The sequence below is a fragment of the Bacillus rossius genome, chromosome 3 (genome assembly GCF_032445375.1).
Source record: "Bacillus rossius redtenbacheri isolate Brsri chromosome 3, Brsri_v3, whole genome shotgun sequence".
NCBI classification, from domain to species: Eukaryota; Metazoa; Arthropoda; class Insecta; order Phasmatodea; family Bacillidae; genus Bacillus; species Bacillus rossius.
Genome location: NC_086332.1, coordinates 2,657,501 through 3,697,500, shown reverse-complemented (window position 1 = coordinate 3,697,500; position 1,040,000 = coordinate 2,657,501). Strand labels below are relative to the sequence as shown.

At 42.6% G+C, this 1,040,000-nt stretch overlaps 26 protein-coding genes and 1 long non-coding RNA gene across 47 annotated transcripts in view; 11 read left to right on the top strand and 16 right to left on the bottom strand.

The window, feature by feature from the left end:
- Positions 1-45,470, bottom strand: part of LOC134530113 (proton-coupled amino acid transporter-like protein CG1139) — an 85,491-nt gene extending 40,021 nt beyond the window's left edge. Inside the window, exons 1-7 of the mRNA XM_063364718.1 lie at positions 45,399-45,470; positions 39,215-39,281; positions 27,585-27,689; positions 14,401-14,551; positions 12,593-12,714; positions 5,418-5,502; positions 3,548-3,820 (exon numbers count right to left, since the gene is read on the bottom strand). Coding sequence (XP_063220788.1) covers positions 3,548-3,820; positions 5,418-5,502; positions 12,593-12,714; positions 14,401-14,551; positions 27,585-27,689; positions 39,215-39,270 — 792 coding nt within the window. The 5' untranslated portion in view covers positions 39,271-39,281; positions 45,399-45,470. The remainder of the gene's footprint in view (positions 1-3,547; positions 3,821-5,417; positions 5,503-12,592; positions 12,715-14,400; positions 14,552-27,584; positions 27,690-39,214; positions 39,282-45,398) is intronic.
- On the top strand, positions 44,185-48,425 carry LOC134530116 (uncharacterized). The gene is made up of 2 exons (XM_063364721.1): positions 44,185-44,768; positions 47,917-48,425. Exons 1-2 carry the CDS (start codon positions 44,215-44,217, stop codon positions 47,966-47,968), a joined length of 606 nt encoding a protein of 201 aa, XP_063220791.1. The 5' UTR covers positions 44,185-44,214; the 3' UTR covers positions 47,969-48,425.
- Positions 48,426-136,318: 87,893 nt separating this feature from the next.
- LOC134531384 (neurofilament medium polypeptide-like) lies at positions 136,319-139,843 on the bottom strand. Its single transcript, XM_063367087.1, has 2 exons — positions 138,405-139,843; positions 136,319-136,945 (listed from the first exon to the last, which is right to left on the bottom strand). Exons 1-2 carry the CDS (start codon positions 139,835-139,837, stop codon positions 136,699-136,701), a joined length of 1,680 nt encoding a protein of 559 aa, XP_063223157.1. The 5' UTR covers positions 139,838-139,843; the 3' UTR covers positions 136,319-136,698.
- Positions 139,844-164,105: 24,262 nt separating this feature from the next.
- LOC134530111 (A-kinase anchor protein 10, mitochondrial) lies at positions 164,106-187,551 on the top strand. The gene is made up of 12 exons (XM_063364714.1): positions 164,106-164,373; positions 164,984-165,148; positions 165,253-166,048; positions 167,372-167,495; positions 168,188-168,324; positions 169,184-169,328; positions 170,970-171,078; positions 172,031-172,199; positions 175,854-175,930; positions 178,004-178,056; positions 180,213-180,316; positions 181,119-187,551. Exons 1-11 carry the CDS (start codon positions 164,349-164,351, stop codon positions 180,303-180,305), a joined length of 1,893 nt encoding a protein of 630 aa, XP_063220784.1. The 5' UTR covers positions 164,106-164,348; the 3' UTR covers positions 180,306-180,316; positions 181,119-187,551.
- Positions 187,552-199,925: 12,374 nt separating this feature from the next.
- On the bottom strand, positions 199,926-210,739 carry LOC134530003 (G-protein coupled receptor 143-like). The gene is made up of 7 exons (XM_063364528.1): positions 210,731-210,739; positions 210,589-210,624; positions 209,561-209,672; positions 206,770-206,864; positions 204,600-204,778; positions 203,329-203,656; positions 199,926-200,302 (listed from the first exon to the last, which is right to left on the bottom strand). Exons 1-7 carry the CDS (start codon positions 210,737-210,739, stop codon positions 200,072-200,074), a joined length of 990 nt encoding a protein of 329 aa, XP_063220598.1. The 3' UTR covers positions 199,926-200,071.
- Positions 210,740-214,159: 3,420 nt separating this feature from the next.
- Positions 214,160-238,356, top strand: LOC134530107 (protein phosphatase PTC7 homolog). Of its 2 annotated transcripts, none has more exons than XM_063364711.1 (5): positions 214,160-214,704; positions 231,262-231,441; positions 233,868-234,066; positions 235,860-236,116; positions 237,716-238,356. In XM_063364711.1, the coding sequence occupies exons 1-5, from the start codon at positions 214,476-214,478 to the stop codon at positions 237,763-237,765; spliced, it is 915 nt and encodes a 304-aa protein (XP_063220781.1). In that variant the 5' UTR covers positions 214,160-214,475; the 3' UTR covers positions 237,766-238,356. The 2 variants fall into 2 exon arrangements, with proteins under 2 accessions (XP_063220781.1, XP_063220780.1); XM_063364710.1 differs by having other exon boundaries at positions 214,279-214,704; positions 235,860-236,181.
- A 2,221-nt stretch (positions 238,357-240,577) lies between these two features.
- LOC134530108 (derlin-2) lies at positions 240,578-254,111 on the bottom strand. The gene is made up of 7 exons (XM_063364712.1): positions 253,636-254,111; positions 253,317-253,458; positions 253,116-253,181; positions 247,096-247,263; positions 243,483-243,605; positions 241,975-242,138; positions 240,578-241,100 (listed from the first exon to the last, which is right to left on the bottom strand). Exons 2-7 carry the CDS (start codon positions 253,407-253,409, stop codon positions 240,989-240,991), a joined length of 726 nt encoding a protein of 241 aa, XP_063220782.1. The 5' UTR covers positions 253,410-253,458; positions 253,636-254,111; the 3' UTR covers positions 240,578-240,988.
- LOC134530105 (alpha-N-acetylglucosaminidase) lies at positions 253,997-299,435 on the top strand. 2 transcript variants are annotated; one of them, XM_063364702.1, is made up of 18 exons: positions 253,997-254,207; positions 255,997-256,157; positions 259,482-259,663; positions 264,897-265,115; positions 269,334-269,495; positions 271,549-271,614; positions 271,731-271,794; positions 275,094-275,239; positions 275,913-275,997; positions 277,394-277,543; positions 281,668-281,813; positions 283,922-283,994; positions 286,589-286,675; positions 289,255-289,445; positions 291,510-291,630; positions 292,029-292,122; positions 296,137-296,307; positions 299,124-299,435. In XM_063364702.1, the coding sequence occupies exons 1-18, from the start codon at positions 254,147-254,149 to the stop codon at positions 299,270-299,272; spliced, it is 2,328 nt and encodes a 775-aa protein (XP_063220772.1). In that variant the 5' UTR covers positions 253,997-254,146; the 3' UTR covers positions 299,273-299,435. The 2 variants fall into 2 exon arrangements, with proteins under 2 accessions (XP_063220772.1, XP_063220773.1); XM_063364703.1 differs by lacking the exon at positions 269,334-269,495 and having other exon boundaries at positions 254,007-254,207.
- Positions 299,436-301,004: 1,569 nt separating this feature from the next.
- Positions 301,005-380,617, bottom strand: LOC134530109 (telomerase-binding protein EST1A). The gene is made up of 25 exons (XM_063364713.1): positions 380,533-380,617; positions 370,409-371,810; positions 368,097-368,280; positions 367,223-367,368; positions 359,743-359,775; positions 355,946-356,470; positions 355,342-355,476; positions 349,759-349,878; positions 347,665-347,860; positions 343,060-343,280; positions 342,250-342,328; positions 341,977-342,087; positions 335,585-335,797; positions 334,890-334,951; positions 334,656-334,801; positions 333,555-333,739; positions 332,402-332,475; positions 331,306-331,400; positions 325,564-325,667; positions 322,895-323,071; positions 322,233-322,415; positions 316,440-316,605; positions 303,808-304,098; positions 303,508-303,727; positions 301,005-302,207 (listed from the first exon to the last, which is right to left on the bottom strand). Exons 1-24 carry the CDS (start codon positions 380,579-380,581, stop codon positions 303,597-303,599), a joined length of 5,028 nt encoding a protein of 1,675 aa, XP_063220783.1. The 5' UTR covers positions 380,582-380,617; the 3' UTR covers positions 301,005-302,207; positions 303,508-303,596.
- Positions 380,568-405,486, top strand: LOC134530106 (POC1 centriolar protein homolog A-like). Of its 5 annotated transcripts, none has more exons than XM_063364705.1 (8): positions 380,568-380,760; positions 386,177-386,389; positions 388,480-388,697; positions 390,903-391,092; positions 397,645-397,846; positions 398,332-398,433; positions 401,387-401,479; positions 403,953-405,486. In XM_063364705.1, exons 2-8 carry the CDS (start codon positions 386,265-386,267, stop codon positions 404,094-404,096), a joined length of 1,074 nt encoding a protein of 357 aa, XP_063220775.1. In that variant the 5' UTR covers positions 380,568-380,760; positions 386,177-386,264; the 3' UTR covers positions 404,097-405,486. The 5 variants fall into 5 exon arrangements, with proteins under 5 accessions (XP_063220775.1, XP_063220779.1, XP_063220777.1 ...); XM_063364709.1 differs by having other exon boundaries at positions 380,704-380,728; positions 403,953-404,559; XM_063364707.1 differs by lacking the exon at positions 380,568-380,760 and adding an exon at positions 380,853-380,922 and having other exon boundaries at positions 403,953-404,947.
- A 3,296-nt stretch (positions 405,487-408,782) lies between these two features.
- LOC134530101 (protein phosphatase Slingshot) lies at positions 408,783-628,398 on the bottom strand. 3 transcript variants are annotated; one of them, XM_063364697.1, is made up of 10 exons: positions 628,187-628,398; positions 539,739-539,785; positions 459,371-459,536; positions 448,683-448,861; positions 448,063-448,128; positions 418,888-419,082; positions 416,069-416,338; positions 414,806-414,952; positions 412,997-413,424; positions 408,783-412,722 (listed from the first exon to the last, which is right to left on the bottom strand). In XM_063364697.1, exons 1-10 carry the CDS (start codon positions 628,247-628,249, stop codon positions 410,882-410,884), a joined length of 3,402 nt encoding a protein of 1,133 aa, XP_063220767.1. In that variant the 5' UTR covers positions 628,250-628,398; the 3' UTR covers positions 408,783-410,881. The 3 variants fall into 3 exon arrangements, with proteins under 3 accessions (XP_063220767.1, XP_063220766.1, XP_063220768.1); XM_063364696.1 differs by lacking the exon at positions 628,187-628,398 and adding an exon at positions 619,340-619,632; XM_063364698.1 differs by lacking the exons at positions 448,063-448,128; positions 448,683-448,861; positions 459,371-459,536; positions 539,739-539,785; positions 628,187-628,398 and adding an exon at positions 430,948-431,225.
- Positions 553,900-566,947, top strand: LOC134531381 (uncharacterized). Its single transcript, XM_063367084.1, has 3 exons — positions 553,900-554,079; positions 556,793-556,932; positions 564,242-566,947. The coding sequence occupies exons 2-3, from the start codon at positions 556,798-556,800 to the stop codon at positions 566,945-566,947; spliced, it is 2,841 nt and encodes a 946-aa protein (XP_063223154.1). The 5' UTR covers positions 553,900-554,079; positions 556,793-556,797.
- A 24-nt stretch (positions 628,399-628,422) lies between the features above and the next one.
- On the top strand, positions 628,423-636,136 carry LOC134530104 (ribosome maturation protein SBDS). Its single transcript, XM_063364701.1, has 5 exons — positions 628,423-628,823; positions 631,276-631,496; positions 632,083-632,192; positions 634,701-634,868; positions 635,350-636,136. Exons 1-5 carry the CDS (start codon positions 628,693-628,695, stop codon positions 635,476-635,478), a joined length of 759 nt encoding a protein of 252 aa, XP_063220771.1. The 5' UTR covers positions 628,423-628,692; the 3' UTR covers positions 635,479-636,136.
- Positions 636,137-642,229: 6,093 nt separating this feature from the next.
- Positions 642,230-665,362, bottom strand: LOC134530102 (NIF3-like protein 1). Its single transcript, XM_063364699.1, has 7 exons — positions 665,300-665,362; positions 654,068-654,457; positions 650,156-650,264; positions 648,398-648,560; positions 646,207-646,345; positions 645,435-645,573; positions 642,230-643,506 (listed from the first exon to the last, which is right to left on the bottom strand). Exons 2-7 carry the CDS (start codon positions 654,416-654,418, stop codon positions 643,238-643,240), a joined length of 1,170 nt encoding a protein of 389 aa, XP_063220769.1. The 5' UTR covers positions 654,419-654,457; positions 665,300-665,362; the 3' UTR covers positions 642,230-643,237.
- LOC134530103 (probable cytosolic iron-sulfur protein assembly protein Ciao1) lies at positions 659,104-665,352 on the bottom strand. The gene is made up of 2 exons (XM_063364700.1): positions 665,182-665,352; positions 659,104-660,731 (listed from the first exon to the last, which is right to left on the bottom strand). Exon 2 carries the CDS (start codon positions 660,715-660,717, stop codon positions 659,713-659,715), a length of 1,005 nt encoding a protein of 334 aa, XP_063220770.1. The 5' UTR covers positions 660,718-660,731; positions 665,182-665,352; the 3' UTR covers positions 659,104-659,712.
- Positions 665,363-676,931: 11,569 nt separating the features above from the next.
- On the top strand, positions 676,932-723,901 carry LOC134530097 (peroxisomal acyl-coenzyme A oxidase 3). Of its 4 annotated transcripts, XM_063364685.1 has the most exons (16): positions 676,932-677,079; positions 681,994-682,155; positions 697,421-697,579; positions 698,802-698,963; positions 699,341-699,496; positions 700,136-700,283; positions 700,652-700,823; positions 704,552-704,667; positions 705,649-705,815; positions 707,700-707,822; positions 707,960-708,080; positions 708,775-709,008; positions 710,362-710,516; positions 712,880-713,015; positions 713,103-713,257; positions 714,517-723,901. In XM_063364685.1, the coding sequence occupies exons 3-16, from the start codon at positions 697,445-697,447 to the stop codon at positions 714,619-714,621; spliced, it is 2,085 nt and encodes a 694-aa protein (XP_063220755.1). In that variant the 5' UTR covers positions 676,932-677,079; positions 681,994-682,155; positions 697,421-697,444; the 3' UTR covers positions 714,622-723,901. The 4 variants fall into 4 exon arrangements, with proteins under 4 accessions (XP_063220755.1, XP_063220754.1, XP_063220756.1 ...); XM_063364684.1 differs by lacking the exon at positions 681,994-682,155; XM_063364686.1 differs by lacking the exon at positions 681,994-682,155 and having other exon boundaries at positions 676,941-677,043.
- Positions 723,902-725,396: 1,495 nt separating this feature from the next.
- Positions 725,397-749,650, bottom strand: LOC134530098 (FGGY carbohydrate kinase domain-containing protein). Of its 7 annotated transcripts, none has more exons than XM_063364691.1 (9): positions 749,217-749,650; positions 743,076-743,187; positions 741,956-742,196; positions 737,270-737,586; positions 734,571-734,775; positions 732,112-732,262; positions 730,498-730,572; positions 729,876-730,153; positions 725,397-729,145 (listed from the first exon to the last, which is right to left on the bottom strand). In XM_063364691.1, exons 3-9 carry the CDS (start codon positions 742,174-742,176, stop codon positions 729,052-729,054), a joined length of 1,341 nt encoding a protein of 446 aa, XP_063220761.1. In that variant the 5' UTR covers positions 742,177-742,196; positions 743,076-743,187; positions 749,217-749,650; the 3' UTR covers positions 725,397-729,051. The 7 variants fall into 7 exon arrangements, with proteins under 7 accessions (XP_063220761.1, XP_063220760.1, XP_063220757.1 ...); XM_063364690.1 differs by lacking the exon at positions 749,217-749,650 and adding an exon at positions 744,790-744,979; XM_063364687.1 differs by lacking the exon at positions 749,217-749,650 and adding an exon at positions 744,496-744,781.
- LOC134530100 (proteasome assembly chaperone 2) lies at positions 749,634-750,589 on the top strand. Its single transcript, XM_063364694.1, has one exon. The coding sequence runs from the start codon at positions 749,726-749,728 to the stop codon at positions 750,527-750,529; it is 804 nt and encodes a 267-aa protein (XP_063220764.1). The 5' UTR covers positions 749,634-749,725; the 3' UTR covers positions 750,530-750,589.
- A 3,255-nt stretch (positions 750,590-753,844) lies between these two features.
- Positions 753,845-770,383, bottom strand: LOC134530096 (uncharacterized). Of its 2 annotated transcripts, none has more exons than XM_063364682.1 (5): positions 769,868-770,383; positions 762,344-763,164; positions 759,366-759,675; positions 756,482-756,722; positions 753,845-754,991 (listed from the first exon to the last, which is right to left on the bottom strand). In XM_063364682.1, the coding sequence occupies exons 2-5, from the start codon at positions 762,402-762,404 to the stop codon at positions 754,956-754,958; spliced, it is 648 nt and encodes a 215-aa protein (XP_063220752.1). In that variant the 5' UTR covers positions 762,405-763,164; positions 769,868-770,383; the 3' UTR covers positions 753,845-754,955. The 2 variants fall into 2 exon arrangements, with proteins under 2 accessions (XP_063220752.1, XP_063220751.1); XM_063364681.1 differs by lacking the exon at positions 769,868-770,383 and adding an exon at positions 764,987-765,800.
- Positions 770,384-800,231: 29,848 nt separating this feature from the next.
- LOC134530095 (uncharacterized) lies at positions 800,232-800,591 on the bottom strand. Its single transcript, XM_063364680.1, has one exon. The coding sequence runs from the start codon at positions 800,574-800,576 to the stop codon at positions 800,247-800,249; it is 330 nt and encodes a 109-aa protein (XP_063220750.1). The 5' UTR covers positions 800,577-800,591; the 3' UTR covers positions 800,232-800,246.
- A 7,231-nt stretch (positions 800,592-807,822) lies between these two features.
- On the bottom strand, positions 807,823-819,561 carry LOC134530002 (uncharacterized). Its single transcript, XM_063364527.1, has 4 exons — positions 819,482-819,561; positions 814,739-814,871; positions 811,173-811,256; positions 807,823-808,563 (listed from the first exon to the last, which is right to left on the bottom strand). Exons 1-4 carry the CDS (start codon positions 819,559-819,561, stop codon positions 808,303-808,305), a joined length of 558 nt encoding a protein of 185 aa, XP_063220597.1. The 3' UTR covers positions 807,823-808,302.
- A 2,048-nt stretch (positions 819,562-821,609) lies between these two features.
- LOC134530094 (uncharacterized) lies at positions 821,610-829,286 on the bottom strand. The gene is made up of 3 exons (XM_063364679.1): positions 829,200-829,286; positions 824,159-824,251; positions 821,610-822,049 (listed from the first exon to the last, which is right to left on the bottom strand). The coding sequence occupies exons 1-3, from the start codon at positions 829,254-829,256 to the stop codon at positions 821,861-821,863; spliced, it is 339 nt and encodes a 112-aa protein (XP_063220749.1). The 5' UTR covers positions 829,257-829,286; the 3' UTR covers positions 821,610-821,860.
- Positions 829,287-902,159: 72,873 nt separating this feature from the next.
- LOC134530092 (zinc finger protein 37-like) lies at positions 902,160-925,791 on the top strand. Its single transcript, XM_063364675.1, has 7 exons — positions 902,160-902,191; positions 909,251-909,340; positions 910,353-910,472; positions 912,048-912,177; positions 914,429-914,533; positions 915,931-916,077; positions 918,623-925,791. Exons 2-7 carry the CDS (start codon positions 909,270-909,272, stop codon positions 920,270-920,272), a joined length of 2,223 nt encoding a protein of 740 aa, XP_063220745.1. The 5' UTR covers positions 902,160-902,191; positions 909,251-909,269; the 3' UTR covers positions 920,273-925,791.
- Positions 925,792-927,095: 1,304 nt separating this feature from the next.
- Positions 927,096-946,547, bottom strand: LOC134530093 (zinc finger protein 358-like). Of its 3 annotated transcripts, none has more exons than XM_063364678.1 (7): positions 946,417-946,547; positions 946,049-946,230; positions 944,101-944,286; positions 941,389-941,448; positions 936,757-937,122; positions 934,203-934,289; positions 927,096-933,457 (listed from the first exon to the last, which is right to left on the bottom strand). In XM_063364678.1, the coding sequence occupies exons 2-7, from the start codon at positions 946,052-946,054 to the stop codon at positions 932,669-932,671; spliced, it is 1,494 nt and encodes a 497-aa protein (XP_063220748.1). In that variant the 5' UTR covers positions 946,055-946,230; positions 946,417-946,547; the 3' UTR covers positions 927,096-932,668. The 3 variants fall into 3 exon arrangements, with proteins under 3 accessions (XP_063220748.1, XP_063220746.1, XP_063220747.1); XM_063364676.1 differs by having other exon boundaries at positions 946,032-946,230; positions 946,417-946,526; XM_063364677.1 differs by having other exon boundaries at positions 946,032-946,230; positions 946,341-946,421.
- A 6,364-nt stretch (positions 946,548-952,911) lies between these two features.
- Positions 952,912-990,040, bottom strand: LOC134531383 (uncharacterized). Its single transcript, XM_063367086.1, has 3 exons — positions 989,814-990,040; positions 954,560-954,692; positions 952,912-953,078 (listed from the first exon to the last, which is right to left on the bottom strand). Exons 1-3 carry the CDS (start codon positions 990,035-990,037, stop codon positions 953,037-953,039), a joined length of 399 nt encoding a protein of 132 aa, XP_063223156.1. The 5' UTR covers positions 990,038-990,040; the 3' UTR covers positions 952,912-953,036.
- An 8,293-nt stretch (positions 990,041-998,333) lies between these two features.
- Positions 998,334-1,002,181, bottom strand: LOC134531382 (uncharacterized). The gene is made up of 2 exons (XR_010074980.1): positions 1,002,131-1,002,181; positions 998,334-1,000,418 (listed from the first exon to the last, which is right to left on the bottom strand). It is a non-coding gene; the product is annotated as an uncharacterized LOC134531382 (long non-coding RNA).
- A 23,808-nt stretch (positions 1,002,182-1,025,989) lies between these two features.
- Positions 1,025,990-1,027,147, top strand: LOC134530001 (uncharacterized). Its single transcript, XM_063364526.1, has one exon. It carries the CDS (start codon positions 1,025,990-1,025,992, stop codon positions 1,027,145-1,027,147), a length of 1,158 nt encoding a protein of 385 aa, XP_063220596.1.
- The last annotated feature ends 12,853 nt before the right edge of the window (positions 1,027,148-1,040,000 follow it).

The following is a 1,040,000-nucleotide window of genomic DNA, read 5'->3' as shown; positions in this document are numbered from 1 at the left end:
TGCCCACGCAGGGCGGCACTGCGCCGAACGCGACCAGAACTTTCGGACGAGTATTCACCTGGGACGTGCCACGGCCACGTGTGTGATATCGCTCCAGATTCCACCGTGTCCGTGCCCAGCTTAACGTGGCCCAGCCACCCCGCGGACTATCCGCGCATGCATATCCTCCTGTGCGGACTAACCACAGTAATCTAGTGTCATGTGTTTCCTTAATTAATTTGCGGGACCGATCGTCCACACACGTCACGCCACGTCCGTGTACTCTCGCAGAGACCCTAGCAGGTTCAGGTGCGCGGAGCTTAGGTCGACGGTGAAGCGGCCAGTCACGTGAACGTGTGACCTGTAGAGTGTGCTACGTAATAAATCACCAAAAGAACTCGTGTGTTTCATTAATAAGGCGTCCTGGGAGGCCATAACAGCCCGGGGAGTCCTTTGTCGCCGCATCCCTGCCTACCGCCACGAGGCCAGGAACCCCCCCCCTTGAGATTAAAAATTAACCTACCAGCTTAAATTTACGTAAATTCAGATTAGGCAACGGGGACGGCGTCAAATATTACACACATCTAGGTAATTGGAAGCCGGCCTAATTTCAAATAAGATCTAGAAATGTATCTCTAGCTACAAATAAAATTTTGTTTATTTGAGGTGAAAATACCGTAAATTTATCGTTATTTTCTACCACGCACAATAGGTAATATATTGTCCCGCCTCGTCACTTGACCTGATGACTGAAGGGAACGAGTGGATCTTTTAAGTTCCAGAAGGTACAACAATGATATGTCTAGGTGTTAGTTTCTTTGATTTTAATTTAATTTTGGGTAGTTGTCATAATGTTTTTGTTACATCATCTGAGTTAATTAACAGAAAGCATATACAACATGGAATTGAGATTACATTAATAAAATAATGGGCCGGTACTTATACGAGAGTTAATATAAGTAACTTCAACAATTTTTAATTAAATTTCACAATAAATAAACACATTAAATTATTAAAGTAAGGTTCTTGATTTCAGGTCGAAGAGACGTCGTGGCTGGATGCTAGTCCGAAAAAAAAGTTATAAAAAATTGCAAGGCTGGCGTTCCGGAGATTGTTGAATGAAGTGGGACAGGTGATGAGACGTCAGAGGCCCTGGGCGATCCGCCCCGTGTAGACAGGTTTGGTCCTTGGCAAGGTACCCGGGTCCGGTGTTCGGAGCCTGATACGAGTACTATGGAACTTGATCCCTGTCTGTGAACGGAGCCAAACACACATGTTTAGGACTGAATCACAGACAGTAGGAGGAACAGGCAGAAAATGCCTTCTAGTTACGATGACAAGTGGGGGAGGGGTGGTGTTAAAAACTCACCAAACAGGGTTATGTCTTCCAGGGTCTGCCCGATGATTGATCAGGCGAGAACGACGCGGATGATTCATGATTCTCAAAAAAAATCTACGATGACTACTTTAGCTAGATTTACGTGGACTGACTAACTAAACACTACTATGTTAGGAAACATCCCTTGTCTAAACTGTTCACATCTTAAGAGAAATGGCGAGGCATTCCAATGACGATCGGTTCTATGCAGTCAGTCCTGAATCGCGGCAAACTTTACCGAGGTGCTTGTCGAAGAAAGGTAGACTTCGATACCTCGAAGTTGTTGATACTGCCCGATGTCAGCGTGACCTTCTGAGGTGTGGCTGTACTAAGTAGAGATCGACTTGCGCGGGTCGCTGGTAGCAACATTGAGGGTTATGGAGAGGACTGAGCCAGTGATCTGGTGAGCTGTGAAGTAACTAAAGTACTGGTTACTGTGGGAGATGCCAGAGGGCAGGCGCTCCACGGGCGTTCAAACTCCCAGGGGAAGTGATTCGCAAAACTACCGCTAGGTGGCATGAGTATGTACTTTATGTGCTACAGTCATGGCCTTGAGGAGATGCCGAGGTTAGTGGCTGGTCAAAGACCCGGGGCAACGTTTCCAGAAAAACCTCAAAAGGGGGGAGGGGTTAAAACTGCGGTGCCAGTGGGAAAGTCGGTCTACAAGACCCGGAGACGTGACTATACTTAAGCGAAGATGATTCGCGATCATGCCAAGGAGTGCCAGCATCAGGCGAGGTCTAGGAACTGGTCGGTGTTGAGAGTTTGCAATTCACAGCAGTTCTCGTCACGAATCGGGGACGAATTACAGGAGACGTCCGTGGGCCAAGGCGGGAATAATGGGATCGCCCTGCTGGGTCATTGAAATGGTAAAGCTGGTAAAATTCGGGGAGACGATTCTGAAAAAGTTTGGATGGGAGTGTACAGGAGGAGGAACAAGTTTAAGTTCTTTTTCAGCAGAGGACTGATTGAAGACATTATTTAAGTTAAAAAATTTCAAAATTTACTTGTGCCAAAACTACTAGTTGGTGGCACAATATGAATACACCTACTGAAAAACAAAACCCCTGCTATGAGATATTATTAATTGGCACATATATAAATATAAATAATGAATAAGAAAGAGTAACTTCGCTTACATACAAATGTATATGCTATATTAAGATGTATGTATAAATTAAAAAAGTTCCACTCCCCCTGAAACTCCATGCCACTGTAACCATGTGATGTTATAAATGGTAATGTAATCTCGGGATACATGTACAGCCACATGTTCAGTGACTTCCACTGGTCCAAAAGGCTCGCTCTATTCAGTGGCCTGCCAGACTAATTGTGAGCTCGTCCACGCAAGCAAGCTGCATGCCTAACATTGTCATTGTTGTTATAAAAAGTAATGCATATGTTTATTCACTAATCGCGAAATACACACACTACTACAGTGTGACCTAGAATGGGGGAAACCGGTCCAGAGGTAGGTAAGAAAGGGTAGGTGGGCAATGAGGTTGCTTGGGAGAAGTTTCAAGGGAATAGAAAGAATGATTAAGGAGAACGCGTACTCCATGTTGGTGAAACCGATGACTATGTATGCAGAAGCGATTTGGGACCTGCATCTGTTGAAGGAGATAGGGGAGTTGGAGAGGGTACAGTGCAGTGCAGGGCAGCATGATGGGTAATCAGCATGTGGAGGAAAGGTAAAGGAAGAAAGGAACGACACAGAAATCATCAGTGTTGATAAATGAATTGGGTTGGGAAACACTACGGGTGAGGAGGCAGGTGGAAAGGCTGTGAGATTATTCAAGGTGATCAAGGAAGAGGGGTTTGGGACAGCTGGGAACTAGGGGGCACAGAGGTGGGTAAAGAGGTCATAGAGTTATATGTGGTAACTACAGAAGGAGTGGAGGCTAACAAAAAGATGCAAGCACACAACATGTGGTGACAGGGTATGAGTGGAAAGGGCCTGAGGGGAAGGTATTGGAAATGATGAGTGCAAAGACTTACTTAGAAATCTAAAGGGATGGGACTGTAATTAGGGGGAGGACTCCTTGCCACAGGGCTGAATCCCAATAGCAGATAAATAGTTAAATTCAATAAATTCAAAAAAAATTGTTTTTTAAAGTAATATATACCTCAACTAGTGGTAGCTGCGCCCGACATGACTGTCTGAAAGTTCCACGGAATGAGGCAACTCACGTAGGAGGCGCACTCGACGGCGAACATGGCGGTGCCGAGGAAGAGTGGGATGTTGGCGAGCTGGCCCACCGGCTCGATGTCTCCCGGCTGCCACAGCTGGCAGCCCACGTAGTACAGCACTATGCCGATGCTGAGGAAGGCTAGAAGGTTGGCGGCTACCGAGAAGGGCGCCAGGAACTTGAGGTCCCGCACCAGGTTAATGGCCACGAACAGCGGCAGCGAGAACAGCATGTATAGCCGCACGTCGAGCGACACTGCGTACTGGTCCACGACCTGTGTGCAACCCATGCCACAGTGTGGAGAGACTCACGCTGGTGCTTGGTGTACAGCCATGTCGCAGATATCCAGTCGGGTAAACTTTACAGTTGCCAACCATGTTTTGTTATTATGTAGAGACAGACAAAAAAAAAGGGTGTTTTACAAGGTTATTTAAATTATATCTTGAACTACCTCAAATGTTTTACATAATAATAAACTAACTGTTTGTAGTATTCACATAACATCTGCTTAATTAATTTTCTATTTATGTTCCACCAATTAAAAATATAACTGAATTAAAGGATTAAATTAGTAATTTTTTTTATGTTCCCTGTAGCCCCAAAAATCTGCCTACATTGTTTAATTTTAAGTGAGGATGACATCTACGGGTAAAGAACATCACCAATTCTCTATAGGCTGAACATATGTGTCGAATGTGCTTCGCACTGTCCCTCTGCTCTGTGGGTTGAGTACGACCGTTGCTGCTGCCAAGTGAAGGATTTTGTTCTTCCAAAAGTTGAGGTATCCAACCCAAACTCAAGCAATTCTGGTGAAGGTGCGGCACTGTCTCCGAACTCGCAACATTATCTCAAAGTTATTTCCTCGCTAACTTGATTCCAGCCATCCTTAAGTACCACAGTTATCTCGAGGCGAGGGTCCTCCAGCTAACCTTCATGCTCCGCACGCAGCCGGCAGGTGACTGGAGAGCCAGAGTCAGCACTTCTGCCGGTGGAGCGCCCCCTACACAACTGTAGGGTAGGTTCGCCGAGGACATGAGGGCAGAACTGGCACCTGATACTCCTTACAGGGTTATATGTGTACGTGATTTGCGATATTAAATAACATTTAATTACATTTTTATTTGGCTTATTGTGTGACACGGGCTTATAGCTACAGCAGTTCGCATGTGGCTCGCAAGATATCTACAGCACATCAGCCAGGTATAGTCTCGTCAAACGAGGTGTCATCGTAGACCTGAACATACGAACTCCTGAAGATGGAACTCGATGGAAATACCAGTCACGGAACAAGTAATTTATATAACTAACCAAACGATTCCATGAAAATCTGCAGAACTGAAATTAGTGTGGCCAGGCGAGTTTCAAGGAATCGGAATGCTAGTAGCCTACAGCATCTTACCTCTGCTCTATCTAGCCTCATACATCAGCAATTACTTTCTGCAGAGTATCGCAGAATGTGTGCTCAGCTTAACCACACTACTAAACACACATGATATTGGCAGAACAACATTTACATAAACTGCAGAATTTAATTTATTGGTCTCCAAATTGAAAGTGTGCTTTTCTTTTGACATGGTTTGTGACCACTTACATAATCTCATACCTCATCTTGAGCGATTTATTAATAAATTAATAATTAATAAATGTAAACATTATTTCTAAGTAAAAGTTATTGAATGCAATAATCTCAAAAATAGAATTTAATAGTCAAAAGTTACAAAGTCAAAAGTTGTATGTTGTTACATTCCAAAGCCAACTTGCACTGCTGTTGCTTTACCCCATCCCAAATCACTTTACCCCCTCTCAACTGCTCTCTGATGTGCCAACTTACTACCGCAGATTCGCAACACCGCGCGTGGGCACGTGCTTACTGCTTTCAGGTTGTCTCCGACGAACACGGTGTACACGACCAGTACTCCCGACATGTAGGCGAAGACGAACCACTCGGTGATGCCCCTGCGACCAGAACACACATCACCCTCACATGATGACGTAGTCGAGAGCTCTGCATGGACTAAGAATGCGCAGCACACTATAGCAGTGCTGCTGACAATACCAACCAAGGAGTTGCATTTTGCTACATGAAGAATATGCTGATTCACTCCAGTCTTGTCGAAAGAAAACTAGGATATGTTTTATTAAGGCAACATTCCTTTACCCGTGTCAAGGCAAAGTAAAAGCAGTAATTCACTGTAACGATCTTTGGGAGTTAATAACGATTGCTGAAGTTAAATTTAGTTTTGAGTCAAAGTACAACACGATAATAAAACATTTTTAAACACAGTGTCTTAAAAATATTTCTAAAGGATTGCAGATGCCACTACTATCCTCATGACTTCACTTCTATCATTGACTGTGTTCCTCACTAGTTTGCTACTACTGATCAGAAATCTCAGCGGCGAAAAGATATTAGCATTTTCTTCACAGGTTGTCTTCCTTTTTATACTGACAGTCAGGGCCGTCGAGACAAATTAAGGGCCCGGGGACGAATAATTTTGTCGGACCCCCTACCTATTAATACACAACTATCCAAACCCCCTTAAAATTAAAAAAAAAATAACCAAAAGACTGCAAACTTTTAAGATATTATAATGCTGTACAAATAGAACAAAGTACTAAGTGATTTTAAACATAATTACAAGAAAAGTTTTTAAATGTTTACCTTAATAAAACATAACTTTCTACAGTTAATGACCTTTTAAAAAATATGTCAAAATTTTTATTTTTAAAACTAATAAAATACATAATACTGCACTACTTAAAACTTAACATTCTTAATATAGAACAATTTTAAAATCAATATTAATCAATAAAATTCAAAAAATTGTTTTTCGCACTTTTCTATCAGCGAACATTCCAATAATATAATCAAAATTCAACGTCCACACAAATCTTTTGTAATTCTCCTTGTCCTTCCAGAGCAAGAACAGTGACATACCCAACACTATCTACTGTGTTAAACTGGCAAAAATTAGAAAAATATTTGCTTATTTTATTTCGCACAAACACAAATGCCGACCCAAACACCGCCCACGATCCAAGAGCCGGGCCAATTAAAAATATTAGCAGAGAATCCAAAAGTGGAGGAAAAAGTGAACAGAGAAGGCTAAAAATTAAAATAAATTACAAATTAATGCAAACATATTTCATATGTCTTTAAACATCTTGCACACATTTACAAATGACCTGGTTATTGTTCCCTGGATATTGTGTTGCCGCGTGGTATCACGTGCGGGCAATAGGTGATGGCCGGTAAGGTCGTGTGTCAGTCCGGCCCTCAGGTTAAGAAGGAAGGGAGGGCAAGGGCGTGTGCGATAAGACACGTCCGCGCGGTGGTTGTGAGTGGCTGGCCTATGCTGAGGTCACGGGACGACCAGGAGGCAGCGAAAGGCTGAACTAAATAATGGTACATATTCTGATCTTAAAATATCAACATCCCATGGGCCAGAAGTTGATTGTGTGAACATTTATAATGTCTACTGGATGGAGAAGTATCCGCTAAATTGAAGGACAATGCTGTCGATTTTTGACGTGACAACGTCTAATAAATCGATAAACGCCTGCTGCACGAGCTAAAAAGTGTCCCGTAACACACATTGTCCGTTACGCTGTGTCCCGTTACGCTCATTGTACGCTTGCGCCGCATCTATCTCTCTTCCACTCGATTGGAACAACCATCGATTTGACTTTTTCGAGGCACATTAAACTTGAAACACTCCCATTCGTTTCCTACTTTTCCTATCATCGTCCTATCCTTAAAACAATAACACAGATTGGAAGAAGTTAAATAGCAAACATGTATAAAAGTTATAGTTAAAAAAATCTCTTCGTTAAGGCTAAAGTAATAAACATATTTGAATTAATGAGTGCAAATAAAAGTAAATTATCAATTAAATTGTAGATTTCATTTCACTCCTTCTTTGTATCCATACAAAATAGTGATAATTCAATAAAAATTATTACATTTTAATCATAAAAGTATGCAATCATTTCATCCATGGTTTGTTATGACGTCACGTTAAACCATCGTCCGTAAAACGACTTTACATACAACCAAATATTTTATTTATTAATTTTTTTTGGTCATTTTTCCATTTTCCAGTTTTCCATTTTTCCAAATTAAAGAGCAATAAACAAAAAGAAACATAAAAGAGAATTTTAATAATATTTAGAAATTTTAATATAAAGTTGAAACGCCTAACCGACGTGCAAGGGAATATACTATTTTATGGAGCCAATTGAACATTCCAATTTCACAATCACTTTCATTCAAAATGTTATAGTTAAAATATCTGTTCGTTGAAGTAATAAACATATTTAAATTAATGAGTGCAAATAAAAGTAAATTTATCAATTAAATTTTAGATTTCATTTCACTCCTTCTTTGTATCCATACAAAATAGTGATAATTCAATAAAAATGATTCAATTTTATTCATAAGAGTATGCAATCCTTTCATCAATGTTTTGTTATGACGTTGTCACGTTAAACTATCGTCCGTAAACCAACTTTACAGACAACAATTTTTTTTTATAAGTTGATAACTTTTAAGGAGTAAAATATAGTATCATGAAGTGAAAATACTATCCGCCAGTTTACAGTATACATAATTTTTACTTTATAGAGATTAAATAATATAAATTTCTTGTTTTAAAGTTTGAATATATTTTTTTGGTAGTACTTTAACACCAGGGTATGCTTGAAAGCAAACCATGCTCTGCTACCATCTGTTACTGCCATTGTGTAGTTAAATATAGCTTTATTTTAATTTGGTTATAAAAACCCTGGAAGCTGCTTTGAATGGGCCAATGGCACCACCGTTTACGCAGAGGTACACAAGGGAGAAACATTAAAAAAAAAAGGAAACTTACTTCTCACAAGAGGAAGTAGAAAATGAATCACATTTGAAGAAATTAAAAAAAAAAAAAAAGTAGAGGTTTGCTTAAAACTTACCCTTTTTATTGTTGATTACAGATTTCATTATTTTTGTTTGATGATTTAAATAACTTCAACATTACACAGAACAAAGTCTTTGTTAACCCACTGTTGATCTCAGGCAATTCTTTATACTGCCTAGCACACAGAGATTTTTCTGTTTGAGCAACAGAAACAGAAGTATTTATTTTATTTTGTTTTTATTTGTTTGTTTCATATCATTTGACCCCATTTCTGGGGTATGATACATGTCAAGTACATATAGAATATATAAATATATTAATTTTCACAAAAACAAACACAAAATATACAATTAAAAAAAATACAATTACATTTTACTAATAAGTTATTAATTATAGCATATGAAACTACTGAAAGTATAATTAAAAGTGAAAAAGAACACATAACACATAATTAGTATGCAATAAAGATAGTAATAGCATAAATTACAGGTGGGTTTGAAAAAACCCTATAAAATCTTTACTATTATTTTTAATTTTTATAGTCTTCAACATCTTTGAAAGAATAGAAAAACAGTTTTTCTGCTATTTTCTTTAACTTTATTGCAATTTTTTTATTATTGATATTTTTAACATGCTGAGGTAGACTATTATACAAGCAGATGCCCACATAATTGCAGTTATTGGCATATTGGCTGGTGGAGTGAGCTGGTATTCTGAGGTAGAGTGTAGTTCTGGTTTTATATGGGTGTATGTCACTATTTGTTTTGTGTAGATGTATGTTATTTTTCATTAAAATCATTAGCTGGATAAAATATTGACAGTAAAAAGGTAAAATATTGACAGTAAAAAGGTAAAATTTTGAGATCTTGAAATAGGTCTCTACAGGATGATGATGGTTTCGAAAATGAATTTTGTCGAATTGCTTTTTTCTGGAGTACTCAGAATGTACTCTCGTATTTCTAGCCCCGAACAAAATTAGACTAGATGTTTATTTAATATGTCACGTGAAAATATTTTTTAAGCTACCCTATTTATTATCTGCATGTTCAACGATACACAACACTGTTGCTTGCGTGGCATTTCGGGTCTTTGTACTTTCGGGCCATTTAATTAATAATCCAAGCAAACGGGAGGTAACTGGACCGAAAAAAAAAGATTATGCTTCGCGAACTGTATGAGTGCATTGTGTCAACCGTAACACATTTAAAACTGAATGAACACTGTAGCCAAATTAAGGAGCGTCAATAAATTTGAGTTACTGGCTGCATCAGAAGCTGTCTCGCCCACTATCCCGAAATAACATCTTTAAAAAAAAATCCGCATGTCACAGCCGGCAGATTTTTCATTGCCTTTTCAGGTTTTAAACATTCTGCCGATAACCAAGCATCCTCCTCATCTAAGATGAAACAAATTATTTTAAAGATATAAATATATATTTTTTTGTATCTCCTTGTAGTCTGTTATCTTAACTTTCTTCGAGGCAGATTTGCTTGTACAGAATTAATGTGGCCCCAACTGTAAAGGGGGATATGAGAATATCGCATAACTTAAAGTTTGCAGACTTGTAATTTCCTCCCTGCTATCAGAGTGGATCCACACATTGAGAAGTCTTGATATATTATCTTTGAAAGATTTGTGCAATGAGAGTGCATGACTTGATGTAAGCTTTTGGACATACGCCATTGCTATGCACATGTATGTCTGTAGAAGAAAACTACAAAAAACACAAATGACAAAAACACAAATTAAGGAAAAAATTTCTGTTGTCAGGATATAAATACCACACAATACTCCACACCAGGAATATGGTCAACAAACAAAGAAAAACAAAGAAAAAAGTGGACTAACAAAACGAAAAAAACCCCACAAGTGATGACAGCATAAAAATACCGAACCCAAAAAATTCAGCACAACAGTTGAAAAGAGACAAAAACACAGCAAAACAAAAAGACGAAACAAAAACAATAGTTTTCCAAAAAAACAGAAGAGGACGAAAAAAACCCCACAAATGATGACAGAACAAAAATATTGAACCCAAAAAAATTCAGCACAACAGTCAAAACGAGACAAAAACACAACAGTTTTCCAAAACAGAAACAAGCGACGTTTCGGGAACTGCTATATGCTCCCGTCCTCAGGCAGAGACGCACATGGTACGAAAACACAGGTGCGACATACATGTGCATAGCAATGGCGTATGTCCAAAAGCTTACATCAAGTCAAGTCTTGATATGTAACCAGGACCCCTAGTGCCGGGGCTCCGGGGATATTGCCCGCCCCCCCCCCCCCTTCCCCGTCGTGGCCACCCACCGACCCGACGGCCCTGTTGACAGAACTAAGGCTACTGGTGACAGACAGTCAGCTCTCAGCAGTGTCAGCGGTGTCGGCACTGAGTGAAGTGCTTTACTTCGTTTGGCATTCAAATCATATTTCAATTTAATTTTTTTCCATTGCACTGCCCAAATTTAACTCCAATAGCAGTTTATAAACCTCTATTTTCCGTTGAAACCATTGCCGTCAAATTCAAGTAACACTTTTGGAAAACACAGTAAACTAAAAGAAAAAAATATATAAAAATCGTTTTTTGAAAACTTTTTAGTGGGAACCTTATCCTCAAATCTAACTGGGAATTATGCCCCTACAATTGTATAAAAAGCATTTCCTAGTGAAACAGTAGGTCCGATCTCAATCATCCACTAGAATAGTGAACAACTCGAAAAATTAACATTAGATGCTTCGGATACAATTTCTTGTTACACTCAACAAATAAATCCAAACAGGTGATTACACAGGTATATATTCCGATATGACATTATGTATAACCTACACCCTGTAAAAATTATCGGTGATAAAGATCCACTACCTTATTGTATTATCCAAGAGTTATTATATACTTTCTCATTTTCTGGCATTCACTAAAATATACACAGAGACCTCTAAAAAAAATGTGCGTTGGCGCTGCTTTTTATGAGAATACAAATACAATATCAGGATTATACTGTTTGTGTGATATATCTACTGTTTTATATGCTACAGCTTTCGCGGCTGTAAGGCATTCCAGTACATCAAAACAAAAGGTATAAACCAGCCCATCATTAAAACAGATTCCCTAAGTTTAATCACTGCTTTTAATTCTTATAAACTCTCTGTTGTGCCAGTTGTCTTGGCTTATAGAACTAACATTCCTAGAATTTAAAAATGTCAATATACCTACATACTTCACTTGAATACCAGGCCATGTTGGTACTCTGGGTAATATAACAATGGCTACACCGGGCTACAATAGTTAAACTTGCCATGCATACTGGAGAAACAACTACTGCTATGTCATACAATTTTCTTTTATTCCTGGGCTAAACGTTTTATGATGAATGAATGTGACCGTACATGCAGAAATATATTTTAAAAAAAACGCCACAACTTGTATGCTAACTTATACTCGAATCTCTCTGCAATCTATAATATCTCATTTGATAATCAACCTATAAATATAATCTATGCTTTCATTTGCGAACGAATCATAATACACACCCAACAAGTAATTACCTGACAATCTACATAAAATATGCATAACAGGGAATTTGAACTGTACTTGCTGTTATAAAAGAACCGAAATTAATCACATTATGATAAAATTCCTTTTGGAACACCATCCTCTTATTTGACAACCCATTCATGGCCTTCTTTATCCTGAGGGTTGCCAGAACTCAACCCGAGAAGATAACTTACAGTTTTAAAACCTATAGGACTTCTTTGTCTTTGTTTTGTTTTCCTCGCATGGGGTTGTAACACATATTTGGTCTGGGTAACCTATATATGGTCGTTTACATTGTAAATAAACATCCAAGTAGAGCTGGGAAGCCTTCTTTTCACAGACGAGAGATCCAAACGCCCGATCGTGGCGGTGTTGATAAAAGGATACTAATGGTCAATTAGGTTAGGTTAGCTACATTATAAATACTTTAAAACATTGTAGGCGGTTGATTTGGTTAGGATAGCTACATTAAAGATACGGATAATAACATGAACTTCGGGGAACTTCGGGGAACTTCGGATTTTGGCTCTCTCGTCTGTGAAAAGAAGGCTTCCCTAGAGAGTTCTGGTTGCGGGCACCAGTACACAAGAGAAAGAGCGGGTGTGCAGCTCACCTGGCGACCGCAGCGCTCCTGCGCAGCAGCGGCGGGCCGGAGCAACACGCAGCCAGCACGGTGTCTGGCAGGTTCAGGCTGGGCACCTTCTTCCTCTGGCACTGCTCGTAGGACGCCCACAGCTGCGAGAGCAGTCCCAACCTCTCTGTGCACAGCCGCTACTCTATGGCATTACTCAGTGTGGCGCGCGACGGGGCTTTTGGGTTGACTTCGCCTCCGGAAATGCACGAAGCGAGCTCCACTGTGGATTTATTTGCTATATAACGGGGTGAATAGGATCAGAGGTGTGAATAGAATCAAAAGTTTGTAACATTATGTTTTGAAGCATAATACAGCAGAAAAGAATTGTACACAGAACTACGTATTAGAACTACCATTATAACTATTTGAACAATGTATAATATTTTCCTCTGTATTATGTTCCAAAATATAATAATACAAACTTTTGATCCTATTCGCCCCTCTGATCATATTCACCCCGTTTTACTATATATAACTTGTGAAATATAACTTCATACTCAGTAATTTTGAATACCAAACCCAAGCAAATGCATCCGTCACTATTTTTGACAGTTATGTTTACACATGGTTACCCTTGAAGCCATTCGCATGAGGCGAGTATCCGTTGGTATTTAATTAATTCTATATATTTAAAATATACTAAAATTAATTTTACACAGAGTATTCTAAGTTCTTACAACGATTTATCACATAATTTTCACAGCATCAATTTTCACAGCATCATAGATTTCGAAAAAAAGTATTTATTACTAACTGGTGCACGAATGACTACTTGAAACGCAGCCGATATCTAGTTGCAACGACATGTTACACAGATAGTTTTAACACAAATAAATGGAATGAAATAAAATTTTAAGAATTTGTTTGTTTTGTAACAATTATGGATATAATCGGTTTTGACTAGCATGATGCTTGACACACAGATATCCAGAGGTTATAATAGCGATACCAGAAATCAATGCTAATCGTTGAAGCAACTGAACCCCGTACACCCATTGGCTATGCACTGCGGTCATGAGATGCTGCAATGCAATAAAAAAAAGTGTGTTAAAATGCACTATAGCAAAATTGACTATTAAACTGAAAATTTTATATTTAAAAATAATTACTTATTGTTCACTATATTTGATTCAAAGTAACATTTAATAATATTTTTATTTGATAAAGGTCTATGTAAAATTTTTGTTAACTACTTGTAAAAATGCTAAAAATTTCGTTCTGAAAAATGCCAATTATAAATAGCCTAACTCAAAATTCAAGGAATAACAAATCCTGAAGTTAAAAATTAAAAAAAATATAATTATTATAAAACCAACAAGAGAGAAACCATACATCAGTGGGTTTCTGAATGCATAACAAATTCACAATATCTTCAGAGAAATAGAGGTATTATATTAATAGCAGTGTTAGATTAATAACAGTATTTGTATTACAAGCTCTTAGAATGCGAATAAGGTTGTAAAATAGCTCAGCTTGTAAAATAGCTCACATTCGCCTACAGATTCACAAAAAGGTTGGTATCATATTTCTTCATTATTTAACAATGTTGTTTTCTAATAAAATTTATTTTTAATGTTAAACTAACTTCAACAAAAAAACAATATAGTTAAGCATTAAGAAAGTAGTTTTTGAAAATGTCAGCCAGCTAGGTAGCATGAGGATGTTATTGCGAGAGAGATACCTCGTACTGACCAGCATGTGCTTGCAGTAGATGACGAAGGCTACGAAGGACGTGTGGTAACCTCGCCTGTTATAACCGGAGCGGTACCTGGTACTGAGCTACTGACCAGCATGTGTTTGCAGTAGATGACGACGGAGGCTATGACGAGCATGCCGACGCCGCCCAACACGTAGCCGGAGTTGTAGAAGGCATTGGGCATGGCGAGGATCCCCGTGCCCATGCAGCACTTGATGAAGTTGAACAGCGTCTCGGCGTTCCTGCGCACACGCGGCCTTGCACTTGTTACACTCCCCCAGTACATTTGTGGAGACTGTGGGTCATTAAGTTTCAAATGCATAAGTAACAACAAGTGCAATTTCATCTATATCTGTGCTTCTATTTATTTTTATCTTATAGATGAGGGGAGATGAGTACACAAAACATTACCTTAATAACAATACATGGGTTTGGTAAAGAAGTTGATTACTTAAAAATACCCGATTACTAATACACGGATACTATAAAACTTGCTATATGGGCCGGCCCTAATCAAAATATTATTAAGATGTTTTCTGCACTGTAGTAAAACAGTAAAATAAACATAAAAAATAAACAATCCCAGAATTTAAATTCTTAGAACATAACTTAATTAAAGTCCTGTAGTTATATAATATTTCAGGATCTCTCAGGATCGTCAAGGTAGTAGCCTAACTGGCCGAGGAAGATGTATTATATTACAGATGGGCTACCAGGGCGTCGTAGCAGTCCTTGGTCACCGAGGACGAGGAAGAGATTGTGGTCGCCATGTCGGCTCCAGGCTCTTGGGCCCTGTCTGTGAACAAGTCAAATTCAAAAGAATTAGACCTGCTTCACAGACAGACATTAAACGAGCAAAAATTCCCACAAAAACGGTGATGGTCGGGGAAGAGGAAGCTAGTCCAAAAACTCACCAAAACAGAATGTTGCTTCTAGCGCTCAGGAAGTGGGTCCACCCAGGAGGTGAGCGAAGACAGTACCGAACAAGCGCGGTTGACACGGAAGCACTCATAATTTAAAATTATTAAAATTTAGCCAAAATATAAACATCACTCCATTGAAAACACAGACCAACTAACTACTATCTAACTTAGGGAAACATCCCTTGACGAGACGACTACATTCTCGTACGACGAAAGAAGTGGAATCTTGTTGAGGGCTGGGCGAGAAGCGAAGTAGTCAGTCTGACGTCGCGCCTAGATGTACTGCGTAGAGCGAGGTGACACTTAATTAAAAACAGGTGCTTAATTTAGAAAGAAAAGGGGGGAGGGACTTCGGCTTCAGGTTCGAAAGGTTCCGAAGACTTCCGAGGGGTTGGTCGAGAAATACTGACTTCGATATCTCGACATTGGTGTTAGTGGCCGACAGGGGCGGATCTAGAAGCTAGGATTGGGGGGGGGCTTGATCAGAATTTTCTTCTCACCCATTCCGAAAATTAAGGGGGGGGGGGGTCCGGGGGTCCTCCCCAGGGAAAATTAGGATTCCAAAGTGCAAAATGGTGCTATTTGGGCATTTTTCATGCTCCAATGTAGAATATATCACTGGTAGAAAAAGTAATAATTTTTCTGGGAAAATGGGTATCAAATAATTATGATTAAAATAGTTTTAAAATTTTTTAATTATGTTACCATTATTCTGCTTGTTTCTTAAAGATTTTTCACATCATGACACGGAAAATCAGCGTAACTAAAGATTTACTTGATATGCATATATGTCAGTGGCATATACAAACAGGTAAATAATAATAATAAAACATTTTTTAAAAACATTGTTAGACAGAATTTAGAAAAGTTCACTTGTGTACAATACTTCACATAAAAAAATTATTCATCACAGTACAAAAATTGCAGCCTCCTTGGTTGCAATCGGGCAAACATATCGATTACAGCTGAAACTTCGAGCTTAATGTTATGTTTATGAATGTTCATAAGAGCGAGGCCATTCAGTCGGTCTTTGCGCATTGTCGTTCTAAGGTATGACTTAGTAAGTTTCATAGTAGAGAAACTCCTTTCTCCACTGCAAGATGTCACTGGCAAAACACAAAGCAGGTGAAGAAGTTGTTTTATGCTTGGGTAAAATCTTGTAGATGGATCGCAATATGCATCAATAGCACTGAAAGCTTATCCCTTTTTTGCTTTCCAATGCTCACGCCACATAGCCACCTCATTCTTGAGCTTGATTTCACTTGGGTCCTCACAGTATTTTAGAGCAATGCTGATCAATTCGTCTTCCTCAGTTTGTGCTGAAAATTTTGGAACAAGGCTAAACAACTTAAGCAAGTCTGCATGTGTTGGGGAAAATCTTGTTGATAATTCACTAATCAGGTTGTCAAGAAATGGAATGAAGACATTTTTCCTGTAGTATTCTTCTGGGTTAGATTCCTGTAAGTTATATTGGATCTGTGAACTTGCCTCTTCACAATACGGGGTAATCTCGCTTGAACTTCGTGTTGCGTTGCTACATTTACTGCCTTTTTGTAAATGCAACTGTAGAATGAACTCTCTGTACGATATCGCTGTAGTATTATAATGGTTGTGTTTGCCATGGCATAGCACAACTGAAGATCAACATCTGGGCTCTGAAGGTCACGAGACAAAGTTGCTGTTATATCAAGAACTGTTCCTAGGATGTGTAATGTTAAAATAAAATCAAATCGGAGAATAGCAAATAAGAGTCCTGCTGATTTGGTTGAAGGTTTTTCTTCTTCTGTCAAAGTAAAAAAGGCTACAATTGAATGAAACATCTCAAGAAAGCGTGTCACTGCATCATGTCGCTCGATAAATCGTGTTTCACACAAAGATAGTGATTTGTGCTTTTTCTCGTTTGGATATTGTTCAATGTAGATTTTCCCAATGTTTTGCACTCTTTGGGGCGAATCCTTAACAAAATTAATTACATCTGCTATTATACCAGTAGCATTCTTATACTTGGTTCGGAACAAGAATGCGACAATGCCAAATTTAACTGGTGTGACGCACAGTGTACATATAAAGCCAAAGGATTCAATTCTTTGATACGAGCCTGAACCCCTTTGAATCTACCTGACATTTTGGACCCTCCATCATACGCCTGTCCTCTCAACCAACTGAGATCCAGGCCTAGCGTCTGCAGTTTTTCTACTATGAGTTTTGTTAACTCTTACCTGTCGTGTCATGGGCTTCAACAAATCCAACAAACATCTCCTTAATCGTACATGACTCAGTATCAAGATACCGTATGCATATAGTAAGCTGTTCTACCGAGCTACTGTCTCGTGTTTCATCAGCAATCAAAGAAAAGTATTTGGACTTCTTTATTTCGTCAACAATACTCTCAACAATTACCTGACCACAACAATTGATTAAGTCATTTTGGATGGTTTTACTAATGAATGTTGCATTCTTTGGGGCTGTTTTTAAGTGAGATTCCAAGTTTTCGTCTCCTGCATCCACACGGAATCGTAACAATGCTCTGAATTTACCTTCTCTCTTTTTTCCTTCTTCCAAGTCCATGTCTCCATCATCACGATGTCCACGAAGCGCAATATTTTCTCTGCCACATATAATTATTGTTTTTACAATCGGAATAAGCCATCGTCTGTTTTCTGCCACTCTCTTCTTGGCCTCAGAGTCTAACAACACATCAAATTTTTGGGCAGGGTTTTCATGTTTTTTTTTAAAAAATTCAGTACCTTTGAAGAGAGCTGTTCTGTGGTATTCATTATTACTGTGCTCCTTAAAACTCTCAAGTTCATGTTTGTATTTGCAAAGAGGTTTCTTCACCAGCTTCCCTAAAGGTGATTTTCTTTTTACCCCTGCTTCTTGCGGGCCAAAAAGAACACACGCTCGGCAGTATACACCTTCATCTTTTTTACTATAGGACAACCAAGGATAATCATGCAACCATTTCAAATTGAATTTCCTATTTTGGCCTGACTCAACACTTAGTGGGAAAACATATGATTCAGCTGGGGTCCAAGGTTTTGTAAACACAGTGTATAGTTCTTCAAAGGAAATGGTTTGACTTTGGCACACATAGTTGGCAATATCATGTGAATCTGTATAGAAAATGTGTGTACCTGAATTTGATGCAAACTCGTTGGACGTGCTAGGTTTAGGACTTGCAGGTCTTCGATCCACCGATGTTGATACGGCTGTAGAAGGTTCTTGTTCTTGTCCGACTTCGTTAACTGCTGCAGCTACACCATTACTTTTATTAAAACCTACTGTTTCAAGAGAAGCATTAGTACTTTTCTTTTTGACAAAAGATAATAAATCTGTCTGTTTTCGTTTGGACATCGTTAAACACAAAACACGAATACAGTTGTATTTATAAATAATACTACGTTTGTTTTGCAAACCTCGTCGTAAACTATTACTCAATACCGTATGGTTTACACAGGTAGGATGAGTCAAAATACCCTCGTCATTGATCCAGGGTTGCAGCTGAACTTGACAACATAAATTGTCACTAGAAAGATGCTGGGCAATTAGAAGTGCGCGAGCAATGCCAGGGTTGCCCTGCAGGGTTGCAGCTGAACTTGACAACGTAATATGTCACTAGACTCTGGGTAATTGAGCGAGCACACTCCCCTGGCAAATATCGCGAGGATTGCCCTGCAGGGTTGCAGCCCAACTTGACAATGGTAAAAGTTACTGGATGCTAGGAAATAATAAGTGCGCGGACATAATCATTGCTGCACTCTGCTGCTGTGTTGATAAACTGCTAAACCACAGCGGGAGTGTGACTAGAGAAAGGAAAAGCGTAAAACTTAGCATTTTTAATATAGCTCTTACTAATAAGCCACAGATAAGGCATCCTTGGCTCGGTGTCGATGTTGGTAATAATAACCGAGTCGAGCATTGTTATTTACATAAAGGAAGAACTGCGCACAGTTCGCCAGTTATGAATAAAAACAGTAACTCATCAAAAACCGGAAATTGAAACTCTTCTGCTTCTGATTTTTTTTTTGGGGGGGGGGGGGGGCCCTTCAGCCCAGAAGCCCTCCCCCCCCCCCTTAAACCCGCCTCTGGTGGCCGATCGCAGCGCGATCTACTGAGGAGTGGCCGAACCGAGAAGAAGTCGATTCGTGCATCTCTCGCAGGAAGCTACTTCGAAAGCATGGGGCTTATGGAGGAGACTTGTGCAGTACTCTGGTGGCTTGGAAAAGAATTACAGGACACTGCTTGTGGCGTGAGTCGCCAGGAGCAGGCATTTAGTGGGCGTTCAAACACCCAGGGGAAATAACTCAAGAAACCACCACTAGAGGTCAGAGGCGGTACATTCGAACGCTCTTGTCCAGACCTTGAGACCGGTCGTCGCTGGCCGGGGTTAAGGCCCGGTCAAAGCCCTGGGCTGTGTTCCCAGGAAAGGTTGGAGAGGGGGGGGGGGGAGGTGGAAATGTGCAGGTGCAGTTGGAGACTAGCTCTACAGAGCCTGGGGACGTGCCGGGGTGTCGGGAAACTGAGTCCAGGACATGGCTGAAATTGCTTGCGTGAGGCGGGCTCTCAGAAACGGGCTGCTCTGATAGCTTGCAGGCCATAGCAGTTCTTGTCACGGCCGCAGGGAGGATTTCAGGCGTCGGGCGTGCGCCAAAGACGGGATAAGATGAGCCTGCACGTTGGCTCATGAGATCATTGGCAAATATCAGATACGTCGCTAGAAAAGAATTGGGGAACTAGCGTGACAAAGATTAAGTGGGATAGTGCAGTGAGTGGAAAAAGTTTAAGTTTTAGCTACAAAATTACTGCTAAAATAATAATTTAATAATTCCAATTTGCAATTGTGCCAAAAAATTGATAATTTGAGGCACACACTCTAGCCCTTATTGACACTGGCCTCGTCACAGGAACAAGCCTGGCAAGTTGTTCTTCGCGAGCAAATATGTTAGCTACATAAAATAGTTTTCCTCAAGGGAGTTTTATCCCAAATCATATTACTTCTACTATATTTTTACTTATTATTTAAAAAATAAAATGTTATCATAAAATAATTGCTTATATATTTTATAAGTATTAAATTAATGCTTTTGAGAAACTTAAAGGTCAGTTTTAATTCTAGCATGAATATAGAGCATGTAGTCATGTGGTACAGAGTTCTGTTTATGTAGCCTTTGTCGTGAAATTTTTATTTTAAATATATAATTCCTAAATCAATAAGAATTATGTTATTCGAATTTCCAGAGGTTCGGTTATCCAAAAATTTGTGTTTATTTATGTTTTATATCTAAAAAAAAAAAAAATACGCCAGGCTACATACAAACGATTAATTATAATTGCTTAACACCTGATACATGCAAAGATTAAATTATAAACTGCTTGAAAAATTCTTAATAGAATTAAAAGTTAAATCATTGAAATGATCTAACCAATTATAAAATTACTGATATATACCGGCAAATAGGTATATCAGTTTTATAAATCATATTTCGGAAAATAACCCCTTAAAAGGGGGAGTTATACGCACCTAAAATATTTCTTAGTTTCTAATATTTTTGTTATTTAAATTTTTTTAAATATAATTTTTGAGGGCGCATGTGTTGCGGAAAAAAAATATCCAAAAATAATTCAAAGGTTATTTTCTGGAAAGGAACCACACGCGGGTAGATGGCCCGAGGCCTTCCCTTGAAGCCCACACGAGCCCTCATCAGCCATCACGGGCCATCACGAGCCATCACGAGCCCTCATCAGCCATCACGGGCCATCACGAGCCATCACGGAATTTTTTTCCTAACCTAACTAAAATTAAGTGTATTTTGGAGCGGTCCGGGTTAGGGAGGGACCTAGGTGCGTCTCAGGCCGAAGCCTATACGCCTAGTCATGCTGGGGTTAGCCATGCAGGGAGAGGGTCGCATGCATCATGTGCTAGGAGGGGATTGGCCAGCCATGGCCCTCAAGAGCCATCACGAGCCATCTAGCCATCTGTAGGCAGATCAATGTCGAGTGTATAACTGACAAGTGGGCCACAGATTAGCCTAGCGTATAACTGACAGATCTCACACAGCATCCTTGGCAATTTCAAAAACCGCTCTTACATTAAGGAAGTCGGAAAAGCAAATACCGTGGGTTTATGTTTTCAAATATTAAACCCGGCTCTAGACATTTTATTGGCAAACATTAAAGTCAGCGTCACAACAAATCTGCCTTGTTTATAATGTAATGTGCTGGATTCCAGTTCTCGTGGTAACTGAAGGGTGTGTCCGAGGGCCTCAAGAGGCACAATGTGAGGTTGATGCAGGACTCTTGCATATTTCTGACCCCCTCAATCAAGACTAAGGTCATCTCCTCCGAACTACTATGTATTTGCGACTCCCTACTTCACTGGCCCATGTGCTGTACTTATGGTTTCTGGAATCTGCAACTCGTGAGCCAGCTGAACAGATAGTTAGCCTTTATTTTTCAATAAAACAATTTAATCCCAGGATAAAATAGTACTCTTTTTACACTCAAATACAAACATATGAATTGGTGGCAATCTATTTGTTCCATAATTGCATCGGTATGATTGATAAAACTGTTATAAAACTTTAAAAAAAATTAATGTTCGTTATTACTGGTAAAATACAAAGTGAAAATTTTTCCACGAAGTCTTAATTACTAGGTGTTCAATCAAATATATCCCACAAAACGTTTCTCAAAATGGCGACGTTTCTTTACATTTCAGTACGCGAGAGTAGAGTGCGGATTCGTTGACTTGCATCCTACATGCATTCCCCGTGACGTCACATCCGGGAAAAGTACGTACAAGTGTGTACTTCAGGCATTGAATATATATAACTTATAGAAGTCGCGAGGGGATAGGATTTATTATTCCAATTTTTGGATCCAAAACTGAGGTAGTTGTTAGCTCCGCCGCTAGACAGCTCTTCTTTCCAAAAGAGGGTACTCGTAGTTACCAGCTTCCACGCCAGAGCGCTGTAGCGTCGCTTTTTTCAAGGTCGTGCGCGTAATTCTCTGTTTCACTCTATCGAGAAATCCGAGCGCTTAGATACCGGCGGGCGCAACTGAATTGGAGGAATACGGCCACCGAAAAAAGAAAAAGAAAAAAAGTGCGGTTAAAAGATGCCAACATCAAAAATTAAGTTTTAATAATAAGAAAACTACAGAAATTTCTTAAAGCGTATCAGATGGGAATGTACAGTATAGTGTACATTCCCACTGACATTCGTAGTTCAGAATGTATAAAATGTTGTGTTAACGGAGTGGCGCATTGAGTAAAATGGCAAAACACAATTTGGAATAATTCTTGACAACGTTGAATGATTTTGGTAGCTATGAAACAACTATGGCTGCGATGACTGTTCAAACGCGTGCACGTGTTGTTATTAGTAACTGAAACTAATGGTATGATGTCATACTTTGTGGCTATGCAGTTTATAATTTTTTTAACATAAGATGAAGCATTTTTACATAATGTATTGGTTGTTTCGTAATTCAAAATAAATAATCTTAAACGTTATATGGTGAATATTCCCAGTAGCGAATGACCACAAAAAAAAATCAATTTTGCCAACATAGATCTGAAAAGTTAACGATTAACTATGTTAAGTTGCTTATAAATAACGCACATTTCCCGGATCTCCAAAGAAAATAAGAGTGTTTGTTATAGCATTGAGTTCCCACTCTTTATATTCCTTGCTTTGAGGTTAGATACACAAGTGCTCGTAAAAATGATGCGCAAGTATTTTGAATACAAATATATTTTCTTTTAATAACCGAAAGGTAAATATTATTTCCATGAAATATAATACAATTCTTTAAACACAGACAACATATAAGAGCTATTTTTTGTTTATTATTCCATCTGGCGTGATAAATATTATATTTTAAAAACTGTTTGTGGATTTTTAATATAAAATAAATATTTATTTATGACATCAATTTAAGTTGTTCAAAAAATTCACTTTGGTATGAATTAAACCAAATTCATGTTATCCAGGGCACAAAATTAGAAACTACCAAAAAAGATTATTTACATTGCTGTTTTGTGTAAATCTGTGCACGGACTTAGTAAGTGACATATTTATAATTCCTCATTTTAGCAACCCATTTTAACACAAGAGAAAAATGATTTTATACTAAAAAATTATTATTTTAAACCATTAATTAGCAGGAAACATGTATGAATAATCTATTTAAATTTGCATTTGAACAGTGAATATTATTTTGCAATAATAAATATTTTTATCATCGTATATTACTGATGAAAAGTTTGTATTTCCATCTAATCAGAAGTATTATGACACAGTTAATTAAATTGCTTTACAAGTTTTTATTCACATGAAAATCATTAAAAATTGGTTGGGAAGTTATATAAATATACAAAAACAAATCATTATACATACAATTTTATTATCTTAGTGGATTTAAATTAATGGTGTCCCAGTGACTACTGCGAAGAAAAAAGTCTTGCGAAAGGTTTCCTCGTAATTGAAATTCGTCAAAAAAAACTATCTCTCATTTTTGGTGACATTTCTGACAAGTGGTACGATGAAATTTGAGACTGGCAAATGAATGTTGTGAAGCAATTGTAACCCTTCTTCCTCCTTAATTGGAAGAGGGGTTGCGTCCCCGACTCACTCTGGGCGCGAAGGGAAAAAATAAATATTAAAACCAGGCATAAAAAGCTAAACAATATAAAATTCCCCACACCACTGCCCAGGGGTCAGGCCAAAAAATTGAAAGGATATATTAGCAGAGTAACCATTAAACAAACAAGAGGCAAGACTTTGGACGTATGTTATTAAAAAATAGAAATTTGCAAAAATAATTTTTACTATACATAACCATACAAGCTTAGTTACAAAAGCTGACGTTAATAATGGCAGCATCTTATCCCCATTTGCGATACTAACAATAACCTTTAAAAAATCGTAAAAATATAAATACTGATAACAACAAGTATAAAAATATATAAGGGCGTGAGGCGTGGCCACTATAAAATATCAAAATATACTGACTGCCCTAATACCAAAAATCAAACAAGACAATCAATATAATATATAAATATATAAAAAAATATTACAATAATAAAACTGAAGTACAAAAAATTTATTTAAATAAAGTTCTTAAACTCTCAATCAACGGTTTAGTCTTTCTTCAGATGTTCGTTGCTAAAGACTTGCCAAAAAAACAAAGTTAATATCCTAGGCGTGCGCTGGCTTCCTGACCTTCCTCACCAACTCCAGAGTCTAATGCCACGCCGGGCCATAGGTACGAATTCACAAAGGCGTGAACGATGATCAAAAAAAAATATCTTATTTTTAAGGGAAATGTAGCAAAAACTCTTCACGTAACATAACCATGTTACCACAGAAGTATTTATCATCAGCTTCAAACAAAGTCTTACTTCTTTATTAACTTGCCAATGATTTTATAAAAACGTAGAATGGCCGCACCAACCCACATCAGGCTGCGCATGTAGTCCAATACCGATCGCATACTTTTAATAATACTGCACAAGCTGATATATTAGCTAAATGCCAACTTTACGTATGCAAATTCCGATGACAAAGTCTCAAAAACAAATTGCAAAATGTTCGTTTCTTCCAAACTTATACTTTTATTGCAACTACAGGCAAACGGGCGACCTTTTTTAAGAAAATCCCACACTGGAACAACGTGTGAAAACAAATGGGCCTCTTCGCCAAACTGGCTAATAAAAGTTCCGTCCAAATAAAATTTAGTATGGGAAAATACACAGTTCACTAGGTTTGCCAAAAACCACTGCAGTACCACGAGGGTAAAAATCAAAATTGCGGCCTCTCTTTACCTTGATAAGTTCAGTATCACAGGGCAATCCATTGCCCTGTCACCCAGCGTGGAGCCTCCAGCCCAATACTCTTCGTGGCCCGTTGCCGTCCGGCACACCAGTCCGCGCCGTCACATGGCTCTGTCCTCGACGGTCGCTCGGCACACTCTCGCCGGCCCAGCTGATTTTTTCTTCCCGGCAAGCCGAATGTCTGACGTCATCAGCCAACCGCCGGGCGCTCGCCAAGTGGTAATTACGTGAAACACAATCGATGTTCCTTAAACTCATAATCGATAGCTACCAAAAGGCGTATAACTAATTAACAGAAACAAATATAATTAAAAAAATTTACAGATAAATTAACATTAATTAAAAAAGGCGTAAAAATACGTGAAATAAAAACCATATAAAACTAGAGACCAGCAACAAAAATAAATTACAAGTAAAAATGTGGCCCTGCCGGCCACACAATAAACAAAATATCACATTCGTGAACTACAAATGCATAATTGTTTTTATTTTATAATAAAAGTGTATCTAATAACCCGTGGCTTTGCTCACGTAATTTCCGGGTATTGCTGATATTCTACCATTTTAAGAAAAATAATATGTATTAAATTTCAAAGATTTTTGAAGAATTATACACAAAGAACTGTCAAGTATAGAACATATTTAATAAATAAAAATATTTTTACGACTTATTTTTAATTGGTTTAGCGTAAGTCTATTTTAACTTTTATTTAAAATTAAGTACCTACCTTATTTTCTATCTCCCGGTTTAGTGACTTTGAGAATATATTTTTCCTTGATGAAATCTTAACTCTTTTCCATCTGACGAAGAAGCCAATTAAAAAATAAACTAAGACTCGCGCACTTATTGTATGTTAAGACTGCCATCGTTTTAAATTACTGTAATTTTTTTAGTTATAGTCATGCTTAGTATAATAACATAATATGCCTTATTACGCATACATTTCAGTATTCATGAAACCAATGCATTTTTATTTGAAATGTACAGCAGTTACCAAATTTCTTATCTCGCATATTGATCTTTTGGTATGGCTATTATTACTTAAACTAAATTTTTTTGAATTTTCACTGATGCGCTGTTTTCCCTTTTCTATGTGATTTAGAAAATATAGCAATATACGTAAGCCAATTAAACCAAAATCATCCTGAATTTTTATTACCGAAAAAAGTTAATTACAAAAAATTTTAATGTGCGTATTTTAATATTGAATTCATATATATCTTGCCAATACTGATTTAGTGGGTTACATTTTTTTTATTTTTAAAAATAATATCTACCCCTTTAACTACTTAATAGATGACGTTGAATAAGAGAAGGTTGTTTAAGGTATGTTGATTTTCCTTGCCAATATCTAAAAGTAAATTTGTACAAACGCGAAATATAGTTTAAATAAGTATTTTACTTTTAAAATAAAACCATATTTTGAACGTAACACTGACTATTGGCCCAATACAAAGTTTTAATAGCTAATTTTCACTTCACTCGGGTACAGAATCCCATCATTCAGTGATTTCCGTGGCTAGCTTCTTTTGGGATTTCATCATTCTCAAACGACGGTAAGGGAAGCTCCTCTTCAAGGTCGCCTAACGATGCTGATAAGACCTGCCGGGTAATTTGAATCGTTGGTCTGGGATTTTCCTTGGGGGGGGGGGGGGGGGGGATGAAGGATGATGTCACGACTGGGCTGGTTAACCTAGTTCTGCCAAATACCGCCAGGGGCGTACACGGCCGATACCCATCGATGAAAGCGATCGCAGCGGCGGAGCTTGGAACTACAACAATTCTTCTAAGAAACCGGACAGAAAATTTAACCTGGGCTCGCGACTTCTATACATTATATATATTCAATGCTTCAGGCATATTCGGTTACAGGCCCAAGTTTCACGACACTTGAAAAAGTTTATACACCAATTTTTATCACTAATATTCACAATAATTAAGGTTTTTTTTAATGATGTGGACCAGTATTCAACATCAATAACTAAAGTATATGATTCAAAAGCACATGTATTATTTTATATGTATGTAGAATTTTTGTAATCATGTGAAAAATGGGAAGCCTTCTTTTCACAGACGAAAGAGCCAAACGCCCGATCGTGCATCTTCGGTTTTTTTTTTTTTTGGTTCATTGTAAATAAATAAGGCGGTGTTGATAAAAGGATACTTATGGTGAATTAGGTTAGGTTAGCTACATTATTAATACTTTAAAACATTGTGGACGGTTGATTTGGTTAGGATAGCTACATTAAAGATACGGAAAAAAAAAGGCATGAACTTCGGGGAACTTCGGGTTTTGGCTCTCTCGTCTGTGAAAAGAAGGCTTCCCGTGAAAAATCCGTTGCGTTCGTGCGCGCGCATCGTAGAAATTCACTCTCATCATTATTTTTCACAACGCGCCTAAAGAAGCGTAACATAAAACCAGATTCTTATAATTATTTTCAGTATGAAAAGTTTGTGTTTCGAAAAGGAGATAGCCAGTCCAGTGAAGTCCTCCCATGTCTCCATGCTGCACTCACGTGGTGGGGTTGTCCACACGTCTCTCCTCGAAGGGCTGGTACTCCTTGTATTCGCTCTGCTTCCCCACCACATCTCCTTGTGTAGCGGCCACGGACTTCCTGGCACTGCAACACGTGCAAGCAACATTTCCTGCTATAGACACCAAACCAGATTTAAAAAGAAACAAAGATATCCATCATCATAATACTCGAGGCTGCAATAAATTGAGACCCATACAACACACCACTGCTCAATTTGAAATAGGAATAGAGCACATTGGCAGAATACTATTTAATAGCTTACCTTACAAAATAATGGAATTCAGCAACATAGACAAATATAAAGCTTCCATAAAAAATACACTTGTAAGCAATCCATTTTACAATTTAAAAGAATTTATGGAGTATACTGCTGAAAGAGGGGAAGCATTCTGGTTACAGCCAGGCTCTCTTGTATAGCTACAATGCCTAACAACAATATCCTAATACCCTAAATCCTGCTTAATTTTTTTTCCTTTTTTAATAAATATAAGAAATTGCTTGACATATCATGTCTATGGTATGTATAAAAGAAATAGTGTTATATTTTTAATTCAGATTATCTGGAAAATTTTTATCACTATTTGTTTTACTTCAAAGTTATATGCATGTAAAACTAAATATGTATGTGTATTTAAAACTTTGTACATGTAAAACTGTATGTATATGTAGCTATAACTGTAAATATGTAAATGACATGTTCCATAGCCTTATGGTTTCTACCAAAAGAAGGCTCAATGGAATTCAAATAAATAAATAAATAAACATCGCTTCTTCAATCCTGTAACAACTTATTCACAACGTCGCATTGGTTACCATCGATGTTTATCGTAATTACTGCAAATATACCTATACTTAGTTCACAAAATTATTCAAAATTCACATTAACAGATCACACATATTGAACATTAAAATGTGGACTTATTCTATCAAATATGAATTAGTAAATGTTAGCATCCTTGATTTTTTTTGTGGTCATTTGTTGCTGGGAATATTCACCATGAATGTTTAAGATTAAATATTTTGCATTACGGAACAACCAAAACCTTATGTTAAAATGCTTATTCTTTTGTTTCTATATTTAAAAAAAAACTGATTAGCCGCAAAGTATGACTGTTGAAAATCATAACCTGAGTTTCAATTGCCAAAAACACACGCGTGCACACGGCAGCCATGCTTATTTCATTGCTACCAAGAAAAATTTTACATTGTCAAAAATTTCTCCAAAGTACAATTAGATAGAGTATTTTGCAAATATACTCCGTTAATACAGCATTCCATAAATTCTGATCCAAGAATGATTGAAAAATACTTAATTTTTTTATTAAAGTTATTACAAACATGTATGTTTTCTTTATATTTAAAATTTAATTTTTTATGTTGGCATTTCTCAACTGCGCATCTTTTATAGTGCCCATATTCCTTCTGTTGAGTCTTGCCTCCTGGACGAGACACTTTGTTGTCGAGTGTGTGTCTTTTATTTTTATTAGTATTGTTAATTTGTGATGGCCCACAGCTGTGCGCCAACGGCCATAGGGTCATTTTCTTTTTTTATTCGAAGCCTTTTAGTATCATATCATCGATCAAATTGCCGCACGTAGATAAACACCCGTGTCTTAACCGGGACTCGAACCCAGAACCCCTCGCACCGTAAGCGGGTGTGCAACCATGGGTGAGAAACTCTAATTACCGAGACTGAGACCTAGTTTTTTGAAGTAGTTATGGCTATTATCAGGCAAACAAACCAGTGAGAATTCACTTATTTAGGTAGCCACTAATTTTGTGAAGAGTAATACAATGAGTTTTCGCACCTCCTACTCCTTTATTTATTACATGACGGTTTATTACAAAACAGCATTAGGTATTTTCGCATCGATTAAATTAGTTTTGCGCCGCCAAGGAGATAACTTAATATAACAAAAAAAAAAAGTATGGTTTCAGTTTCCACTGTAAGAGTCGCACTTCTTTATTTCCCTCCTTGTTCTGTGTGTGCATCCGACTGCGCTACGGAGGTCGGCAGTGTGTCCCTGCATTGGCGCGTGGACAGGGGTTTTCTCGCGGTGCTCCCTCCCTCTCCCCGGCTTCATTCCGCCCCTCCCCCTTCATCAGCCGGCCTCGTCTCATGTGCTGACGGCCTGCGGCGAAGGCGTCAAGATGTGCTTGTTTCTGAAACAACCACAATCCAAAAAAGCCAAACTTCGCAACGATTTTTTGATTTCTGGTGCGACGAAGAAGCCATTCCTCAATTCCTGTACACCGGGACGATACTGTGTTGACAGTTAAAACTCCTGGGCAGACATCGGGAGACCTAAGATGCACATATAAAGTTCTGCCATTCCCGATCACACCCGAACAATTCCCCTTCGGCCAACTTCGGGATTTGTTTTATTTTTGAGCAGGAAAAATGAATTCAAATATTAAAAGTGGTCGGTTAGGTTAGCTAGGTACCTACATTAAAACACTATGGACGGTTAGTTAGGTTAGTATAGATACATTAAAATAAACAGAGAAATATAAATATATATAAATAAAGCCGAGGTTGGCCGAAGGTGAATTGTTCGGGTGTAATCGGGAACGGCAGAACTTTATGTGCATCTTTGGCTTCCCGCAGACCATCGGTTCCATCGCAGACAAGGTTTGTGTCGTGGGGTTGGCAGTTGTCACGCGATAACGGCTGCTGCCCAAACAACTGCACGCGCGTGTTCTCGTGACAAGCAGCCCTTCGACCGCTCGTCTCTGCAGCTGCGGCAAGCTTGTTCTCACTGTGACGCACATGGTCCGAGCTCCGACCTTTCGGAAGTTCTTTGTTTGTTTCCAACATTTCCACAATCGAAACGATTTTGTTTGGTTGTTCAATTACACAAGTGTTTAGTATGTCTGTGAATAAATCGAGATTCCTCAGCATATTTTTTATATATTTCCAGTTTACGCAGTTTTCAGACAACGAGAAAATAAAATAAGCTACCCACGTTGCCCCCTCGAACATTAAATAATTTTTAAATTTTCTCATAATTCCTTATCATAGTCTATCAAACTTACTTTAATTATTATTTTACTGCAGTACTATCAATAACATAAGGTTATCGAAACACAAATGAAATGTACTAAATATCTCAATAGTAAATGTGCTAAAACTGTATTAGAAAATGTAGTTTGGCCCTCCACTGCCCATCGCTGCGAACCCGCCTTAGCGACCGAAGCTGTTTTCAACAGCCAAGTCACATTAGTGGGAGGAACGCCACGCTATAAACGCGCCGCGAATAAAATTATTTCCAAACCAAATTGTGGCGTGACAGACTTTCGGACCAGAATGAATTTTTGTCAATTTTGTTTTCGGACGATGGTTATACTTATTAATTGGTGGTATTATTATTATTATTATTATTATTATTATTATTATTATTATTATTATTATTATTATTATTATTAGTATATTTTAGAGGTCTTGTTTTAAATTTTTTTTTCTGAAATCTTAAAATTGTTTTTACACAAGTGTTAAAATTGTTCTCTCAAACATATCGATTAAAATTCTTGTAAACATTGATGGCTGTCGTATGCGTGAATAAATGTAATGGCCAGGAAAATTTTATATAATGGTTACATAACGGTAATAACAATCATTTATTTACTTGTCATCATGTAGATAGGAACTGATTTTCACAATTAAACAATATTTTGAGTCCGTCGCGCTGCTGAGATTCCAGGATAATGGACAAAATGATACGAGTAATGGAGCAGTCGTGGAGTCGAGGCCGTGAACTTGAAGCACAGTACATCGAACAAATATGGCAAGGTTACGATAATTTTGAGATACGAGAACATAACAAGGTCGAATAAAAATAAAACCAAAGTAATGATAGAAAACTAGATATTCTTGTACTTGAAATTATTATTAAAAAAAAATTATTTAAAACTTAAACAAACCACCACGGCTAAATACTTGGCTGCTATTGGTCGCACGGAGTAACGTAAACGGAAGAGCTGGGCATTGACGAGCTAATACGCACAAGTACATGCCCGCATGAATATCATTGTAGAAACTTCATTGCGTGAGATCTCTACGTTTACGTGAACAGCATCCACATACATGTCATCGTATACCGGACCATAGACATTCCTCCTGGAACAGGAAATTGAAGTGTACAGAAACTTAAACGTGCAATAAACACACGCGCGATTGCAAGCGAATGGCGAGAGGATTAGATTTGATTGGTCTTCAAATTTACTCACAGGAACACAGCAAGCGATACATTGAATTTGGTCCGGACGATCGCATTCGCAGCTAGTGAAATAAGGTCAAAATTACAGTGCCCCATTTTACTAGATACTCGCCTGCGATTTCACGTTGCGAAAAAAATACGCGCAATGTAATAATGCTTGATATTGAAGTGTTTTGAATGGTCGTCTCGATAACCATTTTAGATATTAATTTTTTTTCAAAATCGGCTATATTGTGTATGCCTAAATAAAAAAATCGGTTGTCTGTAAAGTCGGTTTACGGACGATAGTTTAACGTGACGTCATAACAAAACATTGATGAAATGACTGCATACTTTATGAATAAAATTGAATAATTTTTATTTTAATAATAAAAGAATAAATACTTGAAATTATACTAGTAATCAGATTTTTAAAATGCAAGAATAATGAACCTTTATTGTCAAAATTGTTGTAATAAGCAATGAAAACAACATTAACCTTTCGTTTAAATATAATTATGAACAAGTTTTCATATAAATAAACTGTAATCAAATATCTAACATAACCTTTTATTACTGCACTCGCAGACAAATGCTTCTTTTTTTTTAATAATAAAAGAATAAATACTTGAAACTATACTAGTAATCAGATTCATTTTCTTACGTACATTTGACGTAGAAATTATTTCATATTACACATTATAAACAAAGTTTTAAGTGTTCACTTCTGTCGGTGCAGCACAAGCGTACAATGAGCGTAACGGGTCACAGCGTAACGGAAGAATGTGCGTAACGGGACACTTTTTCGTGCGTGCAGCCGGCGTTCATTGATTTATTAGACGTTGTCACGTCAAAAAAACATCATAGCCCTCATTAACAACACACGTAGAGTACGATTCGGAAAACAGAACTGTTGCAACACTGTGATGCTTGCGACTCACCCGGCTGGAAGTGCCCGTGGCTCTACCTTGCGACAGGCTGCGGCCTGTCGGTCCGCCCCCAGCAGCGGCGAGGTCTCCATGGGGCACCGAGCACCGAGCACCGAGCACCGAGCACCGAGCACCGAACACCGAGCCGGGCGACCAACTGACCAGCCACGCACCCACACGTGTGGCACTCCCGCGCAACTTCAGCGTGGCCCGCGTCGCACGAGGAGGCACTCACTTCACTTCACTACTGGGATTGTGGCCTCGGGGGTCACCCGTTTAGCCAGAAATTAGACGAATTCGAGTTTGTCCCAAGTATTATAGAAATTAACATATTTGGTTGCCCGATTATCACGTTACCTTGCGTCCTCCGTACCAGCATTTGACTATCTCACCGGAGCGGCGTTGTGGTGACAAGGAGAGAGTGCACACGTCCACTTCTGTCGGTTGCCTGTAGTTAACTGTCGGAAGTTGCGACTTAACATGTTTCACCACAACGTTGGTCGTTTGATCACGAATTCCGGACTGCGTGATGATATTGAGCACTTGCGACAAAGCGACGCCACGTTGAGTAAACAAAATCATCCCCAGTATGTGTGGAATACTGTTAAGATATTTTAATACTTGCCCAATATCAGTGATGACACATTTTCATGAAATTTGGAGAGTTTCCGTCGGGGATAAAATTAAATTTCCTCCACGATTTTGAATAGGTAGGCTCGGGTTTGAAACGCTTCCCGACATTGTTGACAGGGACTGACTGCGCTGTTGCCAAGTTTCCTCCCAGCGGGAACATAGTAAATCAGAGTGGGTTCCAGTTGGAACGAGGATATATTTTTTTTAACCTTTAGAAAAAAATTGTTTTCGTCCAAACCAATAAAATAAAAGCAGCAAACTACCGTATTTAAGGAAATTCTGACCATCTGTCTGCAGAGGGGTGTTACAGACAGAGAAACAATGAGCAAATGCATTTAGACTAAAAGTTTCTAATCACTATGTAACTCGTACTGTTACGTACTGCACGTCACAGCGAAGATATCCGAAAAATGAAATACGGTTTGATCTTTAATACAATTATTTTTTTATTTCGATGATCGTATTTATAATTTTTTTTAAATACTACAACCATTATATATGATTTACTAAATAGCTATAATAGTAAAAAAATCGATTTGGATGATAATAATAAAATAGCGCAACTGCAAGCCCACCTGTCCCAATACGTTGTGTTTATCTGTCAAAATATACAATTAATAGTGATTTTAGGTTGTCGATAAGCTAGTCACACGATGCTTTTAAAATGGTTTTAAAAAATGAGTTAACCGTTTTACTGTCGATTAGTTACGTAAATCGTAATCTGATGGATCGAAACATCAGAAGAGACGTTGCCACCAACGTTATTTTTAATTATGTATATTGTTTGCGTTGGCATTATTGCAATTCAAAATAATTTTTTGAATCAGGTAACGCAATTACTGTCTATTGCGATAAGTGAATATTTATGCTGCATACAATGTATATTTAATAGATACATGTTCCAGTACTTACGCTTATATTGATTAAATCGCTGCTTGGCCTTCTACAATAAGTGTTATCGCTTCCCGAGATAGAGCTCACTAGCGCACTCCTGCGGGTGAAGAAGACACTAACTGGATGTACTCACTCGGATTGTACCGTCTCTGGAGCCATCGCGATGTCTTCACTTGCCGGGGGCGGCATCAGACGGGCGCCTGCAGAAAAGACCAAGTACTTGAACTCCAGCCCACGCCGAATGTTTGACGTATCTGTACAATCACTTCGTTATCAGCTGGTTATCTCGGGAATACATCTCCAGAAATCTTGGGCAGCATTAAGGAGATAAAAGTGTGATATACGCTCGCAGCTTGTCGTGAGTGACAGCTTATTGGAACTGGTTTAGATAAGTCCGCGTGATGTGTGAACTAACTCAAATCTAAATAAACGTAAGAATTTGTCTCAATATTCCGGATGCAGACTAACCATGTTTATAACTTCAGAGGTGCATGGTTACTACACTCTCGAATAAATAATTAAAGCATACCTATAGTGCGACAACAAGGAAAAGAACCTGCGCAGATCTCACTGCCAGCAGAAGGTCACGTGATGAGCGCGCCAGGAAGTGGAGGGGTTAGTAATGGAGCCGCTGTCAGGCTGATTACACCTTCGCGCTCGGTTCTCGCAGTCCGTGTTACACGAACCGATCTACGTAATGGCTTCCACGCCGGGATTTAAATCACGTATTAAATCTGGCACGCCAGTGCGGGGACAAGCTCGTGAGATTGTTAAACAATGTTGCAACTCATCTCAGTAAACAAAAACAGTTGTATAAATTGACGTACAATGAGGTGTCTCAGTATCAGCAGTTAGACGAATTCTAGCAGAAGGTGCTAGCCACAGCTGAAGCGGCGATCTCGAAGCTCTGGAAGAGCAGCTGTGGCACACGTCCTTCCTCGACCCAAGCGCAGCTGTAACTCCCTTTCTTTTCCTCCTTGCAAGGCGAAATTAAAGAGCAAAACCAGTTTAGCTTTTTAGACACCGACGGGTAAGAAAACAAAGCATAGGAAAATAATAGAAGGAGACGATTTTACATGTGGTGCCGTGCGGAGAAAAATTCACGAGTTTTTATACAGTAAGGAAATCGGTTCCGACATTAAATAAGTTGACTAAGGCTTTGCAAGAAGACAACATATTGAACTGTAGCAGGGAATAATTGCTAAAGTTGTTGAATAGGTTAGGGTTTCGCTGGAAAAAATGTCAATCGAAGAGAAAGATTTCGATTGAAAAGCCAGAAAGAGCTGCTTGGAGAGGGCGCTATCTTGAACTAATGCGTGAGTTACGTGAGGCTGGCAGAACCGTAGTTTATGTTGTAATTTTATGCATTTATTCGGATATTATTCCCCATAGTGAATTAATTAAAAATTATTTTTACAAGTACCTAGTGGATATTTAATGTAATCTTTAACAAAATCAACTGAGTTGAATCTATTAATTGCGTCTTGTGTTTTCGTTTCATATCTTGATCACTTTAATACCCGCTGTTATCTTCACTTGGCTTCACGCTATTAGTGCCTTTAAATATTGTTCAAGCAGAAATTGATTTATTTTACAGCTCAAGTGGGATTGATGCACTCAATCCTCTCGTGTTTATATTTGTCTGTCACATGAATGTATCGCATGTATGTGAAGATGTTTAGACCGGCCAGTCCACGTGGATCAGCCACGCAGTGGTAACACGCTGCACCCCCCTCCCCGCGGCTCAAGGTGCTGTCCTGGCCTCGCGACTACTCAGGCCGCCGCCGGTAGCCTCTGGTTCACTTCCAAGTGCACCTGAGTAGTGCCAGCTCACCCGTGTTGTGGTAGTGTTGCAAGTGTGAGACTAATCCTTCACCTGACTATGGTCTGATCGTGTTTAGGCGGCGTAAAATGACTTGTCACCAGCACGCGTCATGGCGGATGCAATCTGATTTCCCAATCAGCAGCGGGCGAACCTGTAAAGATTATTTGGCAACAGGATGGAACCCCTCCCTATTGGAAGCTCTTTGTACGATGGTGGTTGAAAGTCGAAGTCCTTGTCTGATCGTTGGATTTATCTTACAGCACACCGTCAAGCCTCTAATGCACACCAACACGACTCTACATCACGCCAGTCAGCCGATCTAACTGGTGGGGAGCTTCTCTCCCCCGCCGAATTAGGTACACGTAACTTCTATAGCATTACACAACCTACCAGCGCACACACAGGCCCGTGTGCCAAACCTATCCCACAAGACACCCACCCCCGCCCGTCGATTCAAATGATTCTTCACCAGTGTGGGGTGCACCTGAATTACTATGTACTTAGTGAGATGTAGAAACTACTGCCCCGGCTGGCAGTATGATGAATCGGCGGTTGGATTTATCGTAATGGTCGAGGCGAAAGAGCTCATTTCCGCCGGCCTCCACATTCGCCTGACGCCATGCGATTTTTTTTCTTTTGGTGGTTTATAAAAGACAGTGTCTACGTTCCACTGCTACCTTATGATTTTCCAGAGCTGGGGCGCAGAATTGAAGAGAAAATTGCTTCCATTTCTACGGACCAAAGTGTGGGAAGAATTGAACTTTAAGTTGGACGTGTGTCGTATAACTAAAAGTGAACATATTAAACTATGTAGATTTGTTTACCTTCAATTTTATGTATGATTAGTTGTACATAGTCTAAATTAAACTAAATTAAATAGTATAAATTAAACTAAATTTGTTTGGTGTAATATACCATTGAAACTGGGATATTCCTTTGTGAACACTCTGTATATCTCGGCAGTCATCAATCTATGGTTGCCTTCCACATCATTTTCTTACGTCTGTGTGAGTTTCTGGTGAGTTTAGGTCATTATAAGTAGTACTATTTTCATCAACTAACACTTGTTTTAAACGTTTTTTTTGTTGCAAAAATAATGGTTTTTGGAAGTACAGATAATTTATATTAAACTAGAAATGATAAAGAAGTTCTGTTTAATTTTTTTGCATAAATAGAGGTTTTTTAAAGCAAAAATAATTAAAATATAATATAAAATTAATCACTGAAATACGACGTCTCAATAATTCCTTTGTAATGTTTCTAGCAAAACTCAACTGGTATAAGTGCCAATACAGGTATTTGTCCATCACCTGCCCCCTCCTACCTTGCCAATGCACCGCAGCAGGCAGTGCTTGTGCAGTGTTACCACAGCTCTGCAAGGGTAACTGCGATGGCCTCGCTACTCCGCGCTCTGCTGGCGAGAGGACCGATATGACGCCCTGACCGCGGTGTCCCGAGATGACGACATTCTTAGCTTTATTTCAGTTTTATGACTAAAATTTAGTATCACACTAAAAAAAATTGGTTGTCTGTAAAATCGGTTTACGGACGATAGTTTAACGTGACAACGTCATAACAAAACATTGATTAAATGATTGCATATATTTATGAATAAAATTGAATCATTTTTATTGATTTATCACTATTTTGTAAGGATATAAAGAATGAGTGAAATGAAATCTACAATTTAATTGATAAATTTACTTTTATTTGCACTCATTAATTCAAATATGTTTATTACTTTAACGAAGAGATTACATATTTTAACTATAACTTTTATACATGTTAGCTATTTAACTTCTTCCAATCTGTGTTATTCTGTTAAGGATAGGACGATGATAGGAAAAGTAGGAAACGAATGGGAGTGTTTCAAGTTTAATGCGCCTCGAAAAAGTCAAATCGATGGTTGTTCCAATCAGTGGAAGAGAGATAGATGCGGCGCAAGCGTACAATGAGCGTAACGGGACACAGCGCAACGGGACAATGTGCGTTACGGGACACTTTTTCGTGCGTGCAGCCGGCGTTCATTGATTAATTAGACGTTGTCACGTCAAAACAAGTCCGAATGAGTGTTATTTTTATATATACCTCATTTAATTCAAAGTCTGGTAAATGGCTCGATGGCCAAGTGGTCAAAGGGGTATGTTTTCCAATCCAGAGGTTGTCATGGTTCAAATCACCTCGCTTCCAATGTATTTTGTATTAAAAAATAATTATTTTAATATGTCGATAAGGGTAATTAAAATGCTATAAGGTAATGGAACATATACCTTACATGCATGAGACAAAGCGACGCAGGCGCACTCTAGGAAAAAAAAAGGCAGAAACAAAGATGGCGGATATTACATCATTCATAATGGCAACCTCCGGCAGAACAAAAAATACATTATGGTGGCAGTGACATCTCTAAGATGAAAACCTCCAGCAGACGAAACCAAGATGGTAGCTGGGATGTCATAATCCAAAATGGTGGAAAGTTCTACCATACCGAAAAGTGCATTTGAGAGTAGGGCACTCGATTTAAAGATGACAGAATACAATATGGTGGAAAAAACCAAATGGAGGATGGGATGTTATTCAAAAATGGCCGCAGTGACATCACAATTAAAGATAGCCGCCAAAATCTATCCCTGACTCCTACTCCAGGCTCAGGAGGAACCAATATAGTATTTAAGTAAGTTTTATATATTGTTATAACTTTGTACCTGTACTTTACTTAAATACTAATTTTTATTTAATTATATTTTCATTTATTCATGTAACAATGTTATAATTTATAAGTTTTTTGTTTATACGTTAAAATGAATTTTAATATATTGCTCTTTTTAACTTTCATCTTTATATAACTAATGTAAAGTTTCTTAGGTTATATTTTATATATTTATTTCTATATTTATATATTTATTTCTCAGTTATTAAACATTTACAAATGTTTACAATCGTCAAAATACCGCATGTAATTTGAAGTGAATTTGCACTCACATACAAGCTTGCTTTCGTGAGTGCTAAATTTCCAGGTTAATTAAATGAATTAATAGCTGCTTGGCCGTCTACAATAAGTTACAGCTTCCCGAGATATAGCTCACTGGCGCACTCGTGTGGGTGAAGAAGTCATTGTCTGGGTGTACTCACTTGGTTTGTACCGTCACTGGAGCCATCGCCATATCTTCACTTGCCGGGGGCGGCATTTGACGGGTACCTGCAGAAAATACAAAGTACTTGACTTCCAGTCCACGCCGATTGTTATAATATAAGAATGTGTACACTCACTTCGTATCCGCTGATAATTTCGGGAATACATCTCCCGAAATACTGTGCGGTATAAAAGGGATATAAAAGTATGATTTACGGTCGTAATATGTCCGAATGACAGATTATTAGAACCTGCTTAGATAAGCCCGCATGATGTGTTTCAGGTGGAAATAACTAGCAGCCTTTATTCACTTCCGTAATTAAATTGGACAACTTATTTCAAAATATCTTACAAAAGTTTGATCATTCGAACAAATAATATTAAAATATTCTAAAATATTTTTAACATTAATTTAAATTAACCATAAATAAATCAATTTAAATATTGACTTAAGATTACGGAACAAAATAATCATGTTTATACAATATCGAGAAGAAAAAAAAATGAAAACACACCTAGTACGCAACGATCAAACAGTATTGTAATAGCCTCTTTTTTTTTTTTGCGTGACAACGTCTAATAAATCGATGAACGCCGGCTGCACGCACGAAAAAGTGTCCCGTTACGCACATTGTTCGTTACGCTGTGTCCCGTTACACTCATTGTACGCTTGCGCCGCATCTATCTCTCTTCCACTCGACTGTTTATAAAGTGAAGTGAAAAGTTAATGTGCTTTTCATTGCTTATTACAACAAAAATTTCGGCAATAAAGGTTAATTATTCATGAATTTTAAAAATCTGATTACTAGTATAATTTCAAGTATTTATTATTTTATTATTAAAATAAAAATGATTTAATTTTATTCATAAATTATGCAATCATTTCATCAATGTTTTGTTATGACGTTGTCACGTTAAACTATCGTCCGTAAACCGACTTTACAGACAACCAACTTTTTTTTTACCGGTAGGGTATGCTGAGGTGACGACTCTCAAGGACATAACACTCTCACTCTAGGCCGGGGGAGGGAGGGGAGGGGGAATATCGATTGGTCCACTTCTCACTCTCGGGCAAGCACTACCTACAGGGCTGCATGGAAACGACAAATGGTTTTCTCATTAGATGTTCAGTTAAATCCAGTTATACTTGTGAACGTCTGTATGGACAGTCCAGGAGTACTGGCGTGTTTCCTCACACACCGCCCCTACTCGAGGACACAGCCACTGGAAACACAAAACACACTCAGGCGGGAACACGTGATGGCCCAGACGTGCCGCCTAAGTCACAACATTGGGGTGAAGAACCAGTTCAAATGAGAGGTTTCGTCAACTCAGAAGCAAAACCACTGGTTGGCTTCTTAGATGGCAAGATATAACTGATAATGAAAAATGGTAGGACAATATCGGCTTTTAGATTGGAACAAGCTATCCATCACTAATTCATGTATCGTATTATAGATGTAACAACCCCATTATTTCATTCATAGATTCCATCGAAGACAAGTACACTTGCATAATTACATGGGTTTCAAATATTTGTGTGCCCTACAGAATTCATATCCGTTTAGTTTCACCCCTAACGTGCATGGTGTTCATGTACCCTGTCTTTATAATACAGGTCTTCCAGATAGCAATCGCAATAAAAATCACAATACGTAAAAAATTTATGGTTGAATTAAAACCAATATTAATTATTTCTTAACATTATTATAAAGTAATTTTATACATTTCATTAGATATTATTCCCCATAGTAAATTAATTAAAAAATATTTTTACAAGTACCTAGTGGATATTTAATGTTACAAAATCAACTGAGTTGTATCTATTAATTGCGTCTTGTGTTTTCTTTACATAACTTGATCACTTTAATACCCGCTGTTATCTTCATTTGGCTTCACGCTATGGTGTCTTTAAATATTGTTCAAGCAGAAATTTATTTATTTTACAGCTCAAGTGGGATTGATGCACTCAATCCTCTCGTGTTTATATTTGTCTGTCACATGAATGTATTGTATGTATGTGAAGATGTTTAGACCGGCCAGTGCACGTGGATCAGCGACGCAGTGGTAACACGCTGCACCCCCCTCCCCGCGGCTCAAGGTGCTGTCCTGGCCTCGCGACTACTCAGGCCGCCGCCGGTAGCCTCTGGTTCACTTCCAAGTGCACCTGAGTAGTGCCAGCTCACCCGTGCTGTGGTAGTGTTGTAAGTGTGAGGCTAATCCTTCACCTGTCTGGCCAAAGGACGAGGTAGCCCCTGTAGCCTTGCCCTCGTGTCTACTAACTGAGCAATTCGGCTAATATTGACAGATTAGAAAACCAAGATTGGAATTTAAAAAAAAAAAATATTAAGTGCTTCCAGTAGGTTAAGACTGTTGACTGGTAGGTTAAATGTGCTGTTTGAAATTCTGGCTTGAGTTGTTGGAATTGTTTGGATATAACTTTTTTCTTTCTTTGACTGATTGAGAAACCGTTAGGGTAAATCTTCAAATTTCTGGGATATGCACAGATGCTTGAGGTTTTTAAACACGTTGCTAGGCTCCATTTTATTTTGGTAGTGAATTGTGAACAATTTTTAAGTATACTTAAGTAATGTTTAAGTCCGAGGAACATTGAAATCGCTGTTACAATTTTTTTGGGCACTTACGTAACAGTGATTTTTTTTTCCCTTCTGTTTTTGTGGCTGAAAAATCTGACGAGGCCTGCTTCCACTGATACATTCCCGTCACCAGCGTTTCTGTGCTATTTTTTCTGTCGCGGAGGGGGGAGGGGGGGTAAATAAGAGGGGGGGGGGAGTTATTTGGGGGTATGGTGTGTTTTTAAAATTTTGAAAGATGAATGGCAACTTGTAAGCGTATATGAAAAACGCTTTATAAAAATATAGGTATTAGTATTGAACCACTACGTAATACCGGCATTTAAATCATTTTATTGAACGAAAATCACATGACTACACTAATTTTTTCCTTTCCCTGAGAGCTAGTGTGTGTGTGTGTGTGTGTGTGGAAATGGAGGGGGGGGGGGCAGCCACCCCTCACCCTAAGGCATGGGCGCCCATGGACCACCTTATTCTACATCTGAAGGAAATCACTCGTGACTGTAATATCCGTTAGTTATGAAGTTGTGTTCTGCGGGAACTGACAGAGGTCGCACTGCACACTAGCAGTGAATCTGCAAACTTCTTACACTACGTAATCGATAAAGCATGAAAGCTATATCTATTCCCCAAATTTAAAATTCCAATACAGACACAATGCATACAGTAACACGCTTACTTTTTTTTTTTTTTTGCCTCTGTAACGAAAAATGCCAAATTTCATCTATTGAGATGCGCTGGACTAAACGAATTACGTAGAATGTGAAACGTGAATGTAACGGCTTGGTTTCAATGTTTTCATAAATGCACAGGGAACTCAATGGATTCCTAATAAGGGGGAGGTATGCACATATTCACGTCACGCAGATACGCCCAAGCGAGGCGCTAGATGGCGGACCCTACACTAGAAGACTCCGAATCTCTAGGTAGCGAATCGGAGTTCACATTACATATTTAAACTGGAACCAAACCAGTGACTTTATGCTACAAAAAAAATCACAGTAATAACTACTCATTCACATAACATAAGTGCAACATATAACTATATTTTTAAGGGTAGTATTGAAACGTTTGGTTTTTTAATAAACATTATTTGAGGGGAACATAAATGAAAATTTTCTTGCTAAATATAAAGCTCCATTTGAACGTTTAACCTAGTACAAAAATTATATTTTGCGTTTAATGTTATCGTGCATTGCAAATGTATACCTATGTATGTAGATACATACATCGAGCAATGTTTTATATGACGTACTATAATTTTCATATAAAGTATAAATTATACTTTTGTGTAATGTCTAGGAAGCATAGAATATAACCTGAAAGACATACCTTTATTTTAAAAATCCAAAAAAGTTAAAATTATTTTAATTTGGCTAACAGATCACGCTATAAATTATCCACAGATATTTGTAAATTTACAGGCATTTTATAAATGTTACTGGTACTGGGTCTCCTTTCTTTGAAAGTGAACTCACAAGTACCAATTTATACTTGGAAACCATCCAAACAGGTTGTTTTCGCCGCCTTCCGGCGCCTGACAGCAGATCACAGATCTCCGAGTCGTAGTCTAATTCTAGGAATATCCGATCATCTGGAGCTACGAATAAACCATTCTTTATTTGGACTACAATATTCTTTGAAAATTCGGTACATTTAATGTAATTTAAAAACATTATAATTTTAAAATGTCTGCAAAAATAATTATATAAAAAATCTTCTGACGTTAGCAAGTCAATATTAATTTTTTTGAATGATTTTATAAGGTTTGGTTTTTTTTTTTTTTTGTTAATTTTGTGCTCGCTTGCAAAAATTTTAATACGGAAAATATGCACTTTTTAAAACCAAAATGGGTCCAGAAGTTTAGTATTAATGCTTGATTCGACGTTCCCAGGACTAGTAGAGACACTTTTTGCAGATTTAGTTGGTCTAGCCGTTTCCGTCTTGCAGCGGAGGTCTTAGAGGACTTAGAGGACTTAGAGTAGGACTTAGAGGAGGTCTTAGAGTAGGACTTAGAGGAGGACGTGGCGGAGCACAGGTCATCAATAATAAACACATCCTTGACTGAATGCACGATCCCAAAGATGGAAGGAAGGTAGGTAGGTTGACCACCAAACCGTAGAGGAAACGAGGAGCAAAAGAAAAAAAAGAGAACCAGGCAAAAACCTGAAAATTTAAAAAAACCAATTTGCGGCGGATGACTGGACGATGGTGACCCCGAGCCGAGGGACCCAGCGTCCGCATTCCCCTGGCCGGCGGGCCGCGGGGCCGGGGTAACGGTCACCTCCGCGGTTCATCGGCCCCGCGCGTCCTCGCGACCCGTCGGGCGAGTCCCTCGGCCAGGGGGGGGGGGAGGTGTGCCGCCCTAGAGGCTGCGGGCCCGGGAGACCAGAGCCCACTCCACCATGACGCCGCTGCTCGCGACGAGCCTCGCGCTGCTGCTGGTCTCCCCGGGCCTCGCCCGGCCGCCGCACCACCGAGGCCACCGCCACCGCGACTCCGGGGACGGCGTGCTGTACGACCAGCGCCAGAACGGCACCGACAACCTGCGCCTGCACGTGGACGGCGTGGTCATCATCCACGCGCCCGTCGAGTCGCTGACGGCTCTCGCGGCCGCCGCCGACACGGGGGACCTGGAGCAGCAGCTGGCGGAGCTGCTGGGGTCCCTGGGCGAGGAGTCGTCGACGACCACGGAGGCCGCCGTCCAGGGGCCGGCGGAGGCCTCCGAGGACCCCGCCGACAAGCCCATGAAGGACACGGAGGTCGCCGCCAGCAAACCGCACAAGGACAAAGACGACGCCGCTGGCAAGCCCATGAAGGACACGGAGGTTCCCGTCAGCAAGCCCAAGAAGGACAAAGACGATCCCGCTGAGAACCCCAAGAAGGACACGGAGGTCGCCGCCAGCAAACCGCAGAAGGACAAGGCAGACGCCAATGAGAAGCCCTCCAAGAAGGACAGGTGAGCGAGCTGTCACTCTGTCGAGGAGTCCTCCCAGCACAGCCTCGCGGGCTGGTCGGTTCCCCGCGTGACCCCCTCCCCTTACCACCGGGGCGTGGCGTTCCACGTCTGGCCTATGAGCGATGGTCCCTTGCTGGTGTAAACAAACCTGTCCCTCCTCTCACACACCTTTGAATATATATACTGTATAGAAGTCGCCAGCCCAGGTTAAAATTTCTAATACGGTTTTGAGGTAGTTGGTTAATTCACGGCCGCAATCGCCACCATCTCTAGGGCATCGACTCATGGTGGTCCCTAGCGGACAAGTGTCGAACTCTTCAAACACCCCTTCCCCCTCCCGTTTAACGACCGTGAGCTGCAGTGAATGATGGGTGGGGGGTGCGGGGAATGACAGCGGGCGACAGTGTTGCGCCCTAACGGGTAAATAACAACTAAGACGATACAGGGCGTTACGGCAGCGCCTGCAGCGGTGAAGTTCCCAAGCTGCTCATTTTACGCTTCTGAAAAACGTAGAGTAAATCCTATCCACTCGCGACTTCTATACAGTATATATATTGAAAGCACACACGCAGACCTGGGGGGGAGAATACTTCCTCGCAGGACCTGAGCGAGACTCGAGATGACGGCTACCTGGTGCCGAGGTCGCTGGATCCTCGACCACCTGCCGACACGGTATGAGGCTCGCCCAAAGCTCGCGGCAGTCCGCTGTTTGCCGTCGGCAATAACCAACAAGCTTTAAACTATTTATGACTCTCTTAAAGCCTTCCGGAAACTTTGAAGGAGGCACGTTTTCCTCTCCCCGATAACACTTCTTCTTTTATGTTTTCTGTTGTTATTTTTAGAGTAAGATCTTAAGCAATACCCACTGCAAAAAATTGGTTGTCTGTAAAGTCGGTTTACGGACGATAGTTTAATGTGACGTAATAACAAAACATTGATGACATGATTGCAGACTTTTATGAAAAAATTAAATTATTTTTATTGAATTATCACTATTTTGTATCGATACAAAGAAGGAGTGAAATGAAATCTACAATTTAATTGATAAATTTACTTTTATTTGCACTCATTAATTAAAATATGTTTATTACTTTAACGAACAGATTATTTTAACTATAACTTTTATACATGTTTGATATTTAACTTCTTCCAATCTGTGTTATTCTGTTAAGGATAGGACGATGAAAGGAAAAGTAGGAAACGAATGGGAGTGTTTCAAGTTGAATGTGCCTCGAAAAAGTCAAATCGATGGTTGTTCCAATCGAGTGGAAGAGAGACAGATGCGGCGCAAGCGTACAATGAGCGTAACGGGACACAGCGTAACGGGACAATGTGCGTAACGGGACACTTTTTCGTGCGTACAGTCGGCGTTCAACGATTTATTAGACGTCACGTAAAAAAAAAACATTTCCACTTGTCGACGACATGAACAGCCCAGTTGCTCACTGTTTTGTCGTAGGATGCCTGCAGTGTTCGTCCTCACTGTCTTCGTTCTATTGTCCAGAAATTATGTTTAGCTCCGTCATCGCCGGGTTCCTTCGTCTGTGCTCGCGGCACTCCCGACTCACAATTTTATTTGATTTTTTTATTTTATTTTTTGGATTGCTTATATTTGTTTGCTTGAGTACTTGGATTTGTAAAAAAAAAATTTCCTTCATCTAAAATGGTACGAAAGTTTTCGAGATCATACGATTTGTAAACAGTTTAAGGACAAGCTCCCTGACTTGTTTAATGCCATGTTTTGCAACGGGAAGCCATCATTTAACAGACGAGAGAGCCACACCCGAAGTTCCCCGAAGGTTGCTTCGCAAATAACTTTTTAATATGTAGCTATCCAGGGCTAGGAAACTGTTTACATGATTTCACAGTATCTTTAATGTAGCTATCCTAACCAAATCAACCGTCCACAATGTTTTAAAGTATTTATAATGTAGCTAACCTAAGCTAATTGACCATTAGTTATCATGTGTTGTCCAAAATAAAAATAAAAAACCGAAGATGCACGATCGGGCGTTTGGCTCTCTCGTCTGTGAAAAGAATGCTTTCCTTTTGCAACTGCGTCCTGGATTGTAAGACAGATCCTCCCGGGTGGTTCCTGAACCGCCCCTGTGTCCATGCGCTGTTGTGCTGTCTAAGGCTGTTTGTCTGGTTTGCTGTTGCTGTTGAAACTCCGCGTGTTTATGTACTCGTCTCTTTGTCAATCTTGGGGTTTGTCTGCGACGACCAGTGTGGACTAGCAGTGTTGTCCGTGCATGACATTACTTTACATCAATATTCTCCTTGCAAGAATCATTCAAAGAAAAAAAATTAAAACGTAATTGCTAAATTAACCAGCTCGTGCATATAAAAATTGAACTTTATAGTCACAAATAATTGTTTTACATAGGTGAAAATAAATTAATCTAGCCAAAATTAACTAGACAAACATTTTATTTGAAAATGTATAACTTATCAACAAATTGACAGGTTTTATTTATTTGTTAAATTCTTATGTGAAATTATTATTATTTTTGGTTTGTCAAACATCCACTCTTGCCCTTCATGTGTATTGTCCTGTTTTAACATTCACCCACTATATTACATCTTTCGCAGTTACAAACGTCACATTTCGAAAGAATCAATTTGTTAAATTTCTAAATTCCTGTTGCCAAAGTACAATAAGTTACAAAGCACTACAATCAACACAATTTAAAAACCTATTTTCTAAATACCAACTTTATGTTACAAGCAAACAATATTTTTTTTATTTAGAAAATAGTTTTTATTAGCCTTGAGCGTCTTATTATTGACACCTGCTTGCTTCTGCAATAAATTAATTTCAGCTTCCCTCCTGACTCTACGAAAATCATGACGTGGTCGACAAATATCAGTTATGCCTTATTCCAAATCACTTGCATCGTTACACACGTTTCAAACGTTTATTTGAACCACTATAATCCTCTTCGTATTCTCACAGAGTATCACGTTGAATTCCTTGGTGCAGCCCATTTCTCGTCACAATACATTTGTACGTGAAGAATTATAGTTACTTTTCATGCCTAAGTCATATCTCGTTTGTAGAGCACCTTACATTGTTATTTTGTGTAATAACTAAATTAAATTAAAAACAATATATAGTCTACAGTGATGTGTGTTTTGTTTGTTCCAGGCCACGGATTCGTTTGTCCAGCTTGCTGATTCCACTTTTGAGAAGACTGTAGTGAAGATAGCTGTCCTTTTGCTAGGTGCTTGCCTTTCACTTTCAAGCAGGAAACTACCTTTTCTCAAACTTTCATTTTTTTTGCAAGAAAAGACAAAGGTATTTTAATTTGTCAGCTAGCTTAAAACGCTTCATTAAAGCGCATATGTAATTTGGATATCGTACCATGAACACAATAAAATTTAAATTTCCAAGCATTAGCTTAGTAATCACTTAAACTCAAAAAAAAATCACTTAAAATTTTTTTGTCATTTATTTTACAGGATTTTGTATTCAATGACTTTGTGACAATTTATTTTTCACATCGATTTCCTGAGACTTTGTCTTAAAATGGTAGAGAATTTCATAAATATATTTATTTAAAGATACTTAAATTAATTTGTTTTTATCATAAAACAAGAGCTTTGTGGAAGCGTGCATATATAGTGATTTATTAAATAAACTTATTTATTTTTATATGTCTCATTGTAGTTATTTCACACCTTGTAAAATGAGTATGTGACTATGTAACAGCGTGGGAGTTTATTGCAAACCATCGTCTTTTAAAAATGTAACTGCGAACAAGTAACAACTATTTCCATATAATGAGACAAAAACAGCGTTCGTACGTGAAGAGCTAGATAAGGTTCAAGAATTGTTACAATAAAGTTGTAAGCTATCTGACACCCAATTAGCTTTAGAATGGAATTGCAGTATTTGTCCATCTCTTGTGCGCACCGGACATTGCTCTAATGGTGGCAATCACGGCATTGCCTGTCGGAGCGGAGCCCAGCCTTCGCCCTGTTGGTCGACGTTCGCAAACAAGTCCTTCTTACTACTGCTGCACGCTCCAAGAAGACAGGCACCAGGCCCTATCCCACACTCGGTAGTCCATCAAATAATGTCCCAGTTATAAAATGTAATAGTATAAACTGTAAGCGTTGTAGTGTGTTGGTTCAAGGTCACAATTAAAGGGTAACTTACACAGTTTCAGACACGCGCATGCGTGAGTGCTGTTATGTTGTTTTCTCGCTTGCTCTGTTTGGCAACAGGATCGAGCCCCTCCCGACTGGAATTATCTTTGCACGAGGGTGTTTCGACGCCGAAGTACCTGGCGCTTGATTGGTTGTGAAGGTCTCTGGCCTCTACGTTCACCTGACATAACGCAGTGCATTTATTTCTTTTAGGGCTTTATAAAGATACGCCGCTATCTAACGATTCGTTTGATTTGATTGTTGAAACACGGAACTGATGCTTCCATTACTCCGGACATTTAAACCAAAGTGTGGTGAAGAATTTGACTTTAGGTTGGATATGTACCATGTAGTTAAAGTTGAACACATTAATCTTTTGTAAAAAAAAAAAAAAAAAAAAAAAAAAAAGTTGTCTGTAAAGTCGGTTTACGGACGATAGTTTAACGTGACGACGTCATAACAAAACGTTGATGAAATTATTGCATACTTTTATGAATAAAATTGAATCATTTTTATTTTAATAATAAAATAATAAATACTTGAAATTATACTAGTAATCAGATTTTTAAAATGCAAGGATAATAAACCTTTAGTGCCGAAATTGTTGTTGTAATAAGCAATGAAAACCACATTAACTTTTCACTTCACTTTATAAACAGTCGACAAAACAGTTCAGTAGATGTAAGTTGTGTGCTGCCGCTGTCTTTCTTCTCCTCGGACGCATAGGCCAATCGAGTGGAAGAGAGATAGATGCGGCGCAAGCGTACAATGTGCGTAACGGGACACTTTTTCGTGCGTGCAGCCGGCGTTCATCGATTTATTAGACGTTGTCACGTCAAATAAATTACCAGGTTAGTTTACCTTCAATATTATGTATGATTTGTGGTAAATAGTCTAAATTAAACTGTTTGTTATAAAATACCATTGAAACCGGTACATTCTTTTATGGACATCCTGTACTACAAGTTTTTTTTTTCTTTTTGGAACCTGTTTAACGATTTGCGATGTGCATTTTTTGTAAGCTTCTAATAACTATGTTTACGAATGAACATCCGTCGAGCAAGTACAGCATGACTTCAAAATTGTTTTCAAACGTGGAAAATAAATCAGAAAACAACAGCACACTTGTTTGAAACAGTTCTGTGATAGTTTGAGGGACATTTTTTTAAAGAAGCACAGGCGATTCCACGGGCTGTGGCCGGCTCTGGGGCTGTGGGGTTCGTGAACGAGTCAAGGTCAAGGGGGTCTGGGGGGGGGGGCTCGGAGAACCAAGGAGGCGGGGACTAGAACAACCACACGACCCCTCCCCCCTTCCCCATCGTCATGACCAACACCCTCCCGCGATCCCGCCAAAGAAACAAAAATTTTAACATCACCTCAGAGGTAACCCAGCTATCATCCTTTCCACAGACAGCCACACATAACCTCTACTCCACAACAAGAGGCAGTGGCCTGTGATGACAACTGACAATACAGTGTCGCAGTGTTGTCTGACCAAGCAAGCAGTCTGCGGGAAGCCTTCTTTTCACAGACGAGAGAGCCAAACGCCGGATCGTGCATCTTCGGTTTTTTTTGTTCATTGTAAAAGGTTAGGTTAGCCACATTATAAATACTTTAAAACATTGTGGACGGTTGATTTGGTTAGTATAGCTACATTAAAGATACTGTGAAATCATGTAAACGGTTTCCTATCCCTGGATAGCTACATATTAAAAAGTTATTTGTTAAGCAACCATAAAATGAATTTACAGTATTTTTAATGTAGCTATACTTACCTAATATAACCAACCATCCACAATGTTTTAAAGTATTTATAATGTAGCTAACCTATTCCAATCGACTGCAAAATTTAATGCCACACCGGTTTATACAATGAGATAGAACGGAAAAAAAAAAAAGCGAGCATGAACTTCGGGGAACTTCGGGTGTGGCTCTCTCGCCTGTGAAATGAAGGCTCCCCGCAGTCAGAGCGCCGAGCTGTACTCACGTGGTCTCTCCTGAGCAGGAAGAACAGCCTCTTCAGGACTCGCCGACTACTGGCCGTGTACGAGCCACCGCGGCGCCAGGGGAGATCTCAAGGAAAAACCCCGCGCCGCAATCATCGTGCAAATATAATTGCGTGTCGTTGCGAACGTGTATCCATCTCTGTCGAACAAGCGTCTACGTCATAATCAGGCGGCTTAAGAAGGCGCCAAACCTCTGTAATCGCATTTAAGTGTTTGCCCGTGCTTGTCACACCGGTTGCCTACATTCGTACGCTCGACGAGAGAATTTTTTTTTTTTTTGGAAACCAGTTGCCAATTTTTTTTTTTTTTTTGTGGGTGCTGCAAGAATAATATTGAACATTTTCTAATGCACTGCTAAGTTACTACATGTTTATCATTAAATGGGCGACTACACATTTTGCTTGTTCACAGATACATTACACCGAGATATAGCCTACAATTTTTCACTGTTTTATTTGCAAGAAAATATTTTGGCAACTAAGATTGTATGTTTAAGAAGCTTTTCCTTGACTCCTCCCTATTATACGACATTTATTGCTTATCCGACGTTGTGCTGGCCCCTTTGTGTCGGATAAGCGAGACTCTACTGTACGGTGAAACCGACATTATTTCGAACTCATCAAGGTTTAAATCCAGACAATAATTTGGAAGTGGCGAGCCGAAATGATAATTTTGCAAATTTAAACTTGAAGGCTAGAAGTTGAAGGTACGGCCACACGCATCTGCACAAGGCTTGTACCTCACATACGTCATGTCAGACTTGTGCGCCACGGAACTACCTAACTAAGGATTCGCAAGCAACTACATGCGGATATCAACCCCCCTGGCGAAGTGACCGGTAATTACTGTAAAGAAAAAAAAATCGCAAAAAGTTTTAGTTCTCCATGCCTACCAGCTTCTAATATAACTTATTAGGCATTGTTTCCACATGCATTGCTTAGGGTTAAATATATGTTTGCCATAAGCATAGTGTTTCAAATGTGAGTAGTAGTACTCCAAAAATACATGGTAAAATTTGATATAACAAGGAAAACTACTATTTTCCACACTGTATGTCGCGATGTTAGTTGGTTTGTATATAAATATAATTGTATTAAGGATGAAAACTAAGGCTCAAACGGTGTTTTCGTGATCTTATTCATACCACTAAAATTTCGCTACAAAAGATAACAAGAAGCTTAGTAAATGCATCACTCAAATGAACATCTATAATCTAATTTATATGATTTTTCCCCCTTTCAGTTATTGTCGGTTACTTCGAACAACTGAAACAATGCAGCCATTAAAAATTTATTTTAATTTTTTTAAAGATGATGAAGATTTTCTAAGTAAAAGTAACAATATCGTCCGCAAAAGCTACTGATTGATTTGTTTGGTTGTTCATGATGGGCGATTCTGTGGTGGTTATTATATTATAAAACTTGTGATTACTCCTTATTATGACTATTTTAGTTTACCAACACGCTTGGTACGTCCCCCGATGATCAGAATAGTGACTAGGCATGGGTCCGCCATAGGGACGAAATCAACGAAAAAGTGAGCTCTGCGGGTAGTAGTCACAAGGCCGAAAGTCATTTGGCCGAAATTTGGGCCTAGTGATTTTCGGCCTACTGCCGCGGCCCCAGCTCTGCGCATGCGCGGAATTTGGGCAACAGTTCGGCACCAAAATCCGTTGCCTAAAAATAAGGCACTGGTCGTGTCCTATCGTGCACTGGGAATACGGTTAGGTTAAGGTGCAGCATATTCAACACTTAAAGCCTTGGAATACTGGGCTGAATGCTTGTGTTTAGGCCCCAGCAGTCCGCCACTCGGGCCAGCGGTCACGCGAATGTTGAAGCTAACGACCGCAGATTGCGCGCTTTTCAGTTACGATGTTTTTATTGCTGCGCCATAAACCTTGGATTGTGACATGTTGGCCTTCGCCTGAAAGCACGAGAGCTTTTCCTGATGGATTGCAGTGTTAATAAACCCGTCAATCAGCAGCCATAAATAGAGGAGAATGCTGCGAGTGCCGATCGTATTCGAACCAATAAGGTCGGCATCCTCGCTTGTCCTGCCTAATAAGCGCTCTTTAAGTGTAGATTAGGAGTCACCTTACAGATCGATTTTTAAGAATTCCAGAGCAAGTAAACTGAGACAGAACTGCCAAGGGATTACTCCGTCCCTTTCGATCGGGAAGGTGTTAGAGCTTCAGCTATGACCAGAGTCTAGGGCCACCCATCCCAGCATAGTCACCACATCGGCCCCTTGCCTCACTCAGCTAACCAGGCAGTTGGCTGTGTCCTTAGCCCTTAGACCTTGTCAGCACTGCTGGCGCCTACATCACACTGGGACCTCTCAAAACACCCAGTGAACCCGTGGTCCGGTGGAGGGATGGCTCACAGCAGCGCGATACGTATGAAGATGCTCAACTGAGTAGAGTTTGCAACAACATTGGCATGCTTTTATAAAATGTGCCCTTAACTTATCTCAAAAAAACATATTTAATATGTGTAAAAATAACCATAGCCATGTTTTGTACAATATTACAATATCTTTCTTGTTGGTTTACAAATTATTTTATGGCAACTGGTTTGCAAAGGAATAATTTGTATAAGTACAGAAAATTATTTTCTATGTACACTTCCGAATTATCCCGGCCGCGCCGAGATGGTACTTTTTTTTGGTACTGTACATTTTACTGCTGAACAGGAGCATATGTCTGGTTGAGACAGCGCTGGAAAATTGACACAACAGTGGTCGGCAGATACATATTTGTAAGTGGAGGTCAAAATACTTGGATTACATTAAACATATAGGTAAACGTGGCCACGGATCGCTACTTTGTCACTGAACAATGCTGAAACTATCGGCCTCGTTAAAACATGACGCTATGCCGCCATGCGTCACGGACTCTGCAGCAATGCTAGGAGGAAAAGGTTAGCAAAGAGCAATGAAAATGTTACACTGCAAGCGCACGAAAACAGAATTCACAAGGCGTTACAGAGTCAGTCAGTGATGAGTGTATTTATACATTATTTTGTTCTCTTGAAACGCGTGGTTTTCCATAGTACATCGTTCCTTTGTACATCTTACACTGATGGAACAGATGGTGGAACTGTGTGTATTAGCAGTTTCGTCCTTAACCACTGTAACACCAACGAGCAGTGCGCAAGCATCAGCGATGTCGCAGATCCGGGGGTGAAGGGGCCAGAGGAACGCCAGTTCTTGAGCTTCACTTGCTGGAGAGAAGCTAGCGGCGAGTGAAGTCTCAAGCCTGTAATCTCACCCGTTTGTGATGGTTCCAGGCGGGGTCTCACACACCTAGTTGATTTTTCAAATTATCGTCGTTTCTATTAGTTGGGTACTTTTTTTTTTTTTTTTTGTAAAATTAATACAATACCTCTCTGGCAATTGTTGTTCTGTCGGAAATATTTTCAACGGATATTTACTACGAAGTAGTTGTGGTACTACGATTTTTAAGTTCGTGCAAGTGATAACAATTACACACACTTGCCCGCGACTTTTATGCACTGATTATATATATTTTTGAAAATATACAAAAATTGCACGTCCAAAAATTGACCTTAACGAACAATCTAATTAGTAATGTGGAGAGAAAAAAAAAATCAAAATGGCGTCTGAGACCCCGCCTTAAGAGATGGAGGATTAAAAGAGAAAGTACTTGAAATAAAACAAACATGTATATAAAAAAATTTTTATTGAGAAGATGAACGGAAGCAAATGTTGTGAGTGCCTCCCAGCGCAGAGCAGCTCGTGAGTGAGTGGCTGTCAGCGCGCATGACCCCCGGGACTGCTGGTCAGCCTGCAGAGAGACAGCAGAGTGCTACACTCACACACCACACCACTCGAGCCATCTGAGTGGCTGTCAGCGCGCATGACCCCCGGGACTGCTGGTCAGCCTGCAGAGAGACAGCAGAGTGCTACACTCACACACCACACCACTCGAGCCATCTGAGTGGCTGTCAGCGCGCATGACTCCCGGGACTGCTGGTCAGCTTGCAGAGAGACAGCAGAGTGCTACACTCACACACCACACCACTCGAGCCATCTGAGTGGCTGTCAGCGCGCATGACCCCCGGGACTGCTGGTCAGCCTGCAGAGAGACAGCAGAGTGCTACACTCACACACCACACCACTCGAGCCATCTGAGTGGCTGTCAGCGCGCATGACTCCCGGGACTGCTGGTCAGCTTGCAGAGAGACAGCAGAGTGCTACACTCACACACCACACCACTCGAGCCATCTGAGTGGCTGTCAGCGCGCATGACTCCCGGGACTGCTGGTCAGCTTGCAGAGAGACAGCAGAGTGCTACACTCACACACCACACCACTCGAGCCATCTGAGTGGCTGTCAGCGCGCATGACTCCCGGGACTGCTGGTCAGCCTGCAGAGAGACAGCAGAGTGCTACACTCACACACCACACCACTCGAGCCATCTGAGTGGCTGTCAGCGCGCATGACTCCCGGGACTGCTGGTCAGCTTGCAGAGAGACAGCAGAGTGCTACACTCACACACCACACCACTCGAGCCATCTGAGTGGCTGTCAGCGCGCATGACTCCCGGGACTGCTGGTCAGCTTGCAGAGAGACAGCAGAGTGCTACACTCACACACCACACCACTCGAGCCATCTGAGTGGCTGTCAGCGCGCATGACTCCCGGGACTGCTGGTCAGCTTGCAGAGAGACAGCAGAGTGCTACACTCACACACCACACCACTCGAGCCATCTGAGTGGCTGTCAGCGCGCATGGTCCCCGGGACTGCTGGTCAGCTTGCAGAGAGACAGCAGAGTGCTACACTCACACACCACACCACTCGAGCCATCTGAGTGGCTGTCAGCGCGCATGACTCCCGGGACTGCTGGTCAGCTTGCAGAGAGACAGCAGAGTGCTACACTCACACACCACACCACTCGAGCCATCTGAGTGGCTGTCAGCGCGCATGACTCCCGGGACTGCTGGTCAGCTTGCAGAGAGACAGCAGAGTGCTACACTCACACACCACACCACTCGAGCCATCTGAGTGGCTGTCAGCGCGCATGACCCCCGGGACTGCTGGTCAGCTTGCAGAGAGACAGCAGAGTGCTACACTCACACACCACACCACTCGAGCCATCTGAGTGGCTGTCAGCGCGCATGACTCCCGGAACTGCTGGTCAGCTTGCAGAGAGACAGCAGAGTGCTACACTCACACACCACACCACTCGAGCCATCTGAGTGGCTGTCAGCGCGCATGACTCCCGGGACTGCTGGTCAGCTTGCAGAGAGACAGCAGAGTGCTACACTCACACACCACACCACTCGAGCCATCTGAGTGGCTGTCAGCGCGCATGACCCCCGGGACTGCTGGTCAGCTTGCAGAGAGACAGCAGAGTGCTACACTCACACACCACACCACTCGAGCCATCTGAGTGGCTGTCAGCGCGCATGACTCCCGGGACTGCTGGTCAGCTTGCAGAGAGACAGCAGAGTGCTACACTCACACACCACACCACTCGAGCCATCTGAGTGGCTGTCAGCGCGCATGACTCCCGGAACTGCTGGTCAGCCTGCAGAGAGACAGCAGAGTGCTACACTCACACACCACACCACTCGAGCCATCTGAGTGGCTGTCAGCGCGCATGACTCCCGGGACTGCTGGTCAGCTTGCAGAGAGACAGCAGAGTGCTACACTCACACACCACACCACTCGAGCCATCTGAGTGGCTGTCAGCGCGCATGACTCCCGGGACTGCTGGTCAGCTTGCAGAGAGACAGCAGAGTGCTACACTCACACACCACACCACTCGAGCCATCTGAGTGGCTGTCAGCGCGCATGACCCCCGGGACTGCTGGTCAGCTTGCAGAGAGACAGCAGAGTGCTACACTCACACACCACACCACTCGAGCCATCTGAGTGGCTGTCAGCGCGCATGACTCCCGGGACTGCTGGTCAGCTTGCAGAGAGACAGCAGAGTGCTACACTCACACACCACACCACTCGAGCCATCTGAGTGGCTGTCAGCGCGCATGACTCCCGGGACTGCTGGTCAGCTTGCAGAGAGACAGCAGAGTGCTACACTCACACACCACACCACTCGAGCCATCTGAGTGGCTGTCAGCGCGCATGACTCCCGGGACTGCTGGTCAGCCTGCAGAGAGACAGCAGAGTGCTACACTCACACACCACACCACTCGAGCCATCTGAGTGGCTGTCAGCGCGCATGACTCCCGGGACTGCTGGTCAGCTTGCAGAGAGACAGCAGAGTGCTACACTCACACACCACACCACTCGAGCCATCTGAGTGGCTGTCAGCGCGCATGACTCCCGGGACTGCTGGTCAGCTTGCAGAGAGACAGCAGAGTGCTACACTCACACACCACACCACTCGAGCCATCTGAGTGGCTGTCAGCGCGCATGACTCCCGGGACTGCTGGTCAGCTTGCAGAGAGACAGCAGAGTGCTACACTCACACACCACACCACTCGAGCCATCTGAGTGGCTGTCAGCGCGCATGGTCCCCGGGACTGCTGGTCAGCTTGCAGAGAGACAGCAGAGTGCTACACTCACACACCACACCACTCGAGCCATCTGAGTGGCTGTCAGCGCGCATGACTCCCGGGACTGCTGGTCAGCTTGCAGAGAGACAGCAGAGTGCTACACTCACACACCACACCACTCGAGCCATCTGAGTGGCTGTCAGCGCGCATGACTCCCGGGACTGCTGGTCAGCTTGCAGAGAGACAGCAGAGTGCTACACTCACACACCACACCACTCGAGCCATCTGAGTGGCTGTCAGCGCGCATGACCCCCGGGACTGCTGGTCAGCTTGCAGAGAGACAGCAGAGTGCTACACTCACACACCACACCACTCGAGCCATCTGAGTGGCTGTCAGCGCGCATGACTCCCGGAACTGCTGGTCAGCTTGCAGAGAGACAGCAGAGTGCTACACTCACACACCACACCACTCGAGCCATCTGAGTGGCTGTCAGCGCGCATGACTCCCGGGACTGCTGGTCAGCTTGCAGAGAGACAGCAGAGTGCTACACTCACACACCACACCACTCGAGCCATCTGAGTGGCTGTCAGCGCGCATGACCCCCGGGACTGCTGGTCAGCTTGCAGAGAGACAGCAGAGTGCTACACTCACACACCACACCACTCGAGCCATCTGAGTGGCTGTCAGCGCGCATGACTCCCGGGACTGCTGGTCAGCTTGCAGAGAGACAGCAGAGTGCTACACTCACACACCACACCACTCGAGCCATCTGAGTGGCTGTCAGCGCGCATGACTCCCGGAACTGCTGGTCAGCCTGCAGAGAGACAGCAGAGTGCTACACTCACACACCACACCACTCGAGCCATCTGAGTGGCTGTCAGCGCGCATGACTCCCGGGACTGCTGGTCAGCTTGCAGAGAGACAGCAGAGTGCTACACTCACACACCACACCACTCGAGCCATCTGAGTGGCTGTCAGCGCGCATGACTCCCGGGACTGCTGGTCAGCCTGCAGAGAGACAGCAGAGTGCTACACTCACACACCACACCACTCAAGCCATCTGAGTGGCTGTCAGCGCGCATGACCCCCGGGACTGCTGGTCAGCCTGCAGAGAGACAGCAGAGTGCTACACTCACACACCACACCACTCGAGCCATCTGAGTGGCTGTCAGCGCGCATGACTCCCGCGACTGCTGGTCAGCTTGCAGAGAGACAGCAGAGTGCTACACTCACACACCACACCACTCGAGCCATCTGAGTGGCTGTCAGCGCGCATGGTCCCCGGGACTGCTGGTAGGCTTGCAGAGAGACAGCAGAGTGCTACACTCACACACCACACCACTCGAGCCATCTGAGTGGCTGTCAGCGCGCATGACTCCCGGGACTGCTGGTCAGCTTGCAGAGAGACAGCAGAGTGCTACACTCACACACCACACCACTCGAGCCATCTGAGTGGCTGTCAGCGCGCATGACCCCCGGGACTGCTGGTCAGCTTGCAGAGAGACAGCAGAGTGCTACACTCACACACCACACCACTCGAGCCATCTGAGTGGCTGTCAGCGCGCATGACCCCCGGGACTGCTGGTCAGCCTGCAGAGAGACATCAGAGTGCTACACTCACACACCACACCACTCGAGCCATCTGAGTGGCTGTCAGCGCGCATGACCCCCGGGACTGCTGGTCAGCCTGCAGAGAGACAGCAGAGTGCTACCCTCACACACCACACCACTCGAGCCATCTGAGTGGCTGTCAGCGCGCATGACTCCCGGGACTGCTGGTCAGCTTGCAGAGAGACAGCAGAGTGCTACACTCACACACCACACCACTCGAGCCATCTGAGTGGCTGTCAGCGCGCATGACCCCCGGGACTGCTGGTCAGCCTGCAGAGAGACAGCAGAGTGCTACACTCACACACCACACCACTCGAGCCATCTGAGTGGCTGTCAGCGCGCATGACTCCCGGGACTGCTGGTCAGCTTGCAGAGAGACAGCAGAGTGCTACACTCACACACCACACCACTCGAGCCATCTGAGTGGCTGTCAGCGCGCATGGTCCCCGGGACAGCTGGTCAGCTTGCAGAGAGACAGCAGAGTGCTACACTCACACACCACACCACTCGAGCCATCTGAGTGGCTGTCAGCGCGCATGGTACCCGGGACTGCTGGTCAGCTTGCAGAGAGACAGCAGAGTGCTACACTCACACACCACACCACTCGAGCCATCTGAGTGGCTGTCAGCGCGCATGACTCCCGGGACTGCTGGTCAGCTTGCAGAGAGACAGCAGAGTGCTACACTCACACACCACACCACTCGAGCCATCTGAGTGGCTGTCAGCGCGCATGGTACCCGGGACTGCTGGTCAGCTTGCAGAGAGACAGCAGAGTGCTACACTCACACACCACACCACTCGAGCCATCTGAGTGGCTGTCAGCGCGCATGACCCCCGGGACTGCTGGTCAGCCTGCAGAGAGACAGCAGAGTGCTACACTCACACACCACACCACTCGAGCCATCTGAGTGGCTGTCAGCGCGCATGACTCCCGGGACTGCTGGTCAGCCTGCAGAGAGACAGCAGAGTGCTACACTCACACACCACACCACTCGAGCCATCTGAGTGGCTGTCAGCGCGCATGACTCCCGGGACTGCTGGTCAGCCTGCAGAGAGACAGCAGAGTGCTACACTCACACACCACACCACTCGAGCCATCTGAGTGGCTGTCAGCGCGCATGACTCCCGGGACTGCTGGTCAGCCTGCAGAGAGACAGCAGAGTGCTACACTCACACACCACACCACTCGAGCCATCTGAGTGGCTGTCAGCGCGCATGACTCCCGGGACTGCTGGTCAGCCTGCAGAGAGACAGCAGAGTGCTACACTCACACACCACACCACTCGAGCCATCTGAGTGGCTGTCAGCGCGCATGACTCCCGGGACTGCTGGTCAGCCTGCAGAGAGACAGCAGAGTGCTACACTCACACACCACACCACTCGAGCCATCTGAGTGGCTGTCAGCGCGCATGACTCCCGGGACTGCTGGTCAGCTTGCAGAGAGACAGCAGAGTGCTACACTCACACACCACACCACTCGAGCCATCTGAGTGGCTGTCAGCGCGCATGACCCCCGGGACTGCTGGTCAGCCTGCAGAGAGACAGCAGAGTGCTACACTCACACACCACACCACTCGAGCCATCTGAGTGGCTGTCAGCGCGCATGACTCCCGGGACTGCTGGTCAGCCTGCAGAGAGACAGCAGAGTGCTACACTCACACACCACACCACTCGAGCCATCTGAGTGGCTGTCAGCGCGCATGACTCCCGGGACTGCTGGTCAGCTTGCAGAGAGACAGCAGAGTGCTACACTCACACACCACACCACTCGAGCCATCTGAGTGGCTGTCAGCGCGCATGACTCCCGGGACTGCTGGTCAGCCTGCAGAGAGACAGCAGAGTGCTACACTCACACACCACACCACTCGAGCCATCTGAGTGGCTGTCAGCGCGCATGACTCCCGGGACTGCTGGTCAGCCTGCAGAGAGACAGCAGAGTGCTACACTCACACACCACACCACTCGAGCCATCTGAGTGGCTGTCAGCGCGCATGACTCCCGGGACTGCTGGTCAGCTTGCAGAGAGACAGCAGAGTGCTACACTCACACACCACACCACTCGAGCCATCTGAGTGGCTGTCAGCGCGCATGACCCCCGGGACTGCTGGTCAGCTTGCAGAGAGACAGCAGAGTGCTACACTCACACACCACACCACTCGAGCCATCTGAGTGGCTGTCAGCGCGCATGACTCCCGGGACTGCTGGTCAGCTTGCAGAGAGACAGCAGAGTGCTACACTCACACACCACACCACTCGAGCCATCTGAGTGGCTGTCAGCGCGCATGACCCCCGGGACTGCTGGTCAGCTTGCAGAGAGACAGCAGAGTGCTACACTCACACACCACACCACTCGAGCCATCTGAGTGGCTGTCAGCGCGCATGACTCCCGGGACTGCTGGTCAGCCTGCAGAGAGACAGCAGAGTGCTACACTCACACACCACACCACTCGAGCCATCTGAGTGGCTGTCAGCGCGCATGACTCCCGGGACTGCTGGTCAGCTTGCAGAGAGACAGCAGAGTGCTACACTCACACACCACACCACTCGAGCCATCTGAGTGGCTGTCAGCGCGCATGACTCCCGGGACTGCTGGTCAGCTTGCAGAGAGACAGCAGAGTGCTACACTCACACACCACACCACTCGAGCCATCTGAGTGGCTGTCAGCGCGCATGGTCCCCGGGACTGCTGGTAGGCTTGCAGAGAGACAGCAGAGTGCTACACTCACACACCACACCACTCGAGCCATCTGAGTGGCTGTCAGCGCGCATGACTCCCGGGACTGCTGGTCAGCTTGCAGAGAGACAGCAGAGTGCTACACTCACACACCACACCACTCGAGCCATCTGAGTGGCTGTCAGCGCGCATGACTCCCGGGACTGCTGGTCAGCTTGCAGAGAGACAGCAGAGTGCTACACTCACACACCACACCACTCGAGCCATCTGAGTGGCTGTCAGCGCGCATGACTCCCGGGACTGCTGGTCAGCTTGCAGAGAGACAGCAGAGTGCTACACTCACACACCACACCACTCGAGCCATCTGAGTGGCTGTCAGCGCGCATGACTCCCGGGACTGCTGGTCAGCTTGCAGAGAGACAGCAGAGTGCTACACTCACACACCACACCACTCGAGCCATCTGAGTGGCTGTCAGCGCGCATGGTCCCCGGGACTGCTGGTCAGCTTGCAGAGAGACAGCAGAGTGCTACACTCACACACCACACCACTCGAGCCATCTGAGTGGCTGTCAGCGCGCATGACCCCCGGGACTGCTGGTCAGCCTGCAGAGAGACAGCAGAGTGCTACACTCACACACCACACCACTCGAGCCATCTGAGTGGCTGTCAGCGCGCATGACCCCCGGGACTGCTGGTCAGCTTGCAGAGAGACAGCAGAGTGCTACACTCACACACCACACCACTCGAGCCATCTGAGTGGCTGTCAGCGCGCATGGTCCCCGGGACAGCTGGTCAGCTTGCAGAGAGACAGCAGAGTGCTACACTCACACACCACACCACTCGAGCCATCTGAGTGGCTGTCAGCGCGCATGGTACCCGGGACTGCTGGTCAGCTTGCAGAGAGACAGCAGAGTGCTACACTCACACACCACACCACTCGAGCCATCTGAGTGGCTGTCAGCGCGCATGACTCCCGGGACTGCTGGTCAGCTTGCAGAGAGACAGCAGAGTGCTACACTCACACACCACACCACTCGAGCCATCTGAGTGGCTGTCAGCGCGCATGGTACCCGGGACTGCTGGTCAGCTTGCAGAGAGACAGCAGAGTGCTACACTCACACACCACACCACTCGAGCCATCTGAGTGGCTGTCAGCGCGCATGGTACCCGGGACTGCTGGTCAGCTTGCAGAGAGACAGCAGAGTGCTACACTCACACACCACACCACTCGAGCCATCTGAGTGGCTGTCAGCGCGCATGACTCCCGGGACTGCTGGTCAGCTTGCAGAGAGACAGCAGAGTGCTACACTCACACACCACACCACTCGAGCCATCTGAGTGGCTGTCAGCGCGCATGGTACCCGGGACTGCTGGTCAGCTTGCAGAGAGACAGCAGAGTGCTACACTCACACACCACACCACTCGAGCCATCTGAGTGGCTGTCAGCGCGCATGACCCCCGGGACTGCTGGTCAGCCTGCAGAGAGACAGCAGAGTGCTACACTCACACACCACACCACTCGAGCCATCTGAGTGGCTGTCAGCGCGAATGACTCCCGGGACTGCTGGTCAGCTTGCAGAGAGACAGCAGAGTGCTACACTCACACACCACACCACTCGAGCCATCTGAGTGTCTGTCAGCGCGCATGGTACCCGGGACTGCTGGTCAGCTTGCAGAGAGACAGCAGAGTGCTACACTCACACACCACACCACTCGAGCCATCTGAGTGGCTGTCAGCGCGCATGACCCCCGGGACTGCTGGTCAGCCTGCAGAGAGACAGCAGAGTGCTACACTCACACACCACACCACTCGAGCCATCTGAGTGGCTGTCAGCGCGCATGACTCCCGGGACTGCTGGTCAGCCTGCAGAGAGACAGCAGAGTGCTACACTCACACACCACACCACTCGAGCCATCTGAGTGGCTGTCAGCGCGCATGACTCCCGGGACTGCTGGTCAGCTTGCAGAGAGACAGCAGAGTGCTACACTCACACACCACACCACTCGAGCCATCTGAGTGGCTGTCAGCGCGCATGACTCCCGGGACTGCTGGTCAGCTTGCAGAGAGACAGCAGAGTGCTACACTCACAAACCACACCACTCGAGCCATCTGAGTGGCTGTCAGCGCGCATGACTCCCGGGACTGCTGGTCAGCTTGCAGAGAGACAGCAGAGTGCTACACTCACACACCACACCACTCGAGCCATCTGAGTGGCTGTCAGCGCGCATGACTCCCGGGACTGCTGGTCAGCCTGCAGAGAGACAGCAGAGTGCTACACTCACACACCACACCACTCGAGCCATCTGAGTGGCTGTCAGCGCGCATGACTCCCGGGACTGCTGGTCAGCTTGCAGAGAGACAGCAGAGTGCTACACTCACACACCACACCACTCGAGCCATCTGAGTGGCTGTCAGCGCGCATGACTCCCGGGACTGCTGGTCAGCTTGCAGAGAGACAGCAGAGTGCTACACTCACACACCACACCACTCGAGCCATCTGAGTGGCTGTCAGCGCGCATGACTCCCGGGACTGCTGGTCAGCCTGCAGAGAGACAGCAGAGTGCTACACTCACACACCACACCACTCGAGCCATCTGAGTGGCTGTCAGCGCGCATGACTCCCGGGACTGCTGGTCAGCCTGCAGAGAGACAGCAGAGTGCTACACTCACACACCACACCACTCGAGCCATCTGAGTGGCTGTCAGCGCGCATGACTCCCGGGACTGCTGGTCAGCCTGCAGAGAGACAGCAGAGTGCTACACTCACACACCACACCACTCGAGCCATCTGAGTGGCTGTCAGCGCGCATGACTCCCGGGACTGCTGGTCAGCCTGCAGAGAGACAGCAGAGTGCTACACTCACACACCACACCACTCGAGCCATCTGAGTGGCTGTCAGCGCGCATGACTCCCGGGACTGCTGGTCAGCTTGCAGAGAGACAGCAGAGTGCTACACTCACACACCACACCACTCGAGCCATCTGAGTGGCTGTCAGCGCGCATGACTCCCGGGACTGCTGGTCAGCCTGCAGAGAGACAGCAGAGTGCTACACTCACACACCACACCACTCGAGCCATCTGAGTGGCTGTCAGCGCGCATGACTCCCGGGACTGCTGGTCAGCCTGCAGAGAGACAGCAGAGTGCTACACTCACACACCACACCACTCGAGCCATCTGAGTGGCTGTCAGCGCGCATGACTCCCGGGACTGCTGGTCAGCCTGCAGAGAGACAGCAGAGTGCTACACTCACACACCACACCACTCGAGCCATCTGAGTGGCTGTCAGCGCGCATGACTCCCGGGACTGCTGGTCAGCTTGCAGAGAGACAGCAGAGTGCTACACTCACACACCACACCACTCGAGCCATCTGAGTGGCTGTCAGCGCGCATGACTCCCGGGACTGCTGGTCAGCCTGCAGAGAGACAGCAGAGTGCTACACTCACACACCACACCACTCGAGCCATCTGAGTGGCTGTCAGCGCGCATGACTCCCGGGACTGCTGGTCAGCCTGCAGAGAGACAGCAGAGTGCTACACTCACACACCACACCACTCGAGCCATCTGAGTGGCTGTCAGCGCGCATGGTCCCCGGGACTGCTGGTCAGCTTGCAGAGAGACAGCAGAGTGCTACACTCACACACCACACCACTCGAGCCATCTGAGTGGCTGTCAGCGCGCATGACTCCCGGGACTGCTGGTCAGCCTGCAGAGAGACAGCAGAGTGCTACACTCACACACCACACCACTCGAGCCATCTGAGTGGCTGTCAGCGCGCATGACCCCCGGGACTGCTGGTCAGCTTGCAGAGAGACAGCAGAGTGCTACACTCACACACCACACCACTCGAGCCATCTGAGTGGCTGTCAGCGCGCATGACCCCCGGGACTGCTGGTCAGCTTGCAGAGAGACAGCAGAGTGCTACACTCACACACCACACCACTCGAGCCATCTGAGTGGCTGTCAGCGCGCATGACTCCCGGGACTGCTGGTCAGCCTGCAGAGAGACAGCAGAGTGCTACACTCACACACCACACCACTCGAGCCATCTGAGTGGCTGTCAGCGCGCATGACTCCCGGGACTGCTGGTCAGCTTGCAGAGAGACAGCAGAGTGCTACACTCACACACCACACCACTCGAGCCATCTGAGTGGCTGTCAGCGCGCATGACTCCCGGGACTGCTGGTCAGCTTGCAGAGAGACAGCAGAGTGCTACACTCACACACCACACCACTCGAGCCATCTGAGTGGCTGTCAGCGCGCATGACTCCCGGGACTGCTGGTCAGCCTGCAGAGAGACAGCAGAGTGCTACACTCACACACCACACCACTCGAGCCATCTGAGTGGCTGTCAGCGCGCATGACCCCCGGGACTGCTGGTCAGCCTGCAGAGAGACAGCAGAGTGCTACACTCACACACCACACCACTCGAGCCATCTGAGTGGCTGTCAGCGCGCATGACTCCCGGGACTGCTGGTCAGCCTGCAGAGAGACAGCAGAGTGCTACACTCACACACCACACCACTCGAGCCATCTGAGTGGCGGTCAGCGCGCATGACCCCCGGGACTGCTGGTCAGCTTGCAGAGAGACAGCAGAGTGCTACACTCACACACCACACCACTCGAGCCATCTGAGTGGCTGTCAGCGCGCATGACTCCCGGGACTGCTGGTCAGCCTGCAGAGAGACAGCAGAGTGCTACACTCACACACCACACCACTCGAGCCATCTGAGTGGCTGTCAGCGCGCATGACTCCCGGGACTGCTGGTCAGCTTGCAGAGAGACAGCAGAGTGCTACACTCACACACCACACCACTCGAGCCATCTGAGTGGCTGTCAGCGCGCATGACTCCCGGGACTGCTGGTCAGCTTGCAGAGAGACAGCAGAGTGCTACACTCACACACCACACCACTCGAGCCATCTGAGTGGCTGTCAGCGCGCATGACTCCCGGGACTGCTGGTCAGCCTGCAGAGAGACAGCAGAGTGCTACACTCACACACCACACCACTCTAGCCATCTGAGTGGCTGTCAGCGCGCACGACCCCCGGGACTGCTGGTCAGCTTGCAGAGAGACAGCAAAGTGCTACACTCACACACCACACCACTCGAGCCATCTGAGTGGCTGTCAGCGCGCATGACCCCCGGGACTGCTGGTCAGCCTGCAGAGAGACAGCAGAGTGCTACACTCACACACCACACCACTCGAGCCATCTGAGTGGCTGTCAGCGCGCATGACCCCCGGGACTGCTGGTCAGCCTGCAGAGAGACAGCAGAGTGCTACACTCACACACCACACCACTCGAGCCATCTGAGTGGCTGTCAGCGCGCATGACTCCCGGGACTGCTGGTCAGCCTGCAGAGAGACAGCAGAGTGCTACACTCACACACCACACCACTCGAGCCATCTGAGTGGCTGTCAGCGCGCATGACCCCCGGGACTGCTGGTCAGCCTGCAGAGAGACAGCAGAGTGCTACACTCACACACCACACCACTCGAGCCATCTGAGTGGCTGTCAGCGCGCATGACCCCCGGGACTGCTGGTCAGCCTGCAGAGAGACAGCAGAGTGCTACACTCACACACCACACCACTCGAGCCATCTGAGTGGCTGTCAGCGCGCATGACCCCCGGGACTGCTGGTCAGCCTGCAGAGAGACAGCAGAGTGCTACACTCACACACCACACCACTCGAGCCATCTGAGTGGCTGTCAGCGCGCATGACCCCCGGGACTGCTGGTCAGCTTGCAGAGAGACAGCAGAGTGCTACACTCACACACCACACCACTCGAGCCATCTGAGTGGCTGTCAGCGCGCATGACTCCCGGGACTGCTGGTCAGCCTGCAGAGAGACAGCAGAGTGCTACACTCACACACCACACCACTCGAGCCATCTGAGTGGCTGTCAGCGCGCATGACTCCCGGGACTGCTGGTCAGCTTGCAGAGAGACAGCAGAGTGCTACACTCACACACCACACCACTCGAGCCATCTGAGTGGCTGTCAGCGCGCATGACTCCCGGGACTGCTGGTCAGCCTGCAGAGAGACAGCAGAGTGCTACACTCACACACCACACCACTCGAGCCATCTGAGTGGCTGTCAGCGCGCATGACCCCCGGGACTGCTGGTCAGCCTGCAGAGAGACAGCAGAGTGCTACACTCACACACCACACCACTCGAGCCATCTGAGTGGCTGTCAGCGCGCATGACTCCCGGGACTGCTGGTCAGCCTGCAGAGAGACAGCAGAGTGCTACACTCACACACCACACCACTCGAGCCATCTGAGTGGCTGTCAGCGCGCATGACTCCCGGGACTGCTGGTCAGCTTGCAGAGAAACAGCAGAGTGCTACACTCACACACCACACCACTCGAGCCATCTGAGTGGCTGTCAGTGCGCATGACTCCCGGGACTGCTGGTCAGCCTGCAGAGAGACAGCAGAGTGCTACACTCACACACCACACCACTCGAGCCATCTGAGTGGCTGTCAGCGCGCATGACTCCCGGGACTGCTGGTCAGCTTGCAGAGAGACAGCAGAGTGCTACACTCACACACCACACCACTCGAGCCATCTGAGTGGCTGTCAGCGCGCATGACTCCCGGGACTGCTGGTCAGCCTGCAGAGAGACAGCAGAGTGCTACACTCACACACCACACCACTCGAGCCATCTGAGTGGCTGTCAGCGCGCATGACCCCCGGGACTGCTGGTCAGCTTGCAGAGAGACAGCAGAGTGCTACACTCACACACCACACCACTCGAGCCATCTGAGTGGCTGTCAGCGCGCATGACCCCCGGGACTGCTGGTCAGCCTGCAGAGAGACAGCAGAGTGCTACACTCACACACCACACCACTCGAGCCATCTGAGTGGCTGTCAGCGCGCATGACTCCCGGGACTGCTGGTCAGCCTGCAGAGAGACAGCAGAGTGCTACACTCACACACCACACCACTCGAGCCATCTGAGTGGCTGTCAGCGCGCATGACCCCCGGGACTGCTGGTCAGCCTGCAGAGAGACAGCAGAGTGCTACACTCACACACCACACCACTCGAGCCATCTGAGTGGCTGTCAGCGCGCATGACCCCCGGGACTGCTGGTCAGCCTGCAGAGAGACAGCAGAGTGCTACACTCACACACCACACCACTCGAGCCATCTGAGTGGCTGTCAGCGCGCATGACCCCCGGGACTGCTGGTCAGCCTGCAGAGAGACAGCAGAGTGCTACACTCACACACCACACCACTCGAGCCATCTGAGTGGCTGTCAGCGCGCATGACTCCCGGGACAGCTGGTCAGCCTGCAGAGAGACAGCAGAGTGCTACACTCACACACCACACCACTCGAGCCATCTGAGTGGCTGTCAGCGCGCATGACCCCCGGGACTGCTGGTCAGCCTGCAGAGAGACAGCAGAGTGCTACACTCACACACCACACCACTCGAGCCATCTGAGTGGCTGTCAGCGCGCATGGTCCCCGGGACTGCTGGTCAGCTTGCAGAGAGACAGCAGAGTGCTACACTCACACACCACACCACTCGAGCCATCTGAGTGGCTGTCAGCGCGCATGGTCCCCGGGACTGCTGGTCAGCTTGCAGAGAGACAGCAGAGTGCTACACTCACACACCACACCACTCGAGCCATCTGAGTGGCTGTCAGCGCGCATGGTCCCCGGGACTGCTGGTCAGCTTGCAGAGAGACAGCAGAGTGCTACACTCACACACCACACCACTCGAGCCATCTGAGTGGCTGTCAGCGCGCATGACTCCCGGGACTGCTGGTCAGCCTGCAGAGAGACAGCAGAGTGCTACACTCACACACCACACCACTCGAGCCATCTGAGTGGCTGTCAGCGCGCATGACTCCCGGGACTGCTGGTCAGCCTGCAGAGAGACAGCAGAGTGCTACACTCACACACCACACCACTCGAGCCATCTGAGTGGCTGTCAGCGCGCATGACTCCCGGGACTGCTGGTCAGCTTGCAGAGAGACAGCAGAGTGCTACACTCACACACCACACCACTCGAGCCATCTGAGTGGCTGTCAGCGCGCATGACCCCCGGGACTGCTGGTCAGCTTGCAGAGAGACAGCAGAGTGCTACACTCACACACCACACCACTCGAGCCATCTGAGTGGCTGTCAGCGCGCATGACTCCCGGGACTGCTGGTCAGCCTGCAGAGAGACAGCAGAGTGCTACACTCACACACCACACCACTCGAGCCATCTGAGTGGCTGTCAGCGCGCATGACTCCCGGGACTGCTGGTCAGCCTGCAGAGAGACAGCAGAGTGCTACACTCACACACCACACCACTCGAGCCATCTGAGTGGCTGTCAGCGCGCATGACTCCCGGGACTGCTGGTCAGCCTGCAGAGAGACAGCAGAGTGCTACACTCACACACCACACCACTCGAGCCATCTGAGTGGCTGTCAGCTCGCATGACTCCCGGGACTGCTGGTCAGCTTGCAGAGAGACAGCAGAGTGCTACACTCACACACCACACCACTCGAGCCATCTGAGTGGCTGTCAGCGCGCATGACTCCCGGGACTGCTGGTCAGCTTGCAGAGAGACAGCAGAGTGCTACACTCACACACCACACCACTCGAGCCATCTGAGTGGCTGTCAGCGCGCATGACTCCCGGGACTGCTGGTCAGCTTGCAGAGAGACAGCAGAGTGCTACACTCACACACCACACCACTCGAGCCATCTGAGTGGCTGTCAGCGCGCATGGTCCCCGGGACTGCTGGTCAGCTTGCAGAGAGACAGCAGAGTGCTACACTCACACACCACACCACTCGAGCCATCTGAGTGGCTGTCAGCGCGCATGACTCCCGGGACTGCTGGTCAGCTTGCAGAGAGACAGCAGAGTGCTACACTCACACACCACACCACTCGAGCCATCTGAGTGGCTGTCAGCGCGCATGACTCCCGGGACTGCTGGTCAGCTTGCAGAGAGACAGCAGAGTGCTACACTCACACACCACACCACTCGAGCCATCTGAGTGGCTGTCAGCGCGCATGACCCCCGGGACTGCTGGTCAGCTTGCAGAGAGACAGCAGAGTGCTACACTCACACACCACACCACTCGAGCCATCTGAGTGGCTGTCAGCGCGCATGACTCCCGGGACTGCTGGTCAGCTTGCAGAGAGACAGCAGAGTGCTACACTCACACACCACACCACTCGAGCCATCTGAGTGGCTGTCAGCGCGCATGACTCCCGGGACTGCTGGTCAGCTTGCAGAGAGACAGCAGAGTGCTACACTCACACACCACACCACTCGAGCCATCTGAGTGGCTGTCAGCGCGCATGACCCCCGGGACTGCTGGTCAGCTTGCAGAGAGACAGCAGAGTGCTACACTCACACACCACACCACTCGAGCCATCTGAGTGGCTGTCAGCGCGCATGACTCCCGGGACTGCTGGTCAGCTTGCAGAGAGACAGCAGAGTGCTACACTCACACACCACACCACTCGAGCCATCTGAGTGGCTGTCAGCGCGCATGACTCCCGGAACTGCTGGTCAGCCTGCAGAGAGACAGCAGAGTGCTACACTCACACACCACACCACTCGAGCCATCTGAGTGGCTGTCAGCGCGCATGACTCCCGGGACTGCTGGTCAGCTTGCAGAGAGACAGCAGAGTGCTACACTCACACACCACACCACTCGAGCCATCTGAGTGGCTGTCAGCGCGCATGACTCCCGGGACTGCTGGTCAGCTTGCAGAGAGACAGCAGAGTGCTACACTCACACACCACACCACTCGAGCCATCTGAGTGGCTGTCAGCGCGCATGACCCCCGGGACTGCTGGTCAGCTTGCAGAGAGACAGCAGAGTGCTACACTCACACACCACACCACTCGAGCCATCTGAGTGGCTGTCAGCGCGCATGACTCCCGGGACTGCTGGTCAGCCTGCAGAGAGACAGCAGAGTGCTACACTCACACACCACACCACTCGAGCCATCTGAGTGGCTGTCAGCGCGCATGACTCCCGGGACTGCTGGTCAGCTTGCAGAGAGACAGCAGAGTGCTACACTCACACACCACACCACTCGAGCCATCTGAGTGGCTGTCAGCGCGCATGACCCCCGGGACTGCTGGTCAGCCTGCAGAGAGACAGCAGAGTGCTACACTCACACACCACACCACTCGAGCCATCTGAGTGTCTGTCAGCGCGCATGACTCCCGGGACTGCTGGTCAGCTTGCAGAGAGACAGCAGAGTGCTACACTCACACACCACACCACTCGAGCCATCTGAGTGGCTGTCAGCGCGCATGACTCCCGGGACTGCTGGTCAGCTTGCAGAGAGACAGCAGAGTGCTACACTCACACACCACACCACTCGAGCCATCTGAGTGGCTGTCAGCGCGCATGACTCCCGGGACTGCTGGTCAGCTTGCAGAGAGACAGCAGAGTGCTACACTCACACACCACACCACTCGAGCCATCTGAGTGGCTGTCAGCGCGCATGGTCCCCGGGACTGCTGGTCAGCTTGCAGAGAGACAGCAGAGTGCTACACTCACACACCACACCACTCGAGCCATCTGAGTGGCTGTCAGCGCGCATGACCCCCGGGACTGCTGGTCAGCCTGCAGAGAGACAGCAGAGTGCTACACTCACACACCACACCACTCGAGCCATCTGAGTGGCTGTCAGCGCGCATGACCCCCGGGACTGCTGGTCAGCCTGCAGAGAGACAGCAGAGTGCTACACTCACACACCACACCACTCGAGCCATCTGAGTGGCTGTCAGCGCGCATGACTCCCGCGACTGCTGGTCAGCTTGCAGAGAGACAGCAGAGTGCTACACTCACACACCACACCACTCGAGCCATCTGAGTGGCTGTCAGCGCGCATGGTCCCCGGGACTGCTGGTAGGCTTGCAGAGAGACAGCAGAGTGCTACACTCACACACCACACCACTCGAGCCATCTGAGTGGCTGTCAGCGCGCATGACTCCCGGGACTGCTGGTCAGCTTGCAGAGAGACAGCAGAGTGCTACACTCACACACCACACCACTCGAGCCATCTGAGTGGCTGTCAGCGCGCATGACCCCCGGGACTGCTGGTCAGCTTGCAGAGAGACAGCAGAGTGCTACACTCACACACCACACCACTCGAGCCATCTGAGTGGCTGTCAGCGCGCATGACCCCCGGGACTGCTGGTCAGCCTGCAGAGAGACATCAGAGTGCTACACTCACACACCACACCACTCGAGCCATCTGAGTGGCTGTCAGCGCGCATGACCCCCGGGACTGCTGGTCAGCCTGCAGAGAGACAGCAGAGTGCTACCCTCACACACCACACCACTCGAGCCATCTGAGTGGCTGTCAGCGCGCATGACTCCCGGGACTGCTGGTCAGCTTGCAGAGAGACAGCAGAGTGCTACACTCACACACCACACCACTCGAGCCATCTGAGTGGCTGTCAGCGCGCATGACCCCCGGGACTGCTGGTCAGCCTGCAGAGAGACAGCAGAGTGCTACACTCACACACCACACCACTCGAGCCATCTGAGTGGCTGTCAGCGCGCATGACTCCCGGGACTGCTGGTCAGCTTGCAGAGAGACAGCAGAGTGCTACACTCACACACCACACCACTCGAGCCATCTGAGTGGCTGTCAGCGCGCATGGTCCCCGGGACAGCTGGTCAGCTTGCAGAGAGACAGCAGAGTGCTACACTCACACACCACACCACTCGAGCCATCTGAGTGGCTGTCAGCGCGCATGGTACCCGGGACTGCTGGTCAGCTTGCAGAGAGACAGCAGAGTGCTACACTCACACACCACACCACTCGAGCCATCTGAGTGGCTGTCAGCGCGCATGACTCCCGGGACTGCTGGTCAGCTTGCAGAGAGACAGCAGAGTGCTACACTCACACACCACACCACTCGAGCCATCTGAGTGGCTGTCAGCGCGCATGGTACCCGGGACTGCTGGTCAGCTTGCAGAGAGACAGCAGAGTGCTACACTCACACACCACACCACTCGAGCCATCTGAGTGGCTGTCAGCGCGCATGACCCCCGGGACTGCTGGTCAGCCTGCAGAGAGACAGCAGAGTGCTACACTCACACACCACACCACTCGAGCCATCTGAGTGGCTGTCAGCGCGCATGACTCCCGGGACTGCTGGTCAGCCTGCAGAGAGACAGCAGAGTGCTACACTCACACACCACACCACTCGAGCCATCTGAGTGGCTGTCAGCGCGCATGACTCCCGGGACTGCTGGTCAGCCTGCAGAGAGACAGCAGAGTGCTACACTCACACACCACACCACTCGAGCCATCTGAGTGGCTGTCAGCGCGCATGACTCCCGGGACTGCTGGTCAGCCTGCAGAGAGACAGCAGAGTGCTACACTCACACACCACACCACTCGAGCCATCTGAGTGGCTGTCAGCGCGCATGACTCCCGGGACTGCTGGTCAGCCTGCAGAGAGACAGCAGAGTGCTACACTCACACACCACACCACTCGAGCCATCTGAGTGGCTGTCAGCGCGCATGACTCCCGGGACTGCTGGTCAGCCTGCAGAGAGACAGCAGAGTGCTACACTCACACACCACACCACTCGAGCCATCTGAGTGGCTGTCAGCGCGCATGACTCCCGGGACTGCTGGTCAGCTTGCAGAGAGACAGCAGAGTGCTACACTCACACACCACACCACTCGAGCCATCTGAGTGGCTGTCAGCGCGCATGACCCCCGGGACTGCTGGTCAGCCTGCAGAGAGACAGCAGAGTGCTACACTCACACACCACACCACTCGAGCCATCTGAGTGGCTGTCAGCGCGCATGACTCCCGGGACTGCTGGTCAGCCTGCAGAGAGACAGCAGAGTGCTACACTCACACACCACACCACTCGAGCCATCTGAGTGGCTGTCAGCGCGCATGACTCCCGGGACTGCTGGTCAGCCTGCAGAGAGACAGCAGAGTGCTACACTCACACACCACACCACTCGAGCCATCTGAGTGGCTGTCAGCGCGCATGACTCCCGGGACTGCTGGTCAGCCTGCAGAGAGACAGCAGAGTGCTACACTCACACACCACACCACTCGAGCCATCTGAGTGGCTGTCAGCGCGCATGACTCCCGGGACTGCTGGTCAGCTTGCAGAGAGACAGCAGAGTGCTACACTCACACACCACACCACTCGAGCCATCTGAGTGGCTGTCAGCGCGCATGACTCCCGGGACTGCTGGTCAGCCTGCAGAGAGACAGCAGAGTGCTACACTCACACACCACACCACTCGAGCCATCTGAGTGGCTGTCAGCGCGCATGACTCCCGGGACTGCTGGTCAGCCTGCAGAGAGACAGCAGAGTGCTACACTCACACACCACACCACTCGAGCCATCTGAGTGGCTGTCAGCGCGCATGACTCCCGGGACTGCTGGTCAGCTTGCAGAGAGACAGCAGAGTGCTACACTCACACACCACACCACTCGAGCCATCTGAGTGGCTGTCAGCGCGCATGACCCCCGGGACTGCTGGTCAGCTTGCAGAGAGACAGCAGAGTGCTACACTCACACACCACACCACTCGAGCCATCTGAGTGGCTGTCAGCGCGCATGACTCCCGGGACTGCTGGTCAGCCTGCAGAGAGACAGCAGAGTGCTACACTCACACACCACACCACTCGAGCCATCTGAGTGGCTGTCAGCGCGCATGACCCCCGGGACTGCTGGTCAGCCTGCAGAGAGACAGCAGAGTGCTACACTCACACACCACACCACTCGAGCCATCTGAGTGGCTGTCAGCGCGCATGACCCCCGGGACTGCTGGTCAGCCTGCAGAGAGACAGCAGAGTGCTACACTCACACACCACACCACTCGAGCCATCTGAGTGGCTGTCAGCGCGCATGACTCCCGGGACTGCTGGTCAGCTTGCAGAGAGACAGCAGAGTGCTACACTCACACACCACACCACTCGAGCCATCTGAGTGGCTGTCAGCGCGCATGACTCCCGGAACTGCTGGTCAGCCTGCAGAGAGACAGCAGAGTGCTACACTCACACACCACACCACTCGAGCCATCTGAGTGGCTGTCAGCGCGCATGACTCCCGGGACTGCTGGTCAGCTTGCAGAGAGACAGCAGAGTGCTACACTCACACACCACACCACTCGAGCCATCTGAGTGGCTGTCAGCGCGCATGACTCCCGGGACTGCTGGTCAGCTTGCAGAGAGACAGCAGAGTGCTACACTCACACACCACACCACTCGAGCCATCTGAGTGGCTGTCAGCGCGCATGACCCCCGGGACTGCTGGTCAGCTTGCAGAGAGACAGCAGAGTGCTACACTCACACACCACACCACTCGAGCCATCTGAGTGGCTGTCAGCGCGCATGACTCCCGGGACTGCTGGTCAGCTTGCAGAGAGACAGCAGAGTGCTACACTCACACACCACACCACTCGAGCCATCTGAGTGGCTGTCAGCGCGCATGACTCCCGGGACTGCTGGTCAGCTTGCAGAGAGACAGCAGAGTGCTACACTCACACACCACACCACTCGAGCCATCTGAGTGGCTGTCAGCGCGCATGACCCCCGGGACTGCTGGTCAGCCTGCAGAGAGACAGCAGAGTGCTACACTCACACACCACACCACTCGAGCCATCTGAGTGTCTGTCAGCGCGCATGACTCCCGGGACTGCTGGTCAGCTTGCAGAGAGACAGCAGAGTGCTACACTCACACACCACACCACTCGAGCCATCTGAGTGGCTGTCAGCGCGCATGACTCCCGGGACTGCTGGTCAGCTTGCAGAGAGACAGCAGAGTGCTACACTCACACACCACACCACTCGAGCCATCTGAGTGGCTGTCAGCGCGCATGACTCTCGGGACTGCTGGTCAGCTTGCAGAGAGACAGCAGAGTGCTACACTCACACACCACACCACTCGAGCCATCTGAGTGGCTGTCAGCGCGCATGGTCCCCGGGACTGCTGGTCAGCTTGCAGAGAGACAGCAGAGTGCTACACTCACACACCACACCACTCGAGCCATCTGAGTGGCTGTCAGCGCGCATGACCCCCGGGACTGCTGGTCAGCCTGCAGAGAGACAGCAGAGTGCTACACTCACACACCACACCACTCAAGCCATCTGAGTGGCTGTCAGCGCGCATGACCCACGGGACTGCTGGTCAGCCTGCAGAGAGACAGCAGAGTGCTACACTCACACACCACACCACTCGAGCCATCTGAGTGGCTGTCAGCGCGCATGACTCCCGCGACTGCTGGTCAGCTTGCAGAGAGACAGCAGAGTGCTACACTCACACACCACACCACTCGAGCCATCTGAGTGGCTGTCAGCGCGCATGGTCCCCGGGACTGCTGGTAGGCTTGCAGAGAGACAGCAGAGTGCTACACTCACACACCACACCACTCGAGCCATCTGAGTGGCTGTCAGCGCGCATGACTCCCGGGACTGCTGGTCAGCTTGCAGAGAGACAGCAGAGTGCTACACTCACACACCACACCACTCGAGCCATCTGAGTGGCTGTCAGCGCGCATGACCCCCGGGACTGCTGGTCAGCTTGCAGAGAGACAGCAGAGTGCTACACTCACACACCACACCACTCGAGCCATCTGAGTGGCTGTCAGCGCGCATGACCCCCGGGACTGCTGGTCAGCCTGCAGAGAGACATCAGAGTGCTACACTCACACACCACACCACTCGAGCCATCTGAGTGGCTGTCAGCGCGCATGACCCCCGGGACTGCTGGTCAGCCTGCAGAGAGACAGCAGAGTGCTACCCTCACACACCACACCACTCGAGCCATCTGAGTGGCTGTCAGCGCGCATGACTCCCGGGACTGCTGGTCAGCTTGCAGAGAGACAGCAGAGTGCTACACTCACACACCACACCACTCGAGCCATCTGAGTGGCTGTCAGCGCGCATGACCCCCGGGACTGCTGGTCAGCCTGCAGAGAGACAGCAGAGTGCTACACTCACACACCACACCACTCGAGCCATCTGAGTGGCTGTCAGCGCGCATGACTCCCGGGACTGCTGGTCAGCTTGCAGAGAGACAGCAGAGTGCTACACTCACACACCACACCACTCGAGCCATCTGAGTGGCTGTCAGCGCGCATGGTCCCCGGGACAGCTGGTCAGCTTGCAGAGAGACAGCAGAGTGCTACACTCACACACCACACCACTCGAGCCATCTGAGTGGCTGTCAGCGCGCATGGTACCCGGGACTGCTGGTCAGCTTGCAGAGAGACAGCAGAGTGCTACACTCACACACCACACCACTCGAGCCATCTGAGTGGCTGTCAGCGCGCATGACTCCCGGGACTGCTGGTCAGCTTGCAGAGAGACAGCAGAGTGCTACACTCACACACCACACCACTCGAGCCATCTGAGTGGCTGTCAGCGCGCATGGTACCCGGGACTGCTGGTCAGCTTGCAGAGAGACAGCAGAGTGCTACACTCACACACCACACCACTCGAGCCATCTGAGTGGCTGTCAGCGCGCATGACCCCCGGGACTGCTGGTCAGCCTGCAGAGAGACAGCAGAGTGCTACACTCACACACCACACCACTCGAGCCATCTGAGTGGCTGTCAGCGCGCATGACTCCCGGGACTGCTGGTCAGCCTGCAGAGAGACAGCAGAGTGCTACACTCACACACCACACCACTCGAGCCATCTGAGTGGCTGTCAGCGCGCATGACTCCCGGGACTGCTGGTCAGCCTGCAGAGAGACAGCAGAGTGCTACACTCACACACCACACCACTCGAGCCATCTGAGTGGCTGTCAGCGCGCATGACTCCCGGGACTGCTGGTCAGCCTGCAGAGAGACAGCAGAGTGCTACACTCACACACCACACCACTCGAGCCATCTGAGTGGCTGTCAGCGCGCATGACTCCCGGGACTGCTGGTCAGCCTGCAGAGAGACAGCAGAGTGCTACACTCACACACCACACCACTCGAGCCATCTGAGTGGCTGTCAGCGCGCATGACTCCCGGGACTGCTGGTCAGCCTGCAGAGAGACAGCAGAGTGCTACACTCACACACCACACCACTCGAGCCATCTGAGTGGCTGTCAGCGCGCATGACTCCCGGGACTGCTGGTCAGCTTGCAGAGAGACAGCAGAGTGCTACACTCACACACCACACCACTCGAGCCATCTGAGTGGCTGTCAGCGCGCATGACCCCCGGGACTGCTGGTCAGCCTGCAGAGAGACAGCAGAGTGCTACACTCACACACCACACCACTCGAGCCATCTGAGTGGCTGTCAGCGCGCATGACTCCCGGGACTGCTGGTCAGCCTGCAGAGAGACAGCAGAGTGCTACACTCACACACCACACCACTCGAGCCATCTGAGTGGCTGTCAGCGCGCATGACTCCCGGGACTGCTGGTCAGCCTGCAGAGAGACAGCAGAGTGCTACACTCACACACCACACCACTCGAGCCATCTGAGTGGCTGTCAGCGCGCATGACTCCCGGGACTGCTGGTCAGCCTGCAGAGAGACAGCAGAGTGCTACACTCACACACCACACCACTCGAGCCATCTGAGTGGCTGTCAGCGCGCATGACTCCCGGGACTGCTGGTCAGCTTGCAGAGAGACAGCAGAGTGCTACACTCACACACCACACCACTCGAGCCATCTGAGTGGCTGTCAGCGCGCATGACTCCCGGGACTGCTGGTCAGCCTGCAGAGAGACAGCAGAGTGCTACACTCACACACCACACCACTCGAGCCATCTGAGTGGCTGTCAGCGCGCATGACTCCCGGGACTGCTGGTCAGCCTGCAGAGAGACAGCAGAGTGCTACACTCACACACCACACCACTCGAGCCATCTGAGTGGCTGTCAGCGCGCATGACTCCCGGGACTGCTGGTCAGCTTGCAGAGAGACAGCAGAGTGCTACACTCACACACCACACCACTCGAGCCATCTGAGTGGCTGTCAGCGCGCATGACCCCCGGGACTGCTGGTCAGCTTGCAGAGAGACAGCAGAGTGCTACACTCACACACCACACCACTCGAGCCATCTGAGTGGCTGTCAGCGCGCATGACTCCCGGGACTGCTGGTCAGCTTGCAGAGAGACAGCAGAGTGCTACACTCACACACCACACCACTCGAGCCATCTGAGTGGCTGTCAGCGCGCATGACCCCCGGGACTGCTGGTCAGCTTGCAGAGAGACAGCAGAGTGCTACACTCACACACCACACCACTCGAGCCATCTGAGTGGCTGTCAGCGCGCATGACTCCCGGGACTGCTGGTCAGCCTGCAGAGAGACAGCAGAGTGCTACACTCACACACCACACCACTCGAGCCATCTGAGTGGCTGTCAGCGCGCATGACTCCCGGGACTGCTGGTCAGCTTGCAGAGAGACAGCAGAGTGCTACACTCACACACCACACCACTCGAGCCATCTGAGTGGCTGTCAGCGCGCATGACTCCCGGGACTGCTGGTCAGCTTGCAGAGAGACAGCAGAGTGCTACACTCACACACCACACCACTCGAGCCATCTGAGTGGCTGTCAGCGCGCATGGTCCCCGGGACTGCTGGTAGGCTTGCAGAGAGACAGCAGAGTGCTACACTCACACACCACACCACTCGAGCCATCTGAGTGGCTGTCAGCGCGCATGACTCCCGGGACTGCTGGTCAGCTTGCAGAGAGACAGCAGAGTGCTACACTCACACACCACACCACTCGAGCCATCTGAGTGGCTGTCAGCGCGCATGACTCCCGGGACTGCTGGTCAGCTTGCAGAGAGACAGCAGAGTGCTACACTCACACACCACACCACTCGAGCCATCTGAGTGGCTGTCAGCGCGCATGACTCCCGGGACTGCTGGTCAGCTTGCAGAGAGACAGCAGAGTGCTACACTCACACACCACACCACTCGAGCCATCTGAGTGGCTGTCAGCGCGCATGACTCCCGGGACTGCTAATCAGCTTGCAGAGAGACAGCAGAGTGCTACACTCACACACCACACCACTCGAGCCATCTGAGTGGCTGTCAGCGCGCATGGTCCCCGGGACTGCTGGTCAGCTTGCAGAGAGACAGCAGAGTGCTACACTCACACACCACACCACTCGAGCCATCTGAGTGGCTGTCAGCGCGCATGACCCCCGGGACTGCTGGTCAGCCTGCAGAGAGACAGCAGAGTGCTACACTCACACACCACACCACTCGAGCCATCTGAGTGGCTGTCAGCGCGCATGACCCCCGGGACTGCTGGTCAGCTTGCAGAGAGACAGCAGAGTGCTACACTCACACACCACACCACTCGAGCCATCTGAGTGGCTGTCAGCGCGCATGGTCCCCGGGACAGCTGGTCAGCTTGCAGAGAGACAGCAGAGTGCTACACTCACACACCACACCACTCGAGCCATCTGAGTGGCTGTCAGCGCGCATGGTACCCGGGACTGCTGGTCAGCTTGCAGAGAGACAGCAGAGTGCTACACTCACACACCACACCACTCGAGCCATCTGAGTGGCTGTCAGCGCGCATGACTCCCGGGACTGCTGGTCAGCTTGCAGAGAGACAGCAGAGTGCTACACTCACACACCACACCACTCGAGCCATCTGAGTGGCTGTCAGCGCGCATGACCCCCGGGACTGCTGGTCAGCTTGCAGAGAGACAGCAGAGTGCTACACTCACACACCACACCACTCGAGCCATCTGAGTGGCTGTCAGCGCGCATGGTACCCGGGACTGCTGGTCAGCTTGCAGAGAGACAGCAGAGTGCTACACTCACACACCACACCACTCGAGCCATCTGAGTGGCTGTCAGCGCGCATGACCCCCGGGACTGCTGGTCAGCCTGCAGAGAGACAGCAGAGTGCTACACTCACACACCACACCACTCGAGCCATCTGAGTGGCTGTCAGCGCGAATGACTCCCGGGACTGCTGGTCAGCTTGCAGAGAGACAGCAGAGTGCTACACTCACACACCACACCACTCGAGCCATCTGAGTGTCTGTCAGCGCGCATGGTACCCGGGACTGCTGGTCAGCTTGCAGAGAGACAGCAGAGTGCTACACTCACACACCACACCACTCGAGCCATCTGAGTGGCTGTCAGCGCGCATGACCCCCGGGACTGCTGGTCAGCCTGCAGAGAGACAGCAGAGTGCTACACTCACACACCACACCACTCGAGCCATCTGAGTGGCTGTCAGCGCGCATGACTCCCGGGACTGCTGGTCAGCCTGCAGAGAGACAGCAGAGTGCTACACTCACACACCACACCACTCGAGCCATCTGAGTGGCTGTCAGCGCGCATGACTCCCGGGACTGCTGGTCAGCTTGCAGAGAGACAGCAGAGTGCTACACTCACACACCACACCACTCGAGCCATCTGAGTGGCTGTCAGCGCGCATGACTCCCGGGACTGCTGGTCAGCTTGCAGAGAGACAGCAGAGTGCTACACTCACAAACCACACCACTCGAGCCATCTGAGTGGCTGTCAGCGCGCATGACTCCCGGGACTGCTGGTCAGCTTGCAGAGAGACAGCAGAGTGCTACACTCACACACCACACCACTCGAGCCATCTGAGTGGCTGTCAGCGCGCATGACTCCCGGGACTGCTGGTCAGCCTGCAGAGAGACAGCAGAGTGCTACACTCACACACCACACCACTCGAGCCATCTGAGTGGCTGTCAGCGCGCATGACTCCCGGGACTGCTGGTCAGCTTGCAGAGAGACAGCAGAGTGCTACACTCACACACCACACCACTCGAGCCATCTGAGTGGCTGTCAGCGCGCATGACTCCCGGGACTGCTGGTCAGCTTGCAGAGAGACAGCAGAGTGCTACACTCACACACCACACCACTCGAGCCATCTGAGTGGCTGTCAGCGCGCATGACTCCCGGGACTGCTGGTCAGCCTGCAGAGAGACAGCAGAGTGCTACACTCACACACCACACCACTCGAGCCATCTGAGTGGCTGTCAGCGCGCATGACTCCCGGGACTGCTGGTCAGCCTGCAGAGAGACAGCAGAGTGCTACACTCACACACCACACCACTCGAGCCATCTGAGTGGCTGTCAGCGCGCATGACTCCCGGGACTGCTGGTCAGCCTGCAGAGAGACAGCAGAGTGCTACACTCACACACCACACCACTCGAGCCATCTGAGTGGCTGTCAGCGCGCATGACTCCCGGGACTGCTGGTCAGCCTGCAGAGAGACAGCAGAGTGCTACACTCACACACCACACCACTCGAGCCATCTGAGTGGCTGTCAGCGCGCATGACTCCCGGGACTGCTGGTCAGCTTGCAGAGAGACAGCAGAGTGCTACACTCACACACCACACCACTCGAGCCATCTGAGTGGCTGTCAGCGCGCATGACTCCCGGGACTGCTGGTCAGCCTGCAGAGAGACAGCAGAGTGCTACACTCACACACCACACCACTCGAGCCATCTGAGTGGCTGTCAGCGCGCATGACTCCCGGGACTGCTGGTCAGCCTGCAGAGAGACAGCAGAGTGCTACACTCACACACCACACCACTCGAGCCATCTGAGTGGCTGTCAGCGCGCATGACTCCCGGGACTGCTGGTCAGCCTGCAGAGAGACAGCAGAGTGCTACACTCACACACCACACCACTCGAGCCATCTGAGTGGCTGTCAGCGCGCATGACTCCCGGGACTGCTGGTCAGCTTGCAGAGAGACAGCAGAGTGCTACACTCACACACCACACCACTCGAGCCATCTGAGTGGCTGTCAGCGCGCATGACTCCCGGGACTGCTGGTCAGCCTGCAGAGAGACAGCAGAGTGCTACACTCACACACCACACCACTCGAGCCATCTGAGTGGCTGTCAGCGCGCATGACTCCCGGGACTGCTGGTCAGCCTGCAGAGAGACAGCAGAGTGCTACACTCACACACCACACCACTCGAGCCATCTGAGTGGCTGTCAGCGCGCATGGTCCCCGGGACTGCTGGTCAGCTTGCAGAGAGACAGCAGAGTGCTACACTCACACACCACACCACTCGAGCCATCTGAGTGGCTGTCAGCGCGCATGACTCCCGGGACTGCTGGTCAGCCTGCAGAGAGACAGCAGAGTGCTACACTCACACACCACACCACTCGAGCCATCTGAGTGGCTGTCAGCGCGCATGACCCCCGGGACTGCTGGTCAGCTTGCAGAGAGACAGCAGAGTGCTACACTCACACACCACACCACTCGAGCCATCTGAGTGGCTGTCAGCGCGCATGACCCCCGGGACTGCTGGTCAGCTTGCAGAGAGACAGCAGAGTGCTACACTCACACACCACACCACTCGAGCCATCTGAGTGGCTGTCAGCGCGCATGACTCCCGGGACTGCTGGTCAGCCTGCAGAGAGACAGCAGAGTGCTACACTCACACACCACACCACTCGAGCCATCTGAGTGGCTGTCAGCGCGCATGACTCCCGGGACTGCTGGTCAGCTTGCAGAGAGACAGCAGAGTGCTACACTCACACACCACACCACTCGAGCCATCTGAGTGGCTGTCAGCGCGCATGACTCCCGGGACTGCTGGTCAGCTTGCAGAGAGACAGCAGAGTGCTACACTCACACACCACACCACTCGAGCCATCTGAGTGGCTGTCAGCGCGCATGACTCCCGGGACTGCTGGTCAGCCTGCAGAGAGACAGCAGAGTGCTACACTCACACACCACACCACTCGAGCCATCTGAGTGGCTGTCAGCGCGCATGACCCCCGGGACTGCTGGTCAGCCTGCAGAGAGACAGCAGAGTGCTACACTCACACACCACACCACTCGAGCCATCTGAGTGGCTGTCAGCGCGCATGACTCCCGGGACTGCTGGTCAGCCTGCAGAGAGACAGCAGAGTGCTACACTCACACACCACACCACTCGAGCCATCTGAGTGGCGGTCAGCGCGCATGACCCCCGGGACTGCTGGTCAGCTTGCAGAGAGACAGCAGAGTGCTACACTCACACACCACACCACTCGAGCCATCTGAGTGGCTGTCAGCGCGCATGACTCCCGGGACTGCTGGTCAGCCTGCAGAGAGACAGCAGAGTGCTACACTCACACACCACACCACTCGAGCCATCTGAGTGGCTGTCAGCGCGCATGACTCCCGGGACTGCTGGTCAGCTTGCAGAGAGACAGCAGAGTGCTACACTCACACACCACACCACTCGAGCCATCTGAGTGGCTGTCAGCGCGCATGACTCCCGGGACTGCTGGTCAGCTTGCAGAGAGACAGCAGAGTGCTACACTCACACACCACACCACTCGAGCCATCTGAGTGGCTGTCAGCGCGCATGACTCCCGGGACTGCTGGTCAGCCTGCAGAGAGACAGCAGAGTGCTACACTCACACACCACACCACTCTAGCCATCTGAGTGGCTGTCAGCGCGCACGACCCCCGGGACTGCTGGTCAGCTTGCAGAGAGACAGCAAAGTGCTACACTCACACACCACACCACTCGAGCCATCTGAGTGGCTGTCAGCGCGCATGACCCCCGGGACTGCTGGTCAGCCTGCAGAGAGACAGCAGAGTGCTACACTCACACACCACACCACTCGAGCCATCTGAGTGGCTGTCAGCGCGCATGACCCCCGGGACTGCTGGTCAGCCTGCAGAGAGACAGCAGAGTGCTACACTCACACACCACACCACTCGAGCCATCTGAGTGGCTGTCAGCGCGCATGACCCCCGGGACTGCTGGTCAGCTTGCAGAGAGACAGCAGAGTGCTACACTCACACACCACACCACTCGAGCCATCTGAGTGGCTGTCAGCGCGCATGACCCCCGGGACTGCTGGTCAGCCTGCAGAGAGACAGCAGAGTGCTACACTCACACACCACACCACTCGAGCCATCTGAGTGGCTGTCAGCGCGCATGACTCCCGGGACTGCTGGTCAGCCTGCAGAGAGACAGCAGAGTGCTACACTCACACACCACACCACTCGAGCCATCTGAGTGGCTGTCAGCGCGCATGACCCCCGGGACTGCTGGTCAGCCTGCAGAGAGACAGCAGAGTGCTACACTCACACACCACACCACTCGAGCCATCTGAGTGGCTGTCAGCGCGCATGACCCCCGGGACTGCTGGTCAGCCTGCAGAGAGACAGCAGAGTGCTACACTCACACACCACACCACTCGAGCCATCTGAGTGGCTGTCAGCGCGCATGACCCCCGGGACTGCTGGTCAGCCTGCAGAGAGACAGCAGAGTGCTACACTCACACACCACACCACTCGAGCCATCTGAGTGGCTGTCAGCGCGCATGACTCCCGGGACAGCTGGTCAGCCTGCAGAGAGACAGCAGAGTGCTACACTCACACACCACACCACTCGAGCCATCTGAGTGGCTGTCAGCGCGCATGACCCCCGGGACTGCTGGTCAGCCTGCAGAGAGACAGCAGAGTGCTACACTCACACACCACACCACTCGAGCCATCTGAGTGGCTGTCAGCGCGCATGGTCCCCGGGACTGCTGGTCAGCTTGCAGAGAGACAGCAGAGTGCTACACTCACACACCACACCACTCGAGCCATCTGAGTGGCTGTCAGCGCGCATGGTCCCCGGGACTGCTGGTCAGCTTGCAGAGAGACAGCAGAGTGCTACACTCACACACCACACCACTCGAGCCATCTGAGTGGCTGTCAGCGCGCATGGTCCCCGGGACTGCTGGTCAGCTTGCAGAGAGACAGCAGAGTGCTACACTCACACACCACACCACTCGAGCCATCTGAGTGGCTGTCAGCGCGCATGACTCCCGGGACTGCTGGTCAGCCTGCAGAGAGACAGCAGAGTGCTACACTCACACACCACACCACTCGAGCCATCTGAGTGGCTGTCAGCGCGCATGACTCCCGGGACTGCTGGTCAGCCTGCAGAGAGACAGCAGAGTGCTACACTCACACACCACACCACTCGAGCCATCTGAGTGGCTGTCAGCGCGCATGACTCCCGGGACTGCTGGTCAGCTTGCAGAGAGACAGCAGAGTGCTACACTCACACACCACACCACTCGAGCCATCTGAGTGGCTGTCAGCGCGCATGACCCCCGGGACTGCTGGTCAGCTTGCAGAGAGACAGCAGAGTGCTACACTCACACACCACACCACTCGAGCCATCTGAGTGGCTGTCAGCGCGCATGACTCCCGGGACTGCTGGTCAGCCTGCAGAGAGACAGCAGAGTGCTACACTCACACACCACACCACTCGAGCCATCTGAGTGGCTGTCAGCGCGCATGACTCCCGGGACTGCTGGTCAGCCTGCAGAGAGACAGCAGAGTGCTACACTCACACACCACACCACTCGAGCCATCTGAGTGGCTGTCAGCGCGCATGACTCCCGGGACTGCTGGTCAGCCTGCAGAGAGACAGCAGAGTGCTACACTCACACACCACACCACTCGAGCCATCTGAGTGGCTGTCAGCGCGCATGACTCCCGGGACTGCTGGTCAGCTTGCAGAGAGACAGCAGAGTGCTACACTCACACACCACACCACTCGAGCCATCTGAGTGGCTGTCAGCGCGCATGACTCCCGGGACTGCTGGTCAGCTTGCAGAGAGACAGCAGAGTGCTACACTCACACACCACACCACTCGAGCCATCTGAGTGGCTGTCAGCGCGCATGACTCCCGGGACTGCTGGTCAGCTTGCAGAGAGACAGCAGAGTGCTACACTCACACACCACACCACTCGAGCCATCTGAGTGGCTGTCAGCGCGCATGGTCCCCGGGACTGCTGGTCAGCTTGCAGAGAGACAGCAGAGTGCTACACTCACACACCACACCACTCGAGCCATCTGAGTGGCTGTCAGCGCGCATGACTCCCGGGACTGCTGGTCAGCTTGCAGAGAGACAGCAGAGTGCTACACTCACACACCACACCACTCGAGCCATCTGAGTGGCTGTCAGCGCGCATGACTCCCGGGACTGCTGGTCAGCTTGCAGAGAGACAGCAGAGTGCTACACTCACACACCACACCACTCGAGCCATCTGAGTGGCTGTCAGCGCGCATGACCCCCGGGACTGCTGGTCAGCTTGCAGAGAGACAGCAGAGTGCTACACTCACACACCACACCACTCGAGCCATCTGAGTGGCTGTCAGCGCGCATGACTCCCGGGACTGCTGGTCAGCTTGCAGAGAGACAGCAGAGTGCTACACTCACACACCACACCACTCGAGCCATCTGAGTGGCTGTCAGCGCGCATGACTCCCGGGACTGCTGGTCAGCTTGCAGAGAGACAGCAGAGTGCTACACTCACACACCACACCACTCGAGCCATCTGAGTGGCTGTCAGCGCGCATGACCCCCGGGACTGCTGGTCAGCTTGCAGAGAGACAGCAGAGTGCTACACTCACACACCACACCACTCGAGCCATCTGAGTGGCTGTCAGCGCGCATGACTCCCGGGACTGCTGGTCAGCTTGCAGAGAGACAGCAGAGTGCTACACTCACACACCACACCACTCGAGCCATCTGAGTGGCTGTCAGCGCGCATGACTCCCGGAACTGCTGGTCAGCCTGCAGAGAGACAGCAGAGTGCTACACTCACACACCACACCACTCGAGCCATCTGAGTGGCTGTCAGCGCGCATGACTCCCGGGACTGCTGGTCAGCTTGCAGAGAGACAGCAGAGTGCTACACTCACACACCACACCACTCGAGCCATCTGAGTGGCTGTCAGCGCGCATGACTCCCGGGACTGCTGGTCAGCTTGCAGAGAGACAGCAGAGTGCTACACTCACACACCACACCACTCGAGCCATCTGAGTGGCTGTCAGCGCGCATGACCCCCGGGACTGCTGGTCAGCTTGCAGAGAGACAGCAGAGTGCTACACTCACACACCACACCACTCGAGCCATCTGAGTGGCTGTCAGCGCGCATGACTCCCGGGACTGCTGGTCAGCTTGCAGAGAGACAGCAGAGTGCTACACTCACACACCACACCACTCGAGCCATCTGAGTGGCTGTCAGCGCGCATGACTCCCGGGACTGCTGGTCAGCTTGCAGAGAGACAGCAGAGTGCTACACTCACACACCACACCACTCGAGCCATCTGAGTGGCTGTCAGCGCGCATGACCCCCGGGACTGCTGGTCAGCCTGCAGAGAGACAGCAGAGTGCTACACTCACACACCACACCACTCGAGCCATCTGAGTGTCTGTCAGCGCGCATGACTCCCGGGACTGCTGGTCAGCTTGCAGAGAGACAGCAGAGTGCTACACTCACACACCACACCACTCGAGCCATCTGAGTGGCTGTCAGCGCGCATGACTCCCGGGACTGCTGGTCAGCTTGCAGAGAGACAGCAGAGTGCTACACTCACACACCACACCACTCGAGCCATCTGAGTGGCTGTCAGCGCGCATGACTCCCGGGACTGCTGGTCAGCTTGCAGAGAGACAGCAGAGTGCTACACTCACACACCACACCACTCGAGCCATCTGAGTGGCTGTCAGCGCGCATGGTCCCCGGGACTGCTGGTCAGCTTGCAGAGAGACAGCAGAGTGCTACACTCACACACCACACCACTCGAGCCATCTGAGTGGCTGTCAGCGCGCATGACCCCCGGGACTGCTGGTCAGCCTGCAGAGAGACAGCAGAGTGCTACACTCACACACCACACCACTCGAGCCATCTGAGTGGCTGTCAGCGCGCATGACCCCCGGGACTGCTGGTCAGCCTGCAGAGAGACAGCAGAGTGCTACACTCACACACCACACCACTCGAGCCATCTGAGTGGCTGTCAGCGCGCATGACTCCCGCGACTGCTGGTCAGCTTGCAGAGAGACAGCAGAGTGCTACACTCACACACCACACCACTCGAGCCATCTGAGTGGCTGTCAGCGCGCATGGTCCCCGGGACTGCTGGTAGGCTTGCAGAGAGACAGCAGAGTGCTACACTCACACACCACACCACTCGAGCCATCTGAGTGGCTGTCAGCGCGCATGACTCCCGGGACTGCTGGTCAGCTTGCAGAGAGACAGCAGAGTGCTACACTCACACACCACACCACTCGAGCCATCTGAGTGGCTGTCAGCGCGCATGACCCCCGGGACTGCTGGTCAGCTTGCAGAGAGACAGCAGAGTGCTACACTCACACACCACACCACTCGAGCCATCTGAGTGGCTGTCAGCGCGCATGACCCCCGGGACTGCTGGTCAGCCTGCAGAGAGACATCAGAGTGCTACACTCACACACCACACCACTCGAGCCATCTGAGTGGCTGTCAGCGCGCATGACCCCCGGGACTGCTGGTCAGCCTGCAGAGAGACAGCAGAGTGCTACCCTCACACACCACACCACTCGAGCCATCTGAGTGGCTGTCAGCGCGCATGACTCCCGGGACTGCTGGTCAGCTTGCAGAGAGACAGCAGAGTGCTACACTCACACACCACACCACTCGAGCCATCTGAGTGGCTGTCAGCGCGCATGACCCCCGGGACTGCTGGTCAGCCTGCAGAGAGACAGCAGAGTGCTACACTCACACACCACACCACTCGAGCCATCTGAGTGGCTGTCAGCGCGCATGACTCCCGGGACTGCTGGTCAGCTTGCAGAGAGACAGCAGAGTGCTACACTCACACACCACACCACTCGAGCCATCTGAGTGGCTGTCAGCGCGCATGGTCCCCGGGACAGCTGGTCAGCTTGCAGAGAGACAGCAGAGTGCTACACTCACACACCACACCACTCGAGCCATCTGAGTGGCTGTCAGCGCGCATGGTACCCGGGACTGCTGGTCAGCTTGCAGAGAGACAGCAGAGTGCTACACTCACACACCACACCACTCGAGCCATCTGAGTGGCTGTCAGCGCGCATGACTCCCGGGACTGCTGGTCAGCTTGCAGAGAGACAGCAGAGTGCTACACTCACACACCACACCACTCGAGCCATCTGAGTGGCTGTCAGCGCGCATGGTACCCGGGACTGCTGGTCAGCTTGCAGAGAGACAGCAGAGTGCTACACTCACACACCACACCACTCGAGCCATCTGAGTGGCTGTCAGCGCGCATGACCCCCGGGACTGCTGGTCAGCCTGCAGAGAGACAGCAGAGTGCTACACTCACACACCACACCACTCGAGCCATCTGAGTGGCTGTCAGCGCGCATGACTCCCGGGACTGCTGGTCAGCCTGCAGAGAGACAGCAGAGTGCTACACTCACACACCACACCACTCGAGCCATCTGAGTGGCTGTCAGCGCGCATGACTCCCGGGACTGCTGGTCAGCCTGCAGAGAGACAGCAGAGTGCTACACTCACACACCACACCACTCGAGCCATCTGAGTGGCTGTCAGCGCGCATGACTCCCGGGACTGCTGGTCAGCCTGCAGAGAGACAGCAGAGTGCTACACTCACACACCACACCACTCGAGCCATCTGAGTGGCTGTCAGCGCGCATGACTCCCGGGACTGCTGGTCAGCCTGCAGAGAGACAGCAGAGTGCTACACTCACACACCACACCACTCGAGCCATCTGAGTGGCTGTCAGCGCGCATGACTCCCGGGACTGCTGGTCAGCCTGCAGAGAGACAGCAGAGTGCTACACTCACACACCACACCACTCGAGCCATCTGAGTGGCTGTCAGCGCGCATGACTCCCGGGACTGCTGGTCAGCTTGCAGAGAGACAGCAGAGTGCTACACTCACACACCACACCACTCGAGCCATCTGAGTGGCTGTCAGCGCGCATGACCCCCGGGACTGCTGGTCAGCCTGCAGAGAGACAGCAGAGTGCTACACTCACACACCACACCACTCGAGCCATCTGAGTGGCTGTCAGCGCGCATGACTCCCGGGACTGCTGGTCAGCCTGCAGAGAGACAGCAGAGTGCTACACTCACACACCACACCACTCGAGCCATCTGAGTGGCTGTCAGCGCGCATGACTCCCGGGACTGCTGGTCAGCCTGCAGAGAGACAGCAGAGTGCTACACTCACACACCACACCACTCGAGCCATCTGAGTGGCTGTCAGCGCGCATGACTCCCGGGACTGCTGGTCAGCCTGCAGAGAGACAGCAGAGTGCTACACTCACACACCACACCACTCGAGCCATCTGAGTGGCTGTCAGCGCGCATGACTCCCGGGACTGCTGGTCAGCTTGCAGAGAGACAGCAGAGTGCTACACTCACACACCACACCACTCGAGCCATCTGAGTGGCTGTCAGCGCGCATGACTCCCGGGACTGCTGGTCAGCCTGCAGAGAGACAGCAGAGTGCTACACTCACACACCACACCACTCGAGCCATCTGAGTGGCTGTCAGCGCGCATGACTCCCGGGACTGCTGGTCAGCCTGCAGAGAGACAGCAGAGTGCTACACTCACACACCACACCACTCGAGCCATCTGAGTGGCTGTCAGCGCGCATGACTCCCGGGACTGCTGGTCAGCTTGCAGAGAGACAGCAGAGTGCTACACTCACACACCACACCACTCGAGCCATCTGAGTGGCTGTCAGCGCGCATGACCCCCGGGACTGCTGGTCAGCTTGCAGAGAGACAGCAGAGTGCTACACTCACACACCACACCACTCGAGCCATCTGAGTGGCTGTCAGCGCGCATGACTCCCGGGACTGCTGGTCAGCTTGCAGAGAGACAGCAGAGTGCTACACTCACACACCACACCACTCGAGCCATCTGAGTGGCTGTCAGCGCGCATGACCCCCGGGACTGCTGGTCAGCTTGCAGAGAGACAGCAGAGTGCTACACTCACACACCACACCACTTGAGCCATCTGAGTGGCTGTCAGCGCGCATGACTCCCGGGACTGCTGGTCAGCCTGCAGAGAGACAGCAGAGTGCTACACTCACACACCACACCACTCGAGCCATCTGAGTGGCTGTCAGCGCGCATGACTCCCGGGACTGCTGGTCAGCTTGCAGAGAGACAGCAGAGTGCTACACTCACACACCACACCACTCGAGCCATCTGAGTGGCTGTCAGCGCGCATGACTCCCGGGACTGCTGGTCAGCTTGCAGAGAGACAGCAGAGTGCTACACTCACACACCACACCACTCGAGCCATCTGAGTGGCTGTCAGCGCGCATGGTCCCCGGGACTGCTGGTAGGCTTGCAGAGAGACAGCAGAGTGCTACACTCACACACCACACCACTCGAGCCATCTGAGTGGCTGTCAGCGCGCATGACTCCCGGGACTGCTGGTCAGCTTGCAGAGAGACAGCAGAGTGCTACACTCACACACCACACCACTCGAGCCATCTGAGTGGCTGTCAGCGCGCATGACTCCCGGGACTGCTGGTCAGCTTGCAGAGAGACAGCAGAGTGCTACACTCACACACCACACCACTCGAGCCATCTGAGTGGCTGTCAGCGCGCATGACTCCCGGGACTGCTGGTCAGCTTGCAGAGAGACAGCAGAGTGCTACACTCACACACCACACCACTCGAGCCATCTGAGTGGCTGTCAGCGCGCATGACTCCCGGGACTGCTGGTCAGCTTGCAGAGAGACAGCAGAGTGCTACACTCACACACCACACCACTCGAGCCATCTGAGTGGCTGTCAGCGCGCATGGTCCCCGGGACTGCTGGTCAGCTTGCAGAGAGACAGCAGAGTGCTACACTCACACACCACACCACTCGAGCCATCTGAGTGGCTGTCAGCGCGCATGACCCCCGGGACTGCTGGTCAGCCTGCAGAGAGACAGCAGAGTGCTACACTCACACACCACACCACTCGAGCCATCTGAGTGGCTGTCAGCGCGCATGACCCCCGGGACTGCTGGTCAGCTTGCAGAGAGACAGCAGAGTGCTACACTCACACACCACACCACTCGAGCCATCTGAGTGGCTGTCAGCGCGCATGGTCCCCGGGACAGCTGGTCAGCTTGCAGAGAGACAGCAGAGTGCTACACTCACACACCACACCACTCGAGCCATCTGAGTGGCTGTCAGCGCGCATGGTACCCGGGACTGCTGGTCAGCTTGCAGAGAGACAGCAGAGTGCTACACTCACACACCACACCACTCGAGCCATCTGAGTGGCTGTCAGCGCGCATGACTCCCGGGACTGCTGGTCAGCTTGCAGAGAGACAGCAGAGTGCTACACTCACACACCACACCACTCGAGCCATCTGAGTGGCTGTCAGCGCGCATGACCCCCGGGACTGCTGGTCAGCTTGCAGAGAGACAGCAGAGTGCTACACTCACACACCACACCACTCGAGCCATCTGAGTGGCTGTCAGCGCGCATGGTACCCGGGACTGCTGGTCAGCTTGCAGAGAGACAGCAGAGTGCTACACTCACACACCACACCACTCGAGCCATCTGAGTGGCTGTCAGCGCGCATGACCCCCGGGACTGCTGGTCAGCCTGCAGAGAGACAGCAGAGTGCTACACTCACACACCACACCACTCGAGCCATCTGAGTGGCTGTCAGCGCGAATGACTCCCGGGACTGCTGGTCAGCTTGCAGAGAGACAGCAGAGTGCTACACTCACACACCACACCACTCGAGCCATCTGAGTGTCTGTCAGCGCGCATGGTACCCGGGACTGCTGGTCAGCTTGCAGAGAGACAGCAGAGTGCTACACTCACACACCACACCACTCGAGCCATCTGAGTGGCTGTCAGCGCGCATGACCCCCGGGACTGCTGGTCAGCCTGCAGAGAGACAGCAGAGTGCTACACTCACACACCACACCACTCGAGCCATCTGAGTGGCTGTCAGCGCGCATGACTCCCGGGACTGCTGGTCAGCCTGCAGAGAGACAGCAGAGTGCTACACTCACACACCACACCACTCGAGCCATCTGAGTGGCTGTCAGCGCGCATGACTCCCGGGACTGCTGGTCAGCTTGCAGAGAGACAGCAGAGTGCTACACTCACACACCACACCACTCGAGCCATCTGAGTGGCTGTCAGCGCGCATGACTCCCGGGACTGCTGGTCAGCTTGCAGAGAGACAGCAGAGTGCTACACTCACAAACCACACCACTCGAGCCATCTGAGTGGCTGTCAGCGCGCATGACTCCCGGGACTGCTGGTCAGCTTGCAGAGAGACAGCAGAGTGCTACACTCACACACCACACCACTCGAGCCATCTGAGTGGCTGTCAGCGCGCATGACTCCCGGGACTGCTGGTCAGCCTGCAGAGAGACAGCAGAGTGCTACACTCACACACCACACCACTCGAGCCATCTGAGTGGCTGTCAGCGCGCATGACTCCCGGGACTGCTGGTCAGCTTGCAGAGAGACAGCAGAGTGCTACACTCACACACCACACCACTCGAGCCATCTGAGTGGCTGTCAGCGCGCATGACTCCCGGGACTGCTGGTCAGCTTGCAGAGAGACAGCAGAGTGCTACACTCACACACCACACCACTCGAGCCATCTGAGTGGCTGTCAGCGCGCATGACTCCCGGGACTGCTGGTCAGCCTGCAGAGAGACAGCAGAGTGCTACACTCACACACCACACCACTCGAGCCATCTGAGTGGCTGTCAGCGCGCATGACTCCCGGGACTGCTGGTCAGCCTGCAGAGAGACAGCAGAGTGCTACACTCACACACCACACCACTCGAGCCATCTGAGTGGCTGTCAGCGCGCATGACTCCCGGGACTGCTGGTCAGCCTGCAGAGAGACAGCAGAGTGCTACACTCACACACCACACCACTCGAGCCATCTGAGTGGCTGTCAGCGCGCATGACTCCCGGGACTGCTGGTCAGCTTGCAGAGAGACAGCAGAGTGCTACACTCACACACCACACCACTCGAGCCATCTGAGTGGCTGTCAGCGCGCATGACTCCCGGGACTGCTGGTCAGCCTGCAGAGAGACAGCAGAGTGCTACACTCACACACCACACCACTCGAGCCATCTGAGTGGCTGTCAGCGCGCATGACTCCCGGGACTGCTGGTCAGCCTGCAGAGAGACAGCAGAGTGCTACACTCACACACCACACCACTCGAGCCATCTGAGTGGCTGTCAGCGCGCATGACTCCCGGGACTGCTGGTCAGCCTGCAGAGAGACAGCAGAGTGCTACACTCACACACCACACCACTCGAGCCATCTGAGTGGCTGTCAGCGCGCATGACTCCCGGGACTGCTGGTCAGCTTGCAGAGAGACAGCAGAGTGCTACACTCACACACCACACCACTCGAGCCATCTGAGTGGCTGTCAGCGCGCATGACTCCCGGGACTGCTGGTCAGCCTGCAGAGAGACAGCAGAGTGCTACACTCACACACCACACCACTCGAGCCATCTGAGTGGCTGTCAGCGCGCATGACTCCCGGGACTGCTGGTCAGCCTGCAGAGAGACAGCAGAGTGCTACACTCACACACCACACCACTCGAGCCATCTGAGTGGCTGTCAGCGCGCATGGTCCCCGGGACTGCTGGTCAGCTTGCAGAGAGACAGCAGAGTGCTACACTCACACACCACACCACTCGAGCCATCTGAGTGGCTGTCAGCGCGCATGACTCCCGGGACTGCTGGTCAGCCTGCAGAGAGACAGCAGAGTGCTACACTCACACACCACACCACTCGAGCCATCTGAGTGGCTGTCAGCGCGCATGACCCCCGGGACTGCTGGTCAGCTTGCAGAGAGACAGCAGAGTGCTACACTCACACACCACACCACTCGAGCCATCTGAGTGGCTGTCAGCGCGCATGACCCCCGGGACTGCTGGTCAGCTTGCAGAGAGACAGCAGAGTGCTACACTCACACACCACACCACTCGAGCCATCTGAGTGGCTGTCAGCGCGCATGACTCCCGGGACTGCTGGTCAGCCTGCAGAGAGACAGCAGAGTGCTACACTCACACACCACACCACTCGAGCCATCTGAGTGGCTGTCAGCGCGCATGACTCCCGGGACTGCTGGTCAGCTTGCAGAGAGACAGCAGAGTGCTACACTCACACACCACACCACTCGAGCCATCTGAGTGGCTGTCAGCGCGCATGACTCCCGGGACTGCTGGTCAGCTTGCAGAGAGACAGCAGAGTGCTACACTCACACACCACACCACTCGAGCCATCTGAGTGGCTGTCAGCGCGCATGACTCCCGGGACTGCTGGTCAGCCTGCAGAGAGACAGCAGAGTGCTACACTCACACACCACACCACTCGAGCCATCTGAGTGGCTGTCAGCGCGCATGACCCCCGGGACTGCTGGTCAGCCTGCAGAGAGACAGCAGAGTGCTACACTCACACACCACACCACTCGAGCCATCTGAGTGGCTGTCAGCGCGCATGACTCCCGGGACTGCTGGTCAGCCTGCAGAGAGACAGCAGAGTGCTACACTCACACACCACACCACTCGAGCCATCTGAGTGGCTGTCAGCGCGCATGACCCCCGGGACTGCTGGTCAGCTTGCAGAGAGACAGCAGAGTGCTACACTCACACACCACACCACTCGAGCCATCTGAGTGGCTGTCAGCGCGCATGACTCCCGGGACTGCTGGTCAGCCTGCAGAGAGACAGCAGAGTGCTACACTCACACACCACACCACTCGAGCCATCTGAGTGGCTGTCAGCGCGCATGACTCCCGGGACTGCTGGTCAGCTTGCAGAGAGACAGCAGAGTGCTACACTCACACACCACACCACTCGAGCCATCTGAGTGGCTGTCAGCGCGCATGACTCCCGGGACTGCTGGTCAGCTTGCAGAGAGACAGCAGAGTGCTACACTCACACACCACACCACTCGAGCCATCTGAGTGGCTGTCAGCGCGCATGACTCCCGGGACTGCTGGTCAGCCTGCAGAGAGACAGCAGAGTGCTACACTCACACACCACACCACTCGAGCCATCTGAGTGGCTGTCAGCGCGCACGACCCCCGGGACTGCTGGTCAGCTTGCAGAGAGACAGCAAAGTGCTACACTCACACACCACACCACTCGAGCCATCTGAGTGGCTGTCAGCGCGCATGACCCCCGGGACTGCTGGTCAGCCTGCAGAGAGACAGCAGAGTGCTACACTCACACACCACACCACTCGAGCCATCTGAGTGGCTGTCAGCGCGCATGACCCCCGGGACTGCTGGTCAGCCTGCAGAGAGACAGCAGAGTGCTACACTCACACACCACACCACTCGAGCCATCTGAGTGGCTGTCAGCGCGCATGACTCCCGGGACTGCTGGTCAGCCTGCAGAGAGACAGCAGAGTGCTACACTCACACACCACACCACTCGAGCCATCTGAGTGGCTGTCAGCGCGCATGACCCCCGGGACTGCTGGTCAGCCTGCAGAGAGACAGCAGAGTGCTACACTCACACACCACACCACTCGAGCCATCTGAGTGGCTGTCAGCGCGCATGACCCCCGGGACTGCTGGTCAGCCTGCAGAGAGACAGCAGAGTGCTACACTCACACACGACACCACTCGAGCCATCTGAGTGGCTGTCAGCGCGCATGACCCCCGGGACTGCTGGTCAGCCTGCAGAGAGACAGCAGAGTGCTACACTCACACACCACACCACTCGAGCCATCTGAGTGGCTGTCAGCGCGCATGACCCCCGGGACTGCTGGTCAGCTTGCAGAGAGACAGCAGAGTGCTACACTCACACACCACACCACTCGAGCCATCTGAGTGGCTGTCAGCGCGCATGACTCCCGGGACTGCTGGTCAGCCTGCAGAGAGACAGCAGAGTGCTACACTCACACACCACACCACTCGAGCCATCTGAGTGGCTGTCAGCGCGCATGACTCCCGGGACTGCTGGTCAGCTTGCAGAGAGACAGCAGAGTGCTACACTCACACACCACACCACTCGAGCCATCTGAGTGGCTGTCAGCGCGCATGACTCCCGGGACTGCTGGTCAGCCTGCAGAGAGACAGCAGAGTGCTACACTCACACACCACACCACTCGAGCCATCTGAGTGGCTGTCAGCGCGCATGACCCCCGGGACTGCTGGTCAGCCTGCAGAGAGACAGCAGAGTGCTACACTCACACACCACACCACTCGAGCCATCTGAGTGGCTGTCAGCGCGCATGACTCCCGGGACTGCTGGTCAGCCTGCAGAGAGACAGCAGAGTGCTACACTCACACACCACACCACTCGAGCCATCTGAGTGGCTGTCAGCGCGCATGACTCCCGGGACTGCTGGTCAGCTTGCAGAGAGACAGCAGAGTGCTACACTCACACACCACACCACTCGAGCCATCTGAGTGGCTGTCAGCGCGCATGACTCCCGGGACTGCTGGTCAGCCTGCAGAGAGACAGCAGAGTGCTACACTCACACACCACACCACTCGAGCCATCTGAGTGGCTGTCAGCGCGCATGACTCCCGGGACTGCTGGTCAGCTTGCAGAGAGACAGCAGAGTGCTACACTCACACACCACACCACTCGAGCCATCTGAGTGGCTGTCAGCGCGCATGACTCCCGGGACTGCTGGTCAGCCTGCAGAGAGACAGCAGAGTGCTACACTCACACACCACACCACTCGAGCCATCTGAGTGGCTGTCAGCGCGCATGACCCCCGGGACTGCTGGTCAGCTTGCAGAGAGACAGCAGAGTGCTACACTCACACACCACACCACTCGAGCCATCTGAGTGGCTGTCAGCGCGCATGACCCCCGGGACTGCTGGTCAGCCTGCAGAGAGACAGCAGAGTGCTACACTCACACACCACACCACTCGAGCCATCTGAGTGGCTGTCAGCGCGCATGACTCCCGGGACTGCTGGTCAGCCTGCAGAGAGACAGCAGAGTGCTACACTCACACACCACACCACTCGAGCCATCTGAGTGGCTGTCAGCGCGCATGACCCCCGGGACTGCTGGTCAGCCTGCAGAGAGACAGCAGAGTGCTACACTCACACACCACACCACTCGAGCCATCTGAGTGGCTGTCAGCGCGCATGACCCCCGGGACTGCTGGTCAGCCTGCAGAGAGACAGCAGAGTGCTACACTCACACACCACACCACTCGAGCCATCTGAGTGGCTGTCAGCGCGCATGACCCCCGGGACTGCTGGTCAGCCTGCAGAGAGACAGCAGAGTGCTACACTCACACACCACACCACTCGAGCCATCTGAGTGGCTGTCAGCGCGCATGACTCCCGGGACAGCTGGTCAGCCTGCAGAGAGACAGCAGAGTGCTACACTCACACACCACACCACTCGAGCCATCTGAGTGGCTGTCAGCGCGCATGACCCCCGGGACTGCTGGTCAGCCTGCAGAGAGACAGCAGAGTGCTACACTCACACACCACACCACTCGAGCCATCTGAGTGGCTGTCAGCGCGCATGGTCCCCGGGACTGCTGGTCAGCTTGCAGAGAGACAGCAGAGTGCTACACTCACACACCACACCACTCGAGCCATCTGAGTGGCTGTCAGCGCGCATGGTCCCCGGGACTGCTGGTCAGCTTGCAGAGAGACAGCAGAGTGCTACACTCACACACCACACCACTCGAGCCATCTGAGTGGCTGTCAGCGCGCATGGTCCCCGGGACTGCTGGTCAGCTTGCAGAGAGACAGCAGAGTGCTACACTCACACACCACACCACTCGAGCCATCTGAGTGGCTGTCAGCGCGCATGACTCCCGGGACTGCTGGTCAGCCTGCAGAGAGACAGCAGAGTGCTACACTCACACACCACACCACTCGAGCCATCTGAGTGGCTGTCAGCGCGCATGACTCCCGGGACTGCTGGTCAGCCTGCAGAGAGACAGCAGAGTGCTACACTCACACACCACACCACTCGAGCCATCTGAGTGGCTGTCAGCGCGCATGACTCCCGGGACTGCTGGTCAGCTTGCAGAGAGACAGCAGAGTGCTACACTCACACACCACACCACTCGAGCCATCTGAGTGGCTGTCAGCGCGCATGACCCCCGGGACTGCTGGTCAGCTTGCAGAGAGACAGCAGAGTGCTACACTCACACACCACACCACTCGAGCCATCTGAGTGGCTGTCAGCGCGCATGACTCCCGGGACTGCTGGTCAGCCTGCAGAGAGACAGCAGAGTGCTACACTCACACACCACACCACTCGAGCCATCTGAGTGGCTGTCAGCGCGCATGACTCCCGGGACTGCTGGTCAGCCTGCAGAGAGACAGCAGAGTGCTACACTCACACACCACACCACTCGAGCCATCTGAGTGGCTGTCAGCGCGCATGACTCCCGGGACTGCTGGTCAGCCTGCAGAGAGACAGCAGAGTGCTACACTCACACACCACACCACTCGAGCCATCTGAGTGGCTGTCAGCGCGCATGACTCCCGGGACTGCTGGTCAGCCTGCAGAGAGACAGCAGAGTGCTACACTCACACACCACACCACTCGAGCCATCTGAGTGGCTGTCAGCGCGCATGACTCCCGGGACTGCTGGTCAGCTTGCAGAGAGACAGCAGAGTGCTACACTCACACACCACACCACTCGAGCCATCTGAGTGGCTGTCAGCGCGCATGACTCCCGGGACTGCTGGTCAGCCTGCAGAGAGACAGCAGAGTGCTACACTCACACACCACACCACTCGAGCCATCTGAGTGGCTGTCAGCGCGCATGACTCCCGGGACTGCTGGTCAGCCTGCAGAGAGACAGCAGAGTGCTACACTCACACACCACACCACTCGAGCCATCTGAGTGGCTGTCAGCGCGCATGACTCCCGGGACTGCTGGTCAGCCTGCAGAGAGACAGCAGAGTGCTACACTCACACACCACACCACTCGAGCCATCTGAGTGGCTGTCAGCGCGCATGACTCCCGGGACTGCTGGTCAGCTTGCAGAGAGACAGCAGAGTGCTACACTCACACACCACACCACTCGAGCCATCTGAGTGGCTGTCAGCGCGCATGACTCCCGGGACTGCTGGTCAGCTTGCAGAGAGACAGCAGAGTGCTACACTCACACACCACACCACTCGAGCCATCTGAGTGGCTGTCAGCGCGCATGACTCCCGGGACTGCTGGTCAGCCTGCAGAGAGACAGCAGAGTGCTACACTCACACATCACACCACTCGAGCCATCTGAGTGGCTGTCAGCGCGCATGACTCCCGGGACTGCTGGTCAGCCTGCAGAGAGACAGCAGAGTGCTACACTCACACACCACACCACTCGAGCCATCTGAGTGGCTGTCAGCGCGCATGACCCCCGGGACTGCTGGTCAGCCTGCAGAGAGACAGCAGAGTGCTACACTCACACACCACACCACTCGAGCCATCTGAGTGGCTGTCAGCGCGCATGACCCCCGGGACTGCTGGTCAGCCTGCAGAGAGACAGCAGAGTGCTACACTCACACACCACACCACTCGAGCCATCTGAGTGGCTGTCAGCGCGCATGACTCCCGGGACTGCTGGTCAGCTTGCAGAGAGACAGCAGAGTGCTACACTCACACACCACACCACTCGACCACTCGAGCCATCCGAGTGGCCGCATGCAACCACCACGCATCTGAAACACTCTTAAACTCAACCGTGGTTTTCCTGTGGGAAACCTTCATTTCACAGACGAGAGAGACACACCCGAGTTCCCCCAAGTTCATGCTCGCTTTATTTTTTTTTCCGTACCACAACAGGTGTATTTATTTGGGATGTAGCTTACTCATACGTCTCACGCCGTTCTATCTCATTGTATAAACCAGTGTGGCATTATATTTTGCGGTCGATTAGGATAGGTTAGCTACATTATAAATAATTTAAAACATTGTGGATGGTTGGTTATATTGGGTAAGTATAGCTACATTAAAAATACCGTAAAATCATTTTATGGTTGCTTAGCAAATAACTTTTTAATATGGAGCTATCGAGCGCTAGGAAACCGTTTACATGATTTCACAGTATCTTTAATGTAGCTATCCTAACCAAATCAACCGTCCACAATGTTTTAAAGTATTTATAATGTAGCTAACCAACCTAATTGACCATTAGTTATCATGAGTTGTCCAAAATAAACATTCACGGACACACGGCAAACGAAAAATATGGGTGCGTACAAATAAATACCTTTGCCTTGTTTATGGTCTTTCCTTTAATCAACACCGCCATATTTATTTACAATGAACAAAAAAACAACCGAAGATGCACGATCGGACGTTTGTCTCTCTCGTCTGTGAAAAGAAGGCTTCCCTTTTCCTGTACCCGCACACAGTCATCGACTACACTGCCATCTATGAATATTCAGATGAAATAACGTAATAGAAAGTGCTTGACGATATAATGTAGTGAAAAAATTTATTTTCAAAGGTTTTTTTTAAAGCTCGAACGGAGGCACTAGATTACCATCAGTCTCGCATAGTAGAGAATTAATATTATTAATAATAAATTACTCAAGACTTGTCAATTGCTAGGAGTCTCGATACAATTTCAGAACATTGTTGAAAGTTTTTTTTTAAATTTCATTTCAAAAAACAGTTATTTGATTATAGATTAAATATAGGTACTTGCTAGTTTCTATTTCTTCGGTTATTATATAAGCGACACCGTAAAAGACCGACACGAATTGTCTCGTACTGTGCTGAGTCTCTGCAGGAGGGTCTGGGTTCGAATCCCCAGTCAGCCAGCCTGGAGTCGGGACCACTCCAGCCCACAGCGACACGAGACAGGGTAAGCAAGGTCGTGAAAGGTGGAAGCTACGGGAAGAAGCTGCGTCATTACGAAAACAACATTTTTCCTTGTGTCGGTAGTACCGTAATCTTTGAGTACGGACTCACACTTCGGACGGTATTTATCGCACCGGTGCTACGTTAGCTATGTACACGTGTGTATCAGTTTGTGGTGTGAAACGAATAGGAGTTTGGCGATGTAATTTAACTATAAAAAGTATTAAATAATGTGAAATAATGAAAAATTGCATACTTTTCAATTTTCATATATTATTTACAGTTTTTGCAAATTTAATTTAAATAATTTGTTTAAATATAATCACGTAAAATTAGTTATAGAAATAAACTGAAATTAATCAATGTCAATAAATTGTTAATTTGAAATAATGAAATTGGACAAATAAATAAAAAATTTAAATTGCTACTCTTAAAAAGCCCGCCTTAACCTGTTTGAAATTAAAGAAGATTTTCTCGCACGGTGGTTGGCCGGTTCTTGCACGCTCGGCTCAGGCGGAACGCGACAATGAAACATGCTTTTTCGTGCTTGCAGCCGGCGTTCATCGATTTATAAGACGTTATCACGTCAAAAAAATTGTGCATGTACTTATTTACTCACGTTAGAAGTTATACTTGTAATAAAAAAACTAGCTTTAATTTTGCATGCAAATAACTAATAGAAATAAAATAATAAATGGACTGGAGCAATATTGTATATACGGTTTATAATTAACTTCAATCAAATTAAAAATAAAAAAAACTCAGTAGTTAATATTAATAAACACATGTATAAAATTAATTATTTAATTTAGTAACATTATTTGTGTACATTGTAATTAATAATGAAAATAATGTTTATTCTAATTAATTTTAAATATTTATTAAATAATAATATAATTTATAATACAACTAAATTATACATACGGGAACTTAAATACACTTAATATACAATTGAAATTTTATAAACCCAATTTATATCACTACAATTCTAAATAAATAAATGTTTTAATGATATGAACCAGTATTCAAAATCAATCATTAAATTTTTTTAAAAGCACATATTTGTATGTAGCCATTTTTTATTATCCTGTGAAAATTTCGTTACATGGTGCGCGCGCATGGTAAAAATTCACTATCATATTTTTTTCATAACGTGCCTAAAGAAGAAAAAAATTCAAAAAAATGCGCTGCAGTTGAATATGCTCCGTTAACAAACTATATTCATTGTAACAAACTAACAACAGGCCGTATCTCTAGAGGACTTGTCATGATAATCTGCAGGGAATGACTAACACCAAATATCGTAAGAGGACACTATGGGAAACTCTGGCCAATTAGCATTGGCGAAGCGCGAGGCAATTTACTGCATCGCTTTCAAACTATTTCCCACTCCACGCCGCTATATGCCACTACTGTAAACTAGTCTCGTTTTTGACGTGATAACGTCTTATAAAATCGATGAACGCCGGCTGCACGCACGAAAAAAAGCATGACTCATCGTAACGTTCCGCCAGAGCCGAGCGTGCATAAACCGGCCAACCCACCGTGCGAGAAAAATCTTATATAATATCAAACAGGTTAAGACGGGATTTTTTTTAAAACTAAATGTTCGTGATTATGTTTAAACAAATTATTTAAAATTAAATTTTGCAAAAAAACTGTAAATAATATTTGAAAATTAAAAAAAGTATGCAATTTTATCATTAGTGTTTTCTTATGACGTTATCACGTAAATTATCGTCCGTAAACCGACTTTACAGACAAATCCTCCCCCCCCCCCCCTCTTTTACGTGACAAAGTCTAATAAATCGATGAACGCCGGCTGCACGCACGAAAAAGTGTCCCGTTGCGCACATTCTCCCGTTACTCTGTGTCCCGTTACGCTCATTGTACGCTTGCGCCGCATCTATCTCTCTTCCACTCGATTGGAACAACAACCGATTTGACTTTTTCGAGGCACATTAAACTTGAAACACTCCCATTCGTTTCCTGTTTTTCCTATCATCGTCCTATCATTAACAGAATTACACAGATTGGAAGAAGTTAAATAGCAAACATGTATAAAAGTTATAGTTAAAATAATCTCTTGGTTAAAGCAATAAAAATATTTGAATTAATGAGTGCAAATAAAAGTAAATTTATCAATTAAATTGTAGATTTCATTTCACACCTTCTTTGTATCCATACGAAATAGCGATAATTCGATAAAAATGATTCAATTTTATTCATAAAAGTATGCAATCGTTTCATCAATGTTTTGTTATGACGTTGTCACGTTAAACTATCGTCCGTAAACCGACTTTACAGACAACCAATATTGTCGATGTTGCAATACTCGCTGACGCGCCGCCTGGACCAGCAGCTGACCTGGGGACTGCTGGAGGCCGCAGAGGGTCGCCGATCACGAACCTCAGGAACACAAACACGAGCACGGACAGCAGGACCACGACCACCAGGGGGTTGCCTTGGCGCGCCATCGCGTCTGGGGGCCGACTGCCCGCTGTCTGTCTCTCCGTGGCGGGGGCTCTCGACCCACTTTGGGGCCACGCGCGGCTCCTTCCGCTGTCCCCCGGAGTCTGCTCCACTCTCGAGGGTGCCCGCCCCCTCCACCTTCCACCTTCCTTAACACTGCTGACATGGTTTAGCACCGCGAACAACACCCGTGAAAAATTTCCAGATGTTTGAAGAGATGAGATTGCAAAACATCCCCGTAGACGATGGTTCAACGTCCATCAAGTTTGTCGTTAAGATGTCATCGAGTTCGCAAGAACAAGACATTACGCATACTTATGCACCAGATGAAACATAACTAGGTGATCCTTACACCGTCGACGTCAGTAGCAAACTGAGCGACCTGCTGCTGTCTAGGACTCGCTTATATTACATGACGAATAATAAATGTTATCTTACGATTTAAATTTCAAACTATAGTAAGTAAGAATTTAATAAATTTATGTTGAATATATATATATATACTAATTTGTTTTGCACAGCCATGAAACTTTTATTTCGTTGCACATACAGGAAAATGTTTTAAATGTACGCGATCGAGTTCTTGAGAATGGTTTTAAACATATCCGAAATCACCGTCTAGTCGTCATACAAACGTATGACTTTGCTTGTTAACACCGTAAAAAATATTAAATTTTTAAAAAATTTTACTGGTGTTTTTCAAACGTGAAAAATAAAATGTGAGCGAGTCTATGAGCAGGTACTCTACATACGTAGATGTGTAGCATCTAACCTCGGTAACGAGAAAATTCGTTTGTTTTTATGATGCAGATACACTTAGTACGAAACTAGAACACGAAATTTAACGTATCATTCGAGCCTGATATTTTTTGCGCAAATTGTGTTTTCAAATAGATTTCTGAACGCGAATCACACGTAGTTTCCGCACCCGCCGCTAGAATTCGCTGCCGAAATCAGCTACGCGGACTATCGAATCATTCGATTTGCAGAGCGAAATTTTATCTATTTAATGAAACTGCTCCGATAAAAGCGGAAAAATGCTGGAAATATTACTAATTGTTATTGTAGAGGCCAAAGCGAATCGACGCAGCAGTGTCGGAATGATGTGTGTTCAAACGTCTCTACAATATTGCCATTTAAAAATATTACAACAAGACTTCTAACAAAATTATTGATGTTTTATTTCATGTTTTCTCCTTGGTAGTACGTTCTTAGCTTAAAACCCTCTCTTAATAGGGCACTAAAACATAAGTCACTTGCCTTCTGTTTCGACGTCACTGTAGTGGAGCTACGCAGATAATTCCTTACTGCGTGGCTGCAACCTAAAATTCCACCATTTTAATTCAGGTTGTTATTTTTAGAAGGAAATATTCTCCTTACAATCTTCCGTCACGATTCAAAACGTAGTGGTAAATAGGAACGTGGTTCAAAACTCTGTAGTGGAATATTTTTTACTTTGCAGATTACTGGATCAAACTAATCATACAATCTCGTACCACTACATCATATAATATTATTAAATACTTAGCTCAGTCCACTACTTAAATTAATATATAATTTAAATTAATTACTTTTCGCATAGGTAAAAATAAAGTACTACTACTTCTTAATATACTTTCCAATTATAATAATCTATTTTTATCAAATAGCTAAATACAATGGAAAAGGTGAAAATTAAAACAAATTTATTCCAGGTCCAAGCCCAAGTTTAGTATTTTTATCTGAGACGTTAGAAATTTAGTGGCCAATATATTTGAAAACATATATTTATTTTGAATATTAGTTATATAAATATACAAGTTAATTATTTTATATAAGTGTCATGTGTAATGTTTGTGCAATTAATAATAATGCATTAGAATAAACATTAGCATTTTTACTGATTAAAATTAATCTAAATTATTTTACTAAATTTATTGAATACTGAATATTAATTAAATTAATTCCATTTCAGTATAACTTGTAAAAAACTAACAAATATTAAGCAAAACTCCGCGAATAGAATAGATCAAAACAATCACAAATGTGAATACGGAATAGTGAGAGTGATTCATGTTTGCTGTTTAAGTTTTATTGATTGTTGTGACAATAGGCCTATATTTTAACTGCGTCAATGACTGCGAAATCATGTCAGAATTTTAATTTATGAAAGCCTTGATATCATTTTTATATGTTTACCAGGAGAATAGCATATTTCCGATATTTTTCTTCTTATTCTTAAATGCTTCCTTGTTCGTAAACATATTAGTAGCGAGATCAATGCAGACGGCAAAACACAACGCCACAGTAGAGCGACAATGTGAAAGGAATTAGCCATGACCTACAGTAAGGAACCATCCTATCAATTCACGGCCGTTGGTTTCACGTGAAACTTCTATGTCAGCGAGTCGCTTTTAGTGTAATAGTTTAAAATAAAAATAATAAAAACGAGACATTGTCTACGTACTAAATATTTTAATACAAACCAGACATTAAATGGTATCTTACTATTCATTTCAATTAATATTCGACGAAAATTTTTAACATTGGCCTGTGATATGATAAATGAGATACCGAAGGCATAATATCAAAATTAATGTTTTTTGGTGAACGTAGAATCTGTATTGCCCAGTGTTGTCGGTTCTCTTTACACAAACACACGAATCACCGCGCTATCACGTCTGAGTCGTGAGCTACACTGAACAGAATTTTTTTCTTAACCTAAATTAAAACTAAGTGTACCTATTTGGGAGGTCTAGGTAGGGAAGACTCTTAAATGCGTCTCAGGCTGAAGCCTATATAGGGGAACCTGGGGCAAAATGGGGTATCTAATGGTTGGAAGGTAATAAAAGTAGTTAGAAATGTTACAAATTGATAAATTTTATGTAAAAATGATACTTTAGGCTATGAAGAATAACTAAATCATAAATTGAAAAATAAAAATTTCTATTGATTTTAATAATCATCATTTAAATAAGAAAGTGCATTTTGCCCCATTTTGCCCCTAGTATGGGGCAAAATGGGGTATAGTTATAATAAATTTGTAAACCAATAATTTGAATTTTCTAAATAAGTTTAATAAGTTTAATATATAGTTAACATTAAGCATTAAATAAGAACATACAATTATGTAGAATGAAAAAACATAAATTTATGGTAGTTAGTGTGCACAGGGTTCACAGATGTAAACCACTTCGTCATCATCACTGTCATTACCAGCACACGAATTGTGAGCCCACTTTAAACATCTTGAACAACTTATCCATCCTTCATTTGACTTAGAATAAAAGTCATTGCAGTACAGGCACTCCGCATCGTCATCTTGACTTTCTTCACGCTCACTTATTGAGCACTTGAGGAGAGGAGACTTTATGTTTTTCTTTCTTTTCTTTTTATCGCTCATCTAAATTGAGCTGTTTCTGTGCTGTTCGTGTCAATTTGTTGGTCTTTTTATTCTGGATGACTAGTAATTCTGCCATATAATAGGAGATGCAGTAAAAATTGATGTTGTTCCCCTTTTATGTGTTTTCCTCTTTTCGCCTTGTACTACTTTGGGGACAGGTAGAACATTTTCAGGAGAACAATTTGGGAAAGTGAAGAGAGTAGCTCTACTTTGAAAGGATGTTTCAGGCAAGGGCGTTGAAGTTGCTGTTTGCAGTTCTGAATCTGCCGAGTTAGAGCACCCTTCTTGAGGGTCATCTGTGAGAGGAATTTGCAGAGGTGGTACAGTGCTAGGACCATCAGCTAGTAAACTTATGGCAGTGGGATCTGCAGGAAGAAAATCTACTTCAGTGAACACATTCCAATCAAAAGGCCAGATCCCAGTCTTCCGAAAACCATTGATGGCAGTCAACATAGTTGCAGCCTGCAAGTAAGCTGATCCAAACAGAGATGCAAGCTGAAATAACGTCACTACGCGTCCAGGATGAGAACGCAACAATTTCCTCACTTCATCTTCGTAATACTTGCTGAGGGGCTTAATGAATGATACTTCTAGTGGTTGTAGACTATGGGAACAGTGAGGAGGAAAGCACAATAAAATGACACCATTTTCCCGGGCTGTATCAATTAGTTGAAGGTTTTTAGTATGAGATGCATGCCCATCAAGCAAGAGAAGCACTGGTGATTGTTTGGATGCTCTAGAAAAGATAACAAATTTATTAACCATGAAATAAATGATTCCTTTGTGATCCATCCTTTATCTTCAACCTCAACCCATGATCCAGGAGGTAGTCCTGTTCGAAACTCTTGTTGCATCATTTTCCTTGGAAAGATTAGCATAGGTGGTATATAAACACCAGCAGCCGAAAAAAATATTACTGCTGTTACAGTTTCCCCTCTTTCAGCTGAAGTCACAGTACAAACCTGTCGTCTACCCCTCTGAGAAATAATTCGGGAATGACCTTTGGGATTAACAGTGATTCCCGTCTCATCAACATTATAAATTTTATCTGCAGTGAGGCCATATTTGTCAAACAACCTCTGTTAAGAGATCAAAAAACTTCGATACTCTACTTTATTGAAGCCCATTGCACGTGCTGCCGAAGTAGCATCAGGTTTTCGAAGAGAAATTTCAGGATGCCTTAGAATTTCAGAGACATTGATTTGTACATTTTATATAAGTAGATTTTTTAGAATAAATAATCTATGCAGAATATCACAAATTGTCATTTCAGTATTTAGTTAAACAAACATGGGGCAAAATGGGGTAGTAGGTACCCCGTTTTGCCCCTTGAGAAACATTTTTGGTTACAACCTTCTAGCTAAAAATGTACTTATCTGAAACATTACATGGCATTCATAAATTGTCGCTAAAGACATGCACTTTTTAATTAGTATAAGTATAAATTTTAAATAAGTTAGTATATTTAGTTACCTCGCTGGAATATCACGTAAACATTGCAAAACACACAGTCTGAAACAGCATATTGCACTTCTAACGAACTGCAAACAACAAGATAGCTCCGGATACGCTGTGGCGCTGTGTTTCACTTTAGAGTTTAAGTTCCGTCTACACATAACAGGTGGCAGCACGTTATTGACGATAAAATCGTGGTACCCCGTTATGCCCCGCTTCCCCATTCTGCCACAGGTTCCCCTAGTTAGGAAAATGTTACAGAAATATGATACAGACCTTTTCGTATGTTTCGCTGTGAATTTTAAGACGCTTCACGTAAAACGATATGACAATGGCCAGCCGGGATTTAAACCAGTGTTCTCTGGGATACTAATCTAATGTCTTACGACTCGGTCCATAAACTTCGATAATGTATCTTCTATAATCTTCAGATTTCCTTGTAGTGATGCCTCATGCTACAGGCGTGAGTGTACGATCATTGCATAACATTACATATAGTCTATCATCACATGTCTTGAAATATTATTGACATCTAATTGTATAAGTACAACTATCAAAAATTACAGTCACGAACATTTTAATTCACGTCTTTTGAGTATATCGTGCAGTAGTGCGTGTAAATACATGTGATTTTGTTTACACATTTACCATGGGTGTAAAACGTATTTGTGGAAGGGGAGGACAGAAGCCAGTCACTCCTCCGGAAACTTTTTACAAAGATAATGCTTGAAAATACATTTTTAGGTTATTTGACGACCCCTTAAGTGCTTTTGAAACTCCTGCCATTGTAATATTTGTAAAATAATTTTTGACGTGAGAACGTCTAATAAATCAATGAACGCCGGCTGCACGCACGAAAAAGTGTCCCGTAACGCACATTGTCCCACTACGATGTGTCCCGTTACGCTCATTGTACGCTTGCGCCGCATCTATCTCTCTTCCTCTCGATTTGACTTTTAAATAATGTTTTCGTCGTTTGAATTATTAATATTATGTAATTTAAGGTTCGTTTTTCGATTTTCAGCACAATCGGTACGGCTATTTAAAAGTAATGTTGAATTTTCAAATACGTTTTTGTACGAACAATGGTATTTTACAGTTACACATAATAATTCAAATTACACCCGGGATCTTTTGCACAATGTTTTAAAAAATATTGTAACACAATATAAATAATTTTGGTGTATTTGTTATAAATAGTGCAAATAAAAGTAAATTTATCAATTAAATTGTAGATTTCATTTCACTCCTTCTTTGTATCCATACAAAATAGTGATAATTCAATAAAAATGATTCAATTTTATTCATAAAAGTATGCAATCATTTCATCAATGTTTTGTTATGACGTTGTCACGTTAAAATATCGTCCGTAAACCGACTTTACAGACAACCAATTTTTTTACCAATTCTGTCTACGTAATTAAATGTTTTGATGTTCCCTGAGTTTCGCTTGTTTTCTGTATGTTTGCACATTTATCTTTCTTGTCTGGTATTGAGGTATTTATGACATACATTATAATCAGCAATGTTGTACAAGGGCGCCCATATGATAATTTGTAGGGGGGGGGGGCCAGACTTAGGGGTATGAAGTATTTTTAATCTTTTGGAAGACTTAACTGCGGCTTGTTACTAGCCATAAAATAGTTCCAGTTCTGACCCTGTTAAAATTTTTTGTCCTGTTACTAAAATACTAGACCACAGTACTCATTCGCCATAAAAAAAAATCTTTATTGGCTACTTTATTAATTAAATATTAACTATTTTATTGAAACAAATGAATTTTTAGCATTAAAAATGCAGGAATACAGTCCTTAAACTTTTACAGCGTCTCGGGTACACGGATATCAAGAATACAGTCCTTCAACTAATTGCTCTCTTTACCCCTAAATAAATGTCGCGTACAAATTAAATTAAAATAATTATAAAGTTGAAAACGTGTTGGTCAAAAGATTCAACTTTGGGAGAGAAACGATTTAAATATGTTATCACAGTCAGAAAACAGTTGTTTTTAAATGTAACACCTGAAATACGCTTATAATTATAGTCAAAAATTGTTTCACAATTAAATGAATATTACTATGTTTCGATATGAATCATAATTGCTTATCATTTAGAATTAGCACAGATGGATTCAGTAGTCGAGGACTATAAGTTTATTAAGTGATAGTAAAGCGCAGAAAAAATTAGTTTATTATTAAACTAGACAATTTAACCAAACAGTATTTATTTAGAGGTTAAGGAATTAAGTGACACCAAAACCAATGAAAATAATCGAAAATTTCTAAATGCTGACATAACTCATAATCAGCTTTACACAGAAGAGTTTAGTTCAGCGCAATTAATCCACACAAAACAACTGGACAATATGTCGACGCGTATTTTAAGAATATAAGAAGATCCACATCGCAGTATAATTTTTTTTCGTGTCGTGTGGTGCGGGCCCATAGGCTACAGCCTAGATAGCCTGCGCGTAAATACGGCCCTGATAAACCCTTAAATAACATGTTCAGTACTTAACTTCAGAATTAAGAGTACATTAGAACCTCGATTTTACGGAGCCCGGACTCAACGAAGCCGGGTTTTTACGAATACATTTTTCAGGAACCAACTAAAATTCGGAAATTTTGACACCAAAATATATTTAATAAAAATTAAAAAAACACTATGAAAACATATAAAAATATTAATTTTTTATGCACAGCGTATTCATATTTTAAAGCTAATACAACAGCCATTTACCGTTAGTGAATATTGTATAAGTTATTGCGGCATCAAACTCAAAATCGAAAAGAAAAAATGGACTAGTTACACTTTATTTGTCGCAAAGTTTGAAATTTCTTCGATTGAAAAATTATGTCAAGGCCGTAAAAATATATATTTTACCGCAAATGAACTATACTCAACATTACTTACTCATTCCAACATTTCCAGCTCGTGAGCATAGCAACTGAGCTTGAAACCTTGTGAAGCGTGAGAGAAAGAAACGATATTGAGTAGCTACTTCCTCTCCTTTCCGCTAATATCCAACAACCCATGCCATTAGGCATTATCTTGACATGTGTCGCATTCATTACCTTCGCTGCATCGGTTTCCCAGTAAAAAACGCTCAAAAATGGTATAACTGACAGCAAGTAGACGTGACGAGCGAATTTTCAACTAAGTTTTTTTTAACTTACTATACAAACAAATAATTCCCTGTTGCTATCACAAATTCAAGGGCTTCTCGCACTAAAATGTACTGTGTTTTTAATGAATGTCTGTCGTTACAGAGCAGCGTTTTTCTTCACCAAATAAGCCTATGATTAGAGACAGTAAAAATTCGCGGATTCCTTTCAAGACAGGCTGGAATCCAAACTCATTTAGCTTAATGCTGCGTCAGTGATTGGACCGCAATTTACCTGAAGGACTCTAGGCCAATGGCAAAGACTCAACTAAAGAAGTATCGAATCATAAGAATCGCAATAAACAGGTGTCCCGAGTCGGTAGCCAATGACCAGGTGATAGTTGCCCGAGTACATAGAGAATCGTGGAGTCTATCCGAGTGGTCATTGAAACCGCGAATTTTTTCAGTCCCTACCTATGATCACTTTTATGAAACAGTACAGGTGTACACTGAACTGTGTGCTTGATCTCCTCGATTATGTTACTAAAAGTGCGTTCATTCATATTCTTCAAGCCTATCTGTTAAAGATTAACTGATAAATATGATAAGGTGAAGTCCATAAAAATGCAAGGCAGGGAATTCTTCCAGCTCATCAACCTAACCCTGGAAAGTCTCGTCTGTTTTCAGTTGTCTCTGGCAAGGAGTGAACAAGTTTGCAAACTCAAATATAAATTTATTTTAGTAGCACGCGTCTTACGAAAAGGAAAGATATCCAAGAAAGGCATGTCGGACAACCTACTGTCACCACACAAAAGTTAACATGATGCAATGCGTGGTGCAACTGTGTTTAGTCGCTGTGATGTCACTATGCAATGAGGCAAGTTGTGGAATGTTAAAAAAAAATAAGGGGAACGCAAGGGAGGGCAGAGGGCAGATGGCAGTCTTGTTTTTACTATTTAATATTATATATATTCCGTTCAATAAATTATAACATGTATCTTCACGGGGTGGGGTGTTTAAAATTTTATGAAGATAACGATTTTACGAATGCAATCCAAGCGACCGTGAGCGTACGTAAAATCGAGATTCTAGTGTAAATTGCTTACGAGTCTACTGAAGGTAGCGGAATCCTTATCCCTTTAAACACTTTTGAAGGGAAAAAGTGGTTTTCCTCAAATTCAAAATTCCAACATAAATTTTACGTTGTAGACTTTTCTGGACAATAATTCTTATTTGAGTAACTTTAAAGGTGTTAGCTTACCTTAAAAATTGTGAATAATCTGAACGGATGTGACGAATGAGGAAATCTAAGAAACACTACATAATAACACTTTCACTGATTTATTTACACTTAAGTTATTTATACTGACTGAATACACTAAACTAAATCTAGACCAGATGCATAAAACTGTAGACCTAAAGACTATTGAAAAATCTCTGTTTTGAGATGTTATTTGTGAACATACACATTATGACGAAAAAGTAGCAAAACATTTCGCCGTCTACAAGCACGTGTCAACTGTCGCGTCGTCTAAACTCTGACTGTTCTAAATCTGTTGTGTTGTGTTATCGCGTGAGCTTGGGTAGCATTACGAAGGGGAATGACTCGCCACGGGCGTTGCGCTTGAACAGCGTTTTCTCCCTGTACACAACACCTTATATCGCAGCGGCAGAAACTAATGCTTGAACTAACATAAAAAATGAAGCAGACATGTAAAAAACGATATACAATAATATCTTCGTGTTGAACCACTTCTACATAATACCGAATTTAAATAATTTTCTTTAAAGTAAAGCACCTGACTACACTATTTTTTTTCCTTCCCTGAAAGCTAGGGGGGGGGGCCACGGCCCCCCCCTGCCCCCGGGTATGGGCGCCCTTGAGTTGTATGTCCTGAATTATATATATAATCAATCTCCCCAAATGCAAGGACCATTAGAAAAAAGAAAAATTTAAGTATTTATTTGGTATTTGAAACCCATGCGTTTGAAAAAAATGTGTTTAAAATAAAATTATATATTATTTCGTTACAATCTCATAATATCAAGTTTAGCATGTATGGAGAATTTAATTTTATAACGAAATTATTATATCTACTTAAGTTTTTGAACTGAATGAAAGGTTCGAACATAATAATTTAAAACAAAAAATTATAAGAAATGTCAAATCTGTTGTAGGATATTTTTTTGGCGAAAATAAACATACGTAACCATTAAATGAACTTTTGATACTGTAATAGTTAAAACATAATACATGTTTTATACTATTACACGTAGAAATATTACATATCCAAAATAAAAAACACAGAATTCCCATTTTTGTTACAATTAAAAATACAGATAATTAAATAGCGATGTCACTGCGATGTGCACAAATATTAAATTAAAACTTTCTGTATTTGTGTACTCAAAGAAGTTCATGTTTAATACTCCCGATGATATAATGAAGTTTCTGAGGGTTTCATTGTATGAAATAAAACATTTATGCTCCAGCTTAACCCTGATGTAAGCTATTACCAAGAAATCTGTACTCAGGAGTACTGCAAGTTCCAATAAATTATAGTTGTATTAAAATAATGTGAATATTTCTAAATAAGTAAAAAAAATCTTACAAAACTAGTGGCATCTAAATTCTAATTTTCTTCAGAAACTGATCGATTTAAGGTCAGTAGGTACTATCATTACCTAAAATTCCGGTTATGTCAGTATGAAATGTATTTTTTAATTTGACATCTCCAACACTATCATTGATTTAGTACTTAATTTAAGATTTTGAAAATGCCTATTTGCAAACAGTTGTTTGAATAGCTTTCCAGTGTTAGCTGCGCATATTAAGCACGGTAAAATAAAAACAAAACAAAAAGAGCCAAAATTGATATAACAAGGTAAACTTTTCTGTAGCTTTAAAACAAAATAAATAAAATGTTAATACAATAACTTCATCTTGTAAACACATATATTAACAAAACGCACTCTTTTAATATCTAATATTTATTTCAAAATAACATTATCATCAACACAGCAAAGTCTTATATATATGTTTTACTAGTCTACAGTTCTATATAATTATTGTACAGCTGGACTGTAAGGTTGTTTGCAGAAAATCAACTAAAAAATTGCCAGACTAGTTATACAAATTATATTTCACTGTTATGAAATTACATAATTCATGCTGAACGATGAACATAAGAAGATATAAATTTGTTCGTTACCGAGGTTAGTTGTTACTGCACGTGTTAATGACACACGAAACTACAGTAAACAACATCATATCAATGTTAAGAAGACTGCAAGTATTCGCTCTACCACTCTGGTTCTGGGGTAGAGCGCCTGCCTTGTGACTTGTAGGACCCGGGTTCGCGCCCCGGCTCCTCCAAGGCGGATTGCCCAGAGAGAATGGTGGCATTTTCTCTGGTAGGAATACAATCCCTTGCAACAAGTCAGGCTACCAAAGAAACGGTGGGTGGAACAGAAAAAAACCTTCCAGGTGGCTTCCAAATGGGGAGCCCGTTTCTTTTCTTGGGCTCCCCATGCGGTGGCCATTCCGGGGGTTTCTCCGGGGGAACGGAGTTTTGCAAAAATATATATATTTTTTGTAGTTTTGTGGCGTTTTAGTTTTTAGTAACTGTAGCATTATCATTCCAACAAGTTGTAAATAAAGCTCAAACAAACATTTAAAACATTTTTAAAAAATTTTGCTTTTGTACATAAAATATTTAAATTAAGTGTGTATCAGTTAGTGAGTTGTATACCGATGTTGTGTGTTCATCCATTCATCGATATATATTTTCTTGAAGTATTATTGATAGTTGAATTTTAGTCACAAACTATTGACCAATACCTTTGTTATGTAGTATTTTAGACGTTTTTGAAGAAAAATATATTTATAGGCACATGAATTTTATTCCTAAAAATATTATTTATGAAAAACCACGTAGTATTCAATCAGGAAGATCGTCTTAAACACACACACTATTATGTATATATATGTGTGTGTGTGTGTGCGTGCCAGTATAACATCCAGATATAAATAAAATATTATATTTATTCAACATGAACAAAGCCTTTGATTCTTTCCAAACCAATCTTTAAATTAAAAAAAAATATATAATTTTTTAGGCATCGTCAAGCAATGCGTGAAATGTATTTGTTTTATTATCTTACAAATAGACGCTTTGCAATCAAATTTGCAAATGCAATTTCATGGTATTAGGTGTTCCGCAAAGTAGTAGTTTATCTCAACTACTCTTTAATATTTAATAAATGATATTACAACTGTAATCAGAATTGTTTGTGAAACTATTCAGCCAGTTATTTTAGCTGTCCAGATCAGGTTTTCAATTTAACAAACATCTCTGAATTACCATACCATTTATTGTATAACATTTAGTAAAAAAACTAATTCAATTATTTAGAGTTATCAGATAGTAAACAATGACATTAAACGTGGTGTCCACTTTTAATACCTTCGAGTTTAATTGGATGCCAAGTTTTTATTTTTAACCAACATGTAGATAATACTATTAGTTGCACTTGAAGATCTTTGGTCTTATTACATTTATAACTTTCTCTGCAATAATACCTGGTTGTATACTTTGTTCAAGTTGATTAGCTTTGAAGTAGAATATTGTGTCGTAATTTGGAATTAACTAATTTTGATTGTAATAGAATTGAAAGTATGCAAACAAATTCTTAAATTAATATTTTAGAATTTCAGGCTTTTAAATTCCTTTAAAATATGCTACATTCCTATATAAATTTAATTTGCATTTTCTATTTACCAGACGTTTAATCAATAATTGACATTTTATTATATACGTTTTAATACCTTTTTGATGCTTCAGACATATTATGTCGGTTTGGATTAAGAATTTCAACTTGCAATTTTAGAATTGCTGACTTTTAAAACCATTAGTAACTATATAATTTGTAAAAAATTATAACTGTTTGAATAATCTAGAACATTTCATTGGTAGAACACTTAAGTAAAAAGTTATTTAAAACTTTTATTATCTACATATTCATTTTGTAAACCATTTTAGTTTCTGTTTTCTTCCGGACAGCTTAACTACAGTCGTTAGTAAAAGCAGGCTAGAACAGCCGATAATAATATAGACGAAAGTCCGACATAATAGTATGCGAAAATCATACAAAAAAAATTTTTTTTTGGGGGGGGGGGGCGGCTTCACGTCTGACGACTAACACTCTATCTGTATTATTTCCTAGTCTCTGATCTCTATTGTGTTGGACACCTTACTAAGATGGCACTCGTTACTGTGAATCGGGGTTGATGAAAGTAATAATAACACCAGAACTAAGTAGGTAAATGTTTTAAAAATATTATTCAGGTAAATACCTATTGCATGCTGTAGGTCTAGACCGCTTAGTTAGATCACTTTCGTTGGTGTAACCCACGTGAAATTCCATGTGCCCATAGGCCTCCTCCCTCCAACTGTTTTTTTCATACTCCGTTTGTCCTTGGTGATTCTACACTTTTGGACCATCGATTTGTGAAAACCAAAGTAACCAATTAGTTACTATGAACTTTATCAATCTTTATCTATGTGTTGTGTTGTTTCGTGTTTTGTCGTAAAGTTATTGATATGTATCATTGTGTTTATGTGTTTTTGGTTGTTATTCTATGTGCTTATATAGTAACTATTTTTTAATGTATGTGTCATATTTCGTTTACAAGTTTCGTAAGGCACAAAACACAGCGACAGAGAGTGGGCGGTGACCCGCCACCAGTGGAGCAACACTAAGCGCACGCCTAAGTCGTTCACACAGAAACTTTGTCGATAACGTTTTCACACGTAATACATTTATTGATTATTAATAATGTTCGCAGGCTTCCACGGTCATTGTCTGAAGTAGCTCGGCTTCTGGGTTTTATGCCTTGTCCTTGGCAAATAATTCGCCCAACGTTTCGGTCGACATCGCAGTCGCCATCATCAGTAGGTAAAATGCTTCCTGATGATGGCGACTGCAATGTCGACCGAAACGTTGGTGAATTATTTGCCAAGGACACGGCTAAAACCCAGGAGCCAAGCTACTTCATTTATTAATATATTTTTTGACGTGACAACGTCTAATTAATCGATGAACGCCGGCTGCACGCACAAAAAGTGTCCCGTTACGCACATTGTTCCGTTACGCTTATTGTACGCTTGCGCCGCATATATCTCTCTTCCACTCGACTGTTTATAAAGTGAAGTGAAAAGTTAATGTGGTTTTCATTGCTTATTACAACAACAATTTCGGCAATAAAGGTTAATTATTCTTGCGTTTTAAAAATCTGAATACTAGTATAATTTCAAGTATTTATTCTTTTATTATTAAAATAAAAACGATTCAATTTTATTCATAAAAGAATGCAATAATTTCATCAATGTTTTGTTATGACGTTGTCACGTTAAACTATCGTCCGTAAACCGACTTCACAGACAACCAATTTTTTTTCACCCCACGACAAACAGTGCGAAACCGCAATGGCGGTCCCAGAAATTGTACTAGATGGAAGATTGGCCGTCGCGCGGATCGTTTAGAGAGAGAGTCGCCAGCTTCAGGGTCACCGCGTGCGTCACATCCTGGCGACCGGCTGGCGTCCGGGCCCTGGGGCGCGGTGGGACCACGGTGGGACCACCGGACCGCCTTCCTCCGGAGCTGCCCGCGGCTGTGCTGTGACCCCGAGGGTCCCCGTGGTCTCCCCTGGCTCCGGCCCGGAGCGCCTCGGTGCAGTGTGTAGCACGGAGCAAGGAGGGAGATGAACAAGTGCGACTCTTAGAGCCCGTCTACAATAGTCCGAACCTGCGCGTGGTCCATGTCCTTATCCGAATGTGAGTGACGTCACATTGTCTCAACGAAAACTGCCCTGTCCACAATTGCGATGTCCGATGTCCGAATGTACAGATTTCTAAAGTTGTCACCAGGGCGCAGTAAATGTGCCAAACCAAATGTTTTCGTTTATTGTTTTGATGCTTTTTAGATTGAGATTGAACTTTTGAAAGTTGTGGGAGTTCAATATTATATATTTATTCAGTAAGGCAAATGTAAATGCTAAAAAAAATGGACAAATATCACATTTCAAACGGGAACCGGAATTTCAAATATCGTGAGTGTTCTGTTCTTTTTCTGTGTCCGAAGTACACAGGTTGGGACAAAAAGTTACAATTGACGAATGTCTTCGGACCAGGTATAGGTTCGGACCTTCGCCCACTTGACGCATGACGTCAGAGGGTCACGTGGACCAATCAGCGACGAGTGTCCATCGGACACAGTTTAGGACATTGCTATTGTAGACGGGCCTTTACAGTGGAAACTGAAACCATGTTTCACGCGACATGTGTCGCTATCTGTTGGGCGGGCCCATAACTACCAGCAAATAAATCGGAATAGAGGTTCTCATACAAAGTGTTTTTAGTTGCTACGTTTTTTTTGTTATATTAAAGTAGTATGTAAATGGGGCTCCGAGATCTGGCTTCTGGCTGTGGCGCGTGGCGCCGGGTCAATGACCGACCGCTGTGACGTCACGGCGGCCATTTTTGACTCAAATATTCCTCAAAAAAGACTCAAAAAGTCCCGTTTGGAGGAAAAATTTCCCGTTTTCGAGGGAAAAATTCCCATTTCGAGGGAATATTTCCCATTTAAGTCCTTAAAAATCCCAGCAGCAAGAAATGTCCATATGTAGGCTTAAGCGTCCATGTCTACAGACTAAGATAAGCCTCTGACGTCATCATGGATAATGACATCACCGTTGCAATTTCTGTTACGCCCGCCATCTTTAACTGTTTATTTATTATCCGATTTGAATGATATTTTTTAATAATTATAAAAAATTCAATTAATAAAATAAAATAGTAAAAACCTTAAAAAAACACCGTTCCACTTTTCGTTACGGCCGCCATCTTGAAAATCCATAATTTTAATGCTAGAGATTCGAGAAAAATTCCAAAGTTCATCAAAAAATGTACTTATTAGAATACTTATTGAATAGTTCGATTCCTGTCCTCTGTTCGAACCCGGTGAGGGAAAAAACAGATCCTTCCTCCACAGAAGCCACCTACAGACTGATCTACCGCCACCAATACCAAGGTATATATCGTCAGCTGGTATGACGTCATGTCGACCATCTTGTCTTCGTACGCTGGAGACCATCATCTTGTTTTCGTCTGCTAGTGTGTGATGACGACATGTTAGTATAATTTACTGTTCACCATACCTTTAAACTTGTATGTTGGCATTGAACTTTGACCTTGAACTTGACCTTGAATTTTGACCTTGACCTTGAAATCTGACCTTGACCTCGAACTTAAACCTTGACCTTGAAATTTTACCTTGACCTCGAACTTTGATCTTGACCTTGAAATTTGACCTTGACCTTGAAATTTGACCTTGACCTTGAAATTTGATTTTGTCCTTGAAATTTGACTTTGTCCTTGTCGGCCATCACGGATCCGACATTTTATGTTCAGTACATGCTACCAGGAGCTACCACCTGCTGGAGTACACCATTTTGTGTGTGTACTCGTATTATAGAGTACATTTCCATCTGAATAATTTTATTCTAACCCGCTACAGTGCAGTAATCATTTATTACCGAGGTGCCCCGGCCATCTTGAAATTCGGCCACCATCTTGAAATCATGTAATAATGTAGCTAGAAAAGCGGGAAAAATTCCAAAATTCATCAAAAAAATCACTCATTAACTTACATATCGATTCGATCCGCTCCAGTCCTTCGTTCGATACTCGATCGATGCAATAATGTTTAATTTTATGAAAAAAATGAGACTTTAAATCCTCTACTACCATCATCCTATCAGACATCAAGACCACCATATTGGAAATTCGTAATTGTAATGCTATAGATTTGGGAAAAAGCTCAAAATTCATTAAATAAATTTGTAATCTATATACTGATTGACTAGATTGACTAAGGTCCTTGGTTCGATCCCTGGCCGATACAAAACAACTTTAATTTTAAAAAAGTACCAGAAAAGTGTAAGGTTCGAGAAATAAAACACCACAAAGTCTTTTACAAACATAATATTTATTACACAATTTCTATCCTACTACTACAGAATCACTTGGAAAGCCAGCAATCTTATAAACAATTAGCCCTGCATAGACGTGCAACGACTACTTCTTAGCTCCAACAGCTCCAAATGGCTCCAACAGCTCCAAATGGCTCGAAATGCTCCAAACGGCCTCCAAATGGCTCCAACAGCCTGCAAATGCTTAACACAGCTCCAAATGGCTCCAAATGCTCCAAATGGCTCCAACAGCTCCAAATGCTCCAAATGACTCCAAAAGGCTCCAAATGCTTCAAAAGGCTCCAAATGCTCCAACAGCTCCAAATGGCTCCAACAGCTCCAAAAAGGCTCCAAATGCTCCAACAGCCTCCAAATGCTTAACACAGCTCCAAATGCTTCAAAAGGCTCCAAATGCTCCAACAGCCTCCAAATGCTTAAGACAGCCTCCAAATGGCTTAAGACAGCTCCAAATGGCTCCAACAGCTCCATCTTCAATTGGTTCCAACTGATTACAATTACTTTTCTTATCGAACTTGGCATGATTACTAACATGTCTTTATTAGTATACATTTTGACTGGCAGTGGTAACGTATTTTGCACCTTTAAGTTATAAGTTTTTATTTAGTAATCAGATTTCGATAAATGGTAGATACCATTTGGAAAGAAAATATATTAATTTATCTTCAAGTTTATACACATACATTTAATTTAAGCCATTATTGTATGTAGCCAGCTTCCCTCAGTTCTTTGAGTATGAAGGATATTTCTTTAATGTTCAAATAGTTTCCTGCACAAAGCGATCCATGTAGTAGTCGTAGCCTGTCAACCAATATGTTAGGATCTTCCCATGAGGTATAATCAATCTCTTCTGCTGCGTTCATCATCATCCTTGCATGTTTATAATAAATATTATTATCTCTGGTGTCTATCGTTTTAACACCAACCACAAGGTCACTTTCGTCATCGTGCCAGTGATTATCACAAGCTTGATCAGGATAATTTATTTTATTACGACGTTTCCATCGTTTTGGTCTCAAGCCACCATCACAGTCTTCGCTCTTGCTTGCTTTTGGTGCTTCAGCACAGTACTCAATCATGTCAGCCTTAGATGTGTCAGCACAGTCTTCGTTCATGCCAGCTTCTGATGTGTCACCACAGTCTTCAATCATGTCAGCATCACAAACTTGATCAGGATAATATATTTTATTACGTCGTTTCCATCATTTTGGTCTCAGACCGCCATCACAGTCTTCGATCTTGCCTGCTTTAGGTGCTTCAGTACAGTACTCAATCATGTCAGCCTCAGATGTGTCACCACAATCTTCAATCATGCCAGCTTCAGATGATTCATCAAAGTCTTCGACCTTGTAAGCTTCAGGTGGTTCTCCATCTTTCTCATTTTCATGGAGACGACTAGATATTGGAGTAAATATATTTTCATTTCTAATGTGGTTACAACTTCCTTCGTTTGTTCTAATTTTAAATTATTATCTTGATCTAGATCAGTAATTTTAGCATTAGCTTTTTCGCCTTCGTTCCTCTTCTGCGATGTTGTAGCCCAGTCTTCGTTATCTTTATTCATCTTAATTGTACAGGTCTTGTAATGTCTATCCAAGTAATATCTTCTACCAAAGGATTTCTGACACTGACTGCAATGAAATGGTTTTTGACAAGGACCCAAATTACACTCGCTTCTCTCATGTCGTTTAGCATTCTTTCTCAAGGTAAACGCCTTACTACAGTATCTACAGTGATGACGTTTTGATACAGCAACTAATCCCGAATCAGGATTCATATTAGTTACTGAGAGTAATGCCAGACGCAAACGAAGAGTTTTAAATTAGATATATTACTTAAATAGAATTTTTTAATTATTTCATCAGCGAGAATTTATCTCATTCAAAGGTACTTGATGCAAGTAGTTCTGCTTTTCAACAACAGATGTCGCCACGTGTTACTTGCAGGTAAATGATATTTAGTTATTTTATGCGGGATGCGGGATGCTCACTAACGATCGCAAAAGAAGGATGGCTTCGCTAGACTCCAAGTAGAAGGAAGTTCGTCCTTCCTGTTAGTGCTTCTTAGATTTCTCAGAGATTATTATTTGACTGAGTAATGACATTTTTTTTTAATTTCCACCTGATAAAAATATTACAAGTGTTGATTAAGTAGCAGAAATTCACTAATTACATGTAACCTTGAAAAAAAATGACATGCCTCATTAAGTAAAAAAATCCTTCATGCAGAGATCAATTTCTCATCTGTAACCAGAAGCACTCGGAGAAAACCATCAGATGTCTATTCAGGAATAATCAGAAGCACCCAGAGAAAACCATCAAAATATTGTCAAGAATAATCAGGAGCACACGGAGAGAACCACCATAATATTGACAAGAATAATCGGAAGCACACGGAGAAAACTGCCACAAGTTTTCTTTGATATCATAAAATTACAAAAAAATTAATAAAAAAATTAAAAATAAAAACGAAAAAAATACAAACATTCTGCTAGCTTGTGAACTTCTCTTTGATGTGCAAAGTTAGAGTTCTAGTACAAGCCAGAATCAAAGTTCGAGGTCAAGGTAAAATTTCAAGGTCAAGGTCAAATTTCAAGGTCAATGTCAAAGTTCAAGGTCAAGGTCAAATTTCAAGGTTAAGGTCAAGGTCAAAGTTCAATGCCAACATACAAGGTTAAAGGTATGGTGAACAGTAAATTATACTAACATGTCGTCATCACACTCTAGCAGACGAAAACAAGATGATGGTCTCCAGCGGACGAAGACAAGATGGTCGACATGACGTCATACCAGCTGACGATATATACCTTGGTATTGGTGGCGGTAGATCAGTCTGTAGGTGGCTTCTGTGGAGGAAGGATCTGTTTTTTCCCTCACCGGGTTCGAACAGAGGACAGGAATCGAACTATTCAATCAGTATTCTAATAAGTACATTTTTTGATGAACTTTGGAATTTTTCTCGAATATCTAGCATTAAAATTATGGATTTTCAAGATGGCGGCCGTAACGAAAAGTGCAACGGTGTTTTTTTAAGGTTTTTACTATTTTATTTTATTAATTGAATTTTTTATAATTATTAAAAAAAATTCATTAAAATCGGATAATAAATAAACAGTTAAAGATGGCGGGCGTAACAGAAATTGCAACGGTGACGTCATTATCCATGATGACGTCAGAGGCTTATCTTAGTCTGTAGACATGGATGCTTAAGCCTTGTCAGTCACCGAGATGAACAGACAGATTTATGGATCTAGCCCCTTTGTTAGTCACCAGTTCAATAGGCGCAGACCTACAAAGTAACTACAATTATTACCTGCAGTTGATACACCGAATCTATGGAAACTAATATATAGAGATGAAGATATCCAAGTATACATGTACTTTAATTAATTTCACTCTTCTAAGGGCTGAATCCACGAATAAGATCTTTTTGCAAAAACAATATCTTATCTTTAACGTTATTCATTAATTAGTCCAGTATAGTAGTTCAAAACATCTGTAAGCTGTGAAGTGGTCATGAACATCAGTGTAACAGAGATGCTGAAAATGAAAGGTGTATTGAAATTTGAATTTTTACTACCAACGTAATTAATTGTGACGCTGGTGACAATACACATTTACACAGACATACCCATTTACACTGCGTACTAAAATAATGAAAACGTGACAAGTGATTATCATTTACAAATATTCCAGATCAATATAGCTCATCATCTTTTTATTGATGATATTCGTAGTATTTAAGTTTGGTAGTTTGTTTATGTTAGATTTCAAACCAAAGATGTTTATAATACTCAGTCGAAGAGCAAGAGTTATAGGAACCTTTGGACTTAGAACTAATAGTAGCATACAAACTCAGTTTACAATTATTGGAGAGTGGACATTTATATAATTACTTTTATGAATAGCATTATTGGATTGAACTTATGACATTTCAAATCTGTGAGATAACACTTAATTCACCATAGTTTCTTTTGAACAAATTTGACTAATTATTTGTGGGTCAAATAATAAAACAATTATAAATCTTGTGACTGTTCAGTATCAAAGGTTAACACGAACTTTATGCAGTTTGGGATACCTTTGGTTGGGGAAACAAACCTCGTCGAACTGCTACACGATTTGGAATGCTCTGGAAAACCTTTCAAACTCCGTGGCTTCCTTCCTGTGCTGCTGGCTCTGCAACTGCCGAAGTCGAATGTTAGGTTACTCCTCCGGTCCTCTCCCTCTGAACTTGACGTCGGTAAAATTGGAGTCGTCGTAGTGGATGCTGCCTCGGATCCCGTCGTCCGCGATGTCTCCTCTAGTAGATCGACATCCTTCCTTCGCGGCGTGGGTCGGCATCTCTTCTTTCTTGCTTCACGGACATATTTGATTCTCTGGTATCAAGCTAATTAACGAACGTTGCCTGTACCCATCGACGGTCTTGATGTCATGCTCCATAATTGGTCACTACCTCTTCTAATACTTAGTAGTACCGGGTTTCTTGAAATGTATCAATATTATTCCTGGTTTTAGTAGTTCATTAATTGCTACTAAAACTTTACACGTTGATTCTTTGATTCTATAATCTCAAATTACATGGAACTTATTAACGATGTATCTTAATCCCTTGGCCGTCGAAAAAACAATCCAAAACTAAGCTTCCAAAAATTTAAAAAAAATAAACATTTTAATTTTCCTTGTTCCGAGCTCATCGATATATCGCTTGAAATCGCAAATATAGTTTAAGCGGAATATTAATTGTGCCCTAGCCTCCAAGAATAATAATCTCTTAAGTGTTATCTCTCAGGAACAATACATAAATATAGTAACACCGAATTTAATGGGACAATATCAAACAAAGCATTAATAATTATTTTAATCAAGAAACATATTTATAGAAAGTAATAAAATTAACGTCTAAGCTAGAGTGAAATATTCATAGAGAACAAAATTTGGAAATAATTTTCAATATAAGGCAAAGATAAAATTACACAGAGACTAAAATAAAAACATTTAAAAACAAATGTTTTACTTCTATGAGTGCTTCAGTATGTACCTCTACAGAATTGCCCCTTCCAGAAATGTTCATAATGGACTATACATTGCTATAGGACTTTAAGGTTATTTCTCAAACTATATACTAATTACAAGCTTAGTCAATTTAAATGTTTTTATACATATCTTATGTCGACAATAGTCTCTTAGCTTACCGAACATTGACATCAACATGACACTAAATTCAAATGAATATTATTACAAACAAACATATAACAAACATTACGCTAATTCAATAAATATTTATCTACATGTGCAAGTGCATTGTCACCAGATATATGTTTTCAAGCGAAACATATGTAGCTATACCTGTCATTTAGGTGTCCACAGGAGTGTAATACTTCCTGAGCTGTGTGATGTTATAATTTCCCACTATTTGTTTAGTTTCTATATCTGTCAGTTCATAGCAATTATTACGTATTATATCAGTAATCATATATGGTCCGTCGAACAGTAGGAACAATTTTCTTGTGACGTATTTCCAAAATTGGCTCACAGGGTTGGTCCTCTTGAGTACCAATTCTCCGCAAACGAAATTCATTTTATATGCATCCTTCTGATATCTCTTGCGAAGTTCTGCAGTGGACCTCAATTTAGCTGCGACTAACTCTTCGGTTTCCTTCCTGATTTCTTCCAGTTCATTTTTCTCCTGTTCAGGAGCTTCGTCTTGAGGTTTAGGTATCATAGCTGGTGGAATGAGCAAAGACTGTTTTCCCGTGAGAGCTTCATACGGAGTGACACTGGTGGAACTGTGTACCGTGTTATTCAGAACACACTCTATAAAAGGTAACTTACACATCCAACTCTGTTGTGCGTCGTGGCAAAATGTTCGTAGCATGTTTCCCAACGTACGCATTTGCCTTTCAACCGGGTTACTTTGAGGGTGTCTCACTGAGGACATGGTGGGTATGATCCGCAATTTCTTTAACCCTTCTTGCCAAACTTGACTTATAAATTGTGTGGCATGATCAGAAATAATCACATCCGGGTGACCTACTTCTGCTACAAATTGCTTGACCTTTTGGAACACTATTTTGCTAGTGGCACAGACGATTGGGTACAACTTGGTGTATTTGGTAAACAGATCTACCATTACAAAAACATACTTTACACCTGCCGTCGATCTAGGCAAGGGTCCCAATACATCCACGGATACCAATTTCAGAGGTCTCTCAGGAACGATAGGCTGTAATTCTCCCTCAAGGTTCAGTTGTGCATGTTTCGCCTTTTGACATAAGTCGCACGATTTTGTGATTACTGCTACTGCCTTGTGCAGGTTCGGATAATACAACTGTCTACTTAAAGACTGAGTCAATTTCTTTGAACCAATATGACCACAGTTCAAATGAGTCTCCCATATAACAATATTAATGTTTCCTTTCGGAATCACGGGTTTCCACTGTTCTTCAAACCTGAATTTTAATTTAGTTTGACAGAATAATACTCCCTCTTTGGAAACACAGTATTTATCATGGAGTTTGTGTGTGATTTCTGAGTTCTCTAATTTAGCTATTACAGTTTTACAAAATTCATCTTCGTTTTGCAACTGAGCTAAATTTTCAAAAACATTTCTGATAGTTACATTTCTTTTAATCTGTTGGGTTACTAAATTTGCTACCAAAAACTCTTTGGAATTCTTCTTCGGCGAAACCTCATCGGATAAAACATCGGGTACTCGGCTAAGGAAATCAGCGACTATATTTTCTTTGCCTTTAATATGGCATATTTCAAGATCAAATTCTTGCATAAGCAAGCACCATCGAGTTAGTCTACTCCCAAAAATTTTACCTGTTTTCAAACACATCAGAGCTTGATGGTCGGTTAGTAGTCTGATGTGTTCTCCCAGAAGAAGGTCTCTAAACTTCTGTAATGCCCATATTATAGCTAGTGTCTCTTTCTCGGTGACTGTATAATTTCTCTCTGCTGTGTTTAACGTCCTGCTCGCCATCGCAACTGTACGCTCTACTCCGTCATCGTCTGTTTGAGCCAGTTTTGTGCCTAACGCATACTCGGAGGCATCTGTATACAATAAAAATCCTTTACCTAAGATGGGGTGATACAAAACTCGTTCTTCTAAAAATATCCTCTTGAGGCCTTCAAACGCTGCTTTCTCCTCTTCGTCCCATTTCCACATCTTGTCCTTTTTTAGCAAGTTGAACAATGGCACAGCAATTTTGGCTACCTGGTCGCTATAATTGCGATAGAAGCCTATGACCCCCAGAAATGTTCGCAATTGTTTTACGTTCTTCGGTGTAGGAAAGTTGGTGATACTATGTAGTTTTTCAGGTGCGGTGTGAATCCCTGTTGGAGTCAAAATATGACCTAGAAATGGAAGTTCTTGTCGGCAAAACACAGATTTTTTTAGCTTCACTGTCATGCCTGCGTCACGTAATTTAGTCAGCACAATACTGATGTGTTCGAGATGTTCTTTGTAAGTGGATGATGTAATTAAGATGTCGTCTACATATGCACGTGCGAATCCCTTGCACTCTGGTCCTAGTGTTTCATCTAGACAACGAGTAAATTCTGCCACGGCATTACACAAGCCGAAAGGCATGACCTGGAATACATATTGGTAGTTCTTAAATAGAAACGAAGTGTATTTCCTGGAGCTTTCTTCTAACGGTATTTGCCAGTAACCTGCTGACAAATCCAGGGTGGTTAAAAATTTAACACCATGGTACAAGCGTAGAATGTCATTCGTGGATCTAGGACTTTCCCTGTCTCGAACGGTGATTTTATTTATCTCTCTAGCATCCAGACATAAACGCACGGTTCCGTCCTTCTTCCTCACACAAAGAATGGCGTTAGTGAAAGGACTAGGTGCTCGTTTTACTACATTCCAGTCCAACATTAACTGCAAATATTCCTCTGCCTCGTTCAAAAATTTTGCCGGAATCGGATAAGACTTCTTATGGAAAGGTTCACCGGGTTTAACTTCAATGCTAGCCTGATATAGTTTGTTTAAACCAGGTTTTTCTGAGAACACATTCTGATAGTTTTTTAACACCTGAAGAAGCTTCTTCCTCCCTGAATCATCAACCATCGTAACACCATTCACAGCATTAATTAAATCCGATTCTGTCGCCACCAAATCTATTACATTATTCGTACATATTTTTAAGTAGGTTTTCTCCTTGTGAATTAAAGAAACACTTTTTTCGGAAACTTCCCAATGTTCCGCAGTCTTAGGATTTTCCGCATCATCCATGGCGGTTACCATCCATCCAGCGAAGTCTAAAACTACTTTATTGCTGCTTAGGAAATCAACACCTAAAATAACTGGTTTTGCTAATCCCTTTACAATCAAAACATTTGCGTACTTGTTTTTACCTAATCCTTCTACTTCTAACTAGGTCTGTCGGTTAATAATGGGGCTAGACCTTGACGTGACTCCCAGAATCTTCAAGCTTGGTACTGGCATTCGCGGTAATGTCACACCTGTGCTCTCTATCATTTCTACGCAATCTTCACTTATGCAGGATACTTCTGCTCCGCTATCCAACAAAACTGGAACTTTTACTCCGTTTAATGTTAATAGAATTTCCGGACATAGAGCTTGTTTAGACTGTATTTCATTTTCCTCTGGCTCGTTTAGTAAAAACTCGCGCTCATTCTCCTTGAACATTATCGTGTTTACATGTTTGGGTATTAATGCGTCTTGGCTGTAATTGTGTGCATAAGTGTTTTTAATTTTAGCCCCGGCAACATTATCGTTAGGGAGTGACGTGCGGAGCTGTGTTCCGCCATCCCCGATTAGTTTACCGTACTATTTCTAAATCCTTTAATTTGTTCAGGAACCCAATTTGCAACTCCATTACCTGTATTTTGCGGAATCACGAAAGTATTATTTCCTCCTTGGCTTTCCTCTGTTACTCCGTTTGCCTGCACGAGCGACCATTTTGTGTTGCCGTTTTCGTGGCTGGGTGCGATAAAATATGCATTGTTTACTCCTTGTCGTGCCTCGTGACTTGCAATAGTGAAACTGTTCCCTTTTCCTGATGGTATGAAAGTTCGTGCGTCGACACGATACTGACTTTCGGAACTGTTGGTGTTGGCTGTCGGCTGTTCTTTCGTGATTTGATTCTCGCGCGTATTCTCTCGAGCTACAGCTGCCCCTTCCTGACGTTTATCCCCAAATCGCGGTTCGTCTTCTCGGCGGTCCTGTCGTTTTTCATTTTTACGCCGGTAATTCTGGTAGTTTGTGTAATTACTATTATATCGGCGACCTCTGTAGCCGTGGCGATACCAGTTTTGTTCACGACTGTCTACATTTAACGTATGAACTTGTGTTGATTTTCGTACGTTACCATGTTCGTCGTTTCGGCTACGCCAGTTGTTGTACAGTGGCGCGGACGGGTTCGTGTTCTTACGTTCTTGACTTTCTTTGTGTGTGGCCGTTCTATCGAGTTTCACTAGTCGGTCGTAGGTCAAGAGTTGTTCCTTAAAATCCACTATGTTATTATAGTGTCGACCTGTGAGTTGAAGTTGATAATTAATAGGCAGTTGTGCTATAATCATCGCAATGAACTCCTCGTCCTCCATTCTGCAGTCTAAATAGCGAGTTCGCTCATACATCTCACTGATATGTGATTCTAGGTTCTGGAATTTGCGATTTTCAAATTTTTCGGAATGTAATTGTATTCTTAAATTACTCTGGATTCGGGTACTCCAAAATTGTTGTAAAAACGATTTTTGAAACGAATCATACTCGTGTACGGAGTCTTGCAATAATTCCCACCAAAAATAGGCAGTGTTCTTCAAACAGTGGCTAACGCATTTCAGTTTCTCCGCATCCGAAAGATTGAATGTTTTGCAATATTCTTCGAATTGTTTAAGAAAACGTTTTGGATTTTCTGTACTTTTTCCTGCGTAAGTCGGCACATCATCTAGCCATTTCCTAGCCGGGTGGTGTAATGTGAGTACCGGATCAGTAGACATAGGTATCGCATTATTACTTGTGTGGTTTTGTTCTCTATCGTTCATTAATGAATTGTTTATATGGGCATTTTCCCTATCTGGATGACCCACACTAGTTGAGTTGGTGGTTATGGTAGGAGGTAAATTTGTATTTGGTCTGGTTTCTTTTTCCATTTCTCCTACCCTAGATTCTACTATATCCAACCTTCCTGCTAAATTTTCATGCACTCTGCAAACCTTATCATTCGTTGTTTTACCGAATAATTCTAATGTTTCGATACGTGTTCGCATACTGGAAAATTTCCGTTCCATTTCCTGTTGAGTTTCCGTTAGATCGTTTCTAATTTCTGTCGTTTCTTCAGATATCTTGCCTAATGTGGTGTGAAGGAATTGAACTAGGCCATCTAATCTATTAGCATTTTCCCGTTCTATCCGTTCCCGTTCCAGTTTTTCCTCTCGTTCCTTCTGTTCCCGTTCTAGTTCTTTCTGTTCCCGTTCTAGTTTTTCCTCTCGTTCCTTCTGTTCCCGTTCTAGTTCTTTCTGTTCCCGTTCTAGTTTTTCCTCTCGTTCCTTTTGTTCCCGTTCTAGTTTTTCCTCTTGTATAAACCGGAAAAGTTTCTCTAGAGTAGCTGTTTGTGTTTGGGGCAGATCCCTCATTTCGGCTTCCTGTGGTGACGCCATGTTAATGACTTCAGCGTTATGTAATTCTACTATTTCCCTAGGTTCTCTTTCAGGACTTGAATCTGAGCTATCCTTTTCTCCTCTCAGAAAGTAGGGTTCTCGACCTGTGTCTGACATGCTAAATAAATATTAATTTCTGTTCTGTGACTTGGTTGAATATTAACAACAATCCTCTATGCAAAATGTATTTTTTTGTCTACGATGTCTGAGTGGCAACGAATTTGGCTACTATTGTTCCTATCTGGCCTACACGTTTAGGGCGCCAAAAATCTGTCAGTCACCGAGATGAACAGACAGATTTATGGATCTAGCCCCTTTGTTAGTCACCAGTTCAATAGGCGCAGACCTACAAAGTAACTACAATTATTACCTGCAGTTGATACACCGAATCTATGGAAACTAATATATAGAGATGAAGATATCCAAGTATACATGTACTTTAATTAATTTCACTCTTCTAAGGGCTGAATCCACGAATAAGATCTTTTTGCAAAAACAATATCTTATCTTTAACGTTATTCATTAATTAGTCCAGTATAGTAGTTCAAAACATCTGTAAGCTGTGAAGTGGTCATGAACATCAGTGTAACAGAGATGCTGAAAATGAAAGGTGTATTGAAATTTGAATTTTTACTACCAACGTAATTAATTGTGACGCTGGTGACAATACACATTTACACAGACATACCCATTTACACTGCGTACTAAAATAATGAAAACGTGACAAGTGATTATCATTTACAAATATTCCAGATCAATATAGCTCATCATCTTTTTATTGATGATATTCGTAGTATTTAAGTTTGGTAGTTTGTTTATGTTAGATTTCAAACCAAAGATGTTTATAATACTCAGTCGAAGAGCAAGAGTTATAGGAACCTTTGGACTTAGAACTAATAGTAGCATACAAACTCAGTTTACAATTATTGGAGAGTGGACATTTATATAATTACTTTTATGAATAGCATTATTGGATTGAACTTATGACATTTCAAATCTGTGAGATAACACTTAATTCACCATAGTTTCTTTTGAACAAATTTGACTAATTATTTGTGGGTCAAATAATAAAACAATTATAAATCTTGTGACTGTTCAGTATCAAAGGTTAACACGAACTTTATGCAGTTTGGGATACCTTTGGTTGGGGAAACAAACCTCGTCGAACTGCTACACGATTTGGAATGCTCTGGAAAACCTTTCAAACTCCGTGGCTTCCTTCCTGTGCTGCTGGCTCTGCAACTGCCGAAGTCGAATGTTAGGTTACTCCTCCGGTCCTCTCCCTCTGAACTTGACGTCGGTAAAATTGGAGTCGTCGTAGTGGATGCTGCCTCGGATCCCGTCGTCCGCGATGTCTCCTCTAGTAGATCGACATCCTTCCTTCGCGGCGTGGGTCGGCATCTCTTCTTTCTTGCTTCACGGACATATTTGATTCTCTGGTATCAAGCTAATTAACGAACGTTGCCTGTACCCATCGACGGTCTTGATGTCATGCTCCATAATTGGTCACTACCTCTTCTAATACTTAGTAGTACCGGGTTTCTTGAAATGTATCAATATTATTCCTGGTTTTAGTAGTTCATTAATTGCTACTAAAACTTTACACGTTGATTCTTTGATTCTATAATCTCAAATTACATGGAACTTATTAACGATGTATCTTAATCCCTTGGCCGTCGAAAAAACAATCCAAAACTAAGCTTCCAAAAATTTAAAAAAAATAAACATTTTAATTTTCCTTGTTCCGAGCTCATCGATATATCGCTTGAAATCGCAAATATAGTTTAAGCGGAATATTAATTGTGCCCTAGCCTCCAAGAATAATAATCTCTTAAGTGTTATCTCTCAGGAACAATACATAAATATAGTAACACCGAATTTAATGGGACAATATCAAACAAAGCATTAATAATTATTTTAATCAAGAAACATATTTATAGAAAGTAATAAAATTAACGTCTAAGCTAGAGTGAAATATTCATAGAGAACAAAATTTGGAAATAATTTTCAATATAAGGCAAAGATAAAATTACACAGAGACTAAAATAAAAACATTTAAAAACAAATGTTTTACTTCTATGAGTGCTTCACTATGTACCTCTACAGCCTACATATGGACATTTCTAGCTGCTGGGATTTTTAAGGACTTAAATGGGAAATATTCCCTCGAAATGGGAATTTTTCCCTCGAAAACGGGAAATTTTTCCTCCAAATGGGACTTTTTGAGTCATTTTGAGTCATTTTTGAGGAATTTTTGAGTCAAAAATGGCCGCCGTGACGTCACAGCGGTCGGTCATTGACCCGGCGCCACGCGCCACAGCCAGAAGCCAGATCTCGGAGCCCCATTTACATACTACTTATTAAGTTATCTTCTTTGGCGGCGCAAAACTAATGTAATTTTTTTTTTTTTTTCATTTTTTCCTAACCTAAATTAAAACTAAGTGTGTTGGGGAGGGGTCTGGGTTAGGGATAGACTCTAAGTGCGTCTCAGGCTGAAGCCTATACGCTCTAATCATGCAGGATTTAAGCCATGCGGGAGAGGAAACATGCATCGTGTGATAGGAAGGGGTTTGGCGCCATAACTAACTCCCCTCACTGACTATACTAGACTAAAAACTATATAAGTTGGGTCCAGGTAAAACCTGCATAGACACAGGGGAAACCCGCGAATGGCATTTACGATGCAAACATTCTAATCATGGGATTATTTGCCGACACAAAAACTTTTTTTTTTACTTGAATACATCTTTAAAATTGCTTCCATAGTTTAGAGGCAATTCATAAAAACGAATGATAACAAAATCAGGGGATACAGTTTGGTGCTGCAACTACATATCTATCATCTCCATCCAGAATTTAATTACACCACTGGATAGCTAAACGATCGAATAATTGTTTGTGATTGTTTTCCCATTTCACAACTGTAATACAGGATTGCAGGATAGTAACAGGGTAATAACAGTTACGAAAATCACTGCTGGTGAAGAAATCAAGAAAAAAAAAACAACTTAAACAATAAAAATTTATTTTATGTAACTTTAAGTTTATATACACACATATTTTAAATAAACGTTTTACTAAAAATAATGTGTATAAATCGTCATTGGACAAATTATACAAATTCGTATATTGATGTCATGCATAATTTATGTAGATTATTCATAAACTCACCGTGTTTTTTTTTGTTTTAATATTTCGATGAGAATATTTATTCGCGTTAATATAAATTTGCTCTAACATGAATAAAGTTGAATGTAAGCTTTTATTCTTAAACTTACGAACGAGTATATGTTTTTACTCAACTGTTTCAATCTAAAATCCGTCTTTCTCTAGAGTTCGAGTCGGTGAACTGAGGTGATGTTCAGGCCGGCCGAGCAACCAGCCAGCTTGGCTAATGCTTGTGGTGCACCAGCTCACGCGGTGCAGTCTGCTGGACAGATGCAGTCTGCCGGACAGATGCAGTCTGCTGGACAGGTGCAGTACGCTGGACAGATGCAGTCCGCCAGACAGGTGCAGTCTGCCGGACAGGTGCTGGCCGCTGGACAGATGCAGTCCGCCGACCAGGTTCCGGCGGCTGATAGGCCGGCGACATGCCCGCCGACAAGACGTCTATCATGCGCTGTCTCCGCCGCTCCATCCTGCAACAAGAACACAGTCGAGTTCAGTTCGGCGCGGCGACCCGAACACTCCCGCGCCCCGACACTGTCACAGGACAACTGTGAGATTTGAGCGGTGACCGTTACATTATATGGCCGAGAAATGACGATAAAGGTGTAATGCAAGTCCCTCAAGTGCTTTCAAGAATCTGTACCGGTTGTTTTACGCCTAAAAATTAGTATGAAATCGCAGGCGTTTTAGCCATTTTAACTCCTCTATAAATACAATTTAAAAAACTTCATCCGAAATCAAAAGTACTTTCCGGCCCTCAGCGAACTCTTAAATGCTTTTCGTAAACAGACCGCGCTCGGATATCTCGAGTAGTTTTGCAATCGCGTTGTTTTTCCTGAAGTTCTGCACACCGTGTGTGTGCCCGGGTAGGCGGGTGCCTCCCATTTCAGGTCATGATTTCATATTTATGTTAATCACTGATCAACTTTTAGACTTTTCCAATTGTTTGACTTTCACGAAATTAAATATATATATACAGTGCATAGTTTTTGCGTAATTAGCTGCCAAAGTTACGTTTTTAAAGTTTTTTTGGGTTGTACAGATACCTAAGGAGAATTTAATTTATTGCAGAACTGAAACTTTTTAGGTTTAACTGCAGTGCCACTGGCTACTTCATGATATGGTTTGCATTTCTATCACAAAAACTTATTTCATGTTTCTTGGCTGTCAAAATCGTAACAAATTTTGGGAATTTTGAAATGCCAAGTAAAATTAATTATTATTTTCTGAAATAAATTCAAACCATTTCAGCGTTTTTTTTTTCTTCATATAACACGTTTGTGTTAAGGTATTATGCGCTTAGAGTAAGTCGAACGCAAATTGTAGTACTTAAAAAATGATCAATCGTATTAGAGATAACAAAGTCCACAATTTACATGTTAAGAATGATACTTGAAGTAGCTTGGCTTCTGGGTTGTAGCCGTGTCCTTGGCGAATAATTCACCGACGTTTCGGTAGACATCGCAGTCGCCATCACCAGGGAGCAGTTAACCTACTGAGGACACGGCTACAACCCAGAAACCAAGCTACTTCAGATAATGGCCGTGAAAGCATGCGAACATTATTAACAATGATACTTCTTGTTGTTGTGTCGCTCAAACATTCGAAAGTAACAAAAATAAGTTTCATATATATTTCTTATTGAACGTAGGGTGTATATATTAGTTGAATATGAAATCATTTTTTATGTACAGTAGTAAAAAAAAAAGTCATAGTAGAATATTAATTTTTCTAGGAATTCCATATATTCGCGTGTTCAACACGTGAGCAATATTTATGATGGCATATGACAGAAGGATCCGTTAAATACAGAACAGGAAACTAATAATAATTTTTTATAAGTGCAAAATCAACTGGAACAACCTACACACGCTGTTGAGAATGATTGCAAAGACGTCATTGAGGGTATCACCAAGCTGGATGACCTACCTCTCTCGAGCTGCCATGTTCACAGGCCAGCACGGTCCATCGTCCGACTCCTGCACGCATGGTTCGATGTCGTCTGCGAAGATGTGCTTCTGCTTCCCAGCTGCCTTGTCGCCAGTCAGGGCGAGAACCCTCGCGCCTTTCTGCTTCTTCTCGGCGTCTTCTTCGGCCTCTGGGACTTCGCTGGGAGACTTCGCCTGAGGATCCTTCTCTTCGGGAGACTTGTTGCTGGGACTGTTCTCTTCTGGAGATTTGCCGCTAGGTGTCTTCTCTTCGGGAGACTTGTTGCTGGGACTGTTCTCTTCTGGAGATTTGCCGCTAGGTGTCTTCTCTTCGGGAGACTTGTTGCTGGGACTGTTCTCTTCTGGAGATTTGCCGCTAGGTGTCTTCTCTTCGGGAGACTTTTTGCTGGGATTGTTCTCGTCTGGAGATTTGCCGCTAGGTGTCTTCTCTTCGGGAGACTTTTTGCTGGGATTGTTCTCTTCTGGAGATTTGCCGCTAGGTGTCTTCTCTTCGGGAGACTTTTTGCTGGGACTGTTCTCTTCTGGAGAATTGCCGCTAGGTGTCTTCTCTTCGGGAGACTTTTTGCTGGGACTGTTCTCTTCTGGAGAATTGCCGCTAGGTGTCTTCTCTTCGGGAGACTTTTTGCTGGGATTGTTCTCGTCTGGAGATTTGCCGCTAGGTGTCTTCTCTTCGGGAGACTTTTTGCTGGGATTGTTCTCTTCTGGAGATTTGCCGCTAGGTGTCTTCTCTTCGGGAGACTTTTTGCTGGGACTGTTCTCTTCTGGAGATTTGCCGCTTGGCGTCTTCTCTTCGGGAGTTTTTCCACTGGAATTATTTTCAGTTGAAGATTTTTCTTTGGAGATCTCTTCTGAAGATTTTTCTTTTGAATTCTTCTCTTCAGAAGATTTAGCGATTGGCATATTCTCCGAAGATTTTTCGTTTGAATTCTTCATTTCAGAATATATTTTAATGATTGGATTACTCTCCGAAGATTTTTCATTCGAATTCTTCTCTTCAGAATATTTAATGATTGGCATATTCTCCGAAGATTTTTCATCTGAATTCTCCTCTTCGGAATATTTAATGATCGGCATATTCTCTTCCGAAGATTTTTCACTGGAATCTTTCTCTTCCGAGGACTTTTCCTCGAAGCTCTCTGGTTCGGACTGCTGCTCGGCGGACTTGAGCTCCACGAGGACTTGGCCGGGCTTGTCGGCGGCCTTGGCCTTGGCCTTGGCCGCCAGGTCCAGCAGGCTCGCGCCCAGACCCGAGCCCTTGCTGATGTACACGATGACGATGTTCTCGAGGTGCGCGTGCAGGTTCCAGTCGCCGTCCTGCCTCTGGTCGTACCTGGCGGGGCGCGCCACCGCCGCCCCCAGCGCCGCCGCCAGCACCGCCGCCGCCACCAGCACCGCCGCCGCAGTCCTCGCCATGGCTGCTCCGGGTGTCGACTAGCGCCGCGGCCAGGCCGGGCGGACCTCTCTCCTCCCCTGATTGCCCGGCTGCACCGGTCAGGCCGGCTCCCCCCCTGTGCCGGGATGAAGGTCACCTCGGCCTGGCCACTCCGCCCCTGCGCCGCGGATAACCGTACACCCGCGGGGTCGAGGACCCGCGCTGACTCCCAGCTGCCCCCAGGAGCCGTCGCCAGCGTCTTCCGCGTCCTCACCGCTCACTCGCAACATCGTAACTGTACAGTTGAAATAACGCGAGTTTTTTCAATTCCTTTCTCAACCGGCTTCTCAATTCGTCCGTATATATGTTTCTTTGACGTGACAAATTCAAATAAATCGATGAACGCCGGCTAAACACACGAAAAAGTGTCCCGTTACGCACATTGTTCCGTTACGCTGTGTCCCGTTACGCTCATTGTTCCGTTACGTTGTCGGCGAGTGCAGTAATAATAGGTTATGTTACAATTGACTAAAAAATTATGGTGATTCATATAATTGATGATAGATATTTGATTACAGTTTATTTATATGAAAACTTTTTCATAATTGTATTTAAACTTTATAGCTAAGCGCCAGTTTTTAAAATTAATTACAAGTCATCTACACGTGAACTGTTTCGTCGACTGTTTATAAAGTGAAGTGAAAAGTTAATGTGGTTTTCATTGCTTATTACAACAATGTGGGCAATAAAGGTTAATTATTATTCTGGCATTTAAAAAACCTGCTGATTACTAGTATAATTTCAAGTATTTATTCTTTTATTATTAAAATAAAAATGATTCAATTTTATTCATAAAAGTATGCAATCATTTTATCAATGTTTTGTTATGACGTTGTCACGTCAAATTAGAGTCCGTAAACCGACTATACAGACAACCCCCCTTTTTGATTTGTATGTCCAGTCATAACATCTTTGTTTATGAACTGATTTTAATGATTATTTTTGCGATGGGTTCAATATAGCCCCAAGGTCGTCCCATTTTTATTAATTTCATTGTTATTTGGCATTGTATTTTTCGAAGATGCAGTACACATTAATTTCTTGGCAATCCCTATTACTCAATTAGAAGCCGGACTGAGACCGATATATTTCGCCCTAGCATGACCCGAACCCGAAATACTTCAGGTACCTTATGATAATAAAGTTGATAACAAAGTTCCGCAGTTATTGACATGTTTGAAACTATAATGTTTGGTGGTGTCCTTCCACAAGTGGCTATTTAACGAGACTCATCTACAGCGTTTATGGTGTAAACTCTACGTTTTTTCGCATTTGCTGCTGTCGTGGTATCGTTGTAAGCATCCATCCACTTGTTTCACAGCGGGGTAGATTCGAACTTCAACTCCGCCAGAAAACTTTCCTGTTAAAAATATTCTGCGACGTTCACATAGCAATGGCGTCTGATAGATAGTTAATTCACCAACAAATCTATGAATTCACTATCGTTTCATTGGTGCATATTTATTGTCAGCTCGCAAAATGAAAACTGATGCCACAAATTAATTTATCTTTAAAAACAATAGGTTGGAAAAAATACCAGTGACTTTGACAGGAGGCAGTTTCATTACACCAAAGACTAATATGATAACTCCACCAAATTATTTCTCGTTGTTTTGAAATTCCTGTTGATGTAAATGGATAATTCTCAAATTCTCGTATTAAAATTTCAATGCTGATATTTAATGCACATTTTTTCGTAAAACGTATTTGTGAAACATTTCTAACGCGAACAGGGGAGAGAATAGGTATTTGGCCAAAGAGATATGAATACAGCACTAGTATACATAATTAGTTGAGTTTTTAAAAAAAAGTTATACGATCAACCATTATTGCAAGGGGTGGCCGATGAGAGAAGAGCATATAAATTGTCAACATTTTATAATGCCCAGGCAATACTTGCTTTAAAAATCAATTAGCTCAATTACTTATAAAATGTCACTAGCAATAAATGTAAATACAAAAATATAACGTGAGAGTACTAACCAGAGATCTAACCAACCGTACAGCAAACTACGTATTGACGCAACACGTATTTGACGTGACAACGTCTAATAAATCGATGAACGCCGGCTGCACGCACGAAAATGTGTCCCGTTACGCACATTGATCCGTTGCGCTGTGTCCCGTTACGCTCATTGTTCCGTTACGCTGTGTCCCGTTAAACTCATTGTTCCGTTACGCTGTCGGCGAGTGCAGTATAAATAGGTTATGTTACAATTGACTAAAAAATTATGGTAATTCATATAATTGATGATAGTTATTTGATTACAGTTTATTTATGTGAAAACTTGTTCATAATTATATTTAAACTTTATAGCTAAACGCCATTTTTTAAAATTAATTACAAGTCATCTACACGTGAACTGTTTCGTCGACTGTCTATAAAGTGAAGTGAAAAGTTAATGTGGTTTTCATTGCTTATTACAACAACAATTTCGGCAATAAAGGTTAATTATTCTTGAATTTTAAAAATCTGTTTAGTAGTATAATTTCAAGTATTTATTATTTTATTATTAAAATAAAAATGATTCAATTTTATTCATAAACGTATGCAATCATTTCATTAATTTTTTTGTTATGACGTCACTATAAACTATCGTCCGTAAACCGACTTTACAGACAACCAATTTTTTTCAATACAACACTTATAAAATTATCGAGTTGATATTATATAATATTATTTAACAACTTATTTATGACGTATTATAAAAGCCGCATGGAAATGCGTCAAGCTGTTCAAGACTACTGTTCGCGGAACGAACAGTGAACAGCTGTGAGTTGCCCTGTCTCTTCCCAAACACCGTGGAAGTGTCTGCGCTCTCCGACACGCCGCAGCACGAGCGCCACTGCTTCCTGTTACACACTTCCGTTCCTCGACCTCCGTCGCGTTCTCGAGATTACTCCCACCAAATGCCTGTCTACCGAGAGTTAAGATAAAATAGTGGTTGGAAATTGTTAGCGTGAGGGGCGGTGTGCAACTAAGATAATCGTCGAAGTTATTCTAAAATCAGTTGCAATGCCATTTGAATTCGAACTAATTACTGGTCGCACTTTCCACTGCTGCCATTTCGTTTCAATCGCATTCAAGTGCTATTTAATACGGTCTTATGTTGCGCCAAGTAGCTCCAGAATGGGATGATATTCACCCAGAATTTCAGATAACTTGTGGCATGTACACAGAACGTGACTGGCTTATTTCTTCGCGGATCTGCCAACACCAAAAACCTCTAAAATTGAAACTGCTACGGTAAGAGCCGTGTTAAACCTTGGGAGCCAGTCGGCGTGGCAGTCAGAACTGCTCTGCTGTTTGCTGGATAGTCTCCCATGTGGCAGGATCAGCCAAAAGGAGGAGATCCCAAATGATCAGGCAGCTTCCAACAGAGATGAAGCTGAGTTTATCAGGTTTTATCACTCATCACTTACCAATAGGGGCCCGTTTCAAAAAGTACAAGACTTATTAACTAAAAATTGTAAAAAAATAAATAAGCTCTTGTAATCAAAAGTTTTACCAACAATCGTTTTGTGTAGATAAGCTCAAATTGTCACTGACAGGTATCTACACTTTCCAGTTGTGTGTAACCAGTGCAGTAGTTGGTGCTCTTGTTACTAGCAAGTAGCCGACATCTAGGGGTGGTCGTCTTGTGGGTCGAGGATCTGGGTTCAAGTCCCGGGAAAGGCATGTCTGTAGATTAGAGAGAACACACTGTGATTTGTTAAGTCATGATACAACGTTTCGGATAAGGAGTAAAGCTGTTCCCATATAATTAATAAAAAAGTAACTATCATGTTTCGGCGGGGCGACGGAAGACTACCCTAATGACAGTATTCCGCCTGGCCTCTTCGGAAAAGGTGGAAAAGTACCATAACGGAAAAATGCCATAAGTCCAAAGGATGAAACGGAATTCTGCCATATTTTCTTACACCCTCCATGGAATGAGTACAGCAGCATTGTCCTCGAAGTAGTGTATAGAATACTCGGTAGGTAGTGCTGTCAACCCTCTAGCTGTTTCTCAGGTTAACATTAAAAAGTACAGATAGCGCTTCAGACGGTGATAGTTGCAATAAAAAATAATATCTAGATCGCGGACGAAAAGAAAGTAATGTTTCCAAAAATGTTATATATGTAGCACTGTATTCTTATTACGACGATTAAAAAATATACATCTGCCAAAATTTCTTATACATTCTACGGAATTCCTTACTCGTAAAATTGTAATGTAACTAGCTTCATAGAATGAGCACTTTTGCACACTGGAATAATTGAAGTAATTGTAGATCATTATTTAATGACTGCAAATCCAACGCAAATATTCAAGGATTTTTGTATGTAATGTTTTCTGTGACTGAACACAAAAAAATTCTATAACAAACTATTTAAAGTCTACAAAATGTGTTTTTAAGATGCTGAAATTCGAGGGAAATATTTTTGTGTAGTTTAGTTTGTTGGCACAGGGCAAGCAGCACAGGCGCTCTAGGGGAGACACAGGCTCGTACGTTTCGATTGTTGATGGGCTTTGCAGTCTTTCAAAAATAAACTCTGCTGAAATATAAGTATTTTTTATATTAGAAAATTAAAAAAAAATATTACTATGCGTAGCATATTATCCTGCTTCATTAAAATCAGTTTTTGTGCCTTACAAGCACCTATAATAACAACAAAAACACAAGATATACACCAATGCGACAGAACACGAAACTACACAACACACAGATAGATAAATATTGATAAAGTTCAGTTAACCAATTAGTTACTTTGGTTTTCACAAAAATCTTAAACCGAAACTAAAATGGTGTATACAAAATAAATATGGAGATTACAAAAGTTTCACCAATGAATATTTGTAGATTATTCAAAAGGAGTTATAAATGTTTACACATTTTATAGTTACTAATGGTTTTCAAAGTGTCACTAATTATGTAATTGCAAGTTGGAATTCTTAATCCAAACCGAGTCATTATGTCTGAAACAACAAAAATGGTAATAAAATGTTCATCACTTATCGAACGTCTAATAAATAGAAAATGCAGATAGGTTATATAGGAATGAAGCATATTCAAAATAATTTAAATGCCTGAAATTTTTAAATAATTTAAGAACTTTTTCTGCATACATCCCATTCTTTTCTAATTAAAATCTTTTGATGCAGAGGAAGTTTTAAATTTAATAAGACCGAAAGATCTTCATGTGTTGCTAATAGTATTATCTACATGTTGGTGGGGAAAAAAATAGGCGTCAAATATAACTCTAAGGTCTTAAAAGAGGACAACAAGTTTAATGTCATTACTTACTATGTGATATTTCTGATTAATTAAAATAGTTTTTTGACTAAAGGTTATACAATTAATTCTATCGTAATTCAGAGACGTTTGTTAACTTTAAAATCAGATCCGGACAGTTGAAATATCTTGCTGAATAGTTTCACAAATATATTTCCCAATTATACTTTTTTTCATCAGCATCTTTTCTTGATCAATTCTGATTACAGTTGGAATATCATTTATTAAATATTAAAGAGTAGTTGAGATAAACTACTACTTTGCGGAACACCTTATACCATGAAATTGCATTTGCAAATTTGAATGCAAAGCGTCTATTTGTAAAATAATTAAAACATATATACCACGCATTGCTTGACGAGGCCTAAAATTGAAATTTTTTTTAATCATAAGATTATGTTGGAAAGTATCAAAGACTTTGCTCATGTTGAAATAAATAGAATATTTTATTTACATCTGGATGGATTCTGGTACACACATATATTAAAAAAGCGTGTGTTAAAGAATATATATCCTGAATGGAAACTATGTGGTTTTATAGAAATGATATTTTTAGGAATAAAATTTATGTGCCTATAAATTTTTTTTTGTCAAAAACTGCTAAAATACTACAAACTAAGGTTTCTGACTAGAATTTAACCGTCAATAATACTTCAAGAAAATATATACCGATAAACTAAATTTTTTTTAAATGTTTGTTTGAGCTTTAGTTATAACATGTTGGAATGATAATGCTACAGTTACTAAAATCTAAAACGCTACAAAACGACAAAAAATATTTTTGCAAAACTCCGTTCCCCCGGAGAAACCCCCGGAATGGCCACCGCATGGGGAGCCCAAGAAAAGAAACGGGCTCCCCATTTGGAAGCCACCCGGAAGGTTTTTTTCTGTTCCACCCACCGTTTCTTTGGTAGCCTGACTTGTTGCAAGGGATTGTATTCCTACCAGAGAAAATGCCACCATTCTCTCTGGGCAATCCGCCTTGGAGGAGCCGGGGCGCGAACCCGGGTCCTACAAGTCACAAGGCAGGCGCTCTACCCCAGAACCAGAGTGGTAGAGCGAATACTTGCAGTCTTCTTAACACTGATATGATGTTGTTTACTGTAGTTTCGTGTGTCATTAACACGTGCAGTAACAACTAACCTCGGTAGCGAACATATTTATGTGTTCTTATGTTGTTCGTTCAGCATGAATTATGTAATTTCATAACAGTGAAATGTAATTTGTATAACTAGTCTGGAAATTTTTTAGTTACTTTCCTGCAAACAAACTTACAATCCCGCTGTACAATAATTATATAGAAATATAGACTAGTAAAAACATATGTAAGAGCTTGCACTGTCAATGGTAAAGTTATTTTGAAATAAATGTTAGATATTAAAAGAGTGTGTTTAGTTAGAATATGTGTGTGCTTATAACCTTGAAGTTATTGTATAAATTTTTATTTATTTGGTTTTAAAGCCACAGAATATTTATCCTTTTTATTTCACCTTTTTTTTATTTTGCTTAACATGCACAGCTAATCCCTGGAAAGCTATTCAAACAATTGTTTGCAAATAACTAAATATTGGAGATAGGTACTGGGGCAACACGAAGCATAAATAGTAACACTATTTTGTAGTGATACAGTTATTTTCATGTAAATGAACAAATAGTTAAGGATTACATGAATATTTCTGTTCCATTTACAAATAAAGTTTACGGTGCACAACGGCAAACAGAATAAATCAACGATGAAACTTAACAGATAAAAATTGAAAAAACAACGGCTATACAGTGATGCACAGGTGAACCCAGCGATGTGAAGAAACAGTGATGACAGCACAGACAAACACCGTAAGCAACAGTTGAGCGAAAAAAACAGATATTTTGACAACCACAACGATGATAGCGCAGACTAACACAGAATATGATTCTTAAGAGAAAAGTTGCGACATTTCGGGAAAGAGATCTTAAGGCACAAACAGACTGATGTTTGTCATGACATACAGTTTAATTAGTAATGGCGTTTGTCCGAAACTACATCTTGAATTAATTTACCTATTATTTAAAATGTTGTTTGTCAGTGAAAATTTTATTTAATGAACTATACTGAATTTGTTGAAATTTACATAGATACTGACTTTATTTAAACAGATTTGTGTTTTGTTTGTTTTATGTGTATATTTGTTTACACTTCTGTTAACAAGGCACAGGTATTAGTGCAGAGAAGCTTATTCAAAAGAGGAACTTGTTTCTGTAACAATAAGTGTCAAGAGCGTGGAAAAAAAAGGGCAAAGTTGGGTTGCCAGATTTATTTAGACAAATAATTTTATTTTACAAAAATTACAATGGCAGGAATTTCAAAAAGTACTTAAAGGATCGTCAACTAACCTAAAAATATATTTTCAAGCATTATCTTTGTAAAAGAGTTTCCGGAGGAGGGACTGGCTTCTGCCCTCCCCTTCCACAAATACTGTCTACACCCATGGTAAATGTGTACACAAAATCACATGTAGTTACACGCACAAGTACACGATATACTCAAAAGACGTGAATTAAAATTTAAGAGACTGTAATATTTGATAGTTGTACTTATAATATTAGATGCCAATAATTTTTCAAGACATGTGATGATAGCCTACATGGAGTACTATAGTCTGAAACAATGTATTTGTACTGTTATGCAATAATCGTACACTCACGCCTGTATCATAAGGAATCACTACAAGGCAATTTGATGATGAGAAAAGATACACTATCAAAGTTTATGGACCTAGTCGTAAACACTATATTCGTATTCCAGAGAACATAGGTTCAAATCCCGACTGGTAATTTTCATATCATTTTGACGTGAAACGTCTAAAAAATCACAGCGAAACATATGGGTACCAGAAAAAGTCTGACGAAAAGGTGTGTATCATCTTGCTTTAACATTTTTCTAACTATATAGGCTTCGGCCTGAGATGCACTTAAGTCTTCCTTACCTAGACCTCCCAAATACACTTAGTTTTAATTTAGGTTCGGAAAAAATTTATGTTCAGTGTAGCTCAAGATTTAGATGTGATAGCGCGGTGATTCGTGTGATTGTGTATAGAGAACTGACAACACTGGGCAATACAGATTCTACGTTCACCAAAAAAAAAAATTAATTTTGATATTATGCCTTCAGTATCTCATTTATCACATCACAATCATCACAGCCAATGTTAAACAGAATTTTCGTCGTAAGCCACCATTTAGTGTCTGTTTTGAATTAAAATATTTAGTACGTAGTCAATGTCTCGTTTTTATTGTTTTTATTTTAAACCATTACACTAAAAGTGACTCGCTAACATAGATGTTTCACCAGAAACCAACAGCCGTGAGTCTCGATACAGCCCCACCGATTTTTTCTAGAAAATTGGTAGGATGGTTCCTTACTGTAGGTCATGGCTAATTCATGTGACATTGTCGTTCTACTGTGGCGTTGTGTTTTGCCGTCTATTAATCTGTTTACGGACAGCCAATAATTTCAGAATAAGAAGAAAAATGATATTGGAAATAGACTATTCCCCTGGTAAACATTCATAAAAATGATTTAAAGGCTTTCATAAAATTATATTCTGAACTGTTTTCACTTAAGCAGCTCATTACAGTATTTCTAAATTATTAAAGTCATTTAGACAGTTATAATATAGGTCTAATTTCACAACTACTTAATCAGTAAAACTTTAACAGCAAACGTAAATCGTTCTCAAGTAACGTATAACAAATATTCCGTATTCGCAGTTCACAGGTTGGAAATGGTGTGATTGTTTTTATCTATTCTTAATTGCAATTTTTTTTCTGTACATCTATATGTTAAAATACATTTCTAATGGTTTTCACAGCACATGCTAAAAACATAATGCTGGAATCACAATACCCTGTAAGATCCCCAACATGACTAAAACAACACCACCGCCATGAAGAAGTAAGGTAGTAGCGATGTCAGCCCACATAAAGTGAACCCCAACAGCCCATCAGAAACATAATGTGGGTATTATTAATGATGTAGTAACATAACAAATATATTTTTTTTGAGAAATCATTAACGCTTAAGTTTATTTTATTGTTCTTCTGATATACATTACATTAAATAAACTTAATTGAATTACCACCTCAGTAGTATAGATGACTATACACCTGATGGTGATAGCTGTCGTGGCAATTTAAACATAATATATAAACTAGCTAAACCCGTCCACGCTTCGCTGTGGATCAGTATTAAATTAAATGGATAGGAAATTAAAGTGGGTAAATATTGTAATAACATTTAATTGAAAAAATAAATAGTTTAAAAAATTAAATTATCATTATAACCATAAATAAAATTTCATTAAATGAATGGATTAACAATAACTTAACAAATCAAATTTTAAAAAATTATGTTTAATAAATTGCTGTTCTGCCCAGCTGATAACGACTGTAGAACTTCCCTTGGCTGACCATTGGATTTCGGCTCAAGTATATGACTCCACATCGTCTCCAGGCGTAGGTATAGTTGTCTTCAGGACGAGAGCCGATTTTCACCTCGAATTGCCTTGAGGAATCCTAATACGTCTGCAATATTTAATGCAGGTTTTTTTTTTAGACTTTTTGCATTAAATCAAAATTCTCCATTGCATGAATCATTTAAAGAACGTAAGTCTGTAATAGGGATATCATTTGTTTGGGATTAACTAATCAATTGTGCGTAAACATTTTGACGTGACAACGTCTAATAAATCGATGAACGCCGGCTGCACGCACGAAAAAGTGTCCCGTACCGCACATAGTCCCGTTACGCTGTGTCCCATTACGCTCATTGTACGCTTGCGCCGCATCTATCTCTCTTCCACTCGATTGGAACAACCATCGATTTGACTTTTTCGAGGCACATCAAACTTGAAACACCCCCATTCGTTTCCTACTTTTACTTTTCCTATCATCGTCCTATCCTTAACAGAATAACACAGATTGGAAGAAGTTAAATAGCAAACATTTATAAAAGTTATAGTTAAAATAATAAACATATTTGAATTAATTAGTGCAAATAAAAGTAAATTTATCAATTAAATTGTAGATTTCATTTCACTCCTTCTTTGTATCCATACAAAATAGTGATAATTCAATAAAAATGATTCAATTTTATTCATAAAAGTATGCAATAATTTCATCAATGTTTTGTTATGACGTTGTCACGTTAAACTATCGTCCGTAAACCGACTTTACAGACAACCAATTTTTATGAATAAAATTGAATCATTTTTGTATCAATATCCTTACGTAAAATACATTAACTCTAACTGTTTATATTCAAATAATTATATTATTTAACAAAAATATTGGTTTAACCAAGAATATTATGATTCTTACCATTGCTATTGAAGTTATTCAATATTTTAACTTCATAACATTTTAGTTTTCACTAGTTAATGGAGTACTCACTCCATAGCATGATATTGTTACGATCGCGCTTGGCTGCAGTGCTTGGCATCGCCGCGCTCGTTCGGCCTGTCTGCGCCCCCCTTCCACCCGCATCCTCTCCCTGGTATCTCGTGTCATACTGTCTCGCAACATCCTGACCGTCGCAGCGCGCACCTGCCTCAGATCGAGTTACTTAAAAGAGGCCGCACTGCGGAATAAAAGGACTTAAACATGTTTATCGGCGCGTTTTGTGGGAACCCGATGCTTGTTGCGTTTATCGGCGTTCTTTGAGCAGCCGCCGCGTCCTTCGAGGACTCACGACGCGTTTCTGGGCATTTCGACGGCGAAGGTCGCGCGATATCTCGGAGACATGCCCGATTGTTCTGGACGGGAGCCCAAGGGCTATATAAGGAGGTTGGGCCGACCTTCGAGAGGAGTTCAGTAGGAGTTCAGTGGGGAGTTCTCCCGCGGCGGAGTTTCCGGGCGATAGTGCCGCGGGTGCGGCAGAGTGGCGAAGTCCTTGGACGAAGGTTCCAGGGCAGGGAGTGAGTGAGTTCAGTGGAGTCGGGAGTTTCCGGGCGATAGAGTCGCGGGCGCGGCGGAGTCACGAGTGAAGTGGCGAGCGAGTCGTCATGTGGGATCTCGGCGAAGGGTGTGGCGGCGGCGGAGTGCGGCGACGGAGTCCCGCGGCGGAGACCCACGAGGGGTGCTGCGACGAGAGTTGCGCCAGAGGTGCGGCCCGGCCCGGCGAGGTGTGTGGAACGAGTGACCGCGGAATAGACATTTCTTTAAGTGTAATTAATTATTTGTCATTTTAGAGGATTATTTGTAAGTGACAAGTAGTAGTAATAAATAAAACTGTGTGTGTGAATTAAAATCTTTAATTGGGCTATCCTTTACGAACCCCCGCGGTAAATCGTAACAATATAATAGCTAAACTTGAGTTATATTCCACTCAGAAGTCCTTTTCTTTTTAAGAATTGTGTTCTATATTCGAGCATACGTACTCATATAAGGTTCAACTTAGAGTTATATATTTTTTGAATATCTTGTTTTTTAACCTTATTTGATTAAACATTCCTTTGTAAGAGCTGATCACAAATGAGCAACGGTTAGAATCACCTTTACCTAGCTTTTTTATTATTTTAAATCTAACATTTTAACTTCTTGATTACTGTTTGTAATAATAAATCCGAATTCATGTTTAAGATTCGTTGATCACGAAATTTTTCAACGATATGATACAAATTAAGCTCTTTATTTATTTTAGATAATTTTCATTAGAGGTATACTGATGTTGCCCTTTTCGAGCTTACCTAACTCATGGCATTATAATCCAGATTTAAGTGATACATTTTGTTTTACTCACTATCTCTGGATAATACACTCGTGGTACACACACTACTTACAGTTATGAAACTGTTGCGTGGGACACATTAGATTGTGTCACTACGACAGTCGCCGACAAGTTGTCACCCTGTTGCCGGTTCCGGTAACTTTCTTCATTGTTTAGTTAGCTTGTTGCCTACGTGAGTTTATTTTCTTTGAAGAAGTATTTATTTTTGTGTTTAATTAGAAAATATTCATTTTTATTGGTTTTTGCCATTTTGTTAAAGTAATGTCGTTAGGATGCTAAAATTAAACTGAAATAGTTTGCTAAATGGACGCCAAGAACAACAACGCTTCGGGGTTCCAGTATCGTTGTTGGAATACAACCATCGAAAATGACCCCGGGGGTGGAAGGGGGAGGTCAAGGGCTGCTGATTTCCTGTGCCCACTGAAGTCCCAGCAGCTATCCCGCGCCCCCTATAGGCCCCCACACAATCAGTCCAGCTCCCGGCTCGGACTGCTCAGCTCGAACTGACAGTTTGGCCTCCACACACGATCAGTCTTGTAGTTGCTGTTCCTGTTGGAATGTATCGTTTAATCGTAGAATATGGAAGAAACTTTGGATGTAGCAATTGCAGCTGTACTTTTAGTTTGATAATAATAGTTTAAAAAAACTAAAAAAACACGCTTTATATAGAAAACCAAACTATAAAATAGAAAATAAATTTTAATAAATTTGAATTAATAATAGTGTAAAACTTTTTAATGAATATAAATTAATAATAGTGTATATAAGAAAAAAATGTATTTTATTTAAAGAGAAAGCGTGGGGTGCATGGTGTCAATAGTTATAAATATTTTATTGACATATATGAGTAGAAGGATTATCATTTCGATAATATCTTAAAATGGATTATATCTTATCAAATTAGTGTATTGTCATCGGTCCTCGATAAATCTACAAAGTTTGAAAGAAATCTGGCCGTTTAAAGTGGGTCAAAACCGCACTCAAAGAAGTCGGTTACAAACATACAAACAAACAAACAAACGTACAGGTGAAGCTAATATAAAACGTGTAAAAAAAAAGGAAAAGCAAAGCAACCAAAAAGTATAAACATAAGATGTCTGCCACGACACTCAGCTGGTGGACTGGGCAGTCTGGACTGGAGAGACACGCTGTTCCCACACGCGGCAGTTCGAACTGAGGTGCTCTCGAGCCGACAGTCCGGTCTGGTGGGAAGTCGCGTCAGTTCCGACTGATCGTGTGTGTGTGGGACCCTTCAGATGTCGCGAAGGGGGCAGGTATGGAAATGAGCTGAAGCATGTCGTGACATTGGATAATACACACTTTATTCAGGCACTGCTAGAGGAATGAAGACGCGATGGCCCGGTGCCGGACAGAGGCCGGGGCAGGCGTCACGGCCGCTCGTCGCGGTACAGCCTGCCGGCGCGCTGCAGCGAGGCGGCGGTCCTCTGCAGGTCTCGCTCCCGGCTGCTGAGCGCCTCGTCGGAGCCCGAGTCCGGCTGCAGCAGCCGCGGCAGGTCCAGCGAGCGCAGCAGCTGCAGGTACAGGCCCTGCGCCGCGCTGAGACCCGCGCCTCCGGGGGTCTGCGCCCCCGCGCCGGCCGCCGCCAGCCACGCCAGCAGCAGCACGCCCCTCATCATGTCGCCTGCGCGAGAGACCAGACCGCGATGCCAGGTTCGGAGACGTGCCGTACACCGACGTGAGGCATGCCACGTGTGCCTGGCCGGATTGCAAGGGTCCTCGCTACCCCCTTACTCTCCCCCCCCCCCCCCCCCGCCAACGCTCGCCGCGCATCTTCCTGCCTCGGCCGCCGTTATCTATCGCTGAGCGGCCTTGGGAATTCCGCGGGCCGCCGACCTTCTGGACTGTTCGGGATGACGCGACACGTCACAGCTGCTCTCGACGGTTCGAGAAGGGTGCCCTGCCGCTAGAGTTCCGAGCGAAGGGAAGTGCGACATCGGCGAAGAGGGTGAGAGACCCCCCATGAGAGTGGCGCGACGCAGAGTTCGACGGGACCGTGAGAGTGCGACCGAGTGGCGCGAGACTGTGTGTGTGAGGATAGGCGTGAGGCAAGGGGCGAACCATTGTTGAGCCTAACTCCAGTGAGGAGTGTGAACTGCGGAACTTGACAAGACATCGAGTGACTTGATAAACATTTTTAAGTGCCACTGATTTGTGGTCCGACATTTTTAAGTACAATTGTTTATTATGTATGTAAATTATTAGTAATCAATAAAACTGTAATAAAAGTTAAGTGTGCTATCCCTTACGATCCCTGTTCTCCCCACATTATAAATCGTAACAATACATTGGCAATAATGAATTCATTATTTTTATTACAAACTGTTACCAGCACGGGGAGGATCTCTAATTTACAAAACTGAGACCTATTTGTTTTTAAGTAGTTTCGGGTCCACCCGCAAGATACTATCTTTCATAATAAATTACTAATATAGCTACGTTGATTGCGAGAATTAATGCATAAGCTATCCAGTCAAACCAACCAGTGAAAACAAATTCACTTCATTTTGGTAGCCACATATGTTGTGGTGTCTGATACGAAAAGGGTTTGCTTCTCCTACTAATTTATATAGAACATGCTCTTTTGTTACAAAACATCATTAAGTGTTTTTCGCAGAGTTTAAATCCCTTTTAACTCTTTAGTATCTGCATTTCGTAAATTATAAAAATTGTTATTGGTAGGTTTCGTATATTTATTATTGGTACTAATACAATTTATTACATTTAATTAGCAGATAAAATTATTAATCTTAAAAGCAAACCTACCTCTCTTTCACCCCTTAGTGGGGAAATTTCGCCAAATATAAAAATTGTTATTGGTAGATTTCGTTTATTATTGGTACACAATTGTATTTATTACTTTCAATAAATTCGGAGAAATATGTTCATTATTCATAAAACCATACTTGCCCATTTCCCCCCTTAGGGTTAGCATTTTTGAAAATACAAAAATTGTGGTTGATATTTTTCTTATTTTTTTATTTTTGGTACCCAATATAATTTATTACGTTTAATTAATTTCGGAGATATTATTAATCTGAAAAACATACATATCCCTTTTTAACCCCTTATGGGATTAGTTTTCGCAATATATAAAATTTTTGGCTGATAGTTTTTTATGTTAAATATTGGTACCCAATATTATTTATGATTATTCGGACATATAAATATTATCCTTGAAACATACCTAAGGCTTTTTTTTAACGCTTAGGTGTTTAATTTCTTAAAATGGTAACATGTGGTTGGTTGTTTTTCTTTTGTTATTAACGGTACCCAAATTAATTTACCACCTTTAAATTTATTCGAAGTTATAATTATTAATCTTAAAAGCATACTCATACTTTTTTCACCTCTTAGTGTTTGATTTCGCAAAATATAAAAATCGTGTTTTGTAGTTTTGTATGTTTATTATTGGTACCCAATATAATTCATTACACTTAGTTCAATTTGGAGATATAATAATTAGGCTTAAAAATATACCTACAGCTTTTTTTACCCCGTTGGAGTTGAATTTCGCAAAATGTAAAATGTTTTATTGTTTTTATTTGTATGTCACAATTTTTTCAACATCATGTATTACGCTTAGTTAAATTTTGAGATATTATTCATATTCAAAATTTACATCCTCCTTGTTTACCCCTTAGGAGATGTTTTTCGCAAAATGTACAATTTTTGGTAAGGTATTTTTGTATGTTAATTATTGGTACCGAATATCTTTTATTTAGATTGGATGTTTTCAGAGAGATAATTCATCATCTTAAAACCATATTTACCCCTTTTCAATCCCCTTATGGGTGGAATTCTGTAATTCTATAAAGCCTATTTGTAAGTTAGACAAAGACATTTCTAATAAAAAAAAAGTTCATCAAAATCGGTCCAGCAGTTTGTACGTGATGCTCTAACAAACAAATAGACATACACATTCGAGTTACATTATTATAATAGCATAGATAGAAGATTTGATGTAAGCTTTTGGACATACGCCATTGCTAAAGCAGCTTTCATCGTCATGCACTCCCATTGCACAAATCTTTCAAAGATAATAGATAGAAGATACGTAATTACGACAAAAGAGGGTGGAACAGCGCAGTGACGTAGCTAAGGTGACTGGCGCCCCTGGCCAGACTTGAAAATGGCGCCCCCTCTGGGATTAAAAAAGAGGGGGGAGGGTTCAGTAACCGCTTTGAATATATATACTGTATAGAAGTCGCCAGCCCAGGTTAAAATTTCTAATACGGTTTTGAGGTAGTTGGTTAATTCACCGCCGCAATCGCCACCATCTCTAGGGCATCGACTTGTGGTGGTCCCTAGCGGACAAGTCTCGAACTCTTCAAACACCCCTTCCCCCTCCTGATGAACGACGTTGAGCTGCAGTGAATGATGGATGAGGGGAGCGGGGAATGACAGCGGGCGACAGCACTGCGCTCTAACGTGTAAATAACAACTAAGACGATACAGGGCGTTACGGCAGCGCACTGCAGCGGTGAAGTTCCCAAGCTGCTCATCATAAGCTTCTGAAAAACGTACAGTAAATCCTATCCACTCGCGACTTCTATACAGTATATATATTCAAAGGTAACCGCGAAACTGTCCTGGTGGCCCCCCCCCCCCCCTCCACCCACCCACCACAACCACGACGGCGCCCCAGGCGGTGGCTACCCCTGCCACCCGCTTGCTACGCCACTGGGAACAGGGGACGTATCTTACAAATTCATGGAGCTGACGGAAGCTAATAAAGCTAATAACTTCTGCAGGTAATTAATCTAGTTATTTATGTACATGAAGGCAAAGTCATTTCAAGTGTTCCACGTAAGACACCCGATACAATTTTTTTTTAATATCAAAATTTCAAGCGTTTACACGAAAATTACATAACAATTATATTATTTTCTAAAGCATTGATTTACATGTGTTATCAATCCCCTTATTTTGATAATTAGTTCCAACTTTCTGACATAATTAATGCACTTTACCTTGAAAATACTCTGATTCGCTCGGAGAACTATAATTGAACGTGAACACGTTTGAACTGCGTCGCTAACGTTTAATTTTTTTTTCTTTTGCCACGGGAATAACCAATGTTCTAACCGGTTCTGTAGCTCTCGGGCGTGGATAAGAACGCGCAGCCAAGAACTAACTTTATTTTAACTCAGAACGAGTCATACTTACTATTAGAAACATAAAATACTGTACTACCATAGTTATAATGTCATCCATTTCATATATTTTCTGTTTAAAATATATTATTGTACAGTTGCAAATTGCCTAAAATGTAACTTTTAAAAATATCTATAAATTACAAAGTTCGTAAAACATCCATCCGTATGATTACCTATACTATTTGCTCCAAATAATTTGTCTGTGTTCATAAACGTTAACCTCTTACTACCTTTCAGCAGTAGCTTTACTGTATTTATATAAAATCTAATTTTTTAATTATCATTATATTAAGTATATACCTAATAAAATATTAAATCCTACGATTTGGAGTCATCAGAATTACATTACAACAATATTAAAACTCTATGTAGTTATTAGAAAACTTAAATTAGTAAAATTATTTCAGAGTCACGTAATTCAGTTCAATGGTGGCCCTAGAGGCCCTCTCCTGGAAAGATTGAGAAATAAACTATAAAAAACAAAATTTATTTCATTTTAGAACTTCAAATTTCGAGGATGGTTTTGCTATTTAATGTTAAAAAATATTAATACCTATTCTTTCCTGATAAATTGTACTCGGGTCAGTTTAATAAATGCTTACGATTAAAATTCTGGTGTAACTGCAAAATTATATGAGACAATAATCCATATGAAAGTTTTTTTATAATATAAAGCCATGAATTAAAATTGGTATTGACCTGTACTTTAATTTACATGCTAATAAAATTTTAACTTTCATTTTCATGTTAATGTCAATATTGTTAACAGAACAATACACAAAAAAGTTAAAAAGGAAATGAAGATCAACCGTCGCTGGGGCTCCGGGTGATCGTCTGGCCTTGGAGCCGCCCTTGATCTGGATAGTCATTTCTTATACACACTCATGACATACTTCACTGTGTGAAAGCTACCTGGCGTCCTTCTTCAACTTCTGCCGCATCATCTATGTGTGACACATTGGCAAGCTTAATTCAAACATAAGACCAGATTGTGGATATGCAACTGGAAGTATCAACTAATAGGCCAGGATTGTGACCATTCCTTCGCTCCATGGTGCACACCAGCACCAAGGCTTTCCTGCAGCCAGTGGTGAGTCCGGACGCGCGAGAAGGCGAAGCCTGCTTTATGGATCCTAAAATGAACCATATATATCCATAAAGGACTACCTACAGCTATATAACCATCATATATGAGGCCATCTATAGTTGTAAATGCATACAAATTTGACCACCTAGAGATGGCCAAGGGTAGATATAAACGAATCATGTCTGAGTAATCCTCGCCCATTGAGAAAGAGCTGCTTCAGTAACTCTCTTAAATTGGTACCACTATAACCATAGGTGTCTTGAATGATATTAGAAAAATTTGAAATTAATCCATCACACCGACTGGTACAAAAGACAACCCACTGTACAACCCATCACTGACGATTTTCACCTGCATCAAAACCCAGCATATACCATGTGACTAAGGTAAAATTTATCCTATATAAACATCACTAAATGGCTTAAGGCAATCCTCGTCGATATGGTTACGAACTACCCTTCGTGGCTGATATTATCCTCTAGTGTAACTGGTACAGAAAGTAAGAAATTATTGTTTTTGTTGGTGTAACATGATCAGAAAACCAACAAGACTCATCAACTCTCTCAAGGCCAGCAACTAAATTTACACGATTACAGCTCTGTTTGTCGTAGATCTCCTGGGAAAATTCATTGTGATAATTGTGAAATAATGAAATGCTCTAACAAAAACAAAATCAGCACCATTACAACTACCTATCCTCCAGAGCGATTGCAGCAGATGCTACTGGTAAATCAACAATAATGTGCAAGTAAGTACCTAATGGAAGTACTACATATTTTTATTGTATTACCAGGCCAAATATTGACTTTAGATCTTTGACCACAGTCACAGAATAGAATTTCTTTATAATAGAACGGTAAATAGATAAATATGCATAAGGTATGTATAATAAACTAATCATTATCATCACCACCAGGTTTGGGAGGCAAATGCATATTATTGGATAATTAAGCTGACAGTGAATGATGTTTGCAGGTAGTAAACTTTCTTAACTGTCAAATTATGTAATCAATGCGGATTTACAATGACAGACAATTTGCTATCTTTCAATACATATTAGTCAAAACAAGACCTGTGAAATCTGTGGGTAATTATAGGTAGTTCTGATGACCTGGAAAATAAGTATTTCATTTAACTTTCAATGTGAATCAGCATTTTATGGTACCAACCCCTATGTGGATACCAAGTGTGTGTGTATTTCTTGTTGATGCCTATCTTGTTAAATTGAATTATTTCATTGCATTGAGGCATCAACCCAGTGACAATAAGGCTTCACCTAAAATGATTTTCAATATCCTCCAAAAATTTAAAATTTTGCAACCCTTTCACTTTTTACACCTTTCTCTCAAACACATTCCACCCCCACCCCCACCCCCACCCCTCATACTTCGCAAGTAGGAGTGCCTCCCATTTTCTGTCTTCTTCCCAAACCTCTAAAACTTCCACCGAGGCTTCTACTTCCCTTGTAAATCTTCTCCATCTGCAGCCAATTTTTACAGCTCACCCCAATTTCTATCTTCTCTGAACATTCATACTAGTTTTTCTATCTGTCCCTAACATGCAATGTGCCCCACCTAAGGTCCGTACGCATCACAGATGGTCTGTGCATCTTCTCCTTCACTCCTTCCTAGCATCACCACAAAATCATTAACCATCTTGATGACCTCTGCTGCAGTTTCTTTTCACACAACTTAGTAACAAGGTATGAGACCCATATTCCAACTACTTACTCCAGAATCGACTTGACTTATCTGTGTATGCTCTATCTTATACCCTCCTGCCTTTACTTTCAGGAAATTCCCAAGAACTACCAAATCTTACAACAAACCAAACATTCCTATAATAATGCTGCCATTCATCCAGCCATCACATCCAGTCGATAAACACCTATAATTTTTTAACTGGCCTGTAATTTGCATTGTTAAATTTATACACACACACTTGCACACACACACACACACTCATGTCCACTATCACCACCACCTCTGCCTCCTTCCACAGTAATACTCTAGAGCAGGGATTCCCAACATTTTAGCAACTTCATACCACTTGACATTTTTAGAAATGTTGGTGTCCCACTTGGTATTAGGCCTACTTAATCTTTTAGTTTTAGATATTAATATATATGCTATGGTTATTGTTCAAATTTAGGAAAAAATAAAATATATATTTCAAAATGGCGGAATTGTGTATTGCACATTACTCTGACGTCGTCCGACCGAAGGCCACCCTAAAGCCCGACCTGCAACCGCCAGTATCCTACCCCGCTAACGGAACGCACCCATAGCCATGGCCCACCCGAGTCAGGCGAACACCGGAACAAAAGGTAGCATTAAAGACCATGCCCTAATAAACCAGCCACCGCGGTCCCTGTGTATGATAAATTAAACATAATTTAATGGCAACATCACTTTTAATTTTAAAAAAACCGTGCAAGGGAAGTGCGACGTAGGAGTGCCCGGGTCACTCACATGTGAATTTTTATTAATACATTTGTGAGTGCTCCCCTTGCGGCCTTCAGCCTAAATTAAATAAAGTAGTGTGTGACGTAATTATAACCTCCCCAATTTTTGTATATCATTCGCCACTGGAGCAGTCAACAAGTGACGAACAGTCTTCAGTGTGACTCGCATTATTATAACTTAATTAATGTAAACTTGTTAAACCCAATTTCCAAAACATATCTGTGTATTAGGTTAATTTTTATTATTTAATGTGTGAATTTAGAGCCACTTTCAATCTCTTATTAATTTAATAATTTCCGAATAACAGAACTTTAGAAACTTTGGCGTGAGAGGATGCTGAGCCTTCCCCTCGAGCCAGGGCCAGATGCCAGTACCGAACGACTCGCGGACCGGGACGGACGTGCATCCCACGGGGAGCCTTTTACATTTGTCTTCACCGCATTCACTCCTAATAATTATAGTCACTCTACAAAACCTTTCCATAATTAACTCCCCGTGTGCACCCGGTCCTTTTACGGTGTAGGACCTATCCCAGCCGCTTAAACGTAAACTCCCCGCACAACGCATTATGCGGGGCAGTGCAGCATACAGCACGGGCCGACTCCCGCAACCACATACTTTCGGGTAATCGCTGTGTTCACAGGCACAGGTAACAACGGCTTAAAGACTTTTAACGAATTTCATAGCGAGCCGCGGTCCACACAGGTGGGCCCGGGCATCGCCATTCGCAATTTTCAAGATTGGCCGCCTCCAATCGAACTCCCTCCCTCAATATCGACTGGCGTGAGGACTTAATATTAGTGACGGCGCGTCAGAGCGCACAGTGTCAACCTAGTGTAACTTGTGTAGGGAAGATTAGTATGCATAGTGTAACTGTAAGTATAACTGCCGATTTCAATTAAATGTCCGCCCCGCACACTCCGTGTGCGACGTGGGTACGACAGTGTAGGCAGACTCGTGTAGGTTATTTTGTGACCTTCCCTAATCCAGTCAGGTATCAGCGTGCTATGCTGTGTAGGGCCAGTAGTGTATCAATAGCCAGGGATCCCTCCCACCACGACCACCGCCGCCGTTACTTGCGGGCCACGCAGGGGCATTCGCACCCAACGACCCAACTCGTGGTTGGCCACCGAGATAGCCTGGCGCCCTCCCGGACACATTGGGTAACAACCAGCCTTCCCGCTAGGAACTACACAGGACCTCGAACATGAGAACCCGGACGACGGCAACTCTGAAAACTAAAAATTACCTATATGCATTAATTAAAATTGAACAAAATTACAAAAAAAAAAAAACATTTTAGACAAGGCCATATTTCTCATTGAGTCCAAAACTAAAGATTCATAAAAAAAAACAGCTATATTTATTGGGTAACTTGTTGCTGTTTGTCCATTATCAAACTTTCAGTGGAATTTTCAATGACACTTAACTTGATAGTATTTGATTGTGTACTACCTGCAACGTTGCCACGAACCACGAGTGGTATGCGTAGCAGCACCAGTTGGGGAACACTGCTCTATAGAATGATCAAATAGCAGCTTCAGGCATCTGCATGACACCCTAACCCTATATTCAAGTGACGTCGTACCTACCAACCGGAGGCCATTAAGCGCGGCCTCGACCCGCCAGTACTGGCTCCCGCTGGTGGAAAGCACCCCTCGCAAACTCAACCCAGGTCAAATGCAGAGTAGATATGCAAGTACTCCCAGTGTATAAATTTTGTCACGGAACTGCACCTGATGCAAACAACCGATAATAATTAACGGAGTAAGCTCATCAAGCCATCCCCTTAAATTAACACGTGATAAGAAATGTGTGTCGTAGAACACGAGTATTAGCCCCCTCCGGGCACACTGTTTAATGAACACCCTTAATTCTCATCGTGGCCTAGAGCCTTAATTTAAGTAAGAAACAAGGTGCTGAAGCAAAATCCAGAACAAACCCACAAACATAAACATAACCAGTGGTTTTTACCAACTAGTCAGTAGTCTTTAAGTTGACTAATCTTTTAAAATAATATTTGAACAATTTCTTAAACTAAAGCTTTAATCAATATTTCATAATACATTTAATGTCAGCATTAATATTCAAACAAGGGTAATGTACAATTAACAAGTAAGTTTTCAATTAAAAACCAAATAACATTTTTTTTCTTCACTCGTGGTTTGGCGCGCGGCGGAACTGTCCCCCCCCCCCCCCCCTCCAGCGTGACAGCCCCCTCCGGCATTCCAGATCAGCTCGCGGCTCGGGGTGGATGCGTTCGTGTGTTCGTTCCGTGGGGAACGTTCAATTTAGTAACTCACCGATTCTTCACTCTGGTAAATATAGTCATTAACCAAACCCTTTGTAACGTTAATTCCTCACGCGACCCTGGGTTGGTTTTTACGGTGCAGGGTGAAACCCGGCCGTCGTAATTCCTGCCTTAAGGCCACGGGCCACAGGGCTGCCTTAAGGTCAGTCACTTTACGGACCTGGCCGACTCCAGGACAACCAACGAAATCCCCCCTCTAACGGAATGCCTTAGGGACAGACAATCATAATTAATAAAGAGTACTGTCGTGTAATATTGTGTATCAATTATGTCCAAATTATCAACCAAGAGTAGTGTCATGCAATATCGTGTACCCAAATACATCCGTTAATAAATACGTGTACTGCACGTTTTCAGTTCCAGTGCGTGTATTACATCTGTAGTTGGCACCAGCCACCTTATGTTGAACAGGGAGTGTCACCATTGTCTACTAGCAGTTAATACCACCCTTAAGATACAGCCACCGAGTCTGGTAAACACGCTGGGGTAGATCGACCCACCCCATTGGTTAGACGTACGAGCTAACCTGGCGCCCTCCCGGAAAAAACACACCATAAAACACCACCAGCCCCTTAGACTCGCCGCGGGACTCGAACCCGAGACCCCGGCCGATTGTATAAGATGCTGTTCGATTTTATCGGGTTATAGGACGGCAGCTGATGCCTTTCTCTTCTTGTCTTTTCATTTCTCGTGTCATCTCCTCAAACAGAACCCGGAACTTATCTGGTCCTCTTATAACCCATAACATTCCTTCATTTATCTAAGTACAGACAGTTCCTTAATGCCTTTAACCTGCCTTACGAATCTTTACAGATCAGGCATTTACCCTTCGTCCAATCCTGTTACTACATGAACATATGTTTCGCCTCCTTTTTTTTCTAACCAGTTCCTTCCTTAGCTACATTATTTCCCTTTGTCTTCAGAATTACCCCCAAGACATCTGAGGCTTACATGCTCCTTCTTTATTACCTGCTCAAGATTTTTACCTTCTTGCCTCAGTAAGTATAATTCCTAGCACTTAATCACTTTCAAACTTTCCTATATTGTCATTCTTATTTGAATATACGGTTTCAATTTTATTTTATCTGTTTATTTGTAGAAAACGAAACATTATCTACAGTACGTTTAGGCTTTGGATAATACTGTACATATCGATATACATCGATCAAGCTATTACTTTGAAGGAAGTTATGAAAGAAAACAACAAATCATTAAATAAATTAGATTTTCGCCGATGTAATAATTTATGTTTTTATGCGTGTATTGTTTTGACAGTAAAATAGATAATTATGTTATTTCGTGTTGCGTATTTTTAAAGTCAAGGATAGAATGTGGTACATGTGTATGGCTTCCTACTTCTGATATGAATGAGAACAGTTGCTGATAATTTCAAGCATAAAATATGAGAAATGTTGAATTTTTGGAAAAAATCTGGTTAGTGTTTCTGTAAATTTTGAAAATTATTTTCATTTTAACATTGTTGAAATGAATGTGTAAATGTGCCAAATAAGTACAAGTTATTTTCAGGTTAGGTGAAACGTTGATTCAGTTTGACATAATATATACAAAACTTATAAGAATAATAGTTAATTCTAGCAGAAATTTTTATTTTTTTCTGGGGGATAAATTAATTTAATGTAGGTTTTAGTGGAGTAATATAATATCACCTTTTATCATACACAATTATTTATCATGCAACACACAATTATTTAAAAGTTATTTGCATTTAGTTATATATCGCACAATATACTTTTCATTTGGAAAAAGATTGATTATGAAATGGAACATTATTTTAGTTAGGTCTGCTGTATTTTGTATTTATAGAACAGGAAAAAGAGTAACTATATAGCAAGTAAGTTAAGGGTTCTTAGGTGTTGTGATTGTTATGCTATTACACTTGTGCGACAAGCACGAGTTGGACCACTCAACATCAATTGTGTGACTCTTCACCTAAGAGATTCAGAGCCCACTATATCGCTTTGATGTCCTGTTGTGGCCAGCAGTGTAATGTAAGCGTATGATTGATTGCCTGTGTTGCTTTCAGGCCAGAAGGAAGGAAGAGACAAGCCGTCACCTCGCAGTTCGCCGGCCAAGTCCCCTAAACACAGCCCCAGCTCTGTGATATCAAATGGCGATGTGAACGTGACTGAAGAGGGGTTTGGCCTGTATATTTCCAGCCCTCTGGCAGGCATAAATGAGGACGAACTAGGTGAGGAATTTAAGTTTTCTATCATGATTAGGTTAATCTTTGTGTTTGTGTTCCCGTTCCCATCCCACCCACCTCTCAACTTGATGGTTTCACTGGCGTTGCAGATGGTGACGGGGAGTCTGTGAACCAGCGGAGACCCCGCACCAGGTCCCGCCTGTCCAAGACGCTGGGGGAGGTGCTGGCGGACAAGGGGGCCCTCGGCTACTTCATCCAGTTCCTGCAAGCCTGCGAGGTGCCCGGCCTGGTCAGATTCTGGCTGGACGCCGAGAGCTTCCGCCTGGCGGCCCGGTCGACGTCCGGCGGCCAGGCGGCGGCATGCCTCTCCAGGGTCGCCCGCGGGAGCTTGGACGAGCACTCCTGCGAGTGCGGACATTCCGTCGGTGCTGCCCCGCGGGGCTCGCCCGCGAGGCAGGGTGGAGACTGTGGCGAGGACCAGGGACCGTCTGTGCCAGGGTCCTCGCCCTGTAGCAGTGCTGTGATAAAGATAAGCGTTGAGAACTTTGTATCGTCGAAGTGTCCGCACGGTGCGTCCGGCGAAGCGAAGCTGGAGCGAGACGTTGCGGACGGCGCTGCACGCAGTCCAGGTCTTCCAGACGCAGGATGCTCACCTCCGGAGCCGGCGGTGTCGAGCGGGGACGACGGGGTGCCGAACGGGCGCCACGACGAGGGCGGGGGGCTGCCCGAGTTCAGGTGCGATCCCTGCGGTGGGGCGTGCTTCTCCGTGAACGACGCTGTGAGGATCTACAGGAAGTACGTCCGTGCGAGCGCAGCTCTGCGCGTGCCACTGTCAGACGAGGTGCGCGGCAGGCTGATCGCCAGCGTCTGCCGGGAGGACGCCCCGCTGGACCCCGAGTGCTTCACGGAGGCTCAGGAAGAGGTCTTCAGCCTCATGGAACGAGAGTAAGCTCTGCCCCCCTGTGTACGGTTCAAGCATGCAATATGCAGGGCTGTTTGAGTACGATTCTGGTAAACTTAGTGTTTCTGTAATGATTTCATAAAAGTACACTGTGTAAAACACTTCATCTTATTCAGGGTTTTAGCTGAATCTTTTAGTTCTTGTAGTACCTCATGTTTATTACACTAGAAGCATAAATATTTGTCCAGCATTTTAAATATTGTTTTTTAATTGATTATTCGGGCCTCAGCCTAACATGCTTCAAGAGCTTTACAGATTTTTCAGTTTGCTTTTGATGTTCACAGAACCTTAGTAATGTGATATAAGTCTCTTTTAATGTCCTGTTGATGGAATTAGGCCTACTCAATTTCTATTGTATTTATGTAAGAGGAAGAATGGGCAAATAGCTGCAAAAGCAGATATGTACACATTAAAAAAAAGAGTGTGTGTAACTCAGTACACATGATATAAATTAAAATTCTTTGCCAATTCAAACCTCGACTGGTAAGTGCTCTCTTTGTATCTCTTTGGCTTTAGAAATGTTTCAAAACTATGTTTGCGAAAACATTGCATTAAAATTTGGCCTTGAATTTGTAAAATAAATTTTATTCTCATCATGCCAAAAAACGTTTCACTTCAAAAATATTTAGTTACACAGCTAAAACAATACTCATAATGCTTTTTAACAGCACTTATTTACACAAGTAATTAAAATAATGTGGCCCGTGGCGCTGTGTCCAACAATAAGCTCAAACCCCGTTGTGTTGCCCTCTGCCCAAACACTCCCTAATGTCGGGGTGGCATCAGGGTAGCAGACGGGTCCCGCCTATCCCTGCAGCACGGCGGGGTTCAACCTGAGCCGCTCAAGGGAACCAGTTCTCTGTACCGTCCGCAACCTATTCTCCGTCCTTTTTGCGTCAGAAATGTTTCACAACAGTGTTTCATGAAAATGTTGCATTAAAAAATGGCCTTAAAATTTTACTCGCCCCTCTCGGCCAAAGAAGTTTCACTTTAATAAACTGAAATTTAATATTAGTTGTTGAGAATAAATATTTTCTAAACAAACTTCATTTAATAAATAAATCAATGACTTTTTAATGAACCGCATAGTTGTGGTGTAAGGTGATGTGACTTTTGTGTTAGTGATTATTTTAATCGTAACCTTTGAATGACGATATTTGGGGCTTTAATTCTGGGCAGGATTGGACAGCACGTTGTTCAGGATGTACCTGCAAGGGGTCCCCGAGGAGAGAGTTACCGCAGGCGGCTGCAAGAGCTCTCGTGAGGGCGTGCTGCAGGCGTGAGGGTGATGCTGCAGTGGCTTGCAGGTACTTCGACGACTTCCTGGGCAGCGAGTTCCACTGCAAGCACCAGCTGGACCTGCTGACGAGCGGCGAGGTCTCGCTGGCCGACGTGCTCTACAACGACACGGCCCTCTTCTACTTCATGGAGGTCCGTGCCACACTCGTCGAATACTCCACGTTCGTCGTGTTTCAACTTCTGTTCCCCCATTCTGATTGTTAGATTACCGGTGTGGTTTCCAGTTAACGTTCGAAACAAGCTGTTCGAAGCATCCGTTGTTAATGGGGTTGGATTTCAGTATTGTCTCAGTAATGTCTGCCATTAAGTATCTGTGTTGCTATGAAATAAATGAATATTTGACTTATCATCGTCATCATGCACGTACATTTTTGGCAACTCTCAAATGTTTTAATTTTCTTATGTTTATTACAGAAGCACATTTAAAAATTGAAAGAAATGAAAATGAAAATAAGATTGAAACTCCGTTACAGGTATTTTATTTTTCTTTCTCCTCCTAATTTTTATGGTAGGTACTAAATAATTGTGATAATTTTCTTTAATCTTACTGGTTCTTGAGTCACTGCCTGTCTTTGTTTTCAAAAGGCAGTAATAATAAACGGACTTTTGCAAAAATAATTTTTTTTTTTGTAGTTTTGTAGTGTTTTAGTTTTTAGTTACTTTCCAATTAATATTAATTGAAGCTACCATTTAGCATCTTGTTTTGAATTAAAAAAATTTTTAGTACGTAGTCAATTTCTGGTTGTTATTGCCACGGGCACAGTAGACGTGCTGTCGAGGACCGGACTGCGCAGCGCTGATGTCCGCGCGCCGTGCTGTTGCAGTTCGTGGAGCAGGAGGGGCAGCGAGGCCTGCTGGAGTTCTGGCTGGCGGCCGTCAACTTCCAGCAGCAGCTGCTGGAGAAGGGCAGCGCGTACGACCCGCTGGAGGCCCAGAGTGACGCCATGATCCTCTACGACAAGTGAGGCCCTTGCACCACTGTCATGTCGACTCGTAGTGAGAGGGGGCACACACGAGATGCCTCTCGAAGGGTTGGGTCCAGGTTCGTAGCACGAGAGTTCGAGCACGGAGCCTGGAGCCCCCTCCCCCCCCCCAACTCGGTCATTGCTGTCCGCGTGGAAGTCATGGTAGTTCTCCATTGTCTGGGCCATCGTCGCCAGCCCGCTCACCGCCCGCAAGTCGGCTGATGCGCGGGAACCTCGGCCGGCCCAATAAAATTTGTGTCAATTGTCCACTCAATGGTACATCCGATCACAGCTATTGTTTCTGGTGCACCAAAATAATTGCTAAAGTCCAGCTAGCAAAAATTATGTCCCAAACAGAAGTTAACTAGATACAAATTACCAGAAAATTAAACTAAGTAAAACAATAGTGGTAAGAACTAAAATGATTTGGCATAACTGTAAAGAACATTTAAAAAAATCGTAAATTGAATAAAATAAATATCATTTTAAAAAAACTAGTAATAAAGCAAAAATTATCAAAATTTTAATGTGTGATTTTATAAAGAGTACAAAAAATAGAGTTGAAAAGCAAATAGAAGCGGAACCAAATGCCTCACTAGGTTCTTTTCCAAGTGAGGCGATGTTATTTTGCTTCTATATCCAAGAACAAGTTGACTCGAGTCTGATGTGAAAGTGCCAATAAATTCATTTTCCGTTGCTGACAAGCTGACCTCGCCTTATATCCAGGGAACTACAGCAAGAGACCCTGGAATCATCAGATGGTTAGGGTATCGGTAGTTGACTATAACCGTGATGTGGTTAGTGTTGGTCGTTTGTCAGTGGCTGGGTAGTCACGGGGCCTCATTTCCCGGCCAGGTACTTCTCGCTGCAAGCGACGTGCCCCTTGGGGTTCAGCGCTGGGACACGGGTGGCCGTGGAGCACAGCATCTGCCGAGAGGGCGGGCCCCTCCCCGACTGCTTCCAGCGGCCCGTCTCCGTCGTCATGCACGTGCTGGACAAGGTGAGCATCCTCCGCCTCGTCTCTGTATCAGGAGGATCACAGCTCTCGTCTCTGTATCAGGAGGATCACAGCTCTTGTGTCTGTATCAGGAGGATCACAGCTCACGTCTCTGTATCAGGAGGATCACAGCTCTCGTCTCTGTATCAGGAGGATCACAGCTCTCGTCTCTGTATCAGGAGGATCACAGCTCTCGTCTCGGTATCAGGAGGATCACAGCTCTCGTCTCTGTATCAGGAGGATCACAGCTCTCGTCTCTGTATCAGGAGGATCACAGCTCTCGTCTCCGTATCAGGAGGATCACAGCTCTCGTCTCCGTATCAGGAGGATCATAGCTCTCGTCTCCGTATCAGGAGGATCACAGCTCTCGTCTCTGTATCAGGAGGATCACAGCTCTCGTCTCTGTATCAGGAGGATCACAGCTCTCGTCTCTGTATCAGGAGGATCACAGCTCTCGTCTCTGTATCAGGAGGATTACAGCTCTCGTCTCTGTATCAGGAGGATCACAGCTCTCGTCTCTGTATCAGGAGGATCACAGCTCTCGTCTCTGTATCAGGAGGATCACAGCTCTCGTCTCTGTATCAGGAGGATCACAGCTCTCGTCTCTTGCAATTTTAAATCTTGTAAGAGAGTATCTTCAGAGTTTCCACAAACAGGCAAAACCTGGAAAGCGCAGGGAAATTGTCAATATCGATTTTCAAGACAGTATAAGTATTGTTTAATACCTCACAGTATAATGTTATAAAACAGAATGCATTTTAATCATAAATTAATATGCTGTTAGTAGTCTGTATAAGATTTTCAATAACATTAATTTAGTGTAAGGAGCACAAACAACTTACTGTGTATTAATTTAAAGTTGAATCAAATATCTATTGACCCTGTTTTTAGTTTCATAACAGTTGATTTTGTACCATTTAAAAGAGTTTATCCAATAAATGTATTCATTATCTTCATGAGCCGGCAGTGTCGGTTACACAGTGTAGATTGAAACGATAACAGTGCAGACTGTATATTGTGCTGGAATACATTTTATAGTCATATTTTCATTATATGTTTGTCACATTATGTTTTGATAGTTATTTTTATTTGAGTAAATCTGTTAAATTGCCAGATACACCAATAAGAGGATTTTTTAAAATATATTTGACATGGAAAACTCGGGGAAATTAGATAAGATAAGTGTATGGGAACCCAGATATTGTTTGATATAAAATTTTAATGTATTTAACAGATAAGTAGTGACTTCCTGATACCACAGTGAGCCAGATTAATGTCCGTATAATAATAATAATTGTAGATATCCCATCAAACTGAAGGTTCGTTTGCACAACTATGTGATGTAAAACGTACCTTCACCTTTTAGCAGCAAGTGATAGCTGAGAGGATGGATGGGTGAATATTGTGTCAGCCCACGTATACATTTAGTGTATTTGTTGTATTATGTCATTACTGATCTTTCATTTCATTTCACAGTCTTGCACATGACTTGTTTTAATTATTTATAATCGTGGTTTGTTAAAAAAGACTTTTTTTTTCCAGTCTATTTTTGCTACTATTTGGTATTATTAACATGTTAGATTGTTTTTTTTTTGAAAAATCTCGGCACAACACACTGATGACGTGCGATTCATGTGGTTCCAGAGTTACTTGCAGCCCTTCCTGACATCACAGCTGTATTTCAGGTACCTGTCAGAGCTGATCAACACCATCCAGGCTAACCCTCCGCTCTTGTCCCACCGCAGGAAGACAGGCAAGTTGGTCTGCCAGTGCGTAGTTTGCTAAAAATAAAATCTTCACAATTAATATTGAAGGCTGAAGTAGCTTGACTTCTGGGTAGTAGCCGTGTCCTTGGCAAATAATTCACCAATGTTTCGGTCGACATTGCAGTCACCATCATCAGGGGGCAGTTACCTGCCTGATGATGGCGACTGCAATGTCGACCGAAACGTCGGCGAATTATTCGCCAAGGACACGGCTACTACCCAGAAGCCAAGCTGCTTCAGACAATGGCCTGCGAACATTATTGATATCGAGGCTCTCGGGGTCTTTCTTACTAGAATTCTTTACGTGTGAAGAACATAAAATTTACTGTATCGACGTTCTGTTAGTTTCGGCAGGTAAACAGCAGTGTTGTGTTGGTAAGAGCCCGTCTACAATAGTCCGAACCTGTGCGTGGTCCGTGTCCTTATCCGAATGTGAGTGACGTCACATTGTCTCACCGAAAACTGCCCTGTCCACAATTGCGATGTCCGATGTCCGAATGTATCGATTTCTAAAGTTTTCACCAGAGCGCAGTAAATGTGCCAAACCAAATGTTTTTGTTTATTGTTTTTATGCTTTGTAGTTTGAGATTGAACTTATGAAAGTTATGTACGTTATAAGTGACTTACAACACCTTCCATTTCCTTCAATAACAAAAACAAACACCACGTTTTCAAACGGGAACCGTAAATTCAAATATTGTGAGTGTTCTGTTCTTTTTCTGTGTCCGAAGTACACAGGTTGGGAAAAAAAGTTCAAATTAACGAATGTCTTCGGACCAGGTAGGTTCGGACCTCCGCCCACTTGACGCATGACGTCAGAGGGTCACGTGGACCAATCAGCGACGAGTATCCTTCGGACACAGTTTAGGACGTTGCTATTGTAGACGGGCCATGAGTGGGACGTGCTGAGCGAAGCCGGCGGTCGGCACGGGTGCGCAGGGTCGGAGTGCAGCAGCGAGCTGAGCATCTCCACCCAGAACACGCTGCTGGCGACGGAGGACACGGCGCCCGCTCGCAGGCACCTGCACAGCCTGCGCGGGGGCGACATGAGGATAGACGCCCGCCAGCTGTACGACCCCGACTCCCTCTGGCGGCGGCGGCAGCACAGGTCCGCCCCTCCCGTCCCTCCCGTCTGGTGCTCCCTCAGAGCAGCCCTCGGTCACGTGGACGGGTCTGGCGACTGCTTGTCCTTTCCCTCGGGGAGTCTCGCGCGCCGGCCTGCGAACTGACGGCACTAGTAGTGGTGGAACCCATCTTTAACATTGTGTTAAATGGGAGTTTCATATATGATATGATATGTCATTCCTAATTTTGTCTCAATTTATTAAATTTTTTTTTTTACACAACTATTTTTTTTTTTTTTTTTTTTTTTTTTTTGTTATTTAGTTTGGGTACTCGATAAATGCCTAATGTATACCAATGCCTTAAAAATTTTTACGCATTTGTCAGTTACACCGCTGGAGCGGTGAGAGAGAATGTCTCGCTCTTGTATTGCGCCTGAGTGTAATGAAGGTTACGGCTTAAAAACTATGAATTTTTTGTTTTGTTTTTTGTACCTACCTGACAACCCGGTTAAAAGAAAAAAAAATAGCAAGCTGCAGTACCAGGAAAATTAAGAGTTGAAATTTTCTTAGATTAAAAATAATTACCGGACTAAAAGTCACATTTGAAAGACTGACACAATGTTAATCTAATGTTTTTGATTTAAATACACAATTAACATTTCAAAAATGCCGCTTTTATGGGAGATCCCAGATTGTTTGGGATCAGCATTCTCAACACTCCAACTTTTAACTGACAACTGCGGCAGAGTTACAAGTTATTGCTATGCATGTAACCCCTTCAAAGCTCCCAAATTTAAAATCTTAAAACTGTAACTGAAGTTTAAAACCAAACAGCCTTTTAAAATATAAGACCACTTTTATACGAAACTCCCATTTAACTCAATGTCAATAATGTGCTGAACTACTACTAGCGCTGTATAGTTCGCAGGCCGCCACGAGCTTCACTAAGCGGCTAGAGAATGTAGGTAAGTTGCCAGACCTGTCTATATGACCGTGTTGTAGGCTATAGCCAATCCGTTCTCTGTTTTCTCTGAATTTAGCTGTGTGAGGCCATCTCCAGTAATCTTGTTTTCTAAAAGGTTTAAAACCATCATTAATAAGAGACAGGAAGACTCATAATCTCAAATACACCTGCCCCTCAATGTAACACTGTTCAAATTGTGCAGTTTTAAAGTTACTATGTTAATAAACTACAGCATTATTTGAAAGGGGCGACTGAATTGTTGCCCATTGGAAGGGCAGCCCTTCAGGATTTTTTCTGACAGTGGTTTATTTGTACAGAGACTGTAAGGGCAGCCCATCCAATTTCTGAAAACATGCTCCTTTAAGAGTTTAAATAATCCTGAAAACTTGCCCCTTGGATGGGCAGCCCATCAGGATTTTTCTGACAGTAGTGTTTTTGAAAGGTTGTCTGAATTGTTGCCCATTGGATGGGCAGCCCATCAGGATTTTTCTGACAGTAGTGTTTTTGATAGGCTGCCCATCCAATTGGCAACAATTCAGACAACCTTTCAAAAACACCACTGTCAGAAAAATCCTGATGGGCTGCCCATCCAAATGGCAACAATTCAGACAACCTTTCAAAAACACTACTGTTAGAAAAATCCTGATGGGCTGCCCTTCCAAGGGGCAAGTTTTCAGGATTATTTAAACACTTCAAGAAACATGTTTTCAGAAATTGGATGGGCTGCCCTTCCAGTCGCTGTACAAACAAACCATTGCCAGAAAAATCCTGAAGGGCTGCCCATCCAACGGGCAACAATTCAGCTCCCCCATTTGAAATAGCACTGTCATATATTTGAAGTAGGGATCTTTGTCATTGATGTGAATTTTTATTCTCTTGCGTTCGCAATGGTAATTGCACTTGGTGAAGGATTGAACATAATGCAACAAATTAATGATATGACAAATCGACAAACGTTGGTTTACTCTTTACTTAGGTAATAGCTATACAGTTCCTTTGTGTATTTACTTAAGCCGTATTAACAAGTTAAGTGGTTTGTATTACGCAGTAATAGCTCAGATGCCTGAGTGTTCAGCCAGTGTTTACATTGCACCATCCTGGAAGTTGGCAGCAGCTCCGGTGATGGGTCGTTAATTGATTTTAACGGGAGCAGTGTCTTGATGAAAATGGTGGTCAAAAAGCACAATTCCATGGCTGGAAAACAAATAATTTTGATTAAAATACACTATGGCAAAATGTGTTTTATAAGTGCTCCTTTTTTCCAAGAATGAATTAGGGTGTTGCTTCTAGGGACGGGTGTACATCTGAATGTGTACAGAAATACTTAAATGTCTACATTTGAGGTGAGAGTTGTGGATCATATCTGCAGAGAGGTCATTAGAGACGGTAAGGCATAATGACACAAAACTGGAACATTGAGGAAGACAAAAGCCATTGCCAGCAGTAAGGAATTATTCCAACATTTGCTAAGAATGATTTTGGATAGCTCTTGGAAAACTGAAATCAAAGTAGCCAGTCTAGGATTGTATCACAAATCTTCTAAATCCGCCAATTAATAGGTTTTACTCTAGTATACAATTGTAATAGTTAATGAGTTAATGTATTTTAATTTAATTTATAGTCAATTCATTAAAAATATGACAATGTTATTACATGTTGGAATCAGTTGAGTTTTGTAAAAGTACTAGCGACCCGCCCCGGCTTCGCACGGGTGCACTGCTGGTACTAAATATACTACAGAATGTCTTTATTTACGACATCACATTAGAAACCTCTAAAATTATCAGTGTTTCTCTACTATAGTATGCATGTATTATACATATAAACCTTCCTCTTGAATCACTCTATCTATTAAAAAAAACTGCATCAAAATTTGTTGCGTAGTTTTAAAGATGTAAGCATACATAGGGACAGACAGACAGCGGGAAGCGACTTTGTTTTATACTATGTAGTGAAGGAGCACTGTTTTCAGGACTGTTCTGTATTCCACATGCAGTTTTAAGGTGTGCGTTCCTCCAACAATACGACACATGGCCACGTGGTATTGGAAGTGCGAAGTTTCCCATTGGAATGTTCCCTGGTTGTTGGTTTGGGCGAGATGGACCTATTCCGTGTTCTGCTCGATCCCTTGACGTCATACCCAGTGTTCATTTTTAACACCTCAAATGTTTGAAGTGGTCTTAATATTCAAGGTGGGCCAAATATTTGAGTTATTTGAGGTTGAGCTTTATTCAAGTCCTGATTATTTTTAACACCTAAGTATATAGAACTTAACAGCTGTCATAAATAGAAGCCATCTGAATTCTAGTGTCTTGTATTCTGTTACATCTGGTACTTAACATAATAGAATTCAAATTTTATCTTAAATATTTATACTTTTTATTTAATTCCAAATGAAGAAGTGGTGGTGTCAGAGAATTGAAGAATTTTAATACATTTTGATGTCATAAATATCTTGTCAATTTGTGTACACGAATCAGTTTTTTCTGCTCACCTTGTTATTTTATCTATATAAAAAAAGTAGGCAGTTGTAACGTGTGTCATTTGTGTGTACATTAGGCTTTTAAGATGTTTTTGACTGTAATGTATCGTTATCAAATATAGCATTAAATTATAAAACATGGTTTAAAGTTTGAACTAGTAAATTAAATTTTAAGTCTGTCAAACTTGAAGTAGGATGTGTGCAGTTAATGTCGTGTGCAGTGAGTAAGTGTGTGGGTCGTGTGTGTTACAGCGGCCTGAGTTTTGGTCGCATCAATGAGATCGGGAGGTTCGAGACTGATTTTGAACCCGAGCCGGGCAAGAAAGGAGGTGTGTTGCACATAGTCCTAGTTTTTGAAGTGTAACACACTAAAGTAGGGCTGGGCCGATCACTAAATTTGCCGATCATTCCGATACCGATCATTTGCGCTGATCATTGCCGATCAGACAAATTAAGAATTATATAGCTTGTTTGATGTTAATAATAAAAATCTAAAAATCAGCACACAATATTCTATGGCTGTGGTTTCGTAAGTGCGATAGACGTAAGTTAAAATTAGTATTATTTCATAAAAATTGAAGTTTTTATTGTGAATGATTAAAAACTTCGTAAAATAATTGTTTGGCATGTTTTAAAAATACCCATATGCAAATTAATACTGTAAATTCGTGTTTTTGTTAATACGTGATTGTAGGCCTATCTTATTTAGTTATTTTGTAAGTAAATTTGAAATGTACAACTTTGCATTTTTAAGCTTAATTCAGTATTTATTATTATTTAGTATGTAATGATCGGCGTTTGGTGATCGGTAAATAATTTGCAGATCGGTACCGGTGCCGCTGTGTTAAAATCGGCCGATTATTGTGATCGGTGATCGTCATCGGCCCAGCTCTACACTAAAGCTTTTATACTGTAGATAAAAGGTGAAGTACCTTACAATTTACTGGCTATCTGCGCATTGCCCAGACTGAAGCAGAGGAACAAGATTATGTGGTGAATAACACTGAAAAGCAAGTTAATACCCCATAAATCACCGATATACAACAACAAAAAAATCTTTCATTTATTAAATTCAATAAATTTAAATTATTTGGCATAGGCCATAGAGTTAGTACCAAAATGTATATACTAAATGGAATAGAAAAAATCCTGCTTTTTTTGATATTGCAACTGTTATTAGTAACTAATGTTTTCAATATGCATTTTAAAATGCACGTATACATGCTGATTTATTTTTATTGTTTCCAGTAGTTAGATATGCTTATTACAATTTATGATATTGTAAAAGTGCATGGTGTATCAGTCAAAATGACACTGTTTTGGTGAAGTATGCATCTTTGAACAATCTAGTTTTGTATTTGTTGAAAACTGTTCTATCTTTTTGAATAAACAGAGTTCAGAAAATATAAAAATAATAACACTGAAATTTCTTGTTTTAAAAATGAAATTGGCCTATAAATAAAACCATAAAATCTTGTCTCTACTAATGCACAATCTAAGCATGAATAACTTTGTATACATATTCATATTCATATGTATGCATATTATTGTGTTGGTTTCACAAAGAATTTTCTTATTCAGAATAATTAAAAACTATCTATGTTTAGAAAAAAATTTATAGAATTCACTTTCATGTGTGTTTCATGCATCAAATTTATTTGTTCTGTTATATTTTCTGAGTATTGGTGTCAATACTTTCAGTGAACGGACACTTGAAACTAAATAGTGATTGAACCTAATGCTTTTGTAAGTATGTAAGCAGTAGGCACTTATGTTAACCTAACTATTCAACTTGGTCTACTTAATTTACCGTACAATCACTCTGAATCAAACCTGAGGTTATTGAGTAATTGTTTAGTTAATCTGATCCAGACTTCACTCACGTAAACTATTTGGAATTATTATGTTTCAGAATGATTAGAGCTAACTTTTACCACGGCAGAGTTAACCTGTGTAGGTTTTTAGTAGCACCGAATGTGTTAATATCACTGGCTTTTCCAATAACATAGAGATCCAGGTGCAAATGTGATGCTATGGCCGCTATGGGGTATGACTGTGCGTGTGTGCAATAATTATATTTTAAGTGAAATTATATATGTACTATGTATACCCAAAGAATGAATATATATTGAAAGACTTGTTTTCAAGTTCTCAGATATGTTTATTTATTTAAATGGAAACCAACGTAATTTTAAAAAAATATATTGTGTTGGTATGTAGTTTTGTTAGAGCACCATTAATATTTTAGTTTGGCTTGGAATCAATCGAAAACTTGGTTTAGGTTATAGAATAAAACTTGTTGCTACTACAAATGATACTGAGCTGTGAACATTTATGGCCATTACCCATGGCAATGTCAGTGATGATGAAATATTTATATAATTTTTTTTTTTCTCTGTTAGAGAATCGCATCACCAAAGTTATGAAGAAGCTGGTTCACATGGAAGAGGATAAGGTATGTTTGACGTAAGATAGCAGAACCCAGTTATAATGTGATCCAAGAGGATTATAAGCAGGAACTGGTAATGTGTTTTCTCGGTTCTTGGTTCAGTTAAACACTTGAGATTTGGACTGAATATTGAAAAAAAAAAGTTACTGTAGACAATTGATTATTGAAATAAAGTCTCTCAGACAACCTATACTGATTTTCGCTCCATTTTATTAATCCTTCATGAAAATTCACAAGTCACCATTGGCCGCCATCTTTGACCATTAAAACACGAACATGACAAAAAAACAAACAGGTTGCACAAAACATCTTTACTGGCTCTGAAACACATACCTACTGCTCATTATTATATCCTGTGGTTGCTTGCTACTGACGGTACTCAGTCCTTGGGACAATGAAGAAGTTACTCAATTATCTTGTGGGTTGTTACCCAAAATGGTGGCCAAAATTTCTAGTTAAAAGTTCTGAAACACAAAGGTTAAAAACAAACAGTAGAACCCTAACCACAGCAGCAAAATTCTCTGCCTCTACATCCTTTTGTTGAATTTGAGCCACTGCCCGATAGATGACCATTCTAACCATTAAAATCTATCAAGTAAGAATTTAAAATATTGTTAATACTGTTTTTTTTTTATCATGCAAGTTAAGTAACTACTAAATTTATGTATCTGCCTCTGTTGGAGCTTATTTACTTGGATATTTGTTTTAAATCAAAGTATGTTTTTTTTTGCAAATCTCTCCCTGAATTAACTGGCTTTTTTGATGAAAATCAGTAAGTGATAATTGAATTTGATGACAAATCAGTATGCAAAAATAATGAATAATTTCACAATTTAAAAACCATTTATGATGATATAAGCAGGAAAATTTAAAACACAAAATGTTGTATGTGCACAGGAGATATACGTATACCTTTTCCTTATGATGAATATACCGGGACTGTAACGTAATGGTTACAATCAGGAACCCCAATATAGGGTAGACACACATTAAAAGTTTGAATACAAGAATAGTTTCTTTTTATGATACATTGCAACGGGATATCTTAAATGGTTTTTTTTTTTCACCACTGCATGGAAGCCTGCTTGATCCGGACGCTGGTTCCTGATAGTTTGCACTGACTTCATTCTGGACTTGTGATTCATGAGCACCAACCAGTAACTTTGTCCTTCATATGCAGCCATGCAGCCATGCAGTTGTAACTTTAATTAAATGATTGGTTTGAGGCGCAAGTACACCTGCCCCTCGGAGTAACGCCCTAATTCGTTCCAGGAAAACAAGGAAAACAGCGCTAATTAAATACTTTTTTTTCTATAAAATTGTATATTAATCAAAATAATTTGTTTTCCAATCAGGTAAATGTGCTTGCTGATAAAAACTTTTTAATATATAGTTTAAATACATTTGAAGTACATTTAAATAAATGTTGAGTAAAATTTTGGGATTAAACAACTTAAGATGAAATTTAAAAAAAAATTCACGGTCCACGTTTTTTAAAATAATGGGGTTTGGGCATAACATTCCTAAGAATCTCTAGCAACATTTCAGAGTTACAAAATCATGTTATTAATATAGGAGATATAGTACTTAAATTCTAATAACATTAAAAGATCATAAAATAAATGTTTTATATAATTAGAAAGATTATTTAAACTGTTAATGTAATTCCAGACTCTTTTGTTTACTAAATATGTGTCTGGCATGATTTGCCACTAGTGCATCGTAGTAGGTGCAGGGTGAACTAGCCCAGAGATGCTGCTAACGTGCGGGATGGCCTAATATAAACGCTGGCTGAACACTCGGGCCATCGTTGGAGATAAATACGCAATGAAGGAGGGGAATAGCTATTAAGAAAAGAGCAAAATATTGAAAGTTAATTCGTCACATTTTAATTCGTTGTGTTGCATTTGATGCTACACAAGTGCTGTTACTACTGTGCGTGTGGAAATAAAATTTCACGTAAAAGAAAAAAAAGCGCTAGTTGAAATTGTGCTGTAATTTGCGGGAGACATTACTTGCGACTCGGTGAATGAAACAGCATAGCTCGGAGGGGCGGGTGTAGCGTTGGCCAGTCCCTTGCCAACTTGCGAGCACGCGGGGTGATAGCTGCCCCCTTCTCAGTCCGGAGCACTAACGGCGTGTGGGGGTTGAACTGTGCGCAGGCGAAGGAGGAACTGGCGTGGCAGATAGCGGAGAAGATCGTCAAGGACATCACGAGCCTGACGCTGGGTGCTCAGGATCCGTTCCACTCCTGATCCTTCGCTGCGTGAGTACACCTCGCACATTCCGTTTCCAGCGACACCCGTTCAAAGTATTCCACTAAATAATCGTTACTTTGCTAACTGGAAACAAAGAAATCTCAACTGAGTAATATTTCACAAATGAAATTTAAAATTGTGTGGGATATTTTTTTATATTTTATTTATTTGTCTGTGTATGTGTTAAACATGTGAGACTTAATATCTAAACAATTTTTTTACTATATCTGTGAGTCTGAATTTCATTATATTTTCAATAAAGTAATTCAACCTAAAAGTTTGCAGATAAATAATATTAATAAAGTTATGATTTACTTTATTTAGTTGTGATGTCTAGATAACTGTAAAAGCTTTGTGATTTCATGCATTTGAAGTAAGTAATGCTGAAATTGTTTAATTTCAAAATAGGCACAAATTTAATTATTCTAACTAATGTTCGAATTTACCAATACGTATCACGATACTTGGACTGAAAATACTATTGAAATTTACTCAATCTATTTATTTTATTCACACTATTTATTTATTTCTTTAAACAAGTTCTGGAGGTAAAAGTTTCCAGTACCAGTACTGTTTATGTTGGGACTTATTTATGACTTTCGTTACCAATCCTTCAGTTTCATTACTTCTTGTTTTTCCTGTAGACACCCTGAATTAAATTTTGTGCCACCAAGATGATGGGGTGGTCAAACCCAAATTTTTGCAAGTTACTACGTAATTACATAATCAGATTGTTCAAAGAAAATTCTTGAACCATTACATCAGCCTTGTAATGTGTTTGACATGTTGGCTGTTGTGTCTGTCTTGCAGTATGTGCGTGGTGGAACAAGTGTCTAGTCAAGCCTGAGGGTTGCATTTCAACGTTACGTCTACGTCTACGTCTACGTCTACGTCTGCGTCACATGCTCTCTGAACCAAGTTTTACACGGCGGTGCTGTAGCAACTCTGCAAGTTTTATATTGCAGAAACATTGTGTAAATCTAAGATTGTCATTGTACCTGCAAACACAATTGAATTCTTTGCAGGAATATCTGTTAGTGTTTGTTTTATTAAATCATTGGTAATGTTCAAAGTCTAGTTAGCTGTGGTTGCATGTAGTTCAAAGCGAGTCCGGAACACAGCGTTGTCTTTGTGGCCATGAAGTTGTACCTGTGCGGAGTGACACTTCCAAGTTCAAACCTTTTGCGTGCTGTGTCTTTAAACTATGTGAACAGGCCTAATATACTTACTGTATAATCTTGTTTGACCACAGTTGCAGGTTGTTGCTAATTTACTAGGCCAGTTCTAGTTATACACTTCTACTTAATATTTTTTTTGTATGAGGGACAAGTTGTTTGAATGTCAGGTTACGCTTGAATTACAAAATGTAAGGTTCTGGTAGTTTTTAATTTCTGGCTTATCATTATCATATATATTATATCAAGTATTGAGCTACGAAATAGCTAAATTTAATTTATTTTAAACTTGGTGGTACCTCAAATAACTCAGTTTGCAGTGACTATCGAGCCCATTTGAAGCAATGTCATACATAGCTTAGCTATCAAACAAACTGTCTTGTTTCTATAATGGTTGGGTGCTGTGTTACTCCGTTAGGAATAGGAATTTGATTGGTTTTATAAAGTACACACACACATAAAATGAAACTGAATTTCTTTGTGCACAGACACTTACTAATTTCCAGGTACATAATATTTTGCACTGATTAAGACTAGTTGTGTGACGATGAACATATTTAACTCTCTTACTTTTTTTAAGCAACATTGCCCTAGATTACAGATTTTGTGCATAGTATATTGCCTTTCAGTTTGGTTTAAATTGCCATCGACACGTTGCGTTACAAGCTACAAGGGATGTTCAGTCAAGACGACGGCTGATGTGTTGAAGGCCCAGGTATTGCAGGCAGCCTGCCGAGTGGATGAAGACTGAACTAGCAGGGGGCAGTGTCTTGGGAGGACGCACCACCGGGAAGCAAAGTACCGAGCGCTAGTTGGTGGTGCTGAAAGTTTAACAGTGAAGTTTGTAAAGGATGTTCACAGTTTAAGGGAAAGTTTGCTAACCGTACTGTAGTAACAAAGTTGAATCAATATAAACTCTTTGAAGGTGTAAGAATACAGCTTTTTAATATTTTGCTAATTAGTTAAAATAATTTCAATCCCGAGAACCCGAGCTGAAATCAAACAAGTGATGTTGCAAACTGGGACTGAATGAGAACAAGAGAAGAATTTTTCTTCTTCTGCCATTGTCTTTCAACTAATTTTGTTATTGCATGTTGTCGTAACTCCTGAGATGGAGTCTATGGTTTCCACACTCGTTTACATTCTCATCCTTGTCTTATTGTTTGCTTTTGTTCCTTTTTTATAGTTTTAATGTTTGAGGAGAGAAAATAACAATGTCTCATTGAGGTACAGAATATGTGTATGTATTGTAACACTAGTACGGACAATAAAAGAGGCAGGTCATGTAAGATTTAAAAAAAAAAACACAAAAACCAAACAAAGAAGTTTTCAAATGTCCCGCCACAATGAAGAAGTTGAAGGTACATACTTAATATTTTTATTTGTGTCTTATGGTCTGTGCTAGTGTTATTTTACATATTTTTGATTTGTACTTTATACAGTATATAGTTTTGTTATGTTTTAATTAGTATTTTACTGAGAATTTCAGATTTATTATGTTGCATTTACTATTACATACGTATGTATTGATTGGCAGATTTAGTTATTGTTGTACACAATACAAAATGCTTGTATAATATTATAAAATTTAATATCTATATTTATCTGCAATTTTATTATGTTTGTGGAGTCATTGTACTATATATTTAGAATAAATAAAAATAATTTACTTTTGTTAGATGACAAACTGTTTATTAATCATATTTTATGCTTAGAGGCAGTTTCAAGTTCTGTGTGCACTGTAATCCTTATTGAGACTTTTCAGAAAGGCATTTGTAAGTGAAGGTTCCATAATTATAAACTTATAATTGACTTTAAAAGCTATCAGGTTTTGGTTCTTATATGCATGTGTTGATCTGAACATCATGTAACAACACACTGTGTGGTGAGGTATTGAATCACATGCCAGTATATAATTATGCTGTTTAATTCCTTTGCAACGTATCAAAATAAAATAGTTTTAGATAAATTTGTGTTCAAAACAGAATAACATGTATCTAATAGCAACAAAGTACACCTATTCCTCACTTAGCACGATTAATTTGTTCCTAAAAATGCTCGTGTTATTCAAAATCGCGTATTCTGAAGCATTAGTTTCCATAAATAGCAAGGCTAATTCATTTAATGTGTTCCAAAATTATGTAGGAAAATACACTTTATGTAATATATTGCTTTGAATAACACTATGTATGTCACACCATTATGTGCCTCCCATCGCACTTTGTATGACAAATACTACACCGCGTAACGGGAGATACGTTTTTATGTACTTTATTGACAGTCGGCTGGCTGACTTGCACGCCCGGGCGTGACCTTCAACTCACATTGCGTACCTTTCCAAACCATCCTTTACTGACAGTGAAACCGATATTACTGTCCGGATAATTACATTTAAATTTTTAAAAATTAAAGTGCTTATTCGCGTATCACCACCTGGTTCACACCAATCCTGTCAGGCCAATGATTATTTTTTTTCATTGCAACATTCATTTAACAACCTTTTCCACGTGAATCATCTGTTCATTTCTGTTCCGGTATCTAATGTCTAGGGCCTGGAAAATTTCGGTGTTTTCAGTATGCAAAAAGCGGTACTTTCAAATTAGAAAAGCGGTGGTTTAAAGTCGGTATTTTCGTTATGCAATGAAAATTTTACCGGTATTTTAAATGTTGACTAAATTGTGCAGTTATTGAATATAATAGTTTACATATTTAATAAACAATCCATGTATACTAGGAATAGACTAATATGCATAATAACAGCCAATTAAATCCAAAACAGTTACACAAAACAGACACGTTGCTATAGATGTTTGCAACTACAATCATTTTTTTTCGGCTGCCGATGCCACATGCTTAGCCCAATTTAGATGTTTGTCAATGGAACTTTTTGGGTTAAATGATACTTTAACCATACGTGAGTATAAGTGATCTGCAAATACGTAGAATCCCGCTGATGCGACCCCTCACGGTTCCCGGAAAAACGGACTTATAAACAGAATGGTCGCAATAGAGAATTCGGGCCAATTCCCCCCCCCCCCCCCTCCCCCCCCAAATATATCCAAATACATTAAAAAATCGCCTTTGTTCGCATAGATTTCATATTCAAATAGTCTATGGAGTAAAAAAGACAACTTTTTAAAATTCATTTTACACCTCGGACTCGCATACCCTGAACAATGGGGTCCGATAAATACTCGCGCTAAGTGAATTCGCGTCACGCGAGTTAGGCTATGCTAGCCAGCTGGTGGTTATTTTCGTTCAAAACGTGACGAAGGAACTTGTGTGGATCAGGTAGAAAACATTCGGCTATAAACGAAAGATATAAGAACAATGCTATCCTGAAATGCTGTGACATGTTTTTGGAGTAGATAATCACAGCAACAGACCGACAGGATGCGCTCCCGCCCTTGTCGTCAGCGATGTTTATTTTGACAGCTCAAGCAATTATCTTGTCCACGTCCCTTCATAGCGTGAAAAAAAAAGATAAAAACACGTTGGAATGCAGATGGAAAAGTAACTATGCAGTAAAATAAATATATTTACGGCCCTGCTAAATTTTTCTATTCAATAAAATTCGAGGTAATAGTGATTTTTCAGCAGAAACTGCTGTGTGACTAATAAACAAATTGTTTCATAATAACTTAAACTTATAAAGTATTTATTAACGGCGAAGGACAGTCGTATAAGCCCATACAAATATTTATTTTACCGAGAATGGACTATACAACCTGGCTTTTGGCGCACGCAGTGTGGGAGGGGAGGAGGATGCTGACAGTTTCTCACGCAGAAGGTTGAAATTAGTGATGGGTCGTTCGTTAACGATTCGTTCAAAAAGAACGAATCTTTGAGAGAACGAAATCTTGCGATTCGTTCGCGATGTAAAGAACTGGCTCTTTGAGAGCCGGTACCTTGAAAGATTCGGAAGAACGAAAACGCGGAGAGAACGAGAGAACGAGAGAACGAGATGAGAGAACCAGCCACGCGCCCGGTCTGATTCGTTCGTAAAATGATTCATGACGTCAGGAGTCTGAAGAATTAGTAATCACAGCGTGCGCATGTTCACAAGAGCAAACGATAACTGATGAAATAAAATAGGGTAACATGAAAAGTATCTATACCTGAAAATGTCAACTGTTAAGTAGTGGTTTAAAATTGCTTTTTCACATTCACATACACAAATTTGGAAATAAAAAACTAAAAAAACAAAAAAAAAACGTATGAATTAAAAAATAACAGGGAAAGTAACTACAAATGTTCACACTTACCATTTTTGGGTTAATTAATGTACTTCATTTGTTTCTCTTCATACTGAATTGCAGTAGTATTAAATTTTTGTCTTTTTTCTCTAAATGTGTTGGTCTACATGTAAACACTTTACTGTCACTAGAGTGTAAATAGCATATATATTAATATTTGTAACTTAAAAAGTAATAAAATATAAATAATCTTGTTTCATATACGCAACTGTGATTCACTGGCTACGGAAAGCAATGTTCAAATTCAAATACAAAAACACGAACGTAATACTCTAAAGGATGAACGAGTTACGACACCTGATAAAAGAGCCAGATCCCATACACAGAAAATAACGAATTGACCGAGATGAACGAATCGTTCTGAACGAATCATCTCACGGTACTGATCCAAAAGAACCGATTCGGTCAAAAGATCCGTTCTGCCCATCACTAGTTGAAATAAGGAAGGGAATGTGTTGAAATGTTAGATGGAAAAGGGGGGGGGGGGGGGTGTTTTTACATGGTTTGTGACTCTGGGAGGGATGAGCCTTGAAGAATTAGCAGGGGATGGGAGAGGTAAGCGTCACGTCACGTCACGTATGACGTCAAACCGCCGCTACCGCCAGCCTGGCCCGACGAGTTTCTTACGCTCTCGCAGAAGCTACCTCAGCGGCTTTTCGTGCGGGCGGGTAAGATAACATGACCGCTGAGATGGCTTTTCGTGCGATAGTGGACGCGCCGAGCTCGGCTAGACACTGCCGCGTGGACAGTTGAACACAGTGCCCAACAAAGTGTAACAGACTTGTTTTTCAGCCGATTTTACTCAAATTTACGACTTTCTCTGCTCAAATTTTTCACGTTTTCTCAAAAAACGGTCGTATAAACGGAATGGACGCATCAGAGGGGGGTCGCATCGGCGGGATTCTACTGTAATGATACTTTTCGGGGATATATTCGCAGTGTAATATAGAAATGTTGTGGTTTTCGCAAATGTACTTACTTTTCGCGTTTTCATGCGAAATTCGCGCTAATTTTCGCAAAATTCGCGATCGCGAAAAATTCCAGGCCCTACTAATGTCAAATATATTCCCGCTAGTACAACCAACAGCATCAGACTTATATAAACCTTTGGTAAGAGTCCTTATTTCGTATGATTGTGCGCACAGTTGACTTGCTTAGAACTAATGTGCGTCATAACATAAGCGTGGCCTTCATGACAATCTGCACGCCGTAATACTTCTAGTTTTGTCTCAAATACTTGAACACGATGCATTATGACATTATGAGTGATCAAGCACGCACAGTTACCGGCAGCTGAATGGACCACTGGCTAAACTGAGTTCACTGCCCGGTTTGTGGCCAGGCGACAATGGTACGGCACGGCGGCATTCGGGTGGACGTAAAAACATTTGGTCCTTTACACTCCATGGCCACAATTTAACTTGCCAAACTGATATTTTTACAACAGCCGATAGCATAGACAGACCTGCGCCCGCATCTCTTCCCCCCTTTGTTTGGCTAACTGTATCCCACGACACTTGTGTTGTTTACGGAAGTTGAAACAGACTTCGTGGCGTCGTGCTCCATTTTTTTTTTTTTTTTTTTTTTGCCTGCCGAGATTTCGTGCTAACTGAAATTTACAGACTTGCTATTCAAGACTGGGGCAATAAAATTCACATTGCACTAAATGAATCAGCACAATCTGAAGACATGCTAAGTGAGGGATAGGTGTACCTCCAACTTTTTATTACCCACTTAAAGCTTAATTTTGGATTGTGTCATCTGAATAATGTTAGACTGGAAATGAAATAAAACTGAAGATTACTTCACACAGTTATTTTGTTATTTAGTATGTATTTCCAGCACAGTAAATTAAGGTCGTACTAACCAATGTATATCTTACTGTCACACATTTGATTTAGGTAGAACCCTAGTACGTATTCAGACATGGCTTTTGATTTGGATTGTCCTCTGACATCTTGGCTCTAGATCTGCAAAAGAACTTGTGCAGCTAGTATGTCATGTGGCTCTACAGTTGCTGAGTGGACCTTGAAAATTTTCCCTCCTGGTTATTTCAAGTTAAAAAAAAAAGTTATTGGCAGTCAACATTAACAAATAAGAACCCGGCAACTTTTTTTTTCTCTCTCCTGTATGATGCCATAAATTATAATTCAAAATTGTGCAGGAACATCACTATGGATGTTTTAACGTTTTTTTTTTACTTGTAAGGAGAAGAAATAAAAACAGGTTATATTTAACTATTATTTGCAAAGTTTTGAACTATTTTTTTTTTAAAGTAGACTTTGGTATTGTTTTTTTTTTCTTTCTTTCTTCCAGAGAAGGGGTTTGAACCTATAAAATAAACCTACACATTTCTTTGTGTGCATTTGAGACTAAAATCAAAATTACTATAGTACTCATAAAATCTCTTATGTTAAATATTTACAAGAGGCAACTTGGAAACCAATAATTTTAGTAGGATTGGTTTTTGTTGCTTTTGAACTTTAAAATACACTAAATACAATTGTAGTCCACTTACCAAATGAAACAGAAGTATTGCAATATGACAAACAAGTTTTTAAAAATTGGTAATTTTTTCTATGTATTAAATCAAGTTGCTCCTTTCCTCTGTATACTTGTGTGTTGTATGAATTCCTAACTCAAGGATTGTGGGTTAAAAGGGTTGAGCTGCTATTAAAATGACAAATAATTACCTACTATCAGTATTCGAAAAATAGATTGGTATAAACCCTCAATTTTAAACAGAATTCAAATTTTAAAAGTACTAACATGAGTTTAATATTGTAATTACAGTAGAACCCTGTTGCAATGTTTTAAAAGGGTGCATAAGGTGGAAAAAAAAAATAACAAGCAGGACAGTGTTATAGAAAGGAAATATCAATTTAGCACTTGTACGTGTTTGAACTTTGTACAAATGGACTCGTTAAGCTATGTAAATAAATATAATGTTAAAACCACCGATGGGTACTCTAGACACTCTAATTTGCTTAACCAAGCCAACAATTTTTTGCTAAAAATCCATCGTGCTTCTAGCTTTTATTTTATTGGTCTTTAAAGACACACTGCCACATTTCTGTAAAATTGTCTCATGATTCGTGACAATTAGGTTAGTGTGGAAATGTACGTCCAATTCCTTCTTCCTTCGCAGCTTTAACATTTTTTTTTTCTTTAATTCCTTGCTACGAATTAAATAAATTTATCTCAATCAGCAATAGAAAACCCTTTAATTTTCCATCATAGAATAGTTGACAAACTGAAAAAAAAAAACAGCAGAAAGGCAAGGAAAGGATTTTTTTTTATAAGAAAAGGTTGCCAACAGACACGTAACTGCCAATGTCATGTACCGTTAATATATATTGAATACACAGCGTTACCCAGGACTAACTCATAGCACTTGTGTTCTGGCACACTTACATTTTGGTTTTGCATGCAATCCTGTTTGAACAATCTAACATCTATGGTAAAACAGTGATTGTAAACCAAAATGTAAGTAAATTGTAAAGTAAATTGTTAACTTTTTAAACTTCACAGATGGGATGAATGTTGAAATAGTTAAGTTTTTAAAAACCTTTTTACATTTATTGAATTCAAGAAAGCAAACATTATAAGCAGGAAATGCACCACTCTGAAACATTATACACAATGATGTAAGCAGGGACATTAACATGGTTCTATTATAATAAGTATGTACACTCAAAATACATAACTTTAAAAGTCTGTTTTTTAAAGCGGTTGTAATAGGAGCAAGTGAAAGATCTGTGAAAATTTGTTCTAGCAGAAAACTGATGTTTTATTTAAAAATTATTTTTATTTAATGGATATGTTTACTCAAGTTTTTGTAGATCATTTAAAATATGTAATTAGTAAGTGTTTATTCACCAAAAATTAATTTTAGAACATATCAAAAACTAAATTTGCTTCCAATTAATCAAATAGGTACCTATGAAGAAGTGATGAAATAAAATTGGTTAAAAGTATAATTCCGTAGATTTTTAAGCAATCTTTATTAAAAATAAAAGAATGATATTTTTTTGTTATGTATTTAACTTTATTGCATATTATGTAGATTAGAATAGTCTATATGTACTCTATTATAACTAGAGATTTTTTTACTGTAAGTGCATGTAGTGTGTTCCTTACTGGCTGTAAACGTATGTCAGCTAAGTCGAGATGTGTGGGCGCCAGAAAACTTACTCTTTTTTCTAACTAAAATGGATCAACAAGCTAAAAACTTTCCACATTCACATAATTAACAAACTTTCATAAACATCATACTTCTATACACAATTTAAATGGTCATTTAGAAGCAAGGTTACTGGATAAGTACCTATCCAAAATTATATGCTGCGGATTCTAACTGTTGCATGTGTATGATCAGCTCTGAAAGTGTGTTGTTATTCGATAGAATTCAAAATGTAAGATTAAAAATGAACTGATGTACTGTTACACACTCAAACTTTATAATATTTATCCACAACTAAAACTCAGTATAGCTAGAGCTGGACTTCTGGATGTAAAATTCAAGTGTTATTAGCACTAAACCTTAGCAAGTGTGTATCTAATTTAACAGTGAATATTCATTTACCATAAAGCTCAAATATTAACTTCGGAACAACAATATGAATTAAAAGTAGGTAACTTGTACTAACCTAAGGTTTACCAAAATACCAATTATTTAATTATAAACTGTTATCGTTAATTTAGTTTGATGCAGAACGACTGATACAAAATAGAATTAGTTTGATGCAGAACGACTGATACAAAATAGAAATGACACGATTAAGTAGTTTGTTTTGCCGAGGAGACTAACACAAATCTTGTAATTTTCACTGTATCAAGGTTAACCGAAGCATTAAGAAAAAGAAAACCTGTCGCCCCTGCCAGGAAGTGTCCATTAGCTGACCTCGCACACACGCAACTGCTATCATCGGGTCAGCCATTTCAGTCGTACGTCCTAGCACATTAACTTTATATGTTGGGAAAACATGTAGTCTGCAACATTCTACAAATTAGTAGGCTACCCAGTGGATGATAAAGTAATCATAAAGCAACACTACTTACCTTTCTTTTTTACATTCTATAAACATTTAGAAATACAGAGACAGATAAGGTAAAAATTTTTCAGTAAATAAATTTACTCTCAATTTCAAATTAAATATGTATATTTAAAAAATGTAAACAAAAAAAAACACCACAACAGTGGAAAATTCATAACATAAATGCAAAGTAAGTAGAAAATGTTCTAATGAATAAGAACTTTAAAAAGAAAGTTTTCATAGTTAAATTAAAAATACCACTACCCCGGTAAAAAAGATAATGCTTAAGCATTCTAGTTAAATAATTTTCATTAAATGAAAAAAACTATCACATCTTTGCTGCCACTTGCAGTGGCTTGGAAAAAGGAAATTTCCACAAAAAAAAAAGTCTTGATAAGGTGCTGACTAGTATGGATAGTACTTAAAACCACAAACGTCCCATCCAACATTCGGTTTTACTGAACGTTTCAGCTGAGTTTCGTGAAGGTGTACGTACTCATTCGCAGATCTGGAGGTTACAAGAATTTTTACTTAATATATATATATTATTTTGTCCCTTTTACATAGAACTTCTTGGGAGACATGCCCATCATCACCCCAGCTCCAAGCCAGCAGCGAGAAGAGGGCTGTCGCCATAATTAACACCAGACAGATTCAATTGTGCATTCGCACCACGGTACTTGTTTGCCTGGCAACCTAGAGAAGAAGGGGAAACCAATAAGCAATAAGGGAAGGGAAAGGAGGTGAACACAAGATTCTCGTGACCAGGCAGGTGTCGAGACAAGGTGCACAGTTTCAAACTCTTGCGACAGCTTCCTCACCGCTGGCCCGATACAATTAAGAATTACATTGCCTGGCCCTGCATAAAATCATGCACCATTTTTTCTCTGGTCAAATGCTGACTACTTTCCCCTTATTTACACTCTCTTAAAAATATTTCAACCATAAGGAGCACAAAATTCCAATTAAAATTGTTATTAACCAGATAACATTGCAAACAAGCTGTCATATTATAAGGACATGTGTATCATAAAAAGACATTGACAAGGCTTTTAAACAACCAGTTAACTGGTCGTAGTTAACAGAAAAACTTCCTAATCAGAGGAAAAATAATGTCCACATTATTATTATTGTTTTTAGAGAACGTACAGAATCCCTTCACAATACTAGCAACAGCACTATGTAGTATTAAGTACAGTAATAATTCCTGTCTTTCTACATTTATCCACTAGTTTTGCAACATACATCACTTGTCTACATATATAAAACTATTTTTTTTACTTAACTGTATGTAACCGTATACAATTATTTATGCCTGTATTTTACAATTTTGTTTTTACATTCATTAGCCAGTTAAACAGTACAAAATTCCATGTCACACTTGTTACATTGCAGGCAGAGATTTTTAAGAAAATGTAAGGCACTTTGCTGACCAGGTGCTAAATATGTTAACTAGTAAACTACAGGTTGACTGAACACATTAAATAACTCTGTATTTGTCATGTTAACACAAATATGTTTGAAATTCACATTGGGGACACTGTTCATACCACCAGCTCATGTACGCATAACTACTTACAATTTCGAAACATTTCATAATCTGGATTAAATCTGCAGCCTATTAAATGGAAATTTTGACACTATGGATGTATATACATACTCCCCCTCTCACCCCCCCCCCCCCCCCCGAATTAAAAAGACCCACAAGGAGGAGGCCGCCTGCAGTTGCAAAAGCATGACTGCAATGGGTTCATGTCAAAACTATGTCTTGTGAAAAACTTTCAGTATATTTTAAAGTTTTCTGCTTAGTGGATGCATGTGGGCAGTACACAACGGACGAGTACTGTATCCAGAGATGACTTGTCGGTTAACCCCGCGTGCGAAAACTCTCAGCCCCCCACCCCTTTGTGAATCCTACAGATCTGTGATTTGTGCCCCTGGCTGTGACACTATCTCGAGATCCGGCCGATCGAGACACGATGGTCGCAAGTTGCGAGAACGAACAGCGTTGAGGGCCATGCCCTGAACACTCACATATTGCATGCTGCGTCACATTCTGGGGTCGCTCGGGCTCCGCCGAGCGCGACCTGCCTCGCTGGACAGTCACAACGACCCCCGTCCACGTGAGACACGTCACCGACGCCCCAGTGGTAGTGCCGTCGTAAACCTGGGTCACCACAGGTTTCATACCCACTCGGGCACATCATCATCCATTCTCAGTTCATCCAACCAACAAACATCCTACAGACAGGAACCGCACCAAGCCACGGAGTGATCCACTCTCCCGTTAACTCGGCAGGTCTTGGCAAAATCATTCAGCTAGCAGTCTAAAAGTCGCTTCACCACAATATGCTAATTAGTTACTAAACAAAGTAGTTCTATTCACGAGAAGCAATTATTATAACATAGAATGCATTTTTTTTTATCTCTAAAATAATTCTATAAATGCAAATTTTGCTCTTTCATATTACACATGAGCAATTGTTTATACAAACTTATTGTTGCAACAGAATTACAATGGTTCTTTGTAAAACAAAAAAAAAATCATTATAGTTTTTTTTTATAAAAATATATAACATGTAATAACAAATGTATAAACTTTTAAAAATGTTCATAAAATAAACATACATTAAAAAAAGCATGACAAATGTATAAACTTTTAAAAATGTTTATAAAATAAACGTACATTAAAAAAAGCATGAAAACTTTAGCTAGACCTTCATTCTACTACGAATTCCAAGACCGTACAGTAAAATCTCTCCTGGGTTATTTTATTAATATAAAATGCTAAGTTTTTATGATTATTCTAAAATAGCATATTTCTATTAAAAAAAGACAATAAAAATTGACACACATGATACAAGAAGTCAATAGCAAGTTAAAAAAAAAAAAGACAATTTTTTCTTTAACATTTTGTTCCCAAAAAGTGAACATTTCTTGAATGTTATTGTTACCGATTTCCTTGCAATATCAATACAAGAAGCAAAGTGACTGCCATCCTGGTTGCCAGTGTGATAGGTCAATACATTGTGGTGAATCATGAACAACCAGTCTAGTTTGGCAAATGCTCCTTTGACATTTGGAAAAATGGTTCTAAGGCTATATGTACAGCATTCACTTCAGTTTGGACTGTTGGACTTCACTTACTCCCACTAATTGGCTTGGCTTGTGAGTTTTCAGCGTTGTCAAAGTCAAAGGATGTTAGATGTTTAGGTCATTATCGCAGTCACCTTGTTGTGTAGTTCCCTGCCCTAATATGTATCTTTGCCTGTGTAAGGCAGGGGAACTAATAACTAGAGCCAAGATTTTATGGTGTTATGAAAAAGGACTTTTCGTCATTAAGAATTGTGGATTTCGTCTTTATCGTCATAAAAAATTAAAACACATGTAATAACATGTACACACCTAGCAGAGCTGCCTTGATCAAATGCTTCAATAATTCGTGGTTAGAGACTTAAAATATGCACATTAAACATAAACATAAAAGTACATAAAAAATTAACAACTAAAATATTCAGTATTCTTATGCAGGTAAGTACTGTTCCTGAGTTCAGGAGAGAGTCTAAATTAATTAAAATATAATAAACTACAGTTAAACTTTTGTTCTATAAATGCAATATAATTAAGCTCAGGAAAAAGCCACCATTGTCAGCAGTTCAGCATTCTGTGGTTTTAGAGATCTTCTTCTGTCACTTACAACTACAGAATACTTAGAAAAAGATCTTTCTGAGTCCACATTCGTTGCAGGTATCCATATTAACTTTAAAGCAGCAGCTGCAAATTCAGGATAATCCGCTTTCATTTTACATAGTATGTCCACCATGTCTATGTAGTTCACATGCGGTTTCTTCTGCTCTTGGGAAACCAGGTTTTGGAGTGTTATGTAGCCTGTCGCTACAGAGGTCTTCTGCACCTTGCAAAGGAAAGGTAGGTTCCCAATATGTTTCTGGAATTCTTTTTCCTCCACATTAATGTTTCCTACATTTTGAGGATTCATTAGAGCGCTGATTCCCAGAAATAGTTGACGAGATGGATCAGTGTTCACCAGATCAATCAGTTTTATAAGACTGAGTTTAGCTGTGTTCTTGAACTGCTCTGTAAGGGCTGCAGAGTTGACAGTTTTCATTTCAGCCAAAATGTCTTCAACATTTTCAGGAAATATTCCCTTAGCCAAGACATCAAGAGTAGTTTGCAGTTTACTCAATTTTCTGCACAACTGATGAGCAGTAGGATACTTTGTTCCTTCAAGAAAATTAATTAGCTCTACAAAGGTGTTACAGTTTTGAGCCACAAATGTAAGAGTGGCCTCAAGACATTGTAACTCTTCCTTCTGGAGTCCCTTGATATATTTAACACCAGAGTTATCTTCGCTAAGCTGCTCAAAGAATTCCACAATGTTGTGCAGATGGAGTGCGAGGAATGATACAGATTCAAACCATGTGTTCCACCGTGTAACAACTGGCATGGGGAATAACTTGACCAGAGCCTTGTTTTCTCCATGTTTCTGGAGAAGAAATTGAAGGTATGCATGCCTCCTCTTTCTGGTGTTAAGAAAGGCCATCTTTACCTTACAAACGAAGAGGTTCAGTTCTTCCAAGTTGTTTTGCCAGATCTGCCCAAAAATGTTTACTTTATGGGCCCAACATTGTATGTGGTACATGTGGTCACCAAATACACCTTCAAGGGTGCCAGCAGATTTTGTCATGTACCTGGCACTATCTGTAACATACGCAATTATGTTTTCTTCCTTGACTTCATATTTGGAGCATACATCAATCACTGCCCGAGAACAACAAACAGCATTTGCTGCATCAAGGACACAAGAAGCCCCTAAGATAACATCTTGACAACACCTGGTTTCAGAATTTTAAACAAGATGTTGAAAACACAATTATTACTCTTGTCAGTGGTTTCATCTGCGAGTATGACCACATCTTGCCCCAAGAGCTGCTGCTTGATTTCCACTTCTTTTTTCTCTCTAAGTAGGGGAATGTACTTTTTCCTCATCCAATCCGCTGTTGGAAGATCACCAGCACTACTTACATGCTTCTGCATCCATGCAGTCAGCTTGCTGTTGTCAAGTTTCTCAAGAGGAATACCTGCAGCTACAAAGGCTTCAACAGTTTCGAGAACAAAATCTTCCTTTTGTTTTTTTGCGCATATTTGCGCCACTCCTGCTTCTGGGATAGAAAGCTGTCGTTTCAAAGTGCATGGGGATCGTTTAGCTTTTACATGTTTGTCGCTAATTATGTGCTTGTTTACCGTGTCCTTACGTTCATGCTCCAAACGGCAATTACAATATTTACAGAAAAGTATTTTTCCGTCACTGACGTATAATCCCTCATTCTTAAACTCGTCAGCACGTGATGCCGCAGTAGCTTTATTTTTCGGCATGATTAAGAAATTTAGCTTTCATTTATGCACGTCATTTGTAAACAAAGCCCGGAGGTACCAAAAACTAGTATTTACTGAAGTTGTAGCGAAAAAATAAACCGCGGGAAGCCTACTTTTTACAGGCGAGAGAGCCTTATACCCTAAGTAATAGGTTAGGTTATGTCAGGTCAGTGAAATAAATGTTTTTATTTATTTTCCGGAAGGGTTGGGTAGGTAAGCATTATTTAAAATATTTAATGACCGTAAAATAAATAAATCCTTGCAATATGGTGCTTTTACATTAGCGATCGGAAAACTTCGATTATGTTACGATTTTGGCTCTCTCGCCTGTGAAGTGTGAAATGAAAATGAAGGCTTCACGGTAAACTGCTTATTCAAAAAGCACACAAAATTGCGTTACAGTGAAATTTCATTAAATATCAAGTTATCATTAAATATCAATATTCGCTTTTATTTTATTTTCATACGTATTTATTTAATGAATGCAGTTTTTGTTCACGTGTATATTTCAAAGGATACAGCAAACAAGGCGCTGAGATTTTTCACGTTGTTGTGTTTGTTAACTTGTTAATTTTAGTTTACGATCGTCAGTTGTTAATATGGCGTGATCTCTAGTGGCTAGATGCGTTTAAAAACCCTAACCTAACTCCGATAACGATCTTTTTTTTGTTCGTGAAATCGTCAATTTTTGTGATAGCTTGTAATTTTTTAAGATGAATAATTAACGCATTAAATAACCACCATACTGCAGTTGGATGACGACCATTTCTTCTACAAACAGATACGGAATTTTTGTCAATCAACCAATAGTCGGTTGTTAACGATTTAAATCAATATTGAGGTGTTTATTTGTGGTTAGAAACCATTTCGCTTTTTTCGCGGTTTGGGATGAATTTCGCGTGAAAATTCGCGATTTCGCATAAAACCATATAATCTTGGCTCTACTAATAACCTCAGTAGTAACGGCTATGTCTACCGAAATGTTCGCGACTACTGCTTCGACACTGATGTGTCTGAAACCCATAAGCCACCTCAGGCAGTGGCTGAGAAAAACATCTGCAGTCACATCTGAAGTATGATACTTGATACATAATAATTTGGAAATGTCTTTAATAATTTTACTAGAAGCCAGTATATTTATTTGAAGTTGTTATCATAGGTCACTTAATCTAACACACAATGATTAAGCTCCAAAATTACTATGAACGAATCTTCAATAATGAAATTCCATACTAGTAGAAAGTTGTGACGTTAAAATAAATCAAAATACTATTTAAAACTTACATTCTACCTTAGTCTGAAAAACGAAAAACAAAATTTAAAAAATGTATTTAAGTATATTCAAGTAATTAGCCTACTAATCTATTAAGCCTTTAGCTCCAGTCTTCAAAATACATTTAAACTATTAGACAGCCTTTATTATCACCATGTGTATTTAAGTTACCAAGCATATTGAATAAATGATAATTTAAGTAGGGGTGCATGAGTACTAAAATTTTGAGTTGAGTGTCAAGTACTCGACTCAATCATAACTTTAAAACTCGAAAAATGAGTTCACTATTTGGTCTATGGATATAATGAAACATTCAACTAACATCATTAATAAAACCTGGAGTAATTTAGGATTATACACCAAGTAATTGAGAAGCTCATACAATGCAGTTCAGTAGGGAACATGATTAGTTGATGCAGAACTGATAAAAAAGGTATTCGTCACAATTTAAGTACTTCAGCATGTGATGCTTATATTCTCTCACAGTTTCATTATCTTTAACCTTGTAGAAAGTTAAGTATTGAATTTGCTAGCGATGGTGGCTGATTTTACATAATCTGGTATGATCTGAATGTATTATTTTCATTTTTTTTAAAACATATTTGCAGTCACTTAGTGCAGCATTCTCATAATTTTGTTTACGTTAACCTATACTTATATAAAAAACTTCTGTGCAAGCGACATACATACTCAAAATTTTGTAGAATTTACTGCAGTAAAAACCTTATCTTAAACTGGGCTTCAAATATGCTTTTCCGGATAAATATCATTCATACAATGTGCCACTGAAAAGAAATAAACGTACCAACTACATATTTTACGTCCACCTAGCTGAAAATAATAATAGCCCACATGAACGTTAAGTCAAATGAATAAGAGACGAATAAACACGGATGAAACACCAATAGTTAACATAAATAAAAGTAGTACAGTTACTGTAGAAGCCACATAGTTACTACAGAAGCACAATAACTACCACAGATACACCATAGTTACCGTAAATAACCTGATATTGGGCAAATCAAATGTTAAGGCACTGCTAATTCATCCACCAAGCATAAGAACAATATTACTGCACATACACCCTGGATATTCTCATCCTGGGCGTATAGTGAATAGGGCAATAATAAACTTGAATATTTAAAATAGCAATGAAATGATAGTGTCAATGAAAAAATTGCTTTAATTTTACAAATTAACATCCTAAATGTTAAGACTTTAACTGCAATGCAAGTGGAAAAACATATTTTAGTTTCTTTGTGCTTGATAATATAATTTGAAAGAGATAATTCTATTTTTTTTTTATTAACAGGTATTAATAATTACTTCCAAATCTTTTGTAAGAAAAATTCAAATATAGCTAAATTACATGGAAATACACAGTTGTAAAATTGTTTTGTAAATCTTAATACTGTAGATAGTGATTCAAAAACTATCATGAGATGCTATTTTCAGTGTGTACTTTTGTGCCAATATTTCCTGTTAGTAGAGCTCTGAAGGAAAAAAGTTACGCTAACTCGACTCGAAAATACTCTATTTTTTGCACGACTTGACTCAACATTAAAATATGCTACTCATGCACCCCCACGCGATAAGCCAATCCAGTATGAGTACCTGTCAACAGCTCCCGAGGAAAAGAAAATATGCGGACTTAAGTCCAACAGTGATTATTATTAAAATTATAAAGTATAAGACAAAACACCTATGTTTTTGATCTGCATGTTTCCCATCATTGATGCCACTAGCTCAGAATAAAGACATTGGTCCTTTACTGTGCTCCAGGCACACACACAATTGGCTGGTTCTTAGTTAACACTCTTGGAAGCCCTGCTCCAATCATCCTCCCAGCCTTTGCATTATGGTCTGGCTCGTGCCAAAACCAGCAGGACTGCGAGTTGAGTTTGCTCGCACCTGAAATCTAGCACGGCGAAGAACAGATGTAAAACCTTAATCTCACTAAGCTTCCTTCTCAACACAGAAGAAGCAGCAATAAACACATACAGACATTCCCTGCCAAGGGGTAATGAGTTGATCCTAAAAACAACTATGTACGATTATAATTGAACACGTCAGCCAGATCTAGGAAAATGTCAACTAATGACAGCAGCGGGTGATATCTGGCTGTGAAGATGCCACCTGGCAGAGATCACGAGAAGAACGCATCCCTTCATCAAAACACCATCCACGCTTCATCTTTAGCTCAAGTTTTAAAATACGGTTGTTATTTTAAAAGCTGGGCAGGTACCATCCAAACGAGTTTTTTTTTCTCTCTGTTTCTACTAAGTGTTAATTCCTTGTAGTTTTGTAATGTTCGCAGGCTTTCACGGCCATTCCCTGAAGTAGCTTGGCTTCTGGGTTGTAGCCGCATCCTCGGCGAATAATTCACCGACGTTTTCGGTCGACATTGCAGTCGCCATCACCAGGGAGCAGTTACCTACTGTAGGGTCAGTAGGTAACTGCGACCTGATGATGGCGACTGCAATGTCGACCGAAACGTCGGTGAATTATTTGCCAAGGACACGGCTAAAACCCAGAAGCCGAGCTACTTCTCGTAGTCCTGTAAGCGTGTCTGTCTCGCGGGAGAGAACGGGAAGGCGGAGGAGCCACAGGGCCGACCAGGGGCGCCGGGCTAGCGCTGCGGCCGGGAGGAGCCGTTGATGGGGGCGCGCGGGCGGACCGGGTCCCCGCCGACGAGGGGCGTGCTCTCCACCGCGGCCTCGCGCGCGGCCGAGGGCTCCGAGGAGCTGGCGGAGCCGCGCGGGCGCAGCCGCCGGAACGGGATGTGCACGCGCTGCTTGGCGTCACCCCAGCGGTTGTACACCAGGCTGTTGAGCAGCGCCTGGAGGGGGTTCACCACCGCCTGCGGACAGCCGGAGTCGCAGACGCTCTTAACTTCGAGCCCGTCACCGTTCCGCACCTCACTTAAACCAACCAGCACATGCCTCATTATCGCGCCATGGTGAAATATAGGGCAGGTCCAAATCTTGGAGGAGAAAATTTACCACAAAAAGTAATTACTAAATCCGATTGAAAATTTTTCCACTGCTAAAAGAAATTAGTTTCAATTCCTTATTTCTAAATAAACTTGTTTTCAGTTTAAGTTCCTCAAAAAAAATGATGATAAAAGTTCCATCTGTACTTTTTTTTAAAATTATTTTAAAAAGTACATGGTGTAAGGCTTGTCCTTGTAATGTATTCATTATTTCACTGAGACTGTGTATGCTTCTACATGCTTTATATAGTCTACTGTACAAGCTACAAAAACGATGACTGAAGTAAAACACCTGTATTTAAACAGTTTTTGATGATATTGGTACACGTGCATCTCAAGATACTTAGATGCTTAGCAATGGCGTATGTCCAAAAGCTTACATCAAGTCAAGATACTTAAGTTTACTGTTTCCAACATATAAGAGTTCTATATGCACAGGTACACTTATTTAGTTGGCTATGCATACTTAACACAAAAAAATTTAAGTATCTGCATTCATAATATAACACAAAATATCATAGTGAAGAAGCAACTGACGTCGACCAGGGTTACGCCCTCCATAAGCCCGATGTGCCTCACGCCGCTGCTGACCCCCTCTCCTCCCACCGACACCCTCTGTTTCAGGCCTCCCGCCAACAAGTGCGTGTGTGCGTGAACCCTTTCGGCGCCCACCCTAACTGGAGCAGTGGAGACTGTATGTTTTTAAAAAAAATAATTCTAAAATATCTGTAATATGTAATCTTTAAATCTTAATTAACTTGCAATTTTTAAAAGGTTTTAATAGTTATATTTAACTGTCTTTAATATTAATGTACTAACTGTAAGTTCAGCACTTCCTGCGGCCATGACACCCGGGGCCCAGGGCAGTCTCTACCGTTCGCCGTGCAGGGTAGGATGCATCTCAGCACCTCATCGACTTTAACTTTTGCTTGTAACCGATCCGTTAATATCCGCCATCGTAACTATTTTTTAAACATTTTTTAATCAACCTTCGAGGCCTACCCCGGCGGCAGACTGTTTCACTTAATTAATTAATAATAGTTGCTGCTCACTTAGAAAAATTAATGTATTGCAGTATGGTAAAAACGCAAATGAGCGTTTTAGATTAATCGCGGACTTATACTTTCGGGGCCCGGGCCACGCGGTGTCCTGGTCAGCAAGAAACCTGGACTATGTGCTGTTTTCTGAGTGCGTCGTGAGTGTACGTGTCGGCGCCAATAAAGCTCAATATTCACCAGACTCGTTGCATTTAATTCTCGACCACGAGTTTCCCAGCTCAGAGACGGAGGAGTGTGGGGCGCCTGGAGACCCCACGAGCAGTAACATAGCGTGCCCGCCGCTGAGAGCGGGCCGGTGAGTGCTAGCGGGGGGAAGTCGAGCCTAGCTCCACACGGGTCACGTCACGGCCCTGAGACAGAGTCGGTAGCCGGGTCCACGTGCCCATCCACGTGGTGGCGGCCAAGGTATAAAAGTACGCCGATTCGAAAACACCCCCCTCCCCCCCTCACAACACAATATATAAATACACCAAAATGGATGGGGGAAAAGGTGTAGTAATGGTATGTTTGATTCAGAGTTTGTCCTATTAACTCACATTTTTTTTTTAACTAACTTAACTTATGTGCACTGAAATATTCTGACACTTCTCATAGTGATAAGCATTCATCTGAGGGTAAATAATAATTTATACTTATTTTATTCAAAACATGCTAACTTAAGTTAAAAAAGATATATAAAAATACAAATTCACAAAAAATTGTATTCGACAATATGTATTATGTTCACATACAATTGTTCCATTTATGTTTAGAAACTACTTATATTGGCAGTTATTTTGCTTAAGTAAAACAAGATTTTTGAATATCCCACCGAAGAGAGAATGCATTAGCCATCCACTGCGGATGTAAATGAGTCTTGATTGGTCCGACCAAATAGGGCAATGGTTTCTCTTGTAGACGACCGCCAATCACAACGGAACAATTGCTAGCGCAGGCTTACCTTAATGGGCATTCTGAATTATTTTTTTTAACAAAACATGCATGCCCCTATGTATTGGGTTTCTTTTGATTAAATATGTACTGTTTGCGAGAACCTTGAGAAGTATACTGATTAATGCTTGAATGCTCCTATTCAAATATTATAATTAAAACAGTGTAGTGAATCACAGTACGAAAATTAAGTATTTACATATAGGCTGATTAGCTGGCTGTGCAAAAGGAAACACATACCTAATTTGAACATTTCATTTCAAGTTCAACATCAACGTCAATAAAAAAATATTTGAAACCTTTCCTCTCGAAAAAATGATTCAAAAACAACATTGTATGTAAAAACAATAAAACTGGAAAAGGGAAAATAAATGTTTCTAGAAAACAAACATACAATGTTGCTACATACAGTAAGCAAGTAGCCAAAGGAGACTTCTAAAACCTAGTCCTAGCTGAATGTCAGTATCAGTCGCCTGGGGTTACCAGAGACGAGCGTGGCAAAACTAAATTGGGCAACTGCCACACAAGAAGCAAGATACCGTGTTTTATCGCATAATTGTAGCACATTTTGTACTAAAAACAAGTAAGGGTGCGATTTTTATGCTAACAAAATTTTTTTTTTTGGTTAGGTGAAGTTATTCATAAAAAAACAAAACACGTTCATGGAAAGTACGTTTTATCATTCAAATTTTGACGCCCTAAAAATATCATTGCGACGATTACGTGATTAAAACAGGGTGAGCAGTGCACTTCTCGAAAAGATCACCATGTTGACCCGAAGGAACGACAGCGTACCTTGTGTCCAAGTTTGCCCTAGCACCCAGCTTGTAAAAGAACCCTCGCAGCTGAACTGTGCCTGATAGTCCGGACTGTTCCCGCGGCTCTCGGAACGGGACGCACACCCACCATGATGTACCAGAAGAGGATGACGACCTGGTGGGGCAGCCGGATCCACAGCGCCCACAGCAGCGCGCCGTTCACCAGGTTGGGCAGCCAGCACAGGTAGAAGGCCAGGTTGATGAGCGCGAAGCGGAGACGCACGGCGTCCACCTGGGAGCGCTCCTTGCCCGTGTACTGGCCCATGCCGCTGGCCACCACCAGCTGCACGTCCCGCAGAGAGAGCATGTACAGCACCGGGTTCACCACCATCACCACCACGATGGGCAGGTAGGTGGCGCAGTAGTTGGGCAGGATGCGGGCCAGCGCGCTCGCCAGGGACGTCACGCTGTGGCACCTGCAACAAGCGGCGCTCCGAGGCTCCCGTCCCGGCGCTTCCGGCCCCGTTCCCGCCAATCACCACCGCCATCGGCCAATCCCGCACGCTGTGCAAGGGATCTTCCATTAATCACGTGAGGCTCGAAAGGGGGGGGGGGGGAGGGGGGTGGGTGTAGAGAGATATCACGTGTATTAATTTTTTCGCGCGATTTCTACTAAACCGAAAAGCGACCCATGACCTTGACTCGCCGTAGCCAGGCAACAATATCCCCGCCCGCCGCAACATGAACCACCCGGCTCGGCTTGCCAGTCGCCAGTAAGACTGTGATTTTGGTGCCGAATACATGCGTAAATCACATATAAGCCTTTCCTTTATTATTTTTATGCCAGTGACAATAAACCTGCAACCTTAATGTGTGTCTGGACATTTTCATCACTGTGCTTAATTTTCCAGAATTAAATTAGATTATACCTATATTTAAAGATAATATTCTGAAATTTTTAAAAATATTTTGTACCGAAAACATACACGTGATTTATTGGGGAGGGGGGTAAGTTAGATACCTCACCACAAATCACTAGGGGGGAGGGGGGTTAAAAATTTGCTAAAAAAAAACATCACGTCATTAATGGACGACCCCTAAGTGTTGGACAACTGATTCAGTTGGCTGGGTTCAGCGACATTTGGGAGTGAGTGGTGACGACGACTGCCATCCTGAAGTGACAACTGTTCGGCTGGCAAGGGTGGCTTCGCTGCTGAAGAGGCGAAGACCCGAGGAGGCTTTGTTTTGCGCTGCTTCCGACAAGGACTGTTACAGGAGTGGGTTAATACCGAGACGCATTCCGGTGACATACGTCGACAGCAGAAATCAAAATACATTCCTACTCGGAACAGACCTTAGGTCTGACATCCGGGGCGTTATTGACGGTGCGTTGAACACCCCCTGCCCTCCCAGACTCACTTGGCGTCGGGCAGGTAGAGCAGCGACAGCCCCACGGTGGTGGTGAAGGCCGGCAGCACCCACGAGGCCGCGTGGTACCAGTACGGGTGCCCCGGACGGTCCTTCAGGAACAGTCGCATGTCGAGGGCATAGCACAGCGTCCAGATCCACGTCGCCGTGTAGAAGTACTGCACCCACGCCTGGCAAGCAGGGGCAGGGGCAAACTGTACACTCCTTCACAGCTCCCGTATCTAAACTGCATTGCAATTCATTTAACTACATATTAATAAAAAGCTGCTGGACTAAGAGATACATAAGAGTCAAACATTCAACTGCTACGAATTAAAGTCAGCACAAAAGTTAACAATCTTTGACAAAATGTGCTCTCCAGCTTTGTTCACATCACAACCAGACTTTATAACAACGTGTACATATTTTAAAATTTACTCAAGTATTTTCATGCAAGGTCACAGGATTTTCACAAAGCAGTTGATGCTGTAGCTGGTTCCACTGCTCGGAAGGTGGAAAATAAATTTCACACTCACTTGATTAGCTAACTTACAAATTTTTTTTTTATGAGCAGGAAAGTGATGTTTATTGTTATTATGGACAGGATACTCAACAGATAAGCAAGCAAGCAATTCTGTATTGAAACAAAATTGGAAATTTTTAAAAGTTGTTTTCCAAACATGAAAGTGAGCTTAATGGCTACCATTTTAATCAATACAATGTTGCCGTTAAAATCAATTTACAGAATTCTTTGTTAAGTCAGAATATATTTAAAGTACATTTAAATAAATACTTAAATTAAATTTTTGGATAAAATCTCCAAAATAAAATAAAAAAGAAGAAAAAATCACAGGCTGCATTAATTACTTAACATTCTTTGGGCATAACATTTTCTTATTACGTAGGCACTAACAACATTTCTGAGTTACAAAATAATAATGTTACTCACATAGATAAAACATTTCAATTTTAATTAGATTAAAGAAGCATAAATTGTTTATATTAAACAGAAAAATAATTTAACCTGTCAAAGTAACTCCAGTCTGCTAATTACTAAATGCATGTCTGTCAGGAACTGCTAACCACATGACTTGCCTCTAGTGCATTCTGGTTGGCACGAGGTATACACAGAGCTGCTGCTAACGCGCAAGATGGCGTAATGTAACCATGACTGAACACTCGGTCATTGTAGATATTTCTGCATAATATAAACCACATTACTATGTTAATTTGGAAAAAGTAAATATGTGATAAAGGAAGTGAATACCTATTAAGGAAAGGGTTAGTTGAATAGTTATATCATTATTTCGTTGCATTGTGTTTAATACTACACAAGTGCAGTTGCCATTGTGCGCACATGGAAATAAAAATTCATGTAAAAGAAAAAGATCTCAATGTTGAATCTATGAACACACTTTTAAAAAAATTCAGTAATTTATTGGAGTCTCTACTTCAAAACTGTGCAAACAGAACAGTGTTACTTCGATGGATGAGTATACTTACAGTAAAGTGAAGTGTTGATTAAACCAGGTTTTTCATTCACACAATAAATTTTACTTTCTGTTTATCTCTTCAGTTTTGAAGCAAGCAGCTCATAAGTCCAGTGCAAAACAATTAAGCAGTCTTTCACCGATTTTTTCTGATCTTATATGAGGTTCAGTCACAATTCAAAAGTAAAATTCCAGGGGCGTGCCTAGGGGGGGGGGGGGACGAGCGGGACCGGACCCCCCCCAGGGCTAAAAATATTTTAATATTAATTTCATAAAATGAAAAAAATAAATATTTAGACTTCATAAAACTGACTTTTATGAAGTTACGGCCAGTATTTTTAGATAGCCTAAATCAGCAATATTGAACACATATTTTTCAAAATTTTCCCGGACCCCCCGCCTAGCTGGGGGGTATTCCATACCCCCCAGGCCCCCCAGAAAGGCCCTAGCCTTGTGCCTGACCCCCCCCCCCCCCCAGAGCAAAATCCTGGGCACGCCACTGTACACAACATGCACATTCTGGCTGATATTTTGAGTTAAAAATATATTTTCAACTATAAACGGTCATGATTGGTTAAGTTTTACGTTTATGAATCCATACCAAAGTAGTTACCAAAGGATTATGACTAGGAAGAATACATCTTATAATTTAAACTGTTCGAGTGTCCCTCCAAAAGGCAGCGGGAACTCACGGAAGTGATGGCACAGAACAGAATGCTGGTACTCCCCCCGACGGCCGGCATCAGGTCCTTGGAGCTCAGCCACACCATGGAGCGAACAAACACGCCTGAAACAGTAGCAGCTTCCGTGACTGGGAACTCTGAAATACTACGATAGAACATTTTTTTGTAAATATGTTTTAAAATGTAATCATTATTATTTTCTAAATTTCAATTTAAAAAAAAATTATTGAAAGTTTTGTGTTAATAAAATAAAAACAATTAAAATCAATGAATGAAAAAAATTAATAGAAAAAAAAATCTAAGCACTAAGGCTTCCAGAAACAAAAAAATATATATATTTATTAACTACAAAATTTATTTTTTCTTGCATTCCACAATTATGAGGGTATAAGTATTTTTTAAAATATAAATTGACTTTAAATTTTAAGACTTTTCACAAGTATACCAATCTTGAACAAAAATTATTTGCTGTTCTTAACTATAATAATTAATAACTCTACTTCAATATTATTATTAGGTACTTTAAACAACACAAATTATTTATTAGGTAAAAATCTTCAATTTTATTTACTTGTAGTTAAACAGTGCCTAAGTCATTAATTATGATTTGTATTTTAAAAGTGTATTTAAAAGAATTCAATAAATATAAAAAAATATTAAAACTATGACAAATGAAGATTGCAAATATTCAACAAAATCAGAATCTGGATATAATTTTTCTGATATCCCAGATACCTGTGCGATACCGAACGGCGGCCAATATCCGATACCTGTATCGAAACAACACTAACAATTTATTAATTTTTTTTTTAATTATAGTGCCTGCCAATAGTAATATACAATAATAATATTAATGGCTATTATTTCCTTCTCTGAGTAGCGTTGACAGTTGCAAGAAGGTACACATTTAATGTATCTGTCATCTCCAGATGCTCGGCACATGAACAAGACGAGGCTTGATGGGTTTAGAGCAGCGGCAGAATGTGCATGATGGGAAACAATTGCACCGCAAGATAACACGTTGCCAGTTCTCGACAAACACATCTGATAAAGTACCTGCAATAAATCAGTAAAAGAAACCAATCAGCTTCACCCTCAATGTTGGATTGCTCCTTCTTCATGGCAAGACAAATGTTTGGATGTTCCACTATGTAAGGAGTATATTCTGTGTTCTGTTGCACCATTTTCCACCCACTATACGCTACATGAAGTAGCTTGACTTCTGGGTTGTAGCCGTGTCCTTGGCGAAGAATTCACCGAAGCTACATGTACGAGTCAGGCAAATAATCATGAATTTTGCCTGACTAATTGCATAGCGGTCACTCGTTAGAAGTTCATTTTCTGAGGTTTCGCATCCGAACACGACACACACAGAATTGCTTCTATAATCTTACTTTTGAAATATCTCTTCTCTCAGTAAGTGAAGACCCAAAAATTATAAATAGAGTGTGAAGTGACAAGCGGGTGTTGAGAAGGAGATGACTTGTCTTGGTAAATATTTACTTGGGCGGTATTTCCGAAAAAAAATTGTTAAAAATCCGAAAATACCTTTATTTTATGCTCTTCAACTTCCTCTTTTCATTAAAAGTGGCGGAGGTAAGAAATTCCAAATACTTTAGGAGATATCAAATTTTTAAATTTCATCATATGTAGTTGAGCGGTATTCGCGAAAATAAATGTTAAAAATCCGAAAATACCTTCATCATATGCTCTTCAACTTCCTCTTTTCATTAAAAGCGGCGGAGATAAGAAATTCCAAATACTTTAGGAGATATCGAATTTTTTAATTTTGCAATACAAGACCTGTGGAACCATTCGAGCGGCGCCATTTTTGTTATTTTGCCGTGTGTTCGTGAATACGTGAATCGTGAATGCGTAATTAATAAAATGGTTGATTAGGTCAGGTCAGTTACATTATTAATACTTTCAAACTAAGCCGACATTAAAAATTATTTTGTGAATTAATTTTAATGGCTGTTTAGTTTTAAAATATTTATAATGTAACTGACCTGACCAAACAAACCCGGACAGAGGGTGAACAGTAAACTAAAATGGTCGATTAGGTCAGGTCAGTTACATTATAAATACTTTCAAACTAAGGTGATATTAAAAATAATGTGAATTAATTTTAATTATTCTTTAGTTTTAAATTATTTATAATGTAACTGACCTTACCTAACAAACCCGTAACAAAGGATGTACAGTAACAACTCACGTAAATTTTTTTGTTACTTATTACTTGCGCAACAATATCAAAATAACAAATAAGACTTTAAAATTAGAAACGTTAAAAACTCACCTAAGTTGGAGGCGGTAATTAAACACTGTTTTAAACAATAATTGAACTAAATAATCACGTATTAGTTCATTTGAATTCTGGCCTATCACGAACAATCACGTGACATCATTATCCAATAAAAAAATAGATACTCGTACGTAAACAAGAAACAATGGTGCACGCACGCCACAGGAATGCGCTGGTTTTGTGCTGAAATTTAAAAATTCGATATCTCCTAAAGTATTTGGAATTTCTAATCTCCGCTGCTGTTAATGAAAAGAGGAATTTGAAGAGCATATAATAAAGGTATTTTCGGATTTTTAACATTTTTTTTCGCAAATACCGTTCAACTACATATGAAGAAATTTAAAAATTCGATATCTCCTAAAGTATTTGGAATTTCTAATCTCCGCCGATTTTAATGAAAAGAGGAATTTGAAGAGCATATAATAAAGGTATTTTCGTATTTTTAACATTTTTTTTCGGAAATACCGCCCAAGTAAATATTTACCCTTGTCTTACCCAGTGATGCCAACAAGTCAGCGATGGCGAGCCATGTGATGATCTTCTTGCCGCGAGTAGTTGACTGTGTGTGCCACCTGTGGGGCTGTCTGATGTCCTCACGAGGCAAAATCTAGGGGAAAAAACTTCCTCGTTAAGTTTATCTCAGAATTAAATTATTTGACATTTTCAAATGTACAAAAGACTTTAAAGACAGTTAAAATTAATAATAATGATAACAGGGTCTACCTTATAAACAAGTTAAGAGGAAAAAAATATTTAAGCTAGTCATCTACCTTAAAATATCTCAAAGTCACTGTTTCCACCCCCTACCCCCTAACTTGTTGGCTATCCTTTTTTTCAAGTACCTACATCCAAATAAATTTACAAAATTTTCTTTTATTCATCAAACAAAAGTTACATTAAAAATTTAAAGGTTTAATGGCAGTGCGTATGAAGAATCATACATGGATAGTCATACAGTTACAACAGAAATTATATAAATAATATTTTATTTGATTTACACTCGCAATTGGGCTTTCACCCGGAGGCAAGGAGTCCTTCCCTTACTCATACTCCCCCCACAGAACTTCCATTCCCAACTATTATTCCTATGCTGACACATGCGAAACCGAAAAGCAAAGTTTGTATGCAAGGTTGATTAAACCTCATTTATAAGGATTCTGAAATGAAACAAAAAAAAAAAATTGATCAACTTAAAATATAAGTGACTGCTGCATGGAGTGAAAATAATAGTAGTAAAATTAAACGAATAATGATTATTTTAACACTGTCGGCGAATTATAAACAAGTATTGCAAACGCTGTACCTGAAAAATTGCACCAACGACTCCAATTGATGAAGATGCTATGCACACAGAATTGTAAGCATCTGAATTAAATTCTAGCATAATGCTTGATACTGACTGAAGATCATTAGGCTGGTGACAGCAAAATGTTTGTATGGACGGGTCTGCCATTTTTACCCATGACTTGTTACATAACTTGTAATCCCGCTTACCTTCAAAACAGGACGAAACCCGCTCTTACCTGCTTCGCAGTCGGAGGTGAAAAAAAAATGTTTACCTTCGGAGATATTCGTTCATTGTCGGCAAGTCATAGACCACTTCACTTCACCGTTGTTGTTTATGGCTAACTCCAAGGCTTATGGCTGGTTTAAATTAAACTACACCACGATCATCAGGGGCTAAACTATGCTAGTAATTTATACAGGTAGCGATTAGTCATGAAAATTCGCCATGTTGTGAAGTTGTAAGTACGAATGGTTTATTGTAAACGTTGACACGTGCGTTTGTTTACAAATAATACTTCATAGATTTATATAACATGGGAAGCCATCTTTTCACAGACGAGAGAGCCGAACGTCCGATCGTGCATCTTCGTTTTTTTTTTTGTTCATTGTAACTCTTGATAACTAATGGTCAATTAGGTTCGGTTAGCTACATTATAAATACATGGTTGGACGAGGAAATTAGAGATGGGGAACTGAAGAGAGCACACTTTGAAATATTTAGAAGGGACAGGAACAGGAATGGAGGAGGGGTAATGGTGTGCATGCGAGAGGGACTCTGTGGTAGGGTTGTATGGGTTGGGGGGAGAGCGGAGTTATTGGAGATGCAGTTCCAGGTAGGAGAGAAAAATGTACGGCTGATTGCGGTGTACCGGCCACCAGGGCAAGGGGATGAAGCCATACGGGAGGTGCAGGACAGGTTGGACATGCTAGGGGAAGGCAAGTGGGTGATAGTGGCGGGGGATCTGAACATGCCAGGGGTGGCATGGGAAAAGGGGCCGGAGGGGATGGGGTCAAGGGAACAGAGATGGGCATCTCAACTGGCAAACAGAGGACTGGAGCAGGTGGTGACTGAAAGCACCAGAAAAGGTGCCAGGAGAGGAGAGCAGGATGACGGGAACCTGTTGGATGTGGTACTTGTGAGACCAATGGAGGCGGTCAGGGGAAGTGTGGTAATGGAGGGCATCAGTGATCACAGGATCCCAGTAGTGGAGTTAGACGTGGGCTGGAGGGAGAAAAGGGTAAGGAGGGGAAACGTGGTAAACTGTTGGGGTAAGGCTGATAGAGTGGGGGCAGAGGCATTCCTGAAGGGGGAATACAGTAGATGGGTAGATATAGAGGACCTCGAAGGTAGATGGGCTGCCTTAAGAAATATTCTGCTGCAGATGGCTACACGTTTTGTACCTCAGAGGAGGGTAGGCCAAGGAGGTGACCCTCCCTACTATGGAAGGGAGTTGAAAGTGTTGAAAAGGAAATGTAGGAGGCTGCATGCGAGGGCAAGGAAGCTTGGTGGAGAGGAGATAGAGGCGGAAATGAAGGCGCTTGGGAAGGAACTAGGGAGGAAATCGCGGGAAGCAAGGGATGCTTACATGGAACAGCTGATGGGGGAAGGGGGGACGGTAAATGGGGCGGAGCTCTACAGATACATAAGAAGAGTGAAGGGTGAGGAGGGAATAGGGGTTCTCAGAGGAGGAGGGGGGCAGGAATATACAGAGGACAGGGAAAAGGCAGACTTACTGCAGGAGCAATATCTGGCAGTATTTACAAAGGGGGAGGCATGGGAGGGTAAAGAGGACGACAGTTTAATGGGCAGGAAGGCCTTTGAGCTGCGACTGACAGATGTAATTAAGGTGATCAGGAGGTTGAAAGGGAGAAAGGCAGCTGGGCCAGATGGTATAGGGAATAGTCATTTGAAGTTGGGTGATAGGGAGATTGGGAAGTACCTGTTGGAGGTTTTCAAGCAGTCTCTGGAGGAGGGGAAACTACCAATGGAATGGAAGGAGGCAGTGGTAGTTCCCATCTACAAGGGGGGAAATGATAAGGCGGAGCCAGGAAGTTACAGGCCGGTCAGTTTGACGTCCTGTGTAGGAAAAGTGATGGAGAGGTTGGTAGGAAGGTACGTAAAGGGGGAAATGGAAGATCTGGGGTGGGTGGATAACAGGCAGCATGGATTCAGGATGGGGTTCTCATGCGAGACCCAGATGGCTGGGCTGTTGGAAGACCTGGTGGAAGCGGTGGACGGGGGGAAGCAGATAGATGCAATCTTTATAGATTTTGAAAAGGCGTTTGATAAGGTCCCCCATAGGAGGTTAATGGAAAAGGTTGAGTTGCTGGTGAGGGATGGAAGGGTGGTAAACTGGGTGGGTGATTTCCTGAGGAATAGAAGACAAAGAGTGAGAGTGGGTGAGGAAAGCTCCGAGGAGGGGGAAGTGACGTCGGGGGTGCCACAGGGGAGTGTGCTGGGGCCTCTGTTGTTCACAATTATGATAAACGATCTGGGGGAGGGCATGAAAGCCAGATGGAGGCTATTTGCAGATGACTGTGTAGTGTATGAGGTTGTGGGGGAAGGGGGATGTTTAACAGAGGACTTGATAAGGTTGGAGCAATGGACGGAGAAAAATGGAATGTCCTTGAATGTTGGTAAGACAAAAGTTGTCAGATTTACAAAGAGGAGGAAAGTCACACGAAATGTATATTACTGGAAGGGGCAGGAGATAAGAGAGGCAGCAGGATATAAGTACCTGGGGGTGACACTGAAAAATGACCTAGGATGGGCGGAGCACATAGAGGGGGTGGTCAGGAGGGGAAGGCAGGCGCTGGGGTTGCTTGGTAGGACCCTGCAGGGAGCTGGGAGGAGGACAAAGGAGAAGGCATACTCCACATTGGTCAGGCCAATGTTGGAGTATGCGGCGGCGGTCTGGGACCCCTACCTGGTGACTGAGGTGAAGGAGCTGGAAGGGGTGCAGCGCAGAGCGGCTAGGTGGGTGATGGGAATGTGGAGAAGGAGGGAGGGGCAGGATGGGAAACTGCATAGCCCAACGGAAATGATTAAGGAGTTGGGGTGGGAAACGTTACAGAGGAGAAGAAGAGTGGAAAGGTTGGTCAGGATGTTCAAGGTGCTGAAGGGGGAAGGGGGATGGGGGCAATTGGGAAGCAAAGTACATAGAGGGGAGTACAGAGGACGAAGAGACCACAGATGTAAGCTCCAGAGGGTGTGGAGGCGGACAGAGAGAGGGCGGAACACCTTCCTGGTGAGGACGGGGAGGGAGTGGAATGGGCTGGGGGAGGAAATGGTGGAGGTCAGGGATGGGAGGGAGCTGAGGAGAAAGCTGATGGAGGGGGGGGGAGAGGGGAGTGAGGGGGAGTTCTTGCCACCGGGTGAAAGCCCAATTGCAGGTTAAGTAATAATAGGTATAGCTGTTGCATGGCTGTACTCGGGAAAGGAAAAAATGGCGGCGGCCGTGTCAAATCACAAGTATTATTATAATGTATAAAACATTGTGGACGGTTGATTTGGTTAGGATAGGTACATTAAAGATACTGTGAAATCATGTAAACTGTTTCCTAGCTCTGGATAGCTACATATTAAAAAGTTATTTGCTAAGCAACCATAAAATGATTTTACAGTATTTTTAATGTCGCTATACTTACCTAATATAACCAACCATCCACAATGTTTTTAAGTATTTATAATGTATCTAACCCATCCTAATCGACCGCAAAATTTAATGCCATACCGGTTTATACAATGAAATATAACGGGGAAAAAAAGCGAGTATGAACTTCGGGGAACTTCGGGTAACTTCGGGTGTGGCTCTCTCGTCTGCGAAATGAAGGCTTCCCAAAATACATTTTTCTAGTTATTGAACAGTAGGTCGTGTGCACAAGTTTTGACCTCGAGATAAGATCGTACGCAAAGTAGGTACATTTGCTCGAAGTGATGTGGTAGTCCTGGTTGGTTTTGTTGAGGTTTCGAAGTTGTCTGCCTTGTGCTTGTAAAGTGATGGCTGAAGGAATGGTTTGTGCTGTGTGTGCTGTTGTGAGCTAAAAACTACTGGAAGTGTGATTTTCCGAAATACCGATTTGAATCAAAATGACTTCGAAATAACTTAAGTGCCAATTACTGATGATGCAGTCTATTGTCTGGACTGGAAGGCTTATATCGCGCGCGCTCTGGAATGGTTTATCGAACTACTCCACCTGTACTGACCCGGGTGTAAATCGAAGGCAAGAAACACGACTAGTGTCTGCCGTGTGTGGTTTTCCTAAAGAACTTGCAAATGCTAGACTTAAGAAAGGACAGTTTGGTGACGATGCGTGGTTTACGGCGAAGTACAAGTCTGCAGAAGTCCTTGGTAAGTTGACTATTCAATATTTGGTAACCTATAGTGATGTCATCCCGAGGAAAAATCTTCCGCATTTGGCTGGTGTAGAACGATTTGATAGTGCGATTCCGTTATGGATTCGTCGATCTATTTACTACTTTTTAACCTCTACTGTATATAATTGAGTTAATTTATGTATTATTTTAAAGTACTTTGGTTCTATTTAATCCCAGATCATGTACCAATATGATCTTAAGTTATCCCTAATGCTACACTTAACATTCCGTCTGCATTATAGGTAATAAATTTGTTAATATTGATATGGCTTGTAAGGATACTATATTATGATAAATATCTTAATTAACATGTGGCACTAATATTTACTTCAGCCATAAACTACGAGCTGCTTCCACCTGTAATCCCGTATTCTCTGTACCCACCTCTGGGCACCCTAGTTCCGAGCTGTCTGCAACCCCCTACCCCCATTATCACTTCAACATCCTCATCAACCTTTCCACCGGTCCTCTCCCCTGTAATTCTTCCCAGCCCAACTCTTACTTCTGACGAACTATGCACTTAACCCTCTTGCGCTTCCCTTCTCCACGTACCTATCACCCACCTCGCTGCTCCAGCTCCCTTACCTCAGTCACTAGCGGGGGTCCCGTACTCCATCACTGGCCTGACCAACGTGGAGTGTGCCTTCTGTCTAGCAGCCCCAGCGCCCTTCTACCCTTACTTACCACCCCCTGAGCCTGTTTGGCCCATCCCAGGATCCCAGGTTAATTTGCAGAGTCACCTCCAGGTACTTATACCCTTCTGCCTCATTTATCTCCTGCCCTTTCCTGCTATATACCTCTTTACCTTCATCTTCCTTGGGAATCTAACCATCTTTGTCATTCAAAGAAATCACTTCTCCTCTTTCCTTATCAGATCCCTCTGCAGATGTACCTTGTCCCCCACTACGTTATACACCATGCAGTTGCCTTCTTCCCATTCTATTTCCTACATAATTCATCATTATTGTGAATAGTAGGGACACCATGACAAGCACTCCTGATGTCACCATTCCCTTTACAGACCTTTCCTCTCCCACCCTCATCATCTGTCTTCTGTCCCTAAGGAATTCTCCTACCTAACTTACCACAGTGTCATCTTTTACCAGCATCTCTACTTACTCCATTGGGGCACTGTATTGAAAGCCTTCTCAAAATATAGCATCTATTTGCATCCTTCCCATCTACCGTTTCCACCAGGTCTTCCAGCTACCACACCAACTGTGTTTTACACTAGAACACCACCTGAAACCATGCTGTTATTCATCCACTTACCATAAATCATCCATTTCCCCTGTTGCATACCTGTCCACCTACCTCTCCATTACTTTCTCTACACTGGACATCAGACTGACTGGACCTGGACTGTAATTTGCCTGATTTTCCTTAACCTTTCCTCCTTTGTAAATCTCTACCATTACCGTTTCCTTCTTTGGCAACTTTTCCTCCCCCAAGGATTGCTTGAATATCAGCGTTAGGTAACTGCATGTATCTCTACCCCCGAACTTGAGGTGGCTGTTCCATGTCCTGTCCGGCCCAGTTGTCTTCCTCCCATGCATTTCCTAACCTCCTTTGGTTTGTCTTCCATCCGTATCTCAAGCCCCCTACTTGCCACGTCTTTGCTCCCTTACCACCTTCCCATACGAATACAGACAGGTACTGCTCCTTTAGAAAATTTCCCCTAACTTTCGAGTAACATTTTATGTACTACAGCCCTACCTATTCTAATATAGAACACAATACCTTAAATATATTCCATACTCTAATGTAGCATAATTTGTGCTAAACAAGCATATGAGTATTTCCCGCTCAAAACGCTTCATTCCTGTGCTATGGTGTACTTATAAAACATTTTTTTATGTACCCCACTGAGCACTCGTGGCCTGTAACAAAACAGATACTGAGTAAAAAGTGAATTACATGCAGAGACAATCTTAAAGAATGAATTGTTAAGGTATTGAGTAAAATAGATTCAAAAAACAGACAAAAACTTTTAGGAGAAGAATGAAAGCAGTGATCATGTAAAAAGGAAATGCCATCAAGTACTGAATTGCTGTGTTCAACTGCGATTGTTTTTGTTATTTTGGTGAACAAATACTTAAGCATCGTCCATTTCTGCATGGGTTTATTTTGGTTTTTATTTTGTTTCTAGAGCTGTTTACTTGAGAGTTTTTTTAATACCTAGTAATGTATTTACGTCTTTTAAACCAGATAATGTGTATCTATCAAAAGGCACTTCTTTGAGTATTAAAATTAATCAAAATTAATCAGTATTCTTTTCATTGTCAATGGTCAGTGGAAGAATACTTTTTCCGACCAACTGTACACTTACTAACATTAATTTATTAGTCATTAAAAATATACAATAGTTTTTTACGGTAGATCAAAGTGGTTTCAAGTGGAAAATACTATGGGGGTAGCTAAGACATTTTAATGACTTTAAAGGAGTGTATTATGGTATGCAGTATGGAAATATATTTAATTTGGTAACATCTAGTAAACTAGCATTTCAACCATTGTATAGTTAGACTATATTTTTCATACCAAAATGAAATTTTTTCACGGTAATAGAGTAAGCTATAAATACAACCATTACAGAGAAGTTATGATACAGAAAAAATGCAGTGAAATAAAAGATAATTAATGGTTGGGTTTGTACTTAAGTAGGGTAATTGCATAATACACTAGAATGGTTGGGATTCTATTTTACACTATGATGCCAATTTAAACATATTCTGGTGTCATATTATATACTAGAATAGTTTGGATTAAAGTGTACTTTACAATACCTGAAACTAAAAAAACAACAATATAAAATAGGTATATAAAAAGTGAAAAAATTATGAATATGCTACATGTAATCAAAATATACTAGAGTGGTTGGAGTTCTAGTTTGCATTACTATATATATATATATATATATATATATATATATTCATATTCCTGTTGTATACTATAATAGGTAAGATTATAGAATACTTTGTATACTATACATGGGTATGTATGGGTATACTTTTTTACAATACCAAAAATTTAATATCTATACTAATATTATAAAGCTGAAGAGTTTGTTTGTTTGAATGCTCTAATCTCAGGAACCAGTGGTCCGATTTGAAAAATTCTTTCAGTGTTGGATAGTACATTTATCGAGGAAGGCTATAGGCTATATTATATTATCAATAACATTACTAAAAGTCCAATTTTGAATCAAATGCGTTGGAGGGGGTTAGATACAACATGCAGTACACGTAAAAAGTGTGTGTTGACAATGCCGCAGGCACTAGAAGTTTATTTCCTATTGCCTATTAACATTGTTGCCACGCACTAGATGCCTTATCATTCTTAATTTTCCCATACAAGTAAAAAACACCGGTGTGATATTAACAACGAAGCAATCAGTACCCTCATAAGAGTTCAATTAGTATTTAAATACTTTTTATCACTTTAAATCGCAAACCAAAACTATTGTTTTTTTTCCTCTCTCTGTGTTTAATTTTTTTCTTTTACTAGAATTTTTTTTATTATTTTAAATTAATTTTCATTTTTCGGACCATCAATAATTTTCCTTTCCCATTACAATTCTGACAAGGACTTGTGTGTGTGTGTATGTATACACACACACACACACATATATATATATATATATATATATATATATATATATAAAGCGAAATACCACTCACTGACTCACTCATCACGAGATCTCTAAAACTATACACACGATTGACTTGAAATTTAGCATAGTTACTCATTTTGTGATGTAGACGCTCACTAAGAACGGATTCTGCGGAAATCCAATCCCAAGGGGAGTTTCGGGGGCGTAATATATCAAAATTTCCAGTTTTTGGTAGGAAATCACCATGGCAATTCATGCCTTCTGCGTCTCCATGGCAACGGGCATCGCGCGGCAGTGACATACCCACAAGGAGGGGCATGTATAATGAGCAGCGCAAAAGTGATCTGCCTGTAGACTGCCGTAGCGAAGTACAGGTACATCAGTTGTACGTTGCGTGCACGAGTCGGAAAACCATCAGTGCTATTCATTTTCTCTCCGTACATTATACAGCATTGTAATAAATTTTCACTGAATTTTTTTTTATTTACCATTACTGTAAATGGGAGATGTGGCTTAATTTTTTTCCATTAGTATAGCAGTGCGAAGCCGGGTCGGGCAGCTAGTCTTTAATAAATGGATGTTGTGAAAACCAAGGGTATATTTCCTAGTTTAGCAACTGTTCCTGGGGGGGGGGGGGGAGGGGGGGAATGTTGAAAATAGTGTTTTCAAGTACCATACTCATTCCTTTATTTTCTCTCAAAATTGTTTTCAATTGCCTACCGGATTCTGAGAAACCTGCAAACAGGGAGGGGTTAAAGTCAAGGGAAATTGTGGGATAAAAGCTACTAAATTTGAGAAAATTATTTAAATAACTGTAAAAATAAACGCCATGGCAGCGAATGTAATGATTGTACATCAATATTATCACATTTTCAACTTGCTGAAACATGCAGTCTTCCCAGATTTCTAGTCCTAAACTGGGAAATGGACTAAGCAGAGATGGGTACAGAGGGGGAGAAGAGTACACGATTGGGAGAGCAGAGCATATGGAAGAACAGAGGGAGGTAAAGATGGGCAGGAGTGGCGCTGCGAGAACCAGGAGACAGCTTGAAGGTGTGAGAGCGTAAGTAAGGGGAAGGACTCCTTTCCGACGGGTGGAAGCCTAATTGCAGGTGAAGATCAGATGTAAATATTATATAAAACCAAAGAGATATATACAACTGCAATACACAAATTAATATGTTTTTCTTTCAAAGATCAATTCAAAATAAAATGATTATTTATTGTATTATGTTAAAATGCATTAGTTTACCATTTTCTACAATGGCTACGAGTATCCAGGAGATTTTTGGGTAGAACAATTTTATGACTTAGAAATTGTTTTTTAATTTCACTCCACAAATTGTTAATGTTTATAATACTTTATGAATGCAGAAACACACTAAAAAAACTGGGCAAGGGAATCCAAGCAATGTTTGAAAGGAACTGACGTGAGCTGTCTAAGGAACCAATCATATATTTGTGTGATGGAATCATAGGTATCCATACTAACCTAGCCAAAATAGTCACAGTCGCACACATTTTCTGTGAGTATTGGTTGTGCATGTCTAGTAGGTAATAGTGAAGTTGAGATACTTCAGTAAAAATATGAATTCATAGGCCAGTTGCAAAAATTGGGGTGTCAGGTGCTGCTAAATTTTGCTTACACATTTTTAAATTCCTTGTTCATCCTTTGAGCTAAATAGGGTAAGCCTTTAAGTAAAATGTGAATCGGTGACTATTTAGTTTTATTTAATCTGTTAAAAATTTCCCTAATTTATTTTTTATTGGGGGGAGTCCACTAATGTATCAAACTAACATTGCCATGATATTAAAACAAGTTTGGCTGCAAAAAAAATTAAATAAAAATTATCTAGTGGGGTAATTTGAATGTATGGCTCCTAACCTAATTTTGATTCATGTTACACTGGAAGTATTGTTGTTCAAACAACTAAAAACTTTATGTAAAACATAAATTTTACTGTTTGGTGGGGAGGGGGAGAAAATTAGATTGGGAATCATTTGGTTACTAATATTTAACATCTCATTTACCCCATCTTACCTTATTCTCCAGGTAAACGAGTGTGTGCTAGCTACTTTTGCACACCGGCTAGTAGGATATTATGTATTGTATGCTTCTAATATAAAAAATTATATATAATTTAGAAAATTAACTTTTCATTTATTTTTAATACAGTGAAAGCAAAACCCTCAGTCGGATGTTAATTACATGCAATTTTTTTTAAATTTCGAAACATCTCACTTTAAAACAAGAAATGGCATCACCATTGTAGTGTATCAGTGTATGTCAGTAAACTTAAATAAATAAAAAAAAAACAAGATTTAAATCTTCATTTGATAAAATATAAGTAACAGTATCACAACATGCTCTAAATGATGAAAGAAGCAATTTTTTTTGACGGACGTCTAATAACTCGATGAACGCCGGTTACACGCACGCAAAGTGTCCCGTTACGCACATTGTCCCGTTACGCTCATTGTACGCTTGCGCCGCATCTATCTCTTCCACTCGATTGGAACCACCATCGATTTGACTTTTTCGAGGCACATTAAACTTGAAACACTCCCATTCGTTTCCTACTTTTCCTATCATCGTCCTATCCTTAACAAAATAACACAGATTAGAAGAAGTTAAAATAGCAAACATGTATAAAAGTTATAGTTAAAATAATCTCTTCGTTAAAGTAATAAACATATTTGAATTAATGAGTGCAAATAAAAGTAAATTTATCAATTAAATTGTAGATTTCATTTCACTCCTTCTTTATATGCATACAAAATATTGATAATTCAATAAAAATGATTTAATTTTATTCATAAAAGTATGCAATCATTTCATCAATGTTTTGGTATGACGTTGTCACGTTAAACTATCGTCCGTAAACCGACTTTACACACAACCAATTTTTTTCAGTTAATTTTCTTCCCTGAAGGAAAGCCGAAGCAGTTTGCCAACTGGGCGGGCTAAAATTAAAACTGCCCACTCGTGATAGCCAGCAGAAGAATGATGCGGGTGTGCTGTAGAAGGCGCTGTTTATAATTGAAATGCTGTGTCCCCAGGTCTGTGTGCTACAGGTGTGTGCCGTGTTTGTGTTGGCTGCTTGCCTTTGCCGCCTAACAGTTCACAGCAGGGCTGCATTCAACAAACCGTTAGAGTTACAATTTCTGGCTGGTATTGAAGAACTATTTTACAGCTGTGTGTTCAGTTTTTAAGTAGCGAGGTGGCGATAATTGTTGCAAGTGTGACCCAAATTATAGCCCAACTCACTATTAACAAATAATTACGCTATTTTCCAAATTACTATATTCTGAAGGACGTATCGCTTTGAGAATTGACCGGTACCACTCTCACCGCAGATTAGGCCCCCATATATACCGGCCGGCGTTGCCCGTGGAAAGTTATCGCAGCCTCCTGAAGTGTGACGAAGTTGCGAGAACAGTGGCGACCTGTTACGCCACTTCGCGCTACGGTGCTCTGGTGACCCGCAGAACCTTCCAGAAAGACAGAGACGCCCTGGACAAGGCCGCCAATGGGATGTCCGTGTAGCGCCCGCTCAAGGAATCCCGCAGGCTGATAAATGCAGTATCGCTGTTTTTGTGTTTATTTTCCGTCTCCATTCACCTCGCTGTCGGCGAGACTTGGAAGTTTTGTGTTTCATATTTTTTTCCCTGAAATTTTCTATGACAAACCGTGCAAAACTTCAATGGCGTATGTACAAAAAACTGCACTAAAATGAAATTGTCTGTGAAGTCCTTTATGGTTCGCTCACCGGACGACGGAACAGTCTATCCTCGCCAGTATACTCTCCCATTGTAAGTTAATATTGTAATTCCCATAACTTAAAACGTCCTACGTAGTTATGCTATAATTTACTCCTCGGTTATTCTAGCTTTGGTCGACCTTTACCGTTATTGCCCTTAATTTTGCCTTAATTACAGCAGCGCATGAGGATGACCGCATGATGCTTCTGTCTTCTCGTCGTGTCTACTAGTTGCTGTTGTTCGTGGTATTCCTGCAGTTTCAGCAATCTTTCCGTATGTAGTGGGATAATGCTTTTGCTTTCAATAACAGTTCGTTCTCGTGACTAACCCATTCTACCGTGCAGACATTCAAGTTAACACAGAATAGTGCACCCGATACGTTTCGTCCTCGATTCTACTCATGTGATTCAACACAGTCAACTAAGTGGTTGAATATTATTGTGTTACTGTGTCCGACAAAATTCTACGAACACATGTCTTAATTAGTTCCATTCCACGACAATAAAATGTATTTTGCAGTTTGACTGACCACTCTTATTAAACGTAGAGTAGAGGTGGTGATGTAATATTGTTATTGGTTCTAGTCCCAGCCAAGTTCGTGGGCGATTTGCTGTATATTGGAACGCAGCTGAACGTCTCAAAATACGCCGAACCAGTCATACGTACGTTTCGCCACAAACTACGGCCTTCGAATATAGTTCCGGTTTTTGATTTTTTGACGTGACAACGTCTAATAAATCGATGAACGCCGGCTGCACGAACGAAAAAGTGTCTCGTTACGCTGTGTCCCGTTACGCACATTGTACGCTTGCGCCGTATCTATCTCTCTTCCACTCGATTGAACAACCATCGATTTGACTTTTCCGAGGCACATTAAACTTGAAACACTCCCATTCGTTTCCTACATTTCCTATCATCGTCCTATCCTTAACAGAATAACACAAATGGGAAGAAGTTAAATAGCAAACATGTATAAAAGTTATAGTTAAAATAATCTCTTCGTTTAAGTAATAAACATATTTGAATTAATGAGTGCAAATAAAAGTAAATTTATCAATTAAATTGTAGATTTCATTTCACTCCTTCTTTGTATGCATACAAAATAGTGATAATTCAATAAAAATGATTCAATTTTATTCATAAAAGTATGCAATCATTTAATCAATGTTTTGTTATCTCGTCATGTTAAACTATCGTCCGTAAACCGACTTTACAGACAACTTTTTTTTTTCGTTATCCTTTTTATGTCAATGTAAGTGGGAGTAAAGTTTCTCGTGATGGACGCCTCGAGGGTAAACTGTAGTTTTCACACGTGCTGGGTCGGCGAGGAGGAGGCTGGAGCAAGCCGCACGTGTGTGAACCTGCCCGCGCTGATCCGACTTCGCCCTTTGCCCGGTCTTGTGTTGGCGGTTGCGTCACCCTCGCGTCCTCGCGTCACCACCAACGTCACGCATCTGAAGCGCGGGAAACGGGAAGCCTTCTTTTCACAGACGACAGTGCCAAACGCCCGATCGTGCGTCTTCGGTTTTTTTTGTTCATTGTTAATAAATATGGCGGTGTTGAAAGGATACTAATGGACAATTAGGTTAGGTTAGCTACATTATAAATATTTTAAAACATTGTGGACGGTTTATTTGGTTAGGATAGCTACATTAAAGATACGGAAAAAAATATGAACTTCGTGTTTTGGCTCTCTCGTCTGTGAAAAGAAGGCTCCCCGTCAGCAGTTGGACCTCTCTGCAGTCTAGTTGAAGTGTAATGACAACTGCCTTGAAGATTGTTCAAACCTCTGTGAATAAATTATTGAATGAACTTTAGTTCTTCCTTCTTTCAACGTCTAGAGCATGAAAAAGGGGCCAACAATACCTCCCATGCGAACTCATTTTAAGGCGACAGCGACTAAAACCGTGAGTTCAAAGCACACATACGGTGTGCAAATCTTCTGAGAGAGAAAAAAAACGCTATTTAAAAACTGTTCAATACATCCTAGTGGTGTAATATAAGAATACCTTAAGGGCGGTGATTGTTCTTTTCAGAACTTCTATTTTTAAACTGTATTTTTAGAAGAGTGAAAATGGGTAAAACTCAGATTTTCAGAGCAAATTTAAGCTATGAAACACCTCATAGAGCTTTTCAGTTTGCAGTGGAGGAAACAGTTTGGGATATTGCTAGGTTTTTTTTGTGGCAAATATTCAAAGATTCGCCTGCAAGAAGTGTATTTGTACAGAATAATTATTAAAAAAAATCTAAGTTGTTTCCATTAAAGTTAAACTAGGCGGGTGGAGGATGTTGTTTCAGAACGGGCTATTGCTATTTGGCCACAAGTTACAGCATTTGTCGACTCTTAAAAAGGTAAACCTAAATCTTCTCCGTGTACCAAATCTTTTCAGACTGTTCCCAAATTGTCTTTCTTTTCATTTATTGGAAGTCAGATACAATTATACCTCAAGTGCTACCAGACTGATTCACCCGTGATTCCTTTCCAAGCTTCTGACACAATACAATTGTTGTCTGGACTAATGTCATTATTCATGAAGAAGGATGTTTTGTATAAGGCAAACAATGATGTAGATTTGTATGCACTTGAGCCCAATAACAAGGATAACACAATGTTTATGAAAAGTATTGAAACTGGTTTTGCAACAAGAAAACAACTGAATATTTGTTTTACACAAAAAGAAAGTCACATACAAGGATGTTTTAGTGTTCAAATCTGAATGTCTAAAGTTAATGAAAGTATTGGTTAAGAGAATTCAAGATAAAAATCCATTGAAATATCCTGTAGTAAGATTTTCCAGTTGTTTTGACCCTAGAACTCTACTATGCAATGAAACTGAAACAATTGAAACATTTAAAAAGTTGCTTCAGCAGATTGAAAATAGAAAACTGATCAGTACAGGTGTGTGTGATGCAGCTTTACTACAGTTCAAGTTTCCTCAGAGAAGTGTCACCAGATCCTTCACAGTTTACAAACTTTGATAGAAATACTCAAAAGTTATTATTATTTTTTTGTAAATATTTCCTGGACAACAAACAGTATGCAGATTTGTGGAAAGTAGTTAAACTTATTTTGACTCATGGGCAAGCATCTGTAGAACGTGTTTTCTCTGTCAACAGAGAATTGCTTGTGGAAAGTTAAACAGGAAACAACTCTAGTAACAATGAGGGTTGTGTCCGATGAATTTAAAGATAAAGCAGTAAGTGATGTTATGTTCAGTAAAGATCTGTTGGTAAATGCTGGATCATCCAGAATGCACTATCAGCACTTCTTGGCTGAACAAAAGAAACAAACATCTAGAGCGGAAAGTAGTAGAAAGAGGTCACAACTGTTAAAAACTGTCCAAGAATTGAAGAAGACGAAGCTTCAGATTGAGAAATCAATTGAATCAATGAACAAAGAAGCCGATTCAATGGCATTATTTGCTGAGAAAAGAAATGATTTCACTTTTCTAAAGTCCAAGGCATACAGGAATAAATCATGTGAATCGGCAGCCGAAGTTGCAAAGTTAAGTGAAGAGATTGAAAAACTGTTAACGAAAGGTAATAGTTGTTTTGTTATATTTTAGAATGATGGGAAAAAAAATTGGAAAACCGCATTTTTACTCGTGTTTCTCTTTGTATTGAGTGCTTGCCATTTTATCGATTACAACATAGTATCAAAAAACAATTGTTATGTTTGAAAATCTGTGAAATGCCTTTTTTTTTTTTTTTCAATTTGGTATGAACTCTGTCTCAGTTGTTTTTGATACATATGAGACGCTAAGCCGGCTTGAGATATAGTTAATTGTTGATTCTAAATATTCAAAAATCTTCTATTATATATTTTAACTCTCAAATAAATAGATTAAATAATATTGAAGTGACTATTGGCAATAATATTCTTAATACTGTAAAAACAGCAAAATTACTGGGACTGAATCTTGATGAGAATCTAAATTGGACTAATCATATATCTTTTCTGTGTCGTAGACTTAGTTCTCTTTGTTTTGCCATAAAAACTATTAATACTGTAACTTCACATAAAGCAGTAATGGCTATGTATTATGCAAACATATATTCAATAATGAGATATGGTGTTATTTTTTGGGGAAATTCCTTAAATTGGCTAAAGATATTTAAGCTTCAAAAACGGGTTATTAGAATTATTTATAATCTTAGTAAGACAGATTCTTGTAGGCCTATTTTCCTGAATAACAAACTCTTAACATTTCCAGCCATTTATATATATTCGGTTGTCATTTATGTAATTCAAAATATTAAGTATGTAAAGAATAATGAAATACATAATCACTTTACCAGATCCATTTATAAGAATCATATTCCTTTTCATTCAACAAAAAAATACGAATTGAACCCTTTTTACATGGGCCTTAAACTAATAAATGTTCTACCGATATCCCTGTTAAATACAGCATCCCAATCACATACCATATTTAAACGACATCTCAAAGATTACCTACTACGAATAGCTCCATACTCTGTTAATGAATTCCTCAGTGCATCTACATAAATTGCTGCATTGTTTTTTTTATTATCATTTTTTATTGTATCATATATTATTGTGTTATAATGTATTTTTTTATATTGTTTTGTTAGTGTATTATGATGTTGTATTTTATTTATAATGTTATTGACAAAACCTGGACATATGTACTGTCAAATATAGGACGCTAATAAATGAAAAATGAAATGAAAAATGACATAATTATTGTTAATGAATTTTGACGATATTGATTTTTACTCGTTTTTGTGGCGTTTGGAAATCATGTTTTAAATCTGGGCAGCAACACCTGTGCTTAACATACAGTACTAAGATAAACGAAAGAAAGAAAATAAACTGTACGTTGCAACAACACAAAAATAATAGTTTTTTTTTGTCATCTACATTGCGCATTTTGGCGCACGTGTTTCAAGCCCCCTCCCACCTTCTCTACTCATTCGTAAACTATTACTAGTGACCTGCAAAATTCGCGGTTTCGATGGCCTTCAGGATAGACTGCACATACCCCTGTAAACTCGGGCAAATAACTCAAGTTCATTGGCTGCCGACTTGCAAGTCGTCTCGGCTGGTTTGTCAGTGATTCGATCCTTCTTTGGTTGAGGGTTTATAACTGGTTGAGATTCGTCCAGATGAACAGTAAGCCAATAGCAAAATTATCTAAGAGGTGCATGTGTTGGAATTCTAGCCTATCACCGAAAGTATACGCGAATTTTTCCGGTCTCTAACTGTTAGTAGTCCAATCCTGGAGTTCGTTGTTTCTCCCCCTCCCGGGTCCAGATGTGCGGGTAGCACGTCCTCGCGTGTGATCGACCGGCCAGTCCCATTTGACGTGGTCCGGCCAAGTGGGTCCGGCGCGAACCAGATACGCCGCGCGCGCGAGTGTTCTGACGTCACGCGTCACCGCATCCTCGCTGTGCAGCGGGGAGCCTTCTTTTCACAGACCAGAGAGTCAAACTCCCGGTCGTGCATCTCCGGTTTTTTTTTTGACGTGGAAACGTCTAATAAATCGATGAACGCCGGCTGCACGCACGTTTAAGGATGACTCATTGTCCCGTTACGCTCATTGAACGCTTGCGCCTCATCTATCTCTCTTCCACTCGATTGGAACAACCATCGATTTGACTTTTTCGAGGCACATTAGACTTGAAACACTCCCATTATTTTCCTACTTTTCCTATCATCGTCCTATCCTTAAGATTGGAAGAAGTTAAATAGCAAACATGTATAAAAGTTATAGTTAAAATAATCTCTTCGTTAAAGTAATAAACATATTTGAATTAATGAGTGCAAATAAAAGTAAATTTATCAATTAAATAGTAGATTTCATTTCACTCCTTCTTTGTATCCATACAAAATAGTGATAATTCAATAAAAATGATTCAATTTTATTCATAAAAGTATGCAATCATTTCATTAATGTTTTGTTATGACGTCACGTTAAACTATCGTCCGTATACCGACTTTACAGACAACCAATTTTTTATTTTATTTTAAACAGTAACATTGTTTAAAGTTTAATTTATACCAGTTGATTGTATATCAAAATGCATGACTTTTAGCATTCACTTTATTCACTGCTTGTCAGTGGACGAATACCGACGAATACGTCAGACTGTACGTATGTCCCCTTCCAAAGGAGACGTTCATAAAATTCTCACCTTTATGTAAATACAAAAATTTTTTGGCGATTACTTTAATGCCCACTATTATTTCTGTATGAATTAAGTTCATTTATAAACTACCTCCAGTAGTGCTGTGTGGGGTCGCACCACAACGCCGAACGTCAATAACTCCGAAAACCACAACGCCGACAGCTAGAAAACTGCTGTGTACCACAACGCCGAAAAATGTCATTGCAGGACTGCCACAAAGGTTAGGTTAGGTAAGGTTAGCACACAAATTCATTCAGTTGTTTTTCAAATGCTCCTTCCCCCCCCCCCCCTCCTGCCCCGCAGCAACCTTTTTCGGCGTTGTGGTAACGACCCGTGCTGTGTAACAGGGAAGTATCTAGTTTCTCGGTCGACCCACAGATGGCAGCACTAGACCGACAGCCACGTGGCACTAGTCACGCGCTAGGTCCCGTGTGGCCGCGCGGTATTTCCGTCCCGTCAAGAGGCAGCGCTTGGCACCGCCGCCCCCTGCGTCTCTGCCCAGCGACTGTCGTGGAAACCAGTGGCGATCAGCGGCGGGGCTTTCCTGACACGGCAAGCCTTCATTTCACAGACGAGAGAGCCACACCGTTCATGCTCGCTTCCCCCCCCCCCCCCCCCCCGGTCCTATCTCATTGTATAAACCGGTGTGGCATTAAATTTTGCGGTCGATTAGGATAGGTTAGCTACATTATGAATACTTTAAAACATTGTGGATGGTTGGTTATATTAGGTAAGTATAGCTACATTAAAAATACTGTAGAATCATTTTATGGTTGCTTAACAAATAACTTATAAATATGTAGCTATCCAGCGTTAGGAAACCGTTACGGCTGACGCGTGACACGTCACAGCTGAGAACAGCACCGCAGATCGAGGCTAGCCCGTGGTAGCCACTGCTACTGTTCGTTGACCAAGGCTCCGTCGTGGCCGATGGGAAGCCTAGGATGTACCTCAAGTTCTGTCCCTGCCCGAACACGCCCGAATATTCACCTTCGGCCAACCTCGGGTTTATTTACATATACACTTATATTTCTCTGTTTATTTTAATGTAGCTATACTAACCTAACTAACCGTCCATAGTGTTTTTAAAGTGTTTTAATGTAGCTAACCTAACCGACCACTTTTAATATTTGAATTAATTTTTTCCTGCTCAAAAATGAAACAAATCACGAGGTTGGCCGAAGGTGAATATTCGGGCGTGTTCGGGCAGCGACAGAACTTGATGTACATCTTAGGCTTCCCGTGGGCCGATGGTGGTTCTGCACAGTACACCATGTGGTGCCCTGGTCGCAGCCCCCCGGTCTGGAGACGGTAGACCCACTTCTGGCCCTCTCGCTACCAGCGCTTACCAGCAACAGCATATTAGTTGTCTGAACATGTGGTTGCAATCACAAGTAAAAAAACTTTTAAAAAATGAGTTCCTTTCTTCGTTATAAAAACAGCCAGTACATTTTGTATGAAATTAAATTAAAAAAAACTCTCGATTTAAGTACATACAACATTGTGCTGTGGACAAAAAAAAACTATTGTTAGTTCTTTCTCCAAATGTGGGAAACCTATAATGGTATGTGTTGAGGAAAGTTATTTCATGGCTCCTCCCCACCACAACTCGCAGATAGGTTGGCTCACCGCTGAACGTCGCCGGTGTGTTCCTTCCCAGGGCAACCAGTGTAGCCACGCGTGCCAGCAAGCTGCCTCCTCTTCTCAAGACACTAGTACCCAGTTTGTTTTACATTTCATACCTTTATCATTGTTTAGCCTATTTGTGTTATAATCACGTAATTTAAAATTTTACTTTTTATTTTATGTTCAGTGCATCTTTTTTTTTATCTTTCCTCCCTCGTCTTTGTTACACGTGGTAATAATGAAACACACCAAACTATAAAATAAGAATTTTTTTAATTTATAGTCATTGTAGTTTAAACAACATGATCTTCCATTAGGTATGTGAAACTTGTTATAAATATGAATAAAATGACAAAATAAGGTATATACTGTATTTAATAATCCAAACCTAAGCTTGAGAGACCTTAATTTATATTTTACATACTGTATTCTGCATGTAGCAGACCTATTAGGAAACAGGCTTTATTTTTACCTGAATAATATCATTGAGCTTTGTATTGATGTTCTACATGACCTGCAAACTACACCCTTCACTTAAATTCCCACTTACCTCGCAAAACAGTTGTTATGCTTAATGGCTGACATAACCTTATAATTTCCCATACTGGCTTACATTTATAGTTTTTCCACTCTTCACGTCTTGATTTTCCTGTGCCGTTCCAATTCTACCCTTCATCTTTTAGGATGTGTCCACTGCCACAGTTGCTAATCCTACGGCTACTATGCGTGCAGAGGGCTCATGATGGAGTGAAAGAATGAGTTATAGAGCTGTTCAGAAAAAAATAGGTTGTCTGTAAAGTCAGTTTACGGACGATAGTTTAACGTGACGTCATAACAAAACATTGATGAAATGATTGCATACTTTTATGAATAAAATTGAATCATTTTTATTGAATTATCACTATTTTGTATGGATACAAAGGAAGAGTGAAATGAAATCTACAATTTAATTGATAAATTTACTTTTATTTGCACTCATTAATTCAAATATGTTTATTACTTTAGCTAAAAGATTATTTTAACTATAACTTTTATACATGTTTGCTATTTAACTTCTCCCAATCTGTGTTATTCTTTTAAGGATAGGACGATGATAGGAAAAGTAGGAAACGAATGGCAGTGGTTCAAGTTTAATTTGCCTCCAAAAAGTCAAAACGATGGTTGTTCCAATCGAGTGGAAGAGAGATAGATGCGGCACAAGCGTACAATGAGCGTAAAGGACACAACGCAACGGGACACCTTTTTCGTGCGTGCAGCCGGCGTTCATAGATTTATTAGACGACACGTCAAAATATGCGTAAGATTTGGTGTGTTGTTTGATGTACTATCATTCAGTGTTAAAAGTGAGAGTGTTGACTGGTGGGTGGCTGGTTCCAGGAGTGGCGGACGGCGTGGGCGGCTGGCGGCACTACGGCATCGACCCCGGCCAGTTCTCGAACTTCCTGATGCGCACCTGCGAGAGGCTGGTCAGCTGTGGCCGCTTCACCCCCACCGAGCCCGCCAGCCTGCTGGCCGGGAGCTACCGGGAGCTGCTGGAGAGCAAGCAGTCCATCCTGGGTCAGTGTGTGTTACATCCTTGCACGGTCAGTAGCGATCAAACCACTGCCGCTTCACCCCCACCGAGCCCGCCAGCCTGCTGGCCGGGAGCTACCGGGAGCTGCTGGAGAGCAAGCAGTCCATCCTGGGTCAGTGTGTGTTACATCCTTGCATGGTCAGTAGCGATCAAACCACGGCTGCTTCACCCCCACCGAGCCCGCCAGCCTGCTGGCCGGGAGCTACCGGGAGCTGCTGGAGAGCAAGCAGTCCATCCTGGGTCAGTGTGTGTTACATCCTTGCACGGTCAGTAGCAATCAAACCACTGCCGCTTCACCCTTACCGAGCCCGCCAGCCTGCTGGCCGGGAGCTACCGGGAGCTGCTGGAGAGCAAGCAGTCCATCCTGGGTCAGTGTGTGTTACATCCTTGCACGGTCAGTAGCGATCAAACCACGGCCGCTTCACCCCCACCGAGCCCGCCAGCCTGCTGGCCGGGAGCTACCGGGAGCTGCTGGAGAGCAAGCAGTCCATCCTGGGTCAGTGTGTGTTACATCCTTGCACGGTCAGTAGCGATCAAACCACGGCCGCTTCACCCCCACCGAGCCCGCCAGCCTGCTGGCCGGGAGCTACCGGGAGCTGCTGGAGAGCAAGCAGTCCATCCTGGGTCAGTGTGTGTTACATCCTTGCATGGTCAGTAGCGATCAAACCACTGCCGCTTCACCCCCACCGAGCCCGCCAGCCTGCTGGCCGGGAGCTACCGGGAGCTGCTGGAGAGCAAGCAGTCCATCCTGGGTCAGTGTGTGTTACATCCTTGCACGGTCAGTAGCGATCAAACCACGGCCGCTTCACCCCCACCGAGCCCGCCAGCCTGCTGGCCGGGAGCTACCGGGAGCTGCTGGAGAGCAAGCAGTCCATCCTGGGTCAGTGTGTGTTACATCCTTGCATGGTCAGTAGCGATCAAACCACGGCCGCTTCACCCCCACCGAGCCCGCCAGCCTGCTGGCCGGGAGCTACCGGGAGCTGCTGGAGAGCAAGCAGTCCATCCTGGGTCAGTGTGTGTTACATCCTTGCACGGTCAGTAGCGATCAAACCACGGCTGCTTCACCCCCACTGAGCCCGCCAGCCTGCTGGCCGGGAGCTACCGGGAGCTGCTGGAGAGCAAGCAGTCCATCCTGGGTCAGTGTGTGTTACATCCTTGCACGGTCAGTAGCGATCAAACCACGGCCGCTTCACCCCCACCGAGCCCGCCAGCCTGCTGGCCGGGAGCTACCGGGAGCTGCTGGAGAGCAAGCAGTCCATCCTGGGTCAGTGTGTGTTACATCCTTGCACGGTCAGTAGCGACCAAACCACGGCCGCTTCACCCCCACAGAGCCCGCCAGCCTGCTGGCCGGGAGCTACCGGGAGCTGCTGGAGAGCAAGCAGTCCATCCTGGGTCAGTGTGTGTTACATCCTTGCACGGTCAGTAGCGATCAAACCACGGCTGCTTCACCCCCACCGAGCCCGCCAGCCTGCTGGCCGGGAGCTACCGGGAGCTGCTGGAGAGCAAGCAGTCCATCCTGGGTCAGTGTGTGTTACATCCTTGCACGGTCAGTAGCGATCAAACCACGGCTGCTTCACCCCCACCGAGCCCGCCAGCCTGCTGGCCGGGAGCTACCGGGAGCTGCTGGAGAGCAAGCAGTCCATCCTGGGTCAGTGTGTGTTACATCCTTGCACGGTCAGTAGCGACCAAACCACGGCCGCTTCACCCTTACCACCCACTTATGGCTGCATTCTCAAGCAAGCATATGACTACTGGCAGGATCAACCAGGGAGCTGCGAGCTGAAATAATTTTTACCTTATTTTATTGATATCTCTATTTTGTGGTATTCTAAGTGAATTCTCGGCATTAAAGATTCACGTGAATATTTGTTATGGCGAATGCTATAAATGCATTATTACTTATTACTGGGTCCAGAGCAGCTGTTGATCTGGCCTCGAGAGAGTTACGTCAAGTTGCTGGTTGGCCAGGGCCGGCGCGTCCATACAGGCGAACTAGGCAACCGCCTAGGGCGCCAAGCAGCTGGGGGTGGCGCAGCACGACACATAACATCTGATGTAATATGTTTTTTTAACGATTATTGAAACTAGATGAAAATGGATCTTTGAACAGTTTGGAATGTTTATGTTGATATAGGTAATTATTTAAAGTCCACGGTGACCTGTTTATGATTTGTAATAGTAAGTAAGAAAGTAAAAAAAAACACAAGCCTGCTTACATTTGATTGCTGACATAATCTTAGGCTTACGTGATGTATTTTGAGGCTAGGTATATTTTTTTTGGGGGTGTCCGGCGGGGATGGGGAGGGGGGGCATTAAGTTTTTTCGCCTAGGGCGCCAATTGACCTTGCACCGGCCCTGTGGTTGGCGTAGTGCCGGAGACCTGACCGGGGGGGCGTGTGTATCGTTGCAGGGAGCAGCACGGCGTGCGTGGTGGTGGTGAACGCGGAGACGCGCACGGCGTACACGGCCAACATCGGCGACAGTGGGTTCGTGGTGCTGCGCCGGGGCCGTGTGGTGCATCGGTCGCAGGAGCAGCAGCACTACTTCAACACGCCCTTCCAGCTGTCGCTGCCGCCGCCGGCCCACAGCGGGCTGGTGCTCAGCGACAGGTGCCGTCTCTCGCTTCTGCGCAGTGTGCACCATGTGACCGCCCCGTTGCTTTCCTCCAGCAACACCGCGGTCAACAATCTGTCCTCACACTCTTGCCCCAAGGAGGGTGGCACGATCCCACCGCACGCGACAGTACATAATATAGTTCCCCTTTTCATTCCGCAAGTGTGAGATGCTTTAAAACCAAACTATGTAGGAGCAGGATTCAAATTCTTCAATTCTCTTATGGCTGTTACTGAGTAGCATGATTCCAACTAACTCCTAAGAACATTAAACTATAACTCTATAGTTTTTACATTTACATTTAGTTCACTTGATTAGCAAAACAAAATATTAAACTTAATATTAAATGAAAGGTCCTTGAGTGTCTATAGTTCCTGTGTGCGCACTTTTACGGTATTATGCATGAACTCGTTTGCTGTCTGTCTCGAGCAATCACGGCCTAAGTGAGTAATGTTGCACCTCTCATAAAAAGCATCCAGAAAAATGATGTCCAGTTCAAAAACTAGTAAGACACGGGCCCGCCCTTCGCCTGTTCTGGCAACAAGGTGTATTTGCACGATGACGTGGCGGAGTGACGCCAGCCCTCGTCGGCCCATGTTGCTGTCGTCGTCGCTGGCTCGCAAGTCCCGTCTCACAAGCTCGCGCGCCACAGCTCTGCGCGTCACTCCGCCACGTCATTGTCGTGCATCTTCGATCGTCCTTGGGATTGCTCGGAATACCCAATACCCACTCAACACTTGACGTCCATCTAGCAAACTGTTTCAGTTTCATTTTAGCATCCTAACGACATTACTTTAACAAAATGGCAATGAATATTTTCTAATTAAACACAAAAATAAATACTTCTTCAATGAAAATAAACTCACATAGGCAACAGCTAACTCAACGATGAAGAAAGTTACCGGAACTGGTAACAATGATGTGTTTATTTTCTAACAACGGTTTGTCTGGATTGGTATTTACATGGATATGTTTTTATTAGAGAGAAGATTTTGTTGTTGTTTCTATTTTTTTTTTAGAAATTTTTTTATTAAAAAAAAAGATAGCATATTAATGAACAAATATGTCACTTAAATGTTTCATGATACTAATTTCTCCATATAGTGTTATTTTGGTTAATGGCATAATGCAATTTTATAGTATAATTTGTAATAAGCATATCTTAACTGTTTGGAACAAATAAAATAAATCTGTCGAGTATTTAAGTATGGCTTGACAAACGTACTGACGTCTTAATGCAAAATTAAGTAACTAGTAATAGTTGCAAGATTAAAAGAAAAAGTTAACTTTTTCCAATCTTTTTTACATGTATTTTGCTACAATTTCATGCTAAATAAATTCCTGTCATTGAATTCAATATCTAAAAGATTACTTATTTGTTATTAAAGGTAATATAAGATTAAAATGCTGATTAGTAGGGACACCTGTATTTTTGCTATTTCATTTCGTGCCAAGGTATTTTCACAAAACACTGTAGCTTTTTCTAAGAGTCATGCATGGCAAATTGTGAGGGTGCAGCAGTACTATTGACCACATTCTCATTGGCCCCGTCAAGAGCGGGACAACACCTCTCCCCGACCTCGGCCAATGACCACAGGAGAAAAAGCTACAGTATTTTGTGAAATACCTTGACACGAAATGTATTCGCGAAATGCAGGTGTCCCTAGTGATTAGTTTCGAGATTTCATGTTGCATTTCAGTTTTTTTGTGGTGTATTTGCTTGAATGTCGGTGTTTCGTGGTGTATCGACGGCGCAGTGTTGCCAGCAGCGTGCCGTGTGGCGTTGCAGGCCGGAGAGCGCGGACACGGCCAACTTCCAGGTGGAGCACGGGGACGTGATCCTGCTGGCCACGGACGGGGTGTTCGACAACGTGCCGGACCACGTGCTGATCGCGGAGCTCTCCAAGGTGCAGGGCGAGACGGACCCCGCCAAGCTGCAGGGGGCGGCCAACACCATCGCGCTCATGGCTCGCAGCCTGGCCTTCGACAGCAGCTTCATGTCCCCGTTCGCCCGCAGCGCCCGCGACAACGGCATCGACGCCGTCGGTGAGGCGCTGCCCCCCGGCGGTCTGGGGGAGAGAGAGAGAATGAGAGAGAGAGAGAGAGAAAAGGTTAATTTGAGTGGTTTTTGCGTTTCTCAATTTGTTTGGATTTATTTTCCAGTTTAATATTTAGAGTAATTGGTTGTGTATGAGAAATAACGTGAGTAAAAACCGAAGTGAAAGGTTGGCTAGGTTAGATTAGCTGCATAAGAATACTATTTTTTTTTTCTCTCTCCGAAAAGTTGAATATTTCAATAAAAAGTGTTAACGTAAATTTTTGTAGCCGGGTTAATCCAACCCGCCTTTCGCTTCAGTATTTATTGTCCAATTTCTGGAAAGGTTACTACATGCTGTATTTACCTTTTTCTTTCTCTGCGTGTGTGTTAAGTGATGCAAAAAAAGATTTTTGCGCCCAATCCTAACTCTTGCTATTTATTTTCAATTTTTGTATTTGTGAATAATATGGTATTCATATTCAGTTCAAACTAAAAAAAAAATGACACATGTGCTGTCCTAAGTACTTTGCTAACATACGTGGCTTTTCATCTTGTGTTTTTTCATTGCTTCAGGGTTGTTGGCTGTGGTTGATGATGCATTAAGCTTCTGTGCCAAGGCAAGGGTCTCTGATTCTTATCTTATCATGAGACAGATGTATGAGGGAGTTGTTTTCAACATATATATATGAATATATATATATATGAATATACATATATATATATATATATATATATATATATATATATATATTCATATATATTCATATATAATGTAAAAAAGTCGCAAGGGGAACCAATTTATCTAATTAAATAATTCTTCAAAGTACCGTAATTAAAATTTTGTGATTTTTTAAAATAAAACTAAAGGTATTACCTACTTTGATAATTTACATTAAATTAGTTTAGGACTAACATCACATATTTGTGTCAAGCTTTTAACTCGGCATCTAACTGATAATTTGAAATGAAAATACACAATCTTTCACTTATAAAATGGAAAATTGATGTATCCTGTATCAATTATACCTCTCATTCGGATAACCCGTGTATGAACATTTTCTATCCCTTAGAATGTTTTGACATTCTAAAATTATCAATGCAAAATAAAGTTTGAATAAGTAGGTAATAATTATACCATATTTTAAACGTGAGACTGACAGTAGGCTTAAAACACAGTTTTTAGGAGCTAATTCCCATGTAATCGGGTACAAAATCTGTCCGTTCAAAGATCCCAGTGATCATACTCAAGGCAGAGTAAGGTTAGCTTCTCTTCAAGGTCACCTGATGGTGCTGATAAGCACTGCTGAGATATTGGAACCTGTGGGGGGTGGAAGGTGTGGAGAAGGGGGGTTGCATGACCTGGCTGGTTAACCTAGTACGGCCGAAGACCGCTAGGGGCGTACACTGTCGATACCCAGCGACGGAGCTTGCTACTAAACTTCTGCAAAACCGGCCAGAAAATTTAACCTGGGCTCCCGACTTCTACAAAAAAAAATGTATATTCATTGATATAACTTTGTAAATTCAGTCATTGTTAGTTACTCTTTTAGCCTTTCCGGATGTAGCTCGTGCCATTTTCTTGTTAATTGGGTTTTTTGTTTTTGCAGGAGGAAAGCCAGACGACATCACGGTTCTTCTCGCGACGGTGATGCTGTGAAGTGAAGTACCTCCAAGTATTGTAGTCTAAAGACATTGTGTTGATAGTTTGTCCAGCATGACTCAGCATCTACGCTATTTAATTTTTGTACGAAGTACGGCGCGGCACGCCGTCGGTGGTGCTGGCACGGTGCGCAGCAAGAGGACCGGCTCTGCATCGCCGTCCTCATCTTTCTATTAACCACGGCATATCAGGGCTTGGAGCATGCTAAAGTTTTCAACATTCCACTTGTCTTGCATCCTAGGCAAACATTTGAGAAATCATTTTCGGACATTATTTTTAGCGTACGATTTAACTGTGCCATTGGTAACAGTCGTTACTCCTTAACTGCACCTGGTGTTGCTAAACTGCATCACATTTCATTTAGGTGCAGCGAATGTTGAGCCAAGATATGCCTATGCCTGTGCAGTCACTCAAGTTTAGTTTCGTTGAAGCTTCCGAGGGGACGAGAGAAGCCTGTCGCATCTGGCACTTGACTAGTCGGATGTGAAACAGGGAAGGCCCAGTGTCGTAGCCTTTTATAGACTGATGATTGTGAAGCAGAATGTACAGTGTTGCTGAGCAAATAAAAATTTGTTTGCTTCGCATTGACTTACTGTACTTTTTTATGCTTGCCCTTACTCCTTTTTTTTGGACATGATTAATGCCAGGTGTTGTGTGGTCTAAGAAATTAAGCAAGTTAATGAAAAGGTTTGACGAATTTAGAGTAAATACCTATTTAGAAGTTTCTCAAAGTACTTCAAATTTCAGACATATTAAAGGGGAAATTTTATTAAAAGGGTAAAATTATATGTTTTATAGGATGTATTAAATTTTCTTCAGAGTTCTTTACTGTATTATGTATATAGCTGGAACATCCCAAGAAAAGTTTTTAAAAATTTGGTTCCAAATAAAATGGAAAAAGGTAAGACTATATTAACATAGCCTAATTCAACAAAACTAAAATGTGTAAGTCTCCATTTAAATATAAGGCATGTTTGTATGTCTGATTACAAGCAATTGCCACACATTATCTAAATTAAAAATATTATATGACTTTTGGCATTGTATCCTTAACATTGTTTTGCTGTGAATCAAACATTATGTAGACCTGATGTTTTATTGAGTATATTGTTTTACTTGTTTTGAAATTACAATTTACTTTTTTTTACAGTATCACCAGATTTTGATTTGTGCAAGTGAAACATGATAAAGAATGCAATTTTGTTAATCACATTGTTTTACAGAACAGACTTGGATGATAATTTAAATAAATGTACATGTGGATTATCACTAATGCTATAAATTAATATTTGTGAAATTCCCCCCCCTAACAGGAATGAAAATGGGGTAGGTTTTGTTTTATTATTCACAGTTAGTTTGATTTTTGTTTTGAAACTGGGACTGCTAAGGGGATGAAATTGGGGGAAAAGTTTAATTTTTGAAGTTAATCAAGTATTAGACCAGAGCTTTTTGCTCAATAATGTATCCTTTTGATGTTAAAGATTAAAGTTATGATTGGTAAGAATGTTACATTTTGGCATGTTATGCTGCCTGCGTGAGAGTATTGTGAACACAAAATTTGCATTATATTTGCAAAACATTAGTCAATTAATAAAGGTTTAGTGTAAGAATAATTAGTATATATATTTTTTTAAATTGAAAAGTTTTATATATATTTATATATACCTGCTGTAGGCAAAGTGAATAACTAGCAGTGTTGACGAATATTAGTTTCATTATATTATGCAAGTGTTAAGTTACAGTCCAAACTGCTACAAATATGTTGTTAATGATTTGTGTAAGTGAAAATACTATTCATTGGTTGTGAGAACAATGTTAGTGACTAAAATATTACAGAAATATTCACGTCTTCAGAAAGAATACACATATTAATGGATTGTTGGTAAAATTATATACATACAAACATCTTAAATAGGGCTGAGCCAATCAAATCCCCTTAACACCAAATCCTTAGTATTTGGAGGATTCAATATTCAAGGAAAAAGATTTAAGGAAAATTTTACAGGAAAGTAAATGAAACAAATTAATAAACACTAAAAATTTCTGCAGTTTACATCTTTTTTTTCTTCATAACTATCCTGTTAACATTCTGCAGGATTTTGTACTTTTAAACATGTAACTATATAAATAAAGTTACAATATGTATCGATTCTGGAAACTTTAATAAGGTTAGAATTTTCCAACACCATAATTCGTTTTAATTTATTGTGCATAATATTTTTGACCCTTCACACCTGGATTCGGATTCAAGAAAATTAGGATATACCCATTACTAATTACAAGAGAATGTTCTTGTCAAAAAGTCACAGCTATCTTACTACGTGAAGAATACAAAACATTTTATGTTGTACAAAATATAAGAATTATCGACAGTATTATTAGCGATTGTGGTAGCGGAAGAATACCTCATACCAAGAGCATAGGACATTCTTGGTAAACATAAAATACTTTGAATTTGTGAATGGGTGTTTTTGGTTGTGTTTCATTGAGCTTCTTGTACTAAGACCTTTGAAGATAAATATCATCATGGCTAAATTCAAGCCGTTGTTATTTTATAGTTGTGTGTTGGGGTAAAGTATTGACTTATCCTACGTGAGTACTCTTGATAATAGCTAATAACATAACCAATAGTAACACAACTGATGAGTGATGATTATTCACTAATGGTTATGGCCACACAGTACAGACGTACTGCATTGAAGTCAATTGAAAGCATGGGGTGTAATCATGTATGCTATGCAAACTGAGTCACAGGCAAAATCTGTTTCACACAAGAACCAACCATGACAGTAACTTATGTATATCATTGTTCTTAGAGAAAACATTTATTCGAAAACAAAACAGTACCATTTCTTTTATATGCAGCACATTTATAAAAGTCTTTGGCAACTTGAATAACTGCACACACACACGCACACAAAAATAATCCTTGGGTTTAAAAACTAAAACATGCATGATCACTTAACACTACGTAACCATGACTCGTTGACCACACACCTGGAACAATCGCTAGTTATCAATTAGATGATCATCCAGAAGAAAACAAACGCACGGCGGTAAAATCCTTTAACTTTCGCAGGGAGCACGGTTAGTGGCCGATAGTGCTGAGTGACATGCACAGTAAAATTTCTGGACTAAAATTAACGTATGTTTTGTGCAAGTTTCTTTAGCGTCGCGTGCCGGGCGCGTAGACGTGTCCTCGTCTGTCGCTGCGACACGGTCACTGCTCGTTGGGCTGGTTCGGCCGGTCGCCCCAGTTGAAGCCCCCGGGCCTGTCCTCCGGCAGCGGGGTGTAGTCGGGGTCGTGCGAGGGCCCATCGAACAGCGTCTTCCTGCGCACGATACACACGCCACCCTCAACACCACCTCTCTTAGTCAACGAGTTCACCAGACATGATGAGAGGGAGAGTCCACGGAATGAAATGAGAAGGTGGGAAAGCGCACCCGGAGAAAAACCACCGGGGGCTCACAGCAACATCTGCCACATCTCCCAACTTGCAAAGATTTCAATTCACCCCTACAACGATGATGATCTAATACTGCATAGCTGCACCTATGTCGCCATTGTGCTGGGAATTTTTTCATACAGATTCTCGATCGAGTGGTATCAAATATTAAGAGGTACAATATAGGAAACTGGTAAAAAAAAATAAAGTGAGACAAGCGGAAAACTATCGTCATGTCATTTCGACAGCTCGGCGTCACGCCTCTAACTTTCTGTCTTTCACTTAAACCACTGTCCTACATTCTAGAAACGTCACTAACACACTATCAAACACATAAGAAATATTATAATTATAAAAAGGATTATTTAAATAAAACATTGAAAATCACACTTACATAAATAGTACTCTAGCCTCAATAGTGATAAATGGCGAAAACGAAGTTAAAACGCTTTTCTAAATAAAAATAATTAAATATCAAGATTAATTACAAGAACACTCCTAACTATAAAATATAAATACAAAACTAGGTCACTGTTACCTTGAACTTACATAACCAGCTGATACTGGATGCCACGTTATAAAGTTCTGCTGAAAATAAACTTAGTGCAACACTTATTGGATTTGGACATTTTTTTTGCAGATAAGATTTAAAAACAGGAGGGTATTTTTCTCAATGTATCGACCACTGTTTACTGCTATTTTTTGAAACAAAACAGTTGTGATGTACAGGCCTAATGCGAAACGGACGGGAGAGACTCACAGTATCTGCGGGGTGCGGAGCAGCTTGAAGCCCCCGGTCTGGTTGGGGAACACATCCTCGATGAAGTAGTAGATGTGTCCCACGGCCATGCCCATCAGGTCCACCCAGATGGTGTTGCCCAGCAACACGGAGAAGCCGAGAAGCACCCAGGGCAAGTACGGCGCCTGCGGGCAGCAACCACTCCGCTCCGCTCGCCGTCTTCCAGCCAATCACATTCCGGTTCCCCAAACTGAACTGTTCTGCGTATTCGTCACGTTCTTTAAATTTGGTACACACACCTGTATGTCTTCACCACTACCTCATTCTCTTCAGGGTTGTTTAGTCCGACTTGGCTCGGGGATCAGGGCTCTTGGCTGCCGAGTCAAGGGTCCCAGCAGTGGCGGATTTACGAATTTTCAAGGTACAGGCTCTAAAGTTTTTGCCGCCCTTGCCTCTACAATTTTCATGTCCTAGATTATTTTTGCAATCCAACAATTTCGTTGAAATTGCACGTACAATAATAACTAATTTAAACGCAGAGGCCGATTACTGGTTGGGGGGCGGCAAACTAGCTGTTTTACTCTAGAATATGGAAGTTTGCTACACGGATTCACAGAACGTACAATAAGGGAGTCATCGGCAAAATTTGTTGCAAACTTCTATCTGTAAAACATCAGAAAACGGAAACCGTCATGCAGAAATCTTTTTGTTTTCTATGAGGTAGCAAAAAAAAAATTCGGTCCCCAAATTTGCCGCCCCAAAAATCTGCCGCCCTAGGCTCAAGCCTACTCAGCCTGCTTGTAAAGCCGCCATTGGGTCGCAGGTTCGACTCCTGGCTAGGTCAGGGGTCCTCACTTCGCCTGCTCACCGCGGACGGCAGTGGCAACTACCGCAGTAGCATCTTGTCTAGCACACGACAGTCACGCCCTGGTCATCTGCCCGTGGCGATGGCTGGGTAAAAAACCATCCATCGTCAGAGCCCATCAACGCAACATTGTCATCATCATCATCATCATCAAGTGTATTTATGTGTGAGGTATATGTTCCCAAGTTTATTCCCATTATAAATTATTACTTTATTATTTAATAAACAATTTTTATTATGATAAACATTCAGAATATTTGATTTTCATTTTTAATTAAATTTTCCCATAAATTTACAAAATAAAATAATTAATTTTAAACATATGTTTGTATTAGTTTTAAATACTGATTATTTATGTAAATTTAAATTTGATATAATTTATACTATACCATTCGTATTTATAATATCACTCCAGTCCTTTTATAATTTTATTTCTATTAATTTATTTGCATGCAAGATTAAAGATAGTTTTTTTTGGGAAGGGGCGGTGGAACAATGATCCACAGCCTGAGCCTTCCCTACATAATTACTAATTACTGCTCACTTGCTACATATTTAATTCTTTGTAATATAAAAAAACAGTTTGTTATGCAGATTTTTGTTGATAGGAAGTTCCTTATATTGATGTTTAACTGTCACAAGACAATACGTTGGAAACACTCACGTGAAAGTTGAGCAATCCAAAAAAGTTCATCCTGAGAAATGGATTTCTTCTAGACCACACGTAAACAAGCATGATGGTGAATGCTTGTCCCAAAAACAATAAATTTACAAAGAAGGCAAATATCTGCTTTCCTGTTAAGGTAGAACATTTCAGTTTGCAGAGTCAAAAATCATAACAAAAAAAGTGGTTGTTAAGAATATTAAAAAAAAATTTGATTATTAATATTTTAAAGCAAATTAACTGGTGTCATCTAAAAACAGCCTAAGAATGTGGTGTCAATGTGAATAATCTAGCCTTCATGTTAACGATTTGTAAATTAACAGTGCACTGCAAATGAAGTTCTCGAACTACAGAAACCAACATCTGAATTTTTTTATAGAACAAACTAAACCATTATAACAGTTTACTACTAAGCATATGACATATGATATTCTTTGCTTACTTGGTAGGTTGTACAATATTACATATTTATTTCTGACATATGCAAAACACTTCGTTGTTCATTTTGCCAGCAACTTGTTTCAGCAACTACTCAAGTTCCTTCTTCACAAAATGTTAGAATGTTGCACTTGCGACAAGGAAGGGTCAGTCTTTCAGTGGTTTGATTGAAATAATTTAAAATGCAGGAAGGCTTTAATGAAAGGTTAGCTTGGAAATAAATTCTCCTTACACAAATAGCACATATGCAAGACTTACATTGTAAAAAATGGAAGTAAAAAGAGTTAGCAACTGATTATTATTATTTTCACTTGCAGGACATTTTATTTTTATTAGATAACACAGAGTAAATATCTACTAACAAAATTTGTGACTAAACATAAAATGCAAGAGAGCTATAATGATAATTTTAAAGAAACGCCTCTTAAGTAAAAGCAATGACAATAAAATAACCGAAATGGATAGTACGACCGAGCCTTGTAGTTGCATTGTAATCAGTATAACCTCAAATACCTTATGAGTAGAGACCGGAAAAATTCGCGAATTCATTTCGCGATAGGCTAAAATATAATTAGTTATACCTCAGTACTGCCTCTGCTATTGGCTCACAACTCACCTGGAGGACTTTGGGCCAGTGAGAAACACCCAACCAAAGCTTTATACGAATCACAGGCTGCTACGTTGGGACGTCTCACAAGACTGCAGCCAATGGGTGCCATTTGACCGAGCGTACGTAGAACTATGGAGCTCATCCTGGAGGTCATTGAACCCGCGAAATTTTCCGGTCCCTAGTTATGAGATGAATGCGGAAGGTACCTTGCAAGTGTCAGATGCAACAGCAAAAATTTACTGAGGCATGACTTCTGCAGGATTTGCACCCAACTCCTTGTGAACGAAATACTGTACAATGTTTCAGAGACCTCCGACAGTGTCACAACCGCCCCCTTAACCAACCACTGGCCAAGCGCTGATCAATTTAAGCTTGTGGTGCCAGGTGAGCTGGCGAGAGAATCTACAGTTAATCTATCCACTCCACTTTCACTTCCTGTTGACAAAACTACCGGATCCGTTAACTGTCCTGCTGTTTGCACCGAGTAGATCGCTTCTGTTTACCTCCAGTTACTCAATCGTCTACTCTACCAGATGTGGTACCGTGATCACTGCTATGTACGGCAGCCACCATTTCCACCGCATGTCCCAAATCACACGTATCCAGGAGTTAGGGTTTTCAGATTTGAGTATTCGTAATTTCCCCAAAGCAAACAAAAAAAAAAATTCCCCAAAATGATACCATTTCAGCAACTTTCCCCCAAATATCTTAAACCTACTTTAACAACTCCTTTAAACTATTATTTATCATCAGTACAAGCAGCTTGAAGAGGTGGAATTATACGTTCATGACCGTAAAATTATAGTACATGAACTATAATTTAAAATTTGCTTTATGATTTTTTCATTTTTTCATTGGTCTATTGATTTACTGCAACATAGCAAAGTTTTTTTATTTTTCTGGTCAGGCTATAGATATGTGTACTTTATACAATACATAAAAAGACACCATCAGATGGTGCAGTTACTTTGGAGAAAGATAAGAGAACTATTATGTAGCTTAGTGAGTGACAAAAAGAACAATTATGGCAGTATAATTTTTAAAAAAATTTTAATTTCTTAAGTATATCCCAAAACTATATATAAATTTTCTCCGTCCTAAAAATGAAATAGAAGTGAGAGAGAGAGACATCTATTGAATGTCTTATAAAACTAAGTATGTGATGTTTGAACTAATTTATCAGAGACAGGATTACATAGTAGCAAGGCTAGGCAGATAAAATACTTCTACAATTTTCCCAGTATCGAAATTTTCTTAAAACAAATACTTCTCTAAGATTCTCAATACCCAAAACACAAATTTTCTCCAAAATTGCGGAATCCCCTCACCTTCCAATCTAGGAATCCCTTCCGGGAATACCTGCAGGCCGCTACAAGAGCGGTTACGCAAGCAATCAAACAGCTTGTGAGGCATCAGCGGCCCAAAGTATCGTATTCAACAGCGAAAATATTACATATGCTAATTTGTTAAGTTGACTCAGTCTTCCGAGCCCTTGATCAATAACCAATAAGGTGTAACTTCGTTTAGATCATAACATAGAATTACTAAAATAATAATAAAAAACTATATGGTCACAAAAAAAAAACTTAGCGAGTGCCACATATTTTTAGCCACCAGGCACACAACATCCGTTTCCAAGGGTTTTGTAAGAAAATAAAAGATTTTAGAATTTAAAAAACACATTTAAATTGGCCACCATCTAAAGAATGAAGTAATAAAGATAGTAATACAAATACATGTTAATCCTTACTGCCACTAGAAATGCATGCACACCAAATGCAGCCTAGTATTCACAACATGCACATGCAAATTTCAGTGGCTTCTTGCAGGGAAATTTGAAGTTTTATTATTGACACAATAGACATGACACACTTTACAACTTAAAACATAGGAAATAAACTCATATGAGGTATTTCACATTGTAGCTTTTTTTAAGCAATATGCAAAAATGTCATTTTTCTATGGTTTTTAGTTTAACATCTATTTGCTTTGCATGAACATTCTTAAACAGTTCTAAATGTTGCCCTTTATTGCACTTTTAATGCCAGATTCTACACTACACATAATATATATTAAAATTAGCTGTTCTAGTTCAAACTAACATTTGAAGTAATACTGTGCATAGAATTGACACGCATGATTTCTGTTCAAAAAAAATAGAAGACAAGTCAATTTTGAGAAGTTTTAAGTAGTATTTTTTGTAGGTAGATATTACTGTATTGGTCCGAAAATAGGCCGACCTCGAAAATAGGCCGACCCCTACGTTATTGGGGTTAAGCGTGTTTACTAAATTTCTAAGTTGGAAAAATTACTAATTCCACGTAAGTACGGCATAATTTTAGGTCAATGAATTGTATATCTGATAACATTTTTATGCCATAAGTGATTCTCCTTGAAATGTATGTGTTTAATTATACCATTTTGGCTAGTGCCCCATTATAGGCCGACTCTAGATTTCAAGGTTGACCGAACTGGCAAAAAAGGTCGGCCTATCTACGGACCAATACGGTATCATTAACATGTTTAAGATTGACATAATTTACGATAATTTAAATAAAAGGATACAATCATAAGCAAACCACCAAACAGGAACATCATGACGAAATCAGCTGTTCGACCTCTGAAAGATCCTTCTTCGAGCATGCGGCAGTATCGATACGTGAATATCATGTTGAAGAGAAAGTTGAATCCCACAGTCCCAAAAAATAAAAATGTCGTTACAAGACGCCATAGCTGTAACAATTCACCACAAACATCAGTCCACAAACATACTGAACCAGGCAAGTATCGTAGAGAACACGAGCAAAACTATTTTAATCTAAGAATAAGTATGGATGCCAAGTAGTGAGTTTAAATACTTTCTCATGGTGTTCAACATTCACATTCTCCATCAACACAGTGTTCCAATGAGGTTATCTGTCTCGCAGGGCCCCACTCGAGTTTTGACATTATTCAATGCTTGGTTTTACCCTGACAGGATGGACATTTAAAGTCTAGATAGAATTCATAGGAAAACCTACAAAAAATGCAATACGCATAGATAGAGTTTTCAGTTATGACCAGACTTACATTTATTCGTTAGCTTTTTATTTTAATTGTGAAATTCAAATAGTTGTACATTAGTTTATTGCATTCTTAAATTTTTGTTTACGAATTAGTGAATTTACACCATTTTGAGACATATGAATTCACCACAGTACACTGCTAGAGTGACATATCCAGGATTTTGGTTTGGGAGGGGCTTGACCCAGCTGAGGCTAGGCTTTATCGAGGCAAACACTAAAACAATAGTGGACCCAGATGCTTTTGGAGGGGGCTTGAGCCCCTTAGCCCTCCCCCTGGATCCGCTACTGCACTGCTATGTTATGCATTAAACTCCAGCGAAGTTTTTCAACATTTTATGGCAGCTTTATATGGTTGAATATTTAATCTAAAAGTTTCTCATTTAAAACATAGTACTACTTCATATTTACATACCACATCTGGACATCCGCGATTGTCATTCAAGTCCCGTGTGAGTGAATGCACAGCACTATTTGCTATTTAACTGGCACCAACTATGATATGGAATTCAATATATATTCTATATATTTCTACATGTTTTTATTTAGCTTATTTTGCTAACTAATTCAAATTTTTTCATAAATATTCAGGTATAGGCAAAATGTTTTATAGATTTAAATTAGGCCTAAGCTTTATCATCAATTACCAGTCTTTTAAAGATAAGAATGGTTGATAAGCCAAGCAGACAATTGGTGAGCAAATTTTCATTTGGTTTGTGAATGAACAATTTATTTTTATCAAAATGTCAGAGGACTAAGAACCAAATCAACAGTCTTTTCTGACAACCTTCTTACTTCTGATTATAATATTATTTGTTTAACTGAAACCTGGTTCCACGAAACGAGTATAAATTCGCATTATTTCTCAGACAAATATCTTATATTTAGAAAGGATAGAGATTCTCTACTGACATTGAAAAAACGTGGTGGTGGTGTTCTAATAGCGGTAAATAAACTTAAATTTGCTTCAGTTGAGCTAATTAATACACTTGATTATCCTGGTGTGGAAGCCGTATGGATTAAAATTAAAAGTAATTCATCTATACAAGTTATTATTGGTACTATCTACTTACCGCCTAACACATCGTTAACAACGTATTTATCGTATTTTGAATATCTTGAAGACAAACTTTCGTCCCTTCAAGATAAAATACTGATCCTTGGTGACTTCAACGTTCCTGGTATTGACTGGTCCAATTATAACTTACAAGTTAACACTAATCGTAAGGCACAGAGTCTTCTCAATTTCGCTTCTAGCCTCTGCCTTATCCAATACAACAACACTCAGCCTCCCCCTAATCTTTTAGATTTAATTTTTTATAACTCATCAATCTGTGAAATGTCTCAAGCAACTGATCCACTCGTAAAAGAAGACTTCTATCATCCAGCATTATTAATAAAATTAATTTTAGACTCTTTACCATATAAGTCTAATTCTTCGACTAATTTCAAAAATTATAAAAATGGGGATTATCTTGGTCTCTTTAGTTCCATAAAAAATTTTGATTGGTCTTTATTCTTTAAATCTACAGATGTTAATTTTTTAGTGGATCAACTCTCTAACTGCATATGTAACAGTATGAATGAACTTATTCCTGTTATTTCTAAAAAATCTACTAAATACCCTTGCTGGTTCTCTAGTGAATTAATATTTAATCTAAAAGCTAAAAAACACTTCCATAAATTACAGAAATGAAACATGATCTACTATTCCAATTTTCATTCTACAGGAAGCAAGTTAAATATCCAATCAAATGTGACAAAATCAATTGGACTCGACATATTAATAACAAAGTAAGGTCTTACCCTAAAAAGTTCTGGCGCTATGTAAAAATAATGAGAAGTGGTTACCGTGAAGAGTATTCTCTCAAGGTTAATGATGTTGTGTCTTCTGACCCTGTTTTGCTTTCTAATACCTTTGCTGAATATTTTTCTAATGTATATTCTTCATCTACTAATCACAATCATAATGTTTATGTATCAACATCAAACCATGATACCATTTTGGTCCCCGTTATTTCTGAAAGTATTGTGCTTTGGGGTATTAAATCCCTAAAATATTCTATGTCATGCGGTCCTGATGGAATACTTAACTTTGTTCTTAAAGGCTGTTCATACATATTAACACCACTTCTTTTAACGTAAGTTTGAAAAGTCAAACGTTTCCCACCAAATGGAAAATAGCAAGGGTAATTCCCATTCTCAAAAGCAGTTCTAAATTAAAGGTATCTAACTACCATCCTATTTCCATCCTTAATGGTTTGTCTAAAATATTTAAAAAAATTATCTTTAAATTCTTAAATTTCCCAATTAAAAACCGACTGTCTCCTTCACAACATGGTTTTAGAACTGGTATGACCACAGCAACCAACCTTGTGTCCTTTCTAAATCCTATTTATTATGAGGTAACGAATAGGGGTCAGGTAGATGCCTGCTACTTTGACCTTGCGAAAGCATTCGACACTGTTAACCATGATATTTTACTCAGTAAACTTACTAAATTTGGTTTATGTGGCAATTTTGTAACCTGGTTTTCCGACTACCTTCATAATAGATGCTTTTTTGTTTCCATCAACAACAGTTATTCTTCATATTTTAAAGTTCCATCTGGGGTCCCGCAGGGTGGCACTCTCTCTCCATTACTTTTCAATATTTTCATTGATGATATTACATTTGTACCTAAACATTCGAGTGGTGTATTGTTTGCCGATGATTTTAAAATTTCCAGAAGTATTAACTCTATCAATGACTGCTTGTAATTTGAAATTGATATACATAAAATTAATAAATGGTGCTTATTAAATTTAGTAACTCTTAACACAAGTAAAACAAAAATTATCTCCTTCACAAGGAAATATCATCCTGTAAAATATGATTATGTTCTTAATAATAAAATAATCCCAATCACTCCTTCTATAAAAGATTTAGGTATACTACTTGACTCAAAATTATATTTTCAATTGCATGTAAATTACTTAGTTACTAGTTCAAATAGAACATTAGCATTAATCAAATATATTACGTTCTATGCTACAAACAGTGACTCTCTTCTTTGCCTTTATTTATCACTTGTTAGATCTAAGTTAGAATATTGTTCAGTTATTTGGAATTCAATTAATCCTTCCGATAGCAATAAATTAGAATCCATTCAGAATAAATTTGATAAAATAATTAAACTTAAAAATTCTCTCAGCTTACTATAGATTCTTGTTCTGAACGCTGTATCTATATGAATTATGTATTTATTAAAAACTGTTACTGTTAAAAATTAAATTTAAGTCCATTCTTGATAATACTGGCATTAGAATTCCCCAATTTAACAGCCGTTTAACATCTACCTTATATACATACCATAAAAAGAATGATATAATTTTTTGACTCATTTCTAATTTCAATAAAATTGATCATCTTAATCTGTGAAAGTGTAACTAGGTACTTATATAATTTTTTTTTTTTAATTAATTTTTACATAAGCCTGCAATTAGTAATTTCATTATACTGTAATGTCTATGTTTTGTAAGATTTATTTTTAAGCATTTTATATTTTGATGTTTATTTTTAATAGTTATACTTATTTTAACTTTACTTGTTTGTTTGTATTGTTTTATGTTGTCCTTGTATATATGTGTTGTGCCCACCGCTAAAGCCCTCGGCTGTTGGCGGGCATGTTACAATATTAAATAAATAAATAAAAATAAATAAATAACAGTGCAATTTTTTGTTACTTTTGAGAAGTCGTTACAATAAAAATTGTTGTGATATTTCACAATTATTTTAATGTTTTACTGAATTCATGGGGCATTATATATGTTATTCAACCAACATTAAATCATGCATGTTTTTGGTGTTTTTCCTTGTGATCCTATTTTTTTTAAAATTGTACACCTTGTGCACACTGCTGTAGTTTGCTGTACTTCTTCCTTGCAGGCAAGGTTACTGTACAACTACCAACATCATTTCATGAGAGATAAAGGTTAGTTAAGTCCTGTCAGCTAAATTTAAAATACCTACAATAAAAGAATGATTAAATTATTTAAAGTCTAGGAAAAATGAGTTTTCAACTCTCGATTAAATTTAAAAAATGGCTAGTTATGAAGGTCTATGCAACCAAGAAAAATGGGAAAATATTTATAGACAATTCTTATAATTGCTATAATTACACAGACATGTATAACTTCAGCAGTGAAAGGTACTTAAAAATGTAATATTAAGGGAAAGTACAGTATATTAACAAACTTGCACATTTAGCTCTCCAGTGAGCAAGCGATTGTGGCAACCACACGACAAATAGGCCTATTTGTTTAATTACTTTTTCGTTTGCTATCATCGTATTACTGTAGTTTAGTGTATGAGGTGGTGGGGGAAGAGGTACATCTGCGGAGGGATCTGATAAGGAAAGAGGAGAAGTGATTTCTCTGAATGTCGGAAAGACGGTTAGATTCCCAAGGAAGATGAAGGTAATGAGGTATATAGCAGGAAAGGGCAGGAGATAAATGAGGCAGAAGGGTATAAGTACCTGGAGGTGACTCTGCAAATTAACCTGGGATCCTGGGATGGGCCAAACAGGCTCAGGGGGTGGTAAGTAAGGGTAGAAGGGCGCTGGGGCTGCTAGGCAGAGGACACACTCCACGCAGGTCAGGCCAGTGATGGAGTACGGGACCCCCGCTAGTGACTGAGGTAAGGGAGCTGGAGCAGCGAGGTGGGTGATGGGTACGTGGAGAAGGGAAGGGCAAGAGGGTGAAGTGCATAGTTCGTCAGAAGTAAGAGTTGGGCTGGGAAGCATTACAGGGGAGAGGACAGGTGGAAAGGTTGATGAGGATGTTAAAGTGATAACGGGGGTAGGGGGTAACAGACAGCTCGGAACTAGGGTGCCCAGAGGTGAGTATAGAGGGCAGAGAGATCACGGGTGGAAGCTCCATAAGGAATGGAAGGAGGCACACTTTCCTCGTGAGGACAGGTAGGGAGTGGAATGGGCTGGAGGAAGGAATGCTGGTGGTGTGATATGCAAGGGACATGAGGAGACAACAAACAAGGGAAGGGGTATAGTGAGAGAAAGGGGAGGACTTTGTCACCGGTTGAAAGCCCAATTGTGAGTGTAACAAATCAAATAAATAAATTAAACAAACCAATAGGGATATGACTTTTTTTATATTTTGTTTTTGTACATTTTTTATTGTTTCAAATAACTGTCACATATCAGAATAGAGCAGCAGTATGTTTTAGTGTCAATTAGAAATTTAAACCTATCATCGTTATGGTTTTAATTTGCGACAAAATTTGACCTCGGCATTCAATGTCAAGCAAACTGCATCACATTAGGAAGCCCTATTGTGAACCTTGCTTAAAATGAAACAGCAGCTATCAAAACTCATGCCTACTAGTGTGAACTTGCTTTGAACAAGAAATAAATATTAAAATGACAGTTACAAATAAACAAATTTTTTTTTTGTATTTTATAGTTCATTTCATAAACTAAAAAATAACAATTAAAGCTACAAATTTTTTATAAAAGTTAAAGCATACCTGGTACTGCTTAGCAATTAAAATAGGATTGAAATAAAGCTGAAATGGTGATACAAGGTCCAGTTGCTGCAAACAGAAAACAAATGTCTTCAAATCGTATTCAATTAAATGGTGAAAAATACGTATTAAATATACAAAATATACACGCAGAACATTAAACACGAATAAGGAAACCATTGCAGCAGAGTATACATTACTTACAACGGCAAGAGTTGTAATTACACATGCCGTAGTGTATGCTCTGGTAACTACTGGCATCTGCATGTACTCTTGGCGGAATGTTTGATACGCCATTGCGTCTGTTTGATTCTCTTGATGTCATAAAATCATATTCACAGCAGTCCTATAACCCAAATCATATTACAGTGCATACGCAAACACACGACACAATTCGTCCAGCTCTATCAGCTGTTTCATCATGTCCACGATTCTACAACTTTTGACAGTTTGACAACCTAACCACATACACACAAATACAAAAAGACAGCAAATCATGCACAAATCTTTAGATGACGTGTACCTGGATTACTAAATCATATATATTGCGACATAATCTTATAGATTCAAATAAATTGTTCAGAAATTACAAAGATGAATTCATTAGAAGAGTATTCTTCAATGAACATTTTACAATTCAATCTGAGGCCCCGTTGAGAAAGAAAGTATTTCTGCTGTAATGTTTACTAAACGGAGTCAAGCATTGAAGAACGAAATAGATACCTATTACGTTTTTTTTTATAATATTAAAAATTTTGTTTTATATATTTTTTTTTCTAGAAATGTAAATATTGAATTGAAAAAAAAAAAAATTTAAGGCATAAAACTATAAACAAATATTTTCTACAACATTCCGCATAATTTATTGTGAGCTTTGTAACACCAAGATTCATTTGTTTTATTCGTGTAGCCGGCACACTTAAATGTAGCAAATTTGCTGATTAAGTTATCTTGGTACTTGGAAATTATCTCTGTAGATGTTTGCCTGAACCGCTGTACAACTGCAATTTCAACAAACACTAGTAAATTGGAAAATGTTCATACTGATTTTAAACATTTTTATGTTAAGCTTATTCCAGTTAGCTACTGGGGATGGTAAGACATTTCTGCAGCATAAAGTTTCTAACACAGGTTTCTGTTGGGACACATGCTCTGGTATATTAAATTGTTTTGTATACTTGGTTACGAGATATGGAACTTTTACGAAAGATCTGTTCTTTTGTATTTATGGTAATAAGTTTTGACTTTTCTTCCATTAAATGGTAAGGTCACCTCTAAAATGTCCATAGTTGCTCACTACACAAGGAAAATACTGCTGGCCAGTTCGTAGCCTCGGGCCGAATGACAATAATGCGCACCATGCATATTCAAGAGTTACGACGCTTACACTACAACAGTGCTGAGGTACAGTAGCTTTTGTCCTTAGGTCCTCACTGTGACTCGTAGACATTTGATTAGCCACTTCGTCACCTTTTGCAACCGTGACACTTGTCTTAAGCTGGAATCCCTGCTCTGGCGAGTAACGCTACTCGCTTTTCGATCCTAACCAGTTTCAACCCTCCACTTTTCGCTGCTGTTCCCGATGCCCCACTTCTCTTCGTCCATCAGGTACTACTTCTGCTTACCATCGCTTACAAGTTACTTGTACAAGGTGTTCGAAAAAATGGCTGGGGGCATGAATGTAATCGGTGGCATGAAATACCAAAATAAGCATTTTTTTGTTAAGGAACAAATGTTCAGAAACTCAACCCTACAAATTTACACAAGCGAATATTAGCATGTAAATTGGAATTTTGTGCACATCTAGGCACCATCTAGTAGCTAAAAGTGTGGATAGTGGCAGCGCTGTGACGTATCATGTTTCCGTGGGAAGCAAACGACGAGCGGGCCATACGCACTAACAACAAGTATTCTACTGAACGGCTCAGTGGATGGCTGGTTGTGACACGTATATATGTTTGGCTTTGGGCGGTTAGCACAATGCACAGTCCACTTCTTTCAACACGTACTCCCAGAGGTGTTAGATGTGCGGCTAGCTGTGAAAAACATGTGGTTTCTTCGTGACAGTGTCCCAGCTCCCAGCTCACTTCACACAAGCTGTGCGACAGTGTCCTGACAGCACATGTTGTGTACGATGGTGGGGGCGTGGTGGCCCCCTTGATCATCGTGCCTAACACCTCTGGACTTTATTTTATGAGGTCGCATTAAAAGCCACATCTATGTAACACCGGTTGAGACGGTTGTGGAACTACAGGGCATAATGGTGGCTTGCAAACATCTGAATGATGCACCACAAATATTCACAACAGTGCGTGAAAACATGCTTCGCCTTTATAATGCCTATGTTGAGGCTAGAGCGTGGCACTTTGAACATCTGTTGTGGAGGTAAGACATGTTTTCTCCGAGCAACTTGCGAGTCACAGCACCCGGATGTCACTGTGCAACGTTTGCATGTTCTCTTAGCCACCAGAGTTACGCCTAGAAATTCAAATTTGCTCACTGTAACTTTACAGGGTTACATTTCTGAACATGTATATATTTTTTTGTTTAAGAAAAACTGCCTTTTTTTTGTCATTTTCTGTTACCGATTAGATTTATGCCCAGCGATTTCCGACCATCCTGTGTACACTAGCTGGCCGCTCTGGCGTCACGGCTCGACAAAGTTGCTGCACAATAGCTGCCTCAGGCACTGGGTCGCTACGCTGACACAGTGACACAGCTACCGGGTGTTGTGGAGTTTCCTGCACTTAGGTGCAGACGTGTAGAGAACTGATCTACTGCTGAGAGGCAGTAGTGGGCGTACGCCCCTCCACAATTGTGAAGGGGCAAGAGCCTCAGTTGCGATGCCTCCTGGCGTCATCACGAGCCCCGGGTTGTGTTGCAGGTTTTGAGTCGACCCTGGGCGATGTGAAACCAGATGTGAGCGACGAAGACCAGGCCGCTGCAGCGTTGGGGGTCATTCAGCGCCTCGTCCCGGGCAGGGCCTCGGAGTTCCGGGTGTCTGTGGACTCCTCCCTGGGGCCGCGTGGCAAAGACACCTTCGTGGTGAGCGTTCCGCCGTGATTAAATCCATATGCATGCTCCAGTACAGTACTCCTTGTTGAAGATGATCGTAGCACAGTTCAGGCTTTACAAATCTACTTATCATTGTATTGGTCATCCATCATTAAAGAAAGTAAAAGTGTTTGTGAATTATGTGCATTGTAAAATAAACAATAATTAAAAATTATTAATTACATAAGTTATTTAATATTAGAATAACTCAGACACCATTTTCTTTTCTCTATGACTTCATACAATAACTGGACAACCTTTCCTATACCTATCATGATTGCATTGAAGTGTAAAATATGACAGAATATGCAGAGTTATAAAGAAAGGTCCAGAATCAGTACACCTGTCCCTCACTTAGCACGTCTTCAGATTGCACGGATTCATTTATCGCGATGTGAATTTTACTGCCCCAGTCTTGAATAGCACGTCTGTAAATTTCAGTTAGCACGAAATCTCGGAAGGCAAAAAAAAAGTGGAGCACGACGCCACAAAGTCTGTTTCAACTTCTGTAAACAACAGATGTGCCGTGGCATACAGTTAGCCAAACAAGGGGGGAAGAGATGCGTGCACAGGTCTGTCTACGCTGTAGGCTGTTGTACAAACATCAGCTATGGCAAGTTGAATTGCGGCTTTGGAGTGTAAAGGACCAAATGTTTTTACATCCGCGTGTATGCCGCCGTGCCGTACCGTTGTCGCCTGGCCACAAACCGGGCCGTGAACTCAGTCTAGCTAGTGGCAGGGAATTCACTCAAACAAAAGCAACGTCTGCCCATAACAGTACGTGCTTGATCACTCATAATGCATCGTGTTCAAGTATTTGAGACAAAACTAGAAGTATTACGGCACGCAGATTGTCTTGAAGGCCACATTTATGTTGGTCGCACTTTAGTTTTAATCAAGTCAACTGTGCGCACAATCATACGAAATAAGGACTCTTACTAAAAGTTTGTATAAGTCTGATGTTGTTGGTTGTATTAGCGGGAATATATTTGACATTAGATACCGGAACAGAAATGAACAGACGATTCACGTGGAAAAGGTTGTTAAATTAACGTTGCAATGAAAAAAATAATCATTGGTCTGACAGGATTGGTGTGAACCAGGTGGTGATACGCGAATAAGCACTTTAATTTTTGAAAAATTTAAATGTAATTACCCGGACAGTAATATCGGTTTCACTGTCAGTAAAGGATGGTTTGGAAAGGTACGCGACGTGAGTTGAAGGTCACGCCCGGGCGGGCAAGTCAGCCAGCCAACTGACGATAAGGTACATCATAACCACATATCTCCCGTAAAGCGGTGTCATATTTTTCATACAGTTATGGTAGGAAATCCCTACCTAACAAGAATTCCCCAAAAGGCAGGACAACTGCAATACACGGGAGTCTAAGAGGTTGCATAACCCCTAGATCCCCGGAAACCCGAAACTCTCAGTCGACCGAGCCCCTAGCAACAAGGGAGTGAGCTCTGATTGGCTCAAGATGATGTCACTTCAAGTCTGTGCTGATTGGCGTTTGATGATATCATGCTGGGTTCACCTGGTATAAATATGGGTTTGTTAGCAAGCAGCAGGCAGAAGCTGCCTGGCTGCCAGCCAGAGGCTTCGGCTTATCACACCGCTCCGAAGAAGACAACAGTTCGTCACGCTGCCGCCATCGCCCACGACGCCCGGATCTTCGCTACACCACGCCGCTACCGACTTAGAAGAATCAGCACTCGGGGCAGAAGGTAATCGCTGCTCCGCCACAAGAGATAGTCACTCTGCATCGAGAGGCAAAAACTGGACTCTGCCTGCGGCGGACGCGCCGCCAACTCCAGAGTCTATCACCTCCATCCGCAGCCGAGGTGGGACTTAGGCGAATTTCAACAAGCAGTAAGTGGAACTTTAACTTTTCACCCTGGACCGGGACTTAGCCGCAGACGACATAATAAGAAGAAACGGACTTAACATCAGACGCCACGACTCGCCACCAATACTCGCCAGGAGCGAGTAGAAACTCGCTCGGCGAGTAATTTTTTGAAAAGCTGCTAATCAAATTTGATGTCCTCAGGGGTGGGCGAATACCCCCTGAAGGAAAATAGTGAAGAAAGCAGACTTTTGATTAGGGACACTCGCTCAGCGAGTGGGGAAGGAGCGAGTCGGCGCAACGAGAGAGGGAGTCGACATCTACATCGTCCGCATACGGCGAAGAGGGGTTTATAGGTAGCGTTGGCGAACTTACCCGGAATTGACTTTGTAAATAGAGTAAGGAATTGATAGAGACAGGACTGAGACGCCGGATAACCGGAAATATAAAGACAACAAGTTGGCCGCACCTCAATAGTGTGTAGACGAAAGCGCCACTAGGGATCTGACTTAAATGTTAAATATAATAAAAATGGAGGGCGGACCCAAACTCACAGCGCTGGTGTAAGTTTAAGTCGAGTGTATATTTTGAATTGTGTGTCAGATACAGATTGTGTATAATTGAGTAAAATTAACTCTAGTTTGGAATTTTGGTAGTAACAGGAAATTAATTCAAAGAAAATAGAATACCAAATTTATATTGTTTGTTGCCATAGATAACATAATCGGTAAATGTCAGGATTATTATTAGTTGTTATTACGAGATTATTGCATCAAATTAAAAGTGTGTAATTTGTGTTCACAGAGATCGTCAGCCATTTGCAGTAAACCTGTTTCAGTTATTGAAGCAAACGGCGACGTATCACTACCAAGTTTGCATGTTTGTCATGTGCTATATCATAACCAATAAAAGCGTCTTGTACACAAAACTGTTTAAGTTTCTTTGCAAGATAAAAAACCCAACCTATCTCCCTTGGCAACTCTGTTCGAGTTGCTGCAGGAGATAACAATACAAAGTGCGATGGGAGGCATATAAAAGATAAATGGTGTGACATATTTATAGTTGAGTGTTATTCAATGCATTTATATTACGTAAAGTTTATTTTCCTACACAATTTTGGAACACATTAAATAAATTAGTCTTGCTATTTATGGAAACTAATGCTTCAAAATACGGGATTTCGAATAACACGAACATTTTTAGGAACAAATTAGTCGTGCTAAGTGAGGGATAGGTGTATTGAAAATTGTTAAATGCTGGATTTGACTAATCTTCACCAAAAGAGGATGAGTTTGGAGCATCAGTCCAATTTTATTACAGAAACTAAAACACATAGAAGAAAATCGTCCGTAGTACGTATGTCTGATTCGTTACTCCTAAAGGCCTCCTTGTTTGTCCGTGTGCCTGCTGTGCTTGGTGCGTTGAAGTGTTGCAGTTGGGTCGTGGAGCGGGGTGTGGATTGCTCCAGGTCCAGAAGGGTCGGTCGGACAGCGTCGTGAACATCGTGGGATCGAGCGGCATCGCAGCGGCCTGGGGCTTCCACCACTACCTCAAGTACTCCTGCTCGTGCCACGTCTCGTGGGAGGCCGACCAGCTGGACCTGCCGCCAGTGCTGCCACCCGTCAACATCACCGTCACGTCCTTGGACCGGTCGGTGCACTCGCTGCAGTCTCCCGTGTTTGATCCCCAGTGGGAATATGGGGCATTGCTGGTAGCAAGTGGTACACCTCTTTATTCCACCAGTGCGTTCAATATCCATGGATCTCCGTCTGAAGGTCGTATTATTGTGTATTCCTTACTCGAAAAATGGTTGTAGTTTAGTTTAGTATGCATTGTCAAAACTTAAAATTTGACGCACAATTTGCCTGTATCCTTCCTGAACTGATGTTTCTATCAATTCACTTGCTTAACACCTCAACCTTAGGGAACTTCTTACATTATTTTGTCTGTTAACTTTTATAGCCTCAGCTTTTCTTGAGCTCTGGTAAAGTTAGATTTTTTTCTGTATTCTAAACCCAAACAATGAAGGTAATTTAAGCAATTAGAAAGATAAATTTGTAAGGAAGCATACATGAAAGTTTTAAAATATTCAAGAACAAAATGTAAGTTCAATGTGGGAATGACAGTTTGAGAAATTTTCGAGCCTTCAATGTCAACATTATTCACAATATCATAGTTAAAGTAAATATTACAAAAATTGTATTGCCAAACACACCAATTCTAAAATATACATTTAAGTTACTATTTTTATTTACTTTGTGCATTGGTTTTTTTAAATTTAGATATTTTGTAAATGATATTTTTCATAGTCAGTCTTGGTTGTTAAGAGACATAATTTGATGTTTGTGTAAGCAAAATATATCTTGGTAATAACGTTTGTTTTTGTGTGTGGTTTGCTCACCTGCATTTGGGTTGTTGTTTGGAGAATACGGGTTGGGGAGGGGGGGGGGGGGGGTCACAAACACACTTAGTATCAGCAATGATGAAGCAATACTGTCTGTAGGGAAATAACACCCCAGTATTTTGACTTTATGTACACAAACTGTTATTGAACCAGTTCAGTTATTTTAGCATGTACTGCAACTGTGTGAAGGCCACATATTTGGGAATGATGACGTGCCTGAGGTTTCAGCATACTTTGTTTTAGCCATCTTCAAGCCTCTCATTCCATAAACCAAGCAGCAGTCAGTGACTGGCCACAAAAGCCCTATGGTTCAAACATCCAAATAGTGAATCATGCAATAAATCCAGTCCGTCAGTTATCACATAATTAGATGTTCACTTTTGTAACAGTTCAGATTATTGTTGTCATGGCTGAGTCAGGTGGTGAGTGGTAAGGCACTTGGTTATTGTCATGGCTGAGTTAGGTGGTAGGTGATAAGGCAGTTGGTTATTGCCATGGTTGAGTCAGGTGGTGAGTTATAAGGCAGTTGGTTATTGTCATGGCTGAGTCAGGTGGTGAGTGGTAAGACACTTGGTTATTGTCATGGCTGAGTCAGGTGGTGAGTGGTAAGGCAGTAGGTTATTGTCATGGCTGAGTCAGGGGAGAGTGGTAAGACACTTGGTTTTTGTAATGGCTGAGTCAGGTGGTGAGTGGTAAGACACTTGGTTATTGTCATGGCTGAGTCAGGTGGTGAGTGGTAAGGCAGTTGGTTATTGTAATGGCTGAGTCAGGGGAGAGTGGTAAGGCAGTTGGTTATTGTCATGGCTGAGTCAGGTGGTGAGTGGTAAGGCAGTTGGTTATTGTCATGGCTGAGTCAGGTGGTGAGTGGTAAGGCAGTAGGTTATTGTCATGGCTGAGTCAGGTGGTGAGTGGTAAGGCAGTTGGTTATTGTCATGGCTGAGTCAGGTGGTGAGTGATAAGGCAGTTGGTTATTGTCATGGCTGAGTCAGGTGGTGAGTGGTAAGACACTTGGTTATTGTCATGGCTGAGTCAGGTGGTGAGTGGTAAGGCAGTTGGTTATTGTCATGGCTGAGTCAGGTGGTGAGTGGTAAGGCAGTTGGTTATTGTCATGGTTGAGTCAGGGGAGAGTGGTAAGACACTTGGTTTTTGTAATGGCTGAGTCAGGTGGTGAGTGGTAAGACACTTGGTTATTGTCATGGCTGAGTCAGGTGGTGAGTGGTAAGGCAGTTGGTTATTGTAATGGCTGAGTCAGGGGAGAGTGGTAAGGCAGTTGGTTATTGTCATGGCTGAGTCAGGTGGTGAGTGGTAAGGCAGTTGGTTATTGTCATGGCTGAGTCAGGTGGTGAGTGATAAGGCAGTTGGTTATTGTCATGGCTGAGTCAGGTGGTGAGTGATAAGGCAGTTGGTTATTGTCATGGCTGAGTCAGGTGGTGAGTGGTAAGACACTTGTTTATTGTCATGGCTGAGTCAGGTGGTAAGTGGTAAGGCAGTTGGTTATTGTCATGGCTGAGTCAGGTGGTGAGTGGTAAGGCAGTTGGTTATTGTCATGGCTGAGTCAGGGGAGAGTGGTAAGACACTTGGTTATTGTCATGGCTGAGTCAGGTGGTGAGTGGTAAGACACTTGGTTATTGTCATGGCTGAGTCAGGTGGTGAGTGGTAAGGCAGTTGGTTATTGTAATGGCTGAGTCAGGGGAGAGTGGTAAGGCAGTTGGTTATTGTCATGGCTGAGTCAGGTGGTGAGTGGTAAGGCAGTTGGTTATTGTCATGGCTGAGTCAGGTGGTGAGTGGTAAGGCACTTGGTTATTGTCATGGCTGAGTCAGGTGGTAAGTGGTAAGGCAGTTGGTTATTGTCATGGCTGAGTCAGGTGGTAAGTGGTAAGGCAGTTGGTTATTGTCATGGCTGAGTCAGGTGGTGAGTGGTAAGGCAGTTGGTTATTGTCATGGCTGAGTCAGGTGGTAAGTGGTAAGGCAGTTGGTTATTGTCATGGCTGAGTCAGGGGAGAGTGGTAAGACACTTGGTTTTTGTAATGGCTGAGTCAGGTGGTGAGTGGTAAGACACTTGGTTATTGTCATGGCTGAGTCAGGTGGTGAGTGGTAAGGCAGTTGGTTATTGTAATGGCTGAGTCAGGGGAGAGTGGTAAGGCAGTTGGTTATTGTCATGGCTGAGTCAGGTGGTGAGTGGTAAGGCAGTTGGTTATTGTCATGGCTGAGTCAGGTGGTGAGTGGTAAGGCACTTGGTTATTGTCATGGCTGAGTTAGGTGGTAGGTGATAAGGCAGTTGGTTATTGCCATGGTTGAGTCAGGTGGTGAGTTATAAGGCAGTTGGTTATTGTCATGGCTGAGTCAGGTGGTGAGTGGTAAGACACTTGTTTATTGTCATGGCTGAGTCAGGTGGTAAGTGGTAAGGCAGTTGGTTATTGTCATGGCTGAGTCAGGTGGTGAGTGGTAAGGCAGTTGGTTATTGTCATGGCTGAGTCAGGGGAGAGTGGTAAGACACTTGGTTTTTGTAATGGCTGAGTCAGGTGGTGAGTGGTAAGACACTTGGTTATTGTCATGGCTGAGTCAGGTGGTGAGTGGTAAGGCAGTTGGTTATTGTAATGGCTGAGTCAGGGGAGAGTGGTAAGGCAGTTGGTTATTGTCATGGCTGAGTCAGGTGGTGAGTGGTAAGGCAGTTGGTTATTGTCATGGCTGAGTCAGGTGGTGAGTGGTAAGGCACTTGGTTATTGTCATGGCTGAGTTAGGTGGTAGGTGATAAGGCAGTTGGTTATTGCCATGGTTGAGTCAGGTGGTGAGTTATAAGGCAGTTGGTTATTGTCATGGCTGAGTCAGGTGGTGAGTGGTAAGACACTTGGTTATTGTCATGGCTGAGTCAGGTGGTGAGTGGTAAGGCAGTTGGTTATTGTCATGGCTGAGTCAGGTGGTGAGTGGTAAGGCAGTTGGTTATTGTCATGGTTGAGTCAGGGGAGAGTGGTAAGACACTTGGTTTTTGTAATGGCTGAGTCAGGTGGTGAGTGGTAAGACACTTGGTTATTGTCATGGCTGAGTCAGGTGGTGAGTGGTAAGGCAGTTGGTTATTGTAATGGCTGAGTCAGGGGAGAGTGGTAAGGCAGTTGGTTATTGTCATGGCTGAGTCAGGTGGTGAGTGGTAAGGCAGTTGGTTATTGTCATGGCTGAGTCAGGTGGTGAGTGGTAAGGCAGTAGGTTATTGTCATGGCTGAGTCAGGTGGTGAGTGGTAAGGCAGTTGGTTATTGTCATGGCTGAGTCAGGTGGTGAGTGATAAGGCAGTTGGTTATTGTCATGGCTGAGTCAGGTGGTGAGTGGTAAGACACTTGTTTATTGTCATGGCTGAGTCAGGTGGTAAGTGGTAAGGCAGTTGGTTATTGTCATGGCTGAGTCAGGTGGTGAGTGGTAAGGCAGTTGGTTATTGTCATGGCTGAGTCAGGGGAGAGTGGTAAGACACTTGGTTTTTGTAATGGCTGAGTCAGGTGGTGAGTGGTAAGACACTTGGTTATTGTCATGGCTGAGTCAGGTGGTGAGTGGTAAGGCAGTTGGTTATTGTAATGGCTGAGTTAGGGGAGAGTGGTAAGACACTTGGTTATTGTCATGGCTGAGTCAGGTGGTGAGTGGTAAGGCAGTAGGTTATTGTCATGGCTGAGTCAGGTGGTGAGTGGTAAGGCAGTTGGTTATTGTCATGGCTGAGTCAGGTGGTGAGTGGTAAGGCAGTAGGTTATTGTCATGGCTGAGTCAGGTGGTGAGTGGTAAGGCAGTTGGTTATTGTCATGGCTGAGTCAGGTGGTGAGTGATAAGGCAGTTGGTTATTGTCATGGCTGAGTCAGGTGGTGAGTGGTAAGACACTTGTTTATTGTCATGGCTGAGTCAGGTGGTAAGTGGTAAGGCAGTTGGTTATTGTCATGGCTGAGTCAGGTGGTGAGTGGTAAGGCAGTTGGTTATTGTCATGGCTGAGTCAGGTGGTGAGTGGTAAGGCAGTTGGTTATTGTCATGGCTGATTAAGGGAGAGTGGTAAGACACTTGGTTTTTGTAATGGCTGAGTCAGGTGGTGAGTGGTAAGACACTTGGTTATTGTAATGGCTGAGTCAGGTGGTGAGTGGTAAGCCACTTAGTTTTTGTCATGGTTGAGTTAGGTGGTGAGTGGTAAGGCAGTTGGTTATTGTCATGGCTGAGTCAGGTGGTGAGTGATAAGGCACTTGGTTATTGTCATGGCTGAGTTTGGCGGTGAGTGGTAAGGCACTTGATTATTGTCATGGCTGAGTTTGGCGGTGAGTGGTAAGGCACTTGATTATTGTCATGGCTGAGTCAGGTGGTGATTAGTAAGACACTGATTTGCTTTCATGAAGGTCCAGGTTACAATCCCTTTCCCATGTTTATTTTTTTTAAATATTTTCTGTGGCTTCTGTCTGTGAAACAGAGTGTTGCATCGCCATGACGGTCCCAAGGCAGGTGTGTGGGTTGTCGCGCAGGCTGCGCTACTACCAGAACGTGTGCACGTCGAGCTACAGCTTCGTGTGGTGGGACTGGGCGCGCTGGGAGCGCGAGCTGGACTGGATGGCGCTGAACGGCATCAACCTTGCCCTGGCCGCCGGCGGGCAGGAGGCCGTGTGGGAGCGAGTGTACCGGCGCCTGGGGCTCAGCCCCGCCGAGGTGGCGGCGCACTTCGCCGGGCCGGCCTTCCTCGCCTGGTGAGCCGCCTTCGCTTCCTTGTTGGCTCTCTTCAGGCCCTTCTGTTTCCTGGTTGCCGAGTGTGTGCGTCCGGACCTGTTGTGAGTGCCGTGTCCCTAGCGACACTTGACCAACCTAACATTTGTATGTTCCTTTTAGAGATTCTGTTTTCTTCTTATGTTAACAAGCTGTTGGATATTTATAACTATAACAAATACTTATTGAAAGAAAAAATAAAAGTGTAGTGTAGTTTCTTAAGGGAATTTAGATAAATAATTCTAAAGTGAAAGGTTGATTAGGTTAAGTTAGCTTCAATTATTGTAGGTAAAATTTGGTTTAAATATTCAAATTTGAAAGGAAAATAAAAATAATTATTTTTCATGATAATTAAAATATTATTTGCAAAAAAATATATATATATATATTTTAATAAACAGTGCAAAGCGAATAGGTAGGGCAATTCCAGTATGTGTGAAATAACTTCAAGAGGGGGGGTTAAAATATAATGTACAGTTAGCAGTTTTATATATAATTAAATATAATGTAGGTCTAAAAAAATTTTAAACTAGTTTGTTTGAATTTTTCACTATGTGAAAATAAATCATTATTTATTTTAACATATGTTAACATTTATGGATTATATTTTTGTGCTTGTTTTTAACTGAAGTGTAGGAACACAGTAGCTGCTTAGAATGTTTCTCTCTTTTATGTCCAGTCTATGTGTGCAAAGTTTTTTTCCCCCTTCTTAGTTTTTTTTTCACATGTGACAAGATAATAGGGTATTTGATTATAGAAAAAATATTGATTTAAAAGTTGTTAGCTTTACAGTAAACATTTTTCAAAACCAATTTGGCCAACACATTATTCAGAAATATATATGATTATTATAAGAAATCATTAATAAAATAATTAAATTCTCATGTTTGACCACGTGATTGAAAACGCACAGGATTGGCTGAATCTGGCGTGACGTCACCTGCTTGTAAACAGTAAATGCCAGTCGAAGTTTTGTACGGTGCATCGGTGTTTTCTTCAAGGTTTTTTCGTCATATTAACTAGTATTCTTATCTAATGCTGACTAAAAGTAATAAATTATTGTAATTATTAGAAAAAATACGATGGAGACCAACTTCATTAAAGCTGACAGTAGAAACCTCCCGAGAATAGACGCAATAATGGTCGGACTATTTTTTAAAAACAATCCCGAATTTTATGCTGCAGAATTAAAAAACGTGAAAGTAGCGTTGTAAGTGTTATTATAAATGATTAAAATATACTTTTAAATAATTAAGTAAATTATAAAAGCCTAAAAACGTTTTATTATTGTAAACATTTTATATAATGTTGACAGATTGATTGGATTGACCATTCAATAACAAAAGTAGGGCTCCCGTTAGAACTAATTTAAAGCGAATAAAAATGAAATGATGTATTTCAATGTATATAGATATAAAATTATTCATCAAATTATCGTTTTGTGAACCACAGTTATGTCAACATTACTTTAATAGGTAAGAGTTCCGTATCGCGTATCCAAATTGGTCTCTTGCTATGGATGGCATGATCCTGTACATTTTTGTTACTGTGGTACATAATTTTTCTGTTTTAGTTCGTCGAAAGATTCTAGACATAATCCAAATTTGTGGTAAAATAATGACTAATGGTCGTAAGTTGAATGCACGATATATTTTACTTTTTATTCAAATCAAGATCATAATTCATTGGTAGATCACGGGTGCGCCATCTAGTATCGAGTAACGAAACGTTACACACGGCTGGATTTCGTTACTCACATTTTTCGTATGTTTTACCCTGTTTAACGCATGCGCGCGCATATTCGATGATTTTACGTTACTAAGAACGATGTTTGTTTATTAAGTATAGTTTGGAAATTCGTCGTCCAAGTTTTTTACTGTTTATAAGAAAGTATTTTTTTACAAATTAGAAATATGTATGTTTTTGTTTTTTATTATCGCGTATTTTCACGTTTTTTTGTTCTTATCTTAAAAGAGATAATATAATAAAACTGCTCTAATGAGATTTAATTGTTACATGGTTAACAAAAACTGTTAATTATCAGATATTAATAGTTTATATTCTATTTATTATTATTTACGCGACGTCATACTGTACGCGTACGCAATACGACTCGATTCGTTGCTGCAACATAATATAGCATTTTATGCTGTATCAGAAGTAACAAGTAACGTAACGATACGATAGTAACGAGTACTAATTGTTATAGTAATGAATACATATGGGTATGCTTTTTTTCATTACTTTTACACCTCTACGTGAAAGCTAACAGTTTGTTTACAAGCATGTGACGTCATGACATCAGGTGACCTGCAAAAATGGCATCTCACCGTTTTGGCGGCTTTTTTATTCATTTAAACTTTGATGGTGATATTCATAGAAAATAGATAACTTCACAAAGAATTAATCAAATTGCTTAGGTATTATGTCATAATGAACAATTTTAGACATTTACCTAAAACCTGTCAAATACCCTATTGCCTGAGCTGTCACTGCGCTAGGAGTGTTAGTGTGGGCCTGTATCCGGTCGATCGTGGTTCACTGTGAATTATGCACCAGAAAAAAATGTTATCGTAGGTTGTTAGGCTTTAGGAGTCTTTGCTATGAGTATGCAACCAGATGTTTGCTGCAAGATCTATACAAGTTTTTTCTCTTTGCCGCCCCGCTGAATGAAGCTGGCATGCCGTGTTTCTACCCGCTGATCTGAAAACTGTGAACTTTAACATCTGCGCATTGTTTTGATTTTTACGGACAGGTGTTTATTCTTTTCACTATGCTGTTTGTTTCAATGTATTTTTAAAGACCTGCCAGACACTCTTCCGTAAAATACTTTAGCTGATAACGTGGATGTTAGTAATGGTTCCGAATTACTGTGTCAAATTCAGCTATACTATAGTCTCGCAAAAATTTACGTCGCCAGATGTAGCAAAAAAAAACTCCACATAAATAACCCTAAAACATTACGAATATCCTTTGGAAATATTGTCCCCATCCGAGGAAATAATCTTCTGTGATCCCGAAATTTTTTCCAGACTTTCGAGATCCCGCACAGCATGACTGATATAATTTTTTTTCGAAGTGTTGGTATTCGAAATTGAATCGAATACGAATAATAAAATGATCGTTTTGAATTTTGAAAATTTGAATATTCGCGCAGGCCTACTTACCAAGTCATCAGTGATTGGTTTTCAGCCGTTGTATGTATAGCACGATACAGGTAATCTGAATGTTTTAACATTCATGTTACTGACATGTTCTTGGTTAAGACCTGCAGTTTGTCACCACCCACCACCTCCGGCTAGCTCAAATTAGGTGATGAGTGGAACATACAGGTTAGAAGCAGGTCACGAAGAAATTACTGCTCAATGTTCGATGGATTACTTGCTTCTTTTATTCATGATAAAATCACACCACATTTCGTTTAACAGAGCACACAAAAAAAAATTACATTATATTGCCCAGATCAGTTCCGGGCAGCGACGGCTGGACAAAAAACTTTGTCGCCTCGCTGTGAGCTTTGCCTACGACTACGGTCAGAAATTTCTAATTTATTAAAATGTCCGAAGAGAAGAAAAAAAGATTGTTAGGCTTCGCTCGGACCATAGCCGTTAAGTTGTAGTTCAATATTACATTGTTTAATGATGCGAGCCATCGCCCGACCACGACCTCTCGGCACGGTGCTCAGACAATGACTAACTTACCAGCCTTCCTTTCCTTCCTGCGGGCAGTGTTCCGGGCTCGCTGACGTAATTTTCAGCTAATCATGGCGCATAGCAACAGAAACTCCCACGAAATGCTTACTTCTGTTCCCACGACGCAGCGATTTTGTATCGTTCTCACACTCCGGTGACCGTGACTCGCACGCCTAGCTTGTGAAAACAAAGCTCCGGTTGTGGAAATAACGAAGGAAAATCACGTCAACACGCCTTCCCACACAGAGATGCCAGCAAAAAAAAAAATACTTGAAATATAAATTTATGAATTTTAAAATTATAAACAATAAACCTGGTGAAATACTTTACGTCCAACTTCAAAAAAAAAAAAAAAAAACTTTACATCATTTGAAAACCTAACCTGAAATTTGACAAAAAAATTATGACAAAAGATTATTACTGGATTGCATGAGGAAGGCTGTAATCTGGGTTGTTACAAGTTGTTAGCAGGAATGAGAGCCACAGTCACGGAAGGGGTGGGGGTTGCAGGCAGCGCATGGGGAACCTCCGCGGCTGGGCGGGCCCCCTGCCCGTGTCCTGGCGAGCGCAGTCCGTGTCGCTGCAGCACAGGATCCTGCGGCGCATGAGGCAGCTGGGCATCACGCCCGTGCTTCCCGCCTTCGCCGGCCAGGTGCCCCGCGCGTTCCGGCGGTGCGTCTCCGCTCTTGCCAGGGTCAGGCAGTTTACTCTCAGTCGGGACAAGTCCGGGATTTTCATCAGCGATTGGCAGAGACCTGCGAAATTCGCGAATTCATTTCGCGATAGGCTAAAATACAAATAGTTACACCTCAGTGCTGCCTCTGCTATTGACTCACAACTCACCTGGAGGACTCTGGGCCAATTAGAAACACCCGGCCAAAGCTGTATCGAATCACAGGCTGCTACGTTGGGACGTCTTAAAACACAGCAGCCAATGAGTGGGTGACATTTGATCAAGTGTACTTAGAACTATGGAGTTCATCCTGCAGGTCATTGAACCCGCGAATTTTTCCGGTCCCTAGCGATTGGTAGAGACCTGCAAAATTCGCGGATTCGTCGACCTCTAGGGTAGACTCCACAGTCCTTTAAATACTCGCGGAAACGACACCTGTTCGTTGGCTACTGACGCGTGAGACGTCTCGACTAGGCTGTCCGTAATTCGGCACTTTCTTGGTTTAGTGTTTCCCATTAGCTCACAGTTTCCCCGGATAAAATGCCGGCCAATCGCAGAAGCGGTACGAAGGTGTAGTTGTTCTGATGCTAGCCTATCGCGAAATGAATACGCAAATTTTGCATGTCTCTAGCGATTGGTAATTCAAGTGCAAAATGTCGTTCGTACTCCAGTCTACCATTACCCAAGCTGCAAAAACATTTCTTTTCAGATCGTGTCATAGCGCACAGTCACTCTATTAAATGGCGTATGCACGGTTCTGTTTCAATTTTTATTTTGTTTTGTAATTGTAGGACAGATTTCGGGAGGCTAGATTTTACTTACCTCTGTCAGAAACTACAAAGTATATATTGTTGCAAATATGTAATAAGTCTAGGAAATTTTTAAATTTTTTTTCAGGGAAAGTCAGGAAAATATTATTTTGGAGTTGTATGCACATCCTGTTAACAAATTTCCACCTCGTTTTCCTTTTTCCTTTAATTGATATTGCATCAAAATAAAGACATTAATTAAATGGCCCATTTCAGTTTTCATCTAAAATATTTTAAGAAATTAATATATAATTTTAAATATTTTTTAAAAGCATTGTGAGATTGTAATTGCATTGGGTAGTAAAATTTTATTAATGATGAAATCACAAAAATTTAAAAAATCTCTTGTCCTTGATGTGTAATACAAACAACCTTACTTGGTAGTGATTGAAAGGTGATGTGCTGCATTTCATTTTAGCAAAATTTGCAGTGTTTCACGAAATATGACAGAATTGTGATAAAATTAATTTATTTACTGGAAAAAAAAAAGTTGAATCTTTCTGAAACATGTACAAAATGATAATGCGCATGATGCCATCTGGACTATTTTGTTAATCTGCCGTGTCCATAGAGAAAAGAATGATGATAAAACTCCAGCACTTCAGCCTCTTGCGGGCAAATCGTAGATGCCATTGGTAGTTATGAAAATTTTAAAACAAACAGAGAATTTTTCTATTTTGCCTACCAAATATCAAATATCAAATATTATATATAAATATTATATATATATATATATATAAATATATAAATATTTTAATGCCGCAGATCTATGTTAAATCTTTATTTCTTTCAAGAAAATATTTTAATGTTAGGCCAAATTTGATGTAGTAATAGGGAAAGGTAACTAAAAGTTTATAGTAATAATAGTAATTGTAATCTTTATGGTTAAACAGCGGTTTTAATTTTTTTTCCAGCTTTGGGAAATAAAAATTAATAAAAACACACTAACATTAGCAAAAAAAGTTTTATTTAGTAAAACATATTAACTGAAATAGTGCGAAGCACCTTTGAAAAAAATACTCCAAATTTTCATTGAATAAAATTTTGTAAGAGCATTTACACATTACAATGAATAAGTAAAATGTTTGTAGTTGTAGAGATGTATTTATCACAATCTGTTCGTACTCACACACTGTCTGTGGTCATAATAACACCAAGATGTATTTCAAAACACGCTGCAAAATTATGAAGTTCCTTACTAGTGTTACTTTTTAATGTTATTTTGATTGTTTTATAATTGCAGGCTCTACCCGGACGTGAACATGACTGAACTCTCAGTGTGGAATAACTTTCCAGATGAGTATTGCTGGTGAGTAACCACATGCATGAGTTGTCATTTGTAAGAGTAGTATATTTTCATAAAATGTATGATCTGTAAATGTTTCAATTTCGTTGAATTCTTTTGTCTTTGTTGCATTGTTTCAGCCCTTACCTAATCGAGCCGACAGATCCACTGTTTCAGCACATTGGAAACCTCTTTCTCACTGAGGTATGAACATCATTTTGTATAGAGCAAGTACAAATACGGAAATAACAATCATGTCATGATGTCTTCTGCCTGAAATAGGTTGTTACTAGGGTTCTGCGAATATTCGAAATTTCCGAATTCGTGTTTGAATTTTTTGATATTCGATTCGTCAATTCGAATCAAATTCATGTTACAATAATTCGAATTGCAAAATCTGTCCCGGATACACTAATATATGACATCCCCCCTCCCCCCCCTCCCCCCCCCCCCCATGTTTAAAAAAAATGTAAATGGACGATTACATCTTCCACTTACAAAAATTATACAGCGAAACCCCTTATTTACATTACCGTTATTTACGTTTTCCCTTTATTTGAACTATTTTATGTCTGTCCTGTTTTAACCTCATTTGATGTAATGCAATAAATTCCCGTTGTTTACAACGCGCCTATTGCTTTACGCAGTTTACGCCGTTCGTTCTGATAAAACTGCATACTAACTTAATTAATCCTATTACAAAGTAATCTGGTGTGTAAATCGTGTTTTAAAGACGTTTTTAAAAGTTATAAACTTCATCTTTAACGTCTTGGGAGTAGCTTTATACAGCTTATGAAAACGTAAGCAGCACCAGTTTGGTTGTGTTGATTCCTGTATTCCTGTATAGAGCGTGCGCACGTAGTCGAAGATTTATATCGATAGCTCGCAGACTGCATGCACGCACGCGCTCTGTCAGGAACCGAGTTAACCCGCACGATCATTATGCGTATAGTTACAAATCACGTTCTTGTAACTGGTTTCTTTTTTTTTTTTACGTTGAATAAAATGGTTTTATTGCATCACTCATTAATTTTAATTATTTGGCGTGCTTTCGCAAGGTCTACTTTTTATTTTTTAAATAAACATACTTTCCATGAATAGGTTTTGTTTTTATGGATTACTTTACAATTTTTTTTGCATAATAGTAGCACCCACGGTCTCACCCCTAATTTTCAAACTTGATTTTAGAATAAAATGTGCGATGCTTAAGTGATGAAACCGGTAAATCTTTTTATTTTTTTTTTGTACAACTTCTTATGCTGTGATATTTTTATTAATATATTTATCCTTGAAAGTCAAACATGCTAAATAAGGTAAACTGTGATACTTTTTATGGTCTTCCCTTTATTTACAATTTCCCGCTTTTTTCATTCTCTTTATTTTTTTTTTTTCAATTTTTCTTTTTATATTCTCAATTTCGATTCGAAAAATATTCGAAACTCGTGAATTTTTTTGAAATTCGATTCGAATTCGATTCGAACTGAAAAAATCACAATTCGCAGATGTCTAGTTGTTACTGGATGTTCAGATGTGTCGATTCAGTGCTATCGCACAGGGTTGCTGTTACTTAAATGTCACGTGATTGCTTGTGTGGACATGTGTTAATGTTAATGGGCATGTGGACCCGACTGATCCTATCTCAGGGCCGTGATGTCACCCTGTGTGACTCAGCTCTCAACCCCCTTTACTGCTTGCAGTCTAACCTGCCAGCCCGCTCTGAGCGGCGGGCACTCCACACGAATGATGGTTGCCAGAGGACTCTTAGGACGTCCCACATGCCCCGGTTCCTGCACAGGTGTTACACGTGGTCGGAGGATGAAAGATACACGGCATCTGGTGAAAGGATTCACTGCTCACGTTGCTTACTCAGACAAGCTTTTGCAAAATTCTACATGTTACGTTAAACTGAGAGAAAGATGCTAACTAGAGGTGTAAAAGTAACGAAAAAATGTGTACCCGTATGTATTCGTTACTATAACAATTAGTACTCGTTACTTTCGTATCGTTACTCGTTACTTTCGTATCGTTACTCGTTACTTCTGATACCGCATGACATGGCACATGCTATGTTATGTAACAGCATCGAATCGAGTCGTATTTCGTACGCGTACAGTATGACGTCGCGTAAATAAAAATAAATAGAATATAAACAATTAAAAATATTTGATAATTAACAGCTTTTGTTAACCAAGAAACAATTAACTCTCATTAGAGCGGCTTTATTATAATATATCTTTTAAGATAAGAACATAAAACGTGAATATACGCGATTATAAAAAACAAAAACATACATATTTATAATTTGTAAAAAATACTTTCTTACGTTGTTTCTGTTCGAATCTAAAACTTTGTCTACACACACAATACCTTTAATAAACAGTAAAAAACTTGGACGACGAATTTCCAAATCATACTTTTATTAATAAACAAACATCGTTCTTTGTAACGAATACGCGCGCGCATGCGTGAAACATACGAAAGATGCGAGTAACGAAATGCATTCGTGTGTAACGTTTCGTTACTCGTTACTAGATGCCGCACCCGTTACTCAGTAACGAATACATACGATTTGCTACAGCTCTAATGCTAACTGCAAATCAGGTACGGGCCAGGACATCATGTGGCCTGGCCTAGAAGGAAGCATCATATTGTTATTAAAAATGCTCCGTGGACTTAAAATATTTAATTAAAGCAGTCTACCACCCGGAGTAGGCATCGCGGAAGAAAGAAAATTTTTAATAAAATTACTATGTGCGGCAGATGTTATACTATCAGTTATTACTATGTGCGGCGGATGTTATACAATCAGTTATTACTATGTGCGGCAGATGTTACATGATCAGTTAAGAAACACGGCGAGAGCAACAAGGTGCAGAAGATGCGTCCCATCCCGTGCGACGATCGGAAGAGACTGGGCTGTATTCAGGGTGTCATTGCGGCAGGAAGCTTCGGGTTTACCATTAGGCCTCGAACAATGACGTGGAGGAACAAGGCAGAGAAGTGATGCCCTTAACAGCTCAATTTAAACATATTTTCCCTGAATTAACATTACATTAAAAAAATTACTAATTTCTACTTGAGTTCCAAAAGTAGTCTGCCCGCGTCGGTTAGTTCTGCATGGCACTGCTCAGTTCTTATGTCTAACTGTGAACATTTACACACTAGGGAACAGTAAATGAAAAGATAAAGATTGATAATTAATTATTTAAATAGTAATTACGCTAGAGGTGTGTGGCACAGGCTCTATAAACGCGTCTCTTGCCGGGCGGACAAACACACGCACTCGTAGGCGGGCGGTGTGAATGGAGGGCGATGGTGGGAGGAGTTGGGGGCCTGGAGGGGGCTTAGCCCTGGACGACATCAATGGCGTGCAGAACAGATATGCACTTGTACGCAGATCTGATTTGTTGTATTCGTGTAGTTTCCGTGACATCACAATGTTGTGTTGTGTGTTGAGGTCGTCGTTACAGTGAGGGTTACCTCTCGCTGGTTGTGATGGCCAGGTGACTGCAGAGTTTGGGACCAACCACGCCTACTACTGCGACACCTTCAACGAGATGTCTCCCTCGTCGGGCGACGTGAGGTACCTGGCGAGCGTCGGGCGGGCCATCTACCAGGCCATGCGGTCCGTGGACGCCAAGGCAGTGTGGTGCGTGCGTGTGAGGCGCTTTGTGGTGCTTCCTAGTCGGGACTGGAAACTGTGCAGTCTCACAGCGATTATTCATTATCATTACCTTTTTTAATTAATGTAACCGGGATACATTGAGTAATATGCAGTGGTTTTTGCCATCAGTATAAGCTACCATGAAGTCTTGGAACCTGGAATTTTTAGGTCTCCTCGAGCTCTTGAAATCTTAATAAATATTTCCCAAGCTTCGAGTCAAGCTCGAAATGTAATATTCATCATGCATACTAAGTGTATGGCAGTTTTATGTGTATATGTTTTATTAGCATTTATGGTTTAATTTTCAGTCCAATTTAGTTTTAAAAAACAAGAAATTTTGGTTTTATTGTTTTTGTTTTTCATGTAACAATTTCTTTAAAATATATATTATATTCCTGGAAAAATGACACTTAAATGTCCCGTGATACTAATTTCTCCAAAATAGTGTCATAGGTTACTCCATGTCTCTTCGCCTGTGGCTCTCATCCAGTGAGTGCTCTAACTGTGTATTCTAGCTTCTAGCATGCTTTCAGTCTCTGTGAGGCGCTGGGGTTTACTTGTGGTGCTCCTGTCTCCTCTCTCCTCGCCCTCCATGCTGACCCTGCCTGAGGCAGTTCCGCACAGGCAGCAGACAGGTGACTGCCTCACGTGTTGGTAGGGTCAAGCAGAACTGGGAGTTCGTGGACAGACCTCTTTTCTGGACTCAAGACAGGGTGGAAGCGTTCCTCACATCTGTGCCACTGGTGAGTCTGATCACAGTATCATTCGTAATGTTTGTTATGTTACTGCACCATAAACAGTTGTAAACAATTAACTACTGTACGTATAAGCAATCTGAAAGTGGGCTTGAATGTGTAAACAAAACTTAGAAAAATTCATAATAAAAACACTAAAAGAAAATGAATAAAACACACGCAAACATCTATTTAAACTTCATGTGTCTTTTATTCACTGAAACAGATTAATTACTATAAAATTAAGTTTTACAATGGGATCTTAAATATAAGCGCCATTAAAAAAAAGTGAGCGGCCCCAGATATATGTGTAACATCTAACCTCTGTAACGAGCAAATTCATGTGTTCTCATGTTTCCAATGCACTTACAATACAAAGCTCTGACACAAAATTTAACGTGAAATTCTATTAAATAATGCCAAGCATGATAAATACATGCATTTTGTGTTTTAAACTAAATTTCTGAACACGAATCACATGTAGTTTCAGCAACGATTTCTAGAGTTCGCTGTCGGAGCAGCTACGTCGACTATCTAATCTTTCATTTGCAGAGCAAAATTTTAAAATATATAATGAAATGGCTCCAATAAAAGCTAAAAGACGTGAAAAAACACTGCACCCTGGCATTGGACTTAATTTTGACAAAAAAAATTATTAAAATACTGCCCATATTGTTCAAATTCAAGTTTCCTTTGTCTTTGTGAATTTTGGGTTACACATTTTCGTTCCTTGACTTCCGTCACATGCCGCCTACCAAGAGCTAAGATGTTGCACATCAAAAAAATTAAGGAAGATTCCGAAATGGGAAAAAGTGCTGAGATGAATATATCTGCTAATCGAAATCAGGCATGTTTCTTTACACGAACAACTGATTTGAGTACACAAACTGGTGTTTGACAAATGACTATTGGTGGTATGCAGTGGTTCAATAATTTCTTATGGATAGAGACCTGCAAAATTCGCGGTTTCGATGGCCTTCGGGATAGACTGCACATACCCCTGTACACTCGGGCAAATAACGCAAGTTCATTGGCTGCCGAATTGTAAGTCGTCTCAGCTGGTTTGTCTGTGATTCGATCCTTGGTTGAAGGTTTATAACTGGTTGAGATTCGTCCAGATGAACAGTAAGCCAATAGCAAAATTATCTAAGAGGTATATGTGTTTGAATTCTAGCCTATAACCGAATGAATCCGCGAATTTCGCAGGTCTCTACTTATGGATCGTTGGATGTTCATGGCGAAAATAATTTCAAAGAACGGTTTGCGAACAGTTCGGCTTGGGTTCAGCTCGCAAATGTATAGTCTCTTAAGAATTGGAGGTAGTGTTAAAATGATCTAACTGTTTGCCCCCGTCTGTTGGGTAACGAATCAGGGCACGGAAGCTTGGTTGTAACTCACGATGCAGGGCCGAATGATCGTCCTGGACCTACAGTCGGAGCAGCACGAACGCTACACCGTCTTCAACTCGTACTACGGCCAGCCCTTCATCTGGTGCATGCTGCACAACTTCGGGGGAACGCTGGGTCTGTTCGGCTCGCTGCACATCGTCAACAACGTGAGTGTGCGGCAGTGCTGCGTCACTGGCGGTCTTTGGTGGCAGTATAGACAAATGTCATTTGTTATTTGATATTGAAGTTGCACAACATTTCCTATTGATTAAATGGAGGTGAAAAGTCAGCTAGTGTAATTATTGAAATTCTTTGATGTAGTTAATAATTTCAATTTCTCTAGCCTACCTCTCTCAGTTTTAAGAATTGTTTCTAGAAGTTTGTGTCTGAAAGTCAAAATTACAGTGTGTCAAAAGTATGTTAAATACTAATCTCGTGACTAGACCTGTTAATGACGTGTAAACAAATTCAAATGAAATATTTATATTTGCGTGTAAGGTTTTGTGCAGATGGTGACAATATACTTCGACAAGCACAATATCACACTTTATATAAATAACTTAACTAAAATAATTTATGTTAAAAATACAGATGGAATTTGTTATCACTCTCGACTTTAAAGCATCTGACAATTCTCTCATTTGAGTAAGTTATCTTTAAGATAAAATGTTAATCATTTGTGTGTTATTTATATTAAACTAGCTTCAGTCCGCAGAGCGTGGACTACTGGGTACGTAACTTGCAGTACCCGTCAAACAAAATAGCAACATGTTCTTTCAATATCAAGTTCCATCTATACTATCTAATATTATTTAGTTCGGGATCACGATTCCGGAATTTAAATGCTAAATCTAAAGATGAACAAGTACACAGTCTTTATATACAAAGAATATGTTCGATAACTTAAAAGATTCTAGTTCGGTGAAAATTGTTCGTCTTGTTTAAATCGTAATTCGTGAGGATACTTCTTTAATCAGCGAGTCTTCGGTTGATGGGGTAAGGGACCAAACCTTGCTGCAGAATACCCACGAGACGTGTAGGTTCTCGTAGAATCCTTGGTTCGCCTCAGTCAGGACTGCGAACTTGGTGTTGCTCCTCCGGTCTCTAGCGGGCGGCAGGAATACGCGCCGTCACGACTCCATCCTTCGGGCTGTGGGCGGCAACTGGGCTGGACTGCACGACGGTCATCCTTCCCGGGCTCGAACTGCGACTTTTCAATCTTCGACAGGATTCTTCTTTCTTCAGGATGATCAACGGCATCTATTCTTCGTAGTTTCAATACAATTTATATTCATTGGACGCTCTCTTGAATCTGGATATTCGTCGACCTCTCTTCTTAAATAATTGTTTGAATTCTTGAAGTTTGAGTTTTATCTTCGTTGATTCAAATTAGTAGTTTCTTCAAAATCTCATTCAATATTAGCATTAATAAACATTTTTAATTCTTCTATAAATATTCAACTATCAATTAATGTCGAAATCGTTGCGTTTCTAGATGTTGCCTTCATCGAGTCTCAATTCGTTCTAAAGAATCTTTTTCACCGTTACTAATAAACGACTCTCTTAAAGCTGTTGATAAAACAAAAACTATTAAAATTACTGCCCATTACTGTCGTTGTTCATCTTTAAATTAATATTGGTTTCAAAAAATACTGCTATACTAGCTTTGACAATTATTTAAAATAAAAATTAACATAGAGTAATACATAGACAAAATGATAACCAAAGAAATTTAAATCTGAATTAATCATAGATTACAAATGTAAACATACGGAATAAAGTGTAATTAAACAAAATAAATACTAAGGAAATTAAATATTTACTTTCTATAAAGGGTAAATATTACCTCTATAGAGGTAAGAAATTTCATATAAAAATTGTAGCATTACAGGATCCTGCACCCCCTCCTCCCCAAAACCATTTTGAGAATTTATGAGAAGAATAAATACGTATGGTTTTTTTTTGTCATTCAGATGGATTATATATGCCTGATTATAGTTCAAAGTCATGGTGACCTAGTTTGGTATTTGCATTTTATTGAGATGAATAATTTGATAATATTCTGATATTTAATTTTTTTTTTATTTAGAAAAACCATTGAAGTAAATTTTTTTACTAATTTTCACAGGGTTCTCCAGAGCATAACTTTAATTATTCTTAAAAATAAAAAGTATTCTCGTCTTGGAGAAGCTCTCTTATGAGGTATGGTAGCATTCAACATATATTAGGACTGGCTGACGACACCCTGAAGACTGACTGGAACTGAGATGACAGACTTAGAATCTGACAGAGCCCTGACTTCGACTAGGACTAGGTATAGGACGCTACATGATGGCAGACTTAGTCTTGACTCCGACTATTCCTCTACATGATGGTAGACAGCCTGGACTCCAACTAGGCCAATATATGATGACATGTGTATCCCAAATCTGACTTGGTAATGGCTTGTATCACCTTAAAATCTAAGACACTTTCCTTCTTGAACTTCCACTGTGAAGGCCAGCTGTGTGGTGCTTGTCGCGGTCCTGGCGTGTGACGCGCTACTGACCGACTCGAAGTGACCAGTGGTCAGCGCCCACATTTCAAACTGGTCACTTGATGTGATGCAACCTGCTTTCCTTTCTGGTGGAGTTACTACCCGACACCCACACCCAGTGTTGCAGCAGTGGATAACCCAGAAAAAAAAATTTAATTTGAGGGCACTGGAAATTTTACAAACGTGACAGTATCGACATGAAATTTTCACACACTGCAAGTTCATGAGTCACCCAACAAATTGCTTCTGTAGTGCTCAACATTTTACAATGAAGCAGTGACATGTGGTTTTATAGGTGAATAAAAATACTTAACAGAGAGGATTTTCAACTGAATCATCAGTTGTAATGAATATGAGTAATACCGAAATAAATTTTATTGAAATGTGTTTGAAATAAAGTTGTTTTTTTTATCAAAGAACTGCATCAATGTTGCATGAGTAATGGGAGTGTATTTAATAATTAGTTTTTTGGATAACATTACTGCTTTTGTAAAACATAAAGTGTATGTTTAACCTAATATTTTGAGGATGTTATATTAATCACCAGTTTTTTAGGAGAAAAAAAAGTTCATGAATGTGGTCCTTTACACATTACCTCAACTGCCATCAGATGTCAACTCCCTCAGGACGCAAACACCTCCCCCCCCCCCCCCCCCCCAAATCCTTCCAAAATTCCCGTCTCTCTCTTTAGAGCCACAGCATCAGCAGCGCCTGGGTGCTAGATGCTGCTGCAGGGACCTCCAAGGCTAGTCTCCTGTTGCGTGAGGGGGAGAAGGCAACTATTCTTCCCTTCCTCTCACCACCAGTTGGCACCATGCTTGCTCTCCGATGGTTACCCCTCATCCCTGTCCGGACGTGGTTCAAAGAAGGGTGTGGTTGCTATTCGGCCCCCAGTCATCAATCTGCCTTTTCGCCTCTCGGGACTCGTTGCCGCGACCCACTTCTTCCTCCGCCGCTGGAACTGCCTGCGACCTTCGGCATGAGAGCTCGCCGGACGCTGCCGCTGCTTGCCTGCCGTTGATTCCACGGAGACAAGCGTTTTTTCAGGGACGCTCCATGCTTACCCCTCTCCGCCCAGTTACAGGCACCTGATCTTGGAAGTTACTGTTCTCGGCCATCTTTTTCGGGACTTGTGCCCTCTGTGTACAGATGCCTTCCTGCTGCATTGTGCAGCCAGTGTGACTAGAGTAAGACTGCAACAAGATAATTGCAGAAAGTTCCATGTCCAGTTTCATTTTTGCTTAACTCATTTGCACTCAAGGGCCAATTGTCTCCCGACTAGTATTGTACCTACCATCGCCTCATGCATGCTCTGGTGAGATTCCTGAAGGAGACGCGAGGCAGACAAGGTGTTCTCGGCTTCTCGCGGCTCTGCTTCCTTGAGGTGAAGTAGCCTCCGAGTCTCTGACTAGTGTCTCGACCCGTCATCGCCCAGTTCAGAGGAGAGGAGTTCCTAGTTCTCCTAGGTCTCTCATCTGGTATTCTAAAGGTTTCAAATCATTTGTTTTTATATTTCTGGTAACTTGCTATAGTCAATAAAAAATGCACAATTTTTGTCTGCAATTTTTATATTTTGTGGGCTTACATCCCTAGTCAATTAGCTTCTAGCGTAAAGAGTGCTGTTAATAAGCTCAATTAAGTGATTGAAAAGTTATTTTTCTAATATAAAATTAATAATGTGGAATTTGAGGGCTTATCATACTTTTAGGACAGAAAAGACTGTAAAATTTCTAAGAAATGCTGATACCATTTCAGAAAGTGTTTGAAGGCCGTAACTTCATCGCCAACTCGACAATGGTTGGCACCGGTTTGACTCCCGAAGGCATCAACCAGAACTATGTGGTGTACGACTTGATGAACGAGATGGTGTGGCGCACTCGACCGACTAATCTGTCCGAATGGTTAGCTTGAACAGGATTTCACATTTGTTTAATGTTACTCTTTGTGCAATCATATGTTTTAAAATTTAATTTCTGTTTAATATTATTTGTCTAACTATATTTTTATGTACGTGTTACATTTCTAGAACATTGGGTATTGTTTTGGTAAATGGAAGTATGAAAGACAGGTGCACGACATGGCTACGCCCATTTCCAGACAGTTGATCAGTTGCCGAGATGTTCGGGTGCTTCCTGTGTACAATTCTTATGATGGGGGGGGGGGGGGGGAAAGGCAGGTGTTAGCTCTCATGGAAAGCTGCAAATTTATCAGAGTTTTTGTGCCAGCAATCAGAAACAAATTTGAATTCGTCTGTTTGCTCTTTTACGGAAACGCCTTGATGCGAGGGTAAAATAAATTGTGTACTGATATGTCCTTGTACATAAGAGGTGTGTTGTGATTGGTCGGTGAGGTGACGGTGCTGCCTCTTCCCTGCATGGCTATAGGCAGTTGCGTAGCGTGGTCAATCATTGTTCAAGTGCTGTACCGAAAGGATGTGCGAGGCAGTGTGGTTAGAAGCTGACATTTTAGCATCTGGGTTCAAGGCCGTGCTGCATCTAATGTATTTTAACTTTTTTTTTTATGTGACGTCTAATAAATCGATGAATGCTGGCTGCACGAACGAAAAAGTGTCCCGTAACGCACATTGTCCCGTTACGCTGTGTCATGTTACGCTCATTGTACGCTTGCGCCGCATCTATCTCTCTTCCACTCGATTGGAACAACCATCAATTTGACTTTTTCGAGGCACATTAAACTTGAAACACTCCCATTCGTTTCCAACTTTTCCTATCAGTGTTCTATCTTTAACAGAATAACACAGATTGGAAGAAGTTGAATAGCAAACATATAAAAAAGTTATAGTTAAAATAATCTCTTCATTAAAGTAATAAACATATTTGAATTAATGAGTGCAAATAAAAGTATATTTATCAATTAAATTGTAGATTTCATTTCACTCCTTCTTTGCATCCATACAAAATAGTGATAATTCAATAAAAATGATTCAATTTTATTCATAAAAGTATGCAATCATTTCATCAATGTTTTGTTATGACGTCATGTTAAACTATCGTCCGTAAACCGACTTTACAGACAACCAATTTTTTTTCCTTTCAATTTTGTGATGTTTTTAATTAGAAATTAGGCCCCAGACATGCGACGCAGGTACGGGTGGCCAAGTGGTCCACCAATATGACGAAGTCGCTAGAAACATTATTTTTTTAAGGCACAGGACTGCGAGGAATGATTGGCAGAAAAGAGTGAGGGTTTTTTTCCTGTCACATCGTGTAATGGGCATGTAATTTTCGATGTATGAAGAAATAAAATCCAAAATTAATTTCTTACTCTTTTTTTAGATGATATCATTATCAGTTTTGAGAAAATTAACAGAACTTTACACCTAATTTCCTGCAACATCAGATGGAATATTTTTTTCAAGTGTTTTCGCTTTGTGCAAGGAACAATCACTGTCTTAGACGGGAAAGATGTGACTTTCCACATTGGATTATTAAATGTGTTCAATTTAAAACATTTTGGCACTAAAAGGATCCGCTCACTGTTGGTTTCTTGTTGGTGTCGACTTCACTCGGAGGAGATGGACTGTGGAATCACAAATATACCTTAAATATTTCAAATATGAAATTATTTTCTCAGTCAGCTGGTTGGCATCTTGAAGCGGTGTAAAACTGGCAGTTTGCCTAATAGATTGTATTCTTTAGAGTGGCAATTTATTCAGCTTTCAAATATTTATTTTATTAGTTATTGAACTTCTATTCAGTTTTTTTTCTAACTGTGCCTTCCAGCTAGTCTGACTGCCTGGCCTTTGCTTCAGGCTTCAGCCCTGTCCACAAAGGCACCAAATTTTATCTTAACTTAAGCCTGTTCCAACTAACAACATATTAGGAAAAAAAGCTTTGTTATACATTTTATGGACCTTAATAAAGCACTTGGCAAGTATCGTTATTGGCAGCGGTGTTATGCCACGCGAGGTGCCACGTAGTTAGTTGTGTTGACCAAAAAAATGGACTGGTTGATGGTGTTAACGTTGGTACGTGGGGCCTGATTGCAGGATCACTACGTACGCTGCGCGACGCTACGGACAAGATAACCCGCACGCTGCCATCGCTTGGGAGCTACTGAAGGTGAAGTACAGTTCTTGCTCGGAGTGTAGGTACAGCCCGGGCCAGAAGTCGTGCGAGCCAACCGAAGGGTTAGAGGGGCGTGGTGTCACTCACCGTTCGTATACTGTACCCGTTAAGAAGATGTTGACTGGCTGTTTGTGTAAAGACAGTGGAGCCCAGGGACCGTTTCCAATCCACTATGTCGTCAGATTTAAGAGGTGGGTAATTACAATTACTTCGACTGAGTTGGGACACACGATCAAATATCAGCAGTATTGAATGCTAAAAAGTAAAAACATTAATTACGTACCTATTTTGTGCATGAAACAAGCCGTCACCATCTTGCATTAGTTGTATTCATGAATGTAAGAGAGACAGTACTAGGTTTTTGCTGGTTCCTTAAGAGAAAACTTGAAACAAAATCGGACACAAGCACTAAAGAATTGGAAGAAAATTTTATCTAAATTAATGAATAATAAAAATGGTGATGTGGCTAGAAACAAAGGAACTACCGTATTTAATCGCATAATGTCCGCCATCGCATAATGTCCGGACCTTTCTTTTTAAATACTTGAAATGGAATTTTTTTAAATCCGCATAAAGTCCGCACTAGACAAAGCAACCTTGGCCACCCCTGAAAGGCACAGTAACGGGATGGAAAATTACCGACGCTGTCAACAATTTTTTGACCTTGAGTTGTTCATTTCTCCGGAGCGGTCGCTGAGAGGGTTTTGTAGCGTGGTGAAACCGTCCGAACTCAGAAACTTGCACTCCACTGGGCAGCTGCCTACGCCGTCACGCGAGTTGCAAGGGGATGGGCTATATATAGCAGAAGCCAGTACACGTCAACTCACACTACGTCACAAAGTAGGGGAGGTAGCGGAGAAGTGGTGGGGGTACATGCGCACGGTTTTTTTTATACACACAGTAGGCAAGGGACAGGGAGGGAGGCTCGCCGGCGCTGGCTAATGCAGACATTAGACATCTGCCCCGTGCCGTCAGTGGCCATCTCAATGTAAGATTAAAAAAATATCTTTTCTCGCAAAGCGTTTATTTTGTGTAGGCTGGCTGCGGCTTCTGAACGTAGGAGCGCACAAGCGAGTGAGAAAAAGAAAAAAAAAATGAGAGGCGTCTTCCACTAATCGCCGGCACCCAATTATCTCGTCACCTGTCACATTTCTCACGTCCGCTGCGGAGGGTCGCCAGTCACCAGCGCTCTGCTAGTAAACTAATTATGAGAGAACAATTTTTTTACTCTACACAAAACGTAAAATTTTGGGGAAAAAATTTTTTGGACTTCACCTCATAATGTCCGCACCCCATTTTTTTTGTCAAAAATGTAGCCTAATTACTGCGGACATTATGCGAGTAAATCAAGTACTTGCATGAGATGAACCAATGTGTACATTCCTGTTATTGTAACTCATTGAATCTCACTGGAAAAAATATTTTCCATGTTAAAAGAGCTTTTTTAAATATTTATTTATTAAATTGTAACGTGCCTATCTACAGTTGAAGAAAACCTTGTTCGGTAGGCACACCATACATAAACACCAAATACTAACAACACTAACACAGGGCAAAGTATAAACTAGGACAGCACAACCATAGATCAATACTACAATGATAAAATTCAAAATTCAAATGAAATAATAATATTAAAAAGAATAAGTAAATGTATCCAAGATTTTTAATAAAGCAAGAAAAATACAAAGTTTATAAACTGCTTTAAATCTAAACTACTGTAAAGTTAAATTAATAAGTTAGTAGAAACATCAACAGAAATTATGAAGCATTCAGTTAATTTACCAGGTTTTGTAATTTATTGAAACTAGAAATTAATCTAAAGACAAAATCATTTATTTGTGAAGTGTACATAAGGTAGATTTTAAGTGACTGTCTGTGGCTCTTCAAGTGCAGTGATATCAAGAATATATTAGCAGTTAATTGTAGAGCTGTAACAATTAATAACGCAGCAGCATCATCAGGATGCATCTTCTGTGCATTGCTTTGTCTACTGTTTGGTTATGCCAGTCTGTTCCAAGGAGCTGTGGGGTCTCACTTGCCAGTCTTTTGGCTTGGACTATACCTAACGACGTGGTGTTTTATTTCACTGTCCCCTATTTCTTAATTGAGAGTACGACAAAAATCCAGACAAAAATTAATGTATATTAGACCTATAAATTTTTAAGGCGATAACATATTTTTTTTGTTTTAATAGCTTTCTCCTCAGCTTGCACCTCAGATGAAAGATAAGGAAATGTCATTAGTAGAGACCTGCAAAATTCGTGGATTCATTTCGTGATATGCTACAATTCAAATAATTATACCTTAGCGCTGCTTCTACCACTGGTTCACTGTTAATCTGGAGTAATGAGGGCCAATTAGAGACCCTCACTCAAAGAAGTGTCGAATCACAGACACTCGGTCGAGACGACTCACAAGTCAGCAGCCAATGTACAGGTGGCATTTGCCCGAGTGTGTAGAGTGTAGTAAAGTCTATCCTGGAGGTCATTGAATCCGCAAATTTTGCAGGTCTCTAGTTATTAGTGATATTTTTTAATGTCGGTTACAAACTCAGTGGCATCGTGACGTGGTGTTGGTGGTTGTTGCAGTCGAGTGTGTACAACTTCACGGGCGTGGGCAAGATGCGTGGCAAGTACATCATCAATGTGCGGCCGTCCCTACGCCTGCAGCCGTATGTGAGTACTTCCTGGTCTCGCGCCTACGCTACCATGCTTGTACCGTCGTCTGTGCGTGATGTGGCACTCGCACGCCCACTGCAAGTTGTGTGCACTACGTCCTCGATGATGGGCATTCGTTACAACGGACACCATGATTTGTTGCTTTTAATTTGGTGAACGGCTGCGAAACTCGTTACCGCTGTACGTAACAAACTACCTTTTGCAAGTCTTAACCTGTAGTCAACAGATTCTCTGTAGCTCGTAAGAGTTAATTTATCCTTAAAACGGTCAAAAGTTAACAATGAGCACTATGTAATACGTGTATAATAAGATCATCAACTTTATTTAAATGTTCACGAAGACTTGCTTGTTTAAAATATCTCATTGACAAAGTTTTTAGAGAGGGATGAACGCAGCTAAGAACAGTCGAGAAAAGACGGGAGGGATTAGCCACGGCCTGTGGCAAGGAGTCGTCCCAGTCAGCGTGGAGTGATTCCGTAGACTGAGGAGAACCAGTCAGGACTTGAGCCCGAGTGTTTAGGCATGCAAGTCTGGCTTCCCAAGCTTTCAAAACTGAAATCATGGTCAGACATGGCAGCAGTAATTTCTAGCTCGTTTACCAAATGAAGTTTGTTTAATGTCATGCTGTAAAACATCATGAAAGATCCAATTAAAAATTATATATACACATGTAATGGAACATTCCTGAAATGAAAATTGGCCACTTCACTACCATCAAAATGTTTATTCATCTTTTTTTTTTTTTTTAAAAAAAAAAAATTGCTGTTCATAGAAATAGTGGTACAGAATATGCATTTCACTATATTACAATCTCTTAACATGTTCTCTGCGAGTGACACACAAGCATAATATAATACTCCTGCAAACACATGTGGCAGATGCTTATGAGCATTCGCGACCTGTTGTGGCACAACGTGTGTTGATCACTTGAGAATCGTTACAGTCATGTGTTTGTTGTTGCACCTGACCAAGGCATCGCAGAATATTTTAACTTTTGCATTTCTAGTTTCTTGCCACCTGGTTGGTCGTATGGTGCCGGAGGAAGCTACTCCAGGACTGTGTAAGGTGAAAAAGTGATGATGGAATAAAAACACACACATACACTCTCGCTCACACACACTCTCTCTCTCTCTCTCTCTCTCTCTCTCTCTTACATCAACATACTCTCTCACACATTCTCTCACTCTCTATTTAATAATTATCATTGAGTTCCCTTGTTTGTCGCTGTTGTCCAATGTCTTCTTTTTTCATGCTTATTGTTTGCAACACTCTCATCATTGTCAGCCCCTGTGTTCGTCTGTGCTGTGATATTTTTTTTTACTATTTCCTTCCACGGAATTCTCTGTACTATCTGTGTACTATCTGTTACCTGGACTGTGGCTGATTTTAGTTTATATGTATATTCATATTTTTTTTGTCAGTTCTTGATATTTCTCTGCAATATACAGTGTAAACCAGCAGCAGAATATGCCCAAAACCTTTTAAATGCATTTTCCTCATTGCTACGATTATTCAAAGAAAGAATTAGTACTTCTATGCATCGCAGCGAACTACATCCTTGCAACACCAAACCAAACTGCTGCTAGTTACAAAGAAATATAGCAATATCCGAAAACACATTACTAAGTTTAGGTAAAAATGAAGCAATGAGACTATAAAACATAAAAAATACAATCCATACCTATTTATAAATTACCATATACTATTAAAAACAAAAATGTGAAGGCTTGTCTGATCACACGACAGTGAAGTCGAACAAATGACCCCAGGACTACAAGTCAGATACAGATACATTGACTATCTCTATTATACTTAGTGCCTTCAATCCAGCGTTCTATGGTTCGGCTCACTCTATGATCCGGCACTAATGAGCCGCTGGTGCATTCAGATTTCTTCGGGTGAATTCTGGCTGTTGACCTTGGTCGCTAGGTTGCACTGCACTGCACGGCACATTTTTAAATTTTTATTTCACTCAGAGTTTATCGTTATTACCAGTTTTAATTTCAGTAGTGTTTCCTATTTTTATAACAGGTTCAATATCACAGTCCACGGGTACCTGGCTGTAATATATTTTCTAGAAGACCAACGCTCATATGTATTATTTTTCTGTAGAGCAACTTGTTTTAAATTCAAGTGTACTCTATACGTTGGTTTTTTCTTTGTTACTCCTGTTAAAACTACATGGGAAGCCTAAGAAGCACATAAAGTTCTGCCGTTCCCGATTACACCCGAACAATTCACCTTCGGCCAACCTCTGGTTTATTTATATATATTTATATTTCTCTGTTTATTTTAATGTAGCTGTACTAACCTAACTAACCATCCATAGTGTTTTAAAGTGTTTTAATGTAGCTAACCTAAACGACCACTTTTAATATTTGAATTAATTTTTCCTGTGCAAAAATAAAACAAATTCCGAAGTTGGCAGAAGGTGAATTGTTCGGGGGTAATCGGGAATGGCAGAACTTCATGTGCATCTTAGGTCTCCCGAACTACATTGGCACTGGATGATCGGGCGTGGCTGTGGCACGTACGTGCTGGCTTGTAACGTGGCAAGCGTGGGGTGTGCTGGCCAGGCGTGGTACAGCGTGCCGGACGTCGGTGAGGCCTGGACCGAGATGCTGCGAGCGTCCACCTCCCTGGGAGCGGCGGCCGCCTTCAGGCATGACCTGGTGGACGTGACGAGGCAGGCCCTGGAGTTGCTGGCCTCTGCGCACTACGTGGCGGCCGTGGCAGCCTTCAGGGCCGGGAACCTCTCTTCCTTGCAGTGAGTGTCCTCTCTCTCTCTCTCTCTCTCTCTCTCTCTCGCCCGTCGTGACTCCCGACTCCTGTGACGGACATCACTCGGACTCCAACAAGATTTGCAAAATGTCACCCAAAATAACAATAATAAACTAACATCTTAAGATTTCAAAAAATTGGAGGGAGGGGGCATAGCAGTAGAGCTGGTACAGGGACGTCTAACCTCCTTGGAACAGGGGGTGTAGGGTGTTAAACTTTTGACTGAAGAAAAAAAAGGTATGATTCATCCCACATAGTTTCAGGTTTATTTCATGTAAACTATAACTGACACATCACTTGTTTTGGTTCGGGGACAGAACTGTGAGTCACAGCAATGTGGTAGCGACGTGGCACTAGTGTAGCGGTCGACAGACCTGGATGTTGGCCGGCTGTACCTCAGGATATTTGAGACGTTAGGTACAGATAATTCAGGATTTGAGTTACCAACATTGTTATCTTATAAAGACTACAAAATTTTTCTTCCACTGGATTTAAGGGATTTTATTGAAATAGGTGTTGTCAGTTGGTAACCGTGGGTGCCACCATTCGGAAGGGCTCGCTGACCTGGCGGAGACTCTGCCCGATGGGGCCGTGACGCGACCCGTGTGGGTGCAAGACATCCGACCACAGGACCTGGCTCGCTCTGTGTGTCAGGCATGCCACTAGCAGTCAATGATCGTAGTTGAGTAGGCTCTTAAGGTGACGCACACGTGTTAGTCACAGCTGTGTTGAACACGTCTGACAAGATTGCTTTTATTTTAAATAGTGCTTGTACACCTTGGTCTTTACGTCACTAATTACTTTAAACAGTTTAAAAGGTTCAGCAGCACTGAATTAGTAAACTCCGCTGTCCAGGTCACCTGGACTAGTTCAGCGTTCGTCATTATGTTTGTAAAAATTAGTATAATGATACATTAAATAATTACGTTGAACAGTCTAACACCTGAGGTAGGCCCCAAAGCAAACGAGAAAGGTTTAAAAATATTGAGCGAAGCGGCCGAGGGAAACAGATCGGTGGAAACAAAGTTGAAGGCTTTGAAGTGCGGTAAGCGCCTTACCTCAGGCGGCAATCAAAGGTTCCAGGGGAAGGAGGGGGGGGGGGGGGGGGGAGCAGCAGCATGCAATGGCCATTAGAAGCGTCTAACAACTGAACAAGAACGAATGTTTCATCAATTTCAAAAATGTGCTGAAAGTTAACAAATGATATCCTTCAATAAAAATAAATCGCAAGCCTTCTTACAATAATATCATGTATATATTGTGTTATATGAATTTAAAAATATGTAGATATGTGGTTCGTAAATTAAAAAATATTTAGAATATAATTCAGAACAGGGTGCATTCCAAAATTACTTGAACCCAGCACTCCATCTTTATTGTTTACCTTCTGAATGGAAACACATACACTTGGAGTATTACATAAAAATAGAAAATGACAATATTAAGTTAACAGGAATGTAGTACTGGCTTGGCCTCACAAACCCGTTGCACATGCGCACGTGTTTGGCAGGAGATTCAAACACTGTAGCGCAGAGTGGAAGGTTGGTTGTTGGTGGGGTACATTGGGTAGTACTGAAGATTTTTTTTGTAATGTTAAATGAAGCTAACAAATTTAGGCAGATAGGGATGCAAGGTATTGTATCTCTTCTGGTGATGACTTGACGATTCAAGGTAAGTGCTAACACTCAGCGGAAATCCTTGCAAAATTAATTACATGTGTATTAACGCATTATTCGGCAATGACATTCAAACGGTTAAGAATTTTATTCCAACTATTACAGTTGTCTACACTTTTAGTTTTGTTAAAAGTAGGCTTATTACATTAGAAAAAAAATATCAATGAAAGGTTTACTTTATTTATAATTGCTTATATGATTATTATTCTTACAGTTTCATTTTTATTTTATTTTTAAGCTGTTGTTGTTAGCCCTGAGCACTATGTAACTGAAGTCTCACTGAGAAACGTTTGAAACTACAAGTGACTTGTACGCACAGTTGTAGTTAAGTCTGGCGTATGTTTAGTTTGTGATCAGGAGTGTCGTGTTGTCAGGACCAACGGGCGGGCAATGCTCGACATACTCTCCGGCATGGACGAGATTCTTGCCTCCAACGAAGCTTTCCTCCTCGGCAGATGGCTGCAGGCCGCCAAAGCAAAAGGAACCACTGATGAGGTGCGGTTCAAGCGTGTAATTCTACTCTTTATAATTAAAGTTTCTGATTTATCGATTTACTGGTAGATAGTTTGCAATGTTATCCTGGTATCTAAGATGCACTTATCTTTCAGTTCTTCAATTCTTTGAAAATGTGGGTGTTAAAATGGTGCAGCAGCCCTCTCCTTGTTGTTTACTAACCCCACAGCATTGCTTGGCAGGCTCTGGGCTCAGGAGGAGCTGTGTGGGATGGTTGTGCTTTGACTTGTTAATGCCCGGTTGACAATCGTCAGCTCGTAGTGTTAATATGGCGGGTGGCAAGCTCCCACTGTTCCTTGTGCCACAATCTGTATTACTTATTCTTTACTCGCTTACGTTTCTCGTGCGTTGAAGGTTCATGGGAGGTGTGACGTGTGCAGGAAAAGCAGCTCTACGAGTACAACGCACGGAACCAGATCACGCTGTGGGGCCCGAATGGACAGATAAGGGACTACGCGAACAAGCAGTGGGCAGGTATGACACTACGTCGTCCGTGCGGACATCGTACTGCAGACGCTTCCGACATTTTAACAGTCGTACTACGCCCAATATCATTGCTCACTAGTAGGAGCATGTATTTTTTTTTTTGCAAAAAAAATATTTGTACTTCAATTAGACTAAAATAAGGTATGAACGCGCCAGCAGTTTCTTCCTTGTGATTGGTGACCGTCTGTAAGAGAACACATTCGTTATATTTGACCGGGCCATTCGGGACGCGTTTGCTACCGCACTGAATAGCTGTGATCCCTGTACCTGCAGTTGTCGTGTACCTGTGTGAAACACAGACAACACTACAATATTTGACCGCACAGGTACTCTTGAAATCTTTTTGGGGAAAATGTATGCTCCTGCTTATAAGTGTTATCAGAGGTACCAAACATTATTTTAATAACACATTAGTAATTTTTGCAATTAGCGCTGGGCGAACCTTGGATTTTTAGCTTCAAACTGAACCGAACCTGTGGAAATTATTTTCGCAACAAACAAACGAACCACATCAGTGACAAAATTTCTTTGGTTGAACTTTGAACAAACCTTTTTAAAATATTCCTCAATGTTTGCATTTCTATGAGGTTATGCATCAAGAACTTAGGTTTTCAGTTTTGGTTACTATAAAAGTAAAAAACAAATTTTTTAAAATCCTAATAGATATAATAAAAAAATTGATGAATTTTGTAATCTTCCGTGAGTTATCAAATAGCAATTGGAAATTGTCATTCAACGTCGAAGCAGAAACACTCTTTGCACTAGCATAAAACTTTAATTAAGTATGTATTTTTGTTAGGGCTGTGTGAATATTCAAATTTTCAAATACGAATATGAATAATAAACCATTGATATTTGATTCAACCTCTAACCTCACTTCAAAATAACTAATTTTTAGGCCTGTGCCAATATTCGAATTTTCGAATATCAAAACGAATAGTTTATTATTCGTATTCGATTCGATTTCGAATACTAACACTTCGAAAAAACGAATATTCAGTCATTTACGAAAAAGGCTGAGCGGGATCACTACATCTGGCCATGTAAAGCCTGTTTGAACACAGTAATTCGGAGCGATAACTAACTTATTTTATGTAGAAAAATGTCGTCAGGTCGTTTAAAATAGATTTGAACTGTCAGCATACTGGATACTGATAAAGATAAATGTGTGTCTGTAAAATCCATACAACCGGGACATTATAGGTGACAGTTTTCAGATTAGAGGGTGAAACATGGTTTGTCGGCACTGTAATTTCGTTCCGAACGTGACGGCGAAAAGAAAGAAAATTGTACAGACCATGTGGAAAACATCTGGCCGCATACTCACAGCAAAGACTCCAAAAGCCTAACATGCTACGTCAATGTTTTTCAATAGGATAATACACAGTAAACGACCGGGTGCAGGCCGCAACACCCCCCCCCCCCCCCCCTCTTCCCAAATTCCTCGCGTAGTGACAGCTCAGGTAATTATCCTGTCCTGCGCGTCAAAAAAAAAAACTCTTGCCAAGAACTTATTTAAAAGCTTGCGATCATGTTATATGGTGTACCAAGATTGTGAAGTAAATGTGTTTTCTATGATGGTAGATCCACGGTTCAAAGATTCACTAATTGAGGATGAAAATTAAAAAAAAATATGGGTTGAAAATTTGTGCAGGGAGGTATGTAAGCTGTGTAAGCTGAACACAGTAGCTGAAACTATAACTGAGACAAGTGAGGCTACAAGTGAAATGCCTATTAAGAAGTCATCTCTGTGGGACTATGTGAAACCTTCAACAGCAGCTCAGTCTACGCTTGCAAGCTATGAAGAAACTATCCAAGGAGAAGTAAACGAATATCTGGCAGCACCCTTATTCCCAAAGAATGAAAATCCTTTCAGTATCTGGTCAGAGAAGGGGCGCAATTGTTTCCGAAACATAGCCAGGGGTGCCCACAAGGGGGGGGGGGGGGGGGGGGGGGTAACGATGCAGACTGCATCATTAAAATTTCAGGGGGGGGGGGGTTAAAAAACGAGAAAAATGTATATATTATTTACATAATTATAGCTTCTAATGTGAAAATACGTTTCTGGTGCTTTGATAATTGAAAGGGATCTTGTAAATCAAATTGGCAACCCCGCACTTTCCTCAACAAAAGCAGTTTGGCATCTGTCGGTTCAGGTTGGAAATATTACCTGATATGACCAAAATTATTATTAGAAAATCAGTTTTAATTGATGCAAAATGTGATAAAATATAATACTAAAAAAGTATATTATTATAAAATAATTGAGTAAATCATTGAGAAAATGGAATAAAAAATTTTGGGGGGGGGGGGGGGTGAGAGTCATAGTGTTTGGGGGGGGGTGGGGGGGGCACCTCTTACATAGCTGTGGTATCAAGAAAGTACTTGCCTATACCTGCCACACAAGTGTGCAGTGAGAGACTTTTCTCAACAGCTGGCAACATTGTGACGTGTAGAAGAGAGAGTCTACTCCCCGAAAATGTAGAGCAGCTTGTGTTTCTCCACAAAAATTTAAATTAGCTTCTATGTAGTGATGTGACAAGACTCTTTTTAATACGAACTAATTATAAAATTGGAGAACCTTAAAATTTTAAGTACTGTCAGTTTTTTTGATTCTACATACATTGTATCAGTAAATATGTACCTGTTATCATATTGTAATGTGATGTGATATAACATGTTTTATGGGATTTCAATTCTCATTCCAATTATTCGAACTCAATATTCGTATTCGAGAATAATTTGGTATTCGTATTTGAATTCGATTCAAAAAACTGATATTCGCACAGGCTTACTAATTTTCATTTCTTTACAAATACTTGACATGGCATACCTCGTGAGTTTGTCATATGTCAACAGCACTGCTGAGGTTGTCATTTGTGCAATATAAATACCCTTTGTTGATGTTTTAATGGGGATTCATAATCAAAAACATGAACAATAAGTGATGCTTCAAACATGCAAAAAATATTGAAAGAATGTTCTCACTACTGTCTTGCCAAACAGTAATGGAAAAATCGTGTGAACGATTCAAAACACGGATCAATGGTCATTTCAAACTTAAAAACAAAATATTATTTGTATTCTTTTCGTCACATGCACCATAACACCATGTGGCAAAAAATTAAAAAAAAAACCATCAACCATAGACTATAACACCACAAAATATGGACACACTATTGAGATGGGCATTAAAAGAAGTAATCGTAATAGTTTCAGCGGCGTACAAATCAATAGTCCAATTGAACACTGTGTGACACAGCAGCTTACTTGCTGCTTGTATCTGTAACAAACCAGACGTTGTGACAAAAAATATTTAAAAACCTAAATAATGGTTTCAGATTCCAGATGAAATTAGCAGAATTTTGTTTTATTTATTTATATATAAAGCAAAACCCCGTATTTGCACTTTTCATGGGGACAAAGTAAAAAAGTGTAAATATGATGTCTATGTGCATGTTTGACAATATTTGTTTTAACTTGGCAGCACTGAATTTTCCAAAGATTGCATCTGACTCATTTTTCCTGAATGTCAATTGTGAAAGTAGTTGTGTTCTTTTAATATAATTATTTTTGATAAAAATCTAAAAATTAATTGAATGTTAAAACGTGATTGTTAATAATGTCAATAAATGTATTGTGTAAGAAAACATCACCATAAAAAGATGACAGTTTGAGATGCTTGAACGTTCACATCACTTACTCATACAAAAATTTTCATGTTCAACTTCAATCGTGAATTACTGCAAGATTTGATGTATGTATTTATTGTTTTCACCATGTGAGATAATGAAATTCTAGTTAATATAAAAAACACAAACACCTGTGACATTTTATTTAGTGTGTTTATATTAACTTATTGTTTCTCATCATAGTGAGAGCAACTTTTTATTTTTTTATTTTTTATTAACACTTCCCTCTTTTGACATTTTTTTCCCCCTTGTCCCTTGATATGTGAAAACGAGGCTCTACTGCAGTAGTGATTGTGTCCACTTGTTTCAGGTGTAATATCCCATTATTTCCGACCTAGGTGGCAAATGTTCTTCAAAGAATTAAATGAATCTTTAGTAAATGGCACTGAGTTCAATCAGACCGTGCTGGATTCACAAATATTGCAACAGATAGAAAAACCATTTACCTCTGATCGATCTGCTTTCCCGATCAACCAGAAAGGTAAGTGAAACAGTGAAAACCTTGATCTCTGTTGCAATAATGTTGGTGTTATGTATTCATTTAAATATTCCTGTAAGGTCCATCTCTAAAATATTCAACCTGAATTCGTTCTTAAAAGCATTGTCTTTTTCCTCCCAAAATTCACTACAAAAAGCAAGATGGATTAATTAATTTAATGTACTCTTTTCATTGACAACATTTAATAAAAATAAAAAAAACATTAACCTAAAGTTTATAAATAAATTCACAGTAATTATTTTTCGTAAAACTTTTTATCTAAATACATTAAAATCTAAAGGTTCATTAAAATTCAAACTGTAAGTGTTTAATTTAGTAATCAAAAGTCAGTATGGTGAATGAACACTTCAACATTGCTTTCTTTGAGGTTCTTGCCTTCTGCCTGTGATGACTAAACTGTAGTGACTAAATAACTGTTCACTATCAAGTGTTTATAGGTTTTCAAAGAGCATGCAGAACCCTTGTGGAAACTGATTGTGAATTATACTCAAAGAAGTTGGCATTTTCAACATATCTATGTGCTATTCTATCATGCAAATCCTTAGCACATCATCTTTAAGGGCCCGCCTCGTCAGAGGTGTATGTGTGTTAGTGAGGCAGGATGATAGGCGCGACGCTCGCTGGTGCTTCTAGCGCGGTGTCTCCTCTGTACTGGCGCGCAGTCTTCTCGTCGTGCACATGATCGGTGACCGTAACATTATATGGCGTAGAAATGAAGGAAAAGGTAGGCGGGGGCCTAAAGGGCTTCATAACATTAGAAAAGATAGGTGTTGACAATATGGACATTTGGGAATAGTTTTCATTAGTGAAATAAGATGTTTTGATTTAAGATTGATGATATTTGGGTCAGTGAAACATTTATTTGAAGTCTTGAATACTGGTCACTGTCTAACATCATTATTACTAAGAGTAGTTTAGTCTGACATTAAAATATTTTTTTACTTTTTATGTGCTTTGCAATGGAATCTTTTCTTTCAGATGCACAAAAACTGCACTTTTATTAAACTCATCAGCTTGTTGCCTAAATAATTAGTACTGCACATGACCGTCGAAACCTTGGCCGCATGCCCTCGCCAGGCCAGCCGAGTGCACGCGCATCATCCCACTACCCCCCTCTATCCTCCTCCGATCCCAGCCACCAGGCCAGCGCTGTGCGCACGGCCCTACAGCCGCCTGGAATTCCTGGAACCCCCAGCCCTCCCTACGTCACGCCCCGGCCTTCAGGAGGGGTATAAAAGGCCGACCCTTGGGCCAGGATGTCAGTTGGTGTCCTGCAGCCCCGGAAGGGTGTACCACGAGGCGCCAAGGACCACCTGAAGGGAACCCCCCCGGTGGGGATGTCCACCTGAACTAATCGGCGCCTTCCCTCCGACACCCCCTCGGAACCTGCACTAATTCCACCAACCAGACCCAACCACACGAGTAGGCAGTCTCGGTTATAATAGGATGTAGAGGGAAGACTCGTCACACGTTGGGCGCCAAATTATTGTCGCAGTACGAGGTGCGCTCTACCAGGTAGCCCTTGGCCCCATTATTGTTGCATGGGGTGGTTCCCTAGTTCCGGGACTGCAGCCTAGTCGTGGCTACTGGAGATAGCTGGAGTGGGGTTGCCCCCAACTGGGGTGTGGTGCGGAGGTACTGGCTGGAAGGGGCCTGCGATGCTCTGGCGGCGGGCTGCTACTGCTGGGTCTCGAGCCTTCTCGTAAACCCAAGGTGCCTCTTCTCGGGAGTCGCCCTCCACTGGAATGTATCTGGGGTAGCACGGGGGTATCTGACTAATCTCTGGGGTTTTCTGGGGGTTCTTCTGGGCTCCTCTCTGTGATTAGGGCATTGGTGATAGTCGTCTTACCCAGGAGTAGCTGAGATGGCGGCTGCAGCGATGACCTCCTCCGGGTGCTAATGGTAGTTGTCCAGGTGATGGCAGCAACGAGGGTTCCCCTGGGATGGTCCCTCTCCCCGAAAGCACAAGGCACTCGGTTTGGAGAAACACCATTTATTCAGTACTGGCACGAGCCGACAGCCTTCCCTCTACAAATTATCTCCTGTTTATCTGCAGCCTATAGGTAGGCAGATCCTGTCACTCTCGCCTCTGTACACTCGACTCGTCTGGCGTCGACCTCGCGAGCGATTCGGAAGACAGACTCCCGGTGGCCGGCACAGTTGCTCGGAATCTTGGCTGAAGTTCTTGGTTAGCGAGGTGGCCCAAGGGCCGGCCTTTTATACCCCTCCTGAAGGCCGGGGCGTGACGTAGGAAGGACTGGGGGTTCCAGGAATCGCGGGTGCTTCCAGGAATTCCAGGCGGCTGTAGGGCCGTGTGCAGAGGGCTGGCCTGGTGGGAGAGGAGTAGGCTGGGTGGCTGGGATCAGGAGGGGGGTAGGGGGGAGATGCGCGCACACTCATCTGGCCTGGTGAGAGAAGAGTAGGCGAGGGGTGGCAGCCACTGAATGGAGTGTGCGCACGTTGCCGCGGCGTGGTCGCCCTGGCAACCGGCGATGGCTGTGGCTGGCTTGAAGATGCCATTCATATCACTCGTACTTACGAAATGGGCAACAAGGAGGCACTCGTGATAACCGGTTTAATTTAGTATGATGTACTGAGATTCCTCTGAATGATTATAGTACCAACATTGGTAGTAATCTGGACTATCATGGATCTAACGATGCACATTCATTCTTTGAGACTGTGACCTGAGTTTAACCGACCGTCATTACTAACTCTTCCTTAAAACATTTATCCTTTTTCTCAGATGTAAAGAATTTTCGCTCAGAATGTGGGTAGAACTGTTGTACGTGGTGCAGGAGACAGCGTGGAGATTTCACGTCGCATGCACCGGAGATGGCACCCGGAGTTCCGCTCGTTCAGCGAGTCGGGGCTGTTTGGCTGCTGGACACAGCTGCAGTACGAGCCGGGCTTCCAAGAGCCGTCCTTCCAAGTGGTGCAGCTGTGACGCAAGTACAGGAGGTGCCTGAGGAAACATTCGCTTGGCACCAACAGAAAAATTCCTACAAAATCGAACTGATTCCTAGTCCTGTAGACGTGTAAAATTGTATTTCAGTGAAACTGAAGTTCCTTTACTAGACAAATGAAAATATAAAAAATTTTAGATTGAATTACTAAATTTTCTTTCTAGAGAATTGCAATATTTTATTGTTTTGTTGAAGCTTGTGCGACATGACTGCTGTTGCATAGTTCTAACAGCATGGAAGGGTGGGTGGTCGTCATGAAAGCTATACAGTAGAACCCCTGTCATACACTTTTCAACGGAGGGCACAAAAATGGTGTATGATGCGAGAAAGTGTATGAAAAGGGAATGGCAAAAATAATTTTTTTTTTCAATCTAGCATACAAGCACAATGTCAGATTAAACTTAAATACATAATGTGTAAATAATTGCATTATATGAAAGATATGAATTCATAATTATATATACATATAATAAAACCACCAGAAATGTAAAATACAGTCCATAATCAAGTAAAGCTGACATGAGAAACAGTGGCCTTACAAAATGTTATGAAGTCCTTTCTTGGAGGGCAGGAAAAGTCACCAAGCCTAAATTAGAAATTAAAAAATTAGGCTATTGTAAAAAGAAAATCAGAAATGTATGCTTGTTTGTTTGTTTTTACAAACAACTTTATGCAACAGAACAATTTTCAATAATATTTTTAACTTGAGAAACGTAAAATACAAAACACTCCGATCGTAAGAAAACAATAACAAACGGGTATATTCAGTTGAAAGATTAATGAATGCACAAAATATGAAATCCGTGCCTTGGTAAAGCGCGTGCACCATTTTCATAATCATTGCTAGTTTGCGCCACTAGTCTCGCTTGGTGCTGGCCATAGATGCTACTAGCGAAGTGCACAGTCTTCCTGATACTATCAATATCTATGGTGGGATAAAGTTATTTTCTTACGTTTGCAAATGTAAACAATGAACGTTTTTCAAAATGCATTAAAACGTAATTTATCAGGAGGAATATAACAAAAAAAATTGTGAAATTTGGGCTTTTACGCTTCGTAAAAACGTATGAAACGGGAAATTAATGATTTTATAAGTGTATGTTCCGGGAAAGTAAACCATTGTAAACATAGTACTTTCGGCGGGACCAAAATTAATCGGCGTATGACACGGGAAAATGTATGAAACGGGAACGTATCATCGAGGTTCTACTGTATATTTTTTTCATGAATTTGCTACTCTTTTGTTTGTCGGCTGCGAACGTTTGCTTATTAATTCTATACAATGGTGGCAAACATTGTAATTAAAACAGTTTCTAAGAGTGCTGTTCTCTCCTCCACGTATACATGCAATTAGGTAGCCAGTAGATAACTTGATAGTAACCTCTTGATAACTTGTGTAATGAACACGTTTTCGGGTTGATTCTAGTCCTGAAAATAATGTCCATTTTTAAGGGACTAAAAAAAAAACTGAAATTTAAATTTATGAATATATGAGATAGGGTTCAAAAATTTTAATGACTTGAGTTAAGCTCAACTAAAAATTTGATAGGAAGCTTAGCTTAGCACAGCGTTATATTTTCAAAGATCAGTTTAGCTCACTTGACTTCACTGAATACCTTAAGTCAAACACACACTACCCAAAATTAAGATAAGGTGAAGTTAAATCTGATCAAAATATGTACTACAAATACCTGAGAATAAGTGCAAATTAGATATGGCAGTAACCATTATTTATTTGAGCAAAATTCACTGTTTTATAATAACTCCACAACTTTTTACAAATTTGTGTTGCTTCCTGAGATGACAATATTACATAAACGAGAGGCAGAATAATGTGAGATGTGAACTACGCTCAAGTAAATCTTCAATTTTAGAAATTGAAGTTTTGTGAACATGATCTAAATGATCCTATCTAATCAGTCTAGAAATCAACATTTGTATATTGTTTCCATAAATTGATCTCAACAATATCTTTACATGTTATGTACAGGTTTAAGACACACAGTAAGTACATATCCAATTTGTTATTGTTCATTAAAAACGTACAGGCAATGATACACTAACATCTGCAAACCACACATGCACAGTAACTTACAATATTAATGACAGTGATGTCAAATTGAATATTTATTCTTAAAACATTTAGTTCTTCATTGCTAAAAAAATGGCCCAACAAACTATTTAGCAGCACGATTCCAGGAAAGAATTTTAATTCATACGTATAAAAATGCAGTGAACACTTTAAAGTTTATGGTGTCAATATATCTATAAATAAAATCTGTATATCTGCACTATTTCTTTAGTCTTGAGAAATACATTATTCAGACAATAAATAATTGCACTATATATGACAATATAAAACTTGTATAGATTCTATCAGTTCATTATGTACAAACAATTCAACACAAACTGCATTGTATATTCAAAATCCATATCACAACAAAAACATTCTTCAAACTGTGATATTTTTTTACAGTAATTAAATGGTGGGAATGTCACCTAATTAAAACACTGACCACAAAATTCAACTAAATACATGTTTAAAAAAAAATTCATAAATACAAAAACAACATAAAAATTTACATGCATACATTTGTTACACACTGACCACACACACTTTTCCAGGAACAATATTTTCTTAAAAGTAAAATGAAACAATTATCGACTTGTTTACCTCATGTTAACCTCTTGCAGGCTTTGTTCTATGCACTCACGAACATGTTGGCCCTCCGAGGAAACTGTAAACTGGCATAAACACAAGAAAGTGGTGATGCATCACAGAAACTGTTGCCTTTGCAGGCTGACACATTTTGTGACAAATTTTTGTTTGTATTTTTCTTCCTAGACAGTGAGGTTTCATGCTAAACAGAGCAGAAGACCCACATTGGTACTGACACGTCTGTAAGATGCAGGAGGCTGCAACAGAGACGACGCCAGGTCAACAACTGAACATTGGCAAGAAGTGTTTCAACATTTACATGGTGGCATTTGCCAAAATCAAACCAATTTGAAGAGCATCAAAACCATGAGAAAATTACGTACTTTTATTTTAATTTAATTATAAAATAACTGGGTATTTAACTATGTTAAGCTTAACTTATGACATTTCTTGGAGTCAACATTTGCAGATAAGTAAAACTATAAGGGACTGAAAAATTTAATGATTCCGAAATAGTGAAATTGCGGAAAATTATGTCAATGAGTGAAAATGATATGTTCTCAAAAAAAAAAAAAAAAAAAAGATATTTCATTAATTAAACATGAAACAAAAATTGTTTCATTGGGCATGATTGCTTGTCTCATACAAGTATCATTTCTCAGTTTACTGTCAGTTCACAATCATCTGTGCAAGCTGCGATCTGGTGAGTGCACACACGTAGAAATATTTTCAGTTGTACCCTAAAGACTTGCACAATTACTTACGCATCAAAGAAACTTACTTGCAGCTTTAACCATTTGAATATATTTAAAATCTGTTTATAAAAAAAAAGTATTATTTTATTGTAAAATGGGAAAATGTAATTTCTCTTCTGATGATAAAAAAATTCAAAGTAAATAATTACTTGCCAGAATTTTCGTAAATGTTTATTTTATTCGAAATCTAACCTGATTTTGTAATTTAACTGTTTAAACATATTTAATTTCTGTAATTAATAAATTAATTTTGTGAGAAACATTAAAATGAAAAGGTAAAACTTAAAAAATATATATCCTAACAGGTATCGAACCCGAGCCCGCAGACTATCAGCCTGTGTATGTTACCACTACACCACGCAGCTGACTAAACAAATGAAGAAAAAATATTGGTTAAATAGTCTCTTTGTTAGATTAAAACTGCGGTAAAGTTACAAGTTATTTCTAGGTATTCAAACCCTACAAAGCTTCCAAATAAATTAAAAATCTTAAACTTAACCTGACATTCAAAACAAAATTTTTTTTTTTATTAAATATAATCTGCTTTTATACGATACTCCCATCTAATCCTATGTTACTGAAGGGGAAAGCTACTACAAGCGCCATTAGTTCGCAGGCCGCCGCAAAACTTCACCGAGCCGACGGAGAAACAAGGAAGTTGCCAGACCAATCAATATGACCGTGGTGAATACCGAATCTGAATGCGGGTTAGCTTATTACTTTCTTTATTTTACAATTTCCTGCATTTTCCCTGCTAAAAGCATTTGACCCAAGTGGGAAAGTACGAGCAGCACATACGTACCATGGGTGCCAGGGGCGGCGACGGCGGGACGCACTCACCCTCCTGCCCCAGCCAGCGTGTCGTCACAGATGTCGAGGGGGGGCCGGGGTTCAGCCCAGCCCTGCCCACCGCGCGAAGTCGGGCACCTCTCGCACCGGCACGTGGCGGGCCAGCGCCTTCACGCGCAGGTTGCGGTCCTCCGTGAGCAGCACCACGTCGCGCAGCAGGCGGCGCGGCTCGCCTGCGCAAGGCCCCAGCCCGCCCTCAGCCGCCTGGCCCCACCACACGAGCCGGCCGCTCACCTCGACAGACGAGCCTCACCTGGCTCGCTCTCCTGCTCCGGGCAGCGGCACAGGCTCAGGCAGGTGGCCAGGACGCGGTCGTCGTTGCCCTGGCCCGGCTCCGTGTCCTCCTCCATGGTGATGCCGGCGGGCGCCAGCACCGTGCCGCGCGACGTGACGCAGCGCACGCCCGCCTGGCGCGAGCGCAGGAAGGCCAGCGCCTGCCTGGCTCCCGTCGCCACCCGCGCGGCGTGGGCGGGCTCCACCGGCGCCAGGGGGAGCACGTCCCTGTCCCGCCCGCCCCGCGCCAGCCCCTCCAGCTCCTTCAGCACTGCGCAGCACACACGCCCCTCGCTGCGGCACACTCCAGCTTACTGGAGTCGCAGCACTCCTCCCCGACCCGGTGCCAACACTCACTACACCCGTGCACTACTGCTTCAGAGAGACTGAGGAGAAGACCAGATTGTTTTACACACCCGTTCACCCCGTCCAGTCTACTGCATTGTATTTTCCGATCCATCCCCGTCCCGAGAACCAGAAAAGCAGCAAGACACTCTTTTTTTTTCCGTCAGTTCCACGTATGTTTGCGCACCCTCACACAACGCGAACATGTGATGGTTTAATTTTTACATTACATTTCACTTTCCAGTAGCCAAATGCCACTGCAGCCTGTTGCATACCTGCCAACCTGCAGAGGTTGGTAAAATATTACCCGTAACTTCAGTAATGTTTTTAGAATACAGTTAAAATATGTAAAAACACAAATGCACATGTACAGTTAACATGGCTAACGGCCGCACCGCTACGCAGTTGGCAGCGGGGCGAAGGGAGAAGTCCTGGAATGGAACAGGTCCAGGAACAGATCCTAAAATAATCCAAGTTCATTCTATCTGACTCACATTTACCATTTAGACAATTAGGTTCCTAAGTATGCTACAGGGCAATACGAAATTATCTCGCAAATTAAGCACCAAAATAAATGTTAAGAAAATTAAATACAGAATATTTACAAATGTCCGCCACATCGTGTAGTTTAGCTAACATTAAAGTAATTATTATTTCAAATTAATTTAGCTTTGTTCACAGTTTTGTTTCTTGTGTACCATCAGAATAGTGTTTTGTTGTGAACCCTAGCCATTCTCATCTCGCTCATGACTTTGTTCTCCAGCTTACCTCGGATTTCACCACCATCCACAAAATAATTCAGTTTCTTAGATTAAGGGCATTTCCCGCTGGCTATGTGCTTTTTAGCGTGCGATTTCCTACACAAGTCATTCTGTCCAGTATGCAAGATTAAAAAATCACAGCACCGCGGCAATGTTTTCGGTTTTATATGTGAAGCATTAACATGTAATACGTCTTTGTATGACTTGCTGAATGTAGTCTTGTACCTAGTGCTTGAATCTACTGCCAATTTGTTCACGTATTAACATTGTGAAAAAAAAATTTGCAAATCAGATTCACAGTTTAAACAACACAACTTCAGCATCTCTAGTCTCATTAGAAAATGTTCAAACAGAAACTAAACACTCAACACAAATCAAAACAAAACAAATACGGACTAAAAAATTAAAAAAAATAGTTGGGAGAGTCGTAAATTGGCCATCAATATTGACCTTGCTACAGTAGGTAGAGAGCTGAATAAAAGGAAAGTTATTTTATTTATATGTTCAGATTTCATTTGGAGAAATTTATTTTAAAACAAATTAAACCAAAACCTAATACTTATAACTAATTCCACAGAAATTCTATTTCATAATTGTTTTATATTATTACTTTTAAAAATAAAGGCGAATAAAAATTAAAACTTTAAGTGTTGAATTGAGTCATCAAAAGTCAGCATGGTGAAGACTTCAATGTTGCTTTCTTTGAGGTTCTGCCTTCTGCCTGTGATGACTACATTGTAGTGACTAAGTAGGTCAACATTGTAGGTTTACAAACAGCATGCACGACTGCTTGTGCAAACTGATTGTAATTTATACTCCGAGAATTCTGCAATTTCAACATAGCTATGTGCTTTTCTGTCATGCAAATCCCTAGCACATCTTTCAGGGCTTCGTAACTGTAGAAAAGATAGGTTGTTGTTAAAATGGAAATTTGGGAATAATTTTCATCAGTGAAATAACATATTTTGCCATGTTAAGAATGATGATCTTTGGATCAGTCAAAACATTTATTTAAAGTCTTGAATACGGGTGCAGAAGGGTCACTGTCCAACGTCACTAATACTAGAGTATATTTATCTGTCGTTTACATGTTTATCACTTTTTAAGTGCTTTGCTATGAAATTTTTTCATTCAAATGCAATTCAGCACATCAGTTGCAGTATTTACACACTAGTGTAATGGCATTGGATGCATCAACTCTGTCACTTTTAACTCATCCGCTCGCTCATTGGCACTAACCAAATTTTTGTAATTTTTTATGTGGAGCAATCAACATTATTTACATGGCCTATGTAAAAACTGCAAGCAGGCAGTTATAAAAAAATTAGTTTGGTCGCTGCAGATAAACGACATTCAGAAATGTAACTAAATTTAGACGCAGTGCGCGTACGCAGTTTTTCAACTAAGCTGTTCCAGCCCTGTAACGATATGATGATGGTTCTCTGTAGGCCTGTGCGATTATCAGTTTCATATTTTGAATCAAATACAAACACGAATACCAAATTATTTGCAAATACGAATATCATATTTGAATAGTAAGAACAATAATTTAAATTCCATTAAAAAAATATTTTTACACAGTGAAACAACTTTTGGAAAATTAGATTAATAATACTATAGTCAAAAGTTTGTTAGGTTAAGTCAGCTACAATATTTATAATGAAATTGTTCGTTAAAGTGTAACGTGATCGCGATTTTTTCAGGTCGATACTTGGAACTACGTACTAATTAGAGTGGTGTTAGTTATTAAAGTACAAACACGAACCAACGATACAGGTAATTCTCAAGTCTTCGCAATTGATTGATTGTTGGTGTGCGTAAAAATTGCATGTAAACACATCAAAGTGAGCATTTTAAATCTAGGGGTAGTAAAAAAAAATATAGAGCCTCACCACTAAATCGCAAGAGTTGAAAGGTTTGCTGTTGTTACTTACCGAGGGCTGGCCAGCAAGGCGGGCGGCAGACGTAACAACATACAAGCACAGCTCACAGTGCTTTAAACGCAACACTGAGGCATTTCAATGCACACAATTTAAACCTTCTGGCAAAGTCATTTGAAACTCAAAATTGACATAAAATGTGAATTTTTCAATTTAATAAAATACTGACAAAATCTCAGAATACTGACAAATCAAAATTTATAAAAGAACTTACACAGATTTCAATTATAATTTGGGTACGAAAATTGCAAGAAAACTATGAAAACTATGAAAAATGTCTTCATACATTTTTTTTTTTTTTTTTTTAGCTATTGTTTGGTTTTTATTTCTCTGTACCTTAGCTTATAATCAAAAAATTTTAAAAAATTATTTGAATATTTGATTCCTCCTCACTCCATAGTTACATTTGCCTTCTACCAAATGAAATCTCTAAAACATCAAATATTTTAATTTTTTAGCCAAATGTACTTTTATGGCATTTTTATTGTGTTATAGTTTAGAGTAAAAACTTTGTTGCTTATGGAACTTGTCATAGAATTTAGGTACCTTCTTTTAAACTAATTAAATGCTCTAACGACTCATGTTGACTAACACCACTTTCTATATAATTAAAATATGTATTTCTATTTCATTCTAACTGTTTGGAGTGTGTATAGTGTACATAGGTATTTAAGTATTTTTGCTGACTTTACGTGTGCAACAAATTTGAGACTGAACATTCGAACATTTGAATTCCCGCGCTGCACAAGTAGCAGCGCCACCCCTTCACAGTTGGCCACCATGGTTCCAGAGTTGGCAACACTTCCAAGGTTGGCAGCGCGTCGAACTTCCGTCAGGAAGTCAGTTCATCGTGTGCTTTCGTGATGGTAAGTGTGGCTATCGGGCCCGCTCACCATTGTTTTTTGTCTCGTAACGCAATCCGTTGCAATCGTTGTTTGTACAGTCAATTATTTCGCGTGATGCGAACATTTTGGTCCTCCGGGCCGGATCTATTTGTGCCGGCGTCGCTTTCGTTGTTTCGGCGTGTCGTGTGCCGCGTGGTGAACGTTTTTGTGTGTAGGGCGAATTTCTTGGGTATGTAATTTTCTCTAACCTTTTGTGCTTCGTTGAACGTTGAGCTTGTCTCCGCTGTAGTTACTCGTGCGTCACCGAGGTAGCATTTACCGGCATACTTCTCACGTGGTGGTGTTTTAGGTTATGTGTTGAGTCATTGTACTACGTGACTATTTACTATGGCGGATAAACGGTCAGCGCTGATACGCGTGCGCATCGCAGAGAGTCGCCTGAAGCGGGCATTTGACCTTTCTCAAAGCGCGCGTGAGGACCCCTCGCAAATAAACTTATTTCTTGCAACAGTGCGCGACTTGGAAAACATAAAGGAGCAGTTCGAAACTGACTGCGTCGCGGTGGAAGCAGCCATCTGCGAAACAGATGTGGACGTAGCTGAGCACGCTTCTCGCATGGAAGCTTTCGATGATAAATACTTACAAATCAGGGCCGTTGTAGCCGGCATACAGGACTCAAAGGTACAGCCCTCCAGCCAACCACAGTCTCAGGTGAGCAAACAACGTGTGGCCCTGCCGAAGATATCACTTCCAAGTTTTGATGGTAGTCCACAGCAATGGCCCAACTTTTCGAACTTGTTCAGTACACTTATCACCAATAATAGTGAGCTTTCCCCTGTAGAAAAGTTAGCCTATCTGAGATCTGCCCTCAGTGGAGAGCCTTTAGGGATGATCAGTTCCTTGACTATGTCCAATGCCAACTTTGATGTGGCCTGGAAGCTACTCGCAGGGCGGTATGAAAATAAGCGACTTGTCGTGGCAATACACGTAGATGCACTCTTGCACGCACCAGCTGTTACCTCTGACTCACCTAAAGCACTACGCCAATTGTTGACAAACATCACTGAGAGCATTTCTGCCCTGACGGCACTGGACGTGCCAGTGACTCAGTGGGACTTGATCCTGCTTCCTATCCTATGCAAGCGCTTAGATTCTTTTCTTCAGACACAGTGGGAAATGTCGCTTACTAATGAGTTCCCTACAGTGAGTGATTTCGTAAAGTTTTTGGAAAAGCACTGTCGCGCTCAGGAGGCTGTTGCTCAGTCACGTGGCAAGTCGTCAGGACTGCAGCCGCCCATGAGAAAATCTTCTCCACCATTCGCTGGCTGGAAGCAATCTCGTGGTCAAGCGCTGAATAGTTTAGTCAGCTCCTCACAGACCTGCGGTCTGTGTGGTGGCCCACATGCTCTTGTAAAATGCAGTAAGTTTAATCAAAGTGACCCTAAAGATAGGTATACCATTGTGAAAAGACAGGATCTGTGCTTGAATTGTCTTTCGCCTGCACATCGAGCCAAAGGTTGTCCATCGTCAGCATTTCGTCATTGTGGAGCTCGCCACCATACTTTGTTACATTTTAAGCAGCAACCACCCGAAGGCAGCTGTGCATCTCCAGAAGGCTTCAATGCTTTGTCAACAGAAGCTAATTCTGCGACAGTTGCCGTTACCGCCGCAGCCCCCAGCTGTTCTAAGACTGTCCTGTTGTCAACTGCTCAGGTAAACATCCTCGACCGCACTGGTACACCATTTGTTGTTCGGGCACTGCTTGACACTGCTAGCCAAGCTAGCTTCATTTCAGAGAAGTGTGTTCAGAACCTGCGGTTAACAAAAAGGGGGGCGCATTTGCCCATACAGGGCTTATCCAACACCCCTGTCAATGTGGCCAAATCCTATGTTTCAGTTGTTATCACACCAGTTGGCATCTTAGCGTCTCAGTTTGCGCTGGATGTTTTTGTGCTTCCTCGTATAACCAGTAGCGTGCCAGGTACAAAGTTGTCTGATAGGGTTCGTAAATCTGTGGCACACTTGCACCTTGCTGATCCTGCCTTTGACACTCCTGGTCCAGTCGACCTACTTATTGGTGCTGACCTGGTTCCGTATTTAATGAAAGGTGGAAAGATTGATGGGTCTCCAGTGGCTCTAGACTCTGTACTAGGTTGGATCCTGATGGGGAAGGTGGAAATTGAACAGACTTCAACCAACATGACATCCCTTTGTGTTTCGCTGGTGACCTCTCATCCCCCATTACCTGATGTCATGAGAAGGTTTTGGGAGATTGAAGAATTTCCCCTTGTGAAGCATCAGTTTCCCGAGGATGTACACTGTGAAGAGCTGTTTGTGAAGTCTTACACAAGGCATGAGACCGGCCGGTACAGCGTTGCGTTACCGTTTGGTCAGCCTGAGCCAGAGTTAGGGTCCTCTAGATCTCAAGCCATTAATCGTTTGCTTCGCCTGGAAAGACGTCTCAAAGGGGACCCTGCCCTCAAGCAGAAGTATTCCGAGTTTATGGAGGATTATCTCGCGATGGGCCACATGGAAAGAGTCGCTGAGACAGAAATGGACTGTGCCCATGCCTTCTATATACCTCACCACGCTGTCGTGAAACCAGACAGCTCCACTACAAAGGTGCGCGTTGTTTTTGATGCATCAGCCAAGAGTTCCACAGGTGTGTCGCTTAATGATACTTTGTTAACAGGGCCAAAATTGCAGCAAGATATTTTTAATCTACTATTGAGCTTTCGTTTACATGTTGTAGTTTTCACGGCAGACGTAAAACAAATGTATCGCCAGATCCATGTCCATCGTCATCATCAGGATTATCAACGTATTGTGTGGCGCTCTAGTGACGCAGCTCCAGTCCAGGACTACAGGCTGAAAACTGTGACCTATGGAGTGTCTTCAGCCCCATTCTTGGCACTCCGCACTCTTAAGCAGCTGGCTGAAGATGAGAGAGAACAATTTCCCACTGCCTCTCGAGTGTTGTTGTCGGATGTTTATGTGGACGATGTTGTTACGGGTGCGCCGTCTGTGGACTCTGCAGTGGCCATGCAGCAAGAGCTCATCAAGCTTTTAGCGAAAGGGGGATTTCAACTCCGAAAATTCATGAGCAACCATCCGACACTCCTGAATTGGCTTCCTGCTGAGGATATTGAAACCCTCCAACCGTTAGCCTTGGATCAGGACAGCTGCACTGTAATCAAGGTACTGGGACTACAGTGGAACCCCACCTCCGACACATATTCATACAAGGTCCGAGCCAGCGCCTGCCCTGCGACAAAAAGGACAATTTTACGAATGTGGCAAGGATTTTCGATCCTATCGGTTGGTTGACACCTATCAGCATGTTTGCAAAATGTCTCATTCAAGTCCTTTGGGTTCAAAATCTCGACTGGGATGCAAAACCACCACCAAACATATTAGACAGCTGGAACAAGTTCAACAGCCAGCTCCCTCTTCTGTCTGCACTCAACATCTCTCGCCTTGTCAGGGGAAAACAGGGCTGTTCCTATCAACTTCATGGATTTTCAGACAGTTCAGAATTGGGTTATGCAGCAAGTGTCTACCTTCGTGTGGTTGATGTTGATGGGACAATCACGGTACACCTGCTCGCTGGCAAATCTAAAGTAGCCCCTGTCAAGGCCCAGTCTCTACCTCGGTTGGAGTTGTGTGGAGCTCTTCTCTTGTCTCGGTTGCTTCATCACATGATAAATGTGCATGGAATGGAACTTGAATTCACCTCCATTGTTGCCTGGACTGATTCACAAGTAGCCCTAGCGTGGATCCACTCTTCATCTCATGAGTTAAAAACATTTGTGGCAAATAGGGTTAGTGAGATTCAGGACCTGACCCCTTCAAGTTGGTGGAGGCACGTGCGTTCAGAACACAACCCTGCTGACTGTGGCTCACGTGGATTGTTACCTGCCCAGATACTTGACCACCACCTTTGGTGGACAGGCCCTGCATGGTTGACGTTACCTGCAGATGAATGGCCTGCAAGTGCTTCGTGTAGTGACATTTCCGATTTGGTCCAACAGGAGAAGAAGTCGTTGGCATTGGCAACTATTCTGTATACTGAAGACATTGATTCACTGGTCGAACGTTTCAGCAGTCTAATGAAGTTACTGAGAGTGACTGCCTATATTCTGCGTTTTGTTGCTAATTGTCGTCACTCACAAAGTGCTCGTGAATCAGGGACCCCGTGTCCTCGTGAGTTGGAGACTGCCTTAAATTTCTGGATACTTCGAGTTCAGTCGATGGTGTTCAAAGATGACCTGGCCTCTTTGAGAAAGAATAAGCGAACCTCACCACAGATACGGAAGCTTCATCCTTTCCTCGACTCTGATGGGTTTCTTAGGGTGGGTGGCAGGCTTGACCAGTCGAAGCTCCCGTTTCAACACAAACACCCGGCCTTGCTTCCTAAATCAAACCCCTTGACGAGCAGGATTATACAACACTATCACAACGTCAATCAGCATCCCGGGATACAAGCACTTCAAAGTATTCTTAGAGAGAAATTTTGGATTCTCTCAGATAAGCAGGCAATTACCAGCTGTGTACACCGCTGCTTGAAGTGTTTCAAGGCACAGCCACCCACTTTCACACCCCTCATGGGAAGTCTCCCGGCCATGAGAGTTCAGCAAGTGAAACCATTTTCGAAGGCCGGCGTGGATTACGCTGGCCCCTTTTTCATAAAACTGGCTCGTGTGCGCAAGGTCACTCTGCTGAAGGCCTATCTGTGTATATTTGTATGTTGTACCACTAAGGCGGTTCATGTGGAGTTGGCGTCTGACCTGTCGACTGAGGTGTTCCTTGCTGCATACAAACGTTTCATCGCCCGCAGAGGGAGATCCTCTGACCTCTATAGCGATTGCGGGACGAACTTTGTTGGAGCCCACAACCAGCTGACAGAACTGCAACGCATGTTGTCATCCTCATCGCATCAGCAGACCATAGTGGATTGTTTAGCTCCTTTTGGAGTGAGGTGGCACTTCAACCCTCCAGCCGCTCCTCATTTCGGAGGCTTGTGGGAGGCTGCAGTTAAGGCGTTCAAGTCACATTTAAATCGGGTCATTGGTGAACAGATTCTCAGCTTTGAGGAGCTCTACACGGTCGTGGTCCAAGTGGAGGCCATACTGAATTCTAGGCCACTTTGTCCATGAAGTTCCGATCCCAATGATCTGCGTGCTCTCACCCCAGGACACTTCTTGACCATGGAGCCGCTGGTGTCGCATCCTGAACCCGAATTGGAACAGGTACAACTTAACAGACTGCAGCGTTGGCAACTAGTATCGCGGTTGCATCAGGACTTTTGGCACCGGTGGCACCGCGAATATCTGCACACACTGCAGCAGCGTTCGAAGTGGCAAGATCAAACGATAGCTATCACACCAAACCAATTGGTGTTGATAAAGGAAGATAGAGTACCTCCCCTGCAATGGAAGTTGGGACGCGTCCTGCATCTTCATCCTGGATCTGATGGTGTGCCTAGGGTCGCTACAGTGCGTACCACCTCTGGGAGTCTAAAACGCCCTGTAGTGAAGTTGTGCCCATTGCCTCTTGAGTAGTGTTGAAATGGGTCATTTCAAGGTGGGCGGAATGTTTGGAGTGTGTATAGTGTACATAGGTATTTAAGTATTTTTGCTGACTTTACGTGTGCAACAAATTTGAGACTGAACATTCGAACATTTGAATTCCCGCGCTGCACAAGTAGCAGCGCCACCCCTTCACAGTTGGCCACCATGGTTCCAGAGTTGGCAACGCTTCCAAGGTTGGCAGCGCGTCGAACTTCCGTCAGGAAGTCAGTTCATCGTGTGCTTTCGTGATGGTAAGTGTGGCTATCGGGCCCGCTCACCATTGTTTTTCGTCTCGTAACGCAATCCGTTGCAATCGTTGTTTGTACAGTCAATTATTTCGCGTGATGCGAACAGTAACAGCTCACACGTATTCAACTATCTTAAATTAGTTTAATTCAAAGTCTCAAGAAATAGTGTCATCAATAGGCCTGTGCGAAGTGGACTTTTTCAGTTCAAATCGAATTCGAAGCGAATATTGTAAATATTCGTGAATTTGAATCGAAGTTCGAATAATTTTCAAGATGTGTTAAATACTGCTCCCACATGACATACAGCACAATTATTTTGATTTTGTACTGTCACCACCCTTTCCCTTTCCCTTTTCTTTATTCAGAAATGGGCCTGACAAATATCCTGTAGCATGAATCCCCATTGCACCATTGAACATCTTGTTAACAATATCATTGTGCTAACTACTAAATTCACAAAATGGTTTGAGTTAATTAGAATGTATAACAAAATATTCTATGGCTATATATGCTAATTTGTGGACTGTGAAAGTGACTGAAAACGTCAGGAACACATTTTTCTGCTCCCTAATATTTTCTTTAATAAAAATTAAACCTACCTAGTAAGCCTACACATTTTTTGTTTATATAACCTTCAAATAACACATTTCACGCAACATCTTATGCACTTTTCGCTTTTAACAGCGACTCACTTAATAAATAATAAAGAGAACTGCTTGCCTGTTGGAATTTTGTATTCCTTTTTGCATTTATTGCAGCTTGCAACTTTTCCGTCACTCAATTTTGTGAAATAATTCCACACTTCACTGCGAGATCTCTTAGCAGTTTCCTTCGATTCCATTGCAGGTTTAGTTTACAAATATACGTTAGAAAAAATATAAAAAGGTGCAACTTTCTAATAAAATAATTAAAGTATTATGAAATTACATTTTTTACCATTCAAATTTTACGGTGCACGCTTATATAGAACACAACCAACGTGGTGAACAAGTAAACAAAAAACGTGATGTCGAGGCATAGAAAAAAGAGGGTATAAATGAAAACAGTTAATACAGCGAAGACAACTAGAATTTAAAGAAAAACGTGCTACGTATAACTGAAAAACTAAGATACATATTTCCATTCAAATTATTTCTGTGATCATGTTAATACACAACTGTGTGTGCATTGTGCAACTGACTGGCGTAGTTCGGCTAGTTGGCAGCATCTGGACGCAAAATGGCGGAAATATTGTCGTTGTAAACAAACATTAGAAAACGTAAATTAAATTTTAAGCATAACGAGGTGTTTTTTTTGTCTTGTGGATGGAAATGCATAAATAAATATTTTGTAATGAATATCTGCACTAGTAATAGTCATGGCGTTCATATTTGCTATGGTACCTAATATTTCTGTATGACGGAAATGTACAAGTACGCCGTCGGTATGTTTAACCTCAACGTAAGTATACGAATCATTAACCAATTTTCCTGAAGTTTTTAGCAGAAATTATGCACATTTTAATAATTGGCTCTACTAAATGGCAAGTTAAAGAAGACTAATTTATATTAGTTTGCCTTTGAAACTTTGAAATTTTACGAATATTATTTTTTTGAACGAATCGAATACGAATCCTAAAAATATTCACTTCGGATTCGAAAATTTCGAAGCTTCGCACGTCCCTAGTCATCAATATCAATCTTTCAAAAGTTCAGGTAATATTTGAAAAAGCCTGGGTGCCACAGAAAACTTGACATGTAAACACTAAGCTCAACTCAAACTACTATTGCACTTCAACTCAAAGAGACAATTAAAACCAACAGAAAAGCATAGATTGACTATATATTCTCCAAAAACAATGACAACTAGATATCAGCATATGCTATTCCCAGTTCAGCCAAACAAAACTTATTACGGAAAAAAACTCAACGCCAAATTAAACAATTTATGATCACATACTCTTGACATCAGTGTTACTGACGAAACTAGCATTCAAATTCGGATTGAATAATTAAATAGTTGGCTCTGTGTTTTCAAGTTAACTAAAGAAAATTAACTTTAATAAGTTAAGTGTGATAATGTACAAATATTACAAATTAACTTTGCACAACTAGTCAGTCAGAACAATAAATACATGCAAATTGGTGGTCAGAGCCAGGCGATTATTAAGTTAACCTAATTATTTTTTATTTTTCGTTCAGACATAATTAGAAATTGCGGCCACCTTCGTCAGCGTTTTGGCTCGTGGCGAAATTCGTTTTCGCTGGGTGCGGTCATGTTTAAGGCCGCACTAATTTCGTGTACTTGCAGCAAAACATTACTGACGGACGCTATTTTTTTCGTTAATTCTCATCACGCGAACTACGAGCATTTTTCGACGGGCAGATGTATGCGGAATGAGTGAGCAACCTCTTTTGGAAGTGTTTGGATTCGTCTGTGCATTCTATTTGAAAAAATAAAAACAACAAAATTACAATCAGCATTGAGCATCTGTTTATTTTTTGTATGTAACGAACCGTTATAAGTGACATGATAAAAAAGAAATTTAACAAAAAAAATCGCATGGGTCCAGTAAATTCCAATATAGCAAGCATGTTTATACGGACATTACTCCATGATCTTTATCAAGGAAAAAAAAATAATTAAAAAACAATTCAAAGTTGAATGAATATTTCTCCATAATAGTATAAGTAAATATAATTTTGCTGTGTGTTGCATAACTTTGTACTGCTGCTATTAGCAACGAGCTGTAGGGATGTAAAAATTAAGTCATTCTATTGGTATTTTAAAAGAAAGATGTAACTATGTAGGTAAAATTTTTACGTAGATGTGCACAAATAATTGGGGCAAATAACACCACTTCATGCCATAAAATAAAACAAAAAATGCATGTCACTAGCCGTTCCAGTTGATACTAGACTCACCGACCAGCGGGACCATGAGGGTGTAGAGCGGCTGCTGCAGCGACGAGGTCGCCTGGGACACCTTCTGGAGCAGGGGCAGGTAGTCGATGAAGCAGTTGGTGTCCGGCACCAGGTAGTGCGGCCTCACTTCTATCTCCACGATCACCACCGTCTCCCTCAGGATGGCCTGAGTCAGCAGCAACACCATCCGCCATCCTTCAGCCGAGTGACTTCCTGGTACAACTTTCAGGTTTACTTACATCCACAACCACAACTACTTTTTTATCTATTATCGTATATAAACAGCTTCTTCCCTCTTTATAATAAAAAAAATTCTAAACATCCTGCTTGGTTTTCTAATGAATTAATACAAGCTTTGAAATTAAAGAAACATTTCCATAGACTCTACAATGAATAAACAGCATGCACTATTGTTTATATATATATATATATATATATATATATATATATATATATATATATATATATATATATATATATCTTTTCATTTCATATCAACTCAACAAATAAAATAATAAATTTAAACATTGAGGTTTTCAAAATGTATCTTAATTGGTGATTGTGTTCTACTCATCAGTATGACCAAAAAACAAAGTTAATAAACAATAGTTTGTACGAACATTTTGAAATATTTAAAAGCACATAACTCCAAAATAGTTTTGTTCTAGAAAACTCAACTTTGTACCCATTCTCTTTAGAATGACGAGGACTTTAATTTGACATATAATTTGAGTGTACCACACATCACAATACGTATTTTTTCCAAAGAACTCAAAAAAGGTTATTTATAAATAACAAAAATTTGAATTTTTAATTTTGATGAAAAAAATATATTTTATACCAAACCTCTTTAGTAAGTTGTGTACAAAGTTTCACAATTGTATCATATTGAAATGATTTTTTTTATGAAAATTTATGCGCGTGAAAGTTCTGCTAATTAATGACTTGTTATATCATAAAAATCCTATCTAACTTTTTTTTAGTTAAACTTGTCTTAATAATTGATTCTCCATTATACCACATAAAAATTTACCTAAGAAAAGTTAGATCTAAATAGGGTGATAATAGTTTCTTTAGTAAACATAACAAGTGGACCTAACAGGAGTTACTCAAGCAGTGACTTGTTTCTTTCCTGTCTCAACTTGCAACCCTTAGCCAGCTTCCTCCTACTAGTCATTGTGTTGTGAGTTGCCTCTCAGTGAACAAGTGCTCTGTGCAAGTTCATAAGTGTAAGATACAAATGGATAAACGGTGGGGTAAATAATGTTGCAATTATTTTAATAAAGAAAGGAATTGGGTTACTAAAAACTAAGGAATGCCACACAATGGATGACAAAGATAAATTATATTATCGAAGATGGATATTGATATCAATAACGCACTGAATGAATGCAAGGCGCACTCTCTATCTTGTGCCGAGTAAACTATATTTGATAGCTGGCATTCATTCGTGGTTATTGTGTACTACAATAGTTCTGGTTCATGTTCGGTCACGGTTATTGTTTTTCTATTTTAAGTTGAACGAAATATGTTTATGTTGCATTACTAATTATTTTAAATTGTTTGTCGTGTGGTTTTGAATACTCTGTTTATAATAAAATGTACTTTCCATGCAACATGTTTTCTTTTTATGAAAAACTTAACACCAACAATAATGCTTTTCTTCCATTAAATATCGCACCCTTACTTTTTAAAATTGATTTTATCACAAAATGTGTGACAATTATGTGGTAAAACATCGTAATTACATACAAGCGATGCACACAGAACCAGACGTGGCATGATGTCAGAAAACTGACGCTATCAGACAGGAGGCAATGTCATTGAATGACAGCTCCAACTTCGTCGCGAGCATACTGTGTGATAGCTGCAGTGTTCTGTGCATGGGTAAGTATTAAAACATTTGTCAATCGAAGGCATGCCATAGTGTGTTTATAGCTAAAGACAGTTTTTTTAATTTGCTAGTTTCATTTAAGCACATATTCACTTGTAAAGTTTTAATTAAATTTTCCTCAATACAGTCAAACCTCTATCTATCGTTTTTCAGGGGACCAACAAAAATATTCAGTAGATGCGGACATTCAATAGATGTGGACTTCACTCTTAGATTTTGAAAAAAATGTTTCAACCTCAAAATTAGTGTCAGAAATATATCAGTTACTTGTCATTAAAGTTTAATCAATTGAAGCTTTTTACTTAATTCAATTTACACTTAAAAAAAAAAAAACATAGCCTATGCACAATACCTACAATTCAATTTCAATTTCTTTAATAATCCTAATTCGTTCATCAAGTGTTCTCAACTATTTACTAGCCGAGACATTTTAATCGCTCTAAAATGTTAACCTCACTTATGCGCTTCTTATTAAGTCAACATTCACGCACATGTAAAGTAACGGTAGCCTACAACTCACGTAGTTTCGGTGCCCTACCACGTTCGTGCAACTTCGGATTTCTCTCAAAAATTGAAATTAAAAAAAAAATTGAAGGGTTAAGTTAGGTTAGGTCAGTCACAACATGCTTGAACTTCTGATTTAGCAGCTGAAAGTGGCGTTAATACCAAAACGCAAAACTTCGGAAATCTTCGGAAATTCTTGCAGGGAACCGAAACTACGTGAGTTGTAGGCTTCCCGCAAAGTAAAAAAACTGATCAGAATCAGGAAGTAACATGTGCCATAGATGAAACAATGAAATACCGGCCTACAGAAATGCGTTCACCATGCTGCACAGGAATCAATAAATTTCCAACGCCACAGCGGATGCCATATTGGTTTCTTTGTACCTTATAAACGAGAGGTCTCAATGCTCAGTCATAATAAGGGACATGTTTATTCTTGGAATAATTTTATATACGTATGGTATATTTTTTTTTTTGTTTTTTACGTTACCATTTTAGCCGACATGAAAAAGTTTCGTACATAAATACAAGTCGATAATGTGGCAACGTTTCATGACGAGTCGATTTCACGGAAATAAGGCACCAATGTTAGCCATCTACTGTTTGTTGACAGTTCACTCCATAGAAAATGGAGATTCACTCGTTGCTATTATAAAAATGGCTGCAGATTTAAGGTGATTTTTACTACTTCTGTATATTATCGTTACAGTATTTATGACGGTTTCTTTCTAAGAAATGGTTATTTCTGCAAAATCTTTATGGTTAAACGATCATCTATTATAATTTTTAGTGACGGGACCACATATTTTGTACGATCGATGCGGACAAAACGATAATTGGAACATCGGTACAAACTGACTTTTTTAACATTAGTTGTATGGCAATTTTGCCGGGACCGTAGAAAGTATACGATAAACACGGACAGTTCGCTAGATAGAGGTTTGACTGTATTCAGCTGAATGCAGATCAAATAGTAAATTTAGTACAGAAAAAAACCCATGTTCTATACACCATCTTCGAAGAAATGCCACAAAAAAATTTTGTTTAAAGAACATACGTAACGAAAATGCGGTGTTAAGCTGTTGCGAAGAGACGGTTTTACGTTTTCGCAAGTCTCTTGTGATGTTACATGTCACGTCATATCGCATCACGTCTTGTCTGATTTTGTCTGCGCTCAGCCTTAGTTTATATCAACAGCAATATTAAAATTTTAGTGAATTTTATTTTGCAAATATACCTACTATGTATGTGTAAAAAAACCATAAAGTAAATAAAAATAGCAGCTCCCATTAAAAAAATGTGTGATAATGACAACTTTGATTAGACGACTACTACCGTGTTTTCTCGCATAATCGTCGCACATTTTATTCTAAAATCAAGTTTGAAAAGTAGGGGTAAGACAATTATGCGGGAAACAAATTTTTTTGTTAGGTAAAGTTATTCATTAAAACAAAACCCGTTCATGGAAAGTAAGTTTATTTTTAAAAAAAGGTGAGGTATACAAGAACACGCCAAACAATCTATTTTAATAATTCATTAAACAAAAACCTTTCTTCAATTTTAAATAGAAAAACCAAAACTGTAACGCGAACGCAAGCCACTTGAATCTGACGTGAACTAACGTGTCATAGTACACATTTCCACGAAAGAATGTGGGCTATCAAATGTAGTTAACTCGGCACCTGACAGAGAGCGCGCATTGCATCCAATCAGCGAATATATCGATATTCGACTACATGCACACGCTCTATACGGGAAGCAACATACGGTATTTAATCGCATAATGTCCGCCTCGCATAATGTCCACACATTTCTTTTTAAATACTTGAAATGGAATTTTTTAAAATCCGCATAAAGTCCGCACTAGACAAAGCAACCTTGGCCACCCCTGAAAGGCACAGTAACGGGATGGAAATTTACCGACGCTGTCAGCAATGCTTTGACTTTGAGTTGTTCATTTCTCCGGAGCGGTCGCTGAGAGGGTTTTGTAGTGCGGTGAAACCGTCCGGACTCAGAAACTCGCATTCCACTGCGCAGCTGCCTGCAACGTCACGCGAGTTGCAAGGGGATGGGCTATATATAGCACAAGCCAGTACACGTCAACTCACACTACGTCACAAAGTAGGGGAGGTAGCGGAGAAGTGGTGGGGGTACATGCGCACGGTTTTTTTATACACACAGTAGGCAAGGGACAGGGAGGGAGGCTCACCGGCGCCGGCTAATGCAGACATTAATCTGCCCCGTGCTGTCAGTGGCCATCTCAATGAAAGATTAAAAAAATATCTTTTCTCGCAAAGCGTTTATTTTGTGTAGGCTGGCTGCGGCTTCTGAACGTAAGAGCGCACACGCGAGTGAGAGAAGAAAAAAAAAAGAGTGGCGTCTTCCACTAATCGCCGGCACCCAATTATCTCGTCACCTGTCATTTCTCACGTCCACTGCGGAGGGTCGCCACTCACCAGCGCTCTGCTAGTAAACTAATTATGAGAGAACAATTTTTTTACTCTACACAAAACATGTAAAATTATGAGGAAAAATTTTTTTTTTCGGATTTCACTTCATAATGTCCGCACCCCATTTTTTCTGTCAAAAATGTAGCCAAATTACTGCGGACATTATGCGAGTAAATACGGTAACCAAACATGAATGATGCGCTTGCTACATTTTTATAAGCGGTACGCCGCGGCAACGCAGACAATCAGATAAAAGAAATACCGTTTAAAAACGTCTTTAAAAGAAAATTTAACTGTCAGACAACTTCGTATTTCCATTACTTAAATAAATAAGTGGTGATGACCGAAATTAAATTTTAGTTTTATACTTTAAAATACATCGTTTTATACGGAAAAGATACCTACACCGCGGCGACGCAGACGATCAGATAAAGGAAATAACGTTTAAAAACATCTTTATAAGGAAATTTACACGTTAGACAACTTTGTATTTTTCTGTTAATTATTTAAGTGGTAATTACCGAATAAATATTAGATTTCTACTTTCAAATACATTGTTTTAACGGAAAAGATACCTACACAAAGCGCTTGGCATCTACTAACGGGACCAAAAACCTCATGCGAGTTTACGAGAGAAGTTTTTTTATCCCAATTTTGACGGCCTAAAATATGGGTGCGACATTTACGCGCGTGCGACGATTATACGATAAAAGAGATATTGCTTGATTATTCTGAAAAACAGCACCTTAAATTCCCCTGGATTTTAAATAACTAAGCAAAGGGAGTAGTGATTACGTCCGTAGAAACTACAAGATAAAAATAACTAAAAACAAGAAAAAAATACAAAATGCAAATATAGTTAAAATTGCTATAAGAGTTTCATGAAAGTGATTGTAATAAGATTCCATTAATATTGACTTCACGAAGCCCTAACCAAGCTCGCACCTGCACGCGCTGGCGATGTCTCTCCTGGTGCTCCTGTCTCTTCTCCAGCTCCTCCTTGCGGCTCAGCAGGCTCTGGATCTCCGAGGAGGCGGGCCTCTGCTCCGTCGCTCCCGGGGCCTTCTGCGTCTCAGCCTCCGCCAGCTCGTCCTCGCTGAAGCTCTCCAGCACCAGCTCGCTGTCGCTCTGGACCCGACACACATCCCCCAGCGTGCATGTTCCGTGACCACGCAAGTTTAACAATTCACCCGAGAATTGGTGAATTATAGCAGCGCCCAGCACCAACTTGTGTCCAGGCGGCCATCTTAATTTTTACTGTCCTTTGTTGGACACACAAGCAAGGAGGAGAATATTTCATCCGCATCCAACAAAAAAAAAAAAAAAAAAAAAAAAAACCACTGTTACATGTCCACGCTCCAAGCACAAACAAATGAGAATATATACAAATGGTCCTTTATTAAAGTCACTGAACAGTACAGTTAACATGCAAGTGTGTCAGAGGAAACCATCCCACAGCAAGCACTTGCTCCATACGTCAACACAACGTTTTCAAGCTCATATTTAATCTAACACTACATTTAAACAATTTTTGGATTAAGTCTTAAAAAGAAATATAGATTATCAGGCCTATAAGAGTTTTTGTGGCATCACAAAGACAAACGCACCTGCTCCTCCGGCGGCGAGGACAGGGAACACTGGCCGGACGACGCCACGATGGACACGTACTCGCTCAGGCCGTTGTCGAACTTGTGCAGCTTCAGCACGGGCGGGTCCTCGCCGCACAGCCACACCGTCCCGAAGAACACGATGGACCTCACTCGCAGGGCGATGCACGCTTCCTCCTGCGCACACGACGTGACACCAGCAACTCCAACATTCTTATATATCACATTCAGGACGATTCCCATCATGATAACGAGTTGAGTGTGCCAGTCCATGGGAATAAAGTATTTAAAAAAAATTATTCACTTTTTTGTAAAATAGATTGCATTGGATTTCACGGTATTTAGCAGTTCGCAAAAATTTTCAGGATCTAGTTACGTTAGGTTTAGTTACGTTATGTTAAAAAAAGTTAACTGCATAATCAAAAATCAATTTTTTTTGGTGAAATCTGAGTTAAAAAAAAGTACACTTAACTGTATCATTCTTAAAACATTGGCAAATGTGGTTAAATATATATTAATAAAGAATAAACGCCCCTCGTGCCTCAAAATTAAATTATTTTTAAATTACTTAAAAAGAGACTTGGAAACTTGCTGGGTAAGAATAATAAGAAAAATAAAGTTATTGACCAGAGGTGGCACGAGGTGGAGAACAAGACAATTTGGATCTCCCTGCCACAAGCAACTTGGGAGCTGGTGGATTGTTTAAGGGAAGAAAGTATATCATAAATAAATTAACACTACACAAGTAGCTTGGTCTATAGGTTCCCTGTTTTATTTAAAAATGAAATAATGAATTCTGTTTTCCATTTGATTTGGCATTTATAAGTTTCCCAACTAATGATATTAACAATATACTTAAGTTTTTCGAGAAAGGGCCGGCCCGATATTAGTATAACAACACATAATCAACTTTAACAATAAACAATTACATAAACAAAAATTTATAAGTATCACACCAAAATTTGATTCGTCCAATTATTACATCGATGATTAGTTTTATTCATTCTACATATTCTTGAGGAAAGCACTGTTCGCTGGTAGGCTATTCATTCGATTAATGTAGTTCGTAGCTAGAAAGTGGGGGGGGGGGAGGGGGGGGGGAAATTTGATTTTACATTACCACCCGGGTCTTCAAAAGATAAGTCGCGGAAACATCTCTTCTAACGTGACCCGCAGTGGAGGTGCAGGACCACGAGCTGGGAGCAATTTGTCTCTCCAGCACTTCGACCCTGTCTGAAAACCAAGCCAAATTCAAAACGAATTAGACCTGCTTCCAGACAGTCATACACAGTCGGCGCAAAAGGCCAACAAACGGGAATGTGGGGGGAAGGGCCGGATTACTCACCAAACAAGGTGAAGAGTTCGGAGCTCACTAGGTGTCTCGCGCCGACATCAGGATGCCGCGGACCGAGAAGACGCGGATGCGCGAACGAAGACGAAAATTTAGAAAAAAAAAAAAAAAAAAAAAAAAAAACACTAAAACTTAAAAATTAGAGACATGACTTGAACTAATTACTACTACTGACCGACTACTGAACAAATGGGATCACATCCCTTAGAGCAACTGACTACATCTCTTCTGCACCCGAATTCGCAATTCCAGCGAAAAACCTCCTAGCGCAGAGGACGTCGAGAAGACGTGGTCAGTAGCCGCGATCAAAGGACTGAGTACCGCAATGGCGGGTAAAGCTCCTAATTAAATCGGGCGGTGAGGCCCCGGGTCAAAGGAGGGGGAAGGTTTGGTTCTAGGCCGAAAATTTCCGAAGGTGCCCGAGTGGTTGTACGCACGACTTCAGTAGTTCGCGCCAAAGGGCGACTGCTGCAGTCTCTACCGGCAGGACCGGAAGCAACAAACAATCGACTTCTACAGGTCGGGAGGAAGAAGCATAGGGCCATAAGGCGTAGCGGCGCTGCGCTCTGGCGGCGTAAAGGGGAACAAACGGAGGCGGTGAACTGACTCGCCGCCAGGTGTCACGAGTGTAGTCTCAGCTCGCTGGCCACCATGGGTGAAGTTGCTTTTTTCTGCCGCTAGGTTTCGTGGAGGTCTCTTTAGGTCTCGTGGCTAAGTTCATGTCAGGTCACTGCTCCTGGATTTCTCAGAACTAAGGGGAAAGGGTGGGGGAAACAAAAGGCGCAACGAAGCTGGGAACAACCGTCCATGGGATACGCGTTCGTGACAAGACTTACTACTCTCAGCAGCTCTCTGAGAAGTAGCAGCTTGCAGCCCAGAAGCTGCTCTATGCAGTTTTGGTCGTGCAGGGAATTAAAATTACAAATTTGGGACGTGACTGCAGGCGAGAGAAATTTCAACCGGGCTGACCATGTCCACATTAGACAGCAAAATATCAGATTGGCCCCCTGGGAAGGGGCTTCGGTCCACTGGCACAAAGTTTAAATCCGTGGTGTACACCGGCCTAACAAAAAGTAAATCACCCCCATTAACAACCAGATAAATTTAAAAAATAAGAAACCCCAAAAAATTTTACAATTATAGAAAAAATTAAAAAAGGTGATGAAATGCCTAATTTACGGCACAGTTATGATTACAGGGAATTTGTTTTACGGCAATATAAAGTTTCAAAGCCTGCATTTCCAAACATTGCAAAGAAAACTATCGTATATGATTCCTAAACGTAAACAATTGCTTGACCGACAAGGAGGGTACTTACCATATCCACGTCATTCTTGACGTAGACCGGCTCGTGGCAAATAGGCATCAAGGGCGTAAAGCCGCTGAGTGTGGAGTCTTCAGGCAGCCTCACCATCTCGTAGCCTGCGGCACGCAACACACACTTCCTCAAGTGCCTGCCCCCAGACTGCTCACGTGACAGTATGACATCACTGCATACCTGCACTATCCCACGTGCGGTACCTAATGACTTACATCGTACAAGAAATATATTATCAGGAATTTCAGTCATTCATTACTACGGCAAGAGCCCACATTATGCCAGTTGTTGCTAATGTCCCTCATTTAAAATTAATTATTTGCTGCACAGTCCAAAAAACTGAATCTTGAAAGTAAAATGAAGTTCACCAAAATAATAACCACATGTCAAAAATACTCGAACCTTATGATTTATAAAGATAACTAATTTTTTTTTCATGATAAAAGAAGAAAGCATCCAACCACAGATGTATTATAGGGTTGTGGGAATACGAACCTAAAAGGACCATAATTTTGGCACTTAGTAACAAAAAGGATTATATTAACCACACAAATGCAAAATTAATTTTAATACATCTTATATAATTACAAACGGATATTCAAAAACAGATTTTAACATTATTCCAAATTACTAAACACATGTTTTGTATTACACCAACTGCCTAATGCTGGAAAACATATTTTTGACTAATGTTTAAGTTCCCAATTTTTCTAATACAATGAAGTAACTCATTATCAAGCAATAAACAAATTACGACATACATTTCTCAACTTCAATCAAGCATAAATAAAATAAATGCGTAAATAATTTAATGTTCGTGATTGTTTGAATTTTTAACTTGGCACTGTAAAATAATAAATGGAAATAAAAAAAAAACTCATTTTATCTCAAAATATGCTTGAAGTTCTCTCTCCGGTAAAAGCCCAGTTGGTTGATATCGCAAATGTTATATAATTTTCCTGAAATTGAAAAATTTTAGACTTCGATTCAACTTCGACTTGTTAGGTTTGTATTAGGCCTGTGCGAATAGTGTTTTTTGGATGCGAAGCGAATATCGAATCGAATACTAAAAATATTCGCGAAGCCGAATCGAATTGCGAATATGTATATTTCTTGACAAGGCAATATTACACTTAAATTATTAAATACTGGATTAATAGGTAATAGTAAGGCTTTGATTCAAAGTTTAATCTGTATTATATTTTTAATAGTAACAAAGCAAAGTAATAAGCAAAAAAATTGAATTCTAAAAATTACAATGAATAAAGCAAATCATATTTGTATGCAGTTACATTAGAACTACAATGGTGCTTTGTATTTTAGGCAGTTAAGTAAAAAAAAAAAAATTAACTATCTAAAGATTTGTTATTATAGTTAAACATACCAAATGTCATTGTTCAACATATGAAATGTCATTTTAAATTTGCCTTCAAAAACACCAAATGTTCAACATTATGAGGGAGAAGGCATTCCCTTCTACTGGTAACAACATTACCTGCCACTGAAAACAGTCGTTCAGAACTCACTTGAGTGGCAGGAATCCCTAAATATTTTGAAGCTACTACAGACAAGTTTGGATATTTGTTGCTTCCATGATTTCTCCACCAACCCAGTGGATCGTCACTTCTTGGAAGACGCGGTTCACCGAGATAATTTCTTATTTCGTCTTCTTTCTGGTTAGTGGCTGGTTGGTTGGGCAGTGAGTCAAGTGCAGCCCACAAAACAGATTTTTCTTCACTAGATTTTACAATCACCTTTTCATTTGCTTCTTTTGGTAAAATTTTTAATTCAGTACCAAGAATACTTTCTGCCTCAACATCAGACATCAGCACGCCCTTAAATCTAGGGTCTACTAGCATTGCAATGCAACTGACTTGCTCCTTCTTGAAATTTGGAAATCGTGACTTCAAGTTTTTGCACAATGCTTTGGCAAACAAAATGCCATCTTTCTGCTGTTGTGCATGGCTTTCTAGGTTGGATGTTAGACAGTGGAGAATTGGTATTATCATTGATGTGGTTGGATAACTTTCGCCACTCATTTCTTCTGTTGCTTCAGCTAATGGTTGTAGCACCTCAACAATACTTTCTGCTTGTTTCCATTCCGATGATGACAACATTTCTGTATTTCCACTGTTGGCATGTTCTGCGACCAAGGCAGCTTTTATTTGTAACAGCCGCTTTAACATGAGAAATTCAGAGCTCCAACGTGTGTCTACATTTTGTATTACCTCAAGCTGAGGCATATTTAGTTGTGCCTGGAGTTTGTGTAGTCGTTTTCTAGCCAAACTACTCCTCCTGTAGTGAGCAACAATACCTCTAGCCTTGCTCAGTAGAGTTTTCACACCGGGACAATCCTTTTTACTGTCTACAATGGCTATTTGGAGGGTGTGGGCAAAGCATATCGTGAACGTTCATGAAACAGTGAAGAGAAAGCCAGCTTAAAATTGGCTGCATTGTCTGTAATGGAAAATATGGGAACAGTACATGTTTCCGTACATATTCCCCACTCTGACAAAAGAGACTTGATCGTTGTGCTGATATTAACACTCGTGTGGGACTCTTGCAACACAACAGTGTTCAGTGCAAATGAAACGTAGGTAAAATCTGGTTGCAGGTAATGACACGTCAGGCTGACATAACTGTCAGTGGACCGAGATGTCCAACTATCTGATGTCGGAGACAGAGCTGATATTCTAGGCAAATCATTCGACAACTGGGACTTAAGCGTTTCTTTGGTTTCATTGTACAAATCTGGTATGTAGTGTTCTGAAAACGTTGTTCTGGAGGGCACTTGGTAAGTGGGCGCTATGAACTTGTTGCCAAGTAACTCCCTGAAACCTTTGCCTTCAACAAAGTCATAAGGCAGCATCTCAGAAGCCAACATTTTTGCAATTTGTTTAGTGATGCTTTGTGCAGCAGGGTCACCTGGTTGCATTTTTTTGTGTTTGTTAACAAAATCGGAAATTTTTGGTTGTGTTAGGCCTACTTGAAGATTTTTTGATGTTTGAGACATCTCTGAATTTTTGCATTCCTGTAACTTTGCATACAGCATCTTGTGTTTGTTTTGCAAATGGTTTTGCAGTGTAGTAGTAGTACCTAAAAAAAAAAAAATAATTAAATAACCATTTTCATAAAATTATATTAATTATATTTAATGTTGCATACCTAACCTAACCAACCGTTTACAATCCACACCAATTCACAGTATTTTTTATGTAGCTCACCTAGCCTAGGCAATTATTTATGGGAGGGGTGAAAACAGAAAATAAAATATTTAAAAAAAAAATAATAATTTTGCTAGTGTTCTTTCATTGTCCCACAAAGCATCTTAAATGCTACAAACCAAACTCAACCATTCATATAACTTTATATGTTAAATGTCGCAAACTTAACCTAACAAACAATTCAAACAAATTTACACAAATTTACAGAGTTTTAAATGTAGCTAAGTAACCTAGACTTCCCAAAAATTTTACATTATTTTTACTGTAGCCATACTAACCTAACCAACCATTAAAACGATAAATTACCAGGAAACTACTTAAACTATTGCAATTCCATTATACAGAATTAGAAAAAATGTAAGCAAGAAAAAATGCATTTGGAAATTTTTGATTACTTTTGTTTTGATGTGCCCCTCTCATCAGTAACTATCCTAACATAATCTAATCATTCCAATAATTGAAACCATTTTATTGTATTATAAATAAAGCTAACCTAACTGTTCAAATGGTTGACTGTAAGTATTGCAGTGTTGTTTCACAGAATCATCAAATATGGTGAGAGGTATTTAACAATACCTTTTTTTTTATTTATATTTAATTGTTTTCAAAAGAACATATTATATTCTATAAAATTATCCATTTTAAATTAAACGAAACGTCTCTGTATCTTATGATAATATACTATAAAATATTTTATTATTTGCATTTCTTAGTCGGAAATGGTAACGAACACAAAATAAAAGTTTTTTTTTTTTTGCACAATCTTGTTTTGAAAGGCAGAAGGATTATTGAAACCTCTAAATAAAGTGCGGTTATGTCCTCACAATATCATTTGCGTCTTTACTCCTAAAATTAAACAAGTTTATTTTATAGTTAAGTTCAAACAGATATTTACATATAAAAAGAAAGATTATATAATTTCAAAAGTATTGATTACTACTTCCGTGAAAAACAAAAAGCAGATGTATGCTAGTAGACATAATTTTCTTTATACAATTTGTTTGGACTTGGGTAGTGTGAATAAACTTGCCTCGTGGCGTCGAGAAGATTTTATTGCAATTGTTGCACATTGCCGCCGAACTTCCTGATTCGGTGAAATAATCCCAAATAAGGCTTGTTCTTTTACGTTTTAAACAAAAACCCGGTGATTCGTCACAACTTCGGCTTGAACTAGCCATTTTACGTGGTAAAGAGAATGTTTACTCTATGTCGTCATAACCTCACAGCTCACACCTCACGACTGAAAACAAAGTAGCAACTACGGCCGTGGCTGCAACTGGAGATTGTTGATGTTCATCTGTTCAATACAATCGATTTACGTGGCCATTATTATTCGTATTCGTAGCGTGTTTGATGATTTGCAGGAAAAACAAAGGCTGTATTGGGACTCACTGAGCTAGCACTTTCTCGCACGACGGTATTTACAGACGGTTTTATTTTTAAAAAAAAAAAAAGCTTCGCAATGCATGCGAAGCTTCGCATCACGTTCGAAGCTTCAAATGAAACAAATAGCAAAATACTGGCGAAGCCGATTCGAATATCGAAACAAGCTTCGATTCGATTCGCAAAGTCGAAGCTTCGCACAGGCCTAGTTTGTATAGCAAATTACATAAATGTACAGCACTTCAAAATTAGGATAGTCAACCTAACTCTGTGGCAAGCTGCCACAAGACAGACACTATCAATACCACACAGTAGGACAGCTTGACGTCCAACCACAATGGAGAACGACTAAAAACACGAAAACCACAAACTGTTAGTAACTTTTCAAATTGCACATTCCTAAACAATAGACTGACATAGAAAAAGGTTTTTAAATAATAATGTTTAGTATTTTTTGAAGCTGGTAAAAAAGTGTATTTGATGTGAAAACATCTTTAGCCGCATTGAGCGATTTTTGGTAGGGGCAAAACTTATGGGTTCGCGTAACCGACATGCTAGTTACGTTTAAGCCGGACTCGTGACGTACAGCGGCCTGTGTTTATGTATACGCATGTATACACTAATAAATTGTATATACTCAACTATATCATATGCGAGTTGGACTCTCTTTGAATGGGTAAAATCTTGTGAGTTCGCGTCACCGACATGCTGTGGTAGCAGTAAGTGAAGTTAAATTTACTGCGTTGAGCGATTTTCTTTTGTTTAATTATTTAAGTAGTGAATGTTTGATTATTCTCAGATTTAAGTTCATAGTTTTTTTATTTTTCAAGGATAAAACTTCATTTATTCTAATTTTAAAGTTATTATTGGTAGGTTGGTAGGGGCAAAACATATGGGTTCACGTCACCGACATGCTAGTGAGGTAATACCAAAATCATTTTCTTACGTACATTTGACGTAGAAATGATGTCATATTACATATTTAAAACCAAAATTTTAAGTTTTCACTTCTGTTGACAGTCCCCCACGACTGCCTTTTCGTAATTTTTTTTCTTCCTTTTTTGTAAATAGAACGCATATTTGCTGTTGAAAATGGAGGAGAGTCAGCGAGGTAAGCCTTGACACACGAACCCACCCTCTCTGGGGGCCTCCTCCAGCCGGATATCGTGGTCCAGTTTCTCCAGGAGGTTGACGAAGGAGGCCATGCGGGTCCAAGCGTCTCCGGGCGGCCTGCACACACAGCAGAGCACACCCATGTACACACATCTCGTCCCTCCTTCCCTCGTGCCTTCGTCTCTCCGCACCTTCTCCTCTTCCCCCGTGACGCTCCGTGGGAAAACAAACCTTACCTAACATCCGTTTCAAACATTTATATCTTTAACAGCACAAAATGTTATGATCTTTCAAATTTGAAAGCATAAATGTACAGTATTAATACCACTGACATTAATAAACAGATATTTTGCTACATCACTTACATACTCAAATTTTGTAATTTGTTAAAGTCTTTAATAAAACTAAAACTGAGCCAAGTAAAACTGATTGGGTAACACGTATCAGTACAATACTACACCCAAAAGATCAGTTTTAGAATCGATATAATTCTATTAAGCCTACTGATAAATTTTGAAAATAAGCTTATTGCTAATGGTTAGAATTGGGAAATAGCAATTATAAATCTACTTCATAGCATCTATTTTAATTATTATCGTTTATAAATATTTCAAGCATTTCAAATATGCATTGCTCTATTGATATTGATATGTTTCTCAGATATTTTGTCCCCCAGTTAATAAGTTAAAACACTATTACAGTACATATTTTAAAACGTACCTAACACCTACAAAAAATGATTCATCTTAAATGCAGATGGGTCATCACCACTGATGTTTTCCAGCCCAGTACGTAATAAGATGTTAAATCATTAACCTAATTCATGATTATTCAACTCCAGGTAAGGAAAAAATAGGTTTTCTTATGGGCGAGTTTGGCACAAAGGAAATTTGGTCTACATGATTAATGTAGAAACATGGCAAATGTAGATAGCCCAACAAACAGCATTATTCAAAATAGGCAAATTCAGCAATTTATTGATTCAGAAAAATTACTGCGAAGTTTCTCTTTATCTAACTTTCCTAAGATTCTTTAGTTTAAAATGTACTTTACAGATAATCCTTCCATCGGAATATGATCATTAAAAAAATGCTCCCGATCTGAGGAACAATACCTACCCCACCCTGTAGTCCTGGCAAGAGGGAGGGGGGTTCCACACAGCGCTGTGGCACACCAGCCAATCACACCACACCTGCCATCACAACCAAACAGACAATATTAGCTCACCACTTGGCGGCACAACAGCACGACACAGTAATAAGGACAAATCTGCAACAGAACATGCATCCGTTCGTAAATTGCGATTCTTCCGGCAGCCTTGCTGCTGACAGCCTGCAACACACACTTGTCACCGAGTTCCTGCTAGAAAACTGTTCACACTACAGTTACGTGTTACGTCTGAAACGTACAACATAAATGTTTGTGAGAAACTTGGGTGTGCGCAAAGCTTTGTTGCCTGGTGGCAGGCTACCGGCCTTCCTTTGCCGCCTCTTGGCGGGCCACTATAGCCGCGCACTGCCACTTTCAGAAGTTGGCTGCCTGTGTTTGTGCTGACTTTATAAGTCTCGTGACCATATGGCAACTACAGTATGGGACATTCCAGAAAGAAATGTTTGCTACAAGGTTTACTGAATATGGGGACATCAGCAGGCCCAATTGAGGGGAGTGTGTCTTCAGCCCGAGCAACAGCTACTGCAGCGATGCTGACGTGGAGAAGTTGTCTCCGCCCTACCGCTTCCGCAGAACGTGACGCTGCCCGACGGAGGGGCGTCAAGAATTCCACAGGACTTAACTTTTTTGTCTAGTTTGATAACAATTTTAATTTGCAACACGGACTTAGCCCATCCTCGCAGTGGACGAGCGCAGAACCTGGAGCGAGTACGTCGATATTGAAGAGGCAACAAGTAATGTCAGTTTGGAGTCGTATTAGCTACGTAAACAAGGGACATGTGCGGTACGACTGAAATTTTGGAAACTTGGCAACAAATAAGCTGAGGGAACAGAGTCGGAGTTTCATAAGCAACTAACGAGTAGTGATGTTTGTTGTTACACGACTCTGTGACATTTAATAAATACCATGTTATAACCATGCGAAGCAGTAATATATAAATAAATATAATATTATGTTTAAATTAAATGAATAATAAACAAGCTTTACCCACAACAACTAACTTTTTGCCTCTACAACCATGTAGGACCAACGCACTCTCTCTTCTACGTATCTTTCGTGCACTCTGCCAGTTGCTCAGTGTGCCGTCTGCAGTACTGTACCTTGACGGCGGGCAGCAGCAGCCGCAGGTCCTCGCTGGCCACCAGCTGCAGCCCCGTGCAGTCGCTGCGGGCCATGTTCTCCTTCAGCAGCGACACGCACTTCTCCAGGATCAGGTTGAACATCTGCAGCGACACCACCAGGGCGCTCTCCTGCACGGCCGAGCGGTAGTCTGCCTCCAGCGACTCTGCAGCAGCCAGTTCCCCCCACCCGTCCAGCACACAAGCTCTAGCTAGCGACACGCACTTCTCCAGGATCAGGTTGAACATCTGCAGCGACACCACCAGGGCGCTCTCCTGCACGGCCGAGCGGTAGTCTGCCTCCAGCGACTCTGCAGCAGCCAGTTCCCCCCACCCGTCCAGCACACAAGCTCTAGCTAGCGACACGCACTTCTCCAGGATCAGGTTGAACATCTGCAGCGACACCACCAGGGCGCTCTCCTGCACGGCCGAGCGGTAGTCTGCCTCCAGCGACTCTGCAGCAGCCAGTTCCCCCCACCCGTCCAGCACACAAGCTCTAGCTAGCGACACGCACTTCTCCAGGATCAGGTTGAACATCTGCAGCGACACCACCAGGGCGCTCTCCTGCACGGCCGAGCGGTAGTCTATCTCCAGCGACTCTGCAGAAGCCAGTTCCCCCCGCCCGTCCAGCACACAAGCTCTAGCTAGCGACATGCACTTCTCCAGGAACCCCACTTGTATATCACAACAGTTGGAGGCATGCAGACAAGGAACTGTTATCTGTGAGAGGCGGGAGAAGTGGATCAGCCTCGGGAGAGGTGTCTACTACGCTTCAAATGAATTTTTAGACCATTTTATTTAAATATTCTATTTTTTTTTCACAAACATTTTTTACAGTTCCTCGAAATGTATAGAAGTAAGGCAAATATAGAAGGTACGTATAGAAGTGATCGTAATAAACGGGGTCGTAACAACTGGGTTTTACTGAATTTATTAACTTTATGCTCATGAGCGAGCAAGACAAAGGAAGTAATTTTCCAATACTATGCAGTCGCTAGTTGTTCTACTCTCAGAGGCTTCTGCAACACCTCGCAGTCCTGGATGGCGTGGCGGGCGGGGAGGAGGGGGGTCGCGGGGACTCACCCTTGGGCTGCGTGTTCTCGACGGCGAACATGTTGAGGGCCAGCAGCTGCAGGAAGCGGTTGGAGTTGAGCGGCACCGGCGAGTGCTGCAGCAGGGCTCGGAACTCTCGCAGCATCTGCACTGCGGCCTCCTGGAAGGTCTCCATCCTGGAGCACGTGACGCGCATCAGCGAACCCACGCCTCATGCCACACGCCACTCTCACAACTGACATCCGGTCACAGAGCTGCACCTACCCTATCTTCGTGAAGAGCTTCCCTTGGACGTTCAGGTAGCTGGTGACAAACCTCTTGTTTACCTGTCGGCAAAACAAATTATAAGCACACCAATGTTTAACATTGTACCTGTTTTTGCCAGATGCATCATTGATAATTACAAATAAAAAGGACTTACATTGTGAAAACTTGAATTATTATAAAAATAAAATTAAAATATGATAAGCATTGTACAGCATATAACTGTGTGACTATAATAAAAATATATTTTATGGTTGCTAGGCTTGTGGATCGTAGACGTCAAGAAAATTCAGACACTGGTAGCAAAATCTTGCAAAATATGTTTGAGCAAATACCACTGTTCTTCACCGAGTTGTGAAATAGTAAGAAAACTACTGGAACAAAAAAATTAACGATACTTCTTTTATAGAGTTTAATTTATACTTAAATTATTTCCAGCAATATGAAAAGTCCCTTGTTATAATGGAATTTGGGAAAAAAAAATAATAAAAGGAATATACCTTAGCTTATGTAAACTATATTCAACAATCTAAAACATAATTAAAAACTTATCTTGAAAAATGTACCTAACATTGTGAATTGAATAGCAGGTTTATACATAATTCTACTACTTTTTACTACAAAAATTTGAAAAATGAAGAAGTTCCACAAGCCTAAGTGACGGGTGTAAGTGACGGCAGGATGGCAGGACTCGCCTCGACGCTGGACAGCTGGGCCAGCTCCTCCTCCTCAGAGGCCAGGTCTCGCCGCCGCTGCTCCTGCAGGGTGGAGGTGGTGATGTGCAGGCGGCGACCGCCCTCCGGGTGCACCCACAGCTCCCTCCGCAGTCCGGCCCCCTCCTTCTCCTGCATGCGCTCCCGCTGCTTGGCCTCGCGCTCCTCGCGGCGCTTCCGCTCCGCCTGCTCGTACTGCAGCACCGTCCGCGTCAGGCTCCTCTCCCGCGCCCACACTGGCTACACTAGCTGGGCACAACACGCATCAGGCCTCCTTTCCGCGCCCACACTGGCTACACTGGCTGGGCACTACCCGCGTCAGGCCTCCTCTCCCGCGCCCACACTGGCTACACTAGCTGGGCACAACCAGCGTCAGGCTCCTCTCCCGCGCCCACACTGGCTACACTAGCTGGGCACAACCCGCGTCAGGCTCCTCTCCCGCGCCCACACTGGCTACACTAGCTGGGCACAACCAGCGTCAGGCTCCTCTCCCGCGCCCACACTGGCTACACTAGCTGGGCACAACCCGCGTCAGGCTCCTCTCCCGCGCCCACACTGGCTACACTAGCTGGGCACAACCAGCGTCAGGCTCCTCTCCCGTGCCCACACTGGCTACACTAGCTGGGCACAACCAGCGTCAGGCTCCTCTCCCGTGCCCACACTGGCTACACTAGCTGGGCACAACCCGCGTCAGGCCTCCTTTCCGCGCCCACACTGGCTACACTGGCTGGGCACTACCCGCGTCAGGCCTCCTCTCCCGCGCCCACACTGGCTACACTAGCTGGGCACAACCAGCGTCAGGCTCCTCTCCCGCGCCCACACTGGCTACACTAGCTGGGCACAACCAGCGTCAGGCTCCTCTCCCGCGCCCACACTGGCTACACTAGCTGGGCACAACCCGCATCAGGCTCCTCTCCCGCGCCCACACTGGCTACACTAGCTGGGCACAACCAGCGTCAGGCTCCTCTCCCGTGCCCACACTGGCTACACTAGCTGGGCACAACCAGCGTCAGGCTCCTCTCCCGTGCCCACACTGGCTACACTAGCTGGGCACAACCAGCATCAGGCTCCTCTCCCGTGCCCACACTGGCTACACTAGCTGGGCACAACCAGCGTCAGGCTCCTCTCCCGTGCCCACACTGGCTACACTAGCTGGGCACAACCCGCGTCAGGCTCCTCTCCCGCGCCTACACTGGCTACACTAGCTGGGCACAACCTGTGTCAGGCTCCTCTCCCGCGCCTACACTGGCTACACTAGCTAGGCACAACCCGCGTCAGGCTCCTCTCCCGCGCCTACACTGGCTACACTAGCTGGGCACAACCCGCGTCAGGCTCCTCTCCCGCGCCCACACTGGCTACACAAGCTGGGCACAACCCGTGTCAGGCTCCTCTCCCGCGCCCACACTGGCTACACTAGCTGGGCACAACCCGCGTCAGGCTCCTCTCCCGCGCCCACACTGGCTACACTAGCTGGGCACAACCCGCGTCAGGCTCCTCTCCCGCGCCTACACTGGCAACACTAGCTGGGCACGACCCGCCTCAGGCTCCTCTCCCACGCCAACACTGGCTACACTAGCTACACTAGCTGGGCACAACCCGCCTCAGGCTCCTCTCCCACGCCAACACTGGCTACACTAGCTGGGCACAACCCGCGTCAGGCTCCTCTCCCGCGCCTACACTGGCAACACTAGTTGGGCACGACCCGCCTCAGGCTCCTCTCCCACGCCAACACTGGCTACACTAGCTACACTAGCTGGGCACAACCCGCGTCAGGCTCCTCTCCCGCGCCCACACTGGCTACACTAGCTGGGCACAACCCGCGTCAGGCCTCCTCTCCGCGCCCACACTGGCTACACTAGCTGGGCACAACCCGCGTCAGGCTCCTCTCCCGCGCCCACACTGGCTACACTGGCTGGGCACAACCCGCGTCAGGCTCCTCTCCGCGCCCACACTGGCTACACTGGCTGGGCACAACCCGCCTCAGGCTCCTCTCCCACGCCAACACTGGCTACACTAGCTACACTAGCTGGGCACAACCCGCGTCAGGCTCCTCTCCCGCGCCCACACTGGCTACACTGGCTGGGCACAACCCGCGTCAGGCTCCTCTCCGCGCCCACACTGGCTACACTGGCTGGGCACGACCCGCCTCAGGCTCCTCTCCCACGCCAACACTGGCTACACTAGCTACACTAGCTGGGCACAACCCGCGTCAGGCTCCTCTCCCGCGCCCACACTGGCTACACTAGCTGGGCACAACCCGCGTCAGGCTCCTCTCCGCGCCCACACTGGCTACACTGGCTGGGCACAACCCGCGTCAGGCCTCCTCTCCGCGCCCACACTGGCTACACTAGCTGGGCACAACCCGCGTCAGGCCTCCTCTCCGCGCCCACACTGGCTACACTAGCTGGGCACGACCCGCCTCAGGCTCCTCTCCCACGCCAACACTGGCTACACTAGCTACACTAGCTGGGCACAACCCGCGTCAGGCCTCCTCTCCGCGCCCACACTGGCTACACTAGCTGGGCACGACCCGCCTCAGGCTCCTCTCCCACGCCAACACTGGCTACACTAGCTACACTAGCTGGGCACAACCCGCGTCAGGCTCCTCTCCCGCGCCCACACTGGCTACACTAGCTGGGCACGACCCGCCTCAGGCTCCTCTCCCACGCCAACACTGGCTACACTAGCTGGGCACAACCCGCGTCAGGCTCCTCTCCCGCGCCCACACTGGCTACACTAGCTGGGCACAACCAGCGTCAGGCTCCTCTCCCGCGCCCACACTGGCTACACTAGCTGGGCACAACCCGCGTCAGCCTCCTCGTGTGCCTACATTATAGCTACAGCTACACTAGCTGGTTCCGTTGGAAGTTGTTCCAATTAGACAATACAACAGCTACTCTACTAACTGATTACGAGGTACAACTGCTATGAAGAAACTGGTATTTATGGTACCCAATTAATATTAATTGTCTTTACAGTACCGTATTTAATCACATAACGTCCGCCATCGCATAATGGCCGCACATTTCATTTTAAATACTTGAAATGGAATTTTTTAAAATCCGCACCAGACAAAGCAACCTTGGCCACCCCTGAAAGGCACAGTAACGGGATGGAATTTTACTGACGCTTTCAACAATGCTTTGACCTTGAGTTGTTCATTTCTCCGGAGCGGTCGCTGAGAGGGTTCGTAGCGTGGTGAAACCGTCCGGACTCAGAAACTCGCACTCTACTGCACAGCTGCCTGCGATGTCACGCGAGTTGCAAGGGGATGGGCTATATATAGCACAAGCAAGTACACGTCAACTCTCACTACGTCACAAAGTAGGGGAGGTAGCGGAAAAATGGTGGGGGTACATGCGCACGGTTTTTTTATACACACAGGGACAAGGGACAGTGAGGGAGGCTCACCGGCACCGGCTAATGCAGACATTAGACATCTGCCCCGTGCTGTCAGTGGCCATCTCAATGAAAGATTAAAAAAATATCTTTTCACGCAAAGCGTTTATTTTGTGTAGGCTGGCTGCGGCTTCTGAACGTAAGAGCGCACACGCGAGTGAGAGAAGAAAAAAAAAAGAGTGGCGTCTTCTACTAATCGCCGGCACCCATTTATCTCGTCATCTGTCACATTTCTCATGTCCGCTGCGGACGGTCGCCAGTTACCAGCGCTCTGCTAGTAAACTGATTATGAGAGAACAATTTTTTTACTCTACACAAAACGTAAAATTTTGAGGAAAAATTTTTTTTTTCGGACTTCACCTCATAATGTCCGCACCCCATTTTTTTGTCAAAAATGTAGCCAAAATTACTGCGGAAATTATGCGAGTAAATACGGTATATTGGTGATTCCAATTATGGTATATTTTCTATGCTCATTGCTGTTTAAATAATTTTGGTTAATGTTTAATAGTGTTTTTATATTTGTATATTGAAATTAGTAAGGAATGTTTAAAACTAAAATTTCATTAAAAGTTAATCTTGTGATCTGGGACACTTAAATAAATTGAGCATAAATAATCTAGATGTATTCTGAGAGTTAAAATATTCAAAATACGTAGCGTTATGTTAAACATTTAGCTGTAAAATCTGTGAATGGATACAAATTATTTACAAGTGATTGGTTGTTACATGTAATAGTTTTAGGATTAGATACGCGTATGTTTCCTTAAAACATGAGTTTCGTCGCTCAGGTTGACCAAACAACAAAAATATTTTAATACAATGTCAGTCATATTCAGTACATAGATAAGACCAGCAGGAAAATACTAGGACTAAAACTTAATAACAGAAGAGAACAGAAAATATTCAACATGTTACGAGAATTAAGCAAGTTTGGAATTCTCAATATTAAAATGTGAATACAACTCGTGAAGAAAGAAGAATGAATAATAACTATATTTGATTCTGAATGATTCTAAGACATCTGAACATCCAAATATAATTTGGATCTTCGCAACTACAATATAAAACAAATGATGAAAATTATGCTAAATGAATAAGGACATGAAAAAATTTTGGTCGCAATAAACTCGAAAAATACAGCGAATATAGATACTTTGAAGTTAAAACTATATTTTCATAATTCTTTCGTATTTCCACTAATTTTAACAAAATTAAAACGAATGTACCCTTTTTAAACTGGGCTTGTGTTTTGTACCTCTTTTCCCCAACACAGAGAACTATAACCATATCAGCACATGCAAGGCCGAGGGCTGGAACAGCTTAGTTGAAAAACTACACGCTCTGCGTCTAAACTGCATTAGTTGTGCAGGTTTTGACTGCTTTTGTTTTACTGTCTTTGAAATGTCACCTCGGATGACAGATAACACAGGATAAGACTTTTGAATTTCCTTGAAAAGGAAAGGGGAAGAGAGCACAAACAGAACTGTGGCAGGATCCTTCTCCCTTCTCCACACTTTGTCAAGGCAACCCCTCGCCCTTGTCATTTGCCTAAACACACAACTTTGTCCATCATCCCACTCCTTACTACTGTTCATACATTTGATTTCCGAATGACGACATATTTTAAACTGCTGCAGCCAAAACTATGTTTTTTATAACTAACTGCTTGCGGTTTCAACACGGGCCGTGTAAATAATACTGTTATCTATACTTCCAGCCTTAAATGTTAATTGCTACACATAAAAATATGGTTTATGCAAAGGAACAAATTGACGAGTTTAAAACTTACTGTGTTCATGCATCAGACGCTGTTCCACTAAAGTGTATATACTGCAACTGCCAAGATACGTTTAAAAAAAATTCAGTTGCAGAGCACGTAAATGTGACAAGCATGTTAACGCCAGGCAAAACTACTCTAGTGGTAAAGATGTTAGATAACAACCCTTCTTCACCAGAAATCAGAATTTTAACCAATTTTCAACCCAAAGAACATCATTCTTAACAAGTCAGACGATGTTAGTTCACTAATGAAAACTAATCCCAAACTTTAATCATTTTTAGAACACCAAATTGTCAAGGATTACGAAGCCCTTGAACAAGATATGTAAGAGATTTTCATGAAAGATATGTTGAAAGTGCTGACTGCTCAGAGTATAAATTACAATTAGTTTTGCACTAGCTCCAATATTCATTTAAAATTTCATTTCATTGACATTAATTTATGAGAATTTCTTAGTAGAATTAAAAATGAACGTTTCAAGCGTTTACAAATCAATATCACCAATGAAAATTTGCACGACCCTAATAATAAGTAGGGACCCAGAAAAATTGTGAACTATGAAATTTTGAAGATAAAATAGACGGTTGGTCATTTTGTAACATAGGAAATAAATTTCAATAACAAGAGAATTTCAATATCTTGAACATACACTAGAACCTTGATTTTACTTATACCAGATATAACGATGCAACGATTTTATGAATATGGGGAATTTTGACACCAAAATGTAAATAATCAGAAAAAATCACAATCAAGCTTATAAAAATGTGTTATATTTTAGCGCAAAGCATATTTCTTGAGTGGACTTTAATACACCCAACTATGTTCCTATCAATTATAAAATGCCTAAGCGGTAGCTTCTGCGACATAAGGTGGGCTCGCGCTAAACTCGTACAACTGAGCTGACAGTGGCATCATCACGACGTCTGTGTGCGGCTTACCCCTCTCCATTGGTTATCATTCCTCATCCCTCCCAGACACACATACAATCTTGTCCCCCCTTCTAAACATTCCACACTCTCACATCTCACAGGAACCGGCCTTCCTGATTTCCAGTGGTACCGCTATCACCGCAGGCAAACGCTGGGCTGGTTCCTTACTGTAGGCCTTGGCCGAAGATACAGATGAGCCGCTTTAGCATCGTTTAAACCAAAAATTCAAAAACTTCATGTTTTCACACATTAATAATTACCTTTTTTCGGCTTTCATCAAAAAGTGAAAGAAGACTTTCTCTCGCAGAAAAGAATGGGTTTGACGCCATCAAACTTCTCATGTAGTAATATACAGCGTCCAACTTTCTCCTCTGAAATAAACCCAAGATTAAATATGTTACTGCAGTCTAAAATTGTAAAAACAGCATTAAGGACATAAATTTTTGAATTACAATGATTATTTTGCACATACAACATATAGCAGCTACTTTTCACATTAAAAAGAAAAAAAAAGCAGGCGACAGGCAACTTACAGCATAAAGAGCCAAAATAGCCAGCTGGTTGTAGGGTCTGCCATTTTTAGGATTCAGCTGGTGAGCTTTGATGTAAAACCTGTAACAATATTGTTTCACTTAGGCACTTTCATAAACACAAACTGCAATGATTATTTTATTTTCAATTAAAAAAAAAAAAAAAAAAAACTAGATACAGTATATATTTTAACACAATCAAAACTGCCATAATTGTGTAATTTCGACTTTCAAAACAATATATGTAACACATGATAAACCGATTCATACAGAATGATAAACTGCTCTGCACAGAGTAGGTTGTGCATTGTGAAGAAAGTGAAGTAGGGCGTAGGCGGCAGACTTGTGGAAGGAAAGGATGAAAGCCAGACACATGAGTCACAGGCTAAAAATAGACTGTCCCCCTTCCCTTCACCCCAGACATCTGATAACATGAAATGTTGGGTATGTGACTGTCAGATAAGTGAAACACTACTGTACTATAGCAAAAGGTTGGTTAAAATAAGTCAGCTACAATAATTATATGGGAAATGATTGTTAAAATATTTAATAATATATATTTTTTTTTAATTATGCAGCTAATTTAACTTAAATTAACCCAAATCAATACAACCAAACCAACCCAAGTGTGAATATCAGTATTTTAGTTCGAAGCAAATACGAATATCAAATTATTTGTGCATATGAATATCGAATTCAATAACTAATAATGAGAATCAGAATCCTACTAAACAATTTTTTATCGCAACATTAATGACAAAATTTGCTTTTTTACAACACCATATACAGGCGGCTCTACTGACGGACACTCACTGGCGGGACTTGCCGAAGCTGCTGGTCTCGTTGACCTGCTCCCGGTAGCGCGCCAGGTCGCCCAGGAACAGCAGGATCTTCTGTGCGGCCACCAGCACCACGCTGGTGTAGGGGGTCTTGGGCGGGGGGGCCGCCACGTGCTGCGGCGAGTGGTACAGGGCTAGCCGCTCGTGGTACCTCTGCTCCAGCAGCGTCAGCAGCGACTCCAGGTAGGCCGTGCCCTGTCATCATCGTCGCTGCCTCACCTCTCTCCCGCCCTCTCACACTACCCCGCACCCCACGTCTCTGTCTCACCTCTCTCCCGCCCTCTCACACTACCCCGCACCCCGCATCTGCCTCACCTCTCTCCCGCCCTCTCACACTACCCCGCACCCCGCGTCTCTGCCTCACTTCTCTCCCGCCCTCTCACACTACCCCGCACCCCGCGTCTCTGCCTCACCTCTCTCCCGCCCTCTCACACCACCCCGCGTCTCTGCCTCACCTCTCTCCCGCCCTCTCACACTACCCCGCACCCCGCGTCTCTGCCTCACTTCTCTCCCGCCCTCTCACACTACCCCGCACCCCGCGTCTCTGCCTCACTTCTCTCCCGCCCTCTCACACTACCCCGCACCCCGCGTCTCTGCCTCACCTCTCTCCAGCCCTCTCACACCACCCCGCGTCTCTGCCTCACCTCTCTCCCACCCTCTCACACCACCCCGTGTCTCTGTCTCACCTCTCCCGCCCTCTCACACTACCCCGCACCCCGCGTCTCTGCCTCACTTCTCTCCCGCCCTCTCACACTACCCCGCACCCCACGTCTCTGTCTCACCTCTCTCCCGCCCTCTCACACCACCCCGCGTCTCTGCCTCACCTCTCTCCCGCACTCTCACACTACCCCGCACCCCGCGTCTCTGCCTCACCTCTCTCCCGCCCTCTCACACCACCCCGCGTCTCTGCCTCACCTCTCTCCCGCACTCTCACACTACCCCGCACCCCGCGTCTCTGCCTCACTTCTCTCCCGCCCTCTCACACTACCCCGCACCCCGTGTCTCTGCCTCACTTCTCTCCCGCCCTCTCACACTACCCCGCACCCCGCGTCTCTGCCTCACCTCTCTCCCGCCCTCTCACACCACCCCGCACCCAGCGTCTCTGCCTCACCTCTCTCCTGCCCTCTGACACCACCCCGCACCCCGCGTCTCTGCCTCACCTCTCTCCCGCACTCTCACACTACCCCGCACCCCGCGTCTCTGTCTCACCTCTCTCCCGCCCTCTCACACTACCCCGCACCCCGCGTCTCTGCCTCACCTCTCTCCTGCCCTCTGACACCACCCCGCACCCCGCGTCTCTGCCTCACCTCTCTCCCGCCCTCTCACACCACCCCGCACCCAGCGTCTCTGCCTCACCTCTCTCCTGCCCTCTGACACCACCCCGCACCCCGCGTCTCTGCCTCACCTCTCTCCCGCACTCTCACACTACCCCGCACCCCACGTCTCTGTCTCACCTCTCTCCCGCCCTCTCACACCACCCCGCGTCTCTGCCTCACCTCTCTCCCGCACTCTCACACTACCCCGCACCCCGCGTCTCTGCCTCACCTCTCTCCCGCCCTCTCACACCACCCCGCGTCTCTGCCTCACCTCTCTCCCGCCCTCTCACACTACCCCGCACCCCGCGTATCTGTCTCACCTCTCTCCCGCCCTCTCACACTACCCCGCACCCCGCGTCTCTGCCTCACCTCTCTCCTGCCCTCTGACACCACCCCGCACCCCGCGTCTCTGCCTCACCTCTCTCCCGCACTCTCACACTACCCCGCACCCCGCGTCTCTGCCTCACCTCTCTCCCGCCCTCTCACACCACCCCGCGTCTCTGCCTCACCTCTCTCCCGCACTCTCACACTACCCCGCACCCCGCGTCTCTGCCTCACCTCTCTCCCGCCCTCTCACACCACCCCGCGTCTCTGCCTCACCTCTCTCCCGCACTCTCACACTACCCCGCACCCCGCGTCTCTGCCTCACTTCTCTCCCGCACTCTCACACTACCCCGCACCCCGCGTCTCTGCCTCACTTCTCTCCCGCCCTCTCACACTACCCCGCACCCCGCGTCTCTGTCTCACCTCTCTCCCGCCCTCTCACACTACCCCGCACCCCGCGTCTCTGCCTCACCTCTCTCCTGCCCTCTGACACCACCCCGCACCCCGCGTCTCTGCCTCACCTCTCTCCCGCACTCTCACACTACCCCGCACCCCGCGTCTCTGCCTCACCTCTCTCCCGCCCTCTCACACCACCCCGCGTCTCTGCCTCACCTCTCTCCCGCACTCTCACACTACCCCGCACCCCGCGTCTCTGCCTCACTTCTCTCCCGCCCTCTCACACTACCCCGCACCCCGCGTCCCCTGCCTCACCTCTCTCCCACCCTCTCACACTACCCCGCACCCCGCGTCTCTGCCTCACTTCTCTCCCGCCCTCTCACACTACCCCGCACCCCGCGTCTCTGCCTCACCTCTCTCCCACCCTCTCACACTACCCCGCACCCCGCGTCTCTGCCTCACCTCTCTCCTGCCCTCTGACACCACCCCGCACCCCGCGTCTCTGCCTCACCTCTCTCCCACCCTCTCACACCACCCCGCACCCCGCGTCTCTGCCTCACCTCTCTCCCACCCTCTCACACTACCCCGCACCCCGCGTCTCTGCCTCACCTCTCTCCCGCCCTCTCACACCAACCCGTACCCCACGTGTCTGCCTCACCTCTCTCCCGCCCTCTCACACCACCCCGCACCCCGCGTCATCCTGCCTTCGTCCCGCATGTGTGGTCACCCGTGACCACTCTCCGGGCAACTACTCGGCAAAGACCACTAATAATATCAATACACCATATATCACTGAAACTTATGTTAATACACCACAAAGCACCGAAATGAAATTTAAGTCTTTAAATAAGCCTCTTCAATATCAAAATTTACAGTAATGACAAATACGTAATTTTTTAAATATTAAATTCAACAAAAGTTGTACAACATTATTTTAAATTTAAAAAAAAAATGGGAAAAGTTTCCTTCTTTTTTAATCTTGCAATATTGTTAGTTACTCTATCTTACATTACAACATTTGCACATTTTTCAAACAAAAAATTAATTAACAATTCATTTAATTTGTTCTTAATAGTTAAACGTACCTATTACAAATGATTTTGGTAAGAAATTAAAACCATAAAATATTGTCTCTACCAATTACTTTAGCCTTGGAAAAATTGTTATCACTATTAACTAGAAAAATAACGCTATTTCTGATGCTGTTCTGCTAATTCTGTTTTAAATTATTTTTTTACATTTTTTTTTTACACAAATTCCTACACAAATGGGCTCTCATTTTACCAATGTTCCATTTTTACGACTTTCTCTGCAAAAATAACTCAAAAACTGTGCACCCTCTGTAGCAAAAAAATTCATAGAATAAAACTTGCTGCAAATTTAATAATAAAAAACTCATGGATCTACTAAATATTTTGTATATTTAACCATTTTTAATTTTATTGGAATACCTCCAAATGCCCAACTGTCAGGCTGTTTTGTACTTCTTTCACTTTAACTCCAAGCCCTTCCAGCCAATGTCAGCTATGGGACGAGCTTAGTTGAAAAACTACTGGCTCCGCCTCTAATGGTGTCACTTGTGCCACCTTTGACTGCCTCCTGAACCAGCACGGTTGTGAAAGATGAGACAAGCTAACACTTTGGAATACTTGAGGGGGCATTGAGATTTTAAAGCACCAATGGGGTTTTTCAGAGTCCCTCCCACTTACTTCCTACCTTCATTCGTTGTCCGTCAGGAAAGGCAGCTCCCCTCCCACTGTTCTAGCTCATGCCCAGGTGACCACCTCTTTTTTCTTTAACTTTTGATCTCGACACGCTTAATTTCTGACGGACTGCTTTTCTTCCGCAATGGCAAACTCAAGTTTTATTTTTAATTCATATCTGTGGCTTGCTGTTTTTAAGGAACCATTGTGAATCTCTCATACTGACGAACGTGGCATCAGAAAAGCTCTCCTAAATACAACCAAACCAGAAAGAAGCCAGCGTTGGAGTTTTCACTATGCTGTCTACCAACAACTAGATTTAACATTAAAAACTAAGATTTTTTTTGCACCTGAAGTATTAAATGCAGTAGAATATACATTTACGAAATAGAATTTCTGTGTAGTTTTTTATATGCAGTATGTTATGATTTAATTTTTTTTTTTTTTTAAGATTCTATGCCTTAAAAACAAATGCATACAAAATCAACAACCTCACTATCTGTTGTGAAGTTTGCAAAAAAAAATAACGCTGCTTTTAAGAAAAATGAACCCCCCCCCCCCCCCCCAAAAAGGTGTCTTCCAATACTCTTGCTTGTGACCTTGTGACGTGCGTTACGAGCCTATAATTAAAATGTTTATTTGTAACTATAATTTAAAATCACTACCTGTTTAGGACTACCAATTATTAATAGATTAATTGTTTAATAAATTTTGGATGCTTCTGTGATTGAGCTTATGGAGCTTAAGGGAATAGGACTTGCTAAAGCAATTCAACCTAAGGAGGTTTTTGGTATCGCATTTGATGGAGAGCTGATCGGACGAAGGCCGCCCCATGCCCACCTCCTCGATGATGCTCAGCATGACGCTCTTGTACTGGTCCTTGCGCTCAGGGCTGTCCTCCTCGGCCAGCCTCTTGCGCAGGTGCTCGATGATGTTGTAGAACAGCAGCTTCCACATGACCTGGTCCACGCTCTGCTGCTGGCAGAACTTGAGGTCTGTCAGCAGGAGGTTCACCAGCACGCCCTGCAGGTACTCCCTGCCACCACGCACGCGCTTCCTCGTCATCATCATCCTCGCAGCGATGCCAATCAACACAGGGAATTAATGGAAAACTAATCACGTCATACAATATCGAGTACTTAGGGCCTGTGCAAATACAGTAAAAGCACAGAAAACTATTTTTTCGTACTTTTAAAAAAGATTCCTTTGGATTAGAGCTGGGCCGATGCCGATCCCCAATCGTAATAATCGGCCGATTTTGTTAATTTTGCCGATCATAATGATGGGCAAAACGTAGCCAATTATTTGAGCCAATCATTGGACTACTGCAAACTTATAACATTGAATAAATACCTATACCTAACAACTTTCCATGTTTGTTCATGGTACTTTTCAGAAAGAAAATTCAATTATTCATCGAAAAATAATAGGATTTAATAATTTAAAACTAACCACACACGAAAAAAATATACCAATAAAGTAAAAAAATAGCATAAGTTTTATAAACATTGAACAGTTACATACCTTAGTATCAATTTCCACGTATATTTACGGTACTTTCGGTAAAATAATTTTCCATTATACTATTTGCAAAGTTATTTCTCTTCATTTACGAACCAAAAACTATGTATTTGTTTACCATTTAGGGTTAATATTACCACAATGGCGAATGGCGAATGGCGACTGTTGTTTAGGTTGGTTATGTGACGCCAGAGATTAGAGTGATGAGCGTCGCGCGACTGAATTTGTACGGATTAATGGGGCTAGTAGTCTCGTGGTTAGTAAACAACTACCTCTTTGGGAATTCATCTAATATTTAGTTTTTTCTTGCTAAATATGGCCTGCCAATTTTAAATCCTGTAATGTTGCTTGGATAGGCCACACATTCCCATTTTTTTCTTCAGGTTGTTTAAAATTTTGTTTATTACAAAATTAATCAATTCAGAGGTACTTGAAAGGCTCTAATCGACTCAGAAGATCGGCAGCATCGGCAGCAGATGATAGGCATCGGCATGATCGACAAAATAGGTGATCGGCCCAGCTCTACTTTGGATACCAGTTGAAAAGAAATAATTTTTTTAATACTACAAGCTATCTACTGTAAATTTTTATAAAACATTGCTATAGTAATTTTTGCATTTATGATAGGCCTATAAGATTTTGGAAACAATATTGAATATATACAGTCGCGCTTACGAAACTGGTAAAATATTAATTGGTGCCGTGTTGATTGGGACTTACCGAAGCCCAGATAACTGAAATCCTGTAAAAGACCCCAAAAAATCCATTTCACGGTAAACTGCCCTCAAATTACGGTTGCACCGTATACTTGTCTTTAGTAGAATTCTGGGCACAAGTGAAGTCTTTGCGTACTGCGTTTCAGCTTGTCGGGATGTAAACAATAAGGTTGTCTGTCGCCATGTGGTCTGTCTCCGTATGCTGGAGAGGATGCATTCACCCACTCCTCTGCTCACCTCCTGCCCCGGGGTTTAATTTTTTTACCCCTCGGCGGCGTGTTATTCCTTTTTTTTCCATTTCCTTGTCCTTTCATAAATCTAGCACACACATAAACTTTTGCCACACTAGAGGTGTGCTTTTCACAGACTTACACAAGAAAGTTTCCATAAATCAAAGATGACTGCAGTAATACGTGTAACTAATTGTAACTAATCCTCACAAACTATTGTTTAAAAATTTTTTTTTATGAGTAAATAATGTTTTTCCTTTTGCTACTGTTTATTATAGTACGGCCCCATGACAGACGTTGAACTCCCCTGGAGATGCTCTTGCATGAGTACCTGCAAGACAGTAAACTAACCAATTTTTCCACACAACATTAAAATATTTTTAGCCCATCCCAGCTGAATTACAAAAGAGTAACAGAATCCACATGAAGTGCAGTTGTGGATAAAGGATGGCAGCGCAGCAGCTAACCTTATGCTTGCGATGGTCTTCCACTGGTGCAGTATTCCTCCATTGGCCATCAGCCACTGGAGTCTGGCATCAACCCTCTCCAGCTCCAGCAGTAGCAGCGAGTTGTGTGGCTGGTGGAAGCTGAGGGCAAGCAACACTTCACAACAACCTGTAGCCCTGTAGCCCTGTGCTGACGGCAGGTTTTTGGTTCCAGCTGAATACAAACATGTTATCTTTGAAAGATTTGTGCAATGGGAGTGCATGACTTGATGTAAGCTTGTGTTTAGCAATGGTGTATGTCCAAAAGCTTACATCAAGTAATACAAACATGGAATTCGAATAGCAAGAATGAGAATCAGAATACCACTGAACATTTTTTTTCCCACATCATGTAACAAATACATAAGGATAGAAAAAGTACTACATGTGTTGTGTGGCGGCTTCTGGGAAATTACATAGGTAAATAATACTTAAGTGAAAGGTTGGTTCGGTTAATTCAGCTACACTAATTATACGTGAAATGTTTGTTAAAAATACCTAAATTATGAAATTAAAAAAATGTGTATTTAAATTAGGCAGCTAACCTAACCTAATTTAGCCAAACCACCAACCTTTCATTTCAGTTCCTGTTAGCCGTATTTTCCAGAAGCGACTATTCCACATACCGATCCAGAAAATTTTTATGAACTGAAAAATACAGTGAAATCCAATGCAATCCATTTCACAAAGAAAGTGAATCTTTTTTTTTAAATGCTGTATTTCCAAATTAGTCATTAAAAGAGCCCATATTTACATATTGAAATCTTAGTTACTCACGTATTTCCATTGTTAAGGGCAACCAGGTAAACTGTTGTATTTTAGTTCAGCAATCATAAACATAATTTCTGCTAATTTTATGTAGAATCCAAAACCATTATTTACGTTTTTTATGTCTTTTTTGAATTGCAACGTCTGTCTTGTAATGGATGCACACAGCAAGTAAGCTGCAACTATGTCACACTGTATTAAATAACCTGTTACTATTGATTTATAAAACGTTGAAACTATGGCGTTTACTTCTTTTAATGGCCATCGCAATGGAATGTCAGTGTTTTGTGGTGATGTAGGCCATGGTTGTTGACATTAAATTTTTTTCTCACTTCTAGGTACGTATTTTGAAATGTTAGTGTTCTAGGTTGAATTGAATACAATAGTTTATTAGCCGATTTCGAAAATTCGAATATTCGCACCAGCCTACTTAATAGGGTTCTGCGAATATTCGAAATTTCCACATTCGAGTTCGAATTTTTTGATATTCGATTCGTCAATTCGAATCGAATTCATTTTACAATAATTCGACTTGCAAGATCTGGCCCGGATACACTAATACAAGGCTGCCGTTTTCACGGATTTTATCAGTTTTTGCGGATATTTAGAGGTTAAAACGGATTCGCGGACAAAGCACTAAATTCCACGGATATTTCAGACTTTTTTTTATATGTTCCTCAAAAAATTTTGGAATTTACGTGATTAAATCACATTAACCTCCGAACCGCAAACGGTAAATATCACGCCGCCATGTCAACTGAATATTTTATTTCAGGTTAGCCAACAGTGATTTTTTTCTTTCCGACATGGTTATATCGATTCGTGTGCTCATTTTACTCAGTAGACGTTTACGAAAATCGATAGATTTTTGGAAGTCGAAAGCGACAATAAGTGTTTTCTGGCTCTAAGATGAGTTATTAGCGGCGGTGTATTTTGTTGTCAAAAACAAACAGTATTGGAATACGAAATTGTGACGTTCGTTGCGTTCAATAGCTATTTATTTGAAATGTTTTTGATATTCTTCCATAGCTAGCAACGGTACTTTTAACAATGGAGAAGAAATTTAAGACATCTCATGAACGGTCTGTGTATAGGCAGAAATATAAACGTGAGTGGGAATCGGAACTTCCGTGGCTAAAAAAAGGAAAAGATGAATATCACGCGGTGTGTAAATTTTGTAATTCCGAGTTTGACATCGCCAAAGGAGGGCTAAAGGATTTGCGGCGGCATGAAACAAGGGACTACCACAAAAGAAATTTCGCTTGTGGCAGTAGTAGTAGTAGTAGAAGTAGTAGCTCAATGTTAAATTTTGTAACAAAACAAAATCATGGAGTCGTCGATGCTGAACTGCGCTGGGCGAATTTTGTATGTGAAAATAATTTGCCAGTTAAGCTAAGTGACAGCTTTTCTAAATTAGCGGCCCAAATGTTCCCAGACAGTGAAATAGAAAAGAACTTCAGTTGTAACCGTACAAAAACAAGTCAAATTATTACTCAAGCCCTTGGCTCATGTGCAGAGGAGATTATTATTACCAACATGAAAAATTCTCCATTTACCCTGCTAATTGATGAGTCTACAGATGTTTCTGTCACCAGACAAGTTGTGGTAATGGCTAGAATTTTCACAACAGAAGTTGAAACTCACCTCTACAAAGTAGTTGCACTTAGGGGAAAAGCAACAGGTGAAAACCTGTTTAATGTGGTCAACAATTCCTTCAAAGAAGACAACATTCCCTGGCAGAATTGTATTAGCATGTCGTCGGATGGAGCTAAGTCAATGGTAGGAGAATTTAATTCTGTATTGTCACGCATTCGAGGCAAGCAAGAAAATGTGTGGTTCCTTCATTGTGCTTGCCACGTAGCCCACTTGGCTGCATCACATGCTTGCAGTGAATTGCCAGACATTTGTGAACAGCTAACCCAAGATGTATACACACATTTCAAAGTATCTGGCAAAAGGCAAGATGAGTTTAAAAACATTCAGCAGTTGCTTGATGTACCAGAACATAAAATATTACGCCCATGTTTTACCAGGTGGCTTGCGATGCTGCAATGTGTTGATCGCCTTCTTGAAGAGTGGTTAGCACTTCAAGAATATTTTGATTCGAAAATTGAACCAAGAGAGTGTAATATGGAGTCAGTACAGCGCATAAAAAAAATTTTGCACTCACAGTCAGCAAAGCTGTATTTTCTTTTTTTAAGTGCAACTCTACCACGTTTCTTGAAATTTAACCTTCTATTTCCACAGGAACGGCCTTATGTGCACAAATTATACTCAGAAATGAGTGTCTTGTTACGCCAGTTCACCGCTAGTTTTGTTCAGTTCAGTGCAATTCAACAAGCGCCTGATATAACAGCTGTTGACTTTGGAAGGCAAAACCAACTTCCAAATGCAGGAATCTTCATTGGTCATGCCACATGAACACATTTGGAAAATAACCAAATAAACTCACAGGAAGAGACAGAATTTTTCAATTGTGTTCGTAAGTTTTATGAGATGGGTACAAAAGAGTTGCATCGTCTTCTCCCACTCAAGAATGATGTTTTGAAGAACATAGACATTTTTGATCCAGCTAAACAGCAGTCTGGAGATTGGGTAAAGGTGGAAAACTTGGCCAAAGCATTTCCGAATGTCATCGCAAGCAATGAATATGATGAACTGAATTCTGAATTTGTTGCATATTCACTGTGGGATCCACCAGCAGAATTGAGTACTGCTAAGACACATGAGCCTGACAAGTATTGGCATAAAGTGTCACAGTATGAAATTAATGGGAAAACATGTTTTCCACTGCTCTGTAAACTTGCAAAGGCAATGCTTATTCTTCCACACAGCAATGCAGGGGTGGAAAGGATATTCAGTAAGCTTAACCTTATCAAGACAGCGCACAGGTCATGTCTTGAATCGCCTATGCTAAATGCTTTGTTGCATATCTCTTCTAGGAAGAATATGGCAGAATTCCAGCCAACAGAAGAAATGAGGAGAAGAGCAAAACATCTGAAAAAGTGATACATATCCAAATACTGCCAGTGGTGAAGTGCAGGCTACGTGTGTGTGTGTAAATACTTGTATAAAGTGTTAAAAATTGTGATGTTTTGATTGAAGTATAGTTACGTACATTATGATCGAATAATTTATATTGAAAACAAGGATATTACAGGATATTTCACATTTCAATCAAGGATATTGTTTTCAAAGTGGTGGCAGCCCTGCACTAATATAAGACATCCCCGCCCGCCCGCAATGTTTTAAAGTAATGTTAATGGACGATTACATCTCTCACTTACAAAAATTATACAGAGAAAACCCCTTATTTACGTTACCGTTATTTACGTTTTCCCGTTATTTAAACCATTTTATTTCTGTCCCGTTTGAACCTCATTTGATGTAATGCAATAAATTCCCGTTGTTTACAACGCGCCTATTGCTTTACGCATTTACGCCGTTCGTTCTGATAAAACTGCATACTAACTTAATTAATCCTATTACAAAGTAATCTGATGTTTAAATCGTGTTTTAAAAACGTTTTAAAGTTATAAACTTCATCTTTAACGTCTCGGGAGTCGCTTTATACCACTTATAAAACGTAAGCAGCGCCAGTTTGGTAGTGTTGATTCCTATATTCCCGTACAGAGTGCGCGCACGTAGGCCAAGATCAATATTGATAGCTCACAGACTGCATGCACGCGCCTATTGCTTTACGCAGTTGACGCCGTTCGTTCTGATAAAACTGCATACTAACTTAATTAATCCTATTACAAAGTAATCTGATGTGTAAATAGTGTTTTAAAGACGTTTTTAAAAGTTATAAACTTCATCTTTAAACGTTTCGGGAGTCGCTTTATACCGCTTATAAAACGTAAGCAGCGCCAGTTTGGTTGTGTTGATTCCTATATTCCCGTATAGAGGGCGCGCACGTAGTCCAAGATCGATATCGATAGCTCGCAGACTGCATGCACGCGCACGCTCTGTCAGGAACGATCGTTATGCGTATAGTTAAAATCACGTTCTTGTTACGGGTTTCTTTTTTTTACGTTGAATAAAATGGTTTTATTGCATCACTCATTAATTATTTGGCGTGCTCTCGCAAAGTCTACCTTTTATTTTTTAAATAAACGTACTTTCCATGAATAGGTTTTGTTTTTATGGATTACTATAGATGTTTTTTTTTCTTGCATAATAGTAGCACCTACGGTCTTACCCCTAATTTTCAAACTTGATTTTAGAATAAAATGTGCGTTGCTTAAGTGATAAAAACGGTAAATTTGTTATTTTTTAGTACAGCTTCCTAATGCTGTGATATTTTTATTAATATTTTTATCCTTGAAAGTCAAACATGCTAAAAAAGGTAAACTGTTATACTTTTTATGGTCTTCCCTTTATTTTCACTTTCCTGCTTTTTTAATTCTTTTTATATTCTCAAATTCGATTCGAAAGGAAAAATCACAATTCGCAGATGTCTACTACTTAACACACATTGCTGACACAATCTGTTTCATTCTACTGATAACATTTACAACTTGTTTCTGGTATCTTAAGAAGATAAATATTGTATGTGTTGTGAATCACTTTTCATGAATTGATGTAGATGATTAAGTAACTTCAGTCACCTATGTGGATACTGCAAATTACAAATTGATTACACTTATCACATTTTTACCTTTATGCACAATACACATTATTTCATTAATTTTTCTTATGAAATCATTTGACATTTATTAAGACACAAACCTGACTTGTGCAACGGTAGCTAACTCTGGAAAGCTTTGAAAGCTTGCTGAAGTGCAAGTCACGTACCCTTCAGGGAGCTGGTGAGGGTGCCACGAGGGGCGGGAGTTGCTGAACTGATCCACTTCGCCGGCCTGAGGAGCGTAACCCGCGTGAGGGGGGAAGCCCGTCGGCGGCGAGCCAGCGAGGTTCGACTCGCCGTCCCTGCACACACGTGGTCTCGTTACTGCACTGGCCACCATCACACAACCATCGCTTCCTGCGTGTACATCAGGGAGAACGTCAAAGACCCTCCACTCACTGCCTATGGAAGGTTGTGTTCATAATACAATGACAAGCCCCTCCAGACTCGATAAGGCTCCAAACAACTTGGACATCATCCTGGTTATCGGATAGGTGTTTTATGACATGTAAGAAGACTGGAAATTACTCCAATAATCTACAAAAAAACTTTGACATTTTTTTCTTTGTATTCTTGTAACCAAAGTCAAAGATGCCATTAATTTTGTTGAAGGAGTGAGGGTAAGATGTTGGAAAAGTCTGAGTGCAAAATTTAAGGGAACAAGGGACAAAAAAAAGGGGGGAGAAGAAACACATAACAGTTATAATTTATTCTAAAAATATTGCAAGTTTGTCATGCTCGCGAAATAGCAAGGCTACGATGTTGACCCACCTGGGGTGCAGGGGTGCCGCGGAGCGCGTGTTCCCCGAGGACACCACGATGGGCTTGCTGGGGTTGTTGGGGTCGTACAGCACCCGCTGGGGCGGCTGGCGCATCGCGGGGCCGGCCTCGTGCGGGTGGCCTTGGAAGGGCGGGCCCGACACCGAGGCCTCGGGCGCAGGGGGCTTCTGCGGGTGGATGACGATGATGCCCGCGACGTGGCCCGACCCGGGCGGGTCCGGCTTGCCGTCCCTGCTGGCCCGCCGGTGCCTGCGGTCGCGGCTCCTGCGGCGCTTGCCCCGGTCCCGGCTCTGCTCCCGAGCCCCGTCGCCCTTCCTGGGCTCCTCCCCCGCGTGGCCGCTGCCGGGCCCCCGCGGGCGCCCCTCGGCGTAGCGGCCCCGGTCCCGGCTGTGCTCGCGGCTGGGCGGCACCGCCTCGCGGTCCTGGCTGCAGCGCCAGCTGCGCGCCGGCTGGGGGGGAGCCCTGGGCCCGCGGTCGCGGCTGCCCTCGCGCGCGCTCCTCTCCCGGCTGGTGCTCCTGTATCCACCCCTCTCCACATGTGCTCGCTTCAACTAGAACTACCTCTGTATTGCGCACATAAAAATAATTGCTATCAGCATAAAATAGCTGCTATTTTACAATTCAAAATTATCTCCGATTGATTCAAGGATACTCATAAGGCCATGCAAGCTAGGGGTGTGCGAATATTCGAAATTGCAAATATTCGTGCAAATCAAATATTTGATTCGATTCACATTCAAAACCAAATTAGGTATTTGAAATTTTCAAAAATTCGATAGTTTTCGAATGTATTAATACAGTAGAATCCCGCCGATGCGACCCCCCTCTGATGCGTCCATTCCGTTCATATGACCGTTTTTTGAGAAACCGTAAAAAATTTGGGGCAGAGAAAGTCAAAAATTTGAGTAAAATCGGCTGAAAAACAAGTCTGTTACACTTTGTTGGGCGCTATGTGTTCACGTTTATCTTGGCGAGAGCTGTACTGTAAGCAGGCAGGCATACGAAAGACAGCTAAAAATAGATTACACCCTTCTAGACTGTCCACGCTGCAGTGTCTTGCCGAGCTCGGCGCGTCCACTCGCACGAAAAGCAGTCTCAGCTGTCATGTTATCTTACACCCCCCCCCCCCCCCCCAACCACCACCTGAAAAGCCGCTGTGGTAGCTTCTGCGAGAGCGTAAGAAACTCGTCCGGCCAGGCTGGCGTTAGTGGCGGCTTGACGTCATACGTGACGTGACGTGACGTGATGCTTACCTCTCCCATACCCTGCTAATTCTTCAAGGCTCATCCCTCCCAGAGCCACAAACCATGTAAAAACACCCCCCCCCCCCTTTACCAACTAACATATCAACATATTCCCTCCCTTATTTCAACCTTCTGCGTGAGAAACTGTCAGCATCCTCCTTCCCACCCACACCGCGTGCGACAAAAGCCAGGTTGTATAGTCCATTCTCGGTAAAAATAAATATTTTTATGGGCTAATACTACTGTCCTTCGCCGTTAATAAATACTTTATAAGTTTAAGTTTGTTTATTAGTCACACAGCAGTTTCTGCTGAAAAATCACTAATACCTACCTCGAATTTTATTGAATAGAAAAATTTAGCAGGGCCGTAAATATATTTATTTTACTGCATAGTTACTTTTCCAACTACATTCCTACGTGTTTTTATTCTTTTTGTTTACGCTGTGAAGGGTCGTGGAAAAGATAATTGCTTGAGCTGTCAAAATAAACATCGCTGACGGCAAGGGCGGGAGCGCATCCTGTCGGTCTGTAGCTGTGATTATCTACTCCAAAAACATATCACAGCATTTCAGGATAGCATTGTTCTTATATCTTTCGTTTATAGCCGAATGTTTTCTACCTGATCCACACAAGTTCCTTCCCCACGTTTTGAACGAAAATAACCACCAGCCGGCTAGCATAGCTGAACTCGCATGACGCGAATTCACTTAGCGCGAGTATTTATCGGAACCCATTGTTCGGGGTATGCGAGTCAGAGGTGTAATATGAATTTAAAAAGTTGTCTTTTTTACACCATAGACTATTTTAATATGAAATCTATGCGAACAAAGGTGATATTTTATGCAATCGGATATATTGGGGAAGGGGGGGGGGGGAGGTAAAATTGGCCCAAATTCTCTATTGCCACCATTCCGTTTTTCCGGAAATCGTGAGGGGTCATATCGGCGGGATTATACTATATTACTTTTTTTTTTTGACAAAACGTGTGATACAATATGTCGAACCTCGAGAAATCATTTTCCAAGACACTTAATGGAAGAAAAAAAAAACTGTAAGCGGACCTTTACTTACATCAAATTTGAGTTTAGGTAAATGGGCATACTGAGAACAATTAAAGCCAATGTAGCATGAAAATTATCATAAATGCTTACGATTTTACTGCAAACTTTACGTGATGTGTAGCATAATTAATTTATTATATCCAGTTGTCCTTAGCACAATTTTCGGGCGAGCCATGTTTGTGCCATATAAAAGTGTAAAACTATTTAAAACAATGCCAGCGCATCAGCTTTCACCTTTAAAAACTAATGTACACATACTCTTTGGTCACCATTCTATTAATTTTACTAATACAAATCTAAAGAATTTCTTTTAACGATAGAAAAGTAAATACAGCGGCCATCATGGCTACAGCAAAAAAGAAAACGTGTCCGTTTGTGTTGATGGCCAGCAGAGCGGCCCATGGCCAGAGAATTGTTGCTAGAATTGCTCCAGCGCAATTGCTTTTTAAACTACCGAAAATGTTACATAAATAATTAGATAAAATTAAAAAGACAAGATAAACAAAATTCATTAAAAATTATTTTGCCTTGACACGTTTGATTCCAAAAGACTCTGAGTACGGCATATTGACCATGCTTACGAGCAGTTGTAATAAACAACTCTTCGATATATTGATTGATAATTGCTTGACTATTTATTGCGGAAAATAAAACTGATACATCGAAGATCTGTTTATTTTCATAAATTTTTTTTGCCGTTTTTAATTTTCAGAAGAAGAAGTGAAGTTCAGAACGTTGTTTTTCTGCTTCTGGGAACATTGTCACTTCCAAGAGGCAATGCCTGGATCCAGAACATGTAAAGGAATTGGTCTTTTTGCACTGCAATTTATGTAATGTTGATGGCAAGGTGTAGGCTTGGCTTTTTATGAAGACATTTCTATATCACTGATTGTGTTTTATTACTAAACCATTAGAAGAGACATAAAATTTACATGTTACTTGAGTAATAAAAATGTATATAAAGCTAAAGAACATTACTCTATTAAACAATTTATAATATGCCAAATTTTTACTGTAATTATTCAGATTTATACCTAGAACTTAATTAGAAAAAATTTGCAAATTATTTGCTATTCGCAAATATTTGCAATTATTTGATTCACATTTGATTCGCATTGAAAAAGTCACATTCGCACAGCCCTGCACAACTATGGAAGACTACACTGAAAGCAAAATAAAAATCTAAGGATATCTCCTAAAAAAGTATTCTTCACACTACAAACAATAAAAAAAAATGCCATTATTGATTTCCAAAATATATGGTGCAGTGTGTACATTTTTATATTCCTGTGTTAAATGTAGACCAAAAATAAAATGTAAGCACTATACAATTTTACTATAAAGACAGGTCAAACTGACAGAGAACTCGCAAATGAATATAAAAATGTGAAGTTAAAATGAGAGAAGAAAACAAAGAACACCACTAAAAACAACTCAAGCCTCACTACAGTTAGTGTGTGCACATCCTAGCATATAGTCTTACCTGTCATCTACTTTGTTCCTTTCCTTACGCCTCCTGAAAAACACAAATAACACAACAATTTACGTGATATTAACACAGTGTCGCCCGCTAGTGTTCCTATACTATTCTCAACAAGTAGCTGGAATGTAGTCTATAGTCAAGACAAAGAACTCAACACAAAAATGCTTTTTTTTTTTTATTTTTTTTATTTTTTTTTATTTATTTATTTATTTATTTATTTATTTATTTATTTATTTATTTATTTATTTATAAAAGTTAGAGTATAGACAAAGTGATGAACTAGGTAAAACGTAGTTCAATGTCCCCTTTAAAATATCACATGACTTGTCTCAAAGTAGTAAAAGAGGTACCCACTACTCAAATGTCAGTTGCAAAGCAAACATATAATTTTTTACAAACAAAATCAACAAAAAAACTGTTTACAAACACAGCTGACAGAAAAGTAGCAGAACGATACATTGAGCACTGGAACTACTATTGAGAACTGTCAAATGAGGTAAAAAAACATAAGCGAGGCTATTTAAAAAAATTGAAAGAATCAAAATATGTTTTTCGAAGAACTGTAGTAGTTATTTTAAATCACTGCATTATTTTGTCCATGAATTATTAAGCATAAGTATGCATGTTCACACGAGAACTACCATTTTCCAGAACCTTCAAAGATATGACAACCAGCTGCCGAAGACAACCAATGGGAAAAAAACCGAAATCAAATAAAGAAAGATAAAAATCAGAGGGTGGAGCAGGTGAGAGAAGAGAAATTAGCTGAGAAACAGGACACCAAAATAAATTACAAGCTCATTTGCTAAGAATACCATGTACACTACGCTTTGATGTTAATACCATATAACTTAATTCTTACAAACCAATTAAAAGGTAGATTAAACGACATGAAAAAATAATTTTGCTTTTTCCATTTCGGGAATGTGTCTGCTCACACTGCGTGATAAAACCAAAATTTTTCTCTGGGGTCACGTAACCCTGAGAGTTCTGTAGATGCTAGCCGTCACCACACTGAATGACACTAAGGCCAACATCTGCGTCGCAACTTGTATGGTGTGTCTCACATACCGGAACACATTCTTTTGGCACGAATCAATATTTGTAAACAACTAAATAATAATTTGCAGCTCTTATAATTTTGGTTTAGCACAAATGAAAATAAGGGAATATCTAGAGGCAAGATTATATAGTGAACAGCGATAAAACCGTGATGGGGGGGCGGGGGGAAACAGCTAATTTTAAGTGAATACACTGCCAAACACCGACTTGGAAGACAATACACCGCAACACCGAAAAACAAAGCTAAACACCAAATGCAGCCAAAATCATCTCAAATAACTAATTTTGTGTGTTAAAATATACGTATAACTGTTTTTGTAAATCTTTTACTTAGGGTATTATGTAATAGTACGTCAAAAAAAATTATTTAGTTTCTACATATTGTTTATTTAAAGTAAATTTAAAGCAGTCTATCGCTGGTACTTACAGACATGGCTACTACAGAGAAACATGTGCTTTTGGGTACATAACATTGCATTTTTTTATTCATATTAATATGTAGTATTGAAATAAGACATTGGCCAAAAGTAAAATTTAAATTTGAAAAATACATTGAACTTTCTCATGAACTAATATATAGTATAGAAGAATTTTAATGTATTGATTTCAATTTTTTTACTTATTCTTGTAAATATAGTTATAGTATTTTTTATGAATACATTTTAAGCATTTTACCACAAATTTTTGTAGCAGTTTATGAAAGTTATTGGGCTTGATATGTACTTATTATTACACATGCTTAATCTTTAATCACCATAAAGATGAAATCCACTGGTTTTAATGATGAAATTGGCATTTTTATTACACCATAAAATTTTGACTCTAGCAATAACCCATCAAAAATTTACTTTTTCAAATGCATTTATGATTTTTGCACAACTGAAAAAGAATACTTTAAATAGCAAAGATTAACCAAATATCACATGGAACAGACTGATTAAAAAAACAATCCTTACCAAAATATTCGTAAATATCAGAGGAAGCGTGAAATACATCCGAAAAAGTGTACTGGACCACATTTTGCATAGAACCTCGTATGATAAAAATAAATCAGACAGAACCACTTATATAAAAAAAAAATCTATGTTTATTCACTAAAACATGTTAACAGAGTAAGTTCAAGTATTCGGAGTGTGTGTAACATGTCTTCAATAAACAATTCGAATTTTGTTGAAGCCAAGCTTTGGAATTTTAAAGTGCTTTCCATGTGAGACTTCCACAGATTGAACTCAATACATTAACGTTATCAGTATTATCTTTATTTTTTTCCTCCAATACTATTCATGGGCTAGGTGCATCTGTAACAGCTTCCTGGGTATTGAGTAACAGAAAGCTAAAGATAAGATAAGGCACATAACTGCCACTGGCATTAACGGCACGCTGTCACACGCGCACACATGGATGAGTGTGCATATGATACATCAGGGAAGGTCCACCCAATGACTTCACATCTCACAAAACATGAGCAACTCAACCAGCCAGGCTTGGTTGGGAAACTGCACGCTCTGCCTACAATATGCAGCATTAATTAGCCCTTTCAAACCCACTATCCACTAGCGGCACAGCTCGCTATTACCCGGGCCACCCAAGTGCCCGACAGACGAAACTGCTCTTTCCTGCTTGACAACACAAATGGAAATGAACTGTAGCCAACTGCTTATCTTTAAAATTGTTATTTGCTTAACACATTCTAGTCCATACACCTATCACCAAAGTTTTTTTAGCAACTTAAATTTTCAGTATTTCATCTAAACTTAGAACTTTTTATGTTTAATAATTTAGATTTTGCCCCCAACAGTGTGAATTAAGAACACCTTCAAGACACATGATGATGGCTTCCTAATTAACCAAAAGCCTTAATATTACGGACACTTCAAGAAATAATTTGATTATAAATAATTACATAGTAGGCACTAAATCTGTTGCCAATCCCATCCCAATTCCCTTGGGAAATAACTATTTCCCAGTCAAAGATTTCCCGAACTGAAAAACCCTTTTCTCGCACAGCCTTATGATTTAAGAAAAATACATATCTACACCATTACATAGTCTAGTGAAAGTACTAACATCAATAAATTGTGGATGCTATACTTTATATGCTGAATTTAGTATCACGTTTTTCATTTTATTACCTACACAGTGAGTTTAACGTTTCTGCGACCCATCAATAGGAAAAGAATGTTCAGACAACTGATATAACTAACCAGGGGGACACTCCTACGTGAGCACTCAGAAGTAAAATCCATGGATTTTTCTAAATGTAGCAAAATATATAAGACCTCTTCGCCTCTGACTTCGGTGAAGATTTAGAGATCTTCATCTTTGACTTCAATTTGAACTGGAAAAAAATGATCTTCACACACATACAACTAAATAATTTAGCCTAAATTAAATATTGCATTTCTTAAATTTTAGTACATTTTTGTTCGGAATTATTTTCAACAAATGAGAAGCAATTTCTGCTGCATAAGAGATGACGCAGAAAACGTTTTACCTGCACAGAAACACCAAATAAATTATTACATACTCGTGTTGCAATCAAAATCTGAAAGTCGCAAAGTGGAATACAATAAAAAATAACTATAATATTTATATAACTATAATATATATAACTATAATATTTATCTCAATATTTATCCCAAACTCTTATACGTAGGTTTGAGGAAAAGACTACAATAATGTGATACTGTTTGGTAGTGTTTCTGCATGCTGCCAGGCAGGGGTGGGACACACGTTTGTGCCAGGAGGTGCTTGTGTTCACTAACTGTCCCCCCCCCAACTCCAGGCAACCTCCTCCGCCGGACCCACCGTTGCTGACAGCTGGACCGAAACATGCAGATTCCAGCGTCACACAGGAGCTTCAATAATTCTAGTGATTGCAAATGGCAGTGCCAATGAGGCGTTTGTAAGGCAGCGACCAAAAATATCACGGACCAGCTATAGTGAATATACATTTAACTCTTACTACTAAGAAAAAAAAACACTCTCGCATTTACGATAAAAGTTAGGTAATTCTTCAAAAAGGGGTAAAAACTCCAAGTAATAAATATTTTTTAAAAAAATTATGCATACAACTTTGGCATGCCATGCATGTAAATGTTAATATTCACAGACATGCATTGGCATACTACTATAAATCCCAAAAATAATCACGGTAATGAAAAATACCAACTATACAAATGGCACAAGTTGGAGTATCAGAAAAATACCAGTTACCACAGCACATACTACAAAACCAACTGTGCACACAGGATATGACTATTAAGAAATTCCAATGCATTGAATACACTAACCTTTCTATACAACCACTGCATTACTCCAAAAAGCATTAGCGAGATGATTGCATCTAAGATGCAAATAATATCTCATTTGAGCACATGCATAAAGCTTAGCAGAGATCCTTATACTTACAGTATCCCTAGATGAGCAGACATGAACACACTAAGAATAGGATACACCAACTACAGTAGAATCTCGTTTTCACATATCTTCAGGGACACATGCAGTAATGTACATAATAAATAAACTTAACATTATTCGCTAATCAACTTTTATTGTTCCATCTTAACTTTTCTAATGATTTGCTAGTAAATGCAGCGCTGTTGAACATAAATTACAGGAAATGCTTTAGCATAAAGCGGGCATGTAATGCTATATACTATAGGGAAAATGATCAAGCAAATAAAAAAAATACATTCATCACTGTCATTTATCCCAGACACATAAAAATGAGGTTCTACTGTATATTGACTCATAAATTAAATGGTTTAGTTCACATAAGGGGTCGTCCATTAATCACGTGATTTTTTTTTAGCAAATTTTTAACCCCCCTCCCCCCTAGTGATTTGTGGTGAGGTTTTAGACTACCCCTCCACCCCCCTTCCCAATAAATCACGTGTATTCTTTTGGTACAAAATATTTTTAAAAATTTCAGAATATTATCTTTAAATATAGGTATAATCTAATTTAATTCTGGAAAATTAAGCACAGTGATAAAAATGTCCACACACACATTAATGTTGCAGGTTTATTCTCACTGGCCTAAAAATAATAAAGGAAAGGCTTATGTGATTTACGCATGTATTCGGCGCCAAAATCACAGTCTTACTAGCGACTGGCAAGCCAAGCCGGGTGGTTCATGTTGCGGCGGGCGGGGATATTGTTGCCTGGCTACGGCGAGTCAAGGCCACGCGTCGCTTTTCGGTTTAGTAGAAATCGGGCGAAAAAATAAATACACGTGATATCTCTCTACACCCCCCTCCCCCTTGTGATATTTCGTGATTTCCCCCCCCCCCCCCCCCTTCGAGCCTCACGTGATTAATGGACGATCCCTAATGGGAAACGCAATGTCCCAGGACCGATGGCTCCTAAAAACAAATACTCACAATGATACTTAACCACAAGTGTAAGTATTTCCAACTCTTTTTAGTGAAACATATCACCAGCCAAACTGTTTCTATTTAAACTAGTCGCCTGCTCGTATTTATTTTCTTACGTATTTTTACGAGTTGTTAAGGGGCATGATTTTACAATATGATAGACATTTCTGAACATAATTTTGAAAACTAAGAAAGTATCCTAAAAAGTATGTTGTAAATATCAAAAATATCATGGTTAGCAAATTTTCAGGCATCCATCAAATAGCTTCAAAAATTAATTGCACAGAAACTACCTAACATAGTGACAGTTTCAATCATATCTAACGGTATATGTTTAGTAAATATTTTATTTACAGCAAAAAACTATACTTAATAAATAACCAAAATATTTTATTACTGTTCAGTGTATTACATTTTACATTAAAACACTCGAACCAATTCCATCTTAAGTAATTGTCTGACTCAAACTCATAAAGAAATTTGATTTGATGCTAAACACCCTAGTACTCTGTATTCACTTAAATTTTCATTCTAGCCTACATTCAAGGCCATTCATAAGCTATGTACTATTTTATTTTTACTACTTAACTGTCCAGCAGCCTTAAGTGGTCTTGAATAGACATGGATGTGATTTTATTTCACAGCACAGAGTAGTATTATTTTTAGCTAAAAGTGGTGGTGTTATTTTGCCCATTTACATCAATTTTGACCCAAATATTTAAGCTTATCTCTAATACCAGCAGTATAAAGTAATGCATGAGAAAAATTATATCAAAATATACTATAATACAATAAAAAATTGAATTTTTGCTAAATAATACTTTTTTTTTTTGAGATGTTATTTGGTAGAAGGCAAATGTGATTATGTGAGAAGAAACCAAAATACTGATTTTTAAAGCTTTTAGAATGTTCTTCAGTTAAAAAAATATATATATTGTCACTGGAGGTTTGTTGTACAAGTGAACCTTCTATCCATCGAATTTCAGGGAACCAGTGCCAAATTAAGACGTGTGCTGGAAAGCAACTAGTGCGGCCTTTACTTTACGGTAAACCTAACCTCAAAAAAAGGTCCTAAGTTCAAAAAATAAAAATTTACCTCTAAAGTTAGCAAGATCATAAACATCTATGTAATGAAAATAAAAAAAATAATGCTTAGTAAATCACGCATTGTTCCTAATTGATTTAATTTCATTTTTATTACTTAAATTAGTTCTTAATCAATCATCCTGAGTTAGTCATGATCACAAACTAAATGAACACCAGCACGTAGAACATCGCTATAGCAGCAGAGGTGTATTTCCTTTTACGTATATCAGTAACAATCTGTCCTTCGATTGCAATTATTTATAAATGTTGCAAAATTCCTAAACACCTACACAATTAACCCGATCACGATAGATGAAACGAGAATAAAGTTTCCATAGAATTATAGATACTGTAAACATACTTCTTAGTCAAATGATTGATGCTCATAAATTAAATACAGCTTAGAGAACTGAAAATATCAACCAAGCTACTGGTTGGGTAGCTTTCAGCATTTGGCTTCTTTTATTCATGTAGTTTAGCATAAAGCTAATTATCTTTGGTGATGGTGTCATGTTTTTAAACCAAAGATGATGCCGACGGATAAAAACAATAGTCGTAAAAATAATATATTTAAACATTGTTCACTGTTTTCATGCAATTTTCAGACCCACTTTATCTTTTAAAATGATGTAAGTTAATTTTTAAACTGCGATTTCTCAGTTTTACAAGTTTTTTGGGAGTGAATTCTTGGTATTTTATAAAAATTTAAAAAATTCACATTTTCTCCAAAAAAAAAAAATCTCCACAACTCACGTAAAAATTCCAGTAATCGCAAAAGCGATGATCACACGCACCATAGGGACCAACATACGAGACAACTGCGACTGATGCGGAGCTACCGTGTATCGGCTCGCAGGAGCCGTCTGTGCTAGGACACGCTACCTGTTAGAACCAAGCACTACATGTTGCAGATGCACACGAGGGCACACACGCCGCGGGGGACGGAGCCCAACCTTTTCCTCCTCTTCTTGCTGCTGGCGCCCGGGGCGGAGAGGGACGGCCCCTTGTCGTGGACGCTCACCAGCGACGAGCTGCGCGTCATGGCGTCGCTCATGGCCGCCTCCAGACGCTCCGTCAGCTCCACCTCCTCGCTCCAGTCCTGCCACACACGCGCCACGCCCACCCTCCGAGATCACAACAGCTAAATAACATTCATCAATCCTGCACTGCTCTTACACGAATCGTGGGTCCATTTCGTCAAGAGCAACAGACTGGGTTTCATCCTGCAAATGTACGGTCATATTCCACCATTCAAAAAGCCGACTTCCTGACGTAAGGACCAATTTCTCTGACTTTTCCATTTTCCACACTCGTACGTACTGGCCTCCTTTTTTAGCAACAGACTAGGTTTCATCCTACAAAAATGTACACAACAGTCAAAGAGCCGACTATCTAATGTCAGGACCAATTATTTAATACCAGATATATTAATATAAAATTTTATATCAATCTATGGATACTAACTGTAACTATCTACATAATATTATATGTTCTGTACTTACCTTAGTTACATGTAGTATATTCCATGGTGTAGTAATGCATTATATTTCCTTATCTTTTACTTTATGTTTCAATTATTCACACTAGGTACAACTTCAGATGTGTCAATTTTTAATTCATTTTGTTGTATTTGCTAATCGTCATTTTGTTTGTTTGTTTGTTTTTATGTCTGGTGTTTACCACCCTGGCTCTTCGCTGTTGGTAGTCATCTCACAACATTAATAAATAATAAATAAAATAAAAAATTTCCCTGACTTTTCCATTTCCCACGCTCGTGCGTACCGGGCTACATTCAAGCGAGTGCTGGTCGCAGGGCTGACTGCTCACCAGGATGACCGGCGAGAGCTCCCTCACGGAGTCCACGGCCTCGCTGCTCTCCTGGGGCTCCGGCTCCGGCACAGATGCAGATGCAGATGCAGATGCAGATGCAGGCTTGGGCGGGGTGGCAGGGCGCTTGAACGCCTCTCCATTGTCCGTGCTGGCGCCGCACGAGTTCCCCGCACTCTGCATCCTGCAACCACGAGCACACTGTCACCCCGCCCTGCTCCGCCCCCCCCCGCTCAGGGGCTTCGTCGAACGTATCAGTGAGACCTCGTAGTCGATCAAGTCTGCAGGCTTTCACTGTCGTGGTCTGAATTTGCTTGGGTTACGGGTTCTAGCTCAATGCTTCCCTGAAGATGGCAATTCTAATTTTTACCAAAATGTCAGAAATTTTTTTCTTTCAATTGAACAAGCATAAAACCTACAGGCCCAACTAATTTAAATAAGATAGAAGTTTGTCTATTGTTAAATACTATACTAAAAACTTAAAAGTGCTCAAAACAGTAAAAACCAGGCAAACAAAGTTGATTTCTGAACAAGTGTTAACTGCATAAACTATTATCAATAAATAATTAAAAACAATGTAGGTTATCTACTGAATAATTTGATATTATGCCAGTAAAAATAAAGTGTACATTTTATAATACAAGATGTCCAATATAGAATGTCCCAGTTCCAATGGTATATTATAAGTTTAATTTAGACTATTTAAAACAAATCATACATAAATTTGAAGGTAAACTAACAGTTTTTTTTTTTTTTTTTTTTTTTTTTACAAATGTTAAATATGTGCACCTTTAGTTATACGGCACACATCAGACCTAAAGTCCATTTCACCCCACACTTTGGTTAACACGCCTGGATGGAAGCAATAGTCTTTCAAATCTGTCTCTTAACTCTGGCAAATCATTTAGGTAGCAGTGGAATGTAGACACAATAGTTTATAAAGCCCCGAAGCAAAAAAAATTGCATGGCGTATTGTCAGGTAAATGTGGAGGCCAGCGAAAAAGACCTACTTTTCTCCACTATTACAACCAATCCATCAGTTAGGGACTTCGAAATTCAACCACTCTCGTACAAAGAGATTTCATTGGGGAGGGGCTCCATCCGGTTGCCAAATAAAATTTGCAGGATGACCCTCTACTAATTGGAGAAAGAGCCATTCTTTCACCTGCAAGCATGAAAAGAACAAAGCAGTATTCACGCATGTGCTTATCTAAAACTGTTTGAGTCACTCTTTGTGGCCGTGAACCAACACACTACAACTCTTACAGTCGACACTATTAAATATTATAACTGGAACATTCTTTTATGCACATACTGTACTTGTGTGCATCTGTGGCCAGCTGGTGGACAATGCTTAGCAGTTCTTTCTCACTGGCAGCTTCATACAAACTTTTGTTTCCAGATAATTTGCTACTTTAAAGGCAACCAAAGCTGTTTCACAGGCATTCAACAAAATATAATCAAATACCAATCATGTTTTTAAAATGAAGAATTAATGAGTCTTTTTAAACAGTTAAGCACTTTTGGGGCAAACAAGTGTCAGAAATGCACATGGACTCCTTCAAGACACCCTCAGCCGACAAACAGTGAGAAAGGGTGGATGTGCCAGAAGGAAGAGAACTCTTTCAAAACCTACACTTCTCTAGGGACAAAACTTGTTAATTCCTTTTCATTAAATGCAGTTACTTACTGAACATGAATAACAGCTACACTAATACTTAGTGGTAAACTACAATCATACAAAAAAAAAAAAGAATATGAAGTTGCTTGGCTTCTGGGTAGTAACCGTGTCAAAAGGCGAATGTATCTCCGACGTTTCGGTCAACGTCGGTCGCCATCATCAGGGTAGTTGCCTTCTGAGGTTGGCGACTCCAACGCTGACCAAAACGTCGGTGATATATTCGCCTAGGACGCTGCTACAACCCAGAAGCCAAGCTACTTCAGACAATGGCCGTGAAAGCCTGCAATCTTTAACACAAGAGTATATTAATGCTACAGAAAATTTTATTACTCTCAGATTAACTACCAAAAATAAATTTATTTGCCAAAACCACCAGAAATGGGATTTCCTTCTACTATCATGGATTTAATGGAGGGAAATTATCAATGTTACACAAGCGTGTAAGCTATAACATTTTATCGCTTAAATAAGGAGTGTCTGAACATGTTCTTAGTATGAAATGCAAATGATTTAAAACATTGAAAAACTACAAAATATACAAATAAGTAACCTTACATGTCAATAGTTCTAAACTAAAAAGATTCATTACTAAATTTTCAAAAAACTATGACTGTAAAGTGGATAATCTTGCCTGGGAGTCCTGGCCGGGTCCTCGGCGCGGAGTCTCGGCCCGGGGTCGCAGGCGGGGGGCGGCGAGGGGCTGGGGAAGCGAGCAGGCCCGTCATGCTCCACCCTGGCCGCGCTGCCCGCCACGGGCGGCCTGTCAGGCGTCAGGGAGCGAGAGAACCTGGCGGCCATGCAGGCGTCCACCTCGTCGGGCCTCATGCGACCCCGCCCGCGAGCCCGGGGCGACGGCAGCGTCTGGTACCACTGGTGGGCCGGCACGTGCTGCAGGGGCAGGGTGTGGGTGTGGTAGCTGGCCGAGCCCTTGAATGTCACCGTGCTGCCGTCCCACGGAGCCTCCGAGGTGGTGCCGATGTAGCTCATGGGCTCCTCCCCCATGTTCTCGGCCAGGTACTTCTTCTTCAGGCGGGGCGGCAGCATCTCGTACTTGGGCCCCAGGATGCCGTCCTTGCTGCCGCGGCGGCCGGAGGGGGGCTTGGCCTGCAGCTTCTCGCCTCCGCCCCGACGGCCCGCGGGCTCCACGCTGCGGGTGTCTCTCGCGCGAGACGAGTCCAGACACAGGGAGCGCGGCTCCGACGCCTGCCGTACTTCCCGCAGGTCGGGCTTCCTCAGGTGAGGAGGAGGCGACTCCGCCCTCCACGGGGGCACCCGGCTGTCCTCTCCCGGAGCCGCCCTGTAGCCGGGGCGACTCCCCGGGTACCTCTGCTGCGGTCGAGACGCGCTCTCCGCAGCGTCGCTCTCCCTCCTTCCTCCGTTGAAGCTGCCTCGCGAGCTGTAAGCTTCGTTTCCTTTCTCGTGGGGATCATTTCTGCGGGCGTCACGCTGACTGTATATGAAATCGTTGTCCCAGTTCTCTTCCTCCGTTTCACTTTTCCTCCCGCTGTCCGCGTACGCAGAACCTGCGACTGTACCGGCGGCGTTCGACGACTGATTCACCCCGTCTCTGTCTGCGATGGCCTGGGCCAGAGGTTTCGGCACGTAGTGGGCCTGCTCCGGCCTTTTGCTCCTTTTCAGATCCCCCAAACTGCCCCGCAGGCTGTCCGGGACTTGGAAACTGATCCCATCCTTGTCATCATCTGTTATCTGAACCTTTTCCATTTGGTTTGAGAGCTTGCTCACTTCGCCGCCTTGCGACAGCATCCTTCTGTCGTCGTAAGGTGGTCTGCAGTTCTTGTTGAGGTAATCGCTGGATGAATGGTTGTGCCTCCTCCTATTCCTTTTCCAATCGTCGTGCTTGCCTCCGCGAGAGTTTTCCGGCGGCTTTCCTCTGTGACTATCGTCGGTGGCGGTGTTATCCTCGTCACCTAAAGCTGACTTGCGTAGAGGGCCACTTCCCGGGCGGTATATCTCCACCTGGGGCTTACCTCTGCGACCCCGGTCATCACGCAACCTCAGGTCCTGCCCATTTGCTGAAAACACATCATGTCAAATATTAACAATACTTACAAATTTACCAGTCTCTGAAAGCAATCTTTCAGTAGCCTAGGCTGACAGCATCCTGACATTTTTTTAAGTTGGAAGTAATCAAGATACTACCTGAATATCTAGCTCAAACCTTCACGTCCCACCTTGTTCTAACAAAGACTGTTTCTAACCGGCATGTACTGGATAACACCACCAACTTATCACTAACACAATTATTAGCAATTTGACTTACACAATTATTTGCACTTCAATGGATAAATGTGCGTAGTGGCAATTATCACAAGGTACTTTAACACTTTCCAGACTACCAACCTGTACAATGCTTAATGTGTCTCACTATTTTCAACATTAATTTTTATTTTTAGAATTTATTAGTATTCTTTACTCTAGCCAATAAGTATGCAACGTAGTTAGAATGCTGTTTTTTTGCTCTATTCAGTGATATATTACAAAACACATCTTGGAATACTCTATAGTTGTACGCATTGCAAGCAAACTGATTTGAGATAAGGGTAGTAGCTGTCCACATAACGTGAGAGTGCCAACTAACGGCAGTGGTAGCCACTTACTTGAGGGGCAGGACCTCTGAACCTCTGCGATGGGAGCTTCAGGAGTGCTACCATTGGAGTATACACACACCACACACACACACATGCACACATTAGAGTCTACTGCTTATGACTGACTGAAATCACAGAATACTAGGGTCTTTTTATGGTTTCGCACTTTTTTTTTCATTTGAATTCTTTAATGATACTTAAAATACCTACCACGTGATAGAAACTTTAGAGTTTAAACTTTTTAATAATATTGAAATCATAATTGAATCTTTTTTTATTTCTGGATAAGTGTATTTTTATAATAAACCAAGTTTCACATAAATAAAAACTTCTCATACATACTTTAAATTATTCGATGTAATGAATAATTTTTTTACATCCACTTCAGTTATCATTTGTCACATATGTACAAAAAAAACACCTCACTATAAGATAGAAATACTCAAATAATTTTTAGTTTTGTATGTTAATGAAATATTTGACTATGTATAAAATTTTTGGAAGCAATCTGGCACGCACAGAGCAAAACCACAGTCTTTGTACCACTAAAGTATTTCCTTCCTCAGTCGTTTACCACCGTTTGCTTTGCCCGCATAGGAACATACTTTACAGCAACTTGTGGGGTTGTGTATATTCTCAGTTGGCTGAATTTTCTTCGGAAAATGGCGAGCAGACAATCAATCTATAGATGAGGATGATGATTGAACTTCTGTGTAGGTAGCGCCATACGAAGCCAGCTAGTTCCCAAGAGCTTTCATGAAGCTTTCCAAATTAGTTTTGTTGCCATTAGCCCTGGGTTTCTTGAACAAAATAAATGAATTTATTATTGAAATCAAACGGAGGTAGAAAAATTTTTTTTCCATTTTATTTTCTTTGAAAGGGATCGTAAAAGAGTAATTGCTCAACATGATTAACACAAGTTTTGTTTATACTGTAGTCAAGTACAATATCAGGTCTGGTTTCCTGAGAAAAACTGCTCTTTTCAAAAAATCCCTGGTAAGAAATGTTACGTAGCAAATTTAAGACATAGGTACACACAAATTGCAACTGAAAATCAATAAAGCACATAAATGCAAAGTAACCTATACATGATATTAGAGATAAAATAAAGTTTACAGTGAAGACATTGGTTTGGATTACCCCTAACCCCTAAGTCAATTCCCTACATGTGTTGAGTATCAAAAATCATATTGAGAAAGAATAAATATGTATTGGATAATATGAAATACAGAAAGAATTATGTGATTACGAAATAATGTAGTTATAAAATAACATGCACAGATATTACAAGGTAATTGTTTGGACTTGTAAATATTGTGTGTAATTTAGTGTTTAGTGTTTGAAACATTTGAATTTTGAACTTCCTGCAGTGCTGCTAGCAAGTTGGCTGCCTGCCAAGGCAGGTAGCCCTGCAGCTTCCGGCAATGAAGCAACAGTTGTTGTTGAACCATCATGCACGCTTGCTGCCAATCGAGTTGTTTGCTAGTGCATCATCATTAATTGTGCCGTTTTATCGGGATTTTACAGTTTCGTACGTCTCTAGACAAAACTGTAATTATTGGTTATAAATGGTCAATGGCAGGATATCTAAAAGCCTTGATACAGGATGTCTGTCACCAACACTGCACATGGGCAGAGCGCTCGAATGCTCCTACTAGTGAACCACAAAATATAAACCTTTTTCTTCAGTTTGTATCATGGTTACATAGAGAGGTCTGGAAACTTCCTATCCTTTGCCTTGGCGTGTCTGGTCGGCTCAGTGCAGCTCGCGGCGGCCTGCGAACTAACGGCGCTAGTAGTAGGTGTCCACTTATCAACATTGTGTTCAATAAGAGTTGCGTATCAAATATATTATTCCTTATTACATCTCCCTTTTTGAAATTTTTTCATTCGTTTGAGTGCTTGGTAAATGTATATATAATCTGTACCAAAGCCTTTAAAATTTTTCCGCATACGTTATTTAAGTTGCAATGCCTCGCTCTTGTATTTCGCCTCGTAATGAATATTACAGCTTAAAACCGTCAAATTTTTTTTAATTTTTATACCTACCCAACGACCAGGTTAAAAAAAAATGGCAAGCTGAAACACTCGGGAAAATTTAAAGTTGAAATCTTAATTAAGGGAGCAACTAGGTCGGAGCCCACAGATTTGGCTTAAACAGTGTGAGTAGAAGCAGTCAACGTCCTAAAATATCTCACCTGAATGGACTCTAGAAAGCGAGAAAAATCTCTTCAATGTTGGCCATTACTATGCCTTTTTTCCTACAGTACATATGTAACAGTCTCTACAGTTGTAAACAGCATCTCGCCACATGTGTGCATTGATTTGTCATAAAAACTTATTATTTTATTGTAAAATTGCAAAGCATTTAATGTTTCTTATGATTAATAAAAATCAGTGTGGATAATTACTTGCTAAGATTTTTGTAAATGTTTCTTTTATTAAAAACCTCACCTATTTATGTGATTTAACTGTTTAAATATATTTAAATTCTGTATAGAGCTGAAGTTTGTTTGTAAGTTTAGATGTAGGGGGTAATCTCTGAAACTACTGATTTTATTCTGACAATTCTTTCACTAATGGGAAGCTACATTATCCCTGAGTGCTATTGGCTGTTTTTTTATTCTGATAAAGATATGTTATCAGTAAGAAATCTCAAAAACTCTAATTGAAGTCAGAAAAAAAAACTAGCTGTCTGGTTGACTTATCGGTGCGCGCTGCCTAAACGTTTTGAAATACAGAAATAAAATATAGAGCAAGTTAAATAAATAAAATGTGTAGCAAATATGCCACAGACTGTTTATATGTTAAAAAAATTGGTTGTCTGTAAAGTCGGTTTACGGACGATAGTTGAACGTGACGTCATAACAAAACATTTATGAAATGATTGCATACTTTATGAATAAAATTGAATCATTTTTATTTTAATAATAAAAGAATAAATACTTGAAAATATACTAGTAATCAGATTTTTAAAATGCAAGAATAATTAACCTTTATTGCCGAAATTGTTATTGTAATAAGCAATGAAAACTACATTAACTTTTCACTTCACTTTATAAAGTCGAGTGGAAGAGAGATAGATGTGGCGCAAGCGTACAATGAGCGTAACGGGACACAGTGTAACGGAACAATGTGCGTAACGGGACAAAGCGTAATGGAACAATGTGTGTAACGGGACACTTTTTCATGCGTGCAGCCGGCGTTCATCGATTTATTATAAGTTGTCACCTCAAAATCAAAGAAATATTACAAGATGAGGATTTTCAAGTATTCTATATGAATAGTATAAACAGTAAGAAGTGACGTAATATTGAGTATTGCCAAAGCAGTTTCACCTTAAGATGAATCTTACTTCGCAATTGTATTTTTCAAGACGTCTGCTTTTGTGCCAGGTTAAAGACCCAAGTCATTCTCTTTGCCTATAATAAAGTTACCAATCTTTTTGTCCTAGGTTCATTTGCTCCTAACTCCTACAACTCCTACGGAGAAAAAGAGATGGAGAATAAAACCAAAAAAGATTAATCAAATTATAACATATGTCTTAACATAAGATCATCAATGAGGATATTCTCACAAACAGGGTGTCTACCAGATCTAGTAAATGAAATTCCCTGATTTTTCCATGTTTTCCAGGTCTAAAACTGAACTTTTCCAGGTTTTCTGTAACACAATTACGACATTCCACGAAACTGAAAAAACTGCATAACAGTACATTGATGGGTTTCAAGTATTTCAACTCACTTAAATTAGTAAAAATAATACCTTCTTCCAGACGTGGCCAAAGTGACTCAATTGACATGCTGCTACAAATATTTCACACACTTACTTTTGCAAAAACATAAGTAAAAGGAAGCTCCCATCAATTTCGCAGTGACTCCACTTTTGCGTCTATTGCACTTGCTTCAGAACGAGCCAAATCCAACACTCGAACCTTCTTCAACTGCAATGCCTTGATCTCCTCTTCAACTCTTCTTTTTCTGCTTTCTTCTTGTCTGTAGCTTCCTTTTCTTTTTGTTTTGTTTGCAGGGCTTCCTTACGCCTACAACTAGCATTTCTTACATACTCTAACATGGACTTGGTGATATCAACATGCTCTACACCTCCAGAACGTTGAACAAAGTCATACATCTGTCTTTGTGCGATCAGTATTTCTTCCTGCAAGTTTTCAGTCAGCAAATTAGAATTTACTGAAAATCCTCTTTCCAATGATGCATTTCCATGGGAAAGTACCAACATCATCCTCACAAACTTTAGAAGGCCTGTTTTGGCAGCTACTATGTGCCTTAAGAATGAGCATCCACAAGTGATCAAGGCGCCAGTCTTCTCGAGAAAAAGACGAGAACAGTGCTTCAGAATCTTGCGAGGAACATACCAACTGATATGATCACTCAATGTTATCAGCTTCTTGTCCGTATAGCCACTTGTTTTGAAGACAACATTCTAAACTGTAATTCACACGCTGTTTCCTCACACCCGAATTTAAAGCCATAGACGTACATAAGCAGGAAATTGCCTTGTTAAGTTTGTACTTCAGGGGACTTTTGTCTTGAAGTTTTTTTACCATAACCTTTAGACAAGTCCTAACATAATTTTTCATTAACAGGACAGACTTTCCTGGTAATTTCTCTTTCTTGATGGCATGGCGTACTGCATAACCCAACTTGATATTGTTAGCAGTCAATAGATTTTCCTGTTTATCTACATCCAATCGAGATACATTGTGTTTCTCCCTAAAGCTCTTCAGTACCTCTGGTTTCAAAAACTTTCCTGCCAAAGCTAATAAAATGTCTACCAGTGAATCATAGAGAAAAGGTGCCATGGGTGCTTCACTTTGGAACATTGTGAGAAACAATTATAGCTCTGATGCCAAAGAGTAGAAGAATGTCAATTTTACTTTCTTCAAGAGCACTTTTCACTACACTGAAAGACACAGATGAAATAGAAACTTCACTAACAAATTTCTTTAGGTGGGGTAACGTTTTCATGGCACGCTCAGCAACTGCAGTATTCCATCTGATTGCACAAAATTTTTTGGAAAAAAGCTCTGATCCAGTTATTCTAATGTAATCTGCCCTCCTTGCAGGTAGGTACATGCATAAACAAATAGTAACTGTGCCTCAAAAAACTAACAACGTCCAATTGTATAGCAGAAATTCCAGTTTTGAAAGCACCATGGACCGTATGAAGCCCACAGCTACCAATTTTGTAGCAACGATGGCGAATCTTCACCAAAAGTGTCTGTGATATGTATTTTCAAAGCTAACAAAAATGCTCAGTTTACGTTGAAGGCATCCATTGATGCACCTGTCGGTATAATCCTAACGTGGGAAGCACATGCTGCAGCACGTCACGTCAGCAGGATAACAGACCAACTTGAACCAGTTTGTATCACATGATTTAACGCCACTTCCGAATCTGATGGTAAATAAAAGAAAATGGACGTGGGAACTGTTCGTTATTTTCCATTCAAAAATAAAAAAATGGAGCGCGATTCATTTGATGCTACGTCAATGCAAGCAGATCAATAAACAAAAAACATATTGCCAACTACAACCTACCAAACAAAAATTCCCTGATTTTTAAAAAAATTCCCTGATTTTTCCCTGATTATTCCCTGATTACAATATTCCCTGATTTTTCCACGTTTTCCAGGGTCAGTAGACACCCTGCACAAAACATGTAATAATTCAAGAAATGCATGTTAAAAAAAATTATTTAAAATATAATAATATAAAAATATACTATCATCAGTGTTATAAGTAGTGTGATAAATAAGATATTCACTGTCCTAAGAATCACAATACACTAAACATTACGATACGAACAACGTGGAGGATGATTGCACCAAAACAACCGGCAGACGACTTTCCCCCCAACTCTCCCTCGACAGGAGCATCAAGGGCATGACCTGAGTGCATCTTGTCCCCGCGTGAAGCGGCCGTCCGCATTACTGTTTCCGGAAAGTGGAACGCACAAGGATGCCCCAAAAGTTGAAAGGTCAAAAACAGTCTTCCCTGAGTAAAAAAGAACTCTTAAAACCATTATGAAACACACCATTAGATATTTCATATTAACAAACAAAATTATTATCTCCGTACCATATTTTATTCTGATAAAATTCTATAAGTTAGCAAAATTGACTAACATCTGATTAAAGTAAACAAATAAAACTGATAGAAGAGTATGTCACATGTCAAAACATTGGTGCATTGAACAACAGTTTCAACCTACAGTAACAGAATTAGAACTGTCAAAAAAGAGCAACCTTATCCTGTATACAGTATGTTTAACTTTTTGTGAATCATCGAGAGAAAAATGGCGCTCACACAGAACTCCCACATTTGTACATGTCATTAAAATAATGGGAACTTTTGGTCGGACACAAGTACTTTTGCATGCGTATCATGCAAAAAATTTACAAGATCCGACATGACTGATATGATTTATTTAAATTGTGATAAAGAGTTTTTTTGTTTGGCTGGATCTTTGGACGTACTAAATTAAAACACTAAGCATAATGTACCATAGGATCAATATCTTCACAATCATACCATCAGGATACGTGATACAGAACAATTACTGGGAACAGCCACACTTATTAGATTTACCTAATTTATTTTCAACCCCATAAAAATTTGTTAATTTGGTGAGGTTAGAAGAATTCGGTAGTAGCACATCTGTGTACATCTATATCGTGAAAAACTGTGGTTTCTTACCTATTCTAGAAGTGTGCATTAGAATGCTTTTTTTATATATAGCCTAGCCAACATCACTTCAATCCCTACAATTTTAGGTGATTCACAATGCACAAAATTTTGTTTCTTTATGTTATTAATTTCTATTCTTCATTTGACCCACGATTTAACGATAACAACATAAACTAAGCAATGCTTAATTTATGACATATATATACTGGTGTACCTATAGATAGTATTCTTTAATGATGTGAAGAGAAATAGGCTATGTTTATTTTTTAGCAAGCAAAAAATATTGTGGGGGAGGGGGAAAAGATGATTTAAGTTAGTAAAAAAATAAGAACATTTAGACATGAAATGATATCTGACTTAGGAAGGTGAAGACTGGATAGACATATTTTAAAGCATTCACGACTGAATTAAGAAGTTCAGGAGCTTTTCCCAAGAAAAAAAAAAGGGGGGGAATTGACAAAGGCTAGACTATGTAAAACTGATTACAATAGCTAATGGATGTAAACAGAGTTGGGTCAATCTGATCCAGACACAAGATCACTGGAATACATAACTGTGCTGTCCTCTAACCATGTCGGTACTTATCTGCTATCTTCCCGACCACCGACCAAATCGATCTTCACACCTACCAAATTAATTATGAAACATCAATACTTACTAAATGGTTTTATAATCATTATGAATCTTTAATGTACAGGTTAATTTTATAAATCCAAAAATGTTAATCTTTTATTATTGACTCATAAAACGCTTTAAAGTAATTAAAAACTGTAACAAATGGGTATTTTCCTTGTAGCTCTGTTTGCAGAAACAAACACTAACTCAACATCCAGAACTACAAATTGTATGTTATCAATAAAAATGTGGTACTCAAATGGGAAAGAATATCAATATGCCGAAGTGTCGATATATTTTTCAGGTGAGAATACAACAGAAAGTACGACATTGTCATTATAACTAGGCAGCACCTCTGCAGATGAATACTTACAATTGTGCATGTTTGTGCTGTCACCAAATAGTTAATAGTTGCATGTACCCATTAAAAAATCTTCACGTAAACAGTTATTAAGAGTTACACTTAATTATACTTCTTCAAAATAATATAAGTGAACATTTTATTAAAATAAAAACATAACCTCAATTTTAAATAAAACTCACTTGATACTTCAGAAACTATATATTTAAGGAAGACTCCTTCCTCTTCTTACAAAAACCCTAAGTATTAAAAACACTTACATATATGCAGTTAAATCATACAAAAATACACGTATCGAAGTGAGCTAGAGTAGGGATTCCCACAGCGGAGATACCCCACCAGTAAACATAGAAACAAATAATTCAGGCGAATCAAATCCTAATAAATTTCGTAAACATGACATTTTCTACATCAATCATTTTTAATAAGACACTCTAACTACTGTAATAAATAAGCTTACCTTGCGAATTATCTCGCCACTTAAGGTGTCCTTTGTCGACATTCGCCATATTGCTTTGAACAAAGTAATTCAATTTGGCGTTTGGCTGAAAAATAAATACGCATCGCATGGCGCATTGTAAAAATTGTCAATAGTAAATTAATTTCATAGCATTATTGTAAAGAACATAATTGTTATAATAAACAAACACCATGATGTAAAGTATGAAATAGCAGTTTCTAAATTTCAGTATGTTATTATTTACTTTAAAATTTTTCTGTCTTATTATAAAACGCTTTTTTTCGTACTTCAGCTGTTTGTTGCACGTAGCAAGGCAAATTCTTATTCTTACGTAAAGTAATGGTGTAAATTGCTTGAGGCAATTGAGCGATTTTGGCCGGTCAACTTTTTGTATCATTAACAAATTATTACTTTTGCCTGAATTAATGTTTACGTAGTTACATTTGGAATACATCTGCTTTATTTGCTTCTTTATATACATATACAATAGCTTAATGTTGTTTTACTGTAGTTATATTTCCACTGTAACATTTGTCTTGTAATTATACTTTGGTAGTGAAATACAATTTGATCAAAGCCTATTCTTGCGGGTTTACTTTGTGTCCAGTTAGGGCAGTTTCACAGCTGGCTTACAGTGCACTTAATTGCTGTTTCTAAACTACACACAAAGCACAGTTCTGTAGTAACTGACTAGCATTTGTATGGGAGTAGAACCTGTACCATCATTCACCTTGTCCTAAAAAAGAAAATCACTGTACATAACTAACCATATAAATAGAACAATAAATCTAACAAACTATGGCACTGGGTTTTTGCATCAGTGGCGGTCTTGGGGCAATCGCTCCCCGCTGCCTCAATACTTTCCATAAATCCCCTGGAAATAAAAAAATAAAAAATATATATATATATTTTTTTCATAATTTCAGACTCCCCATTGAACTGCATAGGTATCCATGCCACCAATACTGTATTCCACTTCCCAGAATCCCAAGTTTGCTGAATCTGCCACTGGCTAAACCCTGTGCTAGCCTGCACACAAAATAGCTTACCTAAACTAAATGACAGTATTTTCTGTAGGTACCCCTATCTGTATCTTTTGTTTGGGTTTAGTTACATGTTCTACTATGCATGAAAGTGAACTAAATCAGTACCTATTGTACAATCAACAGTCAAGTATAACCAATGTGTACCCTTTTTTTTTACACTGACTGTACTTCATATCAAGAGATGAGAGTGAATGATTTCTATAGGCTCTTAAATCTCATTGTTAGGCCTACTCTGTAGTGAAAAGCGGTCTACTCAAAACCATTGATTATATTTTTCATTTTATATCCTAAGCGATGCTGACTTACAAACCCTCTCATTTTTATATTTATTACAGTTTAATTATTTTGTGTTTTACCAGATATGTTGTCAGCGTAAAGTTATTTTGTTTAAAAGTTAGTCATGTTTGCCATCAAACGGTGGACCCTCTGGAAGCTTACCAGCTATGACTGAATTCCGTGCTGAAACTGTTGCTGAACATTCGCATTGCCTGCCAGCACCACGCCGACAGAGTTGAGTAGGGTTCCAGATCTCGAGTTCATTTTGAGGTCGTAGCCTTATGCACCAATGATAGATGTAGTGAAGTTGTTAGAATTTTGATTTGACCTCTTTCAGGTTCATAACAGCTAAGAATTAATTTTGATGGAGAAAATGTTCCTAGCAGTACATATGACAGACTCCAACTGGGGGTGTAACTGTTTCCTTGTGTTGCTCCCACTTCGTTGAGGGGCTGCCTCCCCCCGACCTCATCCAGTCCCCAAGCTGGCCACAGCCCCCCAGTGGGGCATCTCAGCTGCTCGTTAGCTGGCCGCAGAGCTTCACCTCCATTTGTTTGCTGGAGCACTCCAGTTTCAAATTTCACCAATTATTTTGTAGTAACTTAATTTCAACATAAAAATTTCAATGCAGTAATGTTCTGCAATACCTGCTCAGATGTATAATTAAGAAATCAACCTTAGAAAAAAAAATTATATCGGTTATTGTCAGTGAATAATTACAACTATTATCTGACGCACACAGTATTAAGTTATGAGCGAGCTGAGGAAAGTAGTCCTGTATTTTTTTTTAATTAAAAGGTTTAGTGGTTGGGTTGGTTGGCATTGAATTACAAATTTCTTCTTTTATACGAATTTAAATAATAATTAAGCTTTGGTACTTCTCGTAGATTCAAATCTTGGTTGGAACCCCGAGTGACTTTATAATTACTTAGGCCACGTATGTTCCTGGGATCAGCACACAGCAGTAAGTAATCTAGTCTGCTGATGTAGAAGGATTCTCACTGAGCAACTACGGAGTGCTCCCAAGAGGGTTCATCTAGACTTGGATTAAATTAAATTGTCTTATTTCTGCTGGACAAAGCTTTAACTGCAGGCACGCATCATGGCCGGCTGAAGTCGGGGCCTGGTCCCGGTAAACAATGAATATGGAGAACATAAATTGAAGAAGCATAACTGAGCGGTGTTCGAATGCTCATTCAGTTTCTGCAGATGTCCTGCAGTTTGAAAGAATAACACACACGGCATTTGTGCGATGCAGCAGCGGTGGGCGACAAGAATGCAGTCCAAACAAGGTCTACCAGTGTTACAAACATAAGATGCTCCAAGTGCTGTTATTTAATTTTTACTCAGTAGTTATAACTGTTCATAAGTGGATGCTTTAGGTCACAGCAGCTCATTAAGCGGTCTATCATTTAGGTTACATGTGTGGAGGATACAATGTTAGGTAACGTTTGTTGTCACTACAGAGTTTAACTCAAAGATAACAATGACGTTTTCACATCTCACTCTGCCTCTACATGTTTACTATTGAAAACCATGTTTTGGACACAAATGAAATAAATTGAGAAAACAAGAATTTTTTATTTAATTGTTTTTTAAAGATATTTAGAAACATATAACTACTACCAGTAATATTTAATTTCAGTTCTCAGGAAACTCTCAAGGCTGCATGGCTATATGGTTTATCTTGATTATGACTGGAGTACAGTAGTTTCAATGATACACTTAATAAAAAAAATTGTTATTTCATTGAGAGAAATATCAAGTTATTCTTAATATTTATTTTAACATTATAACACTCAAAAACTTATTTTGTCAACAAAATTGGTTTATGAAACATATCATAGATCTGATAATGGCAGCTATATTACCTACCACTAACTGTACATTCTGTTACGACATTGCACACTCATTACACATGAAGTATGCCCTGTAACACATGCAGCTTCAGTTTTCTGAATTTAGTTTTAAACTCTTTGTAGCGAGTCTGTAAAGTGCTTGGCTGAGCTATAAACAAAAATTAATATTAGTAAAAGTAAGTTGACTAAATAAGTACATAATGCAGAAAAAATTTTAAAATATGGGGTTCTGGTATTTTGTCTTGAAGGTGAATTCTAATCTTCCATCAAACAAATTTTGATATCATCAATTAACACTGACACAATTTTTGCCTTAATAAAACATTCTGCGCTTGTAAGCTATTACGATGTGTTTGCTGGCACACATAGACTGTGTAAGAACATTCAGTCTTACTGCACATGGGCCAAGTAACAGTTATAACATAAAAAACAACTGTAGTGTTAACCGGCTATCTGAACGTTTTATAATCAACTTCCAACAGCTGCCATAGTTAGCCGGAGATTTAAGCAATGCGGGGGTGGGTTGGATGCGTTGGTGATGATGGGTCAAACCAGGCTCATAGCAGGGGTGTTGCCCCCAAATACGTTTTACAACTCAAGATGATGAAACAACAAATAATCGGTAAACTGTATCGAGAATGATTTTAATTTGCACAAACTGTACTTCATTACAGCATCACTTAAAAGACACATGAAACTTTGGTAACATATCATTTCACTTGAAGAAACGGGAGACTGTTCACACGATGGAGGCACGGGAGATGGACCACAGGTGTGGCGTCGCCCACGGACTGCGCTTGGGACCCTCTTCCCGGGCAGGAACACTGCCACTGCGGGGACACAGGAGCACACAGAGGAACAACTGGCCACTAACGTCTCCTCACTCTTCGAAGTGAGAGACTGGGTCTGACCCTGTCACGGTGGGAGATACGTGTTCACCGCACGACCACTGTGGGCCCGAAGTTGACCACCAGTTATCTTCTCTGCCAAGCTTAGTGCACGTGACCATCATGCATCGTCATTAATTGTCAATGTATTTTTTTTTATTTATCATACACACAAGGTCGTTAGACAGTTAGACAGTGACTCGCTCAACGAGCAGGTAGCTGGGAAGCTGCCAGGCCTCAGCACTGCTAGCAGTGGCTGACAGAAACAGGAAACTGAAATGGCTGCAACCCAGGGCCCCTGTAGCGTCGTGCCAGTGTTCTGCGGGCACGCCACCTCACACAGTGCTGCTGTGTTCACATCACGTGACAGTCACACTGACTCTTACTCCCAAGGACATAAAAACAAAGAAGTAATTATGCAAGTCAGTGAGTTCACACACTACAATTTTAATGAGGGTTTGAGACATATGACTACTTTCCACAATTATTTCACAACCGGATGGACTGTGTATCGACGGAACGATAAGCTCCGTTATTTCACATAACTGGTATGTGTTTTTATTTATTCGAAAGATGGTTTCTTAATCGGTGCGAGAGGTGGCTTAGTGGTAAGACCACTTACCTCTAACCAACACGAACCTAGTTTGAACCCCAGTGGTTCTTACACATGTTTCTGGCCAATAGGAAACACGGCTGTTGTAGCTGTGATCTAGAGGTTTTCTCAGGGTGTTTCTTGCCCACTCCTCCACACACAATGTCACCACTCAAGTCCACCGCATCTCTCACTACTAACGTTCATGGGCAGAGGACACCCAGGTATGCCTGGATGGTAGAAATCAAAATTAGTGACTCTTTCATAAACTAATCAAATAAACTGAAGGTAAGTAAATATAGCCAATATTACAATGTATTTTTATTTACAAGGCTGTTTTCAAATACAGTCCAAAGTAAGAAAAAAGTTTTCTTATTGAAAACTTACCAATGGTTCCGTTTTCTATAGATGATAATCTATTTCCTAATAATCAAAATAATGATAATCACCACTCACTACTGATAGCAGTCAGCTACCTGGAGAACTGAGTATAACACAACCATCCATTAGTATATTATCCCCACTACTGTACTGAGTATGTTAACTTAGTGCTGTTATTTGTCATAACTGGCACTGCTTACGATTGCCCTGAAATAACATGGATTTATTATATTTACCCAATAATGTGTTACCCTTTTAGTTATTTATGTTTCAAAGAACTATTTAAAGGGGGGAAAAAGCTAGGTAATCCCCTTACTCATATTTGAAACACGATTATAAATGAAACATGGTAGTGGAAAGTTGCAGACAGAAGTTAGAATTTAATAAATGAATTTCATAATAACTGTTGTAAATTAGTAAGTTTAATATTAGGGCACTGGCCTAATTTAACACTCTCAAAAACACATAATATAATGGGTTTATGATTTACCATGAATAAAATAAGTCTCCTGTAAAAAAAGTCATGTGCCCTCTCGTGAGGCTCTCTGAATACTTTATTTACGTCCTTCCTCTTCTCACGGTTTCAATTCTGTTCTGTGGCAGGTGGATCTGACTTCCCCCTCCGCCGATGCCCTCATGAACCCCACCCGGTGAAATGTCGCGCGGGTCCGACGCTGGCACCTAGACCAAGATGGCCGACGCCTACGCCAAGAAGCGAACGCTCGTGCGCAGGAACTACGCACGGGAGGGGCAAATGCTTGAGAGTCTGGGGAATGGCTACATCTTCGACGGGGCGATCACACCCGCCACAGTCATGTAAGTACGTGGTGGCCTCTCGCTCGTTCAGCTCGCTTCGTAGCCCGTGAAGCTCAGTCTCTTGTCCGCCCCAAGGCAGCAGCTTGTCTCCCTACGCTGCCGTCACAGTCTTACTGCCTGATTCACACGTACACCGAAAATGCCGAGTAAACACAATACATACTACGTAAAACCACTCAACATTTTTCTCACATTCTTAAAAACCTTTAATTCTCCATTTAGGGTCATACTAAACAATTCACTCTCGTTCTTTAGGAGATTTGTCTGAGAGCTAGACAGATGAGGTGGATGTGTTCACACTTTATTCATCCAAGATAATTGAAGGTATTATTTTATTTTAAATTTCCGTATTACTCACATTCTTCAGTGACATGATTTTTTAAATTTTAAAACTAAAGTAGAACCTTGCTCAGTTAACGTTTTTACAACTAAATTCTCAGGATAACATGGACCTCGTAAGGCGATTCGAGAGATAAAACACACAAATATATATTTTAAATCATAAAAATGGATAACGTATAAGAATTAGAGGTAGGTTACTTTTCCAAGAAGTAGACTTTACCATAAATGTGTTTTATTCTTTTAAAGGATATTTTCTGTGTGTTCTATTCATTTTAAAGGTTATTTCCTAATTCTCCGGCTAAGCAGGATTTGTTATGCCGAATTGGTTTCAGTCCCAATTGATCTGAGTTATCAAAGGTTCCTCTTAATTGACTTTAGTTTAATTTCATTATGATTTGTGCTCTTCCGGGTGGACTGCCACTCGTGGCCAGATGTCCTCTCTGCTATTCACTCTCCCACACCTTCAAGCATACTCCTGCTTAGTTCCCACATCCCTCTCTGGCACGTTCCACTCATGCCTGTGCTCACCCAGCACAAGTGCTTCCGTCTTCGCACCTTCCTCTCGTAGTCTCTTCTTCCGTACGTCTGTATAGCCTGGTTCCCAGCATGTCCCAGATCCCTCCCCCACCCACCCCACTGATAGTTCAGGAAACCAAGACGAAAAAGACACAAACGTGTGAAAAATTTGTCCACAGCTGAATTTTTGCACAGTGGTAGAGTCGACTATGCTTAACATCACACTGAAAGTTTTTATCTGGGTGGCAGGGACAAAAAAAAACTTATTTCATAACTTAATCATTTAAAATATTATCTTTGATCTTAACACTCTGAATATTTTTCAACTTTAATGTGTAAACTAGCGTTTCTAGATCATTTCGGTAGGTTTATGGAGAATCTCCGTTTAAAAGCTGCATAAAGGAGAAGCATTTTAAGGGAATGCTGTAAATCGCTATCACCTAGGACTTATCTGCACATTAACAGTGATATGCACAAGGTCAAAATGCTGTAAATTTTGGTATGTTATTGAGAATAGTTGACTAACTGTGCAAAAAAATCAGCTTTAGAAAAAATTTTTCACAGGTTGAAACCTTTGTTTCCTGGGCTATGATGGTCTAGGCAGCTTGCTCCCTTCCCCTTCCCCCTTCCCCAGCACACATCCACAATCCGTCGCACTGCCCTGCTGTCCTCCTCCGGCTCTTGTTCCTCCGTCATCCACGTGTGGTCCAACACGAAGTGTGCTTCCTGCACTCGTCAACTCATCAGATGCTTTTTAAATACACACACCTATTTTAATCTTTCAATTAAAGTTTATACCTTATTTAATCAAATATTTATTAAACTGTGAAACTTTTCAAAAATGGTCAACATCTACTCTTAACTTGCAATAAGAACTAGCGTGAATTCAATATTTTGGCATTGCTTAAGTAGAAAATAAGACTGTGTTCCGACAGCTCAGACACCGTAAACAAGGCAAAACAAAACTTAATAACCTGCAATTTGGCTTCTATTTGAACACAGGACCTGTGACCTAAAATTCAGGCTTCTCGACTAAATGCCTAAACTATGTAGAAGTGTCTTCAGCTTCAGTAAGACTTGCCTCGTGGCAGGTACGATCTCCAATTTTTCTCGATCCTGTGCCGCTTCCTTCACACGTCCTTCGTGCGCCCACGGCCTCATGTCAATGTCGTGTGGCACTCCGATCCCCTCGCTCCCCCGTGCGAAGAGACGGGCTCGCGACGTTGTTCCAGCGAGACCAACATTTTCGTCATGTGCGTCAAGTACCTGCACAACTTCGACCTGCTGGCGGCGGGCTTCTTCGACGGCTACGTGCGCCTGTTCTCCGCCAAGGACGCCGAGCCGGCCGGCGAGATCATGGACATCCAGCTGCGCGTGAACACGGCGCCCGTGACCAGCATCAAGCACGGCGGCTCCAGTGGCTACGTCACCAACAAGTTTGTCGCCACGTGTAAGTCGTCCCACAGGGACTGCCTCAAGCTCCGGCACACGTCCAGTTAGGTTCCAGAGAGCAGTTTCCCCACTAAGCGCCTTACAGATGTTTGTGTTTGGAATTGGTGGCCTTTAAAATAGGTTTTATTGACATGACGTCTAATAAATCGATGAACGCTGGCTGCACACACTAAAAAGTGTCCCATTACACACATTGTCTCATTACGCTGTGTCCCGTTACGCTCATTGTACGCTTGCGCCGCATCTATCTCTCTTCCACTCGATTGGAACAACAATCGATTTGACTTTTTCGAGGCACATTAAACTTGAAACACTCCCATTCGTTTCCTTTCCTATCATCATCCTATCCTTAACAGAATAACACAGATTGGAAGAAGTTAAATAGCAAACATGTATAAAAGTTATACATAGTTAAAATAATCTGTTCATTAAAGTAATAAACATATTTGAATTAATGAGTGCAAATAAAAGTAAATTTATCAATTAAATTGTAGATTTCATTTCACTCCTTAGTATCCATACAAAATAGTGATAATTCAATAAAAATTATTTTATTCATAAAAGTATGCAATCATTTCATCAATGTTTTGTTATGACGTCACGTTAAACTATCGTCCGTAAACCGACTTTACAGATAACCAATTTTTTTTATTGTGTCCTTCCTGACATGCTGCTAGTGCTTCGCCCGCTGTTCGACATCTTGTCCTTGTGTTCTTCCACTCCCGAACTCGATATCAAAACACTCAACCGAACGACCTCATGAGCACCATCTTGCCGACCCCCGCAGGTCCACCAGCCTCTCCACTACACACGTCCTACACAACAATTTTGTTTATGACATGGAACAAGTTTAATGGTGATAACAATATTTTTTAGTTAAATTTTCACAGGAAGAAATCAAGGCTACACACAAATAAAAATTATATATGTGCATTTAAATCTTAAACTTTGGTAAAGGATATTAAAAACTTTTCCATAAAATTAAAAAAAAAATTAAAAATATTGTGAATATTAGTGATTGTAATTGTGTTTATAAACTTTTTAAAGTGTATTTTCAATGTTATTTATATAAGTGAGGTTATGTTCTTGTATGAATAATTTATTTGCAATTTAAAGTATAGGTTCTATCATTATTATTTAATAAATAATGTAACTTAAAAAAAATTATAATAAACGTTCAGCATATTTATTAATTTACATTACTAATTAAAATTAATCTCAAAAATTTTTCTAAATTAAATCATTAATTTAATACATGGGTTTATATTAATATTCAATGCTAAGAATATTTTTGAAATTATTTTGATTGAATTTATTCTTTATCCACAATATTTATAATATCACTCCAGTCCTTTTATTATTTTAGTTCTATTAATTATTTGCTTGCAAAATTAAAGTTAGTTTTTTATCACGCCAAGTAACTATAACTTCTAACGCCCGTGCCTAAGTACATACACTTTTTTTTTATATTTGCAAAGTAGCAGCTTCAACTTGCTTGACGCACGCCCACACATCACTACCTCATGCCTCATGCCCATGCCACGTGGGTGCTTGGCGGAAGAATGCTGGAAGCAGATCCCACATTGTTCACTTAGTCTTAGTCTCTAGTCACTTTGTATTGTTATTACGTTTATTTACCAGTGAACTGCTAATAGAACTCTAATAAAAATGTTAAAATAATATCTCCAGCATTCAAATTATTGTGCAGTATATATTTGTGTTGTGATACAATAATACATGCACTGGTGTTATGTCCAAAAAAAAACTGCATTTAACTATAATTCATCATTAACTGCTGTGTACATAGGAAAGAAGAAAATTTATAAGATAGTATTCATGTAAGCTGCTTTGGGATATGCTTTAAGTCAGTCTGAGTTAAGAAGCATACCATATGTTTTATTCCAGCACATATTCAAGTTACTGGAAAAGTAATACTTTAAACTAAATTACATATAAATAAGTTTCCTTGTTGGATATTAACTGAAATAGGTATGCATAGCACAAACAATTAATTCTAATAATTTTATGGACAATATTTTTTTCAAATGTTTGTTTCGAACCCGTTCAGACTGAAATAAATGCTCTGAAGCAAACAGACTCACAACTAAAGGAAGCTACTACGCAGTATTGCACAGTAGTTTCCGTGGAGCAGTCCTGTGCGGAATCGTGGGGTCAAATAGTGATCAGTGTGCGAATGCCGCAGACGGCAACGGCCTGGTCAAGTGCTGGAACTACGAGAGCCGCAAGTGCGAGTACACCATCATCGAGAAACGCGAGACACTCGGACTGGAGTTCCACCCCTCCGCCACCAGGTTCGCCACCGTCGGGAACAACCCCCTCATCAACATCTACAGCGAGGACACGCACCGGCTGGAACAAGTGCACAGCCCCAGGTCAGTGTCGCTAGGAGCGGGCGTACATCTACAGCGAGGACACGCACTGGCTGGAACAAGTGCACAGCCCCAGGTCAGTGTCGCTAGGAGCGGGCGTACATCTACAGCGAGGACACGCACCGGCTGGAACAAGTGCACAGCCCCAGGTCAGTGTCGCTAGGAGCGGGCGTACATCTACATCAAAGACACGCACCGGCTGAAACAAGTGCACAGCCCCAGGTCAGTGTCGCTAGGAGCGGGCGTACATCTACATCGAGGACACGCACCGGCTGGAACAAGTGCACAGCCCCAGGTCGGTGTCGCTAGGAGCGGGCGTACATCTACAGCGAGGACACGCACCGGCTGGAACAAGTGCACAGCCCCAGGTCAGTGTCGCTAGGAGCGGGCGTACATCTACAGCGAGGACACGCACCGGCTGGAACAAGTGCACAGCCCCAGGTCAGTGTCGCTAGGAGCGGGCGTACATCTACAGCGAGGACACGCACCGGCTGGAACAAGTGCACAGCCCCAGGTCAGTGTCGCTAGGAGCGGGCGTACATCTACAGCGAGGACACGCACCGGCTGGAACAAGTGCACAGCCCCAGGTCAGTGTCGCTAGGAGCGGGCGTACATCTACATCAAAGACACGCACCGGCTGGAACAAGTGCACAGCCCCAGGTCAGTGTCGCTAGGAGCGGGCGTACATCTACATCGAGGACACGCACCGGCTGGAACAAGTGCACAGCCCCAGGTCGGTGTCGCTAGGAGCGGGCGTACATCTACAGCGAGGACACGCACCGGCTGGAACAAGTGCACAGCCCCAGGTCGGTGTCGCTAGGAGCGGGCGTACATCTACAGCGAGGACACGCACCGGCTGGAACAAGTGCACAGCCCCAGGTCAGTGTCGCTAGGAGCGGGCGTACATCTACAGCAAGGACACGCACCGGCTGGAACAAGTGCACAGCCCCAGGTCAGTGTCGCTAGGAGCGGGCGTACATCTACAGCGAGGACACGCACCGGCTGGAACAAGTGCACAGCCCCAGGTCAGTGTCGCTAGGAGCGGGCGTACATCTACAGCGAGGACACGCACCGGCTGGAACAAGTGCACAGCCCCAGGTCAGTGTCGCTAGGAGCGGGCGTACATCTACATCGAGGACACGCACCGGCTGGAACAAGTGCACAGCCCCAAGTCGGTGTCGCTAGGAGCGGGCGTACATCTACAGCGAGGACACGCACCGGCTGGAACAAGTGCACAGCCCCAGGTCGGTGTCGCTAGGAGCGGGCGTACATCTACAGCGAGGACACGCACCGGCTGGAACAAGTGCACAGCCCCAGGTCAGTGTCGCTAGGAGCGGGCGTACATCTACAGCAAGGACACGCACCGGCTGGAACAAGTGCACAGCCCCAGGTCAGTGTCGCTAGGAGCGGGCGTACATCTACAGCGAGGACACGCACCGGCTGGAACAAGTGCACAGCCCCAGGTCAGTGTCGCTAGGAGCGGGCGTACATCTACAGCGAGGACACGCACCGGCTGGAACAAGTGCACAGCCCCAGGTCAGTGTCGCTAGGAGCGGGCGTACATCTACAGCGAGGACACGCACCGGCTGGAACAAGTGCACAGCCCCAGGTCAGTGTCGCTAGGAGCGGGCGTACATCTACAGCGAGGACACGCACCGGCTGGAACAAGTGCACAGCCCCAGGTCAGTGTCGCTAGGAGCGGGCGTACATCTACAGCGAGGACACGCACCGGCTGGAACAAGTGCACAGCCCCAGGTCAGTGTCGCTAGGAGCGGGCGTACATCTACAGCGAGGACACGCACCGGCTGGAACAAGTGCACAGCCCCAGGTCAGTGTCGCTAGGAGGGGGCGTACATCTACAGCGAGGACACGCACCGGCTGGAACAAGTGCACAGCCCCAGGTCAGTGTCGCTAGGAGCGGGCGTACATCTACAGCGAGGACACGCACCGGCTGGAACAAGTGCACAGCCCCAGGTCAGTGTCGCTAGGAGCGGGCGTACATCTACAGCGAGGACACGCACCGGCTGGAACAAGTGCACAGCCCCAGGTCAGTGTCGCTAGGAGCGGGCGTACATCTACAGCGAGGACACGCACCGGCTGGAACAAGTGCACAGCCCCAGGTCAGTGTCGCTAGGAGCGGGCGTACATCTACAGCGAGGACACGCACCGGCTGGAACAAGTGCACAGCCCCAGGTCAGTGTCGCTAGGAGCGGGCGTACATCTACAGCGAGGACACGCACCGGCTGGAACAAGTGCACAGCCCCAGGTCATTGTCGCTAGGAGCGGGCGTACATCTACAGCGAGGACACGCACCGGCTGGAACAAGTGCACAGCCCCAGGTCAGTGTCGCTAGGAGTGGGCGTACATCTACAGCGAGGACACGCACCGGCTGGAACAAGTGCACAGCCCCAGGTCAGTGACGCTAGGAGCGGGCGTACATCTACAGCGAGGACACTCACCGGCTGGAACAAGTGGAACGGGTGTACATCGTACAAGCAGGGAAACAAGGGTAGGGACCAGCATGGCTATGGGAAAAAACCAACCTGGGATTTGCCTGCACATTTGGGGAAACCATTGCAATTATAATCTGATTCTTCCAGGTTCTTCTGATTACGGTTCCAAAGTTTATCCATTAAACCAGGCCACTCCAAACCAATTTAGTTACTACTGAGAATGGAGTTTTAGCCATGTGTGCCCTAAATTCACAACACTGAAATACAATAAAATCACAAATATATCAAAACGAAAGATCTTTGGCATAAAACAGGAATACATAGTCCTGTACAACCTCACCTTACCTTGCTTACTTCATCTCTTAAAATTATTACGGGTGCGTTTTACAAAATAAACTTACTTAAAATTTCCCGACTTTAAAAAAATAGATGGTAAATGATCTCTCCCGTAAGGTTGGGGGGGGGGGGGGGGGGGGGGAATGTGAGGTCCTGAATGGCTCGGAAACACTCCAAATTGAAGGAGGACCAATTTTTTTAATTTTCAAAAATATTGTGTGTTGCTTTGACACCCCCGCCAAGGGAAGCAGTCGACTTGGGGAAAATTTCCCACCATTCTGCGGCTCCAAGGATACACAAAAAGCATGGTTATTGCCCATAGCTCAAAATTTGTGGGTTTTTTACCTTTCTGATTCCCTTTAGGTCGTAGCCATGAAATTATTGTATTGACATCTGTTCTTAACATTTTTTTTTTTAAATTTCAGAACTACCTCTAAAAATACCCCAAAAAATCCATTTTCAGAGTCCCGAAAATTTTGGGGGTAGGTGAGCCCCGACAGCTCCAGAGGGTCTGATGGTGTCTGCACACATCAATAGCACATAAAAATCAACCTACTTCAATTTTTCTGATTCGAAAAATCGGGGGGAAAATGACTTTCCCTCAACGGGTTGAAGGGGGGTAGGAGAGGGGGGGGGGGAAGTCGAAACCTGTGCACATTTTACACCATGCCCCGGCCTCTTGGATAAAAAAAAAATCCAAATCAAAAGAGAATCCATTTTTGAAATTTCCGAAATTTTGGGGGTTGACCCAAGGAGGGAGGGGCAAGCAAATTTCCCACGATGCCTCGGCCTCATGGATACACAAAAAGGATGGTTTTTTCCCATAGCTCGAAAGTTGTGGTTTTCTTGCCCATCAAATTGATACGACAATTAGAAGTAAGTTAAAATCCAAGATTACATAGTTAGTTACAAGTGAAGCTAACAGAAGTGTGAAAAAAAATGTGTGTGAAATACGAGAAGCCTGAATACATAGTGCAGGAAAACAAGTGAAAAAAAGGAACTGCTTGGGGTTTTTAAGCTGCAAGGATCGCCAGTAACTTTGACAGGTACAGTCTAGCATTCATGAAGCATGTACAGTGTGACTTCACTGTATTTGCTTTGAACACAGCAGAACTGAACTGTTAATACTCTCTCTCCATCCTTAATTTTATACTTTCCACAATTTACACCATTTATGATGGTTCCATGTAATGCTCACCCATTTCTATATACTAGCCCTTGATTTTGCTACTTTTTTTTTTCATCTAATATCTTAGGAAGTTGGAGATGGAAAGATTTAGGGGAAGCAGGTCAGACCACCTTTTTATAAATATAAAAAAAACACATTAAAACTATCATAACTTGGGTTCTATACAAATCTATGCTGCCAAGTGTGTTATAACATGTTACGGAACTGAAGGCACACCATCAACATTAAGTATGACACTAGTCAGGTATTATAGTTTAGGTAGCTAATGTGTATTGTATCTTATAAGCTAATTTTTTTGTTAATTTCATAATTTTACTGATGTTTTTCGGTTTCTTATTAAAATGTATTTGTGACAATTTTTGTTATGTCTAGGATAGGTTTATTTTGCATGTATAGTAGAACCCTGTTATAATGTTCCTGCATATATTGTTTTCCTGCTTATAATGTCATATTTTTAAAGTCCCAATATGTCCCCCATAAGGACAATGTATTTATTTCCTGCATATAACGTTTTTAAATAGTGTAATTTCCTGCTTATAATGTTTGCTTTCTCATTCAATAAATGGGGAAAAAATGTTTTAAAACCAAATTATTCCAACACTTACGATAAAAAGTTTCCTTTATGTATGTTTATGTTTACACTCACTGCCATACAATACATGAAGTTTGTTAAAATACAATTTTATGCAATATACTTATGTTCATAGTTACGTGTCAGTCAGTTGGCACCCTTAGTCAACTCTTCTCTTCCTTGCCATTCCAGTGGGTATTCAGATGCACGTACATAGTCCTATGATATTTATGTTGTCATTCATTGAGCGAGGGCATAACTAAAAGTGTTTTCTATTGCTTATAAATAATTTTTTTTTCAAACATACGTAGGAATCCCAAAATTAAACATTTTCAGGTGGCGAAGAAGTAGACGTTCTCACTCTTAATGTTGTCATCATGAATCGTGAGACAATTTTACAAAAAATGTGGCAGTGTATCTTTAAAGACAAACAAAATTTAACCAGGGAACAAGACAAAGTTGAAAAATTGTTGGCTTGTTTTAGAAAATTCATGTATCAAGTATACTATCTTTGGTTTTAACATTAAAGTTGTTTATATAGCTTTGTGAGTCCATTGGTACAAAGCTCGAACATTGTTAAGTGCTAAATTGAGATTTCCTGCTTATAACGTTTTCCTGCTTATAATGTTTTTTTTTTGTGCTCCTTTGAAAAACATTATAACAGGGTTCTACTGTACCTAGTTAGTAAACATGTATGTGACTTGATGTAAGCTTTTGGACATACGCCATTGCTAAGCCAATGCAAAACCCTGGTCAACAGCAAACAGGCTCAACAAATAACCCGGAGAGCCAGGCAAAAGCTACACTGAGTGAAAGAATTGCCGAATATCACCAGGGACTGGAAGTAACGTGCTACTAGTAACGACGTTATTTGTAACAGTTACTTTTTATGGTACAGATCGTGGTAACGCAAATTATTAAGTTTTCAGTAACTGTAACTGTAACTGAATTACATTTTTCTGCCTTAAAGTAACGATAATTGTCGTTACTTCTTGCGTTACATTTTTTAAATGTATTTCTTACTAAACGAACGATTTGTTGATTTTTTCAATCCCAGAACGAAAATCCCGACAAGCATATTATTTGCGATGGTATTTCTTGTACTTGTAAAACTGCTGTTGGCTAGCCTGCACTCGTATTTATATTGTCATTTATTTAATATTTGCGACATGCGGGTTTACTGCTGTTCTGTTTAATTAATTAACCTACCCTATGAACCTACCTGTGCACATGCGCGAAAGCAAAGACAGAATCTAATGAAGCGAGAAGCCGAGAAAGCAGTCCAGAACTTTCGTTGCCGTGGCCATATTCTAATTATTTCGAAGTTCGGTCGAGTGATCAAAATAACCTTATTGTGAAGTGCTTGTTGTGTGGTGCTGCGAACAATAAGATGATCCGAACGAACGAACATTTCATTATTTTGTAGTGTAAACTAATTACTCAATGTAATTTAAGACCTAATTTAAAATTTTTCAGTTTAAATAAACATATATCTTTACTAAACATAATATGTTTTATTAGCTTTTAATTATAACAATATTACATATCACATTTTTAATTTTTCACAAAGTAACTGTTAAAGTAACTTACAGTTACTTTTCTCAATACTGTAACTGTAACTGGTTTATTTTCAGTAGTGTAACTTGTAACAGGGGGTAACAGGGGGTTACATTTCCAATGGAGTATTTGTAGCTGTAACTGAGTTACTTTTTAAAAGTAACTTTCCGGTCCCTGCATATCACTGTCAAAAATCACATTTGAACAATGAAAACGGCTTGAAATTCAGTCTGTCCTTAATACCAAAGATTTCAATTGCATTTATCAGTCCATCACGAATCTTGCATTAAAAATGTTTTAAGAAAGCTTAGCAATGGCATTATGTCCAAAAGCTTACATCAAGTCATGCACTCCCATTGCACAAATCTTTCAAAGGTAGTATGCATGTGGTTAAGTGTAACAATGCAATGAACAAATGAATGCCCGCCGGCCGTCCTGGCACGGCCCAGCCCGGAGCCCGAGCGGCTGTCGGGACACTCGTCGAACGTGCTGTGCGTGCGCTTCCACCCGCTGGACACCAACGAGTTCGTGACGGGCGGCTGGGACAACACCGTGCACGTGTGGGACCTGCGCCAGCGCTCGTCCGTGCGACACTTCTCCGGGGTGCACATGTGCGGCGACGCCATCGACTTCTCCGCGGCCGGCAGCCAGGTGAGCACGGCAGTCGCTCCGGCCGCATGCACTGCGCGACACTGCCGAAAATAATTATTAGCAAAATCTTTGAATGTATATACTGTATAGAAGTCGCGAGTGGATAGGATTTACTCTACGTTTTTCAGGAGCGTATGATGAGCAGCTTGGGAACTTCACCGCTGCAGTGCGCTGCCGTAAAGCCCTGTATCGTCTTAGTTGTTATTTACACGTTAGAGCGCAGCACTGTCACCCGCTGTCATTCCCCGCACCCCCCACCTATCATTCACTGCAGCTCGAGGACGTTCAACGGGATGCCCTAGAGACGGTGGCGATTGCGGCGGTGAATTAACCAACTACCTCAAAACCGTGTTAGAAATTTTAACCTGGGCTGGCGACTTCTATACAGTATAAGATCGACGAACGAGAAAGATCACGGCAGAAACTGAGAGAGAGCCGAGTCAGGTGAAGCAAGCAGGAGTACCAACTGAGCGCCCTGGTTGCAGCTGCTGACGTGCGCCTGGCAGGAGGAGGATCCCCTGCAGCTGTGGGACTACGGCTCGGGACGGCTCATCGCTGCCCTCCACCCGGACGTGTTCAGCTCCAAGGTAGCTCGGCTCCCCGCCCGACCGCACTCGCTCGTGTTCATGGGAGAACATAGCTCAGCCTTCTTGTTTTGCACGTATCTGGTACAACGGCACGGGAGATGAATTTTCAGTTTTTTTTGCAGGGGAAAAATTCAAAAGTAACACCTCAAAAGTTCCACTAAAATATTTAATTAATGAAAATAATGTTGTTGCTATTGTCCTTCCTGTATTGGAGCCGCCATCACTGCAGTACCGAGCTTGGTGCTTGCCCAGTGACAGCAGCGAGTGGGCACGACTCCAGTAACCACCACGGGAGAGGGAGGGGGTATACAAGAGGGATAACCCCTCCCAAGCCAAAATTTTACTTTTTATTTCATTTTGTAGGGTATATTTAAGTTTACTTAAATACTTTTAATTCATATTATAAACTTTTCTTTCATTAAAAGTTGTTTGAAACTATTAAATAACGGTATTTGAGATCATAAATTTGTTAATATTCCAAGCCGATCTCCGACATCACACTGGGTGGCTCAAAAACACGACAGAGTGCGGGTGCGTGGCGTGTTAAGAAAACGCACAAGAATTGTCTCGAGCAACTACAAACGTACCACTCCGTCACTTTCCCAATTGCTTGTAGAAAAATGGATTTGGATGAAGGAAATGCGATGTTTGTGTTGTTGCTACTGCGGAAAAAAAAAAAAGCTGTAAAAACAGAAAACACTGGATTTATCCAATTGTAAAAGGATTTGATTAAAATAGTTTTTGAAAGGCAAAAATAATAAGCAGTTAAATTTCTGTGAAAAATTCCCTACTGTGCAGGACCCTGCATAGACGTGATTGGTAGGTGGGCAAGGGCTGTTGGATGATCCCTCCGATGATGAGTATGAATCGGTGTGGAAAATTGATTCCGCCATCACTCAAAGAAAAAGCTATATTGCAGGAAGTGGCTTGAATAAAAAAAAGCACCGCCGGCCAACTGCTGGCCTGAATGCATCAATCGGTGTGAATAATTCTGTTTGGTTTCATGTTACCACTGTGTGGTGTGTTTCTAACGGCGCGCTCGCAGTGGCCCGGTGTTGTGTTTTGCAACCGCAGCCTTGCTTTGTGCCCGAGAAGTCTCCTGGAGCTGGCCTTGCACTGAGCAAGCCTGATCACCACGTAGCAGCAGCGGTCACCGACTAATAGACAAGTGGTTGGCTGCACACAAGCCCTGCACGTGTTCGTGTGGACTTGAGTGCACCGGCCCGGAGACCCTGGACAGTGTCCGTTCCTCACATCACAGGACAACTTCGATCACGTTCTGTACAGTTCAAGCATAACCCTACACTTCAGAGACAAACACAGTTAGGAATTTTACCACAGTTATCACGCAGAGTCGTGAAAGTGACATTTTAGTTGAACATTCATGTTTTGTAACCAGTTTTTTATCTAAAAAATTTTTTTGTGCAACCCCTAAAAGATTAACTGATATTAGTGAAAAAATTTTACAATATTAATGCATCATTCTTTCACGTATCCATAGCTGCCAACCTAAAAACCAGCACTGTAGCTTTCCATGCTCTATGTCATGATGCCAAGAAACACAGAAGGATGGGTTACACTACGGAACCTTAAGAAGGGAAAGAGTTACATTGGGCGCAGCTTAGCTGTTCCCATCCGAGCCCGCTCTCAGCGTCGGGCATGCTTCTACCTAATCACAGTGGGCTCTTAGGGCGTCCCACACGCTGCTGACTGGGTTAAGGACCCACGTGGCCCCCCCAAACACAAAGACACGTGACTCAAGTTGGTGTTTATTTACTTACACGTTACACGCCCTCATACAATCCTTCCTTGATACTGTTAGAAAACGCCCGAGGCACGAATCAATTTAGTTGAGGAGGCGGACCACACACGTGGCCGCCTCAAGTCTTTACTTAGAACACGGGTGGTTAAAAAACTCCGGAGAGTATAAAATTACTAACTAAAACAGTCCCACCAACCGAAAGAGGCCCCGAGGATAGCAAGAAAACGATTTGAATTAATTAAAGGTACAGAACTCTACTTATCGGTGAGACAATGGTGATGTCCTCGGGGTGTCTGCAGAGACGTCCGCTCTCGGCCGGCTGTAGAAGGAGACTGGGGAGAGACAAGGCTTGCGGCAGGCAACATGGTGCCCTTCGCGCCGAACACAATTACCGTTAACATCCTTGCGACTGCGTGCCCCGGGTTATTATTGAAAATAACATGAACTCTTTATAAAAATTAGCATATCACATCCATGACCAGACCGTCTGTAATAATTCCTTATATGGTAAAATATAGTTTAAATAAAGTTATGAGTTGGTTCCGTCGTCGCCCGCTAGGGAGCGTCCTTGTCCATGCTTGCACGTATTTTATTACGAAAACATAATATATTAATGAAACAAAAGGCACTCACATACAGAATCGTCGTGACACTATTTTGGGGCGAAAAGAAAAGGTTACAATGATATTAATTCTAATTAGGGGTGCAGCGCACTGCAGCTAAGCGCCCTCTTGCCGGGCGACCAACACACGTACACACACACGCACAAGCGGGAGGTTTGAACAGAGATGGTGGTGCTTGGGCGGTGGCATATCGGACTCCAAAGGGGGCCGCAGACCCGGACGACATCAATAGTCTTCAAACTGGTTTTACTGTACACAAGTTGGCATAAGTGTGAAGATTAAGGTTTCTGGTGCCAATACTTTTAAATAAATGGTGCATTAATTAAAAATTTTTTTGTCTATTTTAAGAATACACCCTTCCTTTATCTGGTACCAATGTTATAAATATTTTTGGTGTTATATTTATTTTGTAAATAAATCACTATCACTGGCCACAGAGGTCAGGTTGTGACATGGTTGATACATTTCAATATTCCCTCTAAAAGTGGCTATGATTATACCATTTACCCAAATGAACGTTGTGGAGGCAAGAGCTGATAGCAAGACTTTACGGCTTGTTTGTTCTCAGCTGTTCTGTGGCGGCTACATCCACAAGGACTTCGTGGCATGCGGTGGCACAACAGATAACCTGTTCCGAGTTGTTGATCTTCGCAATAACTCGGTAAGTCACGCTTCTGAAATGTTCCTAGTGGTTAATCTCCACAATAACTCGGTAAGTCACGCTGCTGAAATGTTGTTGGTCTCCGCAATAATTCGGTAAATCACGCTGCTGAAATGTTCCTAGTGGTTGATCTCCGCAATAACTCGGTAAGTCACACTGCTGAAATGTTCCTAGTGGTTGATCTCCGCAATAACTCGGTAAGTCACACTGCTGAAATTAGACCTAACCTCCGCACTTATCCGGATGGGAAACTTTAGCTGCCCGTACTGAGGGTGAAGAGGGTTTGAGACTGCATGGTTCTGCACATGGATTCTCAAGACAACAGGACGTCCTGAATTGCAGCAAGTGGGCAGTAGCGGTGGGCAGTGAAATCCATAGCTGTTACTTTTCACCTATATCAAAATTTCACAGGTGTACCTGCGACCATTTTGTAAAGGTAGCAGTTAAATTCTGTGAAATCTGCTACCTACCGTGATACCATCAAACAGTGACAAAAATCACCCTTCACCGAATGAAAGCCTAGCAGAATATTATGGAAGTAGGACAGTCACTGCGATCTAGCAGCCAAAAGCTGAAACTCTTTCATGTAATTCTTTTGTAGCCACCCACCAGGTTACCGTTGCTGTTTACCAATAGCAAAGTTTGTTACATCGTGACATTCCCGCAACTTTTATAGAACCTTTGAGCTCTGAAGCACAGGAAACAGTACTGTCTGCTGAGGTAAAGTTTAGTCTGCAGTGATTTCACCAAAACCCTTCATTTCACTTTTCATCAGTGCAAGGAAGCAGTTACGAGCACTAATAGATAGTGACTTCACCGTTCACTGTTTTTGACAGTTAATTGCACCGGAACCTATATTTCACTGGAACCGAATTCGCTGACATTCAAAAGAAACAAGTTGGCCCACTATTAGTGGGCACTGATGCATTGGTAGTAAATTAATGAATCCGGTCGAGGTTGAGATTGAGTCTGTGCATTGTCTTGTCACACGAACATAATGCCTTAACTGTCACAGCTACGTAGGACCCAAGCTGTGATAAGAGCATTCCTCAGGTCTTCATCAACATCAGGCCCAGAGAAACCAGCACTTACATCCTCAGCTTTAATTCTTACACACAAGCGAACATGCTCACACATGCTCTGAGACGTCCAAGTTGTGTTTCTGAAGACACAATAGCCTTAGTTATAACTAATGTGGCTATTTACAGACTTCGTACCTCCTTTAATTTAGTCATATTTAGTATTCTTATTTTCTAGCTTGTTGAAGGGATTTGCGTGCTGACATAGATATATTTACTACTTAAGTATATAATTCAGAGACCACAGAGGGTGGAGGTATGTCTCATTAATTATTCTGTTCTTTCAAAATTACCTATTACAAGGCTGAATAATATATAATTGGTTGGATGTTTTATAATGTAATTATTAGTACAGAATATTTTCTCTTTAACTTGATTAGTTTCAGAGATATAATTCATTATCATAAAACCATTTTTACCCCTTTTTCACCTCCTTAGGGTGGGATTCTGTAATTATATATAGCTTAGTTTTTAAGTTAGTCAAAGAATTTTCTAATACAAAAATGTTCAAAATCTGTAAAGTAGTTTTCAATTCATGCTCGAAGAAACAGACAGACAAACAAACACATGAAACAGGCAAATATATACTATATTTTTGAGTTCTCAATAATTTAAATAGCTATTTCCAATAGTTCTTTTTTTTCATCATTTCATCCAAAGTACAAACTTTTAGCCTTGAACAGTTATGTTATTAGTTAAGATTAACAGTAGATGAATCAAGATCCTAAAGACACGCTGTAACAGAAACTGGTTATTGCTCTAGGAATATCACAACACAGCTGGAAACAGCAAATCCCTTAAACTTGGATATGCAGACAGAACATAGTGGACCGTAAGGTCAGCTGATTTGAAGAAAATAAGCATTTTAGTGTGTTTATCATTGTTATTTTATTTATATTTCCTGTATGTTCTTTGCAAAAAAAACTATTGGTAGAACAGTAAACACAGCAATGAGCTAAATCTTTCCAACACACTTTTTAGCTGAAAATGTAACAATTTAAAGAAGGTACTCTAGAAAAACAGTGCTTAGAAGTACCGTAAAACAGTGTGAATAGAAACAGCGGGGTGAATAGAAACATTCTGCTCAAAAAATCTTTATGAATAAAATCATTATTTAATTTTTTTTTTTTTTTTTAAATATTTAGCAAGTTATTTCCCAACATTATTAAGCGTGATTTTTATTGAAGAATTGGGTTTTTTGATTCTCTAGAACGGACTGTTTCTATTCACCCCGCTGTTTCCATTCACCCAGTTTTACGGTACCTTAAAATGCCCTTGATTTAGATTATAAGTTGTGCTCCGAGACTGATTGGCCAGCAGCACGTGGTCGAAGGCGGGATTCTCACCGGGGAGTGGTTGATGCGAGGGGCGCGTCTCGACGCGCGATGTTGCAGACGTACGGCGTGATGCGCGGGATGCCCAAAGGAGTGTTCTGCATGGACGTCGGGCCCCCGCGACCCAAGCGCAACTCCCAGCCGCAGCTGCCCAGGCTCGCCATTGGCTGCGGGGCCAGCATCCTCGAGATCGACTACCGCTGAGCTCCTCCCCCACAGTTCCACGACCAGCCCTGTCCACACTCCAGCACACACCAAATACACCGCACTTCCTTCACACGTTTCAGCAGTTTTATTGTTCTACCACTTCTTTATCTCATTAAGATTTTCATCTGTGTACCCATTTTAGGATTACCAGTGGCGTAGCTAAGGTGACTGGCGCCCCTGGCCGGAATTGAAAATGGCGCCCGCTCTTGGTTTAATAGAGAAAGAGGGGGCAGGGGAGGGTTCAGTAATGCGAAAACGTCGCGGCGGCGGCGGCGGCACCCCCCCCCCCCCACTGGCGGGGGCCATCCCTGCCACCCGCTTGCTACGCCACTGAGGATCACAACAGTACATTTTCAGAGCAGTGGATTTTGAAGGGAATATGTATTTTAAAATGTACATTACCGTTTCTCATCAACATAACAAATTTCAATGTTTCATTCAAAGGATTGCCCTGTTTTTTTTTTTTAATTGTCTCATATTTCAGGTCTTGTGTACTTTCTTTATGTTCCTGACAGAATCTTTACTTTATATAACTAAAATTATGTTATGTGAGTTAACATTACCAAGAAATGGAATACTGAACACCCAATTATGACAACAGCGAAACATGATATTGCTAAGAGTAGATACATGCTTTTTCTGTGGCCATTTAAGAAATAAGATGGCTAGATAAAACATGTTATAAAATTCTTACTTTTAATGTAGCTAAGTTAAAGTAATGTCTATATATTAGTGTGGCTATGGCACAGAAAATATTAAGAAAGCATTGTACCCTGCACCAGTCTCAAACATGATACTACACATTACATTTGCAACATGTATTACACCAGAAACCTGTTATGTGGACAATCATGCGACCATGATTGAAATTAATGGAAAGCCATGTAGTTTCCAGCCCACCCCGCAACCGCGAAGCTTGTTCTTGCAAGAGAGCGCTTCAGTCTGCCATCGACTGAGCTTCTTCTAGCCGTCTCTCCGGAGGGCTTTGCACCCGAGCTCTGGCCACAGTAGCCCGGTGGCGAACTAGTTCTCGTTCATTTGGAAAACCAGTCTGAAATAAATATAAAAAATATATATTTACGGTAGGTATCACACCAAACCTACAGAAACATACAACTTAACTCACTAGTGTACTTAGTTCAGTTAGATTAAATTTATGTAGCTAGTAGTGCACAACCCAAATAATAACTTACCTCCTCTGAAAAATAACTTTTATTGTACTTGTGCTTAAAATATTCATGGTTTCGACTCTCCATCTGAATAATGTAGTCACGCTTCACCTTCGTCAGCTATTTCATCATTGGTGACATCTGGTTGTTGTTACATTGTAAAATTATAAGCCTATGTGTAAGTAAATAAACAGCATTAAACTTCGTACTACGTTTTTCATAGCTCTTTCCTTATTATTTGTCACTATGCTTCAAGAACTGTCAATATGATCCTCACACTGGGAAAGACCAATTTAACGTAATATCTCAGACACAGCCACCAAATACCACATTAAATCAAAAATCATATTGCCAAGAAAAAGATGGCCATTACAACCGCCCACAATAAGTGTTGTTTTAAAGAATTCACAAAATGATTCACAATTCTCAGCTCTGTTATGATGCCAACCATAAACATTTGCAAGGCTGGTGTATATTCTGCTATGCTTCAAAAATTTGTTTGTCACCCAGCAAACAATAATTACACATGTAATTATAGCTGCAAAACATATGGTTTTCTGCAGCACAAACTACATATAATCATATTCAAGATATAAGCTATGAATTTAATTTCATAACCAGATGACTGCATGTGAATGTCTCATGTGATTGCAATTAAAATGAGCCACCATTGCAATAACCAGAGAAAGGCAAGAAAACGAAAGAGCTCTTTGAAAAATAGGCTAACACCAAAACCAAATTAAAAACTAAAGCATACCCTAATGTGAGCTTACATGCAGGTAAGACATTTAGTGTAAACCTGATTACTTTTAGAGTGGAAGAAACTTAAAAGTTTCCTTCACAACTAACATTAAGATGCAATGCACGGTTTAGCTCTCGCACATCAAAGGCAACATCCACAGTAATTGGCAGTCTGACTTCTAGATTTTATTCCTGACCTGTAAGATAATCTAGAACTATGCATGAGCGTAACTCTACCTAACTAATTACATAGATATTTAGAATCATAAATAACATTAGAATATCAAATTTCAATGCTATTAAGAATGTAAGATGCCATCAAAAGTATTCCTGTAACACAGCATAAATGGCTCGTGAGCTGATTAGATATGAACTTTAGAAATTGTCAGAGAGACATCCATTTAAATGGAATGTATTTTTTTATATGTATCATACAATCCCAAAATTACAATTTGCACTGGTAGTTAGAAAGAACAGCACAATTTTATATATATATTATATTTTATATATATATATAATGTTTGGATAAATATAAAAAGAAAAATGCTTTAGCTTCCTTAGTACATTATTAACTTCACAAAAAAAATGATACTTTCATTCAGCAAGTCTGCCGTGAAAACCTCATAGCTCCGACGTCACGCGCAAGAGTGTAACTATCGATACACAGCGACGTGCAAGCGAGACAGGATACAGAGTGATACTGAGACAAAACTGGGATGAAACGTTGATCTGCTAGAGAAAGGCAAGAGAAGATACTGTGGAAATGGAGATAAGAGAGGAGACCTGGCAGATGAAAGGAAAAGAGTACAAAGTGTGAGAAAGGAAAGAATAGGAAGATTGAAGAAAGAATGGTGCAGAAACACAGCTGACCTGACAGCACTTCATTACATCCGACACTAAACCATAAAGAGAAAGTCAGAGTGAGACAAGAAAAGAAGAGGGCAGCAAGGAATAAATGTTTCTTGTCAACAAACCTTCATAGACGGTATTCACAGAAAACCAACTGTTGGAGTCCCAACATCAGTTACAACTGTGCCTACGAAGGAGACATCACTCAACACTCCGTAACGTTCCATTTAGACTGTGCTTTTTGTTTTTCCATCCAGCAAGTCTCCTCGTAAAGAGTAGTGAGCTAAAATTGTAGCATACAGTTACCTGTCTCTTCTGCCATCCTAATTGAAGTAATCTTCGTTCTCTTCTTGTTGAACTAAACCTATGTATTTTTTGTTCACCACTTGGCATTTTTCTTGATCGTGTACTTGTATTATGTACATGTTTGTGCAAAAGGGAGAGTTTTGGTATGACTTGTTGCTAACCCACTCTCTCATCATTCCGTGAAAATTTACATTTCCAAAGCACGGTCAGAGTGCATAACCAAAATATTAAATAAACTGAATGAATAAACATTTCCCATTACTTTAGGACTATTAACAGACTGATTTTTACAGAGTATACATTACGAGTATTTGGCCTTTACTTTCTTGCACATTTCATCATCTAATTTTCAATACCTATGAAATGCAAAATAAAATGTGACAGTTCTCCAAAAACCCAAAACTCAGAAAGGTAAATTGTAGTGATAATAACATTATGTATACAGAGGTGCCTCCCCCCCCCCCCCCAAGAAATTTTTTATGCCATTTTCTCAATGATTTACTCAATTATTTTATATTATTACACTTTTTTAGTATTATATTTTATCACATTTTTCATTAACTAAAAATGATTTTCTATTAATAATTATGGTCATATCAGTTAATATTTCCATCCTGAACCGACAGATGCCAAACTGCTTTTGTTGAGAAAAGTGCGGGGTTGCCAATTTGATTTACAAGATCCCTTTCAATTATCAAAGCACCAGAAACGTATTTTCACATCATTAGAAGCTATAATTATGTAAATAATATATACATTTTTCTCATCTTTTAACCCCCCCCCCCCCCCCTGAAATTTTAATGACGCAGTCTGCGTCGTTACCCCCCCCTTGTGGGCACCCCTGATGTATAGAATACTTAACTAAATTAATTTATTTTGTTTGTTTGGTTTTTTTTAAAAGTTGGTAACATTATTGTAAAAAAAATGTTTCTTATGACTAAGGCAAAAACTTGTAAGGCAACATTTCAGTTACCAACATTTCATTTATGATGCAATTTTTGTTTTAAATATACAAACTTTTAAATTAATTTTTTTTCTATAAATTATTTTAAGTTCAGAACCATTACTTTTAAACAATCCAAATGTTCAGCAGGAACTAAGTTGTTGGAGTTACTTTTTTATTTATAATTTAACTAAAAGGAAAAGAAAAATAATTAGGTGTTCCAATTTAAAAAAATATTTTAAGAGTAACAAGACTGAGAATGGCAAGTCGTTTGCTGCATTACAACAAGAATTGTGTAATTAAATTTAAAAAAATTACTGATCCCCTGCAGACTTATAAAAAACCATTTTTATTTCAAAACCAAAATTTAAAAAAAATTGAAATGAATAGAAATGTATGGAGAAAAATGAATATTACTGAGATACAAACTATCTTACAATTCTGATATTACTGGTAACAGATAAAATTATAATTGTAATAAAAAACAGTACCACAAGCATATACATGAACATTTAAACTTTTACTGGAGAATTTGAAAGCAAATATGACTACTTTGTGAACATCTTCAAATCCAATACCCTAAAAAGAAAGAGAAATTAATAAAAGGAAATGCACAGCCTGATTATGAATTAACGAAATGGGATTTGAGGAAAATAATAAAATAAAAGATCGAAACAAGCTTTGAACAAGGTGTGTACTTACTTCATACATATCTATGGTACAAAAAAAACTATTATTTTACAAACAGATAACACAGAAACTTCAATACAATACTGTTGGGGGATTGAAAAGCTCAAAATCACAAATTTTTTTTTATTTGAATGTTGTGAAACAAACAGCTTAAGAATGAAAATTTATGCAACTCAAATTACAAGTACAGTTTGTTTAATTTTAAAATTACTATTCTATCATGTGCATCATAAATTATACAACACCAAAAAAAATGCTGGCCATTGTGCAATGCTCTTAATTCACAATTTGTACGTAAACATCACAGTATATTTCATAACACAAAACTAAATATAAAATTAGGAACAAAAATTTAACTGCAACGTATAAAGATTGAATAAATAAATATTTACAGTGCTAAAGCCACATCCATTATGACTAACATGAGTGCAGCCTTCGAAGACAACTTGCCGGTCATCGCGCGCATCACATTGCACAATGTCCAGAAGCGATGTTCACAACATCAATCACAAGGTTTGAGGGAACAGACGACAAAACAGCCAACTCTTTGTGAGCCCAAGCTTTGCCCCCGAGACAGAGAACACGACACGCAAGCAAACATTCTCACAGACGCAGCTGTGTACACACACATTCACGCACACGCACTCGTGCAATGCAACAGGACTAGACTTTTACACCCGCACAACTTCTCCCATAAGACACTGGGTACAACTAGGTATAAAAACAATGACTGCTGCAGATTGAGGCTTTGCCAACGTGAAACCCGATCACCATTACGTCATGGTTCCCAATCCTCGATAACTGTCGTCGAAAACCCCACGATACTCTGGTTGACAAACTACACTCGTAGTACTGAATGTCATTAAGAATTTTTTAAGCCTATTGTCACGAAACCAGCACTGAAAAATAACTTATGATTCTAAAAAAACTACTTAACTATGAAAATAGCTTTTGAATGATAAAGAACAATAAATCAAACACAATTATTAAATGACATTAAAAAATATTGGTTTCACTATGAATGCGCAAGGTTCCATTTTGATAGCTATGCCAATGTATATTTCATGAACCAAAGTCAAAATATTCATTTACTAGAGACAAAATTCAGTCTCTGTGTCTTCAAAATAAATTATAAGTAACAATTTAAAATTTAACAAACGTAATCTCTACACGCAAAGCAATGCGTAGTTAACTGAAACCAAATTTGAGCGAAAGCCTCAAAAACCACAGCAGCCATGTCATATCTACAATGAGTGCCGTAATCGTCAACTCTGCTCTAAATTACAAGGCCAGAAGTTAAAAAAATAAACAAACACTCTCCAATGTTATTATCCGCACTTTTAAAGCACTAGAAACTTTAATAACAACATCACTTAGTTTCCATCACAAATCTGCCAACTTTTATTATGTCACATGGGAAAAACACAGCATAGCACACATCTGGCATTACAGCTACCTACATTGCAACTATTTCCCTGCAGAATAAATTATTACAAGTTTTCCAACTTCAAAACACAATTTATTTTTACTGAAACTGTAAATCTTGTGAACCCCTAGTTAAATGTATTTGATACACTGCTGATTTAAAAACAATAAAACACTTATTTATTTCCCAGTGACAATGTTAAAAACCAAGTAAATATGTCATTATCTTAATCTTCCACGAGATAATTAAAATTTTTTGGCATCAATCACAATACAGACAGGCAATCAAATTTGCGTAGTAAAGAGAAGTCCAAATAAAATATATAGTACGTTTTGATAATTATTCTTGTCATGTATTTTTAATCTCAATCTGATATGTTTTAAGTGTTCAGATATGTGTCAAAACAGTCACAAAAAGATTACACTTATTTAACTCTGCTGAATTTCATTCAAAATCAAAATTAGGTGCCAAAAAGACTACAGTACGCCCACAAAAGAACGTATGTTTAGTATCGATATTGGTTTTTCCCACTACTTTAGGGAAAATTGTTGTGATTAAGGCAATTATTAAAAACAAAAGCACAAAGTAACCATGACAACTACGAAAATAAAAAAAAACACAGACGGTATTGAGGATCAGTCTTGTACTGCGGAGGTGTTCAGGCGTGGTTGTTGGCGGTGAGGAGCGTCAGGGGGTGCGTACGGCCTTGCTGCTGCTTCTTGCTGGCCTTGGCCATCACGCTCGCCAGCACGGCGCCGCGCGACGGCATGATCGAGCCGTGCACGACGTGTGGCACGGGCGGCCGGCGCGGCTCCGCGTTCCTCAGGTTGCACAGCAGCACCGCGCTGACGTGCGAGGGCCGCGGAGTGTCCGGACCAGGCCTGCGCAGAGCAGACGTCTTGAGGCTCTCCGACGCGAACCTCTGCCGCGCGGGCGACGCCTGCGACGCCAAGTCCTCGAGGCTGCCCGGCGACCGACACTCCGGGTGGGTGCTGACCGGAGAGGACGGCAGGCTCCGCACCTTCATGCCCTTCGGCTGCTCCCCGCAGTCGCTACTTTCGCTCACCGACTTCTCCCGGTCGGGGCGCGCACTCGCCGATTTGGCCTCGAACTCCTTCTTGAGGTTGCGCACTCGCCCGAGGGTGCTCCGACTGCGGTCCGGAGACCTCGAGGACGGGGGAGACTCGGGGTCTCTGGTAACTGTCTCCACGTCCTCGAAGGCCTTCCGCTGCTCCCTCACGGAAGGACACTGCATGGAGCTGATGACGTTGGGACTAGAAGGTGAGCTGCACGCGTCCTCACCGGCGCCGATGAGAGTGATGTTGGGCTGCGACGCAGAAGTGTTCACGGCATTGCCCATCTCCGAGGAGGCCCACTGCGGGCCCCCCAAGACGGGCGTCGAGGAGTAGTGCACCGGCTCCGCGGGGGACGGCGACGACGGCTCTTGCGAGTCGGGGCACACGCGCTTCACCGTTCCCGTGCCTCCCTCCAGCTTCTGCTTGGTGCGCTTCACGGTGCCCGGGTGCCACGGGATCTCGTCCCGGTCGTACGGGAACAGCCCGCTGCTCCCGAGAGGGTCCACGGTGCGCTCCCCTCGCTCCGCCACGCACTGCATCCCCGGACGCATGTCGTAGGAGCCCCAGGAACTGTTGCGAGACGGCAGAGTGCCCCAGCGCGCGTCGCCGGAGCCCCAGGAGCTCTGCCGGGACGGGGCGTCCCCCAGCACCACCGCACTGTCGTACGACCCCCACGAGCTCTGGCGGGACGGAGCCTCCCGCACCGGAAGTGCAGGCTCCACCACGCTCGGCTCCGCGACCGAAGGGGGCGGGATGGTCGGTCGCTGCTGCCGCCTCTCCTCCCGGTCAAAAACCCTGTCCAGCTGCGCCGAGAAAGGATCCCCATTTTTGCGCGGTTTGACGGTTTCCGTGGGTTCCAGCTTCGCTTCCGACACGTACGTCACGTCTCCCGAGCACTGCTTCGACGTGTCCGACGAGTAAACGACACTCTCGCCGTTCGACTCGCCCGGGTCCCAGATCTCCTTCTTGACTAGCACCGCAGTGAGCATCTGGGGAGCAGGCTTGGTCCTCGACACCACCGGGCCCTCCTCCTCCCCTCCCTCACACTCGCTCGCGTCTCGCAACCTCTCCCCAGGCTCCCGCCCCACCGTCCTCGCGACCTCCTCGCCGGGGTCCGTGGACGACTCCTCGCCGCACTCGTACTGCGAGGTGAGCCGCAGGACCAGCCCCCTGCGGTCGGGCCGGGCCCGCCCCTCCAGCTCGCTGACGCGGTGCCTCACCGAGGACGCAGGCAGGTACACCACCTTGTTCTGGGACACGCTGTAGGCCTGGCCGTTGCCACACGGCATGCGCACGTTCAGCGTGTGGTTGCGAGCCTCCAGGAAGGAGACAGGCAGCGCACCCTTCACGTACGACGGGGAGCCCGCCCGGGCGGGCGACGGAGCTTCCAGATTCAGCTGCTCCAAGGACACAGACACCGGGCCTGCCACACACATCAGCGAGTATTACTCTCTCGGCAAAACTTAATTTCTAAAAGTACAAAAATGCTGTCATGGAAACAAAAAACGAATAAGGCATTCTTATTGATATGAAACTCACCTACAAAACATATGTTACCTACATTTATAATGCAACAGAACAAAAAATATTATCAATCTATTTATTATTTGTGTGTGAAGTTTCTACAATGATCATATTATGTCTCTTCAGAAGAAAGTTCAAAATGTGAATGTTTAAGATGGAGCGTAGGCACACACCTGGGACAGAGAAGGGGGCGGCAGGGGCGTTGGTGTCCGGGGACCAGGACTTGGGGCGCGCCCCCGAGCGCGGGGGGTCCCGCCCCGCCAGCCCCCAGTCCACGCACAGCAGCTCCGGGTCGGGGGCAGAGGACGAGCCCCCCCCCTCCCGCACGCCCGCCTCGCCCGCCACGCCCGCGTCCAGGTCCGTCTCCGACTTGGACCTCTGCAGGCGCTCGCGGTTCCTCATGGCCGCCAGCATGCCCTGGTACGTCTCCAGCTGCGCAACGAAGCTGCTGTTGGGCTTGACGCAGCTGCGCCGGGCGCGCACGTGCGCCAGCGCCCGCGCCAGGTCCCAGCTGAACGCCTTCATCGCGTACGCTATCACCACGGACGCTGAGCGGCTCACACCCATCTTGCAGTGCACCAGCACCTTCGAGCCCTGCTTCCTGCGCACACAACCGTCCCGCATTCACGTCCGTGCTTACACACAGTCAACGCCAACGCCAACACCACTGCTGTTCTCGGGAGCTCAGCAGTAAGGAATCACTACAAGATGGAACAAATACACCAACTGCACAAGTTAACTTATTAGCGAATAGGAGTGCCTGTCCAGAAGTTATATATATGTAAGGTCTTTGGTGCACCTAGTGGGTCGTCCGTGTAGCCCTGCACGCCATTGGCTAGTGGTCGCCGCGCAGCGCAAAACTGTGGCGTCGGCGAGGTGCCGGGGAGAGTCGGGAGGAGGCAGCCACTGGGAGAGGACGGACCTGCGCTCATGACGCCTCGCTCGCGGGTGGACCCACAGTCGCGCGACACGCGTGTTCATGTGTAGGAGTAATCCTAATAAATGGGTTCAAAAGCACTTTATGCGCATTATTATTAACTCGTCTTCGGTAATTCCCGATAAACGGCACACCCCCTCCCCTTGTCTGTTGGGGGCGGGCGGTACACCAGGGGCGGCAGTGCTGTGCCGAGGCACGGTGACCAGGATCCGTCAACGGCAGCGAAGATCAGCCGTTACATATATCTTGTTGCACTTTTGTGATTGTATATAGTATATACATATTTTTTTTAAGTGCATAGGTAACTATCCCTACTTGAAGGTGGACTATCGGTGGAACCTTGCCGTAATGCTCCAAGTTGACATCAGCAAAAAATGAGTTAACACTTCATTCTTTACCGAATACATGTGTCACGATAACTTGATTCCAAGAGGCACAACAGATTCAGTTGCAGAATCCGGCAATGTCCCGACTAATTATTTTTTATTGGATGATGTAGTCTTGCATTCCAAGTCATATTATAAAATAAATCTACTAGTATTTAAAGGTGACATGTGTAAGTTTTTTTTTATTTGCCCTGAAATATTAAATAAATTATTTTCTCCCAAAATAATTTAGAATATAAGTATTTTCCTGGATAAAATTACACAAAAATAGGAAAAACAACCTACAATACTAGCCAATTTGAATAATTTTAACTTCCTCTCCTAAATTTAATAACCAGTAACAATGAATTGAACTCAGCAGTGTGCAACCTCTAATGTGTGGGACCTTAACGATACATTCTCTTGTATTCTATATTTTTATTTATATGTAATGAATTTCATTGCAAAAAAAATTTGCTCTCAGTATTTTTAAAAAAGCTTCCTAAGCAACAAAACATTTTCAGAAAATAATTGCACTTTTTAGTATAAGAATGAGTCAAATTTGTCAAGAATACTACAACACACTTTTTTTTTATCATAATAAGAAGCAAATAATGCTAGCCATAGAGGAAAAATGAAGACAGAATAATTGTACACGCAGTGGTATAGGATAGCTCTACCTTGCCTGAGAGATGTACTTGAACGTGTCATCCCAGTGCTTGAGCAGGTCCGTGGCCTCGTCGTCGTACACCCGGATGTTCAGGTAGTTGAACATTCCAGGGAAGAAATTGTCAATCTCCCGCGTCACGTTCAAGATATGGCCGACACTGGAAGACAAGAGCATAACTAGTTCAGTCATGTTTCTATAAATATCAAGTATTATAAATTAACATATTTCTATGATCCTTCGTCAAAAAGAAAAGAATGTTAATTGTAAAAATCTATTGTATTAATTACATGTAAGAGTTTAAAATTGCACATTATGTATAATAAACCTTTAATTAATTAACAAATCAACTCCAGACATTTTTATTTCAAAATAATGGCAAGAAGCAAACTAATATTTCTTTTTGATAACTAAATAATGAGAGCCAAGGCTTCACAATATATATATTTTCAAAAAAAAAAAAATAAAAAAAAATTTATGAATTGTAAGAATAACAAACCTTTTAATGGTTCATCGACAACATCTGTTCAAACGCTTTTTATTAGGCTGGTGTTTTCAAAAGGAACATTTATTTTTTCAGATCCACATATAAAATTATTTTAGCATGGAAATTAAATTATGTTTCACTGGTTGTGGCAGCAGGCCTGCACTCACAGTTATATCTGCAGGAGTGAACCTTAAGCCGACGGGCATTCCCAAATCCGGTGAGCTTAAAAATTTTACGCAACACACTAGACTAAGAAATAAAACATACAATATGATTCACGGGAACTGGGAAAGAAAATACCAAGATCTGCTATATAGTGAGTGTTCTATAGTTCCAACTATATAATTAGTGTAATTTTTTTTCCACGCATATGATGATGACTTATTTATGTACTCCAAAATAAAACCACTGTAGATAATAAACACAGCAATCACAGCATAAAAAAAAACAATGCTACTGGCAAATCTACCATTGAATGTTAAGAACGATAATTGCTTGTTAGCACAAAATAAAAAACAAGATTACTTCTATTTCTACTAGGAGGCTGTGGACTTGACAGGACTGCAATGCAAAAATTTGTTTTTCATATTACAGCTGAAAGAACAAAATGTAAACTAGATTTGAGTAGGCAAAATCCAGTATTAGTAGTCTTTACAGTGGACAAACACATTAATTTAATATACACAAAATTTTTATCAGAGATTGAATTTCTTTTAGTACCGCACAAGTGTAAATTATTTCACGTAAAGTGTGTCTGTACTCGATCCTGCCGGAGCGCGAGAGACGCACCCGTTCCTCTGCAGCTCCTCCAGGTTGGAGGCGTTCCACTCGGAGCCCAGGTACACGTGGTCGAAGACCTCGGTCGCGGCGTCCATCTGGCCCAGGATGGTGAGCATCTCCTGGTCGATGAACGGCTTGAACTCCCCCAGGTCCATGTTGAGGTCCTCCTCCAGGCGGCCGCGGATGTACTTGGAGGTGACCTCGTCCAGGTCCACGGACATCATGATCTCCTTGAGCGTGGAGCGGATCACCTGCTCCGTCTCCTCCCGCTGGCGCGGCCTGCGAGCACGGTCGCACTCACCGTCCCGCTCCACCGTGGCACAGCGTGGTATCACACATCAACACTGCCGAGAGCGCGAGACCTAGCACGCGCATCAAGTTCTGCCGTTCCCGATTCACCTTCGGCCAACCTCGGGATATGTTTTATTTTCGCTAAGGGAAAATGAATTCAAATATTAAAAGTGGTCGGTCAGGTTAGCTACATTAAAACACTTTAAAACACTATGGACGGTTAGTTATGTTAGTACAGCTACATTAAAATAAACAGAGAAATATAAATATATATATAAACAAACCCGAGGTTGGCCGAAGGTGAATTGTTCGGGAGTGTTCGGGCAGGGACAGAACTTGATGGACATCTTAGGCTTCCCGCAGAGAGCTGCCATGGTAAAGCAAGGACAATAAAAAAGAAAACTTCTTCAGTATCTCAGAGGAGGCTGCCACTTTCTTTTATATTTAAATTTCTGCAGTATATTTCTTAAGTTGCTTTTTACTATCGTTTATTTGAAGCATGCTATGATTTCATTTAAATGTATATTTTTAACTCATTAAGTTGGATATTTAGTTTATGAATCTGGTACATTTTCTCGTAAGAACCTGTCAGGTTGGTATCATAAGTGTATATCTCCAGAACATACCAAAAAATTTAAGATTTAATTTATAATTTTAGTTTAATTGTAAGTAATATTTACCTATAAGTTTTACATATTTTTATCTTTTATTTTAAGTGCTTCTTGGGCTTGCATATAATTATTGGTGTGTGGTTGAGAAACTAAACCAATGAGTAACGGTTTTGCAAGCGAAGAGCGCGCTGGGAGCACGCCTCGCGGAAGCCAGGCCAGTCGCCGGCGAGCGCTCACGGGACCAAACGTGGCGTGCGCAGCGCGTGTAACAAAAATTACATCAACAAGACGAGCCACAAATGTACAAGCGATGTACTGGGAGTGTAATGCAACTATCAGGGTCCACAGTGTTTTTAAAGTGTTCACATCCAAAAACAAAATGATAAATTTACGAGTGCATGAAGCATTTGTATTAGGGCGTGCTACTGGACGAATCAGCGATGTAACGAATCACGAGTTCGCCTGTAACGCCTGTGTTTTCCTAGTTAGTGATCTGGTGCTAAGCCATGCTCCGAGTCATGCCCTTCTGTGTCGGGCAAGACGTTGCCGCACACGCCTGCAGTCAAAATTGCTGGACAGATCGCCAGCCTGCACTTCGGACATGCAAGTCAAGTCTTGGCCCAGTCGCGGTTAAGGATTTAGCAAGAATATTTTCAAGATTTAATTTACATCCTGAAGTTAGTGTGAATTGGACGACAATGTTTTTGTCCCGCAGCAATTTGTTTTGGCAAATTAGTGACCCAGTTATCAGCCCCAGTAAACTGTAAAGCACGGAAATTTTATATAATGAGCTAGCTAGCAAGAAATTTTGAATGCAGCCCACTCCGATAATTGTGAATTTAGGATCCTTTTCTAACTATAAAAAAGTTACGTAGTACAAACTTTGAGAACTATTTTAATGATTTTAAATAATGTTTACCTTTTCATGTTAATTATTTTAGTTTTTAGTTGAATAGGTTTGTTGGTAAATATATACCATGTTCTACTATTTCTTAAAAGGCTGTGCACAGTTGTTCAAAATTCAATGTCGTTTGTGCTAAACATATTTTTTAGGCATTTAATTTTAGTGTATAGTTTAGTAGATTTAAGTTGTAACATATTTATAGTTCATCCAAACTATAAGTCATGCAGCCAACAACTGGCTCTATGTATTTGTTTTGATTTGGAATTTGTTTTGCATTAAAAGGGCCAACAAGTTAATTATAATTTCATTTTATTTATGCCAGCTAACATTAACTACTCGGTCCTCCGTAATTTTTTTTAAACTTTTCTTTGCTATTGATTTTTTTTTTGGGCTCATGAGCTTGATTATAATGAGCAACTACGATAACTGCAGCAAGCTATCATTAGTTGGTTTAATCAATTTTATTTTGCAACATTTTTGATGCCATGCTTAAATCTTGACTGCTCCTAGCAAGTCGTGGGAACTGTCACTGCTCTTTGTCACCACGGAGGACAATGACAGAACAAGATAAAAGCTATGAAAGTAGTGAGTGTGGAGAACAGTTTTAATGTGAATGAAGTTGAATAAGAAAGCAATTACTTTTACATGATAGCTAACCATTCATGCATCTCCTAGGGCAATAAAAAGGGGAAGTGACATACCTGCCACCTCCCAACAAAATTTTCCTCCTTATAAGTACTGTTGGTCTTATTACAATCACACTATTGGATCCCATCACATTACAGATGGGATATAATATTTGGCGCATTCAGTATTTAATTAATATTAAGATTTTTGCATCAACTGAAGGCAAATTTGTGATTTTATTAAGCAATCTGCTTGTGAGTTAAGATGGAACATGAGTGTAGCAATGGGCCACACGAGGTGTAGACAGAGCAGGCGCACACTTGGTGCGCACAGAGTATAGCAATGGGTCACGAGCATAGCAATGGGTCACACGAGGAGCACACAGAGCAGCTCACTTGGTGCGCACGGAGTCGGGCGAGGGCGGGCGGCGCGACTCGAGGCTGTCCATGGCGTGCCACTCGTTGAGGCATGAGCGGTCCGACTCGATGCGCTGCTCATAGTAGCTGACCCAGTCGTGCGTCAGTCCGCCCAGGAAGAAGTTGAGTTCGCGCGCCTTGGAGCTGACCTTGTGCAGGGTCTGCAGCGCCGACCTGCGACAACCAGACCACCCTCGTCACCACGCTGTCTCGCTTCTTGTGATGGCAAATTTAGTGTGTGTTGTACTAATGTTGGTACAAATGACGATTTTTTTTTGTAAAAATATTTTGCAGTCTCAAGTGTGATAAAAATGGGGACGTAACAACAGTGGGGGGGAAGGGTATATTGCCCCCCCCCCCTTCTGAAACCTTGAAGTGGGGGCAAACGGGGGCAAAGAAATTGCTGTGTAATCAATTTTTAGATAATAAAACTGCTTAAATAGCACAATTTTCCACCTTGAAATACAAATTTTCCCGGGGGAGAACCCCCAGACCCCCGCTTCAATAGGGGGGATTGATGATTCTTTATAAAAAGGTATATTGCCCCCCCCCCCCCCCCCTTTTGGAAATTTAGTTGTTGCGCCCCTGATAAAAATGTATATAAATGTAGGATGCAGCAATGTTGTATTTTGTTGTATGGTAAATAAATAAGTACAAGAAGTATATCTACTTCCTTCATTTCCAAAACAACATCTCTCTCTCCCTACTCCTACTGCCTTATCTACATAGATGGAATCTCGGCAACAATTTACTATACTTTTCAACAAGGACAACCAATTACAGTCCCTTTTCTACATCTCACTGAGCAAAACTTCATTAAATGGGGTTTTAGCTCTAATTATGCTGCTTCTCATATGTTTAAATTTTAAATAAATACATAACATAATCACTTTTAAATGTTTATAAAATGCTTTATATACTAAACAAGTTCTTATTACATGGCTTTTATGAACTTAAAGGCAAATTTTCATACCAGGCATAGCATGTACTGAGAGCATTAAATCATGTGGTATAGTGCTTTGGATTCATCATTTGTATATTACCTTCAACTTCAAACTCTTTAGTTTTAGTATAGAATTCATTAAATCAACAATAATTCAGTTTTCCCAAAACTATAGACACATGAGTTTTTCAGAGTTTTTTTAATACCTAATTCTTGACTGAATAAATTATATAGTTCAAATAAAGAGTTTGATGACGACAGCTACATACCATTAAATAAGATCATGTTTAGTAGAACGAGACTTTTATGAACAATTGTGTGGCTATTTTATGAAATTATTTAAAATCATGTGTAAAAACACTAAATATTATAAAAACAATAATATAGGATGCTACACCCTAAAGCCTCCGAGCATATAAGTGTGACGTAAAAGCCCCTTTCAAAGAAATCGACGCAATGTTAAGATTGCAAATAGGTATATCCGAGAAAATAGTACATTTTGCATGAGAAATCGGAACACAAATTTTTTTTAAGTGTAAACATATACTGATAAAAAATTTGAAACTGAAATTTTTTTGCACATATTAAAAAAAACATAATAAAATTATTTAAAATTTGTAAAATTCCAAAAAATTTAGATTCAAAAATTTCCATACAGCTCATGGAAAATGTATGACGATTTGATGTGTGATGAAATTTTGGGTATTCGAAAAATATTTCTCTCATAAAAAGAAACGCAAATCTGTAATTTTCATTGAAATAATTTACTTGAACGAGAAGTTACCCGAGGCATGTATTCCGGGTGCAATAACGATTTTCTTATTGCTTACAAGAACTGTTTTAGTCAATCGGGGGTCAATACTAATTGCATATTGAAACTACCACATTGCATATGACAGGCGAACGCCAGGTCAAAGTGTATGCAACTGGTGTGCCAGAACTGAGGGGGCCACCTTTGATTCTATATGTTTTGGGGGATTTAAGCTCTTTGATGTTTTTTTTCCTAAGCAAACTAAAACTAAGGGTATATATTTTAACTTGCATCATGAAAATATTAATGTCTGCACATACATATTTGTATGTAAAGGGAACTACATTTATAACGTGACATGTTCTATATTCCCGAGCCTTGACTCTATGTGGGATCAACGGAACAAAAATACAAAATAAAAATAAATGATCCTCCGACGCTAAGTCCGGTAGTCACCATAACGAGGTTGGGGCCGGGGGGGGGAGGGGAAGGGGGGGGGGGCCTTTGTCCGTCCCCAGTAGCCGCTTCCTGATGCAAGTGGTGGGGAGAGCAATTTTTTTGTGTGTGTGCTGTGAAAGCTCTTTCTTTTACCGTCTTAAAAAAAAAGCAGGCCATAATATTTTAAGAGCGAGCCTTTAGTGTTAACTGATGCACGACGCGGACAGCGGCGCTGCACCGGCTGCAAGGTCACGTGACGGCATCGCCGCGAATACACGCTCTACGCTCGCCGGCCACCCCGCACTCGCAGTACCCCAGCCGTCAACACGGCGGCGAACTGCTTCCGACGTGATAGCGTCTTGTAGCACGACTCATTGCCACGTTCCGCCTGAGCCGAGCGTGCACGAACCGGCCATCCACCGAGCGAAAAAATCTTCTATAATATCAAACAGGTTAAGGCAGGCTTTTTAAACTAATTGTTCGTGATTATATTTAAACAAATTATTTAAATTAAATTTTCAAAATAATATTATTGTAAATAATATTTGAAAATTAAAAAATTATGCAATTTTTCATCAAAGTTTTGTTATGACGTTATCACATAAAATTATCGTCCGTAAACCGTCTTTACAGACAACCCCCTTTTTAAAAACAGATCTACGTTATTCCAACCAAGTACACAGCGCAGGTGGCAGGAAGTGAAACTAGGCAAGCGGTCGCGTGGTCATCAGGCGGGAACAAACATGGCGGGTGGCCGCTTCACGCGGCAAGATGCTCCTCTCGAGGGCAGGTCGTCTGCTGGTTGTTTCTGCGCGATCGTCTACTTCTGTGTTGTGATTTTTTAGGAAAATTAATCACTTATGTATCAGCTTACAAATGACAATGATGATCGTGTATTTATAATGCATTATATATTGAATAAAGTATTGTTGTTAACATCTACATATTTATTTCAATACTACCTGTTATGTGGAGTATATTCGTATTGACGATATTATGTTATCAAAATAACGAAATTTTATTAAGCTCTCATCATTTGTGGCATGATATAAGGTATTGCCTAAGAAGTTTAACCTCCAAACGAATCTTACTTCACATTTGTGTTTTTTCAAGACGTCTGCTTTTGTGCCATATATAAAAAAATAAACCAAGTGGTTATCTTCGCATATGAGAGTTACACACTCTTTTTGACCTAAGTTCATTTGCTCGTAACTCTTACGACACCGAGGACGGAGTCCAGTGAGTGCACTGTCGGACCTAGGTCACGTGGTGTTCACGCCTTCAGCTCAACACTAGCTCCCTCTGCTGCGAAGAGCCTTGTGCCGAGTGCTCCAGCAGCTATGCCTCGCTGCCGCCCACAGCACGTGTATGAGGGAAGCCTAAGATGTACATCAAGTTCTGTCCCTGCCCGAACACGCCCGAATATTCACCTTCGGCCAACCTCGGGTTCATTTATATCTATTTATATTTCTCTATTTTAATGTAGCTGTACTAACCTAACTAACCGTCCATGGCGTTTTAAAGTGTTTTTAATGTAGCTAACCTAACCGACTACTTTTAATATTTGAATTCATTTTTCCTGCGCGAAAATAAAACAAATCCCGAGGTTGGCCGAAGGTGAATGTTCGGGCGTGTTTCGGGCAGGGACAGAACTTGATGTACATCTTAGGCTTCTCCGTGTATTGGTGTCGGAGCGACCTGCCCCTGACATGCAATAACAAGCCCGGCTAGGGAAAGGCCCCGTCACGCCGTCAAACATTTGTCTCCAACTGTATTAGACAATAAAGCTGGATGGTTAGTAATGGAGGGAAGATGGCTTACTATTATCTCCAACTAATATTTCTGGGCAGATAACCTCAAATATGTTTTTAATCATGTCACACTATCAAAGTTTATTGCTGGTCTGAACTATCCCAAACTTTTCAACGTATCACAGTGCTGGATTGTTACGCTATTTGTGCACTTATAAATTATTTAAACATGTATAAATTTAACTCACAATGATATGCGTTACGTAATAAAAATAAATGTTCATAGTTTATTTTTTAAGTTATAGAAATGTAATTTTCGTTTTTACACGTGAAGTTATTACGCAAACGAAACTCATATTATTTTAGGAACAATTACACTACCTTCGTTTAAGATTTTAAAGAGCCTTTTTAAGAACAGTTAAGCGTCATTTAATAACGAATTGCATTTCACCAAATATTTACTATGTTTAAGATAGATAACCATTGTTGAACTTGGAACGACCGATTTCAGTCGTTTAATTTCTTAACCATTATTTAGCACACACCAAAATTGCCGCACAATCGTGTCAGCTGATACATGAAGACGAAAACAAAACACATAAATAACATCAAATTTTTAAGCAAGAAAAATTATTGAAATATGATGGTGGTGGTGGTGGTGGTGGTAATGTTTTAAATGCGGTTAACTAAATAAAGAATGTACTAAAGGAAAATTAACTTCTGCTTGTGTTTCCAACATACAAATGTAGCATAATTATTATAATTAGTTTTAAAAAGTTAGGTAGGTAGCTTTAAACAACACTTAGTTAAATAACGTTTAGGTTTATTTAACTGTTAAGTATAACCTCTGTAATCGCCAATGTATTCCTCGCCATTTTAATGACCCGTGGTGACGGAAACTGATGTCATTTCCGTTTTCGATATGCACGATTTTGATTCGCTGATTGCATCCAACGTGTTTTAGAACCTGTCCTATACGCCAAGTACTTGATTGGAACTCTAGTCATCACACTTGTGAAACCAACATGGCTGCGCTGGTGACGGGAAGCGAAAGGGTCAAGGAATGGGAAGCCTTCATTTCACAGACGAGAGAGCCACACCCGAAGTTCATGCTCGCTTTTTTTTTTCCGTTCTATCTCATTGTATAAACCGGTGTGGCATTAAATTTTGTGGTCGATTAGGATAGGTTAGCGATTAGGATAGGTTAGCTACATTATAAATACTTTAAAACATTGTGGACGGTTGGTTATATTAGGTAAGTATAGCCAAGGGTGTAGGAACCAGGGGGGACGTGTCCCCCTGAACTTTTTGGGTGGAGGGGACTGTCCACCCCAGCTTCCTAGACCGTGATATTTTTATTTTAAATATTATTCTGCCCAACTTTATTTGTAATTTCTTCACTCATCAAATTTTATCTTAAGCAAACAATAATAATTTTAACATCGATGTATCCAATGGTTAGATACAAACACTGCTTAAAAAGCGCTATTTTGCATTTTTAAAATCAAAATTTTCCTGTGGAGGACCCCCGGACCTCGTCTTAGTAAGAGGGGAATGGGTTTACATGACATCAAAATCATTATTTGTCCCCCCAACTTTATGAACACAGCTACGCCAATGAGTATAGCTACATTAAAAATACTGTAAAATCATTTTATGGTTGCTTAGCAAATAACTTTTTAATATGCAGCTATCCAGGGCTAGGAAACCGTTTATATGATTCCACAGTATCTTTAATGTAGCTATCCTAACGAAATCGACCGTCCACGATGTTTTAAAGTATTCATAATGTAGCTAACCTAACCTTTTACAATGAACAAAGAAACTGAAGATGCACGATCGGGCGTTTGTCTCTCTCGTCTGTGAAAAGAAGGCTACCCTTCAAGGAATGGACTCGCGCTCGCAGCGCGGCAGACGGACTAGACACGTACTGCGCTGCGGCTGGCGGCTGGCGGCTGGCGGCGAAACGCCAGCTCAATCGAAATAAAATAAAATCGATATCTTGCGGGAATGGCGATCGAAGCACCGAGAGTGTGGCAGCATAGTGAGTGAGATGTAAAAGGTGAAGGAAGGGGGTGGGGGGGGGGGTGGAGCCGACAATGGACCGGTTAGCCTAGTCACGTGACATTCCAGCCGAGCTGGTTGCTGCCTGGCCGACACCCCCCCCCCTCCTCCACCAGGTGTATATATATTTTTATTCTGATCATTGGGCATGTAAGATAACAAATGTAAAAGTATGTGTACTTATGTACACGCGTTAAGCCCTTTTCACAATACCGCGATGCGACGCGACGCGGCGCGATGTGACGTGACGTCATACCAAACCAGCCAATCACAACTACATCGCCCGCAATGCGCGACAGCTCACTTGGCGACGAGGCTGTTTCGTCGCTTCGGCGATGTCGCTAATGACGTCAGAAATAACAGCCAATGAGAAACAAGATTGTGGTAAAGAAGAAGAAGAACTGAAAACAAGAGTTAAGAAACGATGTATTAATGCATCTAATTAATGTTAGTAAACAACACGTGGATTTTGTTCAATTGAAATGAGTTTTGAAGAGCGTCTGATTGATGAAGTTCAGAAAAAGCCGTGTTTGTACGATGTTTCTAGTACCTAACAAATATTGTAATTAGACGGAGAAAAATAATACTTGGTTAGAAATATATTATGGGCTTCGCGATTCATATCCATAATTAAATGCTTCTACCAGTCAGTCAGTGTACAAATATAATAACAATCTGAATATTACCGCCAAAAACTTTTGTTTACAACCATGTTGTAAAATATCACCACTGGGGAGCAGCAGCAGAGTGCAGGTTTTTTTCGCCAGCTGCATGGCGATCGCGTCGCGCTATTATGAAGTGCACTAGCTGGCGACATATATTTACGTCGCTGCCTTCGCTACATCGCGTCGCCAGATCGCGTCGCATCGCGGTATTGTGAAAAGGCCTTTAGAAGTTTTACATCTTTTCAATATAAGGCACTGACTATTTTTTTTTAAATTTATTGCAATAAAAATTAAATAAATACTTAGTATTCAATATTAATATAACCACGTGTATAAAAGTATTTAATTTGGTTAAATAATCAAGATAAATTAATTAGTAATGAAAATCAATAAATATTAATGTTATTTTTAATGTTAAAATGTTAATTTTAAATGTTCATTATAATTTATTAACATTAATTATTTAGTAAATAATAATATATAACATATAACGCACAATAAATTACACATACAGGAATACCACCTCACAAACACTCCCATGAAAACGGAGACTAATAAACCCTGCCAGCGACAATGGAAGCTTACAAGCAACCTGACATCGTTATACATACAAAACATAACCTCACTTACATAAATACACTTGAGAAAGTTTATAAACACAATTCTATCACTAATATTCACAATAAATAAATGTTTTTAATGATATGTAACAAGGTTCAACATCAATCACTAACTTGATGTAGGCTTTTGGACATACGCCATTGCTAAGCAATGGCGTATGTCCAAAAGCCTACATCAAGTCATGCACTCCCATTGCACAAATCTTTCAAAGATAATATCAATCACTTAATTATAAGATTTAAGTACACATACTTTTTGTATGTTTTTTTTTTTCATCCTGCGTAAATTCAATTGCATGTTGCGCGCGCATCGTGAAAATACACTCCCATCATTATTTATAACGCGCCTAAATATGTATAACTTTAAAAAAATGTCGGGTGGAAGTATAAAAGAATGGTTTGGTCAACTTGCATTCAAAGGAATGTAAAACAGTTTCTTTTCCGGCATACTGGCCACTTGCAACATAGAATCGATGTACTTTTACCAACGGAAGAAAACTAGCTAGCAGCTTCTGGAGCAGACGGACTCGCCCGCTATGAAGGCTCGCGACTGGCAGACCACTATGATGTCGAGTGTGGAATAACTTGATAGCGCTGACCTTATTAACCTCAAGTCATGAGATGTTAGAGCCCTAAGTGCCCAGCAAGGTCCAAAGGTCAGCTGGCACAAAAGGAAACAAGCTGAGAATTGGTTAAGTAGCACTTAGTGCCTCCACGAAATATTTCCAACGGGAGTGTAACGAAAGACGTGGTAAATTTCAAGAAGGAAATGACACAATTTCACATTCCCACAAGTATGCTCGAGTAGCGGGGGTTTGAAAAACACCAAAAAAAAATCTGTCGACAATGCGTTCCTTGCCCAGTAATGAACACTTACATCAACATTGCATTTGCTAAGTATAATCATTAAGTAAGAGGCACCCAAATATTTGAAAAATTATCTGCTTACGGCTGCACGTAAATTTTATACAATCTTAAAACCTGGATCATACACTGTAAAGATGGCGGTGCGCCAGAACGTTAGTCTCGTGTCGTTAAGTATTACAAGTTTAAGGTGTGAATTAATTACAAAACATTTTTTTATCTACATTGCAAATGGAACTGAAAATTATATCGCACGTTAAAAATGCTATATATATATATAGTTAATTTATTAAGTTTTTATACTAATAGGAACAAAGATAATCGCTTCAAACGAATCTCTGCAGGAGTAGCGACGAAGCATAATGCGTAGAGACCGGAAAAATTCGCGAATTCATTTCGCGATAGGCTAAAATATAAATAGTTATACCTCAGTGCTGCCTCTGCTATTGGCTCACAACTCACCTGAAGGACTTTGGGCCAATGAGAAACACCCAACCAAAGCTTTATACGAATGACAGGCTGCTACGTTGGGACGTCTCACAAGACAGCAGCCAAAGGGTGGGTGACATTTGAGTGTACGTAGAACTGTGGAGTTCATCCTGGAGGTCATTGAACCCGCGAATTTTTCCGGTCCCTAATAATGCGCCAGAATGTTTGGCATAGCGCAAAGCTCGCATGTTGAACCGGGCAACAGCCGGTGAGGCGACACTGGTGCGAACAAGCGCCCAGCTCAATACGACAGTTTTAAAACAATTTATCTGTTTCTAAGACATGATTTTGGTGTCTGCACAATCCATCGCATGCACTAACCAGAGCGGTACTTACGTATTAACCCCACCGCAGCTACAGATTTGGCGGTTTTTTAAGTGCCGCCAATCTACACCTAAATGTTTTCAAAACCTGTGCATTGCTGCTGCCGACGCAAAAAAAAAAATTGTTTACCCATGTAATGTTTGTGTGTTTGTTTTGATGAACTTTATTCAAAAAAATGTGAATGGTATTAGGTAAAGTTAGTTACATTAAAAAAACTATAAAATATTTATTAAGGTTGCTTAGGAAAAAATTTGAAAGTGTTTTATTTTATGATTTTCGCCAAAATTTTGTGTAGATTGGCGGCACTTAAATACCGCCAAATTTGTAGCTGCGGTGGCGTTAAACGTTAAGAACCACCAGCGCTGCTATGGCGTCAAAAACAAATTAGGTAAGACGCGCCAATTTATGGAACAAGTGTATTTGCTGGCGGTTCCTCGGGGCAGCCTGCAGCTCGTGCGTGGTGGGCAGGCTGGGCCCGCGCCGCGACAGGAGTCGAGAGAGGCCGCCGGAGACGGGTCGTCACCACAACGCCGAATACCATAACGCCGAATGCCAAATTGACCGCAACGCCGACAGCTAGAAAACTGCTGTGTACCACGACGCCGAAATAGAGTAACTCCGAAAAATGTTGCTGCGGGGAGGGGGGGGGCCACAGGAGCCAAATGTAAAACTGAATGAATTTGTGTGTGTTTCTTAAATGTATCTTAACGCCGAAATACCACAACCTAGCCTAACCTAGCCTAACATAACCTAACCTAACCTTTGTGGCAGTCCTGCAATGACATTTTTCGGCGTTGTGGTACACAGCAGTTTTCTAGCTGTCGGCGTTGTAGTCAATTTGGCATTCGGCGTTATGGTTTTCGTCGTTATTGTACGTTCGGCGTTGTGGTGCGTCCCCGTGCCCCTCCCGACATACTTCGTGTCGGTGTCCTTCATAATGGCATCGCAAACTTACACGTCGAAAAATCGCCCTCTAAAAAATTAAACACCGCTAAATCATAAGCAGAAACAATGGGCGTAGACAACCCCCTAACATTCTCTCTGAGGGGGCCCACTTGCGCTCGCGAAAGCGTGACTGCGAAATGGGTTTCAATATCAAAACAATGTCTTATGGAAATTTTTCTGTATATTTTAAAAATTTCCCTGCGTATTGCATGCATGTAGGTCCCAATATGGGCATCATACAAGATGTAAGCACCGTACAAAGCTTTATCACCCCCCCCCCCCCAATCCACACACACGAATCCTACAGATCTGCGCCGCTGCCATTTACTGCACCAGTGCCGACACTGCGAAACAGCACAATGGACATTGGACATACATGTCATTTAGGTTCACACCTCATAGAATTCACCATATACTCCCCCAGGCATACGATCCCGTTAGGGTGTGGTCCTGGTTAGGAGAAAGATGGGTCTTTTAGATGCCTGACACTCTTGTTACCAGTGCCCAACATGGGTTCCGAGAACCGGGGAAATAGATTCGCCATTTCCAATCGCGGCCATGTTGCTGGCGAGCGCATTGGCCACACACAGCGAATGAGAACACCCGGACGAGCATGTGAGGTAGACACGGGGGCGCCACTAGCCGTCGCGACGTGGACGTGGCCTTGTACGCCGAGGACAATTACCCCCCCCCCCCCCCCAACTGCTACACCTCCGCGGCTTTTCCCGTCTCGGCACCGGGGCGGTCCCGAACTGTGACTTTCCCAGTTCGCCGACATAGCGTCCACTTCGCTGTACTATACAGATACACGTGGTACAACATCACACACAAAGGGGGTGCTTGTTCCTTATAGGTACAGACCGGAAAAATTCGCGAATTCATTTCGTGAAATGCTACAATTCAAATAATTATACATTAGTGCTGCTTCTACCATTGGTTCACTGTTAATCTGGAGTAATGAGAGCCAATTAGAGACCCTCACTCATAGAAGTGTCGAATCACAGGCTACCCAGTTGAGACAACTCACAAGTCAAAAGCCAATGAACAGTTGGCATTTGCCCGAGTATGCAGAGAACCGTGGAGTCTATCCTGGAGGTCGTTGAACCCGCGAATTTTTCTGGTCTCTACCGATAGGAAATATCCCACGCACAAGCAGGATACTGATTGGTCCGCCAGATTTTCTAACGGTTGTAATTGGTCCCTTCGCTGGTTACAGGCTGGCCACACGCGCCAACATGGCCGGGCCTTTGTGCAGTGACGTCAGGACTGGTGGCAGCTTCTCTCGCCAATCAGAACACGGAATAAGTGTGTGGAACGAGCGAGTCAAACAGTCCCATAATCATCTAAACACGAATGACTATCCTACAGTTGATTGGCTGTCGCCAATGCGAATACCAACTCTTTGACCCCCGACTCCAGCTTGACAGCCAATGAAGATAGTTTGGCATTACAAGAGCGACAACTAATCATTACACCAGATTACGGTCAACAAACAAACAGAATCTCCGATGAACTTGATGAAAACACGACAAAAACTTTACAAAGTTGTCTCCATGAATCCATGTAGGCCTATTCATCGACTTCAAAGTAATCTTCTGCTTATGATGTGTCTATAAATTATTCATTATTATTTCTTCCCACATACGTAATTGCAGAGAGAAAAATCAAAGGGATTTTTTTAGGATTCTTATGACCCATTCATTTTCTGACACAGAGACTTTCCCTTTAGCACACTCAATAATGAAAATTTACTTCTTTATTGGGAATTCATTATTATTGGCGAAAATGTTTCCGACATTAAACTGATCGCCGTAATCCATCGTTTCTCAGAAACTGAGCTCAAATATTTGCCCTTATATGGAGTTGCTGAGACTAGACGCACACTATCTCCGCGAGTGAAAAACTCGAGTGGATGTAATTTATCATACATCTTGAGGCTGTGGCACAGAGAAAGGATGATGTTGCAAAACATTAAAATAATTAAACCAGAGGTAGATTTGACATATTGACCACAGTTTGGACTCAAATACTGATATTTAATAATATCATACGAATTTGATTAACAGGAGTTGTTCAGTTAAAATTAATAAACTTTGAACTCGGGATGGGCTATCGCGCTTGTGAAGCGGGTTTACGTGAGCATTGCACAAAACTACAGCGAGCGTGTTCGCTCACTCGGCCATACCTGACTCGCATTCCAGAGATCTTGAGTGGAGACGGAGGGCGCACTAATCCTCGACGTACAGAACACCCACGAGCACGCTGTTGCACTTTCTAACGCCACTGTGACGTCTCCGAACAGTTGAATGTCAGCGCGCGGACTGCGTGGGACATGCCGGAACGCCCTCTTGCCGTATGCCCATGTCTAACTCGCGAGTGTGGCGCCAAGAACAACCACACGATCCCGCACACTCTCTCTCACCGCGAACACAGCTCGGAGTCGACTGACATCAACTGCCATGTCACGAGGCGCGCCCTGCCGGGATCTAGGTCCCACCTACGACGCGAACGGCGAGGATCTAGAGACTTGGCGCGGGTTCCAGGGGGAGGGGAGGCCGCCATATTTAGACCGCGATGTGTGGGCAGGCCGGCGCACCGGAGGAAACCAGGTCGAATAAGGGACAACCCCTCCCCAACCACATATTTTTTGACCATCAATAAGGAAACCTCCAGGGCCAAATTGGAGTAATTAAAATTTTTAAAAATCCCACTTTCGGAGATAGACACAAACAAAGGAACCGAATAGGAACGCAAGTCGGAATTACGCTCATATGACCTTGTGTTCTTGGCGGGAGTTGGCGCGCGTCGACATCTGAACAGCCCATCTGCAACAATCCCACCCATCATTTTTTTTCTTTTCTTATTTTTAACGTGACAACGTCTAATAAATCGATGAACGCCGGCTGCACGCACGAAAAAGTGTCCCGTAACGCAAATTGTCCCGTTACGCAATGTCCCGTTACGCTCATTGTACGCTTGCGCCGCATCTATCTCTCTTCCACTCGATTGGAACAACCATCGATTTGACTTTTTCGATGCAAGCACATTAAACTTGAAACACTCCCATTCGTTTCCTACTTTTCCTATCATCGTCCTATCCTTAACAGAATAACACAGATAGGAAGAAGTTTAATAGCAAACATGTATAAAAGATATAGTTAAAATAATCTCTTCGTTAAAGTAATAAACATATTTGAATTAATGAAAGCATATAAAAGTAAATTTATCAATTTAATTGTAGATTTCATTTCACTCCTTTGTATGCATACAAAATAGTTATAATTCAATAAAAATATTCAATTTTATTCATAAAATTATGCAATCATTTCATTAATGTTTTGTTATGACGTCACGTTAAACTATCGTCCATAAAGCGACTTTACAGACAACCAATTTTTTTTAGTTATTCCTCCCAACTGTCGATTAAAACGATGAAACATTCGGTTGGTTGTTAAGACTTCAACACACTTGTGTTCGTGTTTCCGTTTATCCTCGCAGCAAAAGGCGCGGACTAGCGAGCTGACGCATTGTTTCACGCAGGGACGCCGACCGTGGGGTGACTGGTGGAATGAAACTAGTCTGAACTGGACCCTAAAACCTGCCGAACACTTCGGTATGATCCTTCATTCGAGCCAGGGACACCTGCTCCTGCGGAATTATTACAAAGGATTAGAATGTAGTCCAGTAATACAACAAGAGAAACGTGCAAGAAATTACTACTAAAAAATATGGGTGCGTGTACTTAGGTACGCGCGTGAGAAGTTATACTTCTTTGGCATCATTAAAAAATAGTTTTTAATTGCATGCAAATAATTCTCCATGGTAGCGTTAAACGTTTAACGCAACCTTGTTGGAAGTCGCATTAGAAGTATAACTTCAATAAACTAACGATTTTTCGTAAAAGATAGTAGAATTATTTAAAAAAAAAAAAAAAAAACATTTTTTAAGTAACCAATTTTAACTTTTCTTGCAAGCCACTGTCCGTGAGAAAGAAAACTCGCAAGATGTTATCCGAGTGGAGCAAGTGAAGATACGCGCTATTGTTGAGATTCACGTGTAAATCAACTGCGTACCCCTTGCAGCCCGAATGCTCCGGTTACGCCCACGTTTGTCCAGCTGCCCGGGGCATTGTCGGCGCAACTGCCGAGTGTCAACTGTCAACTGTCAACATCCGCGCGACGCCACAGCGCCCCCGCGACCTCTGCAACACAACTTCCGTCCCTCGCTCGCGGCACACGCCTACTTCCGGCTCCAAACTGCACCGTCTGCCCTTGCACTTTCCCGTCGGCCAGGTCGGCTGGGTGCTAGACATAGGTTAGTCTATTACGTCGTTTCGATTTAATGTTTTCGGCATGAGTAATTTCCTTGTGTATATCTCTTCTGGATTATTGGTTCATGTAAAATTGTTACAAAGTATCATCAATTTGATTGTATATCCCACGTTCCCAGTCGCTCAAGTGTACAAAATTGCAAAAATTAATAAGAAATAGACGAGATAGCATTAGTATTACTTCAGAGAAACATTAGCCTTCTTAAAGTTATGTAATCGAAATCAATTTGAAATGTGAAACACCGCTATGAAAACACGACGTTGTAAAACGTGTCTCCTGTTACGCGCGAAAGAGGGCCTCCCGTCTCCGAGACAGGCGGAGACATTCATCTCCGTCAATGCCAGTCCTCTCGCCAAACATGTTCACGAGCAAACACGGTGTGTCCTCGCTCCTAACAGATCGAGGCGAACACGGGCGGAGATAATTACCCCGGCTCCTTGTTTGGGGTCGATCCTTGCGGTTCGCAGGGCCGGCGAGTGTTCGTGTCCGCCCCCAGGACCGGTGCAGCTCCGAGCAGACCGGCAGGGGACGATGCAGGCAAGAGGACGGCACCGCGAGAAGCCAGGCCCAAGGGGCGAAGGGGGCGAAGCGGCAGGAAGGTGTAGACGCGCCCCAACTGTCGGCCCTCCATCCCCCGGGCCGGCGAGGTACTCCTGGTCTCCTGGTCTCCTGGGGTCTGCCCACAGCACGTCGTGAACTACTGCGGCGCGCTGTCCAAGTGCTGACCGCATGTGTGCGCGTGGGACAGTCCTCGCTTCTGTGTTCGTGTCAGCCGTCTTCCTTGTCTGGCTCTCTACAGACCTTGTGTTCACGTCGTTCCCTTCCTTTCATTACTCCTTCAGTTGTTTCCCGTGCTCATTTGTTTTGCTTGAATTCCTTCCACCACTGGATTATCAATTTTTGTTCAAACAAGTGCCTGACCATGTTTATTTTTTGACGTGATAACGTCTTATAAATCTATGAACGCCGTCTGAATGGACGAAAAAAAACACGACTCACTGTCACGTTCCGCCTGAGCCGAGCGTGCAAGAACCGGCAAAACCACCGTGCGATAAAATCTTCCATAATATAAAAACAGGTTAAGGCGGGCTTTTAAGAAGCAGCAATAAAAAAAAAATGATATGACGTTATCACGTAAAATTATCGTCCGTAAACCGACTTTACAGACAACCCATCCCTACTTTTTTAAATTCTTTATTTCGCGAGACGGAACAATCGGCCTGAGTTGCGCTCGTGGGCCCAGCACGGCGCTAGAGGCGGCTCCGGGCTAAGGGCACTCCATCAGCCAAGGTCGTCGTCGCCGCTGCCAAGAGCGAAGAGCGGCTATAAGCAGACCTGACGGACGGCTTCTGCCCGTCACGCAGCTGCTGACCTCGACAACCAGACGAGCGCGCCGCGACGCAGCCAGCCCGGCATGCTCGCCCGGCATGCTCGCCCGGCATGCTCGCCCGGCATGCTCGCCCGGCATGCTCGCCCGGCATGCTCGCCCGGCATGCTCGCCCGGCATGCTCGCCCGGCATGCTCGCCCGGCATGCTCGCCCGGCATGCTCGCCCGGCATGCTCGCCCGGCATGCTCGCCCGGCATGCTCGCCCGGCATGCTCGCCCGGCATGCTCGCCCGGCATGCTCGCCCGGCATGCTCGCCCGGCATGCTCGCCCAGCATGCTCGCCCGCGCCGACCTGCCACGGCGTCATGAACCACTCTGCGCGTCGAGCAGCGTTTCAATCCAGCTTCGAGCACGAAGAAGACATCACTCCAAAGGCTAGGCTCTGCAGATTGTGCGATGAATAGCTCGGGATAACATTTTACAACACAAATTTATAAATAGCGCGTGTTTAGACGTGGTTTCATCTTTTGATAGTACACATTTTTGCTCCACACTACTATCAGCTCATTTCATACAGAGAAGATAACTATCAATAAATGAACAACAATTATCTGGCTAACCTTTAAACCTTTAAAAAACCCCAAGATCGTGATAAAAAGTGATTGATCGCACTAAATTATCCAATGCTGTTAGTTCTGATTCCAATGCGAGATTTAAAAAAAACCAAGTACGCTATGCGAATGTGAACAGAAGTGAGAGCTGGAGGGTCGCCTTCCACTCATGGCGGGCTGCCTATCCGCCGACAGCAAGGGGCAGGGGGCTGGAGGCGACCTCTAGGAAGGGTCGCACCACCGCGATTCAGAATCTGCTGGTCGGGTGTTTTCTTCTCCTTCGCTTCAGTAACAACATATCGATTCATTTAAAGTGTTGAGACGGTGATCCGTGTTCAATACCACCGACAGTCCCTCCCAACGGCCTTCCCCGCGCTAGGCCCGTGCGAGATCAGGGATGCCAACTGTCACGCCATTGTGGGAGAGCAATACCAACGAACAGCGAATTCGCGTTCACGTGTTGCTTGCAGTGAAATATAGGCAATTTCATACAATCAATTTGTAATTAATAAAAAGTCTGTGATTTCTTTAAAGGCGTTTACGATCATGCTTTCCGGTCTCAACCGCGACTCAGAGTTTCCTCAGCTAAAGGTCCTTTCGCCGCCATAATTGTCCCTAACCCACCTGAACATCAGTGTGCTTGGGAGCTACATGGCGCGTCCCAGGCCGGGTTTCAGCACTGCAGCTAGGGTGTGCTGCCAGCACGTCACAGGTCTCTCCCAGTGGCGTGATCACGTGACTTGCAGTCCCCTCCCCTCCCCTCCCCTCCGACAGCGCGCCAGTTCGCACAGACAGGGTGAACACAGTTAGTACTTTCCTACTAGATCTAGTACTTTAGTGGTCGAGTACATTTACGCTCAGATCTAGTACTTTTTTCTTTAATATAATATTATTACAGTAACTCCAATATGTTTTATTATTAAGCGTATTTATTTCTAAAAACTATGGATTGTATGTGTGTGTGGTGTGATATTTAAGTTCGAGCATTCCAATGTCATAATAACTTCCTAAATTGATAAAACCATAACAAATTATTATTCAGTACTTTTTTTTCAAATCTAGTACTTTTTTCTTGCCTAAGTTGGTACGAAATGTTTTTTCCTTGTGGACACCCTGCACAGCGATGGTCGCCGGAGCGCGCGGCGGGAGGCAGTGTGGGAACCGACAGCCCGCTGCCTTATAAGCGGGCAGCTGTCCTGGCCGCTCGCGGCGTGTATGGCGCGGAGCAGCGCGCTGGCATTCCTCGCCTTGTTCAGACACCCCTCGACCCCCGCGCCACGACTACCACTCAGGAGGCCTCAGCAGCAGGTCACGGCAAGACCTGGTAGGACACGGTAGGACGGGGCAGCACCCGGTGCTAGGTGGACCTAGTGTCCGACCGCCAGCCAGTCAACGAGCCCCGTCCACTACGCCACGCTCTGCACGAGAACAGTTTACGACTGAATAGTTACATTACGCTACTAACATGGCATATGTTGTATATGGTGTGTCGCCACATGGCTGCACAGCGAGCAGTGTCAAAGTGTCGGTGCCTAGTGTCGCTGTGACGGGGGAGCGGCGGCAGGGACGCCTTTGTGTCGGCGCGGCGTCGCGGCGGCTATTCTTAGCGCCGCGCCATGTAAGGTCCGCGGCCCGGTGCCTGGCCTGCTCCGTCCTGCACCAGGCCACCAGACCACCAGACCACCACACCACCAGGGTGGTGCTCCTCTCCGCTACTTTCCAATACCACTCGCATTCCAATACGTCAATAACTGCAGGTGTGTATACTTACACGTGGTTTACAGTCAACCGTCAACTAACCGTCTGAGCGTAGCATTTGTCATTAGTAGACACCTCAAAAATTCGCGGGTTCATTTCGTGTTTTGCAAAAATTCAAATAATTATACCTTAGTGCTGCTTCTGTCATTGGTTTACTGTTAATCTGGAGGACTGAGGGTCAATTAGAGACCCTCACTCATAGAAGTGTCGAATCACAGGCCACCCAGTCGAGACGACTCACAAGTCAACAGCCAATGAACAGATGGCATTTGCCCGAGTGTGTAGAGGATATTGGAGTCTATCTTGGAGGTCATTGAACCCGCGAATTTTTCCGGTCTCTAGTCATTAGATTGTTTATTTTTAAAATTGATTCGTAAAACTATGATTTGATCTTCCCACAACTTGCTTCTTGACTGAAACTACTCACTCGGTGTACATTCTAGCCACCTCCTGGCCTCACCCCCTTCCCAACAGACTACACACCAGCACACGGTGCTTCTCGACTGAAACTACTCACTTGGTATACATTCTAAACTCATCATATTTGCTTGCTTGCGCCACAAATAGTTCTTTCTACGTATAAAAAAGCTACAATCTATCAACTTGTTTGGTTAACGTACTGGTAAGCAAAATCGTATATTCAAAATGCGCACTCAAGGCTTTCAATACAGTATAATTTAACCAAAGACGAACATTAATTTTCTTTTTTATATAAATACCAAGACATAAAAACTTGGGTCTTGCACCAGGGCGTCTAGGCTAACACACCCGAGGTAAAGACCACGCCCCTTGAAAACACAAACCTGGCGCAGTACTGTGGCCGACCATACACGAGCTACCTCGACACCGGCCGAAGCGCTTTCCGTGTCGCGTGGTTTACGGATCACTCCACCGGGTGTGCCCTGATTTGTGTCTCCGACTGATGTGGAAATACATCCGAGCCAATTAAAAGCGTCTGTCTCGCTCACGTCTTAGCACTTTCCTGTTGCAGTCATTTCGTTGTTTGTTGAAACTATGCCAGGCTATTCTCAGTTTCAAGTCTGGCTATTCCTGGAGAATGTTAAAACGTTGCGTTGCATCTCCGATACGACTGTCTGGCCACGAGTCAAGACTTTGATGCCAATCAGATTGGGAAGAGACTGAGATAACTGATAAAAGGGGTGGATGACATAATGGAGTATTAAATTCATGATCACACGAATGCGACGGATAAAAAAAATAATGGACTATGTTCACTCATCCAAAAAATAATAATCTAATGTTTTTTTACGAACAGTTACCAGAAAACGTAAAACTAATTTTCGTAAAAAGAATAGTGAATTGTTGTGTTGCCAACTCCTAGCACTATATATAAACGTGCATGGCCTGGTTAAGTTACTGAAATAATGCAGAGAAGCAAATCGCTAAAATAGTCTGTTAGTCGGACAAGGCATAAAAAATATACTGGAAACCTATTTTAAACAAATGTTATAGTATAACGTTAAAAATATTAATATTAATACGGTTGTCTAGATAGTGCACATACGGATCTGATAAGGGAAAATTATCAGGGAGCACACAAGAAAACTCTGTATCGACTTGACTAAAGGTGTGTGTAGATATTCGCACACACACGAATAATACTGACCTGCTTCGCAAAATCTTTCGACAGCGACAGCAAGATCTTCTATTATCTTTGAAAAATTTGTGCAATGGGAGTGCATGACTTGATGTAAGCTTTTGGACATACGCCATTGCTAAGCACATGTATGTCTGTCGTTCGTTTTGTCGTGTTTTTTGTCTCGTTTCAACTGTTGTGCTGAATTTTTTTGGGTTCAATATTTTTGTGCTGTCATCATGTGTGTGTGGGGGGTGGGGGTGGGGGGGGGGGGAGGAATCCCGTACTCTTAGTCCACTTTTTTCTTTTGTTTTTCTTTGTTTGCTGACCATATTCCTGCTATGGAATATTATGTGCTGTTTATATCTTGTTGACAACAGCAATTTTTTGCTTAATTTGTGTTTTTGTCTTTTGGGTTTTTTGTAGTTTTCTTCTACAGACATACGTGTGCTTAGCAATGGCGTATGTCCAAAAGCTTACATCAAGCAAGATCTTCGCTGTCCTGCAGGTTCGAGTCACTGTTGCCAACCCAAACGTTGCTCCGGCAGATGTGACTCCTCCCGGCTGCATGACCTCAGAGCCGGAGACGTTGCTAGACGTGGTTGTGGGGTTGTTATTCTTACAGACCGCCTCGCACTTGCCAAAAACTGTGGTCCGAGGTACAGTCGTGTAATTATTTGGTGATCCCTAGGGCCATGACAATTTCGCGTAAAGATCCCGAGAGTAGCTGGAAGTTAAAACACTGTAGCATCGTCTGTGTTTCGTGATTGGGTGAGTTACTTTGAGGTGCATGTCGATTGTTACAACAACCAATTACACTAATTCAGTGTGGAAGCAAACTCGTCCTCAGTGGCGACTTCTCTCGCAGACAGCCGCCAATCACAAGGAAGAAACTGCTGGTGTGGGTATACCTTATTGCAGTCTAGGAGGCGTTCAGATTTTTTCGCGAAAATTTCCTGCCCCTAGCTGATCCCAGAGACCCGGAAACTTCGCGGGTCCATCTGGCCTCGGAGTAGAATTCAAAGTCGTAGGTGTGCTCGAACCATGTTTGCGTATCCATAGAGACCTGAAAAATTCGCGGTTTCGATGACCTCCAGGACATTCCGCAAAGTCCTCTGTATACTCGGGCAAATAACGCCAGTTCGTTGGTCTGACTTGTGAGTGGTCTCAACTGGTTTGGCAGTGATTCGTTACTTCTTTGGTTGAGGGTTTCTCACTGGCCCAGAGTCGCACATACGAACAGTGAGCCAATTGCAAAAGCAGCTTAAAGGTATATGTGTTATGAATTTCAGACTATCGCGAAATGAATCTGCGAATTTTTCCGGTCTCTACTTATCCATCGTCTCGTCTTCTTAGCGAGAACACATTTACCCTTGTTAATTGGCACTACCTGATTCATTACTATCTCCTAGCTGGGCATCGTTTTCTCACGGTCGAAGAGGGGCGTGTCCAGATAACTGCGGTCCAATCATGGACACAGTGCGAGAGTGTATTGCGGCTAAGTGAATGCGCGAATGTTCCGCATCTCTAGCGATCCCTGTGATTCGATGTGATTCTAACGGTGAGAAAGCAACAATGAGCATTGCTCCAGATCATGGACGAGGATGAACGGGGTCGTTACCATAACGCAGAAATACCATAACGCCGAATGTCAAAATTCACCACAACGCCGACAGCTAGAAAACTGCTGTGTACTACAACGCCAAAATAACTGAATGAATTTGTGAGTTTTTCTTAAATGTACCTTAACGCCGAAATACCACAATCAAACCTAACCTTACCTAACCTAACCTAATATAACCTCACCTAACCTAACCTCACCTAACCTAACCTCACCTAACCTCACCTAACCTAACCTAGTCTAACCTAACCTAGTCTAACCTAACCTAGTCTAACCTAACCTGTCTAACCTAACCTAGTCTATCCTAGCCTAGCATAGCCTATCCTAACCTACCCAAGTCTAACCTAACCTAACCTAACTAACCCAACTACAGTTTTCCTAACTTGTATTAGTCGTTGCCTCTTTGTGCCTATCAGCATAGAGAAACTTAAAATCCAAAATAAAATATAAAAAAACCCGCACAGATGTCAAGCCATAGTTTTACTCGATTAAATAAAAAACAAACTATCTTGGATTTTGGAGGTCGCAGCGGTGGATTGTATCGTATCCGTATTGCAGCAGGCATCTTCAAGGTTGAGAAGTCGACTGAGAGGTAGAATGTGGTAGGTCAATTATTACTAGACGCTGAAGATGACTGCTGCAATGCAGAGTGAAACTTGCGGTATTATTAACCAAAATTACACGCCTCAAATTGGATAGCCCAGTTTTTTTTTCCCTTCACAGGAATCTTCTTTATGTACAAACAATGGTTAGGGTAAATGATGATAAGTCGTTTTCAGCTCATTACCTAACCTTTGTGGCAGTCCTGAAATGACATTTTTCGGCGTCGTGGTTTTTCGGCGTCGTGGTATTTCGGCGTCATGGTATTTCGGCGTCGTGGTGCGTCCCCGGATGAACGTGGCCGACGGCAGGTCTCGTGCAGACCTGGGACCTCCAGGGTCAGAGGTCGCCGTCGCAACAGTCGACGACCCCGCCGTCAACGCACCTGGTGAAACGCGACCGTCAGCGCTCGTCGCGAGCGAAGGCCGCGGCGCGAGTCTACATTCAGAAAGTTCAGCGCGATTGCAACACTCGAATTCTTGCCTGCAGCTCGAAAACGTGGGGGGGAATACACAATGCTGCACGTTTCGCAACGATTTACTTGGACGAAGCAGTAAGTATGTCAGATTATAAATAAAAGAAACTCGTCGCCCGAAGAATGGCGCGCCACGGTTCCGTGGAATGAAATATGATTCCTTTATTTTTTTTAACGTTCTGAAAACACTTATGGTTATTAAATAAATGTAACACTTTCAGTCTATTTGTTGACTGACGCGAACAATTTATAGAACAATGATACATGGAGTTAAACGATCTTTGAGCGAGTGAGTCATTGGGCAGATTCTAGTCGACACCATACTTTATGGTTATGAAGAAATTAAACAGTTTTATAATTTTGTCTATTAAAATTTAAATGTTATATATTTATATTATAGTAATGGCTTAAGATTATTACAAAATAAAAAATAAAATAAAAATATCGTAGTTAAATTAAAATATAAAAATATCCTAGTATTTGGCAGTGTGTGTCAAGGAGTTAGGAACTTATCACTTCCGTGTGTAACGTGTATTCGACACTATAAATGGTTACAGACGCACGTTCTTCACGCCTAACTTGTTTAACAACACACTATACCCCGCCAAGACGTGATGACGGGCGGACTATCGGCAGATCAGTAGCAGAGACGCACTGCCGGCTTGAAGACTGCGGGTGGATAGCACAGGTGCCTGGTGCAAGACGTGTTGCAGCGACCATAGCTACAGGTATCCCACAGCGCGCTGAGAACGGCTGAGTTCCTGCCTTCACAAAAGGTATGCAACAAATGATTATTACATACCGCCGAATGCGAGTCCCTGCAGAGCAACCTTACGTGCTTTGTTCCGAATGCACACCGCGACCGGTGGAACTGTAGTTTGTAAAGCACAAGACACGGCAAGTCGTCTCGGGTTGATGACGGTGGTTGCCACACGAGCGCCTGCCAGGTGCTTGGCTCGACCGCAAGTAGCTCGGCCTGCGGGGCCAGGGGCGTGTTCCGGGGTGACGGGGCAGATAGCGGGTAACGGCTCGCGACACGGGCCGATAGCAGCGCCGCCTGGCGCAAGTGGGTCGAGCACTCACTGGTCGTCCGAGTCTGACACCGCCTCGCGTGATTCCGCCCGGTGTGCTCTGCAGGGACTCGCACTTGCCTCACTTGCCTCTGTGCAGGCAGGAACTCAGCCGTTCTCAGCGCGCTGTGGGAGACCTGTAGCACACATCTTGCACCCGGCACCTGTGCGTCTCGGGTCGTTACCACAACGCCGAAATACCACAACGCCGAACGTACAATAACGCCGAAAAATGTTGCTGCGGGAGGGGGGGGGGCACACGAGAAAAATGAAAAACAACAGAATGAATTTGTATGCTAACCTTACCTAACCTAACGTTTGTGGCAGTCCTGCAATGAGATTTTTCGGCGTTAATGTATTTCGGCGTTGTGGTATACAGCAGTTTTCTAGCTGTCGGCGTTCTAGTCAATTTGGCATTCGGCGTTATGGTTTTCGGCGTTATTGTACGTTCGGCGTTGTGGTGCGTCCCCGTGCGTCTCTGCTACTGATCTGCCGATAGTCGGCCCGTCATCACGTCTTGGCGGGGTATCGGAGATGAAGCCGTGCTTATAGCGTGTTGTTAAACAACAACTGACGCGCGTCTGTAACCAATTATAGTGTCGAATACACGTTACACACGGAAGTGATAAGTTCCTAACTCCTTGACACACACTGTCAATAACTAAGATATTTTTATATTTTATTTTAACTACAATATTTTTTTGGATTTTTTTATGTTGTAATAATCTTAGTCCATTACTATAATATAAATATAAAACATTTAAATTGTAATAGATAAAATTATAAAACTGTTTAATTTGTTCATAACCATAAAGTATGGTGTCGACTAGAATCTGAATGACTCACACGCTCAAAGATTGTTAAACTCCATGTATCATTGTTCTATAAATTGTTCCACATCAGGGCTGAGAGGGCGCACTTCCACGCCCAGTGCTGCTGCCAAGGAAATCACCTTCGACTGTCTCTGCTGCTGAGCAATTAACACAAACTGTGTGAAGTGGTGACAATCATGGGATACTTGGATTCCAACAGAATACGGCCGCGACCACATGAAGTTCACCGCGGCACTACTCCGAGACTGACACGACCATCTGGGGCTCACCTGAAGTGCCGCACGAGAAACTAACTGGGCGGAATGAACTGCTGAAACACGTCAAGCACGGGAGCTGGTCAAAGGGCAGACGGGAGGGAAATGGGAACGAGCACCGCGGAAAGACGAACAAGGAAAACCCCTCTCCGGAGGACACTGGCTGTGGAATCTACGGAGGTGTGCGGGTGTTGGCCGGGCACTTGGTTCCCGCCAGGGGCGGCCCACACTTGCCAACTGCGCGCGAGGAGAGACGCGCCGAGGTCGTGGGACGTCCCCCCCCCCCCCCCCCCCCAATCCACCCCCCCCAACACACACACACACAGGTCGCCGCTCAGACAGGGGCAAGCCTTCATTTCACAAACGAGAGTGCCACACCCGAAGTTCCCCGAAGTTCATGCTCGATTTTTTTTTTCCGTACCACAACAGGTGTATTTATTTGGGATGTAGCTTACTCATACGTCATACGCCGTTCTATCTCACTGTATAAACCAGCGTGGCATTAAATTTTGCGGTCGATTAGGATAGGTTAGCTACATTATAAATACTTTAAAACATTGTGCATGGTTGGTTATATTAGGTAAGTATATCTACATTAAAAATACTGTAAAATCATTTTATGGTTGCTTAGCAAATAACTTTTTAATATGTAGCTATCCAGCGCTAGGAAACCGTATCTTTAATGTAGTTATCCTAACCAAATCAACCGTCCACAATGTTTTAAATTATTTATAATGTAGCTAACCTAACCTAATTGACCATTAGTTATCATGAGTTGTCCAAAATAACCATTCACGGACACACGGCAAACGAAAAATATGGCGGCGTACAAATAAATACCGTTGCCTTGTTTATGTTCTTTCCTTTTATCAACACCGCCATATTTATTTACAATGAACAAAAAAAAAAAAACCTGAAGATGCACGATCGGGCGTTTGGCTCTCTCGTCTGTGAAAAGAAGGCTTCCCCTCAAACAGCGCCTCTCTGATTCTCGTGTACCATTATGGTCTGGACACTCTCACTGAACATCAGTTTTAAATGACGTGGATCTCGTCACGTGTGTAAGTACAGTCTGAATGAAACAACAATGTCGGACGAGAGGGCACAGGAAGCTTGCCTGGCCCACGCCTCGCCCACAGCTCCACGCCGCCCCGACGAGTAAGGCTACTTCCTGTGGACTGGCGCAACAGGCGCCGTGGGCTCGGCGGACAGCGAGGGCAGAAGGTAGGGAGAGGCCCTTCGCACCAAACATGTGGCAGTTTTGGTAACGAACATGCAGCACCTCGGAGAGAGAGGGTCGCTGCAGCAATTGTGGCACAGTCACGAACCAGAAGACGTGGCAGACATTATACGTCGTCTGGATATCACCACAGCTAAAAAAATGACACCCCCATACCAAAGTGTGTTCAGCCAATTCTTTTTTTTTTTAATATTCTAAGACGCCACGTGTATATATATATTCATTGAATCCTTCCTTTTAAAATAACAGTTCAGAATCCCGAAAATCATTACCGATGTTTAATTGTACTGTATATTACTTTTTTTCTTTGGTATTTCCATTTAAACCTATATTGATGTTCGGTAATCTGGCGGATTCGCTAGTCCAACATGTCCGTGGGCCTAAACCTTCCGGATTCCTTTCACTGCCAAGCTGCCAGAACTTGGACGGCTACTCTACTAGGAGACCCCCGCGGACAACCCCACTGTCACCGGGGCTGGCAAGTCTGGTGCCCGGTGCTACGCCCCAAGACTAATAGCCCAGGAAACAAAGGTTTCAACCTGTGAAAAATTTGTCCAAAGCTGAATTTTTGCACTGTGGTAGAGTCGACTATACTTAATCTAGGACTTAAATGCAAATTTTCGGTGATACGCACAAGGTCTACAGCGGTAAACTTTCGGTATGTTATTAAGCATATTCAAATATACCACTGTACAAAAAATTAGCTTTGGACAAATTTTTCACAGGTTTGTGCCTTTTTAAGTCTTGGTTTCCTGGACTATAATGATGGGCCTGCGGCGTACCCCTGCAACTCATTTTTCAGTTATAAACGAAATTTGTAAAGACACGGACGGCATAAAAACGTATTCATGCCTCTCGCACATCCTCAAGACGTCCACACGGAGATGACAGGACAGTAAGTCCACGTCAGAGGCTGTAGGCCCAGGTCGTTGATGCGACACACTCAACAAGTAAAGACATGCGCCAAGCGGGGCCCGGGCCTTGCTTGTGATTGGACGCGCAGAGCTGACGCAAGAAACACGGCTCCCAACTCTCCGGGCTGACACGTGATCAGAACAATGCCGCGAGCAATTAAGAGGCAGGAGCTACTTATCTTGAGGCGGCGCACGATTATTCCCCTCGACTCAGCCGCCGACACGAACGCGATAAAATTCCAGCCAAGTAAAATTTGCAACTGCGTCCCACTGAAACATACAGCTCCCTGTGTTCTGGCCTCAGATATTGGTGCGAGGCTGCTAGAGACGAGGCCGGCCGGTCGAGTGGTGGGCGCGACACAGGCAAAAGGACCCGCCACTAGCGCTGCTGCTTTCTGACCACCGACCTCCCCCCCTCCCCCTCCCCCCTCGCCCGGCGTCCTCGGGGAATCAATAATAATGAATCAACAATAAATATTACTTACTGTTCATATAATCACACTATAAAATGTTATATTAAGATTATCAAGACACCAACTATAGCATTAAAACAATTCTAAATACAGTTTTAAAAAGTAAATTAACTTTGATAAAACTTATTCTCGACCACATTTATAATATTACTTAGTATTACACAGCAATACCACTGATATAATTTAATTGCAAGATAAAACACCGCGGTTTTTTTGTCTTTAATTTATTTTTCAAGCATTTGAGAATCCTAACTTTTTGTATTTATTATAAATTGGATTTACTTTAGTGATTGATATTGGATATTGGTCAATATCATGGAAAACATTTATTGTGATGATTAGCGATAGAAATTGTGTTAATTAACTTTTTCAAGTGTATTTATATAAGTGAGGTTATTTTCCTGTATGTATACCGATGTTAAGTTGCAGGCAGTGTCTGTGGTAGGTTTAGTAGTCTCCTGGCCGTTTTCATGGGTGTGTGTGTGTGTGTGATTATGTTTTTACCGTATAATACAATTTATTTGAATTATACAAATAAATTATTACATTACTTAATAAATAATTAAAATTAATGAATTAGAATAAATATTCAGCATAATTGATTTTCATTTATAATAAAAATTGACCCCGATTATTCTACTAAATTAATTTTATACACGTGTTTATATTAATATTGAATACTGAGTATTTACTTAGTTTTTTTTTAAATTTGATTGGATTAATACTTCACCAACCGTATTTACAATATCACTCCAGTCTTTTTTTAATATTTTATATCTTTTAATTATTTGCATGCAAAATTAAAGTTAATTTTTTTTTATCACGTCAAGTAAGTATAACTTTTAACGCGCCTTACGTAAGTACAGCACCCATTTCCTTTTGTGAAAACTTGTCCAGTCTAGCCTTTTCTAAAACAATGTTTGTAGATGATGATCTCGCAAGCACTCGTCCAAGCACGCCTACACACAGCCATCGAATATATATAATGTACATATATATATACATATATATACACACATACATATATACATATTCAAAGAGACAGCCTAGCTAAGAGCTAGCTGGGGGACGCACCACAACGCCGAAATGCCAAATTGACCACAACGCCGACAGCTAGAAAACTGATGTGTACCACAACGCCGAATTACCACAACGCCGAAATACACTAACGCCGAAAAATGTCATTGCAGAACTGCCACAAAGATTAGGTTAGACTAGGTTAGGTTAGACTAGGTTAGGTTAGACTAGCTTAGGTTAGACTAGGTTAGGTTAGACTAGGTTAGGTTAGACTAGGTTAGGTTAGACTAGGCTAGGATAGGCTAGGTTAAGTTAGGTTAGGTTATATTACGCTAGGTTATGTTAGGTTAGGTAAGGTTAGGTTTGATTGTGGTATTTCGGCGTTAAGGTACATTTAAGAAACACACACAAATTCATTCAGTTGTTATTTCGGCGTTGTGGTACACAGCAGTTTTCTAGCTGTCGGCGTTGTGGTCAATCTTGACATTCGGCGTTATGGTATTTCGGCGTTGTGGTAACGACCCGCCTAGCTGCACTGAGGCTGCAGATACAACGAGGCGTCCGAGGACCTAATGAGTCAGCGCCTGGATGGGTCGCTTCCCGGAACATGTGACACGCGGCAAGTGGTCACACGGAACATCTCTACCCGCTCAAACAGTCCGCCGACGAAGAGACGGCAAACAGGCGTGTATGGCGAATGCTGGCGAACTCAACATTATAACTGCGTGCAGAATTATAGTGGAATACGTGTATTGAGATCGTTTACTGCCGTTATAAACCTATGTCTTTAATAGATACCTAACATTCGCGATGTTCCACGTGGTGGGAAAAAAAATATTGATAACAGCAAGTGAAGCTTTTAAAAAAATTCCTGCCTCCAGAATATATATAAAATAAATACTGTATGTGTAATGTCTAATGAGATGCTCTAAAAAGTCAATGAGCATTATTCATTTCCAACGCAGTACAAGCGAGAAACTAACCAGACTAGGTAGTAAACTTTATTGCATTGCTCTCTTGCCCAGAATGTTCTTCACAACAGTCGACTACATGCTGCCCGTGTAGATGCGTGCCTGTGAGACCACGCTACTAGAATAGGCAGCATGATAAGACCACGCTACTAGAATAGGCAGCATGATTGTAAGACCGCGCTACTGGCACTGAAGGCGTGCTACTCACCACATGGCCTGCACGGACACTGGCTTGAAGATGTGCTGGCGGCCGCACACACTCACGCTGAAGCCGCTGCAACAAACATGGACCCACATCACTCTCTCTCTCTCTCTCTCTCTCTCTCTCGATCTCTCCCAATGTATCTGTGTTTTTACCTGGATCTCAATCCAGCTCCCTCTCTATCTCTCTATTCTCTATGTCTATATCTTCCTATCTATAATTTTATCAATTTTTTTTTACCTGTCATAGCTAGAGACCGGAAAAATTCGCGGATTCATTTCACGATATGCTAGAATCCAAACTACTGTACATTTATATTGCTTCTCTGATTGTCTTACAGTTTATCTGAAGGACTTGTAGCCAATGGGAAACCTTCAACCAAAAAAGTATCGAATCACAAGCGTCCCAGTTGACAAGTGTCACGAGACAATAGCCAATGAGCAAGTGGCATTTGCCTGAGTATGTAGAGGGTTGTGGAGTCTAACCTAGAGGTCATCGAAAGCGCGAATTTTTCCAGTCTCTAGTCGTACGTGTTATATACGTGTATAAAAACACGCGCGTATTCGAATGCAAAGTTGTGTGAAAGCAACAGGTGAAGAATGTTCGGGCGGGTGGTGGCGACTCACCCGTCGCCGTCCAGGGTGATGGTGGTGTCGGCCAGCAGTCTCAGCACCAGCCCCACGGTGGTGCGCTCGTTGCAGTCGATGCCCAGCAGACAGCTCTCCTCCACGTCGCGCCGCCCCGCGTAGGACACCACCACCAGGTACCTGGTGCGCGCCGCGTGCGCGCTCTCCAGCCGCACCGCCTGCGCCGCCCAGCACTCTCCCCGTCACTCTCCCGTCACTCTCCCTCCCTCTCTGTCACTCTCCCCCGTCACTCTCCCGTCCCTCCCCGGCTCCCAGCCCAGTGTCCGGGCACGGCCACAGGTCGTCAGTGAGGCGGGACCAGCGCGGTGTCTGCTCTCCACTCCTCTCTCCTCTCTTCTCGTCGTGCGAGATCTCAGCGGTGAGAATATGTACAGGTTGTTTTATGCCTCAACAATTATACTGAAAACACGCCTTTCAGCAGTTTAAAAACTTCATCCGAAAACAAAAACTACTTATCGGCCCTCAGCGAACTCTTGAATGCCTTTCGTAAAGAGGCCCCACTCGGATATCTTCGAGTATTTTTCAAACCGCGTGGTTTTTTCTGAAGCTCCGCGCACCGTGAGCGAGCCCGAGCTAGGCACACCTGGGCACACCTGGGCACACCTGGGCACACACGTTGTGTGCAAAGCTTCAGGAAACATCTCCACGCAATTTGACAATGCTTAAATAACATATCCGAGTAGCGTCTGTTCACGAAAAGCATTTAACAATACGCCGAGGGGGATGAGGACTTACGTTTCCGTAGTTAAGATTTTAAACTGTATTTTTTGAAGTGTGAAAATGGCTAAAATGCGTTGTTCCAAGATATATTTTTTTAGTCATAAAACACCCGGTACAGATTCTTGAAAGAACTTGAAGGACTTGAATCACCGCTCATGTGCACTGGGAGAAGACTGCGCGCCAGTCCAGAGGAGACACCGCGCTAGAAGCACCAGCGAGCGTCGCGCTATCATCCCGCCTCGCCAACACAAGTACACTCCTCACCAATATATTTTCCTATTTTTACACATAATTTAATATAAATACATAAAATTACATTTTTTTTAATTTTAGTTGTTTAATGAATTTTTATACTCTTTCGGTCTTTATCATGAAACTCTCAATGCAGGGTTTGCGACGCGACGTAAAGTCCGTCTCGGTGTAGTTGCAGACACTAATACAACAAGGCCGCTGTCTTCCAGCTGATGTCAGCAGGGCGAGGGAAGCCTTCATTTCACAACCGAGAGATCCACACCCGAAGTTCCCCGAAGTTCATGCTCGCTTTTTTTTCCGTTCTATCTCATTGTATAAACCGGTGTGGCATTAAATTTTGCGGTCGATTAGAATAGGTTAGCTACATTATTAATACTTTAAAAACATTGTGGGTGGTTGGTTATATTAGGTAAGTATAGCTACATTAAAAAAAATCTAAATCATTTTATGGTTGCTTAGCAAATAACTTTTTAATATGTAGCTATCCAGGGCTAGGAAACCGTTTACATGATTTCACAGTATCTTCAATGTAGCTATCCTAACCAAATAAACCGTCCACAGTGTTTTAAAGTATTTATAATGTAGCTAACCTAACCTAACTGACCATTAGTTATCATGAGTTACAATGAACAAAAAAATATTGGTTGTCTCTAAAGTCGGTTTACGGACAATAGTTTAACGTGACGTCATAACAAAACATTAAGGCATACTTTTATGAATAAAATTGAATCATTTTTATTGAATTATCACTATTTTGTATGGATACAAAGAATGAGTGAAATGATATCTACTATTTAATTGATAAATTTACTTGTATTTGCACTCATTAATTCAAATATGTTTATTACTTTAACGAAGAGATTATTTTAACTATAACTTTTATGCATGTTTGTTATTTAACTTCTTCCAATCTGTGTTATTCTGTTGAGGATAGGACGATGATAGGAAAAGTAGGAAACGAATGGGAGTGTTTCAAGTTTAATGTGCCTCGAAAAAGTCAAATCGATGGTTGTTCCAATCGAGTGGAAGAGAGAGGGATGCGGCGCAAGAGTACAATGTGCGCAACGGGACAATGAGTCATCCTTTTTCGTGCGTGCAGCCGGCGTTCATCGATTTATTAGACGTCGTCACGTCAAAAAACCCGAAGATGCACGATCGGGTGTTTGGTTCTCTCGTGTGTGAAAAGAAGGCTTCCCGCAGGCGCGGAGCTGCGAGCGGCCTTGGCGGCATTCCTGCCGCCGCAGCGGGTTGCGCGCCGGGCCACTCCCGCACCTGTTCCTCCGAGGGACCTTGGGCCACTCGCCTCAAGGCCGCGGCGGGCCGGGCGGTCAACAAGGACCGCACACAGGGGAGGGGTGGAAACACACACACCCAGTCGCGCCTCCCGCAACAGCACACCACAGCACGCCGCACCCTTCACTCACTGTTTGCATTACAAGACAAACACACTGCGCGCATTCGAAAATTCCGTTCAAAAAAAAGGGGGGGGGGGGGGATCAAATAACTCAGTACACGTGATAGAAATGAATCTTCTTTGACAAAGCAAACCCCGACTCTTAAGTATATTATAAGTAGAGACCGGAAAAATTCGCGGGTTCAATGACCTCCAGGATAGACTCCACAATTCTTTTCACACTCGAGCAAATGCCACCTGTACATTGGCTGCTGACTTGTGAGTCGTCTTGAGTGGGTGGCCTGTGATTCGACACTTATATTGAGTGAGGGTTTCTACTAGGCCTTCAGTCCTCTAGATTAAACAGTGAACCAATGGCAGAAGAAGCACTAAGGTATAAATATTTGAATTTTAGCATAACATGAAATGTATTCGCGAATTTTTCAGGTCTCTAATTATAAGGTGTAAAATGAGAGAGGACAAAAAATAAAGACAATTTTCTAAAAATAACACAGTGCTTTTTTTTCTTAATTAAAAACCAAATTAATAAACATGAATTAACAAAATCACTACTCACTAATAAACTGCTTATGATAGCAATAATCAATAATCAATCCGTTATGATTAATTAACTATAAATATTACTGTTGAAATACACCATAAAGAAAACCCGCGCGTATTAATGTTTCATGAAACAATTCTGCCATTTGGAACACGCCAAATCTCTGAACGTAATATGAAATTCATTACAGGTAGCACTAAATTATATATGCGGTAAATGCAGGGACTGTCTCTCAACAGCGCTCTCTACGCTGCTGGTTCAACAAGGAGGAACGCGAGCGCGCTGGTAGCAAATATAAAACACAATGTATCCACAGCTGACTGTATAGGATAGCTATATATATTTTCTGAAACAATCGCATGTTCACACACTCTGCCTTATTATTTCGTTCATTTATCTCTCTCGGTTAATTTTTTTTTTTTGGGGGGGGGGGGAGGGGGGGGGGACGAATCATCGCACGAAGAGGAGAACGAAAACGAGCCCAGCAACGTGCTCTATTTATATCTCTGTCCGACCAAGTACCTATTATCCGTCATGTTCACGTCAGGAACGTTCCACAACAGTGTTTGACGTAAACGATGCATTAAAATTCGGCCTTGAAATGTTACTCTCATCGCGCCCAAATAAGTCTCACTTGAAAAGTGTTGGAAGCCACAGGAGACGTCGCGTGCAGTTGCTTCAGGCCTGGGCGAGGCCCGCTCGCGGCGGGGGAAGGTCAGAGGTCAGAGGAGAGGGTAATGTCAGCTGGGCGTGCACCCAGCCCACTGCATCCCCCTGTCTCCTGTCTCCTGTCTCCTGTCTCCTGTCTCCTGTCTCCTGTCTCCTGTCTCTCGCCCCTGCACTAGCCACTAGCCGTGCGTGTGCGCTCGTGTTCACACTCGAGGGGGTGCCTCCCATTTCAGGTCAGCATTTTACCTATATTTACACTAATTTCATATAAACTAGCAGTATTTTTCAATTGTTTTAACTTTCACGGAACGAAAAATATATACAGCGCATACTTTTTTTTACGTAATTAGCTGCCAAATTTCCATTTTTAACGTTTTTTGGGTTGTACAAATAAGGAGAATTGAATTTATTTCAGAAAATATTAATTAATTTTACCTGGCATTTCAAAATTCTCAAATTTACCATGCATTTCCTGCGTTTATCGTAAACGCCAATGTTTCTTTTTTTTTTTTCCTTTTAAGAATTATTGCAAAACTATTATACAGTTAAATTTACTTTTTATAATGTATCCGCTTCCATGTTATGGATTTGAACCTATCCAAGATAGAATAAAATGATGAGTGTCGATGATTTCGTCTTCAAGAAATTACAACATGTGTTATCCAGGTGTTAAAACACGTCATTAAACAAGCTAAGTTATAATTGACAAACTAATGTTATGTGTGCAGCCTGTATAGTAAGAAAGAAGCTTAAATATTGTTATTCAAAAAACTAAAAAAATACGCCCAGTACTCGGATCAGCGGTAATGCAGCTGAGCCTTATTTTGTTCAGGCGATTCTCACATGTTCTGCACTTTTCGTTTCGCATTCGCCCAGACACACCCGAATAAACACGCAACTAAGTAACGAACTACGTAAACAAATCTTGGAAATTGATTTTAACCTACTTCTAACGGTCGTATCGGTTTAGAAACTTTTAAAATATGTGTAATCCGGATGACAATACAATAAGTTGATACAACTGAACTGATCTGATGTTGGAGCCAGGAGGTGGATAGTGGCACTCTTCAATGGCTACCAGTGAACCTCTCGAGTTGGAACTCTTTTGTTTTAATTTAAAGAAACTTCCTTTAAATTATTAATGCAGTGGGGAGTTCTGATTTAGTGCAGATTTTTTAACATACACCATTGAATTTTTTCACTATTTTTTTCATTGTAAAATTCAGAAAATAAAAAATATAAATGAGTAAAAAAAATTTAAGATAAAATATTTTTGTTTTAACGAGTCCCACACATTACACCTGGTGACGAGGATCATCCGGATTACGCATACTTGCAAAGTTTCAAATCGATACGACAATTTAGAAATAGGTTAAAATTGACTTTCCAGAATTTTGAAGGGCTCCGCCTACCCAAACACGCATACGGTGTACAGAGCTTCAGGAAAAACAACGCGATTTAAAAACTACCCTAGATATCCGAGTGGGGTTTGCTTACGAAAAGCATTTAAGAGTTCGCTGAGAGCCGAAAAGTACTTCTGATTCCCGATTAAGTTTTTAAACTGTATTTTTAGAAGAGTTAAAATGGCTAATACGCATGTTTTCAGAGTAATTGTTACGCGTAAAACAACCAGTACAGATTCTGGAAAGCATTTAAGGGACTTGCATTACACCTTTATCATCATTTCTTGGCCGTATAATGTTACGGTCACCGCTCATGTGCACTGGGAGAAGACTGCGCGCCAGTCCAGAGGAGACAACGCGCTAGAAGCACCAGCTAGTACCGCCTCACACATATACGCCCCTGACGAGGCTGGTTGGTTAGTTCCAAGGTTACGGGCGTGTCACAGCCGACTGCAACAAAGGGTAGAGCGGAGGACTACTCCTGACGTCACGCGCCTGTGGTCACGACCCTCGCCAGCCACTCTCACCAGGTGCTAGCGCGGCCCGCCGCCTCTGTGTGGAGGAGTCCGCATGCCGGCAGCCACGTCGCGACTGGAGCCTGGCCAGCCTGAACACGTCGCACGGGCCCAGACACGACCCCGAGCTCGGCGTGGTCCGGGTCCTGCTATACGCCCGACGGTCGAGCACAGAGTTCCGCGCCCCGTTACAACTGTCCACGAAACTTGAAACTAACTTCAACTAAAAAACCTTTTAATGGATATCATCTGGTTAAAAGGTTGTAATGTCATTCGGCAGACCAGCTTACCTCAAATCACGAACAAGGACGTGACAATCGATAGGAGGAGGAGAAAGAAGAAAATTTTATGGAGGGACGTAAGAGAGACTATATCCAGGACCAATAATTTTAATGAAAATTTTAGAGTGAAACGAAAATATTGGATGTTTTATCAAAAGACTTGTGATATTTTTTCGGATGCACATCATAAGGAAATTTTATTCAAAAGGACCAAATTTTATCAGAATGAAATGACAGCAGAAGATGGAACAAGAAAGCAAGGCAAGGAACAAGAAAGCAGGAGAAGGAAAGGGGCTGAAGACTCAGCAGGAAGGAAAGGAAAGGAAAGGCAAAGGACAAGACGCAGAAGGAAACGATCGAGAACACCCAGAAAGGCTGTGGGATCAATGCCCTTGCATGTTCGTTGCCCCGGGTACAGGCAACCGTCCCGGAGCAATGGCATGCAAGAGATCCCACAAGGAATGATCGTAGTGTTTTAACATCAGCCGTCGTGTATTTTATGCATGGATGCAAAATGATTAAATCTGACAAAGCTATATTCTGGCTGCAGGCACTGCGGCTAAAACAGAATGGATAAGTTGTTTCTGGTTGAGGCGAAAGAATGGTACACACCATTCTAATATTGGCACATGGTACAACTGAGGCCAGCAAACCACCGGCTGACATCTGGACGAACAGACAGAGTAGTGCTCCTGGTGTACCCTGACGGGTTCAGTCCCTGGAGGAGGAGGGGGTGAGGCTCGGCCGGGCTTCGGCCCGGAACAACTTGTTCAGGAAACTAACAATCATTTGTGAGGTACAACATGGCCATTTGACTGGCCATGTCACCTTTGACTTTCAGCGTCACTCACATCGCGAGAATCGTTCAGAGACAAGTACATAACATGTAAGCTGATCAGCGCGAATCAAGGCCACGAATGAGGTAGGACTTTTTAATTTAAGTAAAGTGGAGAGCTGTAATAAATCTCCGAATGGGAATACAAAAGAAAGCTCTAACAAGTTCCGCACTTTCTCATTTGCAAGGCACCGCCTCTATAAACGTGCCGAACAAGCAATATCATGGTGTTAATAGACTGATTGGCGACGTTCTTAGCTAAATGTTCCATTTAAAAACCAATGTAAACGGGTCTTCCAGCACTCGCCAGTGATGTGTGAACATGTGACCTCGGTAATGAGCGAATTCATGTGTTCTCGTGTTGCAAACACACTTGTAATACGAAACTCAGACACGACATTTAAAGCATAATTCTTTAAAATAATGCCGAGCGTGATAAATATATGTAGGGGAACTTGCCCCAGTGCCGGACACCTAAGGCAAAAAAATCAATTTCTTAAAACCTTTACACGGATGAAACAAATTTATATTACTGGCGATAGGTGGATATATGAGGTACAATTTTATACCAAAATAACCCGATCAAAAAAATTTTTAACAGTGTTATTTTAAAATTACAAATACCATGCTAATCAAGATATTTCAAAAACCTGTTCCCAGTACCGGACACATTAATCTTAACACAAAAATACTATATAAAGTCAACATATATTACATATAGACATAAAATACATAACTTTAAGTAACAGTTTTACTTCAAAGTGATTTTTTTTGTAATTGTTGGCAGTGTTCACACACAAAATATGCTATTTGGTCACTGTCAGCACATGCAACATAAGCCCAACCACAGCAGGTACAACACTGAACCCAGTCCTCTTCAAAATTCTCTCCACAAAGAACACACACAGTCTTTTCGTAACTATCATCCGTTGTGTTCTTTTCCTTAACTTCTCTGTTGAAATCAAGTCTTTTTTTTTTTTTTGCAATTGTATTTTCTGAGTTGGACTTCATTTAAGACATTCTGTTGGCCTCACTTGTTTCATTCTTTTTATTGAATAGTTGTCCTTCCTTATCTTTCAGTTTCTTCTGCTTTTGTTCTTCTTTTAGTTTTTTCAGTCGCTTAGTTTTTTCTTTGTCTGCCAGCAGTTTTTTATTGGGTGTAGAAGTCAAAATTTCACTTTTTTCTCCTCTCCTTTTCCTTGAAATGATCTTCCTCTTCAAATCGTCAGCAACTGGAGAAATCTTCTCAATGGCATTTTGGAAGGCCTTGGAAGTGGAGGGAACAGCCATGTCAACCAAATGTGTGTGCTGAGGTGGTATGGCCACTTGCATGTTGGAAGTTGAAGCTCTAGTCTCTTCAAGATGTTGGCCAGAGACATCACAATGGCCTACTCTTTTTTCTGGTTCTGTCAGTGGACCTACACTGATGTTCGATGATGGGAGAAAATCTAGCTCAGTGAAAATATTTTTATTCAATGGGTAGATCCCTGTACATTCGAATCCTGATTTTGCTAAATCCATTCTGCATATTTTTGAGAAAGCATTTCCTACCAATCCACAGATATCTTGTTCAGTGATTTTCAAACCTTGTCTTCCATACTTGGACATCCATGTCTCACATGCTGAATTAAATGCATTTTTGAAAGGTTTCATGACTGCTCTATCCAATGGCTGGAGCTTGTGTGTGGTATGTGGGGGTAAACTCAACATGTGAATATTATGTTCCTTGGCATACAGAATGACTTGCAGGTTTTTGTGAGTGCTATAACCATCCAATACCAACAGAACTGGACTCTGTTCTGATGGGTGAACTTTCTCAACAAATGACTTCAGCCATTTCAGAAATCCTGATACTGAGATCCAACCACTTTCTTGAGCATCAAATGTGCTTCCATTTGGTGCATCTTTTGTCAATACTGTGTTCATTCGAATCCTGGGAAACCCCAAAAGAGGGGGGATAAACAGATCCCCTGCAGCATTGATGCTAAGCATCACAGTTATGTTCCTTCCACGTTCACCCGATGTGAGCTTGCTAACTTGTTTTTTCCCTTTAAGAGACAAAACTATCGATGTGTTAGAATGTACAACACTGACACCAGTTTCGTCGCAGTTGAAAATTCTGCTTGGAGGAAAAGAATACTTTCTTGTCAGCTCTTCTAATTTGGAAAAAACGTTGTTCACCTGTTCCTGGTTAAAACGATGAGCTCTCTGTAGGCTTGTGGATTGAGCACAGCGCAGAGAAAATTCAGGATAGCGTTTAATGAATCCACGATAAAATTTGTTTCCTGCAGTCTTTTTCTTTTTGTTGAACTGATGTGGCAATTTCAAGTGCTCATCTAGATCGTACCGTATGCCAAGGTTAACAGTTCTTTTTTATTAACTGGCAAGAAACAACTGTCCAAGTGTTTAAGATGTTCAACGAGATCACTTTCTAAACTGTCATTAAATGTGTTTCGAAATCTACCCATTGAAGGTGAGAGTTTAACAGAATTACCTTGTTTGATTGCACAGACACGCTCTCCTAATGTGCTTTTAGGCACAGAAAAATGTCCAGCTGCTTCTCTAATACTGTAAATGCCCGCCAAAACACTATCTAAAGCTTTTTTCATTTTATCTTCATCCCATTTTCCTTTTTTGGCTGCTGCCATCGTTCAAAATATTCCTGAAAACAAACAATACTTATAATGTGTTTTTTACGATATTTTATTTCTGTCCGGTACTGGGAACATAGCCACTGTCCGGTACTGGGGCCACGCGAGAGTTTACAAAACATTGCAAATGACTAAAACCTATGCAAAATTATCTCAATGTCAATACTGCTTTTTTATCTCTAAACATGTGGAATCTCAAGTAAAATATGATAAACACAATTTACTTACCTAAAGAAGGTAAAAAATTGGTTCAAAAATTAACTGTGTAGTATGACAAACAAGCCTTCCACACTTTCCAACGAATAACTCAACTACGGCAAGAGATACGACCAAGTGGCGCTATCTATACAATGGCTTTGTGTAACTCTACCTGCCTATGGCCGTCAAGTGCTGTTATCTATCGGAGAAACTTGTAACCTTCTACTGTCCGGAACTGGGGATCGTCCGGTACTGGGGCAAGTTCCCCTACGCTGATTGTGTATTTTCAACTAAATTTATGGACGCAAATCACAAGTAGTTTCAGCAACGCCGCCAGTTTTCGCTGCCGCAGCAACTACGTCGACGATTAAATCATTTGATTAGCAGACAGAAAATTTAGGGTATATAGGCCTATGTAATGAAACGGATCCGATAAAAGCGAACAAGACTTGAAAAAAAAGTTTAACCCCACCTTTGTAACTGATTTTCACAAGGAATTTTATTAAAATACTGCTCAAATGGTTAAAATTCAGTAAACCGTTAATACCATAAAGTTTCCATTGTATTTGTGGACTTTGAAGCGCGCCATCCGTCACAGACGACAGCACCGTGGTTGTTACACACTTCCGTTCCACTTTAGACGCATTCACGAGTATACTCCCACCAAATGTCGTATACCGAGAGCTAAGATGTTACACATGAAACCTCTCATTGTTAAACACGACAAGGCTATGAATACAATCTCTGTAAACAAACCAATTAGGTTCCAAACTGACACATGGGGCCAAGGTAATTGATTACTACTACCAAAGAGGCTGAGGTTCGATCACCAGCGAGGTCTGACACAAAGCCATTCGCAAACAGAGAAACGAGACGGGCATTTCCGTGTGTCAGCGAGTCCATTCGACACAGCTCCGTCTCGGCCATTATACTGAAGTCGATGGCGAGCAGACGTACCACTGCAAAGCTTGAGAGGGGTTACCTGTAGCCAGGTGTGAAAAGCATTTCAGAGTTTAAAAAAATTGTTTCAAATTACGTTAGATTTTTTTGTGGTAAATTACTTCAAAACTATGATTTTCAATAGGAGTGTAGTACTTTCGTGGCAACAGAACCCATTAGAAAAAAGATTACAATTAAAATCTGTAATACTAGTATTGATGGATGTGTGAATGATGCGGACAGGCTCACCATCTTGAGAGTCTCCTCGGGCCGCAGCAGGTAGAACATGGACTGCAGGTGGTGCTGGATGTCGACGCCAGGGGCGCTGACCCGCCGACCCGGGCTCACCGAGTCCCTGGAGCTGGCAGGCAGCGCCACCGCCGCGCCCTTACCCGCGAAGTAGCATTCGCTCAGGCTGCGGACAAACACCCGCCGTCAAGCACTGCTCTCCCTGCTGCCGCTGTGGAGACGAGCTGGCAACCCTGCACCCTCGCTCAGGCTGCGGACAAACACCCGCCGTCAAGCACTGCTCTCCCTGCTGCCGCTGTGGAGACGAGCTGGCAACCCTGCACCCTCGCTCAGGCTGCGGACAAACACCCGCCGTCAAGCACTGCTCTCCCTGCTGCCGCTGTGGAGACGAGCTGGCAACCCTGCACCCTCGCTCAGGCTGCGGACAAACACCCGCCGTCAAGCACTGCTCTCCCTGCTGCCGCTGTGGAGACGAGCTGGCAACCCTGCACCCTCGCTCAGGCTGCGGACAAACACCCGCCGTCAAGCACTGCTCTCCCTGCTGCCGCTGTGGAGACGAGCTGGCAACCCTGCACCCTCGCTCAGGCTGCGGACAAACACCCGCCGTCAAGCACTGCTCTCCCTGCTGCCGCTGTGGAGACGAGCTGGCAACCCTGCACCCTCGCTCAGGCTGCGGACAAACACCCGCCGTCAAGCACTGCTCTCCCTGCTGCCGCTGTGGAGACGAGCTGGCAACCCTGCACCCTCGCTCAGGCTGCGGACAAACACCCGCCGTCAAGCACTGCTCTCCCTGCTGCCGCTGTGGAGACGAGCTGGCAACCCTGCACCCTCGCTCAGGCTGCGGACAAACACCCGCCGTCAAGCACTGCTCTCCCTGCTGCCGCTGTGGAGACGAGCTGGCAACCCTGCACCCTCGCTCAGGCTGCGGACAAACACCCGCCGTCAAGCACTGCTCTCCCTGCTGCCGCTGTGGAGACGAGCTGGCAACCCTGCACCCTCGCTCAGGCTGCGGACAAACACCCGCCGTCAAGCACTGCTCTCCCTGCTGCCGCTGTGGAGACGAGCTGGCAACCCTGCACCCTCGCTCAGGCTGCGGACAAACACCCGCCGTCAAGCACTGCTCTCCCTGCTGCCGCTGTGGAGACGAGCTGGCAACCCTGCACCCTCGCTCAGGCTGCGGACAAACACCCGCCGTCAAGCACTGCTCTCCCTGCTGCCGCTGTGGAGACGAGCTGGCAACCCTGCACCCTCGCTCAGGCTGCGGACAAACACCCGCCGTCAAGCACTGCTCTCCCTGCTGCCGCTGTGGAGACGAGCTGGCAACCCTGCACCCTCGCTCAGGCTGCGGACAAACACCCGCCGTCAAGCACTGCTCTCCCTGCTGCCGCTGTGGAGACGAGCTGGCAACCCTGCACCCTCGCTCAGGCTGCGGACAAACACCCGCCGTCAAGCACTGCTCTCCCTGCTGCCGCTGTGGAGACGAGCTGGCAACCCTGCACCCTCGCTCAGGCTGCGGACAAACACCCGCCGTCAAGCACTGCTCTCCCTGCTGCCGCTGTGGAGACGAGCTGGCAACCCTGCACCCTCGCTCAGGCTGCGGACAAACACCCGCCGTCAAGCACTGCTCTCCCTGCTGCCGCTGTGGAGACGAGCTGGCAACCCTGCACCCTCGCTCAGGCTGCGGACAAACACCCGCCGTCAAGCACTGCTCTCCCTGCTGCCGCTGTGGAGACGAGCTGGCAACCCTGCACCCTCGCTCAGGCTGCGGACAAACACCCGCCGTCAAGCACTGCTCTCCCTGCTGCCGCTGTGGAGACGAGCTGGCAACCCTGCACCCTCGCTCAGGCTGCGGACAAACACCCGCCGTCAAGCACTGCTCTCCCTGCTGCCGCTGTGGAGACGAGCTGGCAACCCTGCACCCTCGCTCAGGCTGCGGACAAACACCCGCCGTCAAGCACTGCTCTCCCTGCTGCCGCTGTGGAGACGAGCTGGCAACCCTGCACACTCGCTCAGGCTGCGGACAAACACCCGCCGTCAAGCAATGCTCTCCCCGCTGCCGCTGTGGAGACGAGCTGGCAACCCTGCACCCTCGCTCGGGCTGCGGACAAACACCCGCCGTCAAGCACTGCTCTCACTGCTGCCGCTGTGGAGACGAGCTGGCAACCCTGCACCCTCGCTCAGGCTGCGGACAAACACCCGCCGTCAAGCACTGCTCACCCTGCTGCCGCTGTGGAGACGAGCTGGCAACCCTGCACACTCGCTCAGGCTGCGGACAAACACCCGCCGTCAAGCACTGCTCTCCTTGCTGCCGCTGTGGAGGCGAGCTGGCAACCCTGCACCCTCGCTCAGGCTGCGGACAAACACCCGCCGTCAAGCACTGCTCTCCCCGCTGCCGCTGTGGGGACGAGCTGGCAACCCTGCACCCTCGCTCAGGCTGCGGACAAACACCCGCCGTCAAGCACTGCTCTCCCTGCTGCCGCTGTGGAGACGAGCTGGCAACCCTGCACCCTCGCTCAGGCTGCGGACAAACACCCGCCGTCAAGCACTGCTCACCCTGCTGCCGCTGTGGAGACGAGCTGGCAACCCTGCACCCTCGCTCAGGCTGCGGACAAACACCCGCCGTCAAGCACTGCTCTCCCTGCTGCCGCTGTGGAGACGAGCTGGCAACCCTGCACCCTCGCTCAGGCTGCGGACAAACACCCGCCGTCAAGCACTGCTCTCCCCGCTGCCGCTGTGGGGACGAGCTGGCAACCCTGCACCCTCGCTGGACCACCAGCAAGAACAGTTCACATACGAGCTTTTGAATCAAATAATGCATACCTGTACAAAAAAGTGTGTAATTTGAGTTAAAGAGCAACAGAAGAGAAATTTCTTGCTTATTAAATGTAGTTAGAGATAAATTATTAGTATATATTATATTGATAACGAGATAAGAATTCAAGATAGCAAGGTAGCGATCATAATCACAAATTTAAAAAAAAAACTCCAAGCAAACATAAATTATCCTTATAAAAGATTATCCCACAAGTCATATATATAATCCTTTTGACATTTTAATTCACAGTGTTTACATGCAAAAAATAAATTAAACTTATTATTCTAACCTCTTAAGTCCATGCTACTTTTTTTTTCACATTTTCAATCACACCATTCACATAAAAATGGATGATACATATAAAGTTATTTGCACAAATCAATAACTATTTTCAACATGATTACACAAATTGTAGCTACTTAAAATTAAATAAAAGAAATATTGTAGTGTCAATCTCTTTAGCCGTTTCGAAAACGACGTCGGCACAGTCACATAAACACAAGATGCAGGCAGCACCGCGCTTAGAGGCGGCGCTGCATTAGCTGCACCAGCACGCCTCGCCCTTGCCGACACAGCTCGTGTCACGGACACCCCAGCAAGACCGCGCCGCAACTACACCCAGGGCTCCTCGTGGCCGCACGTCACTGGTCCTTCGTACGGACTCAGCAGGGTTCCCACCGCTGACAGAGATACCCGGCAGATTACGAAGATACCCTGGATAATTTGTGACCTGTGTTATTCGTATATTTAAGGTCACGCACGAAAAAGTGTCCCGTAACGCACATTGTCCCGTTACGCTGTGTCCCGTTACGCACATTGTACGCTGGCGCCGCATCTATCTCTCTTACACTCGATTGGAACAACCATCGATCTGACGTTTTCGAGGCACATTAAACTTGAAACACTCCCATTCGTTTCCTACTTTTCCTTATCATCGTCCTATCCTTAACAGAATAACACAGATTGGAACAAGTTAAATAGCAAACACGTATAAAAGTTATAGTTAAAATAATATCTTCGTTAAAGTAATAAACATATTTGAATTAATGAGTGCAAATAAAAGTAAGTTTATCCATTAAATTGTAGATTTCATTTCACTCCTTCTTTGTATCCATACAAAATAGTGATAATTCAATAAAAATTATACAATTTTATTCATAAAAGTATGCAATCATTTCATCAATATTTTGTTATGACGTCACGTTAAACTATCGTCCGTAAACCGACTTTACAGACAACCAATTTTTTTTACTGAGCTATTAGAAAACCTAGAAGTGGTGAAGGCCGTGTCGAGGTCCGCTTCTGGGGCGAAAAAACGCGCATGGACCTCGAGGCTGCGAGTGTATCTGACGCAGCATGGACCTCGAGGCTGCGAGTGTATCTGACACAGCATGGACCTCGAGGCTGCGAGTGTATCTGACACAGCATGGACCTCGAGGCTGCGAGTGTATCTGACACAGCATGGACCTCGAGGCTGCGAGTGTATCTGACGCAGCATGGACCTCGAGGCTGCGAGTGTATCTGACACAGCATGGACCTCGAGGCTGCGAGTGTATCTGACACAGCATGGACCTCGAGGCTGCGAGTGTATCTGACACAGCATGGACCTCGAGGCTGCGAGTGTATCTGACACAGCATGGACCTCGAGGCTGCGAGTGTATCTGACACAGCATGGACCTCGAGGCTGCGAGTGTATCTGACACAGCATGGACCTCGAGGCTGCGAGTGTATCTGACGCAGCATGGACCTCGAGGCTGCGAGTGTATCTGACACAGCATGGACCTCGAGGCTGCGAGTGTATCTGACGCAGCATGGACCTCGAGGCTGCGAGTGTATCTGACACAGCATGGACCTCGAGGCTGCGAGTGTATCTGACACAGCATGGACCTCGAGGCTGCGAGTGTATCTGACACAGCATGGACCTCGAGGCTGCGAGTGTATCTGACGCAGCATGGACCTCGAGGCTGCGAGTGTATCTGACGCAGCATGGACCTCGAGGCTGCGAGTGTATCTGACACAGCATGGACCTCGAGGCTGCGAGTGTATCTGACACAGCATGGACCTCGAGGCTGCGAGTGTATCTGACACAGCATGGACCTCGAGGCTGCGAGTGTATCTGACACAGCATGGACCTCGAGGCTGCGAGTGTATCTGACACAGCATGGACCTCGAGGCTGCGAGTGTATCTGACGCAGCATGGACCTCGAGGCTGCGAGTGTATCTGACACAGCATGGACCTCGAGGCTGCGAGTGTATCTGACACAGCATGGACCTCGAGGCTGCGAGTGTATCTGACACAGCATGGACCTCGAGGCTGCGAGTGTATCTGACACAGCATGGACCTCGAGGCTGCGAGTGTATCTGACACAGCATGGACCTCGAGGCTGCGAGTGTATCTGACGCAGCATGGACCTCGAGGCTGCGAGTGTATCTGACACAGCATGGACCTCGAGGCTGCGAGTGTATCTGACACAGCATGGACCTCGAGGCTGCGAGTGTATCTGACGCAGCATGGACCTCGAGGCTGCGAGTGTATCTGACGCAGCATGGACCTCGAGGCTGCGAGTGTATCTGACGCAGCATGGACCTCGAGGCTGCGAGTGTATCTGACACAGCATGGACCTCGAGGCTGCGAGTGTATCTGACGCAGCATGGACCTCGAGGCTGCGAGTGTATCTGACGCAGCATGGACCTCGAGGCTGCGAGTGTATCTGACACAGCATGGACCTCGAGGCTGCGAGTGTATCTGACACAGCATGGACCTCGAGGCTGCGAGTGTATCTGACACAGCATGGACCTCGAGGCTGCGAGTGTATCTGACACAGCATGGACCTCGAGGCTGCGAGTGTATCTGACGCAGCATGGACCTCGAGGCTGCGAGTGTATCTGACGCAGCATGGACCTCGAGGCTGCGAGTGTATCTGACACAGCATGGACCTCGAGGCTGCGAGTGTATCTGACACAGCATGGACCTCGAGGCTGCGAGTGTATCTGACGCAGCATGGACCTCGAGGCTGCGAGTGTATCTGACACAGCATGGACCTCGAGGCTGCGAGTGTATCTGACGCAGCATGGACCTCGAGGCTGCGAGTGTATCTGACACAGCATGGACCTCGAGGCTGCGAGTGTATCTGACACAGCATGGACCTCGAGGCTGCGAGTGTATCTGACGCAGCATGGACCTCGAGGCTGCGAGTGTATCTGACACAGCATGGACCTCGAGGCTGCGAGTGTATCTGACGCAGCATGGACCTCGAGGCTGCGAGTGTATCTGACGCAGCATGGACCTCGAGGCTGCGAGTGTATCTGACGCAGCATGGACCTCGAGGCTGCGAGTGTATCTGACGCAGCATGGACCTCGAGGCTGCGAGTGTATCTGACGCAGCATGGACCTCGAGGCTGCGAGTGTATCTGACGCAGCATGGACCTCGAGGCTGCGAGTGTATCTGACGCAGCATGGACCTCGAGGCTGCGAGTGTATCTGACGCAGCATGGACCTCGAGGCTGCGAGTGTATCTGACGCAGCATGGACCTCGAGGCTGCGAGTGTATCTGACGCAGCATGGACCTCGAGGCTGCGAGTGTATCTGACGCAGCATGGACCTCGAGGCTGCGAGTGTATCTGACGCAGCATGGACCTCGAGGCTGCGAGTGTATCTGACGCAGCATGGACCTCGAGGCTGCGAGTGTATCTGACGCAGCATGGACCTCGAGGCTGCGAGTGTATCTGACGCAGCATGGACCTCGAGGCTGCGAGTGTATCTGACACAGCATGGACCTCGAGGCTGCGAGTGTATCTGACGCAGCATGGACCTCGAGGCTGCGAGTGTATCTGACACAGCATGGACCTCGAGGCTGCGAGTGTATCTGACGCAGCATGGACCTCGAGGCTGCGAGTGTATCTGACACAGCATGGACCTCGAGGCTGCGAGTGTATCTGACGCAGCATGGACCTCGAGGCTGCGAGTGTATCTGACACAGCATGGACCTCGAGGCTGCGAGTGTATCTGACACAGCATGGACCTCGAGGCTGCGAGTGTATCTGACGCAGCATGGACCTCGAGGCTGCGAGTGTATCTGACGCAGCATGGACCTCGAGGCTGCGAGTGTATCTGACGCAGCATGGACCTCGAGGCTGCGAGTGTATCTGACACAGCATGGACCTCGAGGCTGCGAGTGTATCTGACACAGCATGGACCTCGAGGCTGCGAGTGTATCTGACGCAGCATGGACCTCGAGGCTGCGAGTGTATCTGACACAGCATGGACCTCGAGGCTGCGAGTGTATCTGACGCAGCATGGACCTCGAGGCTGCGAGTGTATCTGACGCAGCATGGACCTCGAGGCTGCGAGTGTATCTGACGCAGCATGGACCTCGAGGCTGCGAGTGTATCTGACGCAGCATGGACCTCGAGGCTGCGAGTGTATCTGACGCAGCATGGACCTCGAGGCTGCGAGTGTATCTGACGCAGCATGGACCTCGAGGCTGCGAGTGTATCTGACGCAGCATGGACCTCGAGGCTGCGAGTGTATCTGACGCAGCATGGACCTCGAGGCTGCGAGTGTATCTGACGCAGCATGGACCTCGAGGCTGCGAGTGTATCTGACGCAGCATGGACCTCGAGGCTGCGAGTGTATCTGACGCAGCATGGACCTCGAGGCTGCGAGTGTATCTGACGCAGCATGGACCTCGAGGCTGCGAGTGTATCTGACGCAGCATGAACCTCGAGGCTGCGAGTGTATCTGACGCAGCATGGACCTCGAGGCTGCGAGTGTATCTGACACAGCATGGACCTCGAGGCTGCGAGTGTATCTGACGCAGCATGGACCTCGAGGCTGCGAGTGTATCTGACGCAGCATGGACCTCGAGGCTGCGAGTGTATCTGACGCAGCATGGACCTCGAGGCTGCGAGTGTAGCTGACGCAGCATGAACCTCGAGGCTGCGAGTGTATCTGACGCAGCATGGACCTCGAGGCTGCGTGTGTATCTGACGCAGCATGGACCTCGAGGCTGCGAGTGTATCCGACGCAGCATGGACCTCGAGGCTGCGAGTGTATCTGACGCAGCATGGACCTCGAGGCTGCGAGTGTATCTGACACAGCATGGACCTCGAGGCTGCGAGTGTATCTGACACAGCATGGACCTCGAGGCTGCGAGTGTATCCGACACAGCATGGACCTCGAGGCTGCGAGTGTATCCGACACAGCATGGACCTCGAGGCTGCGAGTGTATCCGACACAGCATGGACAGGCTGCGAGTGTATCCGACACAGCATTAACCTCGAGGCTGCGAGTGTATCTGACCCAGCATGGACCTCGAGGCTGCGAGTGTATCTGACCCAGCATTGACCTCGAGGCTGCGAGTGTATCTGACACAGCATGGACCTCGAGGCTGCGAGTGTATCTGACACAGCATGGACCTCGAGGCTGCGAGTGTATCTGACACAGCATGGACCTCGAGGCTGCGAGTGTATCTGACACAGCATGGACCTCGAGGCTGCGAGTGTATCTGACGCAGCATGGACCTCGAGGCTGCGAGTGTATCCGACGCAGCATGGACCTCGAGGCTGCGAGTGTATCCGACGCAGCATGGACCTCGAGGCTGCGAGTGTATCCGACGCAGCATGGACCTCGAGGCTGCGAGTGTATCCGACGCAGCATGGACCTCGAGGCTGCGAGTGTATCCGACGCAGCATGGACCTCGAGGCTGCGAGTGTATCTGACGCAGCATGGACCTCGAGGCTGCGAGTGTATCCGACACAGCATGGACCTCGAGGCTGCGAGTGTATCTGACGCAGCATGGACCTCGAGGCTGCGAGTGTATCTGACACTGCATGGACCTCGAGGCTGCGAGTGTATCTGACACAGCATGGACCTCGAGGCTGCGAGTGTATCTGACGCAGCATGGACCTCGAGGCTGCGAGTGTATCTGACGCAGCATGGACCTCGAGGCTGCGAGTGTATCTGACACAGCATGGACCTCGAGGCTGCGAGTGTATCTGACGCAGCATGGACCTCGAGGCTGCGAGTGTATCTGACGCAGCATGGACCTCGAGGCTGCGAGTGTATCTGACACAGCATGGACCTCGAGGCTGCGAGTGTATCTGACACAGCATGGACCTCGAGGCTGCGAGTGTATCTGACGCAGCATGGACCTCGAGGCTGCGAGTGTATCTGACGCAGCATGGACCTCGAGGCTGCGAGTGTATCTGACGCAGCATGGACCTCGAGGCTGCGAGTGTATCTGACGCAGCATGGACCTCGAGGCTGCGAGTGTATCTGACGCAGCATGGACCTCGAGGCTGCGAGTGTATCTGACGCAGCATGGACCTCGAGGCTGCGAGTGTATCTGACGCAGCATGGACCTCGAGGCTGCGAGTGTATCTGACGCAGCATGGACCTCGAGGCTGCGAGTGTATCTGACGCAGCATGGACCTCGAGGCTGCGAGTGTATCTGACGCAGCATGGACCTCGAGGCTGCGAGTGTATCTGACACAGCATGGACCTCGAGGCTGCGAGTGTATCTGACGCAGCATGGACCTCGAGGCTGCGAGTGTATCTGACGCAGCATGGACCTCGAGGCTGCGAGTGTATCTGACGCAGCATGGACCTCGAGGCTGCGAGTGTATCTGACGCAGCATGGACCTCGAGGCTGCGAGTGTATCTGACGCAGCATGGACCTCGAGGCTGCGAGTGTATCTGACGCAGCATGGACCTCGAGGCTGCGAGTGTATCTGACGCAGCATGGACCTCGAGGCTGCGAGTGTATCCGACACAGCATGGACCTCGAGGCTGCGAGTGTATCCGACGCAGCATGGACCTCGAGGCTGCGAGTGTATCCGACGCAGCATGGACCTCGAGGCTGCGAGTGTATCTGACGCAGCATGGACCTCGAGGCTGCGAGTGTATCTGACGCAGCATGGACCTCGAGGCTGCGAGTGTATCTGACGCAGCATGGACCTCGAGGCTGCGAGTGTATCTGACGCAGCATGGACCTCGAGGCTGCGAGTGTATCTGACGCAGCATGGACCTCGAGGCTGCGAGTGTATCTGACGCAGCATGGACCTCGAGGCTGCGAGTGTATCTGACGCAGCATGGACCTCGAGGCTGCGAGTGTATCTGACACAGCATGGACCTCGAGGCTGCGAGTGTATCTGACGCAGCATGGACCTCGAGGCTGCGAGTGTATCTGACGCAGCATGGACCTCGAGGCTGCGAGTGTATCTGACGCAGCATGGACCTCGAGGCTGCGAGTGTATCTGACGCAGCATGGACCTCGAGGCTGCGAGTGTATCTGACGCAGCATGGACCTCGAGGCTGCGAGTGTATCTGACGCAGCATGGACCTCGAGGCTGCGAGTGTATCTGACGCAGCATGGACCTCGAGGCTGCGAGTGTATCTGACACAGCATGGACCTCGAGGCTGCGAGTGAATCTGACGCAGCATGGACCTCGAGGCTGCGAGTGTATCTGACGCAGCATGGACCTCGAGGCTGCGAGTGAATCCGACGCAGCATGGACCTCGAGGCTGCGAGTGTATCCGACACAGCATGGACCTCGAGGCTGCGAGTGTATCCGACACAGCATGGACAGGCTGCGAGTGTATCCGACACAGCATGGACCTCGAGGCTGCGAGTGTATCGGACACAGCATGGACCTCGAGGCTGCGAGTGTATCTGACACAGAATGGACCTCGAGGCTGCGAGTGTATCCGACACAGCATGGACCTCGAGGCTGCGAGTGTATCCGACACAGCATGGACCTCGAGGCTGCGAGTGTATCTGACACAGCATGGACCTCGAGGCTGCGAGTGTATCTGACACAGCATGGACCTCGAGGCTGCGAGTGTATCTGACACAGCATGGACCTCGAGGCTGCGAGTGTATCTGACGCAGCATGGACCTCGAGGCTGCGAGTGTATCTGACACAGCATGGACCTCGAGGCTGCGAGTGTATCCGACACAGCATGGACCTCGAGGCTGCGAGTGTATCCGACACAGCATGGACCTCGAGGCTGCGAGTGTATCCGACACAGCATGGACCTCGAGGCTGCGAGTGTATCTGACACAGCATGGACCTCGAGGCTGCGAGTGTATCTGACACAGCATGGACCTCGAGGCTGCGAGTGTATCTGACACAGCATGGACCTCGAGGCTGCGAGTGTATCCGACACAGCATGGACAGGCTGCGAGTGTATCCGACACAGCATGGACCTCGAGGCTGCGAGTGTATCTGACACAGCATGGACCTCGAGGCTGCGAGTGTATCTGACGCAGCATGGACCTCGAGGCTGCGAGTGTATCTGACGCAGCATGGACCTCGAGGCTGCGAGTGTATCTGACACAGCATGGACCTCGAGGCTGCGAGTGTATCTGACGCAGCATGGACCTCGAGGCTGCGAGTGTATCTGACACAGCATGGACCTCGAGGCTGCGAGTGTATCTGACACAGCATGGACCTCGAGGCTGCGAGTGTATCTGACGCAGCATGGACCTCGAGGCTGCGAGTGTATCTGACACAGCATGGACCTCGAGGCTGCGAGTGTATCTGACACAGCATGGACCTCGAGGCTGCGAGTGTATCCGCCACAGCATGGACCTCGAGGCTGCGAGTGTATCTGACACAGCATGGACCTCGAGGCTGCGAGTGTATCTGACACAGCATGGACCTCGAGGCTGCGAGTGTATCTGACGCAGCATGGACCTCGAGGCTGCGAGTGTATCTGACACAGCATGGACCTCGAGGCTGCGAGTGTATCTGACACAGCATGGACCTCGAGGCTGCGAGTGTATCTGACACAGCATGGACCTCGAGGCTGCGAGTGTATCTGACGCAGCATGGACCTCGAGGCTGCGAGTGTATCTGACACAGCATGGACCTCGAGGCTGCGAGTGTATCTGACACAGCATGGACCTCGAGGCTGCGAGTGTATCTGACACAGCATGGACCTCGAGGCTGCGAGTGTATCTGACACAGCATGGACCTCGAGGCTGCGAGTGTATCCGACACAGCATGGACAGGCTGCGAGTGTATCCGACACAGCATGGACCTCGAGGCTGCGAGTGTATCTGACACAGCATGGACCTCGAGGCTGCGAGTGTATCTGACACAGCATGGACCTCGAGGCTGCGAGTGTATCTGACACAGCATGGACCTCGAGGCTGCGAGTGTATCTGACACAGCATGGACCTCGAGGCTGCGAGTGTATCTGACACAGCATGGACCTCGAGGCTGCGAGTGTATCTGACACAGCATGGACCTCGAGGCTGCGAGTGTATCTGACACAGCATGGACCTCGAGGCTGCGAGTGTATCTGACGCAGCATGGACCTCGAGGCTGCGAGTGTATCTGACGCAGCATGGACCTCGAGGCTGCGAGTGTATCTGACACAGCATGGACCTCGAGGCTGCGAGTGTATCTGACGCAGCATGGACCTCGAGGCTGCGAGTGTATCTGACACAGCATGGACCTCGAGGCTGCGAGTGTATCTGACACAGCATGGACCTCGAGGCTGCGAGTGTATCTGACACAGCATGGACCTCGAGGCTGCGAGTGTATCTGACACAGCATGGACCTCGAGGCTGCGAGTGTATCTGACACAGCATGGACCTCGAGGCTGCGAGTGTATCTGACGCAGCATGGACCTCGAGGCTGCGAGTGTATCTGACACAGCATGGACCTCGAGGCTGCGAGTGTATCTGACACAGCATGGACCTCGAGGCTGCGAGTGTATCTGACACAGCATGGACCTCGAGGCTGCGAGTGTATCTGACACAGCATGGACCTCGAGGCTGCGAGTGTATCTGACACAGCATGGACCTCGAGGCTGCGAGTGTATCTGACACAGCATTGACCTCGAGGCTGCGAGTGTATCTGACACAGCATGGACCTCGAGGCTGCGAGTGTATCTGACGCAGCATGGACCTCGAGGCTGCGAGTGTATCTGACACAGCATGGACCTCGAGGCTGCGAGTGTATCTGACACAGCATGGACCTCGAGGCTGCGAGTGTATCTGACGCAGCATGGACCTCGAGGCTGCGAGTGTATCTGACACAGCATGGACCTCGAGGCTGCGAGTGTATCTGACACAGCATGGACCTCGAGGCTGCGAGTGTATCCGACACAGCATGGACCTCGAGGCTGCGAGTGTATCCGACGCAGCATGGACCTCGAGGCTGCGAGTGTATCTGACGCAGCATGGACCTCGAGGCTGCGAGTGTATCTGACACAGCATGGACCTCGAGGCTGCGAGTGTATCTGACACAGCATGGACCTCGAGGCTGCGAGTGTATCTGACACAGCATGGACCTCGAGGCTGCGAGTGTATCTGACGCAGCATGGACCTCGAGGCTGCGAGTGTATCTGACACAGCATGGACCTCGAGGCTGCGAGTGTATCTGACACAGCATGGACCTCGAGGCTGCGAGTGTATCTGACACAGCATGGACCTCGAGGCTGCGAGTGTATCTGACACAGCATGGACCTCGAGGCTGCGAGTGTATCCGACACAGCATGGACAGGCTGCGAGTGTATCCGACACAGCATGGACCTCGAGGCTGCGAGTGTATCTGACACAGCATGGACCTCGAGGCTGCGAGTGTATCTGACACAGCATGGACCTCGAGGCTGCGAGTGTATCTGACACAGCATGGACCTCGAGGCTGCGAGTGTATCTGACACAGCATGGACCTTGAGGCTGCGAGTGTATCTGACACAGCATGGACAGGCTGCGAGTGTATCTGACGCAGCATGGACCTCGAGGCTGCGAGTGTATCTGACACAGCATGGACCTCGAGGCTGCGAGTGTATCTGACACAGCATGGACCTCGAGGCTGCGAGTGTATCTGACACAGCATGGACCTCGAGGCTGCGAGTGTATCCGACACAGCATGGACCTCGAGGCTGCGAGTGTATCTGACGCAGCATGGACCTCGAGGCTGCGAGTGTATCTGACACAGCATGGACCTCGAGGCTGCGAGTGTATCTGACGCAGCATGGACCTCGAGGCTGCGAGTGTATCTGACACAGCATGGACCTCGAGGCTGCGAGTGTATCTGACACAGCATGGACCTCGAGGCTGCGAGTGTATCTGACACAGCATGGACCTCGAGGCTGCGAGTGTATCTGACACAGCATGGACCTCGAGGCTGCGAGTGTATCTGACACAGCATGGACCTCGAGGCTGCGAGTGTATCTGACGCAGCATGGACCTCGAGGCTGCGAGTGTATCTGACGCAGCATGGACCTCGAGGCTGCGAGTGTATCTGACACAGCATGGACCTCGAGGCTGCGAGTGTATCTGACACAGCATGGACCTCGAGGCTGCGAGTGTATCTGACACAGCATGGACCTCGAGGCTGCGAGTGTATCTGACACAGCATGGACCTCGAGGCTGCGAGTGTATCTGACACAGCATGGACCTCGAGGCTGCGAGTGTATCTGACACAGCATGGACCTCGAGGCTGCGAGTGTATCTGACACAGCATGGACCTCGAGGCTGCGAGTGTATCTGACACAGCATGGACCTCGAGGCTGCGAGTGTATCTGACACAGCATGGACCTCGAGGCTGCGAGTGTATCTGACACAGCATGGACCTCGAGGCTGCGAGTGTATCTGACGCAGCATGGACCTCGAGGCTGCGAGTGTATCTGACACAGCATGGACCTCGAGGCTGCGAGTGTATCTGACACAGCATGGACCTCGAGGCTGCGAGTGTATCTGACGCGCGCGGGGACTGGTGTGGACCGGAAGTGGGAGGAGCGGACGAGGCGACCCCGGAAGCTCCGCGGCTGACCGCTTCCCCCGGAAGGACGTGGCACGGGGCACCTGCGTGCCGACCCAAGGCAGTCAACAACATGGGTTCACAATAACTACTAACTGCGGCAAGTTCCTCATAGTCCGCGACTAATAATTAACATTATTATCTCCGTTACATTACTGACATACAGGGCCCTACACTTCATTTCTGGATAGTGTGTTTGTATGTGTTACACTACACATATGTTGCCTTATATGCATGCAATAAGCAGAAAACTTTAAAATATAGAGAAAGATTTCCATACATAACGTTTACGTTTATCAACCATGTTTAACAGTAACGATTGTGCCAGTGAGGGACTTCTTAGTTCCAAAAGGAATTGGGGGGGGGGGGGGGAGACTGTCCACTTGCAAACTGTAAGAAAATACGTCATTCCCGTATTTGGGCTAGGTTAATAAACTACGCAAGAACGCAAGACGAATAAAGTTCAATAACAAACGTGTTTCTAAGAATAAAAGTATCGGCCAACTTCGAACTGCTTGCGTTTCGGCTTGTGTTTTCGACTTCGCATTTGCCGTCAAGTGTTCCAATACACTTTTAAAGACGTATACGTAAGGTAAAAATGTTGTTTTTATTGTTTACATCAGGTTATAATTTGTTAAACTTCGCGGAGCGAAAGAAAAGAAACTTTTTAAAAATTAAATTATTAACAATTTAAATATGTTTAATGATTTATGATTTTTAGAAATAAGCATAGGCGGAGATATTTTCAACTGTTTTACAATTTATGGGAGTAGGGTAGGTGACGTCTTGCAACATTCGTGCTCTGTAAACGGCGTTGGTTCGTGTTGCCTGATGTTCCCTGCGCACCACGTATCTGGAGAGGAGTGAAAGGGGGGGGGGGGAAGGATTCCGGGGACGTACCACAACGCCGAATGCCAAATTGACTACAACGCCGACAGCTAGAAAACTGCTGTGTACCACAAAGCCGAATTACCACAACGCCGAAATACATTAACGCCGAAAAATGTCATTGCAGGACTGCCACAAAGGTTACGTTAGGTGAGGTTAGCACATAAATTCATTCAGTTGTTTTTCAATTTGCTCCTGTGCCCCCCCCCCCCTCCCGCAGCAAAATTTTTCGGCGTTACTGTGTTTCGGCGTTACTGTGTTTCGGCGTTGTGGTACAAAGCAGTTTTCTAGCTGTCGGCGTTGCGGTCAATTTGGCATTCGGCGTTATGGTATTCGGCGTTATTGTACGTTCGGCGTTGTGGTATGGACCCCCCGCAAGCTCACCGGATTGCAGCGTGTGTGACCTCAAGGAACAGGTTTTCAAGCATCGTCCTCACACCTTGGAAGAACTGAAGATGCGGATTCGGGAGGAAAACACCGCTGCACTAGAAATTTGCCTAAAAAGCGGTCCAAGAGTTCCGAAAATCGCCTTCATCAATGCGTATCACTGCTGGTGGCAGCCGTTTTCCTGATGCGATCTTACGAACTTGATAAAAGAAAAATGGTGAAGTATACCGCGATTCCAATAAAATACATTTCTGTAAGTTGCTTCGTTTATTTTTAATAGCCCTTCATAACCGACACTCACTTTTGCTCAATCCTGTATTATTTTAACAGTGGGGGCAACTAGGTGGCATCCAGCTCGGAGTGGATTCTCACTCTGGCGCGACGTCAGGCGCCTACCTCCTCCCCCCCCCCCTCCTTCTACAACAACACCAACAACAACACAACACTACACTTAAGAAAACAGAGCCGAGGTCCGTGTCCGTCACGCTCGCGCGGGTAAGGTCGTCCTCCGAGCTTCAAGGTCGGCTTCTGGCCACAAACAAGGAAGATAAAACAGTCGCAACTCAATGCTACAAACAACGATAACGATCTTATTTTATTTTGAGATCAGCGAGCTGTGCGGTATTTATAAGCAACCTAACAACATAAAAGTCTTTAAATTTTCGAAATTAAATGTTGGCAAACATTTTTTTTTTGTGGTCGTTCGTTGCTGGGAATATTCACCACATACGTTTAAGATTAACTATCTTGCAATACGGAAACATCCAAGAACACTGTGTAAAAAATGCTTTTATTATTTTGTTTCTAAAATTAAAAACTGCAGGTCCGCAAAGTATGAGTGTTGAAAACCATAACTTCAGTTTCAATTGAAAAAAAAAAAAATCACGTGCACACGCGTGCAAATGACAGCCATTCAACACTGTCAAAAAAATATTCCAAAGTATAATATTTTCCAATTGTGCTCAATACGACACTCCGTTGTTTCAATAAAATATGAACTAATAATGTTTGCTAATAAAATTACTTTTTTTAAATTTAAGTTATGTTTAAGAAACGTGTTGTTCGTATTTAAAACATGATTGTTGATGTTGTACTACTCAACCGCACAACTACTTCAGTGGCAGCGACTTGCCTGGACGAGGTCTTGTGCGCGCGCGCGCCGAGCGCCGACCTCGCGAGGTCAGAAACGGGAAGCATTCTTCTCACAGACGAGAGAGCCAAACGCCCGATCGTGCATCTTCGGTTTTTTTTTTTTTTTTGTTCATTGTAAAAGGTTAGGTTAGCTACATTATAAATACTTTAAAACATTGTGGACGGTTGATTTGGTTAGGATAGCTACATTAGAGATAGGTACTGTGAAATCATGTAAACGCTTTCCTAGCCCTGGATAGCTACATATTAAAAAAGTTATTTGCTAAGCAACCATAAAATGATTTCACAGTATTTTTAATGTAGCTATACTTACCTAACATAACCAAACATCCACAATGTTTTAAAGTATTTATAATGTAGCTAACCTATCCTAATCGACCGCAAAATTTAATGCCACACCGGTTTATACAATGAGATAGAACGAAAAAAAAAAAAAGCGAGCATGAACTTCTAGGAACTTGGGGCGTGGCTCTCTCGTCTGTGAAATGAAGGCTTCCCTGGCGAGGTCAGAAACAGCCAATTGCGCTACGGCAACGAGGTGAGTGAGACAAAGAGATAAAAAATAAACGCCTGGGACGGGTATACCATCGATATTATGTGTGTGTGCGTGTTACGTGCATGTGTGTTTTGGCAAATTTAAGCCGAGAAATTATATCAGCTCTGATATAATACGGTGTTAACATTAGCGAATATTAATTTCTATTTTTTTTTACTTCTTGTCAGTTATGAAGTCACAGTTAAAAAATATAAAAAAAATAATATGTAAACGGAAGACGAAACTTACTTTATGGAATAGCAGCATAGTATTGGTAAACAAGTAATGATGCAAGTACGGACAAAGTTACAAGGTACCTTTGAATATATATACTGTATAGAAGTCGCGAGTGGATAGGATTTACTCTACGTTTTTCAAAAGCAAATGATGAGCAGCTTGGGAACTTCACCGCTGCAGTGCGCTGCCGTAACGCCCTGTATCGTCTTAGTTGTTATTTACACGTTAGGGCGCAACACTGTCGCCCGCTGTCATTCCCCGCACCCCTCATCAATCATTCACTTCAGCTCGAGGTCGTTCAGCAGGAGGGGGAAGGGGTGTTTGAAGAGTTCGAAACTAGACCGCTAGGGACCACCACAAGTCGATGCCCTAGCGATGGTGGCGATTGCAGCGGTGAATTAACCAACTACCTCAAAACCGTATTAGAAATTTTAACCTGGGCTGGCGACTTCTATACAGTATATATATTCAAAGAAGGTACCGAACTAGGAACTCTTGGCTAGGCTTATGTTGCCCAACCTTAATGACTGTTATATTTAGAAGACCAGCTGCCGCAAATGAAACAAAGGTTGGAGCTCTATATTAACCGTGCCAGGATATTTTTTTTGTTTGGATTCACAAACATTTTTTTTTCCCACTAAACGACTTTCTAAAAACAGTCAGAATGAAACAAACAAGTTAAAAACGGAGTGTAGGATACGAATTAAAAATGTACAGGATTCTGAAGGCTCATGACCCTACCAATACCCTAAGGCCTAAAAGTATTTTTTTCATGCAATTTATCAGTTTTTTTCCCACCATTTCAGCGAGCCAAATGGCTAGCCCAGAGCGGCCAACTAGGCAGAGTTCCCCCCCCCCCCCCCCCAGTGGTACCGCGCCGCCTGGGTGACGACGCCATGGAGATGAGAGGACACAGATAGCCCTGGCCCTGTGGATGCGCTAAGGCACACCTAGGGTCGGTGCCGACTGCTGACATACGCAGCCCGGCGGGAAACGACTAAAGTCGCCCCCGAAACAACCAGTGCCACCCAAACCAATGCGGACAGCAATGTCCAAGCTCCCACCCAGTTGCTTAGTAGTCTTTCTGCTCTGTCCAACTCTTCCTCCGGAACCATCCTTCTGTTTCCTGCAACCAACCTGCTTGCTATTAATGCATGAAATTTTGCATTCCGCATGTCAGAGCCCAGGGTTTTCCCTGTGTCTATGCAGGTTTTACCCGGGCTCAACTTATCTAGTTTTAGTCTAGTATAGTCAGTGAGGGAAGTTAGTCATGGCTGGCCAATCCCCCTACATGCACACGATGCATGCTACCCCTCCTGCATGGCTAACACCCTGCATGATTAGAGCGTATGGGCTTCGGCCTGAGACGCACTTAGTCACCCTCCCTAACCCGGAACCCTCCCCAACACACTTAGTTTTAATTTAGGTTAGGGACAAAAATAAAATAAAATTTAATCTGATCGCTCTGCAAGAGTTCCACTTGGCCCTTCAATGCGGTGCAGTCGTGCTCGGCTGCGCCCCTAGTCGTCCCTCCTCGGACCACGCCGCGACTAGAAGCAGAGCCGCGCGCCTGGCGCACACGGAGCTGCGCCGGGACTCCAACCCGCGACCCTGTAGCCTCCCGCCATGCCGCACAAGTCTCCCCCGGCACGCACCCCCGTTAGAGCCGTATTCACAACCAGGGCACTGGCATTTTGTATTTATAGAAACGTAATTTCATTCTCACACATGACATTTTTTCGCATGCGACACCCATATTAACATTATTTGAGTTAACTTTTATAACCTTTTAATGGGTCGTTACCACAACGCCGAACGTACAATAACGCCGAATGCCAAATTGACCGCAACGCCGACAGCTAGAAAAATGCTGTGTACCACAGTTCCGAAATACAGTAACGGCGAAAAATGTACCACAACCTAACCTAACCTAACCTAACCTAACCTAACCTAACCTAACCTAACCTAACCTAACCTTACCTTACCTAACCCAACCTTACCTAACCCAACCTTACCTTACCTAACCTTACCTAACTTTACCTAACCTTTGTGGCAGTTTGCAATGACATTTTTCGGCGTTAATGTATTTCGGCGTTGTGGTACATAGCAGTTTTCTAGCTGTCGGCGTTGTAGTCAAATTGGCATTCGGCGTTATGGTTTTCGGCGTTATTGTACGTTCGGCGTTGTGGTGCGTCTCCCCTTTTAATGATCACTCATGTGCTTTTCACCATTTTAAAGAAACGCTGACACGGAAACGGATGTCATTTCAGTTTTACTGGCCGAATGCATCCAACATGCAGCCGCCCTGTACGGACACGGCGGTGACGACGCGCCGCGCTGGAAGGGGTCGGAGGCGACAGCGCGCGAGGCCGCGGCTATTTCGGCCCGTGGCGCGGCTCCAGGGCGGGGGGACGGCGCACTGCTGTTCCGGGAACCACAGTCCGTCCCGGGCGTCCACATGGGGGTGGGGGCAGCCCCTGGCAGGGGCTCCAAGGTCCAGCTGCCCGCCGCGCGCCGTTTAGGGGTCCGTATCGGCCGCGCGACCTCCGGCCTTGAAGAGCGCGCCGCGTGCCAAGTCCTCCGTGCTTCGGCTTGTGCAGGGTAGCCTTCTTTTCACAGGCGAGAGGGCCAAAAAACGAAGTTCCCCGAAGTACATGTTTTTTTCTTCCGTATCTTTAATGTAGCTATCCTAACCAAATCAACCGTCCACAATGTTTTAAAGTATTTATAACGTAGCTAACCTAACCTAATTGACCGTTAGTATCCTTTTATCAACACCGCCATATTTATTTACAATTAACAACAACAAAAAAACACGAAGATGCACGATCGGACGTTTGGCTCTCTCGTCCGTGAAAAGGATTCCCGCTTGTGTATGCTACCTCGTGTTGCGTTAAGTAACACGTGCAAAACTAACAATAACTAGCAAATATCGCCACATTGATCTAATACAATTTCTTGGACATAACGCCATTGCAGTTTTAGACTGGCATGGGAAAATCCATAGATGCAAAATAAGAATTTAAAAAAATAAACTCACAGGAAAAAAAGCCTAAATCAGCTGAAATAAACCCAAAGGTGAACCTGAACAGGTAGGCTATTACGAACAACGCAACGTCGACGGCACAGAAGAACACAATAAACGTTAATATCAAACAGCACAAGAATTGTGTGGCAGGAATTTACTCATGGAAAAGAAAATAACAGCACAGACGAACACATTGGGTTAACGACGACACAATAACAGTAAATGTAGATTGACAGCAAAACCTGGACAACGCAGAAAATATACGAACACAACGATGAAGAAAAACAGTTGTTATGGGCAATACAACGACGAAAACTCCGAAGAACACAGATGGTTTCCCCATGACATTTAGGATTTATGGATTTTTTCCCAAGACAGTGCAAACCTGCCTGCAATGGCGTATGTACAAGAAATTGTATTAATTCAAAATTTCCCGTTGCATGATGAGAAGAGACCGGAAAAATTCGCGAATTCATTTCGCGATAGGCTAAAATACTAATAGTATTACCTCAGTGCTGCCTCTGCTATTGGCTCACAACTCACCTGGATTACTCTGGGCCAATGAGAAACAAACAAACAAAGCTTTATCGAATCACAGGCTGCTACATTGGGACGTCTCACAAGACAGCAGCCAATGAGTGGGTGGCATTTGACCGAGTGTACGTAGAACTATGGAGTTCATCCTACAGGTCATTGAACCCGCGAATTTTTCCGGTCCCTACTAATGATGAGTCATTTATAGAGACCGGAAAAATTCGCGGGGGGTAATTTCGCGATAGGCTAAAATATAAATAGTTATACCTCAGTGCTGCCTCTGCTATTGGCTCACAACTCACCTGGAGGACTTTGGGCCAATTAGAAACGCCCGACCAAAGCTTTATCGAATCACAGGCTGCTACGTTGGGACGTCTCACAAGACGGCAGCCAATGGGTGGGTGGCATTTGACCGAGTGTACGTAAAACTATGGAGTTCATCCTGCAGGTCATTGAACCCGCGAATTTTTCCTATCCCTAGTCATTTAAAGAACGTAGTTCTGGGCCCGGTGCATCCAGGTAGGCGGGGCGTCGCTGGAAACGCCGTGAGGTAATTTGGCCAATCAGCGCTCGCCAGGAGCTAACTCACCCAATGGGATATACTCCGCGCTCCAGAGTCAGGCTGCGGGGACCATTTATAGTTCAGTTATCGCAACTGCGTGTTCAGTGCGGCTATCACTGTTTGCGTCACGCATGGCAGACGAGTGAAGGTCGCAGGAAGTGACGCCCTGCTTCAGACAGATGGCCTGCCCTGATTGCACATCCAGGCCCTGAGGTCCAGCACCGCATGCACGCGACACGGGATCCTCGCTGACTCCACTTCGAGTCTTACGTCCAAGTGCAGCCGCACCTCGGAGCTCAAGGGAAGCCAAAGATGTACATCAAGTTCTGTCCCTGCCCGAACACGCCCGAATATTCACCTTCGGACAACCTCGGGTTCATTTATATTTATATTTAAATTTCTCTGTTTATTTTAATGTAGCTATACTAACCTAACTAACCGTCCATATTGTTTTAAAGTGTTTTAATGTAGCTAACCTAACCGACCACTTTTAATATTTGAATTCATTTTTCCTGCGCGAAAATAAAACAAATCCCGAGGATGGCCGAAGGTGAATATTCGGGCGTGTTCGGGCAGGGACAGAACTTGATGTACATCTTAGGCTTCTCGGAGCTCAAGCTCCCAGGCAGTGTTGTCATTCACACCACACATTCTTTATTGGTTCATGCTACGGGGAATACAATATCTTGGACATTCGTCATAGCAGTTTTGCACGGTTTGTCATGGGAAAAAAAATTCAAGAATTCAAATTAAGAAATAAAAATGAAAACATAAACCCACAGAGAAAAAGCATAAATCAGCTATGTCAAACTGATAACATCAACGATGTACCTAAACAGGTATTATGAAAGACGACGACACCGAAGAACATAGTAGGTTTCCAATGACAAAACAGTTTCGACGTTTCCGGAACTGGCATCTGTCTGATTTTTTCGTCATCGCTCTCTCTTTCCTTTGTCATTATTTGATGGTTGATAATGGAACACCTGCTGCAGCAGTAATTGTTTCAGCGACATCGCACTAAAAATCACACCGAATGGTGTCGCAACATTGTAAACTGCAACAGCCACGCTTGTCCCACCAGTTGTGTGTCCGATCAAGCGGCGGCCCACCTACCTGGACACACATACCGCGAGTGTGCACAGATTCACAAGAAACCACGAGATTATTGAAAATTGCTCAAGATATCCGATGGTGTCTGTTTACGAAAAGCATTTGACAATGGTACTGAGAGCGGAAGGGTAGTTTTTGTTTCCGTATTTTGTTATTTAACTGTATTTTTAGGAGAAAGAAAAAGACAAAAACGTGTTACACGTTCATCTCAATTTCACCATCATAACGGCCACCCCTGATATCTCACAGTTGCCCCGTGCACGACGAGAAGACCACGCCAGCCCCGACAGGCCGGCAACCACTTGATACCATCTCGGTGCTGACGACAGCTGTGATGCGGTCCAAAGAGTGAGTGGCGACCTCCGGCAGTTCAAGGCCCGGCGCGTCGTCAAAACACCATGCATCTCCGACACAGCCGCTGCTACTGGGCTCGCCCCGGGGGCTATTGCAGGCCCCAGCAGAGACGGGCGAGGAAACACCATGCATCTCCGACACAGCAGCTGCTACTGGGCTCGCCCCGGGGGCTATTGCAGGCCCCAGCAGAGACGGGCGAGGAAACACCATGCATCTCCGACACAGCAGCTGCTACTGGGCTCGCCCCGGGGGCTATTGCAGGCCCCAGCAGAGACGGGCGAGGAAACACCATGCATCTCCGACACAGCAGCTGCTACTGGGCTCGCCCCGGGGGCTATTGCAGGCCCCAGCAGAGACGGGCGAGGAAACACCATGCATCTCCGACACAGCAGCTGCTACTGGGCTCGCCCCGGGGGCTACTGACAGTCCTCACTGCAGGCCCCAGCAGAGACGGGCGAGGAAACACCATGCATCTCCGACACAGCAGCTGCTACTGGGCTCGCCCCGGGGGCTATTGCAGGCCCCAGCAGAGACGGGCGAGGAAACACCATGCATCTCCGACACAGCAGCTGCTACTGGGCTCGCCCCGGGGGCTATTGCAGGCCCCAGCAGAGACGGGCGAGGAAACACCATGCATCTCCGACACAGCAGCTGCTACTGGGCTCGCCCCGGGGGCTATTGCAGGCCCCAGCAGAGACGGGCGAGGAAACACCATGCATCTCCGACACAGCAGCTGCTACTGGGCTCGCCCCGGGGGCTACTGACAGTCCTCACTGCAGGCCCCAGCAGAGACGGGCGAGGAAACACCATGCATCTCCGACACAGCAGCTGCTACTGGGCTCGCCCCGGGGGCTATTGCAGGCCCCAGCAGAGACGGGCGAGGAAACACCATGCATCTCCGACACAGCAGCTGCTACTGGGCTCGCCCCGGGGGCTATTGCAGGCCCCAGCAGAGACGGGCGAGGAAACACCATGCATCTCCGACACAGCAGCTGCTACTGGGCTCGCCCCGGGGGCTATTGCAGGCCCCAGCAGAGACGGGCGAGGAAACACCATGCATCTCCGACACAGCAGCTGCTACTGGGCTCGCCCCGGGGGCTATTGCAGGCCCCAGCAGAGACGGGCGAGGAAACACCATGCATCTCCGACACAGCAGCTGCTACTGGGCTCGCCCCGGGGGCTATTGCAGGCCCCAGCAGAGACGGGCGAGGAAACACCATGCATCTCCGACACAGCAGCTGCTACTGGGCTCGCCCCGGGGGCTATTGCAGGCCCCAGCAGAGACGGGCGAGGAAACACCATGCATCTCCGACACAGCAGCTGCTACTGGGCTCGCCCCGGGGGCTATTGCAGGCCCCAGCAGAGACGGGCGAGGAAACACCATGCATCTCCGACACAGCAGCTGCTACTGGGCTCGCCCCGGGGGCTATTGCAGGCCCCAGCAGAGACGGGCGAGGAAACACCATGCATCTCCGACACAGCAGCTGCTACTGGGCTCGCCCCGGGGGCTATTGCAGGCCCCAGCAGAGACGGGCGAGGAAACACCATGCATCTCCGACACAGCAGCTGCTACTGGGCTCGCCCCGGGGGCTATTGCAGGCCCCAGCAGAGACGGGCGAGGAAACACCATGCATCTCCGACACAGCAGCTGCTACTGGGCTCGCCCCGGGGGCTATTGCAGGCCCCAGCAGAGACGGGCGAGGAAACACCATGCATCTCCGACACAGCCGCTGCTACTGGGCTCGCCCCGGGGGCTATTGCAGGCCCCAGCAGAGACGGGCGAGGAAACACCATGCATCTCCGACACAGCAGCTGCTACTGGGCTCGCCCCGGGGGCTATTGCAGGCCCCAGCAGAGACGGGCGAGGAAACACCATGCATCTCCGACACAGCCGCTGCTACTGGGCTCGCCCCGGGGGCTATTGCAGGCCCCAGCAGAGACGGGCGAGGAAACACCATGCATCTCCGACACAGCAGCTGCTACTGGGCTCGCCCCGGGGGCTATTGCAGGCCCCAGCAGAGACGGGCGAGGAAACACCATGCATCTCCGACACAGCAGCTGCTACTGGGCTCGCCCCGGGGGCTATTGCAGGCCCCAGCAGAGACGGGCGAGGAAACACCATGCATCTCCGACACAGCCGCTGCTACTGGGCTCGCCCCGGGGGCTATTGCAGGCCCCAGCAGAGACGGGCGAGGAAACACCATGCATCTCCGACACAGCCGCTGCTACTGGGCTCGCCCCGGGGGCTATTGCAGGCCCCAGCAGAGACGGGCGAGGAAACACCATGCATCTCCGACACAGCAGCTGCTACTGGGCTCGCCCCGGGGGCTATTGCAGGCCCCAGCAGAGACGGGCGAGGAAACACCATGCATCTCCGACACAGCAGCTGCTACTGGGCTCGCCCCGGGGGCTATTGCAGGCCCCAGCAGAGACGGGCGAGGAAACACCATGCATCTCCGACACAGCAGCTGCTACTGGGCTCGCCCCGGGGGCTATTGCAGGCCCCAGCAGAGACGGGCGAGGAAACACCATGCATCTCCGACACAGCCGCTGCTACTGGGCTCGCCCCGGGGGCTATTGCAGGCCCCAGCAGAGACGGGCGAGGAAACACCATGCATCTCCGACACAGCCGCTGCTACTGGGCTCGCCCCGGGGGCTATTGCAGGCCCCAGCAGAGACGGGCGAGGAAACACCATGCATCTCCGACACAGCAGCTGCTACTGGGCTCGCCCCGGGGGCTACTGCAGGCCCCAGCAGAGACGGGCGAGGAAACACCATGCATCTCCGACACAGCCGCTGCTACTGGGCTCGCCCCGGGGGCTATTGCAGGCCCCAGCAGAGACGGGCGAGGAAACACCGAGCAAGCAAGTGCTCTTATTTGCTTTGGAGATCAGCCACCTGTGCCGTATTTATCGCCAACCTTACCACCGAAGAGTCGTTAACGTTTCGAAAGTAATTTTGACTACCTTGATTTTTTTATGGAAGTTCGGTGATGGGAATTTTCAACATGAATGTTTCCGATTATCTATTTGCCATAACAGAACAACCAAAACACTACGTTTAAGTGCTTTATATTTTGTTTCAAAACTTAAAAACTATATATAAAGCCGCAAATTATGAGTAAATCATAATTTCAGTTTCAACTGCAAAAAAATACACACTTACATTTGTCTGCACATGTAAAAATGACAAACTTTTTTTTTTATTATTGCTTCCAAGATAATTCAAACTTGTCAAAAATTTTCCCAAGTATATTATTTTGCAATTATACTCAGTGCGCCACTCCATAAATTCTGAAATAAGATTGTTTGCAAAGTATTTTTTATTTGTGTTAATGAAATTGCTTTGTTGTCGATGTTGGCACTTCTGGCCTCGCGGAAGGACACAGCGCTACAGTTGGCAGCCCCGTGAGGGGAGGGAGGGATCGTGTTGCGTGCCGCTGCGGCTACATCAACAGCGAAGGAAAGCGAACTGAACTGCCTTGAGCAATGCTTCGTGAAAAGACTTTCTACTGGGCGCGCGCGACTGTCAGCTGCGCCATGGGGCAATGCTGCTACACTGTGCTATTCGTGCTAAAAACATCACACTTATTATTCTTCCGCACCATTATATTATTTGGTAATTATTTAATTTTGGCACAAGCAAAATGCAGCGCTAGTCTGGTTCACACTTGTGCTTTAATAAAGAGAAAAAATATCGATTTCACACTAAATATATTACAGCATACTATACAGAGCGAAATAATGTAGGCTACAAAAGTAACAAACACTACAGTATAGTAATTGAGCACAATTACTAAATAAATAAGTACTGTACACTAGGAACACAGTTGTCCCTAATCGGCTGGCAGTGCTCACATTCCCAAACTGGTAAAAAAATAAATAGTAGTTTCATCGATACAGAATTCAAAATTGTTGTTGATTGCAAAATTGTTCCCAACTGGTTGCTATAGTGTTTTCATCAATAACAGAGTACTTGTATTATTGGATGAACTTACATCAACTTGGAGAAAAAATAATAAGGGTGGCTCGCCCAAGTTTTGGATGGAAACAAAAAAAACATATTTGCAGTTAATTAAATTAAAAGTTTCTGTAATGTTATGTTGATAGCATTAACAATGATTAGGGAAATATAATTTTGAATTTTTATAATCATGCTTCAGAACAGTTTTTGCTTTGTTGTGCGGGCGCAGCGACAGAGGCAAGTCGCACGGATGCTGCGGCAAGGCATCTCTGCTGGACCGGCCACGGCTACGCTCGCCCGGCAAACCGCAGCTAGCCTTGTGCGCAACGATCATTCCTAGCAAATATTACCAACGGAAAAGCCCAAACCACGCTTCATACTCGTGTGAATAACATTGAGTTTTAGATAAAGATTTTCCTCTTTTTACAAGCTTTTATACTTAACTTCACTTCTTTTTTTCCGTTTGGTTCAAACCTTGCAAATTAAATTCAAACCACTTCTGCTTGAGCCAGAGAGATGATTTTCAAACATACTTGTTCAATCCTGAAGACAAATTTATTTCATGAACACAGATTCCATCATTTTGAATTTTTGCCACCATCTTGAAAATCCTATATTATTAACCTAAAAAAAAGAATTGGGAAAATTTTTAACATTTGTAAAAAAAATTACTAAATGTTATTTTTACAAAACTTTCATAACAATCTGATTTCGGCATTTATAATTATGACCACCATCTTTAAATTATGTCCACCATCTTTAAATTCAGTAATTAATATCAAAAAATTTGGGAAAAAATTGTAAACATTTATTTTTTAAATAAACTTAATTAATTCTAATAAAAAAACATGGGTGCATTTTGTTCGAGGCCAAGAGAAGACGCAGTACGTGAGGGAACACACGTCCACACAGCGTGGGCGCAGCTGGGCGCAGACTGCCAACTAGCACCAGCCTGCACGCAACACTGTTGCCTCGGGCAGACACACGCCAGCATCTACCATGCTCCAGCCCGGGTCCCAGGCCGTAGCCAGGATTCTGTGAATGAGGGGGTCAAGTTAAACCACTATATCATTTTTTGATGAGTTTAATTTTTTTGACGTGACAACGTCTAATAAATCGATGAACGCCAGCTGCACGCACGAAAAAGTATGACTCATAGTCCCGTTACGCAGTGTCCCGTTACTCTCATTGTCCCGGTACCCTCATTGCCCCGTTACGCTCATTGGCCCGTTACGCTAATTGTCCCGTTACGCTCATTGCACGCTTGCGCCGCATCTATCTCTCTTCCACCGATTGGAACAACCATCGATTTTACTTTTTCGAGGCACATTAAACATGAAACAACACTCCCATTCGTTTCCTACTTTTCCTATCATCGTCCTATCCTTAACAGAATAACACAGATTGGAAGAAGTTAAATAGCAAACATGTATAAAAGTTATAGTTAAAATAATCTCTTCGTTGAAGTAATAAACATATTTGAATTAATGAGTGCAAATAAAAGTAAATTTAACAATTAAATTGAAGATTTCATTTCACTCCTTCTTTGTATCCATAGAAAATAGTGATAATACAGTAAAAATGATACAATTTTATTCATAAAAGTATGCAATCATTTCATCAATGTTTTGTTATGACGTCACGTTAAACTATCGTCCGTAAACCAATTTTACAGAAACCAATTTTTTTTAATACAGTTGTTTTATTTATTTCTGATCGCACAACTACAGTCTTGTTATTTTACCCCTGAGTCTAGCCGCAGCAAGGAAAAGAACAAAAAGAACATTTCAAAGAAAGTAAAATACGTAATTCATCAATAGGGCGGGTTACAGTTTGGAATCAACAACGTATGCATGGTCGGCTTTGCTGTGGTTGAATAGAAACTATTCCAAATTAGCGCGGGCAGCAATATCGGAGCAACAGGTCTCATCCAGTCGTCAGACGCGGGCCGTCACGGAGATGTGGCAACACAGCGCCAGGGTGTCCACAGTTAGTACTTTCCTACTAGATCTAGTACTTTTATACTTTTTTTTTAGTGGTCTAGTACATTTACGCTCAGATCTAGTACTTTTTTCTTTAATATAATAATATTACAGTAACTCCAATATGTTTTATTATTAAGCATGATTATTTTTAAAAACTATGGAATGTATGTGTGTGTGTGGTGTGATGTTTAAGTTCAAGCATTGCAATGTCATAATAACTTCATAAATTGTTAAAACCATAACAAATTATAATTTAGTACTTGTTTTTCAAATCTAGTACTTTTTTGTCGCCTAAGTTGGTACGAAATATTTTTTCCTTGTGGACACCCTGCACAGCGCGGGCCGGAGGTCAGGGCTGGGCGAGACGGCGACGCAAACAAGTGGTTAATAAAGCCCGGAATGCCGTGTCAGAGAGCAGACCAGCGGCGACCGACCTCGTCAGAGTGATGTACGGCGGCGCGCTCCAGCGAACCGCTCATCTCATCGCTGTATCATGATGGCATTTGTCACGTCGTTCGTTTTACTGGCCAATGATTGCCGTGGAATCGTCTTGATGTAAGCTTTTGGACATACGCCATTGCTAAGCACATGTATGTCTGTAGAAGAAAACTACAAAAAAAAACCAAAAGACAACACAAATTAAGCAAAAAATTTCTGTTGTCAACAGGATATAAACACCACATAATATTCCATAACAGGAATATTGTCAACAAACAAAGAAAAACAAAGAAAAATGGACTTAGAGAATGAAAAAAAACAACACAAATGATGACAGCACAAAAATATTAAACCCAACAAAAAAAATTCAGCACAACAGTTGAAACGAGACAAAAAAAACACGACAAAACGAAAAGACGAAACAAACACAATAGTTTTCCAAAACAGAAACAAGCGACGTGGAATTGTATTTCCAATAAATCATATAAAAACATTTTTGATAATCGCTTCAAAAAGTACCCCAAAGCTGTGAAACATCGGTGGACGTTAGATTTTCTAGAATGTCGATTGAACTTTTGTATAAGTAGATATACGTGTCCAGCCTAGTAACAATCAAACCACTAAACGTTCTACGAGTATGTTATAAAAATAATTGCAGTCAGTGTGTGCAAGTTTAAAATTAATTACCATAAGGACGCAGTTTTATCTCAATAAACAGGAAGAAATAATAAACCTACATTTTACTATTTGGAATGTATGATCAATTTGTTTCTCGTTATCATTAAACACACATTTAGAATTCGATGTACTTTCACACTAGTATATATATTATTTTATCTTGAACGGCAAAGTGAGTTAAGAAATTAAAATAGGTTTTATTTCATTTTTTTTCGAAACTACTTTTCAAACAATGTTAAATAAATTTAATAAATTTTAACAGATTTACATATTTATTTACTATCGTTTCCTTATCACCATTGGATTTGCAACAATGCAACTTGATTCACTGCCTTGAAGATGCCTGGGCGAAACCTCGCTCTGCCACTGACACCCGGCTCAACCTCGAAAGTCAAATTAGTTGATCACAAAACATATGTTCGTGCAAATTCATATCGAAATCTCAGAGACATTCTCAATAGACCGTCACAATAAAAAAAAATAATTAAAAATCTACAGATAGGATGCACGCTCGCTCATACCAACTGCACGAAAAAAATATATATATCCCAGAGTAGGGTAACTAATTAGTGTCGTGAATTGCATTACGAGTGGAACTTACGTCCTTTTACCTACATCGTTAACCATGAATGTGCTTAATAAATTTCTACAAATTATTAATCATAAAAAAAATCACCGTTACAAGCGAAGTCTTGGAAACAAGTTGGCAACATACAACCCAAATTTAATTCCTGGCCCAAATCACAACAGGCTTTAAGACGATCAAACTTCCCGAGTTTCGGCGGCTTACATCCACACCATTTCACAACAACATCGCGCTCTAGTAACTATCCTGTCTCGCGCCAAGACAAGCGCTAACCGCTGCCAATTCAGCCACGCCCGTAGAGACGATGAATCGCTTGCAGCCGAACCCAGCATCGCCCGTAAGGCCGGATTCATAACCTACGCAGCACGCGACAAGCAAATACAATCAATGCCTACCTTTCATTAGTGAAGTGTTCCAAAAACTTTTCGAAGGCGCAGACGTTATGAACGTAAGTGTCCACAATTTTGCACGTATTACATACATAACGTTTTCACTTGTTAAAACTTTCGTACAGTGAACGAAAATAACTTGTAATCAAATTGTTGAAAGTTTCAAATGTTTTCATGATAAACATGAATTAACAAACGAAGCTCGGGGAAGAAATTCGTTTTTCGACTGTTCCACACTTTGAAGCTGTGAGGTTGGTGACAGCCTTACACGTCCGCGCAGTCACCCACCTGCCTGCAGCCCCGCACACGCAACACGTGACCCGCTCCGCACCGCACCTGGCGGCCAACTGAGCAACTACAACACCGGAGCGCGCGCCCAGTGCCGCCAAATATAGCGCACTCAATATTCCTCCAGCGAGGACAACAGCTCGCCTCACCACGCACACTGGCAAGAGTGTAGCCTAGATTATACTCGGCGATATTGTGGGGGGGGCTGAATTGTATCTTCTTGGAAAGGGTAACTTTCATACTTTTGGTGGCGGTCGTGTAGCTGGGTAGAAACTGGAAAGGTACCCTTTCCGATTTCTTAAAATGTTTTAGTTGTAATGCCAATATGGACTGGAAAGGTATCAAATCAGAAAGATAACGTTAGGTTAGGTTAGGTTAGGTTAGAGGGGATAACTTCCACGATTTTAAAGCAGAAAATTATATGCATTTAAAGAAATCGGAAAGGGTACCTTTCCAGTTTATTTTCTGCTTTGTCATTGTACAGAAAATTGTGAAACAATTGGCGTTTAGTTTTGAATTAAGTGTTTTCAGAATAACTACAATTGTACCTAGTTTCACAATTAATCACCTTTTTGACTCCTAAAACCTCTATATTAAATTACATAAATAACCATAAAATGCAATACACAGTAGGTAACTGCTCCATGATGATGGCTACTGCAATGTCGACCGAAACGTCGATGAATTATCCGCCAAGGACACGGCTACAACCCAGGAGCCGAGCTACTATCGACGGAATTGTTGGGTGGGAAAACCTGAGTGCACTGCTCAGGGCAGCTTCTGCCATCCTGGCTGTCACAGCAGCAGAATAACATTGGTCACGTTGTGATCCGGTTATGTGAGCCATGCTTGGCCGTGTGGGAGCAGCCGAGCAGCGCCAGTGGCGGGAAGCCCTCATTTCACAGACGAGAGAGCCACACCCGAAGTTCCCCCAAGTTCATGCTCGCTTTTTTCCCCGTTCTATCTGATTGTATAAACGGGTGTGGCATTAAATTTTGCGGTATATTAGGATAGGTTAGCTACATTATAAATACTCTAAAACATTGTGGATGGTTGGTTATATTAGGTAAGTATAGCTACATTAAAAATACTGTAAAATCATTTTATGATTGCTTAGCAAATAACTTTTTAACATGTAACTATCCAGGGCTAGTAAACCGTTTACATGATTTCACAGTATCTTTAATGTCGCCATCCTAACCAAATCAACCGTAATGTAGCTAACCTAATCTTTTACAATTAAAAAAACAACCGAAGATGCACGATCGGTAGTTTGGCTCTCTCGCCTGTGAAAAGAAGGCTTCCCCCCTCCAGTAACGGGGCTGCTGGCAGACAGACGCCTCGTGCGGGCCTGCTGCTTGGGGCGGGCCCGTCTGGACACGCCATCAGCCATCAGCCACTACACGCACCAGCGAGGGCGCACGGCTCTCGTGTCGCCACGCCACACCACACCACACCACACCACACCACACCACACCACGCAGACATGACAGTCAGCACACCAGTAACACCGAGTCGCGCGCCTACACATCACTTCAAGTACCCTCATTCAATTTAAACGATTTACATCAAACCTCAATCGTTTCAACCATAATTATATTACTTAACAATCAAAAGTTTAATGAATGTCGTTCTGGTAGGTACGTGTTTTTTTTTTTTAAATGTACGGACCATACCAAATGCAAAAATTAATTATATTCCAAGATAAATAACGCACCTCGCAGTATCGCTTTATCTGGCGTGTACTTGAAACTGGATAATTTGTCTTTACAGATCCATTTATCAATATTTTATTCCAAAACTACGCATTGCGTTGTACTCAAAATAATACCATATTTGTGAAAATAGCATAGGAAATTATTTTTTATTTTTATGTTGCGCTATATTCATAAATGAACAGCATTTAAAAAAAACCGATAACAACGAAATCATTCATTTTGAAAACGAGCCAGAGCTGGATGTCCGACCTTGAAACCTTGTCTGCTCGAGACAGTCGGCAGCCATGCTAATCTAAGATCACAAGTAAGGTCGCCCTTCACCAACTTGGTAACCACGTGAAAATTATATTTCAACAAATAAAATATGTTTGTGAACGTGTACCAATAGGGTTGTCGTAAAAAAAAAAAATTTTCATGACCATGATTAATTAAAATTATAAAATATATATATATATATATTTTTTTTAATTTCACTGTCTTGGTTTCCAAACGACTCATGTCTAATCGAAAGTATACAACATTCGCTCTATGCAGTTGATCGGTAGATTACCTTTCTATATTCCCTGTTACCCGGTAGCCGCGTACAAACAGGTAAATTGTTATGCGATGCACAACGGGCACAGAGAAACACGACTCCCAACAATGACAGCAGCGTGGCCCAGCCTGTGTAGTAACACCGCGTTTCTTGTGTTCCCCTGAACTCTGTTGTAGGTGTGGGGGCGAATCTTGTTTCCCGCATAAGTTAAAACTAGTATTCTTTAGACCATACCTTAGTTTTTATTACAGCCATGCTTAACATAAAACGACGAAAACAACCAACAATGCGCTCATAAGTAGTTAAGTGGATATTCACAACTTTAAATGAGGGGGGGGGGGGGGGGCCTCTCATTTAACACGGCAGTCGCAATTAAGCTGGAGACGGACGGGTTTCTCAAACTCTTTCACGTTCTCACCATTGTAATGGCAAATTAGCTGACACGTGATCCCTAGTGGACTTTAAAACAGTTAACATTTGGCTTGAAGAAAGTTACTGCTTAAAATGAAAAGTAAAAAATTTTAAAAAGTAAGAATACGCCCTTTCTCACGAAACTTTTAGTGTGGATATGGATTTTTCTCGCGAGTTATGTCTTTCTATGTCACCAAGCTGTCCGATCCCACAACCTAACAATGTGTTTCAAGCAGAAGTTGCGTCACTCTATTGTCAACGGTAGGATAATGTGTTACTGAGTTAGAGGGGTCATACTGGACTAAAAATATCTTCCAATTTACTCCATCAAGATTAATTTAAATATGTTTTGAATCATGTCACATTATACAAGTTTTTTTTTGTCTGAGCTATATCAAACTTTTCAATTTTAATCTAATTTTAAAATTAAATACTGCACCACTGTACTGTAATAATTTTTTAACTTAATATAATTTATGCATAGTTAAAGTTTGCTTTATATATATAATTATTTCGTATAAAACATTCATAATAACATTATTTTAGTAATTTCCCTTTATAATCTCTTTAATCCCCATATGTTCGTCGCCATTTTAAGGATTTGTTTTACAGAAACGGACGTCATTTCCGTCATCACTGGGCACGATTCTGATTGGCGGATTTCTCCCAACATCCAAAATATTTTAGAACCCGTCCTATAACCCGCCATATATGCAAAACATTTTGTTTTTGTTCGTTGGACCCGAGTCATCTAACTTGTCGAACAAATACGGTTGCGCTAGTCACGTGTTCAGTGACGTCAGTGACACTCAAACATTACTTGACAAGGCATATTGCAACACGGAAGCGAAGATTTGACAGTGTGGCAGGGCTATCTTAATTTTTTTTTTTTTGCCAAAAGTCGATTTTTTTATGAAAATTTTTATAATAACTCTGTGGAAGCAATTTTGGGATGTGTTACCCGGCTGTGGTGAACCAGAAAACCAACTACTAGAGAGTGTCTCGACGTGATTAGTCAGGTTAAAGACATTAATGCAGGAAATGTAATATAATGTTAACAAACGTACACTTACATATCTGGCGACATGGTAACAGAACACGTATCAGAACACTGGCAGGAAAAAGGGGACCGTGCAGACGCTGCTGTCAGGAGGTGCGGGTGTGATGTCCTCAGCCTGCAGTTGCGAGGCCAGGGACGGGGGAAAACAAGTGAGGCCCCGAACAAACTCAAGGCCGGGAGCAACTGGACACGTATGTTTGTGTTACTCTTCGGCGTGAACGCGACAGCGAGCTTAAACTGCCCCAGTTTCCAAAATAGCAGACGCCTGAACCGTGCAAGTTGTGGTGCTTGCCACACTCGCCAGGAGCGAGGAGACAGCGACCACCCTGGGCTGCCATAGCCCCTGGCATGGGCCTTTCCCCCCACCCTGGGCTGCCGTAGCCCCTGGCATGGGCCTTTCCCCCCACCCTGGGCTGCCGTAGCCCCTGGCATGGGCCTTTCCCCCCACCCTGGGCTGCCATAGCCCCTGGCATGGGCCTTTCCCCCCACCCTGGGCTGCCGTAGCCCCTGGCATGGGCCTTTCCCCCCACCCTGGGCTGCCGTAGCCCCTGGCATGGGCCTTTCCCCCCACCCTGGGCTGCCGTAGCCCCTGGCATGGGCCTTTCCCCCCACCCTGGGCTGCCGTAGCCCCTGGCATGGGCCTTTCCCCCCACCCTGGGCTGCCGTAGCCCCTGGCATGGGCCTTTCCCCCCACCCTGGGCTGCTGTAGCCCCTGGCATGGGCCTTTCCCCCCACCCTGGGCTGCCGTAGCCCCTGGCATGGGCCTTTCCCCCCACCCTGGGCTGCCATAGCCCCTGGCATGGGCCTTTCCCCCCACCCTGGGCTGCCATAGCCCCTGGCATGGGCCTTTCCCCCCACCCTGGGCTGCCGTAGCCCCTGGCATGGGCCTTTCCCCCCACCCTGGGCTGCCGTAGCCCCTGGCATGGGCCTTTCCCCCCACCCTGGGCTGCCGTAGCCCCTGGCATGGGCCTTTCCCCCACCCTGGGCTGATGTAGCCCCTGGCATGGGCCTTTCCCCCCACCCTGGGCTGCTGTAGCCCCTGGCATGGGCCTTTCCCCATCCCTGGGCTGCTGTAGCCCCTGGCATGGGACTTTCCCCCCACCCTGGGCTGCTGTAGGCCCTGGCATGGGCCTTTCCCCCACCCTGGGCTGCTGTGCTGTAGCCCCTGGCATGGGACTTTCCCCCCACCCTGGGCTGCTGTAGGCCCTGGCATGGGCCTTTCCCCCACCCTGGGCTGCTGTAGGCCCTGGCATGGGCCTTTCCCCCCACCCTGGGCTGCTGTAGGCCCTGGCATGGGCCTTTCCCCCCACCCTGGGCTGCTGTAGCCCCTGGCATGGGCCTTTCCCCCACCCTGGGCTGCTGTAGCCCCTGGCATGGGCCTTTCCCCATCCCTGGGCTGCTGTAGCCCCTGGCATGGGACTTACCCCCCACCCTGGGCTGCTGTAGGCCCTGGCATGGGCCTTTCCCCCACCCTGGGCTGCTGTAGGCCCTGGCATGGGCCTTTCCCCCCACCCTGGGCTGCTGTAGCCCCTGGCATGGGCCTTTCCCCCACCCTGGGCTGCTGTAGCCCCTGGCATGGGCCTTTCCCCATCCCTGGGCTGCTGTAGCCCCTGGCATGGGCCTTTCCCCCACCCTGGGCTGCTGTAGCCCCTGGCATGGGCCTTTCCCCATCCCTGGGCTGCTGTAGCCCCTGGCATGGGACTTTCCCCCCACCCTGGGCTGCTGTAGGCCCTGGCATGGGCCTTTCCCCCACCCTGGGCTGCTGTAGGCCCTGGCATGGGCCTTTCCCCCACCCTGGGCTGCTGTAGCCCCTGGCATGGGCCTTTCCCCCCACCCTGGGCTGCTGTAGCCCCTGGCATGGGCCTTTTCCCCCACCCCGGGCTGCTGTAGCCCCTGGTATGGATCTTTCCCCCCCCCCCCTGGCTACGCCCCTGCAGACTACACCTCTCGCAAGCATACAAACAAACACAGCACTAACATGAGGCACGGAGAAGGCGACACGGCGCTACGCCGACTGGGACACTACGACACACGGTCTAGGTAGGACATCGCGGCAGGAGTACGAGCACAGCGTGCTTGCCTGACTACTACTCCTCGTGACGGCACATTACGTAACCTTTTGAGAACGAAAACACACATCGACTGGTATTCGTCACACCGGTGCTACGTTATACGACACGTGTGTATCAGTTAGTGTCTTGAAGTGGATAACCGGTAAGCGATGTAATTTAACCAAAGAAAAATACGAAATAATGTGCAATTTTAGGATTTTTTTTCCTAACCTAACTAAAACTAAGTGTATTTTGGAGGGGTCCGGGTTAGGGAGGGACCTAGGTGCGTCTCAGGCCGAAGCCTATACGCCTAGTCATGCTGGGATTAGCCATGCAGGGAGAGGGTCGCATGCATCGTGTGCTAGGAGGGGATTAGCCAGCCATGGCAACGATTGGGGCCATGACTACCTCCCCTCACTCTTAAATCTAGACTATAACTAGAGATAGGTTGGGCCCAGGTAAAACCTGCATAGACACAGGGAAAACCCTGGGCACATTCATGCGGAATTTTGGGAAGCCTACAGTTCACACCTGGACAGTTCCGAAGTTCTCCGAAGGTTGCCGATCGCTCGTGAAAGAATACCATATTGCGAGGAAGGGGCGTGGGCGTGGGGCCTAACGCGCCCACGGCATGGACACTTCTGCGCGTCCCGAGTGTGCCGTCATGTGAAGTGACGTAACTAGGACGCCATCGTTCTCGCAGCTTCGAATGTCAAGTCCGTGAGTTTTCTAACGCGACGCTTCGAAGAGCTGCGAGATCTTTCCAGAGCGGGCCCTTACGTGTAAATAAAACGGGAGGACGATCTGCGAAGAGCAGTAGAGTGAAGAGTGTGTGTGGCCCATTTGGCGAGCGATGGCGAGCGATAGCGGGCGACGAGCGACGGCTTCCAATGCGAAGATCGGAGTATCGGGGGGCGAGTGAGTGGTGCGAGGCAGCGTGTCGGGACAGAGGCGCCAGGAAAGAGAAACCGAGCTCCAGTTAGGTGAGTTAATAGTAGACTTACTTATAAAAGAGTTATTAATTTGTGGATAGTCGTTTAGATTGTTGTAATCTAGGAAAAAGTGTATAGAGTAATAAATAAATGAAATTTTAGTTGATTAATTGGGCCATCTTTTGGACTGTATTCCCACTTGAGGCAATATTGTCGTACAATCACGGCCAGTAAAGCTAGAGTAATATCACGTCTATATGCAACCATAATACACAGTAGAATGCAGTGTTGCAGGGTCGCTCTGTCCTGCTCGGCGACTCTGGAAAAGCGGAGGGGGGGGGGGGGGGGGTAGCGCGACCTCGAGGCCTCTCGACTGCGCGTGGACCGCATAAACCAGCCCCTATCCCTCCACCCCCGGGCGCACGGAACTGGGAGCTTCACCTCGCACAGTGATACAGCACCTCCAATACGCCCGAGAGCTTGTCTCTTGCTCGAACTACACTGTTCCACTCGACTAGCTACAACTTTACCGTTGTCAGTTTGATCAGGAATTGTTTGTTTATTTATTTATTTATTTATTCTTGTTATTTTTGCACGTGGCAAGCGTTAACCACCTTGTCTTAAACTTAACCACAGATTTTTAAAAAAATACTTTTACAAATAAAAATCAAACAAATATAAAAATAATGAAAGTGATCATTTTAATAAATTACTGAACTAATAACATATCTGACACTTTAAGCTAATAGTAATAATAATAATAATCAACAAGTAAAATATTAGTGATTATTTTACATTCAAAAGTCCCCGATGTATACAGGATGTATCAAAATTCATGTTACAACGCTTGAGGGTAGAAAGCGCTTATTATTTGCAACCATTTTTGCCAATAAACATGTTGCCGGAAACGCGTAATTAAGCCCCTGTAGCCCCAGAAAGAGTCAGCGTAGGCAACCCGTTGTAGAGTGTTATGTTGTGGATGTGCGGGCGTTCGAGTAGAGAAATAACCTTTTTAATCGTGGCACAGATTTTAATTTCACTCTTAAATCAATCACAGCTTCGGCTTTGTTTCAAAACATTGAAATTGTTGCATACGTTTTAACAACGTTACAGCCTAAAGCAACAGCTCAAAAACACGCCCACCTTGAGCGACACAGAGGTGGCAACTGCGAATCATGTTTTCACGGATACACTGGAGCATGTGTGGAGTCGACCTTATGATTTCGAACGCTTCAATGATTCGCTGTGTAAGCTCTTCTACCGTTTCTACTGGCGTAGCGTAGATAAGCCCTTTTACGTAATCCAACAGAAAGAAATCTAACGGGGTTAGGTCCGGTGACCTTGGCGGCCATGCGACAGGACCCGCTCGTCCAATCCATCGGTTTGGAAATGTTTGGTTTAAATACTCTCGCACTTGCAGGGAAAAATGAGGTGGTGCCCCGTCATGTTGGTACCACATCACAAGTCGGACATGCAATGGAACCTCTTCAAGAAGACCTGGTAGTTCGTTCTGAAGGAAGTGGTAAGTCGTGGCGGAAGAAAAAAAGGCCCGATGAGTACGCCGTCAACAATACCGGCCCACACATTAATTGAAAAACGTTCCTGGCGAGCTGTAACACACGTTGCATGCGGATTGACATCATTCCAAACATGACTGTTGTGCGAATTGAGAATAGCGTCTTGAGTGAACTTGGCTTCATCGCTGAATAAAACCGCTAACTCGGGTTTCCTCAATACTCTTCGAATGTACCAACGAGAAAAGGTCATGCGAAGAGGATAGTCCGCCGAACCCATGTGTTGCACTTTTTGAAGGTGGTACGGGTACAAGAGTTGCTCATGAAGAACTCACCAAACAGCCATTTTGTCAGCGTCCATATCGGAACCTTCTGCCCTTGTGCTTGTATCCGGACTCTCCTCAAATCTCTGAAGTACATCTTCAAAACTGGGAGTACGAACCCTGCGTGGAGCACCAGCATTTGGTCTTGTTACGGCAAATGTACCAGTATCACGCATTCGCTGAGTAAGTCTTGCAAACATGGTGTGAGCTGGAATCCTACGTCCCGGATATCGTTCTTCGTACAGACAACGGGTGGCTCGTCCATTTTGTCTCTAGCTTCCCCGTAAACAAGCAGCATGTCCGTGTACTCACTAAACGTGTACTCCATTGAGCTCCACTAAAACGTCGCCCTTTTCAGAACCACAGCGAAAGAAATGACACCACGAGTTTGCTTGTACGACAGAACAGTCAACGACAGGCCACCAGTGATATCAAAACACACTGCGACACTGCGATGTCACGCTGCGCAGTGCTATGGCACGGCACGAACGGAAGAAAAGAGGTGAGGGCGCCACCAACGGAAGTAAAAAGGGGCGGGGGTCAGCATTCGACATCGTACAGTCCTCTCGAGCGCTGCCCGGCGTCGTAAACACGTAATTCACCACAGCATCGTCTGTCTCGCACAAAGCCCAACGGGTTGCCTACGCTTACTCTTTCTGGGGCTACAGGGGCTTAACTACGGGTTTCCGGCAACATATTTATTGGCAAAAATGGTTGCAAATAATAAGAGCTTTCTACCTTCAAGCGTTGTAACATGAATTTTTAAACATCCTGTATAGCAGCAACGTTATTCAGCAAAATTACTTTTACAAGCAATTATCATTCGAATAAATTTTTTCATTTGTACCGACTTATAATTTCCACGTGTCGTTCGGCATTTTAAAAGGTTGGTGAAACGTAAGCAATTTTTTTTCTAGGCCCTGTGAGAGGATTTATCTGCGATGGAATATTACTTATAATTGACATCTCAGGTCAAGGCACGCACTGCCAGTATCGTGGCTGGAGAGGGAGGCAGTGGGGAAAGAGGCCTAGCACCTCGGAGACACTCGCAGACACTCGGAAACAAGGAGCCCGCATGGCACGAGACCCGCCTTTGTTTGCCTAGCGCCGGGCCTCGCTGCTATAGGTCGCTCCAGCACTCCCGCCCCTGTACACCCCAGGAGCGCGATTAGCACGCGCGCGCCCTGCCGAGTGCTGAGTCACCGCGGCTTCTAGCACTTCCCAGCACTTCCCAGCACTTCCCAGCACCTCCCGGCACTTCCCGGCACTTCCCGGCACTTCCCAACTCTTCCCGGTACTTCCCAACACTTCCCGGTACTTCCCAACACTTCCCGGTACTTCCCGGCACTTCCCGGCACTTCCCGGCACTTCCCGGCACTTCCCGGCACTTCCCGGCACTTCCCGGCACTTCCCGGCACTTCCCGGCACTTCCCGGCACTTCCCGACACTTCCCGGCACTTCCCGGCACTTCCCGGCACTTCCCGGCACTTCCCGGCACTTCCCGGCACTTCCCGGCACTTCCCGGCACTTCCCGGCACTTCCCGGCACTTCCCGGCACTTCCCGGCACTTCCCGGCACTTCCCAACACTTCCCAACACTTCCCGGCACTTCCCGGCACTTCCCGGCACTTCCCGGCACTTCCCGGCACTTCCCGGCACTTCCCAGCACTTTCCGCTTGCTACAAGCTGAGTACAACCTTGGCAAACTTCACAAACCACTGTATGTTACTTACATTTTGACTTTTATTTTTTTTTTGTTTTGTGTGTACCACGTGGACTTCAGTGCCCCGGGATGTAGAACTAGTACATATATGCGCAAAACAATACAGAGTACATTTCACATTTAGTAAAAATAGCGGATACATAAGAATGGCATAAACCTAAGTCTAGATCGCTATAGGAAAAAAGTAGGAAAGCTAATAAAAGCGAGTATAAAGGGAGACACGTGATACTTGTTTGGAGAACTCTGAACAGGCTGTCGGCGACGTGTCTGAGGAAAGAGAGGCGTAGCGACAGCGCTCAGCTGTTCGCTCGCCTCAGGGCTGAGCAGAGCAGCTAGAGGCGGACGCGCCGTAGATCAATACGCCAGGAACACAATGCCGCGACCCACGCTTCGGCGGTATTTGCATTCCCCCTGGGGCCGACCCCCACTCCCCCTTCTCGGAACACACGGGTTCCTGGAACTAGTCACTAGGCGGTCTACTCGTCTGAACAACTACAATAGTGAGCTCAGACTAGTCGCTCAACCAGGCAACACCGCCGCAGGGTGAGCTGCAACTGTACTGTCATCACAGCCATTGCGGGCCTCGAGGTCCGAGTGCAAGATCCGGGCATCGAACCACAGGCCCCCTGGGTAGAGTTCCAGGCCGCGGATTGCCGCCCCACTGCCTCTGGTTGTGAAGATAGATACTAGGTTTTAATGGTGATGTAGATAACGGATGTTTGGTGACCCTGAGGTGTTGTGATTTGGGTGGTTTGGCAATAGTTGCAGTAGGGACTCGAACCCGTGACTGTGCCGAGGGCGATTTCAGGAGCACGGTGGGAGAGTGTGTGTGTCAGTGTGATTTGGGTTCGTGGGTTCGAATCCCAGTGGAGAATGTTTCATGCGGGCTGCATGCCCTGCGCGACTACAATAGTGAGAAGTACAGTCCACTAGGAAATACCGACCTTCCCCGCACAGCCACTGCTTACTTCACGAAGCCGAACTGGTCGCATAGCGAAGCTCCGGTCCGTCCCGGAAGACTTGACCACGCCGCGGGGTCAACGACCCGTGAGCTAGCTACTATCCACAGGGCGGCGGGCAGCCTCCGCCGGAACACAACTCTGTGAACCACGAGTCCAGCAATGGAAATTACTAACTGATGCCAGCTTTGATGTAATTTGCTGACTCTCAGAACGTTTGTAGGTCACCGAGAAAGTTTCTAAATCACACAGAATATTACGCAGGTTTGGTCATTTCCAACAAATATTTATTTTATTTTATGACTACCACGAATTTATTTTCTTCTTCAAGGTAATTTTCATAACTACATAGTGAAACGGGAATACATTTTAAGCATTTTCCAATTAGGAAGGAACACAAAACCATGTATTGGTAATGATGAATACACATATGCATTTCCGACAACGACACTTCCTCCTAGCAATAAGTAACTGCATTGGACCGCATTCAATTGTAAGCTTATATGCTACTTTTAGTATTGACCGTACTATTTTATGGACAAACAAGCTTTTACCCGCGGCTTCGCTCGCATTGAAGCCATTAAATAAGTATCGGAGATCATTACAATAGAAATGAATCAATAAAATATATTTCTCTGTAACAAAAATTAATAATTTTGAATTTTGAATTTTGACAGTCGATAATACAGTGCAACGGTATTACAGTACTCAGGGTTGTAACTTCATAACTGGAATGCTAGATGGCGTTAAAGTAGCTAGATTTTGAGATTTTTTGACAAACATTTTTTTATCTTTCGGAAAAATTATTATTTTTTCAATAAAAAGTATCCTATGTTACTTCTAATACCTCCAAGAAAATGTGTACAAAGTTTCATGATGATCGGTTAAGTAGTTTTCGCGTGAAAGCGTAACAAACAAACTTACATTCACATTTATAATATTAGTAGGGATAATATCCATGAAAGTTTGATGTTCTTTTTACCGTTAACCACTTACAAATTGTATGTATCAAGTTTTCGCATACCTAAAGCGTTAGCCTACCAATAAAAAAGATACTTTAACCCTTTCGGTGTATTCAACTCAATGAACAATCTATATCTCACTGATGCATGGATTAATTAAACTTTGAATGTGAGTCATGATGTAGCCTACATTCTTATCGACATCATTCTTTAAGGCTATGAAGAAAAAAATATTAATATTAAAATTAGAGCTTAAGTTTATTAACACACAGAATATAAAAAAGTTGAGCTGAATTAATATATATATATATATATATATATATATATATATATATATATATATATATATATATATATATATATATAATTTAGGGACTGACAAAGTGCGACAAATGGAATTCGAAACTTATCTTTTTAATAAAATGTTATAAAAAACGTAAAAATTCATATTTAACCTTATATTTTTTTTGCATAAATCTACTGAACCCGAATGTGGCCAAAGACTGCCGCCTCCTCGCATGTCTGGTGACAGGGCTCCGACCTGTAGCGGCCAATAAGCGCGCTGCATTGGCCTCGAGTATATATAACTAGAACAGTGGAGTGAACAAACAGTATTCGCGGAATATTCGTGGCTCTGCCAATCAGAAACGAACTCAAATTTGTAGCTGCTCAACTCAAGAGTTCCACCATTGTTCCCCAGTTCTACGGTAGTTTATTGAATCAGTGTAGCACTGCCTGTGATTCTTGATTGGTTGAGATTCGCCTTTTTTTTCGGCATACTGATCACAGCCCAGTAACTTAACCTACAGATGGCCACCAATCACGAAGCAGACATTTCTGGAGCAGCATTGCCACTTTGAAATATATTTAAAAAAAAATTGGTTGTCTGTAAAGTCGGTTTACGGACGATACTTTAACGTGACAACGTCATAACAAAACATTGATGAAATGATTGCATACTTGTATGAATAAAATTGAATCATTTTTATTGAATTATCACTATTTTGTATGGATACAAAGAGGGAGTGAAATTAAATCTACAATTTAATTGATATTTTAATTTTTATTGGCACTCATTAATTCAAATATGTTTATAACTTTAACGAAGAGATTATTTTAACTCTAACTTTTATACATGTTTGCTATTTAACTTCTTCCAATCTGTGTTATTCTGTTGAGGATAGGACGATGACAGGAAAAGTAGGAAACGAATGGGAGTGTTTCAAGTTTAATGTGCCTCGAAAAAGTCAAATCGATGGTCGTTCCAATCGAGTGGAAGAGAGATATATGCGGCGCAAGCGTACAATGAGCGTAACGGGACACCGTGTAACGGGTCATCGTGCGTAACGGGACACTTTTTCGTGCGTGCAGCCGGCGTTCATCGATTTATTAGACGTTGTCACGTCAATAATGCAAAAGCTCCATAAAACTGTAAACACGCGCTGGAGAGCCCTAGGGCAGCTCCTGCAGGTCACGTGGTGGCAGGTCTGGATCTCCAGGGCTACATGCGGCTGGAGTTCCTTCACACGTGGTCCGACCCAGGGGGCACCCCCGTGCCACTATCCTCCAGAGTCCGAGGGTAGCGCGTGTCTGCATCTTGTACAGTGCACTGCAGCAACCAGACTACTTTATAATACATAGAGACCGGAAAAATTCGCGAATTCATTTCGCGATAGGCTAAAATACAAATAGTTATACCTCAGTGCTGCCTCTGTCATTGGCTCACAACTCACCTGGATGACTCTGGGCTAACGAGAAACACCCGACCAAAGCTTTATACGAATCACAGGCTGCCACGGTGGGACGTCTCACAAGACAGCAGCCAATGAGTGGGTGACATTTGACCGAGTGTACGTAGAACTATGGAGTTCATCCTAGTGGTCATTGAACGCGCGAATTTTTCCTGTCCCTAATACATAGATAGAGACCGGAAAAATTCGCGCTTTCGATGACCTCTAGGATAGACTCCACAACCCTCTACATACTCAGGCAAATGCCACTTGCTCATTGGCTATTGACTCGTGACACTTGTCAACAGGGACGCTGGCGATTCGATACTTTTTTGGTTGAAGGTTTCCCATTGGCTTAAAGTCCTTCAGATAAACTGTAAGCCAATCACAGAAGCAATATAAATGTACAGTTGTTTGGATTCTAGCATATCTTGAAATGAATCCGCGAATTTTTCCGGTCTCTATACATAGAAAACACAGTTTTGACGTTTACGTTCACCCACCCCGTTTCACAGTGACTACTCGGCAAGCTCAGGCAAGCTCAAGTGGCCCAGCCTACACCGTGATGTCGGGCCGGCGAGACACGGCCGAGGGCTGCTTCAACGAGGTCAGGTGCGCGCGCCGTGGCCAATCACCGCGCGGCGCAGCATCGCACGTGGTTCGACACTCCGGGAGACATCCCGTCGCAACACCGAGTCCCGCGGTTCTTCTCCTGGCGTTGACTCCCGTCAAGGTCTCCGCCGTCAGCGGCCGAGGTACACCCTCCGCCACCCACACTATAGAGGTGACGGCGCGGATGTACGAGAAGTAGCGCATGACCTCGGAATACCGGCGACGATTTGCGAGGAGTCGCGTAGGTGTGAGCATACAATGATCCATAAACGCAATCAATTCTTAAGGTCTTGAGAATGAGTTACGTTGAAGAATTATAATTTATAACCAATATATTTATCAGTCTGAAGACATTTCATTTTATTTCTTACTCTTTATGCTGCCGAATGCTTTTTTTTTTTCTGTTTCCTTTCCCCCTTTTACAGTATTCATTTTTTTTTCCGCACCATTAAGAACTCCTGTGCTGTAGCACCCGGCGCCTACTCGTGGTACCACAGACACGCGAGCCGAACTAAACAATGGCTCTCCGGAGGAAGAAGAACAGCGGTCTGCACTCAGGCCGAGTGGTCTCTCGGGTCCGGAGGAGTGGTCATGCAAGGGCACTCCGACAGAAGTGGGGCGGAGGCGCCGGCGCCCACCTGCAGACGAGAAGCCTGAGATGTCCATCAAGTTCTGTCCCTGCCCGAACACGCCCGAATATTCACCTGAGGCCAACCTCGGGTTTATTTATATATATATTTATATATATATTTATATTTCTCTGTTTATTTTAATGTAGCTGTACTAACCTAACTAACCGTCCATAGTGTTTCAAAGTGTTTTAATGTAGCTAACCTAACCGACCACTTTTAATATTTGAATTCACTTTTCCTGCGCAAAAATAAAACAAATCCCGAGATTGGCCGAAGGTGAATATTCGGGCGTGTTCGGGCAGGGACAGAGCTTGGACATCTTAGGTTTCTCCCTGCAGACCCAGGACGGCGAGGACTGGGTGTTCCTTAGCTACAACACAACACCAGTTCACATTCGCTGAGGGCGCGTTACTATAATTCTGTTTCTCTACCAGGTAGAGTTCCAAGAAAGACTACCTGTAGCCGTTACCATGGTGCTACACCACAGAAAATTTTTATATAGTTTTTTTTTTTCGTTTCATGGTCCTTAAACCCCAAAACCATCGTCAACACAAAAGTTATACATACAGTAGAACCTCGATTATCCGTGATCCGATTAACCGGACAATCGGATAACCAGGTATTTAATTAAAAATCGAACATATTTTAGTGGGATGGGGGGACCAATCCCGCGAAGTGTAATTGAAAGTACCTATGTACATCAAATTGTAAATATAATTATTTTTTTTCATTGCAACTGTGTCTTTCAGGTCATTACAAATAATTTAATTTATACATATTAAAATTAATAATTTATGTCAGTAATATTTGTACATTTTTTTTTGTATAGATTACTCACGAAATTTTGGTGTATTGTATAACCTAAATACATCTAAATTCGATTATCCATGATTTTCGCTTATCCGAGCTTACCTTCCACCCCAATGCCCCGGTTAGTCAAGATTCTACTGTATATCGCAATTTTATGTTTTTATGGACACGATAATTACCTATTTTTTTCCCCCAAATCACTTCCAAACTGATACACAAAGTACAGAATGTAATTAAAATCTCGGTTGAGCATGGCCTACCTCTAAGCCGATAAGTAGGGACCGGAAAAATTCGCGGGTTTAATGACGACCAGGATGAACTCCATAGTTCTACGTACGCTCGGTCAAATGTCACCCACCCATTGGCTGCTGTCTTGTGAGACGTCCCAACGGAGCAGCCTGTGATTCGTATAAAGCTTTTGTTGGGTGTTTCTCATTGATCCAAAGTCCTCCAGGTGAGTTGTAAGCCAATAGCAGAGGCAGCACTGAGGTATAACTATTTATATTTTAGCCTATCGCGAAATTAATTCGCGAATTTTTCCTGTCTCTACCGATAAGTATTTCCAGCCAAGCGGCTACTTGCCAAACAAGGAAACAGCACCTGTTAGCAATGAAGTACACTGATTTGGGCATGTAACTGTACACTTGTTAAACGTGGCTGCAGGCGGGGGGGGGGGGGTGAAGGTGACCTCCCTGGCCGGCGCTGACCGGAAGTCGCCAGACACGCTCCCGGAGTCGGGGACGCGCGCTTCCGGCCGAGCTGGCCAGACACACGGGCGTTGCAGTGGGCCCACTCGCTTTATTCTGTTTCTCATCTGTCCACACTAGCTCCGTACATTGGAAATACTTGGCGAGAACTGATTGCGGGTGATGTGGGGAGTGTAACAGAAACCACCAGAAAAGATGAGAAAAATAGAAACAATCGAATTGTGTGCAAACACATATATATTGTTAAGTAAATGTTTTGCTACTAAGTGTTTATATTTTGTCAACCATTTTAAATTCAGAACAAAAATTGTTTATCAATAATCAATCGGTATCTTAAAAAAAACATATATATACTTGACGGTAAATTATATACACATAAGGAAGGGATACGATACAAATATGGTTTTATACTCCAACATGCAGGGCAGCAACTAGAGCCTCTGGCACCCGGGGCATGAATGGATTCGTGCGCCCCCCGCCCCCCCCCCCCTCTTTTTTTGCACATACCACACCAATAAAGCGGGGGGTCCGGGGGCCCTCCCACGGAAAAATGGTGCTATTTAATCATTTTCAGTACCTACATGTAACAGTTTCTGTGCTACTGTAACTTCCATGCATGAACCCACTAGTAGGAATTACAATGCAAGCTATTTCGGCGCCCCCACAGCTTTGCGCCCGGGGCGTACGCCCCGCTTGCCCCCCCCCCCCTAGTTACGGCCCTGCCAACATGGACCGATATACCGTGAACGTATTCCTATAAGGACAGGCGGGTCGCCAGCTGAAAAAGTTTGAGAACCACTGCAATAAAACTAATAATGTTTTTAATTGTGTCTGTTTTTCTGTTTGAACACGCTAATCTCCAAACCTACTGGACAAATTTTCATGGGGTTTTCACAGGTAACTTGAGCGTAGATTGAGGCAACATATAAGCTTTGCGTCATCAAAATATGCTCACGAAAAAACAAAGAACACGTATCTTAATTTAAGTTTGAGGAGTTATTCTCAGCTTAGTACTGTCTGTAGGAGAGTCAACAGATGGAGCTTCATTAGTTGCTTTTAAAAGGCGCTCATACAAGTTTTCGGATGTTTACCTCAGTGACACGATCGTCACGGCATAGTACACCAAAAAAACCAATATATAGCGCTGTTAGTTTTTTGTTACCTCAGTTACAGAATTAAGCTAATTTTCAAATATGTACAAACAATGAATTTACTTGGCTAGGATATACGGATTTACTGATTTCGCTTTGTTTTTTGGACATTGAAATCTTAACGAAATTGCTTCGCTTCTTTCGATAGGCTTTATTTATATTTGACTTCTTGGCTAAGAAAAACGAATTTATCAAGTTGCTTTATGATTTGTGTGCCTACCCATTATATTTTTATTTCTTTTTGTTTACAAGTTTTAATGAAGATGCAATTTTATCAAATATCTTAAAATAATGATGGCACTTGTAACACGATGAAAAACTATTCTAAGCATAGCTTTAACCAAAATATATTAAAATGTTAGTGTAGACGTTGGCATTAACCTAATTACAAAGAAATAGTTGTGTGTTTAACCTTTTTTTTAATTGTCTACCGCAAGAAATGAAACGGCGGTATGTTTTATTTCATCAGAGTAAAATATATTATCTTACACACTAGAACAAAAGTTATAAAATTAGATACTTAATCTGTACTAAAAATTTAAAAACTTTTGAAAATATAATTTTTTTAAACGTTTTTGTCATGAATTAAATCTTTTATGCACCTGACTATAATTTACTGTGCGTCTTTCTTCCGTAAAAAGGTTTCAAATAAATCGCATACTTTTTTTTTTTTTAACGCTGGTGAGTTGTCAGCAGTACTGGGAATTGGGCGAGCGGGTTGTTATTACGGAAGTATCGAGTGGAGAAGCCTAAGATGTCCATCAAGTTCTGTCCCTGCCCGAACACGCCCGAATATTCACCTTCGGCCAACCTCGGGATTTTTTTATTTTTGCGCAGGAAAAAATAATCCAAATAAGAAAAGTGGTCGGTTAGATTTGCTACATTAAAACACTTTAAAACACTATGGACGGTTAGTTAGGTTAGTATAGCTACATTAAAATAAAAAGAGAAATATAAATATATACAAACAAACCCGAGGTTGGCCGAAGGTGAATATTCGGGCGTGTTCGGGCAGGGACGGATCTTGATGTACATCTTAGGCTTCCCGTATCGAGTGCACCAGTGAGTTCATGGCGTGTTTCAACTGAAGATCTCGTGTTGAACTCGGCGACTGGAACTCTGCACAGGACGTCATGTCTGGCGCTCAGGCCGGGTCTTCCTTCTTCCTGGCCGGCGGCGATCTGCATCTCGCGGCCAGTGGAACATCACATTTACAACTGTGTCCCAAAATATCATACAAACAATAGTTCTCATGCAAGGAAATGGATGTTCCCAGTCTATAAAAGTAACAAAACAGATCACAATACAAACATGATATCTGGCTGCGGGGGCGGGGAGCTGTGATTGGTGGACCGGGAGAGCTCCGGGCTACTGAGGGACAGTGAAGCGGGATCTGAAGACTGTCTCGCAGGCGGACTGACGCGGCAGGCCTAGAGGGGTCGCGACACCGTCCAGTATTAGCTTCAGTTCTGGGGCCAGAAGCGCAGACGCCGACCCCAGGGAACTGCATCGACCTTTGGAGGGCACGACGTAGTACATAAATGAGTCATTATTGTGTTAAATTCGTCATAGATTGAACCTCCAGCAGCCAATTTTTGCATTCAATTGTCGTTTCATTTGTCTGATCTCGCAACCAGTCTTGTGATTTTGCCCTGTCCTAGCCTACAGCAATGCAGTAAAACAGATCAAAGAACGTTAACTGGCGGGTTTCCTGACAAAAGGACGAAAAGGGCGGGTAACAACACATATCAGTGACCCCACTTGGCCGAGGTGTCTCATGTCCTTCCACGCCTCCACTTAAGGCAGGAGTTCCAGAACAAGTGTCGGTAGGCAGACTATTACCAACCCACTGGTCCCGGCTCTAAGCCTCTAGTCAGAACACACTTGGCGCACTCCTCCGGGACCCTCTGTCAGGCTACAGTCAGGCTACAGTCAGGCTACAGTCAGGCTACAGTCAGGCTACAGTCAGGAGTCAGGAAGCCGGCAGCAGCGAGAGTCTGCCACCAGCACCCCTGGAGTACGCAGCAGAGGTCTCGATGCCCCGAACTACAGACCGTCGGCTGCCAGCACGACGTGTTCTTCTGTGGTGGCACAACTTTTGTTTACTAAACAAACATTATCCAGACGCTTGGTGTTCCGTACTTGGATACGTTGTCAATTATTCGGGATAATAAATGTTCAGCACCCGCTTCTGAGGTGTGTACCAGCCTTGGACAGCACTTTGGACCACAATTTTGGCGATGGGCCTGCACCAGAAGTTTTGTCGAATCCCGACGAACCCTGCATGTTCCGCAAAAGTTTCGGAAGACCAGAACACTAAAGGGCAAACGGAGCGAGTGGTTTGAAAAAGACGCGACACAGAGATCGTGACCCCGCTGGCCCTCCACTTTCACCCCGCAAACCGGTCCGACCTCCCCCCCACCCCGCTGGTGACCTTGTGCCCGCCCCCCGGGCGAGGAGTGGCCAATCAGGCGCCCCTCGCGGCCACACGACAGACGACAGCGCCCGCATCAACGCTTGTGCGAGGCTGCAGCGGCTCCCCCCTGTCCTACTGTTCGTGGGAAGCCTTCTTTTCACAGACGAGAGAGACAAACACCCGATCGTGCATCTTCGGGTTTTTTTTTTTTTCATTGTAAATAAATATGACGGTGTTGATAAAAGGATACTAATGGTCAATTAAATTAGGTTAGCTACATTATAAATACTTTAAGACATCGTGGACAGTTGATTTGGTTAGGATAGCTACAAAAAAGATACGGGGAAAAAAAGCGAGCATGAACTTCGGGGAACTTCGGGTGTGGCTCTTTCGTCTGTGGAAAGAAGGCTTCCCTTACCTTTGTATTTACCAACAATGCTGGTTGCAGATTACCCAGGCGTCTCCGTCAATTTACTGCTATCTTTGTACATTGACGGGTACTGCGTTCATGAAATGTTCGCAGACTTTCACGGTCATCACCTGAACTAGCTGTAGGTAACTGCTCCCTGATGATGGCGACTGCAATGTCGACAGAAACGTCGGTGAATTATTCGCCAAGGACGCGGCTACAACCCAGAATCCAAGCTGCTACTATGCATCATGGATGATGGATTGAGCAATCCTGTTATAGTAGCTAAATATTCAACAACTTATAAAAGCACTCCTGTTTCTTGTAATTTTGTCCAAAATTTATTCTCACATTCTTTTCCGTACATATTTGTCCATGTATTCTTTACATCTGAAGTATCAAAGTTAAATTTTTTAACTCATTGTGTTTTTTGCGCATTTTTACTTTTTTTAACATTTTCAAATTTAACTCACAATAATATTCGTCACATTGTAAAATTAATGTTCAGTGAATGTTTAAGTTGTAGAACACACAAGATTATTTCGCATAAGAAATTCATAATTTTTTTTTCCAGTATTTTACTTTTATAACCTCTTTAATCAGCAATGTGTTCTTCGCCATTTTAAAGATTCTTTGTGACGGACAAGGATGTAATTTCAATTTTCGATAGGCACGATTTTTATCGGTTGTTTCCATACAACATCTAACATATTTTAGAACCAGTTCTATGGAAACTCAATCATGTCAACCAACTTGTCAAAAAACATAGCTGCGCTAATGACGTTACAGGTGACGACATAACATTATTCGACACACCATACTGGAAGGTTTTGGAAATGAAAATTTGAAAGTGCGACAGGACCTTAACAAAGCACGGAAGTCTTAAAATGTCATCAACACTACAACTTAAAATTGTAAAACAGTAGAAAAAAATGTCTTGCCCGGGGATTCATTCCTAAGTTCAGATTTATCATGGAAACATACCTACACTATTAATAATTTGATTTAAGAAGTGTTATTTTATTCCACTGTGCGGAAGTTTAACAAGTAAAATCGTGATGTATATAATAAAAAACAACATCGTGGCCTTCTACGTAAAGTGGAAAGCAGAAACATAAGAATTAAAAGTTGGCCGATGCGTAGTTCTTAAATGGTTATTGGACTACGCGTGTATAAGCCCGGACTTGCAGTTGAGCAGGAAGTGGAGAGGCTGCAGTCACGGCCACGACTCGGCGCGATGCGCACGTCTTGCAGGGAACACCCGATACGCGGCACATGTTTGTCTTCCGTCAAGGCGGAAAAACAGGAAGCATGTTCACACTCGCCACACCACCGCGTCAAGGTCGACAACTGGAGGATGGGGCGGGGCCCAGTTGCTCGTCCCGACGCGGCGCTGCTGATAATATAAGCATATTAAAAAAATAAAAACAAACCTTTTCGAAAGGGCTAAAAACAAAATTCAAAATATTTTCAAAAGATTCCCAGTGACGCAAACTTGAATTTCCACAAAAAGGAAAATTAAATGTCCCCGTTTTTCGTTTAGAGCTAAAAGTTCTTAAATATAAGCCTTATTATTATAAGCATAGTCATTCGTAAGGCCGCATTATGCGCGCATTGAGAAATTATGAATATAACAAACGCTTGAATTTAATAATCAAGGGGTGTTCCACTTACGTAGCTTAATTTCATAAGTTACTCTATTGTTGCACTTTCATGTACTATTTTATACACATCTCTGTGGAGTAGGCTAATATTTGTGCTTCATGATAAGATTGTCTCCTAGGTGTCCATATCTGTCTGGGGTTAGTCTGTGAGTCAGTGATCAGCGGTTTTAAATTGTGTGTAACACGGGAAGCCTTTTCACAGACGAGAGAGCCAAACCCCGAAGTTCCCCGAAGTTCATGGTTTTTTTTTCCGTATCTTTAATGCAGCTATCCTAACCAAATCAACCGTCCACAATGTTTTAAAGTATTTATAATGTAGCTAACCTAACCTGATTTACCATTAGTATCCTTTTATCAACACCGCCATATTTATTTACAATGAACAAAAAAAAACCGAAGATGCACTATCGGGCGTTTGGCTCTCTCGTCTGTGAAAGGTAGGATTCCCGTGTAACACACTGTTGCGGTTGTGAATGCAACAAGTGTGCAACCAGAGAACAGAGCCAGGGTACGGATCTGGCCGGTGATGGCAGCGCGCGCAGGACTCCGCTACTAGTGGACTCGCTGGTCGCCAGAGGTCGGTGCCCCTGAACTTCCGGGTGCCTGCCCGCTACACGCTACCGCACGCTACTGCCTCGCTACTGCACGCTACTGCACTGCTAGCAGCGGCGCGCCGTCTCAGCTCACCGAGCGCTTGTCAGAGGCTCCCAAGCGAACGTGTTACATTCTTAACCAAACTAGATCCAGCTATTACCAAACTGCGATATTCATTATGACAAACCGTTTGGTGTTTGCACACTTATGACATACAGAGGAGCAGCAAGGTTGCGTTCGAACTATTTGTCTGGAATGCCATTTTTTTAACACGTTGGCGCTACCTTACGCAAATAATTAGTTGTGGTCACAAAATATTAATTTCGGTGATAAACACGTGTTTCTGACCGGGTGCTATGATATAATTTTATGATTATGTAATTGTTTTTATCTATTCACTCGTATAAATTACACGAGATTGTGTTATTTTCCAAGAAATGTATTTTTCTTTCTAATGTACACAACACCGCGCTATGTTAGGCAGTCTTGCTAGCGAGCGGGAGTACAACAAACACTGATAACAGAAAATCACGGGTACATATACTTGCAACTTCTTTCTGAGACATCTGAGATACTATCATAAGTAAAATTCCTTTAAAAAAAAAAGACATATTTTCAACGTATTTGAAAAGTTCCGTTCTGTATCGCTTGGGCTACTGCTTTCCAGGTTCACACCTGAGATATTTACTAACGTGAAGCCGGATATATAAAACAAACAGTTGCATGTGCCGATTGAGGCGTGCGCGATAACCGCCCGTATCTCATTTGCCATGTTTGTGTGGTTTACCGTTCGCTCAACCCCGATAACACGAGATACCCAGAACTGGAACATGACTTGAGCTGACAGCTTACTGACGTACGGAACACTGGTTGCTCGAACAACGAGACACCTTCTTCCTTGACAGGATGTCGAGCCTGCAAGGTATCTACAGCAGGCCATCGAGATACACACAAGTTTGGAAATAAGTTGCAAAAAACTGTCGCCCCACTGCCATTAAAAAAAAAACTGCGTATTTTACTACGCACTGATACGGAATACATAAACCTAATTAAAGTAATCATCCTACTGTAGCTGAAGTAATTTAACAAATTCTAAAGCAGTATGTTGTAAAAGTCAATAGACCTCACTTCTATCATCTTTTTTCCATCGCGGGCAGCTCAGGAAATGTTTGCAGTTGCTACTACGGACTTCATGCGGTGAAACCTTGTCTGGCGAGAGGCGCATGATTGTTTCCCGTCCAGCCACCTAAGGAAGACGTATTGAAAATGTGCATTGGACGTATAGTCTTTCCACTAGCATTCTCATTCACTAATTGGTTTCTCATCGCTGAGCTACATTAAACAGAAATACCTGAGGTTTTTTTGACGTGATAACGTCTTATAAATCGATGAAACGCCGGCTGCACGCACGAAAAATTGTCACGTTCCGCCTGAGCCGAGCGTGCAAGAACCAGCCAACCACCGTGCGAGAATATCTCCTATGATATCAAACAGGTTAAGGCGGGCTTTTTTAACTAATTGTTCGTGATTATATTTAAACAAATTATTTAAATTAAATTTGCCAAAAACTGTAAATAATATTTGAAAAAATAAAAAAGTATGCAATTTTTCATCGGTGTTTTGTTATGACGTTATCACGTAGAATTATCGTCCGTAAACCGACTTTACGGACAATGTTTAAATGACAGTGTGTTTGTAGTTCTGGCTGAGACCAGGATCTGTAAAGAAGAACCGCGCACAGAGAAACACTGATGAGGCGAGACGCGGACCAATGCGGCAAGTGGGGTCAAGTAGTGCCTCGCCAACGACACTCCCAGCATGCAGCGCACACCACTGCACTGACCACTGCACTGCCTCGTGGCCAGTCGTCTGTCCGTCTGCCAGGCTCTGACCCGCGGCGGGAGACGTCTCACGTCTCAGTGCCTGGCTCACGTGCAGGTGCAGAGACGTCACGGGCTGGGGGCGGCAGCGCCGGCACGAGCCGGGGGCGGGTGGGGGCGGCTGGGGGCGGCCGGGGGCGGGCTGCTGGCACGGGCCGCGCCGTGTCGCAACTCCGAGCCGACACCTTCTCGCAGACAACTGCCCCCCCTCCCCCCCCCCCTCCAGGCCAAAAAGTAAAAAAAAACAAAACTAATTACGGGCCTTTGTTTTCGAAATAAATTTTTAAAATTAAAATAAGTAGTCTTTTCTTAATAATTTTAATTTTCTGATGAAGTCATATTCATTAAACACTATTTTACGCTAGTATGAAGGTAGGTACTTATCGTATCGTACAACAGCAACAGCAGCATTGCACAGGGAACTCACCAGATAACGACGAGGTCGTAAAATGTCTGTTTTATTTTTACCCAACTTTTTTTCCGTTAACTTTCTGCACCAAATCTTCCGGTGATGACGGAAACGATTGAAAGCTCTAAACCCATTTCCGGATAATTCCCTCCATCACTATGTTTTCTCCGTACCAATCCACTAATCTGACGATTGGCACTAAGGGAAAGAATCACAGCGGGTGTTTCACGGTCTGCTGGGTTCTCCAATCGGCGGAGGAATTTGAAACACTCACAAGCAAACGTAAACACGGTCGAATGTTTCCGTAATGGTGTTGTGTGGCTCGCCAGCAGATGCAGGTATACAGCCCGTACGCGCGGACTGCCGACCTTAGCGCTGCAGCGGCCTAGTTTCAAAACTAAAAAAGGGAGGGGGGGGGGGGTTTGTCTGTACAGTCGGTTTACGGACGATAAGTTTACGTGATAACGTCGTAAGAAAACATTGATGAAATTATTGCATACTTTTATTAATAAAATTGAATCATTTTTATTGAATTATCACTATTTTGTATGGATACAAAGAAGGAATGAAATGAAATCTACAATTTAATGGATAAATTTACCCTTATTTGCACTCATTAATTCAAATATGTATATTACTTTAACAAACAGATTATTTTAACTATAACTTTTATACCTGTTTGCTATTTAACTTCTTCCAATCTGTGTTATTCTGTTAAGAAATAAAATAAGAGATAGATGCGGCGCAAGCGTACAATGAGCGTAACGGGACACATCGTAACGGGACAATATGTGTAACGGGACAATGTGCGTAACGGGACACTTTTTCGTGCGTGCAGCCTTCGTTTCATATATTTATAAGACGTTATCACGTAAAAAAACAAACACCTCCCCGTATTTAGAACACTTAAAAGAGTCGAAACAAGAATAAACCTAAGTTGTACCAATATACACCTTGGTGAACTGTGAGTTATACCAGTTTGATGTGACATTGCTGTGGCGAGACACACGAGACACACGAGACACACGAGACACGGAGCTCGCGACAGGCACGACCTCCGTGCCCGGCGCGACAACACGACCCAGGCTCGTGGTCTGCAGTCGGGAAGCCTGAGATGTACATCGAGTTCTGTCCCTGCCCGAACACGCCCGAATATTCACCTTCACCCAACCTCGGGTTTATTTATATATGTTTATATTTCTCTGTTTATTTTAACGTAGCTATACTAACCTAACTAACCGTCCATTGTGTTTTAAAGTGTTTTACTGTAGCTAACCTAACCGACCACTTTTAATATTTGGATTCAGTTTTCCTGCGCAAAAATAAAACAAATCCCGAGGTTGGCCGAAGGTGAATATTCGGGCGTGTTCGGGCAGCGACAGAACTTGATGGACATCTTAGGCTTTTCCTTCCTCCCCTCTCTAGCACAGTCCTCGTCTCTTCGCGCTGTTGCCACATATCACACGAGCTTGAAACTGTACTGAACACGCGATGCATATTTTGCATACGTATATGAAAATTTAAGGGGACGAAAAAATTAAAATTTAAAAAAAGAAGCTTCTCACTGGGAACTGTTTGAAGTGCTCCAAAAATGTATCACGTGAAGAAAAAAAAAACCTAAAGGTGTATTCTATTCAGATTTTATTTTGTTAATAAATACATTTTTTTAGGACGCCACCCAATAAATCTCAAGACAAATACGCTACATGTTTCAGTTACATATATATATATATATATATATATATATATAATCCTAAAATGCATTTCCTCAGAAACTGAATTAAAAAGTTGATCAATGGCAAATAATTTTGCTGCTAAAGTTAGTTAAGTGTCAAAATCGTGAAATATGATCCACAATGAATGGAAATGGTTTTGACGTGACAACGTCTAATAAATCGATGTACGCCGGCTGCACGCACGAAAAAGTGTCCCGTTACACACATTGTCCCGTTACGCTGTGTCCCGTTACGCTCATTGTACGCTTGCGCTGCATCTATTTCTCTTCCACTCGATTGGAACAACCATCGATTTGACTTTTTCGAGGCACATTAAACTTGATAAAAGTAAATTTATCAATTAAATTGTAGATTTCATTTCACTCCTTCTTTGTATCCATACAAAATAGTGATTATTCAATAAAAATGATTCAATTTTATTCATAAAAGTATGCAATCATTTCATCAATGTTTTGTTATGACGTCACGTTAAACTATCGTCCGTAAACCGACTTTATAGACAACCAATTTTTTTTAAAAACAACACCGTCTCAAGTGCTCCTACAGATGTAAAGACGTGTCTTATCTGCGCGAGAGCTGCTGTCATTAGAGGAAACACGGCCGTGTGTTTGGGGAAGGGTGTTCCGTCCTGCAAGCAAGTTCAAAGATAAAGGCTTACTTAGTTCAGCATCTCTGGATACCAGCCTGCCAGTTAGTACCGTGTCTCGCGACCAAGCGACGCATTGTGTCCGGTGACTCGTCACAGTTACACTTTTGACGAGTTATTTATTCACACACGTGGTTTTATTTTCTGCCTGTGTGTGGATTACATAAATGTAAACTGTGGAAGGAGGAACACCAAAAAGAAACTACATAAGTAGGCTACAAAAGAGGGACTGTAAAATTGTGTCGAAGTATTTGAGTATTAAAAAATGTGTGTGAACAAAGCGATAGTGAGCTTTGTTAAGCTTGTATCCTTTGTCCTGAATAGCGACCACCCAATGATACACAGTAGCTCGGGTTTATTCGGCTCCAACTGAGTGTTGCTCCGAGCACTTGTTTGTAGGCAGGGAGTAAGTACTCCAGACAACTCCTGCCTCGACCACAGAAGCGACACAATGATGGACGGAGTGTGTGATTCCAGTGCCTGGAGCGAGCTGATGAAGAGGGAGAGTGGAGCCTCATTAGCACGGCCGTGATTGGCTCGTTATCGCCGCTGTGGCGGAGTGACAGCCACTCCACGCCCGGGGCCTGTCAGATAACAGCAGGTGCTCGCGACAAGGGCTCTAGTGCATGTCACAGCTACACAAGTACACAACATTTACTCTTAACTGTAGTATTTTTATGTTGTATGTCATGGATTTCATTATCCTCAAACCACTTATAAACCCTATTTTAATCTTATTAACGCGCACAAAATAAAAATACATTTTACGCGAGCAGCAAATAAACTGGCACACACATTGCAGTTTGTCTATGGCTTCTTAGGGACACACTTATAATAATTATTATTATTATTTATTTCCTCCTTTTTTTTACATTCAATTCACTAAATTAAACAAGCAATTTAGCACTCACAAAAGCAAGCTTGTGTGTAAATTCATCTATTCACTTTAATCTTCGTGCGGTATTTTGACTAATGTAAACATTTTAAAACTTGTAACAACTGACAAATAAATAAATAAAAATAACAAGAAATCTTGCACTAGTATTTACAAAGTTAAAAGTTAAAGAGCAATTGAATTAAATACATAATAAAGTATAACATTAATTCAGGAATATATATATATATATATATATAAAGTCAAAAGTTAATATTTAAAGGAGAAGAACAAATACACAAGTTACAGCGGTACATTACACCTTAATTAAATATTAAAAATTTCTTCATAAGTTAAATTATTCAGCCTAAGAATGATTTCTTTGTTGTTTGAAAATAATTTGTTTTTAAGTTTTCAGGAAGAATAACTACATTTTTTGGAAGAACAAATTCTAAAGATCTCTGTGAAATTGTTTTATCACAGAGGAATAGGTGAATTTATGTTCTGTCCTGTCTTCACAGAAAAATGTTCAATGGTTTAAGCGTAACAGGCTTATTTTTAAAGTAGTTGACAACGCACGTTTGCGTGACGCAGTTACCCTCGTATTTAATTTGCGGTAAGTCTGCGGTAAGTCTGCAGTAAGTCTGCAGTAAGTATATAACTTCATTAAGTAAGGCGTCGTCAGGATATGTGTATTCGGGGAATGTGTTTTCAAATACTGCAGATAAAAAGCCGTAGTTGGCAATATCGAGGAGCTCCAAAATAATATTTGAGAATACGAAGCATTTTGAAAATTTACTGTCGAAAACGTTTTAAATATGACTGGTTGAATACCGCCAAAACACACGTTACAAGTCTTTTAAGTGACTGAGGAACCCAGGCGAAAACATGTACATATATATAGTCTGTTAAACTAGGCTGCTAAAGATTACACAGAAGTGAAATTGTTGGGCATGGCTGCAATTCTACAGATTAAGGGATTTTAAGATTTTGCATTTCAAGTTTTGTTATAATAGAGCCACTAGATACTTCCTAGACGTCATCAGCTGGTTCAAATAGTCAGGGATATGTTAGTATAAGTATAGTTACAATGGCACATACGTTAATAATAACACAATCGCGTCATGTGAAATCAATTTCGTGTTTCCAGATCCGTGTTAAGCATCACTCGTGTAAAGCATGTGTGTGTGTGTGTGTGTGTGTGAAAGTATTAATGTCTAAATGTGTGACCAGTGAGTGGAGAAGGGGAATAAAAGGGGGGGGGGGGGGGTTCGAACAGCCCTCAGGCCCCCTCCCCCGGAAAATTTGCAAATAAACTCTTTCAAAACAACAAGCAAATCCAAAAATTAAATTTCAACGATGGTTTTTCTAATTTAACTTTAAAATGTTTGACATTATAAATTATCTTCCGGTAATTTGTATGAAATTTTTGATCAAATTCTGGTAAGATCTCGACATTAAAAGGCGGCAATAAAATATTTGAAATTATTTTCTAATACGATATTACGAATTTGAAATAGGTATTCATCAGCTCTTTTAAATGACAAGTCATGTTAGTAACACTTAGCTTTATCTGTTCCCACTGAATTCCAGATACGTGACACAACAGAAACGGGAAACCTTTTCACAGACGAGAGAGCCAAACGCCCGATCGTGCATCTTCGGTTTTTTTTTTTTTGGTCATTGTAAATAAATATGGCGGTGTTGATAAAAAGGATACTAATGGTCAATAAGGTTAGGTTAGCTACATTATAAATACTTTAAAACATTGTGGACGATTGATTTGGTTGGGATAGCTACATAAAAGCAGTGGTGCCCACAAGGGGGGCGGGGGGGGGTAACGACGCAGACTGCGTCATTAAAATTTCAGGGGGGGGGGGGGGGGGTTAAAAGACGAGAAAAATGTATATATTATTTACATAATTATAGCTTCTTATGTGAAAATACGTTTCTGGTGCTTTGATAATTGAAAAGAGTCTTGTAAATCAAATTGGCAACCCCACACTTTCCTCAACAAAATCAGTTATCTGTCGGTTCAGGATGGAAATATTACCTGATATGACCAAAATTATTATTAGAAAATCAGTTTAAATTAATGCAAAATGTGATAAAATATAATACTAAAAAAGTATATTATAAAATAATTGAGTAAATCATTGAGAAAATGGCATAAAAAATTTCGGGGGGGGGGGGTGCATCATTAGGTTAGGGGGGTGAGTCATAGTGTTTGGGGGTGGTGGGCACCTCTGATAAAAGATACGGAAAAAAAAGCCATGAACTAATGAACTTCGGGGAACTTCGGCTCTCTCGTCTGTGAAAAGACGGCTTCCCGACAGAAACCCGGGGTGGTCCCTGGCGAACACACAGCCGTCACAACAAGTAGTTCCAGAGTCCCAGCGGCGATGCAGCTGACCCACTTGCGGCGGGTGTCTATTCGAGTGTAACTTGTCACGTGCTATAACACCGGCCGCGCGGCCACTTTCCCCGCCGCGCAGCACTACAAGCGAACACACCGCTGCGACGAGGAACAACGCGGGCTTTCCGCTGTCACGTCACCGTCGGTTATTTCTTCCCGCGGCGGTCAGTTTTTTTACCGAGACCAATTAATTCACTTTCTTTCGGGCTGCCTCGCCTCGAAGGAAGGCCATTATTATGCAAATGCTGACCGTATTTCGAGCAGGTACAAGAAATATACTCTCACCAACTCCAGAGTACAGGATATTTTATCCGACATAAATCACAGGAAAAAAAATTACGTTTGAAACAATAATTTTACTTTTACGAGACTTGGTATATAATCTACTTACTTCTTCTCAGATTTTTTTTTGTTCTGTTTATGCTGATTTCTGTACTAGCAATATCTTGTCTTTCCCTTAAACATTTCTTGTTTTTCTTTCATTGAATCGCATTATGGTTTTTAAAGGCCATAACAACTTCAAAACGGTAGACTAGTCTCTCTTTCCGTAAAAGAACAGGATAAAAGGTCGTCTACGTAAAGCATGTCCTTTTTCTACGCAGACGCAAATTAGGAGTGGCAAATCATTCACAAGCCATCGGCTACAGTCGGATACAGTCGGCTACAGTCGGCTACAGTCGACTAGTAAGGTCAGCCTTGTCGGCGGTCGTCTCTCGGGGCGTGCGCATCTCTCTCGCGGGCTGTTGGCTGGGAGTTCCCTGCGACCTATTGGGTAACCGAAGGCTGGCAGTTCGTGTGGGTTTTGTGTGCGTGCTGGGGGCGGCCTAGCAGCGCCAACTGCTACCGACCGCGTCCCGCGGGTGACGGATACGGGAGCCCAGCCCGAGAGTTGCAATCTCGCTGGGGTGGCTGTGAATAACCAATAGCAGTCCGCGGACCAATGGCCGGCCTGTGGAGTCGTTATTACGGCTGTCGGTGTGAAGGGTAGCCTGAATGCAGCTCGGCGCGTCGCAGGAAGCAGCTTCGTCGGCGAAGGCCCGCAGGGGAGCTCGATGTGCCCTGGATGCGAAGTGTAGACGAACTGCGGGCTGGAACTTGCGGAGCTGTGAACTGCTGCGCGCGCAACGGAATTGAAATGCATCGGAACTCTGAAGGAAGACATCAGGAACCTCCAGCTGGGGCTGCTGTAGGTGTGGCAGCAGTAGCCTCGAGCGGCGCGACCTTCAACCGTCTCGGGGATTTTGGGTGGCGAGGTTGGTTCCCTCCCCCCACCCTGGCTTGAAAAGTACTGCTGTTGACCTGAAGAAGGAAGATGAAGATGGCGCAACGTCAGGCTGCCTTTCGCTCCGAGAGTCAGCAGTTCGAGCCGGTTTACTGGCTCGTCTGCCCACTTCTGTCTTAACTGTGGCTGCCTGGGCAGCTGTGGCTGGGCTGACGTGAAGTCGCCCGCCCCTGGGGGCGCATGCGCCCCTGGCTAATAATAACCCAGAAGCTCCCAACTTTAAATGCGGGCCGCAAGGCCCAAGCACCCAACTCCACCAAGGTTGATTTTTCAGCCCCTCCAACTCTTGTTACCTGGACCCTTCTTCCTCTTGTCCAGTAGTTACCTGCTTGCTTAATGCATGTTAATTGATCCCCGCACGAACCGGCCCAGGGTTTTCCCTGTGTCTATGCAGGTTTTACCTGGGTCACATTAGCTAGCTTTAAGCTAGGCGACCAATGGGGCGTCAGTCATGGCGCCAATTGCAGCCATGACTGGCCAGTAAACCCCAATAAGCACACGATGCACGCGCCCTTGTCCTGCATGGTTAAAAACCCGCATGGTAGAGTGTATAGGCTTCGGCCTGAGACACACTTAGGTCCTCTCCTAACCTGGACCCTCCCCTACACACTTAGAATTAACTTAGGCTAGGAAAAAAAAAAAAAAATAGGTCAGCCTTCACACTCGCGACACCTTCAAGGCTGCCCCCTCCCCCACCCCACCCCCTCTGTCGCAGGCTCACTGGTACAACAACACGGGCAGTACAGGCAGCTTCAGCCGCCGGGCAGACAGCGAGACAGTCGCCACGCCTCTGCACGCCAGCCAGTCGCTACTCACGTCACTACTACTACTACTCACTGGTCGCTACTACTACTCACAGGTCGCTACTCAAATGTCGCTACTCACACGTAACCACTCACAGGGCATTTACTCGCAGGTAATTTCTCACAAGTAATTTCTTACGAGTCATGACTTACAGGTAATTTCTCACAAGTCATTACTTACAAGTCATTGGTTTTGTGTGATTCGCTGCTAACGAAACTTACAAAATAACGAATTTTCCATATTGTTGTAAACCTTTAGGTCTACAGGAAACATGTTACTGGCGCTGTGATCAAAACCATACTAGTAAATTACAGTAATATTGTGTTACTTAGTTTATATGATTATTTTTCGACTATTTCAATAAAAAAATATTATAAGTAAATAATACAATCTTAATAAAAGTTAAACAAATTTTGGAAAGATTTTTTTAGGATCAAGTTTCCAATATAAAAATATATTAAATGTAAAAGAAATTTTGGAAACTTTTTTTCAGGATCAAGTTTACCATTTATTAAATATTTCTATACATCAATTAGTGCAGGTTTTATCACAATATTGCTAATCGTCAGGGCTTTGGACAATCCACCGGAGAATTTTGCGTCAGCGTTCGTAGGCTGACGTAACCATCGTGCAATCTGCAAATCGCCAACTTGAAATTCCTTCCGATGACCTGTTATTCTACACCACCCCACATCACAACGTAAATAAAAGACCCTAATTTAGTGCCTCAAATTGATAACATTATAGCAATGAATGAATGAATCAAACCAGACCGCGAGATCAATCAAAAGTGCTGAACGGAACGAGCACAGACTGTAACGGCGAAGAACTGTGACGCAACGGCGCTTCAAGTCTGAAAGCCGGGGCTGGTTTACGCTCGCTTCCGAGAACTGTCACTTAGTCACGTGTTATCGCCTCACTTCGCAGCACGTTTAGCGTGGAGTCGCCAACAGCGCTGAAGCTGGAGTCGGTGAGCACTGTAAGCTGCGGTTGTCGTGAGCAGTGTGCTCGAGCAACCCAGTGCTCAGAGACGACTCGGCAATGAGCAGTGTCCACTCGATACCCACAGATTACTATCACATAACACAGTTTTGCTCACTTGAAATTATCACTACCAAGCGGTCGCTAGTTTCAAGACTAAGGGTGAACCATTAGAAAAATACAACTATTTATTTAAAAAGACCCTTCGTAAATAAGCAAGAGAATGTAGTAATTGTTTTCAATTTTCAAATGCCACACATACTCATCAACTGGTCATCGTTACGCGTAACTACGACCAGGAAAAATTGAAAGATGAAATAGGATCACGGAGGTGGGGAGGTGGCCTTTAGCAGACGAAAACAAGATGGCAGCCTCGAATCCCTGAATCCCCCTCCGACCACCGGTGCCCCAGGACATACCAAATATTCCTACTGACAGTTGTCCAGGGGTTCCGGAAACACAGCAGCTCTGAGGACTGCTCTCAGCGAGGCCAACAGGCGCAGATGGAGCTGTTATAACCGCAGGACCAATCCCCGAGGCTAGTTCCTCTTGCTCGAGCACTACTGCACTACTGCACTACTAGCACGGGCTCCAGTCGCACAGGCCCAGCTGTGGGAAGCCTTCATTTCACAGACGAGAGAGCCAAACAACCGATCGTGCATCTTCTAGGGTTATTTTTTGTTCAATGTAAAAGGTTAGGTTAGCTACATTATAAATACTTTAAAACATCGTGGATGGTTGATTTGGTTAGGATAGCTACATTAAAGATACTGCGAAATCATGTGAACGGTTTCCTAGCCCTGGGATAGCTACATATTAAAAAGTTATTTGCTAAGCAACCATAAAATGATTTCACAGTATTTTTAATGTAGCTATACTTACCTAATATAACCAACCATCCACAATGTTGTAAAGTATTTATAACGTAGTTAATCGACCGCAAAATCTAATACCATACCGGATTATACAATGAGATAGAACGGAAAATAAAAGGGAGCATGAACTTCGGGTGTGGCTCTCTCGCCTGTGAAATGAAGGCTTCCCGGCTCCTGTGGACCAGACTGCGCTGGTGCGGCGTGCACACGGGAGCAGTGGACCACAGACCAGGTCCATTCCTGGGCGAGGGGAGGGACAGTTCAGTGGACCCGCACGCGCCGATGTGCCGGCAGTCTTGTTTACAAATGCATCAGCCGTACGCACGGGCCCCGCAAGGGTGGGACTGGGTGGACCCCTGGACCCAGCCCTGTTTATTTTTAAATACTTAACTATCATAGTTTTTACAAACAAAAATAATTAAATGTTTTTTATTCGATGAAATTTTAGAAGATTTTACACACCTGCAGCTAATTTTATTTTTCTGTAACTATTTTATATTTTTATCTTAATGTGTGAAATAAATATAAATACTTGCTGTGGTTATTTTAAAGGAAAATAATTTTATAAACAAAGCGTAGTTTGGACTTACAAAATTAGTAACCATAATTAAACCCTGTATTTTCAGGTTAAATAACATTCTAAAAAGAGTGTAGGTAAGAGGTAACCATGCAGTTATAATGTAGTACGTGACTGTAAAATTAGGGGGGGGGGGGTTTCTCCGATCCTGGGTCCTGGGCCCGTAATCGAATGTGGGGGGCCATGGCTGTACCTCTACTGAAGGTTAAATTGCGGGAAAATGTCAACTCATGTCATTACATTTTTCATTACGAAGATTCGTTTCGGACTTGAATGAAATATATAAGAAATATTAACGCAGTGACCGAACAGCCTAACTACAGGCTGGAACGTGTCGTTACCACAACGCCGAAATACCATAACGCCGAATGTAAAAATTGACCACAACGCCGACAGCTAGAAAACTGCTGTGTACCACAACGCCGAAATAACAACTGAATGAATTTGTGTGTGTTTCTTAAATGTACCTTAACGCCAAAATACCACAATGAAACCTAACCTTACCTAACCTAATCTAACCTAGCGTAATATAACCTAACCTAACTTAACCTAGCCTATCCTAGCCTAACCTAGCCTAACCTAGTCTAACCTAACCTAGTCTAACCTAAGCTAGTCTAACCTAACCTTTGTGGCAGTCCTGCAATGACATTTTTCGGCGTTGTGGTATTTCGGCGTTGTGGTACACAGCAGTTTTCTAGCTGTCGGCTTTGTGGTCAATTTGGCATTCGGCGTTGTGGTGCGTCCCCGGCTGGAACAGCCGCTACAGATCAGGAGGAGAGACGCGGGGAAGACGGCTCCGCGTGTGACGAGCCGGGGGGAGGAGGAAGGGCATCGCGAGGCCGGGCTGACCCCGTGACCCCTGGCGCGCAGCTGCTGCTGACGTCACGGCCTGCACCCGCCCTCCGCAGCTAGGGCCTGCACCCGCCGTCCTCGTGTGTCACGTCACTAACCTAGCGATCACGGTCTACACATTAAAAAAGGTGGTTGTCTGCAAAGTCGGTTTACGGACGATAATTTTACGTGATAACGTCATAACAAAACATTTATGAAAAAATTGCATACTTTTTAATTTTCAAATATTATTATTTACAGTTTTTGCTAAATTTAATTTAAATAATTTGTTTGAATATAATCACGAACAATTAGTTTAAAAAGCCCGCCTTAACCTGTTTGATATTATAGAAGATTTTCTCGCACGGTGGTTGGCCGGTTATTGCACGCTCCGCTTAGGCGGAACGTGACAATTTTTCGTGCGTGCAGTCGGCGTTCATCGAATTATAAGACGTTATCACGTCAAAAAATTAACTGCAAAAAAAATTGAAAATACTCGACAATCAACACACGCTCGCAGCTTGCAGACTCTACTGTGTGTGCGCGCGCGCGTGTGAGTGAAAGTGAAAGTTGAGCCATTCAATAAATGTTAAGTTTTGAATAGTGTTTGAGGTAACGACTAAAACGATGCCCTGGGGGTTTATTCTACCGTAAGATTTCGATGTCGATTCCGACATACTGCTCGCTCGCCGATCGGAACCAATCAGTTTAATCTGCAATGTTCGGGTCTGACGTTTCCCCGCCCCTTCTCTTCTGCCTCTCCCTGCCGGGGTTACAGACATACAACATGGCGACACTAAATCACCGTTAAATATTCATAATGTATCACTAAATCGCAGCTGTTTTTTATTTCAAACTCCGCGCTTGCAAGACGGCAAGATACTGTAAACGTGTGGAACAACACATATTATTTATATTACATTGTCGCAAATTAAAGAAACGTCTTGTCTTCGTTTAGCACGAAACAAGGGAAATTTAGAGTGACGTTTCCCGCCCTATGCCGATAAATCATTCTGTGTATCCACACGTGTGAAGTTGTGTTAGAAGAAAATGGTATTCGTCGTACGACAATTTTTGTGCAGTTAACCCAATTAACATCTTGCTAAATTAAATGTAACAACACAATCATTTGATTATTAATGTTTTATGTCTGTGTGATGTTAACGTTTCATTTAGCCACCTGTAATGCATCTTATATTGCCACATGAATTATTTGTATGTTTATTGGTATGTTTAAATGAACTTACATTTACTTTGGAAAAATAATAAACGTGTCACAAAGTTTTGGGACAAATAATTGCAGTTAATTAAATTATAAGTTTATATAATAGTCTGCTGATAGCATTAACAAAAACTTCAAATATATAAATGCTATAGAGTAGGTTTTGCTTTGTTGTTTGAGTATTTCTTTTAGCAATTTGGGAATTCCATAAAATTCTTCAAATTCTATTCTTGAGTTCCCTTCGTTATATTTGATGATATTATAAACCATCATTGGGTTATTTCAAGCAGATAACAGGTAGTTTACCATTGGAACAGTATGCTGGTTTACATTAGGTTAGCTACTTTTAAAATACTGAAGAGTCATTTTAACGGTTCGTTAGGTTACATTTAAAATACTGTTACATCGCGCGAATGGCTGGATGGATTAGGCAGTTTTAATTCAAACACTGTAAATTGTGTGAACGATTAGTTAGGTTATGTATGATGCAATAAAAATAATAATTGGTGTAAACTGTTGGTTAGGTTATGTCAGCGACATTTAAAATACTTAACGGCGTTCTCCATTAAGAATTCACAACCCATTTTCGGAATTAAATGTTCTTAGTAAATCACCTTCTCTAGGAAATTACCATTATTTTAAACAGGGATAAAAAGCTTCAGGTAGAAAAGTAAGTATAGAGTTAAAGTTCAGTGAAGCGGGGTGGTAGATTTACAATTAAAACTGCAGAAGGTGAAGATTGAATTTTTTAAAACTTTAAAAATTTACATATTAAAAACTTTCTGAAATAACTAATAACCATAAAAATGTTATAATTATTTGTATCGCAGGACAGATTATTAATTTTCTAACCTTGGTTTTTGAAAGTAATGGTTTTTTTCGGATGAAGTTGAACTAACCATCGAAATATTTATTTTCCCCCGTATCTACAAATATCACTTGATTATTTTCCCGCAAAGTATTTTGTTATTACAAGCAGTTTTTATACATAAATGACTTTATTACGCATGTCTCTTCGACGAGAGGAAAAGAACAGTTAACTGGAGTCATGCTAGAAATGTTTAACGTTGTTTTAGCCAAACTTTAGTTGTGAATGTATTAATGCACTAAGAGATATTTTTTTTTTAAAAAAAAAAAAAGGCATGCTTAAATACTCTCTTAGCTTTCGGTCATTTGAAACCTACATCGGAGACAGAAAAAAAAACTTATTTCGTCATAAATGAGGCAAATAAACTCATTATAGGTATTAAATGTAGCTTCTAATTTGCATTGTTGATGTAAATCAAACTGCCATAAAAATCAACATTTGTTGATAATCGCGCGTTTGAGCAGAATGGAAACGCAGTTTTGCGTGCACTTCCCTACAGCTAGTGTAAGGAAACATCTCGAGAGTGACGTCACAGACTGCTAAGACAGAGCACACCTTGAAGCGGGCGGGCAGCGAGCTCGGAGACGCCCCCGCCAGACACGCGAGGTGTTGATGTCGCGGACTGCTTGCCGAGAGACTGGCGCCGTGGTGGACGGGAAGCATTCTTTTCACAGACGAGAGAGCCAAACACCCGATCATGCATCTTCGGTTATTTATTTTTTGTTCATTGTAAATAAATATGGCGGCGTTGATAAAAGGAAAGTCCATAAACAAGGCAACAGTATTTATTTGTACGCCGCCATATTTTTCGTTTGCCGTGTGTCCGTGAATGTTTATTTTGGACAACTCATGATAACTAATGGTCAATTAGGTTAGGTTAGCTACATTATAAATACTTTAAAACACTGTGGACGGTTGATTTGGTTAGGATAGCTACACTAAAGATACTGTAAAATCATGTAAACGGTTTCCTAGCGCTGGATAGCTACATATTAAAGAGTTATTTGCTAAGCAACCATAAAATGATTTTACAGTATTTTTAATGTAGCTATACTTACCTAATATAACCAACCATCCACAATGTTTTAAAGTATTTATAATGTAGCTAACCTATCCTAATCGACCGCAAAATTTAATGCCACACCGGTTGATACAGTGAGATAGAACGGCGTATGACGTATGAGTAAGCTACATCCCAAATAAACACACCTGCTGTGGTACGGGAAAGAAAAGCGAGCATGAACTTCGGGGAACTGCGGGCGTGGCTCTCTCGCCTGTGAAATGAAGGCTCCCCGTGGTAGCACGCGGGGTGTCGGGGAGGGGGTAAGCCGGTAGCTGGCCGAGATGGCCCGTCTGGGGCGTGTCAGCCGAGTAGCGGCCCTGACACACTACTCCCCGCTACTCTCTCCTCGCCGAGGCCTCGCTACTCGCTACTCGCTGTCCGGGGGAGTTCATTCCGAGCCACTCGGACACGACGATTATCAGACCATTTCACGTGTCTGGTGTTCTGAGCTACGTGCGGCGTCTCGATTCTCGCTGGCCGCAGATCGGGAGAACCCGCCTGCTTATTCACTATTTACATTATTTATAAGTAAAATTAAATACCTTTGCCAATTTATGTTTAACTATCTATGATTCCACTATATACGACATGGTATATGATAATCAGTTTTCTTTCCTTTTAAAATCATGTTAGGTAGTGTGGCAGAGTGGGAACGGTCATGGAGCTAAAGGTTTTTTTTAATTTTCCTTTAATAAATAATAATGTTTTTACAATAACCATATCATAAATGTAAATAAGTATCAAATTTAATTAGGTAAAAGAGCACTGGGTGCTGAAGTGCCCTGTTGTAATACCAAAATCTGTAAAGTGTACAAACTGTGACAATAAAAACCTATTGAATTGAATTGAAAATTGAGTTATAATCGCAACCAAAATCAATCGTGAGTTCGAATCTCTCCTCATAGAATAATTTTTTGTTTGTTTCGGAATTACGTAGTTTTCGTTTTTGTTCAAACAATTTAAGACTTCAAATAATTTAAGGTACCTGGCATAAGTATTTTTAACATTTTCTTGTCTTGCCATCATACTCAAATATTTTTTAGTAATATTATTTTCGTATTTAATATTTAAATTAATTTTTTAAGACTTATTTTTTAAATATTATTTCTTGTTTAAAACTATGCTCAAAAAACTTCATCTTTATTCAAAAAATTAAGATAAAAGGGATTATTTTGTTATGCAAAATCACAGGAGATTTCACTGATAAAAGTAGGGCACGAAAAACTGTCTATAGTCGACTGTAATAAAAAAGCCGCCTAATTTTTTTCGTTCTTATTTTTTTTTTGGATGAAGATAAATGCTAAATCACTTTAAAGAATTTAAAAAAAAAAAATTTTCTTGTCAGGGAACCGAACTCAAAACAGCCTCACGCAACACTCCAATGCGATGCAGTAGTGCTAACCTCTGCTGAATCACCCGATACAAATGTTGTCAAAGCTAACACATATTATTGAGTAAAAACCAGGTAAGCTTTAAGATAAGCGTGTATTTACTTTTTATTTCTATATATTCAATTTTAAACTTTAAAAGGCATTTTTTTTTAAAGTCAAAACTTCTATAGGAAGGTTTGGATAGGGAGTAAATTCATGTAAGTCGTCATCGACATGGTCACGTGATGTGTTATTTTTTTTTTTTTTAATATTTCAAGGATAAAACATAAATTATTATATTTTTAAAGATACAAGTTTTTAATTTTATCTTTATTTTCCAAGGAAATTTTAACGTTATTGTGTGGTACATATTGCGAGTATTGGATATTATTTAGTAGGTAGTTAAGTTGAGGTATTGTTTTTTTTTTCGTTTGTTTATTTATTTACGATGTGAATTTCTTCAAATGTCAGGTTATTGATTTATTAGAGATAATGTTGATTATTTGTAGATTTAAGTTAATAATTTTTTTATTCTTTCAATTAAAAAACTTCATTTATTTTAATTTTAAAGTTATTATTGGTAGGACAAGACTTATGGGTTCGCGTCACCGACATGCTAGTGATATAATACCAAAATCATTTTCTTGCGTACATTTGACGTAGAAATGATTTGACATTACATATTTAAAAACAAATTTTTAAGTTTTCATTTCTGTCGACAGTCCCCATGACTGACTTTTGTTTTAGTATTTCAATGTTTAGTTCGCCTAGTGATTGATTGTGTTACATTTAATTTAGCAATATATTGCCTGTGTAAACTGCACAAGATTTTTCTACGGGGAATAACATTTTAATATAACAAAAATACACACGTGTGGATACATAGGATAATTGATCGGCATACGGCGGGAAACGTCACTAAAATTTCCCTTGTTTCGTGCTAAACGAAGACAAGACGTTTCTTTCACTTGCGACTTGTAATATAAATAACATATGCTGTTCCACACGTTTACGGTATCTTGCCGTCTTGCAAGCGCAGAGTTTAAATACATAGCTACGATTTAGTGATACATTATGAAGATTTAACGGTGATTTAGTGTCGCCATGTTTATATATATTTATATTTCTCTATTTATTTTAATGTAGCTACACTAACCTAACTAACCGTCCATATTGTTTTAAAGTGTTTTAATGTAGCTAACCTAACCGACCACTTTTAATATTTTTAATCATTTTTCCTGCGCACAAATGAAACAAATCCCGAGGTTGGCCGAAGGTGAATATTCGGGCGTGTTCGGGCAGCGACAGAACTTGATGGACATCTCAGGCTTCCCGCAGAAGAGAAGGACAGGGGAGTCGTCGGACCCGAACATTGCCGAGAGAGTGCTCAGAATAATAGCATTCCAAACACTGTCGGTAAAACTGTGTCTTCCCGATCGGCGTGCCAACAGTGTGTCGGAATCCACACCGAAAGCTTACGATAGAAGACACGAGAAACTCGGGCTTCCCGCAGCGACAGCCAAGACGTGCCAGTGGCCACGCCGGAGGGCGTAACTGGCCGCGTGCACAGTTTGCTAGCCTGCTAGCCACGGGAAGCCTTCTTTTCACATACGAGAGAGCCAAACGTCCGATCGTGCATCTTCGGGTGATTTATTTTATTTTGTTCATTGTAAATAAATATGACGGTGTTGACAAATGGAAAGACCATAAACAAGGCAACGGTATTTATTTGTACGCCGCCATATTTTTCGTTTGCCGTGTGTCCGTGAATGTTTATTTTGGACAACTCATGATAACTAATGGTCAATTAGGGAAGGTTAGCTACATTATAAATATTTTAAAACATTGTGGACGGTTGATTTGGATAGGATAGCTACATTAAAGATACTGTGAAATCATGTAAATGGTTTCCTAGCGCTGGATAGCTACATATTTAAAAGTTATTTGCTAAGCAACCATAAAATGTTTATACAGTATTTTTAATGTAGCTATACTTACCTAATATAACCAACCATCCACAATGTTTTAAAGTATTTATAATGTAGCTAACCTATCCTAATCAGCCGCAAAATTTAATGCCACACCGGTTTATACAATGAGATAGAACGGCGTATGACGTATGAGCAAACTACATCCCAAATAAATACACCTGTGGTACGGGAAAAAAAAGCGAGAATGAACTTGGGGGAACTTGGGGTGTGGCTCTCTCGTCTGTGGAATGAAGGCTTCCCTCTTGGCCCGAGGCTAGGTGGTGTCAGACAGCGCCCAGGCCAGGTTGGCGAGGGAGGGGGGAACACCGCACAGAGGCGGCTGCTGTTTAAGGCGTTAATGGCCAGCTCGGCGAGGCCCGCGGCCTGGATAAGGCGGCGAGGCGGCAGGCCTGGCCAGGCGGCAGCAAGGACACAAGGACACAAGGACACGGCACACCGGCTCCCAACTCGCTCTCTGGCATTCCCTCCATAGCTCACTGTTCACCCCTGCCGGATAACACTTCATAGTTTGTAGAGACCGGAAAATTTCGCGAATTCATTTCGCGATAGGCTAAAATACAAATAGTTATGCCTCAGTGCTGCCTCTGTTATTGGCTCACTACTCACCTGGATGACTCTGGGCCAATGAGAAACACCCAAGCGAAGCTTTATCGAATCACAGGCTGCTACGTTGGGACGTCTCGCAAGACAGCAGCCAATGAGTGGATGGCATTTGACCGAGTGTACGTAGAACTATGGAGTTCATCCTGCAGGTCATTGAACCCGTGAATTTTTCCGGTCCCTAGTTATTTGGTGATAACATTTGTGACGGAACACTAACTGAAAAAAAAAGGGGGGGTTGTCTGTAAAGTCGGTTTACGGACGATAATTTTAAATGATAACGTCATAAGAAAACATCGATGAAAAATTGCATACTTTTTTTAATTTTCAAACATTATTTACAGTTTTTTTGCAAATTTAATTTAAATAATTTATCTAAATTTAAATCACGAACAATTAGTTAAAAAAGCCCGCCTTAACCTGTTTGAATATTATAGAAGATATTCTCGCACGGTGGTTGGCCGGTTCTTGCACGCTCGGCTCAGGCGTAAAGGTGACAATTTTTTTCGTGCGTGCAGCCGGCGTTCATCGATTTATAAGACGTTATCACGTCAAAAAAAAGTTTGTGATTTTTTATTTGATATTTTTAGTAGTGGAATCATCTTTACCTAAGTGCCTATGGAATGAATATTTAGGAAATATATTTGCTTGCTGTGTTTCATTCAGAGCATCCTGTAATAATATTTAATTTTTATTTTTAAGGAGGCGTAACTGAAATATGCCATCTTGGTTTCAACCATTTGCCAAAAAACTTTTTTCTATAAAATTAATTTTGAAAAATTGGCTCTATTGGAGCATAGCACATAATAAAATAGAAAGCCTGGTTATTAATAGTGACTAACAGCTAAAAATAGTTTCTCCTGTGGGATAATAGTTGATGTTTATCATTGAATTATTCTTTTTTTATTATTTTTAAATGATCATAACTGAAAAAATACAGTTAGACACTATGTTAAAGGCTTAGAACAATAAAAAAATTAAAAATTAATAGTTAAAGATAGTACACTAAATAATATTTAAATGTTACGAAGCCGGGCGGTACCTAGCTGGCAACACTGTGCGCCATTTACTACGAGCGAGAGACAGTCGAAAGTCTTCAGTTGTAAGAGACGGTTCATGACCTCGAGCCTACGATGTGACGAGTTTCTAACAATGCTTTTGGCAAACTCTGAGGCAGTCAATGTTGGTGCCGCAAATTTTTGTTAATGCAGAGTTACTTTCCTAAACCGTGCATGGCAAATAAAAAAAAATATATTTTTTTTTTCGGCGTGCCGTAAACAAGTGGGAAGCCTTCCTTTCACAGACGAGAGAGCCAAACGCCCGATCGTGCATCTTCGGGTTTTTTTTTTGTTCATTGTAAAAGGTTAGGTTAGCTACATTATAAATACTTTAAAACATTGTGGACGGTTGATTTGGTTAGGATAGCTACATTAAAGATACTATGAAATCATGTAAACGGTTTCCTAGCCCTGGATAGCTACATAATTATTAAAAAGTTATTTTCTAAGCAACCATAAAATGATTTTACAGTATTTTTAATGTAGCTATACTTACCTAATATAACCAACCAGACACAATGTTTTAAGGTATTTATAATGTAGCTAACCTATCCTAATCGGCCGCAAAAATTCATGCCACACCGGTTTATACAATCAGATAGAACGGGGGGAAAAAAAGCGAGCATGAACTTCGGGGAACTTCGGGTGCGGCTCTCTCGTCTGTGAAATGAAGGCTTCCCCCTCCCGGCATGCCCAGCGCAGTCGATAGTCGATAGTCGATAGTCGATAGTCGACACGGAAGGCCGCGCGACCCAAGGCCGTCCTGGTTCTTCCCTTGGAGCGGCCTAGCGACTATATGTCCATAAAGAGCTGTGTGTGGTATGTGCTCGTTTCAGCACCGCACAAAGCCTACTAGCAGGCTGTCCCGTGCAAAGAAACTACACGTAACGGGGGAAAAGAAGGTAAATGTGGTTTCATAATAAAAAATTCAAATTTAAGAGTTAAAATATCAGGATTAAATGGTAAAAAAATTAAAAATTACGAATTCCTTTTTTAACTTTTTCCCCAATTACACTTAGGTACATGGGCGTAGATCCCGGGGGGGCCAGGGGGGCCCGGGCCCCCCCTGGAATTAATGGGCCCCTCCTTGGGGGGGCCCACTTCGTGATTTTAAAGTTAATGATGTACACAACATATATGTATATATATATTATATATATATAATCAGATTATTATTTACAACGACGACAGACACTTTGACATGCTTTACATTCCTACCTTCGAGTTCCGTAGTTATTTTCCCCTACCCCTTCTGCGACGAAAGCCATGGTATGGAGTTTTCCAGTGAGAACTTTGAAACCCTTAATTCCTAGAAACTTTTCATTTATTCATTCCAAAGAACGAAGCTAGGGTAGGGTTCCGTTAGCATTTCCTCCCCATTGTTACCCACACTACCTTGTCCTCTGAAACGACAGTATTATAGGTTTCAGGTAGTCTGTTTTTAAAGTGGTTTTGCTCTCGTGTGCGCCAGTCTTCTGCTTTCTTGCCAACATCAACATGGATAAGTTCGTGACGCGGAAGAAACGGAAAACAGAATCTGATTCTCACCTGGTAAGCTTGATTGTTTTATAAGTAGTGACTATTATTTATGTAATATATTTAATTTAAGTGATTATGTAACGTTATTTCTTCCAGTAAATAAACAACTTAATACTTTAACAGAAATTATAGCAGAATTTAGTTTATTTACGAACTGAAATGTATATACCGTTTTCTGGAATTTTTTTTAGCTCATGTCCATTCTGTAAGGCTAGCTGCTCTGTACGTTACATGTGAATATACAGGGAAAATTTTTTCCCTCGTCAATATGGAATTTAACATCACTCCCCTTTGATTATCAAACGATAATTTTCACAATTCATGGCCGATAATCACTTTATAACATTTTTTATTTGATAACTGCAACACTGCAGGAGTAAACAGAAGTAAGAGTGAGAAAGAAGTATTTTAACGTTACACATCCGTATTTAAGTTAATAAGGAAGCAAACTCGTCTATTTAATAACTAATCAAGCGGCATATTTTAACTAAATAATTCACTGCCGAAATACTGATTATACTAAATATAAGCCGAGAAATGTATGTGGTCCAATTAGCTGTAGGATAAAATTCATGGTTCTATCTCCGAGATTTTTCATTTGTGTCATTAAGTTTTTTTCTTTTTTTACCTGGTTGATGCCTTTACTAAATAAAATAGTCTTTAAGGGTTTTAATATGATTCGATCGTTCATTTGATGTTGATCCGTTGATTAGCTTTGGTGCTTTGGGTTTTTAGGGCGCATCAAAAACTGTGAACAAAGAATTTCACGAACAGCATTTGAATCGCAGTAATTATGTGATGTGGCATAAAAAACCCGACAAAGTGCGAGTCGAACTCGCGCACGAAGGGTTCCGTACCATTATCTATAAAAACGGCAAAAAAAAAATCATGTCTGTTGTATGGGAGCCCCACTTAAATATTTATTTATTCTATTTTAGTATTTCTTGTTATAGCGGCAACAGAAATACATCATTTGTGAAATTTTATTCTGATTTCACGTTTGTTGTATGGGAGCCCCCCCTTAAATATTTGTTTTATTTTAATTTAATCATTTATTTTTAATGTAAATATATAACTAAATAATCTGTGAATATTTCAAGCGTCTACCTGTTGCCTATTTCAATATCGAGCAAACGTAAAAATAAAGTGTATAACATACGAGCTTATCATCCAGAGAAGACTTGTTTCGGTTGACTTCTAGCGCAAAATTCTTAAACCACAGAATTCACGGGCCCCCCTGGAAATCCTACAGATTTTCGCCCATGCTTAGGTATAAGAAGTGTTAACAGAGATAAATATGATTTTATGATAAACAAATAATATACATAAGAATTATAAACATACAAAAACTACAAACTTCTCTACGCACTTTTCCTAAATTGTCCAGTGTAAAAGGGGGAGATTAGGGGCCACATTTAGTATCTCCGAATTTACTAGAAGTTTGATACATTGTACTTTCAATTCCAACCACTCAGTGGGTAAAATTGGTATAAGTTTTGTTTTATGACCTCTCATAAATCGTGCGGGAAGCTATACTATTGTAGGTAACATGATTCATACCCTATAGTGCAATCAAAAATTAAGGAGTTTTTAAGGATCATTTACTTAATCGCTTCCACCAATATCATGAAGAAGAAAACTATTTGTAATATCACAACATTCCTCAAGAAAATAACAATGTTCAATAGTTAATGCAAAAAAAATAATATACTTGGTTAGTTCAATTCTTGCAGATTCGTCCTTATTATCCATGATTAGCTTTGGAACATATATTTAATCCAAGCATAGTATCTATCCGGAATTTGAACTTCTAACGTTTAATTTGATTACATTTACATTTACTTTATAAAATTAAAGAAAGAAAGTAAAACACGTGTTATCAGTTAAATGTGGGATGCAAAATAAAATATATATTTTTTTTATTTATAAAATCTAATCACGTGGTTCGAGATTCACCAGTTGTACCACGCATGCGCAAAGCGTTGTTTGCTGCCGAGTCGGAAACAAAAAAACGTTTAAAGTGCCGGGGTTTATCCATTACTTGCAAGCTACCGGTCTTTAATAAGGAATTGTTAAAGGTTTCTTGAGGAAATTTCAGGACTTTTAAAGGCCCTTGTTAATGTAAGACAGATCAAGGACTCGTGTTGGGGTCTCGAGGAGGCCCGCGAGGGGCGGGGGGACCGGACACACGGACACTGCGGACACACGGACACACGGACACAGCGGACGTGCTCAGCGATTCAACAGCCGGGGGCGTCTCCGGGTGCTAACGTGCACCTCTTTTTTAAACACCCTGTCGGTTAATCAGAAAATAAAATGCCGCATCTCGCGCCACTAACTCTCGGCCGCTGAAAAGAGTCACCAAATGCCCGAGACGGCAGTGAGTCAACGGCCTGCCACCAGGAAGAGCCTGCTCACGTGGTTTTGGTAGTGTTGAGTTAGCCGAAAACATGTAGGATCCACAGCACAGGGTAAAGGAGCCCAGGTCATATTCCTTTCCCGTGGCAGGCTAGAACTTACGTGAGGCATTTAAAAGGACTTGCAACATAATGTATCTGTCTCAACTGCCATCACTTCAACACGATGGGTCTCCAAACATCTGAAGGCGGAGGGGATATGCTCCCGGCAGAGGGGAGTCGCGGCTGTGTTTACGCCACAGGACTTCAACACGGTCCCACCGCGCGGTGCGCATCAGGTCAACAGAGAGAGCTGGGGGCTTACCTCCTGCCAGTCCTGGACGCCTGGTCGCCCTCCTCTGCCGCGGAGTCCTGCAACAACCAACAACACTTCATTACTCACTCACTCACTCACTCACTCACTCACTCACTCACTCACTCACTCACTCACTCACTCTTAACGCTGTGTGAATCCCGTTTTCACGTCGCTCTTTGCTAGCCTGTTCCTCCCAGGGAAGCCTTCATTTCACAGACGAGAGACACACACCTCAACCGTCCACAATGTTTTAAAGTATTTGTAATGTAGCTAACCTAACCATTAGTTATCATGAGTTACAATGAACAAAAAAAAAAACAACCCGAAGATGCACGATCGGACGTTTGGCTCTCTCGTCTGTGAAAAGAAGGCTTCCCATTCCTCCTAGCATTGCTGGCGATTCCGTGGCGCAGAGATAATATATATGCACAGCGCCATGTTTCGACGAGACCGATGAAGTGCCTTAGTGTGCCACGTTTTGAACGCGCGTTATCTGTCAAATATACTTCAAGCCTCCGCTTGCAATTATGAAATCTACCAACCACTCACTGCTGTGTCAATTTCCCAGCGCTAATGAGAGGATTAAATTGAACGCGCATAATAGATGTTAAGGCACGTTTGAATTGTAGCATGCTAATGTTGATGCGAACTCTATTCATACGAATCGCTCTGCCAATATGGTTGCCATCCCGAATCCACAGCAATGAAGATTAATGAAATGACCAGAGAAAATTAGCACGTGAATTAGTTTTTCAAGAGGTTGTACATTTAAAACAATTTGTGTGATATATTTTAAAAAATTCGTTTGCACTATATTAAGAAATGGAATTGTTATTAAGTATTTAGTCTGCTGTACTCAATGAAAGTGTTTATTAGGCAGCTGACAACTGACTTGCGAGGCCCACACATCTGCAGTGCTGTGGCCGAGAGCTGGCCTGATCCAGTCAGCGCCGCCGGGACCGGGCAGGAACTGCTCTCGCCGCGCTCCCCCGAGTGTACCGCGCGCGGTCTCCCACGAGGCCACGTAGCACGCTTCAAGTGTTCAACATAACAGACACGGATAAAAACTTGATAAAAAATACCGAAAGGAAAGTTGGAGTATTTAATGCTAATTATGGGCAAGGGCATCGCAAGGTGGGGGGGGGTAGGGGGGAAGTTGCCCCCCCCCTAGAGCCCTAGAGATTCAAAAAATGTAGCCAAATGCAAAAAAAAAACCTACTTTTCCCACAACTCCCCCCCCCCCAGGCCATCGGCTGGCGACGCCCTTGATCATGGGTATATTCTTAATATTTTGGGATTCATTATCAGATTTTTATTTTGATCGCTAAAATATATAACTTCCACGCTACATTAAAAATGTTATAATTGGTCGTTGTTATTCGTATTTAATACGACAAAATTCAGATTCTATCCCTTAGAAGTGAGTCCTTTTGATTGTGGCTGGATTCTCTAAGGGCTGCAGGGGCGCCTGCCCGGCCTGGGGTGTGGCAGACAGGCTCTCCGGGGTCCCTGCGACCCTCGCCACCACGCGGTCGTGACACATTCCTCCGCAGACAGACGCGGACCTCGAGAGAAACCAGCGCCGCGCCGACCACTTTCCCGCGCGCCGCGGCCTTATACGGGCATCGCCCGGCCCGGCGCATCCCCCAGCCGCTGCAGTCAGCGCCTCGGCTCAGTCCGACCCGACCTGCACCCGGTGCTTCTTGTAGACAATCATTCAGTTTCAAACACAACACCCCTTACTTCTTTCATGGCATATCTAATTACACTATAATAACAAAAGTTTGCGCCTTAAAGTTTCTTGTGATTTACAGGAACTATATATACACACACACACACACACGTACACTAATCAAGACCTTTTCATGTAAACTATCTGAACTAGTTTGAAATTATACCCTGCTAAATACTCCTCTAAAATTAAATTAATTAGTGAATTGTAGTGTCAAAATGTAAAAAAAAAAAAAAAGGAGAAAATAAATATGTTATTAAGACCATTATATTCTTTGGGAAATCCCCGAGTGCACTGTAACTCCCCATTCTGTGGGAAACACCCAATTCTTCGGAGAATCATTTCTGTGGTTAGCTCACAGTCAGATACGTATTTGCTGGTCATGCCGACGACGCCGTAAGGGTCTGTGTCAGTATGACTCTCGCTGGTGCTTCTAGCGCGGTGTCACCTCTACAGCGCTGGCTGTGGACTGTGGCGCTGTCTTCTCGTCGTGCATGGGACGTTGATCGTAATATTATATGGCGGATAAATTAAGATAACGGTGTAATTAAAGTCCCTTAAGTGCTTTAAGGTATCTCATGGCTGATAATTGCTCTTGTTTTTATCCATTTTCTCCCTTCTAAGAACACAGTTGAACAGCACGAGGAAAGCTGCTGAGTGCTCGCGAACAGACGGCACTCGGAAGGGGCAGCATGCGCAGACGTGCGCGCGGGTGAAAGCCGCGGCTAGCACGACGGCACTACCTGCCGGCGCAGTTGCGACACTAGCGGCCGGGGAGGAAGTGAAACCAGGAACTGGTCGGGGGAGGAAGCGACATGGAGACCACTCGCGGACAGGAGTCGCCGGAGTGGCGCTGGCGACACTCAGCCTCCCCCCGCTCGTGTCCGGGGCATGCGGCGCCCCTGGCCTCAACTGAAAATGGCGCCTCCTCTTGGATTAAAAGAGTGTGGGGGGGATGGTTCAGCAACGCCCCCCCCCTTCCTCCACTGCTCCGGCGCCCCTGGCGGGGGCCATCCCTGCCACCCGCTTGCTACGCCACTGCACTAGGACATGTGGTGTTTAGCAGTAAAGTGTGCGTACCTATCTCACAAGTTACACCTCTGTCTGATTGAAGAAACTGAACTATTTTTGAAATTTACTGTAGCAAAAATTAATTATTAAATTAATGCCCGGTATTCGTTATTAATATACACATGTTTTACTATTTTAACGCAAAATAAATAATACACACGGGAACATAATCAGAAACACTCGCATTGAAAACGACCTCACTTATATAAATACACTCGTAAAAGTTTATCAACACCATTACAATCACTAATATTCACAATAATAAATGTTTTCAAATATATCAATATTGATCACTTAAGTATCAGCTTTAAAAGCTCATATATATTATTTATATGTGTGTAGCTATTTTTTGCATGAAACTATTTTACATCTTGTAAAAATGTTTTTGCATCGTACGCACGCATCGTAAAAATTAAATCTCATCATTTTTTTTTCAGAACGCGACTAAAGAAGGATAACTTCAGATATTTAAGTCAGTATTTCACATCAATCATTATTGAATTCTGCAAAAAAGTATTATTTTGAAGATATACATACCTACTTCTTTAGGAGCTTGATGAATAAAATTGTGAGAGTGAATTTTTACGATGCAAGCGCAACATAAATTGACAGGATGAAAAAAGGTGCATACAAATAAATTTTATGTATGTACTTTTAAATCATATACTGGTCCATATAATTAAAAACATTTATTGTAACTATTAGTGATAAAAATTGTGTTCATAAACTTGAAGGTTCACGTATGAATAACTTATTTACAATATAAATTATAAAATATTACATGATTATTTAATAAATAATTAAAACTAATAAATTAGAATAAACTATCCTCATATTTATTGATTTTGATTATTATTATTTATCTCAAATATTTTACTAAATTAAATGTGTTTATATTAATATCGAATACTAAGTACTAATTTGTGTACTTATGTACGCGCGTTAGAAGTTATACGTACTTGGCGTAGTAAAAAAAAATATTTTAACTCTAATCCTTTTATTATTTTATTTACATTAATTATTTGCAAGAACTACCAAATAACTCGTGACCACTAGCGGATCAAGAAAAGGAGGTGGAGGGGCATACCAGCACGCTACCCTTCCCTGAACAATTTTCTAATTTTCTCCTAATTCCTTACCATAGTTGACCGAACTTACTAAGGTATCATTTTACTGCAGCGCTATAGATAATTGGACGTTTTGGAACTAGAAATAAAATGTACTTAACATTTAATTTGGCGCTCCCTGGCCATCGTCCCTGGTAGAAGACGAGTGCTCGAGTGCTCTAGTGATTGGCGAGAAGCCTGAGATGTACATCAAGCTCTGTCCCTGCCCGATCACGCCCGAATATTCACCTTCGGCCAACCTCGGGATTTGTTTCATTTTTGCGCAGGAAAAGTGAATTCAAATATTAAAAGTGGTCGGTTAGGTTAGCTACATTGAAACACTATGGACGGTTAGTTAGGTTAGTATAGCTACATTAAAATAAACAGAGAAATATAAATATATATAAATGAACCCGGGGTTGGCCGAAGGTGGATATTCGGGCGTGCTCGGGCAGGGACAGAACTTGATGTACAAGGCTTGCAGTGATTGGCAGGTCGGCGCAGGCCAGGAATAGCCGCGCAGAGGCGGCAGCTGCGCCACAGTCGCTCCTTTCAGGGTGGGCGGCGCCCGCTGATTGGGCGGTATTCGGAGAGCGGCTGTTGCGTCACGGCGCCCGGCCGGCTGGCTGTCCGGCGGGTTTCCTCCGGGTGCTCTCCGCGGCTTCCCGCCTTCTCCCGCAACCAGCTACACACCGGTCGCTCTACGTCTAATCCCTTCTGATGATCTCCTCCGTATTACCACTACACCACCTCGCGTGTGGCACGGCACAACCTACAATCTCGGTGCATAACGACATAAAAGACACAGACTTGGTCCAGATAACCTTGGGAAATATTCAAACTCCACGTGTTCAGATGAATACCTGCACACCGTCTAATGTCAATATCACGCAACCCCTAAGACTACCAGATGACAACACTACATGCAAGCAGCGAGCAGGGTGACAGGTGGTGACAGGTGGTGACAGGTGGTGACAGGTGGTGACAGGTGGTGACAGGTGGTGGTAGGAGGCAAGAGGGCAGCCTTCTTGCATCTTCGGTTTTTTTTTGTTCATTGTAAATAAATATGGCGGTGTTGATAAAAGGATACTAATGGTCAATTAGGTTAGGTTAGCTACATTATAAATACTTTAAAACATCGTGGACGGTTGATTTGGTTAGGATAGCTACATTAAAGATACGGAATAAAAAAGCATGAACTCCGGGTTTTGGCTGGCTCGTCTGTGAGGCCGAGCGGCGCGCACAATGGCCGCCCCCGCGTCACGTGACCTCACGTGACCTGCGTGTCGACCACCGGCGCCCGGAAGTCGCCCACGTGAGGCCCCGCCCCGTCCCTGGCCGGGGTCGGTGCGATGTGACACCTCACACCTCACACCCTCTCTCCACTGGACAGTGGAGGCACTGCAGCTAACCGCAGCCACAGCTCACAGCTAGGGCAAGCGCGGCTCCAGAAGCCCCTCCCGACACCAATTTTATTGATTAGTGTATATTCATGTTTACTCAAATATTTAATTTCATATGTTAAACTTTCATCTCATCAAAAGTTGCATGGAGCTACTAAGGTTCTGTATTTGAAACCTGTCATTTGTAAATAATATTCCAAAGCCAATATCTCACCACTTTCATTTTTCTTTTGCAACTACGACCTTTCTTTGTGCGATAGCCCCTCCCGAAAAGTCATCCCGAAGCCGCCATTGAGCTAGAGTCAACGTGTCGTGGTGTTATAAAAGAGCTAATTTCGTCATTAAAAATAGTGGAGTTCGTCTTCATCGTTATTACAAATTAAAACATACGCAATTAAAAAAGTACATATCAAGCACAATATTACACTGATCAATTGCTTCAGCAATTTGTGGTAAGTATTTACAAAAAAAAATACTACGTATAATGCTTTAGCACTTTTCTCATAATGAGCCTCACTAGCCTGACCACTACACCGCCACACGAGACCACTACAAACACAGTCAAATAGCCAGATATGTAGTAGGTGCCTTTTACAAGGACATGTTTAGGAAACTTAGTTGGCAACATGTATAGTACTGTAGTGCCACAAGAAAGGCATTTTACATATTTTTATCACATTTATGTAGGACTACATACAAATGTTTTCAATTATCTGTAATTCTATATCTATAGTTTTTGACGTGATAACGTTTTATAAATCGATGAACGCCGGCTGCACGCACGAAAAAGCATGACTCATAGTCACGTTCCGCCTGAGCCGAGCGTGCAAGAACCGGCCAACCAACGTGGGAGAAAATCTTCTATAATATCAAACAGGTTAAGACGGACTTTTTTAATTAATTGTTCGTGATTGTATTGAAACAAATTATTTAAATTAAATTTGCAAAAATTGTAAATAATATTTGAAAATTAAAGAAGTATGCAATTTTTCATCATTTATTTTTTGCTTATGACGTTATAACGTGAAATTATCGTCCGTAAACCGACTTTACAGACAACCACCGCCTTTTTTTTAACGATAATATTCCCAGAACTAATTCCCAGACAATTTATTTGCAAAACTACAAAAGCGGTAAGCAGGGCAGCGCGCGGTTGGTCGTGACCGCCGACGCACCTGAGTCACCGCCAGTCATCACCCGCGAGCAACTCCTCACACCACACGTGACACGTGACACGTGACAACTGTCACTCACGTGCCGGTTCACTTCGCCGGCCAGACACAGCTGGCCTACCAACTGCGCGCAATACTGCGCCTCGCACCTCCGGCTTCTGTTCGAGAAACGCTTATGTCCATTGGCATAGATTCCCCCCCCCCCCAAAAAAAAACCCTCTCTAAGGAGACACCTTTGCGCTTGCAATATCATAACTACAAAATGGGAAGGGGACGCACCACAACACAGAAATACCACAACGCCGAAATACACTAACGCCGAAAAATGTCATTGCAGGACTGCCACAAAGGTTAGGTTAGGTTAGGTTAGACTAGGTTAGGTTAGGTTAGGTTAGGTTAGGTAAGGTTAGGTTAGGTAAGGTTAGGTTAGGTAAGGTTAGGTTAGGTAAGGTTAGGTTAGGTTAGGTTTGTTTCTGGTATTTCGGCGTTAAGGTACATTTAAGAAACACACACAAATTCATTCAGTTGTTATTTCGGCGTTGTGGTACACAGCAGTTTTCTAGCTGTCGGCGTTGTGGTGAATTTTGACATTCGGCGTAATGATATTTCGGCGTTGTGGTAACGACCCAAATGGGAATGGAAAACATTATTCCCCCCACCACCAACCATGTTTCGCCCGAGCATATGTCTATACATTTCTATCACACGACCCCCTTCCACCACCACGTCGTTAAGTCGCTTCATCCCTTCTCACGGCACGTTCAGTTACCCCAGTTTCTTTGCTGCAGTTTCAACTTTAAGTTACTACACTAATATTTTTTTTTTTGCAAAACTACGCATAAAATAACGTTCCCACGTCAATATGCATCCTTACACTCCTACCATTGCTAAGAAGCTCCGACCTGTCTCGGTCGGATGCTATTAACCGCTCATTACCCGCGCACCAGCAACAACTGTCCACGAATGTCGACTTCATGCTCTGTATTAATGTTATCCTTTGTATATAAATTCGGTTCTGTGGGGGGGTTTTATTCTACTTTTTCCCCATGTTGTTCTATATGTTTTTTATTGTATTTATATCATGAATATCATTTAATACTTTGTGTTTATTCGTAACCAATTCTGCAGGAAGAGACTTTTACGTTTGGAATTGCGACTGTTGTGTAACCAGGTTTGTGTGTATTGTTGTTATTATCGTGTATGTTTGGCCTCGTTGCCTCTGAACTCACTTCACTCGATGAGTGATCAGAGCTCTACGCCCCGTGGAGCCGCGGTGAAGGATGCGGGACCGCAAGGACCTGTCCGGCGGCCAGTGGTTCCCCGCCTGCCGTCAGCTGGGGTTCCCTTGGACCTAGCACCAGGCATGAGTCACAGTAGACATCTCGCTGTGAGTGAACTTAAAGATTAGAGCATTCATTCCGTCGGAGTGCAACCGTCGACAAACAACACTAACACATTAGGCTACATGCAATCACCAGACGAAACTAAAAGATCGTTTGAAAAGCACAAAAGTCCCCAAGACGTCACCAACTTCGCCGTCCTGAAGCTGTAAAACACCCTGAGTTTCGTTTTAATAATTCATGTGTATCGTGGGGGGGAAAAAAATTACATTGTTAATAATTCCATTCAAGTGTTGTGTTGTTTTCCTTCACTGAGCGAAAATTTAACTATTGAAAACGCGATGTACGTAAAAAAAAAAATCCACATCGTGACCAACAATGCACATAATGTATTGCCTGCCCGATGCAAATAATGTCTGCCTCCTGGAAATAATCCGGAATACTCCACTGTAATATGGAAGGCGGAAACGCCAAAAGTAATTTTTTTTGTATTGATACAAAAAGATACATGAAAACGTCGTTATTAAGGGGCCCGCCTCGTCAGGTGTGTATCTGTGTTAGTGAGGCGGGATGATAAGCGCGACGCTCACTGGTGCTTCTAGCGCGGTGTCGCCTCTGGACTGGCGCGCAGTCTTCTCGTCGTCACAGGATAACTCTGAAATTTGAGCGGTGGCCGTAACATTATATTGCGGATAAATGAAAATAAAGGTGTAATGCAAGTCCCTTTAAGTGCTTTCAAGAATCTGTACCGGTTGTTTTAAGCCTAAAAATTACTCCGAAAACACGCGTTTTAGGCATTTTAACTCTTCTAAAAACACAGTTAAAAAACTTAATCCGAAATCAAAAGTACTTTTCGACCCTCAGCGAACTCTTAAATGCTTTTCGTCAGCAGACCCCACTCGGATATGTTGAGTAGTTTTGAAATCGCGCTGTTTTTCCTGAAGTTCTGCGCACCGTGTGTGTGTCCGGGTAGGCGGAGCGCTTAAACTTTCAGTCTTTGTTTCATGCGCCGGCCCACCCCACTACTGGGCTGACGTCACCGTTCTGAAATGTGTGTGTCGTGTGTGTGTCCTTCCTCCGCGGGTAGCGAAGGGCAGTCGTGGGGTGGGGTAGGGGAACATCAACACTCGCCATGTACGACCGGGAGTTGGGACGGCCACATGTCGGGCAGTCGCCAGCTCTCTGCGACAGATAGCGCCCGGCAGGGAGCCGTCTTTGATGTTCGCAGAAGCGCGCCGTGTACACCAAAACGAATTACGCCTTAAAAGACTCGCGTGCGTCAACGGGACGTCAGCGCAGACACGGACCGCGCCAGGACACGACTGCACTCAGTCCTTGAGCCGCTCCTGCGAGGAGTGGTCTCGCGCCGACACTACACCACGTACCGTCAGTTTCAATCCTGCTCCTGGACATACATCATCGTGTGTCACAGAAACACGGGAACGGACAAGAAAGATGGATACTCTAAAAGAGTGACTTTGCGGGGCCCCGGGCTAATTACTTTTATGGAGGTCCTCCCCTGGAAAATTTCAAAAATACCTTTCTCAAATAAAAAAAAAAATAAAAAAACCTACATGGAACTGAAGTTTCGACGATAGTTTTGCTAAATCACCGTAAGACATTTTAATATTCTTTCCTGATAATTGATCAATTATCCTAGGGTCCGTTTTATAAATTCTTAAGATCAAATTCCGGTGGACTCGCGTAATTACACGCAGAAATACAATATTTGGAAGTTTTTCTAATTCTAAATCATCAATTGAAATTACCATGAATGTTTATATTTTTAACAGAACACTCGACGAACAATTAGAACAAAAATTCTCAGCCCCATGTCAAATATTACACGCATATAGGCGCACGTATATATCCATACGAGGAATTAGTTGTATAAAAATTATTGGCACAGACGAACTCAGTGGCTGAAGACGAGACATTTTCAACAAGAACATAAAACACGGACAAACAAACGAGCAACCAAGCGATGAAACACTCCGGACAACACAACTACGACGGCACAGGCGAACACAGCAGGGTTCCCAAGACTGAACAGTTTCTTGTTCACTCTTGTGTTTTCTCTACGACATACAGTGCAAACCAGCATCGGTTTACCCAGCTGCATGACTGATTGAAAGAAGATGCGTTGCTGTGGTGAGGGCCGCGCATGCATGTGACATGCAGTGAGCATGCCGGAGGGTCGTGACAGCGGTGACAGCAGTGACAGCGGGTGACAGCGGTGACAGGGCAGGAAGCAGCACCAGGAAGTAGTCCCAGGGCAGGCGCGGAGGTGATGCAAGAGCGACCCGCCAGCTCCGAGCTTTCCCCGACCGCAGCCCCAGAAGCCCCGAGGCCTATATGCCTGGCCGGCGCCAGTTTCCTGATTCCACACCTTACACACCTTCCACACACCTTCCACACCTTCCACACCTTCCACACCTTCCATGCCTGCCACACACCTTCCACACCTTCCATTCCCGCCATGCATTCTCCTCGCCTGCTTCATTGCCAACCATGTTACACTATATACTATATTATATAAGCTAAACACTATCAGCTGTCCATCGAAAGTCTGACATGTATTATAAATTAAATTTTGGAGTTATACTTCTTCATGTGCGTTATGCAAAAATTACGAGTGAATTTTTACGATACGCGCGCACCATGCAACAAAATGAAGATGGCGGACCCTGGTCGCACCTGTGTTTTCGTACCATGTGCGTCTCTGCCTGAGGACGGGAGCAGATAGCAGTTCCCGAAACGTCGTTTGTTTCGGTTCTAGAAAACTGTTGAGTTTGTTTCGTCTTTTCGTTTTGTCGTGTTTTTGTCTCGTTTTGACTGTTGTGCTGAATTTTTTTGGGTTCAATATTTTTGTGCTGTCATCATTTGTGGGTTTTTTTTCGTTCTGTTAGTCAATTTTTCTTTGTTTTTCTTTGTTTGTTGACCATATTCCTGTTGTAGAGTATTGTGTGGTGTTTATATCCTGACAACAGCAATTTTTTGCTTAATTTGTGTTTTTGCATTTGTTTTTTTTTTTTTGTAGTTTTCTTCTACAGACATACATGTGCTTAGCAATGGCGTATGTCCAAAAGCTTACATCAAGTCATGCACTCCCATTGCACAAATATTTCAAAGATAATACAGCTATTATATAGTCTTATTTAAATATTATAATTCATAAATACCTAACATAAGCAAATAAATATTGAATATTTTATGGTGGGAAGTTATACTTTAACTACTGTTACTGCGATGTATTAAAGAATCCAAATTTTCAAATATATTTTTCGTAAAATTAAAAGAACTGTCATTATTTGCAAGCGTGCAGCTAGGCATAACGTTGTGTAAACTTCGCTACGTTAACAGTGTCCAGAAGCGAGCCGCGAAGCTGCACACGGGCAGACATGTAGTCAGTGTTGCGTAAGGCAAACACCGGCTGTACTCGCACACACGTTTCGTAACCTCGCCGAGCGGAGCTGTGCGAGCGCAGACTGGATCCGCTAACCGCCGCTGAGAGTTCCCATACCTGGAGCAATGGCTACCCGCTACCCGCTACCCGCTACCCGCTACCCGCTACCCGCTACCCGCTACCCGCTACCCGCTACCCGCTACCCGCTACCCGCTACCCGCTACCCGCTACCCGCTACCCGCTACCCGCTACCCGCTACCCGCTACCCGCTGCTCCACCGCGCGCTTTAACGGGGGAGTGGGGCAAGAAAACAAACGCGAACGAAACGAAAACAACCGCGAACATACGAAAACCACGAACGAAACGAAAATCACTGACAAAAGGAAAACCACTGACAAAACGAACGTACACAACCACAAACGGACAAAAGAGGCTTGTTTCGATAACCGCTTTGTGAACAGGTGACATTTGCTTGAATGTACAGGGGATTTTGGATGCTATCCTAGAGGTCATTGAACCCGAGAATTTTTCCTGTCTCTATCAAAAAGTTATAATCGGTCCAGCAGTCACGTGGTTCACCCGCCTCAGGGGCGGAGGTGGAGTGGGCACACGCTTGTGCAACTGCGCGCGCCGCCGGATGTCCGACCCACTTGCGGGGACACATCTGCGGCCCGCCGCCTCGCCCCTGCTGCTGCTGCTGCTGCTGCTGCTGCTGCTGCTGCTGCTGCTGCTGCTGCGTCAGCTGGGACGCCATCCCTGACCGGGGCGGGCGTTTTCAATCGCAGCGTTCATTTGCTTTCGGTTGCAGAGCTGCGCGTTCCGCCTCGTCAGGGGTGTATGCGTGTTAGTCAGGCGGGATGATAAGCGCGACGCTCGCTGGTGCTTCTAGCGCGGTGTCTCCTCTGGACTGGCGCGCAGTCTTCTCCCAGTGCACATGAGCGGTGACCGTAACATTATATGGCCGAGAAATGAAGATACAGGTGTAATGAAAGTCCCTTAAGTGCTTTCAAGAATCTGTACCGGTTGTTTTACGCATAAAAATTGGTCAGAAAACATGCGTTTTGGCCATTTTAACTGTTCTAAAAATACAGTTAAAATAATTAATCCAAAATCAAAAGTACTTTTCGGCCCTCAGCGAACTCTTAAATGCTTTTCGTAAGTAGATCCCACTCGGATATGTTGAGTAGTTTTGAAATCGCGTTGTTTTACCTGAAGCTCTGCGCACCGCGTGTGTGTCCGGGTGGGCGGGGGCCTTAGCCCGCCAAGAAATCTTCAGTACGACGTCACAGCTTCCATCGCGGGGATGTCTGGAGTCCGGCGCTGAAGAACGCCACCGCCCCTACTGTAAATGGCAAATGCGATGTCTGCCGCCGCTCGCACGCTCATGTCATGTATTTCCAGACGACGGACGCGAAAGTCTGCCAACTCTTTCAACGCGCAAAGTAAACAGCCACTGCCCGCGGGAATCTAGCAGTGAGCGTTTCAGTGACTAGTCTAAGAAGACACTTCAGGCATCTGGGCACGACCTCTCGCTCCGTTTATGTTGCGTTTGATAACTAAACACATCTTCTATTGATGGCATGTACGGAACGAACTTTCGCATTATTCTTCTTCCCACACTAATCAGTAACAGATAAAACTGAAAACAAAAAAAGCTATAGTTTGGATGTCATTCAGACGTCTTGATCGGTACTAATGCCATCCGTGGCTGCACGGGTGCCCAGAAGACGCGACTAAATGTTCGTGTGTGTGTTTGCAATGTCACGCTGGATTCTGGACATGGCTCCGCCCCTCGAGTGTAAGGGAGGGGAGGGAGTGCCTGGCCACGCCCCCGCCCGCAGCGCTGAGCGGAGATTGGTCGAACCCGCCATCGAGCGAAGGCCACGTCGAGACTTCGACAAGCATTATGCTGGGTTCACAATTGAAAAAATAACGTAACAGTAGGTCGTGTGCATAGGATATGAACGCCATGTTTCCTAACCTAACGATTCACAATAGCAGAAAGTTGGTCGTGTGCATGGGAGCGAGGTCGTGCGCATAGGAGTGAAATGAATATATTTTATTTCGGTCGCGTACGCATGGCACAACAGCTAATGAGAGAAGAGCAGGGTGCTTTTTTTGGCGGGACTATAAAAATGTTTATATTTATTAACCATATTGTGGTAAGAAAATGTCGAGATAATAATAGTATTATCGTTATTTTGAAAGTTAATATGTTTATTTACTAACACTGCAAACAGATGTCGCATAGTTCGCGAAATTTCATTGGCTGAAATTAACAGTAAGAATTCAACTGTGAACCGATTTCGCAGTTCGCACAGGTCGTGTGCATGGCTTGCTATGCACTCGCTTAATTTTTTAAATTGTGAACCCAGCCTTACAGCTGCAACAATAACTAGCGCGTTCCAGCCAGGCTTCTTAGGCTTGGTTCAGCAATCACTGCCATTCAAGGATAGCCCACAGTTCAAAGGGGTGAAAGCCACCACCACAACCCAAGCACTTTCGAACTTATCCTAAGTAAAAGGTCAGGTTAAATTCGGTCGTGTAATAAATAACAATGGTCTATTTTTTTCCGGGAGGGTAGGTTAGGTTGTGTTATCACAGCTAAATTAAAGGTTGGTTCGGTTAGATTAGAGTTATTTAAAATACTCCATGACTATAAAATATACAAATCCTTGCAATCCTTGCGTTCGGCAAACTTCGGAGAGCGTCGGAACTGCTCGGGTGTGAACTGTAGGCTTCCCAATCCAATGCTCGTGATCAGCAACACCAACATACAAATTTCGGGCTAATTAGAACTTAAACATGTTCATAATAAAAAACCTCTATGGTACACTCAGTTTTAAAAACATTTTGTTAACAGTGCTATGGATATTTAAGTTCTGCGAGGTGTTACCATTCATAGCTACAAAATCTTGGGTACTGAGCACACGCAAAAATAAATAAAAACAATGAAAACAGTGTACAATATTTTGATAAGAGGAGGCGTTTTATGCCAGCTGTATTTTATAAATGTTTTATACTGGTTTTATATATATTGTACTTATCTGCGTTCATGGATGAGATTAATTCTGAATACACGAAAACTACCAGAGCTTTACGTTGACGCTAGCTGTTAAGGTATGGACAAAAAATAAACAGTATGTAACCTTTCAGGCTGACTTCACCAAAAGAGTTGCATTTTCAGTGATTTAATATTTAAGTTAGAAAACAAACTAATTGCTTTTCACGCCACCTGTCAAAACCATGCTAAATAGCAACCAGTCCTAGACCTGCGGTGTTGCAATATAACCTACACGGTGTACTTGTTGTAGCGCGACACTTGCTGCGTACATCGATGGCCATGCAGTGTTGCCAATGTAGCATAAGGAAGCAGAGTGGGTGGTCTAATGTCTAATGTCTAATGTCTAATGTGGGTAGCACGGAGCCGCGGTGTCGTGAATTCTAACAGATAAGACGTAAGTCGGAGTTCGGAGTGTGTTACTACAAGAAAGGCATTTTGACGTGACAACGTCTAATAAATCGATGAACGCCGGCTGCACGCACGAAAAGGGATGACTCATTGCCCCGTTACGCACATTATCCAGTTACGCTTTGTCCCGTTACGCTCATTGTACGCTTGCGCCGCATCTATCTCTCTTCCACTCGATTGGAACAACCATCGGTTTGACTTTTTCGAGGCACATTAAACTTGAAACACTCCCATTCGTTTCCTACTTTTCTTATCATCGTCATATCCTTAACAGAATAACACAGATTGGAAGAAGTTAAATAGCAAACATGTATAAAAGTTATAGTTAAAATATGTAATCTCTTCGTTAAAGTAATAAACATATTTGAATTAATGAGTGCAAATAAAAGTAAATTTATCAAATTGTAAATTTCATTTCACTCCTTCTTTGTATCCATACAAAATAGTGATAATTCAATTTTATTCATAAAAGTATGCAATCATTTCATCAATGTTTTGTTATGACGTTGTCACGTTAAACTATCGTCCGTAAACCGACTTTACAGACAACCAATTTTTTTATATTCGCTATCAAGGTCACTACTGATCAAAACTATTTTCCAGGTCATATTTGGTACGAGTATTTTTTATATCTACTTCTTTAGGGGCGTTATGGAAAAAAATGGCGTGTGAATTTTTAAGATGCGCGCGCGCGCACCATGCAACGAAATTTTTACAGGAAGATGGCGGACCCACGTGTATGAACATAAACACATATAGTCACTGTCATGAAAATTGGGGGACATACCAAACGTACTGGTGTGCCAAATGAAACATTATGATAGTGAAGCTACGCTGGAACATATTTGGTAAAATAAAATAGTCATAGTAAAGAGTTATTTCAAGTTTTAAAACACCTCAGGGTCCTGGTATTACAAATTCATGTCAGGATTTGTAGCTCAGTGGTTATTGTGCGCGGTTAATACGCTACAGGAATGTAGTTCAAAACTCGGCGCTGGAAAATGTTTTTACTTTTTTAAAATTACAGATTACTGGATTATACAAATTGTGCTTTAAGCAAAAAAAATTAACATTTTCTGATCATCGTATTACTACAATATTATTAAATGCATACCTCAGTCCACTGGATTATTTCATACTATAGGACTATCCTCTATTTTTACTTAAAATAATATTAAATTAATTGCGTTTGTCATACGAATTTCCATGAATTCGCATAGGTAATAAAAATGAACCTTTATAACACAACTACCCTTCAATACTTAATAATATATAGTTATTTAACGTATTCAGAAAATATACTGATTTAACTTTTTAATGAATTATACATGACGGCCAGCATTTTAGAAAAAAACTTGGTCAAAACTCAGGTCTAGGCCGGGGTTTAATACTGTTTCAAATCTTTTACGTTTTTATCCGAGACTTTTCATTATATTCTTTATCTTTCGCTCTGTAAAACAAACGTTTCGATAGTCAACGTAGCTGCTCCGGTAGCGAATTCTAGCGGCTGATGCGGAACTACATGTGAGTCGTGTTCACAGAAATTTAGTGATTGATATTGAAATACTGGTATATATAAATAAAAACCATTGTTTATTGTGAATATTAGTGATATAAATTGTTTTTGTAAACTTTTTCAATTGTAGTTTCAATATAAGTGAGGTTATGTTATCATATCGTTAAAGTATATAAAAATGAATGTTTTGATTGTTCGCCTTCTATGCGTTGGCGCATCGGCCATCCGATTTAATTCAAACTTTGCACACTTGACCTTCGACACACGGGGAATGTCCCTGTCGAGGTGATACTCTGATTAAACCAATCCTTAAAGCAGAATTTAATAATTCATAAAATAAAATAAAAATTGTATTGATAACTCGTCGTTTATCTGATCTCTATGAAATTTTGCACGTTTGACCTCTTGAAACCACGGAGGTATTAGTCTATGGAGTGTCTGTTTTGAAGTTGAAGTCAACTGGTTGGCAATTGGGGGGAAGCCTAAGATGTCCATCAAGTTCTGTCCCTGCCCGAACACGCCCGAATATTCACCTTCGGCCAACCCGGGGTTTATTTATATATATTTATATTTCTCTGTTTATTTTAATGTAGCTATACTAACCTAACTAACCGTCCATAGTGTTTTAATGTAGCTAATCTAACAGACCACTTATAATATTTGAATTCATTTTTCCTGCGCAAAAATGAAACAAATCCCGAGGTTGGCCGAAGGTGAATATTCGGGCGTGTTCGGGCAGGGACAGAGCTTGATGTACATCTTAGGCTTCTCGGCAATTGGGTAGCCAGACAAAGGCACAGCGACGCGTGTAAGCCACGAGAGGGTGGTGTGGGGCTGTGCCGCAGGCGGAATGGGGCGCAGCGCAGTGCGCCTGGTGGTGACAGCGCTGCTGTCTGGCGGGCTGTGTCTGCTGCACGCCAGGAGCGACTGCTGCGTGCTGGTGCTGCTGGCAGCCTCGGCGCTCACCGCCTCCAGCGCCCACCAGGTACCGCTGCTACCAACACTCGGTCACACAGCACACCGAACAATTACAAGTTGTTTCGGGCCGAAGCCCGGCCTAGCCTCACCACCTCCACCTCCTAGGACTGAACCCGTTAGGGTATTCCAGGAGCACTAGCTTTTCTTCTTTTCATCCAGATGTCACCGGATCTTAATGGCATCTGGATGTTGGCCTCAGATGTTTCATATGCCATGGTTTGAATGGTTAAGCACCATTCTTTAGCCTCAACCAGAAACAACTTATCCATTCTGTTTAAGCCGCCGTGCCCGCAGCCAGAATATAGCTTTGTCAGTTGATAATATATATATACTTGTCATATGCATCCATGCAGAATTTTAAAAACACGACGGCTGATGGTAAAACACTACAGTCACTCCGCGTGGGATCTCTTGCATGCCATTGCTCAGGGACGGTTGCCAGTACCCGGGGCAATGAACATGCAAGGGCACCGATCCCACCGCCTTTCTAGGTTTTCTATCTTTTGCCTTCTGTGACTTCTGTCCTTTTCCACTCCTCTCCTTCCTGCTGAATCTTCAGCCCACTCCAGCACCTGCTTCCTTGTTCCCTTGCTGTTCGTTCTTGCTCTTTCTTCTGTTGTCAAATCCTTAAAATTTTGTCCATCTTTTAAAATTTGGTCAGAGATAATAAAAATCCTCTGGATCTTGATGTGCTTCCATAAAAATATCTCAAGTCCTCGAATAAAATATCCATGATTTTCGTTTGTATCTAAAATTGTTCGTAAAATGATGATGTCCAATGTTAAGATCTTCTTTCTCTCTTTTTCTCCTCTTTTCTCCTCGGTGTTATTTGTCACGTCCATGTTCGTGTTTTGTTGTAAGCTTGTCTGCTGCATGACTCATTGCCTTTTAACCAATTTATATCTATAAAATGGCTTTGTATGATCGAACACGAAACGACCATAGGTCATCGCAGCTTGCTTTTTGATTTTCTCGAAATCGATGGGAATTCCGAGTCTCTCGAAGTTGGCGCGCAGCAGGGATCTCAGCTCGTCTAACTCCGAGGGGATGTTGTTCCTTGCAAGAAGATGTCGATCTACAATTTCCATGTTAGGAAAATTTATCATCTTCCCTCCATCCATACTGCGCACCAACACCGCTATTGCTGCCTGCTGTATCTTAGGCTCATCCAATCTGGCTAGCTTCATGTCGTATTCAAATTTTGAGTATATCAAAGTAGGGTCTTGTCCCGCTCCTATGTGCGCATGCACCTCAGGTAGTTCTTCTTCTAGCTGGATGGAAGGTACTGTTCCATCTTCATATTCCGATATATCCCTTTGAATTTGTAGATGAGTTATTATTTCTTTTTCCTGAGGAACATTCGCGTCAAGAGTGGACATCTGTTTGGCGTAATCGTGTTCTGCTTTTCTTCTCTGGTCTCTTATGATATTGTCAATGGAGTGGATTTCTCTTCCTTCTCGGACAAAGCACATAGGTCTCCATGTGCAAGGCCATCGGGATTTATTCTCCATTTTGATTATTTTGAGGGCCTTCTGTTTCGAGCCAACTATCGAAATAATCTAGTCTTTTACATACCTCATGTATGTAATCACTCCAAATTTTGTATCCATCCTCGCACTGTAACATCTCCGCCATGTCTTCGAGCCTTATCGAAAGTTCTCCTGCCAATCTCCTGTATTTCTCCCTGATGTCATCGATCTTTCTGCATTCATATAGTATATGCGCTGCAGTATCCTGCACTTCAAATGTGATACATTGATTATCTGGTACCAAATTTCTTTCCCACAGCTTTGCTTTGAAGTTGCCATGCCCAGTGAGGAACTGCACTGTATAGTGGTCAGGTGTTATCCACTTTTTCTTCATCCTTTCTCTTACATCAGGAAAAAATACATATGTATATCGACCCTTGCTTGAGCGATCCCATCGTAGTTGCCATTCGTCAAGTGTTAGCTGTCTTGCTATACACTTATCATCGCTTGTGATTGCTTCTCTTGCAGCTAATAAGGCTAGTTGTCCCCTTTCTTTTATCTTTAGGTCTATGGGGATGATTCCTGCAACAACTTGTAATGCTTCTGTTGAAGTAGTACGATATGCCTTTGTCATTGTTAGAAGGGCTGCTCTTTGTGCACCTTCTAGTACCCTTCTCCTATGTATTAGTTCCGCCTCATAGTACCATGTCGCTGCAGCATAGCAAACTACTCCGAGGAACACTCCAGCGTAGATCGTTTTCAATGTTTCAAATATAAGGCCCCAAATGGCGGGTGCTACAGCACGCAATTTATGGAATAATAGTATTGCTTTTTCACTTGTCTTTTTAACATGTGTGTTGAACCGTCCACGTGCATCAATGTGAACTCCAAGGTATTTGAGAGCCGTAACTGCTTTCACTGGTCTCCCTTGGTATCTTACGACTGGTGGTCTTGTCGTACTTAGTTTGCCTTTTAACATTATAGCTTCCATCTTGTGTGGTGCTATCTTGAGCTTGCATTTGTTTGTCCAGCTACTGACAATGCTCAGTGCCTCTTCTGCCTTGTCTTCTAATACTTTTCTTGAGTTTTCAGGTATTAGTAGGAGTCCATCGTCGGCGTACCCATAAATATGACATCCTTCAGGCATTTCTATTTCCAGCAGTTCATCAAACAGAATGTTCCAGAGTAACGGCCCTAAGACCGAACCCTGGGGGCATCCTTTTGTTAATGCCTTCTCTTTGATGTTTGTTCCAATTGTGCATCTACAGGCACGATTCACGAAGAAAGCCTTAATACCATTGTAAATATTCTTCGGGCATTCAAGCTCTTTTAAGCGCCATAGTATTTGAGGCCACCAAGCATTGTCAAAAGCTCCAGCAAAATCAATTGTCACTGCAAGTACATATTGTGATTCGCTGCGGTTGACCTCTTTTATAACATCCAGTTACGCAAGCTCAGTGCTCTTACCTTTCCTGAAGCCATATTGTTGCTCGCTGATGCCGTGGACGGTCACTAGATAGTCACTCAGCCGGTTATATAATAATTTCTCGTATATTTTACCCAAAATTGGAAGCATGGTTAATGGCCGATAGGAGCTCAATTCCCCTGGATCCTTACCGTTTCCTTTATATAAAATTTTAAGGATCACAGTTTTCCATTCTTTTGGAAAAACTCCATTTTCAAGTGCATTATTATAGAGTTCTAAGAGAACATCTTTTATTCTATCGAATACTCGCCAGATGATTTCTGTTGTGATCTGGTCATGACCTGGTGCTTTTTTAGGCTTTAGTTGTTTTACTATCCATTTAAGCTCTTCCATTGTGAATGGAGGTGTATCAAATGTGTCTGGTAGATCGTCCGCTACTTTTCGTCTTCTTTGTTGTTCCAGTGTATCTTGCATGGGATTGTCATCAGGCAAAAGCCCATTGACAATACATTCCAAGTTTTCTTGAATTGAGGCTGTTTGTACACCATTAATTATGAGTCCTGGTAATTCTATAGGACTTTTGATCTTTCCAGCGCACATTTTATAGACTAAGCTCCACGGGTCATTGTTCCCATTTTCAGTGACCAGTCGTTCCCAAGAACATCTTTTTACTCTTTTTACAGCTTTTGTGTAAATTTTACTTTTCTGGCGATATTAGACTAATAATTCCATTCTCAGAACTGGATATCTTTGTACTTTCATGTTTTTTCTCAATCGTTTAACCATTTTTCTCATATTATCGAGCTCCCCGTTCCACCAACCATGCCCCTCTCTTGTTTTGTTGGGCAACTTCTCCATATGTTTGTTACATATGTTGATTATTAGTTCCCTTATTAGTACTGAATCTTGTTCAGGATTGCTAGTCTTTTGTTTATTGTATTCATCCAACAGAGTCAATAGATCCTCATCAAACCTCTTCCAATTGACTCTTTTACAACCATAACGAACATTTTCCATGTTTCTCATTTGAGCTTCCTTTTTTCCATGTATCTCATATGTGATTAGTCGATGATCACTCGTAATTTCATCCATTACTGTCCAGTTCATTATGTGATCCCTTGTTTTATGATCTGTAACTGTGATATCCAAGAATGATTCACTTTCACAAGCTGGCGAGATGTAAGTTGCCATTGTTCCAGGTACATTTACTGTCCAGAGATCTTTAGCTGTTATATATTGGGATACCAGATCTCCTTTATTATCATTGAAATGCGATCTCCACATTTCAGATTTGGCATTAACATCTGCACCTATTATTTTCCTTTCGTTTCTCGTGAATTCGAGGATATCATCCCAATACCGCAGATGCACCTCGGTATCGTCAGAGAACTGGAAGTATGATGATACGAGTATCATGTCCCAAGGTTCCATTTCTACCTTAAGGCAAATGTGATGTTCATTGCTGACTTTCGGCAGCAATAGGACATTCAATTTGGGGTTCCTTATCCATATCACTGCTTGTGAAGAATCCCCCACTGCATAGAGCCTTTGAGGGATGTCCATTACTTTCCCTCTTACCGTATATGGCTCTTGGATGAATACAATATCAAGATTCTTTTCTTTAGCAAATCTGACAAGTTCAATAGAGGCGACAGCAGACCTCTGGAGGTTTATTTGTCCAACTTTGAGTAAACATTCCGAATTATTCATAATTTGTCCTGTCGAGTTCCCTGGACAGGGCTTTCTGATACTCAGGGCAGTCAAACGAGTACACACAGTGATTAAACTACCTTTTTGCTTTTTTGCAATTTGCACACTTTTCTCCTTTTTCTTTATCCTTACATTCAGCAAACTTATGGCCTGGATTCCCACAAGCAGAGCATACCAGTAGTCCTCGGCACTTGGCTGCCGTGTGGCCATATGCCTGGCACTTATAACATCTAGTGGCCACTATATAATCCTTTACTCTGCAAGATGAGAACCCGATATAAATTCTTTCCTTGTCCATGAGGAGATTCCGGATTTTAGAGCTTACCTCAAGTACAATATGGACCTTTTCCTTGTTTTCTTTAGGCCCTTTCCGGAGTCTGATGGTCGACTCGCGAATGAACACATTTTTGCTGATTTCGGCCTCCTTGAAGTTTTGTGCATGTATGGACTCGATCAGGTCTTCCCTGTCCAGGTCTCGTGGCACATCATACAAAATCACCTTAGGTCCTCTACCTTTTGGGGTTTCAAACCTAAGCCCCAAAGCTTTTAGTCTTTCTGCGTTTTTTATTCTTTATATAGACCCAGCATACCCGGCTTAAACCACAACACCCCCTTTGGCGATTTTTCGCAATCCTTTTACATGGAGCTGATCTTTGATTGGGTCAACATTTTTCATCAGTTTCGTTTTTGTCTCTTCGCTGTTCTGTGCCTCGTCAACTGGATATGCAATAATCAATTGCTTTCGAGGTCGAACACTTGTCTTTTGTTCTTTAGGTGTCGCCTCTGCTCCCTTTTTTAAGACAGCTGCAAAGGAGGGCTGCAATTGGGCCACTGCTGGGGTCTTTTTCTCTTTGGTCTCAAGTTGTCCTCTGAGACGTGCGTTTTCTAGTAGTGACCTATCTAGTAGGCCCTTCAATTGAACGATTCGTGGCAAGATATAATTTTCCGCCGATTTGTTAACTTTTGATATGTCCTCAGTGGTGTATGTTGTAATTTCCTTCAGCAGGATTTCAGCCTTGCTGAGTATTATCAATTCCGAGATGCTGTCATCACTTCCAGCATTTTGTTCTGCAGGTATTTTCTCTTTCTTGGCCATGAGATCTGTGATGACCATTTTTGTAATTGCCACATCCTGTCCAAATATCACAGGAACAATTGCCATGATCCATCTTTTTTCCAATTGAGTGGGAGCTGGTAAGTTTCCCCAGTTGGTCTTGGGGTCAAGGATTTTTTCAGTCCAATAATGCATCCTGTTAAGTTCCAGACTCCTTTCATGTAATATTCTTCCGAGCGCCACCCTTCGCTCGCTCCAGTCTCCTTCTGTTGGGTTGTTAGGTGCCTCCAGGAGGTCCTCATACCAAACACCCTTGCTCGTCGCCATCTTTGCTTTTTACGTCCCTTCGATCGTGCCGAATATCTCCTTTTGTTTTAGGCCTCCGCCTCCCGGCGGGGGGATTTGTATCCCTCACGACCTATGCCCTCTTAGCCATCTGAGGTGCTTATGGCGGCGAAGCTTAGAATGCTTCCTCGGTCCAGGAAGAAATGCCGAGGACCTGCCGAATTATGGCCTCAGAGCATTCCCACCCTTCGGCCCACGTTGAGGGGGGGTATTGTCCGACCACAAAAGAGGCTCACTACCTTCCTCAACACAAACACGTGTGGGGTACCGAACAATTACAGTTGTTCCTCATAACTGATACCCAATCAAATCCGCGCGTCTCTCGAGGTCCGTGTCCGCTCAGCACTTGTCAACCTCGCCGCTACCGCTCCCCCCACCCCCTGCCCATACACTAGCGGACATGCTCACCACATGGCCGCTACTACACACTACACAAGCACGCTCGTCTCTGTCTCTATAAAGACAGTCTGTGTTGAACTTGCACAAGGGCTGCCTGCAAGTAGCACTGCACTGTTTGCACTGCACTGTTTGGCGGATTATTTTGTTTGGATGTTTTAATTTTTTCGCAGTTCACGACGAAAGCTTGCACGTAAATTGTCAATTTTTTTTTCCACAAAGTCGATGTCGGCGTCTGGAAACATTTCTCTGGCTTTTTTTCACTGGCTGTTCGTGGCACTCTCGTTTGATATGCCTATTGACATATTCCTTACTCCTTATATCCCACACTGGTCGAAGAGTGCGATACAAACTTCATTGTCATTAAAAGACATGATGATGCGACAACAGACAGCACACTCGCTGTGGGCTCGGGGCGAGCATGTTGGGACCTGCCACTCACTGGCGGATATGCTCGGTCCGGGGCCCGGCTCGGAGGGAACTGCCATCCGACGGCGAGCCGAGCATGCTCGGTGTGACAGAGTCCGGACCAACCCACACTGGCGGATATGCTCACCGAGCCAAGTCGGCGAGCATGCTCGGCTAGTGTATGGGGTCCTTAATGTCACTCCCGACAGCGCATGCTCCAACTAAAGCTCTCTCTTCGCCCGGACTCCCTGGGCCTTACACACGGACACTCGGGCAGGGACTAAGGTGCCCTCCGCAAAAAAAACGGCAAAACATCGGGCAACTGACTGAAACGAGGGCGACGACGGTCGAAACCCTTCCACCCGCCCCGGCACCCAGGTGGTGTCGCGGTGCCGGCCGTGTGAGGGTCACAGACCCGACCACAGGGAGGGCAGCACTGGGCCCCCGGGACTGTCCGGCTGATCCGTGGCTGCTACGACGATACGACCGCCTGTGCTCGCTGTTGCAGGACGCGTGCGGCGACGACGAAGACGAGGCCAGGTACCCGTTCCTGGCCGGCCTCCGGGACGACGAGGCGTGGCAGAGCCTCGCGCCGAGGGTGCGAGTCAAGAGGCGCTCCGCCGCGGCCGAACGCGACCTCTACGACGAGCAGCCGCCCTCCTACGTCTACGAGGACGGCGCCGCCGAACTGGCGCCCAGCGCGAGGGAACTCGAGGACGAACAAGACGCAGAGGGGGCACAGTTCCTTCCAGGCAGGCGGGAAGCTCAACTAACAGAACACGACGGAAAACAAACGTTTATGGAAAACGTATTTAAAAGCCGGGAGGAAACACCACATCTCCAGGGCTACGGCAGAGAGGAAAGGAAATCACAGACAGAACAGAGGCGGCAAATCTTCAACAATCCAATCTCGCAAAGCAACGGCGAACACGAAAAAAAACACGACGAAACCACCAAACACGCACATCAATCAAAAAAATGTTTGCAGAACAAATTAATAAACATATCTTCAACCAAGACCACGAAGACGACTACTTTCACAAAGCAAGTACCGCGACTTATACCAGTACAATCACTTAAACCACTAATCAAACAACCGCCACTGCCAAAACCTACATCACATTACGAACCAACGCTTTCTCCAGAACTGGAAGAGGTTTTACCACCTCCTGAGGAACCGATGCCACCATCAGAATATTGGCCACCACCAGAACATAGGCCACCACCGAAACATAGGAAACCACCAGGACCAATGTCACCGCGAAAACCAACTCCGGAACTTTTACCGACCCCAGAAGAAGTGTTGCCACCTCCGGAGGAACCAATGCCTCCCTCTGGTTATTGGCCACCAGGTCATATGCCGCTACCATCGGGACAAAGGCCACCACCACCAGGACCGATGCCACCACGTAAACCATATCCCTTTCCAGAACTCTTACAACCCCCAGAAGAAGTATTACCACCTCCGGAGGAATCAATGCCACCAACAATATATTGGCCACCAGGCCAAATGCCGCCACCACCGGGACATAGGCCACCACCTCCAGAACATAGGCAACCACCACCAGAAAATAGGCAACCACCACCAAAACATAGGCAACCACCACCAGAAAATAGGCAACCACCACCAAAATATAGGCAACCACCACCAGAAAATAGGCAACCACCACCAAAACATAGGCAACCACCACGAAAACAAACTCCGGAACTTTTACCGCCTCCAGAAGAAGTGTTGCCACCTCCGGAGGAACCAATGCCGCCATCAGGATATTGGCCACCAGGCCAAGTGCCGCCACCTCCAGAACATAGGCAACCACCTCCAGAACATAGGCAACCACCACCAGAACTTAGGCAACCACCACCAGAAAATAGGCAACCACCACCAAAACATAGGCAACCACCACCAGAAAATAGGCAACCACCACCAAAACATAGGCAACCACCACCAGAAAATAGGCAACCACCACCAAAACATAGGCAACCACCACGAAAACAAACTCCGGAACTTTTACCGCCTCCAGAAGAAGTGTTGCCACCTCCGGAGGAACCAATGCCGCCATCAGGATATTGGCCACCAGGCCAAGTGCCGCCACCTCCAGAACATAGTCAACCACCTCCAGAACATAGGCAACCACCACCAGAAAATAGGCAACCACCACCAGAACTTAGGCAACCACCACGAAAACCTACTCCGGAACATTTACCGCCTCCAGAAGAAGTGTTGCCACCTCCGGAGGAACCGATGCCGCCATCAGGATATTGGCCACCAGGCCAAATGCCGCCACCACCGGAACATAGGCCACACCCTCCAGAACATAGGCAACCACCACCAGAAAATAGGCAACCACCACCAAAACATAGGCAACCACCACGAAAACCAACTCCAGAACTTTTACCGCCCCTGGATGAAGTGTTGCCTCCTCCGGAGGAACCGATGCCGCCATCAGGATATTGGCCACCAGGCCAAGTGCCGCCACCTCCAGAACATAGGCAACCACCTCCAGAACATAGGCAACCACCACCAGAACATAGGCAACCACCACCAGAACATAGGCAACCACCACGAAAACCAACTCCTGAACTATTACCGCCCCCGGAAGAAGTGTTGCCACCTCAGGAGGAACCGATGCCGCCAGGGGTAGTATCTCCGGGACTAGCGCCGCCCCCCGCGTTGTGGCCGGGCGGGCCGCGCGCGCCGCGCACCAGGGCGCCGCTGCTGCCGCCCCTGGCCGCCCCCGGCCCGCCCCCGGAGGACCTGGAGGCACTGGAGAAGCTACCGGCGCGAGGCGTGCTGGACGAGGTGCTGCGGCGCGCGCACGAGGCCCGCGCCACGCGGCACCACGTGGCGCCCGCGCTGCCGGCCCGGGCGGACCCCGCGCCGCCCCCGTGGGCCGCCAGCGCCTCTGGAGGCGGGCAGGACCGCCGCCTGCAGCGCATCGTGGAGGGCGCGCTGCGCGAGGCGCGGGCCCTGGCGACCCCGCGGGGGGACCGCGCGGCGCCCCGCCAGCTGCGCGACTTCGTGGCGTGGCTGCTGGCGGCCGGCGACCTGGGGCGCGCCTCGGCGGGGGCGCAGCTCCTGGAGCGCCTGCTGGGGCGCCTGGACGGCCTGCCGCCTCGCGAGCAGGAGCTACTGCGGCCCCACCGCGACGTGGTCAGCGGCCTCTACCGGCGCCTCGGCAGCTACCTCGTGTCCCGCCAGCACCTCGGGGACTAGCGACCCTCGTCTGCTTGTATGCCGCTCTTTTAATAAAACATTCCTTAACCACCCGCCGCGGGATCGCCACAAGTTTTTCATTCTTTTCGACGATTAAAATCATATACCTAGCTACATATCAGTTCATTCACGAATTTACTTTGTTACTAGCAAAAAGAGCTGCTATGCCGTTTATTGGTGTTTTTGGCACATATTTCAAATTTAAGATTTTTTTTTTCATTTTTTAACTAATTTAATTTTTGTCCGACTACTGTACAGTTCTATCAAACCTTTCTCAGTCTAGTTCTCTGTCACTTGTTCTCACCACCTAATACGATATTTTTGCCAGCATATGCTATGCTAGCAGGATGACTGCAATTTCTCTCGCTCCCTAGCACGTCCGGGGTCTGTAATATTAATTCCCTACATGACTAAATTTGCATAGAGCAGCTTCTGGCTTGCAAGCTCTATTTCTTAGAGGCCTGCTAAGCCCAGTGAGTCTCGGCACGACCGAGCATCTCGTGGACCCTCTTTCCCAGCCTCGTTACATTTTTTTTGGTTCTCAGAATTTAGCCCAGGATCATTGCCCTGACGTGAACTCGCCAGGCAGCGGACTACTTCAAGGACGATTTGCCACAGAAAAAATATGTACAAATATGGACCACACACGACATCTAGTGGCAGAAATAGTAACTTATGCACTTGTCGCCACCTGGTGGCGACATTGCTAACCTCCCTCTTCTTTCCCCTTTAGGCCGCCAGAGAGCAGCACCAGCTGCGCCATAAGCCCCTTGGCTTTCAACTCGCGTCCAGTAAAAGTCGATTCTATGTAGCTTTCTGTGCCTGCCAGTAGAGAGCACGGTGGTCGTTCTTCGGCGCAACAACTGATGTGGTTGTTGTTATGCCCACCTCGGTCACCTCCGGAAGTTCTCGGTCCATTGCCGAACCTTCCCCCTCTTTTCCCTAGTGCCGAGCGCCCGTTTTAATTAGGAGCGTTGTCCGCCATTGCGGCACTTAAGACTTCGGCTACTTACCGCGGAGCAGGGAGGCCTGTGTCATATCGGCGTCTCCTCTGTTTAGAGGCTTTTTCGCGGCAACGACGAACTCTTCATTCAAATAAGGAATGTAGTCAGCTGTGAGTTGAGGGATGTGATCCCAGTTTCGAAATTTAGTAGTAGCCAGTCAGTCGTTATAATTAGGCAACAAGTAATGTCTTGGTTTAAATTTTTTTTTTATCTTTCTAAATTATGGTTTCTTCCGCGACCTCCGCGCTTTTCTCGGTCCGCGCCTTTTGGATGTCTGTGCGAGACTATTCGTGAATCCAGGAGCTTCACCCTGTTTGGTGAGTACTTCGGTCTCTTTTCCTCCCCGTATTCCTGTCTGTAGGCCTTTTCGCGCCAACTGTGCTTGACTATCTGGAAGCAGGTCTGATTCATCGGAATTTGACTTGTGTTTAAGACAGGGTCCAACACTTGGGGGTCGAAATTGCACCCAACATGTTGTTCAGGACCTCGAGCTTCGAGTCTCTTTAATAAGAGCTTTATCCCGGCCAGACGTCCAACTTTGAAGCCCCGGGTGATATTTAAACATATAACTTCTTCCTACAACGAACGAACGAACGAACTCATATTCATGAATACCAGCGAGCAGTGGCATGGGGAATTTAACAATTAAGAATATGTGAAATTGTTTAAATGAAACGATAATTACAGTAATGAGTGGACGAATCTAACATGCTTTAATATGTCAGGAAGGATACTTTAATTTTTTTCTGTGCTTGATTTGTTGTTAATAATATAGTACTATAACTTGTTTTAATCCTATCAGGCCGGCCCCCTTTTAATACCTTGTTAATACCCTTCATTGTGAAACTTAAAGAATCTAAAACAATGGCAAACAGATTAAATTTAATTCCTTTTAAATAAACCAGAAAATCTATAGACCAATATACTTATGTAGTGATTTATTTATTTCTTATTTACCTATATCTATTGAAACGATCCACTAGCTCCCAGTTGCTTGTGTGCAGGGAGTATCAAATTGTCTTGTTCACCGCCTCGTGCCACCTCTGGTAATACTTGTATTTTTCTTTATAATTTTGCTCAGCTGTTTCCTAAGACTTTTTTTATAAATTTAAAATAATATAATTTTGGGGCACGAGGGGGGTTACACTGCAATCAGGTGAAAGTTATTTGTAAGGCCATACATAAGGTGATACTCAGCAAATAATTTATCCCTATAGATAATTAACGGTTGAATCACATTCGACGCGTTCAAACATGATATTTATTCTCGCAAGGGCAAATTGACTGATACGTGGATACGCACACATGAGTTGTGCTCCACTGTTGACATACAGGGCATGTGAGATGCTTATTACGGTAACTTTAACACCACCTGTGTGATGACTCATCAGCTAACCTCCATCCTGAGAGCACCGCAAGGCGTTTCTCAAGAGTCCACCACGTCTCCTCAGACAAACCAGGGGCCGTGGTCAGACCTGAGTGCGTGCAACTGCTGCTAGGTGTCGAGGCTAGTGTCGGAGCTGGAGGGAGACATCCTCCCGGCGACGAGCCAAGAGCCACGAGCCACGAGCCACGAGCCACGAGCCACGAGCCACAGCAGGAGCCTGGGTCCCAGTACCGACCCCCCGGGTGACTGCCCGTGGCAGGGACAGCCTGGAGTTACTTTGGGCACCACGGAACTACCGAGATCTCGATGTAACGACCCGGCATTCGAACCCGAGCACTCTGGAAGGAGAGTCTTAAGAGTTTTATTGTTGTGTCACTATGATCGGGCGATTAAAGCGTTGCGAATAACCGGCGTGTAGTTAAGTCCTACATACAGAATAAGTAAAGATTAGGGACCGGAAAAATTCGCGGATTCGATGACCTCTAGGATAGCCTCCATTATCCTCTGCACATCTCAAGTAAACACGCATGTTCATTGGGTAATAAATTGTGAGGCGTCTCCACTGGGCAGCTTGTGATTCGACGTTTCATTGGTCGATAGTCTCTCATTGGTCCAGAGAGCTCCAGTTAAACTGCGAGCCAATAGAAGAACCAGCAGAATTGTACACATGTCTAGTAATGATCAGTGAAGTCAGCCTGATATCCTTACACAAGCGACATGTGCCTGGGGCATCTCGTGGCGCGGGAGGGGAGGGACTCCCTCCTGCCCCGTCACGCCACTCGAGGGGACACGCAGCAGCTGCTACAGCATCCCCCCCCTCCCCAAACAGGAGTATCCAACAAGGAGACGGGAGCCTGGTTCACACAGCGGCCGAGCATGTTACCGCTAGCTCCTTCGCCTCGTTAGACGCCACTAACATGTACATTATCACCTCGAGTGTTTTTCATTCGACGCCTTCTGCCACATTTCACCCACAGTCTTGGTCGCATAACAATAGGTCACGTGTTTCCCCCCCCCCCCCCAAAGTGTTTCTTTTCACCTGATCGTCCTTCATAGTGTTTGATGGGCGTTGGGACGTAATAAGCCACCCGTGATTCAACAATACTGGTTTTCACACCGTTAAAAGCATTTTTTCCTGCACCCAACCAATAATTCGGATTCGACAGGTTCCTCGTCAGAGACAAGACGTTCTTGTTAGTTGAGACACCAACACTGTGTTGGTAACGAAGAAGTAGAGACTAGAAAATTTCGCGGGTTCATTCCGCGATAGGCTAGACTCCAAACTCGTACACCTTTATGCTGAGTCAACGATTGGACCACCGTTTATCTGAAGGACTCTAAGCCAATGAAAAACCTTCAACAAAAGACGTATCAAATCACAAGCATCGCAGCTGACGTGTGTCACGAGTCAGTATCCAATGAGCAGGTGCAATTTGTCCCAGTACATAGAGTATCATGGAGTCTATCCTAGAGGTCATTGAAACCGCGAATTTTTCCGGTCTCTATGAAGAAGGTACAGCAGAGGGACAACTGCCTATAATCGCGGGCAGGTCTCACGTCGCCGGCGCAAGGCTCGTGGCTCAGGCAGAGCTGACGAGGACCAACCACGGCCCCTCGGTACAGGGGCTGCCTAGCAAGTCCACTCCTAGGCCATGTTGGTGGCTGCTGCTGACACCAGCTGGACCACCTACAAGTTGAAGCTGCGTACCGATGCGGAATAATTACGATGAGAACCCCTTTACAATCAAGTGCTAGTCGCTTCATACGCACAAGGGTCTCAGAAGACACCCCTCTCTCGGTCTTTAACACGTGATCCTCCAATTAGATTTCGTGGTATTCAAAGTAGCTATTAGTATGCTGCACGTCCCTTTAAAAAAGACAGGTATCCAACCACTTTTCGTGCGTAACAATGATGGTTAATATACCTGTCAGCCTTTTGACGTGATAACAGTCTTATAAATCGATGAACGCCGGCTGCACGCACGAAAAAATTGTCAAGTTCCGCCTGAGCCGAGCGTGCAAGAAACAGGTTAAGGCTGGCTTTTTTTTAACTAATTGTTCGTGATTATATTTAAACAAATTATTATTTTAATTAAATTTTGCAAAAAACTGTAAATAATATTTGAAAAATTAAAAAGTATGCAATTTTTCATCAATGTTTTCTTATGACGTTATCACGTAAAATTATCGTCCGTAAACCGACTTTACAGACAACCCCCTTTTTAACCTAAAATACTTTTCCGAGCGCAACTCATAACTAGAGACCTGCAAAATTCACGGATTCATTCGGTGATAGGCTAGAATTCAAACACATATACCTCTTAGATAATTTTGCTATTGGCTTACTGTTCATCTGGACGAATCTCAACCAGTTATAAACCCTCAACCAAAGAAGGATCGAATCACAGACAAACCAGCTGAGACGACTCACAAGTCGGCAGCCAATGAACTTGCGTTATTTGCCCGAGTGTACAGGGGGGTATGTGCAGTCTATCCTGAAGGCCATCGTAAACGCGAATTTTGCAGGTCTCTACAGTTGTAATGTCCCAAGTGGTGTTGGTGCGGAGTGTTGGTCACCGCAGAGCTGTCCCGAGGGTGACCACAGAGGTCGCCCACGGCGCACGCGCGGATAATCGCCCGCATCTCCGACGACTGCCGTTAGCGCGGAACGGTGCGCGGCGCTCGCGCCTTGCACGACATAACCTCTCCGTCGACAGCTGCTCCCAGCACTGTCAGCGCTGGGAGGCCCGCTTCCGTACTTGCTGGCCAGTGCTTCAGCGCTACACTCGTACCAGCCAATTACTACAGCGAGTGAGACGGATGCATACACGATCAAATTTCCCGGGTTCAATGACCTCTAGGATGAACTTTATAGTTCTGCGTACGCTCGGTCAAATGTCACCCTCTTATTGGCTGCTGTCTAGCGAAGGTGTCCCAACGTAGCAGCCTGTGATTCGACACAGCTTCGGTTGAGTGTTTCTCACTGGCCCGGAGTCATCCAGGTGAGTTGCGAGCCAATAGCAGAGGCAGCACTGAGGTGTAACTGCATGAATTTTAGGCTGTCGTGAAATGAATCCGCGAATTTTTCCGGTCTATACTTATTTGTGAGTGTGCATAAAACTAAAATTAAACGGCTACTACTTGAGTGTCAAATGTCTATATTTACTGTGTGATTATACATTTCATGTAAAGATGCCCCGCCTACCTGGGCAGACACACGGTGTGCAGAGCGCCAGAAAAAAACCAAGTCATTTAAAAACTGCTCCAAATATCAGAGGTGTCTATTTACAAAAAATAATTCAAGAATACGCCTGGGGCGGATTACTAGTGTTGTTTCTGTATTTTTTAAACTGTAGTTTTAGGACAGTGAAGAAAACAAAGCTAAAGTGCGCGTTTTCAGAATAATTTTTATGAATTTAACTTTCTGTACAGATTCTTGAAAGCACTCAAGGAACTTTATCTTCAATTCTCTGTCAAACAATGCTGTGGTTACCGCTTATATCTCACAGATGCTCTGCTGCCGACGAGAAGACTGCGCGCCTGTTCAGAGGCGATACCGCGCTAAAAGCACCAGCGAGCGTCGCGCTTATCATCCCAAAAATACACCCGTGGCCAGGCGGGCCCAATTTAAACATAGTTTAGAAGGGGAGGGGGCTAGCCAACGCCCCAGAAAGTCTTCTATCGGCTACAACCAGGAGCAGCAGCCACGGGGACGCACCACAACGCCGAAATACCACAACGCCGAAAACCATAACGCCGAAAACCATAACGCCGAATACCATAACGCCGAAAACCATAACGCCGAATGTCAAATTGACTACAACGCCGACAGCTAGAAAACTGCTGTGTACCACAACGCCGAATTACCACAACGCCGAAATAAATTAACGCCGAAAAATATCATTGCAGGACTGCCACAAAGGTTAGGTTAGGCTAGGTTAGGCTAGCCTAAGTTAGGTTAGGTTGTGGTATTTCGGCGTTGAGATACATTTAAGAAACACACACAAATTCATTCAGTTGTTTTTTTATTTTGCTCCTGTGGCCTCCCCCCCCCCCCTCCCCGCAGCAACATTTTTCGGTGTTACTATATTTGGGCTTTGTGGTGCACAGCAGTTTTCTAGCTGTCGGCGTTGCGGCCAATTTGGTATTCGGAGTTATTGTACGTTCGGCGTTGTGATATTTCGGCGTGTGGAAACGACCCAGCAGCCAGCACGCACGGCGGGGCCGACACACGACCCTCGTGGGTCTACACACAGGCCGTCGAGGGGTTGGCGAACCTGTTTCCTTTGTGAGCCGGAGGGCTGACTGCTCCAGCCGACTCTGCCACAGCTGTTCTCGGGGGACCGCGGCGCTCAGCTGCCACTGGCTGTCAGGTCTCGCGTACTACACGTGTTTCTAAACAACACGTCAGATTCATTCTTTGAGGAAATCGCGAGGATTCGTGTATCTGAATTATTATGCCACGATATCCGCATGGCTTGAATGTTTACACCAAATATTCTAGATCATCTACGTCTAAGATATCACAAATGATTAAGTTAGAGTGTGTAATATACAGTACAGTTGTGCTAATATAACATTCCGAAACTTTAAACTTGAACACGGCATCTGCGCAGAAGCAGAAACCAATCTCGCGTTGCTCACGTAATTATTTTAGTTCAGATTGTGTTGTGTTGTTGGTACGATCGATCCCGGGCCTGGGTTTCCTGATGCGCTTCAGGAAAAACAACGCGATTTCAAAACTGCTCAAGATATCCGAGTGGAGTCTGCTTACGAAAAGCATTTAAGAGTTCGCTGAGGGCCGAAAAGTACTTTTGATTTTGGATTAAGTTTTTAAATTGTATTTTTAGAGGAGTTAAAATGGCTGAAACGCCTGTTTTCAGAGTAATTTTTAGGCGTGAAACAACCATTACAGATTCTTTAAAGCACTTAAGGGACTTGCATTACGCCTTTATCTTCATTTCTCCGCAAAATAATGTTACGGTCACCGCTCATGTGCACTGGGAGAAGACTGCGCGCCAGTCCAGAGGCGACACCGCGCTAGAGGCACCAGCTAGTACCGCCTCACCAACACACACACACCCCTGACGAGGCGGGCCCCCACGATGCACCCAGCCCAGGTGGCGGTGAGAGCAAGCAGGCGGCCTATCAGCGACGAGCGTAGCGGGGAAGTGATGACAGTACCGGGCGCTGATACCACGAGGGCAAGCTCCGACGATAAGGCTGGCATCTCCTGGACCGTTAGCACACCTTAAAGTTCCAAACACTGTCTTCGGACCAATGATGGAATGATATAAATAAAGCTTAGTTTGGACTTATAAAAGAGTAACCATAATAAATTATACCCTGTATTTTCAGGTTAAATAACATCCTAAAAAGAGTGTAGGTAAGAAATAATCATGCAATTATGATGTAAAACGTGACTGTAAAATTGTGTGTATGTGTGGGGGGGGGGGGGGGGGGGTTGTCTCCTATCCTGGGTCCAGGGCCCGTAATCGAATGTGGAGGTCATGGTCCACGGTTAACTGTAAACATGTCTGATAACACAACTGGATGCAAACATCAACGCACCGAAATTATTAAACTGAAGTTACCAATGGACTTACAACTGTCAAAAAAACATAAACATGTTACTGGCAATCCAATAACTTGATACAAACAGAAAGGTACAAAAAAATTCCATGAAAAAAAATTAATTTAAACAATACAATGTCAAGCTTGTACCTGATTGACTGTTTTTTCCCCTATCAATATGGACTCGATTTTTTCCTTAAGACATTTCAGGTAGGTTGGGATAGCCGGGAGGATGACGGAGGCAGTAGTTTGTTTTGCGGATCCTGTCTTCCACGATCACGCGCTACCGGGCGAGCTGGGGAAAGGGTGGTGCCTGGTAGTGCTTGTGTGGTGCTTGTGTGGTGCTTGTGTGGTGCTTGTGTGGCCTCGGGCGCAGCGACCTGTCCCTGGACAACCGCTTTCGGGTCGTGAAGAAGAGCGCGTCATGCTGACAGCACAGTCGGGCGCGTATTTCCTTACCCTAGATTGACTCGCCGACTGCCCGCCCCCTGAAGCGCGCTGGGATTGGTCGTGGCTGGGGAAGCGGAATGGGAGGGAGGTTGTGGCAGCACGGATGACTGGGAGGAGGGGGGAAGGATCGCACCCTGACCAAGTTTTATCTTTGAGAGGGAAGGGGAAGAGATATGTCGCCATGACTGGGCGGAGCGACACACATCAAGAGAAGGCTCTTAAAAATTGGTGGTCTGTAAAGTCGGTTTACGGACGATAGTTTAACGTGACAACGTCATAACAATACATTGATGAAATTATTGCATACTATTATGAATAAAATTGAATCATTTTTATTGAATTATAACTATTCTGTATGGATACAAAGAAGGAGTGAAATGAAATCTACAATTTAATTGATAAATTTACTTTTATTTGCACTCATTAATTCAAATATGTTTATTACTTTAACGAAGAGATTATTTTAACTATAACTTTTATACATGTTTGCTATTTAACTTCTTCCAATCTGTGTTATTCTGTTAAGGATAGGACGATGATAGGAAAAGTAGGAAACGAATGGGAGTGTTTCAAGTTTAATGTGCCTCGAAAAAGTCAAATCGATGGTTGTTCCAATCGAGTGGAAGAGAGATATTTGCACCACGGACTCTGCAGCAATGCTAGGAGGAACGGGTTAGCAAAGAGCATTGAAAATGTTACATTGAAATGCATGAAAACAGAATCACGCCACGGAGTCGGTCGCAATGCTAGGAGGTTCAGGTTAGCAAAGAGCAATATAAAATGAGCGTAACGGGACACAACGAAACGGGACAATGTGCGTAACGGGACACTTTTTCGTGCGTGCAGCCGACGTTCATCGATTTATTAAACGTTGTCACGTCAAAAAAAATAATTACAAATGAACGTATCGGCGAGGGAGTGCGATCTATGCTGCTGAAAGTTCTTAGACTAAAAAATTTTTTTAAAAAGCTCCGACTTTCAAAATACGACATTGTTAATAAATTGAACAAAGAAGGATTAAGTGCTATTTTCAGGACTGAGATACTAAATGCGACAAAGATAGTTGGAGTGAGAAATGCATATTATGGGTGAAAATAATTCTCAAAAGTTTACTAATATAAACTAGATAGACCCATTAAGAAATTTAAAAATAGTTTGCCAGTACTATTTAAATTCGTGTATGGTATACTGTGGTTAATTCTAACACACATTTTACCAGAATTAGTGTGTTACTTTTATCTACAAAATTATTGATTCAAACTATTAATTAATTTTTTATCTCTCTTTCGATGTAGAAATGATTAAGAAACCAATTTTACATAAACATGCATGAAAATCTGACAACGAATACCATGATCCTATTTACATATATAATTTTTCAGTTCATTTTAACGTGTTTTATGTCAGAATTTTAAATGATACTTTGAATACATATTAATTTTGAGTATTTATCAATTTAAAAAATATTATTTTAACTAATGGCAGACAGACAATTTTGTGATGTACATACTTTAGGAAGCTCACAAACATTAATGAAATTATAATGTGTATACATAAGCACACACACATAAAACCTCACACATGTAACTACCATGGCAAAGTATTCAATCACAGCTCTACATTTATTACATCTAGGCAATGCAATAGTTTACAGGGAGTGTATTAAAAAATTATGTATGAAGTCAATTGCAGGCATTTGAAACAAAACCAGTATCAAGAATAAAAGTCAAACCAATCTAGTGTCCCAAAATAATAAAATTCTTTAAAAAAAAAAAAATCATACGAACTGTAAACAGCTGTTTTTAATACGAGACAGATAATTTTTAAAGGAAACATAGGGTTATTTGTTGAAGATATTCTTTCTAAACACATAAATATACAAGTAAATTACATGAATTATACAGCTTACATCATGACAACCTAGTTGATGCCCTCTAAATTAAAACTGTGGCATTTTGGGTTGCATGCATAAACTTGCAACAACCACGCTATTGAGACGTCTCTATGTTTTACACAGAATTTATGTTTTATGTAAGTAGTATTTAAATGGCTTATATTACATAATCAAATGTCTACTCGTAGGCTCTAAATATAATTGCTGCAATTGTTTCTCATTGAGATGAATTAACAACGCTGAGTTGTTTTAAAGTTAAAGAGGGTAGACACACTCTTACGCACCGAGACGGGGCGACTGAAATGCTTCCCCTTGGAAGGGCAGCCCTTCAGGATTTTTCTGGCAATGGTTTGTTTGTACAGCGACTGGAAGGGCAGCCCATCCAATTTCTGAAAACATGTTTCTTTAAGTGTTTAAATAATTCTGAAAACTTGCCCCTTGGAAGGGCAGCCCTTCAGGATTTTTCTGACAGTGGTTAGTTTGTAAAGTGACCTAACCTAACACTGTCAGAAAAATCCTGAAGGGCTGCCCATCCAAGGGGCAACAATTCAGCTCCCCCACCGAGACCTACAATGACGGGACCTTTGTGGCTCCAGTGGTCTCCGAACTACCGAGTCCCACATCTGCTCGTGAACGGAGTCATGACAAGGGCTAGCCTCAGCAGTCACGACCGTCGATGAGCCTGCGTCAGCTAAATGATTTGAAAATGGTAATTAATTCACGTTAAAATACTAAATTCAATTCTGTGTCATGCATGTATGTAGGTATGTATAAAGAACTTTAAATTATTTTAAGCTGCTTGTAACATTAGCTAAGGTTCGGAACCCGCACCCAACAAGACAATCTTTCCTGTTATGTACCGTCAAGTTACAGATATGTCTTAACACAAAATTTAATACACAGAAAGTTTTCCATGAAACATAGGTTTTTGATGTTTACGTTCATCAATCCCGTTTCAGTCACGATTTTGCAAGCGAGGGGCTTCTTAATTCCGTGGGGTCCCGGGCCCGGTGCCCGCACACCCGGATATACGCCCATGCTTGTAGATAAGTACACGCGTAGAAAAGAACAAACATACATGTTATATTCTCGCCACGGTGTCGTATTGCGTCTACTCGATCCCCTCATTGCGACCTGCGACCTGCAACCTGGCACCTTCCCCTCCCCCGCAGCCATTACCCTCCCCTCTCACGCCTTGGGGAGAGGTCAATGAGAGCGCAGTTCAGGCACGCGTCAGGAAATGAGCCAGCCGGCGTGCACGCTGTGATTGGCTGGCGGGCCCTGGTCACGTGCGCCGCGCGTGTTCGGGAATCCAGCCGCCTGGGCGGACAGGAGACTGAACCCAATCAGCGTGTTGTTGTTGACACCGACACGCCACGTCCCATGTAGAACTATGACGATTACCGTTAGGAACAAGTTGTGTTTCTGGCCTATGGTTAATCTGTTGTATCGGTTTTATAGAGTTTCGGATGTTTCAACGTAACTTCTATCATAGGCGCGGAACAGGCCACCTGTAAACAAAATCTGGGTCATGCTTAACTTCAGTAAAATGTTAAAATAATATTTTAATCACTTCTTTATTTAAGTTTCAAGATTAAAAGACTGCTTAAAATTATTTTTATTATTTTTATATTGTTTTCTGGGATCAATATTTTATAGTTACGCTATTTTGTGCTTGATCTTTGACAACGAATCACTTCAGTTGTTTCTATTGATGTCGGGACAAGTTTTTTTTTTTTTTTGCAAATAACAATCTGATATACCTATTTTTTATATTTTGTTTGTTTAGTAGTCATGTTTTAAAAAGGAATATTCTTGTTTATTTATGTGGCTTGAATATATATTGTCATAATAAAAAAAAGGTTATACGGTTTGTTTTCGAAAAACAATTTTTTATTCATGTTATAGATGTCCCTAATGGTGCCATCTTAAGCATCTGTTTATTATGTTGGTTATTTATTAAATAATCACACTTCTCTTCCACATCAACAAATGTATCTATTAATCAGTTGCAGCCAAACAGATTTTTTTTGCATGTTTTCAAGCGAGTCTACGAAACCCCTTCCCCTTTTTTCTTTCAGGTTTGTTGATGTGTAATTTTTTTCATTTTGCTAAATCATCGCTTACAGTACAATGAAACAAAGTGTATGATGAGAAGCACCACAGATACATGTAGAGATGTGTAAGGTCCTGGGCTGAAGTGTGCTGCAGCCACGATCACTCAGCAGCTCTCCCCGCTAGTGGCGCAGCGGTCAGACCCGTTCCTGCCAATCAGATCCTGACTTCTATAAGAGTTCGCCGAGTTACTGTGAGTGAATGCTGGTGTGCTTCCTAACGAGAGTCCATGGCCGATTTATTTCTAGGAAGCCTTGTCTCTCGTTGTGAGTTACCGTCTATAAAGACACTGTTCGGCGTAGAGACAAACTGAAATAATAAAGTATAATAATGAGCCCTTCAACACAAGGCGGGGGCAGTTCCTAAACCTCAAATAAAAAAATATATTTAAAAAAAAAAACTAAAACAAAAACACGCTTATATCAGTTACACACTAAAAGTTTATAATATATAGTTTTAAAATAAGTGCTTTTGTCAGTAAAGGGCTAAAAAGTGAATAGTTCCACTATACACCTCCTGGCTCTATCATCAGGTCAGCTCGATGGTACCAAATGATTGTATTGCCATCCGGATTACACATACTTGGAAAGTTTCAAATCGGCACGACAATAAGAAGGAGGTTATAAATCTACTTCCGTGATTTGTTTGCGCAGTTCGTTAGTTAGTCACGTGCAGGATTCGCAAATAAGGTCCGCGCGCCACGTGGCTTAACCTACACACGTGATCTCTGGATACTGCACACTTCCCACGTGTTGGCCGGCAGAACACTTAAGGGGTGCCTCCCATTTCAGCTCAAGATTCGATATTTACACTAATTACAGATAAACTTGTAGAACTTCTTTAATTGTTCAACTTTCACGAAATGAAAAATATATACAGCGCATACTTTTTTAAGAATTAGCTAGCAAAGTTACATTTTTAACGTTTTTGGGTTGTACATATAGGAGAATTTAATTTATTGCAGAACTGAAACTATTTTTAGGTTTAACTGCAATGCCACTGCCTACTTCATGATATGGTTTGCATTTCTATCACAAAAACTCAATTCATGTTTCTTGGCTGTCAAAATCATAACAAATTTGGGAATTTTTAAATCCCAGGTAATATTTTCTGAAATAAATTCAAACTATTTCTTGAAGTAGCCAGTGGCATTGCAGTTAAAATAAAAAAGGTTCAGTTCTGCAATAAATTAAATTCTCCTTATATGTACAATCCAAAAACGTTAAAAATGTAACTTTGGCAGCTAATTATGCAAAAAAGTATGCGCTGTAATTATTGTTTTCATTTCGTGAAAGTTGAACGATTGGAAAAGGTCTATAAGTTTATCTGTAATTAGTGTTAATATCAAATCATGACCTGAAATGGGAGGCACCCCAGTGTTCTGCTTGTTGCGTCTGTGTCGGCCAATGCATGGGCATGACTTGATGTAAGCTTTTGGACATACGCCATTGCTAAGCATTTTTCTCTTTGCACTGTAGAGACTTCTTTTGGACAAGATTCGTGATGGACTGATAAATGCAATTGAAATCTTTAGTATTTATGTATGACCAAAAGCTTACATCAAGTCAAGCACTCCCATTGCACAAATCTTTCAAAGATAACAACACGTGGGCAGTATGCAGTATCCAGAGATCACGTGTGTGGGTTAAGCCACGTGGCGAATCCTGCACGTGACTGACTAACGAACTGTGCAAACAAATCACGGAAGTCTATTTTTAACCTACTTGTAATAGTGGTATTCACGAGAGAGAATCACAGTCACGTGTCCGCGAGTGGTTGCAGGAGGCAGGAAAGCAAGAGCGCGGCCGCAACACGGGAGCTGGCGGGGATCGGAACCAGGCCAGCAGGTTGCCACGGGGCGGGTCGCCTCCGGGGGACAGGAGACAGGGGCAGTGACGCCGCGTCATGCCCCTGTCTCCTGTCCCCCGGAGGCGACACGCCGGCCGCTGATTGGCCGCTGGTTGGCTCCACCCTGCCGAGTGTGTTGTTACCAACATCAACATTACACCTAAATTATTTTCTTTCTTCATAATTAAACTTGGCTGGCTGGCAGCCCGGCGGGAAACGACTAAAGTCGCCCCCGAAACAACCAGCACCAACCAAACCAATGCGGACAGCAATGTCCGAGTCCCCAAACCCCCCCCCCCCCCCCCGCATGGTAGACTCTTTTCTACTCTGTCCAACTCTTCTTCCAGATCCATCCTTCTGTTTTCCCGTAAGCCTCCTGCTTGATATTAATGCATGCAATTTTGCATCCCGCATGTCAGAGCCCAGGGTTTTCCCTATGTCTATGCAGGTTTTACCTGGGCTCAACTTATCTAGTTTTAGTCTAGTATAGTCAGTGAGTCATGGCGCCAATCGCTGCCATGGCTGGCCAATCCCCCCTCCTAGCACACGATGCAACTACCCCTCCGGCATGGTTAACAACCTGCATGATTAGAGCGTATGAGCTTCGGCCTGAGACGCACTTAAGTCTCCCTCCCTAACCCGGAACCCTCCCCAACACACTTAGTTTTAATTTAGGTTAGGAAAAAAAATCGTTACCAACATTACTATCATATGCAACGCTTCGTTGCCAAACTGGTAAGCCAAGTCTGTACCGTGTTCTGCAACGTGAGAGATTGACAACACCACCGACAATCCTCTCAGGGAATCAAACATTATTTTTAAAACTAGACTGTGTTTTTTTTCCCGAGAGAACCACCCAACTAAAAGTGAACGAGGCAACACAATGAGAAACTGCGAGGCTGGACAATGGAGCAGGAAGGTTGAGCGTCGATGACGGCGCATGACGCGCCTGTTTCCCCCGCACAAAGAGCAGAACCCTGGCAATTATTCACAGGCAGCGGGCCTGAACCGAGGACGTCGAGGAGGGGGTGGAGGAGGGGTGGGAAGCGTGGAGCAACACGCGGCTATCCGCCGGGGACGCACCACAACACCGAATGCCAAATTGACTACAACGCCGACAGCTAGAAAACTGCTGTGTACCACAACGCCGAAATACATTAACGCCGAAAAATGTCATTGCAGGACTGCCACAACGGTTAGGTAAGGTAAGGTAAGGTAAGGTAAGGTAAGGTTAGGCTAGCCTAGGTTAGGTTAGGTTGTGGTATTTCGGCGTTAAGATACGTTTAAGAAACACACACATTCATTCAGTTGTTTTTCATTTTTCTCCTGTGGCTTCCCTCCCCGCAGCAACATTTTTCGGCGTTACTGCATTTCGGCGTTGTGGTACAAAGCCGTTTTCTGGCTGACGGGCGTTGCGGTCAATTTGGCATTCGGCGTTATTGTACGTTCGGCGTTGTGGTATTTCGACGTTGCGGTAACGACCCCTATCCGCCTGAGGGCAGGTTGTTGTCGTCGGCGCGCCCCCACGCGCCCATAGCGCCCATAGTGCCCCGGGTGCCGGCAGACCGCCCGGCGGACTGCGAGTATCCCTCTGGCAGTCCGGCTCCCTCACACACACACACACACACACACACACACACACACACGCACTCGCGGCTCTTCAGTGCGAGCCGCCCTCCAAGGTCACGGACAGCGAGAACTTGTTGCGGTTTGGGTTCTCGTGACGAGGTACAACGCAATTTCAACTTCATTCTTAGCGTGCACATTCACAAATCATCATACTTGTGTGCTTCACTGACAATGCTAGCTAGATCAAGCTAGAGACTGGTTCGCTTCCCCCAGCCAATGTCGCGGGAATATACTAGGTGAATGCTTCTCAGTAAACTTCTGAACCCGGCCGCACATCGACGATCAGGTCCGTCACCACCTGTCCAGGTCCGTCACCACCTGTCCAGGTCCGTCACCGCCTGTCCAGGTCCGTCACCGCCTGTCCAGGTCCGTCACCGCCTGTCCAGGTCCGTCACCGCCTGTCCAGGTCCGTCACCGCCTGTCCAGGTCCGTCACCGCCTGTCCAGGTCCGTCACCGCCTGTCCAGGTCCGTCACCGCCTGTCCAGGTCCGTCACCACCTGTCCAGGTCCGTCACCACCTGTCCAGATCCGTCACCACCTGTCCAGGTCCGTCACCACCTGTCCAGGTCCGTCACCACCTGTCCAGGTCCGTCACCACCTGTCCAGGTCCGTCACCACCTGTCCAGGTCCGTCACCACCTGTCCAGGTCCGTCACCACCTGTCCAGGTCCGTCACCAACTGTCCAGGTCCGCCACCACCTGTCCAGGTCCGCCACCACCTGTCCAGGTCCGCCACCACCTGTCCAGGTCCGCCACCACCTGTCCAGGTCCGTCACCACCTGTCCAGGTCCGCCACCACCTGTCCAGGTCCGTCACCACCTGTCCAGGTCCGCCACCACCTGTCCAGGTCCGCCACCACCTGTCCAGGTCCGCCACCACCTGTCCAGGTCCGCCACCACCTGTCCAGGTCCGCCACCACCTGTCCAGGTCCGCCACCACCTGTCCAGGTCCGCCACCACCTGTCCAGGTCCGCCACCACCTGTCTAGGTCCGCCACCACCTGTCCAGGTCCGCCACCACCTGTCCAGGTCCGCCACCACCTGTCCAGGTCCGCCACCACCTGTCCAGGTCCGCCACCACCTGTCCAGGTCCGCCACCACCTGTCCAGGTCCGCCACCACCTGTCCAGGTCCGCCACCACCTGTCCAGGTCCGCCACCACCTGTCCAGGTCCGCCACCACCTTTCCAGGTCCGCCACCACCTGTCCAGGTCCGCCACCGCCTGTCCAGGTCCGTCACCGCCTGTCCAGGTCCGTCACCGCCTGTCCAGGTCCGCCACCACCTTTCCAGGTCCGCCACCACCTGTCCAGGTCCGCCACCACCTGTCCAGGTCCGTCACCACCTGTCCAGGTCCGCCACCACCTGTCCAGGTCCGCCACCACCTGTCCAGGTCCGCCACCACCTGTCCAGGTCCGCCACCACCTGTCCAGGTCCGCCACCACCTGTCCAGGTCCGCCACCACCTGTCCAGGTCCGCCACCACCTGTCCAGGTCCGCCACCACCTGTCCAGGTCCGCCACCACCTGTCCAGGTCCGCCACCACCTGTCCAGGTCCGCCACCACCTGTCCAGTCGCTACTCGTGAGACGGCGGACGTTTGCGGCCTCGGCGGGTGATGCCTTTCCCTCCTCACCTCATCTTGTAACTTCTCCAATGCGAATTTGTTTTAATGCATGCATGAAATATATTTTACTAGGTTATTCACTGGCAACGCAATGATGATAAAACAGTGATTATTCGCCCGTGCTGTTCGGCTGCGTGTCAGCCTCTAGTCCCTAGCCCTGTGCAAATTGGTTGGCAATTGTTTCCTCGCTCGGGAGGTATTCAATCGCCGGCCGCTGGGAGCGGTGAGACCCTAATTAGTAATCACGAGGTGCAGGGTGAGAGCTAGGGCACGCTAGGGGTAGGAGAACCCTCTCACGCTCCGCCCTGGCGCGCCCCAGGAGTTCGATCCACGACCCCGTCATTACCCTCCAAGGCACATTCCGTGACTCGGTGGTTTTTTTTTCTAACGAGCTGCGGAGGCAGTTTGTCAAACAAGACAGTGGCGGGGGGTGGGGGGTGGGGTGGGATTGGACGGTTCCAGGGCACGGCCTGGCTCTGATTGGCCCGCAATGCGGGGACCTCGACGTCTCTGACGAGGGGGGAAGGCTGCCGGGAACTGGCTGTCATCGGGGAAGTGTGTACCAGCCGCAGGCCTGGCACGACAATCATTCAACTGAACGCGCACGGGCCGCCAGGTAGCGGTCTCGTAGGAGACCTCCGTGCTGCTGTTGGTGCGGCGACTCAGAATAGGTTTAAACATTACCCCGCCCCCCCCCCTCCATGGGGGTAGACCTCGGTGGGGCAAGGAGGCCCCCCCTACCACTCACTGAGGGGGGCTCGCTTGCGCCTACAAAATCGTGTCTGTGAAACAGGGTCGATGAACGTAAACTATGGTTTATGGAAAACTTTCTGTATAATTTAAAGTTTTTCTGCTTATTTCATGAGCAGTGTAAAAACGTATGACAACTTTAATCCAGGAATGACTTGTGTCGGTTAAAATCCCACGCACACAAAATTCTCGGGTCCTACAGATTTGCGCCCCTGCCTCGACACCAATAAAAAAAAAATAGTTGCCAAAGTACTTCCAGTAGGAGACTTAAAAATAAATTAATGAAAACCTCCATAGTAGTTTCGATTACCTAGGAAAATAGCACGGCTTCCACAACAATCCTGCAACGCCCATCAAATACTTTTCCGACGCCTACTCATACCAGATGAAAGCCGAGAACAGAAATTTTCGAAACCACTGGTTTTAGAAAAGGCGCTGCGCTGGAGCCAGACTGTGGCTCGAAGTAGAGAGAGAGAACGACAGGCGTATAACTACAGCTGGAGCGGACAGTCACGACACGACACGACACGACACGACACGACAGGCCTATCTGCCGGCGCGGAGCTGTCTGCTGGCTACGGCTTGCAAGGCATATTTGGGGAATGTCCTTCCACAACGAGGCGTTCGCCTGGAAATGTACTGCGAATTCGCGGATTTCAATAACGGATTTTCATAAACGCACAACTTTTTTACTCGTGTTTCTTGCGCCGTCGGTAGTCAAGTGAAACGGTCACAGACGGTAATAATAAATGCAAGGTTTTTACAGGCAAAGACTTGCCGTGAAAAGGAGAAAAGCCCGTCACGAAAAAATCTCAGTGAAACGGACTTACAAAAAAGAGAAAGGGTTGCGGACAACCCACTTAGCTGTAAGATACGTTAACCCGGGGAGAACACGACATTTTGCAGCAGCTGAAACACCGAGTGAAAGTCTGCAAATGGTGGAACATCTATAAAACAAGTCAGGGGAAGTAAGGCCTGAGTGAAGCCATGTCGAGAGAGAAGCGAGATATCCGCTCCCTCAACAGGCGATAAAGCGCGATATATGTTGGAAGCCGGTGCTAACCAGGGGCGTAGGAACCGGGGGGGACAGGGGGGACGTGTCCCCCTGAACTTTTTGGGTGGAGGGGACTGTCCCCCCCCCCCCCCAACTTTCTAGACCGTGACATTTTTATTTTATAATATTATTCTGCCCAACTTTATTTGTAATTTCTTCACTCATCAAATTTTATCTTAAGGAAACAATAATAATTTTAACATCGATGAATCCAATGGTTAGATACAAAAACTGCTTAAAAAGTGCTATTTTGCACTTTTAAAATCAAAATTTTCCGGTGGAGGACACCCGGACCCCCCCGTCTTAATAAGAGGGTAATGGGTTTACATGACATCAAAATCATTATTTGTCCCCCCCCCCCCCAACTTTATGAACACAGCTACGACAATGGTGCTAACAGAAAATAGGCTAAGTGTGCCAAAATATGACGTTGAAAGTAGTTTGACAATTTGTTTTTAAATTGTATGGTAAGAGAACTTCATAATCTTATTTTAACTACTACATAAATATGTTCAAATAATTTATTAGTAACTTTTATAAAATTCACAAGCACATAGTATGCTAAAAAGATTAAACTGTTAGGTACAGATTTAGTTTAATCAAAAGTATGTATACTAAACATGTTTAGAAACTAGAAACGTAAGAGAATTAAATTTTTTTTTCCTAGACTAAGAAAAGAAATAAACTTTTCTTAAGAGCCAAAGTTTTGTCAGTTTTGATGTCGGTGCTAAAGGAAATTTCTCAAATATCAAGATTTTTTCTAATAGTGTAAAAATAAGATATTGGTGAAAAAACTATGTCTGGAATATATTTGTTTTAGTGTGGTCGCGACAGTAGACAGGGGCGCAGATCTGTAGTGTTCCCAAGAGAGGGGGGGGGGGTGGGGTGGGGGGGTGAAAGCCTTCATTTCACAGACGAGAGAGCCACACCCGAAGTTCCCCGAAGTTCATGCTCGCTTTTTTTTCCCGTTCTATCTCATTGTATAAACCGGTGTGGCATTAAATTTTGCGGTCGATTAGGATAGGTTAGCTACATTAAAAATACTGTAAAATCATTTTATGGTTGCTTAGCAAATAACTTTTTAATATGTAGCTATCCAGCGCTAGGAAACCGTTTACATGATTTCACAGTATCTTTAATGTAGCTATCATAACCAAATCAACCGTCCACAATGTTTTAAAGTATTTATAATGTAGCTAACCTAACCTTTTACAATGAACCAAAAAAAACAACCGAAGATGCACGATCGGGCGTCTGGCTCCCTCGTCTGTGAAAATAAGGCTGCCCACGTGACAGCCCCCGGAGTGGCTGCGTCTCCTCTCATTGGCTGACTAACGTGCGGCTCTCGTGGTGCAGTCAGTGATGCCAACACCCACCATCACCCCTGTACACGTGTCGCTGTGTTCGTCAGACTGATACCTGATTAAATAATTATAATCTGGAACGTATAGAAAACCAGCAATTACAAATACACGACAAAAAAAAATACCACAGAAGCTCTGCATTCATCTTGACAGAAAATGTTACATCTATTTTTTTCAATAGAATTATATGCAAAAAAAATCTTGGTACAGAGTAATTTTAACCCTGACCACTGTAACTATACCCAGTTATAAAAAATATATTGCAGCCACATCGCCCACGTGTTAAAGAGTGGCCAAATGAAACTATTGTGCCATTTGTAGAGGCCCCTGCAAAACAATCATCAATTTCTCTAAGCCGTTACGAAAATGAGCATGTAAATTAATATAAAATTATAATAATGGTAGAAAACGTGCACATCTTTTACTCATGTCGTGTTAAATCACAAATAGGAACTATGATATCACAAATACATGGTTTCAAATAAATAAATAAATTAATTAATTAATTAAGAGCACGTGTAACTTATTACACGTATAGAAGTAAAACTTCTTTGACAATTCAAAACTCGACTCCTAAGTATATCGTAAGGGGTAAAACGGCAGAGAGAAAAAAGACAATTTTTTAAAAATAATAAAGAGCGGGGTTTTTGGGCTTTTATTTATTTTTCAAGTATTTAGGAATCCTAACTTTTTATTAAAATATTAATTAATAAACATGAATTAATAAAATTATTACTTCAAAACAACTGCTTATGATAATAATTACCAATCAATCCATAATGATAAATTAATAATAAAAATTACTGTTGAAATACACCATAAAGATAATCTGTGCGTGTTACTGTTTATTCAAGCAATTCCGCCATCTGTAACACGCCAAATCTCTGAACGAAATATGAACATTATTAACAGGTAGCGCTATCTATGCGGGGAATGCAGGGACTGTCTCAACAGCGCTCTCTACGCTGCTGGTTGAACAAGGAGGAACGCGAGCGCGCTGGTAGCAAATATAAAAAATTCATGGCATTCACAGCTGACTGTATACGATACCTGTATCTATTTTTCGGAAACCAGGCGCATGCGCACACACTCTTAATTCTCTTGTTCGTCTATCTCTCGGTGTTTTTTTTTTTTTTGGGTTGGGGGGGGGGGAAGGAGAACGAATCATCGCACAAAGAGGAGTACAAAAAAAGAGCCCAGCAACATATATAGCATAGTGCTCTATATATAATTCTTTGTCAAAGTACCTATTCTATATGTTGTTTTTTTCGCGTCAGAAACTGCGTTTCACGAAAACGCTGCGTTAGATTTCGGCCTTGAAATGTGACTCTCGTCGGGCACAGAGGAGTACTGAGGTTGTATTAGGAACCCGCCCTTGGGCCGCAGACGGCGGGAGGGAGTCTGCCCGAATAAGGCGGCGGGCAGCCGTCCAGACGACAAGGTCAGTGCTGGCCCGGGTCACCTCCAGCTGTCCCCTTGGATGGTCACACTTCCTCGCACTTCCTCGCACTTTGTGGTGGGGGGACGGTGATCCGAACATGGCTGGTTTTACCACAGATTAGAGAAAGTTACAGACGGAGCATGAACACAGTTTGTAGGTATCTCTGCTGAAGCCAGGGGACGTAAGAAGGGAAGCAGGTCGCCGCCATATTGTTCCATGAAGAAAATCGCATTTTCTCACAAGTGATGTATGTATGGTGGTGGAAAAGTGCATGAATATTAATGTCCCAGAGGCATGAGAGAGACTTCACAAGGACTGTCGAGAAAAGTTTTAAAAACACACCGCCGTTTTTTTTTATCATGCGTGGACGCAACGACGGAATGCGAACTGTATTAAAAAACTGACAAAGCCTTATCTGGGGCTGCTGGCACGGCGGTGAAACCAGACGGATAAGTTATTCTTGGTGAAGGCCAAATGAGTTGGTGGTAACTCCGCTCATCCAGGCGAAAGCGACCAACAGAGGCCTGATCGGCCAAGCATGCACATCCATCGTGTGCTTGGTCGATAAGAGAAGCAAAGTAGTGCTGCTAGTACACCCTCACGGGTTCAGTTCTAGGAGGTGGAGGTGGTGAGGCCAGGCCGGGCTTTTGCCCGGAATAACTTGTCCCCTTAGATGGACACACTTCCTCACACTTTGTGGCGGGGGACGGTGATCCGAACATGGCTGGTTTTACCCGCGTGTCGTAGAGAAACCACACGAAGGGGACCAGAAAGATGAGTATGCAGACACAAATAAAAACAAAGCCAAAATCAGCCGATATCAAATGTTAAATGAACAGACAGCCCGAGAGATTTCTGTGGAAGGAATCAGCCAGAAAATAATATCACGGCACAGACGAACACAGTTGTAACAAGAACAGAAAAAAACCCTGATAACTATTTTGAACAACACAGAAACAAACCCTTGGATAAAAGTAAAGAGATATTCTAGATTATCTGTGCCTTCGTCTGTGTTGTCTATAGCAGGGGTTCCTGAAGGTTGTTCCGTGAGTCAGGACGTATGTCGTATAAATCAGGCGACCGAAGGGCATTAAATCTAATTTTAGAGCTACTATAAACTAAACTACGAAGAAATTTCATTGATGAAATCACATTAGATAGGTGCAATAAAGGCTTCTAATAAGAAATTTTTAGTTTCATTTATATTCGAACATTACAACATGCAAACAATTAGGTATCAGGAGTCTTTAACAATAAGATGCAAATAGAATAAATTTAGTTTGAATGTTCACAATTATTGTCAAATAAACTTTCTTTGAAGGAGTTGGAATCCGCTTGAAGAAAGTCGATCATAGGGTTCCCTGACTGCAATAAACTGGGAACCGCTGGTCTAGATTTTTTTAAAAATCGTTGTTGTGTTAGTCTGTTTGTAGTTGTGTTGTCTGTTTTTTGTCTTCTATTCTTTTAACAACTGCCTCGTCATTGTCAGGCCATCGTGTTCGTCTCGGCAGTGATTTATTTTTTCAAATTCTTTTCACGGCATTCTCTGCTCCGTCTATTCATTCAACATGGGCTGATTTCGGCTTGTTTTCTGCGTGTTTTTGTGTACATCTTTCTTCTAATTTAGTGGTTCTTCTATGTTATACAGTGAAAACCAGCAATGTCGCATGTCCATAAGAATGTTTTAAATGTATATTTATTTTCAAAGCAAGATAGTTTTCAAATGGTCTAAAACATATATTCAAAATATATGTTCAGAGGTATATTCAAAACGCTCATTAGGTAAATGATATATAGTTATAGTATACTGCTGTTCTGGGATGTGAAATCACGCGTCCAGGACAATCCTGTTCTTTTCGCCAGCCACACTCGACAACCACAGCGAGAAAGCAGTAAACACGCCTGGTACGACTGGTAATGACAGACTGCTATGATCGCAGACCAGGCTCACCACGTTATAAAAACACATCTGGAGCGAGCGAGCCGCCATCAGCAATGCCCTGGAGCCATTTGCCGTCTCCAGCAGTCATTACCGCTCGACTGGAGCTGCGAGGTATTTTCCAGCACACCGTTATACCGGCCATATTTTTCCAAAATAAGAATATATATTATACTCCGCGTTTCTGCACGCATCAAGCACAAAGACATGACAACTCCAAAACTGGGAGGATGGAGAGAGCTGGGGAGACGAGTCAAAATGGGAATGCCTAGAAGTAGGAAGGAAAATACTAGGAAGGTCTTCAAAGAGAGGAGGAGGACAGAAAGGGGAAAGAATGCGATGGTCGTGAGGACGGTAGGGGAATGGAATAGGCTGGAGGAGGAGTGTGTGGCGGCTGGGAGTGTGGATCAGTTAAGAAGAAGAGTGCGGGGAAAGTAGGGAGAATTCTTGCCACCGGGCACTTCTGTACTCAATTGCAGCTATAATAATAATGACTAAAATCAAGTGCTCAAATTACAAGCGAAGATATATATATATATATATATATATATATATATATACACATACACACACACACATATATACACACACACCAGATATATATTTTTTACTAGATTAGTAATTAATTAGTAAGTAAACTCTATGCGATATAAAATACTTCGAACCTCAAATACATAATAACTATAGGTAGGTAATTCATTTTTTTTAACGTGGGTATGAAATTCGACATCTATAATGTAACTTTAAAAGCAGGTTTATTGCAATAAGCATCTCGCACGACAGTTTCGCTCAAATAAAACAACAAGTTGTCCCATAAACTCATTTATGTTTACCGCAACAACCTAAAACCGTTACATCATTGACAGGTAATAGGCGGCATTCCTTCGCGTACTCTTCCGAGGGCTCGCGGTTCGATGCTCAAGTACACTGTTAGAAATTAAAGTAAATTTACAGATTTTTCAACGAAGAAAGACCCTTAAATATTTCTAACGGGAAGCCTAAGATGTAGGTACATCAAGTTCTGTCCCTGCCCAAAACGGCAGAATATTCACCTTCGGCCAACCTCGGGTTTATTTATATATTTATATTTCTGTTTATTTTAATGTAGCTATAGGTACTAACCTAACTAACCGTCCATAGTGTTTTAAAGTGTTTTAATGTAGCTAACCTAACCGACCACTTTTAATATTTGAATTCATTTTTCCTGCGCAAAAATAAAACAAATCCCGAGGTTGGCCGAAGGTGATATTCGGGTGTGTTCGGGCAGGGACAGAACTTGATGTACATCTTAGGCTTCTCATTTCTAACCAAGCAAGGTTTAATACCTTCTACGCATGCGCCGTATTGACTTCGGCCTACTTCGTGCACCATCGTATGTTTCGCGCTCTCTTGTTTTCCGAGATCCGCTGAAATAACTAAGCACATGACAGGCAGGTGTGTCGTGGAGACCTCGATGTGAACAAAAAAGTTTCACAGAATTTTTGTTAAAAAAACAGAAGAATTATGAGTGTAGTGAGCAAGGTAAAATAACTTAGAAAATATATATATTTTTTTAATGCCTGGTAAATATCTTGTCAAAACAAAATAGGGAGTCAGTGATGCCGGTTAACTCTGTATGAACCCTACTATTGGTATTTTTGATTGCCATGTTTGTTTATATTTGTAACTAGCTACCCTAATATCGCTTTAAATTGAGAACGTTCAAAAAATAATAATAATAAATAGAAAAAAAAAATTTTTGTATTAATTTGTGATGAAAATATGACAAAAAATACCAAAAAACAAAACTGTTGATCCGATCGCTACCAAACTTCACATAATCATCTGATGGACTAATCTGAAGATTGCCTGAAAATTTCATCAAAATCGGTCCAGCCGTTTAGGAGTCCTCCATAGGGAATATACACACACACACACATCGATATATATACATATATATATATGTGTGTGTATATATATATACACATATATATACACACATATATATATACACACACACATTCACACAAACGTTAAAAATGTTATCAAGCACAGGGACATTTTAATACGACCAGTTCTCCAGCATTACTTTGAGGTGAACATATTACAAATACTGCGTTATTTGAGAACGTTCGGTTAGGTTAGGGTATCTATATTTAAAATACTTCAAAATAGTTTAGACAGTGAGTAATTTAAGTTAAAATTAATTTAAAATCATTCGAATATTGTTGGTTAGCAATTACAAATTAAAAATGTAGACCTAATCAACCGTTCTCACATATTAACACTATTTTTAATATACCTAATCTATAATATAACCTTACTACTCGTTAAAACGGTAAATATTGGTACACTTCTTTAAGTATCACCACGCCTTTCAGAATGGTTGGAAAACACGCAAGGAAATGAAAAAAAAAATTAGGAATTTTTATTCTCGTTTGTAAAAGCCTCGACTAGCCCTTTTTACCGCAGGTAGGTAACTGTTGTAAGGACTGTGTTTGTCACTAATTTAGAAACTTATTGGTCGCAGTTTAAGTTTCCGCGCACTTGAATCAGCAGACAGATAGCTAGCTACCACGTTACATATAAGTTTTTAAATTAAACGGTTGAACACAATCAACATAACCAAAACATTCCAGAAGCACTACACGAATATGCATCTCAAAAATTACATAGGTAATTTAATACAAAGGGCTCATATGTAGAAAAAAATTATGGTAATCCCAGATAATTATGACTTTGCACTTACGAGACAAATTGAAATATGAAAAGTATTTCGTTTACTTTACTAAGAATTATTATTCGAAAGGGTGTTGTGATACTTTAAGTAATGCATAGCTGTAATAGTTTTTTAGGTTAATACATTTAATATAAGGTGAAGGTGATTCTGAATAAAAGCCTTTCTTCCCTAAAATATATAATAACAATTCTAAAATGCCTCTTTTATACTTCTTGACATGCAGTCCATTCAATCATTTTCTAAGAGGGAGTTGTGATATTTCAAGTAGTTTACAGTTTCAGGGAGTGGTTAGGTACATAAAAACTAGTGTTGAATTATGAGAATGGTTGGTTATGTTACCTACGTTGAAAAAAATGTGAAATTGTGTTAATAGTCGTTTGGGCTAGGTTAGATTTATAAATACAAAAAAACTTAAATATGGACGGATGGTTAAGTTAGCTACATTAAAAACATTGTGAAATCATTTAAACGGTTGGTAATGAATTACATATTATAATGTGGCTAACCTATCCAACCATCCTCACATAATTTACAGTATCCATAATTTTTCTAACCGAAGCTAACAACCATTTTCATCATTTGAAACTATGTATTTTAAATAACAAACAAAACATTAAAATTATAAACTACTCGAAGAACCATTACGCTCATTCAAATAATATTTACCAGTAAGTATTGTTAAACTCAAAATCACATATCTGGTATTACTAATATTATAAATTTATATAAAAATATTTTTGTGTTCTTTTAATTAGCTTTGATAGTTTTGTAAAACAGCATTACTGTATTTCAAGTGGTTTTCAGATGCGCTAGTTCACCTACTAAATGGTTGGTTGGTTGGTTTAGATCGTTAGCTGCATTTGAAATACTGTAAAATTGGTAATTCCGAAGGAGAGACACTTTTCCATAAAAATTATAATAAAAATTATAATAAAAAATCCAAAATACTCTTTTTTACTTCCAGGCATGTTTGCTTATCATTATCTAACAGTGCGTTGGGTTACTCAAGGAGTTTACCAGTAATTGGCCATTTTAAAGTATGGCTATGCAAGGTTAAATATTACAAATACTGTTAATAATGTGAGAATGGTCATTTAGGTTAGCTACATTAAAAAATACAATATAATAGTGTGGATGGTTGGTTAGGTTAGGCTAGGGACATAAAAAGTACTTAATAGTTGTGGAAAGTGTTGGTTGGGTTAAGTTTCGTGTTACTGGTATACTAGATGTATTTCCCCACAACCAATCTGAAAGACAGTAGTGAAATAACTTTAATGTTTTGTGTGTTTGAAATAAAAAAAAAATATGTTTTCAATTACTTGTATGGGTTTACTTAGGTTAAAGATGTTTAGTGTTTTCTACGGAAAAAAAAGTTTTTTTTTTTCAATCTGCCACTTAGACATAAGGAGTCCTGCAATAAAGTAATATGTATTTTTTTTGTAATATTGAGCATAACTTTAAAATTAGACATACAGAGTATATATGTGTAAAATTTGCCTGGATAAAATTTAATTGGCTCATTGAAATCTATTGTTTATTAGATATTTGCTTTTAATAAGTTTAGTACTCTGGGTTTTCATTGTAGCCTCCGTACAGGGCAAGAAAGTTTATTTTGTTTGTTGAAGAAGAGAATTTTTCTGTACTGTTTGCTGCTGCACTAAAAAATATCACAGGGATTTAAATAAATGATTAAAACTCTTAACTGTAGTTTGTAACATTTATTATTACTATGTGGAATTTTGTTCAACACTACATTTAATTATTATTAAATTTAATTCCTTGATTAATAACATTGCTGAAACATAATTATTGTGACCAATTTGATGTCCAAGATTTTGAATGTGTTACAGTTCCTTAAAAAACAGTGTGTGTGTGTGTGCTATATATATATATATATATATATATATATATAATTGTCAACCTAAATGTAGAGCTAAAAGAATTCTGAGGGGGAAAAAAGAAGAAGATAATGTACTTGTAACTGTCACAGTCAAATAAAATTGTCCAAGAACTGGAAAATACTGTGAAATCCCTTTTCACTGAATCAAGTGAACTTTCACGTCTGAACCATTCTTCAGTAAGAATGTTGCATGGACTCATTATTTCTTTGTGTAACGTACTCCATAATTGCTTTACACTTCCACTGTTACGAAGCCATATTCTCTGTACACTAATCAAAACTTTTGACATGTAGTCATTCCTTGATGCACCAATGAGACCCCAAAAATTGTGTATGTAAACTAATCTAAACAAGTATCACATCTAAAAACCAACCATTTTATTTGCAAAGCTCGACCCAAAATATATGAACTATTAGTTCACCTTCAAAAAGACTTAACTTTATTTATGTTAGTTTATATATATATATATATATATATATATATATATATATATATACACACATATATATATATATATAGTCTCAACTCACATCTGCATCATTGTTTGTGAATATAACTTTTATTTCTCTAATATGCCTCCATATTACCCACTGTATATATTCTTGCTTACAAATAATTTGGTATACAAATCTAGAGCCAAGATTTTATGGTTTTATACTGTGTATAATTTTGTTTTTGTAATTTATACTAATATTATAGGGTAACCTCTTATGTGTTTCGAAGCAAAATGAAACCCCTTGAGTTGTCACTCTATAATTGTATTTACTTATATGATATGAATTATAGTTACTATATTAAGTTTATATGGGCGCCACACTTTAACATTACTATATTAATCATAAATGTTTACTATGATATAAGTAATTTTCCATTGCGGCTTATGCCCAAGGTTACCTATTTCGACACTGATAAACTAGGTTGCTTATCCATGACTCATTAGAAATCACATAAAATATAATTTATCTATAAAGTTATGTTGGGCACAACCAAAATCAAAAGTTCATTTGTGATAAATAATAGTATTTAAAGTGAATAAAAAAATTAACTAACTCAGTTACTTCGGAGTACACAAGAGTCTTTAAATCGGGACCACTAGGCGAAATTCAAAATAATTATGTTGTGCCATAATGAAAACCAGAGAAATAAAATACTATGCCGAAACAGTTAATAGGAGGGGCTCACCGAACACAAAACTTCAGTACTGAATACATTAGACTTTTGGTACCTTATATTTCAGCGGATAAAAGTAGCCCCGGTAATTAAATATTACCATAGCATTCGCCCTGGCTCAGGGGCACAACATTTCACTTATTCAGTGAACTATCAGCTGATAATATAGCTGATACCAGCCACTAAAACTTCCTTCTTCATTTTATTCTCTCAAACTTATATCGTTAACAATCCACACTCCTTTCCATTTTTTAAAAGATCCGCCGATCCATAGACAAAATCACCTTCTCTTAGTCACATATCTTTGCACAACATTAAACATAGAGAAATAAATAAACCCTAAAGATAATTACACTTGAAAGACATATAAATAAACACTGAAAAATAGTTAAACTAAAGTTTCAGTGTTCTGAGATAATTAGTATTATCACAGATGCCGCTCTCGGCCTTAATTCACACCAAAATTACCTTAAATTTGGTTTAATTTAGGTCGTACCATAATTTCAAATTCAAACACTGAAACTTGACATTTGCCAAAAGTTGGTAACACTGAGTTTCGTGACAGTTGAGAATCGTAACGGCTCACACCATATTTCTTCATCCTGGGAGCAGGCAGCTGCCATCAACAAGTGTCTGGTAAACAAACACCCGGCGTCGTGGATCGAGGTGTCTTATTACCTCGCTGAAGGTCTCGGGAACAAAGAAGAAAACTCGTTCTGCCGCTGGTTACAAGGTAGGAGTTGATTCTGCAGGGAATTACGAGGCTGCTATCAACAAGTGTTGTGTGGCGGGTACTAAGCAATACCGCTCAATGTGCAGATACACGCCGTCGCTGGACGCTGTTGACCTGGACGCCGTCCAAGCCAATGACAACCACTGATGTCACCACATTGACATCGTGATCCAGGCTAGCGAGGACTGTGGCAGCCATTCCAGACAACCCATGCCTGGATATACCTCTCGGCCGCTCCACCCCAGGCCTGCGGTGGGATGTCATGCCCAAAGCCTGACAGACGTGGTGGACGCTGTCACTGCTGATGCTACTACCCCATGCAGTAGACGAGGATCAAGAAGAATTCATCTCGGTCCGTAGTTCGTCCGCGCACTCGTGTACACTATAAACACTCATTAAACTGTTATATATTAGCCTCTAAATGCACCCGCGCTTTTTAACTTTAAGCGTCCAAATGAACTACCTCGTACAGTTTATTCTCCATTCGCTGCAGACACCGGAACGTAAAAATTCTTCTTTACTTGCTACCCTAACTAACCTTAAATAATGGGTAAGCAACCTTGGTTTAAAATAGGCCTACTTATTAAAAATTTAAAATCTTAAATTAAACACACATAATTTGACACAACTCATATTAAATCAGATGTGGACTATTGTTGAGACTGGGTATTTTTTTCCATGTTCATGATAAAATGCTGTGTACATAAATGTGATAATTTTTACTCGTCTTCAACAATAGATAACTATTTACACAAATGCCATTTAGTTATTTGGGCTGAAAATAATTATTTTTAACCCAGCCAAAGAAAGCTTTGTTTTATTACAATTGGTATCATACCATCAATTGAAATAGTTGTTTGTTAAACTTCATTATTAAACATTATTATGTTAGTACATTAATTTTATGGCAGAAATAATAACATTTCCTGGAATTCTGCCTATAACAATAAACATTTGTTTCATTATGATATATATATTATATTTACAATCAACTTGTTCTTAGAAACATTAACTAAACTTCAGTGCAGGAACACATAATTAAACTTCAAACACAATAACATTGATATGCACATATTAAATAAATATTTACAGTGATTACTAGAACTTCATAAATGACTTGCTGGTATATAGGAATAGCACATTCCTGGCCATTAACATTGATATGCACATATTCTAATATTTTACAGTTATTTCTGATTATATTTAGTAATCATAATTGTTTCATTTGGTCTCCCATAAAACAACATTAAATCACATTTTCACATCACTAGCTTTTTAGCATTGTTATTAATTACCTCACAGATATTTAATAATATTTTGTCAATTAACAAATAATAACATTCTACACTCATCACTGAAGAATCTTTTCACATCAAGAAATAGACTGTGAATTACCAAACTGAGTGCTATCTGTATGATGTAAACAAGTGAAATTCAATGATTAATGTGCATTTTTCTTTCTTGTCAAAATTAATCTAAAGAGAAGTGAAGGTGATCTCTCTAGCCAGCTATATAGCTAATTCTTTCTTCAGGTGTGATATCTAGGAAGTTGTGGATGAAGTAAATATCCACTTAGATAGGGTGATCCTGTGGGATTACAATCCTAGTCAGCATGATTTACTACTGATTGAAAAGTAATAGAAATGAGGAATGCCTAGGAAATAGGTAGGTAAAAAAAAGCTGTAGCCTGGATCATAACAAGGTAAGCCATTATTTTCTATTTCTACAGTGCTTTCTTGTTTGTTTACACACAGTGTGTCAGGGTGTCTGTGTTTACAACAGAACATTGCCTAGGTATACATTAGCACCAATATACAGCCTGTACTGACAGTGTACATTAAAATTACTTAATTCGTGTGTGTGAACCGAACTATTAGGTGCTGCCAATAAACATGTACATACAGTACACCAGGTTCACAGTACATCCTCTAGGTCTCTGCCTAAGGACAAGAGCATTTACTCTCGTACTGAACCACATAAATGCTAGGAAGACTACGCTTCACCTAGCCGAAATCAACTGAGTTCACAAAATTAAAAAAAAAATAACTCAGCTGACTAACACCATAACCTTGCGGTATAAATTCACAGTTACACATAAATCTTATTAATAATTCTAGGCACAATAACAGTACAGTATACATATAGCTAACTATTTTGTATACTCTGATCTTACATATCTTGCACCACTGGTGTGTGGTAGGCCCTTAAATGATTAATGTTGTAGTTTCCCACATTGATACCTGTTGACACTTCCTTTAAGGTGTAACAGTTCTCCCGATGTACCTGGAGAATCTCGTAGGGTCCACTGTAGAGTAGGAATAACTTCTTCGTTACATTCGCCCACTTGTTGCTTGTTGGCGCAGTCCTTAACAGCACAAGGTCACCGACCTTAAAACGGTGTAGCTTGCGCCTGGTTTTCCGCTTCTGTCTATTCCTGGCTTCTAGGTGTAGCTTTGCTCTAATTAAATCCTCAATTTCTTCCCTGCTAGGAAGTTTATCCTGATCCGGATTCTCGTCGCAGATGGGTAAATATTGGTTGGGTATCGCCTCCGACCGAACCAGGCATATGGCCTCATGGGGGTAACGCCGGTCTGCCGCTCCACAGGATTAACTGTTGGTAATCATTTACCCCCATGTCTGGTCCCTGGACTAATGATCGGGGCGTACCACCATCAATCCTTGCTAGTTTAACGCCGTCACATTGGCTGTGCTAGCCAAGGCGGCGTTTGATGATGAACTGGCCTGCTGCTGTTGCTGCATCTGGCTGCTGTTGGGAGGGATTGGTGATTGCCGCGCAAAGTATCCTTGTTGGTACTTTGACGTGGACGAGGGGAAGTTGTGAGTGGGGAAACTCGTCGTGGTGTTCGCTGACTGGACGGTTTCAGCTCCACTGGGAGGGAACACTAGCTGTTGCTGCTGCTCCGGTGATCTTGGCAATCGGTCGTGGTACCCTTGAAGTGGTGATCTTGGTCGCTCTGGGTACTCGTACCTGGGAAGCCGCTGTTCTTCGTGTTGCGAACTCTTGTTACGGGGTTGTTCATGGTGGCTCGGCTCGTACTCGTCACCACCGGGACGACTCCATTTCCCGCTCCAGAAGTTCGAGTTATGTATTCGATTCTGCCGGTTGTTCCATTTACCGGTGTGGTGAAACTTCCATTTGGCGGTGTTGACTCGTATTTTGGGCTGTTCCCCGCCGCGCTGCCACTGTTGGTAAAGCGGAGGTGATTTCTGAGCTTGTGCCTTTTCTGGTTCAGTGGTATTAATCCGCCCCTGCTGCTCTAGCCTGGCGAATGCCAGTAACTGTTCTCTAAACTCGGTAATATTCGAAAAATTCCTACCAGTTAGCTGTAACTGGTACTTGTAGGGTAGTTGTCCAAGAAACATGGAAATAAATTCCTCGTCATTCATAGGTAGGTCTAAATATCTGGTACGTTCGAACATGCTCGAGAGATAGGCTTCCAGAGACTTATGTTTTTTATAGTCAAATTTTTCCCCATGCAGCCTGGCTCTTAAGTGGCCCTGTATTCGCACACTCCAGAACTTCTGCTTGAATCGAGTTTGGAAATCTGCGTATGTGTGGGTCAAAGTTTGTATTACTTCCCACCAGTAATACGCATGTTCGCGGAGGGCAGTATTCAGGCATTTTAATTTCTCCTTGTCATTCAGCTTAAACATGGCTGAATACTCCTCAAATTTTTTTAAAAACCGCATGGGGTTTTCATTTTCCCCACCTGCGAAACGAGGCATGGCCTCTGACCACTGTCTGGCCGGGTGGTGCATAATGGCCACTTGGTCAAGTGCAGGAGAAAGGCTAGAATGTGCTGCATGTGGTGTAGTAACTGGTGAAGCAGTCTCTGGCACGTTACTAGGGATAGCTATGGGCGTAACTGCGGTAGTGATGGGTCTATCCATCAGGTTGTCCAACCTGAGGGTAAGCATGCGATTTTCCAGATTACCTACTCGCTGTTCTAGTTGGTGTCCTAGTTCGTCCGTTTTGTGTGAAATTTGTGCCATTTGTTCGTGCACCTGTTGACTAGTGTTGTCCAAACTGCAGAGGTTTTGTGCAGCCTGTTGGGCCACTTGTTCTAAGCGTTCTGACACACTGCCTAACTCCTCCTGTATCTTCTGTGTGGTGTCTTGGCATTGACTCTGAAGCTGGGCTAATTTCCGATCAGTGTTCAACTCTAGTATCGTTATCCGGTTGGTTACAACTGATACTGACTCCCTAACTTCCTGCAGCTCTAACTTGAGATTACTCTCAAAGCTGAGGATACTTTGCTGTATGCCAGTCAGTTGTGCAGTATAAGACTCTAGCCTGGCACTGGTTTCAGCAGCGTTGACATCTAACCTGGTAGTGTTAGAGTCTAATTTGGCATTTATTTCAGCAGCGTTGGCATCTAACCTGGCATTTATTTCAGCAGCGTTGGCATCTAACCTGTCCATGAGTCCCTGGAGCAAGTTATTTAAGTCAATATTGCCACTAGGAGTAGGAACTAAAACTTAGATAGTTTCCAAGTGTTCCTTGGGCTGATCAGATTCGTCTCTGTCCTCGGACATGCTGCTGTCCCTAGATCCGGTATTGCCTCGGTTATGACACCTCCCTCTGGTATTCATGATTATACTCAGCAAAAATTACTTGACAAAATATCGGGCCCCACGTACGGTCGACAGTCTGTAATTTATACTAATATTATAGGGTAACCTCTTATGTGTTTCGAAGCAAAATGAAACCCCTTGAGTTGTCACTCTATAATTGTATTTACTTATATGATATGAATTATAGTTACTATATTAAGTTTATATGGGCGCCACACTTTAACATTACTATATTAATCATAAATGTTTACTATGATATAAGTAATTTTCCATTGCGGCTTATGCCCAAGGTTACCTATTTCGACACTGATAAACTAGGTTGCTTATCCATGACTCATTAGAAATCACATAAAATATAATTTATCTATAAAGTTATGTTGGGCACAACCAAAATCAAAAGTTCATTTGTGATAAATAATAGTATTTAAAGTGAATAAAAAAATTAACTAACTCAGTTACTTCGGAGTACACAAGAGTCTTTAAATCGGGACCACTAGGCGAAATTCAAAATAATTATGTTGTGCCATAATGAAAACCAGAGAAATAAAATACTATGCCGAAACAGTTAATAGGAGGGGCTCACCGAACACAAAACTTCAGTACTGAATACATTAGACTTTTGGTACCTTATATTTCAGCGGATAAAAGTAGCCCCGGTAATTAAATATTACCATAGCATTCGCCCTGGCTCAGGGGCACAACAGTTCACTTATTCAGTGAACTATCAGCTGATAATATAGCTGATACCAGCCACTAAAACTTCCTTCTTCATTTTATTCTCTCAAACTTATATCGTTAACAATCCACACTCCTTTCCATTTTTTAAAAGATCCGCCGATCCATAGACAAAATCACCTTCTCTTAGTCACATATCTTTGCACAACATTAAACATAGAGAAATAAATAAACCCTAAAGATAATTACACTTGAAAGACATATAAATAAACACTGAAAAATAGTTAAACTAAAGTTTCAGTGTTCTGAGATAATTAGTATTATCACATTTTAAAAAATATTTTCGGTTGCTATTGTTTTTCATTGTATAAATATTAAACATGTTACTAATATTATACATAAATATATAAAACTTGCCAAAATTCGACATATAACACATTATATTAGAGTTTTGCGATTATTCAAAAAATATTTTATATTTGTGAATAATTTGATATTCAATTCAACATTACATATATATTTTTTAAATTATTTATTAGCAATAGGTACTCATTCACAAAATATTAAATGACATAGCAAAGCCGAGCAACAGGTAGGTGCAAATTATCATTAGCAATGTGGAATTGTAAGAAACATCACTGCCATTTATTAACGCCAGCTCGTATTCGTAATGGTAAAGTAACTGATTTGAACTGTTGTCAACAATTGAAATAATTATATTTTCGTACGTCGTTACGGCACAAGCTGTGCCAGACAAAGCGTGGGAAGCCTTTTTTTCACAGACGAGAGAGCCAAACGTCCGATCGTGCATCTTCGGTTTTTTTTTTTTTCATTGTAAAAGGTTAGGTTAGCTACATTATAAATACTTTAAAACAATGTGGACGGTTGATTTGGTTATGATAGCTAAATTAAAGATACGGTGAAATCATGTAAACGGTTTCCTAGCGCTGGATAGCTACATATTAAAAAGTTATTTGCTAAGCAGCCATAAAATGATTTTACAGTATTTTTAATGTAGCTACACTTACCTAATATAACCAACCGTCCACAATGTTTTAAAGTATTTATAGTGTAGCTAACCTATCCTAATCGACCGCAAAATTTAATGCCACACCGGTTTACACAATGAGATAGAACGGAAAAAAAAAAAAAAGAGCGCCTGAACGTCGGGTAACTTCGGGGTGTGGCTCTCTCGTCTGTGAAATGAAGGCTTCCCACAAAGCATGGATACATGTCTTTGTAGAGCAGGTTGACTCAAGAGCGAGCGAACTGCAGCACTACCGGGGAAGGAGAGGAGGGAGAGGGGGGGGCGGATGCCTGGGAGTGAAGACCTGCCGTGGTGCCAGCTCGTGGGAGCAGCGCCCATTGTACGAGCAGGGTTGCAGGGTTGCAGAGTTGCGTCAGGCGCGCGGCTCGTAACACGCGCAGCCTTGTCCCCGTTGCCTGCCGTCTTCCTGGCTGGCTGGTGCTTCTCGTCTTGCCACGAGATTACAATACTTCCTCAACTAAGTATAGGCTGGCCGGCAGCCCGGCGGGAAACGACAAAACTTCGCCCCCCGAAACAACCAGCACCAACCAAAACAATGCGGACAGCAATGTCCGAGCCCCCAACCCCAGCGCATGGTAGACACTTTTCTACTCTGTCCAACTCTTCTTCCGGATCCATCCTCCTGTTTCCCGTAACCAACCTGCTTGCATGTTAAGTGCCCAGGGTTTTCCGTGTGTCTGTGCAGGTTTTACCTGGACCCAAATTATCTAGATTTTAGTCTTAGTACAGTCAGTTTAGGGAGTTAGTCATGGCGCCAATCGCTGCCATGGCTGGCCAATCCCCCTCCCAGCACATGATGCATGCTACCTCTCCTGCATGGCTAACACCATGCATGATTAGAGCGTATGGACTTCGGCCTGAGACGCACTTGGTATTCTCCCTAACCCGGACCCCTCCCAAATACACTTAGTTTTAGCTAGTTAGGAAAAATAAATAAATTGGAGAGATTCCAGAGGCGGAGAAACGCGCAAATCCCTCAAATGCTTTCAAGAATCTGTACCGGCAGTTTCGTGCCTGAAAATTTATTCTGAAAAAACGCGTTTTAGCTATTTAACCATTTTCACTCTTCCAAAAATTCCGTTCGAAAACGAAATACGGCGAATCCTTAATTGCTTTTCGTAAACAGACACCATTGGTATATCTTCAGCAGATTTCCAATCGTCCCCCCCCCCCCCATTTTAAGCTCTGCACATCGTATGTTTTCCCAAGTAACAGGGACCCTTAACAAAACCCTTGCAAAATAATAAGTGATTTTTTTTTTAATTTTTGATGAGGTATGCAAAATTTTGAATGATTTCGACAGAAGAATATTTCGTCAGTCTTAAAAATTAACTGTGAAAAACTAAAGATGAACTTTTAGCAAAATGCTACCTGGCATCATAAAACAGCACATGACAACCAACAAATCCCGAATCACCCAACAAAAAAAAACGGGAGAAAACCATGTGGACTATTGGTTATTCCCCGTGTCCAGTCCTCTCAGAAAAAAAGAAAAGAAAGATATTTAAAAAAACAACCCCAGACTCCGAACAGTTTTTAAGTAAACTTCCACATTCAAAAAATAATAACCAGCGTCAGAACTGTGTTTATCAGATCTCCCGTGAATGTGGTTGCATGTACATAGGAGAAACTGGCAGTGCCCTTTCCGCCTCATAAAGAAAACAAAAACAACACTAAGAAGGACAAAATTCAAAAGTCTAGACTTGCCGAACATTCCTGGGACAACAGTAATACATTACTCCGGGTCAATTGTCAGCAATCAAAATATTATCAGTCAAGAAAGTATTGAATTTAGAAAATATATGGATACCTTTAATTAAAAAAGAAACTAACTTACCACAAAACACACTTGCAAAGCAACTACCCTCGCAGCAAGACACCAGCCAATGACGTCACCCCATAGGGGCGTGGCCAAGGCCGTGTCAGGAGAGGGGTCGACACAGTCGCACCTGTGTTTCCGTACCATGTGCGTCTCTGCCTGAGGACGGGAGCAGATAGCAGTTCCCGAAACGTCGCTTGTTTATGTTTTGGAAAACTATTGTGTTTGTTTGTCTTTTCGTTTTGTCGTGTTTTTGTCTCGTTTCAACTGTTGTGCTGAATTATTTTGGGTTCAATATTTTTTGTGTTGTCATCATTTGTTGGTTTTTTTTCGTTCTCTTAGTACATTTTTCTTTGTTTTTCTTTGTTTGTTGACCATATTCCTGTTTCGGAATATTTTGTGGTGTTCATATCCTTGTTGACAACAGCAATTGTTTGCTTAATTTTGTGTGTTTTTTGTCTTTTTTGGGTATTTGTATTTATTTATTAGTTTTTCTTCAACAGAAAAAGTTCTTAGCAATGGCGTATGTCAAAAAACTTACATCAAGTCATGCACTCCCATTGCACAAATCTTTTAAAGATAACTCATAAACCACTGTTCTAAAAAAAGGTCGGTTTACGGACGACAGTTTAACGTGACAACGTCATAACAAAACATTGATGAAATGATCGCATAATTTTATGAATAAAATTGAATCATTTTTATTTTAATAATAAAAGAATAAATACTTGAAATTATACTAGTAATCATATTTTTAAAATGCAAGAATAATTAACCCTTATTGCCGAAATTGTTGTAATACGCAATACATTAACTTTTCACTTCACTTTATAAACAGTCGACGAAACAGTTCACATGTAGATGACTTGTAATTAATGTTAAAAACTGGCGTTTAGCTATAAAGTTTAAATATAATTATGAACTAGTTTTCATATAAATAAACTGTAATAAAATATTCAATTATATGAATCACCATAATTTTTTAGTCAATTGTAACATAACCTATTATTACTGCTCACCGAAAGCGTAACGGGACACAGCGTAACGGAACAATGAGTGTAACGGGACACTTTTTCGTGCGTGCAGCCGGTGTTCATCGATTTATTAGACGTTGTCACGTCAAAAAAAGTGTTCGATATCAGTCTGATTGCGCCTGATGACGGGAACAGATGCCAGTTCCAAGACGTCGAAACTGTTTTATCATATAAGTCTGCTGTGTTCGCCTGTGCTGTTCGTTATTGCGTTGTGCGCGGGTGTCTGTCTGCATTTACTGCTTTCGTTGAAACTGTCTCGACGCTGTCCGTCTCCTTCCACGGAATACTCTGTGCGGTCTGATATTTGAAGTTTGACATCAGCTGGTTTAAGCTGTTCTCTGGGGGAGGGGGGGGGGGGGGGAGGTCGAGTTTACATTTTTTTTTTCATTCATAAAGTTTTTACCAGACAAACAGTGCAATGCTCAAATGGCCAATGTCCAAAGAATTTATTAAATTAAAAGCTACAGCGTCGTAAATTTTTAGATTGACAGAAGGCTGCATGAACATGTCGCATCCTTAAGCAAACCGAATGAAAACTGTTAGCATTATTTAAGAAGTAGTTCCAGTCATAAATTAACTCAGCAGATCGCGCACTAATAGAAAAAAAAATGTTTCCAAAAATGGGTTGTAGGATTACTTATAACTACGATCTGTAAAAATAAAAAATATGGTAGTTTTCCATTATGGCACATTTCCTCCTGTTTTGACGGGGGTTGACGGAAGACTGCCATACTGGGCTTGGATAGTTCAAGGATGTGTGAGTGCTAGCAGCAGGCAGGAACACGGCGAGATAACGGCAGTTAACCGCGGCGCCGGCGACACAGCTGCAGTTGGCCGTGGGAAGCGTGACGTCACGCGGCGCTGGCCTGGCATAGAGCCTTGAACCTCGCGAGAACAACACAGCTCTGGTTCCAAGGTCGTCGTGGGGCAACAGAACAGCACCGCACTGCTTGCGATTACAGCTCCATGATAAACGCTGGACTTTTAATTAGAGAATCATTCCTTGTTTAAATTACTTGTGAACATTTAATTTAATTTTAAGTAAAAATATATCTACCATGCATGTAATAATGCAACCAATGGCTGAGCTATGTATTTAATAATATAACAATCAGATGAACAACATGTATTAATAAATATTTGCTTTTTTAAAACACAATATGTATAATGCTGTAAAATATTATTTTTAAAAAGTAGAAAAATTGTTTTGCAGTGGCGAGGATTTGAACCACATCAAAATCGCCCCTCGAACACAACTGCGCGCCATGCTTCTATGCTACCGAGACTTGTACACTTTGAGGGAGAGACTAAGCGTTATTAACAATGTAATGCAGTTTCACTACGTGTTTTAAAACTTGCGATGACTTCTTTCCACGATTATTTTAGTTTCATCTGGCATACCATTACGTTGGTTACGTCCCCTAATGTTTATATACGGGTTGACATTGCTGCACGACTTCCGCTCGTGGGTCTAGCCAAGACTCCGGGTGTACCCTCGAGGGGCGCTGGGGTGTTACCTGCGCGAGAGTAGGCGCGCTGACATTGCTGCACGACTTCCGCTCGTGGGTCTAGCCAAGACTCCGGGTGTACCCTCGAGGGGCGCTGGGGTGTTACCTGCGCGAGAGTAGGCGCGCTGACATTGCTGCACGACTTCCGCTCGTGGGTCTAGCCAAGACTCCGGGTGTACCCTCGAGGGGCGCTGGGGTGTTACCTGCGCGAGAGTAGGCGCGCTGACATTGCTGCACGACTTCCGCTCGTGGGTCTAGCCAAGACTCCGGGTGTACCCTCGAGGGGCGCTGGGGTGTTACCTGCGCGAGAGTAGGCGCGCTGACATTGCTGCACGACTTCCGCTCGTGGGTCTAGCCAAGACTCCGGGTGTACCCTCGAGGGGCGCTGGGGTGTTACCTGCGCGAGAGTAGGCGCGCTGACATTGCTGCACGACTTCCGCTCGTGGGTCTAGCCAAGACTCCGGGTGTACCCTCGAGGGGCGCTGGGGTGTTACCTGCGCGAGAGTAGGCGCGCTGACATTGCTGCACGACTTCCGCTCGTGGGTCTAGCCAAGACTCCGGGTGTACCCTCGAGGGGCGCTGGGGTGTTACCTGCGCGAGAGTAGGCGCGCTGACATTGCTGCACGACTTCCGCTCGTGGGTCTAGCCAAGACTCCGGGTGTACCCTCGAGGGGCGCTGGGGTGTTACCTGCGCGAGAGTAGGCGCGCTGACATTGCTGCACGACTTCCGCTCGTGGGTCTAGCCAAGACTCCGGGTGTACCCTCGAGGGGCGCTGGGGTGTTACCTGCGCGAGAGTAGGCGCGCTGACATTGCTGCACGACTTCCGCTCGTGGGTCTAGCCAAGACTCCGGGTGTACCCTCGAGGGGCGCTGGGGTGTTACCTGCGCGAGAGTAGGCGCGCTGACATTGCTGCACGACTTCCGCTCGTGGGTCTAGCCAAGACTCCGGGTGTACCCTCGGGGGGCGCTGGGGTGTTACCTGCGCGAGAGTAGGCGCGCTGACATCGCTGCACGACTTCCGCTCGTGGGTCTAGCCAAGACTCCGGGTGTACCCTCGGGGGGCGCTGGGGTGTTACCTGCGCGAGAGTAGGCGCGCTGACATTGCTGCACGACTTCCGCTCGTGGGTCTAGCCAAGACTCCGGGTGTACCCTCGGGGGGCGCTGGGGTGTTACCTGCGCGAGAGTAGGCGCGCTGACATTGCTGCACGACTTCCGCTCGTGGGTCTAGCCAAGACTCCGGGTGTACCCTCGGGGGGCGCTGGGGTGTTACCTGCGCGAGAGTAGGCGCGCTGACATCGCTGCACGACTTCCGCTCGTGGGTCTAGCCAAGACTCCGGGTGTACCCTCGAGGGGCGCTGGGGTGTTACCTGCGCGAGAGTAGGCGCGCTGACATTGCTGCACGACTTCCGCTCGTGGGTCTAGCCAAGACTCCGGGTGTACCCTCGGGGGGCGCTGGGGTGTTACCTGCGCGAGAGTAGGCGCGCTGACATTGCTGCACGACTTCCGCTCGTGGGTCTAGCCAAGACTCCGGGTGTACCCTCGGGGGGCGCTGGGGTGTTACCTGCGCGAGAGTAGGCGCGCTGACATCGCTGCACGACTTCCGCTCGTGGGTCTAGCCAAGACTCCGGGTGTACCATCGAGGGGCGCTGGGGTGTTACCTGCGCGAGAGTAGGCGCGCTGACATTGCTGCACGACTTCCGCTCGTGGGTCTAGCCAAGACTCCGGGTGTACCCTCGGGGGGCGCTGGGGTGTTACCTGCGCGAGAGTAGGCGCGCTGACATCGCTGCACGACTTCCGCTCGTGGGTCTAGCCAAGACTCCGGGTGTACCCTCGAGGGGCGCTGGGGTGTTACCTGCGCGAGAGTAGGCGCGCTGACATTGCTGCACGACTTCCGCTCGTGGGTCTAGCCAAGACTCCGGGTGTACCCTCGGGGGGCGCTGGGGTGTTACCTGCGCGAGAGTAGGCGCGCTGACATTGCTGCACGACTTCCGCTCGTGGGTCTAGCCAAGACTCCGGGTGTACCCTCGGGGGGCGCTGGGGTGTTACCTGCGCGAGAGTAGGCGCGCTGACATTGCTGCACGACTTCCGCTCGTGGGTCTAGCCAAGACTCCGGGTGTACCCTCGAGGGGTGCTGGGGTGTTACCTGCGCGAGAGTAGGCGCGCTGACATTGCTGCACGACTTCCGCTCGTGGGTCTAGCCAAGACTCCGGGTGTACCCTCGGGGGGCGCTGGGGTGTTACCTGCACGAGAGTAGGCGCGCTGACATTGCTGCACGACTTCCGCTCGTGGGTCTAGCCAAGACTCCGGGTGTACCCTCGAGGGGCGCTGGGGTGTTACCTGCGCGAGAGTAGGCGCGCTGACATTGCTGCACGACTTCCGCTCGTGGGTCTAGCCAAGACTCCGGGTGTACCCTCGAGGGGCGCTGGGGTGTTACCTGCGCGAGAGTAGGCGCGCTGACATTGCTGCACGACTTCCGCTCGTGGGTCTAGCCAAGACTCCGGGTGTACCCTCGAGGGGCGCTGGGGTGTTACCTGCGCGAGAGTAGGCGCGCTGACATTGCTGCACGACTTCCGCTCGTGGGTCTAGCCAAGACTCCGGGTGTACCCTCGAGGGGCGCTGGGGTGTTACCTGCGCGAGAGTAGGCGCGCTGACATTGCTGCACGACTTCCGCTCGTGGGTCTAGCCAAGACTCCGGGTGTACCCTCGAGGGGCGCTGGGGTGTTACCTGCGCGAGAGTAGGCGCGCTGACATTGCTGCACGACTTCCGCTCGTGGGTCTAGCCAAGACTCCGGGTGTACCCTCGGGGGGCGCTGGGGTGTTACCTGCGCGAGAGTAGGCGCGCTGACATTGCTGCACGACTTCCGCTCGTGGGTCTAGCCAAGACTCCGGGTGTACCCTCGAGGGGCGCTGGGGTGTTACCTGCGCGAGAGAAACTGCTAAGGAAGCGGGTATCACGTGGGTCTGGCTTCAGAGGGGTCGTTACCGCAACGCCGACAGCTAGAAAACTGCTGTGTACCACAACGCCGAAATACAGTGACGCCGAAAAATGTTGCTGCGGGGAGGGGGGGGCGGGCACAGGAGCAAAATGAAAAACAACTGAATGAATTTGTGTGTTTCATAAATGTATCTTAACGCCGAAATACCACAACCTAACCTAACCTTTGTGGCAGTCCTGCAATTACATTTTTCGGCGTTATTGTAGGTTCGGCGTTGTGGTGCGTGCCCGCTTCAGAGACCAGCAGGCGGCGGGAACTCGCTACAGAGGACGGAGTGGCGGCTCACAGCGACCCTCCACGTGCAGGGCAGGACACGGCTCAGAGAATACACACATCCCAACTCCTACCCATCCCTTCCAGTGGAAACACTAGTATGAGAGAAGCAGCTTGGCTTCTGGGACATTGCAGTCGCTATCATCAGGGAGCAGTTACCTACTGGTACTGCTTATTAGCCTTATTAGGTACCAGTAGGTAACTGCTCCCTGATGATGGCGACTGCAATGTCGACCGATACGTCGGTGAATTATTCGCCAAGGACACGGCTAAAACCCAGAAGCCAAGCTACTTCAGACAATGGCCGTGAAAGCCTGCGAACATTATTAACTAGTGTAAGAGAACTAAGTTAGCCAGCCCCCTTAGGAATGGCGCCATTACACTTGGTGTCAGAAGCTAGAGCCATCTCTTAGAAGAACTTCCATACAGGTTTATAAGGAAAAATAACCTTAGTGCTTCAAATTTCTTAAAAAGAAGTTAATACATTTTGACATCGGATAGTATATCCCTACTAACATTATAAATGTGAATGTAAGTTTGTTTGTTACGCTTTCACGCGAAAACTACTTAACCGATCATCATGAAACTTTGTACACATTTTCTTGGAGGAATTAGAAGTAACATAGGATACTTTTTATTGAGAGAAAAAAAAAACAATATTTTTTTTCCTAAGGGCAAAAAAATTGATATTTGTATGTATGATCGTCTGACTGCGAGTTTGAGTAATTTGAATGACATTTAACGCCATCTGGTGTTTCAATAAGTAAATTAAATAATTCGCTAATTTAGTCATATTATACCGGCCGTAAATTTACTATTCAATTTTGTTTTTCTGTCACCGCCAAGCATTACTTAAACTTTTTAAAATTTTTGAGGTTAGGTGTCTATTTTCTTCGGTGATTGTTGTTTGGACATCGATGCTGAAGGTTATATTTTACTTTAAAGAGAATTTTGTAATTTTCTTTGCAATGATCTTTGATACTTAAGGACATAACGCGAGCGAAGCCGCGGGTAAAAGCTAGTTATTTTATATATTTGTGTAGTTACGCCTGTTCTCAGCTACGACTGCCCCAGTGGACCACATGCTGCGCGACCCGCCACACGGCCTATCTGCGCCCGCGCAGTCACGTGACCCCGCGACACACCCCCTGGACGCCTGCCTGATCCCTTAAACCATCACCCTCATCCCTCACACTAACACTGCGTGCACGGCACATACACATCTACATCGTGCTGCATGGAGGTCATCGATTAGGTAGATTTACAAGAGAGACTGCTTATTGTAGCAGTTACCATGGTGCGAATTACACAATTTTTTTCGACGTGATAACGTCTTATAAATCGATGAACGCAGGTTGCACGCACGAATAAAGCATGACTCATTGTCACGTTATGTCGGAGCCTAGCGTGCAAGAACCGGCCAACCACCGTGCGCGAGAAAATCGTCTATAATTTCAAACAGGTTAAGGCGGGCTTTTTAAAAGCAGCAATTTAAAAAAAAATTGATTTATTTGTCCAATTTCGTCATTTCAAATAAACAACTTATTGACAATGATTTGATTTCAGTTTATTTCTATAACTAATTGTTCGTGATTATATTTAAACAAATTATTTGAATTAAATTTGCAAAAACTGTAAATAATATTTGAAAATTAAAAAGTATGCAATTTTACATCAATGATTTCTTACGTTATCACGTAAAATTATCGTCCGTAAACCGACTTTACAGACAACCCCCCCTTTTTTTTACTTCGTTTTTACTTCCATGGTCCATAGACCAACTCAACTCAAAAGTTTTGTGTGTGTGTGTGGAACGTTTTCAAGGGCACGATAATTGCAGTAATTTTGCACAAATCCCTTTCATACAAATACACTAACATAAAGGAACGACACAAACATTCACAACTCCCTTAGTATGCACACTATTCAATCTGTTCAAACGGTTTGTACACCTTATAACTCCCTATTATCTTTGAAATATTTGTGCAATGGGAGTGCATGACTTGATGTAAGCTTTTGGACATACGCCATTGCTAAGCACATGCATGTCTGTAGAAGAAAACTACAAAATACCCTAAAGACAAAAACACAAATTAAGCAAAAAAAATTGCTGTTGCTGTTTTATTTGTCTCGTTTCAACTGTTATGCTGAAATTTTTTTGGGTTCAATATTTTTGTGCTGTCATCATTTGTGGGGGGGTTTTAGTTCTTAGTCCATTTTTCTTTGTTTTTCTGTTTTTCTTTGTTTGTTGACCATATTCCTGTTATGGAATATTATGTGGTGTTTATATCCTGTTGACAACAGCAATTTTTTGCTTAATTTGTGTTTTTGTCTTTTGGGTATTTTGTAGTTTTCTTCTACAGACGTACATGTACTTAGCAATGGCGTATGTCCTAAAGCCTACATCAAGTTATAACTCCTTGCGCGGGGTTGGAAGTAACAAGAACAGGGGTCGGCCGGCAACCTGCCAGACGCAGACACTTGCACGGCTTCTGTGACGTCAGCAGCCGGTCCGCGTGTCAATGGTCGTCCGGCCGCCAATCAGAGGCCTCGTTACACAACCCCGGCAGCTCCTTTATAACCACTACTGTTCCTCACAGGCCGGTCTGAGTGACCGCAATCTACATGGTTGTACTTGTAAATAAATAACTTTGGTTGTATGTCGTTCTTTACCAGTGTGGCACCAACATTACATTTATTTACATTAGTGACTCTAAAATTTAACATAAATTATTAAATAAATCATCATTAGATTTTTTTTTAAGTTTTCAGGTTGTTAATGTGAAATAACGCGTTTCCGATACATTCAATAACGAGATTACATTTCTCCTAATTGCCAGCTGCATTTGTAGCGACCATGACAACACCCTTGAGTAGGCGACACGAATCCTCGTTTGGCGCACTACCGCACACTCGATCACGCTCCGTAAACCGAACACGCTTAGTTGGGTTTTGTCGGTAAGCAAATAATCAATTGTGGTTCAGCTTAAATTAAAACGTAACAAAAATTACCTCTTCAGGGATACCCTAAGTATCGAGAAAAAAAACAATAAATAATATAACTAAATGTTACACCAATAAAAGTTTACCAAAACAACTTGCCGAAGAAAACAAATCCGAAGCACGACACGAACAGCCTGATTGGAATCAGCCGCTACGAAGACATCAGCCTCCATCGAGAGCAGCAACACTCGAGAGTAACTGAAGGTGACCGCTGGTGGCGGGTCGTTACCACAACACCGAAATACCACAACGCCGTAAGTACAATAACGCCGAAATACCACAACGCCGAAAGTACAATAACGCCGAATGCCAAATTGACCGCAACGCCTACAGCTAGAAAACTGCTGTGTACCACAACGCCGAAATACAGTAACCTCGAAAAATGTATCACAACCTAACCTAACCTAGCCTAACCTAACCTTTGTGGCAGTCCTGCAATGACATTTTTCGGCGTTAATGTATTTCGGCGTTGTAGTCAATTTGGCATTCGGCGTTATGGTTTTCGGCGTTATGGTTTTCGGCGTTATTGTACGTTCGACGTTGTGGTATTTCGGCGTTGTGGTGCGTCCCCCAGGTGGCTCTAAGCAGATGTATTCTTTGTGGTGTCTGGTCGCTAGAGCTTCGCGATACCTGGAAACGACGTCGCTGCTGTATAAATGATACTATCACTGGAGCTCCAGATGTGTTGGGGGGAGAGGAGGAACTACTACTGGCCGCCTGATTGAGCGGGACACGTGTGCGCGCACGTGCGCACGACACACCGACACCGGAGCTGCGACGCCAGTGCCGTCTGCCAAGTCCTGGTGCACACTGCTACCAAGGTAATTAATTATACAGTGTCAACAAATTTCCCGAAACATAATATTTTGCAATTATACTCAATACATCACTCCGTTAATACGCCATTCCATAAATTTTGAACTACGAATACTTGTAAAATGACTGTATGTCATTATTTTTAACAAAAATTTATGTTTTCTTTATATTTAAAACTTAATTTTTGATGTTGGCATCTCTGGCTGGAGAGTGCGGACTGTGTGATTTGGGATGCAAGCAGGCTGACAACAGGGAAGGCACAGGAAAAACGTTAAGTCGATTAAGTGTACGTGCAGGCTGTGCAAATAAAAGCAAGAATAAAAATGAAGAAAACTGGAAACCTGGAAGTGGTTGCTAACGTAATCCCGTGGTCGCAACGGACAGAGGATCCAGGATATCGGATCGTATCATTGGACAGACGCGCCACTTAGATATACGATGGGCCGTTACCACAACGCCGAAATACCATAACGCCGAATGTCAAAATTGACCACAACGCCGACAGCTAGAAAACTGCTGTTGGTCTCGCCACACTCGGGGCTTCCCGGAGACCCTCGTGAGCGCCGTCTGGCGCGCACCACTCCGCCCCCACCCCTGCCCCACCCCCCCGTGCTACATTATAACTGCATGATTATTTCTTACCTACACCCTTCTTAGAACGCTATTCAACCTGAAAGTACAGGGTATAATAATCATGGTTACTTTTTTACAAGTCCAAAATGAGCTTTATTTATAAAATGCTCAATATGTTTTTAAAGTTTGTAAAAAATTATAATAAAACATTTAAAAATAAAACTCTACATATCGGCACCTCTACAATGAAGTAACGTTGAGATGACCATGGAGGGGGGGGGGGGTGGAAGGTCTAAAAATGTACGACGAAAGGCCAAAAAATTAATGAAAACTTTCTCGGAAATTTTTTTCCAGTGCAAGTACGCGCATGTTAAAAAAAATTTCGCATGTGATTAAAAATTGCCTTCATGTAAGCTTCTGGACATACGCCATTGCTAAGCTTACATGAAGTCATGCACTCCCATTGCACAAATCTTTCAAAGATAATATTAAAAATTGCACGAATTCCAGTAGAAAATTACACTGTATTAGGGTGTCTCCCCTTGCGAATAATATCAAAGTGATATTTTTTTCCTTAATCACAACGTGTAATAAAAAGGTTATCATCAATCATGTAATAGTTAGTGTGATAGAATGAATAAATCAGATTACGTTATGTGGTACATAGAAGTATCGCTAGAAGTGTGTGTTGGTAGAAATGGGAGCTCACCCTATGTTGGTTTCACTTGGTTGTGAACAAATATGGTTTTATTGTTATACATCCGGCTCCCGTCACCGCAGCGAGATACATTACACGCCAGTTTTTAAATCTAGTCATAAGATTTTAAAAACGAAAAGGTTCTTCAAAATTGGTCCAGTATTTTGTGCGATACTCAAACAAACAAACAGAAAAACCGACATTCAAAAAACATTTAAAATACAATAAAAAAATTGAATAATAAATATTTTTTAACTCAATAATAAAAAAATAATGATACCAAATTTGTGTGGATTAACTGCGTGGTTTATGCTATAAAAAGGGATAAATACTTTTTTTAGTTCTTATTGAATATATATATATAATGATAATAATGATATTATAAAGAGTCCCTGGTCGTTGGCGTACAGCTGTTGCCCATTATATATATAATACTTGCACTATTCAAGTGAGGTATTCTTCACGAAAAAAATCCGGTGAAGTTTTTTAGCACAATGTTGTTGGGATGAACACATTTGAGTTATTGAATTGATACATGACTACAGCCCGGGGCGCAACAACAGGGGGGGAAGGGTATTTTGCCCCCCCCCCCCACCCCATTCTGAAACCTTGAAGTGGGGGCAAACGGGGGCAAATAAAGTGCTGTGTAATCAATTTTTAGATAATAAAGCTGCTTAAATAGCACCATTTTCCACCTTGAAATACACATTTTCCCGGGGGAGGACCCCCGGACGACCCGCTTCAATAGGGGGGGGGGGGGGGATCGATGATTCTTTATAAAAAGGTATATTGCCCCCCCTTTGGAAATTTAGTTGTTGCACCCTTGACTTCATCTGATTGGGACATTGTTACATCGCTGTCCGGACTGCAGAGAACAAACAGGCTCCAGCTCGACCCTGTACGCGAGTCACTGAGGACTTCAGGGAAAGTGAACCCGCAATTTCACCCCTCTTTCAGCCTCCGAGCTTCCTGGCACATTACAATGGCGGCTTCAGGATGACTTTTCAGGAGGGGCTATAGCACAAAGAAAGGTCGTAGTTGCAAAAAATGAAAGTGGTCAGATATTGGCCTTGGAATATTATTTACAAATTACAGGTTTCAAATACCGAACCTTAGTAGCTCCATGCAACTTATGATGGGATAAAAGTTTAACATATGAAATTAAATATTGAAGTAAACATGAATATACACTAATCAATAAAATTGGTCTCGGGAGGGGATATCGCCCCCACCGCCCCCCTTCTGGAGCCGCGCTTGGCACATTAGTCATCGTGGCGTGCATGAACACTACATAAGATACGTCAGGACATCTGCAGCTACATTTCTCGAACAGACTGTGAAAGCATTTTACAATATTTAAAGGACTGTATCGATCTGGAAAGTTTCCCTCTAGTAGAGTAGGCCTACGAAGCTGATGTCCAGCAGGACACGCGGTCGCTGGCAATGTGTATTGTATAGTAGTATGTTAGTTTTACTGTCCAAGTCGACTACAAAAATATACAATTATATTGTACATGTAGTATAGGACTCGTCAAGAATATTAAACATTATGAATACACATTTAAGTACAACCATATACACATAAACACGTGTCTAATCCCGACGAGAAGGCGATAAAATAAGAGACTATTCGTCCTTATGTGTCAGTTTCAACAGGCGCGGGAGGGCAGGGTTGAGCTGAGTGCAGATTTGTCGAGTACGATTATAGGAAGTCGGTACGAAATGCGCAGATCAAGCTGAAATGCTGAGCGGTCGGCAGTAACGACAGAATTCTTTCGGCTCCCACAAGCCTTGTCCTCATCTGCCCGAACATTACAACACGTACTTGGTGTTATCTTTAAAAGATGTCCAAAAACTTACATCAAGTAACACGTACTTGGATTTAAACATCCGAGGGCTTTAAATTATTCTCATCACATTTGCAAATAATGCAACAAAAACTGAATGGAATCTATATAAATAAAAATTAATATATTTACGTTCGTCCCAAATCTTAAATCTCCGAAAGTTATTCACAGATAACTTTGCGTTCGAAACGCCCGTGTTTTTATATACCTATGCCATGCGTGTGACAAGTAAAAAGATATATAAAAATGTAGATAGGTAAAACAATAATTTAAATTTTTTTCTTTGATATGTATAACATAGGATAAAAAAGGGGGGGGGGGGGGTAAGTAGATATGTACGTACGTAGGTATGTAGAGATATACATAGAGAGAAAATTAGAGATATTGCATATGCGTATCTACTTAAAACTTACAAAAAAAAATATTATGACATTACTACGCTTGCCGAGCATTATGATGTTTAATTAATTTACAAGTGAAAAAAAAAATGTTTAGTAATATCCCCAATGGGCTGCTATCAACGTTCGCTTGTTTGTTTACACTGGACAACTGGCGGGTACCAGCGAGTACCAGCGGGTACCTGCAGTACCAGCAGGACGCGGAACACCGCCGAGTATCCGAGCCCCGTGGCCACGACCAGCCTGGTTCACTCCACCTGATGCCTGCTGCACTCGCCCGACGCAATCACAGCATCACAGCTCGACACACTCCGAATATCCTCGGCTGACACAAATACAAACACATGTTGTTGCGAGGCACCTAAACCTTTTTTTTTTTTTCACACGTCATTACACAAAACATAATCGAGAAATATTGGGGCTCCCTGGTCAAAGAATAAAATTGTTATAAACAATTACATTTATAAAAAATGAACTCTGTAAATGACTAGTAACAGGTAGAGTGAAGCAGGGTCTCACCGCTGGGGGCACGCGGCGTGCAGCTCGCAGGGGCCCGCCGCCCCCGCAGAGGATGGCGGCCCAGGGCGAGGGGGGCGCGGGGGCGGCGGGCGGGGGCAGCACGTACAGCATGGCGGGGCCCGAACCCCGCTCCTCCTGACCCAGTCGCCAGCTAGAGTAGTCCGAGCAGTCCGAGTAGTCCCGCACCACACGCACCGCACACACACTACACCCACGCCCGGCGGCCGCGCGACTACTGATCTCCCCCTCTCCCGCTCCTGCTGCCCCGGCCCGCGGCGCGACAGCAGCGCTCCTGGCGGCGGGGGTCGGCACGCGGCCTGCACCGTTACCAGGGGTGACCACGCCACCAGCCGCCGCCAGCCGCCGCCCGATCGTGCATCTTCGGTTGTTTTTGTTCATTGTAAATAAATATGGCGGTGTTGATAAAAGGATACTAATGGTCAATTAGGTTAGGTTAGCTACATTATAAATACTTAAAAATATTGTGGACGGTTTATTTGGTTAGGATAGCTACATTAAAGATACGGGGGGAAAAAAACATGAACTTCGGGGAACTTCGGGTTTTGGCTCTCTCGTCTGTGAAAAGAAGGCTTCCAGTTACTATTGACCAGAGACTGCAACCTCGCGATCTAAAATAAACCTTGTAGAGTAAGCAATACATGTTATCTTTGAAAGATTTGTGCAATGGGACTATGGGAGTGCATGACTTGATGTAAGCTTTTGGACATGCGCCATTGCTAAGCACATGTATGTCTCTTTTCGTTTTGTTGTGTTTTTGTCTCGTTTCGACTGTTGTGCTGAATTTTTTTGGGGTTCAATTAATAATTTGTGTTTTTTTTTTTTTTTTTTCGTTCTCTTAGTCCTTTTTTCTTTGTTTTTCTTTGTTTGTTGACCATATTCCTGTCATGGAATATTATGTGGTGTATATATCCTGTTGACAAAAACAATTTTTTGCTTAATTTGCGTTTTTGTCTTTTGGTTTTTTGTAGTTTTCTTCTACAGACATACATGTGCTTAGCAATGGCGTATGTCCAAAAGCTTACATCAAAGCAATAAATGTTCCTTACGAAGCGGCTGCTACAAGCCTAAACCCGATGGTGTAAGCATGTGAGACTGCGAACTACTAATTATAGCCAAAAAAATTGACTAATAAGAGGCGAAGAGGATGAAAAACTACCGACCTTAAGGGGCCCGCCTACCCGGGCACACATACGGTGTGCAGAGCTTCAGGAAAAACAACGCGATTACAAAACTACTCAACATATCCGAGTGGGGCCTATTTACGAATAGCATTTAAGAGTTCGCTGAGGACCGAAAAGTACTTCTGATTTCGGATTAAGTTTTTAAACTGTATTTTTAGAAGCGTTAAAATGCCTAAAACGCGTGTTTTCAGAGTAATTTTTTGGCATAAAACAATCAGTACAGATTCTTGAAAGCACTTAAGGGGCTTGCATAACACCTTTATCTTCATTTCTCCGCCATATAATGTTACGGTCACCGCTCAAATTTCACAGTTATCCTGTGACGACGAGACGAATGCGCGCCAGTTCAGAGACTTGCGCTTAGAGGCTATACCGCGCTGGAAGCACCAGCGAGCGTCGCGCTTATCATCCCGCCTCACTAACACACATACACCCCTGACGAGGCGGGCCCCTTAACTTTCCAACAAAATTTAAGCTATCTCGGCTTTCCAGGCTGAGCCGCGTCGAAGCGGTTAGATCTGCGTGTTTGTAACATCAACTATAGAGTTAGTTTGTGTCGCCTGATAAAATGCAACAGTATAAATGTATTTACATGAAACAAAACAAACAAAATTACTGCCTGGAAAATTATATACACTGGTGACCGATAGTAACGCACATATAGACGTTTTATTTTCATTCAGTGGTTCATCACCGCCGCGAGACATAATGTGAAAATTTAAATTTAAACTTGAACTTTTGATTGCTGTTTGAGAAAAGTATAAAGTTAGCTTATTTTGGTTGCATTACATTAATAATCTCCATACCTGAACTATTTGGTCGTTGAACTATATTGGCCATAAACCATTTTAATATTAATTTCTGAAGTGTAATAACATTTAGTACTGCAGTACTTTCTTTTTCACGGTAAATTTTATTTTTAATCTACGTTAAATTGTACCGGTTTATGCTTACTCATTTTTACGCAAATAGTTTATGGCAGAAAGTTATGCGATTTGGTCTGTACGAGTTTTTGTAAACATAGTGTTCAGTTTATTGCGAAAATTAAACGTAAGAACTTTTTTTTTGCCAACTAGCCTAAGGCCTCCTTCCTCATTTTCCGCTAATTTATTGACGTTGAAGTTACGTATTTGCTTGCCACAACCAGTTGTTTATGCCGAGAGTAACATTTTAATCACTTGTTAGCAGAGTTCAGCATTTTAATGCCTGGACGGTGCCTGGAGCGAGGCTTCAGCCATAGTATCATATATGGCATCGCTTTTATTTCAATACCAACTTAACAATATGAGGGGAGAGTGAACCGGTGCGCGTCATTTGACCTAAAAGTCATATCTCCTAAACGTCACTTGGCCTAAAAGTCAGTTGCCCTAAAAGTCATTTGCCCTAAAAGTCATATCTCCTAAAAGTCACTTGGCCTAAACGTCAGTTGCCCTAAAAGTTATTCGACCTAACAGGCATTCAGCCGAAATTCATTTTAGGTCCAATGACTTTAGGGCAAGTGGAGTGTACTCGAGTGAACACCATCACTGTCCACGCCTCAACTGAGACTTATACAAACATATTTGTGCCCGTCAAACCAACCGTAGAATCGCGATGTTCCCAATTACTACGGGCCCCATCAGCTGAACTTTGTTACTGAAAAAGAATGCACAGAGTGAAATTGCCAACAGCGATTGTGTATTTTAATAACCTGAAGTAAATGGGAGCTTGTGCCAATGCCGTGAAGAAATTCCCGGCGGTTAGCTCGTTCAGTTGGAGGAACTATGTGGAGTTTGCTGGAATATCGCAACGCCTGTGTTACGTCACGAGTCCTCGAAGAGAAATCAGCCAGGTCTCGACCATTATTGCACTGACGGCGCCGCTAACAAGGTACCTACGAGGTTCCGCCACAGCACTAGGCATGGAGTGTCGACACGACCTTCCTTACAAAACTAAACAAACACGTCTTATCAGGATAACTATTATTAATTACACATAAGTACTTGCATTTTCGATAAACGTTTCTTACTTCAAACATTAATAAAAAGGCATTTAAAAAATTTTAAAAAATAATATTCCATTCGTGTTCCTAGTTCCGAACTTCCAACAACCTTTGATATTAGATATTTGTGATGCAGTTATTTTAACTGCTTGTGTGAGATTATTATAAGTATTCAAAGCAATACGAAAGAACACGCAAAGTTTTATCAAAAGAAATATAAGAGAAACGTGAGTAGGAAACACGCAGCATATATGCGGTTCCATAGAAAGATCTCAAATTGAGTCTCGAGACTGGTATATCCTGATAGCCCAATTACGTATAGTATTTTGGATACAATCTTAAGATGGGTTCAGCAAAAGGCGCCATTGTAGGTCTCTTGATACAATACCGCACAGAAATTGGTAGCAGTTGTATCAACACAGATACATTTTTCAAAGGATATGCCGCAAAAAATTTTTCGTATCATTGCAAAATTTACCTGTGCCCCTTTTTCAAGGAATTTATCACTATGTAGTTGGCAACACTGCTTGGTAACTGTAGAGTCACGAGATAGTTTCGCGCGCTGCAAAGTAAACAAGCATCAGGACGGTGGCAGTGAGTGTTGGTTTGGTAAACCACGTTTTTTGAAAGCTGTTCGACTGCTAGGATTGCTGCAGCATGATTTTAAATAGGTAAGAAAACTGACATTACACTATTGATAATACGTAGTCTTCATAAGTTTCAATATTCTCGGCAAAACACGCGGTTGTGAAATTAAAGGAGTTATTTTTGACGTCCTTCAAACCTCGTTATTGGAAAACTTTTCACTTATTTTTAAATAATTGATCATTGGATTATACAAATTTGGCTTTAAGCAAATATGTATTAATACATTTTCTTTGTGTATCTTAATTTCTATTATATTATTAAATACATAGCTTAGTCCACTGGCTTCAATTTTTTTTTCATACATTTCACAGGAGTCACGAAAACCGGTTTACAGCAAACTTATAAACTTTATTGGTAAGGAGGCTGAGGTTTCCAGGCATTTAAGACATACTTTCAAATTGTAATATTTCTAGGTTAACTAGATTCTGTAACCACCGGGTTTCGCAGTAATCCTGGTGAATGAATAATTTTTTGTGAATAAGTTGAAATTACTCTCAGTTTATTTGCCCAAGACCTTTTAATGCCTCAGATATTGCGTTCTACTTGAATTTAATTGTTTTAAAAATAATTAACTAGGCCCAATAAAATAATTTTTTGTTAATAATTTTAAATTATGTTTATCAGGTTGGTATAATCAATATGTATATTCTATATTTGGATATTCTATGTCCAGGTTTCCATGAGCAGGGTTTTGTCAATATTGATCTATGTTTTAGGGAAATAAGTCTCCGACTTACGTATGAGGTAATGTTTTTTTGTGGTTAGCTGCAAGGCACCGCCAAAAAAAAACACTCAGTACTGGATCCGCCCCAGGTTGGACGCATTCCTTTCCTTTTGTCTTTTGAAAAGATTATTATTTAAAGACGTGCGTGTAACGCAGTCGCACACACTCGCGGCATAGGCGACACTGACACGTACAGAGCACTTGCTCTTCACAGACGAGAGAGCCACACCCGAAGTTCCCCGAAGTTCATGCTCGCTTTTCTTTTCCGTACCACAACAGGTGTATTTATTTGGGATGTAGCTTACTCATACGTCATACGCCGTTCTCTCTCATTGTATAAACCGGTGTGGCATTAAATTTTGCGGTCGATTAGGATAGGTTAGCTACATTATAAATACTTTAAAACATTGTGGATGGTTGGTTATATTAGGTAAGTATAGCTACATTAAAAATACTGTAAAATCATTTTATGGTTGCTTAGCAAATAACTCTTTAATATGTAGCTATCCCAGGGCTAGGAAACCGTTTACATGATTTCACAGTATCTCTAAGGTAACTATCCTAACCAAATCAACCGTCCACGATGTTTTAAAGTATTTATAATGTAGCTAACCTAACCTAATTGACCATTAGTTATCATGAGTTACAATGAACCAAAAAAAAAAACCGAAGATGCCCGATCGGGCGTTGGCTCTCTCGTCTGTGAAAAGAAGGCCTCCCGTGTTAATCAGCGCGCGCATCGCGACGGAGACAAGAGGGAAAGTGTCAGCCAGGCGCGGAAGAGCGAGGCGCGGAACGACAGGGGCGCTGTGTTTACAACCGACGACGGGGAGACGTGGCGGACGACGCTGCGACAATGCTCCACGTCAGGGGGGCCGTCACTACAGAGAAGCCTAAGATGTACATCAAGTTCCTTCTCTTCCCGAACACGCCCGAATATTCACTTTCGGCCAACATCGGGATTTGTTTTATTTTTGCGCAGGAAAAATGAATTCAAATGTTAAAAGTGGTCGGTTAGGTTAGCTACATTAAAACACTTTGAAACACTATGGACGGTTAGTTAGGTTAGTACAGCTACATTAAAATAAACAGAGAAATATAAATATATATTAATGAACCGAGGTTGGCCGAAGGTGAATGTTCGGGCAGGGACAGAATTTGATGTACATATTAGGCTTCCCGTCACTACACCTTTTGCTACGATGCGCTTATTGAACGCTAATGATTCCCTATAAACCAACATTCAGTCATTCATATTCACAGATGAATTATAAATATATATTTTTAATAATGTGATTTGTAAACAAACTAATGTTATCTTCTTAATATTACTATTTTAATTCGCACAACATTTTAAGTGTTGAAGAAACGATTTTTAAAAATGATTTATTTAAGTAAAGGTGCGAATCAACAAAGCTTACGCCGTCATATTGAAGTCCTTGTAAAAGATCGTTGTGGTTTGCACATACAAAGTGTATTAAATATAATAAATTGGATGCATAATTATTCAATAATGTGCAGCGTCTGAAATGAAAAGGAATCGGACTACCTCGGTAAACGTTTATGTTTTAATACCAGCATCTGCATCTGTGTTCATTTTTGTGCGCCGATTAGTGTTTGAATGTAACAGTTGATTCTTTGAAGGCACTCTATGTACATTTATATTTGCGTATTTATAGATACCACTTCAAATAAAGCCAATTTGTGTGATTGTGTCTGGACATCAATATACATTAATATCACGATTTTAGGAGCAAAATATGGTTATGAATTGTGTAACAACTAGGTCAATCTAACATTATTTTATATCGTCAATGAAATCAAATTTTAGTCTCTAATAAAGTCTTACGTAAATCCTTAATTTTTTTTGTAATGAATATCAATACACTGAAATACAAATTATACGATATTATACTAAAGCGCATACATGTATTAAAATATTAAAAACGCCTAGATTCTGAAACAACTCAGATCCTGATACAATTCGGGACAAAATAAAATTTCTTTGCTTTCATGCTGTGTGGTTAGTAGTGTGATAATCATTAGTGGCCGATTTCAGGGAGGGAGAGAGAGAGAGAGAGAGAGAGAGAAAAAAAAGAAATTCTGTGTAACCTGGGAGTGAACTCTCTGTTTGCTTGTAGAGACGCCGAGGCGCCAATGGCTGCTTCAGGATGACTTTTCGGGAGGGGCTGTCGCACAAAGAAAGGTCGTAGTTGCAAAAAATTAAAGTGGTCAGATATTGGCATTGGAATATTATTTACAAATTACAGGAACCTTAATAGCTCCATGAAACTTTTGATGAGATAAAAGTTTAACACATGAAATTAAATATTTAAATTAATATACACTAATCAATATAATTGGTCTCGGGAGGGGATATCGCCCCCACCGCCCCCCTTCTGGAGCCGCGCTTGCGAGGCGCTGAGTGGACGGCAGTTGAACGATGTCGCGAGTGAAGGCGGGGTCAAGTTCGCGACCCTGCTGACGTCAGCGCCCGCAGCTGACGGCCGACACTGACAGGAAGGTGGCGTTAGAGCCGTAGCGCCGTAGCGCCGTAGCGCCGTAGTCAAGGGGCGGGCAGCAGATATCAAGTATCGACGGCTTGCGATTTAAAACTAACTGCAATCCGACCAGAAGCACAAAAAAAACGCGGCATTTTGTTTGTGCCTGGTACTCGACAGACAACTCGATTGCAATGGGTAGTTTGACCCAGTGCATATATTTAAATGTGCAAACGAACTACTGAACACTTTCTGCAACGAGCCTTGAATATATGAAAGTGCAAATTGTGTAGGCAAAGACAGTTTTATCGATTTTGAAATTTTATTGGTAAGTGAGTCGGTTCAACGTTGGGACCATCACTTTGTTACTGCGCAGCTTACATACACTCTCTCGTAAACTATTCATTCTACGTGAATTATTATAGAACAAAAGTGGGTGTAAAAGGAATCCCCTCAGAGTGTTCTGAACAATCCTATGGAGCCTAGTTGTAAATTATAAGGTTTGTAAAAGTACCGTGTATAAAAAAAAGATAAAATAAATACACAACATTGTGTTAGTCATATTGAATTCTATAATTCAATAACGTAATGAACGAAATACAAGGTGAGGTATGTGGCAGCACTGTCTGTCGAATACTAAACATTATTTCCCCAAGCTCACTCTCATAACGATGTGGCTAGCTCAATTTGATTTGATTCTATTATTAATACATTTTGGCGAGCAGAAAATTTTTTTTTTCTTTCAGCTAAAAACATAACTGGCACAAGATGACCATTCACAGCCTGAAGTACGCCCAAAAATAAGAAAACGCTTCTTTCGAGGGTAGCCGGTTAGGTTTGGTTGAGAAAAATATTACAATAAATATTGGCACGTTTAGAGCAACAGCAAGCATCGGCAAGGGAAAATAGACTATTATTATTTATATGATCATAATCAATCGCTTTTCGTTACTGATTAAATACCTAACTACCTTCGTAACGTAAATTATTACCCGAAATTGGTAAAAAAAAATCCTTTACTACTGACGTGATACTTTTATAACACAGCACAGTCTGGCATGCATTTGTGTTGATAGTTCATGAAATACGCCTAGTTAGCATATTTGTTTTTTACTAATCAACCTGTTTTGGAACTGCGGTAAAATACTTTTAACAAGCTCAATAACTGGTGGACTAAAAATAAAAAACTGGGCAGATTGCAAGAAAAATATTAATCGTTTAAAACTACTATCTTAAAACAGCCGCGTAAACGAAAGAAGGATTTGTAATACAAATGGATCTTGCGATACCTGAATACTTCAATTTTTAAGTTCATAAAAACTGTGTACTTAAAAAATGTATTAAGATTGTTTGGATACAGACCTGCAATTTGTTTAGCAAAGTTAAAAAAAAAAAATATAATCAATAGAGCCAACATTAATAAACATTAATTCAATAAAATACAAAGAGACTTGCTTCCGGCTCTAAGTCATACACGCAGAAATAACATTAACAAAGATTTTAGTTTTTCCGTTTTGAGTGTATGACAATGAGACTCGAGATAATCCAGGCAGGTTATGGCTGTTTTAAAAAAGTAAACAATGGTCAATGATCATTTTTAAAAACGTCGTGGGAGAGACAACTTGTCAGCAGAACCACTGGATTAAAACTACATCGTTTAAAATATTCAACAATTTATATTAACTCCCAACGCAATAAATTATGGCAACAACGGTTAACATATAAAGCAACTGTCTAATGCAAATAACTTCACAACCATAACTTTCTATGAGAAACTGGCAGGGTACTCACAGAAGTTGGAGGAGAGGTGTTACTGCTAACACTTGGAGACCTTTGGACAGTGACAAGAGCCATTACCAGTCTTCGATTGCCAAAACCGGAGGTCCTTCTTCTTTATTTAGCACATATCACTCGCGAAACAAGTTTTTTACGCTAAAATATCTCATAACATCCCAACCGTAACGAGCCATCTTTGATATTTTAGCAGAAACCAGGGAGTGGGCAGAAATGCGCATGCTCCGTGCAGCTGCGCGAGAAAAATAAACAAATGACGAACGAATAACGATTTCACCACTATCATTTACGTGTAAACATTAGTGGAACTAGAATTTGTTTACCTAGTGGATGTGTGGGGAATAGCGTAGGCATTTATATAAATGTTACGGTAGACAAGAAGAAAAGTTGAGTGCAGTGTTGTGATACTGACCTGCACTACAGTATATAAATTAAGTTTTTTGATTTGTAAATTTAGTTTTTTTTTATTTTCTGCCTGATACCGATGATAATATCTGAGCAAAATGTCAAAGATCTTTACCCCTACCAATCAAATTCGGCTAACAAATGTTGCTGTTGTGCGCATGAAAAAAGGTGGAAAACGTTTCGAAATAGCATGTTATAAGAACAAAGTCATTTCATGGAGAAACAAAGTGTAAGTATTTTAAACCTAGCCAGTATTAAGAAATTTCATCGCAGGACAACACTTTACACGCCAATATTCTGAAGGCTTTATTACAGGGATGATACCATAGAAAGTTATAGTAATTCTGTAGCATACCATATTAAGCTTTTTTTTTTTTTTTTTTTTTTTTTTTTTTTTTTTTTAACTTTCTATGTTTTTGCATTGACATACTTAAGAGAGTCTTTTACCTTTAATGAGTGGTTAGGTTAGGTGTATGCATGTTAGAAATACTGCGATATCGCGAGAATGGTCGGCTTGGTTTAGGTCGTCGGCATTTATAATCCTTGTAAATACTGTAGACGGTTGGTATAAATTACTAACTATAACCAACCATCATTACTATTTTATAGTATTTTAATGTAGTTAACTTAACACAACAAACTATTGATACAGTACAAAGTATTATTGATGTAACTTTCACAACCCAACAAACTGTTCACATTATTTCTTAGTAACCTACAATTTTTATGATTTTATGCTATTTTTAATGTATCTAATCTAAACTAATCTAACCACAAGTTAAAACTGAAAACTTATTGAAGCAGTAGCAGATCCAGCCACGAATGTTGTGAATGGTGTGGTTTACCTCCCAGTTAAATGGGAAATTCAAACTAAAATATAAAAGAGGAGGGTAGGCTGTTTGGTTATGGTTGCATGTTTTTAATGTGAATACGTTGTGTAAATGGGCATTTAAGAAAAAAGATATTAGTTCTGATTTGCTGTTTATAATTTCAATGCATATGTTATTTTTGTTAGTCTCTCTCTTTGCTATACCTATATACATACACACACATACAATAAATGAAAGAAATACAGTAATTGTAGGCCCTAATACTTTTAGTGTAGTCTTAATTTAATGTATATACTACAATAATTGCAATATTACAATACTTTAAACCTTTAATCCCATGTGATGATAAGAAACAGATTCACTGAATGAATGTCACACTACACTTCATCTTGGTTGGGTGAAGGTGGTATCGCAGACAGTAGTTCTGGTGGTCGGTTTAACACTCCCTGGAGTTTGTCCGTACAGTACCGGTGAGTGGTGCTTTTTGGGAATTTACATAAGCTGTTATTTCTTCTAATCATCATTTCTTTAAATTCAGTTTGTCCATAATTATTGTGCCTTGACATAGTAATTTTTTTTTACACTATTCTTCAAAATTTTGTCTCAGGGTTATGTCCTAAACTTTTTGAAAAATTTTCATACGTGGTATAAATAGTTAACTATTTTCTGCAAAAAATGAATTTAATTTGATTAAAATTGGTAAACTAGTGTGTCCAATGAGTCAGCGGGAATCTCCGTTCGAGAAACTTGCTCATTACTCAGTCAGCTGTAAATATACAAAAACTGTTTATAATAGCACAACCCATATCCTAAACATATATGCACAACTCAGATATAAGTACTAAGCCTGGTTTACATTTTACAATGTTTCAAAATCTTTCCTATTTTCGTTACATACTATTCCAATTAGCATCTTTTTTAAGAAGATGTATTCGTTTAAAAAAAAAAAGAGCCACTAAAAAGGCTATTATGAATAATTTTTGATACCTTGGAAAAAAAAATTGAACTTATTTAGAATATCATGAACAGTGTGGAGTAGATATTTTTGATATCACTCCAAGGTTCCTTTTTATTTTGCTATAAGGGTTTTTTTTTTGGAAGGAAGGCAGCTGCGATTACGCTTATCGCACCTCACTTAGAATTGCCACTGACTTCGAAGTAAAAAAATAATTTTAGAATTTTTATTATTATTTTAATGAAAAAATAGGATCTCCTTCAGAATTACCCTTAGGGATTTATAAAAATGTGTAATTGTAGTGTTCAGGACATCTATGAACAAAAAACATGAAAATTAATTTCTAGACACAGTTTAAATTTGGTGCTACTACTGTTTCTTAATTATCCTGCAAAACGAATTCACCTCCTATTGACCTAATTTTTATTTACAAATCTTTTCCATTCTGGTTCCCAGAGCGACCACGGAGGCCACACTGGGTCACGGTGTGCCCTCCACACTTGCCCAAGACCAGGGCGGCACACATTTGCGATGAAAGGCAAAAATATGCATTCAGGAATTTAAAAACATATTTTTCAGGATACTCATTCAAAAAACTCATTAGCACCTAAAACCATTACGTCTAAAATGTAATTAATTTTTTTTTTCTTTCAGTTAAGTCTTTTAACTACATGTGCAATAGCCTACGTATTGAATTTACACTGCCCAGAAATTAAAAAAATTAAAATGGTTTGAAACAGACAGCACTCTGATGGCTTGGCTCTGTTAGTCTGTGTTTGGTTGTGTTTGTCCTACATTCAGGCGTTGACGATGGTAGTGTTTGAAGGAGTGACAGACTCCCGAGGGTGGTCGTGAGTGTTCAGGCCGCCAAGAGAGCCACGTGCCCGGGGTTCCAGGGAGAAGGACATAGACGAGGTGCTGCAGACGCACACGGTCTTCACGAACGTGTCCAAGGGCCAGGTGGCCAAGAAGGAGGACCTGGTGAGGGCGTTCGGCACGGAGGACCAGACGGAGGTCTGCAAGGAGATCCTGGCGAAGGGCGAGCTGCAGGTGTCCGACAAGGAGCGCAACACGCAGCTTGAGAGCCTCTTCAGGGACATAGCGACCACCGTGGCAGGTGCGAAGTTACAATCAGGCCAGGGGCGTAGCCCCCCCCCCCCCCCCCCCCCCCTTAGCACCAAATCTTTAACTAATTTCTTATTCATCACTCAAACAAACTTCATATTAAAATTAATAAAATTTTTACCATTAAAAATATTTAAATTTAAGTGCCGAAAACTGCTAATATAGCACTATTTTACACCTTAAAATCCAAACCAAAATATTTCCCGGGGGAGGACCCCAGGACCCCCCCCCCCCCCCCGCTTTAATACGGGGGGGGGGGGGGGGGGAATGCTTCTTAACTGCCCCCATACACAAATCCTGGCTACGCCACTAAATCAGGCTATGCGGTAGATGCATAGTAGGGATGCAGACACACATGCTGATGTACTTTCTCATTAGCGTTTGTTTTCAGAATTGTAATTTGTGTAATGAATTTGGCTTGTGGATTATTTTATGTCAAAAAAATGTTTCAAGATTCAAGGAAAATTAGTTTGCCTGATATAATTTTTTTTTAACTCTGAAAAATATTCACAAATTTATTGTAAATCGTAACAGTGATTTTATGTACAATTATTTGTAAAAAAAATTTGTTTTTCCAGATAAATGTGTAAATCCAGAGTCAAAAAGGCCTTATCCTGTTTCGATGATAGAAAAGGCAATGAAAGATATCCATTTTTCGGTGAAGCCCACCAAAAACGCCAAACAGCAGGTAGGTCGACACTTTTTTTTTTTTTTTTTCCCTAATGTGTCAGTAACCAAAATAGGAATTAGTGTGTTTCAGCATTTTAGAAAATACATTTAGTAGCTAAATTTTGTTTTGCTAAGTTTGAGAGATGTTGAGTACATTGATCTGATCAGGTGAAATGGGTTTGATTATTGGTGGGTTTTTCGCTTATTTTGATAGGGAAACTTGGCAATTCAGTGTTATTTGAATCCTGCTGTTGTTGGGTACGAGTCCATTGCCAAGCAGTCCACTCTACTGTCCTCTTACCTCCACGTGACATTTACCACGTTCCTCGGTAGCACGCACTCCTCGTCTGAACTGCTCCGTTACCCAGTTGTTCTTGTGACCAGCGACGTTTTACCCCTTTCCACTATCCTCTTTCTAAAGTCTTTTCTGGAGTTCTCCCATCGGTTCATACATTTCTCTTTCTCTACACTGTCCAGCTTTCCCCATCTTCCCACCTAACTCACCAACCTCTCTGTTTGCCTTCTATCTTTACCTTTACCTTTACCACTAATTACAGAAATAATCAAAGTTGCAGCACACGCAATAAGTAAAAAAAAATTAAGTTGCTATTTATGTGAGCCGGGTAAGTAACAAGCTGCTCATAAAGGAAACAAGCCCTCGTATTTCACTAAGGGTATAAGGATACTCACAAGGTTGCAACAGAGGTGATTACTTATAGAAATTGAAATCTATGAATTCATTATGGGTTAATGACACACGTTCTGGTCAACACGTGTCCCCTCTGTCATCACGAAGAACTCAACTAGGACAAAGTTGAGACTTTGTTTTCACCAAAAGTATCAAAGGATAATTTTTTCTTTGTGGAAATATATGTTTACATATTTGTTGTTTTTTCGAGGAACCAATTAGATTATTGCCGCGGTCTTGCGCCATCCATGATGATAGGAAGAAAAACAAAATACATTTTCAGTGATGAGTACGAAACAAAAATAAAAGAAATTTAAGTTGATAATAATTTTAAAAATAGTTGTCTGTGTTGTAAGAAATGAGAAACTGGCATGGGCAAACCTACTACAGTGAAATAATTCAGCATGCTAGATTAGCGATTTTGCTGGAATATCCAACTGCAAAATCATAGTAATGGAAACATCAAAGAAAACTTTATATACAGTTCAATGGTATTTAAAACAAGTAATAATAAGCTGCTCAGTAGAAAGAAGACAGTTGGTCTTTTACAAAAACTCATTATGGTAATGTACCTGTGAAATGTGAAAACAACCCACTTGAAAAACGGAAAACTAACGATAAACTCTGAAAACACCGGGAGTGCAGTATGGTCGACAGCTAGACTCCACCCTAAAGAACTGTGAATGCAAGCAGCTTGATTGAGGCACATTGCATTTACTTTAACATTTCTCAACACCCAGGCACACGTTTCAAAATGTGTGGAACCATAGTCTACTGGCGTCTCACCGTATGTAGTTTCCTTTAAAACCTGTGCTTAGGTGTTAGGAAAATTTTGATAACATTTCTATCATTATTTTATATTATTTTTGTAAATTTTGATCATGTAGTTTCTTTATATTGAAAAAAATATATATTAGAGGTTTTTAAATAAAACTAATTAAAAAAATCAAACGATTATAAGTAACAAATTTCCCAGCCATTGTTGGGCTTGGGATTATAATGTATCTGTTGCTTAATGGAGTGTCTCCAAGCCTTTATCTTTCGCAATTCTTGTTGTTAAAATGTTGGTTCTACTTGCACAATCACTACCTGCTTAACAGTGTGCGCTCTTCACGTCACTAGTCATGGTACTTGCACAACAAAAGAAAACAATCACAGAAACCATATTGGGCTGTTTTGACAGTCTGTATTTTCAAGTTTTTTTTTTCTCTGTTCAAAACCACATTCTTCCTGGGTTTGAAAGATATAGAACCCTATTAGAAACAAATTGTGCAAAGATTTACAAGATGTGGATACATTACGAAAAATCAAACAACAAAATAGGAAAAGCAAAATTTGGTTAGTTTTACACGCTGTAGTTGGGCGGGTGACGTCCTCACGTCTGCCAATTATAGGTGTTCTGTTCTCGGCAAATCACAATATGTACTCCAATCATCAGCTTTGACTAGCCCAATCATATATTTTGCTAAAAAAAAAAAAATGTCTTTTATCAAGGCCCTTTAACTTAAATAGTGTGTTAACGCTCGTTTCGCTGGCAATTTCCAGACGAGTAAAATTATAGTCTTCTTGGCTGAAATAAAAAAAATTCAGAAAGAATTGAAAATCATCCAGACGGGCTGGAATGCACTATGTTTTGTTTTATTTGGTCCCAGTCCCACGCGCTGCTGTACTGAGTATTGGATAAGACTTTTTAAAACAATGATAGAAGTGGGATCTTGGGTTTTAGATATCTCGGAGGAACTATGAGTTTCTCAATGTCCTTGTTGGTGTGGACCAGGGAGGAAGGAGTCGTAGATGAAAGTGCCGGACGCTGTGTGCTGTGTGCTGTGTGCGGGGCAGGCGCTGGACGTGATCCCGCAGCTGAAGGCCACCATGCCCATCGAGCGGGCCCAGATGCGCCTGAGGGTGGCCCTGGGCGGCAAGGAGGCCCGCAAGCTGCGAGACAAGGTGGCGCGGCTCGCCACCAGCGTGGAGGCCGAGGACTGGAGCGGCGGCGAGCTCTCCATGGTGAGTAGTTCGTTAGGGGGACGCACCACAACGCCGAACGTACAATAACGCCGAATGCCAAATTGACTACAACGCAGACAGCTAGAAAACTGCTGTGTACCACAACGCCGAATTACCACAACGCCGAAATACATTAACGCTGAAAAATGTCATTGCAGGACTGCCACAAAGGTTAGGTTAGGTTAGGTAAGGTTAGCACACAAATTCATTCATTTGTTTTTCATTTTGCTCCTGTGGGCCCCCCCCTCCTCCCCGCAGCAACATTTTTCGGCGTTACTGTATTTCGGCGTTGTGGTACACAGCAGTTTTCTAGCTGTCGGCGTTGCGGTCAATTTGGCATTCGGCGTTATTGTACGTTCTGCGTTGTGGTAACGACCCGTTCATTAGGTCATTCCATCTTCAGATCTGTCAACAGCCAGAAATGTTTAGCTTCGGTTCTTGCAGCAGAGTGAATGTTCGTTCACGTGGCGTTGGTGTGCAGGTGTGCCTGATCGACCCCGGCCATTACCGCGAGATGGACGACATCGTGCGCAACGAGACGAAGGGCAATGGACGGCTGGAGCTGGTCGACCTCAAGGAAGTCATGGAGGGGGAAGAAGTACTGGAGTGACCGGGATGATTCTCTGGCTGCCGTGAAGTGCCGTTGTGGTGATGACTCCGACCCGCTGTGGCAGTGTAGCACATTGACGATCCTTACCTGGATCTGGGGGCAAAAACTGTGTTATCCTGGAGTCCATAGAAAATTCTGGTTTTTTTATGCAAGAATGTGTCGGTGAAAACGAGGTCACAACTAACACTGAGGTTTCAAATGTGTTATATTCGGAATTCCTGTTATTTTTGGCAATTTGTAGTAAGAAGTATTCTTTTTCTATGTGAATTTATTATGTTGCTGGATGTAAAATTAACCATCCAATTCCTACACCATTGTCAACTAACCAGGTATTGGTCGACAATAGGAATTACATTCAAAACACTTGCAAACAAGCCCTTAAAATGGACGTGAAGTTTGTAGCAGAATATTATTCTGGCTGATGTTATATTGATTTTACTAGTCAACTAACAAGTTTTTGTTTCCACGGGAGCGTGCTGCAGCTAGTGTGTGGGTTCGTTGAAGCAACATGCACATAATGTGTTTTTCTAAACTGCAAAAGTATTTTGCACATGAATGCTTATCTTTGCCAGAACTGTAATATTAATAATCTGTTGTTTATATTTTAGTATCCATGTGAAGGTATGTACAGTAAAAATAAAGTCTTCTGTAAAATTTTTACATTTTATTTTTTCAAGTGCTGGAAAAATCAATAAATCGGAGACACCAAAATTTTTGTCGATATGTTTGATTGTTATGATTTTATTTAAAACATAATGTAAGGTCTTGTGTGGACCCAGTGGTTCGTTTGTGAAGCCCCACCCGGTAGGACCCTGCACGCCATTGGCTGGCGTCGGCGAAGTGGCAGGAGAGGTGGGTCCTTGGGGAGGAGAGAGCCAAGAGAGGAGGACGCGCGGTGGACCCACGGTGGCACGACACACGCGATGCTCACTGTATAGTTTTCTCGGGGTATCTCCTATTTACCCTGAGGATTGTGCCGCACCTCGAGATCCTCCGCTACTAGCTGCACTGCACTATAGTGCCGCGGGAGGTAGAGAGCCGCGAAGAGAAAGGTCGGCCAAAGGGTGGAAACGACTCAAGGCTACAAGTCGGTAAAACCCTAAAGGTTGAAGAGCCAAGTACTATTCCGCTATAAGTCCTCGAGCAACTAAGAGGGTATACCCCCGCTGGGAGGCGGAGGTTCCTTTAGGAGAAAAGGCACAAGAATTTGGGAAATGGACGTGTCACGAGACCCAGCAGAGAAAGGAGAATCTGATGAAATAACAGAGCAAACAATGCTATTAAAGGCTGAAACTCTGTTAACGGAACTAACGGAGTACACTACGGTAGACATATCAAAAGTAAATAAGGCAGCCACCAACTACGTTTTGCCAAGAATAATCCAGCTTCATGGCCTGTTGGATTGGTCTTTGTTGGAAAATGTGAGACAGAGAAGCAAACTGGACCAGACTGGAGAGAAGTTGGAAAAGGTGGTTCCACTGAGACCCACCTTTGCATCTGTATTGCAAAAAGACAAGGAACAGCAGCAATCAGATGATAAATGGACCAAAGTCAGGCCAAAGAGGCAGTTGATCGCTTATCCAGAAGATGACAAGCAAACGAGTGAAGAGACCAAAAAGAAACTGATGAGCAATGTGGATCCAGTAAAGGATCAGTTGCACGTACAAGGAGTACAAAAAAATGGCAAGGGAGATATCATGATTGAGGCTGTGTATATGGGATCGATTTACAAATTAAGAAACACTGAGCGACTGAAAGCCCTGGGGCTTAAGTTTGAGATGCCAAAGAACAGAGGACCAAAAGTCATCATATTTGACGTACCAAGAGAGATGGACAAACTGGATATATTTGAAACGATTCATACCCAGAACTTAAGAGAGAGTGAAATATCCCTGGAAAAATTCAAGAATAAATGCACCATTCGCCTCCGTAAGGGACCAAAAGAGAATAAATTGCATGTTCACTTGGTCATGGAGTGTTCTCCTTTTATTAGGAGCATGCTCATAGGTACAGGAAATCTGTACATTGGCTTCTCCTCATGCAGTGTCAAAGATTGCATTGTGGCAACTCGTTGCTACAAATGTCAAGGTTATGGCCACACTGCAATTAAGTGTCAAGGACAACTGACATGTTCATCATGTGGAGAAACAGGCCACAAATTCAGTGAATGTAAGGACAAGGAACATGGAAATAAATGTGGAAATTGCAAAAAGGTGAAATGTGAATATAATCACAGAGTGGATTCATTCGACTGCCCTGAGTACCAGAAGGCACTGTCACGAGAGCTTGACAGGATTGATTATGAATAGACAACCTCTCTTCCGAATTGGACAAATTAATCTCCAGGGCTCTGCTGTCGCTACTAGTGAAATAATAAAAGTCTCAGAAGAGAAAGGACTAGACATAGTTCTAATACAATAACCGTATGCATTACGTGGGAAGATCATGAATATTCCGGAAAGAATATACTATAATGGACCAGACTCAAAAGCCGCTATCTGGGTGCGTAACCTCACTAAAGAATGAAAGAAATGTTTTAACATCTACCGCCGTGTTTTTTATGTGTGGACACAAAAAAGGACAAGAAACATCATTTATCATCTGACAAGGCTTTATTCTGGCTGCTTGCACGGCGGTAAAACAGAATGGACAGGTTATTTTCTGGTAAAGGCGAATGGTATGATGCACCATTCAGAGGAATCAAGGAACATCTGAGGCCAAACCACCCAGGTCCCTCATCGAGAGTCCCTGGGTGGAGAAACAAGAAGAAAAGCAGTGCTCTTGGTACACCCTCAGTTCTAGGAGGTGGTGGAGGAGAGGCGAGCCCGGGCTTTGCCCGGAAATAACTTGCATAGTAGCGAAGTGAATAAAGGGATTGGAAACGCGCCGTGCATCTATGATTTCATTCGTTTCGGTAGCTCCCGATAACTAGCACACCCCCCTCCCTTTTCCCAGTGAAGTTGGGGGCGGGCGGCAAAAACCAGGGGCGGTGGCATTGTGTTGAGGCACAGTGACCAGGACCCGACAACGGCATGGAAGATCAGCCGTTACAATAGGTTAAATACAGTTTAGTATTCAATAAAAATGAACAGTGCTGGAAGGGCCATCCAGGTTCTTCCCTAGAGGCATCAGGCGTCACACCCAGTGGGCTTCCTCAGGGTGCTCCTGTTCTTCACCAGGCGGCAACTGCAGCTCTGTCCCTCGGGCAGGGCAGCTGACTCCTGTTGGGGTCAGCCCCCTTCCATCCACGTACACCCTGTCGGAGGCAAACACCACGTGGGTTTTCATCGGTTTTCATGCAAAAATTATTTCAGAAAACATTTAATTTAGCAGTTAATTAGTTGGTGTAAAATTTCCTTCAGATGAAAAATTGAATTAGCAAGTTCAAGAAAATAATACTACGTATTGTGTGGTTATTTTGAATGTCCAATATTTTAGTTTCAAAACACCTAGTGTTGAGTTTATTCAAATGCTCAAGAAGACCGGTAAATCAGTATTACATTTGAACGCCAGTGCAAACAAATTCTTATACTCTGGAATGTAATGATTTTCATAGATGTGAAGTTTCTAGTATTGCATAAAAGAACTCATTCAGAGTACTAAAATTCATATCTCTTGCCGTACATATTAGCAATATGTACACCATTCTGTTAAATTTTTAACAGCTGAATTTCAAAAACAATTTTGCTTGTAATAATTACTGTTTTGTCATGTGTTCTCTATGATATATGAAAAATTTTGTTAAATATTTGCTTAGTTTCAAGTTTTAGTTTTGTTTTTGGGTAGGTATTTAAATATTTGTTTTTCTAGGAAGTGGTGCAAAAATTATTCATATTTATCTTTTATTGTAAAGAAAACTGTGTAATTTTTTCATAGCTTATGTTTGATGTAGAAGGTTCCAGAACTAAATCAGTCTATAATAAACCATCCTGTAGGTGAGAAGTATTTTTGACTATTGTAATTAATTGTGATGAATGCTATAGAAGGATAAGTGAACTATTAAAAACATGTTCTACAAGACTCCACTGAAGAATTCCATGGTAATTCGTGAAGAATTCAATATTTTATTTCATGGATTGTAATAAGATAAGGTATAACAAAATTAAAGAGACTTAACTATGTTTTTTATAAGGTTGTTTATTATAAATAAATCTATGACATGAGAGTCCCTACAATTCTTGGACATAACAGGAGTCTGCACGTAACTACCACAAGAACTGCGGGTTTTTTTGTTAATGGAATAAGATTCTAAAAAAAAAAAATTTTTACATTTAGGCACATCATTCATGTTAGCTAAATGTCCTTGCTGAGCACATAAAATCTTTTAACAAAAGAGCAAGCCTAACTTCAGAAACAAATCATTTAGCCCAAGAAATGAAATTACCTACATACAAGGGTTATTTTTTTTCAACCTTCGATTGGCTGTAATAAAAAAACTGGAATGAATTGGGAAATTATTTTAATGTCAAAAGAAACGTACATCTTTACTCTATTTTTCCACATAATCACCGTGCAGATTGAGGCATTTGTCGTACCGATGCACCAGCTTTCCAATACCCTCTGCATAAAATGATGCCTCCTGCCTATTCAGCCACGTTTTAACAGTGCCCTGCAGTGTGATTACAGTTTCATTTCTCCATGGCATGCCCATTAATCGATACCCTAATCGCTCGTACACGAATCGACACGTCTCGTAGTGTTTACCCCCTTCCACCAACCATATGGAGCGGCCAACTCACACCTCAGTTGAAGATGGGAAGTGTTTGATCACCCTCCTTACAGTCCGGATTTGGCACCGAGTGACTATCACCTTTTCCCCACGTTGAAAAAGTGGCTTGGAGGACGACCTTTTCCCCACGTTGAAAAAGTGGCTTGGAGGACGACGCTTCAACACCAATGATGAACTGCAGAGCACTGTTAAAACGTGGCTGAATAGACATGAGGCATCATTTTATGCAGAGGGTATTGGAAAGCTGGTGCATCGGTACGACAAATGCCTCAATCTGCACGGTGATTATGTGGAAAAATAGAGTAAAGATGTACGTTTCTTTTGACATTAAAATAATTTCCCAATTCATTCCTGTTTTTTTATTACTGCCGATCGGAGGTTGGAAAAAAAATAACCCTCGTATATGTACATATTTTTCATGTTTATCTTGCAGTATTCAGTGTTTGTAGCACTAATGTTTTATTACTGCTATGAATATTTATACATGAATTTAGGTATATAATACTGTTTGATTAAATGTTTAGGTAACAATTTGGTGTTTCAAGTTTGAACACATTGCTAATTCTGTCCCATAATAAATAGCTTTTATATAACAAAAATAATTCATGTAGAGATGAAATTGCCTTCTCCTTCTGTTAGATGTAGTTTTTAACTGGAACTGAGCAAACTCTCTCTTAAAAAAAAAGCTGTTATCATGTTTACTACAAATATATTTTACTGCAATACAGCATAGCTGTGGTTATTATTTATTTACTGACATCCCCTGGATAGGGTTGCTAAAGAAGTTCTACCAAATAATTACCTGACATTTCTCAGAAATATAATTTTTGCTTACAGCATCATAAATTGAATCAAGTTACTACTTACCACATGAGCTAATTCTCTGTAAGCAATAATCCACAAAGAATGCAGTCGGTAAAAACGAAATGGTGTATGTAATTCAGAGCTTGGATTTAAGTGAAAGTTTGCTTCATATAATAATAGCTTTAAAAAAATTAAAAAAATCAATTTTAAAACAGAAAATCATGACAGTAGTGATGGAGAAGCAGTTGCAACGTTTCCATCTACTGTGTCAGGTCCACTCTGCAGATCCTCGACGGAAACTGCAGACTCTGCTGCCCTAAAGGTTTGCACGCGGGGGTAACGACACACGTTCCTCACCCGGCGGTCTACGCCGATATGCAAGCAATATGCGGACAACTTTCAAATACTAAAAAGGTTTTTCCTTAAAAACATAGTGTTGGGGTTATCATCATCATCATCATCATCCCCATTTGACAGTTACAATTGCATCCACAATGAAAAGATTCTTAATTGCAGGAGAGCTTCCTCATGCACTGTGTTGTGTGCAACGTATATGCTGTGCATGTGCAGCACAGCTATTAACATGCCAAAATGTTACTTAAAGCCCTGCTGCAACAGAAAGTTGCTGGCAGAAGGCACCAGTGTTCAGCAATAAGCAAAAAATATTTGTTGCATTTTCTGATCAAAAAATCATGAGTTGAATACAGAAATAAAACCAAACATTATTCCGTATTACAAACAAAATACTTTGTATCACCTGTAGTAAATATTATTGTGTTTACGAAATACCTATATTTTTATTTGCTTACGTTTTAACCCCGGGAATATATATATTTTTTTCAATTGTGCTTGCATACAACTAGTACAAATCCAATTGATACACGTCAAAAATAAAAAATGAATCACATTCTCCTTGCTGGCTTCAAAATAAAATCTGGCTATCTCGACAGTAGTGTCAACACGAAGCAGTATAGCAAGCAGGAGTGACATCTCATGTGACTGACCAATAGCATTTGGCTTTACTGTATACAACTGTGACATGTACGCAATTGTATCACCAAAATTATTGCTTATTGTTTAAAATAATAATTCACTTTTTACAAATGCTGAAATGAATTCTGAACACAAAAATATACTGTAAATACAAAATGTTTTCAACACAATGAATGCCATTTCCATTTTAGGTAAACATTAACTCACAAAAATAAACAAAAACTACTCTCAAGTCTGGTTTATTTTTCCCCTTGTACACACCAAATTCTTAACAACTCAAATACATCCAATTTCATTTCAAGCTGCACGTTTAGAAAAACTTCGCATTAAAAAAAAAAGGGCAAACATGAACATTTTGTATTGTTTTGCAATTCCGTATTTTGAAGATACCCAAACAATAACCTAATGGCTCACTATTTTAAGACATTAATTCTCAAATAATTTTGAAATTAAATTCATTTATTCTCGATGCTGTCCAAGCTGGCACGTGACTAGCGAAAACTTAAACAAGCAACATGTCGGTATTTGTTATGAATAATAATGAAATCACACTAACTAAACATTTTTTCCTGCAATATGCAGAAATTCCCTGACATTTTCCGGGTTTACTCAGACTTTCTGAAATTCCCTGATTTTTTTTCCCCAGTTATCCCAGCCCGTAGCCACCCTGCCGGACTACTCAACAGAAAAGAGTTTGCCGACATAAATTTTCCTGATATGGTTAAGCAGAGCACAATTTTACAAATGCAAATGTTCAGGGATCAATTTGAGGCAGCTATCAAACATGGATGTTAAACAGGTTTCCATTGAAGTCGTATTGGAAAGAAAGAAAATTAATGCTGCCAGTTACTAGATTTAGATGAATCTTTTTTGATCCGAGATAAGCCATAAATAGGGACCGGAAAAATTTGCGGGTTCAACGACCTGTAGGAATGAACTCCATAGTCCTACGTACACTCGGTCAAATGTCCACCCAGCCAGTGGCTGCTGTCTTGTGAGGCGTCCCAACGTATAGCAGCCTGTGATTCGTATAAAGCTTCGGTCGGGTGTTTCTCATTGGCCCCCGGAGTCATCCAGGTGAGTTGCGAGCCGATGGCAGAGGCAGCAACTGAGGTATAACTATTTGTGTTTCAGCCTGTCGCGAAAAATGAATTCGCGAATTTTTCCGGTCTCTAGCCATGAGTCATGGTGGCTGCCCGGGGTTCAGCGCTGGAAGCGGTGCGAAGCAGGGAGTCACACCGTGGCGAGGGGGTCGCGGTCGGAGGCGGCCACCAGGAAGGCCACCTGGCCGCGGAGCAGCCGGCACAGCTGGGGGGCCAGCCGGCCCAGGAAGCCCCGCTCAGAGTCGCTGTGGTTGCACAGGACCACGTGGGCGCCGCCCTGGGTCGCCTCCAGCACGTCGTGGTGCTGCATCTCGCCGGTGAGCCACAGGTCCGCGCAGGCACCGCGCAGCACGGCGCCGCCCGAGCCCGCGCACACGGCCACGCTGCGCACCTCGCTGTCTGCACCCACCACCGTCACGTCAATTACTATAATACTTTCAGTCAGTGGTTCCCAAACGGTGGGTCGCGACCCACTAGTGGGTCCCGGAAGGGTTACAGGTGGGTAGCGACTCGATCCTAAAACTATCAGAAACCATCGAATAAACCATCAGAAAAGATAAGAAAAATCGAAGCAAATCGATTCGCGTGTAAACACATACCTATTGGTAAATAAATAACTGTTTTGCTACAAAGTGCTTATATTTTGTTAACCATTTTCTAATCAGAACACAAATTGTTTATCAATAACCAATCTGTATCTTAAAAAAAAGCTCACATATATGTTTATTTGCAATATTTGATGGTAAATTATATATACATAAGGAAGGGATACGATAAAAATAAGGATTTTTACTCCACCATGGACCGATAGACCATGGAGGTATTCCTCTAAGGAAAGGTGGGTCGCCAGCTGAAAATGTTTGGGAACCACTGCTTTAAGTAATAAGAGTTTCCTAGCAAGGAGAAACATGAAGTCGTCGGGATCTAGCGCTGCCTCGTGAGGCTTGTTTAAATAAAGGCGGAAATTGCTTCCTGCGACTCACTCGATGTTTTAAATCACTCCATAGGAATGTACGGTTATAGTGCATTTTGTATGAGTTAAGTGTTTTTCGTTTTTATATTGTTAACATTGTTTTTTGCTTTTGGCATGGTGATTAAAATTAATAATTAACCAGTGCCTTCGTTTGTCGCACTCTGCTAATCTGGGATTTAAACTTGCTGGCTACGTGACATCTCATCAACAGCAAGGTCACTACGTGATGGACCACGAGAAGGTAATGGAACATTGATGGAACGAATCGACATGGCAGACGGGAGCACCCCGAGGAAAAACCCCACCGGTTCGCGGCAACTTTCCCCACTTTTCTCTCATGCAAAAAAAAAACCAAATTGCCTAGTGTGATGTTAACCCCCTAACTACAGATGATTAAACAAAACATAAAACAATGTCTGGCTTATAGAGTGATTGTACGGATGAACTAACTGATCTGATGGATTGATTACCAAGAAGGGAGGAGAGTGACTATTACAAAGATCAGAACGTTTGATACAATAATGGTTCTTACAGTGGTTAAGGTGTGCTCTAATGATTAGTGGACAGATCTGACCATTCACACGTTATCCCCGCCCAAGTCGAGGCAAGCACGACAAGCGAGGGCTGGTGCTGAAATGAGCTGAGCAGTGAACACTTGCATCCTGGCGTGACCACGAGCTGAACTAGGGCCAAAAGGCGGGCATCCGACACCACATCCATAACTCTTCTTACGTTTCAACATTATGTTGGGAGACATCGCTGTTCCATATAACACATCTCATCTACGCTCCCTCCATTCACTAGTCACGCTGGTCACAGCTGTGATTCACACCAGTGATCTCATCTCCTCAGGCGGGAACCAGGGATGACGATGACAAGTTATCTACAATCCTAGCTCGTGAGTTCAAACAAGCACGGCTATCTGCACTAGCACAGCGGGACCTTTGAATATATATACTGTATAGAAGTCGCCAGCCCAGGTTAAAATTTCTAATACGGTTTTGAGGTAGTTGGTTAATTCACCGCCGCAATCGCCACCATCTCTAGGGCATCGACTCGTGGTGGTCCCTAGCGGAGAAGTGTCGAACTCTTCAAACACCCCTTCTCCCTCCTGTTGAACGAACTTGAGCTGCAGTGAATGATGGATGGGGGGGTGCGGGGAATGACAGCGGGCGACAGCGCTGCGCTCTAACGTGTAAATAACAACTAAGACGATACAGGACGTTACGGCAGCGCACTGCAGCGGTTAAGTTCCCAAGCTGCTCATCACACGCTCCTGTAAAACGTAGAGTAAATCCTATCCACTCGCGACTTCTATACAGTATATACATATATATTCAAAGGCGGGACGTACCCATGTCGCCGCCCGCGGCCAGCGCCAGCCGGACGTGGGGGACGCCGACGTGCTGCTTCACCAGGCTCACCGCGCCGCGCACGGTGACGGGGGCCTGCAGCTCGCACAGACGCCCCATGCCGTGGCCCGGGAGCGGCTCCTGCCACACGCATCCCCGCATACGTGCTTCATACTCGAGTGGCTGGTTTATCGGAGAGTCCTGAGTCTACAACTACTTATGTTGATTTTTTAAAGAATTAATAATTATTCATCTATAGTTTTCTGGCACAAACGAAACAAAAGGACCTAAATATCCAGTTTCAGGGTTTTTTTTTTTGTGGTAACCCCAAACTGCAAACTAAGATATGATGAGATATCTTCACATTATTGCACATCATTATCAACATATGCCACGTAATATTCCCTGCATGACCTCTGAGGAACTTCCTTTTCACACCATACACCATTTAATTACAGTCATTTTATTTAATTATTTAGCATTTTCATCATTACTACCTCAAACAATACTTTTCCCTTGCAATATTGTTTTGATATTTAATCATTCTATAAATACTGGCCACTAAAGAAAAAAGAAATCGAGGTCAGCCGGAACGTAGTGAACAAAATGAATTAATGTAAAGTCTCCAGAACAAAGGCTAGCCGACCTCAACAGCAAATTGTGTGTTCCGGAAGTAGCTATGACAATCGCAGGTCCATGACTACAATGTCTATCACTGACGTAACACAGCTTCTAGCGAATGGTAACTAGCAACACAAACCCTTGGCTACAAACCTCCTCCACTTTAGCGATGGACATGCAGGAGCTCGTGTTTTCTGGGAGCAAGTCAGTGAACGTCTCTGTCACCAGAGCCAGCTGACTGGAAGGACATTCGACAGTCAGGTGAGTTGTCGTGCCGGTTTCGAAAGTGTGCCTGGAAAAAACAGATACACAGAACATGGTATTTCACGTAAGAGCACATTGAATTTGTTATATAACATCCTGTGGCTGCAACAGGAAGAACAGTGACACACTAACACAATCATGGCCAAATGTAACCTGCCCACGACATAATCGTGCACAGCCCGCCTAAAGAATGCATAAGAACCCTGTTATAATGTTCCTGCTTATGTTTTTCTAATTATAACATTTTTTCATATTTTTTAAGACCCAATATTTTCCACATTAGGACAATGTACTTATTTCCTGCATATCATGTTTCACGAATGGTGCATTTTCTGCTTATAACGTTTGCTTTCTAACATTCAATAAATGGAAAAAAAAGGGGTTTGTCTGTAAAGTCGGTTTACGGGCGATAATTTTACGTGATAACGTGAGTGGAAGAGAGATAGATGCGTCACAAGCCGAACGCTTAGGCCGATTGTGCCTCTTTATCACTTGTTCCGCGCTCTCGCTTGCACGCTCGTCTCAGGTGTGCAGCCGGCGTTCATCGATTTAAAGGACGTTATCACGTCAAATAAAAAACCCAACTATTCCAACACTTATCCCATCTGTGGTTTTACTTTTACACTTTATGTATGTTATTGTTTACAATCACTGTTATAGTGTTACACCATAGATGTAGTTTGTTCAAACAGGACTGTAATGCAATAACCAAATGTAAGTGTGCCACAACACACGTTACACATTAGTGCTGGTTAATGCTGTGTATTTGATATAGGTACCAAAGGTACATAATGTTCATAGTTACGTTTCTGTTGGCACTTTTGTCTTGGAAAAAAAATTATCAAATCCTTCGGTTTCTTGTCATTCTAGTGTGTTTTCAGATGGATGTACATATGTGGCGTTACAACATTTTAGTTGCCAAATATTCCGTGATGGAAAAACAAAAAATGTTTTCTATTGCTGATAAAGAGTTAAATTTATTTCATTCGTACGTAGGTATCCCCAAATTAAACATTTTCAAGTGGCAAATGAATTGGAAACAGGCACTCCTGCTCTAGCATCAATGTCAAAAATCATGAAAATTTTACAGAAAATGTGTCAGTGTCTCTGTAAAGTCAAATAAAATAGAAGCTGGAAGCACAACGAAGTTGAAAATCATTCGATTGCAGATTGTTGGCTTAAGCAAATTTAACAATCGAGGGTACCCACCAGTAGTTTTATCATTAAATTTGATTACGTAGCTTGATGAGTCAATTGGTAAAAAAGTTTAACAATGACAAGTTCTAAATTGATATTTCCTGCTGTAACAGTTTCCTAATTATAAGATTTTTTCCTTATGCGCCCATGAAAAATGTTATAACAGGGTTCTACTACGTAAAATAGATTAAGTTGCCAGTAGACGATGTTATCAAGTCAAAATACACATAAATATTAAAAAATATTATTTATATATATTTTTTGTCTTTTTTCATCTCTGTACATATTTAATTTCATGGTATTTCTTCTTAGATTAAAATTTTTTTTTTTTTAGTTTTTGTAATTACAGTTTTTAAGAGAATTATTTTTTGACGTGACGTCTAATAAATCGATGAACGCCGGCCGCACGCACAAAAAAGTGTCCCGTTGTGCACATTGTCCCGTTACGCTCATTGTACGATTGCGCCGTATCTATCTCTATTCCACTCGATTGGAACAACCATCGATTTGACTTTTTCGAGGCACATTAAACTTGATAAAAGTAAATTTATCAACTAAATTGTAGATTTCATTTCACTCCTTCTTTGTATCCATACAAAATAGTGATAATTCAATAAAAATGATTCAATTTTATTCATAAAAGTATGCAATCATTTCATCAATGTTTTGTTATGACGTCACGTTAAACTATCGTCCGTAAACCGACTTTACAGACAACCAATTTTTTGTTTATTCATCACACGCCACACATGGCATTTATTATCCTAAAGAATAAATAAAACGTGAAACACTGTCGTTAAGAAACGTTATGTCGTTATGCGGGAGTCTGGCCCTGGAGCGGAGCGACCGAGCTGAGACGTCGCGTCAGGACGGCCGGACTGACCTGGCTCTCCAGGCGCTGCCTTCAGGGGCGGGGCCCCGCGCCCTCAGAGCCTGCAGGAAGCCGGAAGACGTCACGTCCTCGCCCTTCAAGAACGTGAAGTCAACTCGGTGGGTGAAGCTCGAGCGTTTGAACGACTGGATGAGAGGCTTCGTGCACTTTGTCTCTGCAAAAACAAAAATCAACCACCAAACCTGTAACCCCAAACGTGAGTTTGTACAACTCCTCATCACTAGTGGAAAGATAATTTGGTGAATAAATTCAAGACAAAAACTAAATTAATTCCTAATGCAATAACTCAGATTTTAGTATAAAAGAGGGGGGGAAAAAATCACAGAAATAAAATATTTTTTTATTTTATGAAAGTTATATTTATGGTCAGTTTTATAACAAGCTGTTCCCTAATCAGATTTTATTTTAAAAGGCTGGGTATGAAATAGTATGAAAAAAATGCATAAATCTAAGAAATTTCAACTTTTTTTATAAATGAAATCCTTAAACAGTGATATGTTAAGTGAGCACTACAGTGGAAGATCATATGCTCACATCCATCTGGCTCCCAGCCCGCTCGGAGCTCAGAGCTCAGAGTTTAGCATTACCGCCGGTTTTCATTTCAACCCAGTGTTTTCAGTTTTACAGCAGGTTACATTTCCGTAGTGATTTTCTTGAAGAGGAACAATGCTAATTTGTATTTTTTTCTTTGTACAAAGTATCTTATAACAACCTGTTTTAATCATTATACTGTATATTATAATTTTTGGTAATTCTGTTAAAACTAAATTGACGTTAACTAATTCAGCAAAATTGTTTATTCTGCATGACCATGGTCCTGAACATGCTCAATTAAAAACATATTGCCGTCCTTAAAAAATTGCAAAAAAAAAAAAAGATATGTTGTACTGTCTTGCATTATTATGTTTAAATCAATGGACAAACTAGTACTACGCACATACAAATAAATCAGTTTCCACAGACATGGTTCGTAGCCTTTTGTGCACTCAAAAATTAAGGAGTTTTTAAGGAACCTTCACTCCATCACCTTCACCACCATCAAGAGGTAGAAACCCATTTGTAAATCACAAATATACCTCACGCAAATAACAATGTACAAAAAATAAGTTAGCTGGTCAGTTCAATTCCTACAAATAAGCCCCTACTGTACAGATTTATCTATGGAACACAAGCAGTGTAGGTATGTGAATTTTATACCCCAACCATCACTTTGATCATTTAATTATATTTACTTTAAAATTTCTAAGTAAGACAATAAAACACTCCTTTTTAGTTTAAACTTGAGATACAAACTAAGAAAGACAAATTCAAAATGTTTTTTTTGTGTACAAAATCTAATCACATGATCCGAAATTTGCGAATTGTACTGGGCATGTACAAAGCATTGTTTACTGCCAAGTCAGAAACAAAATAAAATTAAAATACACTCATTTATCCATTACTTGCAAGCTATCAGTATTAAATAAGTAGTTTTTCAGGATTCTAAGTGAAATTTAAGGATTTTTAAGGGCCCTTAATTATTTTAAGACAAATTAAGGATTTTTTGCGGTTATTAAGGAGGCGTACGAACTCTGATAGATGAACTAACACAGTTTGACACCGTGCAGTTAGAAACCGTACTGGTTTATTTTTCGAGCCAGTGGTGAACGGAGATCTTGCGTGGCAAAGTGGAAGAGCAAGGGTCACCACACGAGCGGCAGACGTCATGAAGAGGTCGCAGTGAGCGGAGTGCGACAAGGAGCTGCTCACCGAACGCTGCGGCCAGCCAGTCGTTGACTCCCCCGACCTTGGCGTCGTAGCTGGTGTGGGGCGAGTAGACGGCGATCCTGTTCTCGAGGCACGAGGCGATCAGGCGCTCCTGCGGGCGTCACAAGCAACCACCGGTACACAACCTGCCGGCGGAGAGCAGTGAGCTCGTGACTACAACCATGTGCCTCCGCCTCACGGTATCACAGCACTCGGCCCACGTGCAGTTATTCACTCTCTAGCAAAATGCCACGTGGTTAGAGACCGGAAAAATTCGCGGATTCCTTTCGCGATAAGGTTAGAATCCAAAAACGTTTGCCCTTTTACCGCATCAGTGATTGGGCAACAGTTCATCTGAATGACACTCGGCCAATGAAAAACCTTTAACAAAAGAAGTATCGAATCACTAGTGTCTCAGTTAACAGGTATCACGAGTCAGTAGCCAATGAGCAGATGTCATTTTCCCGCATGCATAGAGGATCATGGAGTATATCCTAAAGGCCATTGAAATCACGAATTTTTCCGGTCTCAACACATGGTGATGCAAAATATGTATTTCAATAGTCAAGGTTGCTCAAGTCGAACTAGCAGGTGTTTTCTGGTGGCATATGAAGTCTACAAATCTTTCCGTCAATGAGTCACCTCAATCCATCGTCGGTGGTGAAAGAAGAGAGAGAAACAGGAAGTTTTACTGTTTGTGCCCCCCCCCCCCCCCCCTTTTCCAAACCAACAAACAGAAAAGTGGTGCCAACAATGAATAGCTAATCTGATGACAAATGCGGTTGGTGTGATGTTGAGGTTATATATCACCCTTCTTTGATATGCCAGAGTTTTCAAGAGAAAGTGTTTTTGATAGTTTGTGGCTAAAACACTAAAATATGCACTGCATCAAATCACGCATTTGCATCTAATAATTTTGACAAAGCTGTTATAAAAACACCAAATTAAAAAAAAATGTTCATGTCTGTGTTTAAAACTGATGATTTTTGCAGTTATAGCTACAAACACAGGTAAAGTTTATAGTTGTATACCTTAACATTTCCTATCAACTACTTAAATGCTGGTTTATAGCACACAAAATATTCCAGCAATAACAACTGGAAAATGAAATTTTTAATTTTATGTGTGGCCCTTCATTTTTAGCAGTTTTCCATCCTGATCAAACAAAAAATATTTGAAAATGCAACCACTAAAATTTGGAACTATCATGCAACCAACTTGAATGGTTCCCGCGTCACCTCTGGGTGTTTGGCATCGGAAGGTCCCTTAATGACTTGCGTGGTGACTCTGTGATCAAAATTAAAATTGCATACTTAAATTCATTTTAAATTATGTATTACAGAAAAAGCTCTTTGTTTTACCCATCAGAATTACAATATCATCAAATTTATAAGTGCAAGCAACACACGGAATACTCTGTTTCAAGCGAGGCTGCAACAAAGGCCACTCACAAGGCGAGCACGCAAAGCAGAGACAGTAAACTCCCTATTATCCGCGGGCGGATGTTCTGCGTACGCTACGAAAAAATACAGCACATATGTACAGGGTGGCCACTATATTTGTGATAAAAAATTCCAGTTTTTTTCCAGGTTTTTCCAGGTATTTTCAAGATTTTCCAGGTTTTGCAATATATATACAAAATGACATGTTTTTATTTATGTAATACATTATACAAAGCACACATTTTAAAACACGGAACTGTATAGTACTAAATATAAAACAAAAATGCACAAAATGTGATACATACCCAACTAAAAAAACAGGTGGCAGTTTACTAAATATATATTTGCCACATAACTTTAACCTTTTTTGTGTTTAAAATTTCTTCGTCTATGAGAGCGGTCTGTTTTAAGGCATCACTCATTATTTTGACTTTTTTTGCCTTGGTTCTTTTCTGTTTTTTTTTTTTTTAACCAAATATATTTGGTATATTTTGTGCGTATTAAACAGGGCACAACACTGGCCGGCTGGTGGTTGTTTTCATTCAAAACGTGGCTAAAGAACTTGCATGGATCAAGCTGAAAACATCAGGCTATACGTGTAAGTTATAAGGAATCTTATTAGTGTCATGAATTGAGATATGTTTTTCGAGTAGATATACACATCGACCTACCGGATGCTCGCCCGCGTCTTGTTTTAACTGTCGCAGCGATGTTTATTTTGACAGCTCAAGCAATTATCTTTTCCCGTGAGTTGATAGAAAAAGGTCGCTTCACACAGCATAAAAAAAGGAGCTACGCCACTTATTCCCCACGCAGGAAACACACTGGCTGCTGTCTGTCATCCCCCGCATTTCCCCCTTCATTTCTTCTAACATTCCACGTCCCGCCTCTCGCGCGAGCAATAACGAAGCGATGTAGCAGTTGCACCACGCATTGGGTCGTGTTTATGCTTTGCTGGTGACCGCAGGAGGTCCAACATGCTTTTATTCGGTATATATGATCTTTCATTGCGTTTTTTTAAAATATTTTTTTTTCTGTTTTTCACATTTTGGTCAAAATTTCCAATTTTTTTTATGGTTCCCGAGAATGTACTCGTAAAATCACTGCTTCGTTAAATCCGGTGTTCGTGAAATCGGGGTTCTGGTGTACATAATAATTATATGTTTAGTATTATTATTTTACAAATTTTAAGTGAACATAGCATTACCGACGTTAAAGGTAAGTTAATGCGGAAGGTTTATCGGCCGGCCTCAACACGCTGAGAATATTTATAAAAAAACGTGTTGTGTCGTTAGTTACTGGACATATTTGACAGTTTATTGATAAGCGATGGATTACAAGACGTCGTAGTTTATAACACCGCTAAACCGTTGGAAGCTACTAGTATAAATTAAAGTACTAATAAAACTTTGTTACAGGAAGTGTGGGCTTCATCCTGAGCAGGTTGAGTGGAAACAAAATTCTGTAACTTGCAGGTTTCTTGATTGGTTAACTTATTTATAACTCTATTGTAATTCTTAGATTTGGCATGGCTTGTAAATGCTCCCCTACCCATCGTATCGATCTTGAAACTTTTATTGCATATCTTGCATCTCGCACAAGTTCTGTCTTTCGCATCCCCAGTAGCCCATGGAACCTCAAGACTCATAACGACAGGAATACCAAGTAGACATTGCCGCAATAGCTTCCTAACAAACTGCACAGCGTAAGACTAAAACCACTCGAAGACTTGTACTGAACAGAACAAATTAGAACAACACCCCGTGTTGCACGCCGTAGTGCGGTTCATATTCCCCCTCCCCCTCCGCCTCTTAGTGACGTATTGCGTCTATGAGGAAAGAAGAAACATGACACGCCTGGGTACACTACAGTCGCTGCCAACATGACACTGTACAGATTTGCCGCGTGATTATCAGACGCCGCGATGTACGTCTTATATAAGTTGTGCGCATTTACACCGCAGCATTTGCCCAGGAAAGAAATAAAATTCCAGACAGTTTCCCGGTTTTACCCGGGCCCTTTAAAATTCCCGACATATTACCGGTTTTTCCCGTTTTCCCGGTTTGGTGGCCACCCTGTATGTAAATCTGTATTTTATTACAAGTGAGCCTAATTTGAACTCTACTGACGAGTGTATTGCGTGCAGTACACAGTGAAACGCCACAGGCCTTCTCGGAACTCACACAGTAGGCTGACATGCGTTGCTATTTCTGTCTCTGTCGCGCTTTGTTTCTAGTCGTATGGTCGAGCACTTTTATGTTTACGTTACTGAAATGTATTGTATGTTAATTATTCAGTAAAATACTAAAATTTTTAGAATCATTAAAATTTTTTTTACTGTTAATTGTAACTTTTACTGTACATAAATTTTTAGATTTTTAAGTTGAAATTAATGTTTCCCTTTTTTGTTTCCCATTTTCGGCTCTCTTGCGGATAGTCCGCGATGTTCACCAGCGCGGTGGCCCTGCCGTACCTTCCAGGTGCGCGACGTGACGGACTTGAGGGGTGCGAAGATGGGCGGGTGGTAGGCCACGATCAGGTCCACCGACAGTCCCAGGGCCTCCCGCATCACCGCCTCCGTCAGGTCGATGGTCAGCAGCGCCTTCCGCACGGGCCGGGGCGTCGCCGGCTCCACCAGCAGCCCCACGTTGTCCCACGACTCGGCCAGCGACGCGGGGGCAAAGTCCCCCAGGGCCGCCACCACCTCGCCCAGCCCCAGGCCCGCGCTCTCCCCGGCCATCCCTCGGGACCAGGCACCCGCCGGGCTCCGTCCAAGCACAATTCTCTTCAAACAGGCAGCTGACTTAGTTCCTACCGAGTTCATTCCCCGGGCACTCGCTGGTCTCGCTCACTGAGACATCATCTGGAAAAACAAAAAAAAATAACCTACAAATAACGTTTGTGGAGTTCAAGGACGAACAGAAGAGCAGATGCTCTGAAATCCTTAAGTGTTGCTAGGATTTGAAACTGGAGGGACTTCAAAGCTGGAGGAAGGGCGGGAGGGAGCAAAGAAATCAGTGTATCAAAAGACCATTCTACTGCGACACAAGGCCACCGTGGTTAAGTCTGAGATCTTGCCAATACTGATTTAATGGATTACACAACTTATTTTATTTTTTTGAATAATATTAACCACTGTTAAAAAAAAAAAAAAAAAAAAAAAAAAAGAGGATATTTAGGATGGTAGCTGAAAGTAAGTTTATTTAGCATTTCTAGTATCTTAAGTGAGTGTGATTTGATGAGATGATATTTTTTAATGTTAAATCTATATTTACAGATATTTCACCTTTCAAAAAGTAGAATATCAGCAAACTGTAAAAATGAGTTGGTTGATTTTGCATGTCTATAAATCATAACATATAACTTACAGCGTGCTTGATTAGTTTCAGAGATATGACTTTTATAATAAAAAAAAATTGACCACCTTTTCACCCCTTTTGCAGTCGAATATGGAAAAATTGTAAAGGTTAAAACATATTAAATCATAATTTTGTACATTATTCTTGCCCAGTTTACCTTCATCATAATTTGCTTTTATATATGATTTAGTACTATAAAAACTTACATACCCCTGTTTCACTGCTTTTGGGGTTAGATATCGAAAAATGGTAAAAGTACTGTACATGAATTATTTACCAGCAGGGGTACTTGGCTTTTTTTAAAAATTACTGGTGAAAAAAGATTGGTATTATTACACAAACAAATAGCTAGCTGATCAACTAAAAAAGTAAACATCGGATGAATCATAAAATTTATAACAGTTGTGGTTTTTTTATAAAATTGTAAAATCCAAAGAAGTATAGTTCCTGAACACATAAGATGCTGCATTTGGAGATTCACTAACAAGTGTAAAAGTTGTTAGTAGTGCAGGATGATAATTATCTTCTTTAACTAGAGCTTCGTCAGCAGGAACCACTTGACACTGAGATATGTTGGTAAAACAAAGGTCAAGTAGATTAATCATTCATTGCTTGTGTAACATTACACTGGCCTAGACCAGGGGTGTAGCCGGGGGTTAGGGTTTCTAACCCCCCCCCCCCCCCCCTTAGCCCCAAATATTTTTCTTAACTGAAAGCAGGTTAGCTAAAAGCCTCGGTGTCTTACTGCTATCACTGTTTTCCAGGAGGGGAAGATTAAGCGAGCCCTACCGATTCTCCTTCCCTTCCCCTACCCCTGTCGCGAGCAGAAGCTATAAGGTTGTGACGCCGTGACGGGTCCCAAGCTTTCAAATATCTTGCACCTACCGTATTTAACCAGCGCGTTAATTATAAGCAGGTGGTGACTAAGCTTCCAAAAGTGTAAGGATCGCTGTGTGTGTATAGAATTGAGACGACATGGTGTCATGTAACTCTTCAAGCTAAAGCTTCTAGGAATAGATCAATTCTGCCGAAACCCAGCCCTTTTTTTTCCTCTTTTATTTGTATTGTCGAGCTTCGAGCATGATTTATGATTTTGAGTGGACATAAACAAGGCACTTGGATCGATAAAAATGTCTTTAATTAATTTCTTACTTCATCACTCAAAAAATTTTTTATTAAAAAATTAATAATATTTTTACCATTACAATATTTAAAGTTAAGTACCAAAAACTGCTAAAATTGCACTATTTTACACCTTAAAATCAAATTTTTTCCGGGGGACTTCCCCGGAGGGGGGGGGGGGGGAACCATGCTTCTTAACCCCCTCCCCCCATACACAAATACTGGCTACGCCATTGGCCTAGACCCAAACTAAAAGAAAAATTAATTAACCTTGTTGATGGTTTGTGTAAATACATTATTGTTAGTTAGATTATCACACCAATCAAAGCCTGGAGCATTTAAGTCACCAAGAATAATAAAGTCCTCTTGATAGGACGAGAGTTTCTTCAAGAGCATCAAAGTAGGCTTGAAATGTATTTACAGTGGTTTGTGGGGGTAAGAAAATATTGCCGAGAATTCCATTTTTAGTTCAGGTTAATTTGAGTTTTACCCAGACTTTTTTTTTTTTTTTTTAAAAAAGAAGTAAAATCAAGCATTAGTTAACTGAACACAAGAGAAATTTTGAATTATTGACTGCAGTCAACACTCCACCACCATATTCTTTCTGCATCAAAACTGCAACTGTATCATTTCTAAAGATAAGACAATTGTCTGTAAAATAATGAGGATTGATACTGAGGTTGTTAAACCACATTTCTGTTAAACATATAATATTGTGATTGGAATTAAGCAGGTTATCAAAAAATTCAACTGATTTGGATCTAAGACCTCTGACATTTTGATAAAATAATTCATAATCTGCAGGGACGGAAGGCAGAAGTGGAAGCAGACTGAGAAGACGGCCTGGTCCGTCATGTGTTGATGCAGTGTTAGAGTTCAGTTGAGTAGACGTTGGCAGCCACTTGATCCAGGTGAAGCTTGCCATGATAGGGGCTAACCAGGCACCCACCTGGCCAAAACATATTCTTTATTCTGACAAAATCATCAACAAAGACCGACACATGAAAAGACGAGTATGTATCATACTTAGACCGGAGCTTCGCAACTTCAACATGCAACAAATTTATGTTAATTGGTGAAGTTTCCAGCAATCTCCTGTTCCTGAACGGAAGGGTCAAGACGATTGACAAACAGCGCCTTTGATTTTTTTGAAGGCAGGTTTAGCTCAACCGTTTATAGTGTCGGAATGTTCCAGATTCCCATTTGCATCAGTGCTTTTTTACGTTCATAAACAAGATTTTCTCCAGTGATTACTTTAGGTCTGGGACTTGCATCCATTTTGCACTAAAATGAATCCATCTTGATCTTTGTCGACGTTTTGTCTGGTGACGCCACGGCTGCCGGCGTTCTCTTCATGGCGAGCCGAATGTATGTCAGCGGTGGTCACCCACAACCACCGCAGTTGCAACATCACGTGATGCATTCTTACCTTGCGAGACGCTTGACGAATTTTAAGATTGGCTATAGGTTTTGAGATTCCCACTCTGAGATCATAAACTTTGTTTGTTTTCACGCAGTTCATTCTTAATATCTGCCGTTTCAGAACGAAAGTCCATCAAGAGGGTTTCGAGAATAGTATTATCGTTCTTAAGTTCATCAACCTTTTCACTAAGGACAACAACCGTTTCAATCAGATCTTCCACCTTCAATAAATTCAAATTTGAAGTGTACAATCATGGGATGACTATGAATATCAGTATGATCAGATTTGGATTTTTTATTTGGCAGTGATTTGAACTTTTTAGTGTGATCGGTGCAAGACACACTTAAAGATGAAACATTATCAAGGGGTAAATCAAACCCCAAGAAATCAGATCGATTCAAAAATGAAGGATTATGAATGTTCATCATACAGATGGCAACAAGACGAAATACATCAAATAGGCCAAGGACCATGCACGCACATGCCCGTAGGCTATGAACGCTTGGCCACGACTGCTATGCTTAGTTAGATTCGGAGATAAAATTACTATACAACTTAAAAACATACTTTCCCTTTTTTTACCTTTAGGGAATTAAATTTAAAAATATAAAAATTGTGGTTGGTAGTTTTTGTATTGTTTTTATTGGTATCCAAAATCAATTACTACCCTTATACATATATTAATTATTCTTAAAAACAGACTTACCCCTTTTTCACTTCTTAAAGATTGAATTTCACAAAACATAAAAAGTTGGGTTGGTAGTTTTTGTATTTTTATTAACAGTACCAATCATAATTTACGTACTACCCTTAATTAAATTTGGAGATATAAATATTAATCTTAAAAACATACCTACCCCTTTTTCAAACCTTAGGGGTTGAATTTTGCAAAACATAAAAATTGTGGTTGTTTGCATTTGTATGTTTATTGTGGGTATCAAATATCATTTACTATACTTAATTAAATTCAGAGATATTGATGTTTTAAACATACTTACCCCTTTATCTTCCCTAAAGGGTTGTTTTTTGCTAAATTAAAATTTTTTTGGTAGGATGGTTTTGTTAAGTTTATTAATAATACCAAAAATCTTTTCTTTAACTTGATTAGTTTCAGATATAATTATCTTATAACCATATTTACCCCAATTCCTTTGCCACTTGAACATGTGTTCTTTTAATTCCTGGCCAAAAAATGAAATAATTTCAACTCTATCAGCAATAGAAAACTTTTTTCCACCCATCACGGAATATAGTTTGCAAACTGAAAACACACCAGAATTGCAAGAAATGGAATGATTTTTTTTTTTCAAGACAAGAGTGCAGATACATACATATCTTCAAAGTATTGATTACACAGCATTATGCAGCACTAACTTATAGCACTAGCACACTTAGATATTTTGTTTTGCAAACAATCCTATTGGAACAATCTACATCTATGGTATAACAGTGTCTGTATACCAAAACATTAGTATAGTATAGTAAATGTAAATTGTACATTAAACTGTTCAACATGTTAAACTTCTCAGAAGGGATGAGTGTTGGAATAGTTAGGTTTTAAAAAACTTTTTTTCATTTACTGAATTTAAGAAAGCAAACATTATAACCAGGAAATGCACCTTTAATGAAATTTTGTACACAGGAAATAATTACATTGTTTTTAAGGAAAAAATGTTGGAACTTAAAAAATATATAATGTTATACGCAGGAAAACATTGTAAGCAGGAACAATATAACACTGTATTACTGTAATGCTACTGTTTTTGGATAGAAAAGTTATTTTTTGTAATTTGACATTAATTACGCCTAGTTTTTTTTTTAGGCATTTAATATCCGCAGTTTAATTATGCATCAGAACAACTGATTGTGTAAATAAAACACATCATTGTTTGTGGCACACAGTTTCACTGATCCATCATTTCTTTTTTCAGGAAAAAAAAAAACTTTAACTTCACAGTTCCCTTGATGTTATCTAGTGGCATTTTTAAAATGGCTACTACTGTTGACACGAAAATTCATTCTATTTACAGTAGCATATGGCTGATATTATTGAAGACGTAAATATTCCGTTCTAAAAAACTAAAAAAACATAAGGCTTATCCTGATTCTCTGCATTAAGAACATACCTAGAATGATTACATTTAACAATTGTATAAACAAAGACAGTTGATGCTACACAACAGTTACTAACAGAGAAAGCAGATGCATCACAGGTTAGTCCTGGTACTGCCAGATGCGTATCTCGCCGTTATCGCTAGCAGACGCCAGCATTCCCTCCACGCAAGGGTTCCACTTCACTGCATTCACGTCCTCCGAGTGTGCGTTGTGGCACGTGTGCACCAGTTCGAACGTCGGCTGGTCGGGGTCGGAGGCCGGCTCCTCCCGGAAGACGCGCACAATGTCGTCCCCGCAGGCAGTGGCCAGCAGACCCGTCAGGTGGCACCACGCCACGTCGTACACGGTGCGGCCGTGGTAGCCGTGCAGAGCGCACACGCACTTCCAGGCCGACTGCTCGGCCGGGGTGGCGATGCCCTCGGCGTTGCCCGGCCGGTACTCCTGCCAGATCCTCACCGAGCGGTCGTCGCTGCAGGTGGCCAGGCGGGCGCCCGTCCTGTCGAAGGCCAGGCTCCACACGGTGGACTCGTGGGACTCCAGCGTCGCCACGCACGTCCAGTCGTGGTCCGACGGGTCCTCCCGGAACAGCCTGACCGTGTTGTCGTAGCTGGCCGACGCCAGCACGTCCTCCAAGGGGTGCCACGCCACCTTCTTCACGTCCTGCGTGTGGGCGTTCAGCACGGCCGCGCACTCGAACTCGTCGTCCTCCACCTCCCACACCCACACGCTCTTGTCGCGGCTGCACGTGGCCAGGAAGGCCCCCGACCGGGACCAGGCCACGCTCTTCACCTCGTTCTCGTGCCCCTCCAAGGTCGCGATGCACTCGAACTCCCGGGAGCCGCGGTCCCACACGGCCACGGTGGCGTCGAAGCTGGCCGAGGCCAGGCGGTTCCCGCACGGCGACCACGACACCTCGCGTATCGTGCGCTGGTGGCCGTCCGTGAGGATGGTCTTCAGGACCCACTTGCCGCCCTGCTTGCCCCACACGCGGATCACCTTGTCCTCGCCGCAGCTCGCCAGGAAGTTGCCCTTGGGATGCCACGCCACATTCCACACCCGACCCTCGTGCCCCGTGAGGCTCTGAACCAGTTCCAGCCTACCCATCACCTGAAACCACACTGTCACCACACATTCAGGAGGATCGAGTGTGGGGAAGTGCATCTCACGCAACTTTCACTGGAGCAATTATCCCAGCAACTTTGTGCCAAACCAGCTAACAAGTCCTTGGAGAAAAAAAAAACATTATGGCATACGCAATTTGTAAACGGCCAGTGAAATAAAATAGGTATGAATTGGTGTTCGATAAGAGCATTTCTCTTTTCCCAATCAAGAGCTTAAAATATTTCACCACACAAGATTTTATATTTTTGTATAAATAAATATATTTTGAGGTAATGTATGGGCTGCAATTATTTCAGATATCACTGCAGATACATATTTTTTTTTGCAACCATCTCATTTTAATTCTCACCACTAGACTGCTTAAAAGGGCATTGGTGTACATACTTCATTACTAGTAGGTAAATGTTGAAAGATGCTGCTTTATAGAAAAAATAATAATAAATGAATAAAAATTGTATTTTTGAGGACAGTTTAACTACTATTTCTTGATGATCCTGCAAAATAAAATTTTCCATTTTCACTGGATTCTAAAAACTCAAAATGTAATTGGAAAAAAAAATTAGGGGGGAGTATAAAAGTGATGAAGCCCAGGAATATTGTGGAGTAAAATTAAATAAAAATGAGAAAACATAAAACCAAAAATCTGAAAGTCGCTGCAAGAATTATAGGTAATGATCCGAATCACGTATCCAAGTTAATCCCTTGATCCTGATGGCATGATCCTGTGGTACATATGCTTGCTGTTTTATTTAGTACATAGATAGATCCTGAATATAACAAAATATCACAATACAGACAAATTATGTTCAGGTCTTGAGAAATTTTATTTTTGATTTCAACTTGTGATCATAATTAATTTTTATATCATGTACCACAGGATCACTGTGTACAGGATAATGTTATCATGATCCATGGATTAATTTGGATACATGATACGGAACATTTACCGAATTATCTTACTATTTGATTAATTTTCCACAAATACTACTTAAAAGGCTAAATTATTAATATGGTGTACATATTTTCAATAAATCCCCTATCTTGTATTGGCACACTGCCAATGTTTTTTTTTTATTTTGCAATTAGTGATACTTTGTAACACAATACATCTACAGTCCATTGCTTTCAGCAGCATCTGGTAAATCGCATCAAAAGAAATCATCAGCATATTAAAAAGGTAATTTATTTTTTCTGACAGAGCTTCTGGTCAATATGAGAACAAAATGAAGTTCACTAACTTATGTCATCATAAAGCAGATTTTAATTTGGAAGGTGAGTGGCATTTTATTGCTTCGTGTCATGGTAAAAACACCTGTAAGGTGTGGGTGGTACCGAAAACCAGAGGATACCAAAGCAAGTCTCCAGCAACTGTACACTAACCACATATTGACACCGGCAGAAATGATTCAAAATTGTCACAAACATTTGAAAGGAATCGCCTACACTTACATAAAATATGAAGAAATCATTCAACATCACAACAGTAGGTCTAAACTTCATCAATTTGAAGACACTTTACCAATTACTGCAGTACAAGTAGTTTTCACTGTTTTGTTCCTGTTTCAGAGAGTAACCTGAAGTGCTTCAATGCTTCACAAGCTACGGAATATGAGATTCATTCCACTACAAAAGCTGTACAAACAACACTTCACAGCAGAGATTCTATCGCAAGTGTATATGATGATCGTTGGTGGCTGGCAGAGGTGAATGACATTAGTGATTTAAATAAAGATGTGCTTGTGACATTTTATCACTCCGCCAACCTAGGCTATCTTTTAAGAAAAATGAGAAAGACCAGACTTCGGTGCACATGAACAATTTTTTAAGGAAATTAAGTACCTTAGAATCTACAGCAACTACTGGAAGGACACATCACATTTCCCCAAAACTAAGTGAAGAAATATCAAAACTTCTTAATGAATACAAATCAAGGTCAACTGATAAAACATGATCCAAGTGTCCAAAGTAAATCAATAATTTTGTGATATGTAAGTTGTAAATAATACATCAATAATTTTACTTGAAGTTTTAAAAGGTTTTAACAAAGGTATCCAAAGTAAAAACTGTATTATAAAATAGTGATTAAAGAAGCCTCCATATACAGTGAAACCTGAAATGACCCTGAAACAAATTCAAATTATTAAGTTCATTCAGCATTTGAAGTGTGTCATGTAAATAAGGTAAGTTAAAATGTAATCAGTAATATTAGTTGAGATCATATTATTATTAATGATAAGAATAATACCTACTGTCATATTTAATGCTACATCGTTCTTTGCAAAAAAAAAATGTTTTTATGGGATATTTAAGGTCGTCTAACTTGACTAACCTCGGGTTAGCCAGATCTGAGTAATACAAGTTTACGCAAACCTTTACAAATACAAAAGTCAGCATGTTTTATAAAACACTAAAGGCTGCCATCTGAATTCAGATAAACGATAACAATTTAAAATTAATTTTTTTTTTCAATCTTTAACCATGTAGGAATCTACAAACAAAAAATCATTTGATTATAAACTGGTCAAGAAACCCCCTTTGGATCACTCGACATGGAACGACCTTTCTTCAGTATCCTTCCAGCATACCCCAGGCCTGCCTGCTCTTCATCCCTAATTGCTCCTCCACGTAGTTTCTTTTCTGGAGAACTATGCCTACTTGGCCGCTTCAATTTCTTCTACCCACCACGCAGGGCTTAGACAAGGGAAGGGGATGAGAGAGAATATTTACTACCCCCCCCCCCTCCAAAAAAAAAAAACCTAACAAATCTATCATTTACACAAACAAAAGAAACGGATTTCAAAGCAAACGGCAGGAAAAGTGGTTCTGGTAAATATGTAGTTGAGCGGTATTTGCAAAAAAAAAATGTTAAAAATCCGAAAATACCTTTATTATATGCTCTTAAACTTCCTCTTTTCATTAAAAGTGGCGGAGATAATAAATTCCAAATACTTTAGGAGATATAGAATTTTTAAATTTCATCACAATACCAGTGCATTCATGTGGCATTCACAATTGTTTCTTGTTTACGAGTATCTATTTCTTTATTGGATAATGATGTCACATGATTGTTCGTGATAGGCCAGAATTCAAATGAACCAATACGTGATTATTTAGTTCATTTATTGTTTAAAACGGTGTTTAATTACCGCCTCCAACTTAGGTGAGTTTTTAACGTTTCTAATTTTAAAGTCTTATTTGTTATTTGAATATTGTTGCGCAAGTAATAAGCAAAAAAAAATTACGTGAGTTCCTACTGTCCATCCTTTGTCCTGGTTGGTTAGGTCAGGTCAGTTACATTATAAATAATTTAAAACTAAAGAATAATTAAATTTAATTCACATTATTTTTAATGTCGGCTTAGTTTGAAAGTATTAATACCTGAGCTAATCAACCATTTTAATAATTACGCATTCACGAACACACGGCAAAATAACAAAAATTGTGACGGTCGAATGGTTGCACAGGTCTTGTATTGCAAAATTAAAAAAATTTGATATCTCCTAAAGTATTTGGAATTTCTTATCTCCGCCGGTTGTTTTGAAAAGAGGAAGTGAAAGAGCATAGAATAAAAGTATTTTCGGATTTTTAGCATTTTTTTTTTGCAAATACCGTCCAACTACATATTTACCATGGTTCTAACCTCTCCCCTGAAATGTAAATTCTGCATATGCTCCTGCCTATATGGCAAAACCTCTATTTATTTATTTTGTTTAGAAAACCTCACTATCTTTGTCTACCTTCATATTATTCCTTTCCTCCAATCTATCCTAATCCTACTACAATACTCCCTTTTCAGCTTCTCCGTCATGGCCCCCACATTCTATTACGGGCCCTGAACCCAGGGGTCCACCCAGCCCCACCCTTGTGGGGGCCATGTTCTCCGTATACCAGTCATCTGCAAAAAGGCTCATGTCTACTTCTATGCTTCTCCAATGTAGTTGAACATGATGGGGAAAAGCAGTGTTCCAAGTAGTCCTGAAATTACCCTGCGAAACTGCTGAAGCCTGAAAACTGCTTCTACACTCGTACCACCTGTTTTCCGTTGGTGAGGTAATCTCCAATCCACCTCCCTTACCACCCCTTTCCATCCTCAATAAAAAATTGAATGCAGCATTTAGAAATGGTTCTCTATATTGACGAAGCAGGCACTAATCTGCTTTCCTTCACCGACTACCTGTACCAACCCTCCAGTAATCCTGCAGCTATTTCACAAGACCTGACTTTTGAACCCGCGCAGCCTCACGGCCAGCCAGTTTCTCCTACCACATGCCTGTGAACTATATCCTACATGTCCTTTCCCACAGCTGATGTGAAGCTTACCACACCAGGTAATTCCTAATTATATTTTCAAATTATTTTACAGTATTTAAAATGTAGCTAACCTAACCGAAGGTGAAAACAATGTCATAGTGATTTTCGTGAGGATGTTCAGTTGGGCTAAATTACCTGTATTTAAAATAAAAGTGTTTGTATTTTATATAATTAACTATATCTCCACAAAGAACTGGAAAACATCTGTATTTTATAGATGATTAGTTATTTAAACTTAATTATTAAAACCTACCGCGTATCGAACGTAACTACAGTACACCGAACTTCACGTCGACCGTCAACCATAGAAGTAAGGAAGATCGTTGATAACTAGTACTAGTACTTTATTAACTCTATGGAAAAAATATTATTCTTATTTTTATTAATTAGCTAGGGTGGCCTTCGGCGAAACACACGCAGCCATAGGGTAATGCGACAAAATGCAAATCGTAATCATATCATATGAAATCAAGCAAACCTCAGTAAGCAATATGGGTCAATGTTTCGTAGAGCAATCATCATCAGCAATCAATGACCATCATGTAAATTTTACACCCATGCCTTACCCGGGACTCGAACACAGAACCCCTCGCACTGTAAGCAGGTGTGCATCCGACTATGCTACGGAGGTCGGCAACTCAAAGCAAACTAACGCTCTTTTAACCTTTGTAAAACAGTGAATTGTGCGATATTAAATGGCAACATTGTCGCCGGCTGGTCGACTAGTCCCTGACAATGCTGCTGTTCTGCCGGCTACTCAGGGTTCGGTAGAGGGGGGTCCGGGCCGCGTGGCCGAGGGACTTAGTCTCCAGAGATGAAATGAGAACAACTCGAATAAAGTTTGATGATCCTTTATACTCAAGACGCTGAACACTTTACATGGGGCTGCTGCGTTTCCGCCTGTGACTATTTCTATGTGGGTCGAAACCCGATTCTGCGCACTAATATGGTAATGTAAATACGGGACGTCCCGCCCGTGACGAGTATTACCACACTGTAAGGAATAGATGTCTTTACGACTCGCGCGCAATAGGATGTCTGCCTGACTGTACACCACAATGACCGCGGAGAAAAGTAAAAAAGCACAAAACATACAACTGCGAATGACCAATTTGCAAAAATAAACCGCGACTCGCAAAAACTAGCAGAAGACAACACCTAGACTCGGTGGCTTGAGTTGGAAAGTAGCGACGATCAGGTTAATCCCTGCACCGTAGGTAAAAAAAGACCCGGAGTCGCGTAGGGAGTTGCATTGAAAAAGGTATTTGGTGATGACTATAGTTACCAGTCGTGAAGAATCAGAGAGACAAAACTTGAAGGCTCCCCATGGTACGCGCACGTCCGCTCCGGGCCGCGAGTTGATCAGAACTGCCGCAGGGGTTGGCGTGCGGAGGGGGGGGGGAACACTCCCTCCATGCGCCAAGGTTATGCCGCTCGTCTCATCTGGGTGAAGACTTGGCGAGGGGTGCATTCTGCCAGCAGGATCCAGTACTGCGGGCTGAGGCCGGGCTGATGGCCTTCGGTCGGTACGACGTCAACTTACACTGCTGACGTCGACCCAAGTGTCTCCCCGGCTCCTTCAGGCCGTTATGCCTCGCCAGCGCCATCTCTTGCGTGTTTAGTGCGACACAAGTGTAGGTGACATGCGACGTGTTGTTTCTATAAAGGATTTGACATCTATTTTATGAATGTTTTGCTTTTAAATTTATTGTAAGTATTTTGTTTTAACTTTATTTTAAATATTTCTCCATTTGAAGTGTTATGTATTATATGCTTTAATTTGTTCACCGGGCGCCAAGGCCGTGGCTTCCGCCTGTGACCAATTAGTGTGTTCCACGGGCTCGCGGAGAGGGGAGAGACGCGGGCGCCTGGGCGCGCCAGGCGGACGAGGAGGAGAGTCGTGAGCCAGACGCGAGTGACAGCGGTCACGGAAGCGGGCCGCTCCGCGCTAGTGGGAAGCGAGTCGTAGACCCGGCACGAGAGGCAACAGACGTGTTTGCGACGTCGCTCCGGGAAGGTGAGATTGGAACGGGCGCGGTATTTGCTGTAGTTCCAGACTTTGCCGAGCAGAAGGGATTTCAGTTTTTGCAGTCGCCTTGTCATTCAGTCGAGTTTGTTACCTTGTCATCAAGTCGCATTTGCCATCTTGTCATTTTTCTCACGTGTGTTCTTCTCTTAAGTTTTGCGAGTCATGGAGTATTTTTGTAGACTGGACATTACCCGTCGCTTGTACTGTGTTTTACGTTTCCTCCCGGACATTTTGTCGTACAGTCAGACAGTCATCTTATTGCACACGAGCCATTGCGAATTCATGTCCTTGCTGCATGGGTAATACTCGTCACGGGTGGGACGTCCCATATTTTTCAGTACAATATAAGTGCGCGGAACCGGGCTTCGCCCTATAGAAACAGTCACAGGCGGAAACGCGGCAGCCCCATGTAAAGTGTTCATTTTACTGTGCATAAAGAACCAGGAAACTTTATTCGAGTTGTGCTAATTTTAATTCTGGAGACTAAGTCCCTCAGCCACGCGGTCTGAACCCCCCTCTACCGAACCCTGAGTAGCCGGCAAAATAGAAACATTTCAGGGACTAGTCGACCAGCCTACGACACTGACAATAGATGTCGGGTATATTTTGAAATTTTATTTGCTGAAATTAACTGTAATATTTCAATTGTGAGCCGATTTCGCAAAGGTCGTGAGCATAATATCTTTTATGGCCTGCTATGCTCTCCGTTATGTTTTTTTTAATCGTGTACCTAGCCTCAGGAATTGCCTGGAGATGGCGTGCTGTTACAGAGATGAATTAATTTTTTTTTCCTTTAAATCGCCATAGTGTTCCACCCAAAACATTGCGGAAATTGTGCCTAGCACTTTTGATGAGGGTAAGTAAGTATGAATTTGAATCTGTGCCATCAAAAACGGACGCTTAAAAATAATATTTTATATTAGACTCTACACTGCGGACACTATTAGTAAAAAATAGTGATATACATAAATATTTAACAAGAAACGCTGATAAAATACATAATGTACAGCATAGAACCAAAAAATATACACTTAATCCATGTTATATGGGCATGAAATTAATTAACAAACTTCCAAAAAGTATTATGGAAAATAGTAATAACCATACATTTGCATCTCAACTTAAAACCTTTTACTACAAAAAGCTTACTACTCATTAGAAGAATTCTTTGATAAATAGTATTTTATTTTATTTTGTATCATGTAAATATGTATTTCTGTATTGTTGTATTTTAGTGATGTTTGCTATATGTAATGTGTTTTTATAAATTGTTTATTTGTCTATGATCATATGTGTAACATATATATATATATATATATATATATATATATATATATATATATATATATATATATATATATATATATATGTTTCATTGTTGTTTTTTTGACGTCGACCCAGAGGCCACCCTAGCTCCTACAGGCCGTTATGGCGCGTCACCGCCTTCTTCTGTGCGCGGGCGTGTGCGGGAGCCAGTGGTGCCACCTTCAATAAATCAGTGTCCCTCCGACGTAGTTTTTTTTATGTATATTTTCTTTTCTTTCAGCAGGACATAATTTTTATTGTAAAAACTATAATATCATCCATCATGTATAATTTAAATTAGAAGGGTAAATAACATGTATTTTAATATGCACGGGGTGAACAAGTCGCGGGTTCCCGTCCACGAGGACGTCAGATGCTGCACGAGACGCGCGCGGGGAGGGGGTCGGCGCGAGCAGAGGGAGTCGCGTCTGGAGAACCGCGGAGGAGAGACGTGTCGGCCGCGAGCTCTCGCCAAGACAAGTGAAACGGGTGAGCATAGAGGCCTCCGGGCTTAACGTCAGTGACGCGGGGAATAGATCAGCAACAGTCTTCGAGTCGTGTCAGGCAGTTCGAAACTATGGAGATTAGTATGTAAACTATTGCCAAGGGGTCGCCTTATTGTAAATAGTTTAGTTTTCTTTTTATTAGTGTTTCATAATTTTTTCCTTTCCTCTTGTATGTATATATATATATATATATCTTTATTCGCTTGTATAGTCATGCATTGCCTAGGATAAAATAGTACCATTGTGTCATGGACGAGACCTCGCCATTTTAATGGGACATTTCAGAAACTGTGTCCGCAGGTAGTGCTTGCCTGAATTCGCTATAGGACAGGAAATCAAAGCCCTGCCGGTTTGGGACAAACGCCATCGGTTAGCGCCGCGACGCCGGCGCCTACTACTTCCCATAGGCGGCCGTGTAAGGGGAAATTCTCGTGTAGTCAGGCCTCACCTAAGAACGGTCGTAGGCGGGAACTGCGATAGCCCCGTGCCAGTGCAATTAGTGGCCAATAAAAAGAGTGAGTGCCACGAAACCCTATGTAGTTTCATTATTAGCAGGCTAGATCCTCTTAACTGCCACGCGGCCCGAAACCCACCCCCAACTGAGCTAGCCCAAGAACCTACACAACCAATAAGGGGATCAGCCCGCTCGACGACAAGTGGCCCCCAACTAGGTGGCAACGCATTCTCAAACTTTCAAATTTTCAAAACTTTCAATTTTTTTTAAAAACTTTCAAACTTTCGAAATTTTGTCTCAAAGGGCGTAATTTGGCAAAGTGCGGGTTGCCAAGAACACGGACAAAGTGGGCGGAAAGGACATCACGGACATTATATGGACTGGAGTAGCGTGCGACGTAGCGCGAGTTGCGTCACGCGAACGGCGCGGGAGCTGCCTGGCGCGGCGGAGCGGCGGAAGCAGGCGGAAGGAGCGGCGCGGGAAAGAGATAAGGAGACGCATCCACGCCGGGATCAGGTTCACGCGGGAGAGAGATAAGGCGGCGCGACCCACGCCGGGCTCGAATTCGCGCGGTATCGCGCTGCGGCTTATCGCGCGCCGAGAGGCGAGTTCGCCGACCGAGCCGAGAAGGATCGGATAACCAAGTGAAGCCGGGTGACGACCCGAAAAATGGAGGGACCGGATGAGACAAAGGCGAGGGTGATGGACACGTGTGTGGGGTGTGGACTTCCGTTCAGGGGGAGACACGGACAGGACCTCTCGTGCGAATGCCCATGGGGACTAGCGGACGTGAAGAGTAGCGGGGAGAGTAATGACAGACAATCGGGGAGTCATTTACCGGGTCACCGCGACGAGGGCGTTAGAGAGCCCATAGGTCATGGTCATCCGAGTATAGTGATGCGAGTGGTCGAGGTGGCTAGCCCATTACCGGAGTTTGCGGGAGAACCGCACGAAGATCCGAGTGCGTTTGTAGCCGCGTGTGTGGACAGGCTTAGGGGAGTGCCACGAAGGGACTGGGTGACGAGAGTGTGTGGCCAGTTACGGGGCCGGGCGGCGAAATGGTGGACGGACACGGGGGACTATCTATCCGAGTGGGGAGAATTCGAGCGAGCACTAGAGAGGCGGTTCAACGGACCACTGGCACGAGCCGAGTGTCAGCGACAACTTTACAGTGTACCACAGGCCGCAGGGGAGAGCGCCGAATCATTTATCTATAGGAAGGTGCGGTTGCACCGGCGAGTGGGGCCGGAGAGAACAGTGAGCGAGGTCATGCCCGTAATATGCGAACAGTTGTTGCCGTCGCTACGCCCTTTTCTGCGACGGGCCGTGGACCTAGAGGTATCCGAGTTCGTGGAGCTGGCCCGGGAGACTGAAATGGACTTGGCAGCAAGTAGGAGGGAACTCTGGGCAAGAGAGTCACGACGGGAGCCTAGGATGACACCAGTGATGTCACAAGAGACTGTGACACCCGAGGACGCAATGACATTGGTCCGATACAGGGGCGGGGCCACACCACAAGGGCAGAGGACGACAGGGGGACCCACACGGGAGACCAGAACACGGTCAGAGGAGCGGAGTACGAATCAGCGGACGAGTGACAACCGTCCACCCAGGTGTCAGTATTGCCGCAGCCCGGAGTATCACTGGCACGCGGAGTGTCCAACCAAGGCGGAGTTGTGGAGGAAGATGGAAAGGGAAGGACGCCATCCGGGAAACGGACAATAGGGGGCAGGGACAGAGTCGGCCACTGCCTCCTAGATACGAACCCGGACAACATGACAGAAAAGACCTCACCGAGCCCGAGAACGAGTCAGCCCAACGACGCCCGCCATGACACCAGCCACAGGGACGAGAGGAACACAGGGACGTCGCCCGCCAAAAGTGACAGCCCCACTGGGCAGCTCGGAAGAGACACGAGGGACCACGGGAACCGCAGCATGGACGCCACAGCAGACGGGGGAGCCAGTAGCAGTCCAACAGCAGGGGACAGGTCACCACCAGAGGAGCAGGGGGCTCCTCCAGCACAGCTGGGACAGCTGGGCACGGACCAGGCGGCGCTGCTCCGGGTGCCAGTGCTCCTGAACGGCCGTCCCGTCCACGCGTTGGTGGACACGGCGGCGACCCACTCTTTTGTCTCCGCCCACCTGGTGCCGGACGAGGACTTGGAGCCACACGAGGACGAGGTGCAACTGGCAACGGAGGGGACAAGCGCGTCCACGTCTGGACGCGCACAGGTAACCATCGGTGTTCGTGACTTATTCAGTCGGACTAGCGCCCTGGTGATGCGTGGACTGCGGGAGGAGTTGATCCTGGGCCTGCCTTGGCTGGTCCAGGAGGACGCCGCCATTGACATCAAGGACAGTAAGTTGCACGTGGGCCGTCAGGGGCGCCGAACGCTGTACGGCGTGGGCCGGGCGGGCCCTGTTCCTCCCTCACCACAGATCCAGCTGGCAGACCTCACTCATGACGTGCCACCAAATTACACAGGGTTGTTCGAGGGCGTGTTGTCGCAGCAACCGTTAGTGTTCGCGGCCACAGACATGCTGCGGCGGACAACGGTGACGGAACATGCCATCCCTACAAAGCCACACAGTCCCATATACGTAAAGCCGCGGGAGTTTGGACTCAAAGACCGTCAGGTAGTGCAGGAACAGATAACCGAAATGCTCCAGAACGGAGTAATAGAAGCTAGTGAATCTCCGTACAATAGCCAAATCGTCATGGCTAAGAAGAAGGACGGGACCTTGAGGTTCTGTGTGAACTTCAAACCCGTGAACTCTGTCACCATACCCGCCCCACCACCACTGATAAACATTGCAGACGCGTTGGCAGGCTTGGGGGACGCCCGTATATTTACGTCACTTGATCTAAGGTCCGGGTATTGGCAAGTCCCCGTCAGGCAGGAAGACCGTCCTAAGACCGCGTTTACGGCCCCGGACGGACGCAGGTTTCAGTTCCGAGCCATGCCGTTCGGGCTGATGGACGCCCCCTCGACATTCCAGGCCATGATGGTCCGCGTCCTGGATGGGTTCGTGGGCGACTTCGTCACGGCCTATCTGGACGACGTGATCGTCTGGTCACGGACGTGGGAGGACCATGCGCATCACCTGGCATTGGTCCTCGAACGGCTGGCCAGACACGGGCTGACCTGCGCCCCGCACAAGTGCCATATCGGGGCAACGGAGATCAGATTCCTGGGGCATGTCGTCAGTGAGAAGGGGTGCCGCCCTCTCCCGGAGCACCTGGACCTGATCGCGTCCAAGGCGGCTCCACAGACGAGAAAACAGCTGCAAAGACTCATGGGGCTCCTGAACTGGCTGCGGTCCTTCATACCGGACTTCGCAGCGGTGACGGCCCCCATGACGGACTTGCTATCCCCCAAAACAAAATACAGGTGGACCGCGGAGGCCGACCGCGCCCTGGCTACTGTCAAGCGCTTGTTCAAGGACAGTCACACCCTCGCACGGCTGGTGCCGGGCGAACCCCTGTACCTACAAACGGACGCGAGTCAAGTAGGTATGGGGGCCGTGTTGTACCAGGTTGGACCCAATGGCGAGCGACGCGTGATGGAGTATTCCAGTGCCAAATTCGGGCCGGCCGCCCGGAACTACGATGTGAATGAACAGGAGTGCTTGGCAGTGGTGTGGGCTGTCAAGCGGTACCAACACCATCTGGAAGGGCGGGAGTTTACTCTTAGGACGGACAATCAGTGTTTAAAATGGTTGAACTCGATGCAAGGGAGGAAGAGTAAATTTACCCGGTGGGCTGTGACCCTCCAAAACTTTGCATTCACAGTGGAACACGTGCCAGGGAGGACTAACCAACTTGCCGATGAATTGTCACGACATCCTAACCCAGAGGACATCTTTGAGGACGAGGGCACGTGGGACGATCTGCTTCCTCCGTCAGGGCGCGCACCCGTCACGGGAGACCAGATGGGGCCCGCGGCATTGTACGCGGTAACACAGGAGGAACCAGTCACTGAACCCGAGGCAGTGGACACTCTCTCCCAGCTGATTAGCGCCGTGCAGCGGGTTCAGCGGGGGGACGACGTCTCGAAGGCCGCCGTGGAGGCGTGCGGGAACCAGGTGGTACCGGATCAGCGCTGCGTGGACGGGGTCCTGCAGACGCGGGTGCCGGGAGGTGGGGATGCTTGGCGAACTCACGCCCCGAAGGGGGCCCGCGTGGCCATACTGGGTTATTTCCATGACCACCAGCTAGCAGGCCACCCCGGGGCCGAACAAACCGCGGAGGCAATCAGGGTCTCCTTCCACTGGCCCGGCATGGGACACGATGTCCGGGAATACGTCCGACGCTGCCACACTTGCCAGCAGCGCAAGGCCCGGAGGACAGACGGCGAGGAGCAACAGCGACCTCGCCGCCCGCAACACCCATTCCACACACTAGCTCTAGATATCATGGGGCCCTATCCCCGCAGCAGCAAAGGCAAGCGCTTCCTTGTAGTACTAACAGACCTGTTTACCAGATGGGTCGAGGCCTATCCGGTCTCCAACGTCCGGTCGGGAACGTTGATAGCGCTGATCGACGGAGAGGTAGCCCCTCGCTTCGGGTACCCAGCGGTGCTCCTATCGGACAACGGATGTCAGTTCACGGGAGCCCGCTGGAAACAGGCCTGCAGAAGGTGGGGGGTGAGCCACCACACGACGCCGACGTATCACCCGAGGGCCAACCCAACCGAGAGACGGAACCAAGAGATAAAGGCTCAGCTCCGTCTCCGGTTGGGAGAGGACCATTCAAAATGGGATACCCATTTGCCGAACCTCTTATACTGTCTGAGGCGTCGTACGAGTGCCGCCACGGGTTACTCGCCGGCAGAGCTGGTCATGGGGCGGAACCTGGCGCTGCCAGGAGAATGCCGGGTAGAGGCGGCAGCCACAGAAGCCGGATGGGGCGAATGTCTCAATACCGAGCTGACCAGAATGCAGGAGAGGGCTAGGCGGAGACAGGAGGCCTATCTACAGCAGACGACACCACAGTCCACTAGACCCCCCCCTACTCTGAACCCCGGGGACCAAGTGTACGTCCGACAGCATCCTCTGTCGTCAAGGGCAAAGAACTTTTGTGCAGGTCTAGCCCCGAAATGGGCGGGCCCCAGGACCGTTCTGCGACAGGCGGGGGCCACATCGTACTTAATACGTACACCAAGCGGGAGGCCCGCAAAAATTCACAGAGACCAACTGCGCCTAGCCGCGGGGGAGAGACAAGCTCCAAGGGACACGGACAGGGGAGAGGGGTCTGCCTCTACACCAGTCACCGACGCAAACCAAGCCAGCCGTGACATGGACGGAAGGTGGGACGAGGACATGGCGGGACAGAAAGAACAAGGAGACGTGACAGAGACGCGACCGGCAGCCGACACAGGGGCAGCCATGAAAGGAACGGAGACAGGAGGGGCAGAAGAGAGCGTAATGGAACCAGCCAGGACATTTGGGGAACCAGACGAAACGACCGCCGACACAAACGTGATCCAGTTCATCACGGAACCGGACACGGACGGGGAGGACGAGGAGGGGAAAGACCCAGACACCCCTCTCTGGCCCCTCAATACGAGTCTGGCGGACTCGTCGTTCATTATGACCGTCACCGAACCAGACTCAGATACAGAACGGGGGGACACAGAGGGGATGGAGGAAGAACTGATGGGGGTCCTGACAGGTGAACCAGGATCTTCGGGGTGGTCTGCCATCCCAACCACGATGATGGGGGGAAAGGGCAGGACATTAGACCCCAACTGTTCGCTCAGCCCCTCAATTTCCAGAAGCGAATCTGGGGAAAACTCCCGACCTAGGAGGATACGGCGGGTACCCACCTACTTACGGGAATTTCAGTGCAATAACCTACCAAAGGCAAGCCACCACACTAACACAGGATCCCGACTCAGTGTCATGAGTTTACTGCCACCCTTCGCGAGACACCCGCACACGATACACACCAGAGGCCAAGACACTTCCTACCCTCTCGTTTCTACGATCAACGAGTGCAACGGCAGATGCGATTAAGAGACGTTGACGCGCATAATGGCCTTGTGGGAGGGGGGGGCATTTGACGTCGACCCAGAGGCCACCCTAGCTCCTACAGGCCGTTATGGCGCGTCACCGCCTTCTTCTGTGCGCGGGCGTGTGCGGGAGCCAGTGGTGCCACCTTCAATAAATCAGTGTCCCTCCGACGTAGTTTTTTTTATGTATATTTTCTTTTCTTTCAGCAGGACATAATTTTTATTGTAAAAACTATAATATCATCCATCATGTATAATTTAAATTAGAAGGGTAAATAACATGTATTTTAATATGCACGGGGTGAACAAGTCGCGGGTTCCCGTCCACGAGGACGTCAGATGCTGCACGAGACGCGCGCGGGGAGGGGGTCGGCGCGAGCAGAGGGAGTCGCGTCTGGAGAACCGCGGAGGAGAGACGTGTCGGCCGCGAGCTCTCGCCAAGACAAGTGAAACGGGTGAGCATAGAGGCCTCCGGGCTTAACGTCAGTGACGCGGGGAATAGATCAGCAACAGTCTTCGAGTCGTGTCAGGCAGTTCGAAACTATGGAGATTAGTATGTAAACTATTGCCAAGGGGTCGCCTTATTGTAAATAGTTTAGTTTTCTTTTTATTAGTGTTTCATAATTTTTTCCTTTCCTCTTGTATGTATATATATATATATATCTTTATTCGCTTGTATAGTCATGCATTGCCTAGGATAAAATAGTACCATTGTGTCATGGACGAGACCTCGCCATTTTAATGGGACATTTCAGAAACTGTGTCCGCAGGTAGTGCTTGCCTGAATTCGCTATAGGACAGGAAATCAAAGCCCTGCCGGTTTGGGACAAACGCCATCGGTTAGCGCCGCGACGCCGGCGCCTACTACTTCCCATAGGCGGCCGTGTAAGGGGAAATTCTCGTGTAGTCAGGCCTCACCTAAGAACGGTCGTAGGCGGGAACTGCGATAGCCCCGTGCCAGTGCAATTAGTGGCCAATAAAAAGAGTGAGTGCCACGAAACCCTATGTAGTTTCATTATTAGCAGGCTAGATCCTCTTAACTGCCACGCGGCCCGAAACCCACCCCCAACTGAGCTAGCCCAAGAACCTACACAACCAATAAGGGGATCAGCCCGCTCGACGACATTTTAATGATGTTTGTTATATATATTGTGCTTTTAAACTGACAACTTCTATCTGTTTGAATTTGTTTAAATATGTATTTGTTTTCATATGTAATACTTATGTAGTATTTTATTGCGGTTCTCTAATGATATATGTATGTGAAATGTGGTTCTGCAAATTGACAACTTCTTCCCATCTGCTTGGGTTGTATAGAAGGCCATAATAAATAAATAAATAAATAAATAAATAAATAATCTTCATCCAATTTTGGGTGTCAAACATTTAACTGAACGAAAAAAAAAAAAAATACTTTACACACTTATTTGCCGACGTGAGTGAAACCTTCAATCTAATTATTTTTCTCGTTTTAAATACTATCTTCATGGCAATGTTCTATGGTTTGTATTTTTATGAAAATAAATTCCCTACAAACTTTAAACAGTTGGCGATTCAATTGACAGTGCAGCCACCACACCACAGCCGTGTAATTTTCGAAGTGACATTTGAATTTGTTGTCCCGGTTCATTGAGTTCTGTGTATTGAAACTGAAAGAAGATAATAATATTAAAACAAAACAAAAATTGTGAGTTACGAATCTTTGTTACGTGGTTTATTAAAGGTATGTTTCTTAATCGTCGTTGGTTTGTAAATTTTTGTTACTGCTTTAATTCAATATGTTCAACTGAAAATGGCGAGATTGCATTATTTTTGTTTGTTGTAAGTATAAGTAAAAACGTATGAAATGAGTCTTTGCTTTGAAATTTTTAAAAATGTTTAACGATTCGTACATCCGTAGAGTATGGTTCTGTATCGTTAAATGATGTATTACTGGCAGTTGTGTAGGCTATGATGTACTGATGTTTTACATGACGTCATCATTTGGACGCTTATTGTATGAAAAGGGTGTGTTTAATCAGGTCTGATAAGGGACGTCAACACAAATTATGATTTAATAGTGTTAAGTTTAGCAGGTGTGTACTGTGTGTGTGTGTGTGTGTGTGTGTGTGTGTGAGCCGACCGGTGCTGTGACTGTGACGTAACTGAATGAGATCTATCGACCTCGTGGTGGGCGTGTGCATGACTCTCTATCAGTGATCTCACTTGGCGCGCACGCCTTGCTGGTTGATAGACCCCAGTCCCACCGGGAGTCGCTCACTAGGTTCAGTTCAACTGCCCCCTGAGTCGTGTCGGCGCTCGCTATAAAACGAGTAAGTAGAATTTTCCAATTTGTCATCACCACTAGTCGCAGGAAAACAGGTCAGTTAATTAAGATTATGCAACTTTTGGTAATGTAAGCAATTTAGTGACAAGCGAATCGTATTGTAAATGCTCGAGCTATATTTCAGAAGGATTTTTTTTTTAAAATATTTTTATTAAGATCTATTTAAAAAAATAAGTATTATTAGAGAGGGATTTTATGTCGAACGAAATATCTATAGTGTTGTATTGTTTTTCTTTTACATTCTGAAACAAACTTTTCACTTTACTTGCTGCTTCTACATTAATTTTTTTTTAAAAAGTACGTAATTATAAACTTGTGTCTCAGTTTTGTTATGCTTTAACTTTCGCAACCACAGAATAACACTTAATGGAAATTACATCTAACAATGATCGGAAATTCATATTGTTTTCTTTCAAGTGGTTAGTCTGGTGGAACGAAGAGTACAGGGGTTGGATGTTTGGCTTCGCTCTGTACATTGTTGCACTGAAGTACGGATTTCAGCTTGGTGAACGTCTGCTCTGTTCTGCGAGGCCAGTAAAGAGGCATTTCCTCATTGGGCGTCTCTCTTTGTGTCAATACGTGTGTGTGTATTAATTTAAAATTTAAAGATTTAGGAACTTTATCAAAACTGATGAGTCGTCGATATTTCAAAGAAAGGGTAGAACAGTATATTTGGGGACGTCCATTAATTACGTGATGCGATTTTGGTATTTCTCGACCCCCTTCCCCCCCTTGTTGATCTGTAGTGAGATTTTGCTTTCCTCCCCCCCCCCCCCCCCCCTCCAAGACCTCACGTAATTTGTGAACAACCCCCTTTCTATTTTCACACCAACATTTAATTATTATTTTGTCTCTTGGTTTAGTATAAATTTTATGATTTAAAAAGTTTACATAGCAGGGCAATTGAATACCTGTTAACCGAGTATAATTCAAACTTTAATTTAGATAAACGTGCCCACAGCTTGTAAACACATTAAATGTTTTTAATTATTTTTTAATCACCGAAAAAACACTAGTTTTATACAGATCTGAGATAACTATTCTTCTTAAGGTGGAGTGTAGTATCTATATTCTCCTTGACCCAGTGGTGGCAAAAGCAGCTCTGTAGAAAGTTACAATGCATACAACATTACCAAGTATTGTTAAAGGTTATTTTGATTCACTAAATTTTTTATAATGATTATTTTTGTAAATACAAGGTTATGCGTTGATATAATATAGGTACTCCATGAAAAAAATTCTATAACTGCTATTTTTTTATATTTAATTTAATTTAATTTTATTGTTTTTTTTTTGTTTTCTTTTGATACTTGATTTCAAAAGAATCACTATAAAGGAAATCCATAAAATAATAAAGAGAGATTTTTTTTTTCATTTTTATAAATTAATTTTAAACTAATATATATATATATATATTTTTTTTAGTGAAAACTTAAATTTTCATTATTTAGTTCGTGCATTATAGTATGTGTGTATCAACAGTACTTACATTTTTAAACGTATTTTTCTTGTCAAATGAATGGTCGGCCTTAATTTAACTTGCGGTAATACCTGGAACTATTAAAGTTTCGTCTTGGACGCAAAGTACCTTTCCAAGAAAGGTGAGAACTTTTTGAAAGGCGCTGCAAAGAACATTCAGACTTTTATATCACAGTGTCAAAGTCCGAATGTTCATTGCAGCAGCTGTCTAAAGTCAGCTTGTCTTGAATGTAATGGCGTTAACGTAGGCAGCGGCGGATCCAGAAGCCAGTTAAAAATACGGGGAGAAGGAAGGGTTTTCAGTCCTGGGCTTCGCCACTGTAGGATACTAGCAAGTTGTACCTGCTAGAGATTTTTTGACGTGATAACGTCTTATAAATCGATGAACGCCGGCTGCACGCACGAAAAATTGTCACGTTCCGCCTGAGCCGAGCGTGCAAGAACCGGCCAACCACGGTGCGAGAAAATCTTCTGTAATATCAAACAGGTTAAGACGGCTATTTAACTAATTGTTCGTGATTATATTTAAACAAATTATTGAAATTAAATTTTCAAAAAACTGTAAATAATATTTGAAAATTAAAAAGTATGCAATTTTTCATCATTGTTTTCTTTTGACGTTATCACGTAAACTTATCTTCCGTAAACCGACTTTACAGACAACCCCCTTTTTTATATTTTGCCTGTGTCACGCAACTTTACCGAACTGCGGGTGTGTTAATATTGGAAGCACGGAGATGCTCAGATGTCGAAGTACGTGTTTTTAATGGAAGTCCTGGGGACCAACGAGAGCATGCGGGCTTTCTCTGTGTGTTCCCGCTCTGCCCCCTGTCCCCTTAGCTGCCCTCGCTGCTGCCTGGCGTCTGCCAGGGACATTTACGAATAGAATCACGAGCTAATAAAACTGAAGTATTTTCAGTCCTAAATGCACTTTTTAATTAAAATGAGCACAAAAAATACTGTAACAAAGTAAAAAAAAACTCATTAAAAAACATAAGAGGGAATTAATGACATAATTCACTGGTTTGAATTCGAATCTCACAGTTAGCCAATGTAAGGATCGATACTAGGGCAGGTTCTAGTCATATTGTGCGCTCGGACTACGACTTGGGCGATCGTGTTCTCAACACACACGATACTCTTCGAGCCAATCGGGAAGAAATACTTATTTTAGCTTCTTCGGTAAAACAGCCTCGTAACTTTGACGTAATGGACAAATAAATATTAAATGTTTTAAATACTTCAAATTGATATGGCAAGGGGAAAAAAATTGGTTGTCTGTAAAGTCGGTTTACGGACGATAGTTTAACGTGACGTCATAACAAAACATTGATGAAATGATTGCATACTTTTATGAATAAAATTGAATCATTTTTTTTTAATTATCACTATTTTGTATGGATAAAAAGGAGTGTAATGAAATCTACAATTTAATTGATAAATTTACTTTTATTTGCACTCATTAATTCAAATATGTTTATTACTTTAACGAAGAGATTATTTTAACTATAACTTTTATACGTGTTTGCTATTATTTAACTTCTTCCAATCTATGTTATTCTGTTAAGGATAGGACGATGATAGGAAAAGTAGGAAACGAATGGAAGTGTTTCAAGTTTAATGTGCCTCGAAAAAGTCAAATCGATGGTTGTTCCAATCGAGTGGAAGAGAGATAGATGCGGCGTAAGCGTACAATGAGCTTAACGGGACACAGCGTAACGGGACACTTTTTCGTGCGTGCAGCTGACGTTCTTCGATTTATTAGACGTTGTCACGTCAAAAATTGTAGAAGAGAAACTTTGAAGAAAAAAAAAGTCCATTCGACTCATAATGTCAAACCTGAGAATTTGTATTTTTTTAAGACGTTCAAATTGTGAGAACAAATCAAATAATGTTTAGTTGCTCTGAGAAAACATACTGATTGCTATATAACCTTGTAAGAAGTTCCTAGTTAAGGAGTTGACCTGCTTAATAAGTTCACAGTATTCTTTCTGCCCTTGATATTTCCTGTAAGTTTTGAGATACAGCGAGAAGACCACATATTTTAAATGGACTCTGCTTCGAACCCCAATCCGGCAATCCGGATGTTGATTTTCCCGCCTTTATCAAGTGTGTCTAACTGTGCCACTTAACCTTTGGAAACACTCTTGCCTGCGGGTGGCTTTCGTGCTGCGGTGTTGCCAGTGCAGTTGTTCCTTATGCCGGGCGACATGGAACAAAGGAGTAGTGAAACTATTTTTTTTTCCGGAATTATAACTTTATAATTGCTTAATGCAAATAAAAGGGTGGAAAATTAACTGTACACTCTATTAGGATAAGCTGTACTGATTCGGACACTTCTTGAACTGACATTTCTGCTTTGACAGCTGAATAAACCTTTCGAATGAACAAAACAATTCTACATGTAGCGTTTCTCTAGCCAACCATTTGAAATTGTTTTGGTTGTTTTATAAGAACTGATTGATTGATTGATAGATACACTTGCGAATGGGTTTCCGCCCAGTGGAAATGAATTTCCCCCCCCCCCCCCCCCTCAATACACCCAGTTTCTGAAGCATCTTCAAGTCCTTTCCTCTTCTCACTTCCAGTATCTTTAGCTTGAGGTTAAATAGTTCAATTATAGATAATTTTTTTTATATAAATGATTACCACCTGTGCTGAAATGCATTGATAAATTTTCAAGCAATACATATTGAAAAGGTTAGATCTGGAACACTTACCCCAATGATTATGGCAGAAACGTAATTTGTTTGTAAATTTAAAAAAAAGTTATTTCTTGTACAAAAATACCCTGATTTTACCCGAAACCAGAAATGCTCGTTTTCCCCGCAGCAGTTGAAACTACCAGGAATCCGTGTGATTACCGGCGGATTGGCAGCACTGGAGGCGCGGCGAGTCATCGGCGATACCAGCTATCGCAGAGCCGTGCGCGGGCGCGCGCAGGACAAACACCGCAGATAGCGAGGCTTCCGCTCTTAAGGGCGACACTGCCTGGTACGTCTGCTGCTGCGTCGTCTCTATACGTGTCCACGCGCAAGGCACCGAGCTTGCGAGTCTTAACAAGCGGCGCCGGCCATCCTTTCGTGTTTTAGCTTTGTCGGAATTATTTTCCAAATTTTTTTTTTTTTTAGGCCTATCTGGCATACTGCTATTTTTATTTGGACGGAAGAGTGCAGCGCTAAGGACTGCAGCTGGTCCAAAAGTCAGCGCGAGCAGGAACAAGGCCAGGCAGCGAGCGGGAGTGATCTGTGTGTTTCCGGAAGAGAGCCAGTTCAGTATCAGGGAAGCCTAAGATGTGTTTATTTTAATGTAGCTGTACTAACCTAACTAACCGTCCATAGTGTTTTAAAGTGTTTTACTGAAGCTAACCTAACCGACCACTTTTAATATTTGAATTCATCTTTCCTGCGCAAAAATAAAACAAATCCCGAGGTTGGCCGAAGGTGAATATTCGGGCGTGTTCGGGCAGGGACAGAACTTGATGTACATCTTAGGCTTCCCGCAGTATCATGCCCACCGCACGCCACGCCATAGAGTGGAACCTGTGTACAGCCGATCACTGTACTGCTAATGCTTTCAGTTGTTTCCTTTAAAAAGTTTATTTTTTGTACACCCTGCCGCGCAGTTTCGCGTCAGGTAATTGACGTATTAATGTTTCCCCACTCCAGAAACACTTGCTGGGAGTCTGAACACGAGATATCCAAAGCAATTTCTTACAAACGTAATAACTTATCGCTTGGAGTAGTTGATATTTAGTTCTCATAAACGTGGTAAGAAATCTGGGAGTTCGGATAAACTCAACCTTAAGTTGGAAGGAGAGGTAATGCAAATTAGCAACAAAGTCCAGTTCTCCATGTATTGCTTACGACGATTAAAATTTTTTATTTTTCCCGGTATTAAAACCATCCTTGTTCAGAACATAATTATGCCTCGCTTTGGTTACTGCGATGTTTTATTTCCTGATAATATAAACTGGCAAAACGGCTTCAGAAGCTCCAAAACTGCTGTGTAAGATTTATTTTCAACCTTAAATCACGAGACCACGTAACTCAGTGCCACCAGTAGTTGAAATGTTGAAACTAACTCCAAGACGATATGCACACACTGGTTCTTATAATGCACTGCAACTGGGATCCCCTCAGCCAGTTAAAACTACCCTCACAGCTACCATGGCCACGAGACACGACAATCCTAGCACATTCGTCCACATGTTTGTCAGGATGTCTTGCAGCTCTGGGGCGAACTGCACACTGGCTGAAGGAACACTCAGCGGCTTACCTGCTGTCAGAAAGTGTGTGAACGTGTTAATGTAATACTATCTCACATTGGCAACTAATGCCTGTTACCTTAACATTTCAGCAGGCGTGTATGCCCATTTCGAGTTCAATACAAATTAGATTACCGTCTTTTTTTTTTTCTTTGTATATTGAGATTACTTTGAAGTTTGTTCTATATCAAGTATTATTTGGCTATGCTTTTTTTGTTTTATTTTTTATATGCAGTGTTAATGTAGAGAAATTTAAATGTTTAATGTGGTTAAGTGTAAGAAAAGGCGTATCGCCTTAACTACGCCACCAATTAAAACGATAAATAAATAAATAAATAGGAAACTTCGTCAGGAAATGTTCTCTGAGACCTCGTAGCAAACCAGCATTGTTCCATTTCCCGTGGGCGCTTGTAGTAAAAATATTTGACTAAAAGAAGTAATGATAAAACGGTCCTACGGACTGGGCATTGCTTGGCAACTGCTGCTGGATCACTGAGCGTGTCCGTGTTGCCTCGTGGCGCAGCAATGCACCGCGGCGGGGGGTGTTGCAGGCTCGGGTGCGCGCGGAAATGACCCGAAGCAGAGACGAGGTCGAGTGTGGACATCAGGCATCGCCCATGAGCCCAGCACGAGTCACGTCACTGCACTATACCAAGCAAAGTGCTTGGTTTTCAAAGGAAATGGGCTGGCCTACCAGTGACTTTGCTCGGATATAATGGAAGACTAGTCGGCTGTCAAACCAAAAACTGTTGTGAGGATCATGGGATATACATGTTCGCGGGGTCGACGACCTCCCAAGTCCCCAGTTTCCTGGCCTGACTGTGTACTGTTTGTTGGGCGTTTAGTCACCCTCGCATTCGAAGAAACTGTGTTCCACCGAGTAGTGTACTTACACGTTTTTAGTTAGTTCGCAACTATCCGCACACTTCTGAAACTAAATTTAAAATAATTGGTTGTCTGTAAAGTCGGTTTACGGACGATAGTTTAACGTGACAACGTCATAACAAAACATTGATGAAATTATTGCATACTTTTATGAATAAAATTGAATAGTTTTTATTGAATTATCACTATTTTGTATGGATACAAAGAAGCAGTGAAATGAAATCTACAATTTAATTGATAAATTTACTTTTTTTTTGCACTCATTAATTCAAATACGTTTATTACTTTAACAGACAGATTATTTTAACTTTAACTTTTAAACATGTTTGCTATTTAACTTCTTCCAATCTGTGTTATTCCTTTAAGGATAGGACGATTATAGGAAAAGTAGGAAACGAATGGGAGTGTTTCAAGTTTAATGTGCCTCGAAAAAGTCAAATCGATGGTTGTTCCAATCGTGTGGAAGAGAGATAGATGCGGCGCAAGCGTACAATGAGCGTAACGGGACAATAGGACATCCTTTTTCGTGCGTGCAGCCGGCGTTCATCGATTTATTAGACGTTGTCACGTCAAAAAAATATATTGGAACTTATCATGATAAACGATGGTAGCCTATATTATACAAAATAAGAGTTTTAATTGTAACAACCCGGGTGGTATCAATCTGGCAACAGAGTACGCCATTCCTCTGAGGGGAAGCCTAAGATGTCCATTTTTTTTCTTTTTTTTCCTAACCTAACTAAAACTAAGTGTATTTTGGAGGGGTCCGGGTTAGGGAGGGACCTAGGTGCGTCTCAGGCCGAAGCCTATACGCCTAGTCATGCAGGGATTAGCCATGCAGGGAGAGGGTCGCATGCATCATGTGCTAGGAGGGGATTGGCCAGCCATGGCAGCGATTGGCGCCATGACTAACTCCCCTCACTCTTAAATCTAGACTATAACTAGAGATAGGTTGGGCCCAGGTAAAACCTGCATAGACACAGGGAAAACCCTGGGCACATTCATGCGGGATGCAAATTGGCATGCATTACGTGTAGGAATTTACAGGAGACAGAGGATGGTCTGGATGAAGTGTTGGACAGAGTAGAAAAGAGTCTACCATGCGGGGGTTGGGCACTTGGACTCGTGGTCCGCTTTTCCAAAGATGTCCATCAAGTTCTGTCCCTGCCCGAACACGCCCGAATATTCACCTTCGGCCAACCTCGGAGTTTTGTTTTCGTACATTTAAAATAGTTAGTATAGCTACATTAAAAAAAAAATTGGGAGATTGTGTGAATGGTTTGTTAGGTCAGAATAGCTACATGTTAATGTTAATTCCTAAGCAACCATAAAATTATTTGACAGTATTTCTAATGTAGCTATACTAACCTAACATAACCAACCATCCACAATTTTGTAAAGTAGGTATTTATAATGTAGCTAACATATCGTATCGTAATAAAATTCATTAAACATACGACTGAAAATAGCACATTGAATAACGGCCAATATTAATAAACAATGCCCGTGTTTTTATTTTGAATGTACAAAAACAAAGGCCGAAGGTGACTATTCGGGCGTGTTCGGGCAGGGACAGAACTTGGATATCTTAGGCTTCCCTTCCTCCGAGCTGCAGCGGGCTTGAAGCAGACTTGTGGTGGCCTCGTCGGGCGCGGCACAGGGGTCAACTGGCCGGCCAGAGGGAAGTCAAGTCATGCTAATTGGCTTCGCAATCCACATCATCGTGCCCTGAGATGCGTAGTTTCTGGAACTATCTCTCACTTAGCACGACTAATTCGTTCCTAAAAATGCTCGTGTTATTCGAAATCGCGTATTCTGAAGCATTAGTTTACAAATAAAAGCTTGCCAATAGATTGTATAACATTAATTTTAAATTCTCATGCTGAAATTTTAACCTTCGATAAGATGTGGGGGAAAAAAATCGAAAGCATTTGAGCGTTAATGAAATTCTCATGGTGTAATAGGTACTTAGGTACCCTCGTTTCAGTTTAGCACAAACACCAAGAATTGGTGGTGACGCCTACGGGAAAGCTATAAAACAATACAAGTTTTCGTTTTCGACGAGAATGGCACGTGTTACCCGGACATATGTAGAGCTGACAGTAGAAGGGCCCCCGGCACGCCGCTACCGTTGAGCAGGGGGGCGGAAGTGACCATATCGCATGACATCCGGTCCCGACGGCCAGCGCGCTCCTGTGCTGTCGTGGCGCCGGCACACACCACCACGCACCACCACGCACCACCACGCACCACCACACACACCACCACGCACCACCACACACACCAGCACACCACCACACACACCACACGCATTTCATTGCATTCGTAAGGGCCCTGTCGCAGTCGGATTTTAGTCTCCAATTGTATTATTTTGATAAACATTCTCAATAAAATTGTATAAATACTAAAGTTTTGTAGTATTTGGTTTACAGGGAAAATTCAAAAGTCATTTATGTTCCATTTTTCTTTACGTCACTAAAAAATACTCCGTATGATTCAAAATGTATGATTTCAACTTTAAGGGATATCACATAAAATAGCAGTTTGTACTGTGCTCGTCATTTCTACAAAACGCTTGTGAAATGAACAACTCGCTAGAGGAGAAAATTAAATCATTGGCAGGCGATTGTTAAGTTCTCATAGATGTTACTAGGAAATGGCATAGTATATTTAAAAAAAAAAAAGTCTCCACACTTATTTCTGGTCCCGAGCTAACTGAAGCTCTGGAACTCGCAAGTATTGAAGCGTGGCTATGAGCGCGGATTGCGAAGTGTTACTGATGCAGGAAATTTATAACTTAAATATTAAAAATGTAATAATTTAATAATGATTAAGTAGAAAAAGAAATCGTGTATATTTTCTTTGATCACTGGAAAATGAGTGGTGGAGTGCAGATCGCTCGCCTCTCACCAAGGTCAGGCGGGGTCGGGCCCGCACTCATCACGCGTGGAAGACGTGGCGGGCGTTGCCGCGTGCTGGCTGGCCCGTTCCTATCATCTTATCCCTCGCCGTCTGCAGTCACTCGATATCGACACCTTTAAGCCTAAATCATTCAGTCGTTAAATGTCCAATTTGCAAAATTTAACATTTTAAATTAATCTACCGTATCGTTCTTTGTCTTGCATTGTGAAAAAAAACTCTAATTATGTTAAGTGGGCTGCGTGTTATATTATATTAGGAGGAGGCCTCGCCCGTCTTAGTCACCACGTAGTTGACGTCACTGGCCGTATATTAAAACATCAAATGTAATGTTAACAGGACAAAGTTTTATAGATTAGTTCATTTACAAGAACACTCAAAACCAGGGGAACATCTCAGGATGATTAATACACTTACAGATAAATCATACGAGATAGGTACGTCACCAGTCAGAAACTTATCAGAAGAGCATTGTTTAACGTCGGTTGTATGGACAGTGTGTTGTGTTTTTCATGCGTTGTAGTAATTAACAATTTGCTTATCTTTAGAATGAATGGACGTGTTCTGTGTGCCGGGTTTTGTGTTGTTACAACAGTGGCGGATCCAAGGGGGGGAGGCACCAGGAGCAAGTGCCCCCCCCCCCTCCAAAAACCAGTTGTCTGCTACATTAATATTGCCGACAAAAATGATTGTTTCTGAAACCAATAAAATATTTTAATATAATTAATGAATTTCTTGTAGAATCATAAAATCTGGTGGTTGGATGTTATGTGTAGTGTGAGTAGATTAAATACAAATTTAGTAATTTTAAGACATTTTTTCTCTGGCTTCTCTGAAATCCTAGAATGCCCCCTCCGAGGTGAACCTCTGGATCCACCACTGTGTTACAAAGCCTCGTGGATCACCGCAGTGATTGGTGAGCGATAGAGACGGGCGAGCGGCCCAGACGTGCCTAGATCCAGCGGACATTGGCGTGTGCAGGCCTCGGTGCGAAGCTGTCGTGCGCACAGTGCCGTAGCCAGGATTGTGTGAAGGAGGGGTCCAGTAAAACCTTTACATAATTTATTTGTAAGGTTTTTAAAGATAAGTTGTTCGTCATACTAAAATCTCAGGGAATAATACACTTTTAGAACTTCAATGTTTACGCACAGAAATTTAAGTAAGGTTTATGCTGGGATAAATTACACATCTTATTTTTGGTTTTAATATAATTTTTTTTACTTTGCTCTTAAGACAATTGTTTGATGATTTCGTTAAAATAAGTCATTAATACTCGTATATTAATGTTATTAAATACGTGACATACACATGTCGAGTTTGCATGAAAGACAAGAGCTTTCAATAACACATGAAGACTACTTGAACAATGATTCCCGTCTCTTCTGCGTATACGCACGTCTGGTTTTAATAAGGTATAAGGATGAAATACGTTAGTGTTGCTCGCTATAAGGATTACAGTAATCATAAAATAATTTCTCTGGCGACACATGCAGCTAGGTTGCTATGATCTTCTTATTCTGTCTTCGCGTTTTTGTGTTTGTTTTCTAATGCAACCGTGAGTAGCAGGCTCTGGAATAAACTAGACCAAGCGACAAGGCAAACAAAAAATCTAGCTTCCTTTAAGTACAGGCTGAAAAAACTGCTTACCATGACCACTTCGCCGCTATTGCTTGAATCTGTGTGTGAATGTGCGAGTGACTGGTTTTAATGTAGTTAGTAGCACTTATTTTTTTTAAATACTATTTGTGTATGTTTAATCACTTTCCTTTTTAAGTATGTCTATGCTTAATTTTTAATTACTTTAAATTAGTTATGGTTGAATCTTTTGTAATAGTTAATATTTGAACATTATGTTAAAATTTTAATTCGTTCTCTTAATATTTAGTCAACATCTGCTTATATCGTGCTTAATTTTTAATATTCCACTATTTGATGTAATTGCAGAAAAGTGGTTAAGTGTAAGGAAAGGCGTACCGCCTTAACTTCGCCACCAATAGACGATAAATAAATAAATAAATAAATGGCGGGAGGGAGGTCCCTGGCTGGGTCCTTGGTGCGAGGACTAGTCGAGGCCCGCGACTGGCTCCGCACAGAGGACTTCTGCCAGGGCACAGTGGCGCTCCCACTTGTCACGTCAACAGCTATTTTTTTTCCATCTTCATTGGTATATGATCCAGAATAAACCCACGTATCTTTAAATTTATTGGGCACACACCTGCGGAAACAAGAAATGAGCGATAGTTTTACAAATTAGATAAGATAAATGGGTTTGAGCAAATCGTGTTGAGTTTTTTTTATTATCTATAATAACGTGTTTCTAGTGTCGTACTAAATTGCGAGTGAGCGATAAAACCCTGTCTCTAATGGATGGGATTACTCGACCTGCCGGGGAGATAAGTACGTCCTTCTCGACCTGTCCGCGCTGTCAGCGAGGCAAGGTCACACACACGGGCCTCGGGAAGCTAACACTGTAGGAAGGAAGGTATTCGATCGAATGAAGGCCTTAATTTTGAAAGAATATAAATTGGTAAAAATTTCCTTCTGCTAAGACCTTGGGCGTCGCAAGGATATTTTTTTTTTGGGAGGGGAGGGGGACTGTAATTGATTTAGTTGTTGAGGAATATCCGTCCCTTGGGAAAAAAGCGGAGGGTCCGGGGGTCTTCCCCCGGGAAAATTTGGGGTTTGAAGGTGCAAAAAGGTGATTCTTAGGCATTTTTATTTCCTAAATATTCTAATCACAATTGGTTGCAATATATAATTTATTTTTTATACAAAATATTTTCAGAGAACAAATTTGTAAAAACACAGTGCTCACATTACCACGATTGGACTAAATGCACCATGCACAACATATGGGTTATATCACAAAAATCATATTTTTAATATAACTACGAAACTAAATATATTATTGGAGGGGACGAAATTGAAGACTTTTATTATTGTGGACGGGGGGGGGGGGGACGTGACCTCCCCCCCTGTCCTTACCGGTTACGACGCCCATGGGTAAACCGAAGTAAGGTTGGCGGGACCGGGTTATGCTGGGTCCTCGGAAGGAGCTGGCCTTGAGGACAGATGAGTCGTCAGTGTGCGCTGCACGCCGCAGACGGCCGGACAGGTGTTGGACACACCTGTGGAGACAATGGAGACCCATCAGGCCGCCTGGAGCGTCTCAGCGAAGTCTGCGCGCCACTCGCCGCCAGTGCAGTGCAAACCAACACAACACGAATCGCGTTTAGCTAGAAATGTCAACCAAATGCTAAATCTATGGTGAGGGAGTAAGCCACTTTAATTTTACGGGGAGACCATTGGCGGATACAGAAATTAATTTCGGGAGAGGGAATTTAATAAAAAAATTTGAAGTAACTTGGCTTTTGGGTTGTAGCCGTGTCCTTGGCGAATAATTCACCGACGTTTCGGCCGAAATCGCAGTCGCCATCATCAGGGAGCAGTTGATTAGGTAACTTCTCCCTAATGGCGACTGCAATGTCGACCGAAACGTAGGTGAATTATTCGCCAAGGACACGGCTACAACCCAGAAGCCAATCTGCGTCAGACAATGGCCGTGAAAGCCTGCGAACATTATTAGCAATAAATTTATTTCAAACACAAGAAGTTGAGACAGTTACACTATCATTTTCAGTATGCATCACTGCCGTATTGGTTTGGGATTCTGGGTGTTGCACGACCCAAAGTAACATACTGCCTTCACTGAGATCTCGCATATTTGTTTCCATAACTTCTGTGTGTCGGTGGAAAACAAAACACACTCGCCTCTCTCAGATTGTGTTTTGTCGGGTCTTTCCCGACCACCGCTTCCTTCGACGAGAAATGTGGCAGTTCCGTACAGAGTTCCATCATAAGTTCCTCCAAACATATTTTTATTCATTCACAGTCTAGAAGATATGGATTCATAAGACAGTTTCAGGAACTTTTGACGTGACGTCTAATAAATCGATGAACGCCGCTGCACGCACGAAAAAGGATGACTCATTGTCCCGTTACGCCTTGTCCCGTTACGCTCATTGTACGCTTGCGCCGCATCTCTCTCTCTTCCACTCGATTAGAACAACCATCGATTTGACTTTTTCGAGGCACATTAAACTGGAAACACTCCCATTCGTTTCCTACTTTTTCTATCATCGTCCTATCCTTAACAGAATAACACAGATTGGAAGAAGTTAAATAGCAAACATGTATAAAAGAAATAGTTAAAATAAACTCTTCGTTAAAGTAATAAACATATTTGAATTAATGAGGGAAAATAAAAGTAAATTTATCAATTAAACTGTAGATTTCATTTCACTCTTTCTTTGTATCCATACAAAATAGTGATAATTCAATGAAAATGATTCAATTTTATCCATAAAAGTATGCAATCATTTCATCAATGTTTTGTTATGACGTTGTCACGTTATTAAACTATCGTCCGTAAACCGACTTTACAGACAACCAATTTTTTAGGAAGACAGAACTGTCCGAAAATGAAGCGATATTTTGCTTACAGCAATGCCAGCGAGGCCGCATTTTCACGTGTTTGCGTGTACACTTGGTCTGCACACACGAGTAGCTGTAGAACAAAGCTCGTGTAGAGTGTAGACGAGGCTTGGCATGCTTTTTTTCCGCATCTTTAATGTAGCTATCCTAACCAAATAAACCGTCCACAATGTTTTAAAGTATTTATAATGTAGCTAACCTAACCTAATTGACCATTAGTATCCTTTTATCAACACCTCCATATTTATTTACAATGAACCAAAAAAACCGAAGATGCACGATCGGGATTTTGGCTCTCTCGTCTGTGAATAGGAGGATTCCCAGCTGGCTGAAAGTGGCGTAGCAAATCGAAGTTATTTGTTTGAACGGATCGTAAAATAACCGCTTTAACTGTCTCGTGTGGATGGACGGAGGTACGTTATTGCCTGTTACTGGCACATAACTTTTTTCACTAACTGTACCTACACCAAGAACATCGCGCGACTGACAGACTGTGCACGCGAAGTAGAAGTCAAGAATCGCGCTACCACGATCTGTATTTGATTTTTAAGCTAATTCAGATATTTTAAACGGGATTTGAAGAGACAATTAAACGTGCCCTCTGAAATATTTAGATAAGTATGTGATAGCTTGTTGTGTGTATCGTATCACGCAGCGTGAACGCTGTAATGTAAGTGTTGTATTGCGTCCAGGGTTGTACTAGTTGAATTGTACATTTCGTTATTTGTGCGGCGGTCGGGCTGCGGCTCGGCGGCGGCGATGATGGTAGGGGAGGGGAGAGGCGCGGGAACATGCGACGTGCGTGACTCACGGCCCGTCGTCACCCGTCAGGCGACGGGAAGCCCTCATTTCACAGACGAGAGAGCCACACCCCAAGTTCCCCCAAGTTCATGCTCGCTTTTTTTGTTCTGCCGTTCTATCTCATTGTATAAACCGGTGTGGCATTAAATTTTGCGGTCGATTAGGATAGGTTAGCTACATTATGAATACTTTAAAACATTGTGGATGGTAGTTATATTAGGTAAGTATAGCTACATTAAAAATACTGTAAAATCATTTCATGGTTGCTTAGCAAATAACTTTTTAATATGTAGCTATCCAGGGCTAGGAAACCGTTTACATGATTTCACAGTATCTTTAATGTAGCTATCCTAACCAAATCAACCGTTCACAATGTTTTAAAGTATTTATAATGTAGCTAACCTATCCTAATCGACCGCAAAATTTAATGCCACACCGGTTTATACAATAAGATAGAACGGGGAAAAAAAAGCGAGCATGAACTTGGGGGAACTTGGGGTGTGGCTCTCTCGTCTGTGAAATGAGGGCTTCCCGCCAGGCGACGCTCCACCCAGGGGGCGCAACTCAACAGGCGAAATATGGCCACTAAAAATAAGTGCGGTTGAGAAATGCCTACATAAAAGTTTAATTTTTAACTATAAAGAAAACATTTAAATTTCTTAAACATAATGAATTAAATAAAAAAAAAAGTAATTTTACAAGCTTTCTTGGTTCAGAATTTATGGAATGGTGTAATAACAGATTGGCGTATTATTATGGCAAAATATTATATTTTGGAAAAATTCTAGACTGTGTTGAATTATTTTGGCAGCAATGAAATAAGCATGGCTGCTATGTGCTACTGTGCCTACCAGAGATTAGGAAAGGGCAGGCGCGTAGGAAGCAAATATTTAATTGGGGGGGGGGGGGGGAGCGGGCAAAGGAGAGTATCATTATAATTGGTGGATTTAACAAAGAGGGTGTCCGGGGGCTCTCCCCGGGAGAAAAAAAAATTGTCCAAGGAGCAAAATGGTGCTATTTAAGCATCTTTCGTACATGAAAATAGAATGTACTAACTACCAGCAGAAATTTTAACTTTTTTTATAACAAATTTACTTAAGGCTCGGCATCACAAAACAGTGTTCACTTTTCAGTTTTCGCCTCGTAGAATTCATTTTAAAGGCAATTTGTTGAATTTTCCCACTGCACAGAGTACATAAATCACAAGCACCTTCAAATTTAGTCCCCAGATATCAAGTTATCTAGAGCTGTAGAAAAGGCAAAGATGTATTTATAATTAAAAATATGTTTGACTAATTGCATCATAATTACATGACGGTGGTTGAAGATTAATATTTGTAGTGTGAGATAATATATTTTGCCAACTATCTATAGCTATATTTACATTTTCTTAATATGTGCTAACAAACAACTGCAATAATCAAAACAAGCTATAATCAAATATTTAAGTGAGGCTGAGCCTTGAGTAAACAATTTAACAAAGACGTCATTATCCCACTCATTGCCCGCTCTTAAGTAAATTCATTTGAATATCAGGACAGGAGAACTCTTAATGTTACACACCTTTAACTAAATATTCTTAGATGATGCCAATATTCAGAATGTATTGACACAAGCATATGGTGTACCTAGTGTCCACTGAATCTTAATTTGAAACGTGACGAAAAACTGATTTACCATTAATAAATCTGAAAATCTAAATTTCTTATGATAAGTTATATGACAAAATAACACATTCAAATTGATAAAGTCAAATCACAATATAACAAAACTCGGAATAGTGAGCCGTTCGACATATTACTATCATAGCATTTTTATGTTCCTCATAATTTAATTTACAATACATAAAAACGTTCTCAAAATTCTCAGAATTATTTTTACGAACAATCCGAATATTTTCATTGACAACTACACAGCTACTAGAAATGGCATCACAAGTTTTGATTTAAAGGAAAGAATTATTACTGCACCCAGACTTCATGTTTTGATGAGTAGCAACAGAAAAATTAAACTTTACCAAAAACGCTCTTTCTCTCGTCCTTGCGGCAGACAAATTCTTTCATAACCGACTTGATGTCTATTGATGCAGTTTTATCACTATGGATATGAAGCAAAGTCAAAAGAGTGGGACGTCTTTGGGACATTGAAGATCGCAAGTATGTCTTCAAACGACGAAGTGCACTAAATGAACGCTCTGCAGATGCGGCTGGAGCAGGCACAGTCATGATGAGTATCATGAGTCGAGTTACTTGATCGAGCAAAGCACGAGCCGTATCACTCTCTTTACCCAACTTTTCAGCGAATGCTGCACAAGTGTCGGGGACATTTCCACGAAGATTCTTCAATAGCTGCAACTGTGTAAGGAGACTGTCTAAACTGAAATCTTCGGCAAAGAATAAAGTAACGCACAGACCATAAAATCCCACAAAACCAATTAGCATTGCATTGAAGACAATGCCTCTTGTTCATCTGATTCAATGGCCGGGCAAAACCATCACTTTGCCCGGCCATGAAATGTTATGGCCGGGCAGTCGCCTGGATCGCCCCCCCCCCCCTTGCCCGGTTTCTACGCGCCTGGGAAAGGGTGCCGAAACGTTCCCGCTACGTCTATAGATACAGGTGCCCGTGTGAATTTTTTTTTTTTGAAATTGAAACTGAGGTTATGGTTTTCAGCACTCATACGTTTAGGCTATGCAATTTTTAATTAAAAAAATAAAAAAATATTTTTAACACAGTATTTTAGTTCCGTATTGAAACAAGATAAACATTTATGGTGAATATTCCCAGCAACGAACGACTACAAAAAAATCGATGTTCCCAACATTTACTTTCGAAACGTTAACGACTTTGGGTTGTTAGGTTGCCGATTACCGCAAAGTTAGCTGGTTTCCAGAGAAAATAACAGCTTTAGCTATAGCATCGAGCTGAACACTATCTGCGGTGCATGTGAGTCAGAGACGCATATACGAGTATCAGCCATCATTTCCACAGTACATTGGTGCGCGTGCAGTGTGTCTCGTCCTGGAAAGGGTGCAAAGTAGAGCGGCTAGACGGGCGATGGGTATGTGGAGGGAAGGGGCGAAGGGGGAGACGCATAGGCCATCTGTGATGATGGAGCTGGGATGGGACACACTACACAGGAGGAAAGTAGAGAGATTGGTGAAGTTTCTTAGGGTGACAAGGGGGGAAACCAAAGATGTACATCAAGCTCTGTCCCTGCCCGAATATTCACCTTCGGCCAACCTCGGGATTTGTTTTATTTTTGCGCAGGAAAAATGAATTCAAATATTAAAAGTGGTCGGTTAGGTTAGCTACAATAAAACACTTTAAAACACTATGGGCGGTTAGTATAGCTACATTAAAATAAACAGAGAAATATAAATATATATAAATAAAGCCGAGATTGGCCTAAGGTGAATATTCGGGCGTGTTCGGGCAGGGACGGAACCTGATGTACATCTTAGGCTTCCCGAACAAGGGGCAAGCGGGACTGGAGATGCTGGGAGACAGGTTGAACAAAGGGGTGTATAGAGGGAGGAGGGATCATGGGTGGAAGATTCAGAGAGTGGAGAAGAACGGAAAGAGGAAGGCAAGTATTCCTGGTGAGGACGGGGCGGGAGTGGAATGGGATTGAGAGAAAGATACTGGATGTGAGAAGAGGAAAGGACTTGAGGAAGAGGCTTCAGAAATTGGCCGATTAGGAGGGGGGGGGGGAATTCCTCGCCACTGGGTGGAAGTCCGGTCGCAAGTGTAACAGTCAATAAAAACTAAATCAATAGACAGTATTATCACATAAAAATAAAAATTTATTTTTCAAGTTTCATTTTTTCTAATAGTTTTTACAATAGAACCTTGCAGAAATTAGTGTTTTGATGATTGCATTAACTGCAAATACTTGCAGCCAGGGGCGCAACAACCGGGGGGGGGCAAGGGTATTTTGCCCCCCCCCCCCCTTCTGAAACCTTGAAGTGGGGGCAAAAGGTGGCGAAGAAAGTGCTGTGTAATCAATTTTTAGATAATAAAAATGCTTAAATAGCACCATTTTCCACCTTGAAATACAAATTTTCCCGGGGGAGGACCCCCCCCGATCCCCCGATTCAATAGGGGGGATCGATGACTCTTTATAAAAAGGTATATTGCCCCTCCTTTGGAAATTTAGTTGTTGCGCCCCTGCTTGCAGCAGTATAAGTGTCATGGCTACAAGCTACTTCACTATCCCTTTCTCAATCTACAGAGACTCTGCCTCACTTGTACACAACCAATTTGCAAAGTACTACGTACTTTCTTTTCTTTAAATATTTTGTGTTTCAGTACATCCAACCACACTCTTCACCAGCTATGGTGATCGGTGGTGGTAAGAAAGGATTTTTAGGAATTCAAATAACCTGGAATACTTCTATAAAACAGAGTTATTTTTATTTTTGGGTCAGGATCTTTCTCTAGTTTATGTTGTGTTTGATAATTCACTTTTGAACATATATTTATTTCACATTTTGAATAATTGTAGCTTTTTTTTTTTATGATGTAAAATTTTTATAGGAAGATCTGGCGGTGAGACCCAACCAGTCGACATTGAACTAATGGAAAATGCCAGTAAAGATGGGCCTTCAACATTTGAACGGGACTAGTTTAGAATGAGATGCTTCTGCAGCCCTCGTAACTTGGCCACTCTCGTCACAAAGAGACATTACGTAAATGATAGTCACGGGTCACATATCCTGAATGGCTTGGGGATTTGCCAAAATGTTGAAAACATAAGTTTTTCTTTGGCTGAGTAATTCTTTTGTGTTGGATTGTTTGTTTGAATAATTTATTCATTTTCATGGTTTATAAGTTTAAAAATGACTGATATTGTGAAAGGAGAATTATAATTTCATAACTTTCTTCCTACAGAAGCCAGAGTTCCTATGACCTAAAATGACTCAAAATGGGTCCACCGACTTCATCCCAGACCTCCCGCCGGGTCCGTTGGATGGTTACAGGAAGCAAGCTTCTTTCTGCTGGAAGAAACTAAAACTGGCATTTGAAGATGAGGACAATCTTAAACTAAAGGTTTGTGTTTAATGATTTTCAACTTTGGCACTTGCAATATTATAAGGCATGGCTGTTTCATGTCAGTGTGATATTAAAATAGTTATAGCCACTAAATCACTGCACCTTGCTAGGAAATGGTTGTTGATTTTAGCATAACCATTACTAACAAGGAGCTCTGGTTTAATGGGAATGTCTTCTCAGATCACTGAAGTGCTGTATATTCCCTCCCCCTTTTTTTTTTTTTTACTTAATGGTATCAGGTAAGTACCACCAGGAGATTGTTATTTGGAAGTTGTGTACAAATGTAGACGTAGTAGCAGCCAGGTTACTTTAGACATAAATTAAATTAGAGTATATATTTATTATTATTACTAGCTAATGTCCAACATGCATTGCTGTGCCTCTTTCAATTTTTATGTAATTTGTTTGAAGTAGTTACACACATCTCTCTCTATATGTCCATCTGTAAATCTCACTATTCTTCTCTCTATATATAAAAATCTCTCTCTTTATCTCTATATATCTATATATCTATCCATATCACTCTATCTATATATAGCTCTATATGTATTTATATACTATCCTCCTCTGTCTATATCTTTGGATATCTGTATATCTCAATCTATACCTCTCTATAGATCTGTATACCTCCCTCTCAATCTCTCTTTACCTCTCTCTGTATATTTATGACTATATCTTCCTATCTATATATTTATCTTTACAAAACAGAAGACAAACATGCAAACATTCATTTATATATCTTTTTACCTATCTATATTTTTATATATCTTTTTTATCGGTCAAAAGTGTGACATAAGTATATAAAAACACGTATTCAAATGCAACGTTGTGTCAAAATTTTAAAGCATTTGATGAATAACTTTTGGAGGTTTAAGAATTTGAACCAATGAATATTTACATTTTTATTTATATAGATTGCCAAATATCTCTTTGTTATTTTTAAAATCATTTGTATTTACTTTTCAGGTAGATTATATTACTTTTACTACGCCCATAAATGTTAAGAGGTGGGTATTGAACAGGTTTTCATTGACATCCATTCATCAAGGGAGTCATTACAGTTACATTGCTTTAACTTTAGTACCATCTTTAAAAACCATTTTGATAGATCCTATTTTTTTTTCTTATGAAGGTGAATTTTGGGGTTGTAAGTTCTGATGATTAATTTCCCGTAGAAGAATGCACGTGGTGGAACTGTGTGGTGTTTGCCCGGTGGCAGATGAAGGTGTGGCAGACGCTGGAGGCAGACGAGCTGTTCCACCCGCTGCTGGCGACGCCGAGCGCGGACGAGCAGAAGCGCCGTGCTGCCCTGCAACTGGTCAGGTTCCACCAGTACAAGTTCTACACGGAGGGCATAGCGAAGAGCAACTACCGTCGCAAGGCAAGTCCGCTCGTCGTCCCCACCAACCCACAGTTTGTTCTGTTTTCTTTCATGTGTTAACCAAAATGCAAGAATTTTTTTTATTAATAAGATGACTTTTGCAAGAATTTTGGTGTAGAACATTGATTTCATGAATGATTTTGTTAAAAAAAAATTAGGATGTAATATAGAAGTTTACGAAACCTAGTAACTTCACTAAGTTATTCTGGTCCTAATTAACTATCAAAAACATTTTTTACTCATTCATTTTTTTAAAATCATACTTATACATTACTAAGTAGGAGACACTTTCTTTAAAGTCTGGAACTTTTACTGTGAGTCGGGTAAAGTGCAGAATTTTGATAAACTTATTTTGTGTTTGTATGGCTTTTGTGCAGACTCGTGCGATGATGACTCTGAACGAGGCGATTGCGAGTGTGAACATGAACTTGTCGGTGAAGTTTGCCCTGGGGGTGTCCCTGTTCTCCAACGCCATCCTTAGCCTCGGCACAGAGCGGCACCTTCACTTCTACACGGCTGCGTGGAACGGAGAGGTGGGGACTGTCTCCTTAAACCCTTGAATTTTTTAAATGACTTGTTAGAAATTATTTAATGCGAAACTGGTACTTCGACCTAAAGCCCACTTAACTTGACAACATTTTTAACCAGTAGTCTGGTGCAAGTAGTGCGTGCCACTTCTGGTAGTTGACCACAACACCGTGTTGCTACTCAAACAACCATTCTATCAATGACAGTGGAAAATTGTAATCCTGTCTTGCTTTATCCGCTTTTCATGCGAGGGGGCAAGAGATTTACTTTAAGATGGTCATGTTTTTTTTTATGACTAGATGACTTGTTCAAATCGAACATTGCTTCTGATTGGTGCAGACCTGGATGTTTTAACGCATCTAGACTGTATTAGTTACGACTTTCACGTTTTTACTTTTGGAGTTATTCTAGTAGGATTCCATGCAGATATGAGAAGAGACACAGGTATAATTTCCCGGGCAGCTTGTAAACTGGATGAGGCAAGAGGAGGTGGAGTGGTGGTGGAATATCGGAGGTTGGTGAAATGATGGCACCCAGAGAAAACTAGACACTCCCCACTTGCGGGAATTCACTGCAGTTGAAACGTGAGTTGTCGTGGTGTGAGGCGAGTGGCGGAGAACGGAGTGTGGTGGTCGTGTCGGCAGCTGCTGAGCGCGATCGCGCTGACGGAGGTCGGGCACGGCAGCAACACCAAGAAGATGAGGACGACGGCGACCTACGAGCCCGCCACGCGGCAGTTCGTGATCCACACCCCGGACTTCCAGGCCGCCAAGTGCTGGGTGGGGAACCTTGGTGGGTACGCACGCCGCTCTGCCCACTCGCTGTCCGTGCTTGGTGCCTGGTCAGCGGGCTTTCCTTCACCCATTCATTCTGTCATTGCTTTGTTCTTACTTAATAACCTCCTCATCGTCTCTAATCTCCTTCATGTTGATTACTTAAGTCCTAATTATTGCATTAATTCTCCTCCCTATAAATATAGAAGTGGAAATGAGGGTGTAGTCTTTTTATCATACATATATTTCCCTTCAGTGAGCAAATTTAAATGCACTAGTTTAGTGTGTAGTGTTAGGAAGTGTTGGGGACACTAGTGCTTGTGGTAGCATGATGTGTAGTGTCCGTACTGATGCTTGGTTGTAAATACTTACGACATGTGTCGACAGGGAAGACGTGCACATATGCCCTCGTGTTTGCTCAGCTGGTTACGGCTGATGGCTCACACGGCCTCCATGCGTTTGTCGTGCCGATCCGGGACCCGACCACGCTTCTGCCCTACCCGGGCATTGTGGTGGGGGACATTGGCGATAAGGCTGGTCTCAATGGCATAGACAACGGGTAAGTCTCTTCAGGAAGTTTGTTCAAAATTTGTAGACTTTACTGTTGTTCGTAACATTTCGTCAAATATTTTTGTGCATGGGAACGTGTTATGTAAGTCGGGAAGTGCCCTGTTTTGACCATAGTTATGTAGTTATGTAGTATAAAAATAAATTAACATGAATGTTAAAGGAACAATATCTTCTATATATATAACTAGCTGCAGTACCCGGCTTTGCCCGGGCTGAACACCGGGTGATATATTGTCCGCGAGTTACAGCAAAATGGATAGCGATATGTCCAGTGTGTTGGACATTAAGAAATGACACATAATTACTGTTTGTGTATCTGTGACCTATGATTTTCTGTTTACCCATGGCGATCAGTTGAATGGTTTAGAAGTTGATGCGCTACAGCGCCATCTAGCGGCGAGTTACAAAAAAAAATGGATAGCATAAAAACCTTCATGATAAAAACACTTCGATGTGCCAAATTTCATGGCGATCGGTCAAACGGTGTAAGAGTTTATCGACGTCATACATGCCAACATCCAATAATATATATTCTTATATTTCGAAATTTTAGGGCTTTCACTTTTGCGGAAAGTGGATGTTCAGGACCTCGAATGGTTCCGAACACTCCATCTCGAAAGAAATGATATTTAAATTCCTGAAATTTTCGAGATTTTGGGGCTTTGTCCCCAGAGGGGGAGGGGTTATTTTGAGGACCCTGAATGGCAGGGAAACACTAAAATTCGAAAGAGAATGATTTTTGAAATTTTCTAAATTTTGGGGCTTTGAACCCTGTGAAAAGGGGGGGGGGGGGTGATGTTGAGGACTCCGAATGGCTCGTAAACACTCCAATTCGAAAGAGAATAGGTTTTCGAAATTTTGGTAATTTTTTTTATTATTGGGTCTTTGACTCCTTGTGGGGGGAGGGTAGTTTGAGGACACCGAATGGCTCGGAAACACTCCAAATAGTAAAAAAGTATACTTAAATTTTAGAATTTTTTCGAAATTTTTGGGTTTTGCATTCCCCACCTCCCACGAAATTGGGTGGGAAGTCGACTTTGGGTAAAAGTTCCACCATGCCTCGGACACTTTAGTTCGTAATGACTTAATTTTAATACAATTTCCTCCAATTTTTCGAAATTTTGTGGCTTTCACTTTTGTGGAAGGGAGGTGGGGTGGGGGGGGGGGTGGAGGTTCAAGACCTCGAATGTTTCGAAGCACTCCATCTTGAAAGAATAGATATTTGAAATTCCTAAAATTATCGAAATTTTGGGGCTTTTTCCTAGAGGGGGGGCGGGGGGTTTGAGGACCCTGAATGACTCGAAAACACTTAAAATCGAAAGAAAAATATTTTAAAAAAAATTTAAACTTTCGAAATTTTGGGGCTTTAACCACCTGGAAAGGGGGGGGGGGGTGATGTTGAGGACCCCGAATGGCTCGGAAACACTCCAAATCGAAAGAGATATAAAGGAATATAAGAATGTAGGCATTTACTGTACTACTCCTATCTACCATAATAACAATATTGACAAATAGAAAAACTTACTTCTTTGGCATCATTAAAAAATAGTTTTTAATTGCATGCAAAAATATTGTGTGGAGTCCCTCCGCGCGGAAGAAGTGAAACTTAGTAATGTGGAAATGAAAATAGGAAGGGGTAGAAATTGATTTTTAGTGAAATCATATTGTATCAAATCAAACTAAAAAAAATAAAGGAAATAAATTTGTAACGAGTCATAGATTGGTCTTCAGAGAGAGAGAGAGAGAGAGACACCTATTGAATGTCTATAAAACTAACATTTTTATGAGAGCAGATTTTCATGAAATAAATCATGAAATCATTCAACGATAAAAGCTGTTTATTTAATTAAGCGGACGGGCTCGCCCGAAGGAGAAAATTGACGCGGCAAGACCTCGTGGACATAGAGAAATGACACACACTCACTATTTATGTGTTTATGAAACATGATTTTTTTCTGCAATTTAAATTGTAATATACAAAAACGGTATTGAAAATTGAAACAAATATGGCGACACTACAAACTGTCAAGATCTTTATTTTTTTCTTACACTCTACTTAGTTCCTTACAATAGAAAAACGTAACGTAATGGCTTGAAAGCTATTGCACGGCAGGCAGAGAGGAATGACACTAACAGTTTGTATATCTATGACACACATTACATAAAATTAAGATATATTTTTTAACCCGTTTAAAGATTATTTTTTTAGACAAAATATAGCCTATGTCCATCCCCAGGATATAATCTATCTCCGTGCCAAGTTTCATTACGATCCGTTTAGCCGTTCAGCCGGGAAAAGGTAACAGACAGACAGAGTTACTTTCGCATTTATAATATTAGTATTGATAATTGATGTGTGTGTGTATGTTCCGTATGGACTCCTATATGGCAGTACCGATTTTGATGAAATTTTCAGGCAATCTTCAGATTAGTCCAGCAGGTGATCCTGTGAAGTTTGGTAGCAAATGATCAGCATAATTTTTTTTTTTTTGGCAATTTTGTGTCAAATTTTTAATACAAATTGAGATTTTTTTTGTATATTAACAATTAAAAGTGTTATTAAGTTCGCTAGTAACTAAATAAGTTACATATTTAACTAAGGATATAATTTCAACTATTCTTTCTTATATAATTTTGTGTAGAAAAATTCTTGACACCAATTTTTAAAAGGAAGAAATTAAATTTTCTCAGCTTTGGCTAAAAGATTTATTTCTTACTAGTATTTTCGCAAGTAAAAACGTATTTGTAGTTGGTTGATAGACCAGTTGGTAGATAGACCTTGTATATTTTTCTTCTTATGTTGCCTTGCCCTTAAATTAATGAAGTTGCTGCAGGAATATCTGAAATTAGATCCGTAAGGTACATACTGACAACTGAGTGAGTTTGGTAATAGTTCATAAGCAAAGAGAAGATGTGTTGAGTCACAAACACAGTTTTATTCGATAAAGTAAGCAACATTATAGTCAGATTAACAAACATAAACTAGATAGTAAAGCTATTGCTTACGTAACGCTATAGTTTACTAAATTATCAAAGTTAAATCCAGAGTTATTGCTGCTTAGTGCCTCCAACTACTGACAAGCTCTATGGCATACGTAATGCCGTACATGTAGTTCCAAGTCGTGCTGCCTGGCCACAAAATTTAAAGTCTGAAACGGATTTAGAATAACTTCCAACTCTTAAGCGATCCCTTCTGAATACTTTCCATCACCTGCAGTACTCAGTGAAATATTCCATCACCAAATTAAACTTAGTTTGTGATGGTCATAGCAATTTCGGAAGATCCAGCAAGGACGGGCAGCATGAGTTGGAGCGTCGGGGCGGCATTGACACAATCTTCTTCCGGAGGACGACTGCACTCCGTTCTCGAAACCAGGCCCTTGCATACTCATCTTGGGCAGCAATCGAGACAGCCTAGAACATTGTACTACAAACTTCTGGTTGCTCGCGACAATGGTGGTCTTCCGATGACGTCATATCTGTTGTTGATATTAGAGCCTTTTATCATCACAGTGACAATTTTTCCATGGGTGCACAGCAGGTTGCCTATACCACAGGCTTCGGCATCGCCAAAGCAGCAACTAGCGAAACATTCAAGCAAGTTAGTTAGGGGGGAATTCACTTCACACCATAACATACTTGTGTAGCTTAAATGATGTTGCATTTGGAAAGTAAAGAATTGGACAGTGTGATGGAAGGAGTGTTATGCTCTGTTAGGTTCATCATGTTCCAGAATTACAGAATTCCTCGGGAGAACCTGCTGAACAGGTTGTGTGATGTCTCGGTGGAAGGGGAGTACGAGACAAGCTTCACCAATCCTGAACAGCAGCTCGGTGAGTCCCGCACCCCGAAGCTGCTTGCTTGAGGGATCGCGATGGCTGAATGGACGGACGTCATGCAGGGATACCTGAGGGACTGAGGTGGAACTGATGGGTGTACATCACACCCGACTGTAGAAGTACCCCGAGAAAACTACCAGACACCAGCAGCCTCTGAGGTTGTCGCTGTGGTGGGATGTGGCGTGCTGTACCGTGCCCTTGTATCACAGTACTTATTACGCTGTCTCTTATGTTCCATTGAATTTTATATCTATTTTTCAGTGTACCGTATATTTTTTAGTTAGTGAACCTTGTGAGGTGGTGCAACGGCAAGACTTTGGACTCATGTTCCGGAACATCCGAGTTCGAATCTTGGTTAATCCATCCTGATATTGGTTTTTCCTCGGTTCCCTGGTACTACTGCATGCTAAGGGGCCGTTATCAGTTGCTACTGGCGACCTCGCCGGCATGCAGATGTCACCAGTGAGTGCTCTGTGTGGTAGTCGTGTACTCTGGGGCTTATTGTGACGTAGCAAGAGGTAACTCCTGGAGTAACTGGTACTTCAAAGGTACTGAGAGATTACTGTACCTACCATAGTTAGAATTTAAGGTTTATAATTATATTAATTCAAATTAATAAAATACTTTAAATTTTTTTCAGGCTACTCATGCAGAATGAGAAGTTTTATAGCCAAGGAAATTCTATTACATAATGTATAATAAAGGATAAAATGTGTAATCATCATTCAGACTGATTCACAAATAAATTATTGGATTTTTGCATGAAGTAACAGTATGCTTTAGACTGGTGTATAGGTTTATTTAGTAGTTATTTTGGTTTCCTGTGAATTGCAGTAAAAATTAGTTTTTTTTAAACTGATAGCATTTATTGCCTAGTAATACTGTTGTGGTACTGCTGGAATATACATAAAGATTGTGATCATGCTGTGCATTAGCTAGAAACAGGAAGGATTACAAGGGAGTGTTGTCGGGCAGGTGCGGCGCTGGAGAACCTGTCGGCTGGTCGGGTTGGCATCATGCAGGAGAGCGTGAGCAGTCTGTGCAGCGCGGTGACCATCGCGGTGCGCTACTCGGCCGTGCGGCGCCAGTTCGGGCCCGACCCCGACGGGGACGAGCAGCCAATCATAGAGTACCAGCTGCAGGTGTGTTGTGCCGTCCGTGACTTCCCGGGTTCCGTGCTCGGTCCCTTGGCAAGTAGGGCATAGGGGCTTTTCGGTCAGTCGTAAAAGGACAGTTGGAACCACAGAGGAAAAGATCAAGCTGAAAACCAACTTGCATGGTGAATTCTTGTCAGTAAAAATATCAGAACTCGTAGCAAATAATTCTGATTGTAATACACAGTGTAAAGATTTTTTTTTTTTTTAAATGTGAGGAAATCAGCTTCAGACAACCTGTCAGATATTGCCTCTTAATTTTTGACAGAGCTCCAATTCTAATATTGCGTGTCTTTGTAAACCTGCCGCAATGTAAATGTAATTTTTGAAGTTACGTATATACTTCTTTAGGAACGTTATGAAAAAAATGATGAGTGTGAAATTGTGAATTTTTACAGAGCATGCACACCATACAATGAAATTTTCACAGGATGAAAATAAAGGTTACATAAAAAATGGTTGTATACAAATAAAAATTATTTATGTGTTTTAAATCTTATTCTTTGATTGATATTGAATACTGGTCCATAAAATCAAAAACATTTTTTTATTGTGATATTAGTGATAGAAATTGTGTTTATAAACTTTTTCACGTGTATTTTCAAGTGTACCTATTTATACAAGGAAGGTTATGTTCCCATATGTATAACAATGTCAGGTTGCTTGTAAGCTTCCATTGTCGCTGGCAAGGAGTGTCTGTGGAAGGTTTAGTAGACTCCTGGCCGTTTGCGTGGGAGTGTTTGTGAGGTTATGTTCCCGTATGTATAATCTATTAGCATTATAAATTAATACATTATTAATAAATAATTTATGTTAATAAATTAGAATAATCATTTACATTATTTATTGATATTTATTTTTAATTAAAATTATATAGCTTATTTAACTAAATTAAATAATAAAAAATATATACATTTTTATATTTATTATTAGATTTGTGCCGATACGAATCTGCAGAAGTCGATTTTGGTGATATTTAGCTGAATCAGCGTTTCTGCTGATATACTATACGTTTGTTAGTTTTTGGCCGATATTATTGAAAAATTAAAGTGCCTGTCATAACCTAAAATCCACCAGTACTCTTTTCACTTTTCGTACTACTACATACTTTGAACATAATTTCTTAGCTACGTGTGCCAGCCGTACATATCAAACTTAAATATCCTGTGTTTTAATAATGTTCTTGAATCTGATATTTAACTTCAATTGAAACCATTTTTTTACTTTATATTTTTTTGAATCCATACATTTCATAGTTACCTATTATTAAATAATCTTATTTTTATTATGTATTAAATAAATAAATCCATTAGTAAATTTATGTTTCAATAAGCAAATAACAGGTCATAATCAAACAAATGAAATAATCTAAAAATGAGAGTTTTAAATAAGAGAGAGGTTATGTTCCGTTTATAAATTAAAATACATGTGCATTCGCATTGCATGCTTTTCTTAGTGAGTTATTTTCAATAATTTAGTAAATCTATAAAATTTTTTAACCAAAATGTGTTTTCTCCTGTATTGGTTTTGAATTGGTGAATCAGCAACAGTTGTATCGGCATATCAGCAAAATTTTGTGAATCGGTACAGCTATATTTAGTGTTATTGAATACTGAGTTTTTATTTTAAAATTTTAATATGACTGAATTTATACTTTACCAATCATATTTATAATATCACTCCAGACCTTTAATTTCGATTAATTATTTGTATGAAATTAAAGTTATTTTTTCATTATGCCAAGTAAGTATAACTTCTAACATGAATACATAAGTGCATGCACCATTGTTCTCAGTATAATATACTATGTGATTGTGGTTTTAAAAATTCTTGTATTTTTCATAACCAGTATGATTTTTTTTTTATTTTCAGCGGTGGCGATTGTTCCCGTACGTTGCTGCCGCATGTGCTCTAAGGAGTTTCATAGAGTCGTTCACCGACCAGTACCTGGATGGCGTGGAGAAGTCCAACTCTGGCGTGAAGCTGACACATTTGGTGAGTGACAGCTTGGTGGCTGCTTCATTAGTAGTCGGTGAGTGAAGTGGCCTGAAAGATGCTGTCTTGAGAATGTTTTCCTGTGAGCAGCAGGAACTTTGAGGTGCACCGCCGGAACGCGACTGCGGTTGTTTCAGAGCCAGTTGGTGTCGGAGATCCACGCGATGGTGTCGTCCAGCAAGCCCCTCCTCACGTGGACGTGTCTCGCGGCCATCCAGGCGTGCCGGGAGGCTTGTGGCGGACACGGCTACCTCAAGGGTGAGAGCACCGCCTCGCTGCACTCGACACACAGGTGGAGGGTCTACATGCTTCTCAACAGATACCTTGCTCAGAAGTGCATGTTGGTGTTTGCGTAGCCGTCAGCTACACTACAGGTTGAAACTGGGGACATCGCAAGTGGCGGATGCTGCAGGGAACCTGCGCCCCTTCCCCCCCCCCCTCCCCCCCGCATTCCGAGGCTTCGTCGCACAGCGCACCCTTGTACGCTTCTAGTGGCCCCTGATGTCATTGGAGTGGCCACGAGGGTCAAGTGGTCAGGTCGGAACCTGCAAGCGTCGTGGGCCGCCAGGTTTACTCAGAGTACTCCCGTTCCCCCCACCCCTGCATTCTGTCGATGCTTCCGTTCTTCTCGCCGTCTTCAATGACCTTGATGGCAACGAAGCATTCAAGCTCCAATTCATTCAGTGAATCTTACTGAGAGATTAAAACCTAATTAATAAATATTTTAACTCCTGGGGAAACATTTTTTAAAGAATGTTGCCTGAGGTCTGGCGAAGTAGTGGATGGCCTGTGTGACGATGTGCGAGAGCGGTGTGGCGATGTGCGGAACGAGGGCTGTGGCTTGACGTGGCGATGTGCGGGAGCGAGAGCGGTGTGGCGATGTGCCGAACGAGGGCTGTGGCTTGACGTGGCGATGTGCGGGAGCGAGAGCGATGTGTGGCGATGTGCGCAGCGTCGGGGCTCAGCGAGCTGCGCGACGGCCACGACGCCAAGGTCACCTACGAGGGCGACAACAGCGTGCTGATGCAGCAGACCAGCAACTGGCTGCTGCGGCAGTGGGGCCGGGCGGCCGAGGGCGAGGGGGCCAGCTCCCCGCTGGGCTCCGCCAGCTTCCTGGCCTCCGCCGGGCCAATCCTCCGCTCCCGGTTCCGCGGCAGCTCCGTCGCGGACGTGCTGAGCCACTCGTGTGAGCCCGCCTGCCCGTGTGCTGACCAGTGTCAACTAGATTCATGATGGAAATACATGTCTTAAGAAAATACTCTCTTAACATTTTTTTATTTTGAATTTTCAATTTTGTAAGCAAGTATAAACTGAGGAAAGGTTCTGAAGTGTTGGGTCGAAACCAAATAGTCTTGATTATAAATCTTGAGTTCTCATTTCCAAGAGTACTTCGATTCTACTCCTCGAATCCAAATGTAGGTGTCAAAGGGTCAAAAGTGTAATAATATTCAAGAAATTAAAAAAAATATGAAAAATGATGTTGAAACAGTCGGCCATTTTAATCTTGGTTACACTAATTTTCCAGTATCAATACATAGTGTAATTTTAATAATACAGTTGCGTATCAAATGTTGAATGTTTTGGGAAATGTTGAGAGCATAACATATGAAGTAAAATATACATTAACCTAGAAAACTTCAGACTTGTCAGTGCTAAATTTTTGAATTCACTATATTTACTCCAATATATAGTGAATTCAAAAATTCAATATATTTCTTAGGATCTTTTTCCTGGAATCTCCAATCTTTCAAATACTATCATTGTGAAGGTTTGAGGATTTATTTGAGTCTATACCCAATATAATACATTTTTTTGTGTCAAAAATGATCCTTAAGTGCTATACAAACATCCTCAGAGCTTTGCAGCTGGTGGCAGATTCCTACAAACATTTCTTTGATATCTTTTGTAGAGATAAATAATGTCCTTTTAACATCAAAGGTGCTCGCATTCAAATATCTGAAATTCCTTTTCTTAAATATTTTCCTTCAATTTTTTCCCCCTCGAATATCAAATTTTTGGAATACTGAAGGTATTGAGGTGTTTGAAAGTTAGGTTACTATATAAACCTGAAACCTGGAAGATATGCACTTTTATGTTTACAGACTATGTGTTAGCTAGGGACAGACTTAAATGGGCTTGGCTCTTCTCACTTGCATAGCCTCGCGACTTTGGGCGGAGTGGAGTAGAGGTGGAATAGTGATTCTAGGGGGAAGTGAAGGGGTGGATAGGAGTATTCCGAGGAAACACTAGTTCGTCACGTTTTCTCCTTTGTAAAAATTCAAGTTTTGTTGATGAACAGTTTTAAATAAAATTCTCCCCCTCCCCCTAGAAAAATAAGATTACATGACTGTGAAGTTGTCATTGTGATGAAAAGTAATCACTGGTAATGCTCCTTTAGAAGTGTCTAGCTCTGTACAATATGGCACCGTGTTACAAGTACAGGCAGTAGAGCGTGGGTATTGGTTCAGTAGGTACTGCAGATGTGTTTGTGCCTGCATTGAGAGTTGGAAGTAGTGCATGATGCCTGTGTGTTGTGCAGTTGTTTCGTCAGCGTATCGCTGGCTGCTGTGCTGGCTGTTGCGGGACACTGATGCCAGCTTCAAGCACTTCGAAGAGAAGCTGGGGAACCGCTTCACTGCCAGAAGCAACGTCCAGGTGTTCCGTGCTCGCACCTTATCCATAGCATACGCCGAGGTTAGCACCTTAACCTATCCTAGCACTATTTCAAATTGAAGTTATCATTGAAAAGAGAATTTATTTTATATTTATTTTATATTTATTTTATTCAGTTTTATAGTGTTCAAAATTTACGCCCCTCAGTAGCACGGCAGGGTTTCCCTCGGCCAGCCGGGCTCCAATGCATCAGGGCTTCCCGCTGCTTCACTACACCCTGTTTCGATAGGGCATAAGGCATACACACACACGAAGACGTCGGGTATCCTGTAGTCATGGTCATTGGCCCTCTATCCTCCATGGTCAGCGATGTGCTCGCCCCAAACTTGAATTTCCCCGGGCCAAGTTATTTCAGCTGGGGTTGCCATTGTTGGAGTGGTCGAGAGTATCGGGTGCAGTTTGGACGGTCCTAACCAAATTTACAATAATTTAAAAATTAAACTCCAGGGGGCAAAAGGCACACTAAACATTTTAAAAATAACTACAAGAACACTGGTGATAGTACTTGAGACAAGATAACATCAGTATTATTTACAGAGAGCAAGCTGGGACCATAGTCCGCCGGTTGGTTTATTGTTTATCAGTCTTTGGATCGTGGATGAGATATGAGCACTCTTGCTACATGTGACTGAATGTCTGTTTGTATAACTGCTCTCTTGCTTTGTTTACTTGTTAGTGACATGTGACTCAAGAGTACATAAAAAAAAATACAAGGAAGACTGCATTCGGCACTCTTGCATAATGCCGCGTTGATAGATCTTCACAAGACAGACGCTTCTAATCAAAGGGAGGAAGACTACGCATAGGGTATGCCGGAATCACTTTATTACTGCTAGAATTTACGGTCTCCCTACTTTCTTGCAGGGGACCCGGCTAGGAAATAGGCTGATGCCGTGATGAGACAAGTGAAACATAGGAAAGACAATACTACTTAACTGAATGACGTGAGTTACAATATTAATTAAAGCTGTTTAAAAGAAAAGTCAATATTTACAATGGCTTGTTGTCTAGGAAAATTCCGTTGCTCCTAAAGAGGGATTCTAGCACTCTGCACTCTGTTGCACTCCACTTCCCACTAGGTATTTTCACAGCAGGTGGCAACCGTGGTAAGACTACCACAAGAAGTCTGTAACACTTAGTGGGCAGTGGCCTTGGGGGCACTGCACAGTGTCTGTGGCCGGCAGGAGGCTCTTGGGCAGCGTGCACAGTGTGTGTCACTGTACCTGGCATCTTGGCTGGTCTGTAGGCTTCTGTGGAATCCCGTGGGTCCCGAGCTGCCGGGCTCTCCATAGGCTGTGTGGCAAGTCGGGGGCAGAGCTGGCTGGGCCGCGGGTCCTTCTGGTGGCACACTATTCGGGACTCGAGGTTGGTCCTCACTGCAGGCTCGAGACAGTGCCACTCTGCTGGCCGGGATGTGCCAGCTTTTGCAAGATGCTTGGCTGGGTTGCTTCCCGATCCAGCTGTTCCTCTCGTGGGATGGCATCCCGGGAGGCCTTGTCTGGTTCGCCCAGAATCAGCGGCCGGTGTTCCCTTCCCGGGGTCTGCTTGCCGTTCTGTAGCTGTGGGACTACACCTGTGGACAGCTAGTTGAAGACGTCCACAGAGATTCTCCCTGGGTGCTTCCACCCAGGGCACCTTGTTTCTTCCGGTGCTGGCCACAGTCTACAAGACACTGATTCTTGACCAGCCATGGTAGTCCTAGAATTACCTCGTCTCCCAGATGACAAGGAATTTATTATCTTCTGTCCCTGCTGCGGTGGTGATCTGGCCGAGCAGAGGGTGGGGTCGGTGGGCTGATTTCGGTTGCAGCGTTTTGGTGTGAGAAATTTTGACTGCATAAAATTCCCAGTGGCTACATTGTTGAGGACGGCTGGGAACTTTCTACAAGGCTGACAACAGGGCAGTTGCTCTTCTCGACCATGGTTGGCAATTGGTTTCCCCTCTGAAGGCAGTTTCTGTGGTTTCTGCTGTGTCCCGGTGGCCATCTTGGATTGGTAGACTGGACAGAGCCAGCAGTGCTACAGTTCTGTGGTAGTCTGCAGTTGGTTAGTGGTGTGGTGGAGCTTCTGGCAGTTTAGGGCGTCTGGTTGTCCTGACAGATGTTACGGGCCCGCTCGACCAGTTCCTCCAGTACTCTCAGGAAGGGCACATCGGCCCAGTGATGAGGGTGGGCTCCTCTCCATCGGTGCAGCTGGGTTTTGAGGCAGGTGAACATCTCAGCCTCTTCATTTGCTGCCTGGATCCTTAGTCAGCTGGGCGATGAGTTGATCGATCACCGATTGTCCTGGGCTTTCAGAAATTATGTTTCATTGAAGTTGTTTGAAATGAAGGTATGATTTATTATAAAATTGCATTTATGACAGTTTTCATTGATTCTGTTGCAGCACAACGTCCTGGAGTATTTTTGGAAGAGGTGCGAGTGTCCGAAGTTGGAGCCCAGTATCCGTGCCGTGCTGGAGAAGTGGTACTTGCTGTACGGCCTGTGGTGTCTGGACAAGCATCTGGTCATCTTCTACCAAGGTAACGCGGCGGCCGGCGCTCGGCACCGTGCGTGCGTGGCCTCGGTGGGAGCGGCGACGGCTGAGCTGGCGTGTGGTCTGCCCCCAGGGGAGTACGCGCAGGGCCCCGCCCTCGCAGACCTGGTGGGCCGGGCCGTGCTGGAGCTGTGCGAGCAGTTGAAGCCCGAGGCAGTGGCGACTGTGGACGCGCTGTCTCCGCCGGACTTCGCCCTCAACTCTGTGCTGGGCCGGTCTGACGGCAAGGTGGGACCGACAACCTTCCTGAGAACACTCATCACAGTGTCTCCGTATAATGTCTTCTTGAAATGAGAAATTTGATTTAAAACAATTTCATGTAGTGGAATGGAACCAGCTATTGTTGTTGTGTTTATAGGTTTGAAATTATTATTAATATATTATCGTGAGCAACTGCTGAATCTCTGGTGTCCCTAGTTTGTTCATTCAATGGCATCACTTTGGCAGTGAATGAGCTGCAGCTTGTGTAGAGGTTGAATCCTTCACCAAAATTAAATTAAAGACCCAGTTAAACGTCTCATGTTTATGGGTCCCTCGCCCTCTCAGCTAATGTCGCACTTCCCTTAGCTCGGAACTTGTCGCGGCACTCGCGCGTACCCTTCGCTGAACTCTTGCCTCGTTCCTCGCGGAACTCTCGCAGAACTCACGGCACTCACCGTCACGAGACACTGTCGCCAAAACTCTCAGCACTCCTCGCGGAACTCCTCGCAGGACACGCGGCAAACCCCGCGGAACTCTGTAGCCAAAACTGTCGCGGAGGCCGGCGTCGCTGCTTAGGTAGTCTTGTGGCACCCTTCTGGAACTGACGAGAGCAGCTGTGTTACGAGTCGCGTCATCCCGGGCCGACCTGACGCCCTGAGCGTCGAGGCGGGACGACTAGCGGGGAGCACGGGGCGGGGGGAGGGGTAGCGACGTCTCTTGTGATTCGGCCAGGCAAGTGTGGCATGCCTCACCTCAGTGGCAGTGCGGGGCAGCCAGTCAGCTCCGAACCAGGCGCACGTCGTGGTACTGTCTGTGTTCGTAACACAGAAGATTATAAGGAGAATATGTATCATAATTGTTGCAATACCAGTATACATTTTTTAAAACTTGAAATTACTGTTTACTGCAACCATTTTAGTACACCAAATATATTCTAGGGTAGTTTCACTATTATATAGTTTCATTTGACACACCAATGCGTTTGGTATGTCCCCTAATTTTTATAAAAGTGACTACACACAGGTTTATGTTCGTACACGTGGGTCCGGTATCTTCCTGCGCGCTTCGTAAAAATTCACTCATCATTTTTCCATAATGTGCTTATTTATAGTAAAGAAGTATGACTTCAAAAATGTTTAGATAAGCCTAAATGTACTTCCTGTAAAAATATGCTTTTGCACGTAAATCATCATATTACATATACTTATGTGTACATTTTGTATGTGTTTGGGTTGTAGGCATGGAGACTTGTGCAGCTGTGGGTAACAGTGTGTTTGCTCTTGTAGGTGTACGACAACCTGCAGGCTGCCTTCTTCCGCAGCCCCGGAGCCTTCGACAGGCCTTCGTGGTGGAAGGAGCTCATCCTGAAACCACAAGTCTCAAAGCTGTAGCGATGCTAGTCCGTTAGTTACACGTGCTGTGGAGCTGTTCTTTCTCAGATGACTATTTTTTATTTTTTAAATCTGTAGAAAGTGTAAATGAAACAAGAGTACTTGTGCTACAACATTTTTGTTAGAACTGGAAATTTGCATGTTCAAGAGACCACGTCATGGCAGGCCTAACTCTGTCCTCCACCAATAACCAAGCTTCTTAATAGTAACTTATCTTTCAGTGAATCACTAATCACTCGTACCTGGCACATAGTCATTCTGCATGCTTCTACAATTTGCTGGAAACATGAATAGTGTTGTTTGTATTAAAATTTTTTCAAAAAAATTTCCAGAGTGACTGTAAAGATAAAACTATAACGTTTCTTATGAATAACTGCAGTAAAGTTTTTACCAGAGTATACTGCGACTCTGAATATATGCGACCCAAAACTTTTTGTTGAGAGTCTAGGAAAACAAATGTTTGTAGAGGAGACCACAGTTGAATACAAAGCACTTAATTTTATTAAAAATTAAATATGTAATAAAATTTAAATAATGAACCTAGGCCAATATAAATTAGTTTGTCAAACACTAAACAATAATTTTTACATTAACACTTCTTTTACATAGATATATTAACAAAGTTTGTTATGATGCTGGTTAGAACAATCATTTACTGCAATGCTGCTGCTGCTACTATTGCTGACACTGCCTTTATCTTCATCTTGTCAGCAGAGATTGTCTCCAGTGCCGTTATTTATCATATTTTTAGCCTCAGGTGTCAGATGTCCCCGAAATGCATGAAAACCAACATGCCCCTTGTCTTCAGAAGTGCATCCGTGTGCCGATTACACACCAGTCGTCCCGTGACTCGCAGCTTCTCACTTCCAGTCGTGCGCACTGTGATGGTCTTAACACCTTTTGTTTCAACGGTACTGTTGATGGGCATGTCGAAATACACTCCAGTTTTGTCAGCGCTGAAATTTACCGTGTTTTATCGCACAATGGTTGTACGCGCGTAATTGTCGCAACCATATATTAGGCTGTCAAAATTGGGATAAATAAACTTCTTGCGTAAACGTCGCATGATGTTTTTGGTCCCGCTAGTAGATGCCGAGCGCTTTGTGTAGGTATATTTTCCGTATAAAACGATGTATTTTAAAGTAGAAATCTAATATTTATTCGGTCATTACCACTTACTTAATAAATTAACGGAAAAATACAAAGTTGTTTGACGTGTAAATTTTCTTATAAAGATGTTTTTAAACGTTATTTCCTTTACCTGATTGTTTGCGTTACCGCGGCGTACCGCTTATAAAAATGTAGCCAGCGTTTCATTCATGTTTGGTTATGTTGCTTCCCGTATAGAGCGCGCGCACGTAGTCAAATATCAATATCTCGCCGAGTGCATACAACGCGCGCTCTCTGTCAGGTGCCGAGTTAACTACATTTGATAGCCCGCCTTCTTTCGTGGCAAGTGTGTACTACAACACGTTAGTTCACGTCAGATTCAAGTGGCTTGCGTTCACGTTAGAGTTTTGGTTTTTCTATTTAAAGTTGAAGAATGGTTTTTGTTGAAGTAATTATTAATATAGATTGTTTGGTGTGCTCTTCTATACTCCACCTTTTTTTAAATAAACGTACTTTCCATGAACAGGTTTTTTTTTATGAATATCTTTACCTAACAAAACAATTTTTTTCCGCATATTGGTTGCACCCCTAATTTTCAAACTTGATTTTAGAATTAAATGTGCGACGATTATACGAGAAAACACGGTAATCAATTGCTCTTGGAAATCTTTTGGCAGTTTTTTCGCTAGATGTGTTCTGCGCTGCAAACAAAAACCGTAACGGCACATCATTCTTACGCACTAACCTGTGCAGTAGTCCAAGGAAATCTCAATTCACGAGCAATATCTTGGGCTTTTAATTTTACGTCTCCTCTCTTCTCTTTGATGAAATTTACCATGCAGGTTTCAATATCAGAGAACCGTCCCTTTCTTTTGAATTCTTTCCTTAAACGATTTGCATTCTTGGGACGAAGCATATCTGCCCTCCAATTACGCACATTGCTTTCAGTAACATATTTACGAGCAGCTTTGCAGTTGTTGGTTTGAATTGCGTGATTTGCCACTATAATCTTAAAGTTAACATTGTAACTTCGTTTTGGTATTTTGGTACTTTTGACATTTTAAATTGTCAACTTCTACGCCTCTCTACAGTATACATTTTATAAAAAATTTCACTTTCCTACAATGCAAAACAAAGCAGAAGCAACCAAACAAACGACAATCACTTCAAATACTGACCCAAGCGCTGACTAGTAGCACTGTTACTTCACGTTTTGGCCATATCGCTGGGGCCAGCCGTGTCCTTGACACAGATGTCTCGCCGCGTCGATCTGTTTCAAAACATTCTTCTAGCAGCAAACATGTAGGTTTGTGATTATACTGCGACCCTCACTTTCAGTTTCAGCAGTTTTGATAAAAATCATCACATTATATTTAGGTAAATATGGTATAACTATTGAGACATAATTTACATTTATGTGTATATTATTTTTATAGCTTTACAAAATGATAAAAAATAATTGGCTTTGCAAGTATAGTTTTAAATAAAATACTTATTTTTCATAATGTTTGACTTTCTGGATAGTAATTATCTCAATCAGAAATATTCATAACCCCCGGTGCAATTTTTGATGGACAGTTGCACATGGTTGGCCGGCATGCAACATAGCCTCTTGGGTTTTCATTTTAGAACTGCTGATTACTTGGAACTGTGTTTGAATGTTGTTTGTTGAAAAGAAAATAAGTTAGTATTAAATAGCTGTATCTGTTGTAGGAAATTGCTTTACATCACATTTTCAAGTGCTTAGGCTTTGTGTATAACTGCATGGACATGAACTGTGTTTTTAAAATTTAAAGAATGTCATTTATTACATAATTATTATTAAAAGTATTTAAAATTTGTATTTTCATATAAAAGTAATGTTGAACTGGTTCATAAAACAAGATTTTCGTACTGACGTGTCCGGGGGTTTCGTTATCGGATAGATGTTAGAATTAATGGGTGCCACCGTGCATAGGGGCACAACCCGATGGAGACTCGGTATGGGATCGTGGCGTCGCCCATGTGAGGTTTGATGCGTAACCCCTCCTCCTACCCGAATCTCCTGGACTCGGTCGGCTCTCAGCTTCGAGGATGTTTCAATCAGTGATGCAGTGGCTCTCGTGGCATCCCACAAGCCATGAGGCCGTGAGGTAGGCAAGACTGAGATTCATTACAGGCGGCTCGACACACTCCCTCGGGCAATGGTTACAATACTACAATACAGAATTAAACTGGGAAAAGCCTTGCGGCACGATCGGTTTACGAAGGTTCAAACCAAAACAGAATGTTCGCTGTGATGACGCAAATTCCGGTGAGCTGATTTAAATACAAATTAATTATGCAGTCACGCCCTCGAGGTAGGCTCTGAGATAAACATGAGTGATCACACACAGCGCACACACAAACACACGTGTGTCGCCGGTGGGGCGTTCTAAATGCAGTAAGGAGAGGTATTGGAAGTGATGGCATGTCAGGCTCAGATGGTCGTAGCCCTGGGCAGCGTCAATACAAAGGTCCACGTATATTTTTAAAATATGAAAATTCTAAAATCTTCAACCTACTACAGTTAATTTAAGTGATGATGTTTCAGATGTGTAGTAATTGTGTAATTATGTAAATGGTGTGTTTTCCTTCTAAAATACAACATTCCTCATTTGTAATATTGTACTGTCATGTGTACAAGTTCGATGCTCAAGGCATGCACAGTCTTTTCATCGGTCGGTAATACATCTTTGTGGGATTTTAGCATGAAATTTTTATTTTTGAGGTGTCCAAATGGTTTAAATTTGGCCCTAGCATGACTTGTAAAAAATGTTAAATAGTATGTGTGTTCTAATTGACATTAGTACTGTAAGTTGGTGACTTACTATGGGCAGTTTGGTTCTGTTCTTTGGAGAAACTGATAGGTATTTCAAGATAGTTTGAAAATATTTTTTGATAGCCCTGAATTCTCACCCAACATTCCTGACATGAGTAACGTGGTTATGTTTCTGGTATCCACAAGTTTCTTTTAACATACGTATCTATTTAGTTCTTTACTACAAATAAACATTTTTTTACAAGTAAACAATGTAAAATTGTTTAAATAAGTTATGTCAACAACATAGAAAAAAAATCTTTTCAGATAAATAATTTAGTCTAGTAAGTTAAAGAAAGAAGGCTTCAAAGTATGCCTTGCCCAGTCATAACTTTTTTTTTACAACCAGCTGAAATCCTGGCTTTGTCAGAGCTTTACCCAGAGTGGAGAGGTTTCATTTAGGGGGGTGGGAGAATTCTTTTGAAATCACATGTAGGTAGATGTGTTCTTATTTTGAACATAAAGTTTGCAAAACTTCATCAAGAAGTACCAAAATAGGGGTGGGAAAGAAAAAAAGGGGGTGTTTTTTCTAAACCTGTTGTACACAATAACCTTCCTCTTGTTTTGCAAAATTACATCAGGTTGATAGTAAAACTATATTTGAGTAAAAACGAACCCACAGACACTCTTCGGTATACTAGGCGCAATATAACTCCGAGCTTGAGCTACGTCACACATGAGGAGTGTTGACTGCAACACGTGTGGGGGGTCAGGTGGATGAGGAGGGGGTATAAGCAGATACGGCGACCTTGCACAGCAGGTAGAGAAAAGCAGAAAACATTGACCACTTACCACTGACGTTCCAAGCACTACCTCAGTTCTTCAACGCCACTGACTGTTCCATCCGAAGAGAGTGATGTGTAAACGTCACTGCTGTCACTGTTTGCATCACCTAACTGAACAATCGCTTTATCAATTTCAATGTCAAAACGCACATCCTTATCCCAGTATTCGTTCTCGAGTGTCTTGACGTGATTGCAAATCGGTATCCAATCTTCTGGACCCATTCGGTTAAATATTTCCTCGCAAAGGTTTTTTACATTTGCCAAATTGCAAGTAACATTTCTTGAAGCGACTTCTCCTTTAACTTTAGCCCACATGCTTTCTATTGGATTCAAATCCGGATGATAAGAGGGCAGACGAAGTAATGTGTGGCCACTATTTACCAATAGTCTGTCTGCCGAGTACTGCACTTGCGAAGGTTTGTGCTTCTTTATGAGGTTATACAAGTTTGGTTTGAGCATGTCGCTAGTAAAGGAAATATTCTCCTTACTTAACCACTGCTGCATTTCCAATTTTGTCGAGCTGGAGGTAGGCGTTTTATTTATTTTTACATTGTGATAGGGAGCATTATCTATCACAACACTGTTTGGTGGAAGATTTTGTATTAATTGTTCGGTGAGCCATTTTTCATATTGTTTGTACAGTCGTGCGAGACACACCCGTGCATTAGCTGTTCTCAGCTGTGCTTTCTCTAGTGAAATGGAGGGTTCTTGCAATCGCGCTTCATTTTCCATAAACTGCAGAACGTTATAGACGATTTCCCGCGCCTGCGAGTGCAGTTTTTTACTCTTAACTTTTGACAACACTGGAGGCATTTTATGTATAAAGTTGTACTTTACTGAAGTACTGCACTACATATGTAACACTGGCTCTGAACAAAAGTGATACACTACATGCATACAAACCTCAGATCCAAACTGTAAACGAAAACGTTTAGTAAGTACCAACGTATTCGTCGGATTTCACCGAAAGACTAAGTTTTCACTCTGTGCAGTAGCGTGTAGCCCCTGTTATCAAGTTACGCATTATCTCTCACTGCCACGCTACGTCTGCCTTCTCCAGTGCCGGGACTCACATACACACAACGATTTTCTAACCGTCACCCAGGCTCGGAGTTATGTTGCGTCTAGTGTATGTATGTCAATAATATTTATGGTGTTTAACTACTTGAACTTACCATGTTTTGTGTGTAAATAGGGTTGTATTAAATATACTGTCAATACATGTTTTACAAACTAGAGTACAAAATGAACTTGAAACATTTTATTTGGAATATTAATTGTATGAACCTGTATAAACGTTTTGAGCCCAGAACAACTAGGGACAAGATACATGGTGAATTGTGATGAATACAAAATAAAACCAAAAATCATGCCAATAAACAGCCTAACACCACAATAGCACCAACATTTAAGTTATATCATGTGATGAAGCAGCATTTAATTAAAACTTAATTCAAATCACAAAATTTTTTTGTTGCAAATATTGATGTTTTGAAATTCAAGGAATGTCATGATTATATTTGGACAAAAATTGTACCAAAGTGCATGGATCATAAAAATTAATTTTTTGTTTTATTGTGAATCTTTTATTGAATCATTTTTAAACCACAAATGCTCACCCTTTTGTTTTATTCTGATTACGTGTTTCAGACTCATTTATTACAAATAATTTTATCATATAAATGCTAAATACAAATACACTGTTTTGGTGGAGTAAGTATTATATTTATAAAACTAAAAAAATTAACACCAAAATCTTGTCTATAATAATAATAATGCATTTTATCTACAGTATTTTTCACAGTACTGTAGTTTACCATTTAAAACAAATAGTGTGTACTATAAATATAGTATGTAACTATGTATTTGTTGTAAACGCATAAGTGTGCCGATGAAGTAGTTTATGTTTTACTGTAAATTTAAAGTTCTTTTAAGATATTTATTGAATGTATTTATTACCAAACTCCAGTGTGACATTGTCATTGGGCATAATTAAAGCAGCTCTTTTAAGCACTGTTTGTGTGTGTGTGTGTGTGTAACATTTGTCACATCTCAAAGTTCTGTCAGTATTTTTGCACTAGTATGTTTACCAGCAATTTCTTGACTCATACAAAAATGCTGAGGGTTATAGTTATTAAATTAGTTTTTTTTTTTTACCAATAGTAGATTAAAAGCTTTTTTTTTTTAGTACACTGAATTTATAGTGACCCTTGTACAGCTTGAACACAAGGTGTGTGTGTGTGTGTTTGTTGTGTCCAGAAGAACAATGTGATCTTGCCACATTTACTTACAAGGTGTGTTCACGTTCACAGGAAGATTGTTATTATTGTCGTTGTTTAGGGAAAATATATGTCTTTTACAACTGTTAGATGCTAGAAAATATTTTTATTGCAATATTTAAAATATATTTTGTATGTATATTGTAAAGTGTGAAGACCTGAGTGTTGAACTGTTGTGCATTTTCAGTACAGATTTTGCATTGCATTTTGTTGCTACCTAATTTTGCTAACTTCGAAACTTCCAGTAAATGGAACCTTTTCTTGAAAGGAGAAATTAGGGCAGGTTGGATTCGTGGGCCCGCTAGCTAATGGCTGTCCTTGTATCCAGGTTACTTTGCTACACGCTAATGATTAGAGATGGTGATTTATAGCTTTTAAAATAATAACATTTAGCATTTTGAATTTGAAATTTAGCATTTTGTAGCATTTTAAAAAACAAGATTTAGCCAATTCTCTCATTTTACATTACTGAAGAAAAGTATATTTTTAAAAAGCATTAAATAATACACATATTATTAACAACCACAGAAATAAAGATCTAACACAACTACAAAGATAGCCTATCTTGGCAGGTTTCCAAACAACTTTTTAGCACTTATGAGTGCAATAAATTGAATACTTACAATTACAATAAATATTTTTTAGCCGTGTTCATGGCCATAGTTGATGTAGAGTGCACAAATAATGTTAATTGAAACTTGTTTTTTTCAATTTTCGCCTTCTTTTGGTTTTCGATCATGCCAGAAACCGTTGCTTGCCGTTTTACTGACTTTTTTTCTTCATCCGATTTCTCGGTGAATATTTTTTTTGCAGCCTGACGTCCCTCAGATTTAATGTGCTTTTCAAGTACATCTTTTTTTTCCACTCCAGACGGCGATTACATAAATTGCACATTAAAATATTTGTATCACTTTCGTAGAACTGTTCATTTTTGTATTCGTTTATGCGATCGCGAATGGAAATTACGTTTCGTCCCATTTTTACCATGAGAAATAACAGTATACAACACATTCACGAGTATGCACGTATTTGTAAACACCACCTTCCACAGACTACACAAGAATGCGGCTTTCACGTGAAACACAGCCAGAAAATGGGCGCGGTGAAGCAGAGATGTCGCAATATGGTGGCCTAAAAACTTGTACTCTGCAAGATGACGGACACTCTTCCAGCTAGTTGTTCTTTGCTTTGTTTACAATCGCGAGTTACGGATGGCCATTTTTCATTTAATATTTACGAACAATAGTGTTTAGAATGACGTGACAATAAGATACGCCATAAAATGATGGTTTCTTTTGATACTGAACTGAAACTAAATACAATCGGTAAATAAATTTTGTAGAGTGAAGACGAATCTACGTTTTTTACCTTGTTTTCGCATTTATCTCGGAATAGTCTAGATTTCGCATTTTATAGCGGGAAAAAATATAATTTAGCATATTTTCGCATCTATTTCGCGAAAACGAAAACTCACCATCCCTACTAATGATGCTTATTTAATAAACGTAGCTGTATGTTGTGATACTTGTAACGTCAGTTACGTTGTGTGTTGATGGGAGCGGGGGACTTGTTACGCTCGGCGCTGTAGGCTGGTGATTGTCATAGCTGCTTTCTTAGGCCTTCTGCAGCAGGTTATATTCACCACTACTTACTTGTCTAGTTTCAGAGCAATAATAGTTCTTTATTTGTGTTTAAAATGGTAAGAATGCACAAAATTTCGGGCTGCTGTTAATTTTTTTGGTTTTATCGTGATTGACGTATTTGATTGTGTGTAGGAGTCTAGCGCTAGTCTTTCCGAACCCGCCATAACACAAACACAACACTTTATTAATGATTTTACTTGGTTCACTAAATTGGTCTTCTCGCAAAATTTTAACTTCATGATTCATTTACACCAAAGGCAAGATCCCACAAAAATAAATAGTCCAACAACAATCATTACCAACTATTTTCATATTTATTAGTCAACCTGTATAAGGTACAGTACTGTACATGGAAAAGGTTCTGTTTGACCTGTAAATTTTTGCTTAGCGATGTTGTGATTTGCAAAGTATGCAAGTAATTCAATAAATATTATAATATCAGATTTTTAAGAATTGTTTTTAGTTTTTTTTTGTATGTCATTTCGTTAGAATTATTGTGTGTTTTGGCATAAGATGTTTAGTGTGAAGAACAGTATTTGTCATACTACATTCCGAAAGTGGTTGTGTTCAGTTTGCAAAAATGGATATTCCGTGTTATTAAAATTTTTGCTGTTGAAACTCAAAGGGATTGCAATTTTGTTACCCTGATAAACCTGTGAGGACCTAACTGTCACACACTTCCTCCCAACTGTCCAGCTGGGCTCGGCTAACTGCCCCTGAGAGCAGTGTGCTCATGTGCTCATGTGCTCATGTGCTCCTTCCACTCCTGGAGCTGTCCCTTAGCATCGTTCTGTCGGCTCCCAGAGTCCAGCGACACCACCTTCACTCTCCCTTAACATTCACTTAGTTCCCTGAACCTGCGTGCAAAACCGATTGCAGTAGGTCGTCGTATTGCGGATAATATATCCGTGTGTGCACTCCCTACCGACAGGCTACGGACAAGAAAAACGTGATCACGTTCTTGGGACAGTTACGTGGTGTATACTAGTTCTGAGTGCAATCTGTTGGCTATGTTGAGCAGTGCATGCACAGTTTATATATTAGTAGGTAGTCTTGAATATATCAAAGTTGTGTGTGTTGTCCTGCTGACAGTGTTCTAATCAGTAGTTGCACTTTTTAAAACTGTGGCTGGACTGCGTAATAGTGTTAGACGTACAGGGTTTTGCTCCATAATTGATTTTTAATCACTAGTGTGAAATCATAAATACTCATACTTCAGTGCCTGCAGACCTGTGTGAATTCTAGTTTTTTGATGCGAAACATATCAAATTGAACTGTGAATATTGTTGACAAGCAGTATAACTCTTTATTTTATAAAATACAGAATTGAAGTAAAAAAAAAAATCAATTAACGTTTGTAATTTCTGAAGTGATTAAGTGGTTTAACCAATCAGGCCCCTGTATAACATTTTTCAATACAAATTATTAAATAATATGCATTATATTAATATTGAGCATTCATAAAAGCAAATAGAGTTCTTTTTTTTTAATAACTAACTTTGTTAAAGCAACACGGGAAGCCTACAACTCACGTAGTATCGGTTCCCTGCAAGAATTTCTGAAGATTTCCGAAGTTTTGCGTTTTGGTATAAACGCCACTTCAGCCGCGAAATCAGAAGTTTCCAATGAAAACAAGCATGTTGTGACTGACCTAACCTAACCCAACCCTTCGATTTTTTTAAGTGTTTACACACGTGAGTGCAGAAAAAAAATCTGAAGTTGCACGAACGTGGTAGGGAACCGAAACTACTTGAGTTGTAGGCTTCCCAAGCAACACACAACACAATTTTTTTTTTTTCTTTCATGAGTGACTCAGACTTCCAACATTTCAAAGCTTTGCATCAGAACCAAAACTTCAAATGAAGTAGCAAATTTCCTGGTGAAGTCAAATCGAACATTAAAAAAGATCTTTGATTTGCCGAGTGGAAGCTTCGCCCAGGCCTAAGTGCCTGCAGCCCAGGCTGATATTGTTGCTCAGCGAGCGGACAAGTAAGACGTTAGGATCGTAAAAGTGGTAACAACCTCAGCATGCCCATTTTTATAAGCAGTAACCAAAAAAAAAAACTTTGAAAACATAATTTCAGGGTCATAGATTCTAGTAATCAATACATAAATGATAAAAATAAAGATAAAACTTTATTGTCAACATTATAATAAACATTTATGGTAAGGAGAACAATTATTTCTCTCAACTGTCTTAAAAACCATACAAAATAGTTTAACCATTTAGTAAAGTACATGGTAAGTGACATAAAATTCATTTTACAGTTTGGAATGTCATAATTACAATTATAAAAGTATCTGTCATTTTAAAATTAATTAGTAATGTGAATGTGCAGCTTCATACACACATTACTAACGAGAGAGGAATAGTCTCAAGGCCATGCCATCTGACAAAGGAAAGAATGCATGTAGTGTATAATGTTATAAAAGATAGTAGGAAACTGTAAAGTCATTAATAATTTGACAAACATACATTTCTTCAGGAGAGCCACGATACGTGTACAAACAACTGTATTTGGAAGATATGAACATCTTTGCCACGTTAAAGGCAAAGCACTGCATGTGGGTTCACAGAATGTTTTCAGTCTTCTGTCAAAGGAATGTCTGAAATGTGATGCTATGACAGTGGGAAGCAATTTTGTTTCCTTGATTGCATTGTAGACAAGTCGAGCTAGAGACAGTTCTACGACCAAGATATAATTTTCTGGATTTTTATACTATAGATACTTGCAGTGGTGGATCCAGGAGGGGGTTGGGGGGGCACCAGGTGCAAGTGCTGCCCCCCCCCCCTTCCCCCCCCCCGAAAAACCAGTTGTATGCTACATTAATATTGCCGAAAAAATGATTGTTTCTGGAACCAATAAATATTTCAATATAATTAATGAATTTCTTGTAGAATCATAAAATCTGGTGGTTGGATGTTATGTGTAGTGTGAGTAGATAAAACATTTTTTCTCTGGCTTCTCTGAAATCCCAGAGTGCCCCCTCCGAGGTGAACCTCTGGATCCGCCACTGGATACTTGTATAGAAATTTTCTTCGGTTCAAAGCACTTAAGTGCTAGATCATGACCAAGTTATGAGGAGGACTCACATTTATATTATTTTGCAAACAAAATCAATAACCAATGAATAAAGTCAATAGGACACAATTTTTTTAAATATCGAAATAGCTTATGACTATCTCAAAACATATCTAGCACAATGAACTACATAAAACACAAGTCACAAATATCATACTACATTTGAATAATTCAAGTAATGTTTATCCTCCTCGCACACATTATTATTGTGAGATTCACAACTTCTCTATAAATCACAAATTATGCAAAAAAAAAACCTTTCTTAAATGATTTTATTCTTATGTTTGTCAATGGAATGCGTTAAAAGTAGAGCTGTGCCGATACGAATCTGCAGAAGCCGGTTTTGCCAATATTTAGTTGAATGTGTGCTGATTCACGATACAATTGTTAATTTTCGGCCAATATTATTGAGAAATGAAAGTGCCCCTCACAGCCGAAAAATCCACCAGTAGGCCTACCCTTTTCACTTTTCGTACTACTACATACTTTGAACATCATTTCTTAGCTACGTGTGCCAGCCATACATATCAAACTTAAACATTCTGTTTTTTAAATAATGCTCTTGAATCTAATACATTGTAAATAAGTATATACCAACATGGTAACGATAGATAAGAAAAAAAAACATTCTTTATTTAGGGCATGGCTACCACTACGAACAATGGAAAATACCAACTGCTTTAACTGCAAAGAAATGTTCGTAATATCGTGATGGAGAAATTTTGTAACTAACTTACGTAAAGTATTTAATATTGAATAAAAATTAATAACCAAATAATATAGGACTTCACATAATGTCAATTATACTTCTACTGTTTCTCCTGCAAAGCGACCACATAAAATGCATTTCCGTATAAATAATAGGTACCATAAATTTTCGCCACCGCATGCGTTACGGTGGTATTGAAATTTCCGTTCTTGAACTGTAAATATGTACAAAGTCTTGCAATTTTGCACATTTTAAATTCATCTCTTAAACCTCGTATTTTGTGAATAAATATATTTCATGGTTATATATTATTAAATAATCTTATATTTAATTATGTATTATATAATTAAATTTTTTCAGTCTCCATTAATAAATTCATGTTTCAATAAGCTAATAACACGAGTTAAAAAAAAGAGTAAGATTATGTTCCGTTTATGAACTAAAATACATGTGCATTTGCATTTAATGGTTTTCTGAGAATGAGTTATTTTGGATGATTTAGTAAATTAAAAAAAAATATTTTAACCAAAATGTGTTTTCTCCTGTATTAGTTCGGAATCTGTGAATCGGCAACGGTTGTATCAGCATATCGGCAAAAGTTTGTGAATCGGTACAGCTCTAGTTCAAAGGAAGACAGTTCTTGTACGAGTGCAGCGATGCTACGAACAGACGTTGGAAGAGCGACCCAAGCTAGCCACAACTGCTTTAAACACAGTTGTGTGGTTAACGCCGATACGTTGCAAACTACCCCCCTTACTATCGAAAAAGTTTGATTGTTAAATATTGTGTATAAAATAAACTTTATTTTTGTGTTTTTGCAGGACGTGTTTGGATAATCATAATTGTGTCCAATGGTAAATTAGTTGTGGGTATTTTCCAACTCAAATTTCAATATGTTGAACAAGAAATAATGCATTCAAATGAAATGATTTGTAGCAACTTGATTCCACTTGTGTGCTTTTTAAGTTGCACTGTGCCAATGCAATAAACATTGGAGACATTGGTACATATGCATATCACATAAAATTACAGTTTTCTTAAAAGTGTAAAATAGTTCTGCATCCTGTGCTCTTTCTTGCATTAACACAGAAATAGGCTCACACAAACATGTCTAGGGAAATGTCGGTATTGATAACCTGACTGCAAAACTGGTCCAAGTTGCTGTAGGTCAAGGTTAGCTATACATTTTTTAGTGGTTTTATCATGGTATGTTAAAATGACGTTTTTAACAAACTATTACTGCTGACTGTTGCAATTACTTGTTTGTTGAGGAATCCTCTTGTATGGCTGTGTTTTGGTAATTAATTTTGCAGTTTTACTAATATGAAAGCGTGTAAATGAAATGAGTAACAAGTAAACTGTTAAATTAAGAAAAAATTTTAGCTTTCAATTGGGTGTGTGGCCTTCCGTGGACTGCTTGTGACTGGTCAATCGTTGACTCACTTATTTTGTGCGCATAGTTCAGCAGTCTCCAGTATTTTTAAAAATGATTACATTTACTGGGCTACACTCCAAGCTAAAGGCGTTACCCATGGTTTCAGGCTCCATTTCAAATATGTATTTGGCTAGTTTTAATGTAAGTTCATATTTTAGCAAACATAACTCTGCTGATGTTGTTATTGAACAAATATGGAAACAAAAGAGTGGATACCACTAACTGAATGTTGTATGACTATACCCTAACTTTGCAACAACAATGGACCAGACTTCTTACCCAGCATCTGGCCTGGATACATACTGTACATGGCCTGATTATTGTTTCAACACTCTTAGAATAAATTGTCTTTTTCAGATATGTTCAGGGAATACCTTTCTGAATGGTTTAAAGTATGGAATCATGAAAGGCATGTACGCTAGCTTGGTTTTGTAGGAAAGTATTGTGGTCACCACCTGTTACCCACATCTGCGGTCTCTAGAGACGCTACCTGCTCCTGTCTTTGTGAGCGGGAACGCGTGGTGCGGCATCGGAGACTCCGCGGACGTCACTTCAGGACGATGAAGTCCGACATGATGTTCCTGTACTCCTTCTGGTGCTCCACCATTCTGAGAAACACTTTGTACTTCTTTTCGTGGTAACTGGAAAACAAAGGGAAAAAATCCTGTTATGTATATGAAACTTCTAGAGAGTAAAGCCAAGTAAGAGGTCAGACATTATAAAAATGCACATTCTGTGTTTGGGACAAGCAGTGACCTCACTTGAAGGTGGTGTAGTGATCAGCTCACTCAGCTCCCTTTACGGGAAGCCATGTTTCAAACATGGATTCCCACGTGTGGTAAATGGGCAGGTGCTGCTGACCAGCGGTATATATCTTCTATCAATGCATTCCATCATTGCATTGGCTGTAAAAATGTACCTTTTCCTTGATTGAATTATAACTTGCTAAGTCTTGAAATCATATGTAAAACCATTCCAGGTTTCTAAAGCCACGAGTACACATTTACTGTCTTCTGATGAACACAGTCAAAGTGATAATGCTACCTCCCTAACTAGTTGTTAGGTCAAATGTAACAGTTGTGTCTGGCTGATGAAAACATAGTGAGTAATGTATTTTTTTTATGGTTGCTGAAGAAGTGTGTCTCGAGATAAGCAATTAATGCAAAAACTGGTTTTACCCTTTCATTAATTATATTACAAGCTTAAAAAAAATCTTGGACAATGTGCACAACAGACTGGTAAGCAAGATGAGAAGAATAAAAGAGCCATAGTGTAAAAAAGTTAATAATTTTTTACAGTACCGAGTGAGGCAAGTTACAGCTGCAATACAGTGTTGAGAAGGAAGACTAGTCTTGCCAGGCACGGGGCTACCTGCGGTCCAGCTCGCGCGGGCGCACCACGGCGGCGGGGCCCCCCATGGCCTGCACGGCGGCCGGCACGCTGCTGTGCGTGCCCGCGGCACACGCCCCCAGGATCGCGGCGCCCAGCAGCACGCTCTCCGGCTGGCACGGACACAGCACGGGCAGCCCCGCCGCGTCCGCCTGCGTCTGCACGAACAGCGGGCTGCGGCTCAGGCCCCCGCACATCAGCAGGCACCGGAACACGTGCCCGCTCCGCGCCAGGGCCTCCGTGATGTGGCGCGTCCCGTACTGCGCGACACACGCTCCGCTGGATTACACTACGTTTCGTCCAATTATAAAAAAAATAATGTACTAAATTTTAAGTTCAGCATATTTCAAATTTCAAGATTATATCGAGAAATATTACTTAACATATCTACTTACATACTTCACAGTTGTATTTTACTCATCACTAGTTTATTGTAGTTATGTATTTGTTCTGTCTGCACGAAGAACATCACTTTTTTTAGACTGGCTATTCAGAACTCGTGTGCAACACTGAATGCTGGAGATGAGAAACCGCACCCTGCATCACTTCAGGGAGTGTTCGACAGGGACATGTCACCGTGAAGGCGCGGTGCAGACGTGCTTACCGCCAGAGCTTGTATCGTGGCCAGGTACACGACTGCCAGGTTCTCTTCATCTGCAGACAGGGTCAGCCCGCAGATCTGCAAGCAGTGTGACAACCTGCAGCCATCAACTGCAAAGTGGCTCCGACAAATCAACATCAAATACGCTAAAGACTATTACCAGATGGCTACAAGATTTTTGTGTGAAAACCTGACTTTGTTTAAAAACGTCAGTCCGATAGATGGCAGGCGTTTAATACATATGGTACCAACATTATGACAATGAAAATAACTTTATTTCTTAGAAAAACTTATTTAAAAATTACACATAATTATGGGAGGAAATAAACCTCCAGTTTTTAAAATTTGTTAAAAAGGAGGGAACCATTTAACAATTTATCTATAAAATATTTCTCTAGTATCGTTTCTTGCCGCTAGATTAATTAGGTTGTTTAGTTAGTATAGAGCTGTCCGGTATTATTCTTTAGCACATTTGCTAACATACCAACTCATAATCTCTTCATGAACTTAGAATCTATTTTCGCACCAAACAAAAATAAAAATTCACCCTAGATCAGACATAACTTTTGGGGAATCAAAGACGTTTCACACTGGCACAAAACAAGTAACAGGATTTTCAAAACTCCAATGAAAGGGTCAACAGGAACATAACACACGCCAGTGTCGTGTGTAGCGACAGCGAGCAATCACGTGTGGGTGTCGTCTCTTGGAGCTGCATGCTCCTGTCCTGCAAGGAAGACTCTTCGAGACATTTCTGCAACTGTTTCTGCCAACGGAAACTACTCGGTTGCCACGCGGAGGGAATCAAGTGGAAGAGATGTCACTGAACAGAATAACAAACACACAATCAAACTGCAGAAGCAGGGTGATAGAGGGAGTGGAGGAGGAAATGAGGCAATACAGGAGATGCTGACAGCATTCAGTTGGAAACTGCCCTCTATAGATGATGACTCGTCAACAATATAAAAACTAGTTTTTTTATTTTAAGAAAAGGAACTTTACAGTTTAAAATTAGTGATATTTTAAACACTTTCTTTTATTTTTTTACAGTTCCTTAGTTCTCTTAAAAAAGCATAAATGTTTAACAACCTGCCAATACTAACTAAATTAGAATTTTTGGGACAGCAAAGCCATATTAAATTAAAAATTGTTTACCTATTGTGAATAATTTCCCAGAAAAGTATAGGTAAAGTAAACATTTCTGCTTGTAGTTAAAATGCTAAGATGTACTGTACTAAAAAGAAGATAGAAATGTAAGAACTAAAGCTTTAAATTTTTACTATGTAATTGATTTTCCTGATGCTGATCTTGGATCATGGTTTACCATGTTTATATACAGTGTCTCAATCACGTTTAACCAAGTATGCCAATATATTCACACTTCTGCAGTGAAGCATGAGAATTTGTGTGCTTAAAACCTTCCGACAAATAACCACAAAATCATCCGGGGACTGCTGAATACGATTTGTTTGGTTGCTCATATTAAACTTTTTTTTCCAATTGGAGTTCAAAGAAATTTCCCAGGACAATCGACACTATTATCACTGGCCTATCAGAGCACACTGTTTGCTGATACAGGCCTCACTAAGTCCACTCAGACGCGGCAACAGTACGCACCATGCCCTGCAACGAAGGATCGGCTAAGGGTGAGCGATTGCCGTGGAAGTCCGGCCACACGTGGACATCTTTAGTCAACATGGCCACGCACGGGAGATTCTGTCTCTCTGCCATTTCCTTCAGTAGGTCTAGCAGATACTCCTGAATATGTCTGAAACAGTCACCACACGAGGGCTGGAAACGCGTACATTTTTGTAAAGCCACACCACCACTATAATCAACAAATCTGACTGAACATTCACAACTGTAAAGAAAATAATTAGAATTTAGAATGTCTAACACAGAAAGTGTTCATGACTAACATTTCAATCTTAGCAAAATTTTGCGTGTTCCATAAAAATCCCAGCAAGAAAAGCCTACAAGCTTAAAGCACATTAACAAAGCTTGATTTAAATCTGTTGTGGCAAGTCGTCCTGGGAGCCAATCAAACCCAGGGCACGCTTGTAGACGCCGGCTGTGCTGTGGCTGTAGACGTGGCCTAGCCTCTGGCAGACGGGAATGGGAGATGATGACAGTGAGAAAAAGTACAAAGAGGAATGAAAAGGAAGAATACAAAAAATAAATAAAATTTGGTTTTTTTATGAGTGCACATGTTATTATGGCTCCAATAAATGTCTGCAGAAAGTACCACTGCGGTAATTATTGTAACCAGTAGGACTTATTGAGCAAACATTCTTCTGTGTTGCAGTTTTCATGAAGCCAGACTGTACCCACAGGCACAAGGACTGTCTGGTCTCAAGAACAACATTTATCAGCGAGAGATTAAACACGAGCCTGTTAACACCACGGATTAGCACCAGACTCAAGGTCGCTGATAACAATTATTCTTTACAAGATGCTCAGGATGATGTAATAATCACAATCACATGCTATCTAAGTTCAGGCCAGTAGTATAGTACCTTCTTTGTTACTGATTACGCAACGTAGGTGCTGGTTCGGACTGAACGGGTCGAGCGCTAGTTAGGCCCCTCGTGGTCGGCAGTCAGGCACACTCACAAGCTGGGGGTTTCCTCAGGGTGCTCCCACTACCCTTGTCCCTGCCGGCCGCAAGACACTGCTCCGGCTTGTCTTGGTTTCTACTTACTGTTAGTTGTTTCTAACTGACCGTTCGGCTAAGTGGCTTTGGAGCTGAACTGGAATAACAGTTTTCCACAATGGTTCGCCAATGCCTTCTGTGAGCTGGAAGGATTGGAATATGCGAGAGGGTTGGAGAGGAACGGGCAGACTGTGATTCGGGACCTATCGCACTTCACGAGCACCAATCCAGTTGCGGGCCTACACTGTGTGGAGCCTACGCCACCCACTTCTGCGGGACCTTAACATTGGGGAGGGGGGGTTGCCCGAGAAAATTGGAAAAAATAACTTCTGTAAAACAAAGTTTCTAAACCAACTTGGAACTTAAATTTCAATGACGATTTTGCCTAAGAAATTTTGATATTCTTACGTTATAAATTATTAATGGGTAAGTTTTGTGAAAACTAACAGTCAAAATTGTTGAAATTGCTTTGTTATATGAAGTAATAAATTCTTTGGAAGTTTTTATAATACAATGTCATAGAAACTGAATTGAAATAGAAAAGTATTGACCAACATTTATATGTATTTGCATGGTAATAACAATTTAATCTTTCCTTTTCCCATCAATGTCAATAATTTTCCATGTAAAGCTGGACAGACAGCGTGGGGCCTGGGCGGTGGTCCGGCTTGCCCCGTCATGGAGCGCCCCACACGCTCACTGCTGCTGCTGTCTCTCGCCAGCAACAGTCATGTCAATATTTGCTGACAAGTGCGCGGCAAGTGTCTGGGAATACACTGGCTGAAGGCCACCTCTAGCACATACACGCCTTTCCCTGTCCAACTACATTGTGCCTAATTCAACAACTTTAGTTGTTTTACACACAACAAATGTTATGCAGTGGTTCAAATAAAAAAAATAATCAAATACATTATATAAATTACTTTTTTTATAAAAATATTATGAGGTCATTTTTGAAAATAAAATTACAAACCAAAATTAAAAGAATTATTTTCATAATCGGGTATGACTAGGGACCGGAAAAATTCGCGAATTCAATGACATACAGGATAGACTCCAAGATCCTCTATGCATTTCGACAAATTACATCTGCTCATTGGCTACTGACTCGTGACAACTATTAACTAGAATGCTTTTGATTCGATACTTATTTCGTTGAGGATTATTCATTGGCTCTGATTCCTTCAGACAACCTGTGGTCCAATCACTGAAGCAGCGAAAGGTTAAACACATTTGCATTCTAGCATATCGGGAAATGAAACCGCGAATTTTTCCGGTCTCTAGGTATGACTAACAAAACACCAGACAGTAAAGTCAACCAGGAATGAACACGTGCAAACATGGAACTGTGTGCGGCATGTGCACACTCTGGAGGACGCACGCCGCGAAGCAAGAGTCCAGCAAGCGTGCGAGGGTAACTCACCTGCCGCCGGCCTTGGCGCGGGCCGACGACGCGGCCGGGTGGGTCTCGATGACGTGGTCCACCAGCTTGCCCGTCGCGCTCTGGCCGCCCTCGTTCAGCCAGTAGCCGGGCACCAGGGCGCTGCGGTACGGCCCCCACACGCCCCTCACGAACAGCGGGTCCCGGCTGACGGCCATGTGGCAGGTGGAGGTGCCGCAGACCAGGCCTGCCGACACGCATGGTTGTCGCACCTTCACCGCGCCGCCGGGGTACGCGCACTTCATTTACACGATGCACGCGCACCATGCAACAACATTTTCACAGAATGAAATTAAGGTTACATTTAAAAAAAAAAAGCCTACGTACATATAAAAATTATATATGTGCTTTCAAATTTATACTTCAGTGATTCATATTGAATACTGGTACATATCATTAAAAACATTTATTTATTGTGAACATTATTGTTGAAATTGTTTTTATAAACTTTTTCAAGTGTATTTAAATAAGTGAGGTTAATGTCCCTTATGTATAATTTGTTTGCATTATAAATTTTAACATTATATCATAAATAATTAAAATTTATCTCAATTATTTTACTTAATTAAATAATTAATTTTATTTATGTGTTTGTAATAATATTGAATACACCTATCCCTCACTTAGCACCAATAATTCGTTCCTAAAAATTCTCGTGTTATTCGAAATGGCGTATTCTGAAGCATTAGTTTCCATAAATAGAAAGGATAATTTATTTAATGTGTTCCAAAATTGTGTAGGAAAATATACTTTACGTAATATAAATGCGTTGAATAACACTCAACTATAAATATGTCACACCATTTATCTTTATATGCCTCCCATCGCACTTTGTATGACAAATACGACACCGCGTAACGGGAGATACGTGGTTATGTACTTTATCGTCAGTCGGCTGGCTGGCTTGCCCGCCCAGGCGTGACCTTCAACTCACATTGCGTACCTTTCCAAACCATCCTTTACTGACAGTGAAACCGATATTACTGTCCGGATAATTTCATTTTAATTTTTCAAAAATTAAAGTGCTTAATCACGTATCACCACCTGGTTCACACCAATCCCGTCAGGCCAATGATTATTTTTTTCACTGGAACATTCATTTAACAACCTTTTCCATGTGAATCATCTGTTCATTTCTGTTCCGGTATCTAATGTTAAATATATTCCTGCTAGTATAACCAACAGCATCCAACTAATATAAACCTTTGGTAAGAGTCCTCAGTTCGTACGATTGTGCGCACAGTTGACTTGCTTACAACTAATGTGCGACGTAACATAAGCGTGGCCTTCATGATAATCTGCGTGCCGTAATACTTCTAGTTTTGTCTCAAATACTTGAACACGATGCATTATGAGTGATCAAGCACGTACAGTTACCGGCAGCTGAATGGGCAGACGTTGCTTTTGTTTGAGTGAATTCCCTGCCACTGGCTAAACTGGGTTCAAGGCCCGGTTTGTGGCCAGGCAACAATGGTACGGCACGGCGGCATACGGGCGGACGTAAAAATATTTGGTCCTTTACACTTCATAGCCGCAATTCAACTTGCCATATCTGATGTTAGTACAACAGCCGATAGCGTAGACAGACCTGTGCACGCATCTCTTCCCCCCTTGTTTGGCTAACTGTATGCCACGACACTTGTGTTGTTTACAGAAGTTGAAACAGACTTTGTGGCGTCGTGCTCCACTTTTTTTTTGCCTGCCGTGATTTCGTGCTAACTGAAATTTACAGACGTGCTATTCAAGACTGGGGCAGTAAAATACACATCGCGCTAAATGAATTTGCACAATCTGAAGATGTGCTAAGTGTACTGGGTGTTTTTTTTTAATTTTTAAAATTTGATTGAATTTATACTTTATCAACCATTTTAATATATTACTTGAGTCCTTTATTATTTTATTTCTATCACTTATTTGCATGCAAAATTAAAGTTAGTTTTTTATTATGCCAAGTATGTAAAACTTCTAAATTACGTACAAACGTACATGCCCCCATTTTTTTTTATTATTCTTTATTCTATTCTACTAGCATTGTATATTACTGATTATAAATTATTTTTGAAATAAAATTCATTTTTCATTAAAGAAAAACTTTGATCAGAAATTCCTGGTGAAAAGCTTATTTTCAAGCACTGAGCTACACTGCATCCAAAGAAGCAGTGCTCCACTATCAGTTGACAATGCCTTTATCTGGCAGCTTTAATCTTAAGTATATAGAGGCTGTTCTTCGACAAGTATATTCATTGCTCAGTGTCTCTCTGGAACTACCAGACGCAGAGCTGACAGTTATCTAACCACCTGTTTCTTATGCTACAGCCCACATTACTGTCTTACTGAATAACTGTTCTTACGCTCATCACAAAAGTAAACAAGTTAGTTTGCAAGTATAGAAAAAGAATAATAATTTCGTAAGCTGCAACCCATTTTCAAATCTCAAAAAAACACAATAAATAGTTGAGTCTTGGAGATGAATAAATTTGGCGAAAGTAAGATGCCAATGATTGTATGATGCAACCATTATCTCAGGTAAAAAATTCATTAAACAGGTGTGTTTTAGAAGTGATTAAACGAGAAAATACATATTACTTATAAACCTGTATTCCACGCAGGCACCACATGTATTCATGAAAGAAAGGAACAAGGAAGAGACGAAGGCAGGCGCGGCAGAGAGAGGTGCTCACCCAGGCGGGTGTGGAAGTCCCGGGGCACCCCCGGGGCGCTGCAGCCCAGCAGCCCCAGAGCACCCGCGTGGGCGTCGATCATGGACGTGCCGACGGGCGTGCCCGCCAGCAGGCCGAGCTCCCCCGCCGCCCGCTCGCTGAGGCCGGCGCCACACGGGGCCCCCGGCTCCTTCACCTCCGCCCCGATCTTCCTCCAGCCCCCCTCGGCCAGCTCGGCGAGGCCCGCCTGCGTGAAGAAGTCGAGGCTCCAGCCGGCCGCCTCCGCGCCCTCCGCGCCGGCCACGTACGTCCACTTGCACACCAGCGAGCACAGCGACCTGCCACAGGGACACGGCGTCACTCCCGGGGGTCCTTCTTATCCCTCCATCTTCGTTGCCTGTGGCGACCTCCGCGTGCTCAAGGAACCAATAAAACTATGTGTTTGTTTTGAGATGATGCAGTGGTAAACACGCCCCTTTTTACATTCCGGAAAATCCGGCTTAGAAACCCAGAGCAAGCCGCCCCGATTTGGGCTTTACGTGGTTTCCCAAAATTAGTTCAGGCCAACCCAACGATTTTTACTTCACTTAGCTGGTACCTTCCCCAGTATTCTGTATTTTTTTTCCGGTGAGTTCCCTGGATTCAACTCTCAACTTCCTAGGCAGCACAGACTGCCAGCGCAGGTCGCTACAGGAAGCAGTCTTCCATTTGCTCGGACAGTGGGTTTGCAAGGGCCTGCTGCCAGGTGCGTTCCCTTCCCAACTCGAGGACAGAAGCCAGTCATGTACCTCCACGACAAACGCGTTAGGAAAATGGATAGCAACACATTGCTATGGCAAATGGTTATGGCAAGTAACTTTTGCTTCATGTTGAAACCTAAACTATTCAGTTCATGCAGGTGATTTGAAGATATACTGCCTTTTTTTTATTATCTGCTCAGTGATTAACAAACTACATGGTCATGTATTATACAGGATGATTTTTAGAGGGTTAGACAAACTGAACAGGTGTGTGGTGGTCCCATATTGAGCAAAAAAAAACCCAGGTGCCCAAATTTTTTTATTATATATTTTTTTATTTTTCTCAACTTTTTACAGAAATTTGGCTTTTTAACTTCTATAGCTTTTTTGTTGCATGTTTTAGGTTTGATACAGTGGCGTAGCCAGACTTTGTGTATGAGGAGTGTTAAGAAGCATGCCCCCCCTCCCGTATTAAAGCGAGGGGGTCCGGGGGTCCTCCCCCGGGAAAATTTGTATTTTAAGGTGTAAAATAGTGCTATTTTAGCAGTTTTCGGTACTTAAATTTAAATATTGTAATGGTAAAAATTATATTAATTTTAATATGAAATTTGTTTGAGTGACGAATAAGAAATTAATTAAAGATTTGGTACTAAGGGGGGGGGGGGGGGGGGGTTTGAACCCCTAACCCCCCCCCCTGCGCCCCTGGTTTGATATTTTTATTTACGTTTGGTCCCTGGTGCATCCTTTGTCAGTGCAAGGCAGTGTTAGATGCAAAAAAAGACTAAAAAAATAATTCTGATCTCATAAAATCTGAAAAAGGGAAACAAATAGGCAAAAAGTTAACTTTAAATTAATTAAAACAAAAATCAATTACAAGAAGTTCAACTGTTTTTAAAAAATTCCCTAGGTATTGTTTATTACAACGGTGTACTAAATTGGTTTAAAACTATCAGCTTCCGGTAAAAATTTAACATAAGAAGAAACGAGTAAAATTACAAAATAAAATATTAAATTTTTGATTATCAAAACGTTACAAATCTGACTAGAATATTGCACCCTTATTTCGAATAACACAACAGCATTCTGCTTTAATAGGATTTAAGATTTTTTGTTTATTTAATGATTATTTTTATTTCATATTATTTTGTGCTTAATTTTTCCTTACATTTTTTTTTTTTTTTTAGATAAAATTTAGGTAAAACTTACGAGAACAAAATATTAGGACCCCTAGGGCCTTTTCACTCAATATGTATTTTCTAAATATGTCCACCAACACACCCGTTCAGCTTGCCTCATCCTTTACAAATTATCCTTTTGCTCGATGCACATGCCTAGAAGTGGCGGAGTAATTAGTAAACTCCCCAGGCAGGGCCGTCGTCAGGGTTTCCACAAGGAGCGCATCCAGTTCATCCATTATATTATTTCTTATGAGTAAGTTTTCTTCATTATTGTGTTTTAAGATAACATTTTCACACTAAAATCTCAGGGGAGAGTAGACTTTTAGAAGTCCATCATTTACACATAGAAATTTAAGTAATGATTTTGCCTGAGAAAAAGAAACTTGAACATTTGATATTCTGGATTTTATAAAATAGTTTTAATACTATTTTCTTAAGTCAATTGTTTGAAGATTTCGTTAAAGCAAGTCATAAATTCATATATTATTATTATTATTATTTATTTAATGCCTGAAGCACACATTTCAAGGTGCTATGAAATACAAATAACACACATACAAAACAGCATACTTGGAAACACAGTTGCTGCCGCTTGTGTGTATGAAGCCTGTTGGGCTGGAGGGGGGAGGGAACACAATAAGGATACAATAATCCCTCCAAATTTAATTTCTCTGTAACCTTATGTCGCTAAGTTGCTATGAATTTCTTATTCTGTATTCACAATTTTTTGACGTGACGTCTAATAAATCGATGAACGCCGGCTGCACTCACAAAAAAGTGTCCCGTTATGCACATTGTCCCGTTACACTCATTGTACGCTTGCGCCGCATCTATCTCTCTTCCACTCGATTGGAACAACCATCGATCTGACTTTTTCGAGGCACATTAAACTTGAAACACTCCCATTAATTTCCTACTTTTCCTATTATCGCCCTATCCTTAACAGAATAACATAGATTGGAAGAAGTTAAATAGCAAACTCGTATAAAAGTTATAGTTAAAATAATCTCTTCGTTAAAGTAATACCTAAACATATTTGAATTAATGATTGCAAATAAAAGTAAATTTATCAATTAAATTGTAGATTACATTTCACTCCTTTGTATCCATACAAAATAGTGATATTCAATAAAAATGATTAAATTTTATTCATAAAAGTATGCAATCATTTCATCAATGTTTTGTTATGACGTTGTCACGTTAAACTATCGTCCGTAAACCGACTTTACAGACAACCAATTTTTTTTTTTTTTTTAATCCGGGGAGGGAGGGTAAGGACCCACAGACCTCCCTCTGGCTATGTCCCTGCACCCAGCACTAACAGAGTAAGAAAGTAAAATGATTTCCAACTCATTCTCTTTTTTAAAAACTTATTTATGCCCTGGAGAGTGCTCAGTGACACGGAACCTGTCAGCATTCTGGCTCTGGGTGTCGGATATTTGAGACTCAGCTGTGTTCACGTAACTGACATGTGTCTCACCGACAGCACACTGGAATGAATCCAGTGCTAGAGTGACTTAAGGCACAGACTTGGTAGCACCTTGCCTTCAGAGGCCAAAATGGAATTCGTCATCACACGATGGATTGCAACTGAAATTATTACGTACTTTGAACTGCTAGTATTTCTTACAACACTTGGAATGTTTGACTAAACATATTTAGATTTTATATTTATGGTTGTTGGTAAGTGTATAGGAAATACAAAACACTATTTGCCACTATTTTAGGTTTTTTGTAAAAAACTTTAGAAAAAATAAGATCACTTAAAAATTCTGTCTAGATAATTCTTTAGCTTTGACCTTCTCTTCTCATAGAGAGATCACACAGCCGTGACCCCTGCTTCTCTCTAAGAGATACCCTAAAGGTCAACACACCATCAATAACGTCTGAATAAAGAAGCACAACCAAGAGCTCTGAGTTATTTGGGAACATGTTTCAAATTTCAAAATAATTTGTATTTCTTTGATCTCTTTTTACAGTTTGAATTTCATTTATAAGATTAAATATTAGGATATGGAGAATAATATGCGGTATCATAAACCACATAAAAAAAAAAAATAGATAAAATAATTTTATGGTTTGAAAGAAACTCATTAAAGCTGAGGTAACAATCACAAGTTGATCCCTAAAACTGAAAATTATTCAATGGAGAATTGAACACTCTCACTAAAACTTAATGCAAGACCTTTTCAAAAGCTTAAGAAGATAAGAGAATCTCTGCAGTTATTCACACTTACAGTGGAAAATATGATATGTAATAAAAATGTTATTATTTGGCCTTTCACAATGTGACAGCGTATAATTCCTATCACACAACTATCTAGCCATGTCTGTCGACGTCTGAACAAGGCGAGACCTCGCTGCTTCACCAGAATCCTCACTTCAGAGATCCTGAATGTTTCAGGACTTTGCTGGCTCTGCCCTAACAGCTTGTGGCTTGCTCATACGCCTAGCAATAGCACGCGGCTGTGAGTCCCGCTTAGAACGTCGTCAGTTTTGTAAGTCTTAGGGCCGCTCGCAGAGTCAGGCGAGTGAAGTCCGAGCAGAAACTCGGCAGGTGAATCACTCCACTTCGCCTCAAGTCACGAATGCGCAAGGCAGTCTTACTGTCGCTTACAGCACCATACTCCTAGGCTAGTACATTTACTTATCTTTAAAACGGCGAGACTCAAACTTCGATGTTTCATGAACACCCTGGAAATGTGAACGTAAATGAAAAAACCTCGTACCGATTAAATGCAAGTACGTTAGTATTAATCTGGACCATAGAGCTCCAGACTCCGACTTGCCTGGAGTCGGCCCCAGTGGCGCGCCAGGTCAGGAAGTCAGGCAGGTCGAAGAACCAGCCCGCCCTGTCCCAGCACTCCTTGCGGAGGTTCTTCTTGAGCCACAGCAGCTTGGGGGTCTCCATCTCCAGGGAGATGGTCCCGCCCACGTACTTCAGCACGGGGTGGCCCAGGCCGTTGATGAAGCTGGCCTCCTCGATGGCCCGGTGGTCCAGCCACAGCATCACGTTCCGCGCGTTCTCCCCTGCAGGCACACGTCGCGCTCCGCATCTCTGCCCCTCTGTCCCCTCTGAGCCTCTGCCCCTCTGTCCCTCCGCTGTATCAGCCTGTTTAATACATCACAAGAGGCATGACTTCCATCTATGAAACAAAATATCACTAGCTATGAAGCGTTGCATTGCTGACCTGGAGGCTGGAAGAAGTTGATGATGATGATGATGATGATGATGATGATGATGATGTATTCCAGCTAAACTGAATGTTTTAGCAATTGACTTCTGACCGTCAGATCACAACCATACAAAAATCAAGTACTTTAACAGAGCCTCACTTAAACCTTAAGACAATTAATATATATTGCAATGCTTCTTGGATCAAATGAAAACACTAGTAGCAACAATTCAGCAGTGTTCAGGTTCACTGGAATGCTCCGTACTTGATTGCTCATCAGCTAATAAATGCATTTGTAAGATTCAAGGACCTGAACTGCTTCCTGACGGTGAAACCAGGGGCGGAGCCGGGAAGGGGGGGGGGGGGGTTAGGGGTTCAACCCCTCCCCTCCCCCTTAGCACCAAATCTTTAATTTATTTCTTATTCATCACTCAAACAAATTTCATATTAAAATTAATAACATTTTTACCATTACAATATTTAAATTTCAGTACCAAAAACTGCTAAAATAGCACTATTTTACACCTTAAAATCCAAATTTTTCCAGGGGAGGACCCCCAGACACCCCGCTTTAATACGGGGGGGGGGGGGGGGCATGCTTATTAACACCCCCCATACACAAATCCTGGCTACGCCACTGGGTGGAACACCTGGCCGTGTGACTACCGGGTAGGGACTGACTCAGAGGCTGCCTCGAGCACCCACGCACGACCTCGTCGCGCTTCTCACTGACCCGTGGGGCTGATGGTGAGGGGCTTCCCATCCTTGTCCACCGCCACCAGCGAGCAGGTCGCGTCGAAGCCGACGCCTTTCACGTCAGCGGCCGGAACACCCTCCGTCACGTCCTGGACGGCACAACATTACAAATTGAACAAGAAAAATAAAAAAATTTTGAATCAGCTATGTACTTAAAGGATTGGTTAGCGAAACTCCTCTATGTGCGTACACACAAACTCACACATATACATAATAGGGCTTCTCTGGGGTGCATTAAAAATATGTATTTCATGTCTAGAATTCCTGATTGCCATTTATTCTATTCTGACAATGAATACTTGTGTTATAATATAATCAATAAACATATACACAGGTAGCCTGCTCGCAAGTCAGTGAGATTACCTACTGACCAGCGACACTAATTACAGGGTGAGAGGCGATTCCAGAACACAAAAATTTAAAAATATGTTTTTATTTACTTTATTGTCATTGTACCATTGTATTTTTGTACAACACAACATATCTTTGCGCAAACTTGAACAACAAAAAATTATGTTATGGATGAAAAAAAACTAAACCACAGTTGCACGGTGGCAGTGCGGTCAACACGCCTAACTTCACTCGCAGGAATCTGGGTTCAATCCAACAGCCTCTTCTTGCAATTCTGCAAGTGGAAACTGTGGCTGATGCTAGCGGGTTGTCTCAGAGTGTTCCTGTTCCTCCATCCACTGCATTCCACCCCAGCTGTGTGTCCTTGTAACCCGAACACATTTACTCTTAGAGTTGGCCAGAGGTAACTCATTTCTCCCTTGCGTAGTAGCATACAGCAGCCCTCTCTCATCTGCTACCTGAGTGGTGACCGTTCTTAGGGCAAGAAGCTGTGGAATAACACCACGTTCATTATAATATTGATAGAAACATTTCATAATACTGAAAGTATATCAATATACAACTACTTATGTGATGTAAAATTTTTTTCAACAAAATATCCATAATGCATTTAGGTTTAAATAATCAATCAAACAACGGAGAGACTAAAAGGATAAAACAAGATGGATGTGCCCTCTGTGAACACTCCAGGAAAAAGAGTGGGGCAGACTTTCAATATTACAAATTATTACAAAAAAATGCAATGAATAAAAAAAGCTTTTTGCGAGATTCCTAATCAAAAAAACATTAGCAGCACCAAAAAAGAACACTACTATTTAAAGAATTTAAAACCATATGTGTGGAAACATTTTATAACAATATTTAAAATTGCATCTGATCAGTTTTATTCTTGATCCTATATAAATCCTATAGCTACTAATACAAGAAATCCAAATTAACTAAGTTGTATTCAACTTCTCACTTATTTGTTCAAATGAATAAACATAATAAATTATAAGTTAAAACCACTCATTCCAGCTAAATTAATAACGTAAGGCTGCACATACTTTTACCACAGAACAGCATGCAGACCATATGTCATCCGTGGACTGCTCATAATAACCCGCCTTTGGGGTCCACGTTTTCGTGTCCTTGGTTGAAGTTTTGTGAAATTTTCCGCGGTTATCGACTAAAGCCGCTCTTACACTACCTGTACCCACGTCCACGCCGACGAAATAGGTTGTTTTTGATGGCGTTTCATTAGTTTCCTTGGTCATCGTGTACGCACTACAACCGTACAGACTGTCGTCAGACACAACACTGAGCGGCTACTAACTAGTTTCCTCGCATGAGCAGCTGACCTTGCCGTCCGCCGAAGCCATCCTTGAGTGTCAATACAAGTAATTCGTGCTAGCGGCGCGCAGTTGACTCAACCAATCATATCGAGATCCCGAGCGATCATGTCACTGTTTTGAAATCGGATGATAAAGTGCCTAGGGATCAAGTGTAAATTGTAATTAATTACAGACCTAATAAAAGAAATAAACAATTAATAACGCAAACTATATATTAAGAAATTTAACAAGTCACATTAGTATTTTAAAATTAAAATTTTATTTATTAAAATGCATCCTTTGTAACATTAGATCGGGGGATAACCTTTGACACCATCCAAAGCCCTTATCAATTGAACCAAAATGACAAAGATAATGTAAAAAAAAAATAACATAAAAAGGGCGATCACAGCCTTAGTTGGCACATCTATGCGGTTATCAAAATATTTGTCACTTTGTGTTTCAGTGTCAAGTTTCAGTGCATTTTTTTAATATTTGGTTATTAGTTTATCAAAATAAGTACTGCATCAAAATACAACGTATATTTTTGTAACAGAAGCTTGTGAGAAAACCAATGGACACGTCATTATTTATAACCGCTAATTTTGACATTTATGTTGGAAAATAATAGTTAACGATGACGTTCGCAAAATAATACTATATTTGCCAGAGATTAGATTAATCTCTGATATTTGCCTTCGATCATATATACTTATAGATAGCTCATTGGCTATAGCTGCTGTGTTGTTTGTTGATCCCGGGATCTCAATCAGCTGATTGTAGGCTACGCGACGGGTTTTTGCCATAGGAAACAATGAAGTAGTCGACTAACATGTGTGATATTTTGTGTTTGCTGCATTCACGGACGATTGTAGGCTTCGTTTATATCAATAAATGTGTTAAGTAAATAATGTAGAAGTAAATAAGTAATTAAATATGTCTGAATTGATCGGAATTCACGTTATTATTGTGCCCGAAGGGAGTGTTTTTGTTGTGTATCGTACCTCTAACCTCAACACTTGTGTATTTGTCAATACGTTTTGATGGATTCAGTCTTAAGCTCGTATTTTATTACGAACTTTATTAAAATCTACACAATGCTAGGCAATATTGGAAATATAAATATACTAAATGTAATTATACAAGATATATAACATTATTTTCGAGACAGCTACATTTCTATCATTATTGGCTTTGGTCGTTTGAGTGAGCTTGTTTAATATTTACCGGAGCTAATAAATAGTAATTTTTATTCAGATAATTTATGCTGAGTGGAAATAAAATAATAATGTTACTCTACAGTTTCCTCAAACTATAAAAAAAGGTAACCATAATGATTGGCCGTATGATTTTTAAATGAAATGAATAATGCCCCACCATGTCCTATGAAAATAATGAGATGTGTATTAAGGGGCACAGGTAGCCTACCTTGGGGTATGTACATGCAAGACAGAGTTGTAATTGTATTAGGCCTACATGAAAGCTTGAATTGCATATTCAGAGGGTAATATTCTTACATGATGACTTTTGCTCGACTAAAATAATAGAATTTAGAAAATACAGTTTTTGAACAGTAATGACATTCTTCTATTTACCCTAAACATTGTGTTTTTAAATTCCTGTAGGTTTCTGAGAAATCACAATTTATAACTTAAATAACAATATCTGTGCATTCATGTAGCAACAGCCTTTTGTTGCTTCAGATCCAGGTAAACATTTGTATGTATGGAGAATCACGGGATCTGCAAACCTAGCGTGCTAACGTTTACAACAGTCTGTTCTGAGGCTTCGTTTGTGCATGTTCAGTGTAAATAATCATGAATTTGTGATGTAATAATGGACAATTTGAATATGTTAGCTACATTAAAAAAATGTAGTTTAGTATGGGTACATTAAAAAATAAAGTAAAATATTTTTAATGGTTGCTTGGAAATTACCACAGTGTGCAAACAGTTCACACCAGAAAATTCCGAGACCCAAATAGTTTCAAAGTTCATCGAAGTTTGTCATTCACACAAGAAAATTTAATACCACAACATTAAAGGATAAAAATGTGCATGAGAAATCTCCATATCATCTTTTATAGAGTTGTGTGACAGGAATTAGATAATATTCAAACTAAATTAAAAATACTTACAAATATTGTGGATAATTGTTTTGATCGGGATAGTTACCTACTACTTAAATTATAAATACCTAAGAAACTATAAAAAAAATACTGTACAGTATTTTTAATTTAGCTATACTAACCAAACCAACCATCCACAATAATTTTATGTTCTCCAGAACATGTACACACATAGTCTCGCAAGGAAAAGCAAAAATGGTGGTAGCCGCAAAAATGCTCAGGTATTGCAATGTAAGCTATAAATGATAATTTCTAAGAAACTAGTAGGATTTTAGAAACATCGTTTTCAGGATAAGTAGAGGAATGTAGTTAGTGACTGGAAAAAAGTAATTTTGGAATGTTTTATTACGGAAAAGCCGCGACATAAGAATATTACAATGCAGAGAAACATGTTAAGTCCTTAAGATTGAAAGTATTGATCATAACTTTGAATTAACAATAAAATAACTATTTTTTATAAAGAGGTTAAAATTTTTATGCTCTTAATAAATGTAAAATTGTGTTTATAATGCCTATAACTTACATAAGTTATTTAAGATACATGCATACAATGGTGACAGATGTTACCAATATGAAAATAGTGTGCTGAAACAAACATTGGTTTTCGAGAAAAATGTGTAACTAGAAGCTCTGCATATGAATTTTGGCCGTTATATGGAACCCCTAAAAGATGTTGCCATTAAAAAACTTAGGATAATGGAAAACTTATAAAAATACACTTCGTAAATATTAAGTAGTGTGTTAGGTTTTCAATTCTCAAATCACATTTTTAAAAAAAATAGTAGCAATGCTTGTTTGACCTAGACTTTTAATGCCCTCAAATTAAATGTAACTACATTTTCACAACTAAGTATTCATCTGCTATTGAAAAACCAGCAACAACCCTTATTTTCTCTAGATTTTGGCCAGATAAAGAATTATTAAGCAAAGAGCCATACATTTTTAAACATTATTTATTTTAAATTATACACACTAAATTTAAAAGTTATAAAATCTGTCCACTATACTGAACCTATGAAGCTTAGTTTTCGGTTTTGTGATCTGGTTTCATCTTCTTCCTGCCAGTCATTATTCTGCTACTTTTCTATCCCTCCCTTCTTTGATTTCAGACTGTTGGGCAAAAAAGGAGACAGGTTCATTTGTCTTTATTAGGGATGTTAGCTTGAAATGAAATAATAATGAGGAAGGAATGACAAATTTATTCTTATTAAAGCACACATTTAAATATAGACATTATATTCTGACTTGCTGAGCGACAAGCTGAACTGCCGCCTTGGCCACCGAGTTAGGAACTGAAAAACAATATGGTAGGTATCTACAGTATCTAATTACCTACAATTAAAAGTAAACAAAAAATAACAAGTTATGTTTAAATTACAGCAGTTAAATATATGAGGTTTCAGGTTCTAAAATAAATAATAAATCAAAATTGAAAACCATTTTAGTTAAAAAAAAAGTAAGAAAATCTATTTTATTAAATACAATAGTTCATGTACAATTGTATGTCACATTCACACACACATACAGATACTTTTCCAAAATCATTTTACATTTAGCTTCAATGAAACTTAAAACTATATAATTATGGTAAACATAGGCATATACAGTATGTTACATTTCTTGAGTTTACATTCTAATAAGTAGTAAATAAATTTAGTCCAAAGACATAAATTACAAGAATTTGGTCACATCATTGGCATCCATATCATTGCACAATCTTTGTTTACAAATGCATCAACCCTGTTTAGTTTTATGAATGTCTGCTCTTTACTCAAAACAAAAGATCATATATAAATCAACCCTTTTAAGAGCCAAAGTCCAAATACTTCTTCTTTTCTCATCAACTGGGAAACTGTAAAACAGTAAATTTTAAAAACTCTCACAATGTTAACAATAAGTTTGACACAAAACCTACAAAAAAACATTAAAAATCAAACTAGGGGTCATCCTATAAAAAGAAATTTGAAATAAGATTAAACATTTTTCTTAGCTACTGACATCTATTGTAATGATTATGTAAAATAGCATTGCAATAATTCAAATAGTTCATAAGTAATTTAATGGTCCAATGGTTGATCATGTTTAAGGTCGCTTAGATTAGGTTTATCACATTCCAAATATCTTTTGCAAAACAATAAGAGAATATCAGTTTATAATTGTCTTTTAGAATAATTGTTTCATAGAATTCTCGACACTGACATTAACTAAAGTATATTATAAATACGGATTTGCCTAATTCACAAAATGTTAAGTCGGCTATCGTCACATCGCAACAGCTTTGTTTCAAATCCTTTCTTAAACTAAATCTATTTATTCATAACCTTACCTGTGAAACGAAACACTGCTTCTTTTTTCGAATCTCTCATTACATCCGTACGCAACACAAGAAGTAACCATATTAAATTAAATACATTTGAAGTAGGGTAAACAAGGGTTGGGTCTTCAAGTTAAAAAACCATATTTTACAAACTTTCTGATAAGCTTCAGCACTAATATATTTCTACGTTGGTTAATTAATACGTTTATTAATATAAACCAAACCTATTATCTTTCTCAAACGCAGCAAACTATAGAAATCCCGCACGATAGCCCGCCACTACATTGGTTCTTATGGAAGTTTTCCAGCAGGTAGCCAACAATCAGCTGTTCGAGATCTCGGTTTCCAAACAAACGACGAATAAGCTCTCTATGATATATATGCTCGAAGATATTTGCTATCATCACAATCCATGATTCACCTACTGGATTTTCTAGACACTTTTAAACAAGAAAACAAACGACAGTCGACAACAAACAAATGTTCATGTACGTATTGTTATATGAAACTACTTACTAATGATGAGTGACATCAGCAGTGTTGAAGATATGTTTAAATTATTTACAGATAGAACTTTTAAGGGATATGCTTTTATTCTACCTTCTGTATCTGTGGGAAATGTAGGTCAGTTAGCAATGGACTTGGTGTTGTCTTCACTAACTGCAGTGAAGATAGGTTATGTTTTGCACCCGGCGATACTTCCCGTTGTAGGCAGTGATCCGTATGATTTGGAGTCAAGTTCTTTAATGATAAGCTGTGAAATATTCGTCGTGGAAGATAAAAAGTTGATTTTGATGCAGATTCGCTCTCCGCTCATCAAGACATTTAGAAATGACTTTCTGCTGAAACTTCTAAAATGGATTCAGAAGATGGAGCTCTCACCAGTTTTCATTTTGACAAGCAGCCATGAATACGAGAGGAATGACGAACAGATTCGTGGGACACCACTGCGTTTCCTGATGACAGCGGACTTATTTTCAAAACATGAAGAGACCATTGCCAAGTTGGGCTGGAAAGAGTTGGAGAAGCGTGGATGTCCAGACCTCACATCACAAGAAAATCATCCAGAGGAGGCCTACATTCCAGGTGGAGGGTTCGCAAAGTTGTTGTTTGATACATGTGCCTTTCAGAAGATTTCTTCGGCAGTTTTACTGAAATTTTGCTCAGAAGGTGATAACATTCCAGATGCAGTTTTGCTCGCAAACTATTTAAATGATCTGATTAGGCTAGTGCCTGAAGGAACGTCTTCAGTGGATCGTTGGCATTTCCCGCCATCGTGGAAACATCTCTTTGGAAATGCACCGGACAGAGAATTGTATTAACTAACATTTTTGTACTTACCCTTTATCTTTGTATTGTTGTAATAAAATAGTTAAAATTAATGTTGGTACATTAATACATGTCCTTATAACCACATAAATTACATTCACAGTCTTCTCTCTTTTGGAACACTTACAAAATAAAATAACTGCCTTAAAACTGAAAATAAGTACTCATTCAGTGAAGGTGGTCAGTGTGTTCAGACATTAACATAATAGTAAAATATTTGAAATTTGGCCACTGAAGCTGGCAACGTTCTGCTCCTGGGCAAGAACACAAGTGTACACTCCTGTATGCACTGTATCGACATCAGGGAAACTGGTTAGAAGTAATACACGTATGTGGAGCTGGCAGTGATAAGTGGGAGGGGTTGATTTCCGATTGCCGGTCTTTAACCAAGATTGATGTCCGAGTTGTGTGCATTTCTGCTGCGGTGTCCACCCGCGTGGTCTCGGCAGTCGGGCTGTTGTGGTTGCACGGGATTCTGTTCCTAGACTTGCACGAGGGCACGTGTGTACCCAGTGTCCTTGGTACCTACTTCTTGTGCTTCACAACCCAGGACCTCATAACTGCGTACCCAAATTATTTTAATTAGTTCATCATTTTTAATGCCCTTGCATCATGACTGATCAGGAACTTGTTTGCTAATCTTACTTAAATGTGCTATGGTATAAAAATGGCAAAAATCGACTTGTATTGCCTGGAATTGAAACCCTGGACGTAATCATCGGGAAACAACTGGCTGCATGTGTCTTCAACGATGGCTCTCGGTCAGTGTCTGCAGAAACCTGTGGTCGCGGATAGCAGAGGGTTTGATGCATCGTCTTGTGCTTGCTTGTTATTTACTGTGGAGTTTGATGCCAGCCTAGCAGTTGGTGAGCTATACTGTCTGAAACGGTACATAGCACAAACTGCTGTCACATAGCTACAGCTGACAAACACACACATCAAAGTACTAAAAAATCACATACACATATATAAGGTTTACCTGCAAATATATAATATGTCTAATATAAATAGTAAAAACATACCTTTGAAGTAGTTGTAATAATTTTGTAAGTAAATATTATGCAACTTTTATATTAACTATTATTATTATTATTAAGTTTTATGTCAGATTCTGGCCCAGAAGCTTTTTTTTTTTATCAAAATAAAAAGGTTTTTATGGTCGGACAACTTAGAAGCCATGTCATTTAGTTTGTTAGTTGAACAGAGTAAAGTGTCTGACAAAAAGAGAAGGGGTTTTAATTATTACTGTTGAGGTCAATATTCAAACAATAAACTTTTCCTACATAACATTTTGTAGATAAATAATGCATCTAATAGACTACTACTCAACTCTGAATTCCATGTGACAAGCCATATTCGTCTTGAACAGACTAAAGAATTGTACAGAATTTAGGGGTTGATATACTTAATTAGAGCACTCAGTTTTACTGATGTTTTAAATAAATTATCAATGATGATGGAAGTATAATTTAGCAGTGACTTTCACTTCATTAACCACGTCATAAGTGAAAATCACAAATAATAATAGCAGGAGTATCCCACCCTACAGGACACGTAAGTTAAGAGCTGATAGGTTGAGAGAAGATTCCTTGTCTGTAAACCATAAAATTTGTTTTGTTTGGATAGCTCGCTAACCATCATAACTCAACAATTTCTTTATCAGTAAAGTGTGATTCATTGTACATATCGAAATACTTGGGTTAGTCACAGATTTTTGGTATTGTATATATAAATTAGTAGGTACCTCCTGATATTTATTTTGTTTGTTTTACGAGACCTCTTAGAAATTTTATCAAATAAATTGAATTTAGATGATTCTTCCTTTAATGAAACATGTTGACAATCCAAAAGTTTGTTAAAATGAAGTAATGTTTTGAAAGAACATTTGAGAAATTGCACAGCATGGATATAGTTTGATGTCAATACTTAATTCTCTATCTTTTTTATGTTTGGGAATAACTTTCGCAGATTTCCAAAGGTAGGGGAATTTCTCACAGACAGACTGGTGTTGTGAAAGTGAGTTACTAGCAGGGAAAGGCTTGCATGAAATTCGGTGTAACATAAATTCCAGTTGATAGAGTTGACTTGAGGTTTTAAGACTAAAGAGACTGATTCAACTAGGTGGATGAAATCAGTTGCTGACGCAGTCTCCGAGACTTGGGTTTAGTAGTTGTTGAGGTGTAGATGTTTCCAAAACATTTTGAAGTGTTCCTTGCTCTTGCAACATGTCGCTGTTGTGGAGTGTTATGTTCTCATGACTGATATACCGCCATTTGTTTTGCATTCAGATTTTACTGTGTTGTTTAAATAATGAAGGAAATTGACCCTATCTTGATTGATTAGTTGTTTGAGAGACTTTCTGAAGTTGTAATAATTTTTGATTTTGAGCTCTCTCCTTTAAATTATAAATTTTTTTTGAATACTATTGAGGACATTTGGCAGTTGGCTACTTGCTTTTTATTTTGAACTGGTTATAAAGAACATTTGATAAAAATATGAATGTTAACATAATTTATAAATATAAAACTTATTATTTTATTAAACCGAGACAGTTTGTTGATGTGTGAATGTGTAGTAGTTGTACGTGTTATCATGTCCTGTGGCCGGGTTCAGGAGTGGCTCCGCCTTGCAGAAGGCAACAGGACACCTTGGCGAGATCACCTGCCACGAAGACCTCGGGAGCTGATGGCTTCAACCACCGCATCACCACCCGAGCCACTCGCTCAGGACACATCAACGACTCATCACCGTCATTCAATGTTTTCTCAATGAAAACTACTTTTGCCAAATATTGTTTGACAAAAATGCTACTTTTCATGGTTTTTAATAAGAAATAGTACTTAATAAATTCAAAAACATCCATTTAACTAAACACTAGATTAAAAAAGTTTCAGTAAATTTGGATGATTCCACAAAGATTTTCTAGTGAAAAGCAAGCGTTATTAAAATTTTTTACAGATTTTTAATGAAAACCAGTAACATGATGGTCGTGAATTGAAGTAGCTGCAAGCTTTTACTAAATCTGTGTTAAAAATATTGAAACCATATGACAGATATTTGAACATTACATGATAATTCTCATGCAAAGAAAACAGTATTATTTAAATAAATACTTGCTGGTAGCTCATTGTTTCAACAACAATTAAATTGTCATGATTAATAAGTGAGTTAAAAATACAAAAATTTTATACTCAAGAGGACAGTAAAAAAAATAACAAAACTAAGAGACAGGCTCTTTTGGTCATAAACTTCATGTAAAATAGGCTTTAAGTGGCCACATGGAATAAGGAAAAAAAAAAAGAAAACAATCAAATGCTCAATTTTTTATTTTAATTTTATTGAATTCTATTCTTATATACTTGTGAGATAAGTCTCCCCTATAGATTATATTCATGATGTGAAAAAATATTTTTTAATCTGATTGTGTTCTGAATGCAGGCTTGCGCAGGTTTGTAGCTTGGTGTTTAGCAAAACGTTTGTCGGAACTAAGTATAAATTACAGTTTTTGCTGCCTGAGGAAACTACCAAGACACATAGATTGTATTTGTGATGAAGCATTAAAAGTTATTGGTTTTTGTACATGACATTAAGTAATTGTCATGCAAAAAAAAAAAAATATATATATATATATAAACCATTTTTCAGTTTAAATGCAAAACTAAGAATAAGGTGCTGAAAGACACATCAGTGGGGAGTTCTGAGTTACATCACATTCTCCTAGTAGCTTACATTGTTCTTGAAGTATTTCCTCTTCAAAGCTTGTGACTTTTGCATCATTCTGATCTAGTACTTCATAAGGAAGTAGTTTGTTTAAAAATTAAATTGCAGAGTAAGTTATATAGGATATAAAAATCCAAAATCTTAAACAATGTTGAAATTGATGCACAATGTAAAGTGAATTAAAGTCTGTGCCATGTAACTTGACTCAAATGAGAAAGTTGTCGAGGGTAGATACTAGGAGCGGCACTCATTTAAGAATTAAATTTTCATTAGTATGTGTTTTAAGGTGCTGGTAAATACATTTAGTTTTTGTACTAAAACAAATATTTTAGTGTCTCATGTAATGATACAGTTTCATCAGAAGTTGATTGTTAGCTTTTATAAAACTAACCTGAGTATAATTTGCCAAGAAAGAACATCAATATTTCTTAAGATAAATGAGCGAAACCATTGTCGAAATTTAAATTCCAGTTTGGATTGGGAAGGTAGTTTTAAAGAAATTGCTTTTCAAATTTTCCAGGGTATCCCCTTTCCTCTGGGGATATTCCATATTACCAAGCCCTACGTAAGGCCCATGTGAAGTCTAGGTTGATCACTGCCATGTAATTGGTACTACTTGCAAGAACTATCAGTGTCGAGACGAGTTACATAACACAGACTACAGTATGTTCTTAGAATACAGAAGGCCTTCCCAAGCAGCTAAATTGTCTCCTTTTTCTTTTCTTCTGGAGACTCCTAGAAAAAAAAATTATTTTGTATCAGGATCAATTGACACCGGGAATATTTTGGTTGCTACTCTAAAAATTGTGTTGAACTAATTAAACATATGAAACATTTCATTTTATGTCTAGAAAAGCTATTTATTGTGTGTGCAAATCATGTCAGGACTACTGTTATGAACAATATCTTTTCCCATCCTACACATTAAATATACCTAATTTTTTTATATTTGTGATAAATTTAAAGCAATATCAACAATACAAATTACGATCCCATTACAAACAATGTTATAATTTAAAATTTAAAAATCAGTATACTTTGATGGTAAAATTGAAGAAAATAAATGTTTTTGGTTGTTGGGAACCAGGTTTATAGATTTCTCGCCTCTAAACCTGCTGATCTGGAAGTGTATTTGAACCGGGTGCAAAGTGTGTGATTGGCAGCTGGCCTGCAGACAGTGGCGGATCCAGAGGTTCACTTTGGAGGGGGTACTCTAGGATTTCAGAGAAGCCAGAGAAAAATGTCTTATAATTACTGAATTTATATTTAATCTACTCACACTACACATAACACCCAACCACCAGATTTTATGATTCTACAAGAAATTCATTAATTATATTAAAATAATTTATTGGTTCCAGAAACAATCATTTTTGTCGGCAATATTAATGTAGCAGACTAGTTTTTTTTTTGGGGGGGGGGCACTTGCCCCTGGTGTCCCCCCTTGGATCCGTCACTGCTGTGGGAGTATCCAGGCTCGGCTTGCAGTGCGTCTCGGGTGGGGCCGGGCTGCGGAGAGCCAGGGGCAGTGCCCCCCTGCAGGGCTCTGGCACTGCTGTTGTCCTCGCTGACAGACAGCTCGTCCACAGACCACTTGGCACGGGGTGTGTTCCCTGGATGATGCCCGGACAGGAGTCTCTGGGACCTCCCTCTGCAGCAAGTGGCCTCATAACGGGGGCACAAATCTGAAGTGATTCGCTGGGGGGGGGGGGGGGGGGGGTTAGTGTAAAATTCACAGAGGTAGGGGCTGCCTGGCCCGAAAGTTTCGAGTGTGGGGTTACGCAACACTATTCGTCTCTGGATAGGGTGCTTGTATGTGACATAGTTCCCGTATTTTGGGCTACATGCATGCAATCAGCAGAAAACTATAATACAGAAAGTTTACAACAAAACATATATATATTTTTTATTTTAACGTTAATGAACCCCAGTTAGTAGTATGTTTTGGTATGTCTGGCGCCAGGCTTCAGGCTGTGGTGAGTGGTGCCGACCGAGCCGCCGGGTTCAAGGTCATAGGTAAAGGTCATAGCCATCCAAGATGGCCGCCATGACGTCAGCGATGGACGTGACGTCAGAGCTCGGTCGGCACCACTCACCACAGCCTGAAGCTTGGCGCCGGACATACCAAAACATACTACCCCGGTTCACAGTCCCAGGAGGGGCTGCCAGTGGGCGCCGCGCCATGCCAGAGGCGGGCAGCGGCCTGGGAACACAGCGGGACCCACCGTGCTGTTGTTTGTCCAGTGCCTGGCGCGGGAGGCGGCGCTGAGGCCGGAGGCGGGGGAGAAGCCGCCCCCGGGCGCCGGTTGCGCCTGGGAGCTGGCAGTGCTGGAGGCGGGCTTGCTGGTGCTGGCCGGGCCCGCCTTGCCGCCGCCTCCACCGCCCGACGGCGACTTGGAGGTGGCCCGGGGCGGCTTGCGGGCCTTGGTCTTGAGGGGCGTGGCCCGCGTGGCGCCGGGGGACAGCCTGGGGCACACCGCGAGGCGCGTCACTGGCACCTCCCCCCTCTTCCCGACTGCACCTCATTCCACTGCACTGTGTGATTCGACTCATATTTGTGTGCAGTCATTTTTAATGTATATTAAGCTCGATAGTACCTACGTGAAAATAACCAGTTTTTAAATGTTGGACATTATACACGTGTGTATCTTCCAATACAAATAATTCAGTTCATCTGCCCTCCAACTTTTTATTGTGTTCTAACACTACTATAGTCAAGAATATATATGTATAGTAAAACTCACTCCGCCAGTTTAACGCCTCCCCTCATCATTGAGACACGTGTTTGGGTCGAGTGCCGCAGCCAGGACTTTTAAAGGCGGGAGTCCAATGTATCCATTATATAATTATTTATGAGTAAATTTTTGTTTATAATTGAATTTCAAAAGAAAATTGATTTGTCACAATTAAATTTCAAGGAATAGGCTAGTAGACTTTTAGATCTCCAATGTTTAATCATAGAAATTTGTAAGAAATGATTTTGCTTGAGAGAAAAACCTTGAAAAAAAAAAAATTATAATTCTGTTTATATTTAGGTAATTATTTTAGTGCTTTGTTTTTAAAACAATTTTTTGATGAATCCGTAGAAACAATTCATAAATACATACGTTTACTAATGTTATTAAATACATAAAACACGCACGTCAAGTTTGTATGAAATACATAGCTACTTAGAACAACACCTGTGGCTATAGACTGCTTAGAAACATAATTCCTGTGGCTTGTGCGTGTGAGTTACGGGGAAGGAAATAGTACAGTGTCGTAGCTGAGTTGCTATAATCTTCTTTGAAACCCTGTAAGGGCTATGTCCAGGGCCTCATTTGCCGACAGGATTGTGAAGACACGTGTCTGCACGCAGCTGAGTGGCGATGCAATGGAGGGGGAGCTGAATTGTTGCCCCTTGGAAGGGCAGCCCATCAGGATATCTTTAACAGGGGTGTTTTTGAAAGGTTGCTGAATTGTTGCCCCTTGGATGGGCAGCCCTTCAGGATTTTTCTGACAGTGGCAGTGGCGTAGCGTGCCATCTCGGCGCCTGGGGCGGGAGACCCATTTTACCGCCCCCATTCTATAGGTGCTTAGTTAAAATTAAATTTCACATGCAATGAGGTACCTTTTATTGAAGTTAAAATAGGATGAGTGGTTTTACAAGTGGATTCTACGGGCCTTATGAGCAGCGAAGTCAGAAATAACTTTGTCAAAATCAATATTAGCAGCCAATTCTTGTTCAATCGACAATATAGCCAAGTTTATAGTCTAGCGGAGCTCATAGTAGATCTGAGGTAATTGTGCCACTGCCCCGTTGACCCTTTAGACCCCTGGTGCGAAACTATAATTTGTGGATTTTTGGGATTTAAATTAACGGACTAATAAAACTGAAACTGGGATTTTACGTTCAGCGTGTTTCATCCAATCCCTGCCAGACCTAGAAGAAAAAAGGCGTCGACCGTTAGAAAATGATTTAACTGAGAAGGGCTTGTAAACCCATAATTTGTAATTTGCTAAATTTTTGGTATATTTATTTGCATGTTAAGGTGTGTCAATTTTTTGCTAGATTTCGCCTATGTTAATTAGTATTTACAGCGGTGATACGCCCGGTGCGTATCTATATTTGTATTTGTATTAATATGTTCTTATATATTTTTAATGCCTTTTTGGTAATTATATTTAATTTTTGGAGCTCCGAAGTATATGATCAAATTATAATTTTTTCGGGGAATTGTTAAAGTATTTTTTTAGTATTATTATATAGCTATTTTTTTATAAGTAGTAATAGGGTAGGTATTTTATGATGGATGCGCCGATTTGTGATGAAACGATTTTATGATATATATATATTTATTAAATGTTGTCATATAAATTTTGCGTCTTTTTAACTTGCTGCCTCCTCTCACTGTTCGCAACCTTATTAGTATTTTTTAAGCCTGCTATTAGTTTGGGTTTTGATATTTTTTTGGGTTTACCTGCGCTCGCGGTACGGGGCAATATAGGAGTTTTACTGTGTCCCGGTTTGCGGAAGTTGTTTGGTTTGCCCTGGGTTAAGGTCAACTTTACAGTACAATGCATAGTACTAAATTCAATGAGTGCGAAAGAGAGGCATCGACACGGGCCGACGCGTGAAACAAAAGATTTTGTATGAGTAATTAACATAATAAGGAGTGCCGCTCAACTCGGCTCGCGCGCGCCGGGCGGCGCGGCGTGATGCGATGTTGCCGTTCGTATGTAAACAAACAAACGTTATAAAGAGCTCTGTCAGTGATTTCGCAGTTTTTCTTTTAAATAAATATTAAAAAATAGTTGGTGCGCAAAATGTTAGATAAAAATGGAACATTATAGTGTGTCTGACACATGTAATGAATGAATCATAGATCAGATCTCAACCCGCTTCACCGGCGACCCGCCCCCGCGGGCTGCCGCCCGGGGCGGGCCGCCCCCTCCGCCCCACCCACGCTACGCCACTGGACAGTGGTTAGTTTAGGTTAGTTTAGTTTAGGTTAGGTTAGGTTAGATCACTTTACAAAATAACCACTGTCAGAAAAATCCTGAAGGGCTGCCAATCCAAGGGGCAGCAACAGAGTGGTTCGTGCAGGAGCGTGGACTGCGGGACGGTACCTCGGCGAGGCAGCACCGGGCAGCACCGCGGCCACGGCGCACAGCACCAGCAGCACCAGCAGCACCAGTAGCACCGGCAGCACCGCGCACGACCGCCCCATGCCGCGGTCTGGCCCGCACCGCGCCGCCGCGCTCCGCCGGACCGGAGACAACCACACACCGCGCGACCTCGGGCTGCGCTCCCGCCACTCGTCCGCACTCACGTGTCCGCACGTGAGCCAGGCAGTGGCGTAGCTAAGGTGACCGGCGCCCCTGGCGGGGGCCACCCCTGCCACCCGCTTGCTACGCCACTGGTCAAACTGACAACAAACTACATGGGACATGAATTATCATATATGGAAATTACGTGAGACGATCATACGCTGTGGCTATATTATCAATTGAAATATCTGTGCAACACGTGGTTTCAATAAGTTTTACGATTGTTTCAAGACAATTATTATCGTTTGACTTGATGTAAGTTTTTGGACATACGCCATTGCTAAGAACTTTTTCTGTTGAAGAAAAACTAATAAATAAAATAAATAAAAATACATAAGAAAGACAAAAAAAAACACAAAATTAAGCAAACAATTGCTGTTGTCAACAAGAATATAAACACCACAAAATATTCCGAAACAAAAATATGGTCAACAAACAAAGAAAAAACAAAGAAAAAAGTACTAAGTGAACAAAAAAACACAAATGATGACAACACAAAATTTTTTGTGTTGTCATCATTTGTGTGTTTTTTTGTTCACTTAGTACTTTTTTTTTGTTTGTTGACCATATTTTTGTTTCGGAATATTTTGTGGTGTTTATATTCTTGTTGACAACAGCAATTGTTTGCTTAATTTTGTGTTTTTTTTTGTCTTTCTTATGTATTTTTATTTATTTTATTTATTAGTTTTTCTTCAACAGAAAAAGTTCTTAGCAATGGCGTATGTCCAAAAACTGACATCAAGTCATGCGCTCCCATTGCACAAATCTTTTAAAGATAATATTCTCGTTTGAGTATTATATTTTAAATTCCACTATGTTGGTGACATATCGTAGACAGTGGCGTAGCCAGGATTTGTGTATGGGGGGTGTTAAGAAACATGCCCCCCCCCCCCGTATTAAAGCGGGGGGTCCGGGGGTCCTCCCCCGGGAAGATTTGTATTTTAAGGTGTAAAATAGTGCTATTTTAGCAGTTTTAGGTTCTTAAATTTAAATATTGTAATGGTAAAAATTTTATTAATTTTAATATGAAATTTGTTTGAATGAATAAGAAATTAATTAAAGATTTGGTGCTAAGGGGGGGGTTTGAACCCCTAACCCCCCCCCCCCCTGGCTACGCCCCTGATCGTAGATGGTTGTGTGGAAATAAAAGGGTGTTGACATTTAACTCGGGAAGATTGTCGACTCGTTATACCCCCCGCGGACAGCCTTGGACGACCCCACACCACCACACCACCACACCACCACACCACCACACCACCACACCACCACACCACACATTGTGCACAGACCTGCTCGTGGCTTCTCGCTCGCCTGCGAGACACCCGCACATGTTGTTACTGGCACAGCCACGCACACACACGCTGTGTACTGTCAAGTAGTGAAGAGCTCGAAGGTTCTACAGCGCAGTACGGCAACAATGGACCAGCCGCTCCATTGCACGCACGTGTCTGCCCAGTGGCGGTTCCGCTTTGCAGGCTCTGGGCCCATTTACTTTTGAGAGACTTTTTTTTTTTTTTTTTTTTGGAACGGGGTCTAACCGGGGGCCTGGAAAGACGAAAAGAATTATCCCCAGAGAAAAAAACGTTCGGGGGAAATTTTAAACATTAAACTCTTCGAAACAACATTTTTAAGTCAACATGGAACTTAAATTTCGATTATGGTTTTGCTAAATTGGCTTAAGAATTAAAAATTGTCTTTCCTGAAAAAGAAAAAAAATTGTAGGGTTAAATTTTAAAAGTGCTAACGATCAAACTCTGTTAAAATTGCCTCATTACACGAACTAGAAAAAAAAAATTTGAAATATATTTTTTTAATACTAAACCATGAAAACAGATTAGAAATCTAAACTAATTGATCAGCAAAAGAAAAAAAAAATGCTAGTTACAATTTAATTGTTTCTTATCCAATTAATTTCTATTAAGGATTTAGACAAAATGTGAAACTGAAAATGAAACGTGTCGGCGGGGCGTGCTCGCCTCGACAAGGGCGCCTCGGTTACGTCACATGCTCGTGCTTACAAGGAGGGGGGGGGGGGAGAGGGAATAGAACAATTGTTTCCGCTGTTTGCTTTTAAATTAGTTCTATTGGTTGGCAGTTGGCAGCGCCGCCTCCCGCCCTAGCGCCGGCTCTACTCGCTGTCCCTCGAGGGGAGCCTCTTCTCACAGACGAGAGAGCCAACCCCCGATCCTGCATCTTCGGTGTTTTTTTTTTTTTTTTCGTTCATTGTAAATAAACATGGCAGTGTTGATAAAAGGAAAGACCATAAACAAGGCAACGGTATTTATTTGTACACCGCCATATTTTTCATTTGCCGTGTATCCGTGAATGTTTATTTTGGACAACTCATGATAACTAATGGTCAATTAGGTTAGGTTAGCTACATTATAAATACTTTAAAACATTGTGGACGGTTGATTTGGTTAGGACAGCTACATTAAAGATACTGTGAAATCATGTAAACGGTTTCCTAGCCCTGGATAGCTACATATTAAAAAGTTATTTGCTAAGCAACCATAAAACGATTTTACAGTATTTTTTAATGTAGCTATACTTACCTAATATAACCAACCATCCACAATGTTTTAAAGTATTTATAATGTAGCTAACGTATCCTAATCGACCGTCAATTTAATGGCACACCGGTTAATACAATGAGAGAGAACGGAAAAAAAGCGAGCATGAACTTGGGGTAACTTCGGGTGTGGCTCTCTCGGTTGTGAAATGAAGGCTTCCCGTCCCTGGAGGAGATCCGTGGACAGGTTGTTGTGATCACTTACCTCGGAGCACGGCGCTAGTCACGGCTGAAGGTTTCACCGACGGAAGTTTGGTTTCTTGCATGGAAGGCTTCTTACAAATGAGGAATTTTAGTCTAATCAGATGTCGATGGTATGACTTTTGAGGTACCTTAATAATATTTGTGTTTAACGTAATTGGTTTGTTTTCAAATACCGATAATTAGTAATGTATTTTAACTAAACGTTCTCATACGAATATCAACGATTGTGTGTAAAATATGACTGCAAAAGCCGTGAGTGACTGAACTTTATTTTCTAATCTGCTAGGTACACGAGTTCAGTCGATAGATCCATGTTTTTTTAATTCAAGTAAGCGATGTAAGAATAGAATAAGAAGGGCTTATAAAGATGTTCTATTCAACGTGAACCATCCATAACTGGGTGTGTACCAAACAGTGGACACTAGCAGAGATGAACATTGTTTATCTCCAATGAGTTGAGAGGAGGGCGAGCAAACACATGTCTCTCCTGTTTCCAGCAGCCAATCACAGGCTTCCGTCACGCAACTCATTACTCTTTGTTCACCCTCCATTTTATAGAAACTATTCAGGTTTTTAAGATAAATATTTCACAGAAATAAGAGTAATAAAAAGACACCACCATCTATGTAGAATTTAGCTAATTTATTTGCAGTAATGAACTGTGAAACATGAAATGATATTTGGTCCGTTTGTAGTTGACGACAAAGCCCACGAGGCAAGATGTCATGTCTTTAAGGAGACTTTGTTTCTTTTCCGATTGCCTTCTTTTGCTTCTCATTCTTGCGTTTGGGTTTCGCCACTATCTTCTGTGATTTGCCGCTACTGAAAAAAGAAAAAAGAAACGTATATCACTCACTAAAGAAGAAATTAAAATTGAACCAAACAAGCAGAGATATCAAAATCGTTTAGAAAATGTGATTTAGTATCATTATTTGAAAGACAATTCAACACATTTTTGAGACTAAATAATAATAGAGAAGCAAACCTAGATAAGTTATATATTTTAACTCTTAAGGGATTTAAGCTTAGAAACTTGTATTATTTTCACAAACAGTACTGAGCCACATTTTGGATGTGATACTGTCTTATTAATTTTCTATCTGAAGTACTGATCGCTGACAGGTTACACTTTGTTTCGCATGAAAGCCACACTGCTTGATCTGCGTCCTGCGAACATAACGGCCCCCCGCTGAGTGTTTCTAAAAAAAATATTGAACATTGAACTAAGCCACGTTTCATTCTGTACGGAGAAATCAATCGACAACTGGTTTATGTGACTTTGAAACACACCGTCAATGGTACTAGTGTTTTAATAGTATATTTTGCTAATAAATCATAATTATTGTGTTAATGTTATATTAATTAAAAATATAATCATGATTGATAATTATAACTTGTATAACAAAATTATAGAACAAATTATTGTTTATCTTTCAAATGACTTACGGTGACTATGTGCACCATGACTTAGATGTTACAGTTTGTTTTAAGAATTATTTTGTCTAATACTTTTAGTATATAACTCGAGTTATGAGGTAACACAAATCGCAGGCATACAGACAGACCACCCTCCTTTATTTTAACCTTCTGAAGAGTTATGATATTCATACATGGGTTAGATTGTAAATTATGTCTCCCAATTAAAAAAAAAAAAGACTAAATTCCTGGAACACATTATCTCTCGTGTAGATATTTGTGGCCTTCGGAGGGGGAGGGGGAAATATGCTTGGACAGAAACCCCGCTTCACGAGTGAAAAAAAATATATCACCTTTCTTTAGAAATAATTTATAACAATAAAACTAGCCGTACCAATAAACTTTTGTCATTTCACTGTAACAGTCAACAAACAAAACAGTTAGATAATTTTTGAAAAGTAACATTTTTTTTAATTTTAATGGATTATAATCGTAAGGTAATTCAAACTAAAGTGGGTTTCTATGGCTGTAACATTTGTGAGAAAACAAAACACACACGCTTCTCTTGCTTGAGCGTGTTCAAAGGTCGTCTCTTTGAGACCCATTCTTCATACCTCTCCGTGGAAGGTTGAAAGAGCACCTTCCTCAATGAAGCTTCCAACCACGTCACTTACCCTCCGCGATGCAAGTCTGCGGTGAAGAGGGATAGTTTAGTATCCAGAATAAATCATTTCATTTAGGTACCCCATCATTTCTCTCTCTCTCTCGTATATTTATCATTGAAATCACTTGCGATAAATACTTAGTTATCAAACACTTGCAGAATTAACGGTGAACAACAGCTCCTCGTACACCTGTGCCATTGGAGTGGGACGTAGAGTGAGAAGCTAGACGTAGAGTGAGAAGAGATGTAGAGTGAGAAGCTAGATGTAGAGCGACTCGCCGTGGAGTTGCGCGTGAACAAGAAAGCGAGGACATGACAGAGAGAGGCAGTCTGAAGCATGAGCTATACATGAGCCATGTACAGGACTTCAGATGTCCACCGGAGGTGCGGAGAAAATTTCACTGAGTAATACTGCAGGTTTTAACGCCCATAAAAGTATTTCTACGTGCACGAGTCCTTCGTTTCGTCCCTCCAGGTGTGCGTAATCGCTCCTGGAGGTTTGTGAGCATGGCTGCGGGGGAAGGGGGGAACAGAGAGTGTTCCGGAGTGGAGTGCAGGGGTTACCTATCAGCGGCGGGTCTGCGCAGCATCTTCCTGCACACGCCGCGCCGGTCCTTCTTGTAGCCGCCGCGGCAGGAGGTGGGCGTCACGATGATCTTGTCCGGGACGCCGGGGAACTGCGGCCTGGGGCTCGGGGGCGGCAGGGAGGCGGCCAGGGGGGCGGCCAGGGGCTCGGCCAGCGCCGCCGCCAGCAGCGTGCAGCACGCGAGCGCCATCTGCCGTCCCCGGGCCCCAGGCCGCAGCCCCCCGGACATCCGCGGCCCGCGCTTATCGGCGGAAGCTGTCCGCGCGGGCAGATAGCGTCCTCCGGCTCTTCGTCGCGGCTGTCCTGGTTCTCTACTTGAGCGCATCGTGGCAAGGGTACGGTAGTTTCTCTCAACTGTGTACATCACTGAAAATATCATATCCTGACAATATAGATGCACGGTGTGGCGGATACCCCTTCAGAATGATTAAGAAATCCTAAAAATATTCCCTAATTCCCAACAACAAACAGAAGGAAAAGAGGTTATCACCCCGCCGCTCCCCTCGGGAATATAAACTACGCCTACACTCTATACTGTTAGTAATTCCTGCACTCGAACATGGCCAGAGGCAAAAAAAAATTCCGCCATCTTAGCTTCCTTCCTCCTCCTTGCAGCCTGGTCCGTTCGGCGCCGGCGGGTGACACATTGTTGGAGACGTCGCAAGCTGACGGTCGTGTCTCGCGATGCAGAGCGAGCTCTTGGTAAGCAGGCGGGGACCTCGTGTGTGACGGTTGTTGCAGCCAGGACCGCGGCCCCCGGGACTGTGGACTGTGCTGTGTGCGACGGGCGACTGAGTGGGGCGAGGCAGTGTGTCGGAACACCACCTGAGAGAGCCACTGTCCAGTCCAGCTCCAGTACTCTTAGTATACACTGGCGCATTCGTAAACCTTTACCTCATCTGTGTAATGCACGACTTGAATGTACCTAGCCCGGTTTACATTTATAACGTATTTCCGTTACAATCCACTTTTCAAACTTGCATCCTGATTTTATATAAAACGCATTCACGTAGACAGTTGCCGATGAATTTCATCGTAGAAACGGTGATGTCCCAGTGAATTGTCACGCCTACAATCCGAAGGAGGGGCGAGAGAGCCAGGCCGAGCGCTGCGACTCATCTTGTCTCAGTGCTGTACTCCTGCTGTACGCACGGCTGGGATACACGGATAGTAGTGTACACGTAATAATCAAGTGATTTACACTAATTAAAAAAAAATATAGATGTATATCTTATTTTTTTGACGTGACTACGTCTAATAGATCGATGAACGCCGGCTGCACGCACGAAAAAGTGTCCCGTTACGCACATTGTTCCGTTACGCTGTGTCCCGTTACGCTCATTGTACGCTTGCACCGCACCGTAAGAAGTGAAAACTTAAAACTTTGTTTATAAATGTGTAATATGAAATAATTTCTACGTCAAATGTACGTAAGAAAATGAATCTGATTACTAGTATAATTTCAATTATTTATTCTTTTATTATTAAAAAAAAAGTAGCATCTGTCGGCGAGTGCAGTAATAATAGGTTATGTTAGATATTTGATTACAGTTTATTTATATGAAAACTTGTTCATAATTATATTTAAACTTTATAGCTAAACGCCAGTTTTTAAAATTAATTACAAGTCATCTACACGTGAACTGTTTCGTGGACTTTATAAAGTGAAGTGAAAAGTTAATGTGGTTTTCATTGCTTATTACAACTACAATTTCGGCAATAAAGGTTAATTATTCTTGCATTTTAATAATCTGATTACTAGTATAATTTCAAGTATTTATTCTTTTATTATTAAAATAAAAATGATTCAATTTTATTCATAAAGTATGCAATCATTTCATCAATGTTTTGTTATAACGTTGTCACGTTAAACTATCGTCCGTAAACCGACTTTACAGACAACCATTTTTTTTTTTTTTTTTTGTATTTTGTATCCAACAAAAGGTAACAAAAATTTACGAATTCACAATGGTGGATTTTTAACGTTCAATAAAGATGTACATTTTTTAAAAAAATATTTTGAACTTATCTATTTTGTTATGACGATAAAAAAAATTAAATTTTGCAGTTAATCCAGATACCAATGGCAAACATTACTTGTTTAAATTTATTCCTCTGAAAAACATTCATGATAAAAAAAGATGAGTCATGTATTAAATAGTTTTGATACCTCAAAAATATTTTTATATCGTTTAAAAATTATCTCTTCAGTGTGTTCATGTGAGTGCGAAATGAGCGAACGATGAATTGAAACCTAACAATTGGCACACTGGTGAATGATGCAGTGAGCGCCTCTCAGCTCGACTGCGCTGCGCGCGCTGACGTGTTCCTTGTGACGTCACGGCTCGTCACGACCGAGAACTGCTGCTGGCAATGGCGCCGGTGGCCTTGAAGCGCGCAGTCGCCGGGACGCACCGGTGTTGGAGCGGCGGCGCTAATTACATCTCGCAGTTCCCCCTGGGCTGGCATCAGGTACACTTGCAGACTCCTTGCATCACTTCCCGGATGTGACCTGCCCCTACCTCCCTGACCTCGTGATGCCACTTCCCCAGCTCAGAAGAATAAATTGGTTGTCTGTAAAGTCGGTTTGCGGACGATAGTTTAACGTGACGTCATAACAAAACATTGATGAAATGATTGCATACTTTTAAGAATAAAATTGGATCATTTTTATTGAATTATCACTATTTTGTATGGATACAAACAAGGAGTGAAATGAAATCTACAATTTAATTTATAAATTTACTTTTATTTGCACTCATTAATTCAAACATGTTTATTACTTTAACGAAGAGATTATTTTAACTATAACTTTTATACATGTTTGGTATTTAACTTCTTCCAATCTGTGTTATTCTGTTAAGGATAGGACGATGATAGGAAAAGTAGGAAACGAATGGGAGTGTTTCAAGTTTAATGTGCCTCGAAAAAGTCAAATCGATGATTGTTCCAATCGAGTGGAAGAGAGATAGATGTGGCGCAAGCGTACAATGAGCGTAACGTGACGCAGCGCAACGGGACAAGGTGCGTTACGGGACACTTTTTCGTGCGTGCAGCCGGCGTTCATCGATTTATTAGACGTTGTCACGTCAATAAAACAATCCCTACTAATATTGTGTTTGTCTGTTTGTCCTTCCTTTACGCCGCAACGGAGCAACGGAGCAACATGATATTTTGCCAGGTCGGAGAGTGACATAGACTACATATAATTATGAAATTTCGTCCCCAAGAAAGGGAAAAAAGTTTAAATTCAGTTTCGTAATAGCAAATCATAGGATGTAGGTTATAGACACATTCCTCTATGTTCACCACACTGTCGAGTTGTAAGGTCTGGCAACTTCCTATCCGTCTTCAATAGATGGCGTTGCCTTGAATATGTGATGCACCATTGTTTGATACTTCCGTCATGCGTTGCGTAGGGGCTAGTTAACTGCCTTCCCACAAAAGGAAGCTGATGATGATTGGCGTCCCAGTTTTTCTGATGCGTAGCCTCGATGCACCGAGATGTTGCAATCAATGGGACCTTAAAAATCATTATTTATCGTTTTACAAGCGTTTGTCCTACAGACTTGACACTCGGTAGTAATGTTCTTTATATTATGACGTGTTTGGCCCGGACAACTGCAGGTACTTCAGCTAGTATTAAGCAATAATTAAATGCAATAAAATCTAAAAAAAATTATTTTTATAAACACCGTGAATACCAGAGGACCGTACTGAATAAAGAACCGAATACTGAAATGATCCTCCTAAATGTCCAAGTGAAGATCACAAGAGTAGCTGCTTCCAGGCAGCAAGCATCTCTAACAGCAGCTGACACTGAAGAGTTCTCGTGCTGGTGTTCAGCGGTGCAGAGGAGACAAGGAATGAACACGGACAGTTGGAAGACTGCCAGATGTGACGGGGGCAGCCAGTGGCCAGGAAGGGGTCGCCGGCCCAGGGACCTGTAGCGTGCGCCGACAGCGACAGTGTGGGAGAAGTGAGGGTGCGCTGCACGGTACCTGGGTCAGGGCTGCACGGTACCTGGGTCAGGGCTGCACGGTACCTGGGTCAGGGCTGCACGGTACCTGGGTCAGGGCTGCACGGTACCTGGGTCAGGGCTGCACGGTACCTGGGTCAGGGCTGCACGGTACCTGGGTCAGGGCTGCACGGTACCTGGGTCAGGGCTGCACGGTACCTGGGTCAGGGCTGCACGGTACCTGGGTCAGGTCCGCACGGTACCTGGGTCAGGTCCGCACGGTACCTGAGTCAGGGCTGCACGGTACCTGGGTCAGGGCTGCACGGTACCTGGGTCAGGGCTGCACGGTACCTGGGTCAGGGCTGCACGGTACCTGGGTCAGGGCTGCACGGTACCTGGGTCAGGGCTGCACGGTACCTGGGTCAGGGCTGCACGGTACCTGGGTCAGGGCTGCACGGTACCTGGGTCAAGTCTGCACGGTACCTGGGTCAGGGCTGCACGGTACCTGGGTCAGGTCTGCACGGTACCTGGGTCAGGTCTGCACGGTACCTGGGTCAGGGCTGCACGGTACCTGGGTCAGGGCTGCACGGTACCTGGGTCAGGTCTGCACGGTACCTGGGTCAGGGCTGCACGGTACCTGGGTCAGGGCTGCACGGTACCTGGGTCAAGTCTGCACGGTACCTGGGTCAGGGCTGCACGGTACCTGGGTCAAGTCTGCACGGTACCTGGGTCAGGGCTGCACGGTACCTGGGTCAGGGCTGCACGGTACCTGGGTCAGGTCTGCACGGTACCTGGGTCAGGTCTGCACGGTACCTGGGTCAGGGCTGCACGGTACCTGGGTCAGGGCTGCACGGTACCTGGGTCAGGTCTGCACGGTACCTGGGTCAGGGCTGCACGGTACCTGGGTCAGGGCTGCACGGGGCGGCAGATGCCGAGCGGGTCCCGGGCCTCGCCGGGGCGGCAGGCGGCGGGCGGCTGGAGGCGCGGCACCCACGCGGCGGCGGGGCCCGGGGACTGCTCCGGGGGCGGCGGGGGCTGCTCCGGGGGCGGCAGCAGGTCCGAGACGAGCTCCTGCGCTGCGCAGGCCCCCAGCAGCAGCAGCAGCAGCGCCCACAGCTGAGCGGCCGCCATGTCTGGCTCGCGGTGCCAGCCGGCGCCTCTTATACCGCCTGGACGCCTGGTCCAAGGCTGACCGGCTTCCTGCTGCGCCTCTCCTCCCGGTGCAGCGCTGGCCTCGCCTGCAGTCCCGACACCCACTTTCCCAGCAGCTTCTGTGTACAGGCGTCCACGCTTCTTTCATAACAGATCTATTCTCGTCATCTTGCGAAGCAAGTCAAGTCTCAACCCATCCACCAATGTGTTGGGATTTTTCCTCGATGTGTAATAAATTTACACCTTTACTGTCATTTTCTGAGACCCACGATAGTCTTCTGATTTTAATGACAGCCTCATCGACATTAAAATTTTTCTAATACAATACCAGTGATCGTCATTATCATTAGATTGGCCAGGATGATTTATTATAACATGTATTTTCTATTACTTTGGTCTCAGAGGCGACTAGAATTTGGTATTATATTTTTTAATTTCCAAATGAAGATGTTAATTCCTTCGATAGCTTTCAATTTCAAAAAAATAGCGAGATTTTGGGTGGTATTGTTAGAATCAGCATTTTTCACATTATTCGTAGCCATTATAATCGTCTAATAATTGTCCTCATTTCACTTCCTTGGTGTTGAAGACTCGGTGTCGTTAACATAAGTCAGCTTGGTTGTACAGATCTTGATATGTTTATTCAGGATATTTCTTCAACTAAACGATATCTGGCACCGGCTACAATTAAACTTGGTAAGGGCCCAAAAAAAGACTCGCGTCTCTCATGTCTTTTAGCATTTTTGCTCAAGGAAAACTCATTGCTGCAGTAACTATACCGGTGACTCTTCGGTACAGTACGGGCAATTATTCAGAATCCATATGAGCTTCTGCGACATATACCTCATGCATACTGAGAGTTTTATATTGCAAATACTTAAAACCTTCCAGGGTGGCTTCCAAATGAGGAGCCCGTTTCTTTCCTTCTTTCCCCGGGGGGTTCTTCGGGATCGCTGGAGTTTCGTAAAACATATTTGTTAGTTTTGCATAAGATTATTGTAGCATTATCATCCCACCATGTTTGAATTCGTGTTTACCAGTTAGTGAGTGGGTCGCACGTGGAGATGTATATTGTATATATTGTTGCGAACGCAGGCAGGACCGCGACGCGCGCCAGGTTCGGAGCTTGCTGGCGGCCCTGCACGGCCACTGACGTCACGTGCCGTCCCCTCCGCCCTCCGCGCATCGTCCTTCCTCGACACTGTTATCCATCGCTGAGCGGCCTTGGAAATTCCGCGCGGAGTGGACTTGAATGGACGCCACCTTTCTGGATTTTTCGGGATGACGTGAATCGTCACAGCCGCTCTCGTCGGTTCTGGAAAGACGACCCACTAGTGTAAAAGAGTAACGCCCTCCTTCGCAGGAGTTCCGAGCGGGTCCCGATAGTTCGGGGAGTTCCGCGAGCTAAGAGAAGTGCTACATCGGCGAAGAGGGCGAGAGCGACGGGACCGCGTGTGTGAGACCGAGGCTTGTGCCCTCGGCTGCAGTGCTGACGGCCTACAGCCACGCAGCCGCCACGCCAGGTGCCCAGGTCGCCAGCGCCCCTGGAGCGCCATGCTGGAGGCAGCACCCCGAGGAAACCTGCCGGCTCCTCCTAGCCAGCAGGACGAGTGGGGACACCAGATAAATGCGAAAAGGAGTTTCTGAACATTTGAATAACAACGAATTCATAATAATACAGCAGTGGTTACGTCACTTCTACTCCAAGTATCCATTTGTTTTTAATAATTTTTAAACCAAAACAAAAGGTTTTCATATATATATATATATATATATATATATATATATATATATATGCTTATTATCTTTGAAAGATTTGTGCAATGTGAGTGCATGACTTGATGTAAGCTTTTGGACATACGCAATTGCTAAGCACTTTTTCTGTAGAAGAAAACTAAAATATACCCAAAAGACAAAAACACAAAATTAAGCAAAAGCTTACATCAAGTCATATCTATACATATAGCTATATGCTTAAAGCACAATTTGATTCAATCTGTAATTTAAATACTTAAAAAAAATGTACACTGCTTTCTTTTTGAACCACATTAATTTATTTCGCTTACTAACAACTCATTATAACCACTGCATTACGAAGTCTGGTAGAAGAATACGAGAAGAACATGTTATCTTTAAAAGATTTGTGCAATGGGAGTGCATGACTTGATGTAAGTTTTTGGACATACGCCATTGCTAAGAACTTTTTCTGTTGAAGAAAAACTAATAAATAAAATAAATAAATAAAAATAAAAATACTCAAAAAAGATACAAAAAACACACAAAATTAAGCAAAACAATTGCTGTTGTCAACAAGGATATGAACACCACAAAATATTCCGAAACAGGAATATGGTCAGCAAACAAAGAAAAAACAAAGAAAAATGTACTAAGAGAACGAAAAAATCCCCACAAATGATGACAACACAAAAATATTGAAACCCAAAATAATTCAGCACAACAGTTGAAGCGAGACAAAAAACATGACAAAACGAAAAAACAAACAAATACAATAGTTTTACCTAAACAGAAACAAGCGACGTTTCGGGAACTGCTATCTGCTCCCGTCCTCAGGCAGAGACGCACATGGTACGGAAACACAGGTGCGACTGAGAAGGGGCTGCCGCCGTTTCCTCATATGCTCGGCCGGGAGCGTGTGACAGCGATACCGGGAACTATTACGTTCCCATAACTCGCTATGTGGTCGCCAATATAAATAGTGCAACCCCGTCACTTTGATCGAATCATTGGAAACGTCGGCGGGGCGCGATGTGTGTGATTTTAAGATTAAAGGTGGCTCACGGTCCAGAAGAAGTAAAATAGCTGTCGCATGTTGCTTGGCTCTATTTTTAATAGTGTAGGTGTCAGGCGGGGGGAGGTCACCCTTTCCCCTCAGTTAGTTGGCTAACTGATGCATGAGAGTGTCGTGATGTCTGTATTTAGAGGCGTGTGGAGTGTGCGCAAAAATGGCCTAATTAATCTCGTTGTGTGAGTGTAGTGTATAGCTCCAAGGCCGCACATACCCGGCTGACCAAGCAGGCATATCATCGTGTAAGTTTACCGATGTGTAGGAGAAATTACATAGATTAGTAAACACCTGGCCGCCTTAAGGACCGAACTATTGCGTTCCAGTATAGTTCGGTCAAAGTTAGGCTAAACCAGTATTGCTGTAGTTAGCCCCCAGGCTGTTGTCGTCTAAACCTGAAAAATAGAGAGTGAAATTAGTAAATGAATGTCATCCTATTCTATTATTGTTCGAGCAGAGAGATGCCCTCGTACAGTTTTTTATTTATTTATTTTTTTTTTTGGTCGCAATTCAAAAACCCATGCCTTCCGAAACGCGGCCGGCACTGGAGGTGAAGCCTGCCAGGCGGGTCTCGCCCTTCAGGCATACGGAGTCAGCCCTAACACACAGGCAGTGGACCGCTGCATGGGTCAAAACCTACACCTGCATGCTTCGGACCATTTCGAATTAGCAAGAAAATGAAAGTTACATTAATGAATTAATTAATAATGGCTGGGGAAAACAACTAGCAAGGACTAGTGGAGGAGGTGGGGGAAGGAAAGATTTGGTAATTAAAGGAATTTGGGCCTGCGGTCGAGTTGTCGCTGGTTTATAATTAGAGCCCCGCTGGGTCAAAGGTAGTGTTGACGCAATAAAATAGAGCCCCGCTGGGCCAAAAGTAGTGTTGACGCAATATTTACGAGTCCTGGGCATGTCAATCATTGGCTAGTCCAATGTTGATTATTTGCACCGCAGGACGTAGACAGGCACATCGGGGCCAGAGGGAAACGTCTGCTATGTTTGCTAAGTTGCCCTGCGTACATGGGATGTGTGGATTCTAGTATAACCTGGCTTAGGCAAGTCGCGGTTTTTTAAACTGTCGCTGTGCAGCTGGGTCGTAGTCCGGAAGTGAATTCATATAAGTATTGGCATGTTCAGGGAGCTGGCCATAAAAAGACCTGTTTTGCCGTTTTATATATTCCTCTACATATTCTACTTTGAGTAGCTGGTGTATTTCTAGTGTGCTGGTGTACCAGCCGCAATCTGCAATGGCTCTAAGAAATTTATTTTGAGTGACCTGTACTTTATCGATATGGCATTTTGCTGCATAGCCCCAGATTTCGCAAGCATATAATAATTGAGGGCGAACTATTTGTAAATACAGCTGTAATTTTTTCTTTCTAGGAAATTGGGGGGCCTTAAACATTGAGTATAGGCTGCGCAAAGTGCCTCGCGCAAACTGTGTCACCTTAGTGGTGTGAACTTTCCAGGTGAGCCTGGTATCTAGAGTTAAACCTAAATATCTAGCCGATTTAACAAATGGTATGGCTTGATTAAAAATTTTTAATTCGCGGTCGGGGGCGGTGTATTTTTTAGTTAAAATTAAAGTTGTGGACTTGGCTCCATTTATTTTAATGCGCCAGCGAGTGTACCATTGTTCGAGTGAGGTAAGCTGCCTCTGAACTTTGGTTAAAGCAAACTTCAAATTCGGGGATTGATATATTATTGCAGTGTCGTCTGCATATAATTGCACGTGGGCATGTTCCCGCGGGATGTCGGCTGTGTAAACATTATAGAAAAAGGGTGAGAGTGGGGACCCCTGCGGCACACCTGCTGTCAGCTCCCGAGTGGATGATTTCGCCCCCTCTATTGATACAAAAAATTTTCGACGCCATAAATAGTGGGCCACCAGATGAATATACGTGTCTGGAAAGTTAAATGTAATTAATTTTTGAATTAAGCCAGGTATCCAAACTTTGTCGAAAGCTTTTTCCGCGTCTAGCATCGTTGCGACAGTAAATTTCGCTCGTGAGTTAAAACCGTCAGTGGCCTCTTCAATGAGCTTAATTAGGGGGTGAGAGGTAGAGTGGCCCCTTCTAAAACCAAATTGGTTATCTGGAATGACTTCGTGTTCGTCCGAATGGTGTTGAAGTCGTTTGAGTAAAATTTTTTCGAAAATTTTACTCATGCTATTTAGGAGGCTAATAGGTCGCCTGTTTTGTGGTAGTGACGCATTTTTTCCCGGTTTCGGAATGGTGATAACTTTAGCTAGTTTCCATGACGCTGGGTAGGATTTAAGAATAAAAATAGCATTTATTATTTTAAGAAAGTATTGTATAGCCTGAAATGATAATTTCTTTAAAGTATCAAAATTTATTCCGTCAGGTCCGCCTGCTTTATTTTTTGGTCGCGAGTGAATAGCTTCTAAGAGCTCTTTAATTGTTACGAGTTCCGGCTCGGCTTGTGGAACGATTTGTAAATAGTTATTAACAGCTACTGTCGTGGTCCTAGTAAACTGAGGCTCGTTTATGTCCTCGTTTGGTGAAAATTGTTTTTCAAAAATGTCTGCTATAGCATTTGCTTTATCTATCGCGTCATATTTAATGCCCGCGTTTGTAACAATGGCCGGTGTGGAGATAAATTTATTTTTCCCTCGTAAATTGCGTGTGAGCCGCCACATTTGCCGAGGTTGAGTTGCGCACTCTGTTATTAAGTTTCCGTATTTTTCTATTTTTAAATCTTTAAGTTTTCGCGAGACTTGAGCTTTAAGGCGATTGTATTCAGTCCTAGCTTGCGGTGTTCTCGTTCGTTGATAAGTGTTGCGCGCCTGCCGTTTTAAAACGATTAGCATGTCTACATCTGGGTAATTTAGTCGCGTAAATTCTCTTTTATTCACGATTTTAGTGTGTTTTTTGCGCACGTCTGTAATTGTGTCGGTGAAAAGTTTTACGTGAGTTTCGAGCTCATCTGCTGTGTCTATCGCTGGAGTTTCTGTAAAAGTTAATTCCAGGTCTTCGCGAAATTTGTCCCAGTCGGGAATACCAAAAGTGCGGCTAAATATCGCTGCGCAAAATTGAGCATTAAAAGTTAATTGAATAAGTACCGGAAAATGGTCTGAGTCAAGCTCATCTAATTTTTCTGAAATAACCTGCGCACCTGGTATGTTTGTAAGAGCTATATCTAATATGTCAGGCATGCCACCATTCGTTGGATAGCAAGTTGGCGAGCCTGGAGCAAAAATTTCGTAATTATTTGCTACCGAATGATCTAATAATTTTCTGCCTGCTGGGTTAGTATTTTTGCATCCCCAGTCTTCGTTTTTGCTGTTTAAATCGCCTGCGATGAAAAAGTGTTGCTGTGGATTAATTAATTTATTTAAATCCCTAGAAAGTAGTGGCTTATCTGGGGGTTTATATACTGCCGACATGCAGACATGCGCATTTTTATTACGAATATTTATGCTGGTGGCCTCTAGGTGCTCTAAGCCAGTTATTTCTATCGGATGGTGATGAATCCCGTGTTTAATTAATATGGCTGTGCCGCCCCCACGAGTGGCGCGGTCAGTGCGGTAAGTGGTGTAACCACAAATATTAAATCGATGATGCGGTGATAGGTGAGTCTCGGTAATGAATGCCACATCAATCCCATATATTACAAGGCACTGTTCCAACTCGTACGACCGAAGGCGGAGACCACATGCATTAAAGTTTAGGAGTTGTAGTGTTTTCCCCATGTTTACTGCCATTTACTGGAGCACTGTCGCGAGTGCTTCCAATAGAATGGTTTGGCGGTATTTAATGCTCTCGGTGGAGCGGATGCGTGCGTAATACGGTTCGAGTGCCTTCACTAAATTCCAATAATCGCACATGCGCAAGATCTCTGCGAGTTCCGCGAGGCTAGTGATATTATTATTTGGCTGTGCTTCTGGCGCGGTTTCTGTTCTATGCTGCTGGCTCTTCTCGACGCGAGCCTGCACGATTTCCGTTGCCGTGCGCCGCGGTGCGCTTACGCCTGACGTAGCTGCCGCGTATGACGTGGAAGCTACTGCCTGTGTTTGATTTATGCCCGGTTGGCTGGCCTGCTCGCTGGGCCGTGCGTTTCGCGGACTGCGCTCTGTTGTTGTTGTTGTTGCCCGGTGCACGTGTTCCCTGGTGGGCGCGGGGGGAGGGGGGAAACTTTCCCGCGTCGGTGCGGCCGGCTGTGCTCGCGAGGCTGTGCGCGCAGCTTTCTGTGCTGCCTGTTCCGCGGCGGCCTGTCTCCGCGACTCTACGATCTTCAAAAACGCGGGGCACTGTCGCCAGGCCGCGGTGTGGCCTGTCTCTTTACAGTTCGAGCACACCTTTGGTGCCTCCTCTGGGACTGGGCATTCGCTGCGGGGATGCGAACCCGCGCACCTGATGCATTTAGGTACTTCTGAACAGTTTCCGGTGGTGTGTCCGAAGGAACTACACCTCTTACAGAGCGGGACGTCTTCCGCGCGAGTCGTGTACCGCTCAATCTTTATACCACTTGTGTAGTATAGTTGTTTGACGGCATAGATGTCGTGCGCGCTAGGTGCCACGCACACCACGAATGACGGTGTTGGCTCGAAAAACTCTTGCCCTGAGTTGCGGTCTGTTAGCCGCCGACTGAGCTGTTTGATGAAATTTACTTTAAACCCGAGCGCGGTGAGCTCCTCAGAAATCGCATCAACCGGCGTGAATTTACTCAAATTCTTTATCACTACTTTTTCCCCTCGCTCGCTGGGCTGGGAGAAAGTGTGGAAAGGCACATCGTTTGCCTTAAACCAAGCGGTCGCTTTGTCTTGGTCCAATTTGCCATCAAAAGTTATGCGCACTTCTTGACGCTTCGTCAGCGTCATTCGATTTTTGATGCCGAGTCGCGCGAAGGCAGGGCCCAAGCTGCCGATTGCCTGACTGTTGCGGATTACGAATGGTACGCGTTTGTAGCGCGGAGCCTCGTCAGTCGGTGTCCGTTGTTGCGGTGTCGGTACCGCTTGTGACGCATCGCTATTACGCCTGCGTTGTCTACGCTCAACAGTGGTGAAGCCACTGTTGTCGTCCTGGGTTGTGGTGGGCTGGAGCCCTGACGGTTTTTTAGACTGAACAGAGTGTTCAGTCTCTGAGTCGCTGCCCTCATGCGTGCGCTTCGTCGCGGTGCCGACCTCCATCTCCTCGTCGCTACTACTCATCGCAAGTAGGTGCCCCGCCTTGAAAAAAGCAGGGCACACAACAGGCGTATCGTCCGACCTAACTAGCGTGGTATTCCTATCTGTTCGCCGCGTCCTAACTAGCTAACGACCTAGCACCTTACGCACTGGCCACTGACCTGAGCTTCCTTTTTAGGAACGCCAGGCTAGGCAAAGAGAGAGGCTGACCCTTCTCCGACCAGCACGCGGTAAAGAATCGAGAAGGGGCCGCCGCCGTTTCCTCATATGCTCGGCCGGGAGCGTGTGACAGCGATACCGGGAACTATTACGTTCCCATAACTCGCTATGTGGTCGCCAATATAAATAGTGCAACCCCGTCACTTTGATCGAATCATTGGAAACGTCGGCGGGGCGCGATGTGTGTGATTTTAAGATTAAAGGTGGCTCACGGTCCAGAAGAAGTAAAATAGCTGTCGCATGTTGCTTGGCTCTATTTTTAATAGTGTAGGTGTCAGGCGGGGGGAGGTCACCCTTTCCCCTCAGTTAGTTGGCTAACTGATGCATGAGAGTGTCGTGATGTCTGTATTTAGAGGCGTGTGGAGTGTGCGCAAAAATGGCCTAATTAATTTCGTTGTGTGAGTGTAGTGTATAGCTCCAAGGCCGCACATACCCGGCTGACCAAGCAGGCATATCATCGTGTAAGTTTACCGATGTGTAGGAGAAATTACATAGATTAGTAAACACCTGGCCGCCTTAAGGACCGAACTATTGCGTTCCAGTATAGTTCGGTCAAAGTTAGGCTAAACCAGTATTGCTGTAGTTAGCCCCCAGGCTGTTGTCGTCTAAACCTGAAAAATAGAGAGTGAAATTAGTAAATGAATGTCATCCTATTCTATTATTGTTCGAGCAGAGAGATGCCCTCGTCCAGTGTTTTTTTTTTTTTTTTTTTTTTTTTTGTCGCAATTCAAAAACCCATGCCTTCCGAAACGCGGCCGGCACTGGAGGTGAAGCCTGCCAGGCGGGTCTCGCCCTTCAGGCATACGGAGTCAGCCCTAACACACAGGCAGTGGACCGCTGCATGGGTCAAAACCTACACCTGCATGCTTCGGACCATTTCGAATTAGCAAGAAAATGAAAGTTACATTAATGAATTAATTAATAATGGCTGGGGAAAACAACTAGCAAGGACTAGTGGAGGAGGTGGGGGAAGGAAAGATTTGGTAATTAAAGGAATTAGGGCCTGCGGTCGAGTTGTCGCTGGTTTATAATTAGAGCCCCGCTGGGTCAAAGGTAGTGTTGACGCAATAAAATAGAGCCCCGCTGGGCCAAAAGTAGTGTTGACGCAATATTTACGAGTCCTGGGCATGTCAATCATTGGCTAGTCCAATGTTGATTATTTGCACCGCAGGACGTAGACAGGCACATCGGGGCCAGAGAGAAACGTCTGCTATGTTTGCTAAGTTGCCCTGCGTACATGGGATGTGTGGATTCTAGTATAACCTGGCTTAGGCAAGTCGCGGTTTTTTAAACTGTCGCTGTGCAGCTGGGTCGTAGTCCGGAAGTGAATTCATATAAGTATTGGCATGTTCAGGGAGCTGGCCATAAAAAGACCTGTTTTGCCGTTTTATATATTCCTCTACATATTCTACTTTGAGTAGCTGGTGTACTTCTAGTGTGCTGGTGTACCAGCCGCAATCTGCAATGGCTCTAAGAAATTTATTTTGAGTGACCTGTACTTTATCGATATGGCATTTTGCTGCATAGCCCCAGATTTCGCAAGCATATAATAATTGAGGGCGAACTATTTGTAAATACAGCTGTAATTTTTTCTTTCTAGGAAATTGGGGGGCCTTAAACATTGAGTATAGGCTGCGCAAAGTGCCTCGCGCAAACTGTGTCACCTTAGTGGTGTGAACTTTCCAGGTGAGCCTGGTATCTAGAGTTAAACCTAAATATCTAGCCGATTTAACAAATGGTATGGCTTGATTAAAAATTTTTAATTCGCGGTCGGGGGCGGTGTATTTTTTAGTTAAAATTAAAGTTGTGGACTTGGCTCCATTTATTTTAATGCGCCAGCGAGTGTACCATTGTTCGAGTGAGGTAAGCTGCCTCTGAACTTTGGTTAAAGCAAACTTCAAATTCGGGGATTGATATATTATTGCAGTGTCGTCTGCATATAATTGCACGTGGGCATGTTCCCGCGGGATGTCGGCTGTGTAAACATTATAGAAAAAGGGTGAGAGTGGGGACCCCTGCGGCACACCTGCTGTCAGCTCCCGAGTGGATGATTTCGCCCCCTCTATTGATACAAAAAATTTTCGACGCCATAAATAGTGGGCCACCAGATGAATATACGTGTCTGGAAAGTTAAATGTAATTAATTTTTGAATTAAGCCAGGTATCCAAACTTTGTCGAAAGCTTTTTCCGCGTCTAGCATCGTTGCGACAGTAAATTTCGCTCGTGAGTTAAAACCGTCAGTGGCCTCTTCAATGAGCTTAATTAGGGGGTGAGAGGTAGAGTGGCCCCTTCTAAAACCAAATTGGTTATCTGGAATGACTTCGTGTTCGTCCGAATGGTGTTGAAGTCGTTTGAGTAAAATTTTTTCGAAAATTTTACTCATGCTATTTAGGAGGCTAATAGGTCGCCTGTTTTGTGGTAGTGACGCATTTTTTCCCGGTTTCGGAATGGTGATAACTTTAGCTAGTTTCCATGACGCTGGGTAGGATTTAAGAATAAAAATAGCATTTATTATTTTAAGAAAGTATTGTATAGCCTGAAATGATAATTTCTTTAAAGTATCAAAATTTATTCCGTCAGGTCCGCCTGCTTTATTTTTTGGTCGCGAGTGAATAGCTTCTAAGAGCTCTTTAATTGTTACGAGTTCCGGCTCGGCTTGTGGAACGATTTGTAAATAGTTATTAACAGCTACTGTCGTGGTCCTAGTAAACTGAGGCTCGTTTATGTCCTCGTTTGGTGAAAATTGTTTTTCAAAAATGTCTGCTATAGCATTTGCTTTATCTATCGCGTCATATTTAATGCCCGCGTTTGTAACAATGGCCGGTGTGGAGATAAATTTATTTTTCCCTCGTAAATTGCGTGTGAGCCGCCACATTTGCCGAGGTTGAGTTGCGCACTCTGTTATTAAGTTTCCGTATTTTTCTATTTTTAAATCTTTAAGTTTTCGCGAGACTTGAGCTTTAAGGCGATTGTATTCAGTCCTAGCTTGCGGTGTTCTCGTTCGTTGATAAGTGTTGCGCGCCTGCCGTTTTAAAACGATTAGCATGTCTACATCTGGGTAATTTATTCGCGTAAATTCTCTTTTATTCACGATTTTCGTGTGTTTTTTGCGCACGTCTGTAATTGTGTCGGTGAAAAGTTTTACGTGAGTTTCGAGCTCATCTGCTGTGTCTATCGCTGGAGTTTCTGTAAAAGTTAATTCCAGGTCTTCGCGAAATTTGTCCCAGTCGGGAATACCAAAAGTGCGGCTAAATATCGCTGCGCAAAATTGAGCATTAAAAGTTAATTGAATTAGTACCGGAAAATGGTCTGAGTCAAGCTCATCTAATTTTTCTGAAATAACCTGCGCACCTGGTATGTTTGTAAGAGCTATATCTAATATGTCAGGCATGCCGCCATTCGTTGGATAGCAAGTTGGCGAGCCTGGAGCAAAAATTTCGTAATTATTTGCTACCGAATGATCTAATAATTTTCTGCCTGCTGGGTTAGTATTTTTGCATCCCCAGTCTTCGTTTTTGCTGTTTAAATCGCCTGCGATGAAAAAGTGTTGCTGTGGATTAATTAATTTATTTAAATCCCTAGAGAGTAGTGGCTTATCTGGGGGTTTATATACTGCCGACATGCAGACATGCGCATTTTTATTACGAATATTTATGCTGGTGGCCTCTAGGTGCTCTAAGCCAGTTATTTCTATCGGATGGTGATGAATCCCGTGTTTAATTAATATGGCTGTGCCGCCCCCACGAGTGGCGCGGTCAGTGCGGTAAGTGGTGTAACCACAAATATTAAATCGATGATGCGGTGATAGGTGAGTCTCGGTAATGAATGCCACATCAATCCCATATATTACAAGGCACTGTTCCAACTCGTACGACCGAAGGCGGAGACCACATGCATTAAAGTTTAGGAGTTGTAGTGTTTTCCCCATGTTTACTGCCATTTACTGGAGCACTGTCGCGAGTGCTTCCAATAGAATGGTTTGGCGGTATTTTATGCTCTCGGTGGAGCGGATGCGCGCGTAATACGGTTCGAGTGCCTTCACTAAATTCCAATAATCGCACATGCGTAAGATCTCTGCGAGTTCCGCGAGGCTAGTGATATTATTTGTTGGCTGTGCTTCTGGCGCGGTTTCTGCTCTATGTTGACTTTTTTCGACGCGAGCCTGCACAATTTGCTCCGCCGTGCGCCGCGGTGCGCTTACGCCTGACGTAGCTGCCGCGTATGACGTGGAAGCTACTGCCTGTGATTGAGTTATGCCCGGTTGGCTGGCCTGCTCGCTGGGCCGTGCGTTTCGCGGACTGCGCTCTGTTGTTGTTGTTGTTCGGTGCACGTGTTCCCTGATGGGCGCGGGGGGAGGGGGGAAACTTTCCCGCGTCGGTGCGGCTGGCTGTGCTCGCGAGGCTGTGCGCGCAGCTTTCTGTGCTGCCTGTTCCGCGGCGGCCTGTCTCCGAGACTCTACGATCTTTAAAAACGCGGGGCACTGTCGCCAGGCCGCGGTGTGGCCTGTTTCCCTGCAGTTCGAGCACACCTTTGGTGCCTCCTCTGGGACGGGACATTCGCTGCGGGGATGCAAACCCGCGCACCTAATGCATTTCGGAACCTCCGCGCAGTTCTTTGTGGTGTGTCCGAAGGAACTACACCTCTTACAAAGCGGGACGTCCTCCGCGCGAGTCGTGTACCGCTCGATCTTTATTCCACTTGTATAGTACAAGTGTTTTACGGCGTAGATGTCGTGCGCGCTTGGTGCCACGCACACCACGAATGACGGAGTTGGTTCAAAAATTTCCTGCCCTGAGTTGCGGTCTGTGAGCCGCCGACTAAGCTGTTTGATGAAGTTTACCTTGAAACCTAGCGCGGTGAGCTCCTCGGAGATCGCGTCTACTGGCGTGTATTTACTAAGGTTTTTAATTACAACCTTCTCGCCTCGCTCGCTGGGCTGGGAGAAGGTGTGGAAAGGCACATCGTTTGCTTTAAACCAAGCGGTCGCTTTGTCTTGGTCCAATTTGCCATCAAATGTTATGCGCACTTCTTGACGCTTCGTCAGCGTCATTCGGTTTTTGATGCCGAGTCGCGCGAAGGCAGGGCCCAAGCTGCCGATTGCCTGACTGTTGCGGATTACGAATGGTACGCGTTTGTAGCGCGGAGCCTCGTCAGTCGGTGTCCGTTGTTGCGGTGTCGGTACCGCTTGTGACGCATCGCTATTACGCCTGCGTTGTCTACGCTCAACAGTGGTGAAGCCACTGTTGTCGTCCTCGGTTGTGGTGGGCTGGAGCCCTGACGGTTTTTTAGACTGAACAGAGTGTTCAGTCTCTGAGTCGCTGCCCTCATGCGTGCGCTTCGTCGCGGTGCCGACCTCCATCTCCTCGTCGCTACTACTCATCGCAAGTAGGTGCCCCGCCTTGAAAAAAGCAGGGCACACAACAGGCGTATCGTCCGACCTAACTAGCGTGGTATTCCTATCTGTTCGCCGCGTCCTAGCTACCTATCGAACCTAGCACCTTACGCACTGGCCACTGACCTGAGCTTCCTTTTTAGGAACGCCAGGCTAGGCAAAGAGAGAGGCTGACCCTTCTCCGACCAGCACGCGGTAAAGAATGAAAAGGGGCTGGAAAATGAGGGTATTTATCAGAGAAAGGGCTACATCTTGCTCAGCCAATGACAGACGAGCTGTCTCCCCATTGGCTGTGCACCATGTAGTTAAAGCGGATTGGTTATGGTGGGTTGAGTATTGGCTATTGTTTTGTGCTGCAGGGATGTTTCTCTCTTTAACAAAGGGATCCACATATTTTTTAATTCAATGCTCTGCTGGCTGAAAATATTTTTATTGCTAATAATGAAGGCTGATTCTTTGATTTTCCTTTTTATTTTATCGGATATAATAAATAAAATAAAATAAAAAGGATAAAATAAAGGAAGAAAGATAGATGCGGCGCAAGCGTACAATGAGCGTAACGGGACACAGCGTAACGGAACAATGTGCGTAACGGGACACTTTTTCGTGCGTGCAGCCGGCGTTCATCGATTTATTAGACGTTGTCACGTCAAAAAAAATCACGTCTACTTGTGGACAGGAGTAACTGCACTCGCGTGTATAAAAGAGCGTGGCTTGGGTAGAAGGGGGGGGGGGGGTCCACTGAGTAGCAGCCTACCAGCGCTCGCTGGCAATAATGCACGGAATAAATACAGTTCAATGCTATTCTTAGGGAATAGGCCTCTGATCTTCGGTTTGCCAAGATCCAGCATGTGCAACACCACGTGATAAAATACGAGTGATGTCCGTAATATAAGTACCCTTTGGTCACACGCTTGAGAAAAAGTTTTTATTGAAAGTTTTAGTTTACTACATATCTCACCACTCAGTTCCAAGCACTTTTCGTAACGCTTCACCAGTTTCTTACACCACTCTGCACATAAGTTCGCCGCCTGGGAATTAAACCAGTTGACAACCGGTAATTGTTGACCCACGTTTCAATTAAATCATCCAAAATATTGCCTTTTTCGTTTCAAAAAATGGTAGCCATAATTTTTCGACTCTGGTACTGTGATCGCTCAAACAGTTTCCCCAGATGTGTACTGAGCGCCTGTACTTAGGCTACACGCATTGCGTATTCGAAGTCCACGAAGCCTATGGCCGAGGCGTCCGTTACGTTCGCAGGCTGCGAACTGAGTGGTGACTATTTGAAAATGTGAAGTAGATATGTAGTAAACTAAAAGTGCCAATTAAAACTTTTTCTCACCAGTTTATTTTTTTTAATGTCCAAACGGTACTTAATTTATGGACATCCCTCCTATATTAAAATAATTAATTATGTATCAATTTTTAAAATCTTGACGACTTATAGCTCCATAAAGTCGAAAATAGGGCTGATCTCGAGTGACGCAACTGTTGTGGTTTCCGCTGGCGTGACAGCGCGCATGCGCGGCGCGGCTCGCTGACGCAGCGCTGCGAGCGGCGCGCGCATCAAGCATTTCGCTCGTCGCTTGTTTCCTTGTTTCCTCTTTTCCCTGTTCGCGCGCGGAACCCTGCTGCCTGCTGACTGCGACCGTTGCGACATTTCCCCCGTCAGCAGTCTGCGCTCGGACATTTCAAACAACCACACAGTTGCTGATCCGCATTTAGAAATTTAATACACCAACCTGGAATGAGCAAATATTTGCTTGTAATGTTAGTCCTGACACACTCAGTAGCCAATAATATACAAGGTCGTCGTGACATCACGCCGATGGCCCACAAGGAATTATATTTCTAATTTTGTCGTGTCGTGCCGCCTGGCAGAAAGCAAAACGGAAGCGGAAACTTTACAGAGATAAACTTCACAAATATTTACTTTCTTGGTAAATCTTTATGCTGAAAAATTACATTTAGTTTTACGTGTGGGTACACTTTATTATTTTTATTTTTCCTTCATTTGCTTATATAAATGGGTATCATCGTGTTTATGGCCAATGTAGATTGGTGAATATTTTAATCTAAGAATGGACGAGTATAGTGAAGAACTTTAAATTAATAAAGTTCAGGCTCATTGCATTCGGTATGCCATTGGATTAAAGGCCTCAATAAAAAGTATGGGTTGAGATAGAATGATCTATTTCCCTTCTACACTGATTTTACCGCAGCCTATACTGCTTTTTATGGAAATATTTGGCTTGCTACTATTCGTCGACAGTCAAGTCATATATCGCTGGGTTAATACTGTCGTGGTATCGTGACCCTTCACTATTAACTCTGTCGTGCCGGAGCGCTGTCGTGTCGTGTTCGTCGTGGCATTGTAACTCCAGCATCAAATTTACAGGAAATACCTTTTTTTATTATAAATTCAAATGAATGATTATTAAATGAACGCAGATAAATAACTTGAACAACTTTTTTGTTACCATACAATCTAACAATTTAATTGTATAACTATTTAAAAAAAATTAAATTTCTTTTCCACTAGAACTTACGCACGGAGGTTCAAATAAGAGCTTTGCTTATACGTGGACAGGAACTACATATTAACCGCACCAGAGTGAGTCCGACTGTCACCCCTAAGGTTCCGTGCACATTCAACAGTCTGCTTGCAAGTTTGACTAAAATAGCAGTGTGCTCCCAGGAGGCCGTGTGTTCGACCGCAGCCCCTGCGAGGGGGGAGGGGGGAGTGGCTTGTCCCTGTGGGAAGACTTCATTTCACAGACGAGAGAGCCACACCCGAAGTTCCCCGAAGGTTGCTTAGCAAATAAATTTTAATATGTAGCTATCCAGGCTAGGGAACCGTTTACATGATTTCACAGTATCTTTAATGTAGCTGTCCTAACCAAATCAACCTTCGACAATGTTTTAAAGTATTTATAATGTAGCTAACCTAACCTTTTACAATGAATTAAAAAAAAAAACACCGAAGATGCACGATCGGGCGTTTGGCTCTCTCGTCTGTGAAAAGAAGGCTTCCCTTGTCCATGTGTCCCCCCCCCCCTCCCTCCTGGGCCCTGTTCCTAGCCTCGCTGTGGCGGGCTGGCCAGCAGGTAAGGTCCAAATCAAATAAATAAAAAATAGTATTTAATAATTTCATAATTTTAACCGTCGCCATTTCACACATTTCATTTAAATATAATACATAAAATTACCTTATAACATTACCTCTCACATAGTTTATATGTGTAATATATTTAGGTAATTAAAAATACTTTTCTTTCTATTAAATACTATTTCAAAGAAGCGCAATCAACGGAGAAACATTTCTACATTTCCATGGTGCTCTAGATTTTCTGTCTTCGTGTCTCCCTTTCCCGCAGCGGAAGTGTGTAACAAAGAACCATTTTTTACAGTCAAGTTGAATGTAGAATGCAGGAATAAAAGGTGCTATGATAAATAAGGTGTCTTGAGCACTGAATCAGTCTGTGTCGAGAAAAAAAAGGTACCAGAGCTAAGCCCGACTAGATGTGCATCTGAAGGTTGTAAGTGCAGTGCCTATGAATGTGCAGTGCAGTGGTTGTCGAATATGTCGAATATGTCGAATATGTCGAATATGTCGAATGACATTGAGGGTCTCTAACGCGGTTGTCAGATGAACTGCAGACTGCTGTAAGTTTCTAATGCAGCAGCGCAGGCATACCATTTTCACCAACATCGGGAAAAATAGATTACAAGTTTCGATCTCTTTAGTTTATTACATGTCCAGTTCTTATTAATTTGTGTTATTATAAGTTGCTGTTACAGTACTAGAAATTACTTCTTTTCTAATTATAAATAGTTTCTAGTGATGCCATTTTTATAATTTACTATCACGCGCTAAACCTTCCTCAGGTTGTATTTGGCTGTAATTTTTTTCTTAGTCAAGTTGCAAAGAAATTGTATGATCGCAATGGGTTTGTTTACAAATTAAAGCGAACGATCATTACTATGGGAGTGGCGCCTCTCCCTTTGCTTACTCTATGCTGCAAGCTCCAGAGGGGCGGGAAACCCTGATCCCCCCCCCCCCCCCCGCGGGGAAGCTGCGACTCAGCCCAGGGAGACACACTGCTTGTCTCTGAGAGCCATCTCTCCAGCAGCCGGTGTTCTTCAAAGGCCCAAGGTCACTGCTCCGGGCGTGGATCCTACCAGAGAGTCCCTGTGACCTGGTGTGTATCATACTGCGGTGAACCTGACTGACATGGTGTGGGATGTGTGCCATGCCTCCCGCGCTAGTCCGTGGCCTCCAGCTGCCCTCTGCAGCCTTCCCTGGCCACACTGCCGGGCTCTAGCCAGCCACTCGACATGCGAGGTGCGACCACTGAATAACGGGAAGCCTATGATGTACATTCTGTATTGCACAGACCCGAACAAGCCCGAATATCTACCTACGGCCAATTCCTAAACAACCATTAAAATGATTTGACAGTATTTTTAATGTAGCTATACTAACCTAACATAACCAACCATCCACAATTTTGTAAAGTAATAAAAAATTATCCCGTAGTTGACCGAATGTAGATATTCGGGCTTGTTCGGGTCTGTGCAATACAGAATGTACATCATAGGCTTCTCCTGAATAACTGTGCGCTTGATGAGTGCCATAACTAAAACTTACGTTTTGAATATGAAAAAAAGTCATAGATATTTCTCAAACATAACAAAAAAAAAATAACGAGCATTCTTAGTTCAGAATTTATGGACTGCTGTATTAACGGAGTAGCGTATTGATTATAATGGCAAAAAAACTACACTCTGGAATATTTTTTGCCAATGTTAACTTACTTTGGCAGCAATGAAATAAGCATGGCTGCAAATCCAAATCTTGCGTGTTCTTTGCTTTTGCTCCTGTGTAGTTTTTGCAACAGAAACTGAGGTTATGATTATCAACACTCATACTTTGCGGCTACGAAGTTTTTAAGTTTTGAAACAGAAGATGAAGTAATTTAACATGTTTTTGTTTGTTCCGTAATGAAAAAAATTATATACTATTGCAAAATTTGTGGTGTATAATCCCAGCAACGAACAAGCGGTAGAAGAGTCAAGGTTGCCAACAATTACTTTCGAAAAGTTAATGACTTCCAGGTTGTCTGTAAGTGCCGCGCGGCTTGCAGACTTGCAAAGAGAAGAAGAGAGTTAATGATGGCATTGAGTTGGCACTCCTTGTGAGCGTGACTCGTCTCCACTCTCGCTGGAGTCACTGGAAGCGAGCAGAGGAGGGTTTGGAGTACTGAGGCACTCATTAAGTTTACTTCCCTGTCAGCCATTCTCGTGTGTAAGGTCAACTGGTGATAAATGATCTATAAATATACGAGTTTCCATACAATCGAATCCATTTTATGGGTTAAACTAACCTCAAGGCGAGAACCTATTGGTGGCCTATTGCTAGGGACCGGAAAAATTCGCGGGTTCAATGACCTCCAGGATGAACTCCACAGTTCTACGTACGCTCGGTCAAATGTCACCCACCCATTGGCTGCTGTCTTGTGAGACGTCCCAACGTAGCAGCCTGTGATTCGTATAAAGCTTTGGTCGGGTGTTTCTCATCGGCCCAAAGTCCTCCAGGTGAGTTGTGAGCCAATAGCAGAGGCATCACTGAGGTATAACTATTCATATTTTTGCCTATCGCGAATTTAATTCGCGAATTTTTTTTCCGGTCTCTACCTATTGCTCGTGTTAAACCTGTGATTGCTGGCGGTGGCTGAGCAGAGCTCGGATCGCACTCTTGCGTCGAGAGGCCAGCTAAAAGTCTGCCTGACGTGCACATTGTTGAAGCGGAACTTCTCCGGGCTGCCGCCGTCTGGGTGGGTCAGGGCGTCAACAAGCAGGAGTGGGGGCCTCGATGGTGCAGAGGGGGAGGGGGATATTGAGCACCCCACTCCTGAAGTGACGCTACAGCACTGCGCAAGGAAGCGCTACAGGAACTGGCTGTCCTATATTCACCGTAACCTTTTTGTCCTTAACTATATCAGTTAGCCAATTTGAGCTATAAATAACTAACAACTTATATGAATTATATGACGTAACAACTTCTATGACTTTATACGACTGCATACGGACTTAATCTAAAAAAATATAACACTGTGTTCTCTTAAAGAGGTCAGTACAACACCCAAAAAATATCAAAATATTTAAACAGAAATGCGTTCAGCTGAACATATATCATTACGTTCATCGTATTGAATTAAATATTAGCTAATGCCCGTCATGCATTCCAATGCCTGAATCACCTTTTTTTCTTTGTAATTTGTTTGAAGTAGGTTCACATATACAACGTATCTCTCTAATTATCTCTCTATCCCTCTATGTATGTCTCTATATACATACATCTATCTTTCTTTATATCTCTATTTCTATATTTCCCTCTGTATCTATATTCTCTATATACCTACTCTATTTGCAATGAAAATATTATAAATCACTATTTTTACATATTTATATTTTTTCACTATTTTTACCTATAACAGGTGTGGCAAAGATATTTAAAAACATGCGCGTATTTGAATGCAACATTGTGTCAAAATTTCAAAGCAATCGGTGAAGAACTTTCGGAGATATAATATTTTGAACGATATAACACTTACTTTTTTATTTATATAGATTTGACTGAGAAAATATATAACCTTTACGTATTGCTTTGTAATTGAAATGGCGAGCACAACACATATTTGTACAAATTTTTATTTTTACTTAAGCTATGTTCACTGTTCTGCAGGTCTGCTTCGATCTTCACGCAAACAGCTCTTCTGGGCCGATCATCACGACTAGGTCGCCGGAACAGCTGCGTAGAACGGCGCAGCAGCTGCAGCTGAAACAGACCAGGCAGTGAGACGGCAGGCGGCCAGTGGGAGCGAACTGCCCACTTCTCTCAGCTCGCAGGAGCTGAGTCACGACACCCCTACACTAATTCGAGTCCAGATGTGTTCTGCACGAACAGTAGTGATTTATTTTTCTAACCTAACTAAAACTAAGTGTATTTAGTAGGGAGGGTCCGGGGAAGGGAGGGACCTAGGTCCGTCTCAGGTCGAAGCCTATATGCGTAGTCATACTGGGATTAACCATGCAGGGAGAGGGTCGCATGCATCATGTGCTAGGAGGGGATTGGCCAACCATGGCAACGATAAGCGCCATGACTAACTCCCCTCACTCTTAAATCTAGACTATAACTAGAGACAGGTTGGGCCCAGGTAAAACCTGCACAGACACAGGGAAAACCCTGGGCACATTCATGCGGGATGCAAGTGTAGGAGAATACAGGAGACAGAGGATGGTCTGGATGAGGTGTTGGACAGAGTAGAAAAGAGTCTACCATGCGGGGGTTGGGCACTTGGACTCGAACAGTAGTGGACTCGAGACACGCAGCCAAGCAGGAGCGAGGGGACCCGGATGCAGGTAGGAGAGTGTACCTCTGGCACGAGGGGACCCCAGCACACGGCGACACACGCCCTTGTGGTCTCGCAGCTGGCCGGCGGGGCAGGGCCTCAAGGGCACCACGCCATGAGGGCTCTATGAGGGCGAGGCAGGTAGGAGAGTGTACCTCTGGCACGAGGGGACCCCAGCACACGGCGACACACGCCCTTGTGGTCTCGCAGCTGGCCGGCGGGGCAGGGCCTCAAGGGCACCACGCCATGAGGGCTCTATGAGGGCGAGGCAGGTAGGAGAGTGTACCTCTGGCACGAGGGGACCCCAGCACACGGCGACACACGCCCTTGTGGTCTCGCAGCTGGCCGGCGGGGCAGGGCCTCAAGGGCACCACGCCATGGCGGCTCTATGAGGGCGAGGCAGGTAGGAGAGTGTACCTCTGGCACGAGGGGACCCCAGCACACGGCGACACACGCCCTTGTGGTCTCGCAGCTGGCCGGCGGGGCAGGGCCTCAAGGGCACCACGCCATGAGGGCTCTATGAGGGCGAGGCAGGTAGGAGAGTGTACCTCTGGCACGAGGGGACCCCAGCACACGGCGACACACGCCCTTGTGGTCTCGCAGCTGGCCGGCGGGGCAGGGCCTCAAGGGCACCACGCCATGAGGGCTCTATGAGGGCGAGGCAGGTAGGAGAGTGTACCTCTGGCACGAGGGGACCCCAGCACACGGCGACACACGCCCTTGTGGTCTCGCAGCTGGCCGGCGGGGCAGGGCCTCAAGGGCACCACGCCATGAGGGCTCTATGAGGGCGAGGCAGGTAGGAGAGTGTACCTCTGGCACGAGGGGACCCCAGCACACGGCGACACACGCCCTTGTGGTCTCGCAGCTGGCCGGCGGGGCAGGGCCTCAAGGGCACCACGCCATGGCGGCTCTATGAGGGCGAGGCAGGTAGGAGAGTGTACCTCTGGCACGAGGGGACCCCAGCACACGGCGACACACGCCCTTGTGGTCTCGCAGCTGGCCGGCGGGGCAGGGCCTCAAGGGCACCACGCCATGGCGGCTCTATGAGGGCGAGGCAGGTAGGAGAGTGTACCTCTGGCACGAGGGGACCCCAGCACACGGCGACACACGCCCTTGTGGTCTCGCAGCTGGCCGGCGGGGCAGGGCCTCAAGGGCACCACGCCATGAGGGCTCTATGAGGGCGAGGCAGGAAGGAGAGTGTACCTCTGGCACGAGGGGACCCCAGCACACGGTGACACACGCCCTTGTGGTCTCGCAGCTGGCCGGCGGGGCAGGGCCTCAAGGGAACCACGCCATGAGGGCTCTATGAGGGCGAGGCAGGAAGGAGAGTGTACCTCTGGCACGAAGGGACCCCAGCACACGGTGACACACGCCCTTGTGGTCTCGCAGCTGGCCGGCGGGGCAGGGCCTCAAGGGCACCACGCCATGAGGGCTCTATGAGGGCGAGGCAGGTAGGAGAGTGTACCTCTGGCACGAGGGGACCCCAGCACACGGCGACACACGCCCTTGTGGTCTCGCAGCTGGCCGGCGGGGCAGGGCCTCAAGGGCACCACGCCATGAGGGCTCTATGAGGGCGAGGCAGGTAGGAGAGTGTACCTCTGGCACGAGGGGACCCCAGCACACGGCGACACACGCCCTTGTGGTCTCGCAGCTGGCCGGCGGGGCAGGGCCTCAAGGGCACCACGCCATGGCGGCTCTATGAGGGCGAGGCAGGTAGGAGAGTGTACCTCTGGCACGAGGGGACCCCAGCACACGGCGACACACGCCCTTGTGGTCTCGCAGCTGGCCGGCGGGGCAGGGCCTCAAGGGCACCACGCCATGGCGGCTCTATGAGGGCGAGGCAGGTAGGAGAGTGTACCTCTGGCACGAGGGGACCCCAGCACACGGCGACACACGCCCTTGTGGTCTCGCAGCTGGCCGGCGGGGCAGGGCCTCAAGGGAACCACGCCATGAGGGCTCTATGAGGGCGAGGCAGGTAGGAGAGTGTACCTCTGGCACGAGGGGACCCCAGCACACGGCGACACACGCCCTTGTGGTCTCGCAGCTGGCCGGCGGGGCAGGGCCTCAAGGGCACCACGCCATGAGGGCTCTATGAGGGCGAGGCAGGTAGGAGAGTATACCTCTGGCACGGTGAGGGGACCCCAGCACACGGCGACACACGCCCTTGTGGTCTCGCAGCTGGCCGGCGGGGCAGGGCCTCAAGGGCACCACGCCATGGCGGCTCTATGAGGGCGAGGCAGGTAGGAGAGTGTACCTCTGGCACGAGGGGACCCCAGCACACGGCGACACACGCCCTTGTGGTCTCGCAGCTGGCCGGCGGGGCAGGGCCTCAAGGGCACCACGCCATGGCGGCTCTATGAGGGCGAGGCAGGTAGGAGAGTGTACCTCTGGCACGAGGGGACCCCAGCACACGGCGACACACGCCCTTGTGGTCTCGCAGCTGGCCGGCGGGGCAGGGCCTCAAGGGAACCACGCCATGAGGGCTCTATGAGGGCGAGGCAGGTAGGAGAGTGTACCTCTGGCACGAGGGGACCCCAGCACACGGCGACACACGCCCTTGTGGTCTCGCAGCTGGCCGGCGGGGCAGGGCCTCAAGGGCACCACGCCATGAGGGCTCTATGAGGGCGAGGCAGGTAGGAGAGTGTACCTCTGGCACGAGGGGACCCCAGCACACGGCGACACACGCCCTTGTGGTCTCGCAGCTGGCCGGCGGGGCAGGGCCTCAAGGGCACCACGCCATGAGGGCTCTATGAGGGCGAGGCAGGTAGGAGAGTGTACCTCTGGCACGAGGGGACCCCAGCACACGGCGACACACGCCCTTGTGGTCCCGCAGCTGGCCGGCGGGGCAGGGCCTCAAGGGCACCACGCCATGGCGGCTCTTGGAGGGCGAGGCAGGTAGGAGAGTGTACCTCTGGCACGAGGGGACCCCAGCACACGGCGACACACGCCCTTGTGGTCTCGCAGCTGGCCGGCGGGGCAGGGCCTCAAGGGCACCACGCCATGAGGGCTCTATGAGGGCGAGGCAGGTAGGAGAGTGTACCTCTGGCACGAGGGGACCCCAGCACACGGCGACACACGCCCTTGTGGTCTCGCAGCTGGCCGGCGGGGCAGGGCCTCAAGGGCACCACGCCATGGCGGCTCTTGGAGGGCGAGGCAGGTAGGAGAGTGTACCTCTGGCACGAGGGGACCCCAGCACACGGCGACACACGCCCTTGTGGTCCCGCAGCTGGCCGGCGGGGCAGGGCCTCAAGGGCACCACGCCATGGCGGCTCTTGGAGGGCGAGGCAGGTAGGAGAGTGTACCTCTGGCACGAGGGGACCCCAGCACACGGCGACACACGCCCTTGTGGTCCCGCAGCTGGCCGGCGGGGCAGGGCCTCAAGGGCACCACGCCATGAGGGCTCTATGAGGGCGAGGCAGGTAGGAGAGTGTACCTCTGGCACGAGGGGACCCCAGCACACGGCGACACACGCCCTTGTGGTCTCGCAGCTGGCCGGCGTGGCAGGGCCTCAAGGGCACCACGCCATGGCGGCTCTATGAGGGCGAGGCAGGTAGCAGAGTGTACCTCTGGCACGAGGGGACCCCAGCACACGGCGACACACGCCCTTGTGGTCTCGCAGCTGGCCGGCGGGGCAGGGCCTCAAGGGCACCACGCCATGAGGGCTCTATGAGGGCGAGGCAGGTAGGAGAGTGTACCTCTGGCACGAGGGGACCCCAGCACACGGCGACACACGCCCTTGTGGTCCCGCAGCTGGCCGGCGGGGCAGGGCCTCAAGGGCACCACGCCATGGCGGCTCTTGGAGGGCGAGGCAGGTAGGAGAGTGTACCTCTGGCACGAGGGGACCCCAGCACACGGCGACACACGCCCTTGTGGTCTCGCAGCTGGCCGGCGGGGCAGGGCCTCAAGGGCACCACGCCATGGCGGCTCTATGAGGGCGAGGCAGGTAGGAGAGTGTACCTCTGGCACGAGGGGACCCCAGCACACGGCGACACACGCCCTTGTGGTCTCGCAGCTGGCCGGCGGGGCAGGGCCTCAAGGGCACCACGCCATGAGGGCTCTATGAGGGCGAGGCAGGTAGGAGAGTGTACCTCTGGCACGAGGGGACCCCAGCACACGGCGACACACGCCCTTGTGGTCTCGCAGCTGGCCGGCGGGGCAGGGCCTCAAGGGCACCACGCCATGGCGGCTCTATGAGGGCGAGGCAGGTAGGAGAGTGTACCTCTGGCACGAGGGGACCCCAGCACACGGCGACACACGCCCTTGTGGTCTCGCAGCTGGCCGGCGTGGCAGGGCCTCAAGGGCACCACGCCATGAGAGCTCTATGAGGGCGAGGCAGGTAGGAGAGTATACCTCTGGCACGGTGAGGGGACCCCAGCACACGGCGACACACGCCCTTGTGGTCTCGCAGCTGGCCGGCGTGGCAGGGCCTCAAGGGCACCACGCCATGGCGGCTCTATGAGGGCGAGGCAGGTAGGAGAGTATACCTCTGGCACGGTGAGGGGACCCCAGCACACGGCGACACACGCCCTTGTGGTCTCGCAGCTGGCCGGCGGGGCAGGGCCTCAAGGGCACCACGCCATGAGGGCTCTATGAGGGCGAGGCAGGTAGGAGAGTGTACCTCTGGCACGAGGGGACCCCAGCACACGGCGACACACGCCCTTGTGGTCTCGCAGCTGGCCGGCGGGGCAGGGCCTCAAGGGCACCACGCCATGGCGGCTCTTGGAGGGCGAGGCAGGTAGGAGAGTGTACCTCTGGCACGAGGGGACCCCAGCACACGGCGACACACGCCCTTGTGGTCTCGCAGCTGGCCGGCGGGGCAGGGCCTCAAGGGCACCACGCCATGGCGGCTCTATGAGGGCGAGGCAGGTAGGAGAGTATACCTCTGGCACGGTGAGGGGACCCCAGCACACGGCGACACACGCCCTTGTGGTCTCGCAGCTGGCCGGCGTGGCAGGGCCTCAAGGGCACCACGCCATGGCGGCTCTATGAGGGCGAGGCAGGTAGGAGAGTGTACCTCTGGCACGAGGGGACCCCAGCACACGGCGACACACGCCCTTGTGGTCTCGCAGCTGGCCGGCGGGGCAGGGCCTCAAGGGCACCACGCCATGAGGGCTCTATGAGGGCGAGGCAGGTAGGAGAGTGTACCTCTGGCACGAGGGGACCCCAGCACACGGCGACACACGCCCTTGTGGTCTCGCAGCTGGCCGGCGGGGCAGGGCCTCAAGGGCACCACGCCATGAGGGCTCTATGAGGGCGAGGCAGGTAGGAGAGTGTACCTCTGGCACGAGGGGACCCCAGCACACGGCGACACACGCCCTTGTGGTCTCGCAGCTGGCCGGCGGGGCAGGGCCTCAAGGGCACCACGCCATGGCGGCTCTATGAGGGCGAGGCAGGTAGGAGAGTGTACCTCTGGCACGAGGGGACCCCAGCACACGGCGACACACGCCCTTGTGGTCTCGCAGCTGGCCGGCGGGGCAGGGCCTCAAGGGCACCACGCCATGGCGGCTCTATGAGGGCGAGGCAGGTAGGAGAGTGTACCTCTGGCACGAGGGGACCCCAGCACACGGCGACACACGCCCTTGTGGTCTCGCAGCTGGCCGGCGGGGCAGGGCCTCAAGGGCACCACGCCATGAGGGCTCTATGAGGGCGAGGCAGGTAGGAGAGTGTACCTCTGGCACGAGGGGACCCCAGCACACGGCGACACACGCCCTTGTGGTCTCGCAGCTGGCCGGCGGGGCAGGGCCTCAAGGGCACCACGCCATGGCGGCTCTTGGAGGGCGAGGCAGGTAGGAGAGTGTACCTCTGGCACGAGGGGACCCCAGCACACGGCGACACACGCCCTTGTGGTCTCGCAGCTGGCCGGCGGGGCAGGGCCTCAAGGGCACCACGCCATGGCGGCTCTATGAGGGCGAGGCAGGTAGGAGAGTGTACCTCTGGCACGAGGGGACCCCAGCACACGGCGACACACGCCCTTGTGGTCTCGCAGCTGGCCGGCGGGGCAGGGCCTCAAGGGCACCACGCCATGAGGGCTCTATGAGGGCGAGGCAGGTAGGAGAGTGTACCTCTGGCACGAGGGGACCCCAGCACACGGCGACACACGCCCTTGTGGTCTCGCAGCTGGCCGGCGGGGCAGGGCCTCAAGGGCACCACGCCATGAGGGCTCTATGAGGGCGAGGCAGGTAGGAGAGTGTACCTCTGGCACGAGGGGACCCCAGCACACGGCGACACACGCCCTTGTGGTCTCGCAGCTGGCCGGCGTGGCAGGGCCTCAAGGGAACCACGCCATGAGGGCTCTATGAGGGCGAGGCAGGTAGGAGAGTGTACCTCTGGCACGAGGGGACCCCAGCACACGGCGACACACGCCCTTGTGGTCTCGCAGCTGGCCGGCGTGGCAGGGCCTCAAGGGAACCACGCCATGGGGGCTCTATGAGGGCGAGGCAGGTAGGAGAGTGTACCTCTGGCACGAGGGGACCCCAGCACACGGCGACACACGCCCTTGTGGTCTCGCAGCTGGCCGGCGTGGCAGGGCCTCAAGGGAACCACGCCATGAGGGCTCTATGAGGGCGAGGCAGGTAGGAGAGTGTACCTCTGGCACGAGGGGACCCCAGCACACGGCGACACACGCCCTTGTGGTCTCGCAGCTGGCCGGCGGGGCAGGGCCTCAAGGGCACCACGCCATGAGGGCTCTATGAGGGCGAGGCAGGTAGGAGAGTGTACCTCTGGCACGAGGGGACCCCAGCACACGGTGACACACGCCCTTGTGGTCTCGCAGCTGGCCGGCGTGGCAGGGCCTCAAGGGCACCACGCCATGAGGGCTCTATGAGGGCGAGGCAGGTAGGAGAGTGTACCTCTGGCACGAGGGGACCCCAGCACACGGCGACACACGCCCTTGTGGTCTCGCAGCTGGCCGGCGGGGCAGGGCCTCAAGGGCACCACGCCATGAGGGCTCTATGAGGGCGAGGCAGGTAGGAGAGTGTACCTCTGGCACGAGGGGACCCCAGCACACGGCGACACACGCCCTTGTGGTCTCGCAGCTGGCCGGCGGGGCAGGGCCTCAAGGGAACCACGCCATGGCGGCTCTATGAGGGCGAGGCAGGTAGGAGAGTGTACCTCTGGCACGAGGGGACCCCAGCACACGGCGACACACGCCCTTGTGGTCTCGCAGCTGGCCGGCGGGGCAGGGCCTCAAGGGCACCACGCCATGAGGGCTCTATGAGGGCGAGGCAGGTAGGAGAGTGTACCTCTGGCACGAGGGGACCCCAGCACACGGTGACACACGCCCTTGTGGTCTCGCAGCTGGCCGGCGTGGCAGGGCCTCAAGGGCACCACGCCATGAGGGCTCTATGAGGGCGAGGCAGGTAGGAGAGTGTACCTCTGGCACGAGGGGACCCCAGCACACGGCGACACACGCCCTTGTGGTCCCGCAGCTGGCCGGCGGGGCAGGGCCTCAAGGGCACCACGCCATGGCGGCTCTTGGAGGGCGAGGCAGGTAGGAGAGTGTACCTCTGGCACGAGGGGACCCCAGCACACGGCGACACACGCCCTTGTGGTCTCGCAGCTGGCCGGCGGGGCAGGGCCTCAAGGGAACCACGCCATGGCGGCTCTATGAGGGCGAGGCAGGTAGGAGAGTGTACCTCTGGCACGAGGGGACCCCAGCACACGGCGACACACGCCCTTGTGGTCTCGCAGCTGGCCGGCGGGGCAGGGCCTCAAGGGAACCACGCCATGGCGGCTCTATGAGGGCGAGGCAGGTAGGAGAGTGTACCTCTGGCACGAGGGGACCCCAGCACACGGCGACACACGCCCTTGTGGTCTCGCAGCTGGCCGGCGGGGCAGGGCCTCAAGGGCACCACGCCATGAGGGCTCTATGAGGGCGAGGCAGGTAGGAGAGTGTACCTCTGGCACGAGGGGACCCCAGCACACGGTGACACACGCCCTTGTGGTCTCGCAGCTGGCCGGCGTGGCAGGGCCTCAAGGGCACCACGCCATGAGGGCTCTATGAGGGCGAGGCAGGTAGGAGAGTGTACCTCTGGCACGAGGGGACCCCAGCACACGGCGACACACGCCCTTGTGGTCCCGCAGCTGGCCGGCGGGGCAGGGCCTCAAGGGCACCACGCCATGGCGGCTCTTGGAGGGCGAGGCAGGTAGGAGAGTGTACCTCTGGCACGAGGGGACCCCAGCACACGGCGACACACGCCCTTGTGGTCTCGCAGCTGGCCGGCGGGGCAGGGCCTCAAGGGAACCACGCCATGGCGGCTCTATGAGGGCGAGGCAGGTAGGAGAGTGTACCTCTGGCACGAGGGGACCCCAGCACACGGCGACACACGCCCTTGTGGTCTCGCAGCTGGCCGGCGTGGCAGGGCCTCAAGGGAACCACGCCATGAGGGCTCTATGAGGGCGAGGCAGGTAGGAGAGTGTACCTCTGGCACGAGGGGACCCCAGCACACGGCGACACACGCCCTTGTGGTCTCGCAGCTGGCCGGCGTGGCAGGGCCTCAAGGGAACCACGCCATGGGGGCTCTATGAGGGCGAGGCAGGTAGGAGAGTGTACCTCTGGCACGAGGGGACCCCAGCACACGGCGACACACGCCCTTGTGGTCTCGCAGCTGGCCGGCGGGGCAGGGCCTCAAGGGCACCACGCCATGGCGGCTCTATGAGGGCGAGGCAGGTAGGAGAGTGTACCTCTGGCACGAGGGGACCCCAGCACACGGCGACACACGCCCTTGTGGTCTCGCAGCTGGCCGGCGGGGCAGGGCCTCAAGGGCACCACGCCATGGCGGCTCTATGAGGGCGAGGCAGGTAGGAGAGTGTACCTCTGGCACGAGGGGACCCCAGCACACGGCGACACACGCCCTTGTGGTCTCGCAGCTGGCCGGCGGGGCAGGGCCTCAAGGGCACCACGCCATGAGGGCTCTATGAGGGCGAGGCAGGTAGGAGAGTGTACCTCTGGCACGAGGGGACCCCAGCACACGGTGACACACGCCCTTGTGGTCTCGCAGCTGCCGGCGGGGCAGGGCCTCAAGGGCACCACGCCATGAGGGCTCTATGAGGGCGAGGCAGGTAGGAGAGTGTACCTCTGGCACGAGGGGACCCCAGCACACGGCGACACACGCCCTTGTGGTCTCGCAGCTGGCCGGCGGGGCAGGGCCTCAAGGGCACCACGCCATGAGGGCTCTATGAGGGCGAGGCAGGTAGGAGAGTGTACCTCTGGCACGAGGGGACCCCAGCACACGGCGACACACGCCCTTGTGGTCTCGCAGCTGGCCGGCGGGGCAGGGCCTCAAGGGCACCACGCCATGGCGGCTCTTGGAGGGCGAGGTCCCGGGGTCGAGCCTGGTGCTGGCCTCGGCGGAGACCACCAGGAGCAGCAGCACGGCGCTTGTAGCGGCTGTCATTTCTAGTTGCTCCGGGAGCGAGCACAGCCGAGCTGGAGGCTGCCTTATCACCCAGGCCACAACTTCCGCTTCCTCTCTCTTCATTATAAACAAGCTTATCTCTAGTTTTATTACGTTCTTGTAGCCTAGTTGTAATTAAAAGGCCAATATTTAATCTCAGAAGGAAGTAGCTAAATGGTTTTTTAATTGCGTCTGCAGATTACGCAACATGTATTTAACGATATAATAAGACTTTATTTCAGTTTGTAGCTATAGTCTAAAGATCAAAGTTGTAAGGAATTGGAAGGGCCACCATATCGTAGTTATGTGAGAGATGCAAGGAAAAGACACAGGTAGCGCGCGTTACTTAAGACGTACTTCATGCAGCTATGGCACTTTTCATTTTATTACACGTATTCCAGGTGATTAGATTCACTTAACAGATTATTAGCTAGTAAAATATTTTACTTAAAATACGTCGAAATTATATTTTTACAGAGCAGTCCGTCCTAACAGGAGTTTCGCATCCGACGAACGAGGCAGACTTTGCTGGATTCCAGCTGGTTTTCTCAGGGTTCTCCTCCAGCACTGCCGCACTCCATCTCCACTGCTTCTCTCCTGCAGCTGATCTCGCCTGAACGCCTGCGCGCCAAATGAACACTCCCCTCTCAGCTGCTGGCCCGGCGCCATGGCTACTGCTGTGCTCGAGCTGGCAGAATGTCGCCGTGGACTGTGATTACAACCTGATGTGCCTACCTGGGCACACATGTGTGCAGAGCTTCAGGAGAAACCACGATATTAGAAAACTGCTCATGATAGCCGAGTGGTGCCTGTTTACAGAAAAAGGGGGGTTTGTCTGTAAAGTCGGTTTACGGACGATAATTTTACGTGACGTAAGAAGAAAACATTGATGAAAAATTGCATACTTTTTAATTTTTCAAATATTATTTACAGTTTTTTTGCATCTTTAATTTAAATAATTTGTTTAAATATAATCACGAACAATTAGTAAAAAAATCCCGCCTTAACCTGTTTGATATCATAGAAGATTTTCTCGCACGGTGGTTGCCCGGTTCTTGTACGCTCGGCTCAGACGGAACGTGACACTTTTTCGTGCGTGCAGCCGGCGTATATCGATTTATAAGTATTTATCACGTCAAAAAAAAAAGAACATTCTGAAGGGGGATGGGTAGTTCTGTTTGAATATTTCGTTTCTAAAAAGTATTTTTTGTAGAGTGATAATGGCTAAAACGTGTGTATAATTTTTAGACATGAAACGCCCGCTAGATACAGATTCTTGAAAGCACCCAAGAGCCTCTTACATTACAACTTTATATCTCCACTAGCAGACCCGACCACGCGTTGCTGTGGCTGAGTGAGATTCGATTTTTTTGGTGGCATTTTACTGAAAATAATAATTAAGTTAGTAAAAATTCAATAAAAATGAAGAAATAAAAAGCAAGCACTTAATACATAGATATTTTTGTAATTTTTATAAACTTAGATTATAAAATTTTCAGGAAAGGTAGAATTAATTAATACTAACAAATTTTTTAACATGAAATAAAATTTTATGAACTCTGATTCTCTAGCTAATATTATTTGTTTTATTATTATATATGTAGATTGACAGCTGAAGATAGATATCAATAATTATAAACACGTGAGAATAAAATCAAAATATAATACAAAAAAAGCGAGGTTACGTAGTACATTGATCAACGAAAATGTGCACAACATGGATAAAAATAAAATTTGAATTGAAACGTAGCGCTATCTATGAGATATTTATGTCAGACAGTACATCAGTTTTCTGTAAAAAACTGATTTAAGGCGCCATCTGTTTGAGACTTATGAAACTTACGATTAATAACACCAATCAACATTGATAATCAGTTTATTATTAATTATAAATTATTAAGACCATTAATCAAAATAAAAACGATCCTATCTCTCAAGTTGGAAAAAATTACACATAAATGCCAATTTTCATCGAAATCGGTTGACTTGGTGAAGAGTTCACTGGAAACAAACACCAGGACACTGCAGTTATATATATTAAGATTACTCTGCCATCTAATGTTATGGCTATCGTTCAAGTTCCATGGCCGTGTCCTATGCACGACAAGATTGCGTGCCAGTTCAGAGCCTTGCGCTTAGAGGCGATACCGCGCTAGAAGCACCAGCGAGCGTCGCACTTATATTCTCGCCTCACTAACACGAATAAACCCCTGACTAGGCTGGCTCGATAACTACTTAGAGATTACGATTCAAATCACAATCCTTTTGTTTTTTGAATAATAATTGAAAACATGTAGTTATGTCGTTTTACTAAGTGGTAATTAATCCCATACATGTTAATACATAACTTTACTCCAGAACTAGGAAATTTGTAATTGTTAAAATTTGAAGGGGCCAAGACTTATACCTTTAAACACAGCTCTTAGTAGCTGAAAAAGAAGGAGAAAGACGACTATAAAATTCCATACATATGAGATATAAAATCATCGCTTAAAATGTGCCAACAACTATACATTCCACACTCCAGATGCGATGCAGCTCCTGAAAACACAAGCGTTTTGATTGTCTGGAGGCTTACAGTTGTCAACAGACCATTGTCTTGCACGCATTTTTCGCGCCATGTTATGTTTGCTTGTTCGCTGTGGCGCAATAAAGGCCTACTCGGGCCTCGATGTGACAAGCTCACGCAAAACAACACACTACAACACCCCACAACACCCCACAACACCCCACAACACCCCACAACACCACACAACACCCCACAACACCCCACAACACCCCACAACACCCCACAACACCCCACAACACCCCACAACACCCCACAACTCACACAACACCCCACAACACCCCACAACTCACACAACACCCCACAACACCCCACAACACCCCACAACTCACACAACACCCCACAACACCCCACAACACCCCACAACACCCCACAACTCACACAACACCCCACAACACCCCACAACACCCCACAACACCCCACAACACCCCACAACTCACACAACTCACAAAGAGGTTTGTTACCTTGCGAAAAAAACTTTTCAGCTAAATTTCATATATAGCCCATTGATGTTTGACATGTGTCACTTTTGCAATATTTGCATCGGAAGGTGATGCAGAAAAAACAATACCACATTATGTGTTATGCTTCTATCGCACACAGGCCGTCGGCAGTAGCAGGGTTGCCATTTGTCCAAGATTGCCACATGCTGACAAGCGGCCCTTTTGATTCGTACAAAATGTTTCTCAACAGGCCACGCATAGACATGGGGCAGTTTTTAATGGTCAAAAATGTTTCCAACATGTCCATGTACAGACGTGGCACTTTTTGAAAACTGTACTATATTGAATCATTAGTTACAGTTTTATTATGTGGCCGTGTTACATTGTGACGTTATTACTGTTAAACTGCCAGAATAATTAATGTGGCAGTTTGGCATTTGGAATGTTTTATTATTTAACTGCTACAATTGAATCACAGCTCGCAATACACAGTATTGTCCGTAAAGTCTCAGGTTTTTCCATTGAAAATATACTTCCAACCTGAAGTTGAAATTTTGATATGACACTCTCTGTCTCAGTCACAGGCACTGGAAGCGCTCAGATATTCACAGCCGCAGACAGTCACAGGGAGACCCCGATACTGCTGTGTGACGTGCAAAACTGCAATGGCGTATGTCAAGAAATTGTATTAAATAAAAACTAGTTTGTAGGGAATTTTTTTGCAATGCACCTACCTATACGTACAACTCAATAACAAAAAACTGTTGTGATTACGAAGGATACTTTACTCGCCTTTAAAATAAAGCCTTCTCATACATAAGTTTAAGTGGTGGTAAACATCGTTATCCCAATTCATCTTGGCTAACTATGCCCTTTTATCAATATGACTTGTCAATTAGTTATAAACACTCCAACCCAAATGAGACCTAATGTTGGAGTCAGGCGAGTAATCCATGAACGTGTTAGTAACCTGAGCTGAACAACATTTCAAACTTTAGGTGGGCCATAATAGACACAGGTACATAAAATCGAGTTTTATGACATAATTTTACTGTCATTTAATTAAATCTTCGTGTTCTAATAGCGAATATTACAACGAAAGAAATGAGTAGAAGGTATTCAGATGAGAAAAGAAAGTCTTATAGAAATTTACCCAAATTAAGTCATACATAGGGACAAGGTAAAATAGTTAAACTTTCTTGATATTCGGGTGTATTACTTTACCAAGGAACCATTTAACCATTAAATATTATTACAATTGAGAAAAAATACCAATATTCAATGCAAAAGTTTTTTTTAGTAAAATGTCTGCTTATATGATATGCCACATCAAAGAGCGCTAAAAATTGCATTGCTATTTTTTTTTTTTTCAAATTATTGTGACACATGTAATTAGTAAAAAGCAGTTGATAACACGTTTGATCAATTCATAACTGTCTTTCATAACACGTTTTTACGAATGTGTGATTTATCACTTACTATACCAGATAGCATGTGATATGTGTCATAACTCAATGGTTATATAGTTTATTCACAGGTGATTTAAATCAAACATTAACGAAGTTTTTAGAAAATTTTCTTGTTAATGTACCAGAAAACCAGAAATAAACTAAAAAAAAACATGGAAAAAATCTTAAAAACAGAAATAAACTTTATTTTTTTGAAGTTTCATACAAAAAATTAAATATTTACAATACGGGTTTATTTATAATTGATATTCCCTGTCGCATACTTCGCTGCGTGAGGCAGGGACCAGCTCTGTCGAGGCAACTGGTCTCGAGGCAACTGGTCTCGAGGCAACTGCTGTGTCGAGGCAACTGGTCTCGAGGCAACTGCTGTGTCGAGGCAACTGTTCTCGAGGCAACTGGTCTCGAGGCAACTGGTCTCGAGGCAACTGGTCTCGAGGCAACTGGTCTCGAGGCAACTGGTCTCGAGGCAACTGGTCTCGAGGCAACTGCTGTGTCGAGGCAACTGGTCTCGAGGCAACTGGTCTCGAGGCAACTGCTGTGTCGAGGCAACTGGTCTCGAGGCAACTGCTGTGTCGAGGCAACTGGTCTCGAGGCAACTGGTCTCGAGGCAACTGGTCTCGAGGCAACTGGTCTCGAGGCAACTGGTCTCGAGGCAACTGCTGTGTCGAGGCAACTGGTCTCGAGGCAACTGGTCTCGAGGCAACTGGTCTCGAGGCAACTGCTGTGTCGAGGCAACTGCTGTGTCGAGGCAACTGCTGTGTCGAGGCAACTGGTCTCGAGGCAACTGGTCTCGAGGCAACTGGTCTCGAGGCAACTGCTGTGTCGAGGCAACTGGTCTCGAGGCAACTGGTCTCGAGGCAACTGCTGTGTCGAGGCAACTGGTCTCGAGGCAACTGGTCTCGAGGCAACTGCTGTGTCGAGGCAACTGCTCTCGAGGCAACGTCACGTCCGCATGCGACATGCTGGGGAAAATAAAACAACATGTTTTTTAGCCACATCACATACACGAACCTTATTCCTTTTATTTTTGTAACTGTCAATGAATTGAAGTAGCTTGGCTTCTGGGTTGTAGCCGTGTCCTTGGCAGAACAATTCACCGACGTTTCGGTCGACATTGCGGTCGCCATCATCAGGGAGCAGTTACAGCAGGTGTATTGTTACAGTCGGTGAATTGTTCGCCAAGGACACGGCTACAACCCAGAAGCCAAGCTACGACAGACAATGGCCGTGAAACCCTGCGAACATTATCAATTCATTGATTTTAAACTGACGTGGCAGCATTAATTTATGTTACTCTATAACGTCAAATACTTTCCTGATCGCGTTAACCAAATATCATAATTTCCAAGTACTTATGAAGTAACATGGGTATGTTCATTTATGTACAAAAATACAGAAAATGTACACTTCAGTGACTATCGTAAACTGCGCACACTGGAATGTAATGAAATTACATGATCATTTCAGAGACGTCTGCTGTAGGCCGGAACGCAATCCACACAACATTCGACCATCGCAACAGTTAGCAACATGTCGCCTGAGTTCCCAGTGGGCCACACCACTGTCATCACCTCCAATTGCTTAATTTGTGTTTTTGTCATTTGTGTTTTTTGTAGTTTTCTTCTACAGACATACATGTGCATAGCAATGGCGTATGTCCAAAAGCTTACATCAAAACATAACCTCCAAGGCTGAGGTCAGCGGCGAGTGTTTGATGTATAGTGCCCTGGTAACAACAAATCATTAAAGAAGTCCACTTTGATTCCGATATCCTAAACAATTTCGACCAGAAGCTGCTTAACTGTCACGATCGCGTGCATCTGCTCCAGGGAACTGAGAGACATATGCGCCGTGTTGCCAAGGTCTGAACCACGAGGGCGGGACTCACAGAGACTGGATCTGGCCTCGAACTGAGGACTCCCGAGTTAAAACCCTGTGGATGCGGCGTCTTGCTCATTGATTACGACGGCGGTGCTGGAAATGGTTTGTATAATGATTTAGGTGATTATGATGATTTAATTGAAAACAGAACATACATATGCATAAATCGTTCGCGTTAAAATGGACACTTCTAGTAGGACTGTTGAAAATTAACCTTCAACTTATTACGTATTCTTCTTCTGTTTACCGAAAAAGTAATTCTGACATGAGTCTCATAAAATGTCTTTGGCAATATAAACATGTAATTACTACAAATACTCTTTACGTTTGGTTTGAAAAAAAAGAGAGATAATAGATTTAAGTTTTGCCAAATAAAATGTCACGCACCCTGAAAGGCGCCAAAACATAGAACTATTTTTTTCCCCTCAATACAAAATTACCTGAATCTTGAGGATTCCTGGGTTTACTTTTGTTTTGTGTCTTTGTTCTGTGCGTTTCAGTTCGTTTGTGTTGTCCTGCATTTGGTTAGTCTGACTCGGGGATCGTCTATGGGAAATGATCAACTGAATTTAATTGAGTGACTGAGAGTCTAACAGTAGAAGTTGGTTGTAAGTAGATCGGGCCTGAGGAAGGTTGGTGCGCCTGGCACGCCGAGCTCTGCCGCGTGGTACTCTGCCACGTGGTACCAGACACACTACAGACTGACACCGGACGGCTCCAGGACTTCTGTGTTAACACCTGACGTCTTAGGAACCTCAGTCCGACATTCTTTACTCTTAGAAAAAAAATTGGTTGTCTGTAAAGTCGGTTTACGGACGATAGTTTAACGTGACAACGTCATAACAAAACATTGATGAAATGATTGCATACTTTTATGAATAAAATTGAATCATTTTTATTTTAATAATAAAAGAATAAATGCTTGAAATTATACTAGTAATCAGATTTTTAAAATGCAAGAATAATTAACCTTTATTGCCGAAATTGTTGTTGTAATAGGCCATGGAAACAACATTAACTTTTCACTTCACTTTATAAACAGTCCACGAAACAGTTCACGTGTAGATGACTTGTAATTAATTTTTAAAACTGGCGTTCAGCTATGAAGTTTAAATATAATTATGAACAAGTTTTCATATAAATAAACTGTAATCAAATATCTATCATCAATAATATGAATCACCAAATTTTTTTTAGTCAATTGTAACATAACCTATTTATTATTACTGCACTCGCCGACAGCGTAACGGAACACAGCATAACGGGGCACTTTTTCGTGCGTGCAGACGGCGTTGACCGATTTATTAGACGTTGTCACGTCAAAAAAAAATTGTAATCATACAGATTTATGGGTGGGTATGAACTTCCAGTTGTTGAACTTGGTTAAACAGGAGTGTGTAACGTGTGGCATACACCAGCCCGCGTGGTGCTGGAGGCGGCACGCACCGGCGCTAGAAGGCCGGCTGGTAGGCGGTGTAGTGCTGGTAGGCGGGCTGGTAGTGCTGGTAGCCCTGGTAGCCCTGCAGCAGCGCGCGGCAGTAGGGCAGCATGCCGGCGGACAGTCCCAGGGGGTGCTGCACCAGCAGGCCCTTGTGCAGCGAGGTGTGAGGGGTGTCCAAGGACAGGTCCAGCAGCCCGGTGCTGCCGAGGGTCCTGGCGGCCGGGCCCGCGCGCTGCACGTACAGCACTGGCCACGGCGAGCCCAGCACCACCTGCATCACACCACCACCTGCATCACCACCTGCATCACCACCTGCATCACCACCATCACCATCACCACCTGCATCACCACCTGCATCACCACCTGCATCACCAGCTGCATCACCATCACCACATGCATCACCACCTGCATCACCACCTGCATCACCACCTGCATCACCATCACCACATGCATCACCACCTGCATCACCACCATCTGCATCATAACCATCACCACCTGCATCATCACCTGCATCACCACCTGCATCACACCACCACCTTCATCACACCACCTGCATCACCACCTGCATCACCACCTGCATCACCACCTGCATCACCACCTGCATCACCACCTGCATCACCACCTGCATCACCACCTGCATCACCACCTGCATCACCACCTGCATCACCACCTGCATCACCACCTGCATCACCACCTGCCATAGGCGTGCCCAGACATTTCCATTAGTGGGGGGCCCTGCTAAATTTTTAAATCAGAAGCTGAATTTAGAATGTTAAATAGCCTAAATACATTCACTCATTGACTTGTTGATATTTTTGTGCAGTATCAACGAGATATGTTTACTAGTTAATATTTATATCCGTATAATTTTAACAATCTTGAAAATATATTTTTTTTTCCATAGACAATGTTTAAAGTGTACTTACACATTTCCCCCCCCCCTCGAATTTCCAATAGCTTGGTCCAGATCTACCTTGAAATGAACTTCTTTTTAGTGAATACAAACACAGAAATTCAGACAACAGAACTTTAACAAACCTCTTACATTTATTTTTGCTTGACCATTTAAGGGACCTCGTGTTTTAAATAAAAGCGGCTGTATTTCCAGAATGATAAAATGTTTAAAAATATTGTTAATTAGCACGCTGCAACACTGAAACACAGTTTGAGTGTCACAGTGCCAGTAATATACAGATATTAACGAACGCATTAGAGTAAATGTCGATCTGAGTGATTACATTGGGGGGGGGGGGGCGCATGGCCCACCTGCCCCCCCCCCCTGTAGGCACGCCTATGCCACCTGCATCACCATCATCATCACCATCACCACCGCCGCCGCCGTCAGCTCCTAGCATTATCCACATCGACCTCACGCGCGATAGCCGTCAACTCATACCAGCAGATGAATTTTTTTTCCCCCTGTTTGCTTGAATCTCTGAGTGTGTACCCTGTTGGGTAGCCACCCAGTCTCTCGTGTAGTTTGCAATGGAGTATGTACCTATAGTCCACTGGACTTTTTACCTTCTGTTAGAAGATGGAAAGTAGGAAACATACTATTTATATCTCACACAGCCAGCAGTTTGGTTCTACAGTTCAAAGCAGGGTGCAGATCTGCAGGATCAGCACAAGAAGGGAAGGGGAAGAGGCGGCGCGAGAGTTTACATGCATACGGCGCTTGTGTGTCGTACACAGGCCTGATTGTGGCATGTATGCACGCAATATACAGATAGTTTTCCATATAACGTAGTTTCACAGTCTGGCTCCTGCAAGTGCAGTGAGGGGCTGCTTAACCCCAGCAGTGCCGGGGGAAGGGGGGATCTACGCGCATGGTTTAGAGTACAAGCCACACAGTCCGAGCGATGCTCAAGAGCCGGGACTGAGGGGCGAGCCGCATATACGCGGTGCATGCCGGGAGCGAGTGTGCTCGATCCCGCGACCCTCTTCAAGGACTCTTGTCCGCCAACATGGTTTTTTAGCCAGAAATAACAACACCTCTAAGAATTCGGAAATCTAAGTAAAGTAACGTCACTTTTTCTTATAATTTTTTTTTAAATTATCAAATTAAGTAGCTACTAGCATTGACTTTAAACCAAGAAATTTTCTAGGGATCTTTACTAGAAAGTCAGCAGAATATTCACAAAACTATTAAAACATTGTGCTAAAAAAACTTTGCAACGGGTTTTTTTTCCGTGACGAACACTATAAGTATATATAATGGGCAACAGCTTTACGTCGATGACCAGGGACTCTTTATAAAATCATCATCATTATCATTATATATTAATTCAATAAGAAATAAAAAGTATTTATCCCTTTTTAATAGCATAAACCACGCAGTTAAAACACAAAAATTTGGTTTTTTAATATATAATTTTTTTATTATTAAATTAAAAATAGTGTGAAATAAAAATATATTTTTTAATTTTTTTTATTAAATTTAGATATTATTATTATTGAATATTTGTCTGTTTGCTTGTTCGAATATTGCGCCAATACTACTGGACAGACTTCGATGAAACTATTTTTGTTTCAAATCTTATGATCAGATTTAAAAACTGGTGATGTATTGTATCTCGCTGCGGTGACGGGAGCCGGATGTATAACAATAAAACCACATTTTTCACAACCAAGTGAAACCAACATAGGGACAGCTCCCATTTCTACCCACACACACTTCTAGCGATACTACTATGTACCACATAACGAAATCTGATTTATTCATTCCATCACACTAACTATTTCATGATTGATCATAGCTTTTTACTACGTGATGTGATGATTATATTTATTCGCACGGGAACTAAGAGTGTGTTGTTTCAAACTGGCCGCCGACTGCAAGCCAGGCCCCTGGGAGCTGGGGGGAGGGGGGAGGTGACTCACCTGTGCGGGGCGCGGCGACCCCGGCTGGGAGTCCCGGGAGACCTGGGAGTCCTGGGAGTCCTGGGACAGCTGGGCGCCGCCCTCCTGCGCACGTCACGAGTCCATGCGGCATAGCGCCTCTCAACACGCACTCACTCGCTCCCACTCGCTCCCACTCGCTCCCACTCGCCTGGGGGAAGCCTTCATTTCACAGACGAGAGAGCCACACCCCAAGTTCCCCCAAGTTCATGCTCGCTTCCACCCTCCCCCCCCTCCCCTTGGTTCTATCTCATTGTATAAACCGGTGTGGCATTAAATTTTGCGGTTGATAAGGATAGGTTAGCGACATTATAAATACTTTAAAACATTGTGGATGGTTGGGGTGGTTATATTAGATAAGTATAGCTACATTAAAAATACTGTAAAATCATTTTATGGTTGCTTAGCAAATAACTTTTTAATATGTAGCTATCCAGGGCTAGGAAACCGTTTACATTATTTCACAGTATCTTTAATGTAGCTATCCTAACCAAATCACCCGTCCACAATGTTTTAAAGTATTTATAATGTAGCTAACCTAACCTAATTGACCATTAGCTATCATGAGTTATCCAAAATAAACATTCATGGACACACGGAAAACGGAAACTATGGCGGCGTACAAAATAAATTCCGTTGCCTTGCTTATGGTCTTTCCTTTTATCAACACCGCCATATTTATTTACAACGAACTAAAAAAAAAAAAAAACCGAAGATGCACGATTGGGCGTTTGGCTCTCTCGTCTGTGAAATGAAGGCTTCCCTCTACCACACACACGCATGGCGTCCTCAGGGCAAGACCCGCGACGGTCGGGACTCTTCATTTCTGTTGATTTTTATTTGTCCACAGTTCTGTTCACGACATGGACATTAATGGGGGAAAAAAAGGGAAGGTTGTCTGCAAAGTCAGTTTACGGACGACAATTTTACGTGATAACTTCATAAGAAAAAAAATGGTGAAAAATTTTCATACGTCTTCTTAATTTTCAAATATTATTTTTTACAGTTTTTGCAAATTTAATTTAAATAATTTGGTTTAAATATAATCACGAACAATTAGTTTTAAAAAGGCCGCCTTAACCGGTTTGATATTACAAAAGATTTTCTCGCATGGTGGTTAAAAAAAAAATGCTACGAAGTAAGATATAAAAATTAATTTCTTAAATCACTAAATTATTACACGAATATCAGAAAGAAGTAGTCTATAGCTAAAGTTGGTGTCATATCTTAATAATTATTCGTAAATCTGCACGTTTATTAAAATAAGTATGAAGGTTATAATATGTAATTTAACGATCGTAAATAGCTTTTTAAAACTGAAATTTCTATATTTTTATAATGGACTAGCTGAATTACCCAGCGTTGCCCGCGCTAAATCACCCTTGTTTTTGGAAACACCTCGTTATCAGTTGATGGATATGTAATATGAAGAACATCACTGCTGAATTTCAAGTCTTTAGGACATATGCTTGAAAAACAGGACTTTTTTTTTATTTTTAAAAATCCCGCGACCCACCTTGAAGGCTGGTTTTAGGAACACCCCTAGCTACAGTACACTCCCGATTATCCGCTAAATTAAGTGGCAGGGCCACCACAGATAGTGAAAATCGCGGATAATCCGCAAAAGAGCCGAAAATGGGAAACAAAAACGAAAACATTAATTTCAACTTAAAAATCTAAAAAATTATGTATTGTAGAAGTTACAATTAACAGAAAAATTTTTTAAATGATGCTAAAATGTTAGTATTTTACTGAATAATTAACTTACAAAACATTTCAGTAATGTAAACATAAAAGTGCTCGGTACTTACTTCGTAATAAGGATACAGTACTACTTTACGTACTCAGAGACATCATTAGACACTGCGTGAGTTCCGAGAAGGCCTGTGGCGTTTTACTGTGTACTGCACACAATACACTCGTCAGTAGAGTTCAAATTAACTCACTTGTAATAAAATACAGATTTACATATGTGCTGTATTTTTTCGTAGCATGCGTGGATAATCCGCACCACGGATTATCCGCCCGCGGATAATAGGGAGTTGACTGTATATAAAGAATATCCCTGCCGAGTTTCAAGACTGTGGCCCATGTATTTGAGAGACGGGAAATTCTTAATCAACGATCCCGCAACCCGCCTTGTTCGCTGATTTTAGTAAAATTATATCTTAGCGGATGTCTATGTAGCAAAAGGTTTGTAGTGCCAGATTTCAAGTCTGTGCGTCTTATAGATCCGGAGAATTCGTAACGAGTGAGTCATTGAGTGGTATTTAGCTTCATACAAACATTACCACCCCTTTTCATTCTTTTCGGGATGAAATTTCAAAAAATCCCTCCTCAGTGCACCCCTGGGGCACTGAAGGAATATTTCCTCCTAATTTCAAATCTCTAGGTCGACCGGTTTAGGCTGAGCGTTGTCTATCAGTCAGTCAGTCAGTGTTAGAGTTCTATTAGTAGATGAAGTAACATTTTGTTCTTTGCAACAAGAGCTTCTAAATGAAATGAAACAAAACAAGCAATGTAAAATTGTGCTTTGTATAGCTAACACAATTATTTTGATGGATTCGAATTTTTTAGTATAAAAACTATCTTTTCGTAAGTTATCTGACCTTGAAACCTTTTCGAAAAAAAACAACATTCGTTTACGTCCCATGAGGAATATTAAGATTATTATATGTCAGTGTTACAACTATATAGTTTCACGGGGTAATGCGTATAAGACATCACACCCTTGGAGTCAGTTTGCGGTCAAATGAGCACTTTTAGGAGAGCTATCACGATAGGGGAAGCCTACGATTCACGCCGAGTATTCGACATGCCCGAAGATTACTGAATACCTGCCTTCGGGTGACTTCGGAATTATTTTGTTTAGGTGAAAAAACGATTTTATTTTATTTTGCCGTGTGTTCGTGAATGCCTAATCAATTAAAATGGTCGATTAGGTCAGGTCAGTTACATTATAAAAACTTTCAAACCAAGCGGACATTAAAAAATAATATGAATTATTTTTAATGGTTGTTTAGTTTTAAAGTATTTATAATGTAACTGACCTGACCTAACAAACCGGGACAAAGGATGAACAGTAGGAACTCACATATTTTTTTAACTTATTACTTGCGCAACAATATCCAAACAACAAATAAATCTTAAGTTAATTACATAGCATTTTAATTTGATGACATTGCAAGACGAATGTAAAAGATAAGAATGTTCGTATATTTACTCAAATATAAGTCTTGGTTTTAATGGCTTAATTTGTATTATTGTTATGAAACTTCCTACCTCTATTTGTTTATATCCGACATTTAAAACAGACGTTTTTCCACGTAAACAAAAGGATTCCGGAGTCACCCGAAGGCAAGTATTCGATAATGTTCGGGCATGTCGAATACTCGGCGGTAATCGTAGGCTTCCCATCAAGACAGAGAGATATGAAACCACTTGTTCTAATGCATCAGCGGGGCTGCGCTTCAATAACAAATTGCGGATGGTCATGGAGGACGGTCTAAGACGCTGTGTCGGCGCAGACGCGGAGGCCGAGGGCTTACCTGCGCGAGCACGTGCGCCGCAGACAGCACGAGCAGGAAGACAGCTGTCGGCGCCATCTTGTCCACGGTCCACAGCTGCGCCACGCGGTATTTATGACGGTCCGCGCGCCACGCACTTTGTGCTGAGTCGAGGCTCGCGACAACAATGCCTCCGCCGGAAGGTAAACAACGCGCTTGCCCCGACTCCGGAAAAACAAAAAATTTGTTTGTCTGTAAAGTCGGTTTACGGACGATAGCTTAACGTGACAATGTCATAACAAAACCTTTTTATTGAATTATCACTATTTTGTGTGGATACAAAGAAGGAGTGAAATCTACAATTTCATTGATAAATTTACTTTTATTTGCACTCATTAATTAAAATAAGTTTATTACTTTAACGAAGAGATTATTTTAACTATAACTTTTATACATGTTTGCTATTTAACTTCTTCCAATCTGTGTTATTCTCTTAAGGATAGGACGATGATAGGAAAAGTAGGAAACGAATGGGAGTGTTTCAAGTTTAATGTGCCTCGAAAAAGTCAAAACGATGGTTGTTCCAATCGAGTGGAAGAGAGATAGATGCGGCGCAAGCGTACAATGAGCGTAACGGGACACAGCGTAATGGGACAATGTGCGTAACGGGACACTTTTTCGTGCGTGCAGCCGGTGTTCATCGATTTATTAGACGTTGTCACGACAAAAAAAAATAGCCAGTCATGGGGAAGTGAAAACTTAAAAATTTGTTTTTAAATGTGTAATATGACATCATTTCTACGTCAAATGTACGTAAGAAAATGATTTTGGTATTATATCAGTACTACAGCATGATATCATTTATCCTTACATAATTTTTTAGTCACAACAGATGCCAGTGGTAGTAAAAATTACGTAAAAACATTACCTAGTTATGACTTACCAGTGATGTCATACCTAGGTCATGTATTCACGTGGTCAAATTAACTACACTTACTGCTACTACGGCATGTCAGTGATGCGAACACACTAGATTTTACCCATCCAAAAAAGAGTCCAACACGCACATGATACAGTCGAGTATACACAATGTGTTAGTGTATATATGCGTATACATGTACACATGCCGCTGTGATTCGCCAGTCTGGCGCAATACGTCACGAGCATGTCGGTGACGCGAACCCATAAGTTTTGCCCCTACCGAAAATCGCTCAACGCGGCTAAGAAGTTTTCAGTTCAAAAAACCCTAAACGGTAGTTCGACAAATGGCCGACAATCATGGTGATTAACAATCTATTAAGTTCCCTCACGTGTAACATGCTACGTGTCTCATCATCATACTACGTTATATGAGACACTAAGTTGCTCCAAAAAAATGTAACAATTAATAGTTGCCTACATTTTCAAAGATAGGTATTCCACCAGACTTCTCTCATAAATTTTAAGAGCAAATTCATAAGGGTAATTAACAGACCTACTACTACACGTTACACATAGTTTCAAGGGCAATCGCAGATGTCCGTGAAAACTTCCACAGAAAATTTATTTTAAATACATTAAAATTTCTGTATCTTATACAAGCCAAATTTTAGTTTAACGTCGTTAAACGTGTCGCATTACTGTGAAATAAAATTTATTCCAATATTTGGCGTTAGGTGTAAATTTAAGCTGCCTTTACTGTTATCGGTATATTGTTCACAACTGAACATAAAAATTTACACTCGTTTTGTGAGTTTCTTTTTTAAAAAAAAGCATAACTACGGTGCACTTTCTCTGATATACAATGTCAATAAACGTAAGTTATGCATCGTGCATTCATAAAGCGTTCAATTAAAACTGACACTCCTAGCTGAAAATTTCTACACCATTTATCAATTTGTCTAAAAATTTAATTGTTATTTGTGAACTATTTTTTTTCTCGGTATTGCAATATGTTGTTGGATGTCGGAAATTACGTTAGTATTGATTGTATTACCTTTAGATCAGGCCGTCGAGAAAGACTGGCAAAAAAGGGGAGGGGGAGAAGTCAAAATCATCGGGACGCGGCACCAAGGGGGCCCGGCTGAGTTTCAAATTTTTTTTTTTTTGATGTTTGAGTTCACCCCGGGAATAGGACGAAGTTACAAGAATATTGCTAATAGAAATCATTGAAAGCCTATAAGTTATGAAAAACGCTCAGGTCATATTTACAGCTATGGCCACTTAACTTTTACAGTCTTTAGTTTTTTTTGTGGGGTTTGATAAATCTTACACTAAGTAATAGGGAAGGGTCTCCGACACTAATACTTATGGCTCTTGGCTTCTGTCAAAGGCCCAGTTAAGATTCAACCTTATTTAGTATTTATGTCTTGACTGAATGTAATGAAGTCTTCAGGGCCGCTGAGAGAATTTGTGGGCCCCTGGGCAGCTGGGGTAGTAGGCCCCCTTCCTTTTTTTTTTGCATACCACTACTACGTAGGCCTATACCATAAATATATATGGTATCGTAAAATTGCATCCTTCATTTGAACATACATAACGATTTCCTAGTTACGCAAAAAAAAAAAGGAGAGAGCATTTGCATGTATTATATCAGTGCACTTTTACATTGTTAATCCATCAAAATACAAATAATGATTAATTTTGATGTATATATTGTTAAAAAAAAATCTTAACTGGTAATCAGAATTTGCATTATTATATGACTGTTTAAAATACATAAGTATAATAATTTATTCTGAATGTAAATAGTATTAAAATAATGTAAAGTAATAATAAATTTTATTACTTCGAAAACATCAAACACACTGAACCACGTTCATTATATTGAAAAATTTGTAATACATATTAATTATTTATAACGTTCCAGGGACGTCGGAACGTTTTCATTAGTGGGGGGGGGGGGGAGGAAAGATGTATCACACTTACCTCAGACATAGAGCGGGGGATCCGGGGTTCCTCCCCCGGAAAAATTTGGAATTTTAGATGCAAAATCGTGCTATTTAATGAGTTACCGAACCAAAATATTAAATATACCATTCCGAGAATTTGATGACGTAGTATGTATTAAATAATAGTCTGACAGTAGGCGTAGTACAACTTAAATAAAATACCATCTAGGAATTTGCAATCATTTTACAGTATATTGACAATCATAAATTTTATTTTCTAATCAATGTGATCACCAATGCAACGCTTGTAACTACTGGTTGAAAAAAATACTACTACGACCAAACATTTATTCTGGGAAAAGGAGGGGGGCGAAATGCTACTCTCGCCCCCCCCCCCCATGCATAACAGCACGGGGGCGACTCGTTCCTGCTGCCACCCCCCCCCCCCCCCCCTGTTCCGACGTCACTGTAACGTTCCCATTTCTGCTACTAGGCAAGTATTTCGGTGTGAACTGAATGTTACAAGTACCTTCTGCTCGGTTAGGTTATTGGTTATCGACTGTAGTTTTAGGAACACACAAACAATTTATATGTGTGTGTGTGTGTGTGTGTGTGTGTACAAGATGTTTTAATAGCAGGGGGACAATGTTTTTCCAGCCATTTATTTTCCACGTCCCAGCCGGGCGCCCGGGCCCCTAAGGCTACCGGGCCCCTGGGCATTTGCCCCTTTCCCCCCCCCCCTCTCGGCGGCCCTGCGTTAGTTAAGCGGTCCGCCTCGTCAGGGGTGTGTGTGTGTGTTAGTGAGGCGGGACTGGCTGGTGCTTCTAGCGCGGTGTCTCCTCTGGACTGGCGCGCAGTCTTCAGCGGTGACCGTGACCGCAACATTATATGGCGGAGAAATGAAGGTAAAGGTGCAATGCAAGTCCCTTAAGTGCTTTCAAGAATTTGCACCGGTTGTTTTACGACTATAACATTACTCTGAAAACACGCCTTTTAGCCATTACTCTTCCAAAAATAACATTTTAAAAACTTAAACCGAAATCAAAAGTAGTTTTCGGCCCTACGGGAATACTTAAATGCTTCTCGTAAACAGTCTGGAAATGGTGGCGGGCGTGTAGTGCAAGCACCCGAGCTGCAAGCACGCAGTGCCCCCCCACCCCTGGACATGCCCGGGCAGAGGGCCACAAGGGTGCTAATGGCCTGTTGCACTCTCAGGTCATTAGCTGGTCAGATCACTCTGTGTTGCGCCACTGGGTTGTGAGCTGGGGACTGCGAAGTGAACCGACCCTCGGGTCGGCTCGTAGCAGTTGGACACTGTGCCAGCAGATATGGCTGACATTTTCAAGGGCTTTGTGCATGTAAATTTGTGCATGTAAATTTAATCAGAAGTAAATATTAGAATATTACATGAATAAAAAAAAAATATTTTCTCACGTGAAATACCCATTTTTTAAATATTTGTATTTTAGTTTAATGTTTATTTTATTTCATCATGATTACTTTATATAACTTAACTATATTTTTAAAAAGCCATTAGCATGGAATTTAAACCCGAAAATTGTTTATGTAATCCAATTAGGACTGTAATTACAGATTTACTCTTAGCACGCTCAGGAGTCGCCATTTTGCGTAGATTGTCCTGCCAAACATAAAACAACTAGCTAGTTATCATCACTTGCGGCCAATAATATACTTTGAACGATTAGCATTGTGTAGGATGCGTTAGTAAAAAAAAAAAATACTTTTATTACGTTGCACAATGTCTTTGCACACATTTGTATTATTTACATCCCGACAACCACACGCGTATCAGAATGAGCCTCCGGCTGGTGGTTCCAGCAGACTCCGACTGGAGCCGGGGTCTCACCGAGTGGTTCACTTGACTGTCGCCTCGCGGCGGGAGCAGCTGGCTCACTGGGGCGGGGCGGGAGTGAACCAGCCGCCCGGACTGTCGTGGCGGTCCGCAGAAGCTTCAGGCTGAGGGGAAGCCTTCATTTCACAGACGAGAGAGCCACACCCCAAGTTCCCCGAAGTTCGTGCTCGCTTCCACCCTCCCCCCCGTTCTATCTCATTGTATAAACCGGTGTGGCATTACATTTTGCGGTCGATTAGGATAGGTTAGCTACATTATAAATACTTTAAAACATTGTGGATAGTTGGTTATATTAGGTAAGTACAGCTACATTAAAAATACTGTAAAATCATTTTATGGTTGCTTAGCAAATAACTTTTTAATATGTAGCTATCCAGGACCAGGAAACCGTATCTTTAATGTAGCTATCCTAACCAAATCAACCGTCCACAATGTTTTAAAGTATTTATAATGTAGCTAACCTAACCTAACTGACCATTAGTTATCATGAGTTAAAATGAATAAAAAAAACCGAAGATGCACGATCGGGCGTTTGGCTCTCTCGTCTGTGAAGAGAAGGCTTCCCTTAAGCAGAGTCCGTGCGGACATGACCCCGGCACCGCGCCCCTACAGACCTGCCTGCCAGTCGGCTGTTCGCGCGCGACAGTGTTTGCGTGAAGCTAACATACCAGGTGATTCGCACTTCAGAACAAAAGGTAAGAATACTGTGTACCAACCACATCATGGACAATAATGGCTTAAATATAACACTCGAAAAAAATAACTCATAGGGAAATTAAAGTAATGAATAATTTGTAGCAGCTCTATCTTGTGTTTTACTAAGGTATATTCGGTTATCACATATGATATTATTTCTCAAATGTGTTTTTTTTTGTGGCAACGCCACATTTCCCTTAATTATTCATCAAAGTTAATGATTCTAACATCATTTTAAAGCTTCTGTTCCTCGCTATGGACGAAAAATAGACTAATAGTTAAAAATTAATGTTTTTCTTAAAAAAATCGATTCAAATCCGTTTTATAAAAACCTTATTTTAATTAGGAAAATATATTTAACTAACATGTAGGAGGCGCCATCTATTTAAAATATGTTTAACTAACATGACAGCTGTTAGATTTTTTTACATTATATATGCAAGTTTGATCTATCACGCAAATCAATCAAATTAAATCAACGTAAGGCGTTTTAAACTGTTTTTTATAAACCAACATAATTAAATAAACTTAATTAACTGAGTTAAATAAATGTATTAAATCAGGTAAGTACTCCTAACTTCAAAAACACTGATGCTGAATATAACGTATACATAGATAACGACTTTTTACATTAAGACTGGTAATTATTACTTCTCTGCAAGATAAAATAATTTTTTTTAATAAATACTTGCATTTTCTAATTTGATCACAATGCTGTGCAAAATATTCACACGGATCAGCTAGTTTTTATGAATTTGTGTCACAGTGCATGACAGAGGACAAGTAGACATAGACAATCTTATGTTTGTTATAACTGAAGCATAACGCCTATATTGTGAGGCCGTTACAAATGCGGTTGTGTGCTTCACGCTAACGGACTGAGCTTCCATGACAACTTCAACTTGCATCGTTGTTTCTTTCTGCAGGAACTTACTGGAAACAGCCACGCTGATATCAGGCGTCAGTCACATTTGCAATTGTTTTCAGTCGATGCCGTTCACTTTACAGAGTGTGTGGTACACGCCAGTGATGAACTGCATATAGTGTAGTGTGGTTGTGTTTGCAGCTTGCAAGGAGTCTACAGTCTCCTGTGAAAGCAGACGACACAACCTCCTCGAGCAACGCCAGGGTGGTGGCATGTAGCTGAGACTAGGGAAGGTGTTATAACTAGGGACCGGAAAAATTCGCGGGTTCAATGACCTTCAGGATTAACTCCATAGTTCTACGTACGCTCGGTCAAATGTCACCCACCCATTGGCTGCTGCCTTGTGAGACGTCCCAACGTAGCAGCCTGTGATTCGTATAAAGCTTTGGTCGGGTGTTTCTCATTGGCCCAAAGTCCTCCAGGTGAGTTGTGGGCCAATAGCAGAGGCAGCACTGAGGTATAACTACTTATATTTCAACCTATCGCGAAATTAATTCGCGAATTTTTCCGGTGTCTAGTTATCAAACCATGCTCTAATATTGCTGTGTCAGGTTTACAAGACATTTAATGCGAACAATATATAGCAGGTTTAATTTTTTTTTTTTAAAACAGGATTCAGAATACAAGGGAATATTGAAGTGATATCCCGCGATAACCACTTTATTATTCACATTGTAATTAACTTGTTAAACAACAAGAATAGGAAACACTCGTCGACTTGAGCAGTGGCCGCGAGGACTCTCAGGCTCGTGTTCCAGGAGCGCCGCACACGAGGAGCGGCGATGGCGCTGTCTGAGGGCTCAGCTGCAGCTGCAGCGGCGGCCTGGACGGCGGTAGTAGGTGGTGGAGCAGCGGTCGCCGAGCAGCAGGCACGGCTGCCACAGCAGCTGCTGGTACTCGGGGCTGAGCTGCTGGTTGTCGGCGAGCAGCTTCAGCAGCCTCAGCAGGCGGCCGTCGGAGGGCAGCGTGGTCGCGCTGTGGGGCACCAGCTGCAAGAAGCCCGGGCCGTACAGCTGCCGACAGGCGCGCCTACCGCGTCACCGACCCAACACTGTGAGCCCACGGTGTCGCGAGCGAACTGAAGACACTTACATCCCAGGGCGGTGGCATGTAGCTGAGACTAGGGAAGGGTTATCAACGGGTCGTTACCACAACGCCGAACGTACAATAACGCCGAAAGCCAAATTGACCACAACGCCGACAGCTAGAAAACTGCTGTGTACCACAACGCCGAAATACAGTAACGCCGAAAAATGTTGCTGCGGGGAAGGGCGGGGGGGGGGGGGGGGGGCTACAGGAGCGAAATGAAAAACAACTGAATGAATTTGTGTGCTAACCTTACCTAACCTAACCTTTGTGGCAGTCCTGCAATGACATTTTTCGGCGTTTATGTATTTCGGCGTTGTGGTAATTCGGCGTTGTGGTAATTCGGCGTTGTGGTACACATCAGTTTTCTAGCTGTTGGCGTTGTAGTCAATTTGGCATTCGGCGTTATGGTTTTCGGCGTTGTGGTATTTCGGCGTTGTGGTGCGTCCCCGTTATCAACCATACTCTAACATTGCTATGTCGGGTTTACAAGACATTTAATGCGAACAAGTATAACAGGTTAAACATTTTTAAAACAGGATTCAGAATACAAGGAGATATTGAAGTGACATTCCGCGATAACGACTTTATTATTTGTTAAAAAAAAGAATAACTAAATTATAAGAAAACATATTTCGATTTGAGCGATAGCTGTGAGGAACCTCAGGCAAGTGTCTCGAAGACTCAACTCAGGGACGGCGCAAGTGTTAAACAAAGTGGCTGGATGCAAGCCTGTCGCGACGTGAACCCCCACAGGTCGAGGATTGCGGCCCCACATGTGGCATGCGTGTGTTCATGATCAGTTGTCCGACCCCCGTGTTGCATGGGGTTCGAATCCCGCACACGAGGTACGTGTGTGGTGCTTCTGATAGGTTATGTTCAGTTTATAAGCCTTCTCACCCCCTAAGAGTGGATGCGTTGATAATCCCGAACAAATTAGTCCACTTCTTAACACTCTGGCACATGGAGAGGGCGTTGGTGTATTTCAACATAAAAATCGATTTCGAACATTCTTCGGCAGCTAATTAAACAAAAAAATAAACACATATCTTGATGAGTTTTGTCACTGAGTGGAAAATGGTGGAATGGACGATAATCTGACGTCCCGTGAAAGTTATTACTCCAGCCTTCCACGGGGTTTTAAGGCCAACTCGGTCACCAAACCAGGCCTCGTGTGCTGACAAGGAAGATGCCTCGCCCGTCGGTGAGTCGAGCTGTTTTTTCTCGTATTCGGCTCTGCGGGAAGGAATATTAGAAAAACCAACCCAAGGCTGGAGTGACGACTTATATTAAAACATACTTTTCCCATCTACTCACATACACATACCACAAGCATTAACACAGTGGCTTTGTTCGCATGAACTGTACCATTTGCAACATCCTAAACTAAAGCTGGAAATTAGAAGATCCTCTGCAAACTTAAGGTTAGTTTGCTCAACGATGAGATACTCTAAGGGCATCATAAAATATATTTAGAATCTCTTCTGCAAAACCAAGTTTAGTACACTAATTAACGATAGCCGCTAAGAGTATCATTTTGATATATTTAGTCCTATTTTAGAGCTAGAAGTAAGAAGCTCCTCTGCAACTCAGTGATAGTTCACACATGATGATAGCCACTAAGCAATGTTTATTCCTATGTTGGAGCTAGAATTTACATGCTCCTCTGCAAACACAAGATTAGTTTACTCATTGATAAGACCCCCTAAAGAGCATCATTATGCTTTGTTTGTCCTATGTTAGAGCCAATAGTTAGAAGCTTCTCTGCAATCCCAAGGTTATTTCACTTAGTGATGAGAACCTCTAAGGGTTCATAACAGAAATGCGTAGCTTTATGTAGGAGCTGGAAGTTAAAGCTTCGCTGGAAACTAAGGCTAGTTCACTCAGTGATGAGCGCCTTTAAGGGCACCACGTGTTTAAGCACACGTAAGAGCTGTGGACGAGATGGTCCTCTGTGAACCCAAGCAGCAGCGCTAGGAGGGGGGGCGGGGGTAGCTGGGGCAGGTACTCACGTGCTGCAGGGCGAGAGAGGGCTGGAGGTACGGGTCAGCCTGTCTGCCGGGGTCACGTGGTGGGGTCACGGCGGTGACCACGCCGGCTGGCCCCTGCAACAAGCACCGCCATCTACACACGGCAGCTCAAACACATCTACACTAGGTGCTCGTAAACTGCAGCCGCGCCGGGGGTTTCGGTTAGAACCAGTGAGCTATTCGCGTGCTCACGGTCATGGAGTTGGGAAATGTCAGGACCCTAGATACTTTCCTCGAAAATCATGAAAAATTTTTGAATGGAATAATATATTTTTTTGGTTCATTTAAACATTCATCATTTTTATAGCATTTCTTGTTAATTAATATGTTTAGGAAATGCACTTATGCAGCTGTTATTCTTTAAGCCAGACGTTAAAAAAATTAATAATTAATTTTTTCTCGTAAATTTGATAAGACTGAAGTAGTGTCGTAGTATGTTTGAAATTGCAGCTTATGCACTTATTTCAAAACTACCGCATACACCTCGTAATTTTTATATTTAAAATGTTTACAAACTTCAGACGCTAATAGAATGGTAAGTTAAAGTAATCAAGCCAACTAATGCCATATGGAAATATTTTGGAGTGCAGAATAAAGCTAAAATATGCAAACGAAAACTGCTGAAACTAAATCGTTAAGGATAATTTTTTTTCCACATGATTATGCACATTGAAAACTGGGGCAATGGACACTTCAGAATTAAAACCACAGCGATATGAACTTGGTACCAATAAACGAATGAGTCATGTCAGGTTGGGATGGAGCCCCAGCCATTCGCCCATTAGCGTCACGTCACAGCCACCACGACTTTTGAAGCACTGTAACAATATTTTGTAATTTTTGACGTGACAACGTCTAATAAATCGATGAACGCCGGCTGCACGCACGATAAAGTGTCCCGTTACGCACATTGTTCCGTTACGCTGTGTCCCGTTACGCTCATTGTACGCTTGCGCCGCATCTATCTCTCTCCCACTCGACTGTTTATAAAGTGAAGTGAAGAGTTAATGTGGTTTTCATTGCTTATTACAACAACAATTTCGGCAATAAAGGTTAATTATTCTTGCATTTTAAAAATCTGATTACTTGTATAATTTCAAGTATTTATTATTTTATTATTAAAATAAAAATTATTCAATTTTATTCATAAAGTATGAAAACATTTCATCAATGTTTTGTTATGACGTCATTTTAAACTATCGTCCGAAAACCGACTTTACAGACAACCAATTTTTACAAGGAAAATCCTTGGAAACTCAGTTGCCAACGATATCACTTGCAAAGCTCTGCCTTGCAGTTGCAAATGGTACAAAGCCCTGCATTGCAATTTTACAAGTGATATCGTTGGCAACAGCAGAGTTTCCAAGGACTGTACCTGTAAAATTACAAAAAATGCTTTTACAGTGAGTGCACTGCAATCAACTGATTGGATGTGTTCTTAATAAGGATAGATTATTGCATTCACAAATAATTGCACTAATCAAATTCGTTTCTGGTGTAATATGTGTGTTTTAAATTTAAAAAAACATAGGTCGGGATCAGTATTTTCTCTTCACGATGTTATACAGAAGCACAATCTAGATAAGAGCTGATCATGTCTGTGTGCCTTATAGTTCGTGAATGGTAGTCAGTTTTAATTGAGTCTGTTTATACACAGCAATACACAAGCGTATAAATAGATTTCTTTTTAGGAATTTATGTTCACAAGGTAAGACAAATATATTAAAAAATATTTTGAAAATGCTCAGATTGGCATTGTTAAAAAAAAATACATTACCGATGTTGCTAAAAATTTTTAGACGTTTTTATAGCTTTACTATGCAATTCGTCTTTAAATTAGCTTCACATTAATTAAATAACGAGGTGGGTCAGTGGCCTTGTATTCGACAGGAAATGGTGTGTATTCCCGGCTTGGCCATCTTAGTTCGCCTTCTACGAGGTTTACCGACTCACTCCACCAAATACTGGGATCTATCCTCGTCATGAGCTATCATCGACTCCATTCTCAAAATATCTTGACTGACAACGAGTTGTGTAGCAATCTATATAAACACCTTGATGTAAAAGAGAAATAAATAACACGTTATCATTAAATGAATAGTGTTCTGAAAGCCAACGTTTAAACAGTATGAAGTTAAAATCTTGCCAGCACACGAGACATAATTGCATAGACCACAATTAAAAATATTTTCATTTCTTATATAACTCCGAAAATCTGTGTTCCAGAAATATAAAAAGTTAACAGTAACAAATGTTTGGCTTTAAATGAAACAATAATATGTTTTTAACCACTTCAAAAGCTTATTGAAAATTACTTTGTATAATTTTTTGACGTGACGTCTAATAAATCGATGAACGCCGGCTGCACGCACGAAAAAGTGTCCCGTTACGCATATTGTTCCGTTACACTGTGTCCCGTTACGCTTATTGTACGCTTGCGCCGCATATATCTCTCTTCCACTCGACTGTTTATAAAGTGAAGTGAAAAGTTAATGTGGTTTTCATTGCTTATTACAACAACAATTTCGGCAATAAAGGTTAATTATTCTTGCGTTTTAAAAATCTGAATACTAGTATAATTTCAAGTATTTATTCTTGTATTATTAAAATAAAAATGATTAAATTTTATTCATAAAAGTATGCAATAATTTCATAAATGTTTTGTTATGACGTTGTCACGTTAAACTATCGTCCGTAAACCGACTTTACAGACAACCAATTTTTTTTTGTATATGTAATGTGATTAGATACTATGCCATAATACTGGTGTAACTTTTCTCACTTGTTGATCAGTCTAATCCGTTATCTTTTTAATCGTAAATAAATGACAAAACTTGGCAATATGTTAGCTGTTTCTCAAAACATCTCTGTTTTCTAGCTGCATGACAAACTAATGAAGGGTTTTGCAACTGGCATCTGTGCGCAGAGAGGCTTGGACGACTAAACCGCCCAAAAGTCGCCAATCAGGAACAACTCTACAACCGACTGGCCAATGATACGGCTTCTCGTCCACGTGAACTTGATAAGCCTAGTTCTCAGTCGCACGAACAGGCGCGAGTACATATCACCATCAGAACTTAGTATCAAGCCTCCTTCGCTGTTTCTGCTGTTGCATCATGCTGCAACTGGTTCATTCGATCCTGATTGAAGATATTTCAAGTTCACCATTTTGTGGTTTTGTTGCACGTGTGGTGGACGTACGATTGGTCAATTAACGTGATATCATCTAATTAAAATGTTTGTTTTTGCCTGAAATAATTGGAAATAAATAACAATTATAAATAAAGCATACATATTTATAATTCATTTAGTACCTTTATAACATACAAATTATTGCTGATTTGTGGTCATCATATATCTATATCAGAATACAAAAAAAAATATTATTTTTGAATTTAATAAAAACCTTAGCTTTAACTGGCATGATTTTCATTAGATCAAATATACTAATGTATTTGATTGGATGCCAGTGCTCTATGTTTCTAATAGAGAACTGCAAAATATAAAATATATGTCACGTTACACTAGAGTAGATTTTATGTTTACCATAACCGGAATATTAAAACACGCTGCTTCGTAAGATAAACAATATTGATCAAACCATTTTATTAATTTCTTCGTAGAAATTTTTACTACCCGAGGAATAGTAACCAAGCAGTATATTTCGCTTTAATTTTGCTTTGAGTAGTCTCTTATATATTTTAATGTAAGAAAAACAATTAGGCTAACCACAGTAAAAATACGTTCTTTGAGTGGTTTCTGCAATGCGGAAGATCGACTAAAGATGTTTTGTTTAGACATACGCCATTACTGGTTAACTGTTTGTCATAATAAACCTTAATATGGACAAAAATATGAATATGTAATCGCATAAAAACCAACCAAAATCCACCAATGTAAAAAAAAAATAAAAATCATAACACTGAAAATTTCGTGGAAGAAATTAGTCAAAAAATAATCACAGCAGATACGGACACAGCGGGCTGACAGCAACGAGGAAAGTTGCGACAAGAACAGTGAATACAAACAAACAACAACTTTGGACAACGCGGCGGCAGAGGAACCCAACGATGGATTTAAACAAAACAGATCAGCTTGTTTGTGCCTGAGGACGGGAAAGATCTCAATTTCCCGAAACTTCGCAACTATTGTGTCATAAGAAGCCTACCTTGTCAGTCTGTGTTGTCAGAATTTTTGTTTGACTTCATTGCTGGGTTCGCACGTGTGTCATTGTATTGCTGTGTCTCTGTTTCGAATCATCGTTATGTTCCTCTGTTTGTCACTGAGTTTTCAAAAGTTGTTGTTTGGTTGTACTCACTGTTGTTGTCGCAGCTATTTCGTCGTCAGCCCACCGTGTATTGTAAAAAAATTTATGACTAATTCCTTCCGCAGAATTTTCTGTGCTATCTATGTTTTTAGTTTTTTTGAAATCGGATGACTTAGGCAATGGTTTCTTGATACATACATTGTAACCGGCAATGGCGTATGTCCAAAGACAAATCTTGAGATACAGTAAAAATATTGTTTATAATGAATGATACTTTATTCGTTCAGTTGGTTCACTAAATGTGTTTAAAAAAAAGGGGGAGAGGGGGGTTAGTTGGTCTGTAAAGTCGGTTTACGGACTATAATTTTACGTGATAACGTCATAAGAAAACATTGACGAAAAATTGCATTACTTTTTAAAATTTCAAATATTATTTACAGTTTTTTGCTAAACTTAATTTTAAATATATTTTTAAAAATATAATCACGAACAATTAGTTTTAAAAAAGCCCGCCTTAAACCTGTTTGATATTTATAGAAGATTTTCTCGCATGGTGGTTGGCCCGGTTCTTGCACGCTCGGCTTAGGCGGAACGTGTCAAATTTTTTCGTGCGTGCAGACGGCGTTCTATCGATTTACAAGACGTTATCACGTGAAAAAAAGAAATTATTCTACACGACACAATGAACCGCTGAAGAGTTGAGCCGGCGGTGCGGGCTGGAACCAGCGGTGACCGGCCTCGAGCTGGTGTCCCTACCTGGATGGCGCCTCGCGAGCTGGCGGCCGCCAGCAGGAGCAGGAGGCGCGCGGACATCTCTGCACGCGGCGCCCATCGGGCACGTGTAGTCTAGTGGGACGCCGACTGCCATATAAGGAGCGCACGTGGCGCGCAAAGTGCCGACACGCCGGGACACGAGGACAGCAGGGTGACTGTCCTCTGGTGGAGGCACGTGTCGCCGCTCCGCCATTTAGTACAATTCCTACGGATACTTTTGGAATGCTTTAGACAAATTATTTTTACTTGTAAGGTTCAACAAATAAGCTGGATAGTGGCTGCGAGACGTGGCTGATAAACTTCATGTAAGCTTTCGGACATACGCCATTGGCTAGAGACCTGCAAAATTCGCGGGTTCAATGACCTCCAGGATAGACTCTACTACACTATACACACTCGGGCCAATGCCAACTGTTCATTGGCTGCTGACTTGTGAGTCGTCTCGACTGAGTGCCTGTGATTCGACACTTCTATGAGTGAGAGTCTCTAACTGGCCCTCATGAATCCAGATTAACAGCGAACCAGTGGTAGAAGCAGCGCTAAGGTATAATTATTTGAATGGTAGCATATCACGAAATGAATCCGCGAATTTTGCAGGTCTCTAGCCATTGCTAAGCACACGTATGTCTGTAGAAGAAAACTACAAAAAACCCAAAAGACAAAAAACACAAATTGAGCCCAAAATTGCTGTTGTCAACAGGATATAAACACCACATCATTCTTTGTTTGTTGACCATATTCCTGTTATGGAATATTATGTGGTGTTTATATCCTGTTGACAACAGCAATTTTTTGCTTAATTTGTGTTTTTGTAGTTTTCTTCTACAGACATACATGTGCTTAGCAATGGCGTATGTCCAAAAGCTTATATCAAGTCATGCACTCCCATTGCACAAATTTTTAATAGATAGTGGTTGATAAAGTAAACGGAAAATAAATAAATGTTTTATGGGAAACTTTCTGTGTTTTTAAATATGTATGTATGCTTATTAATAACGTTCGCAGGCTTTCACGGCCATTGTCTGAAGTAGCTTGGCTTCTGGGCTGTAGCCGTGTCCTCGGCGAATAATTCACCGACGTTTCGGTCGACATTGCAGTCGCCATCATCAGGGAGCAGTTACCTACTGGTAGGTGTCCTTGTGCAAATAATTCACCGACGTTTCAGGGAGCAGTTACCTTACCGGTAGGTAACTGCTCCCTGATGATGGCGACTGCAATGTCGACCGAAACGTCGGTGAATTATTCGCCAAGGACACGGCTACAACCCAGAAGCCAAGCTACTTCACGCCTGCTTGTTGCGGGCATGCGGGCAGTGCGCAGTATCCAGAGATGACTTGTGTCGGAACTCTCGCGTCTCGCGAATCCCGCAGATCAGCTGTCCAGCTGTCCAGCTGTCCAGCTGCCCGACGCCAGACGAGGCACGCCACGCCCCGGTGCGCGCAGGGCGTAGCGCAATGATAATGACGGATTCAACTACTACTGGCACCAGCAGTTCACAGGCCGCAGCGAGCTTCACTAAGCAGACGAGACACGCCAAGGCAACGGACAGGAAGTTGCCAAACTTATCTACATCGCCCTGGTACACGAAATCGGCGTAGCGCCACTTCGACCCCTGGGGCGTTATACGGCAAGGCCGGGGAAGCCTTCTTTTCACAGACGAGAGAGCCAAACGTCCGATCGTGCATCTTCGGTTTTTTTTTGTATATTGTAAATATTTCTAATGTAGCTACACTTACCTAATATAACCAACAGTCCACAATGTTTTAAAGTATTTATAATGCAGCTAACCTATCCTAATCGACCGCAAAATATAATGCCACACCGGTTTATACAATGAGATATAACGGGGGAAAGAAAAAGCGAGCATGAACTTCGGGGAACTTCGGGTGCGGCTCTCTCGTCTGTGAAATGAAGGCTTCCCGGGGGGAGGGGGGGGGAGGCTGACGTCACGGCGCCAAGTTTTCCTCAAGGAAGCACACGGTGCCTTGACCCGCCACGTGGGAGCTGACAGCGCGCCGTCAGCTCGGCACGTGTCCGCCTCAACCACCGCGCCTGGTTCATCTGCAGCCACGCACTCATCGACACTGCACGATAGATACATGTTCACCGTGGGGGACGCACCACAACGCCGAAATACAACAACGCCGAAATGCCATATTGACCACAACGCCGACAGCTAGAAAACTGCTGTGTACCACAACTCCGAATTACCACGACGCCGAAATACACTAACGCCGAAAAATGTCATTGCAGGACTGCCACAAAGGTTAGGTTAGGTTAGACTATGTTAGACTAGGTTAGGTTGGGCTGGATAGGATAGGCTAGGTTAAGTTAGGTAGGTTATATTACGCTAGGTTAGGTTAGGTTAGGTTATGTTTGATTGTGGTATTTCGGCGTTAAGGTACATTTAAGAAACACACACAAATTCATTCAGTTGTTATTCTCGGCGTTGTGGTACACAGCAGTTTTCTAGCTGTCGGCGTTGTGGTCAATTTTGACATTCGGCGTTATGGTATTTCGGCGTTGTGGTAACGACCCTCACAGTGTGTATCGCTGCGCCAATATGACGAACTTTGGATTTGGTTGAAAATTTATAAAATTAGTATCTATAAATACTGTGCGCAAATCTCAATTACATCTTCTTAACGGGAACCAAGTGAAATTATAGCCCCTCAACTTCACTCCGGCATATATCACGATTATAACCTTATAACAGACTGCACTAGTTCACTAAGTCTTCACCAACCTCTGTTAGCCTGCGGGAGTTATATTAATTTAAAATAAATTTTATTTATTTGATAGTAAATCACTAAATTAAACAGGAAATTTAGCCCCCACAAAAGCAAGCTTGCGTGTAAGTACATCTAGTCACTTTAATCTAGTTGCGGTATTTGAATAAATTAAACATTTTAAAAATCATAACAAATTAAAAAATATATTAGTTTTTATGCATTTTAAAGTTAAAAAGAGCAATTAATTTTTAAAAATCTAAAGAATAACATTTTTAGTAAAAAATAATTACCTTATTTAAAAAGTCAAAAATAAAAATTTAAAGGAAAATGTACAAAAACATAAGTTACAACATTATATAAAACTTTAATTTAATACTAAAGAAATGTCTTCATCAGTTAAAGTATTCAGTTAAATATTTGCATAAATTTTATTTGAAAATACATATATTTTTTTAATTTTTCAGGTAGAATAACTACAATTATTGGTAGCAAAAATTCTAAATATCTCGGAGAAATTGTTTAATGAAATAGAGGAATAGGTAAATTTATGGTCTGTCTGTGCCGTGTACGATAATAATCAGATTCATAATTTGACTGATTTTTCCCTTTGATGTATACTCGTTATTGCGGCACTAAATTATTGTTTTAAATATCAGATACTCTTAGAAGTTTAAAACGTACCTTGGCTGGGTAAGTATGTTTTTTAAAATTATCAGTATAATAAGTTTTTGAATTGTATTAAGTGGTTTGATTGAATTTTGCTCATTCCTCCCCAGACCAGAATTCCATGCCGCAGAACAGACTGAAATTAGCAAAGTAAACCATCCTATTCCTTCAACAGTTAATATAGATAGATCTTGAAAGAATTTATACAATTTTTCTAATTTTGTTTGTTGGATAAGAAACATGTTGGTCCCATTAGATAAAAGAGTGGAGCACTAAATCTAAGTATTTCATATTCTGCGTTCTTTCAATTACACAATATTTTTCTCGCAGTTAACGCTTATTTCATTACAGACATGAAATTTAAATTCATGTTCGATAGACTGACCAGAAACGTTGCCAGAGAAAGTAATATATTTGGTTTTACTTAGGCCTATATTTAGAGAAAGAAAACTGTTATCTGGAACATCTTTAAAAAATTAAGTTAAATATTAACAGAAAAAAATAAAATTGCGGTATAATATTAAAAATAAAATATCTACCCGTCTATGTCGATGATTCATAAATAATTTATATAAATTAGAAAACAAATAGTCAAAGACTATGCCCTGTGGTACTCCTATATTTATATTTACAGTCTCCTAATTTATTACTTACTCTTAGTATCCGAGACCTACCCTCCAATTGCTGCAAGGAATGCAGGATAAATCATGACGAATGTCGCCCAAGCAGGCCTGGCACCTTCTTCATTTTCTCCAGGTCACCCTGCACTTGCTACAATTTGTTACTTGAGATCCTTGCAGTGTTAGGGCAACAAGTAGCACTGCTAGCGCGACTAAATGCACTTCTAAGGCAACTAGATGCACAGCTAGGGTGACTAGATACACTGCTAAGGGACTAGATGCACTGCTAGGGTGACTAGATGCACTGCAGGTGAACTAGATACACTGCTAGGGGACTAGATGCACTGCTATGGGACTAGATGCACTGCCAGGGGACTATATGCACTGCTAGGGTGACTAGATGCACTGCAGGTGGACTAGATACACTGCTAGGGGACTAGATGCACTGCTATGGGACTAGATGCACTGCTAGGGGACTAGATGCACTGCTATGGGACTAGATGCACTGCAGGTGGACTAGATAAACTTCTAAGGCAACTAATGCACTGCTAGAGGAACTTGATGCATTGATAGGGGACCAGATACACTGCTAGGGGACTAGATGCACTGCTAGGGCGTCTAGATAAACTTCTAAGGCAACTAATGCACTGCTAGGGGAACTTGATGCATTGCTATGGGGACTATATGCACTGCTAGGGGACTAGATACACTGCTAGGGGACTATATGACTGCTATGGTGACTAGAAGCACTGCACGAGGACTAGATACACTGCTAGGGGACTAGATGCACTGCTATGGGACTAGATACACTGCTTGGGAGACTATATACACTGCTAGGGGACTAGATACACTGCTAGGGGACTAGATGCACTGCTATGGGACTAGATACACTGCTTGGGAGACTATATACACTGCTAGGGGACTAGATACACTGCTAGGGGACTAGATGCACTGCTATGGGACTAGATGCACTGCTAGGGGACTAGATGCACTGCTAGGGGACTAGATGCACTGCTATGGGACTGGATGCACTGCAGGGGGACTAGATGTACTGCTATGGGACTAGATGCACTGCTATGGGACTAGATGCACTGCTAGTGAATAGATGCACTGCTAGGGGACTAGATGCACCGCTATGGGACTAGATACACAGCTAGGGAGACTAGATGCACTGCTAGGGGACTAGATACACTGCTACGGGATCAGATACACTGCTAGGAAGACTAGATGCACTGCTAGGGGACTAGATACACTGATACGGGATCAGATGCACTGATAGGGGACTAGATGCACTGCTAGGGGACTAGATACACTGCTACGGGATCAGATACACTGCTAGGGGACTAGATGCACCGCTATGGGACTATATACACTGCTAGGGAGACTAGATGCACTGCTAGGGGACTAGATACACTGATAGTGTGACTAGATGCACTGCAGGTGGACTAGATGCACTGCTAGTGTGACTAGATGCACTGCAGGGGGACTAGATGCACTGCTAGGGGACTAGATACACTGCTAGGGGACTAGATGCACTGCAGGTGGACTAGATGCACTGCTAGGGGACTAGATGCACTGCAGGGGGACTAGATGCACTGCTATGGGACTAGATACACTGCTAGGGGACTAGATGCACTGCTAGGGGACTAGATACACTGCTACGGGATCAGATGTACTGCTAGGGGACTAAATGCATTACTAGGGCGTCTAGATAAACTTCTAAGGCAACTAATGCACTGCTAGGGGAACTTGATGCATTGCTATGGGGACTTGATGCACTGCTAGGGGACTAGATGTACTGCTAGGGGACTAGATGCATTGCAGGGGGACTAGATGCACTGCAGGTGGACTAGATACACTGCTAGGGGACTAGATGCACTGATAGAGGGACGGCTAGTCCTCCTTGGTTCCCACTCGTGAAGCCCCGGGCTTAACTCACCCGGGAATCGAACCCAGCAGGAAGCGAGTGAAGACAGTCTGTTTGGTTGCAGTATACGAGACTCCAGGAGTAGCTAGACTCCAGGAGCAACGGACTCCAGGACAAGCTCTGACTCCAGGAGCAGTGAGACCCCCGGAGCATAGTGACTACAGGTACAGCCAGGGAGCTGCCGCTGGAACTTCCATGAGCTGCTTGTAGTTTCAGTTTTTAATGTAATACATATTTTACAAATTGTGATGATAAAATAAATATAAACTCCCACGTTAAATTCGTGCTTATCAATTGTTTTTAAGCATTATTATGAAATATCAAACAATCTTATCAATAATCTAAATGCATGTAACCAACTAGAAGGCTGGTTTATACATACTATATTGATTTTTTAAATTTCATTTTCTCATCTTAACTGTTGATTAAGTTCTATTACTATAAATATAACACTACAGATTTCTTGCATTATTTTTTCCGTCACAAAAAAGGGACATTATAAATGTGCTTTCAAACCTTATACTTGAGTGATTGATATTGAATACTGGCCCATATCATCAGTCACTTAATTATTGTAAATACTTGTTGATAAGAATTGTGTTTATAAACTTTTTCAAGTATATTTATATAAGTATATTTATGTACAATGTCCGTATGTAAAATTGATTTGCATTTTAAATTATTATATAATTATTTTTTAATAATTGAAATTTACAAATTAAAATAAAAATTCAGCACATTTAATGATTTTCATTTTAAGTTAAATATATCTCGATTATTTTACAAAATTAAAATTTTTTACATTACTATTGAATACTGAGAATTCATTTAAATTTATTGATTTGTTTTAATTGATATTTTACTAAAAGTATTTATAATATATTTCATGACCTTTTATTATTTTATTTACATTAATTATTTTCATGCCAAATTTTAATTAGTTTTTTATTACGCCAAGTAACTATAACTTCTAACGCGCGTACATAAGTACACGCTCCCATTTTTTAATCTTATATCTCAATATGGGTCTCTCTCTCTCTCTCTCTCTCTCTCTCTCTCTCTATATATATATATATATATATATATATAAAACTACATTTCATTTTTATGAATGTTATACTTGGTATGTGTTTTATTGGACATGTCACTTCATTTTACTCACTTTATTCAAAACTTTTAATTAGGCTGTGTAGAAACATTTTTTTTTTGTTTTAAGGATAATTAAATTCAAGACTTTTGAATAACCTTCAAATGGTTTTCTTGTAAAAGTAGCGCAGCGCTCTTGAGCTTAACCTCTTTCCTTGTAGTTTGTCGGGGGAACTGTCACGGTAAACAATGAGGCGTGTTTGCGGTGTAGGCAAATGTACGTGGACACATGTTCCCCCACCCCAACACTGCGCGGTACGCACCGACTGGCCAGTCCAAATGCACTGTCATTTAACGTCTACTTCCTGGATTACAACATTACATTCCAGAGACAATATTTTAAAGCCAATAATCGTGAAAGGGTGGTTACTTTCCTGCCAGTAAATAAGACTAGATTTTTGGTATTAGAAAATTATTTTTACATAAACAGTAAATATAAAAATGCATGGTAATTTTACTTTTTACGTTGGAGTGTGTGGTATTTATTTTCCATTTATGTACTCTTTGAGTGTGTTTATATTTTAAAACAGCAGCGCGTAAGAAACATGCTCTTACAGGCAACAAAACTATTCAGCTTCAAAAATTATGTTTGGTAATAGAGACTGTAAATATAACAGTTTGTGACAGTGAGTTATTACAACCAATGTTAAATAAAGTTTGGAATTTAAAATTTCAATATTCTTAAATATAACACATTAAATGAAAATTCATGATAAATAAATAACCCAAAACAAGTTACATAAATAATTGTGTTTTTTTTATTATTATTAAATACATACATTGCCAGCGTTCAAATAACTCAATTTACAACACCGTACCATGTTTTCCTTCTCGTTTTCACCTGATACAGGCGTGTCGATAGTCCAGATGTACACCATAAACAGTTTTTTTTGTCAAACATCAGTCCCCGCATATCAATCACAAGGTCTCACATTACTTTATGTTTCGACTTCATTTACAAAAAATATTTAGTAAATTTATAAAATTTTTAACTGGAGTGTAATTCAAAGATCGATAATATATCTCGGTAAATTGAGAAATGAAATTATAAATATGAAATAAGTTTGTAATAGGCATAGATTATGTGAATGATACAAGGTATATTAATGAAAGCAATCCGGTGTAAAAGTTAGTTGTTATTCAGGATGGTTGTTAGAAGCCGAGATGAGAGTGAGCGAGTGTGGTGTTGGCTCCTGGAGGGACCCAGCAGCACGGCCCACAGAGGGCAGCTCGCGGTGCCCGCTAGAAGGCGCCCCGGGACACCTGGAGGGACCCAGCAGCACGGCCCACAGAGGGCAGCTCGCGGTGCCCGCTAGAAGGCGCCCCGGGACACCTGGAGGGACCCAGCAGCACGGCCCACAGAGGGCAGCTCCCGGTGCCCGCTAGAAGGCTCCCCGGGACACCTGGAGGGACCCAGCAGCACGGCCCACAGAGGGCAGCTCCCGGTGCCCGCTAGAAGGCGCCCCGGGACACCTGGAGGGACCCAGCAGCACGGCCCACAGAGGGCAGCTCGCGGTGCCCGCTAGAAGGCTCCCCGGGACACCTGGAGGGACCGCCCCGAGGCGTGGTCCCCGGCGGCCTGGTCCCTCAGCTCGGCTAGCTGCTGCGCCAGGCGCCGCCACTGCCGCTGCCGCTCCAGCTGGGAGCCGCTCAGCGCGGCCTGCAGCCTCAGGAGCGCCTCCTCGCGCCGACCGGAGTCCTGAGCCAGCGGCGAGGCGGAGGGGTCGTCGGCCACTGCCCGGGCCAGCTCCAGCGCCGCCTCGTCGGCCAGGCGCCGCACCGCCGCCGCCACCTGGGCTGCCAGGGTGTCCTCCTGGTGCTCCCGGCCCTGAGGCGGCGGGTAGAACCACAGCAGCAGCGGCGAGGCGGAGGGGTCGTCGGCCACTGCCCGGGCCAGCTCCAGCGCCGCCTCGTCGGCCAGGCGCCGCACCGCCGCCGCCACCTGGGCTGCCAGGGTGTCCTCCTGGTGCTCCCGGCCCTGAGGCGGCGGGTAGAACCACAGCAGCAGCGGCGAGGCGGAGGGGTCGTCGGCCACTGCCCGGGCCAGCTCCAGCGCCGCCTCGTCGGCCAGGCGCCGCACCGCCGCCGCCACCTGGGCGGCCAGGGTGTCCTCCTGGTGCTCCCGGCCCTGAGGCGGCGGGTAGAACCACAGCAGCGGCGGCGAGGCGGCCTTGGCGCCCGCCTGGCCCGGGTAGGGCTGGTGGTAGGCGCACGAGTGCTGCGGCAGGGAGTAGTAGCCGGAGGACTTCTTGGCGCGCGCGCCGGACTGGGCGGTGCTGGTGTTGTCGGGGGCCTGGAGGGCCTGCAGCAGGCGGGACTCCGCGGGGACCTCGGGGGCCTCGCCGGGCTGCGCCGTGGTCTCGTCCAGGCCGCGGGCCCACGCCGCCGCGCACAGCACCAACACGCTGGCGACCGTCTTCATGGCGGGCCCAGTGCGGTCTTCACTCCAGGCAGATTACACGCAAGGGCCTATTTGTACGCTGATTTCATTCCACGAAAGTCGCTGAGTGCAGCGTTCCGCTGGTTCGCCGCTTCTCCGACGTTGCGTCACTCATTGGCCGCCAGTTGACGCGTAGCGTAGTACCACGCAGTGCATTTGAACACCCTTGATCGTAGAGGTGTTTGTCCGCAAAAACTGGTAACTTAAAACTTCTAGGGATCAAACAAACAAGCTGTATTAACATTTTTTCTCATTACGCCATTATACATTCTATTACTAAATTTATTAATTTTTATAAATAAAAGCTTTTTTTGACAATTTGCGTACAATATTTTGACGTCATAACGTCTTATAAATGATGAACGCCGGCTGCACGCAAGAAAAAGCATGACTCATTGTCACGTTCCGTCTGAGCCGAGCGTGCAAGAACCGGCCAACCACCGTGCGAGAAAATCTTCTATAATATCAATCAGGTTAAGGAATGCAAATTTCATCAATGTTTTCTTACGATGTTATCACGTAAAATTATCGTCCGTAAAACGACTTTACAGACAACCCCCTTTTTTTATATATGTTATTTTACCGCTTTTGAAGAAAATTTACACATTTTACATTATAATTAAAGGAAAATAAATGGTCTTACATGCTAATTTATCATGTAACTATTTACTCGTGATTGAAATGGTAATTTTCAGTTTCTATTACAAACTAGGTTCTTTCGTAATGCTCACAATTTAAATTTAAATTTAGTAGTTTGGTAATGGTCCTGTGTTTTAATTTGTTTCCACTTGACATTAGTATAAATTATCAGGGACATTAAATAATCCCATTGTTAATGGCCCTTACCGGCGTATAAAGTAATCATGCGATATTATCATTGACGCTTTATCTCTAGTCGGCCGGATGCATTTGTAAAAGGGAATACGTGTGACCTAGCCTCAAACACAACAGCTATCGGTGACCAGACAGGGATGCCCGGGCATCGCTGCTTCGCTCACGTGACTGCAGTGGGAGGCGGCGTCAGGTGGTCCAGTGTGCTCAGGGCCCAATCCTCGCTGTGCTGGTTCCTTGCTGTGGGGGCCAACACCCTCTGTGCAGCAATGCCAGCAAGGGAAAATCTCGGTAATGAGCTGCTGGCAACACGAGACGGTCAGGACAGCTGATCGCGATCTGGGAACTGCTGGGTCAGCACAGTGTGCTTACTGGAGCAGTGTGCTCACTGGGGCAGTGTGCGTTGCTCAGACCTGTATCCAGACTGCCCATGTTATGAGTCCATGTTTGAGATAACCTTGCAGTCTGTGTATCTGTGCGTGCTCGCTAATGACTACTGGCTCGCTACTGACTTCTTATTCGCTACTGACTACTGACTCGCTACTGACTCCTGGCTCGCTACTGACTTTTGGCTCACTACTGACTATTGGCTCGCTACTGACTGATGGCTCGCTACTGACTATTGGCTTGCTACTGACTACTGGCTTGCTACTGAATATTGGCTCGCTAATAACTACTGACTCGCTACTGACTCCTGGCTCGCTACTGACTTTTGGCTCACTACTGACTATTGGCTCGCTACTGACTTTTGGCTCACTACTGACTATTGGCTCGCTACTGACTGATGGCTCGCTACTGACTATTGGCTTGCTACTGACTACTGACTCCTGGCTCGCTACTGACTTTTGGCTCACTACTGACTATTGGCTCGCTACTGACTGATGGCTCGCTACTGACTGCTGACTTGCTACTGACTACTGGCTCGCTACTGACTACTGACTCTCTACTGACTACTGGCTCGCTACTGACTCGCTACTGACTACTGGCTTGCTACTGACTATTGGCTCGTTACCGACTACTGACTCGCTACTTATCTACTGGCTCGCTACTAACTACTGGCTTGCTACTGACACGCTACTGACTACTGGCTCGCTACTGACTATTGGCTTGCTACTGACTACTGACTCGCTACTGACTGCTGGCTCGCTACTGACTACTTATTCGCTGCTGACTACTGGTTCGCTACTAACCTCCGGGTTACAGATTTAGAATAAATATAATCTTTGAGAATTCCTCAACGATATCCGTGTGATAATGGAACAAAACTGTGCATATCGTACATAGGCACTGATGCACAACAAACTCTGACTAACATTTAGCAATATATCCAATTATTTACATAATATTTAATAAGACGATTCATACTTATTAGGATCAATATTTTAATTAATTAATGAACAAAATTTAGCATATATATAGTTTATTATATGGTCTCAATTAAAATAGTTTCGGTGAACATAGGTTGACTAAAAACCTCTGGGCTAGGAAGCTGGTAAAAGAAGGTAGAACATGCCTAGTCTTGAAATGTTGGGGCATGACTTGATCAGGCTTGGATGCGTGACGTCACTTCACTGGGCAGCTTGGCTCATCCTAGAAGGAATGAGCACTGAGCACAGTGGGCTGTATTGAGATATGAGCACCTCCACGCCCTATGTGACCTCGCTCATGAGGCGAGGAGGCATCGCCGCCCAGACTTCCAGCGCTATGAGAGATATCAGTGCCTGGGTTTGATTGTTTTATGATAATTGTTATGTTTCCCTGATTTCATTCACCGTGATTCAGTCGATCTTTTCTTTTGATTCTCATAGTTCACTCTATTGCTTACTGTTGTTTAGAACCATTTATATGCTGACTATAGGAGTGGCGAGTCATATGAAATGCACATTAGTGAACTCAGTTGCTGAGACAACCAGTGTTGTTTACTTCTGAAGAAGCAGTTTCCATTATTCTGCAATTTCAAATATTTAAAAATGTCTACTGTCCAATATTATTGTAAACATGAGCTTGGTAAATGCACTTATTAAAATGGTGAGTATTTCAGTGTTTAAGAAAAAATACCCTTTGTCTTTTCACTTTAATTTTCCAATAATCTTGAAAAAGGTTTAGATTATTTTTCCCCTCCAACTAAATACTTGGTGTAGCAAATTACTTGCAGTGCTTTAAACACAGAAAATAAATCTATATTTCTACAAGTTTATGTGTAGCTTCCCTATGTATCATTTTATTCGAGTTTACCCTTAAAAAAATACTTAAGACATCCTCCAAATGTAACAAATCTGACGTACTGGCCAACGGTTCACCTGCTGGAACAACGAAAAGGCAGAAAACCCACTGGTTGTTCATAATGTTAGATATCAGAGATCGCTTTGGTAACACAGCTGTTATAGGAAGTGGTAGTGTTGTGTAGGACAAGAATAGTGTTTATTTCTTCTTGGGCTGAACTGCTCCCTCGCTGCAGAACAGCCCCTGGTCGTGTGCCGAGGTCCTGGGTTTGAGTCCGGGTGGGGCAGGGGCGCACATTAGCAACTGTCTTCACTTGTCCCCCCTCTGCGCTGTCAAAGTCAAGGAGTATAGAAGTAGAGAGAGATTTCACTCCCAGGTAGAACCTCTTTCCTTATTTTTTTCTCGGATAACCGCCACTATGTAATGTTTTAATACCAACAACCAGTGTGAAATAAACCATGCAAAAATGTACATTAAACACGTATTTTATTAATGCATAATGTTAAATTATGGTTTTAAAATAGTTTTCGAACACTTTTTTTATTTATTAAATGTATGTACAAAAATTGAATACAGTGTTATTGTTTAAAAAGGTAATTTTGTTTGTTCCAATACCGCAAGATTTAGGGCTCCATATTGTATAGGATCTAGGGTGTATTTTTAATCCAGATTAATGGAAATATTTTTAATTCCGCCCCCACCCCACAATTTTTTAAAATTAGAATCGTTCGGTAAATAACTTAGGTTATCATATATCCATCAAATTAATAACTAATTCTGAAGTCCAACCAATACACATAACCTAACAACCCCATGTTTACTTGTAGATTGTCAAATATTTATTTTAAACTAAAAATTTTCACATCGTTTCTAGGCTTAATTATTTCACAGTGCGACACCCAACATCTTCTTACAAAAGTTTTCTTCGTAACTTTTTCCATCTCAAAATTTTAAATAACTCAAAGTAATACCAAATTGCATTCGTTTCAAATTCAAACTATAACAGTTTTAAATTTTTAAACGAACAGTGACTCCAACACCTACATTCAAAATATCAAAAAAATAATGCATTTAGCATGAATGATTTTAATCAAGTAAACTAAAGTAAATTTTGAAAATAAAATCAGATTCCTTCATCAAAGTCAAATTATTCAACATAAAATTATAAAATTATTTAGTTTAAAATAGCTTTCTCACGTTGGCACAAGTCTTTTCCACAGTTTTCAATAAGCCATCGCAGGCCGTTTCTAGAGACTATCCCCTGGTCAAAGTCTACATTTCAATGATAAGGCATTGAAGGGTGAGTGTTGGGCTCGCTGATGATGGATAATGACCAACGAGCGACACATTTATGGTTAAAAGTTGAACCCGAACTCAGGCGCGCTGGGTTCGATTCCCGTCCCACCCACCGTGTCTCGCTGCACGGATTGGTCATCTCCCCAGGCGAGTCGCTGGAGCCCCTCCCTGATTGGCTGGTTCACTGTTCCGTGGACCGCATTGACCATAGTCCGCCTCTAGAGACCTGCATGACCAGGCGTACAGCAGCAACAAATGTAAACTATATAGAAAACAATAATTAACCTTTTTGTCAAACGTTTTTGCTCTCATCATTGAAAGATTTGTGCAATGGAAGTGCATGACTTGTAAGCTTTTGGACATACGCCATTGCTAAGCACATGTATGTCTGTAGAAGAAAACTACAAAAAAAAATTAAGCAGCTTTTTGCTTAATTTGTGTGTGTATTTTTTTGTAATTTTCTTCTACAGACATACATGTGCTTAGCAATGGCGTATGTACAAAAGCTTACATCGTCTTTTTTGCTCTCATCTAACTATGTAATTAAAACCAAACTGAGGCCAAAATAGTTTTGGTGTATTGTCACTTTTGCTGTGTTATAATTATTGATCTATTTGTATAGCATTTTTTGGTTTCGTTTTTTTTTTGTTACCTTGATAATACTTCTAGTTTAATTTTGTTGGATATAAAGCAACTGAGATTACTGAAGTTTTAAATTTGTCTAGTTCCCAACAGACTTTCAAAATGGCAATCAGTTACGCCGATGTTAAACTTACTGCACACGTCACTCATCGCTGCTCCTGGGCGACAGTGGTGCCAACAAGAAACCAAATCAATAGTAAAATTCGTAAACTTTTAGTGCAAATTTTAAGTAGAAAAATGAATGGTGGTGAAGAATAAGAAGTAATTTTGAAACCATTAAATATATATCCAATTTTTTAAAAATTTAAAATTGCAGTTCCTAAGATAACACCAAAACAACAAACTACAAAATGATTTTTTTTATTTAGTATAACAACATACATACTACATACAAATATTGACACTTAAACAAAAATTCATCATGTTAGTAAATCATCACTGTCAAACACAGCAAGATTAAAATTTCACTTACTTGCTAGTCAGTTCGCAGAGTATGCTTGGTACCGGTCATCACTGTACGATCCTTGCCACACGAGATACGCCCAGTGGCGCCTTAATTCACACTGACGCCATTCAAATTCCTAGTTTCATAAAACCTCAAACCACCGCTAAATCGGAGCATACACAAAGCGTTCTTAACTTACAAAAAAAGAACATTTCTGAAGAATATATTTTTTTTTGTTTTTAAGTTAAACCTATTCGTGTTCCTTCTCTAGTGCGTTTCCTGTTTACGGAATAAACAAATGATTGAATCGGTGTATAAAAATACATTCAAAATGATTCTACTTAAATAAATTATTGTTATATGTATATTCGACATATTTAATGTGACATAAGTTTTTAAACTGTAAAAATAACGCTAACCCCCCCCCCCCCCTTATAATATTTACTTCGCTATTCTTTGTTTACAGTAGTTTGGACGGAATTGATAATTGAAAGTATTAATAATAACGGTAAATATTTTTTCATACCGAACAATCTTAACATGGTAGTTAAAAATATTATACTATGCCGCTATTCTAAGAGGATTAAATATCTTATAAAAATACGAAAATGAAGTCAAAATAAATTACGAAGTGAGAGACCTCGTGTTTCGGTGACGGAGTCGGGAGGGTTTCTCCCGGAGGTGAGTGGGTGACCGCGGCTGGCAGCAGCTCGCAGCGCGCGGCTACGCGGCGGCCACCGCGGGCAGCAGCCCCGGCGAGGGCTGCAGGAACACCTGGGGCACCCCCAGCGGGCTCAGCATCAGCCCCTGGGGCGCGGCGAGGCGGGCCGAGGGGGCGGAGTCCCCGGGCGCCTGGCCCTGCAGGTCGGCGAGCTGCTGGTTCACCAGCATCCACAGGTGCACGCGCTCGTGCAGGGCCGTCTGCAGGCGCATCAGGGCCTCCTCCAGGGACAGCGAGGTGCCCGGGTCTCCGCCCCCCGCGGCGGCGCGCCCCTCTGCAGCCTCCTGCTGCTGCTGCTGCTGCTGCTGCTGCTGCTGCTCCCCCGGGTCCTGGCCCTCCTCGGCGCTCTTCTTGTCCTCCGTGGCCGTGGCCTTGAAGCCCTGCGGCGCGCAGCCTCGCTGCGGCTGGTAGAACCACGGCTGCTGCGGCTGGCACGCCAGCAGCACCGCCTGGTCGGCGGTCCTCAGCAGCAGCGGCGAGGCGGCCTTGGCGCCGGGGTGGCCGAGCGACAAGATGGCGGTGGCCGCCTGGCCCGGGTAGGGCGACATCGGCGCGCCGTAGGGCTGGTGGTAGGCGCACGAGTGCGGCAGCATCTCGACTGCCTGCTGCGGCAGGGAGTAGTAGCCGGAGGACTTCTTGGCGCGCGCGCCGGACTGGGCGGTGCTGGTGTTGTCGGGGGCCTGGAGGGCCTGCAGCAGGCGGGACTCCGCGGGGACCTCGGGGGCCTCGCCGGGCTGCGCCGTGGTCTCGTCCAGGCCGCGGGCCCACGCCGCCGCACACAGCACCAACACGCTGGCGACGGTCTTCATGGCTGTCGGTGCTCCCGGGGTCACTGGTTTCAGGAACGAAGCACACCAGGGAATCGTACTCACATTTTATTACCAGAAACTCGCTGAGCGCAGCGTTCCGTTTCCCTTCCCTTTCCCCCCTCGGCCGCGCGCTTTCCGGTAACCCTTGTTTACTGTGGCGCGTAGCGCAGTCCATCGCAGGGCAAACTCGCGCCCGTTAACGAGAAACTGTATGTCCGTGCAGAGTCCAGTTGCGAACTCTCCTGTTAAAAAAATTATGTTTTCAAAATCCGATGACACTATATTTTTTTGTCCCCTTAATAAGGACCAATTTATGATTTGAATTATTTTTAAAATAAAAGGTCATATAAAATTCCGAATTAACATTTGTACATAATGAAACGAAGAATGACAAATAATTATCCCAATGTTTGTTAACAATTAAAATTTTTTTTATTCTATTTTGAAAGCGTGTATGGATGCTTCAGGAAAGTGAGTCAGAGAATGATTTAAAATACTGCTCCTTTTCTTTATTGGAACATTCGTTTCGTACAAATAACCAAACTGGAAAACCAAGGTTTGGAGGACGATAAAATTCATAACTCCCCCATTAGGCATACCATCGAATCCGTTCAAATTGTTAGTAAATCTTATAATTTTTATATAAAACTCTTGTGTGAAATAATTTTGATAAGACGAACCATTCCTGCAGGGGGTTGAAAAAATCAGGGAAGGAATTTAAAAAATCGCAATTGTCGTCTCATGTACACTATTAAATCCGATCTTATTTATTGTCAAATCTTAAAATATTATGTACAACTTTCGTCCGAAATAATTTTTTTATACAACCAACCATTACTGCAATGGGTGGAAAATAACAGGTATTCAAGGACAATAAAGATACTAACTTTCTCATTAGGCACTCTATCAAATCCCTTAAAATTGTATGTAAACTTTATAAATATTACATAAAACTTGTCTGAATAAATTTTTATACAATAAACCATTGCTGCAGAGGGTGGAAAAAACAGAGGGTAAAGGACAAAAGAAATTCATAACTCTTTGAAAAGGGTAAATTTTAATCTCTATAACTATTAATTGTAAATCATCTAAAAAAATTAACCACACATTTGTCAGAAACAATTTTTGATAAGATGAACCACTATTTCAATGGGTTGAAAAAACCACGGGTTGGAATAAAAAAAATTAATAACACTTCCGTACCATGTGCACTACTAAATCCGTTCTAACTTATTTTAAACTTTCTACTTATTGTCTAAAAAGATTGTCTAAAGTTTATTTTTTATGTACCCAACCATTACTGCAAGGGTTGTAAAACAAAAAAGTATTTTTTTTTGTAGTAGTTGTACTATTAAATCCGTTTTATAATTTTGTGTAAAAATTCTAAACAAGATCTAAAATATTTGGCTGAAATAACTTTTGATGAAACCAACTATTTCCGTTTAAACATCGGTTGAAATAAAGAACAAACAAAACTTCCTTAATATTAAATTTTATCGATTTATTTAAAACTATTTTAATTTTATATTAAACCTTGGTCCAAAGTAAATTATTAGAAGACCCGTATTAGTGAAAAGGATAAAAAATAGTCTTTAAAGGTCAAAACAATTCATAACTACCTTTGTAGGTATAATGATTCGTTCTTAGCTTTTCAATGTTGACTAAATCCAGTTAAAACATTCGAAGCATTTTCTGCATAGAATTTAAGAAAACGATTTATCGATTATATTGGAAAATCGAATAACATATGGAATGCCATCTACATTAAGTTCTTGAAATGTTCCAGAATTTTATAGAAGCTTCAAGAACATTTCCATAAGAAATAGGTATTTAGAATTCTACGTACGTCTGTAGGCTGTGCCGAAAGGAACTTTTGTGGTTGAAGATGTACATTCGTGAAATAAATTCAACTGAAGCTAAAGTACAATTAGATTCTCTAGCAATATTTTTTGTAAAATTACACAATTGTTTTTTTGTTTTTCAAAAATGCAAAATTATTAAACAATTATATAAAACGAGTTTTTTTACAGTTTTTTTTCTTTCTAGTATCTTATTTTGTTTTATTTTTTCGTTTATTTTGCTATCGATTAGACCTACTGGCAAAAGAAAAAAATAAATCAGAAATGTAAGTACGTAACTATTTAGTTAACCAGCAAACAACCCAACGGAGAAATGCCTGCCTGCCTGTGCCTCAGGTCTCAGGTCTCAGTGTGTGTGTCCAGGCCATCCAAGCAAGGCTCAGCGGCTCAGGAGCTGAGTGTGTTGCTGGGGCAGGGACAGGCCTGACAGTGTCTACGAACAACACTCATGTCAGGGTCTCTGCGTGCACACTAGCTGTGTGAGACCGACTGGTTCACACAAAGACACAGTGTACAACTGGCCCAGCGCTTCACAAATGTACATATATTAAACACGGACCACTTCAGTGGCGCAATAGTCTGAGTGGGGGATGGTCATGGGTAGTCTATAAGGGACCCTCGAGTGTAGCAACAAAGTCTTCGTCCAAGTCGCACAGAGGCGCAGTGGCCTCGCACAGACTCTGAGCCAGCCCAGAGCCCCGCTCGTAGGCTCGAAGCAGCGCAGCGCCCACCTGGGCGCGTGGACACGGGGCTGCTATATGCTCATGAGGCGAGGTCTGCTATATGCCCATGCGGCGTTAGGCTGCTATATGCTCATGAGGCTAGGGGCTGCTATATGCTCATGAGGCGAGGGGCTGCTATATGCTCATGAGGCGAGGGGCTGCTATATGCCCATGCGGCGTTAGGCTGCTATATGCTCATGAGGCGAGGGGCTGCTATATGCTCATGAGGCGAGGTCTGCTATATGCCCATGCGGCGTTAGGCTGCTATATGCTCATGAGGCTAGGGGCTGCTATATGCTCATGAGGCGAGGGGCTGCTATATGCTCATGAGGCGAGGGGCTGCTATATGCCCATGCGGCGTTAGGCTGCTATATGCTCATGAGGCGAGGGGCTGCTATATGCTCATGAGGCGAGGGGCTGCTATATGCTCATGAGACGAGGGGCTGCTATATGCCCATGCGGCGTTAGGCTGCTATATGCTCATGAGGCTAGGGGCTGCTATATGCTCATGAGGCGAGGGGCTGCTATATGCCCATGCGGCGTTAGGCTGCTATATGCTCATGAGGCGAGGGGCTGCTATATGCCCATGAGGCGTTAGGCTGCTATATGCTCATGAGGCTAGGGGCTGCTATATGCTCATGAGGCGAGGGGCTGCTATATGCCCATGCGGCGTTAGGCTGCTATATGCTCATGAGGCTAGGGGCTGCTATATGCTCATGAGGCGAGGGGCTGCTATATGCTCATGAGGCGAGGGGCTGCTATATGCCCATGCGGCGTTAGGCTGCTATATGCTCATGAGGCGAGGGGCTGCTATATGCTCATGAGGCGAGGGGCTGCTATATGCTCATGAGGCGAGGGGCTGCTATATGCCCATGCGGCGTTAGGCTGCTATATGCTCATGAGGCTAGGGGCTGCTATATGCTCATGAGGCGAGGGGCTGCTATATGCCCATTCGGCGTTAGGCTGCTATATGCTCATGAGGCGAGGGGCTGCTATATGCCCATGAGGCGTTAGGCTGCTATATGCTCATGAGGCTAGGGGCTGCTATATGCTCATGAGGCTAGGGGCTGCTATATGCTCATGAGGCTAGGGGCTGCTATATGCTCATGAGGCGAGGGGCTGCTATATGCCCATGCGGCGTTAGGCTGCTATATGCTCATGAGACTAGGGGCTGCTATATGCTCATGAGGCCAGGGGCTGCTATATGCAAATGAGGCGAGGGGCTGCTATATATTCATGAGGCAAGGGGCTGCTATATGCTCATGAGGCGAGGGGATGCTATAGGCTCATTAGGCAAGGGGCTGCTTTATGCCCATGCGGCGTTAGGCTGCTATATGCTCATGAGGCGAGGGGGTGCTATATGCTCATGAGGCCAGGGGCTGCTATATGCAAATGAGGCGAGGGGCTGCTATATATTCATGAGGCAAGGGGCTGCTATATGCTCATGAGGCGAGGGGTTGCTATATGCTCATGAGGCAAGGGGCTGCTTTATGCCCATGCGGCGTTAGGCTGCTATATGCTCATGAGGCTAGGGGCTGCTAAATGTTAATGAGGCAAGGGGCTTATATATGCCCATGAGGCGATAGGCTGCTATATGCTCATGAGACAAGGGGCTGATATATGGTCATGAGGCGAGGGGCTGCTATATGCTCATGTGGCTAGGGGCTGCTATATGCTCATGAAACCAGGGGCTTCTATATGCACATGAGGCGAGGGGCTGCTATATGCTCATGAAACCAGGGGCTTCTATATGCACATGAGGCGAGGGGCTGCTATATGCTCATGAGGCTAGGGGCTGCTATATGCTCATGAGGCGAGGGGCTGCTATATGCACATGAGGCGAGGGGCTGCTATATGCTCATGTGGCGAGGGGCTGCTATATACCCATGAGGCGAGGGGTTTCTATATGTTCATGAGGAAAGGGGCTGCTATATGCTCATGAGGCGAGGGGCTGCTATATGCACATGAGACGAGGGGCGGCTATATGCTCACGAGGCGAGGAGCTGCTATATGTCCATGAGGCGATAGGCTGCTATATGCTCATGAGGCGAGAGGCTGCTATATTCTCATGAGGCGATATCCTGCTATATGCTCAAGAGGCGAGGGGGTGCTATATTCTCATGAGGCGATAGGCTGCTATATGCTCATGAGGCGAGGGGCTGCTATATGCACATGAGGCGAGGGGCTGCTATATGCTCATGAGGCGAGGGGCTGCTAAATGCCCATGAGGCGAGGGGCTTCTATATGTTCATGAGGAAAGGGGCTGCTATATGCTCATGAGGCGAGGGTCTGTTATATGCCCATGAGGCGAGGGGCTTCTAAATGTTCATGAGGAAAGGGGCTGCTATATGCTCATGAGGCGAGGGGCTGTTATTTGCCCATGAGGCGAGGGGCTGTTATATGCCCATGAGGCGAGGGGCTGCTATATGCCCATGAGGCGAGGGGCTGCTATATGCTCATGAGGGGAGGGGCTGCTATATGCTCATGAGGGGAGGGGCTGCTATATGCTCATGAGGCGAGGGGCTGTTATATGCCCATGAGGCGAGGGGCTGCTATATGCCCATGAGGCGAGTGGCTGCTATATGCTCATGAGGCGAGGGGCTGCTATATGCTCATGAGGGGAGGGGCTGCTATATGCTCATGAGGGGAGGGGCTGCTATATGCTCATGAGGCGAGGGGCTGCTATATGCTCATGAGGCGAGGGGCTGTTATATGCCCATGAGGCGAGGGGCTGCTATATGCCCATGAGGCGAGGGGCTGCTATATACTCATGAGGGGAGGGGCTGCTATATGCTCATGAGGGGAGGGGCTGCTATATGCTCATGAGGCGAGGGGCTGCTATATGTTCATGAGACAAGGGGCTGCTATAAGCTCACGAGGCGAGGGGCTGCTATATGCTCATGAGGGGAGAGGTATGCTATATGCTCATGAGGGGAGGAGCTGCTATATTCCAATGAGGCGAGGGGCTGCTATAAGCTCATGAGGCGAGGGACTGTTTTCCGTTCCCAGCATCTGGCAGGACTTGCATTTATGAGCGTCGTGGCGGTACCCGAGTGGCCCTACCTAATATTCATGCTTGTAGTAAGCAAGAACGATACGTTTTTTCCCATTAAAAAAAAAAAAAAAAAAAACCTCAGCCACGAGGCGGGTACGGTTTGTGCAGTTTGACGGCGGGAATGTGATCCTGAAGCCAGGTTTGTTTAGACCAGTCAGCGCTTGTCGCGACCTCGCGAGCCTAGTCCATGGCGCTCGCGGGGGGCGGGTTTGTTATTGGCTGCGCGCCCTGGTTCGCAGAGGCCTTGCTATGTGGACATCACACAATCAAACAACTCACTTTTATATTCAATACGTGTATTGCACAAATTAAAGAGTTTTCCCACTCAGAATATTTTCCAAAACGCTCTACAAAAATGTATATATTTAGAAATTTCTTCGTTGTGAGAATAGTAGACTAGACCAATTATTGCACTAATCTGAATTTTAAGTTTCAATTAATAAATTTCATGAACTGTATAATTTATGGCCGAAATGAAAGAGTGTTCATGAAGCATCACAAACAAATATTATTAGAAAGGGATTCGTTGTGAAAAATTAAAAATTAAACAAATTTTACTAATAAGAATTTAATTTTTCTAAAGTCTTTATCCACGATAGAAAGTTATTAATTTTAAATCCATCGCCATTTTATAATCATTATAGTGAATTTGTAATTTTCGTTACTATAAAATAGCTAAGAAAATTCATTGCTTATTGTTTGAAGTTAATAAATGTTATTTTTTTTTAAATGTGAGGTATTCTTTCAGTAATTGCCAGTGATGTGTACACATCACACCTCGGTAACGAGCAATCTCATTTTTTTCCCGTGTTGCAAATAAACTTAAAATGTTAAACTCGGACACGAATTTTAACGTAGAATTCTTATGATAATGCCGAGTGTGATAAATATATACTGATAAATAAAATAACCGGTTTATCAAATACAAAATTTCTGAATGCGAATCACACACATACTTTCTGCACCCACCACTAGAATTCTCTGTCTGAATCGTAAACGTTGCTTGCTACCATCGATGCAGATAACAATCAGTAGCACTGAACAACAGGACATTTTAAATTATTAGAAACGGCTTCGAATAAACCCCGCTTTGGACCTGATTTTCGACAAGGAATTTTATTAAAATACTGCTTAGCTTGTTAAAATCCAATAAACAGTTAATACTATATAGTTGAACGCACATTTTAAAGCATATATATAAACTAAGTATATGATTGTATATTTGGTTTTGCCCAAACGACTGAAATCAGTCCATAAATAATTCCTAGAAACAAACCCTAACCTTATTGAGCTGATTCATCATTATTATTAAAAAGTTAAAAAAAAAATTGGTTGTCTGTAAAGTCGTTTTACGGACGACAGTTTAACGTGACAACGTCATAACAAAACATTGATGAAATTATTGCATACTTTTATGAATAAAATTGAATCATTTTTATTGATTTATCACTATTGTGTATGGATACAAAGAAGGATTGAAATGAAATCTACAATTTAATTGATGAATTTCCTTTTATTTGCACTCATTAATTCAAATATGTTTATTACTTTAACGAAGAGATTATTTTAACTATAACTTTTATACATGTTTGCTATTTAACACTGTTAAGAATAGGACGATGATAGGAAAAGTAGGAAACGAATGGGAGTGTTTCAAGTTTAATGTGCCTCGAAAAAGTCAAATCGATGGTTGTTCCAATCGAGTGGAAGAGAGATAGATGCGGCGCAAGCGTACAAAGAGCGAAACGGGACAATGTGCGTAACGGGACAACGAGTCATCCTTTTTCGTACGTGCAGCCGGCATTCATCGATTTATTAGACGTTGTCACGTCAAAAACTTTCCAGTGACGTATTTTTAACAGGTCCGTTGAGGTAAGCAAATGACTCATCTGCCGCTGTGCTTCTTCGGAACTTTACTATGACTATTTATATTTAAATATATATATTCCAGGGTATTTTACTATCATAAAGTTTAATTTTCTCACCAATACGTTTCGTATGTCCCCTAAATTTTATAAAAGGGACTATATACTGGTTTATGTTGCTACACGTGGGTCCGCTATCTTTATGACGGGAAGCCTTCATTTCACAGACGAGAGAGCCACACCCGAAGTTCCCCGAAGTTCATGCTCGCTTTTTTTTTCCCGTATCTTTAATGTAGCTATCCTAACCAAATCAACCGTCCACAATGTTTTAAAGTATTTATAATGTAGCTAACCTAACCTAATTGACATAAGTATCGTTTTATCAACACCGCCATATTTATTTACAATGAACAAAAATTCCGAAGATGCACGATCGGGCGTTTGGCTCTCTCGTCTGTGAAATAAGGCTTCCCCTTTGTGACACCTTTACGCCCATGGATACAATATACACATGAAAACTCGTGCGCTGAAATATTTTAAAGATTGGCAATAATTCACTTAGACTCGTTTAAGGCCTGCTCGGTGTCGCCCCAGCGGCGTAGCGGTAAGGCACTCAGCTGTTAAGTGGGCCCAGATTCGTATTTTTCGGAATGGTCTCAATGAAAATGCTTCAAGGTTTCCTTCCTTGCCTCTAGTTACATTAATGTTGATAGTTCAAACTTAAAAATATATAAATTAAATTGTATATTAATTAGTATGAATAAATATAGTTCGACAATTCTTGTGTCTAGAATCACTAATACCTGGCTTCTCGGTTGAGGCAAAGAAATAGTGAGATAAAAAAGATTAAATCTGTCAAATCCTTAACACAATTAGTATTTATTTATTACATCAGACTGGAAAACTTCGGGAATTTTGGCTTATTTGAGCCACGTTCAAATTTGTTTGTTAAGCAGGAACACGATGTTCTGTGTGTTCTCGTGGCCTAGCCAGCTCAGAGAGTGATAGTAAATGGTCAGCTGACCACCGCAGAGAGCAAAACTGTGTAAGTACGAACTGTTAATTTAGCTGGCGGGCGGCCACTGAAACTGTAATACTACCAAATAATTATTTAAACTCGTCTCACAGAAGGTTTCGGAGTGTGTGTGTCTTTTAGTACTAGCCAGTGACGTGTAAACATTTAACCTGGATAAACAGCAAATTAATAAACTTATAACATGAAATTTGGACACCTAATTTAACGGAGGCTACTCAAAAATAACATCATTTTTGATACCACATATCAAAAAGTATTCATTTTAGGGGAAAACTGAAAAAATAAAATATCACAGCAACTTAAAAAAATACCTATAATTTTTTAGCCAGTGTTGAGACGAACATGACGTCAAAAAGATATGTAATACCATTAAGGTATTTTTCAAACTGGAAGTTACAGTCCAATAGATCCCAGATTTGTACTTGATTTTCGACAAGGATTTTTATTAAATTCTACCCATATGGTTAAAATTCATTAATAAAGTTTCCACACTTTTATGGCAGTATTAAAATAGTAACCTGAAACTTTTTAAAAGTATATTTTTGTAAATGTGTTATTGCTTAGGCGAAAGAAATAATAATTATCATTACTGAGCTGATTCAACATTATTATTATGTTAAAAGGAATTCCCACTGGTGTGTTTTGAACCACATCCCTTCAAATTGACAGCGCGTTCTACCATTACGTTACCGGAACAATTTGTTGCAGAAGATTATGTATTATCAGAATTTATAAACACCAAATTCTCAACACCTTAATATCTTGTCACTTATAACGTATTTTTCAAACTTGGGAGTACTCATTACATCATGTCAGTGTTAAGAAGACTACAAGTATCCGCTCTACCACTCTGGTTCTGGGGTAGAGCGCCTGCCTTGTGACTTGTAGGACCCGGGTTCGCGCCCCGGCTCCTCCAAGGCGGATTGCCCAGAGAGAATGGTGGCATTTTCTCTGGTAGGAATACAATCCCTTGTAACAAGTCAGGCTACCAAAGAAACGGTGGGTGGAACAGAAAAAAACCTTCCAGGTGGCTTCCAAATGGGGAGCCCGTTTCTTTTCTAGGGCTCCCCATGCGGTGGCCATTCCGGGGGTTTCTCCGGGGGAACGGAGTTTTGCAAAAATATTTTGTAGTTTTGTAAAATTGTAGCATTATCATCCCATTCCACCTTGTTATAATTAAAGCTCAATCCAACGAGAAAAAAGATGTAAAATAAATATTTGCTCTTGTATATAAATTATTTTAAAACACGCGTTTGAATTTATGAAGATATACATATATTTAGATTTCTTTTTTTTTTTTAATTTTAAGTTAATCAAGTTGAAGGTGAAAGTATTCTGTCCACCGCACGTCGCTTTTGTGAACATCAGGGGACATACCAGGCGTATTGGTGAGCCAAATAAACCTTTTTCATTCAAAACAAAGAATGTTTTCTTTTTTACATTACATAATTTATAACATATACAAAAACAACTTTTGAAATGTGATGGACATTACATTACATACAACTTAATCTCGGTACTTTTTTATTTTGTACACTTGATGGTAAAAATGATTTAAAAATTTCGGAAACAAATATGAGCGAGTCCTTGAGTACTTAGCAATGTCTAAACAACTAACCTAGGTAACGAGCAAACTCGTGTGCTCTAAAGTTGTGTGATAGTTACAGCACCCGCCACTATAATTACGGTATATAAAAGTAAATAATTTCCTACATATATATATATATATATATATCTTGGTGTGATGTAGAACACAAGACCATGTAAAAAAACTTTTGACGTGACAACGTCTAATAAATCGATGAACGCCGGCTGCACGCACGAAAACGTGTCCCGTTACGCTGTGTCCCGTTACGCTCATTGTACGCTTGCGCCGCATCTATCTCTCTTCCACTCCATTGGAACAACCATCGATTTGACTTTTTCGAGGCACATTAAACTTGAAACACTCCCATTCGTTTCCTACTTTTCCTATCATCGTCCTATCCTTAACAGAATAACACAGATTGGAAGAAGTTAAATAGCAAACATGTATAAAAGTTATAGTTAAAATAATCTCTTGGTTAAAGTAATAAACATATTTGAATTAATGAGTGCAAATAAAAGTATCAATTAAATTGTAGATTTCATTTCACTCCTTCTTTGTATCCATACAAAATAGTGATAATTCAATAAAAATGATTCAATTTTATTCATAAAAGTATGCAATCATTTCATCAATGTTTTGTAATGACGTTGTCACGTTAAACTATCATCCGTAAACCGACTTTACAGACAACCAATTTTTTTTTTTTTTTAAATTTTATATTTTGTACATTGGGATCTTATTAAATTTTTTGCTTCATTTTACTCCCACCACAATATTTCCAGCTTTTAATGTAGACAGCACGTGTCTAGGTGTTTTAATTCAGTCTGCTTTCCCGGTCTATGTTTGCAACATGAATAATTCGAACAGTATAAGAATTGTTCAAATCTTTAAGTGAAAAACATAAGCTTAAGAGGCCACTCCAGTGTTTCAGGGGCACTACGCAACCCGCGTTAACCTCATAAGATTCAATGCTATTTTCATTTTGCTTATAACTTATTAGCTAATATATATTTCGAAATGATGCTTGCTTGATATGTAAGACAACGATGCTCTTATCAAAGCCCCTTTCTTCAAAAACGTACATAAATTATGGTTCAAACCTAGACAATACACTTATGCATATTAGTAAAGTTTAGAATAAAACCATAATTTATGCACGTTTTTGAAGAAAGGGGCTTTGATGAGAGTATCGTTGTCTTACATATGAAGCAAGGATCATATCGAAATCTATATTAGTTAATTAGTTATAAGCAAAATGAAAATAGCATTGAATCTTATGAGGTTAACGCGGGTTGCTTAGTGCCCCTGAAACACTGGAGCGGCCTCTTAAGAACAACATATAAGACAGAATACGTTGCATCAACTCTCCCTGAAACTAGGTGCGTTGTCTGTACCAATATTCAGGGTGAGATAGCGCATAGTGACATCCAGCTAGTAGCAAAATAACTATAGCAACTAGGCCATCTCGCCGTGTTTTAACTCCAAGGTAGCGATACCAACACCAGGGTTGCAGCATGTTTGGATGCAGTCTGGTCCAACCTTTCTGGAGTAGGTTTGTCCTGGTCTGCCGAAACTACTCCAACAAAATGCTAAGATATGTGTCTTACTCCCATAGAGTGTCGTTATTTATGTCCTTGCGCTCACTGTCGACCATCTATAAACTATTAGCGTAAGAAAATAAATTGCAAGGGTCAGTCACTAAATATTTTGATTATCATACACAAACACAAGGGAGACAAATATCGTAATTAAACTTTCACCACACACAACTCACCGGCCCCCAAGGACTTGAATGTTGGAAGTGACCAAATGCTGTATGTATCAATTATTGTAAATATTTTTTTCTTGTTTAATATATTCAAATTTTCTCCTCCATTTTTGTACCTCTCATTGTCAATAAAATGAGTGAATTGTTTTGCGGGACGAACCCCTTGGGGGTGTCCCCCATTAAAAAAAATTCTAATTGTATATAAATAGAAAATTATTATAACTTCGAATTTTTATTATAATTCCCTTTCAATGATTAATATCAATGTGAAATATAGATGCACGCAGCAAAAATTTTAACTTTTGAGATAGTACGGAATACGCAATTGACAAAATATTGTTAGATAACTGGGGATAAAATAATTCAAAATTTAACTATTTTAAAAATTGTAAACTGCCACCTCGGATGCAGAGCCGAGGTATCGCGGGTTCTAGACATGTCTGCACGTGATTGCGACGGCGCAGAATATCGCAATCACATATATAGGGTTGCAGGTTTCACAAAACCGTTTTTATTTCGATAATAAAACAAACGAGTTAGTTTGTGATTTCGCTTCGAGTTAGTTTCGTAATCGCGACTAAGCTTCATACACAGCGTGTATTTCGCACAGTAGGTATCGTGTTTGTGTGTTATCGGTGAACTCGTTTCCTGGTTCTTGTTGTGAAATGCTGAGCAGCGAGAGGCCGGGAAACAAAAGACGGTGCGGTCAGCGATCGCGCGGTTCAAATAACCATTGTTTCCTCCCCTGGCATTGTTTCCCCCCTCCCTCTGAATGCTGGCTGGCATTACGGCGTCTCAGCGGGCTGGTGTTCCCATTTCCTCGACCTTACTATTATATATATATATATGAAGTCTGCCATGCCAAAACGTTGTAAGTGCCATTGACTAAAATGTTCAGGAGAAGGAAAAATGTGATGCACTCGCACTATGGCACTTACAACGTTTTGTGATTCACATATATTTTGCCACTTGGAGCGCCACAATCGTCACCAATTTTTAACACATGAAAAAGCATGGCACTTACAACCTATTTTTACAGGAATACACATTTCGCCCGGTTTGGCACTTACAGAGTTTTGGCATGGCAGTCTTCATATATATATATATATATATATATATATATATTTCAATGCTATTACCTGCTCTCGCCTTTGTTACCTACTAAGTGTTTGACGTTTGTAATGCAAGGTCTCGCAAATGTACGCAATAATTGTTATCACTTGCGCGGAATTTTACAGAAATTATACATAACGCACTCGGTAAATAACAGCTTAAAATATTTCTGACAGAACAATAAATGCGACAGAGGGATAGTGTTTTATGCACGGAAATGGCTCTTAAATTATAGTAATGATGATGACTAAAAATAAACGAAAGGCAGTCGTGATTGTGAATGTTGGTATGTACGGAATCGTTAGTGTACGATACGATGCATACCAACCATCACAATCACAGCTGAACTATAAATATATTTAAAAAAATTGTGATTTGTAAACAAACTGTAGTTTTATCTTCTCAATGCGATTATTTTGGCTCGAACAATATTTTAGTGTTGAGGAAACGATTTTAAAAAAAAGTTTTAAAATAAAGGTGTGAAAATCAACAAAGGTTATACCGTCAGGTTGGAGAACTTGTTTTATTCAAATCGCGCTCGTCAAAAGATCGCTGTGTTTTGCTCATACCTGTCTGAAATTTTAAAATGTTAAATAGAATGCATAATTATTGAATAATGTGTAGCTCACCAAGTGTAAAGGAATCGAGAGACCTACGTAAACGTCTATGTTTAAATATCAACATTTATGTTAATTTGTGTGCGCCAATGTATTTTTCAATGCAACAATTGATTCTTTGAAATCAGTAATTGTACATTCCTATTTGCTGTATTTATAGATATCACTTTAAATAATGTCAATATGTGTGTGTTGCATTAGGTGGGCATTCGTGTAAATAAGTGATTTTAGGAACCAAAGATAGTTATGAATTGTTAAACAACTAGGTTAACCTGACATTCTTTAAGGCCATCAACGAACACAACATTAATTTTTTATGAAAATCCTTAATTTTTTGAATGAATATCAAGACACGGAAAACCAAATTAGACAAAATTTTTATCAAAACGTATAAATGTATTATAAAGACGCAGATCCGGAACCCGAGAAAATGTGCTAAGACCTAGATCCTGATATCGTTCGGGACAAAACTGAATTTATTTGGTTTTGTGTAGTGTTGTTGGTAGTGTCAGAATCGTTAGTAACTGATTTCAGGGAAAAAAAAAAAAAAAAAAAAAAAAGGAAGTGTCTGTTTGCTTGTAAACTCCCTGGCCCAGCCATAGATAAGGAAGCCATTAGCTTCGCAGTTGCAGTCGCAAGTCGGGACACGGCAGTTAACGGCTGTTCATTCTGTGCTTACTTTATTTATTTATTTATTTATTTATTCAGTTTTTGATCTGTAGATCCCATATGGAGGTAAGGACTCCGGGGTATAGACCAAGTCAATTAATACAAATATATACATATATACAAACATACTGTACAACCACAAAAACTAAATATTACAGAGTACTTTTACATTTCAATAGTAAGAAAGAGAGAAGAAAAAAAACATGGGTACATAAGAAATGGTATAAACTCAAGTCTAAGGCTCAGAGCGAAGAGTTAGTTTACAAAACTCAATATTTTTCTCCTCGTTTTGTGATGGATTTAAATAAGATTTGCCAGAGTTTAGTTTTCTTATCTGTTATTAGGTTGAAGAATTCTATGAGAGAGTTGGAAGGATGTTCTAACAGAACTTGTTTGATTGTTCTTTTGAATATAGATAAATCGGTTATATTTGTGACATTTTGTGGCAATAAGTTGTAAATTTTTATGCCTATGTAATTTGTGCCCTTTTCATACTGACTGGTATTATATACTGTTATCCTCAATTTATTGTAGTTTCTTGTGTTGTATAGATGAATATCTAGATTTTTTTTTTGAAAATAGCGTTTCTCCTTATGTATGAATAAGAGTATTCTTAGTATATACTAGTTTATGACTGTTAAGATTTAATATCAGATATTTATATTAAATATTTTGGGATATACATACATTCTGAAGTGATTTCATCAGAGACGAACACACTCAACAATACACATTCCGGGGAAATAAAGGAATAACTCAGTCGTGTCTTTGAGTATACGCAAGACTCAAGAATTTTCTGGAACAATTTATGAAAACCACGTAAAACCTGAATCTGGAATGGAATGGAATTCGAGCCAAGGTTGTCCCAATGTGTGGGTTCAGTGCCTTACCACTGCGCCGACACGCTTAGTCACAAACAACACTTTAGTAGCATGACGTGATCACATGACTCAGCCACGCAGCTATAGTCGCATGCATGCATATGCATGCTAATGTTATTGGTTACGTTTCTTACAAGTGAAATTGAATTACATCAATTATGAGCCGTTATTTAGTTTATGACCTACTTTAAAAAATAACGTTGTGAATTATTCTAATAAAATATATAAAGCTGTTCCCAAATAGTATGTAGACAATGAATTATTATTCTATTTATTGCGTGTGAAGAAAGTATTAATTTAGATGGAGATTTAGAAGATAGAAACTAATCAAACTGAAAATGTTAATGTAATTTATATTAATAATTGAAATGTTCTTTAGTGTCAGGGTATTTCTTAACTAAACATTTAAAACAATTTACTAGAAAGTAAATTAAAAAGGAAATAATATTTATTTCTCTAAATTACAAAATATGTACAAAGTTTCTTCCTTTGCGTCAAGGGTAATACAAACATTATATATAATACTACACGATTAACAAAATTTTAAAATTACAAGTATAAAGTTTATGCCTGCCTAGTACAAGTTCAAATTTCTTAATCTTTTTATGTTCACACAGTAAAAAATATAAAATGGTGAAGTTTTTACACACCTTATATATATATATATATATATATATATATCAAAATATACTATGAGATATCAGAAGTTATAACGGAGGGTGAACACTTTCATAACGACACATTGATGCAAGAGGTATCTAAGGAATTAATATTATGATTGTGATATTCTGTGAGCTAACGACATTCTTTCTCGCGACGCTCTTCGCAAGGGGTTGCTTCGGGTGTTTCCGCCGCACTTCGGGCAGTGTCGTTGGTCGTCCCGGTCTCCGAGAGGTTGACGTCACTCACTCTGGTTGTCCTGGAACACGAGACAACACCCTTGATGAACCTTGTTCCCGAATGAAGGCCAGTGATGCCATGTACGAGCCCGCGAGTTCTAAGAGACACACTGGACGTCATAAGAATCTGACTGTTCAATCACTCTCATGCAGTGGCGTGGTGCAGAATGTCTTTAGACTTAGGAAGAAGGTGAACTGTCACCTACGCGGTAGCTCGATGTACAATCTTATCTTATCACACCCTTGGAGTTTTAGTTCAGCGTTCTCAAATAACACTTAAAAAATAAATATATTTTGTTGTATATTATTCGTTTTTTCAGCACCAGCCCGCAATTGCCGTGGGTCTTAATGTAAAGACCCCTTGCTGTTTTCTCCGTTTTCAGTCGTGACCCCCCCCCCCCGGCTACAAGCTTAAATAACTTAACAGCGTTAACATAAGTTGTCAAACAAGACACTGAAGGCTGACAACTTCAACAGTAGCCTATATCCTTTTAATATGTCATCTATGAAAAGGTTTTCGGCTATTTTAAAAGTTTGGCTATTTTAAAAGGATTTCAAAAATGTAAACAAATTTTGTTTTAAACATTTATTAACATAGGTTGCTTGGCTTCTGGGTTGTAGCCGTGTCCTTGGCAAATAATTCACCAACGTTTCGGTCGGCATTGCAGTCGCCATCATCAGGGAGCAGTTACCTACTCTCTGATGATTGCGACTGCAATGTCGACCGAAACGTTGGTGAATTATTCACCAAGGGCACGACTACAACCCAGAAGCCAAGCTACTTCAGACAATGACCGTGAAAGCCTGCGAACATTTTTATTTCATAACATAAATTACTTTATAGTCCAACTAGGATAGTAATAGTTATAAATAGTGATCGGGTAGTTTTGAGTTTGAGGTCAAAGCATCATTCACTGGCTTTAGGATTCTGACGTGGGTAAATAAATACATATACACCAGGCGCGGATACAATAATTTATTTCGGGAGAGGATATGGAAAATAAGAGAGCGAGTGTTTCAGTGCTCGAAGAGTGATGTTTGAACATCTCAGCTCTGTGGACACGGGTGTCAGAGGCGGTGTAGGAATACAGAGCAATGACAACACACTGCAATACAAACTATTTAAATGGTATCGTCAGCGTCGTAAAGAAAAGTATTTCAATTTCATGTGGATGTTTATAAAATGGGGCCTGAATTCATCCAGAAAACCTTCGGATGCAGGTTCATCCTGACAAATTCCGTTGAGAAAAATTGGTTGTCTGTAAAGTCGGTTTACGGATGATAGTTTAACGTGACGTCATAACAAAACATTGATGAAATGATTGCATACTTTTATGAATAAAATTGAATCATTTTTATTTTAATAATAAAAGAATAAATACTTTAAATTATACTAGTAATCAGATTTTTAAAATGCAAGAATAATTAACCTTTATTGCCGAAATTGTTGTTGTAATAAGCAATAAAAACCACATTAACTTTTCACTTCACTCTATAACCAGTCGACGAAACAGTTCACGTGTAGATGTAAGTTGTGTGCTGCCGCTGTCTTTCTTCTCCTCGGATGCATAGGCCAATCGAGTGGAAGAGAGATAGATGCGGCGCAAGCGTACAATGAGCGTAACGGGACATAGCGTAACGGAACAATGTGCGTAACGGGAAACTTTTTCGTGCGTACAGCCGGCGTTCATCGATTTATCAGACGTTGACACGTCAAAATAATACGAATTGTGGTCTAAAGTGCTTTCCGAGGCTTTGAAGTTTGGGCTGAACAATTGTTTATTGTAAATAAAAGAGAAATTTTTTAAGATTGCACACTGAGTGACTGGGTGATGTTTAATTAAATGAAGCTCTACAGCCAATACTCATTTTCCCGCTGAAACAAAATTATTTCATTGATCTAATTTGCAGGTGGTAACACACCACAAAAATAAGAGGAAAAAAAGGGTGTTACCCTCAATTATTTCGATAAAATAATTTTTCTTCAGCGAAAAAATTCATTTCGACGCTCAGTTAAAAAGAAAAAAAAATACTTTCTCTAGTATTAACAATAAAAATATTGTTGAGCTCCAACTTCAAAGGCGTATATCAGCCTCGGGTGGAATTTTAGGTCACGAGACGTAGGTATATACGTTTTCAGCGGGTCGTTAACACAACGCCGAAATACCACAACGCCGAACTTACAATAACGCCGAATACCATAACGCCGAATGCCAAATTGACCGCAACGCCGACAGCTAGAAAACTGCTGTGTACCACAACGCCGAAATACAGTAACGCCGAAAAATGTTGCTGCGGGTGAGGGGGGGGGGGGGGGGCGCACAGGAGCAAAATAAAAACAACTGAATGAATTTGTGTGTGTTTCTTAAATGTATCTTATCGCCGAAATACCACAAACTAACCTAACCTAGGCTAGCCTAACCTAGCCTAACCTAACCTAACCTTACCTTACCTAACCTTTGTGGCAGTCCTGCAATGACATTTTTCGGCGTTAATGTATTTCGGCGTTATGGTATTCGGCGTTGTGGTACACAGCAGTTTTCTAGCTGTCGGCGTTGCGGTCAATTTGGCATTCGGCGTTATGGTTTTCGGCGTTATTGTACATTCGGCGTTGTGGTATTTCGGCGTTGTGGTGCGTCCCCGTTTTCAGCTTATTTTGTCGTGATGAACCTGAAGCGGAAATTCGTCAGCTAGAGGGATACTCGCCCTGGATGTATATATATATATATATGTGTGTGTGTATATACACACACACACACACACACACACACACACACACACACTAAACCCTAAGGAGATATAATAGTGGTTAAGAAACCGGTTTTATTTTGGTGTTTGAATTACATAGCTGTAAGATCTAAAATATAAATACTCCAAATATATATATTTTTTAATTCACTAAAATATGTTCGATAGACTGCTGAACAAGAAACACGCATTCGTAATTATTTTGTATCAACTCGTGTGATCCTCAGAAGCAAAGGTGAGCGAGTCATTCAGCACTAGCCAGTGATGTAAACAACTGACCTCGGTAACGAGCATAGGGCCCTCATATCGTTCGTGCTGCAAATAAACTTCTACTTCGAAACTCGGACACGAAATTTAACGTGGAATTCTTTTAAATAATGTCAAGCGTAATAAATATAAAATTGGTTGCCTGTAAAGTCGGTTTACGGACGATAGTTTAACGTGACAACGTCATAACAAAACATTGATGAAATGATTGCATACTTTTATGAATGAAATTGAATAATTTTTATTGAATTATCACTATTTTGTATGGATACAAAGAAGGAGTGAAATGAAATCTACAATTTAATTGATAAATTTACTTTTATTTGCACTCATTAATTCAAATATGTTTATTACTTTAACGAAGAGATTATTTTAACTATAACTTTTATACATGTTTGCTATTGAACTTCTTCCAATATGTGTTATTCTGTTAAGGATTGGACGATGATAGGAAAAGTAGGAAACGAATGGGAGTATTTCAAGTATAATGTGCCTCGAAAAAGTCAAATCGATGGTTGTTCCAATCGAGTGGAAGAGAGATAGATGCGGCGCAAGCGTACAATGAGCGTAACGGGACACCGCGTAACGGGACAATGAGCGTAACGGGACACTTTTTCGTGCGTGCAGCCGGTGTTCATCTATTTATTAGAGGTTGTCACGTCAAAAAAAAAAAAAAACTACATGCTTCAAATCAATGAAGTAGCACAACTCTCTATCGTGCTGATGGTGGCATCGAAAGACTGTCACTAGAGCGAGAGAGTAGCTATCTCGTGATTAGCTGATTGGGATATAATGTAGTAGCTGCAGCGATTGAAGCTCTCTAGTAAAACTATCTCCGTGTCGATGTGTCGACGGGGCCATAGGGTGTTCGCAAATTGCGGGCCGTGTATTTAATGAGTGGCAGGGAATGCCAAAACGAGCCATTTTGGTAAGGACACAGGTGTGTCCGGAAAAGCAACTCTGCAAAGTTACAGGCGCGAACATTAGCGCCCAGCTAGTCGCCACACCCAGTGTCTGAGGGGTTACGCTCAGGCGCTGCTTTGCAGGCAGGCGAGCGTAGCGCAGACGTGTGGAGCTGGTCAGATGCACTCGCAGCAGCGGCGGATCCAAGGGGGGGGGGGGGGGAACCAGGGGCAAGTGCCCCCCCCCCCCGAAAAACCAGTTGTCTGTGCTACATTAATATTGAAGAAAAAAATGATTGTTTCTGAAACTAATAAAATATTTTAATATAATTAATAATTTTCTTGTAGAATCATAAAATCTGGTGGTTGGATGTGATGTGTAGTGTGAGTAGATTAAATACAAATTTAGTAATTTTAAGACATTTTTTCTCTGGCTTCTCTGAAATCTTAGAGTGCCCCCTCCGAGGTGAACCTCTGGATCCGCCACTGACTCGCAATGAACAGTGGTGTTTTCCTCTTACAAGTTTAGCTTCGGGCGATAAGCGCAGTGTTGGAGATCTAGCAAGCACGGTGCTGCGATTGCAGAACAGCAACGGCAAAGAAGGCCTGCTTGCGCGTGGTGCAGGGAGGGAAACTGCAGCAGAAGCAGTGCGCAGTCGCCAACAGGCATGTGCAAATCAGGGCAACCTCCGTGCGTCCTGACCGGCGAATGCGCGAAACTGGGTCACGCCGTCGACTTCGCAGGCTCGCTTTTCCGGGAATACTTACGTTCATCAACAAACTTGCCTGTTTCGGCATTCCCTGCCACACACAAAAAATGGGGTGTGGCTGCATCATGGACACGGCCGTGTGTTGTACATGAATACGTTTACGTAACAGGTAATATTTTCTATACAAAATATAAAATACGCTGTTTTATGTATGTTATAAACATGTTTGAACACTAAGAAGTCGCGTATAGGCCGACATATATTTTTGATTATATATATTTTTATCTTAACACCATATATATTCACTGTATCTATTTTACATTAATGTTTTACATATGCAATCGATAGGTTTTTACGATTGAAACCCAAACGAACGTCGTAGCTTCTCCCAGTCAACAATTATACTAATTGGAAATCTTGAAACGAAGAAAAATGACCTCAAAATGGCTGTGCTTCCCCCTCCACCGCGCGCGATGCGTCAAAGTTCGCACTTAGCGTAACGAATTCTTTGATCCTTTAGCTATCCAGTGGTGTAATTAAATTTTGGATTGAGATGATAGATATGTAGCTACAACACCAAACTGTATCCCCCGATTTTATCATTCGTTTTTGACGTGACAACGTCTAATAAATCGATGAACGCCGGCTGCACGCACGAAAAAGGATGACTCGTCCCGTTACGCAGTGTCCCGTTACGCTCATTGTACGCTTGCGCCGCATCTATCTCTCTTCCACTCGATTGGAACAACCATCGATTTGACTTTTTCGAGGCGCATTTAACTTGAAACACTCCCATTCGTTTTCTACTTTTCCTATCATCGTCCTATCCTTAACAGAATAACACAGATTGGAAGAAGTTAAATACCAAACATGTATAAAAGTTATAGTTAAAATAATCTCTTCGTTAAAGTAATAAACATATTTGAATTAATGAATGCAAATAAAAGTAAATGTATCAATTAAATTGTAGATTTCATTTCACTCCTTTGTATCCATACAAAATAGTGATAATTAAATATAAATTATTCAATTTTATTCATAAAAGTATGCAATCATTTCATTAATGTTTTGTTATGACGTTGTCACGTTAAACTATCGTCCGTAAACCGACTTTACAGACAACCAATTTTTTAGAATTGCCTCCCAAACTTGGAAGTAATTTTAAAGCCGTATTCACGTCAAAATTATGCTCAGCGATTTGCGAACACTCAGTATGCATTGTGTGAATTCTGACCTACCCGTGACCACATCCTGAACACCCGTGCTTGACCCAAGCTTCGAATTAACGGGAGTGTGGGGTTTCTGCTGTTATTACACGACAAGGCATTTTCTATCCGGCGGCCAGCACGAGTCAGCCCAGCGGGCAGATCACGGTGACTTTGGTGCACGCGCTGCACCACGACACAGACCGTGTTCCGTGATCGCGAGCCACCACGTGACTTGTGGGTCGTTACGATCCACGGGACTTGCGAGCCGCACTGGAAGTCAGTGACTTTTTTTTTAGTTGATAGTAGTGGCCTACAGCCTGAAGCCCACGGCCATAAAGTAATGTATCCTTATTCAAAGCTTTTCAGTGCATCAAATCTCAGTATGTAAATTAACACCCATGCCTTACCCGGGACTCGGACCCAGAACCCCTCGCACCGCAACCCGGTGTGCATCCGACTACGCTACGGAGGTCGGCTGGAAGTCAGTGACGTCAAAGGGCCAGCAACCACTTAAGCATTTACGAGTGCGTTAAATAAACTATTGTGCCAGTGAAATACGGAAAAAAAAAACCACTATATAATTTATTTTAGATTATATTTCGAGCATTTGAACTATCGGTGATATTTAATTTGTGTCGTCAGTGTTACAACACCTGTTTTTTTTTTTTTTGCCATAGTAAACATAACACCATACATAAAAATACTACCGTAAAAGTACCTAACCTCAAATATTGTTTACGTTAAACTTCATTGTTAATAGTTTTGGCTCCCCAACAGTCCCAGCAATGATTTAATTTCTCATTAGTTAATACTTATTATAGTTAAATTACATCGCTACGCTCTTATTCGTTTCACACCACCAACTGATACACACGTGGTATATAACGCAGCACCGTCCGAAATGTGTTCATACTCAAATGTTACTGTATATACTATATACCGCCAGGACATCAATGGTGGGGTTTATAAGGGAAAATGTAGTGTTCGTAATCACGCAGCTCCTTCCTGCAGTGATATCCACTAGCTGCGATGGTTACCGTGTCTTGTGTCGCAGAACGTGTGTTCATACGTGCAGGGGGTGACAGTAGATAGGACGAACTGAATCCTTAAATATTGGATCATACCATGTTTCACTAACATCGGGAAAAATATATTACAAGTTTTGATCTGTTTAGTTTATTACATGTCCAGTTGTTATTAATTTGTGTTAATCCAAGTTGCTATTACAGTACTAGAAATTACTTATATTCTAATTATAAATAGTTTCTTGTGATGCCATTGTTGTTGTATTTGGCTGTATTTTTTTCCATGTCAAGTTGCAAAGAAATGGTATGATCGCAAGGGTTTTGTTTACAAATTTAAGCGAACGATCATTACTATGGGAGTGGCGCCTCTCCCTTTACTTACTCTATGCATACGTGACTGCAGGCAGCTGAGTACGCAACCTGCGCCCGTCTGCGCATGCGCACTGTGCAACACCTTCCCCACCTCCATTCTACCACCGCAGTCCCAGCACAAACCTCGACGTGACATGAGCGGACTACCTGGCAGCGCCATTGTTGTGGCAATTGTCACAGTTCTCACTAAAACATCGTGCATACATATGTGAGAGGATCATACAACATTCCCTTGCAATAAGCTCCTTCCGAGCTTTCAAATAATCAGTATTTAATAATAAAAAAACATTAATTAATTTTCAACCAAAAATTTCTGTACGTTAATTTAACGTGCTAAAATATTTACAAAGTGCACTTAAAAAAATTTTCTCACAGTAAATCAGAGCGGTTTAAGCACTTTCAGAAGTTTTAAATAGGGTCGTATTAGTTGAAATAGTTGTACATGTTTGGACTCGTGAATGTAATAAGCCAATGCTAGCTAGGTGTTTGCTGCAAGACAAGACCGTCTCGAGGTTGTCTGCTGGCAGAGCGGCCAGCCGGGTTCTCTCCGGGTGCTCCCGACCCGTCATTCATTCCCCCCGCGCATGCGCACGCGGCGTCATCATCGGCGCTGATCCTGCAGTTAGTGGTGCGAGCATGGTATGTACGGGATGTCCTGGGAATTCACAACAAGCCGAGAATAGTTGATATATTAATGAAATTAATTGTACGGTTATAAAAAAAAACAATTAAAAAAATTAGTTCTAGTTTTTGAGTTATAGGCAATTTTTTGTCGCGATAAAGTCTTATAAATCGATGAACGCCGGCTGCACGCACAAAAAAAGCATGACTCATTGTCACGTTCCGCCTGAGCCGAGTGTGCAAGAACCTGCCAACCACCGTGCGAGAAAATCTTCTACAATATTAAACAGGTTAAGGCGGTATTTTTAACTAATTGTTCGTGAATATATTAAAAACAAATTATTTAAATTAAATTTGCAAAAACCGTAAATAATATTTGAAAATAAAAAGTATGCAATTTTTCGACTATGTTTTCTTATGACGTTATCACGTAAAATTATCGTCCGTAAACCGACTTTACAGACAACGCCCCCCCCCCCCCTTTTTATATATTTTAAGATCTCCATATAGCTGGGTTCTGTGTTAATATATTTTTTTTAACGCAATCGTAAATAACCCTGCTATTGATAAAATATTTCAAATAAATTCATACATGCAATACTGTTGGGTGAAGCGTGTTCTCTACACGACTCTTCACCAGTGGCGTAGCAGGCGGGTGGCAGGGATGGCGACGGTTTCGCGGTTACTGAACGCTCCCCCCCCCTTCTGTTTTAATCCCAGAGGGGGCGCCATTTTCAAGTCTGGCCAGGGGCGCCAGTCACCTTAGCTACGCCACTGCTCTTCACTCTGTAGCCGGACAGCAGCCTCACCTGTGGTGGTCGACTCCTGCAGCTCGGCCGAGACGGGCCGCTCCACCGCGCCGCCCGGGTGCTTCCTGTGGCGGCGGTACGGCGGCGGCAGGTAGTAGCCCCCGCGCGGCGGGTAGTCCAGGAAGACGACCCTGGCCACGCGCACGACGGGCCGCCGCGGCCCCGGCAGCTCGGCGCGCTGCGACACGTAGTCGTCCAGCTCGGCGCGGTGGCCTCCCTGAGGCGCCTCGTGGCGGTACCCTGGGGCCGGGGCTAGCGCCGCCGTCACACCCGCCAGCAGCAGCAGCAGCGCGCAGGGCCCCATGGCTGTCCCGGGGCGCCGCGGGCCCCGGCCTATATCCCCGGGCACCCGGCCTTGGGGCGCTCCGGGTCCCCAAACATCTCGAGTTGCGAGGCTCGTTTACCGCCGCACGCACGCACCGCGGCTCTGGCCTCGGCCGACCGGCTCAGCTCGTGCTGCATCACGTGTTGGTCGCCTTGCCGACCATCCGTTAAAAACACCAGTGTTTTTTGGAATTATTTTAATATATATTCCCCTCACAGCTCAATTTACAAAATTTTATGCCATGTTAACATAAATGTTACAGCATTTTATAAGTTTGTAAGTCAATATAGGTGACCGTGACAATAATTTGGAATTTAAATTTACAAGTTGATAGTAATTATGTAGTAGCCTACTTAATTATAGTGCTAATTTTTGCCATAGGAAACAAAATCATACACCGTAGATAAAAAAAAATTGTAGAACTTACTATGTGCAAAATTTAGAGTCAAGTTGACGACCGCCTATAGTATATAGCTATATATTGTTTCGATTTATAGTGTGGGGAGAACTGTGTTCGTAAGGGATAGTCCCATGAAGTTTTATTACAATTTTATTAATTGCTAATATTTACATTACTGATAAATAATCGTACTTAAACATGTCCGATCACCAATCACTGACACTTAAAAAAGGTTTATTCGCAAGTCACTCGATGTCTTTATCAAGTTCCACAGTTCTCACTCCTCACTGGAGCTATGCCCGACAGTCGCTCCTGTCCACACACACAGTCTGGCGCCACTCAGTCGCACTCTCACGGTCCCGTCGCTCCGCGTTGCGCCACTCTCGAGGGGGTCTCTCATCTTCTTCGCCGATGTCGCACTTCCCTTCACTCGCGGAACTCTCCGAACTCTCGGTACTCGCTCGGAACTCCCGCTGGCGTCGCTGCTTGAGTACCTGAGGTGCCCTTCTCGAACCGACGAGAGCAGCCGTGATGAGTCGCGGCATTCCGGGCCGACGCGACGCCCGAAACATCGAGAAAGGCGGTGTTTATTCGCGCCACTCCGCGCGGCGGTTTCAGTAAGCCCGGAATTCCCAGGCTGCTAAAGGTGATAATAGGCCGCGGTGGGACTATGAGCGGGGTGTGGAGGGGGGAATGGGGTAGCGAGGACCCTTGTAATCCGGCCAGGCACGCGTGGTATGCCTTACGTCAGTGGATGGCGCGTGACACCAGTGGCCGTGCAGGGCCGCCACTGCAGTCGGGAACCCATGTAGAAACTTATTTTAGTCAAACAAACATGTCAAGAAAAAAAATATTCTTGTCCAGGGAGAATGCAGGAAATAATACACTGTGCAATGTTGTAAACTTTCATAAAACCACTTATTTTTCAGGTTAGTAAAATTTTAAATGTTGCAAGAAATACATTAAAAAGAAAAGAAAGAACTATAGAAACAAGTTTATATTGCCGAGATATCGTTTTCAACAAGACCCATTTCCTGACTCTGAAACGTTACAGGTACCAGTGCAAGGAGTGAAAGAGACTACTTTGCTTTGGAAGATAAAATAACTGTAGGTTGTCGTCGAGCGGGCTGATCCCCTTATTGGTTGTGTAGGTTCTTGGGCTAGCTCAGTTGGGGGTGGGTTTCGGGCCGCGTGGCAGTTAAGAGGATCTAGCCTGCTAATAATGAAACTACATAGGGTTTCGTGGCACTCACTCTTTTTATTGGCCACTATTTGCACTGGCACGGGGCTATCGCAGTTCCCGCCTACGACCGTTCTTAGGTGAGGCCTGACTACACGAGAATTTCCCCTTACACGGCCGCCTATGGGAAGTAGTAGGCGCCGGCGTCGCGGCGCTAACCGATGGCGTTTGTCCCAAACCGGCAGGGCTTTGATTTCCTGTCCTATAGCGAATTCAGGCAAGCACTACCTGCGGACACAGTTTCTGAAATGTCCCATTAAAATGGCGAGGTCTCGTCCATGACACAATGGTACTATTTTATCCTAGGCAATGCATGACTATACAAGCGAATAAATATATATATATATATATACATACAAGAGGAAAGGAAAAAAATATGAAACACTAATAAAAAGAAAACTAAACTATTTACAATAAGGCGACCCCTTGGCAATAGTTTACATACTAATCTCCATAGTTTCGAACTGCCTGACACGACTCGAAGACTGTTGCTGATCTATTCCCCGCGTCACTGACGTTAAGCCCGGAGGCCTCTATGCTCACCCGTTTCACTCGTCTTGGCGAGAGCTCGCGGCCGACACGTCACTCCTCCGCGGTTCTCCAGACGCGACTGCCTCCTCTGCTCGCGCCGACCCCCTCCCCGCGCGCGTCTCGTGCAGCATCTGACGTCCTCGTGGACGGGAACCCGCGACTTGTTCACCCCGTGCATATTAAAATACATGTTATTTACCCTTCTAATTTAAATTATACATGATGGATGATATTATAGTTTTTACAATAAAAATTATGTCCTGCTGAAAGAAAAGAAAATATACATAAAAAAAACTACGTCGGAGGGACACTGATTTATTGAAGGTGGCACCACTGGCTCCCGCACACGCCCGCGCACAGAAGAAGGCGGTGACGCGCCATAACGGCCTGTAGGAGCTAGGGTGGCCTCTGGGTCGACGTCAAATGCCCCCCCCTCCCACAAGGCCATTATGCGCGTCAACGTCTCTTAATCGCATCTGCCGTTGCACTCGTTGATCGTAGAAACGAGAGGGTAGGAAGTGTCTTGGCCTCTGGTGTGTATCGTGTGCGGGTGTCTCGCGAAGGGTGGCAGTAAACTCATGACACTGAGTCGGGATCCTGTGTTAGTGTGGTGGCTTGCCTTTGGTAGGTTATTGCACTGAAATTCCCGTAAGTAGGTGGGTACCCGCCGTATCCTCCTAGGTCGGGAGTTTTCCCCAGATTCGCTTCTGGAAATTGAGGGGCTGAGCGAACAGTTGGGGTCTAATGTCCTGCCCTTTCCCCCCATCCTCGTGGTTGGGATGGCAGACCACCCCGAAGATCCTGGTTCACCTGTCAGGACCCCCATCAGTTCTTCCTCCATCCCCTCTGTGTCCCCCCGTTCTGTATCTGAGTCTGGTTCGGTGACGGTCATAATGAACGACGAGTCCGCCAGACTCGTATTGAGGGGCCAGAGAGGGGTGTCTGGGTCTTTCCCCTCCTCGTCCTCCCCGTCCGTGTCCGGTTCCGTGATGAACTGGATCACGTTTGTGTCGGCGGTCGTTTCGTCTGGTTCCCCAAATGTCCTGGCTGGTTCCATTACGCTCTCTTCTGCCCCTCCTGTCTCCGTTCCTTTCATGGCTGCCCCTGTGTCGGCTGCCGGTCGCGTCTCTGTCACGTCTCCTTGTTCTTTCTGTCCCGCCATGTCCTCGTCCCACCTTCCGTCCATGTCACGGCTGGCTTGGTTTGCGTCGGTGACTGGTGTAGAGGCAGACCCCTCTCCCCTGTCCGTGTCCCTTGGAGCTTGTCTCCCCCCCGCGGCTAGGCGCAGTTGGTCTCTGTGAATTTTTGCGGGCCTCCCGCTTGGTGTACGTATTAAGTACGATGTGGCCCCCGCCTGTCGCAGAACGGTCCTGGGGCCCGCCCATTTCGGGGCTAGACCTGCACAAAAGTTCTTTGCCCTTGACGACAGAGGATGCTGTCGGACGTACACTTGGTCCCCGGGGTTCAGAGTAGGGGGGGGTCTAGTGGACTGTGGTGTCGTCTGCTGTAGATAGGCCTCCTGTCTCCGCCTAGCCCTCTCCTGCATTCTGGTCAGCTCGGTATTGAGACATTCGCCCCATCCGGCTTCTGTGGCTGCCGCCTCTACCCGGCATTCTCCTGGCAGCGCCAGGTTCCGTCCCATGACCAGCTCTGCCGGCGAGTAACCCGTGGCGGCACTCGTACGACGCCTCAGACAGTATAAGAGGTTCGGCAAATGGGTATCCCATTTTGAATGGTCCTCTCCCAACCGGAGACGGAGCTGAGCCTTTATCTCTTGGTTCCGTCTCTCGGTTGGGTTGGCCCTCGGGTGATACGTCGGCGTCGTGTGGTGGCTCACCCCCCACCTTCTGCAGGCCTGTTTCCAGCGGGCTCCCGTGAACTGACATCCGTTGTCCGATAGGAGCACCGCTGGGTACCCGAAGCGAGGGGCTACCTCTCCGTCGATCAGCGCTATCAACGTTCCCGACCGGACGTTGGAGACCGGATAGGCCTCGACCCATCTGGTAAACAGGTCTGTTAGTACTACAAGGAAGCGCTTGCCTTTGCTGCTGCGGGGATAGGGCCCCATGATATCTAGAGCTAGTGTGTGGAATGGGTGTTGCGGGCGGCGAGGTCGCTGTTGCTCCTCGCCGTCTGTCCTCCGGGCCTTGCGCTGCTGGCAAGTGTGGCAGCGTCGGACGTATTCCCGGACATCGTGTCCCATGCCGGGCCAGTGGAAGGAGACCCTGATTGCCTCCGCGGTTTGTTCGGCCCCGGGGTGGCCTGCTAGCTGGTGGTCATGGAAATAACCCAGTATGGCCACGCGGGCCCCCTTCGGGGCGTGAGTTCGCCAAGCATCCCCACCTCCCGGCACCCGCGTCTGCAGGACCCCGTCCACGCAGCGCTGATCCGGTACCACCTGGTTCCCGCACGCCTCCACGGCGGCCTTCGAGACGTCGTCCCCCCGCTGAACCCGCTGCACGGCGCTAATCAGCTGGGAGAGAGTGTCCACTGCCTCGGGTTCAGTGACTGGTTCCTCCTGTGTTACCGCGTACAATGCCGCGGGCCCCATCTGGTCTCCCGTGACGGGTGCGCGCCCTGACGGAGGAAGCAGATCGTCCCACGTGCCCTCGTCCTCAAAGATGTCCTCTGGGTTAGGATGTCGTGACAATTCATCGGCAAGTTGGTTAGTCCTCCCTGGCACGTGTTCCACTGTGAATGCAAAGTTTTGGAGGGTCACAGCCCACCGGGTAAATTTACTCTTCCTCCCTTGCATCGAGTTCAACCATTTTAAACACTGATTGTCCGTCCTAAGAGTAAACTCCCGCCCTTCCAGATGGTGTTGGTACCGCTTGACAGCCCACACCACTGCCAAGCACTCCTGTTCATTCACATCGTAGTTCCGGGCGGCCGGCCCGAATTTGGCACTGGAATACTCCATCACGCGTCGCTCGCCATTGGGTCCAACCTGGTACAACACGGCCCCCATACCTACTTGACTCGCGTCCGTTTGTAGGTACAGGGGTTCGCCCGGCACCAGCCGTGCGAGGGTGTGACTGTCCTTGAACAAGCGCTTGACAGTAGCCAGGGCGCGGTCGGCCTCCGCGGTCCACCTGTATTTTGTTTTGGGGGATAGCAAGTCCGTCATGGGGGCCGTCACCGCTGCGAAGTCCGGTATGAAGGACCGCAGCCAGTTCAGGAGCCCCATGAGTCTTTGCAGCTGTTTTCTCGTCTGTGGAGCCGCCTTGGACGCGATCAGGTCCAGGTGCTCCGGGAGAGGGCGGCACCCCTTCTCACTGACGACATGCCCCAGGAATCTGATCTCCGTTGCCCCGATATGGCACTTGTGCGGGGCGCAGGTCAGCCCGTGTCTGGCCAGCCGTTCGAGGACCAATGCCAGGTGATGCGCATGGTCCTCCCACGTCCGTGACCAGACGATCACGTCGTCCAGATAGGCCGTGACGAAGTCGCCCACGAACCCATCCAGGACGCGGACCATCATGGCCTGGAATGTCGAGGGGGCGTCCATCAGCCCGAACGGCATGGCTCGGAACTGAAACCTGCGTCCGTCCGGGGCCGTAAACGCGGTCTTAGGACGGTCTTCCTGCCTGACGGGGACTTGCCAATACCCGGACCTTAGATCAAGTGACGTAAATATACGGGCGTCCCCCAAGCCTGCCAACGCGTCTGCAATGTTTATCAGTGGTGGTGGGGCGGGTATGGTGACAGAGTTCACGGGTTTGAAGTTCACACAGAACCTCAAGGTCCCGTCCTTCTTCTTAGCCATGACGATTTGGCTATTGTACGGAGATTCACTAGCTTCTATTACTCCGTTCTGGAGCATTTCGGTTATCTGTTCCTGCACTACCTGACGGTCTTTGAGTCCAAACTCCCGCGGCTTTACGTATATGGGACTGTGTGGCTTTGTAGGGATGGCATGTTCCGTCACCGTTGTCCGCCGCAGCATGTCTGTGGCCGCGAACACTAACGGTTGCTGCGACAACACGCCCTCGAACAACCCTGTGTAATTTGGTGGCACGTCATGAGTGAGGTCTGCCAGCTGGATCTGTGGTGAGGGAGGAACAGGGCCCGCCCGGCCCACGCCGTACAGCGTTCGGCGCCCCTGACGGCCCACGTGCAACTTACTGTCCTTGATGTCAATGGCGGCGTCCTCCTGGACCAGCCAAGGCAGGCCCAGGATCAACTCCTCCCGCAGTCCACGCATCACCAGGGCGCTAGTCCGACTGAATAAGTCACGAACACCGATGGTTACCTGTGCGCGTCCAGACGTGGACGCGCTTGTCCCCTCCGTTGCCAGTTGCACCTCGTCCTCGTGTGGCTCCAAGTCCTCGTCCGGCACCAGGTGGGCGGAGACAAAAGAGTGGGTCGCCGCCGTGTCCACCAACGCGTGGACGGGACGGCCGTTCAGGAGCACTGGCACCCGGAGCAGCGCCGCCTGGTCCGTGCCCAGCTGTCCCAGCTGTGCTGGAGGAGCCCCCTGCTCCTCTGGTGGTGACCTGTCCCCTGCTGTTGGACTGCTACTGGCTCCCCCGTCTGCTGTGGCGTCCATGCTGCGGTTCCCGTGGTCCCTCGTGTCTCTTCCGAGCTGCCCAGTGGGGCTGTCACTTTTGGCGGGCGACGTCCCTGTGTTCCTCTCGTCCCTGTGGCTGGTGTCATGGCGGGCGTCGTTGGGCTGACTCGTTCTCGGGCTCGGTGAGGTCTTTTCTGTCATGTTGTCCGGGTTCGTATCTAGGAGGCAGTGGCCGACTCTGTCCCTGCCCCCTATTGTCCGTTTCCCGGATGGCGTCCTTCCCTTTCCATCTTCCTCCACAACTCCGCCTTGGTTGGACACTCCGCGTGCCAGTGATACTCCGGGCTGCGGCAATACTGACACCTGGGTGGACGGTTGTCACTCGTCCGCTGATTCGTACTCCGCTCCTCTGACCGTGTTCTGGTCTCCCGTGTGGGTCCCCCTGTCGTCCTCTGCCCTTGTGGTGTGGCCCCGCCCCTGTATCGGACCAATGTCATTGCGTCCTCGGGTGTCACAGTCTCTTGTGACATCACTGGTGTCATCCTAGGCTCCCGTCGTGACTCTCTTGCCCAGAGTTCCCTCCTACTTGCTGCCAAGTCCATTTCAGTCTCCCGGGCCAGCTCCACGAACTCGGATACCTCTAGGTCCACGGCCCGTCGCAGAAAAGGGCGTAGCGACGGCAACAACTGTTCGCATATTACGGGCATGACCTCGCTCACTGTTCTCTCCGGCCCCACTCGCCGGTGCAACCGCACCTTCCTATAGATAAATGATTCGGCGCTCTCCCCTGCGGCCTGTGGTACACTGTAAAGTTGTCGCTGACACTCGGCTCGTGCCAGTGGTCCGTTGAACCGCCTCTCTAGTGCTCGCTCGAATTCTCCCCACTCGGATAGATAGTCCCCCGTGTCCGTCCACCATTTCGCCGCCCGGCCCCGTAACTGGCCACACACTCTCGTCACCCAGTCCCTTCGTGGCACTCCCCTAAGCCTGTCCACACACGCGGCTACAAACGCACTCGGATCTTCGTGCGGTTCTCCCGCAAACTCCGGTAATGGGCTAGCCACCTCGACCACTCGCATCACTATACTCGGATGACCATGACCTATGGGCTCTCTAACGCCCTCGTCGCGGTGACCCGGTAAATGACTCCCCGATTGTCTGTCATTACTCTCCCCGCTACTCTTCACGTCCGCTAGTCCCCATGGGCATTCGCACGAAAGGTCCTGTCCGTGTCTCCCCCTGAACGGAAGTCCACACCCCACACACGTGTCCATCACCCTCGCCTTTGTCTCATCCGGTCCCTCCATTTTTCCGGTCGTCACCCGGCTTCACTTGGTTATCCGATCCTTCTCGGCTCGGTCGGCGAACTCGCCTCTCGGCGCGCGATAAGCCGCAGCGCGATACCGCGCGAATTCGAGCCCGGCGTGGGTCGCGCCGCCTTATCTCTCTCCCGCGTGAACCTGATCCCGGCGTGGATGCGTCTCCTTATCTCTTTCCCGCGCCGCTCCTTCCGCCTGCTTCCGCCGCTCCGCCGCGCCAGGCAGCTCCCGCGCCGTTCGCGTGACGCAACTCGCGCTACGTCGCACGCTACTCCAGTCCATATAATGTCCGTGATGTCCTTTCCGCCCACTTTGTCCGTGTTCTTGGCAACCCGCACTTTGCCAAATTACGCCCTTTGAGACAAAATTTCGAAAGTTTGAAAGTTTTTAAAAAAAATTGAAAGTTTTGAAAATTTGAAAGTTTGAGAATGCGTTGCCACCTAGTTGGGGGCCACTTGTCGTCGAGCGGGCTGATCCCCTTATTGGTTGTGTAGGTTCTTGGGCTAGCTCAGTTGGGGGTGGGTTTCGGGCCGCGTGGCAGTTAAGAGGATCTAGCCTGCTAATAATGAAACTACATAGGGTTTCGTGGCACTCACTCTTTTTATTGGCCACTATTTGCACTGGCACGGGGCTATCGCAGTTCCCGCCTACGACCGTTCTTAGGTGAGGCCTGACTACACGAGAATTTCCCCTTACACGGCCGCCTATGGGAAGTAGTAGGCGCCGGCGTCGCGGCGCTAACCGATGGCGTTTGTCCCAAACCGGCAGGGCTTTGATTTCCTGTCCTATAGCGAATTCAGGCAAGCACTACCTGCGGACACAGTTTCTGAAATGTCCCATTAAAATGGCGAGGTCTCGTCCATGACACAATGGTACTATTTTATCCTAGGCAATGCATGACTATACAAGCGAATAAAGATATATATATATATATATACATACAAGAGGAAAGGAAAAAATTATGAAACACTAATAAAAAGAAAACTAAACTATTTACAATAAGGCGACCCCTTGGCAATAGTTTACATACTAATCTCCATAGTTTCGAACTGCCTGACACGACTCGAAGACTGTTGCTGATCTATTCCCCGCGTCACTGACGTTAAGCCCGGAGGCCTCTATGCTCACCCGTTTCACTCGTCTTGGCGAGAGCTCGCGGCCGACACGTCACTCCTCCGCGGTTCTCCAGACGCGACTGCCTCCTCTGCTCGCGCCGACCCCCTCCCCGCGCGCGTCTCGTGCAGCATCTGACGTCCTCGTGGACGGGAACCCGCGACTTGTTCACCCCGTGCATATTAAAATACATGTTATTTACCCTTCTAATTTAAATTATACATGATGGATGATATTATAGTTTTTACAATAAAAATTATGTCCTGCTGAAAGAAAAGAAAATATACATAAAAAAAACTACGTCGGAGGGACACTGATTTATTGAAGGTGGCACCACTGGCTCCCGCACACGCCCGCGCACAGAAGAAGGCGGTGACGCGCCATAACGGCCTGTAGGAGCTAGGGTGGCCTCTGGGTCGACGTCAAGGTGTCTCTCACTTTATACTCACATGTACTTGAAAATCCGACCAAAATTGTCGGAATGGATATTAGTTTCTTGCCTTACATTGCTGTGGAAAATTCAGAGTTATTGAAATTCTCCCTGCATCGTTACCGCCAGCAAAGGGTATGATGGACAAAATAACAGGATGTATTCTTTTTTACTGTGTGTGCTTGCACTTTTACAACACACTAGAAACCAGCCTATCACACTGGTATTGGAATTATTACATTCTTGAAATTTGAAAGACGAAGCCAGTGGGAAGATCATCACCGAATCGTAGGTTTCTGCTTGAAGCTTTTCGCGCACAATATAGAGAATGGTGTTTCTATGCGTTAAGGGGATTGGTGCACCAGCATCGTATTAAAAAAAACAATATATTTGTTAATGATTCAGCTACTAGAGAAGATTTGAACCATTCTGGTGTAAAATTATTTTTTTAATTTTTTTATTTTAATTAAGTTATTGCTGATTTTCGGGAATTTTTTAAATTCAAGCTTTATTAATAAACTATAAAGAATTCAGTGGTAAAACTTTCGCAGATAAATTTTCAGACACGGGAGATATGACTGTGACCATTATTTTATCTGTAATCATTATTAATTTAACGTATTTACAATTTGAATTTTAATAAATGAGCTGCTACGAAATTGCGTGATATTCATTTGCGAATTTAATAACATTCGCGTTTTCATTTGTAATTCAAACGCCAATATATCTGTCGGCTGAATGATTGACTTTATTTTAGTCTTTAGCTTATTGCAGTCGGACCTAAAGTAAAAACGTAGCTGTAGAAGTTTGAGCAGCGTGCAAGCTCGGATACGAGAAATTATGGAGCGCGCTGGACAGTAGTGACACCTTGCGACAGTTTCCCGAACAGTTTGCAGCCAGTGTTTTCTCTCGTTCCCACCCTGCCTCAGCTGTCTGCTGTTTACGAAGGGGAGACGGGATTTCGCGCGAAACTGATATGGTCAACGTACTCATTTTCAGTAGATAAGAGAACGTGTTTGGTCTAGCTCGGCGTATAATTGAATGGTTATTCTCTGTTATTATTTAGCACAGTGATTTAGCTAGATGTTTTTTGTTGTAAGCGTGAGATTTATTCAGGAATAAAATGCCGAAGAAACCTCCACCAAGCATAGTACACAAAAGAACAAAATTATCGAAAGCCATTAGAGCGCTTAGAAAAAAGAATAAAGAAAGATAAGAGATTATTTTATTATAGCTTTTTTACCATACATTTATTTTTCAGAGTTGCGTATGTACAACGCGATGGACGCGATGCGACAACATAAAGATGTGTAAAATTGTAAACATGCTTTTTTTTTTCCAGCAATGCGTGAACCATTCATAAACTATACTCAACATGTATCCGTATGATTACGTTTGAATTTTTTTTATGACAGGCATCAATGTTAACAAGTTTATTAAGCCACAATATACTTTTTTTCAGAAAAATAAGTGTAGCAGAAAACACTCAACATAGTCTCACACAAAATCAGTTTACATGAATGCAGTTTTAAGAAGTAAGCTACGTAAATAATAGTTAAACATTATTTAATATATGCTGGTAACGTTTCCAAAGTATCAGCTTCGCCTTCATTCACGAACAATATTCGTGGCCTTATTTATTTATTTTGCTGGCGTTTCGTTGGTGACTGTTAGGACTGCAAAATTAGTAAACATTTTTCACCCTATCCTGAGTTAAATCTAAGTGTGCGCGGTTAGATGAGGACCAGATGTGTATCATGCTTACGCCTTTACACTCTACTCAGGGGTGCCTACAAGGGGGGGGGGGGGGGGTAACGACGCAGACTGCGTCATTAAAATTTTTAGGGGGGGGGGGTGGTTAAAAGACGAGAAAAATGTATATATTATTTACATAATTATAGCTTCTAATGTGAAAATACGATTCTGGTGCTTTGATAAATGAAAGGGATCTTGTAAATCAAATTGGCAACCCCGCACTTTCCTCAACAAACGCAGTTTGGCATCTGTCGGTTCAGGATGGAAATATTACCTGATATTACCAAAATTATTATTAGAAAATCAGTTTTAATTAATGCAAAATGTGATAAAATATAATACTAAAAAAGTATAATATTATAAAATAATTGAGTAAATCATTTAGAAAATGGCATAAAAAAATTCGGGGGGGGGGCATAATTAGTTTAGGGGGGGGGGGGTGAGTCATAGTGTTTGGGGGGGGGGGGGAGGTGGGCACCTCTGCTCTACTCATGCGGGTATTAACCATGCGCGTAAGGGCGTGTTGCCAATGACCTGTACGATAGTCAATCCTCTACGGACTCGAAAAATGTCACCTGCTCATTGGCTACTTGACTTGTGACAACTGTTTGTTATAATGCCTGTGATTCATCGTTGATTTTGTTGAGGAGTTTTCAGGGATTCAGAGCCTCCCATTTAACTGTGGCCGAATTGAAGAAGCAGTACAAATGTTACATGCTTGAATTCATAGCGAATGGAAACCACAAATATTTACTGATGTATTGGTTGGTAAAAAAAATATTATTCGTATCGCGTCCATCGCTTCGCGCCATGGTGGCTCCTATATTATATGGATTTACAAAATATAACGATTCATTTACGACACTTAAGATAAGGTGTGTAGGATTTTAAGAATTCACTTGAATTAATATTTAAGAACATATTTCAGGATAACTTGTGAAGACGCTCGTACAGACGGCACCGGTTGTGATGACTCATTGTTAGGGACACCTGTATTTCGAGAATACATTTCGTGTCAAGGTATTTCACAAAATTCTGTAGCTTTTCTCCTGTGGTTATTGTCTGAGGTCGGTGAGAGGTGTCGTCCCGCTCTTGACGGGGCCAATGAGAATGTGGTCACCGTACTGTTTTACCCTCACAATTTGCCTTTCCTCTTATAAAAAGCTACAGTATTTTGTGAAATACCTTGACACGAAATGTATTCGCGAAATACAGGTGTCCCTACTCATTGTTACCAGAGCAGGGGCCATCTCGTGTACACGAAGTGGCATGCGAAACCTCAACACAACTCGAAAATCAGTGAGTGTTACATTGAAATGTGTCCGCTACAAATGTTCAGGAATTATAATTTTGAAATCGAGTAGAAATATTCCTGCAATTAGCATTAGGTATATTTTAATAGACATTGAAAGCGAATCATTAAGTAGCTTCAAAATCCAAATACCGGAATACAGATAGTCTGTAACAATACAGACCTCACCGACTAGATATGGTCCAGATTGTTAATACTAACACATTTGAAAAAAAACTGACTAGTTAATGAATATGTTGAAATTTTGTAAACCTGTTACTTAAGATGATTGGTGATGTAATAATGTCTCTTGGAAACTACATAAGATTTTAACTGCTTTTATTTCTCCATAAATTCGCAAATCACCATGGCGGCCAATTTACGATCACGATTTAGTTCTTAAATTTTAAATTAGTTTATTTGTTGAGAGCCTGGTACAATGTATCTGACCACTAAAGCGATCCGAGCCGCGTAGTGTATACTACTGTGAGGTTGCAGAAGTAGGCTCGGGTCGGGACGAATTTCGCTGTGAAGAAACAAAGGTTTTTAATACATAGAAAATTATCCCAAAGCCGAAATTTGTACAGCAGTAGAATGAACATTTCTTAGTAACACGTCAAAAGTGTAAGTACTGCCGCAAACCTTGTGTGTCACACCGAAAACGAGTAGTTAAGTCCAAAATTAAATTTTTTTGCAACGATCCACAATAATGGATATTGCAAATGCAGTTTATGGAGTAGACCTCAGTATGGAACCCAAAATAATCTAGAAACATTGCCCTATCTGAGGATAGTGATAAAAAGCACAAAGTTTAACATGTTTCTATAAAATAGACCTTTTAAATCATTAAAGTTAACGAATTCACTTTCATTCAATTTTAAGGAAATATAAATACATCTTACATAAACTTAAAGAGCCCAACGTGGAAATCGCTTAAAGTAATCGTTGTTGCATATTTATTCATCTTTAAATTGGTATATTTTTTAAGTGTCTCATACAATTAGTCTGACCACTAAAGCGATCCGAGCCGCGTAGTGTATACTACTGCGAGGTTGTCGAAGTAGGTTCGGGTCGAGACGAATTTCGCTGTTAAGAAACAAAAATTTTTAATACAGGGAAAATTATCCCAAAGGAAAAATTTTGTACAGTAGTAGAATGAACATTTCTTAGTAACACGTCAAAAGTTTACCGATGAAACCTTGTGATCACACCAATAAATGAGCAGTTGAGTCCTTAATGATAATTTCTACAATGATCCACAAAAATTTTTCGTAAATTTAATAACTTTAATACTTTTTTAAGTCGGTTCTCATTATGGCACCAAAGTAATATAAAATAATGTCCTACATGGTAACTGTGATAAACACCTCAAAGTTAAAACGTCCTATTATTAAATTGGTAATTTTAATCATAAAAGGTAAGAAAAAAAATATATTTTTTTATAGAAATTTGACTACATGTTGAGCGTAACGTCAAAATCACTTCATAAATATTGTCTGTGTTTTTTTTTTTTTTTTTAAGGTTTAAATGTGTATATTTTGAGTGTCTGGTACAATAGTCTGACCACTGATGTATTTCAAGCTGCGTAGTGTGTGGTGCAGCAGTGTTAAAGTCGCTCGTGCTGGGACGTTTTTTGCTCCAGAAAACTAAGGTTTTTAATGTATGGTAATTCCAGACTGAATTTTACTCTGAAAGAATAAAAGTTTCCTAACTGCAAGTGATTTTTGCTGCAAACGTAGATAAAAATCTTCCAGGATGCAATTTGCTTAGGTAAAAATGTTAGTATGATCGACTCTTTAATTTCTAAATTATAAATAAATAACAACAATAGAACTTCCCGGAAAGTTGTGATAAACTGACGATATTGCGCGAGTAGCAGACCCGTACGTGACTACAGAGAAGGGCTATTTTCCTTGACCGTTAGGATTTCTGGGACGAACACCCTCTCACAGCTGGGGTCATAAAATACGGTCAAACTCTTGCAAAAACATCCACCACCGCTCTTTGCCACTAGCAATTCAACGAAGTAAGCTAGGCGCAGCACTCCAATGAATTAACTTAGAAAAAAAATTACTAAATATGTAATTCTATCAATACATTTTACAACACAACTTATGTATTATTTATTTTCTGGAAAAAAATAAAATTATCATCCGAATTATGTTATAAAAGTGACAAAACTCAATAAGCACATTAACGGTGTATCGTTTTCTTCAATTGTTATATAGTAAAATAATTTCATACAATTAAATATATATATATATTTTATAATATAGGCTACATTAAAATTTTGCACAGTTCTGATCTAAAATAATATAATGTATTAGAAATAAAAAATAATTATATTTTTTGGTATTAAAATAATTTTTAATAATAAAATTTTTGTAACAAAATACGTACACACATATATAAAACCAGAGGTCCTCTAGAATTTTGATTTACAAGTTCCAAGCAGAAATTGTTTATTGTTAATTTTATTGTATCAAAAATCATTCATATACTTATAAAAAAAATAATATGTATATCTCAATAGATGTAACATGAATACACCCTATCATATGCATTAAATATATTTTAAGTAATCCCAAAATAATACCAAGTTTATTGAGTGTCGCAGTACGCAGCGTGTTTCTAAGCACGCCGGCCGTGAAAGATCAGTACGGCCGCAGTACACTGCAACGCTCGGGCAGCTTTAATGAGGCAACTAATTATGCTAGACTCTTTATAAATATACTATATTAAAGCTAAAAGTATAATTAAAAACATTTATTTAGACATTTTTTTCGCATTGGGCTCTTCAAATCGGTGTAAATCGTATTTTTATCTGGGTGGCAAAGATAAAAAAAAAATATGTCGTGAATTAATCGCTTTATATCATATATATTAAAAATTTAAATTTTTCTAACATTAATGGGTGTATTAAAGTTTCTAGATTATTTTGGTAAGTTTATGGACAGTCTAAATTAAAAACTGTATAAATGGGTAGCATTTTAATGGACTGATGCAAGTTGCTGTCACCTAGGACTTAAATGCAAATTTTCGGTGATAACGCACAAGGTCTACAGCGGTAAACTTTCGGTATGTTATTAAGCATAGTCAACTCTACCACAGTACAAAAATTCAGCTTTGGACAAATTGTTCACAGGTTGTCTTGGTTTCCTGGAGTAACACGAAAGTCTACGCGGGGAAGGGCGGCTACCTGATCCGAGAATGAAGGATAAGGCGAGATGGGAAGCGATAAGAGCTGGTTGGGTGTCCGTGTTGGAGAGAGAGATAGAGAGAGAGAGAAAGGCGATATTGTGGAAGACCTTCGAAAGATTCCCGCTAGATGGCAGGCCTCAGAGCTGCAACATTCGACAACCTCCCCTCACAGAAGCTCTCTCGCCACTAACTTGCCAAATCTCACCCGCTAGCTTATATACGTGCTGGCTGGCCATACAGTAGTAATAAACAAGCATTTATGAAACACTTAAGCTCATTTCCAACAAATTCTGACGAATGACTGTTTTTTGTCCTGCACCAATCCCCTTAAGCTAGCATTCTACGACCACTGCTTTTTGATTAGTATCGTGATAACCTGCATCAGAAATCTCGTGTTTGGGAACCCACTATCATGGAAGACATCATGAAGCCAATATCTCAATATCGCAATGGACAAACAATCAGATCCAACCTAAGCATACAGTATGAGTCCATTTTCCACGACACCCAAACCACCTGGAATACAGTTATTTGCCCGGCATCGATTAGGGGCACAGATTGTGTCTGTACCCAGAATGGATGCAAAGGCCACCTGGGCATAGAGACCATCGTGGATGGCCAAATGCCTACTACTGCTATGCCATCATCTAGAATCTCCGCAAGCAGAATCTGACCCTCTGAGCAACTTAACACCCGACGTCTGTCTGCTGGACGTGTCATCGATGCCTGCAGGATGAGTCTGCCGGAAGCTGCCACGCTCAGACATTAACTCGGAGTCCTCCACTACGGGAGGAGCCGAAGTTGCTACCACAGGCGTCGCGATGCTTACTTTTCGCCCCTATGTACGCCCGCCATTGCGCTCGAGGAGATGCTGCAAATGGTTAGTGCAGGTGTTCCAGCCAAGGAGGGACTAACCAACTTGTCATTTCCACCATTTTGGCCTCGGCCAGCATGACATAACTAGCACCGAGTTCACGGCACATACCGACCTTCTCTGTGGGAGAGATAGTGTCACCACCCACCAACAGATGGCAGGTCACAAACAATATGTATTAAATGAACTTATAAGATCATCTGTGTACATCTAGATTAATGTGATAAGTATCAAGTAGTATAGTATTATATTATGTAATTGTAGAGATGCATAAGACCCAAAACCCTTTATGTAAATAATATGTGTTTGCATATCCATGATGTATGGTGTACCTGTGTATATATATGAACTCGGGGTCAACAAAGCCTGTGAAATGACCCACCCCAGAGTAATCTTGGAAATTAAATACTATCTGATTATCTCAGCTTGCCGGCTAACCAGTAGGGCCTTCACCGACTCGGTCAACGGAGTGGAATCCAACCCAGAGTACAGTCCCTCACTCCCACGACCTCGCCCCTGTCCGCAATTTCCCGGTGCATTTACCGGCTGCCTCAGCCCTCCTACCATATCCACCCACACTCATCTCTCCCATCAAACCTGCCACCAGTCCCCTCATCTGCATAGAGATCCCTCCCCCTCCCGACCATCCGCCGCTGGCGCCCCACTCTGTGGGCGACACACCTCGAGACCCGATGCTGCAGCCCCTCTCTGCATGGTTTACTAACCTGCTGCAGGACATTTTCGGCACACCCCGGGGATTTTCACCCCCACCTCCAGTGCCTCCCAGCCTCTGGCTCACTAACGGGACACGTGAAACTGATTATCCCACTGTTTGCCACTCCCGGCATCTAAATCGGCATTGTGATGTTAGTTGCCATGGTGACCAACTACAGGACAGGTAAGCGGCACCAAAGTTCTTGAACAATGTGGGAACTGTAACTCAGAGAACAGTTCCAATGAACACTGCAATCGACCCCCAGACATAGTGATTGCGGACAGCGACTTCCGGAATCGCACTGTAATCAAAGTCATGTGACATACACATCCTGAAGGGGAAGGGCTTCAATTGGCGCCCGCCATTCCGAGGGCAGCAATGTGTTCTTCCTTCACCACTCCCCCTGTTGAGTCAGTACAAGCGACTGTCGGTCTGTCGCTGTAAGGACTGCGACTCGTGGACAGTGATGTATAGTGTATAACTCAGATCTCTCAAGAAGAGAGAGAGAGTAAAACAGTCTATGTGTGAGCAGTGACTGGAAATGAGTGGCAGATAGTTCTTGCCCGCATCCCCCTCACGCTGTGTGCACACGTGAACGAGCTGATATCATTTCATCTCCCTATCCACCGACATGCAGGATGGTTAACTATCACGAATCAACATGTGCTACAATACCACATGCTGAGACTGCCGGCTGTCCCGACCCTGACTATACACACTACCCGAGATCTGCGGCAGCACGGGGCATGGGATCTAGCCAGCTCAGCATGTGCGCCGATGCCTTGGATTGTCGACGCCCAGCATTCTTCCGATGTCATACCTCTCCACAACTCTGATAGGGCCTGGCCCAGGCTTATCCAGTGAGGGGACATCTGATATCACACCTCATTGGTCCTAATTTAACCCTGTGTCCCAGCCTTGTCTGTACCATCCACTGCTGACGGAGTGACCCCCGTGACATCAAGGCTGATCTCACCTGTACTGTGTTCCAGATATTAAGACTATAATAAGCTAGACTAATGGCACTATTAATTCAATTGTAATTTATGTATTCGTTTACAGCCATCCAGATACATACTGGCAACATCACAGATTTAAATTAGTGATATTGGTGATGCAACTTCCACTACAGTAGAGCGGAATGTGTGCCCTTGTAAAACTTGCTCCAGCCCTACACGACCCACATGCGATGTTATATATATTCTCAGGTAGATTTAACTTATGAGTAAATGCCATAGTTATATAAGTATTTTTTTTACATTTCTAATTATTTCCATACTTCCTTATGCTTGCCATTGTATTCTTTTGAATGGGTCATGCGGACAGGCACCACTATTATCCACTAAGCAAAGTTTCCTTTCACTAACTCACATTTTTCCATAAGAAAATGTTATAGCTATGGGTTTTGTTCATAGACTTCCAAAATTCCCTGCTTTTATTATTTCACTATTTGTCAACACATTAAAAAAAAATTCCAATTGTATTTTTGATGTTTAAGAAACGCAACCCAATATGTAATGAATGATAAAAAAAAATCATATTAACATGCGAAGTAAAACCTTTACTGCTGGGTAATGTTTTGCCAGGTGGCACGGATGACGTATCGCAGCACAGCCAAATGTTCAAACCTTGTCAAAATTGGATAAAGCAAGCACGGAGGTTGTAAATAGATTAGTCCAGCGACCTTGTCAAGAGCGAGGGTGAGAGAAAGAAAAAGTGAGAGTGAGTGCATCTTACGTGGCTGCTTCCACTTTTAAAATATGTAAAAGGAAGTTTCACATTGAAAAAAAAAGTAGTTTCTTTTATTATTGTTCCCTATACTTCTAGAGGTGTTGAATCTTAATATGGAGTTATAAGACACAATTGCCTGGCTGATTGAGAGATATTAGCAAAAACAACGAAATTGTCGCAATTTGTTTTTAAATTTTCGTTTATAATTTCAAAAGTATGTGTGGTTGCGGAAACATCACACCTACATTTTCTTGAAGTGACTAAATTTGCAATAATGTGAGTTCAATCGCAAATCTGTTGATTCTATAGTTCCCGAGATACAACTCTTCAAAAAACAGTTTTTTCCCATTCAAAAAATTAAATTTTTAAATTTGAGCCAAATATTGTGGAAAATACTATGACGAAAATTAAACTTGTATTTTAGTATGATTTGATATAAACCCTTTCCATGACTTGAAAACTTCGCTTTTTTTTTTTTTTTTTTTTAACAAATACAGTATGCTTGTTTTGTATATAATATTGCAAATAAAGTGAAAAAAATAAATGATTATTTGCACAACTAGATTAAAATAATTTGTGTGAGTCTTTAAATACTCGACAATGATGTGTAATATAACCACAGTAACGAGCAAATACACTAATAATATAAAAATTGGACACGAAATTTGATGTGTAATTCTTTGAAAAATTGGTTGTCTGTAAAGTCGGTTTACGTACGATGGTTTAACGTAACAACGTCATAACAAAACATTGATTAAATAATTGTATACTTTTATGAATACAATTGAATCATTTTTATTGAATTATCACTATTTTGTATAGATACAAAGAAGGAGTGAAATGAAATCTACAATTTAATTGATAAATTTACTTTTATTTGCACTCATTAATTCAAATATGTTTATTACTTTAACGAAGAGATTAACTTTTATACATGTTTGCTATTTAACTTCAAGATCGTCGAGAATGTTTTACCTTTTTCGCAATCACACATTTAACGACGAAGTTTGTTCGTTGTGAAATTAAACGTAGAATTTAATAAAAATGTCCTTGCAGTTAATAAAATAAGTATTAGTAAGTTTAAGAAAGAATTTCGGCTTTAATCTCCAACCCAGACGCTCGTGGTGCGCTGGGACCGAGATTAAAATTCGTCGAGAATATTTTACGTTTTTATGTCTTCCAGTGCTCAAAATGATATGCAATTGTGGCCCCGGGCACGAAATTTTATTTATAATTCATTAATAATAAAGCCCCTCGCGATAAAAAAAGGAAAATATGTAATAACGTGTGCCTGGTTGTCGCGGAAGCGGGTAGATTGCGCGATTCGTTCGGTTCGCGTCCGTCACCGTAGATGAAAGCACTGTAGGGGAATAATATTATTTCATTTTTATAATACGATTTTATAACAAATACGCATACCAAATACACCAAACTTATTTATAATGTGTTACAATATTTTTTTAAAACATTGTGCAAAAGATCCCAGATGTAATTTGAATTATTATGTGTAACTGTAAAACACTATTGTTCGTTACAAAAATGTATTTTAAAATTCAACCTTACTTTTAAATAACCGTACCGATTGTGCTGAAAATCGGTGGACGATCGTTAAATTACATAATATTAATAATTCAAACGACGAAAACATGATTGAAAAGTCAAATCGATGGTTGTTCCAATCGAGTGGAAGAGAGATGCGGCGCAAGCGTACAATGAGCGAAACGGGACACATCGTAGTGGGACAATGTGCGTTACGGGACACTTTTTCGTGCGTGCAGCCGGCGTTCATCGATTTACTAGACTTTGTCACGTCAAAAATACAAAGCGTGATAAATATACGCAAATTGTGTTTTCATTAAGATTTCCTGACACTAGAACATGCTGCCGGAGAAACTACATTGGTTATTTAATCATTTGATTAACAGACCGAAATGGTTGACAAGAAATATAAGCTATGTTGGATTTATTTTTACTTTCATATTTCTAAGTAAACTCAATAGGAAACCAATAACTCAGATTGTTCAACATTTAAGGAATAAACCAAAGTTGCAGAATGCATTAAACTTAATTTTATTACAACATCCAAACAACTAATTATGTTTAAGGGAGATAATACAAAAAAGGCTCTAGTTGCGATAGAAACAGGAATGCATCATTAACTTCATAATAAAACACATAACAGATACAATACTATCACAAACTATTACATGATAGGATTACCCTGTATGGTGTAAACATTATTGTTTTGTGGCAGGAATGCTTGATCCAGAAAAATTATTATATTCACAACACACATATGTGTGGCGTTATATACAGATTGACGTCGTACCGACCATGGCCTCTAAGCCCGTGCTCCGCACCGCTAGTACCCGATCCCATTTTCGGAGCGCACCCCCAGCCCAACGGGAATGAGTCAGGTGAGCGCCTCTGGCGTGACCCCAATAGATGAAAATAAACTTAAGGGCACGGAACCCCGGGGGCTCGAACCCATAAAACAATTAAGGGAAAAGACATTAGGAAAAAATTACTAATTCCCAGCCGTCGTAGCCACTCCGTGCGAGCACCGCATGCACAGAGCAGACAACGAACCTCATTAACATTCACCGCGGCCACTGGCCTTAATTAAAGTGCCCGTGACAATGATCAAGTCGGATTAGGAGAAATCACACTAATACAATTCACAGGGAGACAAAATGTTAATAAATTTACAGTCGCCAACTTGATGCCACAATTCAAATAATTAAATACTCTAAAACAATTGTTAAGCCTTAAGCACCCAATTACAGGGTGCTACCTTTTAATTGGGCATCTGGAATGTGTTTTTAGTTTATAATAGAGCAAATTAAGTTAATTTAAGTTTTTGGCGCCGACTTACAAAGGAGGTGAAACTTTCCCTCCCTTGCGAGGCGGCCATGTTCGGCAGTCTCCAACCACTCCGCGCCGGGTCAAGACGTGTGTCTGTGAGCAGCCTTTCACTTTGTTTCACCGATCGTTCATTCTGTAGTCATTTTAATATCTAAAACTTTTCTTTTACTTCATAGCTGCTCACGTCGACTTGGCGTGTATTTTGCGGGACCGGGCTTATCCCGACCGTTTTCTTTAGTGGTTGCGCACCGCATCGCGGAACACATCACGTACGGCCAGGGGCGTAGCCAGGGGGGGGGGGTTAGGGGTTCAACCCCCCCCTCTTAGCACCAAATCTTTAATTAATTTCTTATTCATCACTCAAACAAATTTCATATTAAAATTAATAAAATTTTTACCATTACAATATTTAAATTTAAGAACCGAAACCTGCTAAAATAGCACTATTTTACACCTTAAAATCCAAATTTTCCTGGGGGAGCACCCCCGGACCCTCCACTTTAATACGGGGGGGGGGGGGGGGCATGCTTCTTAACACCCCCCATACACAAATCCTGGCTACGCCACTGCATATGGCACTGGCCGACTCCATCCAAAACGCTTTCGATAAACTGCTGCGCATACGCCTGCCGGCTGCAACCACAAGTAAGTGTAAGATGTAATTTAAGGTCACGCTCACTGAGCCACCTTAAGACAGTTAACTTTCTGTACTGGCCGTCTCCATAACACTCCTAACTGCTCAGATGCCGCATAGCGCATTCGCATAGTGTTTGTAGCGGTTCTGCCACCGCGTAGAGTACGCATAGGGAGTACCGAGTACCCATGCGTACCACCGGAGAAATCCGTTAATTAAACGTAAATCAACATAACCGGTGTCGCTTATGATTATTTCGCGCCACCCCGTCCTCCACACAGCCGAGCGACCTCAGGGAATTTCAGGTTAGATTTCAAGCCGCGTACCTGGCGGGGCACGCGGAAACAGAGTACCCACGACCCATCACCAACGGCCTAGTGTTCCACTAGCCTGGCGCCCCCCGGACAACAGCAACACCGCGACGCCCGTAGCGCCCGTCAGGTACTTCCCGGGCCTTCTACAAAGGCTGGGTGACTGCAAGTTTTCATACGTATGATCATATATATATATACACGACACCTGTCGGTGCTAGTCGATTCGCACAGACTACCATGGCACACCGATGCCTCGCCAGAGCATGTACGACAGAAAAACCCCATGGTGAAATGTAGTGGAGTGTAGTATGACAAGGTGAACGACCACCGCCACTGAAAAATCTATTATCTACATAGCTTTGTCATTCAATTGTTTCTCACAAATAATGTAATCAATAAATGATATACAAAATTTTGTTTCTGGATTAGTGCGACTAGGCAGAGAACATATTTTGCATTATTCCTTTTACACACGACTCATTTTCGAAGGAAGTGAACTGGGGTAGGTCATGGAGGCACTCGGGTAGCTCGCCATCATATCGAGTCAGAGCTAGTCGCGTCAGCACCTCGGGACCCTTCAACTTTGTTTACCATTGACCATGTTTCATCCATTATGTAAATTTTATAAATCCTTTTATATTGGCTCTGTGGCTATCCCTCCATGGCTGGCTTGAACTTACCAACCACATAACTTATTGATTTGTGCTCATGTGAGGGACGTTTAAACTTGATGTGTAATTTTTGAGTAGGTCGTGGCCTAGACCTCATGTGATGAATTATAGTCATCAAGACTCTCGCAGCTTCACTAACACAGGGCCGCTGATTAGGTGAAACAGGTACCCACATCGTTTTTTTAATAAGGCCTTTGGACTCTCAGGGGCCCACTCTTTGTTCGTCCACGTGGCACTTGGTTAGTTTAAGGCCGCGTGCTACACTTAGTTATGTACGCTGAAGTGTTTTTTTGAATTTTCCCTTTTCTTCTGTTATTTTTCAGACAGCTCCAAGGATGAGCGACCAAAATTTCAAAAGGGTGTACCACCGTTGGGTGATCAAAATTTCTATAAGTATTTTCAGAATTACTCTATAGAGTATATTTCCTAAAATGCCAATATCTATAATGTAAAATGTGGTCTAGTTGGGCGCCGTGAAAACTCGATAAAGTACTAGTGCTGTGATTGTGTATGTAGCACAACTACTAACCTCTACAGAATATTAACTAAAATATGTCTTGTTATGTTGATAGTGAAAATAAATTATTCTCAAGTTGTATGTACTGGTGTAGTTTGACTCAGTGTGAATACCAAACAATAAAATGTCGTATAATTCCTTAGCAGTATGTCTCCTTCTCTTTGGTGTAAGTATTCTGACCTTAAAATCAACAAATATAAGTAGTGTGTTTAAAAGCATTAACTTCTCTATGACTGCTGATCTCAGTGTAATAAAAACTAATTATTCTTTCAAGACAATCCAAGCTAAATATTTCTGTCTATCTGGTTTAACATACACATGATATGTAAGTATGGTTATCAATCGGAAAAATAAAATATAATGAAAATTTAACTTTTTACTAGGGTCAAAATCATGGTTGTATGGGTGACAATACTCTTTTGCAACATATCCAACTGTAACATGAAAAGTGACAGAGTCAATGATTAGCAAGCAACATACAAATACCTTTGAGACAATTATTCATGTTTAAATAGGTTTTTCATTAAACAAAATTTCAATATCCGTTATACTTAAATGTCTTTCAGAACTAATTACGTTTTACGTAATTGTATCACTGAATAATAGTTTGGTTATCAGTCAATATTTTAAATATTATTGAAACACATTTTAACTGGCAAATTAGTCTTTTCTTTGTTTTTACTAGCTCAGTCTCTTTCGGTAGATCAAACTGTCTCAAGACTTCTGGACCTGGGACTATTCTTTAAACATTCAAGACAATTAATGACTTTAACAGATTTTAACTTTGATATCGTACATATTACTGATCAATGTCAGTTAACCAGGTCCAGTATGTACAAGCTACAAGTCTTTACGTAGTTAAGTAGTATTAAGTTGTTTTAGCGAGTTTCAAATTAGGTCTTGATCGTAAACATCATAGTTTAAGATATCTTGCCATTAAAATAGGACAGGTAACTTCTCGCTGTTCTTGTTAATTCGGGGATGGGGCAAACAAACCTCGTCGCGTCGTTACAATACCAAGAGGCTGTGGAAAACCTCTCCGAACCCCTGTCTCTCCTCCGATGTTGCTGGTTAGATCTCACTCTCCTCCGATGTCGCTGGTTGGGTCTCCGTCTCGATGCACCTCCTCTCGTGCTGCTGGTACTCCAGCAGGACTGGCGTCGGTCACCTGGAGTCGTCTAGAAGGATGATGTCCTCCGGTACACCGTCTACGATGCCGTCTACCGCTGTCGAACTCCTTCCATCTCGAAGATTGATAGTCCTTTTCTTCTTTTCTTCTTAATTCGTCGTTGATCCAGTTATATTTATGCTGTTAGTCAAAACTTATCGTCGTCGTAGATTCTTTAGTAGAGCTTCGAACATCGGTAACTACCTCTTCTTCATTGTGTAGTTCCGGTATTTATTATAAAATCATCAATTTCACGTAGATTCTAGCTATTCAGTCGTCGTACCAATGTTTTACGTGATATTCTTACATTCATTTATGACTAAATCACGGAGCTCTTTCTCTCTGATCCTTCTCCCATGATAGTAGAACAGAAACTCTCGTTCCAATTTGTTTCAAACAGTCAAAGCTTTCTCTATTGAACACTCTCCGAAATCACACTGGAAATACTAAATTCTTTAAATAAAATATATGCGCAGTCGAGCGTCCAATCACATATACTCTTTCCTCAGTAATGACCCAAAAACAATATTAAAAGGTGTAAGCTCATTTCCTATTCGTCGCCGTTTAACAAATGTTTGCAAAGACATTTCATAAAATTATTACTTAGATAAAACATGAAAATACTTAAAGAGTAAAACCAAATTGATCTGACCATAGAGATACAATACTGGTAAATATAATTCATAACAGGACTAAGACAAAGTCATAGAGGTAAGAAGTAAAATAATAAACATAAAATTCATTTCTATTGAGGGCTTCTCAAATACCTCTATAACGCTATGCGAGAATGTCCCGTGTTAAATTGTTTTATATCGCAAATCAGCATTTTAGGGTCTTTGTTTTGTTTCAAGGTTATAACCATTGGGGGAAGGCCACCACATGGTGTTAAGACTATAGTGCTTCACATAGGTTTGCCAACAATGTAACCTGTCATTCAATTAAAGGCAGTATTACGGCAATGCCTGCACACATTAGTTTAAATCTAAGGCCAGAATGTCGTAACTATATCGCAGCATAACTATGTTCACTTAGTCTAAACTGCATCAAGCTTAGGCTTTAAAAAAACCCGAAGCCATGTTGACAGTAGTGCCATGTATGGGCGACATGTGCCGGTGAAGAATGGTCATACCAAATTAAGAGTGTTATGATTCTGTAGTTCAATAGACAGTCCTTAAACATAGTGTACTCGTGGCTGCCATCTGCCAGGCTACACGGTGATGTCATGCCCTGAAACAACACCCGTGCTCGTCCTGTGTCCTAGCTTGCATGCCCATAAATAAATCAGTTGGCACCCTTAACCACAACAGTGGTACCAGTCAGTATGGCAGAAAGCAACAGGTCGTCAATATGAATATCTTTACAAGCCGTAACTCTTGCCAAAATAACCACGTACTTCATGGAAATATTACAAACAATAAATAATTAATTATTTCGGAGAATTTCTTTTCACATAAATAATTATTGACACTTACCAGCTATTTTCTTACAATATTACAGCATCTTATTAAGCAATTATGTTTTATAATGATCGTCTAAATAACACCAATAATATTAAATGACCAATATAATTTCCTAGCACAAGGCTCGTAGTACAATGCTCCAGGTTACTATGACACAATATATATAAATTAAAAGTTGTTTTTGCAGTTTTATTAATGTACTGTTCCAGCTAAATCTTACCGACCCAAGCTGGGTGCACCTATTTTTAATAGAAGCATCATGTACTGCAGGCATGTGCCGGTGAGTTTAGTTTGGTCCAAAACTTTGTAAATAAACCGGCCTTGCTTACCAGCACAATTCTATATTTAATTCATCATTGTAATACTGTCCCTGGGGGCTAACACCATTGTGTATATTTATCTAAGCTACAATCTACTGTCTCACTGCCATGAAGCGAAGTCACTCTTTGAGATCCAAGTGTCTCATGCACCGTGATCTAGTGCAAGTAGAACAATAGAAAGCTATTTGGTACCTTGCATAACCATGTCACCCCCACCTTACAACTATGCAATATACATCAGTTTGAAGTTAAGTTACTTTTAAAAGCTGCATTAGTTTGATTTATTTATAACATTGATACTGCCATTAGTTTTATATTCAGAACTATTTTGCCCAAATATTAATGCTAATTATTACAAAGTTTGCCGTCACCCGCAGTCTCGTGATCGAGACTCGGGACGGTCCTAGTGGTTTTAGTGGCTCTTAATGAAATCTCCGGCGGGCGCCAGGTTAATTTGAGTATTAACCGAGGTGGTCGTGGGTTTTTGCCCCTGCGTGTTCCACTAGGATCGGCGGCTGTTGATGGTGGAAGGGAGTCCCTGCTTTTAATACGCACTGGCCCTAAACAGTGTAGAGGACTGTTTCCTAACTGTTCAGGGGAAGTCTATGAAATAAAGAACACGTTAATTAGGTGCTGGTTTTTTAATCCCGCATCTCACAAAGTGTGGATGGGCACAAGTTATACAATTACACTGGACAAATACGCTGACACTACACACACTCGCACTGAATAATTAAATACGTGTTACGTTGCGGCACTTGCAAATAAGATCCCTACATGGGCTTGGGGGTCGTCGCAGAGTTTGAGTGGGTTAACGGCCACTCCCGTGATAAACTGGAATTAGCTTCGTGCCCGGGTTCACCTGTGTGAGTCGCGGGCCCACGAAGGTAATATTAAAAGAAAAGTCTTTACGTTTGTAGCCGGCAGGCGTCTGCTCTACGAATTAAATTAAGTTCTGTTCGCGGGAGTCGGCCCGGACCGTAAGGTGACTGCGTCGCGAACCGTCGTTGCGCGACGAGCAAAAATTAACGCGGCCGGGTTAAGCCCTGCACCAGAAAAGGGCGCGGGAGCACGCGGGGAGAGGAAAAAGAGGTTTTAATGAATTATAATATTTACCAGTATGAAGAAATCAGTAGCACAAAAGTTGAAGTCTCCCCGCGGGATCACGTGTCCGCCCCGGCCCGTGAGTAAAACTCTACTGCCGCTTTGAGCCGGCTTGGGGGGGAGGAAGCGTCATGACGCGCCGAACTTTCTAATGTGCCGTTATTCCAAATTTATAATTATAATTAGACATTATTATTTCTAGAACCCTCGTAATTTAATGACATCTGTCTGAATTAGTTGGTGGTGTGCCTATAATAATAATACATAATAAAATTGAGATTAATAATATTTGAAAATAGAAAGTCAAGCTGGAGACTGTCTGTCACTTGTTGACTACTCCAGTGGCTATTTGCAGGTGAAAACGGGGGGGTTAATTAGGTTGATTTATGCTGTTGTTAATTATTGGCGGAAGGCCGCAAGGGATGTTCTGAACGTTTATTAATTGCGGTTTCCCACGGGGAAAACCGCTGCACCCCTACGACGCACTTCCACTCTTAAGGGTTGTTTTGATAATTAAAAATCACTTAATTACTCCCCGTAATTAATGAAGCATAAGAACTGTTTGGTGGAGTTGGCATATGGGCGTAATCTATTTAACACTCACCGACGTCGATGGCTCGCTTGACTCACGTGACCTGGGCTAGGGTTGCGTTCCGTTAGCGGGGTTTAATACTGGCGGGTGGAGGCCGGGCTTTATGGCCTTCGGACGAACGACGACAAGTTGAATATATGTATTTTTGTTAATGTATTAAATTGTTGAAAAACAGATTTAAAAAATCCAGTAATTTACAAAAGAGGTTATATTTTTACAGAAAATGTTGAAGATAAAGATTGACGCCGCCCGTCGGTGCTCCCTCTGATCGCACATGCCGTTATGTGTCCTCAACACCTGATCAGGACGAGTGCAACGAACACGCCCAAGTGTGCCAGGAAGGGCGAGTTAGGGCAGTGCGCCGAACGGCGTGACACTAGTCACGGCCGGTTGTGTTGTGCGACGTGCCCGGCCAGGTGTGGTGCAGCGCCATCAAAGCATAGTGCACATGTACCGGTAATTGTATTTCAGAGAAAAACTAAAACTTTTTATTTCCTTAAAAACTCTAACTATAAATAATTCATGTGGATCCAGGTGCTTTTTTGTTACAACACTGGCCGTCACCATCTTCCCACGCTCCGTAACGTTCCGCGGGAAGTCGGCCGGGTTGCCAGGGAGCGGAGTTAGTCGCAGTCAAGCACTCATCAGGGCCGACAGCCCCGCGCACGTGGAGCCTTCATCTTCGCGCCAAAACCAACATGTAGTGTTCAATAGGTAAAGTTTCTTAATCTGTTTTCATCTGTTCCACGCCCGGCCCAAACCTACCGTGCGAGATTTCGCGCGGCCCTTAAATAATTGATTATGGCTCAGCCATGAGCATTTTTCTCATTTTACGTAATTTCTCTTTGTAAGGGTACCACGCCGCTGGGCCCGCGCTTCATGCCTTAGTAAATCCGCTAGAAGTTTGGACTTTACCCACGCGGAGCCGCTCTGTAGCTAAACGCGTTCACCGACATTTAATATCGACTGAGTTTCTGAGATGTGCAGCGGACGCGTGTGAGTTTTCCGTGACACTGATACTGCCGCGTTCGCGCCCAGCATTCGCGCCTGCTACATCACAGCAAGGAAGGAACTCTGGTAACTATTTCCAATCCAACCTGAACTCTACATCTTAACGGATTCATTTCGCTCCTCAGAGTACTTCCCTGTAGGGATTAGCCATTCGGTGGTAATCTTAGGGTTAGTTTCGGCCATCAGCCGCATGTGGTGTCAGCATATGATAAGGGCGTGCTAAGGGTGGAAACGTCCGCCATGTGTACTTTGTAACTTCATAATTCTCTAGGGTATTTCGCTGTCTTCCTCAAGACGTTTATCAGTGCCACCATTCGAGGGCTGCGTGTGCGGAGATGAAAAGGTAGACGATGATACGGCCAGTTAGTGACGGCGCCATGTATCCTGTGACGTGGTAATAAATTAAGTTGTACTCAAGTGTTTCCTTTTAATCGTCTCGGCGTCCTGGGTGGCCTAAACAGCCCGGGGAGTCCTTTGTCGACGCGTCCCTGCCTGCAGCTACGAGGCAAAGAACCCCGCCCTTGAGATAATTTTCAAAATTCAATAATTCAGAAATCAGGCAGCGGGGACGGCATAGAGATAAATGAGACATAAACATAAAACTTTGTGATTTTATAAAATTTACAAGTAATTAATTTCATGTATATAGTTTTAAATAATAAATTTTAATACGAAATAATAATTTTTTGAATATATTCAACATAAAATTCAAATTTTTATTAATAAGAATAGTTAACAAATTACGAAATCAATGATGTACTATATCTGTAATGTTCATTTTGATAATAAAGTGCTTAAAATATTAATGCCATTAAATCAATACTGACTATTTCTGAATTCTTCTGCTGTTGGCTTCGCTTGGAAAATTGGTTTTCATATTTTTTCTCTCTTCATATCATTAGTACTTAAATTGTTGATAGATTTGGATTCAAACAATTCAGTGAATATTAGCGCCCCATTATAAAAGATTTTTCACTTGATTTTTATGGGCGGTGTACACATTTCGTATGATGAACTTGTTTTATAGTGCCGATGTTGGTATGGATACCACTCTTCCCTCACACTCACTCTCTCTCACTCAGGTCCTTCTACTCCTCTCCTGTTCCAGTTTTGTTCTCTAAATTTTAACCATTATGCTTTCTAAATATTTTAAACTATTTTCAAAGCCAAATTATACTTACTTTGGATGTATTCTTATAATACTATGATATATCTTATGATTTCTTGATATATGTTTCTATAAGTACTAAATAACATTTTAAATGTTCTAATTTTTATCCATTCCACAATTTATTATATACGTACATAACATTTGACAGATTGTCTAACAATTTGATTTTCGGTGGTCTCGTTGATTTTGTGTTCTTTACTCTCCTCGGCCTCTCGGGCTGATCTAATATTAAGCATTTCGGAAGTTCATTATTTTGTTTTAATTTACAGTCTTCATTTCTGAGATGTATATTTAGTTCAAAATAATTTTTCAGTAATTTTTACACTTTTCAAAATCTATGTGGTTTTATTTAAACACTTTTCTAATATTTCTTTTGAAGCTACATTGGGTGCCAATTGAGAATATTTTCAGTCAACCATTGTAGTCGCCATTTTTATCGTAGTTGTTAACTTGTCCGCCAGGAGTTGTCAAGGTGGTGAGGTGAGTCGTATGGGCGAAATGGCTTGTTTTAGTTCCTTGTTGGGGAATATCGCGTATATTTAATAATAACTCTCTAATAAGTTAGATAAATTCGAGGCTCATAACAGCCCTGAGAGTGGTTCATTTGAAAAGTGGACTTAATATTCAAATTCGAACATTTGGATCGTATCATAGACTAGGTACCGACCTACGTGAGGTGAGTTTGTGCTTTTTGTACGTCCCCTACTGAAGATTTTTATACACAATGTTGCTCGACTGACGTTTATGTGATGCTGGTGGTGGGTGTTTCTAATTGTAAATATAGAATTAAGTTGCGGCAAGAATTCCACAATCTTGTAATATTACATGTTTATAAATATTATGTTGCTAGTAAAGTGCATAGTGTCACTGTTATTTGTTGAATTTTTCTTCGTATATGGTTGTTGTGTCGCTTATTCTTTGAGTGGAATGGTCTGTCGATTTCCAATGTGTGTTGGGCGGAAACTTTGGAAAAATATTGATGAATATATCTTTCATTTTTTACACGATATTTTTCAATGATAACGACAATCGCTTTTCGCATAGTTGGTAGCATTCGAAATTTAAGTGTGAATGTATATTTACGTGATAAGTTGTACCGTGCATATAATTCAGCTTTAATCTTCTGTTGTGATTCATCGCAAGTTTTTTATGCGTTAAAGCAAGGATCGTCACTATTTGTTTACGCTATTATTTATATTTGATGCCTAATAACCTGTTCTTTATGTCGAGTTTGTTCTTTGCGTCATTAACATCAAACGATTTGATGTTTTGCGTGTTTGAGTTTTGTTTTATAGTGTGTTCCACAGTTTATGATTATTTATCTGAGCGTTATTGAAATTGACATTGTATTGACGGGACGAATTTTATCATTATTTTTTCAAATAGCCTACATTCAAGAAAATGACTTGGGGCAACTGTTTAATGATTGCTGTACGTAGCCTGCCTTATGTTTATGCAGGTTAGAATATGGAACAACCAAAATATTTATTTAAATACTTGTGAATATAAAATTTCTCATTTGTTATTTAAATTAGTCCAGAAAAATCCAGTTGGAAAATAGATGTGATAAAACAAGAAAATTATAATTTTTTATATATATCCTAGGCTTAGGGTTCTTGAGGCCGGAAAAAACCAGGAAAATTGGGGGTAAAAAAACACTGTAAACTTTGTTTTTTTTCATCAGAATACAAATTTTAAGAAAAAATTGGAAAAAATAAAAATTTGCATAAATAAATAGATAGATATAAAAACCCTTTACTTTCACATTGATGAAAATGATTTATAGCAACATGGTTACATAGTGCTCAGCATTTTTCTTAATATATATCATAAGTACATTTTTAACAAGACAATATATAAATGAACATATACATACAATTCCTGTAGTAGGCACTCAAGACAGTAGGTAGGTTAGGCCCTAGGCATTATATAACCTGTGGCTGTATCTCTAGATCCAATTCAGAGTCTGACTCTGAAATGTTTGATTCCTCCTCCTGACTTTGTCCATCTGCAACATGTTCTGGTTGACAGGCACATGACGAATGACAACGTACATTAGGACAAGACCTCCGCCTAGGAGTATTTTCTTTAAATTGTAAGTTACTTCTGATAGACACTAGCTTCTGTACCTTATCTACAGACAGGCAATTTCTAGTTTTAGAATGAATTGCAGCAAACTGAGACCAATTTCGTTCACAGGCTGCAGATGAAGGTGGTAAGGACAAGGTAAATATGTAGTTGAGCGGTAGTTGCGAAAAAAAAATGTTAAAAATTTGAAAATACTTTTATTGTATGCTCTTCAACTTCCTTTTTTCATTAAAAGCGGCAGAGGTAAGAAATTCCAAATACTTTAGGAGATACCGAATTTTTAAATTTCATCATATGTAGTTCAGTGGTATTTACGAAAAAAAATGTTAAAAATCCGAAAATACCTTTATTATATGCTCTTCAACTTCCGCTTTTCATTAAAAGCGGCGGAGATAAGAAATTCCAAATACTTTAGGAGATATCGAATTTTTAAATTTCATCACAATACCAGTGCATTCATGTGGCGATCACCATTGTTTCTTGTTTAAGAGTATATATTTTTTTATTGGATCATGATGTCACGTGATTGTTCGTGATAGGCCAGAATTCAAATGAACCAATACATGATTATTTAGTTGATTTATTGTTTAAAACAGTGTGTAATTACCGCCTCCAACTTATGTAGATAAGTTTTTAACGTTTCTAATTTTAAAGTATTATTGGTAAATATGTAGTTGAGCGGTATTTGCGAAAATAAATGTGTAAAATTCGAAAATACCTTTACTAGACGCTCTTCAACTTCCTCTTTTCATTAAAAGCGGCGGAGATAAGAAATTCCAAATACTTTAGGAGATATCGCCGTTCTTATTTTGCATACAAGACCTGTGTTTATCATTCGACCGTCGCCATTTTTTATTTTGCCGTGTGTTTGTGAATGCCTAATTAATGAAAATGGTCGATTAGGTCAGGTCAGTTACATTATAAATACTTTGAAACTAAGCATACATTAGAAATAATATGAAATTATTTCAATGGTTCTTTAGTTTTAAAGTATTTATAATGTAACTGACCTGACCTAACAAACCGGGACAAAGGATGAACAGAAACAACTCACGTAAATTTTTTTTGTTACTTATTACTTGCGCAACAATAAAAAATAAGACTTTAAAATTAGAAACTTTAAAAACTTGCCTAAGTTGGAGGCGGTAATTAAACACCGTTTTAAACAATAAATGAAGTAAATAATCACGTATTGGTTAATTTGAATTCTGGCCTATCACGAACAATCACGTGACATCATTATCCAATAAAAAAATAGATGCTCGTAAACAAGAAACAATGGTGAAAGCCACATGAACGCACTGCTATAATTGTGATGAAATTTAAAAATTCAATATCTCCTAAAGTATTTGGAATTTCTTATCTCCGCCGCTTTTAATGAAAAGAGGAAGTTGAAGAGCATAGAATAAAAGTATTTTTGGATTTAGAACATTTTTTTTTCGCAAATACCGCCCAACTACATATGATGAAATTTAAAAATTTGATATCTCCTAAAGTATTTGAAATTTATTACCTCCGCCGCTTTTATTGAAAAGAGGAAGTTAAAGAGCATAGAATAAAAGTATTTTCGGATTTTTAACATTTTTTTCCGCGAATACCGCTCAACTACATATGATGAAATTTAAAAATTTGATATCTCCTAAAGTATTTGGAATTTATTACCTCCGCCGCTTTTATTGAAAAGAGGAAGTTAAAGAGCATAGAATAAAAGTATTTTCGGATTTTTAACATTTTTTTTTTTGCAAATACCGCCCAACTACATATTTACCGTATTATTTGTTATTTGGATATTGTTGCGCAAGTAATAAGTAACAGAAAATTTTTACGTGAGTTGTTACTGTTCATCCTTTGCCCCGGTTTGTTAGGTCAGGTCAGTTACATTATAAATACTTTAAAACTAAAGAACCATTGAAATTATTTCATATTATTTTTAATGTACGCTTTGTTTCAAGTATTTATAATGTAACTGACCTGACCTAATCGACCATTTTCATTAATTATGCATTCACAAACACATGACAATAAAAAAAAGTTGTAGCGTCGAATGATTACACAGGTTGTAGCCTCTCGTGTTAAACACTCGAGGGGAACAAGGAGTAGGAATGGAACAGAGTGTGGCGAAATGTCATCTAAAGGTATTACAACTCTATGGTAACAACACATTTATTATCGCTTATACAGGAAATTATTCATTACAACTTCATTAATGACAAAAAAGTAAACAGTTTATATTTGTGGCGTGGCTGTGATCCAAAAGTCTGCGAACAGAAACGTTTAAGAATTATTGCAACGTGAAACACGTGAATGCAGCTTAACAAATTCACTTCACAATTGCCAGTGCTCTCATACTTGGCACCGCGCTTGGCGCTGGGTACACCGTCAAAACAAAAGCTAAGTTACAAGCAATTAACGTACATAAATTTCCAGAGTGCAAATGAAAATAAATAACAAGACCCCCTCGACTTATGGAATATTATGTGACACACCTCTGTCAATGCGCAAGTTAGCAAACATCAGCATAATCATTAATATCATTTAACTCAAATACTATTTATACACAACATGACTAATACATAAAAGACCACTATACATGTTTTCACGAGGGTACGCAGACCTCTAATTATTAATATAACAGGTCGTCGACTTTGATTACTCTTGTCGGCACGTATTTCTGCGGGCAAGTTCTTATTCGTCGATGCAGGGGTTACCATTGACTATCTCCCCAAACTATCGTAGCGGGAGAAATGCTCGTCGGTGTGGGGACTGGCATTATTCTTCACGTGTCGCTGCCGGGATTCGCACCTAAGTGTTGTGTGTGTCCAGTCAGATGTAAAGTCTTTCATCGGGACTCACAAGCTCACACCGCCGTCTCCAAGCCTTGCCTCCGTCACCACTGCCCCTCTTCTCACTCTAAGTTTTCTACCCACTCGGTCTATAAGTGTCTACGACGAAACAGTACTTTACCAAGTGGTAGCTTCTTCCAACGGGCAGCGTGATGGCAGACCGGCGAGACGTGTTGACAGTGTAGCTTCCTTCGGCAGGAAAGGCCAGCAGGGCCTCCGGCTGGTGTCGCTGGTGGTCGTGATGAGTCTCCTCCCTCAGCGGAAAATGGGACCCCTTTTATACTCTGTGAACTGCTCTTGCTATATTTTCATCTATTTTATCCTTCTCAGCTGGTGAGATTCTGTCAACAAAAGACTAAAGCATTTTGCTTAGAGCTCTTTTGTATGGATGTACCAGCTAGAAATGATGGTGGTGATGTAGATGTACTTTATATGCCATGCATTTGTACATTACGATTTGAGAGTAAAGAAGAATGCAAAGATCTCATGTTCTCGCCATCGCCTGAAGCAGAAGCCTTTTCACAGGTCGGTGGTCTTGTGTTGGCACTGGCAGCCTGAAACAAAGAAAGTATGAATTTATTGCGATATGAGAAGTGAGAGTGATAGTTTCTTTTTCATATAGTTGAAAACTGAGGGTAAGAGGAAAGGTATTTGGCAATTTGCTATCGTAAAATTTTGCATTTCTCACAAAATAGGTAATTCTCTATGGATGTAAATAAACAAATGAGTCACAAGTTTAGTCCCTGAGCGCATAGTTTTTTTAAATTAAACAGTGTTTGTGTTTTTGGGAATTTATTTCCATACTGGATGCCTTGCAGGAACTTAGAAAATAATAAACGGCCGACAAAAAATTCCATTGCTAGCTTTGTGAATAAACAATTGAAGCGAAGCTTTAAGGGTGCGGTAGCCGGGGTATTTACCTTACTAATTGAAGTAGAAGATGTTCTTGTTCTCACTTAAGATTGCATTCTAAACATGCTTACATGACGTTCAAGTGTTCTCTATGCAAGTATGTAAGGCAAGGGCCTGAGGCCTGATTACGGAAAGTATTAAACATTGGATGTACGGTATTAAGAACTTAAAGAAACCTCAAATACAATTTTTTTTTCCAAATGTGTACTTACATTACAGTTTGTGTCTGATGTTGATGTAAGTGCAGAAGATGCTTGTGTGTGTATTTCATCATCAGGGAGATGCAAAATCACACACGTTTCATCATCACTGTCATTGCCATTGTTGCCATTGGTCGTGAAACTTCTCTTGACTTCTAAGGGACATTTACTGCAAGTAGTCACGAAATGTTTTGTCATTCTGGTGGCATTGGGAAATCAAATATTATTATTTCAGATTAAAAAAAAACACTAATTTCTTTTAGCACAAAAAATAAAACAAATTTTAATACTAATATATGTTACGTCACAATTACTTTAACAGATATTCAAAGATGATAAAAAATAACATTTGTGTACTTTTTATGTGTCATAATGGCGTGTAAGTTAATACAAAACTACCTGAAAATGCTTAAAATATATGCTATAGTAAACACTGAAGTTCCAGAGGGCAAATAACCTTAAGCACATACTGACAAGCATATAGGTTATGCTAAAATGGGTACTGCAACTGTTGGAATTTTAAGGTTATGTTTAGGTACTTTGTTAATATGGGTACTGCAACTGCTGGAATTTTAAGGTTAGGTATGTTTAGGTACTTATGTTTCAAAAGTTTATTGTTATACCGTTATTGGTTGAATTCTATCACTTTACTACATGGTAATGTTATTATTAGTGTAAACAAGTGGGTAACAGAAGTTAATAATAAAAAAAAAACACTTCTGGCAAAGCAATGAGGTTAGTAAACATGTGCTCCATCAAGCTCAAGTAAACATACTTATATCAACATACATAAAGTCCTACAATACTGCTACATATTAAAAATACAAATGTATACTGTAATATACTTACTTCTTTTAATTTCCAAATAGAAAGTAAACAATCTTGCTGCTGTAGGCCCAACACTTACAACAATGTCTCAACTCTCACAAGTGATTGTTTTATAAAGAAGTTTGGCCAACTGCCAACAAACAAAACTCAAAACTACTAAATTTCCTTTAATAAAAACATAATAGCCTACTTAAATATTTATAACAATAAAAGTAGATTCAATAGTTAATAATATTTAATAAGTTAAATTTGAATTTATAATTTCTTTCCAATTTTTCGGAAAAAATTTTTTCTTTGTTTTTTACCTGTTTTTTTTTCCTGGATTCAATTTTTCCGGAAATTTTACAACCTTATTCTTACCATATGTCAAATGCCTTGAAAGTAGGTTTCCCATGCAGTTTGTGTATTTTTTCCTTTTAGAGTGCCAACAGATTGCAAATACACTCAATAGTTTCTTTAAGAACATTTCATTCAAGCACACCACAGAGCTCTCTTGGGCTATGTGGGCAGACCCCTTATTGGTTTCTGTAGCTGTTCTGTGAAACATGTAGCCTATTTTCCAATAACAGGGCTTAGTTTTGAAAACCACATGTAGTTGATGTGGAGACTTGTGAGCCTCCAGACGAAGGTGCAGGCTCGGGTGTTGCAGCGTGCACTCCCGTGTGCAGGTGCTGTGGTCCGCCAGTCATGCCCCAGGGATGCGTTGTGTCCAACTGCACCAGCCGCTACGGCAGGCAGGAGAAGGTGTCCATGTACCGGTGAGTCCACTCGCACACTGCCTGCTACTGGACATTCAGTTTTAACTTGAAGGAATTACACCCTTTTGGGCTCGCAGAAATTTTAAAAAAAGTTGTTTAGTGTCTAATCATCCCTTTCTGGGGCCCGCCTCGTTAGGGGTGTATGTGTGTCAGTGAGGCGGGATGATAAGCACGATGCTCGCTGGTGCTTCTAGCGCGGTGTCGCCTCTAAGCTCAAGGCTCTGAACTGACGCTCAGTTGTCTCGTCGTGACAGGATAACTGTGAAATTTGAGTGGTGGCCGTAACGTTATATGGCGGAGAAATGAAGATAAAGGTGTAATGCAAGTCCCTTAAGTGCTTTCAAGAATCTGTACTGGTTGTTTTACACCAAAAAATTACCCTGAAAACATGCGTTTTAGCCATTTTAACTCTTCTAAAAATACAGTTTATAAACGTAATCCGAAATCAAAAGTACTTTTCGGCCCTCAGAGAACTCTTAAATGCTTTTCGTAAGCAGACCCCACTCGGATATCTTGAGTAGTTTTGAAATTGCGTTGTTTTTCCTGAAGCTCTGCGCACCGTGTGTGTGCCCGGGTAGGCGGAGCCCTTAAGTGTGCGGTTTGTATTCCCATTCTCGGACATCAGTTAGATGTTGTGTTGAATACAAGTCAGTTGATCAAACAAGCAACGTTGTCTGATGTATAGTCTGAAGGCAGTGCTAGAGTCTACTTAAAATATATATAATTTTTACCTTAGCTACTCTGAAGTGCCTCATCTTGTTAAAAGATCGTGTTTAAAGGGCAAATATAAATTTAAATTTTTTATTCTAAAACTTATTTATTTTTACTTTTGTTTTTATATATGAACTACCTGTTGGGATTGGTCTTACAGTTATGCATTATTGAAGAAACACTAAAAACCAGCTTTTCTTTTGTGATTGTTATGTTTAAAGGAGAAAGAATCCCTGTGTGCACTAATGTAAGCTGAATTAAGGAAGTTGTGTCTGCCATGTTACTGCTTGTGGCTGCGCAGATTCCCGCTGGCTAAACCCAAGCTGGTGGCTCGCTGGGTGCGAGCCATTCAGAAGCCTGCCTGGGAGCCCACCAAGAACAGTAGGATTTGTATGCGACACTTCGAAGACCACTGCTTTTGGTATGTTGTACTGTTAGTTTGTTTCTGTCTGCTGGTAAATAATCCTGCTGTGAAATTGTTTGAGTAAATGTTAGTTACCAATCAGTGGCACTGCTGCCACCAAGATTTATCTAGTTTGATCCTTAGCGAAACTATTCTGCGTTTTATGGAAACTTGTGGATTTCCCGTAGTTCTCCCTATTTGTCAACGCACACATCAATTGCTGCTCCGTTGTGGGAGTGGTTGATGTCCTGCCTCGGGTTCATTTCCTGCTCGCCATTATCAGTGTCAGGTGTCCGTTTTCTCGCTGCAACTCTGTGCGTCTGGGGTTGTATTCCTTCCGAAGCATTATTCACTTGTAGGATCAGTCATGGCAAATATCAGAGGTTTTCCTATTAAATATGTTTATTCAAAACACTTTTAGTTTATATTGAACAAAAGTGCACTGTTTTCATACAGTCTGCCTGTGTGTGTCTCAAACACCTGCCTGGAAGCAACAGAAGGGTTAAAAACCAGTCTAATGTTGCAGATTCCTGACATGTGACATTCTCTGGTTGACTGATGCTCACTCAGTGTAAATTAAAAATTTATGTGTTCATTTTTCTTAATTTTCTTTATAATTTTAGCATGCCCCTTGAAAAGTATAAACAAAATAACCTCATTATTAACAAAATACGGCGAACCTCGCAACTGCTTGGTGACGGGTCATGACCGCAAAATGGTGACCAGGGCGTGACCAAGACAGACTAGGCAGGGTGTTCGGCCGTGGCTTGTCGTTGCCTTCTGAAATAACACAGTTATGCCTAGTCCGGAATGCATGCAGGTAATTCTCACGAGTGGCTGGGAACTAAACATTGAGTCTTGATCACCAAACATGCATTTAATATTTTTAACATGTTTAAAATAAACAATCGCTGTACCCCTGCATCCATCTAAAGTTATTATATCTCATTAAAGTATGTAATACCAAAAATTTTGTCAAAATATATTTTTGATACAACCAATTTTAACTGCAAAGGTTAAGAAAAAGAGTTAAGAGGACAAACAAATTAATAAATCCCTCTAAAACACATGAACTCATTGTCATTGATATCAGTTTTGTCAATTGACTGTTTCAAAGTAATATTACTGCCCACCAGAACTCCTGTGCGATAGTCGGTGCATCTTGAGGGTAAACTCAAAACTCATCGTCAAAATTTGTGACTGACATTAGCGGCGAAATGCTGAACTGACATGAGATTTGTTCTGTTCTTGAGCTACACACATCATTTAAATCACAAGTTTTAAACTCATATTATTTAAATTCTGCATATTAAGTGAACATTTAAGATTGGGAGAATTGTTCAGGATGCTTAATTGAAGTTGTGTGCAAAATAAAAGCCATGTACAGTTCTTCTTATTACCTAATATTTAGTTTTGAAAATTTCTTGATTGAAATTTAATAAAAAAATAATTTTTTGAGAAAATTTTTACTATCGTATTTACAAAATTCAAAATTTTATATACAATACTTCCAGCTAACTTTTTAAAATCTGCAATGCTATTCATGCGAGAGATAATTTCCCTGGTCGTAGTGTGTTGTTGATTGTGTTTCAGGACGTACAACGGGAAGCGTGCTCTGACGCCGTCTGCGATCCCGACCAAGTTCGACCCGTCCCCCTGTCGCGTGAACGGCCAGCGCCTCGCGGCCGCGAGGAAGCCGTGGTACCTGCCGCCCGTGAGACCCGTGAGTGGCCGGCCGCAGCCAGTTCTGGGAGCTACTGGTCGGGCAAATTCCGGGAATTTTTTTTTTAGAAATCCTGGGAAAGGCATGGACATTTCCTATAGTGATGATAGTTTGAGGGGTAAATGTGACGCGCCAGACTTCTGCCCTCCCTATTTCCCAAATAAGTTTATTGAAGATTTGGTATGTTGTTTTCATCATAGTCGGTACTCGGTGAGGTTTTTTTGGTATCATGTAAATAACGGCTGTTGGTTTTCTCTGAGCAGTAGTTCTGTGTTAGCAGCATGTGTTGGTGATCATTATTTACAATACTTTTTTTTTAATTTTTCTGATTGAAGGTATTTTTACTTAATTTTCCTTACTCGTTTTAAGTTTTTACGTGCTTCACAATTTTTGTTTTGTATTATTTTCTGTGGTTCTTTGTATGAGTAGGGGATGATGCAACATCTCATGACAAGGAAGTTAGGAGAAAAAGAGACGGACAGAGGTTGCTTGAGTGTGAGAAAAAGGACTCGTGACATGTTGCCATGTGCCAGCTATGGGGGACGGTGCTGGCTAAATTATCTTTATTTCTTCAAATAATTGCAACATACTAGGAAAATTTGAAATGTTGGCAAGGGAAAGTTAGGTAAAGGTCAGGGAAATTTTAGCACAGATTTGTGTGGACACTGTAATGTGAAAGATGTCGCGTGACGTAGATAGAAGATTAAGCTGGTTCTTGGCTGCTCTGCCCCAGGAACAGACCTGTTGCGGTGTGTGCGTGAAGGGTGTGTGAGGGGAGGGGTGGACGACACCGCAGCGGTGTCTGCTGCATGTCTCGGTGATCCCAGCTCCTCTGTGGGGAATCCATCAGTCAGTGTGAACCACAGATGCTATCAGTAGGGACAAGATTACCGATATGGTGAATTACGATAAAAACCAAAAGAACACCGAATATCATGTCAGTACACCATATAACACCAAAATTATAGTTAACACACCACAAAGCACCAAAATACTTTTAAAATTGCGAAACTAATCAGCATTTTCAATCAAAACTTATCCTTAGTGACAAATATGTAATCTTTTAAATATTAAATTCAATGAAAGTTATTTATCTAGCATTAAGTTGATACCTCATTTTATGAAAAATAAATTTGAAAAAGTTAACATTTTTTTTAATCTTGCAACTATTACAGTTTATCAGCAAGAGAAATTTAGCATTTATTGGGAAGTTTTCACAAAAAAACTATGACCTAGTTCTTCAAGAAACAGGACTGTTGTAATATATAAACTTAATAATAAATACCATAGTGGCTCACCAAATGTTTAAGATGTATATAAATTTATAATTCCAACACCATTAAGAAGTGTTTCATACGTACATAGCTACACAGATAATTCACAAGCTGAAATAAATTATGTTGAATTGCACTGAGGATCAATTGTTATGTCAGAAATATAAAAAAATACTGAAAAATTACACAATAAAAAATACATGCCCAAGCGTAAGTTAAATTAAAACCCTTAAGTTAAAACCTCTTTTGGGGCTATCCCAAAAATTTATTTGTTTGTTAATTTTATTAAACATTTATTTACCAAGATTTTAAATTACAGCTATGTTTATGCCGAAGGAATTACTGTTATTCTAGGCAAGACTGACAAAAAACAAAACCCACTAGGTTGTTAGGCTGCGAGTAAAGGTACGATGCGATGAAACCATCAAAACAACCAAGTAGCACACAAACAGTACAATAAGGAGAGAAACGGACAGTAAAAGGCTGGCTCGTCAACTTGTCACTGCCTGAAAAGAAGTGATGCAGCATACTACTACAGTTCTAAGGCAAGACACAGAGAAACATGGGACTAAAAATTCACAAACAACTTGTTTAAAACACTACACCAGGGGAAGGGGGAACAAGGAGGGGAAACGAGGTAAGAAAATAAGGAGGGGAAACATCTTAGTCGAGGCGGATCTCTAAAGCATTTTCCGCACGCCGTTGACGTCTTCCCTTGGAGATCCCGGCGCCGGCTCACATTTTCTATTGTTCTTGAGAAGCATTTTGACTGCGTTTTTTTTATTAGATAAATATAAGATTAGACTTACTGTTAGAATCATTGAAAACAATTTCAAGTTTTACTCCGGACCATGTGAAATATGTTTTAATTTATGTGGTGAATAGATGTATTATTTACTTGGTTTAGTTTTTTTTTAATATCTTGCAAAATTATGGAACTTAACTCATGTGTGTCAAATTGTGCTTTGGTTTTCCAGAAAGATGTAGAATCTGTGACTGTGACGCGGGACGTTGTGTACATCAAGACGGAGCCAGATTTGTATCTGTCTGAAAACGATGTCACAATCAAAGATGAGCCACAGGTGAGAGACCCTGCAGCATGAGTTGGTTTGTAAGACGTACTGCGTATTGCCGTATCGGTCGTGAACTGGGTGCGTTCCAGCCCTGGACTGCCCTTAGCTATCTTTCCCCAGCTTAGGCACTCTGCTTCAAGCTATTGATGTTTCTTTTGTTCCTTGTTCTGTGTTTTATTTTGTGCTTCAGAGAAAGTACTAAAATTTATGCTTGATCATGGTTGCTACAGGTATAGAAAACAGGGAAATCGGAATAATAAATTGGTCAGGGAAAACCGGGAAATGTGAGTGTAATCACAGCATTTTTCTAGAATGTTTTTCTTATGATAACAAAAGTGCTTTCTTCAATGTTTAGGAACCTAAAAAAATTAAAAAGTCAATATCACAAAATTCTGTGGTTTTACCTTCTTTTCATGAAATCCCAGGTCGTTTACTTTAGATATGGAGTTTAAAAAATGGAAACATTCCTGCATGTTCACATATAAGTTCAGTAATTTTAGGCAAATCTATAGCAATCGTTTATACACGAGTATCAATCTAAAATTGTGTTATTTGGCTACAGGTAATTTATTTTGATGTGCTTGCATGACGTATTGTAATCAACCCAACGTATAAATTATTTCCAATAATTCTAGAAAATCCTGGTTTCTGTATTTTGATAGAGACAAAATTCTGAAGAGTTATTAAAAAATAGTGGAATGAATATATTGCACGTGATAAAATATCATTTAGTACCTTTCTTATGGGAATGAGATCAAGATCAAAGTGTTTTCAAGTAGTATATCAAAAGCAAAACAAGACCGCACAAGTTTTGATGCTGGTGAAGAAATGGCTCTTTGAGTCATTTATAAATTCAAAACTAAAACAAATACAAAACAATACCACGTGTGACAATTATCAGCAAATCTGCAAGGGCATTGGTGTAAAGTCAGCAAATCTAAAAACTAGCCTTGAGTACTATTGATTTTTTACTTTTATGCTGAATTTGGCAATTACGTTCCAGTAACAACACTATACTAAGTAATTAATAAATAACCATCAAACTATTTCACAGTATTTTTAATGTAGCTAACTTAACTTAACCAACCGTCCACATTATTGACGTGATAACGTCTTATAAATCGATGAACGCCGGCTGCACGCACGAAAAAGCATGACTCATTGTCACGTGCAAGAACCAGCCAACCATAGTGCGAGAAAATCTTCTATAATATCAAACAGGTTAAGGCTGGGCTTTTTAAAAGCAGCAATTTAAAAAATTTGATATGAGGTTATCACGTAAAATTATCATCCGTAAACTGACTTTACAGACAACCCCCCCCCCCCCCCCCCCTTTTTTAATATATATATATAATTGTAGCCTACCTAAGCAGAAGGTATGTTGGAGTTTGACTGTGTTGTTGCAGTCCGAGGGCGAGCAAGAAGTGGGCGAGGTGGACGTCAGCCGTGTGAAGGTGGAGGAGACGGCAGACGGAGACACTGCACAGACGGCACAGGCGAGCGAGCAGCAGCCTCTGCCGATAGTGTTCCCGGTCGTCAAGACCGAAGTGAAGGTAGCCGTCGAGCTGTGTGTGGATATTGTCTTCATAGCAGGATATTGTGCATATTTGCTGAATTTAATTCAAGAAATGCTTATTTTAACTATCCATTTAAAAAAATAACACATTTAATATAGACACACAAGAAAACTCAGGGTTATCAAGAATTAATACTAAATAAGTAGGGCCACGATTATATGGTGAATCGCGAAATTTTCCGCGAATTTATATGGAAAATGCAAAAAAAGCGATTTTCAAGAAAAACCTCTAAATAACACCGAAATTACACAATACAAGTCTCTTATATTTTAATGTGAAAAGCTTGATAGTCAAGACTTGCCCGGGTCCTGGTTGATAAGCTGGAAGAATTTCCTGCCTTGCATTTCTACGTGCTTCCTCTAATCAGCTTTAGGGCGCCGTCGGGTCAGCGTGTGTGTTAGTGAAGCGGGATGATAAGAGCGACGCTCAATGGTAGTTCTAGCGCAAGGCTCTGAACTGGCGCGCAGTCATCTCGTCCCCTTCAGATAACTGTGAAATTTGAGCAGTGACCGTAACATTATATGGCGGAAAAATAAAGATAAAGGTGTAATGCATTTCCCTCTGATACTTTCAAGAAATTTGTAATGGGTTTTTTACACTTAAAACTTCGAAAACATGCCTTTTAGCCATTTTATCTCCTCTAAATCCTCTTGATCCGATATCAAAAGAACCAGTTGGGCATAAAAATTTCTTAAATGCTTTTCGTAAACAGACTCCAGTCGGATATCTAGTGTAGTTTGGAAATCGCGTAGGTTTTTCGTGGCTGTGCGCGGCACACGACTGTAGTTGCCATGCGTCACGCGCCGAGAATGTTGTCCGGCAGGAAGGGCGAGTATAGTTAATTTGCGGTAAAAATGAATACTTTTACGGCCCTGCTAAATCTTTCCATTAAAGAAATTTTGAAGTTTCAGTGATTTTCCAGCAGAAATAATGTTGTGTAACTAACAAACAAATTGTATCAAAACAATTAACGGTAAATGGCTTTCGCGGGGGCCCTTAAAATTTTTTTATTTTACCAGAAATGGACTATACAAACCTGGATTTCGTGGCACGCAGTTTGGAGAAGGGGAGGAAGGATGTTGACAGTTTCACATGCCAAAGGATGATGAGGGAGGAGGGGGAGAGAGACACGATGGTTTGTATGCCTGGGAGGGATGAACCTTGAAGTCTGGACAAGGGAAGGAGAGGTAAGCCGTATGACGTCATGCATCCGACGCCTGTGCCGCCGCCAGCCTGTCTAGACGATATTCCCGCGCTCCCACTTACGTTGCACAAGCTACTGCTGCCGTATTTTTAAGCAGAAGGTCCGATTTTTTTTTCTTCTTATACGAACATTAGTATGATTATTATAAACCCACACAAAATATATGCTGCGTGTTAAATAATGGCTTTTTATAAGCTTTTATTGTAAGTTTTACAATTTTTCCCCCAATTATTTTTGTTTCAGATTTTTTTGACGGTTCCTGAGAATGTATGGTACTTTTTAAGAGAAAATGTTTAACCATAACATTAAAATGTTGATTACATGTCATGTGATTCTAAACAACACAATAGGCCCAACTGCTATTTTTTATGTCACAATCGTGAAATATATTGTGTAAGTACCATGAATAGCTTAAAAAAGCCATATTTTTTTAAATGACGAAATAACGACGAAATGTGTGGTTTTAAATGACGAAATCAGGTTTAAAATAAAACCATATAATCTTAGCTCTATAAATAAGGTTATACAATATGTTGTATATGTATTGGATAGAAATTGACATAGAGACTTAAAAACTCGGGTTGATTCAAGTTAGTAGCTTAAAAATATAATTCTTTTTACTCAACATGACGAAACTCAATTGTATTTTTTCAACACATGATACATATTTTATACTAGCTTAAAACCTGCAGCTTCACTTGCACATTTTCAGAGTATTGCTAAAATCTTACCATTTAAAGAAAAGTATGTGATAAATTCCAAACATTTTTAATAAATAAATAAATAGACATAATGAATTTGTCAAGTGCATAAATTTATATGATAACAAAACCATTTTAGAATGATTTTGTTAAGAGTGGATATGCAAAGGCCTTTTATTTTATAAACTTCGAAAATTAATGTTTAACCGTCAAATAATATTAAGTATAAAAAAAATTTTTGAATGTAAGTAATTGGATTTAAGTTACTTTTGACATCTTGCAAAACAAATCTTTTTGAAGAAAGTCATCGTAATGATTATAGCGATCTGTGTATGGCCCTCAACACTAGCTGAGAGAACAGTTTGGCCCATGATTAGGGAAAAGGTTGAAAATTACCATGCCAAAGGGTCCTTGGAGAAGGTACTAATGAGAAATGGCTTACGTCTATCTTAACACTGTTTCAAGATAATGAAACTAATTTTTAACTTAGTATTATGTTCGCACTCGAAAAGTGTTTGACAGGTTGTCGTGAAACTTAGAGCAGAATTGATTCCGTTGCTCTTCAACCAAGCTGTTGGACGAACACTGCATTGTTGTTTGTCATGCTTGTGTGCAGGAAGAGCCGGAGGACTACACGTACAGCTTGCCGCCCAGCAACTTCGCCCGGCTGGCCTCCTTGCCCGTCGCCACGGCGGCGAGCGCCAAGCCACGCCTGCAGGCGAGGGACACCAAGGAGCTCACCGCTCAGCGCCCTCCCCGGAGACAGCGCAGCAGGAAGAGGCGTCGTGTGGTCGAGGACGGCATACTGTCCGATCACACCTACGTGAAGTTCAAGATGAAAGTGGGGTGTCTCGAGAACCCTTTCTATCGCTTGAAGAACCCTGCGAGCGTCTCGAAGTGCTCTCGCCCTCCTGTTCGGCCGGCGGGTCACTTGTTCGTGCGCAGCGACTTGGGCGTGGGGCAGGAACCTAGGAAACAATTATGTAACAACAATATTAGTATAAAAAAGGCAAATGGGAAAAATAGTCCTTTGAGTAATTCAAAGAGGATTTCTAAATTTCCCACTGTTTCGTTTAGTAACAGCAAAAGTAAAAATGGCCTTGTTTTGAATACAAAACAGGGGAAATATGTTTTGAATGCTAAACAGGGGAAATATTCAGTGTGTAAAAAACTCTCAGAAACATTTCTAAATGATATCAATCTGAAGTCTCTCAAAACAGAAGGTCCGGCAGAAGATGATTTCAACAAAGAGAACACCCTCCTCGTAGACAGATGTTTAAATTCAGTGATCGGAAGGATATCGCCGAAGAAATCTTCCCACGTTCATGACAAGAGACAGATGTCGGATGCAAATAACGATGCTCCCAGCATGGAGAATGTCCAAGACATGTATGATGAGATGATGTCTGAACAAAAATTTGTTTTGGGTAGCAAAGGAATCCTGTCGGAGGATAAAAAATTTTCAGGACACATGCCTCTACCCAGCAGTGCCCACGAGAAGATTGTTGCTTCGGCGTCGAGGAGACAACGCAAACCAAACCTGACTTCGAGGAAATACGAGAGCTGTAACGGAGGAAACCTCGGTCTGAGGAATAAAGCTGGTGATGTTGGGGACGACAGTTGCTCAGCCGGGCACGTGTGCTTGCTGTGCGAGGAGGCGTTCCCGTGCCAGCTGAGCCTGAAGACGCACGTGGCGGGGCACTGCCAGAAGTCGGCCTTCGCGTGCGCGCACTGCGCCAAGACGTTCGTCGACGCGGAGAGCCTCGGGACGCACTCGGCCACGCACGTGCTGCTCAAGTGCGTGCTGTGTGGCGCGGGGCTGCCCTCCAGGTCGGCGCTGTGCGAGCACGTGCTGTCGCACTTCGGCGGGGCGGTGCTGGAGTGCGCGCACTGCCCCAGGACCTTCTACGGGCCCGAGCTGTACGGGGAGCACCAGTTGCTTCACGCGGCCGCGGGAACCCCTCCCTCGCCCCGGGCGCCAGCCGACAGGCATGAGCGCGTACCTGCGAGTGAAGCTGGTGCGGACAAACTTCGCTGTGCCATTTGCGATCGACTGATTGGTTCGGAAGCGGAGTACAAAGAACACGTGTTGGAGCACGGGAGCGTGACCCCGGACTCGGCGGCCGGGACCAGACCCGTGGTCCGCGGGAAGCGTGTCAAATGCATGCTGTGTGGGACGAAGTGTGCTAGCGAGAGCAGTTTGAAAAAGCACATATTGGTGCACACGGGCGAGGTTTGGGACTCCTCGCAGGAGTGGGGCAGATGACGGAGCTTACGTTGAGCGGGAAAGGACGCGTGCCGCAGGTAGCAACTCGAGGGTTAAGATTCCAGTTGTTTGAATCCGTTTACTTACGTCACTCCACCGCATCTTCGTTGTCTGATGTGAGGGCATCTGGTTTTGGCTCGGGAGAAGCGAAACCTAGTTTGCCCACAAGTAACCTAAGAATTTTTTATTGGTATCTGTGTGTGTAATGAATGGGAAGCGCATTTGCTGAGGTATTCCTAGAATGTGTCCAAGGAAGGAGAAAACAGCTGAACAGCTGTAAAAATATTGTCTTTATCCTGTTCTCTCTGAGCCAAGAATCTAGGGCTTGATAGTTTCGATGGACAGGAAGGGATATTGAAGAATGGAAATTACATTTTTCATGCCCCTCAGCCCTTAATAACCCGATGGCGTTTGTGCTGCAGTTAGATGTCCCCAAGTGTGAGGGCAGGGTTGGTACCTGGAACTTGTCGGCCACAAGTTCTATATAATCAGAATGGAAGAAAATCAATTTTCACTTCCTTGTTTTTAAATCCTGCTGATTATTGTACAGTAAAAAAAAGCACTCAACATCCCCTGTCCTACAGTTGTCTGTAGCTACAGACAGGCTCAAGCTATCGTCATTCTTAGAGCTGTGAGCTTTTCAGACAGGCATAATATTCCCGTTTTGTACACAAATAATTGCATTATACTTCAGTTTTTTCTTTATGAAGTTGAGCTTTTAGTTATTCACATCACCGGAACTGTGTTTAATTATTACATTGTCATTATAACTTCATCTGCTGTGGCTTCATAACGGGACAAAAATCCCATGTTTTTGGAAATTGGTAAGTTCTTTATTCTCTTTAATGGTTTCATGCTTTTGCAATTACAATTGAACCTTTTTTAACATATTTTTCTCAATAAAATGCTCTTTTTAAGTTGTCCGTTAAAACCTTATTTTTAATACGACTTTCCCATCTTTTATAGTTTTTACTCAAATACAGTAAAAATTTCCTTCACTTTAATTGAAGGCAATCGCTCAAGATGGATTCATGAATGTGTTACGTAATAATTGTAACTTGGACTTGTTATGTAATATGGTGGATCCTCATTATAAAGAAAGGATTTCTTACATACAGTATGGGGTTTTCCCAGGTATTTTGTAATGAGCTTACACTGCATTGTGAATTGAAAGTTTATAATTGCATTAGTGATTCATTCCAGCCAGTGAAAATGGCGAGAATGTTGCCATGTTAATATGGTAGCAATTTTTTTGTTTCGATTTTTAAAATACAGAAGGGTTAGGAATTGTCGATTGATAAATTATTATATTAGTTGTAGAATTTGCATTACTGTTGACATGACAGAGTTATCTACTGCAAGTATAGAAAACTGAAAATGTAGTCGAGGCATACTGGTAACCTTAAAAAAAAATCATCACAAAATATTTCTTGAAATTCTTCTTGAGATAACAAATTGAAACAAAAATAATACCACTTTCACTGATAACAAGGCACTTAAAAAATGGTAAACAGTGAAATACTACAAAATCTGGTTGATTGTTTTCTTCTTTTTGCGAAATTATAGGCTCACTAATTATTGAACATGAATTTTTACACAAAAATAGTAGTTTAAGATGATTCAATACCAGTCATTTACACATAATGTGTGTGAACTAGGACAGGGTTATTTTACCTATTTTGCTACCTGGCCATTTAATTTGATGCACCTACAGCACATGTTGGCAACAAACCGTAAACCGTGCAATAAATGCTAGCAAGTGCCAGCAGACTAGAGATTATTTCCTTTTAATGTCTTGTTTGACTAATAATAAAATTAACACAGTGGAATAATAATTATGAAATCACTGAAATTTTAATCAATGCCTATCTGGTGGGAAATGAAAATACAAATTTTCAAGTAGAAATTCATTACTTGTAATTTGTGCAATTTTTGTGTTGACTGAATGCGTAGGTATATGTTAACTATTTAACAAATTTTTATGAAGTAAATATGAAGATGTGTTTTGATGTTGGCAAAATAAGATGACATGTGGAATTTTTTTCAAAAATCAAAATGGAAACAATGTGAGCGCTGTGAAGTGTGGCATGATCCTTATCGCCAAGTGTGAAAGTGCAGTTGGTTGGTCCCTGTGATAGTGGCTTGTAAGCAAACTTCAGTATCAGGCTGTCAGGTAACCACAACTTGTGAAACTGGGTGTGGAAAAATTGTACAACAGCCTAGGCTGCAGTTAAGCTTATTATTGTCAAAAAAAACAAACTTCTATTTACATTTTGTTTGTGCACTACTTGAATTCAGTTGCTGGTAGGGGAATGCTGCTAATAATTCCTCATTTCCTTGAACCTTTGTACATTCATCACAGTCTGCTATTACTATTGCCAAGCAAACGGCAGTTCATGCCAACACATTCTACTGAGCTTTGGTTGGTTTCTTCCATTGGAATTTTACTGAAGATATAATTACAACAGTATCTAGTCTAAAATTAACAACTGATTTGGACAAGATCTTTCAGAATCCGTACACAATCATAAACCACTACGCTTGTATACACAGTTGTATTATAAGCACGTGAGAAGTTGTTACCATAATTCTTGAGCACTCTATGGTAAACCCACTTTAAGTGGCCCGCCTAGCCAGAGGCTGTAAATTGGCAGGCAGTTTCATCACAGTGTAGGGCGTCTGTGGTGCGGTGAAAACATAACACCTTATTTCTTGGGAATGAAGATAAAGGTTTTATGCACCTTTCTGAGGTGCTTTCAAGATTTTACAGGAAGTAAACATTTGCTACAGACATTTTTCACTCTCCCTCTTTATATTGCCAGCACACAGCTAAACCAAATTGTTTTTATAAATCATAGCGCTTCTAGTTCAGTCCTCCTACAGTGCATGCATGTTTTGAAACAAATGCAGGATTACTGAAAGTGATATTTCTATAAAAATACAGTAATTAGTTGTTCTGAATAAGAGGTACAAAAGAAGTGACAGTTATTCACAATGAAACACTATTTTTACGGGTAAGTGAGTTGGAGGTTAAAATGATTACATGCATATTTATAGAAATATTTTCAAAATTATTCTCTATCATCAATCATATAAAATTCAATTAAATTTTTAAAACCACAGCACTGTGTACTACATTCAGAGCTTGAGGCCATTAAAAAATTTGTAACATAAAAGTTACAAAATAACATTGCATTTAATTAATTTTAATTGGTGTGCATGTTGCAGTTTATAGTCAAACCTCAAGGGGCCATAATTATGTCCACACTTAACAATATAGGTTGCACCAACCAAACAATTACATAAACTCAAAAAAAATATTATAAAATGTCTTTCTCATTTAGTACATGTATATCACACCTTAAAAAAATGGAATATGCTCCAAGGAAATTTGCACACACATTTTCGCAGCACCATATATATATACACACATGTAGATTTTCTAGAATCCCATATATATATATATATATATATATATATATATATATGGGATTCTAGAAAATCTACATGTGTGTCTCAACGAAAATATTTTTTATTGTAGTACTTTTTAAAGGATTTCGGACTTCAAAATTAAGAAAAGGTTTAGAAACTACCTAAGAAGACAGACCATCATTTTGGAAGAATATGTAATTTCTAGGCAGTTTTTTTTATCAAACACACTGAACTGAAGCAATGACATCAGTATTATTTTATCATCACATATTTTTTTTTTTTTTTTTTTAATTCTGGGATATTTGTAGTGAGCATCATTTACTACATATAATTTATTACTCTTGGAACAAAAACAACTTTGTATTATGTTACAACCATATTTTTGTATTAACAGAATTTTTTTTATTAATGAGGTTTCACTGTATTGGCGTGGGACACTTTGTTGAAGCAGGCAAAACAAGTTGGATACTGATCGTCTTAGTTGTATATAATGCTGCAATGAGGCCTATTTTTATTGCCTGCTGTATCTAGCGATGTGTAGTCAATTGTAATTTACTACCTGTATTTTTCATCACAATATGAAATGATTGTTGTTTTCAGTGACCAAAAGCATGTCTTTGTACACAAACTCCATTATTTTTATTGCTCTAGAAAAATATAATTACATTAAGCATCATGTGAGTTTGTTAATGAGTCTCATGTGTGGATGGTGCTATAGTGTGTGTTTTTGTTCTTTTAAAATATAAGTATTTATCAAGTGCTAATCTTTGTGTGGTTGCAAAAATCTTTCAGATAGTTTATCCCAGTTTATTTAACACTATGTAAATCATTGCTATAAATTATAAAAATTCTGCCACATTATTTTGGCAGAGTAAAGTTTGAAATGAGGCTCTACAAAATCCAATAGAAAAATATTTATTTTTTTAAGCATGTGTGTTTATTCTTATGATAATTAGTGACAAGGTTTTATGTTAAATTGCAATAAAACTATGTGATAACGAAGAAAAGTATGTCGGTTCACAGTTAACACATTTTCAGTGTGTCTCAATTAGTTAACTAACATCACGAACCTGATATTTTGGGTGCCATAACAATTTAAATTATTTTAAAATAGTTTATGTTTATACTTTAATATAGTTACGTGTAGTTTAAAATGAACTGTCATAAATCATAACTACGAAATATAACATGAAACCAGAATCATTATTTGTCATTTCAAATATATAAAGAATAAAATATATTCATAGGCATGCCATACCATTCCAATCAATCAAAAGGAATAACACTAAATAAATCATACTAATAACACTGCAAATATTATGGTCACATAAAGCAAACGTCCAATCTTAAACTAATTCATTGATGAGTCGGCAACTGTGTTATTTATATCTTTTCACAAATTTTAACTTCGGTTCTGAAAAATTATGTGAAGTAATCTGACCTAAATATTATTCAACCGGCAAATAATTGGCATTAAAATGTCCATATTTTAATAGGAAAGTGATATCTGATGTCCTAACATCTTAGTATGAATTGAACTTAAGGTATTTTATGTTGAGATTCAAATAGTGCAGTTTTGGTCGGATGGGGTTATATTGGCTCATTAGCTAACATCTCTTCTGACATCACTACAATGTGTTACATTTTGAAGCAATTTCGTTATGTAAATTTAAAAACAATTATTTTGCAAATAGCCATTCACAAAAAAACAATTGTACACTGATGCATCTAAAGTGTGTGGAGATACCTGTAATAATTGGAATAATCATGTATTGATCTCTGATTATAATATAAGAATGTACATTTAGCAAACTTAGAATGAAACTCAACACTGGTATAGACAGAAAACATTTTAATTATCAACATAATTACATGCAATCAAAGATAGTGTATCAATTAAAAATCCAACCTGTGTAAATTATTTTTATCACACTGTTTTAAACATTTTTTTGTTGACTTGTGAATAAATATAAAATAAATATATATATAAACATAAAGTAAATGCAAACTGAAATCTACATCAGCCTGGTTGTTTATGTTACGATATCCTGTGGCATGTGCATAGAGAACATTGCCATGCTAAAAGCTGCAAGCAGTAGGGAGGGGGAATAATGCCCACCACCCCTTTTACAGAATCACATTTAGAATGAATATAAACTTTTTTTTATAGTAACATTAAAACTACACAACATAGCAATATCTTGCACGAGACATCTGCAAACAAACCCAGCTTTAGAAAACATGGCTCTTTTTTTTTTTTTTTTTTTTTCACTTATGAAAAAACTGAAGGATCTCTCCCATGTGTGTGAAAAAAATGTTTAATAGTATAAGCTATGACTGCCCTACCTAGAGGAATCCCAGTATGCTTCATGAGTGTTCAGGTATGCACCGACTATGACTGACATGTAGCATAGTTTACAACCACATCTACGTCATACCTAAAAAGAAACTATCATACTAAAATAATGGTAGCAGCACTTGAATAACTAGAAGTGATTACAAAACTATACAATGTTATTGATAAGCAATTTTTACATGTGTGATAAAATACAAGCCATAAATGAATGCATAACATCATTTTAACCAAACAACGTATACATTATGACACTTCAATATTATATGACATAACTTACCTTTATAAAATAATATAATTTTTTTTTTTTGTTAAATGTGGTTTTGAAAATTACCCGGCCATTTTCACTACCTACCGTGAATTATGACAGTAAAATGTTTTGTTGTATGCCATTAAGTCCAGGATGGGTTTCTCGTGCAACACACCAGAATGATCTGCAACGGGACCGTGGCATCAAAGCGCAGGCAGTCCTGATGACTGTTGAGAACTCCCATTACTGTGCCACCCGCGCTGGCGGAGGATGCACAGCGAGAGGAACAACTGGAGGCTGTAGCAGGAGCAGACGTGAGGTCGGGGTGGGAGAGGAACGGACGAGAGAGAGGAAGCCAGTCTGGTCGCATGGCGCTCGTAAGGAAGGTGGCCAGCAGTGTGCTGATCTCGCGTTACTAGAGACCGCAAAAATTCGCGGGTTCAATGACCTCCAGGATAGACTCCAATATCCTCTACACACTCGGGCAAATGCCAAATGTTCATTGGCGGCTGACTTGTGAGTCGTCTCGACTGGGTGGCCTGTGATTCGACACTTCTATGAGTGAGGGTCTCTAATTGGCCCTCATTACTCCAGATTAACAGTGAACCAATGGCAGAAGCAGCACTCAGGTATAATTATTTGAATTTCAGCATAACAGGAAATGAACCCTCGAATTTTTCAGGTCTCTACGCATTACCTACAGCTGTAGTTATTAGTGGGGTTCAAAAACCAGTAATTGACGTATCTGACTATTGTGTGTTGAAAGAAAGCCAATTAGAAAACATCTCAGAGCATGCCAACCTTTTAATAACATAGTATTTCATAAATCATTTAATTTTTTGTGTACAAGATGTGTTAACATGACCTTGGTACAACTAGACAGGTAAATTGAGCTACCTAAATAAAAATTTTAATGCTTTACAGGTTTTAAAATTCAGTCCAACATTGACTGACGGAAATAAAATTGACTTAAACTGCTAGAAAATGCAACCCTTATTTTAATCGACTATGCTACAACTACCTATGTTAGTAAGCAGGTTCAATAATACTGTACACACCAAACAAATATCTTTCAGGTACATTAACATTCCAACAACTCCTACATAATTGTACTCATTATTGAGTACACACTCTCTGTACATGATTTCACTAATCTTTCACTAGCTACATATTCATACAGCAGTGATGGGAATAAGAACTGTGAATGTGGGCACTGGTTTCAGACTCCAACATGAAAACTAGGAATATCAAAAGTGCAAGTTCTACACCAGCCACATAATGTTCTATTTTTGTTCAGACAACACATACAACATACAAAATTTTGTGGCATTGAAATCAATGACTAATTACAGCGTTGTATAAACATCAAAAAAATTTAACATATTCTGTTGAAAAAAATTGACTGTGCATGAATATTAAAGATTAACGTATGAACAGCAATGTACAAACATCATCAGAGGTGGGACCTCAACATAATCAATTCTTGGCAATTCAAGAATTGCACGTCTACTTATTAAACTTATAAAAATCATTTTTTCCCTTGTAACACAATAAACTAACAACTTCACTCCTTTTACAATTTTTACAAGTATACAGATCTCCATCTCGACCCGTGGAGTTGAAGTAGACAGGAGAAAGACCCCAAGGAAGTCCAAAGAGGAGATGGGAAGAGCAGATAGTGCAGGAGAGAAAGAAGAAGATTGGTCAAAGTGAAGGATGAGGAATGGTGGAGGAACAGAGGAAGATCAAGGCATTTTACTTTGCTGACCTGGCCACAGGCGGAAAGCAGTTGATGATGATGATGGATGATGATTGATGATGATAAGATACAGCTGGAAAAATTTACTTTCTTCATTGCTTTAAACTATTTCTTGCCTAAACAAAAACACACATTAAGTTTGACCTTCAGTCTCTAGCCTGTGGATGTTAATTACGAGATAAGAGTATTAAGTAGGTAAGGCATTAATAATGTAAAAATTTATAACACTGGAGTACATATAAATAAATTGAAATTATATGTCAAAAATCACTCCAGCACGGTTTATTAAAGTTCATGACAACTTCAATGCAGGGGAAATATTAATGTGATACATGGGTGCACTATACATATCAGTGAAATCCCATTTTTACACTATCCTTCACTTATTTTCTTTGGTATAGGTTTTACTATTAAAACGGTACAAATCTGCCCATTTGTACTATTTAATACACTTTAAACAAATTTATCGTAACCACTTTATTATTACAATCAAATAAAACTATACTGTATTGTGACAATTATATAATATTCAAAAATTATTCTTGAACAAAAAAATTCCTCAATAATTTCTGATGTCTACATTGATTAAGATACTTTGCAAAAAATTCTGATGAAAAATACAGCCTCTATGAGTAAACTGTTGGATTAATTATAAAACGCATTTTCCAGCATATCAGATGATATTGTTACGTAGTGACGTCTGGATGGTCTTTTTCCGGTCTCCCTCTCTGATTGGCTGAGAGTAACCAATCCCAGACAGCATTTGCTCTGACTATGGTGCGCCAGCATGCACTTGTATATACACATACAACACAAAAATAGACCATGTGGATAAGCATGTTCGTACTACTTCTAGCCAGTCTCATTGCTGACACTGATCACGGGTGAATAGTCGACGGTTGTAAAAAAGGGAATTACAAACAACAGTGTATGATGAGTAATCAGTATTTTTGGAACATCTGGAAATATTTTTTTTAAATCAATAAAATAAATAAAAAAAATCATAGATTTATTTTCCTAATAAGTATTTCAATTATTTTAATCACTTCAAAAAAATAAGTTTTGTATTATAAGTATATGTAAGTTACGTGCTGTAATATGATGTGATGTACGCTATACTTCAAACAAACCTACTTTGCGTGTCAAAAATTATCTTTGGAAATCACAATAAATGCATTGCCTGCCAAAATCATAATTCGCTGACCACAACAGCTTCTATGTTGTCTGTGATCCTTTTTGTCCTCACACAGGGTGCTGCCTTCTTCCTAGCCTCGCACAGGGTGCTACCTTCTTCCTAGCCTCGCACATGGTGCTATCTTCTTCCTAGCCTCGCACAGGATGCTACCTTCTTCCTAGCCTCACACAGGGTGCTGCCTTCTTCCTAGCCTCGCACAGGGTGCTACCTTCTTCCTAGCCTCGCACAGGGTGCTGCCTTCTTCCTAGCCTCGCCCAGGGTGCTGCCTTCTTCCTAGCCCCGCACAGGGTGCTGCCTTCTTCCTAGCCCCGCACAGGGTGCTGCCTTCTTCCTAGCCTCGCACAGGATGCTACCTTCTTCCTAGCCTTGCACAGGGTGCTGCCTTCTTCCTAGCCTCGCACAGGGTGCTGCCTTCTTCCTAGCCTTGCACAGGGTGCTACCTTCTTCCTAGCCTTGCACAGGGTGCTGCCTTCTTCCTAGCCTCGCACAGGGTGCTACCTTCTTCCTAGCCTCGCACAGGCTGCTACCTATTTTTTTATTGACACTGTAGTACACTTGGCCACAAGGAATTTTTCTTTTCTTTGGTTTGGCCAAATAAATAGCTGGAACGTTTCACAGTAAAACTTCATCAATACACATTCTGAGAAAAACTTCTTTATAAAAGTATTTTCATGGTGGCAAGAAATAATGCAAACTACACTGATATTGTTTGGAATATTTTCTTTTCCTGTTATGTAAGTGGGTGAAGAAAAAAGAGATTCTTAAGTACGTAATAATTTTTGGACAGAATAGATCAAAATCATCACAAAGAATGAACTTGCTTAAATAAATAGTGGAAAAGTTTGATTGATGCATGCCTAATTAATGCAAGTGCCAATATCATGGTCCCTTCAAGTTTGTATTGATACAGATTCACTCCCTCTGTTTACTGGAGTACAAGTATGACATAACTGTGTTTTTCACCAACACTGAGTCCAGAGTTCAAAAAGAACTGTCATCAAGCATTGTTATTATCAACATATGTAATTATTTTGCCCAACTGAATGAGGCAAAACACCTCGCATACAAGCAAAAGCATCCATCTACAAACTGTTAACAACATGGATAGAGTGCCTTTACACATTTGAGCTCTCACATTCAACAAGATATGTGCACAAAATCACAGGACATGATTACAACTCATTCCTGGCTATAAAATTATTAAATACGAACTTTAACATTCACCTGCTCAAAGACAAAAGAGGTTTATAAATGATAAGTTGATTGCAGAAGACTAACTGTATTATTTTACATAGCTTAAATAATTACATTAGCAAATGTATTCCCAAGTTGTGAATCAAAAATACATTTTTAGCATCAGCTCTAGGTAAACTGAAATTGATCTGCAGTCACGAGGTTTGAAACAGATCAACCTACGGTGGGTAAGAGAATTAGTGGTAGCTATCACCCATCTGACAAAGAGTGAGATTACTGAATCTGAGCCCCGGGGCTGCGCTAGCGAACGCTTGCTTGCCGTATCTTCTATCCGCAGAATCAGATTAAATCCTTGTTACAACAGCCCTGCCCATTACATTCTCGTTCGTTACGCTTACCTCAACACACACTAGACTGGCAAATCCTGCAGTGATTAATGTGTTTTAAGTTTTAATACAAAATACATCTCGGCATAGGTCAGTAATCATTCTGATTTAAGATGAAGGAAAGCGTACAAATGACTAAATGAGTGAGCTAATAACCTGCTTGAGAACAGTCCTGAAAGCGTTACTATCAAAGGACCTGTAGCCCACTGCAGGTTACGGCAAGACGGGACTGCACTGAAGTTGTCGACCAGTCGGCGCACAGGGTCACCAACAACTCAACAGGGCAGTTGTAACTGGCGCAAGATTCTGACCTTGACTTGCTCGAACACAAGGATGCTAGATTCCTGCTACAGTGAAGCCAACGGGAACATTTTTTGACTACTGTTGATCTGAAATGTTTGTTAAAAAAAAAAAAAGCAATTTAAAAAGAAAAATTCTAGAACCAGTTTGCACTTTCCTTTTACCACAGATGCAAATCTAACATGTTTTAAAATAATTTTTGTAATAAGAAGCTTGGCTTCTGGGTTGCAGCTGTATCCTTGGTGAATAATTCACCGACGTTTCAGTCGACATTGCAGTCGCCATCATCAGGGGGAAGTTACCTACTGATGATGGCGACTGCAATGTTGATCGCAAACGTCAGTGAATTATTTGCCAAGGACACAGCTACAACCCAGAAGCCAAGCTACTTCAGACAATGACCGTGAAAGCCTGAGAACATTATTAATTTTTGTATTAATTATTTAATTTTGCTGTACATTCAAAGAGATGGTGGAATTCACAAGACACTTACCTAAGTCTTTGATTAATGTATTTTGGGTTTCCTATTTGTTTTTTTGCTAAATATCAAGAGCAAGAAAATTTTTATCTGACAAGCCGGAAGGAAAGTGACACCACATTAGGCTGAGGTTATCCCAATAAAATAAAATTGCTTAGCAAAAAAAGTTCTTCTATGGTTTAGTAAATGTTTGCGAATGGCTGGCAAACTAGAAACACTTCTAGTAGCTTGTCGGACATATTTCTTGTTCTTCATGTCTAGCGAAATAAAAGGAAACTCTAAATAAACAAATTCAAGACTTAATGTGTCATCTATTTGATAAACTATGAACAGGAAGTTTTGCTGCATCTGTATGGTTTCCCTTTAATCACCCATACCTAACAAGCCAGTTTCCACATGATTATAAACCATATACCGGTCCCATATTTTCCTGCTATAAACCAAGACATTCACGGAAGTCTGAAGATCATATATTTGCTACTCATCGTATACGAAAGGCCATCTTATGTTGCTGTCACATGGAGTCCACACACTTGGCAGTACTTATGTTACTGTTGCACGAAGGAAAGGTAAGAGCTATTTTTAGATGACTTGACTTGTAAACATACTGACGACCAACAACGTTGGGATTCTGCACGGTTACTTTACAATATGGTCTCTTTTTTCTGTGCGACACAGTTTAAAAGTAAGGTAGTTCAAACTGATCTCCCACATATTGTTTTAAATGCATATGTGCCGGAAACTAATATCACTCTGTTAGTAATTGCATGCGTTTATAACATATAACCATGACTCTGAGAACAATGTTTAGTTAGCGGAAATTTTCAGACCTGCATGTAGAGACATTTTTGTTGAGATAAACATAATGAAAAAATAGTATTTTCCCCTTAGGAGTTTCCTTGGACTCTGATCCAGAACAAGAGACGCGTCGGACTGACGGTGATTATAAATATATATATAAAATGCACTTTGGAGAGTCAGCTTGCCAGGGAGTGCCCCTGGTCTGCAACGAAGAACACACACGCACGCACCCTCCAATCAGCTGGTTCCTACGAGATGAAGAAACCGCCGTACGGGAAAGGTTGTTCCGTCAGCTCAGGTAGTTCCGTCTTGATGTCCGACGTATCAAGGGTAAAGTTCGCCGGCGGAGTGGGGTCATCCCTCGGGCATGCAGTCCGTGCACCGGCTCCCGGGAGAAGGGGCAGCACTCGGGAAGACGGGTCCTTGTGCTTGGCCTCGTGGATCTCGCACCACTTGAGGTTGGAGAAGCCCTTGGAGCAGACGCGGCAGCGGTGGGGCCACTCGCCAGTGTGCTTGTAGCGGTGCGACTTCAAGGTGCCAGCGCCGTGGAATACCTTGCCGCACTCGGGGCACTTCAGCGCGAAGAACTCGTCGTGCTTCTTGCGGTGCTGCTTGAGGTGGCAGAACTGCTTGTAGCGGCGGCCGCAGGTCTCGCAGGCGTGGGGCCGCTCGTCCGTGTGCGAGAACATGTGGTACTGAAGGTGGTACGGGATCTTGAAGCGAGAGCCGCACACGTGGCAGCGGTAGGGGCGCTCCCCCGTGTGGTCCAGCATGTGGTAGCTGAGCCGGGACTTGTCGCGGAACATCTTCCCGCACAGCAGGCACTTGGCCGTGCGCGCCTCGTAGTGCGTCCGGACGTGCTTCTGCAAGGCAGCCTCGTCGTAGAACGTCCGACCGCACACTCCGCAGAACACCGGGCGGGCGCGTGGCTCACCGCACTCACCCACTTCCTTCTTCCCCGATGCCGAGTCCTCCTCGATTGTCTGTTCCACTGGAACCTGCAGCTCGCCCGGACGGCCGGGAGCGACGTTGTCACCCTGCAGCACAGTAATTACCAGCTCAGGTTTCCCCTGCATGCGAGGATGCTGCTCAACTCAAACAACATTGTACTTGGGATGCCTATGAACGTATGAACGGATCAGAATGTCTCGTAAATATCAAAATCGGTTCATGGATAAGAAGTGGCAGAATGATTCAGTGGGGAAGATGGCAGTGCCCCCAAGAAAACCTGCTAGCTCGCAGAAATGTCCGCTGTGATTCAAATGAAAGTATGATGATGTTTCTTCGTAAGAATTAGGATAATAAAGCTAAATGTTGTTGAAAGATAAAGAGCTATAGAATTAATTTAATTTTCGAGGAGAATGGTGGTAGTAATGTGTGAGAGCAGATGGGGGTAATAATGCGTAAAAGAGGAGCACCGCAACATTTTAATTCCCTGACAGTCTAGGGCAGCCAGAAGCAGTCGAGTGATGGCTGTAGGTTAATGACATATGATTTATGATGGATGACAAAATCTTGAATGCAAAATCAGCCTTGCTGCTTGGAGTTAAGACTCTGCTTCAGATGCCTGAATAGAATTATTTAATTTCTGTGTCTTTATTTTTTGTAAGGAATTTTCATTGTCACATATATGCTGTAAGTGATATCTGTTATTTAGAACCTGTGTTTGACTGATCATGTCTGGTCACTCAAAGTGGGTAACACACATAACCCCAGATATACAACATGGAAGGCAAGGATACGTGCAAAGCAAGCACCAAGGAACATTATCCTCGTACGTACCACTGGTTCTCCGAGCGTCCGTAAAGTGTTCTCAACTCCCAGCTTGGCAATGACTGCTTGGATCCCTCGCCCAAAACAATCATCTTCCTGCAAACATCACGTGTAATAATTAAGCAACTACTTTCAGTTCAAAATGATGCAGTTACAATAAACCAACTTTAAACTTGCAATAGTACAATTTAGATTGGTAAAAAAAAAAAAAAAAAAGGGGGGGAGGGGGGGTGGGGTTTGGTCTGTAAAGTCAGTTTACGGACGATAATTTTACGTGATAACGTCATAAGAAAACATAGATGAAAAATTGCATACTTTTTAATTTTCAAATATTATTTACAGTTTTTTGCAAATTTAATTTAAATAATTTGTTTAAATATAATCACGAACAATTAGTTACAAAGCCCGCCTTAACCTGTTTGATATTATAGAGGATTTTCTCGCACGGTGGTTTTTCCGGTTCTTGCACGCTCGGCTCGGGCGGAACGTGACAATGTGTCATGCTCTTTCGTGCATGCAGACGGCGTTCATCGATTTATAAGACGTTATCACGTTAAAATGAGAAATACTTAATAACAGCTTTATTTGTGAAATAGTGGCAAAATGAACTTAAACTTACATTCTGAAACCGGAATATTTATTTGCTTTTTGTTCTTAACCACGTAAAGTGTATTTTAGTACTGCAATATTACAAACACATTAAGTTTAAATTTCCTCTACAATATGGAAACTTTATATATGTTTATTAATGAGTTTCAAAGTCTGTTTTGACATAGATAAATGCAGCAAGTACGCTGCTACTGTGTCACATGGTGGTAGACCGATTGTGCCTCTTAATTTATACACCTTTTAAAATTACACATTTATTTCTTTATGTCCATGCAAAAACATCTATTATAGTATCATAGATATTTATGTTTTCCCACTACTGAAACTACAAATATAAAAAAAAAGTAAAATAACAAATGATAAAAATATATATTATTTGAATATTAGGAAAAAATATTAAAATCTTAACTGTTAAGAATATTCCTTTTCATTCATAGAAAGAGAAGTCAATGTAAAAAAAAAAACACAAATATTAACACATACACCAGAAATGTCAGAACATAGTAAAAGTTAACTATAACACCATGCAATTTGAGGAAGGTCTAAAAATAATAACAAAATTATAACAAACACATAGTTTATGAAAATATTTAAAAAACCTGAAACAAGTACCATTAAAAAACACTTCCAAAATTCTGAAGGCATTCTTTAATCAAATAGAAGAAAGTGGCTTTAATGTGTCAGATTTATAAATTGTAACTATTTTATAATGCACTAAACACTGTACAAACTGTATTTTTAAGAAATGTATTTTTGTATTGTATTTTAAGGTTTTCATAAACTTTAATTTATGTAAAAAGTAGGCCTGTATCAATTATTATAATAAGAATACAACTATTTGTATTAGGTTCTACCTTAATTACTAATAGTTCAAAATAATGAATATTTATTTCCTTACAAATATTTGACATTGCATACCTCAAGTGTGTCATATAAAATTCTTTTGAAGTTTTAATGGGACTTCATACTCAAAAATGTGAACAATAAGCACTGTTTTAAACATGCAACAATTATTCAATTTTTTTTCACTACTATTTCACTGAAAAATAATGGGAAAAAATATTATTTGTATTCATTTTGTCACACCAAATATCATGGTCACACGCACCAGAAGTGGGGGAAAAAAAAGTCAACAACCATGGACTACAACAACACAAAACATGGACTCCATTGCTGTGGTCATTAGGTCATAGTTTCAACGGCGCATAAATTGATAGTTACAACATACTGTATCAAAGGAGCCCTTAGTGTATTAGATACAACTAAAAATGTACACAGACGAAAATGAAATGCAGTAAATAACTTTACGATAGTATCATTAGCAGTGCCTTCACTTACTGTTCACACCATTTTGTTTTATAATATTGTCACAGTTTCAATTGCTATTTAAGATGAAAGTTAAATTTGTATATGTGAACTACAACCAAATTTTTGTCTTAGCACATCAAAAAATAAATGTAATCTATGATAATAAATGAAATACCGTACATAAATTTTATGTAACAAATATTTTTATAAATAAATAATTAACTTATGGCAATTAATCCATACAAATATACATGAAAAAAATTCTGCTACCAAAATGCGAAAAAAGATGTTATAAAATATTAAAACATAATAAAATGAATTTAATCTATCACAGCAATACATTAATCTGGCAACAGTGCGCATCATTTAGACCGTAATGCAAACTAAGTGCAAGATGCTGCATACCAAATATTATTTTCATAAACAAAAAAGATTTGTTAACATAGTAAAGAAAAAAGAAAAGACAACAATAGTGTTAGAAAAAGTAACAGACAATAAGACTCAATATAATTATAACGTAAAGTTGTGTGCAAGCTTATGGATGTGTGTGAATGGTAAGCGAAGATGACAATATTACCGAAACAGCTCACAGCATCATCCCAGAGTCCAGTAACAGCAGGCTACAACACACATCTGCTACACTCACCTGACCAAATATTGTCACATCTTCTATCCTGGGCTGGGCGTCCAGGACATCAGGATCCACTTCTGACTTCACTTGCCCAAGAGGAACGCAAGGCTCACAACTCTTTGTGTCAGACTCGTAGCCATTGCTTACAGGATCACAACTCTTCGTGTCTGACTCGTAACCATTGCTTACAGGATCGCAACTCTTAGTGTCAGACTCGTAACCATTGCTTACAGGCTCGTAACTCTTGTTTACAGGCTTATAACCATTGTTTACAAGCTCGTAACTCCTGTCAGTAGGCTCATAACCATTACCTATAGGCTCATAACTCTTGGTTACAGACTCATGATTCTTGGTGAAAGGCTCATAGCCATTAGTAACGGGCTGCAACAAAAACATTTACAATGTAAGACACTGATAAAAGTAGTGTTAAATTGAGGTAACTCTGACTATTCATGCTGTAAAAAAAATTGCACTATGCTAACTAGACAAGTTATTTCTAATGATGGTTCATCTAAGTCAGATTTAAAAATACAGTAGAGTCTCACTAATCCGGACTTGTCCGGACCGGACCCTGTCCGGATCACCGAAAGTCCGGATCATCCGTAATCAACTTTAAAATGTATCAAAAACAAGTTTTATAGGCTAAATAAAAAATCTTTATGCTTAAAAATCAACTGCGTTTTATTATAAGGTACTTAAGAAACTATATACATATGTATGTAACATATATAAAACAATAATATGTATTGTAGATACCTACATGTAATTAAAAAGTATAAAACAATTAAAGTTTAAAAACAATTAATTTACTCGAAAAAGTCTGTAATATTCTTTTGTTTTAAAGAAGATTGCCGTCGTTTTTCCGTGCAATCTCGTAGGTGCCTCAACGTCAGTAGCTCAGCAGACTTTGTGTTGCTTTGCTTCTCAAAGTAACTCAGCAATCCCTCCAGCATTGTAGTCGCTTCGCCATGAGTTGGGCCAGCTGATTCCTCCGTACCTCCATCGTCATCTTCCGAACTGTCTATTTCAGTTGCTGTGTTTGCAATGCATGCCTCCACGATTTCATCTTCACTTAACATTTGATGACCAATACCGTTGTCATCGTTAATCCATTCTGATATGTCATTCTCCTCTATGTTGGCACAACCCTCCAACTGTTGAAAAACATGTACAAAATCAATGCTAGTTGAAGTTGGTTGAGTTTCGTCTTGTCCCTGTTTTTCCTGTGAAATGCTTGGCCACATATTTTTCCAGCTTTTTTGAAGAGTTGACGGCTTAATTTCTTTCCATGCTTCTGCGACCAAGTAAATGACAGTCTTCATTGTCACTTTCTTAATATGATCCATTAAGTTAGCTGACGGGTCTGCTTCTTGTTGCTCTAAAAGAAACATGATCATTTTTTTCCTATATCGCCGTTTTATTGCTTCAGTCACCCCTTGATCCATTGGTTGTATCAAAGCAGTCACGTTTGGTGGCAGAAATTTTACGAAAATTTCACTGTCTCGCAATTCTTCTTCACTCGAGTGGCATGGTGCATTATCAATTAACAACACAGCTTTTTCTGGGCGGTTTTCGTCTCTCAAAAACTTTTTTGTTTTAGGAACAAATGTTTCAAAAAACCAAGCTTTAAAAATTTTGCTGTCCATCCATGCTGATTTTTGTGAAGTGTACTGGGCTGGAAGAGCATTTCTATTAAGATTTTTAAGGGCCCTAGGCTTAGCCGATTTGCCTATAACCAATAGTGGAATTTTCAAGTTGCCAGAAGCATTACTACAAGGAAGCAAAGTTACTCTTTCTTTTTTTACCTTATGACCTTTGGCTACAGAATCCAATTTTGATGCTTATGTTTTTTTTGGAAGCATTTTGTAATTTAATCCCGTTTCATCAGCGTTAAACACTTGGCAAGGCTCTAAGTTTTCATCTTTAACAAACTTTTCAAATTTTACTTTTAAGTCTTTACTTGCACTATTGTCACCTGACAACATTTAACCACTTACACTAAGTTCACGAATACCGTGTCGATCTTTCCAACGAGATAACCATCCCACACTGGCAGTAAAAGCAGGGTCACCTTTTAATTTTTCATTGAGTTTGAGCGCGAACGCTTGTAATGTTACGCCCGACAGCGGAACGCCTTGTTCACGTTGTTGGCAAAACCAAATGTACAAAGCCTCGTCTAAAGTTTCATTTTTTGGTTTTTTTAACGTGCTTCTGTTACCCAGACTGTCCTTACTCACCATTTTAGCACAAAAATCTTCAATTTCTTTCCGATTTTTTTTCCAATCAGAAACAGTTTGTTTTCCCACTCCTAGATCTTGCGCGATTCTAGTTAATGATTCACCCGCATCAATACGAAATAAGGCTTGGAGTTTTTGCTCCATAGTTACAGTCACTTTCTTACGTTTAGTAGCCATTACGTTGCTCTTAATAAGTGTACACAATACAATGCTCGCACTGAATAAAATTAAACTGTCACAAACACTTGTCACCAGCACGAGTAACCATCGACTGAAGGGAACAAAACAAAACAACTCGCAGGTATAGATAGAGTGAGTCACTTCTTGGAAAAGACGATGAGCGGAAAACTAGCGGTAATACTCCCGGCTACTGAGGGCAAGAGGACCCTCTCTTACAAATATATTTTCTTATTTTCCTTTGTCACAATATTCTTATTCATCATTTACGTATTTTTTATATCCGTCCGGATTAACCGGATGTCCGGACTAGCGGGGTCCGAATTAGCGAGACTCTACTGTAGTACAACACTAACCTCTTAATTTAAAAGCTCGGAGATCGTGTTCAGTTAGTCCTTGTGAGGCAGACAGTGAGACCATTTACTGCGTGACAGATTGTTTAATTAAAAATGCAACTAGGCATTTACTGAAATTATTTAATTAAATTAAATTGAATGTTTAACTGTTTTTCAATGGTCTCAATACACCAATACTATTGGTGCATTTGCTGCCACAATTTCTAATATTTTGGTGCAGGGTGGGGATTTTAAAACTTTTGGAAAATGCCTATACCTAACTCTAAAAACACAATTTATTTTTGATTTTGAACTATCATTAATTGGCCTATAAATGGTTCTCGGCTTAGTGATTACAAATTTAAATAAAAAAAGAATTTCCATACCCTAGTACATTGACACGAGTATACAGAAATACCCAGAGCTTAATGCGATACGTGGGGAGCGATGACAGTTTAAAGTGAAATTCGTGTAAATCAGGGTACAATTTTGCATATAAATACATACAAATTATGTTTCAATGGAACCGGAACTACAAAAAACAATAATTTAGAAAAAAAAAAATTGTAATGAAATCTTACATAACACAAACCATTATATTATTATGAATTGCAAGGAATGCAAACTGACATTTTGACATAGAAACCTTCCTAAAATCAAAGTCGTCTTACTGATAAAAGATTTTTTCTTCGCAAGCAATATTTTCGCAAAGCACATGTACGAACGTTTTGTAAGTTGAACAACAGTGTGGACAGAGTGTAGAATTAAGAGCCGCGAGACGTTAAAACAAAAGACTAGAAGATTTAAAAATCACTTGGCTCCAGATTCACGTAGGACGGGGTACCGTAAATCGAGGTATTACTGTACTCAAGTATCAATGAATTAAAATAAAATTAAGTATATGAAATTGAGCACATTATTTTAAACAAAAGAGCATTATAAGTAATTTTCTAAAAATCATCCCATATGCTACACGACCACTGATTTTCACTGGTAATATTTATAGATATTTAGCCGGTAACAGTTCATACGTGTTATAACAACATAGCCAATGGTTGGAGAACGTGAAGTCAAGGACATCAATCTCTCGTGCACGCACTGGGCTGCTACCAGTTTTGGTGCCCCCATACAGATACTACATGAAAATACTCTCGTAACCTTCTTTTTACTCTAGGATTATTGGTTCGGCCTGTTTCAAAAAGCCACATCTCCTTAAAAAAAGGATATTTCTCAGATGTGGTGGTTTCCAATGAACTGTGATCTGGCAGATGATTGGAGTGGTACACAAGCATTACAGAACAGGTATTTTCACAAGGAACATGATTTGGCATCACTAGAGTGCATATATACAATAAAGTGCATTAGTAAATAAAGTGGTAATGCGGCCTTTTCCACCAGACTGATCAATTATCAGTATTCAATATTTTGCCAATAAATATAAAAATTACAATAATGATTGTAATTTCAAGAGACATTTAGGTAAATAGTTATTGTTTCTGAATGCCAAAATCCATGGAAAAGTTCTTAATTAAAAGTAGTGTCATGTTTACAGGACTAAATAACTGCAATTAGCCTACCTTCCAAGTTGGCTTTGGAAAAAAAAAAACCCCTCTAATTTCCCAGAAATATAAATTGCAAATGGTGAAATCTGTGTCGAGTATACAAAATTATTTTCTTAAATGCCTCCGATACCAATAAAAACACCATCAGCGGATACTCTGGTATCAATATCAGTATTGGCACAGCCAATGCTGCTTCATCATACGTACTATGAACCAGACTAAACTTCTATTGGCTACACCAGGCTCGTCTCACCATGCTGACCATGCCTTATGTACGGACACCATGCACATGCTTTCGTTACACTGTCCCGGAACTACAGACGCAGAAGTACATACCTCCTGCTTTACGGTCACCACTTGCACCAGTTGCTTTATGAACACGCTTCTCGGCTGTTTCTGGAATAAACAAAGTGCTTCTCTCAGTTGTATACCAAACATCCAAACATAAGATTGAATACTTTTATAAATGTTTCACAACAAATTTTAAATTTACCGCTATTACAAACGTGGCCAGCGATGTTGGCCCTATTGCAGCAACCAGTGGCCTAGCCAGGATTTGTGTATGGGGGTGTTAAGAAGCATGCTCCCCCCCCCCCCCCCCCGTATTAAAGCGGGGGGTCCGGGGGTCCTCCCCCGAAAAAATTTGGATTTTAAGGTGTAAAATAGTGCTATTTTAACAGTTTTCGGTTCTTAAATTTAAATATTGTAATGATAAAAATTTTATTAATTTTAATATGAAATTTGTTGAGTGATGAATAGGAAATTAATTAAATATTTGGTGCTAAGGGGGGGGGGGGGGGTTGAACCCCTAAAACCCCCCCCCTGGCTTCGCCCCTGGCAGCAACGCAGAGAGAAACTAAGTGTACAGCTCAGACAGATGTTTGTAGATCTCTCTGGTCATATTCGGCAGAGCACTGACAAAACAATGTAACACGATGTAAGTTTTTGGACATACGCCATTGCTAAGAACTTTTTCTGTTGAAGAAAAACTAAAAACTAAAAAAAAAATAATAATAAATAAAAATACCAAAAAAAACAAACAACAAAAAACACAAATTAGGCAAAAAATTGCTGTTGTCAACAAGGATATAAACACCACAAAATATTCCGTAACAGGAATATGGCCAACAAACAAAGAAAAACAAAGAAAAATCGCACCTGTGTTTACGTACCATGTGCGTCTCTGCCTGAGGACGGGAGCAGATAGCAGTTCCCGTAACGTCGCTTGTTTCTGTTTTGGTAAAACTATTGTTCGTTTCATATTTTCGTTTTGTCGTGTTTTTGTTTCGTTTTAACCGTTGTGCTGAATTTTTTTGGGTTCAATATTTCTGTGTCATCATCATTTATGTTTTTTTTTTGTTCTCTTAGTATATTTTTCTTTGTTTTTCTTTGTTCGTTGACCATATTCCTGTTATGGAATATTTTGTGGTGTTTACATCCTTGTTGACAACAGCAATTTGTTTGCCTAATTTGTGTTTTTTGTCTTTTTTGGGTATTTTTTTTTTATTTTTTAGGTTTTCCTTCAACAGAAAAAGATCTTAGCAATGGCGTATGTCCAAAAACTTACATTGTATCATGCACTCCCATTGCACAAATCTTTCAAAGATAATAAAACAATGTACATAATTATAAAAAAAAAAGCCAAGTTAGTGCAGAATATTACAACTGATATGTATATAAATAAATGTTTAAGTGTACTACGTTATAATTATTTATGTTACCTGAATAAATCAGAACAACTAAGTTGATGGCAAAATTCTCTGGCAAAAAAAAAAAAAAAAGAAAAAAAGAAAAGCTACTCGGAACTTTAAAAAGTTTTGAAAATTATAATACAAAAGTTTTAGTAGTGTGTGACGGTGCAGTTTTCTCAAGCACTGTATGTATTTCCACTAATCTACAGTGACTGGTATCAGCAGAATACCACAACATGATTAGAAAGCATGACAGGAGAGTACCAACCATGAGTTGCACAAGCCACAGCACGACTGAGCAAGGCAGTGTCAAGAGGACACGGGTTCGAATCCCCATCTTGATTCCACCATGACTACCTTTCAGGAAACCATCCACCGAACAATGTGCGCAACCCAATTGCGAAAGGTATTTAGCACTATTACCCATATCTTCCCTAATATCTGCCTCTGATAGCAAGATGTAAAACTAGACTTGCACCTTCCTATCACACGGGAAGATTTGCACCCCACCAGGAAACAGTTATGTACCACTATCATGATAGGCATGTGTGATTATAACATAGGACATTAAAACTCAACTTGTTTCGCACAGTTTATATATGCATCATGCTGAGAAGCGAGAGAAAAAAAAATTGGTAGTCTGTAAAGTCGGTTTACGGACGATAGTTTAACGTGACGTCATAACAAAACATTGATGAAATTATTGCATACTTTTATGAATAAAATTGAATCATTTTTATTGAATTATCACTATTTTGTAGGGATACAAAGAAGGAGTGAAATGAAATCTACAATTTAATTGATAAATTTACTTTTATTTTCACTCATTAATTCAAATATTTTTATTACTTTAAAGAAGAGATTATTTTAACTATAACTTTTATACATGTTTGCTATTTAACTTCTTCCAATCTGTGTTATTCTGTTAAGGATAGGACGATGATAGGAAAAGTAGGAAACGAATGGGAGTGTATCAAGTTTAATGTGCCTCGAAAAAGTCAAATCGATGGTTGTTCTAATCGAGTGGAAGAGAGATAGATGCGGCGCAAGCGTACAATGAGCGTAATGGGACACATCGCAATGGGAGAATGTGCGTAACGGGACACTTTTTTGTGCGTGCAGCCGGCGTTCATCGATTTATTAGACGTCGTCACGTCAAAAAAATTACTCTGAAAAAACCCACATGTTATCGATAACTACTATCCCATTAACCACATGCAAAGACCCTGGAGGTGCCATTTCCCACTTATATGTAAATATTTAGCATCTCTGTTGAGGTAAAAGCACCAAACACTGGACACCACTACCTTAAGAATAATTCTGCATTTGTCTAAGAAATTGTAGTTGTTAGCTGTACCTCACTGTCAACTTGCACACCAGGCGATGCGTTGCAACTGCTATGCATGGAGCAGTCTGGGTCTGAGATGACTTCAACGTCATCACTCGAGTCTTCTTCTTCACCTCCGCTGTCCGAGCACTCCATAACATCGCTGGAGTCTCCATCGGACACCAGGTCGATTACTTCACGGACATTCCGCGCTCCCTGAGACACAGTCACGCACTGTTCGGTACAAGTCTACAAGTAATTCCATTACTGGCACATACCGATTACTTTTCACGCAGTGAAACAGAGGTAGGACATTAAAGAATGGAACGACACGACAAAAATCACTCAGATTTCCCACTGCACAGCTGCCTCTATCAGGAATAGAGATTAAGCCCACCATGTGGTCGAAAATTTGATTTCAGTTGTGTTTTATATCTATTTTATGTCTGTACAATTATCATATATAATACAAGCACTTCACTGGTATTATTCTATTTTTGAAACACACTTTATCATAGTAATTGTAACCACAACTGTACAAATTGTAAATTTTACTTGTTCTCTACCTCTAACTAAAGTGCAAAAAGTAATAATTATTACGTTGTGGCAAAATTATAAATTTAATAATATAGTTTATCAATATTCTTGATGTGTAACAGTCTCTCTCGCATGTTTTCGTCGCAAAACACACAAGTCTAAGGTACTTTTATGTAATTGTTGTGACTGTATTTGTTTTTTTTTCGAGATAGAAATGTTTTCGCTCACGTTAAACATAAGCCTGTATGACTGTACGTCACAAAGGAAAGTTTTGCACAGGCTTCCATTGTAACTTCTGCTCATGCATATACAAGCAACTGTGGATGTTTCTGTGGAGTGACCTATCACACCAAACTTCTATCACAGATTCAGCAACGTCTTTTAATGTGCATTGTTCAAATCATTTATTGTATTTGTAACATGGGGTGCACCATTTGTTCTTGGCACAGCATAGATGCCTGGAATATGACTAGAAGTCGGTTAAACTTCTGTGCGCCCGGTTGCTGATGCATGAGGAGCGGACTGAGGACCAGTGAAAGTGTCGCCGGGGGGCCGTGATGCGGAACGGCCAGTGAAACAGTAGAAGGTTAATAAACCTTCTGGAAGGATAGTTTGCCAGTGTAGGGAGCTGGTGAAGCAAGCCACTTCGGTCACACTGCAAGACGTGAGGTCTGGGAGTGTGGGCAGAGAGGCAACGAACTTCGCTTTAAGCAAGACCGACAAAGGAGTGTTCCTCCCGAGTTGTGGGGAGCAAGGAAATATGTATTTGAGTTATTACCCATGCTAGTAACATTTTAAACAATTCTCATGCCAAAAAATTTAAAGTATTATTACATACAAACAAAATAAAATATGATTTCGAAGCTAATGGATGCAGGGACGCATCAGAGGATGTAATTGTCGCATCCCTAGAAACTTTGATTTTAGTGGACGCATGTAGAGATGCTGATGCATCCCTTGTGAGAACTGGAAAGCAATGAGAAGATAGCAGTGAACACTACGATGCACTACAAGTGGATCCCTTAGCTAAGTCTTCGGATACAGCTAAAATGGGGTTAAGTTTATGTACATATTATAGCTAAAATGCTGTGCTACTTTGGTTTTGTGAAAGTGCTAATCACTACAACTATCAATGTGTAAATACTGTGTTGATTGTGGTTGCTTAAGTGCCTTTTAATATAAATACACATGTGTAAATGTTTGTTGTGTCTACTCTAGTCCGGCCATTACATTATAATTTTATACTGAATTTGTTTGCTCTTAAAAAAATACATGCCCACTGAGCTTGTTAGATATTTATCAAAATTTAATAACTGTATATGGAAACTGTGAAATACATAATCACGAATGCTACCATTGTTATTATCTACCCAATACAGTTGTAAATTACTAACTGAACTAAGTGGTAAACTTACTTTCCGTACCTGACAAGTAAACATACCTCCATTTCCACTTAAACAAGCTTCTCTACACCATCACGGTGTACCTGTAGAGCCACATCACCATGTGAACTTTTCCCATAGTCTGAGCGTTGTGTTTTGTGGTGGGAACACTCAAGAATAGGTCACCACCATTGTGAAAATACATTATCATTACTCGTAGGCATTTCCAACTGCACTGGCGCTGCAAATGGTTTACAAATCGCATTAAAAACATTTCGAACGTGATTAAAAAAAAAATTTAAATATCAGGAATGGGTAAGAAAGGAAACAAAATAAATATTATGAACACACCTAGATTTCAAAAATACACCGCACAAAAGAGTCTTTACTAAAACACTAGAACAACGAGAGATTATTAACAACTTACGTTTGGGATTTTAATTTAAACATAAAGTTGCTAAGTTATTTTATAGCATATTAGTACTGAACATTAAATTGCAACAAATTTTAGGTTAAGTTCAACATCCTAATGTTTTAAAGTTCTACTTTGTTCTGTGTACGCAGTGTTACCAGCTATCAAAGATTAATTCTAACCACAAACTTAAAATTTAGTTACGTAGCAAACAACTACAATTCGTGCAAGGACCTTGCAATTCGTGTAAATACCCATAATTTGTAAATTAATAACTGTTGTTTCATTAATATGTTACAAGAAAAATTAAAAAGTAGTAGGTACCAAAACCACTTTCATTAGCTACACACGTAAACTAGTGAAAACAATTATTCGGTGGAAACTACCAGGATTCCCCTTCGGTCCTTTTCTAAACTATTTTTTATTTAATTTTAATCAAGTTCCTTGAAGTACTATGCACTATGTTGTTTCTGCACAATCAAAATAGTTTTTCATACAAAAATATTGCCAAATGTTTTAGGGTTTTCATTCCACCAGGGCTAGAAGTAGGTTAGTTTTGCACATTTCTTCGTAATAAAGTAGACATAGGGATTGAAATTTACTTCAAAATACTCCAGATATAAAATCAATCAAAACCAATTTATAATTATGAATGTGAAAATTAAGATTATCCTTTTACCCACTTCGTTCATTCCTGTGTCCCTATCGCCGAATCCTCACATGCCCCCGAATAAATTTGTGTGTCATGATACCAGAAGCAGAGCTTCCATACATTACTGGGTGTTTTTTTACATCTACCCCGATATAGTTCTGAATCATTCGATTCGACGGCTCTGCGTTATAGGTGTGGAAAGTTGGCAGCTTACGGTCTGTGTGCGAGCTGTCACAATTCACAATTCATAAGTATCTTTATTTGCAAATTCACATACATTGATAATACATCAAGAGTGACACTCCAGCACAAATTCGCGCTCTTTTGCCAATGGATTATGTAATACAAACATGCGAATAGGACATAGCATACAGAAAAATCACACACAATGGAATAATTACATATACAGCTGTAAACATCGAGGAAAAAATTTAAAAAACCTCTAGGATTGTCGAGCTGTCGGGTTTGTTGCTCTTTCCTGAAGTTACGTGTGTCGGCGCGGAGTGAAGCTCCCAACAATGCCAGCTTGGCTGGTGTGATGTACATTTTGACGTCGTCCCGACCATGGCCTCTAAGCCCGTGCGCCGCACAGCTAGTACCAGATCCCATTTTCGGAGCGCACCCCTAGCCCAGCGGGAATGAGTCAGGCGAGCACCTCGGGCATGACCCCACTAAACTCAAATAAACTTCAGGGCACGAAACCCCGGGGGCTCGACCCTATAAAACAATTATGGAACAAGACATTAGGACACAATTATTAATTCACAGGCATTAAAGAAGTGTGTCGTAGCTACTCCATGCGAGCACCGCATGCACGGAGTAGACAACGAACCTCATTACCAGTCACCGTGGCCTTGGCCTTATTTAAAGTGCCCGTGACAGTGATCGAGTCAGATTAGGAGAAATCCAATTAAAACAGTTTACAGTGAGACAATATGTTAATAAATTTACAGTCGCCTATTTGATGCCACAATTAAAATAATTAAATTCTCTAAAACAGTTGTTAAGCCTTAAGCACACAATTATCAGGTGCTACAATTTAATTGAGCACCTGGAATGTGATTTAACTTATAATAGAGCAAATTAAGTTGATATAAGTTTTCGGCACCGACTCACAAAGGAGGTGAAAGTTTCCCTCCCTTGCGAGGTGGCCATGTTCGGCAGTCTCCAACCACTCCGAGCCAGGTCAAGACATGTGTCCGTGAGCAGCCTTCAATTTTGTTCCACCGATCGTTCACTCTGTACTTGATTTAGCAACCTAACCTTCTTAATTCATTGCTGCTCACGTAGACTCGGCGTGTATTTTGTGGACCTGGGCTTATCTCGACAGTTTCCTTGATGATTCCGCACCGCGTCGCGGACCATGCAATTTACGGCACTGGCCGACTCCAGCCAACTCGTTTTCGTTAAATTCGCCGCGCATACACCTGCCGGCTACAACCTCACGTAAGTGTAGAATTACATTTAGGACAACGCTCATTGAGCCCTCCTAAGACAATTAACTTTCGGCGCTGGCCGCCTCCAGTGAACTAGTAATCACGTCCCCGTGAGAATGCCGCGGCAAATTCACAGTGTTATGTTAGTGTCGTGTTTTGTAATCAATGTGTGTTAGTGTAATATTACAATGGCTCAGATGCCGCATAGCACATTATCCTAGCTTTTGTAGCGGTTCTGCCACCGCGTAGTGTATGTGTAGGGAGTACAACGAACCCATGCGTACCACTGGAGAAGTCCGTGGATTAAAAGCCAATTTAATATAAACTGTGTCGTCTACGATTATTCCGCACCATTCCGTCCTCTACACGGCCGAGCGGCCTCACAGCCAAGTAGGGAGTTTCAGGGTAGATTCCCAGCCGCGTACCTGGTGGGGCACGTGGGGGTAGCATACCCGCGACCCATCACCAACGGCCTAGTGTCCCACTAGCCTGGCGCCCCCCCCCCCCGGACAAGAGCAGCACCGCGATGCCTATAGCACCCGTCAGGTACTTCCCGGGCCTTCTACAGAGGTCGGGTGACGGCAGTGTCGTGTTGTTTTGTGCTGTGTACTGAAAGTGACCTAGTTAAGTTCGTTGGTAAACTATAATAGTCATAGTAAGACGTAATACCAAGTTTTAAATGTTATAAAAATAACCGACTTGACAATGATTGTAATACATAACCTCCAAATTTTTTCCCAATGGTCTTGGTAGCATGGGGCTAAGGTGTACGCTTTGTAAGCATGTCTGTGGTTTGAAAATCTCGTCAAAAGAAGAACGTTTTCTGGTTTTACCTTTTAATACATTATCTGCATATTTAAAATTGGATTTTGGTATGTATAAACCGCGGTACCGTTTGACTGATCGCCATGAAAATTGGCACATCGAGGTGTTTTCAATGGAGAAGGGTTTTTATGCTAGACATTATTTTAACTCGCAGCTAGATGGCGCTGCAGCTCATCAACTTCTAAACCGTTCAATCTATTGCCATGATAATAGGTATACATAGTATTTGAACACGGAAAATATCTTCGCGATGTCGTTCACTTCCATCCTGAACCTGGATAAGTACAGCGCCCAGTCCATCTCTGCTTGCATCTGTGTCTCCATGCTAATGTGGGTAGGCAAGTAGAGGGCTAGAACGCAGTGCCTCTTCTTCTTTGTCAGTTGAAGTGGTCTGGCAATAGCTGCAAACTTAGGCACGAAGGGCAAATAGTAACTACAGTTTAACTTTATTCTTATTTATTCTCGAATAGCTGGAATATATTCTTATTTTTGTTAATTATAATTTTTTATACTAAATCCTGAATATATTAATTAGGGTTATCCCTACTTCCCTACTTCTGACACCGAATGTTACGAGTGGGAAAACAGGTTCGAAAAGGATGGCCCAATTAATTAAATACAGTTCTATTTATTGACTACTATATACACTATTACTTAAATTAGAACAATCTAAATGTACTTCTATCAATTAATCACACCTTTGTAAGTCCGCTGTTCACCCTCCCCGCCGGAGCTTGGCTCGACAGTGGCTCCCCCAGGTGGTAGTCTCTTACCTCGCACCGCTGCCCCAACACACCGCCTCGCGGCACTCAGTCGCCCGTCGCACACAGCACAGTCCCGAAGCACCAGTCTCCGCACAGAAGCCTGTCGCTCATCGTCCCCCTTCAAAGTGTCGCTTCATCAGGGTAGACTTGACATCCGAAGCTATCAGAACAATGCGTTACAGTTACGCCACTTCACGCAGGCGGGGTTCTGGGAACGTTACGAAACCTCCAGAGCCACAGAGATTCCTCCACGAGGTGGGGTATGGAGGCGCTCTTACTAATCGGATTAGGCATTTAACGGTAATGGGCCGCGTTCCAACCGCAGACGAGCGCGCGGGGCAGGCTGTGAGCTGGCTTGTCTCGTCGCCTTTCTTCTACTGTCTTCGTAACGATACACAACTCTGAATTCATACAATTTCTTATAAGGAACTGCCAAACATGTTTTTCAAGGTTAACAAAAATAATGTACATGTAGGTTGTTATATAAATCCTAACCGAATGACAAGATGTCTACATAAAATAAAAAGATTAAAAAAAAATTGAGTCATGTAGGTTCTCCATGGTTTATGTTCCCAGCTCTGAAGTAAATTTGGTTTAATTATATACACGTTTGTTGCTGTATAGTTATGAGGTTCTTCGTGTTATCTTTGAATAATAATATAACTTTAGTTTATCTAAAATATATCATTACAAGCATATTGAAGTTTTGTTTTGGGTTTTTTTAACACATTGTATGGCCTTATAATTTTGCGAATTAGCGCATTGTAAAGAAAAAGAGCATTTTAATTATTTATTTTAAGTACTATGCATGTTTATTTCGGCTATGTTATATTTTTCCTCAAAAGTCATATACCTACTAGAAAAAAAGTATCGTTGAAATAAGTAAGTCATTGTATCTTAACTTCGGTAGCTTTTCGTTTTGGAATAATATTAGATGCCACTTATCTTTATTAGCTTGGCTTATGGGTTGTAGCCGTGTCCTTGGCGAATAATTCACTGACGTTTCGGTCGACATTGCAGTCACCATCATCAGGGAGCAGTTACCTATTGACTGCAATGTCGACCAGTGGCGTAGCCAGGATTTGTGTATGGGGGGTGTTAAGAAACATGCCCCCCCCCCCCGTATTAAAGCGGGGGGTCCGGGGGTCCTCCCCCGGGAAAATTTTGATTTTAAGGTGTAAAATAGTGCTATTTTAGTAGTTTTCGGTACTTAAATTTAAATATTGTAATGGTAAAAATTTTATTAATTTTTAATATGAAATTTGTTTGAGTGATGAATAAGAAATTTAATTAAAGATTTAGGGCTAAGGGGGGGGTTTGAACCCCTAAAACCCCCCCCTGGCTACGCCCCTGATGTCGACCAAAACGCTGGTGAATTATTCGCCAAGGACATGGCTACAACCCAGAAGCCAAACTACTTCAGACAATGGCCGTGAAAGCCTGCGAACATTATTCACTTAGCTTTATTTTCATCTATTTTACTTTAATACATATGGTCAAATCTCAACTTTTGTAAGTCCCATATAATAACCTGACAATATGGAGGCCACACTATTACGACTCCAAAATTATGTCAAAGGCACTTTTACAGAGAATGGTATTAACTTGTCCGAATTGTACCTGTTCTCGATTATCTTAAAAAAAAAAAAAATTGGTTGTCTGTAAAGTCGGTTTACGGACGATAGTTTAACGTGATAACGTCATAACAAAACATTGATGAAATGATTGCATACTTTTATGAATAAAATTGAATCATTTTTATTGAATTATCACTATTTTGTATGGATACAAAGAAGGAGTGAAATGAAATCTACAATTTAATTGATAAATTTAGTTTTATTTGCAGTCATTAAATCAAATATGTGTATTACTTTAACGAAGAGATTATTTTAACTATAACTTTTATACATGTTTGCTATTTAACTCCTCCAATCTGTGTTATTCTGTTAAGGATAGGACGATGATAGGAAAATTAGGAAACGAATGGGAGTGTTTCAAGTTTAATGTGCCTCGAGAAAGTCAAATCGATGGTTGTTCCAATCGAGTGGAAGAGAGATAGATGCAGCGCAAGCGTACAATGAGCGTAACGGGACAATGTGCGTAACGGGACAATTAGTCATCCTTTTTAGTGCGTGCAGCCGGCGTTAATCGATTTATGAGACGTTGTCACGTCAAAAATTATCACTAATGTGATTGACGCGGTTATTTGGACAAGTAGTTAGGACACCGAGATGTGGGTCGAGAAGTTCTAAGGCCGATGTTTCCCTTGGAGATGTTGAACAGTCATTGCGGAGGGAGACGGGGTGCAGCAGGGGACCTCGGTTGTCCCAGGATCAGGCACGCGCGAGGGTCCTGGTAACGGCACCGCGACAGGAAGCAGGCAGGGTGTCGGGCCGCGCCTGCCTGGCTGCCGGAGGGTGACGGGACTACGAGCCGAGGAAACACACCCCCCTCCCCCCGGGCAAACGAGGCAGGAGGCTCCAGGGTCGCCCGACACGGCTCGTTGTGCTTAACGGCGCTAATTGCAGCCGGCACGTCTAACTGTTGCTCCGCCTTGCCGCTGCGCGCAGGGGAGACAGCGGAGACTTGAACGCTTGATGAGAAAGGAAACTCATCACCTGCTGCTCTCCCACCAGTGAAGCCTCGCGCTTGCTTGGACGCAAGTCCTCGGGAGCAGTGTGGTCGCGATGAGCCGTGGTAGCGCGGTAGCGTGGTAGCGTGGCAGCGTGGCAGCGTGGTAGCGCCATGCTGGTAGCCGTGCTGTGCGCGCTGGCGGCCCGGGGCGGGGCGGCGCCCGAGGACGAGGCAGTACTCGCGGGAGTCCTGGACCCGGACCTGCTGCTGGGCCCAGACCTGGTCCACCTGGAGGTCCCCGCGGCGAACAGCAGCGCCGGGGACTTCGACGAGGCCCTCGAGACGATGAGCTTCCACAGGTGCGTCCACACGCTGCGGCTTGTTCTAGTTCTTACGTGATTCACTGCGCCGTCCGCGTGGCAGAAGCTGCGTGCAGGGGAAAAAAAAATTGGTTGTCTGTAAAGTCGGTTTACGGACGATAGTTTAACGTGACAACGTCATAACAAAACATTGATGAAATGATTGCATAGACTTTTATGAATAAAATTGAATCATTTTTTTATTGAATTGTCACTATTTTGTATGGATACAAAGAAGGAGTGAAATGAAATCTAAAATTTAATTGATAAATTTACTTTTATTTGCACTCATTAATTCAAATATGTTTATTACTTTAACGAAGAGATTATTTTAACTATAACTTTTGTACATGTTTGCTATTTAACTTCTTCCAATCTGTGTTATTCTGTTAAGGATAGGACGATGATAGGAAAAGTAGGAAACGAATGGGAGTGTTTCAAGTTTAATGTGCCTCGAAAAAGTCAGATCGATGGTTGTTCCAATCGAGTGGAAGAGAGATAGATACGGAGCAAGCGTACAATGAGCGTAACGGGACACAACGTAACGGGACAATGTGCGTAACGGGACACTGTTTCGTGCGTGCAGCCGGCGTTCATCGATTTATTAGACTTTTCACGTCAAAAAAAATTTAAGGAATCAGTTACAGGGGTTCAAACTATTTAAATATGTATATTTGTTACGCCAAACAATACTACAACACGAAGATGTCTTAGCTGGTCATCTTACGTTTTAGCGCTGTCACCATTTGGGGTTTCAAATCGTAACAGAAGGTGAATTTGAAAGCTTTTAAAATTTCTTGATTTATAACTCTGTAAATTATTCCACGCTCACTATATATTTCCCATTGTTTATATGTTCACATATAAAAGCGTATTTCCTGAATTGTTTATAACTTGATTGCAAGTACATCAGACAGCTATTAAGTAAACATATAGTATGTGTTTTTTTTTTCGGTAGGACATTAGAAAAATCAATAGTTTTCATGTAACTGCAAACCATTTCCGTTTATTATCTAGCTGTTGCACCCGTCACTAAAGGGTGAGATCTGAATTCTGTAACACAGCGTATCAATGCTCTCAGATCGTCATGTGCAGTAGGTACCTTAGAGCTAAATGAGCATAGGTACGTCCAGATTGAGAGATTTTGGTTTTATTGCAGATTTTATTCTAAATTTTTCGTTTTTTTTTTTTTTTTTTTTTTTTTCAAACGAACCACAGCATGGTAGCTCTCTCAAAAAATTTCCTGAAGTTCTTAGCGAGGGTAATGAGATCCAGTGGCTGTTGGAAAAAGGCCCCATTTTAAATAAATTGATGAAAATTCCTTCTTGCCGGCCACACGCATATAATGGTTGACGAACAATACAGCATCATTGGAAAACTGGTTGTACAATCTTGTAAGATTAGCTAACTGTAACATGGACTCCCTTAGTTCTGAGATACAAAATGGTTGAAGTGCCGTTGTGAATGCTCCAACTACACGTGAAGTATAGTACGCCACGCACGACTGAAGCGGCGGGGAGTGTCCGCAGGAGGATGATGAACGAGTACCTGTGCCGCGGCTACGTGGCGGGGCAGATCCTGGGGGAAGTGCTGGCCCCTCGCCTCGACAAGCGCCTGGGCAGTCCGCCCCCGCGGCCCCGCCGACACCCCCAGCGGCAGCCCCTGCTGGCCGACCCGGGCTCTGCCAAGTACAACAAGTGGCTGGCCAGGTGAGCCATCTCTCCCCAGTCGCCTACCATCACAGCCCATCATAGCTCATCATAGTCCATCATAGCTCTGCCAAGTACAACAAGTGGCTGGCCAGGTGAGCCATCTCTCCCCAGTCCCCTACCATCACAGCCCATCATAGCTCATCATAGCCCATCATAGCTCTGCCAAGTACAACAAGTGGCTGGCCAGGTGAGCCATCTCTCCCCAGTCGCCTACCATCACAGCCCATCATAGCTCATCATAGCCCATCATAGCTCTGCCAAGTACAACAAGTGGCTGGCCAGGTGAGCCATCTCTCCCCAGTCGCCTACCATCACAGCCCATCATAGCTCATCATAGCCCATCATAGCTCTGCCAAGTACAACAAGTGGCTGGCCAGGTGAGCCATCTCTCCCCAGTCGCCTACCATCACAGCCCATCATAGCTCATCATAGTCCATCATAGCTCTGCCAAGTACAACAAGTGGCTGGCCAGGTGAGCCATCTCTCCCCAGTCCCCTACCATCACAGCCCATCATAGCTCATCATAGCCCATCATAGCTCTGCCAAGTACAACAAGTGGCTGGCCAGGTGAGCCATCTCTCCCCAGTCGCCTACCATCACAGCCCATCATAGCTCATCATAGTCCATCATAGCTCTGCCAAGTACAACAAGTGGCTGGCCAGGTGAGCCATCTCTCCCCAGTCCCCTACCATCACAGCCCATCATAGCTCATCATAGCCCATCATAGCTCTGCCAAGTACAACAAGTGGCTGGCCAGGTGAGCCATCTCTCCCCAGTCGCCTACCATCATAGCCCATCATAGCTCATCATAGCCCATCATAGCTCTGCCAAGTACAACAAGTGGCTGGCCAGGTGAGCCATCTCTCCCCAGTCCCCTACCATCACAGCCCATCATAGCTCATCATAGCCCATCATAGCTCTGCCAAGTACAACAAGTGGCTGGCCAGGTGAGCCATCTCTCCCCAGTCGCCTACCATCATAGCCCATCATAGCTCATCATAGCCCATCATAGCTCTGCCAAGTACAACAAGTGGCTGGCCAGGTGAGCCATCTCTCCCCAGTCCCCTACCATCACAGCCCATCATAGCTCATCATAGTCCATCATAGCTCTGCCAAGTACAACAAGTGGCTGGCCAGGTGAGCCATCTCTCCCCAGTCCCCTACCATCACAGCCCATCATAGCTCATCATAGCCCATCATAGCTCTGCCAAGTACAACAAGTGGCTGGCCAGGTGAGCCATCTCTCCCCAGTCGCCTACCATCATAGCCCATCATAGCTCATCATAGCCCATCATAGCTCTGCCAAGTACAACAAGTGGCTGGCCAGGTGAGCCATCTCTCCCCAGTCGCCTACCATCATAGCCCATCATAGCTCATCATAGCCCATCATAGCTCTGCCAAGTACAACAAGTGGCTGGCCAGGTGAGCCATCTCTCCCCAGTCCCCTACCATCACAGCCCACCATAGCTCATCATAGCCCATCATAGCTCTGCCAAGTACAACAAGTGGCTGGCCAGGTGAGCCATCTCTCCCCAGTCGCCTACCATCATAGCCCATCATAGCTCATCATAGTCCATCATAGCTCTGCCAAGTACAACAAGTGGCTGGCCAGGTGAGCCATCTCTCCCCAGTCGCCTACCATCATAGCCCATCATAGCTCATCATAGCCCATCATAGCTCTGCCAAGTACAACAAGTGGCTGGCCAGGTGAGCCATCTCTCCCCAGTCGCCTACCATCACAGCCCATCATAGCTCATCATAGCCCATCATAGCTCTGCCAAGTACAACAAGTGGCTGGCCAGGTGAGCCATCTCTCCCCAGTCGCCTACCATCATAGCCCATCATAGCTCATCATAGCCCATCATAGCTCTGCCAAGTACAACAAGTGGCTGGCCAGGTGAGCCATCTCTCCCCAGTCCCCTACCATCACAGCCCATCATAGCTCATCATAGCCCATCATAGCTCTGCCAAGTACAACAAGTGGCTGGCCAGGTGAGCCATCTCTCCCCAGTCGCCTACCATCATAGCCCATCATAGCTCATCATAGCCCATCATAGCTCTGCCAAGTACAACAAGTGGCTGGCCAGGTGAGCCATCTATCCCCAGTCCCCTACCATCACAGCCCATCATAGCTCATCATAGTCCATCATAGCTCTGCCAAGTACAACAAGTGGCTGGCCAGGTGAGCCATCTCTCCCCAGTCCCCTACCATCACAGCCCATCATAGCTCATCATAGCCCATCATAGCTCTGCCAAGTACAACAAGTGGCTGGCCAGGTGAGCCATCTCTCCCCAGTCGCCTACCATCATAGCCACCATAGCTCATCATAGCCCATCATAGCTCTGCCAAGTACAACAAGTGGCTGGCCAGGTGAGCCATCTCTCCCCAGTCGCCTACCATCATAGCCCATCATAGCTCATCATAGCCCATCATAGCTCTGCCAAGTACAACAAGTGGCTGGCCAGGTGAGCCATCTCTCCCCAGTCCCCTACCATCACAGCCCACCATAGCTCATCATAGCCCATCATAGCTCTGCCAAGTACAACAAGTGGCTGGCCAGGTGAGCCATCTCTCCCCAGTCGCCTACCATCATAGCCCATCATAGCTCATCATAGCACATCATAGCTCTGCCAAGTACAACAAGTGGCTGGCCAGGTGAGCCATCTCTCCCCAGTCGCCTACCATCATAGCCCATCATAGCTCATCATAGTCCATCATAGCTCTGCCAAGTACAACAAGTGGCTGGCCAGGTGAGCCATCTCTCCCCAGTCGCCTACCATCATAGCCCATCATAGCTCATCATAGTCCATCATAGCTCTGCCAAGTACAACAAGTGGCTGGCCATGTGAGCCATCTCTCCCCAGTCGCCTACCATCATAGCCCATCATAGCTCATCATAGCACATCATAGCTCTGCCAAGTACAACAAGTGGCTGGCCAGGTGAGCCATCTCTCCCCAGTCGCCTACCATCATAGCCCATCATAGCTCATCATAGTCCATCATAGCTCTGCCAAGTACAACAAGTGGCTGGCCAGGTGAGCCATCTCTCCCCAGTCGCCTACCATCATAGCCCATCATAGCTCATCATAGCACATCATAGCTCTGCCAAGTACAACAAGTGGCTGGCCAGGTGAGCCATCTCTCCCCAGTCGCCTACCATCATAGCCCATCATAGCTCATCATAGTCCATCATAGCTCTGCCAAGTACAACAAGTGGCTGGCCAGGTGAGCCATCTCTCCCCAGTCGCCTACCATCATAGCCCATCATAGCTCATCATAGTCCATCATAGCTCTGCCAAGTACAACAAGTGGCTGGCCAGGTGAGCCATCTCTCCCCAGTCGCCTACCATCACAGCCCATCATAGCTCATCATAGTCCATCATAGCTCTGCCAAGTACAACAAGTGGCTGGCCAGGTGAGCCATCTCTCCCCAGTCGCCTACCATCACAGCCCATCATAGCTCATCATAGTCCATCATAGCTCTGCCAAGTACAACAAGTGGCTGGCCATGTGAGCCATCTCTCCCCAGTCGCCTACCATCATAGCCCATCATAGCTCATCATAGCACATCATAGCTCTGCCAAGTACAACAAGTGGCTGGCCAGGTGAGCCATCTCTCCCCAGTCGCCTACCATCATAGCCCATCATAGCTCATCATAGCACATCATAGCTCTGCCAAGTAAAACAAGTGGCTGGCCAGGTGAGCCATCTCTCCCCAGTCGCCTACCATCATAGCCCATCATAGCTCATCATAGTCCATCATAGCTCTGCCAAGTACAACAAGTGGCTGGCCAGGTGAGCCATCTCTCCCCAGTCGCCTACCATCACAGCCCATCATAGCTCATCATAGTCCATCATAGCTCTGCCAAGTACAACAAGTGGCTGGCCAGGTGAGCCATCTCTCCCCAGTCGCCTACCATCATAGCCCATCATAGCTCATCATAGTCCATCATAGCTCTGCCAAGTACAACAAGTGGCTGGCCAGGTGAGCCATCTCTCCCCAGTCGCCTACCATCATAGCCCATCATAGCTCATCATAGCACATCATAGCTCTGCCAAGTACAACAAGTGGCTGGCCAGGTGAGCCATCTCTCCCCAGTCGCCTACCATCACAGCCCATCATAGCTCATCATAGCCCATCATAGCTCTGCCAAGTACAACAAGTGGCTGGCCATGTGAGCCATCTCTCCCCAGTCGCCTACCATCACAGCCCATCATAGCTCATCATAGTCCATCATAGCTCTGCCAAGTACAACAAGTGGCTGGCCAGGTGAGCCATCTCTCCCCAGTCGCCTACCATCATAGCCCATCATAGCTCATCATAGTCCATCATAGCTCTGCCAAGTACAACAAGTGGCTGGCCAGGTGAGCCATCTCTCCCCAGTCGCCTACCATCATAGCCCATCATAGCTCATCATAGCACATCATAGCTCTGCCAAGTACAACAAGTGGCTGGCCAGGTGAGCCATCTCTCCCCAGTCGCCTACCATCATAGCCCATCATAGCTCATCATAGTCCATCATAGCTCTGCCAAGTACAACAAGTGGCTGGCCAGGTGAGCCATCTCTCCCCAGTCGCCTACCATCATAGCCCATCATAGCTCATCATAGCACATCATAGCTCTGCCAAGTACAACAAGTGGCTGGCCAGGTGAGCCATCTCTCCCCAGTCGCCTACCATCATAGCCCATCATAGCTCATCATAGTCCATCATAGCTCTGCCAAGTACAACAAGTGGCTGGCAAGTGAGCCATCTCTCCCCAGTCGCCTACCATCATAGCCCATCATAGCTCATCATAGTCCATCATAGCTCTGCCAAGTACAACAAGTGGCTGGCCAGGTGAGCCATCTCTCCCCAGTCCCCTACCATCACAGCCCATCATAGCTCATCATAGTCCATCATAGCTCTGCCAAGTACAACAAGTGGCTGGCCAGGTGAGCCATCTCTCCCCAGTCGCCTACCATCACAGCCCATCATAGCTCATCATAGCACATCATTGCTCTGCCAAGTACAACAAGTGGCTGGCCAGGTAAGCCATCTCTCCCCAGTCGCCTACCATCACAGCCCATCATAGCTCATCATAGTCCATCATAGCTCTGCCAAGTACAACAAGTGGCTGGCCAGGTGAGCCATCTCTCCCCAGTCGCCTACCATCATAGCCCATCATAGCTCATCATAGTCCATCATAGCTCTGCCAAGTACAACAAGTGGCTGGCCAGGTGAGCCATCTCTCCCCAGTCGCCTACCATCACAGCTCATCATAGCTCATCATAGTCCATCATAGCTCTGCCAAGTACAACAAGTGGCTGGCCAGGTGAGCCATCTCTCCCCAGTCGCCTACCATCATAGCCCATCATAGCTCATCATAGTCCATCATAGCTCTGCCAAGTACAACAAGTGGCTGGCCAGGAAAGCCATCTCTCCCCAGTCGCCTACCATCATAGCCCATCATAGCTCATCATAGTCCATCATAGCTCTGCCAAGTACAACAAGTGGCTGGCCAGGTGAGCCATCTCTCCCCAGTCGCTCCCCCGTCCCCTACCATCATAACCCATCATAGCTCATCATAGTCCATCATAGCTCTGCCAAGTACAACAAGTGGCTGGCCAGGTGAGCCATCTCTCCCCAGTCGCCTACCATCACAGCCCATCATAGCTCATCACAGTCCATCATAGCTCTGCCAAGTACAACAAGTGGCTGGCCAGGTGAGCCATCTCTCCCCAGTCGCCTACCATCATAGCCCATCATAGCTCATCATAGCTCATCATAGTCCATCATAGCTCTGCCAAGTACAACAAGTGGCTGGCCAGGTGAGCCATCTCTCCCCAGTCGCCTACCATCACAGCCCATCATAGCTCATCATAGCACATCATTGCTCTGCCAAGTATAACAAGTGGCTGGCCAGGTGAGCCATCTCTCCCCAGTCGCCTACCATCACAGCCCATCATAGCTCATCATAGCCCATCATAGCTCTGCCAATTACAACAAGTGGCTGGCCAGGTGAGCCATCTCTCCCCAGTCGCCTACAATCATAGCCCATCATAGCTCATCACAGTCCATCATAGCTCTGCCAAGTACAACAAGTGGCTGGCCAGGTGAGCCATCTCTCCCCAGTCGCCTACCATCACAGCCCATCATAGCTCATCACAGTCCATCATAGCTCTGCCAAGTACAACAAGTGGCTGGCCAGGTGAGCCATCTCTCCCCAGTCGCCTACCATCACAGCCCATCATAGCTCATCATAGTCCATCATAGCTCTGCCAAGTACAACAAGTGGCTGGCCAGGTGAGCCATCTCTCCCCAGTCGCCTACCATCACAGCCCATCATAGCTCATCATAGTCCATCATAGCTCTGCCAAGTACAACAAGTGGCTGGCCAGGTGAGCCATCTCTCCCCAGTCGCCTACAATCATAGCCCATCATAGCTCATCATAGTCCATCATAGCTCTGCCAAGTACAACAAGTGGCTGGCCAGGTGAGCCATCTCTCCCCAGTCGCCTACCATCACAGCCCATCATAGCTCATCATAGCCCATCATAGCTCTGCCAAGTACAACAAGTGGCTGGCCAGGTGAGCCATCTCTCCCCAGTCGCCTACAATCATAGCCCATCATAGCTCATCACAGTCCATCATAGCTCTGCCAAGTACAACAAGTGGCTGGCCAGGTGAGCCATCTCTCCCCAGTCGCCTACCATCATAGCCCATCATAGCTCATCATAGTCCATCATAGCTCTGCCAAGTACAACAAGTGGCTGGCCAGGTGAGCCATCTCTCCCCAGTCGCTCCCCCGTCCCCTACCATCATAGCCCATCATAGCTCATCATAGTCCATCATAGCTCTGCCAAGTACAACAAGTGGCTGGCCAGGTGAGCCATCTCTCCCCAGTCGCCTACCATCACAGCCCATCATAGCTCATCACAGTCCATCATAGCTCTGCCAAGTACAACAAGTGGCTGGCCAGGTGAGCCATCTCTCCCCAGTCGCCTACCATCATAGCCCATCATAGCTCATCATAGCTCATCATAGTCCATCATAGCTCTGCCAAGTACAACAAGTGGCTGGCCAGGTGAGCCATCTCTCCCCAGTCGCCTACCATCACAGCCCATCATAGCTCATCATAGCACATCATTGCTCTGCCAAGTACAACAAGTGGCTGGCCAGGTGAGCCATCTCTCCCCAGTCGCCTACCATCACAGCCCATCATAGCTCATCATAGCCCATCATAGCTCTGCCAAGTACAACAAGTGGCTGGCCAGGTGAGCCATCTCTCCCCAGTCGCCTACAATCATAGCCCATCATAGCTCATCACAGTCCATCATAGCTCTGCCAAGTACAACAAGTGGCTGGCCAGGTGAGCCATCTCTCCCCAGTCGCCTACCATCATAGCCCATCATAGCTCATCACAGTCCATCATAGCTCTGCCAAGTACAACAAGTGGCTGGCCAGGTAAGCCATCTCTCCCCAGTCGCCTACAATCATAGCCCATCATAGCTCATCACAGTCCATCATAGCTCTGCCAAGTACAACAAGTGGCTGGCCAGGTGAGCCATCTCTCCCCAGTCGCCTACCATCATAGCCCATCATAGCTCATCATAGCACATCATTGCTCTGCCAAGTACAACAAGTGGCTGGCCAGGTGAGCCATCTCTCCCCAGTCGCCTACCATCATAGCCCATCATAGCTCATCATAGTCCATCATAGCTCTGCCAAGTACAACAAGTGGCTGGCCAGGTGAGCCATCTCTCCCCAGTCGCCTACAATCATAGCCCATCATAGCTCATCATAGTCCATCATAGCTCTGCCAAGTACAACAAGTGGCTGGCCAGGTGAGCCATCTCTCCCCAGTCGCCTACCATCATAGCCCATCATAGCCCATCATAGCTCATCATAGTCCATCATTGCTCTGCCAAGTACAACAAGTGGCTGGCCAGGTGAGCCATCTCTCCCCAGTCGCCTACCATCATAGCCCATCATAGCTCATCATAGTCCATCATAGCTCTGCCAAGTACAACAAGTGGCTGGCCAGGTGAGCCATCTCTCCCCAGTCGCCTACAATCATAGCCCATCATAGCTCATCATAGTCCATCATAGCTCTGCCAAGTACAACAAGTGGCTGGCCAGGTGAGCCATCTCTCCCCAGTCGCCTACCATCACAGCCCATCATAGCTCATCATAGTCCATCATAGCTCTGCCAAGTACAACAAGTGGCTGGCCAGGTGAGCCATCTCTCCCCAGTCGCCTACCATCACAGCCCATCATAGCTCATCATAGTCCATCATAGCTCTGCCAAGTACAACAAGTGGCTGGCCAGGTGAGCCATCTCTCCCCAGTCCCCTACCATCATAGCCCATCATAGCCCATCATAGCTCATCATAGTCCATCATAGCTCTGCCAAGTACAACAAGTGGCTGGCCAGGTGAGCCATCTCTCCCCAGTCGCCTACCATCACAGCCCATCATAGCTCATCATAGTCCATCATAGCTCTGCCAAGTACAACAAGTGGCTGGCCAGGTGAGCCATCTCTCCCCAGTCGCCTACCATCATAGCCCATCATAGCTCATCATAGTCCATCATAGCTCTGCCAAGTACAACAAGTGGCTGGCCAGGTGAGCCATCTCTCCCCAGTCGCCTACCATCACAGCCCATCATAGCTCATCATAGTCCATCATAGCTCTGCCAAGTACAACAAGTGGCTGGCCAGGTGAGCCATCTCTCCCCAGTCGCCTACCATCACAGCCCATCATAGCTCATCATAGTCCATCATAGCTCTGCCAAGTACAACAAGTGGCTGGCCAGGTGAGCCATCTCTCCCCAGTCCCCTACCATCATAGCCCATCATAGCCCATCATAGCTCATCATAGTCCATCATAGCTCTGCCAAGTACAACAAGTGGCTGGCCAGGTGAGCCATCTCTCCCCAGTCGCCTACCATCACAGCCCATCATAGCTCATCATAGCACATCATAGCTCTGCCAAGTACAACAAGTGGCTGGCCAGGTGAGCCATCTCTCCCCAGTCGCCTACCATCATAGCCCATCATAGCTCATCATAGTCCATCATAGCTCTGCCAAGTACAACAAGTGGCTGGCCAGGTGAGCCATCTCTCCCCAGTCGCCTACCATCACAGCCCATCATAGCTCATCATAGCACATCATAGCTCTGCCAAGTACAACAAGTGGCTGGCCAGGTGAGCCATCTCTCCCCAGTCGCCTACCATCATAGCCCATCATAGCTCATCATAGTCCATCATAGCTCTGCCAAGTACAACAAGTGGCTGGTCAGGTGAGCCATCTCTCCCCAGTCGCCTACCATCATAGCCCATCATAGCTCATCATAGTCCATCATAGCTCTGCCAAGTACAACAAGTGGCTGGCCAGGTGAGCCATCTCTCCCCAGTCGCCTACCATCATAGCCCATCATAGCTCATCATAGCACATCATAGCTCTGCCAAGTACAACAAGTGGCTGGCCAGGTGAGCCATCTCTCCCCAGTCGCTCCCCCGTCCCCTACCATCATAGCCCATCATAGCTCATCATAGTCCATCATAGCTCTGCCAAGTACAACAAGTGGCTGGCCAGGTGAGCCATCTCTCCCCAGTCGCTCCCCCGTCCCCTACCATCATAGCCCATCATAGCTCATCATAGTCCATCATAGCTCTGCCAAGTACAACAAGTGGCTGGCCAGGTGAGCCATCTCTCCCCAGTCGCCTACCATCACAGCCCATCATAGCTCATCATAGTCCATCATAGCTCTGCCAAGTACAACAAGTGGCTGGCCAGGTGAGCCATCTCTCCCCAGTCGCCTACCATCACATCCCATCATAGCTCATCATAGTCCATCATATCTCTGCCAAGTACAACAAGTGGCTGGCCAGGTGAGCCATCTCTCCCCAGTCGCCTACCATCACAGCCCATCATAGCTCATCATAGTCCATCATAGCTCTGCCAAGTACAACAAGTGGCTGGCCAGGTGAGCCATCTCTCCCCAGTCGCCTACCATCACAGCCCATCATAGCTCATCATAGTCCATCATAGCTCTGCCAAGTACAACAAGTGGCTGGCCAGGTGAGCCATCTCTCCCCAGTCGCCTACCATCACAGCCCATCATAGCTCATCATAGTCCATCATAGCTCTGCCAAGTACAACAAGTGGCTGGCCAGGTGAGCCATCTCTCCCCAGTCGCCTACCATCATAGCCCATCATAGCTCATCATAGTCCTTAATAGCTCTGCCAAGTACAACAAGTGGCTGGCCAGGTGAGCCATCTCTCCCCAGTCCCCTACCATCATAGCCCATCATAGCTCATCATAGTCCATCATAGCTCTGCCAAGTACAAGAAGTGGCTGGCCAGGTGAGCCATCTCTCCCCAGTCGCCTACCATCATAGCCCATCATAGCTCATCATAGTCCATCATAGCTCTGCCAAGTACAACAAGTGGCTGGCCAGGTGAGCCATCTCTCCCCAGTCGCCTACAATCATAGCCCATCATAGCTCATCATAGTCCATCATAGCTCTGCCAAGTACAACAAGTGGCTGGCCAGGTGAGCCATCTCTCCCCAGTCGCCTACCATCATAGCCCATCATAGCTCATCATAGTCCATCATAGCTCTGCCAAGTACAACAAGTGGCTGGCCAGGTGAGCCATCTCTCCCCAGTCGCCTACCATCATAGCCCATCATAGCTCATCATAGTCCATCATAGCTCTGCCAAGTACAACAAGTGGCTGGCCAGGTGAGCCATCTCTCCCCAGTCGCCTACCATCATAGCCCATCATAGCTCATCATAGTCCATCATAGCTCTGCCAAGTACAACAAGTGGCTGGCCAGGTGAGCCATCTCTCCCCAGTCGCCTACCATCATAGCCCATCATAGCTCATCATAGTCCATCATAGCTCTGCCAAGTACAACAAGTGGCTGGCCAGGTGAGCCATCTCTCCCCAGTCGCCTACCATCACAGCCCATCATAGCTCATCATAGTCCATCATAGCTCTGCCAAGTACAACAAGTGGCTGGCCAGGTGAGCCATCTCTCCCCAGTCGCCTACCATCATAGCCCATCATAGCTCATCATAGTCCATCATAGCTCTGCCAAGTACAACAAGTGGCTGGCCAGGTGAGCCATCTCTCCCCAGTCGCCTACCATCATAGCCCATCATAGCTCATCATAGCCCATCATAGCTCTGCCAAGTACAACAAGTGGCTGGCCAGGTGAGCCATCTCTCCCCAGTCGCCTACCATCATAGCCCATCATAGCTCATCATAGTCCATCATAGCTCTGCCAAGTACAAGTGGCTGGCCAGGTGAGCCATCTCTCCCCAGTCGCCTACCATCATAGCCCATCATAGCTCATCATAGTCCATCATAGCTCTGCCAAGTACAACAAGTGGCTGGCCAGGTGAGCCATCTCTCCCCAGTCGCCTACCATCATAGCCCATCATAGCTCATCATAGTCCATCATAGCTCTGCCAAGTACAACAAGTGGCTGGCCAGGTGAGCCATCTCTCCCCAGTCGCCTACCATCATAGCCCATCATAGCTCATCATAGTCCATCATAGCTCTGCCAAGTACAACAAGTGGCTGGCCAGGTGAGCCATCTCTCCCCAGTCGCCTACCATCACAGCCCATCATAGCTCATCATAGTCCATCATAGCTCTGCCAAGTACAACAAGTGGCTGGCCAGGTGAGCCATCTCTCCCCAGTCGCCTACCATCACAGCCCATCATAGCTCATCATAGTCCATCATAGCTCTGCCAAGTACAACAAGTGGCTGGCCAGGTGAGCCATCTCTCCCCAGTCGCTCCCCCGTCCCCTACCATCATAGCCCATCATAGCTCATCATAGTCCATCATAGCTCTGCCAAGTACAACAAGTGGTTGGCCAGGTGAGCCATCTCTCCCCAGTCGCCTACCATCATAGCCCATCATAGCTCATCACAGTCCATCATAGCTCTGCCAAGTACAACAAGTGGCTGGCCAGGTGAGCCATCTCTCCCCAGTCGCCTACCATCATAGCCCATCATAGCTCATCATAGTCCATCATAGCTCTGCCAAGTACAACAAGTGGCTGGCCAGGTGAGCCATCTCTCCCCAGTCGCCTACCATCATAGCCCATCATAGCTCATCATAGTCCATCATAGCTCTGCCAAGTACAACAAGTGGCTGGCCAGGTGAGCCATCTCTCCCCAGTCGCTCCCCCGTCCCCTACCATCATAGCCCATCATAGCTCATCATAGTCCATCATAGCTCTGCCAAGTACAACAAGTGGCTGGCCAGGTGAGCCATCTCTCCCCAGTCGCCTACCATCACAGCCCATCATAGCTCATCATAGTCCATCATAGCTCTGCCAAGTACAACAAGTGGCTGGCCAGGTGAGCCATCTCTCCCCAGTCGCTCCCCCGTCCCCTACCATCATAGCCCATCATAGCTCATCATAGTCCATCATAGCTCTGCCAAGTACAACAAGTGGCTGGCCAGGTGAGCCATCTCTCCCCAGTCGCTCCCCCGTCCCCTACCATCATAGCCCATCATAGCTCATCATAGTCCATCATAGCTCTGCCAAGTACAACAAGTGGCTGGCCAGGTGAGCCATCTCTCCCCAGTCGCCTACCATCACAGCCCATCATAGCTCATCATAGTCCATCATAGCTCTGCCAAGTACAACAAGTGGCTGGCCAGGTGAGCCATCTCTCCCCAGTCGCTCCCCCGTCCCCTACCATCATAGCCCATCATAGCTCATCACAGTCCATCATAGCTCTGCCAAGTACAACAAGTGGCTGGCCAGGTGAGCCATCTCTCCCCAGTCGCTCCCCCGTCCCCTACCATCATAGCCCATCATAGCTCATCACAGTCCATCATAGCTCTGCCAAGTACAACAAGTGGCTGGCCAGGTGAGCCATCTCTCCCCAGTCGCTCCCCCGTCCCCTACCATCATAGCCCATCATAGCTCATCACAGTCCATCATAGCTCTGCCAAGTACAACAAGTGGCTGGCCAGGTGAGCCATCTCTCCCCAGTCGCCTACCATCATAGCCCATCATAGCTCATCATAGTCCATCATAGCTCTGCCAAGTACAACAAGTGGCTGGCCAGGTGAGCCATCTCTCCCCAGTCGCTCCCCCGTCCCCTACCATCATAGCCCATCATAGCTCATCATAGTCCATCATAGCTCTGCCAAGTACAACAAGTGGCTGGCCAGGTGAGCCATCTCTCCCCAGTCGCTCCCCCGTCCCCTACCATCATAGCCCATCATAGCTCATCATAGTCCATCATAGCTCTGCCAAGTACAACAAGTGGCTGGCCAGGTGAGCCATCTCTCCCCAGTCGCCTACCATCACAGCCCATCATAGCTCATCATAGTCCATCATAGCTCTGCCAAGTACAACAAGTGGCTGGCCAGGTGAGCCATCTCTCCCCAGTCGCTCCCCCGTCCCCTACTATCATAGCCCATCATAGCTCATCACAGTCCATCATAGCTCTGCCAAGTACAACAAGTGGCTGGCCAGGTGAGCCATCTCTCCCCAGTCGCCTACCATCATAGCCCATCATAGCTCATCATAGTCCATCATAGCTCTGCCAAGTACAACAAGTGGCTGGCCAGGTGAGCCATCTCTCCCCAGTCGCCTACCATCATAGCCCATCATAGCTCATCACAGTCCATCATAGCTCTGCCAAGTACAACAAGTGGCTGGCCAGGTGAGCCATCTCTCCCCAGTCGCCTACCATCATAGCCCATCATAGCTCATCATAGTCCATCATAGCTCTGCCAAGTACAACAAGTGGCTGGCCAGGTGAGCCATCTCTCCCCAGTCGCCTACCATCATAGCCCATCATAGCTCATCATAGTCCATCATAGCTCTGCCAAGTACAACAAGTGGCTGGCCAGGTGAGCCATCTCTCCCCAGTCGCTCCCCCGTCCCCTACCATCATAGCCCATCATAGCTCATCATAGTCCATCATAGCTCTGCCAAGTACAACAAGTGGCTGGCCAGGTGAGCCATCTCTCCCCAGTCGCCTACCATCACAGCCCATCATAGCTCATCATAGTCCATCATAGCTCTGCCAAGTACAACAAGTGGCTGGCCAGGTGAGCCATCTCTCCCCAGTCGCTCCCCCGTCCCCTACCATCATAGCCCATCATAGCTCATCATAGTCCATCATAGCTCTGCCAAGTACAACAAGTGGCTGGCCAGGTGAGCCATCTCTCCCCAGTCGCCTACCATCATAGCCCATCATAGCTCATCACAGTCCATCATAGCTCTGCCAAGTACAACAAGTGGCTGGCCAGGTGAGCCATCTCTCCCCAGTCGCCTACCATCATAGCCCATCATAGCTCATCATAGTCCATCATAGCTCTGCCAAGTACAACAAGTGGCTGGCCAGGTGAGCCATCTCTCCCCAGTCGCCTACCATCACAGCCCATCATAGCTCATCATAGTCCATCATAGCTCTGCCAAGTACAACAAGTGGCTGGCCAGGTGAGCCATCTCTCCCCAGTCGCCTACCATCACAGCCCATCATAGCTCATCATAGTCCATCATAGCTCTGCCAAGTACAACAAGTGGCTGGCCAGGTGAGCCATCTCTCCCCAGTCGCCTACCATCATAGCCCATCATAGCTCATCATAGTCCATCATAGCTCTGCCAAGTACAACAAGTGGCTGGCCAGGTGAGCCATCTCTCCCCAGTCGCCTACCATCACAGCCCATCATAGCTCATCATAGTCCATCATAGCTCTGCCAAGTACAACAAGTGGCTGGCCAGGTGAGCCATCTCTCCCCAGTCGCCTATCATCATAGCCCATCATAGCTCATCATAGTCCATCATAGCTCTGCCAAGTACAACAAGTGGCTGGCCAGGTGAGCCATCTCTCCCCAGTCGCCTACCATAATAGCCCATCATAGCTCATCATAGTCCATCATAGCTCTGCCAAGTACAACAAGTGGCTGGCCAGGTGAGCCATCTCTCCCCAGTCGCCTACCATCACAGCCCATCATAGCTCATCATAGTCCATCATAGCTCTGCCAAGTACAACAAGTGGCTGGCCAGGTGAGCCATCTCTCCCCAGTCGCTCCCCCGTCCCCTACCATCATAGCCCATCATAGCTCATCATAGTCCATCATATTTCTGCCAAGTACAACAAGTGGCTGGCCAGGTGAGCCATCTCTCCCCAGTCGCCTACCATCATAGCCCATCATAGCTCATCACAGTCCATCATAGCTCTGCCAAGTACAACAAGTGGCTGGCCAGGTGAGCCATCTCTCCCCAGTCGCCTACCATCATAGCCCATCATAGCTCATCATAGTCCATCATAGCTCTGCCAAGTACAACAAGTGGCTGGCCAGGTGAGCCATCTCTCCCCAGTCGCCTACCATTACAGCCCATCATAGCTCATCATAGTCCATCATAGCTCTGCCAAGTACAACAAGTGGCTGGCCAGGTGAGCCATCTCTCCCCAGTCGCCTACCATCACAGCCCATCATAGCTCATCATAGTCCATCATAGCTCTGCCAAGTACAACAAGTGGCTGGCCAGGTGAGCCATCTCTCCCCAGTCCCCTACCATCATAGCCCATCATAGCTCATCACAGTCCATCATAGCTCTGCCAAGTACAACAAGTGGCTGGCCAGGTGAGCCATCTCTCCCCAGTCGCCTACCATCATAGCCCATCATAGCTCATCATAGTCCATCATAGCTCTGCCAAGTACAACAAGTGGCTGGCCAGGTGAGCCATCTCTCCCCAGTCGCCTACCATCACAGCCCATCATAGCTCATCATAGTCCATCATAGCTCTGCCAAGTACAACAAGTGGCTGGCCAGGTGAGCCATCTCTCCCCAGTCGCCTACCATCATAGCCCATCATAGCTCATCATAGTCCATCATAGCTCTGCCAAGTACAACAAGTGGCTGGCCAGGTGAGCCATCTCTCCCCAGTCGCCTACCATCACAGCCCATCATAGCTCATCATAGTCCATCATAGCTCTGCCAAGCAAGGGCGCCCATATGATAATTTGTAGGGGGGGGCCAGACTTAGGGGTATGAAGTATTTTTATGATTTTGTAAGACTAACTGTGGCTTGTTACTAGCCATAAAATAGTTCCAGTTCTGACGCTGTTAAATTTTTTTTGTCCTGTTACTAATATACTAGACCACAGTACTCATTCACCTTAAAAAAAACTTTATTAATTAAATATTAACTATTTTATTGAAACAAATGAATTTTTAGCAACACAAATGCAGGAATACAGTCCTTATACTTTTGCAGCGTCTCGGGTACACGAATATCAAGAATACAGTTAGTCCTTCAACTAATTGCTCTCTTTACCCCTAAATAAATGTCGCGTACAAATTAAATTAAAATAATTATAAAGTTTAAAACGTCTTGGTCAAAAGATTTAACTTTGGGAGAGAAACGATTTAAATATGTTATTACAGTCAGAAAATATTTGTTTTTAAATGTAACACCTGAACTACGCTTATAATTATAGTCAAAAATTGGATCAAACATTTTTATTTTTATTTTCAACTGTTGTTTGCCTTTACCACGGCGATATTGTATCACACAAAATATTCCCTCGTTCACAATTAAATGAATATTAGTATGTTTCGATATGAATCATAATTGCTTATCATTTAGAATTAGCACAGATGGATTCAGTAGTCGAGGACTATAAGTTTATTTAGTGATAGTAAAGCTTCAAATTACAAATGTGAAATCTGTTTACAATATTCAAATAAGATATAAGTTACTATCAAAAGGAATTGTTTCAAATCATGTATCTTCAAACTCAATTTAATATTATCAGCTCAAATCAGGTTATCAATGAGTGCCTTTGAACAGTGCTTACGGCTATTTTTGCTCAATGGTGTCAGCAAATTGTACCACTGGATATGAACTACACTTAAGGGACAAGGTAAATTCTCAAAAGTAAATTGCAAAGTTAAGTTATTAATCAAACAGCAACTTCTAATTCCATCTGATCAGACACAAAATCAACATTATAGTTAGAACAAAAAAAATTCGTTAATGCCAAAAATTATTCACAATAAAATTTAATTGAAGATGAACTTCTGGAAAATTAGTGTGATCTCAGATTATATGAAAATAAAATTATTTACTTGATCATCGATAGTTCAAGGGACTCTCAAAAATTGTTCAAATGCTATTCAATACGACGATAACCAACCTCCGTCAGTACATGCGAAAGTATGACGACACAGATGACCTCTGGCTCTGCAACACAGCTGTGCGTGGTCCGGGAACTATGGCTGCTCACTGCCGCTGCATCCTTCCTCGCAGTAGGAAAGGTCTTGTTCGGTACGCACCAATGGTCGACTTCTAAGTTTCTGTGTGAAACACGGCGCCCTCAACTGCTTCTATATCACCACTGCCGGTCAATCGTTGGCCTTCCTTCCTTCCGGCTGGAGCGGTTTTGATATGAACTTGCAGAAATTCTTCTCCTCAGCTCGATTCTCTTCAGTCAAAAATGTTGATCGCTGGCATTACAGCACGTTGAACAGCGTCAGTAATCAGTCTTGCAGGCTGTAAACTTAGTTGACTTGTTTCATTCGTTTCCGTCGTGAAAATTTGATAGTTAGTTTCAAAGCAACCAATAGATCGTGAATAAACCCTATCGTGGTTGCAGTTTATCGCCTACGACGATTCAAATTTGATGTCACAATAATATAATTCATTAATACTACTTCTGCCACATTGCTTTATTAGTAAAAACTTGAATGTCAGTCGAATCTTGCAAAGTTGATATCTCGTGGATAATCAGAAGTAATAACGATGTCTCTACAAAACCGTGGTAGAACGAATACTCCTTCGCTCTAAAGAATGTACTTTTCCTTTGCTATTTAAACGACTTTCAGATGTCAAAACACAAAACATAAGCTGAATGACCTAGCTATCGCTATTCCCTGGATATGCTGGCCAATCATTAATTTTCTTAAAAGTTCATCTTCTTATAATAATTAAATTTATTATTTAACACATGAATTTCAATGGGTTATTTATAAAATATGAACATTTTATGAAACAAGCAAAGATAAAAAAGAGGAATTTCATATCAGTGTCTAAACACAATCATAGAGGATTAACCTAATTTAAGTTAACAGAATTGTAAAGGGGGAATAAAGTATAAGAATTTAGTTTTCAGTATCTTATGCTTCTCTACCTTCATAATTTAATACAGAAAACAAATTAAAAATGCACACATCACACGATTTTTCACTGGTATTGACATAAAAAGCAAATTTTAAGATAAATTAATATGCATAAGTTTGAATACGGAATTGACTCTAATATTTATCTGAAAAAGCAAACTGTAAATTTCTTTTCTTCTTGCCGAACAAGTCAAGCACTTTGTCCTCGAAACCAGGGTTTTTCACTCTTTTCCTGTGGACACTTAGAAGGCACAAGCTGGACAGACGGTCCTCGCCAGTAGTACTTCTCAGCCACGTCTTCACTTTACGCAGTGTGCTGAAAGAACGCTCTATTGTGCAAGTTGTGGGGGGTATGGTTTGGTAGAATATAAGCAGTCTCCTTACTGCTGGGTAAAACATTGTTTCTGAAAGTATTTCATGGAGCTTTGTTTTTTCCAAACATTCCTTATTCGTCCAGACGTCATACCATAATCTGGCTTCTGCTTCCAAGTTGTCGATTTGATAAAACTTTTGCAAACTTTTTATGTCTCTCATGAAATCTTCTTTCGTCTCCTTTTTCATCAAATGTGGGTGAAGAATTCCACCTTTGAAAGGTATGCCTTTATCTCTTTCAAATCTTGTAGTTAGTGACATGATTATAGAATCCATGTATGGATTGTAAATTGCAACTTTGAAATAGTCTTCAGGTGATGAGCACTGGATATTCACGTTACATCTGTGGGTCTGCCTTCCAGCCAATCTTGGGATTTTTATATCTATGTCAAGCTCATTACAATCTTCTTTTACTGCCTCGAAAATGTTTTTGAATTCGTCATTGCTTTCTCTCTGCTTTTGAAAATTTTCTAGCAGGTCAGTATTGATGTATCTGTAGACTGAGTAGAGATCCATATCATAATACTGGAGTTTGTTCACTATTGGTTCTAGATACGAAGAATACCTTGATATAATGTGTAGACAAATAATAAATGTAGGTGATGATGTTGCACTATCTAGTTGGCTGGCACGTGATCTAGTGTCTTGATTCTGTTCGCGGTTATTTGCAAGATGATTAAGACTATTCTTTATTACCAAGAAGTTTTCTTTGAATACTCTGATTGATGTATATTTTTGTGACCACCTAGTTTCACAGAAGAGTGGAATGTTAGGTATTGTTTTTCTACGCAATACACTCTCTCTAAAGAACCTTATAACTTCTTTTACTGTTCCGACAGTGTTACGAATTTCCTGGACACTGTTAAGGTCATTTACAACTAAGTTTAGTCTGTGCGATGCACAGTGGAAATAAACTGCTGAAGGATACTTTCCTCTAATCTTAGCCTGCACTCCAGTTTCATGGCCTGCCATTGTTGAACATCCATCAAAGCCCAAGCCAATTAACTTATTCATATCAAGGCCCAAATTTTCAACAAATTTTAAAATAGATGAAGAAATCCCCTCAGCATCCAATGTAGTAAGTTCTACAAACCCTAAAAATTCTTCTTTTATTGTAAAGTTCAATTTCTCGTCTACAAATCGTACTCCCACTGACAGCTGTTCTTTCCTACTAATGTCAGCCGTTTCATCAGCCAATAATGAAAATGCTGGTGATCTATTTACCTCCTCAACAATCTCGTGTTGTAATACAGAACCACATGTACTTAATAAATCGTTTTGAACTCTGTGTGAAGTATATTTTGCTTTTCCACTATGGTTTATTAAATGATCCTCCAACACTTTGTCACCCGCACTTACTCTAAACAAGAGTAAATCTTGAAAATTTCCTTCACTCGAATTCTTTCCTCTAATGGATATGTCATGTGTGCCACAAAATATTAAAGTAGCAAGAATTGATTTCAGTTTTTTTCTATTGGTATTTACAAGCTCTGATATTCCACTGTCTAACTGTTCGATCACGTTTTTATTTCTCATTTCCAAGGAATCACAAAAACCTTTGGCCTTACTTGTAGATTCGAGATGCCAACTGCTATTTTCATGGCCTCGAGCATCTTCATGAAAGTGTTTGTAATCTTGGTGAGCCTTTATCACAAAAGCACCAAATGTTCCTCTTTTTAAAACTGGTTTAAAAAGAGTACAAAACTTACAAAGCCCTCCCTTCAACTTGGGCGAGTAAACTAACCATGAGTACTTTTCTAGCCAATTTTTTTGAAAAGGCCTTTTTGAAGTTTTTTCCTCATCAATGTCCGTTTTGAAATTATGAGACGAATTTAGAGCTCGTGGGTCTGTTAGTAACTGATACTTGACTTCGTCTGACACTGAATGGTTTATGCATTCGCCTAAATCAAAGCTGTGATTAGCTGTTAAATGTATTTCTTCCTGCTTGTTTACAGTACAAACTGAAGTTGATGGTTTGGCGTCATCCCACTCGGTAGTGTCAGAAGTAGACATTTCAACTGATTCAGCACTAATGGTGGAAGAACATTGTGGCAACGAGACCTTTGACGACTGGCAGTGGTAGAGATTCTGCTCGACAGATAACGTGAAGTTAGAAGGATGTGTTGAGAATGCATTAGAAGTTGTTGTGGGACGCACTTTCGAAGGTACTGGACATGGATCTTTTAATGTGTCATGGAGGTTCTTTTTCTGTGTAGCAGAAACACCTTTTTGTCCAAAGAAATTCCTGATATCCATCTCTGAAATAAATACAAGGAAATTTGTATAAACCCTTAAATAACATGTTCAGTAGTTAACTTCAGAATTAAGAGTACACTAGAACCTCGATTTTACGGAGCCCAGACACAACGAAGCCGCGATTTTACGAATACATTTTTCAGGAACCATCTAAAATTCGGAAAATTTGACACCAAAACATATTTAATAAAAAAATAAAAAAACCACTATGAAAACATATAAAAATATTAAATTTTAATGCACAGCGTATTCATATTTTAAAGCTAATACAACAGCCATTTACCGTGAGTGAATTTTGTATAAGTTATTGTGGCATCAAACACAAAATCGAAAAGAAAAAATGGACTAGGTACACTTTATTTGTCGCAAAGTTCGAAATTTCTTCGATTGAAAAATTAAGTCAAGGCCGTAAAAATATTTATTTTACTGCAAATGAACTATACTCAACATTCCTTACCCATTCCAACATTTCCAGCTCGTGAGCATAGCAACTGAGCTTGAAACCTTGTTTAGCGTGAGAGAAAGAAACGATATTGAGTAGCTACTTCCTCTCCTTTCCGCTAATCTCCAACAACCCATGCCATTATCTTGACATGTGTCGCATGCATTACCTTCGCTGCATCGGTTTTCCAGTAAACAACGCTCAAAAATGGTATAAGTGACGCACTAAAATGTACTGTGTTTTTAATGAATGTCGTTACAGAGCAGCGTTTTTCTTCACCAAATAAGCCTATGATTAGAGACCGGAAAAATTCGCGGATTCCTTTCGAGACAGGCTGGAATCCAAACTCGTTTAGCTTAATGCTGCGTCAGTGATTGGACCGCAATTTACCTGAAGGACTCTGAGCCAATGGCAAACACTCAACAAAAGAAGTATCGAATCATAAGAATCGCAACAAACAGGTGTCCCGAGTCGGTAGCCAATGACCAGGTGATAGTTGCCCGAGTACATAGAGAATCGTGGAGTCTATCCTAGTGGTCATTGAAACCGCGAATTTTTCAGTCCCTACCTATGATCACTTTTATGAAACAGTACAGGTGTACACTGAACTGTGTGCTTGTTCTCCTCGATTATGTTACTAAAAGTGCGTTCATTAATATTTTTCAAGCCGATCTGTTAAAGATTAACTGATAAATATGGTAATGTGAAGTCCATAAAAATGCAAGGCAGGGAATTCTTCCAGCTCATCAACCCGACCCTGGAATGTCTCGTCTGTGTTCAGTCGTCTCTGGCAAGGAGTGGACAGGTTTGCAAACTCAAATATAAATTTATTTTAGTAGCACGCGTCTTACGAAAAGGAAATATATCCAAGAAAGGCATGTCGGACAACCTACTGTCACCACACAAAAGCTAACATGATGCAATGCGTGGTGCAACTGTGGTTAGTAGCTGTGAGGTAACTTTTATATCACTCGTGCAATGAGGCAAGTTGTGGAATGTTAAAAAAAATAAGTTGAACGCAGGGGAGGGCAGAGGGCAGACGGCAGTCATTGTTTTTACTATTTAATATTATATATATTCCGTTCAATAAATTATAACATGTATCTTCAGGGGGTGGGGTGTTTAAAATGTTTTGAAGATAAAGATTTTACGAATGCAATCCAAGCGACCGTGAGCGTACGTAAAATCGAGATTACAGTGTAAATTGCTTCCGAGTCTACTGAAGGTAGCGGAATCCTTATCCCTTTAAACACTTTTGAAGGGAAAAAGTGGTTTTCCTCTAAATTCAAAATTCCAACATAAATTTTACGTTGTAGACTTTTCTGAACAATAATTCTTATTTGAGTAACTTTAAAGGTGTAAGCTTACCTTAAAAATTGTGAATATTCTAAGCGGATGTGACGAATGAGGAAAACTATGAAACACTACATAATAACAATGATTTTTATCTTTACACTTTTCACTGATGTATTCACACTTAAGTTATTTATACTGACTGAATACACTAAACTAAATCTAGACCAGATGCATAAAACTGTAGACCTAAAGACTATTGAAAAATCTCTATTTTGAGAATTTATTTGTGAACATACACATTATTATAACGAAAAAGCAGCAAAACATTTCGCCGTCTGCAAGCACATGTCAACTGTCGCGTCGTCTAACTCTGACTGGTCTAAATCTGTTTTGTTGTGTTATCGCGTGAACTTGGGTGGGATTACGAAGGGGATGACTCGCCACGGGCGTTGCGCTTGAACAGCGTTTTCTCCCTGTACACAACTCCTTATATAGCAGCAGGGCCGGATTTAGATGTCTTGAGGCCTCGGGGCAACAGAGGAGCGGAGGCCCCCTGGCCCCAAATTATTTTACAAATAAAATGAACAATTTTTTTTCAGTCGAGTTTTCCAATAAATAATTTATTGTGAAATCAAGTAGATTCTCTTAGTATTTAAAAAACATAAATAAATATAATCGGAGACAAGAATTATATGAAATTAAATTTTAGTGTTAATTAATATTTCTGTTAATATTTAACAATAATATAATCATGTATGTACAAAGTACTGTAGGTAAAGGTAAAACAGCGAAAAAAGAATATCAAAGGAAAGGATGTTTACTGGTGTTTACTTGTCGGAATTTGAAAGATTTATTTTCCGAAGTCTCTATTGTGGGGGCCCTCCGTTTGTGGGGGCCCTCCCCTAAATCCGGCCCTGTATAGCAGCAGCAGAAACTAATGCTTGAACTAACATAAAAAATGAAGTAACAATGTAAAAAACGATATACAATAATATCTTCGTGTTGAACCACTTCTACATAATACCGAATTTAAATAATTTTCTTCAAAGTAAAACACCTGTCTACACTATAATTTTTTTCCTTCCCTGAAAGCTAGGGGGGGGCCACGGCCCCCCCCTGCCCCCGGGTATGGGCGCCCTTGCTGCCAAGTACAACAAGTGGCTGGCCAGGTGAGCCATCTCTCCCCAGTCGCCTACCATCACAGCCCATCATAGCTCATCATAGTCCATCATAGCTCTGCCAAGTACAACAAGTGGCTGGCCAGGTGAGCCATCTCTCCCCAGTCGCCTACCATCACAGCCCATCATAGCTCATCATAGTCCATCATAGCTCTGCCAAGTACAACAAGTGGCTGGCCAGGTGAGCCATCTCTCCCCAGTCCCCTACCATCACAGCCCATCATAGCTCATCATAGTCCATCATAGCTCTGCCAAGTACAACAAGTGGCTGGCCAGGTGAGCCATCTCTCCCCAGTCGCCTACCATCACAGCCCATCATAGCTCATCATAGTCCATCATAGCTCTGCCAAGTACAACAAGTGGCTGGCCAGGTGAGCCATCTCTCCCCAGTCGCCTACCATAACAGCCCATCATAGCTCATCATAGCCCATCATAGCTCTGCCAAGTACAACAAGTGGCTGGCCAGGTGAGCCATCTCTCTTCAGTCGCCTACCATCATAGCCCATCATAGCTCATCATAGTCCATCATAGCTCTGCCAAGTACAACAAGTGGCTGGCCAGGTGAGCCATCTCTCCCCAGTCGCCTACCATCACAGCCCATCATAGCTCATCATAGTCCATCATAGCTCTGCCAAGTACAACAAGTGGCTGGCCAGGTGAGCCATCTCTCCCCAGTCGCCTACCATCACAGCCCATCATAGCTCATCATAGTCCATCATAGCTCTGCCAAGTACAACAAGTGGCTGGCCAGGTGAGCCATCTCTCCCCAGTCGCCTACCATCATAGCCCATCATAGCTCATCATAGTCCATCATAGCTCTGCCAAGTACAACAAGTGGCTGGCCAGGTGAGCCATCTCTCCCCAGTCGCCTACCATCACAGCCCATCATAGCTCATCATAGTCCATCATAGCTCTGCCAAGTACAACAAGTGGCTGGCCAGGTGAGCCATCTCTCCCCAGTCGCCTACCATCACAGCGCATCATAGCTCATCATAGTCCATCATAGCTCTGCCAAGTACAACAAGTGGCTGGCCAGGTGAGCCATCTCTCCCCCGTCCCCTACCATCATAGCCCATCATAGCTCATCATAGTCCATCATAGCTCTGCCAAGTACAACAAGTGGCTGGCCAGGTGAGCCATCTCTCCCCAGTCGCCTACCATCATAGCCCATCATAGCTCATCACAGTCCATCATAGCTCTGCCAAGTACAACAAGTGGCTGGCCAGGTGAGCCATCTCTCCCCAGTCGCCTACCATCATAGCCCATCATAGCTCATCACAGTCCATCATAGCTCTGCCAAGTACAACAAGTGGCTGGCCAGGTGAGCCATCTCTCCCCAGTCGCCTACCATCATAGCCCATCATAGCTCATCACAGTCCATCATAGCTCTGCCAAGTACAACAAGTGGCTGGCCAGGTGAGCCATCTCTCCCCAGTCGCCTACCATCATAGCCCATCATAGCTCATCATAGTCCATCATAGCTCTGCCAAGTACAACAAGTGGCTGGCCAGGTGAGCCATCTCTCCCCAGTCGCCTACCATCACAGCCCATCATAGCTCATCATAGTCCATCATAGCTCTGCCAAGTACAACAAGTGGCTGGCCAGGTGAGCCATCTCTCCCCAGTCGCCTACCATCACAGCCCATCATAGCTCATCATAGTCCATCATAGCTCTGCCAAGTACAACAAGTGGCTGGCCAGGTGAGCCTTCTCTCCCCAGTCGCCTACCATCACAGCCCATCATAGCTCATCATAGTCCATCATAGCTCTGCCAAGTACAACAAGTGGCTGGCCAGGTGAGCCATCTCTCCCCAGTCCCCTACCATCATAGCCCATCATAGCTCATCACAGTCCATCATAGCTCTGCCAAGTACAACAAGTGGCTGGCCAGGTGAGCCATCTCTCCCCAGTCGCCTACCATCATAGCCCATCATAGCTCATCATAGTCCATCATAGCTCTGCCAAGTACAACAAGTGGCTGGCCAGGTGAGCCATCTCTCCCCAGTCGCCTACCATCACAGCCCATCATAGCTCATCATAGTCCATCATAGCTCTGCCAAGTACAACAAGTGGCTGGCCAGGTGAGCCATCTCTCCCCAGTCGCCTACCATCACAGCCCATCATAGCTCATCATAGTCCATCATAGCTCTGCCAAGTACAACAAGTGGCTGGCCAGGTGAGCCATCTCTCCCCAGTCGCCTACCATCATAGCCCATCATAGCTCATCATAGTCCATCATAGCTCTGCCAAGTACAACAAGTGGCTGGCCAGGTGAGCCATCTCTCCCCAGTCGCCTACCATCACAGCCCATCATAGCTCATCATAGTCCATCATAGCTCTGCCAAGTACAACAAGTGGCTGGCCAGGTGAGCCATCTCTCCCCAGTCGCCTACCATCATAGCCCATCATAGCTCATCATAGCCCATCATAGCTCTGCCAAGTACAACAAGTGGCTGGCCAGGTGAGCCATCTCTCCCCAGTCGCCTACCATCATAGCCCATCATAGCTCATCATAGTCCATCATAGCTCTGCCAAGTACAACAAGTGGCTGGCCAGGTGAGCCATCTCTCCCCAGTCGCCTACCATCATAGCCCATCATAGCTCATCATAGTCCATCATAGCTCTGCCAAGTACAACAAGTGGCTGGCCAGGTGAGCCATCTCTCCCCAGTCGCCTACCATCATAGCCCATCATAGCTCATCATAGTCCATCATAGCTCTGCCAAGTACAACAAGTGGCTGGCCAGGTGAGCCATCTCTCCCCAGTCGCCTACCATCATAGCCCATCATAGCTCATCACAGTCCATCATTGCTCTGCCAAGTACAACAAGTGGCTGGCCAGGTGAGCCATCTCTCCCCAGTCGCCTACCATCATAGCCCATCATAGCTCATCATAGTCCATCATAGCTCTGCCAAGTACAACAAGTGGCTGGCCAGGTGAGCCATCTCTCCCCAGTCGCCTACCATCATAGCCCATCATAGCTCATCACAGTCCATCATAGCTCTGCCAAGTACAACAAGTGGCTGGCCAGGTGAGCCATCTCTCCCCAGTCGCCTACAATCATAGCCCATCATAGCTCATCATAGTCCATCATAGCTCTGCCAAGTACAACAAGTGGCTGGCCAGGTGAGCCATCTCTCCCCAGTCGCCTACCATCATAGCCCATCATAGCTCATCACAGTCCATCATAGCTCTGCCAAGTACAACAAGTGGCTGGCCAGGTGAGCCATCTCTCCCTAGTCGCCTACCATCATAGCCCATCATAGCTCATCATAGTCCATCATAGCTCTGCCAAGTACAACAAGTGGCTGGCCAGGTGAGCCATCTCTCCCCAGTCGCCTACCATCATAGCCCATCATAGCTCATCACAGTCCATCATAGCTCTGCCAAGTACAACAAGTGGCTGGCCAGGTGAGCCATCTCTCCCCAGTCGCCTACAATCATAGCCCATCATAGCTCATCATAGTCCATCATAGCTCTGCCAAGTACAACAAGTGGCTGGCCAGGTGAGCCATCTCTCCCCAGTCGCCTACCATCATAGCCCATCATAGCTCATCACAGTCCATCATAGCTCTGCCAAGTACAACAAGTGGCTGGCCAGGTGAGCCATCTCTCCCCAGTCGCCTACCATCATAGCCCATCATAGCTCATCATAGTCCATCATAGCTCTGCCAAGTACAACAAGTGGCTGGCCAGGTGAGCCATCTCTCCCCAGTCGCCTACCATCACAGCCCATCATAGCTCATCATAGTCCATCATAGCTCTGCCAAGTACAACAAGTGGCTGGCCAGGTGAGCCATCTCTCCCCAGTCGCCTACCATCATAGCCCATCATAGCTCATCATAGTCCATCATAGCTCTGCCAAGTACAACAAGTGGCTGGCCAGGTGAGCCATCTCTCCCCAGTCGCCTACCATCACAGCCCATCATAGCTCATCATAGTCCATCATAGCTCTGCCAAGTACAACAAGTGGCTGGCCAGGTGAGCCATCTCTCCCCAGTCCCCTACCATCATAGCCCATCATAGCCCATCATAGCTCATCATAGTCCATCATAGCTCATCCTTGCTCATAATAGCTCATCATAGCCCATCATGGTCCATCATAGTCCATCATAGCTGTCATAGCCCATCATAGCTCATCACAGCCCATCATAGCTCATCGTAGCCCATCATAGCTCATCATAGTCCATCATAGCCCACCATAGCTCATCACAGTCCATCATAGATCATCACAGCCCATCATAGCTCATCGTAGCCCATCATAGCTCATCGTAGCCCATCATAGCTCATCACAGCCCATCATAGCTCATCACAGCCCATAATAGCTCATCGTAGCCCATCAGAGTGTGTCATGCCTGGCATTGGGATGATCCCAACACCCTCGCCAACCTAACCTTCAGAAAACATCTCGCTACATTAATTAAATAGCATCAGTTAAACATTTATTGAAAGAACAATATTAACTGTTTTTGAAGTTACATTTCTATAGGCGCGATATGAAAAAAAAAATTGAGAGTGAAATTTGCGATCGCGCGCAGCATTAAACAAAAATTCACAGGATGATAAATTATATATAAAATTTCACATTATATATGTGATTTTAAATCACAAACTATATGACTGATATTGAATATTGGTTCATATAATTAAAAACATTTATTCATTGCAAATATTAGGTACTTATATAAATTGCATTTATAAACTTTTTCAAGTGTATTGATATAATTGATATTATGTTCCAGTATGTATCACATATTATCATCATAAATCATAACTTTCTTATTGAATAAATATAAACTTAAATTAGTATAAAATTTAGTATATGCGGTATTGATTTTAATTATTGATAAAAAAATTTCGATTATTTTACTAAATTAAATAATTAATTGTATACATGTGTTTACACTAATAGTGAATACTGAGTATTTATTTAATTTGTTTTATTTAATTGAATTTATACTTTACAAACGTATTTATAATATAACTTCAGTCCTTTTTTTAATTTATGTCTAATAATTGTTTGCATGAAAAATGTAATTAGTTTTTTATTACGTCATGTAACGTGCATACAAAAGTACGTGCACATTTTAAAAAAAATGTGTAACAACTTAGTTCTCGGCTTACGGCACTTGATGGGATGCGACGGAAGTCAAGGGACGGAAATGTGTAACAACCACGGAGCTGCCATCTGTGGCGGATGGCGCGAACCAAGGTTCACAAAGACAACGGGAAACTTTACAGTATTGACTGTTTTAGTGAATTTAAACAAGACGGGTAGTATTTTAATAAAATTCATTGTCTAAAAGGGGTTGAGTATTTTTTTCAAGTTTTTTCGTTTTTATCTGAGCAGTTTCATTATAAAGTTTAAAAATTCGCTTTGCATATCGAATGATGCGTTACTCGACAGAAAATTTTACGTGTGATTCGCGTCCAGAAATGTTTTTTGAAAACTCAATTTTTATATATTTATCACTCACGGCATTATTTTAACGAACGCAAAATTAAATTTCCTGTCCGAGGTCGTAGTTTCATATTATAAGTGTATTTTCAACACGAGAACACGTGATAATGTTCGCAGGCTTTCACGGCCATTGTCTGAAGCAGCTTGGCTTCTGGGTTGTAGCCGTGTCCTTGGCGGATAATTCGTCACAACCCAGAAGCCGAGCTACTTCACGAGAACACGTGAGTTGACTCGTCACAGAGTCTGTGGTTGCCTCGCTGCCCCGTGGTGCGGGACGACAGGGACTGCTGAGGGCAGGGGTGTGTCGCAGGACCACGACCCTGGAGGACATCTACCGCCGCTACGACGCCCCCGGAGGCGGCGGAGGCGGCGCAGAGCCGAGGCAGCGGCCCTTCCCGCCGCCCCACGTGGCCGTGGGCAAGACGGGCTACTCCAGTGAGTGTCTGTCACCAGTCTCCACGTGGCTCCTGGACCGAGCCCGCCTCAGCGCCGCTGCAGTGTCCCCGCAACAAGACAGAGTTACTTTCGCATTATCCCATTATAGCACATCATAGCCCATCATAGCCCCCCATAGCCCACCATAGCCCATCATAGGTCATTGTAGCCCATCAGAGCCCACCACAGCTCATCATATGGGCGAAAAATTTTACTTACTTTAACACAACTTATATTAAAGGTTAAAATTTTCTTCCATCCTAGATGTGGGAACGTACTAGAGTATTTTATTTGAGACCACAAATGTTGTAAGTATTCAAAAAGGCAATCTTTGACTAGTTTAACGCGATGTTCGCAACTGCATCCTTCTTCGCACGACAGCCTCTCCCGGGAAGTGCTGCATGACTCGCTTCAGTCCGGCCCGGACAAAGCGCCTCTGCTGCGGTCAGGGGTGTGTCTGGCGCGGTGTCGCCTCTAGGCGCGCGGTCTCCTTGTCGTGTTCGGGGCGGTGACTTTCAAGTCGGTGGCGCGCCAATGAACATCTAATTGTAATTCCAGTTCCTCGAGTGCTTTCACAAATCTGTAGCCGGATTCTCATGTCTAAAAATTATTATGAAAACACGCGTATGAGCCATTTTCACTCTTCTAAAATAATACAGTTTAAAACGATTTACGTGTCCACCATTGGGATATCTTAAACAGTTAAAAAAAATCGCGTGGCACCGTAATTTTTCTGGATGGACGGGTGCTTAAAAATGTGCTCTCCTTGAATCTGCGGATTCCTGTAGTTTACTTCAGTGATTGATGTTTACTTATTCGCATACGCGATTTTTCTTGATATTTACGTGAACTATCAGCACCCGAAACCCAGATAACTGCCAGAGAAGTCCACTCACTCATTTGTTTGTCAGCCACAGCCATCTCACTACATCACAGTTCTCGGCTACTGTCAGCTTAGTGAGTGAACCACCCACTCATGCCCAGAGTGGTTTTCGCAACAGCGCCGCTCACACAGCCTCTGGGTTGCGGCAGATGGCTTATATCTCGCCACGAGACAGACAACTGCGAGAAATTCGACTCGGAGGAGGCAAGGCGGAAACAACAAGATTCATTTGCTGTTATAACGTTTTATTTATTTTTTAAGAATTATAAATATAATAGCGGGCTAATGGGTGCTGGGAATCATTGCGACCAGTAACCAGCGACATCTCAGTTATGTCGCCATCAATACAGTTTGAGAGCCACTTATGCGTCAGTCAATGTTGTCGGAAGGCTACACAATCAGGTGGAAGTAGATCATAAATATGGTTCTCACAGCCGTGAATTTAAAGGGGATTTGTTCTTTTTAACTTGTTTTTTCTTTTGTAATTTTGAGTTATTTTTTCAATTCCCTCCCCCCCCCCAACCAATAATTAATAACACCGAAAGCTTGCTTGCCTTGTTATTGAGCCAGCGGGCTAGAGGAGGGCCCCAAACTGGTCTCGAACGGGTGTGGCCTCCTGGTGCTGTAGTGGCCTCCTGGTGCTGTAGTTGCCTCCTGGTGCTGTAGTGACCTCCTGGTGCTGTAGTTGCCTCTTGGTGCTGTAGTGACCTCCTGGTGCTGTAGTGGCCTGCTGGTGCTGTAGTGGCCTACTGGTGCTGTAGTGGCCTCCTGGTGCTGTAGTTGCCTCCTGGTGCTGTAGTGACCTCCTGGTGCTGTAGTGGCCTCCTGGTGCTGTAGTTGCCTCCTGGTGCTGTAGTGACCTCCTGGTGCTGTAGTGGCCTCCTGGTGCTGTAGTTGCCTCTTGGTTCTGTAGTGACCTCCTGGTGCTGTAGTAGCCTCCTGGTGCTGTAGTGACCTCCTGGTGCTGTAGTGACCTCCTGGTGCTGTAGTTGCCTCCTGGTGCTGTAGTGGCCCTTGGTGCTGTAGTTGTCTCCTGGTGCTGTAGTGGCCCCCTGGTGCTGTAGTGGCCTCCTGGTGCTGTAGTTGCTTCCTGGTGCTGTAGTGGCCCCCTGGTGCTGTAGTGGCCTCCTGGTGCTGTAGTGACCTCCTGGTGCTGTAGTTGTCTCCTGGTGCTGTAGTGGCCCCCTGGTGCTGTAGTGGCCTCCTGGTGCTGTAGTTGCCTCCTGGCGCTGTAGTGACCTCCTGGTGCTGTAGTTGCCTCCTGGTGCTGTAGTGACCTCCTGGTGCTGTAGTGGCCTCCTGGTGCTGTAGTTGCCTCCTGGTGCTGTAGTTGCCTCCTGGTGCTGTAGTTGCCTCCTGGTGCTGTAGTTTCCTCCTGGTGCTGTAGTTGCTTCCTGGTGCTGTAGTTGCCTCCTGGTGCTGTAGTTGCCTCCTGGTGCTGTAGTTGCCTCCTGGTGCTGTAGTTGCCTCCTGGTCCTGTAGTGGCCTCCTGGTGCTGTAGTTGCCTCCTGGTGCTGTAGTGGCCTCCTGGTGCTGTAGTGGCCCCTAGTGCTGTAGTTGCCTCCTGGTGCTGTAGTGGCTCCCTGGTGCTGTAGTGGCCTCCTGGTGCTGTAGTTGCCTCCTGGTGCTGTAGTTGCCCCTTGGTGCTGTGACTGCGCAGGCTCGGGCAGCGGGGGCGGCCACTCCAGCTACGGCGGCGGCGGGGGCGGCAAGGCGGCCAAGGCGGACAAGGGCTCCATGAAGAACACCATGGACATAGCGCTCACCGCCATGGCGGTCCTGTCCTTCCTCATGTTCAAGGTCAACATCCTCGCCTGCCTCCTCAAGCGGGTGAGTTCACGAGCCGTGGGTAGCGGAGTGCGAACCTTACACTTCTTACAAGTCCTGAAGCACATTTATCAGTGCAGATACCAATAACACTCCCGATTCTTTGTTTTTTGAAAATATAACCAAACAAAATTATTCTTCTGTAGTTTCACAAAGAGACATTTTTAGTTATCTTTTAAACTTTCAGGCTTGTTAATTAAATACAATTAGTGTACGAAAGAAAATATAATTGCAAAGAGAGGCCAGTCACGACTTGGAATAGGTACCAGAAGGTTATAACTTGCAAAAATATTTTAACACGTTAAAAATTATTTTTGTCTGCAAGTGGAACGACGACGTGCCGTTGCTCTTAAGAATCCCCGAGAGCACGAACTGAAACCCTGAATGTCCCTGACGATGGCAATGTGCAGATGATGACCCCGGCCCCCACCCCCGCCCCCGCCCCGGCGCCCGCCCCCGCGCCCACCGTCATGATGCTGCCCTCCCTCAACGTGCCCGCGGGCGGCGGCAGCGGCGGCATGTTCATGTTCCCGGCCGGCGGGGGCGGCGGCGCCGGGGGCGGGGGCATGCTCGGCGGCGGCGCCGGGGGCGGGCCCGGGGGCGGCGGCCTCGACGTCAACCTGAACGGCATGGGCGAGGGCGGCGGCCTCAACATCGGCGCCGACGGCCGCCCCATCGACCTGAACTTCGGCAACGGCGGCATGATGATGGGCCGGCGGCGGCGGGAGGCGGCGGGCTCGGACGTGGCGCGCGGCGACCAGGTGGCCCGCCGCGCGCTGGAGTCCCTGGAGGCGCTCCACCTGCTGGAGTCTGACGGCGGCGGCTGCCTGCGCCTGTGGCTGTGCGAGAACAACCGCTTCTCCCGGCAGCTGGACGGCCAGCTGGGGGCGTGGCTGCCGCTCTGGGGGTGCGTGTCTGGTGCTGTGGTGGCCTCCTGGTGCTGTGGTGGCCCCCTGGTGCTGTGGTGCTGACTGCTCGGCTTCTGGCTGTAGCGCGGTGGTTTGGCTCCTGTGGGCAGCCGCGAGCCACCACTGGTGGAGGCTCTGCCCAGGAGCGTGCGCAGAATTCTACTTCGGTTGGATAGAACCACTTTGCCGGCTGTTTGCTTTCAAATGATTCCCTTTTGTCGGTTGGTATGCATGATCTCGGGGGCGCACGCCCCTGGGTGTGGTCGGCGTGGCCCCAAGCCAGCAGCCCGACCCTGGAGGCGACCCCAGCCCGCGCATGCGCGGACATGGCCAAGAGCGAGTGGACGCGAGGTTGCCAACACAAACCGGGGAAGCCTTCTTTTCACAGACGAGAGAGCCAAACGTCCGATCGTGCATCTTCGGTTTTTATGTTTTTTATTTTATTTTGGACAACACTCATGATAACTAATGGTCAATTAGGTTAGGTTAGCTACATTATAGATACTTTTAAACATTGTTGAACGGTTGATTTGGTTAGGATAGCTACGTTGAAGATACTGTGAAAATCATGTAAACGGTTTCCTAGCCCTGGATAGCTGCATATTAAAAAGTTATTTGCTAAGCAACCTTCGGGGAACTTCGAGTGTGGCTCTCTCGTCTGTGAAATGAAGGCTTCCCCACAAACTCTGCTTCGTAATGGATGACCTCATTTTTCGTGTGCCACCAACCACTCGGCTCAGGAAGGGAATGCGAAATAAACTTGTTAGATAATTACTTTCAAAATTTCCATTCACCCACTTACCCTACTAATATATTAATGCAGTTCAATCCATCTGCATAGATAGCGTTCATTTCCAATTGATACAGACCATAACAATGCAAGTTATACTTCAAGAAGAAAGCAACAATGTTTTAAAATTCCTCTTTTCCTCATTGGCCAAGTGTTATCGATATGATTAGTTAGTGTCAGTTACGATTGTTTTAGAACATTATAGTGCAAGACAGGGCCTGTTAACAATGGTTTAAGGTTTATCTTTCCTAATTGGCCGAATTTTATCAAATTGCATAGACAGTAATAGTTCAAGACAAGCTTCTAAGGAGCAAACAACAATGGTTTAATATTACTCTTTTCCTCATCGGCCCACTTTTATCCAATGGAATGGACAGTGTTCTGTTTTAATTGTTATAATACAAAACAATGCACAATATTCTTGAAGGGGCAAGAAACAATGGTGTAAGATTTACCTTTACCTATTTGGTTAAAAATGACACAATTGCAATTACAATGTTGTTTTTTAATGGTTACAGCCAATAATAATGCAAGACATGCTTCAACATAAATAAACTTCCTCACCTTCCTTCTCCTAAATTCCTTTTGGTTCTATGTATATGTCTTAAAATAAAATCTCACAATTTCCCATACGTTTACATTTAAATTCTGGCCAAAATGCTCGCAGGTACATAGCTACTTTCTACTGAGTACACGCCTAACGTCTTTCGTTTTTCAAATCAAAACAAACTTTAACTAGGCATCATTATGTGTATACTTTAGGCCTACATACTCGTACACCATACAATATTTACGATACATTTCAAAAATGTATTATAACATTTCCGAAATAATAAAATGTTTACATATATGTAACATAAATACATCGACATCTAAAAATCTTGTGCTGAGCATTTCACATTTAGCACATTAGAGGTTAGAAAGGAACCTACAGCACACGCCTTGTTAAATCTAACACACCATGGCATAGAACTGGTCTACATGTGTAAGATTTTATTAGAAAATGTCATTTTGTGTTGTATTATTACTAGTGATGAAAAAAAACAACAAAATAATGGGCACAAGTGCATGTAAAGGTTAATACCTTGCTTCGACCTGTCCTTCCAGGTTCGGCATGAGCTGGCTGGGCGGCAAGATGGCGCGCTCCCAGGCGACCGCGGCCGCCATGTTGGACAACCTGCGCGCCGCCGTGCTGGGGCTGGGTGACTCCGAGTGTGACGTCATGTTCCCCGACTGCTCGCAGCGCACTCTGCGCGGCGAGAGAGCGAACCGCCAGCGCCGCCAGCGCCGCAGCCGGCGAGGCGACATGCGCGACCTGTGACATGGAGGAAGTAACCATGGAGGTTGCTGCGCTGTGGAAGAACGTTCGCAGCTGGGACACCTAAGATGCACATAAAGTTCTGCCATTCCCGATTACACCCGAACAATTTACCTTCGGCCAACTTCGGGATTTGTTTTATTTTTGCGCAGGAAAAATGAATTCAAATATTAAAAGTGTTCGGTTAGGTTAGCTACATTAAAATACTTTAAAACACTATGGACGGTTAGTTAGGTTAGTATAGTTACATTAAAATAAACAGAGAAATATAAATAAATATATATATAAATAAACCCGAGGTTGGACGAAGGTGAATATTCGGGCGTGTTCGGGCAGGGATAGAACTTGATGGACATCTTAGGCTTCCCTTCGCAGCTCCGCAGCTATCACGTGATTGTCTGTTCGGAGCTAATTCGGTGCTAAGAGACAACCTCTGTGCTGCTTGTTTGAGACCGAGGAGCCAGTGAGTGGACAAGGGCGACACGGCACGCACATAAAGTGACACTTTAGTCTCTACACAAAAGACGCTGAAATGTTGTGATTTCTTTTCCTCGTGGTGCATGAGCTTATGTGACTTGGGCGGTTACTCAATTTTTGTATTGCTCCTAAAAATTTTTATTTAACTGTTTTATTTTAGAAGGCATAACATCCTCTCCTGAGACACTTAGAGGGGCGACCTACAATACATCTGTTCCGAAAGAGGGAAAAACATCAGAATATTCTCGGGTTCCTAATATTCTATTTGTATGTCTTGAGGTATATTCTCGGTAATAATGATAAAAAAAAATGTATTTTAAAGCTTTTGTTACAACTAAAATTCTCATATGGGATTTAAACAGCGCTGGAAATAAATATTTCAGTTAGTGATGAATTAACATTCTAATATAGCCGGGCTAGCCAGACTTTGAAAGTGTGTTTGTCATAATACATGCAGGATCATGAGCCGCTGCTTAAGTATGTAGCTCATTAATATAATTTTGAAATAATTACCACATTTTAAGAGAAGGGTAAAGTAAATTTTCACACGAACGTTTGTTAGTTTATAAAGAGAGAAGATACCAATCAAATTATTCATGTAAAATTGCTGGTAGTTTGAAGTTTAACTAAATAATTAATATAAAAATAATCATACTACGGAGCTAAGCAGTAGCTTTAGACGAGATGAGTTGTTTCCTATACTCTTTGCTACAGTGCAAAGCAAACAATGGCTCAAGCGCATCATCATTCATGCAGTCATGCACTTGCAAGATGGATGTAGTTGCTTACAGTGTTGGAAAACATAGGTAGTAGGTACTTAAAGATGTCATTTAATTGGCCTTTTTGCTAATACTTTGCCACTTTCATATTATAAGTATTTCGTTATTTCAAAATCATTGCATAACCAATAATAAAAGAAAATTAATATTTTTTTACAAACAGGGATTTAAGTGTTAAAAATCCTTAATGAATATAATTCATACCCGTGCTATTCTGTATTAAATATCAGTGTAACGTAAAATAGTACATCCTAATTTTTATTACCTATAATAAAGTTTTTTTTTTAAATGCATACCAGACCCTCAGTACATCTTAACACAAACTTTTGTGTGCGTGCCACGTTTTCACACTTACTGCTATTGCAACAGCTCAGCTATTTCTTGTTGTAGGAGTTAAAATAGGTAATTTGAAATCAGTAAAATTTAATAAAATGCAAAAACTAATAAATGAAAAAGAAAAAAACCAACAGAATAATAACGAGAAAGTGTGAGATGCAATAAAATGCTATGACAAATCAAGGAAGACAATGTCCAGTGCTCCAACTACGGGCACCATTTAATGTCACGTTCATAAAAAAAAGTCACTGCAGTCGTTGCTAATATCCACAAGAGGGCATTCCACCCCCATTGTTTTCGTGGAATTTATGGTGTTCTCGTGACTGTACGAAAATAAACCTAACTACTGTATACTCTTCATGTGAACGAATGTACAGAGAAACTAGGCAAACACGATCAAAAGATACTGTTAGCAGGTTAAAGCAAAATAGATAGCGCTATATGACAGTGAGGTGGACATAGAGAAATGACACACAATAGCTTTTTGTATGTCTATGACCTATAAAAGAAAACATATATGTACATATTTGTTTATGTCTATGACCTATTTTAATTTCTGTTTATCCACGGTGATCGGTTGGACGGTTTAGAATTTGATGCGCTGCAGGCCATCTATTGAAGAGTTATAACAAAATGGATACCGCGAAAATATTCTCCGTGTTAAAATAGTTATGAATACTAATTTAAATGGATATCGGTGAATATAAATATAGAAATATATAGCGGGGGTCAAAAAAACAAAATTTTGAAAATTTCAAAAAAAAAATTATTTTCTTCGATTTGAAGAGTGTTTCCGAAATATTCGGGTTCCTCGACCACAACCCTTCCCTCCTCCCCCCCACACACTTCAGGGAATATGTCATTTTCCCTCGATTTTTTGAAAGCCGAGACAATTAAAGTAGTATGTTAAACATGATTAATATGGCTAACCTTGTTTTGTTAGCTAAAACCCGGCATTCGTGGCAATACATCTTTCATTCTATATTCAGTCAGTTCATCGAGAAGGGATTGAACTAACCGAATATTTTCTAAAATTGTTTTGAAATAAAAAAACAACAAAATTTTAGTATAATCATCAACATAATGAAATGATTAAATAATTAGGAATTAATTTTTTGATAATCATTTGTTGGTGTTTTTAATGCGTTCATTACAACGCGTGGTGATGAATCTGTAAAATAGAAAACAAATAATACTCGATTTATAAGCACCGATTAAATGTTGTGTGATGTGTTTGTGTATGTGATGTGTGATGAGTTAAATCCTCGTTCTTCGATAATATTCGGCCCAGAACTATGTCATTTGAAAGGAATCGTACTTTCGTATATTCTGCAAGAAAGGCTTCGATAGAGGTTCTTGGCCAAAAAGCATCGATGCCAGTGGCTCTGGTTGTGGCGGTAATTGTGGTAGTTGTGGTAATTTGACCTTTCCGTTCACACAAAATAATCCTGGTTGTTCAGACTGTGTATTAGTGTGTGTAATTTAGTGTTAGTAACATTGATTAGACCTCAACGTAATCAGTGCTTCTGAGAAGTCTCTGAATACTTCAAGTTTGTATTTCCCGCGCTGCTGTGTAGTGGCAACCATTATTCAGCATCCTCTGCCAATAGTTGGCAGCCCTGAACTTCCAGCCGGAAGTCAGTTAAGTTTTATCATGGCGGTCAGTAGTACTATGGTGTAGCCTCACGGTTAAATTGTTATATTATAATGGCATCTATAATCATTATCGTATACAGTCCACTCAGTCATCGCGCTATAACACTGGTGGTTCAAGTGAAAATCTAAAGCGTTACAGAGTTGACAAACAGTGCTCATTGTTCCAAAGTTAACCGATACATCCGCGGCGTAATTGCCTGTTGAATCATATCTGAACGCCAAACGTTTATGTCGTAATGTCACGCTTGGTAGTCTGTTTAGTCACCGTTCAAAATTATCTTGCGTGTAGGCTCCAACTGAGGGAGTTGGACTCGACTGTATCCATTGTTCTGGAATCATAATGCATCGAGCTTGAGAAATTCTTATTGGATATTCTTCCAAACCGTGTCTACACTCTTCTTCAGTCTTATTTACTCTACCATCATGTAGTTGGCTTGCGTTTCGTGAACGCCGACCGATATTCAAATGCCTCACTGGAGCCATTTATGTCAATTAACTACGAACTGAAATCAATGGAATGTTCTAAATTGATAATTTTAACGGTGATATTATGCTAAGAAAACATGTGACGGTTTTGAATGCATCAAAAATATGATAGCCACTGATAAAACACTGAAATATTTAATACGGAATTTTTTTGTTGTTTTGGTAATCTGTGACAGTAAAACTCTAAAACTGAACAAATTTTTCAGAATTTTCCTGGGGATATTCCAAAATTTTTTTTTTTCATACAAACTTTATTTTGACAATTACGAACAGGAAAAAAAAAACATGTCGGTCGAGAAGTTCTCAAGTGATGATCTTCAATAAATGCGGAAATTTATATATATATATATATATATATATATATATATATATATATATATATCTTAATATATATAAATCTCGTGTCACAATGTTTGTCCTCAATGGACTCCTAAACCACTTAACCGATTTCGATGAAAATTGGCATTTATGTGTAATTTTTTCCAACTTGAGAGATAGGATAGTTTTTATTTCGATTAATGGTCTTAATCTGATAATTTTAGAGTTTTCTAATGTGATGTATGTATGAGTTGGCAGAAAATCACCACGGCAACGGCTGTAGCATTGTTGATGCTTCATTCGTCTCCATGGCAACGACTATTTCATTGTTAGTGTAGTCCTCATCACTCATTAAATACAGACCACCAATTTTTAGATATATACAGGTAAATAACTATACACTGGTAGAACAAAGTCGGTCGGGATTTGAAAGTGATATAAATTATTCAAATTAAGAAGACAATTACTAACTACATCTGATTTCTAAAAAGGTCCAGTGAACTCTTTACCAAGTCAACCGATTTCGATGAAAATTGGCATTTATGTGTAATTGTTTCCAACTTGAGAGATAGGGTAGTTTTTATTTCGATTAATAGTCTTAATAATTTATAATTAATAATAAACTGATTATCAATGTTGATTGGTGTTTAAGCCCGGGAAACAGTGGGCACTTCGTCTCCATGACAACGTTGCGTGCTCGAGAGTCGAGAAACCATCGGTGCTACTCGTTTTTTCTTCGGTACATTACAAAGCATTGTATTAAGTTTTTGTCAAAATTAATTAATTTTCATTTTATTTCATTTATTATAACTGTAAATAGGAGATTTGGTCTCATTTCCCCCCCATAAATACATATACAAATATATACATATACACACACACACTCAAAAACAAGGGGAAGAGGATAATTCTGTACAATATAGGTTCTTCAGTATGGTTAAAATAAATTCTGGTAAAATCTTATTACTAATATAAAGTCTTCTAGTGAAAGAGCAGATTGTTCTAACGAATTAAAGGAAAACTTGACATCTCTATATTTCATGACCAAGCTAACCCCTTCCTTCTCCATTACAATATGATGTGACGTCACAAGGCGTGGCTGTGCGTGAAGACTCGACGCGACAAACACCCCCCTCACATCCTCCAACTCACCCGCATATCCAACCTTTTAGAAATATATTGTTTTATTCAGTACACTAATAATTATCTTTCGGCCGACAGCCATTTTAGAATCCAATTTAGAAAATCCATGCAAATTAGACATTTATAAATTTCTCGCATGGCTAAGAAAGTAAATTTTAAAAATAATATGATTATTTGTTGTATGGTATGCATATTTTGCTTTATTTTTTAAAAAAATATTTTCTTTGTATCTTTATTAGAAACATTAATGATATGTAATTCTTCTAACTTATCTACAAATACGTTTTAAGTTATTTAAAATTTAAAGTGCAAATGGTACCTTGATTGTAAGTTTGTTTGCTTATTTGAATACAATGTGTAGAGTTTAATAAAAGCTTTAAAATGTTTACCTTAATTTATATTTTAAGTTCCTCACTCCATCAATTATTTTATACCTTTCGGCAATGTCTTTCAGAGGACCCCGACTGGGTCGAATGTTATTAAAATTTTCATTCAGATGTATTTGCTGTCATCGCAAAAATTAAACGTATAGGAGTTTGGAGTCTCTCAGTCTGAAGACGTTACTCCTCCAATGTTATGTGGCCTCACGCTGGAAACTTCCCAACAAGTACATGTTATAATTGTTCCCACGTGGCGAAGGTACGCCGCCCGTCCAAGTGCGCTGACCCTTGAAGACTGCTGACAGCACAAGAGTAGGAACGACACGGGTGGACATTTTTCAATCTGACAACTTCCAACAGCAGTTGACGGTCAGTGGAACAACCGCCCAAGTCTCCAGAGGGACAAACTAAATGCAGTTCGTCAGCTACGCAGCTGATGATGGCTCAATTGGATTGGAAATTTCACCAGCTATTCTAGAGAGAAAAAAGAATAACGAAAAAAATTGTAAATTGTTGAGCATGTGACAGTTACTTCAGGCACAAAAAAAAATCTCTCTTCACGTACACGAAAAATTTTATTTGAAAGAAGAATACCTTTGTAGTGTGTATATTACTCATTTTACCTAAAATATGCAAAATAACTTAAGAAAAAAACAATTGAACAGATTTTAGTAATGCCACCTATTAGGTTAATACATAAAACAATGTCTAGTTTCCTCCTTGAAGACTTCGGTAGTCGTTCCACATACCACATATTGAACATTTACACCCACCATAGTTTTGCAACTCACCCAGTTAGGCGAATTCAAGGGTAAGGGATGTACCTTCGCCATGTTGGAACAGTTTTAAAATGCACTTGTTGGGAGATTCCCAGGTTGCAGCGTGGTTGAATCACATATCGACTGGAGAAGTTATTGCACAGGTTGAAATCAAAACATTTTTTCAGAGGTTTTAGTTGGAAGTTATCTAGACGACTGCAAGCCCTTAATTTATCTGGAAAATACTGGAGAAGTACGGTCTCCAGTTCCTGAAGATCCATCGACTCCATCACAACATACCACAGTTGCTTATGTCTATAAATTGCTAGAGCCTCTCCAACACTACCTAGTCTTTGAGACATAACTGAAAAGCTATTTATATCCACGCAAGGTATTGAATGTTGTGCCAGCCACTATACACAGAACGAATGCGTGTGAAACCAATCTCTGAATGAGCAGAACAAGGAATCCTGGAGTTTGCCAACCCTACCACACGCTCGTCTGGTGAACAGTATATGCCTGAGCGTGTTGAACCCTGTTGGAGGACTTTAGACATGTACTTTATAAGCTGGAGGGTTGCCGCTGCCAGAAGGCGTTTCAGCTTTATATTATTTTAAGTGACCGCGACAGGATATCGATTGTATGAGTGTAACACCCTTGATACGGAGCAGGAAAGGCCTGCAAGAGAGGTTCGTTATATTGCAGCTTCGCGTGAAAACTCAACTGGACTACTCCACTGTGTATTTTTGATCTGTTTCCACCCGACTTCATGAGCTGGGCTTTTGACGGCGGAAGGTGCGTGCTGCAAGGTGGAAGCCCGCGTTTAAAGCCCGTTTGAGGGGAAACTCCTCGCATAGTTCAAACTCAAACAGACTTGTGATAACAATCCTCGCCTGGGCGCTGAATGTCAACACCGCCAGCGACGCAGCTCGGGGGAGGCAGTGTTTACTCTCGGGGTTATCTCTCCCGTGGTCAGTGCTGCCACGCCAACTCACGTGACTGACCTGTCAGTCGGGGCTGAGGTCGAGGGGTTGTTTCTGTCCGGACAGCTCACAGCTCCGCTGCGGCGAGACAGAGTAAGTATCATGGACGGATGGTGCCATAGCGCTATACAGTGGCGGATCCAGAGGTTCACCTCGGAGGGGGCACTCTAGGATTTCAGAGTAGCCAGAGAAAAAAGTCTTAAATTTACTAAATTTGTATTTAATCTACTCACACTACACATAAACATCCAACTGCCAGATTTTATGATTCTACAAGAAATTCATTAACTAAATTAAAATATTTTATTGGTTTCAGAAACAATCATTTTTGTCGGCAATATTAACGTAGCAGACAACTGGTTTTTCGGGGGGGGGGGGGGATTTACACTTGCCCCTGGTGGCCACCCCCCCCCCCCCCCTGTATCTGCCACTGGCACTATATCACTCCTACATGACACGACGGCACTGAGGAATTTTATCTAGAGAAATAAAAAAAAATGAGCCAGGTTAAAACATAAAATACTTTTCACCCTGCATGCTCAGGTAAGACTCGTGAAACACAGCTCGAAGTGTATTGTCTCTTCGTCACTGCGTTGTCAACGTATCCACAATGCACGCACGCCAGAGCTGGTGACCGACAACCACACATCGTGACACCCACTGTGTGACCGAGGCCATGCGTGACGGGTTTACTGTCACAGTTCCCACCGAGTGTCGGCGACTATGTACTTTGCTTGCGCCACGTACACACATAGTTGTTTTATATTTTATGTTTCTTCGATAGCTTCGATTTATTTCGCAATCCTTTTTGACTTTGACCTTAAAAAAATTGTTCTACTTTATTTTGTAAGTTTTAGTGGATTATTGTTTTTTCTCTCTGGCAATGCCCCGTGGAGCTATTGTGCAAATTTATTAGTTTGTTCTAATTGTGTAATCGATACTTTAATTCATGGTAGACATTCATAGTAAATGTAATTTAAAATAATGTTTTTATTTATAATATTGTTAAATAAAGACCAAACTAAAAAATATATATATTTTTTTTTTTTTAAAAATGTATGCGACTTAAAATAATATCAAATTATTACAATTGAAATCAAATTTATGTTCTGTTTCAGAAAGAGATGCGCACGAAGTTGGTGGCAACACTTCCTGTGTTTTTATTTTTTGGACTGTGCCATGCTTCAAGGACAATCTTCAAAGGTGTACGAGAAATAGGAGGTAGAGAGCCGTTAGTCCCAACACTTTCTTTACTGACGGAAAACCATTTACACCATAAGGTCAGAAACATACTCGTCATTCTAGAAGACAGCTATCTCTCTAGTTCTCCCGACGAGATGATGGGTGCGATGCAGGCTTCGTCACGTGTACCGGTTCACACTACTAACTGTGCCACTTGGACTACAAGCAATGGAAATAACTTTACTGTAGATAGTAATTTCAGTACGGGATTTACAAACGGAACTTCATATTTAAATAATGTCATGTTTGGTACAGTGTGTTTTGTTATAATTAATGATAGCGACAACTACACTGTGTTGATCGATTATCTGACCACTCTTTCTAAGTCTGAAATCTGGGAAACAAAACATCTTTTCTTGATTGTACTGATGAGGCATGCCAGTGACAGTTTAAAAGAAATTGCAATGTTCCTTCGAGCAGCTTGGGAAAAATTTGAAATTCTTAACTGCATAGCGCTACTAAATCGGAATTCATATAAAAATTCTACACCCAGCCAAGCAGTTTTGTTGACGTTCGATCCTTTTAGGAATGGGGGTGAAATAAAAGATATCTCAAAGCTCATCAGAAGTACACATAGTAATGTTTTTTATGATAAACTAGCAGACACTAATGGTTTTCCCCTCTACGTCGCTATAACTCACCGGCCCCCATACTTTGTGAAGAAAGTAAACTCTGAAGGACATATAGAATATTCCGGAGCACTTTACCAATCAGCTAAAGGATTTTGCCATTGGTCTAATTATACCTTGGTGTTCAACAAGAAATCCATCCCGAATATGACGCAATGGTCTATTCCAGACAACTATATGGCGGAGCCAGGTTATAACGGCAATGGATATGTATTATTCAGTCCAGAGTTCCTTGCCGTCACTTCGTACCCATTTTACTACGACCGAGTCACTGTGATCGCACCAAAGGCACGTCAAATGCCGATGTGGATGAATGCCTTTCTTCCATTCACCCAAGGCACTTGGTTGGCGTATGCTATTTTCGTCGCAGCTCTTTGTTTCGGATGTAAGTTGCTGTTCAGTGTCATAATTGCCGCCAATGTGCCCAACTTCAGAGTCTTGGAAACTTTTAGACTTCTCATGGTGGGCGCATCCCAGCAGCCGCTCAACAGCACTTCGTTGCGACTGTACTTCACTGCGACCGTTATATTCAACATTATATTCAACAATGCATATTCAGGATCGTTCTCCAGCTACATAACAGTTCCCCAATATTTCAAGGATTTCGAAACATTTGATGATGTTTTCAAAAGTAACTTGAAAATTGCAATCCCAATGAGCTTTTCGTCCAACGACTCCCTCAGCATGAGTCACGTGATAGTCGGGGCCGACCCCAACGACGACTTGAGCTACCACATCGGGCTGAGGGTGATCCTGGTGGACAGCTACGACCTGGGCGTGGACATGCTGAAGAGAGACCGCAGCATCGCCATGCTGACCGCCGGCCTGACCAGCCTCCACGACGTCAACAACCCCGACAACCTGGACGGCAACCGGCCGCTGGTCCACCGCATGTCGGTCAGCGTCATGGCCCTGCTGATGACGTTCCGCACGCGGCGTCACTTCCCCTTCACCGAGAACCTCAACAGGTACATCATGCACCTGCACGACAACGGCCTGACCGACAAGGTCTCCAAGGACATCGTGGTGCAGTCGGCGGTGCAGCGCTTCTCCGAGGCGGGCGGCGACCTGTCCCCGCTGTCTCTGGAGCACCTGCAGCTGTACTTCTACCTGCTGTCGGCGGGGCTGCTGCTGGGTTGTGCAGCGTTCATGGCAGAGCAAGCTGCACGCTGCTCCCCCGCCATCTGCAAGCACGCTTCCCTTGCTGCACGGCACGCCCTTAGAGTGCTCCAGAAAGTCTTCTAATTGTTATATTTGGTCTTTCATTATCTACGTACTTGCCACCTGTCGTACTGAGGGGAATGATCAGCTTTGAAAAGCCATATTTTATTTTAGAACACCAAGATATTTTGCTTTAAGATCTGACAATTTTAAAAATGCTAGGCGTACTTCTGTGTGTGTGTCAGTTTGTTAAATATGTACCTACTGCAGTGTATGCACGTGACAATTAAAATGGCTTAAACTTAAATTTTCGTTTTGAAGTAGATTGTAAATAATATAGTTCAGGCTAGATGACACCCAAATATTTCTCCTGCTAAATCAAGCTACCCGCAGCATAACAAAAAAAAAGCATGTAAATGAAGAACTTTGAATCTAGAGGCGACGTGGCACTCGATACATGCGCAAGTGTCGCCCTTATCGTACCTTGATCATGAGCCCCTGACGCCCAAAATCGTTCTGGATGTGGCATTAAATGAATTTCTATAATCACTATTTATTTAGTCGAGAATTATTTAAAAAAATACTTTGTGTTCTTTGATCTTAAGTGTTCGAAAGTTATAACTGGCCGTATTTTACTTATTTGTAAAAGCAACCTTTTAGCAATACAAATGTATTAATAAAACAGTAAAAAGTTTTAAGTTTCTCTAATTTTGTTTTACTTTTTTTCTGTTTTTATTTAACTGCATGTTTGTAATTTTAATCTATTTAACAATTTTTTTGAAATAAAGAAATATAAGTCCTACAAAATTTTACTGAATCTGAAAGTATTTTCTCATTACCTACATTAAAATGTTCTGAAGAAATAAAATGTAAAAATTAACATAGTGAACTTTATGAATTTGATACTTACCTCAGTGTAAGCTAAGTGTAATTTGTCACAATAGGTACTTCACAAAAAATTATTTCTCTTTAACTGATACATATATGTATATGTTGCACGAAATCAACGATAACTGATTTTGCTATGGCGTTTTACTTCTTTATATTATATTTATTAGCACGAAATGCACTAATGATCATAATTTTGTACATCTAAATAGTTGATGAACTACAGTATATGTGAGGAAATTAAACTTACGGAAATGTTTGAGGTAACATGCTAACACGACCGCTGTTTGTCCGAAAATAACGGGATGAGATAAATGTGATTTATATTTGATGTAATATTGGCGTGACCACATTTTGATAGTTTTTTTATTGATAGATTTATGATTTATAATGAAAGACTATCAGAATATTTTTGAAGAAATTGTTTGAGGAAAGAAAAGTAATTTTAACAAAAATTACTATATTTATTTTATATAAAGGATTTTCGTTACACAGTTCAAGTAGACTTAAGTAAATATTTCTTGTGACCAGGGATTTATTTTACTTTAAGAATCAGTGAGGTAGTGAAAAGATATAATTCTATGTGCCTATGTCACACATTTATTCCAACTCTAATAAAAACGTATACATTCCCGTAAGTTATGATTGAGCAAATGATTAGGATTTTATAGCTTTGTTGTTCAGAACAGTTTTTGTTCTTTACTGTTCGGCCGACAGCCACATTACTTCTAAGCGAGACATGGCACTAACGAGAACCATATGTGCTGATGTGTATTGGTCACGAAACATTTCGTGTTAATTTTATAAATTAAAAACATTTAAGGACACGAGAGAAATATAACCTTACCTGTTTACCATGTGGAATCACCATCTTGTGACATCAAAAGTCATAGATAGGCTACTGCTGTGTGCTGTTTAAGACAGTACCCTTCAAGCAAAATAATGAGGGTTCCTTCCAAAACAGCTTCAAACTCAGGGGTACCAACCGAGATATTAGTAAGAAGAAGAATCCATACGGAAGACTCGCCTGTGTATCGATTGTTTGTACTACAGTGAAGAACCTTCAAACACTTTCTGTAACCATCGCACACACACTATTTCATCCTAGAGAGTTTGAGAAGCAATAGGAGGGAGAGAGGGGGGAATTTAGGGTATAAACAAGCTTAGTTTTAGGCAGTTCAATATAGAGCAGCAAGGACCATCAAGACGACGCCACTATGAATCAATGACATGAGAGAGAGAGAGAGAGAGAGAGAGAGAGAGAGGTACGAGAGCATGGAGATTATTGGAGAGCTAAGTATAATTTTTGTGTTTGTTATTTTCTTTAATGGCCAGTAATTGTTCTTAGTTTGATATATTTGCTGTTGTACAAAGTTACTTGTAAATTTCACTAATGTTCTCTGATATAATTTTCCTTGGTCTTTTGTGCATGATGCACCTGGTAAAGTACAGTAAATGCTAGTTTTGTCTTGGTGCCTATAATACTCTGCACTTGTTTGCGCTTTCTGCACCTACTATGCTGTCTACTTGGTGGCCATATTTGTTTCAGAGTAGTAAAAGTAACTAAACTCTCCAAATCCTTTAAATTACCTGTAATTGTACTTGTGTTATTTTTCAGAGATTTAAGACCTTATCACTCAAAACATTTCTTATAATGTAACTATATATATATAACAGATGAGAATGTTTTTGAAATAAATTTGTTTGATAAAATATCATTATAACTTCATTGTACCTGAAAAATAAAGAAAATGAGATCTGATTCTAGTTTTGGTATTATTTATCGAATGTTTTTCATATATATTATATATTTACAATTGAAATAGTTTTTCATATATATTATATATTTACAATTGAAATAAATTTAATACAATTTTATGGTTTTGTCTCGTTAATACTCTGCCATCTTCTAAAGTATTCAGCAGTTAGGTTATTTCCTCTGATTTGAATTTAATTTGTAGATTGAGCCCCATTTGGCAAGTGTTTACCTCGTGATTTGGTAAAAGAGTTGGTGCTTGCAGTAGTGTTTGGGACCATACGGAACACGGAACCGACCTGATATAGTAGTATAGTAATGGGAGTATGGGACAGGGCAATAGAGTATTGATTGTGGACGGGGTGAATGACCAGTCACCATCTTGGATTCTGGTGACATTGACCTCCGGAGACCTTGATCACGACTGAAATATGATGCCTCGTGTGAAATTCGACACCTTGGTTACATTTTTAACAAAATACTAAAAATGAACGTAGGTATTTTAAAAATTATAAAATAATATAAAAATAATTTTTTAACATTTATTTCTTATGCCATCGAGTCCAGAGCCATCTGTTCTTTAGCAACGCGTTCCATTTATTAAAAAAATATATATAACATTTCGGAAAAAAATTCCAAAAATAATATAAATAAAAAAAAATAATAATTTCCTTTCAATATTTTTGACTTGATTGATTTACGTCCATGGTTCGATCTTTCTCGGTGCAAAATAGCTACTTTTAGCTTAAAAATTATCATCAATAATTTTTTAATTAAGTATCCTAACACATATAATAATTATTTTACTACATGGTACAGAATAACTATTTTTTTCACTTTCAAAAATAATTTAATTATTAAATGATATCTACTCAACTACAAGTACAAATAATTACTAGCCCATTATCGTTTCTCGATTTTCGCGTCTGCTACTTGTCAATTAGAGCGAGATGGCATTTGACAAAGGATCGCCCATTAGTTCGTTAGGGAATGTTCTCCACCAAATACGTGTCGGGATACATCGTAGAGGTTTAGTCCCTTCGGTATAGAAGCTGCCACGAATAGGTAGTGAATGTATATGGGCAGGATAGGAAGAATATGTAGTGAATGTATATAGGCAGGATAGGACGTGGTGGTAGGTCCTGGGCTAAATTGGTGTCAATAGTTATAATTATTTTACTGACAGATATGAGTAGAAGGATTATCATTTTGATAATATCTTTAAAACCACCCCACGCTTTTTTTTATATAAAATACATATTTTTATTTTACACTATTTTTAAATTCAATTTATTAAAAATTGTTTTCTATTTTTTAGTTGGATTTTCTATAAAAGCGTGTTTTTTAGTTTTTTAAACTCTTATTTATTTTTTACTTTTTAGTTTTGTTTATTTATAAAAGCGTGTTTTTTAAATTTTTTTAAAACTGTTATTTGTTCTAATCTACTATTAATTCCGTGATAACTATAAGTAACTGTAATTATTTTACAAATTATTAATGTGTACAGCTGTATTGATAGTCAAATTAAGCCCGGCCTCGACCCGCCAGTACTGGCTCCCGCTGGTGGAACGCACCCCTCGCAAACTCAACCCGGGTCAAACACGGAGTAGATACGCAAGTACTCCCAGTGTATAAATTTTGTCACGGAACTGCACCTGATGCAAACAACCGATAATAATTCACGGAGTAAGCTCATCAAGCCATCCCCTTAAATTAACACGTGATAAGAAAAGTGCGTCGTAGAGCATACGGGCCCACCTAACAGATAGCGTCGCATGTCACGCAGAACATGGTCTTAGCTTCCGCTGTAAGAGTCCTTTGTGTACTGCGGTATGAATCGGGCTAACAGTGTCAATATATACAGTGAGACTTAATGGTATAAGTCTATTGACGAACAAGTGATATCGACCAGTCTTACATACTGTACGAAATTAATGCTGTGAAGCAGGAAAGGATGGGAGTTACGGATTAATTATTACGTGAAGCGTTCCACATTAACGTAACAGGAATTTTGGGAAGGATAAGGATTGAGAAAGGATGAGGAAAGGACCTTCTCAATGAGAGTGTATAGAATATGTGAGAAAAATTCGGATAGCCCAGACTGGGATTCGAACCCAGAGCCTTCCAATGACATGTCGGCTGCTCTACCATCGGGCGCTCGATGTACGATAAATATGGAACGAAGCGCCCCACGCTTTTTTCACAATAATACTAGTATGTTTCATTCATTATTGTTTTAAGCTTCTTTTAAAAAATATTTTTCACTTTTTAGTTCGATGTGCTTTAAAAGCATGTTTATAAGTTTTTTAAACTATATTTATTTTTCACTTTTTAGTTTGAATAGAAGAATTGGCGAAGTCCCAGACGAATTACAGTTGGATTTACGGCACTAATCCCAAAATTTGTTGAAAAGAGAAATTTTTTTTAATTTTCAGCCTTGGACAAAATTAGTACCCACGACCGGTGAATCCATAGGTTGACGTCATCGAAGAACCGCGCCTTAATCCGCTCCAACTGTCGAGGATATAGGAATTGTAATAATACTAATACCCCGAGTGCTCGAGCTGGAAAGTAGGTAGACGGTACGCATGCGCCGACTGCACGGTTGTCTCACTTGCTCTCACACAGAGGCTGGGTGAGGAAATTATTTAATCCTGTAGATCCTAATCAGGATAATGAGATAAACTTATTAAATTAGTGTATTGTCACCGGTCCTCGATAAGTGTACGAAGTTTAGATTAAATCTGTCCGTTTAAAGTGGGTCAAAATCGAGTGCAAAGGAGTCGGTTACAAACATACAAACATACAGGTGAAGCTAATATAAAGCGTGTAAAAAACCGTGTAAAAACTCACGCGCCTTCGTCGACGAAGTTTGGCACGCTGTTGTTTCGATCACCGCCAAATTGGAAAAAATTCTAAAATCAATATTATAGTTAATAATGCAGTTAAAACGGAAATGTTTATATCACTTTTCAGCTTATAGTCAGAAGTTTATTCATGAAAAAAAAAAACATTGGGCATATGACCACCATTCACATCTTGACAGTGAGGAATCCTTAGCACTACATGTTGCATGACCTTCTCCAAGATTTCTTGGGAAATGTCGAGGATTGCCATGCGAATGTTGTCTTTGAGGGTAGCAAGTGTCCGTGGTTTATTTCTGTAGACACTGTCCTTGAGAAAACCCCACAGAAAGAAATCGGGGGCGGTGAGATCCGGTGACCTCGGCGGCCAGTTAATGTTTCCATTACGGGACATGACCCGACCTGGAAACATCTCCTGAAGTGCCATGGGCAGCCGAGCGGTATGGCAGGTTGCACCGTCTTGCTGAAACCAGACCTCGTCATTTTCCATGGCCAATAATGGTCTGAGAAATGTGCTCAACATGACACGGTAGCGTTCACCATTCACAGTGACGGCCACCCCGTCAACTTTTTCAAAAAAGAAAGGGCCGAAAACACGATGTGCCATTATCCCGCACCACACTGTGACACGTTGCTCATGGAGGGGTCTTTCATGAATCATTTCTGGGTGTTCAGTTGCCCAAATGCGACAGTTCTGTTTATTGACAACGCCACTCAGGTGAAAATGGGCTTCGTCCCTCATGAGAAGTTTCGTGTGGAAATTGGGTTCTTCTGCCAGTTGAAGAAATTCATTCGCAAACTGCAGTCTTCCGGGCAGGTCGGTAGGCAATAATCGTTGGACAATTTGAATTTTGTATGGATATGTGTGTAAGTCAGCAGTTAAGATTCTGTGTAACGAAGATTTCGATATGCCAAGTGCTTGAGAACGACGACGAAGCGATTTCTTGGGACTGTTTGTCACTGATGTGCGGGCATTGTCAATATTGGCTGCGTTTCGCGCCGATCTTGGACGTCCACTTCTGGGTCTATCAGCAACATTGCCATTATCTCGGAGATGTTGCATGCATCTTCTTATGGCGTGTTTTGATGGTGCGGCGGGAACATTAAATTTTCGTTTGTACGCCCGCTGGGCTTGCAGAACACTATGTCCATGCGTGAAGTAAAGTTCAACTATGGACGCACGTTCTTTCAGGCTCCACCTATTCATGATAAATCTCCAATATCACAGCAACAATCTGCAACAAACAAACCAATTATAACTACTATGGTTCCCGGTTTATTTGAGTTTCAATTACACATTTCAAAATGATAATCCTTCTACTCATATCAGTCAATAAAATAATTATAATTATTGACACCATGCCCCCCACGCTTTTTTTAAATAACATACTTTTTTTTATTTTACACTATTCTTAATTCAAATTTATTAAAATTTATTATTTAGCATTTCCTATAATTAAACTGGTTTTGCAGTATATTTTTTACGACCTATATTTTTCCCTGAAAGAGACGAGTGAAATATGTTTTAGCTCACCCGGGATGTCATCGCAAATGGTACATGCCATGTAGGCGAGAGTGCTTGTAGCATAGCGTGTGCAGTCTGAGTACCTGAGACGAGCTCTTATTTCTCGTGTTGTGATGATGAACGGAATCGAAGCTGACAAGCTTGATGTCTGTTAGATATTGTGAAGCACTTTTGTCGGTTGCTCCTTTTAAATGAAATGTAAATTGGAATAGAATACTATTTATCGTGTTCAACGATTTTGTTATTTGCAACGGATCAGTTAAAGTAATCGTGGTTCCTTAAATTGAAATAACATAATAAGACAGCATTCTGGATTTTTTGTATGGGATTTTGTTGAGTTGTTCTGATGTAAGTAAACCAGCCTGCTCATGGGTTCAGCTTTATTTCAGTCAGATTTCAGTTTTTCAATCCGTGAAGGTGTTTCAAACGATAACAATAGGCGGACAGTATAGCTAATTATAGTTGCTTGTCCCAGGAGAGGTGTTTATCAAATATTATTCCTACGTTTTTACAGAAATGTTTGTATGGTGTTGGTTCAACATTAATAATTATCTGTTTGTGATAATTCTGTGTATTTTTTAATTTTCTGCAATTTTGTTTGAGTAGGTACCAATAATCATTTTATGGGAATATTTTCTTGGGCCGTGTTTCAGCCAATTCTTTTAGCACCAATCTAGTACATTTTGCATGTATCATTTATTTTCGCAATACTCTCGTATCTTTCTTCATTGCCGCAGGACAGTAGTAACTGTGTCTTTTACACTCAGAAAAGTTTTACATATTTGATGCAAGGTAATACTGATGTTATGTTGAGTGAAAACTACAAACGTTCTAAAATAAATCCCTGTGGTACTCCATTATTCACAGGCTTTCTTTCAGAGTACACCTTACCATTGTTTGTGTTTACTTCTAATTGTTTTGTACGGTTATCAAGTAAATCAAAGAGAGGACTCTCAAGTTAAACCACTAACAGCCAAATTGTTTAAAAGGACCTCATGTTTGATGGTATCGAAAGCGCTCGTAGAAGCTAAGAACGCAGTAAAAGTATTTTTGACGTGACAACGTCTAATAAATCGATGAACGCCGGCTGCACGCACGGAAAGGATGACTCATTGTCCCGTTACGCACATTGTGCCGTTACGCTCATTGTACGCTTGCGCCGCATCTATCTCTCTTCTACTCGATTGGAACAACCATCGATTTGACTTTTTCGAGGCACATTAAACTTGAAACACTCACATTCGTTTCCTACTTTTCCTATCATCGTCCTATCCTTAACAGAATAACACAGATTGGAAGAAGTTAAATAGCAAACATGTATAAAAGTTATAGTTAAAATAATCTCTTCGTTTAAGTAATAAACATATTTGAATTAATGAGTGCAAATAAAAGTAAATTTATCAATTAAATTCTAGATTTCATTTCACTCCTTCTTTGTATAAATACAAAATAGTGATAATTCAATAACAATGATTAAATTTTATTCATAAAAGTATGCTATCATTTCATCAATGTTTTGTTATGACGTTGTCACGTTAAACTATCGTCCGTAAACCGACTTTACAGACAACCAATTTTTTATTTTATTTTATCCATAGCTTTATAAGCATGATCTTTAATATCTAATAGGGTAGTATATGTACTATACAATAATACTTACCGAGTTTCCAGTGTAGAAAAAAAAATTTTTTTTTCGATGTATTTAGATATTTGGGTATAAACTTACTTTTCAATTGTTTTGGACATCATGGGGAAAAATGCTTATTGGGCATAAATATTTTAGTTCTTTACTGATAGGAATTACATCTAAATGGTTTCAAAGTGTCGAAAAGGAAAGGCACTGAAAAAATTTGTTCACTTTGTGTGTTATTACTGGGATACAATATGGAGTACACACACTTAGCTGATGTTCTAATAGAGTTAATGGATTTATATACTTCAGGTTCATGTACGTTTTCGAAAGTAAAATTTATATTTACTACTTTTGTATTTTTATCAGCATCATTTATAGATACAGTATTCGTATAATCTCAAAACTTACTGGAGCGTATAAAGTAGACATTTATTTCGTTAGGTCGTTTAAGTGATTCTAGAATATATCTTTCCTTTATCGTGAAATACCTTTGAATCATCGCACATTTTTCTGGGGTCACGGCAATGGATATACAATAAATATTTGAAGATCTGCGTCTTTCCTATGCGGATAATGCTTGTTAAATTGTTACGAAATTCTTTATAGTGAATGAAATCACCCTGCATTTTTGATTTAAGTTCAGTTTTCTTCGCCATATTTATTTCTTTTATTTTGCTACATATGTATGTTGAATAATGTTAACAATGCGTTATTAAATGTTGTTACTTTTGTCTTCTATTGTTTCGGTAGTGAAGACATTGTAACCCTTCTTCCTCCTTAATTGGAAGAGGGGTTGCGTCCCCGACTCACTCTGGGCGCGAAGGGAAAAAATAAATATTAAAACCAGGCATAAAAAGCTAAACAATATAAATTCCCCACACCACTGCCCAGGGGTCAGGCCAAAAAAATTCAAAGGATATAATAGTAGAGTAACCATTAAACAAACAAGAGGCAAGACTTTGGACGTATGTTATTAAAAAATAGAAATTTGCAAAAATAATTTTTACTATACATAACCATACAAGCTTAGTTACAAAAGCTGACGTTAATAATGGCAGCATCTTATCCCCATTTGCGATACTAACAATAACCTTTAAAAAATCGTAAAAATATAAATACTGATAACAACAAGTATAAAAATATATAAGGGCGTGAGGCGTGGCCACTATAAAATATCAAAATATACTGACTGCCCTAATACCAAAAATCAAACAAGACAATCAATATAATATATAAATATATAAAAAAAATTTACAATAATAAAACTGAAGTACAAAAAATTTATTTAAATAAAGTTCTTAAACTCTCAATCAACGGTTTAGTCTTTCTTCAGATGTTCGTTGCTAAAGACTTGCCAAAAAAACAAAGTTAATATCCTAGGCGTGCGCTGGCTTCCTGACCTTCCTCACCAACTCCAGAGTCTAATGCCACGCCGGGCCATAGGTACGAATTCACAAAGGCGTGAACGATGATCAAAAAAAAATTATCTTATTTTTAAGGGAAATGTAGCAAAAACTCTTCACGTAACATAACCATGTTACCACAGAAGTATTTATCATCAGCTTCAAACAAAGTCTTACTTCTTTATTAACTTGCCAATGATTTTATAAAAACGTAGAATGGCCGCACCAACCAACATCAGGCTGCGCATGTAGTCCAATACCGATCGCATACTTTTAATAATACTGCACAAGCTGATATATTAGCTAAAGCCAACTTTAAGTATGCAAATTCCGAAGACAAAGTCTCAAAAACAAATTGCAAAATGTTCGTTTCTTCCAAACTTATACTTTTATGGCAACTACAGGCAAACGGGCGACCATTTTTTTTTTAAAAAATCCCACACTGGAACAACGTGTGAAAACAAATGGGCCTCTTCACCAAACTGGCTAATAAAAGTTCCGTCCAAATAAAATTTAGTATGGGAAAATACACAGTTCACTAGGTTTGCCAAAAACCACTGCAGCACCACGAGGGTAAAAATCAAAATTGCGGCCTCTCTTTACCTTGATAAGTTCAGTATCACAGGGCAATCCATTGCCCTGTCACCCAGCGTGGAGCCTCCATCCCAATACTCTTCGTCGCCCGTTGCCGTCCGGCACACCAGTCCGCGCCGTCACATGGCTCTGTCCTCGACGGTCGCTCGGCACAAACTCTCTCGCCGGCCCAGCTGATTTTTTCTTCCCGGCAAGCCGAATGTCTGACGTCATCAGCCAACCGCCGGGCGCTCACCAAGTGGTATTTACGTGAAACACAATCGATATTCTTAAACTCATAATCGATAGCTACCAAACGGCGTATAACTAATTAACAGAAACAAATATAATTAAAAAAAATTTACAGATAAATTAACATTAATTAAAAAAGGCGTAAAAATACGTGAAATAAAAAACCATATAAAACTAGAGACCAGCAACAAAAATAAATTACAAGTAAAAATGTGGCCCTGCCGGCCACAACATCTTCCACGAAGTGTTTAACAAGTCCTGTAAAAATGCCTCACTATTTAAATTATTTGTAGCTGCAGTTTTAATTTTCCCATTTCCTTAACCAAAAAATTTAAGTTGTGGCCGGTGAAGAGAAGAAAGCAATTTTGTCTTTACCCAATCTATTGTTACATGTGAGGGAAAACTACTGGGTTCGTATGGGGGTAGCCCAATTAAGTTTTTACTACACTGTTTTATTGAATGCTAATATTTACATCACTAATAAAAAATCCTACTAAAAAAAAATTGGCTGACTGTAAAGTCGGTTTACGGACGATAGTTTAACGTGACAACGTCATAACAAAACATTGATGAAATGATTGCATACTTTAATGAATAAAATTGAATCATTTTTATTTTAATAATAAAATAATAAATACTTGAAATTATACTAGTAATCAGATTTTTAAAATGCAAGAATAATTAAACTTTATTGCCGAAATTGTTGTTGTAATAAGCAATGAAAACCACATTAACTTTTCACTTCACTTTATAAACAGTCGAGTGGAAGAGATATAGATGCGGCGCAAGCGTACAATTAGCGTAACGGAACAATGTGCGTAACGGGACACTTTTTCGTGCGTGCAACCGGCGTTCATCGATTTATTGGACGTTGTCACGTCAAAATGCCTAATAACCAATTACTCGCACTTCAAAAAGTGTATTCTCGAGTCACTCGTGTCTGTCAAGTTGCGACAGACGGCACTCCTCACGCAACTGGAGTTGTCTCTTGGCTCCGTCCAACTCTGCCTCTGGCTGCGAGCATTTTGACGTGACGTCCAATAAATCGATGAACGCAGGCTGCACGCACGAAAAAGTGTCCCGTTACGCATATTGTATCGTTACGCTGTGTCCCGTTACGCTCATTGTCTCGTTACACTTTGTCCCGTTACGCTCGTACGCCTGCGCCGCATCTATCTCTCTTCCACTCGATTGGAACAACCATCGATTTGACTTTTTCGAGGCACATTAAACTTGAAACACTCCCATTCGTTTCCTACTTTTCCTATCATCGTCCTATCCTTATCAGAATAATACAGATTGGAAGAAGTTAAATAGTAAACATGTATAAAAGTTATAGTTAAAATAATCTGTTCGTTAAAGTAATAAACATATTTGAATTAAAGAGTGCAAATAAAAGTAAATTTATCAATTAAATTGTAGATTTCATTTCACTCTTTCTTTGTATCCATACAAAATAGTGATAATTCAATAAAAATGATTTAATTTTATTCATAAAAGTATGCAATAATTTCATCCATGTTTTGTTATGACGTTGTCACGTTAAACTATCGTCTGTAAACCGACTTTACAGACAACCATTTTTTAAAAACATTTTGGTTTAACGATCTTTAATTTATGTCAATCTAGACTAGTCGTACGTGAATACTTCGACAGTCTCATGTATTGGAATTTGTTTTTGTACTTGAGGCAAGTGAAAATAATACTAAATGTTAGCGGGTGGGCATCGACCACATGGTCCTTACCACATGAGTGACTGGCACTTGGCGTGTGTGCTGACACCTTATCTGTCCTGCTGTTTCATGTGATATTAATTTTTTTAGTGTTTTGTATCCCGGACCTTAAACTGATTAATACATAATTAATCAATTTAATTTTCTATGTTTTTCCTGTTACCAAACCGCTGCGAGAATTGATCGAATCGATCATTATTTTAACAAGCTATATATTTTTTTTGATGAATTTTGGAACTGTTCCGGATTTCTGTCTTAAAAATGACATATTTTCAAGATGGCGGCATAATGCAAAAATGGCGGACCCGTGGCAATAAATAAATACTGAAATCTAGCGGGGAAAATGAAACTAATATGGCGGCAGTGCCTTCCAGCAGACGAAGTCAAATTGCCGGATCCAAGGTGGACTACACAGTACCTACCATGGCACTAATGGTGGGAGGCCAGTCTCCAGGCTGGCTTCCCTGGAGGAAGGCTCTGTCGCCATTTATAGTCGATTGCCCTCCCTGGGTTCGAACCAAGGACTCCACGACGCAGGAGCGTTTTTAATAATACAATTTAATTATTTAAATTTTTGTATAAATTTTAATAATTTTCCCAATGGTTCTGATGAAAATTTCGGATTTTCAAGATGGTGGCCGTAACGTAAAATGAATCGTTTCTAGAATCTACGATGGCGGGTGTGATGTAAGAAAGATTATTATTAATATTTGATTTAAATTTTAATAAGAAATTTGGAATTGTTTAGATAAATAAACTGCATTAATGCTCTTGCCGGGCATCTAACCAAGGGCTGGGATGGATTGAGTACCTGAAGTAATTTTTTTTTTAAAAATATTTTTGTGTATTTTTCGATTAAAAATTAAAGAATATTTCAAGATTACAGTCAAGGTCAAGGTAATGACCTCGGCGGGTTAGGACGGATTGCTTTTAGGATTCTTAAGCAGCTTTCAGGAATAATGATTATTTTCTTTTCCTAATAAATTATAAAAATTATAAATTAAATAACTATAAAATTCTTTTAAAAAATGGGTTGTCTGTAAAGTCGGTTTACGGATTGTTTAAAGTGACGTCATAACAAAACATTGATAAAATGATTGCATACTTTATGAATTAAATTAAATCATTTTTATTTTAACAATAAAAGAATAAATACTTGAAATCATACTAGTAATCAGATTTAAAAATGCAGGAATAATTAACCTTAATTGCTGCAATTGTTGTTGTAATAAGCAACGAAAACCACATTAACTTTTCACTTCACCTTATAAACAGTCGAGTGGAAGAGAGGTAGATGCGGCGCAAGCGTACAATGAGCGTAACGGGACACGGCGTAACGGAACAATGTGCGTAACGGGACACAGCGTAACGGCACAATGTGCGTAACGTGACACAGCGTAATGGCACAATGTGCGTAACGGGACACTTTTTCGTGCGTGCATCCGGCGTTCATCGATTTATTAGACGTTGTCACGTCAAAAATTTGAGACCATCGTTGGATGTCATGCATTATAAACAAAAATTGTAATCTAGAACACTGAGATCTTGCTTGGCTACAAGTTCAGTTTACAGGATGTTGTTCAGTAACGAGTCGGTGAAATTCGCTGTAAATCAGCAGGAACTGTAGTCAAAGAGCGTGTTTCAGCAAATGAAAATTTTTCGAAAACTCCAGGATAACCTATTGCAGGAAAATCAGACGTGTTCGGAGTAATATTTTCCTGTCGCAATGGAGGAAACTGAGACTCTGATGCGAGGGAATTGCTGTAATCAGAGATCGCCAACCCTCGCGACTGTTGGGCCACTCCACTTATACCCGGCGCGTGTAACAGCGAGCATGTTGTCGCCCGCCCCACATCTGCTGATCGTCACGAGGACTGGGGGTTACGCACGTGTGTAGTGTGTGTTTCGTCACAGCGCGGGCGATGTGCCCTGCTCGATAGCGGTTGGCTGCAATGCGCCGCCGGCCCCGCCAGATCTCGCCGCCGATAGCAGCTACATGGGCAACATTAGGAATGCATGCCCCATGTTGGCGCTCGCCCGTGTATTCCGTCACGCCATATTGACTCTTCGAGCCACGCAGACGTGTCCAGTGTCAATCTCGGCATTGTTAGTGGAAAGAGCGCTCTTGCGAGTTCTGATAGTAACAAATAGAAGGTACGTGAAGAAACGAACATAACATCTTTATTTATCCTCTTACTGCCTAATACGAGTAAGCCATTTAAGCTTCAGTCACTAACAACTGACTAATTTACTAATTTCACATAATCGAAGTATACGTTTCTCAACACACTAATTTCATAATGGTACCCCAAAATGTAATTATACGTAAACCTGTATAAATTTTCTAAAATGGAATTGCACGTAAGGAGGTGTGTGAGCATTCCCACGAACGTGTAAGGAGGTGTGTGAGCAGTCCACGAACGTGTAAGGAGGTGTGTAAGCAGTCCCACGAACGTGTAAGGAGGTGTGTGAGCTGTCCCACGAACGTGTAAGGAGGTGTGTGAGCAGTCCCACGAACGTGTAAGGAGGTGTGTGAGCAGTCCACTAACATGTAAGGAGGTGTGTAAGCAGTCCACGAACGTGTAAGGAGGTGTGTAAGCAGTCCCACGAACGTGTAAGGAGGTGTGTAAGCATTCCCACGAACGTGTAAGGAGGTGTGTGAGCATTCCCACGAACGTGTAAGGAGGTGTGTGAGCATTCCCACGAACGTGTAAGGAGGTGTGTGAGCAGTCCACTAACATGTAAGGAGGTGTGTGAGCAGTCCACGAACGTGTAAGGAGGTGTGTAAGCAGTCCCACGAACGTGTAAGGAGGTGTGTGAGCTGTCCCACGAACGTGTAAGGAGGTGTGTGAGCAGTCCCACGAACGTGTAAGGAGGTGTGTGAGCAGTCCACGAACGTGTAAGGAGGTGTGTGAGCAGTCCACGAACGTGTAAGGAGGTGTGTAAGCAGTCCCACGAACGTGTAAGGAGGTGTGTAAGCATTCCCACGAACGTGTAAGGAGGTGTGTGAGCATTCCCACGAACGTGTAAGGAGGTGTGTGAGCAGTCCACTAACATGTAAGGAGGTGTGTGAGCAGTCCACGAACGTGTAAGGAGGTGTGTAAGCAGTCCCACGAACGTGTAAGGAGGTGTGTGAGCAGTCCCACGAACGTGTAAGGAGGTGTGTGAGCAGTCCACTAACATGTAAGGAGGTGTGTGAGCAGTCCACGAACGTGTAAGGAGGTGTGTAAGCAGTCCCACGAACATGTAAGGAGGTGTGTGAGCATTCCCACGAACGTGTAAGGAGGTGTGTGAGCAGTCCACGAACGTGTAAGGAGGTGTGTGAGCAGTCCACGAACGTGTAAGGAGGTGTGTGAGCAGTCCACGAACGTGTAAGGAGGTGTGTGAGCAGTCCACGAACGTGTAAGGAGGTGTGTGAGCAGTCCACGAACGTGTAAGGAGGTGTGTAAGCAGTCCCACGAACGTGTAAGGAGGTGTGTGAGCTGTCCCACGAACGTGTAAGAAGGTGTGTGAGCAGTCCACGAACGTGTAAGGAGGTGTGTGAGCAGTCCACGAACGTGTAAGGAGGTGTGTGAGCTGTCCACGAACGTGTAAGGAGGTGTGTGAGCAGTCCACGAACGTGTAAGGAGGTGTGTGAGCAGTCCACGAACGTGTAAGGAGGTGTGTGAGCAGTCCACGAACGTGTAAGGAGGTGTGTGAGCAGTCCACGAACGTGTAAGGAGGTGTGTGAGCAGTCCACGAACGTGTAAGGAGGTGTGTGAGCAGTCCACGAACGTGTAAGGAGGTGTGTGAGCAGTCCACGAACGTGTAAGGAGGTTTGTGAGCAGTCCACGAACGTGTAAGGAGGTGTGTGAGCAGTCCACGAACGTGTAAGGAGGTGTGTGAGCAGTCCACGAACGTGTAAGGAGGTGTGTGAGCAGTCCACGAACGTGTAAGGAGGTGTGTAAGCAGTCCCACGAACGTGTAAGGAGGTGTGTGAGCTGTCCCACGAACGTGTAAGGAGGTGTGTGAGCAGTCCACGAACGTGTAAGGAGGTGTGTGAGCTGTCCCACGAACGTGTAAGGAGGTGTGTGAGCAGTCCCACGAACGTGTAAGGAGGTGTGTGAGCAGTCCACGAACGTGTAAGGAGGTGTGTAAGCAGTCCCACGAACATGTAAGGAGGTGTGTGAGCATTTCCACGAACGTGTAAGGAGGTGTGTGAGCAGTCCACGAACGTGTAAGGAGGTGTGTGAGCAGTCCACGAACGTGTAAGGAGGTGTGTGAGCAGTCCACTAACATGTAAGGAGGTGTGTGAGCGGTCCACGAACGTGTAAGGAGGTGTGTGAGCTGTCCACGAACGTGTAAGGAGGTGTGTGAGCAGTCCCACGAACGTGTAAGGAGGTGTGTGAGCAGTCCACGAACGTGTAAGGAGGTGTGTGAGCAGTCCCACGAACGTGTAAGGAGGTGTGTGAGCAGTCCACGAACGTGTAAGGAGGTGTGTGAGCTGTCCACGAACGTGTAAGGAGGTGTGTGAGCAGTCCACGAACGTGTAAGGAGGTGTGTGAGCAGTCCACGAACGTGTAAGGAGGTGTGTGAGCAGTCCACTAACATGTAAGGAGGTGTGTGAGCAGTCCCACGAACGTGTAAGGAGGTGTGTGAGCAGTCCACGAACGTGTAAGGAGGTGTGTGAGCAGTCCACGAACGTGTAAGGAGGTGTGTAAGCAGTCCCACGAACGTGTAAGGAGGTGTGTGAGCAGTCCCACGAACGTGTAAGGAGGTGTGTGAGCAGTCCACTAACATGTAAGGAGGTGTGTGAGCAGTCCACGAACGTGTAAGGAGGTGTGTAAGCAGTCCCACGAACGTGTAAGGAGGTGTGTGAGCAGTCCACGAACGTGTAAGGAGGTGTGTAAGCAGTCCCACGAACGTGTAAGGATGTGTTTGAGCAGTCCACGAACGTGTAAGGAGGTGTGTAAGCAGTCCCACGAACGTGTAAGGAGGTGTGTGAGCAGTCCCACGAACGTGTAAGGAGGTGTGTGAGCAGTCCACTAACATGTAAGGAGGTGTGTGAGCTGTCCACGAACGAGTAAGGAGGTGTGTGAGCAGTCCACGAACGTGTAAGGAGGTGTGTGAGCTGTCCACGAACGTGTAAGGAGGTGTGTAAGCAGTCCCACGAACATGTAAGGAGGTGTGTGAGCAGTCCACGAACGTGTAAGGAGGTGTGTGAGCTGTCCACGAACGTGTAAGGAGGTGTGTGAGCAGTCCACGAACGTGTAAGGAGGTGTGTAAGCAGTCCCACGAACGTGTAAGGAGGTGTGTGAGCAGTCCACGAACGTGTAAGGAGGTGTGTGAGCAGTCCACGAACGTGTAAGGAGGTGTGTGAGCAGTCCACGAACGTGTAAGGAGGTGTGTAAGCAGTCCCACGAACGTGTAAGGAGGTGTGTAAGCAGTCCCACGAACGTGTAAGGAGGTGTGTGAGCAGTCCCACGAACGTGTAAGGAGGTGTGTGAGCAGTCCACTAACATGTAAGGAGGTGTGTGAGCAGTCCACGAACGTGTAAGGAGGTGTGTAAGCAGTCCCACGAACGTGTAAGGAGGTGTGTGAGCAGTCCACGAACGTGTAAGGAGGTGTGTAAGCAGTCCCACGAACGTGTAAGGAGGTGTGTGAGCTGTCCCACGAACGTGTAAGGAGGTGTGTGAGCAGTCCACGAACGTGTAAGGAGGTGTGTGAGCTGTCCCACGAACGTGTAAGGAGGTGTGTGAGCAGTCCCACGAACGTGTAAGGAGGTGTGTGAGCAGTCCACGAACGTGTAAGGAGGTGTGTAAGCAGTCCCACGAACATGTAAGGAGGTGTGTGAGCATTTCCACGAACGTGTAAGGAGGTGTGTGAGCAGTCCACGAACGTGTAAGGAGGTGTGTGAGCAGTCCACGAACGTGTAAGGAGGTGTGTGAGCAGTCCACTAACATGTAAGGAGGTGTGTGAGCGGTCCACGAACGTGTAAGGAGGTGTGTGAGCTGTCCACGAACGTGTAAGGAGGTGTGTGAGCAGTCCCACGAACGTGTAAGGAGGTGTGTGAGCAGTCCACGAACGTGTAAGGAGGTGTGTGAGCAGTCCCACGAACGTGTAAGGAGGTGTGTGAGCAGTCCACGAACGTGTAAGGAGGTGTGTGAGCTGTCCACGAACGTGTAAGGAGGTGTGTGAGCAGTCCACGAACGTGTAAGGAGGTGTGTGAGCAGTCCACGAACGTGTAAGGAGGTGTGTGAGCAGTCCACTAACATGTAAGGAGGTGTGTGAGCAGTCCCACGAACGTGTAAGGAGGTGTGTGAGCAGTCCACGAACGTGTAAGGAGGTGTGTGAGCAGTCCACGAACGTGTAAGGAGGTGTGTAAGCAGTCCCACGAACGTGTAAGGAGGTGTGTGAGCAGTCCCACGAACGTGTAAGGAGGTGTGTGAGCAGTCCACTAACATGTAAGGAGGTGTGTGAGCAGTCCACGAACGTGTAAGGAGGTGTGTAAGCAGTCCCACGAACGTGTAAGGAGGTGTGTGAGCAGTCCACGAACGTGTAAGGAGGTGTGTAAGCAGTCCCACGAACGTGTAAGGATGTGTTTGAGCAGTCCACGAACGTGTAAGGAGGTGTGTAAGCAGTCCCACGAACGTGTAAGGAGGTGTGTGAGCAGTCCCACGAACGTGTAAGGAGGTGTGTGAGCAGTCCACTAACATGTAAGGAGGTGTGTGAGCTGTCCACGAACGAGTAAGGAGGTGTGTGAGCAGTCCACGAACGTGTAAGGAGGTGTGTGAGCTGTCCACGAACGTGTAAGGAGGTGTGTAAGCAGTCCCACGAACATGTAAGGAGGTGTGTGAGCAGTCCACGAACGTGTAAGGAGGTGTGTGAGCTGTCCACGAACGTGTAAGGAGGTGTGTGAGCAGTCCACGAACGTGTAAGGAGGTGTGTAAGCAGTCCCACGAACGTGTAAGGAGGTGTGTGAGCAGTCCACGAACGTGTAAGGAGGTGTGTGAGCAGTCCACGAACGTGTAAGGAGGTGTGTGAGCAGTCCACGAACGTGTAAGGAGGTGTGTAAGCAGTCCCACGAACGTGTAAGGAGGTGTGTAAGCAGTCCCACGAACGTGTAAGGAGGTGTGTGAGCAGTCCCACGAACGTGTAAGGAGGTGTGTGAGCAGTCCACTAACATGTAAGGAGGTGTGTGAGCAGTCCACGAACGTGTAAGGAGGTGTGTAAGCAGTCTCACGAACGTGTAAGGAGGTGTGTGAGCAGTCCACGAACGTGTAAGGAGGTGTGTGAGCAGTCCACGAACGTGTAAGGAGGTGTGTGAGCAGTCCACTAACATGTAAGGAGGTGTGTGAGCAGTCCACGAACGTGTAAGGAGGTGTGTGAGCTGTCCACGAACGTGTAAGGAGGTGTGTGAGCAGTCCACTAACATGTAAGGAGGTGTGTAAGCAGTCCCACGAACGTGTAAGGAGGTGTGTGAGCAGTCCACGAACGTGTAAGGAGGTGTGTGAGCAGTCCACTAACATGTAAGGAGGTGTGTGAGCAGTCCCACGAACGTGTAAGGAGGTGTGTGAGCAGTCCACGAACGTGTAAGGAGGTGTGTGAGCAGTCCACTAACATGTAAGGAGGTGTGTGAGCAGTCCACGAACGTGTAAGGAGGTGTGTGAGCTGTCCACGAATGTGTAAGGAGGTGTGTGAGCAGTCCACTAATATGTAAGGAGGTGTGTGAGCAGTCCACGAACGTGTAAGGAGGTGTGTGAGCTGTCCACGAACGTGTAAGGAGGTGTGTGAGCAGTCCACGAACGTGTAAGGAGGTGTGTGAGCAGTCCACTAACATGTAAGGAGGTGTGTGAGCAGTGCACGAACGTGTAAGGAGGTGTGTGAGCAGTCCACTAACATGTAAGGAGGTGTGTGAGCAGTCCCACGAACGTGTAAGGAGGTGTGTGAGCAGTCCACGAACGTGTAAGGAGGTGTGTGAGCAGTCCACTAACATGTAAGGAGGTGTGTGAGCAGTCCACGAACGTGTAAGGAGGTGTGTGAGCTGTCCACGAACGTGTAAGGAGGTGTGTGAGCAGTCCACGAACGTGTAAGGAGGTGTGTAAGCAGTCCCAAGAACGTGTAAGGAGGTGTTTGAGCAGTCCACGAACGTGTAAGGAGGTGTGTGAGCTGTCCACGAACGTGTAAGGAGGTGTGTGAGCAGTCCACGAACGTGTAAGGAGGTGTGTGAGCAGTCCCACGAACGTCTAAGGAGGTGTGTGAGCAGTCCACGAATGTGTAAGGAGGTGTGTGAGCAGTCCACGAACGTGTAAGGAGGTGTGTGAGCAGTCCACTAACATGTAAGGAGGTGTGTAAGCAGTCCCACGAACGTGTAAGGTGTGTGAGCAGTCCACGAACGTGTAAGGAGGTGTGTGAGCTGTCCACGAACGTGTAAGGAGGTGTGTGAGCAGTCCACGAACGTGTAAGGAGGTGTGTGAGCAGTCCACGAACGTGTAAGGAGGTGTGTGAGCAGTCCACGAACGTGTAAGGAGGTGTGTGAGCAGTCCACGAACGTGTAAGGAGGTGTGTGAGCAGTCCACGAACGTGTAAGGAGGTGTGTGAGCAGTCCACGAACGTGTAAGGAGGTGTGTGAGCAGTCCACGAACGTGTAAGGAGGTGTGTGAGCAGTCCACGAACGTGTAAGGAGGTGTGTAAGCAGTCCCACGAACGTGTAAGGAGGTGTGTGAGCTGTCCCACGAACGTGTAAGGAGGTGTGTGAGCAGTCCACGAACGTGTAAGGAGGTGTGTGAGCTGTCCCACGAACGTGTAAGGAGGTGTGTGAGCAGTCCCACGAACGTGTAAGGAGGTGTGTGAGCAGTCCACGAACGTGTAAGGAGGTGTGTAAGCAGTCCCACGAACATGTAAGGAGGTGTGTGAGCATTCCCACGAACGTGTAAGGAGGTGTGTGAGCAGTCCACGAACGTGTAAGGAGGTGTGTGAGCAGTCCCACGAACGTGTAAGGAGGTGTGTGAGCAGTCCACTAACATGTAAGGAGGTGTGTGAGCAGTCCACGAACGTGTAAGGAGTTGTGTAAGCAGTCCCACGAACGTGTAAGGAGGTGTGTGAGCAGTCCACGAACGTGTAAGGAGGTGTGTAAGCAGTCCCACGAACGTGTAAGGAGGTGTTTGAGCAGTCCACGAACGTGTAAGGAGGTGTGTAAGCAGTCCCACAAACGTGTAAGGAGGTGTGTGAGCAGTCCCACGAACGTGTAAGGAGGTGTGTGAGCAGTCCACTAACATGTAAGGAGGTGTGTGAGCTGTCCACGAACGTGTAAGGAGGTGTGTGAGCAGTCCACGAACGTGTAAGGAGGTGTGTGAGCTGTCCACGAACGTGTAAGGAGGTGTGTAAGCAGTCCCACGAACGTGTAAGGAGGTGTGTAAGCAGTCCACGAACGTGTAAGGAGGTGTTTGAGCTGTCCACGAACGTGTAAGGAGGTGTGTGAGCAGTCCACGAACGTGTAAGGAGGTGTGTAAGCAGTCCCACGAACGTGTAAGGAGGTGTGTGAGCAGTCCACGAACGTGTAAGGAGGTGTGTGAGCAGTCCACGAACGTGTAAGGAGGTGTGTGAGCAGTCCACGAACGTGTAAGGAGGTGTGTAAGCAGTCCCACGAACGTGTAAGGAGGTGTGTAAGCAGTCCCACGAACGTGTAAGGAGGTGTGTGAGCAGTCCCACGAACGTGTAAGGAGGTGTGTGAGCAGTCCACTAACATGTAAGGAGGTGTGTGAGCAGTCCACGAACGTGTAAGGAGGTGTGTAAGCAGTCCCACGAACGTGTAAGGAGGTGTGTGAGCAGTCCACGAACGTGTAAGGAGGTGTGTGAGCAGTCCACGAACGTGTAAGGAGGTGTGTGAGCAGTCCACTAACATGTAAGGAGGTGTGTGAGCAGTCCACGAACATGTAAGGAGGTGTGTGAGCTGTCCACGAACGTGTAAGGAGGTGTGTGAGCAGTCCACTAACATGTAAGGAGGTGTGTAAGCAGTCCCACGAACGTGTAAGGAGGTGTGTGAGCAGTCCACGAACGTGTAAGGAGGTGTGTGAGCAGTCCACTAACATGTAAGGAGGTGTGTGAGCAGTCCCACGGACGTGTAACGAGGTGTGTGAGCAGTCCACGAACGTGTAAGGAGGTGTGTGAGCAGTCCACTAACATGTAAGGAGGTGTGTGAGCAGTCCACGAACGTGTAAGGAGGTGTGTGAGCTGTCCACGAACGTGTAAGGAGGTGTGTGAGCAGTCCACTAACATGTAAGGAGGTGTGTGAGCAGGCCACGAACGTGTAAGGAGGTGTGTGAGCTGTCCACGAACGTGTAAGGAGGTGTGTGAGCAGTCCACGAACGTGTAAGGAGGTGTGTGAGCAGTCCACTAACATGTAAGGAGGTGTGTGAGCAGTCCACGAACGTGTAAGGAGGTGTGTGAGCAGTCCACTAACATGTAAGGAGGTGTGTGAGCAGTCCCACGAACGTGTAAGGAGGTGTGTGAGCAGTCCACGAACGTGTAAGGAGGTGTGTGAGCAGTCCACTAACATGTAAGGAGGTGTGTGAGCAGTCCACGAACGTGTAAGGAGGTGTGTGAGCTGTCCACGAACGTGTAAGGAGGTGTGTGAGCAGTCCACGAACGTGTAAGGAGGTGTGTAAGCAGTCCCACGAACGTGTAAGGAGGTGTTTGAGCAGTCCACGAACGTGTAAGGAGGTGTGTGAGCTGTCCACGAACGTGTAAGGAGGTGTGTGAGCAGTCCACGAACGTGTAAGGAGGTGTGTGAGCAGTCCCACGAACGTGTAAGGAGGTGTGTGAGCAGTCCACGAACGTGTAAGGAGGTGTGTGAGCAGTCCACGAACGTGTAAGGAGGTGTGTGAGCAGTCCACTAACATGTAAGGAGGTGTGTAAGCAGTCCCACGAACGTGTAAGGAGGTGTGTGAGCAGTCCACGAACGTGTAAGGAGGTGTGTGAGCTGTCCACGAACGTGTAAGGAGGTGTGTGAGCAGTCCCACGAACGTGTAAGGAGGTGTGTGAGCAGTCCACGAACGTGTAAGGAGGTGTGTGAGCAGTCCCACGAACGTGTAAGGAGGTGTGTGAGCAGTCCCACGAACGTGTAAGGAGGTGTGTGAGCAGTCCACGAACGTGTAAGGAGGTGTGTGAGCAGTCCACGAACGTGTAAGGAGGTGTGTGAGCAGTCCACGAACGTGTAAGGAGGTGTGTGAGCAGTCCACGAACGTGTAAGGAGGTGTGTGAGCAGTCCACGAACGTGTAAGGAGGTGTGTGAGCAGTCCACGAACGTGTAAGGAGGTGTGTGAGCAGTCCACGAACGTGTAAGGAGGTGTGTGAGCAGTCCCACGAACGTGTAAGGAGGTGTGTGAGCAGTCCCACGAACGTGTAAGGAGGTGTGTGAGCAGTCCACGAACGTGTAAGGAGGTGTGTGAGCAGTCCCACGAACGTGTAAGGAGGTGTGTGAGCAGTCCACGAACGTGTAAGGAGGTGTGTGAGCAGTCCACGAACGTGTAAGGAGGTGTGTGAGCAGTCCACGAACGTGTAAGGAGGTGTGTGAGCAGTCCCACGAACGTGTAAGGAGGTGTGTGAGCAGTCCCACGAACGTGTAAGGAGGTTTGTGAGCAGTCCACGAACGTGTAAGGAGGTGTGTGAGCAGTCCACGAACGTGTAAGGAGGTGTGTGAGCAGTCCACTAACATGTAAGGAGGTGTGTGAGCAGTCCACGAACGTGTAAGGAGGTGTGTGAGCAGTCCACGAACGTGTAAGGAGGTGTGCGAGCAGTTCCACGAACAGCGTTTGAATGGAAATATGGGAATATGAAAGCGTAACGCAGAAACAACTCACAAAGATACGAGAGTGGGAAAAGGTTTAAAATACGACCACTGGTAAAAACAGTTCCATGTTGCTTACTCGTGAAAAATAAATTTTCCATAAGCATGAAAAAATATTAAGAAAGTTTTACACAGTTGAAATTGCTTAAAGTTATTGAATATTTGTGCTACATTGATTTACATTTTATTCTATAATTGGTTGTGTCTGATACAAGTATGTATTTCATTAATTTTTATGGTGTGTTTATTTTTTTGAATGATTGCAGGAACAACAATACCAAAATGAAGTTCCTATTGTTTGCCTTTCTGTCGTTCACGCTCCAGAGATTAACCGCAAATGCAAACGCATCGAGCATCGCTGGCATTGAAGCGACTGCAGGCCACTCGAAGACTGTCAGCGAGGTACTCGTGCGAGCAGTTCTGTTAGTGTACCAGCATTTCAGCACTAGAGTCAGCAAAGTAATAGTGATACGTGAATGTGAAGCCTCTTTCTGCCCCACCGACGAAATTTTTGCTGTTTTGCAAACGTTGCTATCCAACTCAATGTACGTCACAGGCAACAATGTTTCAATCGTAATGGCCATGGAGAATTTAAGACGACAGAAAGGAGCGTCAGGTGATGACCTTGGCTTGGGTCTGGGAATGTCATCAGAAGCAGAGGCTCTTGTAGCCGATGGCATTGATGGCGGGACCCTGGGCTTTGTTATCGTTTCAGACGGATACACAGAGAATGCTTTCATTTCTTCGCTGGAGAGTTTGTCTTCTGAATCACTATGGAACCCGGAATTCTTCTTTGTTTTCGTATTGGTAAAACCTGTTGTAGAATTGTCCAGAGAAATGGAGGACATTTTGAGATACACGTGGGAGAATTTTGAGGTATTGAATTGCGTTCTCGTGTACATGCAAGAAACATCAAGTTCCACTCCAGAAAAATTGTTGGTCAAGAAATTCAATCCATTTGAAGACGGAGGGACACTTAAAGATATTTCCAGGGAAGCTGTGAGCAGTTGCATTTTCTGCAGGAAGCCTACGAACACCCAAGGATTTCCACTAATGATTTCGATGGCTCATTTCCCGCCATTTTTGTACATCAAAGAGAAACCTAACGGTGAAACATCGTATTCTGGACCACTTTATCTGATGGCAGAGAGCTTTGCTCGGATATTTAATTTCTCTTTGATAGCCAGCGGCGACTCTGTGCACATTACCTCTCGGTGGTCGATCCCCAAGACTTACTTCAACGAACCCGGATACAGCGCCAACGGCTACGTTTTATTTCGGCCCGAGTTCCTCAAAGTCACCACCTACCCCTTCTCCTACGACGTGTCTGCTTTCGTGGTCCCGAAGGCGCAGCAGATGCCCATGTGGATGAACGCCATACTGCCGTTCACCTTCGAGACCTGGCTCGCCTACGTCCTCTTCACCACCGCCGTCTCCCTCGCCTGCTACTTCCTGTCCTGCTACGTGCTGCACGCGGAGGTGCCCAACTTCCAGCCCCTGGAGATGTTCCGGCTGTTCATCGTCGGCGCCTCGGAGTACCCTCTGGGGTCGTCGTCCCTGCGGCTCTTCTTCGCCGCCAACGTCATCTTCAACATCGTCTTCAACAACGCGTACACGGGCTCGTTCTCCAGCTACATCATGGTGCCGCAGTTCTTCAAGGACTTCGAGAGCCTGGAGGAGGCGGTGGCGGGGTCTCTGCGGGTGGCCATCGCCTTCAACGTGGCGTCCAAGAACTCCATCAGCACCTCGGAGCTGGCCACGGGCGCCGACATCTCCGACCCCAAGACACAGCTCATCATGATGAACTCCGTGTTCGTGGACACGTACGCGTCGGCCGTGCAGATGGCGAAGACGGCGCGCAACGTGTGCGTCATGAGCACGGGCCTGGTGGGGCTGTTCGACGCCTACAGCCGCGACAACTACGACGGCAACCGGCCCTTGCTGCACGTCATCCCGGGCGGCATGATGTCCCTCATGTACACCTACAGGACGAGGCCCCGCTTCCCCTTCCGGTCGTGGCTGACCGCCTTCGTGGTGGGGCTGCAGGACCTGGGGTTCGCGAACAAGGGTCGCCAGGAGCTGGTGTCGTCCATCATCTCCAGCTCGTCCCTCGCCGACATCGGCGACGAGATCACGCCCCTGTCGCTGGAGCACCTGCAGACCTACTTCTACCTCCTGGCCGTGGGCGTCTGCCTGAGCGTGCTGGTGTTCCTCCTGGAGACCGCGTCTGGGCCCGTGGTGCGCAGCGCGGTGCTCGTGTACCTGCACGTCGGCCGGAGGATCAGGGGAGCAGCCTGAGCGTGTCCGAGCCACCAGTCCTGGCACGGTGAACACTCGCGTGTGTGTGAGCATGTCTGTGCAAAACCCCTGCGACAGTAATTCATTATATTATCTTTGAATGATTTGTGCAATGGGAGTGCATGACTTTATGTAGGCTTTTGGACATACGCCATTGCTAAGCACAGGTATGTCTGTAGAAGAAAACTACAAAAAACACAAATGAAGCAAAAAATTGCTGTTGTCAGAACATAAACACCACACAATACTCCACAATAGGAATGTGGTCAACAAACAAAGAAAAATGGACTGGATTTCATATGTTGTTTGATGGTGTTGACAGGGTAACTTATGGCTATGAGTTCCTTATTTATATGATTGAGTTCAACCGCAATAGATTTCTCATCAGAACAAATAATCTCAGCTCAGTTGGTTAGTGTGTGAATTATGCCAGTTTTTGTTGTTTTGGGATGGTTGGATGCAAAATTAAGGTATTGGCCTGTGTGCGTAGGTTTCCTGTATACTTTAGTTTCCAAACTGTTGTTTTTTCTGCTGACTAGTACATCCAGGAAAGGAAGGCTACCATTGGTTTCTTTTTCATAGGTGAACTTTATTGATGGCCTCAGAGAGTTAAAGTGGTTCACAAATTCCTCCAAAGTTTCAGGGCCATGTTGCCAGACAGTGAAGGTGTCGTCTACATAACGGAGCCAGATTTTAGGAGGGCTATTACTTTTGCTAAGTGCTTCTTGCTCAAAGTTTTCCATAAATATATTGGCCATAAATGGTGAAAGAGAAGAGCCCATTGCCATGCCATCGGTCTGTTTGTAGAAAATATCATTGAACTGGAAATATGTCGTGGTGACACAGAGGATAATCATTTCCATGATGGATGGGATTGGTATTATAGTTCTGTCCTTTAGAGTTGGATCAGCCTCCAAATTTGGCCTTGACAATGCTGAGTGTTTCGGCTACTGGCACATTGGTGAAGAGGCTTTGGACGTCAAAACTCACCGGGGTATCATTGTTTTCTATTTTCAGTGTTTTGACTATAGAAATAAAATGATTGGAAACTTTGACAAAAGTATCTGTCTGTCCTGCTAGTGGCTCAACAATTTTCAGGAGATATTTTGATAGTTTCTGGCATGGGGAATTACAACAACTGATGATCGGGCGCAGAGGCATGTCGGGTTTATGAATTTTTGGAAGACCGTAAATGTGGGGTGCTTTGCTGCCTTGTGGCGTCAGTTATGATCTAGTTTTCTCTGGGATGTGATTCTGATGTTTTTTTTAGGGTTTGGTACACTTTTCTTTCAATGCTGGCTGTGGGGTCTTTTACCAGTTTTGTCTCGTTTCAACTGTTGTGCTGAATTTTTTGGGTTCGGTATTTTTGTGCTGTCATAATTTGTGGGTTTTTTTTCGTTCTGTTGGTCCATTTATCTTTGTTTGTTAACCATATTCCTGTTGTGGAGTATTGTGTGGTGTTTATATTCTGACAACAGCAATTTTTTGCTTAATTTGTGTTTTTTTCATTTGTGTTTTTTGTAGTTTTCTTCTACAGACATACCTGTGCTTAGCAATGGCGTATGTCTAAAAGCCTACATCAAGTGAGTAATTCATTATGATCATGATCTTGTACAAAACACCTGTGTTTTTGTACCAAGTGCGTCTCTGCCTGAGGACGGGAGCAGATATCAGTTCCCGAAACGTCGCTTGTTTCTGTTTTGGAATAACTATTGTGTTTGTTTCGTTTTTTCGTTTTGTGGTGTTTTTGTATCGTTTCAACTGTTGTGCTGAATTTTTGTTTTTGGGTTCAATATTTTTGTGCTGTCATCATTTGTGGGTTTTTTTTTCTGTTCTCTTCTGTTTTGGAAAACTATTGGGTTTGTTTTGACTTTTCGTTTTGTCGTGTTTTTGTCTCGTTTCAAATGTTGTGCTGATTTTTTTTTGGGTCAATATTTTTGTGCTATCATCAGTTGTGGGTTTTTTTGTTCTCTTAGTCCATTTTTCTTGTTTTTTTCTTTGTTTGTTGACCATATTCCTGTTATGGAATATTATGTGGTGTTTATATCCTGTTGAAAACAACAATTTTTTGCTTAATTTGTTTTTTTTTGTCTTTTGGGTATTTTTTAGTTTTCTTCAACAGAAAAAGTGCTTAGCAATGGCGTATGTACAAAAGATTACGTCAAGTCATGCACTCCCATTGCACAAATCTTTCAAAGATAATATCTTGTACAAACATTGAAGCGTACAAGGAAAAAACATTTCAATGACAATCCGTAACAAAAAGACGTAAGCAACTCCTTAAGATAGCCGAGTTTAATTTAAATTGGCTTATGGCAGAAGCTCGAACCCCGTTGGTCCCGCATCTTCAGACACAGTGAAGCTTCTAAGATACTGTTAAAATGTTAGATAATGTAGTCTTAGAGAAGATGGTTAAGTTCCGTGTGTTTTATCACCTTAGAAACATAAACTTTATACAAATTTTTCTTTGAAATTAAATTACCAATATCTGTAATTAAATTAAACTTAATGAAGTATTTTGAGATTATATTCAGAGGTTGTTAAACATTTGCACTAAAAATGTTCCATATGTAGCCAGGAACCCGATGCACACCTTCCCCTTCCACCTCAGCCTTGCAAATGCAACAACCCTGCAAGGAAGCGACCGCGTCTTCAAGTGCCTCCTCTGTGCTCGACGCCGACTTAATGAGTTCCATTCAGCGCGAACATTGAGCTCTTCGTCCTGAGCCGCTGTCTGAGAGACCAGCGGCTGAGCTGCGCTGGCTCTACTCGCGGTGTCTGTGGAGTGAGACATATCGTCTGTCAAGGCCGAAGGAATATCCCACCATACAATCGAGACAATCAGGGAAGTCTAGTCCATGGCCTTTGGTAAGAAACCATTCAATCTTCCTGGTTTGACTTAAAGACGCCGCCGGGAAACCACGGGCATGCCAGGACTGAGCTGGACCCAGGGCCCCTGAAGAGCGAGACCTTAGTACTGGACTGTCACGTGATTGGCCCACGGGCAGCTCACCACGCCCCCGGGAAGCGCGGGTGAACGGATATCATCGATCAAACATGGTGTTTGGCGAGAGTATAGCCATGTAGATGAATTTATTGGCTTTGTTAAGTAGTACAATTTTAGAGGTAGGTGAGTCATGCATCAATATATTTCAGCCTTGTGAACCAATTAACATAGCTATGGATTTAGTTATTTGTTTCATTGATCAGCAAATGTAATATTATCATATAAATTTAAACACGTTGCATTGAAAAGATCTTGAACTGATTAATTCTATTACAATTACCACCTACAATTTTGCACAACTAACATCTATGTAGCCAGCGGGCTATATTATAAATTCCCTTTCTTTAACTAACTTAACATGATATATAGTAATACTATCACTGTAATAATAAATTTTCTTTAAAGAAAATTTAACTATACACGATTTAGACTGCGGCAATATTGGTAAAACATGAAATGACTGTTGAATATATCAATTTATGTTTTGAGTGTGGAAAACAGGTTTCGGAATAATACCCCAATTTATTACAGATTAAACTATCAGCTACTATTTAAACTATGAATTAAATTATAACAATTTAACTGTCTGTAGACAAAGTAATCACTAGAGACCTGCGAAATTCGCGGATTCATTCGGTGATAGGCTAGAATTCAAACACATATACCTCTTAGATAATTTTGCTATTGGCTTACTGTTCATCTGGACGAATCTCAACCAGTTATAAACCCTCAACCAAAGAAGGATCGAATCACAGACAAACCAGCTGATACGACTTACGAGTCGGCAGCCAATGAACTTGCGTTATTTGCCCGAGTGTACAGGGGTATGTGCAGTATATCCTGAAGGCCATCGAAACCGCGAATTTTGCAGGTCTCTAGAATCACACTTTTGATAATTGAATAAGTCCACAGTTCGCTCTCCCCGCCGGAGATCGGCTCGACAGTGGCTCTCTCAGGTGGGTTGTCTCTTACCACCCACCGCTGTCCCAACACACCGCCTCGCACCACTCGCTCGTGTGTGCCGCGACACCGGCCACGATACACGACCTCAGCTCGCGCGGGTCACTTCACTTCTCCCCACAGGCCAACCTCCTTGTTCACTCACCTCTCAGTCCCTCTCTGGACATATATCGTAGACCTTCAAAGTGCCGCATCACCAGAACCCTCGAAGCTTCGAGAAAAACGGCGTCCTAGTTACGCCACTTCACGCATACACGCATCTGAGAACGTGCTGAACTCGAGAGAGAGAGAGAGAGAGGCGCCGTTCTGATGTAATTAGACGTGTAGCAGTAATACCTCCTCCCCCGTGAACTTCTTGTCAACCTCGTCACTAGTGTCCTCGTAATACACACACACATATATATACTAGCTGCAGTACCCGGTGTTGCCCGGGCTGAACACTCGAAAAGAAATTATCAAATGATATCCTAAAAAAAAAAAATCCAAGGCGAGACATGACGGACGCACCACAGGATACCGCTTTTTAATTCAAGGCAACGTCGTTTATTGAGGAAGTTCAAAACTAAACTGTTATAGCGCCGTTAGTTGGGTGGGCTGCCGCGAGCTCCACTAAGCGAATGGGTCTCACCAAGGAGAAGGATAGGAATTGGCCAAACCTAACTATATGGCCGTGTGGTGGACATAGAGAAATGATACGCACTCAGTGTTTGTTTGTCTATGACCTATGATGTTCTGTTATAAAAATGAATTTACCCATAGCGATCGTTTGAATGGTATATAAGTTTATTCCCTGCAGCGCCATATAGTGGAGAGTGACAAAAAATGGAAAGCATAAAAACATTCTCTTTGAAAAAAACACTTCGATGTACCAACTTTCATGGTGATCGGTAAAATTGTGTTGGAGTTTATCAATCAATAACACACACACACACTCACATACCAAAATACTGTTACGAACGCAGACAAGACCACGACGTGTGCCAGGTTCGGGGCTGGCTGGCGGCCCCGTACGGCCACTGACGCAAGGTTCCTCGTTACCCCCTCCCCCCTTCGACACCCCCTCGCACCGTCCCGCCTCAGGCCATTGCCAATGACGCTTTTAGCGGCCGGAAAATTCTGCGGGTTTCCCTGAGGCTGCCGCGTGGAGTGGCGCGAATAAACACCGCCTTTCTGGACTTTTCGGGCGTCGGGTTTGCCCGGGGTGACGAGACACTTCATAGTCCGCCAGTCGGTTCTAGAAGTCTGCCAAGAGTATGAAAGCAGCGACACCACCGTGAGAGTTCCCAGCGAACAGCGAAGAGCGGAGAGAGTCTCCCCCTCGGGCAGTGATACTGGCGACACCCGCGAGAAGGCCTGGCGAGCCAGTCGGGTGCAACGAGCGATAGTTGGGGACTGCACAGGGGTGTGGCGTGGGTGTGCGAAGGAAGCGGACAGAAGAGCGAGCCACTGTCGAGCCAAGCTCCAGTGGAAAGTGTTTATGTTTCAGTGTAAGACTAATTTTTGTGGACAGAGATGTTGAGTACATTAATAAATAATAAATAAATCCGAACCAATTAATTGGACTATACATTACGAACCCAGGTTTATCCCCACATTATACTCGTAACTATATATATATATATTTATATATATACACACTCATATTTATCCTTAGACCCTTTACTGTGACTATTCTTCACTAAGTAAAATTTTTAATGTGTTGCAGGATTTATTTTATTGGGGAATAATGTAAACGGAAATCGTTTGAAATTATTTTTGGCATACTTTTTTTGTGGTTGAACGTAGATTGAACTATATTCACAACTTACAAACGGGTTGAGTTGATGCCTCGTCCACTAATATCTTGTTTAATTGATTGTTGGGACGTATCCTATAAACCGCAACAAAGCAGTTGGAGGCCGCTACCAATCCATTTCCATCCATGAATAATGCAAGCACGCATCAGCTGATGGGAATCACGTAACTCAGCAAGCGCGGAGCTTGAAGCGGCAGTTATCGTCCAAGTGGAGTGACGTAACTACTAGCTGAGAACAACGCACGCCGAATGTAGGAAATGGTTACGTAGCAACCTCTGAGGATGTCTGTGAATTAATTTTTAATAAGATAAAATGGAAGACCGTATAAACTTTAATACCACAATCTCATTAGACGAACAAAAAATACAATATTGTTTAAAAAAATATAGCAGGCCTGGAAAAAAATTCATAAAAATAGATTCTATGATTTGACGATAGTAAAAATCAATAAGTGAGAAACCAACAATTTGTGTACAACATGTCCAGAACTTACTGAAATAAGCTAATAAGATAAGATAACATGTTAAAGTGATACTGTTGTTCGTCAGAATTGCATGACAATAACTCCAAAGACGTAACTTCTTTTTTTTAATAACTATGCATGGAGGCTGTGTTAGTTCAGTTCATAAGCCGTTCTTTCTAGTTACCGTTTAGGTCTTACCCTTCTGTAGATGGAGCTTTGGGTAACATTTTTGATAGTCGAAGGACACTGCTGTACTCTTTAGCATGTGGGAACCTGGTGACACTCTTTTCCTGTGGCCAATGACACTGCTTCTGCACGCGGCGAAGGCAGCTCCAGACGGCGAGGCCTCGTGCAGCAGCAGGGCGGAAGATGGCGGCCGGCGGGGAAGCCTTAGATTCACAGCCGAGAGAGCCAAACGCTCGATCGTGCATCTTCGGTTTTTTTTTGGTTCATTGTAAATAAATATGGCGGTGTTGATATAAGTAAATACATTAAACAAGGCAACGGTATTTATTTGTACGCCGCCATATTTTTCGTTTGCCGTGAGTCCGTGAATGTTTATTTTGGACAACTCATGATAACTAATGGTCAATTAGGTTAGGTTAGCTACATTATAAATATTTTAAAACATTGTGGTCGGTTGATTTGGTTAGGATAGCTGCATTAAAGATACTGTGCAATCATGTAAACGGTTTCCTAGCGCTGGATAGCTACATATTTTTAAAAGTTATTTGCTAAGCAACCATAAAATGATTTCACAGTATCTTTAATGTAGCTATACTTACCTAATATAACCAACCATCCACAATGTTTTAAAGTATTTATAATGTAGCTAACCTATCCTAATCGACCGCAAAATTCAATGCCACACCTGTTTATACAATGAGATAGAACGGCGTATGACGTATGAGTAAGCTACATCCCAAATAAATACACATGTTGTGGCACGGAAAAAAAAAGCGAGCATGAACTTCGGGGAACTTCGGATGTGGCTCTCTCGTCGGTGAAAGGAAGGCTTCCCCGGCCGGCGTGCGGTCGCCATGGCGACGGAGATGAAAACAGCCTCAGGGCGTCCAACCCCGCCGCGCGGAACTCCCTCGCCCACACAACGCCTCGTAGCACGGGACCTGCCCACTGTTCACACCGTCACAGTCACGATCACAAGTGTGTGGAACTACTGACCGCCGGATGCGAGCTTTCAACTTCATTGCTGATAGCTAACACATTGCAAACAAACACTTGTTCACAATGTCAACTGAAAAACTCATGCAATCGTCTCGTATTCTAGCGGAAGCAATGTGCAATTATATTAAAACTTTGTTCCATTGCCTAGTGTGTATGTGTTAGTAATTATATATTTATTTATATATATGCAACTCTTTATTATGTATATATATGCAACTCTTTATTATGTGTATATATATGCAACTCTTTATTAAATATATGTATCTTTACTATATATATGCTACTTCTTATAATATGTATACATGAAACTCTTTATAAATGTGCATTTTTGTTCATAAAATATAAATGTTGATTGTTTTAGTTAGATGAAAAATTCTTATTAAGTAAGATTTTTAATACTCGACTCACGTAAAGTTTACTGTATATTAATTAAAATGAGTGTGAATACGAATTATTGTTTGTATAACATTCTTCAGTTAAAATATTTTTTCTAAAAATATTGTAAAATATAACGTGTTTTTTTCCACAAAGATGTAAATGTGTGCCAATTTAGAAAATATAAATTAGTTATAGTTTATCTTAAGAAGTCATTTCTTAAATATTTTAATTGAACATAGTCTCGTATTGTTCTCTCGTTTCATTGCGATGTAAATTGTATTATAAATCCTAAATATAGATTAGTTTCATAGTTTATAATCGAATAAAAATATTCTGTTTCCATTATACGTTTTGTAGTGATGAAGTGTATCAGAAAACAATGAGAAATAATTTCGCCATTTAGTAAAATACGGTTATCATCACAATTATGTTTATTAATGAATCTACGTGTTCAACATCAATGTGTGGTTAAATGGACAGACACAAATATGCAGGGTTGCAATTAATTTCTTGGCAAATGGATTGCAAAACTGTTGGCCAAATGTACAAAATATATTTTGATATGCATGTCATATTTATTTTAATTAATTGATTTGCTATTTCAAGAGAAAATGACTAATTCTATTGAAAAAAAGTGTTATAAACTTCAACAAAACAAAATATGTTGTGGTGACTGGGAAGTGCAGACCTTGTGTGTCCACGCAGAATGGTCAAGCCTGTTTTCTCTCAATGTTGAAGTGATCTTTCAAGCAGTGAGATGATGTTAAAAATCTAAGATATTTAATCAAAAATAAAATATTTTATTTCAATTTCAGACGTATTATTTTACTTTATGTCAATATATTATTTATTTCTAACTAATGCTTTTGTACACGTATTTTTTATTTAGATTGTAATTTAAATTATATATATTTGTGAACCAATGTAAATCATGAACTTAAAATATTTCTTGTTGTTCAAAACTTTTATCATTTTAAATATTTTTTTTGTATTTTGGTCATTAATTATATATTTTTTTGTAATATTTCTTTTCCAACATGGTTGATAAACTTAAAACCTCGCTCGTAGCCTAAAGAGACAACTGGCACTCACACTTATGCTTGCTTATGTGTGTTGAATTTCCTGAAATAGGTACTATAACAGTGTGAATGAAGTAAAAAAAAACAATTAAAATGTATGTATTGCTATATAAATATAATTTACTTTCTATAAAAAAATATAAGAAACATGAAATATAATGTAAATAAATAGGGTTGTCAGTACTCATTACTGCGCACCATGAGCCTGTAACTAACGCTCACAAACTACATTATTTATGTAAAGTAATGTTTACCACAGGAACTATCCTGCACTTAATAATGGTGATGACTGACTAGTGAAGGCACCTCGAAAATGCAGTTTGTACGAGTGTCTGGCAAATCATTTACGACTGTAAAACAATTTCGGAACAGGTAGTTTTTTTTTTTGCCTGAAACGATACGATGAGGTCAACTTTAATGTTTTAAAGAAATATTTAATTTAACTTACACATACTTCCAATGTAATATAATTTTTGCACGAATGAAGTTTAGCGTATTATATTCTCCATCACAGTTAGTGTACAAAAATAAGTGTTTGCACACCACTTTCAAAAATGAAAGTTTGTAAAAAATGCGTTCGTACCTATATATGTCTGTATTGTTCACGGAACAGCTTCTATAAAACATATTTCACATACCTGAAGTTTCCTGTGTGTTTGCGTGTTCCTGATCCCACACCCCTGATTGTTCCCTGCATGTTTAGACGGTTATTGCCCTGTCATGTTGGAAAATTCCTGCCATGTTTTTGAAACGTTTAGTTTCAACGATACGTCCGGGAATTTCTGACACGGACGATAATTTGGAGTCATGGAAAAGAGTTAGGTATTGATTTTCTCAGGGTAATCTGTGCTGATGTGCTTTGTTCGAGTCACATCAAGCAAATCCTGAAAAAATTAGTACGTTGGTGGTCCTTTTACCAATACATAACGTAAAAAAAGCTTAGCAACGTTAACAGTACTCATAGCAACTATATATCTTTATTTTATATTATAAATTAGACCATACTGTTTCCCAAACAAAAAATATTTGTTTTGCTTGCTTACAGCACTATAATACTATATATATATATATATATATATATATATATATATATATATATATACACACACACACACACACACTAGCTGCCCGACCCGGCTTCGCACAGCTATACTAATGGAAAAAAATTAAGTCACATCTCCCATTTACAGTAATAGTAAATAAAAAAAAAATTCAGTGAAAATTTATTACAATGCTGTATAATGTTCCGTAGAGAAAATGAATAGCACCGATGGTTTCCCGACTCGTGCACGCAACGTACAACTGATGTACCCGTACCTCGCTACGGCAGTCTACAGGCAGATCACTCTTGCGCCGCTCAGTATACTTGCCCCTCCTTGTGGGTATGTCACTGCCGCGCGATGCCCGTTGCCATGGAGACGCAGAAGGCATTAACAATGCAAAATCCTGTTCTCATGCAGACAACGTACCCACTGTTGCCTGGTTTTAACCACCCATGGGATCTAATTTTCGGAAAATGTCATACTGCGTAACATAAGGAACATTTCTGTGAAGTTTCAAGTCTGTAAAATATATATACTTACAAAAAAGGGTACTAAAAACAAATTAAACACAGAGAGAGGAAAAAAAAACAATAGTTTAAGTTTGCGATTTAAAGTGATTTAAAGTATTTAAATACTAATTGAACTCTTATGAGGGTACTGATTGCTTCGTTGTTAATATCACACGGGTGTTTTTAACTTGTATGGGAAAATTGAGAATGATAAGGCATCTAGTGCGTGGCAACAATGTTAATAGGCAATAGGAAATAAACTTCTAGCGCCTGCGGCATTGTCAACACACACTTCGTACGTGTACTGCATGTTGTATCTAACCCCCTCCAACGCAATTGATTCTAAATTTCACGTAAGAAAGTTATGATTAAATATTATTATAATAACATTCTATACCTGAGATTGAAGAATCTATTGAAGAATATTTAGGCTATTCAAATAATACTTTTGCAGTTGGTTTTATTCCCGCAACGTAATATCGATTGAAATGATATTTTGTGATTAAGTCCCTGGATGTGACACCACCGGTAGAACAGCGAGGCACTTCTGGTTGCCTACCCCTCAAGCATGCTTCATACCCAGCGACTCCAAGCTGCGTCCTGACGCGCGGAAGTGGAGGGGGAACCACGTGACTAGTCACCCCCACCCTCCACCCTCCCCTGGAGTTGGGGGAAGTAACTGCATGTTTCTGGAGGGTTCTCCAAATAAGTCGATACCAACCGAGGGAGTGTATAAGGGCCAGGTCTAGCTTAACATCTTCAGAGTCTTCGGAGAACTATGGAGGAAGCCCTCACCACCGACTACGACACCCTGCCATATAACTGCCCGTCACCACGTCACCATGTCATCCACAACGTCACTCTGCCCGACATCTCAACGACCTGCGCATTGGACTTCCTCAGTAGTGCGTAAGTTGGACTTAACTTTTTCAAGTGAGTCAGGACTCAGCTCGTTCAGCGCCGAGGTGCCAGCAGGAGACAGCCGCAGAAGAGGTAACTCGTTCAGACACTCGTCGACAACACTCGCGGAGCGATTGGGTACTCGCTGAGCGAGTAAATTCTGAAAAAAAAAAAAAAACCAGCTGATTTAGGACATTTTGGGTAAAGGAAAGTCGTCACCAAAATATTAAAAATATTCGCCGACGATTTTGTTTTGTTTACTCGTCGAGCGAGTGCGAGTGGACGAGTGGAAGAGAGCATCGCTGCTAGAAGGGCACATGTCGCCGGAGGTTATAAAGAGGCGTGTGTGTGTAACAGGGCTCAGGCAGAGAAATAATCGCCCGACTTTGACTTGCAAATGTAGGACTCTGGCGTTTGACGAAGTGGGAAGGACTGAAGTGTGACGAGTCTGAGTCACTGACAGAACTACGCAACGGGAACAACGTGGAAAAGTTGGCTGGATAGTAATTCTTTTTGACGTTATAACGTCTAATAAATCGATGAACGCCGGCTGCACGCACGAAAAAGGGTCCCGTTACGCAAATTGTCCCGTTACGCTGTGTCTCGTTACGCTCATCGTAAGCTTGCGCCACATCTATCTCTCTTCCACTCAATTGGAACAACCATCGATTTGAATTTTTCGAGGCACATTAAACTTGAAACACTCCCATTCGTTTCCTACTTTTCCTATAATCGTCCTATCCTTAACAGAATAACACAGATTGGAAGAAGTTAAATAGCAAACATGTATAAAAGTTATAGTTAAAATAATCTCTTCGTTAAAGTAATAAACATATTTGAATTAATGAGTGCAAATAAAAGTAAATTTATCAATTAAATTGTAGATTTCAATTCACTCCTTCTTTGTATCCATACAAAATAGTGATAATTCAATAAAAATGATTCAATTTTATTCATAAAGTATGCAATCATTTCATCAATGTTTTGTAATAACGTTGTCATGTTAAACTATCGTCCGTAAACCGACTTTACAGACAACCAATTTTTTTTTACGAGTGTGTCAGATCCCGAGTGCGAGACGATTTGTAAGAGCGAGGCTTGGCCGCTCTTCGGCCCGGCTGTTGAAGTCGTGTTCGGAGGTTGGTGTCCGTGTTGAAGTCGCTGGGGAGGAGGGCGCCACGCGGCGGGCACTCGCTGCAGTTAGGCCCTCGATCTCAACCATCCTAGAGTCATCACCTGAACAACCTAGGGGCTTGACTTGAGTGTCACTATCGTTTACCACCGAGCACATCATAATACCACAGTTTGACAAAACAGCTCGATAACTGGTTTGGTAAAGTTGAAGCGCACAATGACGTCGTACCCCCGTCAAAGCAAGCTCCAGCCGGCCACGGGAAGCCTTCATGTCACAGACGAGAGAGCCACACCCCAAGTTCCCCGAAGTTCATGCTCGCTTTTTTTTTCCCGTTCTATCTAATTGTATAAACCGGTGTGGTATTACATTTTGCGGTCGATTAGGATAGGTTATAGCTA

Coding starts and splice junctions, on each gene's coding strand:
- LOC134530096 (XM_063364682.1), bottom strand. CDS start 762,404: ATGCAAGAAACCAAACTTCCGTCGGTGAAACCTTCAGCCGTGACTAGC. Junction 759,676..762,343: donor GACTAGCGCCGTGCTCCGAG/GTAAGTGATCAC, acceptor TGTCCCATGTAG/TTTGTTGTCAGTTTGACCAG. Junction 754,992..756,481: donor ACTGGACAAACAACAGCACG/GTGGGTCCCGCT, acceptor TTTTTTTTCTAG/GAGTCTCCAGAAGAAAAGAA.
- LOC134530097 (XM_063364684.1), top strand. CDS start 697,445: ATGACTCAAAATGGGTCCACCGACTTCATCCCAGACCTCCCGCCGGGT. Junction 698,964..699,340: donor AGAGCAACTACCGTCGCAAG/GCAAGTCCGCTC, acceptor GCTTTTGTGCAG/ACTCGTGCGATGATGACTCT. Junction 704,668..705,648: donor CAATCCTGAACAGCAGCTCG/GTGAGTCCCGCA, acceptor GTTGTCGGGCAG/GTGCGGCGCTGGAGAACCTG.
- LOC134530094 (XM_063364679.1), bottom strand. CDS start 829,256: ATGTCCGCGCGCCTCCTGCTCCTGCTGGCGGCCGCCAGCTCGCGAGGC. Junction 824,252..829,199: donor GCTCGCGAGGCGCCATCCAG/GTAGGGACACCA, acceptor TGCTTGTTGCAG/GGGCCAGCCGGCGTGGTCAC. Junction 822,050..824,158: donor CCTCTCTCGCCCTGCAGCAC/GTGAGTACCTGC, acceptor GGCTTCTTGCAG/CTGGTGCCCCACAGCGCGAC.
- LOC134531384 (XM_063367087.1), bottom strand. CDS start 139,837: ATGGCGAGGACTGCGGCGGCGGTGCTGGTGGCGGCGGCGGTGCTGGCG. Junction 136,946..138,404: donor AACATGGCAGCTCGAGAGAG/GTAGGTCATCCA, acceptor TTCTTGTTGCAG/GATGGAGCGGCGGAGACAGC.
- LOC134531383 (XM_063367086.1), bottom strand. CDS start 990,037: ATGTCGCCTCGCCGGCTGCGGCGCTGGCGGCGCTGGCGGTTCGCTCTC. Junction 954,693..989,813: donor GAAGGACAGGTCGAAGCAAG/GTATTAACCTTT, acceptor TGTACTTGGCAG/AGCCCGGGTCGGCCAGCAGG. Junction 953,079..954,559: donor GCCACGTAGCCGCGGCACAG/GTACTCGTTCAT, acceptor CCCTGCACGCAG/CTTCTGCCACGCGGACGGCG.
- LOC134530003 (XM_063364528.1), bottom strand. Junction 209,673..210,588: donor CACCTCCGACTGCGAAGCAG/GTAAGAGCGGGT, acceptor TTTTTCCCCTAG/ATTTTGCCTCGTGAGGACAT. Junction 206,865..209,560: donor TGACTTGTTGGCATCACTGG/GTAAGACAAGGG, acceptor CTACTGTTTCAG/GCGTGTTTGTTCGCTCCATG.
- LOC134530101 (XM_063364696.1), bottom strand. CDS start 619,450: ATGCTGTACGTGCTGCCCCCGCCCGCCGCCCCCGCGCCCCCCTCGCCC. Junction 539,786..619,339: donor CACGCCGCGTGCCCCCAGCG/GTGAGACCCTGC, acceptor TGGTTGTTGCAG/GACTCCGCGGCAGAGGAGGG. Junction 448,129..448,682: donor ATCACCCTGGACGGCGACGG/GTGAGTCGCCAC, acceptor TGTTTGTTGCAG/CGGCTTCAGCGTGAGTGTGT.
- LOC134530102 (XM_063364699.1), bottom strand. CDS start 654,418: ATGAACTCGGTAGGAACTAAGTCAGCTGCCTGTTTGAAGAGAATTGTG. Junction 650,265..654,067: donor TCACGTCGCGCACCTGGAAG/GTACGGCAGGGC, acceptor TGACGCCCGCAG/GAGCGCCTGATCGCCTCGTG. Junction 648,561..650,155: donor CTGGCTGGCCGCAGCGTTCG/GTGAGCAGCTCC, acceptor TTGTTTTTGCAG/AGACAAAGTGCACGAAGCCT.
- LOC134530103 (XM_063364700.1), bottom strand. CDS start 660,717: ATGGGTAGGCTGGAACTGGTTCAGAGCCTCACGGGGCACGAGGGTCGG.
- LOC134530092 (XM_063364675.1), top strand. CDS start 909,270: ATGCCCCAGGGATGCGTTGTGTCCAACTGCACCAGCCGCTACGGCAGG. Junction 912,178..914,428: donor ACCTGCCGCCCGTGAGACCC/GTGAGTGGCCGG, acceptor TTGGTTTTCCAG/AAAGATGTAGAATCTGTGAC. Junction 916,078..918,622: donor TCGTCAAGACCGAAGTGAAG/GTAGCCGTCGAG, acceptor GCTTGTGTGCAG/GAAGAGCCGGAGGACTACAC.
- LOC134530100 (XM_063364694.1), top strand. CDS start 749,726: ATGATGAGTGACATCAGCAGTGTTGAAGATATGTTTAAATTATTTACA.
- LOC134531381 (XM_063367084.1), top strand. CDS start 556,798: ATGGGGCGCAGCGCAGTGCGCCTGGTGGTGACAGCGCTGCTGTCTGGC. Junction 556,933..564,241: donor CCGCCTCCAGCGCCCACCAG/GTACCGCTGCTA, acceptor TCGCTGTTGCAG/GACGCGTGCGGCGACGACGA.
- LOC134530001 (XM_063364526.1), top strand. CDS start 1,025,990: ATGGCAGAGAGCTTTGCTCGGATATTTAATTTCTCTTTGATAGCCAGC.
- LOC134530098 (XM_063364687.1), bottom strand. CDS start 744,705: ATGACCAAGGAAACTAATGAAACGCCATCAAAAACAACCTATTTCGTC. Junction 732,263..734,570: donor CGCGCCAAGGCCGGCGGCAG/GTGAGTTACCCT, acceptor TGACTGTTTCAG/ACATATTCAGGAGTATCTGC. Junction 730,154..730,497: donor CCACGATACAAGCTCTGGCG/GTAAGCACGTCT, acceptor TGTGTCGCGCAG/TACGGGACGCGCCACATCAC.
- LOC134530116 (XM_063364721.1), top strand. CDS start 44,215: ATGACGCCGCTGCTCGCGACGAGCCTCGCGCTGCTGCTGGTCTCCCCG. Junction 44,769..47,916: donor AAGCCCTCCAAGAAGGACAG/GTGAGCGAGCTG, acceptor TGTTTGTTCCAG/GCCACGGATTCGTTTGTCCA.
- LOC134530093 (XM_063364676.1), bottom strand. Junction 937,123..941,388: donor TGGTGACCGTAAAGCAGGAG/GTATGTACTTCT, acceptor TTTTTGTTGCAG/CCCGTTACTAATGGCTATGA. Junction 933,458..934,202: donor GGACGCTCGGAGAACCAGTG/GTACGTACGAGG, acceptor ACTGTGCTGCAG/GGTGACAACGTCGCTCCCGG.
- LOC134530107 (XM_063364710.1), top strand. CDS start 214,476: ATGATGCAGTCTATTGTCTGGACTGGAAGGCTTATATCGCGCGCGCTC. Junction 231,442..233,867: donor GAGCAAGCAGTCCATCCTGG/GTCAGTGTGTGT, acceptor GTATCGTTGCAG/GGAGCAGCACGGCGTGCGTG. Junction 236,182..237,715: donor GAGAGAGAGAGAGAGAAAAG/GTTAATTTGAGT, acceptor TTGTTTTTGCAG/GAGGAAAGCCAGACGACATC.
- LOC134530002 (XM_063364527.1), bottom strand. CDS start 819,561: ATGAAGGCTTCCCCTCAGCCTGAAGCTTCTGCGGACCGCCACGACAGT. Junction 814,872..819,481: donor TTCACTCCCGCCCCGCCCCA/GTGAGCCAGCTG, acceptor TGTTGTCGCGAG/CCTCGACTCAGCACAAAGTG. Junction 811,257..814,738: donor CGGCGCACGTGCTCGCGCAG/GTAAGCCCTCGG, acceptor TGACGTGCGCAG/GAGGGCGGCGCCCAGCTGTC.
- LOC134530111 (XM_063364714.1), top strand. CDS start 164,349: ATGTTGAATTTTTGGAAAAAATCTG. Junction 165,149..165,252: donor CATAAATGAGGACGAACTAG/GTGAGGAATTTA, acceptor CTGGCGTTGCAG/ATGGTGACGGGGAGTCTGTG. Junction 169,329..170,969: donor TCATGCACGTGCTGGACAAG/GTGAGCATCCTC, acceptor ATGTGGTTCCAG/AGTTACTTGCAGCCCTTCCT.
- LOC134530106 (XM_063364705.1), top strand. CDS start 386,265: ATGGCCGACGCCTACGCCAAGAAGCGAACGCTCGTGCGCAGGAACTAC. Junction 388,698..390,902: donor CAACAAGTTTGTCGCCACGT/GTAAGTCGTCCC, acceptor CGAATGCCGCAG/ACGGCAACGGCCTGGTCAAG. Junction 401,480..403,952: donor TTGATCTTCGCAATAACTCG/GTAAGTCACGCT, acceptor GCGATGTTGCAG/ACGTACGGCGTGATGCGCGG.
- LOC134530095 (XM_063364680.1), bottom strand. CDS start 800,576: ATGAAGAGAGAGGAAGCGGAAGTTGTGGCCTGGGTGATAAGGCAGCCT.
- LOC134530105 (XM_063364702.1), top strand. CDS start 254,147: ATGTTCATACTGATTTTAAACATTTTTATGTTAAGCTTATTCCAGTTA. Junction 269,496..271,548: donor GTGCCCCGCGCGTTCCGGCG/GTGCGTCTCCGC, acceptor TTATAATTGCAG/GCTCTACCCGGACGTGAACA. Junction 281,814..283,921: donor CCGACTAATCTGTCCGAATG/GTTAGCTTGAAC, acceptor GCCTGATTGCAG/GATCACTACGTACGCTGCGC.
- LOC134530109 (XM_063364713.1), bottom strand. CDS start 380,581: ATGGCGAATGTCGACAAAGGACACCTTAAGTGGCGAGATAATTCGCAA. Junction 367,369..368,096: donor AGCTCTCGCCGGTCATCCTG/GTGAGCAGTCAG, acceptor CGTGTGTGGCAG/GACTGGAGCGAGGAGGTGGA. Junction 347,861..349,758: donor AAGACCATCGCAAGCATAAG/GTTAGCTGCTGC, acceptor GCGTGGTGGCAG/GGAGTACCTGCAGGGCGTGC.
- LOC134530108 (XM_063364712.1), bottom strand. CDS start 253,409: ATGGCGTATCAAACATTCCGCCAAGAGTACATGCAGATGCCAGTAGTT. Junction 247,264..253,115: donor TAATTGCTAAGCAGTACCAG/GTATGCTTTAAC, acceptor GAATTGTTACAG/CTATGGCGTCTTGTAACGAC. Junction 241,101..241,974: donor CTCCGCACCCCGCAGATACT/GTGAGTCTCTCC, acceptor TATCGTGCGCAG/GAAGACGCTGTTCGATGGGC.
- LOC134530104 (XM_063364701.1), top strand. CDS start 628,693: ATGTCAAAGATCTTTACCCCTACCAATCAAATTCGGCTAACAAATGTT. Junction 628,824..631,275: donor ATTTCATGGAGAAACAAAGT/GTAAGTATTTTA, acceptor CCGGGGTTCCAG/GGAGAAGGACATAGACGAGG. Junction 631,497..632,082: donor CATAGCGACCACCGTGGCAG/GTGCGAAGTTAC, acceptor TTGTTTTTCCAG/ATAAATGTGTAAATCCAGAG.